The sequence below is a fragment of the Bactrocera tryoni genome, chromosome 5, assembly GCF_016617805.1.
Source record: "Bactrocera tryoni isolate S06 chromosome 5, CSIRO_BtryS06_freeze2, whole genome shotgun sequence".
NCBI lineage: Eukaryota > Metazoa > Arthropoda > Insecta > Diptera > Tephritidae > Bactrocera > Bactrocera tryoni.
The window spans coordinates 76,771,622-77,925,054 of NC_052503.1; the positions used below are offsets into that span (position 1 = coordinate 76,771,622).

The following is a 1,153,433-nucleotide window of genomic DNA, read 5'->3' on the forward strand; positions in this document are numbered from 1 at the left end:
GATGAAAATCGGCATTTGAAAAAAATAAATGCAAAATACGCTGGGTTGATGAGCAAGTAAACAAGACAACAAGTGGTTTGATTGGCAATTACAGAAACGGATATTATAGCGTTGCATTGATAAAAATGTATGCAAAATTTCGTAAAGAACTAAAAAAACTAAAAATGTTTTCTTAACAAGAATTTGATTTTGGGTGGACGGTTTGTATGGCAGCTATATGCTATAGTGCTCAAATCTGGAAAATTTCTTCAGATATTGTAGCGGTGCCTTCAATAATGATACATGCCAAATTTTGTGCAAATATATTTTCAATTAAAAAGTGTTTTCTATACAAGAACTTGAGTTTGGGAGGTCGGTTGATATGGTAGCTATATGCTGTAGTGTTGCGATCTAGACAATTTCTGCAAATATTGTGACACTGTTTTAGACTATCATTCGTGCTTAATTGTGTGAATATAGCTTCTAAAATAAAAAGTTTCCCATACAAGAACTTGATTTTGTTTGTGCACTTTGTATGACAGCTATATGCTATATGTAATGTTCCGATGTGAACTATTTCTTCATACATTATAGCATTGCCTCAAGTCATAATCCATGCCAAATTTCGTGACGATATCTTTTCAAATAAAAAAGTTGTCTATACAGAACTTGAATTTGTTTGTGCAGTTTGTATGGCAGCTGTATGCTTTAGTGGTTCGATTTGAACATTTTGTTCGGCGATTGTTGCGTTATCTTGGAAAATAATCTATGCGAAATTTAGACAAGACATCTTCTCAGATGAAAAGTTTTTCCATACAAGCACTAGATTTTTATTGTTCAGTTTATATGACAGCTATATGTTATATTAGTGCTATATCAGCAGTTTCGACGGAGGAGTAGGTACTTGGAGAGAAAAGTATGTGTGCCAAATTTTAGAACGATATTTCAAAAACTGAGGCACTAGTGCGCGTATATACGCAGACTCAGAGCCAAACACCAGTTGATGATCATAAAAAGCGTGGTCTGTGATAAATTCATAAAAAGCAGTGCGTAAATTAGATTAAATAAAATAATATTAAAGCATATACATAGAAGTTCACTTAAAAAAAATAGTTTTGCTTTTTTCACAAAGTCATTATATACACACCTCAATGGTTGCTCCTAAAAAATTTTCATCGAAAACTTTTGACAATTAAATCAGGCGTTGCATTGCAGTTTTTTGCAGTTATCGCAAAGCTTCCGACAAAAACTTGCGTCAAAAGCATGAGCCTAATTGTGTATTGCAGTTGCTGCTTTCACGCCGCTTTATGAAATTGTTTTTGTTTATACCTGCCAATGCGCACATAAGCATGTATGTATGTGTTAGTGCTGCAAAAATATCGAATTGGCTCATCCGTTGTATACCACTTGTAAAAATTAAATATTTCACATTTATAAACAAAAGGCGGAAAACTACACAAAGGTGCCACTAAGCGATTTGCCGCCCGCTATCACCCCGTCGCCGCTTGAAATTTTGCTAAAAATAAGCGCTGCAATTTGTTTCAAGTCAAATAAAATATTTATTTATTTTCTTTTGCACCTAATGATCTTTTATTCCTAACACTTTTAATATGTTTACAAAGCTTCTTGTATGTGTGTGTGTGTTCTTCCTTTTTCCGCTTGCGTTTTGGTCGGTTGCCAAATTGTGTCAGTTTGTTTTTGTTATTCAATTAGTTTATTTGGTTGGTTTTTGCTTGAGTTTTGCATTAGCTGCAACAACAAATAGTCACTTTGTTTTTATACAATATTTTACAAATATTTGTTTATATTATTTTTGTAAAGTGTGAATTATTATTATTATATTATTTGTGTTTAAAGTGGCGAAAACAACTTTTGACAGCAACAACACCCAGGAAGAAACGCCGCAGACTATAAAAATGTATATAAATGAACAGCGTGATGAGCTCAGTCAATTTGGCCATGTCCGTCTGTCAGTCTGTATATATCCGCACTAGTCTCTTAGTTTTTGAGATATCTCTATGAAATTTTCCACACATGCTTTTCTGTAAAAATAGCTGCTCATTTGTAAGAATGAATAAAAATATTATACAATTTTAATATATTAATATAATACCTGAAAAAAAATGTTTAGATCGGACGATTATTGCGTATTGCTGTCATACTAAGTGACCGTGCAAATGTATGAAAACCCTTTTTATTGGAGAAGATATTTTCAAGAAATTTCGCACAGATTAATATCTGCAAGCAGTACTATAATATCTGAATAAATTATTCAGATCGGACCACTATGGCATATAGCTGCCATAAAAACCGACCGCTTTTCTTGTGTGGTAACTTTTTTATTTGTAAAGGATATTTTAGCTCGGTTCGGCGTTCATTCTCGATAAGAGGGCTTTTAATAGCTTCATTTCTACTATTTTCCACCATGACATTTGTCCCAGCGGGTTACTGCGGTCTATGAGCGCGACGGTCAAATGCCGTTTCGCAATGTCATTAGCTGCTGCCGCTGCCTTGAACGTTGTCGGTTTGGCCGCGTGCTTAACGTCTAGCTTCTCGTCTACGTCTTTGCACCTCCTCTTTTTCGAGGGCGCCTTCGATTCGCTCTCCGTCAAACGCTATTTCTTTCCATAGATATGCCCCTCAATGCGATTAACATACGCTGGATCCAAGGCATCACACCAATTTTGAGTGACGAAATGTGCCCGGTCGTTCTTCACTTTCTCTCTAGCCCAAAACAGCTGTTTCACCTATTCTTCCTACAGGCTAGACTTGCCCTCAAGATGATCGCATATTCTGACCGCCACCTTGTACCTAGCTTTTGCCGCTCCTTGCTTTGCTTCTTACTTGGGTTCTTCCAACCAAAGTATAAATAAAATATAAAGGATTCCTAAAGTATTTTTCATTAACTAGTTGAGAATTAAAAACAAAAAGTGGTGAGTGAAAGAAATGTGAGGCTAAAAATTATTTTATTGGCATTTTTCTTAGCAAATATTTTTGGAACTATAATAAAATATAATTCAAAAATAATAAAAAAATAAAAGTAAAAAAACAAAACAAAAAAAAAAATAAAATAAAAATAAAATAAAATAAATAAAAAATAAGAAAATAATAAAAAAATGTGTATCAAAAAACATATGAAAATGACTTTTTTATTAACTTGTTGAGAATTACAGACAAAAAGTGGTGCATGAAAAAAATGTAGGACTGAAAATTACTTTATTAGCATTTTTCTTAGCAAATATATTTTAAATTTTAATAAAAATAATTTTACAAATTTGTGTACCGAAAAATATATGCAAGTCATGCCAGTTAAAGCAAAAATAGCTACGTAAACAGCCCACAAACATATGATCGCAAACGCTGCTCACACGCTGCAGAGGAAAATCACCGCAAACACGACTAACTGTATAATTAACAGAGTCACACAGCAGCGTCTAATGCAAATTATGAATTTTAATATAATATTTTTAACTATACTTTTTTTATTATTTTGACACCAGTGTGCCAGACTTTGCGCACAAGTACATCCCGCCAGCGGCGTCTGGCAGTGGACGTGCTATGCATAATAATCGCAGCACATGAGGCACACGTTGTTCAGAGAAGTCTATTGCTGATGGCTGTAAAATTTCCAAAATTTATTTCACAGTTATGCAGATTTCTTCTCCTATAACAAGTGCTGCCGCTTTATGTAAATTTTGCTCTGCGCGGGTGGCTATTGCTAAACAAACAAATCAAATAAATGTTGAAAATTTGTTGAAATTCAAATAAACACGCTTAGTTAGCTACTACGGCAATATGGTTGAGTTGGAGTTCGCGCAGAGTTACATGTGTTTATGGAAGTATAGCATATATTCAGGCGAATGCTAAGGTTGGTTGAGCTAGTTGTGTGGTAATATTTTGAGGTTAGACTTGACTCTGATCAGGTTTTGGCTCAGTTTATAAGAGAACAAGGTTGAAGAAGGTTAAAGGAGATAGGAGTATTGTGAGGATAAGTTCGAAGAGGTAATATTTTGAGGTTAAATTTGACTCTGATCAGATTCTGTATCAGTTTGTATGTAAAAAAGGATGATGACTGTTAGCGTAGATGGCAATATTGTGAGGATAAGCTCGAAGAGGTTGTCGTAAAAGAAACGTACAGGCTGTAATCTCGGAGTAACAGAGCTGACAATGCAGTTATCAGCCTTTATCAGCCAGATGGAGACCATACTACTTCACAATCACCTTGACACGTGGTTAGCTTAAATGGTAGTAAGTCTAACGTGCTTCATACCTACTGTTTTTTAGTATCACTGAATATGATTTTGCGTGTTTATAGTCATCAGTGTCTCTTTTAATAAATATATATTTTCCTTTTATCCTAAATGACCTTTGACCTCAATTAATTTCAATCAACTTCCATCGACTGAATGTTTTGACTTATTCACACACATACATACACATCTACCAAGCGCTTTTGAAAAATATTTCACTCTTTCGCTGAATTTCATTTCATTAAAGTCAGTTCGCTATGAATTCCAATTATTTTATATTTTGTTTTGGTGTGAATCACTGCTGCCAATTAAAGCATTGAATTATGCACGCTTAACTGGCTTTGATGCCGTCAGACATTTTTTGGCTGGTTTTTCAGATTTTTTTGTTAGCATATTTTGCTGTTTACCATAATTTCACTAGAATTGCGTTGACACTTTCAATAAATAAGCAGCGGAAAACGCAGGCGCAAACATAACGGTAATTATAAGCGTTGGCAATGTGAGGCAATGAAAAGCGAATGCTTCTAAATTGAATTAATATAAAATATCTTTGAATGATAGTTGTGAATTTTTGTTTTTTTCGAGTATTTTATGCCTCTAAGCCAACTTAGCCCAACAGTCTATCGTTATGTATGTGTGTGTTTACGCACTTAGTTCCTCAGATATCGCTCTGAAATTTTGCACACACGCTTTTTTCCGCAAGAGGCTGCTTATTTGTCGGAATCGCTGTTATCGGGCCACTATAGCATATAGCTGCCATACAAACTGAACGATCAAGGTTAAACTCTTGTATGGAAAACTTTTCTATTTGAGGAAATATTTTTAAAAAAATTTGCAAAAATTATTATCCAAAGCAACCTTACTTAGTTTGAAGGAATATTTTAGATCGGACCACTAAAGCATATAGCTATCATACAGCTGTTCGTTCAAAAGCCAGTTTTTGTATAGAAAACTTTTTTATTTGAGGTCCCAGCTAACTCAAGACATCTTCGTGTGAGATATGTGAAACCAACGTTGTAGTTGAAAAAGTCTTTTCGTATTTCTAAATTCAACTTATGTATACATGGCTCATTTAAAATTTCCGCACGTCCATTATGTACTCACACGAGCGCGCAGTGAACTGTTACCAAAAAGTTCAACCGAAAAACTCGTATCTTCTAACTGGCAATTTCGTCGTAAACAAATAAATATGTTTCTCAAATTTATGTATGCACTTAAAGTTCTTTTGACGCTATCACACTAATCCCAACCGTTATTCACTCACTAGAGACGCAAATTAGTACCGCTGGGACTGTGAGTTATTTGTTGTGTGTGTGTTTGCAAAGGCGATTATGAATAAGCCGTAACGTATACGCACCGTTGCACCACTTAAATCACAACAGCCACAATGGCGACAAACGCATACGGGCGTGTTGGTATGCGCTGGCGTATACGTAACTAAAATTAACTATACCCGATTATGAGCTAAATTTTTATGAATTTCATGCGCGTGTGCCAGTGGCTTAATGCTGACACTCGAGCGACACGCTTAATCATTGCACAAACTACCATAATGCGGTGCTAAACAAAAGCGATTTTGCTAAATAATTAAGTGCCAATACATGAAAATGTGTGTATGCATGTGTTAGTGAGCACATTGTTTGGCAACTAATCGGTTAGCTGAGCCGTTGTGCGTCTAATAATAGGCTTTGTTGCATACACATTACTAAAACTTCAACAAAAGCGTTACTCAGCTGCTTTAATACGCACACGTACACATATGCATTGACCATGCATTAACTTCCATATAAAATAGTTATAATATTTAATGCAGTTGTTCCTCCAACTATTGGTTACAGGTGACAAACACTCTTGGCAGGCTCCAGTCTGCATTCTCAATCCTCAGGCCGAAACTTAGGTCACGTGTTAAACACAGTCATAAATGTAAATGTCAATCACATGTATTGGATTGCACATACAAACATATGTACATATACAAAATTGCAGACACACTTCGTTTGATAGCACACAAACACACGACGAGATTGCCGTTAATACGCTCTTAATACAAATTCACCATCAGAATTCAATTTGCAACATCGTTGTGCTGTCTGTAATCAAGCACACTTTGGCTGCCGCACTTGCACAACAACAATAATATTGCCGTTGCTCTCGGCCACATTCAAGCCGAAGGCTAAGCTATTGTTTTGCATACGCTTATTGAATTACACTGCTCTGTTAACTTCGGGGCAGCTAAAGTGTCGATTATTTGCCATGACAGCACATTCGTAAGGATGATAATGTCACTCCATTGTTTATTTGTATTATTAGCCATGACATTCTGCTGATGAAAGGACATTTTCCAACGCCATCTACATGTGCGTGAGTGCAGACTCTGGTCTATTGCCAGACGTATTGCCGCTTGAGCGCCTAAGTGGAGCAAGTGAGCTTGCACAAATTTTGCAAATGACATATTCGTATATGTGCAGTTATATTACAGAGTACGTGTAAGGAGTACTTTGAGGCGGACGTATGAGTAGCTGGTAGTCGAAAGTTATTCACTGGAAGTGATTTATTAACGCAAAATGCGAGCTGACACTTCATATTAAACCAATTAAATTGAATATGCTCGCTATAACTGCGCGTTCGCATGCGTTTGCATATTCACTGAATATGGTAATTTGGAAAGTAAGGCCGTTAATGCAGGCTTAAAACTATGTTAGTGTGTGAAACACTAACTTAGTTGGTTGGTGAATTTATACTTCCTTCTGCATTTAAAGACAAGAAGCTTGTGCAAAAGTAAACGGCTGTTTGTTGATTTGACAAGCTAAGCCGAGTTTTTGGTGCGTAAATGACAAATGTGGGTTCATTGCTCTAGATGCAGAAGTTTTCACTTCTTGTAAGAAAATGCCGTATCTTGCAAATGCTGAGGGAGAGTTGCCATATTTAAAAAAAATCAAATTTTTTCCAAAAACTGTTAAGGCTTTTTAAAATTGATGCTAGTTGTTTCCTTGATTAAAAAAAATACAAAAGGTGACGGAGAATTGCCATATTTTAAAAAAATGTTTTAAACTTTTCCACAAACTATTTAGGCTTTATAAAATTGATATTAATTGCTTCCTCGAAATTAAAAAAAAAAAGGGGCGGAGAGTTGCCATTTTTTTTTTTAATTTTTAACATTTTTCCAAAAAAGTTTTTTCCAAAAATTGAAAGACTTTTTAAATTCGATACTAGTTGTTTCCTTGAAATTAAAAAAAAAAAAAAACAAAATGTGACGGACGGTTGCCATATTTAAAAAAAAGTTTTTTTTTCAAAAACTGCTTGGGATTTTTAAAATTGAACCAAGAAAATACTTGCCATATATTAAAACAAGTTTACAATTTTTTCAAAAATTTAAAGACTTTTTAAAATTGTTACTTTTACTACTAATTACTAGTTGTTTCCTTGAAATTAAAAAAAAAAATAAAAGATGACGGAGAGTTGCCATATTTTGAAAAAAGTTTCTAATTTTTCCAAAAATTGCTTAGGCTTTTTAAAATTTATACCTTGAATTTAAAAAAACGTAGATAAATAGCAAATTAGTTGAGAAGTCCCCGGCTTGCCATAGTACTCGTAAAGCACCTTTTTTGGCAACATACTAGTTGCCTTCAAGAGCGATAAACTGGTTATAGCGATCCTCCAACTTTGTAGTACGATTTGTATTTTGCTTCAAAATAGACCTCAGTTTCTGTGATCACCTCTTCATTCACCAAAAATTTCTACACAGCGAGCATTTTTTGAGCACTGAGAACAGCAAATAGTCGCTGGGACCGAGAGTTGGAAAATATGGTAGACGCGGAAGCAAGTTGAAATCCAATTACTGGATTTTTGCTATCCTTCTCACTAAAGATTTGTTAGGATCTTATGATCAATTATATAGGAGCCTTAGCTACCGAAACGGACCAGCGTTCTAAGCTGTCGAAGTGAGATCCCTGTTAGGATCGACCTCTTAACCAAATCTAACCTCGACTGTATGCTATGTAGAGCCATTTTGTTAGAACCAAAGGTCGTCAACATCAATATCCTCCAACTCAGGCACGAAAAGGTCATTAACCCGGCTCTGTTGCGTTTTCCTTTGACTGGCATCTCAACAATGGCATGTGGATTATCATCATTTTACGTACCTTTTCAACCAAAAGTGAGCTTCATCGCTGAACACCATTTTCTTTTGTATATCTAGATCGATTCCCATTTCGTTTTAGACCAAATCCTTAATAAATCCAATACTGAATGTATGCTGGTCCCAATAATGTCACATGACTGTCTTGCAATATCAGTTTGCCCACTGCATCAATTGTTTCCGTAGCAAGAACAGAATTGGGGCGACCTTCACGAAATTCGACCTTGATTGAATTCACTTCATCTTCGATAAACACTAGTCCTTGATGAAGCTTCATTGCCAAAAATTGGATCATCGATGCACCGTATCTGAGTTAATTCACGTCGAAAGTTCTAAAAATAAATAGCGCCAAATTGTTTATGATTTAAGTCCATTTTTTGGCCGAAATGGATATTTGAAGTTACTGTAAACAACAGAAGAAGTGGCTGACTTAATTCACGTCAAAAGTTGTAAAAATAAATAGCGTGAAAACTTTCGCGATTTAATTAAATTTTTGGCGGAGTTGAATATTTTAAGTTACTGTAAACAACACAAGTAGCGGTTGACTTAATCCACGTCGAAAGTTCTTAAAATATATATGCGAAAATTTACGCCATTTAAATAAGTTTTTGCCCGAGTTGAATATTTTAAGTTACTGTAAACAACAAAAATAATATAAACAAATTTATATAATTTACTAATTTATATAATATATATATGTATATACAAAGTTCAAGCATGTACATATGCCTAATATACACAGCCGCGCTCTCGTTTTTATCAGCACTCGATAGTCGATAATTCAAATTATTGTGCTTGTTGTTGTCCAGCTTCATTCGGCATGTTCGAACCTCGGCAATGCTCGGCGACAGCACCGCTCTGCCTAACGCCGTCACACGATTTTATTTTTAAATTGATTTCCATAATTTAACGCCCGTCATGTCGCCCACCGCCCGCCGCTGCTGCCTGCGGCGGCATCTGTTAATTTAATAACCAAGGCAAGTAAGTAAATTTAATTAGCGTAGCGCTAAGTGATCACACGGTTTTAACTAGTTAGCATAATTGTACTAAACATTTTCTTACACATTTTCGAGTTCGCGTTCGAATTCGAATTCGTTGATACGCTTAATGCCAGCGGACACGGTTTGTATTGACTTCGCGATTTTTGCAAAACCCTTACCCACCGCTCACCGGCGCTTAACGCCCACATTTTGTCAGCTGTGTGTGTGTGTGCGGGCGTAAAAAATCGGCAGCCAAATCTAGAGTCTTGTTCTGTGCTTGAAACGCTTATTGTAGCATAAATTGCGTGGGTATGCGGTAACAACAAAAGCAAATCGCAAATTTTATAGCAATTTATGGCAAAAGCAAATTCTTGCAATATCTGTGCTTCGCTGCTTTTATTTACATTTTTATAGCAACTATTTTCGTTTTTCTTTTTTGCTTAGACAAATTCATAATAATTTTCTGGTCACGTTTCGAATTTACGTTGCTAAAGTCTCGAATTTCAGCAATAAAAATTAGCGTGAAATATTCAAAGACCGGAGCTCGTTGAAAGTAAACAAAGAAACCGTACAGACTTATTTTGAATTATATAATATGGCTATACCGTTTGCAGTTGCACGGGGTATTCTGAGGCAGTCGCTGGAATTTGAAAATGTCTGTACTCAGTTTTTATAAAATTTGCTCTAATTCCAGCCAATATATGCACTATTTTTGATTTATATAAAAAATCATATCAAGCCATAAGGTAGAGCACTATTTATGAATGTTTCCGAAGACTTAAAGCATCCTATTTTTCTACTTTGGAGTTAAAAAAAATATATTATTACACGACTTTCTAGGTTATTTGCAACTTAGTTCTTAGGTTGATGTGAATTTTTGGCTAAACTTTTGACTTAGTACTATATTCTTTCATAGAAGCTTAGCGAACGTGGTCCATAAAAGATATATTAAAGAAGCCGGCTTAAGTCCTTGTTTACCATCGCCGATCAAAGCAAGAAATCATGTCCTTTTACAGATAACGTTATAGAATACCGCGACAGAGATCACAAATATCACAATGAGGGAGCTGAAACACTCCTTCTTTTATGTAGGGGAAGCATCAAAAGCCGGAGTGCGGAACTTCAATCCGCCAAAACTAACCTACTCCCAGCTCCAGACTATCCTAAGGTACCACCTGATTAAGTATTACTTCGTGGGAGCGATAAGACATTTAAGTCTTCTCTATGGTACGGACTGACGGACGCCTACTCCGCTAAATATGTCTCAGTTTTGTCATGATTGAGGCTGCCGTTCACCGATGGACAATTCGGACTAATGTCATGCTCATCACCTATGTCCACTTAGGATTTGGGTTAGGTGGAAATCCAAGTCGATCGACGAATAGATGTCCGGGATTAGTCTGTAGGTCCAACGTCTGGTACTCGCTGGTACTCGGCACCCTGGATGTCAATGGGCATCATACTGGTTATTATTGGTGTCACTTGATATTGTTCGGAAAGCACTGACAACTCTTAGTGCCGACAGCCTGTGCACTGTGCTTATTTGTCTGACATATGCTTTGACGCCTAGCGCCTGGATCCATATTGGTGCCGCATATAACACAACCGATCTCAATACCTTTGCGAGTAAAAAACGACGGCTGGAACGCACGAAGCCATCATTCTTGATAAGGCGTTCAGAATTTGATTCGCTTTACCTACAGTGTATCCTAGGTCACCCTTAAATTTGAGTCTTGAGGCTATTATCACTCCCAGATATTTAGTTGTGACTGTGAATGATCACGCACTTACCTAAGGTGAGAGATATACTTTCCCCCACTTTTCTTGTACATATGAGCATGACTTCTGTCTTTTGCTCAACTACTTCTAAACTCATTGAGGAGAAAGATTGACGTAGACCATTTATGCACTCATTGCGTTTGCTCTGGAGGTAGTCTAGGTGTTTAGCCTTGCTACCACTATATGGACGTTTTGTGTAAGCAATTAATTTAACGCTTTTCCGTTGGTGTCTCCATAGCACCCCATCAAACATTCCATAGAAGGGGGCCTAGTACAAAGCTTTGCCGAGCTCCACTCGAAATAGATGCCTTCATCAGTATCGAAAAATAGTCGCCTGTTTTCAAAATAATTCTGAATAATTTCCATATTATATTGAGGAGCGCGTATGTCATACAGAGCCTTAATTATGTTTGTCCACTTTGTTGAGGCATTTTTCACATTCAGGCTTAATCAGCGTGATATATTTTTTTTGTTCCGCCCTTCCATCGCTTGCCACATACTGCGCATTTTGCAGTGTCAACAACGTACGTCAATGATAGACCTATTTTTTTATAAAGCCGTATTGTCTTTCTGATAATCCGCCAGCTTGGATTGCTAACTCCAAGCGGTTTCTAACTATTCTGTCGTACACTTTGCCAATTGTTTCAAGCAATCACAGAGGTTCATGCGGGTTCCTCCGGAGGATTTTTTGTTATAGGCAGTAGAACCAATTGCTTGAGTTTCCATGGGTCGAGAAATATTCCTTCTTTAGCTGAAATACCGCAGTCTTCTATGTATGTATTAAAATGCTCTCCTGTATCGTCGAAACCTTTGATTCTATCGCATATTCGTCGATTCTATCCCCTTTATGGCTCTTCCGGTTTATTCTGAGTTTTATTTTGATGCTGTAGCAGCCTTGGACAATAATATTTGCTAAATCTATCTGGATATTTCGTCAAATAAAAATGTTTTGAAACAAAATCTTGATTTTGATCGTTCAGTTTGTACGATACCTATATGATACAGTGGTTGGATCTGGAATTTTTTTTCATATATTGTAGCATTACCTTTGATATTAATCTCCTTCGAATTTGGCCAAGATTCTTGTCAAATAAAGAAGTTTTTAATAAAAGAACTTGATTTTGGTCGTTCAGTTTGTATGACCGTTATTTGATAAGGTAGTCTGATCTGGAAAGTTTCTTCAGATATTGTAGCGTTAGTCCAAAAGAGATTTTCATACAAGGACTTAATTTTGATCGCTCAGTATGTGTAACAGCTATCTATGTACATATATGCTATAGTCATATGAATAATTTTTCGGATATTGTAGCGATGCTTTGACTAATAAATCATGCCGAATAATATGAAGATACCTTGCCAATTAAAAAAAGTTGTTCATATAGTGACTTGAGTTTGATCGGTCAGTTTGTATGTTAGCTATTAGCACTAAAGAACCAATATCGACGATTTCAACAAATAAGCAGATTCGTTAGGAGAAAACAGCATGTGCAAAATTTCGGATTGAGATCGTCAAAACTGAAGGACTAGTTGGTATATATACGAGTAGACGGACAGAAAAACGTACATGGCTTTAGTCGACTCAGCCCGTTAACCTAATCATTTATATGCTTATATATTTTATATGATTTCCGTTTTATATACCTTTATTAGTGGTTAAAAACCAGAGTTCTTGCGATAACTGGTATTAATTGCTTTTAGCTAATTCTAAGCGGACACTTTTGGTAAAATGCAAAACCAGAAATTAGTTTTTTGCATTGTTCCAACATCTGCTGTTTGTTTTTGTTGCTTTCAATTAACATGTTGTAAAAAATAATTGAGTTATTTAGTTCATGTATTAATTTTTTGGAAGCTTCTACACAAGAGCGACTCTTCCGCCATGCGTCACGGAAGCGACGACAATAAACCTTGCAGACTTACGTATATATATATCCACACGTTTTTATATAAATAGAGCAAAGCCTACAACAGATTTGTCTATTTAAAAATATTTATTTATGTAAATTTTATGCCACTGTGTGAATAAAGCGCACAAGTTGACGGAAAGAGGGCAGCGAACGGCCTAGAGGCCTAAAAACAAATAGCCGCCGGCGTCCGATTTCGCCGAAAAACTGGCGCGTTTAGATTGAAGACAGAGCGGCGCAATACGAATATAAGAATTACACACTCAAAAAAAAAAATGTTCGAAAAGTCACGAAACTGGCGCACTTCAGACAAGGAAATTTGCAAAAAAATGAATAAAGTAATGAAAACGAAGCAGACTCGCTTCGCAAATACAAAGAAAACAACGCCAAGACAAATAAATATGCATAAATCAACAATAAAACAATTATTATAGGCTTCAGTGAATACTAAATTTTTATGCGTGAAATGTACAAAATCTTACACGAAAGACATAATAAAGGGGGAATTACTTAAAAGCAGTAACAACATTGTACAAAAAGGTCGTGTTATTATAAAGAAACGACGAGAGAAAGAAACCCAATATTATTATTATAAAAAACCGGTGAGAGAAAAAAAAAACAATAACAAAACCAAAAAAAAAGAAACAAAAAAAAACGTTAACTAGTTGGCATACCCCTCACAAATAAAGAAGTTTCCATACAAGAATCTGATTTTGAACGTTTAATTTGCATGACAACTATAAGATATAGTGTTCCGATTTGGAAAATTTCTCGAGATCTTGTACGAATAGTTTAGAGCATTATTTGTGGTAAATTTCCTAGGGATATATCGTCAAATAAAAAAGTTTTCATATAAAAACTTAATTTTGATCGATCAGTTTGTATAACAGCTATATGCTATAGTGCTCCAATATAAACAATTCCTTCGAATATTATAGTCTTACCATGAGTAATAGTCCATGCTGAATTTCGTGAGGATATCTCGTCAAATCCTTACAAGAACTTTATTTCAAGGGTTCGATTTGAAACATTTTTAAGATTAGTTTAGAAATTAGCCAAATTTCGTGAAGATATCTCGTTAAATAAAAAAGTTTTCCATACAAGTGGTTCGATTTGAATAATTTCTGAGGAGATTGTACCGTTGCTTTGGGTAATACGTTTTGCGGAATTTCGTCATGATATCTCGTCAAACAAAAAACTTTTCCATACAAGGACAGATATTTGACCGATCTGTTTGTATGGCAGCTATATGCTATAGCGATGCGATATCGGCGGTTTCGACAAATGAGCAGCCTCTTGAGCAAAAAACGAAGTGGCTAAAATTCCAGAACGATATCTCAGAAACTACTAGCGACTAGTGTACGTACATATATACAGACAGCCCGACTTCGCTAAATAAATGCAACTCGTCACGCGGATCATTACGATATACATGTTAAAGAATCTCCGGCTTTTCCTTATCTGGAAAGGCACTTCGTGACTGACTTAAATAATCAGTTTGGTTTATATAAAACAAACTTTTGTGGAAGTATTTACGGAAACACGTGTAGGCGACCTCGCAGGAAAATTTGAAGACAAAAAATTTGGAAGCTACTTTATATAAATATTACTTTATAAGTGGCTGTAAAATTCTTTTTGTCTTTTCATCGTATCCCCTTGTAAAGCTTGCATTATGGGCAGTTTCTTGACTGACTTGACCGAAAGACGAACAGAAAATTCTATCAAAGCGCATTTGAGCAGCGGCTTTCTTACAAGGCATGTCAAATCTACTAGCTTCGTGTGCTAGTTATTAAATCGTTTTCTGTCTGGCAGAATCAACTCAGCTGGAGGTCGATGACTGTTTCAAAGGTCTTTTGGTATTTTCGATGTGTCTGAAGTTCAAGCGCTTGTAAAGCGCTGAGTCACGTTGAGTGAAACAGAGAGTGATAAAGTCTGCTATGGAAATGTGCTTAATAATGTGCCATTAAAATACTTCGAAGAAGTAAGTTAAGAATGGTTATCGAGTGGTAAAGATAGCGTTTCAAATGTTTCGCTTGATTTCTCTTGGTTATCAAGAAGCAATATTAATTTATAAGTCTAAAAAAAGTAAGGAGAAGTCTTTTGCGGTTATGGATGGCTAGAAGCGCAGTTGAAAATAATCGACAGCAATCACCTTCAGTTTTCATAGCTAGAGCTCAAGATCAAGATTCATGAGATAAAGATTTGAGATCTCTTATAAGATTGCTTAATTTAATATATGGCGAAGTTCTTAGCGGGAATAGATGGCTCTAGAAGCGCTGTTGAAGAGAATCAACAGCAACCGACTTCATTTCTCATATCTAGAGTTCATGATCAAGATCGCTATCAAGATTCATGGGATCTCTTAGAAGCTTGCCTGATAATTATAAATGGTTTCGAGTCCCCTATAAAGATATTGAACATTTCTGATCTGAGTTGAGGCCCAGCGTCCATTTATGGATGCTACAGTCAGAGCTAGTCGTGAGAAGAGGCCAGCGGATGTTTTTGAAGAAAAATAAGTTTATAATACCGACTTTTTCCGTAAGTTAATTTAGGTTAGATGAGGTTAGGTTAGGTTAAAAATTCGATTCTAACAGGGATGTCACTTTTACTGCTTAGAACGCTGGCTCATTGTAATACCTAAAACTCCTGATGGACAATGGGTTATAGGTTCGCAAGAGTCTAAAGGCCATGTAGATTTTTGAAGTAAAATAAGTTTACAATACCGATTTCTCTGTTAAGTTATATTATGTTAGGTCCGCTTAAGTTGGGTTAGAATAAGTTAAGAAGCCGATTGGAACAGCGATTTCAATTGGACAACTTAGATCGCTGGTACATTGTGGTATCTGATCAAACTCCTGATGAGCAATTTGTTAAAATTGCCGTAGGACTATAAAAATCCTGTAGGCCTCAGGCTATTTAGCGGTACCCAGTATGTATGTAGGCGAATCTGCTCTACATCCCAATCCGTTAGTTAACCCAAAGTCTAAGCCGTTAGGCTGAAACGGTTTCTCTTTAATCAAACCTCACTGTTCGTTTTATCCTCCTCTTTTTGGCAGTTTCGCCAATGTTACACAGCATCCATTTGGCCTCTAAATGCAGCCAAGCCGCTCTGTGGCCCTACAGCACCCCTATAAAAGCATTTCAGCCGGCAGCGGTCAGGCAAGTACATCTCGTTAGCTTCGAAAATTGCAGAAAAGCAAGCTTCTGTGCAGCCACAACACATTCGGCTTTGGCAATGTAACCCACACGAATCACTTAACGGAACGAATGGAGTTGAACGCGCGTTCAACAAGCGCAGAACAAACACAAATCCATGCGTGATCATTGTTTGTGGGTGTTGGCGCGAAACCACAGCGAAGCGCCAACGAACGTTTGCGTTCCGTGTTGTCCATGTGTGTGTGGACAAGGGTAAATAGCGCATGTGTGTGTGTGTGCGGCAACTTGCAACTAGTTGGAAACTAACTCATTACGGTGGTTGCGGTTGGCAGCAGCGCGCTCCGAGCGCTACAGTTTGCTTGTGCTTGCAACTGCGCCAAATTGTGCAGCGTCGAGGGCGAAAACAAAGATTTACTTTTAAACGAATTAATAAAAGTCTGAACTTTAGACTCTAAAGCATGAACTTGCACAGCTTTGGCGCAAAATTGTTTCATAGACTGTGAAGTGCAGTAATTTGGCATAGAAATACAATTTGAAGCGACTTTCAAGCGTTCAGCTGTCAGGCGGCGCATTTTTTGTGGCGAAGTTTGCGAACGTCTAATTTAATTAGCTAATGCTTGCTAAGTATGTCGCAGCAGAATTTAACAAAAGTGTGCAAAATAGATTTTAGCTACGATAATTTCAGCGCTATGATATTTTTTGTAAAAAAATTTTTTTTTTAAAGAATTTCAGTTATCATAATTATAATTATACCGCAACGCAACGCGATTGCACTCGCAAGCCGTCGCTTTTAACTACAGGGATGAGTAGATGTGTTCGGAGTAAATGGCGAAGTGGCGAATGAGCGAAGGTGACAGCTCGGTATAGAAGGAAACGGCGGAGACTCACAAATATTTGAAAAAAATAAAAATTTAATATATATAGATGATCAGCATGATTTAGCCATGTGCGTCTGTCTGTCGAACTATTCGCCTGATTCTCCATCTATCGGTATATATGCGTACTAGTCTCTCTCAGTCAAAGATATCGAACTGAAAATTTGCACAAGTGCTTTTATACGTAAAAGGCTGCTTATTTGTCGGAACTACTGATATTGGACCACTATGGCATATAGCTGTCATATAAACTGATCGCTCAAAATTGAGTTTTTGTACGGAAAACTTTTTATTTGACGAGATATCTTCATGAAATTCCGTATGGATTATTAACCAAAGCAACGGTAAAATCTTTGAAGAAATTGTTCACATCGGACCACTTTAGCATATAGCTGCTATACAAACTGATTGATCAAAATCCACTTCTTATATCGAAAACTTTTGTAATTAACGAAATATCATCATGAAATTTGATGTGGATTATTGCTCAAAGTCGTTCTAAAATATGTGAAGAAATTTTACAGATCGGTTCACTATAGCCTATAGCTGCCATACAAACTGATTGATCAAAATCCAGTTCTTGTATGGAAAACTTTTTTATTTCTTTATGAAATTCGGCACGGATTATTCTCTAAAGTAACGGAATAATCTTCGAAAAATTTGTTCAGATTAGACTGATATAGCATATAGCTGCCATACAAGCTGATTGTTCAAAATAAACACAAAGATCTTTATATACCCTTTAATGCTATAAGAAATGCACATATGAAGGATATTATAGCTTCTTATATAGTTAGCGCTTACTTTTTTTTTTGGGAAATTATAAAAACTTTAGAGTTTGAGGGTTCTAAAAAATCAGAATTATGAAATGGGTGTGACATTGCTGGCTCAAATGCAAAAAACTCGCTTAAAAGTTATTGCTTTGACTTAAAAGTACTTAAGTGACAAGTAAATAACGGTATCGAATTGTCAAAACCGCTCTCAGCAAACTCAACGACAGCCACAACGCCGGCCTTATAGGCAAGTTAAAACTGTCAAAGATGTTAATAAAACGCCGAAAATTGCGAATTCCACGGAAAGTAAGTGGGGTGGCCAAGAGTTGGTGTTACCGCGCGGAGAATGAGCTGAGCAAATGACACTTACATACAAACGAACGCACACACGCGCACGAAACACTTGTCGCTTCAAGGCATATTTTTAGCCTTACATTTGGGCTTGCACGCCATTTGTTGGTCTAAAATATTGCTATGACATTGTAAATGAAATGCAAACAAATTGACTTGAAAGCGAAACATGCACGAAAAATGAAGGAAAATAATTAAACGAGTGCATAGAAACAGAAAATTAATACAAAACGTGGTTGACAGCCGTAAAATGGCAACCAAACACAAAGCAAGGCAAGGCAAGGCAAAGCAAGTGGGAGTGGTGACTTGCGCAGCAAAAAAATTTCACAAAAAAAGGTCGATAAACTGATTTAAAGTGTCAAATTTTAATATACACACCCCTTTCTACTTTTTTTATTATTAAATATTGCAAAGCAAGAAATGCTTGCAGTGAATCAAACGTCAGCGCAATGGTCGCCCCCTCGCAACAAGTGCTCTGCGTAGAAACGAAAATGTGGGAGGAGAGCAACGTTAAATTCGACACGTAATTGTTTTCACAAAAACTTCGCTGTGGAAAATTACCAGTTATTATTTGCGTTATAAATTAATAAATGAGATGTAGTGAAATACTGAAGCAACAAGCATTGAAGACACTTATGTATGTAGCCAAGTGAAAAGACATGACATTCGTGTGGTAGGAGTTTGCTTTGGCATACATTTTTTATTTGCTTTTAAACAAAATATATACCGTTAACTGAAACAAACAGTTATTAAATTATGTTTTGAAGTGCTAGGCAAGGCAGCGAGCAGCGGGTGGCTGCTTTTGCTACCCTAAAACCCTTTCAATAACGACTTTCATTTTCAGTTTATTAAAGAACTCGCAAAAGAACGTTTGGAAGAGGGCTGCTAATTAGCAAAAATGATCTTTTTGGTATTTGAAGTTGTTGGGATTTATGACAGAAATAAAGGATTGTAAAAGAAATCAAATTTTGCTTTTTTAGAAAGCTACAAAGCCACAACGCTAATTGGAGGGTTTATGAAAGTTTAACTCTCTGCCTTTAGAAGCAATTAACAAACTTTTGTTGCAAAAAAAGAGTTACAACTGCATAAACAAACATTGATTGGTACTGTAAGCTCAACGTTTATAGTTAGTGTTTAATGGTAAACACCAAATGGCTCAATAAACTCGAGTTTATGTTATAAGATGAGTTGAAAAAAAATTTTTGGTAGTGCACTCAGTGTTTATGGGTAGTGTTTAATGATAAACACCAAATGGCGCAACGAACTTTAGTTAGTCTGAGTTGAAAAGTTGTTTTGTACAGTCAATTTAGTGCTCAAAGCTAAGTCCAAATGGCTCAACAAACTCGAGTTTATGACATATGTGGCATAATATGAGTTGAACAATTGTTTATTACAATAAACTAATTGTTTATGGGTAGTATTTAATGATAAACACCAAACAGCACAATAAACTCGAGTTTATGGCATAAGTTGAGTTGACAAATTGTGTGACACAATAAACTCTGTTTTCAAAGGTAACATCATATTTCTCAATAAATTCGAGTATATGACATAAGATGAGTTGACAAATTTTTTGGTACAGTGAACTCAGTGTTTATGGACAGTGTTTAATGATAAACACCAAATGGCTTAATAAACTCGAGTTTATGACATGAAATTAGTTGAAAAATTGTGTGTTATAGTAAACTCAGGGTTTAATTATAAACACCAAATGGTCATTAAACTCTAGTTTGTAACATAAGATGAGTTGAAAAATTTTTTGGTACAGTAAACTCAGTGTTTATAGGTTATGATTAATGACAAAAACCAAATGACTCAATTAACTCGAACTTGTGATGTAATATGAATTGAGAATCTAGTTTTGTACAGTAAACTCAATGTTCAAAGCTAAAATAAAATAGTCGATAAACTCGAGTTAATGAGTGTTTAATGTTAAACACCAAATGACTGTATAAACAGGAGCTTATGGCACAATATCAGTTGAAAAGATTGTTTGGAACAGTAAACTCAGTGTTCAAAGCTAACGCCAATCGGCCAATAAACTCCAATTTATAATATAAGACTCTATAAACACGAGTTTATGGTACAAAATCAGTTGAAAAAATTATTGGTACAATAAACTCAGTGTGCAATGATAAACTCCAAATGCTCGATAAACTCGAGTTTATGCCGTATCCTAATCCTACCATTACCCGTACTATGTCCACTATTTTTGCGCATATTAAAATGTTATACGCGACATTTCATTTGTAAACCGAATTAGTAACTCATTTGCTGCCATTCACTATAAATGCTGTTCTTAACGCTGCGTGGTTGTAACAGTTTTGTACTCCGTCAAAAAGCATGATGAAAAACGTCCGCGTTAGCGTGAGTAATGACTGTGAATAGCAGAGAGCATTTGTCATTTTCCCTTTCACTGCACCGCACACAATTTCATTGCAAATTTCTTCTTTTAATTTTTTCCACATCGTTAAGTTGAATTCTCCCGTACTTTCCGCATTGCCACTTCCGTGTGCACTTGCGTGGCAGCAATTTTTGCATAAATACAGCATGCTCACAAATTTAAATAGCTTTTGTCCGTGTGCACTTGCTAAACGATTTTAATATCAGCTTTAAATTCTGCTAAGCAAGTGAAAGAATTTTTTTGTGTGTGATACATGTAGAAAAGAAAAACCTTGACTTTTTAGAATCGCATTATTGCTGAGGCAACATTATTAGTTATTTATGCATGCTCCATTTCGCTCCTCTATGTTTGATTTCTATCTCGCGAGTTTGAATTTCATAATCTTCGTTTATTATTTCATATTTCTTTATAGAAACATTTATAATTGCTTTGAATTTCGTGGAAAAAAGATACCACAATATTAGTCATTCAGCATGAGTAGAGCATATTTGAAATGATACACATTTATATTTTTTATAGATGATTGTTCAGTTCAACATAAAGTCTTAGGCGATTGGTTGCAAGCAGTTTGAACCTTATAAGTAAATAATGCGAATATTAAATATTCTAGTCAAATTATTAAATATACTAGTATAAATAATATACTACTATAAAAACAAATTATTGATGAATTTGGTCTCAAATATTTTATATAAAGCCTTTGCCTATATTTTTCGCCCGCGTTCGAATCAAATGAGCAGCTTTGCGCGGCAACCTTGGCCAATGCACCATAAAACTTAATTATTTTGTCTAAAAATTTTTATTTACAACAAGTTGGCTCCATTCAAGTTTTAATAAGTTTCACAGCTGCATTTCTTATAGCATATAAGTGTATACAGATACATATATTTAACTTGATTTTTCCAGTTTGTATGACAGCTATAGGTTAAAGAGGTCCAATCAAAACCATTTCTGCAGAGATTGTACCGTTGCTTTAAATAGTAATCCACGCTAAATTTCGTGAAGATATCTCTCGAAATAAAAAAATTTTCTATATGAGAACTGAATTTTTAACCATCAGTTTCTATGACAGCTATTCTCTATAGTGACCCGATTTGAACCATTTCTTCCAAAGTTGTACCATTGCTATAAATAGTAATCCATAATTAATTTCGTAAAGTTATCTCATCAATCAAAAAAGTTTTCTATACGAGAACTGGATTTTTAACGATCAGCTTGTATGGTAGCTATATGCTATAGTTACCCGATCTGTCCCATTTCTTCAGAGATTGTGAGAGAGAAGAGTGCCGTTGCTTAAAGTAAAGATTCATGCCAAATTTCTTGTAGATATCTCGTAAAATAAGAAAGTTTTCCATGCAAGGTCTTCGCTTTATCCGGTCGGTTTATATGGAAGCTATAAGCTATGATGGTCCGATTTGAACAATTTCTTCGGAGGTTAATCCATTGCCTTGGGTAATAATTCACGCAAAATTTCGGGAGATATCTCATCTCAAAATATCCACTGGCCTTTTCAGATTATAATGATCCTCTGAATTTTATAAGTGTAAATATGAACAATTTTTAGGAAATTTTCAATTTATTTATAATTTAAAAATTTTCAATTTCAGGCATAAGTTTAAAATTTTTTAAAAATAAATATACCGAAAATAACCCGTTGTCGCCATATGACTTTATAGCAGTCGGATAGCTGCAATATTTTCATTGCTTACACATACGCGGCAACGAAAGTTCTTTGCCATATAACCTTAGATCCCTACACTGTAAAGTGAACCACATTTTGCGCTGCACTTAGCAGAAGTGACGTCGAAGCTGAGTTAATTAAATTCAAAAATAGCAGAGCATAAGCCACAGCTTGTCTGGCATTTGGTTAGATGGTACATAAGGTAGACGCACTTGGCAAACAGGGCAACAGGAAGGGGAAAAACCGAATACGTTGTGCCATTAGTAACACATGTAAGCAAATTGCTTTATATCGGGAGCAACATAATAACTGCAACGAATTTACGCATAAATAGAATTTTATACAATTATTCGCCATAATAAAGGGAATTCTTTTCAACATTAGGTCAAGCGCATAGTAAATTTTCAAGTACAGTTGAAGACGAAACAATTGAAGTCTAATATATTTTATATTCAGAAATCACTTCCAAGTCCTTTACTTTTTAGGATAACGATCTGTAATTTCGCAAAAATTCTTCTCACATCAAGAAACCGGCGATATTGGACCACTATAGCATGTGCCTGCCATGCAAACTGAACAATCAAAATCATGCCATTGCATGGCAATAATTTTTATTTGATGAGATATCTTTATGAAATTTGGCACAGATGTTTCTTCTAATACAGCGACACAACCATAGCGTATAGCTGGCATACAAACTGAACGATCAAAAACCAGTACTTGTATGGAGAACTTTTTTATTTGAAGAGCTATGTTCACAAAACTTTGGTCAAATTATTAAATATGGCAACGGTGTAATCTCTGAAGAAATGGTTCAGATCGGATAACTATAGCATACAGCTGCCATATAAACTAATCGTTAAGAAACAAGCTTTTGTATAGAAATATGTTTTATTTGATGAGATATATTCACGAAATTTGACACGGATTACTATTTTGACTAGCTGTATAATCTCTGAAGGAATGGTCTAGATCGGGCCAATATATATAAAGCTGTCATACAAACTGAACGATCAAAGTCAATTACTTGTATGGAAAACTTTTTTATTTGAAGAGTTATGGTCACACAATTTTGGTCAAATTATTATGTGTGGCAACGCTACAACCTCCGTAGAATTTGTTTAAATCGGACCACTATAGCTTATAGCTGTCATACAAGTTTATAGTTAAAAATCCAGTTCTCGTACAGAAAACTTTTTTATTTGGAGAGATACCTTCACGAAATTTGACGTAGATTATTATTTCTAGCAGCGGTACAAGCTCTGAAGTAATGGTTGAGATCGGCTCACTATATCATATAGCTGCCATAGAAAAATTATTGTATGAAATCTTTTGTATATTTAAAGTTTACTATAGCGTCGTTGCAATTGACGTTTCTCCTATAATTTCGAAAAATATTTATAATAATTTCCTCCCCTTCGAGATCCTCCGAGGATTCTCTTTAGATAAACATTTAAACTAAAACACATTTTCATACTAATTTTACCAGCTACTGTCTTATCAAAGTAGCATAATGTCTCAGCGTCATGAGTCAACAGTTTTATGCTGACAACAGCATTTTGGCTTCTGTGCAACAAAAAAGCTATTTGTCATCGCTACACGCTTGGGTGCATAGATAAAGACTTCCAAAGTGATATTATTTCTATGAAAATATTTTGTTATGCAAATGCACGAGAGCGCTTAAACTTATTACTCACAAAAATTACTTTTCCGCCAACTTCATATAATCATGCACACAAACAACAACACCTAACATGAATTCTACAAATGAGCAACAAGTGAGAAACTTGAAAACAAATTCGAATGCAATGAAATCGTAACCAGTGAAACGGACGACATTAGACACGAGAATGGGTGCGTATTACCGTTGAAATGCTCATCAGCGCCACAGCGGGAGCATTTGAAGGAAACTTTGATTAAATTTGTTTGCACCTTTTTTCACTCGTCACTGCGTTTGGCGCACTCGCCTGTGGCGGCAGACAACAGGCAACCGGCAACAGGCGAGCTGTTGAGCATATCACATTCCACTCACTTTCCGCTCCTTCACAAAGGCGGGTTGCAAGGGCAAAGCGCACGCTTTTATCACACACGCAGACGGCAAACGCACGAAGTGTGGGCACGTGGGCAGGTGGTGTGGAAATCATGGACGGGCGCATGTTTGTGTGTGCGTGTGGATTAACAAATTTGCTACAACATGCCGCTTGTCTGCTTGGCGCACCGACCCACTTGCGTGTGGGTGTATGTCTGCCTGCTTTCCTGTCAGCAAAAAGACTGCAGTGGTATGCCGACCATGAAAGCGTAATAAATTCATAGCCTCATCATCGTGTCAAATTGGCGAAATGTGTGTGTGTGTGTGAGCTGGGACAGCGGCAACGTTTAGAAATTCGCCAGCTGACGGGATTACGCAGCTGCAGCGCACAGGCTGTCATTGCACGCGCCCTGCTGTGTGTATATGTGCGCTGTATGCCTGTGTGTTTGCGTGTATTTAATGGAATTACATAAATATGATAAGATTCCAAATGGAACAAACATTTAAAGTTAAGGATATATGTATGTTCCTTTGCACTGCGGCAGCATCAAAGGGTTCATTAACTATGGAAAACGATGCTTGAAGGCGAGAAAATTGGAAAAAAAGGTCTGAAAACTTTATTGATTTGCATAAATACTCCTTTGGCGTATATGGTATGGAAAATTGTGAATATTTTTGAAAAATATTAAAATTGTTGAAAGAGAGATGAAAAACCAAAAAATTGCAGGAGTCTGTCCTTGTATGAAAAAGTTTCTTATTTGACGAGATAACTCTACAAAATTTAACACAGATTATTATTGGAAGCTAAGCTAAAATATATGTAGAAATTCTTCAGATCTGACTACTACAATATATAGATACAATACAGACTGAACAATCAAAATCTAGTGCTTGTATGGAAAACTTTTTAATTTGACGATATATCTTTTCACACTTTGCATATATTATTATTGATAGCAAAGCTAAAATATGTGTAGAAAGTTTTTAAATCCGACTACTATAGCATATAGCTCCCATACAAACTGAACCATCAAATTCAAGTCCTTGTATGGAAAACTTTTTCATTTGAGCAAATATCTTGACGAAATTTTGCATGGAATATTGCTCAATGTAACGTTAAGATAGCTGAAAAAATATTTTAAATCGGAACGATATAGCATATAGCTGCCATACAAACTGAAACATCAAACTCAAGTCCTTATATGGAAAACTTTTTTATTTGAGATCGTATTTTTACAAAATTTGGCTCAAATTATTGTTAAAGGTAGAGATAAAATATATAAAGAAATTTTCTAAATCAGATCACTATAACTAATAGCTACCATACAAATTGTACTTTCAAAAACTAGTTCTTGCATGGAAAACTTTTTCATTTGTCGAGATATCGCCACGATATTTGGTATAGCTTATTATATGAGTTGGTTATCTATTATCCCTAATAAGTTTTCAAATCGGCTTACAAAGCATATATGTAGCTGTCATACAAACTGTCCACCATGCGCTTAGAGTTAGCTGCACAACATTATTTCAATCACTTTGTTGCCAACTAACTATAATTTATGATAAGATTACTATTTCTTTAATTAGCGAGCTTTCTCTGTATAGTTAAAATTTTACAAAAACAAAAAAAAAAACATTTTAAATATATTTTTTGCTTCTTTCAATAAGTAAAAATAATATATTTGTATTGTAAAAAAATTCTCTGGATATGCATGCGCTATCTACAGCTATCTACATGCTCACATACTACATATATACATACATCCCAAACATACCAAAAACGTTATATGTATATACTCCGCTCATATCCACTTTTCTATGTTTGCCTTAACGCATAACGCTGCTGCTGAAACGTGTTTGTAATTGTAGCAGATACGCAATCTAGTACGAGTTAGTAAATTCGCTTTTTTCCAGCATTTTTTCCAACAGCAGGCGCATTCATATGTACCACATACTTGTGTACATAGCATATATGCTGATTATATTTAAATTGCTACAATTTTATATGTGTGTAAATTTTGCTGTGTAAATTTGCTAATTTTTCCTCTATTAACTATGTATTTTATTCATGTCTGCTTTGTGTACTGATGTTCCCACATATTTGCTTACCAGCCGCCATTCTTATCACATTCATATTTTGCTCCTCAGCCAGCGAGTAATGGCTGGTGTTGGTTGCTTATCAGAAAATATAAAATTAATTCACATACATATGTACTATGTATATACATATGTGCGAGTACAAGCGATAAGAATCGTGCTTATCTTCCCTTCGACTGTGTATTTTTAGCAAATTTGCTCTGTATACGCTGTCCGTTTCGTACTCTATTAAAAGCGCACACACACACACATGCAAATATTTGTTTATATAACTTCTATTTTTATGTTGTATATTGGCTGATTGGCATGCATTTTATTGTAAAATAAATTTCATGAAATCTTGCGGTTTTGTTTTTACTTATTTTTGAGGCTGCAATCAAATAATTTTTTTTTACATATTTACTTTTGAAATTTCTTATAAAATTATGCAGACACTAAATGTGAGTATTTCATATTTAATGTTTGTGCTACCATAAAAGCACTAATTCACTAATTGCATATCATTACTCTCCCTCCTTTATGCGCATAAGGTCACCTGTGCGTATACGTAACGTCCACTCCACCGCAAATGCACATACCGTGTTAAGTGTGTGTGTGTCGCATTTTTAATTTTAATTTTATTTTTTCATGCGTCTAATTAAGCGCAAAAGCAGGCTTAATTAGTGATTTAATTTTTTCTTCGCTCCAGCCACACTTGGCTTCATTAAGCAGCAGACGTGTCACATCTAATGGCACGCGCTTTGAATTTTCCATTTTTCTGCATACACTTTTTATTTATTTGTATGTGGCATATGTGCATAATATATTCAAATTTCATTTGCTAATTGAGTGCTGATAGAGTGAATTCTTTGTCTAATTGAATGCGCTCAACGAAAAGTTGAAAGAAAGCGCGCAATTCCACTATTGTGGTGTTGCTTGAGTTGCAGTGGTGGGCTGCACATACATGAGTAGATGTATATATATTTATATATGTATGGACTTGTGCGCTTGTACTTGCACATACTTCTGCCAAGTGCAAGTGTTCAAGTGATTTATTTGATTGCACTCGTTTGCTATTTAATGAATTGTCTTCATTGCCTGTAGTCGCAGTTGACAATGGCTGCTCACCTCAAGCAGCATACAGAAAAGGTGCGCTAAGGACACACAAATACATACAAGTATGCTGAAATACACGGGTGTATTTAATAAAGTGGAAATGAGTGGAGTTTCAAATTGAAATTCTGCCGCGATCTGCTTCTAGTTGGTTCGGAAGCCTTTGCTACTTAATTAGTTGTGTTACCGGAGAAATTTTAATATAATATTAAAATTTAATTAATTCTTAAATTGAATTAAGCGCTCGAATCGAAGTAGTACCAAAACCATATTTCCATTAAGTTTCAAATTCTTTTCTGCTTAAATGGAGCGCTTAAACTCAAGTCCTTGTATGGAAAAGTTTTTCATATGACAAGATATCTTCATGAAGTTCGGCATCGATTGTTATCTCGGACATCGCTAAAAGCTCCGAAGAAATTACTCAAAACGGTTTACTATAAAATATAGTTGGCATACAAACTGACCGATGCAACTCAAGTCCTTGTATGGAAAACTTTTTTATTTGTCGAGATATCTTTAGAAAATTTAGCATGGATTATTGCTCAATGTAACGTTAAAATATCTGAAGAAATGTTTTAAATCGGACCGCTATAGCATATAGCTGCCATACAAACTGAACTATGAAACTAAAGTGCTAGTATGGAAAACTTTTTCATTTGCGAAGATATTTTCATGAAATTTGGTCTAGATTGTGACGATATCAAAGCGTCACAATCTTCAAAGAAATTGTCCAGATCGGACAACTATAGCATATAGGTGCCATACAAACCGACTGATCAAAATCAAGTGCTTTTTAAACCATTTTGTGATAAGAAAAATTGCACTTTTGAGGGATATCAAAGCTTCGTGGTGCCAAAGTTAACATTTCTTCTTGTTTTTTTTTTTGTTTTTTAAAACTTTAAAATATTTGTTTATACTCACAAGTTCAAAATTGACACGGACTGTGCCATATAAACTGCGCGGGCAAAGCAAACCGATAAAAAAATCATTGCTAAATTCATGATACAAGCTTTTGTATATTAGTGTGAAGTTTGAAGATTTGAAATAAAATTATAGAATATTAATATTTCGTCACCTACAATGCAAAATAACGTAAAATCGTTTTTCATAAGTTTACAGGCGAAGGGAAAACGATATAATAGAAACCACTCATATTGAACCAAAATTTGAGTTTAGGTTATAAAATTGGTTATATCTGACAGCGGCAGCTGAAAATTTTACATATGCTACATACATGTTTGTACGTAATAATAAAACACCCAATTTCGATCCTTTTGATGATACGTTGTTTTGCATTTTTGGTGACGATACATATATAAATCTCCTTTCATTTTATTTTTTTGATTCTAAAATCCTGAAAATTATCCAATTGCAATAATTGCTCTTCTCAACCATAAATGGTTTGTCTGCATTTGGTAACTACAAGTATATTCGTTGGAATGGAATATTCATTAAAATAGACAAAAAGCGACTTAAATATTCTTATTCAATCAATGCCACTTGTTTGTAAATACATGGCAAACTATTGGCTTCAGAGATTTCAGTATCTGTGCACTTTCTCTTGTTTTCTACTGCAACCTCGACCTCCATATCCGCCTTTACCTCCTCTTCTACTTATACCTCTATCTTTACTTCTATTTCTACCTTTACCTCTACCTCTGCCACTACCACTACCACTACCACTACCACTACCTCTACCTCTACCTCTACCTCCTCCTCTCTATCTCTGCTTCGCTCTATATCTGATTTTAACTATTGTAAACTACCTTACTTATGTTATACATATACATAGGTATACGCAAGCACCAGTTGCATAAGTATTGGTTTTCACTCATTCATTGCCAAGTTAACTTTCTTTCGGCTCATTTTCTACTCGTAAATTTTCCAGGCCCATTCAAGTGCACTTATGCCAAGTTTTCATTCAATCGTACAGTATGCCATATGCCAGCAGTGGTGGCGGTCCAACCACTGCACCACTGCCGAGTGCTGAGGACAGCTCTTTACACAGTACTGCTGGCATTTGTGTGCAAACAAATACAACTATTTTAGCGAAATGCGATCAAAGCGTAATGCGAGTAAGCGTGGGGGAGGAGTAGTAGAAAAATATTTTATTCAATGCCGATTAAATTACATGTCAACTAATATGGCTGTCAGCATCAGTTGGCTGTCATTTAACACACACGCACATATATACAAGGGCCTGCCTGTTGGCCATATGAGCTGACGTTACGTTGGCTATACTCACTTATATATATATATACTTGTGTGTGTTTACATCGTCAATTCTGGCATTATTTACAAATATACATTTGGTTTTTTATACCCTGAACAGTGTATATTAAGTTTGACACGAAGATGCAGTTTGATTTACTCATGTCCTTCTGACTGTATATACGCAAACTAGTTCCTCCTACGATCGGAATTTAGTCATTGTATGGAAAACTTTTTTATTTGGTGAGATATATTCACGAAACTTGACATGGTTTATTTTCTAAGACACGGCTACAATATCTGGAAAAATTTTTTAGATCGAACGAATATAGCATATAGCTGTCATACAAACTGAATAATAAAAATTAAGTTCTTGTGAAATGAAAAAGTTTTCCATTTGAGAAGATATCTTCATGAAATTTAGTATGCGTTATTGCCAAAGACAACGTTAAATTATCTGAAGAAATTTTCCAGATCGGACCAATATATCATATAGCTACCACACAAACTGTGAGATCAAATTCAAAAAAAGATCATTTTATACCCTTTCAGGCAATAAAAAGTGCAACTGTTCATGGTATTCTAACTTCCGTTAACGTGTTTAATTTTTTCTTGTTACAAATAAACTGTTGCTTCAGTTAAAAGACTGGAAGCACTCATATGTAAGTTTATCTGCTCATATCCTTAGTAACATCACTATATGCAACTCGCCATTGTGTTGTGTTGAGCAAATTTATTGAAGGTATTTCCGAACATTATTGCTGTTAATACCGTTATATAATTTGATATTACTTAAAAACTTGCATTTCAGCCAAGTGGTTAGCATTATATTGAACGATTATGCTTAAATTACGTGAATCTTTATGAGAAAAGCTCCACTAAAGTGTCACTCTAACTGGGTGTTGCGCCCAAAGGACAGCACGAAATATAAAATAATGCAAAAAAGTCGTTTCGTATTTCTAATCAAACTTCAACTTATTTTTCTTTATTACTCACAGATTTCATTGGTGGCTTGTGTGGCATTATTCCCTTTTTTATACAAAAACGTCAAACTATAGCGAATTTCTTCATTATTTTCAGTAATTTTTGAACAGCTGTAACTGTTTTTCAACTCCCCCGTATTTACCTTTTTTTTGATGAAATGAAGTTTAAAATCTCACCTTTCCAACACTGTATGATATGACACTGGAGATATACGACTGCAACGACATCTATTGACAAAATACGAAAATACTTTTATACTACCCAATGTATTGGTTAGCATATTTTCATATTGAAACAAATTTATAGATTTCGTTATAAATTGGTTATATATTGGTTATTATATCTGACAACGATTTTGAATTTTTTTATGATACGTTGTTGTTGTGTCGATATGGTGCTAACAACTTTTTAGTGTTTAGATGTACATACATATGTGGGCTGTATGTCAAGTAAGAGAGATTTTCTTCTTCATGCAAGTGCTTTTCTAGTTCAACGAGCACAGCCTCTACGCTTCTCTTTTCTACCTAAACCGAAAATAGCACCAATGTGGAAACACACTATCATAAATCGGCTGAGAATTACAGACTGTTTTTATTGTTTTAAGTAAAAATAATAATTTTTCCGCACTACTTAGTAGAAAAGTATAGCGTGGCAGTCAATCTTTTTTATGTAAACGTAGCACACTTTGTGCTAATTTTGTAATATCTTCCCGTTTGAATTTCACTAGCGAACTTCCGTAACCACCAATTTCCGCGACGTATTGAAGACATTTTAGGTATTAAAGGCATTTGGTATTTACGTTGGTTTATTTAGCGGTGTCATGGGTTGAAGCACATGAGAAATGGCAGCATGTATATATTGCAGCTGCCACTTGGGTGAACGCTGTCATGCAGCAAAGTGCGGATTGTGCTCTTTGGCAGTGATTAGTCAATTGTATGGCGCTTAAATGACACTACAGACACCACAAGCTCATCCACATACACATACACACAAATGCGCTGAAAACGTTATTGACAAGCAGCCTTCATGCAAGTTCACGTGCGCATGTGTGAATGTGTGGCTGTTTGTTACTGTGTATTTGCCCTTACGTGCGCCAGCGACAAGGATGCTCTAACTCTTTTATGCTTTTGTGGCGAATGTTATTTGATAGCGTGCAGCGTAGCAGCGTTGTGGCGCAGCAGCTTTGTGGCACAATATTTTATAGCATTTGACACAGTTATGACAGGATATCAGTGAATGGCATAATCAATATGATATTTTAGCACCACTGATGGTGTGCTTGTGTGTGTGCAACGTTAAGAGCACTCTATAATTTCACGCAATGTAATTTATTAGTTCAATATATTGCACAATTTCATCACATCATCACATCCTGCCGCAGCGCCACGGCGATTTTGTTTGAAATAAGCCGTCGGCGTCGTTTGGTATAATGTGCAGCTCATTTCCGCTCAAATAAGCGCTTTATATTTTTCACTTCGTTTGTGTATATGTTTGTGAAAATTGAAGTTTTGTATTTTCTCCCTGATTTCACACAAAAATTGGCGCCGAAATCGAAAATCAAATAATCGAAGCAATTTAGGATTTTTCGCTTACGAATTAGTTCCCTTAAAGCTTCCGCTCTGGCTTTTAGGATTTCTTCTGTGAAATGAAAATTTAATTACAGCGAGTGATGAAAAGCTAAAGCAATAAATGAAGAAATCAAAGGAAAATTGATTTTATAGCCAATGAAACTCCATAAGTGCGACAATAAGACTTAGGACGTCTCCCACAGAAATTTCGACGTAATATGCAAATTTTATTTCACATTATTTATTTCTTATTTCTGCCACTTCCTAAATTTCCTAAAAATTAGGTTGTTGAGTTAATAACACTATTAAACATATCTGAAGGAAATATTTGCGATCGATGTGCTAAGAGCCCTGTGGGGTACTTGAGGTGTGCTTAATACGAATTTTAGTTTAAAAATGCTCCATTATGTACAGCTATTTTTGTCAATGGTGGTGGTTTGACCTCGGCACCCCTTCACTACAACAAAAAAAATCCTACGTCGGTTTTACCAACCCGAAATAAGCAATAAGGTTAGAGGGTGTAACCTGACAGACGCATAATGACTATAAACTATGTAGTTAATGTATGTACAATGGAACGTCATCTAAATCTTTTTGTGCGTGGCTTTGAAATAAATGATTTATTAAAATGTTTAAGGAGCTGGCAAACCCCATTTAAAAAAACAAAATTTTAACTTCAGATTTGAAAAATAAGTACTCCGAAAATTAGGAGTTGACTTCGAAAATTTATAGTTTACTCAGAAAACACATATGTATTTCGTCTAGCGCTTACTTTGCAAACCATAATAAAAAAAAAAAATTCAAAATTCAATCCTCAGATGCATGCATAATGTCTGTAAACTAGTACAACTGAATGCCGGCTAAATCTTTTTGTGCGTGGCTTTGAACTCAATTATTTAAATAGCTGGCAAACCTAATTGAAAAAAACTTCAGGTTTAAAGAAATATTTACTCCGAAAATTAGGAGTTTTCTCCGAAAATTAGGAGTTTTCTCCCAAAATTAGGAGTTTTCTCCGAAAATTGGGAGTTCATTAAAAAATGTTTTCTCCGAAAACACTGGTTTTTCTACCGATATTTTTCAAACCAAAATCAAACAAAACCATTTAAAATGCATAATGCGTTGTTGAAAACACCATCGTTTTCCAAAACCTATTTTTATATATACGTCCTGTAGGTTAGTTTAGGTTAGTTCGGTAGGCTCATGAGCCACGCTTATTATGGAGACCAGTCTCTTTGGATCTGCCCTTTGCATTTGCGTGTTGTGCTTTGGACAGGCTGCCAGAAGGCTTTGCGAACCTGATATGCATGACCAAGATTTTCTCCAATGTTTTCAAAAACAAGAAACTTTTTGGAGTAGGTTGGGTTTTTTCTACCGCATTTGGGTCACACAACATCCCACTAGCCTACGGCACTTACAAACTCTCATGATGCCAAAAAATTCGAAATTAAGCTCGCTTGTTCATTTCCACACACCCCTTGTGCTCGCATTAATTTCAATTTGTTATTTTTTCGAACAAATTTTTATGGAAATATTTTAACGTGCTTCGTATTAGAAATAAAGTGTGTGAGTGTGTGCATTTTCATGTAAAAATATGCTTTCACTTGCAGGTCTAGCAATACAAGGACATATGGAACACAGTCAACCAAAACGATAAACAACTTTTTCATTATAGCAAAATTGCCGTGTTGATTAGGGGAGAATGCCTTGCTAGGTAGCTGCTTTGATTTGCTACTTAAGTGCTGTATATGCAAACTTTGGGCTATGTACCCCTCTTTCTCGCTACCTTCCACCGCTTTTATTAATTGTTTTTCTTTCGCTGGGGGCTATGTAGAGCATATTGTCAACCAAAGAGTTAATTAGCATTAATGTTGTCTCTGCCACAGCCGCCTGCGAAAGGAAATTAATTTCGAGCGTTATTTCTCTCGGGGAAACACGGCGCTCAGGCACTCATTTGTGGTTGAAGCACGCGGAAATTATTATTTTTATTAATAAGAGCTTGCGGTGCTCAAGACTGAATGAAGTGTGGTTTAAGAGTTTATTTTCATATACATTAAAAAATTGTGTTTTTTAGAGCGGTAAAATGTTAATTTTAAACAAAAGAGTGAGAAATAAATGAAATTTTCAATATCTGTTCTCATTTGTTCGCATCTTTTATGGGATTTCGGACATTTGGAAACTAGGAGGTCTAACGTTATGGTTCAAGTTTAAATCACCTATTTTATTATAGCTGAATTTGGGTTTAAAAAGGTGGGTCTTTCAACCGCGGCTGTTTTTATTGTTAGTGTTTTTTACGTGTCTGGTTCTAAACTCTGGGGAGGGTTGTTTCGCCTTCTCCCTTTAGCTCGCCTTCAAACGGAAGTTTTTTGGCTACCGAGAGGATACTTGGGCTAAGACCGGAAGTCGCGCGCTGCTTGAACTATAGGTAAAAGAAACGTTTCTGACCACTCTCAAGTGAATGGCACTAAGAGAACTTGCATGAACTTTTACACATTAACAATTAAAGTGTTTTAGTAAAGCTCCTAGGTGAATGACTGTAATGTGTTCTCTAATCGGATTTAATTGCCCCATTACCTGACTCCTTCTTCTTGTTATTGCGCGGAAGTCCAAGAAGTCGTGCTCTGGAGTCTATGCTAAGCTCGTAAAAGCGAAACTGATCTTTGGAACTGTGCACTAATCTGTGCAGATAACACCGCAGCCTGCAGTGACTAGTATAAAATCACACACACTGTCTCAAATTGTTTCTTGTAAGATCATTTAGTTTCTTGAACAGTTTTGTATCTTACTATTCCAGAAACATGCTCGACTGTCGATGTCAAGTCGCGTTTTATACTGAACCTTTCTCTTTTTTCTTTCTGTAGCGCCGCTCATAAAGTGTGGGGGCTCACAGCGCAGAACGGTTTCGGTCCTATCGCACTAGTTACTGCAAGCTTCTTTCATCAGGATATCGGTTAGCTTGTTTCTTTCGACTCCTCTATGTCCAGATATTTTGTATGGAAGCTTTTTTATTTGGCGCGATATCTTCATGAAATTTTTCATATATTATTGACCAATATAACGGTAAAATCTCCGAAGATATTGTTCTACTCGGACGACTATAGCATATAGCATACAAACTGAACGATTGGAATCAATGACTTGTATAGCAAGGTTTTCCATTTGATGAGATGTCTTCAAAAAATTTGGTGTGGATTATTTTCCAAGTCAACGGTGCAATCTTTGAAGAAATTGTTGAGATCGGAAAACTATATGCTATAGCCGCCATACAAACTTAACGATCCAAGTCAAGTTATAAAAAGGAAATGCGCAGTTGTGAAGGGTATTTTGGCTTCGTTGCAACTTGTTAGTACTACTGAAGTCAAAATTATCCGTGTCTCATCAATTTCCCTGCCAGCATCGCAACAATTATTTAATATCTTTAGCGAAATTTCTTGCACATAACTTCCTCTAAACGCATCCTCAATGAAAGTATTAAAATGATTTAACATATTTGTCTACAACAACAACAATAACACAAGCAACTAAAATGATGATTACAGCAATGCTGGTTGTCGCCAGCGAGCAACGATATCGAAGCGGCAGCTGCTGCCGCTGCGTTATAATACCGTTTGTTGGCGACAACAAAGCAGGAAAAACAGTAGATGAGTCAAGCAATAAAGCGCAACAATTTCCGCTTAGCAATAGAGCGCGCAGCGCAGAGAAGTAAAATAAAACTAAGCGTGCAATACATATCTACTTATGGGTAAATGTAATGTGTGTGTGTTTGTTGTTGTATAAGTGCCGCAATTGTCGACGCAGACAAAGCGCGAATCTGTTGCAAAGTACAGAATTGAATGAAAACACTGAAGTCCGCAAGGAACTATTAACAGAGCGGTGGCAAAAATAGCTACAAAAACAAGAATAATAAAAAAGCTCGGGAAACTAAGTTTGGAGACGACTAAAGTATTTAACGTACGTTGCTGCAAAGGGTAGACTTGTGTTTTTTATTGGAAGTTGGCAATAAATGTTGCGGGGAATGTATTTAAAGCTGTTATTTCCTAAGTATTCTAGTATTAGCTGTGGTTCCTAGAATACAGAGAACAGCCTTTGAAGGGGGTTACCGGAGATATTAAGTCATGTCCGACTGATAACATGGCGGGTGTGTACTTAAATGATCTTGGTAACTCCTTCTTTATCCGTCTACTAAACTCAGCCACTATCTACCAAGAGGAGGTACTAGGTATAGAGTAGACCTGTGGAGTTATATTGAATAACTCCAACTTGGGAGGATACAGCGATTAATTCCAACATAGTTAAAAATTGCTTGAAGGCTTTAAGCTCTCTGGCATGTAAACTCCAATTGTCCATAACTTAGATTCTCGGTCACAGTAACATTTATGGTAACAAAAAAGCAAATGATTTGATCAAGCGAAGACCCTCTTTTGACTAATCCGAAGCGGAGTTAATGGCATACCCACTGGGAACGATTAAGAAAGAGCTTTATACCCATTTTGAACAAATATAAAGCTCAGAACAGTTGGAAATTAATAACCAACTGCAAGATAACGAAGCAGATATGGCCGTAGTATGACAAGACTGAAGCTAAGGACTTATTAAATAGATCTTGGACAAGTTTATAGCTCCTACCACGGAGCACTGGTTTTTTGGAGAACATGTGCTAAAAATGGATGTGCCGCAGCTGCCAACAGTGGCTTAAAAGGGCGCATGTAGCGCTAGTTGAGACTGTGTGGCTGTAGTCTTACCTACCAGCTGTTCTTTTAAATAGACAGTCTAGCTTTGGGATATCTTCTGTTACGGTATTATAAACCGCTTTGTTAAATTGCCTACATATACTTATATAAGTGCCATTTAAAAGGTAGTCAGGTCTCAGGTACCGGAGCGACCAAGCATTTCGTTTCCCATTTGGAATTCCGTATACTTATAAGTTCCATTCGCACAACAGTCAAGTTTAAGGAACCGGGACGGACTAGAATTTCTATGAAGACAAGGACTGCCCACAGTGTCGACGTCGTTTCCTATTGAACATTCCGTATATAAGTTCCATTCGCACAACAGTCAAATTTAAAGAACCGGGACGGACTAGAATTTCTATGAGGTCAAGGACTGTTCACTGACCAGAATTTGTGAAAATTATTTGTGAAATATAACAATCACTAAAGAACCATATGCATCTCGTTTCCCATTTGGAATTCCGCACATAAGTTCCGTTCGTACGACACCGGCACGGAATCGAATGCTCTGCTGCAATCTGCTGCACTTGGTATAAAAGAAGGTGCCAAGCAAGAATATATATACAAAAGAACGTCTTTATCGCAATGCGTCAGCTAGACGGCCAGAGTCCAATGCGTTGGCTTTTGCAACGAAATGGATGGAGACTGGCTGCCCACTGCCACTGGCGCTGTCGCAGCTTGCTTTCAACACAACGACACACCGCTACTATGCTTCTAAGTATTTGCGTACAACGGCTGGCGGACTTGTGGACGTGCGCAACCTACTACCTTCCTGCCACAATTCCACTGCGCTTTTCCTGCTTCTATGCAAATTGCCAACTGCCGCATGGACGACGAGTGTGTGTGTGAAATGAAGAATGCCAACTGCTGCATACATGACTCGATATCACGAGCTTCGTCTAACACTGCACACGCTGCGCACAGTTGTGTTATCTCCCTGTGGGCTTCGGGCTGTTGTGCAAGCGTGCTAGAACCATAATACTTCCGGTCTTTATGTATGCAAATACTTTATTGACAAAAAGCGGAGAGTGCGCTTGGCAAGCACAATAAAATATAAACGAGTTTTCAGCATTTTCAACAAAACGTCGTTTACTTGCAACATTAGCCACACACATATCGTTTGTCAATGTCATGTGTGGTGCCATGTGTTGCAACATAGTTGCCGGCCGCTTGCCCTTTATCACTTTTTCCAATACCCAAATTAACACAAACACACACAAATACAACAAAACATACAACAACAACAGTAGCTGCCGCCACGCTGTGTGCAATTGAGCTTGCATGGTTTTTGTGCAATCACTTGCATTTTGGCATTCTTCGAGAGACTCACATTCGCATTGCAGTGACCACAAAAAAGCGCTGCTGCATTCAGCTGATGAACATTTTCATTACCTAAATGGGTTAAGTACTTGCATGAAGTATTTTCTGCTGCAATTTTCATTTTCTTCAGCGCAATGAAGTGCACAAAAACAGCCAGAGTTTGTCTTGCACTTTTACTCCGGCAATTCTTCGCAGTTTTTGCAATGTTGCAACATTAACGTGCAACAGGAAATGATGTGGTTGGCAATGATTCATTGAACTTTTATATCGATTAGGCTTGATTTGCCGAATGCTATGAGAAATGTTTGGTGCTGGCCAACTTTCGCAACCGCCTCTTGAGCGTCTTTGAAATGAGCAATGTTGCTGTGATTGATGATTGGTAATTTGGCATGCATTTACTTTCTTTTGGCGGACCTTGAAACGAATACAGTGTCTGCTGCTGCAGAACCTAATTACCGTATATGTTGGACGAAATTTTCTTGAAAACAGCGACTTTTTCTATATTGACGTAGACACCGCTTATGCGGTTATAAACCGAGGCTGTTGTTTCCTTTTAATTTTTTACGTGGCGGGTCCAAAACCCTGCGTACAGCCATGGGAAGGGTTGGTTCGCCTTTTCACTTTAGCTCGCGGCCTTCTTACGGCCTTCTTACGATCTAAGGCCGGAAGTCGTGATTTGCTTGAGTCAAATGTAAAAGAATCCTTTCTGGCCACTCCCAAGTGAATGACGCTCAGAGAATTTTCCTCACTTGCGTGAACTTCTATGTACATATGACTCCATACTCCAAAACGGCGGTTCAGGTAATAGAAGATATAAACTTCAGCGTGTGCGAGCAGATATCTTTACTATTCACTTTTACTAATTCACTAAAATTACTATATATGCTATGTCACGCTTTGTAATGCTATACTATACTCTGCTAAATTTATTAACTTCTCCTTTATTCCGAGGCTCACGCCCTTAGTCTGCAGATAATTTGATGCAGCTAGAGCTCTTGCTTGATAGAAAACTTTCATGATGGTCAAACTTGGAGGAGAGAGTAATATTGCTGTAGAGATTTTACAGGGAAAAGGTGGGGACTGTCCTCAATGGTGGTGTTTTGGTTATACCGTAGTGCACCAGTCTATTACGCACTAGCGTTGAGTTCGTAACTGTGCGCTAAAAGCTAGTCAAGCAGTGTCTTTCTCACTAGAAATAGCGTCAAGCTACTTTCTTTTTAAGAGTGGCTTGGGTGCCCGGTCATAGTGGGAAGTGCTGGAACCGCCAAGTCAACAAACTAGACGGTGGGACCACCCTTCCTCCGCCGACATTGGATTGGGTAGAAGTTGGCTCATAATTGGTATCTTGCCTTCTAGCACTGTACGAATGGATCTCGCGTGCGCTTTGCAGGAAACCCCGTCCTGTGCGACTGCGAGATTCCTTTGTCCTAGAGTAAAACGAAATACCCAACGGGGAAGCAGAGCAAGAGGAAAACCTCCGCTCCGTTGAAAAGATTAGGGGGAGAAGGACCTGGCTATAGTTGGAATCTCCAATTGGCGTCATTCAGCGAAACGGAGGAATGACTAGCGCGGTTGTAAGACGAAGAAAACGCAGGAGACCTTCTGAATACAAATTGAATCCTCAAAAGTAAGGTAAGGTAAGTAAACTCGGCATGGGTTTTTGCCCAAAATAACACTATAATATTTGAAGAAATTGTGCAGATAGGACAACTATAGCATATAGCTGCCATACAAAGTTATTGATCAACATCAAGATTAAGATCCTTTTATTCTCTTTTATGCTATAAGAAATGCTCGTGTAAAGGGTATTATAGCTTCTTCTTGTCTTTAATAAGTTATTCCAAAAATTATATTTAAATATATTTTAATTTCATGAATGTTGCATATTTGTGTAAAATATCTCCTCTGCATTATCTCTGCTCGTCACTATTTGGCCGCAAAAGTTTGCTTATCTTGTTACAGAACTTCTTGCATTTGAGTGAAAGCATGCACTTTGATAAAATATTCAAAACAATTTCCGCAGTTAATTAAGATTCATTACTGTTGCTGCAACTATTTGTTTCCACGAAATGAACAAAATGTGCGCCAACTGCAAGAAGTGAGCTGAGCTGAGCAACTAGCTAGGGCAGTAAATAATATGTTTAATACACGCCGGTGCCATATTTTGTGGCAAGCTCAAAGACAAGTTGCCGTTGCTGTTGCAATCTGTCTAATCTACGAGCTGGCGCACAAAAAGGATACTTTCGATTGCTTTTTTGCTAACGCTGATAACTCGGTGTCGCCAGCGGCTGCTGCAACTATGGTGGCATAAAGTTAAACGTTACGCGTCGTCAAGCAAAACACTTAAGGGCCATTAAGTAGGTCGCGTTGGCAATCCGTTAGGGCAGTTATATGCTGTGCATAAAAAGCGTAGTGCTTATGCAAGCTACAGCCCGACTTAATATATTATATTCTGACAAAAAAGTACCCGGAAATTGTAAATTAAACTCACCGGGTAAAATATATTTCGAACATCTGTACGTTGGTAGGACTGTCCTTAAGTACTACATATGCCAAATATGAGCAAGATCTGTCCACCAGTTTGCTTACCACAGCTGCATAAGCCGGTACACCTCAGTAGTGCGTTGCGATTTTTTCCATGGATGAAAATATCGAATACAGAATTTGTCTCAAATTTTTGATTTCCGACCACAGTTCGTGTGCGAAATCGTTGCGAATGTTGAAAAAGGCTTACGGTTACTCAGTTTTATCAAAACCACAAGCCTACGAGTGGCACAAAGCCTTCAAAGACGGTCGAGAGATCGTTGAAGACTGCTTCGTTCTAGACGACCTTCGAACTCTTCACCTTATAAAAAAATATGGTGCTTGAAAATCGGTAGGCAAGTGCTAGAGAGTTTGCATGAGAACTCGACATCTCTCACGAGTCTGTTCGAATGATTTTGGTGGATATTTTGGGTATGAAACGCAGTCTTGCTCGACTCGTCTAGATGAAGCTAAATTTTTTTACCGAGTTGACGTTTCTTGGCTAGATAAAAATCGGGGTCGGTTCCGCTTACGTAGAACGGATTGCCGTAGGAACCCGTAAAGAGGTCTCTTTGGACATGGTTGATCGTGCGAAGTCTGATCCTACATTCACGGAGAACTCTATAACTGCCGATGAGACATGGGTTTAGTAGTTAGATATGCAAACAAGTCAACAATCATCAGAATGACGGGAAAAAACGAACCGAAGCCAAGAAAACTACGTCAAAGCAGTTCAAAAATCAAGGGTATGCTCATTGATTTTTCGATATTCGTGGTTTGATGCATCATGACTTCGGTCCGGAGAGGCAGACCGTCAATAAAGAGTTCCTTTTGGCCGTATTGAGGCGTTTGCTTCTGAACATCGGTCGAAAACGGCCGGAGATGTGGAAGAACTACTATTTTCAAGAGGATAATGCACCATCGTATCGAGCTACGATTGTGACTGAATTTAAAAGCCAAAAACGCAATGAATACCATCGGTGAACAACCGTACTTACCAGATTTGGCTCTGTGTGATTTTTTCTTGATCCCCAAACTGAAATTTCCGCTGGGTGGAACCTGTTTTCAGTCGATCGAAGATATAAAGCAAAATTCGCTGAAGGACAGCCCAAAAAGTGCTTATGAAAGTGTTTCGAGGACTGGCAAAATCGTTGGCATAAGTGTATTACAGTTGGTGAGGATTACTTAGAAGGCGACAAAATAAATATTCCTGAATAATGAAATATTATACTTAAAATTTTTATTTAAATTTCTTCTTCTGTCTTCAAGTGTAACCAGTTCCTTTTCCACCTGGCTTTTCCAAAGGAAGGGAGTTCTTATTCTTCCTCTGCTTTCCCCAGCGGGTGCTGCTCAAATATTTTCAGAGCTGGTTACTTTTTTGCCACAAAGTGGGGAAATGAGTGCTCAAGTTGGCGTGTGGGAGTGGAGCATTAAAGCGCGTTATAAATTTCACACGATTTGTAGTTAAGCATTTAACTACTGCTTTGTGTGCATGAGTGTGTTGCACGCAGCATTGTTGCGGCAAAACTGTGTGGAATGTAAACTTTTTGCAAGGGAATTGCTGTGTAAATACCCACTACGGCGGGGCAGGTGGCGGAAAATGCTGTGCGGTCGAGCGTTGTAAAGCGGAATGCGTAATTTATGGCCTACAATAAGCAGCCGCCGCCAGCAAGCCAAGCAAACAAGCGGCAAATACACGACGATTAAGCGGAAAATGTCGTGTGGCTTACTTGTGTAGCATCATAGCGCGTTACTTGCTCGCCCGCCGCGCGCTTGTCTCTCCGGTATTGTCCTTTAAGGACCCAAGCAGCCGGTATGCATGTGGGTAGGTGCTGAGAAATGAAAGGTTAAAGCGTGATTGCTGGCTTGTTTTCGACGATTAGGGCGAATAAACATTTACTTGCGCGTTAGCAGTTATCCTTTGGCTACGCAAATACGCACACAAACACGCCCACAACACGCGCTAAGTGTTTTTAAGCGTTTGAGGGCGTTTCGGTGACAGCCAATACTAAAAGTGCATACCCTTGACTATCTGACGTGGCTACTGTTTGCCCGCGCTCAAACAAAAGCTTGTTAAGGTTATGTAGCTGTGTGTGTGTCGTAATTTTACATGTGTACGTGTGTGTGTGTGTGTGTTGTAGACATTGCAACGCTATTATTTTATTTAGTATTGACACTGTGTTGTTTGCTTTGCCAGCCAGACGATTTGGTGCGCCTTATGGCATCGTTTAGTTATAGCCAATGACAGTATTTACCTCAATTAAACACACTCGATTGAGTAGACTAGCCCCGAAGTCAAATAATTGAACTTTGGGGCACGCTTTAAGTAGCCATAAATTTCAGACAGTTAATAGCGTACGTTAAATATTAAAGAAAATATTTAAATTATGGTTTAATAACCGAGAATAACTTAAGGATAAACGAATAAAATATTAAATTTAAAACTTAATAGGTTAATAATTGCTGAAAATCGCATTCAGCAGGTATTCAGCACACATTCAGCAGCTTATTTATATTCTTGCTGCTTCACAGAGTGTAAGAAAATGTGATTCAGCGCAAATTCAGCGTTTTCATTTATCAAGTAAGCTATCTGTAAGCGGGGGAATTAACATCAGTTGTTGCAAAACTTAATATTAAACAAGTAAAGTGTATAACCGAACATTCTATACTCAGAAGGATATAATAAATGTTTTAGATTCTATAAAGAAGAAGCGAAATTACTGAAAATCAAAATCACCAGTTAATAAGTGTTTTTCAGCACACATTTAGCAGCTTATTTACATGCTTACTGCTTCACAGAGTATAGGAAAAGTAAATCAGCGCAAATTCAGTGCTTCCGTTTATCACTGAATCTATCTGTAAGCAAGGGAAATGCATTTGGCTGTTGTAAAACTGAGTATTAAGCAAGTAAGAGAGCGCTAAGTCCTGATATAACCGAACATTTCATACCCTTGCAACTCACAAGCATTTAATAAATGTTTAAGATTCAATAAATCAGTTAAAAAATTACTGAATATCAGCAGTTTAAAAGTGTTATTCAGCACACATTCAGCAGCTTCTTTACATGCTTACTATCTTAAAAAGATTGGAAAAAGCGATTCAGCTCAAACTCAGCTCTTCCATTTATCACTGAATCTATCTGTAAGCCGAAGCGTGCATGAATTTGTAAGGTTTTAAAACGGTTTATCTCGATTTAGTCGTATAGAAACAAGAAAAAACGTTAACTTCGGCTGCACCGAAGCTAATATACCCTTCACAGGTGTATTTCTTTTAGTAACTATGTGTCCAGGTGTATGGAAGCTATATGCTATAGTAATCCGATCTCAACAGTTTTTGTGGAGATTATATTGTTACCTTAAGCAGTAATCCATGCCAAATTTCGTGAAGATGCCATGTCAAATGCAAAAGTTTTCCATACAAGAACTTGATTCCGATCGATCAGTTTGTATGGCAGCTATATGTTATTGTGAGCCGATCTGAACAATATCTTCGGAGGTTACATTGTTGCTTTAGAAAGTAATGCATACCGTTCCGACAAATGAGCAGCTTCTTGAAGAGAAAATAACGTTTACAAAATTTCAAAACGCTATCTTAAAAACTGAGGGACTAGTTCGTATATATACAGACAGACGGACGGACGAATGGACGGATGGACAGACAGACAGACGGACATGGCTAAATCGACTCAGCTCAACATACTGATCATTTATATACATATACATACTTAATAGGGTCTCCGACGCTTCCTTCTGGGGGTTACAAACTTCGTGACAAACTTAATATACCCTGTTCAGGGTATAAAAATAGTATAGCAAAGTGGAAGTTTTTTGAAAGTTCTATAACTTTTGCATATGCACCTTTTTAACATAACCTCAAAATTCAGGTGAAAAATACAAATAAGCAAGTTTTTGGTTTTTTTTATTTTTATCTTGCTCAAAAATTTGTTTTCTTACACGAAATTTGGTTTCAACTTACCTTCTCATATTCCAAAAACACTATATTTTTTTGGCTTATTATGTGTCATAAGCGTAACTGCCATTATTTCTTGCGATATTAGTTGGATAATGCAATCGCCAAAGCAAAATAGCAACTCATACTTGATTGATACTGATAATAAACACATACATATGTATGTGCATACAAAACTACGAAATACATATGTATGTACATACAAAAATAGAAAAACACGTGCAGCAGCATTTCGCAGTGTTGCACAATTCATCGAAAATACAAAGAAAAATTTCGCAGCATCACTCATACGCCATGGTGCACCACTAAAGTGCGCTGCGATGTGAGGTGCTTGCCAATGCAAGCGGATTAGCCAGGTCTGATGTGAATTTTAGTCCATACAATCATTTTTGCAATACACGAATTTTAAACTGTATTTCCATGAAATCGCTCATTCACGCACAGACGCACAAGCATTTAAAAACGCTGGCGAATAAAGTCAGCTACACAAATACATGCGGCGATCAATGGAATTACCTTTGGAATAAAACGTGTATATAAGCGCTTGCAACCAACCGAGTGCAAAACCACTAAGCTCTGCACATGGCAGGATATGACAGGAGGAAGAGCGGCGTAGCTGTGATATCGACAGTTGTTAGGTTACGGTATAGCAGCACGTATTGGCATGTTTGCTTTGCTATATCTATCATTAGGCTAACATCACTGAAAATGCTATTAAAAGATAGGTTTTTTTTCTATTTTTAAATGAAAGTACTGCAATTTTTAAGCTTAGAGCCAAACTTTCAAAAAATATGTTATTTACTTTACGGTAGTGCTACTATAAAGTACTGCAAAATGAAGCTAAAATGCATCATTGCACAGGTTCCCGTAGCTATATCGATCTGAAATCAAACCGACGTTCTTTAGTCTACAAGAAGACGCTCCTTTGTCGGAACTATTGTTATCGGATCACTAAAGCATATAGCTATCCTACAAACTGATCCATCAAAATTCAGTCTTTGTATGGAAAACTTTTTTATTTGGCGAGATATTTGTACCAAATTTTCCCGAAGAAATTGTTTAGGTCACAACACTTTAGCATATAGCTGTCATAGAAACTGATCGTTCAAAATACTGTTTTGGTATGGGAAACGTTTTTAGTTGACAAGATATCTTCACAATATTTGGCTTATAATATTTTAAAAGACAGCGCTACCACCTCAGAAGAAATTGTTCTGATCGGGCCATTATAGCGTATAGCTTCCTTACAAACCGATCCATAAAAAACCAGCCCTTGTATAGCAAACTTTTACATTTGATGAGATATCTTTACGAAACTTGGTATAGTTTACTTTCCAAAACAATGCTAAAATCTCCGAGTAAATTGTTTAAATTGGATCACTATAGCATATAGCTGCCATGTAAACTGATCAATCGAAATCCAATCTTGGTATGGGAAACTTTTTTAGTTAATGAGATATGTTCATTAATTTAAAAGAAAACGCTACAATCTCCGAAGAAATTGTGCAGATCGGACAACTATAGCATATAGCTGCCATGCACACTGACCAACCAAAATCAAGTCCTTGAATGGAAAACTTTTTTATTTGTTAAAGTTATGCTGATTTGTTTTTAAATAAAGCCGTTATATATACCCACAAACGTCTCCTTTCCCCACACTTTGTTTTTGCAAACTTATTTTTGCAAACTTATTTTTGCAGTTTTCTGGCAACGCTGTCAAAATTTTGTTATTTAAGCCTGATAAAAGGCCTAAGGCCGCGGCGTATGACTAAGCACATATGCACGCTGCACTAATCTGGCTTAAGAATGCTATTTAATATGTGCTGGTATAAATTTATAACGTTCTCTAGTGTTTTCGTTGATATACCGCCTCCAACTTATTGCCGACTGTTACACAATTAGCACATTTGCGCATAAAAAATTATATTTTTAGCACATTAATACCATAAATAACTCTACTGTTGTATGTATTGTTATTGTAATGACATGCCGAAACTTATCAGAGTAATTGGCTACGAAACGTAATGATAAATACATTCATCCGTTCACACGTATGCATACATACATAAGTACTTGTATGAGGGTTATATTTTGCCATTACTGGTGATTATTGTATATTTTTGTATGTAGGTATCTACCAGTGGACCAACACCACTCCAGATTGATCCTCCACCATACTCAACTATGCGTGGAACATAGCGAGGATCAAATTCTTGAATTAATGGACGGCGAACTTACCTTCCATCATGAGGACCTAAGCGATTACATTTTGGTACAACGTTCCAAACGACATACCTCTGTTGATTTGCTGGCAAAGTCTACGCGTCGTTTCTACGAATTTTAGTCAGAAGTGGGTTCCTGCGTGCTTCCCTGCCGTAAAGTCCAGATTCGACGAAATACCGGGCAATTGTTCTCTTGGATATATGGACATTGTATTCACCTTGAATTCTATGTAGAATGTCAGTGGAACTCTTTTTTTTGGTATAAATTCTGCGGCATATTTCCGTTGCAGTTTTTCGGGTTTTTTCTTTGCGTGCAATAATGCAAATAGTTTTAAAATTCTGTATATGTTATGCTAGAAAATTCAAAAGGAATTTTTTGAGCATTTGACCTTATTCGAAATTTTTTTGCACATCTTTCCAGACCGACAAAGGTCAAAAATGTAGCTGCGAGTGGTAGGTGTACAGCTGTAGGTTTTCCTCATTAAAAAACTTGATTAATACATTTTAAACCACAACTTTGAAACACATCCTTACCAGAAATCAAAAATATTAATAATAAAAATTAACACCTTGAGGAATTTTAATTCTTTACAAAACTGTTTCCATTTAGCTGTCGCACTTAATTCACCTCCTATATCGTAACGCAATTACTATTTGGTAAAAAATTAATAGAACTGTAACTTCACAACTACAAAAAGAGTGAATTTAGTAGTAAATAGAGTAACGCAAACAATACAAGACTTTTAAGAATATAATTAACGGTATATCAAACATTTTTATAATTATACTTATCAGCCACCTACAAGAAAAGGAACGTTTCTAATTAGCTGTCAACAGCTAACAGTTGGTGGAACGACCCATATTATTAATGTATTAAATAATATTAAGTAATGTTCCATACCGCCTCTTTTCAGCTTTTAAGAAAGCAAAAATTCTGATACTTATCATAACTTCTTTACCGCTATGAAGCAACTGACGGCTTGCTCAATACGCTCAAAGAAGCAATCAGAAAAGCCAAATATGAAAAGGCTTGGTGCGCAACAGTACTCAAATTATCTTCAACAATTTCCTTTTTGACAGCTGTCAAAAAAAGTTGTATTTTGTTTATGAAATCTCCGATGCCAAAAACTCAAAGCAGAAATATTGAACTCTTCGAGTTAAAACTATCGAATTTTGACAGCAATTTCGACAGCATTTGTGCTAAGAATGCGAAAAAAGCAAGACTAATTTATTAACTATACAAACAAAAAAAAAACATGAAGTCAACAGCTTTTACAGCTTCCAACACAACAAAAATAAAAAGTCCTTGTATATAGTATGAATAGACAACATTTTTATTGTGGGCCAATGTTAGGGGTCATTGGAAATGGGAAAGAACGAAAAAAATTCATAGTAGGTTGAAACCCAGTGACAAAGGAAGATAATATAACAAGCATATAAAAGGAAACATATTTTAGTTGAGAATTGAGGCCAGTAAGCGGAAGCGTGTGATTGAATATTTAAGGGTTAAAAGCGGTTTAACTCGTTTGCTGGCAAAACTAAGAATCCTGTAGGAAAAAACTTATTTGGCAATTTAAAATTTTTTTGAAGTTTTTCGCTATTATATAAATACTATTTAAAAAAATATTTTTTTTTTAGTTTGTGCTCTTCCGATCTTTTTTTTTTTCTAATATATGTATAGATATAAAAATTATTTTGTATAAAAATTATTTCTGATTTCTTTAAAGGAATCCGCGTTGAAGGGATCACCAATTTTCTGTTTTTTGAATTTTTCTTCATTATGTAAAAATTATTTTTATAAGAAGTATTTTTGACTTTTTTTTTTAATTTTTTCTCTATTTAATAAATACTATTTATTAAAATATTCTTTTTTTTTTTTGAATTTTACTCTAATATATTATTTTTTATAGAGATTATTTCTGATTTCTATTGATTCTCTAATATCATCTCGTATTTCCCTTAAACAGCGTTTACAGGGTTGCATGAAAAATTACATATTAATTTATTGCTAATTACATATTAATTAGGTAATTAGCTAATTGCTCCATTGTTACCATTCAATTGAGAATGTTAGAAGTAATCTATTTGTACTTCATAAAAATCTATACCAAAGCTGTGAGACTACAGACATTTAATATCTTACACTATTGATCAAAATAAAATAATTTTGTTTGCCGATTTCACAATTTTATTATTCAATTTGTATTGACCTTTTTATTACTGGTGCCGTCGCAGATTTTAGTACTTTGCAGCATTATCACTGCTTAGTATGATGCAACATTTATCAGTATTGGCGCATTCGTGAAACAATATACATACATATGTATATACGTATGTATGTATTTATATGTGTATTTGGAAATATGTAGAAAATATATTTGTAGTGCCAAAATCGATACTACAATTGGAAATTTAATTGTTTATACCAAAATCATAATTAAAAATAAATAAAATATTTTTTTATGTGAAAATTGGTGTCGGAGATATTACTAACATTTTTCCAAGTAAAGGCTTTATTTTTACAATGATAATCAATTTAATGTTTTAAGACATTTCATATCAAATTTAATCAATTACTTGCATTAAATTTACTTTAACAAGTATTTTTGGCATTCTTAAGTTGTAACATTAGTTTTCACTCTGGTATTAAGAATGAAAATTTTAATTTTTTACCAATTTTTTTTGCATTACATTTTTTTTTAATTTTTCTGTATTGTAGATTACAAGTTCGCAAATTCTTCTTCCCACTCCAGTTTTTAATTTGGAATAGTTTTTTTTTGCTCTTCCGAAAATTATTTTTAAATTACAAAATAATAAAAAAATAAGTTTTTTCTTTGGTATTTTAGTTTAAAATTTTAATTCTTAATCCGTTTCTTATTAATTTTTTTTTCAACTGGTACTTCGTATTAGAATTTCGAAAGTAATTTTTTAATTAAATTTTCGCGTTTGCAAACTTAAGAAAAATTGCTCCATTATAGAATTTTGGTTTAAAATTTTAATTTTTCTGTCCGGTATTTTGGATTAGCAATTCAAAAATCACTTTTCGAGATTACAAGATTGAAAAGTATTTTTAAATAAAATGTTTGAGATTTCACTCCAATTTTTAATTTTAAATATGAATCTTTGGTTGTTTTTGAAAAATTTTGAAACTTTGGTTCAGAAATTCGAAAATTGTTTTAAATTTTTTTTCCGAGATTTCAAATTAAAAAAGAACGCTCTTTTCACTGCAATATTTAGCATAAAAACTTTAATTTTAATTTTGAAAACGATTTTTTTGGATTAAATTTTGATATCTCTATCTGATATTATTTTTCAATTTGATTTTCGGGATTGCAAAATAAAAAAGAATTAATTTGTTTCACTTCAGAATTGAGGATAAAAATTTTAATTTTCTATTTTTAATACGATTTTTTTTTTAATTTTTCCAACCGCTATCTTGGATTCGAATTTCGAAAATTATTTTTAAATTCGATTTTCAGTATTGCAAAATTAAAAATTGTATTTTTGTAACCCAGTATTTAGGTTTAAAAAATTCATTTTTAAATTTATAATCCGATTTTTTGGATTAATTTTCTTTTAATTTTTTAACCGTTATTTTGAATTAATTTATTTTTTTTAATTTTTTAACCGTTATTTTGAATTAATTTATTTTTTTAATTTTTTAACAGATATTTTCGATTAGAACTTCGAAAATTATTTTCTCATTCGATTTTCGGGATTTTAAAAATAAAAAATTAAGTTTTGTTCGCTTATATTTTTGATTTTTAATATGAGTTTTTCTATTACACTCTTTTAAATTTTGGATTCGAATTTTTAAAATTGTTTTAATTTCGATTTTTGTCATTGCAAAATTAAAAAGTGCAATTTTTATCCCAATATTGAGGAATAAATTTTAATTTTAAATTCTTAATACGATTTTCTGGATTAATTTTTCCAAACGCTTTCTTAGATTTCAGTTTCGAAATTTTTCGATAAACTTTTTATTATTATTTATTTTTAAAGTTTTTATTTTTAATACTTTTTTCTGTATTAAATTTATTTAATTACGCCAACTGCTATCTTGAATTAGATTTTCGAAAATCATTTTTAAATAAAATTTTCGGGATTTCAAAAATAAAAAAAATCAAATTAAAATTTTTAATTTTTAACACGATTTTTTGGATGAAATTTAATTTAAGTTTTTCAATCCGATATTTTGGATTAGGAATTCGAAAGTTAATTTTAAATAATATTTTTCAATATAAAAAATAATACAAAGTAAAAAATATTAAACTTGTTTTCTTATTATTTAGTTTTAAAATTTTAATTTGTAATAATTTTTTGGACAATTTTTTTTAATTTTTACAACCGTTATTTTCGTTTAGAAATTATTAAAACTTCGAAAAATATTTTTAAATTGGATTTATTGTTTATTTGTTGTTTCAACTTGTTTACAAGACAAAAATTTAAATTTGAATTATGAAATAAATTAAATTATATTTCAACATTTGTACACCTTTAAATAATGCTCATCTTTCTTCTCATTGCAGTTATGGATAACAGTATAAAACAGCTCGCCAAAGTGAGTTTGTTGCATTTATATAACATTGTGGTCGGTTGTCGGTTGTGCGCAACGAAAGCGTAAAATAGCAGCACACAATTCCACAGAAGAGCGAAAATAAAATAATACGGTATAGCAATTGTTGCTTACAACAATAGTGTTAATCAAAAATTGCCAGAGCAAAGTTGTAGCAACAAACGGTGTGTTCTAAATAAAAAAACATCGCCAAAACAAGCACGTGCACTGCAACAATAACAACAATATCGCGTAAGTAATTTCATAACCGTTATATTATATTAATGTGTATGTGTGTGTGTGTATATGTGCCTTTGAATTGGCGAGCAAAAATGTTTATAGTGTCAATATTTTTTGTGAATAGTATTTTTATTGTTGTTTTTTTTTGCTCCTGGAATTCCAAAGCTTCATTGCCAATTAACTGCGTGAAATTTTTCCGCTTACTGTTTGTTTGTTCAGCAAGATTTTGGTATAATACTCAACACACACAGAGAATAACGCTGGACCGTGTGGGTTTTGGTCAAATAGAGGCATTGGCAGGTCAAACGCGGTACTGTTGGCCCTATATTTGTATGCTTATGTTGTTTGCTGTAGCAGTGCGGAAAATCAAAAACAAAGTAAAAATATTTCAGTTTGCTTTCTGTTAACAATGATACCAAATCCGTGGTGGAACGTTGCTATTTTCGTGGGATTTTTGTATTACTAGCCAAATTGAAAGATTACTAGCGTATTGCGTGTCTCTCTGTCTTCAGGGGAAGGAATAGTCGACCAATTTGGTGTTAATGAAAATGAAAAAAAATGTTCATTATTTTTTCATTTAAATAAATTTGATGTTTTTTTCATTTTTATTATTTTTTCATTTTTTCCTTTTCATAAACACCAAATTTAGTTGACAACTCCTTCCCCTGAAGCCAAAGTATGCAGATTAATTTCATATTCAACCTTTGAGGTCGCGTTTAATATCTCCAACCAATTGTTTCTAATTTAATATATTGCCGTACATAATATACTGTACACCTGCATTATTTTGTTACTCCTTCGCAGCGTCTGTCAGTATTTTATGTCGCAGATTAATTTCATAAGCTTTTTTGCTTAAACTGATACATGACAAGCACAACGCTCAGCTAATTGAGCGGCTTCACTGCGTTGCTGGGGGGAACCACCATGAACTCCCCGCACACTGTAGCCCAGCTCACCACCATCACCAGCAACGCCACCACACTGCCACTGCTTCCCCGTATGTCAATTAAACTGTCAAATACACGTGTTCACTTTATGCCATTGTATTCCGCGTAATCTTAACGAAAAGCGCGAGAAGAAATTCTTTACGGATATTTGTGTATTTTCAAATGCTATAACAGTCAAGCATTAATGGCGGTTAGTGCATATGTATGCATCTATATACATATGTATGTGTGTATGTGTTTGTGATGGCACGCCGCTGTTTACATTCTCTGCTATTAACTGATAAATTAGTTAAGCTTAAAGGCCTAATCAAGGCACAATAATTAATAAAGCAATTTGTTGCATTACAACAACAACAATAACACATATTACATTTTCACTATTTACTTAAGTTCCCGTTACTGTTTTTATGCCAGCATTTGTAAATAAAATGGAAAGTTAGTGCAATAATATGGTTGTTGTAATAACTATAATGTTTGCGCTCGCATAGGCCCGAGGTAAGCTTATCAATGAGTAAATATTAAATAGCCCTAATATGCCACTTATTAATGTGGCAAACACAAAATTTCGTGATATTTTAGTTACTATTTTTGCGCTCTCTGAATCTGATAGCAATTTTCGCAGCCATCCATTCACCTTCCGCCGATGTCTACGGGGACTATGTGCAAGATGGCGTTAAGTGCAATGGTTGGAGTGGACCTTAGTGCACCCCACATACTGATAAGCGCCGTCCGTTGAACGTTTTCGAGTTTCTTTGCAAGTGTGGTCTTTTGTAGGGCCAATTTTGGTGAGAGACCCCACCTTTTGCCAATGGCTCCTCCATAACAGTAGAGGCAATCGATGCCTTTTTTGCTCCATCTTCGATATTCGGCTTCCATGAAAGCTTGTGAAAACAGAAATATGGGGTTTGAGAAGAAGGACAAAAATTATACAATTCGATATCCCTGTAGAACTGGTACGCTCTGGAGCTCTGTCAAAAAACTTGGAGTGGTCCTACATTAAAAACTAAGCTGAAGAAAATTGAGAGCAGATCCTCCAAAACTCTTTGTAACTGGAACTCCTCCAGGAAAGCTTTGTGACCTCCCATGCTGTATAGTATTATCGAAAAGTTTGAGACAGGTGCAACGGGCCTGCATGCAGGGAATTACGTTCGCATTGAAAACTACACAAACTAAGGCTCTGGAGGTTATCCTTGACCTCCGGCCAATTCATATACAAGTGAAGTATGAGGGAATGCTTACGGCCAGCCAGCTCATGATTTTAGGCCATTGGAGTCGGACGCAGCGTCACCACTCGAATGATATCATACTCGAGGTAGTTAATAAACTCGGACTAATCTGGCAACGCGACCGAGAAAAGAAGACACATGAGGTGTTAAACATATCATTTTCATTTCCCAGAAGAGAAAAATGTACCAATGGTGCTGTGATCGATAGTTCTAACAGTAAAATATATTCACCGACAGATCAAAGAGTGAAATAGGAAAAAGAGCGGGCTTCTTCTATAGTAATCCATGCAAAGAAGGCAGCTTCATGCAGACCGAAATTGTTGGTATAACAGCAGGTGGTCTTTCATGGCTCTGGCATTGGTCAGCAGGGATGAAAAAAATTGAGTATTTTACCAAATATGCTGAGTTGCTGAATAAGGCTTAATTTTGTTACGACCCGGGAGCACAATGGGCCTAATCTTGCCTTTCGACCAACCAACCATGGTAAATGTTCTAGAATGCTATCTAGGGTTACTATATTCTTGACATAAATTGCTCTCCATTCACTATTATTGTCTAATACGAGCCGAAACAAACACACACATCCAGCAAAAATGCTTTATGTGGCGAATAATAACACAATGAATTACGTGGCAACACCCACGTTGTTGTCGGCTGGCGCATTGATTTCAAAAACCGCGTTCATATAGAATGTACACATATCAAAATATGTATATATGGGTTGTATGTTTGCCATGAGCTTTAAATAATTATTCACTTTACAACAACAACTACAATAAGCCATTGAATTTCCAATATTATTATTTTATTTTAATGTTCCTGTGTTTGTTGTGTGTGTGATTGTTGTTGTTTGTTTACTTTGTAATGCGTTTCATAGTAGCTTTGTTTGTTGTTGTTGTTGTTATTTGAAATTAAATGTAAATAAATAAGTGCTCATTTTGTAATTAAGTCAATAGCAGCACGAGCTAAACAACACAGGCAACAACAATGTTTGAAAAAGTTCAAACAAAAAATGCAAAGCAAATAAAAAACTATTACAAAAACAATGGGGGAAAAAAGTGAACAATAACAACAACAATTGAGCGTGAAGTAATTACACATAAGTCCGAAATGAGTTGGCCGCATGAAGTGGCTTAAACGTGTGAAGCTTAAGCTATGCAAGCGGATACATACATATATTTAATTGTATGTATGTACATATGCATAAATGCGTGTGTGTGTGCGTTTGTGCGCATATGTGCCAATTGTGCATGTGTATCGTGTTTGAAACATATAAAAACAACAGCAAAACAAACAGCGGCACCTGTCAACGAGCGTGTGAAAAAAGTTATTAATAATTTTTTGTGTTCAAATTATTGCCATTTGTTCGACTTTTTGCCGTGGCGTGTATATTTTCGAATGTGTTTACATAATTGATTAATTGCTGCGTGTATAAGCAATAATAATTTGTAGTTATTTAAGCATTAGCGCCTAATTTATTAATGACCATACTTAATGCTATATTTCGTTAGCAAATATGAGGATGGTTTTGAGCTATAGTACTCTGCTTATTTTTGGTATTTGCTTTTGATATACGCCTTTTTGTTCGTCTATCGGACCAGTATAGGTATAGTTGCCCTACAAAGGGGCGTCTCAAATCCAATTTTGTATGGAAAACTTTTTTATTTGACAAGATATCGGCATGAAAATTTGCATGAATTATTATTTGAAGCAAGGCTACAATCTCTGAACATATGATTCAGATCGGATTACTATAGCATGTAGCTGCCATATAAATTGCACGATCAAAATCAAGTCGTTGTATGAAAAACTTTTATATTTGAAGAGATATATACATGAAAATTAGTACACATTATAACTGAAGATAGCGCTACGATCCTCGAACAAATTTATCAGATCGGACTACTATAACATATAGTTGCCCTACAAACGGGCGTCTCAAATCAAATTTTTGTATGGAAAGCTTTTTTATTTGACAAGATATCGGCATGAAATTTCTCAAATACTATAATCCAAAGCAACGCTACAATCCCCAGCTAAATCGTTCAGGTCGGACCACTATAGCATATAGCTGCCATACAAAGTGAACAATAAAAATCAATTTAATTTATTTAAGAATTTAATATACCCTTTTATACCACATGAAATACACCTGTGCAGGGTATTATAGCTGTTATGCAAACAAAGTTAAAGTTTTTTCTTTTTTTTGCTCTCTTAATATCAACTAGTACCGCATTAGTCCGTTTGGACCTGGTCTTAATGCAACAGTGTAGTTTTTAGGTTATTAATTTGCTTTCATAACGGTAATTCAAGTAAAGATAAGCGTGTGTGCAGCACAAATGCTCAAACATTATCAATTAAATATTTGGATTACTTTAATTCCACCAACAACTTAAGCTAAACGCCAGCTGGCAGTAACACCTCTTGCACTGCAGCCCAAAAGCTAGCGCTGTAATCGCAGTTAGGCAGCTAAAAATAGCGCTTGTTTGTTAGTTTTTTATCTTTGACGAAATAATAACAAAATTCGAGTAATAACTGCGGCGCCATAGCTGCGCAACAACAACACGCCGGGCGGCCGTAAGCTTAATTAACGCGTAGTGCGCCGGAAGTGGCTGTCAAAAATACACACATACAAACATACATATATGTACATATAAACACATTTGTAATTTGCCTTTTAATAAGCATCGCAATAAAATTAGTGCAATAAATAGAAGAGTACAATAATAGAAAAATACAATACAAATAAATAAAGACGCAGCAGCGACGAGCAGCTCTCGTGCGATGCGTATGTGCCATGGTCAAGGTTGCTGTTAGCATGGTGGTTGTCAACGCTATTGCCACCGACAGCAACAGCCGCCACCAGCAGACACGCACCCACATACATTATATATGTATGTACCGATTTAAGTGAGCATGCATGTGTCCGTGTGTGTCTGCGCCAAATACCAAGAGTCCGTGTCACTTGACGCGGCACGCCGCCGACTCGTCGATGCGGCCAAGATTTAATGAAATGAACACAACGAAAGTGTCCCATAAATAAACGAATTGTATAGCGAAGTGCGCGCTGATATAGCTACACTAGTATGTGTGTGTGTGTGAGTGTACGCTGAGAGACAAATTAAATTGATTAACATTAATTAAAGGTTTACAAGTAACTCTTGCTATGCGCTTCACATTTCTCAGCTTGTTGTTGTTACATATGTCTACATGTATGCAAGTTTTGTTGTGTTGGATATGCGAAATGCGCGAGAAATTCTCAAAGAGGACTTGCGCATGTGTATGTGTGTGTACGCCAGCTTACTGACAGCTAACAGGCGCCTAACCTACTACTGGTCACACAGACACATATATGTACATATGTATGTTTGCATGAATGTGTAATACTTGTACGCGCCTTGCTAAAAATGTATGTATTAAGGTGGGTTAAGAAAAAATAATATATATTTGTTCGATTGATACTCTGGAAAATAAGTTCTGAGACACCACCAAGTTAATCTCTCGTAAGTGTGCGCTCTTAAATGTAACGACAAGTTCTCCATCTTACAGTTTTCTATGTTTCTACTTATTATCAGTTAAAAAATTTCATAACTCGCTTCGCACTACTTGTAGAAATATATGGTTTCATAAGTGTTGTAAGAAATTGCATAATATACAAAATATTATTGTATGACCTAACCGTTTAAAAGTTATTAACGAAAAAAATTTTTTGATTTTTTTTGACCTACCCTAATATGTATGTAAATTAAAAACTCCTACTTGCAAAAATTTTCGTAGAAGTGTCTAAGCACATATTTTTCAGAGTGGTAAACGAAAAAAAAATATTGAACTTTTTTACCCACCCCAATATGTACATAAATTAAAACCTCTTACTTGCATACATTTTCGTAGAAGTGTCTAAGCACTTATTTGTCAGAGTAGAAATGAAAAAAAAGATTAAATTTTTTTGACCCACCCTAATATGTAAATTAAAAGCTCATAATTGGTTAGTTTTTCGTAGAAGTGTCTAAAAACTTTTTTTGTAGGGTTGGTCAACGAAAAAGAAATATTCGTTTCTTTGATTTTGAAAAAAAAAAAATAATTTTTGACCCACCCTAACATTTGAATTGGAAGCTCTTAATTGCATAGATTTTGATAGAAGTGTCTAAGCACCTATTTTTCAGAAGAGTAGTAAACGAAAAAAAATATTCGTTTTTTTACCCACCCTAATATGTATGCACTATATATTCATATAGACATATGTTTTTGTGTGTACGTTACCGGCTATTGGGTTATTTATAGGCCCCACAATTAGCCAAAGTCTCTGTGACAAGTCAATTAAAGAGAGATCGTGCCGCGTGTCGCTTTGTCGCCGTTGATTGAATAATGCGGCGAATATGAAATTAAATAATTGACAGCGGCTAAGTAATTGGCGACTGGGTTAACAATGTGCGATTCGCCGAAGCATTGATTGGTTCGCCATATACGCACAGACGCAAAAATTATTAACTTTATATATTTATAGATATATGTATATATATTATATAGCAATACGCATCGGCTCGTAAAATTTTGTGTGGCACATTCTACTAATCAGCACTTGTGTAAATTTTGTTGTGTGGCATTGGCTAGTTATCAATGGCAATATTACCAACTCGCCACTCGGCGGGGCACACTTCACTCGGTTGAGTAATTTTCTTACTAATTAAGTCAGCTTTTGCCTTAGTTAAAATGTTGGCTTAGGCATGTCCGGGTCTTCATAAAAAAAGTTCATCATGCAGGTTCAGTTCCACAGCTTTCCACTGTTCCTGCGTAATCTGCTCTAGGAGGTCGCTGCGGTCAATGAGCGTCACGATTAAATGCCTCTTGGCTATCTCTCTAGCTGTTGTTGTCACACTGGAGGTGAAGGGTTTTTCTTGGTCGACTCTGACATTTAGCTGTGGAGCTAAGTTTTTTCACTTCATTCTTTCACAGTCCTCGCTTTTTCGAATTCAACGGACAGCTGCCTTTTAGCCGCAATCCCAACTGTGGGCCCTACGGCGTGAATTGTGGTCGCGATCCGCAGTACGCTCGGCCTTCCTGCATCCTTTCCTTCTCTTCCTTCATGAACTTGGACTTGCAGCTAAGTCTTTCATGAACTTTGGTTACCATTTTATTAGTAGCTTTCGTTTTCAACACATTCTTCCTGGTTTTAGCCCTGGACTTAGTCTTTATTACCGTACCAGCATCTTTGGGTTCCCCCGTAGATTGTTCTTAAGCTTCCTCTTGGATTGTGTTTAAGTTTTCAACACTTACGCGGTCTGATTCTTCAAAGACCGTGACACCTCTGCGTTATAAAACATTGAAATCGCCAGGAAGTCTGAAACTGAAGTTGATAAACATTTTCTGGCAATAAAAAAAAATCCGATCTAACCACTATATCGTTTAGCTGCCAGTCAAACTGACTGATCAAAATCAAAATGAAGATAAAGATTTTTTATATCCTTTTATGTTGAAGTTCCGACACGAAAACAATATCTAATCGGCTATCAGGCGCCTTAAAACCAAAATTATCTGATATCATAACAGCGCATCGCCCGTGTAGAAGGAGAAACCTGATCAACTATAAGAAAAGTTGAAAGAGCTGATTATGTACATTCATAACCTTAAATATCATTCAGTTCTTCCAGACGAAATTAGTATTCAGATACCAATAAGTTTTACAAAACATTAAATTTTTCCTGCTGACCGCTAAAACTGCTCTAAGTAATGATTAATTAATATGAAATATTTATATATTGTTAACATACTAAAATTACTTCAAGCACACGCTGGGCTTTCACGGTTGCTTTAATCAACAGACCGTTTTAATAAAATTAGATGAAACCACACATAACCAAGTATAATCAATTATATGCGTTAGACCACCTAATGGGTTAATGATGAAGACAATATGCCGAGGCAATAGCTGTCGCTACGGCAAAAACAAAACTGAGATTAAGACAGCAGAGGTGCTGTTTTGAACCAGTAGACACAAGTAAAAGCCACGCTTGTTTATATACGTAATGATCTAACCTTTTCTCAATTGTTTTAAGCGTGCTACCAAATGTTTTGATATGCCGCGCGTCAAACACTTGTTTATTAACGTCAGATGATGACAAGCAAAATGCTCCAAATAATGCGAAAAACAAAGTTTTTTTTTCTATTTTAAAGTATTTTTTTTTAATTTTCGGCCTTTGTGTATCCATGATGAAAAACCCCAAATATGTCCTCCCACTGCACCCTGCTCGCCACCGTTCAGTCTAACACCATAAATGATCGTCTCTACGTTCAACATATCACGCACTCAATTGTGCTTGAACAAATACACCTTTCTTATCGTCATTGTGTGCTTCGTACATAACAGTACAGTATTATGACACAAATCTTTAGACAAATAAATAAGCGCTTAATAATTTCAATTTGTTGCCAATTTATAGTGACTTCTCGGCAGTTAATGGCTCGTAGTTGGCTTACGCGCTTGTCTACTACTACTTATTTTTCTTGTGGATTGTTGTTGTTGACTACTTCTTTTTCTTTTGCATTGTTGTTGCTGACCTGTTGCTGCCTTAATGAAGTGGTAACCACTTAAGCCTGATAAACCCAGCAGGTAATCAAGCAATGATTCAACAGCAATTATAGTCTGAAACATAGAGTGCACACTTGAGTTTATTTAGCAAGCACAACAGTCAACTTAAACAGGTGTTGCGAGCCACTTTATAGTGGAAAATTTTAGGCTAACAGTCAACAATTAGTTAGACGGGTATATCAACGATAATCCATTTCAAGATTCCCTTTTTTTTAAGAAAAAAACGCAGAAACTTCAAATTTAATGGAGAATGTTCATTATAATTCGAAAGAATATTTTTTTGGCATTTATTTTTTGAAGATTATTTCCGCGGTTAAGTCTAAGTTGGTCCATCCATTGAGTTCAATTTTAATATGTTCGAGCATTTCGACAGGTAACTGATGAATGACCCTCGTGATTACTTTAGACTTTACATATCCCCACAGGAAAAATTCTAACCGTGTGATATCACATGATTTTGGTGGCCAATCGACGCGTCCAAAACGTGAAATTATGTGGTCACCGAAATGTTCTCTCAATAAATCCATTGATTTATGCGATGTGTGGGAAGTGGCGCCGTCTTGTTGAAACCAAATGTCGCCGAGATCGCGAGCTTCAATTTCGGGCATCAAATAGTCGGTTATCATGACAAGATAACAGTTGCCATGGACGGTTACGTTCTTACCGGCATCATTTTTGAAGAAATATGGACCGATAATTCCACCGGCCCACAAACCACATCAAACCCTTGTTTTTTCCTGCATAAAATGGCGGGTTTTGCATTTATTCAGGCTTCTTTTCGTCCCAAAATTTGACTTTGACTTTGCAGTTTCCAGCAATTCCAGCTTTTTTTTTACTGAGAACAACCACTTCTGCCTGAAAAATACTACAGGAGAAAGATAGCCAAAAGCTAAACGCGATGAAAAGCTTCTTTCCGCTGACTCACCTCTCCAATCTTCCCTCCTAGCTTCGACCCATCCATGAAAAAGCTCTTTTGGCCTCTTATCCATATGCTTCTCCCCGGTTTACATAACCCTCATCGTTGCCTATATAACTACGCCCGACTTACAATGGCGCTGACCTATAAATAACTTAGTCACAGCGAGTTGCGGCAAACGAGTTCCACGAATTCAATTTATCTCACTGTCTTTTCAATTTTAACCATAACAACAACAAGCGCGCACCTCGACAGTAATAGAAATGAAACTAACCGCAACTGCAACCGCACTCGTCGTCGCTATCACACTCCGACTCAGCAAAAATCATTCACCGCGCACACTAGCCGCTCGCCACTCTCGCATACATATCATGGTAAATATTGTAGGATTTTTAATAATTCTATTTTTAGTTTGCAACTCAAAACTTTACCGGGTGTGTCACCGTCGTCGCGTCTGTCTAGCCAGTAGGCAGTGCGGTTGTTACCAATCATTTATGATATACTCGCTGCTGTTGCGCCGGCGCTTTTGTGCTGTCACTGCAATGTCGCCGCGCCCGTGCGTTTGCTGCGAAGGCACTCCCGGCGTAAAAAGTGAATAAAATTGAATTCCGAAAAATATAGACTAACTATTTTAAGCGCCAGACGATAACAAACCAGATTTTTAAAGCAAAAATAACCAGAATTTGTGGCAAATCGTTGCCTTTAAAAAAAAAAGTTAGAAAATAAATAAATATTTTTGAAATTGTTTTGAGCCAAATTACTAGCCGAAAAAGTTGTAATTAACAAAAGCAGCGAGCACAAAGCGGCTTATAACTGTAACTCCATAGAATGCTCGGTTCGCTTTGTCAGCCGTGTAATCACTTCGCTTACAAATAGTATATAGTATAGCTCAAGTGGGCCATGTAAACATTTATGAGGCATTTTATGTGCATTTACTGTTTGATAACTGCACTCAGCTATTAAAGTGACAAAAATGTAAGCCAATGTGATCATAAAAGTTACCTAAAAGCAATAAAATTTAGTAGGCGTTGTGAAGAAGACGGTGAAAAGAACATATAGTACAAACATACATATGTATTTAGTCACTTTGTGGTGGAGTGCGTTGGCGCGACTTTTTTATAATGTAAGTAATAAACGCTTAAATCTATTTACCAAATAAAGCACGATACACGCGTGTACCCTATCAATTTGTGAAGTTAGTTTTCTACAGGCTTTTAAGCTTTGGTATCGATCACTCGACTGGGAGCATGGAAGAAAAACGTTATTGCCTTATGTCAACTTCAGTAAAATGAAGAAGGTTAATTAACTTATATATGTTAAAGTAATGATTTGAAGCAACTCAATATCGATTGCTAAATGTGTATACACAAGAAAATCGACTTTATAACTGAATATAAGATTGTCGAATTCTTCCAACTGCACTGCCATTATGGCTTTATGTCGACTTTAGTGAGATGAAGAAGTTAAATTTACTTAAATGTGTTAAATTAATGATTTAAGGCAATTCAATATCGACTGCTAAATGTGTATATACGTATATCGACTTTATACGTGAATATAAGATTGTGTGCAAAATGTCAGAGCGTTTTTTCCCGGAAGTAAATTATATGTACAAATTACATATAAATTTACATATATTCTCGCAACCTCTTTTTCGCCTATTTCCATGCCCCTAGGGGGGCCTTAGGGGCGAATTATACATTATAGATAGAAAATTGAGATTTTGCACTGCGACCTTGGCCTATTGGGCTTTCTCCTATATCACATATGGTCACAAAGGTCCAACATTCTGAACAATTTCAGGAGCGACTGAGATTATGGCCCTGTCCGCGTAGATGGAACCTAGGGCCTTGAACCTGCTTCTACAAATTGCTGTGCAATCTAGAATCGGGTGTTGTGGAGTTTCCTGTTCCTTGTCGCCATACCGCCTGTTTGCGGAAAGACTATATGTCCATGTTGGACAAGTGTTTCCTGAGCCTGCAGTACCTTGTATAGAGCGCGACAAGGAGGCGAAATATGTTTTGGGGGATGTTGATCATTTCTTTAAACCTTTACAAGGTTGTAGCCTCCCAATAGTAGCTTGGCGCGGCGCAGTCCATCCAATGCTGTTCTCTCCCTACTCTCTTTACCGTGCAGGGCAACTTCTTTATAGTAAGGGACGCCACCGCAATGCATGGTTCTGGCCCCACACTGGAGGAAGGACCAGTGGTGTGTCTTCCCATAGGGCCACTTCCAACTCCCTGTCACCGAGTGTTAGAGGCCTCAAGCCCGGAAGAGATCTTCGCTTTGTAAAGAGACAACGGTTAATATTTAACCCTACCGTATTTCATTTTCCCCTTACTAGACTCAAGCCCCTTTAAACTATGTCGCAGAGAGTGTTCTCAAATTTACCTCGCGCTATTATGACAATATCATCGGAAGAATCACATTGTTAGTGAGCAACCCAAAGAGCTCATCTACTACAAGGCTCCATAGCCACCCTGTGGGCAGCCCCTCGTGGTACCAAGACGTATCTTAGTCTCCCCCACAGTGGTTTCAGCTATCGGTTTTGAGATTTCAAATTTTTTTTTTTTGTATATGTAATACGAGTACACATACATAAATTTTTGATAGTGTTTTTTTCGACCAAACGTTTTCCAAGTCGGTGTTCACGTCTGGTTTAAAACTATTGAAGCGATTTTACTGAAATTTTATTTATTATTATTATTTTTATTTTACCATTTGAACTAGTTTTTTCAAGGCGATTTGTGATCAAAATTAGACCGAAAATTATTTTGTTTTGTTTTCAACTTTGTCAAAAAATATTTTGTTTCTCAAAACCTTCGATAAATCACGATTTGTACTCTTCCACTAAGCGATGAAATTTGATTGTAGAATAATCCTACGCCTGTTACATATGCTGACCACCCGAGGACTCCTGAGGAAACCAGCTACCAATGGAAGAATTTCCAAAAAAAATTATGAAAAAATTAAAAAACTATTATTCAAATGCTGCTATTTGGTATGCTCAAAAGTTGTAATAAATTAATTCAGTTATTACATAAAGAAAAAAATTGGTAAAATTAGACATTTATTCGGCCATTTAAACTTTAAATATACCCTGTTTTTATACCCTGATTAAAATATGATATAATTATGCTTATAATAGCAGTTCAGTTAACAGGTTTTGGCGTGTTGTCAGCTGCATTAAGTTCATCATTTATTTTCTGCGAAAACCAATAAAAAATTCACAAAGCTAAGATCTCTAATATTTTCTCTCACTGTCATGCCCTCAAAAAAAATTACTGTTTATCTTATCTTTGCGATACTTTTATGCGAATTTCTGGCAAATTTTGAAGTTCTATACACATATGAGACAGACCTGATATATGTATATATATATATATATACATATGTTTATTTTGATAATTTGACATTTGATTTGTGTTATCTTTGGCAAACATTTCACATGCTTACTAATTTATGCGCCATTTATAGATATTTATAGTTTTTTTCTAGTCGCAAACGAAAGTTTCCAAGTTGAATATTTAATTTTGTTGTTGCTGCAAGGCAGACGCTTTCGACGGCTCAAGAAAACTAGCCGGCCATAAGCATATATTAAGCATAAATATAGAAGTGCTAAATCAATAAGTACTATATATGGCACATACATATATACGAGTTCTATATATATACATAAGTACATATATATCTCATATAAGCGAACGAATTTCTGCTTTCCAAGAAAAAACTAATTTTGATTGTACAACAAACATGTTGTGTTTAGAACCTGTCATATTTATGTAAATGATCATATTTGTAATATCATGCTATTTTTAGACTATGCTAAATGGCGTGAAAACGAGCAAAGCTACGCGAGCCGCTAATTAGACTCTATATGTTTACAGACTAATACAAAGTTTAGTTTGAGCCGCTGCGTTATTGTTTGTTTGCGGTATGGCTACAAGTCTAGTGATATGTTTAGGCTAAGCATATAGTGTCGCAGTCAGCAAGGCGTTGACGCAGTTAGTAACAGCGAGATTAACTTTCGTTCCATAATTTTAACAATAAGTTCCTTGATAGATCACTTTCATGGAGGCCAAATATTGTGAAGAGAGTAAGCAAGAGTAGCTTTAGACTAAAGGTGGGGACTGTTACAAAAGAAGAGTGCTTTGGTTTTACAAAGTCAAGCCAAATTGCTCCATGTTTTCGTCTAATGAAGGCCGCTCGAAAAGGCTACATTTGCTAAAACGCTTGAAAGTGTCCACAAAGTGGCTTCCATTGGCATCATCGGTGCACTGCGTATTATACCGACAAAAGCACTAAACATCATTTTACTCACAGCACCCATGCAGATTGTAGGCTGTGTGTTGCAGCGAAGTACGCTCTAAGACTCAGTGATGCTGCCGTTCCCACAGCAGACGGGTCTGTCTAACCAGAATGGACCCGGACTTTTAATCCGTCCGACAACTTGGGAGAATTCTGGCGCTACAACAACAAACTCAATGAAACTGGGTATATAAGAGAGTCCGTACAAGAACACGCCGAAACCCACTCCTCCCTTAACTGCATGCCTGAAAACTTGGATAAAAAGGAGTTTTCTACATGAGGCTCTAACCAAGTTTAGCTTTAGGCTACCGGATTAGAGTAGCACTGGATGTAGTGCGCCGAACTGCAGCTTTTTTCACCAAAGTGAGCATTTACTTCGACTGCATGGCGAAAGACTTCCGCTGAGCTAAAAGTTGGTTAAGGAGTGTCTATGCGAACTAGAAATACCATCAAGCTACTCTATTATCAGAATGGTTTGGGTGCCCAAACAGAGCGGAATCGCTGGAAACTGCTAAGCCAATGAGTTTATAAGAGGGTGCCTCTTACACCGTTTGAAACTGAGTGCGAACGAGTTGGATCTCCGTTGTCATTTTGCGTTCTAGCACTGGACCTATGAATCTCGCATATGCTTAGCAATCGTTGATCGACTATAACGCTTAGAGATTTTCTGGCCTAGAGTAGAACGTAGTAGATCTAGTAAACTTGCCTTGCCCTTAACAAAGTTCAACTTGCCACAATCGTGGGAGTTATTACTGGACATTGTCCAAAAGGCTTAGTAAGACTAAAAATCCAGTCGGACGCAAATTTTCAAAATTGCGTAGGCCTATAGGCACTCATGGCTATGATTTAAACATCATGTCGGACGTAAGTCCAAGTGTCTCTTTTAGATTCAACCTTCCAATATAAACGGAGTCTTGCTTATTCACCATCGCGCGATTGGATCATTTGCTTGATCGCTGAACAAATTGTTTGAAAATTATACGCGCGCTCGTCTACATACGCACTTTTTTATGCGCATTTCCATTTTTGTGGTCGCTTTTGGTTTAAGTCTATACCAGACAATTTGGGTTTCCAAACTTTTTTGCATATCTCAATTTTTTTATTGCTTAAACTCGTATTTACATGCCCATAAAAAGTATTAGCGCGACATGGCTGGCATTAAAATAATAACACCGCGACGCAGCATAAATGAAAACATTTGCGGTGTAAAACCAAATACAAAATAAAACGCGCGCAGCACATTGACTTGCTAACTATGGCGGCGTACGCACAACTGTATGGTTGTGGTTTGCGCTTATGCTGCTGCCTAGTTGAGCGCGCCTCGCTTGTGGCCACACGCCTGCTTGAACACGCAGCCAGAGCCCCGCCGCCGTCGACGCTTTGTTTGCATTTCGCTTGTCAGTCGGCACGCCAGCGTCGCGTTAAGCGCCCTCCACCCCACGGAGCGCCTCGGCATGCAAATTTTTCGGCAAACACAAGCACGCACATGCATACACACTCCCAAGCATTTACATTCATAATGGTGTTTTCTCAGTGCCGCGACTATTTGCGCGCGCCGCTGCTGTGCGCTTTAGTAGCGCTGTGTTTATTTTTAGTAGCGCGTATTTTTAAATGGCCTTGAGGCTTGTACAAGACAATAAGCGGGTAAGCGCGCCAACCAGCTAGTGAGTGAGTAAGTAGGTAAGCGAGCGGCGTATTGCGCGCGAAGACATTCACAAGCAGGCGCATACACGTATGTGCGGTCTTTGTGCAGGCAGCCATTGTGTGTTGCTCATATTGTAGGAAGCCGCGCTGTGCGCCGCTGATCATAACGCAGCACACACACCTGCGCTTATGTTTTCACAATTATACACCTAGCTGGACGCTTACACTTACAGTGAGTGTTTTATCTTTCGGAAGCGTTTGTGAAGCATTTTTGGCATAACTAGAGCTGCATCTGAGTTTTTATATATTTATGCCCTTAATAAGATAAATAAAGTTTGCCACGAAGTTTGGAGTATCCAGAAGGAAACGTCAGAGATCATATAACCCTGTCTGTTTATACATATATACGCGAATTAGTGCATCAGCTTGTGAGATATCGACCTGCAATTTTGCATACGTTCCCTTCTCTTCAAGAAACGAAAATTTTTTTTGTTTTATAACGTTAGCATATAGCTGTCATTCAAACTGAATGATCAAGCTAAAGTCCTGGTATGGAAAACTCGTTTATTTGTCAAGTTATCTTCATGAAATGTGGCACAGATTATTATCTAAAACATCGCTTTAATCTCCGAACAAATTATTCAGATCGGGCAACTATAATATATAGCTGCCATACAAACTGAACTATCAAGTTCAAAATAAACAAATTTTTATACCCTTTAATGCTATATAAAATGCACCTGCGAAGGGGATTATATTATATTATAGCTTTGGTGCAGCCGTAGTTAACGTGTTGCTTGTTTTCTCTTAAAGATAATTATGCTTGCCTACTTTAAGGCGCATTCGCATGAATTGACGCTTTCAAGAGCAGTTGGTAAGCGCTTCAAGCCTAATTAACTCACTACATTTTTGTGGTTAATTAACTCCAATTGCGGTTGCCAGTGAATGGTTGCACGCATCTGTGAGGCATCGCTGCTGAATGCAGCACAAGCATACGCGCTGTTCAGTTGGTCGCTTAGTTATATGAAATTAAGAAGAATGTGCGTGTGTTTCGCACTAATGCATAGGGTAAATAAATAATGATCGAATTGTGCGCCACAATATATTTGTGCTCAGCTGAAAACCAACAAAAAGAATATTATAATTCGGTCATTTTTAACGTTATCTACTTAAAATTAACATATTTTACACAGATTAAAATGTCCAATGGCTGCACGCAGAATTTTCATTGGATTACACACAGCTTGTTGCATTTGCTGTGTGGACTTATGCAAATCGGCGTGAAAAATAACAAGCGGCTTTTGGCGCATTACAAAATAACAAAATCCTAGCACAGCTTTAGGCGTTGCGGCACGTATTTGCGGTCAATTATGCAAATATTGCAACAAAACAAGTGCGCGATTAAAATATTTCGCTGGACATTATTTCATTTGAAGCAACAAAGTTACATATGTCTGAGTTACATGCAGCAGTTCGGTTTGCTGGCGGCAGTTTTGGATTGGTGAATACGTTGTTGAGTGAAAGTGTATTTGAGAAATTGTTGAATTTTCCTTGTATATTATTTTTATACATTATAATATGATATCAGTAATATCATTTATAAACGAAGTTTTGAAAATTTTTGCATTATGTAAATAACTGTATTATGTGGAACTTAATCAAAATGTTTCCACGTGTAGGATTTTAGTTTTAATACAATATCTGTGATATGCATTATTCAAAATCATGAAGGGTTTTGCATTATGTTAGTAACTGTATGATGTGGAACTTATTCAAGACAGTACCACATGTTTTTTTCATTTTAGTACGATATAAGTGACATGCATTGAACGCAGTTTTTAAAATTATTGTATTGTTAATGACCGTGTAATGTGGAACTTAATCAAAACTGATGCCACCATTATTATTTTTTATATTTTAATACGATATTAGTGCACTTAGTTTTTTACATTGTGTTGGCAACTGTGTCAAGTGGAACTTAATCAAAATATTTCTAAGTGATATTTTTCACTTTAATCGTATCAGTGCTATCCATTGTACGCAATCATGAAAAATCCGTATTATGTTAATAACTGCGTAATGTGTCGGAATCGTTCCACATGTTTTTGTTTCATTTTAGTACGATTAGAAGTGGAACTTAATCAGAATCGTTCCACATATGTTTTTTTTATTTCAATATAATATCAGTGACATCCATTATATGAAATCATGAGGAATTTTTCATGATGTTAGTAACTGTTTATTGTGGAACTTAATCAAAATAGTTCCAAATTTTTTTTTCTACTTTAATACGATATCAGTTATAGTCAATGTACGACGTTTTGAAAAAGTTTGCATGGCGTAAATAACTGTTGGAACTGGAACTTAATCGGAATCGTTCCACATGCGTGTTTTTTAATTCAATACGATATCAGTCCCATCTGTTGTATGAAATCATAAAGAATTTTACATAATATTATTAACTGTATAATGTGGAACTTAATCAAATCCGATCCACATATTATTTTTTTGTTTTAGTACAATATCAGTGATAAGCATTGTACAAAATTTTGATAAATTTTACAATATGTTTATAACTGTATCAAGTGGAACTTATTAACAAGATTTCCACATGTGTTTTTTCCAAATGTTTTTAACAAAATTCTATTAAAAATACAAAAATTTGAAATTTGTCGTATCAACATCAATATTTTGTGGCTAAAAATCTACTAATATTGCCAGCTGCCATAGCAATTTGCAACTTGCAGCAACCAGCTCTGCGCATAACTCGTTATGTTTTGTATAATACAAATACTTAGTTGTATTTGAAGGCAATTCGCAAGTTTGCATGCTTGTGTGTGTTTCTTCATATCTGAGACTTTTCGCCGCTATCACCAGCAGCAATCTCGCGCTCAATCGATCCATTCAAGCAACGAGCGTACGACTCGATGATCCATCTTCCAAAATGCCAGCAACGTCTCTATGTAACAATTTACCTGTATGTATGTGTGTATGCGTGTGTGTGTGTCACTTCCAGTTTGCCTATTAATTGCCTTTATCAGTGTGGCCAATATAGAGTGCCGAGCGTCTCGTTGTTTGTGTAATATTTTCAGCTATCGCTTGCTATTCGTGCAGTTTTGACAGTTTCCTTTGCTTTTGTTGTTGTAATTCATTTTGTTGTTGTTTAATCGGCGCATCTATTGATGTGGATGTTGTTTAATTTGCACTCGGGTGACAGCATGGCTGACTAGTTAAATAGGCTGGCGGTAGCAAAATGAAAAAAAAACACCATAAAACAACAAAAACAAAAACAATAATAACAAAAAACAGCATTTGACCAGCAGGCAATGGCCAGCGGTTAACAGCTGCCTCACCAACTTGTTATGCTTGTCACTATTGTTGTTGTAATTGTTGTTGCTGTTGTAATTATTATTGTTGTTGTGATTTGACTGTTGGCTGCCTGACTTGCTTGGCGGGCTGGGTAGCTGCTTTGATAGCAACTGCAGCTTGTTGTATGCCAATTTTCTATGCAATTTCTGCCTCTTGCTGTTGTTATGGTCCGTGTTGTTGTTGTTGTTGTTGCTGTTATTATTGCCGCTTTAATTTGCCCATTTAACAGGTTGCATTTAGCGCTAGTTAAAGTTGCTGCTGCTGCCGCATAGTCTGTTGCCGTCGTTTCATCATAAACCTGCGCGCTCAACAACAACAATAACACACATAGCACTGTATCACACAAGCATACACTTACATATGCACGTTATTGTATACAGTGGTGTTGCGTTTTAAACTGGTTGCTGGCTATTTTACCGATTTTAGCTGGCTCTGGCGTTAAATGTAAGTTTATTTATAATCTGCGGCATGCTTCCAATACTTTTTGTCGCAAATGCCGCTTTTGCTTTTGTTTTGGTACATACATATTTCATTGTTTTTTATTAGTGTATGTGTGTGTGTGTTCGCATGCCTTTTGCTTTAGCGCGAGTTTATTGTTTACAGTTGCTTTATTGATATTTTTTTATGTATTTGTGGTTATTGTTGTTGTTGCTGCGTTTACTGTCATGCCAATTTATTTATTAGTTGGCGCTGTTATCAATGCGCCACTACTGCCGCGCGTTTTATTCGATTTCGTTGGATTTTTACACCCTGAACAGGGTATATTAAGTTTGCCATCAAGTTTGTAAAACACAGAAGAAAGCCTATAATATTTATGTATCTGATCAATATCGGATCACTATAGCTTATAATTGTCTTACAAACTGCACGATCAGAATCAAGTTCTTCTAAGAAAAACTTTTTCGTTTGACAATATATCATCACCAAATTTGAGAGGGACTATTGTTTGAGGCAAAACTATAATCACTATGGAAATTGTTCAGATCGGAGCACTATAGCATATAGCTGCCATACAAATTGCACGTTCTAAATCGAGTTCTTGTAAGGAAAACTTTTTCATCTGGTAATATAACTTTACGAAAGTTAGCACCGATAATTTCCTTAAAAAGCTCTACAATCTCCCGTGAAATTGTTCAGATCGGAGCACTATAGCTTATAGCTGCCATACAAAATTCACGACAAAAATAAAGTTCTTGTATGGAAAGCTTTTTCAATTGAAAAGATATCTATACAAAAATTAGCAGAGATACTTGCCTCAGAGAAGTCCACAACCTTCGCAGAATTTGTTCAGATCGGCCGACTATAGCATATAGCTGCCATACAAACTGCACGTCCAAAATCAAGTTGTTGTATGAAAAATGCTTTCTATTTGTAAAGGGTATTATAATCATAACGTTTTAGTGTTGCTGTTGTAAATTAATTACTTGTGCCATAAAAAAATTGCAGCTTGAAGGTGCAGTTTACGCCGTTTTGATATTCAAATTAATGCGTGTTGAAAAAATATGCAAACTAAATTAAATAAAATATTTTCTTCCTTTGACGTTTAATTGCATTATTTACGAACAAAATTTAATTGGTATCGAAAAGGCAATTTAAAAGTAAATCAAGACAGCGCCTTTGGCATAAACGATTGCCGTGAACTAACGGTAAATTGATTTACTTTAAAATATGAGATTATGAAAATTTTAAATTATAAAAAAGTGTTACTTTGAAAGTGCTCATTTCTGACTTCTGCCATTATGCCATTATGTTGGCAAATTTATTGAAAGTTTTTCCTCCCTTAGCTGACTTTCAATTTGGTTTTTGGTTCGACAGAAAGATTTAAGATAAAGCTAAAGGTAGGTTGCATTTTACATTTCGGGATAAGAAAACATAAACAAACATTAATCAGCGAAAACCGTTTTTTTTTAAATATCCTCCATTAAGACCTATACTCATAACGCATGTAAAACGTTTGAACCAATTGTTGAAGCCTCGATAGCCTGATAGGATTCCTTATTGACCTAACCTGATCTAACGTTTGACCACCTTTCCAAGAGAAATATGTGAAAATTACGCTTCCTCAGATTGATTTCGGACACTCACTTTGTGTTATTCGAAATAAGTTTCCTCCTTATGGTTAATTAAAGAATGAACTTCTTTGTATAGAGTTGAAATCCTTGTCAGATGATATACAGCTATTGTACGGACTGACTGACGCCTAATCAGTTGTAAATGTCTTAATCTTATCATAATTAAAGCTGCCGCTTCGCTGACAGCTTTCCATTTTATAGACGATGCATAGTCAATACTAGTATGAGGGGGATAAGTCATGAAATCGATGTTTTGAGATCTCAGAAATGCAATTGCTCAAACGATATTTGTGAGCTAGCATTGACGTGGTGAAGAGTGATCCGTCTTCGGCGATTGCTTTTCTTGATTACCTGAACGACAACTGGCAAACAAATGATATTGTACCACTCAGAAGTTGGTGTTCTGCATTGTTCTAGTGGTAGACATATCATAATGTCCAGTTTTTCAAAAAAACAACAGGCAACCATGACGTTCTGGCAATATTGGTTTACGGACAGCATCGATAAACACTGGTCCTTGATGAAGCTTCATCGCCAAAAATTGAATTAAGTTCATCGATTCACTGTTCTTGAGTTAACCCACGTCGAAAGTTGTAAAAAATAATCGCTTGAAAATGTTCGCGATTTAATTATGTCTTTTGGTCCAGAAGAATATTTTAAGTTACTCTAAACAACAAAACTAGCGCTCGTATATCAAAACGTTCTTTGCTAAATGTCACAACAAAATAATCTTTAGAGCTCAGTATACGCTTGTCTTTCTGAAATACATAAAGTGCATTCGGCCATTTTTAGGTTGAGTGAAATCGAGATTCCAAGCTTAGCCAGGTCCTTCTCCGCCTGGTCTTTCCAACTGAGTGGAGGTCTTTCTCTTTCTCTGCTTCTCCCGGCGGGTACTGCCACGAATATTCTCATAGCTGAAGTGTTTTCATCCATTCGGACGACATGACCTAGCCAGCGTAGCCGCTGTCTCTTAATTTGCTGAATTATGTCAATCTCATCGTATACCTCATACAGCTCATTGTTCCACTGACTGCAATATTCGTCGTTGCCAATGCGCAAAGAACCAAAAATCTTCCGCAGAAACGATTATTTTCCATATGGTTCAAGCAGCTCATGACTTCCGGTCATGGGTCTGTGTAGCTCTGTGGGCTCTGTGTAGCCAAGAAACATCCGCTTGAAAGCAAGCTAAATAGAGAAGGCGAAACATCCCTCCCGAGGCCTGTGCGCTGGGTTTCGGACCCGCCTCCTAAAAAACGCCCCCAATGAAAAGAAGAGAACAGTTTTGGATGAAAAAATGCAGCCTACCTACGAAAATATAACGGCAAATAAGCTCTTACCGATTGACTTAGGATTTATTATAGATATAGTTTTCTAAATAAGTTTGCTCGAAGCGAGCTTAAAGTCGTCATTGGAGCGGATTATATAGGGTTAAGTTAAGCAAATGAAAAATTCCGCTAGCTGGGAAAATTACAACGGCTATACTATTTGCAGAATAATACATGTTAATGCAACTGATATGATGAATAAAGAGCGAGTGACTATAAATAGAAAGAGGTGAAGGCGGAGTGAAGGAGTTCAAATGCAGATAAGCAAGAAATAAGTAGCATAACAAAGATCTACAGAGGTGGTAATAAAAAAAGAAAGGAAGAGAGGAAAAAGAGCGAAAAGAGGGGATACAAATTATAAAAAGTTAGTGAGTGAGTGGGAGTGGAAGAAACACTAGAACTCTATTTTAGCAAATATAAACTTTCTTCCTGCGCTGTAAGCGAGAGAGATCTTCAAACGATATCCTTAAATGAATAATAACAAAAAAAATTTTTGATTACACTGCTTATGTGCTCATTGGCATGCGTGCAACTTACCTTTGCTTTCTAGACATTGTTGCACCGCGCTCTCACGTTTGAAGACACTTTTACCTTTATTTTGTTGCGCTCAATTTATAATTCTGCTGAGTCTCCTGCTTGAGTCTCTTGGTGTCGCCTGATTGAAGAGCACTGTAGATCCCAGTAAGAGCGTGGTCCACCAAACATTGACAACAACCACAAAAGCAGTTTTGTTTGTGCCACAACGTTTAGCCATTAGAGCCACGCGCGCCAAACGCGAGAAGTAATGCAGACTTAAAAGTCAAGTCGTTGCGGTTAACACATATGTACATATATTTGCGTATGTGTGCGTGTAAACTTGAAGCTCGCAAGAGATATGAAGGCAGACGGATGGTCAAGAGAGCACATTGACAGATCGTATAAAGGACAGATAAGCAGTTGGAGAGACATAGAGGCAGCTGAGAAGAGCAAGAGCAGCAACAACAACAATAATAACAACAATGACAACAACTACAATAATGGCAACCACCACAAAGCCAACAACAACAATATTGACAACAACAGCAATACTAATAACAACATCAATAATTACAACAACAACAACAGTAAACACAAAAAACAACAACAAGATTACAATAAGAAGAAGAACAACAACAGCAAAGCGCAACAAATTCCGTCAGAAGCGTTCACATGGCCAACGCTAAGCTGACAACTACGCCTTTTCATTTGCGCTCGCTTTGCTTTTTTGTGCTTTTGCTTGGCGCTGTGTGTGTGTATGTGGCTTTGTATGTAAAATTACACATATACACACACGCGTAGCATGCAAGTTGCACACGAGTGCTAAAGGATGTGTGCCTTGAACTGGCGAGCTGGTTGTCGCCTGCTCCGCTTGGCGGTCGCTCGCCTCGCTGATAAGTTGCCGCCTGCTGCTGGCTGGTAGGCTTGCTGGTTGGTGGCACATTCAAGTATTTCCCCACGGTCTATTTTTAGAAAATCCAGTTTTGGCAGCAACTGCACACACCAATAACAAGGAAGAAAAAGAGAAAATACTGCAATTGGAAAAAAAGGGAGAGAGCAAAACAAAAGCCGAACAAAAATAAAAGCAAACACAAGCACACAACAAAACAAAAACAACAATAGCAATAACAACGACAATAGCAACAAAAATCAACAACAACTCGCTGGTGTTCACACACTGAAATGCGCTACAAATTTGTTGTTGTTGCTGCTCTGTGTGACGTTTTGTTGTTTTGCTTCATAACTTACTCTTTTTGTTTTTGACTACTTGTTATTGCGCTCATATCTGGACGTTCAGCCGGTTGTTGTTACTATAGTATTTATGTTTATAGCTCGTTTGCGCCAACGACTCAAAAAAAATAAAACAAAACAATAACAACAACAATAAACATGCGCCATGCCACCTTCGCGAACAGCTGCACAACAACAAGAGTGGCTTGCACGCGAATTGCAGTTACAAATTTGTGTACTTTTTCGTTGCTGTTGCTATTGTTGTTGTTATCACCGCGCTGGGTGGCGCTGGCGGGCCTAGCTTTGCTAGCTTTTAGAAGTGTGCAGCCATGCGCTTTCTTTCTCGTGCGCTAAAGTTTATTGTTTATCTCTTGTTTTATACTGATTACCATTTAATATTAATTTTTATTGATTTGCGCTCTTCACCGATGACTTTTGCGATATCTTCGCACATCTTTTCTACTCAGAGCTATACAAACTGGCCGATCAAACTCAAGTTCTTGTATGGAAAACTTTTTTACTTGGTTAGGTGTCTTCACAAAATTTAGAATATAATATCGCCGGTGGCATAGCTATAATCTCCGAAAAAAAATTTTCTGACCAGACCACTATAGCGTATAGCTGTCATACAAACTGACCGATCAAATTCAAGTTCTTGTATGGAAAATTTTTTCATTTGTCAAGATATCTTTACAAAATTAAACAAGAATTATTATTCGTAGCAACGCTACAATCTCCGAAGAAAATGTTCAGATCTGACCACTATAGCGTATAGCTGTCGTACAAACTGATCGATCAAACTGAAGTTCTTGTATGGAAAACTCCCTTATTTGTCAAAGGATCTTTATAAAATTTGGGTTGGATTATCATATCAAGCAAGGCTCCAATCTCTGAACAAATTGTTCAGATCGGACCACTTTTGCTTATAGTTGCCATACCAACTGGTCTTTTAAACTCAAGTCCTTATATAGAAAACTCTTTTATTTGTGAAAGTATCTTTGCAAAATTAGGCCAAACTTTGTAATTATAAACCTCACCATAATATCCGAAAAAAATGTGCAGATCGGATTACTATAACATATAGCTGCCATACAAAATGACGGTTCGAAATCAAGAAAAGTTTTTTTATACCCTTTTATGCTGTAAAAATACACCTGTGAAGGGTATTATAGCTGCGGTGTAGTTGTGTGCTTGATAAGATTTTCGTTTTCTTCGTTTTTTTATTTTTTGTTGTAGCTATTAACTGCATATATTAAAGTTAGTCAACTTTATTGAAGTTGACCTTCGGGACTACTCAGGCTACCGCACACATATGTACATATGTAGATACAAGCACACTTGTATGTATTTGTATGAATGCATTAATTGTCCACTGCTGCAGTGTTTATGCCTCATCAGACTTTATACTGGCTTGAATCATCATGAAAGTAATGGAAGTTTCTTTTCAAAATTTTCGGCATTTATAAATTTTTTTTGTCCGATGAATCGTTAAAGGATGTTCATATAGATATAGCTGCCGAGTAACCAGATAAATAGATAAGCTCGCCTTGCAAATTGCCGAGCTTCTATAGACCTGACGAGTCCTTCCAACTGAATAACTGACACCTGCACGCCAAGTGCGTACTGTAACCTCCGTGCCACGCAATCGATGTCAAACATTCCGAAACTGTTGTTATTAATTTAATTTACTGGTTTTTCACACATAACAAGTTCAATTGTTGTTATTGTTGTCCTCGCATTGTATTTCGGAATGTCGCTGCTTGCCCTTCACTTTCACGCATCACGTGTTTACAGCAGCGCTACATAAACTACTTGTTTGCACTTGCTGTAGTTGTTGTTGTCGTTGCCTTATAAAAGTTACCTGCTGCAGCTGTTGCAAGACTTTTACTCCACTTCTGTGTCCATTCAACTGGCATTGTGTTGCAGGCGCGCCGCTTCCACAGCTCTTGAGTGTCTGCTGTTGTTATTGTTATAGCTGGCGTTTACTAAAAATGGCAAAACTCCCCAGTGCAAGCTGTAAACGCCAATTTCGGAAAGGCTGTGACTCGCTGGCGTGGCGCTTTTGGCGCTTGCCTGCTGGCTTCTTGCCGCATTTATTTTTGCCACCGTCCGCATTGTTGTTGCAATGCTCGCCAAATGTCTGGTTGAAAGTGAAATTGCTTGGCAGGAGATGGCCAGGCAGTCGTCTGCTGCCCGCTGTTGTGGCATAGTTTACTGTCAATGATTTGCCGTACACCACGAATATGTTTGTGTGTGTGTATGCATGCCGTAACTCGTTGACAGCCAATGCAGCAGTTCGTCAAGCTGTCAAGTATATGGTATGTACATGTGTGTGTTTCTCGACAGGCTGATAGTTAAGAGCTCACTCAAAATGGCGGCAAATTAAATCAAATGCCTTTTATTAAATTTAATTGCTTATTAATGTCATTTTAGTTAATAAGACGGCAACTTTACTAAAGTCCTTGTTTGGAAAATTTGACAATATAGCAGCACGGATCATTTGACAATATAACAGCATGAAAATTAGCATAAGTTACTATGTCAGCCATCGCTGCGATCTCCAAACTTATTATTCAGATGAGACCCCTATAGCATATATGTATGTACATAACTGTCATACGAATTGACCGATCCAACTGAAATCACTGAATGAAAAACTTTGTAATTTTCCATGCTTTCTTCACCAAAATTTTGAACAGATTATTATCCGAGACAAGCTTACATTATCCGAACATATTGTTGGGATCGGACCACTATATAATATAGCTGTCATACAAGCTGACCGAACAACATCAAGAATAAGATCTTTTTATAATTGTGTAAAAACTCATATTTTTCGGTATTTAGAGTACGGGAACTTTATACTGTAACTAAAAACCTGTTACCAAAACCTAGTAAAATAAAAATTAGAATTAAAATTAAAAATAAAATAAAAATTAAAATTACAAATAATTTAAAATTGAAAATGAAATTAAAATTAAAATTGATATTGAAATCATAAATAAAAATAAATTGAATTTAAAATTAATTATAAAATTAAAGTTTAAATTTTAATTTTAATTAAAACTAAATTTGTAATTAACAATAAAATTAAAACTAAAACTAAAATAATAATTAATAACAAATTAAAAGTAAAAATAAAAATAAAATTAAAATGAAATTAAGTATCAAATTAACATCTAAAATTATAATTACAATTAAAATCAATTGTATTCAAAAAATTCAGATACTTAGCAATATTACAGAAAAACCCTTTTGCTATAAAAATGTAATATTTCTTTTACAAAAGTATTTTAATTAAAATTAAAACTTAAATTAAAATTAAAACTAAGGTTAGAATTAAGATTAAAATTGAAATTAAAGTCATAATTAATATAATATTACAACTAAAATTAAAATTAAAATGGGAAATAAAAGTAAATTTATTTAAAAATTAAAATCTCATTGAAAATTAATTAAAGAATTAAATTAAATTATTTCAATTATTCAATTCAATATTATTTAAGAAATTTCAGATACGCAGCAATGCTTCGGAAAACCCTTTGTGTTTTTTTACAAAAAGTAATCATAATTATAATGATAAATAAATTTAAAATTACAAAAAACTAAAATTAAAATTAAAATTAATATGATATTAAATTAAACTAAATTAAAATAAATTAAATTGAATTAAAATCAAAATAAAATTAACATTACAATTTTACCAAGAATAAAACTAAAACTAAAATGAAATTTAAAATAAAATTAAAATGAAAAGTAAAATCAAATTTATATTTAAATTAAAAATTAAAATTGAAATCGAATTAAAAATTAAATTAGAAAAACCTTTGTGTTATAAAGATTTAAACTTTCTTTTGCAAAAGATTTGTTAATTAAAATTGAAATTCAAACTGATAAAACTAAATTTATAATTGATATTTAAATTAAAACTAAAGTTAAAATTTACTTGGAAATTAAAATAAAATCAAAATTTACTTGGAAATTGAAATAAAGTTAAAATTTACTTGGAAATTAAAATAAAATTAAAATTAAAATCGAATTAAAAATTAGTTTTAAAATTAATTTTAAGTTAGAAACTAAAGTAATTAAAAAATTAATTAAAATCGAGTATTTTTAAAATTAATTTTCATTTAGATTAAATTAATTAATACTAGAAACTAAATTAATTTAAAAATTAATTGTATTTAACAAATTTCAGATATACAAATAGCAATTTAAAAAAAATCTCTTTATGTTATAAAAATTTAAAGGTTCATATATAAAAAAAATGAATTTAAAATAAAAATTAATATTTAATTAAAAAAAATTTAATTAAAAATTGAAAATAAAATTTAAATTAAAATAATATTAAAAATTAGAATTGAGACTGAAGTTCAAATTAAAATTAAGTTTAAAATAAACGAAAATAAAAATTAAATTAATTTTTATGTAAAAAATACTTAGCAAAATTACAAAAATATGCCTTAATTTAATAGACTTTGTGTTATAAGAAGTACAGTTGCTTTTCCAACAAAATAATTTTGTGGCCTTGAACTTGTTGTTGCTTTTCTTGCCTCAGCATCTATGCGATAAATTAATCTTTTGCGCATATTTAATGCCAAAAGTAATTAAAATTACGGCAGTTACGCTTAAATACTAGCATAGACACCAATGCAAGTGCGTGTATGTATGTGTGTGTAATAGCTAAAGTGAATTACAAATGAAAGCATTTCAGAGTGTGTTAAAATCTGCCCATTGAATGGCGTAAAAGCAGACTTCGAAGAAAATATTTTGACTTGCCTTTCAATGCACTTATAACGTGCTTACATATGTATATGCTAAACATCACTACACATACATTTACAGTCTACATATGTATATACTACATTTACTTATAAACCCACAAGTATGCGACTGCCAACCGGCTTCCTATTGCTGAAGTTTTTTTTGGCGCCTTATAACTGCATGCTAGCGCTCCCACCTGCAGTAGCGCCTGCACATATTCATGCACACACACACATTTGCCATTTCGCTTAGGCACCCACCTAAAGCACACACACATGCTGTGCGCTTCTATGCTTGTGCGAGCATGCGTTTTCCACAAAGAGAATATAAATTTTGCAAACTTTGAAATTTAAGTGAATTGTCGGCAAAACTTTGCATACAGTTAGGCGCACAAACTGAAATTTAAATTTGCATGCAAACATTTTGCTGCGCAGTTAACAAGTTGACTTGCAAGCAAACTAAACTCGTTTGGGCTAAACGCTTTAAAAAGTGCTTAGCAATATTTTCGATTGCCGAATTTTTACAAATTGTGCTTTCCTATTAAAATACTTTGCATACTTCAGTTGATATGAATATTGCCATATTTTTCAAGCGTGATTATTATTTTATATTTCATAAGCTATGAATGAATATGTGTTAAATTTATATTGTACGTGCTTGTTATTGTATTTGTGTATGGTCTATTTCATATGCATTAGAAACCGAATTTATCTCAGCTCTTTGCCACGGAGTCAAGTATTACAGAAGCATTTGGCATGAACTTTTGATTTCTATTTAAATACAAGTTTATTAATGGCTTCACTGTCAACATCAACGTGTGTCCACATTACGGTTTCAAATGTAAAGTAGATTGCTTCCTTACCCATACGACGGCACCTTACAGCTTGTTAGCATTTAGTGAGCTTCAACATATGTATTGTTATATTGCCAGTTCTTCCACACAATTATTTCGTATGGCATTTGTGGTTTCATTGTGTAGGAAAACGCTTCCTTCTGCTTTATTTACATTCGCATTGTTGTTGCTGCCTGTAAGCTGGAAAGCAGCAGTTTCCATAGAAATGTTTATATGCGTTGCAAGTAAAGATGAGCTATTGCTTTTCTCTTGCTTGAAATTACGTTTAAATAGCTTGTATGTCTTTTCGTGGTAAAAGGCAATATATGCGTGAAATATTTCAAAGAATCACTCAGGTGATCGAATAACAAGAAAAAAATTAATTTCGTTTTCGTTCGAAGCTATAATCATAATCCACACACAGATTTATGCAAAAACTTTATTGGAATTGTTCAGTTTGCATGGCAGCTATATGCTATAGTGATTCGATCTGAGCTAATTCTTCAAGGATTATACCGTTGTCTTGTGCAAGAATATACACCAAAGTGAAGATATATATATATAAAAGTTTTTCACACAGTACATGATTTTAAACGTTAAGTTTGTATGACAGCTATATGTTGTTGTAGTTCGATTTGAACAATTTCTTCGGAGATTGTAGCAATGCTTTGATTAATATAATCTGCAGATAATTTTGTGACGATACTTTTTCAAACAAAAAAGTTTTCCATACAAGGACTTGAGTTTGATCGGTCAGTTTGTATGACAGGTATATGTTATAGTAATCCGATATGAGAAATTTCTTCAGATAATAAACTGCTGCCTTGAGCAATAAATTTTGCTAAAATTGTGTGAAGATATCTTGTCAAATAAAAGAGTTGTTCATATAAGACAGGATTTTAGTCGCTCAGTTTGTATGGCAGCTATATGCTATAGTTGTACGATATCATCGGTTCGGCCAAATATACAGTTTCTGGGTGGGAAAAGGGCGTGTGCCAAATTTTAAATCGATATCTCTTAAACTGAGGTATTATTATTTCGCGTATATACGGACAGATGGACAGATGAACATGGCTGAATCAACTTAGCTTATCACACTGATTATACCATATATAAAAAGTATATATAGTATATATGTATATATGTATTGTATATACGTATATTATAAGCTCTCCGACGTTTCCTTCTGGGTGTTATAAACTTCGTGGCAATCTTAATATACCAAGTTAAGTTATCAAAATTACGTTTGTATCGAAGCGCTTTGGGCTTTAATTTTTCAAATGCTCCTCCAGATGTTGAAATTAAGCTTGAGTAACTTATTTGGTGAAAGCGTTGCAGCCTGATGATTGAATGCTTTTATGTTCTAAGATCTTTGGAGCTTGCATTTGTACTTCAAAAACTCTTACGGATGTTGAGTAATTAACCCAACGAAACCATTGTCAGCCTAAAGATTACTTGGTTATTTTATACAGACAGAGGGAAATGCCTACATCAACTCAGCTCATCATGCTGATCATTTACATACTATACTATATCTGGTACTTTGAAGGATCTCCAACGTTTTCTTATGGGTGTTATAGCGGTCGTGGCAAACTTAATATACTAGATTAAGTTATAAAAACTACTTTTGCATTGATGTTTGTTAGAGAGCTTTCGAGCCTTCATTTAAATTTCGAAATCTCCCACAGAGACTGAAATGAAGCTTGAGTAATTATTCCAGTGAAAAGATTGTAAGTGTGATGATCGATTGCATGTATGTTCTTAGAGCTTTTAAGCTTTCATTTGTAGCTCAAAAGCTCTTACAGGTATTAGAATGAAGTTTGAGTAATTATTCCAGCGAAATCATTGTTAGTCTGATGATTGATTGCTTGCATGTTCTGAGAGCTTTTGAGTTTTCATTTGTGGTTCAAAAGCTCCTACAGGTATTAGAATGAAGTTTGAGTAATTATTCCAGTGAAATTATTGTTCGTCTGATGATTGATTGCTTGTATGTTCAGAGAGCTTTTAAACTTTCATTTGTAGTTCAACAGCTCCTACAGGGATTAGAATGAAATTTGAGTAATTATTCCAGTGAAATCATTGTCAGTTTGATAATTATTATGTTATTTTATACAGATAGAGGTGCATGCCTAAATCAACTTTTGAGCTTTCATTTGTAGTTCGAAAGCTCCAACAGATATTGAAATGAAGCTTGAGTAACTAATTCAGTGAAACAATTGTCAGTCTGTAGGTTAATAGATTGTATGTTTTGAGAGCTTTTTAGCTTTCGTTTGGGTTTCAGAAGCTCTAAGAGATATTGAAGTGAAGCTTGAGTAGTTTGTCCAGCAAAACAGTTGTCAGATATACATATGTCAGATTTGATGATTGATTGCTCGTATGTGTTGAGAGCTTTTGAACTTTCATTTGTTGTTCAAAAGCTTCTACTGAAGTTGAAATGAAGCCTCAGTATTAATCCAATAAAATCATTGTCAGTTTGATGATTACTGGACTGTTTTATCTGCAGATTATTTTCGTTTTGCGAGTCTAGAAAATTGCCTTCCGGTCTGCAACGGTTCAGTAGAGCTGGAAGTGCTTATATATACGTACATATATGTACATATATATCAGCGTCATCGTATGGTTTGTCTTAGGCGGCTAGAGTCTGGATATCTTCAGCACATCCTTAGTAAATGAGACTATCCTTTTTTTATTCCCTGAAATGCAAATTTTGAATTCTAGCAGTGATACTAATACGTCCATTAGATTTAATATCCGCCTTATCTCAACGAAGCCTAATATAAGGCATGTATGTGCGAACGAACAACTCTCCTCTCTCTTCTGGCGGGCCGCCACCTCACTCAATTCCAATGGAACCCCTGCCTTTGCAAGTAATAAATAGCCAAAAAGGCCTAAACATATGACAAAAATAGCTGCCATTCCGCACCTGCGTTCATTGCTTAGGTTAGAACCAGCCTAAAAAGCTCCCGCAACTAATGATATCACGCTATAAGCGTACAATTCAGGCCTACGACCGCCATATGATAGACATGTGAATGTCAGCGGCACCAGCAACGGCCTGAGCATCGGACGAGGCGCAACCAAACAGTTATCACTTGCGGGGCGACGAAAATTATCAGATTCATGCTATGTATATATTTTTTTCATATGTAGTATATTTGCGTGTATGTGTGTAGCAAACGATGAATACGCGCTACCCATTAGAATACGAGTGCGGCCGCTGGCGTTGTCAGACGTTGGTGCGTCACAAGCGCCAGCGCCCAGTTGTATGTGACACATGTATGCGTGCGCTTTCCATACACCCACACACATACAGCCATATAGTCATCACTCACAAAAAATCATTACTCATACATACGCACAGAGCTACAGTCACTCATACAAGAGCAAAAATCGTGTGATCCACACACCCGCTAAGTGAGCTTAAGGGTAGTGGTGTTAACGATGTACAATATGTTTAGCTGCTGGCGGAAAAACGAAAAATGACAAATATCAATGCGAAACAGTCGCCTAAATCACACAGCGCAACGCAAATATAAGTCAATTGAAACAAAGCGAAATATTATCCAACTGTTATAATCGGTGAACGGCTGTTGGGCGCCAAGGCGCGCCGCACTGACTTTGATTTGAAGTATTCCTATGATAATGATTGGTTTACCAAAAAATCATGTCTTTGACGACGAAAACTGCGCAAAGCTGCGAAAAACAGCAAAAATATTCATTAATAATAAAAAAAAATCGAAAAAATAACAAGCACCAACACTATAAAAAGAAATCAGCTCGCTAAGTGTCAAAGCACGATCAGCTATAATTTTCATTTATATATATATATATTGATCACACAGTCTGCGACATATTTGCTGTCGTCTGGCCGCAACAACACCTTAACGGCATGTGCTGCGGCGCGACGCGCGGGTGGCGATAATATGCCGATAACCATTACTATGACAGCGCAAATATTTACTCAATACACCAGTAGCGTTTGTCGAGTAGTAAATAAATAATTAAGAATATAAAAAGCAGTACTCATGAGAACAAATGAAATGCTTTGAAAATGTTTTACATACCCCTACATAGCTATTAATATTTGTATATAAGCGTAAATACATGTGTGTGTGTTAATAGCAATAACAATGACAATAAAAAAAAAACAAGAAAAGTTAGCTTCGTTTGCAACTAAGCTATAATACCCTACACTAAATAAAGAACTTGATGGGTCAGTTTGTATGGCAGCTATATGATATAGTAGTCCGATCTGTAAACTTGGTTCAAATATTATAGCGTGATCTTGGAAATTAATACATGTCAAGTTTCATTAAAATATCTCTTAAAATAAACGAGTTTTTCATACAAGGACTGGATTTTGTTCGATCAATTTGTATGGCAGCTATAAGCTATAGTGTTCCGATCTGAACGATTTCTTCGGATATTATATTGTTCTTCTGCGTAATAATTTGTGCCAAATTTCATGGAGATATCTTATAAAATAAAAGAGATTTTCTTGCAAGCACTGGATTTGGATTGATCCGTTTGTATGGCAGCTATATGCTAAAGTGATCCGATCTAAGCGATTTCTTAGTAGGTTGTAACATTGCCTTAGGCAATAATTTTGGTAAAATTTCGTGAAGATATTTCATGAAATAGAAAAGTTTTCTATACAAGGACTAGATTTTGGTCGATCAGTTTGCCTGAAAGCTATGTGCTATAGCAATCCAATCTGAACAATTTATTCGGAGGTTGTGGCGTTGCCTTAAATATTAATTCGTGCCAAATTTCATGAAGATATCTCGTCAACTAAAACAGTTTTCTATTCAAGAAATTGATTCCAATCGTTCAATTTGTATGTTAGCTATATGCTATAGTGGTCCTATCTGAACAATTTCTGCGGAGATTATATAGTTTCTTCAAACAATAAAACGTGCGAGATTTCGTGAATATATCTCGTAAAAAAACATTTTTCCATACAAACACTTGATTCTGATCGTTCAGTTTGTATGACAGCTATACGCTATAGTGCTTCAATATCGGCGGCTCCGACAAATAAGCAGCTTCTGCCAGAGAAAAGCACGCGTGCAAAATTTGATGTCGATATCTCGTAAACAGTAATCCTTTAGTTCGCGTATATACAGACAGACAGGTGGGCAGGCAGACTCATATGTCTAAATCGACTCAGCTCATCACACTGATCATTTACATACATATATACTTTATAAGATCTCCAAAGTTATAAACTTCGCGGCAAACTGAAAATACCATGTTCAGGGTATATATAACAAGCGAGTCGGGTAGTGGAAATATAATATGACATTAATAGTTGGTGGCGGGGTGGCCAGTTAGAGTGCTGGTAATAAAAGTAAGTATCGCGTTTAATGTTTGGGGCTAAAAATAGCACAACAATGCACTCAAGTCGCTCAGTAAACGAGTGTAGACATACAGCTAGTTGTATATACAAACATACATACATGGGTACATACATATATTTGTATATGTGTCCGTTGCTGCTTTTCAATTTGCTTGCTCAGGCAATCGCTTTCAAGTGTAAACAGAGTCGTAAAGATATGACTTAGCATTTGTGTATTCAACTAGCGATGTGCGATAATAATTATCGATAATCTGTTTGTACTTTTATTACACTTATTTATGCGCACATACATACATATGTAAATATATTGTAAAGTAAGTGATCGAAATTAGTAGAAAAGAGTTTACTGGCAGCTTGTTTGTCAAAATAAATTATTAAAAAATGTGTCAGCTTGATTTCTTAGCCAAACAGAGTTGCAAAAAGTTGTATGAAATTGTTTGTCGTTTCATTTTATAATTCGATTTCCACTATTCTGTCCCCGAGTTTTTGAGATATCAGTCTGAAATTCTGTACACGTGCTTTTCTTCTCAAGGAGCTACTCATTTGTTGGACTCGTCGTTATCGGACTACTACAACATATAGCTGCCATACAAACTTAACGATAGGAATCAATTCCTTGTATGGAAAACTTTTTTATTTGACAACTTATCTTACTGAAATTTCGCACGGATTAGTATTTAAGACCACGCTATAATCTCCAAAGAAATCGTTCAGAACGAACCACTATAGCATATAGCTATCATACCTTACAACGCGCGGAGCCCATCACAATTCAGCAATGATTATATGCTTAGATTATATTCAAATCAAAGTAGTTATTTCAAATACTATTCACAACTTCAGTCATGTGTGGGTGGGCGTAAGCTAGAGCGATTTGTTATTTGCATAAAAAAATATTAATTTTGTTTCGTAAAGCATTCTTGAAAGCCTTAAGTGCTTAGAAACTTTGCAGCTGCATTTGGTAATTATCGCTATGCTAAAAATAAGCACGATCGTGCGCAGTTGTTGTTGCGCCAAGCAATAAATAAATACTAAAAATAAACTAAATATGTGTGTGTATGTAAATATATAATATATATAAAAATGTGTGTATTTAAATATATAATATATATAAGGAATATAAGTATATGTACTTGCTTGCCTGGTGATTGTAAATTACGTCGAATCGCGTGCTAAATATAGCATTTAACATGAATAAATCGAGCGCGAGTGCTAATAGCGATAACTGGTTTGCAATATTAAACATTCTTCTACTCAAAATTAATAAAACTAACAAAGAACCCGAATTGGGTAATGCATGTGTAAGCATTATTTAAATTTTATTTAATTTTCGTGATGGATCATGCGCCTGCAAAGCGTTTTTTGTTGTAACAACACCAGCAACAACTCACGAAGGGTTGTAATGGAAATATGAAAAGAAACAAAATTGTTAGCTACAGTTGAAAATAAGTATTTTCTACATGTTGGTCTCCCCAGTTGTAATAAAATATTTTCATTACCGACTTTATCGGTGTACATTTTATATAAATTACGTATTCAGCGCATATTCAACAGCAAAAGTTCTAAATTTTACTGTAGTATATAAATATTTTAGATTCAATAAACGTGATGAGAAATTACGAAAAATCAAATTCAGCTGTTAATAAGTGTTACTCAACGCACATTCAACAGCCTCTTTGAGCTCTTACTGATCCACAAAGCAACCAAATACCTTATTTAGCCCTTTAAATGATGAATTCAGCCCAAGTCTTCGTCTTATACAGCTAATATGCAGCTAATACTACAAATTTAACTGTATTTGAATATCTACAATTCAATCAACGAGTTTTAAAATTGCTGAACATTAAATTTAGCTGTTAATTAGTGGTATTCAGCTCGCATTCAGCAGTCACTTTGAGCTTTTAGTGCTCCATTAAGCAATCAAACACATTTTTTGGCTTTCCAGAAGCTGAATTTAGCACGAATTCAGCGTTTCCTTTTTTACAACGGATATGCAGCTAACTATAATGAATAAATTTTAAATTTAATTGAATATAAATAGTAAAGAGTCGATCAACGAGTGGTGAAATTACTGATAATCAAATTCAGCCATTAATAACTAGTATTCAGTGCACATTCAGCAGCTGTTTTGGCGTTTGGCGTTGCTTGGCGTTTTTGCTGAATTCAGCGCATATTTAACGCTTTCTACTATCACCGTCTGTAACTGTAATAAATATTAATAAATTCAGCGTTGAAATGTGTGACTAAAGCCAGCGGTTATTGGGTTGTTCACAAATTACAAAAACAACCATGTCTTCCGGAAAATGTCAGTTTAACTGTTCACATTTCGCATGTTCCAACGAAAATCTGCTATTTAGCTTGACTATGGTCTGTTTCCAAAATTTGCATACCTGCACGGATCAAAATATGCAAAAATTTTAATATCAGCTTCTGAATTTTTAGATTTCATGTACGGAGAATGAATATTGCCTGCTTTTAGGCGCATACCACACTTTCAAAATGGAACAAATTCCAAGCCTGCATGTATGTGTATTTGCAGAAACGCTCAGGGACAACATAGCATGTGTTGTATGTGTGGATATTTTGTGTGTTTTGTTTATTGCCTCGGATCTTTTCGCCACAATCGTTCAATCGTTCTGCAGGCACCCACCTTGTTACCTTGTTGTTTGTGCGGTCTACGCTTTTTCACTCATTTTTTCCAAAATGTGAACTTTCAAAAGCAAATGTAAATTTTCAATCAAATTCAACTGACAAATATTTTCTTTCTCATTCATTAAAATTTTCTCTTTATGTGACATGAAATTTCGGTAAAAAAATACACACAAATTCGCTAATTTCCAAATTCAAAAAAAAAATTGCGGGTAGGGTGTACAAAAGTAACGGCGAGCGGCAAGCAGAATCTCTACTTGTGCCAGTGTAATATGTAAAAGTTGTTTACTTGTTTCCGCACGGCAAGAAATTCACGCCCACACTACCGAGTCCTGTTGGTTAGCTGTCATGGCGGTCCTCGAGCGCAATGGCAACTTGAATATCTGGTGGTTCCCCAAGGAGTTCAGTCAGTCGCGCTACGGTGAATACCATCACAGCGGCACCAATTCGTGTACTCTAATCACGCTCATCCTGGCCGATATGGTCGCGAAAGAGGGGCGTGGATTCTATTGCCAACGTATGCAGGATTTACCGCCGCGTGCTGTAGAAATCTTTGCCGAAGGTATCAACAAGGGCAACAGCGCCTACGCACATCTGATCACCGCCAATGCGGGGGTGCCGGAGAGCGGCGGCGTTGCCCAACAAATGACGGCCAATCAAAATCTCAACATACCGGATGCGCTGAATGTGCTCAAGCGCCAGCCGCACTTTCGCTTGAAGGAGTGGTTTTTCACACACATGCAAGCCGATCCGGAACGTGAGTCGTGCCGCACCATTGCGCTGCGTCTGCTGCAGGCGGTCAATACCGGTTTGCAGCAGTTTCGGCAGGCGGGCAAGGCCAATGAGCATTTCCTCTTCGCTGCAATGATTTCCGACAATCGCACCGTTCTATTTGTTATCGAATTTCCGGCGAACCTGATCACCTTCTTCGATTCGCATCAGCATGGACGTGACGCGGGTGCTGTGGTGGCGCAGTGCAACATCCGCGACATGTACGACATGATGAATTGGTTCGTGAATATGAATCACGATGTCTACTCCAGTCAACCGCACATTTATGAGGTCTCTTTTCTATTACCCGATCCAACGGGTTTGCCAACGCCTTCAAAGGTCGAGAAATGCGAGGTAACACAATTAAAGAATAATATGTCGCTGGCGAAGAAAATGCAGAAGAAATGAAACGTGCGCAATGTAGCCGTATGCTGTGCGGTGCGGACCTCTGGAGCTAAATATTCACTGTGCATATTGTGTTGGCCGTACGTTACACCAGCCTGCTGCAAAAATTGTCAAGTACAAATGTTTATTGAAAGTCGAAAATGAAAATCGCAAAAATGCAAATGTCTTGTAAACTCGGTCTTTATTATACTAATTTCTCGAACTCACAGCTATTTCGATACAAATAAACAAACTATCCATCACCGCAGTGCGTTAGTGTTTTCGTTTTTGTATGTGGATGGGGTGTTAAGTCGAAAGGATTTTTTATTTGCATATAATTTGTATTAGCTTTCACTTTATGCTTTTCAGCAGCTTCTTTAGACGCTTACTGCTTCACAAAGTGTATGAAACCAGTATACACATTTTTGCTGACATTCAACGAGGACTGAAATTATAGAAGATCAAATTCAGCTGTTAATAAATGGTATTCAGCACACATTCAGCAGCTTCTTTGCATTCTTATTACTTCAGAAAGCATATGAAAACTTTACTCAGCTTTTTACTAACTGAATTCAGCGCTTCCTTTTAGATAGCAGATATATATATTTGATTTTTAACTGCATATAAATATTCTAGGTCCAATCAGTGTATTGCGAAATTACTAAAAATCAAATTCAGCTATTAACAAGTAGTATTCAGCACACATCCGCAGTTGCTTTGCACTCTTACTGCATCTGAAAGCATACTAAAATCTTATTCAGCTTTGTAAAAACCCAATTCAGCGCAAATTCAGAGTTTCTTTTTATATAGTAGAGCCTAAATTTCAAACTTAATTGCATTTGAATATCTTTGATTCTATCAACAAATATGTAAAATTACTGAAAAAAAATTCAGCTGTTAACAAGTGGTATTCAGCACACATTCTGCAGTTGTTTTGAAGTCTTTCTACGTCATAAAGCATAAGAAAATTGTGTGAAATTAATATTCAGCCGTTAATAAGTGATATTCAGAACTCATTCACCAGCTTGAGCACATGAGTTTAGCGCAAATTTAATACAATTTTTTCACCTTAGTTTCAAGTTTGTCATAAAGCTATGAAAGTGAAGTTGAGAGCTCTTGCAAGCTTTGTCCGATGAAATATGTATTAGCGGCACACGATCGGGGCATTATTAGTGCTTGAAGAAGTGTGATAATGCCGAAAGTGGTTGCTTTAAGGTTGTAAATGTGCTTCTAGTGCTATTAAGAGCTTAGCTAGCCGTATGTATGTATGTATTAACCTCACACACGTGCCTGCCATACTTCAAGAATAATATTACATTACGACATTTACACTTTTGCTCTTAGAAGCCTTTGCAAATTAATTTTGATGATTATAGGATTAAATACATATCAGTTCAGAGGGCGTATACACACATATGAAACGTGTAATTATGTAACTGCGCCAAAAACGATACATAATGAATCTTAATTACTAATGTTTCCCATCACATGTATCAAAAGCATTTAATTAATATGCGCAAGTATTTTGCAGATTACATAAATCCATTATTTTGTACACACACATATGTATAAACACATTTTAGACAGTACTTGCCGCTAAAAGAAACACATATACACACATACTTCTATGTTTACATTGATACACATGTAATTTTAGTTGTGTGAAAACCTAAATTTACATTCCGCTTAATTAAATTACATAATAAAAGTATCCGTAGGCATTACACATACATAACTACACCTAACTAATATGTGTATATGAATTTAATTGACGAAAATTGAAGAAGCCGTTACAAGTTAATAGAAGCACCACTTTCGACAATCAAATCAAATCAATTAAAATTATTTAGATTACGACAAATTTAATTAAAAGTCATTCGAATTGATTTGTTATTATTAGTGGTTTCTTATATTTTCTTCTCACCAACTAATTTAGTTATATAACAAGTATGGAAGGGTTGGAATGGTTACTATACATTGAAATTTGACTCTGCGACCTGTGGTCGTATTGGTATTGTGCCGTCTCCTGTTATCACAATACGTTTAACCCAGTCAAATCAAAGAGGCTTAGTAAAGTCCCTGGGTTATTGGTTGTAATGTGTGTTCTCTCATCGTATTTATTTGTCCGCTAGCCTGACTCCTTGCGATTGCGGGGCAATATTAGAATATTATTATATGCTCTTATGTTTTTGTAATTTGATCACAAAGAGAACACAGATCCTTGGAGCAGTACCCTAATCTGTGCGGATGACACCACAGCCTTCAGTGACCTGTAGCAAAATCTACAAGCTGCCTTGATTTGTTTCTGAAGAGTGATTAGTTTCTTGAATCATTTTGTATCAAACTATCCCTGAAAAAGCTTGCCTGTTCAATCCCAGGCACTAGTTGTCAGTAGCCTTTGCTACTGGCCCTTTCCTTTTTCCGCATTTTTTTTTTTTAGAGTGTGGGATCCCACAGCTTCTTCCTCTATGGGCAGAGATCCACTTTAGGGATCCGTGTAAGTAAGATATGTTTTTCAGTGGCAACCCTGTTAAGTATTTTTATGCACTTCAGTAACATTTTTGATTTGATTTTAGCGTACGAAATTGGCTGAAGTGTCGATTGGTTACCACTGAGAATGACAATTCCTTCCCCGTGACCGTTTTTTTCCAAATTATTCTTCACATATCTCTTAATAGAGCTCAGCTTGACAAATAATTGGAAACCTGTCCATGTCCACTGATAATTTGATACCCGCTAGGCGTTGTCACAACATTAATGCTTTGGTGGCTTTCGAAATCATGGAGTTCACGTGCTTCTTCCACTTCCACCTCATTGAGCGTCTGAGTTCTCAGGGATGGAAGAGTTATCCATCTTGAGAAAATAATTATGACCGTTTTTGATGGGTTTTTGTTAATCCCAACTTTCACGCACCTGTTTTTAGCTAGATGTCACGCAAAGTTCTCTCAAAATCATGTAATGACAATATTATTCACGGCAGCGGATGCCCTTTGAAGTTAGCAAATTCAGTAGCTCATTTACAACTAAAGCAACAGTCTAAAGCAAAGGTGACAGCACTTTTCCCTGGGGGCATCCCTTTGTCGTTTCAAGTTAGATGCTGATTGATTTAGTGATTCTCGTTCTGCGAACCGCTTGCGTCCACCAAGCTTCAAAATTAGTACCATTTCTCCGTTCACAAAAGCATCCTCAAAGATGGTTCAAAGCAGTGTCCGTACCTACCCGCTCAGTATGGGTTCTGGTCGGATGGAGGGCAGTTGTTCTGATGTGGTTATCAACTAGCACTTCCTACTCTGTAGGAAGGCTAATCGGCCTGTATGACCTCAATTTTCCAGCTGTTTACAATACACCTTAGAACTAACCATGATATTGTCGGGCATCAGCTCAAAATAAACGATTCCTTTGAAATGCCACCAAACGGACAGTATAACCTTTTTTAGTGACTATCGGGCTTTGAAGTTGTTTGAGCTGCTTCATCCTTTTTAGACAATATTCTCTAGCGCTTTACATTCCTGTAAAAATCACACTATTCCTAGCCGGTAACAAAAATGCATCACTTCTTTGACGTTTGATAAGCAAATAAAAGTCTGTAATGCGACGAAGCTAATTTCGTTCCGTAAGAAAATGAGGGATTCATAGGTGAAGTGAAGCTTCGAAATTAATCCTAGACGTCTAATGTGCTTCTGAACTGTCGCATTAAAGAAATTTAATCTTTCAGCAATCTCTCGTGTTAGTATTTGACCATTTGCATTGATCACCAACTTTATTTTATTCACATCGGCTTCAAGAGGTCTTCCAAGACGGGATGCATCCTCAAGTTCGAAATTGGCGGAACGAAATTTTGCAAACCAGTTTCGGCATTGGTGTTCGGTTATTGTACTAAGATGATGTCATACATATCACATAGTTTTCGCCATGCTTGAACCGAAGTTCGTTGAATGAGTCAAGTCTGTAATTTACCTCGAAAAAATATCAACATAAAGTCAACTGTTTTCATCAAACAAAATCACTTAGTGAGCGACCCAATATAATACTAGAGCTACCTGTTGCGTGAGTATAAAAATAGCAATTTAGTTCACAAAATCGGGAAGATGTATACGCTTAATGTTTGTAAACGAAATGCGCCTCAAAAGTTAACTATGAATCATGAAAGTGCACGAAATTAGTTTTTTTGTCACCGTTTTTTTGTTTCGCATTTGAAATTAATTACTGATTGTTGAATCAAACACTAATTACCGTAAACACACGTCCTCTAAGTACCGCAAGTATATTATGTGCAACGTCACTAATTACTGCAGACTCGCTTTGACTTCGTATGGCTGGAGCCACACGCACATGGCTTCCGGTTTATTGGATGCGGAGCGGTGCTGTGATTTTTGTTACGCATACGAACCCGGCTTGGCAACAGGCGCTTAGCTGACTCATAGCTTCTGACAGGTCATGTGATTTGAAAAAAATATATTTGTTTATGTTTGTGTGCGTACATAGGCAACAAAAGAACTAGTTCCATTAAAATTTTCTTTGAAGCTGTGCTTTGACGTTAGTTCATCATACAGGTATCCACAGGGAAGTTGACTGCTCCTGTGACACTTATGAAAAGGAGCACCCTTAAGACTTTCTTTTTGAAAGTTTTTCAATATTTTTTATTTTTAGTCTTCAATTATCTAACCATTTGTATATTTATATCATCAAATAATTTTCTTATAATTTTTCTTTTAATTTCAGAGCAAAAAATTCTTCCTCATAGGTGTCGCGCTGATCGGCCCCGGCCTAAGGGGCCATGACGCGTTGGCCCTTTCATTATTTATTATTGCTCTCGGTGGCAGTATTCTGTGTACCGGGTGTCATAGCGTTGCGCGACGAACAAAATAGGACCATACTCAATGTTGGCTATCTAACAGCCATTACCGGTGAGCTAATGGACAAGCAGGGTCTGGCCATTTCAGGTGCACTGACAATGGCTTTAGATGAGGTATTAGCCAATACATTACAACCCATTGCCTCAAAATACATACAATTAATAACTACTTAAACGTTTTGCAGATCAACGACGATGCCAACTTGCTGCCGAATGTCAAGTTGCAGCTGCGCTGGAATGACACCAAAGGTGACACAGTGACTGCTACCAAAGCCATAACCGAGATGATATGCGATGGCATTGTGACGATATTCGGTCCGGAGGGTCATTGCTATGTGGAGGCTATTGTATCGCAAAGTCGTAACATTCCAATGATATCATACGTAAGTCTATCTAACATTTTTATCCTCTGAACTGCATATATGCAGCTACCATAAAAACTGAGATCAAAATCAATAAAAAGATCTTTTTATACAATTTCAAGCATAAAAAATACAGCATGAGAAGGGAATTTTAGTTTCTGTGCAGCCAAAGTTAAGCTTACTCTTTTTTCATTTAATTTCTGTTATCTTCAGCCTTATATAGGGTATTTATTGATATTTTACAAAAGAAATAATATGTAATTCATAAAAAGTTGCGCTGAATTGCATTAAACGTTTGTATAAATTTCTTCACTTCTGTTATTATAACGGTGCTGTATTAAATCCTCAATCTGCTAATGTTTTAAATACGTTAGCTTTGCGTCTGTGCTTGCTGCATGTGATTTCTTGCTCAGCGCCAGCTAACAAGTATCCATGTTTTAGCATGTGACATGTCCTTGCCTTTGCGCTAGGTGCCTGATTCACGCACGATATACGACTATCTGCATATACATATGTAAGGGTATGTGCAAGTATGTATGTATATATGAGCTTGTGGTGGTATCTTTTTCAATTATGCAAATGTCACCGGCTCTGCGTAGACGTTGTACGCTGAAGGCACACCGGAAGGCACATAAATGTAAAGTTTCCTTGTTTCCGCCCAACACAGTGTCGAGACTCGTCGTGGGCGTGCGACGTGTGTGTGTGTTGGTTGGCGCTGTGACATACTTGATAGCAGGTGTGCCTGACAGTATGTAGACAAATTTACATTAAATTATCCCTGAAAATGCATGTAAATGTGGAAAAGAGTTTACAAAATGAAGACAAGTGCGGTCTAATAGAAATTGTGAGAGGCAAAAAGTGTGGAAAGTGTGGAAAGTGTGTAACGAGCGCAACATGTTGGAGACTTGAGTATGAATTATTTTTAGATTATGTGCAGTTAGCAATTGAATTTGCAAAATTTACATGCTTGCTAGTGTAGTCTTTGCTTTTGTAATGAGGTAAATGGGTTTAAAATTTGTATTTGCCGGTCGTTTATTATTGGATCCCATTTTTCAGTAACCTTGACGTTTTGTGACTGTGTCTACGGCAATAAAGAAGAAGCTTTTTGTATTAACATGTGTGATTGAGTAAAAATATGTAATATTCAATGCAGCGGTCCGCCCGTTATTTAACAGTCAATTTAGCATAAAAATCGTGGACACCAAACCGTCTAAATGGTTCGTATCATTTGCGGATTCCTTTGTAGTTGACTTGTATGTAAATAGTGTTGAGATAATGTGCTAGAAAAATAGAAAAAAATAGCTCATCATATTTCATAGCAGGACGACACGAGGATATATGTATACATGCATATATACAACTTTACATATACATATATGTAAATTGGACAAGTGTAATAGAAAGTCACTTGAACTGATTTCAGTTTTCTGATGTTTTTTCCTTTTTGACTTTCCTTTCAGCTTCTTTTAAGTTAGAGTTTTTGGCCTTTTAATCAAATTAAAAGCAAAACCAAATTATCGCCCTTATTACATTAAGATGGTTTGCTTTTGTACTTTAGCCAAACCGGAATGGATGATTTTGGTATTCACTTCTCTCAAGTATATGATAAAAAGAACACTGAAAAGTGTTTGTATGCAAAAAAAATGTAATCAAAGTACAATTTTCGGTCAAAGAGAAAGAGTTCACACTTACACTCAAGCACAGCTATGACCTCAAATAGCAGAAAGTACAGGGTAGCGCATAAATCCTGCTACAAACACAGACAGTAATAGCTTTTTTTAATCAAGACAAGCCATTTTTTTATCATATACTCTTCTTCTTTATTGGCGTAGACACCGCTTATACGGTTATGGCCGAGTTTACAACCGCATGCCAGTCGGTCTTCCTTTTCGCTGTTTGGCGCCAATTGGAGAGTGGAAGTGTAGCCAAGTCCTTATCCACCTAGTATTTCCAATGGAATAGAGGTCTTCCTCTTCCTCTGCTTTCCTCGGCGGGTACTGCGTCGAATACTCTCACAGCTGGAGTGTTTTCATCCATCCGAACAACATGACCTTGACAGCCGCTGCCTCTTAATTCGCTTAATTATGTCAATGACTGCGATACTCGCCGTTGTCAATGCGCAATGGACCATAAATCTCCCTCAAAACTTTTCTCTCGAACACTCTTAGGGCCGAATCATCAGTTGACGTCTTTGTCCATACCTCTGCACCATATAGCAGAACGGAGATGATGAGTGACTTGTAGAATTTTGTTTTTGTTTTTCGAGAATGGACTTTACTTCTCAATTGCCTACTCAGCCCAAAGTAGCACATGTTGGCAAGAGTTATTCTGCTGGTTCCAGAATAGACGAAATTATCTACTTCTTCGAAGTAATGACCGTCAACAGTGACTTGGGTGCCAAGTCACGAGTGCGATGACTAGTTGTTTGTTTGACAGGAGATACTTCGTCTTGTCTACCTTATTCAGTCTGGAGAAAGCGGAACTAACGATGCGATAGTTAAGGCCAATGATATCAATATCATCGGCGTATGATGCGGATTGTGGCTACACATTCATTCATCGGGGCATCTCACACCGCATTTACGCTCCTTTATATGCAGTAATTACCACAAGGACCTAATCATCTCATTCTTTTTCCGTCCATTGCACTTCTTGCACGGCTGTGATGTCAGCCTTTACTCTTAAGAAGACATCAACCAGCTGGGCATCGGCATCTTCCCAATTAAGGGACCGGACATTCCAAGTGTAGGCCCTTAAATCGTAATCCTTAATGCGTTTGCAGTGGTCATCATCGAAAGGGATGTATCTCACCCGAGGCTGCTTTCTTCTTTTCATTGGGGATGTTTTTTGTGTGGCGGATACCAAACCCAGTACACAAATTTGGGGAGTGATTTTTCGCCTTCTCAGTTCAACTCGCTTTCAAACGGATGTTCCTTGACTACCCAGAGGATACTTGGTCTAAGACCAGGGAATCGTGAACTGGTTTACCTGTAGGTAAAAGAATCGTTTCTGGTCACTCCAAAGTAAATGGCGATCAAAGAACTTTCCTTGCGTGAACTTTTCACATAGCTCCATCTTCTACGTATGGGATATAAGAAGATTAATTTATACCAAATTTTGCGAAAGAAACTTTTTTGTTCGAGATAAATATAAAAAGAACCAAAAACTTGGATATTTGTATTTTTCACATAAATTTTGAGGTTATGTGAAAATGTGTACATACAAAAGTTGTAGATATTTTCATATAACTTTTTTCTATGGGACTGGTAGTTTTGCCGGAAATCGAGCTAAGCCTTTTTAACCCTAAACTTTTCACGATTTCCCTATCCTCTTCCCGCTCTAAGTCGCCCGTAAATTATTTTTTCTTTCTGATTTGTTATTTTTACTTTCATTTCCAGTAGATTTCAGCCTACTGTGGATTTCTTTTAGCTTGTACAATTTTCAAAAGCTGCTGCATTGGTCTAAATATGTAAATGCGTTATAAAAAATTCTAAGCTCGCACTTATCCTGATTTGTTTTCCCGCTTTAGCAAATTTGTTTTCTTTTTTCGTTATTATTCGCTACAAATATATTTAATGTTATTTTATTCGCATTAAGCACTAATAATTATGCATAGCTCATTTGAATAAATATGTTCTCTTTTTGCTTGCAGAAATGTGCTGAATACAGAGCATCCGCCATACCGACATTCGCGCGCACAGAGCCGCCAGACACGCAGGTAAGCCGTTCTAACAGCCATCAGGGGGCAAAATGGGAAAGCTTCCACCTAACCCGCCACAGACTGCGCGTCAACGCTAATCGATATTAGCGTGTGAACGCAGCCAACAACGAAAACTAGTTAACTGCCATTGCACGTGTCGCTCAAACATGCGGCTTTTAGGCGCAAGAGCCAGTTTGAAAAAAATAATACGCTTAAAAATACATAACTTTGCGTTATTGCGCCAGTCATTCGCTATTTTCCGCTGCTGGTCGTCAGGCGTCCAGCTGTTGAACGCAGTTGCTTAGCAAGCAGCCGTGCAAGCACTTGTGGCATGCTACGTGTCCTACACAATATTCCGCCAAGCTTATCGGCACAAAATAGAGGTAGGTGTTGGCTCAGCCTTCGAGTGCATAGCCGTACATTTATAGCTGTGAGGCTGTGCACTTTCTGCGACTGTCTTGATGAGAAATTCATAATTGCTGCTCAAGCAATGCAAAGCGCGTCTGGCAATTCGTCACCTGCCAGTCAACGCAACGTGAAGCTTTTAGCTGTTTTTTTTTTTTGTTGACGACAAACATTCGCACTTCTATATAGTTTTTCTAATCTGTTTATTTTAAAATTGCTTAAATTTAGTGACATTAAGCCAGATTCCAGCAGCTCAATTATTAAAACAGCCTTCAGAAATGAAGTGGTTTCCATTCAAGAAATTAATGTTAATTGCTCTTTTATAACAGCTATATGCTATAGTGGTCCAATTTGAAAAATTTCTTCAGATATAGCAGCACTGTTTTAGACAGTAAACCATACCAAATTTCGGGAAGATATCTCGTCAACCAAAAAAGTTTTCCTTACAAAGTCTTGATTTCGAACGGTCAGTTTGTATGGTAGCTATGTGTTATAGTGCTCCGATCTGGAAAATTTCTTCAGATATGGCAGAGCTGCCTTAGGCAGTAAGCCATGTCAAATTTCAGGTAGATATCTCGTCAATGAAAAATATTTTCCATCCAAACGCTTGAGTTCAATCGGTCAGTTTGTATGGTAGCCATTTGAAATAGCAATCCGATCTGAACAAGTTTTTCAGATATTGTAACGCTGCTTTAAATAGTAAACCATGCCAAAATTTCAGGAAGACATCTCGTCAATGAAAAATAGTTTCCATCCAAACGCTTGATTTTAATCGTTCAGTTTGTATGGCAGCTATGTGCTGAAGTGGTCCAAAATCAACAGCTCCAACAAATGAGCAGCCTCTTAAGGTTAAATGGACGTGTGGAAAATTTCAGAGCGTTAATTCAAAAACTGAGGTACCAGTTTGCGTATAAATATAATACTTAATACATCCTGTTCAAGGCATTAAAATCGCGAACAGACTGCTTTAAATACCAAAGTTACATACATATAATATAAATAATTTGTTGTGTAAGTAAAATATCTTATGCATCCATGCATCCAACTCCATCACTTAATTTATAGTTGTAAAATTTCTGGTCTTTATTAATGCCCGTTTCCTTGTCGCATTCTGCTATCTTTGTAACGCAGGTAATTAAGTCAGTGATTTCGCTATTGCGTTACTATGGCTGGAAGAAATTCTCCATTCTGCATGACGAACTGTGGACGACCGTCGCCGATTTGCTCAAAGAACAGGCCACCAAGAGGAATATGACAATAAACCATAAAGAGTCGTTTCTTACGAATATGCCAAAATGTTGTGCATTAGGGTTGCCCTGCTGTCGTACGAGTTTTTGGTATCAGGTGAGTGTTGAATAATATTTGCGCAAATAAAAATAGTGAAGTATATATACTAAGTAGAGTTATCTTATAAGTACCTATATTAAAAAAAGGTAGCATACTTTTAGGCGCATTGGCTTTATATGCTAATTTTATGCAAATTTAAAAGTAAAAAGTGGACCGAAAATATGTGTTTTATAAGAGAGGTTATTTTATATATTAAGAAATTAATAAATGAAGCATACTTTTAGGCGCATTTGCTTCAAATGCAGTTTTCTGCACTTGTGCACATTCTAAGTAAAGAGTGACAATATAATATATGAAAATATGTTTCTTATAATTGGTTATCTTTTATACATATTTAAAAACTGAAGCATTCTTTTAGGTGCATTTGCTTAATATGTTTAATTTATGCAGTGCGCCTCACTTTTAAACCTTTTAAATGAACAAATATAAACTGTTTATGTAAGAAATTCGAGGTAAGCCTCACGAATTTTTTACATTCTTTTCGCTTGTTATAAAAAGGAACGAGAAATAGTACGGTAATATAAAAATATAGTAATATTTGGTGCGCTTTGAAGCACTTGCGCATTATGGCAACTTCTTTCATGAAAAATAATTACTTGCCAAGATTTCTCTTTCAAGTTCGAGTTCATTGAAAGCAGTAGTAAATGGTCAAAACCCTCCACCATTTGCTTGTGAGCACCGGCTTTAATTAATTAACTTGATTGCGTACATTTAAACTTTTGCCATTAAAACTAAGTCGTACTAATGCACAGTTTGTTATTGTATTTGTAAAATTGTATTATCGTTACCGTGCTTATGATTTCATTTGATTTGTTGTAGACTGTGCAAAATACAATGAATCGCACCCGCATCTATGTATTCCTCGGTTCGGCGAGCTCACTGGTCGACTTTATGCTCTCCATGGAAACGGCCAATTTATTCCTCAAAGGTGAATACATGGTCATCTTTGTCGATATGATGCCCTACACACCAAAGTAAGTAGCAACACACAAACAAACACACAGCTAATATCTCTAGCTAATACACCAACAAGTAAGTCTGCTTTGCCATACAACTCCCACACACACTCACAAAGAAACTGTAATAAAAACCATTTCCTTCCTTTGTTTTACCTTCTCCTCCCCGCAAATGGGTGTAAAATTACTTTTTATTGTGTAATTCTCGGTGCTTGCGCCTTTATTTGATTATTGGTTAGTTTTTCTCTTAGTATTTTGTTTTTAATTTTGTCTTAGTTTTTTGCTCCGTTTTTATATTACAATTTTTCTTAGTTTTTTTTATTACTTTTTTCTTAAAAGACTCCACTTTAAATTGCAAAAATAATCGAAATTGCACTAATTCTTTTTAGAGAAGCCGAAAAGTATTTACGCAAACCGGACCATGTTGAGGCGATGAAGGTCTGCCACGAAACGGAGAGCTTCAAGCAGTTGGCGCGCAGTTTGCTAGTCGTGGCCTCCACGCCACCCACGGACAGTTATGAAGATTTCACGGCCAAAGTGCGTGGGTACAACGCGAAGAAGCCGTTTGATTTTCTTGTGCCATCGTTATTTTACCATAATAAATATCTTAAGGTGAGTGCAAACACACACACAAACATATTTAAGTCTCACCCACAAACATACATAAAGGGTAGTTTTCAAGTAGGTAAAAAACGCATATGATTTAATGTTAAGACGAAGAATTCAGCTTAATTATAAAGGCAAGAGTTTGTCATTATACCTCAAAAATGTTTTCCGGGGAGTGAAAGCCGCGGCTGGCTTGAATAAAGAGTAGGCAACCGACGAAAACGAAAAACCAAAGATCGCCCGTGTCAACATCCGTCAATTCAGGCACTAAAAGTCATAAATTCATGGCTCAATAGGGTCCCTATTGACAGTAACATAATGGCCGGCTTTATTTTTGAAGAAATATGTATCAATAGGTTCCTCTGCCAAAAAAGGACACTTAGCAGTAACATTTTGTGGATCTTCCGTCGTCTGAGCGACGAGCGCCGACACATTTTGGGAGCCGACTCGCCAAATAAAATCAGATAAACATAAGCAAATCAGACTATATTCCCCCGAGGTTAAATTTCAATAGTCACCTTCGGGTGAGTATGACGTTATTAGAGAAGAGATTTGGTAGGGAAAGAGGATACGTGAACACCTAGCAGGGACTTTTTGAGGATCTAACGGCGTCTCAACAATGACGGAAGCCGACTCGTTTTGGTAGCCGGAAAGATTATGGACATATCGCAATAGAGAAGGCCTGTAAGGTTCTATTAAAAAATTGCGGGAGAACACAAAAACAACCATATACATAGACGGCCAGGCGACATAGCTGGTCCTGCCAACACCACATATTAATTTCGGCGGATCCAAAAGCTGAAAGAAGACTTTATGCGCACTGGCAGGATAACTCTAGTTGACAAAGCTAGGGGCCGTTTTAGACGAATCCGAAGCAGAGTCGATACAATGACGGCTAGGGGCGATTGAAATAGAGCTTTATTTGAATTATGAAAAAATAGTTCAGATGTGACAGAACTCAATAACAAGCGATATGACCCCACTATTTAGGTTTAGCAGACAGTAATAGATATAAGTAGTTCATAAAGAGAGGTGCGGAGGCGTGGACGATAAAAGTTCTGTGGAAGATTTATTGCGCATGAGTAATGGTGAATACCGCAGTCGATGGAACGATGAGCTGTACAAAATATACGACGACTTTGACATAGTTTAGCTACGCTGAATAGGTCATGTCGTCCTAATGTATTAAACTCCATTTCCACTCCGTTGGAGAAGAGACCTGGCCGCACTTGGAATATCTACTTGGCGCCAATCAGCGAAAAGGAAAAGAGACTGGCACGCTGTTGTAAACTCGGCTAAAACCCCGTAAGCGGCGTCTACGTCAATAAACAAGAAATAGTTCATCGAGAACCCCAAATAGTTTGAGCGCAGTGATGAAACGGAATAGTAAGATTATAAGGTCCTACGATAGTGTATCAAAATGGCGCATCCAACACTAATTGAGCCCATGTTGACAGCTTTCTTACATACCTACCTACCAGGACCAGAAAAAAACCACACGTCTGAGAAAACACCCGCTACAAACGTATACATATACAAAAGCCTGAATTGATACTCAAATACAGTTTAAGCATAAAACGCCAAAGTAACATGTGGAAAATTAGTTGCGAATGAAAGTAGAGTTCACCTAGCTGACCCATAGCGGGTAACGGAAGTAACGGTAAATTGAAATGCATGAACGATTCACGCTTTCAAGTTATTAGAATACCTTTGCTTTTGAAGTAGCCAGTCAATTAACTCAGCAGTGAATATGGTATTTGAAAAACGCGAGCTTGGGGAAAAAATATGTCCGCTATGCTAATTTGCCAATTTTGCGAATTTCCCGCTAAAGTGCTGGGCATACGCCTTCATCAAACAGATAAATTGTGAATGCCAAAAGTCAAGACAAATTATTTAAGGTGCGCCATTGGCCAAGCGGCCTGGCTCGTTGGTTGATATTTCGACGATGAGTTGGAGTTTGTTGATTTTGCCGGCGCCTACAAGTATGCTAACAAGTCGTAAAATGCTTCGCTTTGTCGACGCAAGTGCGTGAGTGTGAGATAGGGTGATATATAGTGATTTAGAATGAGAGAGCGTGTATTTAATTCAATACAAAATCTTACCGTTACCTCTGCCACACTTTGATGTGGCTCACGCGCCGCGATAGCTTTTGCGTATTTATGCACTTCAAAATTGTTATTGTCATGCTTGTTTACAGTTATTATTTTCTTTTTTCACTTCAAAATTGTTATTGTCAATTTTGCTTACAGTTATTTTCTTCTTTGTTTCACAGTTTGTTTCTATATATGCCGCTTACCTCTATGATTCCGTTAAGCTCTATGCCTGGGCGTTGGATAAATTGCTGCGCCAGGAGGAGCGCATACTAACGGATGATGTGATATACGATGTAGCTAGTAATGGCACTAGAATAATTGAGACTATTATCAAAAATCGTACTTATAGAAGTGAGTAATCAATGCAAATTAAATATTTGTTATATATTTTGGTTCTTTATTACAATAGTTTATATTGTAAGTTTTTATACCCAGAACAATGTATAATAAGTCTCCCATGATGTTTGTAACACCAGACAAAAAACGTCAGCGACACTATGAAGTATACACATAAATGATCAGGGGGACGAGCTGAGTCTCTTTAGACTGATGATCTGATGTCTGTCTGTCTGTCGGTATATACGCCAAATAGCCCCTCAATTTTTGAGATTTCGATCTGAAATATTGCAAGCGTCTTTTTCTTACAAAAAACCTATTTTTATGTCAGAACCGCTGATATCGGTAAACTATATCATATACCTGCAATGCAAACTGACCGATCAAACTCAAGTCCTTGTATGGAAAACTTTTTTATTTGGAACGAAATTTAACATGGATTATTACCAAGAGCATTGCTATAATCTCTGAAGAAATTATTAAGATCGTGCAACTATAGCATATAGTTGCCTTACAAACTGACCTATCAAACTCAAATCCTTGTAAGGACAACTTTATTAAATGACAAGGTATCGACACGAAATTTGGCAGAAATTATTAAAAAAAAAGAGATCTACAATCTCCAAAAAAATTGTTCAGTTTGGACGACTATAGCACACAGCTGCCATACAAACTGACCTTTCAAACTCAAGTCCTTGTATGGACAACTTTTTTATTTGGCAAAACATTCGCACGAAATTTGGTACAAATTGTTATCCAAAGCATCGCTATAATCTCTGAGGAAATTATTAAGATCGTGCAACTACAGCATATAGTTGGCTAACGAACTGACCTATCAAACTCAAATCCTTGTAAGGACAACTTTATTAGTTGACAAGGTATCGACACTAAATTTTGTACAGACTGTTATCTTAGGCATCGCCGTAGTCCCAGAATATATTGTCCAGATCAGGCCACTATAGCATATAGCTGTCATGCAAACTGACCGATCTAAATCAAGAAAAAGATCTTTTCATATAGGTACCTTTAACTTCAACTGTAAGTGGTATCATCCTTTATTTTTATAACTTTTTTTTAATAAAAACTTTATTTCGAATATATTTTATATTTATTTTATAATTTTAAAAATAATAATAATTATAATATAATGTCTTCTCTGCAGGTATCACTGGTGCAACCATAAAAATAGACCAGAATGGTGATTCCGAGGGAAATTTCTCCGTGCTGGCCTACAAACCACACAAACACTATTTCAGCGACAATGTGTCCTGCAATTCGCATATGGTGCCCGTGGCCTATTTCCAACAAGGAGAAGATATTCCAGTGAGTGAGTCGTCATTTTTTTTTAGTTCCTTTGCTTATGACTTTAGTTGCACCATATTTTCAATTTATATTACTACATACATACATATAATTGCATCTTATTTATTTATTTACTACTTGAAAACGTTCACCTGTCGCTTAAAATCGTTTTTGTTTTCTACTTCCCATTTCGTTTTCGTTTTATCTGCGCACTCTTTAGGAATACAAACTCATCAATGGCTCAATGCGCGTTGATTGGCCCTCGGGCGGCGATCGTCCCTTCGACGAGCCGATGTGTGGTTTCGCCAATGAGCTGTGCAAAAAGGATGATCGACATATAACGTCTGTGGTGGCGGCGGGGGTACTTGGTTTGCTGCTATTCTGTGCGGGTGTCATCACAATGAGCATTTATCGAAAGTGGAAAATCGAGTTGGAAATCGAGGGTCTCTTATGGAAAATTGACATATCGGAAATAAAGGGTTACTCGGGCAATGATATTGTCGCATCGCCAAGTAAGGTGAGTTTATGCTATAGAAGTGTAAAAATGTGGTATATTGTATGCTTTGCAAGCAAATATCCATTGTGGATACCACGGCGTATGAGTAACCACATTTTGCAATGAGCAATTCAATAAGATTTTGCTTTTATGGTATAAAAGTCAACGCGTTGCGGTTAAATATGTCAAATATTCTGATTATCTACGAGAACCGTGTGTGATAACCAATATGGTTTGAACTAGGGATATTTTCAGCCCACTGCGGTCTTCAAATATACTATATGTATGTGAAATATTTGGATTATCTGCAAGCATCGATTTATTCTAAGCAATATAGATTGCACTAGGTGTAGTGAATCGAAAATTAAACAGTAAATTTAATGTGAAACATAAAAACCCGTAACTTCGGCTGAGCCAAGGCTATAATATCCTTCACAAATAGAAAAGATGCCTCACAAAATCTCCAATCGTTCAGTTTGTATGGCAGCTATATGCTATAGTGATCCGATCTGAATAATTTCTTCGCAGATTTTATTATTGCCTCGGGTATCTATACCAAATTTGGTGAAGATATCTCTTCAAATGAAAAAGTTCTCCATACAAGCACTTGGATGCGATCGTTCAGTTTGTCCTGCAGCTATATGTTATAGTGCTGCGATCTAAAAAAGTTATTCGTATATTCTATTATTGCCTCAGATAATAATCCACACCAAATCTGGTTAAGATATCTGGTCAAATGAAGAAGGTTTCCATACAAGCATTAGCATCCAAGCGTTCAGTTTGTATGGCAGCTGTATGCTAAACTTGTCCGATATCGACGGTACCGACAAATAAGCAGATGCTTTAAGAGAAAATAACGTGTTTTCAGACCGATATCTCAACAGTTGAGGGACTATTTCGGGTATATACAGACAGCCGCTGTTCAGGGTATAAAAATGATGTGACATATACCTACACAAACACATACCTCCAACCATTCATCCTGGGGCTTTATTTCATGTAATTTTTAATTAATCCGTTACGACAACAGTTCTTCGATTGTCTTTGCGTTCTTTCCCACCTTACAGCTTACGGCTTACAGCTATTACTTTAACCAATACAAACGCAGCAGCGTGAATATCAATGACAACAATGAGCCTACATTTTCATACCTTCTACGTGGCATGCTCCTCATGTTGCATCGTTTACTTTGCACACGTCCTGTGGCAATTTGCTGCGTAACGGTCATTCCAGGAACGTGACAATTCCGTCACACCAGCGCCACAGCCACTCAAGCAACTTCCGATGCGCATATTTGTTTACCCATCAATGCACACACACGTGCGTATTTACTTTAATCGAAGACTCGACTGCAGCATAAAAGATTCGTGCATATTGCCTTTGCAAAGCCGACTGTTTACTTGTTTACCGTTTGGAAGCACAAATGCCAAAAGAAAACACTCGCGAGGCATTGGTACTTGGAAAATATCACGTTGCATTCGACAAAGTCGTTAGCATTACGTTTCGCCGCTCATCTTTAATGTATGCGTATGCTAAAGCTCGTTATGGCCTCAAGGCATATGGCGGTCTCGCGTGGCATACTGATGCGTGTCACTCTATTAAATAAACATGTGAATGCAGATTCGTTTTCTCGCCCGAATTTAAAGGCTCTTGCTGGCTTTGAGTTTTTTGTGATTTTAAATTATTAATGTCAGGATGGATTTTAAACCCTGGAGAAATTGAACAATGTCTATTAAGTTTGCCGCGAAGATTGTTATACTCAGAAGGAAACATGGGAGACTTTATATAGTCTGTATATATGCGAACTAGTCTCTCAGTTTTTGATATACACTCATGCACACATCCTTTTCTCCTAAAATGATAATTGATTGCCTGTCATGTAGTTTTTGCCAGTACCTTTCTCTGCCTTCTCCTTCTCCTTTGCGGAGCAACTCCTTTATGGTATGGTGACCCACCCTAGTGAAGGGTTCAGGTCCAGCCATGTTGGCGTATGTTGCGGAACGGGTGAGCTCATCAGTTAGTTCGCTCCCGGCTATACCTTTGTGATCGGACATTCAGATGAGGTGCACTTGGTTACGTTCCGCTAGGCTATTCAGCCGTTTTCTACACTCCTGCACCAGTAGCAATTTGATCTCTTAGACAGAGATTGCTTTAAGTGCCGCATAGCTATCGCTAAGTATGGTTCATTGCGATAAATGCGTTGAAATTTTATCTTTATGCACCGACTTATGGCAAAGACTTCTGCTGGAAAAATGCTCGGAAAACTTCCCTTAGGTATGGAGAGTTTGTTGCGTGGTGCTGCGACTCGTGTACAGATTCCCTCCGACGATTTCAAGCCACCGCCTCATACGTGGTTATCAGGCGCACGATCAGACCACTATAGCATATAGTTGCCATACAAATTGATCGGTCAACATGAAGTCCTTGTGTAGACAATAAATTGTCGTTAACAAATCCACGCCTACGTTCACTTACGACTGTCAGGTCTACGTTACCAGTTAAGTCATATGGTTGATTTCAAAAAGTCGATCGATCTCACTTGGCCAGATATTTGTTCTTTGTGTTACCCAAAAACTGCTTAAAGTAAACCAACTCATAGATTGTGATGTCCAAAGGTGTGTCTACAAACATACATATTTCAATCTCAGTCTGACGAAAACCTGAGAATAGAGGAGAAAATGACAAGATGATTCCTATTGGCCCTCCTTCATACAGATTTGTTAAAGCCGTCTGTCAAGATATTTAGTCGCATCGCGTGTGTACCTATTAGACTGTGTCCAGTCAGAACACCTACAATAGCAGCGAGTTTAACTTTGCTAAATGTAAGAACCTGTCATAATACACTTTAGGTCAAAAGGACCAGCGTTTCTCTGGAGTTCCATAGGTCTGGCACTAGAACGCAAGAAGACAACGGAAACCCGATTCGTTTCCACTCGAACGAAATGGAAGTAGCGGTGCCTAGCAAACTCAACGGCTCTCCAGTTTTCTGGGATTCCGCAGTGACCGGGCACCCGTACAAGTCTAATCAGGAAAAATCTTTAAGTAACCCAGCAAGCCCATCAGCTTTGCAGTTTCCGGGGATTCCGCTGTGACCGGGCACATATACAAGTCTGATATGGAAAAATTTTAAAGCTATTTCTAATGAGGTCGTGTTTAATACAGACCTCTCTGAAGGAGGCTGTACTGCGGAGCAGTATATCTACTACTACTGTGAAAAAGTTTACTGTACCTCTTCTTCGACGGCTTCGACCCGACACAAATGAACGGAATGAACACCGATTTTTGTCATGCCAAGGACTGTGAAGTCCTCTACAAATTTTCAATACCATAGAAACAAGGTCATCCACGCTAATTTGCTACCATTTCTCTCACAGCCTTCTGTTCAAATATAAAGACTTTCTATTTCGGTGATTCCAGTTTTCCAACTCAACCAACGAATGGATTCTACATGTCATCAAGCCAAGTATTTTCTAAAACTTGACAGTCCTCCTTGCTTTTCGTTTCTAATTGAAGTCACGCCATTAGCAACCACTTCGTGTAGAACTCACTAACGCCTCACTAATTTCTTTCTATTTTTCTTTATGCTTTTGTTCACATCTTGTCGCTGCCTTTGCTGCTGTGAACCAATCAACTAACCAACGCGTCGTATGGCAATCCATACCGAATTTCCAACGAATCAACACATTCACACCAACAACCACGTGATATTGTCGCCGCAAATGTCTATGCTAACGGTAACCGCAATGCTGTCAACCGCTCCTTCAACAATGTTGGCTCATTTCCCTAACGACATATGCTCCGTTAACTTTGTCACGACGTCCTTCCGTCGTTTACATCTATCTACAAATGGCATGTATTGTTCGTTCTCAATGACGCTGACTACAACAACACGTCCAACAGTTGAGTTTAGTGAGTGCCCAATCGTTTGGTTCGCGTTGCTCAAATCAAGTATTCACCTCGACGGCACGCTTACGTGGCGCGGTCGTGCGCATCAAGGAGCTGAAGTTCCCCCGCAAGCGGGACATTTCGCGCGAGATAATGAAGGAGATGCGTTTGTTGCGCGAACTACGTCATGATAATATAAATAGCTTTATTGGGGCTTGTGTCGAGCCGACCCGTATACTACTAGTCACCGATTACTGTGCCAAGGGCAGTCTCTATGATATAATCGAGAATGAGGACATCAAGTTGGACGACCTATTTATCGCTTCGCTCATACACGATCTGATTAAGGTACGCCCGTCCATATTGGTTGCTTCGCAATGCTTAACGGTACTAATGAAATGCTTTTATTTCAGGGCATGATTTACATACACAATTCGCAGCTGATGTACCACGGCAATCTGAAATCGTCCAACTGTGTGGTGACCTCGCGTTGGATGCTGCAAGTGGCCGACTTTGGTTTATACGAACTGAGAAACTGTGCGGAAAGTGAGTCCATTGGAGAGCACCAGCACTACAGAAGTAAGTGAAACCTGCTTAGATTTATATGAATTTTTTCCCAACATAAGCAGGCTCTTGTCACCTTGGGATTCTGGCTTGCCTCTGCATTCTAGTTTCTAGAGTGAGTTTCAGCACCTAGATTTTCCTAAGACCAATCATCGATATTTATTTCAAGAATGACTTACTGTATAGCAAAATTTAGATGAACCCCCTCTTTCCCCGATTCGGTTAAGAAAGGGTTTGAGTGTGTCTTTGTTGCGGAATGATTGGATTTTGTATGACGATGTGCAAGGGGAGGGATATTTAGGAAGCAATAGGCTTCTAGATGATAGGATTAGGGGTAGGTAACAAGACCGTTAGTACAATAGCCATAACGGTCGGGTAACTTACGAGTTTATTCGAAGCGTTTCATTTGTTGGGTGTAATCCAGACTTCAGATTCTGTCTGAGGCTAGTCGCAATCGCGAATATTTAGTGTCGTTTGGTATGTTTCCGCATGAGTTGCTTAAGCGGCGAAGGCGTTGAACTGAGATTTAAGGTTTTTTTTTGTGTGAATGAGTTCAACCCCTGGCCACCAGGCGGCATGGAAACCCAACTGATATCAGCTTCGGATATGAGGTCTGACCGGAGACTTAATTTTTGTATTACGGGGACTAGGAAGGAGTAACGCGGTGGCCTTTTTACCAACGGAATGCGGGAAGAACTGATCATTGGTCAGTTCGATGTGGAGTTGCATTCATCCCGGAATCGGCCTCAAAGTACGGAAAAGGTTTTAGATGGGACTCGAATCCTACAGAGCTGGTTAGTGCTTTTGAGCGGCGTGGGGTACGGCTGTCGTCAGCAAGTACCTATGTAAAACACACCGGACCTTATAGCGAACAAGTTCTGGAGTTCTAATATTTGCTCATCTATAGACAAGGGCAGAGTTGAGCATAACCATCCTTGAAAGGCCACACCTCCTCCTAACACACTACTCTCTCTATTTTTAGACCAATTTTGGAAAGCACCTGAGCTGCTGCGCAATCCACACTTGTATGGCACCCAAAAAGGCGATGTTTATGCTTTTGCCATAATAATGTACGAAATAGTCAGCCGGAAGGGTCCATTCGGGCAGGTAGCCTACGAACCAAAGGAGATCGTAGATCGGGTGAAGGAGCTGCCACTGGCAGGTAGCATACCGTTTCGACCCGAACTGGAATGCATAAGGGAACACGAGTTGTGTCCCGACTATGTGCTTGATTGTATTAAGGATTGCTGGAGCGAAGATCCTGAGATAAGACCTGATTTTCCAACTATACGGTAAATATGCAAAAGAAACCTCATTAAGAATTCCTAATAAGATTAAAATTCCTAAACCTTTTTTGACTGCGTCTTGTTTAGGAATCGCTTAAAGAAAATGCGTGGTGGCAAGACGAAGAATATCATGGATCAGATGATGGAAATGATGGAAAAGTATGCCAACAACTTGGAGGAAATTGTTACCGACCGCACACGTATGTTGTGCGAGGAGAAGCGTAAAACCGAAGACTTGCTCCACCGCATGCTGCCGCGAACTGTAGCGGAGAAGCTAACAATGGGTCAAGGTGTCGAACCGGTGTCATACGATCTGGTAAGATAGTGCATCAGTTGATAGGTACATTGAATTCATACTTATTGTTTTTTTTTTTCTTTTGTTTTAGGTCACTATTTACTTTAGCGACATTGTGGGCTTTACCGCTATGTCAGCGGAGAGTACACCACTGCAAGTGGTGAATTTCTTAAACGATCTCTACACGGTATTCGATCGCATCATACGTGGCTACGACGTGTACAAAGTAGAAACGATAGGCGACGCCTATATGGTGGTCTCTGGCTTGCCAATCAAGAATGGCGATCGGCACGCAGGCGAAATTGCTTCGATGGCGCTGGATCTGCTGCATGCGGTCAAGCAGCATCGCATAGCACATCGACCCAACGAAACACTCAAATTGCGCATCGGCATACACACTGGTCCCGTGGTGGCCGGTGTAGTGGGTCTGACAATGCCACGCTATTGTCTGTTCGGCGATACCGTGAACACTGCGTCGCGTATGGAGTCCAATGGCGAGGCATTAAAAATACACATATCAGGTAAATGTAAGGCGGCGCTTGACAAGCTTGGTGGCTACGTGACTGAGAAGCGCGGTCTGGTGTCGATGAAGGGTAAGGGTGACGTAGTCACGTACTGGCTGACAGACGCCACAGAAAAGGCTATACAAAGGAAAGAGGTCGATATGACCGATATGCCACCGCCGCTGTTCTGTCGACCGCGCAAAAGTCCTAAGTTGAACAGCGATTCGCGCCAGCCGAGCATCGTGGGAATGCATTTCTATGGTGGTGGCTCGCGGCGCACTTCAATGGTGCCACGCACCGATATCGAGTCTAATTATAGCCTACAAGGTTCCACATATCACGTGGCACGCGATTCGCCACACTTGTCATCGCGTCGTCACGATCGGCCGTCCCTGAATGGCATTGGCGGCAACAGCATACCGGAGCGCATGAGTTACTATGGCGGCTATGGTGGCGCGGGGACTGGTGGCGACAGAAGTGGGAGTGTCGGTGAGACTTGTACGCTGTTGGAGTCAGCGCATGCATCGCACAACACGCTGGAGCATTCCGAAAACGAAACGAACTGTGATAAAGAGTGCGTGAATGGTTACGGTAATGGTGATAGTAGTGCAATCGAGAGTAGCGTAGTTGCTGGCGTTGGCGGTATTGGCATAACAAGCGTTGTGGGTAGTGCGCTGCTGGTAGGTGCATATCGCTCACCACATTCCGTTGCAAGCTCACCCAGCCACAAGCCGCTTGCCTTGGTGCGTCCACATCGTCGCATCATTAGCGAAAAGCTGCCCTCCTCGGTCTCGATACAGGAGTTTGGTGATATCAGCAGACATCCCACCGTCGCTCAAACAATTTTACTGCGCGAGACGCGCTCACTTGATCCCATGCCTATGCAGCTGCGTAAACGTCATGAACCCGTCAAACTACCACCGTCCAAATTGTCGAAAAACAACTCACGCTCCTTGGACGCTGTTGCAGCGCTCGGTTTAAGAGAAAGCAAACCTACCAAATACGAAAACGCCAATATGAATGGCATCGCTGGCGATGAACTGGTCCATATGAGTCACACGGAGCTCGATCATGTCAACGTGGATACAGCACCAAATAATTTGGATGAGGAAGACTACGACGACGATGTTGGCTTGCTAATGCGCGATAATGGCGACTACCGCTACGCTCATAGTGGTGGTCCACAGCCAAGCATCGTGCCCGTGGCATCCACTTTGCTGAACCGCAGACGCAGTGGCAGCCATGTAAACACCGCGAACGTTGGCAGTAGTACCATAAACGCCGGCACTGGCGCTACTGTCTTGTTACCGTATAAGCATCTCAACAACAATTGCAACGGTGGTATGACCATCGAAGAGGATGCGCCGCTACTACAACGTCAGACGTCGCTCACTAGTCCACCCGACGAAATATTGGCGCTCACAAAACGTTGGCGTTCACTCGAAGCACTCGAGCACACCAACATCGAAGCGCTCACCACACCAGCGTGCGCCAACAGTGGTCGTAGCGCTGGTGGCATGACACATACTGGTCATAATAGCGTTAGCTACGCGCCGGATATCGACGGCAGTGGCGCCTCGGGCTCCGCGGTAGCGGGTGGCGCACCTGCGACCCGCAACGGCAGCACATTCACAACATGGCTGTGGCGCATCATACAGGGCAACAGCAAGCGTACCAGCGAGTCGTCGCTGCGGCGCGTAGTGCCGAGCGGTGTGCATGCGCCGCATGTCTTCAGCGACCTGCCGACGTCAGCGGCGTTAACGCGTGATCGTGAGAGTATCGTGTAGTGCGCGACGTATGCGGAAAGTGTGCAACAAGCTAACGATTTTGGGTATTGTGTAATATTGCAACTGTTTGTGTGCATAAATGTATATAATATATATGCAACACGAGCCGACGTGCTGACGCGCCGCCACGCCGCGCTGTTTTCCTCTTTTTGAAAATTACTTACTTATTAATTTATTTATTTGCTACATAAATTTTCGCAACATTTTCAAGCAAAATTGTTGGCAAAATCGGTTGTAAAAATTCTAACGGTTTAAGTGTCGTCCATAGCGGGACGCGCTTGTGGACTTCGACGCGAAAACAAGCACGACGCGTACGGCGTGAGGCGCGCGGCGCGCCTGGCAACGAAGGTGTGTACCACTATGAAGTTGCAAAAAAAAATATACAGTTACTCTCAGGAAAATACCGTTTTTCAAACAAATAACTTTTTTTTGAAATTGTGTGTTATTTGTCTTATAGATTTATGCAAAGTTACGCTGTCATTCAACAACAAAAAACTCTCTTATTTTGCTTGTTAAGAGTAGCTATGGAACTCAATATTAAATTACCGTTATTTTTACTTGTGGAATTGTTGCATGGCAAATTGCACTTTCTCAAAATTGCAACAAAAAAAATGTGCAAATCAAGCGCTTACGTAAAAAATGTTGTGAAGTTGCGTTTATTTTGATTATTTTTTTAGCTAAACGTTGCCGCAGATGCATTAGGGTGTATCAAACAATTTTTTTGTTTCGCTTTGTACCTTATATTTGGAGAGATTTTTGTGGCGGTGTCTAAGCAAGTATTTTGCAAAGTATCAAGTAAAAAAATAAATATTCAATTTTTTTCGAACCACCCTAATGGCCTAATACTTGCAGAAAATTTCATAGCGTTGTCTAAGCACCTATTTTTTAAAGTACCAAGTGAAAAACATATTCGATTTTTTTTTGAGCAACCCTAATTTATGTACATATTTCTATTTAATGTTGTCGGCACTACCGACGTTAAACGATGTGGAAAATATTTTCGTTTTGCATTGTCACTTCCATAACCATTATGTAATTACCAAATAAATGCACAGCAAGCAATTTGGAGAATTTCAAAAAATGCTTAAATGTAGTGTTTGATCTCAAACAGCATGCGTAGCACACTACACGCACACACGCGCACATCATCATCAAAGCACATGTGTGTGTGTTTGTATACAATATATATATTAACAAATGAAAAATTAAATGCAAACATAAATATTAAATATTCAAAACTACAGCTTTACCAACTGCATTTCACAAAAGCACCAACACGTTTATATATATGTACGTATGTGTAAGTGAGAATATATAAAACATGTCTATTTGCTTCATTATTTGCGCTTAAGCTCGCTTATAAGCTTCTACAACAGAGTTTACGTTTTACCGATGTCACATAACGGTGCTTTTAAGCAAAACGGTTGGCAAAGCGTAATTTTATTAGAGATAATTTCAATGTACATATCTAGTCAGCCGACACCAGACTAGTTTTGGTAAAAATTATTGGAAAACTAAAGTGAAACTTAAATTAAAATATATTAATTTTGGAAAAAAAGAAAAAAAAAACAACAACAAAAATGCATTGCAGCGCCATATATGCAACAAAACATAAAATAATTGCATTAAAATAGGTAATAATTAAATAAAAATATATTTAAAAAAATTATGCAGAAAAAAATATTATTCGTGAAAAAATAAAAATTTTATAAAAGAAAATTGTTTATCAAAAAAAATTATTAGTAAAAATAATTATTCAGAAAAAAACTTAATTTTATAAAACAAATTGTTCATCACAAAAATTAAAAAAATATTGTTCAAAAAAAGATTATTCGTGAAAAAAAAATTAATACTAAAGATTTTTTTGCGAAAAAAAATAATTTATAAAAAAAAGTTGTTCATCAAAAACCAAGAAAACACAATTACAATAAAAATAATTTCTTCATAAAATTAATTTTATAAAAACAATTGTTTAAAAAACTTATTCGTGAAAAAAATATTTATAAAAAAATTATTCTAGAAAAAAAATAATTTTATAAAAAATACTTCATCAAAAAAACAACAAAAACAAATATGTTTTTATAAAATTATTTTTTTGTTCTGAATATTTTTAAAACAAATTTTCATTTAAAAATTTGTGCACAAACTCTGCTTTGTATGTATTTGTGCACACGCATATATTTAGTATACATATGTACATTTTTTGTGTCTGTAAAGCAACTTGCTTATTGAAAATGTGTGTGTGTTAAAAAATTGTCGACGGCATGCTTGCACTTTGTGTCAGCAAGCAATGAGTTGCCTATTTGTTGTAAGCTGCAAAATTTATAAGACTTCTGCACCAAACAAAATACACTTTAATTAAAAAAAAATTACATTTTAAGTGAAGTGCTGTTAAATTACATATAAAATTATTTTAAAAAATATTGAAAATGCAAAATATAAGATTTATTTATAAATGAAAATGTGTACTAAATTAAGTTTGCATGTGTATGTGTGTGTGTTTGGCTTTAATGTTTATAGTTATATATATATAAAATGTAAAAACAACAAGTGAGGAGATGTTCAGGCTGAGTTTTGCGCGAGTAAGTGTGTTTGTAGGCATAACTATATATTGTTAAACTTAATTTACTTGTGTAAATATATATAAAAAAATATTTAGTTAATAATATATGTATATATATATATAAATGCAACTGCTAATTTAATAGCTGAACAAATTTATTGCAATATAATAAAAAAAAAATTTTTATAATATTAATTTTTAATAATATTAATATTTTTTTTTTATAATATGCAAAAAATAATAATACAAAAACAATAATATAAAAGAAAGTAATATAGAAATTAATATTAAATTATAATATAAAAAATAACATTAAAGGAATATAAAATTATTAGATAAAAGAAATTAAATAATATTACTTTTTAATAATATAACAAAATATAATATGAAAAAAGTAGTATAAAAAATAATAAAAATATTTAATGCAAAAATTAATATAAAAAAACAATATTAAAGTATAAAATAACAAAATTTAAAGATTATTAATTTATAAATATTTTTTTAAATAATTTTAAATTGAATAATTAACAAAAAATTAAAAAAAATTTAATATAAAAATTATAAAAGAATGTTAATATTAATAAAAAATAATATTATTAAATTTTTTTAAGTGAAGATAATTACAAAAAAATTGTAATAAAAACCTGTTGTATTTAATTATTAATATGTATATGTATGTGTAAATAGTAAATAGTAACTGTTATATTTTAATTAAGTTGCAAAGCAACCCATATAAAAAAGCATGTAAAAAAGTAGTTAAGTTTTTTTGTAAAAATTTGAAAATTACAATTTTCGTGCGTACTGCAAGCAAGCGACATAACTGTTTGCGGAAATGCGCAGCGCAGCGTAGCGTAAGACCCTGCCACGAAACGCTGCGCGGCGCAATTCACGCAGTACCACCGCTTTGCGTCGCTATAAAGCGCATGCGCAAGTGACGCTGTGCATGTTAAGGGACAAATTTTGCAGCGAATGTTATTAGCAAATCACAGCAAAGTGTTTAATATGCGCTTAAGCACAAAGGAAAATGCTTTCAAACGCTACTTTTTTTAATTGAGCTGCACTCTGAGTTGCGCATGCGCAGTTAATTTGTTGGCATGTGGCGAAATATTTAAGGGGTTATAAAAAATAATATTAAAAAATGCAATATAAAAATAAAAATTAAAATAATATGAAAAATGTTTTTAAGTTTTTAAATATTTTTATGTCAATAATAATAATTTTATCATTAAATAATTTTTTTTATAATAAATACGAAAATAACAACTGTTTATAAAAAATCCAAATTAAAGAAATAAATTCAGAAGTTTTTTTACAGGTTTTCGCTAAAAACAAACAGTTAATTGTGTATAAAAATACTTAATTGAAGAAAAATTAAATTAAAAAGGAAAATAAATAATAAATATACATTAAAAATACCAGCAGTTTATTGTTTATAAAAAAAGTCATATTAAACAAATTAATAAATTTTTTTTGCAGACTTTCGGGCAAAAAATTAACATTTAATTGTGTATAAAAATATTGAATTAAAAATTAAATAAATTAAGTAATTGAATAATTAACCAAACAAATTAAAAATTTTTGGAAAAAAATATAGTTAATTGATTTGAACCAAATTTTTCTAAGTTTTCCAAAAAACAAACAATTAATTGCCTTGAAAAAATCGAAATTGAAAAATTAAATTAACAAAAAAAATTCATATTTTCGGGGAAGGACAACAAAAGGGTTAAGTGTGTGTAAAATTGAAAAATTTTATAAACAAAACGAAAAATTGAAAAATAAATAATTAATTAATTAACCAAAAAATTCAGATTTTCGGAAAAATACGAACAGTTAATTGTTTTTCAAAGAGCGGAAATGAAAACTTAAATTAACAGTATCAAAATTTTCTAGGCTTTCGAGAAAAAAATTAATTACTTAAAATAAATCAAATTAAAAAAATTAAATTAGCACAAAAATTATCACATTTTCTGGAAAGAAACGCACAGTTAACTGTTTATGGAAAATTGAAATTTAAAAAATCAAGATTTTCAGAGAAACACCAAGAGTAAAATTTTTATAAAAAATATAAATTAACAAAAAAATTCCAGATTTTAGGGAAAAAAGCAACAGTAAATTTTTTGTAAAAAATCTAAATAAAAAAATTTCTTTCCTTCAGGTACTAGAAAGTTTTCTACGAATAATACTCACTATTTCAAGGTCCGTTGGCGGTTACTGCTAAAATATTACATTTGAAACAATTTTTTTAATAAAATCGTAATTAAATAAAACTGAATATTATAAAAACAATATTTTTTTTTAAATTTAAATAAAACTAAATATTATCAAAAAATATTTTTTTAATGAAACAAAAGTAAAATAAAACCGAATATTTTTACAAAAAATAATAAAACAAATATTAAATAAAACTGAATATGTATTATAACTTTTTTTGAAACTAAGGTTAAATAAAAGTAAATATTATAAAAAAATAAAAATTTAATTAAACTGAAAACTGAAATAAAACTGAATATTATAAAAAAATATTTTTTAATAAAAGAAAAGTAAATTAAAAGTGAATATAGTAAAAACAATATTCAAACGAAAATTTAAATAAAACTAAATATATTAAAAATAAAAAATTTATTTGGACAAAATTTAATTAAAACAGAAAATTATACAAATTATTATTATTGTTATTTTTTTTGAAAATTTAACCAAAATTATATGAAACTGAATATTATAATAAATGTTTCTCTTTCGTTGAAAATTCTGGCTACCTCTAACCCCTTAACTAGCCCACAGGCCTTCGATATCACAATTTCTTTAATTTGCTCTTTAAGTGTCCACGCATTAGTCACTTTGCGCACAATGTAAATGTTGTAAATTTAATTTTTGTATTTCTAAAATATGTATGTTAGAGAAAATAAAGATGATATAGTGACAAATATAAATATTTAGCATATTTTGTATGTATGAAAATGTATATTATTGTTTTCTAGTTTTAGTAAATGCTACAAAGAAAATTGCTTAAACCAAACAAGCGAAACACGAAACAAACGCAAAAAAAAAATACAAATAAATAAAAAAATTAAAAATAAAAAAATAAATGATGAAAAAAATAAATTAATAAATAATTAAATAAAGAAATAAAAATAGAAGCGCCAATTATGGCAAGAAATCTGCAGAAACATTTTCTCAAGCGTGCGTTAACTTTAAGCAACCATTAACCGTTAATGTTTCATTAACATTCTAGCAAATGCAAAGCAAATCTATACATGTATTGTAGTTGTTGTTGTAGTTATTAAGTGTTTATGTACACAACTGTGTTTAATTTAATGAATTGCCAAACTTCAGCTTCCTAAAACACATAATCAAAATCAAGCGATGTAATAGCTATACAAAAACAAAAGCAAAAGCAAAAATTTGTTTAGCAAAACATACAAACGAAACTACCTTAAAAATATTTAAATATTTAGTAATGTAAATTAACAATAGCGCAAGGAAAACTCTATTATATAACGCATATGTATATGTGTATGTGAAGCGCACAGCAGCAAACGAAGTGAGTTACTAGTAAATAATTTAAAAATTATATATACCATATATGTATATAAATTCATGTTGAAGCAGCAAAAAATATAAAAATAAAACATTGATTGCCATATTAAAAATAATTAATTTAAACTTCAATAAAGAAAAAAAAACAAAAAAATAAATAAATATAAAAATGATATGAATAGAAGTGTAGTAATTTCGCTGAGGCTGTTTTGATCCTTTTATTTTAATGGCGCCCAGAGAGCTTTCCTTACTTGAGTAAACTTCCACACATGGCTCCATCCTCCATGAATTTTGCTGAGAGCTTGCATTGAGTATTGTTGGGTTTATTTTGTCAAATAATAATATTTTAGTTACAAAGCTTTAACATCATGCTTTAACTAAATAATGTTATCAAAATGCTATGGATTATGCCAAATTTCTTAAAAAATCGGCAATTTGAGACACAATTTTATTTTTCTAAATTTCTGGGTGAATGCAAATTTATTTTTTCCTCAATAGAAATATGCCCCATGCGATTCTGCAAATTTCTGCATTTTTATATTTTCTCTACGACCAGTAGTTTAGAAGTTATAAGCATTTTTGTATTCGCTTGAATTCGGCGGCTGCTTGCTGCATGCTCCTGGTCGCCTAGTAGAAATCTGAGATTTTGGCACCAAATTGAATGCAATTTTTCTGCAGCGGCGGCGGCTGCACTGCAAATTTGCGTGGTGTGTTGCATACGCAAAGGGGCGAAATTGGGAAAACGGATGCGGGCATGCCCGGAAGCGGGACCTCGACCGGAAGTGAAGTAACGGTACCCCACTTCCGGTCCGAACTTCAACCGGAAGTGATAAACCGGAAACGGAAACACCAAACCGGAAGTGGTGAACCGGAAACGGAAACTCCTAACCGGAAATGCCGGGTCGGAAACGGAAGCGGTTCACGAGCACATGTTTCCGGTTCCCCACTTCCTGGCGGCGTTCCGAACCGGAAGTGTAATGCCGTTACAACATATCCGGACCACAACTTCCGCTTTCGGCCGCCTATTTCCGGTTTGGTGTTCCACTTCCGGTTGGGCGTTTCCGGTTTGCCACTTCCGGTTGAAGTTCGGGCCGGAAGTGTGGTACCGTTACTTCACTTCCGGTCGAGGTCCCGCTTCCGGGCATGCCCGCATCCGTTTTCCCAAATTCGCCCCTTTGCGTATGCAACACACCACGCAAATTTGCAGTGCAGCCGCCGCCGCTGCAGAAAAATTGCATTCAATTTGGTGCCAAAATCTCAGATTTCTACTAGGCGACCAGGAGCATGCAGCAAGCAGCCGCCGAATTCAAGCGAATACAAAAATGCTTATAACTTCTAAACTACTGGTCGTAGAGAAAATATAAAAATGCAGAAATTTGCAGAATCGCATGGGGCATATTTCTATTGAGGAAAAAATAAATTTGCATTCACCCAGAAATTTAGAAAATTAAAATTGTGTCTCAAATCGCCGGTTTTTGAGGAGGAAATCGTCAAAATGATGCTTTTTCTCATGTGAAGGTGTTGAAATGAGGTGTGGGAAGATTTCCGATTATCTCTCTACTTATTCTGAGTCCAAAACTTTCAAATTCGAACATTTTGTCCAGAAACGATCAGTTTTTGATGACAATATCCAACTTTTTCTTTGATAATGCTTTTAGACAATTAGGCAGTCCAGATCTGAGTCGTTTAGATGCCTTAAATATTTATATCTAAATTTTCAAGAGATGCTCTCCTCAGCTCGCTCTGTAGCTGACATACAAAATCAATCAACACTACAAAATTTGTATTTTAATGTACAACGTATCTTTATTAGCTATGTACAAATATGTTTGTATGTATGTTTGTATAAAGTTCGCTCTGCATAACATGTGAATACTTAAAACTAGTGCTTTATACGCATTTACGACTCGTGGACAGATTTTCGTTTATTTCATAACCAAAAAACATTCGTCATCAGACGCGCGTCTCATAAACACAACTGTAAATTGGAAAGAAAGAAAAACGAAAAAGAGAGGAAAATATAAAGAAAATGTGAGAGAAAATATATATAATTTAATTATTACTTTTTATAATTTAATTTGTTTTGTAATTATCAATATTTTTTAAATTTAAATTTTTTTTTAATTATTAATATGTTTTTTTAATTATCTATTATTTTCCTTTATTATTAAAAACTTAATTTTTTATTGAAATTTTTTTTAATTATTAAAATGTTTTTTCTTAATTATTAACATATTTTTATATTAATTATTTTTTTTTAATAATTGTTTTTTCTTAATTTTAATATTTTTTATTGTTTTTTTTATTAATTATTAATAATTCTTTTTTAAATTATTAAAGTGTTTTTTTTAATTATTAACATACTTTTATATTATTAATTTTTTGAATTATTTTTATTTTTTAATTATTGATAATTTTTTTATATTATTAAAAATTGTTTAAATTATACATTTTTTTTTAATTACTATTCTTTTTTATTATTTATTTATTTATTATTAAATATGTTTATTAATTAATTTTTTATTAATAATTAAAAAAAGTTCAGCATTGCATTTAACTACAACATTTTATTTGTGTAACGGTGTTTTTACAATAAATACATAGTTTATGCAGTTGCAGAAGCTTTATGCTCGAGCAACCAAACGAACAAAGTACTAGAATATGCGCTTATATGTATGTATGTATGTATGTATGTATGTATAGTACATATGTAATAATTTAGTTAACTTTCGTAGCTAAATGTACGAACTAGCATTTAGCATGAATTTCTAGATGACATAACAACAAAAATAAAAAAAATAAATTGCAAAACTTTGGTGGCGCTCAGATATTGCGCCGGTGAATGCAGGTAAATATGTATGTATGTATGTATTATTGTTTTTTTTATTAATTTAGAGAAATTTAGAGGAATTTGAGTTTAGTTAAGTGCCGCTGCAGTTGGCGAAAAAATGTTAACGGTACATACAGTAAAAAAGAGCAAATGCTTCAGCAATGGAATGGGTAGCAATGAAATGGTAAAGTTAAATGTTCATTCTAGGTATGAGAAATGCGCCAAACCTTAAGGAGAGGTTTGCTGTTTTTGGAAAATATCACGTAATACCAAATAAATTTGCAAATTTCTGTACCTAACGGAAACAAATTTAATATTTTTTTAATTAATTAAAAAAATAATATTTTTATTAATTTTTATCAGCATATGATTTTTATGTTTGCTAAAAGCCTGCTGCAGCCTGCCATATCAGCTGCTAATAGTCAAAATTTCTGCTTTATCAAAAATATTGTGTCTATATCAACCCTTCAACCATGTGCTTTATTAACAAATTTAGGTTAGGTTACCTTGCAACCTTTCGCTTTAATATCAAATTTACACGCGTGCAGCTTAGTCTGTGTTACAATTATTGTCAGCGTTTTTCATACCGTCAGTTTTACTCGCACGAAATATAGGTTTATGCATACTTTTAGGAATTTTTATTTTGAATTGGAAATTTCGTTTTGAATTGTTGTTACGTTTATTACAATTTTGATTATTAATATTATTACATTTATTTTTATTATTATTTTAATTATTATTATAGATCGGAAGAGCTTTTTTTTTTTTTTCCAACTTTTTCAGTAAAAAGACTGTAAAATTATTTTGTTTTTAAATTTTGTGTTTAATTTATGTTAAGATTATTATAATATCTTTTATAAAAATTATTATTATTTTTTATTATTATTATTTTATTATTTTTATTATTTATTTTTATTATAATTATTATTATTTTTATTATAATTATTTCTTTTTTTTAATATTTTTATTTTAATTAATTTTTCTTGTTGCCAACACGTGTACATAAATAATATTTTCTTTGGTTTTAAAAATTTACATGTAACTTTTTCAGTAAAAAGAGACTTTTATTTTCAAGCACTAAAACTTTTTTGTTTTTTTTTTTGTTTTAATATACAAGACAGCAAAAAAATACTGCCTCCGAGCTTTAAGACGCCGGCAATTGCTTGAAGAAAGTTAAATGTTGTTTATTGTATTATTATGCTTACCATTCCTACAATTAAGACGCTTAACATGTGCCTAAGTTGGCATTACTTTAGTCCCTGATGCTATACTTATATAAATCTACATGCTAAAATAACCACAAACCACTTTCTAACCTCAAAATATTCTGCAAAATTTTTTCTACTTCTTACTGTGTCACTTAAGAAAGTGCTGCTGGTTTAAATGACATGCCACAGTTGTTAGAAATGCTAATTTGCGAAATCTATGCAAATGTAATGAGTATGAGTCGCATACTTATATGGCAACACGGCTGTAAATGCAGCAACGATTAACGGTGTAACTTTCGTTTAAGCAAAATTGGACTTTCAACTAAACGTTATTAACAAAATAAGAAAATAACAAACAAGAAAAAACATTAAATTCGGTGGCACCGAATGCAACAAAATTTGCATTACAAGGATTTGACTTTGTTCGAACAGTTTATATGGCAGCTATATGCTATAGTGTTCCGATATGGGAAATTTCTGTATATATTATGACATTGATTTAGAAAATAATATATGCCGACTTTCGTGAAGATATCTCGTGAAACGCAAAAGTTTTCCATACTAGCACTTTATTTCGATCGTGCAGTTTGTATGGCATATGCTATAGTGGTACGATATCGGCCATTCTAACAAATGAGGACCTACTTGGTGAGAAAAGAACGGGTGTGAAACTTCAGATCGATATCTCAAAAACTGAAGGACTAATTCGCGTGCATATACATATACAGACAGACGTACAGAAAAACGAACAGACAGACGAACGAACGGACAGACATACGAATGAACGGATAGACAGACAGACATGGCTAAATCGTTTCAGCACGTCATACCAAACATTTAAATATACACTTTATAGGGTCTCTTACATTGGCTTTTGGTTGTTACAATCGTCGTGTACCCTGTGCAGGGTATAAAATTAAACTACATAACTAAAATATCAATATAAAAATAATAATAATACACAATTAGAACAATGCATGCGTTCAAAAATGCCTGCTTCTACAGCAGCACAGCTTAGCAGCGTTGGCGTTAGCAGCACATGCCAAGCGTCAGCGTTTGTTTACAGTTCGTTTGGTCGCATTCGTCAGTACAGTATCAATACAGTGTACAATCAGCAATAACGTTAATGCAATCACTTGATAATACTCGTTAGACTGGTGTACCCAGAGGGGCCGTTGCTGCCACCAGCACTACCGCTACCCACACGACAACGACCGCAACAACAAACTTGGCGCAGCACATCCAGCACACCGTTACCATCAAAGTCATCCATGTTGCTCATGAATACACCTGATGTTAGGTCCTCGTCGGTGCGCGTGCCCACAAATGCCTTCAGATCCGAAATCGGAAAACCATCACGATAATAACACTTGATCGTATCGTAGGCGTCCATGATGACCGAGATGAATAGCGACAGCACAACGTATATGTACAAAGAGATGAAGGAGTACAGATAGATTTGACAGAACCACCACAGCCAATCGGCTTTGGATGAGAGCGTTGCGAAGGTGGCAAACATATCGTCACCGTTAATTAATGAGAACAGACACTCCGACGTTGTGGCGAGCGAACGGAACTTCATGTGATACGGACCGAGTATAAGCCAGCCACAAAAGGTGAAGCCGGCATAGATGAGCAGCGCGGCGAGCAGAAAACGTAGTATTTTGGGTGCGGCACGTTTTAATGTCAGTATGACGACGTTGTATGTCTTGAAAAAGCCCAGATAGCGCAAAACGCCGAACCACACAAGCAGATTGCCAACGCCCAGAAAGAGTGAACAGGTGTCCCATTGATCCACGACAAGGAATTTGCGTTCGATTTGCTCTTTCAGTGACGAACCGATTATGAGCAGCAGATCATTGATGATGATCATCACATACCTAGCAGATAAACAAATACAAATTATTATATAAGCTTGCTTATTTTTCACGGCTTGGACTCACCAAAAGTTCACAAACTCCATGCGTCCCTCGAAGCTCAGCTCTTTGTGGAATTGCATGCGGAAGAAGTTCACCGTCTGGCAGCGCAGCAAATAGGCACGATAGAGGGCGCGCGAGCACAGCGCGAAGGACAGCAGGCACACCAACAACACCAGTATATTCAGCATGCTACGCAAAGCCTCATCAAACTCCGCATTCGAAATGAATTCGATATCACCACGGCAACGCAAGCGTTGAGCGTCCGCGTCGAGCGACAGCAGCATTTGGCCGTCGTGATCGCGATTATCGAAGAAAATCGTCACATCGAACTTGTAGCAATCGGGCGCGGATAGCGGACCACCATATGACTTGAAATTCACCGTTTTAATGGCGAACACCAATGTTGCTTTCACCAGCGACGAGAAACTCACCTCGACACCATTCTGCTTGAGGTACGCCTGCACGCCGAGCGTTGTCACATTTGGCGGCAAGTACAAACAGAACTCGGTGATGTCGGGATTGAAGATGTACGACTCATTGAAGCCGAATATCGTGCCCTCGCGATAGTTGTAGAGACAGAGATGCAGCGGCGCCATTTCATTGTTTTCGGTGGGATAATCGTAGGGTCCAATGGAGCGACTTACATTGGCGTAACCGCGCACCGCATAGTCAATGGTGTCATAGAAATCGGATTTTTCATACAAGGCGAAAGGACCCACGGACGGTGGATAGGATTCCACTTCGCGTGACGAGTCCCAACCGCGCAGAAACAGATGCGAAAACGCGATGCGATTATCCCAGGTGTAGTTGATGTGATTGTAGCGTGAATGCGCGAAGAGGCACAGTTGCATGGTCACCAAGATGATCTTCACCACCTGCAAGGAGTGAAAAGAATTTGTTTTTGTGAATTATATTGCATATTTAAAAGACAGTGATGTATCGAGGTGGACTGACGTCACTCAAATTTATTTTCTAACAAATATTTTTCTCATCATTCATAATAAAAGCATTCATGATTTTTATATAGATATACATATGTATGTGTATAATATGGGAGCGAACGGATTTCCAGCTCATTTAATAGATTTCTGAAAGCTTTTCATGCAATTAAATAGTTTAATTACCCCATTTCTCAAAAAAAGTATATATATACAAATGTGAATGTATTGGTGCATCACTATGCATATAATACATATAGTACTACATAAATGTATGTGACGCCTACGACTTTCTGAATGAATAATTCTCTAATACACGATTGCATGATATTTTGATGGATCTATCATCACACATGCTAGATAATGAATACATATTTACACATAACCTAAACAGACTAAATTATAAAATGAATGAAAGTCGGAAAAAATATAAAATATATTTATGAATGGTCAGTGGTACGAACTGCGTCGATTGTAAATGCGAACTAGGCCCCCAGTTTTCGAGATTTTGCGCTGAAATTTCGCACATGTTATTTTCTCTACAAGAAGTTGCACTTTTGGCGGAACCGTCGATAACGGTCCACTGCTGCATATAGCTGTCATACAAACTGAACGATCAAAATCAAATTCTTGTTTGGAAGGCTTTTTTATTTGACAAAATATCTTCACGAAATTTGGCATAGATTATCAACTAAAGCATCGCTAATATCTCCGAAGAATTTGTTGAGATCGGATCACTATAGCATATAGCTACCATTCAAATTGAACGATCAAAATCAAGTTTTTGTACAAAAACTTATTTATTTGCGCAGAGCGGCCATATCGGGGCAGTCAAAATTTACCGTTTTTCTTGTTCCATTACAAAATTTAAATACAATTAAGTATTCGAAATAAAAACAAAATATTAAAATTTTTAAATTTAATCGAGTCAACTCATGAAGAGTTTTATATATATAATTCAATAAATAAATAAAATTATCATCAATCAATTATCATAATTACAATGATTTACACGTCACTCGCCATTAGTTATATCAATTACGACAACTTTTTCTATCAATCTGGCTATTCATTAAGAGAGCTTTAGACAAACTGACAGCGATGGCGAATATATAATACATCCATATAAATTATGTGCCCAATACTTCGAGGAAAAAAATATATAAATACATCAATGAGTTATAAATAAACAAAAATTGATGTATTTAAAAACAAATATACCTATTAATATTTATATTTAAAGATGTGCTGTGGTGAATATGGCCAGATTGAAGAAAGATTTATTTCAGCGTTAAGAGAAACAGCTGGTTGATTTATTATTGGCATAAATTTTAATTATATATATTATAGTGATAAAAGGGAGAGGAGATGCAGAGATAGACTGCACCCTCTACCACCAACAGTACGTCCGGATGGTCATGATGACCCTCGTAGGAGAGGAATGAGTGGTGCCAGTCTAAAATGGTACCTAAGACACATCCAGGAGGAAAGAACTCCTGAGGAAGCCGAGGAAAGTGCGTAAATACTGCACCCGTGGCAAACGGAGTAGCGGAGCTCGGAGTCGCGGGCCAGTCAAAGCAAATCCAACCAGTAGGACCGGTTTTGCAGTTACTTAGTTCACTAACCTATAAGCTTTTTTTCGAAAAATCTTATTTTGCTATCAAAAGGGCTAGGAAATGTATATTTTAACTTTGTAGTCCAACATATGTCTATATTTACATATATACGGAACAGGTACAAATGACATAATTTAGATTAAAATAAATTATTATCGTGTCGAAGTGCTGAACATACTACATTATCTATTTTAATTTAAGATATTTAAAACGTAGAAAAATTACTTGCAAACAATTGAAACTAGCGCTAACACGTTTTTGAGGAAAATTACTTTAAGTATAGTGAAGATAACAGTAAATAACTGATTATTAGAAACAAATTAATTACAATATTTATATATACATATATGTACATATATTTTTTCTGAAAATCGTGATTCATAAGAGTACAAACATACAAGTCCGAGCATATTAGTAAGTTAGTAAGTTACTAATTAGCTAAAAATAACGATGAAATAAGTTTATTTAACCAATTATTTAACTTATTATTTACCCAAAACCCAAGGGCTTTTATCTAACCGTAAATGAGCGCTGTCGAGCAAAGCTAAATGGTGTACTTGTTAGTTGGCAATAGATAAATAACACAGAAAGATAACGAAAATGCGCATGTAGCTGTAAAATGATGTACTTAAACCGAGCCTTGAGCATTTTTGAAAATTATTTTTTTAATACCAGGCATTATTTTTGTAGAAAATTAGCACTGACCAGCGAAAGCAGGAAAATTTTTACACAAACTCATACATTCACCAAATATAAAGGCAAAATATGACATACATACAATATATATATGTATATACATATACATATGTACATGCGTCCCGGCTGTGTCTGTTCGCCTTGCAGTGACATATAGCGCCTAGTCGCATTTGACTCAGCAAGATAATGCGGCACAAACTGTACATTTAGTTCACGTTTGCGAACGTCTTTACTTGCGCCGCCAACAAAGAAGTATTTTAGATTAGAAATGATATAAATATTTGCACATATTCAGAGATTACATATTTACAGTTTGATAAGACTTAATATATAGTTAAGTGTGGTTTGCATATATGCATCACATGGCATTAAGCTATGAAAACTTGTATATGTAGATGGTTGAAAGTGTTTTGAGATAATATGGAGTTTGATTTACTGGAAAACTTGGTACAAAATATAGGTTTTTCCAATAAGATTGATACGATTTCTTTAAAACACACACACACACACACTACTTAATAGAGTTAAGTGCTGAATTTAACATTCTTCAAATGGCCTCCACGACTTTCGACTTCGATGAACTCAATTTTCGAGTAGTTTTTCCACTAAATCTCGTCGTATGTGATGAACAGCATGTTCAATATTGACTTCTAAAGCTGGACGAGACTTGTTGGTGTTGTAGCGGCAGAAAAAATTCCTGGTTCTGGGTTGACATTTCTTGGCCGAAAAAAAATCCGGGTGCGTTTCGGTTACTTAGACCCGACTGACCTGGGAACATGAGTTGAAGAGAGTCTTAGTCTATTACTAAAGACCAATGACTTTAAATAGTCTCACAAGTAGTAATCTAATGGTGTTAAATCACAACTTCTTGGAGACCATTCAATGTCACGGTTTCCTCAAACAATCGAATCTTCAAACTTGTCTCGCAATAAGCCGGTTGTCGCACGTGCTGTGGTGGTACAATGGCTTCAGTTCTTGAGTCAGAACAATTTTATACAGATGCAAGCCCAAATCCTTCTTCAAAATCCGCCAGGTTGTGGTTTGAGACAGTCCCAATTCCAGAAAAGGTCTTGGGACCGAAAAATTGCGGTGTTGTTGTAGTCGTTGTAACGGGTATTTAATCCCCGTTAGGATGGTAAGAGTTAGAAAGTTGTGGTCGACGTCATCCAACGGTAGGCCAAAGAAACGTGCTGTTTTGAAGGGGTCGGAGCAAAGCGAGAGGGGTTTCAGATAAGAATGGCTAGTGAAGCATGCAAAGAGATGACTAGTGCAATGCGGGGACTCAGGCTCTATTCTGGATAACTGGGAGTTTAACCTGCTATAGTATACTGAACGAAGCTGCGCAAGGGACACCCTCGGTTCTCGCGGCAACTCGAGCTCTTCGTCTGCAGTGGGTGATGGTTGACTCTAAGTGAAGATGTTGATGGCTCCACAGGGAATAACTGTCAGTGCTTGTCGGAAGTTAGTTGCGTCCGAAGTCCGGTCGGCGTAGTTCAGGTGACTGCAGGGATGATTTCTGCGAAAGTATTGTGCTCCTTAACTGAGAGCCGGTGTTCGATAGGAGCACCAAGAGGCAGCCTGTCGTAGTGCGGAGAGCAATGTTCTGACAAGTTTGCAGCTTCTTCGTCTGCGTTTCACTGCATCCAGTCGACCAGTTAAGGACCGGCCGGCCGATTACCTTGTATGTTTCTTTGCCCTTTCTTTATCTGCTGCCGACTAGCGACTTGAGGATTTTGTTGTGGCTCTGTACTTTGGCGACAATCGTGCTCGTTAAAATTTTTGGGACTGCCTGTACTCCTTCATCCAGTTTGTGAATATGATCACTAGGAATTTAGTGGGGGATAGTTTTAAGTTCCATGCAGCGAGGAAGCGAGAAAAGTTAGAGATATAACCGTTTATATTTGTTACGTTGCGTTTCCCTCAGGTGGTTGCGGTAGTTTCGAAATGTAGAAGTTACAAAATAACGGGGAGAGGACACCACCCTGCGAAACCCATAGTTTACGGATGATTGACGACCGCACAGGTAGTTCATAGTCCACCTCTTCAGTCCTGGATGGGGCGTAGATTTTTCGATATATTCAAGTAGCGTGTTGTGTGATTGACTTTGTCAAAGGCTTTTGACTACCCTACGGGAATCGTCCTCTCACAGAGTGGTTTTCGTTAAAGGCCAGGAATTATTTAGGCATTTATGACGCTACGTTCTGTAGTGGTACTGTACACTTTTCGGTAGGTATACAGGTGGTTTTCTGGGCTCAGGTGGTGTGTGAAAGTCGGTAGTACCTTCAGTGCAACCGTAGTTAACTATTTTCTTGTTTATTCAATATACTATACTATATGTATGTATATATTATACCGCTGACTGAGTCACAGGTGCGAATTATTTAGTTCAAGTTTACAGAGACATGGATTATTTGTTAGCATTATTTAGTATTTACTCAAATGATTAACGTATTTGAATATGTTGGACATATAACAGTGACAAATTTATTTAGCACATAGCCGCACGGTGCTACGATAGACAAAATAGCGAGCGAAATGTTTGAAAGTTCAAAAAATTATACAGAAATTACATATAACATTTAGATTTTTGCATGAAGTTATATGAAGTATTGCAAAAATTGTAGGCGTATCTTGCAAACTGATAATTTTAATACGTTTAAAATATACTGCTGCTACTGCTCCTTATCAATTACCTTCACGCAGCAAACAGCAAGCGTTTTACAAACTAATTTGCAATCCAAAGCGCAGAGGTTGGTTCCAGTTGCATTGAACTATTTGTTTTTACAATGAATATACAATACGCTTGTACATATTTGTGTGTAAATTTGTACACCTTGCGTTCGTAAATAATTTTTTATGTCATCATTTACATTCAGCGCACATATTGACGTGCTTATATGAAATTGCGGACAATTGTACGTATATATGTATGTACATATGTATGTATATAGGTGTGCAGGTTTATGTAATCATTTGTAAATTTGTTTTTGATATACAGCTTGAGACAAAAGTGATGCTTTAAACACCAGTTGTATTATCGTACTTGCTGCTACATACATACACAATATATATTTGCATGCTTACAAACACCAGTGCATGACGACAATTGAACAATGTGTTTGCATTTAAGGAAAAGTTCCACTTGGTAAGGTGGGCGGAATGTATGAAGTCACACACAAGCCAGACTTATTTATACAAAGCCAATTAATGAGCGCACTGTAAATATACAAATATACATAAATGTATATGCACTCACATGCCGTGTCAATAAACCGCAAGCGCAAAATATTTTCGTATGCACATTTAAATATTAAAATGGAGCTGTAAGCATTTTGTTAAAAATATGCACTTATATATATGTATATACATATACATATGTATGTGTGTCGGAGTGTTAATACATACATATATAATCGCGATATAAAAAATTGAAATTTGGTTGTAAATGTCACCTGGGCAGTGCTATACGATATGAGGAAAAACCGCTAAACAATAGATTGCAAGTGAATGTGAATTTTTTTTATATATTCCATATTTAAATGGAACACTAATTTGGGGTTAATAGGCTTTATGGCAAACACTGCTGTTTTTTAAAGTTCCAGCAATGAAATGCTTAACATTTACTTATATTTATTTGAACGTGAATTAACACACAGCACAAATATTCGATAAGCACTTCCTGCATGCAAGCATGTTTTGGGATAATTGCATACACCAAATTAAAAGCGAACACAAGCGTCATAGACTTCATTAAGAGACTCTGCGGTTTCATTGAATACATCTTTTAATTAAGTATTAATTTACTACATAAATATAATATAAAAGTATTAGGGGATATTTGTTTAAAACATTGTCAGCTATCATTTATGGTGGTGCCTTTTATAATTCCTTTGTAAATAACAATTTCCGTGATTATGCTACAGAATTTCGTTTCCGTTGTCAGTGTCAAAATACACAAATGTCTTAAACAGTTTCACATTCATGACTGTTACTCATTACGCGACAGTTACATATTTTTAATTTAATTAACACCTAGAGCTTATTTACAATTAAATTGCATAAAGCAAAATTACTTACCTGCACCACGAATTTGTATGGGAACTTGCGACGCGCATGCCACTTCTCGATCGGATTCATGAAGAAGAATTGCAATTTTCGTCGCATCCGCTCTTCATTGTAAGAGGACATAGGCGAAGCACCTTCCATGTTAGTGGAGCCTGAAGGCTGTTCATTGCCACTCTGCTCTGCACCATATTGTGTCGCGGAAGGCGCGAAAACATTTGGTTGTTCGTTTTCGATATTTATGCTGCCACCAACTGTCGCACTTGACCTTGGCTGATTTCTGTGGTATTCATCATCGCTTTCGCAACGCGAATTTTCACCACTGCTTTCATGCCTGCTACTTTCACCCCTATTCACTCCGCCAACAGCACCTGTGCCAAGGTTTACCTGCTGATCTACGTTGCTGTTACGCAGCGTTGCGTCATAGAGATTTGTTTGGGGCTGTTCTTGTACTGGTAGTTGTTGGGGAGCAGCTGACGCTGTTGCTCCACCATAACTCTGCATCTCAATGCACTGCAAGAGTGTTTACTTTGAGGTGGGGTTTGGGGATTTTTTCTTTTGCACTCACTCGTAGCAAAAGAAAAATCACCAAAGTGTTTTGTGCTTATGTTTACAATCGTCACTTTGTTCGCAGTGTAATTGCTTTTTCACTTCCGTACGCGTTCGTATAACTTTATCAACTAAATTGCGAAATCAATGAAAATTTAGAGGCAGCACTTCGTTTAATTTTTTTTTTTGTATTTTGTTTTTGGAGAAGCAGCAGTAATCAGCCTTTTACGTATCTTATATTTTTCTGCCTTTGTGTTTTGATATGAAAGATAGAATAATTAAGAGATCTGTGGGGAAGAGGAATATACGCGAAAATATGACATTTGTTGACAGACTTCGAAAAAAGTGACATTTCGTACGAAAATATCGAAGAAGCAAAAATGCATTGCTTCCATGCAGGGTGTTTCACGGTATTTATTTCGGAATTTATTCGTAAAAATTTATTTATATGGCTCTGTTAAGCTTTGTTAACTTTTTTATTATATAAACGTGTTAATTTTTATACCATGTTCAGACCGAAAATTTAAAAGATTAGATTATATTTAAGCATTTCATAACCCAACAGTGTTCCCACTGCCGTTAGAAAGATCAAAAAACAGCTGTTATTGTCATTCAAGAATTCACAACGCTTAATATTAATCAAAAGAAAAGACTGTCATATAGTATTTTGAAATACAAAGACGGTTTTTTTTAATATTTTCCATATAATAGAAATAATGGATGCATTTTTTCATTTGTTAAGTCGATTTTCAGATGAAATTAGATTCATTGCTTTAAAAAAAATTTGTTTGTTTACATTTTTTTCCCTTTGTAGTGTCTAATAGCGGGATTCTGTAACCAGTCTCTAGTCTCTATTTGAGACATTTTGAGGCAAAGTCTCAATTTGAGGCTAGTTACTATTCACTAAACAGTCTCTAGCGTTGGTCTCAAAATATTGAGACCTGGTAGTTAGCAGGTCACAAAACTAAAAAGAACTCTTGTCTGCCATTTTGAATATACTGAATAGAGATCATCATAGATATTAATCGATTGTCGTTTCTTTATATTTTGTAAGCAACTCAAACACGAAAAGGTTAAAAATAAATCAATTTTACATAAATTTCGTAAATATTATGAAACAAAGTCAACATATATTTTTATTTTCATTGATAATTATGTTTTTGACTATGTTATAGAAAATTTAATATTTGTTATCGACATATTTATTTTCATTCAAGTGTAAAAACATCTCTGAATAATGAAATGTAATAGATTTTGTGACTGTCACTTACAGAATAGCAATATCATCTCAAGTCTCAAAAATTGTCTCTAACTTAAAATCTCAAATTTAGAGACTTGAGACTGTCTCAAGTTACAGAATCGCACGGTATGTGTACTTTGCCAATCTTTAAGTTGTTTTCTTGCTAATGCACAATAGATGTCGCTGTTTACAGTAGTTATTTTAGTTTTAATCAGCGGCAACACGGAAGCGTCTTGACATTTTTGCAAATCATTCTTCCGCCAAGTATTTCTTTTATTAAGTGCGGGTAATTTGGTAATTTGTAAGAAATTTTTGCTAGTGTCCATCAATACTTATTAGTGATACATTCAAATTAGAGTTATTCAAAGTGTAAAGTGTAAACGAATTAATGCTGTGCTGTCATTAGCCTGGCCCCGGCTTTCCGGGTCAATTGACCGCAGAAAAGTGCAGACGAATTCTCAAAATATAAATAGTGTTCAATCAGAACATCCGGACCAGAATGTAAGTGTAAACTTTGATAACCTCGTTTGTTATTTTATCAAATATCGCTCCTAAAAATCTCTTTTCTAGTGATTCCACCTCGAATTAAAGGAGTTACTCCGCCAAGCATTTGGCCGGAGGTCACTCCTCACTTTTAACATGTAAACATTAGCGGTAAGTGCCATTTTGAAAATATCTTATTAACAACAACATTAAGCGGCGTTAAAGCTGCTTTTACAATATTAAATATTTTGTATTAAGTCCAGTTAAGGTTATGTACAAATGCTTATACATACATACACTTCATGTCAAACGATATCTAAACTTCACAAGTATTTAAGGAACATATTAACGGGTGATAAATAGCACTCCAAATTCTTTTCACCTCTCATTCGTTGGTGGTGGTGACGCAAAACTTGCTTATTTAGCCAGAGGCTGAAATCGCATATGTTATTTGTGTAGGGCAACAGTAAATTCCTGTCAAATAAAAACCTGTAGACAAACAATCATTAATCGTTTCAATATATTAAGGTAGTAAGCCAACAATTTGCATATTTTTGCAACACTTTCCTCTTCACGCACTTTTGCTATACACACAGACACTTATCTCAGTGGGATGTGTGCAAATACATGAAAAATTATATTAACACATATGTATGTAGGAATATATTCTGTTGTAAAGTAATGTAATTTGGCTCATGACAACTGTTTTGCCTTACAATCATTCAAAATGTACATATGTTGCTGGAGCGGTGAATGGCAAATTTGCCTGACTCCGTATGTGTGAATTTTATCAAATTTTATTATAATTTATAGTGGATACTTTAATCGAGAATTTTTTTTGTAATTTTTTTTTTTAATTTATGTTTAACAGAGATTCTTCTCGCTAATGTAATCTTTTTCCAAATCTTTTGTAATTTTTCATATTCGTTTCACTTTAGGAAAACAATAAAACACGCTTGACATTCAAATTTTTTGTTTTTGCATTGTTAAGCGATTAGCTAAAAAAGATTAAAGTTTTGATAGCACTTGTCATTCTTTGCCTGTTCTGGCAAGTTTTTTTTTAATAGTTTCAAGCCACGGTCTTTTTCTGTTTGTGGCTTTGCTGTGTCCAGGTCTCTTTGTGTTGAGCTTGCTCGGTAATCATGTTTTCAGTAGAACTATTCGCTGAAGCTGTTAATGGTTATAAATTAGAATGAGGTGGTATATTTTTTGTTGTTATTTATTTGTGTTAAATTGCTTTCTTTTTATTTTTGATAATAAAAAAAATATTTTATCTAATAGTAAAATGAAGCAGGCATCGTTGGAGGTGGTAGAAAGGGGATTGATGTGATTAAAGCCAGATTTATTTAAAGAATATATTTGAAAAAAAATTTGAGTAAGAAAACCTAATAAAAAGTTAATTATTTGTTTTGAGAAATAAAACATATTTTGTAGAAATCCTAGTTGCTGGGAGGAAGACGAGGTGGAAATATCTGGCTTTTGCCAGACTAAAGTTGAAGCAACTCGGTAGCCATACTTTTCACGAACACCGCAAATTGTCCGGAATTGATATTAGTCAGTTCAATAAATTTGTCGCCGTCGAAATAACTCGCTTCTTAGGCCTACCGTTAAGAGATTATAATGACAGTTAATTTATTGCAGTCTTTAGATAACAACAGAAACATCATTATCTTGATTTTGACTGTTTAGTTTTCATGGCAACTACATACATATGTATATGCTATAATGGTCTCATCTTCTTCCGTACAACTTCTGCAGATGGCGTCTGGTAGGATTCCCAGTAGAAATAGAGCAATGGATCATTAAAAGCTCAAAACTAGGGAGAGCTTAGCTTTTCAGAGTGCAAAGACATCACTAGATCTGTTGTGAGTGATCTTGGGCTAAAAGGCTTTTGCGACAGCTCATGTACCGATGGTGGCCCAGCTCTGACCAAGCTTCCGCGAAGTACAGCTAACTCCCTCGCCAGTATATGGGTAGAGAAGAAGCCGCCAGAGTTCGGTTTGGTGACTTCATGATACAAGTGATCCGGTATGAAGTCTAACTGAGCGAAGATCTGAGTGTGCAGACCCGTGTTGTTTTGGGAACCTAGACTCTCTGAGTCTGATGATAACTTTCGTAGCTATACAATATGTGTAGGATGGCGTTGAGTGCCGTGGTCGGAAGGTCCCAACAGCGAATTCCATAAGCCTAATGACCTGATAGTATGCAGGGCAGTGTCTACTGACTTGCCTTTACAATAAGCATGTTTCGCTTATTAAGACAACAACATATAATTTTTCACACCTCTTTAAATTATCTTTACATGTCATTCTTTAATATCCAATCCCTTTGTATTCACGGACATCCTGCGGATGTGCCTATAAGCACACACCTCTTTGCTTTTTATTGAATTTGAAAAATTATTTTCCAATGCTTTTCCACAAACCCACAAATCTACAACACTGGAAATGTGGACAAAACAATGAACTGATAATTGAAAGTGCGCACGGTTCAACGGCTCCTTCGAAACCCTCAATGATTCGTCACATTCCATGAATGCATTCACAATTATTTAGACCACCTCACCGCACACACACTTGCAGCATCCATGTTTGCGCACAATGAATAGGTGCTTAAGCAAAAGCCTCGCACAAAGAGCGTCAACCAAGTTGCTCGATTGTGTTGTTGTTGTTGTTGTTGTGACAGGCGTGTAATTTCATTTATTGCATTTTTTCAATAAACACGTTTCCCAACGTTTGAGAATTCATACAATACATAAACTCAACTAATGCTGGGTTCCATCCCAACACCGCTAACCGCAGGAAAATCACGCACGGCACAACGAAAAAAGAGCAACAAACAAAAAAACAACAACAGCACAAGAGGCTGGCATAGAAAAGATGAATTTATTGAGGATTGCTGCGCAGCCGAGGAAGACAGCTTGCGGCAGAGGCGACTATAAAACGATAAAAGAACAGTTGGTTGGCGATGACGTTGACGACCTTTCTACCTTCAGCGACACCGCACCAACGTCAGGCACTAGCTGTAGCCGCACAATGCGCGAACAGCGACCTTAGACAGTTGCTGTTGTTGTTCTTTTTGGCCGGTACTGAGTTACCAAAGCCGCATTTTACAAAAAAGAAAAGAATAAAAAACAACAAATGACTCCAAATCAATCAAGTCGTGCGCATTGTTCGCTGCCTGCCTTTGCCAACGCATAGTTGAAATGTTTCGGGTCGGTTGATGAGGGCAGCGAGGATTTCCATAATAAAGGCAATAGAAAAAAGAAGCGAAAAAGAAATATAATAAAAACAAAACAAAAAACAAATCACCACAACTGTAAATTTGGAGTGCATGTTGTGTTAGGGCTGAGGAAGCAATCAGATAACCATCAATTTGGTTTGCTCAGCCACAACCTCAATGCAGTCACCACTCCATCAAATGCAACTTCAGTCGGTGTGTCTGCCTTATGGCCATGCATTGCGGGTTTATTAGGCACAATAATGTGATTATTGTTGTTTTTGTTATTTTCTTATAATATTTTGTTATTTAATTTTCAGCCGAAATTCCAAACTGTCACACGCTTGACAACTGCCAGCACATCGAGAACTCAACAATTTGTGACAAATGAAGCCTACATTTTTGGAATTCTCCAACGATGAGTCGTTCCATACGCGCGTTAAACGCTGACCCATCGATATAAACTCTGACTCGCGCTGCATTGTCTGGTTACCGCGAAAGGTACTTGATACTGGGCGCGTCCAACAAGTGTCTAGCCGCCCATTACGTTAGCTGAGTTGGTGGTTTCATTAATGGCAATTTAATTTAATTGCTTCCTGAAAATGCTGTTAAAAATCGAGTGTCTTTTGTGGCACACAATGACGTAATGAGCGCTTATGTGGGCAGTTAGAAGACACAGTCGTAGTTTAAGTGCTCGTAAAAATGAGTAATTCCGACTAAGCTGTAAACTATTAGCATTAATACATATTAAAGATGTGTTTGATGAGCATATGTGTATGTATGTGTTTAGTATTAAAAGTAATATTGATATTTCTGATTACTGTATTTGGCTCTTGTCGTTGCTACTGATTTGTCATGCAAATATAGTACTCTCCTTGTCCCATCCATCACATTTCTTGGAACCGGACATTCCAGGTGCATGTCTCTCATTCTGAGTTGGCGACCAGAGAACTTTACTCGCTTGCGCGAACTTCTACACACAGATCCATTGTGATTCACGTTTAATTTCTTCATTTGACTCAAAACGCTTTCCCCAGGACGATCGTTTGAGTTTGCTGAATAGACAGAAGTCACACGGAGTTGCGGTACGGTTTTTATTAAAAATTTGGTGAAAGACTCACGAAGAATCTGTGCAGTATGCGACGATACCTTATCGTGGTCTAAAAAGTCTAAAAAACCAAGAGCAAACGACGCTTAACACTCACCTAGTATTCCTTGTTGACAGTTTTGTCGGTCAGAAGGAATTCGGAGTACACCAAACTTCGATAATCGAAAAAAACTGTCCCCATAGCCTAGATTTTTGACCGATTTGATTTGAAGTAGTTTTTTGGGCTTTGGCTCAACTTTCACGATATTCGGCCGATTCATCGTCTATTTCCGGGTCATATGCTTAGATCCAGCGCCATATGTTTCATGTTCACTGGCGGAGCGGGTTTTCGAAAAAAATTTAGTGATTTTGGAACCGATCATGCTTCATCTTTCTCAGGCTCAAATTATCTTTCAAAATGGCTTTCACTGATCCTTCCGATATTCCACCGATGCCAGTAGGATCTCTGACTGTTAGTCATCGATTCTGAAGCACCAATTCCTATATTTATTGACAAGTTGGTCATCAGTTGATGTTGATGGCCGTCTTGGACGTGGTTCGACGTAATGCTTTCTAGGTAGGAAGTAATCTCATTCAAAGTCTATAATATCAGTTCAAGCTGAGTATTATAGTTCTATTTCTGACAAGACTATATGAAATCTCGAGATAAGCCAAATAAACGAAATAGCGCTTATTGGATTTTAGCCGCTTCTTACGACAGGTATATCTTACTGCGGGCAAATTATATCCCTACCCGCTGGGAGATATGTCACAGATAGCCATACCAACCTGGCTGGGTCATACCAATTAAGAATAGAATGGGGTTTTGCTCGAAATTTAATGAAAGTCTTACTATTTTTTGCCCACATACCAACTTGGTCGATAAAATTAAGTTAATTACCTTCTTATACCCTTTTATGTTCTTAGAAATGTACCTGTGCAGGGTATTTAACTTCACTGCAGTAGACGTTTACTTTTTCTCTCGTTATTGTTGCTTCGCCTTATGATACTCCCTGCAAGAACCTCGAGGCAGTTTAGAATATTTTCATACTATAGCACTGTCCGAGCTCATACCGATTCCGCAATGTTGCGCTATTTTCAACATAAGCACCCATGTGTTTATAACGTGCACATTCCATGTATTTATGTCTTCGGTCATAGGCATCGGCAGAGCTCAAGTACGTGAAAAAGGTCGGTGCCACCGCCGCAACGGCATTGATTGCGAATATCTGACGCACGAAATGAAGAGCAAAACAGCAGAAATCACAAAACAACAAACTATGTACAAAGTAGAAAGAAGGCAGGCTGCTGTAATGGCACAGCATTTGCGCATGCGCACGCGCACATTCCAGTCCAACACTTGTAAAAATTCCTGCCAGTACTAAAATTAAAAACACAAACTCAAAAATGCGCAAAAACAATGCAGAAAAAACGCAACAACGCTGTTGTTGTTGTTGTAGTTGTTGCTGTTGATACTGCCGCCGTCGCTGCTGCTGTATACTTATCAATTTTTTTAATAACAATTGCCAGCGACAGCACAGCTACAACAAGGAAAACAGTGAAAAGGCAACAACAAAAACAAAAACAGAAAATAGAGAGAGCTGCGAAGTTAAGGAAATAAACAAGCGAAGAACGGCGGCAGCCAAGATTCGAAAGCAAAAGCAATGTAATTTTACAGCCGCACAACAACAACAACACCAGCACAGCAACAAATACCTGCAAGTGCATACATACAAACATTTTTGTTGTTGCTGCTGCAGCAACGCCGCCAAGTTAAGCGAATCAACATAGTTGTTGTTTTTCATTTTAGTTGTTGTTGTTGTCAACTTAGTCACATAGCGCGCTTTGAAAGCGGAGACGACAGTTCAATGGCCAAAATGCCAACAACAACAGCAACATCACACAGCATCTCAGCAACAACGTGCAACAGCGCTCGCACTCACAGCCTTTGCGAGCTGGCTGACTGCACTATTGCTCGCCGCGTGTGCGCTCGTATTTTGCCCGCAACAAAGTGTAGCCTTCGCCTTCCTGGCGATTCATTCGTGTTGCTTTCATCCGATGCCTCGATTTCGCTGCTCCTGCGCACAAAAGGCCAAAATGCAGTTGCAACGCAGCAGTCACCAAGCCGACTCACAACAACTATCAACCACCAGCAGCAGCAACAACAACAGCTAGCGATAGGTGCAGCTGTACCTAGCAACAAAAACTGGCCTGCAATTCATTTCAGCGCATTTTATGCCACTCAACGCAGCAATGCAGCATTTCACCCTGGAGCCATGAGATGTGCGCGCCAGGCGCTCGCAATCTTGTGCGCTCTGCAATGCAGGTGCTGCAGATATTTTGCTGACGATGTGTAAGCGTTGTCGTAATTGTTTTTGTTGTAGCGGTTAATTAGTCCATGCTTGGATGGTAAGGTTCGGGTTGGTTGTCAACGAAATCATCTAACGGTAGGTCCAGGAAACGTGCTGTTTCGATGATGTTGGGCCATAGGAAGCGAAGTGTTGGATGTATGGGGTTCGCTGGGCACACAAAAATGTGGTTAGGGTCATACGTAGTCTTATCGCATGCTGGACAAATATTTGGTCGGGGTCGAGGCCATGGTCGATGCTGAATAAATAGGAGTTTAGATAAATGGATGAGGATTGCACCGCGACCTAAGGTGTATTGTGGGCTGACAAATAGGAGTTTAGCTTGCTACAGTATCCAGTACGAAGGGCAAGGGTCCTTCCTCATTCTCTTGGCAACTCGAGCTCCAAGTACGCCATTCACTGGAAGGGAGTCGGTGAAGGTGGTGATGCTTCAATTGTAAATGACCGGCAGTACGTAACAGAAACTGCACTCTTTTGCGGCATTTACTGTTACTTCTGGTATTCCAATTTGCTTTGGTTGGCTCACGTCTGGAAAGCTACTTCAGAATATTCGCTTACGCGTGCCGACCTTGCAGTTTGCCAACGAATTTCTTAGCTTAGTTCTTTCGGCAAAGCCCTTCTATTATGAAGATCCAACAGCCCGGCTTCATCCTAACGTAATGTTATGTATATTTTAGATACTTATACCCGGAGCAAGGTATATTTAAGGTTGCTACGATGTTTGTAGGACCCAAAAAGAAACGTCGGAGGCTCTTTAATATATATGTATATATACTATATATATATATACATATATCATCTGCATGATCAGCTCAGTCGGTTTAGACATGGCTGTGTGTCCGCCCGTCCATCTGTATGTACGTTAACTACGCTCTCAGTTTTTCTTTCCTCTTTTATAAGCTATTCATTTGTTGGAACCGCTGATGTCCGACCAATACAGCATATAGCTATCATACAAACTGAACGATCCAGGTCAAATTCTTGCATGGAAAACTCTTTTATTTGACGAGATATCTTCAGGAAATTTGGCAAGCAGTATAACTTAATGAAACGGTACCATCTCCGAAGAGATGGTTTAGATCGGACGATCTTTGCTTACAGCTGCCATACAAACTGAACAATCGGAATCAATTCCTTATATGGAAAACCTTTTTATTTGACAAAATATCTTCACGAAATTTGGCACTCATTATTACTCAAAGCAACGCCTAATATTCGAAAAATTTTACTGGATCAGACCACTATATCATATAGCTGTTATACAAACTGAACGTTCAAAATCAAGTTCTTGTATGGAAACTTCTTTATTCATGAAGCAAATTCTAGCTTCAACTGCCACTAAACTAAACATTTTGTCTTGTTTCATAAAAGTTTGTGCCACCGCTGCAACCACTGCTGCTACATCGCCTCCAGCCGCCATAAAGACATTACATTCTTCTGCTGCTTACTCTAACATGCGCCCAACCACGTTGACTGCTGCCTCTTCGGGCGTACATTTTCAGTGTCTACGCTGCATTTTATATCCAAAACAAGTCGAGAATTTGCGCGCCTGCCAAGGAATCTCCAGGGACAGCAGGAGAGGCGGCACGCCGTTTGTCGTTCGCCGTCTGGCGGCTGCCAGCAACTGCTGCTCGCTCCAGCGCCACCAACGGAGGAGCCCGCGACATCATACATACACATACACATTCAAACACGCTGCGACCATTTCAGTTTGCTTGCACATTTTTTAATGCCAATAATTACATGCAATTATTGTTATTATTACAATATTATTTTTATATGTCCATCAGCTTATTGTTATTTTTTAATTTTGCTCGTTTGAATTTTATGTTTTTGCATAGCTTGAAGGAATTTCGTTGCCACAAATGGCCCACACCTAAGCCGCCGGTGCCTTACGTGCATTTGCAGACATTCTCAATAGAACTTTCATTGCCACTGTTTCCCTTGATTGTATGCGTGTGTGCGTATGTGTGTATATTCGGAACATGAAACCACTTTCGTGTGGGCGAGGCGTGCTTTGGTGGGGTGTTTAGGACCTCTTAGACAACAAACAGCGTGAAAATATTTTCTCGAATTTCAAGCGAAGCATGCTATTGGCTTTTCTATTAGGCCACAAATAGCTTGTGTTGGTAAGCTGTGGCAAATAGCCGTATGCAGCATTCAAATAAAGTCGATCTAAATGATTTCATAGAAGGGCTTTTGTGGAACACCCAAAACAACTTAAAGAATTGGAAGCAGCAGCTTGAAGCTTAATGCCCGCCATTTGTAAATTTATTTAATCCTTGTGTATGAGAATCAGTGATATTAATGTTTATACCCTCCATAGTGTATAATAAGTTTGCTATAGAGCTCGTTAGACCTAAAAGGAAACATCGGAGACCATATAAAGTATACTTACACATATAAATAGTCAGCGTCACGAGCAAAAACAGCAATGACATGCATTTTATCCTTTAGTTTGTATGGCAGCTATATGATATAGAAGTCCGATCTGACAATTTTGTTTCGGATATTATATCGTTACTTCGTAGTTTAATTCCTAGCAAATTTGGTTAAGATATTTTGTCAAATAAAAAAGTTTTCCATACAAGGACCTGCATTTGAACTTTTATTTTGTATGACGGCCATATGCTATAGTACTCCGATCTGAATAATTTCTTCGGAGATTGAAGCAATGCATTAAATAATAATTCGTACCAAATTTAGGGCAGATATCTCTTGAAACAAAATAGTTTTACTTACAAGGACTTCAGTGTGATCGTTCTGTTTGTATGGCAGCAATATCCTATAGTGGTCCAATCTGAACAATTTCTTGAGGTGTTATAGCGTTATCTTAGGCAATAATTCATAGCAAATTTAATGAAGATATCTTGTAAAATCAAAAAGCTTTTCATACAACGACTACAAATTGATCGTTCAGTTTGTATGACAACTATATAATAAAGTAGTTCGATCTGACAAAATTTCTCGAAGATTATAGCTTTACTTTGGAAAATAGTACATGCCAAATTTCGAGAAGATATCTTGACAAATAAAAAAGTTTTCCATACAAGGACTTCAGTTTGATCGTTTTTATGGCAGCTATATAATATAGTAGTTCGTTTTAAAATATTTTTTGCCGAGATTATGCCTTTGCTTTGGAAAATTATCCGTGTCAAATTTTGTAAAGATATCTTGGAAAAAAAAAAGTTTTCCATACCAAGGCTTGATTCCATTCGTTCACTTTGTATGGCAGCTATATGTTATAGTTGTCCGATACCAACAGTTCGACCAAAAAAGCAGCTTCTTATTGAGAAAATTATGTTTTCAAAATTTCCGTTCGATATCTCAAAAACTGAGCGACAAAAACACAAACACAATTCTGGCGTTGCTTAAACCAAGTTTCTAACAGTTCTATTCATATTAATCACCTTCTGCATACCAAGTTGTATATGAAAACAATCCAAAGTATAATAAAAGGCTCACAAATTTACACTTATCTGTTCGAGCGCTTGCTGCCAATGCTCATTAGCGTTGTCATAAATATCAAGCAAATAAATATATATGCAAAAACAAAAAAATAATAATTTTTTAACTTTTATTTTCGCTGCACTCTCACCATTTCATAACTTCAGCGCGTTGGCGGCGCAATTAAAGGTCACAATCGTGGCGATGTCCATCAATTTGTCTCGTTAAAAGTTGAAAACGCGCGTTAAACGGCAGTGATACACTAATAAACACATACACACACACACAAATAACGATTTACAATTATTGTTTATTAAACGCCTGTAATTTGAGGAGCTTAAATGCGCGTCATAAATCGCAACGCAGCTGCGGTAAGCCATGCAGCGTCGACACCAAGCAGCAAAACGCGCGTGGATGTGTTGGAAAATATGTAAATGAATAATAAAAGAGGGAAAGGCGACTGTGAAGCTTGGCATAAATATAAAATCCAATGAATACGCGCTTATTTAGTGATAAAAATATATTTGAGGCAACGCTTAAGTTCATAATATTTAGAAAGGGATTGCTGATGAAAGATATTGCGATAGCTACAACAACAAAAAACAATAACAATAATAGCAAAAAAACGAATACCGGTAAGGATGTAAAGGAATGCCAATAAAAAATCAAAGCAGCGGCTGCAGTGCGCTGAGTGAGAGAGCAAAGCGTAAAAATTCTTGTGATAAAGCGCCGTTGTAGTTGTTGCTGGGAAAATAATGCAAAGCAAAGCAGCGGCTGAGCGCGAAAATTTACAGGAGCATAAAATTGCATGTGTCGAAGCAATGGTGGGCCATAAAAACAAGGCAATGCAACAGAAAGCACAAAGGCGTTGAATAAAGGTGGATAGCAGAGCATGCAAAACACAAGAGAGGCGTTGATAGAAGACTGCAGATCAAGGTGACTGAATTGTTTGAAGATTTGCTAAAAGAGCGCATTAAATACGAAACGCTTTTCCAATAACATTCTAATTGCAGTTTAAAGCATTACAGTATTAAATCACTGCAACAACAACAGGCAACTACAACCACTATGTAGATGACATATTGTAGCGACGTGACGCGTGCGCCCAACCCGCAACATTTCAACAACGCTTTGCTGCTTTTTCGACTTTAGCGTGTTGACTTAAGCCGGAGCAGCTAAGCCACCGTGCAGCGCTGGGGTTTTGTAGAGAAAAAAGTTTCCAACGATATCTTTAAAAAATTCGCTGCAAAAATGTGAAAAATGCCGAAATGGTCCATTATGTGGCAGCAACATTTCAAAGCAAAAATAGCGCTGAGCAGAGAGTGCTGCTAAAGAGAGAAAGAGAGAATGAGATTATATCCACTTGTAGACACACCAATTTGTGCCATGAGTAGAAGAGAGGCAGAAAGAGCTAGAGATAGTGAGCAACTTGAGCGTATTAACAATGAAATTGAGTGCTTAATTTTAGCTCAGTACTATAAAAGTAGACAATTAAATGTTGTATTATAGATTGGTTTATGCTCGCAAGCTTTAGCTTTATGAATACTATTTTTAATTTATGACTACGAGTAGTTTTCTTAAATAAAGCATTTAAATAATAATATCGACTTCTTCTTCAATTGGAACGTCTGCTCCATTGTTATCAATTGGGGAATCGGGTTCACCATCTCGTGGTATTATGTTTTCACTTCCATTCAGCAGGCTAGAGAAGTGTTCCCTCTATAATTCGAGTATGCTCTAGGCATCAATCACTAGATCACTTCTTGGGGTCATCCAGTAGCGGTGGCTATTATCAGTTCCAGCCACTTCGCCGGGTTCGTAAAAAGTATGCCAACTGAGATGCTTCAACCTCGTTCTTCTTCTCTACTGGCCTAGACACCACTTACGCGGTTATAGCCGAGTATACAACAGCACTCCAGTCGTTCTTCCTTTTCGCTGTTTGGCACCAATTGGAGATTCTTCACCTGGTCTTTCCAAAGGAGTGGAGGTCTTCTTCTTCCTCTGCTTCCCCCGGCGGATATTGAATCGAATACTTGCAGAGACATGACCTAGCCAGCGTAGACATGACCTGTCTCTTAATTCGCCGAACTATGTTAATTTTGCCGTATATCTTGTGCAGATTATCGATCCATAGACTCTACACCATAAAGCAGGCCGGGAATGATGAGACACTTGTAAAGTTTGGCCTTTGTTCGTCGATAGAGGACTTTACATCACAATTGCCTACTCAGTCCGTAGTAGCACCTGTTGTTGGTGTTGACGCTGGTTGCAAAATAAACGAAGTTATGTACGACTTCGAAGTTGTGACTGTCAACGTGCGAGCCAAACCGCGCATGCAATGAATGTTTGTTTGATGACAAGAGATATTTCGTCTTGACTTCGTTCACAATCACCACAACTCCTAGACTAACCGGTTCGGATTGATTCAGCGAAAAATCTCCTTTAATAAACTGATTGTTTCGTTAGCAATAAGGCATGTAGTTCTGTCTTGCCGAAACTGCAAAATTATGGTCCTTCTCTCTAAATCAGTCAGCCTATAGAGAACACCAACCAGTGAATTTTTGAGGATGTGACAGCTCAACGTTCCAAATGCGACAATTTTTTTTATTAACTTATCTAATCAACCAAAAATGAGCTCCATCGCTGAATCTTATTTTTTATTTATTTTGGTAATAAATTTGCTTGATTTCCACACTTTGGTTTAAAGTAAAGAAAGGTGTAAATAGAACGCAAAATACACTTATGTCAACGATTTTTTCAGTCCTCGAAACACTTTTCGGCAGCACTTTTTGGGATGGTCTTCAACGAATTTTGTTTTATTTCATCGATCGATTGAAAACGGGTTGCGTGCCGATGATTGTTTACTTGTTTGCATGTCAAACTCAAAAAATCACACGTTATTGTGCAGCCTTCCTCATTTCCGCTAAGAAAATCACTCACTCAATCTGGCAGCGCATTTCCAGCCAAGCAATGGAAAAGTCTATAAGTAACAACAATAACAACTACTGCTTGTTTCAACTTGAGCTTTTGTTTAGTATTTGCCGCTCATTCACTGCTGCTTCAGCTGATATTTACAACAAACTTGTAAGCCACTTGCTCTCTACGCGTTGTTATTGTTGCTGCAGCAAAGGTTTTGAGCACGAGTAACAAACGAGTACATTGCTGAGTCTGCGACAGGTCAAGCAACAGTTGCGTGTCGGCTTTCGTGAGCAACAGAACAGAATTCGGGGGATTGTAGCGCTTAACGCGTTCTTCTTTAACGGGTCTAGTGAACCGGTGTGGAAAGTAAAACAAAAGTGACATGAATGAGGAAATTGTAAAAAATCGCACATAGAAACATACACCGAATTTCTAGTTTGTTTTTATGGCTTTTGGCTTGGTGTTTAACTTGAAGAAGAAGACGCGCAGCGCTCACTGAGAGCAAAGAGTGCGCCGCCACCGAAAAAGCGCACAGAAACTATGCGAAAAATTTGCAAATTAAGGAAGAAGAAGTTTTGCATATAAGCAGTCAATAGAAATATGCAAACTAAGCCACAGAACGAGTAGTCTGTATGCTACAACAACAACAAATACAAATACAACTGTTTGTGTGAAGATTTCTTTGGCTTGTGCTGGCGCTGTGGCATAACTGTGTTGTATTTGTCAAAAAGTGTGTTCCACAAATGTAAAAAAAAAATAATTTATAAAAAAAACAATAACAAAATACTTTTGTGTTATAAATAAGTAGTATAATGCTTACAGTTTGCTACAGCAACGCCGCTTTGACACTTTGTTGCCGCTAAAAGAGAAAGTATCGGAAAATTGCCGCATATGTACTTCAGTGCTTACATATTTACATTATTTTTTTGTGTTGTTAACTGTGTCCCAAGCAATTTAAGCGCCTTTGAAAGTGTGCAAAATCAACTTACATTAAATAGGCATTAAAGTCTTTCAGCTAAAAATTTATTGATAAAATAAAAGTGGCGCAAAGCAAAATGAGAAATAGTGTTACCATATAAAGCAAAATTTAGTTTACCGCGCTTATGCCATTACATCACCCAACTAAAGCATACATTCACCAGCGCATTGCATTGCATTGCTTTGCTTAAAGTGCATAAATCAAAAGTTATTAATACCTGCCTGTGTCGATCCATATAAGCGTTTTGAAATTGTAAAACTTTTGATTTCTATTTCTATAAAAAGTGTTTCGAATTATCGTCCATTAAATTGTATTTACTATAGTGAGTGGAGTAAAGCGCAAAGTGATTGCAGCTGTGGGGAGCAGTTAACGGAGTTTTTTACATGGATTATTACATTTGAAGGTAGTTGAGTTATGAATATGAAATATACCTACATGTATGCTTTTACACCCAAGAGACCGCGTTCACTCTGATACCAGGAGGAGGTTTTATTACAAGTATATGTAGACGTGATGAAATGAAATACTTACGAATCTTTTGGTGTTAAAAGACTTAAAACATAAACTTTTTGAGAATAGAAAATTTAAGACACGAATCGAAAGACTTAAGTTCCGAACACTTTTGTGAATAAAAGACTTAAAGCACAAACTTTTTTGTAATCAAAAGACTTAAGTCACGAACTTTTTTGGAAATAAAAGTCTTAAGACACGAGCTTTTTGGGAATTAAAAGTTTTAAGGCACGCACTTGGTTTTAAATAGCAGACTTGAGTCACAGAATTCTTTGATTCTGAAAGATTTAAGGTCGAAATTCTATAGCAAAGCAGAAGTCCTGAGTTTGAAATTGCTTTCATCATCAAAACTATGATCTTTTGATTAGAGCTTTTTTGCATGGATTATTGATTTCAAAGGTAGTTAAATCATAAATATTGAATTATATATATGTATATATTTAGACCAATTTATAACAATTTGAAATAATAGAATTAAGGCACGAACTTTTTTGGGAATAAAAGACTTAAGTCGCGAACTTTTTTGGTAGTAAACCTTGTAAGTCTCGCTCCTTCTTAAATTAAAAGACTTAAGGCAATCACGAGACTTCGTTCGAAATAATAGACTTAAGACACAACTTTTTTGGAATCAAAAGACAAAAAACATGAACTTTTTTTGGAAATATAAGCCTTAAGCCACGTACTATGGTTGATATAGAAGACTTAAGACACAAACTCCTTTGGATTCAAAAGACTTACGGACGAAACTCTATGTCGAAGCAGAAATAAAATATAAAAATACAATAAAAAATAAAAATATATTCTTTTAGTTTGAGTTTAACGGTGTTTTTTACATCAATTATTGTATTCGAAAGTAGTTGAGTCAATAATATTGAATTATTTAAAATTCTACGCCTATATACAATGGTAAATAGGCGTAAATGCACAATCACGAAATTTCATTTATATTAAAAGACCAAAAAATAAACTTTTATGGACCCAAAAGACTTAAAACATAAACATTTTTAGTATCAAAAAACGTCGTGTTAACTTTGGTAAGAATATCTCGTTAAATAAAAAAGTTGTCCGTACAACGACAGGGTTTTAATCACTTAGTTTATATGAGAGTTATATGCTATAGTTGTCCGACGTATGTAGACCATTTCTTCGGAGTTTACGCCATTGTTTCGCATAATCATCCCTGTTAAATTTTGTGAAGATATCTCCTAAAATACAAGTTTTCCATACAACGGCTGGAGTTTGATCGATCAGTTTGTACGAGAGCTATATGCTATAGTAGTCGGATCTAAACCATTTCTTCGAAATTTGTATCGCTAATTTGGAAAATAGTTTGTGCTGAATTTCGCAAAGATATCTTATCAAATAAAAATATTTTCCATACAAGCACTTGCTTTTAATAGTTCAGTTTGTATGACAGCTATATGCTATAGTTGTCCGATATCAGCAATTCCAACAAATGATCAGCTAATAGAAAAAAAGGCACATGTGCAAAATTTCAGATCAATAACTCAAAAATTGAGCTACTTTTTCACGTACTATAAGTATACAGAAAGTCTTCCCTCTGTTTTTCTAATATTTTTCCAAGATCAAGAACATGTTGTCGTAAATACCCTTAAGAATCTTAGAACCCATAACTGCTAAATTTATTTTGACAACGCATTCCAGCCTGTATAAGTTAGCAAAAATCGCCACACTTTCCGTTTTGACTAACAATAGGAATTGTTCATGGCATAGGCTGATTCTGGTTTTATCACATTTCTAAAATTATACGCACAAAGTGAATGTAATTAAGCGTCTTATAAATATTTTACCACTTCAAAGGAAACAAAAGACTTCGTTTTCTTTTTGTAGCGCAAACATACATACCTACAGGCAATTGTCACGCTTATCGAAATACCAACACACTTGCGGGGGTATTAAGACGAACACTGCTCACCTTACACATACACATACGGTACTTATCCGTGCATGTGTATGAGGCAGATAAATCAAATCTAAAAAGTTGAATATATTTTCAAATTATTCTTTGCTATAAAAATTTGTTTTCACTACGCTGACACTATTCTAATACAAATTAAAGCGCTTGGCCAGCCATCGGACAGACAACGGCAGTCTGATTCGGAAATTTGTTCACTTTCGAATGTGACTTTCTTTAATGCGTGAAATAAAAGAGACACAAACAAAAAGCAGCAAAAGCAACGCAAAACAGAGAATAAGCAGAAACAAGTGGCCGCCTGGAATTCTATTGCCGCCAAAGATAACAAAAAGCAATTTACAAAGAGTAGCTTTATTTCCAAGAGATTTCGGATTCGCTTAGCCGCTTATTGTTCGCGGCTGCAGCGGGGTTTTGTTTTGACTAACTGGCTGTGGCTTTGTGAAAAGCACGCTTTCGAATGGCACAATTCACTGATTGCCAGAATTTAGGTTAGCCCAGCCCACAGCAACCAAAGCAATCAAACATAATTGAATATTCAATTCATTTCAATGTGGAGCAAAAAACAAAAACGAAAAAAATATTACGGTAAAGTGGCTTAGGGAGACTGCAATGGCGCCGTTTGCCGTTATCAACCGGTATTGTGGAGTTATAGGCTTTGAGGGAATTTAAGGTCTTATTGCTGTTAATTGCACAAATCAATAATGCTTGTGTGTATGTGTGTGTTTGTAGGAAGTTACTTCGCTTCACATATTTCTTAGCTTTTCTGCCAATTAAAATTCCATTTCTTTTGTTATTATTGCCATTTGTTTTGCGTGCGCGCTGTCAGTACACATAATTGATCTGCCAGCTGATTATTCTGCCGATAACTTCATTTGATTGATAATTAGTCACGTGCACAGTAGCAGTTTTGTTGTATTTGACCGCAGACAATTAGTAAAAAATGTAACAATATAAAATGTTTTGTCTGTGCAAGCTCCGAAACGTCGTTAAGAAGCCTTTGAGCAATAGTTGCGATTCTTTTCCTTTAAAGAGCACAGCATTCGCATAGAAGATGTTTTATAGTCTCAAATTGCTCTACCTTTCAATTCGCTTGGAAGATTTTTTTTAGTCTGCCCTTCTTCTGCCTTCTGACAGCTTCCACAATAGTCATTATATGGTGTTTCCAGCCTGCTGGCATGTCTGTCAATATCACTTCTACTATAGTTCTTTTTAATTTTCATAGTTAGCAGGTGTGGTCGATAACCATTCATGCTACATTTAAGTCTACAAGTAGTCAGAGGCATATAAATTTCCTCTACATTGGAGTTTAACAGTGAGCTGGTGGCTGCTCTGGCTAGTTTGTCTGCTTCACAATTACCGAGTATATCAATATGTCCTGGAATCCATTGTAGGTTTATCATGAAAGAGCGTGTTAGATCCACTAAAAGATCAAGGCATTATTTCACTTTCACCTTAAGGTACTTTAGTGGTTTCAAAGCTGCTTCGCTATCTGTATATATGTATAAATATATTTATATAAAAAGGTTCTTAGAACTCACCTTATTATAGACAACTAATAAGCCATGACCGCGTAAACAATAAAGAAGTAGAAGTGAGAGTCCCAATTATCTCTTATTATTAGAGCTTCTTTATTGACGTAGACATCGCTTATGAGGTTATAACCCAGTTTACAACAGCGATTGATAGACTGGTGCCATTTAATAATCGAAGCATAAGTTTTAATGAGTGTTAAGCGATTAAAATTTACAACATTCTCCATATTTCTAAGTCAACTTTTACTCCAATGTTTAACTCAATTACCTGAATTACTTGTGGAAGCCTGCCGAATGTTTCACTGAGTTAAGTTAGGTTGATTAGTGAGAATGAGTGAAAAATGCCTGTAGGTTTCCACCTCGCCATCTTTGATATAACTTCGACAATTTCTGTTCGACTAGATTTTGAGCCTTATAGCATGAATAATTATTGAACAATATCTAATAAGAACTCCTACGGTTGCGGCAAGATGGACTTTGCTAGGATAAGTAGTTCAGAAAATCTCCCTTATTCTACTCCAGGCGAGAAGAATGTCACCGTCGCGCAGAAATGGAGCGTCTACCAACGCCATCAAACTTGTTCCTCTTTCAACATTAGCAGGGGTCCGGGAGTTCGAGGTAAAATGAACATTTCATCTTAGTGAGCAATACATTCTCGCACTATATACCCCTAAATTAAGTCAAGTAAGGTCTTTCTTCATATCTTGCACGAGACAATTATGGAAATCTAACGCTTAGCTACTTTATTGATTTCCAGCCTCAATAATTGACATAGAATGCAATATAATATCACTATAACTTAGTTTAACCTACCAGTCGCTCGAAAGTTACAAATTATATTTGCCAAGCAGCCAATAATTGTAGCGTGTGTGAACCTCTCCATCATATCGGCTTAAGATGCACACACTTTAATTAAATAAATGGCAGTAAACTTCGCACACGCAACTGACTTTGCTTTATAAACACACATATACATATATGTAAATATTTTCTTGTGGCTTTATATATGTAGCGGCAACGAACATTTCCTCTGCAATGCATTGAGAGTCCCTTAATAACTGCTCTGTATGACGCGCACTTTGCACATTAATTGCTGCACAAAAGCGCCATTTCCGTTTGCAATTTGTTGCTATTGTTGTATATAAAACGTTTATATAATGCTGCTGCAGCTTTTTATAAACTAAAATTGCTGGGTATAGCGCGCATCCTTGTATTTGTCTGTATGTTTGGTTGGCAATTTCATAGCGAGTTCGTGTCTAAAGTCTTTTGTTGGTGAACTCGCAAGTTTTTATGACGAGTAATCTACTTCCGTTGCATTGGTTTCGCTTTTGTTTTAACACTGTTGGTTTATACAATTTGAAAATGCGGTAAGAAGGATATATATTAATTTTTTTTTGGCTTGGAATTAAACACCAAGTGAATGCAGCGATGACGTGGCACTGCGTGTGGAGGGTTTAAGGGATTTGTTTTTATTTTATTTCTCACAAATTCCCTGCAATATCAGGAATTGTTTTCTGTAACTCAAATCGTTTATTAGCAGTCAACCTATACATAAATATATTTATATACAAACCCACTGCTCCAGTTTCACTTATAAAGCAGAAAGCATGCAGACCTGTCTACAAAATATTGCATCACAGCTGAAAAATGTAATCAATTTTAATTTTATTTGAATGGAAAAAGCACTTGACATCTCACAAGCCAAATATTTATACAACAATTTAACTGCGGTTACAACAAAGCTTTAATACCCTTCACAGATACAAAAGTTTCCTTACAAGCATTTAATTTTGATTGTCCAGTTTGTATGACAGCTATATGCTATAGTGGTCCAATCTTAATAATTTCTTCAGAAATTATACGGTTGTTTCGAACAATAATTTGTGCCAAATTTCGTGCAGATATCTCGTTAAATAGAAAAAATTTCGTTCAGTTTGTATGGCAGCTACATATATGCTATAGTGGTCCGATCTCAACATTTTTCTAGAGCAATAATTCGTGCCGAATTTCGTGTGGTTATTTCGCTAAATAAAAAAGTTTTCCATACAAAAACTAGAATTTGATCGTTCGGTTCAACGTTTCCTGCTGGCTCGTGGCAAACTACATCTACTCTGTTTAGGGTATAAAGTGTAATGAAATGTAAATGCCGCACTTTTGCTTTACCTGTGCCCGTTGTTTTTTTTTTTTTTTGGTATGCATATGTGTGAGTGTGTGTGAACGCTCCAACATGTGTAACTTGACATACGAGACTGAAAGCGCCCAAACAGAATGGCTTGAACACGAAAATTACTTGCAAATTACGACCATTCAACGCTCATAACTTTTAATACAACACACAACAACAAAAACACGAAAAAATATTGTTGAAACCACAGCAGGCAGGCAAGCAGCTGAACAAAAGTAATTGCAAGTAATTGTGAGGGGGTTTAGCCGACAATGACGTTGGTGAGACGCTGAGCCGCCAAGTGCCAAGTCATTTCAGCGCGCGTCGCCACCGCGCACCCGAACAGCGCTGCAAATATTTAGCGAATTGTAAGAAAATCAGCGTGCCAACGAGAAATTCCGCCACTTCAACGTAAGGCGGAAAATTGGGCACACGTGTTGCTGGCAAAGCGCAAACGATTACAATTGCAAAGTACTTCAACCACAAAAAAAAACAAAAACAACAAATAATAATAATTTTCAATCAAAACAAAGGACACTTAAAATTTTACACATATTGAAATGCCAATTGCACGGCGCGCATGTGCCAAGTGCTGCCTGCTGCCGCTCTAACTTTATTTTATTGTGGCTTTTATGACAGTTGGTTGTAGGTAATTTCGTTATGAAATGGCTATTGCGCCACGACATGCCACACCGAGACACGCCATACCACGCGGCGCGCTCGACAGTTGCGCTGGGCTTCATGTGTCCACTCGTGGCCACACACATACACTCATGTGCACATGTGTAGGAAATATAAAATAGTTCATTCAAATAAATATTGAACTGTAGGCATGCGCCTGGCAGTCGCATTAGCGCTGATGGAGGACTGTTTTTGTGTTCAATAAGCGCACTTCAGCGGCGCAAAAGCGAAGCAATTCATATATTGACACAGCTTGCTATTGTCCAGCTGCTTGCGCTTAAGCTGCAGCCGCTTTGTTTTGGCTTCGCAGCCAATTGTGCACGTATACCACGTTTATTGCATTCCTAAGTAATAGAAATCAAATTTATCGAACTCAGTGACACTTGTTTGGAACGAACTGTCTGAAGAGTCAGCACTTTATAGATCACTTGAACGAAAACAGCTGCTTATACGCAGACTGTGATTAGTAATAGTCTACAATAGAGATCTCTTTGTCAAGGATTAGGTTCGTACTTGCTAATTTTCGTACGAATGAGTATGCTCTAGGGGTTGGGGAACAAGAAATGTTGGCTGGAGCAATTCAAAGTTCGATTAATTAATAAAATGAAAATTGTTTACATGAACTGTCGAATTCTTCTTCTTCAAATAAAACCGTTTTCCAGCGTGCTCGTCTTTCAGAGGTTAGAATTAATAACTCAATATAAACTCTGATATTCACGGTTTTCATACTCTGAGCAATCAAAATTATGTTCTTCTATGGAAAACTTTTTTATTTGAGGAAATATATTTACAAAATTTGGCAAAAATTTTTTTCCTAGGCAACTCTTAAATCTCCACAGAAATTGTTAAGATCGGAGCCTTATAGCATATAGCTGCCATACATACAAACTGAACTATCAAAATCATGTTCTCGTATAAAAAACTTTTTTAGTTTAAGAGATATCTTCACGAAATTTTGCACGGGTTATTCTCCAAAGCAACGCTATAATCCACGAAAATTATTTTTAGATTGAAGCACTACAACATATAGCTGCCATACAAACTGACCAAACCAAATCAAGTTCTTATATTGAAAACTTGTTTATATGAGGAGATATCTTCATGAAATTTTACTGAAATTATTACCCTGGTCAACTATATAATCCTTGAAGAAAGTGTTCAGATCGGAGCAGTATAGCATATAGCTGCCATACAAAGCGAAGGATCAAAATCAAGCCTTTGTATGGCAAACTTGTTTAATGTGAAGATATGTTCATGAAATTTTACATGATTTATTATCCAGAGTATCTATACAATCTTTGAAGAAATTGTTCAAATCAGAGCAGTATAGCATATATCTGTCATACAAAGTGATCCATCAAAATCAGTCTCATCTTTGCTCACATTTCCAGCTGGCTGGCTTATATATTATACCTGCTTAGATATTTCCTATATAATCAATATTTATGAAATTAATATCCTCAACTTTTTGTGTGTATATAAACGACAGCACATTTGCCGCCAGCCGAAAGACCTTGATAGCAGATCACTTGCCAATCAATGCAGCGTTTTTTTAAGTGCTCGGCATAACATCATGAATTAAGTGTTAAGTGAGAAGTGTAAATAAATCATCAAACTGTTTATATATCTAATAAACGCTTATGTTGTTTGTTTATACGCCAGCTATGGCAAGCGGGCAATTGAGCGTAACGAAAGACTTAAGCAAGAAACGCGCAGCGAGTGTACTTAGCGCACACCCAGTTTTCGAGACACACGCGCAAGCGTATATACATATATATATTTTTATCATTTTATAGAGTGTCTATGTGCATGTGGCGCTATAGTAGTGCACTATAAGCTATGACATTTAAGCGTCTGTTGCAGCTTAAGCTGCGCCACAGCGCTCCAACTGTTAACCTTCATGTCTTATGCAATCTGGAGAAACACAAAGCGAGCGCAGATAATGAAAATCGACTACAAGCAAAACAAAAGCAACGCTTCAAGTGTCAAGTGTCAATAAGTAACTCAATAATAATAAGTAACAAAAACAAAGCGCTACATATTTGTGGCAAGGGGATGCTTTTATTGGGGGCGGTAGTTGACAGCTTACAGCTGAACAAAAGATTAATGCTTTGCTAGCTTGAATATGGCTGCCTGCGCGTTTCGAAATCGCATTATCGCTTGATTTTTGCAATAATCGATGAAGAATGCAATAAGCTGCAAAGGGAAATCGACAGCTGACAGCTGCAGAAGAAATGTGAAAAGAAATTCCGAGACCCCAAAATTCATAACGCCTGAGTTGGCTTAAAGCGCATGTTGTGCTTAAGGCAACAAATATGCATGGATCGGTATTTTCGAGTCGCATATCTCACAAATGTCAGCTGCCGCCTGCGCGCTTACAAATTAAGGTCTTAAACTGTGGCATAACGGTCAATATAAACAACAAGAACTGCGCGCGCCCAACGCGCCGCTCCCCACTGGTGTTGGCTGTTGTGCGCGTTTTGTATAACTGTCTGACTTTTGAACTATTGTGTTGGCGAACCGTTATCTTGGGCTATCAGTGAATAATTATTCAAATGTCACACTGTGGCTGGTCAAACAATCAAAGCAGTTTATGATTATAAGTAAGAAAAAAGTAAATTAATTAAAGCAGAAATGCTTGCTGTAGCATAGCAAACCTAAAAATTTATGCGTGTGTGTGAGCGCATGGCAAGAGGCCACAGAGGCATTCCCCAAATGACAGCGCTGACCCAATTTTTGGCGCCGCGATTCTACGCGCTTTTAACATGCAAACTGAAATGAAGCAAACACACACATATACTATACTTATATATATACAAAAAAAAAATATATATATTTATACGTATGTATGGCATATTTATGCTCGCGTGCTAGTTTGCGCTTGTATGTGTCTCACACACTGACATTGGAATGCTGTGCGGCAAAGCGACCAAAAGCAGACCCTCAAAAGGCATAAATAAGCAACGAAAATGTGAAAAGAAGCGCTTCTAAAGTCGAAACCACAGTTGAAATGCGTTTTTGTAGCTGTTGTTGTTGTACAATGTGGCAGCAGCATATGTTTGAGGCAATTTTTGTATTGCAACGCTGCGCAGAACAGTCCAAGTGACGACGAAACAAATTGGCGCACAACAAAAAAACATAAAAAGCGTGCACGCATATGCACAGTGCAGAGTCGTGCACGCATGCACAGTCGTGTGTGTTTATGTCTCGTGCATGTCTGTTTGTCTGCTGGCATTAAACACTTTCTCCGGCCCTCAAAGTTTGCAAAGCAATTAAGCATCGCATGAGCTGTGCATATTAAAAGCTTAATACTGTACTCGGGCAAGATAAGTTCGGTAGCAGGATGCGAGCATGCCTCGACGCACCGTTAAAATATGACATCAGTAAAGCAAAAACAAACAAAAATTAAAAAACCAAAAAGGCACATTAAGAAGGGGTTGTGCGCATGAAGGTTAAGAAAAACTGCACAGATGAGCAAAACTGCAAATATTTGGCAGCAATTATAGGGAGTGTAATAAGCGCTGAGTTGCCATATTTTGTGAATTTTATACACTAAAGAGGGTATTTTCAGCTTGTGGCCATGTTTGTAAGCTCCAAAAAGAGGAATATATATATTTTTCGATGCATATATAATTATACTTTATAGGTTTATCGACGCCTATATGTAAGATGATCAGTATGACGAGCTGGGTCGATTTAGTCTTGTTCGCCTGTATGTATATACGAGAACTCGTTTTTCAGTTTTTGAGATACCGGTTTAAAATTTTGCACACGTTCCTTTTTTATCCATAAGCCGCTGATTTGCTTGAATTGTCGACTTTGGAACACTATAGCATATAGCTGCCATACAAACTGACCGATCAAAATCAGGTTTTGTATGGAAAACTTTTTTATTTCAAGAGATATCTTCACGAAATTTAACGTGGAATATTACCATAGGAAAGACTATAATACTCAAAGAAATTATTTAAATCGAATCACTATAGCTTATAGCTGCCATACAAACTGAACGATCAAATACGTGACCTTGTAAGAAAAACTATTTTATTTGATAAGCTATCTTCACAAAATTTGGATGGAATTATTTTCTAAGATAACGGTACAATATATGAAAGAAATTTTCAGATCGGATCACTATAGCATGTAGCTGCCATACAAATTGAACGCTCGAACTCAAGTTTTTATATGGAAAAGTTTTTTATTTAAGCAGCTAACTTAAAAAAATTTAGCAAAAATTAATTTCTAAGGTAACGGTACAATCTTTCGAAAACAATATGTCGATCAGATTACTATAGTAAACAGCTGCCATACAAACTGAACGACCAAAATAAAGTTAAAGATATTTTATAGCCATTTATGGTATAAAAAATGGACTTATGGACTTAGGGTATTATAGCTTGAATGCAACCAAAGTTAATGGGTTTTCTTATTTTAGTTTAATTTTTGGCAATTTGTCTGAAAGCAGTGCCCCCATATCCAACTTATTGAAAGAATAGTGCTCGAGCTGATGCAATTAATGATGAGTTAACTGCTGAAATTTTTTACATAAAATTAAAAATTAATTTAATCTTTTTTTAATTTTTTTGTGTTTCGGGATTTTACTTCTAACCTACATTTTGTTTTATATTTTACAAAAACGCCACTTAAAACTTGGCAGCTGATGAAAAGAGTATACTGATGAACATATTTAACTGATGATTATATTTTTTGATGAGTTCACTATAATGTCCGATCTACTGACAACAACCTCGCTTTGTAACGGTAAACACAGCTTCTGTGCTCTACAACTACAACAACATAGTATAAAATGAGAACTCAAGTAGGTGGATCATACGTCGTTTCCTTTCTTTTTTGAAATTTCCACACTTTGTTGTTGTTGCAATTGTTGTTGTTTACGTTTCACCTTTATCGCATTTGTTTTTGGCAGCTTATTTTGACTTGTCAATTTCATCACTTTTGCATGCAAACCACCAAACCTTGCAATGTTATTATATATGGAAGTAGTAGCAACCGTGCAACCGATTAACCGGTGAATCAAGCAGTCTAACAGTCAACCGGTGAGACATGCAGCCACTCACTCGCTCATGCGCTCACTTTGCTAGACACTTCGTTAGCAGCGTCCGTTTGCGCGTCAACCGTTTGGCATTGATGTTGCAGCGTGCGCCTGTGCGCGCGCTTGCCACAATATGTGGCATCAACAAGCAAATTAAAATGCAAAATGAAAAGCGCGAAACTGCAAGCGAAGCGCAGGCAAATGCAAAATAAAATAGGCACGTTTGTGCTTTTGTTATTGTTTTTGTTTATAAAAACAAGCATAACAACAATAATAAGTACAACAGCATAAAAACAAAAACGTGACCGCATTTTGTAAGCAATGAGCTGAGCTCTTAAAGGCACTGCTGCTGGTTGCTGCTGGTAACATGCAGCTAGCCTTGCCATATTGTTTGCTTTTTCATTATTTTTTTCCATTTTTTTGTTTTGTAATTTTTTTTTGCTGCAAACAACATCTCACTTGGTGCATGCTGCAGTTTATTTGCGCTTGTTGCATAAATTTGTTTATTTTGCTGCTGCGCCCGCATACATGCCTCACGCTTGTTATGCGCAGCCGCAACAGCGCGCCTTAAAAAACAGTTTGTTGCTGTTTCAATTTTGTTTTTATTTCTGTTTACTTGCCTCTACTTTTTCATTTTGTTGCGCCAAAATGCCAACGAATTCGCAATGGAAATCTAATAAAATATAAATTGCAGCAACGGGAGCGGGAATACGCTTGCTGCACAACTGCAATAACAGCAACAAAAGCACATAGCAATAATGTAGCATAAAAATCGTTGGAAAATTTTGTGTAAGCACGAGCGCTCTGACAAGCCAACAAACAGTTGCCACGTTTTTTGGTTTTTTGCCCGACTCATTCAACTAATCAGGCAATAAGCAGCCTAGTGCCGGCAGTCAAATGGACAAGGTGCAATTCAATGACACGAATGTATCGCCTGCCAATTGCCGACTGCTAACTAGTAACCTGCTCGCTGCTCGTTACTCGCTTAGTGTTGCCAATTGTTGCTGTTGACCGCTGCGTTGATTTATTTCGTGTTTATTTAATTTTTAGCATTTCACACCAAATTCGCGCGTTTGGCGTCCGTCTCAGTGTTGCGAATAATTTTTAATTTTGGTTAATACGAAGTTGCTTATTATACCCTGAACAGGGTCTGTATATACCCGGACTTCTTCCTCAACAATATCCGAAGAAATTATTCAGATCGAATGAACGAAGCAGATAACAAAGCTTTCATTGAACTGACAGGTCAAATTCAAGTCCTTGTACAGAAAACTTTTTCATTTGAAAAGGCATCTTCATAAAATTTTGCATGGATTATTATTCGAGGTAGCGCCTCAACCTATAGAGAAATTGTACAAATTGGGATACTTTAGCATATAGCTTCCATACCAACTGAACGATCAAATCCCAGTCTTCGTATGGAAAACTTTTCTATTTGACGAGCTATCTTCACGAAATTTGCTACAGCTCATTATCTAAAGCACCGCTGCAATCTGCGCGGTAAGATGGGGACTACTATAGCATATAGCTGCCATACAAACTGAACGAACAACTTCAAGTCCCTGTTTGGAAAACTTTTTTATTTGACAAGATATCGCAATGAAATTTTGCATGAGATATTATGCAAGACAGCGCCATAATCTTCGAGAAAATTGTGCTGATAGGAACACTATAGCATATAGCTGCCATACAAAATGTTTACTCAAAATCTAAATAAAGAAATTTTTAAAGTCTTATACTGTAAGAAATGCACCTGTGTGGGGTATTATAGTTTCGATGCAGTCGAAGTTAATGTTTTCTGTTGTTTTTGTTTCGAATTTCGCGACAACTGCCAGTAGCCAATTAGGTTAAGTTAATCTGGTATTCCAAGAGTAACCAATTAACTCATGATTCTTTGGACTGCCGTGAGGTCTGTAAATTCGTATGCAATGGGAGAGAAATTTTGTTTATTTTTTTTAAGTGAAGAATTTTCTGACATAATCGTGATTAATTGGTTAATTTTACTTAAAATTAACTAAAAGAAATCGCTCTATAATAAGCAGAATGGAAGCAAAAGAGTTAGCTATTAAGCTCATCAAAGATTATTGTAAATGTTCAAGATTACTATTTAGGCTGTTATAAGCTATATTTTTCAAGGATTGTGTAGGTTGTTTATTTTTTCATATCTTGATCGATGGTATTTATTGCCTTTTTAGCTTAAAATTCGGTCACAATGGTGCTCGATGCGATGGTGCATTATCATCGTGTTAAAAATCCCGAAATTTCTCTCTCACAAAACCGCCCGTTTTCTACGGATGTTCTCACGGAAGCGAACTCAATATGACCGTCTGTCCCTCCGTAACCAATTGATGATGCACCAAACCTCGAATTACGAAAAATCATTGGGCATCGCTCTGATTTTTGAGCCGCTTTGATTTCGGCTCACTTTGTCCCCGCCTTCCGATGATTGTTGACTTGTTTGCGTGTCAAACTCGTAAACCCATGTCTCATTGGCAGTCATAATGCTCTCCATGAATGTGGGATTAGAATTCGCTTCATCAAGTATGTCAAAAGAGACCTTTATCGGAACGATTTAAGCAAGAACGCGTTGCATACCCAAAATTTCCACCAAAATCATTCGAACAGACTCGCGAGAGATGTTGAGCTCTCTTACCATCTTTTTAATACTTGCCTGACTATTTAAAAGCATATACTTCACTTTTTAATGTTTTCATGAGTTGCCAGAAACATTTTGAATTTTGAAAAATCCTTTCAGGGAGATAGTTTTGAATATCAGTGAGCTCTTGATGGATTGGTCAAAACTTGGGTGGAAGGTTGGTGTAGGGTTTACTGTCAGGAGCTCTCTATCAGCTCCAGTTTCAGACTTCCTGACTCTTGCTGTGCCTTCCAAAACGAGGTTGTAGCTTTTAAGGTAGTAGTAGATTAACTGATCCGGACTGCTGCCTTCTTGAGAGAAGTGACCATCCACTCAGATAGTAGAGCGGCGACACTAGTCTTGAACCCTATAACAGTGCGTTCAGGGTTGGTCTAGAAGTGCTTAACCTCACTATCAATAACACAGAGTGTCTTTGTGATAAGACCGGTATGGACGTGAGGCCACAGCGGAATCGCAAGAAATTATAAAGCTGATTAGCTAGTAGCTGGTGTTCCCGTATATTTTTGTATTGTACTACTAGATAGCTGGGCTTCGCGGAAGTTTGCCAGCGCTGGACTATTTCGTAGACTACATTAGCTCCGAAAATGCTGGAAACAAAACTATGAAAGGAATATTAAGCTTGTCGGGTAGTGAATTGGCATCCTTGAAGCTTCAAAATTATAACCTTTTTTAATATTTTTAATTTCGTTGAAAAATAATGCTCTGATGTCTCTAGCTGCTAGAAAGTGTAAGTTGACTCAACACAAATTCCTGTAAATGCAGCGACGCTTAATGACAAAACATGCAGGCTCAGTGCCAAGCAGCAAATAAAAGACAGCGGCGGTGGGAAGCGATAAGATAATAATAAGAAATATAAAAAAATATAAAAGAATAAATATGTAAAACCCAGAAATGGCATGCTGTTACGACAATGTTGCATGCAGCTCAGCTGTACGTGTGTAAAAATGTTTCACTCTGTCTGGCGTGCAAAATCATTTGTGGTAAGATTAAACAATTTGGTCGGAGGCGACAGTGGAGCCGGACACTTAATGGGTTAATCGCTGCAAAATGACTTTGCAGTTTATTAAAATTAAATACCCAACCGACAGACACACCAGCACAATTGGCAGCATCTATAGTATGTGTGTATGTGGTGTTGCACACGTGCTGTTGCTTTGCATGCGCAACATTTGCTATTTTCGAGGAGAAAGTTCTTGCATTCGGAAATGCCAATGCGTTGAGCGAGTCGCCACAGCTGCAAGCAAAAAGTGCCAATTTATACACAACAACAATAACAACAAACACGCAACATAAGCGCTTATGTTTGTGTATGTGTTGATGCATGCGTGTTAATGTATACATAAATGCATGCGGTGGCAGCGCAACAATATTTAGCGTGTGCATTCCCTTTAATGTTGCATAAACTGTTTGGCTGGCAACTGCGCTGTGGGCAAAAGACTTGCCATAAAAGTAATAAAGATGAAGCCGCAGATAAGTTTCAACAAGCTGTCAGGGAAACATTTTAAGTAGATGTTACTAGCTGCTAGCGGCTTTCGCGCTGGTGGCAAGCATATTAATGTGTGTCTTTGATGGCATGCCTGTGCGGGTTTGCATGCGCGTTGCTGACCTTTTGGATTAGTGAATCGCTGCCATTATAAGTTGATAAGTGTGTATTGAAATCTTGCAGGAATTGTGATTCACTCATTAGAAAAGCGATTAAAAAATAAAACCAAGCAAAAATGTTAACTTCTGTAGCGCTGAAGTTTTAATAATCTCCATAAATATCAAAGTTTCAATACAAGAATTTGTTTGAAATGATTAGTTAGTATGGTAGCTATATGCCATAGTAATCTGATCAGAACGATTTCTTCGGAGTTTGTACCGCTGCTTTAGGTAATAATTCGGGACAAATTTCGTGAGGATATCTGATCAAATGAAAAGTTTTCCATATAAACACTTGTTTTGGATAGTTCAGTTTGTATGGCAGCTATAGGCTATAGTGATCCGATCGGATTGATTTCTTTGAAGATTATACCGTTGATTCAGATAATAATCCACGCCAAATTTGGTAAAGATTTCTCATCCAATAAAAAGGTTTTCCCTACAAGCACTTGCTTCTGACCGTTTAATTTGTTTGGCAGCTAAGTATATGCTAACGTATATTAGTCCGATCGGAACAATTTCTTCGGAGAGTGTAATGTTATCTTAAACAATAATCTATGCCGAATCTTGTGCAGATATCTCATCAAAAAAAAAGTTTTCCCCACAAGGACTTGCTTTTGATCGTTCAGTTTGTATGGCAGCTATAGGCTACAGTGGTCCGATATCGGGGTCTCCAACAAATGAGCAGCTTCCTGGTGCGGAAATAATTTATGTAAAGTTTCAGATCGATATCTCCAAAACTGAGGTACTAGCTAGCGTATATACCGACAGAGGGAGAAGCAGCCAGACATAACTAAATGGACTCAGCTCTTTCCACTGATCGTAAAAATATGTATGTATTTTTTATAGGGTCTTCAACTCTTTTTGAGTGTTACAAAGTTCGTGGTAAACCCTGTTAAGGGTATACTAACCTGAAAGGCCATGCGTCGCTCTTCCTTGTGGCCTGTGTGGCTTAGCTTCGACGCCAGCGCTGGCGTGCGCCTTTAATTACCATAAATGCGCTTTAATTTAATTTAATTGCGTAAACATTTCGTCCGCATTAAAGTGCCGTTTTGCTAAGCGCATGCGTGTGCGTAATCAGTTGGTGAACTAGAATTTTGACACTGTCATTGCGTTTGTTTATTTTTCCTATTTTCACCATTATTTATGAAGTGTTTTCGCTTGTTCGCTGTTCGTCGAAACACAGAAATTATGTATTTGCGCGCGTCATGTGGGCTGCAACGGCAGTCTTCATGTATAATGAACACACACTTACAAAGAAGCGCCTCTGACCGCACAGCAAGTTCGTTTCTTGAGTCTTTTGAGTCTTTCACGCTCGACTCGTGGCTCAACCGTTTTTGCATATAAATGAAATGTTAATTTCTTTTACAAATTTATTTATCTATGATTTTGATAATTTTTTCCATTTCTATTATACTTCTTCTTTAGCATTTCTTTGGTTTAATTTTTGTATTTTTGGTTCACAGTGAGGTGTCTCATTAAAATTTTTCGCTCGGTGTCAGTTAACGCTGTTCGAGACTGTCAGTATCACGCCGCCTATCTAAGAAATTAGAAAATTATACACACGCTCGTCTATTTTCGTGTGCTGATGCCATGCATAGAAATGTATATATTATTGTATGTCTGTATGGAATTGTAGATTTTGTAAATATTGCTGAGATTTTAACACATTCTGCTGTTAGCAAAGATGCTTGTAGATATGCGTGAGCATTTACATATACAAGTATGATTGCGGAATGACTTTAAAAGAAAATATTTATTTTATTAGCAGAATTTTCTTTAAGTAGAAAATTATGTTTTTTGCAAATAAATATTATCTGGGAATATCTATAATATATTTAAACTTATATAAAATAAATGGAAGTCAAATTAGTTGTTTATATTATTGCTTGCCTGTTCAGCCATTGCTACTTAGAATTAGATATGTATATTTCGAAATTTTATTCATAAGTTCAACCAACTGATCTTGATCTTGAGTACAGTTATAAGAATAGTTGTTGCGCATTTAGGGCAATACAAGTAAAACCTTCGCTTGCGCCGTAGTAGTTGCATTTCTTATAGCATAACAGGGATAAAGAGATCTTTATGCTGGTTTTGATCGTGCAGTTTGTATGACAGCTATATGCCAAAGTTATCCGAACTCAATAATTTGTGTGGATATTGTAGCAATATCTTGAGTAATTTTCTGTGCCAAATTTCGTGCAGATAGCTCGTCAAATAAAAAAGTTTTTCCTACAAGGACTTGATTTTCTTTGATCAGTTTGTATAGCAGCTATATGCTAATGCAGTCCGATCTGAATAAATTTTTGAAAGATTGTAGCAGTGCCTTCGGAAATAATATGTGCTAAATTTCAGGAAGATATCTCGTCAACTAAAAAAATTATCCATACAAGGACTGAATTTTGTTCGACCAGTTTATACCACAGCTATATGTTATAATAGTCCAATTTAAACAATTTCTTCACAGATTACGTAGTTGGGTTTGGCAATAATCCACGACAAATTTCGGGAAGATATCTCGGCAACTTAAAAAGTTTTCGTTACAAGAACTGAATTTTGTTCGATCAGTTTATATGACAGCTATATGTTGTAGGGGTTTAATCGGAACACTTTCTTTAGAGATTGTATCGTTACCTTTGGCATATAATCCATGACAAATTTCAGCAAGATATCTCGTCAACTAAAAGAGTTTTCCATATAAAGAATGAATTTTGTTTGGTCAGTTGAGTAAAGTATTATAAAGTACTATTTCACTTTATTTTTGATAAAAGGTGGGGTCTAAAGCTCTACCAGCTGCCACTTGCAATATTTATTGCGGCAATGTTTTTCATGAAACACAAAAAGTTCAATAATTTGCTTATAAATTACTCAAACTCAGTGATCCCAGTGTCCAGTGATTTTTTGAAAAAGTTATGTAACGCGTCTTCCACCATTTATAAAGCAGCTAAGTGGCTCATGCCTTTAACTCACTTATAGCAAAATATATTTAGCTTGCTAGTGGAAGCACTGAACCATAATAATATGTCTAAAGCACTGCCACAGAACCAAAATTTGATTATCTGCGTATAACTAATTAAAATTTACGGTCATTACAATTCAACAAAGCATTGTGCGTTATATTATTGCTGTTGTTGCTGCAGACAACTATTCATTTTTTGAGAGGGTGTGAAATTTTATATGCCGCATTGATGAAGAAATAAAAAACACATAAATATTTATGGCTACTCACCAATTGGAGACGCATAAATATTCATGCATACATATATGTGCATGAGTGTGTGTGTTTTTGTGTTTGTGTATATGTTATGTGTATAAAATAGGTCTACGTTAGTCACCTCACAAACTGGTTTAGTTTAGTTAATGGAAATTCAGCCAAAAATAAATAAAATTATAATAATTTTAAGAGGCCGCGATCCAAATGATTGGTCTGATTTATGTCCAATTTAAAATATTTCTAGTAATTTTAGCCTTAACTTAAAAAACTATGTGAAAAAACAATGATTTGTGTAGTATGAGCAGCTGTCTTAATAAACATTTCGCTTAGCCTTAAGGCGCTGAAACGCCATGCACATGCCGCTTCGTACATTTACTATTTCCTGAAACGCTATCATTTCGATTACTATAATGCAGAGTCTAAACTGTGTCCATCTTAATTTATTTTCAATTTTCTCACTTCGTTGTTGTTTTGGCTCGAAATCCCATCAAGCTTTGCCATTTCACCTTGACGGCACAATTTGCACCGCATGAGTGCTGGCAACTGGTCTTCCTTCAGCGCACGGCAAATTACGTTGGAATGCGTGGTATGCCTGTGCCGCTGACCGAAATCAACGAAATCAACGCTATACATCGACAATGTCAGCGACAGCACGCCTACCGCGCTACGTCGTCGTCGTTGCAGTGCCGGTTGAGTAATGGAACCCGACAGGCGCACTGCTGGCTTTGGAATTTTCATGCGATATGGGGCGCTGACGCGCTGCTTGTCTCGAGCTTGGCGGGGGGACACATACCTGCGCGTTCATAATTTTTGTAGTTTACTACCCATATACGAAAATATTTGTATATATGTATGTGTGCGTTTGCAATTTATTTGCGCCGCCAATGTGTGCGTTATTGCTTCCAGCTGGCGTTGTTGCAGCTACTGTGTCAGCCAACTGTCGCGCACCGTTAAAAGTTGCGTTAATCTGCGAAATTGCTTATTTTGATTTACGATTTTCAGGTTTCGTGTTTATTTGTCGAGCGCAACAGCGGAATTTCGTGTTAATTATTATGTGTAAGCGAGTGTTGTTGCTGTTGGCGAGGTATTGCGGTCTTAGATTTCGGAAAGTATGCGACAAGTATTATTTTCTTTGCTGTTAAAGAATTTATTTAAAACAAATTTCATTTGCTGCTTTTTGAGATGCTTGATTGCTTAAAATTCCAAGCCTAAGTCAGGCTGAGCATATTCAAGTCTTGTTTTCCGCTCTGTCTTTAAATACGCAAACTAGTCAATCAGTTTTTAATATATAATCCCCAAATTTTGCGCACATGCTATTCTGCTCAAAAAGTTGCTTATTTGTCTGTATTGCCGATTTTGGCATCCTATAGCATATAGCTGCCATACAAACTGAACGATCAAAATCAAGTGCTTGTATGGAAAACTTTTTTATTTGACGTTATATCTTCACGAATTCATGCACACAATATAACCTTAAATAATGCCACAACCTCCTAAGAAATTTTCCAGATCGCATCACTATAACATATAGCTGCCATACAAACTGAACGATCAAAATGTAGCTCTTGCATGGACACTTTATTTGTGAATAGTATTAGAGCTACGTTGCAACCGCAGTTAACTTTTTCCGTTCTATGGTAGAATTTATTCTAATTTCTATAATCTCTAATTTTATGGCACTAGGCCTAACAGAACAGGTCTTACAGCATGCCGCAGAGCTATGAACTCTAAAATTTTTTCTAAGTTAAAAGCTTACCAAAGCGTAGAAATTGAAATTTATAGCACACACGCGCCTGCATGAATGCACAACACTCAATTTCGAGCATCACATGCATGATATTATGTGCCTCTGAGCATAAGAAGCTACAAATGTTTATTATAAAATCATGTTGTGTTAATTATTGTGCCTTCCGCTTTAATTTAAATAACAAACAGCACATTAAATGCAGCTTAACACAAATAACAAGAGATCTGAACTACTTTTTATTACTTGAAGCTCAGTGGTTTCGTGATTTCGTGGTTTCCAAAATAATTCGTTCTATTTTATAGACGACAAAACGGCGTTTGCCTCCAAATCGGTCATCTTCAGCTTCTTTTACGTAGGTTGCTACATTTGAAAATATTTGTTTACAGTTTTACTGGCGCATGCGTTCAAAGGCTGCTACTAATAAATTATGTTAAGCTTGCATATTTAATTGGCATTAAATACAACAAAAGCGTTAAGCGCTATTTTTTTCTATTGTCTAAAAAAGCGCTATAGTGCTATCAAAAGTCACTATACGTCTAATTAACTGGCACAGATGCTGCCTACGTGGGCGTTGTACTGCTTAACGCTGTCACTCTTGAACGCGCTGGCGTGTGCCTTTTGTGATATCTGGTAACACTGGCTTATTAACCACATTTACAAGTGTGTTAATTAAGCCAATAAAGCAAGTAAAAAATACAAAAATAACAAGAATGTCATTTTAATATAATAAAAAATTATATTTAATATTGCTTAGGCCCTACAGACAGCTTGCCTGAGCCGCAGTAGCAGTTTCGGCTAAAATTACGCGCGATTTATTACAGCGTTACAAGCAATAAAAGTCAAAAAGTCAAAGCAGGAATCAAAAGATTTACAGCAGAATTTAATATTTTTTCACCGCAGCAAAATATAAATTTGAGGAACTCGTTATTGATTTGACATGGCAAGATTGGCGCGCCGCGCCGCGAGCAATTAGCCACACAGACCAACGCACAGGCGGGACTGATTAGCCAATGGTCAGCGAAAAGCTAAGCGCTTATGCTGTAACAGCACAAAACCAACACAAAAACCGAACAGCAACAACACAAAAAACAAACAACAGCAACAACAAGTTAACAAAAAGTCAGCAACAATAACATGAGTTTACGCAGCGTGCCTCAAGCGCGCACATTAGCGCTGCTGACAGCTTAGCAACGACTGCCCTTACATGTCTACAACAAAATATCGATTTCGTTTACTTTGGATTATGCTTTTGAAATTGTTACAGTAAAGCTGTGTATATGCGTGTGTGTATGTGTACATTCTTGACTACCACAACACAAAAGGTTATTGAAAAATCTTTAAGCGCAGATTAATGTATCGCTCGCTATGAACTCAACGCAACCGTAATGGTGATTAATCTTCATTAAAATAGCCAAATATTGTAAACTTTTATGGCAGAAGTGTCGTGGCTCATTTATGGCCTAACAATGGTCGAAGTATCGAAAAGGCAACACAACACTCCGCTGAACATTCCTGTGGAATCAAAACTGCTGAAATCAGTAAATCAGCGTTTAGTTGTGTACTGGTTTACCTTGAACATAATGCTTAAATGCCTTAAATCGTTGTTTGTGTTGTTGTTGCTTGCTCTTATCCTTTTCAAAAATCAAGCAAGAAAAAAATAAGAGAACACCCTACACATATAAAGAAGTTTTCATACAAGTGCTTGCTTATGAGCGTTCATTTTGTATGGTAGCTATATGCTATAGTCGTACGATCTGGAAAATTTCTTAAGATGTTGTAGCGTTGCTTTGAATAATAGTTCGTGCCAAATTTCGTGAGAATATCTTGTCAAATAAAAAAGTTTTCCGTACAAATAATTGATTTTGATAGTTCAGTTTGTATGGCAGCTATATGCTATAATTGTTCGATCTGAACTATTTCTTCGCAGATTATAGTAGTGCCTATAGAATTATTCTGTGTAAAATTTCTTTAAGATATCTTCTCAAATAAAAAAGTTTTCCGTACAAATAATTGATTTTGATAGTTCAGTTTGTATGGCAGCTATATGCTATAATGGTTTGATATCGGCGATTCCGACAAATGAGCAGCTTCTTAAGGGGAAACATTCTTATGCAAAATTTCAGCATAGCTGATCATTTATATACGTACAAGTATAGTATTTTATAGTAGCCCCGATGTTTCCTGTTGTGTGGTACAAACTTCTTGACAAACTTAATATCATTGGCTTGTTCAGGGTATAAAAAGCGCTTAAGAAATTATTTCTAAACTAAATTAATTAATTGGCTTCATGTTAGCAACTGTTCAAGCTGTGATGGTTAAACAGCGCTTAGACATGTAATTAAGCCTTCAAGAGCAATTATTTATAATTATTAGTGCCGAAGAGATGTAGGAATTTAAAAAAATAATTTACATTTTAGTGCGCTACTGTAGCAGAATTTCATTCATGTTGCAGTAAGCTGCTGAATGAAATTCCAACTGTTGAATCAATGTGATGGAAACTCCAAAAAGTAGTGTGATTTCATATTATGAAAAAAATTTCGATTAATAACGAGCGCCATGCATAAATATCGAGTAATGGGGAGTCCTATATGAGCTCATCTGGCTACCTACGGCTAATTTGGTTTATAAGATTAGTTAACTTCATACTTTAATCCATCTTTTTAATTCCACTTAATCACAAGTCAGAGTAAGGTCTGAGTTATCTTCATAATCAACATGTCCAAAAACAATAAATTTGAATCATTAATTTTCTCGATAAAATTATCTAATCAAGAAGCCTCAGCTCTTCCCAAGAGCTAACAAAGATGCTGGGAGGTATCTGTTTAGTTCATAACTTATTGCTACCATTCAAAAATTTAGTGGATGGTTAAGTAACAGAACGCTTTAGCAGTCCTGCCGCAGTTAACTCGTAGGCTGAGATAGAAAACATATTTTTTTTATTGTTAAAATTTGATTTTATTGTTCAATATAGTCACTTACCTTTGAGAGCAATACATTGATTTAGTGGTAATGCAATTTCTATAAAACAATTTGTCTTTAGCCTCAAAGTTCTCACAGCTGTCTGTCGATTGGACTCTGATGTTGAAACTATGCTCATTTAATAGTCATACATTGACGCAAAACTCGTTTTTTTACGATTGAATATCTCCAAACACTCCTCCGAAGCATCAACTCCTCGTTGGTTTTGATCAAAAATTAGCTTACACAGAACCCACTGTTCACAGAGCTCTCTCATACCCAAATATACATTCGCAATATATCCAACACGAGCCTTTGATGTCTTTAGAGCCTTAGCTATCTCAAACAACTTCACTCTACGATCATCGAAATTTGTTTTGTGGACTTTTTTGATGCTTTCGTCGGTAACAATCTGTTTTGGGCGTCTTCGGTGCTCATTTCACCACCTCTAAACTTAGCGCATCAATCCTTGATAGTTGATTTTCCTGGATCAGTCTCCCAAAACTCATCATCAAGTCACGTTTTTGCTTCAACTCTATTTTTTCTCCTTCAAAATATTTTTCACGCGAAATACCTTTTTATTAATTTTTTTCACAATAACATAAGTTGCTGCACTCAAAATGATATAATTCACAAACTAAAGATGCGTCAGTTGTCAAATTTATACACGCGACTTTTAAATAGGGCTAAATCATATGGATTTATTAATAGACGGGTCATCTACGTGTCAACGTGGCGACTTTTCAATAGACCTGTGAGCAGTATTTCTTTCACTCAAAATGCTATATCTTATGAAATATTAGTTTGACAGCTGTCAAGCTTATAGATTATGGATTTAATACCAGCAGTGCCATCTTGTGTCAACACACGAAATTTTTAGCCCACCTGTTAGATGCTACATGCAGTCTGTGAACAAAAAATAGTAAAACTTTTTAATTTAAATTTCGCGCAAAAATCCATTCGTCGAAATATTTTTTTCCAGGTTAATATTACAGTGACATCGGTGCCAAATGTCTGATCAAAACTTCGGTGAGAATCATTTGTCGCGAAAAATTGCTACAAGATATTCAAAGAAGGTCGAGAACGCCTTGACGAAGAACCAGGTTCAGGACTGCCATCAACATCAACTGATAATCAACACGGCAATGTAGATGGGTTGGGATTTTCTTAATTATATTCAAAGCCTTAGCGCCTCAAAGTGAACTTTGCTGCTCTATCGTCTGAAATATTGTCATTGCTTATATTATGAAATATTAGAAAAATGAAGTAAATTAATAATCGGCGGAAAGCCATAACAAACACACAAAAAACACCTGCGGCTGCCAGCGCGCAGCAAAGGTGCAGACACCCAGCGGCGCGCCATCAACGAAAACACATAATATAATTTCAAATACAACAACAGTAAAGGCAAAGACAAAACGGTCAAAAATTGCTGAAAACAAAGAACTCGGCAACAAAACAAACAGCGTCACGTCGGCACCACAGCAAAATCAAAAACAAAAAAAACAGCAATAAAAATGGTTAATGCGGAAGTCGATGAAAAAATATTTGAAAAAATTCTAAATAAATTTCACACTGCGAAATGCCTTTTGTTGAGCAGCAGTTGACAGACAAAAGTCATAGCCGCGCGGCAGCACTGAAGAAATGCGCTTACAAGCGCGCTAACAAATATTCAGCAAACCAACAGCAAAAACAACAGACAACAGCAACAAGTTGTGGCAAGAATAACTGCACAAACCAAACGTATTGAATGAAAGAAGCGGGCGCAGCAAAGCGCAACAACACTGCAGAGGCATGTGGAATGACAAAGTTGGCGGCCGAAAAAACTGCGAGCAGAGCCGAAAAATGCGCGACGATTTTCACGACTCCAGCCAGTTGGCGTTGCGCTGACGCCGCAAAGACGGGCGTGCGTGTGCAGCTGAGGCCAGCTGAGGCGCGGCGTGTGACGTTGGTGGTGAAGTTGTGAATCGGTGTGGCACAGAGTTGGCGCGTCGCAAGTTGCGTGGCACATACTACAGAAGATGTGCGCTGACTCGTTTTTGTGTTTTGCACGTTTTTCGTTGAAGTGCCGGACATTGTTGTTTTTGTTGCTGTTGCTTTTGCTTTCAGCGTTCTTGTTATTGTCGCTTGTTATTCTTGTTGTTGTTGGCAGGCGAACTTTCAAGTTCAAGAACCAGTTGTGTGCGTTGCCGCGTCCTCAACCGCCAGTCGGTGCAGCCTGCAATGACCGGCTGTGGCAAGCAGCCGTGCTTCTTTGACTCACACACATACACACACACATGCGCACAAGGAGCCACACTGTTATGCAGTCGGCCAATAAACAACAAATGTTTGCCTCCTAAAACGGCTCTTGTGCTGCATACGCGCGCATTGCTTGCATGCAACTCGCTGGGCTGCATATTTGTACTTTCAACATTTTGTGGCAACAGCCATAGCTTTGTGCACGCCACTTTTCCTGCCTCCTTTTTTGCAGGCTGCGTTCGATGCTCTTCTTGCCGGCTGCTGTGTTGTTGTTTAACATGGTTTGTTGTTGTTGTTTTGCTCTTTGTAGCCTGTGGCGTTGGCTTTATTTCGCCACATTCTTTGGCACAAGTTTTCGTTGGCTTTGTTACTGCTGCCAACGTTGCGCGCAAGATTTTTCCAACTCGCCGGTTTTTTATTTCTTGTTTTCGTTGTTGTTTTTACCTTTACGCTGGTCTTCGTCTGTATCGCAACGTTTACTGCTGCGTGTGTTTGTTGCACATATATTTTTTTGCAATTCTATTTTATTTTGTTTGCATTATTGGCATTGTTGTTGTCTTGCCACATATACATTACCGAATTGCGCAGCATTTAAGTACATGCAACATAAGCGCTCAGTCTGCTACAATATTTTTGCTTCTTTCTGAAATATATGTGTATGTGTAATATTTGAGTATGTGTGTATGTGTATAGATAGCCGCAGATGTTTCTGTGTTATGTGCAGATACTTAATTAGTTGCTTACATATATACTTGTGTTTGCGTATGTGTTTTCAGTTGTGCAACTTCTTGCGGTTTTTGCCAATAAAGTTTTCATTTTCGTATTTCACTTTGTTGTTTTGCTTATCAAGTCATCATGCCGCTTGAGCAGATGTGCTGTGCACTTTTGAAACATCTTTCAACTATTAGACCAGTGCAGCAGCCTGCTAAAATGGTGAAAAGGGATGTTAGGCTCATAAGTAGGCAAGTTTATAATAAATTTGTTGAAAAAAACTATTTTTGTGTATAAAAAAATTAAATTAAATACATTATGTACATATATACATTCAAAGAATGTGTATTCAGCGTCGTTTTCTGTCGCGTCGTTATATATTTATGACGGCTCTTCGACATTTCCCATTCTATGGATGTACTTTTTGAAGTATCTGTAACCGTATAACAGCTGAGATGTGTAAAAATCTACTTCTCCGAATTTACGGCTTGTCCATGAGTTTAGATCTTTTATTAGCCTGGCCGTCCATCTGCTACGACTTTCAGTCTTCCATCTTTGTTGCGAGGTTGAGAGGTGATCTTCGCTGCCTTTCCTGCGACGTACCGGATTTGTATCCAGAAGGTTAGTCTGGGGTCCAGTCTTATGCCTAGGTAGTTTACTGCTTTTTGTGTCCTAAGAATATCCGTAGTCGTGTGCATGCTTATCTCGAGGCATTTGTGCTTCATCTGATGGCGAGATCTGATGATTAGCACCAACGGTTGCTTTTTCCATGGTCTACCAGATTAACCTAACCTAACCAATTATAATAATTCCGAGTTAAAATCCTCAACCGTCAGGTAGGCAGCAAAATTGTCACAACTTATTTTCAAATAACATCCAGAACAGAGACAATAGACTTAAGCAACGAACTTGTTACGCCGAAACCATTACCAACGAATCAATTACATAGCTAAATAGAAACAAAAGCAAATAAGTGACAAAATTGTAGAGATGATGTACTGCAATGTTGGTATATTTACTCAATACTCAATGAAATAATGAAAAAATGTTTCAGATCAGATCACCATAATATATAGCTGTCATACAAACTGAACGATAAAAATCATGTCCTTGTATGAAAAACATTTTTGTTTGACAAAATATCTTCTCGAAAATTGGTGAAGATTCTTGCCTAAGACAATATTATAATCTCTGAAGAAATTATTCAGATCGTATCACTATAACATATAGTTACCATATAAACCGAACGATTAAAAGCAAGTCTTTATACGAAAACGTATTTATTTGTGAACAGTATTCTAGGTGCAGTGCCACCGAAGCTAACGTTTTTTCTTGTTTTTTGTTGTTTCTGCTGATAGCCACTAAGCTATTTTGTTAAGGAAGTATTTTTGACAACAGTCGCTCTGCGTTCAGCTGGAGCCAATGATGGATGACCGATAAAATGATGCATCTAACAGACAAGTCTGCTGCAGCAGTACACACGAACAAATGTAGCCCGATATAGATACATACATACATAAATATACATATAATATAAATACACACATATATATATATATATATATATATATATATATTGTTGACATATTAGCTTTGTTGTTATTTTACTGCCCAATTTGCGTCCAGCGTCCGTATATTTGTTGTACCTGTTATTTACGCTACAAAGAGTTATGTTGATGTCGTCAGGGGCGTGTGTCGACGCTGTTATGCAGTACCGAAATGCCAGCAAGGTCTGCATGAACACTGAAAAATCTGTTTTAGCCCTCGTTTCCTGTATGCGCTCCACGCACTATCGCCGCATTTTACAGCCATATGCTGCTCTGGTTGAGTTTACACACAAACACGCACTCACTGGCTTGCAGTTGCTTTTGTGTGCGTGCGCATAATTGCCCCATTGTATTAAGGGCATTTTACTTGTTCGCTTTCCGAATTACTTCTTGTTTAACACTTTGCTTTATTTTCCTGAAATTTGTTGTTGTTGTTCTGCTGTCATTATAAACATTTTGTTATCGTTAATGGTCGCTTGCAGAGTGTTTAACAAAAATTTTAATTCAAGCAAATTATCGTGTCTCTCCTACTGAAAAACGAGCAAGGAGCAGTTTAAGTGTTCACTTTGAAATTTGTTTCGTCATCTGAGATTATATTACGGTACATCGCTAAAGAGGGCATTTAATAATTTGTATGTACTTTATTTTTCTAATTATTTTTCTTTCTAAAATGAAGTATATGTATGAAAATTCGACCAATGAGTTGTATGGGAAAGCTATATTGCGAGAGAGAACAAAGACAGAAATACATTTATAACTTGGAATCTTCTTCTTCTGAGAATGTTTTCTTCTTTTCATTGGGAACGTTTTCTACTTGGCGGGTCCGAAACTCATCGTTCGTCCTGGGAAGGGATGTTTCACTTTCTCTCTTTAGCTTGCCTTTAAATGGATATTTTTTGGCTATCCAGAGGATACTTGATCTAAGACCGGAAGTCGTGAACTGCATGAGCCAGAATCGTTTCTGGCCACTCCCAAGTAAATATACACATCCTCCATCCTACTCGAAATCGAACTTTCAAATATTTTATGACTGCTCTACTACGACGATTGTCTTCATATTCCGCGAACTTTGGCATTGGTCAGAATATGCACCCTAAACGTTATCTATCTCGTTTCCTTAAATATTAATCATCGAGCTTCGCTTACTGATTTTAAAGGTATACGCCATTAAGATTTATCCCCTTTGGATGCGTTTGAACCAATTATCGAAGCACTTTTGCCACTTTGATTAAGTTATCTCTAAAACATGCGTTCTGAACACATCAACCGTCTATGCAATTGTTGATAACCTCTGACCCTTAGTGTATTTTTTACCAAGGGGAACAAAAAGAGGTCATTCGGTGCCAAGTCAGGACGATGCGGTGAATTACTCGTGAAATCGATGTATTGAGGAATCAAAAAAGCAGTTATGTGTGAGAGCTCGCATTGCCGTGGTTAAGAGTGATACGTCTACAGCTGTTGGTTTTCCTGATTTCTTGAAAGACAACTGACTAATAAATGGTTGCACGCCACTCAAAATTTACTTTTCTGCAATGTTCCAGTGGTATGATTGCGATATGTTCAGTTGTTCTTAAAAAACAGGCAACCCTTTACTTAAAAGTGCTTCGTGCACGAATAACTTTTATTATATGCGGCTTATTTTGAAACACCCATACAAACGACCGCTTTCTACTTTTGGTCTTATATGCATAATTCCAGGATTCATCACCAGCGCTTTCGTATATTTTTAACTTTTCTGTCAACCAATCGACACGAGCGAATTGAATATTTAAAGTTACTGTAAAAAACACAAATAGCACTTATATGCTAAAATGTTCTGAATAAAAAACCACCGAAAGTTGTATGTTGGAAATAATTGAATATTTTAAGTTACTGTAAATAACATAAATACCGCCCGTATGTCAAAACATTCTGAGTGAGTGTAACCGCAAAAATGTCAAACTTTACCATAAAGTTAAGTGTGAGTTGAAAAATTGGAACACTAGGGTTGCCATATCCCGAAATATAAAAAGAAATCTACGTATCTGCGGCTCTGAATGATTTTTTTCTCTAACTTCTGTAAGCATTAAGAACCTTAACTCTTTGTGATTTACTTGTACCTTGCATTTCCCAAATAAAAAAACTTAAAAACCACCACATAAAGCTTCAAAACTTCATAATTAAATTAAATTTCACTTTACTTTAGTGCGAATTTGTATCCTAAGATTAGTCCAAAAGTAATATATACGGTTACATTAGTACTTTCTAAACTGCAAAAAAGTCTCAGCAGACCTCCGCAGATCCCTTTCAATGCATCAATGAAACTATATATATATTTTTTTTTCTTTTAGTGTGCCAACCTTAAGTTAGTAATAATTAAAATTGCTTTAATGCTACTTTTACGAAACTCAACCTCGTAAGCGTTTTTTCTCGTGTCGCCGCGACAGCAGTTGTTGCAGTTGCAATTTAGTGCATTTATGGTACTTTTTGCGCATTCACTTGCAGTTGCAACACCAGCACCTCATAATCATCCTCATCATCATTAAATGCAAACCGCTTGAATGCTGATTTTTTGCTGCTCGAAAGCCTTCGTAGTTGTTGCAATCGTCGTTTGCTATTGCGACAAAATTACTGTTATTTTATGACACCACTTTTATCGGTGTTGTATGCGCTTGTTGTTGTTGTTTATGTTGTTGTTTTGTATCTGCCTACCACTCGCCTATTTTTAAGTTCCTATTGCCATAGCAGCAGCAATAACAACAACAAAAACCACTGGTATTTTACTCGCTTATATCTAAATTGTTCTAGCAACAACCACAACAACTGGTTATCTAAAATAACTGTTAACAACGATCTACCCTACAATCGCGCGAGCAGCGCTCCTACGCTGCGGAGGCGGATTTACGATTTGGCAACAAGTTTCGCGGCCATTCAAATTAGCATTACGCCCGCACGAGTTGAGTAGTTGGCGAAATATTTTTATTACATTAAGCAATTCAACACAATTTTCAAGATTTTTTAGTATTGTTTTTAATATTTTTTCTTTTTTTTTTTTTATAATTTCTTTTATAATTTTTTTTTTAACCTTTTAAATTTTTTTTTAATTTTTTGTATATTTTTTTAAAATTTTCGTAATTTTTCTTTGCGTTCAATATATATTTCTCTCCTATAGTTGTTGTTGCCTATTTACTGCTAGTGTCTTTATCAGCATCGCCATAGCCAGCGCCTGTGCCCACAATTATTCTAAGCCAACTTGTTGCTTGATAATGACCCCACGGTTCTCTGTCGAAAGTATGCCTGCTGCTCCTCCTCTTCCGACTCACTTAACCTCACTGCCATGCTGTGTGTTGCGCCTCCGCATTGGCTTCACGCCTGCATTTCGTCTTTTCAGTTTCTTTTCTTGTTGTCTCGCGCGATTTTATCGCTTCGTACGCCTGGCAGTTATTGTATTTTGACTTTGGCTTTAACTGTGCATTTCGTTTTGACTCTGAATATGACTCTGACTCCAGGTCTAACACCGGCTGTGACTGTGTGTCTGTGGCGTTGTGGCTGTTGTGGCATATCAAAACGTTTATTAATTTATTTAAATTCAAGTCCTGCGGCCATTCCACACTGTTTGGCACCGCGTTCGCTCCTCGTTCAGCCCACTTTTTATTGATTGCACACAAATTTATGAGGTGCAATGCGAGCGCTCGCTCCACTCGTTTGTGGGTGTTTACTATTTGTGGCATGCAACAGCAATTCTTCATTATGACAGCATTGCATATATCACAGTGCGCAAATAGAAATTATTCCTGCCGAATTCTGTTTGAGGTCAAACGGTGGGTTAAGTGCACACTGGCATGGCCCAGAAGATGAGAGAAAGATAAGAGAGTGTGATATGATTTTACTACAGAATGAGTTATGGGTTTTTCTTACTTGAGAACAGATTATTGTTTCATTTATTTAAGATTTCAGAAACAATTTAAACCTATTTATATCTGTATTGCATAATTATAAAATAAAATGCCAATAATTACTTCTTCTCTTTTGGTTTCAGATCAAAAATACTTCAATATTGAAGGTAAGTACCGCTCACTGGATTATGAGTTCCCTCTAAACTTTTAAGACAGAGTAGATAACCGAACCGATTAAGTTCAAACGTCATTTTCTCTTCAAGAAGCTACTCAGTTGTCGGTACCGTCGATATCGGAGCACTATAGCTTATAGCTGTCATACAACCTGAACAATCAAAATGAAGTCTTTGTATGGAAAAATTTTTCATTTGACAAGATATCTTAAAGAAATTTAACACAGTATATTGCTACAGGTATTGCTTTAATCGGCAAAGGAATAGTTCAGATCAGATCACTATAGCATATAGCTGTCATACAAACTGAACAATTAAAATGAAGTCTTTTTAGGGAAAACTTTTTTATTGAGCAAGATATCTTCACGAAATTTACCTTGGATTCTTTTCCAAAAAAACTCTACAATATTTGTAGAAATTGTTCAGATCGAGCTATAGCATATAGCTGCCATACAAACTGAATGATTAAAATTAAGTCTTTGTATGAAAAACTTTTTCATTTGAGAAGATATCTACACAAAATTTGCCTCGTATTATTTTCTAAGACAACTCTACAATATCTGTAAAAATTATTCAAAACGGAAAACTATGGCATATAGCTGCCATACAAACTAAACGTTCAAAATCAAGTTATTGTGAGGATTTTTTTTTATTTCTGATTTCTTATGCTATTGCTTTACCCACATTTGTATACCTATTAGAAAATTCCCATGAATAACAGTCATAACTTTCCAATATGTTATTATATCTTTATGATTTGTGGGATCGCGTTTACTGTTGTTGTTATTGCAACATCCGCAGCTTCCTGTATGAATAAAGTAATTGCTGGCTGGCCTGTTCTCAAGCAAAAGCTAATATAATTAATTACCAACAGTAATAATTTGCCCATAACATAACAACAAAAACAAAATATTACCGTAACAGCAGAACAACAAACATTATTGAAAAAATAATTGCGTTGAAGCAAAGGAAGCTTGAAGAAAACAAAGCAGACGAGTGATTAGAAGGTTGCCACATTAACGAAAAAACGAAATATGCTACACAGCAGCAACAACTTGAGCATTACAAGCACATTTAAGTACTTCGTGCGCAAATTATTATAAATTACAAAATGAGGTGCGAGTCTGCACTCGCCTTTTAAGTGGTTTGGCTGCTGACTTATTGAGCAAGCAACGAAAGCCTTTTGCAGATTATGTGAGGCACTTCTGCGTGCATATTTGTGTGCCAAAACAGGTGTGCGTGTGTTGACTAAATTGTGCGCAACAAATGCTGATTGCAAATTATTCATTAACCGGTTGAGGAAGTGCCCTGCTGCCTGTGCCTCACGGACCCTTATTAAACACAATGGGTGATAAATTTGGCCAAGTTCGGTAGCCGAAATCGAAGTTATTTGACAAACACTAATAAAGAAGCACGAGCAGGACGTTCAGCACACATATATTTATATATGTATGTATATAAATACCTGAGCAGGCGCTTTAAAACCGCCTCCAGGGCCTCAGAGGAGGGCACAAAAGTAATTGGCAGTGCTTCTGGTGTTAAGCACAGCGAAGGTTTTGGCCAGCTCATTGCGCAAGTGTAGCACGTTTGCTCTTTTAATTAAAACTCAGCAAATTCAAATTCGGTTAGCGGTCATAAAAAGACATAGATGAAGAGCCAAAAGACGTTGAGAGCAGCATGGATTCTCTGAAATTATTGGGCAGCATACCGATAAACAAAAAAGAAAAAAAAAACTGTTAACCGAAGCTAGCATACCCCACATAAATGCTTTTTTATAGCATAAAAGGTTTTTTAAAGCATTTATTTTGATTTTTTTGGGTCAGTTTGTATGGCAGCTATATGATATAGTAAACCGATCTAGATGATTTCATTAGACACTGTAGAGTTTTTTCCGAAAATAATTCTAGCCGAATTTCGAAAATATATTGTTTCAAATAAAAAGGTTTTCCTTACAAGATCTTGACCTTGATCGGTCGGTTTGTTTGGCAGCCAGATGCTGTAGTGATCCGATACCGGTCGATCTGACAAATTATCAACTTTTTAAGAGAGGAAAGAAGGTGTGCAAAATTTCAGGTCGATATCTCCAAAAGAAGCCTGTATTTCAAAGCTCCTTTTGTTAGAGTTCCCTGACTACCTACGCTCCACGCCATCTTTCCGATCCGTTCCTATGGTATATCGTCGGCAGAATTTTTTATTTGGAGGATGTAGTTTTAGCTGCCATCCGCTAACCGGAGTTGGTGACCGTCCGTAGCATAATAACCTTCGCCTTCGGAATGTACGGAATGCAACTACGATCCTCTATTTCCAAAGTGGTCCCCTCCCACAGATCTTGGAGCTTCGTTACCGCTTCCTTTAGCCATAACAGTTAGGGTTCGTCCACACATTTTATGATCTTGACTCCATTGACATAATCCGCACTAACGAAAGTTGGTGTTGAAGTGGCCGCGTCTCCATCTAGTCTTGCGAAGAGCGCATCTACTTTCCATTTCCCCAATGAAATTTTTGCCACGCGCTTTCTTTGCTCAATAAGTGCCACGTTTAAATGCCTCTTGGTTATAAGGCTGACCGTCGCTGCCGCCCTGGACGTTGAGGGTTTCTCCTGCTCGAGCCTAATATTTGGCCTTACATTGCCGTGCTCTTTCGTCGGTCGTGCTGTTGTTGTAACGGTTACCTAATCCCCGTTAGGTTAGAAAGGTTAGATACGTTGTCATCGAGGTCAGCCGGTAGGCCCAGGAAATGTGTTATTACAACTGGGTGAGACCATAGGAAGAGGGGTATCAGATGCGTGGGGTTAGCAGCGCAAGCAAAGAGGTGGTTAGTATCATGCGGAGACTCGTTGCACTCGGCCGTATCGCTCTCAGCGGATCGCTGCCGCTTGGCTGCAATTCCTTTTTCGATCTTAGCACATTATGCACGGCCTTATTCCATTTTTGTGGTAGACGAAGCCTCTCCTTCCTTCGTCAGGTTGGACTTTCAGCTACACTTTTCGTGGACTTTTACCACTGTGCTCCTGCTTTGAAAAAATATATTTTTATGCATTTACGACACTTTTTAAAAAACTTTTTAAAAATATTTAAAAGTAGCTCTAGCTATTGTAAAACGGCAATTTGCGACTCTCATTCCTCAACCAACTTCCCGCCGGTAATCTTCCATTTTCTGTGTCAAATTTTCAATCTCCAACAAGTTTTCGCCATTTCCAGTACACAGTGCTCCCGGCTGCGGTGTAATGCACGTAAAACTGGTAGCCGCCGCATTTCGTGCCTCCGTGGACATCAACTCACACGCACACACACACACACATGCTTAATTTCTTTATGAATTTCGAATGCCACAAATCATATGCACAGCATGATATGTTGATTGGAAGCAGGCAAACATGGGCAATAAATGGTGCCTGCAAATGAGCCAAAGCAGAGAGCCAACAACAAGGGACTCAACCGTATGTGCTACGCACACATGCAGCTATATATGTATATATGTATGTAAGCTGCAAAGAAATTTCTTTAAATAGTAGTAGTTTGCCTTTGGGCTATGTAATTAAGGAGCACATGCTTAATTGTAGCTTTGTACAAATTATAGAAACAACAACAAAAAGAATAACAGACCGCAAACAGGTAAGCAGGCAGTCTCAAATTTGGTAGCAACATAAATTATGCGCCGCCAATCAATGAGTGGACTCATTAAAGTTACATATTTACAAAGCAACAGAATTAATAATGATTGCCGCTAAATACCAAAATGGAGAAAAATATGATTAATTCGTATTAGAACGACCGAAAAGGGCAGCGGCTGTAGCAAGCTTACAAATCATGAGGCGTAACTAAAACTTCAACGCGACTAGAGAGCAATAAAGGTTTTTTCTCATTTGCTTTTTGTACCCTGAGCAAAATTTTGTGGTAATATTGAAAAGAAATTTGGCTTTCATTTGGTTTTGATTGGTCAGTTTTTATGGCAGCTATATGCTGTGGTGCGCCGATCTAAACAATTTAATGGAAGATTGCAGCACTGCTTTCAATAAAAATCCTCGCCAAATTTCGAGAAGATATACCATCAAATAAAAAAGTTTTCCATACTAGGACTTGAGTTTGATGCCTCGGTTTGAATGGCAGCTAAATGCTATGGTTGTCCGATCTGAACGATTTCTTCGGAAATTTTAGCGATGATTTGAAAAATAATCTGTGCCAAATTTCGTGAAGATATCTCGTCAAAGAAAACAGTTTTTCATGCAAAAACTTGAATTTGATCGCTCTTTTTGTATGGCAGCTATAATACATAGTGATCCGATCTGAGCAATTTCTTCGATTATTATAGTAATGGTTTGATTAATAATATCTGCGAAATTTCATGAAGTTATTTAGTCAAATAAAAATGTTTTCCATACAAGGTCTTGAGTTTTATCGGTCAGTTTGTATGGCAGCTTTACGCTATAGTAGTTCGATTTTAATAATTTCTGCGAAGATTGTAGCGATGCCCTAAATAAGGATATGTGTCAAATTTTATGAAGATATCTCGTCAAATTAGCATGTTTTTCATACCAGATTTTGAGTTTTATTGCTCAGTTTGTATAACAGCAATATGATATAGTGGTTTGATCTGAACAACTGCTTCGGAGATTGTAGCGATGCTTTAGGTTATAATATGTGTTAATTTTCATAAATATTCCTTGTTAAATTAAAATGTTTTCCATATGAGGACTTGGGTTTGATCGCTCAGTTTGTGTGTCAGATATATGCTTTAGTAGCTCGATCTGAACAATTTTTTCAAAGATTATAACGATGCCTTAGAAAATGATATATGTCAAATTTCATAAAGATATCTCGTCAAATAAAAAAGTTTTCCATTCAAAGACTTAGGTTTGATCGCTCCGTTTGTATGCCAGCTATTTTATGAAATGAACAGTACTATATTTCTCTCTGCTTCCGCGCTTTTTACACACAACTTGTTGCTTCGAAACTTTCAATGTCGCGCCCACTGTTTCTAATGACTTATCGACTTGCGCCTCCGCACAGTTCCATCTTTTCAGGCACAGTCTCAGCCCTTCAGACACATTCCCTTCCCTTCAGGCTTTTACACGGTTCTTAGTTCTTCTATTTCCTTTTGTGTTTTTTTACACCGCCTCACCCTGCCATTTAGTGCGCTGCTTATTATAATAATTTGAAATTCTTCTTGGCTGCGCATGCGCGGACGTAAAGCGCTTTTGATGCGCGCCACAAAACAAAAAAAAAAAAGAAATTCCAATTGCCTTGCGGTCGTACGCTTGATGGCTGCATGACATTTAACTAACATTTCCCTATGTTTACTGTAGATTATTATTATTGTTGTTGTTTTTGTTGTTATGTAAGTTGTTTGCAGCACGGCAGGTATCATTTGGGGATTAAATTATGAGGCGTAAAAAGGTATTTGCCATTAATTGTCTGCAACTACGTGCTCCTGTGTATGTGATATGTATGTATGTGTGCGCGCATGCGCCTCAAAATGAATGAATAAATATTTATTAGTAAACGAGGCACTTTGGCATGTGTTAGTACATGTGTAAGCAAGCATTATGCTGTCTCTGTGCAGACATGAATATGTAATAAATCCCAACTTCGTGCATGAGGAGCCACAAGTGGGCAATAGTTTAGTATAAACCGCCAGGGCGAACACTTGGCATGCATGCGTGCAATGTTAGTAAGCTAGCCACTTATGCCGCCCGCTCGTGGACATGTCCACAGCGCAACTAACTGCCGAGCGAGCGCTTTGCTGCTATTTACTGCTAACTACAAAGTTACGAAAATCCCACAATAATTCATTGTCTTCTATTTATATTTATTATTCGTAAATACGGAGTTTTCAATATTTACGGTGGGAATTGGAAAATCTACGAAAATTGCATACTAAAACGTTGCATTTACACTTTGTAGTCTTCCTGCCGGGTGCCATTTCAACACATAACATATGAGCTAAGGCTGAGTACACAATCGAGCGCGGCTTGCAACAAAAATGTCTTAAAAGGGATTTCAATTACACCGAAAATATATAAATTATTTACGTTTTATTTTTATTCTCGTGTTTTTTTGTCGCGTCACTGTGTCTCTAATCTAAGCCGTTCTTGTAGTTTGTCGCTTACTTTGTACTTTTATTTGCTATGTCTTCATTTCTTAAACACTTAGCGCTCAAAGCAGACTCATAATTGAATATAATATAACTTTATGAGCAACTTAATCACATGCGAGGCATTTAAATGTGCTTAAATATAATTTATTGAATTCCTTGGCTAATTAAATGGTTTATTTAACTCAGAGACCAAACAGTCTTAACAGCGGTATCAACTAAAGGATGATCTATTTCGAGGTTCCCTACTTTTTGAAAGAAAAAACACAAAAACTTTAAATTGAATGGGGAGTGCTTACTATCAAAAGAATATTATCTCTTTCAAATGTTGGCCACAGCTACGTCTCAGATGGTTTATCCGTTGAGTCTAACTTTCGAGCCAGAAGTGGGCTCTTTCACAGCTGTCAAACAATACGTTACAAAATCGATATAACATATATCCAATGCCCGCAATTTCCAGCTCAAAATGCCACAAAGCGTTGCCTGCGCCATTATCTGTCCATCAGGCGAACTGTCTGATCCATCAGCCGCAATGCAATGTGCCATTAACCTAAATTTCTTACAAGCAGCAATCAGCGCATTTCTCAGCCTCTTCATGTCAGCTGCACTACAACTTTTTCAATTTATTTTTATAGACATTTTTCTTTCTTATTTTTTTTTTTGTTATTTAAACGCTCCATGCTTTAGCAACGCGCGGCGCACTGACAGCTTGCTCAGTCCAGTATTTGTTTATTAGCCCACTTCCTGTGCCACACTGCGCGTGCGGCGGCGCATTTCTATTATTAGCCGCGTAATTATGCGCAAGCTAAGCGGCGGCGTCGCTCTAACGCAACGAAACGCGCGTCCAGCGAGCGTCTGGCGGATGGCTGCATGAGCTGGCCACTTGTGTTGCACAGCGCTGAGAACTAGAGCTTTCATGTTATGAAAAGTGTGTGCAACAAAAGCAAAAAATACGTGAAAATACTTAAGCGATGCTTGTAAATTGAATTTGAACAGGTTGGGTAGCAAATTTTTCACTTATGTAATAACTATTGGCGTGCTTTGGAACAGTCGTTTAGTCTAGACTCTGCGCGCTGCAGCAGCAATTTGACGGAAATGGGCTGAGCAAATTGAATTCTAATCGGTATGTGTTTAACGCTCATCAGATGAGGGTTTGGCTCGTTAAATGAGTGTAATGTAAAATGTAAATTTTGTTTGAAGGAAAGACTTTCTGCTTGCTTAGCGTTTAAATCTCTTGAAATCTGCTTTTATTAAATGCTTAATGATGAAGCTAAATGAACTTAAGTGAATCGGCTTTTAATAGTAAATGGTTGATTGAAATAACTACAGGAAGATTTTTATTAGATTATAGCGTTTCCGAAATGCTTTGGTTGCTGAGCGCTTTCCATTCTCCATTTTCTACTCTCAAATGGTTCATGTCTTTTTCTTTCTTACTTTTCTTACTTCATAAAAATGTGCTGATGAGTTGATGATTACTTGAAGCATGTGGCTTTCCCCCGCAATGGAATGGTTTCAACTATAGAAATGATCGAAGTAAAAAAAATTTTTATGAAGAACTTTTTGAAGGAACAAACGAAGTCCCTTGGAAAACAGCATACAAAATCTGTATGTCTAAATTCCATATTAAGGCACAAAAACCCCAATGTGTATCTATTATGAGGAATGTCGTGGAAAGCCAAGCGTTTGGTACTACTTCCTATACCAAAAAAGGCTCCGGGAAAACCTTCATCAAATCGACCTCTGTGCCTGATTGACACAATTAGCAAGGTGTACGAAAGCATAGTGGAAATTATTATGAGTTATTTTGAAAACGAATGACTATTGTACGAAACTGATGAAGGCACTAGGAGCTACAATTCAACACTGCACTCAAAAGCAGCACTGCTAGGCACTGGTTTAAGGCCCCATCTATGGAACATAATGTATAATGGGTTGTTAAGGAGACACCAAAAAAAGACACAAACGATCTTATGTGGTAGCAGTGGTTAAAAACATAGATGACCTACTGAGCAAATGCAATGAGTTTATAAATGGTCTGCGCCAATGGTTCTCCTCAATGAGTTTAGAACTGGCTGAACAAGAGATAAGTATTTCTCACAAGTACAAGAAAAGTGGCGACGAAGACGAGCGGGTATACAAGTTATCAGAACCACCAAAAGAGAAGAAAGAGCCAAAAGCTTAAGCAAACTGGTGGAAATAAGTCAAACGCTTGCTTTGTTAGCGCGCACGCCGATAAACTGGCAGTGAATAAATATAAATACAAAGAAGGAAGTATATTGTCAAAGCTATGATACCTTTTACAGGTGCAATTTATAGCATAAAAAGGTATAAAAACATATTTTTCTTGATTTTTGTCCTGTAATTGATATTGCAGCTATAGGTTGTAGTGGTCCAATTTCAAAAATTCGCTTGAACAGTCTTTTGATGACTTAGATAATAATCTATGTAAAATTTCGTGGAGATATATTGTCAAATAAAAGAGTTTTTCATACAAGGACTTTAGTTTGATATCGGTTTTGACAATTGCAGGTCCATATCTCTAAAACTGAGGCCCTGTTGCGCATATATGCAGACGAACAGACAATCGGGCATTGCTAAATCGAGTCAGCTCGTCACGCTAATACAGGGTCTACAATGCTTCCGTATGGGTTTATAAACTTCGTAGCGAATTTAATATACCCAGTTAATGGTATACAAAGGAATTACATACATATACTGTCAAACTAACTCCATACAAAAACCAATTCAACTGACAGCAAGGCAGCCAGCAATAAAACCAACAAAGACTGCAAATCTTAAGAAATAAAAATGCAAAAGCAGAAAAATACTTGAAAGGTGTGAAGTATGCGCAGAATGAACCCACGTTTGCGTTTTTGCTGCAATTGTTGTTTTTGTAGCGTCTAAGAAGGTCGAGACAGGCAGGCGGCAGTCAAGCTGTCAAAGTTGTAGCAAACCGCATATTGTATGTGTATTTATATGTATATGTATATGAATATATATGTAGCTGAGTAAGCTGCCGTTAAGGCAAGTAGCTCTCTGACATATAAGTTGTTGCAAATTATATATTTTCTTGTTGTTGCTTATAAAGCGCGCATTTTTGTGGGTTTACATTTCTAATTTCATACTTTCTTATTTAAATACTCATTCACCTCACTTGAATTTGACTGCAAGCACTGTTACGCCTCCACATCTAACGTGCAACACAATGCAATCAGCCCGCAATTGTGTGTCTGTCTGCCAACGCCTGATCTGCATACATTTTTTTGAGATATATTTTTTGGTCAAAGCATGTTTTTTGTGTGTGCGTTTTCATTCGTGGCACATGCGTAGGTGAGCATCAAAAGCCAACGTTGAAGCAATAGGCACATTCCTGAGATAACTGTGGTTCAACGCGATGCCATATAAGTAACATATATAAGGTGTTGTAGCGAAGTGTCTTCAACAGAGGTTGCATAAATAGTTTTTATGAATAATTTCCAAAAATTTTTAAAAAATAATAATTAATTTTTATTTTTGCGCTCATTTAAGCAGATTAATTTTTTTGAAGCGACTAAGGAACCTTGCCCTACTTAGCCACTTTTCACATTCGATTTTATGCCAAAGTGTTGCTTCCAAGAAGCTGCCACATGCCGCTGCCGCATTTAAATATGTATATTAGATCGGGTTGGCGTTTATATATGCACATTAGAGTGGCTCGTTTTACAAGGAGCTAGCAATAAAAAGAAGAAAACATTGCGTATAGGCGAAGTATTCTACGATCATTCTGACTAACTTTGCCTAAGAGCATATAGGTCTAAAACCGATTTCGAGCCAGCGAGTTTTTAGTTGAGGTTTAAATTTTCGGGATTATAACAATCTCTTTGTCAGTTTTGAAGATATCGGCATGAAATTTAAGACATACGTCCATTTTGAGGTTCTATTGTTCATTTGTGCATACAACCGATTATTCAGTTATTTTATTTTCCGCATGCCTCTCTCCAATTAAAAAGCCCAGACTACTAATTTTGCAGAACTGAACTCCAGTACATATGTATATTCTAAAAATTACAGTTAAAAAAAAGAAAATCGCTAAACTATATTGTCACCTAAAATAAAAAACAACGAATCATCAAAAAAATCGAAATTCAGTTTTTTATTGCTTACGATTCAGCATATCATACTACATATAAGTATGTAGCATAAAATTGTCAGCTTCTGTTGTCAGATATAACCAATACATAACCAGTACATAACCAAATACATACAGTTTATAACCAAAACTCAAATTTTGTTTCAATATGAGTGTATGATAACCAATGTATAACCAATTTATAATCAAAACTCAAATTTTTTTTCACTGTGTCTGTATTATAACCAATAAATAACCATTTTGTAACATGTGTGATAACCAATATAAAACCATTTTATATATATTTCTATTATATCGTTTTTTCCTCGCCTGTAAACTTATAAAAAGTGATTTTAAGTTATTTTGCATTTAAGGTGACGATATATAACATATATATTTTCATGCAAAAAAAAATCGACCCACTCTAATACTATTTGCAAAGCATTCACATTCACTTGCTCTTGGCAACGACACTGTGCAGCATTATGGCATGTGTGGCACGTTAGCTTATGGCAGTTGCTCAACAACAACAAAAACATGCAAAATAAAACAACAACAAAAACATACAAAATAAAACAACAACTCTAATTTCATGTCATCATGACAACTGCCTGTTATTGTTGTTATTGTCTATGGCCTCTAGTGTTATGGTCTATCGTGCAGCTAAATGTTGTCGCCATGCATATGTGCTTGTGTGTGTGTGTTACTTTGCAAATTTTTTGTTGTGCGCACACTTGAGTAGCCGCTGGCGAGTCGAACTGTTTATGTCGTGCTGTGATGTTTGATATTTTGTCAATTATGTGCTTTTATTGTTGTAATTCTTTAGCGCAAATATGTGTCGCACGTTGCACACGCGCTATGCCAACAATGCGCACAACTCTCTGCTTTTGCTTTTTTACGAAAAACTAATTAAGCTTGTGTGCGCCGCAAGCAACGAGAGCGGGTGTTTTTTCTGTATTTTTTAGTAAACAAAACAAGCTAATTGTGTGCAGAATTGTACAAAGAGCAAGTGAAAGGATGGTTGAAGTTATTCAAATTTGTTCAAGAGCAATAAAAATTAGATTAAATATATTTTTATGCAAAGTAATAACAATAATAATAATAACAATGATATTAATAATAATAATAGTAATAATGATAATAAAAATAGTAATTTAACTCCAAATCAATTATATTACTGGTTTTTAAGCCAATTTCATATAATTTGTTAAGTGCAATATATTTTTAAATATTTGTTTTTGTATATAATCTAACCCTCAAACTTGTTAGACTTAACACATAAAAAGCAAAACTCAATCAAAACGCCATTTTGTCAGCTATAAACGCACTAATTACTTCGCAATTCAAAAGACTTAAGCAACAAACCCGAGTCGTTTGAGTGGCGAGCCCATAAAACCAACGCCTATGCACTCGATTTTAATTAAGCAAATAAATTTAAACTAGGAAAAACGTTAGCTACAGTTGCATCGAAGGTTTATACCCTACACAGCTGCAATTATGTGTATAAAAGGGTATGAAAAAATCTTAAAAAAAAGTTTTTCATACAAAATCTTGTAGTTTGCCTTCAGTTTGTATGGCAGCTATATGCTATAGTGGTCCGATCTGGAATTTTTTTTTCGGAGGTTATAGCCTTGCCTCCCGTAACAATTTGTGTCGAATTTCATGAAGAAATCTTGTCATTTATAAAAGTTTTTTATACAAGAGCTTGCTTTTGATCGTTCTGTTTGTATGACAGCTATATGCTATAGTGGTCCGATCCGAACAATTGCTGCAGATGTTGGAATAATGTCTTCGGTAAAAATCTATGCTAAGTTCCATTAAGATAATTCGGCAAATAAAAAAGTTCCCCATATGAGGACTTGAGTTTAATCGCTTAGTTTGTATGACAGCTATACGCTATACCGGTCCGATTTGAACAATTTCTTCGGAGATTTTACCGTTGTCGTGAATAAAAATGCTCCAACGTTTCCTTCTGGATGTGAGAAACTTCTCAACAGTCATAATAAGTATTCTCTGTTCAGGCTATAAAAATATCAATTCGAAACATACCACACTCCTTTACAAGTCAAAAAGTGACCAAAAATCGATTTAAATACATTTAGTAGACACATATTTTTATTTAGTGCCAATTGCCGTCTAATGGCCAACGCAGGTCATTAAAATGTAATTCGAGACTCGAACGCAATGACTTTTATGTACCAATTTCAGCGCTTTATTTTGCATTAAATTGCATTGAGTGAAACATGTTTTTGCATTTTACGACAAATGAAAACGCAAATACAGCAATATATTATAAACTGGCTCAGAATTGCCAAACAAAAAAAGAAAGAAATGAATTATGGCAAATATTTTTAAAAATGTGTATTGCCCCCCACACCCTACACATTATTAGAATGCAATAAATCTCTATGAAATATGTCATAAACAGCGACCAGCTGGTGGCAAACCAAATAAGCATTCGACAATAGACACTCACACACTTACAAATATGAGTATGTAAGTAGCTACAACAATGTGCATGTGGTTTTTTGTTGGTATTTTCTAATGCTGCGCAACTCTGCCGACAACGTCAATAATTCAAACGCTGATGACAGAAACTACCCTAACAACAACTACAAGCTCATGCCAACAGTAACGTGTGTGCGCATGCGCAGACTGATGACTGACAGACGACAAAATAAACAGACTCGCTGTTGTGTCAAGTTGGCCAGGTGCTGACAAACAGACAATAGCAATTAGCGCAGCACTTAATTGCAATTAAAATGACAAATCAAATCACGTCAAACTAAAGCGACAGCAGCGAGCAAAGGAAACAAAACATAAAAAGATGCAGAATTATAAAAATATAACAAATGAAATGAGCAAAAATACAAAGAAACAAGAAGAAACGTTAAATCGTCTATATATACCCTTAACAGGTGTATTATATATACATATATAGCAAAAAAGTGTATAAAAGTATTTTTAATTTGAATTTAATTACTCAGTTTGTATGACAGCTATATGCTATATAGATGCGATCTGAACAATTTCTTTGGAGATTACAGCCGTGTCTTAAACAATAATTTCTGCCAAATTTCGTGGAGATATATACACAAATAAAAGAGTTTTCTATATAAGGACTTGATTTTGAGCGTTCATTTTGTATGGCAGCTATATGCTACAACCAACCTATCCAGCTAATTGTCTTGGTTAATAATTCATACAAAATCTCTTGAGGATATCTCGTCAAATAAAAAAAATTCCAATACAAGTACTTGTTTCCGCTCATTCAGTTTGTATGGTCGCTATATGCTATAATGGTCCGATATCGACAGTTCCTACAAATGAGCAGTTACTTGGAGAGCAAAGAACGCGTGCAAAATTTTATATCGATATCTCAAAAACTTAGCGTCCAAGTGCGCATATATACAGCTAGACGGGGATGGCTAAGTCGACAGAACTCGTCACGCTGATAATTACATTCATATATCGTCACCAAAAATGCTAAACAGCGTATCCTCAACAAAAATCAAAAGTCGCTGTCAAATATAATAACCAATAAATAACCATTTTGTAACCGAAACTCAAATTTGGTTTCAATGTGAGTGTATGATAACCAATATATAACCATTTTATAACCAAAATTCAAATATTATTTGTTTTTGAATGGTTTCTATATCGTTTTATCTACGCCTGTAAACTTATGAAAAGTGAGGTTTAGTTATTTTGCATTTTAGGTGACGATATGTATATATTTTATACGGCATCCAATGTTCCCTTCGGTATGCAACGCTTCCTTCTGTGTGTAAAAAACTTCGTGGAAAACTTAATTTACCCTGTTCAGGGTATAAAAGTATTCATTTTAGCGACAGTAAAAATTGCGAAATCTCGATTATTTCACGCTTCGAGTGACAGGCAGGCCGGAAATAGCTGATATTTGGCACGCAAAGCGCTTGATTGCCTTCTTTGATTTTATGCGCACACACACTTTAACAAACATATTAAAACACTTGCTCAATCCATATTTGCGCCTTCATAGTACATTTCAACGTCGCTGCTTCACTTCTAACGGCGAAAAAGGTGAAAATATCAAATGCGCTGCAGAGAAATGTGAAATTAGTAAACCTTTGCCATCTGCTGCCTGCTGCACCGTAGTTAATGCTGTTAGTTGCTGCATGCCACAGCCGCATACGTTGCCGTTTAGCAAGTTAGTTAGTCAACTGGCTGCTAACTCTTATTCTACGTTTGCTGCAAATTACTGGCTAATTAAAGTTTATTGGCTTTCTTGCTGCTCACTGCTGCCCGGCTTTGCGACTTGTTGTTTTGCCATTGCTTTTTCGCTATTCCTAATATGTACTTGAAATTAGTAGCTAATAAAAAAAGAAATGTGTGGCATGTGTTGATAGCATTTTTATGTTTAGTATTTAGTTGTTGTTATTTAAGTTGGTCAATTAAATGCGAGAGGTATGTCTAAGTAGCTCATGGTAATAGCAGCAGCCACTGCAATGATTTGCAGATGAGCAGTTATGGTTTTCTCAAATGATAATTTATGGGTGATCTTAAGTTTGCCGCTATAAATAAATAAATTATATAAGTTTTTGATTGGAAAATGAAGACATGCTACAATAAAAAAAACAGTCGAACGAGGCTGCAGCCTGCAAGAGTCTTCTTTTCCGCATACTCTTGTCTCAGGAGGATGGAGTCATGTGTATCCATATCTCCACACTACAGCCAGTAGTAATCGCTGCAAAACTATCTAGACTAGATGAAAATGTCTGAAAATCTTTAAAATGTATAAATAAATAATCAGTATCAGAAGTTACGGCGTTTGACCAATTATCCACCTCTCTGTCTCTCTGTATACACATAAAATGGCCCCTTAGGTTTTGAGTTATCGACCTGAAATTTTGCACACATACTTTCCACCCAAAGAAGTTGCTCAGTTTCTGGAGCGGCCGTTATCTGACCACTATCGCATATAGCTGCCATATAAACTGAACGATTAGAATTTAGGCCGTATATGGAAAACTTTTTTATTTGACGAGATATATTCACGAAATTTCGCACATATTATTGGCTCTGGCAATGCTAAGATATTTTAAGAAATTTTTTAGTTCGAGCTACTATAGCATATAGCTGTCATACAAACTGAACGATCAGAATCAAGGCCCTGTAAGGAAAACATTTTTTATTTGACGAGATATCTTCATGAAATTTTTCCAAGATTAATTCATAAATTCCTAAAATATGTAGAGAATTTTTTTTAAATCAGATCACTATAACATATAGCTATCATACAAACTGAACGTTCAAAATCTTGACCTTGTATGAAAATCTTTTTTGTTTACCGAGATATCTTAACGAAATTTGGTGCGTAATGTTGTCCATGGCAACGCTAAAATATGTTAAGAAATTTTCTAAATCGGAATACTGCAACATATAGCTGCCATAAAAAACTGATCGTTCAAAATCATGTCCTTGTATGAAAAACTTTTTTATTTGTTGAGATATCTTCACGAAATTTTGCAGGGATTAATTTTTTCAACAAAGCTAAAATATCTGATGAAATTTCTTAAATCGGACTGCTATAACATATAGCTGTCATACAAACTGAACGCTCAAAATCTACTGCTTATATGGAAAGTTCCTTATTTATGAAGAATATTCATAAATTACAATAACGGTATTCATAATATGAAGGGTATTCAGGCTTTGGCGCAACCGAAATTAATGTTTTGGCCTGTTTTCGTTTGGTTTTTGTGTTTTTCTTAAATAAAATCGGGAAAAAACATACACATACAGCACTTAAAACTTTGTTGCATAACTACTCTCTTCCAGCCACTGTAAGCTTAGCAGCGAAATATTTTCATCTAAAAAATTGATCTGATATAAAATGCAGAACTTTACAACAGCCGATTGCTTCCGAATAAGTGTAAAATATGTACGCATTTATTCCACACGCGTGCGCATAATTTCTTCGCGAGCAATCGTCGAAGGCGCTGATGGGCCGTAAATATGTTTGGACACATAAATGTATGCTGCTACACGGCAAGGGGCACCATAAAGCGCTGCAACAGACATGTGGCATGCACATTGTGACATAAAAATGCCGATATTGTTGTTGCTGTTGTTGTTTTGTGCGGTTACCAACTAGTAATTCTCACCATAATTTACGCTTTACCACAAAATCAGCCATATAGAAGGCAGACACTACCTGCTCGCACCCTAACACACATTCCGCCACTGCCAGCAACCACGCAGTAATATTTATATAGTATGTACGTAAGTATATATATACATACATATAGCGTTATTGTAATGCGCTTGGCCGGCGCATAAGTTGATATTGGCTTTGTCATGCCAACACGCCATCACAGCGTCAACGCCAACGGCAAAATACCGAGCTGCCACATCATTACTTGCCGCTACTCCTCTGCTTGACGGTCACCAACAACAACAGCAGTAACAAAAAACACGTGAGCCACACATCACTGACGTCCCTCATGGCCGACTGTCGTAGTCGCATTTAAGCTGTGGCTGTGACTGTCGGCTTCTTATTGACCACAACACATAACAACAGCCGACCGGTGGCGCGTTGCTTGCCGCGGTGAATGGTGTCTCGTAAATTTCTTATAAAATATGAAACATGAAATTAGTTGACTATTGACGACGCGGCCGATTATCGCTGTTGCCCACAAAGCGGCTCAATAAGTCGCCGCGTGCAGCACATACCAGCAGGGCTGCCTCATCCACAGCTCACAGCTTGTGCGCGGTGACATTTGCTGCAACGCAAGGACTTTAAGCACTTAGGAGCCACATTGGTATGCAATTAATGTAGCAGTTCGTTTACATTTGAACGCTGCAAAGCACAGCCACAGCCGCAGTCACAGCCACAGCCACTTAAGCGTCTATGATGGGGTGTCTTAGATGCTAGGCGCACCACTACATATAGGCGCACATGCAGCGCTTTTGGTCAGCAACCGGTTGCGTAGCCGGTTTCGTGGCACTTTTTTCTGTCGCCCATCAGCAAGCTGTAACTTGTTGTCGCCGTTGTGTGTTGCCGGTACTCACACACATGTTGCAGTTGCACGTTCGCAGCAATGTTGCAACATTGTATTAGCATTCGGCCGCCTCGTTGTTCGCTATTGCCATAAATATGTGTGGCACGTAGACGCACGCTCAAAATGCGACAATCTATTTGCTACGAAATTGTCGCGGCGTTATTGTGCGCCGACGCTCGTACAGCCTGCGCGATTTCGTTAATAAATACGGCTATGCGCGGCCTGTTTGTATGTAATTATTTTGGCATGTCTGCCCGCAAAATAGCAAATCACCTATTGAGTTTTCCAATACAAACCTTGCTGGCCACATTTCAACGTGTAATCGTTAATTAATGAATGTCACGTGAGGGAATTCGTTGAATTTCGTATTTATAATGAGTTTATGTAATTGAAAATGGCAATTATAAGCTCGAAAGTATGGCAAATATTGAAAATATTGGAAGTATTGCAAGTATTCGAAGCATTATAATCCCACATTGGTTTGCTGAATTCAGCTTTTGTCACAAAGTATTTAACTGCCTTGGTATTCATTACACATAGGAAATTTTGTATTTGAAAGAAATTGTTTAAATTTAATTTTCGAGATATCGTCCTTCCTCGTTGTATACGTGTTTTTCTGCCCAAGCAGCTGCTTATTTGTCGAAAACGCTGATATCGTATCAATATAAGATATAGCTACCATACAAATTGGCCGCTCAAAATTCAGACCTTGTATAAAATCTTTGTTATTTCAAAAGGTGTCTTTTCGAAATTTGGCACGATTGTTATGAGAAAGCTTCTTAATCGCCTCTTAGTGCAATATTATTGCTGCATATATGCTATAGCATATACATAGCTGCCATACAAACTGAACAATCGAAATTGAGTTCTTATGTGGATAACTTTTTTTATTTGATGACCATGTCTCCACGATATTTGGTCTAGATTTTTGTCTAAGCCCACAATATAATTTCAAAAAAAAAATAGTACAGATCGGACTACTATAACATTTAGATGCCACACAAACTATAAGACCAAAAACATGTTTTTGTATAAGAAACAGTTTTATTTGGCAAGGTTTCTTCGCGAAAATTGGCATGTATTAGTCTACAAGACATAGCTGTAAAAAATATTAGCTTCTTATTAGCTTAAATTTATGTTAGTTATGTAATAATATTTGTTAAACTTATATATCTATTTTTTACAATTAAAACTCAATCCTTTTTCCTCTTGTTAATTTTCTTCCAGTGGCAGCCACTTATAAGCAGCATTAAGAAACTCAACGCAGTAAATATTTCTCGCCAAATCACAACGTTCTAACACGCTCAACTGCGTGGGTGTCAAAAGCAAGCAGTGAACGACAACAACAACTTACGGCAGAAAGAAAATAACAAAGCGAAGTGAACAGTAGCAATTGGCCTAACCGCAAGTGCGAACAAAAAGATTAACACTCCAGCTACACACACACTCTCACATCAACTACATATATATGTACGTGCAACCGATGCAGCAAACAGCGCACGAATGCCTGCAACAGCCGCCAACACCGCCAACATCAACACGATTATTGCCAGCAATCAGCAAGTGCCATTGCCGGCAGCAAGAACGACAATCAGCAGCAAGCAATGCAGCGCTGGTGGTGGCAATAACAGCAACATAGTCGGTAGCAGCAATAATTACAATTTACGTCCAACGATTGCCGTCAAACCAAAATCAACCGCAGCGACAGCGACCGCAGCAGTAGCAACCACTGTTGTCTCACATTGCAAACCGCAATACAGCAACAACAGCAATACGAACAACAGCGAACACAACAAACAGCACAACAAGAGCAAGCAGTACGACGCATACAGTAACAGCAACAGCAACAACGACTGCGGTGTCGTTACTGGTAGCAGCGGCAGTGGCAGTGGCAGCAACAACGCCAACAATAGCAACAACAACGATATGCCCGGACGTCACAGCTGGGACCCGGGTCGCATCGGTGTCGAACACTTGGCCGGCGCATTAAGTCCGCTCTGCATCACCGATTCGAGTCATGAAATCGTGCGACCGAAGCCGCGTAGGTGAGTGTCGCTGCCGCCGCCAAGGCGATTTCTGATTGATTTTTAGCGCATACTATATCTATCTATATATGTATGTATGTATATGTATATAATATATATTATAGTACATAAGTGCATATGGCTGAATTTTGTTGTATGTGTATTGAGTGTGGAATTTGTGCTTGTGGATTGTGTTTGAGTTGTGCGCCTAAAGGTAGGCAATTACAAACAAAATTTGTTTTGAACTTCTTTAGCTGCATTGCTTAGAAAGAAAATCGTAGCATGGCTTTAGGCTGAATATAGCCTTATTATATATTTTATACTTAGCTAAGGCCCCTGTCGGAAAATTTTGGTTGGTTTTAATAGCAAAAATGCTAAATGATTTATTTTGGTGAGATATATAGAGAGCAGTGCTGAAGCATTTGGTTATGATAAAGATACAAGTAAATGGAATAAAGAAATTAGAAGCCCATCGGAAACCAGAGATATAATAACAAATATTAAACGAAAAATAATTTACAGGCGATTTGTGCTCGGAAGAAGGAAGAGAAGAGGCGTGATTGATTTTTTAAGGATTAAAAAGGATTTATCTGGATTTCCGGCAAACCTACGCGTCCTATAGAAAAAAGTTATATGACAATGTTGTAGGTAATCAAAAGGTCTACAAGTTTTGTATTTCGATTTTCTTCAGATAACCTCAAAATTTATTTCAAAAATTCATATAACCAAATTTTTGCCCTTTTTATTTATATCTTTTTTCACATAACCTCAAAATTTAAGAGAAAAATTCATAAAATCAAGATTTTGAAATTTTTTCTTGTACAAAAACTTTTATCTACCAAACAAACTGTTTTTTTTTATTTAAAATATTCAAATCGAAAAATTATAAATATACAAAAGCTATATCTTCACTACATTCTACATTACCATATAACTTGTTTCTATAGGATCCATAATTTTGTAAGAAATCGGGTTAAACCCTCTAACAGTCTCTCTTAACGTAGAGCCACCAAATGCTTGCCGCGCAAAACTTGAAATTTCTGCGCCTTGCGGCTTTATTAAGCGCAACCGCAGTTGCTAAAATAGCAAAACGACACTGCAACAACATCAACAACAACCGCCAGCAACCGCAAACGCTTAACAGCTGTGTTAGCGCTGTATCATCTGAGCGCTGGCAAACACTTGTCGGATATTAGTTTTCACCATTAACCTTGACCAGCATTCTGCCCTTCTGGCGCGGCGTGCTGCGCAGCTGCGGCTTCGTTTGGCGGTTTATTGCCGCTTGAACACTTCTACACGTCCAGCGCACATTTAAAGACTGTGTGAATTTGCGTGCGCGTGCGCCTTTTTCGTGTGGTTAACACACAACGGCATTGCCGATGATGAGTTGCTAAAACTTAACTGTTTACTGACTGTTGCATATATGAATGTGTATGTGTGTGTGTGCGTTGATTTGAATCTGAATTCAATTCTCTTCATTTGTTTTCGTAGCATTTGTTGTTTAAACTCTGCTTGTTGTTGCTTCAGCCAGCGCTTGCAATTTTGATGCTTCAATTTGAAACCGATTCTCGTTCGTTTTATGTATGTATATATGTATGTATGTATGTTTATAGTACTGCCAACTGATTATGACAGCAAAGATGACTACAAATGTTGTTTGTAATAAAAATATTGGAGTTTTTTTAAATAAAACTTGATTTTTTTCGATCAGTTTGTACGGCACCTATATGATATAGTCGTCCGATCTGAACAATTTCTTTGGAGATTCTACCGTTACATTGAACAATGATTCATTCCAAACTTCGTACAGATACCACGTCAAACAAGAAACATTTTCCTTACAACAACTTGATGTTGTTCGGTCACTTTGTATGGTAGCTATATGTTATAGCGGTCCGATCTGAGCAATTTTTACGGATATTGTAGGATTGCGTAAGTCAATTATTCGTGTCGAATTTTGTGCAGATATCTTCACAAATAATAAAGTTTTCAATACAAAAACTTGATTTTGTTCGATCAGTTAGTATGGTAGCTCTATGCTATAGTGGTCCGATCTAAACCATTTCTTTGTAGATTATGCCATTGTCTTCGCAAATAATTCTTGCCAAATTTCGTCAAGGTATCTTCACAAATAAAAAAGTTTTTCATACACGGACATGATTTTGTTGGTTCAGTTTGTATGGCAGCTATATACTATAGTGATTCAATCTGAAAAAAATTTTCGGAGGTTATGCCTTTCTTGTTAGTAATAAGCCGTGTGAAATTTTGTGAAGATAGCTCCTCAAATAAAAAAGTTTTCCATACACGAATTTCATGCCGAACATTCAGTTTGTAATTTACACTGTGCAGGGTAAACGGTGTCTACGCCAATAAAGAAGAAGAAGAAATGTATAAATTTAAATAATTCGTGCGCATAATTAAGTGTTAACTTTATGGCTCATATTTTCGTTTAACTATTTCGATGTTTGATGTTTTGCTCTAGAACGTCCAACAACACGTAGTCAAATTTAATGCTCTAGTGACGCTGACCTTGGTCGGTATTCACACCCAAGCTGGTTGTGTCAACACTTTATAAACGCTACTAAAGCGTAATTAAATACTCCTTCGCCTGTGAGTTAATTACTCATTAAGTGAGTTAGTTAGAAGTCGCGCTTGAACAATAAAACACAGAAGAAGATTTTTTAAATGCATTTAAGGAGTAAGTGATATTTTTGGCGGAAATTTTAACTCAGCTCTACGCTGGTTTAGTGTAATGGACAGTTTTACGAAAATCTACATACCGGAATTCAATGGAAAGCGTTGAGCGGTTCGCTGCGCTACCATCTAATGCAACAGCTGGCAATATCTACGTGAACAACCAAGCAGTAATACCGCTCAAAACCTCACATATCGACCAGAAGTGTCTTGAGAACCAAGCACAAGTGAAAACTGTTGGCGCATGGTATGAGACACTTCTCCAGCATAACAGCTGAACAGCTGGTGAACCCGATTCCCGAATCGATGTGGATGGAGCAGATGTTCCATTGCTCCACCTTGAAGTACTTTGAATAGCCATAATCCGTCTGAAGAACAACAAAGCGGCGGGGTTGAAGGATTGCCGGTCGAGCTATTCAAATACGGCGGCGAAGAACTGATAAGGAGCTTGCAGTAGATTCTTTCTAGAATAATACAATCAATATTTTGTCTATCTTGGAACCAGAATTAGTACCAAATGTAACCTCAGCCTCGAAATCCAACGCATAATAACTCTTGCCAACAGGCGCTACTTCGGACTGAGTAGGCAATTGAAAAGTAAAGTCCTCTCTTAACGAACGAAGGCCATGTCACTCATCATTCCCATCTTGTCGTTCGAACGGACGAAGAAACTCCAGCTTTGAAAATTTTCGACGCAGTACACGCCAGTGGAAGCAGAGTAAAGGAAAGACCGGGTGGAGAAGGACCTGGCTGCCCTTGGAGTCTGTAATTAGCACCAAACAGCGAAAAGGAAGAACGACTGACGCGTTCTTGTATACACGGCTATAAGTTCGTAAGCTGTGTTTACGCCAATAAAAACAAAGTAAGCAAATCATTTATCATCTCACACCCAAAACAAAGCTGCTGCCAGCGACCTTGCTCACGCTTGTGGCAGTGATTTGGGACTTGGATAGCAAACTGAGTTTCGCAAATATTTTCAACTGACCAAAACTGAATTATCTGCAAGAATTGCATATTTGCGATAAAAATAGTTTACATACTCCGTACGAAAAGGCGGCAGCGCTTATTTCGTAATCCACACACGCTTACATTGACTTACTTACACACCAACTTAAAGTCCAAAAGCCAGCGCTGCGAGTGATGAATTGTTGGCTGCGACTAAAGTGCGTCCAAAGAATTCGCCAAAAGCCAACGCAAAAAAGCGGAGTTACATAAATACGCTGGCTAGTACCAAAAGCGCGCCACAACAACAAAGTTTGGCGCGAGTGCGCGCTTTATTAAGCAAAATCAACAGAAACTGCAAAGCGCAGAAAAAGAAGAAGAGAAGTCAAGAAGCCGAAATAGAAAATTTGCGCTGACAGCAACAAGCGCAGACGGAGATAAACGAGCTGAGCAGCAGCAACCTTTGTAAGCAGTTGGTAATTAGTTGATGTTGTCTGGGGCTGCCTTAAAGTGGACCGCGTACGCTTAGAAGGTCCACCGATGACAGTTGAAAAAAAAAATTAACAAAAAAAAACTAAAAACAAAAAAATCGTTGGAAATAGCAACAAAAAGTTTGGTAAAAATCGTAAACAAAAAGTCGAAAACAAACAAACAAGTAAACAGCTCGGACACAGCGACAGCCAAAAGCGCCAGAAACTATCAGATTTGCCAAGCAGTAGTCAGCAACTTTGACCGTTTGGTTGTTTTTCACGACAGCCAACCAATTATTTACCATTTGCCTCGTTATGGTGCTAAAACCGAGTTAAAGACATAATTACATGGCCGCTGGACACGGCAGCGCGCAAAAAGCCATAAGAACCCAGTGGAGGTAAAGGTGGCTTCAGCGGTGGAGAGGTGAGCATACACTGCTTGGACGTTGGAAAGTGAGCTGGCGTGGAAAAGCGACGCAGAGCAAGAAAAGTATTAGCATAGAAAATTAAAAAAAAAAAAACAACAAATAAAAGAAAAGTGGGAAGGAAAACTTATCAACTAAAATTAAATAAAATCGAGACATTGTTTGGAGAAAACTTGCGCAAAACTCGGATGGAAAAAATACAAAAAAAAAATAAAAAAATACTAAATTTAAATACAAAAAATAAAAAATAAAAAAGCGCGCATACTAAAATTAAAATAACAAAAGTGAGCACTGAGCACTTTTTACTGGTGGCAAGTCAAGCTTTCAAGCTTTGTTTGTTGAGGCGTACAGCTGGAAGTCTAAGCTCCGGGGAGAAAGTTAAATGCTTAAGTGGACATCGAAAGTTGGTTCTTGAGCTAAAAATAGTTTGAAAACAAGAGAAGCGATTAAATGCGGCTGCACGATGGCTACGATACCCTGCACAAGTTCAAGTTTTTTACAAGAACATGAGTTTGGTTGGTCAATTTGTATGGCAGCTATGTGCTATGATAGTTCGATCTGAACAATTTCTACTAATATTATATAAATGTCTTCAAAATAAATCCACGTAAAATTTTGTGAAGATATCTCCACAAATAAAAAAGTTTTCCATACAAGAGCTTGATTTCGATAAGTCAGTTCGTATGACAGCTATATGCTATAGTAACCGGATTTGAAATATTTCTTGAGGGTTTATATTGCTGCTTTAGAGAATACTTCATATTCAATTTCATGGATATATCATGCCAAATGAAAAACTTTTCCTTAGAAGAACTTATTTTAATTGGTCAGTTTGTATGGCAGCTATATGCTGTAGTGGTTCGATCTGAACAATTTCTTCGGAGATTGCATAAATATCTTTGAAATAAATCCACATAAAAATTTGTGAAGGTATCTCCACAAATATAAAAGTTTTCCTTAGAAGAACTTGATTTTGATTGGTCAGTTTGTATGGCAGCTATATGCTCTGGTGGTCCGATTTGAAAAACTTCTGGAGAGTTTATATTGCTATCTTGAATAATTCTCCATATGTAATTTTATATATAATTGATGGATATATATTCACAAACAAAAAAGTTTTCCATACAAAAACTTGTTTCCGATTGTTCAGTTTGTATGGCCGCTATACAAATGTCTTGACTGTCATAATATACCCTGTTTAGGGTATAAAATTGAAGTTGTTTACATCAAGCTTCTAAACGTCGCATTTCTCTGCTCATTGTTATTTGTTTCTGCTTGTTTTTAATCAAGTGTGCATCTTTTTGTAGCTTTTCATTTCCACTTGTACTTGTGTTATCTTCATGGCGCACTGCTCTTGGCGTTATGTTTGTAGTACACTTGAGATAGTAAACGCCGAGAATGAGAACTAGGAAACCACTGTGAACATGAGGCACTCATAGTTTCTTTATTTGCTTAAGTCGTCTTGCGTGCTCACATATTTATTTGATTTATTTTTTATTTTTATTTGACATTGTCATGTTTTCAACAAGTTTGTGTCCTAAGTCTTTTTTTTATCCACTCATAATCTCGCAAATCGTGTGGGTGTCTATATAATCGTGTGATTATGTTGAAGTGGCGGATTAATACGCGGCAGCGTGTTAAAAAGTGGCATGCGGATTTCGGGGCTTGAAACACTTACAAAATTATGTAGAAGAGAATTAGTGCAGCCCGTTTCGAGTATAGAGGAAAGTAAGGTAGAATCAAGTGTAGTACGCGAAAACCATATCAAGGGCGTAAATTATAATTGTAGAAAGTTGAAATAATTGAAATTTTTAATTTTTTTTTTTGCTCATTGGTCCACTAGATTAACCTAACCTAGCCTATATTTTTACTAAAATTATGTTTTTTATATAGTTTTTCGTAATAATCTCAAGCTCTTTGAGCATATTGATCTATTGGGTAGTCGAAAAAGTATTTCTAATTAAATTTATTATTAAATTTTTCATAGACAACTGATGTAGTACCCAACGTAGAGCTTCTTTTTGTAGCCAGCCTTTTTTAAATGGTTCAAAACCGTTTGATGATGAATATTAAGTTCCTTAGCGATGTCTGGTCAATCTTTTTCATAATTTCAGCGACTTTTTCAACGATAGGTCGACCAGAGCGAAGTCCATCTTTCACAACGAAATTTCCAGAACGAATGCGAGTGAACTATTGTTGTTCTACACGAACTGTCATAGCATCGTCTTCGTAAACTTCACAAATTTCATTGGTGGCTTGTGTGTCATTCTTCTCTTTTTTAAACAAAAATTTCAAAATAAAGCGAATTTCTTAATGATTTTCACTCATTTTGGAACAGCTGTAACTTTTTTTCACCTTCCCCGAAATTAATTTTTTTGTTGGTAAAATGAGGCTTGAAATCTCACCTTTCCAACACTATATGGTGTGACACAATGTTATTGGTAGCACTGGAGTTTTTAAACTGCAACGACGTCTATTCACTAAATACGAAAAGACTTTTTCGACTACGCAATATTTCACCAGCTCACAAAAAATTGAGCTTCGAAAAGGTGCTTGATACTTTTGCAAATAAATGAATGACATAAAAACAATTTTAATGATTCTTGGATAGGTCCAACAGTGTCTTCCAGTATGCGATTCTGCTCTAATATTCATTACTTTTAAATTAGCAGCGCTCAAAGTATCACAAAATTATAAAATTGGTGCAATAATAACCGTTTGTGTACAGTAATCAGTTTCACTACCTTTAATTCTCCACGCATTTATAGAATTTGTATGACTTTAACCCCTTAACACCTTAACCGCATTACCGTTGCGTAACACATACGACGCGTAGGCATTATTTGCCAATACAGCACGATTCTCTCGTTTCCAACGCCGCCAATTTGTGCCTTATCATTGTGGCTTTTTGTTGCGACTTCAAGCTTAATGACCGTTTTTGCTATTTTTGTACTTCAATTCTACAATTACTTTATTATAACGTGCTAGTCCGCCTGTCAGATGAAGTTGTTTGCTTGTGCTCACGTTGTTAATCAATTTTGTTGCTGCGCGCCCGCTGTGATTGACACTTGCACTTTTAAGGTTTTGTCTGTGCGCATGCGTGTGTGTATTGCGTGTATGTGTTTGTTGTGTAAACAAATAAAACTACTTTTTGATTTGTTGTGATTAGTTTTTGTTCAATTTTGTAACGGTTTAGCATTCACTTCGACCTGTAGACATACAAACATACTAACATTTACATATCTTCGCATAGAAACATAACTCAGCAGAATATTTATGATCTTGGCGTGTTGTGTTTTAAAAGGGAGTGTACTCGTTGCATTTGTATTACAATTAATTACAAGTTTGTACACATTGATTTGCTTCACTACGATTCATTAAATCAATTAATTCGAGGCGTTCAGCTCAATCGAAGGCATCTTGTAGCGCCAATCTGTTGTTGATTGATTTTTTGTATGTTTTTGTGTATGATTTTTTATTTCCTTTTATGAAAAAGGTGTGAAGTAATCTGCATTTATGTATAGATTATCATACAAAAAAAATCATGTTGTATATCAGCTGTGTAAATTTTATGTGGATGCCCTTGGTTTGAGACGGTTTGCCTTTCCCTTGCCGCTAATTAAGGAGAGACTTTACGGTTTTTGTGCTTTTCCTATGGCCTGTTTATATCATACCGATTTAACAACAGCTATTGTTATTGTTGTTGTAACAGTCCTCACTTAGGTTGGTAAACGAAGTTTTGGATGATTGCCATCAAAGTCATCTAACCGTCTTTGACGGAGTCAGACAATAGGAAGAGAGGTGTAAGATGAGTTGTGTTCGCTGGGTATGTAAAAAGGTGGTTAGAGTCATGCAGAGACTCATTGCCTCCTGGGCATATAATTCGTATGACGGTGTCGATTCTACATAAAAAGAAGTTTAACCTGCTACAATAGCCAGAACGAAGTTGCACAACGGTCATTGTCGATTCTCGGGTCAACTCGAGTCCGTCGTTTGCAATCTCAGATGGTTTGATTCCAAGTACACCATTCACTGGGAGAGAGTCGGTGAAGGTATTGACGGTTCCACTTTGAAAGACGGGCAGCGTGTTTTTAAAGTTAGTTCCGTCCGAAGTCTGGTCGGCGTACTGTACGATGTCATTGGCGGAATCATCGAAAGACCTCTTGACGTTCCTTGGAGGCGGCTCCGCTTCAAGAAGACGACTGCAAGGATTGGAAAGATGTTCATTATGTCCCTTGACTAGAAGCATGCTGTGCTCGCTGTGTAAATATTCACACGGAGCATTCAAGAGTTATCGTGAAATCGTTCGCTATGCAGTATTGTGACACGTCTGAAGCTTCCTCCGTCTGCGCTTTACTACATTCAGGCGACCATCGGGTGCGGCGTAGTTAAGGAACGGCCGGCCAATTGTCTTGCATATTGCCAACAACGTTTCTTTGTCTTTTCCCCACGAGTTGCCGCCTAGCGACTTGAGGACTTTGTTGCGGCTCTGTATTTTTTCAGTTATCGCTGTCATGTTAGCAGTGAAGGCGCATAGACTGTCGAATGTAACACCTGAAATCTTAGCGTCGTTATTGACTGTGATATTAAGATCAAATCTGTACTTCCTTGTCCAGTTCCTAAGATCAAGGACCTCATTCCAGAAAGCGCGAAAGTCATGCAGATGGTGTCGTCCAGAATATTGGAATCTGTCAGACTATCTAATTCCTAAGCATGAGGGCCTAGTGAACAGTGCTCGCTAAGGATTAAGTGGCTATTCAAGAGAAGAATTTCTATCGATTTTACATCTAAGATGGTTTCAACAGTAAAAGTTTGACTATCAAGCATATGGTGTCGTGATGTTTCTGCCTTGCTTTCCTACGGAATGTACATTTGTCACAGTATTTAACCTCACAACGTGAATGCCTAGTGAACAGTATTCGGTTGAGCTTATGGAGTTAATCAAGATAAGAACTTTTATACCTTGTATATTTTCAATTTTATAATTAAATTAAATTCCATAATTAGCTTTGAGTGCACTCTAACGCTTATAAGGCACATGTGGTACAATAAGGTTTGAAGAAGTAATAAAAACAGGTATTTATTTATACCTCCTCCGCTGTTGTTTACATAACTTTTCTTACACTCTAATAATTACGGCCAGCTGAGTGCGGCAGCAATTGTAACAAGTGTCGGCGGCAACGCCTCACAGCAACGCACCGTTCGTACGACTTACGATAAATTTACATAAAATCTATAAAGATATCCATACCACCAACAAACAACAACAAAACAACTAAACTCATCTACTTGTATAGAGGGCTGTAATGAGCTTTGCTGAGGCGGGTGTTATGGCGGATGTAATGCACACCCATTCGCTTACGTGTGTGCGTGTGCGCTCATATGTAACTGTAGTGTAATCATTGCTTATGGATCTGTAAGTACGCGCAAAATGCGTGGCAAATGTGCGTTGTCACGACTGCTTGTTATACGATTTCGCAAAAAATAATCAACAACAAAAAAAACGATAATAAAAAGAGTAACGCCAAGTGCTGTCAAGTTGACAATTAAAACGCGCTCGAATGCCTCAGCGCAGCGTAACAACGCTCGAAGCTCTCCTGTGGCAGCTGTTGAATCGCTGATTCTCTTCTTGCGCCCAGTGGCTTTTGCTATGCTTCATTTTATTCTTGCTTTTGATGCACGCTTCTTGCTGTATGGCGGACGCGTGAGTTTATTGCCCCCTCAGCTGATACTGCCGTCGCTGTCGTGTTGGCAATACAATCAGATTGCTGAGCTTTCTTGTTTCTAGTCTACGCTAAGTGATCTTCAGTCAATTTCCCATTGTTGTTGTCGTTTTTTATATGTTCAGTTGTTTTTTTAATTGTTTTTTTTGCTTTTTGTGTGTTCATATGTCGTTGTTGTTGCTGTTGTTGTACAGTATGCTAGTGTTAAGTGCGCGTATTTGATTTTTATCATTAATAGCGCTTTGTTAGCGATTTTTTTCGTGGGTTCCAGTTTATTGCCGCCGTTGCTGGCTTGTGTGCCACCTTAGCTCTGCGGTGTGGCTTGCTTTTGCCATAATAAAGATTTCAAAGTTTTTGTCTTGTCACCAATTATTCTCCATTTAGTAAGCTTAATAACGTTAGTGATAATTTCACTTTCATTGTATTTGAACTGTAGAGTCTGTAACCAAATGGGTTGAGTTGAAATAACCGGAACTGAGGTGATGTGATTGAGATTGAGATTGAGGGCGTGTATTTCGTAATAAAATTGTGCGAATGAAAAACTTTTTTGACAAAGTCATTTACATGCGAAATACATTTTTATTTATCTTAATTTACTATTAAGCCGATCTGAAAGGCTCTTCTAAGACATCCGCTACGTTCAAATAATTGTAATATTAAAAAGCTCATCAAAGGGAGTGTTTGTTTAAACCCAAACGGAAGTTTTGGAGACAGTCAGACAGAAGTACTTTATATGGTATAAATAATCAGGGTGACGAGCTGAGTCAATTTAGCTATGCTCGTCTGTATTCATTTGTTCGTAGGCTAGTCCCTTAAATATCAAATATATCGATCTGATCTTTCATTTTAGGTTTTTAAGATATCGATTTTTAGTCTAGTCATTCAACCAAAAGTGAGCTTCATCCCTGAGCAAAATTCTCTTCTGAAAATAGTGGCCCATGTTTTTCTGGTTTTGACCACATTCATCGAATATGGGCGTGCTTGATGGTCGTTCGGGTTAAATTCTTGCACGTGTTGGATTTTTAAACCCACAAGATTATTTAGAACAGATAAGTAAATGAGAATTGCACCGCAACCTAGTCGCTCTTGTGTCCACTTCTAAGTCACAACGTCTCACCTGGCCCCAGCAAATTGATCGACAAACTACTCATAGGAATGGAGAAGAGCCAGTGATATTTCGCCACTTAGATCCTTCTTGCTTTGCTAAGAGATTACCTTACCTCGCCAAACCATTCTGCTGTCTTTTAGAGCAGCATGTGTTTAGCGACTTGACCGATTACTTGGTGAACCGGTGTGAGTTTCAGCTAGACTACAAGTGCCGCCGTCGGACATGTGCCCATGGCACCCGACACACAGACGCAGGCGGGTCATTGCAGCTTAGATAGTTGAAATCTTACCGAATTCTGCTTTCGGAACTCAAGCCACCACTCCATATGTGATAATCGGTCGCACGATCATGGTTTACAACCACGTGCCAATCCTTGACTTGCAGCCACAGGATCTACCACCAAGCTGATTGCACACCATAAGTGCCTTCGTAGCTTTGATCAGATCAACGTGCTGCTTCCATCGCCGAGTGGCTCACACCTCCTTATGGTCAATCCCTTGTAGATGGAAGCAGCTCCAAATATTGCGCGGATTGGGGGATGGACTCATTCCTAACATGAAAAATACAATCCTGCTTTCTAACCTTAAGACTTTGTCCACAAATAGCCGAAACCAAAAAAAAAAACAGTACTAAAAGCTAACTAATATAATTTTAAAAATTTTTTACACCATGCAACAAAGTCTATTTTAAAAATTACGCAGTTTTATCCGCAAGTAAATCGCTTCCTCCTCTTAACACCGGGGCCTTAATGTGATTCTTATCTTCTTATAAATAAAACTAAAACAAAAGTGCCGAACTCTGCACCACTCAGTAGAGCATCTCCCCTACAATTGTGATATTTACAAACATACTTATCTCGCAGCAATAACAACAACAGTGCCAACTGCAAATGACAGTAATTCGACGCGTGAAAGTGTGGGAGTCGCTGTGGCATCCACTGTGTGAGCGCCGTGCTGACAATTGTTCAAAGATGCTTTTTATGCAGTGTTTTTGTTAGTTTGTTGTTTTTTTTTTTAGTTTTTGTAATGGGCAATTTTTGCTGCCTGCCAAGCGTACAATTATTTAACTAATCACTGCAGCGTGTGCCTGAACGGCTGAGTGAATGGGCGAGTGCTACAACGCGGTTTTGACGCCTTGCAACTGCGGCAAGTAAAAAAGGTGCCGCTAAGCAACGCTCAGGCGACACTTGTTGCACGCGGTTTTTTGTTTAGAAATTTTTTCAACGTGCACCTCACACATTCATGCCAACATGCCACACGGCAATGCTTTGTAGTTGTTGTTTGTATGCGGTTTTTCATGCCACTTTGATGGCATCTCTTCTTTGAAGGCATTTCTCACTGGTGTAGCTTTAGTAGATTCTGATTTTTGCTCCAACTCTGCCGCATTCCCGCATTGCCGCTTGATGTTGCGGAAACGGAAGGTGGCATTTATTTATTTACTATGCGAGTGAAATGCTTATTTAGCTGGCAACTACACTTTTTTCAGCTTTTCGGGAAGCTGATGAGCAGCTCTACTCTTTGTTTACTCTGTGAAGCGGGCGAAAGGCAGAAGCTGGCGCTTGAGACCTATTTAAGTAATAAGATTGCGGAAATGAAGACGATGCGGCGTTTCAAATGCCGGCATAATGAAAAGATATGACATGAAACAAATTCGAGCGGCTTGAGGAAACTAGCGATCAGGTAGTGATTGGCAAAACTAAAGCTGAAAAAATATTAAAGCGTTTAAAGACTCTTGAATGTAAACCAAAAGTTCACTAAAAGGTAGTTTCGAGTTAGTTACTAGCCATTCTAGTAACTTCTGATTGAGATTTTATTTTCATGAAATATCTTTATTAAATTCAGCATTCATTATTATCCAAGTAATGCTACAATATCCGAAGAAATAATTCAGATCCGATCCCTATAGCATATATCTGCCATATAAACTGACCGATCTAAATAAAGTTTTTGTATGAAAAACTTTTTTATTTGACAAGATATCTGCACGAAATTTAGCACAGACTATTTTCTAAAGCGGCTCTGTAATCTCTGAAGAAATTATTAAGATCGTACTACTATAGCATATAGCTACCATACAAACTGAACAGTCCAAAAGAAGTCCTTGTATGGAAAACTTGTTTATTTGATGTGATATCATTACGAAATTTGACAAGAATCATTGACCAAAGCAACGCTATAAGCTCCGTTGAAAATTTCCAGATCGGACCACTATAGCATATAGCTGTCATACAAATTTAACTATGTTTAAAAAATTCCAATTAAATAGTAAAAAAAATTGTTTGCCCGCAAAGACTTGCTTATTACAACTTTCACACCGTTATAATTAGTGAAATTATCAAAATAATATGAAATTTACAAACGTAAAAATGCAAATTTCTTTCCTTCACCATGAATTCACCAAAAATATTCAAATTTCTACGTCAACAACACCGAACAATGGCAACTGCGCGCTTAGAGATTCGAAAATAATGCAAATGCCACGAATTAGCAAAATTCTCACTATTCAAGCATTAATGGGATGTTGCACTGAATTCGAAATGCCACAACAGATAGCATGTAAATGTTTGCCATGTGTATATGTATGTATGGCTATGTGTATATGCTTGCATGACTAACGTCGATTTACACATGTAACATAGTTGCTGTTGTTTTTGTTGTCGTGCTAACAACCTTGTGGCAGAAGTTCAGTTCACATTGCTCTTTAATCACTAGCGGAGGCGTGAAGTGTGTGTTTGTATGTGTGTGAGTGAGTGTGCTATAATTTCAAAAAACCCCTTAATTTATCAAAGCTCATATTAAAAAACTTTTAATTGTTTAAAAGTAAAAGTGCACAAATGCAACATGCAACATGCAACCTCATCAGGCAGTCACAAGTGTAGCGGCCATGCACTTGAGTTGCCTTTGAGCGTAGTGAAGCCGCCATTGTTTTGAGTTGCACTGGCAAATTTGTCAAATAGCTGGCAGCATTTTCCCTTATCACCATTGCATTGAAATCGCAGATATTTTATATATTTCATTGTGATTAGCGACACTCGCTTGCAGCAAATTAAGTTTTAAAGGCGAAAGCGTAAAGTAACCTGCATTGTCGCAGATGCGGTGAGAGAGAAAAGTTGCTTTAGATAGCTATGTATCTTCCAAATGCTTAGAAGGTTTTCCCTACATTAAATTTGCCACGGCTTTAGTGATTCCTGAACTGTATGCCACAAAATTCTCATACCCATTTAAACGAAAAGGGGCGAAATGAGCTTCGAAAGGTCCTTAGTCATGCTCTTAAAAGACCAATAAATTAGAAGCAATTTATACACGTACCACTGACCAAAGCTAACTCTTAATTAGATTGCGGAAAGTCTACACAGTTATGTCCAATAAACCCTTAACTAAACTTTGGTCTTCCGTTCACCCGACAGTCGGGTCTAAGTAACCGGAACGGACCCGAACTTTCATACGGTCGAAATTGCTTCGGCAATGTGCAGCGTCCTTCAGAAAAGTAACTATACATTCTGTCAGTCAGTGATAGATAATGATGTGAGTACGCACTCTGATATAAGAATGGTGATAATAGCCTTGAGCTCAATAACCGTGTTCAGGGCTGGTTAAGCCATATCGAACTTCGGTATCAATGAATTCGATTCGCTCTGTGATAATACTAGTATGGCTGCCGTCCACAGTGTAATTGCAGGTAACTGTACAAATGACGAGTTGGCAAGGAAAGTCATCCTGGCACTGATATCAGTAGAATGGGATCGGATTTGTGTTTCCATCTCCTTGTGTGCTCTACTAATGAAAAGCTGCGCTTCGCAGGAGCTCGCCCCGTGCTGGGCTAAAATCCATTCATGCGCTGTCACAAAATCCTTTTGGTCCAAGTTTGATTGTAAGATATCCTGTGAGTTGTGGCTGCTCTAACTGGCCATTGCCCTATCGGCCTACAAGCTGTAACCTTAAAGATCTTACCAATAGTCAGCTGCAGAAGTTGTATGAAGAAAACCAGCTGGAAATATTTCTACAGTAGCTTCTTGATCGCCAAGATTAAGCTCTCAGATAGCCCACCGAGCTGGTGGGAATAAAAATAAAGCACCTGAGCAAATTGTATGGTCCGTTTTGCTGACATATTGGATCGAATTGAGGTGATATGTTTTTATGGCTTAACAACAGACAGCCTCTAGTAGCCCAAGCATGGTCACTAGAACAGCCATCGAACCGAACCTAATCTAACACTTAAATAAAATTAATTTGTGTACAAGCTAGATATGAACTATCCACCAATGTCTTAACTGTATATTTAAATCCTTTTCCATACTTTCGTCCTCTCCTCTGACTAATCAAAAGAAAGATGATTTATACCCTTTTACGCTATAAAAATGCAACTGTGAAGGGCATTATGGCTCAGTGCAGCAGCAGTAAACTTTTTTCTTGTTTTTCACCATCTGGTTACCTCATAATTTTTATTGTCATAATGTAAGTTGTCAGTTGAGAAATTTCAAAATCACATCAACACATCAATATCATCTTCAACACATTTCCTCATCGGAAATTTGGGGCATTAATGTGAAAAAATTATGTTTTTTAGCAAAACCAACAACAATGGCCTGCGCAATAACTACAATAACTGTCGATTACAATCATTTACAAGCGAGTGCGACTAAAAATTGTGTAATCCCTTGCTGGAACTGCGAGTGAAGTGCAATCATTTCCTGTACATTTTCGCCAACAACAACAACCGAAGACAGTTTTTCCTACTTCATTCACAATTTTTTGTACGATTTTATATAATGCGCGCATATGCAACTCACGCCGGGCAGACGCGTCAAGTGGTATGTAGCAAGTAGCAAGTGGTGTGTAAGGGGCAGCGCTGAGCAGGCGCACGACTCCTTTTCGCATTTTCATTTCAATTGAGTTTTCATATTTTCTCATGCCGCTGCAAACATTGTTTCGAATTTTTGCATTTTAATTTCTGGCACTTTCTTTTCGGCCAATTACCAGACCGGCAACGCAATAATAATGAAAATTAATTTATTACACAACAATTTTCGCATTAAAACAACGCCAACAAGCAATAAATGAAACAAAAACAACGCCAAGGGTGGTTTGGCAGACAGGCGTGCGGAGAACGTTTAAGGCAAATGCGCTTCGCGAATGAAAGCTACAAAAGCAAAAGGCTGAAATACTAAATTATTAACATTACAATTGAAATTTGTTCGAAATGCGACTCTGCGCGTCGCACTGAAAACAAAAAAATAAACCGTTAACTGATTAGTGGCATTTAAGCTATAATGCCCTTCACAGATGCATTTTTATGGCATATAACCTTTTAAAAAAAAGTGTATTTATTCTGATTTTGGACCGTCAGTTTGTTTTCCATGCAAGAGCTTGATCGGTCTGTTTATATGGCAGCTATATGCCATAGTGGTCCGATCTGAACCTTATATTGGCAGATTATAGCGATGCTTTGGTTATTAATCCATGCAAAATTTTGTGAATATATCTTAGCAACTAAAAAAGTTTTCCATGCAAGAGCTTCAGTTTAATCGGTCTGTTTGTATGACAGCTATATGCTAAAGTTGTCCGATCTAAACGAAATGCCATGGAAAACAATATGTGCCAAATTTTGTGAAGATAACTTTACAAGTAAAATAGCTTTCCATACAAGGACTATTACCTATTCAGGGTATATAAAGCTTGAAGAAATGCTTAAAAAACTACAAACCGAAATTTCCACCAAAAACTATTAAGTCCGCTCATCGTCATCTACGTTTAATGTCTATTTTGCGTGGGTAAACGAAAAGAAAGAAAACGCAAAGCCAAGAAATGGAATGTTGCAAGCGCATGCCGAAAACAATGGCAAATGCCATATCCATTAGTAAGTGTACATTAAGCGCATTGTACCTCACTTAGTAAACGAAATGTAAACAAGTCAGTAAAAGCATGGAAACAGCACATAAGTATTTCTAGATCAAGCGCATGCGCATGCGCCTTCGCAACTTTGCTGCTTTTGCCGGGCGCGGGTGTGCATCGGGCGTCGTGGTCATTCAGCGTAACTACCAGCGCTCATCGTTAAGTTGTTTTGGTGCGATTAACATTGCTGTTGTTGGGACGTGTATGTCCATAAAATGTTCATTCGTCATGAAACAATTCCAGTTTGCTTTGCAGAGTCATCGCAGGCCTTAAGTGGTGGGTGTGTCTGTGTCGCTTTCGTTTACTTGAAGCTTTTCACTTTTCTATAGTTTAGAATATTTCATTTGTTTGACTTTCGAATTGAAATTTTGAAACTCAGAACACAAAAATTTTGATGGAAATGTATACTATTGGATGAAAGTGGATCTCTTAAGATCGACCTTGACGTAAAGAGGGCCAAAATGATATTGCGACAGCGCATGAACCAATAATAGCTCAGCGTAAACCAAGCTCCCACGAAGCATAGCTATCCCGTGGTTGAACACACGAGGAGAGTGGAGCACCGACCACTTCCAATTCTACAGATAGCGAGCCTTTAATCGGCAGCTCGTCAGCTTTCCAGTTATCTGTAACTCGGCTGTCGCCTGGCACCCTGATATAGAATTTAGGTATTCCTTAACCAGCCCGAGCGTACGGTTAGTCAGCTTCAGCAGGGGGTTTAATTCTCTAGCAGTAAATCTTCTTCTTTATTGTCGTAGACGGAGTTTACAACCGTTGAAGTTTTTCTTCTTCTTCGTCTCCTTTCAGTAAATCTACAGCTCCCTTTATACAGGCTTCAAAAATACTGCAATAGTCAGGAAGTCTGGAGATAAAGTTGACCCATTCGTAAAGAAGCTCAAAGTCAATTCCCCCATAACGGCTTCTACTTACCCAAAACTCTATCGAATGTATGCGGTTAGAGAAAAAGCCGTCAGAGTTTGGTTTGGTTCCATTCAACTATGTGATCTAAAAGATCGGGTATAAATTCAAAACGTGTGAAGATTTCCAAATGTTCAGACATGTGCTCATTTGGAAAGTCAGATTCTCTCTCATCCAAAACTCTACCGTATGAAGGAAGGTAGAGAAAAAGATACCAGAGTTTGGTTGAGTGACTCTATTATCCAAAATATCCGGTATGTAGTCAAAGCCTGTGAGGATATCCGAATGATCAGACATGTATTCATCCAGAAACCCAGATTCTCTGAGTCTGATAATAACTTTCGCGGCCATACACCTTCGCAGAATAGCATTAGTTGCTATGGTTGGAGTGAACCTTAGTGCAGCACTCAAGCAAGTATGATTTTTTCAACGGCCCTGCAACACTCAATGACTCTGTAGAACATAACTGACATTGATTATGGCGTCATAGAGCCAGATCACTACTTCTGGTGAGAAACCCACCTTCTGTCAGTAGCTTCTCTGCAACAGTATAAGGCAAACAATTTCCGTACTCTCTCCTCGATATTAGGTTTCATGGGAGCTTGCTATCTAGGACGAGCCCTAAACTCTTCACCGTATCTGCAGGTTGAAATCGGATGCTTCCTATCCGCGACAGTGGTGCCTCCGACATCTTCTAACTCTTAGTAAATAAAGACATATCAATTTTACTTGGGTTAAAGGCGAGGACACTTCCAGCCGCCCAAAAGGTACACGCTGAGATACGCGTTCATCAACACGTACACGGTACTCAGAACTTTCTTTTGATTATGAGTGCTACATCATCTGCATAAGCGATCACCTAGTAGCCTCGATTCTCAAGTTTTTTCAGCAGGCCGTTGACGGCTCTCACTCTGTATGTTTGTATGTAGCAGCACCTGCACACCATGACAAATATTAGTTGCATTAATAAACTCTAAGTCACATATTTCCACCTTTTTCTCAAGTCAAATTTCTTCTGGCTTCCCTTCGGACTGTCAACTTGACGTTTGCTCAGTCAATTCGCTTCGCGTTCCATTCAACCGCGCCGCCGTAACGAATTTAGTAATTGCAGGCACAAGCGTAATTAGCCCAATGCCGGTAATCTATTCTTAAAATCAACAACAACAACGTCCAAAATTAACAAAAACAAATGCATTTAAGAAAAATTTAAACAAAGCAGTTTTGATTCTGAAAAGAAAATTTAGAAATTTCCAAAATTAAGCAAACACATAGCAACAGAATGGAGGGCAGAGGGTGTGCCGTGAAAAAAGTGCTCTAATCGGAGCGCATCCATCACGAAATATTGACCCACTTCTCGGCGGTCGGTCTTTTGTTTCAGACGTCAATTAGCCAGACATTGTATTTGTACGGTTCGGTGGAAGAGCGCGTGAACTTCGGCAGCGTAGCTTTAGGTCGCTGCCAGTGCCGCCAATGCGGGTTCTCTATGTGAGAGTATGGGTGTCATTAGTGTACGAAAGCGCTGGAGAAAAAAAGGAAAGAAGCTGAAAGCGCTGGAATAAAATGAAACTGTAGCAGGCGCACACACACACCTCTCTATATATGTGAACGTGTGTATTTTGTGCTGGACTTCTATTGTTTCAGCGCTTTGAAGCCATCTCGTGCGCTTAGTTATTAATCTTTCGTTGCTGCTAAGTTTTTGATCGACTCCGGCGTAGCTTCGAGTGAGGATTAATTACAGTTGGTTTTTATTGTAATTACAAGCAATTCCGTACGAAGGCGCTCAGGAAAGAATAAGTGATTTAGATTGACCAATTTTATTTGGAAATATTTTAGAAAGTACATTTTTTTACTTTTTGTGAAATTGAAGTTATGAAAATGTTACCCAAATACTGTATAAACAGAATGTTATTCCAAGTACCTTAGAACCTCTGTTAACAGACAAGACAGTATTGGTCTACGCCCAACTGACTTAACCTATAGCTAGTGTCCATTTGGTTTCTGTATTCGATAAATGTTTTCATTAAGCAAAAAGCTTTCACGGCTATGAAAGCTTTATTGCGCTATCTTAGCTTAGTTTTTAACAGCTAGTTACTGTATTCAATAAATCATTATGTTAAGCAATAAGTTTTTACATGTGTGAAAGTTCTATTAGTTTTACCGAAAGTTCTATAAGCTTTACCGAAAGATTTATAACTTTTACCGTAAGCTCTATTTTTGACAGTTGATTACTGTATCCAATAAAAATATTTCCCTTGAGAAAAAAGCTTTCACACATATGAAAGCTTTATAGGTTTAACCGAAAGCTCAGGTTTTGAAACTCAAATTCGTTTTCTCAGTAATATGCACTGCTAAGCGAAACTTTACTGCACCTTCAATTTCTATCCCCTAAAAAATATCTGAAAGAAAGCTTTAAAGCACCTAAAAAGTAATGCTATAATTTGATTTTAAACTTTACATATGTTTCCAAGCTTCGAGCTTGACTGATGATTATCACGCATCTAAAGATCAAATATCATCCAAAGCAATTAAATAAAAATAGATTAGTAAGTTAAATTACAAAAACAAATGTGTACAAAATAACAGAGTTGTGTTGCATGCATTTGAAATGAGGAGAAAGCCAGCGAGTGGTGCAGCCACAAGCAGAATCATGTAGAACGCAAGCATAATTAGATCTACTGGCTGCGCAAGTGCATTGTTCTACTGAGGCTTAATTAAAAACAAAAAAATGGGCTGCCACGCCCACTGACCGGCATCACATGGCCAAAGAAAGTGAAACGAATTGGTGCAGTAATAAAGAAACGCAGTTTAAAATAACAATAACAAGTGACTTTTAAAACCAAAAGTTTGGAATATAATTCTAAGAGGGGCCTTTCTCAGAAAGGTATCTTGAAACGCATATACATGTAGGGTCCGGAGCGTTATTGATAAATTAGAAAATTTAATGGAATTGAAAACTTAGTGCTAAAACAAAGTCTCAAGTACTCATAGTACTCAACCAAAAGCATTCCACTACGCTAATGAGAATAGCATCACTCTTTCATATAGCTGCCATACAAGCTGAATGATCACACTTAAGTTCTTGTATGGAAAACTTTTTTATTTGACGAGATATCTTTACCAAATTTGGTATGAACTAGTTTTTAAGGTTATAGTGAAATCACTGAAGAAATTGTTCAGATCGGACTACTATAGCATATAGCTGCCATACAAACTGAATAATCGTAATTAAGTTCTTGTATGGAAAACTTTTTTATTTGAGAAGATATCTTCAGGAAATTTGACTAATACAACGCTAAATTATCAGAAGAAATTGGTCAAATCGCAGTACTATAACATTAAGTTGCCATATAAACTGTACCATCAAAATTATATAGGCCTACTATATCGTATAGCTAATCGAGTTCTTGTATGGAAATTTTTGTATTTGTGAAGAATATATAGTCGTGCTGATATTCTAGCGCTGATCGACAAAGAGTTACACGCGAGCCTTCCTATATAGACATAAATATATGTATAGTATATGTAAAGACACATGCATACATACATAAAGATACATAGATGTGTGAGTCCACCAATTGCATGCAAATGTTCCATGTCAATCCAAGCGAGCCAGCGAGCAAAGACATATATGCACTACCCAATAGCCAACATTGCTTTATTTTAGCTACAACAAGTCCTCCGCACTCCAACGCTCCCCTCTCTGAGTTACATGAGTTACATGTGAGCATTTGCGCGCCACTGGCAACTTTGTATGTAATAACTTCATTGGTATTTTTTGTGCGCGCATATATGTAATAAGAGTTGTTGTTGTTGTTGCTTGCATTATTTGTAACTCTATTTTGCGTCATTTTCGTTATGATTTTTTCAAACACATATTGCATTGACTACGAAAGATTTCCTTAAGTTGTCTTGCCTCTTGTTATTGTCTTCTCTCTTGTTGTTGTCGCCATTTTTTCTGTGATCCGTCTGCTTAGAGCTCAATGCTCGCATGATGATGCGGAAAAGTGCAACGCACAAGCGACGCTTGCATGTAAGTAAGTGTATTCGAACTTATACAAACGCACATAGCGACGCATGCGCGTTGCTGCGCTTGCCCTTCTGCTCGTGCAGCGCCTTCGTACAACTGGCGCGTCATTGGTAAAGTGGCACTTGGCGTCTTTATTGCTGCGGGCTCTTACTAATTCGTCATCATTGAACTGCTAATGAACTCAAAGGGTTCATATGATACACGGTAAACAAGCAGTTGGAGAAATATAGATTGAAGTGCACGACAGAAAAGCTGCTGCTGCATGTTGGTTGGGCGAAAAGGGATAGAAAATGTTCCGCTATTACATTGTCAAGTTCAAAAGTCAAGCATAATTTGGAATGATGTAGCGTTTTGATCTGTAAATACTTAAAAAATCTTTTTATTTCCTATAAGTCAGTAGTTGACTTTGTCACTGTAGCCTAAACTAGCATCTGTCACATAATAAACAGGCGTGAGAGCATGAATCTTACTTAATAACCGCTTTTGAGCTTATGTCGTTTGGAGAGTTAGAAATGAGTAGCACATTGTTTTGTGCTCGTCAAATGACATTTTCAATCACGAGTTCCCAGCTCTTTATGAGCACTCGTCACCTAAGAACTTCTTCTTCTTTATTGACGAAGTTACCGTTTACACCGTTATAGCCGAGTTTACAATAGCGCGCCAATCGTTTTTCCATTTCGCTTTTTGGTAGCAATTTAAAATTCCAATTGCAGCCAGGTACTTCTCCACCTGATCTCTTCAACGAAGTAGAGGTCTTCCTCCTTCTATTTCAGAGTTGGATTGTTTTCATCCATTCGGTAATATTTTAATTCCATAGACATTATTAAGAGCGTGGAATCAAGGTTAGGTTAGGTTAGTGAGTTGATCTCTCCTGCGGAATTTGTCTATCTTTATACATAGTGATGTTGTAGCCATCCATTAGCAACAACTATTTGTTGGCATACCTGTGAGTTGTTGTCAATACTTATCCCGGCCCACTCTCATCTCTTTGCGCGGCAACTCTTTTATGGTATCCGTATGAGGACGAACCGCAGTGCAGAGTTCCGGTCCTACCATAGTAGCAGCTACAGAGCTGGCAAGCTCGGCAGGCAGTTCATCCCCGGTCACAGGGGTTTTGACCTGCCATCCATATGAGATGCACTTGGTAACGATCTGAGACCGCTTTAAGCACCGCTTAACTATTGCTGAGTATGGCGATACTTTCATTGCGATAGTTGCGTTGGAGATTTATCTCTACAGACCAACAAATAGCAAATATAGCAAAGATTTCTGCTTGGAAAATGCTTCAAAAAAGTCCTATGGGTATAAAAAGTTTGATACGCGGCTCTTTGAAATCGGCTGTATTGCCTTGCCTACCAAGTGGAGAAGGAGCTCCACCTGGTCTGTCCAACGAACTTGAGGCCTTCCTTTGATTCCACCGACGGGTACTGAATTGAAAGCCTTCTAAGCTGGAATGATCCACAGATAAACATCCACATACTTCTAATCAAAAGTGGAATCCAAAGTGAATCCCATATATTTGACCTCATGAGTCATTTCTTACTCTCTGCCGTCAAAGGATAAGTTCCTAAGACCCGGCCGGAAACAGCTTATGCTCAAAGTCGTGAGTAAGAGACGGATCAAAAATAAACAAAGTTCCCACTACCACTCGATAGAAGGGACTGTAGGAAGATCATAAGAGTTCTCACAGGACACAATCTGGTAGCGTCACATTCCTGCGGAATGAGTCTGATAGCTCAAGAAGATTGCAGAAAATGTTAAGACTAAGATACCAGGGAAAGAATGGAGCATCTCTTGTGCACTTGTCCCTCATTAGCAAGGCAAGGCTTCAAGCTTTGACTGCGCCACGGTATCTAGTGCTGGAAAAAGCATCTTGAGTCAGGCCTCCAATCCTATCGATATACGCATCAAGCGCAGGCATCCTCATCAACTATGTAAGGGCACTCCATCTAGCAAAACTAAGGACCACAACTGGTCTAAGCGTGGCTCATTAGCCTATCAGACTAACCTAAGCTCTGTACCAAACGCAGTACCATATAAGAAGAAGAAAGCTAATACATACACGCATCGGTATTTCTGCAATTCTTACCATTTTTATGACATCCACTTCCTAGTATTATTTTCACTGTCCGCGCGTGGTCAAATGAAACTGAGTAGACGGTAAATTTGTATGAAACTGCTCTATTATCGAATGCAGAGATCATGCCGTAATATTGTTTCTCACTTGCAACAACAACTAATTGAGCACTTAAAACCCTGCTGTATGAGTATTATTAGCAGTAATTTATAGAGACGCGCGCGAAGAGCGGGGAATTTATGACACTTGGGGTCGTTGCAAGTGCGTATAAGTAATAATTTTCGCGACTTAAGCATAGTTATTGCAGGCAGTGCAACGCAGCGACACGTAGGCGCTTATACTTGTGTATTGGTATATGTATGTGTTTGTGTTTGTGTGTGAATGTGTGTTTGTAGCTGTTAATACAATTTACTGACTAATTAAATGTGAATGCGCTGCGTTTATAACACTTTAGAGCCGAGAACAGCACAAAACTAACAGTGAATACAACAAAGCAGCGCATAATTTACTACCACACACACACAAATGCGATGTTGCGCGCATGCGCTGGTCACCCTTTCGTTCTACAAGCACTTCCTCGACAATACATGGCTTGTAAGCACAAGAAAATTATGTCTGAGCAGCAAGACACAAAGATCACACACACATACACCGAGAAGCTAAGCCACTGCTGCACGATAAAGAAGCAAATCGAAACAACAAAAGCAACCGTTGAAACACCGTTGCTATTTAATTTGTCTTTCGCGTTGTCGTGTATGTTTGTTGGCCTGTGTGTATGCCTGCGTCTTTGCTACAATTTTCCTGCTACCGTTGTTGCTGTGTATGGCTTGATTGCTGGTTGCACGTTGCACGGGTTCATTCATTACAAATTTCAAATTGAGTCGCTACTTGCCACGCCAACAACAGCAAACAACAAATAGCTGCATGCTAATGCCTGCGTTATTGTTGTTATTGCTGTTGTTACAGCAACTGCCATGGCATAGCCAATTTCCAGTTACGGTGTTGCCATTGTTTGCACGCCGCTCATAGCGCAACGGTCGTGTTTAGGCGTAGACAATGGACGGCCGCTACCACACGCCCCGCCGCTGCCGCTGCCCCGACCAAACTCTATTAAGACTCCACAAGTCCAAAGCGTCGTTCAGCAAAATGAAGCAAAGCAAAACAAAAGTATCATTGCTGTTGGGAAAAAGACGAATAAAATTAGCCAAGTGGCAGCGCGTAGTCAGTCGCACAAGCGTCCCATAGCCGGCTAAGCTAGGCGGAGAGAAACTCAAACCGAAGCAAAGCAAAGCAACAACCACAGCGCCGCTCATCGTAGCGGTCATACTCAGCTGTCGGGCTGTGTGGCTTGTTGAGCTGTCGGCTGGTTGTCTATTTGTCTGGCGCAAGGCACACAGCGTTTGCATTATACAAGCGCGCAGCCAGCATGTGGCACGCAATCGTCGACGACGCTGTGCCGCTGGAGTCGCGCTTGGCAAATGTAACCAAGCGAACCGTCGAGGCGGCAAAGTTTCAGTTTCGTTTCGTCAAGCGACGCGTTCGGACGTAAAGTATTTTTCGAGCTGCCTTAGGTTGGATAATGTGTGTGTGTGTTTTCAAAGTGTGCGTTGTAGATTTGAAATGAGAGATTGAAAAAAATTTTTACTAAAAATTTTAATGAATTAATTTAAAAAATTTAAAAAATTGTAATTATACAAAATTAATCTTAACAGAATAACAAAAAATAAAATTTAAGAATTAACTTTAAATAATTAAGAAAATTTACTTTCACAAATTACAACATAAATAACTTAAAAAGATCGGAAAATTATATATAAAAATTAAAATAGGATTAATATTATAACTTAAAAATTAAAAAAAAACTTAATTAAAAAAAATAACACAAAATTAAAACAAAGTAACTTTAAAAAAAAAAAACTTTAAAAATTCAAAATTTAATAAAAATTAAAACAAATTAACTTTAAAATTTAAAAATTTAAAAAAATCAACTTTAAAAATTCAAAATAATAATAAAAAAAGTTTAAAGAAAAATTAAGTAAAAAAATAATTGTTACAAATTTACTTTACGTCATTAAAACAAAACTTAAAAAAATTAATATCTTATTTAAAAAAATACCTTGAGAAATTAAAAAAAAAAATAATAACTTCACTGTGCAACTCAGCGCCTACAATAATAAATACTAGCATGCTAGCGTGCTATATCGAAGCCAACATCACAGCAGAAACCATCAATCATGTCAACAGTCAGCAAATGTGCGCCTATTGCAGTGCAAATGCAACGCTTGAATGACTTGCGACTTGCAAATCTGAACTTATTTGGATTTCTGAACTTATTTGCATTTCATTACAAAAAAAATCAAAACAAAACGCAAAACAAGCACAGCATGAACTCACTGCTTGGCAAATGTAAACGAAATCAAAAGTCTTAAGCGGCCTTACACCCACAACAACAAACATATGCACCAACACCGACTCGCCGTGGCACTAAAATCCCTATTCACTGCCAGCGCACTTCTTAGCAAAACACTAGACGCCAAATAAGCGCTTGTTGGCGGCAGTTTCAGCCTCACGAGGGCTCGCAACTCGAGCTGGTTAAGTTTTACTTTTGCCGCTAACGAAGCGCAGCGTTGACCAGCCAACCGGAAACGGCAAAATAATGACATACTTACGCATGTGTGCGAACACAGCAAACACGCATATACATATATCACACACATGCAGGTTTTCGGTGTATGAGTGCCACACATATTCAGTTTTTGAGTGTATATGAGTGTGCGCAATTTTTATGAAAATTTTCGAAACGCCGAAATGATTTATAATTGCGGAAAAAACACAAACCAAGTGAAGTAGCACAAGCGTTTAAAAACAACTGCCTGTGTGTGTGTGTGTGTGGTGCAAAGAACAAATAAAAATTAATATGTAGAAAAATTAAATTAAATAAATACTCATTAAGGTGAGGGAAACAACAGCGCCAGTCAGTCAGCAGAAGTGGAATTAAAAGTGCTTAAAACTTCTACGATTAACGTGGAGGCGAATGGAGGAAAACTTGGCGTACACATTAAACGATAAATCTAACAAATCGCAAAAACATAACATAATATTAAAAGAAAACATTGGAGTATGCTCGTATTAAGCTTAAATGACACACCTGTTGAATGTTATCGAAGTTATAATGCTAGACTTTGAATGGACTTTACGAATATCATTAATCCGCCTTAAGTGGATTTTCCAAAATATGTTAGATGCAACGAAGTTTTGGAACAATATTCACGTTATGCGTTGACCGGAAGTTAAACAAACTTAGAAACAAGAAAAAGCGTTAGATTCAGCACCGCTTTAATACACTTTACAAATAAAGAAGTTTCCATATAAGAATTTATTTTGAGCGCTCAGTTCGTATGGCAGCTATATGATATAGTGACTCGGTCTGAACAATTTCTTCAGATATTGTATCGTTGCTTTGGAAAATAATCCATGCTAAATTTAGTGAAGATATATAGTCATATACAAAAGTCTCCCTACAATAAATCGTTTTTGAACGTTCAGTTTGTATGACAGCTATATGCTAGAGTGGGCCGATCTGAGCAATTTCTTCGCATATTATAACACTGTCATAAATCATAATCTGTGGAAAATTTTGTGGAGATATCTCATTATAGACAAAAGTTTTCCCTACAAGAAATCGTTTTTGAACGTTTAGTTTGTATGGCAGCTATATCTTAGAGTAAGCGGATATAGAAAATTTCTTCGCATATTGTAACATTGTCTTAGACAATAATTCATGCAAATTTTTGTGTAGAAATATTTACTTATACAAAAGTTTTCCCTACAAAAACTCGTTTTTGAACGTTCAGTTTATATGGCAGTTATATGCTAGAGTGAGCCGATCTCCAAAATTTATTCGAATATTGTAACATTACTATAGACATTAAAGCATGCCAAATTTTGTGGAGATATCTCGTCATATATAAAAGTTTTCCCTACAAGAAGTCGTTTTTGAACGTTTAGTTTGTATGGCAGCTATATGCTGGAGTGGGCCGATCTGGAAAATTTCTACGTGTATTATAACGTTGCTTTGGAAAACAGTCCATGCTACAAATTTATTGCTCTTTTGCTTTCACAGTCCAAAGTAGTCAAAGTTAGCAAGCGAAATTCTTTATTTCAAAGCTGACTTTGTTTTTGTGGATTTAGCTTAGTTAAGAGCCAAACGAAATTGTTTAAGAAATCTAATTTATTAATAAAATCAATCACATGTGAGCTGAGTTGGGAGAAACCCATTTGGGAACTGCTAAGTGCAGATTTTCTTGCCAGATAACATCATACCTATAAAGCCTAAGCCACCTCCTATTGGTGTATGGATTTCATATGAAGGATTTTCATCGCACAGGGGTCCTCGTGTCGAGTGACAACTGCCATTAAACAAAAATAATATATTTATGTTGGCTTGAAACTAAAAGCGCCTCTGAATCGCAACTGTCATTTAATGTCCTCATATTGCACCTCTAACCACCCGGAGTTAATCCTCTTATTAAATGACCATCTTCTAACTTGAGCAATGACCTATTTATGCGTCTCTGTGAGCCCATTTTCAATTAAATTACGTAAAACATGTACCTAAATTGATCATAAATCACCTTACAGTAACAAAAACAACACAAGTAACGCTCCTTGTGTAAGCCCCCTTTTATTGTTGCTCTAATTGCTTCACAATAACAGCTACACCCATAAGTAACGATTAATTGCCTGTCTTATTGGCGTATAATGGCAAGCAATTTAATTGAATATTTATTTGCAAATTAACTTTAATTGTATATGAATCAATTGTGCGTGATTTTGCACGAATTGCGCGCACACGCACACACTTAAAAGCTTTCACAAACAACTATATGTGATATAATCCTCTGCAGCAAATCTTCAAAGCGGCTGATGAACTGCAAAAACGCCCACAAAAAAGTTGCACTATTGCGTTTGCATGATATCTCTAACAAAAAATTAATACAAAAACGCAAAAATTTGCTGAAAAAGTGTTAAAACGCGAATAACGGTCGCCAGCTAATGAAGTGGTGAAGCTATGAAAGAGCACGCTGATTGATTACAAGAGGGTTACGCCTCTTGAAATTCGGCATAAGCTCAAATGGTGTTTTCGCACTCTTTGCACAATGCAAGCGCTGAGTCAGACAGCTTATAATGTGAAGCTTTTTTTTTTTTTGGTTGCTTTATGCCCTGAACGCGGTATAGTAAGCGTGCTGCGATAATGTCTACTAGTCGCTCAGTTTTTGAGATTTCGATATGAAAATTTGCACATGTCCTTTTCTCAACAAGAAGCTACTTATTTATCGGAACCACCGTTATACGAAAATTATAGCATAAAAACTTATCGATAAAACTCAAGTCCTTGTATAGAAAACCTACTTAAAAATCAGTTTAAAAATCTTTTTATACCCTTTTATGCTATAAAAAATGCACCTGTGCAGGGTATTATATCTTCGTTGCAGCCGTAGCAAACACTTTTTCTTATTTAATTTTGTAAATACAATTTTGGGAATTTAATTGCAGGCCAACTAGGCCAATACTGGTCCAAGCAGTGACTGAGTTAATTTAGATTTTTCTGTTATTTGGTGTAAATAAAACGCTGTGAACTTCAATAAATCTAAACTAAGTTAGCCAAATGTCTAAATAGTCGTACTGGCTGGCAAGCAGACAAGTAGCCAAAAAGGCAAATTGCCGAAAAGCCAATTATGGCAATTGATGAAAGAGAAATCGTGAAATAATTGCGGAACAATATCAAAAATGCGCAGCCGAAAATTGCAAGCAAGCAAACAAATACCAACACAATAACAAGCAAAAAACAACAACAACTAACAAATATAACAAGTATAGCAACAAACAAATTGCCGATAAATATGTGTGAAAATAGTGTAAACATGTGAAGTGAAAACCATACAACTGCAAACGCAATTAAAGTGAATTGCCGAATTGCGGAGTGACGCTATCGCGCTAATAAATAACGCTGCCTTGAACTGAAACAACAACAACGCTAAACTAGAAACAAATTGACGCGAAAATGTATTGCGGTAAGGACTGCAGCTGCAGCTTGTGTCGCGAGCTACGCAATTACAAGCCCGCCAAGCCAGCCAAGCGGCCCGCGCCACGCCCGCCCACTTCACTATTCGGACGTTTTAACGAGAATTTCATACTACGCCGACGCAGCACCAGCAACTCCTTCAAGACATTCCAGCCGCAGTCGTTGAAATGCAGCGAAATGTTTCAGCAGCGCGCCGCTGAGGCTACGCCGAATGTCTACACCGCGCAGCCGGCACCGCAAGCCGCAACGCAACAACAGCAACAGCCAACAAACGCTGCTGTGTCAACAGATGCGACACGCGCCAACAAACCGGCGGCGCCAACCAAACCCAATCACAAGGTTGTCATCTACTTCGGCGACTCGATTGCCAATCGCGGCAAGCACAATGTGGGTGAGACGGCCAATGATGTGGTGCAAGCCGCGCAGCTTTTAGATGATACTGCGACGCAACTCAATGTGGCGACGTCTCAGCATAGCACAAACAGCGCGTCATGCTTAGCGCCCAAGGCGGCGAGCGAAGATGATTTGCCCTCCTACATCGAGAGCGTGCAGAACGGTGTGATCAACATCAAGATCGAAGGCAACTATCAGCGCGCCAACGCTTTGGTGGAAACGGTGGCTAAGCCAACGCTCGCCACCGTGCATGTGCTGGCCGAGGCGGAGCAGTTGGTTGGCGGCGTCGAGGACAATGCGAGCCAGCGGTCATGCGACTCGTGCGATTGGAGCTTTGTGCAGGAGTGGCGCGCACGGTATGCTGTTCAAAAATATATTTTTGTAAAAATTTCTTTGCAATTTTTCAAATATTTGCTAAGCTGAAGTAATTTTAGTGATTTTACGGTTTGACTTCGCACCTCTCAGTATCGCATTACTCAAGCAAATGTTGACTGACCTCAGCGCTTAGCGCGCAATAAATTTTTGTGCGCCCAATGCCGTCGCGCGCTCCTATCTGTATGTGTGTGTTTGTTGTACAATGCAACAATTGCGGTGGCAAATGGGCGCATTTGTGGTTACGTATACGCCGCGTTTACTTGTGGCTATTATTTACGAGCAATTCGGTGGCCCAAATTTATTTGCTCTACACCCCACAATTGTGTGCGCTTTATTGCAACGCGTTGCCTTTGTTGTTGTTATTGTTGTGCATGCGCTTTGCAAATTTATGCATTTGTATATCGCAATTTATCAAATTTTGCGGTAATTGTTGTTAGTGTTTTTGCGTGATTGCGTTTATAAGGCAGCTCAGCTGCTGCGAGTTAATTAAGCTGTTCAAAGTATGGCTGGATGGAGCAGAAAGCCGCCTTTGTTTCCCATATAAAATTTTACAGTTGCGCGCAGTAAATTCAAATGTTGGGCTAGCTGGCTCGACTCCACATATTTATATACATATATTTCTACTTTATATTTTTATTTTTAATTTTTTTTAATTTTTATTTTTTATTATTTTAAATTTTTTTATTTAACATTTTTTTTTATTTTTATTTTTTTTTTGCATTTTGTGTTTGCATTCGCTTAACCTTGTGGCTGCTTGCACTTGCGTTGCCTTTAACGGTTTGCGGATTTCTTTAATTCCATTTTATTGTCTCAACTTTGTGCTCCCTTCTTGTTTTTAATATTTTTTTCCCTCATTTTCTACTTTTTTCATGCAATTTATGTCCGCTCTATTAACGGTATCCATATCCACCGTGTCGGCCTCCTGTCAACCGATAAAAAATGCGCCACATTTGTTCAATTGCAACGGTATAACGGTAGATTTACGGCGTATTAATTACAACTTTTTGCCCAGCATTTTGCTATTTGCCATTTTTGGATTGGCAATAACAAATAACCGTGGCATAGCGTATTTATGAAACGAACACTCCACTCCTATCCCATTTGCGGTTTTTTCCGTTTTGGCAAATAAATTTTCTTCAACAAATTAAGACATTTGTAATTTTTTGATATTAAAAAAATATTTAAAAAATGGGCGCACAACTGCAAACACCAACATCTTTACTAATGGTATTATGATTTTTTAAATTTTGTTCGTATGCTATGGACAAAAAATAGTAAGACTTTTTAATTTAAATTTCGCGCGAAAATCCATTCGTTGATATATGTTTTTTTTGTAAGTTGTTGAGCTTTTTATTGCTTTATTGTATGGTGAATGTTCTCCGCCTTACAGTTTTCCAACTACTTGAAAAATATCTCGCTTCTTAAATTTTGTGGGAAAGTGAATGCTTTATTTAATGGTCTCTTGCGGTTCTCTCGTAAACCTAACCGTTTAAAAGATATTACGGGTGAAGTTTGAAAACTTTAAGGTAATTTTTATATTTTTTTAATTTTTGACCAACAGCCGTCATGAAAAATTTTCGGAACATTTGCACATGATTTTAGTGATCCTTAAGGTATTCCATATCATCCTGATCCGTCTATCAGCCCCTTCCGGAACTTCATTAAATATCTGAGGTCCACACGGTATGATACACTGGAAGAGGCATCGATAGCGAGGCAACAGAGTCTGTTGCAATTTACAGCACAGGACCAAAACTGCTTAACTTAACTAAAGTCAACTAAGCCATTTCGACATTTTGTCAAGGCCCTGCATGCTAACGTCTCTTTACTAAAATTTTTCTCATAGAACCCGCTTAAAATTTGAATTGAGAACTATTTCTAATGAAAAATGTTTTCAGTTTTTTTTTTCAAAATGTTCAGTTTTTATAATTAGTTTATTGTTAGTCTGCCTGCTCGAAAAAAATAATTTGTAAAACTATAAGTAATTAGCAGAAGCTATAATTATAAACTAATTAAAATTTCAACACTTTCAGTAGCTGACTAAAAGTTTTTTTCAACAATGGGAAAATCGAAAATAAATATAAAGTAACAAAATAAAATTGGCAATGAATACATACCATTGAGACCGCCAGCACACATTGCTCCAGCTCTAATATTATATATACATATACATATATATTTATGTATGCGTGTGTGTGTATTGGTCTATCACGTTCGTGACGTCCGCTATTGCAAACCGCTCTCAGCCAATTTGCGCTTTTTCAACTGCACACGAACGAACTCCCTCCCTTTGTTACACATAATAATCAGACTGATGAAGATATTCACGCGATCGGCCGCAAAGGCCTTCGTGCATGTGATCGTTGGTTGATTAGCAAACACTTTTACTACTACTTCATTTGACAGCCAGCTTCCGTTTAATGGAAAAACTCAATGGCTGTTGCAAAATCTTGCTCAATGTTCGCCTTCAAGGTGAACTCAATTATGATTTATGTTATTCATGGATCTTACCAATTCGACGCACATAAACACTCGCTTAACGATAATATTCGCATTAATTTTATGATGTAAATGCAGAGTGTACGTCTTTATCAGAGCTGTAAATGCGTGAATGGTCAAAAACCCTGTCGCTTAGAGCTGTAACCGCGTCATGATATTGGATGGAAAAGTACGCTGGTCAAATTAGTGTTGGGTTACGGCAATCCTTGCTTTCGAATTCTATAAAACACAAGGCTAAATATTGATAAGGGGATTGGTTGTTGCAAACGTATCCCTCGATTTTTGAGTTGGAGCATTGGGAGTTGTGGTATACAAGTAAATCCCATATACAGCTTCAGTAGCTGGAAAGATTCCAATAAGATCTCAGCCTTACAACATGGACGCCGATAACACAATGTTAGGTTAGAACCCTACAACTAGAGATAGGTTGGCCTTACAGATCACGAAGAGCTCACGAATCACTGTACCCATATCGCTCCCACGATAGACCGGGCTACGTAATCGGAACGGACCCGGGCTTTTATTTTATTTAAACGGCTTAGATAGTGATAGACCAATGGTCTGGTAAAACCCGCACAACAAAGACGAGACTAGCCTTACTGAGGGCGAAGAGCTCACGAGTCGCTGTACTAATATCGTTCTCACGGCAGACCTGGCTACGTAACCGGAACTTATTGTCCGGACAGGGACATTATTATGTAAACGGCTTAGATAGTGATAGAGCAACGGTCTGATATAACCCGCACAAATATTCATAGGCGAGGCTAGCCTTACTAAGAAAGAAGATCTCACTACAGCGACTCACCATATCGCCCCCAAGACCGCCGGGTCTGCGTAACCGGAACGGACTCGGAGTTTTAACCGGCCAAGGGCTGTCAACTCGGCAGCATTCTTCAAGTTTATTTTAGCAATGTTTTCTACCGCTACAATAACAGCTCATAAGATAATTTATGATCGAACTTACGTATGGACGGATGATAGCCCAGTGCTGAACAAGCCTCCGATCGACGAAAGTACGAAAAATCGTTTATAAATAATATAATAGTATGCTAGCATTCTTGACCCATTTTCGTCGAAAACAAAGGCTTATTTTTGGACATACTTTGTATCAAACAATAAAAGTGTGCCAGCGAATTCTGTTACAGGAAGATGCTTAGGCAACCACTGCTAAAAAAGAAGAATTCAGTTTTATTGTGTTCTACGTCTTTTTCCAAGTTCATTACTATTTAAGCGGCAAAATGTGCGTGATTTACAACAATGAAAGGCAAAGGCCAACAAACACACAACAATTACAACAATTTATTGCTTTTAAATGTCTGTTTGGCTAGGCGCATGCGCAGCAGAGCTTTGTATTCACACTTTAGCTGCTATTGTCGGTTTCCGTTTGACGCTTTGTTGGCGCGGCTACTACATCTCTTCAAATGCAAATAAGGCGCTGATGATGGCTACAACAATAACAAGCACAATAAATGACATAATTTTGTTTTCATTGTCAACGGCATTGAGCGCGTCCGGCCGCGGTGCTTAACAGTTATGACATTTATCCACATACAGCGCTGTTATTAAATTTTCGTCGTTGAACTTTGTTGCTTTCATTGATTCTTACAACAATTCTACCGCTATTTATATTCTTATGCAAATTTGTATGTTCTTTTGGTTCTTGCGCGCGCTCGCGCTCATAATGTTCGTTAAGGCGATTTGTTGTTGAATAAAAAATAAAGGGAGCGATTGTCTTCAACACATTTATAATTAAAAGCTGAAAGCGCGTTCCAATTCTGAGTGGCTAAGAATTTGCGCTGCGGCTTAGCGGTAATTGAGTGACGGCTTTAACCCGGTGGGGACACCGCTGACGTCTAAGAAGCAGCAGCTTATAGAACTGACGGCCGCGCTGAGCGCAGAGCTGAAAGGCGTAGATAAAATGTGAAGAGAGTGTAGGAAAAAGAAAGCGCCTCAAGTTGCCAGCTTGTTATTGCAGAATATAAACTTGGTTTGAGTGTTGTTTTAATGGATTTATTTGTTGTTGTTGTGCTTTTTGACATTTGACTTAGTGACTTAGCAGTTGTTGTAAGCCATAAAAAATAAGCAGCTTAATTATGTGTATCTGTTTTGACGCGTTGAAACAAGCTGACAAACGGACAAGCAGGCAGTTCGCAGCGCATAGAAATGCAAGGCTACGTCTGTCAGTAGTCAGCTGTCACTTGAGCGCGATTTCGCACATTCGACTTAAGCATATCTGCCACTGTCTAATTAGTCCACGTTCTTTCTCTTTACAGACCAACCGGTAATATGCGCGGCGACATGCCCGTCGTATTCAGCCCGCAACCAACGAACTCGCAACTACATTGTCCCGTCGGCTCGCCAACAACAACAAACGCTTTGCCACAACAAAACCAAATGAGCGCCATGCCTGCAACGCCATCCACCGGCACCACAATGACAGCCAACTCCACGCCACTCAACACACCAAATGGTTTGAGTTCCTCCACTGGCCGCATACAAAGCCCCGCTGTGGCGACACCGGCGCCACGCATCTCCAAAGAGTTGGCGCAGCGCTTTAATAGCGGCGTTGACGTCGCGCCCAATATGATGGTCAGCACACAGACCGGACACAGTGTCGTACCGAATACTACTATCAATATAAGAAATATAAGCAGTCCGCCGCATGCGCCTAGCAAACCGCTGCCGCAGCGCACCTTGGCGGCACCAGCGCGTCAAACGGTGCAAAGTACGCCAGTCAAATCGCAACCGCCCATGTTGAGCGGCAATCTGTCGCCGCAGCAACCGAAGCCGCAGCAACCGAAGCCGCAACAGCCGGCGGCAGCGCAACAAAAGTTCAGCGCCAATGACAAGCGTCCGCTACCATTATCATTGGATTTGAGTAATTGCAGCATCGGCATACCAACAGCTGATACAAACTCTGCGAATGTGACGCCCAGTGGTGGCGGCGGCTATCAGCACAATACGCACGCGAAAACAGGCGCGACGAGCACGCGCACGCATCATCATGAATTTCGCGGACTGCAGCGTGTGCAGGAGTGTCATAGCTCATCGGATGAGAATCGCTCATCGGGCCATGCGAGTATGTCGGATACCGGCGGCCATGGTAGTTCCTCACCTGGTGGTGGCGTAGCGCTGGGCCCATTACCGGAAGATCGTCTTGCCGCCGCCGTCACCAATCGCAGCACACGTTCACGCACAAGCACAAATCATTCGCGTGCGCGCCATCGTGCCACACCGGCAACGAAAGCGCCATGGAGCGGCAGCGGTTTGGAAGATATAAAATTGGCCATACAACAGCTGACAATGCGTTCGCAAACGAGCACCAGCACTTATAGCAGCCTCAGTGCTGGTTCGGAGAGCTCGGAACCCGCGCGACGCTTAGCACGCTACTCATCGCTGGAAACGGTTAATACAAATGTGACGAACGCCGATGAATTTGTGTGGGTGGACTCACATAATCGCCTGGTGGAGTTGCAGCATCCACCATGGAGCCAACACTGTATAATGCGCGTTATCCGTAATGGTCGTTGCAAGGAGCAGGCAGAACGTGTTTCAGTCGACACCATACCACGCTTGGGCTACCTGCTGCAACGTGCATTGGTGCGTATTGCGCGCGAAGTGCAGCGCCTCTCCGCCTGCTTGGGATTGTGTTCAAAGCAAGAAGTCGCAACCGCATACAAGATTGTGCTGTGTCCGGCACTGGCGGACTCTTGTATTAAAGCGTGTCTACGCGCCGCAGCAATGTTCGCTGTAACAGGCGACAGCGCGCTCAAACAAAGCAAGTCAGCGCGCGCTGGACTACAACTACCCGTAGGACGCTTTCATCGTTGGATGGCCGACGCACGTCTGGGCAAATTTATACACGAATACGCGGCAGTGTACTTATGTGCTGGAATGGAGAATCTGCTCGAGGAGTTGCTGTTGCAAAGCTTTCCTGCAGATTCAGCCAGCCAATTTACCACAGCGACGCTAGATCAGTCTATAGCGCACTCCGGTGACCTGTGGGGTCTTTTGCAGCCTTTCGCGCACTTAAATGCAGGACGCATAGCATCAGGTGCGCTCACCATGCCCAGGTGGGCAAGTCTGTCATCACTTGGCTCCGGCACACAAAAGAGCGGTAGTTCGGGCGGCAATAGCAATGTTTCACTGGAACCTTGTCTGCTGACGACGTGCGTTGGCAGCATAACTGAACTAAAAGACTTGACTTTGCGTGCACAACAAAAGTTTCAGCACACAGCACTTTCTAATGCGGCACTATCCACACTCTTCTACTTTATGCGCTGCTCACAGTTGGAGCACAGCGACTTGAGTGGCGCGCCTTCAAGCGCCAGCGGTAGCGCGGGCGGCAGCAGTCAAAATGTACAAGAACTCTGCTATGAACGTGCATATGTGGTGCTGCCGCCATTGGTGGAATGGTTGCGCGTTGCTTCGGCGCACGCGGAATACCGACACGCTGTCATGATTGATAAGGACGATATCATGCAAGCAGCGCGCCTACTTTTACCAGGTGTAGACTGTCCAATGCGTCCAATTGGCCACGAAGAGGAGCTACCTACAAAGAAGACACATTTCTCACACCCTGGTGCGACTACGCCCATAGCATCGAGCATCAGCGAAGATACCACGGAGTTGGGCAAACGCGCCACCATTACGCTTGCTTTCAAACTCATGCTTACTGGACGCGCTGAGTTAATGGCGCAGGCGGCCAACCTGTTGCCACCCACCACGCGTTATGACACCCTTAATCACGCCGGTTTGACGGCGCTTATGATCGCCGCAATACGCAATGACGAAGTGGCCATACAGGCGTTACTCGATGCCGGTTGCGATCCAAACGTAGAAGTGCCACCAGTCGGTCAACCGAATTTTCCGGGCGTACATCCAGATACGCAGCACTGGACGGCGGTGACATTCGCCGCCAGTCGCGCCAATTACCTGGCCTTGCGTTTGCTGCTGGAAAGAGGTGGCAAGGTTGAAGGTGGCGCGCGTCTAAGCGAAGAGAAACCAACGCTAACGCCACTGCAAGTGGCATGCGGCTCTGGCAACGTCGAGGTTATTTCGCTGCTGCTAGCGCATGGCGCCAACGCGTTTCTCTCCACGCAGCAGAAAGACACAATGTGTTTTGCGGGTGGCTCAGCGCAGCGTGGCTCCTATTGCGCCATCTCTGTGACAGCGGCGCACGGCCAGCGAGCTTGTCTGCGCAAACTGCTCTCGCATCCAATGTCGCCGGGGAGCAAAGACGTGCTTTCACTTGAGGAAATGCTAGCCGAAGGTGAGCCTGTGGGTAATGCGACGCGTAGTGGTGCATGCGCGGGGAATGCAAGCGGTGAGCGCATAAGCGCCGAGCTGCCGCTCACATTAAACAAGACACAAATCAAAAGTCTGCAGGAGGCAATGTATCACAGCGCCGAAAACAATCATCTCGGTGAGTTATGCTTAAACAAGTAGCTTTTATTAAAACAGTTGTTAATAACTCTCTTCAAACAGATATTACGATAGAGCTGCGCACCTTGGGCGTGCCCTGGACACTACACTGCTGGATGCACGCATTGGCGGCGGCGCATGAGCTGCGCTTGGATGCTGTTATCGACCAACTTCTGCAGGATTTCTTGCAGGTCTGTCCGGACGACTACAGTGCGCAGTTCGTGAGCGAGTGTCTGCCGCTGCTCTTCAATATATTTCGCTATAGCAAAAATGAAGGCACAACACTGCTGCTGGCCGACATTTTCGCCACTTGCTTCGGCTGGGAGACCATCAAGCCCATAAAAGAGGCGGCCATGCAATCGGTGAATAGCTCGCGCATAGATCCCAAATTTGTCAACAATCCAGAACTGAGCGATGTGACTTTCAGGTATTTCAAACGTGAAATGCTAAGCTAATCTTACCTACTTGCTAACCTAATGTTGCCTGCTTACTAACCTAATGATACCTGCTTGCTAACCTAATGTTGCCTGCTCACTAGCCTAATATTAACTGCTTGCTAAAATAATATTAACTGCTTGCTAACCTAATATTACATGTTTGCTAACCTAATGTTACCTGCTTACTAACCTAATGTTAACTACTTTATACTTACAGAGTGGAGGGCAAAATATTCTATGGCCACAAAATAGTGCTCGTCACCGCCTCGCCGCGTTTCCAGAGCATGCTCAGCTCTAAACTGAGCGATGGAAACACGCCCACAGTGCAGATCAACGACATACGCTATCACATCTTCCAGCTGGTCATGCACTATCTGTACAGCGGTGGCTGTGCCACATTGGAGGTCAGTAACGCTGATGTGTTGGAGCTGATGGCGGCGGCGAGCTTCTTCCAGCTGGAAGGTTTACTGCGCTACACGGAGTCACGCTGCTCGGAGATGATCGACATCGACAATGTGGTGGCCATGTACATACACGCGAAGGTAAGTGTCTTAACAAGCATGAAATGTCATTTAATGTATAAGTAATAACGCATTTTGTCGTTATGCAGGTCTACAACGCCAACAAGCTGCTCGAGTACTGCCAAGGTTTCTTGCTGCAGAACATGGTCGCTCTGCTGACCTATGACGACTCCGTCAAGCGCTTGCTCTTCGCCAAAAAGATACCCAATCACGATGTGCTCTCCGGCCTGCTTCACACGCTACAACAACGCATCAAGCAGCGCAAGCCTATGGGCGTGGGCAACTTTCGCCAGCAGCTCAGCTCGCCGCCACCAGGTAGCGCTGGCGCTCATGTATTGAGCACAAGTCTGTGCAATAACGTTGGCGGTAGTCTGGGTGCGTCCAAGAAATAAATTTGCACTGTAATATACTTCAATTTAAAGTACTTCAAACTTTTGCGCGGGGTTTGTGCGACGCTGCCAGCCTTGTCTGCTGAAGAAGTGGTGTTTTGAGGTTAAAAAACACAAAACAATTACAATATTGGTTTAAAAATATAGTAAAAGTTATATATTTAATTAATTAAACATATTTATATGTTAGTAGCTGTAATTACTCCCTCAAATGTTCGTCAATTTATCTTCCTCGAAGCACAATGCAACCAGTAATGTAAGTCGGCGCTTAAGCGCATCTTCTTTTTTCATTTTTTTCATTTGTTTTTTTTCCATTATATATGTTTGTGTGTATAACCTTGTTTGTAGCTTACAAGACAAATATACTTTAGTTAGTAGCCTTTTGTAGTATCCTTAAGCTTACGAAGTTTCTCTAGGCTGCCTTTATTGCTTGTACTTAGACTTGCTTGTAGTTTCTAGCGAAATTTAGATACAATGTTGTATGTATGTATGTATATTTAGTTTATCCGATATTTTTATTAGATTTAATAAATTAAAATAATCAAGAAAAACGTTTATTGGTGTACTAGTAGTGAAACAGTTCTTGTAATTTTGAACTAAAATCTCCGATACTTGGGAGAGTTTGACACCAAAAACCCTTTCTGGTTCCGCCACTGTAATTATTAGTCGATTATTATTATTTGAGTTTCTATAGTGATTCAGTAGCGGATCCAGAATTTTTTTCGGGGGGTTTTTTCCTTCTAACAAATTTTTAATACTGTCGTTACTTCGTAAATGCTTATAAATTTTAATTAAAATCTTCGAATTTAGGGGTGTTTTTGACGCACACTACCCTCCAGATCCAGATTTTTTTTTATATTGATTTTATTTGTAAATTCTTCGCTACTGTGACGACTTGTCGAAAGTGAGTTTCTATAGTGAGTTTTTCCTTCTAACATATTTCTCATATTCATGTGACTTCGTAAATTAAGATTTACTATTTTTGGGGGTTTCTGACACTCAAAATCCCCCACGAAGGCCTGCGACTGTAGTGATTAGTCGATTTGGTTTGCCACTATCTCAAATAAACCCTAAAATAATCGTAACCACATATCGTCTTTTATGTTCCGTACAAAACCAAGTTTTTACCGATCACGGCGCCTAAAGGTATGCAACAGATATTGAACAACGCAAGCGATCGTGGTGAAAAGTCTTTTTATTCTCATTTGCAGCAAATCAAGAAGATGCTAAACTCAACTTAAAAAGAAACATAAAAAATAATAATAATAAAAAGTATAAAATTAAATCAAAAACAAAAAGGTCCACACCTAAAACGTACATTTCATAATTTATCGCTTAACCGAATTGGCATTTACAAATGTAAACAACTACTCAGGGTTTACACCTGCATAATTTGACCATTCCAAACGCTGCCCATAACTGGTACCTGCGAAACATGTGGAACTTGTGAAACATGCGGAACTTGTGAAACATGCGGAACTTGTGAAACATGCGGAACTTGTGAAGCATGCGGAACTTGCGAAACATGTGGGACATTCGGTACATTCTCGACTTGCTGCTCTTGTGGTCTCGGCTTCTCCACCACACGCGGCAGTTGGCTGTTCATCTTCGCCGCCGACGAAATCTGCGGCATTATGTTATTGCCCTCGGGCACGAAGCCGCGATCGTCGGCACTATAATGCACCACCACCTCCTTGCCGTTGGCGTCGAAGTACGAATAGCTGCCACTGATCTTTAGATACTGATATTCGGTGCCTTTGTTGATAACTACAGCGCTCTCCTGTCGGAACGAGCCATCCTCGCCGCGATAATGGAAATTATAGGCGCCGTCGGTGGATTGCTGCAGTGCCGCATCCATGATGCCGATAACGGGTACACGTGGCTCCATTTCCATCTCTGGCACAACAACCGCTCCCATATTGTCCATTGCGCGCTGCTCCATAATGGGCTCGGTAACCATCATCTGCTCGTCGACGGGTGCGGCACACGCAACGGCGAGCAGTGCTGCAAAAGGGATCTGTGGAAGATATTATTTTTTGGATTTAAAGTTAATTTAAGATAATGCTGTATGCTTTTCTAAGAAATTCTTTACTAACATATCGGAACATTTTCGAATTTCCCGCCTTGGTTGTTGCTCACTTGCCTCTGGCTTAACAAATATGCTTCGGAACGCAGCTCACACAATTTTTATACCCAGTTTGCTGTGTGAAGGAAGTACAAAAGAACGCGCATACATAATTTCTTCGGCATATAATGCAATAAGTTTTATTTTTAGCATCCATTTTGGCATTTTAGCAGCTCTTAATTGCGTTTAAATGCAGTTCTTTAAGTTTTTAAACTGACTTTGACTTTTGTTTGGCCAAATTATGCGCTGAGAGAAATTTTTGACACTTTCTTGAGCAACATTTTGTTGTTAAAATATCTGACGACTGAAAATCATTGTATTGTGGGATGGAAGTATAAAATTATATTTTTACCAGGCACTTGAATTTCTAGATCACTATGATCCTCTTTATCGTTTTCGAACGAACCCAACGTTAGTTGACTTCTTTGACAATAATTACTACGAAGTGGGATTTAGATAACCAATATAACAACATTAAGGAACAAGAAATGAGAACTCGCCTCACAGTTGTGTTTCAACTTAGCTAGTTAGCAGTTTCTGGTAGTTTTTGCTTTCCTCCTCGGCATATTAACCGATATATTGGGTAGTCGAAAAAGTATTTTCGTATTTTTTCAATAGATGTAGAAATAAGTTAAAATTTGATTAGAAATACGACTACCCAATATTACGTCATTAGAAATCTCATTTATATAATATTAATGAAATCAGAGCGCATTCTGTTTCTTACACATGTTTCCAATCGCTCCAACTGACAAAGCTTCAAAAGATCGCTAACAATTTGAGAAATGACTCTTCAGTGTGCCGTAATTGAAGCATCTGCACGTCTTCTCGCAACGCTGCCGAACAGTCATACGCAATCAGCGTCAGCAACCGAACAAGTAGCAAGAAAAACAATATAAAGACAAAAACAACAACTTGGAAAAAAGGAAAGCGAACCACAAGCACAGGACGGCGTTGCGTACAAGAATCATATGAGTGCCTTTGCATGTGTGTTTGTGTTACAGATCGCTGAGTTATGGCAATTTTTTGCGCAATTTCTTCTGGTAAACCGCAGCTGGTGGAATGTAAAGTCGCTGAACTGGTGACGATGTGACTAAAGAAGGTAAGTGGCAGTCAAGTGTTGGCAGGCGGATTGTGTAATGATTAAGAATTAATTTGCAACAATTTTCGTGGAATACAAAACTTTTGTGATATTATATTTTTTATGCAAATGTGACAGAATGCAATTAAACAATAATGTGATTGCTTAAGATACATAAAAGATCAGCGGAACTCCCGTAAAGCTCTTTACTCTTAAATGTGTACCTAACAGAACCCTATAACTTTCCACCAAGAATCAGTGCAATGCTTTTGGGATGGCTACGAAAGCACACGAAGTTGTCACTATTTCAACGAAGGAAACTTGCTCTGAATATTATAGACACCAGCTACTATACAACACACAAAATCCATAGACGCTTTTGACAATGTTATCTAGGAAAGAAAGCTTCCCTCTTAAGAAAAGAAATGCCCACATCTCCAGTGAAAAAAAATCCGCTGTTGGTGGAAATCTGAGTTTGAGTTAAAATTATGTTCTAATTAGACTTAAAAACTCTTAGGAAATCGCTATGACTCAGTACTTGCAGAAGCAAGGATTGAAAGAACTATGCTAAGTGCAGAGAGAAGAGGTTTCAGTACTTTTCGTTCCCCTCAAGGGTGATACACTGATTATAGCGACCCTCCAATTTTTCGATACAAGTTTTGTTGTAACGATTTGTTCTTTGCTTCAAAATAGGGCTCTGTTTCGGCGATCACCTATTCATTCGACGAAAAGTTCTTTCCAGCGATCAATATTTTGATCTGATCTGAGGACAGAAAATAGCCTCTGATGGTCAGAGATTTGGAGAATACGGGATGCAGAAGCAATTCGACGCCCAATTCGTGGATTTTTACCATCGTTTTCACTTGTCTTGGTTGTTAATTAATAAGTAGTTTTTGTACCCTATACAGGGTATAAGTTCGCCACGATGCTTGTAACATACAGAAGAAAACGTCAGAGACCTTATAAAACATATAAGATATACATATATAGTATATAATATAAATGATCAGCGTGACGAGCTCAGTCAGATTAGCCACGTTCGTTCGTCTATCTCTCCGTCTCCTCTTATCGGTTATTTGTTGATATATCGTTCTGAAATATTTCACACGTCCCTTTCTCACCAAGAAGATTCTCATTTGTTGAAACCACCGATATCGGACAACTATAGCATATAGCTGCCATACAAACTGACCGATCGGAAATAAGTGCTTGTATGGAAAACTTCCTCATTTGAGGAGATATCTTTGCGAAATTTGGCAGGAACTATTTTTTAAGGCAATGGTACCATCTCTGAAGAAAGTGTTCAGATCGGATGACTATAGCATATAGCTGCCATACAAACTGGCCGTTCAGAATCGAGGCTATGCCATAAAAAATGCACCTGTGAATGGTTTTATGGCTTCGGTACAGTCGAAATTAACGCCTTTTTCTTGTTGTGTATTCAAATAATACGTTCTGGTTTATTCCATTACCCTTCCCACCTTCCTAAAACTATGCGCCTTAGCTTATTTACTCTTTCGTTCGAAATAATTAAATCATCGATTTCCTTTCCACGCCTTTTTGAGCGAATACATTGAATTGCTTAGATGAAATTCTTAATAGGCAACAACAACAGTGTATAATAAATGCTGCAATTCAACATATACATACATACGTTAGTGTATATGGACATTTATACGTGTGTTTGTGTGCGCGGCATACTTACGCCAGCCATTCGAACATCTGAATATTTTCGCTGTGCTGCTGTTGTTGTTGCACTTCTGTGTTTTTTCCTTTTCGGCATTGTTTATATAAAATAAAATTACTTGTGTTCACCGCCCGCGCGCCACTACCATATTTATTTTCATCATTGCTGCCTTCGATTTCCGTCTTTCTGCTGCCTTAAGATTTGGTTGGTCTATTTTTAGCCATCGAATCAAATGCGCGGCGCGCAGTCAACAGTCAGCAGTCAAGCAGGCAACAAATGCTCCATCGATTCAACATTACTTGCTGCCGCCGCCCCTGCTGCTGCTGCTGCAGCTATTTTTGGCCTTTCGCTGCGAAGGCTGCACAATAAAACAATCATCGCTCCAGCAGCCGCTCGCTTGCCAAATGTCGAGTGGTGAGTGTGGTGGATGGGCTGCAGGGCGCAGTATGTAGAGCGCAGCGTGCGTCAAGTGCATGTGTTGCAATTGTGTTGTAGAACGAGTGTTCAATACCGATCATAATATTTGAGTGTAATAAATATTTTACAATTGTTGTTGTTTCTGGTTGGCGGCGTGTTATTAGCGCGCACCGCACAGCTCGCGGCGGGCGTTTCCATTTCTAGGCGTTTATTGCGCGTATTGAATAACAGCACCGGAAAGCGTTTGTGGCTTGTGGCAGGTGGAGGGATCGCATATGATTTGAGTGAAATTTCTTAATTTCAATACTTTTGTGCATTAGGGTGCATAGCCCATAATTGGGATATGTATGTATATATATATAGTATATATTTCATTAGTGGAGAATTGAGATATGCGCGGCTATAGGCGAGTTTACAACAGCACGAGTCGTTCTTCCTTTTCGTTGTTTGACTCCAAATGGAGATTCCAAGTCTACCCCAGGACCTTCACCTGGTCTTTCTAACGTAGAGGAGGTCCACCTATTTCTCTGCTTCCCTCCGGCGGGTACTATGTCGCATTCTCTCAGAACTGGAGTGTGTTATCCTTTCGATGACATGAGCTAGCCAGCGTAGCCTCTGTCACTTAATTCGCTGAACTATTCAATTTCGTCGTATATCTCGTACAGCTTATCATTCCATCGACAGAGGTATGTATTTGCCGTTTCCACTGCACAAAGGATCATACATCCTCTCGAAAACTCGTAACATCGACTGATCAGATATTGTCATGGTCATTGCCTCTGCACCATCGTGTGATCGTCGAGAGAGGACTTTACTTCCAAATTGCCTTCTCAGTCCGAAGTAGCGCTTGATGGCAAGACGTGATCAACATTGGAAAAGCCATGCATTGTCTATACGATGATCTTAACAGAGGCATAGTAAAGAAAATCAAAACCCGATGGAACGAGCTACTTATAGTAGATCGGAAGTACACAAAATTTTTATTGGCACTTGATAGAAGGAACTGCAGGAACATGATGGAAATATTAACTGGTCACTGTCTGGTGGCGATACGCGCCCGCAGAATGAGGCTGACAGATCGAGAAGACTGAAGGAAATGTCTGGAGCAAGGCACCAGGGTAACAACGGAGCATCTCTTGTGCACTTGTCCCGCATTGGCAAGACTACGCTGTAAGCATATGGTAAACTGGAGGAGGTAGCGATAGTGAGGCCGCAAAGTCTGTTAAAATTCGCGTTAAGCGCAACCATCCTCTTGGATGACTAATCCTCAGGGACCTAGCAACTGAATTCCATCTGGTATCGCAAAGGACCAAAACTGGTCTATGCGTGGCTTATTGGTCTACCAGATCAATCTAACCTAACCTAAGGCCCGGCAGGGACCTTCTTTTCGTCAAAGTCACCGCTTTACTTATGGTGGGGCTGTAGGGACATTATTGGAATACTCTCTGATCACAGTCTGGTGGCGACGGACTTCTGTAGATTACCGCTGATAGATCAGATGATATCAGAAATTGTTCAAAGCATACAAACTGACTATCGAGAGGCCCTTGGGTGACTTCATTACATCCACATTAATAATTGGGTGTATTGATTATATATCTTTTCTTTGTGCAAAATACATACATTCATACATACAAATATTGTACAATTTTACTATTAAAGACGAAACAAAGCGTTTGTTTACATTTCCTTCGCCGCGCGCAGCCTCTACCAAGAGGCTTTCCAAATTTTCTAGCGCTGCTGTGGGCAATACTAGGCTAGCCGGCCGACTGTTGCCAACGCTTTCATTACTACAGCAAAAACTAATGACATGAACCACTATAATATACACACATACATTCATACCCCCTCCGAAGAAAAAAGTATAGAAGAAAGCCATATGAAAAGCCGAAATGTGCGCGCTTGTATTTATGTGTGTGCACAGTGTAATCGCAGCGTTTTATTATTTGGCGCGCGGCCAAAACGGTATCGAACGATTGCGTGGCTTGCGCGCGCGAAATCAGCGAACGCGGCCAACAGCCGCGCTAAGTGATCGCCAGCAAGCGGCGGTAACGCTGCCAATATGCTGCAAGCTCTATGGCTATAATAATTTTGATTTTCGATTCTTGATTTTCAATTTTTTTTTCATATTTTTTGCGCTGCTTTCTGCTGAAAAATTATGAAATTTTGTATGTGTGAGTGTGCAACTTTTGTTGCTGGTCAACAGAAGATTTTGCTAACGGGCAATCAGCGGGCGGTGCGCGGTGTAGAACTCCTGCGAAATTGTGGCAATCATAAAAAATGAAAAATTAGTTTCAATAATTTCAATTTGGCAAAATTTGTAGGCGAAAACGTTAAGTGAATATATTTTAAAATTTTCAGCACACAAACACAGACACATGTATGTATGTATAAAGCAGCAAATTTGTATTTTAAAGCAATACGAAAAGTGAGTTTTAACAACATTTTGATGGATTTGGTATAAGCAAATGTTTATATGTTTAGCAATGAATTTATTACCGTTATTTTAGGCAGCTGTTTAATGAACTTCGTCGGTTCATTAATTTGCCTTTTAGATCATCAAGTAAACTTTAGAATATTACTTTTCCGTTTTTTTTTTAATTTTTTTTCTTACCGCCACTTGTTGTTGTTGCTTATATAATGTTAATACATATACTTATAATAGTGAATACATGTTTATTAATTTGCAGCAGCGCATTTAATTTAATTCGTCCATAACGCGCACAATCTGCCAATACAATCCAATTGCTCTGCCTCGACGCTTGCACCGCTGCCCCTCGTGTGGCGTTCAAAATTGCATGCAACGTTATGCAAGCGCGAAATAAAATCGATTCTTCTGGAAATTCTAATAAAATTGTTCTGTTTCATTTCAATTGCGAAATGTTTGTGTTATTCTTGGCGAATTGTTTATTTTAGTTGCGCTTACTCATTACACATTTAGCCACATTGCGTTATAATAATTCAGCTAAATGTATGTACTTATGTAAGTATGTGTGTGCTATTTGCATAAATATTCGCAATTTTAGTTGCTTTACGTTGAAATAAATTTAATATTTTGCAAGCGCTTAACTAAAGCTGTTTTGTGGCATCCTTCTTGGTTCAAAATTTTCTAATCTTTTGTAATTTCCTTTTCTTGTTTTTAATTACTTTCTAACCTCACACATTTTTCATTAACTGTTTTCTAACCTCACATTTTTTATTAAATGTTTCCTAACCTCACAAATTCTTCATTATGTACTCTCTAACCTCACAAATTTCCCATAAAATGTTTTCTAACCTCACATTTTTCATTGAATATTTTCTAAACTCAAAAATTATTCATCAAATATTTTCTAACCTCAAACATTTTTCATAAAGTGTTTTCTAACCTCTCACATTTTTCATTAAATATTTTCTAAACTCAAACATTTTTCATCAAATATTTTCTAACCTCAAAAATTTTTCATTAAATACTTTTCTAAACTCAAAAATTTGTCATCAAATATTTTCTAACCTCAAAAATTTTTCATTAAATAACTTCCTAGCCTCACAAATTTTTCATTAAGTATTTTCTAATCTCAAAAATTTTACATTAGGAATTTGCTAACCTCAAAGATGTTTTCAAAATTTTAAAAACTAAAAATGAGTTTTCGAAATTTGTAAAACCCAATTTATACTTTTTTATTACACAATTAATAACAGTACATAGTTCTCATTTTACTTTCTCATCTTACTCACCTCTTGTATATTATTATTTTTGTCACATACCGTTATATTGTATTAATTTTTCACTAAAAACCGTTGTTCAAATTCTAAGTGAATACGTCTCTTTCCCTTTCCTGTCGTCCCAAACAAAGCGACAGTAAGCGGAAAAAGACAAATCTACCAGAATTGCATGGTTCATTGTTAGTAAGTTGATTTCGTTATGGAAAATTATAATAATTTTTTTATTAATTTATTAATTTTATTATAATTTTTAGTAATTTAAGAAAACTTACTTTCCCGGCCAATATGCTAGAGAATGTTGCTTATATCTACTGCATATTATTATAATTTTTAGTAATTTAAGAAAACTTACTTTCCCGGCCAACATGCTAGAGCTTTTTTCGCTAATCTTAGGTTTAGAACTAATATAAGAAAATAAAAAATAAACAACAAGAAAAAATAATAAAGTCAAGAAAGTTCTCTGAGCGCTATTCACTTGATTGTGGCCAGAAACGATTCCTTTACACATGGCTCTTTGGCACAACGCTCGGTAAATTAAGCCTCCATGATGAAACAACACCAACTAAGTTGAGGCTGATCGACTTCGCCGGGCCTCGAAAGCATGGGAAAATTCATTAAGCCACCGGGCTGGCTCCGGATCAAAAAGCCACAACCAGATCGATCATGTTGTGATAGACGGAAAACACGTGTCTCCAGTGGTTTAGACGTAAGTACGCTCGGAGGTCCTACCACTGACACGGACCACTATCTTGTTGCAGCGAAGATACGCACCTGCCTCTGTGCAGCAAAAAACGCTCGTAAACCAACACAAGGAAGGTACGACGTCGAGAAGCTGCAATCACCACAGACAGCCAAACGATTTTCTGCTTGACATGCACTCCTGCTCTCTAGAAACACTCATGAGCAACTCGGTATAAGGGAACTGTGGGAAGGCATTTCAAGCTCAGAAAAGGCAAAAGAACAGCTGGTACGATGAGGAGTGCCGTATCGCAGTGGAGAGGAAATAGACTACCTACCTCGCAACGTTACAATCGACCGCAGCACTTGCGGAATGGGATCGATACGAAGAGTTCAAGAGGGAAGCAGACGCATATGCAAAAAAATCAAGAAAAAGATCAAAATGCGTGAGTATGAAGAGCTTGAGAAACTGGCCGCTAGGAGTAATGCTCAGAAATTCTACGAAAAGTGCGGCGACTAACACAAGGTTTCAAAACCGGAGCATACTCTTGTAGAACCTCCAAAAGAGACTGATGCCCAGAGCATACTGAAGTTATGAAGGGAACACTACTCCAGCCCGTTGAATGGCAGTGAAATCATAACACCTGGAGATTTGATTATTTCAGGAAATTTAATAGTCTCCAAAAAGTTGTGATTTACTACTTCTTGTGGGGTCACTTGAAGTCATTGGTCTTTAGCAATAAACCAGACTTTATTCAAGCTTTAGAAGCCAATATTGAATAAGTCAAAATTTGGTTCAACGAGTTCGTTCTTGCAAAAGAAATTGTGGAGGCCATTTAAATGATGTAATTTATACGAAAACAATTATTGAGAAATGTTACGTAATCAAAAAATTCGAAAAAAAAACATTTTCCTCTATTGGGTCCAACAAATATAAAGAAATCTTTATGTGTAGTCAAATACTAAAATTAACTTTTAAATTAACGTTTTGCATAACTAAAATAGTTTGATATAGTGTTAAACTACTACATGGAGACTAGATGACAGTAGATTCAAGAAGACTGTTGAAAAAACCAGAAAGGTATATATGGATACAATAAGTCTGTTTGAAGAATTACCTATACTAATGCTGCTGATGAATAAATTTTATAGAAATCTAAGCAAAGTAGCATTAAAATATTGTCAAATTTCTACAAAAAAAGCTGGTGGCATATAAATCAATCCAAAACAGCGTAGAGTTCTGAAAAACACGATTTGTTAATTAACCAACAACAAAAAGTACAAACTAGTCAAGTCTATTAAAAAAATACACAGTCGAGTAATAGAAATAGGCATGAAATTAGAAAATCTTTGAGAATTTTGAGCACAGCTGTTGGAGAGGGTGGCAAAAGCTATAGAAAAGCAAGAAGAAAAAAACTATAAAACAAAATATCGTCGAATTCCTAAGCGAAGTAGCAGCTGTCAGTCGTGGAACATATTTAGATATATTTAATGATACATATAATATAAACAACAAGAACAATAACGACATGGAAACAAGCAAACTCTTATTACTATTATATTTATAAATAAGGCTGAGAAGTGCCTAAAGACATGTGTTTTGGGAACCGCAAGATACACGAGTTTAAAAAGCTTGATTTATTACAGAAAATTCTTCGACTTTGTTTAGTCAAAATTGTAGTAGATGCCTTTTCAAGGCAGTAAGTGAAGTTAAGAACTTGGTTTTGTATAATATTACTGTTAATTAACTGTGTATATATGTAATCCCAAATTTATGTTGAGGAACTGTTTTAAGAACGATGAACGAATTCTATTTTAGAAACAAAATTATGAAATTCATAAATTCTATTTCATTTCTTATTTCTTTAGAAAAAACCACTTAACTTTAGATATATAAATATAAAATAAATTAGAATTTTTCATAAGTGGCTTTTTATGTAAATTCACTTGAGCATATGTATGTATGTACTTGTTTGTATGCTGTGTATGGACCAAAAGTACTTGAACGAAATTGCATGGCCTTGACGTGGGAAATTCCCATACACTAGCCCTGACAACAAAGCGCGCTGCCAATACTCATTTCTTTACGAATTTGAACTCAATTTTTTTTACAAATTTGAGGTTATGAAAGCAATACCAGCGATCTTTGAAGTTACATATTTCCTATACATCTCTTCAATTTCGTTTAATGTGCTTTCAGATTTCAATAATGCTTTTTTATGCTTTACCCATATATCATACATATGTATGTAAGTACATATTTTTGTATTACTATTTTATTTTCTCCGAACATGTCTGTCAGCTATACTAGCTTCAGCACAGCGCTCTGTCGCCGTGTTGGCTTTTTATGCAACCTGTCATAATTAATCTTGGCGCGTCGTGACACAGTTTTCACAGCAGCCAAAAAGGCGGAACCACGGCGACGACAAAAGACAAAACAACAACAACAAAAACGCAAAAAATATGGAAAAGCGAAAGAAATCAAATGGTAGATGCTAGTAAATGTGTCCACACACGCACACACATACACGCATACAACTCACTGTAGCCATTTATATCCGCGCTTATTTATTTGGAGCATTTATTGAAGGTGTGTGGACACACACATGCTTTTACGATAAATTGGAAGACGAGCAATCTAATATTTGACTTTTATGATAAAAGAAAGAAATAAATTAATGAAAAAAACTAGCAAAAAATACCATTCACAAGTACAAAAGTTTTCACTACAAGGGCTGCACCTTGTATGGTAGCTGTATGCTAAAGTGGTCCGTTATTGCCAGTTCCAGCAAATGAGCAGCTTCCTGAAGAAAAAAGCACGTGTGCAAAATTGCTGATCGATTTCTTCAACACCCAGCAAACTGCATGCAAACTTAATATACCCTGTACAGGGTATAGTGGCAAGATCAACTTGTATGAATAGATGGACGCCTTCTACAAAAAAATCATCTTCAATGCTTCAAAATTTCAACGTTATTGACACTCACATATATATGTACATAGCATAGAGCGCACTTATGCCCGCCTGCTTTTGAATGCAATTGCTTAAATTTAGCTATTTAACTCACAATTTCGGCAGTGTTGCCTAACTCATAAAATCACACATACATAAACGCAGCATTTAATTTCCGTTATAAGCACACACATATGCATTTTATTTCATTTATTGCTTCAATTCTATAAAAATTCATTCAAACGTCATCCATCTGTTGGACCATGCGAACTTGTTGGACCGACCGCATTGCGGCTTGTCAAGCAGCGCGGTCAACGATGAGGCGTTGGCCATACTTTTGCTGACTGACAAGTAGCACTGTGTTGCCGTATACCGCCAATGGTATGGGCAACGTGGCACGCCTGCCGCTTGGCGTTCAACGCATTGCCTGAAGAGTAGCGTGTGGATGCGCTTAAAAGCGACAAATGGCGGCAAATTTCATTCATTCACTAGCTGCTGTTAAAGTAGGTATGTGTATGTGGGTATACATACGAACCACTGTGCACTTGTGTTATAACAATTTAGACACATTTGAGCAGGCATTGATAGAATACACCATAGAGAAGTCCAAAAATCTTATTAACTGAGCAAGGATATAAAAATAATTATCGTGCAGAGTTGAGACCATGATTTAGCCATGTCCGCCCGTCTGTCTGTCCCTTAGTTTTTGAGATATCGATCTGAAATTATGTACACGTCCTCTTCTCCCCAAGAAGCAGCTTATTTGAAGAAATCGCTGATATTGGATAACTATAGCATATAGCTGTCATGCAAACTGACCGATCAAAATTCAGTCTTTGTATGAGCAACTTTTGTATTTGACGAGATATCTTCACAAAATTTGGCATGGATATATTTTCAAGACAGTAATATAATCTCCGAGAAAATAATTAAGATCGAACTTCTATAGCATATAGCTGTCATACAAACTGATCGATCAAAATCAAGTTCTTGTATGAAGAACTCTTTTATTTGGAGAGATATCATCACAAAATTCTGCGTGAATTATAATCCAAGACAACAGTGCAATCTCCAAAAAAATGGTCAAGATCGAGCAGCTATAGCATATAGCTGCCATACAAACTGATCGATAAAAATCACGTCTTTGTTTGAAAAACTTTTGCATTTAACGAGATATCTTAATGAAATTTGGTATGGGCTTTTCTCTAAGACAAAGATAGAAACTCCGAAGAAATTGTTGGAATCGGATCATTATAGCGTATAACCGCCATATAAACTGATCGATCAAAATCCTGTTCTTATATGGAGAAATCTTTTATTTAAGGAAATATTGGCATAATTGTAGAAAGCAATGTGCCCAGAATGGTTGTCACTCACTCAAGCTTATGCAAAGAAGATGAAATTTTGGTTTCTGTACACAACGGAACCCCCTCTTCTACGACTATGCGTGCGGGTATCCGCTGACTTTCGTTTAAAGAAACAAAAAACATTTCAAACAGTAGCAAAGTGCTAGGAAATGACTTGCAGGCAGAAGCCAAAGCTACAACAAACATCACACGCCCCACATAAACATACATACGAGCAACAACAAACAAACGCACCAGTGTGTTGAACACACAACAAGCCACAAACAGGAAAAGCAATAAATGCCATTAGAAGCCGGGAAGCGATAAAACAAATTCAAAAACACTAGGCGGCACAAGAAACCCTGCAGCAACGGCAAACAGTGATCTGCCCTTACTGCCAACGCTGCGGCTATTTTCGGAAATAATGTGTGCAAAGGGAGGGATATGAAGAAAATTGATGAGCGTTTAGAAATCTCAGCGAGCGCTGCGAGGCGTGCGCGAGTCATAAACAAAGATCGCTTTCAGGAATTTGTTGCTTCACGTAGCACGTATGGCGCAAGGGGAGCAGCTCGTGTGCATATGTAGACGACGCGTGCCACGCGCCAAGCAACACAACGCTTGCAACATACAAATGCATTTTTGATTCTCCGCACACGTGCATACATACATACCTACAACTGTATGCGTAAATATGTTTTTTTTATGTATAATTGAGAAAAAACACGCCTACACGTGGCAAGTGCCGCGTCCACCACACAATGGCTCACATGGCCTCAACCTTTTTGGCCGCTTTGTGGCAAGCAATGCATGCAACATTTTCCGCCTTTTTATGGCATTCTACGCCTTTAACTGCAGCAAATCAGAATTTATCGCCTCCTTTCACTTTCATTGTAAACAATATGATGTTATGGCAAGTGATCACGCTGCTGACTGTTGCCTTTGACGCAAGTAGCGCACCCTACTCCACCTTTCCTGTGGCGACTACGAAACATCCGCCAAAAGCATACAGTTTTACTGTCGTTGCTGAGGTTTTGTATATTTTTCCAGTATTTTTAACACTTGCCACATGTTTGTTCGTGTGTATGTGTGTACGGCTGTTTATTATGCTCGATATTGTTGTTGCACATTTTCATTTCCATTTTTATGTGTGCGTGTGTGTGCGTGTGTGTGCGTGTGTGATTTCGTAAATCTTACGAAATGGAAATGTTTATTTTCGGCAAGTGTGCTTGATTTATTTGGAAATTTAACGGTTCGTTAAAAACTAGCCGAAGTCAAAAGTTCAAGTTTTCTGTTTCCGTGCTGGACAGTTGCTATGATGAGCTCTTCAAAGAATTCTTCGTGCTGCCTTAAATTTAATTAAGAGTCCAGCGCAGTATCCAGCATTTTTTCCGGGAGGGGAGGGGATTGGAAAAAGGGGGTTTTCCTTCCAACATATTTTTGATATGTATGTTACTTCGTAAATTCTTCTGCATTTAAATTAAAATCTCCGATTTGGGGGGGGGGTTTTTGACATCCGAACCCCTCCGTGGAACCGCCACTGAGTTTTTTTTTCTATTTAGACTAAAAGAGCTTTGAAATTCTTCTACTTTTGAGTTTAAATCTCCGATTTGTAGGGAATTTTTGATCACCAAACCCCCCGTGTATCCGCCACTGAGCCATTTTTTTAATTTGAAAAAAAAAGAACCTCACTTCGTCAATTCTTCCGTAAATTCACCGGAAGTTGAAAAAAAGTCACCATTTTAAAGCGGTTTTGACACCCAAACCCCTCCGTATAATCGCCACTGACTCAATTTTTTTTTTTTTAACCGCAGCTGAAAAACTAGCAGACAACTTTAAACTAAATGGTTCTCCGATTTGGGGAGTTTTGACACCCAAACTTCTCCACGGTTCCGCCACTGACTCAATTTTTTATTTTTGAAAAAATAGAACCCCAACTGAACAACAAACTGACAAGCTTTAGACTAAAAGAGCTTTGAGTTTTCAGTGCCAGTCAGTTAAGTTCTCTGATTTGGGTGTTTTGAGCACCAAACCCCTCTGTGGATCCGCTCCGGCGTCATTTCTTTGATTTTAGACAAAATAGAAGCGCCGCTGACCAACAAACAGACAACTTTAGACTAAAAAGGCTTTGTAGATGTCAGTTCCAGTCCACTGAGTTCTCCAATTTGGGGCTTTTGTCACCCAAACACCTCCGTGGATCCACTACTGGGTTTTATCTTTAATTTTTGACAAGAAACAGACAACTTTAGACTAATAGAGCTTTGAGTTTTCAGTGCCAGTCAGTTAAGTTCTCAAATTTGGGGGGTTTTGACCCCCACACCCCTCCGTGAATCCACCATTGCGTCATATCTTTTATTTTTTGACAAAATAGAAGCGCAGCCGACCAACAAATAGACCGCTTTCGATTAAGAGATATCAGAACTATTCAGTTAAGTTCTCCGAATCGGGTGGGTTTTAAAACCCAAACAGCTCCATGCATATTTTTGACAAAATAGAAGAGCGCCTGACCAATAAATAGACGGCTTGAGGGTAGAGCTTTGAGATGTAAGGGACAGTCTCCTGTCGGTTGGTCTTAAGATCTGAACATGAATCGGTTAACAGCAAAACAGCCAAATGCTTGAAACGGATATAAATTCTAAAAAATTTCATATACATTTATTTCCAAGCAAGAGGAAAACAGAGCACCGCATTTTAGCTGTACCCTGCTTTTAACAAAGCAGTCAACGTTGACTTTGCGTCTGTCTTCCAAAATAAATTTAAAGTTTGTGAGTTTTCAGCTAACGAGGCCTTGAGGCAGCAACTCGTCGAAATAATGCTTATGCTAACTGCAACACCTCCGCGCTCATAAAATGGCTTCTAAATCATGCTCATAGACTAACTTCTATAAAAATAGCCTAATAAATCAGAAATATATCGTCCTGTGGCATAAATTAAAACATAATGTTGCAATTATAGTTGGCTATAAAATTATCAATGAACGCGACAGTAAATCACCTACAAAACCACAGATAAATACATTTTCGTGATTCTTCATTGCGCGTTAAGAATAATAGAACCGATTTGGCAGCGGCAAATTGCATTTAGAAATGAATTCATTCACAGCGCATTAAAAGCGCGCGAACCAAACAAATCTATTCAAAAAACGCACAATAACAGGTTGATTCAAGGGAGTTTCCGACGCAAAGCGCGTTGCGGCGTCAACCGCAGGCAGACAAGACGTGCGCCCATCAACGTAAAATCGTAGAAAATGTGGCTGAGAACGCGCGCAAAAATCGCAAACGCCGCAATGCGATGGCGACAATTAATTGTTGCCTCAAATTGCTTGACATTACGACATGAATTAAGAGGAAATCGAGCGAAACCGCAACGCGACAACGATAGGCGCAGCGCACAACACAAATGCTGACAGCAACGACAAATTGTTGTGTCGAATGCAATGCATCACTCTGGCGCGCATGTCGTAGATGCGGTTGTGGAGGCGCGGCGCGGCAGACGCAAGACAAAAATTGTCATGTGTCCTATGTGTTGTTGTTGCGCGTACGATTTTCTTCTCAATTAGCGAAAATCCAGCGGGTGAATGGCATAAATTCTGCAGTAATTGCGAATGCCTTTAATGCACAGTCGGGGAAGCGCGCGCTGAAGGCAAAAATTTCATGAGTGACATTTATGACGAGCGAGTCATTGCGCCAAGGAATGGGCGCATATATAGCAACAGCTGTAAGCGCGCAAGTGTTTTTTATGTTTTGCACGTATATACACACATATTATACTTTTTCTTAAACGCCTTTGTTGTGCGCTGGCATTTCGGGCATAAACCTATTTTCGGTTTTCGGTTTTCGGTCATTTCCGTCGCTCAACTTCACTTTTAAACGGAAAATTATTGCATTTTTCACAAGAATTTACTTTGTCCAATATCGCACACACACACACACAAGCATACCGTCCGTTGTACAATTGTAGCGTTGTGTACGCGCTTGTGTGCGACGTGGCGTATACGTAATGTCAGTGAAGCGCGCGCATAAAGTAGCTTAAGTAGCCAATAAAAACCGAAATACTTGTGTGGTTTTGCAATTGCCGCCAAACTCACAATGAAATTTCTGTTTATTTTTCATGCTCACCACCCTACACACACCCCCAGCCGGCAAGCCGCCCTCCAAAAATTCACTTTGCTGGCGTAGCCAAATATCCGCTGTCGCCTGCCAGTTTTCATATTTTTGCTTGCTTTTGTTGTTGCTGTTCGACTTGTGTGTGTTTGAGTGATCGTTGGCTGTCATCCAGGCGAGTGTCAGTTGCTGCGCCTACACTAGCGCGGCATGCAATGCTCAGGCGCCCTCATTGCGCCCCGCAGCCGTAGAAATGCGCGTTGCCTTTCAATTGCCATTCAACGCAGGTGAATCCCTTTCACGCTCGGCGCTGCCTCCTGCTGTGTTTTGCTTATGGTCCGGAGCAATTATGTGCCGCTATAAATTTCGTAAATCTCTGAGATCGCGATTTAGAGCGCACTTTTTTATTTACGGTTAAAAATAATAAAATAAAAAAAAAAAATTAAATTTCAAATTAAAATTAAATAAATTAAATTAAATTAAAAATTAAATAATAAATTAAATTAAATAAATTAAAATTAAAATAAAATTTTAAATAAAATAAATTAAATTAAATTTAAAACAAAAATTAAATTAAATTTTTTGAATTAAATTAAATAAATTAAATTAAATTAATTAAATTTATTCAAATTAAATAAATTAAAATATATTAAAATAAAATATAAAATAAATTAAAATAAAATAAAAATTAAAAAATGGCATTCAAGTGAAATAAAGCATTCAACATTTGATGGTTAATGTGACAGTTCCCGGCAAGTGCGGCGTTTGTCGGGCGCACTACGTTTACATTCGCGTCTAAAGTTTTGAAGCTCGTCGGTGTCACCGAGCGTGTCTAGCGCCCGTTTAGCCACAAGCTGACGTCGTTTGTTAGCTGTCACGGTGACTTGTTTAAAAATTGACACTTTTGACTTTTGCAGCTTTTCAGCATTTTGATTGAAAAAATATACGATGAAATGCCACGAAAACTAAAGCAGAAAGTATGTGGGGTATTTACAATTTTTGCGTTGTGTTTACTTGGCGCAGATATGCAAAAATATTAAAAAATATATTTTTTTAATATTTATATATTTTTATTTTTTTATTTTTTAAATTAAATTTTTATAAAAATGTATACGCTATCTAGTTTTTGGTTATTATTTTTTATATTTCGTTAGTAGACTTCCATTATATTGCAGATATACGTTTAAATACAAATTTTAAAATCTTAAAAGCGGTCGAAGAAATAAGAGTTTATTAATTTTGAATTTAATAAGGGCTGAAATAAAATAAAAATAGTTTTAAGAAGATCTTACAGCGATTTCTAACTAAATTTTCTCGTATTATCCTACTAACATAACCACAAAGTTCGCAATATACCCTACGAAATCTGCTAAAATTTGCTTTAAAAAAGATAAAATGTTAATCTCGCTTGCACCGAAGCAATAATACCCCTCACAGGTTTATTTTATGTCATAAAAGGGTACAAAAAAATATTTGCCTTCATTTTGATTATACAGTTTGTATGACAGCTATATGTTATAGTGATCCGATCTTTCGATTTCTTGGGAAATTATACCGCTACTTTTGACAGTAATTCACGCCAAATTTCGAAAATGTCTTGTCAAATAAAAAAGTTTTCCATACAAGGACTTGAGTGTGATAGGCCAATTTGTAAGATAGCTATATGCTCTAGTTGTCCGATCTAAATAATTTCCTCGCAGATAGTAGGGATGCTTTGAATAATAATCTGTGACAAATTTCTTGGTGATACCTTTGTCGAAAAAAAGTTTTCCATACAACGACTTGAGTTTGATGGGCCAATTTATATGACAGCTATGTGCTAGAGTTGTCCGTTATAGACGTTTCCGACAAATGAGCAGCTTTTTCGTGAATAAAGCATGTCTCCAAATATCAGTTGGATATCTCAAAAACTGGCTAAATCAACTCAACATTAAAGTGGTTCATGCATTCTTTTTTTCCTCTAAAATTCGCCTTGTACGAAAAAGGTACCAGAAAGGTATTAAATTAGTTGCTAGTAGTAGTGTGAAAGTGTTCACCAAACAAATATAAATTATTAAAAAATTTTTCTGAAGAAGAATTTCATCACTTATAAAATTATAGGACTTTAAGATATTTTTTATATTTTTTTTAAATATTTTTAGTATCACTTACGAAATCAAAGGACTTTAAAATATTTTTTTCAATATTTTTAGTACTTAAATATTATTTGAAAATGTTAAAAAATAATCAATAATGTATTCTTAGGTAAATTTTACTCAAAAAGCGCATTTTTTCATTTTTTTCTGTAGAAAAATTTTTTCCCTAAGGAAGTTATTGGGCTTAAAAATATTTTTAATCTTTTTTTTAATATTTATACATTTTTTTTAAATTATAAAAAAAAAACAAACAAGTTTATATTTTTATTCAAAATTTTGAGGTAAAATTAATGTAGTATTTTTTCATCTTTTTCCGAAGAAAAAATGCATCACTTACTATTTTTGGTTAAAATTTACTCCAGAAAGTGAATTTTTCTCAGAAAACTTTCGGCATTTTTAAAAAGCGCTGTTTTTAAAATTATTTTTAATATTTTTATATTATACGAAATTCTGAAAAAAAATGTATAATTCATATTTTAAGTAAAATTTCTTCTACAAATTATGTATTTTAACTTTTTCCCAATAAACTTATTTTTAATATTTATATGTTACAAGAAAATTTAAAAAAAATATAAGTTTATATTTTGAATAAAATTTTCTCTAAAGAGTGTACTTTTTCATATTTTCATATTTTTTTAAATTTTCTATATTATTTATTATTATTAAAAAGTGAATTTTTTCAACTTTTTATCAAGAAATTTATTTTTAAAAATATTTTTAATATTTATTTATTATATGACAATTATTAAAAAAATATAAGAAAATGTTAAAAAAATATGAGTTTATATTTAAGTAAAATTTTGTCTAAAAAGTATATTTTTTCAACTTTTAGTGAAGAAATTTATTTTTAAAATTATTTTTATTGTTTATATTTTATAACAAAATTAATAAAAAAAAAATATGTGTATATATTTAGTAAAATGTTCTCTTAAAAGTGTATTTTTTACCATTTTCTCTAGAAAAACTATTTTTTATATTATTGATTATTTTTATTAAAAAGTGTATTTTTCACCTTTTTTTCTTATTTTAAAATTTATTTTTCAATTTCTTTCCATATTAATGCCTATGAGTTTGTATTTTTATTGCTCCGTATGATGAAATTCTTAGCGCTTTTACACTATAAAAAAAAAATTATTTTAATTCACAAACCTCCCCCCACCAAATAGAAAATCGTATTTCCACAAAATATTACTCCAAAGTCTAGACATGCTTACTATATACATAGTTTTTAATGGTATGCCATAAATATGTCTGCGCGCACTCACCTTTTTTGATCTCAAATATATGCTCCAACATAAAAAACAACACAAAAACAACTAACAACAAAACTTACGCGACACTTGAACGAGCGCGAGGATCGAACAAAAAAAACCAAAAAACAGCGCGGCAACAAAATATTAAAAGCAAAGCATAGAAAAGGAAAGTTGAAAAGCCGCAAACGGAACCTAGGGATAGAAATATAAATAATAATTTAAAAAAGCGTATTTTTAGAAACATTGACGTGAATTTCTGAAAGCTGAATGCTGAATTTCTGCAGAGTGGTCGCTTTGTCGCCGCTTGTCTTTTGGACGACGGAGGACAATTTTAAATAGACGTGCTTTGGCATGAACAGCGCACAGCTGTGTGCGTGTGTGTGTGTATGCGTGCACAATTTTCAACTCTGCTGCTTTTCCGGCTGATCGTGCCGCCGCCACGGCCGCTGTTGGTCGCCGCTTAACGCCTGAGGCTGAGCCAATTTTTCAGTTTTTCGTTTAACGCGTTCGTTGCGCGACGACTTCCGTTTGAAAAAAATAAAAAAATAACTATTTTTCAGCACTGCATATTCAATATTAGACTTTGAAGGAAACACAACTTGAAAAAAACTAAAACATACTATTTGCTAGCCAGTCTAGTTAGCCGAGTGGAGCATGTGTTGTGCACACTTAAACGCGCCGCGACGCACTGCACCCACATTCCAAAAAATTTCGAAATTTCCACCGCAAACATTTTCGGTTTTTCAAAATACGCACCGATTTCAGTGTTGAAACTTTTACGTTGCCGCGAAACAAAACACATTTCTCGGCAATTGGCCAATAGAAAGTGCACAGAGCGAGTGAGATGGCGTTATGCGCGCACATAGTTTGGGGTGTGGGCGCTAAAAAAAGATATATAAACAAGCGGAGCGCAGCGCCGAGCAAGTGCGCTCGAGAGCGGAAGCGACAGCGTGGCAGCGCATGTGCGTATGTTTGTGTGTGTAATAAGAAAAAAGACAAAAACAAAATTAAAAGATCATTGAGAGGAGTTAATGCAGGATCGTGACACGCAACCTGGAGTATTGAAATAGCTGGAATTATGCCGTGCATTTATGTAGTTATGTGCAAGCCCTGTAAGAAATTGCAAGATATCTAAGTTTTTTCAGTTGCATATATCTTTTTTACAACAAATTAAATTAAACAGCTATAATATGCTCCACAAATATAAAGACTTCCATGCAAGAACCTTATTTTGAGCGTTCAGTTTGTATGGCAGCTATATGCTATAGTAGCTCGATCTGAACAATTTCTTTGGAGATTATACTGTTACTTTCGATTAGAAGATATCGATCACTTTGTATGACAGCTATATGCTATAGTGGTCCGATTTCGGCGAATCCAACAAATGAGTAACTTCTTAAGAAAAAAAGGACAAGTGCAGAATTTCAAATCGATACCTCAAAAACTGAGGGACTAATTCGCGTATATACCAAAAAAGCGGGCATAGCTTAATCGTCTCAGCTCGTCGTGTTGCAAACTTAATATACCCAGTTCAGGGTAAAAAAATTTAAATATTTTTGGTGAGAAGCAATAGAAGCCTCGAAAATAAATGGGAGAAGACTGAAAGTTTGTTATGATACTAAGAAGTTTTTGAGTCAAAAGTGCACATAAGGAAAAATAAGGCTTTCCTAAGTAGGGGTCGAGCATAATGGGTCTAATGCTAACCTCAGTGCGGCCACTTGCGCTCCCTTTTCAATCAACGAAGTTGAAGTTCGAAACCGACGGATCCACCATTTAATTATTGCGGTCCGACGTACATGTACCTCTCTTTTCAACCGACGAAGGGACACTTGCGGTCCCTTTTCAACCAGCGAAGTTGATCGAAACCAACGGTTATATCGATTATCTTCTACTACGTTACTCTCATTAGATATTATCGTCTGTAATCCAATATATGTCAATTGCTTATTGTAATTATTTATTCTGTACCATCTGGGAAGGCTAGAAGCCGTTGCAATATCATAAATAAACTCGACTATTTCCTACAAGGAACTAGGCTTTCAACGTCTCCCATATTTTCTTCTCCAAAACTAATGGAAGTCTATGCTTATTAAATATGGTAAAAGGGGAGCCTTCGCCTATAGAAATGATATATATATGTATGTATATATAAATAGGGCTAATAAAGCTGACGAGCGTGCCAAAGTGGCAAGCAGCGCAGTAAATGAAGCAAATGGGGGCCACTTTGGTAGCAAGTGAAGAAGCTTTTTTGTTAAATTATGAATATTACTGAATTCTATTAAAATATGTAGTCCCGAAAGTGTCAGCGAAAGGTGTGTAGGCGAAGTCTTTAGTGCTGTAGTTAACTTCAGATCAGTGATCAGAGATTATAGTCCGAATCTGCATCTTCTTCTTAGGAAACACTATAACAGTCGGTTGCCAGTTGCCTTCATCCTTTGCGAGCTCACGCTAGTTGTACATCTAAAACAGTCGGTTTCCAATTGCCTCTATCCTTTGCGAGGTCACGCCAGTTGTACATCCCAATTGAAGACATGTCGGTCCTTCCATTAGATGCGTGGGCGTTCTAGTTTCCGTTGTTTACCCATGTTCTGTTGCTTCCATTGTCTACCCATGGATCTCTAATCGCTATCTTCCATGCGAACAACATGGCTTAACTAGCGCATCCGTTCTTAGTTCTCTCGTGTGCTCCAAGTGATTTCTCATTTTGGTTCATCATCGTCCATGTTTCTGCGCCATATAAAGGACAGAAAGGTCTCTCAGTTGTTTACCGATTCCAAACTGCAGCTGTTGGCAAGAGTTATTCTGCGCTTGATCTTCAGATTTACACTGTTGGTGGAGTTTATCATTCCAGATCTACTGTCTGTCCATTATCCATTAGAATGCTCAAGCACATAAAGCAAAGTGAGAGAGGACACAGACGAATAAAAAACTGTTAAAGGAGTATTAGCCAGGAAATCTTAGGCAAATCCTTCAAGATACTGCAGTATCTTCCAGACGGAAGTCTTTTCAGTCAGAAAAGCGGCTGAGAGTTAACATCGCAGGTAGTAACATGGAAAGGATAGCCAAGCGACAATTAAGCCAATAATCATGCGACACATTATGTCCGAGAATGCACTTAGAAGCAGGAAGGCAGTAGATGTGGTGGCTGTCGATAAGCGACTGCATATATACTGCATTCCAGGCCACAAAGGAGTTCCGAGAGTCGAAGTAGTAAATGAGATTGCTAACAGTGCCATACATCTAGCAACCGAACCACAACCCGAAAAACGGAAATTACTAAAAACTGACTGATGGAACCAGGCGAGATGAAATGACTTAAGGACATGCAGGATCGCCAAGATCATGTGCAAGAACCCCAGGGGAAACTACGCAAGCTTTTTACTCACACGATCTCGAAAAGATTGCATGACGGTCGTTGGTCTAATGACAGGCCACAACCTACAGGCATCCCATGTGAGCCGGATGGGCATAAGTAACGACGATACATGCGGAAGTTGCAGAAAAGTAGGAGAGACAGAGACGCTGGAACAACTTTTAAGCTGCTGTCCAGCTTTACCAAGAACTTGGCTTAATTATCTAGGAGCTTCGCAGTTCAAGGGACTAGATTAAATATCAAAATTAGATAACAAGCCGCTCCTAAGGTTCGCAAAAAGCGTTGAGTTCTTGTAGGACGAATACTTTAGCTCAAATCTGGTGTGACCACCGGAAACCTAAACTAACTTCTGCAGAAGCACGGCATGGTTCAGAGAGAACATCGTAGAGTGCATGGGAATAAGTAACGAAGATAGATGCAGAAGGTGCAGGAAAGAAGACATGAGAGAGACCCTGGAACACCTGCTATGCTTCTGTCCAGTCTTATCTAGAAATCGTCTGCAATATCTAGGAGCTTCGCGGTTCAAGGGACTAAATGAAGTAACGGAATTAGATATCAAATCGCTCTTAAGGTTTGCAAAAAGCGTTGATGTCTTGTAGGACGAATACTTTAGCTCAAATCTGGTGTGACTACCGGAAACCGCACGGCACAGTGGAAAAGTTGTGCTGCAGAAAATTAGAGAAAAATCTGTATATTTGCTAAATCGACTTTGAGGTTATGTCACAAATTGAAAGCAAATTTCGTTGTTGGCAACTAAATTGGTTTATTTATCGAAAAAAATGTATTCCGCCAATTTATGCAGAGTGCTCGCGCTGAAACCCCATCAGAATACAGATGGCTCACTTGTCTTGACTTTTTTTTCGAACAAAAATTTGACTTTCTCTTTGTAGCAGCCACGAATGCTAACGGCAACGTGAATGTTTAGAAAAGAAAACTATTTTTAGTAGCAAAAATGTAAACAAAAATCCATTCTACAAACAATCGAATGGCCATTGCGGCGCTGTGCGCGCTGCCGAAATAGACGAAAAATTAAAGAGTTCAACGCCTGTGGCTTCAGCACTACAGCGCTTTTAGCTGCGTGTGCGTGTGTGTGTGCTGGAAAGGGGTAGTCGTACCAAATGAGGCCATTAAATGAGCAACGATTTCGAATGCTATTTGGAAATAAAACAGAAGCACTGACTGACTGTGGCTTATTTCAATGCAGGTAGTCGTTAACGGCGTGTGTAAATATGTATATGTGTATGTGTGAATGTGTAATAACTGCTTGCATTGCCGCCACAAACCCCAAACTTCTGCTAAGAAGTACAGATACGCCTCGAATTAGCTAGATCTTGATGCTGCTAGCTTTCTAACGAACATACCTACATATTCACATACACACACACCTGCCTATAACTAGCTGCTTGCCGTTAGTGATGACTATATGTTTGATTCTTTTTGTATTATTCGGTTTGTATAAACAATCAATTGGTTTTCCTGCCTTCCGCGCAGGAGACAGGAGCGCTGCAGCGCTTTGTTATTTCTGCCATAATTTTCTAGTGGATTTTTGGATTGGCGCACAATGAAAAATTTACAAGGTGAGAAAAATCATGCGGGAACATTAAAATGGCGCATTGTATACAAATATTAAGTTAGATAATTACAAAAACAAAAGAAAAATAAAAAAAACTAAAAGAAAGCAAATACAGAAATCGAAGAAATACAATATTTTCTTCCAAGAATTCAATTGTTTGCATGAAAACGCAAATTTATCGAATCACAGCACTTTTCCGCTTTGCGTGTGTGTGTGCGTCTGTGTTTGAATTTTAAGCATGCATGTTAAAGTGATATACAATAATCAATCTCGTAAAACGCATAAATCGTAGATCAAAGCAAGCAAAATTGATTAGATGCCACAGTACATGAGTTTGTATGCCCAACGAGGGGGTAGCGGCCGAGCTAGCATGGAAACTTTCAGCCACAGTTCAAAGGATCGCATGAGCACATTTAAATTATAAATTACAATTAACTTTAGTTTTTCAAATTAAAATTTTTGTAGAAATTAATATTATAACACAGGCGGCATGGATACACAGGAAACTTTTGAAATGCTCACTCAAGCCGCAAGTCAGAGTGCGAATTCGGATCAAATTTGATACAAATGTCTTATACATATATATGTATGTATGTATACCTAGTAAAATATAAATATTTGATAAGTTATATAATATTTTCCAAAAATACATATGTATGTATACATATGTATGTATACTGTATTTCGACGAATGTTATTAAACTGCTGTACAACAGCACATGAAAGAAGCAATGAAATGAAGCGATGTTAACACAATAATATTAACATTGTCTCACATCATTTACAGCAATGTAAGTGGTTAACTTAAATATCAAGGAAGGCAAAAGACACAAACAGCACTTGCGTGCTTGTTTCTCTCAACAATGCAAGCAGCACCTACATATGTATGTATGTATGTATGTACATTCCTTTGATGCTTAAAAGGCAATGTAATGTATAAAATAGTTTTTATTGTATAGCTGTAATTGTTTTTATTCCATAGCTGTAAAATGGTACGCATAAATATGTTATAGGAATATGTAAAATGTTTTATTACACTCATTATCATTAAGGTGCTTTTCTTTGCCTGTATTGTCTGCTCCTGCTATCTTCCTCTAAAACAACAATGCTTGGAGAGAAAAATGTAATGCATGTTATTGCATTTGCGGTGCTCAGTGAACTCATGAATTAAATTGCTGTGGAGCACCAAACATAGCTTACATATATTAAACGCGAATGACTTGCAGACGACTTATGCTGCTGTCAAAACATACATATATATATATATATATATACAAATTAACATAATACCACACATTGTTCAAAACGCTGCCAACTCAAAAATTTCTCCTTTACCATATTTTTTATATTAATCTGGCAAGGTGCAAATGTGCACGGCTCATGTCAATTTTGACAGTGTGCCGGCAGCAAGAAAAACAACAACAATATTTTACAACTTTCAAAAGCGTGCTTTATGAAAACAAATAAGATTTCCTAAAAGAATTACTACTATATTTTAAATAATTCGCGAGTAAAGTCGTAGTATAATCCTTCATCAATAGTTTAATTAACCCAAACCAGAAGCAAGTATGGCCGGCGTTTTATTTGAGGATATTTTCAATGTGAAAGACATGGATCCGGAGGGAAAGAAATTCGATCGTGTGTCGCGACTGCATTGTGAATCTGAATCCTTCAAAATGGATTTAATTCTAGATATTAACTCTTGGCTGTACCCTATGGAATTGGGAGACAAATTCCGCTTGGTGCTAGCTACGACATTGCGCGAGGACGGCTGCCCTGACAGTGGCGAATTTAACCCGCTGGAACAGGAAGGTACACGTGCCGATAGTTTTGAGTATGTTATGTTCGGAAAGGTGTATCGTATTGAAGGTGATGAGGCGCATAATGAGGCATCGTCCCGTCTATCAGCGTACGTATCCTTCGGTGGATTGCTAATGCGTTTACAAGGTGATGCCAACAATTTGCACGGCTTTGAAGTTGACCAGCAGATGTACTTGCTGATGAAAAAGTTGGCATTCTGATTTCTAGCAGCTAGTGTGGTTTGGATGATATTTTATACTTTTGTGTATTTATAAAGTAGTTTTTAAATAATACTGTACAAAGGAAATAAAATTGGTTGTATTAATTTAAAAGTAAGACAATAATAAATTGTTATCAACAAGTTTGACTATTGTGAATGGTACTTACATGACAATTGTCAAATAAATTGTTTGACAGCAGGCTCTTGAAATAACCAAGCGCAAAAAATTTAGTTTTTTGGCTTTGTTATATAGATTATGGAATAAAGAAACAACGCATTGAGGAATAAGAATTAAGGTAAATAAACAAATAATCAGATAACAAGCCCGTATTAAAATGATATTGCTCGCAGAGATCTAAAGTCGATAGAGGTTATCGGTGCGTTGCTGTAATTTGAGAACCCATGTGCTGCTGTAATGGATTCTACTAATGTGCAAGTGGTTTCATTTGACGACGAACAAATAATTGCTGTTGGACTGGCTCTTAGAGCTGTAGCGGACCAAGTTTTCGAAGAACCCAAGCAGGAACTCGTTTCGTACGAACCGGAGGAAGTAGTCGAACTTCTAAGTGAATCTGAAAATGCCGGCGATGAAGACGATGGATCAGATTGTGAAATATTTGGAAAGATATGTACTAATACAGAAAATGTTTCGGAAAATACCCCAACCGATTTTGTTATACCATTTGTTATCAAAACTGATGACATTCAACCGACGCATGAAGTATTAGAGGAATTCGCTAATCAAGCAGTATCACAGAACAATGATGTTCAGTTAAATAACGTAAGTCGCAAAGAAGCCGGGATACAAATTGCATCGCGTTTAGATTCATACAACGAAATCATCGAATTGGATGATAGTGACAATGATTTAGTTTGTGATGATAATGGTTCACATAACAAAAATTGTGACAATAATTCTGAACTTTCAGAAGAAGATGTAAAGGAAAAAAAGTTTGTCGTACTCTTAGATGAGAATTCAAATGATTCTAATCAACCTTCGACATCAACGGATGCAGCTCAACAAACGAATTTAAACACACATAATTTAGAAGCGTTTTTAAACTACATATGCCCACAATGTGGTGTTTCTTGCGGCAATATAAAAAAATGGAATGCCCACACGGATATCGTACACAATTTTCGTTCCATTTCAATACTCAATTTGAAAACGGTGATAAGTCGACTAGGTCAATTATCTTATCAGTGCAACTCGTGTGAAAAGAAATTTATTTCCGATGCTCCATACGGAGTGTTGTTAAATCATCGTATACAACACATGACGATTCCAAATTTTTTGCGTTGTCGTCTGTGTGAGGAAAGATTTTCCTCACGTCGCATGTTTATACTTCACTTTAGGAAAAAGCATAAAAAGATTGCGTTAAAAAAGTTGCGCCGCTCAGATTCAATAAGATGCCACATACGATACCTGTGTCCTATTTGTAAGAAAAAGGCAGCAAACTTAAAGGAATGGAAGAGCCATTTAGAAATAGAACACGATTGGTGTAATAAATTGGATGAAAAAGTAAACGCAATAAGGGACAATTTAGTTGAATGCAAAAAATGTCTCACCACATTTCGCGAAAAGCAAAGTCTTTGGCATTTAGTGCGTCACGAGGAGCACAAACCTTTCCATTGCAAAATGTGCAAAAAAATGAAATCATATGATATACATACAATTGCTAGACACATACGTATAGAACACTTGAAACAACAATGCAAAACGGAATACCGTTGTAATTATTGTGATAAGGTATTTTCATCTTGTCCACGAAGGAATATCCATATGAACGAGATGCATACAATTGAAAAATTATATTGTGAGGTATGTGACAAGGAGTTTAATTCAAGTTCGCGCCTTTTGACACACATGGCTAAACTGAATCACCAAAAAATTAAATAATAATTCAAAGCCAAAATTAAATAACTGAGTTTTTAGTTATCAAATTATTTACAAATTTACATTAATTAACTGGTTACTAAGCTTTATTATGCTATTAAATGTAGTATGTATGTACAGTATGGTTATGAATTATTGTACAGATATAATGTTTATACCTCTATAATTTGATTTAAAATTTACTTAAAAAATAACTTTTTATAAAACAATTAATTTTTATAAAACTAGATACATAGATAATACTACTACTATCATGTATATGATTTCTATTAGTTGGATTATAACCATAAGTTAATGAGATATAGCATTTTTGTGAAGCAACTTGTGCTAGTTTACAAAAAAATATATCATAAAGCATTGTTTTTTGGGGGAAAATACTGCTGAATTAGGGCTCAGAGAAATCCACCGTTGAACAGATATTTGCTAAGCTGGGAACAGGCTAAATGAGCACCGAGGACAATAATGCTGTAAGGAGGCGAAAGCTTTGTGCAAAGTGGGTGTCTCGCAAGTTCATAATCCAACAAAAATAACGAATAACTGATTTTGAGAAGTTAATCCTAATAAAACCGAATTTTTGCGTCGGTGTATGACAATAGAAACATAACTGGAGTCCAACCGACAGTCATTCTAGTGGACTGCACATGATGAGCCGGTTCTCAGGCGTGGTAAGACGAAAAAGTCGGCTGGAAAGGTTTTTACATCAGGCTTTTGGGATGCACGTGGTATAAGACATACTCAACGACTGATAACTAATAACTTTTTATAAAACAGTAAATTTTATTATAAAACAAAAAATTAAATGTTATTGTTTAAAGCAAAGAAAAATATGGCTTAAATTCTACTTATGGCTTGAAGTTTGTTTCTGCATCGAAATCTTTTGTTTATTCAACCCTCTGGCATCACTGCATTTCGCCATTTGACATTTGACTTGTTTGTGTTTTTCATGAATTCTGAGAGAGAGAGCACACTTCATGTTTAATTTCTCATAAACCGCAATACAGCAACAATGCAATTGGAATAAATGGCGAACAAAACAACAAAAAAATTGCAGAAAGAGAAGCAAGCACACATACCTATTTACAAATAACAAGGGCTGTCAAATGAAGCAGGCGATGTCAAATAAGTGAGCGCCGTCAGCCAGAAGTTCTTTTAATTAGTTCTAATTGAAATAAAATGTAAAGAGTGATTTGTGAAAATTAAAATTGAATACAAATATCAGAAATATTGCGAAAAACTTTAGTATAAGGTGAAGGAGGTATAGAGTAAAAGCATGATGTGACGGTCTAGCATTATATGAAGTCAGTTGCAGTGTGAAAAATTCATACGTCAAAGTGGGGTTTTGTCACCCAAATGGTAAATAGCAAATACAAATTGGATTACTTTCTTGACTTTGTGTATTCTCACTGAATATGGAGCACAACGTCTGCTATTTTTTATAAAAAAGTTTATCAAAAGACTTTGGTGTCGGTAAATGCTATGTAATTTTTGTGTGTCGCGGGGAGGCGCCCATTTTTGGCATAGTCTCATAAGTTGCTAATTTGTCTGTTTCCATTGGTAAGTTACTTCTGATATATAACCATTTGGGTACTGGGACTTGGTTTTATATGGCAACATACTTACATATCTAGTTTCAATTTTTATTACTTTTTGTGTATATTGTATGTACATATGTACATACATGTGTAAACTTATATGGTGCAGGGTAAACTTTACAACGGTGATGGTTTATAATGTGTTTGCTATAAATTTGTTTTGATAACGCCATTTATTGCTTATACTAGCTCGAGAGGTGCTGTGCTGTAGTGTAGACAATTTATGAGAAATACCATAAAATCCAGTATTTCACATTTTCGAACATAGATATTTGTAAAAATCAATATTAAGGCATGAGTGCAGTTTAAATTTCAGTTCTAATTAATTTTTTCTTCCAATTTGTGAAATTTTCTGCTTTATATACTTCAGTTCTAATTTTTCCTTCGAATTTTTGAAATTTTCATTTCTACTAACAGCAATCGAAAGACTTCAACGGGGTAACAAACTCTGCCCTTAATCCTTGCTGTAGACAACGCCGAACCAACCCTCAAATAAGGGTGCGTTAAGATCATATTACACAGATACACAAATGCTTGGTATTAGCTTTATGTGTTTTCTGCAGCTGTATTGTCATACGCTAAAGCGAATAGATATACAGAAGTACAAAAATTGTCTGTCTCAGTGTTAAAATATTTTATATTGCTGACGAAATTGTTCATTTTGCTTGCTATTGTTATTAATTGTGTTTCTTATCAGCAAAAATCGGTTCAATCGCATATTTACACAAACGTGAAAACCTAAAGCTTCATGCGAATAAAAAAATAAAATAAAGATAAAGAAAGCTTTGGAACTCAATATAAAATAAATCAGAATACGATAAGAAGGGGTCGGTCGGGTCGATAAAAGTAACAATTGTCTTATGCTTAAGTAAGTGTACGCAAATATATTTGTATTTACATTTTTAACTCAGTATCATTCCGATTTTAAAATTCAGCAATCTTCATTTGCGCATACTTAACCTCGCGTTTGAAACTCACTTATGTATGCGCATATATTTTGGAAAATAAAAGGTTTATGCATATAGCACGTATTCGAAAATATATGTATGTACAAATATACAAATGCAACCCCTTTAGCGAACGAACTAAAGACTTCAATCGCCATTGTGTCACAAACTCAATTTGCATTTATTTTATTTTTCGCTTTATAGCCTCCGTTGCTTATGTACATATTTGAAGTATATAGTCCGATTTTGCAAATATTTAGCAATACGTGTATTTTTCAAAAATCTTTCATATATTGGGTGAATTGACATTATTTTTCTTTAGAAATAAAGAATAATGGTTTTTCAAATTTCAATTTTTAAATTTTTGTGAAAACTTTCGTTATTATTTACTGTAAATTAAAACCCCTACTCTCCTCTTAACCAGAAAATTTTTCGCCACCACCTTTTTCATAGTTTATAATAATTTCGCAAAGTTCCGAATTCATGTTAAAATAATATCATCATATGAATTTTCCAATGAATTTCAAACGCTAGCGCTTTCAAGCTAGAATTCATGCTCGATTTGCAAACAACTTTTTGGTTGCATTTTCGATTTATAAACATTTCTTTGTTGATTTGTTTTGCATTCGTTTCGTCACTTTGTTATGTTCTTGAAAAGAGCACGTTCGCGCATTAAGCAGTAATGAAGTGTACAATTAGTTCCTAGGCAGTAGCGGTATGCGCTTTAAATGCGGTATAAACCAGCAGTTGAGGTTATGTTTTAGTTGAGGTTATGTTACTCTAAAATCTCCGCAAAAATTGTTCAGATCGAATCACTAAAACACATACAAAGCTGCCATACAAACTGACCCATTAAAATCAAAACTTTTTTATTTGACAATATATCTTCACAAAATTTGGCATATGTTATTGTCCGTGGCAACTATACAATTTCCGCAGAAATTGTTCAGATTGGACCACTATAGCATATAGCTGTCATACAAACACCCTTCAAAATGAATTTCTTGTATGAAATCTTTTGCTTTAGGTTAAGGTTTTTTCTTCTTTTATTTGTTTTTGGCTCAAACGCGTCTACTTCGAACCGAATTAGCATGTTATCCCTTAAGTTGAGGCACTAATTTCACCTTCTAGCACTTAAAATCCTCGAATTAAAGGTTATCTGTATTAATAACGCAGAGAATTGCTTCCACAAAACTGAAGGTGAAGTCAAATGCAGTCCAAAGCAGCTACAAAACAGTAGCCGACCACAATTCAAAGTTCAGCGACACAAGTCGTCGTAAAGACGCGAGTGCTTCATATTTCACCGCTTGCATTTCACGCCATCAGCGTATTTTCCAATCGCAACCATTTCTACATATTGCCGCCAATGCAAGAGGGGGCCACACCGCTTCAATGAAGCATTTCGCTTTGGCGAATGTGTACCCATAAATTTCTGATTCTGTTTCGGTTTGAGGGACGGCCGCCGTGAGCAGACGTAAACAGTTCCCGTCGAGCAACGAAGTAAGGCCAGCTGTTTATTGTCGACGAACGGCCGAGCGAAATGTTAATGCTCACATTCGCGCGTTTCCCGTAAATTACCGCAACGAAGTGGCAGTTAAACTGGGTGAGGAGTCAATGAAGCGCGCAAATGCATCAATATGAAGTCACTTACATACATACATGCATACACACATATATAAATGTGGATGTGTGTGCAGTCTAATTGTACTTAGGCAATCGCAGTCGCTTCTAAGAACACATTTCGTCTCGTGGAGTGCGCTGCTATGTGAAATGTTTGACGCTTCGTTGATTAGTTGCATATTATTGGGCAGACCGACCGACAGAGGTCAATTTACATACTACATGCATACATTAATGTAAAAATTAAATTTTTGTTTGCCGTTAACCGTCGTTTCTTCCTCCGGTTTCCAACAGCCTGCTTTCCGCGCTAAGCCGATGATGCGTTGCAGCAACGCGTCGCATAATTGTTGCATGCTCTTGTTGAGTGGCTATTATTATAATGTTCTTGTTGTTGTTTATAATTATTGCTTAATTTCAACACCCCCACCAGCACTTTTGACGGCATTAAAGAATTTACAGTGTGTTGTTTTTTAAAGAAACGTGGTCTAAATAAGGTTTAGTGAATTATTGAGCTCTATCTGGTTTTGAGATCATATGTATAAGGTCACGGAACGGACAGAACGGAATTTTTGAGATCGGACCACTATATCATATAGCTGCCATACAAACTAATCCGTCATAATCAAGTTCTTGTATGGAAAACTTTTTTATTTGGCGAGATATCCTCCCAAAATTTAAGGTGTTTAATTTTCAAAATTAACAGTGCAATCTTTGTAGAAATGGTTCAGATCAGACAAATATTGCATATATCTGCCATACAAACTGAACATTTAAAACCAAAATCTTGTATGAAAAACTTTTTTATTTGGCGAGATATCTTCACGAAATTTGGAATAGATTATTTTCCAAAGCAAGTCAACAAACTCCGCGAAAATGGTTCAGATCGGACCACTATAGCATATATGTACATAGCTGCCATACTAACTGAGCGATTAAAATCAAGTTTTCGTATGGAAAACTTTCGCTGCAATCGAAGTTTTCAAATAATTTTTCCGAATTTTATTTGATTTCTTTTATTTTTATTTCATTAATTTGTTCATTCGCACCTCTTATTTGCCCAATCGTTGTCTACTGTAAGCACGGAGTTCCGACTCCCGTGCACGTTGCCACACGGCTCTGCCATGGCCCGAGCAGAAGTCGACACAACATCTGCCGACCATATGCATAAACGAATGTGCTTTATTGCGCTCGCTGCCACAGCGACATGCAGTACTATTTACATAAACACTGCGAGTCAACATGAAGGGCAATGCTTGTATACGCGTGTGCGTGTGTGTGAATTACATTTCTCCGCTAACCATATTTTTCCATTTTAATTTTTACTTCAATGTGTGGATTCTTTGTTGTTTTTCGCGTTGAATTTGGTTTTTATCAGCAAAATGGTACGCCGCCCCGCAATGCCGCGCTGCCAACGGTTTCCTAGCGTAGTTAGAGCATTTGCACACACACATCCTCACATATGCATACTCGCGTTGACTTTGTAATGTTTTCCGATTCCCACTCGGCAAGCAACTGCAATTGCTATGGCGTGGAGCTTGTTAATACTCTTGCTTTTGTTGGTGTGGCTGGCGTTGTGCACGTATAGGTGCTCTCCTTTTTTCTTGTCATACGTTCTATGACATTTGTTATATTTATACTTTTATGTTTTTTTTTTGTTTTTGTGTTTTTTGCTGTTAAATTTTCCTCAACGGCTCGAGCCCCGACGAGTTGTCGGCATAGCGCTCGTTGTTCTTGAAAAATCTGTTTTCCACTCAGTCCATTTCAGTTGGTTTTCGCGCACCGTTCGTTTGATCGTTCGCTGATTTGTAATTTAACTTTATTTTTGTTTTTGTGCGCTGTGTTAAATATTTTAAAACGTAAGTCGCCTGCGATTCTCTGAGTGTATGTGTCTGCTTTCGCGTGTGTAATTCAGATTTCGTGTGGTTTTTGTTGGCGCGCTTTGAAATTCAAATTTAACGCCCTGCCACCCGCAAGAATTTTTTTTGGCTTTCGTCGTCACATTTTTTTACCCTGACCAGAGTCTACTAAAGTCTGCCTCGAAGTTTGTAACACACAGAAGGCGAACTAGTCCCTTAGTTTTTTAGATATCGTTCTGAAATTTTGCAAACGTTCTTTTCTTCCCAAGAAGCTTTGCATATGTTGGAATCGCCGATATTAGACCACCATAGCAGATAGCTGCCATACAAACTGAACGATCGGAATCAAGTGCTTGTATGAAAAAGTTTTTTATTTCGAGAGATATCCTCACGAAATTTGGCGTGGGTTATTTCCTCAAACAATGTTACAATATGTGAAGAAATGGTTCCGATCGAGACACTATAGCATATAGCTGCCATACAAACTGAACGATCGAAAACAAGAAACAGGAAAACTTTTTCATTTGTGGAGATATCTTCACGAAATTCGACATGGGTTATTTTCTAACACAATGGTACAATCTCTGCAGAAATTGAACCGATCGAGTCACTATAACATATAGCTGCGGTACAAAGTGACCAATCAAGTTTCTCTCAGGAATCTTTTGTATTTGTGAAGATTTTCGTTTTTCCTTCCGTTGCTGCTATTTTTGTTGTTGTTGTAGCGATATCATCGAAAAAACTTAAAACGGCCAGCGTTTGCTGCTGCTACTCGGCGACTGCCCCCACTGCAACCCACTTTACTTACATATACACTGCGTTCGCTTCGCAGCTGGCACTCGCCTTAGTCTGTGTTGTTCGCATAATTCTGACAGCAGTTGACAAATGCTGCGTCTGATTGCAGCACGTTTAAGTTTATTTCGGAAGCTTGGGCCGCGCTCAGCTTTTGATCATCTCGCTCGCCAAAACGCGTGTGCAAACAATTAAACGCTCGTTCCGGTTTCGATTTCAGCTGCTGTTTTCGGCTGACTAATTGCTTGTGTGTGCGCAAACAGGTAATTAAGCATCGAAATGCAATTGGCAAGAAGAGAAGTTGGAAGTGCATTCGGCTACCGTTACAATTGCGCATATTTTTTTGTTTTGTTTTTTTTTTCATAGGCACAATGACACAACTGCCAAACAATAACATCAAATTGAATTTTTATTGATCGGCCGCAATTGTTTCAATTGTTTTTGTAGCAAGAAAGTTGTTGCATTGTTTGTTTTAAAGCTGTTTTCGACTCTAAAACTACTTTCAGTCATTAAATTGTAATGAAAATGAAAATAATTAAAATGTATGTATGTGCGTATGTGTGTGTGTACTAAAGATTAAAGCAAGGAACCAGTAATTATTTTGTTTTAGGGGATTTTAACACAAATACAACAGACAAAAGCCTGCTTTTAAGGTGTTAGGTGCAGTCAGCGACATGAAAAAATTAAAATTTCAAGCATTTTTTTTATGGAATTAATTTTTTTAAGTAAATAATTTTTGATTTTTTTTTAAGTAAATTATTTTTTTAGGAAAACGAAAATTATTATTTTTTTATACAAAAGTAAATTATTGTTATTTTTTATGAAATTAAATTATTATTCTTTTTTTTTTAAAGTACATTATTATGGTTTTTTGTTTTAAAGTAAATTTTTAATAATTTTTTTATGAAAGTAAAAACATAACATCTTGACAGAAATGTGAAAAAATATAAATATAGTAATGTTTTTGTTGTTGAAGTTCCACCCACAACCATCACCAATCCAATCACCAATCCAATGGAGATTCATGTTTCCTGTTTTTGAATTAACAAAATGCCGGCCTCAGAAATATTTTTTAACATTTTCGGGAAAAACAAGTAACTGTAAAATTAAAAAAAAAATTACACTTGAAGTTTTATACAGACGTTCTTGAGCGCCCGAGGACCCTTTGCTAGTTATCGTATAACTCGAAAAGTATTTGTCGGATTTACCTAAAATGTTTCAACGAATGTTTCTAAAATACTATACATATTTTGAGAAAATGCACACAAATATTCTTTTTTAATTTATAACGCTCTAAGGGATTACATCGATTTCCCCGCGCAAAAAAACGAAAAGTGTAATTTTTTTTATTTTTAAGCCGAAAATTTTATCAAAAATTAAAAATTGAAAAAAATAAATTAAATTTCTTAATGTCCAAGGGATTACGTGGGTCTTGTCGCGCTAAGCACGAAAATTGTAAAAAAGAATTTTTTTTTTTGAAAATTCTAAGCCTTAAAAAATTTATTTTTGATTTCTAAAGCTTTAGCGAAAAGTGTAAAATTTTTTTGGAAATTTTTATAATGGTTGGGTTAAAGCAGAAGGCTCGTAAGACCCAGTTTGACGACTGCTTTATTGGATCCCCTATTTTATAGCCTGTAATCGCTTAATGGGTTACCATTTTCAAAAAATTATTATTATTTTAAATTTTCGTTTTTTCGCGAGAAGTCTATGTAGAAATTTCAAAAAATTCTTTTTGTGGGGTTAAGTTTTTAAATAAATAATTTTCTTACACAATTTTCAAAGAAATTTCAAAAACATATCTATCGATTTAGTTTATTTGCAGTTGTTGTGCTTTATAAGTATCTCGCAAAAAGAAATTCCTGTGTAGAATGCTAAAACATTTAATTGCAATTTAATATTACTTTTTTGTCGCAATATAATGCTAGTAGTCCAAAAAAAGTAAGGTTAAGGGCGTTTGGAAATCTCAAAATGCAGAAAATATACCAAATCTAAACCATAGTATGTAGTTTAATGGAAGCTTGCAACATGCGGCAGTTAAAAATCTTCTACAGGCAAACAAATTATCGATCTTTGAGGTTATGTCGCATGACTGAAATTGTATGGAAATTTAAAATGTGTGGAATAGTGTACGACTTCTGTGTTGTAGTAATTTGTTATTTAATTTTTTCTTTAGTTTTTGTGCCACAGCTTGGTATTTTTTAATTTAAACGTCGGTCTCTCTCTCTCTCTTTCTCTCATACCGTCTGTGTATATAGGCACTAGTCCTATAGTTTTTGAGATATCGATCTGAGTTTTTGCATATGTTCTTTTTTCACAAAGAAGTTGATCATTTGTTGGAACCGCCGATATCGGCCAACTATAGCATATAGCTGGCATACAAACTGACCGATGAAACCAAAATACCTGTATGGAAAACTCTTTTATTTGACAATATATATTTACGAAATTCGGTAAGGATTAATGTTTAAAGCAATGCTACAACCTCCAAAGAAATTTTTCAGATCGGATAACTATAGCATATAGCTGCCACACAAACTTACCGATCAAAATCAAATTCTGGTATGAAAAATTGTTTAATTTGACAAGTTATCCTCACAAAACTTGGCACAGATTTTTATCGAAAGCATCCTCACAAGTTCCGAACATATGGTTGAGATCGTACAACTATAGCATATATAGTACATACATAGCTACCATACAAACAGACCGATTAAACCCAAGTGCTTGTATGGAAAACTTTTTTGAATGAAAAGTTATCTTCACGAAATTTGTCACATATTATTATCCAAGACAGCGCTACCATATCTGAAAAAATTGTTCAGATCGGATAACTATAGCATATAGCTGTCATACAAACTGACCGCTCAAAACCAAGATAAAGAACTTTTTATACCCTTTTGGGCTAAAAAAAAACGCCCTTGTGAAGGGTATTATAGCTTCGATGCAGCCAAAGTTAACGTTTTTGTTTTTGTTTTCTATGAAATTGTCCCATAAAATCACAATGATAATGCTTGTGTAGTGTCTGTGCACCTTATCTTATCGCATACATTCATACATACATACATGGACGTTTTTATAGTATCTGTCTCAAAACAGAATGTCTTTATTGCGTTTTTCCCCTTCTATATACTTATGTATAACCATTTTCAATTGTATACTTTGAAGTACATACATACATACATACATATGTGTATGTGCGTTTGCTGTTTACGCTCTCATTTTGATATCGTCTGCATTGTCTAGTTCTACGTTTTCGTTTTAAGTGTGTTCTAGCGCTCGCTTGCTATCAGTCAGTCGACGTTTGCTTAACCTTTCGCTTATCAGTTGTGTCGCATACCTTAGCTTTTCACAACACAGCGCACACACACACTCACAATTATTTGTTTAGTTTAGAAGTAGTGTTATCCTAAGTGCCAATATTTGCTTAATTGTTTTGTAAATTGTCTGGAAATGCACACACGCTTGTTTAGTCATACGCTTCAACGCGTCGGTTTGTCAGCGTGTCGCCTTCGCTCGCGCGTTTGCCAAGTGCAAACAAAAGACTTCGAAAACGAACTTCAAATGCATGCGCTCGCTCGCTACGTTTATCAACGGCATCTGTGCTGCTGCAGTTTGCTTGTGTGGCTGTGTTTGTGCGTGTGTGAATTTTCTTATTTTTATTTTTAATAGCTGGCAATGTGTTGCCACATGTGGTTTGATTTGCTCAATTTTTGTTATAATTTTTTTTATATAATTTCGCTTTTTAGCTGAGTTTCAGTTAAGTTTTTCGTAGAACAGAAGTTTTAAAGTTCAACGTCAGCACAACGAAATGTCTCAACAGTTGACACAGCTGCTTTGTGCTTTAATTTTTATAAATGCGTTGTTTGTCTGCTACGTTGTTGTTATTGTATTATATTTTTGTAAGTTTTTTTTTATTTTTCGTCTTTTGTGGACTCTAAATAATTTTTTAATTATTTTCGTATTTTTTTATATTTTTTGTTTTTTTTTGTATTTTGTTTTGTTTTATTTATGTATTTTTTTATATTTTTTGTATTTTTTTTTATTTTTGTATAGTTTCCTTTAATTTTTTTGTATTTATTTATTTTTTCTTGTATTTTTTTAAATTTTTTTTTTGTATTTTGTTATTTTTTTTAAATTTCTTTATATTTTTGTATACTATTGTATTCTACTTTGCATTATTGTTGTTATTTTGATGAATCCCACTGCTCCTTGTCGCGCCACGCTCTCGTTTTCCAATTCATATCAATCCAATTGTCGTCGCTGCCTGTCGCTGTCGCCTCACCTAATAGCGCAGCAAAACATATGCACACACACATATATGTATGTATGTGTGTACATATAAATATGTATCGTTATATATGTATGTACATATGTACATACATACATACATACATACATACATACATACATATGTATGTATGTATATACAGCTGTACGCTCATAAGTGTATTGTTTAATTCAGCAATTCAGTTGTTTTCAGTTCAGTTGAGTTCAGTTCATCATTCCGCTGAGTGTTCACTCATCATTATCGGGCGCATGGTTTGGTGTGGTCAGGCTCTGTGCTGTTTTCCAACTTTTATTGTCGCTTATTGGCGGCGTTGTTATTTTGTTGTTTTTGTTATTGTTGTTGTCGATCTTGCTGTTGTGGCTGCTGATTTCATTGTTGTTCTTTTATTTTTGTTGTTGTTGCTGTTTTTATTATTACAGTCGTTTTTGCTGTGTTTGTTGTAAATGTTGTTGTTGTATGTTTCTGTTAATCTTGTTGTTGCAGTTGTTGTTGCTGTCGCTGACTTCGTTATTGTTGTTTTATGTTTTCTATTGTGATTTTGTTGTTGTTGCTGCTTTTACTATTACTGCTGTATTGTTGTTGTTGTTACTCTTGTTGTTATTATGGCTACTAATGCTGAAGTTTTTGCTGCTTTCGCCTCTGTTGTTGTTGTTTTTGTAAATGTTGTTGTTGTTGTCGCTACTCTTGTTGTTGTTGCTGCTGCCTCGCTGTGCTCCACCACAAATTTTAATATGCACAAATTAATTCAGCGTCACAAGGCGTCCAACAAACATTCATCGCACAGCGACAAACCAGCAAAAAAATTTGCGGTTTTGTTCTGATTTCAATATCAATTCGAAGCGCTAGTTAGTCGCCCGCTAACTGTGCGCCACCCCGCCATTTGACATGCACAAGCACTTATTCATAACAACGTATGTATGTACATATGTATGTATGTATGTACAATATTTGAAAAAAAGCTTAAATTACAATGTTTTTCTTTCTTTCTCTCACACACACATTCTCTCTCTCTCTCTTGCGCTCTTGCACTCTCTTTACAGCAGTTTCGTGCCGAAAAAATAGTAATTATATTGAAAAAAGTACGCTAATCAACAAAACACCCTCTATATATGGAGTAAAGAAAAAAAATTGCCCGCAAAAAGTTTGAAAAGTTTCCAAAGAACAATAGTCGCAGGCAACTAAGGAACTACGTGTATAAACTTATATAAATATATATTTAAAGGCATGCAAGCATAAACATTATACAATATTTGGTGAATATTTGGTGTTGGTTAAAGTTAAAGACTGGACTGAAGTGTATAATAAATAAAAATCGCAAGAAATATTTAAAATAATTAACTAACAAATTAACTGCAGTGACGGCGCTTGACAAGGTTTAACCCAATGCATAATTATAGTAAACCCTAAATGCCATAATGCTTGAGTTGTAATTATAAAGGCTTTAAACAATCCATAAATGACATACATATGTACATATAAAGGAGTGAAGAGAAGATAGAGTATAGCTTATGCTTACGGTGACGGTGCTTTAAAGAGCTAAAAAAAAGTTATTATACAAATAAATTTAAATTAATGAAAAATTTAATTAAAAAAAAAATTAACTAAAAGAAATTTAAATTAATAAAAAATTTAAAATTATGTTATAAATTCTTTGAATAAAAAACACTTAAAAATTACAAAAATTAAAAAAAAAATTTACAAAAATTATCAAAAAAGAATTTTAATTTAAAAAAATTTAAATGCTCTCAAAAATCAATTTTTGAACGAAAAATTTGTTAAAATTCTAAATTCTCTCAAAAATCAATCAAAAAAATGGTGCGCAGACGCCGCTTGCTCTCCAAGGAAGATGGTGCCAGCGTACACACCGACAGCGGCGTTTCGCTTTCATCGCCACCCGATGCGCGCACAGTGCACGACGGCGCTGACGAGGAGGACACCCAGGTGGCGCCGAAGAAAAAACAAGCACGCCGACGCATTACTACCGCAAAAGTAACGAAGCGAGGGCGCAGAAAAAGCAAAGATGTGTTGAACGCAGCCACGCCAGTGGCAAAGAAACAGAAAACTAGTGAAGCTGCAGATTTCAAAACTTGCGAAGGTAATTCATCAGATTTCAAAGCTTGCGAAAGTAACTCAGGTAAAGGAGCGCCGGCAATAGAACACTTACAGGACGCGGTAGAGCAAACGGTGCATGCTAAGAAGGCAGACACGATTGTAGCGCTTGAAATCGGCGATGCAGTGGAGACTGCAAGTACAACCGCAAAAAAAACTACCGCCAAGGAATTAGCAACAGCAGCCGATTTAACCGCAGCCGACATAGCCGCAGCGTCTGTCAACGCAGCCTTTATTGTCATACCTGCAGCTGATGCCACCAACGACGCGATTAATGCCGAGGACACAACAGAAAAATCCGTAATTATCCTAACGACAGTTTCAGAAAACTCGATTTCAGTGACGGATTCAGCATTCTCTGAGACAGACGTTACACAGTCAGCCGGCGATTTGTCGGAACTAACGCATACAACAAATGACTGCAATGATACGGTGAATTCGCTTGGCGATTCCGCCTCGACTGCTGAGGCGACGCTGACGCCGGCAGCGAATAAGCGTTCGGGCAAAGTGTTCATGCGTAAGGTGCACGTTTGCCACATTTGTTCGAAGCAATTTCGTGGCAATAACGATCTGCGTCGTCACATGCTCATACATTCGGATGAGCGCCCATATAAGTGTGAGCAATGCGGCAACTGCTATCGGCAGGCGGTCAATCTCAGGAATCACATTAATTGCGCCCACACAAATCAGCGACAGTTCGCTTGCGCGCAATGCCCGAAAATGTTTGCGGTGAAGGAGCGTTTGCGGCTGCACATGCGTCTGCATTCGGGCGAAAAGCCGTACGCTTGCCCGGTGTGTGAGAAACGTTTTGCGCGCGGTGGTCATGTAAGTGCCAATGTTTGGCTCGTGCAATTTTTAGTCGTAATTATTAATTATTATCTTTTTTTGCTTTCCTTATTATCTCCATTTAGTTAAAGCAGCACGTGATTAGCCATCACAAGGACAGCACCAAGCAGTATATATGTGAAAAATGCTCCACCGCCTTCTCCACACCCTCTAATTTGCGCGCACACATGGATCGTCATGAAAATGGTCCCGAGCACTATTGTGAGATCTGCAAGGAGCACTTTCCAAATGAACCAGTGCTCAAGGCACACATCAACAAGCTACACTACAAGCTGGGCCAGTTTGATTGTGAGATCTGCAAGGAGACCATCGAGGATGATGCACTGGCCAAGCATATGAAGACCCACACGAATGTGAAGACACATGTTTGCGAGGTGTGCAAGTCGTATTTCATGCAGAAGTCACAGTACAATGTGCACATGCGTATGCATACTGGTGAGCGCCCGTATCAGTGTAGGGTGAGTACAATGTCGACTAAAAACTTATTTAAAATTAAGAAAAAACGGTAACACACTTCACAACTATAAATTATTCCATACTAAAACTTACCGATCTAAGCGGGGTTAGATCTCCGAAAATAACAGCCATTGGCCGGATAAAATCCGGCTCAACTCGGGTAACGTAGTACCGACTGTTGTGGGAATTGCACTTCACTCCTCACATGACCGCGATTACTGTTAAAGTGCAGAGCCGCAACAAAATCTTAAGTCGCTAGCCGACAGCACATGAGAAAAAGACAAAGAAACGTTCTTGGTAACATACAAGGCAATCGGTCGGCCAGTCCTTAACTGCGCTGCACCAATATGCTCGCCTGGATGCAGTGAAATGCAGACGAGGATGCCTCTTGATGTCTCCCATCGGATACCTGCATAGTGAGGCCCGTATGCTCCCAGCTAAGGAGTATAATGAACTCTTTTCCAACAGTTTCTGCTGTGTGCTGTGTGTGTGATTTCGAGGAAATCATCCCTACAGTCACCTGCTTGGAGCGGAACCGCCTCCTAGGAGCATTAAAAGGTCGCGGAGTTTGCCAAATATTGTTAAGACATATTATATATAGGGCCTGCGATGTTTACTTCTGGGTGCTACAAACTTCGTGGGCAACTTAAAATATTCCGTTCAGTATATAATCAACATTTATTTACTTATATATCTTTGTTTTTACAGATTTGCTGGCAAACTTACGCCTACTCCAGTGTTCTTAAGCTACACATACGTAAGCACACAGGCGAGAAGCCATTCCAATGCTTGATTTGTACGGACGTGGTTGCTTTCTCGCAATTAGCTCACCTCAAGACACATATGAAGAAGATCCACAAACAAACCAATCCCTACATGTGCGAAGGCTGTCACCAGTTCTTCAAAATCAAAGCGGAACTGCAATCACATATGCAACAATGTGACAGTTGCAATGTCGACGTGGAGGAGGAGAATGCCAAAAATAATGACTCGCAAACGCTGTCACACCTACGCTTCCTTATGGCATTGCTGCTGAAAAAAATCTCATCACAGCAAAAGTTACAGAAATTGGGCTACGAGAAGCGGCTGATCGACAACGTTGTCGTCGCTTCACTAAAGCTAGCCAATCGCAAAGCGTGCGAAGATCAGTCACTGTCGGCTATCGAACGTATGCGCAGAAATGTTGAAGAATTCCTCAATTGGATTGTGCCGGCAAAGGCGATGGAGACATTTCGTCAAGAACAACAGTCCGTGGAGAATATATTGGACAAAATAGTCACTATGTATATGAAGCACAAGTGATGGTGCAGCGTAGAACGTATGAAATGGCTGCTTTTTTTTTATTATTTATCGCTTTAGAATGTGCCATAACATTTAGCATTATCTAGAAGTGCTGCAGTGCACACTTAAGCAATGAATTGACTGTAAGTTTAAGTTTCCCATATGAATTTGTAGTTTTTAGCAATGTTTCCTATACTTTCTTTGCACTTTTATTTACCATTCACACCAAAAAAGCAATCCAAAGATATTTTTGCCAAAAGCTTGCTTAAATAAGCAATAATTTAAGTTCAGTATTTTAAGTTAGCTTATCACCAAAGCATTTATTATCACTTTTAACTGTGTATGAACTTTTTTCTTTGTTTATATTTTTTTTTGACGTCTATCAAATATCGTCTAGCTCCTGTGCTTGTTTTCCCACAGAAAATCAGCTAGTCATCCGCATAGTTGTCAAAATATTTCATTTTCCTTTATGCTAACAACTCTTGCCATATGTAGTTTTAGTCTTCTGCATTATAAATTTGTAATCAAATTATATTTTGCATAAACCATGAATTAATAAAAGATGAAGCCAAAGTTCACATTAAGTGGAAAATTAGTCCTTAACTTAGTTTAAGCAGTTCGGAATTAGATATTTTAGCAGATAATATATGTATAAGGTACGTAGAAGGTGGAATTGAAAATAGTATGAGCATAACATTGAAATTCATGCCGACTACGTTTCTTAGAAGGCAATGGTTTTTTATAATTGGTGGCCATTAGGATATCGGGTTTTTCTTTTATTTATCAACGCCTCCAAAGATTCGTTGGCAGTTTCTAGCTATTCTTCTTCAGCTCCTTTGTACCTACATATTTACCAGCTTAAATTTAAAATTTACTTAAAATAAATTAAAGTTATCAAAACACTTCAAAACCAAATTTAAATTTACTTCATAAATTGTAATGTCAACTCACAGCTGTTCACAACATTGACGAAAGTTTGACAACATTCAGCCTTGCCAGATACTTTGCTAAGGTTTTTGAAAATTCATTTTAATTTTTTTCTGCGTTATTAAAATTAAATTAAAATTACACAACAAACATGAAAAAGACATAAAAAATAAAAATATGTAATATATGCCAAATATATGCTTCTGTTATAGTCACACACTTGTCACAGGGTGGTGCACAAACTAAGAAAGAATACGCAAAAGAAATGCAACACTGTGTTGTCAAACTTCCGCCGCCATATGTAGCATTTGACAGTTGCCGCGAATATAAAAATGAATAAGAAACTGCAAATTTGAGCAAAGAGTTAAAAGTTTAAAAAATATAATTAAATAATGCCAAATTAAGTGTGTGCTGTAGTGAAGTTAAGTGTAGTGATTATTTTACAAAGCGTTTAAACAATGAAGAAGTGCTAGCGCTGTTGTTCAATTCCCATAATAGTGGGTTCTACTTTGCGGTACTTGATCCGGATTTTATCAGGCAAAGGACTCTTTCCGAGATATAACCCTGTTTAGACCGGTAAGTCTTAAGCCTTGCTATCGTTGTTATTTAAATGCTTATTTGTAAGGGAAGAAATACATGTTCGCAGAAGCTGTGTATGTGTAGCGCTAAAAGTGGTCAAAATATAATTAGTTGTGTGTTATTGTGGGGGCGCATATCAAGCTTAAACGAAGTTTATATAGAAGTTGCAAAACTGGTTTGAAATCCTTTTCGCATAATATATGGAACACTTAGACGACGACAAGTGACAGTTATCTAAATAGCTGATTTATAATTTGTAATAATAATTGACAATTTAAAACAAATCAATCGTCCTAAAGTACTTAACTATATTTTGCATAATAAAATTAATTTTGAACAAAATATTTAAATTGAATAATTTTATTATGGCAACAACATCAGCTGGCTTTTTAGATAATATTTATATCTCTGATATTTGTTTTATTAAAATCAAACTGCATTAAATTGCTTGCTTGTTTTTATTTGGTTCGCTTTTTCCCATTTCATTGTTAAATTCGGTTTTGTTTACAAATGAAATGTTATAGTTCATGCTAAACAATGGATTTAGCTAAAGTGTTCAATGAAGTTAAGTTTATCTCACCATCATTACAAAAAACAAAAAAAAAACAAAATGGTTGAAAAGAAATTGATGCATCCACGCAATTGTAAGGTAAGGTAAACTCTATATAAAATAAAACCAATTCTAATATTTAATTCTTTAATAGAATTGGAGTTCGAACAATAAATAAGAGCCACCGTGACTCCATATGAGGTGTAAGGTCAACCACAAAAGCAGGACATCATCGCATTTAATTTTTCAAGCTTAGCGGCGAAGGTAGTAGAAGCCGGTCTTCTGCTAAACATTGTAATCGAATTATAGGCCAGAGTATCGGCTTTAGTGTTTAGCGAAATGGATAAATGCTGGAGTTACTTACTTTTAAGTAGTTAATAATCATTGTAAATCTGAAGTACCTTCTTTACTTTTACACTTTTACATGTATGAATTTTACTTGAAGTAACTTTTTGAATTAAACAACTTTTTTGTAAAAGCTTCGTGCTTTAATGACAAATATAATATTATATGAAAATTATCAATATTACACAGCATTACTTGAAATAAATTCTTTTAGTTTTTCACGCAACTGAAATGAGTGTGTCGATGAGCGATTACAAATTCCTAGTTGAAACGTTTTAAGGAAATTTGCATCCTCTCGCCAACGGCCGTTTATTTCTTGATTGCCTACTGTGTGGTCTACAAGTTCAAGTGTGAAGTAGTCCGTGTCATTTTGTAACATTAAAAAGTTATGAAGTAATATTGTCGCTAAAACAATTTTCTCTGTATTATTTGGGCTAGCATGTATTGTTGTCTGGAGCACTCTCCAGCGATTTGCCAAAATTCCGTAAGCGTTTTCTATGTGCTCTCGCGCCTTAGAAAATGCTCTGTTATATTTTTCTTTATCTGCTGGTAAATTGCGGCCGGGAAATGGTCGCATTAAATTTGGTTTCAGTGGATACGAACTGTCCCCGACGTAATAATACGGAAAGCTAGTTGATGTACCCGGTAAGTTTGTGTCACGTGGAACTTCTAGAGTGCCATCCAGCAGTTTTCTGCCAAAGGCACTGCGCGCAAGTATTCCATCACTTCGGCTTCCTTCCGCCCCGACGTCTACATGTCTGAACACGTAATCAGCATCACACACTGCCATTATGGCAACGCTAAAACTTTTTCTGAAATTGTAGTACAAAGATCCACCGTCTTTTGGCCTTGATATATGAATGTGCTTTGCATTTATAGCTCCCATGCAATTCGGCATGCCAGTCTTTGCATAAAACTTTTCTGCAATGTCTTTAAGTTCGCTTACGTTTGGAGGTGACAAATAGTCAAAATGTAATTCTTCCCAAATAGCGTCACATGTTTCATATATGATTTTTCGTATTGTTGTATGTCCAAGATTGTATGCCTGTGAAATAACACGAAAATTACATCCTTCTGCCAAAAACCTGAAATTGTTAAACGCTTTTGTAAACCAGTATAATAATTATTTTACTTTCACTTACATTAATGTTATAGCCAAACGCCTTTCGGGCGCAACTGCCTTCCCTTTGGACCATCGCATCATTCCTTTTCTTAATCGTGATAATAATAAACTGAAGCTAGCAGCATTCATAGTAGTAGATTTGAAAAAATTTTCATCGTATTCTTTTAGCTGCTTAGCATCGATTTCAAAGAAAACTTCTGCTTGGTGTGTAAAGTTAACCGGACGCTTATTCTTCCTACTGTTGCTTCCATGTAGTTTCTTGTTCAACCGTCTGTTGCTTTCATGTAGTTCCTTGTTCAACCGTCTGTTGCTTTCAGGTAGCTTCTTGTACAACTCATTAGCCGTATTTACTATATGCGCAATTTTAGCAATCGTCGTCACAAAATTAACTATATTTTCTGGGTTGCTCATTTTCAATGTAAACAACTTATCTTTATCATTTACATATGCCGAATGCCAAACTATTGTTTATACGTATACATATGAAATCAGCTGTTTGTTTGTGGCTGCCGTCTTCGAAATATTCGTGAAGTTGGCTGCAAGTCGTTTGTGTACACCGTGCCCATTTGTATGTTTGTATAATATGTAAAATCATACTACATTCCACATATGCGCATAAAATATGGTAACGCTCCTATTTTCACATGTGTACAGAAGACATATCTCTAGTTCCACAACAGCTGTTAATTTCAAAATTACAATATAAAATCTGTTATAATTCTGAAATGCATACAAAACGCAAAAAAAAGGAAGTGAGTATTAACAAAAATAATATGCGTAGCAATACCCACAAATGCTTGCAGCGTTTCTGCGATTCTAATTATTATGTGTGCAGAATTTATGATACCTTTGCGCTGATATCATAATTCACTTCAAGTTCGGCAGTGGTCATAAATCAGCGCAAAATAAATTACAACAAAAAAGTCATTAACTTCGGTTGCGCCAAAGCCGTAATACCCTGCACAAATGCAAAAGTCTTCCATAGAAGAACTTCATTTTGGTCGCTTACTTTGTATGGCAGCTACATGCTATAGTGGACCGATCTGATAAATTCTTCGAGTGATTGTATCTTTGCCTTGGATAATATGTACATATTTCATGTCAAATTTCGTGAAGATACATATCTCGTCAAATGAAAAAGTTTTGCATACAAGAATTTGGGTTTGATTGTTCAGTTTGTATGGCAATTATATGCTATAGTTGTCTGATAACGGCGGTTCCGACAAATAAGCAGCTACTTGGCGTAAGGAGGATATGTGCAAAATTTCATATCGATATCTGAAAGGGACAAATTCGATTATGTAGAGATAAATAGACAAACAGACGGATCTGGTCAAATCGACTTAGCTCGTCACGCTCAGCTTTTATATGTATATGTACATATGTATGTAGTCTCCAACATTTCCCTCTGTGTGTTACAAATTTCGTGGCATACCTATTACCCCCTGTTCAGGGTATAAAAAGTATTGCCTCCGCAGCTACCCTTTGCCATTTTCTCTGAAGTGATTATTACCGCATGCTGGCAGAAACATGAAAACAAAAGCAACTATCAAAAGAACGTATTAAAACAAACAGTGAACTTCTTATTTCATGTTGCCGTTTGTGCTGTTAAGTGACGCTTTGGCTTAAGCCGAAGGTCGTTCCTCGTGGCATTTTATGTGTTATGTTTTTTCAAATATTTTTGCTCTTTCTCGTATTTGAATGTGGCTCTGCGTAAATTTTAAATCTTTAATATGTATGTAAGTATGTACATATGTATCTTTAGTGTGTGTGCGCGGATATTTTATTGGATATCAATTTGTTGGTTATTGGCAAATACTTAAGGCGGTTAAGTCATAACTTCTTCTGTTCGCTTTAATTCCATTTTAAGTTTGATCGGATTCGATGAAAATTACGGCTTTTTAAAGTTATTCGCTTTTGTCGTGAAATATACATTGTGTGCAAAAAGCACCCGGAAATTGTAAATAAAACGTAAACTATTTATGTAACTATTTATCGATAACTTGAAAACGGTCGCTCAAGAACGCGTTTCATACCCAGAATATCCACCGAAATCATTCGAACGGACTCGCGAGAGATGTAGAGCTGTCTTGTCATCTCTCTTACACTTGCCTAGAGATTTTCAAGCACCTGACGGATTTTGAAAAACGATTTCGGCTTGCATCCATATAAAATTGTTCTCACTCAAGCACTGAATTGTAAATTTAGCCTCGAGCTAAAATTCTACACCTTAACAAGGACTCTTGTCTAAAAGAATTGAAAGTTTTTTGCATTTTTACTTTGTTGTCTCTTTCGGTCGTAAATATATATTTCAAAAATAATAATAATTTTAAATTGTATGTTTCTATAAAACTGTGTGTGATATAGTGAGCGCTCTACAACTTTGCTAGTATTAAGTTGCCTAGTAAAAGTTATTATTTTTCTGTCGCTTGCAACTGTGTTGTAATGTAATTTGCACTTCATAATTTTGCACCCTTTTTATACACTTCTCTCATTGTTGAAGTGCTTGAATAGCAATCAAGATATGTCCTTACAACAATTTCCGGCTATTGAGGATCATTAGTAGACGCCACATAAGTACGCAATTAGTGGTGTACAGCAAGTCTTGTACGGATAAGTAACCCAGTAATGAAATTTTATATTGAAAGATAGGTTGCACTTTCTTAAGGGCTCACAGGTGGATTTCTTCTAACATAAAATGGTATAAAAACATCTTTTTATTGCTTTCGAGCGGGCAGTTTGCGTGGTAGCTACATGCTACCTGTACTCCAAAATGATTTTTTTTGGAGATTGTATCATAGCCGTGGATAATAATTCATGCCAAAAATCGTGAAGATAGTTCGTCAACTAAATAGTTTTCCTACGATCTGAACAGATCAAAATTAACAAATCATCCGGCCCGGATGGGGTCCCAGCGAAAATGCTGAAAATAATCGCTGCAGAGCGACCATCAGTGCTATTGAATGAGCATGTACAATGCCTGCTCCGAGGCGGAATAATCCCTGAAGCCTGGAATAAGCAACGGCTGGTGCTAATCAGTAAGGGAAAAGGAGATCCCAATTGCAATCAGCATACCGTCCACTATGTAAGTTTGAACCAGCGGGAAAGTTCTGTGAGAGGCTACTTAAACTCAGACTCGAAGCGGCTATTAAGGAAGCTGGAGCACTCTCCTCTAGACAACACGGCTTTAGACCCGGCATGCGTTATTGAAAGTGTAGAAGCCGCACAGCATAGATGGCATAAATACAAAAGAATAGTGTTGTTGGCGACTTTAGATGTACGGAAAACTTTCAACATCGCTAGAGGGGTGGATATGATCGACGCTTCGAAAAAAGCTTTAAAATCCCCGACTACCACAGACCACTGTGATACGGAGCTAACTCAGTAACGGAAAACTTCTGTAGTTGCACAAGGATCCATTCTAGACCCAGGCTTGTGGAACATCAGCTACGACGCTATACTAAAACTGGAAACAGCAGACTCGTACTCGCACTTAATTGGCTACGCGGACGACATTGCAGCAGTAATTACAGCACGAGACACAGAAGAAGCGCGTAGAAAGCTTAATGAGGTCATGATTCGGACGCATGTATGGCTCGACTTACGCAGCCGCCAGTTCGATACGGAAAACCCGAATTACTACTACTAAGAAATAAGCACATATCCCTCGAAATGAGGATGCAGACGACACAAAAAGCAGTAAACTACTTTTGCGTACGACCGGACCCCAGACTAACTTTCTGAGTACAAACCTTGCACGCCGTAGGAAAGGCAGCGAAAGCCATCTTCCAACTTAGCAGACTAATAGCCAACATAAAGGGTCCAGTCAAGGAAAGAGAAAGCTCCTAATATCGCCCACAATCAGCACCTTATTATACGGAGCTGAGATTTGAGCTGTGATGAAATGTGCTTAAAAAGGAAAATCGACGTAACGTAGTGGCCAAAATGTACTGTACCTGTCCTCAGAGTCGCATCAGCCTACCGAACAGCGTCAGGCGCTGCAATATTATTTATAAGCGGTAATGCTCCAATTGACCTTTCAACATGAGTGCAATTTAACGAATAAAGAAAGACATGATAGTCGCATGGCAACGAAGATGGGAGAATGAGAGTAGCGTCAGATGGACGGACAGACTAATAAAAGAGCTAAACTAATGGACAAGCCGTAAACTTGAAGAAGTCGACTTTTACACAACTCAGCTGTTATCCAGTCGCGGATACTTCAATAAGAACCTCCACAGAATGGAAAAGGTCGAAGAGTCGTCATGCCTATACAACGACGCGACAGAAGACGTCGCTGAAACCATTTTCTTTGAATGTGTGCGATGGCAACAAGAACGCACCGCCGTAGAAGACCTGGTTGGCCCAATAAATGCGGACAATTTAATAAGCGATTTTCCTACGCATCAAAAAGCGTTCGATATTTACTCGTTAGTACTTGGTTCGCTGGGTAGGCAAGACGCGATTAGGCACAGGCGAGCAAGTACTCCTGGGGATACTCATACATATGCATGTATGTGTGCATGCATAAGTTTAACATTCTAAGTAATTTCAGTAATTTTCCACGGCCGAAGGATAGTCATGAGTTTGATGTAATTGAGTGTGCTAAAGGCATCTAATGTACTTGACTAAATATGCGCGTGTGTTGTTGTTGTTGCTGTTGTGAAAGCGTAACTACTTAGACGGCTGCCGGTTGTCGGTGGCCATTAGAAGCAACAACAACAGGTGGTGGTGGCAGCAGAAAAGCGAAGAAATCAAAGCAATGACCAAACGAGTAACGACATTGCCGGCGGCCAAGTGCGAAACAGTAGCAGTGGTAATAGCTAACAAGCGCAACAATAATAAAAACAACAGCATCATTTACAAGAACAAAGTTGCAGCAACAAAGCGGCAATTATGCGCTGCCATGCGACGCAACTTGTCGACGACGCTTAAGCAGCTACTAAATGCTGGCCGTTGGCTGCAGACAGCAGCGCTGACGGCGTTGATTGTAAGTGATTTTATTTGCAGCAGCAATAACATGCAATTGCGGCGATAGCACTTTCCTTTATGCGCGCAGAGTTTGCGTTGCAGGCGCGCTGCTGAGCCAGCGTGCAGGCCATTACCAGCAACAAATTAAATGGCGCATAAAAACAATGTTAGAACTTAGCCACTCAGCAAGTGTTGTTTCGGTGGCGATTTGTATGGCTGTGTGTATGTGTTTTAGTTGTGCGCGACTGCTGCAATTATTATTATTATTATTGCTATTATTGCCATCAGCGCGGACAGCGGACAGCGCTTAGTAGCGAAAACGAGACTATGGCAAAGCGCGGGCAGGCAGTTTGCGCGCGGCCAGCAGTTAATTTGCCAATTTGTCAGAATTTGTTATTAGTTGAAGTGAGTGCGGCGTCTAATGCCAACGCGTTCGCTGTTGCTATAGTTGTTGCAGTTGCTGTTGCTGTTTCTGTAGCGGCAGTTGCCACTTCACTGCGCTTACTTATAAAGTCATCAGCGACTCTATCGCGACAGCGTCGTTTGTGGCAGACAAAAGTACAAGTGGCAACCACATCATCAGCATTAACGTGCGCGCCGTTGTTATTAGACACATATTCGCCGTGGCATTTGTAATAGAAACTGCAGCACCAAGTATCATAATAAAGCTAAGTAGTTATGTCAGTGCCACGGGGCGAAGCAAAGTTGCGATTTTGTTGCTGCCACGACGCGTGTATGTCAAGTGCAGAGTTCGGGTAGCACTTAACGCGTAGTGAGCGGTAGCGAAAGTGCTATGCGACAGCGTGTGTAACATTACTCGCGTAATTATATGCTTGCTGCTGAGTTATATTAGGCTCAGTTTGAGTGACTGCTTTGTTGAGAGCTTGATTTTAAAGCAAGACGCCTTAACATATTATTATCTCCTTAGCGCGCTTTCCTGAAGGTATACTTTTAGGCGCCAGACAGCTTATAGCCACTATTTCATTGGCGCAACGACGCGGGCATAAACTTCTCACACGGTTAAAGAAATGCATAAGTTAGGTTAGGTTAGGTTAGACGACTGATCAAAGATCACTGCTATATGCAATACAAATTTGCGTTTAATTTCCACCCCCGCCAGTTCGGTTGAATTGTTTCCCCCTCATCTCGATCGCGGGCGTACTTTTTTATAGCGCCTTCCACCACACCTTAAATTTCGTAGAACGTTTTAGGCTTAACTATGGTTTCATAAAGCCTAAGAACTACCTTTGGTGAGACTCTCCACCTTTTCCCAATGGCTGCCTTGAAGCAGGGCAACCGTTGTCTTTCCTGGCCTTTTGCCGTCGTTGGCTTTCCATGAAAGCTTTCTGAATGGGATGAGCGTTAGTTAATTACTTCAGTCTGCAGTTCGAAGATGTGTTCCTCCCTCCGTTGGTATATAGTATGTTGGGTTTCAAGAGAGCTTCTTGTTTAGGATGAGCTTTAGATACTTAGCTCTGTAAGGAGGTCGAAGGCGCGTTCCTCCCATCGATGGTAGATGTTGGATTCTCACGCGAGCTTTCTGTCTAGGATGAGTTTGAGATACTTAGCTCTGTCAGCTGTTGAGTTTTTACGAGCGCTTCCTGTCTAGGATCAGCAGCCCAATTGCTTACCATACTAAGGCACCTCTGAGATAGCTCATTCAGAAATTTTCTCTAAACCTTTAAAGCTCCATCGTCCGCATAGGCAATCAATCACCCTGTAGCTGACTTCCTCCAGCGTTTTCAAAAGGTCGTTGCCAAACATGGTCTAGAGAAGTGTCGAGAGAGGTCCTCCTTTTAGGGCGCCCTACTCACATTCCATTGCATTCGCTATTCCATCAATATCGTCCTATCGCAGTTAAGTTTAATTTTCTCTTTTAGCCCGTTCCTTTAATGAATATCTTAATTACGTATTCCAAATATATTTTTCTCTTTAAATGATTCATTTGCGCAGTACCTGTTATTGTATTCAATGGTTATTAGTCATATAATGAAATAATCCGTCTTATATTTATTGTATTTTGAGTACCAAGCTCAATATCCATGCCAAATTCTAACATATTTTAGACACTCGGTTTAGCCACGAGTTGCTGTTGTTATTGCCAACGCCCTTCTGCATCCCGCAGCTTAGAAGATATGTATTCTAAAGCTTGTATTTGCAAATTCGCCAGCACTTTGCCGCAATAAATCAGTAAAATTTACGGTAGCCATAAATAATAACGGTAAATTTATCACTTTTAATACCAAGCGGCGAGAAAAAGTACACCACCAGCGCAGGCAGGCAGGCAGGCACATGTTGTGACTTATAGAAAAGTCTAAGATCCCATAACAGCATGCTGCCGCAGTGGCTAGCAGCTGAGACGAAGTATTAGTCGTGCCTAAAAGCCACAGAAGTTCAGCTCAGCCACTTATTTACACACACGTGGAAACAACTGTTGTCGTTAGTAAAGTGTGCACCACAGGGGTGTGAGTTCAGCTATGGCAAACGGACTTTATTATTGTTATTGACAGTTGAAGTCATTGGCAGCCACAAAGGAAATTCATATGCCAATAGGCAATGCTGTGTGGCAGCAGTGGAGACAGTTGGCAAGCCTTTAGCGGAGCTAATGAGAAAGTAAAGAGTATGTGAGGCACATCCCTAGCGGTAGCATAGTCAAGTTTCGTATTTGAGATGAATTTATAGGTAATTTGGATCTCGTTTTTCCAAAAAATTGTTCAGATCAGAAAACTATGGCATTTTTGCCATACAAACTGACCGATCAAACTCAAGTCCTTGTATGAATAGATTTTAAATTTGACGAGATATCTTCATGACGTTTGGCACGGATGATTCCCCAAAGTATCGCTAAAATCGTTGAAGAAAATGTTCAGATCGGATCGCTATATCATACAGCTGCATTACAAACTGAACAATCAATTTCAAGTCCTTGTATGAAAAACTATTTTATTTATCGTGATTTCTTCATGATATTTGGCAGGGATTATTCTTCAAAGTATCGCTATAATCTGTGAAGAAACTTTTCTGATCGGACCACTATAGCATATAGCTGCCATACAAATTGACCGATCAAACTCAAGTCCTTGTATGTAAACCTTTTCTATTTGTCGAGATATCTTCATGTAATTTGACATGGATAATTTTCTAAAGTATCGCTACGATCTCCGAAAAAATTTTTCAGATCGGACAACTAAAACATATAGCTGGCATACAAACTGACCGATCAAACTCAAGTCCTTGTATGAACCACTTTTTTGATTGTCGAGATATCTTCACGAAATTTGACACTGAATTATTCTCCAACATAACGCTATAATCGTTGAAGAAATTTCTCAGATCGGACCACTATAGCATATAGCTGCCATACAAATTGACCGATCAAAATCAAGAAAAAGATCTTTCTATATACCCTTTTATGCTGTGCCTATGCAGGATATTAAAGCTTCGATGCAGCCGAAGTTACCGTTTTTCTTGTTTTTTTTTTTATTTTATTTTCTAATTTATTATTTTTTTTTTGGTTTTTCTTGTTTTTTTTTCTGACGTGTGGAATATGTGCATTATGTCTCCAGGTCAATGCCGTGTTAAGTGCTCTTCAAATATGCCGTTATTATTGCATCGCTGTTACTATTATTGTTTTGTTATTGTTATTGCTATTTGATGAGCGCCTGGTATGGTAATCGCTTTTCGGCTTGCGATCGCGCTGACAGCTTCCAAATTTTATATGCCATTAACACCACGAACAGTCAATAAAAATCTCACTTTGGACACCAGCAAAAAATAAAACAAAAACGCTGAGGCACAAAAACAAAGCGACAGTTACGTAAAAAGCAGCGATAAACTTGGCACACAATCCAAAATACCGAAAATAACAAAACGCGGAGACACACATAAAGCTTGCCAACAGAACAGTGCATTGTTAACTTCGCAAGGTGCGCAGCAAGCGGGGCGGCACGCAAGCAGATTATTCTTGGCGCTGCAGTGTTTCAGCGCATTTGCGGTGTACTTATAAAATTTACGAGTATTTATTTGCCTAAATGCGGCGTGTGCAACGCCACACTCACTCACGTCTGCTGATTGCCATCTTGTCACGTCGCGGGTACTGCCAGCCGCTGAGCCACTGAAGTGGCAACCGAACACGCTGACGGCGTCGGTTGAAGGTGCTGGCTGGCCGCTTTGGTTGAGGCCATGGCCGCGGCCGTGGCATCACTGATACCACCCCATATCGCAAGCGGTTACCGTTGCGGAAGCCAAGCAGCCAAGGCAAACATTTCACTTGAATTTGCACATGAAAGTGGTCAAAGTAACGCCAGCAATACCAACAACAACAATAACACAACAACAGCAACAACAGTAACTTCAACAACAGCAATAAGAACACTCCCGGCGTCCGCAGCGACAACAGCACCTACACGGCGACGCGTTCCTGTGGATTTGGCGAAAAGTCGGCCGCGCGTTTTAACCCAACGTCGTCGCAAAGGCCGCGCACAAAGCGCTTTTCAATCCATTGTAGCGTGATTGTAGCGTATGTCCAGCAAAGTCTTCTTTATTACAGCTACCTTCAATATGCTTTTAGTCTTGACAACGACATCCATCGCGCCAGCAATGCTGCCTGCCTGTCTGTAGTTCAAGGGGCGCGCGCGCTGCAGCTAGCGCACGACCGTTTGACCTGCGTGCCGCGCGCCATTTTCGGCATATCAGCAACGTCGCCTAACGTTATTCGCGCTGCCTCTACCCCAGTTGCCGTTGCCTGTGCGCTTAATTTGGCATTTTATTTGCTTTACTTTCAATCCGCGCCAAAGCAGGGCAAACAGCTGCAAAATCGCGCTCAGGTACGGCACGTTCGGCTATTTTTGATTTGCGATTTTTAATGGCATTTTACTTGAATTTCAAGGATTTTCGCCAATTTTCATTGCCTCGCGGCCAATTGCGGCCATTGCTATGTTCAAGGTTTTCGGCTGTTATTAGAGCGCGCGCCGCTTCTGCCAATAGACGGCGCTTTAAGCCGCTGCATACACAAACATGCGCCTTGGCTGCAGAGCATCTTTCGTCTCTGTTTGCGCTGTTTTGGGCTGCAATTAGCGGCGTTAATCAAACAAAGCGCCGCTTGCCGCACGAATCAATTTATTGTTGCGCTGCCTTGTTGTGTGCAAGCGCAATTCAAAAGACTTAAGCAACGAACTCGTTTCGTTGCAGCGCCATAAGAATGCGCCGTTAGCACGTCATGTTATTTATTTATTGTTTTTAGTGGTGTTGTGTGTTTGCGTGGCGCCAGCGTTGGTTCATTCACTCAGTTAATCAGTGCTGCAATAATTGCCTTGGATTGAATTGTAATTGCTGGCGTTCAATGCAACAACTTTGACCCTAAAATGACGAAGCGTGCCGAATTCGCTTGCAGTTTGCATTACATAATATCGTTGAGAGCTCTTCTATGCATTCTCTGACCCAATTTGGCTTATATAATGTTGTCCAGTGATCAAAGATATTATGCTTGGTTGAATTTATTGCTTTTGTTGCATAAGAGTTTATAATTGAATCATACTTAAGTCCACTTAAGTCTAGCTGGCGTTGCCATATTTTCCATGTAATCGAAATAGAACAGTTTAGTGCTTTTGCATTTTACGCTTGAGTACTTTTGAAGAAAGGAAAATTACAAGTCTGGGGAGCTATAAAGTTACCGCTGCGCGAAGGCAAAGGAGAAGGAAGCATCAGGCTTGTCGCTCTAAGGAATATAATTTCAAAATTGGGCATAAAAATCTCGCAAGAAAATCGGATTTTTTCCAGTGTACTATGACTGCTGATTTCAGCTGTGGATTCTTGAGTAAGAATCGAACATATGCTATAAAGAATAAAATGACAAAATTTGAAACCAAAATCATACAAGAAAGGAGGAATTTCTCAAGTGGACTATGACGACGGATTTAAGCTGCGGGTTCCTGAGTAAGAATCGGACTTGTCGGCATAAGTAATAAAATGTCAAAATTTGAAACAAAAATCTTACAAGAAAATAGGAATTTTCCTGCAGGTTTCTGAGTAAGAATCGGACTTATCGCTTTAAGAAATAAGGTGTCAAAATTTGGAACAAAAATCACAGAAGAAAAAAGTTATTCTTCAAGTGGACTACCTGAGTAAGAATCGGACTTGCCAATCTAAGGAATATAAATCAAAATTTCAAACAAAATTCTCACAACAAAATAGGCGCTTTTCATTTCAACTATTAGCTCTGAATTCAGCTGTGTCTTCCAAACAGATTTCTACTGAACTTTTTCAAGAGTTACATATACTAAGGCTTTTAGGTTTACTCCTTGTAGTACCACCATGGTATAACCTTACCTTTTAACCACTTAACGATGAGTACCACCTCATAATTTTTTCCAACACTTTTATCGCTTTAAAAACAAGTCTGTAGTGCACTGTCGTCTCTGCCAACTCAACTTGCGCTATTCTTGTTTCTCATTGATTTATTTTGAGCAGCTGAGTGTACATCATTCTAAGCTCTAACAAACATACACGTCAATGTCATGGTCGAACATGACAAACTGTTTAATACAAGTTCACTGACTGCGGCGGCTAAATGCCTGACAAATATGGAATCACATTAATTCAAACGGCTGGTTAGTGCAAAAAGACTTGGAGCGACCGTGACGTAGCTACCGGCCTATCAATGACAGATTATATTGCCAGAGCTAAGTTGTAGACTGACGGGCTATAAAGTGAGTTTTTCAAGCAAAAAACAAGAAAAACTTTAACTAAGTTATTATACCCTTAACAGCTGCATTTTTTATAGTATGGAAGGGTATAAAAATACCCTTTCTTTGTTTTTGAACGTGCAGTTTGTATGACAGCTATATGCTATAGTTGTCCGATCTGAGCCATTTCTGCGGAGATGATGGCGCTGCTTCTGTCAATAACTTCTGCCAAGTTTCGTGAAGCAATCTTGTGAAATAAAAAAATGTCACATACAAGGACTTCGGTGTGAACTACAGTTTGTATGGCAGCTATATGCTACAGTTGCCCGATATCGACGCTTCAGTCATATAAGTAGCCCTTCAGTGAGGAATAAGTGTCTGCAAAATATCATTCCGATAACGCAAAAACTGAGGTACTATTTCGTATATGGTATAAAAATGCGGCATATTAGGCATTTTAGAGTATTTTATTGCCACTCTTGTACGCCTGCTGGGAAAGTGCGTTCGGAATCACTGCGTCGCGTTTACTACATTGTACTTGCACTTGCCAGTAGCGGAAGTGCCACCAACTAAGCACTCAAGTGCCCAAGTGCCTTATCGGCCATATTAAGAAATGCCTGAGCGCATAGCAAGCGAAATTGCCTACCGCACGCATAAGCGCGCGCGCGTTCAAACTATTTCTGGCATTAGAAGTAAGTAAAGCTTGTATTATTGTGTGCATATAAAGCCATTTATGCCTGTCGATTTGTTGTCGCGCCATTGGTGGCCAGCCAACTCAATTCAGACAGCTGACAAAGCAACAAATCGGCCAACTTAGCCGCCACTCAATGTGATTCACGCGGCGGCGGCGCGTTCAATTTAGCAGCGATTTGTACATTTTAAGCTTCAAGTAAAATGCAACAACAATCAGCATGCTAGTAATAGCAAGAACAAGGCTGCGGCATGCCAACAGCGCTGGAGCGTTTAGCGCCAGTGTTTTTGTTTGCGTGCGGTTGTGTGTGCGCGCGAGGCCGCGGCGACCACGTCGTTGACAAGTTGCGCGCTGTTTTCGCTATATATGGCGCGCTGCGCTTGCAGCTACACGAAAAACTGGCTGTTGCGCAGATATATATATATATATATACATCTATACATATATATTTATATATATATATTTCTGTGGCGTGTTGTATGTTTGTGGCGGCGCACGCTTAAATGCCGTCACTTTGCCATAACTGATCGCACTTCTAAGTTGCAGGTGTTGTTATTGTTGTTAGATTTGATGTTTTGTTTGCTGTACGCGCTTGTTAAGCCTTGCTCTTGTTGTCGTTGTTGGCGGCGTTGCCGTTATTACTGCTTGACACTGGCATTGGCATTGCGAAGAGCGTGTCGTACGCGCCGTCAAAGCATTTTTTGACGCTCTAAGTGCAGCCAATGTCGCAGGCGCACCGTAGCGCACAGTGCGTCAATCGCTAGCTTGAAGAAATTTCACAAAAAATTGGTAAAAACATAATTAGGCTCTAAAGTAACTTACAAGTTTGTTGAGGAAAGCTCTTCTGAAGACGCGCTTTCTTAGGTAACTTAAAATATCAACCAAGAAAGCTCTGCTGAAGACGCGCTTCCACAGCAAACTGACTTAGGTAGCGTAAACGTTCATAATGCTCAGCAGTTTCGAAGTTTTTCGTTTGTTTAGAGTGCAGCGCCATTGAATTGTGAGCGTCCAAGTTTACAAAATGCGCCACCGTTCGCGCCCCGCTCTGTCACTTGCTGGCGCATAGAATTTGAAGCATGAACTAGTCACAGTTAATAGCGTCAAATGAAACTCAAGCGCTTGTGTTAGAATAACTTTTTTTGTGTTTTTCATTTGTGTGTGTGTGTGCGCTAAGCTTCACGAATGGCAAATAAAAGACTGCGCAGCTTAAGTACTAACAGCAGGTAGGTTTTTATGGCGAATACACGCCAATGACATTATGCGCGGAAATAAATGTCAATATTACTAGATTTATTGCATTTCGCGTAGCCGCGTTGTCGCTGTTTGTTATGCTTTATTTGCTTTTGTTGTTGTGTTGCCGCTTAGTTCGTTTACTGCGGCAATATCAACGCATTTGCTTCATAACGAAAACGCTGAAAAACACTGGGTATTGTGGCAAAGCGCGGACGTTAAAACCCGTACGAGGACCGAGTGCACTTGTGCAGTGCAGGGTATGTGGGGTGAAGAGTTTAACGGAAGGTTTAGCTGTTGGTGTTATAAGTTTGGTGTTTAAATTCAAACTGCTATTGACATTGCCCGGACTGTCGAGAATATTGCTACCGCTAGCACAACAATTTAGAAAGACCCAAATCAGTCTCTCACACGTCGTTGTGGCAAGTTTTGCGAAAAGATCTTGAATTGACGCAAGAACTAAAGCGGCTTGAACACCAGAATCGTCGTATGTTCGTGAATTGGGCTGAGCAACAACTTGAAAATGATACGGATTTTTATCGAAAAATCGTTTTCAGCGATGAAGCTCATTTCTGGCTGAATGGCTTCGTCAATAAGAATTGCTTTCAAAAAAAGGGGTTTCCTGCGGTTCATTAGAAATTGCAGCAGTATCGGCCAATTTATGCTTGAAAACCGTCGAAAATTGTGTTCAGCGTCTGGACTTCTGCAAGTGTGCCCTTGGTGGTCATGCAAAAGAAGTAGATTTCCATACATAATAGCAACGAATGTACTTTCACAGGAATAAAGAATTTCACTGAATTACTTTTGGAGCGGTCTTATAGTTTTTCGCATTATGTCCCTTCTCTAACTATAATAGTAGCGTCCTGGCTTTGTTTTGTGGATCCCTTTATTCTTAACATCTGTTTCCTTGAGATATACTTTGATTTACCTTGCTTCGAATATTCTTAAGGACCTCTGCGTAGCTATTGCTTTTTGCTGGCTTAATGATCACGGCTTCTGGTTATGATTTGAGCCTATTATATTGTTGTCTTTTGTTTTTTTAGGCTAAAATTTTCGCCAGTTCGCTTCTTCGCCGTAGGTTCCTTGGGTGCATGAGGCATTTCGAACCAAGTCCTCCTCTCCTGTAGCTCTTGGTCGGATACTGAATATTACTATTCGTATACTTAGCATAGACCGTCCACTATCCCTCACTGTGACCATGGTTTTAGCCTGAAGCTATATATAGTGACATACAAACTGACCAATCAAAATCAATAAAATATAGTTTTATGGTATACCCTTTAATGCCAAAAAAATGCATTTGTGAAGGGTATTAACGTTTTTTCATGTTATGTGTAAGCGTAGGCACTTATACGAATGTGGCATGTGCGCACTTCAGCTCGCGTAAATGTGACCGCCAACATATGTGGCCCTACAACGTGCTATGCAGCCACAAACAGGACCACCCGGTTCGGCCGTCACTTTAACTGATTGGTGGGCCCATAAATTTTTGCTCATAAATTCGCAATAAGAGGCGACGTGTAAGCGGCAATTAGCGCACGCATGCGCTCAGCAAAACAAACGCGCTGTGAAATCCAATGATATATCGAAAAAGACAACGAAATAGAATATAATAAAAGCGCTGCAGGCTATTAGCGTGGTTAAGTAAGGCTAGGCGTATGGAGACTGAGGAGTTTAAGCAACTGTAATGTTGGAGATAAAGGAAAGATGAATTCGTAGCCTTTAATAATTTGAAGAGTAAAGAATTCTCTTGGAGAGTTTTGGAGGTAATATGTCTACGAAGAACTTAATTTTTGATATGACTCTCCTTGGTTTGTTGATTGGTTCAAAAAAGAGGCGTAGGATCGCTAGACCGCAGTCAGCCGCACGTAGGCCAACACGAGACCCATTGTGCTTCCGGTTGTTAACCAAATTAAGTCTTTTACAACAAATCAATGGACGGTAAAATACCTTCCCAGTTGTCCAATGTCTCCTGAGTTGGCGCATTGGGAACCGCCGCATTCCGCCGAATCCACTTTCCCAATTTTTTTAAGATCTGAACTTGATGTAAGCGCCCTGCGTGTACCCTACAATATACCAATTTCCCTTTTGCCTAAAAGTAGAAGTTGTTTGATCTGTCCACCATCAATGATACTCCAAAGTAACTTTGTGAAATGTCCTAAGCTGCTAGTCTTTGAAGAACTCTATTAGATCTCTAACCAATTCTAATAGTTTGCAAGTAAGTTTGCTAGAAACCGTAGGACGACTATATAGCATCTATTTCGTCTTAGCTCGGACGAAGCCTTTGAAGATGATATGCACTGAACTTTTTCACGGAGGTTAGCATTCACACTTCAAGTTTTTTCCATATTACATTTGCTTGAGTGCCGGTCACAGCGGAATCGCCGGGAACTGCAAAGTCGATTAGATTACTAGGGAGGACACCCTTTTCCCAATTTTTTGGAATGGATTGGAAGCGAGTCGCTTGGTCGATGTCATCTTTGCGGTGCACCCATGGAGCTCCAGTGAGGTTGTAAGGGTCTGGTCAATAACCAGAACTTGTACGACTGCGAGATCCTCTTGGCTTAAAATGAACCGTAAGTGGTCCTTCGAACTATTTGCAATTAGCAAAGTTAATCTCGTAGCTGTAGTAAGTACTCTGACTGGACATTGTCCAACAGGTGCACTCGTGGCGATACGACTACATATTTTGTCGGACGCCCTTTGCCAAAGCTGTATGGAGTTAAGCGAGGTGGAATCGTCTTGCCGCTTTCTCCTCTATCGTCTGGCTTTTGCCTGACTGAAGTTGAAATATCTCAGTAAACACACCTTTGGAGAACCTAAAGAAGTGGCTGGGATTGCTATTAGCCGCCTTAAAAAAATTGTGGTAAACAAAAAACGCTTCGTCGATCGATGAGGTGATGTACTAAGAAGTTTTAGGGTAACACAGAGGAAAAATATTTATTCAAGTGAGATGCAACGGATCAGTCCCACGACCATACCTAACCTAACTTAGTTGGATGTATTACACTGTATGGAAGAAAGGGGCTACTGTAATTGGGTTCCTTTAGTCTAGAGTTTGATCGAATCAAATGGATTAGACTTTTAATCCAATACTCGCCAGGTCCCAAATGGTTCTCTATCAGCTTCGAAATTCTAGTAAATTCTCTTAGAATTAACATGAACCCAAATGTTAGTCGCTAAAGCACCAATCAAAGCGATTTCCTCTAAGTATACCACTTGACAAAAACAAATGCAACTCAAACTACAACAACGCGAAAACCAGGCAACAATGTAACCGAGTTCGTGGCAACGCTGCAACACCCGGCTTCGTAGAATATCCAGCAGCGAACATGCGTATTTGCATGTCCGAACAAATAATAACATGAAAATCTTATCACGAATTCAATGCCTTTAACAAATTTGCAACACGAATCGCGCGGCCTGCGAGTAAAAACGGTGGAAACAGCAAAACAACAACACATTAAATCAACTTAGAGGGATTGCACGCACGCAAGCCATGTTGCAGCAATGCCGAAAATGGTAGTGGCAGCCGAACGAGCTTGCCACTTAGAAGGGCTTAGAAGCTGGCCTATGCGCTGTGCATACCACAACAAAACCAACAACAACAACAGCGGCAATAGCTACAAATGCCAAATAAGATAAACGCAATAAATGCTGTTGCACAGCGAAAAGTCGCATTCAAGTGCAAAGTGGCACGCAACCAGCAGCCAGCGAGCGAGATGTGTGTACGACGCGACAGCAGCAATAACAACAGCAACACTAACAGCAATAGCAAACGCTAGCGGGCAACAGCGTGGTCAAACACAAATGTAGACATTAGATTGGTATGCGGCCGCCGGTGGCAAGTTGACGAAGTGCGGCGGTAGAACGCGCAGCGCGGTCGACAACAGGCGGCTGGGGGTCGGGTAGGTGTAAGCTTGTGCGGCATGCTGCTTGCTGTGCTACTTGGCGCGGCTTTTCGGCGTTGCAACACGCAATTTCTAAATTTTCCAGCTAAGACAACAACAACAACAAAAGACGCCAAAGTAAACAATAGCATGCAACAGTTAAAACACAACCACAACAAAAAATAAAAATTCTGCATATGCCCCACTGCATTTGTGGCACGGTGGCGGTGTAGCAGCGTTGCAGCGAAAACGACAGCGACGTATTGGGCAGCGCATGAGTACTTAAATACCCGGCGGCACTCAACGCAGCAACAACAATAACTATGAAAAGAGGCAGCAGCGAGTTAAAAAAATTCAAAAGTAAAAAGCAACTGAGGTGGGCGAAATCAGGCAGCAAAGGCGAAGCGTTGCAAACCGCGCGCAGACACGCACCACATAACGCCAACAGCAGACGCTGCCTGAGCAGCCAAGCAACAGCAAGGCGCAGCGCCGCAGTGCCACAAAGGCAGTGCGCACGACAAATGCGAAGCGAAATTTCAAATATGCAATTGGCGATTTGTCGCCACCGTTTGACATTGCCAATGCTGCCACACAGCGGCGCGCGCGTCGTAAGCCGGCTCTGTGCCTTTATGATACACTCTGCAGTCGTTCATACAATGTATGCGCAACATATGCATGCAACATACACTGATTGCTGCAACATATGTTTAGCGAGCAGCGGCTGTTGTTGTTGTTGCTGTTGCTGTTGTGATTCTTCGGCTGCGATATGTAAATGTTGCTAATTGGTTGTGTGCGACAAATATGCTGTTGCAATAGTTGCCAGATAGGCGCGCATGTCAAACAGCAAAAGGAATAAATAAATAATTGCTTTGTAGATTTATTTATTTGCATGCTAGATGGATCTAGTTTCATGTGATGCTGGCTTAGCTCGTTGCGCAGAACGAAAATTTAATTGGACTTGAGTGCGGCTTTGAAGCAACGCTTATGTAAACAGTTTAGAAGGGCTTAGGTTAGATGGTTAGGATGGCTAATCCCTCAACATTGCGTGGGGATCAGGGTTAGACTGTTATATATAGTCCTTTCTGTTGCCAAACGAAAAACTACTGTAGGGGGATCTCAGCTATCGGCAAAACCGACCGGAACCTACCACAAATCATCTTAGATGTTTTATTTCTATTTTGAACAGTTCCCTGGATCTCTTACGATTTACTCTGTGTCCTAACTGCCGAACCTTGTATTGCACAATTGTTGGTAGTTAGCGCTTGCTGATTTGCTCTGAGTCCCAACAGTCCAGTAGTGAACCACAACTTTTCTAGCCTTTCAAATTCCGCAGTTGTGGCGACTAAAGTACCTGTCTTAGCAAGCTTAGCAGTCTTACAGTTTCCTGAAATACCGCTGTGGCTAGGCTTCCAAACCCGTCAAATTATAAAATAGTTCGATGCTAGATATTATGAGTCTAGAAATCCTTTTACTAGTCTTGTGGACTGATATATAGCTGTTGCACTTAGGAAGCCTAAACCTGGAGCTGATGGAATGTTCCCGATAGTGTACTCTTCCACCATAGGGCATACAGAACGAGTCTTAAGTGTAGTTCTGCCTTAAATTTGAAGTTAAAAAAAGCTAGAAAATACGAGTAAAAGCATTTTTTGAGCTCATAAGGATTATATCCAGTTCTCGAGCTTCATCGAATTTCATTTCATTCAACAATGAACCGGTCCCTTACACCGTCCTAGACTTCTAAATATGAAAAATTACTGGACTTCTGACCGACTTTCATGCTTCGTAAGGGAATCCGGACAAGGACTATATCAAACACGCGAGCTTGATGGAGTTTCAGCTCATTCTATGACGAAACCGTCCGACGTTCGCTGTGCTAAAGTCTTAAGTATGGAAACTTATTGGATTTCGAGACTAGTCTCATGTTTCTGTGCAAGTGAATGCGGAATCCATAACTTCGAATTGATCCAGACAAAATTTTCTTTGAGCACAGCTCCTACAGACTATGCCAACCACTCGTACAGCGGTATTGTTAAAAAACCATATTAAAGACGGCAAAGTTGCATCTCGTTCACCAATGAAATGGTCTCGTTCACCGTGTTAAAGTTCTATATATGAAATCTTACTGGACTTCCGACGGTTTCTCATGCATCTCCGTAAGGGAATGGAGAAGTTGGAAGTGACAAATATTTCGTTAAATCTTTGAATTGATCAATGATTGGACTTAACTCCGTATAAGCCGGGTTCACAAGACCATTCCTCTTAAGGACGTTTGTTTCACTTTAAAAGCCTTTATTCTTTTCCAAATATATTTACAGCATGGGCATGTTTTAGTGCATGGACTCGTCTGCCCTTATGTAAAATATCTTTTTTTGGTTCACACAATCCACGCCGCTGGATAAAAATACATAAGATATTCTCAATGTACGCACCTAGTGAATGCTGTGGCGGCGAAAGGAAGTATGAAAACCAGCAGAATTTCATAGCCACGCAACGAAATCATGGTCAAGGCGAGTGCGTGAAATACCCAGCAGCAAAAGCGACCAACGTTCAATGGTCCGGCGCGCGTATCTCACTCTCGCAGTGGAAGTGTTAAATTTTACTGCCAGCAATATCACAATCGCGTCAGTCTTGTTATTAATGTCAAGTGCATTTTAAAGTGTTTGCAACATTTTCCAATCAAAAACACATAAAACTTAAGACACACACTAAACAAGCGCTCGCACCGCAAATGTGCCTCGCCGATATTAAGCTGCAAGCGCTGTGCGCACTTTTCTCATGTGTTTGGTCACTTGTGAGTTTGCTTAGCTCGCAAGTGCTTACTATTAACGCCATTTGCTAATAAATGGCGGACAAAGCAATGCTGTCTAGCGGGCTGAGTGGCAGGCTCTATATGTTCCAAAGGCACGCTGAAGTTGCCGGCGAACCAGGCTCTACGGATGAACTGATAGCGCAGTTATGAAAAATGCCCATCAGCTGGAGTGAAGTGCGCCATTGCATGAACTTGCTTATGGTGATGACAATGGATCGCATAACACTTGCCAATTACTTGGCATAAAACTCATTTTACCGCGTTCTTGTAATGAAAGAAGGAATGCTCGAATATCAGTTGCATAACTACGAAAATCATACCCGAATTCTCGGGCATTACCTGTGCTGTTCTTTCGACCTTTATGAAAACCAATGGTTTCGCTTGCAGCTGTACGGATGGAACTTGAAATGCCGTTCCACAATTCTCTTACAAGTATATCGTGTTGCTGATAAGTGCCCTGAGTGAGTTGTGATAGTAGCTTCTCGACGTCGTGCCTTCGCTGTGTTTATTGACGGGCGTGCTTTGCTGTATAGCGGTGGTTTCGTATCTTCGCTACAACAAGGTAATGGTTAGGGACTTTGGCTGCATGTCGTCCATCTACTCAAGCCGTCAGGTCAAGTAACACTACAATATCGGACACACAACTTAGTCAGAATTTCAAAATGGAAAGCTGTTAGAGAAGTGTCTTTTTTCAATAGATTGGCATCCGTCAGTCCGCACAATAGCGGAGACTTAAATGTCTGGTCCCTCCCACGAAGTAATACTTAATCTGTGGTTCAGTGAGAGAGTCTTAAGTTGGGAGTAGCGAATTACTCCGGCTCTCCGGCACTTCGGTTTTCGATGATTAGTCAGAATTTCTAAATACAAAACTTTAGTGTTGACCACTGCACGCCTGCATTTTCGAGGTCCCAGTTGTTGGCTGCGTGCATTTATGGCCAGCAGTGACATTAAGCATTATTGTCAGTATCACCAACACTATCGACGCCATCAACGCGGTCATCAGCAGTAAAATGCAAAGTTGTTAATTTTTAAAAATAGCTGCAAGCGGCGCGCCGATCCTTTCACGCTCTTCTCACATTTGTTGTGGCGACGCTATCAAAACTGCGCTCGTGTGTGTGTGTTTGTTGTAAATTTATACGCCCATAAGCTGCGCTGCGCTGTAAAATTCTGCAATTGAAAAAATTGTTTCTTGTTTTTTTTTTCTGTTGCATAGTCTTTCCATTATTTGATTATTTGTTTGCTGTTGTCGTCATTGTTGCTGTTGTATTTTCGATAAGTGCACATTTCAATTTGCAATCTTTTGATTGCTTTTCTCTCAGTTTTCGTGTTGTTCGTATGCTGTTGCGACCCCATCTTGCTGTATGTACTTGCAACATGTTGCACGTGTAGCAGTGCCATTTTCCTATTGTGTGTACCGTCGAGAGTGGGTCCATAAAAATGCCATAACTTTCAATTAAAACGCTTTGAGTGTTTAATTACTTTGTTTGCAATCATTTGTCCGTCTGTTTGTCGGCGTTTTACTGACTTTTGTTCTTGAACAAGCGAAACTTTTCCAGCTGCAACGAGACACAATAGTGTTTGTTTGCCTGTTGCGCTGAAATTGTATTTTTATGAAAGCTGCAAGCGAAGATGGGCAATAAATTTGTTTAGTGCAAATTTGATGGGTTCAAGGTGTAGAGACACTTATTCCCTAGAGGAGAACGCGGCCAAGCAAGCTTTCTTATATAAGGCCATACTTAGTACTAAAAGGTGATCCATTACGCGGTTCCCTACTTTTTTAAAGAAAAAACACAGAGTTTTAGTTTATTGGAGAATGTTTATTATCATTCTAAAGAACATTCTTTGGAATTTATTTTTTGATTATTGAGATTGAGATTATCTCTTTCCAATGATGGCCGCGGTTACATCTCAGATGGTCTATCCGTTAAGTCCGATTTTCGCATGATACGCGTGATGTTTTACTCCAAGGCCTGAATCGAAGCGGTATGGTCCGCATAGACTTAATACTTTACATATCCCCACTGGAATAAGTCTGGCGGTGTGATATCACATGATCTTGGTGACCAATCGACCGGCCCAAAACGTGAAAGTCCGATGATTCCACCGGCCCACAAAAAACTCTAAACCTTTTTTTTCTGGATAAAATGGCAGCTCTTGAATCTCTTCAGAGTGCTCTTCGTCCCAAATGCGGCAATTTTGCTTGTTTACATAATCGCTGAACAAAATTTGGCTCGATTTCGGATCCTTTAATATGACATCTAACTCTGCTTGAATCACCCGTTACGTGTAAATCGAACATGTGCTCCATGTTGCATAAGTTGCATAGCCTACAGTGATTACAAAGTAAGGAAGTTACGGCATCTTCCTTTTTGCATTCGCTAAGTACTTTCGGAAAATCGATTTAATGCCAAGTTTAATTTCTTATTGCGAGTTTTTATTGGCTTTAAGTAAAACGCATATGCCCTTTGAGTTACAAAGTTTGTAATTTATTTACAACAAGAATATTCAGCTTACAATCTAATTTCTTATACGCTGGGGCCGGCAAAAATCTCGCGTTCAGAGGGTCCCGACTTGAAATTTATACAACAGTATCACGGCGATGACAGAGATGGGCTGGTAACAGTTCGCGCCTGTTGCAATTGGTCTGACTCCTTAGTTGGGTAAGATCTGGGTTGCATATACAAAAGAGAGACGAATCAAGGTGTGAGCAACCCGTGCCGAGGATCTGCAGGGCTGGGGTCCTCGAATAGCCCAGTCTCGAACTGAGCTTGCGGATATCTGGCGCGCTTCGTAAATTGATAGCCTTAAAGTCGGCAGCTGAGCCAGGTCTAGGTGCAAGAGCTGGCACCAAACTTAGAGCTGAAACTAAGTTTAGCCAGGAAGGCAACAACACCAGCGGCAGCCAGAATCATACCGGTAGAGTACGGCTACAAGGAAGGAAGCGAAAGGAGATGCCAAAAGTGGAGCTATCCGTAATGTAGCTGCCAAAGAATGCTCTATTTTAAAGTCTATGACCCCGCGTAATCCAGGTGCTCAGAAAAGCGTCATCTGCAGCTGTAACCGCCAGCCGATGAGAAGCTCACAAAAGAACTCCAGGACTCCACCGATCCGCAAAAGCGTTTCTACCCCACTTTAAGCTTGAGTCACCAGCAGTTGTAGACAAGAGACAGGAATATTTGCTAATGTGGTCCAGAACCGCGTTATCATTCTTGTTTTGTGTGAGGAGGAACCAGTAAGAAAAACTACCAGATCTCAATTGAAGTGGGTGAAGGTTATGCTGACAAATATGGCACTGACTGGTATTATTAAGTAATCGGGGTCCGCCACCGTGATGCACAGATTCCGGCTGGTACCAAGGCAAATATCAAAATGATTGCTTGCGACGATGACACATGGATCGAAGTTCACAAAGCCGACACCCAATGAAACTTTCGTTGATGTGCCCGGAACCAAATTATCACTGCTGTTCTGCTTGAGGGAGAGCCCGATGTAAATATTTCCAGAATCCAATAAAAGTGGTTGCAGGTTGCGCTGATAAATGTGGCGCTGGGGTGCTACTAAGCTATCCGAGCTATCATGCAGGGACCAAGGACAAATAAAAATGCGACGACGAGCGATAGGTCGAATTTCACAAAGCCGCTATAGACAAGTAGGGGAAGTCAAAGCAAGACTGTTAGCGATGGACAAAAAAGACATCCCGTCTAGGCTAAGAGCAAAGGTCTGGATTCCGGCTACACCTTCGCAGCCCATAAAAGATAATGCAGCTCATTAGCGCCTGCAAACCGAATCTGCTTACGGAGGGATGGAAATTCGTTAATGCCTTCGGGGACATCGTAGTGTGGAGACCAAAAAACCAACAAGTGATATTGGAACTATTGAAGAAGGTCTAAACTTGAAGATGGACTTGCAAAAATTTACACTGTTTTCTCTAGCCTTCAACTCGGCTTGCTGGTTCCATAATAATGTAAGATTTTGTTGACGTCACACTAGCGCATGCGCATTACAGATAACTGTTTGCGAGTTATACAAGCGTTATACAAAAATTAAGAAAGTCAAGAGGCTTACTCGCACACATTGCAACATTGTAAACCATTGTTCGCGCTGCGCCACCGAACTCCCCAATGGCCACTTAGCAATTGAATTAATTTCAATAATAAATACGCTTATGGCATTTTTATGATGAAGCGATGACTTCTTCAGCGCACAAGCGTACACGCGCACACACACGCCACTTGCAAACATAAATATAGGCATTTGCAAATGCGCCGCAGCGCAGGCAATCGATTGAATGGCGCATTTGTTCGCTGCTGCCACAGCGCCAGTACAACCACGCTGCAACGCCCTGTCAGCGGCCACAGCCCGCGCGCGCGCGTTCACCTCCCTGCATTGGCAAATAACATAAAATTTGGTTTGTGGCATAAATATGCGCCATTGTGAGCGCTTCCACTACGCCTCCGAGTGCTGCCGCGCGGATATTTATATTATGTTTTCGGCTCGTACGCTTGCCATGTTCGGCATGTTCCCGCCGTGTTGTTTGTGTTGTAAGCAAATGTTTGCTTTTAGCTTCCATTTCTAATTTCTGCAGCATGTCGGGGCCATGTTTGGGGCCAGCAAAGGCCGTTCGCAACAGCGCTACTGTCCAACCCTGCCAACGCGTACACATACACCACACCATATGTATGTATGTGTATACATACTTCAACACAAATCTTTGGCTGCGCGTATGCAGCGCTGTGCGGCAGCCACATTTGTACAAATCCATTTCACTTAAGCGATCGCTTTTTGGTTCTTGTGCTTTTTGCCGGCCGATGACTTTGGCCGGAGCCTTGGCGGGGCCAACGCGTGCATATCAACAAGGAAATGGAAATTTTTTCTTTATGGCTTCATTGGCAAAAGTTTACAACTTTATAGAGGCATATCTCATTTCTCTGCCAACTTGCCGAATTGTCGCTGGCGTCCCTCTGCCTCGCGGCGCTCGTCTTGGCAGCTTGGCCGCGTGGCTCAAACGGCCCACAAGTTCGACATTTGGCTTCACTGGCTATTCCCATGCGCTTGTTTAATATATATTTGTGTGTGTGTGTGTGTATGCGCCTGCGTTCACAACTATTTGTCTATGCAAAAGCCTGAACTCTGTCTCCTCGCCGCCCCACGCCATTCGCATAATCGGTCCGGGCACTCAAGTGATATGCATTTGCAATTGTTTTAGTTATTGTTATGATTGCTGTTGATGTTGCTGTTGCTATTGCGGTTTCTGTTGCTGTTGCTGTTGCTGTGGCTGTCATGCCCGCTGCTGTTATTGCTGTTGTTGGCGTTCATTGCTTGTTCACTGATTATGCGGCTTATTTTAGTTCCTGCTGTCTTTATTGTTGTTGTTGATGTTGTTGTTGTTGTTGTATGTCTGCATAGTTTTTGTTGGCGCTAGGTATATTAATGTCTTTTTCTATTTAAGTGCGCGCTGATTCCCTCATTGCTTCATAACTGCCCGGCGCATGGCCGTTGGTCGCTACGTGGCTTATTGCTGCTTTTGTTGTTGCTGGCCATCAATGGTGCTGTGCGGTTCGTGTGCTGTGCGTCTGTTATGCCAATATCTGCATATATGTGCCTGCTTAACATTTTTGACATATTGGTTTAGGCATACCCACTCATATTATGCCGAGTGCTTTCACCGCGCTGTCCCCACCATACGTGGCTGGCTCTACAGTCGTACGACGTCTTTGCGCGCCGTGCTTAGACGCAGACATCTTTCACAAATGTTTTGTCGTTTTTTTATTTTTTTCTATTTTTTTTTGCAACAACAACGCGCTAAAAGCCTCAAATGCATTTCCATGATTTCTGCTTGTCTTCTTTTCGTCTGTCATTTTGCCTTTTATGCAATTCTGCTTGCAATCTGCTATGTTTTTATTGATGTTTTAGTGAGTTTGAGTGATATTTGAATTGCAAATTATGCCTTTTGACTGCGCAAAATTAGAGTCCTTCATTCGTCTCTTAAGACGCTCATAAATGACAGTTGGAAGTAAGCCTGTGTAAGTCTTCTATGAAAACGGCAAACTTCATTGTCTTTTTCTATGAATATCTTCAGGGTTACATAAGTAAGTTAGAGGGCATAATTATATGAATACTTTGCGAATTATTTAAAATAATCAGATCGGATCAATCTAGGATATGGCTGACATACAAAATGAGCCAACAAACTCAAGTCTTTGTATGGAAAACTTTTTTATTTCACGAGATATCTTCATAAAATTTGGTAGAGATAAATGTTTAAAACAATGCTAAATTCTGAAGAGAACTTAGTCAGATCGGATCACTATAGCTTCTAGATGCCATACAAATGAGCTATAAAACTCAGGTCCTTGTATGGATAACTTTTTTATTTGACAAGGTATCTTAACGAAATTTGGCATGTGTTATTTTTCAATGAATTACTCTAATATTTTAAGAAATTGTTCTGATCGGGTCACTATAGCATATAGCTGTCATATAAACTGAACGTTCAAAACTATGCTCTGTATGAAAAACTGCTTTATTTGAAAAGGTATCGCCACGAAACGTAGTATGGATTATTTTCCAAAACATTATTACAAATTTCCAAAAATTCGTTCAGATCGGACGACTATAGCATATAGCTGCCATACAAGCCGAACGTTGAAATTCAAGTCCTTGTATAGAAAACTTTTTTATATGAAACAATATTTTCACGATATTTTGTACAGCTTATTACCACTGACGTTGCTATAATTTCCGTTGAAATTGTTCCGATCAGATCACCTTAACATATAGCTGCCATACAAACGAATCAATCAAAATCATATTCTTGTATAGAATCTACTGTATTATAGCAGCGATACAGCCGAAGTTAACATTTTTTCTTGTTTTACATAACACTCAATAATATTTAAATATATGTTGCACACATACACGTACAAATATACAGCTTGAATACGCTGTGTGATCTAAAGGAACATTAAAATTAAAATAAAAGAAAAACAATAAATTCTTTTAATGTTAGAAATTTTCGAGTCACTTCCTTTCTCACCTGCCAGCAGCGGCTTTGACTGCTATTTAATTTGTTATTCTTAATGCAGAGGCAAGCGCATAAATCCAATAATAATAACACATTGAATAGGCCACAGCAGGCACTGCAGACCCTCCAGACCAAGCTCGCATGAGCCATGCCTGTCACGTACATAACACAGCCGAGCACATGCAACAGGAGAATAGCACACAATTGGTCATGCGCATTAAATGCACTCAACAAAACCGAGTATGATGGACGGACAAATGTCACATACAAAGCTAATTTTCTGTTTAAAGACCAGCCTTTTGAGTTTTTGTTTTGACAATTTTGTTTTCCTCTGCATTTTTGGCTTTGTGTTGCACATTCATTATGACTTTTGTATAACGGACGGAGATTGTGTCTGTATGTGTGTGTGTGGGGACGTCAGCGCTCATCTATAGATTATATCACTTGGCGATTGCATTGAATATTATCAACAGCGGCTTAAGCCGATTGCCTTAATAGTTATTGTTGTGCTTTTGTTGTTGCTCAGCATTTGTGGCATGGCACGGCTGCCCTTCGTGGCAATCATTTTTACGATGCTTATGCAATACACGAGTCAATGACTCTTTGTTTATGTCGTTTTTATATTATTTTTACTGTTGTTGTTGTTGGTGTTGCTGTTGTTGGCGTTGTTAAAAAATAGTTTAGTAATAATCGGCATACCGAAATCATATGCAACGCAACACGTTTTATGGCGAAATTTCAAGAATTCTTCACTGCCTTCATTTCCCGCTGCGATTCACCACGGCACTCGGCATCATTATGAGCATACCGTTGCGCCTGAGCACGTAAAGGCAGTAAAAAGTATAAAAACAAAAGCAATAATGGGGCAAAGCGGCGTTTTGAGGCGTTAGGCAGCGGGAAATGCCGAAGAAAGATGTGATAGTTGAGTTGTGGTGGAGAGGAAGGGGGAGGGTGAGCAGGTAAAAAGTCACACTGTTGCGCCGAAGTAGCGGTAGCAGTAGTAGCTTGGCCCCTAACAGCGGTGGCCCCGAGGCCACTGGCCACCATCATGGCATATCAATGACGACTCATCAGCAACACACGCCTCTTTGAGTAGCTCACTCATTGCTGTTGTTGTTGCCATAATGATGTTGATAAACAAAGTAATCGTTTGGTTTTGTTTTTCTTGTTATTTTTGCTTACTACACGGGCACATGTTTTGCATTTTTGTATTGCGGCTGCGACTTTTTCCCTTTGGTTCTTGGTCAGCGACGCACTTTATTGTTTATTAATATTGGCAGGCCCCCATTTCTCATCGGCGTTTTGCCGATAAGCAGTTCACATGCTTGTGCAATGCAAAATGTGTATGTATGTGTGTGTATGCCACTTTTCGATTAAAGCCCATTTTATTAAATTTCTTACGCCTCTCAAACACTTTATGCCTGCGCGCCGCTGAAGTAGTCTGCAGTGCTGCCATAAGCGCTGGATTCCCTTTCCCTATCGTTCTGCTCATGCTGCTCTTGACTGTTCAAAAAATGTATGCAATCATTATAAATCGTTTCAAAATTCGGCGGAGGTATATTTATAAGCTTTTGAGTTTCGGAGGAATGAACTTAGCCTAAAACTGTACATTGTTTTGTTCCCCTTTGGCAAACTTTTAGTTTCTTGTTTCTTGACATCATGTATTCTTCCATAATAGTTCAACTTCGCCGCCTCTTTAAAAGGGTGTTACATTTCGAGGTTCCCTACTTTTTTAAAGAAAAAAAGAAAAAACTTCTAATTTAATGGGGAATGTTTATTATTTTTTGATGATGATCTCTCTCAAATCTTGGCCGCGGCTACATATTAGATGGTCCATACGTTGCGTTCAATTTTCGATGACTCCTGCGGCCGTTTCAACTGGTAACTGGTGCATGACAGGCCTGATATTTTACTCCAAGGCCTGAATCGAAGCGGTATGGTCCGCATAGACTTTACACTTTACATATTTCCACAGGGAAAAGCCTAACGGTGTAATATCAAATAATCTTGTTCGCCAATCGGCCGGTCTAAAACGTGAAATTATCTGCTCACCGAAGTGATCTCTCAATAAGTCCATTGATTGACGCAATGTGTGGAAAGTGGCGCCGTCTTGTTGAAACCAAATGTCGCCGAGATCACGAGCTTCAGTTTTAGACATCAACGATGCTGTTATTATGCCGTTATATCATTTTTAAAGAAATATAGACCGATGATTCCACCTGCCCACAAATCACACCAAAGCGTTGCTTTTTCTGGACGAAATTATAGCTTTTGAATCTCTTCAGGTTGTTCTTTGTCTCAAATTCGGCAATTTTGCTTGTTTACATACTCTTGGAGCCAGAAAGGGGCCACACCGCTGAATCAAAATTGGCTCGAAAACGTTGGATCTTCTTGGTACTTTTCAAGAGCCTCTAGAGCGAAGCGATGCCGCTTGGGAAGGTCGAGGTCTTCCTGTACACTCTCAGCTAAGGCTTCCATATTTTCTTCCCTTCAACAACACATTCCACAATTTGCAAATGACCTCTTCTGGGTGACCGGACATAAAAGGGGTAATAAGAAATGAACCGACTGACGAATTTTCCCGCTCTGTAGCTGTAACCCGACGTCACGTTGAAAACCCACACCCGAGCAGAAAGCAGAGTGGGCAGGGAAAGATATTGGCGCCAATCCATAGGCTGGTGTCAGGCAAAGTTGCTAATTGCAGAGATAAATTCCAGTTACTAGCGACATTTTACACTGCGCATTGCAGGCTCAAGTAGCACCAATTTGACATTGATATAGCCAGCTGGTTTTGTAAAATGAAGTCAGAAACCCTAGAGCACCTGATTTTAGACTTCAAAACAATCTTTAGATGCAGAATCCTATACATGTTCTTAGGTACATACATCTAAAAAGGCACCACATCGCCGAAAAAGCAACGACCAGAATACTGAGATTTATTAAAGTGCTGGGGCTTTCTGAGTCCGTGTGGAAACGGGGAAAGCACTATTGACTTTAAGTCGTACTGTTCTGGCCTCAATTTCTTTATATTTTTTTTTAGCACTATCACCTTTTTACCAAAGATACTAATATTAGGCATACTCATGTTGACTTTTGCCTTATTATTTCGTTTGCATATCAACAACAATCTGGACTTCTCAAACGATTAATGAAATAATTAGTTTACGATCTTCACTTAGTTGACCAACTTCCAGAACAACTATCTTCTAACTATCGAAAAGATATTACATCCATCGACGAGATATTACGTTTAGGGTGAGCTCGGTTTTTATAAAATTTATCATGCAAGTTTGTATTCAATATAAGGTATATACGAGAATTTTATAGAGCCTCCGACAATACCTTTCATGTATTACAAACTTTGTGGGTGGTCAGGGTTTAATTAAAAAATATTCACTTCTGCGGAATGTTAGACTAGAAGCTGAAAAATTTCCCCTTTCAGCTGCGAAATGGGAAAAAAGCTTAAGCTATCTTCTTGAAATAAAGGTTTTTTAGAGTTTGGTCTTTGTTCGTTGGTAAAGGACATTACTTTTCAATCGCCTACTCAGTCTAATGTAGCACCTGTCGCCAAGAGCGTTATCAGGATGGAAGAGAACACTCCGGCTTTGAAGGTTTTCGACTCGGAAACCGCCGGTGGAAGTAGCGGAAGAGGAAGATATCCACGCCGACTGGCGCGCTGTTGTTAATCCGTTGTTAATATGCCATTAAAGAAGAAAAATAACTTCTTGAAATATTACTTTTATAATCTGTGGTCGAAAATTGCATTTATTTTCCTATCGAGGATTTAAAATAGATCGTAAATGAAGAGCCTCCCGGTATAACCAGCAGTTTTTCATGCCGACCCAACCATGTCTAGCTCAGCGTAGCACGTGATACTCGAAAAATTAGAGTTGATAATTAATTTTTGTTGCTTGTGTTTAAATAGTTTTTGTGACAGTCAAAAAAACCGCTTGCCCCATTGCATATTTCGCGAATTGTGGTCAATTTGCAAGCTACATCCCTTAACTTGAATTTTGTGTGGCTCCTTGTGGTTGCAAACCGTTAACTTTTAAATGGAAACCAAACGCGAACCTTCGTAGTTTACAGCTTTGCCGTGAATTCATACGAAGTTTAGTATTGTTTGTCATTAGCGCTCAAGAAATGGAGGAACTAATGCGCTGTCATACATATGAAGTTGGAAATGTATGAGCTGCAAATTGGCAATTTTCCACACTCCAAGAACAATGACGCCCGCACACCGTCACCACCATGGTCAGCGTGCTACTTCGCGTTGACTTCGCTTATTTTCGCCATTAACTTGGCCATTAGCAGGTGCTTATTACACTCATATGCGCTTGCTGGCTCAATCTCCTTAATCACCGTGCCACATCATTTCTGACACACATTTTCAGCTTTGCACCGCCGGCCATGGCACTTCGCGTTGCTGCTTGCCACTCCTCCACCATCACTTGTGGCATTCATTTTCTGTTTGGTTTTGAATTTCTTTACCATATTTTTCTTTAACCAATAAATTAGCTTCTAATTCCCAACTGTGCCTTATTAACTCGTAATTTATGCAGAGATTATCAGTTGTTAGCGGTGAGCGGTGAGTGGTAAGCTCTTCGGTGCTGCAGCAAACAGTGCTGTCATCAGCCTGATTACTTTGTGGCCACCAACTGCCGTTGAGCAGCGCCACGTTCGCGTTAATTCGCTTGTTGTTGCTGTGTTGCTTAGTTGGCTTCGCAATTATGAAAATCATAAATTAAATTGCAAATTGCGGTTTCATCGAATGAGTTGTAATTTAGTCAACGAGTCAACAATTGTCACGCGCCAATGTCAACCAACACCAACGCGATTTCGTGGTCAACCTGTGTGCGCCGAATAATGGTTGCGTATGACGTTTGTAAAGTCTTCCAAAATATTGGGATTGTGAGGTCGATATATAGCAGATAGTCGATCCAGGGAGCCATTTAATGCATGGTCTATACAAATTTTCAAGCTGGATTCTAAATTTTGTTTCTTGAGGTGAGATTTGATAGGTAAATTCAACATATTGATCCCTACCTTGAGGGTGTAGAGCAGATTCGTCTGCACGCGGTGCATCCTGGGTAAGGATAAATGACCTGAATAGATCCGGATGACCCAGATGGCGAACGGTCGGCATTCCTCTATAAGGAGGTGGTAGCCAGCATGAAGGAAGTGTGAAAGGGAGCCAGTCAAAAGGTAGTGACAGTGATTCCTCGTATATGGCTTCCAGCCCAACCGTCCACCCCGGTTGAAATTGAAGAAGATGTTGCGATATTACAGTCTTTCTCCCCCTTCCAAGACTGTAGGGTGATTAGGCTGGAGAGGACCGAGGAGTCATATCGGCAAGTGCTAATACTTCTAAGCAAGTAGTCCCTTGTTCCTTTCAGTGTCACAAAGAGGGCCAAAAGTATCCTGAGGACCACCCTCCCGAAGCCAGGCGGATTATCCGCTGCCTCCAGTGAGGATAGAAGAAAAAGGGGAGGAGACAAACTCGAAAATGGATATCGACTCTATTCTCTCGGACGCGATGAGAACGGGAGGCGGATTGTAGTTGATGGATTCATTTTCAGTCTCTAGAGTACATATGTTCGAGGAGTCTAGTGTCGGCAACGTTGATGGTACGGAACACGCACCGCTGAAAAAAAATTTAGAGAATGAGTATTCTTCAAATTAACCTCCAGCTCTTGCTTCGTCTTGGACGGAAAAAATTAGACCATCATTCCTTCTCTGTTCACAACATTAGTTTTGGCCGCTTTGCGCCCGGCTCATCTGGAAACACCCATACAGTCGACTGCTGTTTACTTCCGGGATCTTACGTGAAAATCCACAATTCATCACCTGTCACGATGGCACAGACGTGTTTCGAAGCATCGCTATCGTATTTTTTAACATTTCTCACGACTAATCGATACGAGTAATTTCTTCTTTTTATAATTTGGCGCCAATTTGAGATACCAAGTGCAGCCAGGTTCTTCTCCACCTAATCTCTCCAAAGGAGTGGAGGTCTTCCTCTTTCTCTACCCCTCACGCATACTGCGTCGAATACTTTCAGAGCCGGAGTGTTTTCATCCATACAGACGACATGACCTAGCCAGCGCAGCCACTGTCTCTTATTGCGCTTAATTATGTCAGTTTCGTCTTATAACTCGTACAGCTTATCGTTCCATTGAATGCGATATTCGGCGTTGGCAATGCGCAAATAACCATAAATCTTCCGCAGAAACTTTCTCTGGAAAACTTGTAACGTCCATTCATCAGATGTCCATGCCTCTGAACCCTATAGCAGGACAGGGATGTTGAGTGAGTTGAAGAGTGTGGTCTTTGTTCGTCGAGAGAGGCTTTACTTCTTAATTTCCTACTTCCAGTCCGAGTACCGGTAGCAGCTGTACACTCTTATAGAAGATGGTAACTTCTCTATTTCGTTCTGCAGCTCGATGTATTTTCTCCAGAAGTAGATTGAAGAAGTCACAAGATAGGGAATCACCTTGTCTGAAAGCCTATTTGGTACTGAACCACTCGAGGTGGTCCTTCTCGATGCTGACTGAGCTTTCGGTATTTTTCAACGTGAGTCTACACAGCCGTATTAATTTTTCGGGCTTTGTCCATTTCAGCTGCTAAAGTTAAGACAAGCTTAAGCTATATTCCTGTAATAGTAGTTCTGTTCGCTGTTAGCACAAATCCCTCCTAGTTTTCTAACGTGAATTTAAATTAGATTGCCATGGAAAAGTCTCCCGTTATTACCTAGCAATTTTTTAATAATTTTTAACCTTCACCATTTACCTTCTGCGCCCAACGGCTGCGAAACAAAATGACACTGGTGGCGTGGTGGCGCCACTGTCATTTGCATAAATCAAAACTGTAACAACAACAACTACAAACAAAATAAGTAGTACAAATTATATGGAAGAAAGCTCGCGCATAACTTGCCTTGAGCGATGTGCGGCCTCCTTCACCGCCACCCCAAACTAACCGCTGCCGCCCGAGTGCGCCCACTTGCTCCCTATATTTACGCGCAAATGTATGAGTGTGTCTTTCTAAGCCTTCTTTGTGCGCCTTTGGGAAAATGAGTAAAGTTTGCAACACAGTAAAAATGATTAATTTCACAGTTGGTAATTTATGTAGACACATAATTCACAGCAGGAGGATGTGGCCACTTGCAACACGCATGTATGTGCCACATATGCATGTCAGAGCGCGTACTACGGAGATTACACTCATGCCGAATACCGATGTTCAGCGTTTTTGCAACAAATTTTTAAATGGCAAAGGATTATAAGGCAAAGCACATGCTCGTCAAGCGGTTGGGTCTGTTGTGGCGTGCTATAGCGGTTCCAAATAGGGGGGTTGTTGCATGCGCCAGACAGCGATATATTGAAGTGTTGCTAAAAATAGATTTTCCTGACGTGTATGTACATATAGCAGCACTTGTAGTTGTTGTAGTTGTGTAAAACATCACATGACCTTAGCTGCGCGCCAAAAATGGCGAAAGAAAAGCGAATGGCTGCGCCTGCGTTGTGGGCATTCTAATCGAATCAGCGAAAATGTGTGTAGCTGGGCACACATACTACCCGGCTAATGACTTGAGAAAGTGCCACCACGCTAATGGCGCGTCTTGAAGTGCTAGCAATAATTATGCGAATGCTGCACATCGTGCCAATAGAACACGCTTCAACTATTATACTAGCTGCGCATGCGCTTGATAAATGTGCGACATGCAGACAGTAATGCGACATGCGTCCATTAAATTGGCATACAAGCAGCACCAGCAGTCTTCAGTTAAATGTTTCGTTATTAATTGTATGAAAAGCCAGCAGAATATTGAAATGACAAATGAAATTCGTCTGTCAACTACGTTCTTTACCTTCGACTCAGGCATCTCTCAGTTATCAGCACGTCGATCAGCTATCATTCTTTGCTCAGTGCCAGTGTAATTATATATATGTATATCGTATATGTATGTAGCTTAAGCAGTAGCAATAAGAGTTGATTAATTGTTGGCGGATTGGCTGATAGCATCAGCAGTCCCCAAGGGCGCGAAGCCGTATTGGTGCAGCTCAGAATGCTTACACCACAATATTAAAGTAACTAATCGAAAGGGCATAGAAGTTTAGTTGATAAAGTATAAAGCCTTGTTTCCAAAATTCTTATTGTTATGCACAGAGTGTAGAAATACTCTTGGTTATACCAAAAATTTGCGACTTTAGTCTATTGGCTGCTGTGGTGGCGGCTAAAATGAAACGGAAATGTCGAAAGAACAACTGCATGGAGACTGTCGTGTTGCAGTGGAGAGAAAGCGCACTACCCACCTTGCAATGTTGCAGTCGACCAACACACGAGCAGGGTGAGATGGATACCGATGTATTGCTGACCAAACTGTTTAAATACGGCGGCAGGGAACTGACAAGGTCCATAAGTTTTTTCGCAGAATATGGTCCGATGAAAGCATGTTCGCCGCTTTGAATCTAAGTATGCTTTGTCCAAACCACAAAAACGGAGACTGCATAATCAGCGTCAATTACCGCCATCCTAATATCGCAACTTTAAATAAGTGATTGGACCTTATCAGCGAGACCTCTCTCTGATAGTAGGTGAGATTTCAGACATGAAACTTCTTTATTGTGCGACTTCAGAATATTGCTGGGGATCGGGAAGCACCCGTCGCGCCGTTCGATACCAAGTGAGGTTTCAGACAGGGAGACTATATTTTGTGCGACTTCCGGATATAGCTGAGGGAAAATAATACGAGCTGCAGAGCTAAATAGAGAAGGTATAATCACCTGTAAGAGAACACAACTGCTGGCATGGTCCGATGATATTGATATCATTCGCCTCAACAACGCGTTAGTTCTGCTTTCCCCAGACTTGATGAGGAAGCGAAACGTATGAGTCTGGTTGTGAAGGAGGACAAGACAAAGTATCACCTGTCATCAAACAAACAGTCATTTTATTCATGACTTGACTCACACGTCAGTGCTGACAGGCATAACTTTGAAGGCGTCTCTAATTTCGTCTGTCTTTGAATCAGTATCAAAACCAACAGCAATATCGGTTTTGAAATCCGAAACAGAATCAGTCTTGCCAAGAGATGCTTCTTTGGACTGTGTGGGCTACTGAAAAGTAAAGTCCGCTCTCGGCGAAAAAATACCAAACTCTACAAGTTTCTCATTATTCCCGTCCTGCTAAATGGTGCGGAAACATAGACAAAAACAAAATGTGATGAGTCGATGTTAGCAGTGTTAGAAACAAAGGTTTTGAGCAAGATTTATGGTTCCTTTGGTCCGGTATTCACGTAATACGAATCAGGTGAGAGCGGCTATGCTGGCTAGGTGGTAGAGAAGAAATGACTGTTGTGGTGTTATTCACTTGACTATAACCGCATTAGCGGTGTCTACTTCATTATTGGTAAATGAAAAAGCTAAAGCTAGCGTTTGCAGGCCATGTTTTAAACGGTCGATTACTTGGAGCGCACGCTAGACTACTTCGAAACTCAGGATAACTTCGGTCACTTACTGCTTAATGAGAGCGTTGGTAACCCCAACGCATTATAGCTCAATTAACTCAATAATCACTTGGTAATCATTTATATGGAAATATAATGCTACAGTACAAGAAAATTCTCGTACAAGTCAATCCTAACTCAGCAACAACAGCGTGTGAACTTTTCCACAAGTTGAGTTCGGTTTCAAAGTAGAATACTGCTTAAATCAGCGCATACGTAGTGATGCTTTCGCATGGCAATAAGTGCAGACAACATGAAAAATTGCCACATTAATCATGCGCTTGTTGAACGCTCCCAATGTCTAGTCGTCCGACACCAAAACAAATAACTACAACACGCCCCAAAGTATGGACTCATTACTCTTGCATTTATCGGCTGTGAGGAGGCAAAAAGAGGAGAATATCGTAAGTTGTGGCATTCTTTTCTTCTTTCTTTCAAGTTGTTGGTGATAGAAAACAATTGCAATTAAATTAAAAATTCTCACACAACAACACCAACACAGACAAAACACGAATGAAGACGGTGAGCGTACGAACGTCTCAAGCACGACACAGCCATTGCGGCCTCTAGAGCCTCAAGCGGCGGCAGGAATGCCGAGCGGCAGGCAACCACGCACTTAGCACCGCGCTTAGCGGGCTTGTACGGCCGCGTGGTGGCTGACGTTGACGTTCAATTCAAAAGTTGGGAGTTGCAGCGGCTGCCGCAATTGTTGCGTCGACAAAATCTGCCCGCTGGTTATTTGCTGATCGTATAAATACAAAATGTGGGCGTGGCGCTGCTGAAAAACATATTCATTGTAATAAAAACAATCCTGCAAACAAAAAAAAAAAAAACAATAACAAAATTTAACTGCGGTTGCAACGAAGTTAAAATACCCTACACAAGTAAAAGGATTTCTTACAAGAACTTGATTCCTATCGTTCAGTTTGTATGGCAGCTATATGCTATGGTGATGCAATCTGAGCATCTGACATAATCGTCACGACTATCTATCATCTTGATTTGGCCCTCAGCAACCTTCAGCGAAGTTTGCACCCATTTCCTTTGGGTTCTGCGGACTTTTCCTTCGGGATCTCTCCCACTCAGCACTCCAATGATAATGCGGTTCTGGGACACATCAGTAAATGATCTTGCGAGCGTCACGCTCATTGTCTTTGGTATCTAGGCTGACGATTTAGCCATTTCAACTGACTTAAAATATGCCGTTCCCTGGCAGACACACTGCTAGTAGCAACACTTTTGTCACCTCCCTCTGCTCTTGCTTAGAAGCCAATATTTAGCAGCCGGGCTTAACTACCGGCTACCGCTGATGTTTTGGCTTTCCTTGGGCCAGCCTTGGCTTCAATATCCTGGCTAGTGGTAGTCTTTGCACCTAGACCAAGCTTTACTCCTATTTTTGCGTAGGCTGTTTTCGAGCTCAGTACAAATGCTGCCTTCTTCTGAGAATAACAAGCTCCTTCCGGATTTTTACAAGAGTTTTGGCTTATATTTTGGGTCCACGAGTTTAGGGGAAAGTATGTCCGTTTGCGCATAGTCCCCGCGAGTAACGCCATCATACTACCGATGGCGTCAGGTATCCATAAGCTCAGTTCCAGCGGGATTGATCATCGGTACAGGTCGCATGACACCTTGATTCACACTGTTCAGGGTATAAGAATGAAGCAAGCGCTGAGCTCAACAGAATAATTCTGGCATAAACCAATTCTTTGCCGCCAGAGCAACATGTGTATATGTGTGCGCATTTGTGTAAGTGTAGCTGATCTGAGGTGGGAGCTGTGCCGTGGTTGAATGACGCTGGCACACAAAGGAGTTGCTGCTCTTGTAGAGAATTGAAAACATGTCCACCCTCTTATTTCGCGGCAAAAGCAAAGGAGCGCTGCCGTCGCTGCCACATCCGCGCCTGCCTGCCAGCTGTTGGTTGGGTCTGCGCAGCGCTGGCTGCCTGGACATGTTTGAAATTGTTGCTCGCGCCTATAAAGTATTTTATAATTTAATTTATGTAAAGCGAATGCAAAATCGCAAAGCGCACACCAACTTACAGCAGCGCGCGATGCGCAGAGAGAATGTGGCTGGTAAAAAGCGCTTGCGCTGCGGCTGTTGAGACCAAGGAAAGCTGCGTAGCGCTTGCTTGGCATATTTTCTATGCCTGCTTTAGTTGGCATTTATTTCGCTTTTTTAAACTTTCAAGAGTCGTGTTGCTAGCTAGGGTTGGTAGGGCTGTTACAGCGTTGCATGCCACAGATTGCTTGTTGTTAACCATAGCGCTTTTTGAATTCTTCATTCACGCAATCCGGCATACCACCACGCGTGCGTATGCTTATACGCTAGCGTCCGTCCGACGTTTATTGGCAGCAATCTGCTTGAGTTATGACTTAACTGCCTCGCGGCGATTTTCCGCGGTTCATTTATCATCTGTTCTAAATTGTAAATGTCATTGCCAATATCTCCATCGCTTTAATAACAATGTAGGGATGCGTACCTAAGGATAAAGTGCTTACTAATTTAATTATAAACAAAAGAGCTTCACGGCATATCGAGCTTAGTTTGGTTTGACGAAGTCGTGTAACATATATTTAGCAAAGAACAGAATTAGATTGTGAAATGCAAATTCCTAGTTGGAAGGATTCCTGGAATCTGCTCTAACTCGCTTAGGATATGAAAATTGGCGGTAGTAATTCAGACTTTCGTTGATAAAGCGAAGCTGGCCATCACCTTCCCAAACAACTCACGCGCAAACGACCCTGATTGTTCGGCATTCCGACTAGTACAGATCACACCGTTAACATCTGAAGGTCCATCAGTCCAACTAGTTCCCATATCAACCAGTTCCATATTGTCCAACATGATACATGAATACAGTCCTCGAGCCGCACCCCATAAAAACACCCGGACCTGTAGATACCGGAATAGGTGCCTGTAATGCAAAAATGCTATCAGTGGCCCATGCTCCTTACTCAGATAGAATCTGATTTCCGGATTTACTCGTAAGTCACTCGTCTGTCATTTCGGACAATATATTCCTACACCGCCTCCGCGCTTCATTTTTGCGTCACCCGTATAAAAGTTTATTGTGTGGCACGCAGGTGCCATACCTTTTTGCCAACCATCTCTTTTTAAGTACACTCTCAATCTGAAGCGCTTTATCGATTTGTAAGGGTCTTGTGTTCTGATATAGTTATACAAGTACATAGTATTTTTAGGTAACACCACGGTCCAGCATTGTAAATTGTCCAAGTGGGATCCATGCCAGAATCGACCTCTTAACCTTAAAACTTTACTCAGAATCTTCTTTCCCAATTGAAATGCGGAATCTTGTAATCGGTGCCTGCCAAACCGCCATTAGCACTGAGCTACGTCCGAAGATAGTTGTCTCGCTTATTTTGCTGCACAGTTTTTAGAGAAAGTCTTCAGGTTGTTTCGAGCATACTTGTATATAAGATATTGCTGGTCTCCACATTGTGCATCCACCGCAGTTTGCTGTCTAAAACTACTCCAATGCATTTGAAGCGGTTTTTAAGATAGACTTACTATATGTCAAATTTATCAAAGGGAGCCTCCTTGGAAAAATTTTGTATTTCCTTATGAAAATGCGCAGATCCGCTTTGTCCGGATTCACCACAGACCCCCTTGCGATGTGCGGTTCTGTATAAAATATGTGTAATAGTAAGATACCCACAGCTTGAGAGACCTGCGGGATATTGAAGTCGAATATTTCTTGCCTCGCGGCGGAATTCGCCTTAAGTTGATAGTCGGAATTGTTCCAAGAAATTTCCGTGATATCTATTTGTGCTCTAACTAAAAGTCAGATCAGTCCTCGCAATCTTCTGCATCAAGACCTACAACATAAGACCTCCTGAGAATGCTGTGGGTTATTGATTTCGAATGTCCGTTGTCTCGCAACAGAATTTCTCTTAATCTGATTGACGGAATTGAACCAAAGAAATTCATTGACAACTATGTATTTGTGCTCTAACCAAAAGTCGGACCAGTTTAGTTTTCTTCTGTGTTAAGACCTACAACATAAGACTTCCTGAGATAACCTTTATTAAAGTGATCCACAAAACACCGTATGTCCCTTGCCTCGCAGTGGAATTCGCCTTAATCTGACATACGGAATTGGTCCAAGAAATTTATATGACATCTATTTATGCTTTAACTAAAAGTCGCACCAGTCCTTGCATTCTTCTGCATTAAGACCTACAACATAAGATTTCTTGAGAGTAGATACTGTAATCAAAGTGATCCACAACACCTTTAAACTGATAGAAGGAATTGGTTAAAGGAATTTCCATGACGTCTATTTGTGGTCTACCTAAAAGTCGAACCAGTCTTCGCATCCTCCTGCGATAAAGCCTACAACACAAGACTTCCTGCAGGTCCTGTAAGATATTGACCTCGGATGTTGCTTACTTTGCAGTGGAATTCGCCTTTAGCTGATAGAAGCAGTACTGGCGACGTCTAAGCCTCCGTCGTCGGTACTTTTTATAGCACTAGTGTAAACTTAGGTGAATGTTTGTTGCACGATATTATCTTACTTTCAAAGCTAATGTTTATTTGTCTATAAATAAGCATAATAATAAAGATATTCCGGCAGAACTGGCCGGAGGCGGAAAGTGAAACTCGCGATAATAAAATATATTTAAGTGCAACTTGAGACGGCGGCGTGTATGTACCGTATGTGGCGTTTAAGTACATGCCACCATATATTCTGAAAGCATCCGGCGATGTGTAGAAAGGGTAAAACCCATGTAAAAATGCAGTCAAACATTAAAAGTCATTGTCAACTGTCATGTTTATTATTGCCAACGGCTACTCGGTCGGCTGCTGCCGTCAACGTAGCAGTCACATACAGATATGCATGTGTGTGTGTGTGTGCGCGAAGTGCTACCGTTGCCACTGTCATTGCCACTGCAACAATATAATTGTCAGTGATATTTTGGAAGGCGAGCCGACGGCGTGGATGAGCATACATGAATAGGCAAACAGCACAGCAACAACAACAACAACAGCACGTGAGAAGCAGCAAAACCTCTAAGTTAATATCAGCGACAAGCAATGATCCAAGCGGACAACGTGCTAAGTGATACTCGTATTTGCATTGCCGCCGCCGCCACAACAAATACAAGAACCATACCAACGTAGCGGCAGCGCGGACTGGTAATATATGCGCGCGTAAAAAAATTTGTAGCAAGCAGATGCAACAGGTGATAATTAATGTGTAAACTGAGATGCAACGCGACGATTGTGTGCGGCAGCCATTCAAACGAATAACAAATGTGCCAGCAGCAACAGCAGCGGCAGCAAGCAACAAAAACAATGTACAACAACAAGACAAACAGCAGCAGGGACATGCAGCAGTTGGCAGCCAGCGGCAAATAGTGAGTCTGAGTCAGTGACCGCGCTGCAACTACACGGGCAAGTGCCGCAGGAGTAAGCAACAACAACAACAATAAGGGCATATGACAAAATTTGTTGTCAACAATCAGCATTTGAATGCCACCGTTTGCGGCATACAAGGATCAGCGCATACTGTGTGTGTGTTTACAGCGTTGCATCCCAGTTGTTCTTAGTCTCAGCGTGGCAGAGAATGCAGCGCTGTTCCATACTTACTGGCCAACAGGCGCTGGTCAAACGCAACGGAAGCGCTTACTTATTTTTACAAATTGCCTTACACACATTTTTGCATGTATTTTTTGCAGCGTTGAATAGGCAAACCGTTGTGGTATGTGTGTGTGCACAGGCTGTTTGTGCAACAAATAAACATGTTGCTAAGTGCTGCAGAAAAAATGTGGTTTTTCGTATAGGGATCATGCGCAAGAATGTATAATAAGTGGTTTCCATGGAAACTGCGTACGCAGAGATACTTTTTATTGTTATTTTACACATTTTATTGTACATAAATGATGTTAAAAGAAATGTCTCAGATGGTCCATTGGTTGAGTCCATTTTTCGATGACTCGTTCGAGCATTTAATTGGCGACTGGTACTACACGCTAAGGGTACAGCTCCTTCGGGACCACGATGGATTATCTTATCGTGTTGAGCCTGCGTAACAGTACACCTACATACTATACCCTAGCATTTCTTCGCAGGACCAAGCTGAACTACTCTTCTCTACTACTTCTCTTTTCGCTTCTACGTTGCCTTTCGTTTTTTCTCAGTTTCTGTAGAAAAAAAAAATAGTTTCTGCATACCAATTCTGCACTTTATTCCAAACGAGTTTGCTTCGTATCATGAGGTGCACAATATTTTCTGGAGTCACAAGTTCGTTGATTATAATATCTATGTCATCTCTTTCTACATCGAATTTCGAACAGTAAAAGAAAATATGCTGCGTGTTTTCGCTGCCATTACCGCAGAATGAACATTCTGTTCCGTTATCGAGACCGCATTTATAGAGATACTGTCGGAAGCTTCCGTGTCTGGTCAGAAATTACGTCAGGTAATAATCAGTCTCGCTGTGCTTTTTTCCACCCATGTTTTCACCTTTCCGATTGGTTAGTACATCCACATTCCTTTTTTTGCCATGTGCCAGTGCCTTTTCTACTCATATACAATTTTCTGCCTTTCTTCGTTTCGCTCTATTGTTGTAAGACGTCTGTAAATGGCTCTGGATTATGTCTGGCGGTATAATACCCGTTATGACTCCAGCTCCAGCTCCAGCTCCAGCTCCAGCAGATTCAGAGTTTGTGGAGGCCAAACTCGCGATACTATTGTTCTGGAGCCATTTGCTAGTTGGCCTTGCTGTGTATTTCGAATCATTGTTCTGTTGGAAGGCAATGTCCGACCTATTTTCACTTAAGTCGTCTGCATTATTGCCAATCGAATGACTGCAAAGAATGTCAATGTCAATGTCTGCCGTCATACGTCCGTCTATTTTCGCCAATCTATCAACACCGCCGATCGTCATGCAGACCCTCACCACAATGGAGTCTACTCTAAACTTCAGCCTAGTTTTAATGTTGTGTGCCCCGTGATGCTCATTCCATTCGTGCCCATCTTATCCCAAACGGCTTACTTTGGTCTCGTCCGACCACATGACCTTCTCAGAGTCATTTTTATTCTAGGTCTTGTATTTTGTGGCGAAGTTTAGCCGCTAATTCTTGTGTCTCTAAGTAAGTAGAAGTCTTTTGACTTTCGCGGCCTTTTAGACCAACTTTTTTTGCGAATTGCACTAACATCACCAACGGAGATACTCAGATTTCATGAAATTTGAAAATGGAATGAGTCACACCATTCTTCAATAATTTTTTGATCTCTTCTCTAACTCCATTAGACCGACTCCGCTTATTTCTTAATTTAATCCTTTATCTACTGCTCATTTTATTTATCCATAACTACTTTCATTCAATCTAAAAATAAACTTTCGAATCTGCAAATTGAAAATGCTGAAATGCAGCGAGAACGCGCCTACGCAGCGCACCCACACCTACGAGGTAGGGAGAGTAAGAGTTTGCCATCATCAGCAGCTCATTGCCTGTCACATGTCATGAGTGGCAGCGCCGCACCGCTTCCGCTTACCGTTGCAATTAAAGATTGCAAACTGGAGATAAAAATTGTGACGCTTTGCGAAATTGCAATAACAATAATAACATAAAAGCAGGCCTTGGTGACAGCGGAAACGTCTGCCTACAATAATACTGTTTAACAAAGTTTTAACTATTTTTTGTTACATAAAAACTTTTATCAAATTTTGTATGTACTAAGGCCATCCTCTGGGTAGTCAAAAAACAACCACGTGAAGTCGAGCTAAAGTGAGAAGGCGATATTTCCTTTCCCAGGGTTGTGCGCTGGGCTTGGGACCCGCCACGTAAAAAACACCCCCAATGAAAGGAAGATCTTCTCTCGACGAACAAAGATCAAATCTCTCATCATCCCCATCCTGCTATATGTTGCAGAGTCATGGACGATGACGTCTGATGAGTCGGCGTTACTAGTTTTCGAGAGAAAGGTTCTACGAAAGATTTATGTCCTTTGCGATGGTTCTAGTGGCAAAAATAGTGTTTACCAGTGTAATAGACTACTTTGGATTACTTCGTTAACGATTACCTTCTTCACTGATTTGCCATGTTTCTGGTGTGATTTTAGTTTGCCTTTTTTAAGCTGGAACTTTTTATTATCGTTGAAAAAAAAAGTGCAGATCGGTGACTCACTTTCTGAATGATGATATGTGAAGATATGTGTCAGGTAATTGGAAGCAACATTTTTATATTAAACACGAACCAAATGAAGTGCGTCTATAGTAACTACTTCTTAGAAATACACCCTGATTAGTCACACTTTTAGTCGGCTACATTTTATATTCTCGGAGCATGTTGCAACAGAGATTACAATAGTTTTGTTCACTTCACTTTGTATTACCTACTTGTAAAATAAATTGAGATAGAGATAGATTTGTATATAGTATATGTAAATTATCAGAATGATGAGTCCATTGGAATTCCGAGTGTCTTTCATCCGAGACTGTTGTTTCCTTTTCATTGGGGGCACAACCCTCGGGACAACCCTGTGGAGGAATGGTTCACCTTCTCACTTTACCTCGCCTTCAAACGGATGTTCTTTGGCTACCTAGAGGATACTTGGTCTAAGATCGGAAGTTGAGAGTGTATCCTTCTTCATTTAGATATGATCTAAATCTAAAGATATGAACTGAACGTGTGCACCTATTGTTAAAGAATATTTGGATATGACAAAGCTCTGTGTAAAGTGGGTGACGCGCGAGCTCACTTTCGACCAAAAACAACGACGAGTTGATGATTGGGAGCAGTGTTTCTAGTGTGTTTCTAGTGTCTCGAGTTTTTTGCGTCGATATGTGACAATGGATGAAACGTAGTTCCGACATTTCATTCCAAAGCGCAATCAATAGTCATCCGAGTGAATACACACACATAAAACCGCACCAAAGCGTGGAGAAACGTAACAGTCGGTATCAAGGTTATGGCATCTGTATTTAGGATGTGCATGGCATAGCCTTTATTGGCTACCTTGACAAAAGAAGGACCACCCATAACGATTATAGCACAATCGTTCTCACGACAGTCGGCTCTAAGTAACCGGAACGGATTTGTATTTTTATCCAGCCAACAACTGTCATCTCGAGACAATTCAGCAAAATTACTTCAAGAATGTTGAAGAAATCGCCAGAAAACGGCATTTGAAGAATAAGAAAGTGCTGCTTCACGAAGACACAAATCAGTGAAAACGATGTCAAAAATCTATGACTTGGGCTTCGAATTATTTTCGTATCCACCGTGTTCTTCAAATCTGACTTCTAGCGACTTTTTTCTGTTCTCAGATCTCAAAGAATGCTCGCTGAAAAGAAAATTTCGTCGAATAAACAGGTGATCGCCGAAACTGAGACCTACATATTTTGAAGTAAGCGGTTTGTTCCTTCCAAAAATGGTATCGAAAGGTTGGAGAGTCGCTGTAATCAGTGTCTCATCTCTGAAGGGAACTAAGTTGAACAAAAAAAACAAGTTTTTGCCAAAAATCTGTTTAATTGTGTAAGGTCGAGGACTTTTCAATTGACCGTTAGTAGAAAAGAAGCGGAACAGCTGAGTTCAGCTCTATTGGATACTCGCAGACTAATATGTAGCGGCGTGCTCTTACAAACTGCTATCGTTGTTGCGACATTATTCCTTTACCTTAGGGATAAGCAAATGTATGCTTCACTCTCGCTTAACTACATGCATATGCCTTGTCATCAAACTGCAATACTCTGGCTGCCCTGCCACATCGCTTATGCTAAATTGCTCAACAATTTCGTTCGATTTCCACTGCAAATGCAATGTAAACACACAATGTTTTCTTACGCACGTGTTGATTATTTTAAATATGCATAAGTGTTCCGGGCAGTCAGTCTGCGAAAAGTCGCTTTTATGCCACATGTGTAAGCGACAAATGGTTTGTGAGTGTTTACCGGCAGGCATGTCAGAGATTAATTACCCGTTTGCGATCGTAAAAAAACCTGTCAATGACAAAATGGGTGCAGTCCAACATTGTCTGCGACGCTGAGCCAGCCCCTGTCTGCACTGTATCGTCGTTGCACTGCATCTGGCGACACTCATAAAGAACGACAACGGTAAAAGTCTACATGCGCAGCTCACATTTTATCGCCACAATTACATTTCATATGGAAATAGCCTTAGATTTGAGAAGAAAATGCGAACAAAGCCAGCGCTGAGCCGTACTTATATAAGCGCTTTTGAAAATTATACGCTTTTGTTGCCCGTGAATGGCGAAAGATGTCTCTGCATTAATGAGTTCTTTAAGTAGAATACGTTGTCGGGGGCGTAGACTTCAAAAGAAATTCTTATTTCAGTATGTATCTGCTAAAACGCTGTCTTTTCAACGGAAACTATTAAAAGCACTAGGTATATTAATGCTCTATGTGCTTATAAATGTACTACCGGCGCTTCAGTTTTTGAGGCAAAGCAAACTTTGAGCTACTTCGGGTAAACAAGTTCATATATTGAGAGCCAAGATGCCCTCGAGCTACCCCTTGCCCTATATAAAGATATAAATGGACTACCAACACTCCAATCTTTGAGGTACTTAAAGCAAGCTCGGTGTTACTTCGGGAAAGCAAGTTCGTATATAGAGAACAAAAGAAGCTCTGGAACTGCCCTGTGACCTATGCAATGATATAAATGGACTACTGGCACTTCAGTCTTTGATACACTTAAATCAAGGTCTGATACACTTCGGGAATGCAAGATCTTATATAGTGTGCAAAGATGTCCTGGAACCACCCTACGCAAAGATGTAAATGGACTGCCGGCACTTCCGTCTTTCAGGCACTTAAAGCAAGCTCTGGCTGCTACTTCCGGGAAAGCAAGTTCAGATATAGAGAGCCAAGCTGCACTGGAAAGTGAAACACTCACAATTCTATCCAAAGATAACTGTACATTTTCTAACGACTCGAAGACTTAAAGTATAGGATTTTTGTCCGATTTCACCCTCGATTTTATCGAGTTATTTATTGTTAAATCTATATAGGTTGCTAACCACAGCGAGATCACTGAAAACTGTAAGACTGACGAACCAGCATTTCCTTATTACCGGTCTCAGAATGATAGGAACTTCGCACAGCTGTCTGGTGGTCTACTCTTAGACGACTGGTTGGTTGAAACGAGAGCCGCAAGGGATGCCAGATCGTAGACGGCCGTACTGAGGCCATCAATAGGCCCGTTGTGCTCACTTATCATTCGGCTGAGGCTGGTCATTTGGAAAGATAATGTTCCAGCGTCTCATCAGCAACTCAGTGGATTTGGTAAAATATCTAATTTTCCTTCCCAGCTGCCTAATGTCTCTTAAGTTGAAGCTTCTCATTGGGAGCCGTGGAATATATCCCATCTCATGTGGCTGCGGCTAAGCATTCGGAAAGATAATGTTATAGTGTCTTATCATCCGCCACGCACCCACTACAATCCGCCGCAGACACTTTTCCAATTTGTGTAGGTGGGATCTTAAGTCTACATGACCCATTCTATGACTGAGTCTCATATACATATTAGTATATGCGTTATCACAAGCTCTTTTTAATGCGAGGTGCCCTACGAAGTCGCTTTTTTAGCTTCAGCCCACGCCCGGTAACGTTATTTAGCTGTTAATGCTATGATGACCGCTATTTATCTTAATTGCTGTTATTATGGTGTACACTTTTTGCAGCACTGAGCATAGCAAGCTTTATTTACCACGTCCTAGAGCACAATAAAGGCACCCGTTAATTATTGCATTTGTATGCTTGCCTTAGACTTGAAATGCAAGCTGTGTGTAGCAAGCTTGCATTGCATGTTGCAGATCGCTTTACCAGCGCCGCATTGCTATTCGTGGAGTTTTGACGTGCTGCAGAACTGGCGTGACGACGGCGCTTTGCTAAATATGCGCTGTACTTTTCATTATTTCTATTTCGAAATGCCATCAGCTTTCGCCACGCTTCAATTCGCAGGTTTTCAACGCCTCCATAGCGGCTGGGCCGCACTAATTTTCACTTTCCCTTTCCACGCGGCGCATTTTCCAGCAGCTGTACACTTCGTTGAACGAATTGAACGAAAGTGAAACGTCAATTTTGTGCGAAAACCAAGTTGACCGTGAAGCGTGTTCTAAAACTGCAAGCAAAGTGAAACTTTTCATTAAAAATTGCTTGCGAGTAGCCGAGCTCAGATACAATTTCGCTAGCCCTGCACATTTTAATTACACTAACACTGCGATTTCTGATTTAAATATTTGCGCTTAATTGAATTTGCAACCCATGTGAACGCCTAGTCGAAGGACCGATTTCGTTTGAGCGAAAATAAATTGTAAGTGACTTTTCTGCTACACACAATCTCCGATAAGCATCGCATTCAATAAACAAACTAAGCTACAAAATAAAGAAAGAAACGAAGACACACTGTTGCTTGGTCTACGCTATTGGTTGAGGCTAAAAGGGTTAGCTGGGCTGATGCATATCAACGCAGGCAGATGAAGTTCACCAATTTATTCTGGGCTTTCACCACTCCCCTGCGGCTAGTACAGGCAGCACTTCAATGCGATAGACGGCGGCTACTAAGCTACGAGCTAGTCTATGAACAGGGTTACCAACCCCATTAGGTTAAATTAGGCAAATAAACTGATTTTTCATAAGATCGCAAATAACCCCACCTAGACTGCTAGAGACGCCTGTACGTTGTGATACGTAGAATTTCAATGTGTGGAACGAGAAGACCATAGCAAATTGACAAAGCGCCTAGAGCCTGCCAAAAATTTATTGTAACAGCTATTATAAATTCTAGCCCATTCGTCGGATTCGTAGATAGTATGGCAACCGTGATGCTTCAACTTGGCCATCTAACCAAACCTAACCGTCGAGTTGACTGAGAAGTAATGCCTTCAATGACTGCCACTTATCCGATCTACTCCACATTCAATCCGAAGTTTAAGTTAGGTTAGGTTCGATGGCTGACCTAGCCGACGCATTTCAACAATTGAACTTGAAGTATGCAGTACTTTTTAAAGCGAAAAAAATACGACTCCGGATGCGATCTTACAAGTCAGCAAAACGCCAAAATTTGCTCAAACGTTTATCTTCTGTTCCCATCAGTTCGATGGGATATCTGAAAGTGTGAGCTCCAAAGGCACAATCTAGAAGCAAGCATTGCGATGTTTAAACCTTGTCTTCTTCCATGCAGCTTTTGCAGCTAGCTACCGATAAGATTCTGGTTTTAAAGCGTGGACGCTGTTAGAACATTGGCCTGTTAGAAACCCCACCACCAGGGAGAGGCTAGCCTTACTGAGAACAAAGCGCTAAGACGATCTCTTATTCTCGAGCCAAATTATACGATTTAGCCTAATTCTACTGATGGCAGGGTTAGGGTGTCTTTCTTTGCCAGGTCGTCAATTTTACAATTACTTGCGATTCCGCTGTAGCCTGGCATCCATATTAATATTCAGACAGGTGAGCAACAGGAGAGTCTGATAGCAAGTTTCGTGACCTTACACCTTACGTCCCTATATAGTATATCCGAATATTCAGAAAGGTGCCGACAGGGGAGTCATTGATATCGGCACTTTATCGAGAATGGCATTAAGTAGTATAGTTGGAGTGGACTTTAGTGCACCACAAATGCTGATGAGCGCCTTGCGTTGAACGCGCTAGAGCTTCCTTGCATATGTGCTATTTTAAAGGAGCCTTCCACCACAAAAATAATCCAGTGGATCTGAAATCTATTGGTCAGGTTCGGGCGACATGAAATCTTCGTATACCATGGCAACTCTAACCTTCCTGCAACGTACGTGGTACCAGCCAACATCAAGCCCTCAGATTGCGCTGATTTCGGTTTAACGCTTAACCCTTTGAGTACTAATCTCCTAACCGCTGCAAAGAAACCCATTGCGCTTGGACGCGATATCTAGCAACGTTTTATGTGCTGCAAACACAAAGGAGGGTAATCTTGCCTAGCCGATCAGCGCGGAACGCTGGAGTGAGCTTAACGAGACGCCGAGATTGAATGGATATTTTTTCTCATTACAAAAACAAGTCGCAAGGCACAAAAACAAAAAAATAAAAATAAAAAAAACTGGCTTCTAATAACAACACAAATGTGGCACATGTGCTTACAACATTCTTCAAGGATTAGCAGCATAAGTTACTACATTTTAAATAGAACAAAGTCGCCTCACTTGCAACACGGCAAGGCAACTAAATTGCAGCTCAGACGCCGCGTATGCAGCACCAGCGTCTGCCACGGCGGAAAGACAGTAAGCACCACAGAAGCTGACAAGAGGCTAGACTAGGCTGCAGACGAGCGCATACGAGCGACAAATGGACGCACGAGCGTCTGGCCAGACTACCAGGCAGACACTGGTGCAACCGTCTTGGCGTTTAAATCTGAATCTAAATCTGCGGCTTCAATTGGAGTTGATGTTGCGAAGCGCGACAGCAAAGCGGCTGCTGAGTAAGCGCAGAAGCGGTTTACGTTGTGGTCGCCGCTGCTATTATGACGATGCTCTGGCAGTGGCAGTGGAAGTGAGTAAGTGGTTGCAACATTTCGCGGTTATCTGCACAATAAATCTTGCCAACAGTTGTGGTTGTTTTGTTATTGTTGTTGCTATTATTGCAGTGACTCTTGTGCGATTATGGATTTTCCGCTGATTGCTGCCGAACGCGCTGGCAATTCTCGTTGGCGCTTTTGCACGCTGAGATTGTTGTAGTTATTGTTGTTGCTATATAGTAGTTGTTGTTGTTATTGTTGCGATGGCTGCTCGCATCGTTGCATCTGATAGTAAAACTTCGCGCACGTCAATAGCTTTTCTTTTCGTTACTTTCCGGCTATATTGCGGCTTTAATGGCTTTCGCTGCAATAACAACAACAACAACAGCAATGATAACGGCAGCAAAGCATAGAAAAGAAGCGCAGCGTACTTAGATTGTGTTGCAATCATGGCAAAAGCATGAGTAAAAACTTTATAATCTTGGCTAGGAATGTGTAATGATTACAGCAACAAAAAATGCACATAACAACAACAGAAACCACAAGCATAATTGTAGCGAAAACATTGTCTAATATGCTGCTGCAGCGTGTAGTTGTGACAGTCGCTTTGAAGAGAAAGAGAAAGGAAATCAAATCTTTGATGGACTAGGTCATGCTGACTCAGACTGTACAAGGAGCAAGGACGTAGATCCAATAGGTGTTTGTGCTGTCTTATAAGAAGTTTTTGCGACAAAGTCTTGCAAAATCTAATTTACATCATCCTCCTGGACTAGGTCATTATGAGCCATATTATACAAGGTAGAACAATCAAGCAGAAAATGCTGCGATGTTTCATCCTCGTCCTTCTGCAACTGGATACCGGTAAGATTCTGGCCTTAACGCTTGCACACCGATACGCCGTTTTCCAACCCTACAACCACTACGCAATGTGACTAAATATACTACCAAAGTTGGATTTCAATAGTTAGTTCAACGTGAGAATGTCCTCTAGACGTAAATGGAGAAGAGGTTAGTGGGAGGAGGAACCTACATCAATATATACCAATGAGTTCAAAATGGACTGCGGTGTAATGATGGTCGTATATACTAGGTTTAGAGAAGGCTTGTGGAGTTTACTGAACAATTACGGGAGGATACAGAAAGCGACCATTTACACAGACACCCAGGCAGTATTACTGGGCTTGTAGTCGCCAAAGATCAACACCAGCATAGTTGACAATTGCAGGAAAGCTATTTTTGTTGTTGTTGTAGCATCAGAAATCTGGCGAGTTGACAGTTCTTGACCGAATAGAAAGCCGAACGATCCGGGTTCGTTCCGGTTACGTAGATCCGACTGTCATGGGTCCATAATTTGGGTTCCCGGTCACAGTAATTTTTTCGGCATTGAAAAAGCAGACGAGCTGGTTGAGACAGTACCATTTCTAGATGAATTCGAGGCAGAGACTACACCGTGCACAATACGAACGATCACGAGAGAGTTAAATAACAAATCAATTTAAAAGTTCCCGGCCTACCATAGTACAACAAGTTTTTTTGGTGACATTTGTCTTTTATTATTGAACATAGTTCCCTTCAGGGATGATATAGTGATTATAGTGACCCTTGAGCTTTACGATAGAATTTTTGTAGTACGATTTGTCCCGCAAAATTGGTCTCAGTTTCGTCGATCATTTCTTTATTCGACGAAGATTTCTTCCCAGCGAGCGTTCTTTTGATATCTGAGAACTGAAAATAGTCGCTGGAGGCCATGAAATATATATAAGCTGGGATAAAGTAGGTGCCAATCGTTACCCTGTCGATTTTATGGGTCCCAAAGCTTCAATGCTTCGTTGGTACCGTCTCATAAGAAATTTCTCGCAAAAGCTGACTCGATTATCCATCTGGTAAAAGCACTGAAGCAACTGGTTTCGAAATTGCAGTTTTGTATGGCAGTTTTTTTCTGTAAGTCCATAGATAAATCTGTGATCGTCATAAAAAAATCGCGAAAACTGTAAGAGCTAGAAGAAAGTAGGCGTCAGTCGTCTCCCTAGCGCACCACCGCGTCTACTTAGATTGAAGTGCGTACCTTTCATTTCTAGCAACGTCGCTTCTAACAATCGTGCTTATCAAGTACGAGTATATACCCCAACAGGCAATAACTGACAGCGCTTATGGAAATCGCAATAGCAATTCCATTTATTCACCACCGCAAGAATCATTCGCGTAGTGAACTGCTTGCCAGCATTCATTTCTATTGCCAACGCATGCGGGTTACGAAACGTGCAAACGTCTGTCCAAGTGACCGCCCAGTCGAGTACGGGCCCTGTTGATTGCTTGGCAGTTGCAGATGCAAATCAGTCAATTTGAAAGTCACGAGTGAGTTTAAATTCAAATTAAATAAATTGAAATTGGCAAATGGAAATTGAAAATTGAATTGTGTGCGGGAGGGCGGCCGCTTGCGGAGAATGGCACGAGAAGCAGCTAAAACCACAAAATATGCGCACACACTGCAGATATTCAAATAAGCCACGAAATATGAGCGCGCGCGCGCGGCACAAGCCGATGATGCCACCAGCAGGCATGCAAAGAGTCTTCAACCGCCACAATGGAAATATTTCCAACATCATTTGGCAAAGTAAGGGAATTGCTGCCGCTTGCTGCAACCGCAAAGGCGCTGCGGCTGTGCGGGAGCAAAGCGAAAATTGAAAAACACTTGCGTTTGGCAGCCAATAGTTGGAGGTAGGCAGAACCACGGCAAGGCGCATAGCCAGCAACCGCAGTCGCAACCGACGACCGCTATGAATCGTTTGAGCGCCCCCAGTTGCTGCTTTTTAAATTTTCCTGACGCGCTTATCGCGTCGATGCAGTGAAGCGGACTTGAACTTCAACTTACCAATGCGCTGTGGTGGCAGTGTGGCAAGCTTGTTTCTACCATGAATTACAATAAATTTTCTCACCTGTCAATTATGCGACCATTCTAAATCATTCACCAAAAAGGGATAACCATCACCGACACGGCAGCGGCAGTAGTCGGCCGCTTGCCGTACGCCTGTCCAGCGACGTCAGGTAGTTAAGCAGCCAGTCGGTCTGTGAGTCAGTGCGCCAGCACCGGGGTTGAATAAGTGGCGTTGCAATCACACCTATTGGGCTGTGAAAATCTCCATAAAACCGCCATACTCAAATTCAGCCGAAGTGACCGCAGGCGCACGTTGAACGTTGGCGGGCGACGGGTAGCGGCACGTGCTGAATTGATGAGCTGGAATTGAAGCGCTGACAGCGCGTCGCATCGCACACCAGCAACCGCAAATGTGCTGCCAATAGCCGCAAGCTAATATGTTGTGCGTTGCAACAGTTGGTGGTAGCAGCCTATTGATGGCCATTATTATCAGCTGCGATATGTCTATTCGGCGCGTTGCGTCGTCTGCCGCCGGGCACATGTGTGTATGTGCGTTCGTTGCGGTGATTTGCGGTGTGATTTGATGAGGCGTGAAAATTTCAATGTATTCCTGCTGTAACATAAATTAAACTGCGGAAATACTTAGACAACAGCGCACTCTATTGATCGGCACGTTGGCATTAGCGCTGATTAGGGTGTGATTAGAGCGCGCTGACGGCTGAGGAGTTCACTGATATGCGCGCAATTACCGCAAAAGGAAGAATAGCGTTGGCAATCAAGCGAATGGCTCATCTTAATGGCTTGGAAATTTATGCAAGCCAAGATGTTATCTTGCTTAGATTAGGAATTGATGGTGCCATTTCGATATACCACAACAGTTTTTTAAGTTTAGGAAACATTTACGTCGTTGGCTCTTAAACACTTTCAGGTGAAAATTTGCTAACGATTAAGACGCAACTTCCTCTTATATTATGCTTAAGCAAGTTGAGTTCAGCAAACGAAACCCCTAGCGCTCTTTAAGGGTGCTCTTATTTGTTGTGTGAGCTTTGACAGGAAAGTATTTGAGGTTATTAGTCTGCTAACGGAGTGAAGATGACTTTATTGCAGATGATTTTTATATTTGGAACATAGTATACAAGTTGCATACGTCCTTTTATCTTCAAGAAGCTGCTCATTTGGCGCAGCTGAGGTTATGTTATCTTGTCCTGACCTAGATTCTTGAGTCTGCAGTGTCCTGTATAGAGCGCGACAAGGGGACGGAATTTATCTCGGCGGAGGTTGATCATATCTTTAAATTTTGCAAGGTTGTACCCTTCCAGTAATAGCTTGGCCCAATATTAGCAGAATGCACTATCTGCTTCCTACTGCCAGTGCCGTTCTCTCTACGTCACTCTCTCTTCCGTTTCAATGACTTCCGGTGTTTTTGAGCCGTTAGTGTACCAGTGGATAGTCTTTGCCCTTCAGTAGTAGGTCGAGCGTGGAATCACTCCACTCCGCTTTACTGACGAGAGTAACTCTAAACTTCTTTGTAAAGTTTACCCTCTTCGTAACGTTGTCCCTTTAAAGAAGTGCCAGTAGTGTGTCTTCAATTAAGACCTTCATATGTTGAGACGGCATTATCTTCCTTTTCCAAAGATGCAGTGATGTGAACTCCAGCATGACTTCAAGAGCTGTAGTTAGGCTGTGGCAGGCGATTCTTAGTAGCTTCGATAGTTGAAGGCCTACCGAAGATTGCGTAAAATTGAGTCTAATGTGAGGCCTAGGAACTTGACCGCTTTATACACCTCCAACTCCCTGCCACCAAGTTCCAGGGGCCTAAAGCGCCAGAAAAGATCTTCGCATTGTAAAAGGGATGACGGTTGTTTTAGACCGGTTGATATTTAACCCTACCTTATTGCATCATCCATTTGCTTCACTTAAGTCCCTTTGAACTAAATCGCAGAGAGTGTTCTCAAATTTAACTTGTGCCATTATGACAATGTCATCGGTTTGTGGGCAACTCACGATGCTCTTCTATTACTAGGTTCTATAGTAGGGGGGATAGGACTCCACCCTGTGATCAGCCCCTCGTAGTACCAAAACAAATGTTACTCTCCCTCTCAGTAGTTTCAGCTTTCTAGTACGCAATACAGCCCAACCTTCGATGTTAATAAAAGCACAAATCGCAACCTCGCCATTTTCCAGCGAAGCTGAAGTTCAGGCGTGAGAAACCGAAACGTTGGTGGTTCCCGCCACGGAGGCTTATAACTGCCATACCAACTAAACGATCGAAATCAAATTCTTCCTTAACTTGTAAAGATCAATGCTTTCTAAAGTTAGCATCACAAAGCTCTTGAGATATCCACCCTGAACTCTATTATTTTCCATTCAGCTCTGATCGGAATCGTATGGACCGATTAGGTCATCTTGCAAGTGGGGTTTCCGCTGGGATCCCTTACACTCAGTACCCTATCAACACGAATTCTTCCCCCAACTTTATTATTTTCCCTTCAGCTGTGATGGGAACCATATAGATCCGTTATGTCATCTTTCAAGCGGCGCTCTTGTCCCTCTCTCGGTCGCACGAGTCAGAGTTGCATCACAAATAAAATGAGTACGCACCTCAGTCGCTGTGAAACTAAGTACACTAGTACTTCACAGTTATTTATAGCGAGGCGCAACAAATTTTTATTGCCCTTTTTTATTTCTTTTTTTTTATTTTTCTTGAAAACGCACTTGTGTGCGCCAACCTGCGGGTACGTGCGTGAGATATTCGTGGAATTGATTTTCACCAACTTCTAATTCCCGTTGCCTACTGCCATATACAGCTGAGTGGGGTGAACGCATGCGCAACCGCTGCCTTTTATATTGTCAATTTGAATGCCATTCGCTGTGGCTGCTTTCGCGCAACATTCGCTATAGCTCAATGTTTACTATTGTTGCTTTTGTTATGGTATATTTGATATTTGATCGTTTTATGGCCAGCTGCGGTTACATGTCGGATCAAAGGTTATTGACGTGATCATAAATCTCAGCGTGGCTATTCGTCCATCATCCAAGCAACCAAAATCCGTTTGGCTGCGACCAAGCAGTCTTCGACGTCTTCGTTTGCATCTTTGACTTTGAATTCGTCTCAGTTCTTCAACTCCAGCAATAATGTCCGCACTGCGGCCTTCAAACCGACCAGCTGCCAGCGCGCCTACGCTTTGTGCCGTCGCGGTTGCTATGTATGCCTGCGCTAGCAATTCAATGCCGTGAACGTCATTTCGTTGCGCTAACGAGAACGCAAATTTGTTTGCGCGCGCTCTGCACTGACCTTCGTTGGTCCTCAGCGCGCTGAACTAAATTGAATTGCTGTGGAGTTTATGCGCTGCACGCGGCTGATGGAATGCTCGCGGTCAATGTGTGGACAGCTGGCGCGTCCAGTTTGTGAACGAATTCACATTTGCGAGACTATTCGCTATGTCGTTTGTTTCTCTTTTATGTTTCTTTCACCGTTTTTTTTTTAATATTTCGCAAGTGCTTTCTGTGAGAAATACCGAATTGCAATAGCGCCCGCTGGTTTACCGCTTTTTATTGTTTCACAGCCTTTTCGCCAGCAGCGCTCATAAAATTTGGTTTGCGCGCTCAAAAAAGAGAAATACAAAACAACAACCGTAACAAAACAAGATAGTTATAATGAAAAGAACTTGCAACGTACTGTTTGCCGTGTAGCACAGCAGTTCCGTTGATGAAGCTACGTCGCATTTCATGTATTTGATGCGAAACGCGGACAAAGTGCCAAACAGTGTGATTCGTCGATATAACCAAACGCGGTCGGTGTTCGGCCGACTCCAATCCTCGAAGTTGACGTGTGAATCGCGCACTTGGAGAAATGACTTCAGAGATATCAGAGGAACCATGCTACCATGTTGGCGCGTAATACGTACAAGGCTGTACAACAACTCGTATTTGGGTTATCATGGCCCACTACTACACCGGTTGGTAAAAGGTTATTTTGATAGTAAAAGGCTTAAGCCTTTTGTAAACAAACTGATCAGACTTTAACAGTGTGGGTTTAGAAACCAAAAAATCCACTATAGGGCGGATGTTCACAATATAGCAAATACTGGAGAAGACCCTAGACATACAGATCGACAGCCATCTCCATTTGGTCAATTCCAAAGCCGCTTTGTTGTTGTAACGCCAGAAATCTGCTGAGTTGACAGTCCTTGGCCGGATAAAATTCTGGGTCCGTTCCGGTTACGTATACCCGATAGTCGTGTTAACTAAGCAAAGCTGGTTAGCCAATCGACCGCACTGACAGGTGCTACTTACATATACGACGGCATGTCTAAATTTGATATTCCTAAGAAACTCAGACGATTAAGCAGAATAGCGTTGAGTACAACCCCCTGCTCCCTAAAATTCGGGAAGGACCTCTCCGTTAGCCGTTTAATACCAGTCAAATTTTAGACAGGGTGCTTCCCTCTTATGCGTCTTTTTCAATAAATTCTGGCAGCCGCTTGGGTGCCTGGTCACAGCGGAATCGCTGCAAAGTCGATGAGCTACGAAGGGTGGCATCTTTTCGCCGCTCATATTGAAATGGGACTGATTCGACTAACCATTGGTGTCTTGTATTCTAACACTGAAGTAATCAACCTCGTGTCTGCTTAGCAAGCGCTTTTCGACCACCAGTTCGTAAGACTACGTGGTCATTCTGGTCTACAGTAGACCGTAAGAAGTCTGAAGATTTCTGTAATCTTTCCTTCGGCGAACCAGAACGCAAGCCCGAAGTTGAAATTAGCTGTCTCATCAAATTTGTGGCAGGCCTAAAGCGCTTTGTTGATCCGTAAGGGTCTTATTATCCGGTATATAGAAGTTTTTAAGTGTCATATTGGACCTGGATCCTTAGCGGTGAGATCCCACTCAGGATTGAGGCAATTGAGAAAACATATCAATTCTAAAGTCTCTCACTAATTTCCGTCCTATTATATGGCGCAAAAACTTGTGCGATGACAAACGGACTTGAAAAATCACTTTGACCATTCATGAGAACTTTTAGTCGTAAGGTCTTTAGAGCTATACGCTGTAGAGATGTATGTTGAAGAAGGTGGAACCATGAACTGTATGAGCTCTGCGGCGAAATGCTCGTTCGCATGGAAGTTGAAGCTACAATGCAAAACTCCCTCGACTAGAGACCCATGGGTTGACAACGAACGCAAGGACGCCCATGCATCAAATGGAAGGATCAATAGATCAATAACCTAGAGTCCTGTCAGCTTTCGGGATATACAACTGACGTGACTGAGCATAGGATAGAGGCAACTGGCGAAGTTTTGTGTTCTCGATCCAGACTAACTTGCGGTTGTAGTGCCAAAAAGGAAGAAGATCTACAACGGCCTTCAAAAATATGTATGTTCTGCTAGCTGGGCAATACTGAAACCAGAAATCACATAAAAGCCACCATTTCGCTCAGTGTATTATTATTTCTGTTGAATTGTAACAAAGTAGTTGCGCTTGTTTCAGTGCGGCTATGTGTGTGTATGTGCGCTTATTGGCAGCCAAGACAATAACTTCCGCAAAATCGTACGTCACGTTGCGCCACACTAAGCAGCTAATTTCAATACGAACGGCAACAAAAACAAAACACAAGTGAAATCAAAATAACAAAACTGCTGAAATTTGAAGCGCACAATGCGCGATTCAGCAGCAAATCAGCGGAGGCAGCAGCACTCACGCGCCGATTCTTAATATGCTCGCCTCATCTCCCACTGGCCGCCAGACTTCGAGTCCGCTACAGCTAGTCGTTTGCCGTTACTTCGGTCGCCGCTAGCGTTGCTTAGACACTGCGCGGTCGCAGCTAGCTGCAGGTCAATCCAATTAGATGCATTGCAGTCCATTTTATTTCAATTTCCTCGGCTCGACGCGGCAGCCACTTGCATTCCCTGCATTTCCACTGGGTTTCCACGGTTGGGCTTTCCTTCATTTTTGCCACACAGCTGCCATAAAGCACACTTTATGTAGGGGCATGCAATGTTGCAACAACAAACACACATACCTATATGGTTGCCTTTTTGATTTGGTCTATGTATGGATGTGTGTGTGTGTGTTTGTGTGTGTGACGTAGCCAATTAAGCGCGCATAAAGCACGGCCCAGCAAACAACTGGCAACCCCGATTTCTAGCAAACCATATGTAGCTCTTTATTTGGCATTTTCTGGCAATTTCTATTTTTTGTCTAACCGATTTTTTCACCGTTGACCATGCAACACTAGCGGCGTGCCTGGTGACAACATCGCCGAAGATGCTAACGGCTGGGGCGGTGGTGTAGCGGTTTGCAATGGCGAGGTTGTTGTTATCGATAATGTTGTTGTTTAGCTGTTGATGTTGCCGTTGCTGTAGTTGTTGTTCTTGTAATTATTGTTGTTTATGCCATTACTGCTGCTGTAGTTGGTGTCGTTATTGCAGTTTTTGTTATTGTTGTTAGAGCTGTTGCTGGTGTTGTCATTGCTATTGTTGTAGTTCTTGTTGCCATTACTGTTGTTGTTGCTATAACTGTTGTTGTCTTTGCTGCTGCTGTAGTTGGAGTCGGTATTGTAATTTTCGTTGTTGTTGCCATCGCTTTTGTTGTTGTTGAATTTGCTGGTATTGTTGTTGTTTTCATGGCTGCCGTTGTTATTGTCATTATTGTTGTTAGAATTGTTGTTGCCATTGATGTTATTGTAGTTGAAGTTGCTGCTGTTGTTGTTGTTGTTGCTATTACTGTTGTTATAGTTGTTGTTGTATTTTGTCTTATTGCTGCCGTTGTTGCTGGTATTGTTGCTGGTTGTTGGCGTTGATGACGTACGCCGGTGGCCGCCTGCCATTTTTGGTCAATGACACAAAGGCATCGTGCTGCAAGCAGACTCCAGTCGGTCGTGTGTGCAAATAGATGCTTGGTAAATTGGCCACAGTGGCAATGGCAGTGGTGGTGGCATTAGCAGCACAGCCTAACAATTGATTGGCCAAGGCAGCGATACCTCACACCACACTCGCATACATAGTGGCAACGCGCCCAGCAGCCCAGCTGCCGAGCTTGCGCCGTTGAGGGCAAAGGAACAAGCACAAAGCCAGGCGACTTCGCTGCGGCGCTGACCGTGCAAACACTCAAATGATTAATGGCCAGCAAGGGCCACGGCAAGAACAAAACAACGAGCGCAACAACCACAACAACAGCGAATGCCAAAGTACTACAAACAAGTATGTATAATCAAGCAGAAATGTAGCAGCAACGGTGCCGCGACAAGCAACGACAATGGCAACGGCGGCAACGGCAGCTATAAATGCCAAACAACAACCGTAACTGTTGCTAACAACTGCCTTGTTGCAACATTGTAAAGTGGCATTGCCGGCATACTCGCCACTCGCCGTGTTGCAGCTTACTAATGCCAGCAATTCGTTCGATTTCCGTGTTGATTTTCACACCTGAAAATATTTATTTGCTGCGTCGCTGCACGGCACCATCACCCCCGCGCCTCACACCGCTTCGCCGCCGTGTCTTGACACCTTTACAGCAACACAAATAAAATACATTTGCCGCATTGTTGTGCGCTCGCTTGCCATTTATTGTTTTCCATGCGGCAACGACTGTTATTGTTGTTGCAATGGCTGCTGTTGTTCGTGTTGTAGCTTATTATTTGGCAGCAAATTGAAATTTATTGCGGTCGAGTTAACGAAAATTTCCGTCGCGCGTTAGAAGTTTTCAAATTTGGAAAATTATTTCCTCTGGCTCTGGAGGCGCAATGTGACCCAGCTGGACTTAGCTGATATTTGCTGCTACTTTGATTTGATTAGCATATTTTTTCAATTGAACTGAATTTCTGCATATCTAAGTGTCCATTTTTATTATTTATGGCTTTTGTTGGTGTGCAATTTAGTCTAGTTTTGGAGACTGCATTTGGATTTGGGTCGACATTCATTGTGCTTTTTTGTTGTAGCAAAATTAAGTTTATAAAATACCTGACATGCCACTATTAGCTTCATATAATAAGTGATTTCGAGGGTTAAGTATTCCAAAAAATGGCTGAGTATATATTGTGATAAAAAAGGACCCGGAAATGGTTTTATGCCAATAGCTTTAACGGAATGAGTCGCACAAGAACGCATTTCATACCCAAAATATCTGTCAAAACCACTCGAATGGACTCGCGAGGGATATCGAGCTCTTTTCCAACACTTGCCTGACTATTTCAAGCACCATATCCATTATCCAGGTCGAAGTTCGTCCAGAACAAGGCATGTGTTCAACGATCTCTCGACCATCTTTGAAGGCCTTGTACTACTCGTACCGACTTAAGCAGCTGCTGTAAATAAACTGATTTAGAGATTACGCACATATTTGTCATAGTAATTAAGGACAGCCCCACCAGCCAAAATGTATGTACCCTTAGGGTCCGAACAAGTCTCTGGAGCATGCTGTCATATGGGTTTTCCCTGCTACGAAATGAAAAAAAAGCAAGGAAGGTATAGATTCCCCAGTTTGTTCAGTAATGCGTTTATTATTTTTGTCTATAAATTATAGCGTCACAATGGAACCAAACGCAAGATAGCTCAGAAGGTTGGATATACAATTCATGAATGAATTCTGAATTCTGGCTTTAGAGTGGAACTAGACATCCTAACCGCCTGATATTCTAACTCGTGACCCTACTGACTGGGCGAATAGAAACAGTTTAGGCTTCAAATCAAATGAAGCTGAAATCGTCTTATTTACTACTAGCTCTTGAGCTCATAGGATCCCGATGTACATCAACTGAATATAATTCATATGAAGTACTGACTTAAAACAGTTTAATAACTGGCATTAGTGTGGAACAAGACACCCTCATCCAGTGATATTTCTTGCGCGTGACCTTGGTTTACTAGGAGAATAGGAGCGGCTTAGCTGTCAACCTAAGTAAAACTGCAATGATTTTATTTGCCAGAAGGTACATGATTCCAGACGTTAATCTCCCCACATTTGAAGGCTCACGTCCACAACTTCTTGATAAAGTGAAGTAGCTAAGGATTATCCTTGACCGAAAGCTGTTATGGAGGCCAAATATTGAGGAGAGAGTAAGGAAGACATCGGTTGTCTTATATTGCTGTAAATGAGGTATAGGAGACTCTCACTAAAGATGGTGTTTTGTCACTGCGAAACCATATTCAAGCCAATTACGTTGTAAAAACGAATAAGACCGGCTCTAACCAGCATCTTCGGTGCACAGCGGACTACACCAATAACACTCAATACCCTAGCTACCATGGATATTGCCGGCAGGTGCATTTATGCGCTTTAAGGCTCAGGGAATCTGAATATTTGAAGGGGTTCAAAAAGGGTCATGCTGAAATTCTTTCCTCATTAGACTGAATTCCTGAAAATTTCAACCACTGCGTCGTAGATGATGCTCATGGCGGCCTTTTCTTTGATCACACACCAAGGAGGGATATGTGGATGGGGAGAAGCCGATTAAGAAAAAGTTAAGTCAGCTTTTTCACGGATAGGTCGAAGCTAGGAAGTAGAGTTTTCAGTAAGCAGTTCACCCTAAATCTAAGCTTTATGCTACCGGAACACTGTAGTATTTTGTATGCAGACGTTGCTGCTTTTAAAGTAGCAGTAGACGTACTGCTCCGTAGTACACCTTCTTTCAGGGTCAGAAGAGTGGTGAGTTGGAAACATGCAGGCACTTTCTTCTAAATTGTTCAGCTTTTGTCAGACTGAGGTTGAAACACAGCCGAACGTAAGACATGCGATACTAGCAGCCTTAACAAATTTGTGACAGGCTCAAAGCGCTTTGTTGATTTTTAACATATAGAATACCTGTCGGATGTGGTACTTAAAATTCCAAGTACCACAACCGACAGGTAATCTAAGCTTTCCAAGTAAAATCGTTGTTAGGGGCGACAACTTAACCTAACCTAACTTCACTAACCTTAATTCGTTGAAGCGAAGTTTCGACAACAACACGTGGACTCCGACAAAGCTTACCGTTGAGGCAGAACCTGATTCACAAAACTGAAATCTCCAAGTACCACAGCCGACAAGTGTTCTAAGCTGTCCAAGTAAGATCTTTGTGAGGGTCAAAAACTTAACCTAACCTAACATAACTCAACTTCTCTGACCATAATTCGTTGGAGCGAAGTTTCGACAACATCACGTTGACTGCATAAAAACCATATCGTTGAGGCTGACGCTGATCGTGCTTTGTGACTGGCTCCTTTCGTGGTTGGACTGCTCTTAGCTCTTCTAGAGCTTAGCTTTACCAAGGTGTATCTGAAATATTGAAAATTAAATTAGGAAGAGCACCTACGGTAATATATATGTAGACTGGCTGTCCTTATATCCTGCCACCAAGTCATAGTATTATTTCAAACAAAGTGGTATGAACAAGAGCTGCAAGGTCCCTAAATAATTCAATAATTCATAATGTCCGCACGAATTACATAAACGATCTCCCTTTTCTTTAATTTTTTTTTAAGTTTTGCTTTCGTTTTTATGCGCCACCGCTGGCCGTAAACTGAAATTTCACAGCCACCCGCTGCTAGGCACTAGCTATGCGATCTAGCCCTAGCATTGCGCGCAAATAAGCAGCGTCTCAGCGTTCTGGCGGCAATAAATTGGACGGAGATGAAGCTCTGTGGCACGCAGAATAAATCGAATTCAATTAATAAATGTCAGCAACTGCGGAGGGCGAACGAATTGCAACGGACATGCAATGCCAACACCAACAACAACGCACAAGTGTGTTGCTGCTGCAAAGCATAAATGCATTTGCAGAAATGCAATCGTAGAGACAAATAAGTATTAAAACGCACTTGACAGCTACGGCCGCAAAAGAAATGTCTGCTGTCAGCGCAGACAATGGAGTCCCAAGTGGCTAAGGAGGATAAGGAGGCTAAGGATGCGCGCAGTCAAGTTGGAGGTGGACAAGTGGCGGCGGCGGCCTAGCCTCAGCCAAGAAGGTGCAATTGCAACGGACAGCGCATTTACAATGTAAGCGGCGGCGGGGGTGCAGGGATGCGCTGCGTGACAACAGACGAATGGCATTGGGGATGTGCCGGCGACGTCGCACTCGGGTGATTTTTCAAAAAATTCACAACAGCCTTGAAATTAACAATTGGCAATAATGCAACGTCATTGCTGCAAGGCGGCTAGACCGCAGCTCTGACGGACCGATCATGCGCCGCAGCCTACATACCTTTCTACGTGCGTGTGTGTGTGCTTGAGCGGCTTTGCGTCCTTTTGGCCACAATCAAAAGCTGTCGAGTTGGCTAGCAGAAAGCATTCTATCTTTCGCCATGGCCGTGGCAGGCGAACACTTGTGAAATGTTGCTGAAAAATTGCGCCAATTGAATTTTGTTTTATTGTTCTCTGGCAATGAGGCGGGCCGCCACAGCCACGGAGGTTGCGAACTTAACAAGGCAGGCAGGCAGGCGCAAGCCCTAAGCGCGCACAAAGGAATGCGCAGAGCCCGTGTGCCCAGCGAAGCGCGTCCAGCAATGGGCAGTGTTAAATTTCTGGGCGGTCACTTCTTAGCGTATTTATCAATTTGAGCCGAGCCACGTTCGCGCTGACAGGCAGCGCTCTAAACTGCGCGCGTTTAAGCGACAGCGAGGTTGTTGCTGTTTTCAGCAATGCTTTCTAGCTTACGACGATAGCGCTGACCTGCCGTTGCTCCGCTGCTGTGAGACACAGCGCTCTTTGTGCGCAGGCGTAATGTATAATTTCCGCCACTGCTGAATTGCTAAATTACACTGCGCATTTTATAACTGATTTCCACGCGGTTTGTGTTTTTTGTATGTATGTGTTTGGGTGTGTGTGTGTGCTCCCGTGTGGGAACACAAAATGCCGAACTCATCTATTATCATTGCAATAAAAGTGAAATCCGTTTCTTTGTCGCCATTACAAATTAGAAATTTCACTCTTTCACTGTTGCAACAACAACAATAACAACAACGAAAACGCAACTACATCAATTGTTGCCCTTTATTGCTGCACTACAGCGTCTAATCACGCTGGCTTATGTATTGCTGTTTTTGCTGTTGTTGCAGTTGTTGTTGCTGCTGCTGTTCCTACCGCTGGCGGCGCATCGCGTGTTAATCACACATTAGCTTGCAATTAATTAAAACCGCCACGTAATGCTCATCATCGCGCCACAATCGGCTACCAATGCGCTTCAGCCATTTCAGGCGATTGTTGCATGCAACATAAGCGCGGCGCACACAATTATGCCGCTTCATCATTATTATTGCGCATGCGCAGCTCTCACTTGTTGTTGTTGTTGTCGTTATAGTTGCTGTTGTTACTGTTGTTGTTGCTATTATTGTTTTTGTTGTTGTTGCATTATTGCTATCTGTTGCACTGTTTGAGTTCGCGTGCAACGCACTCATCCATCCACTCAATTGCGCTACTTGCCACACACTCACAGCGCCGCGCACACAAATTGAATTTCTCGACTTTTTTTCAATTAGTTGCCGTAGCATTGGCTGCACCACCTCCGTTTTATGGTTTGCATCTTTATTATTTTAAAGAAATCACCATAAAAATGTGGCGCAAATTATTCGCTGTTATTATTGTTATTGTTGCCTGCAAATTATATTGCATGTTGTTATTGTTGTTGCTGCCTGAAAATTATATTGCATTATTGTTGTTGTTGTTTTTGATGTTAGTTTTTTGGTATTGTTGGTCTTGAATGTTGTTGTTTTTGGTGTTGTTGTTGTTTCTGATGTTGTTGTTGTAACTAGCAGTTTTGGTTTTTATTTATTTTTTGTTTAAATATTGTACTTGTGTTAAATACCACTTGTTCACACCAACTGCAGATGAAAGTTGCCATGAGACATTTGTTGCAAGAGTTTCAGCAAAAGGCTTTGACTCGATTGACTGACTCTATAGCCAAAAAAACTTTCTATTGCGAGTTTATAATTTTTTTTGCTGCTTTTGAAATTTCAATTCACAATTTTACTTCAGCTCTACATGCAGAGGGTATTCTTTTAGATACTACAAGTCCAGGACCTGAGTTAATGCGCCCAACAAGAGTCGCTCTTAATAAATCCTTTGCTTCGTTGAATATATGGCCAGTATCGCCGTCTTTTTGGAACCAAAGTTCGTTCATATCAATATCCCTCAATTTGGACACCAATCAGTCTTTAATCATGGCTTGTCTGGTTCTATAGCGCCGTCCATTGCCGGCTTCATTTTTGCAGGAATGTGCATCCATGATACCGTTTTAAAGTCTTTATTTTTGAAGAAATATTGTTCCATGACACACTCTTAACATAGAGCACGCCAAACAGTGCACACCATTGAAAATCGTAACAGTGGTCACTCCGTTTGAGACGCATTCAGCGAACATGCATCGCGCTTGTTGGTCGTTCGGCTTTTATTCTTCAAATGACAAACACAAGTGACAGCGCTCAAACAAACCAACTCCGAAACAAGAATTGTCTCATTGAACACCATACGTCTAGAAAAACACCCGCTAAATGTGAAGTCGTAAGCGAACTTCAATATTCACTTACATTCAAAGGTGAATATATCCTACTTCCTTGGGATGTCTTTCATAATTTTTGCTTTAAAACAATGAATTAATTAATTTAATTTCGAAAATTTAATCGAAGAAAATTTACAAGGTCTCTAATGACGCTCCGCTGATCTAGATTAGGTTAGGTTACGAGATCTTGGAACGTCGGTCCGTTGTGGTACCTTAAATGATCATAAGACCCTCACAAGTCGACAAAGCTCTATAAGCCTAACACAAATTTGTTGAGACGGCTAATGTCAGTTGCGGCTCCTGTCGCCGCAGCTAAGACTGCCGATATGTTGAGTCAAATAATGTGAGTTTCGAGTCTTGTCTCCTGGCGGTAACACTGCAGGTATGTCTTTACCTCTGTCTTGCAAATGCTGGACAGTGGGAGAGAAAGTTCCTGGATATTTCCATCCATCCATCCGAATTTTAAAACTTACGTCCGACGTGATCTTGGGCCATACTTCGTGAATGTATTGGATAATATCCAATAAGAGCTCCTATGTTTACGGCAAGATGAACTTTGCTAAGGGAAAGTAGTTACTTCAATTCTTTCTTTCTTCTCTATACCTATAAGATGATAGATTAGCTTCTCTTGTAGTCGTGTAACTATTAAAACTTAAGAAACCTTGACTGACATAGGTTAAGTTAGATTAAGTAAACTGTCGGATTTTTAGTGAGCCTACGAATAATTCCATACAACAACTGGAGGCTTCTGTCCAGTTGTAGGACTATAACCAATTCCTTCTCTTGCGTTCTCGCCACGCACCCTGAAAACGTGAGTATTCCTTGTGTCAGATGCGGTAGCCAACCCGTGTAGAGCCTGGCGTTACGGCTAAAAGAAAGGAAGCTTCAGCGGAGCCTCTCCGACACATTCGGGGTTCGCTGAAGTCTGTTCACCAGAGGTCTTGAAACAAGCGACACGCGATATAATGTGTATATAGCCTTATACTACCCGCCTAGTGAGGTTGTGCGCTGGATTCGGGACCCGCCACGTAGAGAATTACTAAGGGCATGCAATTGCAATGTCAGGTCCCAAAATTGGGAAGGTGCCGATGCCAAGCTAGTTGATGTTCTCGTAAAAGTAAATGCTGACATCACTGCCGTCCAAGAAATGCGAAGGATGGGACAAGGACGGAGAAGTATAGGTGCTTGTGATTCTTACTACAGCGGCAATATAAAGAGCGCAAATTTGTGATGAGAGAAAGACTCAGTTGCCGAGCCCTGGTATTCACTCCGGCGGATGAGCGTCTAGCCAAATCCACATTAAAGCAAAATTTTTCAACATAGTGCTGATTTGGAAGATAAGGTCGGTAGCTGTCTGCATGAGCGATGAGTATCGAAGAAGATGGAATCACGAACTGTATGAGCTCTGCGGCCGCATGGATATAGTTAACCGCATAAAAATCCAACGTATGCGCTGGTTAAGTAATGTCCAAAACCGACTCATGGTTGTGTTGTCAAAGGATAAGAAGCTTGTATAGATGTGAAGTAGCCATTTCGATATCCACATTCAAAATATCATTCCGCCGATTGCTGTAATAATATCGTAAAGTGGTTTTTCGTTTAAAGTAAAATTTGTTTATGATGTGCTTTTTCAGTCGGATTTATGTGCAGTTTTAATTATTCGCCCATTTCGAAGATTTTGTGGGGCGCAAAAGCACACGTTTACGGGCGGATATGGGAATGGCAGTTGTACAAATCGAGGCAGCGTAGCCACAAAGGCGGAGCTTGCACGGAGTCGCTGATGGTGCAGCTGACAGGCCGACGGCTGGTAAAGGGTCGACTGTTGGAGTCTTTGGCAAGATAGAAATGAACGCTCATGCGTAGAAAGATGAAGTGTCATTCATCTGCGCATGGACGCATTACTTAGCATGGGCAAGTGGTCTGAAAAGTCCACACACACACTCATTTAAGCCAAGCATTTGTTTATTAAATGCGTTGAAGGATTGCAATGGACTCCGACCAAATGCACTTGTGCTTGAATACTCCACAACGGCTGACTGTTCAGCTGTGGCTGTAGCTGCTCTCGCTCTGTCGTGTTTTTTCATTTCACTGTGCGTGCTTGAACCACTTGTGAAAATTGTGACATGAATGCGTGGCGAAGGGCAAAATGCGGCATACATACGGGGGGCTGCAGCCTCTTTGGGTCCCTCGACGTTGTAATGGCTTTTGTAGCGGCGTACAAAATGCAACGCGGCTGTAACTTTCGCGAATTGTACTGCCGCGCACTGTCTTGTAGCTGCTGTTGTACGCTATATTTTCAAGGTTAACTGGTCACCGCCACATTTGAACTTTACACACATGCGTGGAAAAAAAACACGGCATGAAAAACAGCAAACCGCAAAAGTATAACAAAAACAACGTAACGTAAATTTGTTGTAACAACGAAAACCTTTTGCGAGCAGCAGGATTGTACATGGTTGCTTTACGACACACATACAGTGGAGCAAAGTAAGGGAAACCGCAATGAATTAAGCCCGTTATGTAGTATTCGGATTCCGGTACGGAGTCCTGAACTGCGATTCAAGTTGCTAAGACTGCAGTAACATTCTGCAGAACTGTAAAGATTTGTTGAAACCTTCAGGATAGAGAGATGATAAGCTCGTTAGAACTGGCTACTACTATCTCAATAACTGCGTAATGAGAACTCCATTGGCCTCTTGTAGTTTACGACTGAACTGTTGGGTCTCCGACCAGCTCAGCAAGCATTCGTCAACTACCGCAGCTGTGCAGTCGCAATCTGCTTCTGGACCAAAGTTAATCGTTAGAGGTAGAGTGAACTCTTCGCTCTCAGCAAAGTCCAACTTTCAATGGTTATGAGAGTGCTAAATGACTCTCGCCGAACGGAATTAATGCAGTAAAACTGAACATCTTACTGGTTGCCAGTGCTATCAGCTGTTTGGAAGCAGATGCCGCGTTTACAGAGATCAAGAAAAAACACCGCGGATCGCATGCTTTGAGACATGCAGGTGAAATAGCGGAATAAAACACGAAAGTAGAGTTTTGATAGATTTAGGGGGCCTTGCCTATAGCTAATATCCAACCATAGGAGTATTTCGTCTGGCTTTGGAAAGCATCCCATCCTATCTAATTTAACCAAGGTAGAGGGGACGGCCCAAAACTGAATGACTGTGAGAAATTTACTGCGCCACCCGTTCAACAAATTCCTATTTTCGCAGAGCGACTTGTAGACTTTGGTGTTTGTTCGCCGAGGAAGGACTTTACTTATCAATTGTCTACTCAGTCCGATGTAGCACCTGTTGGCAAGAGTTATTCTCTGTTGGATTTCGGGGCTGACATTGTTGTTGGTGTTAATGCAGGATCACAGATAGACGAAATTATCGACGACTTCGAAGTTATGACTGTCAATAGTAACGTGGGAGCCAAGTCGCGAGTTGTCCTCGTTCATTACCAGACCCATTTCCTTCGCTACCTTATCCAGTTTGGAGAAAGCAGAACTAATTTCGCTGTTGTTGAGGCCAAAGATATCAATATCATCGGTTGTTGCGGTAAATGATATCATCGGCGTACGCCAGCAGTGTACTATCCATTTCAAATGGCAGTTATACTTTCAGTCTCCAAGCACAATTCAATATTCGAATATGATGATCATCCTCAATTTGGCCACTGTGCGGCTCACACCAACAAAGCCATGTCGCATTGAGTCTGCGGTTTTTGCTGGACATTTTTAAATATAAATGCTACATGTTTGCTGGCCAAAAGCCCCGCTACACCACACCCCTTTATCATTCATAGTGCCATAGTGCCGTGTGTGTGGACTCACATATATGTTATGGTCCCGCCTGTAGGCGCATAACCAACGGCGGCGTTTAGCTGCGGGTATCGCCTGTGGGGAATGTTCAGCATTGCTTTGTGAGTGTGTACTCGCATATGGCCCAACAACGCGATGTAAACCGCAAAAGTCCACGGAAAGCGTAAAAAAAAACACTGCGTCGCTGTGGCACTACAATTACACATACAAATGTGGCTGGCGGTGGTAGAATCACTTTTGCTGATTTCTGTTATGCATTTGTCTCACTCGAAATCTTTTCGCTGTTCATTTCATTTTTTGTTTTTGGTATTTTGACTTTTTCTTTCATTTTCGTAACGAATTATGTTTGCATTTTTGGTTTGCAATTCTCGACGGTGTTCTTTGTTCATCGCCTGCCGCGTCACCGCCGTCCCCGCTGCTGCTGCTGTTGTTGCTATCGTTGCCGCCGTTGATCTGCTTTGCTGACATCTTCGTAATTCATTTAATTTTATTTTTGCGATTATGCTTAATGATGATGGGGTTTTGTGGCAAATGATGCGAAATAAATTCAATGCGCCGCAGCAAAATGCGGTTTAAGAATGGACCGACGAGAAGTGTGACCAAAACGTAGTGCGTTGCAATGTTGATTGAAGACGACAAAGCCACAACTTGGCGGGTTCTTAATAAGTGCAAATTATTTGTCTAGTTAGTTGAGTTCTTGTATAGGTTAGGTCGTAGGTTTGGTTTAAAATCGCTGGATATCGCTTGGACAGTTAATGTTCGTCCTTTGTGTCAACGGTAAACTCCTTAAAGTAAATGGTCATCATATACTCATAGATCGACAAATCAATCGCTAGTTTCGTTATTTCATTCTCAGTCTGGCCAAAGCCGGGCAATAGAGGAGAAATTGTAAAGTAGTCTCCAACTCTCCTAACTCTATACAGCTTTGACGGTATGTGTATAATTTCGGATATATCTGTGAATATCACTAAATACCAGCAATTCAATGCCTCAGACTCATTCTGGTTTATACTTGGTTAAAACATAACAAAACTGCTGATAGTAAAGCTTTCGCCATTATTATGAGCTCTTAGGATAGGTAAATAGGCTGATTGTCGTGAGGCTACGGATAATCACGCTTAGACAGTTAGAGATGCCTGATCGTCATGATGCCCAGGACTTGTAGGTGTGGATAAAAAGTACCATCACATATCGATCAAACGCCTAGAGTCTGTCTTAAATGAACGAAACTCCTAGGTGTGGACCAAAAAGACCATCAAGTATCGACCAAACGCTTAGAGCCCGACATAAATTTATGAAGGCGGCTAATATCAATGCCAACCAATTCGCCTGGTTCGTAGAAAGTATGGAAACTGAGTTGCTTCAACTTTAGTCTGTCGAATGCTGAATAGTGTAGGAGGAAGTGTCTAGATGTTTCTTCTTCGTTGAAATTTTGACAAGCGACGCTCTCCAAAATCTTTAGTATCACCTCATGGGTGCCAATGGGACAGTGTCTACTTAGTACATACACATACGACTACATAAGTGCTGATTGATAGCTCTGAATAGAAAACTCTCCCACAAATCTTTCCCTTGGGAATCGAATCATCCGTGAAAGCCCACTGTGCATTTTCTCCATCGACTCCGCCCGTTTGAGAAAGTAGGCTCCGCGACGGAGAGATCCAAATTATCAGGGATGCAGTCGAATTTAGAGATGTTTGAGAAAGGTCACTGGGCCTCCTTTTCGGCCCGCCCATATAGACTTCGGAGTTATGTGTGCGTAGTAAGCTCAGCGGCGATGTGCTCCAGGTTATTAGGATGGATTTAAGAGATGTTTCTCGACTACAGGAGTTCTATTCACAAAGGATTGCATATAGTAGTCACTGAATCAGCCATCGAACCTAATCTAACTTAGCTAACCTATGAGCGCTTGTCCCATGAGTTCCGAATAAGCTTTTGTAAATAACGCGTAGTATAAATGTGATGTAAGGAAGTTGTTGTTGCCGAGTTGACAGTCCTTGACCGGTTACATAGTCCCGATTGTCGTGGGAATATGTAATCTAAGAAAGTTGGAGCTATCGGTTGTCCAGCATAGACTACGTTTACAAAGTAGTTAGAGATTACACTTGATAAACTCACAAGCTGTAGACCTGGAGATCAAACCCCAGAAACCAACTATTGGATCCAGCATCTGATTCAAGGGTATAGCTCTAAATTTCGCAAAAAGTCGATTTGTTTGCTTTCCTTAGTGGAATGTTACTATCATCTTGTTTTTTGGCGGGTCTCAAACACAGCGCACGACCCTGTTGAAGAGATGTTTCGCCCTCTCACTTTAGCTCGCCTTCAAACGGATGCCTTTTGGCTATACAGAGGATACTTGGTCTAAGACCGGAAGTCGTGAGCTACTTGACCCATATGTAAAATAATCGTTTCTGGCCACTCCCAATGGTTCCATCCTCCTTACCACCATCTAGGAAAGTATAAAACTTGCTTAAGTCCAACCGGTCTACAAAGCCTAGCCACAGTTTTAAGATTTCAAAAAGTTGCACACACGATTGCATATTTTCTGGCAAACTATTTGGAAATCGTTCATTGCTTTCGCTTGATTCAGGCGTCTGCAATGTTTAGTGAGGCCCATGGTTTTGTTATTAAGTTTCTCAAAAAAATTGCGCCAACAGCTTAGCCAACGCATAACACCCTTTGTACGAAAGTACAAAGTGTTCTAAAATAGCAAAAGGCTCGTTCAACGTTAATGCCTGTCACAATGTGAGCTGGCTGGCTCTGGGGTCTGCAAAATTAAATGAAATGAAATGAAATGAAGTGCCAAACGGCCGATGTCTAGCTATGCATCAAACTGACGAAGAAGCAATTTCAAAAGCCGTCTACACAACAGCCCGGCAGTGCAGGGTATGATGGCGGGCAGTGTCGGGAGTTAACCATGCGAATGGTAGTTGGGCTTTTAGCCACAAAGGGGGAACATAATTTTCATTTGTCATTTATGTTTAAATGCATTTTTATGGCATATTACCTTTGGGTGCAGCTAGGCAACAAGCACCACTTTAGATGCTGCTGCTGCTGCTGCAACACGGACACATATACGCGCATTCATGCATGTGGCATATAGGTATATACTTGTACTGCCGGCGCATTGAACTTGAACTTGAAATACTGCGCATGCGTAACTAAACACGCACGCACACAGCCACAACCACAGCCGTGCATGATGAGATGCAAAAGTCAGTGAAGGAAATGCCTGGAGATTACGTGAAGACGCTGGCTTAATGCCAGCAAAGAGATTGAAAAATGCATTTCGCTTTTTGTTGCTCGTTGGCTGTTAAGCAAATTGCGCTGTTGTCCTTACGTTCATTTAAATGAAGTGCCTGTTGCATATACAAACAAATACAAAACACGAAAAACACATATAAACACAAATGTGTATGTGCTTTTTTGTCCAAGCTGAGGCCAATGGCAGTCAGTCAATTGAAACTGAAATGAAGTGCGCCACACAAATGGCAAAAGTTATGGCGCAGTGCAAGATTTACAACAGCAAAGTCAATAGTTTGAGACGTACATAGAATCTGCATGTCATTCGACATGTGGCAGGCGGTCTCAGCAGCCAAACGGCTTACATAAATATACCAAATTTGTTACCTACACAAGGCTGTTGGTTAAGCAAACTTTTTGCGCAGTTTTTAATAGTTTTGCTGAGTTTGTCGAGAAATTATGAGCATTTTTATATGATGTGGAATATAGGGTCTACCAACAAGCACGACATTATTTGGCTAAAACTGATTAAGTTCTTGTTTTTTGGTATGCATAGGTTTGGTTGGGTTAGGTTAGATGGTTGATCTAGAGAGCCCACGTGGATTGCTATATGTAGTCCTTTTTGAAGCCATAGAGAAGAAGATCTCCTGGGTTGGAAGTTATAAATTAGCAAACATTTTAGTGGCCAATACAAATTTACACAGGGCTTTAGTTTCCAGTCCAGTTCGAGGGATATCTGAAGATTTGCGCCCCCAAGTGTTTAAGCCTTGACCTCCTAAAAGTGGGACGGTCAAGAAGGAAGTGTTTCAAATACTCGCTTTCGAACGGATGTTCTTAGGCTATCCAGAGCATACTTGGTCTAAAACCGGAAGTCGTGAGCGACTTGAGCCATATGTAAAATAATCGTTTCTGGCCACTCCCAAGTGAATGGCAATCAGAGAACTTTCTTCACTTGCGTGAACTTCTACATATGACTCCATCTTCCATTAGCTCGGCTATAATCGCGTAAGCGGTGTCTACGCCAATAAAGAACAAGAAGTACTTTAGGTTAGGTTATACTGGCCGGCTGTTACACTATATAGAGATCTACTGGTCCTTGGTAATGCTACAAAATATAACCCTCTTCAATTTTTTGAGATATCGATCTGAAATTTTATGCGAGTCCCTTTCTCCCCAGGAAGCTATTCACTTGTCAGAACCGCCGATATCAAGTTCTTGTACGGAAAGCTTTTTTATTTGGCAAGATATCTTTCCGATATTTGGCAGGGATTATTGTTCAAGTCTGTTGTACAATCTCCGAAAAAAATGTTCAAATCGGTTAACTATAGCATATAGCTACCATACAAAGTGAGCGATCTCGTTCAAGTTCTAGTATGGAAAACTTTTTTATCTGCCAAGGTATTTTCATGAAGTTTGGCACAGAGTATTTTCTAAGACAACGATGCAATCTCCGTAGAAATTGTTCAAATCGGTTCACTATACCATATGACTGCCATACAAAATGAACGATCAAAATTAAGTTCTTTTATGGGCACCTTTTTCATTTGAAGAGATATATTCATGAAATTTGGCACAGAGCATTTTCTAAGACAACGATACAATCTCCGAAGTAAGCGATCAGATCGGATCAGTATAACATATAGCTGCCATACAAACTGAACGATGAAAACCAAGTTTTTGTATGAGCACTTTATATTTGTGAAAGGTATTACAGCCTCGATGCATCCAAGATTAATGTTTTTCTTGTTATATTGCCTAAAAGCAAGATATGACTCACTTAGAAAGCCTCCATTGTTTTCACTACTAAATATTTGCGTCTTCTCAAATTGGCAATTGGCAATGGCAATTCTTCTTAATAAAAATTGGCTTAACAACGGATTATTAATGCACAACATGCGAGCGAAACAATGTCCAATTTTCACTTTTGCCTGCCAGCTACGGCACAAGCAGCACACACACACATAAGCACACGTTTGAAAGAATTGCTCGACTACAATGGAGATTTGATAAAAGACAGAGTTATTTGCACAGCATAGAATTAACACCATTCCTCACAGCATGCAACATGGCATTTGTTGCAAGCAAACAAAATTGCAACAAGCACTTACAAACACTTGCGAACAACCACTCCTTGCACACACAGGCACACACACAACTACAAACGAAGCTTTATAAAAATTCGTTGTGTCGGACAGGGAAATGAAAGTGTTTCGCTGCGCAGCTCTAGCACTACTTCTAGTTACATGCCCGACGCATGTGAGTACACGTCGTAACCATTGCGCGCACACGCACATATCTGCATGCCACAAAAGCGCTGTGGTTTGGCTATTAAGTGGGCAAGTGAGGCGCGAAGTTGCAACGCTTCATTTGTCTATTTATGCGGTGCATACGTGGTTTGCCTCCTTGGCCTTAGCTGCACAGCTCTGCCAGCCTTGACGCGCCGCCGTCGCTGCGCGCCTGGTCCACTGGCATTTCTACTTGCGACGCGGCGCGGTGCGGCGAGTACCTGTCCGCCCCATAACGTGAAAGTTAATTCATTTTTGCTACCAGTTAAATGTAATAACGTGAGTTTCACACTTGCCGCTGTGCAACAAAGCCAACAACTAGCGCGCAGTTGCAGCAAGCCTCGTTGCCGTAATTATTGTTATTTTTCAGTGTTGCACATTCTTGTAGGACAATTACTGCGGCAGCATAGTTAAGGTTGTTGCTGCTCATGCCACTCGACTGTTGTTGTTGTGAGTTTGTATGGCAGTTGCGTAATTAGGAAAATCGTTCGGTGCAAGTGCTCGTAGTCTACTAACTGTTCATACTAATTTATTTGGTTTTTTAATCTTTTTCACTTTTGTTTTTTGTTTTTCACTTGCAGGTTAAGCGCTTATGAGGGGGAAGAAGAGTTAGTGAGAGGGTAAGTGATAGCGATGTACATACTTATGTATCAATGGTTTAACGCGTGCCACAGTTTATATTGATGATATTCTGGAAGACTTATATTTTCTAAGTCGGAATATAATCGGACTCGAACGTGCATAAGGAGATATTTTCATGAAAATTTCATAAATAGCATGCCAAAAAGGAAAGCAGGCCCACCGTGATGATTGGACATAATCAGTATGGCTTTAAACCTGGAAAGTCACACAACCGACCAGATATTCACCATGCGCCAAATCTTGGAAAAGACCCGTGAAAAAAGAATCGACACACAACACCTTTTCGTCGATTTCGCTTTCGACAGCGCAAAACTAATACGGCTGTGTAAACTGACGTTGAGCAACACCAAAAGCTCCGACAGGATCGGGAAGGACCTCTCCGAGCCGTTCGACATCAAACGAGGTTTCAGACAAGGCGACTCCCTATCATGCGACTTCTTCAATCTGCTGCTGCAGAAAATAATTCGAACTGCAGAACTTAATCGTGCAGGTATAATCTTTTATAAGAGTGTACAGCTGCTGACGTACGCCGATGATATTGATATCATCGGCCTCAACACCCGCGCCGTTAGTTCTGCTTTCTCCAGACTGGACAAGGAAGCAAAGCAAATGGGTCTGGCAGTGAACAAGGGCAAGACGAAATATCTCCTGTTATCAAACAAACAGTCGTCGCATTCGCGACTGGGCTCTCACTGGGGTCATGTTGTCCGAATGGACGAAAACACTCCAGCTTTGAAAGTATTCGACGCAGTGCCCGCCGGGGGAAGTAGATTAAGAGGAATTTCATGGAGGTTGCTTTTGCAGTATCTGCTATAATACGTGGTATTTCGGACACGTTTAAATACAAAATCAGCCTTTTTAAAAATATCTTAATTATATGTCAGGACTTTATACCATCAAAAAGTCTTCAGAAATTGAATTCTTAATACCATAGCACATATTTCGATATAATTCTATAAAATTGCATAGCGAATGTCAACAGCGAAATAATGCTCGTTCATGCACACAAACGAACTTCACATAATTCTCCGTTTGACTTCCACTCTACTTCTACTCATCAAATGTTGCATATGTAAACAATAGTAAACAAATATCCAGCTATCTATATTTACATATCACACACATAGTATTTACATTTCCAATATTTCCAACCTGTCACTAGCTTACTTGCCTTTGTCAACTCGCTGCAATAACAAAATTGCTCATTTCATTTCAGGTGCTGCACAACAAACATAGAATAAAACACAAAACACCAAAAATATTCGCAACGCATTTCTACTTCTTATGCACTCATCTTTCTCTGCCACTGAACCACATAATTGCAGAAACATTAATGGTTTGTTGTGGAGTGAGAGACTGCATGTTGTTGCGCTAATGCACTAATTAAGAGATCAAAAGTATTGATGAGTGGCCGTGAGAGACAGCGTGAGTATGTTGGAATGTGTTACCGTTTGGTTTTCATACTCATTGCATGTAGTGGAATTTGGTGAACAGTTGCTGCTTGTGTTAAAGTGTAGAAAAATTGCGAATTTGACTATAAATTGTAAATAATTAATTAATAAAATGTGTTTAAAAGTGTTTTAAAATGTCTAGTGAAGTGTTCAAAGTGCGGCCAATTGAAAAGTGTATAAATAGTGTTGTGAAAAAGTGTGTTAAAGCGCTTAAAAGAGTTTGTGTGCGAAAGTCAATTGGCATGCAAATTGTTTGTGCAGTCGGTGCATGTTCGTTTCTTGTGTGTTGTACATCGTATGTGTGCATGCAAAGACTTGACGCAACAGGCAAATATGTATGTAAGTAGCTATGCGTTATAAAAATAAATATGCTATGCTTATGTGCAGAATAAATTTATTAATATTATATTTAAAAAAAATATATATAATTGATAGAAGTCAAAAGAAATTTGTAAAATAAATATGTTATGAAATGTAAAATGTGTCATACAAATGAAAAATATCAATGAATGGGCATCGTTTCGTGTACTAAGTATGTACATATGTACATATGTGAATACGCGTCGGTTTCGGTTCGTTTTGACTTATGCGTATATCGGTATAACCTATGGTAGTGCGCGGAAGATGTAGAAGCGTATAAGTAACTAAAAAAAGAAAAATCAAATAAAAATGAATGAGTGGTAAAAGTGTGAAGTGCGGTTATCGTTGTATGCGTTCGTCCATCGTTGTAAACTTTAAGCTCCATGAACACTCTGCAATGAATTGATCACAATATCATCCCCAAAGGCGGATAATCTTTATTTCCACAAGCGAAAAATGCGTGCAGTAATGGAAAAATTCTTTGGTGAGTACTGAATGATGCTCTGTTATGTTTTATGTAATTATACTATATAAAATAAATATAAAATTTTGTTTATACTACCTTTCAATTTGATCACAGTAGTACATATCAAGTTTCCAAACATACATAAACTTCATGTTTGTAAGGATGTTGTGTTTAAACTGAAACAAGTAAGGAAGAGCTAAGTTCGGGTGTATCCGAACATTTTATACTCTTGCAACTTGCAAGAATCGAAGCCAGGGAAATACCACTTTATAGTATATTCTGTCACAGAGTTGAATTTGCTCCAATCTTTTCGTTCATTCCTACTTACTTAATCTAAATTTTTGCCATTACAAATTTCATTAAAACCAAACTTCCGTGCAATGCAGCGCTGCATTAGAATTCAAAATAAGAACAGATCACGCTTCTTCGCCTTTCCATTGCTAAAACCCAATGAAGAGAAAAGCAAATGAGCCGGCATTAAAATAGAAATCACGGTGCAATAATAAAAACTGCACTCAATACAAGACCCAGCTGAAACATGAGCGTCGCGATTTACGGCAAAACGTGTTGCCCAAATTTGAGCAGAAAGTTCCATATTAAATTGCCTCAAAGATCTGCACGTGTTGCACAAATGTTTTAGCAAGTGCAGCAGCGGGCGAAAAAGCGCTAAAATATAATAGAAACAACAACAAAGTGCAAGACACAGACGCTTTGCCATAAAAAATCGTAGAAAATATACAGGGTGTGAAAGCAAGCGGCGGGATATGCTTCGAACTTTTAGGTTAAATCACATATCTCAGGACTTGCTCGACCGATTTGAACCAAATTCGGTATGCGATATTCATCTGACATTCTTATGCTACAGTGCGAAAGTGGGCAAAATCGGATTGTAAGCATGCCTCCATCCCATATAACATGATTTTAAATTCCATTTGACTTCTTCACTTTTTAGTATATAAATAAGGACGCAGTTAATATAACGCGATAAGACTTTACACTTTCCTTTGAAGTATGCCAAACTATTTCCACAAATTATCAAAATCAGGCGAAACTGTTCAAGGCGCTAGGTACCGGATATGTAGACCACAGTGTCTATAGTTAACTTTTGATCGAACATATCGGTCAATATGTGAGGTATATAATTGAAATGAAGAGATAATCCTTTTCTGAAAACAGTTACTCTGTGTATCAAAACTTAATTAAATTGGGTCAATACTTCCGTGAGACTCCATATACCTAATATACAGATTTTCGAACTTCTCTCTACCGCATTTATCGCCCAATAAGTGAGTTATCTCAATGAAAATGAGAGAGCGGGATTTATTGATAAAAGTGTATCTTTGTGTCTAAAATGGATAAAATTGGGCGAAAACTTGACCTGGCCCTCACATAACTAAAGTCAGGATTTACAAACTTTTGGGTGACTTTACTTCATCTGATTGGCGATTGCATGTGAGGTCTTTAAGATGTCTGCGCTTGACGTGAATTTTAACAAACTCTGCGGCCGATACCTCCTCCAGTGTATCATACCGTGGGAACCCCCGATACTTACAGAGTAGTCTTGCAGGAAAAGTGCACAAGAGCTGCTCCATTGTTTTCCTGGTGCCCTGCTCTAGATATTTCCTGTAGTTTTCTCCATCAGTCAGCTACATTCTGCGGCGTGTGCCGCCACCTGTGATCAGTTAGTATTCCGATAATGTTCCTACAGTCTCTTTTTTCGAGAACCAATGGAAATTTTGTGTACTACCGATCTACCGTTTTGCACATGACTTCTGCAGTCTTGAACCCATGCAGCTCGTACCATCGAGTTTTCATAGTCTCTCTCGAAGTTAAGAGGTGATTCGATTTAGGGATTCCGATCCTCTGGTTGACGTTTTGCAACTTAAGATATTTCCCTGGCTTTGATTCTTGCAGGAGCATACAATGTTTGGCTACACCCGAACTTAGCGCTCCCTTACTTGTTTAGTTTTGTTTTTATTACCTTCGTACTGTCGCCACTTAATGCCAAATGGCGCATGATCAGCGTGATCACAACATTTCGCCATTCATTGCCAATGCCATTGTTATGAGTTAGCTCCATTCTTTTATAGTGCAAAATCTACAAATATCGCATACGCTGCTGTCGTTCGCGGTGATTGTTTTTATGATTTTATAGTTCATTATACATAGTCTCGTTATAAGCGCGCATTAGTAGTGCCACAGCGCTTGCAACAAACCCTTGATCCTTTCTGGGCTAAACTCGCATATACCGCGTGTTGTTATTGCTGTTTATGTGTAGTATGCAATATATAGTACAAAAGCGCCTTAGTACCATAAACGCGAAAGTGAAATGTCGTGAGCACGCGATAAAAGCGAAGCAATAACAAAGAAGGGAACTTTTTTGCTGGCACTTCTTTTACGTTTCTGTAGAAAAAAAATTTATTTGCATTTTTTATATTTAAGAAGAGCACAAAACTCTTTGGAAGTAAAGCGTTGTAAATAGATGAAATTTTTTAGGCTCGGCGGTTAATTCAGCAACCTAACCTATATATTGGTTATTTAGTAAAACAAATGATTTCGGTTTTTGAAATGTCATATAGAATTTTAACTGAAATTTTACAACAGATCTGCTTTAGTAACAAGGTGTAATACAAAAAAAATCCCACAAAAAAATTCTATACCCCGAACAGGGCGATTTAGACCCACTGTTTGTACCTATATAAACACGAACTAATCCCTTAGTTTTTGAGTTACCGTTATGAAATTTGGAACACATGCTTTTCCCTCCAAGCAGCTGCTCATTTGTCGGAGTTGCCGTTATCGGATCACTATATCATATAGCTGCCATACAAACTAATTGATAAAAATTAAGTGCTTGTATGGAAAACTTTTTTATTTGTTGAGATCTATTTACTAAATTTGGCACGAATTATTATCTAAGGCATCGACACAATCTCTGAAGAAATTTTTCCGATCGGCTCAATGTAGCATGCAGCTGCCATACAAACTGATCGATCAAAATTAAGTTCTTATATGAACAACTTTTTTATTTCAGAAGCTATCTCCATCGAATTTAACATGGCTTAATGCTTAAAACAATACTATAAATTTCTAAGAATGTTTTCCGATCGGACAACTATAGCATATAGCTGTCATACAAACCACACCACAAGCAATTGACCGATTCAATCCAAGTTCTTATAAAGAAAACTTTTTTATTTGAGAAGTTATCTTCATCAAATTTGGCATTAATTTTTAGTAATAGCAACTTTATAATATGTGAAGAAATTTTCTCGATCGGACAGCTATATCACATAGCTGCCATACAAACTGAACGATCACAATTAAGTTCTTATATGAAAAAATTTTTATTTGATAAACTATCTTCACGAAATTTGGCACAGATTATTTTTGAAAATACCGCTTAATATCTGGGGAAAATATGCAGATCGGACGACTATAGCATATAGCAGCCGTACAAAGTTAGCGATCAAAATCAAGTTCTTTTTTGGAAACTTCATTTTTTCTGACGGCTACACTAGCTGCGGTGCATTATAAGTTAACGGTTTTCTTGTTTTTATAAATTCCGAAAAATTTCGAACTTTGTTAAAGTGTTTGAAACAGTAAATTTATCGAAAATGTCTAACATGCAAGCAGCCACTTTACCGGTTACATAGTATACAATGTGCATATCCCGAAAAAATCGCTTGAGCGTAAACAGCAACACGCGCACACACATACATATACACACATACATATTTCGAAGTGCGTATGCATGTGCGTGTGGCTGCGTGCCGCGTCACAGTGGAAAGCCTGGTTTCATGTCGAAAGTCAACGTTTTGTAGAGGCGTTGCATTTGCCGTCGCATCGTGGTGACCTCAACTCGGCCGCGCACTTTTAAAAGCCATTCAAACGCTTTTGACCCAATTTCCCGCACATCTTGAAGAAGCTCAGCTGCGCACGGCAAAACGCTAATGGAAATTTTTTCCTCAGAATATGTGTAATTTCAAACATCCAAAACATAGAGTTTTAATTTTGCTTTATGCGATGCCACAAATGCTTTGGTGATGTTGCTTTTTGCTGCACTTTTTTGTTTTTGTTGCGGCATCATTATATGTTTATATGTGTGAGTGTGTGTTGTGTTTGACCAAGATAGCTCACTTAAGGCAGCTGCATGATGATCACACAATTAATGGCACTTTGTTGCATTTATACCGTTAGACACTTCATCAACACCAACATGCGGCTCATTTCAAGTGCCTTGCCACAGTGTTCGGCCCACTAATGTGGCATTATGTCGAAAAACTTTGTTAACGCTGCTATTGTTACACACACACACACACACACACACACACGCTTTTTTGTTGTTTCTTTGAGCGCGTAATTGAAGGATGATTTGTACATTTTTTGTTGCTTTGTTGCATATGAAACTCGTACATTGTTATGGTATGAATTGCATTGAAGTACACTTCGTATTGAAAACGTTGTTATTGTGCTTTACTAGAATATTTGATTTGACCTTAGTACCTGTAGCGCTGCAGAGCGCACAAAATAAACCATCAAATATGTTCATTTTACTCAAAGCTCAGAGGGTTCTGACTTTTATTCAGCAAGAACAAGATAAGTTCAAAGTTCAAAACAGAGGCGAAAATCCAAAACTATGAGTTCAACAACAAGTAGGAACAAGTTGCTACAGACTGTAATAGCTTAGTTCACCTAACGGTTGTTTTATATTCTTTTTCTTTATTAGCGTAGACACCGCTTACGCGGTTATAGGCTTTTCCCTGTTTGGCGCCTATTTGAGATTTCAAGTGTAGCCAAGTTCTTCTCAACCTGGTCTTTCCAACGAAATTGAGGTCTTCCTCAAACAATGGAGCCGGACGGGAATAATGAGAGACTTATAGAGTTTGGTTCTTGTTCGTTGAGAAACGACTTTACTTCTCAATTGCCTACTCAGTCCAAAGTAGCACCTGGTGGCAAGAATTATTCTGAGCTGTACTTCGAGGCTGACAACTTTGTTGCTGTCAATGTCATCGGCGTACGCCAGCAACTGTACACTTCTTATAAAAGATTGTAGCTGCTCGATTAAGTTATCGATTGGGTAACTCTTACGAGGACATCAACCAGGTGTATTGCCTTAAATCGCCTTCTCACTGTAGCTCGCCTTCAAACTGTTGTTTTTTGCTACCGAGGGGATACTTGGTCATCTAAAACTAGTCGAGATGGACATAGACTTATATATATATACATTTTCAGGATGACAAAACGAGTTCAAATTCCGGAGACTCCCTGTTCGTCAGTCTGTACAGGCAGTAGGTTAGATTAAGTTTAATGGCTGATCCAGAGATCTCACTTGGACTGCTATATAGAGTCTTTTGTGAAGCCATAAAAATATAATTACTGCATTGTATAACAATTCAAGTGCGAGCTCCAACGTGTTTAAGTCTTGCTCTAGCAAAAGATTCTCCAGCTGGCGTCCGTTAAGATTTTTAACTTTACAGCATGAAGTCGATAGGACAATGACAAATTAGAACCCTAATAACTAGAGAGAGGCTAGTTTTACTGAGGACAAAGAGCTCACTATCGACTCTTACTAATCAAGATCCCGCGAAACCCAGCTATCTAGTCGTAGAGCACACGAAGAGATGGGAGCACAGACCCTTCCGGAACTCGGATGCTTTTCCAATCTGTTTCATCAGCTCTACAGTTACCTGCGATATTGATATTGTTCAGGGAGTCAAGTTATGTTGGCTAGCGCACGTTGCCCAGCTTTGAAAGTATTCGATTCAGAGTCTGGAGATGGAGTTCACAAATACTTAACGCCGGAAGAAATGACATGCTTAGATGGAATCTTGACGGCTATAGTGAATATTAAAAAAATGTTTTTGTTAAAAAAGAAATAACAAAAGTTCGCTTAGCCTAATTTGTCAAATTGAAACTGTAATTTAACAAATTCTATTACACTTTCCTCATTTCGAAATGCGATTTATACGATTTCCGCTATGCTAAAATTAGTTGCTTCTGCCATGAAGACAGCCAACAAATACGCACTGATGGGCGACTATCAAAACACAACATCGCAAAGAACTTCGCTTCGGCGCAACTGAAAGTAGTGCATTAGCTCAGTTGCAAGCAACAACTGGTTCGTTGCATGCCTCCGCTCAACTCGCGTAAAAACCAAATCAAACGAACCAGTTGCCAAGGTTCTGATACTCCCTTTCTTGCTCTACAACTACTTTGTACACTATACTTGGTTAACCAATGCGCTGTTGCATGCAACATTACGCAATAAAGTGTTGCATTGTAGCACTGGCGCTGGTTCTGCTTTGGCTGAACGCTTTTAATTGAATTGTGTGCTGGAAGTGGTCTGGTAACGCTGGGCAGCCGCGCGGTAGCACTGGCGACGTCTACGACGGCGTGCGCGGTGCATGATCATGCCTAACGGCATTTTCTACAAAATGCGTTTACGCATCCGCTATCATCAATTGCCTGTTGCTGGAGCTGCACGCCTGAGGGCAGCGCGAAGATGTAAACTAGCTGTTGAATACCAACACGCCCCACAACATAGATGCTGCGCCAACCGTGCATCCATTATTATCATAGCCTGCTGGCCCGCAAGGCAAATAAATGACGGCCGCCGGCGCCCCTTGCCACAACTCGCGCTGCAAAATCTTCAACACCCGCCAGTCAGCCAACCAGCCAGCCAGTTAAACCTGCAGCTTCCTTCGGCATAAGGTAGAGTATGCATATAAGTTGAGTGTGTGCCCGGTTTGCGGCGGTTCTCGCTGTTTACTGCTGTGGCCAGTTACTTGTTGCCGTCCGCCAACTGCCAAATGCCGTTGGCCGTTGATGTACGCAAGCGATGGGCACATTTTTCACGCACGCACTGGAACCCCACGTAATGTTTTTTGCCCAACAAACGCACTTACCCGGCAAAGGAGCTCGTAACTTTGGAACCAGTTGACAATTAGTGGCCACACCGCTGTTGCCGCACAGTGCGGTTGCAAAAAGTGTGCATTTGGCATTGGGAGGTGTTAGTAAAACGTAGCTCCGTGCAACGTATTGCGACAGGCGTTACCCCTAAGGCTGTTACGCCGCTGTTACTCCATTTCTGCGCTAAGCATTTGCGTACGCAGCACGCAGAGAACGTGTCATGTTTGTCCACTGTAACGGCCACTATGATGTGACAAATGATGGAGGCAGCCTGAAAGTACCAATTGCACGAATCTACCCGTTGAACCACGGCAAGGATTGCGTGCAATGGCGGTTTGCAACGGCCGCAGACGTTCGGGGACTGTCGGTGGCTTTAATACTGGCCAGCGTACGCTAATATTGCCACTACAGGGATAAACTGTTAATTTTCAAGCGATTGCATAATAGGCGCATAGGAATGTTTAAAAGAGATGCCTTTATTTTTCGAACTAAGTAAACTGTGAAGGTAAAGAAAGCGTTACCTAAAACTGGAGTCTAGTTCAATGGCGATCTCGTGAACCTTGGTCGGTGAAATACTCATAGTTTAGACGTGTATTGAATAGCGGTTGAATTTTTATTTTCATTTTTATAAGATGGGAACTTAAAATGCAGTTATCTTGAGGAAACTCAGTATTGTCGAAGAAATAAAACCCTATTGGTTTGAGGTTTTTATAAGACGGGAACTTGGAATGCGGTCATTTTGACGAAACCTAGTCTTCTTTACGAAATAAATCCTATTGGTTTTAGGTGTTTATAAGACCGGAACTTAAAATGTGATCCTTTGGACGAAACCCAGTCTACTTAGCGAAACAAATCCTATTGGTTTGAGGTTTTTATGAGACAGGAACTTGGAATGCGGTCCTTTTGAGGAAACCTAGACTTTTTGACAAAACAAACCCTATTGGTTTGAGGAACTATGGAAATTAGTTAATGAAGCTTTATCAAAATTCCTGTTGGGCATTTTGTAATTTAAGCCACAGCTACCAGAGTGTGGTTACAACAACCAAAGCTAGCTTTAAATGGCGGTCGCTCTTACGGTTAATAGATCCAGTTGACAGCAAGGAAATGAGGTTAGATGCATCACAGATTAATATAAAAAGCAAAGTCCGTTATTTGGCGACCGAGGACAATCACAGAAATTCAATAAATGGAAAGAAAAGAAGAAGAACTTGCAAGAAGGAATAAGTAAGCACAGAGCATACTTAAGTAAGTAGAGATCAGATGGCACTTGCATAGCGTGGCCGTAAGGTTAAGACGTCTAGATTTCCTTTCTTGGTTTCCCTGCAAAATTAAGCAGTTTAAGGGTCTACAAATCGACAACTTTGGTATAACCCAACAGGTGTTAGGTAGGTGTGCTCTTCTAGACTGCCAATCTAATTCTCTTTTAGAGTAATAATCTAAAAAAGAAAACAAATACCCCCACTTGCGCACGCCACTGCGATATTCATCGACTTCCGCAAGTCCATGGTCGCTGGCATAAGTTACTTCTAAGTTACGAGGTCTTAGAACGGTTGTGCGTCTGCGCACGGCGCATTGCCCAGTGAGAGCGGCGCGCCTCGGCTCACTAATTGAAATTACCGCAAAACAGGATTGAAATTAGTAACAGCAAACTGGCGCATGAGGCATCAAGGAAAAAAGCGATAACTGCAGCCTTGTAGCTGAAACATACGAACGGATGATTGTGGCACAAAGCAGCGCGCCACTTCGACGCTACAACTGTCCAGCGGCCATAACGCGTGTGTTGCGGTTGTTGCTGTGAGATGAAAATGTTACAAGCAACTGGGTATGCGAGTTAATGTGGCACGATTATAACCGACGCAGGCGCAGACGCAGACGCCAACACAGACGTAGAACGAACCGCAGCCGCCACCGCGGACTTGTGGCGGTTTCGAAAAGGAGCAATTACGGATAGGATTACGTAAGTGGCATACACGTAAGTAGTCACCTTTGTATGCTCGTTGACGTTGATGTATGTAAATTAGAAATTATAGCTGTTGCCACAATACCAAAAACAATAACGTGAGTGCTAAAAGAACAAGCAACAACAGCAGCAACTGCAAGAGCAGTGACAAACGGCAAACAGGCAGCAAGCAGTCGGGTAAGTAAGAGTCACCGGTAGTGAGAGTAAGAAATAAAATGGAAATTATTAGTTGCACAACCAGAATGACACATACACACACATACGCGCCTATTCCGTTGCAATGTAACAGTGAACTTGTACGTGTAAAGTGAAGAAAATGCACACGTAAGCTTCGTAGATGGGCTCCACGCTAAGGAAAGTGACAAAAAAGTTGTCTCACGGATGTAATTAATTTTTTATTTGTTTTTTATGGCCCGAAGCTGTATCAATTTGCGCACAGCATATATGAGTCCACTAGGGTGGACGTTCGCATATAATTTCTTTGTAAGATATATAACTGAGTGCAGCTGACCATAAAGCGCACTTTGAAGTTTGGCACCACCACTCCGAGTTTCCCTGCAAAGAACGAAACGAGCCCTTAAAATCGAAACATTAATCAGAAAGTAAAGAAGAATCAGAAATGATGACTGGAGAGTGTCCGAGAAACCATCCATGCCGGATCTCTCCCGGATATTCTTCAGCAGTCGCAAGAAATCCAGTACTCTCCTCCAATAACTAAACCATAGAAGAACAGTAAACCATAAATTTACCAAAATAACAACAAAAAGCTAAAAAAATATAAAAAGAAAGTCAATAATGTTCAAGAATTAGACGGAAATTTGGAAAAGTTAGAAAAACTTTTAATCTCGTCTTTCAACCACTCGACACTGTTTACGGTTCTCAAAAAGAAAAAGTCGCCTCCCTGGTGGAAGGTTGACCTCAAGAACCTAAGAATACATAAGACAAATCACTTCAATGATAGTTATCGGACGAAAATTCGGCAACTCTACTAAGCTAGATTAGATTAGATAAATAAATGAGTATTGCACCGCGACCTAAGGTCTATCGTGCCCTTTCCTAAGTTTCCACTACTCACTTAGCCCTAGAATATTGGTAAATTTCCATATACTGCTAGCTGCTATTGAAGCGATGTGACCCTATTTGGAAACATGGATCCAAAGGTCTTTATCCTGCGCCTACAGACTGCTAACAATTAGCTGGTGTTCTGGAGTTTCAGGCTTCAAGTCGCTGAAATGGTAATTCACATAAGTAGCTAGGCCCATGTTACATAAGTGCTTCTGTAGCTTACAACGACTAGTGTAGAAAGCGACAAGTAGCCTGAGCTACACATTAGCAACTTGGAGCTGTTGTCAATACCCTTTCCAAGTCACCTAAGCTATCTTGAGGCAATACAAAAAGCAGTCAAAAAAGCAAAAGAAGAGTTCTGCACATTCATTCTTTGGTTGTCAGCATACCGAAGCGAAAGCACAAACTCAACTACTTGCAAATACAGCAGATCAATCAGTTATCATAATTAGTAAGAAGAAGATTATATATGCTTAAAAGAGAGTTTTATCATTTAAAGTGACGGGTCAGGCTGGAATTATTCCCATAATGTTACAAAACTAAACGAATGAGTGGTTTCCATGCCAAGATATACATATAAGGCGAGCATCCAACTATCCTACATACCAAGAAGCTGGAAAAGCGACAAAAGGGTGTTCCTTCCAAAATCGAGAAGAAGAACAATCGATAACGCAAAAGACAACAAGTCTTACCTTCTTCATGCTGAGGGTTCTAGAAAGGCTAATAAATATACATACATTTAGGAGCAAACCTAGAAGATAGTGTATCGAAAGCACTACTACTTCAACTCAATTGAGGAGCAGTGAAGCAAGTAGCATATTTGGGATATGGTCATATGTATGTCTACGGCCATAATTAGACCAATCCTTACATATGGAGCATAGAACCAGCCAAAACTAAGTAAACCAGACTAAATCTGGTCAAATTTATATTTCAAAAATCACTTTGGAGTGAGGTTACTCTCTATATGTGAATGAAAAAGAAGATCCAAAATGGATTGCGGAGTAGGGACCATGGTACACTACAATGGTCTTGACATCTCTCTTTCTTTCTTTTTCTATCCGGCTAGCAAATTCAGTTTTCAAGCGGAAGTATTAGGTATAGAGAAGGACTATGGAGTTCTGTTGGAGATAAGCAGAAGGCACTGCTGGCCTTGTCGATGCCACAGATTAATTTCAGCGCAGTTAACAATTGCAAGAAAGCTATAATTTGGGTTCCCGGTTACTGACACATTTTGGCATCGGAAAAGGGAACGTGTGAGCCAAGCTTTTGGTGAATGTGCGATGCACAAGGTGGAAAAAGGATCACCCTAATTTACAACAATCGAATTATACTTGCATACGAGAGTGACAGTTTATTGACTTCGTTATAGCGAAATGCAATGATGTCAGAAACTTGAGGAAATAATATATGAAACAGTTAAATGCTAATTAAATGGTTTCCTTCTTTGCGTAATAAAAGTCTACTTCAGTAACAGGTATTTGGTCTCGCAGAAAGCAAAATGAACTAAGTATTCAGCTTGCTAGAAAGTACGCAACAGAAAAAGATTTTCAGTTTTAATGCAAAAGAAAGACCAGGGTGACAGTAGATGTGGAGAGCATATACTCGTATGAATATATTGTGTTCCTGGTCACAAAGGAATTTCGGGAAACGAAATCGCTGATGACGTTGCCAAAAGTTTGCAAGTCGTAAAAAACGGTGCATAATAAAGATTCCTTAAGGGGTAACTGAAGGATCAGAGCAAAATGGAATGCCTTAAATATATGCAGAATGGCCATGATCATGTGCAAGAGCTTCGAAGAAACCCGCACACGCTTTTTATTCACATGGTCTCGAAGATACTGCAGTACAGTTGTTGGTCTAATGACAGATTGAAACTTACTGGTATCATATCCCAGCCGGATGGGCAATAACGACGATACATGAAAGATACCCTGAAATACTTCTTATGCTTCTGTCCAGCATTAACTAGAACTCGGCTTAGATATCAAAGGGCTTTGCAGTTCAAGTGGTAACAAAATTAGATTTCAAATCGCGCTTAAAGCTCGCAAAGAACATTGATGTTCTGTATGACGAATACTTCAGCTCAAATTAAACTGAATCTCCATCCGTTATTACTGAGGATTAGTTTGTGAAAACTAAACTAACCTAAAAATTCGAAAGCCTAACTCAAACTAACAACTCCAAAGTCAGATATCCGAAAATTAGTCAGGCGGAATTTCGTTTACTGCAAAAAGTTACAGCCGGGCAGTATAACCTAACCTTAAAGTCCGAAAGACGAACCTAACCTAACAACCCGTTATCCAGGAACCTGAAAATGAGTCAGGCGGAATTTGAAAGGGAACGGAAAAGTGAATTTTATGCAAATTTCTACACAAAATTGCATTTCTGTTGAACAAAACGTAGCCACAACAATAAGAACAGTCTGTTACAAGCGAGAAACACGTCAGCCAGTCATGTTAGAATTATGCCACCGAACTGAACATAAATTTGTTGTTACTTGCGACACACAGTAGACAACTTGTACTGGTACAACAATGCACCGAGTCTTTTGTGTTTTATTATACCGGCGGTTATTGAAGCTTTCCATGTTGCATTGTGTGCTTTTTATGTGACTGTTATTGTAACAAACAAACATAAATTCCATAAATACCTGACATGGTGCTGGGAGGACGGCGGTGAAAGACTCGCAACCAGCAGCCTGCCAAAATATTGCAACCGAACACCAATAGCGATCGTCGCCGACACCCATAAAAGGAATTCAAATCCTAGAGACAAGCGGCAGCTGCTTTGGCTATATCACATGACTGCCGATTGCCACAAACGTCGAAAAAAGTCTTTACTTGCAGATCAGTAGTAATCGCGGAGCAACAAATTTTCACTCAAATGTAACATAGCCGTAGCTTAGTGGACTTATGACGCTGGCAATGCCGAGCAAATTTCCTTACAAATACGTTTTTGAAGTAGTTGGAAATTACCAACACAAAAGCTGGCTCTAAACCATGTGAATATGTAAGAACTTCGGTTGAACCACAATGCTTAGGCATTTAGCTTGGCTCTGTATTTCTACGGATGCTTCTAAACTAGAAAATCGAGTGAGAGTTAGTGTCTTTTTAGCAAAATTTGATATCCGACTCGCCTTTCGACTATAAGACTCTTGCAGTGCTTCCAAGCGGAGATAATGGAAATTCAAGAAAGTCTTTACATTCTGTCTCAGAATTGCACAGCTAAAGACGCCTGTCCGTGGTAATGCCCAGAACTCTTCGGTATGGATTAAAAATACCGTCATATATGTATTGACAAAACTCTTTGAGCCTGCTACAAATTCTTTTGTGGCGTCTAATATCAATTCCTGCCAAGTCGCCGGGTTTGTAAAACGTACAGCAATCGAGATGCTTTAACTTTGGTCTGGTGAAAGCTGGATAATGGAGGTGAAAGTTTAGCTGTTTCCCTCTCATCACCCTCATTGTACTCATTGTAACAAATGGCGTTCTTCAAAATCTTTAGCCGAGTGAGTGCCTATAGGACAGAGCCTAGTTAGGATACCTATCATTGTGACGATGTCAGTCTTGCTAAGAGCTAGCAATTCAATAGACATTTCCACTCTGCGCCAGCAGGTTTCCGCGACCACAAAAGCGCTGATTGAGAGCTCTCGCCAGAAAACTCTCCCTCCAATATTCCCCTTCAGCATCGATCCATCCGTGAAAAGCTAACTGCGCCGTTTCTTCAGCGACTCCACCCTGTCCGATGCTGGTAGGAGTAAGCTTCGCGACGAAGGGGTCCAAATTATCATAGAGGTCCATAGATCCATAAATCTAAGGCTCGAAGGTAGACGAACCCCTCGTCCACATCCTGATTGAATTTGGATAGGCAAGCATTTTTTTGCAAATTTATCGCCTTTATAATTTGCGGGGATTCCGCTGTGGCCAAACAAGTTTAATATGGACCTAGTTTAACCAGCGCATCCCCTTAATTTTTATGCACTTAACTATATCCATGTCGCCGTAGAGCTCATACAGTTTGTGGCATCATCTTTTTCGATATACATCGCTCACGTGGATGGCTCCAAAGATCTTGTGAAGAAAACCCAACCTACCTATCTGACTACCTGGCTTTGGGTAGCTTTTGAAAGCTTTTTTGATCCTTTCATAAGGCAGACGCTCTATTCTGAACCTTGTGTTTTGCACAAGTTCTTAATCCTCAAGAAGAAGAAGAACAATCATGTGCTTTTCCAATAATTTTACCGATTTTTCATACCGAACTCGAATAGTGAGCTTCCAGTTGTTCCTACTTCTTCCTTCTGGGTTCCGCCGGTTGTATGCTTATGCTTTCTTCGCATCTATCTATATACATATATCAGGTAATGCCAATGTCTCCATTCCAAAAAGGTTTAGCTTTCCGCACAAGTCACTGCTTTATAAGAAACACGTTTCTTTCTCATTTCCTCAGCTATTTAAAAGCAAAAGTGCCTTTAATGCTCCACATATGTCAAACTCTGAAAAGGTAGCCAAACTATTGAGCATAAATAAAAAGAAGCTTCCAAAAAAAAAGACTCTTAGAAGCCCATATGAGAAGAGGCGTAATGAGATTACCATCTACCCAGCAACGAAAGTAAAATACACCGCAACATAGAGGCACACACACACATATACACATATATGTTGTAAGCCTTTCAATGTACGCCAGCGTGCTGCTACGGAAATCCCACGCATTTGCGCAGAGGCCGCATGGCAGGCTGTGGGTTGCCAATCGCGCACGCTAGCTGGTCTGCTGGTTGTCCAAGCGCAAAGGGCCGCGAACGATACCTACTGCTTTGCTATATTTTTCGCTATTTCACTATTGCAACATATTACTTATAGCATTGGGTGTTTTATGTTGACACTTCGTGATTAAAGCCCAGCGTGCACCGTGCCACAAAGCGCAATGCGCGCCGAATGAGGAGCCGTCAGCGCTGGACTCGCAGAGCAACGGGCTACAACAGCCGTCCACAAGCTTACAAATGTTCATAAATGTGTAAGCCATGTGTGTGTGTGCCTACTTAGCATTTTATGGTATTCCTTATTTTTGTACCTCTTCGATCCATTTAGTTGTCCGTCCGTTTGTGGTAGAAAGAAAAATTGCATTTTTCAGCAAAAGTGAATTTACGATAACAGTGGCGTAAATTTATTAAGTTTGCACTTGAGTTACAATGTATAGCCATAATGGTTTAGGTTTGTCCTAGGCTGCACTCGAGCTGGTGAGCGTCGAACAAGCGCTTACATGTTACTTATGGACACACATTTCTGTGCATAAATCATTTGCAGCGTAGAATTTCGGGTGGAATCGGGTGCTTGCCGGTGGTATGCATGTAAGTGCGTAGGCGGTGGCACAGGCTGGAGTGTCAAGCGATAACAGGAAGTATATGTGCTTAAGTTAGTATTACCTCAAAATCCTTCAGATTTCAATGGGTATCACAATTCTCCAGGAATGAAATTTGTTTCAATAAGAGACAATGACACTCTGATCGAATTTCTGCGAAAGAACCAAAAAATATGATTTCTGAAACTCCCAAATAAGCAAAGACTAAAAGCTAGGTTAGTTTTTATAATTAATGCCCTGTAACTTTGCTAGGAAGTGTGTAGCACTCAGCATTAAACGTCGTAGACCTCATAAGGAGTCAAATCCTCTGTATATACGCGAATTAGTCCGTCAGTTTTTGAGTTAGTGACCTGAAATTTTTCACACGTCTTTTTCCAAAGAACCTACTAATTTGTCGATATCGAACTACAAAAATGGACAAATTGGATAGAGCATCAGAAGTATTGCAACCTCTCGACGGGCGTGAGTAAGCTTTGGACCACGGTCAAGGCTTTGTCTAACCCGAAGAAACATGATGATCGAGTTGAAATTCAATTCATTGGCCATGTTTCTTCAGACCCGAAGGATTGCGCGAGCTATTTTAGCCGGGAATTTACACTGCAACCATCGGTAGACAAAGCCAAACGATATGTTAACTGACGGCTGCGCAAAATGCCAAAAGACTGTGCACCAATTACTTTCGCCGATGAGGAGGTTCAGAGTGTCATCAACAAGGCAAACCTTCCAAATCTATTGGGCCTAATGGAATCAATATTGGGATGCTAACGCACCTAGGCTCGACAGGTGTAAGTTTCCTCACCTAGGTCCTCAACCTATCGCTGACCACTTTTCAAATACCCGATGTGTGGAAAATCGGAAGAGTGGTCCCACTACTGAAACCTGGGGAACCCGTCAACGAATGGGATTCCCATCGGCCTATAACTCTTCTCTCCCCAGTAATGAAGACACTAGTCTTCTTGAGTCTAGCGAACCACCAGCATGGTTTCCGAAAAGTGCACATCACCACTACAGCACTTACCGTCATAAACGCCCATGCTTGAGTCCATGAACAAAAACCACCCTGCAAGAGGACGATCCTCGAGGCGTTGGACTTGTGGAAAGCTTTTGACACTTTTGACACCCGTGCTTCTACACTCCTCACACGACCATGATTATTGCAAAAATACAGAGCCGCAACAAATTCTTTAATCCGTTAGCATATGGGAAAGGCAATCCGCCGGCCGGTTCGTAACCACGCCGCTCCAATAATGTTGTCTGGATATAGCGATACACAGACGAGAAGCCTACAAATATGTCAAAACATTGCACTCCGGACTATTACGGGTCCCAGTTAAGAAGCATAATGAAATCCTCTCCAAGCAATTTCTGCTGTGGTGTTTTCGTAGAAATCATCCTTGCAGTTATCTGCTTGAAACGGAACCGCCTCCTAGGGGCATCACGTGGTCCCTCCTCCACTATATCGACGACAGAAGACAATACGCCGACCAGACTTCGAACGCAACTAAGTTTAGCCATGCACTGATTGCTATGCACAGTGGTGCCGTAAACATCTTCACCGACTCCCTCTCACTTAGGTACTTGGAGTCAAACCACCACCCATAGCAGGCGAAAAGCTCGATTTGCCGCGAGAATCAAGGGTGAGTCCAGCATACAACGAGTCCCGGCATGACTCTAACCACCTCTGCGCATGCCCAGTTAGACCTACACATCTGACACCCCTCACCCCATCGTCCTACCCTGTCTAAACAGCACGTTTCCTGGGCCTACCATTGGATGACCTCGATGACAACTTATGTGAACCTTACCACCCTAACGGGGACTAAATTACTGTTAAAGTATATCATATAGCTGCTTACAAACAGGCTGAACGAAATCCAAATCAAATTCTTGAATACCTCCAGAATACCTCCAGTGCAACTGAAGTTAACGCTTTTGCTTCTTTTGCTATAAATATACGCTACACACCATAACGAAGGCTATAAGCGGTAAAAGTAGAAGTAGTATAACTCATAACAAGCCCGATCTTCGCATCTTCGCAGAATATCTCGTTTATATAGAATAATGAATGCGCATAATAATTCAGTTGCAGCGATATAACGTTTTCTCTAAACCACTTGCTTTGAATTTCTATTTCAGTTTCAATGTGTAATCATTTTCACCGTTATGTTCTTTAGCTAATTATGTGCGCTGCGCTCAACCGTAATTCACTTCGATTTGGCTCCCGCAGTACTATACACTTTGCGCTGGGCGTTTACCCAGAAGTCACGTTTCTGCGCAATTGCTCGCAGCACCACCAATATCGGTAACGCATTTGCACAAGTATGCCGTGCACTTCTATGGCTGCTGCGTTGGCCATGAACAATGATTCATCTACCACCAACGCCTTCCATTAGCTCGTTGGCTTCCTTACGTGGAGCCCAAAGTGCCAGACGCTGCCAGCCATTGACTGCACACTAGAATTCATTGTTTCCTCGCCATTTCCGCAAAATGTGGCGGCGTGTGGCAAGTAAATTCCCAAATATGACTTTTATGATTTCAATTTGACAGCGCAAAGATACGAGCGAACAAAAAAGCTACTAGCGGCTTGGCTGGCAGCGCCAATATATACTATGCACAGCTGTAACGGCACGAAAAGGTCGAGCGCGCAAAAGGAAATTTATGCCTGGCACTTTCTTCGTTGCTTGCAACTTGTTGTGCGCAGTTTTGCGGTTTCGCTAAAAAAAAAATAAATCAAAAAGAAACAAACTGAAATGAAATCTCCGCAGGGACCATAAAAAATTCGCCGGCGCGGACTTCTTACGGCGGCAATTAAACGATTTGTCCGACCAATGGAATTTTAATTGTATTGTGGGAGTGGATAAAATATTATTTATGAGCTGAGCAGGTTTACTTTTGACTTCTTTTTACTTAATTTCAGAGTAATATTGCCCATTTACTCACCTCACACCGAAGAGTGTTGCAATGATATTTGAGAGATTACGCAACGCGAACACCTTATTTTTAAATATTTGGCTGGAACATTATTTTTCTTTTGTAATTTAAGCACCACGTGAAGCGTTCAGAGAGGGCTTTATGGGTTGGAAAAGACCACATTTGCAAGGAGGCTCTAGAGCGTTCAACCAGCGTAGGTCCACTCCAACCATGGTACTGAAGGCCATACTGCATATCCGGAGGTGTATGACCGAAGATTGTTGTCAGACTCAGACAATCTGAGCTTCTAGAGGTATATGTGTCTGAATATCGAGAATTTGCACCCTCTTTAACTTTATATCGAATCTTTAGGATTATAGAGGCGCCAAACCAAACTCTGACGGATTTCTCTCTGACCCCAGTTTGTGGTGATTCATCTGCCAAGGAGTTGCGGATGGTTAGAAGCCTTAGGAGCAGAGAGGAAGTGAGTTTCTTTAGAGATGGGCCAAAGATTGGTGGGAAGGTTGGCGGAGGAGTATATTGTCATTATCTCCCTGCCGAATTCTTCGTAAATATTATCAGGCTTGCTACCCTTAAGGCAGCAGTAGATTTACTTCTACGCAGTGCTGATGCCTTCAGAGAAGTAACTACCCAGTTCAATAGCAGGACGGAGTACTAGCCTTGAGCTCACTAACCGTGCGTTCAAGGCTGGTTAAGAAATGCCTAAACTCGCCGCATCGAATCACTTGCTAGGCCACAGCGGAATTGCAGGTAACTGTAAAGCTAACGAGTTGGAAGGGAAAGGCATCGTAGCCCCGCGCTCAGTAAAATGGGAACCGGCCAGAGCTCTTCTATAGTCATGTGTTCTGCTACTGGATAGTTTGGCAAAGCGAGAGCTTTTCCAGCGGTATCCCCTTATCCGTTGATGTGCTATCGCAAAATCTTTTTGACCTTAGATCGATTGTAAGAGATCCAGTGAGCTCTTTGACCTCAGTACGGCTAACCTGTCTCTAGTTGTGGCGGTTCTAACCCACCATTGTCCATACATCCTTACCAGACGCTAGCTGCAGAAGCTGGTGGTAATATCTCAATACTTATTTCATGATAGTCTCGCGAGTTCACGGTTTAAAAACTCGGGAACTCTCACTTACGGATATCCCACCGAGCTGGCAACAAAAGCTAAAGAACTGAGCAAATTTGTAGTTGCCACGAGATACTTTGCTGACTTATAAGATCGAATACCGGAGTTCTGTTATAATAATCCACGTGCGACCTCTGGTTCAGCCATCGAACCTAACTTAACCATACAAGTGGACACGGCTGATATTTATAATTCTTCAAACCGCTTCATTCGCAACGCTAATGGACTTTGTGTAAATTCGCTGACTCGTTCAATTAAAGAAACACCCGCAGCTAAGCAAGAGTGTCCGACAGCAAAGCAGCTGATTGTGTTAAAACTGCAGCTTGGTCGGGCAGACTGCGATCTGGACGAGTTGCACAGCAATATAGCGACATAGCCGCGCCACATATCACAAGTCAATCAAATTTTAGTGTGATCCCCTATCCTTGGACTCGCCGCAGCCCTTTTTGCAGGCAGAATGCATTCAAAAGAAATTCCGCTCTTGTTACACATTTGAACACTTTTCACAATTCTTTATTGCCGCGCACATGTGTATATGTGTTTGTGTTTTTTGCTGGTGTTGCGGCTGTTAAATGCCAATCAAAAGCTGCCAGCGCACATAGCTTGATATTTTTTTATATTTATGCGAACGCTTTGCTTGCTGTACGTGCGCCGCCCTTTGAGCCGGTCGTCAGCGCTTAGCTTCGGACAGCGCTGGCAGTTCTATTAGTTGGCGCATTCGTTTGCTTTCTTTATCACTGCATTTTTGCTGGCAGGCTGCGATTCCTAGACATGTACATGCTACATGCCGCTGCCACGAACAGACGCTCTGTGCGCTCTGTTCTGTGCTCTGTGCCCTGTCAATCTTATCAGTTGCGGTATCATTTATTGTGTGACACTGACAGCTCAGCGTGAAATGGTTTGTTGCTAGTCTCTCACAAACTGGCGGTGAGGTAAGAAATCAACGTCGGCAACGGCAACGACAACGGCAACAACAACCACAATAACGGCGGCAACTAACACTACTCATCGAAAGTCAGCGCCAACTCCATATTTGTCGTAATTGCAACTACTGCGCCAACAGACTCCAGCACTCTCAGGTCTTGTTGCAAAAACAACTACACGCTTGTATTCTAAAAATCAGCCAGCACGTCAATGTCGCCGCATTATTAGTCGGGCAAATGTCGCTGGGGATCGCACATTTTCTACGAAGTTTATTACGCCGACTTTGTTGCACAGTGCGTCTCGCGTCATACATTTAAGGTTTTTGCGCTAGTCGCTGTACGTAGTATGACTGACTGCCGCCGGCTCACTCAGCCCGCTTCAGCTACCCGCCAGCAGGCGTTTGCCGCCACATGCGCCGCATATCTGCGCTTTGGACGCGCCTCGTCGCTGCTCCCCAGCGTTCAATTATGGCGCTCACTTGCCGCGCTGCAACATTACAAGCGGCGCGTACATTTGAAACCGACGCCTAGCAACATCAAACACACACGCATACATGCACACAGCTTGCGTCTGGACAGCACTTGAGTCACGGCCGTTGCAATCTCATTATGGCAACAATTAGTGAGTGGCTTGGCCGGTGTAACAATTTCATTTACGCCGATCGTGGAATTCATCAAAGAAGTGTCGGGCGCTCGAATTGTTGTCCACTAATGGGTTTCATAGAAATGTTCGCATTCGAAAGTGTGAAAATACCTTGAATATTTGCGCAAAATACCATGTATGTATGGGAAGAAATTCAGTAGTGTAACTTCGAGTTTTTCAAAAGGACTCGCTCAAAATTGACCAAAATTGGTGTTAATTAAAAAGTTCCCGACCTACTCTAGCAAAACACAGTTTTTGGCAAAACTGTCTTTTTTTATTCAACATTTTATTATATATTTTTTTGCTGGTGGAGAGGTGGAAAATACCTTCCGCATCATCAGAATATCCGTAGTCGTTTGTATACTTATTTCCAGGAATACTTGTATGTGATTATTTGTAGTAGTAGCACTGCTTTTTCCGTAGCGAGCTGGAGGCTGTGTGAATCGAACCACGCGTCCTTAATTAAGCTTTCCGTGATTAAGCTTTCTTCGCGCGTCTCTGTGTCTTCTGTGTAATTACCACTGCAATGTCGTCCACGTAATCAATTAAGTACGATTCGTCTGGCATTTCGAGACTTAATATAGCGCCGTAGCTGATGTTCCACAAGTCTGGGCGTAAACTGGATCCTCGTGCTGCTACTAACGTGACTGCCATTTGTCGTGATCCCTCTCTAGTTTGGTACAGCAGTTTTCTGTTGCTATAGTAGCTCCGCAATATAGCTCTTAGGTAATCGAGGATGTTAAAGCTTTTTTCGAAAGCGTCGGTCATATCCACCTATCTGACGCTGTTGAAGGCGCTTCGGGCATCTAAAGTCGACAGCAACAATATTCTTTTGTATTTATGCCATCTACGCAGCTTCTACTTTCAATGAGGCATTTTATGGCTTCAAGAGTTGATCTGTCGTGTCTAAAGCTGTGTTGTCTAGGGGAAAGTCCTCCAGTTTCGTTGATAGCCGCTTCGAGTCTGTGTCTAAAGCCGTGTTGTCTAGGAGAGAGTCTACCAGCTTCGTTGATAGCCGGTTCGATTCTGGATTTAGGTAGCCTTTCATAGAGCTTTCCTGCTGTATCAAACATGCATAGTGGACGGTTGCTGATGACAAGTTGGGATCTCCTTTTCCCTTACTGATTAGCACCATCCGTTGCTTTTTCCAGGGTTCAAACAATATTTTGGATTCGAGGCAGGTGTTGTGCATATTCAACAGTAATGCCGGTCGCTCAGCAGCGATTCTTTTCAGGATTTCTGCTGTGATCCCGTCTTGGTCAGGCGATGTATTGGCCTTGAGCTTGCCAGTAGCTAGTTGCAGCTCTTTGAGGATAAACTGGGGGATTTGCAGAAATCTTAGAGTGTGTTCTGGATCACTAGCCCTTTTTTCGTTTGTGTTGTAGGGTGTGTCCACGTTCTGTTCTATTTTGGCTGCGGTTTTTATTCAACATAGTTCCTTTCAAAGATATGCTGATGTTTGTAACAATATTTGTAGTATAACTTGTACTTTGCTTCAAAATTGGCCTCAGTTTCGATGATCACCTCTTCCTTCGACGAAAATTTCTTCCTAGTGAGCAGTGTTTTGAGATCTGAGAACAGAAAATAATCGCTGGTAGCCAGATCTGAAGCATATGGTAGTTGCGGAAGCAATTTGATGACAAATTCATGGAATTTTGTCATCGTTTTGTCTGACTTCTGACACGGTGCATTGCCTTGGTGAAACATCACTTTTTTTGCATCAAAGCGGCCTTTTCGGCGATTTTGTCCTTCAAACGGTTCAAAATACTGATGCCATAACTTTGCCAGCCGACTGTTATGTCTTTTCACGCTTTGCGGTCGGTTCCACATGTGCAGTCCACCCGGCTGACTACCGACTGGACTCCGGTGTGCAATGATGGAGCCGTAGTTCATACACATATGGACTCTAAAATTCGGTTTTATTACGTTTAAAGAGCTTCAAACGCTGAGAGGATCATTAATTCGTTTTTGTTTTGATGAGCTCGCGTGGTGCCCACTTTGCACAGATCTTTCACATATCTAAATATTCATTCGCAAAAAATCGAATACGTTGCTTTAATATCTTTAGAATTTCAGCACTCTCGAACAATATAACTTTGCGGACCTCAAAAAAATTATTTCGGGAAATTTTTTGATAATCTTTAATTTGCCGTACTTTAACTGCAGGTTCTACACTTCTAACGCTTTAGTTCTTTCATTGCAAGAGAAAGACAGTTATTTCTGCCGTAACCTAAATTAATTCCTCAAACTAGCCACCAGAGATTTACTACTTAGCACTTTCTAATAACATTTACACTTGACTGCTTTTCGAAAATGCATAATTAGCAGTAAAAATATGCATTTCCTTTTGGAAGAAGAAGAATTATAACATTTTGCAGTTTTTCTAAGGCTCATTAGTATATTCATTCCACAAGTATTAGCTGGTTGAACGAATGCATAAGCAATTACTAATTGCCGTAACTCATGCGATATTATTTTTGAGGTGTAAAGCAACCGTTTCAAGAGAATTCTAGAAGCAAGTTATGAAATAGTGCAAATGTGCAAAGTTCTGTTAACTTCAAATTGAGGTTATGTGAGAATTACTTTCAAAAACTTGGCTTAATCATTGAAATTCGGTCGAGCTCGCAGTCGCAGCTGAGAAACAAGAGGGCAATCCAAATAGTTTGCCCGAAAGTAATTGCTTCCCCTACGCCTGAATTTGTGGATGGAAACAGGCAAACAGATAATAGAACCCCAGCTATCGACCGAAGCTCACGAAAAGACACAACTCTCCAAGGCAGGAGCTTCCTCCCTCTGAAGATGAGAGCAGAAGCGGATGAGGCGCACCTAAACGATGATGGTCGCACGACCCCCAAAAAGATGAAGATGAAGTAATTCAAAGCAGAGATACAAAAATACCGAAGTAAAAATTGGCTTATCTGAGTTTCACAAGTTCTTTGACATTATTGGTAGTTTGCACCTGAACTGGATAAAAACGCAAAGAGATGCAAGACCCAAGAAAACAACTAGATCCTTAGAAACATGCAGTGAACATGCAGATTTTTTTACGTCTTCCTAAACGAACTGCGTTTAAACACATGGCTCAAGCAGCTCACTACTTCCGGTCTTTGAACAAGTATCCTCTGGGTAGCCTAAGAACATCCGTTTGAAGGCGAGCTAAAGTGAGAAGGCGAAATATCCCCTGCATAGGGTTGTGCGCTGGGTTTGGGACCCGCCACGTAAAAAAACACCCCCAGTGAATAGGTATAACCAGCCTCGGATGAGAGACCCCCCTTTTGATGACGACCATGGCAAACGAAATAAGGAATACGAATTTTGGGCATGCACCTGGAAACGAACTGCGTCCAGCCAAGTAAAGAACGAGTAATAGAAAATAGAGCCACAATAGAGATCTGAGACTTCGGCTCCTTAACCGCCGAAGCAGACGTCACGAGAAGAATGGAACAAACTACGTGGTATAACTTCAGTAACCGAGCTAAAGTAGAAAGTCACAATAGGGTTCCGCGATCTCGGTACCTTAAACACTGAAGCAGAGATCAGAAGGAGGCAAGTGATTGAGTTGTCCGCACTCAAATGGCTTATACAAGCGGAGACACAGATCGTAGAATATCAGAAAAGAGTTTACTAACTTAATGGCAGATTTGTTGCTGGAAAGGGTAAAGAGCAAATCAGCCGTCACAGCAAATTAGCATCACTATTAATTATGCCTCACTAATCAAGGAGATTGCAAATGTCAAATTAAGGCAACCTGACAGCTAATACATACACACATTGCTACATACAAACTGAACTGACTGGGGCAACCTGGATTCGAGGTTGATTGAGTGGGCAGCAACGCGCGGCGCGTTAATAATTGGAACGGAAGAACCGGCGTCGCGACGGCCTAACCACAACGGCCATGTCGCACGCACTTTGCGGCCTCAACTTCACTACTCGACTTTATCGGCGGCGCATAATCCACTTAAGACGGCGCGCATGGACACAATTCATCATGGAGTCGCATGCTGCAAGCTGGTAATACAAACTTATGCAATAACATGAGTCCGTGCGCAATAGTGGCGCTAAGTAGACAAATCTGCGGCGCGCAATAAATGGTAATACGCTAGCATTGACCGCCAGGTCCACTGGCTGTGGCGCATGCGTTAAATTTACCATTTAAGGCAATCGATTTCAATTATTTTTGAATGTGCACAACATAGATCCATGACATTGGCGCAGCACTTTTGGCACGCGCTGACAGTGGGTGGATGCTGGCGGCGGCGCGCTGTGTGCGCGTTTAAAAATTGGAGCCACAACAGGCGTTCTAGTTGCCGCTTTTGCATTACTCAATGTAGCAGTTACATGCCAGCGCTGTGGCGTGTTTGACCAGATTGGGTGTTGCGCGTCGCATTGGCGCCATTGCAACGCCTTCAACCATTTCTTGAATTATGAAGTGTGTTTCGCTGGGTAAGTTCGTAACGGCAATGGCGTGCCAACGATTTGTTTGTATGTCGCAATGCAAGCGCCAGTCGCGCTGCTCTAGTCGTAACAGCTAAAGGGCGTGCACGTCTTGCGCGCTGTCATCCTTGTCGCGGTTTGCATTGCCATGGCGCGGCCGGAACCAGTTGACTGGCGTGTTGGTCTCAGTTTTCAGCTGAATGCCAGAAGCTGCAAATACCATGGTTGAAAATGAACGATCAGAGTATAACGGAGCTTGTTGGGTAACTTATATTGCATAGCGGTAGAATGTTGCATAGCTTTGCTGGCGCCATTTCTTTATAGAAAATTGGAAGTGTCAATTGAATGAAATACGAAGAGGCCGGTGTAGATTGTTGAAATGTACGTTTGGGATTTTGAATATTTGTGATATTCGCTTTGGTCTATTGATATTGTTGTGGACTTTCACTACATGCAGCTCTCTTCAAAACTACTGAATCGGAGAATGAATCGAACATATCTATACCAGGACTTGTGGTGCAACCCTGCGCTAACATGTCTTTAATGAGGTACCCGGTCGATACTAGACTTCACGCTGTGGTTAAAGTACTACAAATTTTGGAACCAAACCTAAAACACCGCATAAACAGTATTATTTACGACAGAATGGTCCTAGTGGAGAAAAATGTAAACATATCTTGAAGGGTTAAAAGAGTCAACCTGCAGGCTAGAGTATTGTAACCACTGTCTTGGATCCCGGTGGTAAATGACTCCAGCGAAAAGAGAAGCTGCCAATGATCTCCGAACTCAAAATAGGAACGTATTGGAACTCTATTTTGCGTTCTAGCATTGAAACAATAAACCTCGCGTGCGCTTAGTTCAAAGCTGTCCTCGCTAGAAATAGTGAAATAGTCAACAAACTGGTTGGGGTATAGTACGATTATAGCGAAGTCGCTGAAAAGCCAATGCGCTCCGAGCTCAAACCGATGTAGGAACGAGTTGGAACTCTATTGGCGTCTCTTGCATTCTAGCACTGAAATCATAAACCTCGCGTGCGCTTAGCAATGAGAGCTTCTTTTGGTCTAGAATAGAACGCAGGAGATCTACTGAACTTTTTCCTTTTCTAAAAGTGTTAAAAGGACATTGTGTAAAAGACAATCATGCGGTAAGACTACAAAATCCAGTCGTACGCAAGTTGTCAAAGTTGTATGGCAGAGGGTGAGATGGTAACATCCAAGCACAACCAGGCACATCCAGGGACTTTCACTGTTCAGCCTTTGCAAGACTGACGCTGAAAATCTCTGTAATACCTTCGCTAAAAATCTAATCTTGTCGGACGCAATATGTCTAAGTTGTTTGGAAGAATTTGTGTTAGAAACAGCCAGACTTTTTCTGCAAAATTACTCAACATCTCGTCCAATATTCTTCTAAATTGTCCATATCTCGGCAGTCAAACCTTCGGTGAACCAGAAGTCATAGCCGAACCCGACATTAGCGATCTTAATAAATTTGTGTTAGGCTCAAAGCGCTTTGTCGATTTGTAAGGGTCTTATGAACAATTATATCGAAGTTTTATGTACCATAACGGATCAGCGTTCTAAGCCAACCGAGTGAGATCCCTATTAGGATCGATCTCTTAACCTATCCCAACCCAGAAAGAAGTAAGATAATAATTGAGTTTTTGCAGTGCGAACTAAGGTCTATTGTATCCTCTCCTATATCACATATGATCACAAAGATCCAGCTCCGAATAATTCCTGGAACTCGCTAGGCGCGACTAAGGTAATATGATCCCTGTCCATGTATATGAATTCTAAGGCTTTGAGTCTGCTTCTGCAAATCGCTAGGCAATTGAGAATCAGTTCTGGAGTTTCCTGTTCCATGTCGCAAAATCGTCAGTTTGCGCGAGATAGTCCCTTGCGCATGTTCGACAAGTGCTATCTGACCTTTAGTGTCCTTTATAGAGCGTGACAAGTAGACGGAATTTAACTCAGATGAGTTTGATCATATCTCTAAGCCTTGCCGGGTTGTAACCATTTAGTAGCAGCTTGGCGTGGCCCATTCCTGTTGTCTGCCGCCAGTGTCCTTCTCTCCCCACTTTCTCCTTCGTGAGGTGCAATTCCTTTATGGCGTTTGATTTTAGTCACTTACCTGCTGAAATCATTTTTAAAACTAAGTTAAAAGTCAGCGATGTATTTACATAAAAATTTCCGTTATCTCGTTATATTTTATTTAAACTTTTACGCTTTTCATACATTGTCACAGTATAAAGAGTTCGTATTGACAAGTCGTTGAATACTTACAAATACACAGTTACATCACTTACATGCTTACAACTAATACTTAAAAAGATAAACACACAAATATACGAATATGGAAGCGCTTATTGTAATGCGTAAGTAAATATTAAGAAACTTACTTAACACTAGACATATGTATATGTATTGGACTTACAGCTACATGCAATTTCACGTTATTGTTAATATTTTTGTAATTATTAACATTAGAGTTTATTTACAAGTAATTACTAGCAATTAAAAATAGACTTAAACTTACGTAAGTGCATTGGTACTTAAGTTAAAAAAAAAACTCAAAAAATCGAAAAATCAAAACTTAATGCTTTCGACTAATTTAAGCGGCGCATAAAATTTATTGAAGAGCACAACATCAATGCGTGTGTTGCTTACGTTACACATTTCAAGTGAGCGCCGCACGCATTCCGTGTATGCGCGCACCATATTTGGCGGCGCTGCATTTTGCTACTTATGCTTGGCGGCGCGCTGCGAGGCACACAAACACACAAAAACGCGTTATTGTTACAAAAAAAATGCCAACAAAACACATGTCGGCGCTGTTGTGTGGCGAGTGTGTGTATAGAAATTGGCAATCAAAATAAAAAGCAAAAGCTTACGGTCACACAACATTTCTTCGGCTTACACTCGGTTGTTCATTTGTTCAATTCTGTTTTCCTACGACTGTCGGCCGTCGACTTACGTAACGAAACACTTTCACTGCGGCGCGCACATGGCGGCAGGTGTTGCTAAGACTGCGCGCAAGAGCGCAGCATGTCTCGCACTGAACGCGTTCAACGCCTTGACGCTTGCTCCAAATTTTTTGTTTGTTTATTTGCTATTTTTGAATTGATCAGAATGAACCCTTTTCCTGCCTAGCCTGAGAGCCGCGTTCCGAGCGCCTTCATGCGCTTAGCCGCGCGCCACTGAACTACAAGAGCGCGCTTGAACACTGCAACGGGTGTTCATTAACGGGCCCATTGCTATCAATTTCGTGGCGCGTCGAAAATCGCGTGCAAATTGTGCAAACATTAAGTGAGCGTAATTTCATTTCTAACACTGTGTTTTGTTGCCTACCATATATGGAGTGGTTGTGCCGCTAATAATCTCCAGATTTTAATGTGTGTTTTGTTTAGACTTGTGGTTTTCAATGAAACAATACTTTTACGGCTTTGATCTTTTTGACAGCTGCTGCTTGGCTTATACCCAGTTTGGTTTGGTAAAAATTATTAGCAAAATAATATTCGGTTAACATAATCGCACAGCAGAACATGGATCGTGTTACAGCAATCATGGATCAGTGTCGCAATACGTTTACTCTAGTGTATAAGTCACATCGCAAGAAAACTTTATTTAGAAATGAAGCTTACTTTTTGTTGAATGAGTAGCTTAATAAACAAAAGTGTCCCGTTTAGAATGGTGATAATCCAAAAGTCATTGTTGAGACGAGGATGGAGTCATGTGTTCACGCAAGTGAGGAAAGTTCTCTGAGCGCCATTCACTTGGGAGTGGCCAGAAACGATTCTTTTACATATGGTTCAAGCAGCTCACCACTTCTGGTCTCAGACGAAGTATGCTCTGTGTAGCCAAATAACATTTGTTTGAAGGTGAGAAAGCGAACCATTCCTCCCCTTGTTTATGCGTTGGGTTTTGGACTCCCCACGCTAAAAAGGCTCTCAATGAAAAGGAAACAAATAGCCTCGGACGAGTGCGATGCTATTACATCCTCAAAAAATTATTGTTGTCACCATATTTCTTCAAAAATTAAGCTGACCATTCTGTTTTAATCAGTGTCGTATGATACATATAGAGCCATGATTAATGACTTTTACATGACTGAACTGGAGGAAAATCAGTTCCAACAAGAGACTGCGCAATATGCCTTACATCCAAAGCTACTTTCAATTTATTTGAAAAAAAACTTCGTGATCGCATTATCTCGAGTCGTATGTCTGCGGCTTGGCCTCCAAGATCGTGCGTTTTGACACCGCTCGACCCTTTTTTGTGGGATTTTGAGAAGTTGCTTGTCTATGTACTTAAATTGAGCCGATTAACGCCTTGGAAGCGTTAGATCAGCACGTCTTGCTAACATCCTGTATACGGTCCAAATCGGTGCAAAAATGTTCGCAAATTGGTTCACTCGGCTGTAATTTATTTGTTCCTGTCACCGCGGTTACTTGCTCGAAATCATTATCAAAACCTAGTTGCAAAGCCTTTTCTTTATAATAAAGCTAAACTCTTGGCCATAAATTTCAATTTCACATACAACTTTTTAAGTTTTATGCCCGTTTTATGTCTTCTGGAAAACCACATGTCTAAAAGAAACACCCTGTTTTTCTATTTTCGTAGTAGAACTGGCCTTAATTGCTCTTAATATGCTATGAGTGTTCGTTTCTTAAGTCTCTAGTTTATTTTTTACTATGTTTGAAATACAGTTTAAGTCTTTCTCGTGCTCATGCTTCTATTTTCGTTACGTTTTCGCTTTCTCATTTATGCTTACTCATATTTTCTCCTTTCGTTTTCGCTTAGATGCTTAAGCGTTTAAGTACAGCTTAACTTAAGTAATACGTATAGTGAGTTCTTATATTAAGATACACTCCCTGGGAGCAAATGTGCACTTGGAGTTCTTACAACTTAAAATGTGGGACTTATACTTGTATGCTAGAAAATAGTTTTTCATATTACTAAGTTAATAAAAAATAAAATTTCTTTTCAGTTTTTAACTTAGCTTAGCGTTTCGTATTGCAATAAGTTATACTTTTATACTTTGAGTTGCTCAGTGCTCGACTGTCGCGCGGCTTTTTGTTACCACTGTCAGCAGCCAATATCGTCGTCGTCTTCTCAATTCACCTGCGTCTCGTGTGAATTTTTAAACTTTCGTTTGGAGTTTGTTGGTTGTACCTAGTACATCATACCCGGATGTACCGCACCGCCGCGTTGGAAGTACACGTTCGGATTACTGCTTAGTGTTGGTTCCAACGTCGTGTAAAGATTGGTCTCATCGGGTCGTATAAATAAACCTGCGGAGTGGATGAGAGAGCGAAACGAAGATAATGTTAGACGAAAATATTGAGTAGTTTACTATGGAAGAAATAAATAAATGTGGAAGCTGTTGAAGGAGTGAGATAAGAAAAATATTACTGAAAAGGAAGTGTTTAGTATGTGAGAAAGAGATGAGTGTACAAGATTTTAAAGGTACGACAAAAAGAAAAAGTACTGAGAATGAAATGTTTACTATAAGAGAAAGAGATAAATGTGCACGATGGTTAAGGTGTGAGAAAAGAAAAAAGTACTGAGAAGGAGATACTCGGAGAGCATTTTAATAAAAAATTACCCATAACTTTTTTATTATAAAACTAGATAAGAAAGAGAAATGTGATGGATAGAACTAATGCAACACATGCATTTTTTTAGAATTCCTGGTACACTTTACGAAGCCTCTAAATATGTATGTAAAGGAAGCTAATGTTGCTTGTATTAAATATGATAATGTTTTATATGTTTTGATAAAGCGTTGCTTCATCGGCTTTAGGCAGAGTAAGCTTAAATTCCGTTTGAGTTTCTTTTAGATAAGGTATGATCTTTAGATATAAGTAAGCGAGCAAACAGCGAGTGTGACTGGCATATGTGCTCTTTGAGACTATAAAGCTCCTCGAACATCGAAGTCTTACAAACATTTTAGATAAGGTGAGAAATAAGTCGATCCCTAGCAACTGGCGGAGAACGAAGCTCTCGTGAAAAGTAACGAATTTATGTCCGAGAAGCATGTAAGCAAGGAGAGAGTATGAAGCTCTCGCGATAAGTATTAAATTCATGTCAGAGTAGCATATCAGCAAATATTTTGATTTCATCATAACCAGAAACAGTACAGACCATCAAAATTTAAGAATTTTTCTTGGAAGTGGATGTTGGTCTCGAACTCAATTTAAAGAATTCCGGAAATTAATGTGGTAGATATGTGACCCCAGAAGGAAATTCGATTATAATCCTATACTTTTAAAATTAAGAAAGAGCATATCGGGTCTTGCTAAGAAATTTAATAAAATTTCTAAACTTAGATTTCCAAAATGGAAAGCGAGAATTTGGGGTCTAAATAGTATGAGAAGACACTTTTATACCCCAAAGCGATTACAATGAGCTTGCAACTTATATATACGAATGATCAAAGTGACGGCTTTAGTAATCTTAGCCACGACCGTCCGTATATACTAGTCTAGATATAAGACAGAAATTGTGTATGCGTCCTTTTCCCATCAAGAAGTCTCACATTTGTCGGAACCGTCGATATTGGACTATGATTTCACATAGCTGCCATATAAACTGAAGGATCGGTATGAAGTTTTTGTAAGGAAAACTTTTTTATAAACGCGATATCTTCACAATATTTGATGTGGAAAAATTTTCAAAGCACTTACATATGTATATATAATAATATTCGAAAAAATTGTTACAATCGGGCTACTAAAACATTTAGCTGCCATATAAACTGAACGATCAAAAACATGTTATTGTATGGAAATCTTTTTCATTTGAACAGATATCTTCACAAAATTAAGCATGAATTATTTTTCAAAGCAAAAATACATTATCTCTAGAAATTGATCAAATAAGGCCACTATAGCTTATAGCTGCCATACAAACTGATCGTCAAAAATCCAGTGCTTGTATGAACAACCTTTTCATATGATGAGATATCTTCGCAAAATTCAGCACGAATTAATTTCAACAGCAATGCTAGAATCCCTGAAGAAATTATTAAAATCGGACTGCTATAGCATATAGCTGTCGTACAAACTGAACAATTAAAATCCAGTCCTTGTATGGAAAACTTTTTTATTTGATGAGGTATCTTAACAAGATTTGGCGTAGATAATTTTCTAAAGCAACGGTATAATCTCTGAAGAAATTGTTCAAATCAGACGACTATAGCATATAGCTGTCATACAAACCGAACGATCAAAATCAAGTTCTTGTATGTAAACTTTTTTTATTTGTGCAGGGTATCATAGCTTCGAAGCAACCGAAGTTAACATTTTTTTTTGGTTTCTAACTTTTCTAGTCTAAAAATCATAAATTTTAGTGTGTTTTCTTATAAAATTTAGTTTTAGAAATAGAGTTTCTTATTAATATAGAAAGCGCATGCGTATAAGCCAACACAAATAAACATACATATATGAGCATTTCTATAATTATATAATCATGTATAGCATATGTATTGAATAACGGTTAAATAAATAATGAAGCATTCAATACAAACCTTACCTGGATACCGGAGTGTCTGTGCGATATGTGCTTGTGTCATTGACGACAGTGAGTTGCCCAATTGTTTGAGTGTCGGTGGTGAGGGCAATTGTGTCAACGTTGGCGGTGGAATTGGTGGTGGCGGTGGTGGTGGGGGTGGTTGTGGATAAAAACAAAACGGGTGCGCTGATAAATGTGCTGGAAAATAGTGATACATACGTGTATAGCTCGGTGGTGCTGCGGTGACCAAGGCAACGCGATCTGCACGTTGCATGCAAATAATTGCCGTTTTCAATGTTCCACATCCAATTATTTATTTATTTATTTATACGTTTTGGTATTTTTCAATTACGTAACATTACACCAAAGCAATCGTGTTATTTTTGTTTTTGTTGTTTTTTTGGTTTTGTAATTTTATACACAATTTTGTTTATATTTTTGGCAAACACCAGGAAAAAACATAAATTCCAACGAAATGACACCGCCACAACAAACACCATGTTTTTTGTTTTTGTTTTTATTTTTAAAATTATTTATATTGTTTGGCAGTTTAATTATATTTATGTTGGGTAGACGCGCGCGCCCAGTGAACCAAAGCAATTTGCGGGGTGTGGTGGTACAAAAACATATGAAAAAACAAACAAACACACGAACATAAATATTTATACACAATTTGATTGATGGGTGATTGATGTTTTTGGTGAGGGAAAATTTAGTGGATTTTTATGTACAAATGCATGTTGTTGTTTTTTATTACAAAAATTGATTTCGTTTTTTTTGTTACATTTGTGATGCGTTTTAACCATGTGGAGGTGATAGAAGCAAGATTAATCATAAATTATTTTTTTTTATTTTTTTTTAATATTATTTAAAATTTTTTTTTAAATTTTTTGTTTATTTTTAAATATTTTTAAATATTTTTTTATTTTTTTTATTTATTTATAGTTTTTTTTTAATTTTAAATTTTTTTAAGATATATTTTTTATTTGTTAATTTATTTTAATTTTTTAATTGTTAATTATTTTAGATTTTTAATATTATTTATTATTTTGTTTTAAAGTTTTTAAATATGTTTTTATTTTTTTATTTTATTTATAAATTTTTTAAAATATTTTTTAATTTTTTTAGTTGTGATTGTGGTTGATTTTTATTATTATAAGTGTTTAGCATGTTTGATGGTTTGTTTTAATTTTGTTACATTTTTTTAATAATTTTTTTTTAATATTATTTATAATTTTTTAAATTAATATTTTTTTATTATTTATTTTTTTTCATATTATTTAAAATTTTTTTCATTTGTTTTATTTTGTTTTAAGTTTTTTCAAATTGTGTTGAATGAAGTTGTGATTGTGGTTGATGTTTTTATTATTATGAGTGTTTAATTTGGATATTAGTGTGTTTGGTGATTTTTTTAATTTTTTATTGTTTTTTTTATTTAATTTAATTTTTGAAATAATGTATATACATTTTTTTAAATTTATTTGAATGTTTTTTTTTATTAAAATTTTTAAAAGATGCATAAATTTGTTAAAATTTATTTTAATGGTTTTTTATTTTTTTATTTATTTTTTTTAATTTAATTTAATTTTTTTTATTTTATTTATTTTTTTTTTTTAATTTTAGAAATATTTTTAAATTTTTCAAAATTTATTTTAATATTTAAAAAAATTGTTTAAATTTGTTTTTTAATTTTTTAATGTTATTTTAATTTTTATAATTATTTTTAATTTTGTAATTTTTTTATATTTTAATGCATTTATTTATGATTGCGTTCGATTGTTTTTTATTATTTTTATTATTATTCATGTTCGGTTCAATGATTAGCGTTTGTGGTGTTGATTTTTCAAATTAATTTTATTAATGAGTTTCCGTTTAATGATTACAATGATGTTTTTAATGAATACAAACATTTTTTTGTCAGTTGACATATGTCAATTTAATTAATGTTACGTGATTTTATGTTTTCGTTGTGGTTGCGGTGCACATAAAACCAGTGAGCAATGATTGTAAGGGAGTTTGGTGATGTTGGTGTTGGTATTGGTGGCAAAATTAATGGTGTGTATGAAATTATGTAAGAAAATGAGAAAAAAATGCTGATGATCAATATACAAATGCAATGATAAATGATTATTGATTTTATAAACATAATTACTTAAAAATATATGCGCAAAAAATTGCCAAACGCTGGGTAGGGAAACTCATCACAGCAGTTTTTTCAGCTGCCTTTCTGTTATATTCTTAACGAATAAATTTTTGGCACTGATTTTTATGCCCTCTATAGGGTTAACTAGATTTTCTATTAAATGTTTAATACCTAGAAGGAAGTGTCGAATATACTATATAATAAATATACATATAAATGTATCTACATATATGTAAATAATCAGCAAGACGATTTAAGTCGATTTAGTAATGTCTGACTGCATGTATATACGCGAATTAGTCTCTTATTTTATGATATAATAACCTGAAATTTTGCACAAGTCTGTTCTTCCATTTGTTAGAATCCCTGATATAGTAGCACCACTATAGCATATAGCTGTCATATAAACTGATCTATAAAAATTAAATTCTTGTATAGAAAATTTTTTTGTATGAGGAGATATCTTCACGAAATTTGGCAGAAATTATTTTCCAAGGCTACGCTACAATATCTGTATAAATTGTTCAGATCGAATAACTATAGCATATAGCTGTCACACAAACCGAACGATCAAAATTAAGTTCTTCTATGGAAAGCTCTTTCATTTACAAAGATATCTTCACGAAATTCAGCATGCCTTGTTGTTCTTATCAACCATACAATATCCCAAGAAATTGATCGGACTACTATAGCATATAGCTGCCATACATACTGGACGATCAGTATCAAGGTCTTGTATGGAAAGCTTTTTTGTTTGGCGAGATATCTTCACGAAATTTGGCAGGATTTATTGCACAAAGCATCGCTGTAATATCCGAGGAATTTGTTTTGATCGGACTACTATAGCATACAGCTGCCATACAAACTGAATAATCAAACTCAAGTCCTTGTATCGAAAACTTTTTTATTTGACGATATATCTTCGTGAAATTTTACGTGAATTATTTTCTAAGATATCTGCTGAAATTATTCAGATCGAACTGATATATCATATATATACAAACCGACTGATCAAAAACAATTTACTCTATGAAACATTTTGTATTTTATCAGTAAAGGGTATTTAGCAGCAGTTGTTGTTGTTTTGTATTTTATTATAATAATCCGTGTTATAATAATCATTGACTAGCAAGCGGTAAATAGCCGGATTAATTTTATTTGAGCGTACAACCGTTTGCGCTGCTTCACTTGTCAAAAGTAGGAAGTGTCGAATCTAATGCGCAATGCTTATCTTCATGTTTGCTTTTGTTGTTTGTAAATGCAAATTTAAATAACTATGAAATTATATTGTAGAATCATAATTAATTACGTTTTGTTTATTGCACAAGCGTCTTTTTTATCACTACTAATTCAGGCCTGAAACCTGACGCTGCTGCACAACGCTTCAGCTTTCAGTTAAGAAGTTTTTAAGTTCAAGAAGTTTAAGGTCAAGCCTTACTTCAGAACTGTCCAACATTTGACATCTACTCAAGCGCTTGTGTTTGTATAAGTTGCCACGTGCGCTTTGCGGCCAAACACTTATTGCAAAGTTACCACTCAAGTTCGTTGCTTAAGTCTTTTGTTTGTCCAACGTTGCTAACCATACGCTAGTAGCTGTGGAATTTAAAGCAGCAAAGCTCGCAAGCGATTAAGACAAGAACATAATTTCGCTTTAATTAAATACTGCAGCTTAGCAACCACTCAGCAGCTCACTGAATCAACTAATGCTTTAAGTTAAGCAGCCACTTAAGCAAGGCCGCTGTTAAAACAAACTAATATGTAAGCTTCGCGAGTCCGTTAGACCCACTTCAACACCCTGCAAGCGTAGTGTGTGCCCCGCGGAAAACCGCCAGCTCGCTGTTATTGTAATTTGTAGCTAACGCAGAGAAATCGGCGCTAGGAAATTGGGTTAATGGTGTGGGACACACACGGGCCCACTGCCACACTGACCGCGTATTCGTTGTTTCAGCACGGGAATAATGAAAGAAGCAAGTCAAATGTTTGCACTCGATTATAGCCAAATGCTGATCAATTAGTTATTTATTTGTTAGCGCTTAATAGAAATGGGTTTACGAGCTTGCTTGATGAAGGAAAGTGCTAACAAGGCTAGCAGCCAAACGCTTATGGAGTTTTTGGTTAAATGGAGCACAGCCGGTAAGTTTGACGAAGATTAATGTTTTGAGTGACGGTTTAGCAATTCAATATGGGGGATATGGGAAAGTGGGTAAAAGTGTTAAAATGTGGTTAACTGAGCAACGCGACGGCTGTGGAAGGGCCACTTTCTTTTTTTACTCACAACTGTGCAGCTTTGTTCTTCAAAGCACTGTTTACTTTTTACCATGAAAATTAAGCGTATTCTAATCAGAAAATGTAGTTATTGATGAAACTAGCTTCAGTAAAGTTTAGTCGATTCACAAACGACAGCTACAAAGCAGCACAACAACACTATTCGTACACAAGTCAAACAAGCAAACAATACCTTAATTGCGATATGAGCTTTAACATGGGCAGCAGCTGAGTAAAGAGTATTTATCGTAACATATTTTAATCAGCGCAAGATCATTAATCTTTGTAGTTCAGATATGTACATAAAAAAATAAAAAAATTAAGAAAAATTATAAAAAAAAATTCAAAAATACAAAAAAAAAATTAAAAAAAAAAAAAACAGATTATAAATAAAAAATAGGCACCTCGCAGCTTCTTCTGCACTTCCTCAATTTAAGTGTTGCTCTTAAGTTGCTAGCAGCAAGTTTGTAACAAGCCGCGTCGTTCGCTTAATGCTGATTTATGATTTTATTAAATATTTATTTGAGTCATGGCGCCAAAGAGTTTTAGAATTTGTGGGAAAATATTAAGGGTTTGCTCAACACGGTAGTAATTTACCGTAATTTATTCACGTGTGTGTGTGGATGTTTCCTATATAAGCGCATGTTTTTGTTTTTAGTTTTAAAAATCTTCATTTGAGGCCATTTTGTGACTTTTTATTTTTACAAGCTAGCAACCTTGCCCAAATCACATTTAAAATAAAGCTCATTAGTTACTTCACCGAAGGCTTTCATTAGATGTAAGTGTTTGTCACTGATTTTATAATTTTTTCTGCAGCTGGCAACACAATTCAGAAATATTATGAGATTAGAAACCTATCTGCTTCTAGTCGATAGGTTTATTGTGCGCTTTATATTTATAAGTTCAGTAATTTTTTAACTTTTTTTCTCATAATTGGCAAATTTTACTATTATTACTCTAATACTGAATTTATATTTAATAATAATTATTATAATATTATTATTTAATAATTTATATTATCAAATGACAATCACGCTTACTTCCATACATCACATTTCTAAATTTCATCTGTTAGTGCCCTCAAGTTATTTCATCTAACACCCAAATTTTTGAAATTGATTATTCAAGAGCCTACACACGAAATAAGTAAATCTAGAGCATATGACTGAATTTTTACTGATTACATCCTTCAATTTCTGAAATCTTGCTTTGAAATTTTAAGAGAATATTTTTGTTACTAGGCATGTCCTTGAGCGAAAAATTGATAAAATCTGGCCAATACTGCCGTTAGTTCTATATACTACCATGGGCAAAAAATAGTAAGACTTTTTAATTTAAATTTCGCGAGGAAACGCATCCGTCGAAATATTTTTTTCTAGATTGGTATGATTGTCAGTGAGATTTGTGACAAATGTCACATTAAAATAATCATTAGTGTTTAGTATACGCTTGTCTATCTGAAGTACATCAATTGCAATTACTATAAGTGAAATTATTCAACTAAGAACTTCCTTTAAATTCTGTGTGCGGAATCAACTTTCTGGTGCCGAAAAGTTCAGAATATTGCAAAAGGCTTCGGTGATAATTGCTTGTCGCGAGCAAGTGTTTTTGATTTATACAAATTATTCAAAGGGGTCGAGAACGCATTGACGAGCAACCACGTGCAGCACGGCCATCAACATCAACTTATGATCCACACGTCAATAAAATACAGGAATCGGTGCTTGAGAATCGACGACTAACAGTTAGAGATCTTACTGGCATCCTTCGAATATCGGCAGAATCAGTGAAAACCACTTTGAAAGATCATTTGGGCCTAAGAAATGTGAATCGGTTCCAAAATCATTCCAATTTTTCGATAAACAGCGCCGCGTTAACGTCTATGAAACAATGCTTTCCGAGCACCAGAATGTCATGAAATGTTTTATTACTGGCGTTGAGTCTTGGAACTATGCTTATGACCTGGGAACAGACCGAAAAAACCACGTCAAAGCTGGTCAAAAATCTAGGTTATGTTGAAAGATTTCTGCGATTACCGAGGTGTAGTGCTCTCCGAATTCCTTATGACCAGCCAAACCATCAACAAGGAATATTATTTAAATATTATGTGCCGTTTACGCGAAGTCTGATTTTACTACCTTAATTCTTAATCGAATTCAAATCGGGTTAAAGCTCTACAGGTTGTTGTCCACACTGTAAATTTGCCTGAGTTTAACTCTGCGGGTTGTTGTCGAGGCTATAAATTTGGTTGTGTGCATTGATAAAATAGCAATCAGCCGATGAATTTTAATATTACCTAAAATAAGCAAGTATAACAGCTGATCGTTAATTGAACCAGTAGTTAAAGGTTAACATGGCTTTACAGGCTTCAAAAAATCAAATTTTTTAATTGTCTTATTAAATTATACAACACCTCTAGAATATTGTCCTAAATTTTTAAGTTGCTCCGACTAATAGTTGCTGAGATACAGCCTTGAAAACTTGTGCGCTCGAGGCTAGCTAGGCTAAGTGCGCCCTCTTTAAACACGTTTTTCTTTTCGAAACTGTGTTTTTGAAGTCGGTTGGTACGATTTCTCGAGAACTACTCAACCGATCTTCGTGAAATTTTACACAGGTCTTTGAGATACAATTCTTAAAGAGAAGGGTTTTTTTTGACTACAATTAATTGAAAAAAAATTTCGCAAAATTTGTATTTCTTTTTGTAAAAATGTTTGCGAAAAATCCAATTTTTAGTTTTTTTTTCCTTTGTCTTAGTTCTAAGTTAAGGTTTTGGCTAAAACACGTATTTTTTCACTTTAGTTGATCTTGTAAGGAGTTATCCTGCCAACGCGGCCTCATCTTTTTTCCGAGGGGTCCCCGGAAATGGTTTCGCAATGGCCGAGTTTAAAGTATTTTGGCCCAAAAATTTCAGAATTTTTTGAGTTTATGTTTGTTAGAATAAAAAATTCTAAAAAATATATTTCATTTAAAGAAATTAAAATTTTGGATTGAAAATGGCTGTTTCTTATCCGAGCTGCTAAACTTTTTATGGCTTAAATTGGAAACTCTTTCTTTCCTCCACTTTATCATATTTCACCTTATCTCTTAACTTTTCCAAATGCAAGTCTCTGGCTCCACTCAATGTCTCAAGTCTCTAACCAACCATAATGAGCTCATGGCGTCTTCCCTGCTACTTAATTATTTAATAAGGCGGCAATCTATTTGGGTCATATGTGCCCATATGCGCAGCGTTTATGTAATTATATGCAATGTGTGTGCAATGAAAATGAGTTTTTAATTTTCCAAAAACTGTTTACGCATAAACTCAACACCTTGCACCTTACCTCACCTTACCTTCGCCTTCACTTTACCGCACCGTCCGTAATTGTTATGACCAAATAATGACTTATACTAATAGCGACGGCAACAGTTGCCAATTTAGGCGCCTACAGCAAGCTGTAAATACATAATTGCTTTTGTTGCAGTAGTTGTGGTTGTTGTTGGTTGGCGATGCGCAGCTACAGCCGCAGATGTCATTGTCGGCGTAGTGCCAAATGCCAAAGGCCACAGCAGTGAAATTTTGTAATTTACATTAAATTGTGTTAATGGCACATTTAGCGGCCGCTAACAACCCAACACACACATACACATATTTAAGTATAAGCATGTGCTCATATATACGCCAAGCTCACACATACGCTGCCTTCAGATATACTTCTCTACTGTTGAGACGTGCGCCTTGCCGCGCTAACCACGCTTAAGAACGTTGCTGCTGCTGGCTTTCATAGGCGAGATTAGCAGTTGCCACACTGCCACTTTTCGCTGAAATCCGTTGTTTTTCACATTCTCACTTTGAAGTCAGTCATTAGCACCTCTGTACGGCATGCGGCATGCAAGCGCCGTGCGCCATGACTTTATGCGCGCGCGGCACACTCTCAACCGGCACAGACAGCCAGAAGAAAAACAGACACATGTGTGTGTGTTTGTGTGTGGCAGCTTACGTGCTGACTGGCTGTGGCGTTGCCGAGTGACTACCCACCGCAAGCCTCAAACGCAATTAAGCACAGTTTTCCGCAGACATTTTCCAGCCAACACATGCCACACATGCGCACATACAAGTAGAGGCACTCACATTTTATATAAAAAAAAACATTAGTATGTGTGCGTGTGTGTATCACTTCTCTTGCGCGCTGCTAACGCCAATACTACCGCATAGCTAAATTCTCTGGCAATTCCGCGCTTTCCATTGTGCATTTTCTTGCAGCATGCTGCGGCCTAGCGCTTGCATCGCCTGCAGCCGCGTGTTTGGCAGTTCCGTTGATTGCTGCCGTATGTGGAATTATGTGTCAGAAAATGAAAATCTAGCGCCAACGGCCTGCTGACCGCGCGACACACATACAACGCACACGTCACACACAGACTTGCTTGCCACATGTAGAATAGCGTTTAACTATGCATACATATAAACACACATAAATGCATGTACATACATACATACATGTTGTATTTGTATTTTATTGTGTTTTTTGTTCTTTTTTTTTGTTTTTTTTTGTATTTTATGCGAACTAGTTTCGAGCACTAAATGCTCAATGTTGCACGCTGCTGCCTCGCCGCATTTATTTTGATTGCTTCATTCCCATTCGCGCATATGCCACAAATTGTTTGTTTGCCGTTCGCGTTCGCGTTTGTTAAATCGTTATGTCAGTGCGGAAAACCAGATTTATTATTTTGTGGGTCAAAAATGCTTATGGAATTCGTATGGGTGCAGAAAAACGTGTAATTCAATGACATAACAGCAGACTTGGACAGCAAACTTGACACATGAGCACGCACAACTTCGAACGATCAAAACATGATCGAAAATAAAGCAAAGAAATGTAGCGAAATGAAAAGCAAAGCAAATATACATATGTTGATTGCAATTCCGGTAAAACTCAAGCGCTGGAAAAAATAATAAAAATTTTATCGATTTGGCTTTGCTGGCGATGCCATACACTCTGCACAACTTTTGAGCCATAATTTTTTCTGTTATCGCGCTGAAATTTTGCACACATTATTTTCTCCATAAGAAGCTGCTTATTTGTTGAAACCGTTGAAATCGGAACACTATAGCATATAGCTGCCATACAAACTGACCGAACGAAATTGAGTCTTTGTATAGAAAACTATTTTATTTGACAATGTATTTTCACGAAAATTTGTATGGATTATTTACCAAAGTATTACTACAATATCTGATAAAATGCTTTAGACCGGACTACTATAGCATATAGCTGCCATATAAACTGAACGATCGAAATTAAGTCTTTGTTAGGAAAACTTTTTTATTTGGCGTTTTATTTACACGAAATTCCGTATGGATCATTATTAAAAGTAACGGTACAATGTCTCAAGAAATTTTTTAGATCGGACCACTATAGCATATAGCTGCCATACAAACTGAACGAACGAAATTAAGTTATTTTATAGAAAATGTGTAAAATACTCCTCTTGCACTAAAGTTTTGAGACCTTTCTATCCTACTAGTATACTCAGAAGTGCGCTAGTACCTAGCTCAAGCGTAAGAAATTATCACACCGCTCCTACTGCTAAGTGCAGAACTCAGTCGAGTCAGTGGCTTTTCCACGCCTTGCTTTTCCGTTTTTTTTTGTTTCTGCAGTCGATTTAATTTTCGAATGCCATTGTTTCAAACTGAACACATAATTACTCATTCGTTTGCTGTAAGCTGTTATAGATCCATTGCATAAAACCAACAAATGTTGATCTTCCGCTTGAGTGTCGGCCGACTCTGTCCGATTGTCCGTCTCAGTAGTGGTCAACGCTCTTCGCGTGCGCGTGTAATTGTAGCTGTCAGTTGGAGCAGTTGTCGCTGTCTACAAAACGTCAGCAGTGACAACTAACAGCAAACACAAAAACAAAAAACAAACAACAAAAGCAACAGCAACGACATTGCACTACAAAAGACACACGACTACAACATCATGAAGAGTCGCAGAACATCAACAACATGACATAAAACATTTTCATGGAAATTGATGCGAAAAACCCGATGCCAAAGAACGGCGGCGGCGGCGCAGGCTGTAGCAGGAAAAGTGAGCTGCTGCACAAGCTACTAGGCCTGTCAGCAGGCAGCGGCGTGCAACTAGCATGTAACAAATCAGCTAGAACATCAAAGTCAAAGTCAACCGGACAGGTTGACCGAACGCGCTGCTGCTTTGCTTGGCCCCCGCCGCCGCTGCTGCCGTCGGCGCAGTGCTGCTGTTGTCGCTAGTTTCGTCACGCTGTCCAGCGAGTGTTGTCCGGCGAGCGCTGATCTTCCTCAGGGCAGAAATGGGCAATTTTCGACTATTGCAACTCCGGTGAGTGGGAGTTTGACAATTGAGCGGCGACCGGACGCCTTTGCATCCATGTATACTATGTGTGTTTGTATTTGTGTGAAAGCAGGAAATTAACAGCCAAACAATGAGTTGCCACAAACTCACAACAATTTGCATAGCATAGTATGAGTATAACAAAAACTTAACAACAACAACAACTGGTAACAATAAATGGGTTGAAAAAATTGCAATTTGAAAATTGCTGCTGCTTGGAAAACAATTTGAAGTGCACTTTTGTGGCAGCATCCTTGTCGGGCACGGTTAGGTGGAGGCAGGATGAGCATGCTAGTCGAATGTTTTAGTATAAGAAGCGGTAAGACTGTTTATTTTATTGTTTTTATGCCCTGAACAAGACAGTCGTCGATATCGGACCAATATTGCATATAGCTGCCTCACAAACTGACCAATCCAACTCAAGTTCTTATATGGAAAACTTTTTTATTCGGCAAGTTATTGTCACGAGATTTCGCAGGAATTATTTCTCACAGCATTGTTACAATCTCCGAAAAAATTGTTCAGATCGTACCACTATAGCATATAACTGCCATACAAACTAACCGTTGAAAACCAAGTTCTTATATGTTGAACTCCTATATTCGGCAAGTTATCGGCACGAGATTTGTTATGAATTATTATTTACAATATTGCTAAAATCTCCGAAGAAATTATTCAGATCGGATAACTATAGCATATAGCTGCCATACAAACTGTCCGTTTTAGCTCAAGTCCTTATATAGAAAACTTTTTTATTTGAAGAAGTATTATCACGAAATTTGATACAGATTATTATTTCAGGCATTACCATAATATCCACAGAAATTGTTAATATCGGACAACTATATCATATAGCTGCCATACAACATGGTCCATCAGAATCAAGTTTTTCTTTGGAAAACTTTTGTACTTGAAAAGATATCTTCAGGAAATTTAACACAGCTTATTTTCAAAAGCATCACTACAATCTCCAGAGAAATTATTTACATGGGCCAGTTTTAGCATATAGCTGTCATACAAACTGATGGATCGAAATCAAGTCTTTGTATGGAAAACTTTATTATTTGACGAAATATCTTCACGAAATTTGATATAGATTATTACCTCAAGCATCGCTTTAGTCTCCATAGAAATTGTTAAGATCGGCCCACTATAACATATAGCTGCCATACAAACTGATCCATCAAAATCATGGAAAACTTTTTTAAAAATCAAGTTAAAATCTTTGTCTCCCCTTTTGTGCTATAAAATGCAACTGTGTATGGTATTATGGCTTCATTGCAGTCAATTTTCAATTATGTTGCAATTCAAATGCTCGTTGGGCGTGGGTGGCCAAGAGAAACAGAAAAAACCAATGGAATTTAGTGTCAAGGAATTCAAACTTATTTGCATACCACAAACTAACAACAACGCTATTGTTGCTTATGTGTATATGTAAATAAAGTGAAACATTTTGTAAGTGTTGCTGGGTTGTCATGTGGCAACATTACTAATAAAGATTTTATGCAACCATCCTCATGCTAAAAGTTTAATTTTTCTCTTTATAACTATTTTTCAGTTTATACTTTCTTATGACAAGACAAGACTTTGTTAGTGTGGCACAAATAGTCTAGATTTGCCAAAAATATTCTCTTCTTTTCGTTTCGCCACCGTGCTGAGCTAGTGGACCGGTGGTTTTTTCTTACTGCGCCAACATCATCTCCCCCATTGCCACGATTCAGCGTACTTTTCTAACTTGCACCCTCGCTTGCGATTTTTTCTAAACGATTTTCGTGCTAGCCGAACTATCGTAGCTGCAGCATCAGCAACTCAGCTAATTGGCCACGCTTTAAGGTCGTTGTAGCCATCGTGTATGTTAGTTGTTACTGTCGCGGTCGCCGTCGTCATCATTTCTCTCCTTTTGCGCCGCTATCAAGGGACAACAGGAGCTGCTCACAAAGTTAGTATTTGCTGGTGTCTTTGCTTGCCTTTGGTCTAACAAAATAATTTAACAGCGCATAATAACAACAAAATAATGTCATTTGCCATCAGCAGGCGCAGGCCTGAAGTTCATTTGCTGCTGCAAGTAATTGAACGTGTCTATAGTTCTCTTTTTACTTCAAGTTTACTTTATTTTTTGTGGTTTGTTGCACTGCTATTTGTTACAGCACGCACAGTGGGTGAGGGCGATGATGGGGTTATCGTTCAAATTTTGGTTAAAAATGTTTTGTGAACCAAACCTGAAGCATTTAGACTTTAGTTAACAATTTTGAGCTACTTTGAGATGTATACTCTAACGAATTTTTAATTCTACAGTGCCAGCTATTCATTCAACCTTGCCTGCCAATTTTTATACACACATTTTTAATATCAAATCACACTTGAGCCTATAATAAAAACGCCTGAGTACGCAAAACTTATAAACAACACTTTAGAATCAAAATCACTACAAAAGCAAATACAAAAAAATAATATTATAAATAATTGTGTGATCCATTGATAAATAGTGTGCGTGTGATTGTATGAAAGACTACACTGTTTATTCAGCTGAATCAAAGCAATATGATTGTAAGCCAAGCAGTTACTCTAATACCAGCGAATTTGGGTAACTTAAAGAGCTTAAAAATAAAGCAAAAAGAAATTAGTTTGAGGCGAAAATATTTTGAGATCTACAGTGTGTATAATTCCTAACTTTTGTTTAACTGATATTGAAAAAAACTAGGCACGTTTAGAAGTTTAGAGTAGCATAATGAGGCACAGGCAGAAGCTATAATACCCTTCACGCATGAATTTGTATGACAGCTATATGTTGTAGTGGACCATTCTAGAAACTTTCTCCGGAGATTGCACCGTTATCTTAAATAATAACTTGAATAAAGTTTCGTGAAGTTATCACATGAAATAAAAAAGTTTTCCATACAAGACGTTACTTTTAATCGTTCAGTTTGTATGACAGCTATATGCTATAGCGAGCGGGTTTGAACCATTTCTGGAGAAATTGTACCGTTACTTATAGTAATACTTCGTGCCGAGTCTCGTGAAGATACCTCGTCAAATAAAAAAGTTTTCTATACAAGGACTTGATTTCGACCAATCGGTTTGTATGGCAGCTATATGTTAAAGCGGGCCGATTTGAACAATTTTTCGGGAAAATAAACCGTTGCATAGGAAAAAAAGTTGTGCCAAATTTCGCGAAGATAACTCGACAAATAAAAAACGTTCCGATACAAGCACCGGATTCCGATCCTTCAGTTTGTATGGCGGCTACATATATGTTATAGTAATCCGATACCCACAAATGAGTAGTTATTTAGGGAGAAAAGAACGTGTGCAAAATTTCGGAACGATATCTCAAAACTGAGGGACTAATTCGTATTACAGACGGTCAAACAGATGAAGATGGACAAGGCTATATCTACTCAGCTCCTGCCGCTGATCACTTATATATTTACTTTATAGGGTCTCCAACGTTTCCTGCTGGTTGTAACAAACTGCTTGGCAAACTTAATATACCCTGCATATATATGTACGGTATAAAATCAAAAAAACAATCAAATAATGAAGTAAACAATACGCGAATCTCCCGCGGACCACTTACTTTTGTTGACAGCTTATTTGCCTGTGATTATAATTATTTCTTATTGGGAATACCAACACACTTTAAAGCGCGCCTCAGTCAGCTTAATAAAGAAAACAAAGTGAAGAAAAACCGACTTTATCGAACTTTTCGGATTAAACGTTGTTGCGGTGAGGCGCGCAGCCAAGCAGAAGGAGTGGTGCAGACAAAACCTGTGGTAACGTGCGATATATCTCGGTTGTGGTCTCACGTTACTCGAGAATGGCATGACAAAGTTAATTTTTATTTATTTTTGTTTTCTTAATTTTTGTTGTTTTTCGAATTTTAAACAAGTATCATATAATTGCTGTTGTTGTTGTTGTTTTTCGCTTTTTTGCCGTACTTGACCGTCACTGCTGGTAATCACCATAACAGCAGCGGAGTTCATTGCCAAGGACAATTGTATTTACTTGTTGTTTTTATTTTTTTATTGTGCTTTTTCGAAGTTGCGCCGACTTTTGGTCTTCTTTACAATTTTTTTTCTCCGCCTCATTGTTGATATACTTGTAGTTCGGTTGCAGTTTGCGGCATAATTAGCAATGTCATCGCCGCGCTGTTGCTGGTTATTTAAAGCACATTGTTACTGGTTTTACAACGAGAATGAGTTAATGATTCCGGTATATTTTCGGGTAGCATTACAAACGCGTGGGATTTTTGACGTATGTTTTAAGCAATGAACATAATTGAGCAGTTTGCTAATATTCATCAAAGTCATGAGAGTCATTGAGCTTCCCAAAGTATGAATGGTAAGAAATCTGTGATTTCTGCTTCCTTGTCATCACTGTGTGCTTAGCCTTAATATCTGATTCTGATTCCTCACTACAATAATGTCACTTTTGCGCTGCTCGCCACCATGCGTCAAGTCGTCTTCTACACTTTGTTGTTGACCTCAAATAAAATTCGAATAAAAAGCATAATCAGTTCGTCGCATTCCACCGTAGCGTACTCGCATGTAGTTCAAACATATCGAGTTTTAGTGCAACACCGTAGATTAGCAAATCTCATCTTTATTTACTACTGCACGCCATCAATAAATGGTAATGGTAATTATTTGGAAAATACAGAGCAAATTAACCCAGTTGCGCATCGATAAGCCGACGCCTGTATTGGGTGCCGAACGAATGGGTGGCCATTGCCGGCATAAAATTTCTCCAGCCAACGATGCGCATCGGTGCCAGCAGCGCGGCCGACCGACCAGCCAGCCAAACGTCACACCAATCGATGAACGACCATACTGCCCGACGCTTGTAGTATTTATTTGCATGCGATTGATCAGTGTGCATTACAACGAGGAACATGAAAAAAAGAAATTAACTGCATCGAGGCTATAATACCCTTCACAGGCAGCATTTTTTATAGCATGAAAGGGTATAAATAGTGCCATTTCTTGATTTTGATCGTTCAGTTTGTATGACAGCTATATGTTATAATAGTCCGATCTGCACAATATATTCGAAAATTGTAGTGATGTTTCAGATAATGATTTGTGCCGAATTTCGTGAAGATATCTCGCAAAAAAAAGTTATTCATACGAAGACTTCCTTATATTGGGTAGTCGAAAAAGTCTTTTCGTATTTCAAACATCAACTTATTTTTTTTATATTTATAATGAACTTTAATGAACCAAATATGTACCATTTTGGTGGACCGCCTTTTGCCATTTTTTCCGCTAGAGACATTATTCCATCAGTGTACAACTTTTGTGGTTTCTCGGCGAAAAACTGCGACAAATAATTTTCACAGGCTTCTCTTGAGGCCAACTTTACTCCATTAAGGGAGTTCTGCATTAACCGAAGCAAAAGGTAGTCCGATGGTGCAAGGTCAGGGCTATATGGTGGATGCATCAAAACTTCTTAGCCAAGCTCTCCCAGTTTTTGCCAAGTCATCAAAGATGTGTGTGGTCTAGCGTTGTTCTGATGGAAGACGAAGCCCTTTCTGTTGATCAGTTCCGGCCATTTTTTCGATTGCTTGCTTCAATATCATCAGTTGTTGTCAGTAAAATGTAGAATCAATCCTTCGCCTAGGCTGGAGCAACTCCTATTGGATGATTGCTTCCATATCCCACCAAACACTTTGCATAACTTTTCGAGGCGTCAATTCTGGCTTTGCGACCATTTGTTGAGCTTCGCCATTTGTTGAGCTTCACCACGCTTGAATCATTCTATTTTTCGCGCATAATTATCATATTTGATCCACTTTTCGTCTCTTGTTACCATTCGCTTCAGAAATGGTTTGATTTCATTTCATTTCACCAAAGAATCGTAGATGTTAATTCGGTCCATTAAATTTTTCACAGGCAATTCATGTGGTACCCAAATATCGAGCTTCTTTTTGTAGCGAACCTTTTTTAAATGGTTCCAAACCGTTTGATGATGAATTTTCAGTTCCTTAGCGATGTCATGGCTGCTTATGTGACGGTTCTGCTCTATCTTTTCCATAATTTCATCGACTTTTTCAACGATAGGTCAACCAGAGTCTCCAGTGTATCATACCGTTTTGACCCCAGATGCTTATAGCGTAGTCTTGCCAATGCGGGATAAGTGCATAAGAAGTGCTCCATTATTTGCTTAGTGTCTTGCTCTAGACATTTCCTACAGTCTTCTACATCTGTCAGCCAAATAGCTATAGCACAGTGGTACGATATCGACGGTTTCGACAAATGAGCAACTTCATAAGCAGTAAGGAACGTATGGATAGTTTCAGACCGATATATTAACAACTGAGCGGCTAGTATATCGCTTATATAGAAACCGAGAGACAGCTAGAGTTGGCTAAATTGACTCAGCTCGTCGTGTAGATCATTTACATATATATACCTAATAGGGTCTATCACATCTTCTTTTGTGTATCATGGTACATTTAATATACGGTGTTAAGGGTATAAAAAGAAAAATAAATGTGTTGCAGTAACAGCTGAGGGCGCTACCACCAAAAGCGGAGTCAACGTGGTAGGTATAATCAGCGTTCAGGACGTTCGGGGCGCTCGGCGGCCACAGCATGCATTTAACAACTTTATTGCCGAACACGCGAGCTGCACTGCAACCGTTGTGCTCAACGCTTTTCTATTGAACGGCATTGCTTTTTCAACGGTAGAGCGGCCGAACTCTAAGTCGAATATACGAAATAGAAACTATCGCAGCTCATATCAACATTAAAGCGAAGAAGTGGCGAAGTTGTAGTAAATAAATAGTTTGAGACAATAAATGGCAAGCGGCTTGCGGTTGTGTGTACAAGCCCAGCGAAGAAGGCAAGGCAAGATGCCAGCAGCGTGCGGTTGTAAAAGTATTTTTCCACAATTCAGCACAAGTATAACGGTGATTTGTGTACATCGATTTAATTACGGTTTAATAAGTGATGTGATAAAGCCTAACGCTACTCAGGCTCACTCAGTTTTATGTGTCTTCTTTTAATTTGATTTGATTGACCGATTTCACGTGCTGCTTGTGTTCGAAATACTAAATTTTATTTTGCTTTTTACGACATTCGTCTGCCATAACTTTTAACTACATGCCTAAGGGTCAGACAATACTCTTAATTAAAGATTCATTGTCGATTTCTTTATTTGTTTACTCTGCGTTCTTGCTTTCCACAACAAACAGTTACGCAAACTCAGTGCTTTGAGAGTAAAGAACTCATTTAGGTGCTGGAAGAACGAGGTTACAGTGATGACGTTGCACTTATGGTTAAAGCAAAACGAATAGCTACCGTTTAAGACATAACCCAGGACCACCTCAACTAGTGTATCAAACTAGGCAAATAGAGAGGCTTAGCAGTCAGACCAAGTAAAACTAAAATGGTATAAACTGATATAAAATCTTGGAAGTCCTTCCTCGTTATTCAGAGGCGCACGTCTTCTATCAGTTAATATGCTGAAACACCTTAGGCTTATACTTGATAGAAAACTTTCATGAAGGCCAAATATTGAGTAAAGAATAAGAAAGTCGGCGGTTGCTTTATATTGCTATAGAGAAGCTGGAAGGAGAAGGTGAGGACTTCATCAAATTTGTTGTTTTGGCTCTACGAAACCGTACTCAAGGTAATAACATTCTATAATTTATTCGTCTGGTTGAAGGTGCTTGAAAAAGCTACACTAGCTAAGAGCTCGAACGTGCTCAGAGAGCAGCTTGCAATTGCAGCTCTAGTTTGCTCCAAGGCTCAAATGGTGGGTATATGAAGGGGTCCAAACAGGATTATGCTGAAGTTCATTCTTCCTTCAACTGCAAAACTGAAAACTTGACACTTGGTCGCAGAGGCTAATCGTGGTGGCTGTTTCTTCACGCAATAAAACTAATAATCTTATTGGACGCAAGTTGTCAAACTTTTATGAAACAATAAAACTGAAAATATACAAGCACTGTCCTCTCCATTGCTCCTCATTGCATTCGAAAGACTGAGTTTTAACATATCGGCAGTCTTACCTTCAGCGAACGGGAAGACATGATGCATAAGGGTTTTTATAATCAATTTTATAGATGTTCTATGTACCACAAAGTAACGCCGGTTCAAGCTGTCCAAGTCAAATGCCTATTAGGATTGACCTTTTAACTTAAACTAACTTATTTAGGACAAAAAGTCGCTTGAGAATCGGGCTTAGTCGTGTTTAATGCAAGTTTAGCTATTGGCCAGTGTAACTAAGTGTACCCACCTTCTACCAGACCGCTTACGATATATGCAATATATCACTGGCGAAACCGCAGAGAAAGAACAAGGCTTCCTTAAAGCGCTGGAACTAGATGAGATAGTGCTTGTCAGTTTAGGTCATACACCATCACCTATTTGAGACCCAGCATTCATTATTGTATAATATTCGACCGAATAGACAACGTCCAGCACGCAGTGAAGAAAATATAGCTGTCGTAGCTGAGCGTGTACTCGAAGACCGTGGAGAGTCGATTCGACGCTGTTCGCAGCAACTCGGACTGACGTATGGAACGACTTGGAACATTTTACGTCGATATCTTAAATTAAAAGCGTACAAAATATGTCTTGTGCAAGAACTGAAAACGTCCGACCCTCCCAAGCGACATCGCTTCGCTCTATGGATTCTTGAAAAGTTCCAAGAAGATCCAAGCCAAATTTTGCTTAGCGATAAAGCCCATTTCTGACTCAATGGGTACCTAAACAAGAAAAATTACCACATTTGGGACAAAGAGCAACCTATAGAGATTCAAGAGCAGCCATTTAATCCCAAAAAAAACAACGGTTTGGTGTGCTTTGTGGGCCGTTGGAATCATCGGTCCATATTTCTTCAAAAATGATACCTGTGAGAACGTAACCGTCAATCGAGACTGTTATCGCGCCATGATAATCGATTATTTATTGCCTGAAATTGAAGTTTGTGATCTCGGTCACGCATCACGCGTCTCATTTGCCAGTTACCAGTCGAAATGCTCATGCCAGTCTTAATCATATTATGTAACAGTAATATTTGTGTGTCCAAATACTTCAAAAATCATTAAGTAATTGTGGGCCAACTTGGCTCAAAACCCATTTACAAAATTTGGCTGCAGTCACAAATAAAAATGTCATAAAAACCGTGAATAAAATAGACCAATTGCCGTTAGATGGCTATTAGGTGCACACACAAACACATTTGAACGCGAATGAGCAGCTCTAAACAAATATACACAAACTGCAGCGGCAACCAAGATACACCGCTTTAACCCCCCGCGCACACACACTTCCGTTATGGCAGCTCAATCACTGCATATGGCAACGTCAAATTATGATTGGCAAGCGCCTAAGTCGTCAAATCGAGCCTGTGAATATAAACACTGTTAATCCGTGGCCGCTGCGCTTAATAAGACAATGACATAAATGTCGATGTTGTTTATTTAGCATTGTTGTTGTCGATGCTGTTGTTGTTGTTATTGCTTCTGGTAGCGTTGGCAGCAGTATTGCAACAGCAATTGCAATTGTTTGCAAACGTTTAGCCAACGAACCATCAGCCGCGACCGGTTCACGGCAGCTGTTGACTGCTAGCGGCAGAGGCGGGCAGGCGCGAAGCTGCGAAGACACCCAACCAACCGGTTGTAATGATTGGCGATCGCACACATGTGCCGGCCAAAGCAGGCAACTGCAACATGTGTGCCAGCAGTGCCAATGACTGACTGACGGGATGCGCCAATATTACGGCGCTGCGAACGGCACTGCGCTGCCAACTGAACGACAGCGATATCCTCTTCCTCATCAACAGCAAACGATATTATCGAGAATTTTGCGCACGCTGACACACTCGCATGCACAAATGCTGCAAGAAACTTGCAAGTTGCAACCTGCGCCGCGCCGCACACCTCTGAGGCCTGTGCTGGTTGTGCCCGCCGTTGCCATGCTTTGAATTCAATTTATCAATTGGCAATCATAAATTAATAAATCAAGTTTAAACACCGACATGCAACCGCCGCATAGCAAAAACAAACACCACAGCAATAACAAGTTGTTGTTTTAATTTATTTTTAGTTTGCTGCGCTGCCGGTCGCCGATCGCCGATCGCCAACTGCCGTTTTATTTCGTCATTCAATGCGTTTGTTCATTCATTAATTTCTTTCCACCGGCCGACTATGCGGCGATGAGCGCATCGACCACTTACTGGTTACGCGATAGCACTTCGTTGCTGCGCATGCGCGCATGACATTGTCGGCCGTCTGGCTGCACAGACGATTTGCTGGCGCATCACCGCTCGTCCGATCCGCTTTGTGTGCCGTAAAAGCAGCTGTAAATGGGCGACAGAGCGTCAGCGGCAAGCGCGGTTGCTGTTGGCCGGTGTAACCTGTTCGCCTGAGTGCCACGTTTGCTGCAGAGCGCTGTCAACATTGACTGTCTGGCTGCCGCTATGCGCGCCAATCACCGCTATTGGCCGCGTTTTCAATTTCATTTTGTGAATTTTTCCCGCTGCCTCTTTGTGGGTGTGTATGTGTTTAGGCTGCGGTTTTTTGCCTTTGTTGTTTTTGTTGTTGTCGATGTGCGCTAGTGCAAGTATTAAGTTTCCTGCCACTTAGTTGCTTCAGCTTTAATATAGTTTCACACACACATACACAGATGCGTCTGATTTTATAGCTTGAGGTATGTGCTAGCAACGCACAACCGGCTCAGGCGCAACAACAACAAATTTTAACGTATTGGCAGCACGTGTGCCGCTTACTGTCAGTGCCCGGCGCATATGTAACCGTATATCTGTATGTGGAGTTGGGTGTGTTGCGGCCTTTCTGCTGCGGTGATTAAGATTTTTCTTGCTTAATTTGATTGATACGTGATATTGAGGGATTTCTTGCTGCGGCTTCGGTTATTTATAGCGAATTTGATACTTTTACAAAGTGAGTTATTTTAATTGGCATAGAGTTTCACAGTTGCTAGTCTATTAAGCGGGTACATATGAACCTGAGAGTTCGCTTCTGGCGGTCATGACTCGGTGAGCGTTATTGGTTGAAACTAAGATTTGAAGGTCGGCATAAGGAACAACTGAGAAGTCGAAAATAGAATACATTGACTGCGAAATATTGACAAATAATGTTGATTGAATATATATAATCTTTATAGCTCTCGCTACCAGACGATTCGAACTGAAATCTCTGGTACAACAGACACTTCTTTCCATGTTTTCAAACCTTTATAGATACTGCCTCATGCAACGCAAAAAACCCAAGTCCCTTCGAATTTTTGACAACCAATATCGCCGAGTTCACGAAGTCTTCTCTACTTGGACTTATTATAGACGACGCTTTAGAAAGCCACAAAAAATAATTCTTAAATTCGTTGTTGTTGTAGCGGCAGAATTCCGCCGAGTTGAAAGTCCTTTGCCGAATAAAAATCCGGGTCCGTTCCGGTTACGCAGACCCGACTGTCGTGGGAAGGGCAAAGCGCCTAGTGCCCAATACAAATTTGCCCAGGCGCTTACTTTCTATACCCACCAGCCCGTTAAAATATCTGTAAGTGTAAGTTTTCAAGTGTTTAAGCTTTGACCTCGCAAGAGCGGTACAATCAAGAAGGAAGTGTTGATGTACACATCTCTCGAAGTAACAGCTCGTCTATAGCTTGTGCAGCTTGCGACCGATAAGATTCTTCACTTTGCAATGGGCTGTTAGAACCACCAGAACTAGGTAGAGACCAGCCTTTCTAAGGAAAGAGAACTCACAGGATCCCTTACGATCGATCTTGGGTCAAATTGATCATACGACGGCGTAGGAACGGATGGTAGCCTAGCGCTGGCTATGCAGTATTCTCTCCAGCAGCTTGCAATTCCCAGTAAATAAAACTATTTCTGTTTTATTTGGGTTCAGTGGTAAACCACTTGCAGCTACGCAACTAGTTACGATGCTGAGATACCCTTGTGTTAGCTCATACACGATACTCAAAAACTTTCTTTTGACCATGATCACGAGTGCTAGATCGTCTGCAAAGGTAGACACTCGGCACCAACGATCCTCAAGTTTTATCAGCCGGTCATTGACGACCAAGTTCCGTTGCAAGACCGTTTGAACTTAAAGGAGTTTATTAGAGTGGATATCCGAGATCTCCACTCATCTAAGCAAGTATTCGCGACTTTTCAATAATAATAGTATCTGTCAATCAAGTCAGTCTCAATCGATTGCAAAATTTCCAACAGCTGCATTTTCTTCTTTATCAGAGTTATAGCCGCTGCATCACTCTTTTACCAATCAAAGCACCGTTTAAACGTCTTCAAACCAAATATTAAAAGTGAAGTAATTCAGCACCTCTAACAAACCGGTTTGCCTTAATTTACTTTCCAAACAATGCGGGCTTTACTTTTTCCATTTTCCTACCCACCGCTGTGCCCAGCACAAATAAAAGCTGTTGTTGTTGCTCATTTGCATCCAACGCTCATCCGCATATTTAACGCTAAATGAACACTTTGCTAGAAATAAAATTAACGCCACAAAGCAAAACGAGGCACGTCCGACTAACTGCGCGCCCATTAGGTGCGAACCGAATAAAAAAAGAAAGAAAACTTAAACAAAACGAATTCACCAACAAACGTGAGTATTTATGAAAATCAACATGCGGCGATAGCGCTGCACACCAACACACAACACACACAGAAAATGAGACTGAAGCTCAGCAGCGCATAAGTATGCACGAGGCGGTGCTTGAGCTCGAGAGCTCGCCGTGGCCACAACGCCCCATAATCATACAAAATTAAAGCGTATAATTAAAGCGAATGAACTCTTAAGTGTTTATGGTGTTTATAGTGTTTAAAGTGTATGCGGTAAGTCCTTAAGGGAGTACATCAAAAATTATTGATATCAAGACGAGCCGAGCAGTTGTGGGGCCGGTTGCTGATGACTTGGAACGGCATTACAGCGCACAACAAGTGCTGCACACGGCACTGACATTGTTGCCGATGAAATCGCTGAAGGTGATAATGTTGAATGCTATTGCCCGCTGATGACATGCTGATGATTATAGTGAGTAATATACGCGAGCGTTGAGTAGACAAAAAATGGCAAAACGAAGGCAACAGACGTACTCGGCAAGCATTGAGTGACTGACTGACGTACAGCGATAGGTGGACGGATGGCGTTGTGGTGATTGAGCAAGCGGTGCGGCAGGTTGTATGCATCACACTGATGCTACAACAACACGACATGACAACAAACACAACAACAAAAATTATACAAGCCGTGTGGCGGGTAAAAAGTGTGCAAAAGTCAAAGTGAACAGCAAAGCAGCGAAATCATTACAAAAGAGTTCAAGGTTAACAGCAAACTGCAAGCAACAGTAACAACAAAAACAACAACAACAACAGCACAAGCTTTGATGACTACAACTTGCATTGCGCATTGCATGGCGACAGCGCCAACTGCCGCCTTTACATGCGGGCTGCCTGCTTGTAAGTAAAATGGAGCAAAAAACGTTGCTACAACAAAGCATGCGCTGCAGCAAACGATATTACAACAATTGCAACAACATTGGCATGCAACATGTAGCGCGTATGTGGCAGTGCTGCGGCTGCTGCGCACTGCCAGCGGCGTGCAAGACATGCTCAACAACTTCCGCCGCCGGCGAGCCGTAGACATTTGTACTGCTGCGGGCAATGGTCGGTCGCGTTGCCACAAACTCTTGCAACGTTGCTATATGTTGTTGCATTAAACTCGTATGTTGGTGTATGTCGCTTTCGTTTTCGCGCTTATTGCACAATGGCTGGTTAGCCAGTTCCAAGTTGCCGCAGCGCGTTTGCAGGCTACTTGGTCAGTGGTGTTGACAATGGCTATGGCGTAGGTAAGCTGCGTTTCTGTTGACAACTACCAGCAATCGGTCAAACAATCAAGCCAATTTGAGGCAAAAAATATTAATTTAATATACTTTTTTGGTATTTATTATACCCTGAAGAGAGTTTACTACGTTTGCCACGAAGTTTTTGACACACAGAGAAGAGCGTCCGACGCCCTCTAAAATTTCTATATGCGCACTAGTCCTTCAGTTTTTGAAGTATTGAGCTGAAATTTTGCACATGTTCTTTTCTCTCTAAGAAGCTGCTTATTTGTTGGAGTAGCCGATATCGGTGTACTATAGCATATAGCTGCCATACAAACTGAATGATCGGAATCAAGTGCTTGTATGGAAAACTTCGTTATTTGACAAGATATCGTATCGAAATTTGGCACGAGTTATTGTCCAAAACAACGGTACAACCACCGAAGAAATTGTTCAGATCAGACCACTATATAATATGGCTACCATACAAACTGAACTGCCAAAATTTAATCTTTGTATGGAAAACTTTTTTATTTAACGAGATATCTTCATCAAATTTTTCACAGATGATTTGCTTAGTCAAAACTACAATAAGGAAAGTTTCTAGATTGCTTAACTATATCATATGTATAGCTGCCCTCCAAACGTAACTATCAAAATCCAACCCTTGTATGGAAAGCTTTCTTACTTGGCGAGATATCTTGATGAAATTTAGCATGAATTGTTGCCTAAGATAACGGTACAATCTCCGAAGAAATTGTTTAAATCGGAAAACTATATCATATAGCTGCCATACAAACCGAACGATGAAAGTCCAGGTTTTGTATGAAAAATTTGTTAATTTGAAAAGGTATCTTCATAAAATTTGGCAAAGATTATTTTCCAAAGCAGCTGTAAAATCTCCGAAGAAATTGTTCAGATCGAACCACTATATCATAAAGCTGTCATACAAACCGAACAACAAAAATCAAATTCCTGTATGGAAACTTCTTTATTTGTGAAGGGTATTGCAGCTACGGTGCAATCGCAGTTAACGTTTCATCTTATTTTTTTTTATATTTTTTTTTATCAATTTAAGTAAATTCGATTCTTTTATTTTTGTGGTATTTTTATAGCATTTTTATCCATCTTTATAAAGGAAAACAACAGCAGCTGACATTGTTGCGCTTTACTTTGCAAGTGGTCGCAAGTAAAATGTGCGCAATGTCAATTCAGGCATTCCGTCCATTTAAACTGGACAAATATACGCAATTTGACATATCTGTTCTGACCATGCCAGCAACCTTTTGTCAATATTTGACAATTTAAATGGACCGTTCGTATGTTTTGTGGCCTGTCCGCTGGGCAGCAGAAGAATGCACGATTGTGTTTTTGTCGTACCATGTTGTTGTTGTTGTAACGGAAGAAAACATACCTGTAGTAATTTCGTTGAATGGTGCCGGGTGGATAGGACAGCTAAAATACGTTTCATGTCGGTTACTTAGATGGCACTGTTCTAGGAAGGATATAACTTGCCACCATGGAGAGCGGTGGAGACTTTTATATGTCAGCGCTTATTAAAAAGTAGTAAAAAAGCTCGAAAAAACAGAACTATAAAATGTGCTGTGATTGGTTTCATCGTATGAAAGACGGCGATTTCGATACTAACGACCGTCCGCGTGAAGGAAGGTCAATAAACTTCGAAGACTCAACATTGAGTGGCACCCGCTTAATGCTGGGCGACATTGCTCGGCGTCACGCCAAAGCAGTTAAAACCTACCTAGAAACACTTAAATGGGAAGACCGAACCAACAAGAAAGTGTCGGGGAAAATGTAACCGTGAATGGCGACCATTACCGCGACATGATAACCGACTGTTTTATGCCTGAAATTGAAGCTGATGTTCAGCGCCACTTCCCACACAAAATTTCACTTTTTAAGCTGGTAGACTGGCCACCAAGATCATGTAATATCACACCGTTAGACTCTTTCCTGTGATATTATGTACTTTGGAGCAAAACATCACGCGTGTCATTCGCCAGTTACCAGTCAAAATGCTCGAACGAGTCATCGAAAATTAGACCCAACGGATGGGCCATCTGAGACGTAGCCGAGGCCAACATTTGAAGGAGATAATTCAAAAAATAAATGCCAAAGAATGTTCTTTCGAATGATGGTAAACATTCCCAATTATAATTAGAAAATTCTGTGTTTTTTCTTTAAAAAAGTAGGGAACCTCAAAATGGATATATACTTATACAAAGCGCCTAAGTCGATTTTGGATAGCTTTAGCGCGTTATGTGGATAGCTGATATGCGATTACAGGGATTTTTTCGTTTGTCTCCACAAAGCGCTGTACATAACAGTCTAAGTGTGATCCCACCGCCATGTGGAGGGATCAGGCATCTAACCTAACCTAACTTACCTTTTTTCTGGCCAAAATATTTATTATTTATAAGATTATATTCAAAAATGTGTACCTTTTTCCTTCTCAGACCTGATAAACGAGGAATGGATCGCAACCTTAGCTCTATTATGCACACTCAGCACTTAAAAACTTTGCAAAAAATCACAGTGTGGGCATCCCCTTGGTGGGAATCACACACGATTTTGTTAACTAACGAACGATACGCAAGATTTTTATAGAACTATACAAATTTTCTTATCAACGCTGATAACTAGGGGGCATAGAGTGCAAGAATGTTAAGTTTTTAAGCTTAAAATTAAGTTATGTAAGCGTCTTTGCTGAGCCGCGCAAAGTTCCCTCCTACTGCTTATGCTATACAAGTCCGAACAGTGTCTGAAATTACGAAATCCAGCGGATGCGATTACAAAATGTTGCTTAAGCGTATTAGCAGTTAAAAAAAAAGTTATAAAATTTTTAATAACCACAAAATAAACCGACAAAAATGGTTTTAGAAAATATTAAAAAACTCAACACGCAATCGCCTGCCACATAACAATGAGAGCGCGGTTTAATTATGTTTTATTTTCATACTTTCAAATCAGACTTATGCTTTTTCATGCCAAACAAGCATATCACGCAAAAATGTTAAGTACGTTTTATGCGCTGGCCAATAACCGTTATACGAGCCGCACACACGCTTAAGTCGTGCGTACGCGTTGCACTGTTATATGTTTATAATTAATAATAAAAAATTTAATTTCAAGCCAAAGTGACGGCTTCAGATCGCACTCGCGTGATAAGAAGCTGCCAAACGCTGAATTAATGGGCTTAGGCCCTCGAAAAGCCGAGGTGTGTGCCATGGTGTAAGCAGCTTACATGCCGCAAGAAAAACTGTATTAGGTACCCAAGGTGTATGTGTTGAAAGCGTGCTGTCAAATTTGATGTGCTCAATGAAAGTCGGCGCCCACGCAGGCGCAATCGCACTGAAATGCATCCGCGCGCAAAGCGGTTTATTAAACAGCCTGAAGCAATTGAGGAGTGGCACTACAGCTGTTAGGAGTAAACTATACTATATTTAAGCCGGGAAATGCGCATGAGTTACTTATATGTAACATGCAGGGTCGGTAATCTAAGCTTCGCTGGAAGCTGTGGACAATTGTGAACTACTTGGTTGGTTAATGGAACATATTAAAGATCCCATGAAGCTTGTAACACCCAAAAAAAAGCGTCAGGGACTCTATAAAGCATATACTACTATCAGCAAACAATATTAAGACTTCGGTTATACTTTTAAACTTCTCAATTTATTCTTCAAAATCTATGTCGTCCCCTCAAAGTAATCCCCTATGGCCCCAATACACTTGTGCCAATTCCAATTCTCGAAACAGTTGTTAAAGTCAATTTCAAGTATAGCCTTCAATTGACTCAAAACGGTTTCCCCGGAGCGAGCCAGAAGTCACACGAAACTATGTAAATCAGACGAATTAGGGGGATTCGTGGCAAGATTTTGGTTGAAAGGAGTTCGGAGTGCACCACATCTCGATAATCGAAGAAAACTATCAACATAACCTTGAGTTTTGACCCACTTTGGCCTGCTGTTCTCAGCTTCGGCTCACTTTTGATCGATTGATCGTCTGTTTCCTGGTCGTACGTTTAGATCCAAGACTCAACACCAGTAGTAATACATTTCATGACATCCTGGTAGTCGGAAAGTATTGTTTCATAGACTTTAACGCAATGCTTTTTTCGAAAAAATTTTGGAACCAATCGAGCTTTCAGTTTTCTTAGGCCCAAAAGATCTTTGAAAATGGTTTCCACTGATCCTTTCGATACTGCAACGATGATAGAAAGATATCTGATTGTTAATCATCGATTCTCACGCAGTTTTATTGACTTGTTGGTACTCAGTTGCTGTTGATGGCCGTTCTGAACAATATCTGAAAAAATGTTTGGATCGAGCCACTATATGTTATTGCTACTATACAAAATGAAGTCTTAAAATCAAGTTCTTGTAGGTAGACTGCTTTATTGTGTAGGGTATTCTAACTTCGATCCAAGTTAACATCTTTTCTTTTTTTCATACTACATCTGACGTTCTCTGTACCTAACATCAAGCTAGTGGTACAAATAATCCCGCACAACAACCAAAGAGCATGTTGACTTTCCTTATTCATTTTCCATAACGTTCCTACATACATACAAACATACTTGTATGTACATTTTATTTGATTTAATTTTTCATACTTTTGTCAATTTTTGCCTTCTTTTTAGCATCATGTTGCTGTACACATGTTTATCGCAACCGACAACAATCTTGCTACTTTTGTTGCTTTGCTGCATGCAACAGCAGTTTTAACTAGTTCAACGACCATGTTTTCCCACTTAAGTATCTGCATAGCATTCTTTTTCCACATACATGAGCACAATGTCATACAATATGCACCCAGTAGGAAAATTGATGGGTAACAAACTACACGGGTTGAAGGTTTTTATGCCAAAAAATAGTTTCTTGACATTATACAAGCAATTTGACTATATTATGAGCAGGAAAAATCCCTCAAATAATCACTAATTATTTTGTGTATGTAGCTATGATCCATTATTTGGCTGCGTAGGCATAAAAGCTATAGAATGCAGGCACGCTTCATAACTTTTAATTACTTAGTAACCACAATATTTCTACAGGGTGGCTTCGTACACAAATTCGTATACGCAGAATCTTGCTTTCACCTCTCATTGTCGCAAAGTAGAAACAAACGAGAAGTAGCAGAATCATAAGTTTGCGAAATATATTTTACATGAATTTAGAGGTTTGAGAGTTTGCGGTGAAACGAAAGTATTGCGCACGAAAATCGTCTCCGACGTTATGTTGAAGTCGATTAGTATGATTTTATTGAATTTTACTACATATATAATGACACTAATAATTTAACTACTTCTTTTCAGGCACAACAAATTATCTTCTAACCATGTAATCACTCAAGGTAAGGGATTGAAATTTATTTTGATATCAAATAAGAAAAAACATGATTATAATCCATTTCTGGAAGATATCTGGATTGCTATAGTGATCTGATCCAAACAATGTCTTCGTAGATGGTACTGTTATACTGGAAAATTATTCATGCTAAATTTTGTGCGGATATCTCTTCAAATAAAAAAGTTTTCCTTATAAGGACTGGATTTTCATCGGTCAATTTGTATGGCGGCTATATGCTATATTGGTCCGATATGAAAAATTTCTTCGGAGATTGCACCGTTATATTGGATTATTATTTATTCATGCTAAATTTTGTGCGGATATCTCTTCAAATAAAAAAGTTTTCCTTATAAGGACTGGGTTTTCATCGTTCAGTTTGTATGGCGGCTATATGCTATAGTAGTCCGATATGAAAAATTTCTTCAGAGATTGCACCGTTATATTGGACAAAAATTCATGCTAAATTTTGAGCAGATATCTCTTCAAATAAAAAAGTGTTCCATACAAGAACTGGATTTTCATCGGTCAGTTCGTATGACAGGATATCTCTACAAACAACCTTGTCCAGACATTTACTATTTTCAGCCCTCAATTTAACAAAATTGAATATTCCTTGTCGGCTAATAGCTACAATTTCACAACAGTTGCAATAGAATGCTGCTGTTACTGCAACAACTCACAAAGAAATGTGCCACAAATAATATATTTTATTTAAATTGTTGTTGTACTACAACTACCACGCTTTACTGCACATATTTTTAAGCGCTTGCTGCTTGCAGCCAAACAAATTTATTTATTATTTATATTATTATTTCGCTGCTCTTTCCACGTAAATTTGTTTGTAGCAAACAATAACTGTCTGACGGAAAGTAAAACCGTCATAACTGTCATGTCTGCATGCTCAAATGAGCTATAATGGCAGCTTAATGCGCAGGCAACTGAGTTGAACGCCCACCGACCCACCTGCTCGTAATTCAGTCTGCTGTTTGTCTTGCTTGTGTCACAATGGCTACACGCTCGCTCATGCAGCGCAGTGCATTTGCCTGTCTCCCAGCTGGTACGCTGGCCGCGGCAGTTTCGTGTCTGAAGACTTTTCTTTGGTTTTCAGTTTCGAAAATTGCGTAAGTGCCTGCGGCAGCGCTAGCAGCTACATTATTACCGTTGCAATGCATCAGCGGCGCACAAAATGCATTTCAAATGTCTTCCTGTTGCGCTGCACTTCACTGACTCCAAATTCACTGCGCACCACTACATGCGCATTACATGCATTCAATGCTTTTTGCTGCGCACTCTTCGCCATTTCCATGCTGTGCACTATTTCACTACCGCGGTCGGCTTAATTTCGAAGTGTGAACATAAGTATGAGAAACAATTTGGTGTTTTTGCTGCAAATGTAAAGTTATTTGCGCTGCTTGCCGGATTGTGAAGCACTGAGCATAAAAACGGTAAGTAACGCGAACTTTTGCTCGTGCATATATATGTATGTATGTTTGTGTAAACATTAGCCCTCACTTAATGTCAACCGTAAATAATTTGTGGTTGAAAGGTAAAAAAACTCCTGGCAAAGCAAATGGCGACACATTAAGGCACGTAAAAGCTTCCCTTTGGAGTTTGAAGTTTTCGTGGCAAACGTCAAGGCAGTTTTTCTACGAATAATATATAACTGTTAACAACAATTAAAAGCAAGTAAAAGCATTATCTTCGGTTGCACCCGTTACAAATAAAGAAGTGTCTATAGCAGAACTGGTTTGTGGTTGTTAAATTTTTAGTATGATAGTCACATTATACAGGTATACATATTGATCCGATCTGAAAAATTTATTCAGCTAAAGCGCTGGTTCAAGTAATAGTACATACTAAATTTTGGGAAAATATCTTGTACTATAAAAAAGTTGTTCATACAAAAACATAATTTTGAGCATTCAGTTTGTATGGCGGCTATATACTATAGTCATCCGATCTGGAAGAGTTCTTCATATATTGTAGCGTTGCTTTAATCACTAACATTTTCAAACTTTTGTGAAGATATCTTGTGAAACAAAAAAGTTGTTCATACAAGAACTTGATTTTGATCGTTCAGTTTGTAAGGCAGCTATATTATATAGTAGCTCGATTTAAATGATTTATTGGGATATTCTAACAATGATTTAGATAATACTCTGTGCCAAATTTCTAAAAGATAGCTTGTCAAATAAAAAAGTTTTTCATACAAGAACTTAATTTTGTTTGTTCAGTTTGTATGGCAGCTCCATGATATAGTGGCCCGACCTAGAAAATTTCTTCAGATATTAAAATACTACTCCAGGTAATAACACACACCAAATTTTGTGATAATATCTTGTAAAACAAAAAAGTTGTTCATGCAAGAACTTGATTTTGTTCGTTCAGTTTGTATTGCAGCTATATGATATAGTAGCCCGATCTTATTGATATGTTGAATATTATAACAGTATCTTAAGTAATAATTTGTGCCAAATTTCATGATGATATCTTGTCAACAGAGTCACAAAGTGTCTACCCCTTCCCTTTATAACTCATGCTATACTTCGGAATGTTATTTCCAAATTAGTAAACTTAAATTATATAATTACTACACAAATGTGACGTAATGAGGTTGCAATAAAATTAAAAAATAACAGTAAACTATGAATAGACAGCAATTATGCGGACAAAATATTAATTGCAGCGACGTTTAAGGCAGCCAGAGAGCAAATAATGTGCGCTGGTGGCTGCGCATGCGCAAACGTATAATTTCATTGAGGACTGCAGCGCAATAACAACAAACAATTAACATAAATGGAAAAGCATGGCAGAGTTGTTGTACTATAAAAACATCAAAACCAACAACATGCCGTTGCTTGCCTAACAAATGGGAGATGTCAGAAGAAAATACTAAAACAACAACAAAAAAACAAAAATATTATAATATTATTTTTTTATTGTTTTGATATTTTTTTATATTTATTTAAAAATTTTTTTTTAATTCAAAAGTGTGCTTTATTTAATTCCTCTACGACAGGAGGGCAGCCAACACAATTACGTGTTAATTGTTGTGCTATTTAGCGAGCAAACGCTAAGGTGCTCATAAAAAGAACAAAAACAAATACGAAGAAAAAAGTACAAATCAAACAACAACGCATGCCGCAAGCCAAAAAGTTACAAAAAACAACAAAAAATTAAAACAAAAACAACAAAAAATAAAAGCAAAATAACAACAACAAAAAATACAAAAAAAAAATACAAAAAAAATTACAAATAACAAAACAACAAAAAACGAAAACTCAAAAAAAAATACAACAAAAACAAACAAAAAATTACACCATATACATACAATACAACATCTGAGTTAATTAAAACCAGCACACAATCAGTTATGTAGCGTCTCCCGCTTCGTTGTTGCATGCTGCGTTAAGTTTTTCTTGCATTTGCTCCAGCAAAGTGAAGAAAGGTAATAAGTGAAAAATATGAGCATTTAATAGAGCTATATACGCATCATTTGCTGTTAATTGTCTGAGGTTGTACGGCCGCATGTTGGAAACAATTTAGCAACACAAATACAGAGACTCACATTATAACTCTGAAATAACTGTGAAAATGCAAAAAGGAAAAAATAATTAAACCGAGCAAAAATATAAAAAAAAAACAATAAAAAATGTTAACTTTGGTTACATCGCACCTTTAATACACCTAACGAATACGAAAGGTTCCATACAGGCACTTGATTTTGGACGAAGACTTTGTATGACAGCTACATATATGCTATAGCGGCTCAATCTAAAAACAATTATCGAAGTTTGTAGCGGAGCTTAAAAAAATAATCCTTGTCAAATTTCGTGAAAACATCTCGACAAATAAAAAAGTTTTTCATACATGGGCTGGATTTAGATTGTTCAGTTTGTATGACAGCTATATGTTTTTGTAATTCGATATGAACAATTTCTTCAGAGATTGTACCGCTGCTTAAGATAATAATATATACCAAATTTTGTAAAGATATCTCATCAAACAAAAAAGTTTTTCTTACAAGAACTGATTTGTAATCGGCCGCTTTATATGGCAGCTATATGCTGTAGTGATCCGATTTGAACAATTTCTTCAAAGATGGTACCACAACATAAGATAATAATTTAGACCAAATTTCGTGCAAATATCTCGACAAATAAAAAAGTTTTCCTTACAAGAGCTGGCTTTTGAGCGGGCTGTTTATATGACAGCTATATGCTGTTGTGGTCCAATTTGAACAATTTCTTCGCAGCTTGCACTGCCGCCTCGAGTAATAATCCTTGCCCAAATTTGTAAAGATATTTTGTCAAATAAAAAAGTTTTCCTTACAAGGACTGGCTTTTGATCCTTCAGTTTATATGACAGCTATATGATATAGTATAGCCGGCAGTTCCGGCAAATGAGCAGCTTCTTGATCAGTAAAATACGTGTTCAAAATTTCAGATCGCTATCTCAAAAACTGAGTGACTTGTTCGTGTGGTTATATATAATTTTTTGGGTCTCCAACGTTTCCTTCTTTGTGTAACAAACTTCGTGCCAAACTTAAAATACATTGTTCAGGGTATATGAAACAACAAAAAAACATAAAAACATACACATTTACTAAATAAAAGCAGTTTCGCAAAGGCTTGCTGCTAGAGATCAAGCAATTTCCTACTTGTGGTTGCTGTGAAAAGATAGCAAACGCGCCTTTTCAACACTTTTGCTTGGAGCTCGGTTTATTATTTCCTCAAATCGCCAACTTAAAAGCATCATAAAATAAATTGTCTGTTATGAGTTGCTGCGAAGGTTTGTCGAATTTTTAAGTTATTTTAATAATTTTAATAACTCCGCGTTGAAATTATCTTTTCTGAAAGTTAAATAATTTATGCTCAGCTTACAAAACTGTGGGGTCAAGGTGTGCTTTATTTGCGTTAATTAGACTATTACTGTTGTTGACTTAGAGTTTTACAAAATAATCATAAATTTATAATTTAAAATTTAAATACATAATAATGATGTAACTAAGATTGAGCTACGGCGCTCTTTAACCGAAATTTCAAAGCTCAAAATACTCTTGTCGATTTGTGAGGGTCTTATGAACAATTTTATATAATATGAAACTACGAAAATAATTTGTGTTTTGAAAACTCTTGGAGATCTAAGCTTTTATAACATGAAAAATAAATAATTTATTTTTTCCAGTGTAGAATACCCGCTTAAACTGGCTAAAAGTAGAGCGAGAGCAAGTCCTTGTGCTTGCTGAACAAATTTGGAATAGCTTCTAGCAGCGCTGCTTGAGTCCAGCTTATTTAGTTGGAGCAAAGAATTTTTTACTTGTTGTAAATGATACTTTAAACCATCAGCATGCATCAAGTAATCTTGAAAAAAATCTGAAATTTTAATTTTGATATGCTGAACATGATACTTTAAGTTTACCACGCAGTTTGTTCTGAAATCAGCTTAAGTGGTGCTTAATTTTCGCCTCAACTCTTGGAACGCGCACAGCAACTAAGCTTCCTGGATTAGACCCCAACCTAAGCTGGAGCTGTGCTAATTAAGCTCCCACCAAAATTACAGTTAATTCGTCCTAGACTTATTTCACTTAAAATAGAATCATTAGATCTCATTTTTTTAGCGAAGCAACAAAAGAAAGTGCTCTCATCTCCAGCGATTTGTCACATTCCTTGTTTGCAAAGAAAACATTTGCACGATTTGCACATAAAGACGCCAGCGCAATAATAACAACAAGTAATATAACATCATTAGCTCGCACAAACCCACACGGGCGCAACATAAAACCTTTGTCTGTGCTTTTAATTTATTATTTTCTGCGCATTGTTCATTGTTTGGCGTGAATTGTGAATTGAAAAGTGCCATGGGATTAGCGTGCCAATCAGAAAGCTGTCTTAGCCAGCAGTCGCAGTCCAGTTGTTATTGTTGTGTTTGCGTGCGTCACGGCATTGTTAGCAAAGAAACTCAAGCATTGTATGTAAAGCAATAAAATCGAAAACATAATCAATAAACTTGGCGAAGCGAAGAAGTAACGCTTTACACCCTTTATGCGCGCGCGGTTTCTAATACGTTTCTGACAAAGCGTGCAATTTTCGAAATTCCTACTTGGTGAGGCGTGAAAAGTGGGTCAATGAATGCGTCTGATTTCTAAGCGTTTTGCGGCTTGGCGGCTAACTCTTCACAGCACATTTTCAATTTTAGCTGCTGGCCGCATGCTACATGCCGACTGCACGAATTCTGCGCGCCGAGTGAGCGCTTGAACGAATGCAGTTTTCACTTTCACAGGCGCCACGCCATGTAGCTCAGCGCGCGTTTCACTTTGTGTGCGCTGAAGCTGAAGTTGAAGTTTGCAGTCAATGGAGAATAGCAATTAATGTTTAATTTGACAGCGAAGAAGCGACGCTGACGATTGTTGTTGCCAGATAAGCGCGCTGCATTGTTTAAGCCTTTGTGCCGCAGTTATTTCGACATAAAGCAGTGTTAGCGATTCATAACAGAATTAATTTTAATTGTTTTTTTTTGGAATTTTTGAGTTGTTGCACCATTTTCACTTCAAGGTCAGCAAGTCAATTCAAGCGGCTTTGGCAATAAATCAAAAGCTGTGAAACTGCTTAGCGCCAGTTCTACTCCTTCAATTGAAGTCGTGCCCAATTTAATTTTTTTTCTATTTATTTTTTTTTAACAATTGCGTACAAAGCTTCAAATCGAGCTTAAGAGAAAAATTTAGTTTGAGTTAGGTGAGGTTATGTTAAGAAGACGATCCTAGCAGAGGGTTTTCTTGGATAACTGAGAACAATGCTCCGTTGTTCACATAGCTTTGTGATTTGTTCAAATGTAGCTAAATAGATGACGTTATGTTAGGTTAAGTGAGGTGAGGTTTGGTTAAAAGGTCGATCCCTCCAGGGATCTCACGAGACTTAGAGTCTTTATGATACCTAAAAATCATATATAATTTATGTAATTGTTTATGAGACCTTCATAAATTGAAAAATTCACATTGAGCTTAAAACTAAAGAGAGGTCGTTGGGTTAGGTGAATCGAAGATGGTCCTAAACGAGACATGTCTTTGTGCCACTCGTAGACTTGTGTTTTTGACAAAACTGGTTAACCGTATGCCTATTACAACATTCGCACACGAAATTGGTTAGGAATACAAAAATTGAGATAAATTCTTTCTTCGAAATTTGTAGCTATTTTAAAAATCGCAACTGAGGCATACGGACTTAAGCAGCTGCTGTAAACAAAACTGGCTAACAGCTCATATTTTAAATATTAATTTAGGATAGTCCTACCAAGTCAGCGAAATTCCTTTGTTTTTTTGAAATATCATTTACCCGGGGAATTTAATTACTATTTCCGTTTAGCCATGTCCATTTGTATGCCTGTCCGTGTGTGCATACGCGAACTGGTCCGTTAGTTTTTGAGATATCCATCTGAAATTTTTCACACGTCCTTTTCTTCCCAAGAAACTGCTTATTTATTGAAACAAACGATATCAGACGACTATAGCATATAGCTGCCACACAAATTGAACAATCGCAATCAAATCCTTGTATGGAAAACTTTCTTATTTGACGAGTTATCTTCAAGAAAATTGGCATGAATTATTTTCTGAGATAACGGTACAATTTACGAAGAAATTATCCAGATCGGTTCACTATAGCATATAGGTACCATATAAACTCACCAATCAAAATCAAGCGCTTGTAGGGAAACCATTTTATTATTGAGGCATATTATAGCTTCTGAGCTTAATCAGATAATGAGACAGCAAACAAGCGCAACACAAAGCTTAAGCGCCGTCTTTTTATTTTGTTGCACAATCTCTGCGCTGCGCATACATACTTATGTAAATCCCATTTTGATATACGCATACAGAGTTTGCTGCTTTTCTGGTATTCATGTGTGTCTTTGACTCATTAACCGGGCTTAGGCAGTTGGCGATAACAAGAAAACAAGAAAAGTCAACAACAACGCAGTTTATCTTACGCACAACACAAGCTACATATAGAACGTTGATAAAATAAGTAGATTTTCTAATTTATATTTATTTTAAGCTTAAAAATGCACAAAAAGCGTAAGTTTATTGAAAGAGTGATGCTAAAAAGCAAGAAAAAAATTAAAAAAAAAACAGCTAACAACATGACAGCTGTCATGTTTGCGCGCACAAAACGCTAGTTAAATACGCATAGAAAAAAATAAATCATTTTCTTTTCTACCCACATGTACACGTACATACATATGTATATACTTTCATTTATTATAATTAAAGGTTACTGCGCATGCGCAATTTGCTTGTACGCACGCCAAGCAACGGACTGAAAGGCAAGTGGAGAGTGGTACATTTGTGTGCGGAATTGAAATGACGCGCTTTGAATGCAAGCAAAGCATATGTTAGATAAATAGATACATATGTATATACTTACTCAGCGTCTTGGCAATGGTTTTGTCAAACACACTGAGCCTCGTTGGAGCGTGCATGGGCGTGTGTGTGGAGTGGGAAAACGCTTTAAAATGCGGAAAAGCGCGCATTTCCAGGCAACGCAGGCACGCATACAAATTACACACTGCTGTGACTACACACACACACGCGTATGCGCAGGCATTTACCGCTCGGTCTTGCTTCGGTGCGCTGGCAACGCGGCAGTCAGTCAACAACAACAGCAGTGTGTGTATCAAAGACACATGTAAATAAAACGCATGCATGCGCCTACAACAACAACAAAACCATTTGTTGCTTGCTGACTTGCCGTCTTGCCGACAGCAAAATCTCTCGTTTGACGAGGCGCCCGACGCTACGCTGTGACGTAGACGCAACATGTGAGTGACATGTTTCCTATGCGCGCGGCGCATTTGAATAATGCAAGCATCAGCGGAATTAAGTAAAGCTGCAGTTAGGCCAAAAGGGGCAGCAAAAAAAATGCGCCATGCAATTTGCAAATATTTTGTTTTGTTGTTATTATTGCTTTTGATTATTTTTTTTTAAGTTTTGTTATGCTTTGCATTCATAGCTTCGCGTTGTTTTTTAGGCTTTGCTCGGTAGTTTGTAGATTTGCGGCGAGTACGTGCCACTTACGCGAAAGCATTGTATGTTAAAATCATTTTCCGCTAATGCGATTTACTGTTGGAAAGTAAAGATCTGCTCGCACTTTCATTTTTCACATTTTTCACTTCGCTGTACTTATGTCCGGAAAGCTAAGAGTATGAAAATAATTATGGTAAAACCAACAGGCGGTTACTGAAGTCCTCTACTCCTCACCCATGATCTCTCTCCCTCAAGCCGAATAGCGCCGAAAGCTAACGAATTATTACTGAAAACATTCCCTTAAGCTAGTAGAAAGCTAACTCCCTAAAAGTGTGCTCAAAGCTAGTCAAGGAGTGTCTGTTCTCAATAGAAATACCATCAAGCTATTTCATCGTCAGACTCGTTTGGATGCCTGGTCATAACGGAATCTCTGGCAACTGCTCAGCGGTTGAACTAGCCAGAGGCAGTACCCTGACCCCGCTCACGTCAGTATTGTTCCCCTTTGGCGGTAAAGGGTATCTTACTGCAGTAGTCGAGGTTCTTACTGAACTTAGTTCAGTTCGAGGCTAATGCTTGTGGGACGGCTTGTACAGCTTTTGGAAGGCTGAGGTTGATACCTTTCGGCGGGCTTAACTTCAGCGAGTCAAAAGGTTTGAATAGACAAAGATGAGGTGGAAACATCCAGTAAGTTAATTCTTGAATGTCCAACATTTAGAAGGCTGAGGTTGAAACCTCTTGGCAGTCTTGCCTTCAACAAGCTGTGTCTATTCGTAAGGGTCTTATGATCTAATATATAGGAATTTAAGGAACTACGACGGACGGGCGTTCTACGAAATCCCTGTTAAAATCGATCTCTTAACCTGAACTAAGAAAACCTAACCTTGTAGAGGAAAAACACGGACCAACGTAAAATGAAATCTGTGTTAGGATCGACCACTTAAACTGACCTAACCACCCCACCTAACTCACTAGAGGGAGCACAATTAGTAAGGAGCTTATAACCTAATATATGGACTGGCGTTCCATCAAACTCCTGTTTGGATCGACCTCTTAGTTTGACCTAACCTAACCTAACATAAACTAGTAACGGAAACCAAATTACAGGACGGACCGGTGGTCTGTGAAAACCCTCTAAGAATCGACCTCTTAACCCGACCTAACATAACTTAATTTAGTAGAGGAAGCACAACAGTCGCAGTGTTGGTGAAACACAGTGGAGTCATAGCCGGAAGCAGTAACTATCTCACTCTATAACTTTATAGATGGAATCTCAAATGAATCAAAACCCAGCTGAGACTGCTTCCATTGTATTATTATTAAAATAACAAATAATTGTTGTTCTTGCGGCAGAATTCCACCGAGCTGACAGCCCTTGACCGGATAAAAAATCCGGGTCCGTTTCGATTACTTAGACCGTGGGACCGTCGTGGGAACGGAGTTTTTCTCTGCTGCTGCAGTTGCCCAGAAGCTAAAGAAAGTGTGTAAAAATAACTATGGCCAGACCAATAAGCGGTTACCGAAGCCCTCTTTTGCTCACCTAATCTATATTATCCTTAAAACTAGTAGAGGAAACAAACGAAGTCAGGGTTGACGAAACTCAATGGAGTCAAAGCTGAAATCAATAACTAACTTTCTTACCCTGTAACTCTCTCGATTCGGAAACGGCAACTCACGACAATTTAAGCTCAGATGAGACTACTACTTATTACTTCTATGTAAAAATGTAAAAAAAAAAAACATAAAAAATAACAGTATTTGTATGCGAAAAATACACGTACTGCTGTGATGAGTCTCGTGCTCCCAAAACACATAATTAACTACACTTAAACTAAAAATTTGCTACTGCACATATCACTCACCTCCGCCGCCTCCGCCCAGACCATTCGAGCAGTGCTTCATGCTGGCGCCGTTCCCCGTATTTGTTGCCGAATTCTGCATGCCGCCGCCCATTACTCCGTACTTGATCGGCTTAAAGTGGAAGAATGAGGGTGAGTAACCGGAGCCAGCACGACTCAGCGAGCTGAACTGCTCCTCACGATCCTCCACATAGAGGCCCTCCTTGCCCATAGCCGCCAATTGACGACCTTTCGGCATAAACATAACTAGAAAGACAGTTGCTGATGTCGCTATCAGTCCGAAAGCAATACAAGCATCCTTATGGCGATCCGCCACCGCCAAACCGCATAGCATCCAGCCCAGCCAAATGGGTATAGCGCCGCCAATAGCCAAACCAATGTAGGTGGCCTCGCGATAATTGTCGCGTATGCCGCGTGATTTGATGGCCAACACGGCGACGAACACAATCAGAAAGACAATGTAGATGAGCGAAAAGAGCAGCTCCGAAAATTGTGTTTTGCATAACGGTATCAGCATCGTACCGGCTGCAGTAATACGTGCATACAAATCCGAGCCGAGACTGGAGCCGAGCGCTGCTGCGGACGGCCCATTGTTGGGTGTAGCGCTGTGTGGCTGGAAAAGCGCTGCGAAAGTATGCGCCGCAGATGTGGCGCTACTGGAAGCTACGGTAGGTGCCAACAGACTATTACCAAGTATGGGTACACTTTGCGTATAGATCTCCGGCGGTTGTGTGAGTAGCCACTGTGTGCCTATGGCGACTTGTATGAGTACGGCGAAGAGCAACAGTAAACCTTGATAGGGTGCCGGTAGGTACACGCCACCATTGAGACTAATGAGGAAGACGCACTTGACGAGTAGCGCGGCAAAGACAAGCGCATAGGCAACACCCACGCCAAAACGTATTGCACCACAGCTGAGCAACGAGGGCTGCGCTGTTAGTACAGCACCCAGCCCGGCACAAGCAAACAGTCCCAACAGTAGCATCTGTCCGAGAAACAGATGACGGCGCGAAGGTGATGTACGCCACGCCTTGAACAGCACAAAAATCTCAAAAGCTGTCATCATTAGCATTGTGAGTGCGGCCAACACCAGGACGGGCACCACCCAAGGCTCCTTCCGCAGCCCAGTGAATGGCAGATGTGTGGGCACTATGGATGGTGGGAAACCCGCGCTGACGCTATTCGCTGCATTCGAGGTATTCAACGGCCGCGGCGCTACGATTAAAACCGAACGTGGTCCAGCAGTCGGTACACCTGCAGGCGGTGGCTGTATATAGTCAGGCAGTACTGCTGCCTTAGCGCCCGTGCGTGCTGGCGCTCTAGTTGGATGCGCGTTGCTTGGTAGTGGTGTGCTTGTTGGCACTACGAAGAACTCGGTGGACATGACTACCAGGCGATCTGCTTTCGAAATGTTCGTGTCCTTACTGCTGAAAGTAGTCGAGTCTAGCAACAGCCCTGCGATGTTGGTATCCTCGCGTCGACTCAGCTGTTTGCTGCGACGTTCTGCGGTCACTGGCGGTGCTGTGTAGTCAGCTTGGTGCACCTCCATGGTATACAAATCAGTTTTGGGCTCAACACTAACACTCACATCCACTTTGTTATTACGCGCAACATTCACTTCGCCAGTCGTGTTTGTGTTTGCGGCACGTGCCATAACTTTCGCACTTGCAGCCGCGTTATTTGTATTAGCACTCGCGTAACTGACCACATAATTACTTTTACTCAAAATACTATTCACTTGCCTTTGGCTGGGCGCCGCCACATTCGCTATCGCACCGGACTTTTTACGCAACGGCAGCAAACGATCACCAAAACGCGGTTCGCGTGCCCCATAGAGGCCCATGGCTCGAGCCCCGGCTTGCGTGTTCAACTCAGCGCTCGCGGTCGTGTCATCGACGTAGTTCAGCCCATTTGCTGGCGCGTTGACTATTATAATAAAACACCAGCACAGCAAGGTCATGGGCCATATGGCGCGCTTCCATGAGCCGCGTTGCGGAACCACATTTATCGCGTGCATCATCTTAAGCTTTGTCGTTTCAACCGTCTGGCGGCTAGTCACTTTCTTCTTTATGGCATGCCGCGCGGTTTTGCACACATTTTCTTTTGGCACATTCACATACGCGCTCGGCGTTGGCTTTTCACTCAGGTTCTCGTGCTGGCAGCCGTTTAACGACCGTGCCACTCGACGGAGCATGCCCAACTGTTGCTGCGTGCGCACACAGTCTGTCGTTGCATCGGTTGCATGCATACAAAGCGACACAGCCCAATTGAACTACACTACTTTTTATTAAGAAAATATTATGTTTCGGTTGTCAGCTACTAAATTCGCTTGCCAACTCAATTAGAATAAATTTTTTTCTTTTTACTTTAACGCTCGTTTATTTTTCGTAAATCGCTTGCACCGTTTAACTTGATTTAACTTCACTCGTTACTTGTTCGCGTTCAAATTGCTTGCGCTCTAACCGCCAACGTTCGTACGCAATCCGCTTAACACGTCCGTTCACTTCGCTCGACTGCCGCAGACTGTCTGCGTGTTGTGCGCGTTTGGACGACTGCACTGTGGCCAGCAACTTTGGTGTCTTGTCGTCGAAACTTGGTGTTTGGCCAATTATGTTGCAACTTGTATGATGTTGCAACTTGTATGATGTTGCATTTGGCTGTTTCGAACCAAGTTTCATAACGTTTGGGTTGTTGCTGTTTCTTTTGAAATTCGACTGGAAAACAGTTTGTAGCTAATGAGTCCTAATTGATGTTGTAATATTTATGCAGAGTTTATATTATAATTCGAAGTGGCTGCGTTGAAATTGACCGACTTAATAAATTTGTGGTGAGCTCAAAACGCTTCGGTGATCTATGAGGTCCTAACTGATGACTATTCCTAGGAACTCAACTAAATTTGGTGTCGCAAAGGACCAAAACTGTTATATTTTCTGGTTTATTGACCTACCAGTTTAACCTAAATTAACCTTAAAACTTCTAAAAAGCGGAGTTATTTTTATACTCCGAATGATTATTATGAACTGAGTCGATTTACCCATCTCCGCAAGTCAGTACATACGCGAACTAGTCTCTTAGTTTTTGAGATATCGATCGGAAATTTTGCACACGTTCTTTTGTTCTCATGGAGCTAATCATATGTCGGAAATGCGAGTATCGGACCACTACAACATATAGCTGCCGTACAAACTGACCGATCGGAATCAAGCCCTTGTATGGAAAACTTTTTTATTTGACTACGAATCTTCTCCAAATTTGGCATTTGCTATTTTCTATACTAATGGTGCAATCTTCCAGAAAACTATTTAGATCGGACTACTTTAGCATATAGCTGCTATACAAAATGAACGGTCAAAGACATGTCCTTGTAAGGAAAACTTTTTTATTTGTCAATAAAGGAGCACAAACTTTGGTGTGAATTATTATCCAATACAACAGTATAATATCCGAAGAAATCGTTCAGATCGGACATCTATAGCATCTAGCTGCCATACAAAATTACTTGTCAGAATCATGTCCTTGTAAGGAAAAGTTTCGTATTTGTCAAGATAGGTTCTCGAAATTCAGATTATCCAAAGCAATGTTACAATCACAAAAAAAACTTCAGATCGGATTACTATAACGTATAGCTCAAAATCGAGGTGAAGATATTTTTATACCCTTTTATGCTATAAGAAACGCACTTGTAAATGGTATTTTTTATTTTTCGGGATCCGAAGCTCATCCTACATTGCTTCTCGAACCCGTACCTTGTTCACCTACAACGCATTCAATACTTCACAATACCTTCTTAGAACTGCACAACACTTCAATTTACTTGAGTCTCGCTATGATCCCCATAAATATGTAAACGCCCCGCGTGGAGCGCCGTGTCTTACTTACGTTTCCGCGTCAAAAATAGCAACGAATCTAATGTGCTTGAATCCATAATGAATCAAAATTTTAATGACCTCACAATGTTTGCCGTTTGGGTATGAAGAACAAGCAATTTGGCACAGCGGCGACCAAATAAAGATCGTCACCAACCGTAAATTTGCCAGAACACCGCGCACTAAACGAATTGCAAATGTTAACTGTGGACGTACGTCGACCGCGCGCAGGAGGTAGGAGCGAGCAAATACATTGCGGAATTTGCATGTACACAATTTATTGGCTACAAGCAATTAATAACTGTTAAAAGCCGGGCAAAGCATGAATTGGCGAAAATTGGCGACGCGCAAGACGCTGGCAAACTAGAATTAGCGCGCGCGCAAGCCACACAGCGCAGCAATAAGCGAGCGCGTACTTGAAGTCGACACCAGCGGCGTATAAATAACAGCAACAACAACAAATAACAACAACAAAAACAACGAGAAAGCAGTGCAAAACCAATGGCACAATATGTACTGTAATTATAGGGACATACGTTAGCGCTTAGCTGATTCATAACAGACACAGCGCGCACACACATACAAACATATAGATCGGTACGTAAATATGCGGAGGCAAACACAAATTTACCAAAAATTTAAATGAAGCAAGTAAGCGCTCGAATGGCATACTACAAGCAGCAAGAACAAACAGTAAACTGACGCTTAGCGTGTGGCCAAGCGTAGGAAAGAAGCAAAAAACGTTGCAGCACGCAAGTCGCACGCATAAGTTTTGCCGCCAAAGCAGCGCTACGTGCTAACGCTACTACGTCGTTGGTCGTTGACGTTGACGTTGCCGGTAGCAATGGCAATGTCCCACGCCAGGTGGTAAAATGTTGTGGTTTATGTGCGTTGAGTGCTACAAGTGCGGAGGTGATGATAATGATGCTCGTGATTATGATGAACGCCAGGCACGCCGATGGCCATGGCAATGACACCGCCGCCGCATGTCAGCGCAAAATCGCTGCTGCGCGCCAGCATATGCCAATCCAACAGTGTTGAGAGAATTTGATGAGACGTTCCTGCTGCATTACATAAGTACTTGCGTCTTATATAAGGCATTTGATCATGATTAGCTGACATAACAGAAGCACTTTAAGCAATAAAGCACTTAGTGAAGTTGTGTAATACTTGTATGTATGCACGAATGTGAGTCAATATTTATATGTGCGAGCAGTAGACATTTCGGAAGTTGAATGTACTCTGCAGCACAACGCGTGCTAAGGCAGCACGTGCGCGGGTGGCAGCTAGCCGAGTTACATAGCGGCATTATAAGTTTGTGAATCGAAACAGTCACTCATCAATTCATGTGAAAATTGATCGAAATCGCTTGCGAATAATTAAAATGCAAATAACAACCCCGAAGAGCATGCGTAAGGCAATAACAAAGAACGAAAGTATGCAAAAAGGGAAAAGGAAAAAATTGGAATCTTCAAAGAAACAGATGTAATGCAGAGTGAATGGAGGAAAACTTGCAAAAATAAATAATTTTTTTTTTGGAATTCTACTGAACTGAAAAAATGCCACTTTAGAGACAAACAAAAAAACAATAAAGCTGCACAAATAAATCAACTTTGCATATCAGAACTAAATTTTGCTCGTTCAGTATGTATGGCAGCTATATGCTATAGCGTTCCGATTTGATTAATTTTTAAGCAGATTACAAGGTTGCTTTATATAATGGTTCCTGTCGAATTTCATGAAGATAGTGTATTAAATAAACAAGTTTTCCATTCAAAGCCTTGATTTTGATCGTTAAGTTTGTATGGCAACTATATGCTATAGTGATCCGTTTTGCAATTCTTTTGGCAGATTACGAACTTGTCTTAGGCAGTAATCTGTGTCAAATTTCGTGAAGATATCTGATCAAATAAAAAAAATTTTCCATATAAGAACTTGATTTTAAACATTCAGTTTGTAAGGCAGCTATATGTTGTAGTAATCCGATCGGAACCATTCCTTCAGAGATTGTAGCATAGTCTAAGATAATAATTCATGCTAAATTTCGTAAAGATAGCTCATCAAATAAAAAAGTTTTTCATACACAGCCCTGATTGTGATCGTTCAGTTCATATGGCAGCCATATGCTATTTTGAACCGATATCAGCGATTCCGACAAATAAGCAGCTTCTTTAAAAGAAAAGAACTTTTACAAAATCTCATTTCGATATCTCAAAAACTAAAGCACTAGTTCGCGTGTATTTCCTTCTGGTTTCTGGTTTGCTCACCTGTCCGCTTAAGTCATTACGATTAGTTTAGCCTATCACTAATTTATTTTTAATTTTATATAATGATATTGTTATCACCTGTAGCTATATATCACAAATTCTCGCTAGCTTGAGCTCACAACTATTATAGTTGCAATTTTTTTCTATTTCTCGTCTTTCTTATTTGAATTCAAACATTTGTTTTAGCATTTATATGCAAATTTGTTGTTTGCAAAGGATACTTAACATTACAAATAAAGCTTTATACTGTGTTTATGCTTGCACACTGTCTTTATAAACGAATTTGTGAAATAAAGCTTTTGTCTCGCGCACAAAAGTTGCACTAATTAAAGGAGATCAAAAGACTTAAGCAACGAACTTGCGTGGCCAAATGTTTCATTTTGCAATAATTGGTTGAGTAAAGGCTTTGTAACAGCTACTAGCTGAAATAAATTAGTATTTTGACCAAATTAACGAAACAATAAAGTCAAATTTTCTGTTTATTGCATTTTAATTTAAATATTTGCGACGGAAATTTACGACTCTTTGATAACATTCCAAGGCAAGATTGGCAAATTGCTTGCTAAAGATGGACACTGCATTTGTTGGTTAAGCTCTTTACTTATTATTCATTATTAACTTATATTTATTATCGATTAATATTAAGCCAACAAATAGTAGTAAAAACGCTGTACTTCATTGCAGGCCTTCTGTTATGCCAGTATGCTTAAAAGAATCCCATTCCATTATCAAATGCAAATTCTAATCCAAACTAACACATATTGCCATAGCAAAATATGCGAAGCAATTAAAAGTGCTTAACTTTGAGACACACAATTATTCGCACGCAGGCTTGCCTCAAATGAGCGCAAGGCATGGAAAAGTGAGAAAAGTAAGCAAAAGTTAGAAAATGTAGTTATTACTTGTACGCCCAGCTGTGAAGCCAAATGAAAATTTATGCGCAAATAAGACATTGTTGAAATTACTGCCTGACGGCTGCGCAGCTACAAACGCTTGCGCGATGGCAAGGCGCTGGCGGCAAAGTCAGGGATTACGGGATTAGTGTGCAGGTAATTTTCCAATTTAATGGGCTGTCTAGGAAGTCAAGGGCCGCGGGCATAACGCAAACATGATATGCCAAGCAAATTTATTTGAGAGATATAAAAATTGCTTATAATTGCTGCTGAAGCGCAAATGCGCATATGTCATGCGCAATATTTACACGAGTATATATACATATGTCAAGAAATAATTGAAACATTTCACTCTATTGTAATAAAAATTATATAATTTAGACTATAAAATTAGTTTTCTTCTTATCTAAAGCTTGTTTGAGTAAAAGATTTCAGTTGCCTTAAAACCATTAATCAAAGCAAACTAACGCTAATGAAATGAATATAGAACAATCAATATTTAAAATAGAAACAAGGAAAAATATTGACTCCGAAACGCGTATACCATGCACAAATATAAAAGTTCCTTACAAGAACTTGATTTTGATCATTCCGTTTGTATGGCAGCTATGTATGTGTTACATCGACCCGATCTGAAAATAATTGTTTCGTTGTTTTGGACTAGAATGCATGCCAAATTTCGTGAAGATATATTGACAAATAAAAGAGTTTTCCCTAAAAGGACTTAAATTTGATCGTTCAGTTTGTATGGCAGCTATATGCTATAGTTATCCGATTTGAAAAATTTCTTCGGGAATTATACCAATGTTTGTGATAATATTGCACACCGAATTTCACGAAGGTACTTGGAGAAACAAAGAAGCTTTCTATACAAGGACTTAAATGTGATCGTTAAGTTTGTATGGCAGCTATATGTTATAGTAGTCGAATCTGAATAAATTATTCAATAATTGTACAATTGCTTCAGATAATAATTCGTGCCAAATTTAATGCAGATATCTCGACAAGTAGAATATTTTTCCTTGTAAGAACTTAATTGCGGTCGATCAGTTTGTATGGCAGCTATATCCTATAATGGTTCGATCTAAACAAATTTTTCAAAAATTATGCCATTGTTTGGTTTATAACACATACAAAATTTCACGAAGATATCTCGTGAAATAAAGATGTTTACCATAAAGTAACTTAATTGAGATCGACCAGTTTGTATGGCAGCTACATGCTATAGTAATCCGATCTGAACGATTTATTCAATAGTTCTAGTATTGCCTCAGATTATAATTTCTGTCAAACTTCGTGATGATATCTCGACAAGTAAAAAATATTTTCTTAAAAGAACTTGATTTTGATTGTTCAGTTTGTATGGTAGCAATATGCTATAGCCATTCGATCTAAACAAGTTCTTCAGAAATTATAACTTTGTTTGAGATTATTATGTATACCAAATTTCATGAAGATATCTCGTAAAATATAGTAGCTTTCCATACAAGTACTTAATTTTGATCGTTCAGTTTGTATGGCAGCTATATGTTATAGTGGTCAGTTATCGACGCTTCCGAGAAATAATCATCTGCATAAGGAAAAAAGAACGTGTGCAAAATTTGAGAACGATACCTCAAAAAAAGAGGGACTATTGAGCGTATATACAGACAGGGAGACACACAGATGGACATGGCTAAAGAGACTCACCTCTTCATGCTGATCATTTATATATATTTTTTATATAGTCTATTTTTTTCCAAATGCATCAAACTTCTTAGCAAATTTAAATAATATGTTATACCCTGTTCAGGGTATAATAATCAATAATCACGACAGTTACACAAGGCGGGGTTACCCCGCAGTGAATTTACCGCAAAATGCGTACGAATGTAAAACGAGATATTTTTGATAAATTATCGGCGTAGCAAATGTGTTTGTTCCATGGAATTCGCTATGTAAGCACACACATGTAGTGTCCCTGTAGGAATTTGAAACAGTTTTCTTCGTGGTGTCATGACAGCGATGAATAATGTGAACAGAGGACCTTATGCAACTCTTAAAGCGTGGAAATACGTCATTGATGAGAATTTTTTCTATTTTTTAAGCAATAAAATATACATTAAAAGCAAAATATTCACTAACTATTTTTATAAATCTGGTGAGAACTGCACTTTTTGCTGAAAAAATTCACACTCGCATTGCACATTTGTTGCAAATATGACAGCGCGGTGTCCAACTCTAAAAAGAACACAAAAATTGATCATTTAAGTTAATATTTTCTTAGCGGGTTGGCTCACATATCTTCAGCATACGCGGAGAGACAAGTGGCTAGAATGCCAACGCTTGTAAAGAAAGCATACAGTTGATAAATGTTGCGGGGTGGCAGGGTAATGTTGCTCATTTTAGTCTTGTCTAGTCTTTATGTGGGCAGAGGCCGAGTGCTTTGATGATCACAATTTACCATGGATGACCACACAATTAACAGTACATTTTTTATGTGTGTGTGTGTGTAAAAAGCCAAGTGTTGCTTTGACGCGTAAAGTAAATTAATAATAAAACAATTTCATTGTTTATATTGTGTCTTTGTTGTTGTGTCATAATTAGAGCAGAAGGTTAACAACATTTTAATGAAACAATTGGTTTTGTTCTTTACGGTACTTGAGATGAAGCGATCTTTCCATGCTTTCGAGTTTGTTTGTCTGCATGTTGGCTTTGAAGGTTAATGAACTTGCTGAGCTTATTTGACAATAGTCAGCGATCTTGTAGGTCTCTACTACCTAAAGCTCAAATTCTTCTCTGGCACTACAAGCGCCACGAGGTCACACCAGTTCTACATCCTAAGTGATAAATACTTAGTCCTTTCATTGGGTGCGTGAGCGCCCTTACTTCCGTTGTCCACCCATGAATCTTGAATCGATGGAACTGTTTGCTGGAGCATAATCTTCCAAGCGAACAACATAGCCCAACCATCGAATTCAATGCTTAATTATATTTAAGGCGTCCTAAAGATCATTACTTCATGAATCTTGCTGTTTCGATATTCATTACTCACTTGGACGGCTCCAAAGACGTTACGGACAGCAGTTCTTTCAAATGCTCCAATTGTTTTCTCATCTCGGTTCGTCATGGCCCATATTGCTGCGTTGCACAATAGAACAGAAATGTCGATAGACTTATGTAGCGTAATTTTTAATCGTCAAGAGAGGGTTAGGCTTTCCAATTGCCAAACGATCCCATTATAGCACCTGTTGGGACTTGTTTTCTGCCATAATCTCTAGTTAAACTGGTTGTGAGATATACGGAGTTCTTAACTGTTTCAAATGTATAGCTGCCTACAGTAACTGAGTTCCTGAGATGCAACGAATATTTGTGTGTGGCCTCTAGGTACTTTTTCTTACCCTCATTCAGCACAAGACCAACCTCCTTTGCTCCTTTTTCTAGGCTAGAAGAGGATGCACAGACGGCTTTGCTGTTAAGTCCTACGATATCGGATATAATGGTTGTGCTCAACATCATTCTAAATAATGAAAGAGTTTCGAGGGGATACCAAATTTAGGCATGGTATCGAGGAGGCAACTCCTGTCACTATTGTCGAAAGCCACTTTGAAATCGACAAAAAGTTAATGGGTGTCGCTCTGTTTGTCGACGGTCTTCTCCAGTAAATGTGAATTTTTTTTTATGGTGGACTAGTCAGGTCATACGCCACACTGACAAAGTTGAATCGTTTTATTTACAATGAGCTTAAGTCTTCCACACAATACTCCCTTGTATGCAATATTAGGAAGGCTGATCCAGCGATAATTACCATCAATGAGTACTAGAACATACGCCCTTAAACAGCTCAGCTGGTAATCCGTTCGTTCCTGGGTTCCTTGTTATTCTTAAGCCGCCTTAGAGCTATTTTCATCTCGCACTAGTTGAGTGGCAGAACGATAATGTCGTCACGGTATATTTATTATTGGTGCGGACTCTCCTTCATCCGCCTCAGCATTGCTTTCGCCATTTAGCAATGGCCAGCAGTGGAACTCTGGATGTCTGTTGAGAGGTTTCCATTTTTGTCTATACAGAGGCTTGCGCCGGGCTTGAACTCATTTGTTTGCTGTCCTAATTTTGATGAAATCATGGGGTCGAGCTCCTACATCCTAAGCTCTGTGCACTCACTGTTCGCAGTTACTCGTATACGCCCTCAAGCTGGGAGTTGTTTTGGTTCAGCTGGATTGGAAGTGAAGTACGCTGACCCTTGACTGTTTGGTGCGATTGGTGAGCTTTCAGTACTGCAAGTATGCTCACAGGGCTTTGAGCTTACAGAATTTTGGCTCACATGGTCCCGAGTTTTTGAAATTTAGAATAACACAAACGAAACCATTATTTTTTTAATATTCCTCATAAAGTATCATCAGCACTGTTAAACTTAGTCAAGTTACATACCACATAACGCAAATTTAGCCAAGACATGAACCTGTACTAGGAAATGCTGAGAAGAAACTGCCAAGCTGAACGTCGCTCATACCACATAACTGTTAGGTGACCGTTCTAACCTCAGTAAGTACCAGTATTTCTAGTAAGCAATATTTCTAGCGACTCGTTATGCATCGTCGCTTTCATTAATAAATTAAATTCCAGCACACATTTCCTTTAGTACCGTTTTTACACGAAACCATAAAGCACATACGAGTATGCATTGTGAGAACAACTCAAGCGGGAAGTCGGTACTCGAAATCAATTATGCGCGCAGCTATAAATACTCAAACGTAATTTCTATAAATTTTGCCGTCTTTGATGTCATAACTTGCACCCAAACGACAACCGTAATGAAGTAACAACAACGTTTGTGCGAAAACAACGAGGAAGCATACGAACGATGAAGAACGATCGATTGTGCGCATTTGTTCGGGAAAAATGAATTTTAATCGTTTTTGTTTGAGCGCAAACTGCCAGGGCAAAACAAATTAAGAATTGGAAAGTTACAAATGCCGCAGGCCGCTTGGCGCTCTAGCGCCGTGAAACAACAACAGCAACAACAATATGCAGAACAATTGGCGGCAACATTGTCCGGCGAGTGGGTGAAATGCGCCGAAAGGCGACAATGCGGCCGAGAAAACAAGCTGACATCTGACCCTCTGCCTCATTTCTATTTTTACCCGCGAAGGGAATTTTTTCGTTAACAATTTCGGTGACTTTCTTTTTTCGCTTTTCTAAGTCTAATGCGCGCATGGAGCGCATTGCGGCGGGAGGGTGCGCGTGAGTAAGGCCAAAGCGCTTCGCAGCGCACTAAATGAATAGCGGTCGAGTATAAAATAAATTAACAGTTCATGATGTCCCACAGCGACGACATTCGCCGCCGAAGAGGACGCCATGCCAACGCAGCGCGCACGACGCCAGCAAAGCCGGAGATGAGCCACGCGCAGCGCAAGGAATAAACCATAAAAGCAACAATAGAAAGCCACACCGCCAACAGCGCGCACAACTAGCGTGCGGGTACGCGGCGGTTGCAAACTAAGAACATTTGTTGCTTTTAATTTATGATTTTTGCTAAGCGAATTTTAAGCAAACATTCCGTATACTTATATACGCCAGGAACTGGCGCTGCTTGACCGTCGCTTCCCACAACGGCGGCAACGCTTGTGCTGACATGGCTTGGCGCCGCGTTGGGCCAGCGAATTTGCTTGCTGCGCCGACAATCTTCTTGTTCTTGGCCACGAAAAAATGCTAATAAAGTGAGACGAGAAAAAATCGCCAAAAATCCATCAAAGCAGAAATATGGAGCAGGCAAATTGGCACAAGCCGCATTTGTAGGAATTATGTGTGCATAAACTTGAGTTAAAGTACAAAAACTCTCACAGACTGTGTATGTGTGTGCGTGTAGACAACAATGGGCGCAAACTGGAGAGCAATTTGCTTTGTGAATTGTGAACAAATTTCGATGAACAGTTACCGAAATGTAGATATCTAAAGCAAAAATGAGATTTGAGAATACCTCTAGCTTAAAGTCAACATCAACAGACATATACAGATGCAATAACCCTCCTAGCCGACTGATGCGTTCGGATGAATGTCGATTGTTATGGGTTTTCAATAGGGACGCTTGACAAAAGAAGACCGATAGGGACAGCAAACGAGTAATCTTTGCTATTTCATCATGGAAATATATACGATCCAAGAATGACTCGAAGTTATTAAAATTTACAACCAAAATTCGGAGTCAGAGGCCTCACCTTTAAGCGCGCTACGTTTTTTTACAATTAAAAAAGTAGCTTCGCTCAAAATGATATAATTCACAAGCCAAAGATCCGAAAGCAGTCAAATTTATAAACCCGCCTTTTGAAAGTTAGAGCTAACTAAAAAGCATATGAATTTAATTCTAGTAGCGCCATCTATCTGATAGGCCGGGAACTTTTGAGACTTGATCTGTTAAGATTTTGATATTGATATTAATTAGTTTCCAATCTGAACAATTTTTGCGGATGATGCACAACTGTTTTAGGCAATAATCTAGTGCAAGTTTCTTGAAGGCATCTCGTCAAATAAAATATCTTTCCGCACAAGCATTTGTTTTCGATCGTTCAGCTTGTATGACAGCTGAAGTAATCCGATATCGGCGGTTCCGACAAGTGAGCAGCTGCTTAGGGAGAAAAGAATGTGTGAAAAGTTTCAGATCAGATCAGCTCATCATTCTGATCATTTGTATATATATTTTATGGCGCCTCGAGCATTTCCTTCTGGGTATTTTCAACATCGTAGACGATCTTGGTTGTTTCAAACTTAATGTTGGAAAATTTTTGTACTAAAGGCGCTCAAATCATCTATGAAACCTCGAAGCCTGCGTGCTACATTTTGGACTAGTTCGTTTGTTTTAATTTAGAAATCAATTTGTAATCAAACCAAAAAGTATCTTTTTCTGCAAATTCCTAGCGTCAAGATCACGTTAGTTCCAAGAAAGAGCGCATTTCATGATCACACTGGATTGCAAATACAATTCAATCAACAGATCTCAAAGCATTCCTCGAAAGCCTACAGCCTCCAGCCAAAATCAAATAAAACTTACAGTTAACGCAAGTTAGTCCAGACGCTTTAATGGTACACTTAATTAAACTATTAACTAATTGCTCGCCATTCATCTGCTTTTTATCTAAACTAACTGCCACAATCACGCAGCCATTGTATGCGGATGCTCTGCAAAATGCCGAAGGTATGCGTTCGCAAACGGTTCGTAGCGCTCGCTAAAACATTGGCAGCGGCAAACGGCAGCATTATCGCACGCTTTGTGCCGATTAACGCTGAAGCGACCGCATTTGAGCATTGTCTCAGCCGCGATTTGAAGCTTTATTTGTTTTCATTTAATACTCCGTTTTATTTTTCTTCTAATTTATACATACATTTATACATATTCATAAATATTTATTCACACATTTTAGTAATTTGTTAACACGGCCGTGTCTTCATTTGTTTTGTAAGCTTTGTAAGCGCCTTTGTCTTGCTGCGAAAATGAAAGTAATTGAGAAACGCTTTGATTGTTATGGATCGAAAGCAAAAACAACAAAGCAACAATAGCTTAAAGACTGCAGCAATCAACAAATGGACGCAGTGTAATCAATTGGAGCGCTGAAAGCAAATTGCGGGGTTCGTTGCTTAAGTCTTTTGTTTTATTTGCTTTGATATTTGTGTTTTGTACGCATTTAATTGCTGGTTTTTAGTTTTAAATGCTTGAATTCATATTTTGTGTTTATTAAAAATGTGAAAAAATTATGCGAATCTATAATACCCTTCACATATACAGAAGATCTCATATAACAACTTGAGTTTGATTGATCACTTTGTATGGCACCTGTATGTTATGGGGGTCCGATTTGAACAAATTCTGTCGTGCTTATAGCGATGCCTGTGTAAATAATTTGAGCCAAGTTTTGTGAAGATATCTCGTCAAATCAAAAAAGTTTCCATATAAGGAGTTGCATTTGTGCGTCCAGTTTATATGACAGCTATATGCTATAGGCGGCCGATCTGAAATTTTTTTTCGGAGATTATACTGTTGTTGCAAATAATTATTCGAGCCAAATTTTGTGACGATATTTTGTCAAATGAAAAACTTTTCCATACAAGGACTTAATTTTGATCGATCGGTTTGTATGGTAGCTATATGCTATAATTGTTCGATCTGAACAATTTGCTCGGAAATTGTAGCGATGCTTTGGAATATAATCCATGCCAAGTTGCGTGAAGATATCTCATCAAATAAAAAGCTTTCCATACAAAAACATGACCTTGACGTTTCAGTTTCTATGACAGCGATATGCTATAGTCGACCGATCTGAACAATTTCTTCAAAGGTTACAGCGTTACTTTGGATAATAACCTGTACGAAATTTTATGAAGATATCTCAACACATAAAAAAGTTATCCATACAAGAACTTGACTTGGATCGTTCAGTTTGTATGGTAGCTATATGCTTTAGTTGTCCCATATCTGCGGCTCCGACATATATGCAGCTTCTTGGAGAGAAAAGCAGGTGTGCAAAAGTTTAGATCAATATCTTAAAAATTAAGGACTAAATCGGCTTTATCAAACCAGCTAATCATTTATATATACATATATTTTATAGAGTCTTCGATATTTCCTGCTGACTGTTACAAACTTCGTGGCAAATGTCAAATACCCTGTATAGGGTATAATTAAACTTTATGAATTTTGAGGAAGCAAATTTTCTCGCCATTTTCTAAGCCGGAAGCACATTTACACAGTTTTCATGTTGTTGTGCATAGATGTGGTAATTATCACTGCACTTGCGGATGTGCCACACCAAGTGCCCACAATGCCTTAAGGTTTTGAACCATTTATGGCATTTTTAATTTATTAACATTCATGAAAAGGGGCAGCGTTTAACTTAAACACTATTTACTCATATTACATTACTTTCGAACGCAGGGACCACGACTTATGACTAGGAAATCTAGTGATATCACCTTTGCCACAACAATAGATAGGATGATATACAATTCTCGCCTACTAAACAGTGTAGAGAAACTATTCAAGGATTAAGCTTGTTGTGTTTTCATAACCTTTGCTTTACCGCAATCCTGACTGTGTCATGATCTGTTACAACACTTTGCTGGAGTTGATTCAATCAATGTGGTAAAAGCTTGCTTGGACGTCAACAAGAGTTGTTTAATTGGGTGGTTCACTAAGTAATTGACATTCGGTCAACACATCTTCTCCGCACACATCAAATAATTTTCACCTTGCCTTAACTGGATTTTTACCATTTAGATACTAAAATATGCCGAAAATGTTATTTTTGATCTTCGACCTTCGCTAGGGAACCAAACTATACAACTTTTCCAAAAAAATTTAAGAAAACTGTTAACAAACATGCGTTACCCAATCAGCTGTTTAATGGCGAAGCAGTCAAGTGTAAATAAGAACATCAACAAACGAATTTACCTAGTACAAGAAATATATTTCAGTATCGCTCAAGGAGTTTTCAGCTTGACACCTTGCCTGCTTGCTTTTTTTTTATTTTCTGAGTTACTGCCATGATTGCTACTTAGCTGTCTACGTAGATGTTGACTCTGGATTTGGCTGCGCTGCAGGTGCATTAGAAGCCAGCTCTACAGCTTTCGCAATAGCAAAGAGCTCAGCTTAAAATATACTAAAGTGGTCCGGCAACTTAAAAGGTTGCCTTATGCCGAACTCTGCAAAGTATAGACCAACACCAACTTCATCGTCCATTTTCGGGCCATCGAAAGTTCTATATATAAATTCTCTTGCAGCCAGTAGTCGTCAGTTTTCAGCAGAGCGGTATATTGGTGGCAGCTTTAATACAAGTTCAAGAGCCACCATTGGAGTTGCTTTTAAAGCTTCCGTTATGCACAGCGCAGCGAGCCTCTGAACTCTTCCCATTGGCATCCGGTAGATGGATTTCCGTATGCCTGTCCACCATACTATTGCACCGTAGAGCAGAATTGGTCTATCAATGGCTGTGTAGCACGAGTGTATGAGAGAGGAAGAGAGACTCCAGGTTGTATCGAGCATCTGCTTACACGCATATTAAGCATTGCTGTCTTTCGTCACTCTTTCTTCGACGTTGTGCTTCCACAGACTACCCTAAGGTACTTGGTCCTGTCCGTGAGAGAGAGTTGCGTCCCATTTATAGAAGGGAACCTTCATAAAGGAATTTTTTGCATACTTTTGAAGACAAGCAGATCCGTTTTCTCCGGGTTCAACCCCGGCTTGCGATGCCTGTTAATGATCTGTAGGCACCTACACGTTATTAAGATGGTAATGTCGTCCATATATGCCACTATCTTAGGGGCTTAGGGGAAGCGGAGATAGCACTCCACCTTGAGAAGTATCGCTACAGACTTCCTTGGTCATTTTAGCGTTGTTTTCATTCTGCTCTTATCCGTCTAGAGGTCAAAAGCCTTCTGATTCAGCGTTGTATAGCAGGATCCACATCTATTGACTGGATGCTATTCAGAATAGATTACATAGAGACATTGAACAATCCAGAAATGTCCAGTAATGCAAAACGAGCATATTCCTTATGTTCAAGAGCCCTTTCGAAATTGAATTCCAGTGTATTGAGAACAGTCTCACCTGATTTGCCCTTCGTAAATGCATGCTGTGCCTTGCACAAGCCTCCAGGAGGCGCTGCGGCCCTAATGTTCCAAGGAGTTTCTCTAGCGTTTTCTATAATTTCACCCACCCTAATGTGCAAAAACAAAGTGGTTAATTTTACTATTGGAAAGATATATTCCTTTCCACCACTTGCAAATTCACCAACTTTCATATAACAACACACATACGCATAAGCTGGCTCTCAGCACAAAGCAAAGCCAAAGTAAAGCTAAAGCGCAGCTTAACAATGCCACAATTGGCTGGAAGCAAATACTTTAGTACTTTCACCTTTGGCTTTTTTCAATAAAGTCATAAAAGTGCGCGCGAACGTTTTATCATTCAACGTTAATCACGAAATTGCACTTTTTACGCGATTACACGAGCAAAACAAGCGACAGCGACGGACGAGCATAGTGACGAGCAAAGCAGGGAAGTAAAGAAGTAGAAAAAGGTGGAAAAATCGAAGTAACTGAAGAATTTTCCAAAGCATAATGCGCGCGGTTTGGACGCGGCGGTCTAACAAGGTGTCAATATCGATGCATTTAAATCGCAACAACAAGAACAAAAACAAAAACAAAAGCAAAAAATAAAGCCTTGTGCATAAAACTCCAATGAATCGTTGTAAATCAGCGAAACGACGAGGCAAACAGCAACAACAACAAAAGCAACAGCAACGGCGAAAACTATATCAATAACAACAACAACAGAAATAACAACAACAAGAAAAATAAAAACCATATCAATAGCAACCACAAGCGCAGGCTAAACAGCGCCAAAACAAACGGCTGGTGGAAAAGGGCAGTTTGCCGTCGCCGCTCGCGCTGGTAAGCGGGCAATGCGCACGCATGCGTGAAGCGAACTTGGCATTTTAAGCGGCACCATATCGCTTTTGTGTGCATATGTGTGTGTGTGTATGTTTTTTTTTTGTATTTGGCCAGCCAGCTGTACGCTTTAATCACTGCGCGCACATCACCAAAGGAATCCTTCTTTCGCTACGCTCGAGCAATTGTTATTGTTATTGTTGCATTTGCTATTGCTATTGCTATTTCAGGCACACAACGTGCTTTTATTTTAACCAGTATATTTGGAAGTTTATTTTCCACTTATTACGTGGATCCCAGCCTATGCAGCGCGCCTGCGCAAGACAAAGGCCAAGTTCGCTGATTTACGGTGATTCGCTTAAGTTTATGTTGGTGCGCTTCTAAAAAAGGTCGCATCGGTCCATTGTGTCGGCGATTAGAATTCACTGATACTGACACCTCGTTAGGAGAGCAACGCATATAGCCAAACACATTCAATATATATGTATATGTGTGTTGCTGTGACGCATAACGAAGCACCATTTGACTGTATTCGGCATATGCGCGTATATGTGTGTATGAGTACGCGCACAAACCATTTCACGCTCCAAATTTATGAAAAAGGCTTTAAAATTGTTTTTTGTGTGGTCATTGAGAGTTCAGAAACTCCGAAATCTACTACTAGTACCCGAAAAATACTTGATAGGTTGATTCAGAAGGGATGCGCTTGAGCCATGGACTGAAAGCACTTAGGCCATCATTAGGCCCATGGTGCTCCTGAGTGGTATAACCAAATTAATCCTTATACAACAACTTAGTCGGTTCGATTTTTTTCCAATCCCACTGCCCATTTGTCTCTTAAGTTGGAGCATTAGGAGCAGTGGAATATATCCCGTCTCATACGGTTGAACGCTGGGCACTCGCAAAAATAATATTCCAGCGTCACTCATGCTCTGCATTCCGTCGAATTCACTTTTATAATTTTGTGTAGGCAGAATCTTGGATGTCCCGTGATAATCCCTACAATATTACTAAGTTTTCGTTTTGCCTTGAAGTAGCAGCTTTTTGGTCTGTCCACCAACAACACTATTCCAAAGTAACTTTGTGTTGTGCCCTATTTTGTTAGTGTTCAAAGACCTGATGAGTTCTTCTAGGATCCATTGCTTCAAACAATCCTTGAAGTAACTGGATGACCTGAGGCAACTTAGAGAAACTGTGTTCCCAGCTGCCCCCAAGCGAGACAATTCGTCTACCTTTTCCTTCTATCCTTATATGACTGGCTTGCTTCAAACCAGCCTTGAGAAAGCTGAATGGTCTGGAGGAACTTGGGAGAGTTGTATTCCTAGCTGCCTCCAAGTGAGCCAGCTCATCTACCTTTTCCTTCTATCCTTATATGACTTATATGACTGAGTACTTAGATGATATTAACCGAGTTACTAACTGAGAGTTTACTCATTGCTGCTTGCCTAACCTAACGAAGTCAGACTTAGTCTTAGCTCTACGGAGAGCTTTAATTGCCGCTTGGCTCTCCACTAGCTGGTTTACGGACTAGCTGGTTAGAGCTGAAATCCACTTGACGCCTTCTGTTATTTTCACAATTTTGGTCCGAAAGGCTGAAATCATTTAGTTTGAAGCCACCATCTGCGTATGTATTAATACAGAGGAGTCCCACTCCCATTCCTATTTTACAGTTTGATACGTCGATGATTTGTTATATTTCGTCGTTAGAACTGTCGCTCACAGAACCAATGGTCGATTCTACTGTACAGGGGAATGAAAACGTTGTGCTTAAGTCCTCATTGGTCTCCTTTTCTCGGTCGAACACTACCTGCCATAGTTTAGTCTCTACGTGGGAGCCTTTACCGGTTAACCGCAGCCTCAGCGCCTTAGAAGAGCGCTTCCCAATACTTACCAAGCATTTCTCGAAAGCTATTCAAACTTAACGCCAAATACAAATAAACACTTTGTGTTTGCAAGCTGTTGTCATACGCCCGTGAGCGTTTGTGTGGGCGTTGCTACACGGTTTTATTTAATTTCGTGTACGCCAAAGAATGATGTTTCGCTCGACTGACTAACTAATTGCGGTGTGGCATTGGCCGCGACAATGATGACGACATAACGAAGACGTGCCTTTATGGCTTCATTAGTGCAACGCCTTTGCCGGCAAGCGTTGCAACACCCGCGCACCTTATGCAAGTCGGCGTCGGAGTCGAAGATGCACGCAATTCGCCACAGTGTCTGCGCAAGCGCGAACTTGTGTTCCAACGCAGAAGGATACTGTTTGGCTTGCAAACAGCTCATACCTCATAACAGTCTGCTGGCCCTCCGCAGCCCATCTCTTCACACTGTGCGCATCTGCTGCGCTGTCTGTCCGCCTGTGTGTCTGAGCTAGCCGTCCGCGTATTTATCCGTCCGTCCGTTCATCCGTTCTGTCGCATTGGTCCGTAACATCAAAGCGCGCACGTACGTCGCATTAAATAAATTGTTAGTTACGTGTGGCTTCGGCTGTGAGACAGTATTTTCTGCAACACTTCCAGCGTCAACCTGCTTCGCGTTCTTGCGGCTCTTTCCTTGCGTGCCGCCTTCCTTACTTTCTGCCTTCCTTGCGTTGGGGGCAGATGAGTAGGTATCTGTGGCATGTCGCTTTGGTGTTGCCTTCTGCCATCTGGGTGTGTTGCTATTACGTCTATTATTGTGGTTGTTGTTGTTATTATTATTGCACATAGTAATTCAACATTTTAAATTTTATGCTGCAAACACGATCGATTGAGTGCCAAAGTGCTAATGGGCGTTTACCGCTTTGTGAATCTTGCAATGTGTCCAGCACGCCGCGGCTCCACGTCTCCCTCCGCCGAGCCTTCGGCGGCTGCCGCAGCGACAGCGGCATTCTGTTGACGGCGGGTTGTACATTATGACAGCTGGGCAGACAAACAGTAGACACGATTGAGCCGTATGTGGAATTTATGAAGTGTGGATGGCAGCGGCATGGCAGATCTTCGCGCACTATGGGTTACTCCTTTGGACGGAGTCGAGCAGCAAGCAGACAAAACTGTTTAGTAAATTAGACGTTGTGGCGGTTAAATTAGCTTTATTTGTGCAAGCGATCCATCTACATGACAATGAAAAGTACAAGCAGCTCCATTGCTCTCTGAACAGTCTGGATAGATACTTTGAGATCCTTTAGTTCATTTTTTGCTTAGTGGAAGCTTCATTAATTCGATGAAGAGTTCAAAGCAGATTTTGCAATATGAAGGTTGAAAACAAGATTAGGTATAGATACTACCTCCTGTTTTTGTTTTCATAATGGGACATCTTCTATAAATACTGTACGATGTATATTGCTCGCTAAAGGTACACCTCTTTCGGGACTACGACTAATCAGTATTATCTTGCTATTATGAACTTGCGACACAGTACGTCTACGTACGAGGCCCTTTACTCCGAGCCTAGCCTTTTCGCTCACGTCATTTAGTCGCTATTCGTTGCTCTAGCTTCCCTGCTTTGTTGTCTCTTGGTCCGATTCAATGTTATGACCTTGGAGCGTACACACTTCTAAAATACTGGAGACCTGTCTTCCGCCCATCAGAACAATATCTATCTGGTTGGTGGTTTTTCAGTCCGGAGACAGCCAGGTAGCTTGATGCATTTTACTACAGATGACCATATTTCGGATCTCGGCGAAATCGATCAGCCTCAACCTATTTAGAGAAGTTTCATCATGGATTCTGAATGTACCAACGAATATACCTTCTTTGCCCACACTGACGTTAAGTCACCAAGCACGATTTCGACATCGTGGCAGAGGCAGCGCTCATAGAAGATATCTTTTGTCACAACGTTCTTCTCTTCCGTCGGCCCGTGGGCGCGAATCAGCGATATGTTGAAGAACTTCGCTTTGATGCGGATTATGGCTAGACGTTCATCCATCCACAGTGAATGCCTGGACTCGGCGACGGAGTCTTTCTCCCACCCCAAACTCCACACCGATTTTGCTCTCCTTAATATGGCCACTGTAGTAAACGCCACAATGACCTACTATTCTCAGTCGTTGTTCCGTCCATCGCACTTCTTGGACGGCGGTGATGTCAGCCTTTAGTCTTACGACGGCATCAATCAGCTGAAAAGCGACTCCTTTCCAATTAAGGGACAGGACATTCTAGGTGCTTGCCCTTAAATTGTTATCCTTAGTATGTTTGCAGTGATCGTCATCAAAAGAGGAGTCTCACATCCGAGGCTGTTTTCTTCTTTTCATTGGAGTTGTTTTTTACGTGGCGGGTTCCAATCTAGCGCACAACCCTGGGAAGGAATGTTTCGGGTTCTCACTTTAGCTCGCCCTTAAACGGATGTTTAAGTTAGCTATCCAGAGGATACTTAGTGGAGGACCGGAAGTCGTGAGCTCCTTGAGCCATGTGGAAAAGAGTCATTTCTGGCCAAGAATCATTTCGTCCGCTCTTTTGTAAACTTTGAGTCTACTACTATCAAAAAAGGTACAAGTTACTCCAATGTTATGACCATACTTTGCTGGTACTCTCTGTAAAAACCGTGCCATCAAATAAATATCTGTTTTGCCGTGCTTTCGTTCCAGCCATGCTTTCGTTTCAGCCTTCTCCGCTTAATCGGTGCGTCCATCTTTCCTTGACTGATGTGTTCCAACGACTTTGGCTTTTGTGTAGATAGATTTGTGGGATCCATAGTGGTGGAGAACTAATGTATCATAATTGGGGTTAGCCAATTGCGACAGCGGATCTTAGAATATTTTTTACCATTAAAGCTTGCCTTTGTCCCAAAATATTTTTGACATTTCCAGTGGCGTCGCAAAAATCTTCTAATTTGGTGTGGTTTTGCTGTAGTAAAGGCAAAGTGGAGGCAAGTTGATACTGCTTGTACGGAAAAAATCCAAGTACGTTCCGGCTACCTAGAGTCTGGTCGTGGTGTGTCTTACTGAGCTACTTTAGTGCTACCAATAGTAAGTTTCTAAGCTTGCTTTGTAAGCAATGCATACCATTAGGTACTTAATTTTTTCAATGAGAATTCTAAGAAAACGTGTCAAGGTATGCCAAAAGAATACCTCCAAGCACGGATATAGTTTTCCATAGTATTAATTCTCATTTCGTGGATACCCAATACTTCAGCCATAATGCATTCAAAATTAAATATTTTGACAAATCCCATCCGCTTGCTGATAAAAAATCCATTTGTTGTTGAAAAATTAACGCTTTCTGCTCGCATTTATACTAGCACAACAACAATGCATGAAAGGCAATAGTTTCTATATATGCTTTGAATAGGCCTCCGTGACCACCAACATCAGCTGCACATTACTGCTACTCACAGCAATATGTCGCGTTGCAAGTATAATTGGGCTTTGTCAACGCCGAATCTGGTGGGTGACACGATGACATGCGCAGCCGCAGCTGCCGTGGATTAAAACTGTCAGCACATGGAGATATGCACTCGTACATTTAGGAATTATAAAAATGCGCTTAGTTATTGTAATCTGTAGGCATATACTGGTACATATATATAAAAACTTACGTAAAATTTAGTAAGCACATTCGTCTAAACACACGACGAAGTGCTTTTGACAGATCCGCCTCATTTTCGGTCACTCTGCATGTTTCAGCTGGAGAAGTCCACGAGCGGATTATATACAAACGTCTCACCTCGAACGAATTCGAGTTAAGGAATGCAAGAACCACAATCGAAGCGGTGAGCATAGAAAAGGCACTGGTTGTAAGGGCTATTAGAAAAAAACGGTGTATGGACGGCACCTAACAATACTGTTACCTTTGACGTCAAAACTGTTGCTAACTCAGGTTCTTGGATCTACAACTTTATAAAATAATTGTTATTATATAATTCAAGCAAATAATTCTTAACTATAACAAAAGCAAAGTCTATAAGGAATATAAGTCACCGATGGTGTACCACAGGGATATATACTTGGGCCGTATTACCAAATATTCAAACTTCAAATGGTGATCTGAAATTGATGCTTATAGCCCGTGGAACAAAGTAAAATAGTAGAAGGCTCCTGTCCGGAGTTTTGAAGTCTGTCGCGAAGCTGGAGTGTGGGAAAAAGCACTAGAAATAAAATCTTTTTTTCATTTACGCCATTTGTGTACTCAGGGTATGTTGTCCTTGTAATTTTGAGCTTCGATCTCTATCTCTCCAGTAGATCGAGTAGATCTTAGATCGCTAATGTCGCGTTTAGATTTTTTAACCAAAGAGATGAGGAAGCCTGTAACGCATGCAATACTCAGAAACCTAACAAAAATACGCCAGCAAAGACGGTGAAAATCTAGGAAAGACAATGGAAAGTCTGTCGATATGAACATAGATTTTTACTTAAGCGATACATTTAAGAAAGTGCCACTGTCCGCAATTCGACCAAGAAAAGCAAACAACTTAGTAGACCAAATGGTTCAAACCAAAGATGAGTGGAATGCGGAGTCTGAAATTGCCGCCATAATCATGAAAACCAAAGGAGGAAAACTGTAAGTCGCTTCAAGATCAGTCATTTTAAAGGATGACTTCTGGTCATGGACTATGTAACGACACTTCAGCTGGTATCGCTAAGGATCAAAACTGGTCTATGGCTTACCAAGACTAATCTATGCTTATTACCAACTCAAAACAATAACTGCATTTCATATAGAAGGTTACGACGCAGAAGCTTCTAGCTCCAACACCTACACTGCTTCAAGTAATAATGATAATTGCAACCAAGCCTACCAACGTTTCCCTACAGATACCCTTAATTAGCTGGCGTGTGGCCCTGGCACGAAAAGCTGCGCGGTTATGTATTCGGCATCACTTAGAAATTGTCGTAACTAAACGTGCGCGCAACAATTGAAATTCCAAGAATGCATTAAATCGTTAACTAATGCCAATTTATAACATCAACGGCCAGCGACTAGCGAGACCACCGGCTCACTCAGTGCGAAGTCAATTGCAAATACGCGTGAAAATGTAAATATGTGTTTAATAAATAGCCAGCTCAAGTGTTGTGTGTGTGTGTGTGTGTGTGTGTGTGTGTGTGGGAGCGATAAATATGTACTTACACCTCAACTACAAATGTTAGCCGTTAAGTTTTAGTACCGTCCGCACTTTGCCACAAGCACTTTTAAGCACGATTCACACCTCGCGAAATGTCGCCGCTGCTGTGGCATGCCGCAGCGACGCATGCTACACTGGCACCTTAATAAAAATCCGTAATTTATGATTTTTTATGCTGCCTGCCACATAATTTCATATCAAATGCGAATTTATGTTGTTGTTATTACTACTATAAAATTATCTACCTTTATATGTAATACTGAGCCTATACGCGCACACCTCCCCACACACACATAGCGCCATTGACAAGCCAAGCCATTTACATAACACGATTTCGGTGTGTGTGTGCGCTTGTAACGGGTGATCCGAGCCAAATTTTTTTCAGCGCTGAGTCCCATTTCTGGCTCAATGGGTATGTAAAAAAGCAAAATTGTCGCATCTGGGACGAAGAGCAACCTAAAGAGATTCAGAAGCTGTCATTACATCCAGAAAAAACTACGGTTTGGTGTGGTTTGTGGGCCGGTGGAATCATTGGTTCATATTTCTTCAAAAATTATGCCGGTGAGAATGTATCCGTCAATGGCAACCAATATCGCGCCATGAGAACCGACTATTTCATGCCTGAAATTGTATCTCGTGATCTCGGCGACATTTGGTTACAACAAGACGGCGCCACTTCCCACACATCGCTGCAGTCAATGGATTTATTGAGAGAACACTTCGGTGAGCAGATAAATTCACGTGTTGGGCCGGTTGATTGATGTCATATCACACCGTTAGATAGATAGATTTTTCTGGGAGAATATATAAAGTTTAAAGTCTATGCGAACCATCCCGCTTCGATTCAGATCTTAGAGCAAAACATCGCGAGTGTCATTCGCCAGTTACCAGTCGAAATGCTCGAACGAGTCATCGAGAATTGGACTCGACGGATGGACCAGCTGAGATGTAGCCGAGGCCAACATTTTCAAAAAATATTTGTCAAAGGATTTGCTTTCGAATGATAATAAACATTCCTCCATTTTTTCCTTATAAAAAAAAGTACGGAACTTCGAACTGCATCACCCTTTAGAACTTACGTTACTTCGCCAATCAGAAGCTCATGCTATTGCTGCCACATTCGTTGCTATTATTGTTGTTCTTGCTGTTGCTGTTACTTTAGTCGCAGCGCTAAGGTGTCGTTTAATGCATTTTTGCACTTTTGTTACATCGATTCGCCGCCTGAGCTGGCAGTCAGCCAAAGTGCTCTTACATTTGACGGCATCAAGTCTGCGCGTCCAGCCGAGGGCGGGCGCCGCCGAAGGGTGATTAGCGTAACTTATGCACCATGAAGTAGGGAATTTATCGGCGCTTATATAACTCACTAAAGCCACACAAACAAATGTCTTGTGGATTTTACTAAATGCCAAACTGTTTTAGATTCTAAACGGAAACTTGGTCATTTTGTGGTGCAATGAAGACTTAGGTTTGCTTGTACACATTAGAGATAAGTGAACTGAAAATTTTAGGAGAGAAATTCGCGGATTATACAAGGGTATGTTAACCAGGGTTGAACCAGAAACCCTACCTACCTGTGTTACCAAAAAGCTTCCTACAGTATATCACTTAATATATCAACAAAGCGCATGAGCTCAACAGAAATTCATGAATGTCTTCAATATCAGTCCCAGCCACTTCCCTAGCTTCGCTAAAGGAATGTCTTCTGCAGTTTTCCAAACTCAGTCTGACAAAAGCCGGGCAAGAGCGCAGAAAGTGAAAAGATGTTAAATTGAATTAACTTAGACGCAATCAAAAATTCATTTTCCTGAGCTTCAGTATAGTTATGTTAATCTGGTAGGCTAATAAGCCATGCTTTGGCCATTTTTGATCGATACCAGATGGAGTTCAGTTGCTAGGTCCAAGAGAAGTAATCATCCTTTAGGATGCCTGCGGTTTCCGCAATTTTTAACATACTCTGCGGCATCACTATCGATACTTCCTCCAGTGTATCATACCGTGGGGACCTCAGATGCTTACAGCGTAGTCTTGCCATTGCGGAACAAGTGCACAAGAGATACTCCATTATTTCCACGGTGCCCTGCTCTAGACATTTCCTACAATCTTCTCGATTAGTTAGTATTCCCATCATGTTCGTACAGTCTCATCTATTGAATGTCATTAGAAATTTTTTGTACTTCCGATTTACCGTTTTGCACATGGCTTTTGCAGTTTTACATCCAGGTATCACGTTCTATCTGGTTCTGCCCAACTCTGGTCCAGTATAGTCAACTCTCATATAGTTTCTTATAATTACACCTTATTAATATTATAGTATATTTGTTGCGACTACGGTATGGAAACTATAAATAACTAAGTATAATATATAACTATAATAAGCACACAACCCAGTGCTACGATCGAGTGAGATAGCAGAATTCCAAGTAAATTGATTATTTTGCTTGATACAGGCCTTTTGACCGCAAATAAATAATATAATTATTGCAAATCTGATGGAATTAAACACGCCTTAGATGTCTGAACTAATGAGTACATACTATATATCTACTAAAATCTCATGTGTTCATATCATGTGATGTAAGAGCACATTATGTAATTTATCGTCATATATACATTATATCATATCAAGAACTGATGCAAATCGATAATAAACATTATGTGCGATCATATGATGTTACATCACGTCATGTGATGGCTTATAAATTTTTGGGTGAAGTGATCTGATATGAAGCGAAGCATTGAAATTTGATGAAAGTGATGATTTAAAGCGATATACAGTGTTTTGCAATAATTTTTTTATGCTGTGGCATCATATTATGATATATGACGTTGTGCGATGCGATGTGGTAATAATATATATTACGATGTGATATCAAATGATGTTAAGGAACATTATATGGTGTGTTTTATACATATTCGTGATGTGGAATCATATGATGTTATGTCACCTAATACATTTTTTTCAACAAAAAGTTACGCGTTTTTGTAATAATATGCTTACGATGTGATATTATCGTCGTATAAGCGCCGATAAATAAGAAGGCTTATACATATTATATTGCTACCTGAAGCGAAGCCTAGGAATATTATTTATTATCATGTGATAATTTGAAGTCGTATTATTTCTTAAGGTGCGACATCATATGCTGACATGTAGTTTAATATGCTTACGTTATGATATCACATTATCTAATCTAAAATCATATGATATACGCATTTTTGTAACGTACTGTGATATGAATCGAAGTGTTCGAGTCTGTTTAATTATTAAATGAGCAATAAATGACAATAAATAAAAGGCAAGCAGTACTACTTCATTTGGCACCGATTGATATCTATATAAGATTTAATAGAATATGCCATTACAAAAATAAATAAAATACATTGCACAGTTGTTTACAGCTCCAATAACTGTCATCTAGGGCTACTGCAAATATCAATCAACTCATGTGCGACCAGCACTAATTCCGTCCTATAAATGATGCCATAATCAAATTGAATAAATCTTCACTCAATCGGAATAAATTAAAATCCGCATTTATACAACACATACACACAGACAAACACATTTAAGAACGGCAACCAGTTTGTGAATTTCCACTGAATTAGCAGAAGCTAGCAATAGATCATTTTGATTATAATATATTTTAAATTATAATTTTATTTTATTTATATTAAAAAAAAATAATAATTTTTAATAAAAATAAAAATAAAATTATTTTTAAATATACATATATAAAAAATAAAAAAAAATTAAAAAAATTAAAATTTAATTTTTTAAATAATATAATTTTTTTTTAATAATTTTTTTTACAGATTTCTTCATGTTTCTTTTAAAAATTTAATTTTGGTTTTTAACGTTATTTTTTATAATGTCATTCATATATTTTAGTTATTTATATAACTTTCATGTTCATTGTCGCAATCGTTAGCAAATGTTAGCGCACAGAAACACAGCAAACAAACACATTTTTTATGAATAATTCATTTTCGATTTGTGTGTTTCAAAAGGAATAATTCATTACCGGCGGCGCTGTTCTCACGCTGCTTTAATCGGCAATTTATTAATCGTACAGTAGGAATTCCAAATTTTTAGCTACCGCTTGTATTGATGACGTAGCACACGCTTAACAATTAACCCTGGCACGGTGGACATAATGAACATAGCGATATGCTGAACTCAAACGCTCAAAATAAATCAAAAAAAAGCAGACTGCTTGCTACCAAGTTCAGTAGTTCTGAAATGTTTAGTGGATGGAGCAGAGGTGTAGTAGAGGAGGAGAACACCGTATCAATCTATACCGCAGCGATCATAATACACTGCGGAGTAGAACCAGGGTATACGCCGAGCAACTTGATATATCTCTCTCAGAGTCAGCTAGTAACTGTCAAACGAAATGACTATGCATAGACAAAGCCTGTGGAGTTCAACTGAAAAGCAACGGCAGGATACAGCAAGCAACCATATACACAGATAACCAGGCGGCATCGTTAAACTTTTCATCGCCAAAGATTAATGCCAGCTATGGCAACAAATGTAGGAATACTTTAAGCTCACTGCCATGCCAACTCCACTTGCTCATAATTTGGGTTCTCGGTCACAGGAACATTTTCGGTAACGAAAAAACAGACGAGTAGGCCAAGTTAGGGGCCGCGCTAAACAAAACCGAAGAGAAGTTAATATCGTGTCCACCAGGAACAATCAAGAGGAACAGTCAAGAGGATGCTCAAGATACAATTTTAACAAAAAGTTTCGAACAGTTGAAAATTTATAACCAAATGCTAAGTAGCGAAGAAGGTAAGGCCAAAGTAGTTTGAGACAAAAACTAAGGTTTATTAAGTAGGTCCAGGAAAAGTTGCCGCGAGCAAGTGTTTTTGATTAGTACAAATTATTTAAAGAGGGTTGAGAAGGTGTTGACGATGAACCACGTTCAGGAGAACAGTCATGAACAACAACTGATGATCAATACGTCAATCAAATTAAAGAATTGATGCTTGAGAATCGACGATTAACAGTCAGATATCTTACCGACATAGTAGGAATATCGGAAGGCTCAGTGAAAACCATTCTAAAATATCATTTGGGCCTAAGAAAAGTGAAAGCACGATTGGTTCCACAATCACGCGTCTGTAAAACAATACTTTTGGACCACCGGTATGTCCTGAAGCGTAGTATTGCTGGCGACGGAACTTGGATCTATAGACGATCAAGCGGCAGAATATCGTTCCAAAGATGAGCCGAAGGCGAAAAAACACGTCAAAGTGACAGTTTCCTTCGATTATCGAGGTGTAGTGAGATCCCAATTGCTAACGACCGGCGAAAATGTCAACAAGGAATACTATTTGAGTGTTAAGCGTCGTTTGCGCGAAGCTTTTTGTGGAAAGAGAACGGAATATTGGCCGATAACTCTTGGTTTGCACCACGATAATGCACCGTCGCATACTGCATTGATTCTTCGTGAGTTTTTGGCCAAGTTTTCAAACAATATCGTTTCGTAATCGTCTGATTTAGCTTTGTGTGACTTCTAGCTATTCACCAAACTCAAACGACCGCTCCGGAGAAGTCAATTGATGACATTAAACGTGAATCGCATTGCAGGCTATTCCGGAAATTTTCTTTAAAAACTGTTTCAGGAATAGAACAATAAAGTATTTAGGCCAAGGGGTACGTCATAGATTTTGAAGAAAAACTTAAGCATCTTATCTAATTTATAGCAACGAAAGTGAGTAGCTCAATAGTAGCGGACGAGTGCTAGTAGTTCAAAAAGCAATTTGGGTTATCTCATTAAGCAAAATTTTAATTTTTTTAGTAAGTAAAGACTTGATATATTTACTTTATTTTTCTAGCACATTTTTAGTAGAATAACAAAACATTGACAACAAAAGATTAAAGCTCGTAACCTTTACGGTAATTTACCCATATTATCACACCATATATTAAGCTAAATTTATGGGCAGAATGTGCTGAAAAGTTTGAAAATATGAAATAATAACACAAGCCTGATCATGAGCGCCAATGCAACCTCAAAACATTGAAAATTTTAAATGATTTCTGTCACGAAGTTTGTAATACACAGAAGAAAATATTTTTCCTCTTCTTTATTGGCGTAGACACCGCATACGCGGGTATACATGAGTTAACAACAGCGCGCCAGTCAAGTCCTATTTTCCCTATTTAGAATCAATTCGAGATACCAAGTACAGCCAGGTCCTTCCCCACCTGATCTCTGCAACGGAGTAGAGGCCTTCCTCTGCCATTGCTTCCCCCGGCGTGGACTGCGTCGATTATTCTCAGATCTGGAGTATTTTCATTCATTCGGACAACGTGATTTAGCCAGCGGAGCCGCTGGCTCTTGATTCGCTGAACTCTGTCAATGTTGCCTTATATCTCGTACAGCTCATCGGTCCATCGACTGCGATACTCGCCATTGCCAATGCGCAAAGGGGGTGTAATGGGGTATAGTTATGCCTCTGGGCAAGCAGTTACAATTGTAGGACTATATCTAGTTCCTACTCTTACGTTCTCTCCGCACACCCTGGAAACATGGGTAACTAGCCTGGGGTCACGGCTAAAAGAGAGGAAGCTTCAGCGGACCTACTCCGACATATTCTGTTTAAGGGTTCGCTGAAGTCTAATTGCAGCATCTGTTCGCAAGAGGTGCGGCTACGAACTGGCGTCGGTCTTGAAGCAAGCAGCTCGCTATATAAATGTGTATAAAGCTTTATACTAATCACAGAAAGTTGTGCGCTGGGTTAGAGACTCGCTACGTTTAAACCAGTCCCAATGAAAAGGAAACAACATCCTCGTATTGGTGACCCTATAAATTATATATAAAGGATCAGTGTGACGAGCTGAATTGATTTAGCTATATCCGTCGGTTCATCTGTCTATATGTACGCGAATGGTCGCTCAGTTCTTGAGATATCGATCTGAAATTTTGCACCGTCTCTTTTCTTTCATAGATGTTGCTCATTTGTTGGAACCGTCGCTATCGGACAACTATAGTATATAGCTGTCATACAAACTGAAAGATCAAACTCAAGTCTTTGTTTGAAAAACTTTTTTATTTGAAGACTTTTCTTCACAAAATTTGACATGGATTATTTTTCAAAGCAATAGTATAACTTCCGTAGAAAAATATTTTAGATCGGACTACTATAGCATATAGCTGCCATACAAATTGATTGATCAAAATCAATTCTTTCTGTGAAAAACTATTTTATCTGTGAAGGGTATTATAGCGACGTTCCAACCGAAGTTAATGCCTTTCGACTGTTCTAAGTTCTTTCAGTTAAAGTTGTCGCCGTTAAAATTTCCTAGAAACTAAGAAATTACGTAATCATTACACTAATTACAATAATAACATTGGTCTTTAGTTTAGCAACTATAATATTTAAATAAAATATATGTAAATATGTTCGCTTGTAGTACAGACTGCAGAGAATAGACAATAGAAAATAATTAAAAGTGAAATACAAACCGTTCACCTGTCTCTCGCCACTCGCCGCACTTGTAAACTACGCGATGCTCTACGTCGCCGTTAAAATTAATGAACCAGACCTACAGACAGACAAATATACATATGTACATACTTGTCTATATAAGTCTAATATAGTGCATACGTGTTTATTGAAATTCTTTGCAGTTTCGTGCCATTTTTATTATTATTTGTTTTGAATTCTATTGAAATTGCTGGGGTTTTCTACACAATTTCGCGGCAAGCCACCCAGTCGCGAGCTCAGTCACAGCAGAGATACGATAACGACTTGTCGCAAAGTTTCCAACGCGCGCATAAAAACAAATACAAAGCTTACATACTCAGTGCCGCAGAAATTAACTGATTATTGTAACTATTTCATTAGAGTTTAGTTTAGAGTTCGAAATTAAGACTTTTTTGACTTTTGATACTAGAGTGAATGTGTGCATTCAAAGAAGATTTGTGAGTTATTTCGCAAACCAAAAAAACAATCAAATATTCGCCGGAATATACATACATATGTATTTACATTAGATCGGCTCGATTTTTTTCTAAAAATTTTCTACGTATCATTATGAACAACTTTGCCATGGTTCCAAGAGACCATGGGTCTAAAACAGATCGGGTCGATTTTTTTCTAAAAATCTTCTACGTATCATTATGAACAACTTTGCTATGGTTCCAAGAGACCATGGGTCTAAAACAGATTTCAAGCTAGAATTTTTTAAAACGAAGTTCAAGAAATCTGAATAATCGGTTGTGTGGGAGCTGTGTGATATATGTACATAGTTGTCCGAACTGTTCGATTTTTTCAACTGATCAAAAGAATATCAAAAAAAAAATATTCAAATATTCGCCGGCATATAAATATTTATGTACATTAGAGCGGTTCGATTTTTGTATTTAAAAGCGCGTATGCGGCAAATTTTCGACGCATCATTATGAACAACTTTTCCAAGGTGGTTATGGTTCCAAAACAGGTTTCGAGCCAGCGATTTTGAAGACGAAGTTTAGAAAATCTGAATAATCGGTTGTGTGGAAGCTGTGTGAAATAGTTGTCCAATCTGGCCGATTGCGAGAAATGTTCAATACGGTATCAAAATGCATCTATGGCTTAAATTTCATTCGGATATCTCAAAAACTGAACAACAAAATTTTATAATGGGTAAATACTTCGCCTTAAAAATCGTTGGCTCGAAACCAGTTTTAGTCTCCTAGTCTTCTAGTGAAAGGTCTTCAGAATAACATTTTAGACCTATAGTCTCCTAGTCTTCTAGTGAAAGGTCTTCAGAATGACATTTAGACCCATAGTCTCTTAGTGTCCGAGGGAAAGGTCTTCAGAATGACATTTACCACATACGCGATTTTTTTGTTTTATGACTCCCTGTAAATCGACCCGCTCTGATGTAAATACTCACATACATAGTTAAGTGAATGAATGTAGTGTGTGAGCGAAAGTGCAAAATGTTTTTCGTCAGAACAAAATATCGTGAAATTTTATCAATAAATACGATTTATCTATTCAAATGCATTGAGGTGATCATATATATGTACATATATTTTATCTTCTCAACAGCGTTGAGCACACATTGCATTTGTTTATATATACATATGTATATATAAGTGCAAGTCCATAGCACCTGTGAGAAGAAGACCAATAAAAAATATATTTGTACGACTTTATCAGTATATTTCGTTTTCGTAAGAAAGTTGGTAGTTCACATTTATACGTGATTCTTACTTTATCCCTGTTGTATTACTTTTTCAACTTGAATTTGGGACAATATTTTACAGGTGCTGTAGAATTTAATAAGATTATAAAAAAACGATTTTTTGAAACTCGTAAACCCATGTTACCCCTAAGGCGGCTCCGCTTCAAAGTAGTCTGAAGCTTCCTGATCTGTGTTTCACTACATACAGCTCACCATATCTTAGTTTCTTTGTCTTTTTCCCATGAGCCGACTATTTAAGTCATTTATGAAGTAGAGTTTTTGGAAAACAAAACAGTAATTCATCGCAATATCGGAAATAAAAATATCCAAAATATAACCAATCACCAAGGAAAAGACTTTCTTACAGCTACCACAAAAATTGAGAAATTTCTTTGCAAATTCTATTTCTATTAACTTTGTACTTGTTCCATCTGTGGGGCATCACCTTCTAGACCTTGAAATCACAAAATCTTCAGTTACATTGGGAGAAATTTCGGCTGAAGCTCGGGTAAGGGCTGTGCTTAGGTTCCAAATATGTTCAACCGGACTTATACCTCGTGACTGAGAAGATGAATTTTGTTGTCCACACCTCCATCATCGCTATTATTTTTGTGTCTTATTAACGACTTTAGTATTCTCATGCAAATCTCCGTTTACACCTAATATCAATCCATGAGAAAAATGCATTTTCTTCGGAAATAACAAATCACTCGTTGCTCGAGCTTTGTTTTATAAATTCATCATAAATCATGTATGTATGCACATAGGTTATGAAAATACTGTTCAACCGCAGACCAATTAAGTTTTCTCCGTAAGCGAGCTTAATACTAAATAAAGAAACTTGTTCTAACGCAACCCAGCAGGGAAATGCACAAGCTCTTTTATTTCGACACTGCTGAGCGTCACTGGGTCTCTACTGCTACTTTTCTATTAGGTCAATTGAAAAGACATTTTTTTGACTCGTTTGTTTCATTCAACATAGTTCGCTTCACACTGATTATAGCGACCCTCTAACTTTTCGATACCATAAAGACCTCAATTTCGGCGATCACCTTTTCATTCGACGAAAATTTCTTCCCAATTAGCATTCTTTTAAGATCTGAGAACAGTAAATAGTCGATGGTGGTCGAGATCTGAAGAATCTGCCGATATGGTTCGAAGGCCATTTCATGGATTTTTGCCATCGTTTCGATGAAACATCACTTTTTCGGCGATTTCGTCCTTTGAATGGTCCAATAACGTTATGTAATAGTCGCTGTTGATGGCCCTTCCTTTTTCAAGGTAGTGAGTAAAAATTATTCCATGCGCATCTCAAAGTTCAAACTCCATAATCTTGCATGCCGACTGTCTCGTTTTTTTCATGCTTTGGTGCGGGTTCATAGTATGCAGTTCACTCGGCTGACTGTCGATTGGACTACAGTGTGAAATGATGGAGTCATGCTTCATTCATTGTCACATATCGGAGCAAAATTTCAGTTTAATTACGATTAAAGAGCTTCAAACATTTCACAGAATCATCAATTCGTTTTTGTTTTGATGGATTCTGAGCTCTATCTTTAGAATCTCAGCTCTCTCGTACAACATCACTTTACGGGCATGCAAAATTGTTTTGTGGACTTTTTTCATGCTTTCGTCGGTAACCAACCCTTTTGGGCGGCCACTGCGTTCATCGTCTTCGATGCTCATTTCACCACGTCTAAACTTAGCATACCAATCCTTGATGATTGATTTCCTAGGGCAGTTTCCGGAAACTTGACATCACAGGAAGGTTCTGTTGTAACTGTACTTGACCATTCAAAAAACAATATTTTGAAGGTTAGGACTAACTAAAAATCCAATCGATTTGATTCTAATAGCGCCATCTATGAGCCAGAGACTTTTCAATTGATCTATTAAAATGGTACCAGTTTGCCGACATAGTCAATCTTAAAATGTTTCGTTGAGTTCAAATTAAAATGTGTTTTAGTGTCCTAAACTTACAATGACACAAAAGTTCGACTTAAAAATGTAGGCTTTGTACACTATTCCTTTAAGCTTTATATATTTATTTTCATAAAGGAAAAGTAAATTGAAAATAAGTTTCTTAATGAGCGCCCTTAAATGTGCTAATTACTCTCTGCGAAGAGCCATATGAGTCGTCAAACATCTTTATAAGAGATCTCATACTTTCCTGTACACTGGGCCAATCTTGGGGTGCGATAGTGGCATTTACGCCTTGCCACGACAGACTGTAACCCGCGCTCCACTGCGATATATCGCCGCCCACATAAGAGTTTACATAAATATCAGTCGTCTGCGCTTGCACCATGGACTCGGTATGTGTGAACTTCAGCAAATTCGCGCCCAGCTTGTCAACACAAATATTGTTACAAATCAATTCGTCTGCTTTGTTGGGATTGTTGCGCTTTATGATTTTACAGCCGTGTGTGCCGGTGGGACAAACGAGTTGGTCGCAACGCCAAATGTCCGTCACTGAAAAAAAAAACGTTTTAAAGTATTAAAAAAGATAAAGTATTAGAAAAAATACTCGTTTAACCAAAAACATCTCAGAGAGCTCACCATTGTCGTAGGCGAGTTCTACATTCTCTATGTAGGAAACACCGGGCACATACTTCGCTTGAACTAGGCAACAAAAGGCCAAGAAAGCGATGCTTGCAATCTTAATTATTTCGGTCATTGTTATGTTCTATGTGATAAGAGTATAGAACAAGATCGTACTGAATCCTCCGTAACTTTAAAATGATTTTGAAATCGTCGAAATCGTCGAAATCGTCAAAAATCGTTAAAATGCAAACAACCTTTCTTCGGATGTTTGCTCAACACTTTAACTGATGCCTTCTTCACTTTCGCCAATTGCTTTTATAAGCGAGTTTTTCGCAAAAGAATTTGTGATAAGAAAGGCACCTAAAACTTTGCACGCTCCAAAATCACTTAGCCACCACTTCAGCTTGTCCAAACGGTATAAATAATCGTAAACATTTATTATCTGCCATAAGCTAATCGATGGATTTAAGAAGCAATGCATTGTGAAACAAGCAATTGTGACTCATACTTAGTCATTCATGCAACCCGTTATCTCTGGCCTTCGATGGTTCTATAAATTAAATGCGGACCCACTTGAGATTTGTTAACAAAATAATACTTTTACGAAGCTTTTTTATTGGGTCTGCTTTGCGCCAATGACCGAATCGTCCGCCGTTGATAAGTTTAACTAATAAGCACCTACTATTGGCTATTTTTTATCGATATTGGCCACCAACCGAAAATCAATTAGATGATTAGGCATTTCCGACTTTTTTATTATAGTCTTTTGGTTGCTCTTAATTCTTATACCCTGAACATCAAGAAGGAAACGTCGGAGACCCTCTAATATATATACTAGCGACGTTCGTCTGTCTGTATATACGCGAACTAGTCCCACAGTTTTTGAGATACTGATCTGATATTTTGCTCATCTCCTTTTCTTTTCAAGAAGACCAAGAGTTCACGTTCTTTTCTTTCCAAGAAACTGCTCATTTTTCAGTATCGCCGTTATCGCACCACAATAGCATATATCTGAAAGCATTGATCGGAATCGGTACTTGTATACAGAGTCCTCCCTCTTAGTCGCCTGTAATAACGAGCGTTCTATGATACTTAGTAAACTTCCGTTTCTACCCAATACGACGAATTTTCGAAATCCTGTAGAATTCAACTTAAATTCGGTCCCCAATATTGCCTTCCCGACCAAAAAATTGTGAAAAATGGGCGAGCTGGACAGGGATGCAGAGATTAGCATCTATACGGATGGCTCCAACTAAATATAAGGCGGAAGTGGTGTATTTTCACCCAAATTAAATACCAAAATCGCCTTCCGTTTAACAGACCTTGCCTTTCCGAGCAGAAAAGAGTGGGAAATGGACGAGCTGAACTAGATATAGGTGGAAAGTGGTGTCTTTTCTGCCAAATGAGATATGAAAAAGTCTTCTTGTGCTGACAGGGAATATATTTATTCATAAAGATATCCAAGCAGCTTATAAACCACTAAAATCTTTAAGAGTTTCTTCCAAGATAGTGAAAGTATGCTGTTAGTGGATCTAACAACCTGTTTCACAATAAAACTGCAATGATTCCAGGACAAAGTGATATTTCTGTTAACTGTGAAGCAGATGAGCTAGACAGAGCTGGCACTACCATAAAGTTCTTCTTCCTTACTGACGTAGACACCGCTTACGCGGTTATAGCCGAGTTTACAACAGGGCGCCAATCGTCCTTCCTTTTCACTGTCCAATTGGAGATTCCTATTGTAGCCAGGTCCTTATCCACCTGGTATTTTAAACGGAGTGAAGAACTTCGCCTGCCTCTGCTTCCCCCGTCGTGTACTGCGTCGATTACTCTCAGAGCTGGATCCATATTATAGATATAACTAAGTCTCGATGGAAACAATCTCTATTATGCTCAACAATCAGACAAACGTACATACCGACTACTAAAATTCGAGAGAAATCATATGCCAAATCTGGTAGGAGTTCTAACAGGTCACTGCCTTATTAACAGACATGCTAGCAGACAGGGGATACCAAAGAACGGCTGTTGTAGAAGCTGTCGGCAGGTAGAAGAAGAGGAGCCTATCTATTCTAAGCGAACGTAAGGTTTTATATAAAAAAAATAATCGCAACTATCGGTCGAGGGTTTTTTGATGATCTTCCTGAGGTTGCATAGATACAACTTTTCGTACTGATGAACTTCATCAGAAACCCGGGATGGTTCTGAGAGGAGACAATAGAATGAAGAGACGTTATGGCCAGTGGTATCACAGTGGATAGCTTAAAGATCTAGGTGCGTCCTCAAACAGCCACTCCAACTATCAACCTACCTAATACTTAAGGCAATGGTGAAAACTCCGAAGAAATTGTTGAGATCGGATCTCTAAATCATGTTGCCATGCAAACAGTTCTTATAAAGAATCTTTTGGATTTGTGAAGTTAACGTTTTTTTCCTATCTTTTCATCGACCAATTCATTCATCTCATTGCATGAACTTCATCAGTACCTTTGTTGGTCTTTAACCGCCCCACAAGAAGGCATACTAAGTCCACGCAAAAACCATTGATCGCGTGGAAATCGGACTTCTATTAATAAAGCTACAAGATAGGGACTGTTATTCATATAGCCGCATATTTATAATATTATTCAGCATCGTGATTTTGAAAACATTTCAGCACAAACACCCTAAGTTGATCCCGCAAGAGCACCGTTATAACGGACAATATGCAACGATTCGGAAAACAATCACTCCAGCTTCACGTTCTACTTATTGGGCTCGTTTGTTTTAGTCTAAATGATCCTACTAGCGCTCTCAGTCAGGTGGTCACCGATACATTTAGCCAAACTATAGCCGGCGATGTCCTTGTTTACCTGAATGCCAGTAAGTAGATATAAATAACGTTTGTTGGAAACAGTGGCGGAGCCAAAATTACTTTCTTAGGGATTTTAACACCAACATATTTTCAAAATAGATGTTACTTCATAAATTCTACCGAATTTGAATTAAAATCTTAGACTTTGGGTGGTTCTAAAAGCTTCACATGGATCCGCCACTGGTTGTAATTCAGTATTTAAGATTAGTCTACAACATTTTCTTTATTTTGTAGCTTACTGGCGTTGCGATCTCGTCTTATGTCCCGCCGGCACAGATCAATGCGTGGTGACGAAGTCTAGGTCGCCAACAGAACCAAGAGATCTTATACGAAGAAATATCTGTTTGTCAGCCAACAAACAGCAGCTTGTCGATGAGTCGGTTACTGAGCCAATAAAATCCAATGAAGACATCAATTTCAAACTGATTGTGAGCAGCAGCGGTTCGTCTGTGCTACAAGACTACTCCTACTCCAATACCTATACAGGCACGTCTTATTCGAGTTCATCTGTTAATACAGATGCTGTCTCAAAAGCTGCTGAAAAAGCTACTGCGGATGCTGTGGCCAATGCTGCTGCGAATACGGCCCATATTAATCGTCAAATTGCCAGAACTCTCCAGCAGATCGGTGAAGAAGTGAGAAGAAGCCTTGATACAGTTCAACAAGACTTAAAAGAAACATTCCGTAGCGCAGGCCTTTGGAGGAAATGAGGAAACATTGCGGATGGCAGTGAGCTTGGCCTGGGAGGACGCTAAAAATTAATACCCGAAAATAAATGCTGTGAAATAATAATACCTTATATATGTATGTATCTATGTACAACCGTTATGGATGTAATAAAAATATGTTAAAAAATTGTTAAGCTTTTTTGCGATTTTTGAAAGATTTTCTGACAAAATTTTAAAAGAATTTTCTGTCGCTGGTTATTTATTTAGTATTTAGTAGTATGGCATTATCTGGGTACTCTTAATACTTTCCCTCGTCTGCTGCTACAACTTGTGCCATGAAACGGCGTAGATAGTTGCATTCGCCGTATGGAATTCCGTATTGTAGACAGTAACCCAAGTTGCTGAGGCGTCCACATACGGGTTCACATGAATTTCGACCGTCTTTGGGTATACTAAGGTCTCGAACGATCGAATTTAAGTTCTTGTACGGAAAACTTTTGTATTAGACGAGATATCTTCACTAAATTTGGCATGAATTATTAACCAAGACAACGGTACAATCTCTGAAGAAATTATACAGATCGAACTACTATAGAATATAGCTGCCATACAAACTGATCGATCAAATTCACGCCTTTGTATGGACAACTTTTTTATTTCACGACATATCTTCACAAAATTTGGCATACATTATCATCTAAGTCACTGCTACAATCTTCGTATTTAGATCGGGCTACTATATATACTATAGTATATAGCTGCCCTACAAACTGAGCCCTAAAAATCAAAGCCTTGTATGGAAAACTTTTGTATTTGATAACCTATCTACACTAAATTTGACATAAATTATTATTGAAAGCATTGCTACAATATTTGAAGAAGTTTTTTAGATCGGACGATTATAACGCATAGCTACCATACAAACTAAATGATCAAAATCAAATCCTTGCATAGAAAACCTTTTTATTTGAAGAGACATATTTACGAAATTTGGCACGGATTATTGCCTAAGGTAATGGTACAATCTCCGAAAAAATTATTCAGATCGGACTACTATAGCATATAGCTGCCATACAAACTGCGTCCTAAAAATCAAGTCTATGTATAGAAAAATTTTGTATTTGACGAGATATCTTCACGAAATTAGGCACGAATCATTATCCTAGGCATCGCTACAATCTTCCAAGAAATTATTTAGATCGGACCATTGTAGCATTTAGCTGCCATATAAACTGAACGAGCGAAATCAAGTCTCTGTATGGAAAACTTTCGTATTAGGCGAGGTATCTTCACAAAATTTGGCAGACATTATTAACCAAGGCAACGGTACAATATCCAAAAAAATTTTTCAGTTCGGACTACTATAGCATATAGCTGCCATACAAACTGAACGAACAAAATAATGGTAAAGATCTATTCATGGTATATACTTTTGCTATATGAAATGCACCTGTGAAGCGTATTATAGCTTCGGTGGAGCAGAAATTAACGTTTTGTCTTGTTTTCTTATATACACGTGTATATACTTACATACATATGAACATATGCATAAACACTTATATTTTTTAGCTAAATTCAATTGAAAATAAATCGCATGCGCCTAACATTAACATTATTTTCCTTATCTTGCTGAAATTGTTTTTGCTTGCATGCCAATTTACCCGCAGCTGGTATTAGCGCATCTTCAAAGAGCTATTTGACTCATCGACCGCTTTCATATATTATTTCTGGTGGTCTGCTGCACACTAGCCCAATCCTCAGCGGCTACGGTGCCCTTCAATTCCTGCCAGCTCAAGCTGTAGCCCGTCGTATATAGCGATTGCGCGCCAATATAAGAATCTATATCGACATTGACGGTTTTTGGTTTCAGCATGCGTTGTGTTTGGTTCAGCTCCCGAGTAGCGGTGCCATCTACGGAATAGCAGGCATTTCAGCGAATCAACTCATTTTCGTGTTCCGGATTGTTACGTATCGAAATTTTACAGCTATGGACAGCATGTTTACAAGTTATGTGATCGCATTGCCAAGTGCCTGTGAATTATATACATAATTATGTAGTAGTTATACAGTTTATTTAAATAGTGGCTTACCATTTTCATATGAAAGTTGCACGTCATCTATGTATGTAGGAAATGCCGGGCAAAGATTTGGCCGCAGTGAGACAGTGTAACGCAGCCAAAATGGTGCAAAGTGTTTGAAAGTGATGCGACATTACAAACTTTGTACTTGAATCGGTTGATACTTAGCTGTTATCGCCAGCGCACGAAGAGTAAAAAATATACGAGCAGCCAAAAGACCGCCTAACTCAGCAAATACAGCTACTAAACTGTTGCTATAGTGCAAAATGAGCGTAGGTTATCAGCAAAATGATCTGTAACAAGAAACCCCCTTAACTGCGGTTGCACCGAAGCTATAATATCCTACACATGTACAAAATCTTGATTTTGAGCGGTCAGTTTGTATGGCAGCTATATGTTATAGTGTTCCGATTTGGATTATTTTTTTTGGACATTGTAGCTTTGCCTTGAATAATAATCTGTGCGAAATTTTCTGAAGGTAACTCGTCAAATAAAAAAGTTTTTCATACAAAGATAAGATTTTTATTGCTATGTTTGTATGACAACTATATATTATTCTGGTCCGATCTGAACAATTTCTTAGGAGATTGTAACTTTGCCTTGAATAATAATCTATGTGAAATTTCGTGGGGATAACTCGTCAAATAGAAAAGTTTTTCATACAAAGATAAGATTTTTATGGCTCAGTTTGTATGACAGCTGTATACTATAGTCGACCGATCTGAACAATTTCTTCGGAGATCGTACCGTATCCTTAAAGAATAATCCTTCCCAAGTTTCGTGAAGGTAACTCGTCAAATAAAAAAGTTTTCCATACAAGGACATGATTTCTAACGCTCAGTTTGTATGACAGCTATATGCTAGAGTGGTTCGATTTCGGCTTTTTCGGCAAATAAGCAGCTTCTTGGAGAGAAATAGACGTATGCAAAATTTCAGCTTAATATCTCAAAAACTGAGGGGCTCAACTCGTCATGGTGATCACTTATAGACTAGTACATTTCATAAGGTTTGCGACGTTCCTTTTGTGTGTTGCAAACTTAATATAGCCTGTTCAGCGTAAAAAAGCGACTTAAAAATTATCAGCGCGTTGTTGTTGTTATAACGATTATCTAGTCCCCGTTAGGGTGGTAAGGTTCAGATAAGTTGTCATCGAGGTCATCCAATGGTAGGCCCAGGAAATTTCGCAATTCTCACGACAGCCGTATCTACGTTACCGGAATTGATTTTATCCGACCAAGGGTTGTCCTTTCGAAGGTCTAACCTCGTTTGGATCGGTAAGTTTTAGATTATCAGCGTGTCGAGCTTTGCTGTTTTGTATGAGCTCTGTGTATATCCATTTCTGAGAAGCTTGAGCACAAAATAAAAACTCAATTTACAAAAGTTCAAATTCCGCCAAATTAGTATTGGAGTCAACATCGTTTATTTGGTCGTTTGGCAATTAATTGGTCAGACATTTTTTTTTGTTGTTTTTTTTGTTCAAGAATAACTCGGGTATACAGAAAAATGTCTTTAGGAAGAAAAGTACTTTATGTATAAATATAGAACGAAAACAACAAATAAATATACAGAATAAAGAACTAAAAACAGCGAATAAATATGCTATTAAATAAGTAAAAATATGGAAATAGTTTAACTTAATTTGGCAATGTTCGTTTGCATTTTATGCACAGCAACAAGGAAGTAGGGCAAAATTACGCTTATCCTGTGCAGACGCGTTCACAGCTTAAGCTACTAATAATAAGGATACCGTGCACACAAGAGACGGGTCTAGACAACCGCAAGGGACACGGATTTTTAGCCAGCCAAGCACTATCAATTCGGCACTATTCCTCGAAATTACTTCAGATTGTTTACTGCTAACACAGCAACATTTACTAAAAATTTAGTAACTTTCAGTTGCGGCACGCAGCTCATCCAACAGCGAGGGTCCATCCAACTTCTGCGCACTTGCAGTAGCACGCATATTCCTCGTATGCGCGCTAATGAAATGCGCCAAGTCGCTGCGCAAGCCATCGACTGACGCGTCCAGTTTGTGTAAATTTGGCACACATTGATTGCTACGTTGTATCAGCTCCAGTATGCTGCTGGTCTTGGGGCGGCGTGTAGCCAGCGCCGATTGTTGAATTAACTGTAAAGTTGCGGTAGATTTTATAAATGCATATAACTGTAATGGCTGTGCGAAATACCTTCTTGTAATCATCAATTAAATTGGCAACCTCATGCGCCGGCTCAACGCTACTTTCTTCCAACACAGCCGAGTCACGTGTATTATGCGCTGCCTTACCCAAATCGGAAGCCTCGAATTTCTGGCGCTCCATGGCTAGAGCCTGTTCGAGTGCCTGTTAGATAAAAAAAGAAATTTCTTTTCTAAAATTTAACAATATTATTGGCTTCATACTTTAATTGTGTTTTGGTTATGCTCGCACTTCAAGCGCATCTCCTCCAACTGCCTTCTGGTCAAACGTAGTTCGCGCAGCTCTTCGCTTGTCTTGCACTGCTCGTGTGTCAAATGTGCGGCGCGTTGCTCGGTAGCACGCAGCGTCTTCTTCAACTTTCTGATATTGCCCAGCAGTGTGTGTATGTGTAAGTCGTAACGCTTCATTTTGCGCCTATACTCCGCTTCGAGCACTTTGGTGAGTATGCGCATGCGTTCGTTGCTGTCTGACTCGCTGCCGCTTGTGTTACCGTTTGCATCGGTGGAGGTGGCTGTTTCTTCGCTGGTCGAAGCGTGTAGCGTGTTCTTAGGTAATACTACAAATTCCGGTGGCAACACGAGGCCATCGCGCTTACTCTTCTTCAACTGCTGCAGCTCTGACTCCATTGCCGCCAGGCGTTCAGCATACGCATTACGTTCGGTTTTGAGTTTGTCCATTTTTGTTTGCAAAGCGCGCAACTGCCGCTGATTACGCGCCATTTCTTCAGCGTAATCTTCATTGAGTTGACGTTCGAGACGCGCATTTTTGCCTTGCAATTCCTCAATGTGGCGCTGCTGTGCTGCGCTGTCTGCCAATTGCGCGCTGAGTTTGGCGCCCAACGCTTCACAGTTCGTTTGTGCATTTTCATCTACTTTTTCTTCATTGCTTTTGGCAAGCAAAGCAATTGCTTGGAGTTGCCTCAACTCCTCGTTCTGCTCGGCGAACAGCGTATTCAGCTCCTCCAGCTCGGCGTGTTTCAACTGCAACTCAGCTCTGGCACTTTCCTCCAACTTTTGTGCGACTTGCAGTGTTGCGAGCAACTCTTCCCAGTCTGCTTGTGATTCAGTGAGCTGCTTCACTTTGCCATTTTGTTGCTCGATCAGCTGCTGTAGGAGACGCACTCTTTCGTTGCGTCGCGCTTCGTCGTATTGCAACGCTGCCGCCAAACGATTTTCAAGTTCCTCAACTTTTGCACGCAGGCGCAGCAGTTCCTCCTTTTCGTTTGGGAATAGCTCTATTGTGTTGCTAGCTTCACTGGCGTCTTCATTTCTTTGCAGCGTTGACAACTTTGCTTTCAGTTCGTCAATTAGCTGTGTCTGCTGTTCAAGCACATTTTCAATTTGAAATTTTGCTTCCAACAAGCTTTGCATCTCGTTTATCAGCCGTTCATTCTCGGTTTGTAAGCGTTGCATGCTTGCCTCGCAGCTCCGCATTTGTACGCCGTGGAGTCGCTCTTGCTCGCTCCTGTCTTTAAAATGTCTTTCGTCATTTTCCTGTAATTTCTTTCGTAAATATTCCACCTCTTTGCCGAAAGCTGTCGCTTTTTCAATGTTGTCTTTTATGTTCGTTAGGTTCATTAGTACATCGGCTTCTCTCGTATTTACAGTATTTTTTAGCTTTTTGTTTTCATCGATTATTTTTCTGATATTTGAAATGTTTTGAATGTCGTGTGAGTTTTCATGTGGACCAGGTTTTTCATTGACTAGAGTTTCAAAAGCTTCCAAAAGCTTTCTTTTCTCTTCAATCAAAAGACTTTGTGAACTTAAATACACCATTAGTTGTCGTTGTTGCTCCGTTAATCCACCGACCGGCTGATTGTCTTCAACATGCGACGTGATGGAAGAATCTAAAAGAAAATATTAGTTATGTTCTAGCTGTAATATATGTACTACAGGGGTTGGAGTAGCCACAATATTGAAAAAATCCATTTTTAGGAGTTTTACTTGCTACAGTATGCAGAAGGAAGGTGCTCGAGAATCACTCTGGATACTCGGTGCAATTTCATACATATATAATCGGCTGTTGTAGTTGTAACGTGTACCTAATTCCCATTAGGATGATAGGGATTAAATAAATTGTCATCGACGTCATTCAATGGTAGGCCCAAGAAACGTGCTGTTTCGACGGGGTCGGACCAAAGGGAGAGGGGTGTCAGATGAGACTGGTTGGTGGGGTAGGCAAAGAGGTGACCGGTGTCATGCGTAGACTCATTGCTATTCTGCTATCTATTCTGGATAAGTAGAAGTTTAACCTGCTACAGTATCCAGAACGAAGCTGCACTAGGGTCAAGGGTCACTCTAGATTATCGGTGCAACTTGAGATCGTGATTTACTATGGATCTACTGTGTGAGAGTACGGGTGTAATGTTAGTTACGCCCAAACTGTGGCTGCCTGAAGCTTCTTCTGCGCTTCACTACAACCAGACGACCGTAGCGTTGCGGCGTAGTTTATAGCCGGCCGGCCGATTGCCTTGTAAGTTGCCAACAACGTTTCTTTGTCTTTTCCTCACGAGCTACCGGTTAGCGAAATTAGGATTTTGGTGCGGCTCTATACCGCGGTCGTTTAAGTCAGTTGGACTAAACCATGTTGTCTTGTTTTTAATTTTAAAAAATAAAATTATTTACTGGCAAAAAAAAAAACTATTTCAAAATGTAATTTTTTCAAGTCTCTGACTACACCTAACCCCTTAATTTACAACATTACCGTTATCTAGTGTTGCCGTTCTATTACAAATAAGGTCCTCCAAAGCAGCGATTAATATTTGTCTCTCTTTTAAAATTTCACTTTGATGACTCAATTGTTGCAGCAACGTCTCATTTACAGCGGTGATAGTGGCACAATCTGCATCGTTTAAATATTGTGAGTCAGGAGATTTTTCAATGTCTTCACACTCATTTAAGCTAATGTTGGAAGCTTCCAAAAATCCACTATCATCACCTTCGTTTTCATTTACGCTTCCTATATCTATTTGGTCCACCCCGCAGTCTTTAAAACTATTATTGTGCTCGTCTAATCCTTCCCTTAGCGCTTTCTTTTTCTGTACCACGGTTAATTGTTGACTTTCGTTACTGAAATCATCCTGTTGTGTTCCAGTACCTTTCTCGTACTCCTGCAATTTCGCTTGCAATTCCGCATTTCGGTTGGTTGCACTCTGCAATTTCGCTTCGAGCTCATTTATTCTATGGCCCAAATCCGCTGTATGTTTAAGGTATCCTTTCAACTTTTCCCTAAGCACATCTATTTCGCGTTTGTCACCGTGCGATTGGAATCTCAACTTGCCGTTCTCGATTTCGAGTATCTCCAATTGGAAACGGGTTTTTTCACAAAGCGCACACATGCTGGCGTATTGCTCATGCAAAGCAATTAATTCGCGCTTGACACTTTTCAAATTCGATTGTTCAGTGCACACTTGCTCAAGCGTAATGTCATGCTGCGTGCGGATTTTTATTAAATTCTGCTGTAACTCAGTTATTTGTTGTGTCTTTTCTTCGTCCGTTTGCTTTAAATTTTTTAGCTCACAGTTTTGTGTTTCTAGTGAAAAGTTGAGTTGATCTATTTGTCGCGCCTGCGCCTCATGCTGCGCTTGCAAGTCCGTCAAAGTATTTAATTCCAATTGGAGCGCATATAAAGACTTTTTAAGAGACGATATCTCAGTAGTTTTCGCATTGATTTCGTCGTGATAAGACATACTCAAACGATGCACTTCATCCATATTCCATTCGTTTTGTATATTCTCATTGAAATTTTGTTGCAGCTCTTGAATTTCGCGTTCTTTTTGCACTAACAATTCTTGCTGTGATTTGCTCTGCTCTTTTAGCTCTTCGATTATTGTTGTCATCTTTAATTTCTCAGCGATTTCTGCATTTAGCGCTTCATCTTTTGTTTTCAACGTGTCTTCTAGCATTTGCCTTTCGTTTATCAAACGCTTGCACTGTGCTGTCATATGTGTATTTTCGACCTCTACACCAGCAAGTGTTTCCTGCAGTTCCAAGACTTTGGCGTCTTTTTCCGCATTCAGTCTACTTAAGTCCTCAAGCAGTACATGTTTTTGCTTACGTAGTACACTGATTAGTTTTTCCTGGTCATTAACCAATGCACGTTGTTGTTCCAATTCAAATTTGTTTAATACCTCATCAGTTTCATCACACACATTTGTCAGTTGCTCATCTTCTACCAATTTTTGCATAGCTTTATCTCGTTTCGCTTGCAGCTCCTTTTCCAAATCACCGCATTTCTCATACAGACGCACGCATTCGCGTTGTAAACGTTGATTCTCCTGCATATATTTACGTTCTTGCGAATATAGTCGTTCAAGCGCCTCCAAACGCGTATTTTTTTGTGCGCGTAACTCCTTTTTATACCATTCCTCTGATTTATTGAGTCGCTCCAGTTCACTGCGTAGCTTTCGAACATCTTGCATGGCACTGAACAGTGCTTGATCACGCTCCTTGAGCAATACATGTATGTGCTGACAATGATTATTTAGCTCCATTTCAAAAGGGCACGATATTTCACTGTTGTTTGAACTAGTAGTGTAATTTCCAGAATCATATGCCAAACCGGAATTTTTCGACACACTTAGTACAGACGTTGCCGAAACATCGAAACTGTTACGCTGTTTCGCAGCAATCTCCATGTTTTCTACTGAAGCCATTTTCGTCTCATCTAATATACCTTCATATTCCCAGTTTAAATTTACATTATCAATGGGGGTATCACTCATCATGGACTCCCCGTACGAATCCGCTCTTCCTAATATATAAATTATAAAGTTACCACGAGTTCATCTATGCAAATATGACTTACTTGTCGTGTCTGGTTTATTTATGGGCAGCTGACATCACTTCTGATTTTTTATTGATATTTTATCAAGCTCCTATGAGCAAAAAATTGTATATCTCGATGCTTTCGTTGAGCATCCTTGCAAATTATGCAAACAAATATTTTTTAATTAACTCAATTGTAACGCTACAAGGCAATAATTAATATATTTTATTTTTGTTTTTCACCCAGCCAATTTATGTTTTGCTTTCACGGTTTTCAGCTTTTTTCTTTTGACGTATACATTTTTTTTTTATCTTTCCATCAGCTGATAGTAAGCGACATACGCTTCGGCATATAGCTCTTGCCGTTCGGGACTCGATTTTCGGTTTTATCGGCATTGACAATATGCACATAGAAAATAAGTTAATTATACCGTATTAAATGAATACATACATATTTAAAAATCTAAAATATTATAGATTAAGGTCGAAGTCTTTTGAATCGGTACTGGAGTTTATATTGAACAATCATATTAAATTTACTGTAAAAACAAATAGAAAAATAATTTTAAAACGATTAGACAACGATGTACACAATCAGCTGTTCTATTATACGTCATCACTGTCAATGGATTTGTTTTGAATCGCAGTTAATTGATTTCTCTTTGTATAGTTTTCTTTATTTTCATGCGAAAACAAATCGAGATTTAATATAATTGTGTATTCATATATTCTTTAAAATACAAATAAACAAATACAAACATATGGAAAACAACATTGTAAATAAAATATGTTAAGTTGCAAATGTGCCCTAGAGTAAGGATATAGCTAAAAAAATAAATAAGATAAAATAAGTCTCGAAATTCTTCAATCTCAAGGTGAGTATAATATCATATTTGCATATGATATCTGTACTTAAATTGCGTAATTATCTTTGACTTTCTGCAGTTTAACAATGGCAGAGGAAAATACGGAGGAGGCATTTATTATATATCGGGAGGGTGTGGCACAACAGTTGCAATGGGTCACAGTGCCACCGTTGGAACGTCAACCTGCCACACGCCTCTGCGCCGTTGAACAGTACGATTTACTATTAATACTCACCGCTGATGGCTCACTTTACATTGCTAAGAAATCGACACATTCCCCCAACACACTGCATTTAGAACTACACCGCACCTGTATAGTGGATATAGCCTATTGTCGGCAGTTGTGCCAACTGTTTGTTGTAACAGCGAATGGTGATGTGTTGATGCAAACTATAAAGCAAACAGGCAACACAGATTTATGCCAAAATGCTTGGCAATCGCTATCATTTGATCCACTCGAGCTTTCCGAGGAGGGAATTTTTATTGAACGCGTTTGCTGTGCGTCGCGCGGCGTAGTTTTTGTCACACGCGCCGGCGAATTGTATGTAATGGGCAGTTGCGGTGATGTATTTCACGCAGAAGTGCAACCCAAGCATATACGTCTCATTGAAGATAGTAAATATCTACTGGATCTCGTAGCTGGTGATGAGTTTTTTGTTTTATTACTACAACGCGCTTACCCTACAGAAGGCGATCCGTTAAAACTCTCGAGCAATGGACGGCAAACTAATATTGCTTGTAAGTAAATGCAATGTTTTATAATTTTGGCTAAACTAAAAATTATGTATATCACACTCTTAGCAACATCAAATAATTCGCCTTCAGCTGCACGTGTCCGCGCCTATGGTAACCAGCTAGACATTGAAAATTCTGTTGGTGATGAAAATGCAGATAAAAAAGCCGAATTAAACTCGAACTCATCCGTGCGCTCTTATAGTAGCACCAAATCAAGCCAAACACAACAAGATGACATTGACTATAATCTGAAAGAAATACTTAAACAAGGCTACTCGCTGCTGCACACACAAGTTTGCACATTTGGTGCTGCGAATGGCGGCCTACTCGGCACGGGCGATCACATTAAACGCAATACAGTAAATTACCTGCAAAAGCTGGAAGCGCTAGGCGTATGTAGTGTGGCTGCTGGTAGAGAACACAGCGTCGCACGCACTCTCGATGGCAGATTATTCCACTGGGGGCTGAACACACAGCTACAACTGAACAACCAAAAAGATCTAACCGATATAAGTTCACCTACTGAACTGAAATTGGACAAAGTGGAACTGGAAGTGACTCAGCGCAATATACTCAATGCTTGCTGCGGCGATTTCCAAACCGTGCTTTTGAATGCGCGTGGTGAAGTACACTTAAAAGAACAGCAGCTGCTAACGAGTTTCGAACAACACTTGCTCACTTTGAATATGCGTGACGCCACCAATCGCAAAACCATACCTTTGCTGCTCGCCTCTGCGACGTACACCTTGCAGAATCGTCGCAAATTCCAACGCCAATTCCACGCCTACTATACGGGGCTGCAACAGCAACTGAAAATGTTGTTGGTGTACCGCCATGGCATACAAATGATTGAGCTTTTCCAGCAGAAGAGCACAGCTTTCGTGCTGTTGCAGCTGCAACACATATGCCAGTTTTATCACAAACTCTTGTACCTGATCGCTTGTACGTTGAAATCCTTTGAGGAATTTTACCGTTCCGACTTTACAAATCCGACAGAATTGGTTTTTGTGCAGCACTACCGCGAGTGTATCGAACTTTTTACGCAGTACACGAAAGCTTATTGCGACCTTTACTCGGTCGATGCTTTCGCAGAGGCCTCCAAACTCTACAGCCAATTGTCGAGTGTGCCGTTATTGCCCGGCCAGCGCGAGCATAACATCGACTTGCTGCGCATCTGTCAGCAGCCCTTTCAAGTATTCCCCCATTATGTGCAATTCCTCGAACAACTCATCAAAACGCGTCCCGAATTCACAGAGCATCTCTTCGCTTGGGACGCGTATGCGCGACAACAGCGCATAGACTTGGAGCTGGCGGAGAACACCTTGGAGTTTTGGCAGCGCAATGAGCGCAACTCCAAAATTCGGCATTTTCGCCGCAAGCAACGACGCGTCATACTTACCTCCACGACGGTGCCGCTGAAGTTGGCTCACACCACCATGAGCATGTCCAGCAACACTTTTATCCTATTCTCCGATTGCTTCTGTCAGGTTAGTGGCCAGTTGCACACATATCCCCTGGTGACGCTGTGGGTGAAGATGGAAAATGATACCGCCTTACGCATAACAACGCCGGAACGCACATTCACGCTGCTGGCGCGTACGAATCACGATAAGAAACTTTGGTACGATCAAATCGAGTCGGCTGTGAAGCTCGCTACAGGACGGCCCGCGGACGTGAAATTGTCGAGTGTGCGCACTACGGCTCACCTGTTTAGTCGGAATCATGCCAAATATGCCGGTGTGCACGCTTATGGACGTTGGCGCAATGGCGTACTACATGGCAGCTGTTACCTCGAGTATCCAGACGGACGCGTTTACTTCGGACAAATCAGGAATGGCGAAATCGAAGGTAAAGCTTTAGTTTGTTTGTTGGCTAACTGCGCCGAATTCATCAACCCATATATTTTATAGGTTATGGCAAAATGGTAATACCGTCGGTAGGTCTGTACGAAGGTCAATTTAAGGCGGACAAATTTCACGGTCATGGAACCTATGAGCTGAAAGATAATGAGGTTTACGAGGGTCACTTTCGGGATGGTCTATTTCATGGGCATGGCATGCAACGTAGCAACAATTGCACCTATGTCGGCGAATTTCAAGCAAATGCAAAATGCGGTTATGGCATCCTGGACGACATGTTGACGGGTGACAAGTATATGGGCATGTTTGCGGATAATAAGCGTGTCGGTGCTGGCATCTGCATTACGATGAACGGCGACTACTTCGAAGGTCTCTTTGCGAACGATGAATTAGCTGGTCCGGGCATAGCGGTGCTGGAAAAGGACTACTACTATGAGGGCGAATTGTCGTTGCAGGGCCCAATTGGCAAGGGTGCTTATTACATGCCAACCGGTGCAGCGAATACAGAGGTCTCTACAAAGTTAAAATCATACTTTTTACTATTTTATTACAAGAACAATTCATACAGGATTCGGACTTAAACGAGAGCGATGAGTTTGCGAGTCGTCAAATGATAGGCAATGTTTTGAGTGGTCAGTTAGGTGGTACATGGCAAGAAGTGCGCATTATCTCTGGCGCCATGTCTGTGAATAAGCAGTTTTCAAAATATCCAAGGTATTATTAACACAAATTCTGCATCAAAATTTCCAAACAAAATTCATTTATATATATTTACAGTTCTATCGGTGCTCTAGTCGTCGATAACAGTCGCAAATGGCGTTCACTCTTTGAAAATTTTGAAGAAGAAGTGCTCGGCGGTGTTGCCGTTAACAGCTCGCAGAAATCTGACGATACCGTGAGTGCGACAAAAGCACTCTGGAATCGTATTGCTGTTTACATGTATTCGCTGCGTGAGCGTGAACGCACACTAGAGCAGCAAGACAGCGCTTATCAGTCGACGCGCAGCTACTTTGCCAAAAACATATCACTCGGCTTCTCCAACAGCTTCGATAAACTGAGTCTAAAGTCCACAAATAGTTTGCTCACAACAGCTAAAACGAGCATACTGGATTTGAGTAGCAGCCTGACGGACTCACGACGTTCTCATTCACAGGAAATGCTTTACGACGGCGATGTAAACGATTTCGATAACGTGTGGGGCACACAAAGTTTCACACACTACAACAGCGAGGATAATAACTCCATAAACGGTTTGCTCAACGCGCAGATAAACCATTGGCTGGGCGATACCAACGCGCCGAGTTTGCGCTCCTCATGCGATAGCATACTGAATATTGGCGAAAGTTTTAATAATAATAGGTAACAGTTTTTAAGAAAAATAAGAAAAAATGTTAACTTCGGTTACACCGAAGCTTTAATACCCTCGACAAATGCAAAAGATTCTATACAAATGCTTGACTTTGAGCGTTCAATTTGTATGACAATTGAACGAGCCTGTGAATGGAATGGTCTCACAATGGAGGGTGTCAGTGGAGCCGTCCTTGTCGGATCGAAGAATCATAAGGCTCGCGTTAAAAGTAGAGGTCAACAAACTCCCTCCCAGACGTAATCCCTGGAACGCAAACTGGGATACCTTCCGGGATACGCTAAGTAGGAATGTGAGCGGAGAGGGCCAGACTGATAAAAATGTTACGGGTCCAGGACTGGTGAGCAAACTGTCTGCGCTAAATAAGTCCATCATAGACGTATACCATTACAGCTGCCCCACAAGCGACCACCAACTGTCCCTGGTAGTCCAGCAGACTCAAATGTCTTAGGAAAAAATACGGAGGCTCTTTAATAAGGCGAAACGTACGGGGGTCTGGGAGGAATATGAAAGCAATCTAACCGCATATAACAAGGAGATTACATATGCAAAACAGGCAAGCTTTAGGAGATTCTGTGAAAATGTCACCTCCACACCAGAAGCAATTAGGCTGCACAAGGCATTGGCCAGTGGCAAGACTGACACAGAATTAGCGATCAAAAGAAGCGACGGGACGTATACGACCAGCGCGAAAGAACGAGCTATGGCACTACTTCGCACTACCCGAAAAGAATTCGGGAAGACCAGTGTCTACCTACAGCCGAACACAAGCCATCCATGTCAAGTTTCATCAAGATATCTCATCAACAAAGAAAGTTTATCGTAGAAGAACAAGATTTTGAACGTGCATCTTGTATGACAGCTACACGTTATAGTGGTCCGATCTAAACAATTTCTTCAGAGATTGTACCGTTGCTTTAAGCAATAATCCATGCCAAGTGTCATGAAGATATCTTCAACTAAAAAAACATTCCATAAATAGACTAGATTTTGATTGTTTAGTTTGTATGGCAGCTATACTCTATAGTGATCCGATCTGATAAATTTCTTCGGAGTTTATACCGTTGCTTTAAGCAATAATCTATAGTGATCCGATCGGATAAATTTCTTCGGAGTTTATATGCCAAATTTCATGAAGATATCTCATCAACTAAGAAAGTTTTCCATGGAATATATTTTGTTCGTACAGTGGGTCTCCCTTTTCCTTTTGGGTTATATAACCTTCGGTGCAAACTTAATATTATTCAGTTTAGTTATAGTATAAATCATCACTTAGTAAAGTTGTTTCTCTTTCCAAAAGCTTCACTTCACAAACTGATCTTGAAATCGTGCCCAGCTTCGGTATCACTACGCTGACCGAACAAGATGTGGCCGCTATCAAAGATTACCTACAACAAGCGTTCAAAGATCGCTATCATCCGCTGTATCTGTTGAATCAACGCATATCCAACTGCTTCTACAACTCATACGGCTGCTGGAAAATGAAGCCGACACCCATACTGGCAAAGCAAGCGATGTTGGAATGGGAATCGATCTCGAAACGTGTTTACAGATTTGTGCAGAAAATGTTTCCGGCGCTGCCCGATGACTATTGCGTGATCGAAAGCACGCGCGAAGTAGTTTCGCACATCACCTTGCTGTATCCCATCGTGCTAAGTGAGGGCATTTACTCGACGCTGTTCGTGCTGTACGCCAACAAGTGCAGTGTGAAGGACGAAATGTACAGACAGAATCTTATTTATGCGGACAAGCTGAAAGACGAGGAACTAGCCACTTGTCTAGGACTTGATAGGTAATGTAGTTGCGTGCCACACTAACTTGCTCAACTATAACTGACTTTCATAACTGCAGCTCATTTTTACCGATCGTGCGTCATGCCTGCTACGCGGACGCCATACAAACGTTGAAGCAACTCAAAGAAAAATATAGTCCCAAAGCGATGTTAACTGTGATAGAGCGTTGCATACAACAAATAACCGACGCACACAAAGCAATTGCAAGCGGTTAGTTACTATAAGCGTCTAATCTAATTGTTGCTCTAGTATGTTTAACGGCTTATTTATATACTAACGCTTTTCGTTACTTTTAGTGAACTCTGTGATATTAGCCGCCGACGGCATGATGCCGCTTACGCTCTTTCTGGTGCTGCGCGCCGCCGTACCGCATCTCGGCGCCGAGTTAGCGTTGCTAGATGACTTGACCGGTGGCAGCAATTTCCAATTTGAAATGAACGGCATTGCCGGCTATTGCTACACGACTCTCAAGGTTGTAATCCACATTTATTTATATTTTTTTACTTGTTTGCAGCATTTAGTTAATATTTTTTTTTTGTATTTCTGTAGGCTGCCTATGAGCATATCACCGCCGTGCCTCTAAATAAGTCGTAATGCGCCTCCACACACCTACCGTGATTCTCACGTATGCACGCCAGTTGTGCAAAAAGCTCACCAAATCATATTTTAGTACCAACCGCATTAAGCTTTGTGGTTGAATTTTGAAAATTGTAGCACCTAAGCATAAATTAACAAAATGTTAACGTTTCAAAGTGTAAAGAGTAAGCGGTCTGTTCAAACAGAGCTATTGTGTTAAATGTAAGAAGTAAGCGTGCTGTTCAAACTGACCCATCGTGTTAATGGTAATGGTGCAAAAATACCTTATGTATGACAAGTGCGAATTCAGAATTATTTATGCTCGAAGGTTGAGTGCAAAGAAGTTAAGCCGGATAATTTCTAAGCAAATATTTGGAGCGTGCTCGAAATTCTGTAATTATCGTTTGACTACTATTATTATATATATTTTTTCAAGGTCATTTGTTTATTAATCCAAGTATTTATTAATTGCCTGTAGAAAGTTTACTGCATCATTTTAAAGTCGGTGTTATTTTTAAACAGCTAACCTCTACAATTCTCAACGACGAAATATTCCCTAAACTATATATTGTTACCGTAAAAGTAAATAGAGTAGACTAATAATTGTGAAAGTTGCATAATTAATGTTAAATGCACACTAACATTCCACGGATGAAAGGTAAACGCCGAAAATATAGTTTATGTCCGGACGAAAAAGAGGAAAAAGAGGATGTATTAATAATAAATGAGATATGTTACTAAAAAGCTGTGCATGACGTACTCGTATAATCATCTTAACAGGAGTAGCAAAATGTGGTGCAATACATGACTACATCTTTATGTGAAGCAATTCCTAAGACAGCGGGTTCTACCGTTCCCTCGACAGTCTAAGTAACCGGAACGGATCCGGTTTTTTATCCGGCCAAGGACTACCAACTCGGCACCATTCCGCGATTTTACTTCAGTAGTGTGTTCTACCGCTACAAGATCAACCGGTTCTATCTTACCGGCATTAACTCGAATTTCATCCGGCCGGGGGCTGTTATTTCGGTGATCTAAAACTGTTTGAATCGTTAAGTTTTAGGTTAAGAATGTCATCATTGCAACAACACCAAGCAGCAGATTTGCTCCGCATCCTCCTCAGAGTTGACCCCGACACACCAAATATATGTCCTGCGTGCAAGGAGTCCCCGCAAGACTCTAAACAAGCCTTTGTATGCGCAGCGAACCCCCCTCATCCAAAACTTCTCTTAACATGGTCCGTCCACGTCGAAACAGCACGTTTCCTGAGTCTACCGTTGGGTAACTTCAATGACAGCCAACTTGAACCTTACCACGCAATCAGATTTGGATCAGAATTAGATATCCGCCATAAAAACAAATACACTTTTGTATAGAAAATTTTTTTTTTTTATGAAAATATATAAACAAGTAATTTTTTATGGCTTCGTGCATCTATAAGTAGATCTAATAGACCCTTATAGCTTACAGTAAATTTCAGAATATAGCACTGAACAATTAAACCTTTTTAATTAAGATATCCGAGCTCGTGCTCGATACGGAATCAACTTCTTTGCTATCTTTAACGTCTTGCGTAGATAGATTTTTGAAGAAGCCGTCTGGGAACTTGCTGAAAAGAATCTTATCCAAATGCTGTGGGAAATGGCGCGCGTGGTATTTATATGTCACGTACTTGTTCGGCAAACGAATACTGGCGGTCTCCCGATACACGAACATCACATTGTCGTTGTGTTTGATCAAGCGCTGCGATTCGGCGTACAGCAAACCGAAGAGCAGATGCTTGTACAACGAACAGTAGTAATTTTCATCGGTTATACCGTTATAGTACAAAAATCTAACGTTGTGATGCATCGAAATGAAAGTTTCGGCGGATTTCATGCGTGTTATGAAAATGATCAGTGCTTTGGGACGGAAATGTGAGATCTTCGCTGCCATACGACCGGTTAACGAGCACACAAATATCACGGGTGCGTTCATCTCAAACGATGCGCAGGCGACCGAACGCGCCAACGTATCGCTGCCGGTAAGCGAACGATCGCAATATGGCTGCTTACTGAGCGCCTCTTCGATCAGCAATTCCGAAATTGAATCTTGTAAGTAGAAGAAGTAGAAAGCGTTGTTGGACTGATCACACGGTAAAATGTATTTATCGGGATAGTGGAATATATGATGATAGTGCGCTGGATCGACGATCAGTCGTTTGTTGGCGATCAAAGTGGGTGCCAAGACGATTACTTTCTGCAGCTGATATGCGCGTTTGATGAACGCCTCACCAGCCGGACAAAGATGTAATATATCTTTCTCTGGATGCTTGTCAGAAGGACTTAGCTCAATGATGAAGCCATCGTAGTTTTCGGCCATCCAATCCATGTCGTTGTCGCAACCTTTCACCTCATTAAGCACAATGCGCGCATATATACGCATTTTATCACAACCCAACGTTTTTAGTGCATATTGTAGATTTTCGAAATACTCTTCTGTGCCACCAAAATACGAGACGATGATATTTATGCCCACCTCCTTGCAGAAAGTGATATCCTCCAATTCCTCCATGGACACAAGGAATTTCGTGCAACGTGAAGGGAATAAGACCGGCATGCGTGAGCTCAATTTGCCACCCACCTCCACGGTGCAACGCAAGTGCGCGTCCTTCCTGCGCACAGCGACTTGTATGTCGGTGCCGATGCAAATGTAATCGAAGACATTCACATCGTTGAATAGAAAGGCAGCATTCACGTAAACGCAGCTCTTGCTGCAATGCGTCGAATATTCACGCATACTGGTCAATGTGAGCTCGTCGCCTTTGTTTAGCACGACTTCGGCGTCTGGTGGATCCATTAGGCCGGTGTATTGCAGGCGTGGACTGAGTTTGGCGAATATAGTGGATGATATCGGAAAGCCGATCTCTTTGGAGAGCTTAAGTTCACTTTCGCGTACACGCAGTATCAAAGCCTGATTTTCGACGACAGTGCCGTAAAAGAGGTCCACGGCAAAGCAGCTAATGCCGGCATCTAATTTAAAGCGGGAATACATATAATTTATACAGTATCAAGAAAGTATGTTAACTTCGGTTGCACCGAAGCTACATATAATAAACGTCATAGGTTCAAGTTTTCCTTACAAGAACTTGATTCTGATCGTTCAGCTTGTATGGTAGCTATATGCTATAGTGGTCCGATATCGATAATTCCAACAAAGTAGCAGCTTCTTGCAGAGAAAAGGACGTGTGCGGAACCTCAGATTGAAATCTTTAGAACTGAGGGACTAGTTCACGTATAAACCAACAGACGGACGGTCTAAACATGGTCATAACTAAATCGATTGATCGACTCAGCTTAGGTTTCACGGATCAGTGTCATTGAACACTTACTTCTGGATTGTCCCCCAATCGCAAGAAGGAGTCAAATTATTGTGATAGGAAATCCGATGGGAGAACATATTGCAACCATTAATCCATGTGCTTTACCAAGTCCCTTTAAATGAGCTTGTTGAAGTGTTGTAAAAAAAGGAGAAGACACTATGGACCACGAGTCTGAGTGTATATTTATGTATAACCTTATTTGTGCCCACTTACGCAAATAGTTAATTATTGTGTCATCACAATCGCTACATGTCAGCTCTATGCATTTTTTCTTGTCCCCAATGGCACCCTCCTGGGCTTCACTTAATATTTGAAAGCCTTTAAAGTAACCTTGCCACACATCACCCGCCTGCTCCTCGGTAGCTTCCGACTTAGCTACTGTTACCTCCTCCTCTTCCATTATGTGTTCTAATTCTGCCGATTCGGAAACATCCAAGCTGTCGGATATGGACTTCTCCGTGCTGTAACTGCGCACGCGTTCAATCCAATCTAGATCCATTTCGTCGACATACTTATCGGTGCCGAGCACATTGGTGAAAATGCTTTGATGTTGTAGGCGCGCCTGCATTTCACGCACATAGTTCAACTTCTCCATATCGGCGGACAGCAGCGTGCAGCGCACTTTCTCGCAGATATTCTTAAAGAGTTCGTCGTCATCCATAATGCGCGAATCTTATTATGCGTTGGCTTCTATTATTTTTTAGAACGCCAAATATTAAATTAAATTTCAAATCTAGAAAATCAAAATGGCATTTAATTTAGTTTAATTTTTTTTAATTGGTTTTTTTTTTCATTTTGTATATTTTTTTTTCATTTTGAATATTTTTTTTTTCATTTTGAATATTTTTTTTTTGTATATTTTTTTCATTTTGAATATATTTTTTTATTCTGAATTTTTTTTCCTTTTGCATTTTTTTTCATTTTTAATATTTTTTTTCATTCTGGATTTTTTTCTTTTTGAATATTTTTTTTCATTTTGGAATGTTTTATATTTCTTTTTCACTAGAAAATCATTTTAAACATTTCTTCACTACGATCTGTGTAAATTACGGTTATTTTTAAGCGCACCGAAGCTAGAATGTCGCACTTGACTTTGCGCAAATCATTCTTCGATGGCCTATGGCCGTTAATACTATCCGACAATGTTTGCGATACGCATATAAAGCACAGGTGCTCTTACTATTATCCAGACACACAGTTCGGAAATATCTGGCTGCATGGCTACCTCGCGGAACGGGGTTTCAAAAATTATCAACCACCAACAGTGATTCGTTGCTGCTTCGACGAAGGCAAAGGCAAGCTTTTGCTATGTGAGTCGACCGAGGACAATGTCACTGAATTAGAAAGACTCAAGAAACCAATTGGCATCAAGGCAGACGAACTTTCCAACCAATCGCAGGACGAGAAGGACACATTGTACAGCTACAAGAAACTAAATATCCCTGTGGCTTTGGAACAACAAATTGCGGCGTTTAACAACTCGTTCGATACGCGGCGCAAGCTGGCGCATAGTTTCATCAATCGCCAGTACCCATGGTATATGCAATGGCCCGAATACTTAACGCCCTACAAGCTTACCGATGTGGCGCGACAAGATTTCAACAGCAAGCTCAAACAGGCTATCATACAGGATATGATTACCTTCAACTGCAAGCTAATGATAATCGATTTGGCCAAGCAGGTGTGTCTTCATGTGTTGTTCGATTGGTTAAATTTCACGCGCTTTGCTTTTGTTATTGTGCTGGCACGCAGCGAGGATGCTGTAAAGCAGATCAAATTGATGGGACAAAACTTGAGCGCCGTAATGGTGGTCGAAAATATGGAAATTTCATGGCATGAGCAATTGACGGAGTCGTTGCGTGTGGGTGTGACGCATGCCACAGCCCTTGGGGTTTTCGAAAACTGTGCGAAACCGTTTATATACGTTTTCGGACGTAAACGGCACTGTTGCAAATTAAATGTGCATCGTGTGCTGCGAAAGGCTAATTAGATCGGTTTATGTACATACATATGAACGATGAGTGGCAAATTGTGTTAATCCTTATAAAATATATATTTTATTTCCAAGCGTGATAATAGATAATTTGCTATACAGACATATTTGGACCGTATTATTGCTTGGAAATCAAATTATAATCAGAATTAATGTTTTTTGAAACACACCTTTAAAATTATTGTTCACAAAAAATAATAGACATGCCAAACTAACCCGAACTCTACAAAAATAATTTGTTGAAGTTGAAATGTCAAGCAATTTTGGCGGATAATTACCGTTAAATGAAGAATTTAATATAACTTCAAATTAAACTTTAGAATATAGGTTAGGATTATCTACATAAATTTATTAAAAATTTGTGTACGAAAACGGCTAATAATTGGATATGGTACACATACAAAAATCTTTTGAGATTATAGATTATGAATTGTAGTAAATACATTAAATCTAGAAGTCTGTTTTCACCTTATTATAGCAATATAGTTTTAGTTAGTTGTTTAAATAACTTAAAATTAAAATTCATAAACATTTATATAGTCATCTTTCGCGATTCGTGTGCACTTTCATAAATTTATGTGAGCAACAAATTCATAATGTCACGCTTAACGGTACGTTTCTTTTCTGCTGGCATTTTCTTTAACATTGCCGATACCAATTCACCAAAAATAGCATCTTCGCTGCGATCGCTGTTGTTTGTTAAGTTGTCGCTGCTGCTATCGCCCTCCCGTACTTCTACTTTGTTCTCTCGTTTTTCCTCGGAAGCCTCTTGTATTTGATTGCGCACGGCTTCGTCCTCCTTGGCACCATTCCTATTGCAAGTAGCTTCTGCGTCTTCTTTTATGGGGTCTTGCTCAACTTGTTGGACATTGTAGGTCGGTTTATTGTTTACTTCTTCCTCCTTCACATGTACTTCCATTTCAATATGTGTGAGTTCCTCGCCTTCATATTCCTCATGCTGTTGTTCAAGCTCTTGTTGCAGCTCTTTTTTAAGTTCGTTTGCACTTATTTGTTGCGTTACTACATTAGTTGTTTCGTATTCAGGGCCGAGCGTCTCTACTTCCAAAAATACATATTCCTCATTGCCGCTGTCGTTCTCCAAATCTTTTTCGGTAATAACGAATTCTGGCTTTATTACGCCTTCTGGCATAAATACTGCTTCATTTTGCTCTTCTTCCCTGGGTGGTGGACGCAAATATGGTAATAGAAAGTCCATCTCTTTTTTGTATGGAAATTGATTAGACTCCAGAGGATTATCTGCGATAGCATTGCGTTTGTAATGCTCTCGCAAAAAGTGCCAACGAGTCTTCAAAAGTGCCTCTATAAAATTATAGATATCGTATAATTTTTGCAACCGAATCTATAGCAATATGGACGTACATACCTTGCATTTTCATTTGTTGGGCGATTTGTTGCCAACCACATCTACGATCCGATAATGAGGCATTGTTTTTGTAAAGCAAAGGACACTGTCGTACGGCTTCTATTAGTCGATGATTTATATCCATATTATTTTAATTTCTTTGTTTTTAACGTTTGACTGTAAATACGCAATTCTGATGATTTTCATTTGTTTACAAATGTTGTGTACGTGACTGACAGCCCGAAGTTGGAGTAGCGAGACATTAAGTGTTGCCACATGTCATAAATAAAATTGCGTTATAATGTGTACTAAAAAAGTATTTTGCTAACAAAGATAGTGCAAAAAACTGTACATAAGAAATTTTAATAATTATAAAGTATTTCTAATATTTTTAAATGAGTATTCGGTTTAAATATATCTTTTTTTTACATATTTTTACAAATTATTTGTTGGGAAATTTTAAGTATCATTTACGCTGCGTGTATACCGCCCTTATATTTATGACTCTTCTTCCACTTTACACTTCCGTTATTTTGACAGTTTGCTAAAATGGAAAATATCGACGTTTTTCGTAAAGTGCGTTATAATTTATAAATTTAGTGAAGAAATTAAAGTGATATTAAAATGTAGTGTATGTTTGTGTATAAAATATTGTTTGAGTCTACTACAGTGTTACAGTGTAAAATGATAAAATAGTGGTATTTGTGCACAGTTTCTCAACAGATTATTCTCTTCATGGAAAAGGATGCAGTGCTGACCTCAAATGTAAGTATTACTGAGGAATTCAAATTCAAAGGACTTACACATAAACTAACATATACACCATGTGCGTCTCAATGGCTTTTGCGTAAGGAGGAATGTACAATAACACGTACACAAGAATTTTGCTAAGAAACTCAGCAAATTTAACAGAAATTTTTGATGGCGATGTTTGGTAATTAACTTGGGTAGCAGGATAATACTATATACATATGTACATATGTATTAGCAAAGCAGCAAATGTTTGTACCTTATATTTGTTTTTCTTCTCTGTTAATTTAACCTATTTTGTTGAAAAGGGATCTGAAAGTAATATAACCTAACTTCCGTACGGAATGCAATTCAGAGCGAATATAAAAAAGTTAAAATCGAAACTAAGTCGCTTTGATATATCCCTGCAGAAAGGCTTTGAAAATTGATAACGAGCTTAAAACACGGGACTTGATTTCGTTTAGACATTTCATAACTTTTAATAAAATTTACATACATATTTTTAGAGCATGTACAACGAATTAACAGTACCTTAGAATACAACGAAAGCTTATTTATGAACTAACATATACATACATATATCAACAATAACAAAAATACACCAACTCTGCTTTGGAAATCAGAACCGGGATTTTGCATTATTTAGTGACGAATGTGTAAAATTAATTTAGCTGGCTGTATTTGGGCTTGTGTTAGATGTTGTGGTCGAGGACGAGTTAATTTTGCCGGCTTTGGACGTAGTGCCGGACGGCGTAGCTTAGCTGGGGCTGGACGACCTCTTGGACGGAAAGCCACTAAACGTTCAACACGTGGCAGCGTGAAGACAGTTTGTGGGAAGACAGCACGAGGATCAATGATCGAGGCAGTTTGTGGTACATCAGCTACGGCTGGTGGTGGGGGTCCATACTCATCAGCTGGTGTACCGGGTGGACCGTACGTTGGTGCGGGGATAGCTGGTGGGGGTCCATAAGATGGTGCAGGCTCAGCTAGAGGCTCTTCAGCAGGTGGTCCATAGGTTTCGTCAGGTGGTCCGTATGTTTGGTCGGGTGGTCCATATGTTTGGTCGGGTGGTCCGTATGTTTGGTCTGGTGGTCCGTATATTTGGTCTGGTGTTTCCTCAGGTGGCCCATATGTTAGTTCTGGAGGACCATAAGTTGGCTCTGGTAATTCAAAGGCGGGTTCTGGTTTCAAACCTGCTGGTGGATAAGGAGCTGCGTCTACTGGCACTGATAGTACTGCTTCTTGTCGTGCTAAAAATGGCAGTGGCCGATTATTAACTGGTCCGGGAAAACGCAAACGAGAACGTGGCGGTTCAGCGCAACTAAGTGTGGCCAATAAGCCAACGGCGGCCAGTGTGTAAAATATTTTCGACATTGTTGTTCTTTAATTCCTTTATGCAAGCCCGCGACTTTACGTAAACAATCGTGTTGTCCAAGACCGTTAGAAGTAAACTGATATTGTTGAGGGGTCACTGTGTCTATTAAATACGATTTGTCGAAGTCTACGCTTCGGTTGTGTTTCATTACTTGTAACCAATGCGTCGGCAAAACGGTAGTTATGAACGCATTTTGACTTCGCGTTTGACCTCCACGTTACTTTTGTTGTTGTCTCGCATTTCTTCAATTTTATATACGCATGTATGTTTCTTTCGTGTGCTCATGCGAAGGTATGTGTATGTATTTGTAATAAAATTCATCAAAAACCCAAAATTTCCAATGAGTCCATCGCGTCCGATCGACAACGAGCGCTTAAGCCATATGACAAATTTGGCGTCACTGCTGGACGTGATTGTAGTGTTAAATAACATTTCCAACTCACCACGTCCACTGCGGCTTGTAGCTTCTGCTTTGTGGCGCAGAACAGAACGTGTTTGAAAACTATAAAAAAGAGTATTAAGAAATCAAGAATGTTTTTGTAAATTATATAAATTGCGTAATGCTTATATTATTATGTACTGTTATTACGGCTATGTGTTTATGTATTATATTTATTAGTTTTAGTGTCTGGTTGTTGGTGACCAGCATATGTCAATTGGCGATATTGGTTAAGGACAAGCAATTATCGTGGCTTTTTTTCATTTTGTAGATGTTAGGCCCTTGGATTAAAAAAGCACAGGCAGTGATAGAATCCAAATACACTTCAGAGGTTTTCTGCTTTATACCGGCAATTTACAGAGGTTTTTATTTTGGGCTTTGAATTGCTTAACTATTCGGGGAAAGTAAACGATTAAAACAGTTTTCAAATTCTTTCTGCCAGGCATTTTGAATAGAAAATTGATTGGCTTTTCTAACCTTCAGTTAATTTTCCTGGGTTTAATGTACCATAAATATACAGGATGATCCATTTCGGGGTTCCTTACTTTTTTAAATAAAAAACATAGAAGCTTCAAATTTAATGAGGAATGTTTGCTATCGTTGGAAAGAACATTCTTTGGCATTTCTGTTTGATAATCTCTTTCAAATGTTGGCCGCGGCTACTTTTGATATGGTCCATATTTAAGTCCATCTATCTATCAACAAAGACTATTGAAAAAAGTACCTCTACTTGGGTCATTGTGTGAAAATGAAGACCGAAGTTTTCAAGTATTCTTTCTCCACAAATTTTTTGTGACTATCGGAAATCTTCGAGAAAAAATTCGGGTTTTAATGAAATTGAATTTTGGATTTCGAGCTGCCTTCAAACAGCCATCCATGACCACCATGTAATGCGAGACCAAGAAAACGTTGACTCGTAGCGACTATAAGACTGATAAACAACTAGGGTTCGTGGAAAAGCTTGGATATGTGAATATCTTGGTTCCTTGGGACTCTCGAAGAACACGTGAACAACTTGAGTTTTTGAGGGTCTCGGTAGTTCTCGGTGAGTTCCTGACACTCTTCGTACGGCTGTTCAGTTAAAAGTTACATGAACATTTTGGGTTCTTGACACTCTTCGTACGACTGTTTAGTTAAAATACATACAAGTATGAACAACTTGGGCTCTTGAGCCTCTCGGTATGGCTGTGCAGTTAAAAGACAAATGGACAACGTACGTTCTTGAGACTAGCGGTACAGTACTCTCGGTACGGTTCTTTAGTTAAAAAACATATGAAAACTTACGTTATTGAGACTCCCGGTGCGGATGTTCAGTTAAAAGATATACATTAACTTGAAAACTTGGCTCTTAAGTCTCTCAGCATGGCTGTTTAGTTGAAAGACACATGCACAACTTAGTTTCTTGAGACTCCCGGTACATTCGTTCAGACAACTTGGGTTCTTGAGTCTTTCGGTATGGCTGTTTAGTTAAAAGACACGTGAACAACTTGGGTTCTTGAGACGCTCGGTCCATCTGTTCAGATAAAATACTTTGGTCATACCCACATGTTTGTTGATAATATTTTATGCGAATCCACTTAGCGTAAGCGCTGACCCGCAACGCAGCCTTGTCTGCTGTCTTTCCTGTTGGATGTGTAAATATAAGTGTGTATATTTGTGGTTCCATACCATTAGTAGTGACGTGCTTGTTTGGGCGTATACTTGAATATCCTGACACACGCCTTATCTACCTCTCTGCATATCGCTGTCTGCTTGTCTGTCTGCGCGTGTTGTTTGTAATGCATGTTGTATTACAATAGTGTTTGGTTGTAGTTATTCCACAAATAGTGTTTGTTGTTGTTCTTGTCATTGTAACATGTTATGCCGCGCTTGTTGCGATATTTTTTGCATATCCTTCTACACTGCGGTGCTGAAAGGACCAACACAAACATAGTGTTGGCGCGCAAGTGTTGCTAGCCTGTGTCTAACATCGTCGACACCGACGCCGCCAACAACGGTGGGCTGCAGCGCTCAGCGCTGTCAGTTTGCTTAGCTGGCCAAGTAGACGATGATGTTGTTGGCTAATATTGAATTTATTTGCTGTTTTGTAGTCCATTATTCTTCAGCTTTTGGGAGCGTTGTTTTTGCGTTTTTTTCCGTTTACCTTGTTCCTTTTCTGGTTGCTGTTGTTGCAACAACGTGCATGTAACGAAAAATTGCAGCCAAGTGGTGGTAGCATGGCGGAGGGTTGGCGCAAATGTTCTTTGATTGTTTGCATTGAATTTGTTGAGTTATGTTGCAAGCTCAATGGAGTTGCGGCTAATGTAATGGTTTCGACACAAACAATTTGAGCGGATTCCCTAAGCAAATAAAGACGTAAGACACTGCAAAGCATATGGCTAACATGGAAAAATAAAGCAAAAAAGTCTACCGTTAGCTAAGCGAGGTGCTACTTTCTGAAACACTCATAGAGGCAACTACACAGACTTGTTGCTGCCGTGCTGCCAGTGTGCACCGGTTGTATATCTTACGTATTTCTGCACTTTGAGGAAAAGAAGAAGAAGCCTGAGTAGCTGTTATGCTATTTCTTTGAAAGTTAAATACACTTTTCGGATTGATTGGAAAATGGCAAGCAGGCCGGGAACTGAGCACTTTAATTAAGAAAATGTTCGAAGTTTTCGGTAGCGCTTTATTATAGAGATAATATCTTCTTCTTCTTCTTTCTTCGCGTAGACACCACTTACTTGGTTATAGCCGAGTTTAAAACAGCACACCAGTCGGTCTTCTTTTTCCAAGTGTAGCCAGGCCCATCTCCACCTGGTCTTTCTAACGGAGTGGAGGTCTTCCTCTTACTCTGCTTCCCTCGGCGGGTACTGCTTCGAATACTCTTACAGCTGGAGTATTTAATCTATTCGGACGACATGACCCAGCCAGCATAGTCGCTGTCTTTTAATTCGCTGAATTATGTCAATGTCGTCGTATATCTCGTACAGCTCATCGTTCTATCGACTACGGTATTTGCTGTTGCCACTGCGCAAAAGACCACACAGAACCTTTATCTGCAAAGCTAAGGTAACGCCGACTGATCTGATGTTGTCATCGTCCATGATTCTGAGTGCCTTGTAGAGTTTGGTGTTTGTTCGTCAAGAGAGGACTTTACTTCTCAATTGCCTATTCAGTCCGAAATAGGACTGACGTTGTTGTTGGTGTTAACGCTGGTTCCAAGATAAATGAAAATACCTACGAATTCTAAGTTGGCAGTCATATCAGTGATGTGGGAGCAAAGTCGCGAGTGCGACGATTGTTTGTTTCTGAACTGGAGATATTTCGTCTTGTACTCGTTCACAACCAGACTCGTATAAGGTGTTTCTTCGTTCTTCTCGATCCTGACGGAGCTTTTGGTGTTGCTCAACGTCAGCTTATACAACTGTATTAGCTTTACGGGTATACCAAGTTCAGTTATAGCGGCATAGAGACAGTTCCTATTCATGCTGTCGAAGGCGGCTTTAAAATCGAAGAGGTGGTGTGTGTCGATCTTCTTTTCAAGAGTCTTTTCCAAAATTAGCGCATGGTGAAATTCTGGTCGATTGCAGACTTTCCAGGTCTAAAATCACACTGATAAGGTCCAATCAGAATCAGTTTTTTGACGATGGGCTTTAATCTTTCACACAATACGGTCGATAGAACCTTATATGCGATGTTTAGGAGATTATCTCACGGTAGTTGGCGCAGATTGTGGGGTCTCTCTTTTTGTGGACTGGGTAGAGCACGCTTAATTTCCAATCATCGAATATGCTTTCGTCCAATCATATTTAGCAATGAATGCTGATGCATGCTCCTTATCAGTTCTTCGCCGCCGTATTTTAATAGCTCGACCGGCATTCCATCGGTCGCCGCCGCTTTGTTGTTCTTCAGACGGGTAATTGCTATTCGAACTTCTTCATGGTCGGACAATGCAACGTCTGCTCCATCGTCATCGATTGAGCAGGCTGGAGAAGTTTCCCTCCATAATTTCAGTATGCTCTGGGCATCAGTCTTTATATCAGATCTGGGGGTTCTAAAAGAGTGTCGTATTGCATCATTAAAAATCACACGTAAAAAAAAAACAGCCGTTGTATTTTGAAAGACCGATAAATAGTAGAGACTCATTGGCCGTTCTTCAGCTTGGCTTAAACATTAAACCAAGTTGCTTTTTTTTAGATTTTTCGGGTAAGTGGTTTCTATTCCGAGTTGAAGTCTGCTCACTTCTTGTAAGTCCACAGTCTACAGCTCATATATGCCACCCAAGATCCTTTCATAGCCGTTTGTTTTACCACACACCTGTTAACTATCAACATTCTTATAAAAATTTGGTTTCTGATCTCCATACACGCACATTAACGCAGTCAGCTTCGATACGACAGTTTGTTCATTTGCGCCATTTCACTTTTACTCAGCAATTTTACTGCTAATTGAATACAACCGTTGACCGTTTGACCGATTATGCTGTACCGAGTTCGGGAGCAATAAAAATATGCATGTGTGAACACATACATACATACATATATATGTATATGCAAGGTGGTGCATACATTTATGTTTGTTATTTTGGTCATTCATTTTGGCAACGGCCTACAGGCTGTCCAGCTGTCCAGCTGTCGCATGTTGTTGCTGTTATTATGGTGGTACGTTAAGTGAAATGGCAAAATCTTTGCTAAGTTGGTCACGTATTTAATGTCGGTTTTACACACTTCAACACGTGCGACTTTTATGTCTTTCATCTTGGCCGAAAATGACCAGGCAGCGAACGCCAGTCTTCGTGGGTAACGCGGCATGTGCGCGCTGCGTGCGTGTATGTGCCCCTTTGGTAGATTGGGTTCGTGCTCTTTGACCACTTAACCATCATACGGTTTATAGAAACAAGTATCAGGGTCCTACAGCGCCGTTGAGGAGAGGTTGGACGCGGAAGCATAGCAACATGTGGGCGAAGCCTGCAAAATTGTAATTAAGAATAAAATAAATTGTGCCACAGATGTTGCATATTGTTTGGCCAAACATGCGTTGGACATTATAAGCCATTTCGGCGCCACCACGCACACATAAAGCCACACGTTTTTTTTTAATTTTCTTTATAGGCCTCTAAATATGTATGGAAAGGGTGATGCAAGAAGAGATATTATTTTCAATAACCTTTTTCGGACCGATCACGCGCTGAGATTGTACACGAAGATCATCATCAAGAACTGAAGCTGCTCGCCCTACCAAAGCAACATCGCTTCGCTCACGGCGACATTTGATTTCATCAAGTCGGCGCCAGTTCCCACATATCGCATCAATCAATGGAATTATTTAGAGAACACTTCGTTGAGCAGATAATTTCACGTTTTAGGCCAGTCAATTGGTCATCAAGATCGTGTGATATCACACCGTTACACTTTTTTCTGTGCGGATATGTAAGGTCTAAGGTATATGCGGACAATCCCGTTCGATTTAGACCTTGGAGCAAAACCTCAGGCGAGTCATTCGCCAGTTACCAGTTGAAATGCTCGAACGAGTCGTCGAAAATTGGACTCTACGAGCCATGGATCATCTAAGACGTAGCCGCGGCCAACATTTGAAAGAGATAATCTCCAAAAAATAAATGCCTAAAAATCTTCTTTCGAATGCTTATAAACATTCCCCATTAAATTTGAAGTTTCTTTGCTTTTCTTTAAAGAAAAAGTAGATAACCTCGAAATGGATCACCTTTTAGGTGTGTGTAAGGAGATCGTGTACCGTTCGTTTTGCTTTGCTTTTTATGCAAATTAATTCAACAGTTACTTTTGCTAATGTGGTTTGTTCTTCCCGTTCTGTCATTCCATGTGGCACATACCGTTAATGCGGCGTCGGGACGACAACGTGTAGTTCGGACTATCAAGCTAATGGTATCACAAGCCAATCTTGGAGCAATCATGTAAATTTTCCTTTCATTTCTTCAGGATTTTCTATCAGCAAACGCAGTAAACGCTTTAAAAGCACATTAGTTCACCTACTCACACACACACACACACGCACCTAAAGTACCTTGTGACCAGTGGCGTTCATGGCCTTTCGCATTCACATGTCTTCCATTATTTCCACATTTCCACATTTCTACTAAAATGTTATTGTAATGTGTTCCAAGTAGCGTCTTCTTCCTTTCTACGAGCCAACTGAGACGATATTGCTTCTCGAAGTCACTCGTAGCCATTAAAAATTACTGTGTTCTTATGCAAAACAAGCAAGCACTTGAAAGTATGTCTATGTGTGCGAGTAGAAATGTGGAAGAGCTCGCATGCGGAAAAATTCTCGGTTGAAGCTAAGTCAGAGCGACGCTTACACTTACCCGTACTCAGGCATGCTCACATGTAAATTTGAAAGCTAAGAGCGAAAGACATTTCCAGCGAATTACTTAGACCCACTAGAGCTTGGCTCCATTTCTTACCGACGGATGGTTTGCTGGACTACTTAGAAATCTAACGACTCTGAAAAATCTTTTCTGTTTCGAAAGTGCTCTTTTGAATATTACAATAACAAAGTACTTTAAATTCTTGTGATTTTTTTCTTTATTGTATTTAAAACTGCTTGCCGCAATACTACGCTAAATTGAACTAACACTGCAGCCTAGCGCATGCCAGGTGGATGGGTCTAAACTTAAATACCTTAATTAACTACCAGGCGGTGTATTGCGAGGCGAAGGAGAAGCCTTGCGGCTGCGGCTTTGGTTGCGGTTGCACACGCTGCAACAGCTGCAACTTAGCTGGCGCCACACGACGCGCCTTAATCAAACGCGCAGGCACAGGCACGCTAGCCGGTGCTCGGCGTCTGCCTTGTGGGAAACGTTGGAAGACCAAACGTGCTGGCTGTTGCGCTGCCGCCTCGGCCTGCGCATCAAACGAGTTGCTCACCGCAATGACGGAGCCATCCTCAGCGACTGCAACGAAAAGTTCCTCACCCTCATCTTCAGCAGGCGCCTCTACTTCTACCGCTGGCTCAACGCTAACTTCCGGTTCTGGTTCACTGGGCTGCTGCTCTTCAACAGTAGCTTCTTCTTCCGCTGCCTCCTCTGCCTCTTCAGCCACATCCACCGCTAAGTCCACATCGCGTGCGGTGACACTTTCTTCGGGTGGCAAGTAGCTGTTGTCCGGTGGACCGTATACAGCATCTGGCGTGACAGGCGCTTCAGTCGGTGGCCCGTAGGTGCTGTGTGGCAATGGTGGGCCATAGGTGGCGTCCGGTTGTGGTGGTGACGGTGGACCGTAAGTATTATCTGGCGGCAAGTAGGTCACATCCGGCTTGACAGTTGATGAGGGCAAGTCGAAGGGAATTTCTGGCGTCACACCTGCAGCAGGATAACCCGTTGGCGCGGGTGCTGGTGCCGGTGCGGCCACCTGGCGTGCAAGGAAGCGCACACGGGCGCCGGCTGGACGGCGTGCCGCTGTGCGGAAACGCGTCGGTGCCTCGGCGGCGCAAAGTGCGACCAGTAATAGCAAACCGGCAATTGGCTTAAACATTTCAAAGTTTGGTTTTCAAGTAAAGTGTGCTTGTGTTGAGCCTGCTTCCTGTGGCTGGGTTCTAAGTTGCGACTGCGTTGCTACTTCAGTGTCTGTTGCTGTGCACTAAATTACCTTAGCTTTTATAGTATATTTCAGTGAAATATCTGTTAAATATTAAATCAGTATGGTCGAATTATGACGAGCATAAACGTTGACGGGGGCAACGCTGTGAGCGGTCAGTAGTTTTGGGGTTATCATATCATGCATTAACGACTGACATGTTGGCTTTGGTCTACGGCCACACTGTATTTATCACCAGCGACGTTCGCTACTGCGTTTAATGCCATTTACGTGACGTATTTTCAAATTAATTATGTATGCTGCTCCCACAGTCATAATGCTATTGTGCACACAAACATCGCACCGCCGCCGCAAACGAAGTCGGCTCATATATTTTTTGCGCTGAACGCGCTCTCTTTCTCGCTCTCTCTCCCTTTCTCGCTCCTGCTTGTCTTTTGACTTATTTCTACCTCCACCACAGCCGCATTTTGTATGCTCGGGAGGTAATTATCGTTTTAGCGTATCTTCAATTTAAGCATAATTAATGTCCCAAATTCAATTGAACGTCTCACATTCTAGGTTTGTTTACAACATTAAATCAGCGCCGGCTGAGATGTGTCAAAAAGCGAAATACATGTGAATTAATAAACTTTAAAATAATTTTTTAGAAACTGCGCTTAGGCGACTTTAACGCCAGCACGCATTTGCTAGCTCAGGGGCGCGGTTGAGGTATTGAACTCATCAAGGCAAATGCATAAGGTTTCAATGCGTCTAAAAATTTATATTCCTTATGCAAAATACAAATGTTTTGCACGCGTCTGTATACGAAATGACTGGTAGGTCTTTATTGTTGTTCTTCCGTGTGCACTTCCATATAGACATGCAGACTCAGGCTCATCACAGGGTGGAAACAATGCTTTACAAATGAAAAAATATCAGCTTGTTTTAAAGAGTAATCCAATTCGAGGTTACCTACTTAAAAAAAAAAACACAGAAACTTCAACTTTAATGGGGAATGTTTAAAACAAGTATCATTCGAAAGAACATTTTTTGGCATTTATTTTTTAAAGATTATCTCTTTCAAATCTTGGCTGTAGCCGCGTCAGATGCTCCTTCCGTTGAGTCCTATTTTCGATGACTCGTTGAAGCGTTTCAACTGGTAACTTGAGAATGACACGCGTGATATTTTGCTCCACAGCCTGAATCGAAGCGGGATCGTCCGCATAGACTTTAGACTTTACATATACCCACAGAAAAAAGTCTAACGATGTGATATCACGTGATCATGGTGGCCAACCGACCAGAACAAAACGTGAAATTATGTGCTCAACGAAGTGTTCTTTCCATAAATATATTGACACACTTGTTGTGTAGGAAGTGGCGCCGTCTTGTTGAAGCCAAATGTCGCCGATGTCACGAGCTTTAATTTCAGGCATCGAATAGTCGGTTATGATGGCGCGATAACGGCCGCAATTGACGGTTACGTTTTACCGGCCCACAAACAACACCAAGCTGTTCTTTTTTCTGCATGAAATGGCAGCTCTTGAATCTCTTCAGGTTCCTCTTTGATCCAAATGCGGCAATTTGGCTTGTTTACAAAGCCATTGAATCAGAAATGGACCTAATCGCTGAACAAAATTTGGCTCGAAAACGTTGGGTCTTCTTGGAAGTTTTCAAGAGCCCGTAGAGCTTAGCGATGTCGCTTGGAAAGGCCGAGCGCCTTCAGTTCTTACGCAAACTCTATTTTGTACGCTTTCAATTCAAAACGTTAAATGCGCCAAGTCGTTCTATACGTCAGCCCGAGCTGCAAACGGCGTCGAATCGACTCTCCACGTTCTCAGCTACGGCTGCTATATTTTCTTCACTGCGTGATGGACATGGTCTATTTAGTCGAATATTATCCAGTAATGAATGCTGTAACATAATTTTCTGCTAGAATCTTGGACGATGAACTCACAGTGCAGAAGCAGGCATCCAAAAATGTTTGCTCATTGGGAACGAAATTGTGTAAGAGAAAATGCCTCTGTTTAAGGCGGCTTCAGAAATAAACTAAACTTAGGAAAACAAATACCTTCATATACATATATACATCCAAAGTTGTAAAAGTACATATGTAAATAAATGTACAGTTATATTATCCTCGTTAATTTGGTGTTGTTCATTTGTCTCATTGTGACTTGTTGTTTGTTGTTATTGTTTCACTCTCCTGCTTGCTTTGTATAAACACATATATTATACATATAAGCACTTAAGGGGTTTGTTGTTTTTTGGAGGGACTGCGTTATAAGAAAAGGGTCATTCGTTGGCTTAATAACCCACACGACGACATACTTAATCTGGAAAAACAAAAATAAATTAACAAATTAACTTCACGGCCACCGATAACAAATAGTAAATGGAGATGTTGCCGCTTGTTTGATGGAGAGCAAGAGATTATGCTCAGGTTGTGAGCGTTTGTGGCGACTGCCTGCAGTAGAGACAAAGTTTGCACTTATTTAGTGTTTTTGTACGATATACAACGAACTCGGTTTAGTGCGGAACTTCTTCATTAGCGTAGTCACCGCTTACGCGGTTTTAGCCGAGTTTCCAACTGCGCCCTAGTCGTTCTTCCTCTTCGTTTCTTGGCGCCAATTGGAGATATCAAGTGTAATCAGTTTCTTATCCACCTGGTCTTTCCAACGGAATGTAGGTCTTCATCTTCCTCTGCTTCCTCCGGCGGGTACTGCGTTGAATACTCTCAGAGCTGGAGTGTTTTCATCCATTCGGACGAGATGATCTAGCCAGCGTAGACGTTGTCTCCTAATTCGCTGAACTATGTCAATGTCGTCCTATATCTCGTGTAGCTAGATGGAACGATACATCGACTGCGGTATTCGCTCTTGTCAACGCGCTAAGAAAAAAATCTTCCGCAGAACTTTTCCATCGAAAACTCGTAACGTCGACTCATCAGATATTGTCATCTCCGAGGTGTTTTTGTGGAGCGCGAATAGAGAACTGGGTATATGTAACTGCAGAATGTCTGATCTACTCGGACATTAGCGACCAGATATTGTTGCCGAGGTGTTTTTGTGTGGCGCGGGTCGAGGACTGGGTGCATATAACTGCAGAATGCCCGATGTACTCGGACATTAGCGATCTGTGTAGTATAGAGATTAGATGGACCGATGGACGTTTAGATGGTGTGATCTCCACTAGTCGGAATGCCGCACAGTTAGGGTCGGGTAATGTGTATATGGGGTCCAACCCCTGTTCACTAATCCAGAGCAGTATGGAAGCTCAACTGTTAGTAGCTTCGGCTACGAAGTCCGACCGGAGACTTAATTCTGGTACAATGGAGAGCCGGAAGCCTTGGAGTTCACTCCAACCTACTCATGCAGACTGGACCCTCGGGGAGTATCGTTGTGGTTATGGTTAAATGCGTGAAGAATTAACACTTTGCCAGTTGAATGTGGAGTTGCATTGCAACCGGGTGCTGGATTCAAAGTACGGCAGAGGTTTTAATGAACAAAATCGCCGAAAAACGGCCGCATTTGATGAAAAGAAAGTGCTGTTTCACAAAGCCAATGCGCCGTCTCAAAAGTCCGTGAAAACGATCCAGGAATTGTGCTTCGAAGTGCTTCCGCATCCATCCGTGTGCTCCAGAACTGTCACAGGAGGCCAGCTATATCCTGTTCTCAGATCTCAAAAGAATGTTCGCTGGGAAGAAATTTTCTTCGAATGAAGAGGTGATCGCCGAAACTGAAGCCTATTTTGAAGCAAAACGCAAATCGTACTACAAAAATGGTATCGTAAATTTGGAGGGTCGCTATAATCAGTGTATCACTCTTGAAGGAAACTATCTTAATTACAAATTTTCGTGTTTTGAGCTGACTTTCCCGGGTTTCCGTTATACACGAACTTAGCTTATTTATTTTTTTACTATAAATTTTTTTTATTTTATTTTTTATGTATACACATATGTCTTCTATGTGTGTATTTATGTGGTTTCGCCCATTCATCTGCAACAGCGCACCATAAGTCATGCCAGCAGCCAAATATGCGCCCACAAACCCGTATACACACGTGTATATGTTTGCATGTAAGCGCTTGTCCGTTCATTTGTCACACGACTTTAACAGCTGTATGAAAAGTCTGTCCATGCAAAAGGATGCAGAGCATAAAATGTGCTTATGTATTACACTCGAATTCACAAATTTCATAGGCTCACACATACACACCCACACACACACTTATGTATGTGTTAACAAGCGCGGCATGCCGATTTGTCGTTTGTGCGGGTGTTCGCCTTTCCGGGCAACCAAAGGCTTGTTAGCCATGAATGACGGGGCAGGACGCTTGTTTTCGCTCAACATGTCCCATTCTTGTACTTATTTTATGCTTATTTCATGCTTTGGTCGCGCTAACAGCTAACAGCGATTCGCCATTGTATTCCTTGTGTGTTTCAGGCGTTCACTGTCGCCTGTTATTTTTTATTGTTGTTGTTGCTGTTAGTATTGCTGCTTTATACGTTTAGCCCTTGTTGTTGCTGTTGTAATAACACTTTTTCATCTGCTCAACAATATGATTGTGTAGCGCATAGTTGTTGTTGTTGTAGTTGTTATTGTTTTAATATGTAGCCGCTAATGTATTTTGTGGTGTACATCGCCATAAGTGTGTGTGTATGTCTGGGTGTGTGTGTGTGTGCGGTGCTGTAATGTAATTTACGTTGACTGTTTTGAATAAACCAAGCATGTAATGAAGTTGGCTGCTTTTCATGCAACCCAATGTGGCGTCGCACACCGCCAGCCTCAGTGCGGCGCATCTAACCTCGGGCCGCTTCATCACACACGACTTGTCACAAACATATGTACTTATATAGGTGTATGTGTCGGCATAGTTGTACTCATATTGTTATTGCATTCGCTTGCTTATGTATGTGTCGGTTCTCGTATGTACCGTTATTTGCATGTCAACCTTTTCGTAGTGCAGGACCTTCGGTTATGGCATATTTGGCGCTTTCTCTTTATTGTTAATGTTTTGTTAATTTGCTGTTGTTGTAGATGTTGTTTTTTCATCTTCTGGCCATTATCGTGGCGATGTCAAGTAGTTGCAGATGTTGCGTCCAAGCAACGAGCAGCGAACGTTTACACCATGTAACTCTTTCATAAAAATATTCATGCGTTCAGATATACTTACGAGTACACAGTGGCGAGCAAGACTCTGTACGAAATACGCGCTTCTCAATATATGTTGTAAACATTATTAAGAGCTATTTAAAAAACAGATCACTAATATTCGACCCTGATGAAGGCACCAAAAGCTACTCCATTTCGAGTAGAGTCCCATAAGGCTCGGTTTTAAGCCCCTTGCTATAGAACCTGTCGTATGATGGGGTGGTACGGAGATACTTACCAAAATACGTGCCATTAATCGCATACCCGAATGACTTTATAGTGACAGCAGTGGCTATAAACATCTCCAAAACACCTCTCAGGTGGCCTTCGGAAAAAATATAATGAGTGTATAAACGGTCTGCCTCAATGGTTCTACTCTATTAGAACAAGATAGAACAAAATAGAAGTCTTGCTCATAAGCACCAACAGCTACTCCATTTCGAATGGAGTATCACAAATATCGGTTTTAGGCCCCCTTCTTCTAACCTGATGTTTGATGGAGTGCCGAGGAGATACCAATCAGAAGACGTACAATTAATCGCACATTATAGTGGTAGTAGGGGCTAAACATTTTTTCAGATGACCTCCCTAAACAATGAGTAAATAAATGGTCTGCGTCAATGGTTCTTTTCTATGAGTTTAGAACTAGCTAAGCACAGGGCAGATGTCTTGCTAATAAGCACCAGGAAAGTAGAAGAAAGAATGTCAATCAGCATAGCGGAGTGGGACATTTTTTCACAGCGACAACTGAAGTATCTAGCGGTAAATATTAAGCTCTAGGCTCAAAATTATGGAGTATCTAGTCTAGACTGCAGGTAAAGCGATTGAAGTAGTAAACGATTTATCAAGAATGATGAAAAATGAAGGCTGCATGCCTTGCATTGGTTTTCACTCGCAAAGGGTCTAAATGATACGGTCACTCTGCATATCCAGCCACAGATGAGCTACTCAATCTTTTTTTCCCGTCCGCGCCGAACACCCCGGGCAACGTGAACAACTTTGTTTGAGAGGCGGTAACCAACCCGTGTAGACATCAGGGTCATGGCTAAGAGAGAGGGAGCCTTGATGAGACCACTCTGAGTTAATCGAGCATCTATTCACAAGTAGGTGCGGCTATAAACCGGCGTTTGTCTAGGAGCAAGTTGCTCGCTATATAACCCCACGGTTGGAAAGTGTCAGTGTGTCGCACCTAATCTCCGTTAGGGTAATAAAGATTAGCTAAGTTGTCGTCGACGGGTCGGACCAAAGGAAGAGGGGTGTCAGAGAAGTGGGGTTTGTGGGGTATGCAAAGAGGTGGCCAGTATCATGCGTAGGCTTATTGCATGCAGTACATATATTAGATATGTCGGTATCTATTCTGGATAAGTAGGAGTTTAACCTGCTACAGTATCCAGAACGAAGTTTCTCGTTTCACGCGGCAACTCGAGCTCTTCGTGTGCAATAGGTGGTGGTTTGACTCCAAGTACGTCATTCTCTGAAAGGGAGTCGGTGATGGTGTTGATGGTTCCACTGTGAGATATGACGGAATATCAATTCCCACAATAGCCGGTTCTAGGGATTTTATCCGGCCAAGGGCTGTTATTTCTAGATCTAACCCCGTTTCGATCGGTAAGTCTTAAATGGGACGGAATGTATTCCATAGCTCCCAACTTAAGAGACATGGGGCAGCTGGAGTGGAAAAAATAATTTTTTTTTTACCAAATCCGCTGAGTTGTTAGATAAGGCATAGGTTGAGTTTCTCGATTTTCATCCGATTGAAGTTGAAGATTTCAAATATTTCATTGAACAGTAAAAAGCCAACCTAATGCGACCACTTCGCCGTGGTACGATTAAAAAAATGTTTAGATATTAGTTAACTCTCTCTAGACTTGAGTATTGTTGGATTTTTTTTTAAGTCCACACTAGTTTTAACTTCCGTAACTCTACTTGTGTGTGTGTGTGCGTTAAGTGAAGTTTAAATAAACAGCAGCTGCGCTCTACTGGTCTCCACTTGTTTACATCCGAAGACCGGCGCACAACATGCCCACCTTTCATTTGTCCATTTATTTGCTTACATATTTATATGTGTATGTTTGCTGTGCGCTCATAAGCAAAGCTGAGTATGTGTGCCATATCCTTATTTCTATATTTAACGATCTTCCGTTGCGTTTGCTCGGTGTCGTTAAATAATTTGCTCGTTTTTGTGTGTGTATGTGTGAGAGAATCTGTGCGTCTACTCACGTCCAACACAGCTGCTTGCTTCAGCTCAACTGCTCCGTGCTTTGTTCATTATTTTGTGCTCTTAATTTTTCACAGCTCACTCACCAATACACACATGTACATACATACAAACACGCATTCATTAGCTCATATGCACCTGTTTGGGTCGCCCTGTGCTCTTTTGCTGCAAAAAATTACAACAGCAAACCCCACTTAAATTATGCTCTTGCTCATTTTATTACTTGTTTTGATGCCGTTATAGTTTTAACTGCTGCTGACTTTGTTGTTTGTTATTTGTTTTCTTGTTGCTGTCATTATTGTCTATTAGCACAGCTGTTAAATAATTTTTAATTGCATACACTAGAGCTTTCTTGAGCGCATTGCTGGAGGAAAAGGAAGATAATAACGGTGTGTGCGTTGCCTGCATGCTTTTTGGAACGCTGTGTCGGTTGACGGTTTGCGAGCGCTTTAAAATTTTAAAGATCTAATCTTTTGATATTCTATACAAGGTACAGTTTTGTAATACCCAAAAGGCAACGTTGGACACCCTAAAAACTATATACTATATGTCTACAAATGATCAGCGTGATGAACTGAGTCGATCCAACTCAAGTCCTTATATGGAAAACTGTTTTGTTTGATGAGATATATTCACGAAATTTGGCACAGATCAATTTCTAAGGTATCTATATAATATCCAAATCAATTGTTCAAATCGGACAATTATAGCTTATAGCTGCTATACAAACTGACCGATCAAAATCAAGTCCTTGTATGGAAAACTTTTTTATTTGAGAACGTATCTTCACGAAATTTAACATGAAATACTCTCTAAGGCAAAGCTACAATATCTGAAGAAATTTTTAAGATCGGATTACTATAATATATAGCTGCCATACAAATTGACCGATCGAACTCAAGTCCTTGTATGGACAACTTTTTTATTTGAGAACGTATCTTAAGGAAATTTAGCACAGACAGTTTTCCAAGGTATCTTTACAATATCCAAATTGTTGAGATCGAACAAATATAGCTTATAGCTGCCATACAAACTGACTGATAAAAATTAAAATAAAAGTCTTTTGTATAGCCTTTCATGCTATAAAAAATGCACCTGTGAAGGACGTTACTGCTTCGGTGCAGGCAAATTTAACGATTTTTCTTCTTTTTTAAACTTTTAGATTTTTATTAAAACGTCCTGATAAATAAATTCCACATAAAGTCTTCGTGGCAATTTTTCCTTCAGTCAACAAAAGCTGCACATTTTAATAAACAAATGCTTATTTAGCTATTATTTGTTAATGAAAAATCCTCTGCTTTACAAGGGCATGTGCAAACATCAAATCACAATTTAATTTCAGTAAAACTTGTTTACACCCGCGTGCAATAAAAACCAACACAATTTAATTAAAACAATTTATAGTCAACAGATGAGCAGTTTTAACAAAAATTAAACGAGAAAAAAATATTGGCAATTCGTGGTGGGGAAAAAAGACAAAAATCAATTAAAAATCTCTGCGCCTGCGGTTTAAATGTTCGCGAGCATTTCCGCTGACATTACTTGCAGCTGAATATATGAAAAAACGACAACAACAACATATAATTGAAGGCGTGATGGGTAATCAGTATGGCAGCAAATTAAATGCTCAATCACAAGCGAACGCCGCTGACCACAAGACAACAACATTAACAGCAAGTGCATGGAATATTTGCCAGACAAATAGCGCTGCAAATTTAATAATTGAAGGCAAAAAATTACCAAAAAAAATAAAAATAATAAATAAGAAATAGCAAGAAAAAAAATAAATAAAAACACAAATAAAAAATTGTATGAATAAATGTTAGTAAATTATATGGTTACAAAAAATAAACAATACAACAAAAGCGCATCAGTAACAAATTAAAAGTGCTGAGTGTTGCAGAAAAAAACAGGAAATAAAAAAAATAGGTAAATTTTATATTTTTTTTATTAGCAGCCGTTTTTGTAGGCAGCTTACTTTTCCCCGACCGCACAAAATTAGTTCTTGCATCATATAAAATTGAACATACTGAGTTGATTACAATTTTCAAAGTACATATTTAGATTTAACCTCATACCACCAGCGTTGCATTTTATGACTGGTGGACTTCTGAAAACTAAAAAAAAACTGAAAATAGTGCAATTTTCTATAATTAATTTACTAAACCATAGGCTGTAAAGGAAAAGCAAAGCATGGCGTGCAGAGTAGTTTAAGCCATGTCCTTCTGTCTGTTTGGTTTCCCGTGTGTGCTACGCGAACTGCTTTCTAACTTTTCAAGATATCGTTCTGAAATGTTAAACACGTCCTTTACTCCTCAAGCAGCTGCTCATGTGTCGGAAGCGCCGATGTTGGACCAATATATGATATAGCTGTCATACAAACTGTCCTATCGAACTCAAGACCTTGTATGGGAAAGTTTTTTATTTGATGAGATATTTTCATGAAACTTGACATGTGTTATTACCAAAGACAATGCTATAATTTCAGAAGAAATTGTTCAGATCGGATCACTATAGCTTATAGCTGTCATACAAACTGTTCTATCGAAATCAAGGCCTTGTATGGGAAAATTTTTTATTTGATGAGATATCTTCATGAAACTTGACATTACTTATTAACCCAGACTATGCTATAATCTCCGAAAGAATTGTTCAGATCGGATCACTATAGCTTATAACTGCCATACAGACTGTCCTATCGAACTCAAGGACTTGTATAGAAAACTTTTTTATTTCATGAGATATCTTCATAAAACTTGGCGTGACTTATTCTTTAAGCCAACTTTATAATCTCCAAAGAAATTTTTTAAATCGGACGAATATAGCATATAGCTGTCGTGTAAATTGAAAGATTGAACTTAAGTTCTTGTATGGATATCTTCTATATTTGAGAAGATATCGTCATGAAACTTCGCTTGTGTTATTGTCCAAATTAACGGTATTATATCCAAAGAAATTGTTGAGATCGGACTGCAATAGCATATATCTGCCATACAAAATGAACGATCAAAATCATGCACATTTTGATTTTTTTATTTGATGAGATATTTCAAAACCTGTTATGTAGCAAAACTACAAGCGATGACACTAAAAATTAAGTATTATTGAAATATTTGGCAAAACGGCAATTAATCATGTATCTAATCAACCATCTTTGATGCAATATTTTTGCACTCGACAATCAACAAGCTAACATATGTATGTATATTGCATATACATGTATTCACATAAAAGCTCTTGTATTATATACATATAACTGACAACCTATGGCGGAAATAAATTAACAAATCGCATTGATGAGCATCTAGCGTTTTTTTTTTAATTTGTTTGTTTTGCAATAAAAATGCTAAATAAATTATTTTGAAATAAAATTTTTGATTTCAATAATTTTGACACATTTTGCACTCACATTCTAATGCATTATCATGCGTTGGTTTAAAATACGTTTCCTGACTCAACGTGCTCCAACTTTCGTATTGTATTTCATGAATATTAAATTTGTTGCGTATACGCCAGGTTGGCCGCCATTAAAACTGCCTGGCGTTGGAACTGCGTTACAAATAATGTTTCCAAATATTTTAATTACCAATAAAACGTACAATATTTCATTAAATAATATGATTATTGCATAAAATCGAGCGCCTACGCTTCCACGCATACAAGCAAACATTGTTATTGACTGCTGTGGCACAACTAAACAGACGCATTGCTGTTAGTTAAATCAATATATAAATATTTGCAGTAATTAGTAAAATCTGATACTTTATGCGAAAAGCTGTAATTTGACTAATGTATATACGTACATTCATGCATATACAAACACACTAAATATATACCAACTGATCATAATTGATCCGGATAAAGAAATTTGTGCAGTTATAGTATTTCTATTTAGTCTTTTATAAATTTTAGTTATAAAAATGTTAATTGAGTAAATATGTATTGTTTGAAGCACAGCTAATTTCGATACACACACACACACAAACAGCCGCATACAATGCATTAAATTCAAACTTAAATACCATAGGCATGCAAATATGCAACAACAAGGGAACGCAACGCGAAAAGTGAAATGAATTTCATTAATGTCAAAGTAGAAAAGCGAAAAGCGTATCACAAATACATGTCGCGCAAATATTACATTATTAACTGGATATGAACTATAACATAATGCGCTTCGCTTCATTGAGATTACCGAGATTACTCACTTTTTGTTTTTAGCCGCTACTGCAGCCGTTTAATTTTGTTTTTATACCCTGCACAAGATATATTAAGTTTGCCACAAAGTTTGTAGCGTTGAAGACTTTATAAATTTTTAAAAGAAATACGCATCGCGATGAGTTGAGGCAATTTAAACATGTCCGTCTGTCTGTATATACGCGAGACAACGATCGAAACTTTGGCCACGTTCTTTTCTCGCCAATCAGCTGCACATTTCTTGAAATCACCGTTATCGGACCACTATAGCATATAGCTGTCATACAAACTGAACACTCAAAATTAAGTTCTTGTATGGAAAGCCTTATTATTTGACGAGATATCTTCACGAAATTTTGCACAAGTTATTACTTAAGACAACTCTATAATATCCATAGAAATTTTTCAGATCGGTTAACTATAGCATATAGCTGCCATACAAACTGAGCACTCAAAATTAAGTTCTTGCATGGAAAGCCTTATTATTTGACGAGATATCTTCATGAAATTTTGCACAGATTATTACTTAAGAAAACTCTACAATCTCCGAAGAGATTTTTCAGATCGGTTAACTATAGCATATAGCTGTCATACAAACTGGGCGTTCAAAATTAAGTCTTTATATGGAAAGCTATTTTATTTTACGAGATATGTTCTCGAAATTTGGCACAGATTATAACCCAACACAACTCTACAATCTCAGCAGAAATTATTCAATTCGGTTAACTAACTTTTTTAACTTTTTTATTTAACGAGATATCTTCACCAAATTTGGCGTCAATTCCTTTCCGGGTTAACGGTATAATCAGCGACAAAATCGTTCAGATCGAACTACTATAGCATATAACTGCCATACAAACTGACCGTTCTAAATCAACTTCTTGTATTTGCGAAGGGTATTATGGCTGCGTTGCAATCGCAGTTAACGTTTTTTCTTATTTTCTGTTTTTTTGTTTTGTTTTTCTGTAACGGTGCGTGACAACCTGAGTGACATTTAACCTGTGTTAAATGTCAAATGTGTTTGGATTTTGCGGGTTAATAGCATTTGTGCGCTTTGTTGTCGCTTTCGGCTTATCAATATTTAATGAAAATTGACAACTGTTTATTAAGTAATTAATGAGTTTATTTGTACAGATAAATGTGCGCATTTTCCCATACAAATGCTCGTGTTTACATACAGACAAATATTTACTCGTGTTAATATATAACTTGATACCTTTCGTATGTCACATTTAACATTTAATTTATATCAATTAACACATAAACAATGCCAACGACAGCGGCCGTGCTTGTTTTGTGGTCCGTTAGGTTGACAATTTTTAGTTGTGGGTCAACTTGTTGATTTGTAATGAACTATACTGACAGGTCAACAATGTTGTAGCAACAAAAATGAAGTGCGAAAATTTAGTTTAAAATAATTTAGTGCGTCTTAATTAGCAGCGGCAGCGATTTTGCGTTTCCTTTCGGGCCTCAAACGGCAGAGTTGACATGAAAGGCAAGCAAAACGAAATTTTTGCGTGTATGTACATATATATGTATTATAATATAAGATTAATTTATTAAAAACTTTGAATAATTATTTTAATTTAATTATTTTAAATTAATTATTATGATTGAACTTGCTGCAACTTCATAGTTGCGCTATTATTTTAGATTCGCGCTCTGGGACTCGCCTTAGGGCAGAATTACCTAAATATTTATTTTTTTTTATATATTTCGCTAAAAAATTAGAAAATTAATATTCCTCTGTTTCTTTTTTATATTTCAGGCGAGATACATCAATACCTCTGTGTAGCTTTGCTTGGAGATCAGTAGTAATGGTGAGTACTGTTGAACGTTTCAATTATATTTTTACATATAGACCAATTTGACTGCTTAAGATGACGATAGCGTAATTTGTTATGACTAAAACTCATACCTCGTATTATTATAAAGTCCGAACGCTAGGTTTCAAGTGGAGCCACCTCCTTTTCCATCTGGTCTTTGCAACGGAGTGGAGGTCTTTCTCTTTCTATGCCTCCCCCGGCGGGTACTACGTGGAATACTATCAGAGCTGTAATTAGACTTCAGCGGTCTCTTAACGGGAATATTTTGTAGTGGTTCCGCTGAAGCTTCCTTTCTTTTAGCTGTGACCCCAGGTTGGCTACCGCATCTTATACAAGGGTACTCACGTTTCCAGGGTACGTGGCGAGGACGAAAGAGAAGAAGTTGGGTATGATCCTAAAACTGCAACTGCTCACCCAGAAGCATAACTATACACGCAAATTTTACAAACGGCTCAAACAGCTACTCATTTGTTAGAATCGCCAATATTGGCCGATCAAATTTCAGTTCTCGTATTGGAAAGTTTTTTATTTGACGTGGTATCGTCACAAAATTTGGCAAAGATTATTTTCAAAGCTATCTAATAAATTGTTAAAATCTGAAAACTATTGTTTATAGCTGTCATACGAATTAAACGATCAAACTCAAGTCCATGCATGGAACATTTTTTTATTTCCCATGGGAGCTTCATGAAATTTGGCGTAAATGATAACTTAAAGAATCGCAACAATCTCCGAAGAAATTGTTAACATCGGACAACTATAGCATATAACTGTGACATACAAACTGAACGATCAGATTCAAGCCTTTGTATGGAAAACTTTTTTATTTGACAAGACATTTTTAAGAAATTTGCTGTGGATAATTATTAAAGGCAACGATATAATTTTCGAAAAAAAACTTTAAGATAGGATCAATAAAACTTATTGCTGCCATACGAATTAAACGATCAAAATCAGATTAAAGATAGTTTTGTACACTCCAAAGGGTAATTTCTGCAGTGAGGTGAGGGCTAAGCGCTTAAAATTAACCATTACTGTCGTTGAAAATAACTTTATATTTTTCATTATTTGTTTAGAAATGTTTGCTATGTACATTTCCAATATGAAAATCAATTTTATTTAAGCATTCATTTAAACACCTAAGACCAAGTTGCTTATGCAGCAATTAAATTATGGCATACACGTCGTATGAGTGACATTTGCTGACACATTACCAACACCAGCCGCGCATGCACCGGTTGAAAATTTTAAGCAGGCAAACGAAAAAGTCAAATGTAACTGCAATGTAAATTGCCGTAGTATTAGTATGAATTATAGCAAATTGTAAAATGGCAAAAAAATTTATGAAAAAATTCAATATCGCCATAAATTTCAACTTTAAAGCGTTTAAAGCATAAATGCAAAAATCAAACAATTTTAAATCAAAAGCGCTAGACATGCTCTTATGGTATGATGGTTTATGTGTATGTGTGTTGTTGTATTCAATTTTTTTATTTTTATTTTTTATTTATTTTAGTGAAATATGTTGCGCTCGGCTGCACCAAGTGCGCTGATTTGACACAATGCTTAAACACACACACACACGCGCATATATGCCGTATAGGTATTAGTTGGCAAAAAGAACTGAATGAAGCCGTATGCAATCCAAGCGTAGCAAGCACACACTCGCATTTGAGCGCTTTTATGAATGCATTTGTGTATGTGTATGCGTGTGCGTATGAGTATGCCTGCATAAATATTTGCATTTACCGAGTATGGCCTGTATTTTTATACATTTGCACATCCCCACACACCCTTTTACCTATATAAGTATGTGTACGTTGAAAATATTATTACCCACTTGTGTAGGTATTTTCACAGCGAATTGCTTTGTCGCATAGAAAATTGAATAAAATTCAATGCGTTGCATGTTTTTTTGCTGCAACATATGCTTTGATTTTGTTATTATACCCTGAACAGGGTTTCAGTTTTTGCACAAGCTGTATTTTGTACGCTTTCAGTTTAAGATCTCGACATAAAATGCGCCAAACCTTTCCATACGTCAGTCCGAGTTGCTGCGAATGACGCCGAATCGACTCTCCGCGGTCTTCGTGTACACGCTCAGGTAAGCCAGCTATATTTTCTTCACTGCGTGCTGGCCTTGGTTTATTCGGCGGAATATTACCCAATAGTGTATGCTGGGACTCAAGATGGGTGATGGTGTTGCGAATCGTACGCTCAGAAGGCCGATTACGTATACCATAAGTTGAGCGAAATCCGCGAACCACATTCTTTGCAGTACATGGATTTTTGTAATATACATATTTCAACGATTTACAAACGTTGTTCAGTTCTAAGTCTTTTCATGATTCTCTATGATACAAGTGACGGTCCTCAAAGGAAGGAAATCATCTCTAGAGCAGCGCATGGATCCATCCGATACATTATACAAAAAATATAGACCGAAAGTACTTGCTAAAGTGCAGAGGACAGCAGCTCTGAGAGTCGCCTCGGCATACCGCACAGTAACCAAATCCGCAGAAGCGCTGATAAGTGGCGTTATTCCAATAGATCTACTCGCAAAGGTCAGAATACAACACTGTAATACCTGTAATTACAACATGGGAAGCACAGAAAATCCTGCATGTATTTACGGAAGCGAACCACAAGGCTACGCAAACCAAAACTCTTTTAAGAAAATAAGCTTGAAAAACTCATTACTCATTACGAAAAATATAGTAGATAAAATTATGTTAACCAGCGCCTAAAACTGGCAGCGAATTGCCTCGCATGTGGATATGTGCCACGCACTAAAAAAGCTTCATGAACGCCGACTCTCAGGTTCCGGAGAGTTCGTGTCAATATAAGATGAACTAAATAGCTGAATGCTGCATACATAATCGTGGCCATCCCTGGACGAATCAAATAGCTTAATGCTGGATACAGAATTATAGGCATGCCTGGACGTAGGGAAAGCAAAAATGAACTGCAATAAGTCCATCTAAGAAACCTGGTCCTGAAATAACGTGACAGGGGTCCCGCGGTAAAGGACAAATGCATGATAGAAAGGGGAAGTGGTTTAGTGGGTCAACCACTCACGTAGGTTAATCATCTCTATATGGTGCGAAGGCATTTTAGGCCCTCTCAGGTCACGGAGAATTCGTGCCAATGTTTAATGCTGGATACAAAATCGTAAACATCCCTGAATGCAAGGAGAGCAAAAGCTGACCTGCCTAGGTCTTTATATAGTGCGAAGGCATTTTAGGTCCCCCTTACGAGCTAAATAAAAAAAAACTACCTGAGTCGAGTCTGCGTCCGTCTTACCGTCTGTCTGTATTAATATATCCATCAGTTTTTGAGATATCGATCCGAAATTTTACATACGTACTTCTCTTTCCAAGGAGCTGTGAATTTGTACGAACCGATATCGGATTACTATAGCCTATAGCTGCCATACAAACTAAACGTTCAACATAAGACATATTTTGTATGTGTGAAGGTTATTATATTACAACACGTTTTTTGTTGTTGTTTTTTTTTTTTTTACTGTTAAATAATCATGTGTTATTTTAAATGTGCGCACCACCTGCTGGGCGTTTTTCAAGTGAACACATTGCGGGAGATTAGAAAACAAATATGATCTTTGAGTCTCAATTTCCTCAAACTATTGGCAAAAAAACCGGCAGAGTTTTTGTGTGTTCACCACAGACTAAATAATTGAATACGCACACACACACAAATGACCGCCCATATTTATCCAGGCTAAATTGCGTAGGCAAGCGGCTCTCTATGTGTTTGCAAAGATTTGCAGTGCTGCAACACACACACACAAATAAACAAACAAAAGCATAAATTTATTGTTTACCGACGCTGAGTAAATATTTTTGCGGTTGAAACGGTAATTACGCATACAAATCCGCAAATATGTCTATGCAGCTTTAAAAATTTTGCTGTTACACAAGCATGTGTGCGTAAATATGCTTTTGCATATGTGTGTGTGTGCGCGTGCATGCATAAAGATGCAAATAAAGAATATGTTTGCGCAAAGTTTGCTAGTTTGCTTGTTGTTTGCCTTGTGCAAATACCGTTATTGCAAGTTTTCCGCCTGCCTGTCGCAACGTAGCCGTCCACTGTGAGTTCGGTAGCTTGCATTCAGACATGCAAACATTGTACTGCCAGAAAAGTCACTCACTCAGCTATACGACATTGTTTTATTTATCAAAATAAATTAGTTTGAAGCAAAAGAAAAAATATGATAATGAATGAATTGATAACATTTGCCAAACTGCTTCGCACTCTCACTCACTTTCGAAAGAACCAATAGCGTTTGCTCGGTGTAGGACCAGCTGGGCTTTCTGGTATTACGTCTGCGTTCTCATCCTGCTCTTCGTCGTCTTTGGTGTTCACGCGCGCCTCCGGTTCCGGTAAGGGTTCAGTGTCATCCTCGGCTGCATCGGCCGCGATCGGATCCACATCTTCGGCCAAATCTTCAGCCGTTTCTGCGTCAGTTTCTGCGGCATCGTTCGTCTCCAGCTGTGTGGCCGTCGCGGTTGTCACCTCTTCTGCTGGCTCGTCGGCTACCTGGTCGGTTGGTAGTTTAAAGGGCACCTTCGGTCTGTAGCCTGCCGCTGCATACGGCGCCAACTGACGCGCTGTATGTGCATTCCGCAAAGCTTTGGCATTTGAGCGCATGTGTTGTGCCACTGGACTGCCGTAGCTGTGCGCCAGCAGCAGCAATAACAGCAATGTCAAAGTGATGTATTTCATTTTACATAATATGAAATGACGAAATAGTACGAGAAATTATAACACAGCCACTGCTGCTGCGTCAGACTTTCAAGCTTTCACGCTAAGTTCACAACTAATTCAGAATTATTTGAAAAAATCGCTCGAAGTATTTTCGGCATTCTGCCAATGACTAAATGTATACAACATTTCTTGATTTCCAATTAAAACAGGAAAAAAGGTAATATACGTAAAATAATACCCTTCACGGTTGCATTTTTATAGCATGAGGTGCTATAAAAAGAACTTTTTTTTCATTTTATTCGGTCAGTTTGTATGGCAGCTATATATGCTAGAGTAGTCTGATGTGAAAATTTTTCACCAGATATTTTAGCCTTGCTTTGGACAAATATCCATGCCAAATTTCAGCAGGGTATCTCTGCAAACAAAAAAGTTTTCTTTACAAGGATCGGTCAGTTTGCATGGTGACTATATAATATAGTTATCCGATATAGACGGTTTTGACAAATTAGTAGCTGCTTAATAAGTACGGTACGATATTTGCAAAATTTTTGATCGATATCTCAAGAACTGAGGGACTAAATTGCGTATACAGAAACGGACAAACAGCCCGTCAAGTCTAAATCGACTCAGGTCTCCATGCTGATCACTTATCAAAGCTTTTGGCAAACTTAATAAACCCTGTGCAGGGTATAAAAGTCGGTTAACGCCTAACCAAGTTTCGGCTGCCAAAATTCTTTACCTTCCTACTATAGGCATTAGTCAAGCTGACGCTTAGCGCACCCAATGCTGCATACTAATTTCAATTCTCGCAGCTTGTTTTTCGATTTTCTATTGCTTTTCCTGTCAAACATTGTTGTGACTATTGTTGCGGTCAGCATAATCATGGTCACACATACTAGTGTTGCCGTACCCAGTGTAGTTCCAAGTCAAGTACGCAACGCTTCTTCTTCTCATTCCCATTATTATTGTTGTTAGTTTGTTGTTGTCTCGCTCAAAATAGTAGCTCGCTGATTATTGTTCGCAGCCACGTCGCTAAATTGCCCATTCGCTTGTCTACATATGTCAAACGAATGTCAGATGAATGTCATACAATAAACAAAATTGGTGCGCCTGTCCATCAGCGGCGGCGGCGTGGAAGTCGAAATTATAGACAACCAAATAGCAAAGTTTTTGACGGGCTTGTCTGACTGTTTGGGTGCATTTGGTTTCTGAAATTTTAGTGCTTGCGGCAATAAAAATATCATAAAACCCCTACTAAATAATATTGACTCAATTATGACAAGCGCATTGGCGTACGAATGTGAGCACCAAGGTTTATGGATTTCTGATATCGTGCGTCTGTATACGGCACAGACTATTTAAGTAGCATTTTAGTTAAGTGAGTTTGCATGCGCGCATTTAAACGCTTGCTATATGGCGCTATAAAGTTTTGAAGGTGTCAATGTACAATTGGGTTTTATGTTCCTTTACTTGAGTGCAGAGCTTCACAATCGTTTTCGAAATTCATTGCCAGATTTTAGGTCTTAGTCGTATTTATGTACCAATAAAATAGTTAAGAGTAGTGGCTATAAGAAAGTGAAGGACTAAGGCATGGGAGCTTGTTCGCAGCCACGTCGCTCTCGAAGGGCTCTGCGCGGAAGCTCTCCCATACTTTCTTTTCGTACTTGAACCATCAACGTCCGTTCAGATTTCCTTTAGTCAATGTTGCTTCCTCTCTGTTTAGGTTAGGTTAGGTAATACCAGTCGACTATTATCCATACATCGACCAACTTGTCTTTAGTAATGTCAGCTGAAGCTGAATAATTAACGCGAGCTGAAGTTTACGTCGAACGTCAACCTTTTTTGCGAAGTTTATTAGATACTTGATACCTAATTCTGGATGAAATACAGTCCCTCGAACTGCGAAGCTCCTAGATATTTAAGACGCGACGGGGTTTTCGTTTGACGTCTTTTTGCTGAAAAGAATAGCTAGAGTCCAAATCTAGAGATTAGAACTCCCAAATAACTCCGTTTGAGGCAATAATACTTCGTTCTTCTTCTAACGAGGGCAATTCTGGTTGTGATTTCGTATTTCTACCGTTTCAATAAAGCTATTTCATATTCACTGTCGATGGTTTCTACTTTTTAAAGATTGTCTGTGAAATTATATTTCATGCGCATCGTAAGATTAGATTAAATGATCGTTCCTAACATGGACAGTTTATAACGCCAGTCGGTTGGGTTCCTAGAACTTTTTTAAAATTGATTATAAAGATTCTCATGAATCGACGAAGCGCTTTGAGCCGTCGTTTCGGTTATGTATGTCAGTTTCAGTTATGTACCACGTTCGTCGAAGGAATGACTGTCGATCTGGTTCAACCTCAGTCTTGTAAAAGCATGCCTGGATATATCCACCTTAACTACTTCCATACAACTTTTACAGTCGGTGTCAGACTGGATTATTAGGCGATTCATTAATGTTCGATAATATATTTAACGACTGTGGCAAGATTAATCTTGATAAGGACTAGTAGGTTAATAGAATCATTAGCTTCTAGTCTAGACCAGAAGGATCTTGCAGTCGCACAGAGGTTGATTCTCGACCGACCTCTGCTGAGCACTTATGATGTTCATAGATCTAGTGCTAGAACGAAGGATGACAACGGAGATCCAACTTGTACCCACTTTGATGTCCATTGTTGCTAGCTTAACGGCTTTGCACTTTCTACTGAATCCGCTGTGATCAGGCACCTAAACGAGTCCAATGAGGAAGTAGCTTGCTAGCTTTGCTAGACACTCCTTGACTAACTTTAAGCACTTAACTCTGATAATGCCGCTCTGCTGTAACTTCTCACCTCCCTAAAAGAAGCTTCACTTCGAAGCACTCTATTGCTGACTTAATCACAACCACTTCTGTCTGAGGAACACACTACAACAGTCCGGTAGCCTAAATTTAAGCCTGACAGAGACCTCCTTACAGAAAAATCCAGCTTCAACCTTTCTAGCTTCGACTCATCCGCGCAAAAATTCACTGCGCCTCTTCTCCAGAGACTCCTTCCAATCCACATAACCCTGGTCGATATGTGAGAAAAGAAAAAGTCACCTGGAGTACCTTCTGCGTCGCTGCGGTCCAAGTTTTCAGCTATGTCTTAGCAGCTTAGCATCTTTACAGCAATGCACCTGCCGGCCATAGCCACGCATGCTATGTGTTAAATGTCATTAAGTGCTATTGTTGGTGTAGTCCGCAGTGCATCGCAGGTGCCGATAAGAGTCGGACAGTTACCACAACAGTCGGGTCTAAGTAACCGAAACACAGTCGGATTCTTATCCGGCCAAGGACTGTCAACTCGGCCTCATTCCTCGAAATTGCTTCAGGAATGTTTTATGCCGCTACAACAACATAAGAGTGGGACGTTCAAGTTCCCTCAGACGAATGCACCCAAAATTGGCTAAAAAATTATTTAAAAATATTTTTTTCTAATTCTCTTGAATTTTTTACTGGACCTCTCCATACATGCATAAATTAATACAAGTAGTTTCTCGAGTGTTGTTATTTTTATTTCTTGTACTGCCTTTGTAAAAGCGAATGCGTGTACAGTCGCCGGTACCGTTGTACGTGCAACGAATATTTTAACTACAACTAATAGTTTGATGTGGGCAAACAATACAAATACACAACCAGCCATAAGCAAAATGTACTATATGCACATACACACACACATACATACATGTTTTGATTTCTGAAAAGTTTACGAAGTAGTGCCAAGGTTAGCTGATTTTCAAGTTCAAGGGAAAGTACAAGTTCGTGCATAAACTCACAAACTAACAAAGCTTGAGCTTCTTCAGGCAGTTGCAGAGCAAGTTTCCACAAGGGAATTCAACGGTACCTTTCACGTTCGATTTCACTTCATAATCGAATTAAGTATTTATCACATTTATGGCAAGTTTATGCATCGACAGCAGGAGAAGTCAAACAAATCAAAATATTACCTTGGAAAAGTGAAGGCGAAATTACTAACAAGCATAATAAAGACTCCAACTAATGTAGCAAGCACGCATAATAAAAGAAAAGTTGAGCTTATTATCGTTGAAAAATATTTATTAGTATCGCTTTTATAATCGATTACAGCCTAACAACAAACAAAACAAACATGAATTGATTAATACACTGTCCTATACCTTCAAATTTCGCTGCTTCACTACGCCATAACTCATTCATTTACTTCAAAAGGTAAACAACACCGGGCTCAGCGCGCACGAGCTCTACAACTCCCGGTGCAGCAGGCACAGCTTGTAGTATCAGCGGCTGCGAGCGCACAACACCACGGGCGCGTTGTTTCGCCAAAACGGGTTTACGGCGTGGTTGAATCAGGTTTTCGGATGCAATAACGCCCTCAGCGTTATCAGCGGGTGTCGGTAGTGTGGTAGTCTCCTCTGGTGGCCCATAGGTTGGATCGGGTGTGGGTTCCTCCTCCTCTGGTGGGCCGTAGACTTCGTCGGGCAGTGGAGCCTCTGTCTCTGTCGGCAAATCGAAAGGAATGGATGGTGTAACTCCGGCTGGTGGATATGGCGCAGGCTGATCAGCCGCTACAACGGGTGGCACATCGTCCGCGTTATCGGCGATCGCCGCCTGTTGGCGCGCAAGGAAACGACCCGGAGCGCGTCTGAGTGCTGCACGAAAACGTGGTGGCTCGGCGTGCACCACAGCCAAGGTGGCGGCGAAAAGTAGCGTCAAGAGTGCGGTGTACTTGTACATTTTGGCGTGTAGTTGTCGCTAAGTTGGTTAAATATTCCTTTGGTCTGATGTGGGCGCTGCTGCCGTGCTGTTGTTGTTCGCAAGAATGCTATCTTAACCTCAGCACTACTGTGCTTTTATACTTTGGCACAAATTCTGTGTCTTTATAGATAGTATTCATTAAAACGATTCTAAAGTTACGGTTACGCTCAATTACACGCACAACTACTAGGCCTCCTGCCAAATTTGGTGCAACACGGCCAATCTTACTGACGTCGGCCGGTGTAATCGTTGTTGCTGTTGTTGTAGCGTATACCTAGTCGTCGTTGTAGGTGAGCGCGCTTCCAATAGTTGTGTGACGACGCATCAATCGCTTGTCTGCTCACTGGCTTTACGTGACAATAACGTTGAGGTTGTTCCGCTCGTTTGACTGCTATGCCAAGGGCCAATGGCTAATCGGGCGCCAAATGTGGCTGCAGCAGAAACTTAGCATTTAACCATATAAAATTATGAAGCAGGGAAATGTTATGAACCAAACTTGAGCAGGTGATGTAAGACTTTTAACACAAAAAATGAGCTTTTGCGATCATTAGCTTCAAAAAATACCCTCAATAGAGTCACTAGATTTGTACCACCCAGAAGGAAATGGTGAAAACCCTATAAAATATATATATAAACATCCATGTTCGTCTGTTTGTCCATCTATCCGTCCTCAACGTCCAATTGGGTCCGGCACCCGGTTGCAGAGTTGCCTTCATTCAACTAACAAAGCGTCAGTTCTTCCCGCATTCGGGGTTTAAACGCAACCACCACGATACTTCCCGAGATGCCAGTCCGCATGAGTAGGTTGGAGCGAACTCAAAGGGCTCCTGCTCCCCGTGGTACCATAATTAAGTCTCCGGTCGGACCTCGTAGCCGAAGCTTCTACCAGTAGAGCTTCCATACTACTCTGGACTGGTGACCAGGGGTTGGACCTCATATGCACATTACAAGCACACACCATTCACACTAAAAGCTAGCCTTAATTCCCAGTTAAACGCCTTTGCCGCTTAAACAATTCACGTGCAAACGACCTTAACTGTTCGGCATTCCGACTAGTGGAGATCACACCCCGCTAACATCTAAATGCCCATCAGTCCAGCTAATCCTCATGCCACCCAGATCCTTAATGTCCGATTACATCGAGAATTCTGCAATTACATGCACTCAGTCCTGGACACACGCCCCACAAAAATAGCCCGATTTGTCAGATAGGTGCCTCTAATGCAAAAATGCATTGAGAGGCTCATGCACCATAAGCAGAAAACCCAGACTCAGACAGAATCAACAAGTCTAACGTACTGGATGTACTCGTAAGTCACCTGACCGTTAGGACTATTGGGAATATTGAACAAAACGGCGGTACAACTTCTGAAGAAATCGCGTATGTCGGACCACTACAGCATATCGCTGCTAAGCAAACTGACTGATCAAAATCCAGTTTTTGTATGAGAACTTTTGTGTTTGACAAAGAATCGTCCCGAAATTAAACATGTTCCCAAAGCAACAATACAACCTCCGAAAAAATTGTTGAGATCGGACCACTACAGCATATCGCTGCCATATAAACAGAATTGAATCAATCTGTAGGGAATCTTTTGTATTTGTGAAGGGAGTTATAACTTGTTTTCTCTGCACTTTACAAAGCATAAATCTAAATTTACGGTTAAGAGCCATAACATATTGAAGTTGTACAAGTAGGTAAGCTCTATGACTCCCACTTTGCCGTCTCGCACATGAAAAAATAACTTTGACAAGAACAACACATCTGAATATTATCTCCTCCCTTTTTGGAGTTCATCTACTTTATGCTGAAATAAAATATTAAAGCTAGAAATAGCTTCTCCAGATTTTATATGTACATTCATAAAAAACTACATTGTCAAATATATTATTTCACCGAAATATTTATATAAAAAAATGTGTACCCAAACTTGGAACACATTGACCCTACAAACATTTATTATGGCAAGGCAACCCTCAAACGGTTTTGCGGGACTCAAACAGTGAAGCTCAACAAGCAGCAAAGTCTAGTTCGATGAGTTAGCTTTACGATTGACAGCCCAAAGGGAATATCCGAGCTCATTTATATGCAAGCGCTGTTTAATAAAAAGTTAAACAAAAAACAGGTGACTAATTATATTTAATAATAATCTCGTATAGGACTGAACGTGCAAAATTGCAAAGTGTCAAACGAAAAATAGTGCGAATGTCAGCTTAAATTAGCTTAAAAACATACTCATTTTGAAGTGCGTGTTGAAAAAGTTTTGGATAGTATAAAACGTTGTCGTCGGACGCAGCATAAATCAGACATCAACAGGCAACAGCAGCGACAGGAGCAACAGCACTCAACTCTTTCAACATTTCAAACGACAAAGTTTTGCATACACTTTCCACAACTAAAATATTTCGATGAAGATGTTCCACAAGACCGCCATTTTATTACTAGTTTTGGCCGTGGCCTTTGCGCATGCAGAGCCACCACGCTTCCGCCAACGCAATAGCCGTCTACAGCAACGCAGACCGTTTTTCGCACGTCAGGAGTCGGTGCCGTCAGCACCAGAACAGCCAGAGCTTGCACCCTACCCCTCAGCCGATGAATTGAAGCCGGAAAATCCCTTCCAAGCGGAGGAAGAAGTGGAACCCGAGTTGGTTTACGGTCCACCTGACCCTACCTACGGACCGCCATTGCCCGCAACAGATCCCTTGCCCGTAGTAGATGCACCAGCAGAATTTGCGCCCAATCCTGAAGCCGAAGAGTTCGCACGTCTGACCGTGGCGCGTCCCTCGCGTTTCCAACAGCGTCCCAAGCAACAAACAGCTCAATTACAACTTGTGCAGAAATCTCAACGCCTGCAACAGAAAAAGCCACAACAAAAAGCCATCATTAAGCAGATCGTTAACGCACCCCAGCAGAAAGCGACCATTAAGCAAGTAGTGAGCACACAACGTTTGGTAGCAAAGCCTGCGCCTGCCGCGACAGTGGTTGTGGCAGCACCCGCTGTGGCGTCGGCGCCAGCTATTGCACCCAGCAAGGTGGTGATCAGTTCGGAACGTCTAGTGCAGGTGGAACCGGCGCCACTTTTCAGCGCCTCCCTTGGTACGCCACTCGGCGAGTCTTACGTAGTGATCAATTCGCCATTCGCGTTAACCTCACATTACCAGTCGTGGTAGGAATGTGAGCTCGTTATTTGTTTTATTGAAGTGTTAGAAATGTTATAGGAAAGTTATACAACCAAAAAAATTATATATACAAAACATAAATAAACGAAAAAATCGAAAATCAACTGTGGTTTTTATTTAATTCATAGTTCAGATATACTTGTATATTGCTTATTGCTTCAAACATTGAGTCAAAAGTTTTATAAGCCGATTTCATAAAGTTGCATCCGGTAGGAATAGTGCATGTAGGTTACGTTAGATTAGATTACACTGGCTGTCTTTCACGTCATACATATGTAGACGCCAGAGGGCGGTCCAGTGTGGTTTGAGTTAAAGTACTCCCCAGAAGGTTCAAAGAACTCGATAGGGCTCCAGCTATCGAAGCTGTAACGATGAAAGATTTAATTAGTACAATACTATTGGCCCTTCTCCCAAGAGACAACAAAACCAAAAATGTTAACTTCATCAAGAAGTTCAAGGTTACCTTTGGCAGCAAGGCTGAATGGAAGGATTCCACTCTCGAGCTAATCAAGTAGTACACTGACGGCTCGAAAACGTCGAGCGAATCGATGCAGGAGTCGCAGGACCATAAACCAAACTCTCCAATCCTATGAAATGCATTCTGAGCATTTTTCATGTAGAAGACTTTGTCATAAATCGGTGCATAGAGATAAACATCCAACGCACCTCTCAACGAACGTATAACCATACTTAGCGATAGTCAAGCGGCACTTAAAGCAATCTCCTCCTATCAGATTAAATCGTTGAATCCGTGTTTCAAAAAAGGAATCTCGTGGCTTCGCTAGCACCTAAGGTTATACAGAACGTCAACGCTTTTGACGAACTGCGAGTTCATAGATATCTAAACCGTGTTCTAGATAAGACCGAAGGTGGTGTTCCAACGTCTTTCTCATGCCTAATTTCCTGAACTTTCTACATGTCATTACTAATGCCTATAAGGCTCGCATATGATGCCAGTAAGTTGTGACCTGTGACTGGGCTAACAACTGTCATGCAGTTCTTTCGAGACCGTGTGGGTAGAAAATTTGCGTATTCTCCTTCCGCTCCCTTGTACATGAGCTTGGCGTTCCTGCACTGTGATTCGTTTATCAGCCCTTTCGGAAGCTTTGTTGTGTATCGCTCTAACAACTTGCGTATTTCCAGGACTTGGTCGGTAGTCAAGCGAATAGCACTTTTGGCAATCTTATCAGTTATTTCATTTCCCTGAACGTATTTGTGGTCTGGAACCCAGTAGATATGCAGCTGCTACTTCTAATAATATTCTCTGACGCAATGCGTTGTGAGATTATTGCTTTTATTGCCGCAGAGCTATCGACGAATATATTGTCATTCTTGACGTCTTTTCCTGCGTTGCCAGCTAGCTCAGCAGCTTTCCTGTCCACATAGACTTCAGCCTGAGAGATACTGCAGTATTCCGACAGGTTGCTGGATCGGCGGGGTTCCACATCCTCGCAATAAATCCCAGCGCCCACAAGATTATCTCTTTTTGATCCGTCCGCATAGATGTTGAAAGTTCCGCTGGTTGATCGCGTGCCCCGCTACCATTCACCCTCTTTTAATGTGTAGCGGTGACTTGAAGCCTTCTCTTCCCGATAAAAGGTGAGGTGGTCTAATTTATCCACCGAAGGAAGCCCTTCCTATCGCGCTAAGTCCGAAGGTTCTGCATGTAAATCTTCTCACTACTCGTAACCTTACATTTCAATTAAAATCTCAACTTTTCCTTTGAGCCCCACTGCTGACCGCAATCCCACATACACGCTTACGTAAATACATATATCTTTATTGGTTGTTATAAATAGTCTACGCTTCAAGGCATCGTTAACGATCTTTGACTTCCTTAACCGACGTAGCATAAAGCTGTTGTAAATGTCGTGGCATCATCCTTGTTTGTTTGCAAGTTCGCATCAACAGATTAATAAATAGTCAGCAGCAGCAGAGCGTCGCCGAGCAACATTTACCGTAATTTAAAAACTCATTAAACTTTACCAACATAGCTTCTTCGGTAAATACGCTCACCCTCAACTCAAATCATTAAGAGATTGAATACTTGTGCTTGGCCCACCTTTGCTTCGTAGTATTTACACTGCCTTCGTACTTCACAATCCCTGCCGTTGCAGTCGTATTGGTTCAATGCATTGTTATGCTCGTCCTTGCCGCCATCATCATCATCATCATCAGCTATTCAGTTGCATTTTTCACTTCACACGAAGTGCTTTTATTGCGTCAAAATGACAGCAATCAGTACGGCAGCTGAATATCCTTTGCTCCTCGCTTACACGACCACACCACACCCCCGCCTGCCGCTGCTGTGTTCAACTGCCAGCCAGTTTGTCTTCCGTCGACATTGTCGAGCTGAGCCAGCTGTGGCAACAATGATTTCCACGAGATCCCTGACTTACTTCATCATTCTGTTTTCGAAAATTTTCTGAATTATTTCACTGGCATTTCCTGGCTTGAGCCTTTGTGGGGCTTCCTTGTTCGACACACTTACACAATCGTAGCAAATGTACATATATTGGTAGACACAAAGGTACTCGTACATTTATGTGCGCTTTCTCATTGTCCTTAATGTGACTGATTGTCAGCCATATTTTGCCACTTGTCACCTCCGGACGCCGGCGATAAGGCGCGAGCGCCCGCAGCAGTGGCAGGCTTAAAAGGAAAGTGCAGCGGCAAGCAGCAAGCTGAAGGAACTATGGCTGAGGCACCTAACTGGATTTGCAATTTTATTGAATTTTATTTGTCGCGGTCACAGCACCTACAGATGCCACAGGTTGGTTGGTGAGCAAGCGTGCGAGCGAGCTGAGCGGCAAGTGCAGCGTCAAAGCGCGTGGTTAATGGAAGTGTTGGAATGTGCGAATGAGAAATTCCTGGCTGCCTTTGGAAGTGCAATAAAAAGACGCTGCAAGACAGCTTGAAGTAGTGCACAGATAGTTTGGACAATTTGCATGTCTCTTTGGTTGTTTGGCTTTGAGAACGACAACAATAGCAAGAAGCCCTCCGGCGCGGCCAGCCTGGATGTGAATGAAGTGGGCTGCCGTGGTGTATGTGTGTGATTATGTGGCTGTTAGAGGGCACAAAAATGAGGCTGATTATCGCCGCAGCTGTTGGCGCAACAACAGCAACAAAAGCAGACACATTAAAGTATGTCAAAAGAGCTGGAGAAAAAACATTGAATAATCTGAATTTGTACTAGAAATTCAGAGAATGCAGCGCTCTGCCTTATTTGCGCTTGTTTGCAAAAGAAAGCTGGGGCGGCAATGTGACAGGCATAGGGAAAATGAGAAGTCTAAAATTATAATTTTTTGTTGCATATAATAATGGCATGACTTTTGTCGAAATGAAATATTCAGCATATTTGCCTGAGGCTGCGATTTAACGAATAGGAGAGAAGAAAACAAATCGCCTGGGTTCGAGTCTCTGTAAAAATCCTCTTATTGCATACAAAGTGGCTTTACTTAATTGAGAACCAAACCTCTCAAGGGAGAGACTAACTGCTGCAGTAACTGCCAGCAATAATAAACATATGGATAGAACCATCCTCCGGCGGGTATTGCGTCGAATACTCTCAAAGGCTGGAGTGTTTTCATCCACTCGCACGACATAACCTAGCCAGCGTAGCCGCTGTCTCTTAATTCGCTGAACTATGTCAATGTCGTCATATATTTCATACATAAATCCGCAGAACCTTTCTCTCGAAAACTCGTAACGCCGACTGATCAGCTGTTATCACCGTCCATGTCTCTGCACCATAGAACTGCAGGACGGGGATGATGAGTGACTGAGTAGAATTTGGTATTTGTTCGTCGAGACAGGACTTTACTTCTCAGTTGCCTACTCAGTCCGAAATAGGACTTGTTGGCAAGGGTTTTTGGTGTTAATGCTGGCTCCAAGACAGACGGAATTATCTACGACTTCGAAGTTATGGCTGTCAACATGGGAGCCTAGTCGCGAGTGCGAAGACTGTATGTCCGAGGACAGGAGATATTTCGTCTTGCGTTCTTCACGTTCGTTCACTACCAAACTCATTTCGTTCGCTTCCTTATCTAGTCTGGAGAAAGCAGAACTAACTGCGAGGCAGCTTTACACTCTTATAGAACCATTTTCTATAAGTACCTTCTCTATTTAGTTATGCAGCTCAAATTATTTTCTTCAAGAGTAGATTGAAGAAGTAGTACGAAAGGGAGTCGCCTTATCTGAAAACTCCTTTGGCATCGAACGGCTTGGAAAGGTTATCCCAGATCCTGGCGGAGCTTTTGGTATTGCTCAAAGTCAGCTTACGCAGCCATTTTAGTTCTGCGGGTATAACTAATTCCTAAATAGCGGCATAAAACCAGCTTTTTTTCGTGCTGTCAAAAGAAACTTTAAAATCGGCGATGAGGCGGAATCTATCAATCCTTTTTCCACACATCTTTTCCAAGATTTGACACATCGTAAATATCTGGTTAGTTCTTCATTTTAAAGGCTTTAAGCTACACATAAGGTCCAATCAATTTGTTGACGGTGGGCTTTAATCTTTCACATAGTACGCTCGATAGAACCTTCTAAGGCATGTCTCGGAGGCTTGTCGCACGGTAGATGGCGCAGATCGTGGGGTCTCCCGTTTTGAGGATTGGACAAAGAACACTCAAATTCCAAACGTCGGACATGCTTTCGTCCGACCATACTCCTTATCAGTTCTTCAACGCCGTATTTGAATAGCTCGGCCGGCAATTCATCGGCCTCTGCAACTTTTTCCGCTCTATCGTCATCGATTGGGGAATCGGTCTCACCATCTCCTGGTGTTATGCCAAATTTATATATTTTTGTTTTATTTCTGCTTAAAAGTCTTCACTTTCTCACAATTGTACCTCATTTTTTTATTGCGCTCCTACTAATTTCTAATTTCTGCTCCATTCTCACCATTTTTGTGGCCAGCTGCATTTTATGTATTTGTCGTTATCATGAGTGCCCGGCTAAGCTGCAGCCATGCAGTATGTGTGGCTGTCAACACTGCAGCATTCAATATGCCATTCCACAAATTTTTACGATTATTGGCATTATTTACTCAAATGTGCGCTAAGGCGCCCAACAACAATGGGAATCAGCTGTTTATAACACCACATGTTCACACACACACACAAGATACCTACGGCTATACGTATGTACACATAGCCTTCATAAGCGCTAAGTCAACACGCTGGGACATCGCTCGCTCAAGTAGCATCGTTATCAGCAGCCAAGTCGTCAGCGCGCTTGCGTGTGGCAACAGCAGTGACAGCAGTAAGAAATTTATTTGATGACACAAGAAATTGCATTGAGTGTTATTGCGGGAAATTAACTCTGCTGTTGCCTGTCATTGTTGTCCTTTGCTTGGCTGCGGTCAACCGAGCCACCAGTCGGTGTCCTGGTTGTTGCAAAGTTCTATTTCATTGGCTTACGGTTCCTGTTGGTGGCTGGTGGGAAGAATTGGTTAGTGTGTACACTTGTGAGCAATTTCCTCTGGTCAACGTCATTATTGATACTTTACTTTGCTCCACACACGCACACACAGGCATGTGAACGCACGTAAATATGTCCATCAGCTCATCCTCAACTCACCGCGTCTCTGCTTACAGTTGCTGAGTTTTATCTTCGGACATTAACCAACTACATTTGTGTCTTCGACTGCGTTAGTGCTTGTGTGTGTGTAAGGTCTTCTAGTTTGCAGAACAATAATATTATGTTTTTCAATGCTTTTAATTTTAAATCTCAACTTTTAACGGTTAAGTGGTTTATTTATGATACTTTTCAACAGCTGTGGCAGCTGCAAATAAGTGTGTGAGTGCACTTTATGGTGGGAGTAAACATTACCTAAAGCTGGGAGATAATGATGTTTGCTGAAATTGTTCAAATCGACAATAACGGTATATTATCAGCTTATGAGTTTGTGAGATAATTTTACTTTTCGTGTGCGTAACTGTCTGATATCCAACCAAGCTCAGGCAGTTTAAAGTTGCGAACTTTAGTAGCTAAGGCTTAAAAATATGAGAGTAAAAAATAATAATTAAAAATATTTGTTTGGAAAGTATACATATATACTCTTTCGGACCACATCTTATAAGTAAAACCATATTTTTCTATACCATATAACACCTAAAACGTGACATAATTTTTTCGTATCAGTCATTGCTTTTCTCTCTGATCTGCTGACAGAGTTAAACGCCTGGGGTCTGTCCCCGATAGGAAACTCTCATGGAAACCCAACATACAGGAAGGAGCAACGAACACATTAGTTGCCAGGTACTGCTGCTGAGGAGCGATAGATAAACGACGGGTAATTCCAACAGTGGTAGTTAAGTCCCTTTTCTCACTGATCTGCTGACAGAGTTAAGTCCCTTCGGTCCATCCTATACAGGAAACTCTCTTGGAAACCCAACACACAGAAAAGAGCAAGGAAGGCATCGGTTTCCCGGCACTGCTGCAGAATAGCCATAGGTAAAAGGCGGGGACTCTCAACAATGATAGTTCTTTTGTTCTATGAAACCATAGTTAAGCCTATAATGCTCTGCGTAATTTTTGTATGGTTGATGGTTATAGAAAAGACCACATTCGTAACCGAAATTGGCGAGTCTAGACTCCTAATCACTAGCATCGAGTTATTACATGATTGGACTGATTTGGGTGCCTGATCACAGCGGTATTGCAAGAAACTGCAAAGTTAATGAGCTTGTCCCACTTCAGGCCAATTAACTGCGGAATGGGAACGGGTTGGAGCTTCGTTGGCTTCTTGCGCTTCAGACGAGCTCAACAAGCGTTGATCAATCACTAGCAGCTGTGCAGCCGCAATGTTCTTCTGGCCCAGAGTAAAGCGTAAGAAGTCTAGTGAACTCTTCGTTCTCAGCAAGGTTAACCTTACAATGGTTGTAGGAGTTCTAACTGTACACTGTCCGTTTGGTATTCATGCGTTAAGAAGAATAGGCAGAAGATAAGATTTTATCATCACAATATTTCCTTCTCCAATATCTTGTCAGATCGAGGCAAAGGCTCCTCGGATTTTATGTATCTACATATGGACATCCGGGTGAAGTAGGACATTCGAGGAATAAGAATAAAGCATTTAGGCAGATTTCTGATAGATTCAGGGCGCTTTGCCCATAGCTGATGTCTAATTAAAGGAGTTTTTTTTATTTGGTTTCACAAAGAACAGTCTGCATGTTAAAACCAAATGTCACCGAGCCATGAGCTTCAATTTCAGGCATTAAATAGTCGGTTATCGTCAGTCCGAGCTGCTGGGAACGGTGCCGGGTCGGTCAATATATGCGAAGTAGTCCCTCAGTTTTTGAAATATCGATCTGAAATTTCGTTTTCGTTTTTTTTCTTTCCAAGAAGCTGTGAATTTGTCGGAATCACTGCTATCGGTCGACAACAGCGTATAGCTACCATACAAACTGAGCGATCAAATTCTAGTCGTTGTTTGGCAAACTCTTGTATTTATTGTATTTCAAGGATTATTGACAAAGGTAGCGTTGCAATCCTGGAAGAAATTGTTCAGATCGAATCACTATATCATATAGCTGCCATACATATAAGCCGAACGTTCAAAACCAAGTGCTTGTAAGGAATCTTGTATTCTAGCTTCGGCGCAACTGAAGTTAATTTCTTGTTTTTAGTATCGAAACCACAACTCAACATGTGAAAATATATTTTCGTGTGAATTTCAATAAAAACGTATCACTGCACACCAGCCAAAATTGATGTATTCTTTTTTGCGGAGCAACGTAATCTGCATATAATGCTTTTTGGTAACAATTAGAGTCGAGTTGAAGCCAGTAAGTATTTGATTCATGCAAATAAATATCAAAGTCATTATAGTATGCCTTTCGAACTGCCGCTCTTGGTGCAGATCAAATGTGCAGTTCAAGCGCTGAGAGCGTGAGTCCAACTAAGCTGAAAGAGTCGTGCTGTTTGGGTTGTAGTCGCAGCTTATAATTCAGCGCAGCGGGATTGAAACAGCTTTTGGTGATTTTGTGTAACTACTGACATATACATATATTCTTAATTGCGCGATTGTTGCTCTTTCTTTAACCCCTGAATTGATTACTTACCGCGTCTTCAAAGCAACAATGATTTATTTTTGGCCAAAAAGCCGGTCCAAAAATATCAAAAAAATACATAGCATGCAAAAAAATAATTAAGCGTCATGTTAATTAAGCGATAAGAACGTGGGGCAAAGGTAAAAAACAATCAGCTTGTTATTGCAAATCCCACTTTTTGGGTTATATTTATTGTTGTTTATAACTTTTTGCTCAGTGATGCTTTTGTGATTGCTTTAGCACTTTTTTGTGACATGAGAATTTACGTTTCGAACAAAGGCAAGTATGGCTCGCTCAAAAACAATTGCTTTGGCAAGTAATTTGTGCTACTGAAATACATATGTACATGCATGTATATACTTTGTGTACATATATGTATAGCTATATGCCAAATGGTGTATACTTAACATAAGAATAATGCAATTTTCATACTCGAACAGCGCAGGCTGGCAAGCAGTACAATATTTCGGTTATGGATAAAGTTATGGAATCGGTTATGACTAACTTCAACATATTTGAAAATATATAAAATACAAATAATAAATAATAAATACTAAAAGCTTAAACTTAAATGTTAGAAATGCGCAGGCGAGCGAATCCATGTGTGGATGCGTTTGTGTATATAATTGGCTAACACTTTAGCCGAAGAAGCTGCCCCGCGAGTTGATGGCGCCGGCGAAATTCGCGAATGAACCGTTTCTTTGCGCTTCGATCGCCGCGGCGTTGATGAACCAGAAAGGCCTTTGATCCTCGGGCAAGCGATTAAGTATGGCCACCAGCTCTCTATCGTCTTTCGCGTCGATTGGCAAGCGATTGGGCGCACTACCGACCACAGGCGCGCCAGCATTGGTGGGTCTGGCGGCCGCGCTGTTTACTGTATTTATATTAGGTTGCACATTATCAGCATCGCCGCTGCCAAAACGATTCGCAATACCATCGGCTACTGGTCGTGCGGTTGGCGTGGCCAATTGCAGATAGTTGGACTCGGGGAATACTATTGGTATGTAACTCGCTGGTGGCTTTTGTGTGGCACCAAACGCCAGTGCTGGTGGCTCATCTGGTTGTCCAAAGCGATTGCCAATATCCACGTTGCTGTTGTTGTTATTATTGTTGACGTTGTTGTTCATGTTGTATTTGTCCTTCTGATTGAGACCCGGTGGCCGTATGCCCGCAAAGGAGGGACGCTGCGCCGCGGCCATTTGGAGCAGCAGCAAGCTGACAAAGGTGAAAGTGTTGCGTTGTTTGTTGTTGTTGTTTGGCATTATTGTTTATCAACTTTGTGTTTATTTTTTAACGAAATTATAATCACACGATCGCGAATTTACGAAATGTTTACTAATGCGTCTTAATTCACTTTGCGAATGCTACTTTCTTCGGCGTCTTCGCTGTTTTGGCGTGATCTGTGCTGTTTAACGACTGTGATGCTACAACTTGGCGCTCGCTGGTTTTATACTCGCTTATTGTTGTACACAGCTTTTTGGCGTGCTTGTCGCAAATATTGCCATAACTCAGCTGAGGCCGCTCTCCAGCCCGCTTGAGTCATACTAGTTGTTCGTCACGACTCTCTCTCGCGATCGCGTTTATAACTGCCTCACTTGGATCCCCGCGCATCAGTGGCGCACGAAGTATGTACTTCTTATCGCGTGCAGATGCTGTGCCCTTACTTAGACCCCGCCATTTGTTGCTACTATAAAGAAACGCCCAGTTATCGCCAATTACTCGCGCGCTGCCGCCTTTGACAGTACATAAATGCCGCTGCAGTTGTGCTCACTATAGTGTTTTTTTTTGTAATTATGTTACATACCCATACCGACAACTTTATTTTCCAGTTCAGCGGGCTAAACATGTTTGACAAGCGGATTGTGACTTCACTTTTGCTATTTGCTTTTGACATTGACTTTAAGCGTTAAAGCGTTATTTCTACATGCATCTGTGGCTTTAGTGCGCGCTCAGCGTATAATTTACGAGCATAACTTCTTTGACTGCAATTTCATTCATCTCGGCCGTTGTTGCGCTTTAATCATTTATGGCACATATTTTATGCTGATATTTTGAATTGGAGTTATTGAACTGCATGTCAATAATGTGTTGGGTCTACTGACATACACACTCTTGAAACTAACAGTGCTCATAATAATGATAACGGTTTTTGGAGAAAAGTCATTTTAAGGTCATCCGTTTTTACGACTAAAAAATACCAAAAAAATTTGAAGAAAATTCAGTTTTATCGGACAAGTCGAATAAGAACGCGTTTCATACCCAAAATATCCACTAAACTCATTCGAACGCACTCGCGAGAGATGTCGAGCTCTCTTGCCATCTCTCTCACATGCGTGACGATTTTCAAGTACCACATCTTTCACTCCTTTAATATTTGCATCGGTTGAAGAGGTAGACAGTCTTCCAGAACTCTCTGCTCGCTTCTGCTCGCTTGTCACTAAAAATAACATGCTAGAGCAATAACAAAGTTATCGAATAGAATTTACAGGTCAATTGCAAAGACCACGGGCTGCCATAGTAAAACACATTGTTTAGCAGAATTAGCTTTTTGTTCAACATAGTTCCCTTCAAGGGTTATACACTGCTTATAGCGACCCTCCAACGTATCGATACCTTTTTTGTTGAACGATTTGCCCGCTGCTTCAAAATAGGCTTCAGTTTCGACGATCACCTCTTCATTCTACCAAAATTTCTTCCCACCGAGCATTGTTTTGAGACCTGAGATAAGGAAATAGTCGCTGGGGTCGCCAGATCAAGATAATAAGGTTGACGCGTAAACATTTTGATTCCCAATACATGGATTGTTGCTATCGTTTTCACAGACTCATTTAGTACCGCGCATTGTCTTCTTGAAACAGCACTTTCTCTTTCTTACAATGCGGTCATTTTTCAGACAAATTGAACTATCCACATTAAGCCCTTGTATGTAAAACTTTTTTTATTTGACGAGAAGTTGGGTTAGGTTTGATGGCTGATCAAAGATTGCATGTGGATATAGTAATATGTAGTCCTTTGTAACAAGGCCATAGAAAAGAAGAACTCCTGTGATGGAACTTAGCAAAACACTTAGTTTTGCCGTTTAGTTCCCATTCCGGCCAGCTCGGAAGGATGTCTGAAGGTATGCGCTTCCAAATGTTTAAATCTTGAGCTTCCAAACGCAGGTCAGTCAAGAAGAAATTGTTGAGCTGTTTCCACCTCATTTCCTTCATACACCTTTCGCAAATGGTGTCTGACAGGTTTCCTAGCCTTACTGCTTGGACGCTAATAGGCCAATGGCCCGTTAAAAGCCCCAAAACTAGGGAGGGGCTAGCCTTTCTAAGGGCAAAGAGATCACTAGATCTCTTACGTTTGTTTTTGGACCAAAAGGCTTTTGCGACAGCGCAAATACCGATAGTGGCCTAGCGCTGGCCAAGCTTCCAAAAAACCCAGCTATCTAGCTGTAGAACACAAGAGGATTCCGCTCCCATTTCACCGGTTGCGGTTCTAGGGTGTCTTTTTTTCTGGCTCATCAGCTTTACAGTTTCCTGCGATTCCGCTGTGGATTGGTACCCATACCCGGCTTATCACGACATTCTACTACTGATAGCTAGTTTAGGCACTCTTTGACCAGCCCTAAAAGTACTGTTAATATGGATGGTCACTTCTACCTTCTGCCTGCAGCCTCGGCGTGGAAGGCACTGCAATAATCAGGAAGTCTGAAGCTGGAATTCATAGAGCGCTTTTGACAGTAAACCGCTTCACAACCCTTTAACTGCTATAAATTATGTTCTTTTATAGAAACTTATTTTTATATGTGAGCGGCTTGGTCATATCGTCCGAATGGACGAAAACACTCAAGCTCTGAAAGTATTCGACGCAGTATCCGCCGGGGGAAGTAGAGGAAGAGGAGGTGGAGAAGTGCCTGGCTTCGCTTGGAATCTCCAATTGGCGCCACCTTGCGAAAAGAAGAAACGACTGGCGCGCCTGTTGTTAACTCGACTGTAACTGTGTAAGCGGTTTCTACGCCAGTTAAAGTTTGGACTTAAACTCTCGAAAAATAATTAGGTGAAATCCAGATTTTATAACTAAAATATTCTGACGCAATCTTAACTGAAATTAAACGCTTTTTTTTCGGCACAGAGCCTCATCTAAGCGTTTCAAGTGAAATTAATATTTTAATTTTTTTTTTTTGTTTTTGGTTTGTTGATAATTTGAAATATTTCCCACATTCCCACAGCTTCCTTATGAAGCTTCACGTGTCGGAATTCCCGGTGTCTCCGTATCGCGACAACAAATTTACGTGTGCTCAGTGAGTATCTCGCTGAGTCAGCTCATCTCATCATAAACAAAGTCCACGCCGTAGCAGACGTCATAAAAATTAACGACACCACTCGTGGTGGAAGTCAAAAAAATCGACTCACTCATAGTCAACGTAATTGATTGAGCAATTTGCTGCTCTCAACAGCTCACACGACGCGCTCAAAAAGTGGGTGTGGGTGCACGATTTGGCTGTATGTTGGTGGGAGAGGGGACATTGGCTGTGAACTCTAGGCAATAAATGAATATTATCACACCAAGGCGCAATACATCACGCAAAAAACAACAACAACAACAATAGATTGATGTATGATGCATTTGCACTTTTTATGCACACAAAGATGACACAGCAGTTGCAAATGCATATACATATATATGTATATATAAATATGTCATCGAAATACTCCCTTGCCAATACATACATATGTACATTATCGATGAGCGCCGCTTGCCGGCATTTAAGCAATAAAAACAACAAGTGTGACAGCAGACATCCGAACGCCAACTTGCTTCCAGTCACTGCTGCAACAGAGCAAACACAAAACAAAAGTGAGCAAGTGGTTGGGTATTACCCAAAACCGCGACGTAAAAACCCAAACAACAACAAAACACAACAGTGAACTTGTTGTAGGCAATGTTTGATATGTATATATTTGTATTTGTAGTGAACTATACTACAACAAGAGCGGCCTACATTGACACATAAAGGTACGTGGCTAAATGGGTGTTACAATAGGGTTTATGGAAAGTGAGAAAGCCGCATATAAAGTCAGATGTGCTGAAGCTTGTAATGTTCTGTTAAGTTGCCAATGTAAGTTGTTGTTTTTGTTGTAACGGGTACCTTATCCCGTTTGGATGGTAAGAATACGATAAGTTGTCGTCGACGTCATCCAATGGAAGGCCCAGGACGTGCTGTTTCGATGAGGTCGGACCAAAGAGAGAAGGGTGTCAGATGAGTAGTGTTAGCAGGGCATTCAAAGAGGTGGCCAGTGCCATGCGGGGACTCATTGCACCCTGGATATATATTTGATATGTCAGGCTCTATTCTGGATAAGTAAGAGTTTAGCCTATTATAGTATCCAGAACGAAGTTGCGCTAGGAAACTTGAGCTCTTCGTCTGCGATGGGTGGTGGTTTGACTCCGAAAACGCCATTCACTGGAGTCGGTGAAGGTGTTGGTGGTTCCACTGTGAATGGCGGTCAGTGCTTGTCGGAAGTTTGTTGCGTCCAAAGTCTGATCGGCCTACTGTCTAATGTCGTCGAATTGAATTGAGGAATAACCTCTTAATGTTCCTAGGAGGCGGCTTCGCTCTAAAAAGGTGACTACAGGTGTGATTTCTGCGAAAACATCCCAGCAGGAACTGCCAGGATAGGAGTTCATTATGCTCCTTAACTGAGAGCATAAGCGCCTCACTATGTAGGATAGGAGACATCCTTCTGTCGTAGTCCGAAGTGCAGTGTTTTGACAAGTCCGAAGCTTTTTCATCTGCGTTCCACTACATTCAGGCGACTATATTGGTGCGATTCCCGATAGAAAATATTTGGAATTCATCAGGCACCAAACCTTGAATGAATAGTAAGATTATAAGCTCCTGTCTATGGTGACGGTACTTCTACCTAACTACTTATAGTACCTATAACAACACATAATACTTTACAACACACCAAATCAAACACCCCTTATTGCCATAGCAATCATAATTACGAGCGAAAAGTGCGGGTGCTTTGAAAGTGTCACGCGAGTAATCACCTACGACTTATCTTTGCGGCAAAGCCATACGTATTTTCCACTATTATGCTCATTTCTATTTGCCTAATGATTTGTTTTTGCTTACTAATGAGCTTCATTGTGGTCTCCAACTTCACAAATTCTAAGAATATTAGTTTAGCAAAATAAAAATGGAATTTCGGTCAGGGTGATGACAACCGCCTACACACTCACACCAAATTGACAAGTTATGAATATTAGCGAAGAAAAAATTCTTGTTTATTAATGAGTTTAAGGTAGCGACAGCTTTTGTTGTATTTTGTCAAATCTTGACAGAAATTTGTAACAGGTTTGCTCACCTAACGGTTGTTTGGAACATAATCTGTCAATTTGACGTCTGTTCTAGGTAGGTTTGACTATTCGTAGAACCTCCTGCATCTGCTCTTACGTTTCACCTTCTCTCTCAAACCATTTTGAGGTTTCGATGAAACTACTTATGTCTGATATGCTTTTGGTGGAAATCCATTCAAGGTTTGGTGCTTGGTGGATTCCGAGTGTTTTGTGTCGGATCTGTGCTAGAGCTGGGCATTCGCAGAGAAAGTGGAAGATTGTTTCCTTGTTCCCTGCTACTCCGCAGCCACGGCAGATGTCGTTGTAGGGCAAGCCCATTTTGGACGCATGTTCCCCAAATGGCCAGTGCCCTGTTGTGGTAGCTGTTATTCTGTAAATACTTTTTCTTGACCTATTTAATAAGTCTGTTCTTGTTTCGCATTAGAATTTTAAGTGATACAGAGACATAGACATTTGAAACCTGATGAATTATACGATTTTCTTATGCCCGGGAACCCAAATTATGAAAAAAATGGAATTGACTTGCCAGTAAGTTTAAAGCTTTTGTTTATCACGCTAGAGTTTATCTTTGGCGACGACAAAGCTAGCAATGTCGTCTTTTGTGTATAAAATAGTTCACTGTATTGTAGTTGTTCAGTATAACTCCACTGACCTTCTCTTGACCTAGTAATTCTACTTGTAAGATGCTGAGTTTAGTAGACGAATGAAGATAGAAATGTGAAGATCCTCGGAGTATATATACCCGTCCTTACTCTGTAGTCGATTTTGGATCTGTTGGTTTAGATTGAGATAGTTTTCTCCACCCCTACTAAACCTTCCTCCATTCACCTCTAGAGGGTATTCTCATCTGGAAGCCTCTATAGAGATCCAAGAAGATATAGTCTGATCTACTTATATTTAATTTGATCTGATTTAGAATATCGTTATATATCCAATAAAAAAATGTCAATCCACACTCAAACACACGTTTCCTTTTCTTTGCTCCCAGAATAGGGTCTACCAATATGAACGACATGATGTTAAAATGAAATAAAGCTGAAAATTAAATGTTAAATGAACGATAAATCGCATGATCTTGGCGCCCCTTTGTCAGATCATTTCTCGAAATTAACGAGTCGCCAAACTTTGCACACACTTTGATCACGTTTAGATGTGAAAAATGAGGCGGCGCACAGTCGTGTTGGAAATAGAGTTCGTCGACTTCCTCAAATTCTGTGAAAGAAGTCGGTCAATATCGACAACATTATAACGCTTGCTATGAATGACAATGACATTTCCTGCCCCACTTTGAAGGTCCACAGTCCGCACCAAACTGGTCAATTTTCGGGGATACAATTGCGTTTCCTGAACCACACGAGGATTTGACTCATTCTAATAGTTACGGTTTTATTTGTTGGCAAAGTCATTAAGCCAGAAAAGCGTCTTATCTAAAAAGATGATTTTTCGTTGAAAATCATCGTTGGCTTCCATGATTTCTTGTGGTTAATCGGCAAAGCTATGCCACTTCAATTGGCTTCAGTTCTTCTCTCAACACATTCTTATACAGTTGCAGAGCCAAGTCCAACGGCAACGTTTGTCATGTTGTCATCGGAGGCAGACCCAAGTATGCAAAACGACGTTGTACTGACCAAGTCGGTTGGGCCTTAAAATCGACCTGGACAGAAGCGATATTTTCTTCACTAAGGGGCTTTTCTTTGACGTGAAGATGATATACTAATCGTGGAGATTATAATTACTTTAGTGTTTTGTAATTATCTGTGCTCAGAAAGCGCATTTTGAAAACTGTGTTTTCAGTTAAGAGCTCTTACAGTAGTCTCACAGGAAGCCTATTTTTAGGACAGTGTCTAAGCGTTGCACCAAAGTCAAATGTGACAGGACGATATTACAAACCTTACTGAACACACTGACAAAATTTGACACAAATCCTCAAACAAACATGACCACCACGCGCTTTCAAAATTCTGTCATCCCTATTGGTAGACGCTGTATGTGTTTTACTCTTACCTTACAATCGCTCTAAGAAACCGTATCGTATTTAAAATCCAAGTTCCGCCGGCGCATTTTATGAATCAAAATACTTCGCGATTTTCGCACTCAACTCCTTCCAACGATTTTAGTGTGTATTTAGTGTTCGGTTTCACCCAAAACGAGTCCTTAACTACTCGTTTTTGTATTATTGGTAATTTTTCGATAAAATAAATAAATAAAAAATATATTGAAATTCTTACTATCTTCAAAAAATTGCGCCTCTCTCTTCTTCATCAAGTGCATAACTCGTTATGTCTTAAATTATATACTATAACCGGTCGTATATTCGTCTCTTATTTTCGATGTTTAAATAAAAGCTTTGGTAGTTCACATTTTCCGCACTCGGGTACATTCTTTTGTTTAATTTTTAATTCACAATTTTGAGAAATGCTTACCGCTACTCGCCTCTATGACGTAAATCAAATTTTTAAAAGCCATACTTGAATCGTTTATTGTCTTATCAGGAATGTTGAAGACAGTTAAGAATCGTTTTGTGGTGCTTCACATTCTTAGAATGCAGCATATCGCTTTTTAAAAATGTTATACAATGCTTGACATTTGGTTAATTTTCAAATTATTCTTAATTGATATTGTGTTAGGTCAGTAAGTATTGAGAATGAGCTCAGCGAGTAAATAAACAAAATAACGAGTATGGGACTCTTTACTTGAGTCATAGCATGTTGTTGAGAACGAACATAAAACCACTTTTTTTGTAAATAATATGTGCTAGCAGCTGTCTTCTTAAAATTTACATAAATAACTTGTTTCTTGGAGGTTTGAAGAAACTACCCCGAACCGGATCCCACAGTTTATCTGATATCTTTCTGTCTATACGCGTACTAAACAATTAGTTTATGAGGTATTGATATGAAAATTTGTAAACGTCTTTTCCTTCTCAAGAAGCTGCTGATTTATTGGAACCGCCGATATCGGATCACTATAGCTGCCATACAAACTGATCCATCCAAATCGAGTTGTTTTATGGAAAACTTGTTCATTTCATGAGATATCAACACGAAATTTAGAGTGATCTATTCTTTAAAACAACACTACAATCTCCGAGAAAATTGTTTAGATCGAACCACTATAGCATATAGCTGCCATACAAACTGATCCATCCAAATCGAGTTGTTGTATGGAAAACTTGTTTATTTCACGAGATATCAACACGAAATTTAGAGTGATCTATTCTTTAAAACAACAGTACAATCTCCGAGAAAATTGTTTAGATCGAACCACTATAGCATATAGCTGCCATACAAACTGAGCCATCCAAATCGAGTTGTTGTATGGAAAACTTGTTTATTTCGCGAGATATCAACACGAAATTTGGCATACTTTATTTTTTATAGTAATGGTACAATCACCCAGAAGATTATTTAGATCGGACGGCTATAGCATATAGCTGCCATACAAACTGATCCATCAAAACACAATCCTTATATGGAAAACTTTTTTATTTGAGAATATTTCTAATTAAAATTTCATTTCATAACCATTTTTGCATTTTCTCAATCCCCGCTCTCTACTCTCCGCCACATTTTACAACAAACACTGCAAATTTTAACTTTGGTTGATTGAAAGCTATAAAAGAAAATTTACTCGCTGTCTTGTTTGAGTGTGCCACTCGTTAAAGGGTAAATAGCACCATGCAGTTAAGAAGAAATTCGGGCGAGTAATAATATCGAAATACTTTCATTGCATAGCGACAGCATAAAACGGAAAGCATAAACGCTTTTCGTCCAAAGGAAGGACTTCAACGGGAATAAACAGGAAAATAGATATGTCTGTCTGTTAAATGCAGCAGCGCAATGAAACTCGTAAAATTTTAAATTATTATGGCCAATGAATGTTAAATACTGCCTAAATAAATTGAGCTACACACAAACAAACATGCATACATACATACAAATACACGTACATACTATACATAAAAGTACTTATGTCTTGCGTTCTTATGTAAATAGCTTGCTTTCGGCAATCAACTTTTACTAGCCAAAAGTTGAAGCAGGTTAATAATATGCGACAACAATTTTAAGTACGAATTCTAGGAAAAATGCATCTGCCATGCTGTGTGGGGTCAGCCGGCTGCCATGGACGCGCTGAGAGCGTATAGAACTGAGCCATAAATATAAACGAGCTTTTGTGCAGAAGACAGCAGTTTTCTTATTTCAAATTTATTACACGCCTTAATTGTGAGGATTTTTGAGTGGACTCTTACATTTAAAGTGATGAAAGTGATTTGAAGAGGTGTGGGTGTTGAGAAACTCAAGTTATTTTCCACACTCACTTGGTGGTAGTTGGAAGTCAACTGAGAACGTTTGGCAAAAGGAAGTCAAAGCTTGTATTTATTATAATGGAGATTAATTTTCTAAGAAAAACAACAAAAATGTTAATTTCGGCTTTACCCAAGCTGCAATAGCGCTCACAGATTCAAGTTTGCTTATACTCGTAAGAGCTTGATTTTCAGTTCGTATGGCAGCTATATGCTATAGTGGTCTGAACGATTTCTTCGGAGATTGTGTCGTTGCTTTAAACAATAATTTTGAACAAATTTCGTGTTAATATCTCGGCAAATAAAAAAGTTTTCCATACAAAGACGGGATTTTGATGGATCAGTTTGTATGACAGCTATATGCTGTAGTAGACGAATCTGATCCATTTCTTGTAGAATTATACCATTACCTTAGGCAATAATGTCAGTAAATTTTCGTGAAAATATCATGTGAAGTAAACAAGTTTTCCTTAGAAGAGCTTGACTTTTAACGTTCAGTTTGTATGGCAGCTATATGCTACAGTGGTCCAATTTGATCCATTTCTTTAAGGATTATACCGATACCTTAGAAAGTAATAGGTACCAAAATTTGTGAATATATCTCGTGAAATAAAAAAGTTGTCCATACAAAAATTAGATTTTCAACACTCAGTTTGTAAGGCAACTATATGCTATAGTGGTCCGATATCTTTGTTTGCAATAAGTAAGTAGCTTCTTGGAGAGAAAAAAACGTATGCAAAATTCCAGATTAAATTTCTGAATTTTCAGTTTCAATTTCGCAGTTTCCGATACAACCGAATCATCCAAGCGGTATCCCTATCCCTGGCTAATAGTTAATAATATTCCATAAGTATAAGTAAGCTAAGTAACAGCAATGTCAAGCGAATATACATACATACAACCATGGCTGCGATTATTTGCAGTGGTTTGCAAGCGACACACCGTCGCTATCGCAACTCGAGAAGTTCAAAAAGGTGTGCGCTTTTTATCGCACGCAAGTACATATGCAAATCACACCGACCGAGGCGGTCTTTTGCAGGTGAAAAGCTAAAAGTTTGCCTGTTAAATATTCCACCAAAAACTTCACAATCTTGTTGCATCCCTTGCTGTTGTTGTTGTGCTTTGTTTTTTGTGCTGTGTGATTTTTTGTTTGGTTGCCGAAAGCCAAGGCCAAAGTGCAAGTTGCCAACTTGCCAAAGAAAGGAAGCCACCAGCAGAAACAAAAACAATGCAGCCATTTGTAGTAAAACGTAGAGCAACAACAGCGACAACAACAGCAACGAAAAAGAACTATTTAAAATGCACACAAACCAAATGAGCAAAAGTCATTTGTGTATCTGTGCCTTCGCCGGCGCCGACGACACGACATGTGCGTGCATGTGTGTGTGGTTGTGCTCGTGCATAGGTGTTTGAGTACCAACGGGAAGCAGACCAACTTTTCGGCAGCGTGGCAAAGTGACACGTGGGCGTTGTGGTAGGTAACCTAAAAGCTGCGCTGCGGGCGTACGCTCCAATGCATGTGTGTGTGTAGCAGCTTATATGTGTGAGTGTGTCCGTATATGAGTGGCTAGATATGTTATACATTGTAGGTACGCTTGTATTTAAATAAATTTATATTGCACCTTTTGACAATTCGAGGCAATAAAATGAATGCCACTTGTCTTGCACAACTATGCGAGGTGCGGCGACAACAATTTCAATGAGACAAAAAGTTGCTGTACGAAAAATTTGGAAGAACTGTATTTATGTATGCGCATATTTGGATCGATCATATATTTTTAGAAAATTTTAGAAGTAGTTGCAACGAAATTGCTGCAAACTTTGTTTGGTAGATGAAGTAACTATTTTTTTATTGAAGGAAAGTCGAGATATAACGGTTACCGACCGGTCCGATAATTCTTGGAATTTGCTACTTTGGAAGAATTGTAAGGTTATTCATACAAAATTTGATCATTGAGGAGTGATAATAAAAACAGAAACTATAATATCCTACACAAATAAAAAAATTCCATGCAAAGACTAGATTTTGGTCGTTTAGTTTGTATGGCAGCTATATGCTATAGTGGTCCGATCTGAAAAATTTATGAATATGTTATACTGTTACAGCAAATAGTAATATATGCCAAATTTCGTGAAGATGCCTTGCCAAATAAAAAAGTTTTCCATACAAGGACTTCGGTTTGATCGGTTAGTTTGTATGGTAGCTATAAGCTATAGTAGTCTGATTTTAACAATTTCTTAGGATATTGTACCGTTACTTTATATAATAATCCATGCCAAATTTTGTAATCATACTCAGTCAAATAAAAAAGTTTTCCATACAAGAACTTGATTTTATTTGGCCAGTTTGTATGGCAGCTATACGCCATAATTGTCCGATCTGAACAATTTCTTCGGAGATGGTAGCGATGATATAAATAGTATGATATGCCAAATTTCGCAAACATACTTAAGAAAATAAAAAAGTTTTCCATACAAGAACTTGAATTTGATCGGTCCGTTTGTATGGCACCTATATGATACAGTGGTCTGATCTTAACAATTTCTTCGAATATTGTACCGTTATTTTATACAATAACGCCTGCCACGTTTCGTAAATATATCTTTTTAAATGAAAAAGTTTTCCATACAAAGACTTGAATTTGATCGGTCAGTTTGTATGGCAACTATATGCTATAGTAGTCCAATATCAGTGGTTCCGACAAATGAGCAGCTTCTTAGGTAGAAAAAAGCTTGGCTAAAATTTCAGATTGATTACTCAAAAACGGAGGGACTAGTTTGCACATAAACGAACGATAAATATTATATAAGCTGTTCAGGGTATAAAAAGTGCTTTAACTAACGCGTGTATCGCAACTCTTTCGACGCATAAATTTTCGTGTTGCCGTTGAATTGTTCTCAGAGAAGCATTGCGTAATGCATAGCAATATTTCTGATTTAACTTTAACGAAACGTAAAAACAAGTAGCAATAACTCACACTGCGAATAAATACTTACACTTGTACAACTACAAATGTTGCAAGTTGTTGTATTTGCACCCACTGCACTCCGGAAGCATAAGCAAAGATATTCAGTCATTTTGTACACACTCGCTCATCGCGCAAGCCCATTGACAAAGCGGATGAGAAGCGCTTGGCAACGGAAGTTGGCGGTCCCAGCGCGGTGTCGCTGCTGGTGCGCGCCCGCTGTGCCAACAATCTTAAAAATTGCACACAATTGCAACGCAATAAAAATGCAATCACATATTCATACAAATTGCAATGGAGGGCGAGTGCTGCACAGTGGCGGGGCAGCGGAATTGTAGCGCTGAGGCGCTTTGCAAGGAACCTCGCAAGGAGCGCGCAAGAAATATTGAAATTCTATGACAAGACGCTGCCATCCAATGCCAACATAAGCGCACATATATTTATCATAAATACACACATCTATATACATATGTGTATCAATGTGCTTGTGTGGGTGTGTGTGCTGCAATCGCTTTGCTTTGACTTGCGCTGTTATATTTCGCATTTATGCAACTCAATGGAGTTTATGCGACGTAAGTTGCATGCGGCAAGTGTGTGTGTGTGCGCCTGTGTTGTGTATGCCAGCATTTTCGCTATGCAAAAACAACAACAACTACATATGTGGGATATTTCAGCATAATAGCGACATTGGATGTATTTGTGCGGGTGGCTCCACATGCACTCATTGTAGTTAGATCTTTTGTGCTCTCGCCTTGCACGCCCCTACATTTGCCCATCAAGCAGATTTATCGTTTGAGCGCAGCACTGCATGCAGCTCTATTTCTTCACTAACTTGTCGCAATGGTGACGGTCTAAAAGGTTAGTGTGCAGTGAGCTGGCGAACAAACGATAAGCGAACGATAGTGAATGCTGCAGATAGTGTTGCTGCAGAAGTGCTTACTGCTGGCGGGCCCGTCAAAGTTCAATAATAGTAGATTTCGAAACTCACTCATACAGATTGCTATTTGTCAAGACTATCAGTCACATGTGTGTTGTTGTGTGCTATGAGCGATCTTTTGTTAATGAAAATCAATTAGCAGACCTTTACACCTTTGGCAGCTTGCCTGTGCCACCCACGTCCTATCAGTACAACTTACTGTCGCTCATCTCAAAGCCCGGCATCCTCTCTGTAGTTCTAGTCACAGCAGGCATACTTGTATTCATAGCTTAGTGCTCTTCTGTTAAATGTTACTTCTCCCAGCGAAATGGACTCACCATAGCTTGTCGGAAACTTTTCATCAACTCGAGTTTTAAGCTTACTGCAACGTCTTTCAAGCGGAGATGACGGCAATAAAATTAGCAGTACATCTAATACTACTCTGGAGCACACTTCAGACTGCTGACTATCCACTCAGATAGCAGGACGGCGTTATTAGCCTTGAGTTCGCTGGCAGAGCGCTCTAAGCTACTAAAAGTATATCCAGGGTCCTGAGTCTCTAGCTAGCGAGGCGGCCACTACATGCTCGTCATGGTATTGGTGCCGGCATTTGCAGGAATCTGCAAGGCTGATGAGCATCCAAGGATAGGTTCTTAAGTTTTAATAACTGCCGAATGAGAATGGGAATGAGCTCCAATGCCTAATTGTGGTTCACTACTGGAATTGGCTAAAGAAGAAGGTTCGAGATAAGCTTAGCAAGCATTGGTCTAGTCTAGTGGACTCTCCGCTCTCAGCAAGGTCCACCTTTTAATTGTTATAAGAGTTCTAACTGGACATTCTTCGATCAGGAGTCATGAGATGATATAGAAAAATCTCAACACTTCCTCTTTAAGAGTACTGCCCTTGCCAGATCAAGAGAGAAAAAACCCCACAACTGATACATTTAAAGGTCAAAGGGAAATAGACAAACCCTAAGCAGATAGAATCGGGGAATTTTGTCGATAGTTGATATCCATTTACAGTAGTTTTTCGGCGGACTTTACAAAGGAATGTTCAGAAAAGTCTAAGAGGAATTAGGTAAACTGCCATCTAACATAGCCTAATTTACTTGTATACCACATTATAAAAAGCTTCCTTTTCCTCGGGATTTTGTGTACTTACATGAGTCCCTATTATGAAGTATGGCACACTTCTACTCATTGTCAAAATAAACCATAACCACAGACGTTGCTTATCCCCAATACCAGTCTTGTCTTGTCTTCTGTTTCTTGAGGAGAAGTCAAAGCACTCTCCAGATTAGGTTACGAGTTCGATTCTAACATGGATCTTATTAGGAAAGCTTATAACGCCGGTCCACGTTGACACCTAAAACGTATATATAATTGATCAGCAGATCTTCATAATTCGACGAAAAGCTTGAGACATTCGCAAATTTGTTAAGACTTTTAATATCAGTTTCGGCTATGTCTTCAGGTTCGTCCAAGGTAAAACTGCCGAAATATCTCAATAACGGTCTTGTAAAAGCTGGACAATAGAGGAGAAAGTGCTTGGTTCTTTCCATCTCACCCTCCTCCACACAACTTTTACAATATCCGTCCGACAAAGCTTTTAGTCTTGCGGTATTATTGCCTATCCAGTGGGAACGCTACGATTGCGGCAAGATAAGCTTTTCTAAGGGCATATAGTGCAGTGGATTTCCTACGTTCGACTTTAGACCAAAAAGATCTTGCAGTCGAACAGGAGCGGGTTGTCGACTAACGCCACGCGAAGTTCATTGGTCTAGGTCTAGAAAGCAAGATGCCACTGGCATCCATCTTATTCCTATTCCGATGTGAGCGGGTTAAGGGTGCCCCATTTTCAGTAGTCAGTGGTTCCGCTTTGAACGGGCACGCATACAAGTTAGAGGATGAAGTAGCTTGATGCTATTTTTGAGAGGACAGACATTCCTTGATAAGCTTTGTGCGAGACAAGAGCGCCTCATATTGTTAGTTAATCGGCTTTGCAGTCTCCAGTGGTTCCGCTTTGACCGGCCACGCATACAAGTTAGAGGGTGAAGTAAGTAACTTCATGATATTTCTAGTGAGAATAGGCACTCATTGATTAGCTGTGGGCGCACAGCTCACGCGCTCAACGCTGATATTGTCGCTCTGCTGTCGGTGTAAATGATCACCACCCTGAAACAGGTAGCACTTCGTAGCAGTCAGTCTATTGCAACTTAAATGGCATTACTGCTGCTTGAAAAAAACTACAATAGTCCGGTTTTCTAAAACAAAGAATGACGGAGTCCTCATGGTGCCTCTGCTTCAGCGACTCATCCCATCCACATATAACTCGTCGGTATGTGAGCAGAGAAAAGCCACTACGAGTAGCTTCTGCGACATAGTGATCCAAGTTTTCAGTGTTACATTTGAAGGAGAAGAGAGTTTTAGCGTGTACTTTTTCGAACCTCTTCACACCCCTGGCTTTTCTAAGCTTCAGAGACCGTAATATAAATGTGTGCTTTGGGTAAAGTGGTTTTAAGTGTCATTGTTTATGTAGTCCGCAGTATACTGGAGATGAAGATGAGAGGCGCTCTTTGAACATTTTCAAGCTTCTTAGCGAATATAATCTTTCGAGCGCTCTTCATCAGACGGAGTACCAATAGAATTAAAATTATTGGCTTGGCTACGATTTCGTTGAGCCAAAACATCATCTTTGGTGAGAATCCTCACCTTTTCTCCTCTATAGCAATATGCCTTTCTAACTCTCTTCTCAATACTTGGTCTTCATGAAAGCTTTCTAGAAAGGTTGAGCTGGCACCACCGAAATCGGTTTCGACTTTTGAGCCGGATACGTATGGACATACACACAAGTATAACATAAATATATAATGTACACACGATGTATGACATAATCAAAAAACGTACCTTATTAAGAATTTTTCAGATTCACAAATGCGTGCGGTTTCACACGTACGCACTTTCTCTTTAAGCGATATTCGCCGCTAGATATACATCACAAAAAGTAACTGTTATTACAATTCAAGAAAATTTATAATTTCTGAACAAAGCAAATATCTTTGATTAAAAGTCCGTTTACTGATAAATATAAAATTATAAATAGCTACGAGCATTTTACTTATTAATTACCTTTTGTCCGATTCGCCTTGCTACCGATTTCCATATACCAACGACACTTTCCATAACAAGCGAGCACGCAAAGCTTAACTGCGGAACCGGCGAATTAGCATTGACAACGGCTAGCAACAGCCAACCGGCGACTGACTATGGACGCCATGCGATCGGGTTTGGGCGGTGTTTGTAGTTGGCAAGTCAATCAATCGATCGCACAGCTGAGCAGCAACAACAAAAAATATTATTATTTTCGCTTTCATTCTGTCAATTAACACGAATTTATCTGTTCTGGAGCTGCCGTACACTAGAGAACTTTGTAGTTTGGTACGCGGCCGGTAAAATGTTCGTCACGTCTAGTCATAAAATCAGCATAATTCCCAAACGCCGGCAGTCAGCACTATGGCGACTTTGCCTTACTTGCCGAACGCGCCAAATAGGGATGCCCGTGCCACCACGCAGTTCCTGCACGCCAAACTACCGGCGGCTGGACGTGCGTCCAAGACGGTAGCGCTGTGTGCTGGTTCTGCGTATAAAAGCAAAGCGTCCACGACCAATCGATATCAGTTCCCAGTGTTCGCCTACTAAGTCGCACACACAAATTCTCCTTTCTTAAATTAAATTGCACAATTCGAAAAAATTATCGCGAGTCTTTGATTAAAAAAAATATATCCTCGAAAAACTAAACGATTTAAAAACTTTTTCAACGTCCACTTGTGTATCATCCACAACAACTTAAAAAAAAATGGCTAAATTCCAAATTGTCGCACTGTGCGCCGTGCTCGCCTTCATCGCCTGCATTGCCAGCATCGAAGCTGAACCACAACAACGTGGCCAACGCGTCTACTACCGTCCGGCAGCTGCGCGTTACCAGCGTCCACGCACCCGTTATCTGGCGCGTCAAGAGGAAGCCGATGCCGTACCCGAGGCACCAGCAGTCACGCCATATCCCTCTGCCGATGAACTGAAACCAGCTGTGCCCTTCGATGAAGGCGCACCCGCCACCAACATTCCCGACGAGGTCTACGGTCCACCAGAGGCCAACCAGCCCGATGAGGTATACGGTCCACCAGAGGTCTCCGGCAACGAATTGCCCGCTGATGCCGACGTCGCGCCTGTCGATGACGTGCCAGCTGCCGACCCAGCTGCCGAAAGCTTCCCCGCTCCCTTGGACGAACAACAAGCGCGCCTGGTCGCTGCTCGTCGCGCCGCTGCGCTGCGCCAACGTCAACGCAAAGCGGCTGCTTACCGTCAAGCCTTGGCTGCCCGTGCTGCCGCGCGCCCTCTGAAGTACAAGGTTGTTGCCCAGCGCCGCCATTGAGTTGCAGGTGTGAGGCACGAGTGTGCTTGCAGAAGTGCAGCAGAAAGTTGTAAATTTTTGTAAAAATAGAAAAATTTGACAAACCTTTATTGCTAAAAAACAAAAAAAACAAACAACAAAAAAATTAAAGTGTGCTCCCATTGTAATAAACTAGTATGTATGTATGTATGTGTGTAATATAAGTTAAAGCTGCGCGTAAAGCGCGGCGCACCAGAAAATAGATAGAAGGAATCTACAAACAAGGACACCACCCAGCCGATACAACGATGACATCACAAGATTTTTAACATTTATTTGTATTTGTAATTTTAATCCTGTTAACCGTACTGAAAATAAAAGTTTTCTTGCAAAAAAATATCTAATCTTTCGATATAATATTTGCGACAAGGGATAAGGAGCAAGGCTTCAATATTTGTGCGGTTTTTAGTTATGTCAGCATTGCTCTCCTTTCGTAGTATTTAAAAACCATTCTTGCTACTGTAAGATCCCTATATTATAATGAAAAAAGTCCAGCCGAGAAGCCCAATTTTCGATCACTTTTTGCAGCAGTTGGTTGCATATATTAATAAGTCGCCGAATTTTCTCCTCCAAAACGTCAATTGTCTTGAGCTGCGTAGACAAGCGACTTCAGATAACCTCACATAAAATATTCCAACGGGTTTAAATCGCACGATCTTGGACGCCACGCGACACGTCCAAAACGCGAGATAATGCTCACCAAAAGTTTCACTCAATAAAATGATTGTTTCGTTGGCTATATGGCATGTAGCGCCGCCTTCTTGGTCGTTAACATCAACATCCCTCAATTCAAACACGAAAAAGTCATTAATTACGGCTCTATAACATTCTCCATCGACTCTAACATAATGGCAGGCTTCATTTTTGAAGAAATTTGGACCAAAGATTCTTTTTGCCCATAGATCGCACCCAACAGTGACCTTTGAGGTTGTAGCGACGTCTCTAGAATGGCATGTGGATAATCATCACTGTAAATGCGGTAAATTATGTTTATTAACGGACCCATTCAACCAAAAGAGGGCTTCAGGGTTGAGCAAAATTTTCTTGTGAAAATGGGGATCGCTGGCCATCTGGCTTAGGACTCATTCACCGAAAGTACGACACTGTTGATGAGTGTTTGTCTTCAATTCTTGCACGAATGAGATTTTGTAAGCCCGCAAATCAAATTTTTACCTCAAAATCTTCCGAAAAGTGGATGAGCACAGGTCCAATCGTTACGCGCGTTGCCGAACGGACTCATTCAGGTCTTCTTCTATACTCTGCCCTACAGCAGGTGCATAGAGTAACTTTGAGGTGAAGCTGATCCATGGTTAGGTTAGATGACTGATCTAGAAAGATGGCTCGTGGACTGCTATATGTAGTCCTTTGTGAAGTCATAGAAAAGAAGAACTCCTGTGTTCGAACTTATAAATCAGCAAAAGGCTCAGTAGCCAATACAAATTTGCATAGGTGTTCGATTTCCAATTCCGCCAGTTCGCTGGGATGTCTGAAGGTATGCGCTCCTAAATGTTTAAGTCTTGACCTCCCATATGGGGGACAGTCAAGAGGAAAGTGTTGAGTTGTTCCTACTTCATCTTATTCCATATGCTTCTGCCTTGCTACCTGAGTGGTTGGTTACCTCTTTGAAGGAGGCTGAACTCCGGAGCAGTAAATCCATCGGTGCTCAAATGTCATTGATTCGGAGTGGTTGTCATCGAAATCATCCAACAGTAGACCTCGGAAACGTGCTGTTTGGACGGGGTTGAGCCATAAGGAGAGGAGCGTTGGATGAATGAGGTTCGTTGAACATGCAAAGTGGCGGTTAGAGTCTTCCGCGGACTCGTTGCACCGTCGATTTTGAATAAGTACGAGTTTAATTTTCTACATTATCCAGTTCGAAGTTGCGGTTACTTGAGCAACTCAAGCTCATTATCTGCATTGGATGGAGGTCTGACTTCAAGTTCGACATTCGTTGAGAGGGAGTCGGCGAAGGTGTTGCTGGTTTCACTATGCAAATCAAATTTGAATAGCGATCATTGCGTGTCCAAAGTTAGTTGCGTTCAAAGTCTGATCAACATAACTGGACCGAAACCTCGAATTATTGACTCTGCTAAGTATTTATATCGACCGAATATTGAACGCAGCGTCAAGCATACAACTGCAGGGATGGTTTCTTCAAAATTAAGTGCTTAGAGGGGAGTCCATAACTTGATTGGAACCCCGAATTATTTACTCCAGCTGTTTATGGAAACCGAATATTGAAAGCAGTGTCAAGCAGACGACTGCAAGGATGTTTTCTACGAAAAGAGATGGTTTCTTCGAAATGAGGAGCTTAGAGTATGTTCCTTGACCGATACCTCGAATTATTGACTCTGCTGTTCAATATGAATTGGTAACCAAACTGAGCATAAATCAATTAACAGCTGTCAAAAAAGCACCCAGTTCCCTAAAGTAGCAGCCAATCATGTCGCCATGCATCACGACACCTTCATTTAAATCCAATCAGTTCAGGTCCACAAATCATGTTTGCAAAGCGAGGTTAAAAGCGAGCGCGCACAAAGGGTCGTTTTCACTCATCAATGGCTTACAAGCGATCATCTGTGTGAGGTCTTCTGTGCCATTTGCCGCGTTACAAGCAAACAATGCAGCTTAGACAGCAGGGCGGGCCAAACCATCGTGTTTGCCGCACAGCACGCATAACCTGTCATTCACCAAAACGCTTTCATTCATCGCGTTCACGCGAATTCATCCGTGCAATTGACGTCCACTCACTCAGCCAGCGTCCGTCCACACGCTTGTGACTTAGCTTTACAAAGGCAACTTAAATGCCGCAGGTAGCTAATCGACTACGCAAATGAAATTGCCGGCAAGCAACAAACACAACAACAACAATGTGGCACTTCAATGCAGTGTGGCTACGCGCAGTTCATTTGTGTATGCCAGAAGTAGGCACACGCACACACACATGCGCGTGCATACCGGTGCAGTTGAATGCCTTTCGTAGCAAACGCAGTGTATGACCGCTGCATGCATGCCAGGCAAGATTCATAAGCGCCAAAAAGTATGCAGCAGCAGGCACACCCACTGCAATTCAAGCGCATTGAATGTTGTGAATGCCGAATCGGCAGCTGACTGGCGCGCGTTAATTGCTGCGGCGCTGGTCTGCTGCGGTCCTAGGGTGGCAAACGCACAAACCGTTTACGAGACCAGTCTTGGTACGCACACACGCAAACAAACATGGAGGTGGCTGCAGCAGCGCGCGCTTCGAGCAGGTACTGAAGCCTCTTGCAATCCAAAATTTCACAAGCTGTTATTGAATGGACACCGGCGCTGTAATGATAACTTTTGGGCCATAAATATTACGAGTGTGGCGTTTTTCGACATCAAGGCAGCATAGGAAACTGAAAGTGTGCGGCTAAATGCTTGCGTGTATGCGACCAATTAAGGCTGAAAGCCAGTTGTGGCACGGCTGCACTCACGCCAATTCAATATGTTGCAAACAGCTAACCGCTGCGGTGAATCCTTAATGAAGTGTCGGCCCAATTGTTAATTAAATAAAAATTATATTGGCGTTGCTCTATGTCTCTATATGTGCTGTTGCTGACTTCCGGCCTTGTAAACAGCCGGTGCTTCGGTGTACCACGCACTCGAAACTGCAGCAGCAACAACACCGCCGCACACAAAATCCGTTACGTTGCATTGTGGCATGAAAAAATCATTGCAAAGCCTTATTTACACAGTTATTTACGAGTACTTATTTGTGTCCATACATCAGCATGCCGCGGCAGTCACACTCAGTCACACACACACGTAAATAGTGTACTGCAACGCCAGCATCCGCTTGTGTTTGCCTGCGTAACCATTTGTTCACTCATTGCCGAACAACTGTATTTGACAACACTTCTCGACATGCCATGCCACACACATGCACATGCACACGAATACCAAGACCAGCGCATAAACAAAGTGCTTAAAATCCGGGCGCCGGCCACATCAACCAAAGTTTATTATTATGAATTGGCCACGTAAACGGCGTTGCCAGACGTACGCGGTGCTCTGACGCATAACGGTAGCTGTGTTTTTAATTGCCATATTTTTAAGCCGACAAATTTTTTATGAAGTTTTTAGTAGTTTTCACTTTTGCGGCCACGTCAGCCGCTGCAATGCAATTAAACGCATTTTTATCGCTTTTAAAATTTCGATGTTGTGGTTGACGGCAGGCGTCAGACGCCGGCGTGCACTGTGGAACAAAGTACAGATAGAGTGTGGGGTTTAAAAAGTGTTTTTTTTAGAAGTGTGGCTTTAAAGCAGCAATAAAAGCCATATACTGTTATGACCAAGAATTTATTCTTATAAAGATACGGATAAGAGCTTGCAATTTTTCAATGCTTTATTTCATATATAATATCGTATATAACGACTCCTCCTACAGCTACAGCTGTGATCTCCAACTACGAAAAAGCAAACGCAGGAGGGGAAGAAATCTCTAATTCAGGTTAGCAAGAGCTGCTACCAAAGGAGAGCCTTTATACTAGGCAATATTACTGAATATCAGGCTGCCGGCATCTCAGTTGATGAAAAGGAAATAAAGCAAGTACTGAAGCCATACGAAAGTTTCCTTAAAAAGAAACAATCATAACATCTCGTCGAAACCAACACTGAAAGCAGTTTCTAGAAAAGGAGTCGCTCATGGAATGAAGTGATGGGAACTCTGGCCAAAAGTCCAAGCAAGGAGAAACAGAGCAGCAGCAATTTGACAGTTCAGTAATGTGGTCAAAGACAGCCTTCAGATAGGTGTCCTAAAAAAACCGTTCCTCAACGAGCACCTTACAGGAGGGATGGGTGGATATTTACTTCTTCAGTGTCGACTCCTGTATTGAGATTCGTCATAAACTCTAAGGAGATACAGTCATCAAATGTACGGAACAGCCTCCTTGGGTTTTTAGACGATTAATGTAGTTAAAATAATTGACGTCTTTGTAGCCCTCAAATTAAAGCTTATATCCGTCAACTATATCCCAAGGAGTCTACGTGCTCGCATTTGGCTGCAGCCTCTAGAGAAGTTAGGCGAAGGCACCTGATATGTAGCTTCGATATCGGCAGAAATGAAATGAATCCTACATTACGATAATACACCATACCGTCATACTGCATTGCTTCTTCACGGCTTTTTTGCAAAAAACTCAACCCATTTCATTCCGCAACCATCATATTCGTCTGATTTGACTTCGTGTGACTTCTGACTTTTCAACGAACTCAAAAGGACAATACGAGGATGCCGTTTTGACACGATTGCGGAGATAAGGTCCGAACAAAAGTAGTTCTTGAAGGATATACCGAAAAAATAGTACTCCGACTGTTTCAAGGCACGGGAAAACGTTCGCAAAAGTGTGATCTATTGAACGCGTATCACTTTGAAGGGGGTTAAAATCGATTTGGAAGAACAAACAAAGTATTTACATTTTATAAAGGAATTCACCTTCATTTTTGATCACGTTAACTTTATATACAGTTGTAAGGCATTAGTGCCCAAAAAAATATTAGGAAAACTGTTTTTTGATTGAAAGAGGAAGTCGGAATCTTGTACGTTCACAAATCATTATTCTGCTCAATTTGCTCCCAGCTAAGTTTCAAATAGGCACCATTCTACGAAAATTCCTAGCTCTATAACTCAATAATTTTTCTTGCCGCTGCTGGCAAGAGGTCTAATGAACGCTTTGGCTTCGGCAATGATTACCTTGGAATGGATTTTAGAGTTCTAGAGTTGGATACGTCGATCAAGATTCGTACACATCGTCCGGAAAAATAATGGCATCTTTAATGATTCCCCCTCCGGGGAAAAAAAGTGCGGTAATATTGAAAAGTTTACTGCATGCAGTTGCATTAGCTGTTTGGAAGAAGACGAATTAGAATCATCTCAACACCTCCTTCCCGAATGTAGCGCCTTTGTCAGATAAAGGCAAAAATAGGTGGAATTTCATACCTTTAGACAACCAGGTGAAATGCCTAAACGGCTTTGTGAAAGCTTCAGAGCGCTTTGCTGATAGCTGGTGCTTTTTCAACTGGCTTTACAAAGGTCGGCAAACATCAGCCCAAGTCTGCTCTCCCCGCCATGTGGAGGCATTAGCCATCTAACCTAACCTAACCTGTGATATGAACACGGAGCAGCGTCAATACTGGCGAGTCAACTGTCTTTGTGCCGCTTTCCATTCATTTAACGCTTATTATCTATGCCATTTTCTGCTGTAGAAATTAACCAGCGCGCGTATATTGAAACTTTTGTTCGTCTTCGCTTTGTCCTGGCCAAGCGCTGGTCCATATGCTCGCGCATAATTACATGCACTCACACACACACACCCACGACAGGCGTTTCGGCGCGCACTGTTGTTGACATAAAATTTGCGCGATTTTATTGTCGCTCGGTTGGGCTATTTGCTTTAGTTGTTGCCACAATGGCTGTTCGCTTGCGCGCTGTTATTGTTGTCAAGTGTGTGTGACTGTCTGTGTGTGTGTGTTGTAATGGTTGATGCTTGAATGCGTTGTCTGCTTGTTCGCAATGTTGTCGTTATTGTTTGTTGTACACACTTGTTGTTTGTTGTTGTTTTAGTATGTAGTCGCCAACGTAATTGGCCGCAGCGACAATTGTTTCTGTCGCTGTTTGTATTGTTGTTGTTGTTTATTGAAGACAAATAAGTGTGACTTAATTAATGCAATCAAGCGTCGTCCTCCACATTCTGCCGCCTCGTGTGCCCGCCAACATTGTTGTTGTTGTAGCTGTCTGCTATTTGCCTGCTGTCCGTCGCTTCACTTCGTTGGCGCTTGACATTTGTTTGTGCAACAATTGTTTGACATACTCGTTGACAACACAAACGCCCTCAGTTGCAGTGAATTTATGCTCGTGACAACGCCAACAACAACAGTTGACTTTTGGTGATTTTTTTTCGCCACAGTAAATTAGGCAATCGAGGTTTTCGGAATGTTTTGCCATAATAATTGGTAGGCAGCTAATTAATTTCAATATGTTATTAGGAATATGTATTTCACGAGCTCTAATGTAGGCCCAGGCATGGTTATATCTTTCGCAATGATGAGTTGGGGATTGGTTAGTTTGCTGGGCACGCACACACTTTACGAAATCTTGAAAGCTCACTTCCAAGCGGACATCATCAAGTGGATTTGGATCTTGGAAAACAAAGCATTTATTATACCCTGAACCATGGCCCGTTAGGGTATATCAAATTTGCCACGAGGTTTGTTATACCCAAAAGAAAACGTCGTAAACCCAAAATGTATATAAGTATATAAATGATCAGCATCACTTAGTCATATCTGTCAGACTTTCCGCTTGTCAGCCTGCATAAACGCGAAGTTACAAGTAATTGACCCCGGCCCCGTCGGCAACCCAAACTGTATACATATCTGTCAGACTTTCCGCTTGTCAGCCTGCAAAACGCGAAGTTACAGGTAATTGACCCCGGCCTCGCACATAGATGGCTATTAGAATTAAATTCATAGCCCTAACCTTCGAAAAACCGCGTATTAATTTGACAGCGGGGGGATCAATAATATGTGAACTATATTATTTTCAATGAAAACCTTTACCCTAGAAAACCTCTAAAAAGTGCACAAAATAATTTTGTCTGACCGTAAAGTGATGTTCGAGGCAGCAGGCACTCTAAAGATATTAACTTAACGTGTGCATCATATTATTCGATAATATTTTGTAACGAGAAAACTCTGTGCAAAGCGGGTGCCGCGCGAGCTCTCCTTTTGAGCAAAACCAACGACCCGGAAGTAATCTAGCGTAGTAAATCCAAGTTTTTGTATGGGTATGTGTCAATGGATGAAACATGGCCCTACCATAGGCAGATGAACACGCTTCAAAGGGTAGAAAAACGCAATAGTCGTCTGGCAAGGTTGTGTATTTTGGGATGTCCATGGAATAATTTTTGCAAACTACCTTAAAAACGAAAGAATAATCAACAGTGGCTATTACATAGCGTCATGGGACCGTTAAAAAGAAGAATCGCCTAAAAACGAAGGCGAGAGAAGGAAAGAGAGTGCTGCTTCACCCAAACAATACACCGAGACACAATTTAGCGAAAATGGAAAATGGGCTTCAAACTGCTTCCACATCCATCGTATTCTCCCGATCTGGTCTCCGTGACTATTTATTGTTCTCAAAAAAAGTGTTTTACTTTGATAGGCCGGGGGCTTTTCAATTAATATATGTTTTTTTGCGGATTTGAGAATGGAAAATGACTTCTGCATCATAAGTGGTGTCGTCACAGCAACGATATGTGCCACTTGCAGCTAAGGAACTATCGCTCAATGTTGAAATATATTTGAATTACTTCAGGGTATCATTCCTTTTTCTTTTGATTGAGATCATTACGTCTGCGCACCTGCGTCCCGATCCCGCTTTTTGCTGCGACTTCTCCGAAATTACCGCTTGTCCATAAGGTTGGGACTTTCATTAGCTTGGCCATCCATTTTATAACTAATATTGCATCAGCTGACATTATTCGGTATGCTGACGCAACTCTGAGGGCTGCGGTGTGGTGCACTCTGGTCACTACATACGCCGGTTTTCCTTTTTAGCACATCTGCCCAGATCTTAGCGCCATCTAATCCGCTGATTGTCGTCAACATTAAGAGCTTTTTCTTTCCTTGGCTGGGGCGGCCCCTATGTTGGCCATTAGTCGGCTCAGTTAGGAGGTGATTTTCTCTGTCTTTCCTGCGGCGTGTTGGATTTGTACGGTTTAGACAATTAGTCCGGGGTTCAGATTTACGCCTAGGTAGTTTACTGTTTTTTGTATCCTAGGAATGTACGTGGTCGTTACTTACGTATGTGCTTATTTGTTAAGAGTAGTACCTCGGTCTTTTCCGTAGCAAACTGGAGGTTGTGTGAGCAACTTTGCTTCTTCTGTGTCTCTTGCTGTTAATACTGTTGCAATGTCGTCCGTATCGCTAATTAAGTACGATTCATCTTAAATTTCGAGTTTTAGTATTGCGTCGTAACTGATGTTCTATAAGTCTGGGTCTAGAATGGATCCATGATAATCCGTCTCTAGTTTCGTGCAGCCTATTTCTGTTACTAAGATAACTCCGCATCGGAGTTCTAAGATAGTCGGCAGCAACACTATTCTTTTGTGCGGCTTCTACACTTTCAATGCCACATTCTATAGCTCTTAGAGTTGATATTCTGAGCCTAAAGCCGTGCTGTCTTGGGGACATTCCTCCAGCTTCGAGTCTGGGTTTAGGTAGTCTTAAGTAGCCTGGATTATAAGTGGGTTGGTAGAGTGAAAGTTTCACCTAGGCCTTTGGGAGATCCTTTTGAAATCACTGGCACCAACATCCACACACTCCTTTATGTGCTCTCTGAACCACCTTTTGCTTCTGATGCAGTTCATCAGTACAAACAGCTTTATTTCTGCAACCTACGAGACATCGTCTAGAAACCCTCTAGCTCTAGAAGTAGTATCATAAACAACTATTTTTCTAGCTCATTTTCTTCATTACTGTAGTTCTTTAAGTACCTAAATGTCTCCAAAAAGTCCACGGCAGGAAAGGTTTTTGTTTCCTCTTAATTTGCGCATAAGCTTTCGTTATGGTAAAGTTGTTGCTTAAAAAGTTTGCGATACCCATAAGGCTCCGTAACCAGAAAATGGTTTTCCCACAAATTTAAATAATATTTTGTGAGGTTAAAAAAGAAGGAAGTTACGTTTGCTTTCGCAGAAAACGTAATTGAGAATATTTTGTATATTAGTAAGAATCAATATAATTTTAATATGCTGCTCATGAATGCCCTATCGCCCACTGGTATTTGTGGAAAGCTTTACAAACACATTGAGCGATATATTTATAGACAAATATGTGTGCTGGCGGCGTTATGAATGGACGCACAAAAGATAGACAATGTGAAATATAGATACATAAAACTTTATTATACTATAAACATTTATATACATTATAACAAAAAAGTACCCAGAAATTGTCATCATTCGAACGGATTCGCGAGGGATGTCGATCTTGCCATCTCTCTAACACTTCTCTGACGATTTTCAAGCACCATAAACCTAACGTTTTTAATGTTTTCAACAGTTGAAGAGGTCGAAGGTCGTCTAGAATGACTGGGGAACTTAATTACAATTTCTGGGTGCTTTTTTGACACAATCTGTATTATACATGTCGCTAAGAAACAGAGCGCTGTACTCTGAAACAAAAGCGAAAACATCAGAACAAATGAAGCAAAAGGCGGATTATAATGCCAAGCACGTAAACATTTTTAATTTCGCTGACATCGCCGGTGATTATGCATTTTAAATTTTGTTTTATTTTATTTTAGTAAATTTATAATTTTATGTTGAATTTTTCTCGTGCCATATTTAAGGCGAATTACGAGCCTAACGTATGTGTAGAATGAGAATTATTAAGCAATAAGCGCTTTTTATGAAAAAATGTATGGAGGCATATATACATAAATACATACATACATACATAAATACATACATACATACATAAGTATACGGTTGAACTTAAACGGCAATTCCCTGTTAACTTGGCATCGTCGATTTTGCCTGAATCTCACAAGTTAGCTGTGCCCAAGCACAGTACTCAAGTCAATATTTGTGTATTTTTGTGCGTAAGTGGCAATATTTGCATATATATATGTGTATGTATGTGTGTGAGTTCAATAATTTGTCAATCGAACTGAAATCGAGTGTGATCTGTGAGGACGTGATCGATCAGCGCGCTGTTTTAGGGGGACGTTGGGGCGTATGCGCAACATTGAAGCAGTTGCGAATTTGATTGTCGCCGCAGAGCGCAGTATAGGAGCACACCTGTGCCGGAGAGGACTCAAGCGCGTTTATAGACGGCAGCACGTACGCAAATTTGGCGTTTGATATAAAAGTGATTGTTGGCAACTTTATGAAAAACAGTCGGCATTAAGTAATTGAATACGCTAATTGACGAAATTTAAGTTGAAATTTAATTTAACGAAGTTACAAAGCCTTTAAAGGACAACACTAAAAACTCGCATTTTAGCTTACTTCATAAAAATTTGTGCGAAAAATGCTAAGCTTCGGCTATATGTCATTCCTCCATTTGCTACTTGCGGGCGCAGTGCTGAGTGGCGCCACACAGGCGCGTCAGCTGCGCAATAACCGCATCTCGGCACGCATCGAACAGGCTGATGGTGCCGATGGCGAAGTGGCTGTGGTAGAGGAAGTCTATCCAACGCCATATCCTGCCGCCGGTTATAGACCTGGCCGTGCATTCAATCTGCCCGGCGAAGCTGATGACGAACCAACGGAAGGCTCCGGTGCCGCCGACACCACTACCGAATTGCCCGCGGACGAGTACACCACAACGACGGAGAGCGTTGTAGATGTCACCACCACCACACCCTATAACTGGGTACCTGCTGAGCTGTTGAGTGATGACGCTGCTAAGCAAGGGCGCGCGGCTAAGGCACCCTATCCAGCTGCTGGTTGGCGTCCAAGTCGCGCTTTTTTGTTGCCCACTGAAATTAAAGCCATAGAAAAAGCAAGGGCCGCTGCTGCTGCAGAAGCTGCTGTGTCAAACGATAAGGATATTGTAGATGCGTCCGCAATCAGCGCCGAGGAAGCTGCTCTTCCAAACGATAAGGATATTGTGGATGCGCCCGCAATCAGCGCTGAGGAAGCTGCTGTGCCGAATGATAAGGATATTGTGGATGCGTTTGAAACCAGCACTGCCACACCGCTTGCGCCCTTCACAACGCAACTGCCCAATGTTTCTGAAACAGTAACTGAAGTGGACGCTGTGGATGCTGTAGCAGAGGCTGCTGCACCTACCGCTGCCCAACCAGCAGCAGATAAAGCACCATATCCACCATCTGGCTGGCGTCCAAGTCGTGCTTTTCTATTGCCCACAGAGATCGAATCCGCTAATCAGGACTCCAGCATTACTGTGAATGAACCTGAGGATCCAGTGTCGCCAGCCGATAAGGCTGGTCATCCGGCTTGCGGTGTAAGCGACAATCCAGTAGCGCCAAAGCCGGAGGAAGGCGCCAAAGAGAATCCGGATGCGGAGCGTGTCTATGTCACAGCGAACTTGGCGCCGGCGGTGGTGAACTCGCCGCTGACGTTGCCGATATTGTTGCGTTCACAACGCTTGATCACACCGCCCATTTATGTGCCTGCTGGTCGCTCCTACGCCTACTCTGCCAGCGTGCAGAGCTGGCGCTAAGGTGTATACTTAAAAAGTATTCATATAAATAGTGTTTGTAGTGAGCATGTGACATTCTTATTTTTAAGGCTGATCGTTTTTTATAACCTTTATTCGTTTTTATATAATTTTATAGAAAATTAAAAAAAAAAATCCAAAAATATATTTTTTTTAAATTACAACAACATTTTATAAATAATTACCAAAGAAATACTTTTTCTGATTTACTGGCGTTGCACATGCAAAGCTTAAATTTCGTTTTCGCCGTCGCTTGCTCGGTTATTGAAGTTTTAATTACATTCATTTCACACTTTGCGCAAAAATTGCAAAGTCTGTCCGCAAGTTGTTGCCTCATAATTCTGTGAGAGTCTTCATTATTTTACATTTCGAAATTTGTTTACAAGTCGTTGGCGCACACTTCAAACTTCAGCCTCACAGCGGTGGAGAGCAGTACGAGTGGGAAGGCAAAGTGACATGCAGAAAGTGGAAAATGTTGCATGTTGCAAATTGACAGCCAGAAACTATTGCGTCTACTAGCTATTACAAGTACATAAAAAAAAAATAATAAGTATATAAAATGACATATGCAGTTTTGCTCGAAAAAAGTCCACTTGAGAAAATTGGTGGGTTTGTTGTTATTAATTAATTGGCTCTCGTGGTACCTCATCAAAGTGCTAAAAATGGACTGACAGTGAATTTTCTTTAAATAAAGGACGATACATTTGAGGTTCCCTACTTTTTTTCTAAAGGAAAAACACAGAACCTTCATATGTAATTGGGAATTTTTGATATCATTCAAGAGAATATTCTTTGGCATTTATTTTTTGAAAATTATCTTTTTGAAATATTGGCCTCAGCTAGGTCTCTGATGGTCCATCCATTGAGATCAATTTTTGATGTCTCGTTTGAGCATTTCGACTGGTAACTGGCGAACGACACCTGTGATGCTTTGCTCCAAGGCCTGAATCGGAGCAAGATTGTCGCATAGACTTTAGACTTTAAATATCTCTAGATAGATATCTTAAGGTCTAACGCTGTGATATCACACAATCTTGGAGGCCAAACGACCGGCCCAAAATGTGAAATTATCTGCTCACCGAAGTGTTCTCTCAATAAATTCATTGTTTAATGCAATGTGTGAAAAGTGGCGCCATATTTTTGTAACCAAATGTCGCCGAGATCATGAGCTTCAATTTCATGCGTCAACTAGTCGGTTATCATCTTGTGATAACGGTCGCTATTGACGTTCTCACCGTTAGCGTTTTTGAAGAAATATGGACTAATAAATTCACCGGTCCACAAACCACATCAAACTGTTGCTTGTGCGGGATGAAATGACAACCCTTGAATCTCTACAGTTTACTGTTCGTACCAATTGCGGCAATTTTGCTGGCTTACATACCCATTGAGCCAGAAATGAGCCTCATCGCTGAACAAAATTTGTCTCGAAGACGTCGGATTTTCTTGAAACTTTTCAAGAGCCCATAGAGTGAAGTGATGCCGCAGGGGAAGGTCAAGCAGCTTCAGTTCTTGCACAAGCTGTATATTGTTTGCTTTAAATTTAAGATCTCAACTTCAAATGTGCCATACTCGTACGTCAGTCCGAGCTGCTGCGAACCGTGCCGAATCGTCTCTCCACGGTCTACGTTTACACTCCCAGCTACGGCTACTATATTTTCTTCACACGTGACCTGTCAAAAATGCTTTTGTAAAAAGAACTTCTACTTAGATCACCCGTTTTTCGCCTCATTTCTTTTTTATAAGAAAAATATTACATTTGCAACATTCTCTGTCCCATTTGTCATGTCTTTCTGTCCGGTTGAATAGTATACTCGAACTAGTGCCTCGGATTTTGAGATAGTGATCTGAAATTTTTCTTTGGTTCGTGTATAACCAAACAACTGCTCATTTGTGAGAATCGCCGATTTTGGACTACTACAGTATGTAGCTGCCATATAAACTGAACGTTTGAACTCAAGTCCTTGTAGAGATATCCTCACGAAATTTGGTATTGATTATTATACAAAGCATCACTTCAATCTCCGAAGAAATTGTTGAGATCGGATAACTATAGCATATAGCTGGCATACAAAAAGATGTATCGAAGTCAAGTCCCTGTATGGAAAACTTTTCATTTGTTAATATATCTTCACAAAACTTGTTACAGTTTATCACTAAAGAAATCGAAATAATCTCCGAAGAAATTGTTCAGATTGGAGTACTACAGCATATAGCTGCCTACAAACTATCTAATCAAATTAAAGTTCTTGCATGGAAAACTCTTTTACTTGACAAAATATCTTTAAAAAAAAAATTGGCACAGAGTATTATCTAGTACATCGCTCCCATCTCTGAAGAAATTTTTCAGATCGGATCAGTATAGCATATAGCTGCCATATTAACTGACGGTTCGAACACAAGTCTTTGTATGGCAAACATTTTTATTCAACGAGATATCTTCACGTAGTTTAGCATATATCAATAAAAAATATATTTTATTCCCCTTCATGTCATAAAAAATAACACTGTGCAGGGTATTATAGCTTTGGTAGAGTCTTTTTTGTTTTGTAATAATATATTTTATCACTCATATACATAGTTAGTATTACCCAATCCACATATTTTACATAGTTGCATATTTAGCTAAGAATTACGTCATTTAGTTTATTTATGATTTATTTTTTCCAAATACATATGTACATACATAGTTATATACACACTCATGACTATATACAGCAAGGACATTCGTACGCTCAATAAAATTCTAATATTCATTACTAAATATTCTGAATAAATTAAACACCGCCTTCACAAACACACGAAGGGATGCGTTAAGAATATTAAATTGACAACAAAAACGAAAATTGAAAATAAAATGAGAAATGAGACATATCCACATAACTCATACCTACATATGTATATATTCTTTGAAAGTTTACTACATGAGCGGGGTCAGGGAAGGTGCGGATGGCGATTAAAAATTTTACAACCAATTCTGGGTCAACAAATGGTGATGTCACCATAGAAAAATAACCGAAACTAAAAATAGATATTTGTTTTGCAAGACTAAATATATGAGAGAATTCATAAATATATGCACACATATTAATAAACACAAAAATGTGGCAAATAAAATATTGTAACAATAAATGATGTAACACAAAGAGCATACAAAAAAGTTCGAATAACAATAGTAGATTAACTAAACAAAGAATATACAATTGTTTTAGGCATTTCGGGTTTGTAATATTATTTAAAATTTAAGTGGCAAATATAAGGAAAACGAAAAAATTTAACTTCGGTTGCAACGAAACTATTATACCCTTCACAAACATTCATCATGCAAATATTTTTTTGTTTTTCCATATAGCAACTTAATTTTGATAGTTCCGTTTGTATGGCAGCTATACGTTATAGTAGGCCGATATGGAAAATTTCTTCAGATGTTTTAGAGTTGTCTTAAAAAATAAGCTCTGCCAAATTTCGTAAAGATATCTCGTTAAATAATAAAGTTGTTCATACAGGAACTTGATTCTGATCGTTCAGTTTGTATGACAGTTATATGCTAAAGTCTTCCGATCTAAACAGTTTCTTCAGATATTGTAGCGTTTCGCTAGGCAACTATATATGCTGAATTTTGTGAGAATATTTTGCCGAACAAAAAAGTTTTCCCTACAAGAATTTAATTTTGATCGGCCAGTTTGTATGGCAGCTATATGTTATATCGAACCGATCTTTTCGATTTCTGCGTAGATTGTAGAGCTATCTTGAGAAATAATACATGCCAAATTTCAAGAAGATATCTCGTCTAATAAAAATGTTTTCAGTACAAGAAGTGGTATTCGATCGTTCAGTTTGTATGGCAGCTACAATGCTATGGCTGCTCGAACTGAAAAATTTCTTAAGATATTATAGCATTGTTTTTGGAAATAACCTACACCAAATTTCGTAAAGACAGCTCGTCAAATAAAAAAGTTTTCTATACAAAGATTTGATTTAGATCGTTCAGTTTGTATGGTAGCTATATGTAATAGCAGTCCGATCTGAACAAATTTTTCGTAGATTGTTGCGTTGCCTTCAGAAGTAATGTGTGCCAAATTTCATGACTACTTCTTTAATAAAAGAGTTTTCCATACAAGACCTCTACGTGTTATAAACTTCGTGACAAGGCTGTATGCAGCAACCTGTTCGGGTCATAAAAATACCAGTGCTACAAAAACAACAACAATAGCCAGCAACTATCGGAAACCGGAAATTAAATGTGCGACACTGCGTCACCTGAATACAAATATTTTGACTATAAAAGCAAAAGCAACCGACTAGCTTTAGCCTTTTGGAACGAAATTGAAAGATGGCGAATATGAAAAAATTGCTATCAAATACCTCAATCAAATAGACCAACAACAATAAACACATTTCATAATACTATAAATATTTGTAACAGAAGATAAAAATAAATAAGCAAACACAAAAATTCTGTGTATGCCGCTCCCTCCTCCCCCGCTTTGTGTTTGTAAGACCAAAGTAGAACGTGTAGATTGGCACAGAAAAGGCCAACGTACAAGCGTACAGTGGCTCCTGCAAGTGTGCGTACAAAGGTGCAAGCATATAAATTCAATAATTATAGCCGAGACACACACACAGCGGCACACGTATGCATACCAAGTATCAGTGAACCTCACACACCCTGCCACACACACGCATACAGCGACGCTTAAATTCGATTTGAAATGACCACCAGCAGCAACAGCGTCGTCGGCCGCTACGTGCTCGGCATGCGTGATTGGCTGCCGACCGCTGTAGCTCAGACGCCGCCAGAGCCAGAGCCATTGACAGTGGCAGTGTATGTCCGGCGACCGCAACAGAGCGTCCCCGGCAAACACGAAACAACGTAAACAACAACAGCAACAAAGAAAAAGTATGGCAAAAGCAATTTATTCGCTTGTACGTTAGATCTGTGTGACTATGTGTGTATGTTTGTGGAGCGAAGAGTTTGTAACTGTTCTGTATCTGTTTTTGATTTGGCTTTACGTGCGCTGCGAAACTTCGGAAGTTTAACGAAGCGCCTTAAACGCTTTAAATTGAATTGTAAGAACGTTGAACTGTGGCAGCGTTGCATTTCGCACGATTTTGCCACATCAAATTCAGGATTTGCTGGTCCACGGGGGTTCAGCTCTGCAACCGGCAGTTGTCTTCTGCTCATTGTTTTACTTGTCGTTGTCTTTCTAGCTTACATTTCGCTCGCACTGCCAGCTACACATGTCCTACGTCGCCACTATTGTGTGTGTGTGTGGGTGTATTAATATCAGCTGTTGCTAACAAAATAATTTTGCTGTTTTTGTTTACTTTGTTGCTGTGTCTATTTTGTATGCAAGCTTGCAGATTTTGTTGTTTGAAGTTCAATTTTGACACTTGTTGAATGTGATTAAATAGGCAACACACTCAAATATATATATGTACATAGCTGCACAGTGTTCAAAAATATACTTTTTGATTGAGCATTTTAATTTGTGTGTTACCTGCGCTGCTTGTCGATTCATAATAATAAAAATAAATTCATAAGAACTTGATTTTGATTGATGAGTTTGTACAGCAGCGATTGCATATAGTAGTCCGATTTCAAAAATTCTTAATGGTCGGGCAATGGAATGTCTGCTCCATCGTCATCGATTGGGGAATCGGGTTCGCTTTCTCCTGGCGATATGCTTTCACTGCCATTCAGCAGGGCGGAGAACTATTCCCTCCATAATTATAGTATGTTCTGAGCATCAGTCACTAGATTAACTCTGCGGGTTCTACATGGGTATACTCCGGTCTTGAAACCTTCTGTTAGCCGCCACATCTGTATACGTAGAATTTTCGAGCACTGCCCCTGTCTTCCAGCTGGTCAAGCTCTTCGTAGTCATGCATTTCGGTCTCTCTTTATTTTGACTGAAAATGCGTCTCGCTTCCCTCTTCAACTCTCTAAATCTATACCATCCCGCACGTGTTGTGGTTGATTGTAACGTTGTGAGGTAGGCAATCTGTTTTCTTTCTACTGCGACACGGTTCTCATCGTATAAACTGTTCCTTTGCATTTTCCAAAAACCAATGGTTTCGTTTCCACACAGTTCCTTACACCGAGTTGCTGACAAGTGCTCTCAGAGAGCAGGAGTTCAAGTCGAGTAGGAAATCATTCGGCTGTCTGTTGTGATTACAGATTCTCGACGTCGAGCCTTCCTTCTGTTTGTTGACGTGAATTTTTTGCTGCGCAGAGGCTGGTGCGTATCTTGGTTGCAACAAGATAGTGGTCCAAGCCGATGTTAGGACCTCGAAGCGTACGCACGTCTAAAACACTGGACACATGTTTTCCATATATCACAACATGATCGGTCTGGTTAGTGTCTTTTCAATCCGGAGACGGGAAGGAAGGTTGGTGAATTTTCCTATGCCTGAATCTAGTCACCACAGATAACCATATTTCGGGCCCCAGCGAAGTCGATCAGCCTTAACCCATTTGAGCGAATTTACAAGACCAGTGTGCTGTATAAATGCCTTGATTTTGGACATACATATATTACTCAACTGTAAAATCAATTGATATTTTACTGGCTCTTGTTTTCGATGTGGAGATAAAGAAAAGGTCCACAAGGCGGAAATAAGCACCCAACTGGTAGTTACAGCCGTCCAGCACACAAAAAGATTGTTGGAGAAGTTCTAACAAATTATTAGGTGCCTACAATTAAGCCTAAACCATTGTTCAGCAGCTCAAGCACTGCTGAAAAAACTGCATCATCCTTAGCACATACGTTTTACTACGCCGCAAACAGTACAAAACCCAAGACAATAACTAGACAGAAGATGGGTAGAAGCCATCGGAGGAAAAGAGCAGTGAACTTGTTTACGAATGGGTCGAAGCTGGCAGGAAATGTTGGTGAAGGGGTATATTGTCAGGAATCTCTATCAACACCACTTTTAGACTTCCTGACTACTACAGTGTGTTTCAAGCCGAGATTGCTATCACTAAGGTAGCGGTAGATTTATTGCTCGGTAGTGAAGCCTCCTTCAGAGAAGTGACTATCCACTCGGATAGCAAAGCGGCGATAATATCCTTGATTTCAATAAAAGTGCGTTTAGCGTGACAAGTAGCGACAATAATTGGTCAGAAGGCGAAAGCTCAAAATCCGCGATATGGACCTAAAGGTCTACCAAGCTACCATTTGAAAAAGTTCTCAAGAGGCAAGATAGTGACATCGTGCGAAAGTGAAGGCCTACATTTCTTTAGTGTACTACGATTTCAGCAAGCAAGCTTACAACGCACGCAAGGGGAAAGCTGGCGATTTTAATGCATGGGCGGTTGAAGGGACGTAGAAATACAAACGCAAGGGCTACAGCTTCACTATCATCGTTTTCTAATCTCGGTTTAGAACTTCTCAATAACGCACTCAAACTAACTTTTATTAAAGGCAGGGTGTCATCCTATACCCACCCAACATATTTTTCTTTCATTAGGTATTTATTCTGTTTGTTCTATATTCTTTGGAAACGAGACACTGTGCTTGTAACATCACCGGGCAAAGTGATGATTTCCATATAAGCTATTACTAATTTGCAAGCGATAAAAATGAATCGCAAGCTCAATATGCTAACCGAGGTCACACGGGTAATCGGTTCACGTGTGCACCAAACGAATACATTTATACATTTGAGGTTTTAGTGGCGGCCAATACGCTATCAACCGAGTTGGCAGGTGGAAAACTGGCATTTATTCAATATTTTTTTGAATGTAATGTTTACAAATATTTTCAAGAAAACAAAAAACAAAACAATATTCTATCATATTTATAAGAAAGTTGAACATTTGCCAAGTTTTCGCATGAAATTTTCGCTATAAAAGCATTACAACAAATCGAAAAGTCATAAATTTGCAGAGCAACTGGCAGGAGAGCGCTCAGCGAGTATGTCCAAACTAATATTATTTAACACCACATTACTGCTGGCGCTAGTTCTGAGTATTGCCGAGGATGCCGAGGATGCGACACGTCTAGCGCGGCACCGCCACCGTATTCTGCATCACAGATATCCACAAGCATTTCGGCACAAACCCAGTGCCGAGGACGATGACACACAGCGTAGAGGTGGATATCGCCCAAGCAGTTATCGGCCATCACAAACTTTTGAACTGCCCAATGAGACGCGTCAGCCATGGACTTCACAAAGCAGCACACGTCTGCGCGGCAAAGCGCCACAACAGCAACAGCACCGACGACCTATTGACGTATATGGATCGCCGCCAGTTAATTGGCCAATACGACCGCCACCATTGGGTAGACCCAGGCAACCCAGCCCTCATGACATTTACGGTCCACCTGCGGAGTTGCCCAGCACTGCTGATGAGGATATAGGCGATGGTGGCTTTCGTGCCGACTATGAATACGAGCAATATCCAGAGGAAGAGGGCAATAAGGGAGCGCAACAGTCCGGCGTGGAACAACAGAAACCAAACGCACAAAAGTCCGAACAATATGTTGATACGGTGCAACCAGAGACGCAACGAAAGGAGTCCAAAGATGATAAATTAGAGAATTTTGAAATACCGTTAGAGTTATTACGCGGTCCACAGCGCTATGAGGCTATTTGAAATATTTACTAAATGAACTTGGTCTGAGAGGAGAAAGACAATTTGTGATTATAAGATCAACAACAAAAAGAAATATAAGTAGATATTCATTTTTGTTTAACATAAGAGCAATTTATAAAGAACTTTGTTTGTACTGCACCAAAACCCTTAAGCCTTCATCACATTTAAAAGATCGCATATGTGTATATGTTTTGTTCGAATAACGGTTTTATATTTATCAGTCTAAAAAAATCTTTAACAACTCTCCATTCCGATTGTTAACAATTCTCTATACTATTTACTTTCATGAAACGTACAGTTCTTTCAGCTTACCACTGTTGCAGTTGGCCAGCGGTGTAGTAGAAGACAGGTTGTTGGCGTTGTTGAGCCGCAAACTGTTGAGGCACAAAGAACTGTGGTTGTTGTGGCAACTGTTGCAGACGAGCTGAACGAGCTTTGGTCGTAACTTTAGCCCTTACAATTCTGGCCGACTTGGCGGAGGTTGGGCGAGCACGAACGGCAGCGCGCAACTTGGCTGGACGAGCGGATTTGCGCGCGTTGATGCGACGACCGAAAGTCAAACGTGCAGATTCGATAGCCTCCTCCTCAGCGGCTTGTTCATCTTCTTCCTCAGCGATGGTGGCTTCGATTTCTTCAACGGGAGTAACTTCATTGACAACTGGCACATCCTCAGCCTCTGGTGGGCCATAGATAAGGTCTGGTTCGTGTTCGCCTTCAGCCTCATCGGCGAGCGCGGGTTCATCAGCTTCTTCTTCAACTGGTGCCTGCTCGGCTGGAAGCTCAACATTCACAGAGACATTTACGTCACCCTCTGGTACAGCTGGTGCTTCAACGGGTACCTCGGGAGCGGCAGCGGCGGCAGCTTCATCGAATGGAATCTCTGGTATCAGTTCCTTGGCGGAGGGGTATGGGGTTACAGCAGCTTCCTCAGCGGCTTCTTGACGTGCCAAGAAACGGCTACGTTGCTTGGAGAGTTGTAGGCGCCCATTGCGGCCACGGAAACGTGGCGCTTCAGCGGCGCAGAGTGCGAAAGCCAAGGAGGCGACGAGCAGGATTTGTAGGAAACGTGCCATTTTTTGAAGGATGTATGTGCTTTACTGGGTGGAAAATACCAAGTACTGATACTATTTGCTCAGCAGTTCAGGCTTTTATACTAATTATTGCAATTTAACGCAGAAGCTTTGGTTTAGGTAAAACACTGACGAGTACACTAACGCCTTATTAATATTTAATGTTGCATTTACTTGTCTACGCTATCAGAGTTTTCAATTCTTGCTTCATTTTTGATTTTTTTTATTGCTTTGCTTGAATATTCGTTATTATCCACCAACAACTGTAATTGCAGAGTTATCATTGAGCTTATGATTTTATATTCAAATTATTGTTATCGTGCTTATTTCCATGAACAATCGCAGCACATAGAATAGTTAATAGTTGTTTAGATTTGTTGTTGTATGAAGTATTTAATTCATTTTGCTTTGGTTGAAATACACTTACAGTTATTTTGTGGTAACTGTCTGTAGGTTACTTCAGTTTGAATGAAGAATTTCTGTAAGGGAATTAATAGTGATGAGTGCAGAAAGAATAAATTACTGAATGTAACAACAATTCTTTTTTCTGTTCTTGAGCTTCAACGTAATGTACTTATTAGCCTTGACATTGTCATAGTATCGGAATCGTGATCGGTCGTCTAAACTGCGAAAAAATGAAGGACATGTTGCTGAAAACTGTTGGAAATGAACTGAGGCGGTGACGTAATGGCTTCCACTACTTAGCTTAAAAAAGCTGCTATGATCACGGCTAATTTCTGAGAGAATTCCAAATCATAGGTTAGAGTTAGGTTAGGTCGTAAGGTTGTTGTTAAACGATAAATCTCACTAAGGCGGATGTTCGTTTTGATGTTAGGGTTAGACTAGGTTGTAGGGTTGATCTTAGTCGGTAGATCTCACTGGGACAAATGTTCGTTCTTTGTGCTAGAATTAGTTAGTTGATCTTAATTAATGGATCTCACTTGAGCAAATGTTCGTCCTTTGTGTTAAAATTAGGTTGGGTGGTTGAATTGATACTAATCGATGGGTGGAAAATCCGGAGAATAGAACAGAAAATTACAAGATGATTCCACCCTGCCTTCTTTCGTACAATTTTGACAAAAGGGAGCCGACAAAATACTCGAGAACACCTACATATATGGCGAGCACGTAGTTCGGTAGACCACTCGGATGAAGTTTTGGTATGGATGCCCTCCCCAGCAAAATCATCGGCTTTGCAGTTTCTAGCGATTTCGCTGTGGTCGGACACCCATACAAGTCTAATATGGAATAAGCTTGATGCTATTACTAACGAGGCAATGCCCGCCTTGATAAGTTTTCAGCGCACGGTCGGCGAGCTCAAAGTTAGTATAGACACTTCTCTGAAGAAAAGTGAGCTTTCTACTGCGTCTACTGTTGTCTTGATGGCAGTCACCTCCGCTAAAAAGACGTTACAGTCTGGTAATCTGAAACAAAAGTTGATGAAGAGCTCACTGCAACTCCTTTCTAACGGCTTCGCTTTGCCACAATGCGATGCATTGTTTAAGATTGTAACCACCTGTTTCCCTCAATCTTATAGTAGCCTTCATCGCAAAGCATATAAAAGCTACAGGTGTCGTATGAGTCTTTGAACACTCTCCAGCAGCTTAGCTTGTGTGTTTTTTATGAGTGACTCCACCCGACAATGACCTCTTAAAACATTACTAATTAGCTACGATTTCTTAGAGCCAGGAAATCACTATTGGTTAGAGGCCCACATCTTCTATAACAACTTCCTTTCAAGGATAAGCTTTAGGTATTTTGCCCTGTCCACCGGTTGAAGAAGAGAGCCTCCTAACAAGTAAAAAGTAACATCAGGAATTTTGTGTCTGAAAGCTAAAAAACCTGCTCAGTTTTATTTATGTTGTTGTTGTAGCGGCAGAAATTTGCCCAGTTGACAGTCCTCGGCCAGATGAAACCCCAGCTTCGTTCGTGAGATGTTGAAGGCCCCATCGATATCAAGGAAGTAACCAACAGCATAATTTGTACCTATAAAGGCTTTTCTCGCCATAACACAACCGAGTGCAAGGCAGTGTCGATTGATCTGTCTTTGATGCAGGCAAGCTGAGCCCAATACCATTGTCTCAACCAAAGGCAAACGGTTTATCTAGAGGGCTTTTGATACTGAATGAGGTTTGAAACAGGGAATCTCTATGACTTCTTTGAAGTTGGAGTATTAGAAAGAAGTTTGAGTGTTAATACGGATTCATCCGAAATCCCTATAGTGAAGTACTGCAAATCATTTCTTTCACACATGAATAATATTACCGAGGCTCATGTACTCAAATGGTTTCCTATTCGTAGAATATTCCAGAAATTTCCTTATTTTCCTTCCCAAATACTTCAATTATATAGATTTCTTTCGTTCGCTTTGTATATTTCTCTTTATTATCAGTCTAAAAAATTCTTTAACAACACACACTTTTATATCCTAATTTTAATTGTTAACAATTTTCTATGCTACCGTATCTAATATATAATCGCCTTTGGGATCTACTTAGATTTACACATTTTTACCACTGTTGCAATTGGCCAGCGGTGTAGTAGAAAATGGGGCGTTGTTGTTGTTGAGCCGCAAATTGTTGAGGAACAAAGAACTGTTGTTGTGGCAATTGTTGCAGACGAGCTGAGCGAGCTTTGGTCGCAACCTTGGCTTTAACAATTTTGGCCGATTTAGCGGAGGTGGCACGAGCACGAATGGGAGCACGCAACTTAGCTGGGCGAGCGGATTTGCGTGCGTTGATGCGGCGACCGAAAGTCAAACGTGCAGATTCGATAGCCTCCTCCTCAGCGGCTTGTTCCTCTTCTTCCTCAGCGACGGTGGCTTCGATTTCTTCAGCGGGAGTAACTTCATTGACAACTGGCACATCCTCAGCCTCTGGTGGGCCATAGATAAGGTCTGGTTCGTGTTCGCCTTCAGCCTCATCGGCGAGTGCGGGTTCATCAGCTTCTTCTTCAACTGGTGCCTGCTCGGCTGGAAGCTCAACATTCACAGAGACATTTACGGCACCCTCTGGTACAGCTGGTGCTTCAACGGGTACCTCGGGAGCGGCAGCGGCGGCAGCTTCATCGAATGGAATCTCTGGTATCAGTTCCTTGGCGGAAGGGTATGGGGTTACAGCAGCTTCCTCAGCGGCTTCTTGACGTGCCAAGAAACGGCTACGTTGCTTGGAGAGTTGTAGGCGCCCATTGCGGCCACGGAAACGTGGCGCTTCAGCGGCGCAGAGTGCGAAAGCCAAGGAGGCGACGAGCAGGATTTGTAGGAAACGTGCCATTTTTTTGAAGGATGTATGTGCTTTACTGGGTGGAAAGTACGAAGTACTGATACTATTTGCTCAGCAGTTCGGGCTTTTATACTAATAAAATTAATTTATTGTAAAAGCGTTTGATTTTCGCCTAGCAGTAATGACCTTAAAAGTTCAGAAAACACCTTATTAATATTTAATGATTACTCACGGTACGCCATGCCGTAATTTGAAGCTCTGCTTTCGAATGTGTATTCGTTCAAATGGTGTGCATTTGCATATTCTTCATGTCGCTTTTATTCTGCTTTGCATCGTGCTAAGCAGTGTATGTTTCAGATAAATTGGTATACTAGTTTTAAGCCATGATGATTATTAGCCAAATTTTGAGTCCAGTTGCAATAAATTAGATTACATTATTGTCATGAAAATTTTCAGAGCATTTTCAGAAGTGTTTCTTATATCTTCTTTCAAAGGTTAGGTGCAAAGTTTATATTGTAAACAGGCGCGAACAGATCATTGCTAGGCTATCAAAATAATATCAAGCAAGGAAGTAGAAATTTATCCAATCAGTAAGCCGGATGGAAAGCATCCACCTGTAACCTGTGGAAGCGGTAAAGTATTTGGGGTTCGTCATAAAGATATTAATGCGGCTTAGTTAAAGACTGGTCGGCAAATTGCCTTGTAAGTTGCCAGCAACGTCACTTTGTTCTTTCCCCATGTGCTGCTGGCTAGCGACTTGATAATTTTGTAGCGACTATGTACTTTGGCAATAACCGCGGTCGTGTGAAGAGTAAAGGAGCACCGAGTGTTAGGGTTATTGACATTATTATCGTCAAGTCTGTAGTCCTTCGTCCAGTGTGTGAATATGGTCGCTGTGGATTTAGTGGGAAGTGTGTTAGGTTCCGTGCAACGAGAAAGGTCGGTGAGATAGCCGTTTACCTTTGAGCACATCGATTCCATTGGCCGACGTTATTAGCGGGACTTTCGAGATGTAGATGTTAAACAATAACGTGGAGAGGACACTACCCTGTGAAACTCCTTGTTTAATTCTTCTCAGTTTTGTGTTTTAACCTGAAAATAGTATAGACGATTGACGGCCGCTCAGGTAGTTCATGGTCCACCTCTTCAGTCATGAAGGGAGCGTAGTTTTTTCGATGTCCTCAAGTAGCTTTTGACAAGTCCAACGAAGGTCGTTCTCTCGCTGGGTGGTTTCTAGTTAAGGCCACGAACTATCTGGGAGTTTATGACGCTAAGTGCTGCAGTGGTACTGTGCTCTTTTCCGAAGCCATGCTATGCTGTTGTTTTACCAAGATCAGGTGTGTTTAAAGGTTGGGAGTAGTAAGGCCTCATCAAGGAATGCCTTACCTCGTTATCAATGGGTTCATTCGTTGTCGCAAGATGCTTTTGTTCGAAGATCGAATGTACGAGATCAGTCAGACTGGCTTCTCCCTAGTTTTGGGGGCCATTGCCCTATCGTCATCTATGCTGTCAGGTTGGGAATTTTACTGGACGCAGAAACTGTATGGGGGTAAATGAGGTAAACCATTTTAACACTTCTTTCTTGATTATCCAACGTATCTCGTATCAAGGATTAACACTGGGGAGTTCACACTGTCAGATATCCCACCAGGATGGTTGGGATAAAAATTAAACGCCTGGGCAATATTGTATTGGTCACAAGGCGCTTTGCTGACTTATAAGATCGAATACAAGAGTTTTTATGGATTCGCAAAGGACTCCATATATTAGTTCAAGGGCGATCTAGATTTGCCATCAAACCTAGCCTAATTTATTATATATGGTCTTGAGATAATTTAGACGGTGGGTCCTCGTAATGTGGTATGGCATAGTTTCTAAAATATAATAGCCTCTGGAACCCAAATGGATGAAGTCAGATCTCCTCTTCCCCTAACCAATGTAATACCCAATTTTGCTAGCGCTGCTGGGGCCAATACATTAGAACGCTTCCTGGAATGTCTAATGTTTCGATATCTCGTAAACGACATATATAATCAGTTACCATCATGAAAAAAACCAAAATATGTACATACTTCTTATATTCCAACTTTGTCGACCCATAAATTTGACCACATTAGCCCATTTACAACACAACAAACTTAATTCGCTTTTATTAGGTTTCTTTTTATTTTCAGTCTAAAAAAATCTTTAACAATTCTTACATCTGTTTCTATTTTTAATCTTAATGTTAATTGTTAACAATTTTCTATACCCCACAGTATACTTGTAGTAAACTCATAATACCGATTGTATTCCCACCACCTTCTCCCAGAAAATTTATTTAGAATGTAGGTGTCTTTACCATTGTTGCAATTGACCAGCGGTGTAGTAGAAGACAGGTTGTTGCTGTTGTTGAGCCGCAAATTGTTGAGGAACAAAGAACTGTTGTTGTGGCAACTGTTGTAGACGAGCAGAGCGAGCTTTGGTCGTAACCTTGGCTTTAACAATTCTGGCGGATTTAACGGAGTTGCTACGAGCACGAGCTGGAGCACGCAACTTAGCTGGACGAGCGGATTTGCGTGCGTTGATGCGACGACCGAAAGTCAAACGTGCAGATTCGATAGCCTCCTCCTCAGCGGCTTGTTCCTCTTCTTCCTCAGCGATGGTGGCTTCGATTTCTTCAACGGGAGTAACTTCATTGACAACTGGCACATCCTCAGCCTCTGGTGGGCCATAGATAAGGTCTGGTTCATGTTCGCCCTCAGCATCGTCGGCAAGCGCGGGTTCATCAGCTTCTTCTTCAACTGGTGCCTGCTCGGCTGGAAGATCAACATTCACAGAGACACTTATGTCACCCTCTGGAGCAGCTGGTGCTTCGGGTTCAACGGGTACTTCAGGTGCAGCAGCGGCGGCGGCTTCATCGAATGGAATCTCTGGTATCAGTTCCTTGGCGGAGGGGTACGGCGTTACACCTGCTTCTTCAGCGGCTTCTTGACGTGCCAAGAAACGGCTACGTTGCTTGGAGAGTTGTAGGCGTCCATTGCGACCACGATAACGTGGCGCTTCAGCGGCGCAGAGTGCGAAAGCCAAGGAGGCGACGAGCAGGACTTGGAAGAAACGAGACATTGTTTGTGAATTGTTTTTAGTTGCTGTACCGTAGTTAGGTAACTGTGAACTGATATTGATTGTAGGAAATACTTGTGTTTTTATAGGTACAAGCGAAGTTTTTATTTCACAGGGTCTTATCAAAGGCCTTATTAAAATGTAATTACATATTTTGTTGGCGTTTGCTTTTGGCTGCATGCTGTTTAATTTAATTCGTTTTTCATTTAACTAATTTAATATGTTTTTTTGCTGAGACTTGTTTTCATTTATTAATGCGTTTTGCCTTTAAGTTTTCGACAGTGTTCTTGACTTCGACTGAGGGGCACATGCGCTACATGCAATGCATAATTGAGCCCACTAAGTCGTCTAAGTTCAATTGTTAGGCGCCACAAGCGCAAAGAATTGCCTTCTTTCCGATTAAATCGATTAATTTTGTTCATTTTTTGCATTTGTTGCTTATATGTTTCCTAATAGTGCTGCAGTTCTGCTCGCCGTTCGGTGCGTACGTGACGTGTCGACGTCGGAAATGCTCTAATCATAATTCCAGCAGCAAACCGCAACTTAGACGCACACATGCAAGCTCACATACCAGCAGCAATCAACATTGCTTCCTCTTCTTTTTTTCTTTTCCTTTGTCAACCCATATTCGCCTTTGATTCAGCCAATCGCTGCTCTTGTCATGCATTAATTCCAAACACATTTCATATTTATACGAGTTAGCGTACACAAAAAAATGATTCCGCCAACACCGAACTTCATAAAGCGCCGCTAGATTGCTCATTCTGTTGTTAGTTAAGTCATTAATTTCATATTTAATGTTGCTCACTTGCTCCTGAAACGACGCCACTTATCGAACATGCGTCTGTATGTGTGTTTAAATTTTTGTCGACGTGCTCAAAATTTCTGTGAATGCATTCAGCGCGTCCATCGCAGTCGCGTTTGGTGGTCACACTTAGGGACTGCGTCCCCTGTGAGTTACAAGCAATTATTTCTGCTGTGAGTTCGATTGTTTGGTGGAAAATGTGATTACATGAAAATCTGGATTACTATATAATCCACGTAGGGGTTTACAGAGAAAACCAAACCAGTGTACAGCCCAATGACAGAAGTGACTAATCACTCTTATAGCATAGCGCCGATTCAAGCTTTGAACTCACTAACTGTACTTTGAAGGCTGCTAAAGGAATGCCCAAGTTCATTCTAAATAACATTGAGTCACTTTGTGTTAAGATTAGTATGGGTGCCAAGTTACAGCGTAATCGCAGGTAACTGTTAGGTTGGCAAGCTGGCAAGAAAAGGCTATCAAGCCTAGTTATCAGTAGACTGTGAACGGGTCGGTGCTCAATACCTCGTATTTTGTACTACTGTATAGCTGGGTTTCGTGTCAGCTTGGTATACGCCCTTTGGCCCAAAATCGATCGTAAGAGATTCAGTCCGCTCTTTTCTTTCAGTAGGGCTAGCCTTTTTATAGTTGTGGGGCTCCAACGAGCCATTCCACTAGTGACAGCCCCGCTGTTTGGTTGACAATCTTACCACATGCCAGCTGCATTAGCTATATGGAAGAAAAGGAGGTGCTAGCGTCTCAACACTTCACGCGGCTAAGCAAATAGTTACTAGTCACAAGACATTTTGAGAACTCGATAGTATATGAACGGATGCAGGAGTTCCATTGTTATGGCTTTACAAAGGATAGGATAATAAAATATAGTAGTCCAGGTGTCATCTCTGGATCAGCCATCGATCCTTACCGAATTGTTGAATTTCAGCGTATAAATTAAGTTCCTAGGTTTGACCATCTATAACATAAAAGGATATGAAAACTGTGAAGGCAGAAGCTCATAACCTCCAAACCCATGGGTGGATTGCAGTAATTTTGCAGTGCTTTACTTTTTATAAACTCTATTTGAGTTTGTTTGAAGCGCATGGTTCTAGATAGTGTAGCAGTGCGTTTAGAAAAAGCGGCACTTGCATCTTTGTTAAATATTTGGCTGGGCTTCTTCTCCACTTACTGGCGTGTATACGCATTTTTTAAATGTCGACAGAATGGACTTTGTTTTTTATAAGAAGCATGTTTAGCAAAGATCGATTAGGTTATCTTTTCTGTAAGTATGGTGTCTAGTTCAACCTATAACTCAACGAGTGGTCGGATCCAAAGAGGTGATTTGGCGCCTGATGCCAAAGCAAACATATTTTATGTAGGGTACACCAATAACTTCAGCCTGCTGAGCGAAAGTCACACACCAACACCAGGAGATGACGAACCCGGTTCCCCAGTCGATGAAGTAGATGTTTTATTGCCCTACTAGGAAATTTGAAATTTCTCAGCTCATCAGCTTCTTTGTGGGATATGGTCCTATAAAAGCATGTGCGATGATTGGACCCTAGGTATGCTTTGCACTTCTTCTCCGAAGACTTCACAATCTGTAGAAGACTAAACAATTATTTTAATATTTACGCCAGGTAAAGGAAAATTTATGTTAGCTTTTGAAACACAAAACTGTCTGGAAAGGTATAAAACTCCTGTCCTCGCCATGCTTTACCTTTCTCACGAACAACGTGCTCTTGGGCAATTCTTTTGCTTTAAGGTAAAATCAATCAGGATGGCAGATTAAACGTGACCTTTGCCACAAACACTTCACATACATCAAAGTGGCAACAACAAAAACATCTATGGAGTTCACGCAAACCGTGGTATTTGCGAACACACCTGCTATTCAATGAATATTTTTGCGCAAAAACTGCTGCTGAGCCGAACTGGCCCCAAAGCTCGCCGCTCTAGTATACTTTGTTTAAGCTGGCGCACACAGCACTACACTTTAAATCATCGATTGCGGCGAAAGAAACGTAGCCTCACCTACATAAAGCAGCCTCGCCCATCAAGTGTCACTGCCACAACGTCGTTGCTTTAGGCTGAAGCCAGCTGGCTGCTGGAGCCCTCTGCACAGCCAGGCAGGTGTGCGTGTGACACTGTGACAGTATGTCTCTTTGCAATACGTCAACATAATCTTAGGTGAGTAATCTGGCACCTTTTTCACTGCCACTGCCACTGCTGCTGCCATAATGTCACAGGGCGCTGCACCATCGGGGCATAGTTCAGCTGCAACCGGCAGTTGCAGCAACAACCGCCCGCACACCGTTGAAAATCCGTCATTTTCATTATAGCTGTTGCGGTGGCAACTTTACGAAGTTCGGTCGTAAGAGAGCGCCGTGTGGGTGGGGTAGTTAGTGCCAAGATGTAGTGAGAATGATATGCAACCTTTTCAACTCAGCTGCGTTATCGGCTGCCACAATCGTGCTTTTGTCTAGCTGCTTCCTGGGACGACTAAACGGTATTTGGTGTGAACACTGGGCGTAAAGGCTTGGCTAAACAAAATCGGGTTCTCTATCACAAGAATATATGTATAAAAGCGAGTAAGCGTTGCTTCTTATTGATTCAATGTCCGTCAGCTTGTTTGTTAAAGATAAGGGTTTGCAGCCGAGAGGACCAATTATCGACCACGACGGTCGTCTCGCTCCTATATACGTAGACAAGCGGTGTAAAATCGCACGATCTTGGAGGCCACGCCAGACTTTGTGGCCGGCTTCATTTTTAAAGAAATATTGAGCAATGATACTCTCTTCCCATAAAGCACATCAAACAGTGACTTTTTGGGGATGTACGTTGTCTCAATAATGGCTTGCTTATTTTCCGAATTTTTGACGAACTTGATAATCGTTCGTCTTCAATTCTTGCACGATATTGATTTTGTAAGCCCGAAAACCAATATTCTTCCGCAAAATCTTCTATAAAGTTGATGGGCACAGCTCCAATCATTGAGCGCGATGACGGGTGGGCTTATTCGGGTCTTCTTTGATACTGTGCTTTACAGCACTAGCATAGAGTTAATGCGGTGCGAAGCCGATCTATAGTTATTCAAGTACTGCAGTTGTAGCGGTTGTTTGGTTGCATTGGTTGCAGCTTTCAGCGTGGTTCTCACCTTCTAACGGTAAGCTGAGGACACGTACTGACTCGACGGGTTCGGACTATATAGAGAAGGGTGTTAGATGAGTGGGGTTCGCTGGGTATGCAAGGAGGTGGTTGCAGTTAGGTAAGGACTCTTTACACGCTAGCTATACTTTTGGTATATCGAGGTCGAGAAGTCTAGAAAAGTAGCAGTTTAACGCGTTAGAGTATCCAGCACAAAATTGCGCAAGGATTACTCTAGATTCTTGGGTCAACTCCAGCTCTTCTTCTGTAATGGATGGTTTTTAGACTCAAAGTATGCCATTTACTAAGAGGGAGTTAGTGAAATTGTTGATGACTCCACTGTGAATGGCGGTCAGTGACTGTCTAAAGTTAGTTGCGTCTGGAGTCTGGTAAATCTTTTCTTTGATGTCGTCGACGTAGTCAAATAAAGACTTCTTTATATTCCTAAAAGGCTGCTCTACCTCAAGTAGATGACTGCGTGGATGACTTCTGCCTAAAAGTTCCAGCGGAACCGACTTAGAAAGGAGCTCATTATGTTGCTTGACCGGAGTCTCGTATTACAGGGTCTGCTTTGCGATTATGTCGACCGAATGTTGGACGTGGTGCATAACAAACCAAACTTAATAAAAACTCAGCAACAGTTGTCGAAAAGACCGACTCCTGACAACCGTATTGCCTACTTAAAAATCACAAGTCTAAGAAAAACGGTCGATATACAGACGCGCAAGCTTCTGATAGAGTAAGACTGTATCTAAACTCAGCGCTTACTTTCTTCTTCCTGCACACAATTACAACTCAACCGAGCAGCGAAAGAAGTAGACAAAGAGTTGCTCCTGAACGTATTGACAACTAACGGTACTCAACGTAGTAGCCACAAAGAGCTTTTGTTCCGGCATTCACCATATGCAACAACTACTCGTCCACGCTTTTGCGAGACCTAGCCTTTTGCGAGACCGGTCACCAGCAGCAGCATATCATTGCATGCATAAGCATGTGTGGATATGTATTTTCCGACACCGTCAAACATTTCAGCGCAGTTTAGTGGGGATTTATTGCCAAAGCTTGTTGTCAGTGTAAATTGACCGTGGCACAAGTCTCCGTCATTGTCCTGCTAGCGGCGGTGCGAGTAGGCGTCCCCGCACTGAAGGAATTTAAAAGTTTGCAAATCTCAAATACCAAATTGGTGTAGTGCCTGAATTTCATTGCGGGGGACAACGAAGCGTGACGAAATGCACATATCCGCTTACCGATGCGTATGAGCTGCGTGAAATGCCTCGGCACCACCAGCAGCTGTTGCATTTGTAATTTCGCATAGAACAACAGTTAACGCATACAAATAACGGACACTTACTCACTTTACCCACTTCGTACGCACACTACGGCACCTACGCCGTAAGCGGCTTATACGCAATGCACTTACAAGCCGAACAACTCGAACAAATGAGCCAATTACATGAGAATTTTAGTGTCGGAATGAATGCAAAGTAATGCGAGTGTATTTATGAAAAGTCTAACTGAGTGCCACTGGCATGCGCCAACACTTAACAGTAAACATATGTTGCAATTTTGCTTTTTTTGCTGAAGGAGCTAATATTTAGTTTATTTTTCATTTCATATTTTTTTTTGTATAAGCAATGCACATGTATATTTGTGTTGTTGTAATTTAAATTAAAAATCTTTTCGAAAGCCGCAAGAAGCTTGTGTGTTAAAAATTTCAGTTCACCTCTCCTTCCGCCCACAGTGCTGACGATTAACAGAGCTAAAGCGCACCCATTGCTTTGCATGTGGGCCAACAGGCCGTATGAGTGATTGTTTCGGAAAGGATTTGGTTGCGGTTACCTGTTGGTTTTTGGTTGCTACAACGGCCGACAACTGAGGCAATGTTTACAAATTATGTGGTGCAACGGAAGTCGGTGATTTGCTGGTTTATTACCCACCATACATTTGCTGACCACTTGTGGGCAAGCGAATAATTTTCGGTTTTTGCTGAGGCACAAACACTCAATCTGAATTTTGTATCTGGTTAGATTTTTGAAAATATTTCTTACGCTAAGTGCTCTCGTATGAATGTTATTAAATTGTTTCACAGATATATTTTTTTACTTGGAAGCTTTGTTGAGAAAGAAGTGGAGTTCGCCCATTATTAATTCTATGTCTTGCACAGGCTACATTAGTCCTTCAGTTTTGAAGATATCGATCTGAAATTTTACACACTTCCTTTTCTCCCCAAGAAACTGTTTATTTGTCGGAATTGCCGATATCGGACTACTATAGCATGTAGCTGTCATACAAACTGCACGATCAAAATCAAGTGCTTGAATGGACAACTTTTTGAGTTAACGAGGTATCTTTAAAAAGTTTGGTTCAAATTATTTTTTTAAGCAACGCTGTAATCCCCGCAAAAATTTTCTAGATCGGACCACTATAGCATATAGCTGCCATACAAACTGAATAACCAAAATTAAGTTCTGGTATGAACAACTTTTTTATTTAAAGGGATATCTTCACGAAATTTGCCATATATTACTGTAGGAGATAATGGTACAATACCTGAACAATTTTTCCAGATTGGACGACTATAGCATATAGCTGCCATACAAACAGAACAATCAAAAGACAGTTCCTGTAATGAATTTTTTTGTATTTTTGAAGCATTTTCTAGCTTCGGTTGTACCGTTTAACGTTTATTTTTATTTTTTGTTCTGCTTTTGCTAAAACCCTACTCGTCTGTCGATACAAACGAGTTCTCAACGCCTTAGCGCTTAACCAAAGTTTATAAGAAAGAAAGATTATTCTCTTCACCCAGCAAACTGCTCATCCCCATTGTCAGCAGTCATTTATGAACCTCAAATAAAACGTTAATGTGCCTACAAATTTCCATATAAATCAATTAAGAGTACGCTCGAAAGAATTTATGTCAAAAGTTGTGCCACAATTTGCGGTTAATAGTGTCTTTATTTAACCCACTTAGCTTTGCGCAAAGCAACGTGCGCCCTCAACCCCTCAAAGACAGCGAAGAGCACTCAAAGCGAATGCAACTAACTGGCGGGCAAAGCAAGCCGGCAAGCCACATAAATCTCGACCGTCGTCGTCAGCGTCGCGACGACTGATGGCCCAAAATGCTTTTTAACCTTTCCGCATTTGGCATTTGGCACATAATCAACACGTGGTAACATTTACAATTAGGCGCAGCGCCAACACGGCGGCCCAGCAGTGATATATAGTATACTAGCATACATTTGTATATGATATTGTAAAAATCGGCGTGAAAAACTGTAGCAAACTGCAACATGAAAAAGTGTACGTGAAATTAATGAGTTAAAGGCCAAAAGAAATAACCTGCCAGGGAAGCCAGATCGGCAAGCGGGTAGACATATTCAAATAAATCTCTGCTTTTTTCGCGCTGTTTGGGTTTTTTTGTTGGCGCCCTGACATTAGTCACCGTGCCGCAACTGACTGACAGCCGGTTGAGCGCCGTGGCGCAGGGCAGTTGAAAGGCGTTAGTTACGCTTGCTGTGCAAATATGCGCATTAATTTTATTTAAAAGATTAAAAAATCCGCTTTATGCTACAAAAGCTACCCCCAACCCGCGCGCATTAGAAACGTTTTTTGTACTAGCGTCTAGTTGGCGTCTCCATGCGCCTTTATGCTGCGAGCCATTTGAAAAAGTGTGAGAAATAAAAAATTTTCGCGTTTTTCGAAGAGCTTCCGGTGCAGAAATTGCGGTTACCTTGAGCGTGTTTTACAATTTTAAGCCGCACAGTGGAGCGCACTTATAACAAACCACACGAGAAGGAAAGTATAGCTTCGCCTCAGCCTATATATACATATGTCTATATTTGTCTATATTTCGAATATCAGCTGATTTACTGGAAATCCGCTTTCTTCTTTATATTAGGTACACAATTTTTTTGTAATACATTCGTACCCTCATTCAGTGCCCACTGAGTGGACTATATCTCCAACTTAACGATGCTTAACACACTTGAGAGGAAAGCATCGAGCACTTAAAAGAAAGCATCGGTTGCCTGCTTAGTACAGCTGCAGAGCATCTATTGATAAAATATGGGAACTCTTAACAAAGTTTAAGCTTTGCCTCTATGAAACCATACTAAGTTCTGCGGAATGTTCTACGAAATTTTTGTATAGTGAAAGGCGCTACGCGAAATCCAACGCAGAATAACTCTTGCCAACAGCTACTTCGGACTGAGTAGGCAATTGAGAAGTAAAGTCCTCTCTCGATGAAGAAAGACCAAATTCTACAAGCCACTCGTCATCACCGTCGTGTTATATGGTGCAGAGACATGGATGATGACAACATCTGATGAGACGACGTTATGAGTTTTCGAGAGAAATGTGCTGCAAGCGATTTATGGTCCATTGCACATTAGAAACGACGACTACCGCAGTCGATAGAATGATGAGCTGTTCCTTAGATGACATGACATGACGACATGACCGTCCGAATAGATGAAAACCCTTCAGCTCTGAAAGTATTCGACGAGGTATACGCCGGGGTAGCAGAAAAAAGGGAAAAGCTCGACTTCGTTGAAAATATCAGGTGGAAAAGGTCTTGGCTACACTTGAAAACTCCAATTGACGCCAAACAGAAGAACGTCTGGCGAGCTGTTAGGAACTCTGCTATAACCGCGTAAGCGGTGTCTACGCAATAACCAAGTTTGGAAAAAAGATGAGATAGTATCTTCTCAACACTTCCTCCTCAAATGTCCTCTTTTTGCCAGATCAAGACAAAAACACCTAGGATCTCATAATTTAAGACATCGAGATGAAATAGCGGAAATATAAAGCAAGTTTGTGATATGTTTCGGGTAATTTGCCGATAGCTGACTTCAGTCAGGACTGTGCATATTAGTCTAAGTGTGAACCCCCCAACTTGCCAAGAGATCAACCATCTAACCTAACCCTACCCACTTAGGATGGTGAGCATTATTTCTTTTACTCCAGCCCACTGTGCGGGCACAATCACAGGAAACACACAATTAATGACCACAAGTTGAGGAAAACTGAAGCGGGTAAATTGAAACTCTAAAGCATAAAGTGTAGAAAGCGTTTAATCACGATTTTTATCTGCAGAAAAAATGTCGGAATCGCAAAGAAAAGTTGAATATGTGTTTTGTTGTACATCCACTTGATATTTATTGTCTCTAGCTAACATAATTATTATTTTATTTTGCTCTTCCTTTCTTATGATAGACTTTAGGTTAGCTTAAATTAACGGTATTGCATTTACAAATCCACCTAATTTATATTGGTTAAGAGAGTTCAAAGCAAATTCTCAAGAACTGTATAAACTTAAAGCTAAACTCTATAGCCTATACGAGTATATCTCGCTTTCTTGAGCTACTGCGCACTTTCAACCAAGTAAATGATGACCGAAACGGCATCCGTTCCTTATGCTGTCATTTATATATATTCCCTGATTGATTTTCATAACTACAGCAACTTTAAAAAAGCAAAAAACGATAATTTGCTAACTGCTCTCCAACCACTATGCACTTCTAATCTCTTTTGCTTTCTGATTGCTTTTATGTACTTACAGTACTGCCGAATGCACAGCGTTTCAGCTAGTTCTTCCGGCTGTACTATGCCTTACATTCGTGCTTGTCTTTCTGTATCCGCCCGTTTGGCGAGCATCCAATTATGATAGTTCCCAGCGCCATTAGTGTTCTTTGGCGGCGTCGCCTAACTAGCCAAAGACGCACTCTTAATCCACAGCTGCACTATGCACTCACTGCTCTCGTTCTGCTATGAAATTGCCGCCGTTGTATTGCCGTCGTGTCTATGCCTAGTGTCTCGGGGTTAGATGCGCCGGAAACGCCATGCGAGCCAGCTTGCTACGTCCTTCTGGGGTTAAATTCGCAAAGAGACTCCTAATAAGACCGCTGTGGCAAAGAAGACTACACGCAGTGCGACTTACAAAAACAAAAACAGATACTTTTGTAATGACACAAATCCTATGTGGTCCCCAGTCACGGCAATGGGTAAATAATAGTTAGAGTTGTAGCCGCTGGTTATTCACCTGCCGCTCCATTTACCCTACTTTCTTCCCACGTCTACTGATGACCAGCACTTTTGCTGCGGTGCCAGCTGTTTGCTGCTTAAGAAGCTTAAAAATCCGAAGTGACGAAATGGCAATGGGCGGCCACCACCTAAAACACCAAACAGGCAGGCAACCACCCGCCACTAGTCACAATTCGCCACTTGGCGACCAGCAGCAAGGCATGACCGAGCCATAAGTTTGTCTTGTGGCTGCGCAGGAGTGTTGGTGGTCATTATGTGACAGCGTAATTTGCGTAAATTGTTCGAATTCGAAGTGAGTCGGTGGCGTATTACGATTTCATTGTCGCAGTCAGTGGAGCTAAGTATGCGGCCATGACTAGCAACTCTGCGACAAGGAGAAATCATTATTTATCATTATTTTGCATTCTCAGATTTCCATTACGGACGTTATGGCAGAAAAGTTTGTTTAGGAGCAGCCGCTGGCTTGCGAGGTGGCGACCTAGCAGCGCGCTCATATCGAAAAGGTGTGTGCCTGAGCAGAAAATGGAGACTTTGTAAATGATTAAATGCACTTTGGTGCTACTTAGCAATAAATGTTTGCCGCAAGCACATTTCGCAAACAACACCACTGACAAAAGCCATACGCTGCAACAACAACAATACTGTACTATGCTGGCAGAACAAGCAAATGGCAAGGACAAGTTCGCAGTAATCATGGAACTTTGCGAAACTTTTTTTTATAAGCGCAGCAAGAATTTCTTAAAGGAGAAGGGCTGTGGAGAGCTTAGAGGAGGCTTTGAAGCAGCAAATAAATTCTTTTGTGAGTCGCAAATTAAATTTTTGTCAAGACTTGTTAGTATGAAATATTTTCTATTACAACTGTTGCGCTTTGCCGCAGCTTGGGGGTAAGGTTTTTTTTTATTTTGTTAGTGGCTACACACAAACATTCTTACCGGATTTGTGATTAAGCATAGTAAAATGTGTTAAAAATACTGGGTACGCATTTAAGATTGGCTGACATTTATAATTATTTAAAATGACATACAAAATTTTATTTGAATTAAAATTGCCGAGCTTTTCATGGCAAGAGATTAAGCATCTACTTGTGAATGGTAACCAGTCTACCGGTTACATGAAATTTGGAAGCATTTCTTTTCGATTCTCGTTTTTATTACACGCCGAACAAGATACTTTAAGTTTGTCACTAAGCTTGTAACACCCTGAAGGAAACATCGTAGACCCTAAAAAAACAACAATATCGATCGAGGATTATCGTGACGAACTGACTTGATTTAGCCATATTTGTATATCTGTATATATGCGAACTAGTACCTCAATTTTTGAGATACTAGTCTAAAATTGTACATACGCTATTTTCTATCAAAGGATCTTCTAATTTGTTGGAATCGCCGATATCAGAATATTATAGCATATAGCTGTCATACAAACTGAACGATCAAAAAGAAGTGCTTGTATGGAAAACTTTTGTTTTTGACGACATATTTTCATGAAATTTGGCACAGATTATTGTGTAAAGCAAAGATATAATCTCCAAAAAAATTACTCAGATCGACTTACTATATCATATAGCTGTCTTACAAAATGAAGGTTAAAAATTATACTCTTATATGAAAAAGTTTTTGTTTGGAAAGATGTATCCATGAAATTTGACATGGATTAAAACCTACTTAAAACCTATAATATCTGAATAAATTTTCCATATCGGACCATTATATCATATAGCTGTCATATAAACTGAACGATTGCAATCAAGTTCTTGTATGAAAAACTTCTTTAGTTGATCTCGTCATAAAACTTGGCAGTTATTATTACCCAAGGCAACGGTATAATAATCTGAAACAATTTTCTAGATCGGAGCTCTATAGCATATAGCTGCCATACAAACGGAACGATCAAAATAAAGTTATTGTATGAAAAACCTCTTTAGTTGACAGGATATCTTTATGAAATTTAGCAAGGATTATTTCCCAAAACAACGCTATGATGATCTGAAGAAACTTTCTAGATCGGACTACTATTTCATATAGCTGCCATACAAATTGAACGATTACAATAAAGTACTTGTATGGAAAATTTCCACAATTAACTAGATATCTTCACGAAATATGGCATGTATTATTTTTTTGAACAAAGCTATAATCTCCGTGAAAATTATTCAGATCGACCTACTATAACATATAGCTGCCATACAAACTGATCGAGTCCTTCCATGAAAACTTCATTATTTGCGATGAGTATGCTAGCTTCGTTGCAACCTTAGTTTAAATTTTTTTTCTTATTTTGCTTTCTTTTTACCACGACCTCTTTTGAAACGAGCTCTTTAACTTTTACAAACTTTAAAGTGCTTTCTGAGGCGCGAAATTGAAATTGCGCATTATGCGCAGATTATACGATTTTGAAATGCTTTGATTTTAGTCCGCCTTCATATATATTTTTTACACACTTTTCAGGCTGTGTCGGCGCTGTTTTGCCAGCACTTCGTTATGCTTGCGTTAAATTCAAAGGCAACAATGTAGCTATAAAGAAACGCAGGTTCTACAGCTTAGTTCATATATACTTCACATGTATGTATGTATGCATGTATATACACATATGCGCTGATATCTTCAGTTGTACTTGTTTTTGTACATAAATATTTCTGCAACATATGTACGTTGGTCTCGGTTTAGCTGAATTCCAGCACACACACATACAAGCACACACAGCTGTATTAACAAAATTTAGCACTCAGAAATTTTAAAGCAATGAAAGGTGCCCCGGTCCCATACATTAACACATGTGTACACTGACACACACACACACAAATGCACTAATACTTGTATGCGCAGAAATTATTACCTCATGAAAATTCAATTACACTTCCTTTCTACTATACGCTCCATCTACTGTGTACTCGCACGTCGCCTCACCGCTGCGCGTCCACATGCCATTGTCGTACGTCGCTTTGCAAGAGTTTTTCCTACAGTGGGGCGTGTATACACCAACACACGCAAATTTATATGCACTTAAACAGCGCACATAATGTGGCACTCCATGTTGCACATTAGCCGCGCTAGCCGCACGCTGGCAACAAATTTTCGCACCGCGCCCCACCCACGCCGCTGCTCTAATCAACTGGCTTTTACTTTGCCAAGTCGGCGCACTGGCGCTACATGCAGCGTCGCCTCAACTTCTGCTGCCAAAACATATGGAACTTTTGGTCTCCGCGTCCACAGCTCTGCTGCTGATGTGGTGCTTACTTTGTCGTCGCCGCTGTTCGCTGTTGCTCTTAAACATTTCAGCGCTTTGCCAAAACATCGCCACATTTTCACCACTTTCGCGGATTTGCACATTCAATGAAGCTTGGCGACTCAGAAGTTAAGAGCGCGCGCTGCCACGCCGTTGTCGCATTACGAACGGGCGCCGAAGTGCAAAGTGTTGAAGCCGCCGTCAGTTGCCAGCGCGCTGGGCTCAAATGCGCCCCGCGCCCAGAATTTATTATAACTCCGCACCACCGCTGCGCTTTCTTTGCATAAGTTGGTGTGTTGAAATACGTGCGTTATGAACTCACACACACGCACACCTGCTAATGCCCATTCAAAAGCACATAAGTAGGTGCTCAAGTTTATTGAATGTGTGTTGGTGTTCTGCAACCAAAGCCTTGCACCGGCGTCAGCTCATCAGCGGCTGTGAAAACTATTTTCAAGTCCATTTGAAGTAAATCTCCAGCCAACCCACAACCATAGGCCAACAGCGCGCGCCAATGTGACTACTCACCGCAGCCCACAGTTACCTCATATACCCACAGCCCCCAGTTGCACACACCTTCACTGCCGTTTGACTGTAACGGATCCTCCTGTGTCAGGTGAGTTTGTGCAGCGCTGCTTGATGACATCCTATTTTTATAAGCGCTGCTGCTGCCGTTTGCCTCCACCCTATTATAAAGCGTCGAAACCAGCTCTTGGCCGGCTCTTCAACTCTGTGCTGCGTGGTGGTGCACTTGTTGTTGTGGTGGCGTGGGCGCTGGCGCTGGTGGTTTGCTGGTCACATTAGGGAAAACTTATGCAGCCGCAGTAATGTACTTTCCATATTACATGTGCGCACGAATGCAAGCGTATCCATGTGTCCATGTGTTGGTGATGCTCAAAGTGTTTGAACGGAAAATTGCTTATACCCGTGGCGTACGGTCACAAAAAAATGGCAAAATATTTGTCACCTAAGTATGTGTTGAAAAGTAAAATAAATGTTATGCTGCAAGGTTATCATCAAGGGACAGCCGGTACTACTTGTGGCAGTGTTGCCACATTGTTCGAGTAATGTAAGATTGTTTCACAGAACACCGTTAGTCCAGTGAAAGTAGAACCGGCAATCATGTTTGGAGTGGGTAAAAAAATTATCTTTTTCTTCCATTCCTGTTTCTTCCTCTTCTTTATTGCCGTAGAAACCGCTGTTACAGCCGTGCTTACAATATCGCACCAGATGCTCTCCCTTTTCGCTGTGTCTCTGCTTCCTCCGGCGGGTACTGCCAGAGTCGCCGCTGTCTTTTCATTCGCTGAACTATGTCAAAGTCGTCGTATATCTCATACAGCGCATCGTGCCAACGACTGCTGTATTCGCCATTTCGCCATGCGTAAAGGACTATAAATCTTCTGAAAAAATGTCACTCGATCACTCCCAGGGCGCACCATATAGCAGGACGGTAATAATAAGAGAGGTCTTTGTTCGTCGAAAGCTTAATCTCCAGCAGTAGACTGAAGTAGGCGCACGGTAGGGAGTCGCCTTGGCTGAAAAATCGTTTGTTATCGAACGACTTGAAGAGATCCTTCTCGATCCTGTCGGACGTTTTGGTATTCCTATTTTATTTATCTACGATTCGAAGACAGGGAGAGACTGCCAAAAAATTCAATCCCCGAACACAAAACAGACTTTTAAGAGAACGAGCTGATGATATATCGGTGTTGGATCGTCTAGAGTTATGCTTTTAAACCACGACCGTAGTGAAGTGAAAAAACTGATGACATACCTGTGATACCGTGGACCACTATTTGAAAAAGGAGTTCTAAGCGAGAAGACTGATGATATCCTGATAAAGCGCGACCATTGGATCGAATAAAAGAAGACGTTCTAAGCGAAAAACGTTGATGACATCCTGGTGTTGGATTGCCTGAGTTACGTTTTAAAGCTGTCCCGAAGGCCGCCACTGCAAAAATGAGTTCTAAGCGAAAGATTTGATGATACCCCGATGTTGGATCGGCCGGAGTTATATTTTAGAAGCACAACCGTAGGCCAGCAATGCAAAAAGGAGATCCAAGTGAGACAATTGTGGATATCCCAGTGCTGCATCAGCCAGGTTTATGTTTTTAAAGCGCGACCCAAGGCCGCTTTGTAAAAAAGTTCGAAACGAAAGAACAGAAGTGAAGGAACCAAAGAAACTCTTTTGTTAAATCGGCTTGAATTATGTTTTTAAAGCGCGACCATAGGCCACCAATGCAAAAATAAGTGTTTTGGGAATTTTGAAATCGAGGATTTGAAGGATAACCCCTAAAATGCAACAAAATATGGCAACTTTATCAGTAAATTGTCTGTTATGTGGATAAACTTTTTATCTGGTGATTGAGTTTGCGGTTGCAGCCATGCATGTCGACACTGAGGGTCTGCGCATATGCAGGACGCCGTCGACACCCGAACGAGTTTACAGCAAATCCCCTTTGTGGCGGCGACATACACACAAAATGAAATTTCTATTTCAAAGTGAAGAGCTAACTAGCGCAAACTAAATATTTGTCTAAGCCAATAAGATGCGCGAAATTGGATTCAGGCGGTTCCCAGGCGGTGATGATGGCAAACCAACTGAAAACACATTTTCTAGTTATATTAAGAAAAAATATTCGTCTATATTATAAAATCGTTACTTTACACTTTGGAATGGAATACTATAACTATTTGCGCCAAGCATGAAAAACAGAAGCTGCGAAAAAGCAAACGCAGAGCACAAGCAACTAAAACATGACATTAAAATTAGTTTAACAATAACTGCTTGCCACGATCCACGCTGTCCGACTACCAAGCGTGCACGTAGCTAGTGGTGAAAAGCAGCGGTTCCTCAAAATGTGACGGCACTACTTCCACGGAGTGCACAATGGGCTGCAAGTATTCCTCGCTGTCAGCATGTGTGAAACTGCCCAGATGCTCCAAGTGCTCGACATCGCTGTCGACGAGCACATAGTCAGCCTCGGTTTCGATTAGCACCGCGGTCGCTGCATTATCATTATGTGGCGCTGGCGTCTGTTCTGCAGCGGCTGGTTTGGCGGCCTCTTCGTCTTTCTTAATCTCAGCCTTATCCGCCTTCAACAACTCATCGCTCGGTGTTGGTGCAACTTCTTGCTCATCCAATTTTGCTGTGGTTTCGTCCGCTGGTTTTTTGCCAAAAATTGCATCGCGTACACGTGTGAGGAAGCTGGGTTCTTCAGTGGCGGCTTTTGTGTCCTGCTCTTCACTTTCCGCGCTGGACTTGTCGTTGTCACTTTGATTCTCAACGCTTAGTTCGGTGGTGTCATCCGTGGATAAGGCGGTGTTGATATCAACATCTTCGGGTTCGGCTATATTTTCCTCCTGCTCGCGTGCCAGTCTTGGTGTGCTCAGCAACAGCAGCTTGGACGACTTTTGTGGTGTGCCTGTGATTTCCACGCTGCTGGCTGGTACACTCTGTGCAAGATCAACAGTTTCGTGCGTATTGACTTTGATGGTGGCGACTTCATCTCTGCTGAGCGCGGCTTCGGCTTGCGCTGCCTCCTCTGTTTGCGTTTCAGCCGCCTCCTCTTGCTTTGGTTCCTCAGTTTTAGCGTCCACTGTGTCCAACGTGATTTCAATGCCTTCGACCGTGTCCGGTGCCGGATCTAAGGAGGCAATAGCAATCTTCACAGTCGCATCTTCATCTCTGCTGAACGCCACTTCATCGCCGACAATAATATCGATGGTCGTGCTCTCCGTTTGTTCGCTCCCGCTGGCTTGTGCTTCTGTTACTGGTGACTCAGCTAGCTTCTCAGCGCGTAGCACACCCGCTTGTACGGTTGCTGTGGTATACAAAAGGATACTGAGAACTGCGTAAACAACACACACTTTGTGCGACATTTTCTGTTAATTTAATGCTTATTTGTGTAGACGCTTCAATTTCTAGTTATGAACTAATTTTTAATACCAAATAAACTAGTATTTATATGGATTTACGCAACGATTCTGTTGTTCCCCACCGACAGCTGAGCTGGCGAACGCCGCGTAATGTCACAAACTGTAGATCATCCGACGCGAGGCTAACCCTGACAGTGACCAATGGGGATTTTTGTTTTGATTTGTTATGGAGTTCCGTAGAACCTGACGATTGCACGTCAGCCGGACATCAATATTCTCAACATTACTGGAACGTTTCTGTATTTGTGTGTGTGTTTGTTTGCGTAAATTGGCAGCTGAACGCGCTTTGTCACCCGCTTGCCGGAAATTGTAACGCACTTTTGAGTGTGTAAGTGTAGCGCAATTGGCGCTTATTAGTATATGCTTTTTCGCTAGTAAACTCACCTATATTATTCACTTATTTACAAGTACAGGCAGGAAGGCTTCCACTGGCTCGCTTACAATAACTGGAGAGCTATATGTAGGAATATGTGTGTGTTTGTTGACAGATGAACAATAAAATATTAAAAACAACAAAAATCATTAACTACGGTTGCACCGAAACTACATATATACCCTTCACACATACAAAGGATTACATACAAGAAATTGATTTTGAAAGTTTGGCTTATATGACAGCTATATGCTATAGTGCTCCGATTTGAATAATTTTTTGAGAGATTGTATGGCTGCTTTAGGTAATAATTCGAGCTAAATTTCGTAAAGATATCTCATCAACTAAAAAAGTTATCCATACAAGAACTTCATTTCGAAAGTTCGGTTTATATGGCAGCTATACGCTATAGAGCTCCGATGAAACCTTTTTTTTCAGAACTTGTGTCGAAGCTTTAGATAATAATTCTTGCCAAATTCCGTGAAGATATCTCGTCAACTTAAAAAGTTTTCCATACAAGAACTTGTTTTTGAAAGTTCGGTTTGTATGGCAGCTATATGCTATAGTGCGCCGATTTGAGAAGTTTTCTGGGAGATTGTATGGCTGCTTTATATAATAATCCGCGCCAAATTTCGTGAAGATATCTCATGAACTAAACAAGTTGTTCATACAAGAACTTGATTCCGTTGTTCAGTTTGTATGACGGCTATATGCTATAGTGCTCCAATATCGCACAGGGTATATTGAACGCAATTTTTACATACTAAGAATATAATAGAATTTCTGAGACTCACTTGCTTCCAATCGGCATCGGCAAATGTGTTTGGCTGCTGATGGTCACCTTAACGCGCCGGTCGTTTACACGCAGCGAATGTGCGACGATGACTAGCTCATTAGCGCTTATTAATTTTCGTCACGTTTCCAATAAAGCTGTGACCGCAAGTATGCGTATCGCAGCTTGCCAAGTGAAACGAAAATTCAGGCATATTAATTACTACAACAAAGTTAATTTGTTACAAAAATATTTTGATTTAAAAAAAAATGTTTTAAGGCGTAAAAATGATACAATATTCTTCTTCCTCTTTTTGGCGTGGACACTTTTTTTTAAATATTATCATGCCATAAATAAGTAAGCACGTTTAAAATGGATTTCCCATTTGCTGTCCAGCTGCGCGATAACGCAATAAAATATCCTAAATTATCCAAGTGCTCGTTGCAACTTCGCCGGCCTGCCGACCCATCCGACCCAAATGCAATTCAAATGCGTTTCCGCGTCACTTCTTTCCATTTCAATTGGGTTTTATGTGTGTCGCTGTGGGAGATCAACTTCTAATACGCCCGCCACCCAGCGTTTATAGCATACTTGGGTCCCTTGCACTCCAGCAGCAGTTGCAGCAGCGCCCGGCACCGACGGCCCTATTTGACACTAACTTACGTGTGTGTGTGATTTTATTTGCACGCTTTGTTTTGACTCCTTTTTTTTGCTCAGTATTTGCAAGCCAACCACCTTTGCTCCAACCCTCCTACTCCAGTACCTCCGCCACTACCTCCGCCACAGCGCTGACAAACGACTGGATGGAGCCTTTTTCGTTAGCTCGCTTTTTGTATTTTTCGGATTGCCCGTCGCATTAATGCCAGTTGACCGATTTGTTGTCATCGCTTCATCGTAATATCAGCTCACTAAGCTCTCGTTATTTGCAACTCCATGCACTTGTGCCGGCCCACAGCACTCCACGAGACCGCCTGCTCATCCGTTCGCCCGCCAACAGCTTGTCGCTGGCAGTATGTGCAGTACTGTGACTCCTCACTTTTCAGCTGTGCAATCAAGTGTACAGAGCCTGCGGAAGTGGACCACTTCAACACCCTCGTAGGTGTGCCGCACGTTAAAACGTCCACAAGCTAGGCGTTCGAAACTCGTTTAAAGTGGACGCTTCATGCTACTTACATATATCTTTACAGCCTTACATATACCACTGTTTTCATTCATGCATTAACTCTTACCTACACACACGGAGACACACACCGAGATACTGTTTAGTATATATATAGTAAGCACTCAGCGGTAAGTGTCCACCGCTTTGCTGTCTGTGGTGGACCTAAACTTGATGCGCTCCTGTGGACTGTCATATGCAATCGTGCGTTAAACTTACGACCTGTTCGCCAAACTCTACTCCATTTTGTCGCTAGCTCGTTCCCTGGCTGGGCTGGAGCGCACTCATTCCCCTCTCCAACTCTATCGAAGTTGGTTATTTCTGTGTGTGCATTCGTTCCTTTGCTTTTTGCCATTGCATTCCGTTATGTGCAGTTTTTCCCATTTCTCCAGCAATATTTCTTCAGCAACTTTCTTCTTGTTCTTCTTGTCCATTTTAGCCTTTTCCACTTTTATAAATTAGAATACTTTGATTTGTTCATTCATTTTGGCGCTGATTTCTTCTTATTGGCGAATTCTTGTATTTTTGCTTTTCGATAGTTTTGCATTTTCCCCATTGACGATTTAATGGATTTTCACTATTTCTTTGTTTTCTGTTTTTGTTGTTGTTTTTTCCTTTTGTTTTTGCGTAGTTTTATCTGCTAACGATTCTACATTTTTTCTCTGTGTTTTTCACAGTTCTAATGTAATAAAAGTTTAATGCATCGATAAAGTGGAAATTCGCAATTTTTCCTTGCCACCGTCAGCCCGCCTCGGCGCCGCTCGTCAAGTTTTCGCCTGGAAACAAAAGAATCTGCAATACTTACGCTTAATGTTCGGGGATAACGAGTAGCATAAAAAATGTCGGATTTCAAGTTGGAGCAGCAAAGATTTATTCATGGACGAGTGATGAAGTACAACGGTTGCGGCTGACTGCGAAATTATCTACGTGCGCGGAGTGGATGGGGCAGACCTCAGTGGTAGCGGTAAATAGTGTGAGTATTAAATTTGAGTTTAAGTAACCGTTATTATGTGAAGAAATAGTAAGATCTTTGATTTTGTGCGACGATTTTATACTCAATAATATTTTTATGAAAATCTGAGGCCTTAAACATAACTGCGGAAGTTAGAAAATGGTCAAGGTTTGCGAATTTAAAAAAAAAAAATGGAATTTTGGAATTAAATACTGAAAATTTAAAATTAAATACACGATATCGAGTTGCTTGGGGTTAAAATATTTCCATGATTTTGAGATTAAAAATTAAAAAACAAATTAAAAATATTAATTTTTGAATTTAGACTTTGGAAAAAATGTAAACTATATTTTTCATGCAAGATTTATGGTATTAAATTTTTTTTTATATAATTTAGTAGTAAAAATTAAGCTCTTAATTAACTAACACAAAATTTTTGGATTGAGAATTAAATTTTTCATTATTTGATTCCGATCTTGGAATTAAAAAATTAAAATCAAACTTTTAATTCAGATGTTGTGATATTTGGGATAAAAATTTCAACATTCTTATTTTTCTATACACTATTTGGACTTAAAAAATAGTTTTTAATCCGATTTTTGTGATCAAAAGTTTTTTTAATTTTAAACCGATTTTTCGGAACAATTTTTTTTTCTAAAACCGTATTGTGATTATTTTTTTATAATGTTTGGAATTAATAATACAAATTAAAAATGCTTTTCTATACCCATTTTTTGAGACTAGTTTTTTTTTTATTTTTTAATACGGTATTTGTGATTAAATTAAAAATTAAAATACTTTTTTTAATAAAAAATATATATTTGTATGTTTATATGTACATATGTTAATATATATTTTTAAGCAAAATTCAATTTTTTGAAACCGCTTTTTTGGACCAATATTTCAATTCGGCGAACGTCTATTTCTGATAATAGTGTGTCTGTATGTCAAATATGGGTAGAATCGGATCAATAATTCCCTTAGTCGCCATATACCTAATATAAAAATTTTCGAACTTCCAATTAACTTTGGCTCATATATAATATGTTTGTGTATCGGCCAATGTGGAAGAAATTAAAACAACAAAAAAGTACCCGGAAATTGTACATAAAACGGAAAATATTTAATTACTCATCAAAATGTATTATGTTGCCTCCAAAGTAATCCTCACAAGATGTAAAACACTTATGCCAACGATTTTTCCAGTCCTCGAAACACTTTTCATAAGCACTTCTTGGAATGACTTCAGCTCCTTCAGCGAATTTTGTTTTATCTCTTCGACCGACTGAAAACGGGTTCCACGGCGCTGAAAATACGGTGGTTGATCAATTAATGATGCATTATCAACGTTTAAAATCCATGAATTGTTTTTCGATAATTCCGACCGTTTTCGACGAATGTTCTCGCACAAATCTCAATACGGTCAAATGGAACTCCTTATTGACCACCTGTCCTTCCAGAACAAATTGATGATGCACCAAACCACGAATGTCGAAAAAAGACAAAGACAAAAAAACTTTGATTTTTGAGCGACTTTGGCGTGTTTTTTTGGTTTCGGTTAGTTGTTTTCCCTCTATTCCAATGATTGTTGACTTGTTCGCATATCAAACTCATAAACCTATGTCTCATCGGCAGTTGTAAAGCTCTCCATGTAATGTTGGATTGGTACTCGCATGATCAAGTATGTCAAAAAAACCCTATTTACGGTACTCTTTTTGAAAAAAAATCAGCTTTATCGGGGCGAGTCAAGCCAGAAGACGTTTCATACCCAAAATATCAACCAAAATCAATCGAACGGACTCAGGAGGAATGTCAAGCTCTCTTGCCATTTCCCTAATACTTGCCTGACGATTTCACTTCTTTAATACTTTCATCAGTTGACTAGGTCGAAGGTCGTCCAAAACGGGGCATGTCTTTAAAGATCTCTCGAAGGCTTTGTACCACTCATAGGCTTGTGTTTTTGATAAAACTGAATCACCGTAAGCCTTTTTCAACATTCGAAAGGATTCCGTTCTCGGTTTTTCATTAGAAATACAATATTTGAGACAAACTTTCTGTTCGCTAATTTTATCCATTGTAAAATCTCAATGCACTGCTAAGGTGTACCGACTTAAGTCACTGTTGTAAGCAAACTGTTTGACAGCTCGCGCATATTAATAAGGACAGTCCTGCCAATACCAATGCCTACCCTAATATCATTAAATCAAAAACTTAACGTATGAGAAATTGGAGCAGACCTCGATCATATCGTTATTTTTTCAATCCACGGCAAAAGTTGTAAACATATTACGATCATTGCCCAACGGAATACAACTGTATTAGATATTATATCATATTATGAACTTAGTTATTTGATTGAGTGATTTTATCAAAAATGATATCTTCATATACATAAATTTATTCCCACCAGTGCCATTAGCGGCTGTCATTACTACGCCTTGGTATCGATAACGTCGTTACTCAGTCTGCTAAGTTTGTCGGTCGGTAGTGTTGTTGCCGTCATCACTCTCACTTTTTTCACAAGTTACTCTAAAACTGTTTTAAGTAGCAGGCTCACAGCAATACGGAGTAGTGAGAGTGACTAAATGGAAAAGCACAAACAATTGCCAGCGTCTGTCTCAACACAAGACACACAGCATATGTAGAAACTTGGAAGTTTTAACGCAAAACGCCGAAAGCAACAACAATCATGTGTTTTATGACGTTCAGTTCCGTGTGTTGTACTAAAAATTTCGAAATCACACACGAAAACGAAAACCTTATCAGCAATCGTCAAGAGAGTGATTGAAGCGACCGAGCGGCAAAGAGCAGTGAATGATGGAGAACAAACAAAAACAAGTGTTTGATAAACTGCGATCAGTATGGGGAAATATGGACACAAGTGGCGGCATATATACTCAGAAATATGCAAACTTACATATGTATGTATGTATATAGAGAAAATGAGTAAATATCAGAGTAAAGTAGGAAATATGGAGCAGTCAAAAATTAGTGCAAACAAGTAAGATGAGGCTAAGTTCGGTTACAACCATACTGTTTATACTCTAGGAATTTGCATTAAACAAAGGCGAGAGAGTATTTTGAGGTGTTCGATAAGTTTATATCAGTTAGTCTCATTATTATGCTTTGCTTCGTATTCGAGATATTGGTATTAAAATTAACCTAGGAAACCCTAACGACATACTGCGTCTACCAATTGGGTAAACCTCAGCCATTTAATCGTGACAATGGCTATTCGCAACAAATCACAAAGATATTGGAACTTTATATTGTATTTTATGTTCGGAGCCTAAGCAGAAATAGCTGGAACATCTCTTAGAATCTTAGTCTGAGCAGAATTAGGACACCCTGGAGCCTTAATCAGAGTCATGGCAAACTTTGTCATCGTGTTCAGTAAGGTTTGCGGTTTCATCATGTCACTTGGTAAATGTCTCGCACTGACGGACGTACGGACAGACAGACAGTCTTTTGGATTCAACACGTCTAAACATCCTGATAATTTATTTAGTCTTACATACATATGTAACTTCATACCTGTCTCGTTTTCATTTAGGTCATACAAACACCCGTTAGGTGGAGAAAACTAGAATACCCTGTAGCAAGATGTTACCAGAGTATAAAAGCCAAAGACAAACTTACCATACTCAATTTGAATAAATATTAGCAGCAGTGCGCTACAAAAGCACACGGCATTATTTGATGAGTTGTATTAATGTACAAAGTCGCATCAAATTACTTGCTACCACGCTGCTTCTACACTCTCACACCTGCTCAGTGGATTTTTCTCTACATTGCTGCCAAAATTTCGACTCGATTTCCCTTGCTTATGCGGCGTCACTCAAGTGACCAGCCGTACGACCTTGTCGCTGGTTTGCATTTCACAAACATAACACATACAAACGCGCACAAACATATTTGTTGCTTTGTTTTCGCTCTGCCCTCACATCTCATTCACATAATTTCACTTGCGCTCTCCCATTACGCTCTACCTGCACTCACCTACTTGTGTGCCTGTGTGTATGCACATTGGCTGGCGAAGCGTGCATTGTCTGACCAATGCCAACAACAATAACACCAACCATGTGCACATGCATATCTCCATTATCGCTCGCCTTGGCTTTTGAACCGCTACGCGCTGTCGCCACTGTGACGTCGCGTCATTGCTCTTTCGAAAGTTATTTGCTGAGCGCTTTTACTTAAATTGCGGTTCAAAGCGCACGAGTGCCGAGTGCTTTCCATTCGCAGTGCCGGTTGGCCGCTAGCAGTCATTTGCTGTTTGCCTGCTAAATAAAATTTATAATTTAATTTATTTAAAAAATTATTTCAAAAGTAAACATTCGACGGCGAAGATTCCGCCTGCAAACAGCAGACAGACGCAGACATTGTGAACGCTGCATGTTGTTGGCAGTTTGGTTGTTGCTGCTAGTTGCCGTGTGAGGTGATGAGGAGATGGTGCCAAGTGCTGCATTAATTTTAAAATTTTTGTCTGACACTGTCAGCGGTGTTTACACTCATTTGCAAGTCGCCAAGCCAAGGCAGCGCAGCCGGAGTTAGAGTTTCAGTCTGGCAGTAGTATTTGCATTTGCCTTCTTGCTTGCCTTCGTTTGCAAAGCCGAAAATTCGTCAAGTAAATTTTATGAAAGGCCAACACAAATTGGCATAGGCTGTGCACGTGTCTGTCGTGCAGCTGCTGCGAGTTGTGCGTGTACGTATATAAGTGAAGAAAATGTTATTTTAATTATAAAATGTTTCGAGTTTAAAGCGGAATTGCGACTGACAGCGTGGCATGGCCGTATGCATTGTTATTGCAGCGCTTGTGCGGCTGAGCAGCGAGAAATATGTGCATAAGAAGGGAAACGTGGCCTCACTCAGCTCTTGTGCTTTATAGAAGAACCATATTGATGCCTAACAATTCGAACAAATTCAACATATTCTGATTTAATTTTACATTTTTTTATCTATTAAATTTTATAAATTTAATTTTTGCTATTTGAGCTGTAGAATATTTAATAGAATTAAAATTAAACAAAATTAGAAATATTTTTATGCTTTTTTCAGGTAACAGACGAGGCTGGATAATTTCTGAAAGTAACAAAAAGAAATCAAACTGGCATGAAGCACTTTGGAAGCAAAAGTTATTTCAACAAATCTGGAAGGAAAAATTATTTACGACGAACTGAAGTTGGGATGAGGAGTGGAATGGACAATAGGTTGTAGCATATTTAATAGAATTAAAATTAAACAAAATTATAAATATTTTTATGTTTTTTTCAGGTAACAGACGACGCTGGATAATTTCTGAAAGTAACAGAAAGAAATCAAACTGGCATGAAGCACTTTGGAAGCAAAAGTTATTTTAACAAAACTGGAAGGAAAAATTATTTATGACGAGCTGAAGTTGGGATGAGGAGTGGAATGGACAATAGGTTGTAGCATATTTAATAGAATTAAACTGAAACAAAATTATAAATATTTTTATGTTTTTTTCAGGTAACAGACGAGGCTGGATAATTTCTGAAAGTAACAAAAAGAAATCAAACTGACATGAAGCACATTGGGAGGAAAAGTTAAATTAACAAAACTGGAAGGAAAAATTATTTACAACGAGCTGAAGTTGGGAAGAAAAGTGGAATGGACAATAGGTTGTAGCATATTTAATAGAATTAAAATTAAACAAAATTATAAATATTTTTATGTTTTTTTCAGGTAACAGACGAGGCTGGATAATTTCTGAAAGTAACAAAAAGAAATCAAACTGGCATGAAGCACTTTGGAAGCAAAAGTTATTTTAACAAAACTGGAAGGAAAAATTATTTACAACGAGCTGAAGTTGGGAAGAGGAGTGGAATGGACAATAGGTTGTAGCATATTTAATAGAATTAAAATGAGACAACATTACAAATATTTTTATAACTTTTTTCCAGTAACAGACTCGAGTAGATAATTTCTGAAACCCAAAAAGAAATCATGTTGAAATGAAACTCATTGGAAGCAAAGATATAATAACAAAACTGAAAGGAAAAATTGTGTATGTGCTATCTGAAGTCAGGATGAGAGGCGTTGTTGAATTTTTAAAAGTTGCGGGCTTTAGCTCGATTTCCAGCAAAACTACATGTCCTATATGAAAAAGTTATATGTCAAAATTGTAGTTAATGAGAAGATCTACAACTTTGGTATGAACATCTTTTAAGGATAACATCACAATTTATGTGAAAATGCAAATACTCCAGTTTTTGGGTGTTTTATTTTTTTCTGGCGCAAATTTCATTCTTTCAGGTAATTTGATGCAAACTTATCTTCTTATGCCCCAATAATGCTATGTTTTTTTTAATAAAACTAATTTATATTTCCATATAATAATACAAATATCATTTCGCTTGATATTCAGATAGTTGAAAGTGAAGGCAAGGATGCTGCAGTAGTTCTCCCACGAATGGGGGTCTAAGTAAACCGAACGAACTGGGATTTTTATTCGACCAAGAACGGTCAACTCGGCAGCATGCTTCGAATTGCTTCAGCGTGCCTCGAATTACTTCAGCAAACTTTTCTGATGTTACACAGCAGCAACTATTTCTGCTTATTCAAGGATACAAATAAGTATATAGCACCGCTTCCACGACAGTTGGCTCTACATAATCGGAAGGGACCTGGATTTTTATCATTTTTCTCCGGCCAATGTCATCAGCATGCCTCCAAATCAGTGCAATGATGTTTTTTGCTGCTACAGATACAAGTTTTTTCTCTAATCCGCTGCCCTGGTGTACTGCAAACCGAAATACTTACCAATAGATATATTTTTAGACTGCTATTTCTTACATTTTAACTATTATGAACATATAATTACAGTAAATTCTCAATAAAAATAAAAATATATATAGCTGAAAGCCTAAAATGTGCGTTTTATTTGTCAGCCCATGAACTGTAAACATACTTTTCATGAATTGCATTGTTAAAGCAATAAATTCTAATATCCAGTATGCTAACGCTAAAAGTGCTGCTAACATTAATAGTGGTGCCAACATTAACATTATCTGTAGAAAAAACAGTGGTCGAAAAATGTTGCAATTCACACAGCGCTGTCCGGCTTTTTTGCTGAAAATTACTTGCGCGTCCCAGGCAATGTACTAGGCGCCCAGCATGCACCAGTAGGTTGATGTTATGTTAATAACATATTCTGTTACTGTAACATTAACATGACTGGCTATTAACATAACATTAGCATGAAATGTTAGTAAAATAACATTAACATAACATAACATTAACATAACATGTTATTAACATAACATTAACATTACATGTTATGTTAATAACATAACATTAACAGTACATGTTATGTTAATAACATAACATTAACATAAAATGTTAATTAACATAACATCAACCTACTGGTGCATGCTGGGCGCCTAGTACATTGCCTGGGACGCGCAAGTAATTTTCAGCAAAAAAGCCGGACAGCGCTGTGTGAATTGCAACATTTTTCGACCACTGTTTTTTCTACAGATAATGTTAATGTTGGCACCACTATTAATGTTAGCAGCACTTTTAGCGTTAGCATACTGGATATTATTAGAATTTATTGCGCTGTGTGAATTGCAAAATTTTTTGCTACAGCGCTGTTGAGCACACTAAAAGCGCTCACATGTAAAATGAATGCTAAAACCAAAACTAATTTAATACAAACCAAATAAAATTCCCAAAAATCCCAAAACATGGAATTAAAAATAAAACAACTTTATTTACTTTTCCAATTTTTTATTCGCATCATAATTGTTTATTGTGTATAATGCTATCATTTCATAGGGAGAGATATATAATATTGCACAAAATGTCGTTTTTTGCTTGGCTCAAGCCCTTCGGTATTTGCTGGTTGGTATAATAATTGTCCGTATTATTAATAGTATTTACTAAACTTGTTCCATTAGTGATGACTTGTGTGTGTTTTTGCTCATTAGACAAAGTTGCTTGCAGCGCAGACACATTGTTTGTTGAAAATTCTAATTTTTCAAATTTCCATAATTACCAACTCTACTTACATTACATTTTTTTACATATTTCTTTATATACTGATACTTGATGTTGCTGCGGTTTTTGTGGTTGTTGCGGCAAGGTGTTTAATAACGCCTTTGCTACACGCCTATTGCATTATTGTATTGGTTTTTATATCTAGGGGCGTAGTGAGATTTTAAATTATTTATTAATTTCTGATTTATTTTTGTGTTTTAATTTTTATTGTTTTTTCTTCATTTTTAATTAGTTTTAAAATTTATATTAATTTTTATTAAATTATGTTTTAATTTTTATTAATTATTTTATTTATTTTTTTTACTTTTTATTATTTTATTAATAACTTTATTAACTTTTAAAATTTTTGGTTTATTTTTTTAATTTCTATTATTTTGGTTTACTTTTTTAATTTTTTTATTGTTTTTTTCTGTTTTAATTAGTTTTAAATTTATATTAATTTTTATTTTAATTATGTTTTAATTTTATGTTTTAATTTTTATTAATTATTTTATTTATTTTTATTTTATTATTATTTTTAATTATTTATTTTTTTTTTTTATTTTTTTTAATTTTATTTTTTTCTTTTATTTTTGTGTTTTATTTTTTATTGTTTTTTCTTATTTTTAATTTTTTAAAATTTATATTATTTTTATTTTATTTTTATTTTTTTTTTATTTTTAATAATTTTTATTATTTTTATTTTTTTTTATTCATTATTATTATTTTTTAATTTTTATAAATTTATTAATATTTTAAATTATTACTTTTTTTTAATTTTTATGTTTGTTGTCATATTTATTTACATTTTTGTTTATTTCTTTAATTTTCATAAATTTTTATTTGAAATTTTTTGTAATTTTTAATTTTTTTTAATTTTGTTTTATTTTTTTATCTTTTCTTTTTTTGTATTTTTTTTTTAATTTTTGCATAAGTTTCTTAAATAGTTTTTTTTGTATTTTTTGGTAATTTTTATAAATATTTTTTTCAATTCACTTAGTTGCTATTTAAGTGGCAAACGTTAGTTTTGTTTCTTCATCTTTCATACATATGCACATACTTATTAATTAATACGAATAAAGTGTGTATAGAGAAACTTACAATTAGAGAAAAATGTGTTCCAAATCTGCTACGCCGCCGTCTGTCCGCTTAACTGCTGTTTAGCGTTATTTTCATTTGATTTCCGCTTTTGTTGTTAACAATTTTGTAATTAATTAATTTAATTTTGTTTATTAATATTATTAAGTCTCTATGTATGCAGTTGCTGATTGCAGCTGACCGAGATATGTTGCTCGATTTTATCTAACGGTAATTGTTGTTGCCTATTTTGTAATGTTATTTATAGTTTTCGTAAATTGTATGCAGTAGTAAATGTAAATGTGATACTTTTTTTATTTATTTGTTAAATTTAATTATTATCCTCGGTTCTTTTGTTCGGCATTTTATTGCAAATATGTATATACAAACATACAAATAAATAAATATTGCATTGTTAATTTGCATTTGCAAATCTCATACTCTCTTTTTCCACCTATCAACCTATGTTTGATGTGTATCTATGTATGTATATATGTGTGTATATTTATTTATATAAGTATATGCATGTATTAGGGTGGGTCAAAAAAAATCGTTTTTTTTCATTCACTTGGAACTCTTGATACTCTGAACCAAGAGTTTCTCAGACACCTCTCAGAAAATCAGTAAAGCATTTTCGAAAAATCTACCAGTTTTGTAGTCTAATTCTTTTTTTTCATAAAAAAACATTTTTTTATATTTTCCCTTAGTATTCTAAAAAAGGTCTTTTGAGGAAGTCTGTAGATTTCTAAATTTTCTACAAAAGTTATATTTTTTCCATTTAAACAATAAAAAAAATATATTGTTTTTATTGACCCACCCTAATATACAAAAAATTTTCTGTGTATATATGTGTGAGAAGTCTAAACAGCTTTACTTTAAAATACCAAGCAAAAATTTTTTTTGGGGTTTTGATCCACCCTAATACTTATATAAAGTATGTATATATATATTTTTCTTTCTTCATACATATGCATATGTTAGAGGTGTCTAAGGATCTATTCTTCGAAGTCTCAAGTAAAAAAAATATTAGATTTTTTGAACCACCCTAACATACATAAATTTGGCTATGTATATACATACATATGTGTAAGAGGTGACTAAGCACGTATTCTTCAAAGTACTAAGCAGAAGAAAATATTCAAATTTTTTACCCACCCTAATATACACAAAATTTTGTATGACGTACATATATATGCATGTGTTTATAACATGTGCACTCGTTTGGCTTTGGCCTGTTTGTATTTGTTAATTAAATATTAGTCGACTGTGCAATTTAATTATGCAAATTTGAAAAAGGATTATTCTTATACATGCCATTTGAAATTCTTTTTTACAAACATACAGACAGTTTTTTCGGGCTTACTTTTTCCTATTTTAAAACTAAACTTTAACCACTTACACACGAGTTTGTGCGCTTTAATTTCAAATTCCACAATTTCGCTGGACATCAAAACAAATGCAACCCTGTTGGGCTGCGAACTATGAATTTCGGTGTGAAAAGTAGCAAAGCTGCAAATATTCGGAAATATTGTGTTGCAAGTGTGTGTGTTTACATTTAAATGTTTCACATATTCATATACGCATGTATAACTGTACTTATTGCTAAATTTATACCTAATGTTTATTCTGAATTACGCGACTGAAGACTAGTTTTGCACCTTATACAAAATAAGGAAGCACACACGCGCTCAAAAGCTGTCCAGCTGACCTTCGATCGTTTAACATAAGCTGTACAAATCTGCTTATGCTTACCACAATTGTATTAAGTATAATTATGTTATAATTAAGTTATGTTTAAGTGCTAAGTAAATTTGATATAATGCATTATTATAAACGCTTACTTGTTTTTCTCTTTCAACTGCATTCACTCAACGGCGTTTGGTATGAAATTACAAAAATTTTTACTACGTTACTGCTGCACGCCCATTTGTGGCGCCTCCTTCCTTCGCTTCTGAAAGTAATTTTGTTTTTGTTGCGGCAGACGCTTGTCATGCTGCTCGCTGCGCGTCAGCTGTCGCTTGCTCCTCTTAGGTGATGGAGTGTACCTTCGCCGACAGGCAGTTGTGCACCACGAAGACCACCGGCTTGGGACAGCATTCCATATCCAGTTCCTGTAAGAAGTAGATTCAGAAATTATTTAAAATTGAGTTCAGCAAAAAATGAAGAATAAGTGGTTAAGGGTAGTGGGATGGTTCAAAAAACCGTTAGAGTATTTTGAAAATAAGTATTTAGGTGTCTTGAAATTGAAGCTTGTGATCTTAGCGACATTTGGTTTAACAAGACGTCGCCACTTCCCACACATCGCATCAATCAACTGATTTATTGAGAAAACACTATGGTGAGCAGATAATTTCACATTTTGGGCCGGTCGATTGGCCACCCAAACGGAAATATGTAAAGTCTAAAGTCTATTCGGACAATACCGTTTCGACTCAGGCTCTGAAGCAAAACATCACGCGTGTCTTTCGCCAGTTAACAGTCGAAATGCTCGAGCAAGTCATCTAAAATTGGACTCAATGAATGGACCATCTGAGACGTAGCCGCGACCAACACTTGAAAGAGATAATGAATGATAATAAACACTTCCCATTAAATTTGGAGTTTTTGTGGTTTTCCTTTAAAAAAGTAGGGAACCTCGAAATGGATTACCTTTTATACAACCACACAATAACAAAAAGGCACCAAACTACACTTAGATCTCTTAAGTTCATTAGTTCTAAGTTACTGTACTTAAAGCAAGAAATGGTGTCATATGAAGCGTATAATATTTGGAATCTCTCTCCCAAACGTGGAGAGTTGCAGTTTTCTATACTAAAGTAATGCTTCAAAAGGTCAAATAATAGAAAAAGACAAGCTTAACCGAAGCAAAACGTAACGCAAAACTTTCTAGTTAAACGGTATTTCCAGCAATCATACTGCTGAAGCTATCTCTTACTCTGGCTTGAACTGAACGATTCCTACTTGAGGCTCAACCCCCAACTCTGGTCTCTAGATGAGCTCATTTAACACCCTGCCTGCCATACTTTTTAAATTAGCTCTTCTAAAGCCCAGCATAGGAAGCCTCTAGTAGGAGGCAATCAGTTCGAGTCAGAGTAAGAGACAGCTTCGCAGCATGATTACTGAAAATACCGTTTATCTGGGCTCTAAATGACCTCATTCAAAAACTAGGGCAGGGAGCGTGTTTAATGACTCAACTATGGAAGAAAAAATGCTTAGTTGCAAGATTTAGGAATATTCATATAAGATAACGAAACACTAACAAGGTCAAAAATGCAGAAATAAGCCGCAATCGACTGAGCCAAGCAAGTGCGGCCACTTGCCACAAAACGTTTGATTTAATTAAGCCGAATTCGGAGGATAGATTAAGTAAATACAAGAAAACAAATTGAAATCCAATAAACACACATACTTCCAAGATATGAGGCATGAAGCACAAGGCATGAGTATGCGTTGGCAGAAACATGCCGCACGAAGGTGTACAAGGCAAGCGAAGGTTAAGCAGTGTAAGGTGTTGGTGAAAAAATTTGTTTAATTACAGTTGACAACGTGCCACAAAATGTGGCGGTAGCAGCACTTGCCACCTACTTCACACCTCGAACAACGCTGACTGCAGAAGAAGTAGCAGCAGCGAAAGCAATTGGAGCTGATGTGCGGGGCCACAACGGCCGTTGGGGTGAAACGCCGACACGAAACGAAGTGAAGGCCGATTTAAAATTAATTGCAACGTTAGCAAAGGCGATCAAGTGAAGAGCCCTCTGGCTGCTACTTGCGAAGTGACTTAAGTGACGGAAGGCTGTCGTCTGCGAAGCGCTGCAGAGGCGAAGCGGTGTCGAAGCAAGAAGCCATTCATTGATTATGACATTGACGAGCACAAAGGTGGGCCAACGACCAGCCGGCAATGGAGCCAGAGAGCACACGCAGTCGGGTCAGCATGCCAAACGCGACGACCAAACGATATGTAGCACGCGCTGATGTGCAGACCTAGCAGACTGGGCGCAATGTGTTGCTGGCGGTGACAGTTGACAGCGCTGCTTACGGTTGGCTGGCGTCTGGGACCGTTGGGCGCGCCGTGTGAAATTTTAATTGAAAACTTAATGCGTTTCACTTTGTTGCGCAATAAAAGACGGAAGGCGCGAAATGAAAAAAGGAAATATTATTAAGGTGAAGCGGCCGACACGGCTGGAGATATAAATGAAATGAAAGTTATTTAATTTAATTAACTCGAATCACCGACCAACAAGCAGCAGCGGCAATTCGCAACAAAATGAAACGTAAACGCTAATTTCACTGTGAATAATGTACATAATTGCTTAATTCCACAGCCGACGCGCCAAGCAAAAGTAGTGACGTTTGTCTTATGAATTTTAAAGTGCTGAAATATAATAATACTTACAATTTCGCCGTCATCGCCGAAATCCAAGTACAGCATGCGCATGCCGTCGTCCGCTGAGCCCTTCAATTTGTCGAACGGAAATTGCCACAACTGTGTTTTGGCCTGATTGGGCGGCACTACGACACCCGCCGCCGCCGCCGCTGAAAAGCCGCTGCAGTCGTACAGGCAAAAGCCACGATTCAAATGCACAACCAATTGACACTGTCTGCCCTGGTAGAGGCAGCGGAACGAGAACTCACGCTGATAGTTGACGGCGTTGTGTGAACCCTGCACCAGTGCGCGCGCCCACGCGGCCATGTCGCGATGCGTCTCCGAGCGCAGCCAATAGACCAGCACGCCGCGGGTGGTGCCGCAGCGCACGCAGAATACCGTCGTCTGTTGACCCTGAAAAATAATTGAAAATTTTTCGCAAATAAGTGTTGTTACAAATTGGCGTAAATGCAATGGGCGCTTAAGTCCCTAGACTACGCTAAAGGCTGACAAATCGAGGAAACATTTATGTGTTCTCAAAATCATGTGTACTGGTAATGTGCTTAAGGCTTCAAAGGAATAACAGTTCACTGTACGGGTAGATTAAGTTTGGCATGAAAATCATAAAACCTAGAAGGCAATGTCGGAGGCTATATAAAGCACATCGTCACCTAAAATGCAAAACAACGTATCATCAAAAAAAAAAAAAATTAAAAAATCGCTGTCAGATAAAATAAGCAATACATAACCATTTTATAACCAAAACTCAAATTATGTTTCAATATGAGTGGTTTCTTTTTCATACAAATATCGTTTTTCCTTCGCTTGTACACTTATAAAAAAATTATGTTCCGTTATTTTGCCTTTTAGGTGATGATATGTAGGTAAATTATCAGTGTGACGAGAGTGTGGTCTTCTCCGTTTGTATACAATACCTGAAATAGTTCCGTAGTTTTTTAGAGCGTATCGCTCTGAAATTTCGCACACGTCCTTTTTTCACCAAGAAACTAGTCATTTGTCGGTATCGGCGATATCGGACCACTATAGCATAAAGCTGCCATACAAACTGAGCAATAGGAATTAAGTGCTTGTAGGGGGAACTCTTTTCTTTGTCAAGATATCCTCATGAATTTTGGGGTGGAGTATTGTCTTAAGCAATGGTATAATCTCAGAAGAAATTGTTCAGATCGAACCAATAAAGGGTATAGCTGTCATACAAACTCCCTGATGAAACTCAAGTCTTGTTTAAAAAATTCTTTTATTTGTCAAGCTATCTTCACGAAAATTGGCACGGATTAATATCTGAAGCAACGGTTTAAACTCTAAAGAAATTTTGAGATTGGACTACTATAGCATATAGCTACTATACAAATTGATAGCATATAGCTGTCGTACAATTTAATCGATCAGGCTCAAGTCCTTGTAAAGAGAACTCTTTTTTTTGTTAAGGTATCTTAATGAAATTTGGCAGGGATTATTGGCTGAACTAACAGTTCATTCTCTGAGGAAATTTTGCGGATCGAACCACTATAACATATGGCTGCGCTACAAACTGAACTATCAAAATGAAGTTGTTGAAAAACTTCTTTAAATGTGCAGGGTATTCCAGCTTCGATCTGATCAACGCTTTTTTCTTATTTTTACTTTACTTATAGTGGTGCGCTGCTGAAAAACGGTTGCGCAAGAGATCCAGTTTTCAACTGTAATCCACTTTCTAGATTATCGCATGAAATTCCTTCAATTCCTACAGTTTCTAGAGAAACCCCGTTAAATTACAGCAGTAGCGATTGCTTTTCTATTCTTCGCTGCCATTTTTGTGGTCTCCGTTTAAATCTCTTATACTCTGTTTGCTCACAGCATATGCTGTTTACCAGAATTTATCGCTTTCGAAAGATCTATTTGCGCACTAGCCAACGCTGAGAAAATACAAAAAATCAGAGGCAAAAGAGAAAAACAAACCGGGCAAAGCTCTCAACCAGTACAAGGGCATAAATTGCAACACTTACGTTCAAAGATGAATTATTGCCAGCGCCAGCCAGTCTTGTTGTTGCCAATGCAAAGCTCTCCAACGGACGTCCCCATGCCTCCACTGACCAAGGAGCGGACTCGTAAATCCTGCAAAAATAAACAAAAATCGAGAGAAGAAGCAATTAAAACAATGAAGGAAGACAAACTAATGTGAAATATAGTGTGATTTCAAGGGGGGTAATGAGTAAAATAAACAATGAAGCCGGAGTTTGACCAGTCGGTGTGTGTGTGGACGTTGGTGGTAAGTGTGTGTGTGTGTGTTTGTGTGGACGTTGGCAGTAAGTGTGTGTGAAGAATGGCGCACGCTAATGGCTGCTGGTGTGGAAGTTTTGTAACAATTTCAAAAATCTGCGGAAAATTTGTACGAAAAATAGTTTTAATAGAAGATAAATGTGAAAGCTGGCACAAAGGATTGGCCGCCGCACAAAAACCCATAACACTTGCAAGGAAGTGCCAGACCACAACGTGTTCCGGCAAACATACAGAAACACACACATACATCAACACAGTTATAAACACAAAGAAAAACAAAAACAGTTGTAAACACAGCCATGCAAACACACACAAATGTACCGGATGCACAAAGCCAAGCAGTGCAAATACGCCCACATTGTGTTTGTGTATGTGTGAGTGATTATCGCTACACAACGGCGCTTGTAAAACTGCTAACAAACAAAGTATAAATAAAATAAATACATTATTTTCCGCCGATTTTTGGTCTATTGCAACAAGAAAAACCCGCATAGCCGCTCATAGCGCCGAAAAAACAAACCGAAGCCTGCACACGAACAATGATGCAACCTGATCGTTGCATATCGAAATGGCTTTGGCGTAAATGCAGCCCATTGACTAGGTTATGGCTCACCATTTTCGTACTAGTTAAAAATTACAACAAAGAACGTGAACTTCGGTTGCACTGCAGCTATAATACCCTTCACAATTGAAAGATTTCATAGAGGAACTTGATTTTGAACGTTCAGTTTGTATGGCAGCTATATGATATAGATGTTCGTTCTGGAAAATTTCTTCGGATATTGTAGTGTTGTCTTGGACAATAATCCTTGTCAAATTTCGTGAAGATATCTAGTCAAATGAAAAAGTTTTCCGTACAAGAACTTGAATTAGATCGTTCAGCTGTATGACAGCTATATGTTAAAGAGGTCCGATCTGAAAAATTTCTTCGGACATTATACTGTTACTTGAAACAATGATCCATGTTGAATTTCGTGTAGATATCTCATTAAATAAAAAAGTTTTCCATACAAAAACTTCTTTTCGGTAGGCCAGTTTGTATGACAGCTATATGCTATAGTGATGCGATCTAAAAAATTTTTGCGGACATTGTAGCCTTACCTTAAAAAATTATTCATGTCGTGTTTTGTGAAGATATCTTGTCAAATGAAAAAGTCTTCTATACAAGAACTTTATTTCCAACATTCAGTTTGTATGGCAGCTATATACTATAATGATCCGATATCGGCGGTGCTGGCAAATAAGCAACTTTTTGGAGAGAAAATAACGTGCGCCAAGTTTTAAAGCGATTTCTCAACAGCTACATGCCTTATTGGGTCTCCGAAGTTGGCGCATATTCGCTCAGCTACAAGCTATATGGCCATATATATACATGTGTGTGTGTGTGTGAATATGTGTATGCGTGTATAAGTAAGTACAACTGCTCGTTGGTATGTGCTTTATTGGCGCACAAATTCGGCCGCCATCGCAGCCAAAGGCAGGGCGCTCAAACTAAAGCATTGTAAAACAAATAAAAATGCCACAACAACAAAAACTAAACACACCAAATATTGTTGCGCCGCAATACAAAACCAAAAGGAAATAGACACCAACAAGAGAAAAAAAACTAATTGAAGCATATTTTTTGCATGCCGCGGGTGGCTGGTGCGGAGTTGCGACCGATGTGTGAATTATTGCTCGGGCGTAAAGTGCGACTGCCGATATTTCAACTTTGTTTGCTGCAGAATATTTGAAATTGCCAGCAGTGCAGGCGTTGAAGTAAGAGACTAGTAAGATGAATAGTAAACCTTCCTTATACAAACGAGCAAACCTAGATGCTGTAGACGCTGGGGTCCCCACGGTAGGATACACCGGAGCAGGTATCGATAGTGAGGCCACAGGGTCTATAAAAATCGCGAAAAGCGCAGGCATTCTTAAGTATGACTACTTCTCATGGGCCGAGTAACTGAAGTCCATCGGGGATCGCAATGAACTAAAACTGGTCTAAGCATGGTTCATTGGGCTACCAGACTAGCCTAACCTAACATAAGTATAATTTCTACGCACTTTTGTAAGCTAAAGAAAATTGTGCCCATTTCTGTTGCCCACTTTTAGGCGCGACGCCTCTGTACTATTCGCAGCTTTGTTTTTACAAATTGTTTCTATTTTTGGGCTTTTGCCGTTCGCTTGAAAATTTTGTGGCTTTTCGCTATTCACTTTATTCATTTATTTATTTGAAGCTTTTTTGTTTGTTTGTTTTCCTTTTTTTAACTCAATTGGTTTGTTTAGTTTGTTTTGCACTTTGATTTATTTATGTTATTGTATTGCGAATTTGTTTCAATCAGTATTTATACGCTCTCTGCCACTCTGGCAACACTAGCTTTGTGAGCGCGTATTCTGGCATATTCCTGAATGTTTCTACATATATAAGCGCCACAAATGACTGCCTTCCACTAAAAATTCAAATTCCAGCAAAAAAAATTCAAATATTTTAAAAGTTGGCGAATTTGCAGGACTTTGTCATGCCGATTAGGCGATCTCTTACAATATTATAAGGAAATATTCAGTTCTAGTGGATCATATGGAAAACTGGATGTAAAACGCCCATAAAACTGAATCTGCAAAGGCAGCTGGATAAACCTAAGATCGCCGTGCCTTTCTCTACTATGTGCTATCTAACGAGATATCAATGCGGAATGTTGCCAACTAAATGCCGTCCCAAGATATAGAATCAGAAGAAGTGATTGCGGAAAGAAATCATCGAAAAATCCCGCTATCGTATTGACAGCAGTGTTTTCTTAAATGCGGTCTCGGGTTGCTTACTTCGCTAAATGCAAACAGATGGGTCATTGACTTTCAGGTAGGGTGGTTGACATCACTAAATTCAAAATAAAACCTCACCAAGGTTCATTAACCTCACTAACACTCATTCACTTCAGGTTGTTGACGTCGCTAAAGGCAAATAAAAGTAAGTTTAAATTATAATGACGGCCGTATGGTCAACAGATTGCAGTGCCTTCCTCTACAAAAATGTATCTAACGAGATATCGATGGCCGAAAATGGCCAACTAAATTGCGGTCTCAACTTATGGAAGTATAAGAAGGTATTGCATAAAGAAATATTGGATAAACCCCCATCGAATTGATATACAGTTGGTCCGCGGTATTTTCTTCTATACGCCTCGGGTTGTTCACGTCGCTATATGTAAATTAAAGGATCATTGAACCAGGTAGGAAGGTTAACTCTGCTATATGTATACAAAAGGGTCACTAACCTCAGGTTGGGTTGTTGACACCACTTAATTCAAATAAAAGGCTCATTAACCTCACTAACGGACATTTATCTGGAGTGCCGTGTAGACAAAAAATTACTATGCATTTCTTTGAAATAATCTACCTGACAAGATATCGATTTGCCAACTAAATTGCGGCCTCAACTTATAGAAAAATATGAAGGTATTGCAGAAAGAAATATTCGAAAATCCTCTCTTCTATACAACCTCTCTTGATATACAGCTGGTCCGCGGTCTTTTCTTGTCTGTGCTAAGTTCTAATTTATAGTGGCGACCAAGTCACTGTGCTTATCACTGTCAACACTTTAATTTTCACATCCACAACGCAGTCATTTCAAATCACACTAAAAATAATACCAAAAAACTATGAAACCTCATCGCGTCACACACATATACGCATACATACAAACGAAGGAAGAACGAAAGAAAAAACTCATACCGAAAAATAGCAACCGACAATTTCCGTTTGCAATTTTGCAATTTGCCAAAATATTCTAAATTTCCGTAAGATAAACATACCGAAATACAGGTATGCAAATGCGCATCTAACTGTTTCTCCCCGCTCTCTCTCTCTCTCTCTCTCTCTCTTTCTTAGCGACTTCATTCATTTCATTTTGGTTTACTAATTTCCTGCAAATGCCAAATGCTCGAATGGCTTCGAATATCCACTGGCGGCTGACAAGCAACAGCTTGCTGACACGGACAGACAGCATGCAGCATTCAGGACACACACACATGCATACATATGTATGTATGCAACGGCCCCAGCAAAGACACACAGCGCTTGGAGATAGCTTTCTTTGGCTTTGTGAGTTGGACAAATGACAGCTCGCTCATAGCCGGATTCCATCTGCTTTTATAAAAGTGTGTGTGTATTACTTTTTAGCTGCAACTTGAAGCACACACATACGCACATACAAATAAACTCGCATTTGTCCATAATTGGCATATGTGAATGGGCTATGCAAATGTATTGCAGGACGCCCTTTGGTGTCAACTATGTTGACAGATCAGAAGAATTCCAATATTTCAATGCACTATGTCATTCAATATCAGTTTACAGTTCATTTCGTTTCTTTTTTTTAATTCTTTCGACTTACTTTGAGCTCATCTGACACTAGCTAACTAGCTTTGTCCACCTTCACCCGCAAAATAAATGAAATTCTACGGGAATGTGCTTATGTAAGACGAAAAAATGCTGAATATAAATTCTTCTATGCAATTATATACATCTAAATGCCCTATCATCCTAATGCCATACAGTAGCCCAGAAGTGGCTGCTTCTAAAGTTGCAGTAGACTTACTGCTCCACAGTGTAGCTTCTATGAGGGAGATGAGTATTCACTACGACAGCAGAGCGCAAACTTTACGCTCAAAACTTCTCTAGTAGTGTCCGTCGACACTAGAAAAAACATCAAACTACTTCATTATCAGACGCGTTTGCATGCCCAATTATAAAGGAATCGCTGGTAACTGCAAAGTCCATGAGCCTGACAGAACTAGCATCCTTGGCCCGATCATATCGGAATAGGAATGTATTTCATCTCCATTGTCATCTTGCTTTATAGCACGGGACATACTGACCTTGCGTACGTTAAGCAGGCGTTGATTGACGACCAGTTCCTCTGTGACTGCGAGATCCTTTTTTGTAGAACGTAGAGAGTATCTTGAACTATTTGCCTTTAGCTAAATTCATCTTTCCGAAATCGTGGGAATCCTTAGTGGACATTGTCCAATAAGGTCGAAATCAAATTATCAAAGTTGTTTGGAAAAAGGTAAATTGGAAACTTTTGGGCACATTCTTTTTCACTCTATAGTCTAAAATTAAAACATATCGGCAGGAATACCTTCCACAAACCAGGAGACACAGCCGAAACTAACATTAGGAATAGGATCTTATGATTTATTACATTAGGTAATTGAACGGTCTGCCGCTAACCTGTCGAATTGAGGTCCCTCTTAGGTACACATCTTTATGTTGTTATTGTCGAATACAGAAACGGAGTTGTAGCCTTTAATTCTCTAATAATAGTTGAGGTTATATTATCGAAACAATTACTGAAGTATTATTTGATAATAATATTAATGTGAATATTTTAAAAATCCTACTGAAGAAAACGATTGCTCAAACTCGAGAACGAAAAAAAGGGGTCCGATTTGGCCGCACTCAAGTGTTTGCTTGAGAACATTCGTCGAAAATGGCCAAAATTGTGGAAGAACAATTCACGGATTTTAATGATCATAAAGCACCGTCGCATCGAGCTACGATTGTTGCCAAATTTAAAGCCAAAAACGCAACAAATACCATTGGTCAAGAACCGTATTCACCAGATTTGGCTCCGTGTGATTTTTTTCTTGTTCTCCGAACTGAAATTGCCGCCACGTGGAACCCGTTTTCAGTCGATCGAGGAGACAAAACGAAACTCGTTGAAGGAGCTGAGGGCCATCCCAAAAAGTCTTATGAAAATTGTTTCGAGGAATGGAAAAATCGTTGGCATAAGTGTATTAAACATGATGGAGATTACTTTCATGGCGACAACTGATGAATAATTAAGTATTTTGCATTTTATTTACAATTTCCGGGTACTTTTTTGTCACAACATTAATCCCCAGCGTCTAAGTTCTAGTGCCTCAACGAAGGTGTTCAGTAGTGCTTATACAATGAACTAGTTTAGTATATATACACAACCGTCTGTATATATTAGTATATATGTCTGTCACAAGTCCATATTGCTGTCAAAAGGCAGCAGCTGTCAGCTTTGTATGTATGTATATGTGTTAGGTGACCACAGTTCTGAACAATTTCGGATATAATTTGCGGAAATTGTGTTGCGTGGCACTTGACTTTTGCTCCGTCAGCTAGCATACACCCACCCATCGCGCACTACACATTCTATATTCTTCTTCTTCTTCTCCTTTCGTTGCTGCTCCGCCTTGCGCAATGCCAACAGACACTACTTCCGTTGCATTGTGCAGCTGCTACAACGTTGTCATGATTGTTGTTATTATTTTTATATCCTTTGCCAGCAATGTTGCTATATTGCAATAATTGCACCCGAGACAAGCAAGCAAACAAACAAACGGGCATACGAAAAGCGAAGGAGCAACAATGGAAATATTTGCAGCAGAGTCACAGAAAATACACAAAGCAAAAATGCGCAGGAAATTGCAATCGTCGCAGCACCGGGCGTAAGGACACCGGGCGGAAACGGGAAATAAGTGCAGACACATATACACACACAGACGCACACACACACACACCGCACATGGCCGCCTGTTGTCCACCTGCTCTACGCAAGTGCACTGCTGTCTGCACGCCGTAAAGGCAAACACTAGCAAGCAACAACATCCGCCTGACGCAGGAAGCGCATCTCCACACCACGTAGACACCAACGGCTAGGGTGGAACCCCTGCTTAATTTACTTGCAACATTGCTTTGAAAACGCAGATAACTTAAGATGTTTTTAGTGCATTCCAAGACCTTAAAGCTCTTCATATTTCAAGCTTCGAAGCGCGGATTTCGAGTGTGTTACGCCAGAGTTGGTTCTGCTAACGTTACAAAACAGTAAGCTCATTGCCATTTTTAATCAAAAAATTTCCCCTGCTTCCCACGTCCGCTTATAACTCAATCCAATTAAAACCCTTTGTACCACACAAATCCCATCAGTAATGTTTTGCTGAGTAACCCCACTTATAAATTATATCTGCACGCCGTCTCGCTCTCACACTTGGTTCGAAGCTGCGCGCTGTTTTCATTACCAGTTGACCGTTTGCTGTGCCGGCATATGAACCGTTTCACTCCCAGCTGCCCGCGGTCAGCGCAGTTAAGTCAAAACTTGTAAGGAACAAAAGCTGCAAAAAAAGGGTTACCAAGTCGTTTGTCATTGATTGATGATGTAATATTGCGCAATGTTGCCACAAAGTAAAAAATGTGCAAATAAAACATGGAGAACGTATCGAATAAAAAATGAAACAAATTCAAACAATAATAAATGAGCCCCATGAAAGGCGTGACGTGTGTGCGAAGAGGAGCTTGTAACCGAACAAAAAAAAAAAAGAAAAACAAAGCAGCAAAGCATCTCTACACAATAACAACAATGAAAACGAGTGTCCGGCAAATCGCTTGTGATTAACTGTGCACATAATGGAAAAGCTGTGTTGGCGTGGTCAGCGGAGGGAATCGCTACGGATTTACATACAAGTATTTCGCATAGCAAATTGGAGTGGGCGATTGGAGAGTTATAAGTTTTTTGCGTGAACAAAATGAATGTTTTGCCCTTGACGAATTGATGAAATAAACTCAAGCTATAAAAGTTTTCACAAATAAAAAAAGTTTCCAAACAAGAGGCAGCTATATGCTGTAGTGGCCCGATCTGAACAATTTCTGGGATGGTTATTGCATTGGCTCGGATAATAATCCACGCTAAATTTTGTGACTATATCTTCGAAAATAAAATTTATTTTCAATCAAGAACTTGATTTCAATCGATTAATTTGTACGTTGAAGAGAGGACTCGTTCAAGACAACATTTGAACTCTTCAACTGATGAAACTATTACAAAAGTGAAGGATATGATGCTTGAAAATTGTCAGGCAAGTGTTAGAGAGTTAGCCGGAGAGCTCGACATCTCTAGCAAGTTTTAGAATAATTTTGGTCCGAAGTCCAAGCGACAGTCATCCGAGTGAACTGCGCACGATGAACCCGCTCCAAAGTGTGGAAAAACGTAACAGTTGGCTGGAAAGGTTATAGGATCTGTGTTTTGGTATGCGCGTGGAACAATTTTTACTAACTATCTTGAAAAAGGACGGACCATCAACTTCGACTATTACGTATCGTTATTGGACCGCTTGAAAGACCAAATTGTCGAGGAATGGATGCATTTGAGGAAGAAGTAAGTGGTGTTTCACTAAGATAAAGCACCGTGTCACATAAGGCAGTGAAAACGATGGGAAAATTTAAGGAATTGGGTTTGGAATTGCTTTCGCATCCAACGTATAATCCTGATCTGGCTCCAAGGGACTAATACCTGTCCTCAGATCTCAAAAGAATGCTCTCTGGGAAGAAGTTTTCGTCGAATGAAGAGATGATCGCTGAAAATGCGTTTGAAAAATTGCAGGGTCGCTATACTACTGTGGGCAAATAATAGTAAGATTTTTTAAATCCATTCGTCGATATATTTCTTTTCTACGTTGGTATCACTGTCAGTCACATGTCAAATTTCACATCAAAATATTCATAAGTGTTTAGTCCACGCTTGCTTTTCTGTAGTATGTACATCGATTTTTACGATGAGTGAAATTATTCAACAAGGAAGTTCCATCAAATTCTGTGTGCGGAAACAAATTTCAGGTGCAGAATGTTGGAAAAAGCCTTCGGCGATAATTGTTTGCCGCGAACAAGTGTTTTTGATTGGCACAAATTATGCAAATTGAAATGTTGAAAATGAACCACGTTCAGGACGAAAAGCAACACAGTTATGTTATGAAATGGTTAGTGGATGGCCATCAATATCAACTGATGATCAACATGTTAATAAAATAAAAGAGTCAGTGCTTAAAAATCGACAACTAACAGTCAGAGATCTTACTGGCATCTTTGGAATATCGAAAGGATCAGTGAAAACCATTTTGAAGGACCATTTGGGACGATGAAAAGTGAAAGCACGATTGGCAACAAAATAACTACATTTTTTCGAAAAACAGGTTCGCGTTAACGTCTGCTTTACGACTACCAGGATGTCATTAAATGTATTATTACTGGCGATGAATCCTGAATCTTTGTTTACGACATGGAAACAGGCTAACAATCGGCCGAATATCGTAGCAAAGGTGAGCTAAAGTCGAAAAAACACGTGAAAGCTTGTCAAAAATCAAAGTTTTATTGACAGTTTTCCTCGATGATCAAGTTGTGGTGCACTCCGAATTCCTACCGACCGGCCAAACTGTCAATTAGGGTTATTTTAAAATTATGAAGAAAGTCTTACTATTTTTTTATCTTATTGTACTAATCAGTGTACCAGCCTTGAAGGGAACTATGTTGAATAAAAACATATAGGTTTGCCAAGCAAATGTGATTTACTATGGTAGAGCGTGGACTATTCAATTGACCTCATAACAGTTTTCGAATATAAATATACAGAAATATTTGTGTGCTATGCGGCTTTAGAGTAAAGTGAATTATCAATAGTATACATCTACACACACACGCACATCCAAACACGCGACCCAAAAATGACGAAAATCGCAAACAGACTATAAAATAGTAAATATATGCCGTGATTACTATAATCCATCACTCAATGTGGCACTCAACGCCCAACTCCCACCATTCACAAACACTTTGAGCTACTGTCATATATCTATTCTATTTACCGGAAACGGTGTCTGTATGACAAAGAAACGCACCCAAATTTCCACTCAGAAATTTATTTTTTTGTATTTCAGCGAACTCGAGAAACATTTAAGTGAACACCTGGGTAGGCGGTAAGAGGCAGTTAAGCAGCGCTTGAGAAATTGCTGTGGAACTGTGCGAGTATTTCTGAGTTCTTTGCGAAATTCCACTGAAAAATGTTGCTGTAACCCATAATGCGAATCTCTTTTGCTTTATGAGATTGCGCCGCACCTTTGGCAAACACAGGGCACCGGCGCGTATCATTAACTTCCATACGCAAATACAGATTTACATATACACACGCATTACCCGAAGTAAGTTAAGTAAAAAGAAGGTAGACAATATTTACATGTCTCTTAGATTTTTGATGGTAAGCGCTGATGCTTCCGCTCAGCTGTCGACATACTCAATATAAGTGAAAACGCTAAAGTGCCACACTCGAAGCGGCAATCTCACGGATTACTTGAACTATGGTTGAGTAAACACGTAAAATATACATACACATACACACACATGCAACGCTTAAAACCAAATAATACTTGTATATATACATATATATATATATATATGCCACTTCGGCTTGCTGTTTCAGCAGCGCAGCATCGTTATTGCCAAATCTGCCAATAATCCAGATAAAGTGTGCTACTCTACAAGTATGTGGCAAGGCGTTGAGCCCACCCGTCTGCTTGAGCAATCACTTACCTGAACTCGCGTTCGGTGACGGCGACAAAAATCGGTTGCCATTTGTCGTTTTCATCGGAACTCTCCGAGCTGGAACGTCCGCTTGGCTAAGGCACAATACACACGTTCAACATCGCATATTCCATGCCGCATGTAAGCACATTTACAAGGTCAGCATACGAATGTTGCACGAAAAAACGTAGCAGCATACCGGAAAAGAATTGTAAATAAAATGAATTCATTAAAAATGCAATGTGAAGTGCAGCGAATGGTAGGAAAATGAAATGTAAGAAAAGCAAATAAAGCAACGAAAGCACTGTAGTGCAGTCGCTGCAATGGCAGTTAAAGAGAAAATCAAACGCTTAAATCTTCTTGCGGCATCACTCAGTCCGCCGCACTTTCGTTGGCCACTTACCAAATCGCCTGCGCCGCCGCCGCCAATGGCGCTGGCGCTGCTGCCACCACCACCACCGCCGCTGCCTGAACTGCCACCGCCAACGCCGCCGCTGGTGCTGCCGCCACTCAAACGCCTGCTAAGCCAGCCAATGTGCTTCAGCTCGCCGATGACATTCATTAGCGCGCGATTGGCATCGGTGAGTGCGCGCTGTGTGCTGCCACACATCGCCGAGTGCAGCGCATTGAACCAGATCAGCGCTTCGGCTGAGTCGGTGGCGCGCAGGATGCACGAGTGCACGCCGTCCGGCGAATGCAGTTCGATACAACGGTTCTCTGCAAATAAACAGAACAGAAAAAAAACAACAAAAAATAAGCAATAATTACTTAAGCAGTATATACATACATATATGCGAGGGGAGAGCAGTAATGGAAGGCATTAATGAATACATGCGCGTAATCAGCGGCTCAGTAAATACTTTCACGCACATTACGTGCGGACTGTTGATTTCACAAGCTTATATACCATATATGCGGTATGATTTCGATTATGGAGGTAATTATGGCAAATTGATATTACCTACCAGTGAGTTGAAGCAAGGTTCACATAATTCGAAGCCTTTCTAAAATTATATAATATTATACGAAGTTAGTTCAACAACAACAACCGGAAAGAAATGTCGAATACCCTTTAACACATTCTATATATAGAAAACTTTTTTGTTTGAGGAAATATCTTCTTGAAATTTGGCAGAAATTATATGAAACAGAAAAGGTATAATCTCCGAAGAAATTGTTCAAATCGGACAACTATAGCGTATAGCTCTCATACAAACCGAACGACCAAACTCAAGTCCTTGTAAGGAAAACTTTTTTATTTAACAAAATATATTCTAGAAATTATGTATGCACTATTATTTAAGATAACGGTACAATCTCCAAATAATTTGTTGAAAACAGACTACTAAAGCATATAGCTGCCATACAAACCGAACCATCAAATTCAAGTCCTTGTATGGAAAACTTTTTATTTGACGAGGTATTTTCTTGAAATTCAATGTGGACTATTATTTATGATAACGGTACCATATCTAAAGAACTTGTTGAGATCGGACAACTATAGCACATAGCTTCCATACAAACTGACCCATCACAGTCAAGATAAAAATCATTTTGTACCTATTTAAGCTATAAGAAATGCAACTATGAAGGGTATTATAACATCAGTGTAGAGAACTTAAATTTTCTTGTTGTTTTTTAGCACTTCGCGAAAGCAGAAATTGTTGCCATCAGAAATTAATATATGCTTTAGTGGTCCCCTTTGCATTGTCGCAGTTCTTAGTGTTTGCTAAGGCAAAGAAGGCAGAATAGAGACATCTACGCTACGAGATAATAAACCCAACGTCATTCATTTCTAAGGTTATTTACTAGTTTATTAAACCACACTTCCTCATTTACTGGCAAAGTACTAAAGACAATACCTTCCACTTCCAAACTTTTCGCGTCATGGTCAGTTGTTTTTGTTGCCGCAACGCAATGGAGCATTGTTTATTCATTTCGAGCAGCATACATTTTTAATAAAGTAATATTACGCGAAAAAGTGCCAGAATATTTTAATTTGCGGAACTCAGCAGCGCGCCACCCGCATACGCCAAGGCGCACCTACCGCAGTCAGCATTAAAAATCATGTATACAATGAAGCATTGAAAGAGAAGAGGAGCTCTGCTGAAATATAGCGGGATATAGCGAAGCAAAAGTCTTGATTAAATTCCGTTGCTGAATAGAACGAACGGCTGTCGGTATAAACGGAAATAGACGAAACGCGTTCACAGAGCGAGGAAGGAAGTTGTGCTTTTTTCGCCGTCAGCATTTATTACAAATGCAAATTTTTACGTTCTTTTCTTATTATTATTTTTGATGAGACGGTGACTAACAACAAATTTCAAAATTTCAGCGCAGGGAAATCAGCAAAGCGTGCACATTTTGTTTTTGTTTTTCTTCACACCCGATCAATCTGCCTGCCCAAACAAAATTTGATAACGCTGATGGAGATGGGAGGCAGTAATGAAGCGCGTAATGAAGTAGCGAGGCGCGACGCTGCACAGTGGCCGATTTAGCTATGCCAGCTCAAGATTAGGCAAATTTGCCACTGTTAACATTGAACAAAGTTTTGTTTCCCACCGTTAACTAAGTATCCATTTATCAAATAAGAAATATCAAATCCATTAATTTCGGTAAAATTAATAAGCTGTTAGCTCTCAAAGTTATCATATGGTAGGACAACTATTTTCAGTGGTGATATCTCGATTCAGACATTTGCGAAATTTTATCGGAATCACCTGTTTTGAATCTCCCATTTTCGTAGAGGCCCGAAACAGAGATAAAAGAAAATTTCTCCTGAACTTTACTCCCGAAAATTCGTTTTGTAATGCAATGGTGGATCCATAGCACTTATTGTGAGTATCGTCGGATCCAGTAATAACAAGTTTAAGCAAAAGTTCTGCCAATAACTCGAGCAAAACAGCTTTTTTTATACTGTAAGCCAGAATCTACTTATGGACTACAATGCAAAACACAAAATACATGTACATACAAAATATAAAAAAATTAAATTAAAAAAAGCTTTAAAAAAATATCAAAAAAAAATAAATTTAAAAAACATTACAATAAAATTTAAAAAAATATATGTATAAAAGTAAATAAAATTATAAAAAAGAAACATAAAAAAAAAAATTAAAACTAAGTTAAAAAAAAATAAATAAAATTAAAAAAAAATATATAAATAAAAATAAATATTAAATAACAAAAAAAAATAAATTGAATTATAAAAAAATATAAAAAAAAAAATTTTAAAACAAAATTAATAAATAAAAAAGTAAATAAAAATTAAAAAGATACATAAAAAATAAATTAAAAAAATTTAAAAAATTAAATAAATTAAAACAAAATTTTAATAAAATTTAAAAATCACATTAAATTAAAAAGTAGTAATATAAAAAAATTAATTCACAAAAAAAAAACAAAAAAGTTTAAAGTAAATTAAACTAAATAAAAAAACGTTTAAATAAAATTAAAAAAATAAATAAAATTAAAAAAATCAGATTAAATAAAAAATATTTAATAAAAATAAAAAAAAATATAATAATAATTAAATTAAATGAAAATAATAATTACAATAAAAAATTAAATTAAATTAAAAAACTTTAATTAAAATAAAAAAAAATCTGATTAAAATAAAAAAATATATAAAAATTAAATATATTAAAAAATTATTTAAATAAAATTTAAAAAATAAATAAATAAAATTTAAAAAAAATGCAGTTTATTTCTTTTTATTTTAACATTTCATAAAAGTTACCAACTTTGTGAAAATATCGTTATTTTTGCGAAACTCCTTTTCGAAAGCTAGATAAGCCAAATCGGCCACTGTGCGCCGTGGTGACTTCCTTTTTTTCTTGTATTTATATGGTAATGAGCGAACAACGGAGTCGTTGCTTGAAAACGCATGGGGTTGGAAATATTAAGTGGGCGGTGTAGTTGCCACATCTACAATTTCGGCAACATTGCAGGCGTTTGCGGTTACTTTCGGCAGTAAGTTTGTTGTTCGCACTCTTACAACGCATACACACACAAATAAGCAGCAACACGCAAAGCAAAGCCGAAGTTCCAGATTTTTGTGTTTATTTTTGTTATTGTTTTTGTGTTATCACATCGCCAAAGTCGGTTGTGTAGTAAATTACAAACTTTCCGCACTTTGTATACACTATCAGCTGTACTTGGCTGTGCACACTACTCCTTTAGTGCCCTTACTTATGGCTTAGGTAAATATCAGCCATCGTAGTTTTCATTTCATTGTTGTTGTTTGTGTTTTTTCTTTTCTGCTTGCTTGCTTCATTACTTCGCTCGCTGCACACCATTCGCCATTTATTTCTAATTAAACAGTTTTTGTTGCAGCAACTTTGTTGCATAATTTCGCCTTGCGCCACCCATCAACTGTACGGCCATTATGTATGTGTGTGTGTACAGCCAAGTTCACTTACAGATATTTTCAAATATAATTTTTTTTTGTCTTTGGCAATTAAAGTGCAATCGTTTTTTTCACACACCTCAGCTGAAAGTTGCGGATGCTACTTTTCGCCACAATTATAAATTGTGTTTGAAATTGGTCTTTGGGCCGTCGAGATGCCTTCTGTGTGCGGTATGAAAGATTTGTGGATGAAAGATTGATGGCAGCATTATTAATGGAAGTAAGGTCGACGACCAGCGCCTGTGCGACTGCGAGATCCTTCTGCTCTTAAGTAAAACGCAGAAGATCTACTGAGCTGCTTTGACTTGGCAAACTCCAACTTGCCGAAATCATAAGAGTTATTACTGAAAATTAGGATTATTACTGAATACTGACAGGCTAAAAATCCAGTCGGACTCAAGTTATCAAAGATATATGGAGCCGAGTTTGCTTAAAAACTCCAGCCACTATATTATAGCTAAAAGGCAGTAGTCCGATGGCAGTGGAACGACAGGCCGATTAAACGATCAAGCAACCCCCTCGAACAAATTACTCAGGAGAAATGGATAGTTGGATATAAGAACGATCCGTCACTTCTATGCGTAAAGGATGTGGTTGCGAAGCTCAAAGCCCATGTCAGGGCGCCGTTCTGAAAATAGTGGACCAACTATGCATTCCCTCCATTCCGAAGGCGAAGATTCTCATACCACGCACAGTAAAACCGGAGGAGGCACTGCGCTTTTCAGAAAAAAGTCTTGATTTACCGGTATCCAAAACTACATTCACCAAAAAACAAATCGGCCGAGGGTATTATACGAAAGGTTCGTAGTTAGCGTGTACCTCCACCTCAAGAAGCTTAGTCCGACTGACAACAACGAAAACAGCGACAACAGATAAGCGAGTGGTGGTAAGGATTCTACGAGAGATCTCAGAAGCCACATTGAAGTTTCAAGATACAGGTAAGACGGAGACGAAGATAGGTTCGTAGGCAGCGCGTACTTCCACCTCAAGAACCGCAATCCAATCGATGAGAACGGAAAATCAGATACCACACTGAAGCTCCAAGAAAAGGGCAAGACGGTGAGTCAACTCGACAGAGCGGAAAAAAGAGAATAAATTTAACAGTGTAGTTTCTGCAGATAAACCTGAATAAGAGCAATGTCGTTTCTGCCAAAATGGTCCCTGGAAACTTTTTTATAAGTGACGGGTATTATGCAAGTTAACACTTTATTTTTTGAAGAGCTTTTCATCCTCCTAGCTGTTGTGGGTTGACTTTGAGTTCAAAAATGTTTTAAGGATAGTTTGCTGTTTTAACCAGTATATCAGTTATTTCTAACCTGCCGGCAGCTCCATACGATTCGCTCTCGTGCTAGTGACCAAGGTTAGGTCATTTGTATGTTGTATGTCTTTACTGCAGTCCGAATGATAGATTTCAACTGAGCTGAGTTGAACAACTAAAGCCACATTTCAACTGAGTGGCAGCATTACAGCGGCTCTGGGTATTAATGTTGTTGCATTGTTGACTATATTGATGTTGCTTTTGTATCTGGATTTGTGCAGATGTATTACAGAATTTTGTTTCTCTAGCCACTCACTTGTATTGCCAGCCATTATTTTATTTGCCACTAAGCAAAAGCGAATATAATTTTGAATTTTGAACTCTGCATTGTCTGGCACATATTGTGGTATGTCAGTATGTAGGCGCCTCTATTTGTACGCAAATACAATTGCATGTTCCGGCTAACAATAAATCACTGCACATTTGTTTGCTCCGTTAGTTGGTTGACTGCTTTGGAGAGTTGGCGGTTTTAGCCGCCAAATGCCGACACCTGATATGACACAATTTCGACAAATACGCGGATTTCCATGTGGCAGCGCAGCAAACAAAGCTATGCACATAACAATAAAAACAAAAATGCACTGAGAGCAGCAGAGAAGCGCCGACAATGCGCGCTGCGGCATTTGACGCGTTGACTTTACAAAGTTTGCTGCGCTCAGAGATAAGAATTTTATAGAAGGAATATAATTTGAATAAAGCATCAACATATTGACTGTATAGAATGCAATTGTGGCAATAAATCGGAGCGTCGCTGGGAAATTGTGTTTTATTACAAATATTTTAGATTGTTATGCACACAATAGTAGCATTTTTTTAAATAGGAACGCTACAAAAGTAGGCCAAGTCTAGTCAAGCAGTCTATTGACATTTGTCTTTAGTAAGATTTGCCATTTCATCATGAAAGTTATACGATCCAATGGAGCATTCACCAACGTCTCTACAGAATCTATTCTGAACATTAGCTAGTCAATAGGTCTTGTACCTGCTATAAAACGCTGGATCAGAAGCTTTTTGACCTCTAGACGGAGAAGAGCATAATGAAACGCCACTAAAATGACCAAGGAATCGTGTACAGGTACTCCCCAAGGTGGAGTGCTATCTTCACTTCTATAGACGTTAGAGGTGAATAAACTGTTAAGGAACTTCAAAGGCAAAACTCTAAAGATAGTGGCATATGCGCACGACATTGCCATCTTAATAACGGCAAGGTGTCTACAGACCATTATCAGTAGTATGACCACCACTCACAATACAGTCCAGAACTGGGAATAGCAAGCTGGTCTGGGGTTGAACCCGGAGAAAACGGATCTGCTTCATAAGAAAGCACAATATTCCACCATGAAGGTTCCCTTCGATTAGTGGGACACAAATCTCTCTCAAGGACCGCAACACTTATTTTGGGGTAGTCTTGGACAGCAAACTGCTGTCTAAGCACAACGCGGAAAAAAGTGTGAGAAAAACTAGCAATATTTTATATATACTGTCCAGAGTTAGACAAAACCTTTTAAGTTGCCGAACCACGGCAGCATATTTCAAGATGAGGTCTTTGCTATTGCGAAAGCTGAAGAGCTGGCCTCTAATGCACCTACAGGCAATTCTAGAGTCAACACCTACGTAAACAGCAGCACTCAAGGCATTATTCTCGTATCGCATAACGGCCAGAAGTGTCTTGGGAAGCAGGGCAGCAGTAAAAAGTGTTGTCAGAAGTAAGCAACTTCACTTCTATGGGTGCCAGGTCACAAACATCCACAAACGCAAGGCTTTAGGAACATAATGGAAATACAAACTGATCACTGCCTGGTGGCGACACATGCCCGTAAGATGGGGCTTACAAGTCGAGAAGACTGCAGGTAATGAATAAACCAGAGTACCAGGGAAACAATGGAGCATCTCTTGTGCACCTGCCCCACATTCGCAAGACTACGCATCTGGGGTCCTCACGGTATGATACACTGGATACACTCGAAAGTGAGGCCACAGAGTCTGTTAAAATTCGCATCAAGCGCAGACAACCTAAAAGATGACCATTTCTCTTGGACCTAAGAACTGAACTCCATCTGGTATCGCAAAGGACCAAATCTGGTCCATGCGTGACTTATTGGCCTAAGAGTTTAACCTAACCTAACCTTAATCTAGTAGCGCCATCATCTCAACTGACCTGTTAGTAAAGCGACATTGCCGGTTTCGACAAATAAATACCTTCTTAGGGAGAAAAGGATGTGTACAAAGTTTCAGAGCGATATCTCAAAAACTGAGGTACTAGTTCGCGTATATACAGAGGGACAGAAAGTGGTGCTTTATGCGGGCTCGAGTCAGCTCGATACGCTATTTGTTTAAAATATAATAATATAAGGTCTCCGTCGTTTTTTTGGGTATTCCAAACATCATGTTAAACTTCATAAACTCAGTTCAGAGTATAATAGTATTAACACTGACAGAGAGATTGGATTAAGCGCTTCGCTTCGCTTACACAGGGTTTACCTGTAAATGGTTCGATATTGTAAGCATGATACTGTGCTTACTAAACACATGTATTAAGAGTAATGAATATTAAATACAGAAAGCTCGAAATGTAGAAAGCTATGGCAGCAGAAAAATGAAGAAACGTAGCTTCATCCGCGCTCCTGTCATTCGCCAGCAGTGCAACTGTGCGACGGAGGGTGGCACAGTGAGAGCAACGCTTTGTTGTTATGTGCAATAACGACGGATTAAAGAAAGAAAAATAGCAACAAATAAGACATTACAATTACTGCAACACTTGCAACACACTCATTTGCCACTTGCTGCTATCTCGCAGCCGCGTCGTGGCCATTATTTCTCGTTGCTGCGCATTGCCGCTTTCGCTCTTCCGTCGGATTTGCGGCTATGAGCACAACAAGTATAACAATAACAATAACAGTGACGCCGTTAGTACTTTTCCTAGTGATTAAACAATAGTATTGACAACAAATACAACAACTACAAATATAAAAACAACAACGTCATCAGCAACATCAGCTTAAACGTTTGCATCGGAGGCGTTTGCCGCTGCCGCTGCCGCGCGTCGACGTTGCATTAAATCAACGTGGCGGAAAGATTAACCACAGCAACCCTGAACTCAATGCAACCCGAAAAGAGCGCGGGCGCTGAGTTTTACACAGCATAGAGCAGGCTTGGGCGGGGTAAATGCCGTCAAGTTGTGTTGTGGCACAAAGACGTTGCAAGTGCTGTCGGTGTGCGTGCGTGCTTATGTGCATGTGTTTGTATGTTGGCATAGTGAAGTGAAACAAAAGTCGCCGGCATAAAAGCGAACACGCAAACGAAGAAGAACAACGTCGGGGCGGCGCATGGTTCGGCCAAGGCGATGGGGCAAAAGATATACACAAGTAGGACCCAAGTGATTACGAGTATGAGAGTGTGTGTGTGTGTGTAACAATAACTATTGCCACAAATGGTGGCAGCAACGGCAATAGTGGCAAGCAGTGCAAAGACGACAGCGCCGCCACCCCCTTCGCCATTGTCGGCCTCTGAGCAGCGAGTAATGAGACTATGCCGCAGGCTAGCGGTAAGGGCTTGAGGTAAGGGCTGGCGCTCATTGTCAGCAGATCACTGTCTTTGAGTGTGTATTTTGCGCCGGCAGTTTGCAGCAATTCATCGCATTTGCTGATGCTGCCATTATCGTTGCGAGCGAGTGCTGGCTGCCGCATGCAAATGACAAGCGGCCCTCACTTGCAACACTCGTTGGTGCAGCTGCAACTGTGGTCTTAGTAGTAGTAGTTGTTGTTATTGCAATTGTTAGTGTTGTTGTCGGTTTTGTTGTTGCAGCTGCAGTTCTCGACTTAGGAATTGTTGTTGTTGTTATTGCTATTTTTAATGTTGCTTTCAGTTTTGTTGTTGTTGTTATTGTTTTGTTGTTCTTATTATTGTTTTTGTAATCCTTCTTGTCATTGTTGTTGTTGTTGTGGGCATTGTGGGTTTCACGGGTGACGGATCCACATAAGTGTGTGTGTGTGTGTGCGATTGGGGTTTGGTTGCCTTTGCATAGATACCAAGCCTGCCACATAGCGGTGGCACTCAGTGTGAGCCGCTTAATCAGTGTGCAGTTGGATTTTAGAGATTTTAGGTCGACTTTGCGCGCTGGTTTGGTTGCCAGCTGAGCGAGCAGCAAAATGATTTATGCAAGTATTTATTTGCCTAAACACATTTCATAGTAAAAATCCGTTGCAATTGTTGGGATTTTGCGAAAAATTAGCAAAAGTTGCAGGCGGAAGTCTAAAACATGTCTATTTTACGCTAAAGCATGTCTATGTCTTACTTAGTACAAATACTTTTAGACACCTAGCCATCTACTATCGCTAGATGTTGAAAAATTAATTTATTGTTGTTGGCTGTGTACTCACCGGGATCGATGTATTTCAAATTGCGCGCCAAATGTGTCAACTGTAACGGTATATAACGCGTGTCGGCCCGCGGTGTGATCTTCGGCGCTGGTGGCGATGTAGGCGCGCCGGGCCCCAGTGGACACAGAAAAGCGCGCTGCAATTCCCAGCCCACTTCGGAGATAATACTGGCTTTTCGGAAGTATGGTGTTACCTCGCGCAGGAATTTCACTAAAAGAAGAAGAGAAAGTGTTTTTAAATATTAATAACAGTTTTGGCAACGTAAGCATGATAAAGCGTACAGTTTTTTAAGTGAATTATTAAAAATGACTTTACATCAGCGGATTTTTGTCAAACATTTTTGCTGACTAGGGCGATAAGGTAGCAAATGTTTGAACAAATTAATAGAGAAGGTTGGTTAACTAAAAACAAGACACTGAGATATTGTAATTATTTAAAATTCTATTTTCAGAGATATTGATAATTTACAGATTTATAATTTAGGTCAATTGTGCCTTGTCTTGAGTGAATCTTAAACGCTTTCACCTTAAGGTGTTATAATAGTCTAGAGGCCCGAATTTTGAGCGTATATTTTTACCATAATTTTTTTTTTTTTCATTGAGTTATGCGTCCTTGAAGTAGAGGGGGAGAAATGGTTGGTCAGCATGATTTCTATCCCTGTGGTCATCTGAAAACTAAAACAATGTTCGATTCTGAAGTACAAATGTCGCTAGCTCAAGAAGCTAAACGTAAAAACGTAAACGGCTGCTCATTTTTTCACAAAGTTTTTAACTTTTTCGAATTTTTGAAAAATATAAAAAATTTCAATTTTTAATTTTCTCAACTTTTTCGAATTTTTGAAAAATTTAACAACTTTTCATTGTTTTATCATTTTTGAAAATTATAACAAATTTCAAAATTTTCTTTTTTTTTAACTTTTTCGAATTTTTGAAAAATATAACAATTCTTCCTTGTTTTATCATTAATGAATTTTTGAAAATTACAACAAATTTAAAAATTTTCTTTAGAAATTTTGAAAAATATAACAAATTTCAGTTTTTTTATTTTATTTTTTTAATTTTTGAAAAATATAACAAAATTAAATTTTTCATTTTTTAACTTTTTCGTATTTTTGAAAATTATAACAATTTTTCACTGTTTTATCATTTTCGAATTTTTGAAAATTATAACAAATTTAAAAATTTTCTTTTTTTAACTTTTTAGAAATTTTGAAAAATTTAACAAATTTCAGTTTTTATTTTTTTATTTCTTTTTTTTTAATTTTTGAAAAATACAACAAATTTGAACTTTTCATTTTTAAACTTTTTCGTATTTTTGATTATTACAACAAAATTTAATTTTTAATTTTTTGTTGCTTCATGTCATGAACGATGACGATAGTGTTTTTTCCATGTTTATTTCATGTTATTCCTGTTATACATATGTATATAAGAGCAAGCTTGAGCAACCTCGGCGGAGTTCTTCCCAAAGCTTTGATCGCTTTGATGAACCTTGCGTTGGTATCTCTCTCAACTGTCAGTTATTATGAAATGCTGACGAACATGCAAAAACATAACTTGCAATGCCGTGCTGCTAGCAAAATATAACAAATTAACTCGCCTTCTCTTGCACACGCAGCCTACTGCCAGCGCCCGCTTTGTGCTGCCACCGCCGCGTATTGCGTTGCTGAAATTTAATTTACAATTTTGTGCACATCGGTGCGTTGACGCCCTTAGTGCATTGTTGCGGCCGCTTTTGCCGTTGGCAATCGCTATTGGCAGCACAGCTCGTCCCTGTCTAGCAGCACTGCTGCCACTCCCGCTCCGTCAGCGCTTAACCTTTGCTTTTTTCGCGTTTGTGCCGCGCTTTTTACATATTTTATGCAGATCAGTCGGTGCCATCGGGTATAAATTTGCATTGCAACTCGACGTCCTCCATGTAGTTGCCACATACATCTATATATTACTGATAAAAGGAAATAATCATGCAGACATGCACTATAAATATACACATTTTCAAGTCCTTTTGTGTGTGTGTGTGTGTGTAATTTATGGCGAAATTGGCAGATAAAGATGCCACTTTGTTATGTCATTCCATTTATGATATAGCGCTGCTTGCAAGTATTTCAGTGCTGACATGTCCATACACATGTACATATATGTATATGCATATGTTTGTATCTGTATAATGAGCGATTGTCATGTATCGCGTAATTTACGCAAATTTGTGTTCTGTATATGATTTTTCTTTTTATTTTATGCATTCTATGAATATATTTCATTATCAATTAGTGCATGAGGGTTCTCACATTTCCATCCAATTTTCATATTTTACGAATTTGCTGATGCACCTGCTTTTTGCAATGACCCGAAATACAATAGTGAAAGCATTTTTGAATTCAATATAATATATGAAAGAGATACCGTGTGAAAATGTCTTTCATTAAGCAACAAGTTTTTAGAGACTCAAGTGATTACTGCCAAAGCAGGTGATCCCAAAAATAAGCTTTGGAACTCGTCTAACCAACAGAAAACGCCGATATTCATATGCCCACTGATTATCAACAGCAGAGGTCTTTGGTTCCTAAGTAATGCAGTAAGGTTATGGCTACATTGAAAAAGAAAGGGCCAATAACGATATGCAAAGCCTGAAGGATGAAATCGCCGAAAAACGACTGCATTTACGAAAAAGACAGCGCAGTTTCATCAGGACAAGGCACCGTGTCGCAAGTCAGTGGGACCAAAATACATGAATTGCGCTTCGAATTGCTTCCGCATCCAAAGTATTCTACAATTCAGGCCCCCAGCGACTATTTTTGTTCTCCGATCTCAAGTAATGTTCGCTGAGAAGATATTTTCGTCAAATGAAGAGGTGATCGCCGAAACGGAGGCCTATTTTGAGGCAAAGAACATATCGTACTACAAAGATCGTTCCAAAAAGTTGGAGTGTTGCTATAGTCCGTGTCTCACCCTTGAAGGGAACTAGGTTGAATGAAGAAAAACGAATTTTGCCAACGCTAAAATATATGAAAAGCTTTTTCAGATCGGACACTTAAGTTAAATTTTTGTATGAAAAACATTTTCATTTGACGAAAGATATTCGTTAAATTTCTTGTGAATTAATATTTAAGACAGTAGTACAATCTCCGAAAAAATTGTTCAGATCGGACCACTATAGCATAGCTGTCACACAAACATACCGATCAAAATCAAGTGTTTCTCCGAAAAACTTGTTTATTTGTTAAGAGTAGTCTTGACTCGGTGCAACAGAAGTTGACTTCTTTGTTTTTATACCCTGAACAGGGTATATTTAGTTTGTCACGAAGTTTGTAACACGCAGAAGGAAGCGTCGGCGACGATCGGAATCAAGTTCTTTATGGAAAACTTTCACATTTGGCAAGATATATTCACGAAATTTGGTATAGATTATTTTCTAAGGCAAAAATGTAATCTCCGAAGAAATTGTTCAGATCGGTTAACTATAGCATATGGCTGCCATACAAACCGAACGATCGGAATCAAGGAAAAAACTTTCACATTTGATGTGGTATCTTCACGAAATTTGATATGGATTACTGCTTAAGGTAATAATATAATCTCCGAAAAAATTGTTCAGAACGGATGACTGTAGCATATGGCTTCCATATAAACAGAACACATAGTTACTAAAAGAAATGCACCTGTGAAGGGTATATTAGCTTCGGTGAAGCCAACGTTAACGTTTTTTCTTGTTTTACTTTCGTCTAAACAACTTAATAATCCACTAAAATCCCCTGCAAAAACACTCTGTGGTAGCCACTTTCAATCAGTAGTCATCTGTAACTTCAATCATTGCATTTATTTTGCCTTTTTAGCAAATTGATTTAACTGTTATGAGGTGCTGCTGCCAACAACGCGAGTAGGATGCCATCAATGTGCAACAAAACAAGCTCGTCTGCCACGCCAATCGCATCATAGTTGTCTTCATTGACATTGTCTCAGTAAGCAAATTCTGCCACATCAGCACGCCAAAGTAACTACTTAAATGTAACAACTTGCAACCGGCGCAGCCAACACACACAGCCGCGCACAGTAAGTGACAATCGCAACTTCATACCATTCACACATTGACAGTGTGTAAAATTTCGTTGCATCCGCTTGCGACTTTCACTTCGCAATCAACTTACACTTCATTGCTACGCTGCCGCAATGAAGCTGTCAGTGTCAGTGCCATTGGCGACGTGCAACTGCTGTTGCTGCTGCCGATGCTGCTGCCAACAGGTAAACTTGAGGAGTGCTGCTAATACAATTTACATTTCCCGCCACAAGCGCACGACGTCGTGGCAACAGACACACACACATACATGCATATATACGTGAATATCGTAAGCGAAATGGCAAATGTCAGTGAGCGCGCAGCAACAACAGCAACAACTTCATCTAGGGCTGCAGGCGCCATCGTTTACCAACGTTTTGGCACTGGCAATCGGTATGCTAGGCTGGCGGGCAGACGGACAGACGGACGGATGCTGCCGTTAGGTGTCAAGTGTTGCAAATCGATACGCCCGTTAGTGTGGCGTTGGCTTAGCACACACTTGCGCACGCATGCGCCAACATGCAACACGGATGTTAGTTTGCCAAATTAGTTGGCAACATCCTTGCCACGTTTGCAGCAAAATGACACCACCAGCGCCGCACTCGCACCGTTATGTTAGCACGCGCATCTCGCATTACCGCCAGCACCGCTGCACATACAATTTACCAGCCAGCAAACAGTTGCAGGCAGCCGAGTGCTGGAGGTGTGCGTGGCAGACGCTCATTTCCCCAACACACAGCGCACACCAAGAGTTAAGTAATTGCCGTTATGTTGCATGCTCGATTGCGTTGTGTATTAATTTCAGTTGTTGCCAAATAGCAATCGGCTCAACGTGGCACATTAGCGGCGGTTGGGGCGCAATCGGGGCGACTCACAGCGAAATTACTTCAGAACCAAAGTGGGCTGACGCAAGCGCGTAGTGCCGGTAAATAGTTGTGCAATCAGCTTAACGCTTAGTGTTTGCACACCTGCCGCAAATGCTGCTCATCTGCGCCCACACTGCCGCGCTAGTCCGCCGCTTATCCAGCAACCGTCATACGACGCGGAGGCAAGGTTTCGTTGGCATTGTGTACGGTTGCAACAGTTTTGACGCGCCATTGCACGTTTCCAATTGCTTTTGCTTTGCGCACTTAAGCGATTTGCGGCTTATTAGCGCCGCTTCGATTACTTGCCACATTTTTAATGCCTCATTACGGCAGCTGTACCCGCTCACTGAGCCTTTGCTGCGGCGGCAACCAATGCGGATGCGCGCGCTGTATGCAAATGTTATCGGATTGCAAATTACTCGGATTGTTGCTGTTGTTGTACAACAAGCGGTTTTTATGATTTAGCTTGTTTGCTGCAATGTGATAGGTGTCGTCATGACGCCACATTAAGCGGTTTAGTCCTGTTGCAATTCGGTTGTGCGCTGCGCTTCTGGAAGTCAACGAGACACAAACACATATACCAACATATATACATACATACTCATGCACATATAAAAACATACAAATGCAGGAAGTTCGTGCGCGCAGAGTAGAATAGAGAGAGAGATAGGGAGTAGTTAAAAGCAAGTGTTGCTTAAAGCAATGAGTTCATTTATCAAATGAATAAAAAACAGTTACGTAATGTGGCATTTTATGTGTGAGAAGTGGGAGCAATATGTGAAAAATGTTTAAAATATCTCAGTTGGTTCGCAGCTATAATATTCTTTATAATTAAAGAAGTTTTCCATCAAGAATTCGATTTTGAGCGGTTGGTTTATATGGCAGCTAAATGCTATAGTTGTCCGATCTGAACAATTTCTTCAGAGATAATATAATGGCCTTAGATATTAATTCGTGTTGAATTTCGTGATTATAGCTCGTCAAATAAAAAAGTTTTCAAAACAAAAACTTAATTTTGAACAGTCAGTTTGTATGGCAGCTATGTATGCTATAGTGTTCCGATCTGAACAATTCCTTCAGAGATTATACCATTGAATCACTTAATAATTTCTGTGGAATTTCATGAAGATAACCCGTCAAATAAAACAGGTTTCCATACAAGAACTTGAATTTGGTCGTTCAGTTTGTATGGCAGCTATATGATATAGAAGGGCAATATCGTCGCTTCCGACAAATAAGCAGCTTCTTGGGGAGAAAAGGATGCGGGCTAAATTTCAGATCGATATCTCAAAACTGATCGATTAAATCGCATATATACAGACTGGCAGAGGTTCATGGTCAAAATGACTAAGCTCATCATGTTAATCATTTCTTAATGGATATATATTAATGTGGTTCAAGCTACAAATCGAAAATTTCAAATTCTTTTGAGCAATGCTGCCAACGCACTGTGCATCACAGCTGTTGTTGCAACATGCAAGAGAGCAGAAAAGTACCGTATCAAACAACAATACAAAAAATATGCAGGTCTCATGCAGCAATGAAATGTTCGGCTGCGCCTACTAACAACAAAATTCAGCTTTTTACTTTGTTTATTAAGGCTGCCGCAAAATGTTGCACGATAGCTTTTGTTTTGTCGTCACACTTTAAATTTTCATATTTCGTTTGTAGTTGTTGGTATTGCTGCGTTAGTTAACTCTAGACTTGCCACTGACTGCTTTGGACTTTAATAGCATAGTTGCACACACACACAGTTGCATACGAATTTACTCGTACATGTGCACATTGAAGCATTTACCGTTTTGTCGCTTTTTAAAAGCTGAAAGCCACTGCAAATTCCACTCAACACCGCTCTTAAATTGCTGTTGCACATATGTATAAGCACTTACAACGCGCACACATACACCCATACATGCATATAAAGAAGTGCACATGTACATGTGTACACACAAGCAGTGCCATGTTGTAGAGCGTTGCATGCAACATACGTTCGTTTAACAATGGCTTCATCAAGCTCGTAGCTGCAATATGCTGCACTATCATCGCATCATCAAAAGCGCAGGCGACAGCAACATCAGTTGTTATCAAAAGCATCAAACAACAACAACAACAGAAACGACATGTTGGCATCAATGTCTTTTTATTTTAAGTCATCACCATCCAGCATTTGAAGCCAAAGGCATTTGTTGCCATCTTTAGGGTCCTTCTTGCCACTTTATGTGGCGGATTGGCTGCGAAATGCAACTTGTCACGTTACATTCTGACTTTCTTCTACTTCATGAAGCTGCTGCTTTTCTCAAACTTCTTCATCAAATTCCGTGTTAAAGCTGCTTCAAGTCATCGATTGGCATTTTTTATCGCCAGCAGCTTAACTGCCACCATTTTCTTTGCAACTTTTTTGTTGCATACAACCACAGCAAATTAATGCGCCAAAAGTCCCAACCAGTCACACCAAAACACCGAAACACTCACAAGCTAGCTCAAATATTATAGTTATGCAAAGCTGTAAGTCCCTCGTTGTGGCCCATTTAAGTGGGGCGGGGGGTATTCACCGAAGTGCAATGATTACAAAGTGTGTCAAAATAAACACTTTAAAGTCCATTCGCCAAAGTAACCACATCAAATTTGAATAAAAATAAAATTTGCATTGCAATTTCAAACCACCCCCAGCCTCATGGCGCTGCCCAAATTGGAGGGTTGGCGGGCTGCTATCAAAAGGGTTGTCTTGAATTGCTGGCGCTGGAGTTGGAGGTGGAAGCAGTAAACTTTTATAAGCAAGTAAGTGAGCAACTTGCGTTTGGGGAATAAGCAAGCAGAACAACAATGCTATTAAACTCGCATTTACCGCCGCCTTCGAATGTGTCTATATAATCTTGTGTGCATGTGTGTGGTTAATAGGGTGTGCGTTACATCGCTTTGAAATTTTGCACACGCTACTTTTTCCCAAAGAAGCTGCTGATATGTTGTAAATCACGATATCGGACTACTATAACATATAGCTGTCATACAAACTGATCGATTAAAGTTAGGTTCTCGTATGAAAAACTTTTTATTTGAAGAGATATCTTCATGAAATTCGGCACATATTAATATTTAGAAGAACAGTACAATATCTAACGAAATTGTGTAGATCGGACCACTATAGCATATAGTTGTCATACAAACTGAACAATCAAACTCAAGTCCTTGTGTGGATAACACTTTTAGTTGTCAAGGAATCTTCATGAAATTTGACATATAATACTACACAGGGCATCGCTATAATCTCCACAGAAATCATTCAGATCGGCTCACTATAGCATATAGCTGTCATACAAACTGACCGATCACACTCAAGTCCTTGTATGGAAAACTTATTTATTTGACGAGCTTTCTTCACGAAATTTGGTATATGTTATTATCCGAGACATCGCTGCAATTTGTAAAGAAATTGTTCATATCGGACAAATACATATAGCATATAGCTGTCATACAAACCAACCCATCAAAATCAAGTTCTTTTAAGAAAACTTGAATCAGTGAAGGGTATTATAGCTTCTTTTTTTCTGTTTTTTTTCATACGTGCCCTGAAGTTATAGTTTTTGCACAACAAAAATTTTATTTGATGCTTGCTTAAATCATTTTACGCTTCCCATATTTTTTATATGAGATTTTGTAATATTTTTTTCATTAAACTAGGAAGCCTATGACCTAGAAAGGCTTATATTCTAGTACAAAATTTTCTGCTCTTTTAAATAGGTTTTAATAACTTTTTATATATATTTATAATTATAAATTTATATATCAAATGACCTGAGTAAACATATAATACTAATGATTCGTACATACTGTGTTGCTCATATGACATGGTGTACCAAATGAATATCATTCAATAGACTTGTACATTCTATGTTGATCATACGACATGGTGTACTATTATAATACAGTAACTTTGGTGCATAATTTTAACAGCGTATAACTTTTAAAAGAAAGATTTTATGAAAATAATTATCAAGAGCGTCTTTGTAGAGCAAAAAATTTTGTTTTGAAATGTATATTTTTCAAAATTGGTTGCTTTGAAGAAAAAAAATTTAAAACAAAAGATAAAAAATCACATATAAAATAGCTGGCGGAAAAGATTTGAAAAAAAAAATAAATAGCTTCTTTACTTTAAATCACGTTTTAGGATAAAAACTGAGACTGCAAGAGGCAGTTGCCAAAAAATAATGAACATGGAAAATAACGCATACCCTAATATACACCTTAAATATATAGAAGCTTAATAAGAATTTATTTAGCGCAACCAAATATATTATTTACTAAATATATACACATTTATTGCTATATCTGTATATAAGTATGCCACTAAGCGCACATTTACACAAATATATTTCAAAGGAAAAGGTGGAGCTCCGCTTTTCAGGCATTATGGCTGCTCAAAATGTTCAAAAGTGTCCACCAAGTGGTCGTAAGAAGTCTACGCCCATTTTTAAACTCTTGCCTTGACGCTACCCTGCTCTTACCCTACATCGCCACAAGCAAAGTTGGCAGGAAGCAATAACTACAAAAAAGAAGCACATTCTAACCGAAAGCGACAAAATTTATTTTTCAAGTGTTCTGCTGGCATAACCAACGCCTGCCACCGCCACACGCCCCAACCAACATTGCCAACAGTTTGCACGAATTTATGATGTAGTTTGCGCTGTTATCGCTCCGCCTAAGCGCTGCTACTATTACAAATGCGCCGCATCGTTGTTGTTGTATTTTGTACGGACTTTGTTTATTATTGGAAGAGTTGCGCCGCAACCACTCTCATAGCAGGCACAAGAGTTGCAGTTGCATATTAATAACCGCTCCAAGTATTTTTCGTTGTTGCACTTTCAACTTTGCCGCTGCCTCGGGCGCCGGTCGCCGGACGCCGCTATGGCGGTCCACAGGCTGCGTTGGCTGAGGTGGGTGGACAGGTCGAGTTGATGCACTCACACTAATGGCATTGCGGGCGGTGCGCACGAACGGCGGTCAGGCGGTGGAGATTGAAACTTTTCAGTTTATCTTTCAGCAGTGGCCTAAAAGAACAGCCCTAAGCGGCAAAATAGTTGCAGATTTGTGAATGTTTGCAATGCAATTTACAATTCAATGTGCTCTCCAAGCAAGAGATAAGATAAGAATCATATAAAGTTGAAATGCTTCACAACAAACATATAGTTGTTGTGTTTTATTTAAAGTTGAAGCGGATGCAAGTTTTGCCAACTGTCGCCGGGGCCATTTAAGCAACGAAGACGCTGGCAAGTTTTGATGTTTTGAGTAGATTTACTTGTATTTGCGTCAGGCAAAGGTGAAGTTTGCTCGGGAGAGTTTTAAAATATGGGAGCCAGCGTTAAATGGAGTGTGAATGACAAGTCGGGGGATTTCAGAAAACCATAAAGGTAAGTTAATTAAAAGCACATAAAATGGAAAATACGGGTGCTATAAAATTTTAGTGAAAATATGTAATGTTAATGCAAGTAACAAGGTATTTACGGTAATACGAGATTTGTTCAAAATGAGAAAAACCGTTAACTTCTATTGCACCGAAGCTGTACGCTTGCTTAATAAATAAAGTTTTTCCATACAAAACAAAAATGTTCATACAAAAACCTGATTTTGACAGATCAGTTGGTATGGCAGCTATATGCTTCAGCTGTCTGAGATAATAACATATACCAAATTTCGTTGAGAAAACTCGTTAAGTAAATAAGTTTTCCATTCAAGAACTTAAGTGTAATTGGTTAGTTGTATGACAGCTATATGCTATAGTAGTTCATTCTGAATGATTTCATGGCGATACTTTGACAAATAAAAGTGTTTTCTATACAAGGACTTGAGTATAATCTTTCAGTTTGTATGACAGCTATATGCTATAGTGATCCGATCTAAACAATTGTTGTTGTTATTTTATTGTTGTTTTTGATATTAATCTACGCCAAATTTCATGACGATATCTCTTTAAATAAAAAAGTTTTTCATACAGGGATGGTTGTTGCATCGATCAGTTCGTACGGCAGCTGTACGCTAAAGTGCTCTGATCTGAATAATTTTTTCGGAGATTGTAGTGATATTTTAGATAATTATATACGCTGAATTTCATAAAAATATTTGTGCAAATAAAAGAGTTTCCCATACAAGGACCTCATTTTGATTGTTCAGTTTGTATGGCAGCTGTATGCTATAGTGTTCCAATTTGAACAATTCCTTTGGAGCTTATACCGTTGGCTTAGTAAATAATATATACCAAATTTGGTGGAGATATCTTGTCAAATAAAAAAGTTTCCCATACAAGGACTTTATTTTGATTGTTCAGTTTGTATGGCAGCTATACGCTATAGTGGTCCGATAACAGCGGTACCGACAACGCAGCAGCTCCTTGAAAAGAAAAGGAGGTATGCGAAATTTCGGATCGTTAGCTCAAAACTAAAGGACTACTCAGAGTACAGACGGCCATGGCCAAAACGACTCAGCTCAACTCTATAATTCTTAATAAATCTTATGTATAATTTTTTATGGCATCTGAGCCGGTCTTCTGTTACGAAATTATGACATACGGGGCTGTTTTCTGTTACAAAATTAATTTAACCTGTTCTGAGTGTGAAAAGTAATGTTTTAGTGCAATTTACATCAAAAGCTTTCTGCAGAGCTTTCAACAGAGCTTTCAGTGATATTGTTTTATGCAACTTGCTAAGAGATTTTATTTTTATTTTTTATTTATTTTTATTTGTAGAAAAATAACTATTGAAATATTGTATACCGTTTTGAGTCAAAAGTAAGCCTGTAGCAGCTTTAACTAAACTTTTCTCCTAAATATCAATGTCATACGCGCTTTAAAGCGCACTAGACATTTCCCCATGCCCCTCAGTACAAATAATTAGAAACGCCCATGTATTAGTTATCAGTGCACGCCCAAAAGTAGGCAATAATTAATAGCTGCACATAATGTACGCCATAAATCTCTGTCGTATTATTTTGGGCGCACGAACTAATATAACTGCAGCACGCCTACATACACACCACACATGAACACACACGCACAACCACATCTATTTGACAGCGCCCTTACAGTTTTTTTTTCCGCTGCCGCTAAGCCCAGCGATCTATGAATAAATTTGAGCTAAGCGTAGGCGTGGCAAGCGTTTAGATTAGCTAAGCATACAATTAGGCACAGCACTACAGTCAGTTGGACTGCGGGCATAATGCGCCTTAATTATGCGTTAACTGCTGCGGAAATTTCCGCGCACGTTCAAGCACGCATTCACAAAAGCGGGATTAAGTACAATTATGTTATGTGTGGACCATATGCTGGTATGCGTAAGAAAATGGATACTAGCTGCGCTGCATATCAATCAAAATGAGCCGAACTTTCAGGCATATCCAGTAGGAAAGTGCGAGCAGCAATATGAAGACACTAAATGCTAAATGGAAGGCAGGCAGCCCTACATAGTTGGTATTTAACGTCTGAGTCTAAAAATTTTTTCTTCGGTCGAAGGCAACTTGCTAAGAGGATTTATAATTTTTGAATGAAATTATGATGGACATAGCTATAAGAGGTCATTAGTTTAGTCGGACTATAAGTAATAGCGCTCAATCGTGCAGTTGAGCGTTTGGATGATGAGCTAACCGGCCAAGTAAACCCAAAGCAGCCGCACAAATCAACCACTCTCCGGCCAAGGAAAGCTGCCTTAAGATAAGCACACAACTAAGCCACGCAGATGCATATGTGGATGTAAAGGGTGTTTTTTTGGACGTGTGGTTTGCAGTAAGGTAATATTTTTTTCTATTTTTTTGTAGTTGGGCCGCTGTTACTTGACTTATACCCAGTTTGGTTTGTCAGACTTAGATAAATAGATAGCTAGGTAGGATATGCTCTATTGTGTTCCCTTTTTCTTTCACATTGTTTCTTCAAACCTAAAGCCTTCAGAAAATCTAGTATTTGCTGGATTAATGTGGCTTTGCTTCGGCTGCTTTAGTCCCAGATGCGTCAGTCTTGCTCTAGTTCCCTCAACGCATTCTAAGAATAGTTATTTCCGCCTTCGTGTCTGCCTTTAGCTCATAGAAGCGACAAGTTTCGTCAGAGCTCAGTCCATGGATCAACCGAGGTTACTTATTTATTACCGCCGAGACGACAATACCATGGTGTACGTTGGCCTGGGTTATCTTGATGATAGGTGTCATCACATTCGAACAATATTTGCGCCATAGTCTCGGACTTTAGCTCACAGAGCGACAAGTTTCGTCGGAGCTCAGTCGTTCGTTCCTCAGTCGCTTTTTCTGTAGGCGAATAGTCTCCTTCGATACAGTTACTTGCCCGACTGTTCCCATTTTTAGGGAACGCATTATCTCGCGTCGTGGGTCTGTCCTCCAAGATCGCCGATTCAACTTCGCTGCACCATTCTTTGTGGAGATTTGCGATATTTCTGAGTCCATTTGAGCCTTGGAAGAGAATATTCGACTCACTATTGCTGACATACTGACATACAGCGTCACTTGCTGCCATAAGTCGTGCTTCTTGGCTAGTTACTTATACGACCTGTCGCCCTAAAGTCGTGGGCGAATATTACGTTTGTCGCTGCATGTCTCTATAAGAAAGCTTACGTTTTTGGTCCTCACATTAAATTACAAGCATTTGATTTCTGCTTCAAAACCACAAGTCTAAAAAACACCCTTTATATATGTATTTAGCACGTGCAAGTAAATATATTTCACCAACAGCCGTGCGGTTAGACGCTTGGCTGCTGTGGTTAAGCTGTTTGCGTGTGCCTTACATTGCCATTACAACTACATACATACACTGTGTTTGAGTATGCATGTCTGAGTGTGTGTGTGTGTGGCAAATATGCACATATAAATTGAGTTGATCATATTAAATGCCGCTACTAACTCATTATAATAAATGTTAGTACATTATGTTGCTTAGCAAAAATCTATAGCCATATTAGTGTACTTGTATGTGTGTATGACTTTGTCTAAGGATGTTATTGGTTTTTGGAAATATCTGTCCAATATTGGCTAAAGCTACAGACAATGTTGCTTTGTAAATTGATTGCGGCTATTAAAAGCATTTACTCAAACGCATAGACGCACTTATATATTTCATTTTACATATACATATATACATAAATTAGTATATATATATCTTAGTATATATCGATACCAACCTAAACATATTGTTGTCAGCTACAGCCTACACGCATACAGCTGACGCTTGCCTCGAACTAGCGCTTCTTAAACACTGGTCAAAGACTTACTGTTCGCAGGCTTATTAGCTTTCTCTGCCTTTAATACGATTGGCATTGGCTTTGTGCCAGTATGTTGTTGTTGTATGTGCCTTGATAATTATATAATTATTAGAAATTCGACAAACGCTTTCACAGCGTGCCACAAGTCAAGCCAAGGTATGCAATATTCTTGCTGGATGATGTGGGCGACAGGTCGTATGAGTAACATTAGTGGTAACTATGCTTTTAGCATACAGAAATTTATAATATTAGACCATAGCATTGCCTAGGTATTATAGACACACAACAATTAAGTGTAGCTGAGTGACTTGCTAATGAACATTCCAAGCATTGTCTGCACATTTTGTGGGCAACTTCAAAAACGTCAAACACACACCCACACATATTTTAACAAATGCACAAAGTGAATTCTAGAGCAGATTATATTTAATGTCAGCATCTTTAATTAAATCTTATTTAGCATAAATTTAATTACCTATTTGAAATGGCGCACTGAGGTTTAATTACTCTTGCTGCTTTGCAATATTTGCATATTGTCAGAAATTATTGACGAAAAGTCGAGTTTGAAGCACCTTTAGTGCATTAATTGTTGATTGTACTTTAGTAGATGGTGTTTATACAAATGTGTACTATAAAAAGTGTATATTAAGTTCGCCGTATAGTTTGTAACATCCATATGGACGTCGGAGACCTACACCAATTGCCGGTGAAAGAGATATAATCGTGAACTTATGGAAGAAGGAAAAACTTTCTGTGAAATCGGTCTGTGGCAGGGGTCCAACTTACTCCTCAATTCAAAGAGTGATTGGAACCTCCACCGCTTCAAAGCCTCGTCTAAAGCGTCCCTCTAAATTAAGTGATCGTGAAAAGCGATATATCCTTAAGGAACTGCAGAAAAGTCCAGAGGCGAAGGCTTCAGATGTTGCGAAAGTGGTTAAAATAAGGTTCCAGAAAACCATTTTCGGTGACACCGTGTGCACAATTTAAAAAAAAAAAACTAGATATTGAAGCCGGATCGCACGGAAGAAGCCCTTCAAAGCATTAACGAACAGGCTAAAGTGACTTGGATTTGGTAATGAGCATATTAATAAGCCAGGGGAGTTTTGTAAACGAGTCATTATCTCAGAAGAAAGCTATTTTTGCAAAGCTGGAATGAAAGAACGGAAGCTTTTTTGGAGAAAACAATGTACTGCACTTAAAAAGCAAAATCTTGCGGCCACAGTAAAACATGGTCGTCGTGGTGTAATGGTATGGGGGTGTAGGTCTCCTAACGAAGTGGGCGATGTCGAGTTTATTGAGTAAACGATGGATAAGAGAGTTTATTTGAACATACTTGGAGTGAATTTGAAGCAAAGTACAGCAAAACTGGCGTTGGAGGAAATTGTTGGCAGAAATTGTGAAACTTTGGCTTCCTTACATACGAACTTACTTGGCTTGATAACGAGTTTCTGAATATTACTCCAGAAAAATCAACCAATACGAATTGGAAAGTTAAGACGTGGTGAAATAAGTACCGAAGACGGTGAACGCAGTGGACGCCCAAAAGAGGGTGTTACCTACTAAAACATCAAAAAAGTCGATAGCAGGTACTCTGTAGATGTCAACTGAAAGTATATATCATATCATTCACGATTATTTGGGTAGGAAAAATTTCTGTGCAAAGTGGAAGTGAGCTTCCAAAACCAAACAGGAACAGATGATTCGGAACAATTTTTAGAAATGTTCAAGCCCAACAAACCCAAGTTTTTGTAACAACAGATGGAACATGATGCCATCATTTTGCTCCAAAACCCAATTGGCAGTCATCCGAGTGGACTGCACACGATGAATCCACTCCAAGGCGAACGCAATAGTAGGCTGGCAAGGTTTTGGTGTCTGCATTTTGTAATTTCCATGGAATAATTCCTTTAACCACCTAGAAAAACAAAGAATAATCAACGGCGATTATTTCCTAGGGTTATTGGACCGATTGAAGTACGAAATCACCAAAAAACGGCCGCATTTGAAAGAAAAAAAAAAAAGAAAAGAAAAGAAAGTGACATTTCACCAATAAGATGACAAAAATTCTTGAATTTGGTTTAGAATTGCTTCTGCATCCACCGTATTCTCCATATCTAGCTCCTAACGACTATTTCCAATTCTCAGATCTCAAAAGTTTGTTCGCTGGGAAGAAATTTTCATCAAATGAAATAATCGCCGAAACTGCGGCCTATTTTGAAGCAAAGTACAAATCATACTACATAAATGGTATCGAAAAGTTGGAGGGTATAGAATATTCTGTATTTGTGGAGGGTAGTAAAGCTTTGGTGCTTTCAGTTAACTTTTTCTTGTTTTGTATATAAAGATTCAATATTTATTGATGTAACATATGCCTTGTATGCTACCAATTGCCATGTCTACTCTCAGTACGAAAAAGGCTTAACTATAAAGATTCATGTCATATGGATGCTTACCATAAATAAAGGTGAAACGGTGTCTTATGCTAATTACTATTAGGGTCACATTTAGTTTGTGGGTTAAGGAGATTAGAGACAGCTAGTAGATTACAATCAAGCTAAAAGGTATACAAAAGCACTTTTGCCCATTCATCTAACCTAACTGAAATTTTAACTATTATTTCTACCACTTGCATTTAAACTATCCCAAACTTTAACTATTATTTCTTACTTAAGCACAAAATTATTGAAATATCTCTACAATAACAATTTTAGTTTAGCTTTTATGACACTAACACTTTCACATATTTTTTCTACTTCTTCTAATAAGACTAACACGAAGGCTTTCAAATATTTTTTCTCTTTCTTCTAACACTAAGACTACAGTTCAGCTTTAAGTAATTAACATTTTCGTGCTTGCGTTGTCAAATTTCATAAAGCAAATAGTTTCTGCACATTTTATTATTTAATTTTTAGTGCAAAAACGCTGCGAAGTATTGCCTTATCACAACAACAATAACAAACAAACGCGCAAATAACCGCCAACACATACAGCGCAGCGCTCGGCACAAAGTCCACTTCATATCAGCGTTGGCGCTAAAACAAATGGCAAACATTTTCGCAAAAATTGCAGAATAATAACACAAACAACAACAACAGCAACAAAAGTGAAGTTGAGTAGAGGGCAAAGTTAAACAGAAGAAAGCGCAAAAGCGCGTAAAAAAAGTGCTGCTGCAAAAGCGGATGAGAAGCTTGTTTTGGAAACATAAACTACACTGGGAAAACAAAAACGGAAACTGTTGAAAGTAACCAAATGACGCGTAAAGGAAAATTAAAGCGAAAGCAAAGCAGAAGCAGAAGTTGCAGTGAAAACTTCGTGGTAAGCAAATAAGGTTTGGAGCGAAAAAAGCCCGGTATTTCGGTATCTCAAATGACTTTTTCAAGCAGAATTTAACTAAATGAAATTTTATAATAATATTGAAGTGGAAATATTGTTTTGAGGTTAGATTAATTTTCTAAGCAAAAGTTTTTCCAAAGGAATATATATTATAGTAGTAGATCTTGCCACGCATTGGTATCAATAGCAGTATCACTATCAATATCAATATCACTATCACAAAAATCGGTACAGTAGTTTAGGAGTTTATCTCGAAAAAACTATCCGTCTTATCTCTGTACAGACGTGAACTAAGCCCTCAGTTTTGAAGATATCAATCTGAAATTTTGCACATATTATTTTCTCCCAAATAAGCTGCCAATTTAAAGGAATCGTCGATATCGGACTACTACAGCATATAGCTGCCATGCAAACTAAACGTTCGATATGAAGTACTTGTATGGAACACATTTTCATTTGAAGAGATATCTTCATGAAATTTCGCACGGATTATTTCCTGAAGCAACTACACAATCTTGGAAAAATTTGTTCAGATCGAACTACCATAGCATATAGCTGTCATACAAACTGAGTTATCGAAATCCAGTTTTTGTACTGGAAACTTTTTTATTTGACGAGATATCGTCACGAAATTTGACACATATTATTCGTCAAAGAAACAGTACAACCATCGAAGAAATTTTTCAGATCGGACTACTATGGCATATATGTATGTAGCTGTTGTACAAATCGAACGTTCGATTCAAGTCTTTGTATTGAAAACTTTTTTATTTGACAAAATATCATGACGAAATTCGGGACATTGTAATTTCTAAATCAACGATACAAAGTGTGCAGAAATTGTGCAGATCGGACTACTATAGCATATAGCTGTCATGCAAACTGAGTAATCGAAATCATATCCTTGTATGGACAACTTTTTTGTGTAACGAGATAACTTCACGAAATTGAGCCTGAATTATTTTCCAAGATAGTGCTATAGTTTCCATAGAAATTATACAGATCGAACTACTTTAGCATATAGCTGTCATATAAACTGATCGATAAAAATTCAGCCATAGTATGAGAAATATTTTTATTATATAAGATATCTTCACGAAATTCGGTTTGGATAATTATCCAAGGTAGCAACACAATCTACGAAGAAATTGTTCAGATCGAATTACTATTTACTAATTACTATAGCATATAGCTGTCACACAAACTGACCAATCTATATCAAGTTCTTGTATTGACAACTTTTTCATTTAACAAGATATCTTGACAAAATTATGTACAGCTTATTTTTCCAGGTAATACTACATTCTTGGAAAAAATTGTTCAGATCGGAGCACTATATCATATATGTAGCTGTCGTACAAACTAGCCGTTTACAACCAAGTTCTGGTATGAAATCTTCGTGTATTTCGGTGCAACCGGAGTTAATGTTTTTACTTTTCTTTTTAACACATTACTCTTCTGACTTGAATCTCTCAATTCAGTTCAATGGACTCTACCAATAAAGCAAAAGAATTTTCGAATTTTTGGATACACAGTACACGAAGTATAAACCAATTTTTCGTTATGCGTTTACTAACACGCGTTAAGTACTCACACATGTGTGTGAAAGTCTACAAATTTAGCAACAACAATGGATATGGAAACGCAACGAACACTTTTCAACAAGTTCAAGCTGCTGTTCACCCATTTGTGCACCACTGCAACAGCAACACATCAAAATTTTACTATTTACCATTGTTGCCGCCTTTTTCTTGTTTTTTTTTAGCAGCGCACAATTGCAGCACGAACAACGCCACGACAAATTTGCCTTACACATTGCAGTTGCTGCCACCCCACTTACGTAGCGTTGTTGTGCTTGTTGTTGGTGTTTTGAAAGTTTCAGCAGTTTGTTGTAGTCATATTATGTTAATGTTGATGTAGAACAGGTTAAGTGCTACAATAATAATAACAACAATAGCTAGCGCAAACAATGCGCAACAATAACTAACTGCAACAATACAGCGTGTAAGTGTAGCAACAATCCATCAGCAACAACATGAATTGCATTATGAACTAAGTGCAATGTGAATTTAGTATTTTGCACTCAACTATTTCGAGGCGAAACCTAAGCACACAGTTCAAAAAAGCAAACACTATGCGCATGGGAATGCTAAATATGTGCACAGCTATTGATATACTATATATATACATATAAACACACACATATGCGTGCAAGCAAGCATATTGTAAGGCGTCATGTTATTGTTGCTGTTGTTTAGCTGAACTTTGACGCAGTTTTTAATTGTGCTTAGCAGCGTGATTTAGCGCTTTTGCGCCACATGCAACACGCTTTGCCCCAGCAGCAACACTTTCCAGCCAACCGATGGCGCTACTTCCACGTTTGCTTGCGTCTCGGCACACCAGTGCGTATGAGTGCAATTTAATTAGAAAAGAGTTTAGATTTGCGCACACATACACAACCGCACAACACAACTCATGGAAGCGCTAATTGCTATAAGCGTTTAGATTCAACTTTTCTCAAGTCTTCCGCACAACTTGCCGGATTTTTGATTTGATTCCATTCAGCGCAGCACAATCAAACTGTGATTTGGCGCATTTGTTGTTAGCGAAATTTTGAATACAGTTTTAATGAAACGAACACTAGAAGGCTAGACAACTAAGTCAGCGCCACTACATGGGTATGTGTGTGTTCAAAATGAATGCTACTACCTGCGGCAGCTGTTATTCAGCAGAATTATAAAAGCCTTGGTGGAGACCATTGCAGCGCCCATTACAACTTAAACATTTTATAAACAAGCAATTCGCTAATGAAATCTCATTTGAAAAAGACAATAAGAAGCAAATCATTTAGAGCGCTATTACAACTCTTTACAGAGAGGAATTTTAAATATCGCAATAAGTTTTAAGTGACTTTTAATGAGTCTCTCCGTTTCTACATCCGCAAGTCTGCATATACGTGAATTAAACCCTCAGTTTTGGATATATCGATCTGAAGTTTTACACAGCTCTTTTCACTCTAAGACGCTGCTTATTTGTCGTAAACGCCGATATCGGACCACTATAGCATATAGCTGTCATACAAACTGATCGATAAAAATTTAATTCTTGTATGGAAAACTTTTTTATTTGATGAGATATCTTCATGAAATTTGGCACGTACTATTGCCAAAAGAAAAAATTCAATCTCCATAGAAATTTTTCAGCTCAGATTAATATAGCATATAGCTGCCGTACAAACCGAAAGTTCGAAATCAAGTTTTTGCATTGAAAACTTTTTTATTTGACGAGATATCTTTACAAAACTTCGGACATATTATTTTCTAAAGTAACGGTACAAACTACGTGAAAATTGTTTAGATCGGACTACTATAGCATATAGCTGCCATATAAACCGAATGTTCGAAATCAAGTTTTTGTATTGAGAACTTTTTTATTTGTTAAGTTATTTTCACGAAATTGAAATTGTATTAGTTTCTCAAGCAACGGTACAAACTCTGAAGAAATTGTTCAGATCGAATCACAATATCATATAGCTACCATACAAAGTCTGCAATAAAAATCTAGAAATTTTATTATTTGTGAAGGGTATGCAGGCTTCAGTACAGCCAAAGTTATTAATTTTGCTTGTTATAGCTGCCTACCACGCTTACTAAACACCCACTAATTAAACACCCACCTTTATATTTTGGGCCACAAACCCAACAAAGGTAACTTAATGAACTGAAGGGACTTACACACATTTCAGTTTTACTATTCAACACATTCTTATACAATGTGCACATTTTGTTTGTATATAAATTGCCAAGCGGACATGCAGTAAAGACAGTTTTCCTGCCGCTTAAATTACGACAAATATCCTGGCATGCGCTTTAGGATGCTAAGTGCAACCCAAGACTGTGGCCAATAAATGATTAACCATTCCACAGGGCATTCACCAACACTCAATTGCTTTCCGGCATGCGTCACAGCAGCTGTTGTTGTATGTGCCAATAAAGTGTTGACGCAGCCGCTTTGGCCAAAGTTTGTGTGCCAAAGCACAAATACACTCACACATACACCACATATGCTGATATGCTGGGCAGGAAGGCACTGCTGCTAGTTTGGTTAATACGTGCAACCGTTGCAGAGCGACGTCGATGACGCTGCATGTGTTTGTGGTTTCATAAGTAAATGCCATGGCATACACAACGGGCGTATTAACGGATACGGAGACGGAGACGGCGCAACAATGGCAGCAATTGGTCAAGTTGCGAAATGGTTGTGGCAGTCGGCGACTGTGTCTTATATTTAATTGCCGAGGTTGGCACACGAGTTGCCACTAGCGCTAAGCGCTGCTCTCAAATAATTTGGTTTGCGGCACACAAATGCACACATATACTTAGAGGGTATAAAGTAGGGACACAGCGGCACACGGCAACAATGGCACGCGGCAGCCAATAATAATGGCATGCTAATTTAGCTGGAGTTTGTTGCCACGCAACGCAAAGTGCATGTGGCATGTGGCAGTCTGGTGACCATCAATAAATTGCAAATATATACACGTGCGCATGTCCACTTAGCATATAACAGCCAGTGTGCCAGCGTTTGGTGCTCCAAATGTACCCTTTTGAACACAGCGCCATCCCGCTGCCTACTTGCATTTATAGTTGACTTCAGTTGTAGCCAACTACAACTACAACAAACACAATAACAATAACAACAGCCGGCACTACATCAATAATGCAATAATATTGGCAGTTGCATTTGCATAAATTGCAGCGCACACGCTTAGCCGCACTCCGAAACTAGGATAACAGTGGGCAGCGGTTGGTGAGCAGCCGAAAGCGTTGAGTAAAATATATTTATATTTATACGTAAAAATGTGCACGCAATTCGGTCCATACTTGGCTCATCGTGGTACACTCATATCTCCTCCGCAATTTGCCACAAACACCCCCCAACATGGTCCCACCTTCGGCTCTGCAACTTCAAGTGCTCGATTTTAGGCGCCACGCCATTCCCAACTACTAATTACTACAACTTCGGCGCTTGTGAATGCGGTTCATTGGTTATGTGGTCCAATTACTCATTCGGCCACACACACACACACATATTTATAAATATATGTGTACGAGCTTGTGCTAATGAGGCGCATTTGCTAACTTCTATTTGTTTTTGTTTTTCCTATTTACTTGCAGCACGCACAGTGTTTATTGAAAACTACAAATGATTTCGGCTTCGTTCTGATTGGAATTGGCATTTTCCATTATAGAGATACCTCATATAACTATATGAATGGTGCTGCTGGGGACACTACCGCCATAATGTATTCATAAACTGTCACTCGACTCACGACAGACAACACACACATGTGCAGGGATGTGGTTAATTTGAATATTTCAGATACAATTTCCACAAAATTTAAGCAATACCGACGAAAATTTAAATTTTCCTCAATTCAAGTGAAAATTTTCGTATTCGGAGACACGGAACAGAAGACCGCAAACTAGGCCACACTTTTCTTACAGATGTGAATTACGATTTTGAGAGCGCCTTGTGATGTATTCAAGCATTTAGGGATCTGTAGAGGCACCAAGTTCGTGTATAGCCTTACTAGTTAAGAATAGACAGCCTCCTCACAGTCTCTGCGAATGGCAGGCACCTTGTCGTGGTAAAGGGGCTTAAGTCGCAAAGCACACTCGGCTCCTCCCCGCCGGTGTGAGTGGTGTTGTACGGCGCTACTCATTCAGGTTGGAAGAGACCGTGTGCGTGCGGCAACCAAGAGCTGTCACCTCCTAATCCAGGGTATTATGCGATTCCCGTGCCTATTGGACGATTTGCAGCCACGAGGTAAATTCAGCTATATTCCAACGGAGCCTACCCAACACCAGGCCGCCTGAAGAAGTAGCGATGGCCTTACCGCGTTAAGAGGCTCTTGCGCGGCAGACTCTTGGGTTTCTCAGGAAAATAATAGACCAGTATAGGCAAACCAGGCCGTATGGAACTACCGATCTAGTAAGGTGGTCCTCGAGGCCCTAAGTATAGCCAAGAACAAAGAAAGCAAGTGGACGAGGAACCGACTCATTCCGGCATCAACTCAGCTAAACAGATTGCGACTGCCGCTGTCGTTGAAGGAAAGCGAAACGAGTCTCTTAGTGAGCAGGAATTGGTAGGGCAGGTTGGTGCGGGAGGTGAGGACGAGGACCTGTCTCTCATAAAACCAATTCTGTGATCTCTAGTGTTTACATAGAAGTTTCTCCGGTGAACCTGCACCACGCGACCTTGGTATCCTACTGATCCTGGAACCGTGGGTTTTTAGAGTAGAGGTAAGAGGCCTAAATTGAGGAAGAGGTAATTTGGGATATCTTTAGCGAGAGACCTCATTCTTGTTCTGTTTTTCAGAGTTTCTAACGCAGAATCTAGTGGCGGTGCAGGTGAAGGGCAAGGAAAGTTCAGACTTCGTCCTTGTATCGGCCTACTTTCCAGTGTAGACGACCATTTGTATCCCTAGAAGTACGAACTGGGATGTCTTTAGGGAAATTCTATGGCCAAATATATGCAGAGTTAGACAGGTAGATGGTGCGTTCACCGTCGCTCGACTGGAGAGCAGGCTAGCTGCCGCAAACCAGTTTATACAGGTACTGGACACCTACCACTGGGTTTGTCCACTAAAGGTGGCCATCAGGAAGTAAGCCTGTTCATGGTTGTCTAGTAAACTCTCAGTACACCGGAAATTAGTTCGCAGGCTTTTCAATAAAGCCAAGCGCACGGGCAACTGGGAAGAATATAAGCAGCACCTAACAACCTACAACGAGGGTATTAGGTGGGCGAAGACAAACAGTTTTAGAAAATTCTGTGACAATGTCTCCGCGATCCCTGAGGCAGTCAAACTGAACAAACAAATCTTTTTCTAGAGACAAGACGGACACAGTATTATCCATTAAAAGACAGGATGGGACCTATACAAGCAGCAAGCAGGGGACACGAAATTCGGGTTGGATTATTGTTCGAGGCAACGCTTCAATCTCCGAAGAAATAGTTAAGATCGCGGCACTACAGCATATAGTAGCTGCCATACAAACTGATCTATCACATTGAGGTTCTTGTAAGAAAAACTGTTTATTTGGAGAGATATCTTCACGATATTCGGCATGGATTATTGCCAAAAGCAATGCTTAAGTCTCCGAAGAAACTGTGCACATCGCAGCCCTATAGCTTATAGCTGCCATACAAGCTGTGGATCAAAATCCAGTCCGTATATGAAAAACTTTTGTATTTGACGAGATATCGTCACGAAATTTGGCATGGGTAAATTTCTTGAAGCAGCGGTACATTTGTCAAAAAATTGTTTAAATCGATCTTCTATAACAGATAGCTGTCATACAAACTGAACGATAAAAATCAGGTCACTGTTCGAAAACGAAAGTCAGCATGGACTATTATCCAAGGCAACGATACATTCTTCGCATACATTTTTCATATCAGACCTCTATATCATATAGCTCTCATACAAACTGTTCGACCAAAAACAAGATAAAGATCTTTTTGTACATTTTATGCGATTGGTTTGACAAAAAAATATTACTCAAAATTCAAATCAAATTCAAAACTTTGGTAATTTTGAAGTACTAATGAAGTTTCAAACGTTAGTTATGCCTTCTGCATTTGTTATCGATTCCTGTTATAGACAACGCATATTAACCACTGCATATTAAGTTCTGTATATAATGAATATCAAATGCCTTGATCGCATTTTAATGGAATTTCCAAACCCAATGCCATTAGCGCGCCGCCTCAACTTCATATTTTTCGTAGTTTGCATTTACATACTTCACTTTACTTTGCCTTCGTGCACTTAGCCGCTGCCTAGACGTGGCTTTGCACAATTATGCAGGTGTAAAACTGCACATGCATACACATACAGACACAGTAGTTATTATCTTGCCGCCACACGCTTTTAATGCAGATTTTTCTACAGCGCCGCGCATTTTCTTCCACTGTCTTTAACAACTCGCCTGGCATAATATTTTCTTACTGCGCCACACACACACACATCATCTATGTTGGCGGTCAACGTGGATCAAGTGCAGACGCTATCTTTACCTAACGCTTTGCACTTGGCTTCTGCATTTTTCTGCCTTTTCAGTGGCCTATCTCCTTGCTCAGCCGTGCTCAGCTTCGTTGGCTGCGTGTAGAGCGTAGGCAGTGGTAATGGATTTTATGGCACTCATTCAGCGTCTGCAAATATTTGCGCAAGTATGTGTATTGTTATTGCACTTAACTATGTGTGAGTGCGTGAGTGCGTGAGTGTGTGTGTAGGTGCGTGGATGTCTGCTTGGGAGTTCGTCTTACGTGCACGTTACCACAAATGCAGCGCGAGCAGTGATAGAGAGAAAGACCTTCATGAGCGCTCGTCAGCCGTGTGTTTAAGGGTAGACGCACTAAAACGTGCCTTGAACTCTGGAAATGTGCAACTTAAAGTGGAGAAAATTACTTGCTGTGGCAGCTTTAATGCCAAGAAACCTTAAAGATTAAAAGCTTCGAATGTATATAGTTAGAATATTTCTGCACAAAATCCTTATTGACATCAATGAATATTTCAACACAAGCTTGTTCTTGGAAGCCCAATGATTTCAAAAAAATGTGCGTAACAAAAAATGTTTGTGAATTCGGCTTATAATTCTATGATTGCCAATAACGTATGAGTCTCAAATGCGCACAAATAATTGCTTGACATTCCAAGCAACATTTAGGTTAATGAACCGAAATGAACTCGAGTGCCAAGCGCTTGGAATAACAAAGGCGAATCTGATACAAAAAACGCAAAGTAATTGATGAAAAATTGATAAAAAGAAACGCACTGAATACGAAGAGGCCAAAGCAACAAAAACAGGTAAACATATGTACAGATTATATATGAAATTACTGACTATGTGTGTATGTTAGGGTGAGCCAAAAAATAGGGAAAATTGTCTAACTCAGAATTTGCGCGAAAATAAAACTTCTCAACAAATTTGAAGAAAAAAATTTTGACTGATGTGCTAAGAGGCATGTGGGGTATTTGAGGCGTCGAATTTGAATTCAAAAATTTAACTTCCTCTTCCTCTACTTCGCCTGGGGTGGGCCTGCGTCAAATCCTTTCAGAGCTGGAGTTTTCGACGACTGTTTGTTTGATGGTAGGATGTCGTCTTGCTCTCGCTCACTACCGAACCCATTTGCTTCGCTTCTTTGCCCAACCTGGGAGCAAGCCGAACTAACGGCGCGGTCAAGGATTAGGCTTGCGAAAAAATCATAAGAGGCGATTCAATTTCCTATAAAAACTAAGACACGAGATATTTTTTGGAATATTTTGAAGCTCGATTCGAGTTTTTTTTACCTGATAATAAGAAAAAATTAGAAAACTGTAAAGCGAAGGAGCTTCCCGTTACAATTAAGAGCGCATATGTACTTGAAGAGAGTTTCTCTGCAGTGTTAAAGAATCAATTTTTCCGAGTAAGGAACAGAAAAAAAATATTTTACTTTTTTAAACACCCTAATGCATGTATTTATGTATGTAAGTGCATATCAGTTGCCGAAATGTCGAACTGTACGGCAACACTATTGAATATCGAGCAGAAGAGTAGGAAAAAATGGCAAATATCAAAATAATAGTGAATAGTGAAGAAGACATATGAGGCGCAACGACAAATAAGAAGCAAAGCACGGAAGAAAAACGAACACGCAAAGCACATTGAGCGGAAGTTCATTAGTCAGCGGCAGAAGCTGATGAATACGAAACTGAAGTACGAGTATTATCAATTGTTGTTGCTGTTTTGACTTTTTTGTTTTGTTATTGTTGTTTTTTCTATCGTTGTTTTTTATATTTTTTTGTTATTTTTATGATTTTTTTGGTATTGTTATTGTTGTTTTTTCTTGTTGTTTTAATTTTTCGTTTTTGTTGTTCTTGTTTTTGTTCTTTTTTGCTGGTACTACTGCCACTCGTCCGACTACAATGGCCATTAGGCTCCTGGCAAAAATGGCGAATTCATTAATAACACACTCGAACACACATAACAACAACAAGGCCAACAGCACAATTCATTCATACAAATGGCCACATTTACGCACATGCCGTGAACGGGGGAGGGGAGAGTGGCTCCCACACAAGTTTACGAGCGCTTGCGAACTCGTTATTTGCTTGTCGAACAAATGCGGCTGGTTGGCGGTTGCCATGAAAAAGACTCAAACGAGCGTATAAAGTAATTGTGAAAGGCTTTGTTGGCAAGAATTTCGAAAGAAAATTGCACAAAGTTTTAAAGAAGTTAACAAATGTCGTTTACAAACTCTTTCTAATAGGAAACTTTGAGTTTTGTATTGACATTTATATATATTTAATATATATGTATATGCATATACTAATCTATACTAATAGAATCGGCTGTCCTACACACCGACCGATCCACCTCAAGTTCTTGTGAGGAAAACTCTTTTATTTGTTAAGATAACTTAAAGAGTATGCTCTTGGAGCATTCCTGGACATTTCTGGAGAGTTCAACAACGTCTCTACGGATTCTATTCTGAATAGTACTCAATCAAGGGGTGTTGATCCTGCTATACAAAGCTGGATCAGAAGCCTTTTGACTTTTAGAAGGATAAGAGCAGAATGATATGACACTGACCAAAAAGTCTGTAGAGATACTCCTCATGGTGGAGTGTTATATCCGTTTCTATGGTCATTAGTGGTGAAAATGAAGGATGGCGCGGGAATATACTGTCCGGAATTTCTTTACTATTGCGAAAGCAGCAGAGTCAACATCTACGTAGACAGTGAGCAGCAATCAAGGCTGTAACCTCGTATCGCATATCGGCCAGAAGTGTTTTGGGAAGCAGGGTAGCAGTGGAAAGTGTTGACAACTTCACTTCTACTGGGTGCCAGGCCACAAAGACATCGAGGGCTACGAAATAGTGGACGAGATTGCCAAGAATGATGTGCGGCTATCATCCGAAAACACTGGGAAACCCATGCATTGTCTATACGACGATCTCGACAGAAGCATGGTAAAGAAAATCAAATACTAACTGATCACCGGAGCCGTAAAGTTAATTTGTTCGAGATAGCAGACCCTTTTAAGATATCAACTAAACGTTTACATCATATCATTCACAAGTAGTTAGGTATGAGTTAGTTCTCTGCAAAGTGGGCGCAGAATGAGCTCTCTTTTGACCAGAGCTTCAGAGTTGATGATACGAAGCAGTGTTTGGGGCTATTCAAGCCCAATTAAGCCGAATTTTTATGCCGATATGTGGCAATAAATGAAACAGAAACACGAGGAACCTGCTTCAAAATGTGGAAAAACAATCGACTAGTAAGGTTATGGCGTCTGTATTTGAGAATGTGCATGGAATAATTTTCATTGACTACCTTGAAAAAGGAAGAACCGTCAACAGCGACTACGAAATCGGCGAAAAACGGCCGTATTTCAAGGAAAGGAAAGTGCTGTTTCACCAAGTCAATGCATCGTGTCATAAGTCAGTGAAAACGATGGTCGAAATCCATGAATTAGACTTCGAATTGCTACCACTTCCACCGTATGCTCCAGAATTGGCTGCGATAGACGGTTTTCTGTTTTCAAAAATCTCAAAAAAATGTTCAATAGGGAAGAATTTTCGTCGAATGAAGAGATTTTCCTCAAAACTGAGGCCTATTTTAAAGCAAAGGACAAATCGTACTATAAAAATGATATCGAAAAGTTAGAGTGTCGCTATAGTCAGTGTATCGCCTTTGAAGGGAACTTTGGTGAATAAAAAAACGAAAAATATGTGTTTTACTATGGTAGGCAGTAGACTACAATTGAAACGGAGCAATAACAAAAACTCGCCGTCAAAGGCCTTTAAATGTGCAGAGACCGCACGGGTGGCTCAACCGTGACAAAAACTAACCAGCATCAGCATCCACGCACAATCAAAACAAGGCAGCGTTTGACCTGTTTAAAACAACAAGCTGTGTACCAAATAAGCTAATGGCATGGCATTACGATTTGTGTACACGCAAATACAAAGCCAGCGCAGCCCAACCCAGTGCAAAAACAAAATTGCAACCAAAACAAAACATTTGCACACCTCACTTGGAAGCTGGCCACCCCTGCTACTCGCAGGGCAAGTTTAAATGAAACTAACTATACAAACATGCCGCTATACATATCGACAAACTAATTAATGCATGTATTCGTGTGTTTGCGCGTGTGACTTTGCGGTAATTACAACAACAGCGCAGAGTGACGCCCATAAATGTATGAGCTGGACTAGAAAATCAGTTATTTACAGCAGTTGGAATATTTGGCATATTGGAGCGCTGCTTTGCAAATCGATGTGTATTTTTGTGCGTGATTTGTAATCAATTTTTGCGGTGCGTACGCTTGCCACAGTTACGCAAAGGTATTTGCAATCACGTGCTGCCACAGCTGTGAGTGCGTCGCATAGCATAGCAGAGCAGGACTGCAAACATATACTACATTTATTTGTAAACAATTTGTGAAATAAATTGCAACGGCGCGAGGTAAATACATATGTGACTGTGCATGCATAATTTAACACGAACACGAGCAGGAATAACATTATGTAATGTAAGCGGAAATGAGTGCAACATGACTTCTAAGTGATATAAAATAATTCAATGACTATTTATAATTTAAAATTTAGAGAAAGTATATAAAACCCGTTAACTTATAGTTCGAACACCCTTCACAACTACAAACGATTCCATAAAAAAACTTGATTTTGATAGTTCAGTTGTATGGTAGCTATATGCTATAGTTATCCGATCTGAAAAATTTCTTCAACTATTATAGCATTGTTTTAGGCAATAATTTGTACCGAAATTCGTGCAGATATCTTGTCAAGTTAAAAAGTACTCCATACAAGGACTAAATCTTGATCGAGCAGTTTGTATGGCAGCTATATGTTATAGTTATTCGATTTTGAAAATTTCTTCAAATTTTGTCACTTTGCCTAAGGCAATAATCGATGCCAAATTTTGTGAAGATATCTTGTTAAATAAACAAGTTCTCCATACAAGGACTTGATTTTGATCGTGCAGTTTGTATGGCTGCTATATGCTATAGTTATCCGATCTGAAAAATTTCTTCAGATTTTGTCACTTTGCCTAAGGCAATAATCGATGCCAAATTTTGTGAAGATATCTTGTTAAATAAACAAGTTCTCCATACAAGGACTTGATTTTGATCGTGCAGTTTGTATGGCAGCTATATGCTATAGTGGTCCGATATCGATGGTTCCAACAAATGAGCTGCTTCCTGTTTAGAAAAGGACGTGTGCAAAAATTCAGAGTAATATCTCAAAACTTTCAGTACATAGTACATAATTTATAGCGTCTCCAACCTTTCCTTTTAATTGCCACAAACCTTCTGGGAAAGCTAATCGAGTGTCATTTGCGCAACAACCTAGATCTATCGACTACGATTTCATTGCCTGTTGCGAAATTTGTTCCCAGCAACAAATTTGCAAAGATGTACCTCACTCTCATAGAAGAGTATCTAGAAGAAGTTTGTTAAAGCGAGTCTCGTGGGAAAACTGAAAGTTTGCCGGCAGCAGCGTTGCTTGCAATGATAAACGCGCACTATGTTGTTGCCGTGGTTGTAGTTGCTGCTATCGACTGCACTGACTGCGGACTGCAACAGCTGTTGCATATAATGAGATTACAATCATAATTTATCATAAGGGCAACAGCTGCAACAGCGACACAACAACAATATCAATCATGCTGACAACAACAAGCAGACGTGGTGCGGGAAAAAATAGATTTAAATTGAAAAACAAAGTCGCTTGCTGATGCATTTTTGAAAATATTTTGCAAAAAGTAGGAAAAAGAACAACAAAAGTGCAAAAAAAAAGTTTTCGTCAAAAAGTTGGCGTTAAAAAGCGCATAGGATTACGCAGCGAAAAGGCGTTCAGAAGTGACAGCAAAGCGAATTGACATGCAAAAAATGGATTAATTAAAAAATTCGACGAACGCCAAGCCAAAAGAGGCAATAAATTTGCGATGCGCCGCTGGTACGTGATTGGCATTTCGGCTGCGTCAGCGCGGCACAGCAGGCGAAGCAACTGCGTCAACGAGCAAAAATGCAAAAATAACACGATTAATTTGGTTCCAAAAACGATAAAAAATAAAAAAATTATAAAAATAGTAATGACGTACGTATGTTTTTCTACTTTTATAGCCTGAACAGGTTATAGTATATGAGATATCGATCTCATACAGGGTATATTATAAGAGATACAGCTCTGAAATTTTGCACTCATACTTTTCTCACCAAGGAGCTACTTATTTTGTTGGAACGGCAGGTATCGGACAACTATAGCATATAGCTGCCATACAAACTGAATGATCTGAATAACGTGTTTGTATGAAAAACTTTTTCAGTTGACGAGGTATCTTCATGAAATTTGGCGTGAGTTATTATTTGAGCCATTAGTGTATTCTACTGTAAAAACTTGTTCAGATCGGATCACTATAGCATATAGCTGCCATATAAACTGAACGTTCAAAATCCATTTCTTGTTAGTTATCTTGCTATTTGTGAAGGGTATAATAGCTTCGGCGCAACCGTAGTTAAGTTGTGCTTGTTCTTGTCGTTTTTTTATTGTTTCTTCTGTGCACTGACACCACACGGCGGCTTAAAGCCTACATTAACATTGAATTTAACGTCGTTTAACGTTTTGCACTCTTTCGATTATTTCAACCATTGAATCAATAGTCACTTCAAAGGCCGCGCACACAAATATTTTTCGCCAGTTATCATCGACGACTTTGTTGCTGTGTTGACTTTTTAACCTTGCAACCGGAAATGTCAGCTGAATGCGCAAAAAGAATGCGAAATTCGAGATTCGGAACAAAATGTGCGACTCTGAGCCCACAAAGGAATAAAAATTTCGGAAGCAACGTTGTTGTAGTTAAAAAAAAAATTAGTGTATTCAAGTAAATATTATTCTGAGGTTGTACTTGTTTTTGCGCGCATAATTTCAGAGCAATACAACAATAGAAACAAACTAAAAAGTGCACATTTTTTATAGCGTACTATAAAAGCTTAGTTAGGGTGCCGGTAGTACCAGTAGCACGAGCGCAGCCTTATTGGGAGTACCACCCACTTGAAGGCAGCACCAAAAAAGTAAACTATACACGCACCACGCCAGATACGCAGCATATAAAATGCGCTTAACCAGCTTCTTACTGCTCGCCGCGGCAATCGCGATTGTTGCGGCAACACCACTTAAGCGCCCGAGCACTCACCAGCGGCAGCGAGTGCATTCAGCACGTCAGGTGTTGGCAACCACCGCGCAGCCAGTACAAGCGCGCACCGGTTACCCGGCCGCCGGCTTTCGGCCACACATACCCTTTGAGTTGCCAAGTGAACGCAAGACGACAGAGTTGCCAGCGGTGAGCAGCACGCCTGCGCCAGCTAACGATGTTACAACAGCACAAGCCGAGGACGTAGCTGGCTCGGGTGACGTAAATGTTGACATTGAAGTGATTGTCGAAGGTGCAGACGTTGAAGAGAATGAGGAAAAAGTCGCAACCACAACCGAAAACCCGAAGAGCGACGCAGAAGACGGCGTTGAGTTGCAAGTTGAAATTAACGAAGAAACCTCAGAGGCCGCAGTAGAAACGCACACGCCCGCAATCGAATATGGGCCACCTGTGGTCGATGCCGACACGGTCGAAGAACCTGCAGAGCACTTTCAACCGCCCAATAAAGATGCCGAAGAATTTGCCGCCACCAATCCAACACTCGACGCGGACGTGGCCATTGTTGCTGGCAGTGCTGCCACTAATGTTGACGCTGATGCTCCCGCTCAGCCTGTTGCTGATTTTCCGGCTGTGGCGGAGGAGACCTTCACGCCTACTGTGGCGGCGAGCGATGACGACAACGCTGGCGCAGCTCCCATCGATGTGAGCGGTGAATTGGATGCCGAGGCGGCGAAGCAGCCAATACCAGCCGCAACTTACGGTCCACCAACCGGTGTTGATGTAGCAGAGTCACGTTTGCCGGCGGAAACATATGAAGCACCTGGCGCTGATGAAGCAGAGTCACGCTTGCCGGCGGACACATATGGCGCACCTGGCGTTGTTGCGGTCATGCCACCCGTGGTAGAGGAAGAAGACTTTGGCGTGGAGTTGAACGAATTGGAGCCAGCGGCCGCCGCCGAAGATGCCGAGTTGTCGGCAGAGCAAATTGAATTACTTAGTGGACTTAGCGATTTGCAGAGTGGCCGTTTGATTTTTGTGCCCTCCGATGGTGGCAATTTGCGTCAGATCTTCTTTGCAGCGCCACCGCAGCAGCGACGCGCCGATCGGAATGGTCGCTTAGTCCGTGTTTAGAATAAGACTTTGAAAGTAAATTTGTTTTTGGTTTCGCAATGGTAGATTGCCTTGTTTATATATATGTGTAGTGTTCTCATAACTATGTAAAGATTGGTGTTAATAAAAGTCAAAACACAAACTCAATTTCGTTATTGAAAATACTTCTAGAACCTGTACTCGCTACGCACTAGACAGCCTGTAAGTTTACAGAATAGATCGATTCGGGACTATACCAGCTACCTCATTTTCCACAAATTAATCGAAGTTAAGAGGAAGGGTAGGAAGAGCCTTCTGTCGAGAGCTAAATCAAGTTTCATGGCTCCAAACCACTATAGCGTTTTCAAGATGAGGTGACTCTCTTCAAGGTAGCGGTAGATATACTGCTCTAAAGTGCAGCCTAGTCAGAAAAATATGCATTCAATTTGAAAGCCCATCGGCTATACCAGCCTAAAACTTGCTGACTGTGTGCTCAAAATTAGCTTCATGAATGAATGAATGCCCGGTCACAGCAGAAGCAGCAAACCCAATGCACTTGTTAGGGAGGGCACCTTTAACCAAAAGCAACCTTAAGAGGTATTCCAATTAAGGATTACAATTTAAGGACACGCATCTAGACATAGTTCAGAGAATTAAAAGGCAGCGGCTACCCTGGCTTGATCATGTCGTCCGAATAGACGAAAACACTCCAGCACTGAAAGTTTTCGACGCAGTACCCACCGATGGAAGCAGAGGAAGACAAGGAAAGACCAGATGGAGAAGAATCCGGCTTTGCTAGGGATCTCCAATTGGGATCAGCGATCAGCGAAAAGGAAGAACGACTGGCGCGCTGTTGTGAACTCTCGGTTATAGCGGTGTCTACGCCAATAAAGAAGAAGAGTGAGTAAACAGAACAGTATTTAGTTAGAATACTTATGGCGAAGATGTGAGCTGAAAGCCTTCGCATCTTACTAAGAGTATTTGCACAGTATCAAAACCAGGTGGCAACTGCGGTTTATGGCATTAAATATTTTGGCCGCAGTCTCTAAGTAAATCAAGTTAATTCAACCAAACATTTCATTCACGATTCATGTATTATTTCTGCACTGATGGCCATTAAGTTCCCACAATGTATCTGAAGCTACTCTCCTACACCAGCAAAGCTGCAATATGAGCGCTCATTAGACTTAATCATACACATTTGCCGTAAAAATCGCGATACATACTCATAAACTAGTGAATGGCAATACGCCAAAGAATCTATGTATATACATATATATATATCATATATGTATGTGTGTAAGTATATATGTGTGAATAAGCTCAAGTATATGCCACACAGCTGCTGCTTCGAAAGTTGCAAAAGTGTACTCCAAGTGCCAGTAATCGGTAGTGGTTAGTGTTGTAAAAATATGTATTACATTTCCCACTGTTTCACGCCTCTACCGCCGCGCGTACACACGACATTCTTGCCACCGGCATTAGCGTGCGAGCGCAGCAGCGAGAGCCAGGCTTAAAGGAAGGATGAAACATTAAATAAATCTGCGTCGTAGATTTGAGTACATTTCTCATAATTTGCGCACGCTACAACAACAACAACAGCAGAAGCAGGAACAACAACAACTACCACTGTTACAACAACATTTTACTACCTTGCTCGCATGTACACGTCCGTCCGTGTACACATTTTTCGGCTTTCCCGGCATGCGAGTGCAAATATTTCACTGGCACGACTACACACGCACAAAAGCCAACAAATGGGCACAAGTGTGTATCGCGAGTACTCAGCACACACGCACACATGCTCTCACATGCGTATGTGTGACAAAAATGGCACAAGTGGCCGGTAGTGGCGAATGAAAAATCCAACTGCCGTCTTCATTCATAAATCTTTGAAAGCTAAAGCCACCAGTAACTTGTCAGCCCAAAAGCTATGCGTGTAAGTGTGGGATTTAGATGTGTGCAGAAATATGAAATTTGGCGTGGCGCATTTACCAGCGCAAGTATTTCGCCACTGTGTGGGGGTGAGGTTGCGGGGAGAGCGCGAAACAAGTGAGACAATGCAGGCACAAGCAGCAGGCAAGAAGGAAGACTGTAGTATAAATGGGCTAAACTAGCCGCCTGGCAGCCGAAAGCTGCTGTGAAGAGCTAACAGACGTTAAGCGAAGCGCAAAAAGTGAAATATTTGCTTTAGTACCTTTTGCCAATGAAAAGCTTTGACTGTACAAAATTGCGCACAAATGGTGCACTTTGTAGATATACCCAGTGTAATAATAGCAAGGTAAGTTTAGAAGATATGTAGTGGGTGGTTTGCTAGACTACAATTGCTGCAAAAAGTGATCGAAAATTGGTGACGCCAACAATTTTGCTTTACTGTAAGGAGAAGGGTTTGAAATGGTTTTAAAAATTATTTCGAGCAAGCGAAAAGTCGCTTGACTGAAATATATTCAAATCAGCCGCGACACCAATTTTCGACCACCTTTTCCAGCAATTGGAGGCCGTATGTCAACAGTAACGAGCCAAACATTCACTTTCAAGACGTCAAGCGACTTCACATAACCCTACCAAAAATAGGTTCTGTTGGAAGCAAAGGTCGTCCACATCAACATTCTCCAACTCAGGCAGGAAAAATGCATTAATCATGGATCTAAAGCGTTGTTGTTGTTCTAAAGGTTATCTACTCATCACTTGAGTGGTAAGGTCGGACTGGTTGTCATCAAAATCTTCTAACGGTAAACTCACGAAACGTGTGGTTTCGACTGTATCGGCCCATAAAAAGAAAGCTGTTTGATGAGTGAGGATCCATCTAGGACTCCTTGTTCGCTGGACATATATTTGTTATAAGAGGGTCTGAGGAGGAACTTCTGGATAAGTAGAAGTTTAACCTGATTCAGCAGCCAAAACGAAGTTGAAGTCACACAAGGTTCCCGGGGCAACTCGAGCGCTTCGTCTGCAATGGGTGAAGATTTGACTCCAAGTACGACGTTCACTGGGAGAGACTAGATGAAGGTGATGATGGCTCCGCTGTGAATATCCGTCAATATATGTCTAAAGTTTACTGCATCCGAAGTTTGGATATAACTAAAAAGTAGAGGAATCCGAAATCCGGTCGATTTATTGTTCGTTGTTATCGACGCAGTGACGGAAATATCTGTTCCCAGGAGGCGGGTTTGCTTCAAGAATACGACTGCAGGTAGAGTTTTCGCGGAAACATTCCATCCAAAACTATTTGGAGCGGAGGTTATTAAGTTCCTGGACCGGAAGCAAGTGGTTTCACTGTATAACTGTTCGACTGGAGACATCAAGAGACATCCTGCAATCATTCGGACTGCAGTATTCTGACACATCTGAAGCTTCTTCATCCGTGTTTCACTACACCCAGGTGACCATATCGGTGCAGCGTAGCTTATGACCGGCCAGCTTTTCTTGCGACAGTCGAGCCTACGAAACCGGAAAGAACCCAAATTTTTAATCTGACCAAGAAGTCTTCACGCGAAAGGATTCTGCCACTGCAACAACAACCGACCGGCTTATTGCTTTTTTCTTTGCACACTTTTCCTTTCCCCATAACCTGCCGGCTACTGACTTGAGGATTTTGTTGTGCCTCTGTACTTTAGCAGTATTCGCGTTCGTATGAGAAGTGAAGAAGCACAGGTTTTCGAGTGTAACACCTAAAATCGGTGGGTTGTTAACTGTCTGCACTCCGTCGTCCTGTTAGGAGATGTGTTTTGGGACTTTGTGGAGGATGCTGTCAAGCTGATTTCAAATAAAAATCGAGAAATGTCGAGAAGATAGTTGCTCAGTATTTCCCATCGAATGTAACATTATAGCCGACTTCATTTTTGAAGAAATATGTACCAAAGATCCCCTCTTACCATAAGATAAATGTATGAGAATTTTACCGCGACCTAAGGTCTATTGCGCCCGCTTGCCATAAGCAAACAGTAAGAATACAGTAGATGTAAAATGATGAAACTTCGGAGCTTCATATCAGCATAAGAAAGCATTGGACTGCTAATACCATGAAGGGTATATGAAAGCCACACCTTGCTGTGTACATATATAGTTAACAGCACCAAAGCTTTTCGTGTTCATAAACACAAACCTGAAAAAACCTTCAGAAAAATCAACGGAGTACGGAGAGAAAAACTTGAGGTCAGCACTTAGCTCATCTACGACACAGTCGGTATTATGTGTCACGCTAGATGGCAAATGAAAAATAGAAACAAATTACAACAACAGGAATTGACAAACAAACATTTGAAAGCATTGCCAGCAAGCGGCGATAGCACAGTTGCACTTAAGTTGTCAAGCTGCCTTTATGCAATAACAATGGCCGAATACACTGTTGCCGTTTGAATGCAGAAAGCATTTCATTTCTCAAGTGACATTGCAACCAACACATGCTCTTCCTTTGTCACGCCTTCAACGCACATTATTGTTTTCGCCTCGTGCTCAGCACTCACCACTCGCTCGGCCAGCACTCGCTTACACGCAATTTCCACGAATGTGTCACGCGCATTTGTCATTGCCTCGCAGAATTTTAACTGCCTCGAAGCGGCGCTTAATAGTCAAGCTGACATTGTATGTGTGCTCCGAGATCCAGCCGCCGCCTTTCGCCTCGCAGCTGCATTCAGCTGTCGTCGTCCTAGCTGCAGCACTTTTATTGCTCCACTTAGCGTTTTCTCATTTATTTGCCAACAACTGTTTTAACTGCTGACTTCTTTGCGCATTGAGCTTGTTCAGCTGTCTATGCTGTGCTGTGCTATGTCACATTGCAGATCAAGGACGTGACCACAATCCTTGTAATGTATGTACATAACTGTAGTTGCTTTTTCTAGTTTTGAGGTTATGGCAAAGCCAAGCCTGGATTTGTCTTTCTATGTTAACGCTCGTTTGCTGTTGGCTCTTTTTTGTTTAAAACACAAGCAAATGTATATAAAGGGTGATACATTTCGAGGTTGCCGCGTCCAGATGGTTCATCCGTTGAGTCCAATTTTCGATGACCCGTTCGAGCATTTCGACTGGGAACTAGCGAATGACACACGTGATGTTTTGCTTCACGGCATGAATCGAAACGGAATTGTACGCATAGATTTTAGACTTTATATATTATCACAGGAAAAGGTCTAACTGTTTGATATCAGACGATCTTGGTAGAAAAACGACCAGTTTAAACGTGAAATTATTTGCTCACCGAAGTGTACCCTACTACTTATCGTATTTAATACCGGGCCTTGCAAGCTCAAGAAGCTTTTATTTAATATGCTTCTAGCTTCTTGTGTTAACTGCTGGCTTTGCGACATGGAGTCGGGAACTTTCGAACACTTGATGCTAGACTTGACTACCATATTGCTCAGTATGGCAAAGCAGTTCTATATGATAGTTGCTTTGGAGACTTTGTATATATCTACAGACCGACTTATTATAGCAACTACTATCCATATGTATGGCACGCGGTCATGCAACTCCTGTCTCAATTCCCTCCGACATTTTCAATCCATCAGTGTACCACTTAGTTGAGCTATCTCTTAACAGTGTTTCGAGCGTGTAATAATTCTATTCAGCCTTACTGCCAAGGGTAACTTCAAACTTCCTTGTAAAGTTAACCTCTTTGGTAATACTGCCCCTTGAAAGAGCAGCCAGTGATCTTTCATCACTTAGCGCCTGCATTTATTGGGACGAAATTATCTTCCCTCTGCCAACCCTTTCAGCTGTCATTTGCAGCATTGTGTGTTTAACTGTTTGACCGCTTAGTAGGTGAGGCGATGCATTCCAGCATAAACTCCAGTGCTGCCGTCGGGACCTCGGGCAAATCTTTGCAGTTTCGATAGTTGAAGTCAGACCGAACTCTGCGTTACTCCATACGCTCCATATTCTCCCACGATCCTAGTATACATCGATGTGATAATTTTTGGCTGACAGTCTCAGGACTTCCTGGCAAGTCGATTACACACTATGCAACACATGCTGCTTCCACCGACGAATGAAACCCACAGTGAGACCCAGATATTTGACCACATATGTCCATAATTTCTAACTCTCTGCCACCAAGTGAAAAGCAGCCTGAGTAGTAGTAGCTTTTCCGTCTGTCTAACTATTTAGCTTCGGTGCAGCCGAAATAAACATTTTTTCTTTGTTTTTCACTCAAATACATTTTGACGTTTTCTCTGCTCTCACTCTACTACAATGTCAATATCGAACTTCGCAACAATAACCAAACCTCGTTAGATTGGATAAAAAAGCGCAGGTACTTGTTTAGTGAAAAGAAAACGCTGAGAAGATATCGAAAACTCCATTATAAATTCCCCAAAGTGGCATAAATAATTTGGATAAACGATAGACACGAAGGATGGCAAGCACTAAAGAGCAGGTAAGTACCTCAGGGTAATTATATAAACTCAATTTAAATGCAATGTATAACAACAGCATATAACGAAAGTAAAATGGCTATGAAAGCTAGTTACACCCATTGCTAAGAAAAACACATTTCTCAATCTTTAGTGCAGAAAATTTTCGAGCGCAGCAGCTTACGGGTAATGCCACGGCCAGTACACATGCATACGACGCGTAGCCGTCACTTATTTTAAGGCGAAAATCACGTGCCAAAAACTTGCATGGCCGTTTTATTTCAGACGCTAGTCACTGCTACGCGCTCGGCAAGCCTAAAAGTAACTTGAATTAAGCGAAAAGTTGTACACCTTCTCGCGAGTGCGTGATGTGCGCGTATGTTTTGTAACTCTCAGGGATTAAGGCGCAAGTTTTGGAACTTCATACAGTCTGGCACTCCAGCTATGGTATGTACATAGCAGTGGCGGATGCAGAAGGGGTGGAAGGTTTTGTGTGTCAAATCCCCTAAAAATATAGAAAATTTTAATTCCAATTTTCAATAGCCTTTCTTTGACAGATCATGCCTAAGTCGTGTCAAGCTGTCCTGTCATTTTTCTACAGTTTTGTTTGGTATTTAATCATGGAAAGACTTACCCCGGAACAACATTTACAAATCGTTCAACCTTATTATGAAAACTCACGTTTTATAAGGAGTGTGTTTCGAGCGCTTCGCTCAACTTATGGTCAACATAATTAGCCTACTGAGCGTACTATTCGAAACACCCTCATTACTTAGGGTCTCACCCATCTTGAGACCCAGCATTCATTTTTGGAGGAAGCGGTGAAGAAAAAATAGCAGTTGTAGCCGAGACTGTGCATGAAGGCCGTACCGACGTATGGACCGAATGGGCACATTTTATGGCAAGATATTAAATTGAATGGGTACAAATTACAGCTTGTGCAAGAACTGAAGCCGCTGGAGCTTCCGAAGCGATATCGTTTCGCTTTATGGGCTCTTTAGAAGTTCCAAGAAGATCCGACGATTTCGAGCCAAATTTTGTTCAGCGATGAGGTCCGTTTCTGGCACAATGAATATGTAAACAAACGGAATTTCCGCATTCGGGACGGAGAGCAACCTGAAGAGATTCAATAGCTGCCATTTCATACAGAAAAAATAACGGTTTGGTGTGGTTTGTGGACTGGTGGAATCATATTCTTTGGGTCCATATGCTTTCAAAATGATGCCGATGAGAACGTAACCGTAAATGGCGATCATTAGCGCCCCATGACAACCGACTATTTGAAGCCTGAAATTGTAACTCGTGATCCTGGCCACATTTGGTTTCAACAAGACGGCACCTCAGTAGATTTATTGAGAGAGCACGTCGCTGAGCAGATAATTTCCCGTTTTTGGACTGTCTATGCGGTCAGTCTCGCTTCGATTCAAGCCTTGGAGCAAAACATCACGCGTGTCATCCGCCAGCCATGAGTCGAAATGCTCGAACGAGTCATCGAATATTGGACTCAATGGATGGATCATTTGTGACGTAGTAACGCCCAACATTTGAAAGATATAATCTTCAAAAAATAAATGTCAAAAAATGTTGAATGCTAATCTCCATTATCCGCATTGAATTTGAAGTTTCCGTGCTTTTTTTAATGTAAGAAATCTTGAAATTAATCACCCTTTATTGATATGTAAAGTGCTTGCGTTTGGTAGGCGTCTACTCGCTTGTGAGCGCATTAAATAACAAATGCTAAACCCCTCGAGGCAATCCCTAAACCCACCTACTATCTTCCACATCATACACAATATTTTTTCAGGCTTCGCTTTCGCAACATTGTCGACATTAAAAATATTAGTTGCTAATACTCATGCGAGCTTATTCATTTTTCACATATTCGAGAGCGTTGCTTATCGCTGCACAATTTCGCATTGTAACGGTATATAGAAGAAACACGCGGAATTCCTTTTTGTTATCGGATTTAGCCAAAGTTAATTTAGCAAAGTGGCTCCCAAAAGGAATAAGAATACAAAGCGACGACAAAAAGTGGCGAGTGCACAAATGTGTGGCAGCTGAGTAAACGAAAGGCGAGCAAATTCAATAACAGAGAGACAAAGTAGAAAAACGGCGAAATCCAACTAACATTTTCAGTATAAAAAAACAACGCAGACGGCGGCGAAGAGCAGCGTGGAATCAATTTCGATCAAAACCATCGAACAATAAATGTACACTTATCGCGAACGTAAACAGTGGCGCACACAAGTGTGTGTACGAAGAGCAGGCAGGCAGCTTTCAAGTGATGAAGACAGATGGCGGTAGAGAAGCGCAAAAATATTTGTGTTAAAGAAAAGCGAAAATGTTGCAGCTGGCAGCAATAATTCAGCAAGCATTCGCAAGCTTTTTTGCAACAACTGGCAACACATGTGAGCGCGTATGTGTATGTATGGCTGCAGACAGATTGAAAATGGCAGATAAAATCAATGAGTATGGCGGCAGCGACGAGCATTAAATAAGAATTGTGAAAATATCAGCAAGCTTGAGGAGAAAAACGCGCGAGGCAGCGAGTGGAGAAATCAGTAAAACTTGCAATGGAACAGCGGGGAGGGGTAGTAATTGTGCTTGGAGCAACAGGAACAAGCGTTGAAATCGCACTGCAGCAATAGCGGGTTTTGCCGCTACAAAACAGATGCTGTTGCATGCCACATGCGATGCCACGAACAGCGGCTATGCAGGTCATGAGGCAAATAGACACGACAGCAGCGGCGGCAAGCGGCGAGAAAGTGTAAGGAAACTAACAACACATTGCCAAGCAAGCATGTGAACATGACGTCAACTACAGTTAGTTATCACAAACAACAACAATAAGTGCTATAGCAACGGCGTAACGGTGGTGTTGCAATCAAATAATATTAAAAGCAAAAACAACTAACTATTTCCATGAACTGGCAACACCATAAAACAGCAACGCAATGGCAGCTGCAACAACAACAACGACGGTACAAGCAAGTGCAATAACAAGACGTTGCCACAGCTAAATCCAAAGCACCGTTACTTGTCAGTTGTTGTGGCGGCTAGCACGGCGAAATGATTGCGGCAACGCGAAATGAAATTAAAGTCATCGATAATGAGATATGCGACGCAAAAACCAGCAAGCAATTGTCTAACAGTCCACAACGCTGCAACAGCAACAAACGCTGAGACGCCAGAAACAACAAACACACTGTGACGCCAGCAATGCAGGCAACGGCGTTGCGGCTGTAGGAAGGGCAAACAACTTCGTTAGACAACCGCAAGGCGACAAGTTGCATGTAGTCATTGCGACGGCAGGCCAAAGACAGTGGCGTCAGTGATATGCTGCCACAAGAAACCAGCATCATTGCTGCGTGGATATGAATTGCAGTAAAATGTCAATGAAATTAATTACTTTAGCAATCTTCTTCGCTGTCACTGCGACCACTGCTTAGCGCGGCGAACTTTCGGTCAAGGCAATGACAACTAAGAGCAAAGCTACGTATCACGACTTGTTGGCTATTGATGAGGCAAATGAGTTTTGAAGAATGTTGCTATTCGAAGCAGACGCTTAAGATATATGCGTGTCGCTTTTGCAAATTGCGTATGCAAATTATATCAAAGTAAAGAAGTGTTTCATTAAAGAACTTAATTTTGATTGTTCAGTTTGTATGGTAGCTATATACTATTATGATCCGATCTAAACAATTTCTTAGGAGATTGTACCGTTATCTTAAGGAATAATTTGGGCCGAATTTTGTGTAGATATATTTATAATTAAAAAAGTTCCATACAAGGACATGAACTCGATTGTTCAGTTTGTATGGCAGATATATGTTATAGTAGTTCGATCTGAACAATTTCCTAGGAGATTATGCTGTTGCTTTATGGAATTATTTTTGCCAAATTTCGTTAGGATATCTTGACAAATAAAAATGTTTTCCATACAAGGACTTGATTTTGATCGTTCAGTTTGTATGGCAGATATATGTTATAGTAGTTCGATCTGAACAATTTCTAAGGAGGTTGTACTATTTTCTTATATATTAATTTGTGCCGAATTTTGTGAAGATATCTCGGCAAATAAAAAAGTTTTCTATACAAGGACATGATTTTGATCGTTCAGTTTGTATGGCAGCTATATGCTATAGAAGTCTGATCCATCCCACTCTGACAAATAAGCAGTTTCTTTGATAGAAAAGTACGTATGCAAAATTTCAGAACCATATCTCAGAAACTGTGGGACTAGTTCACGTATACATGAACAAGGAGAAGGACTCGGTTGATATTCTAATACAAACTTATTAGCTCTACACAAATGTTCTTAATGAATTTTTCCATACAAATATTTCTTTAAAATTTGCACGCAGTTAAAGTTATGCATTAATTGTACTGTATTCCAAAAGTACACCATGTCGTATGAGTAATATATAATGTACAAATCACTAGTACGATTTTCATTTTGTACACCACGTCGTATGAGCAATCCACAATGCACAAATCACTTGTACGAATGCTCAGGTCATTTGATTTATAAATTTAACAGCGCGTAAGCTTTGAAGGAGTGGTTTTATGCAAAAACTCATTGGAACTTGATTGTTGTGCGGAGAATTTTGTATTAGAATATCGCTCTCTCCAGGTTGTAGATTTACTTGCTTAATGGAAAATATCAAAAAAGGTCATAACATATAGATGAATAAGGAAATTTGTGAAAACTAAAAATAATGCACTTGTTTACGTTGTCTAATTTTTTTGTACAAAAACTATAATTTCACGAGGTGCTCGCAAAACAACATTAAACATGGCATGTAAAGTACACCCTAATGTTTATGTGTGCATATGTAAAGTCCGTAATTCTAATTAGTTTAATAATTGAAGTGGAAAAATATTGCGTTTTTTATTCTGCTTGTAATTGAATTTATATATACAAATATTTTTTTGTTTATATATACTTATGTGTTTGTTTTTAGCAGCAATTCGTGATTTCTACTCGTCTGTTCCACTTGGTTGGGCAAATGAAATTGATACAAATATTTGCGTTGCCTACAAATTTGTTGCCAAAAAAAGTGAAATGAACAAAGTCTAGGCACAAAATGAATAAGTTAGTCGCGGGTATTTGTATTGACTCCGTATACGATGAACCAATAGAAAAATAGGCAAACACGAAACGATACGTTATAAACTAAACGAGCGTACAAGCAATTTTTAATGGCGAAAAATTTGTACTTTTGCTGAAACACATATTTGTGAAAACTAAATGTGTATATATGATTTGCAATTACATGTCGTCACCTAAAATGCAAAATAGCGTAACATCACTTTTTATACGTTGAAAGACAAAGGAAAAACGACATTATAAAAACCACTCACACTGAAACAAAATTTGAGTTTTGGTTATAAAATGGTTACATTGGTTATATCTGATAACTATATTGGTTATATATTGGTTATATCTGACAGCGGAAGCTAAAAATTTAATGCTACATATATATATAATGTGATGTAGTGAATCGTAAGCAATAAAAAACACAATATTGGTTTTTTTATGATACGTTGTTTTGCCTTTTAGGTGACGATATATTGAATAGCATTAACGCCACATTTAGAGCTGAGCATTTCTGAAAGTCGCACACAATAATCGACAGCAGCGACATTCAACTTTCCATAGCATCAAAGCTACTGTTAGCTTGGAACTTTAAACCAATGCCACTCGTTCCTGTGTTAGGTACCTTGGAGAGAAGCAAGTTCACCCATTACTCAGTGTCAGTCAGCTGGCCATGCAAGCAAAGTAATGGCAGTTTAGTTTAGTGACGGCGAGTTGTGTGCTTTTTTATTAATAGACAACTTGGTTGGTCCGTTTAAACGCATTAGTGCGTCAACTGCTGCTCACTACAAGCTGGAAATTGGACTTACAACGTGTTTGCTACTGCAGGTAGTTGTGGCATGGCACACAATAAGACTTCTGCTGTTTTACTTGCATATCCTTATGTTATACGAAATAATACTTTGCCTTGGGCGCCTAACTCGTGCGCATAACAGACCCAATGAATCCATGCAAGACACATTTGTGTATGTTTGCTACTTTTACTTGCTTGCAGATTTCTATACCTTGTGCCAGGGTATTTTCGCCATGCCTGTAGTTTGATGATATCTTTCTGGACTGTCTAATATTTTTCCGGTACAATATTTTCCGCTTAGTTGCCGTAATTATACCCTAAACAGGGCATATATGAAGTTTGCCAAGATGTTTGCAACATCCAAAGGAATCCAAAGGCTGTCCGCGATTATATATGTATACGGAAACTAGCCGCTCAGGTTTTGAGATATCGACCTGAAATTTTGCACATGTTCCTTTCCCACCAAGCACCTACTCATTTATCGGAATCGCCGATATCGGTTCACTATAGCATATAGTTCCCATACAAACTGAACAATCAAAATCAAATTCTTGTATGGCAAACTTTTTCAGTTAACGAGATATCTTCAAGAAATTTGGCTTAGATAAGCAACGCCGTAATCCCAACAAAAATTTTTCAGATCACACAACTATAGCACATAGCTGCCATATAAACTGAAAAAACATACTAAAGTTCTTGTACGGAAAACTTTTTTATTTGACAAGGTATCTTCGCCTAATTTGGCACAGACTATTATTCTAGAAATAGCCATAATATTCGCAAACATTTTTCAGATCGGACCACCATAGCATATAGCTGCCCTACAAACTGGTGGTCAAACGTAGGTCCTTGTTTGAAAAATATTTTAAATTAACAAGCTGTCTTCACGAAATTTGGCATATATTATTTTTCCGATCAATGCAACAATCTGCAAAAAAAATTTCAGATCAGACCACTATAATATATAGCTGCCATATAAACTGACCTATCCAACCTCAGTCTTTGTATGGAGAATTTTTTTATTTGTCGAAGTATCTTAACGAAATGTTGCTCAAATAATTACTCAAGCCATTTGCACAATCTCCGAAGAAATATAGTTATATAGCATATAGTTGCCATACAAACAGAACGATCAAAATCAGAAACAAACAATTTTTGGTACCCGTTTTTGCAAATGCACCTGTTAAGGGTATTATAGCTTCGCTACCGCAGAAGTCAACGGTTTTTCTGTTTGTTTTTTTTTTTTTTTTCAAACGGCTTGTTGTTATTTATCTTCACCTTTAACCCACAACTCTGTTCGCGTTATGGGTTAGGCATGACAGTCTCGCTGCGACCACACCACACTTCGCAACACACTCGAAAAGTTGACTCGTCCGGCAATCAGCGCCCTACTAATGTCGCCGTCTCGCGCGCCAGTGCCACGAACTAACAAATGTACAATGTAAATAAAAATAACAGTAAAACCATAGTTGCGGCATTTATCGTCATCCCTCGCAAAGTCCTTGCCACAGCGTCGTTAAGCATTGTTGTTATTTTTCTGTCTTAACTGCCGTCAATGTACTTATGTGCTTCGCCTGTTTCACTGCCCGACTGACTGGCGGTTCGTTATTAGTCTGACTACGGTTTTATGTTGATGAATTTGTAGCCATTGCCCGGTGGTTGCACATCAAGTCTATCGCCGTCCATCGTCAGTATCCGCCGCAGTCAGGACCTTCAATGTTGTTGATTTACCTGGCCAGTCGTTTTATCTGTTTGTTTTTAGTTTTGATTTGCCTTTTTTGTTTTTTGTGTTGTTTTTTTGTATGTTTTACTGTCCACCTTTTGCTAACCTGCTTCGCAAGCAGACGGCAAGCAGTATTGTCGAGCTCAACTTTTTGATTGTTTAGAGTCAGCATGCATGGTGGGAATATTGCGCCGCACACAGACACGCCACATCGAGCTGTTGGCAGCGGCTATCGCTGCTGACTGTTTGACTTTAGAAGCGTTTCCTTTTCAATGATTATTCATTTGCAAATATGACTTACGGTGGAGAGACACAAAGCGATGTGGCAAGAAATTTATAACCTGAACAGGGTATATAATATTTACAGTGATTTTTCCGACTTTCTTTACATAATGTTCAAGTGCCAATAAGACAAAGAACCGCTCGAAATAATGAAATGAGTTGGGACTGTCTCAAACCAGAACCATGCGGATTTTGAGAAAGGAATTGAACTTGCAACCGCATATAGAATTGTTCTCGCTCAAGAACTGAAGCCATTCGGTAGTCCATTCGGTAAACGTCGTGATTGTGCCTTGGAACAACCACAACCTGGCGGATTTTGAGGCAGGATTTAGGCTTGCATCTGTAAATCTGTATACAGAATTCTGCTCACTCAAGCAAGGAAGCCATTGGATCAAAGTAAATGTGGTGAATTTTGCCTTGGAACAACTTGAAGACGATAAAGATATTTTAAGAAAATAAATAAACAAAATTGTCGTTTCTGGTGCGAAGATAATCCACAAATTGTTCATGAATAACCATTACAATCAACTAAATTAACAGTTTGTTATGATTTTCAACTAAATTGACAGTTCTGCGCGGTTTTGGGTCTAATGACATCATCGGCCCGTACTTCTTTCCTGATGAATACGTTGGTTGCGGCACGATATTGGTTGAAAATTAAGCGAAAACCTCACAAAGAATCAATGCAGTATGCAATGGTGCATTATCGTGGGGCAAAACCCAAGAGTTTTCGGCCCATGATTCCGGACTCTTTTTACATAACATTAAATACTATTTTTTATTGACAGTTTGGCCAGTTGGAAAGAATTCTGAGTATTTCACACACCTCGATAATCGAAGAAGACTGTCAGCATAACCTTGATTTTTGAACTGCTTTGATGTTTTTTTCGACTTGGGCCCATATTTTCCACGATATTCAGCCGATTGGTCGTCTGTTTCCGGCTCGTAAGCATAGATCAAAGACTCATCGCCAGTAATAACACATTTTATGATATCCAATTCGTCGGAATTCATTGTTTCACTGACTGATGATTCCCCACACAAAATTTAATCGAACTTATTTTTTGAATAGTTTCACTTATCGTCAAAATCCGCGAATGCACTTTATGTACTGCAGAAAGACAAGGACATACTAAACATGAATGATTGTTTTAATGTGACATTTGGCACAGATGTCACTGACAGTCTTGCAAACCCAGAAAAAATAGAAAATATGTTTCAACGAATGGATTTTTTCAATTAAAAAGTCATACTATTTTTGCCCACAGTAGTATATTGCTCAGATCGGATAGTTTGCAATAATTAACTAAAGAAATTCAAACTGAACTGTCAAAACTACAACAAAAACAGTTATGCCAAATCTAGAAAAAAATGTTTCGACTCCGGATTTTCGTGGAAAATTTAAATTAAAAAGTCTTACTATTTTTTGCCCACAGTAGTATATTGCTCAGTTCGGACCCCTATAGTTTACAGTAAATCAAACTGAACTGTGAAAATCAGAAAAAATTTTTCGCGACGGAAAATGCAACTGTGAAGTGTATTATAGCTTCGTTGCAGCCGATATCGATATCTCCAATTTTAACTGAATATAATCTAACATTTTGAAAGAGGTGACTATAACTCTGCTATTGCTTATACAAAGATGCTGCCACGATTTGTGACATACAGTAGATAATCAACAAATCGAGTCAGACCGCAGTTAAGAAAGTTATTTTCAATTCCTCATTGTCTTCCCACAACATATTCGTCCTGTCAGTAAACTGGTTTTCAATTAAGCAAGTTATACAAACGAGTTTTCCAGCAAATCTTTTCCGCTCACGTGTTTAGCTACAACTTTAGCAATATCCCGAAAGCAGAAATTTATTGAAGTTGTTGAACTATGTTCCCCCAGCGCTGCTTTAATGCTTAATGAACGACAGGAAACGAACAAAGCAACCGCAGCCACATATAGACACACACACGTCGCCACCAGCGGGCTCTAAGCCACCGCGCTAAGCCACATCCTGTCACACACACGCAGCACACACATCCTAAAGCTGGCTTCCGCTTCAACCAAGCACACATACAGACACTTATATGTGTACATGAGTGACACCCAACGAGCGGCGGATGAGTGTGCTTGTGTGGAACGCAAATGAATTTCAACAAAGTGCGCCGCATGTGGCAGTTAGTGGTGGTGGCATACTTTGCCTGTCATTGAAAAGTTGCTGCCATCAAATATCGCCATAATTGCGCACGAATTGCTGGCGAACAAGCGGCAACGAAAGGCTACGAGCATCGTTTGTTCGAGTGGCAGGAACCCACGGTGTTGCAGAGTTGCGGCAATAAGAGCAACATACTGAGTTGTCGAGTTGGGGCTACAAGCGCAAAAGCAGTGACAGCAGTGTATCTGTTGCAACACCGCATCAGTGGCAAGCATGCGTATGTATGCGTGGATGGTGAAGTCAGATGCTGACTTAGCATTTGATTGCCACCAGCCGCCAGCCGTCAGCCGTCAGCCGCTAACGCGCAACCTCGAGACTATTTGCCAGCGCATCGACCGTGTTGTTGCCACAGACGCTACTTTTGTGACTCAAGTGTCCGCCACAACTGTTGCTGCTGCCAACAACACTGTTGCCAAGTCGGCTTTGAAGCCAATCGCTGGCGTGCGTGTTGATGGCGCACTCGAAAGCTGTCGCCAGCACCGCCGCGCTCTCACAAGCGAGCACATGCAGGCTACGCAAAAGAGCAAAAATTTAATTAAACTACCAATTCGTCTAAATGGTGGTGCGCGTGTGTGGCAATACTAGTTGTTCGTGCAGTACACAGCTTGCCAGACGACATGGCCCCAAAGCGTCTGCATGAATATAAGCGCACTCAAACACACACACCTCCTATGGGGCTGTTGGTTCAATTTATTGGAAATGTTGCGCCACGCAGGCGGCAGCGGCGTTGGGTCGCAGGCTATGGCGCAACATTGAACCTGCGGCGTTGAGAGGCCATGTGCAGCCTGGTTGGCAGTGTAACATGGCGTAACGGCAGTAAATGTCAACACTCGAACACCGTTGACAACGCAGCATGAATGAATTGGATTCAAGCGCGCCGATTGCCATAAAATGCCGGCGAGCGGATGTGGAACGCGTACGCAAAGGCAAACGCGAACGCGACGCAGCCATATGGACGTCGGTGATTGCTGTGTGACGACGTTGATGGCGCTGATGGCTCACATAGCACCGTGAAGTACCTAAAGCACGCAATTTGCTGACGCTTGTTCATGGGACTACAAATGACGTGCACAAGGGTGATGGGCAAACACCAATCAGCCAACTGCCACAACTTGAAATGGCGCAATAAACCTGTGCCGAATGCATAAACTCAGCGATTGAGAATGCGAGCTGAAATTACGAGCCACGACAAGTCGAACTACATACGGTTTCGGCGGCCGGCAAATGGTAGAGGGAGCCGCATATGGAAACGTTACAAACACATACAGAGGACATTTTGCAGGTGGTTTGGTCCACAGGGGCTTCTTCTTTTTATCTTTCTTCTGCTTCCTCTTCTGTTTCTTCTTCTTCTCCTTTTACTACTACTTCTTCTTCTTACGCGCATACGTTGGAGTTTTATGCGCTCAACTATATCCATGTCGTCGTAGAGCTCATCTAGTTCGTGGCTCCATCTACTTCGTTATTTAACACACAGGCGAACGGCTCTAAAGAAATTGAGAAGTAAAGTCCTTTCTCGACGAAGAAAGACCAAATTCTGGAAGTCACTCATCATCGCCGTCCTGCTACATGATACAGAGGCATATTCGGGACAACTTCCGATGAGTCAGGTGGAAGATTTAAGTTCCTTTCCGCATTGACAACGGCGACTACAGCAGAGGATGGAACGATGAGCACTGACATAACGTATCAAGAGACTAGCTAGATCATGCCGTCCAAATGGATGCATACACTCGAGCTCTGAGAGTATTCGACGTAGTACCCGCCGAGGGAAGCAGAGGAAGAGGAAAATCTCTTCGATAGACCAGGTGGAGAAGGACCAGACTACACTTGGAACCTCCAATTGGTGCCAATCAGCGAAAAGAACGACCGACTGGCGCGCTGTTGTATACTTGGATATAATCGCATGAGTGGCGTCTACGCCAATAAAGAAGAATAATCATAAGAGGCCACAAGGATTTAGAAAAATAGTATTCTGTTGATACTGTTATGATTGTAGGGCGGCATCACTTAGATTACAAAGGGTCAAACCGCTAAGACGCACCAACGAGATGACAGTATGTTTATCGTTATCAGATCTTGAACTGCCTTACATTTCGACTGGTTATATATACATTTGGCGCTTAAATATCGCTTATTTATAATAGATTTAATGCTTGCCACTCACCTTCTAAGTCCACAACGCGACCGGCTCGTTTCAGTGCGCGCACTGCCTCATCGTGTGTTGCTTCGCGCAGCTCCTCGCCGTTCACCGACAGTATGGCATCGCCTACATACAGTCCCTTGGCTTGATCCGCCGCCATGCCACGAAAAATTTTCGATATCAATATGGGCATGCGATTTTCGCGTCCGCCCTTAATGGAAATGCCGAGACCGTTGTTGTCCGATTTAATGATGCGCACCTGCCAAGCATAAAAAATCGACCAAAATTAAAAACAACATTACCACGCGCACGCACGTTGCAGCTTACTTACATGTCTCTTTTGATTTGCCACATGATCAGGTACATCGCACATATCCAGTCCATTGTCCAACGTATTATTATTCAGCAGATGGTCACCGCCGTTAGCGCTGCCACCACCATTGTCCGTACAATCGGTATCAGCGGCGCTGCCCGTGCCCGTGCCGCCCATACCCTGCATGGAGGCCGATGAGGGTATGGACCCATTATGACCGCTGTGGTTGCTGCTGCACAGTGCAATGATAATAATAACAACAACGAAATGCACAATTAAAAAAGGCACTTAATTGCAAAATGGCGAGCAACGACTGCTTATAAGTATATACCATATATGGTATATATATTTGGATGGCTACACAAGCACTACCAGCTACTTACCCCAAAGTGCCATTCAGTGTGGTCGATTGGTCCACACTGATGGCCGCCGCATCGCAGGACTCGTCCAAACTAATTGCCAGAAAGTCGGTTTCCAGCGCCACCAGCACACGATACCAGGCGCCTCGCACGCGCGTCTCCAACGTGCCACAACGCATGCCGGAGGGCGAATGCTGTGCGGCGGCGGTGATGGCAGCTGTTGCCGGCTGCTGTGGATTTACACATCCAGTCAGTGGCCGGCCAATGGCTGAAGATTCCACCATCGCGTGGCGTGGTGCGCCGCAACAGTTCAGCCGTCAATGCGTGGCTCTCACGGCCACTTACTTTGTTGTTGCGCGCTATGGAAATTCGCAATAACGTTGTGGAACCTTTAATATGGCGCTTGTCGCTGTCGCTGCTGCCAGTGTATTGTTGGCTGAGTCAAAGTGAATACTAATGCCGCGCCTCTGACACAATAAACCGTTATTGCATGATATGTAATGTTTGATAACGCTTTGAAGCGTGTGATTTTGACACGTCCACAGGCGGTTGCTGAAATCGAAATGAAAGCATCGATAAGTGAACTTTTATTTAAAATATGAAATGGAAAGAATATTGAATATAAAGGAGAAAGCTAGAACTCAACCAGTGATCGGATTTAATAATGAATGCCAACTAACTTTTTCCTTAACAATGCTAACCAAACCTCATAAAAACAGCACACAACTGAACTAACAAGTGATTAAATCCGCAGCAGTCAAATACTAAAAGGCGAATTTCGATTTCGGTTGCAGTTGGCAAAACCTGCTGGCGGTACACGATGGAACAAACCATCCAACTGTACAACCAGAACACCGCAACGACTCCCGAAACCCACGCAAACAACTTATAAATAACAGAAAATCTCGAACTTTTTGGTAGACAAACAACGAACTGCGGCTGCACATGCAGACCCCAGCATTGCTGGGTGGCAATAAAAATGCAATAAAGCCAAACTAGGAGCGAAAACAAAACACAATAAAATGAAATTAAAAACTCGGCACTCAGCTATCAATAAAGTGTTTGTTTGTATGTATTGTAGTGTGAGTTTGAGCAACCGTCAGGCAACAAAAGTCGCCAACCGATCGAGTGATTGCTTATGGATATGAGTGTGTATTTGACAGTGCCATACACTTTGGTTACCGCAACTCGCATGTCTTTAGTGGATCTGGAAACGGTATAAACAACGAACGAACTATGCTGACATGTACTATGTGAGCTCCACGCTTACTTTGAAGCATTAAAATTGTTTTAGACCCAGAATATGAAAGAAATAATATCGAACATGAAGCAGTTAGCTGTGTAAAATCAGTTAGGCTTAGTTATGTTAGCTTAAATGGTCCTTCCTAACAGGGGTCTCGCTTGGACAGCTCATAATTTCAATACGTTTTGGCACCTAGCACTCATGTAAATTTTATCATAAAGACCAGCCTGTATTGACGAAGCGCTTTGAGCCAACACAAATTTGCTGAGCTGGCTAATGTCAGTTGCGACTATGTTACCTGGTTCGCCGAAGATATGACTGCCGAATTGTAGCAACCACAGTTTTGAAAAAGCTTGACAATGCAGATGTTGCCACCTTACCTTCTTCCATTAAACTTTGAAAATTTGCGACCGCATGAATGCTTATTGGAACAAGCCCCTCAAGAACTCCTACGATTGCGACAAGATCAGCTTTGCTAAGCGCAAACAGTTCAGTAGAACTCCTCTGTTCTACCAAAAGTATACCGCAGACGCGCAGAGGCTGTTCGTCAACTAATGCCTGCTAAGTGTACATAAGATCCATAGGTTCAGAGCTAGAACGCAAGATGTCAACGGAGATCCAACTCGTTCTCTATCCGTTCTGAGCGGCATAAGGATGCCCTGTCTTGCAAGCTCATTGGCTTTGCAGCTTTCAGCGATTCCGCTATGATCAGGCATCGCTGGCAAGTCTGGTAATGAGTAGCTTGATACCATATTATAATGACTCCGTGACTAACTTTGAGCATACAATTTACGAACTTAACACTAGTAATGCCGCTTTGTTGTCCAAGTGAATGCTGCTTACAGCAGCTGCAAATGAAGCCATTCGGAAGAACGCAGGGACCGCTGTTATTGAATTGAAGAATTGTATTTTCCACCTTTAAATACCCTTAAAGCGAGCTGCTATCAAAACGGTTTTATCCAATATGATAAGGCATAAGGGCACACTAAAGCAAAGCTAAGCAAAACAAATTTTTGTTGTCAAATTCAATTTACATTATTCGCACACAATTTATTTTCCACTCCGCAGGTGCCTTTTACTACATGCAGATGCGCGTATGTAGGTTGTTATGCATGCTATGTATTTTTATATTGGCGAATTTCGAAATAAGTCAACACAAATGGCCGGCTGACATGTGAATTCCCACAACTCTAATTGTGTCAAATTAATTTTGCTTTCCTCAAATTTCAAGAAAATAAAATGGAATGCAAACAATTCCAAATATGACCACAAAACATAACTTTAACCACACACACATAAGCAACGAAGCACATAAATGCACATAAGCAACGCAGCCCACACACTTGTGCATGTTTATACACAAATCAAGTCATACTCCATTTCACTTTAAATTTCCCCTTGGCGCTGAGTGCAAATTGTTCGTGTCGTGAGCGTCTTGGGAAATTCGCATGCGAGTGTGCATATAACACATACATACATGCATATAAATGATTTATAATTTAAGGCTTTTGTGTGTGCTTTAACAAATTTTGATGAAATGTCAGCTTCGCTGCGGCACGTTGACGAAATTGCTGCTGCCACATCACTAGTGGGGGGGAGACTGGGGCTCTTGAGTTGAGACGATTTATGAGCACAGTGAAATTGTACTTGACTTCATTTGCGCATTGATCGGCAGCGGCTTTGATTTATTACCACGCAATAAAACTTGCTGCACATTATTGCAGCAACTGTCAGCGCTGTGGCAGGTGAGGTCATGGCCATTGTAAATATTGTTGATTGCTTGCATGCCGTAAAAACGCTGCCAATTTGTGCGCTTTTATTGCGTGAAACTGAAGTGACGTCCATGTGTCGAATTTCCGCGGCAATAACGAGCGAACGGTGAAAAGTAACGTAAAGAGCTTGGCAAATAATCCGTCGAACGCGGCTTGCTTGGAGGCAACAACTCAAAAGTGTTGCAAAGCCACTCAGAAATTCCAGCGAAACCGTAAACGAAAGTGCGTTAAGTGGAACGCGGCATGAAGCAGCAACAATACAAGAAAAAACATCTAACCTAAAGGCATGCGACATGAAACCATGTAAACTGCGCGTGGCACAACATTGAGTTGTGCCAATAAAAATCATTTTCTTGCACTTACGTGCAACAGGCGAACAACAAAATGGCCATAGGAAGAAGAGCATAATTATATGGCAGCAACGATGGCAAACCTCAACGAGAGGACGGTGGACTAGACAACATGGAGATCTGGATTTCCACCTGACCCAAATATTAAGCGGGCGCGGGTGCCACAGAGGCTACCGATACAATTTTCTGGTGGTTCCATGGGAGAGCCTTGAGTTGGGAGTAGGTTAGGTTTAGCAGATTAAAGTTCTACACTCCGGCTTCAGATGCTTACCCCTACTATAAAAAAGGGTACGAGCCAGGTAACCACTAGTCTGATCCCTAATCCTCAAAGGTGCCACGTCTTTATGGCATCCCGAACAAGGCACTTAAAATCGTTATCAAGCATAACAAGAGGGTTTTCACCGACCATTATGTACGAAACAGTACCTCGTCCTTTTTAAAAGCCAACTAAACTGGCGAAAGAGCTGAGTGCGTATGCACCACTTTGCATTATCGATCGATAGCCAAAACATTATTGACTGATGAAGAAGAGTCTTCTAGCTGACTTGGCTGAAAATTAATTTGGCTTCAGAAGACATCGGTCTACCATAAATGTTGTCAAATAATTTACGGGTCTACGGCCAAGGCCGTAAAGGCCAACCGATGGATGGCAGGTTAAGTACCGCAGGATGTGGTTTTACGTTTACTACTGCCAAACGAGGCACAGATAATTGGCTATGCTGATGACATTGCTGTAACTATCGTTGCTAAAAAACCTTTGCAAACTCAGAGTATTTTCAATGAGATCGTATGGAAAATTAAGGATTAGTTCACTACAATCAAGTTGCAGCTTGCCAGAGAAAACACAGAAGCAGTGGTTATCACGGGGAAGAAAAAAAGCTAGAAGCCGTCATCCTGAGTAATGATGGTGGCCCTAGCCAAAGTAGGAGAACTCCACTAGCTAAGGTTAGCCATTAGTACTGCTGTACCCGTCTCGTATATCGTGGACAACCCTGCGTCAAAAAACCTTTGTCAGTAAGGCCAAGACGGTATTCAGACTATGAGTTGCGAAGGCGTTTAGAACGACATTGCTATAATATTTGGTCATATGCCACCAGATGTAATGACCTCGGAAACTTTAGAACGAACAGTCTGAACTAAGAGACAACACAGAGAGATAGACTTCTATTTAACGCAGATCTTGCCAGGCCATTGCTGTGTCAGGTAGTCACATTAACGAATCTGGATCTTCCTTTTTTAGCAGTGACGAAGGAAATGCCCGAGGTATGTAGTGGAGATAACATTCCCACTTCGGTTAACAACACAAGCCGAGGCTCATAAAGTGAATTTGCACACTTTCAGTTGATGCTTAATCCTTGTACACGAAATTGTTAGAGGCACTTCGTTAAACTCCATATATTCATAAAGCGCACACACTCGCACGCACATTTTTATTATTATTGGTGTGTTCAGCAACAATTGCAACCACCGTTGTTCCGTCGCAGAAGCCTCCTTTCAGTCTCCACACTCTCTCGCTTCGTTGCTTACGAGCAGCGCAGAAGCCTTCGTCGAGCAAAAGGCAGAAAGTCACGTCTAAGCGCGTGTTTACGACATTGCGAAAATTCAATTTCATAATTCTGCCCATAAGCGATTACCAACACCAAGGAAGAGCGCGTAATCTGCTGCTCACAAGCACACACACGCGCTCGTACAAAGGGAGACGCAAGGCTGCAATCGCTAACAGTCCTTCCCAGTTTCACACTTTTCACTCTCTTGCAAGCAATTTGAACTTCGCACGCTCATCACACCCACGGATCCACCAGATTCATAGTACTGTCGGTGTTCTTCCATTTTTTATGCAGCCGAAATCTATCTTTCAGCTAAAGACCGCTGAAAGCGATTTCAACTAATCCTTACTCGGTTTTTTCTTATGCGCACTCTTTGTCGTTGGTTTGACTCATGGTCTTCGTGGACTTTTGCAACTGTTTTACAGATTGCTTTATTTTCAACTCCTACTTACTGAATTTTGTCCTAGGCCTAATCTGTATCGCCGATAATGTACCTTTGGCCTTCCCAGGATAGCGTAGGAAAGCTTCCTCTTACGTAGTATTTCAACGTTTTTGAAATCCCAGTCTTCATGGCGAAAGTAAACAGAAAGAGAGGGAAGGATATATACCTCTGTCTTAGCTAAACGCCGTCTCCTCGTTGCGGCAAGACCTACTGTAGAAGCCAGTTCAGATGCCAAGTCGCACCGGTGAGCAGCAGCAACGTCCGTTACCCACTCAACAACCGCCAGCTAAGATGATTTTCGCTGACCTCTTGACTAACTTTCAAAACATGGTAAGCAGAAGAGATCGGGCACAACCAAGAAAGTTTTGATTTAAAATTCCTTTCTGTTTACTCAACCGGTGAATCTACCGCGACTACTTTAATCGTCAGGCGCTCCCAACTTTATTGAACGCATACTCCGGCCACACAATCAGTTACTAGTTTGATAGCGGTACTTTTGACATTTAATTCGTGCTGTTTTTTCATCCCGACTGCAGCCGAGCACTTTCGTTAAAAACTAAAATACATTCGCTAACCGATTTGTTCGATAAGCAGCCAATAAATGACTGTACATTAGCGCGCCAACATCATTAGTGGCAACAATGAAGTGCTCCGGTTACCTACACGTTTCGACCAACCCGCTATGGACATCGTACAAGTAGCGGACGCACACCATTTATCAACTAAAGATTGCCACGAACGGAGCAAAGCAATGTTAAAGGAACAACTTCATAAAGAGTCTGCCAAGGAAATAGCAAAAGTCACACACAAATAACAAAAACAAAAACAAGAAAAACTGCGGTTAAACCGAACTATAATACCCTTTACAAATACAAAAGGTTCCACATAAAATCTTGACTTTTAGAGGTCAGTTTGTATGACAGCTATATGATATAGTGGTCCGATCTTAACAATTTCTTGAGGGATTGTACCGTTATTTTGATCAATAAATTATGCCCTTTTTTAGATATCTCCTCAAATAAAAAAGTTGATCATAGCCTGAAAATGCCAGGCGTTATGAAATAATCACCTTGATAGGGTTTGAGATCAATCTAAAACCCCTGCCGAATTTTGGGCCCGGCACCCGGTTGCAATGCAACTTTATATTCAACTAACAAAGTGTCAGTTCTTCCTGCATTTGGGTTTTCACTACAACCACCACGTCACTAATTCCCAGTTAAACTCCGTCTAGAGGAGATCACACCGCCAACAACTTATAGAGTGTCTCGAGCTACACAAGTAAAGAGTCCATCATAAGGTTCCAAATATATAGACCACAGATGGAACCCTGCGGGCAGCCACAAACCACTCCAATCTCCACTCTCCCATTCATGCCGACTAGAGAGGCCTTTTTGTCAGAGTTGCTCTGCCAAAGAGTACCTTCCGGGCAGCCAAGCTCTGCAGCCGTTGCGCCACTCAATTCCAGATTAGGTAGTCAAACGCCCCCTTGAAGCCAACAAACATGCCAAGAACATAATTGTTGACATTCTTCCTAACAACATTTTGGACATGAAACCATTCATCCTCTAAACTGCGTCCTTTCCTGAACCCATACTGCGGACAAATGGACAGACAGACATCTTTAAATCGACTCAGCTCGTTATCACGTCTCCGTCTGGGTGTTCGAATTTAAAATGTTTCATGACAAACTTGAAGTATCGTGTACAGGGTATAAGAAGAAATAAAAAATCTTCACTGCCATTGTTATTGTAGGTACGTTACTTCCCTGCTTCGGAAACGCAGTGTCTATTGGCGTTGTTGGACGTAAGGCGTCAGCTCAGAAAGCTTTAATCATTTTCAAGGGTCATTTTTCGTACACAAGGGACACCTACGTGAAAAAAGGTAAGCCTAAGGCAGCAGTGGCAAGGATGACAGCGACACACACACAATTGACAAATCCGCAAATAAGTTGGGCCGATAGAGAACGAAGAAATGAAACAGGTATTAAAGATAAGCGGCGAGCAGCAGTGTGAGTATCCCAAAAGTAGACAAAGCAAAAAAGGCGTTGGCGCGTATTAACCGTTACAATTATGTGGGTGCAACGGTACAATGTATGCCAGGCCACGCAGTGTATGTGTGGTGTGTGGTTGCGCAGGAGGTGAGGCGACTCGTGTGTGCCTGCAGGCGTAATTAAGCGCTTATTCATTTGTTAAGACATTTCACACCGACATATAAATATATACTAGCGGGTGTAGTTATATAATGCATATATGTATGTATAACTCAAATGGAGTCAGGTGACAAATGTCCTTTATAACTGTCAAATAAGTATGTACCAAGCAAATAAAACATATCTTTACGACCCAGTGGTGTAATAAAATCAAAGTGGAGTGGGAGTAAGACCTTGTTGTTGTTGTCAATGCCATTTAGAGTCGCTTTTTTGAAATATTACTTATCATCAATAAATAGTAGCAATGAAACATTGCGCTGCCTACACTTTATGCGACACAAAAACAGTAAGTCTCTTTCTCTCCACGCTCAGCCTCTTGCTTTCTCATGCTCACCGCTCTTAATTCATTTGTATTTTTTATTGCTGATTCGATTTTGCTGTCAGTCATTCAAAAATCTTATGATTTCTGTGGCGCTTTTTGACTTTTCCAACTTTTCACAGTCGAGTCGGTTCTTGGCGAAGGCACTTGTAATGCCGAGCTCAATACAATACAAGACAGGGAACTCAACACAAGAAGGCAGGCAGGGAGTTACAAATGCCAGCTTGATATAGCGCACTTTTGCTTGTAGAAATCAGAAATCAAAAAACACGCTGCATTGGTGAGATTGTTGGGAAGGGGTGAAAGGTGTTGTCGCCGCGGACAGAAATAAAGAGCATAATAAAACTTTTTATTGCTTTTTGTTAGCAGCGACATCAAATTTATACATACTTTTTATTGTTTGTTGATGACAAAGTCGTGAAGCCGGCGCGCTTGTTAACGCCTTACGGAAAAATCACACAGATTTGTAATGTAATAATGTGATTACCTTTTTATCACGTAAATTTCTTACCGCTAACTTGTTTGTGCACGTATTCCCACTTTAATTTATACTTTTGATGAGTTGGGGATTTTAAATCGTGCAAATATGAAGCAGAAAGGTATGTGTGACGTATTAAGTCTGCCACTTTGTTACGTGAAGGATAATTGACACTTCCACAGGAGCTTACAGTGTGGATAATTTATATAAAGAGTGTTCCAACATTAATGCATGATTGGAATTGCCGCCATTTATGTAGTAAAGAGTTGACAACCCTAAAAACGAATAGATAACTTACAGTTGAAGCTTAGTAAAAATGTATTCTCTATTGAACAATATTCCAAGAAGAAAAGCTTGGCGACCGCAGTTCAAAAGAGAGTTAGAGAGATGGCAAAAGAGCTGGACATCCCATTCGAGTCCTTTCGAATGATTTTGCTGGATATTTTGGGTATGCAACGCGTTCCTGCTCGATCCGTCAGGATAAAGCTGACTTATATTCAAAAAGAGTACCCTAAACAGGTATCTTTGGACACTCTTGATCGTGCGAATTCTGATCCTATATTCATGAAAGGCATTATAACGGCCGATAAAACACGGGTTTATGAGTTTGATATGCAAACAAATCAACAATCATCGGAATGGAAGGAAACAAAAAAAAACACGCCAAAGCCGCTCAGTATTCCAAGTGTTGCTCATTGTTTTTCTCGATATTCGTGGGTTAGTGCATCGAGAATTTGTTCCGAAAGGACTGGATCAAAAAGGAGTTATATTTGGCTATATTGAGGCATTTGCCTGTGAACATTCGTTGAAAACGGCCAAAATTGTGAAGAACAATTCATGGATTTACACGATGATAATACACCAGCGCATCGAGCCACGATTGGCCGAATTTAAAGTCAAAAATGCAATGAATATCATCGATCAACCACCGTATTCACCAGATTTGACTGCGTGTGATTTCTTGTTCGCCAAACTGAAATTCTCCGCTCCGTGGAACTCGTTTTCAGTCGATCGTAGGGATAAACCAAAATTCGCTGAAGGAGCTGAAGGGGTTCCCAAAAAGTGCCAATGAAAAGTGTTTCGAGGACTTTTTTTGTTATTATTTCCGGGTAATTTTTTGTCAAGATGTATATTGGTCAAGATGAAAGATATCTCACTAAAAGTTTACGAGCATCTTTTTCGGCTAATGGTATGTGGTGTTAGCAAAAATTTATTACAGCGGGTCAATACTAAACCTAGCTCTCATATAACAAATAACATACTCCGACACATACTTAATCACGAGATTTAGGCTGGTGAGTAGATTATCTCACTAATCGACTAGATTTAACAAGATTTCGAAAAAAATTGCATTTGTTAATCTTATCAGCGGGAAGATTTAAAGCTAATCTATTGAAAATCTTCCTGACTCTTATTTAGTGCCATCTGTTTGGCAGTAGAGAAATTTGACATATAATCGCAGCTGATTTAGACACTACAAACTCTAAAAGTGAAAACAAGATTAAACAAAAAATAAAATAAAAGTAAAAGATTAAGGAATTATCAAAGAAATAAGTGAAAATGCTTGAAGGTAGTATCAAAAAAATAAGGAGAGCAATGTAGTGTGAGGCGGCCACAGCCGATCTAAAAGAGTTTTGGCGAAAAAAATGCCATAAACTCCGAACGGGTAGTCAAAAACAGCTAATTTATAAATCTCCAACGGCAGTGAAGACAGTCTATATTAGTCTATTAGCCTTATAGTATACAAAGAGAATAAAAATAATCAATTTACTTAAAATTTTTGGTGGGAACATGATATAAAATAAAATTTTCATCCTTCTATGCTGTATATATCAGTCAATATGTAAGAGTTAAGCAAATTTAAATCAACTTATAATATTGGATATATCATAGTTTGAAAATCGGTCCACAAATTACTCCGGTTCATATACTTGTATAACATAAACGTATAATGACTTTCCTTATTCTAAGTAATCTCTTGTCGAATATATCGTTGCTTATGCCGAAAATGTCGATCCATGTGTAAGTTATCTTCACAAAATTACGTAAAAAATACGTAGTATTCTGTAGTATAACTGAATAATACCAAAAGTTAACGCAATCAGTGCAAATCTTCTCCTTTAAGTAACATATAGAGTAATTTTCGCCTATCCAGCTTGCTTTTAACCGTGTATATGGAGTAATATGTGTAATTTCCGAAGATATTAAGTGCACAACTTTTTCTAAAAAGTATGTGGTTTGGTGCGGCATATGTAAAAAGTTGATGTTGAACCAACTTTAATTGTTTAAAGTGATTTTCCACTTCTAGTTAATGTTTTTCTCTTATAATCAACATATAAAATTTAGCCTCTTTAATTAAGTGCATATCTTATTTGAATATAAATATGTATAGATGCTAAATCTTCTTCTTATCATAAATATGTGCGCAGCAATACCTTAACCTTGCTTTAACACTACTATCTAACATATCTATTTATCGACAGTAAAAAGTTCTCTGTAAACTTTCTAATACTCTCAATAAAAATTTAGTCTCAAATCACATAAAAAGCGTTTTAAATATCTTTAACTATACGTATGTATACATGTATATGCCTGAGTGAGAAAAACTGTGTAAATGCGTATGTATTGGCAGAGCAAAACGCTTGTAAACGCAAAGTAGCGGTTGTGCGGCTGTGCGGTTGTGCACTTCAGTTCGCAAGTATTAGGAAACAAAAGAGTAGTAGAGTTCTTGTCCAGCCATGTTTACAAACTTAAAAAGTGCAACAGGGTGGAAACCCTGAGAAGAAAAGCAACGAATGAATGCGTTGTGAAGTGGAAGAAAAGTCTGGCCAACAAAATTAAATGCTAGCTGCACAACAATTGTGAACAGTTTGCAAAAACAACAAATGAAAACTAAAAACAAGAAATAAAAGCAAAAAAATTAAAAAAAAACACACGAAAATAAGAAAAAGCAAAAAAATAATAACAACAAAAAATTACCAAAAACAACAATAACAGTCTGCATTACAAATACAGGAAATTGAAATAGTGCACTAGCAAGAAATGAACAAGCTAAACTTTGCAAAGGACGCCGAATTAATGACTTTTATTGTGAAAATTAATAGTACAGACTCGGAAATATACAAATGCAATTTTAAGAACACAATATATGTGCGACCGAAAAGTCAGTATTACTCAGCGGAGCTTGAAATATATAAATAGGAAATGTTATACTACTCCTCCGTAGCCTATAAGTATTCTGGTCAAGGTCATATATATATCCTTCTATGAAAAGCACATCGATGGTCTATTGCCCTTGTATGTCCTTGTACGAAGGCACAATAGACCATAGATCGCAGTGAAAAGCCTCAATTTTCCTCTGGAAAGCCTTTTAATTTGATGAGATATCTCCATGAAATTAAAAACGAATTATAACCCGAAGCAAGGCTATAAACTCCGAAGAAATTGTTCAGATCGTTCACTTATAGCGTCTAGCTGTCATACAAAATGACCGATCAACGTTCTGAACAATGAATGACTAAACCCATACTAGAATTATGAGCACCTCTAATAGCTCGCCCAATATTACCATCGCTAGTGGTGGTCTGATAAATAGCATAACCTGGCGGCCTATGCTAACTCTCGCATCAGATCATCTGCTTATAATTATCTTGATCGAGCAACCTCCCGACTTTATCTCTGTGGACAACTGCACCTTCGTTAACTTTAATAAAGCTAACTTGGTCGGCTTCCCAAAGAGAGCACCTTCACCGCACTACCCATTCAAACGGACGTAATCGTTGGCGAACGTCAATTCCGCAAGATTATCGCAGCTGCTACCGCTCGCTTCATCCCGGCTAGAAAAATCGCGGAACTCCGCTCCAATTTCCCAGCCGAAGCAGTTGTTTTAGTTAATGGGCAGGACACCTTACGCCATGCCGATCTCTGTGATCCCAAATAAGGAATCTCAATTTGGAGATTCGGCAAATGACAAGATGGATAGAGCACCTGAAGTCTTGCAAGCTCTCCACCGGTGTGAGTAAGCTTTGACCTACTGTCAAGGCTTTGTCTAAGCCGAAGAGACATGATGACCGAGCTTAAATCCACTTCAATGGCCCTGCCTCTTCGGACCCGTAGAAGTGCGCGAGCTATTTTACACTGGATACCATGCTACTCCCGAACTTCACGCAGCACCTGAGTCTATCAAACTATCAGCATTGGCTTCCGAAAAGTGTTTGGCACAACCACAGCACTTAGCGTCCCCGATAGTTAATGGCCTCGACCAAAAACCATCTTACGAGAGGGAGGTCCTCACAGCGTTGGACTTGTCAAGAGCCTTTGACACAGTCAACCACACCTCAGGGCTGAAAAGGTGGACCTGTGCGGTCGACAATCATTCATACTGTCTAGAGGTAAAAATTCTAAATTGAGATGAATTAAACTGGGGGCTCCGCAGGGTGGTGTCCTCACCATGTGGTTATTTGCTATAAAAACTGATTCTGTGAATAGTATTATAGTTTCGTTCTAGTCGAAGTTGACTTCTTTTTCTTGTTTTTAATATATATCCCCAACAGAAACAAGGCAATTTTCCCCCCTTTAGTTTAACGCGAATGCACAACAACATGCTTTAACATATATCAAATGATCAAATCAAAGCGACACTAATTCACTCATACCCGCACACTTACGCCTACATACATATACAACTCACCACTTTTTTTTTTGCCACTGAAAGCCGCATACACAGACACACACATTCATGAAAGTGAGCACAAAGTGCATGAAGGTGAGTACAAAGTCGACGAGGGTGTAGGCAAAAACCAGCGAGCCACATTATTGGCAGCGAACTACAAATTTACATGGCTAGGCTTATGCGTATACAACAAGGTATATTATTTGTTTGTATTTGTGCACGAGACAGACGGTGAAAAAAACTGAATGTCTAGTTAAATGCTTTTAGGCGCTCAAGCGAGCTCACACAAAGCAAGCGCGCACGTAATGGTTAACTGACTGGCAGCATAGCACGAAACAAAGAAACAAAGGCAAATTTATATGTAAGTTTGAGCGAAGTGAAAATGCCTCAATGTTGTAGGATAAATGCAGACAACACACGATAGACAGGCAGCAGCTAATAACAGCGCACACACACTAATACACTTGCAGTTACACTTTTGCGATGTCTTCGCGCTCACTGCTTCTTCGCTTGCGGCTGTTTGTCTTTGCTTGGCGTTGCTTGCTGACGGCTGGCAGCATATCAATTTGCGACTATGTTGTTGGTAATTGTCACTGGAACAGACTCCCGCAGGGGCGATTGCGTTCGAATAACCACAAATGTACTGAGGGAAATATGCCGCCTTTGCAGCGGTAAAATAAGGTGATTATTCCTAAATTATTTTACTTTCTTCCATGTGGCTTTCATGCTAATCATGTTGAAACATAATTGTAAATGGATAATTATGGTTGCGGTCTTATGACTGAATATCCGGAGTTGTAAGTCCATCGATCGGCGTGTACCGCAGCTATATGCTTTAGTATTTCGATCTAAAATATTTTTTCGGAGATTTTGCCGTTTTCGTTGCAAACTTAATATACCCTGTTCCTGGCTTTTGATAATGCGTCCCAAGCAAGCGTCATCAAGGCGCTGGAGAAAAAGAATGTGGCGTCTGCAATACGCAGATGGATAGACTGCGTACTAGGATAGCGAAAACCACTGTGGTGGAGGGTAAAATTCGTCTCGGTACTACAAGGGGCTGCCCACAGACTGGAGTTCTATACCCTCTACTATGGAGCCTAGTAATATATGAGATGGGATTTGGTGCCAGGAGTATGCGATGACATTGTCATAATGAGAAGAGATACATTTGCGAACACTTTCTTCTACATAGTACAAAGGGGCTTAAATCTAGCAAAGGAATCGTGCCATACGGAAGGATTAAATATCAACCCTTTCAAAAAAAAAACCATCGTCCCTTTTACAAAGCGAAGATCTCTTCCGGGCTTGAGGCCCCTAACGCTTGGTGTCAGGTAGTTGGAGGTGTCAAAAGAGGTCAAATTTCTAGGTCTCATGAAGCTGTAAAGACTCGCCTGCGTCTGCGTGTGGGGCAATGGCAACTTGCCCAACCGTAGCTCTTTAAATCATTCCTGAGCTAACACCGCTACATCTATTGATTAAACAAGCAGCGAAACATGCTGATCATGGCAGCACAGGGTTTTAGAAGATAATGTCGTCTGAACAAATGATGGCCTTATGGAGAGGGTGAACTTCATAAAGAAGTTTAGAGTTACTCTCGGAAGAAAGACAGATTGGAGTGATTCCACACTCGACCTACTACCAGTGGTACATTGACGGCTAGAAAACACCGAAAGGCATTGTAGCTGGCTGTTTTCAGACCATCTTTCATGCGTGCAGAAATCAATTTTCATCGCAATTATCGCAACCAGCATGTCGCTATCCTCAGCGATAATCAAACGGCACTAAAAGCGATCCTAGCTTATGTGGTTAAATCGCTTTTAGTGGAGCAGTGTATAGGAAGGCTGAATGGCCTATCAGTTTGGCAACCGCGTACACCTGATCTGGGTGCCGGGGTATAATGACGTAACCGGCGATGAGCTGACCAACGAACTAGACCGCTCTGCGGCAGCTTCACGGATGATGACGGCAAAACCACACCATAAAGGAATTGCTCCGCACGAAGGAGAGAGTGTGGAGAGAAAGGCTCTGACAGGTAACAGTAATACTACTACTGAGAGCTTACAACCTGGCAAGCTGTAGAGATATAATTAACCTCTCCCGAGACAAACTTCGCTCTATACAGGGTACTGCAGGCTCAGGAAGCACTTGTCCAACATGGGCTTAGTTCTTGCGCAAACTGCCGGTTTTGCGACATGGCACACGAAACTACAGAACACGTGATTCTAGATTGCGCAGCAATTTGTAGAAGCAGGCTCAATTCTCTAGGATTCATCTAGGTGGTCAGGAATCACATCACCTCAGTCATATTTCGGTTGAGTTTTATTTTCACTCAACACCAATATACTATGTAAGTTCGGGTTTTCTCCGGCAATAATGGTGCCCATCCAAACACCTAGAGATCTCAAGATATTAATAATAAAAGCTTGCAAGAGCGTATGCTGCTTGCATACTGATCAACTACTTGCGAATATTTTCCACTTTTCTCCAGCACACAAAAACACAACAAATTCTTAATTGAAATGGCATGCACACACACACACACACACTTATTCGCATACAGCTACATACTCATACATGTCAGGGGCCCATACTGAGGCGTTGAAAACATGCAGTAGACAACAGTAATAATAATTATGACACAAAAACACGCACGAAATACCAAAAGTACAATTACGGATGTCATGCGCCACTCAGTTGCTGTTTCAAGTGCGGCAAAGGGCATACACGTGCGCCTGACAGAATAGACTAGAAAAGCAACGAAACAAAAATTAAGAAGTCTGCAGCAGGGATGCCACAATCAAACGTTGCATTTGCGGAATGCCTGATTATGACAATAAATGCCGCAAATGAAGGAAAACACTTGCATCCTTACAACAAGACACACGCTCATACGCACACATACCTAACACACAAGTAAACATATACTCAAACACCAAACGTGTGGCAACGCATGTGGCGCTGCCTGCTGCTGGTTTGCGTTGGACACACAGACAGACAGTTAGTTAGTTAGTATGTCGGTTTGTGTGGCGTGCAGGTTGCAAGCGAAAGAAAATATTGCAATATGCAAATGAATGCGAACGCACTACTCACAGGCGAAGCTTGCTAGTCAACCACCCAACCACCTATCTAAGGCGTTATGCCACCCGCATTCGCATATTTTCTGCCGCGTCAACACTGTACATCCCGAAAGTAACAAAATTTTGTCAACGTATATTTTCTAGTTGCCATTTAGTGCTTAGCAGACATTTATTACAGCTATAATACCGCTGACACATCAAATTCAGTTGAAGCGACGAAGTAACATGTGGCAGTAAGAGCGGAGTGAAAAATACTATAATGCTGCTACAGAAATACATATATGTATGTATGTATGCACGTGTAGGAATAAAGAGCATTTTCAGTTGGCGTATTCAAATTATTTGTATACCCTGAACAGTATATATTAATTTTATCACGAGGTTTGTAACAACGAGAAGGAAGCGGCGGAAACCTCGAGTCCTTATAAGAAATTTTTTTTTATTTTAGAAGACATCTTCCTGAAATTTGGCACAGGTTATTATGAAATGCATCGCTATATTCTCCGAGGATATTGTTTAGATCGGACCAATATATTATATAGTTGCCTTATAAACTGAACGATCAAGCTCGAGTCCTTGTAAGGAAAACTTGTTATTTGGCAATGAATCTTCATGAAATTTGGCACAAATTATAACAGAAGGCATCGCTATAATCTCCGAGGATATTGCTCAGATCGGACTAATATATCATATAGCGGCCATACAAACTGAACGATCAAACTCGAGTTCTTGTCAGGCAAACTTTTGTATTTGATAAGCTACCTTCACGTAATTTGGCATGCATTATTACCCAAGACATAGCTACAATCTCCAAAGAATTTATTCAAATAGGACCAATATATCATATAGCTGCCATACAAACTGAACCATTAACCTAAGGTCCTTGTATGAAAAACTTTTTCATTTGACAAGATATGCTCATGAAATTTGGCATGAAATATTACCTAAGACAATTAATCAATATCTGAAGAAATTGTTTAGTTCGGATCGCTGTAGCATATGGCTGCCATAAAAACTGAACGATCAAGCTCGAGTCCTTGTATGTAAAACTTTTTTATTTGTCAAGATATCTTCATGAAATTTAATACCGATTACTGTCGAAGACATCGCTACAATCTCCAAAGAAATTGTTCAGATCGGACCAATATATCATGTAGCTGCCACACAAACTGAACAATCGTACACAAGTGCTTGTATGAAAGCTTTTTTTATTTGAAAAGATATCTGCTCTAAATTTAACAAAGACTACTCTACAAATAAACGGTACAACCTCCGAAGAAATTGTTCAGATCGGTCTACTATAGCATATATGTAGCTGCCACAAACTTAACTATCAAACTTGAGTCCTTGTAAAGAAAACTGTTTTATTTGGCAAGATATCTACAAGAAATTTGAAAGAAACTGTTCAGATCGGACCAATATATCATATAGCTGTCTTACAAACTGAACGATCGAGCAGAAGTCCTTGTATAGAAAACACAACAGTCACAGTCTTCAATAAGCTGCTTAAAAACTGCTTAAAACTACAAGAAGACCCTGTCATAAATAGACTCTTATATACAAACTGCATTCCACATCAACGGGGGCAACTCGGGCAAATTCCAAAACTCACTTATCATTGCACGGAATTCGTCAGCAGTAATTTGGACTTCACTTGTTAGCTCTTGCAATTATTGCTGTTGTTATTTTTGCGAAGTTATCGTAGTTATTGCAGCTGCCACTTTATATGCCACACGGATACGCCAACGTATGCACATACATACATATTTATGCGTTGGCGTTTGCGTTTGTGCAACTTTTATAATTATTGCAATGCTGCACTTGCAACATAGCAGCAGCATATGCACAGACTGCCGTCAGCTTGAGAGTCTGAGTGCGTAAATTGCAAATTGCGACTGCAAACAGAAAGCGGCATTAAAAATGAGGAAGAAAAATAAAATATAAAATAAACACGGAAAAGTCTAGGAACCACCGAGCCACTACGACGCCCAGGCATAGACGCTGACGTAGAGACGCGTCTGACGGCACAGTGGCAGTAGCAGCAGAGTGTGGCAGGGTTATGCTTGCGTGGGTGTAGCAATGCTTGAGACATGTACGTAATTGCAGGCAAACACACGCACACGCATGCATATGTGTGGCTGTGTGACTTCGCACAACCGCAACCTTACACAAACACGTACAAAGATGCTTAGCTCGCCTCCAACTACACTAACAAGTTGCACAAATTGCTGAAGAGGCAGCAAGCATAATAAAAAATCCACACTCATCTACGCTGTTGCCGCACTCTACGCTTCTTTAAGCTCAAACACACACACATGCATATATGTATGTATGTAGGTATTTTTCTTCATTTACCGTTTTACGAGCAGAGTCACACATACAAACATTTCTAGATTTCCATTATACTTTTATTTTTCTTCAACTCGGTGCGCGTTGATTACTTCAAGCTTTTAGTATGCGCCGTTACAAGCATATGTAGATGTGTGTATGTGATTGCATATAAATATGCTCATTCATATATTTGCTGCAAATTTTTACTCACTTCTAAGATAATGGTAATGTTACTCGCTGTATAATTTACAGTTACTACCAACTACAGTTCAGCTTAGAAAAAAAATTAAAAAAAGGACTCTGACATAGGCAACTTTAAAGTTTATTTAAAAAAAACCAAACAACCTCGAAGCTTAAATACCCTTCACATTTATAACTTGGTTTTAATCGGTCAGTTTGTATGGCTAAAATTTAGTCAACAAAAACAAAATATTTATCGATCAGTTTGCGTGGGCGCTATATGCTATACTGGTTCGATCTGAGCAATCTCTTCACAGCTTGTGCCATTGGCTTAAACAATAGTTCGAGCCAAATTTCATGGAGATATCTTTTCAAGCAAAAAGTTTGCCATACATCATTTCGAACTTGATGTATATATTGTATAGGTTCCTCGACTTTTTTATGTAAAGTCTAAAGTCTATGTGGACAATCCTGCTTCGAGTCAGACCTTGAAGCTTTCGCGTGTCATTCACCAATTAACAGTCGAAATGGCCGAACGAGTCATCGAAAATTTACCCAATTGACGATATCAAACATGGGTTAGGTTGATAGAGTTGATCCGCAATCGGTTGAACTCACTTGGACAAGTATCTGTTCTTTGTACTACCCAAAAATTCCTAAAAATGCATTACCTCATAAGTCGCCGAAGCGTTGTGAGCTAACCACAAATTTATTAAGACGGTTGATATCAATCCCAGCCATTTTGCTAAAGTCTTCAAAGGTATGCTGCCTATCAAGATATTTCAAAGCCAAAATCCGGTTTTTAGAGTAGAAAGTGACAAGATGTGTCTCCAGCTCATCTTCTTCCGCACAGCTTTGGCAAAGTGCGTCAGACGAAATATTTAAACGCATCTTGGTAAACATAGTGGACAGTGTCCAGTCAAAACAGCTACAATTGCAGTGAGGGTAACTTTGTTAAGAGCAAGCAGTGGCAAGGACCTTTTACGGTTCACTATAGACCAACAGAATTTTGCAGTCGCACAAGTTCTGGTTGTTGCCGAGCACTTGCCCAGCTCACTTGTGGTCCAGCGCTAAAAAAGAAGAGGGCAATCGACTCGCTTCCAATCGAACCCGCTTCTATAAGAGCCCACCCTGCAAGCTCATCGACTTTGCAGCTTCCGACGATTCTGCTATGACTGCGCACCCATACAGGTCTGATACGGAAAAAGCTTTCAGCTAGTGCCAATGGGGTCATGCATTCCTTGACTAGTTTTAAGCGTACAGCCAGCAGCTTGAAATGCAGTTTATCCCCTCAGTCAATGGAGTGATCCCCGCAGATCCCTCTGAAGGAGTCTGCACTTCAGAGCAGTATATGTAACCTTACTTTGATGGTATTCACCTCAGCTTGAAAGATGCTGCAGTGGTCTGATAGAGTTGATGGAGAGCTCCCGACAGAAGACTCCACCTTTTACCCTTCTTCTTAACTTCGAACCAACAAAAAAGTCCGTATAAAATATTTCTCTAGTATTTTCTTATATACACGCTCGGTACTCTTATGTTAATGTTGCAATTATTGCATAAATATACTCATCAGCATTTCAAAAATAAGAAGTAATGATTTCGAAATGGTCTTCCTGCCACTTGAACCCCTGTTGCGCCTAAAGTACTAGTAGTACCAGAGAACCTTCGCAATATCGATGAACAGAATGAAAAATGAGCGTCATTACAAGCAAATAACTGTGCATAACTGTAGGTAGATCCTCCGTGAAATGTGGACATGGCATTCAAGCGTTATAAATTCATAAAACCACTAACAAAATAAAATGTAAACAACAACACACACATAAAACAGCAGCACAATACATCTACTCCTGGCAGTAGGTGGCTAGTAGCTACGTGGCTCCGCCGCTGTGTATGTGTGTGCAGGAGTATATCGTAAGTGGCATTGGCAGCCATAACAATTTTGTAAAATAAATTTGAAATAAAAGCCGGAAACAAATTATGATTTTATGACTTTTTGATGGCAGCGCATAATATGCAAAAGCATTTCCTCTTCAACCGCTCATGTGGTTGTTGCCCTTCTGTCCCCCCTCTCACGCCAACAGCAGCACCAGCTAAGAGCGCTCGCGTATAACACTCATGTGTCGTGCCGAAGACGCTTCCGCTTCCTTCCTGTCTACCTAGCATGAATGCCAGTCGACTGCCGCGCCGCCGAAGCACACCGGAGTCGACGAAATGTGTGCAAGTAACACAGTCCCACAACAAGCTGGTCTGGGCGGAGACGCATCGGTTTAGTGCCAACAAAATAATAGCAGCGTAGACGAACACATTGTGTATGTATGTGTGCGCATAAGTGCCGTACACTGGCGCAATAGCAGAGCTTCCGCCGCTATGTGCGCTAGCAAGCCAACGATTTCAACGATTCCGTTTCATTTAGCTAGCGGACGCAACGCGAGTTTCGGCTAGCAGTCGATGGCATGCACCAGGTATATTGCGTTGGTGTGTCCGTGTGTGCGCGACAAGTGGCGTGCCGTGGCATGTAGCAATATAGGCGCTGGAAATCGAGTGGAATACACTAGAAGTCAGCCAAGCTAGCATGGCCAGGGTGGTGGTTGCAGCGACGACTGCATGTAACGGTGTACGAAGTGGTGTACGAACTGTTGTGCAAATTTGCCGTATTTGTGCGAGTTACGTGGAGGTATGTATGGCAAATAGCGAAATATAACGCTGCCACAGCAATGAGGACGCGCCAAGTACAACCAAACGACAGAATTTTTGAGTTCTAACCTCGGTATTTGCGGGTCAAATAGCATGTTGGAGTAACACACGTTAAAAAATATTAATATATTATTATTATAAATACGAGTATGTGTATTTCTAACTTTTTAAAGCTGCGTTGAGGTATCCTTCCAATCAGTGCTAAATGAGACAAGCTTAGTGCTAAAATGTATAAAATTTGATCAGAGTTGTTCTACATAAGCACAGGGTATTTTAAGTTTGTCACCAAGTTTCAGGAAGGAAAACGTCTGACCCCATCCTCAGAGAACTTTCCTCACTGGCGTAAACTTCTACACATGGTTCTATTTACCAACCGTCTGAACCTGACTAGCGTGACGAGCTGAGCTGATTCAGCCATGACCGTTTATCTATCCGCAAATTAGTATCTCAGTTTTTGAGCTATCGCTGTGAAATTTCGCACACTTCCTTCTCTACACTTCCCATTTGTCGAAGCAGCCTAAATTGGTCTCTACAGCATTTAACTGGCATACAAACTGATCGATTAAAACCAAGCCATTATATGGAAAATTGTTTTATTTGAAAAAATATCTTCATGAAATTTGGCACATCTTATTTCTTAAAGCAACGATAAAAAGCCTGAAAGAATTGTTTATATCGGACCACTATAGCATATAAATAGCTGTCATACAAACTGAACAATCATAATTAAGTCTCTGTAAGGAAAACCTTTTTATTTGACGAGATATCTTCACGAAATTTTCTAAATATTATTGCCTAAAGCATTGCTATAATATCAATAAAAAACTTTCATATCGGTCCACTATATCATATAGCTGTCATACAAACTGAACGATAAAAATCAAGGTTTTGTATGAAAAGCTCTTTTAATTGACAAGATATCTTCATGAAATTTGGTATGGATTAATGCCTGAAGCAAAGATAGAATCTCCAAAGATCTACTCGTATGTAGCTGTCATACAAATATTCGTTTTAATTCAAACACCACTGTACTGCAGCAACTGTGTACTTTTGCTTTACCTTTTGCGATAATGCATTTTGTAGATGTTAAGTTAGGGACTTAACAACAAAATCGATGTTCTTAATATGCTTTTTTCTGTATTCCTTTGGCTTTTCAATTTTAAAATTTTTATAATGTTTACATATCATTTTCCATAAAAACAGTCCGGTTTGCAGCATCATTTGTTTTAACATCAAAGTTTTTATTATCAAATATTATAAGTATAATACAATTTTGTTTTGTTTCGTAGCGTTGCACTCGAAGTGCGAGGATTACTGTCAGATTTGATGGCATATTGAAAATTTAAATAGCATCAACAACAATAAAAAGTGCTGCGAATAGCAAACATGCTTTGCGGCATTATAAAACATGCATATTTTGCACAATCAACGGCAGAGCATAGCACATACTATACATGCATAATAACGGCATAAAAAACTACATAAATGTGCTGATTTTTATTGATGTATTGTTAGGGGTAGATATGTAACATATATGTATATATGTATGTTTATCCTCCCTCCTTTTTACTAAGCAAAAATTACCACATAAATCTCTAAAGAAAATAAAAATTGTCATATTTGAGCAAGGTTTTAATTTGCCAGCTTTAATATTTGAATTCGGTTGGATTTGCACTTTTATACAGCTGACAATATTAAAATAAATACAATTATTTTCATTCGAATATATTGCCTGCTTTTGTTAGAAAAAAACAATTTATTATTTTTCCACTCAGTACTTACATTCCATGAGTAGTAGTAGTTTTGGTACAATAAAATTCGGCATGTGATTATTGTCTCTTAGAATTTAAGTGTAATCTGCCCAATCTACAATAAGGAAGACCCCACAATATGCGCCAACTACCGTGGAATAAGCCTGCTCAACATCGCATATAAGGTACTATCGAGCGTTTGTGTGAAAGATTAAACCTCACCGTCAACGAACTGATTGGACCTTATAAGTGTGGCTTCTGACCTGGAAAATCATTAACAGGCCAGATATTCACCATGCGCCAATGCTTGGAAAAGATCCATGAAAATAGGATCGAAAGCCGCTCTCGACAGTGCGAAAAGAAGCTGCCTTTAAGCCGCGATGTCTGAATTTGGTATCCCCGGAAAAACGAATACGACTAGTTATAATTAACTGACGTTCAAGAGTCTAACCTTGAGTATGATACGTATACACACTTTTTAATGTTCAAATCTAGTTGTTTTGTGGCACTAGATAGCTTGTCGATATCGCTCTGGAAAACATCGGTGTCTTGTTCACTAGTTATCGTACTAAATATCTTCAAATCATCTGCATTAAACAGATATTCAGACTGAAAGTTATCACCAATATCGTTTACAAAACGATTAAATAGAGTTGGACCTTGGTGTGATGGGACACTTCTGAGCTCAAATCATGCTTGGTAGATAGCTGTCAATCAACTTTAACTTGAAATTAGCTTCCAATTAGGTCTGATTGGATTCATCTTGCATTATATCGAATGCCGTATCTGCTTAGTTTATTTAGAAAGATACCGTAGTCCACCCTATCGAATGCTTTGTTGAAGTCCGTGTGGACGGTATGAACGGTCTGACTGTTGTTTAGGGCTTCGTATAGATAACTGCCGCAAATAGATAAATTGGAAGTTGTGAACCCGAAACCGTGCTGTTTGCAGGTGATCATATTTATTCTTAAAGAATGCAGTGAGTTGAGGAAAATCTATATTTTCAAAGAGTTAAGCCAGTGCGGATACTATATAAATTAGTCTATAGTTGGAGTCATAAGACCTGGGACCTTTCCTGTAAAAAAGATAGAGATAGGAAGATTTCCAAGCAGTTGGGAATATACCATTTTCGAGTGAGAAACTGAAGGGGAAGATTCTCGGAAAGCCATCCGGTCATATATAAGAAAAATAAACTTTCATTGCCACAAGAAAAAAGTGGCGTTAGAAAAAAGCTGGTCACAAAATATTCGCTTTAATATTAGTACTAAGTGGTGGATTTGTTTAGTCGGAGCTGCCACAACTTTAATAAAAACCTAGCTGCAATAGCCACAAAATTGATGATACTGGCGCACAAATGATTTGCATTGCTGCTTAACCGGCATTTGCCACACTTTTTGTTGCTGTGCTTGTACGCGGCTCTGAGCTGTCGACTTTTGTTGGCGTGTTGCAAATGCTACTTTGGCTGTACTTTAGTCAAATACTGAGGCACATAAGCCAATGCCTTGCCAAGCCAACTGTGTGCAGCACCCTACAGCGGCCAAACAGTTACTGCCTGCATTTGTTGTTGTGGCTGTGCCTGTGTCTTGTCTAGCAGCTTTTGTTTGGGCGTTGACTTTTTGACTGACATGTGTGCAACTGTCTACTGTTGCTGTGATTTGTTGCAAGTTTGCACTTATTGCATTTATTTCATTTGCTGTTAACTGCTGACATTTAAAAATTATAGTAAAAATACCAACAGCAAAAGGAACAACAACAAACAGACACATACACACAGAGATGCGGCATGCAACATGCAACATGAATTTGTCGAATTTGTTGCAGTGGCAGTAAACATCAGCTGCGTCGACAGCAACTGCTGCAATAATAATAAAGACACCAACATAAACAACAACAATTACAACATATTATACGTTGATATATATTTATGTGGATATATGTAAATTACAAAGCTTATCTTCTTGGATATGTGGGCTGAACAGATATATATCACTTTTGAAGCATAGCTACCACTCACAGCTACGCTTGGGTCCGCGTGCCTAGCTGTGCTTGCCGTCAGACAAATATTTGCCGTTACGCCCACTTCCCACTGTTTGTTCCTGTGTGTGTGTGTGTGTGGGTATGCATGTGTGTAACTGCGGTTGCCCTTTCGTCGGCAATGACTGCAATTTGTGTCATAATTCATTTATGTTCGCTCACCGGAGATATTGCCGAGCTCCTACGATGCAGTACGTGATAAAAATGTTTACGCCTGTTTGGTTGTGCGTTGTTGCTGCCGCTTTTGGTCAGACAAGTCAAACAATGCAGTGTCAACCAATAAGAGCTTAAGCTTGACTGCACAACAATATTTCGAATATACAAACATAGTGAACGCATGCATGGCGAAATAAATATCTCAGCTAATATATAGGTATATATGTATAGTATATATGCAAGTATGATTAATGATTTTATTTTTTTTTTAATATATAGAATGTATATATGCGGAATAGTCCTTAATTTTTTGAACTATTAATCTGAAATTTCGCACACGTCATTTTCTCCTGAAAAAGCTGCACCAATATAGCATATAGCTGCCATACAAACTGAACGCTCCAAAATATAGTTCTTGTATGAAAAACTTTTTTATTTGAGGAGATATCCTTATGAAATTTGGTATTAACTATTACCTATAGGAACTACACATTATGCAAAAAAAAATGTTCAAATCGGATTACTATAACATATAGCTGTCATACAAACTGAACGAACAAAATTAAGTTCTTGTATGGAAAACTTTTTTATTTTAGAATATATCTGCACAAAATTCAACACAAATTTTTATTCAAAATATTGCTTTAATATATCTGAAGAAATTTTCCATATCGGATTACTATAACATATAGCTGCCATGCAAACTGAACGATCAAAATTAAGTTTTTGTATGAAAAGTTTCTTTTATTTGACGAGATATCTGCACGAAATTTGGCTAAGAATATTACCCGAGGCAACTCTACATTATCTCAAAAAAATTTCTAGATCGAACTACTATAGCATATAGCTGTCATACAAATTGTTCAATCAAAATGAAGTTCTTCTATGGAAACTACTTGCTTCGGTGCAACCAAAAACCACGTTTTTTTATTTTTGTTTTTTTTTTTTGATTTTTGTTGTTCTACACACTTCGGCACATTTCGTTTAATTCCACCAAAGCACTGTCTTGACACTTGACAAGGGATAACTTGACACATCAAAGACTCACTTATTTCCTTAGAAACGAGTGATAAGTATTTTGGCAACTATTTTATCCTATTTTATCCAGTTTTCGACACCACCTCACCTACAACGCAGTACGCAACGTGGCATGTCAACGGAAATTTGACATTTCCATTTTGCTATCAGAGCTAACACTTGTACAACCATGAATATTAGAAACGAGTATATGCATTTATACTTGGCACTTGTCAGTATGATTCCACAAAGTTTGTGAATATAAACACACTGCAGGCACTGTATGTTTACGAAATATCAATATTTTAGTCAGTGTGTGCTTTACTATCATGTCTACCGTTGAGCCTTTTCGTCTACTTTGCTTGAGTATTTGGCAAATTGACCATTCTCAGCCAGTTTCACACAACGCCGTATTATGCTAGCCTCCTCGCTCACTCACCGTTGTGCAGTTGACTTCTCAACATTGTATTATCGGTTTATTGTTTGTCATTTCCTATAATTCCATTTGCATTTGACAATATAATACAATGACAGCTGTAATAACAAAAACAAATAAACAAAATCCCAAGCACATGCAACACAGCGCTACAAATCACTTGGAGTCTAGTGTGGCCAAGTAGAGTTTCGGCCCACACGACGTATACGTGACGAATTCTAGCTTACTCACACACACACACACACACACACCGTGGAACTCCGCATGAGTCCGTCTGTGCATGGCAATGCAAATAAAATTATTGCTGATAGCATTGCTAGTTGACTTTTAAGTAGGTACATACAAAGCGACAGCATTTCAATGAAGCATTCGCTCTGCTTGTGTCCAAAGGTTGTCACAACTCACAAGCACAAGCGCAAGGTATTTCACATACCGGCTTGTTCAATCGGTCAATACTTGTGTATGAAAAATGTATGAAGGTCGCTTATTGTGTGAGGAAAATGTCTTGCTATAGCCTTTGTGCCACTTTTCATCGTTCATGACCGAATTCACGTAGGTGGCAGTGCCACCCGGTTAGTCAGTCAGGCTTCTAGTTGAATGTTTCAGTCGTTCGTAAGGAATTCTTATGACTTGCTAACATTTTTGTCTGCCAGTAAAAGGCAAATTAAAATTTCTTCCACTTTTATGGTATGTGGTTGAGTCTCGCCTTCGCCTTTAGCTGCCACATGCCCTTTTTTGCGCAGAAATTAACTTTTTGTCTTCGATTTTCGTCGATTTCGACCTCGAATTAAATTATGCTTTCAGGTTTTTAGTAAAATTAACTTTACTTCAAACGAATATTTAATGCTTTTCAATTAAAAAGGGTAAGTTGGGTTGGTTGATTCATTAGCTATGTCGACGCTAAGCTGAACAGCTTGTGTTTTTGGTGAATGAGCACCTAAGAACAAGACTTTAAAGTATAGTTATGCAGGGTCGTACAGAGAAAACAGGAATACGGGGAGAATCAAGAATGCGCTTTCACTAATACATTGATTTTTGGCGAAAAAATCTTTAAAAATTGTTCCAGAACACTAAGAGCCGCCCTGAAAACTCCAGGGTCGGTAGAAATTTGCTCCGATATTTACACTATCGCTTCACAGTATGTATTTATATATATATATATGTGAACAAGTACGAAAGATATAAGTTCGGGTCTAACCAAACATTTTAGACTCCCGTAAGGATCAAAAGCGAGTAAATACTTTCAGGTGTTGGGAAAACTTTAAACTAAACTACAGAAAGTATTGCACTGATTTCATCCATTTTAGGCAACTGAATGTTATTAAAAAGTAAAAAAAGTCAACCGGAAGTTTAAAAACTATTTATATAAAGTAAATGGGAGCGAAGAAAAGTATTGACCCGATTTTACTCATTTTCGGTACAAGGGCTAGCTGTCGTCACAAATAAATTCGGTAAAAAAAAGCAAAAATGCACGCCTCGAACTGATTTTCGGAAGGATAGGGGTATATTGCCCCGATTTTACCCACTTTCGGTCAACGAATGCTGTTATCTCAAAAATATTATTCTCGACTTGATTTTCGGTAAAAAGAAATCAGCTTTATGCAGTGAGGTTCCAATATTTGGTGTCTGGGTAGTTAAAATAAAAGGCGAAGAAAAATATTGCCGCGATTATACGCAGTTTTGGTTTGGTTTGGTTGATTTTCGGTAAAAAAAAAAATCAGACATATCTACTGAGGCCCACATATTTGGTGTCTGGGTTCTTGTAAGGGAAGGCTAAGAGAAATATAGACCAGATTTTTACCCATTTTTGGTCCAAGGTATGCTGCGATCTCAAAAATATTATCTTCGAATTGATTTTCGGCAAAAAAAAAATTTGCAAAATTCATTAGGGTCCACATATTTGGTGTCTGACTCCTTGCAAAGGAAGGCTAATGGAAATATTAACCTATTTTACCTATTTTTGGTACAAAGAATGCTAAAATCTCAAAAATATTATCCGCGTTTTGAATTTCGGTAAAAATTCTTTTAATCAGCTTTATGCACTGTAGTTCACATTTTGGTGTCTGCGTCTTTGACGAAAGGTTTAGTGGCTCAAACTATGTTTCGATAGCGCTGTAATTTAATTCATGTTCTACTTATCTGTGTCTTTGAAGGGAAAGGCTAAGTGAAATATTGACCTATTTTACCAATATTTGGTCAAAAGGATTCTGCCATCTCAAAAATATACAGTCTTCAATCAATTATCTTATTTAGAAGATCGCTTCTCCAGTTCCTGAAATCTTGAGCACCGACTATTCAAACTATGTTTCGAGAAAAATACGATCACGATCCTGGCGGGCCGCTCTTTCAAAAATTTTATCACCAACACTTTGTTTTGCGATTACCTTGAAACTTTGGAAAAATATGTGAGGCATGTCATAGGATTAAAAAAATAATAAAAATAAAGAAATAAATTTCGCTCCGCTACATTTTGACATGCTTCCAAATTTTAATAAAATTGCAATTCATCATTACACATTATTAATCAATCACAAAATTTGCTTTAGTACACTCAAAAGCTCTTTAATATACATAATCGACTTTTTATGCCCCTAAAACCCACACTGAACTCCCGCCGTCTTTTGAAATTTATTACTAAATCATCAACAAACGGTTTTTCGCCAACAAATTGGCGCTGGCGACATGACTTTTCGACTGTGACGATTGACATGAGCGTGGGACAATCGTCGCGCACTTGCAAAGCAATCAGAATCAACACCTCGATTACCTGCTCACCTCGTGCGACTGTGGCCCACACCGAAGCGCCGGTACTTAGCCGCAAGAAAGTAATCAATCACATTGCTCGTAATTATCGATAATCCAAAACTCATGTAAATGTCATTACAAGCAACAATAATCATCGATCAAAGAGTGTGAAAGCCCCACGTACCGCTGAACGAGTTGCCACACCGCTGGCAAAACACCTCACAGCTGGAGGGCTTTTCTCGCTAAGCTCATAGCACACTGTTGACACAATAAATTACGAAGGGGTGAGAAAACGGTGTGATACGCGGGGATGTGTGTGTAGTGCCTGCGCTCTTGAGTGCGAGCAGACTTCATACATTTTCAGCTGCAAAACATTCAATGTCTAATTATTATTGCATAACTACAGGCGCTAAACGTCAAATTAAATGAAATGAAGCACGCATGCAAATGTGTATCTGCCAACTTTGGTGTATGAATTGCAATGTGCTACACCGCAAATCAGCACACAGCCTATAACGGGCAGCATGGGGCGTATGAGTAACGGCGCATAAGCATGCAAGCAGCAGCGCCACTGATACGTTTATGTATTGCCGCGTGCGAGCTGGAGTATGGCGCGAAAACAAAAACATAAAACACAGAAGCGCTTATGTAATTAAGTACATAAACGCCTGATTTGCGCTACCGAACACGCGCCGAAAACTCAACAAGCTTAGATACTTCTGTGCCACCAATCACAGCTGTATTCGTAAATATGTATAAATGTGCGAAAATGTGCGGCTATAATTAATCAACGTTGAATAATTTGTATGCGTTCGAGGTATTAGCACGAAGACAGGTGATTCACACTGCCTGCCGCAACAATTTTCGCTTACAAAAATGCTTTATTCTAAATATGAGTGGCGAATATATATGCACTTGTGTAGTTTCTTCAAGTCAGTTTTAGAGATATCGATCTGAAATTATGCACACGTTCTTTTCTTTCAAAAAGCAGCTTATTTGTCTGGAGCCGTCGATATTGGACCACCGTAGCATATAATTGCCATACAAACTGAACGATCGGAATGAAGTCTTTGTATGGAAAACTTTTTTATTTGACAAGATAGTTTCACGAAATTTCGCATGAATTATACTCCAAAGCATTGCTTCAATACACGAAGATATTTTACCGATCGAATAACTATAGCGTATAGCTGCCACACAAACTGAATGATCAAAGTTAAGTTCTTGTATGAAAAACTTTTTTAATTTACAAGATATTATCACGAAATTGTGTAAGAAGTATTGGCTATGGCAGCGCTTTAATATACTAGGGCATTATTCAGATCGGATTACTATAGCATATAGCTGCCATACAAACTGAACGATCAAAATCAAGTCCTCGTATGAAAACTTCTTTATTTTGTTGGGTATTATAGCTTTGTGGCAGCCGAAGTACACTTTTTTCTCGTTCTCTGCTAAAATTATGGCATAAGTTCGAAACTTTTTGCTAACCAACTTAAAGAGGTGCCGACTTTCATGCGCATTTATTGCTGCCATTCTTATTAAATATCAACAATCCAGTGTATAAGCCTTACTTAAGTAAAGGAAACAAAAGACGAACAAAATTTTAGTAACATTCATGTCTATAGAATATGAAATGTACCGATCATCTACCGTAATTTCGTTTGCAATTATTTAAAAAATTCTTTATCTAGCAGAAATTACAACAAAAAGCAACGAAAAATCGTTTACTAATAATTCAAAGCATATTAAAGTTGCAATTTACTTACGGACTCACTGAGAAACACACATTTTTGTAAAAATCTAGTTATTGAGCAACATGCACTGCTACAACAACTTAATATTTCCAGGTGTGTTGGCTTGTGTATTGGCGCCCGTCCGTATGTCGGTGTGTCATGTGTCGCTTACGAGTCGAATTATTTAAACATGTAATCCCTGCATAATGCCCTGTAACTTAAGTTCATTTCTACGCTTTGCCAAAAGCGCTGTTCATATATATATAAATATGTATGAATGTATGTATATATGTAAGTATGTGTGACTAGTTTGTTCTACCTCCCATAGAAGGGCAGCATTTTAACGCAATTCGGCGTGAGTAACTAACTTAAATTACTCTGCAAACACTATACACTATGTTCCCCTCCGTAATGGCCAACTGTATTCAGTCGCTATTACCGTTATTTGCTTACATACATATACATATATGCATATATGCATGTATATGTGCAGCTGCATTTTCATGCTCTGCCATAGCTGCCTGCCAGCTGTAATCCCTTCATGCCGCAGCCATTATTTTATTTCATATCATCTTTTATTTTTGTCTAATTTGTATTGCACTTTTGTCCAAAACCTTTTTCGGTTTCATTGTCTCTAAAGCTTTTTTCACTTACAAACGTATGTTAATACATATGTATGTACATATATATAGGTGTGCACATACATGAACGCTTATTCTAAAATTTCTATTTCTATTTGTAGTTTGCGCTACAGCCTCACCGCATTGCAGTGGTCTTTCATGTATGAATATATTTTCAGTTAAATATATGCATTTAAAGTCTTAAAGGCTTCATTTCCGGCCACAATATTTTTCAACTGCGCAAGGGAAGAGCTTACTGCGCTGCTGGCATTTCAAGCGGCATTTCGGTATTCGCCGCTTAACGGATTTTAGACTTTTGAAAAATGTCCGACTGTATAACGGCTCATACTATAACGCAAAAGAATGCGATACCAGATGCTTTTAAGGCCGGAGCAAATTGGGGCATGCGAACTACGAGTTCGTGCCGAATTTCGTGAAGATATCTCGTCATATAATAGAGTTTTATTTACAAGGACTTGATTTTGGGAATTAAGACAGACGTGGGACAGTCAAGAAGGAAGCGTTGAGTTGTTTCCAACTCATTTTTCCGCACAGCTTCTGCAGATGGCATCTGGTAGGATTCCCAGCCTTACTGCGTGGACACCAACAAGACGATGGCTTGTTAAAGGCCCCAAAACTAGGCACAGGTTAGTTTTATTGAGGGCAAAGATATCACCAAATCTCTTGGGATCCATCTTGGCCCAAAAGGCCTTCGCGACAGCGTATGTAACGATGGTGACCCAGCGCTGGCCAAGCTGCCGTGAAGCCCAGCTATCTAGTAGTAGAACACAAGAGGATACGGGAACAGCAACCCCCTCTAAATCTGAGGATAGCGGTTCTAGAGTGCCTTTTCTTGCTACCTCATCACACCAGTCTAATCATAAAGATCCCGCTATTGATAAGGCGGTTAAGAACTCCTTGAACAGCTCTGAATGCACTGTTAATGATTTCAAGGCTAGTATCGCCGCTCTGCTATGTAAGGGGATGGTCAATTTTCAGAATTTTTTTTTTCAGAAGCTGCACTCCGGGGCTGCAAATCTACTACTACCTTAATGGCTGCAACCTTGGCCTGGAAAACACTGCAATAATTAGAAGTCTGCAGCTGGAGGTGATAGAGAGACCCTTACAGCAAACTCCTCCACCAACCTTCACCCAAGCTTTGACCCATCCATAAAGAAGCTCACTGCACCTTTCCTCCAACGGCTTCTTTACACCCACAAAGCGATTCCTTATGTACCAGCCCATCAGTCTCTTTAGAGTTTATAGTAAAAGAAGGAGGGGCTGATGGACTTGAAGTCCATCGTATGTATGCCTTACTATGCTATAGTAATCGAATATGAAAATTTTCTTTAGATATCGAAGCGCTTTATGAGGCAAAAATCCATACCAAATTTCGTGAAGTTATCTCAACAAATAAAAAAGTTTTCATACAAGAACTTAATTTTATAGTTCAGTTTTTATGGCAGCTATATGTTATAGTGCACCGATACCGGTTTTGACAAATGAGCAGCTCCTTGTGGAGAAAAGCATATAAACGAAATTTCAAATTGATCTTTCAAAAACTGAGGGACTAATTTACTAGTATATAGAAACGTATAACGCTGCTCATTTATGCCTAAAAGTATGCAACATGCTCTATAAACTGTGTAAAGTTTATTCATTTCCATTAACTAAGCTATATTTGACAGTAAATTAATAACCATTGCATATGCACTTCTGCCATAATAATTTCATTACATTTCAATTTGGGAATATGTCGGTCTGCTGCCACAAGGTTTGACGTTAGTTCCATAGCTGTTGGCCTTTTTGCGCTGGCTTGTCTTCCAACCACATTTATGAAGATATGTAACTAGTTGTAAGCGCACTGGGAGCATGCTGAAATTGTGTCATTCATTGTCGATGTGGAGCAATCAACGTGCATTGTCTGCGTAATTGATACCTAAACAACGCTCAAGGGCAAGAGCAAGTGCAAAAACAACAAGAGCAATAGACGCCATGTGAGCAGTTGCAATTGTAATAAGCATAGATATAAAGCTTACATGCCAACCAAACCTTGGCCACTAGTACGCGCAAAAGCAACAACAACACGCTACTGCAACTACACATACTGACCTCCCCTTAGAATGCACCCTCTTAAAGCAATCACTAACCGGTTATTGCCAAGAAAATTGCACCGACTCTCGCATTTGCCATGCGAAACAAAGCCAACGCCGTTGAAGACTGGCAAGGAATTGGAGGCGTAAAAGCGAAAATGTCAACGAACGCAATGTCGGCGACGAGGACAATGGCAGTCAGTCAGTCGCAGCTGCAGCCATACCATTTCCTGCCAGCTTTCCTGCAGCCGACGACGGCTCAGCAGCAAAGAACAATGCAAGCCAAGCGGCAAACACACACACCCAAGTTGGTGTGGGAGAGAGAGAGAGAGGAAGAGAGAAAGAGAGCGCGCTACTAAGTATGCTGAAGGATTCAGGAATCAACGTTTCACAGTTTCCAGCCGGCATGTGCAATGTCTTGCTAAATTTATGTGTGCGCTCGCCATGTAAATTATTAACACACAGTGATAAGGCATTACAAAGTGCTGAGTACAGCAAGGAATATGTGAAGTTAAAAACAGACAACAACAAAAAACAAAAGCGATACAATTAAATAATATACAGTTCGTATATGGTCATAGTAATAAGCTATTTGTATAGCGCAGAAGAATGCGGTCTCGTAGAGGCATGTGTAGTAAGTACGCCTGAGTAAATGAGTAGGTTTTGGTTTGTGCCGCATGGCGTAGCTTTAATTGTGATTCCTCGTAGTGGGTGGCTGCCTTTGTAACAACAACAACTGTAGCAACGCTAACGGTGAATGAGGCAGTGTAAGTGCAACAACAAAAACAACTTTACAATTTTGAATGAAAAGCTCTACAACCGCGTAGTGCGCGTGCATGTCTGAATATGTACATACATATAAGGGTGAGGCGGCAGAGTTGTGGGGTGTAGGGTGGCAAAGCAATGAAAGAGAGAGGGAGAGAGAGAATTACTTTTCACAATTACGTTTTTCTACAACCCATACGTGTAGCGAGTAAAACTCTACAAGAATAGCGCGCTCTATTTACTATTTGCAGAGCGCCGCTCTTTGGAGACTTTCTCTCCATTGTCGCCAACGCCACTATTGACACCCACCGCCAACGCCACAGCGCGCTAACGGCACTTTGCATTCAACGATTAAAAAGCACGAATGTTGGTAGACTGTTGGCAGTCTAAAAAAAATGCCTTAAGACAGAAAAAAATTCCTTCGGGGTCTAAGGCGGCTAAGCGCGCTGAGAGTTGAGAAAAACGAGCAAACTTATGAAATGAAGCGGCTTTAATTGCAAGCGCTCGATAGCCAAGTGATAATAATAAAAATGCGATATTTTTTGTCAACAACTATGAGCAAAATATTTTTTTCTCTAGGCAAACCAAGCTCGCGCTTTTAAGTTTGCTGCGAACTGAGCGTAGACAACACATATGTATGTATGTAGGTATGTAATGGAGGGAGATTTTACAATAAATTTAGATGTAGAGCGTCACTTAAAATGCAAAATAACGTAACACCACTTTTCATAAATTTACATGCAGAAGAAAAACGATATAATAGAACCACTAAAATTTAAAAAAAAATTTGACTTTTGGTTATGAAATGGTTACATATTGGTTATCATACACTTGTATTGAAACAAAATTAGAGTTTTTATTACAAAATAGTTTTATATTTGTTATTATACACTATTATGAAATTTGAGTTTTGGTTATCAAATGGTTATATATTGGTTATAAATTGGTTACATATTGGTTATAACCATATGCTACGTATATAATATGACGTAGTGAATCATAAGCAATAAAAACCTCCATTTAAATTTTTTTGATAATACGTTGTTTTGCACTTTAGGTGACGATATATACATATGTATATGCATATGTATGTATATGTATATAGTAAACCTTTAATAAAATCTACTTACATTTTTTAGCCAAATGTTCGTTGTTTACATGCCAACACCACGTTGTTACTCAAGGGCCTTCACAGACAAAAAAAATGTGTCAACAAATATTTTCAATTAAACACTTTGCACTATCACAAATTTTTTGGATTAAAATTACCAAATTTTCTATTTTTGTTTTTATTATTATTGTTTTTTTTCTTTTTGCTTTCCTATTATTATTATTATTCCGTCATAAATAATCACACAGCAGGCATGCCGTGCACAGCGCCTGCGCAATTTTTCGCTACTGCGCCACTTTCAACACGCTTCCTTCAGGCACACAACAAGGAAGAGGAGTCCCGACGCCAACGCCGACACACAAACGCGAGCTTTTTTAAGTGCCTTTTGTGCGTGTGTATGCGAAATATTGCCGATGTATTGGTACGCCAATTTACATACTTCTACGCTCGTACATATAGAGTCGGTCGCGCGTCGCACACAATAAATTATATGCAGCAACAACAATTGCGTCTGCACTCTTTGATTTTCCACAGCTCGTGTTTTTCCGGAAGTCTCGCGACGCCGTTTTGTTGCTTCATTAAATACGCAAATTTGCACACTTCATATACAATTTCAAGCACAAGTCCAACAAATTTTTTTTTTACACAAATGCACTTTAATATTATTCACTTTATTGGCACCACTATTTGCGGGGATACGCGTCAACACCCACGCCACCACGCCGCGCGCACACACAAATCAACACAAACTTACACATTGCACCAGTCCATACACAGACATAATTATAACACTTAACACTTTTAAACCGCCGCGATGCGTCCCACGCACGATTTACACATCCTTTATCCGCGAATGTTCGCTCGCAACTGAGTTTATGCAGTGGCGCTGCAACGAATTTTAAATCTCCAATAGGCAGCAATAGCATTGGGGAAAGCTTGTATAGAGCACAGTGTGCTGGCTCGCGCACTCTTCGTGTGCGTTGTGTTGGTTTGCAGTGACGCTCTCTTTTATCCTGTGCTTGCGTTGTAGAGTAACCAATTAAGCTTAAATTAAAATGTTGTTTTTGGATGCGGGATTTTTATTTCATATGACTACTAGTCGCTCAGTTTTTGAGATATCGCTCTGAAATTTTTTACACGTACTTTTCTACTCAAGAAGCTGCTCATTTGTTGGAAACTACCGATATCGGATCACTATAACATATAGCTGCCATACAAAATGAAAGGTCAAGCATAAATTCTTGTATGAAACAATTTCTTATCTGATGAGATATCTTCATGAAATTTTGCGTAGATTATTGCCTAAAACAACGCTATAATATCCGATGAAATTTTTCACATCGGACCACTATAGTATATAGCTGCCCTACAAACTCAGCGATCGGATTAAAGTTCTTGTATGGAAAACTTTTTTATTTGACGAGATATCTTAACAAAATTTGACGCAATAACTAAGCACTAAAATAAGATGTGGAACTGTAACTTCGCACAGGGAATCGCAATAGCAAGGAGCACAAACTGACAAACTTTTTTTAAAAAGTGGGCGTGTTTCCGCCCTCTAATGGCTTTAATGTACATTTCTCCTAATTCACTTAAGCTACAGCAACCAAATTTGCTGAGTACAAATCTCATAAGAACTTCTACCGACGTGTGAAAATGGCTGAAATCGGAAGATAACCTCGCTCACTCCCCATATAACGGTACTGTTTAAAATTACTAAAAGCACAATAAAGCAATAACTAATTACGCCAGCGACATTAAATTTTACCTCCCAGATGGTATGAGAGGGTTTTATGAGAGCTTAAAATTGATGCTTTACGCCCAAATACCAATTACGAAAATTTTGGGTTGTGCCATTTTTGTATTTCGTGTGCGACATAACCGCACCGCCAAATCGCGTCACCCGCGACAAACTTCAGCGCAACTTAGTTAACAGTAACAAGTGCTGTAAAGAGTTTTAATTTAACAGAAAGCTTTGTCGAAGCTTTTAAATTTTGCAGCTATGTATATATTAGCGCTGTAAATTTGTTGGTTTTATTGGAACTACACATTAAAAACTACATTGCAAACAAGCAGCAGCGTTAAGGCGCCACTTTATGGCCCTCTTAATTAACGGTTCAATATAAATAAATTCTATCATTTTTTCAACACATTTATTTTTATTATTTTTTTTTTACACATAAAGTCGCATTTTAAATATTTGTTTACAGAAATTGAGCCCGCAATTAAATACTGTGTGAAATTTGCTCGTGCATATGTACATATGTATATACCTGGCAAAGGAATATCAGTAGCTAAAGCGTGTAACGTTAACACTTAATAGCTCTAATTGCATTTTTGTTAATAATGCTACAAAGAATTTTTGGTGAAAATTCTGCTGATGCAATTCGCGCCAATGAGCTATCATTTGAAATAAGAACCATTCATGCATACATATGTACATACATACATACAAATATTTCATTCCTTCACAGGGCGCTGTAATCAATTTACTACCAGTTTGACGTTTCACAAATTTAAAGAAAGAGCGCGCTAATGCAAGCGACAAGAGAGCGAGCGCGGTGTGGCGTAGAGTGACCTACCTTAATCAAAAATCAGATTATATTTTATTTTTATAGAAATTTACTTTGAAAACATTTGCTTTTGCAACATATAAAATGGTTATATATTGGGTATCATAGACTCATATTGAAACAAAATTTTCAGTCTTGGTTATGAAATGGTTATATATTGGTTATCACACAATCATATTGAAAAGAAAATTGAATTTTGCTTATAAAATTGTTAAATATTGGTTATTATATCTATCAACGATTTTAATTTTTTTTTTATGATACGTGGCTTTTCATTTTATGTTAGTATATATACATATATATTTTTATATCATATTTTTTCAACTCGAAAGGAGGCGGTAACCCTTGCGCTCTCTTAATTCGTCGCGCGTCAGCTGTTCCAATTGCACGTGCTCTTTGCAGAGACCAAAAAACCACTGCGACCGGCGAAAAAGCAGTCACATCTATACATACGATATCATTTGTGCATGCTAAGTATATCTAATATATCTTAGACAATACCTAAGGTTTCGATATTCATATGTGAAACGTCCACGCGTAGAAACGAGACATGAACACGCTCCAGCTATTACCGGTCGCCGCGTATTTAGTTAACAGTTTATTACTTAATCAGCAATAAAATATATGTGGTTGTGATTTAATTTGGCAAAAACAAAAATACAATAAATATACTAAATTAAGTGAATTGTAATAAAGCAACAAATCGACGCTGAAATGGAGGAGTTTCTGGAAAGTTGCGGGTAAGTGAAGCAGCCGTGCGTATTGCTAGTAAGAATTTCTTACCTGACGGCGCAGACAAATGTTTGTGTGAATCTATTGTATTGATGTATCGTAACGCCGTATCGTAGCACCCTGCCTACGTTGCAGCTGTCTAATAGAAACGAATTTGCTCGCACAAAAAAATACTAAAAGAAAATTATTTAATTTTTGAAGTTATGTGCCAAGCAAATGTGCAGCGCATGCACCTGAATGAGTACATTTGTAGGAGCGTATAAGCAACGGGCTATTTTTATTACGCGCGCAACTAAATTTGGGCTTGCAGACGTATTCCCCCAACAACAACGAAATTCAATTATCACACATCTGATTGCTATGCCATGTGGGAAGTGGAAATACAGACATACAGACATACATACATATATACAAATAAACTATTGATATTTTCAGTTGGCTTACTAAGTCACTAGCTAGTAGTGCGGGTTAGTAAATGGCAGAGAGCGCAGCACATGGTTGGTGGTGGCGAAGAGAGAGGGAGAGAAAGATAAGAGCACGCTGACGTACATATATTGAATGTTTTGTTGGCAAATTTTGCTTTGCTCAGAGTTGCCATATTAAGTTTTGTATTTGTTCACCGCAAAACACGATAAACTGTAAAATTCGACTTCAAAAAATTAAAAAAATAAAAAATAAAAAAGCATACATGACTCATAAATTGATAATAGCAACAAATAGCCAGTAAGAAAGTGCTGAATTTGGGTGTAAGCGAACATTTTTTGCACTCGTATCTTGCAAATGTCAAAGGTGGGAAAAAATCTTTTCATATATCAGTTAGAAAACTGGCAGGTTGACCGATATTTTCAGTAAAAGGTTCGCAATAGGAACTAGGGTTCACATATTCAGCACCTGCGGACTTGAATAGTTTTGGTTTGATTTGAACATTTTTTGGTCATTAGGTGGCACAGCTAAAAACCATTATTCGGCAAAGTTTTATCCGGATACATTGATTGGTGTTTGATTTTCATACCGGAAAGTAAAAAAATCAGATTAAATTTAAAAAAATTTTATATGGAAAATAGCCGTAGTTCTTGTCTAATTTCGTTCAGTGCTGTAATGTTGGAATGGGAATGTAGGTACAAAATTACCTACCGAATTTGGTTGAAATCGACACCGCTTGACACCGCTCTCTCCATGGTCCGACTCCGTCGAAACAGCACGTTGCCTGGGCCTACCGTTGGATGATCTCGATGACAATTTTTCTAATCCTTACCATGCTAACGTGACTAGGTAACCGTTGGTCGATGCAAATCGTAGAATAACAATCGGGAAGATAGCTGAACAATTGAATTTGTCCGTTTCACAAGCACACGAAACATCAAGTATTAACTTCGAAGCCTAATATTATATATGGGTTTCTCATATACTTTTAGAACAAAATTGGCTTCGTCGCATAAACGATTATGACTTAGAAGTGTATTGGGAACAGCTGGACAAAATGACTGATACTCGATCAAAAAGTGTAGTGTTCCAACAAGATAATGCGATACCTTAAACAAGTTTGCTGACTTGCCAAAAGTTTTTGCGGCTTGAATGAGTTGCGCTATCACACTCACCATATTAGCCAGACTTCACAACTTTGGATTATTACTTATTTCGGTTTCTGCACAATTTTTTGATTGGGAGAGCTTTCACCTCAAATCATTTTTTTTTTTTTGTGCTGAGAGAACCTTCACCTCATATCAGGACCTCAGAAACCACTTTTACCAGTTTAATGCCTGTAATAAGCACACATTTTATGAGCGTGCCTGAAAGTTGGCTTGAGGCATTAGATGAAAATGGAGATTATATAGTTTCATAAAGTGTCTTACACAACAAAACCATATTGTTTAAATTGCCTTAAAAAAACGAAATAACTTGGTGAACGACCCAATACTTTGTCATTATTCGTAATCAGTGAGTATCCCTTAAACAACGCGCTTAGAAAGCGAGTGATTGCGTAGCGAGGACGAAGTTAAATTTTCAAAAATATCAAATCAACATCGCTTCAGCATCACACACAGCTTTCCAACCCCTTTTGAATGCTTCATTTATTGATAAATATATGGATGTGTGTTCATTACTTACCCGCAGCCACGTAAAAGCTTTCATAAAAAGCTTTGGCTACGTTACAATTTTACGCGCTAAAACTTCGTGCTTTTCAGTAATTTACAAAAGTGGCTTGCGGCTTGGCAGCTGTGTGATGTACCGCTTGCATGTCAAATCGTCAACGACGCTCAAGCCGAAAAGAAGCCAATTGATCAGCAGATCACAAGCTATTGACATACACGAATCAATCGAAATAGATTAGTACCATATAGGCTGTGATAGATTTTTATTGCTGGATTGCAAATGAAAGACGCTGAAAAAGGCTTTTCTTTATTGGTGTTTTAAATGAAAGACGCTCAAAACGACGACACAAGAGGATACGACGCTTGTCGAGCTGTGAAGGTCGAAAATTAAATAGTGCGTGTGATTTTATTATTTCTTTTCGCCGCTAGAAGCAAAGGTATTTGTTTGTGTGAAAATTAAAAATTGTATATTATTATAGCCTATGGAAGGAACCATTTGCGTGGCGCATACATACATATGTATGTACATATGTATGTACGTAGCTACGAACTTACAAAAAATTATAAAAAATACGCTTAACTTTTTTTAATTAAAAAAAAATTAAAAGAAATTTAAAAAAATTTAAAAAAAAAAAAAAATTAATTAAGTAAATAATTAAAAAAAATTAAAAAATTAAAAATAAATTTAAAAAATTTTTAAAAAATTGTAAAAAATAACTTTTACGTTTAAAAAAAAAAAATTTTTAATTAAAAAATTTAAAAAAAATAATTAAAAAATTAAAAACAAAAAAATATCAAAAAATTATTTTAAAATTTTATAAAATTTAAAAATTTATCAAAAAAAATTATTTTAAAAAAATTTTAAATGTTTTTCATAACAATTTAAAAAAATTAAAAACAAAAAACATTTAGGAAAGGCAAAGTTGGTCTTTCATTTGCGTAATTGCAATGTAAATAGTAAAAATATTTAAAAAAATATGCTTGCTTCATTCAACTGCGCGCTAAAATTTCTGCTTCCAATGGCATCAGCAATTCTTCGAAGGTCTTGAGCGCAGAGAGCTGCATTCTTACCACGCATAAATGCAATGCTCTTGAAATATCGGCAAATATTTCCAACGCGTATTTTTCGGATTTGTTTTCGGTTTGGTCTGCGGCAGCTAAAATCGTACAGTTATCTTCCAAAAATATACAACGCACTTTGTGGCGCACGCGTTAGTCACATTACCGATTTTTTAGCACCCCACAATCATATAAATAATTTTTGTTCTTTATAACCATAATCTATAAAAACGCTTAATTGATCATTATATTAATTTACCACTGAAACCTGTAGAGAAAAGGTGCTAATCAAATAATGGTGAAATTTGATTGTTGTTTGTGTGATAACTGTACATTTGTTCCAAGCGTAAGCGTAACTTGTGATCGATGCTGCTTTGTAAATTCGATCGACTGCCAAGCTATGAAAGGGTATATACCATATATTCCTTTATACTACTAATCAACCTATTCAGGTCTGACTTAAGCCACTAATTTCTACTTTATACTGTTAAGCTGCGCAAATAGTTTGAATTTCAAACGTGCTAAATGCTTTATTGGTTTCGCTTTGTAGAATATGGAGTATTTGAAATTTCGCTTAATAAACTGATATAAGTATATATATATAGTGATATTGTAAATATACATGACCATATGCATGTGAAATTTGAAATTTTAAAATTAGTCGAACCAAGCACTCCTAGCAGTGTACTCGTACCTAAACGTGACTTATCACACAAAAACCTCACACCAATAATGCATGGTAAACAAGCCATAAAAGTTTATAATATATAAAAAAAAAAATAGCTTCCGCTCCAACTACTAAAATTTCTTCTACTCACCCACAGCATGCCTTCGCTCAGCATATCCGGCGCCTATCATGTGTTAACGCGACGCAAACCCATGGAGGATACAACCGAGTCCAAGTTAGCCAAAGTACTATCCGCATTTGATCTCACCGCACTCGGCATTGGCTCAACATTGGGTGTCGGCGTTTATGTGTTGGCTGGCGAAGTTTCCAAGGTCTATGCTGGACCGGCGGTCGTTATAAGTTTTCTTATCGCCGCTATTGCATCGATATTTGCCGGCCTCTGCTATGCAGAGTTTGGCGCCCGTGTGCCGAAAGCTGGTTCTGCATATATATACAGTTATGTGACAATTGGCGAATTCATGGCGTTCATTATTGGCTGGAATCTGATATTGGAGTATGCAATCGGTGAGTAAGCAGTTAATTATACTTAGAACAGGGTGTATTATGTTTTGCACGAAGTTCACACAATCTGGAGAAAACGTCGGGGACAATAAGAAATATATACATACATGTATATAAATGATCAGCTTGGCGATCTGAGTTAATTTAGGAGGCCCATCCGTACGTCTATCTGTAAATACGCGAAATAATCTCTTGGAACTGAGCGATCGGTAGAAAGTGCTTGTATAGAAAACTTTTCCATTAGAAGAGATAATTCCAGAAATTCGGTGTGAATTATTTTCTAAGAAAACAATGCATTCTCAGAAGAAATGGCTTAGATCGGAGCATTATATCATATAGCTGTCATACAAACTGAACGATCCATATCAAGTACTTGTATGGAAAACTTTTTCATTTGACGAGATATCCTCAAAAAATTTGACATTAATTATTGCACAAGATAACGGTACAATCTCCGAAGAAATGGTTTGGATCGGAGCTCTATAGCATATAGCGGCCAAACAAACTGAACTTGAAAGTTCTTGTAAGAAGTAATTTGTATTTGTGAAGGGTATTATGCCTTCCCGTACAAGCGAAATTAAAATTTTTTCTTGTTCTATTTCTATAAATATATATCTTCCAAACCTCAGAAATCGCGCCTGAGCCCTAACAACAATGCTGAGCTTGCACGCACATGTACAAGTAATTCCCTAATTTGTTTCGGTTTCCAATTCGACTTTGGAGTACCCTTAATTGAGTGTAATTTACGTCGCGTTTTCCAATTTAATGCCGTTACACATACACATACATATACATTATGTGCGTAAATACATATAAACATTCATATATATATATATATATATATTTGTATACACATACAAACGCAAGCGCTAAAGCATCACACTGCTGTGTATGTGTGCCTTAGCATCAGCAAGTCACTTCGATCTTTCATGTCTAATTGAAAATATTTGCACAAATACAGCAACAACTTGCAAGAATCACACCCATATTTATGCCATTGATAATTGTGGAGCTCTTGGTATATTTAGTAAGTTCAGGTTTCTTGTCGGTTTCAGCCAATACTAACTGGCTTGTGTGCGAAAGTGCTGGCAGCGCTAATTTTCGCCATAAAACTTTTCATTTCAGCGTCACTTTTAACGAAATAACAAATTACAATAAATATGTTAACTATTTTCTTACACTTACGCTCTATCTCTCTCACTCTATCTTTCTCCTTGTAACTAAAGGTGGCGCCAGTGTGGTCAAAGGATTGAGCACGTACTTGGACAAGCTCTTCAATTATGCGATGCGCGATTATTTAAGCAAGAATTTCGCCATGAACATCGAGGGTCTTGGCGACTATCCGGATTTCTTTGCGCTAATCGTTACGGTGCTTTTTGCATTAGCCATTGCAGTGGGTGCCAAGGAGTCGTCGCGTTTGAATAACGTCTTCACATTCCTCAATTTGAGTGTTGTGCTCTTTGTGATCATTGCCGGACTCTTTAAAGGTAGCGTCTCAAGCTGCATTCCCACACATATTTCAACTAATATTTTCCACTTTTATGTCACACAGTTTCGCTCAGCAACTGGTCCATACCGAAATCGGCGGTTCCCGAGGGTTACGGTAATGGCGGTTTCAGTCCTTATGGTCTGACAGGCATCATACGTGGCGCTGCGGTTTGTTTCTATGGATTTATTGGTTTTGATTGCATCGCGACGGCCGGTGAGGAGGCCAAAAATCCCAAGAAATCCATACCGTTTGCGGTGGTCACCTCGCTCGCCATGATTTTCCTCGCTTACTTCGGTGTCTCCACCGTGCTCACCATGATGCTACCGTACTACGAGCAGGACGAACAAGCGCCGTTGCCGCATGTCTTCAGTCGCTACGGCTGGTGGGTTGCCGAGTATTTGGTAACAATTGGCGCGCTGTGCGGGCTATGTGCCAGCATGATGGGCGCCATGTTTCCATTGCCGCGCATAGTTTTTGCCATGGCCTCTGATGGATTGCTCTTCAAGTGCATGGGTGAGATTAGTCAGCGCTTCAAAACACCCTTCAAAGGCACGCTGATCACTGGCGTGCTTACCGGGCTGCTAGCTGCCATCTTCAAACTCAGTCAGCTGGTGAGCATCATGTCGATCGGCACGCTCTTGGCCTACTCGATGGTGGCGAGCTGTGTGCTCATATTACGCTACGACGGCGATGACCGCCGCGATGGTCGTGGTATCGGCACTGGACGTGCCTTGGCCGACCGCGCTCAAACCAATTGCAATCTTTGGCGTCAATTATTCAACACCAACAATGTGACGGTGGCGAATGGAAAGAGCGGTAGACTGGTGACCTTTCTGATAACATTATACTGTAAGTTGTGTATACTATAGTGTGTTGAAGTCGTCTTTATTATTATCTTTCTTTTTTTGGCTTTCAGTTACTTGGTGCTTTGTATTCTCACACTTTCTTCAGAAGGTGGAAATCGAACCAGGCAATATAACGCCACCTTATATAGTGCTGCTAGTCATCACTGGTCTGCCTTTACCGCTGATATTATTCATCATTTCACGTCAGCCACGCTCCAGCACGCAGTTGGCGTTCAAAGTGCCAATGGTGCCTTGGCTGCCCGGTCTTTCAATCTTCATCAATGTCTACCTGATGGTGCGTCTGGACGTAATGACCTGGGTACGCTTCGGCATTTGGATCGCCATCGGTCTGCTGATCTACTTCAGTTATGGCATACGTTACAGCCGTCAGCGCAAGCGGGAATCTCGCCTGGTACTACAAGAAGCGACGGAGAACAGTGAGTCCGGACTGCCACTACATAACGATTACACCGAAGTTCCGCTCATAATCATGAATAATACAAGTTAAAAAAGCAAAGACGACACACCGAAAATGTTAAGCAAAACACTTAACGGTAGTATGTATTAAACAGTTAGGCATAGAAAATGGCCTTGTTGCCAGAAAGGGGCTCGAAGTGTCCGAAAATCGTAGTTTTATAATAGTCTAGCATTAACTTAAGTTGTTTTACTTTTCCTAGTATATCATTAATCGCAAGCGCGATTTAAACCAAAAACTCATTAATTACTAAAATTAATGGAAGTACTTTAAGGGTTGGGTGTAGTCGGAGGCAAGAAAAAATTACAATTTTACGAAGCTCCTTGCGGTTCGTTCCAGATTTCGGGAAAATACCAACAGTTAATCAAAGCTATGAATCTTCATTGAAATCTATCAAGCGGTTGTCGGGTTATAATAGTCAACACTTCAAAGAATATGGTTTTTAGAGGAACGCAATTGAAGCGTCCGAGAACGCTTTACTAATTATCGCATAGCTCAAAAAGTATTTGCCAGATTTACTTCAAAAATTCAGAGAACATTTCTAAAAGATGATAATATAAGAAAATTAAAATATTTTGAATATTCTGACTTCCCTTAACGCCTTAAAGCTACTCTACAAAGATATCTCAACAGCACATCAAATCAACAAAGACTATCCCACCTATTTCGAAGTGAATCGCTGAATTTTGATTTTGAATATTTATATGCATTTGTTACATAACCTATTAGTAATAGTTATATATTTGGGTATACAGTTACTGTTATTATGGTAATTAGCAAGTAATATACCGATTTGTATTCTTTTCGTTGCTTAAGCGAGTGAAAATTATTTATTGAGAAAATTAACTAAGCGTACTTAAATCTTAAATATCTAAGTTTTGGAAAAATGCTCTTAAGCTTTTTAAAAGCTATTAGGTGCTACCAGCAAGCAACTTTTCTGTTAAAATAAAATAAAATAGCACTGTAAATGATATTTAACTTAAGAAAACCTAATTTGAGGTATTTTGTTTTAATAATGGGTCAAAATTTTGGGATGAATTTCTTGAAGTCCTCAAGGAGCTGTTCCACCACGCTTTTATGGGTGGTGATGGCTTGAATGGAGTGCTACTTCAACTCAATGGAGTAGGATTGAAAGCAGTAGCATATGCAGACCTCATAGTGTTGATGGTATCAGGGATGCTTACTTCTACAAACAGTGATATTATTGAAAGAACCATATTAAGGTTACACCTATAGGCCCGGGGGAGCCTGGGAACAAAGGACTTGGTATAAACTCGAGTAAAACGGAACTGATGTTTTTCACGAATCAAGCCAAAATACCTCAATTTCATCTTCCCTCACTGGGTGGCACAAAAATTTTTTGAAAACTACATCTAAATACCTGAGAGTTGAATGGAATTAGAAATTTGGACTAGAAAAGAGTATGTACATAGCGCCATTCTAAACCAGTTGAACATAAGTAAATCAAACTAAATCCTCCCAAGGTTAGATTTCAATAGTCACTTTCGGGTGAGGAAACCCACTAGACGTAAATAGACATGAAGGGATTGAGTAGAAATCCTCCATAACCACTATCTACACCGACGAGTCCAAAATGGACTGCGTAGTAAGGGGTATATATTCCAATGATTTCGACATCAATTTCTTCATCTATCACTCTCATCATCCAAGCGGAAGTAATAGGCATAGTAAAGGCCTATGTAGTTCCATTGAATCAATATAAAAGAATATAGAAAGCAACCTTATACACGGATAGCCAGGCGACACTGTCGAGACGGAGCTAACACCATGTCCGCTGGAAATGATCAAAAGAGAGCTTAAGATTAATTTTTAACAAATAGCTAAGAGCAGATGAAAATCAAAATAACGAGGCAGATATGGCTCAAATATAATAAGACTATTCTTATTATATCTATCTAGTTCTATAACTAAGGACTTCTCAAAAAAGTTAAGAAATAGAATTTACAGACTTACAGCATCTAAAGGGTAATCCATTTCAAGGTTTCGTACTTTTCAAAAGAATAAACACGAAAACTTCAATTTTAATGGGGAATGTTTATTATCATTCGAAAGAACATTCTTTGGCCTTTATTTTTTGAAGATTATCTTTTTCAAATGTTGGCGGCGGCTACGTCTCAGATGATCCATTCGTTGACACGCGTGATGTTTCGTTCCAAGCTTAGAATAACTGTCCACAAAAAAAAAATGAACGGATATAAGCGGAGTTCATTGTGAGCACCAAATGGTTTGAGCGCAACAACGCAACGAGAGAGCAAAATTATAAAGGTCCTACGAAAGTGCATCAACGAAATCAAGGAATTGAGTTCAGAGTAGCAGCACTCCTACGTATTTACCTATTCCCAGCATATTTTGCGCGTCCAAATTATAATAAAACACAAATGTATTTTTCTGCCAAAAGAGGGCACTGACTCACCCACAAAATTTAATGCCATCTCATTGATTTATAAGCGCCGACATGAAAACAAAAGAAGCCACTCGAACCTTTGTTTGATAAGCAGTTGTCTACTTAACGAATTAGAACTGCAATCCACTATAGGCACGCGGGACTCACGGGGACTTATAAAACAAACTTAATGTATTTAAGTAATTCACAGTTGCGGCAATTGCAAACGGTTTAAAATAGCAACTGCATAGTGAGATGGTGAGCGTGAGAGCGAAGCGAGTGAGTATTAGCAAAAATGATATTATTATAAAGTAAGCAAATAATTATATACTATTAGAATTATCATTTAAATAAAAGTGTGATTTTTGTCCGCGGTGAGGTAAGGGTTGCTTGCAAGCTTTCTTCATTTGATGCCAAGTACGCGCGGACTTAGCTCTACATTTTTACAACGATCGATGTGTGGCTGAGCTGATTTTTTCGCTGACGGCATTTGTATACCCTGAACAGGGCATACTAAGTTTGTCACAAAGTTTTTAACACCCAGAAGGAAACGGCGGAGGCCTTAAAAAATATATACCTTAGGTTGGGCTTGGACAGCAAACTGTTGTGGAAGCTAAAGGTGGAAGAAAGAGTGGGAAAGGCCAGCAATGCTTTATATGCGTGTAGGCAGGTGCTCGGCACAACCTAGTTCTCTCTCATGCACCGATGCTACACAGCAATTTTAGACTAATTCTGCTCTACGGTGCAGTTGTATGGTGGACAGGCATACGGAAATCCACCTAACGTAAGCCAATGGAAAGGATTCAGCCGTTCGCTGCGCTGTGCATAACGAGAGCTTTAAGAACAACTGCAGAGGCGGCTCTTGAACTGGTACTAAACTTCCCACCTATAGACCTCTTCGCTGAAAACTGCGCAGCAAAATCGGCAGGACGACGACTGGCTGCATAAGAATTTACATATCGAACCTTCGGCATAGCGCGGTGGATAATGGCTTTTGGGCAAACACCTACTACATGACCCCACTTTTCAACTGGGAAAGAAGGTTCAAAGTAAACATACAAAAAGGTATGATAGCTACGCGCAACACTCTAAACATGTATACTGATGGCTCGAAAATGGACAATGGAGTTGTGGAAATATACTGTTCAGAGTTAGGCATAAGGCAACCTTTTAAGTTGCCGGGTCAATGCAGTATATTTCAAGCTGAGGTCTTTGCTATTGCGAAAGTCGCAGAGCTGGCCACTAATGCATCTGCAAGCAGTTCCAGAGTCAACATTCGATGATGTCCTCATGCAAGTGAAGTCCATCTGGTAGCGCAAAGTACCAAAGTGGTCTATTGGCCTACAGGTTAAACTTAGCCTAACCTAACCTATAAAATGTATATGTATATAAATGACCAGCAGGACGAGCTGAGTGGCTTTAGCGCTGTTCATATGTCCGATTGTCTTCATATACGCGAACTAGTGAGATATTAATCTAAAATTTTGTACACATTCTTTTCTTCAAAAGACGCTTTAAATTTGTCGGAATCGCTGATATCGGGCCACTATTGCATATAGCTGCTATACAAACTGAACGATCAAGTTTACGTTTTTTTATTTGAGAAGATATCTTCACGAGATTTGGTCTGGATAATTGCTCATAGCAACTGTAGAAACTCTGAAGAAATTATTCAGATCGAATGACTATAGCATATACATAGCTGCATACAAACTGAACCTTCAAAATTAATTTCTTGTATGAAAAACTTTTTTATTTGACAAGATGTCTTCACGCAATTTAGCATGGATTGTTTTTTAAAGCAATAGTATAATCTCTGAGGAAATTGTTCAGATCGGCCCACTATATCATATAGCTGCCATATAAACTGAATGATCAAAATCAAGTACTTGTGTGAAAACTTCTTTATTTGTGAAGGGTGTACTAGCTTCGGTTAACGTTTTTTCTTGCTTAAGTACCAGTCAACAAAATGTGATGCGGCATTTTCGTGGCGTCTGATAAGTGCCCGCTGGTTTTCACGTAACCAGACACCAACGGCAGATACGCGTATCTTATCACCATTGACTGACAAAGAGCCAGAGCAGCGGAGAACGCAGCAGAGCAGCAACCAACCACCTAAGGTGAATTTGGCTGTTTACCGTTGCTTTTAATACAAACAAACATACATACATAGATACTACTACAGCTGCAAAGAACCATACTCGCGCACACACAACTAGAGTGGGTTTCGTAATTTCGCTGGATTTTCAAGATAAGGATCTAGAGCTAGAAAAAATCTTATACTTGCCACTAAAAAGCTTAAAAGTTCATATTTTTAGACATTGTACGGATTTGGATATGCGCAAATTGTTAATATAAGAGCGCCTGCGTCGAAATTATTCTAACATAATGTCAACAAATGTACTGGCATTAGTAAACAGAGAGCAGCAGAGCAGCGTTTGCCCTTCGACAACCGCTTATACAATATCAGCGCCACACAAAAGCAACGGCAACAAGGCAGCGCTCAGCCAAAACACGGGGCTGCGTGCGCGCTGCTCCACTTATTTACAGGTACAGTCGAGGCTTGAGAGGGAGGGTGACGAAGGCTGCTGGCATGTACGTTGTGGGCCAACAGGTGCTCGGCGCTAGCGCTCGGTGCTCAGTCAGTCGTAGCTCAGCAATCGCAGCGCTTGAAAGTCTCGAAAGTGTCGGTATCGGGCTTGCCGGTTGTAATCACCTTAATGGCCGTAAATTCTCACAAGACGTGCGCTTATCTCAGTAATCAAAAACAATTGTTTTTCAATTGTCGTTTCCAGCTTCGTGCGCCGTCGTCTGTTCGGACAGCTTCAATTTGGTTAGTCACTGCACTAGCGCGGATATCTTGCTGATATTGCTGATAGTGTTGGCTCGAGATACGGCTTATTTGCATTAGTTTTTTCAGCGCGCTTCTCGCATTCTAGCCGCAATTAGCGTTATTATTTTTTTTGCGAACTGGAACTGAAACTGAAACTGTGTGATTATCATTCAACTGAAATGTAAATATTTGCTGCACACAAAGAAATCGAATGGAATGCTTGTGCGCGTGTGTGGATTGTGACTAAATATGTGTACACACAGACACACAGGAAAACATACATAGGCCGTGTATGTGGTACGAACGTCAGTTGATCCTTATCTCCGTTATCAGTGCGGCTGGAGTTCGTGTCATATTTGTGCTTGTAGTGGGGTTTACTGAAAGTTTTGCAGATGTGAACATGTTTTCGTAGCTCGTCTGAGGCAAATTAGTGTATGTGTGTATGTGTGAGTTACTACGCTTGTTACATATTTAACGGCGCTTACTTTCAGCAATTATATGGCAATATTCAACATTATTTCGCGTTCGTTTGCTCAGCTGCGCATCGCATCAAAATGTATGCTTGCTTGTGTGGCGTAGGGAAGGAAAGGGGGTTTCGCATAACCTTTCAGGAACTTTGATCATTCGCCATTAATTTAGTCACGCCGCAATGCGCTTTATACACTTCAATGAAAGTGAGAATAATTCATGACTTATTACTTCTTTGTTTACATACTTAGCTACAAACATACATACCACACGTCACACGCATATTTGCATACTTACACGGTAGCTTGCTGCTATAATTGTAATTTATAATGAAAATTTTTTTGAAAGCTTTGTAACGCTTATGAGCTGCTTGTCTTCTTTAATACGGTATTGGAACGAAGCTTATATAATTTGTGAACCCAGCGAACATTAAGTTTGGCAAGAAGTTTATAGATAGCAACCAGAAGAGAAAAACGAAAATATGAATATGAATATGAAAATCTACGTGACGAGCTGAGTCGATCGGAATCAAGTGCTTGTATGGCAAACTTTTTTATTTGACGAGATATCTTCACGAAATTTAGCAAGAGTTATTATTTAATCCCAAGCTATAATCTCCTAATAAATTTTTTAAATCGGAGCTTTATAGCATACAGCTGCCTTACAAACTGACAATTCAAAATTCAGTTTTTGTAAGAAAAACTATTGTATTTACAGGCTACAAACTCTGAAGAAATTTTTCAGATCGGATCACTATAGCGTATAGCTGTCATACAAACCGAACGATCGGCATCAAGTGCTTGTATGGAAAACCTTTTTATTTGTTGAGATATCTTCACGAAATTAAGCATGAGTTATTTTTTAAGTTACCGTTACAATCTTTGAATAAATCTTTCAAATCGGATAACTATAGCATATAGCTGCCATACAAACTGACCGTTAAAAATTCAGTTTTTGTATAGTAAACTTTTGTATTTACAGAGATATCTCCACGAAATTATACATGAATTATTTTCAAAGTCAACGTCATAGTTGCTGAATAAATTTTTTCAGATCGCATCACTATAGCATATAGCTCTCATACAAACTGATCGTTCAAAATCCAGTTCTTGTATGGAAAACTTTTTTATTTGTTGAGATATCTTCACGAAATTTAGCGTGAGTTATTTATCAAGTCAATGCTATAAACACTGAAGAAATTTTTTAGATCGGATAACTATAACATATAGCTCCCATACAAACTGGCCAATCAAAATAAAGTTATTGTATGGAAAACTTTTTTATTTGACAAAATTTCTTTGCGAAATTTCGTATGAATCATACTTGCTAGTCAGCGCTGTAGTTTCTTAATAAACTTCACCGCTCAAAATCAAGATAAAGATTTTTTTATACCCTTTTAAGCTATAGAATACAGCTGTGAAGGGTATTTTTGCCATTTTCAAAACTGCTCCTCCTAGCAAGTAGCGAACAGCTTAACTTTTTATACCGCTTCTAGCGCACAACTATCTATAAATGTATACATATGTATTTATTTGCTCGCATATGTCTAACAAACAGACAAACATATATACTTAAGGCCCTAGACTTCTTACTAAAGAGCACTCGAAAAGATAATTCTAAACAAAAAATTTATTTAAAACGGTGAAGATATAATTTCCATATTCAACAAACATACATACATACCAACGGGTCACAATAAAACAATATAATCGACAACAATCAATACAGGCAGGAATTCATCACAAATATGCTTCGAAAATAAATACTTCTACAACTCAGTACAATGTACATATGTATATAACCGAATATATCAAACGCGTGTGTGTGTGTGATTGCGAGCAATTATTTATAAATATTATACACATATCTATGTATATACAAGCGTCACAAGCGTTTAACTTCACGTCGCCTTTAAATATTACAAGCACTTGCATATACAAGTGGTTGTTGTTATTGCTTTTTGTTTTTTGCAAAAGCTTGCACGCTTCAAAAATATTTGCGAATGCATCTCGACGTCGACTGACCGGTAACCACTTAAGCAGCGGCCTCTCAGCCAGTCGATCAGTCAGTCAGTTAGTACCTAAGTGACACCGGGCGACAAGTAAGTAAGCGAGTACAATACACTCAGGGGAAGAACGTACAAAATACGCCGGAATAATTAAAACTCGCCAACAACAAAAACAACATGAGCGCGGCGAATAACCGCTTATAAAATGCGAAAATTTATTGTGCACATGAAACGCCAGCGTGTAAACACAGGTGCACATACACACATACCGACAAGCACACGGTGTTTTATACAGCGGCGACAGAAATAAAACATACTGCTCACAATAACAACAAAAACGATATTAAAACAGCGCTTTGACGAAACGTTAATTGACCACGTTCACGTTCGCGCTCGCATTCGAAATCGAATTTCAAATACTTACATACATATGTACATGCCAAACGCTTACACTATGTACAGCGTAACTAGAAAACCTTTGATTTTGAAAAAAAATATTTACGTCCTTTCGAGCAAGATTTTAGCCACTGACCATCCTTTTCGTTACGTGATTGCAATGTTTCGAGTTTCCAGAGGGCATGTCGCTTGCCGCTTCGAGGTAATTGGCTCGGGGATAGTGGCGCGCTTACTTAATTGTCCCCGCATTTTCTCATTTTCTGCGGTAAGTCAGTTTCTACGGTAACTTTTGATGACGTCAAAGAGCTCGTCTAGCTGTGCCGCTCCGTGGTTCCAAGTTTCGGGAAGCTAACTGGCTTAGTTTGTACTAGGTTGGTCGACAGAACCGTACCTGCATGTATATAGTATCTACGTTAACTCATAAATTAGCTCAACGTTAAACTTAAATGCGTGCAAAATAAGAAGTTTTGTGTTACGCCTCTCTTCAAAAAAGGGTTATTCGTATTTGATTACATATTTACACTTGTGTTTGAATTCGCTGGCTTAAACTACGTCAAATGTCGTTGCGCGTCGCCTCAGTTTGCGCTCGGTCTCCCAGCTACGGAGCCGATCAACAAAACAAAATTTCGCTGGAAAATTGAATAGTCAACAAAGCAAAGTAAAATATTTTGCTAAAATTAATCACTTTTCTAATACTATTTATTGTGCGTAGCAATGAATCGGTGCTTGTTTAGCACGTGCTTGTCGTCGAGCGGGAGCTGGCAGCGTGTGAATCGAATTACACCAATTTGCGGAAGCGTATGAGATTCAATTAAGTATTATTACGAAGTAATGACGCATCATTGAGTATACAAGCTAAAGTAAGCTGGGTTAAATAAATACGTGCTTTCGAGGCAGAGAACTGAGCAATTGGATTTTAGTGCACTGTAACACATTCCGAACGAATTGCGAAGATCGCTGGGTCTTTAGTATATCGGAAAGAACGCGAAACTATCCTTTTGCTTGTGTAAAACAGTTAATAAAGCCTATAATTATGCATACCTATGAAGATAGCGATTAGATAGCGTTTACTAGTGGTAATACTGGCGACTTAACTAAAATCGTTTATGAGCAAATTAAAGAAACGCGATCGCCATGACTGATATGTAGCGATTATTTTCAGGTCTGTTTATATAGTAAGCTTCTATGACATTATAAATTAGTTAGTAAATATAATATGGATATATTCGTAATCCATATTATATATGTATATGCTATTGTTTTCATTAAATATGAAAGTTAATAGAAAAAGTTAATTATTTTTAATAAAGCGGATTATATGTTGATCAAGGAACCGCTTTAAAGATGTTTGTAGGAATGTATGAACATATCTAACATAAAAAATAAATAACTTCGGCTGTCACGAAGCCTTAATACCCTACACAAATGCAAATCGTATAGCATAAAAGGGTAATAGCAAGATCATTATCTTATAATTAATCGAAACCCAACTTAAGAGACGGCGAGTCCAACAGTGGTAGTTTTTTTGTTCTATGAAACCATAGTTAAGCCTATAATGCTCTACGGAATTTTTGTAAGGTGGAAGACTATGGAAAAGAACAAATTTGCGAAAAAATTAGGAAGTGTTCAAAGAAAAATTTCGTCCGCATGGATGAAAACACTCCAGCACTGAAAGTATTCGACGCAGTACCCGCCGGGGGAAGCAGAAGAAGAGGAAAACCTCCACTCTGTTGGAGAGATCAGATGGAGAAAGACTCTACTGCACTTGGTATCTCGAATTGGCCCCAAATTGCGAAAAGAATAAACGACTGACGCGCTGTTGTTAACTCGGCTATAAGTGATAACAGTAAATAAGACGAAGTTCAAAGAAGACCACACAAACTGTGTTCATGCTGCAAATAGCATCCGTGGACATAATCGGAAGATGTATGGCCATGAAAGTAGCTCTGAGATTCAGAGAATCTAAGTACTTAGATGACAACGAATCAGGCACGCACTTGGCAAATACTTGGACTACCAGGTCTTTGAACTAAGCCTTGACTGTTCTTACCTTCTAGGGAAGTATGGGATGGAGGCACTCGCTGTAGGAGAGGGAGTGGGGAGGTGGTATAGAATTGGTGGTGGAGTATACTATGTATCAAGAACTATCCATCAGCTTTCGTCTACCAAGCGGCTGCAATAGATCTACTGTTTCGGAAAGCAGTATTCTTTTGGATAGTTAATATCCACTGCGATACTAGGACAGCGTTATTAGCCTTGAGCTCGCAGACTGTGGGCGCAATACTAGTGGGAAAATGTTTAGACTCCTTATCTCTGGCATCGAGTTATTACAATATATGTTTGAACTGATTTGCGTGTCTGATCACAGCGGTATTGCAGGAAACTGTAAAGCTAATGAGCTCGCTTGGACAGCCACTTCAGTCTCAATAACTGCGGAATGGTAACGGGTTAGAGCTTCGTTGGCTGCTGGGTATATAGCCCTGACCTTGCACCATCGGACTACCATTTGTTCCGGTCAATGCATAACTCCCTTAGTGGAGTAAAGTTGACTTCAAGAGAAGCCTGTGAAAATTACTTGTCGCAGTTTTTCGCCGAGAACCAGAAAGGTTTTACACTGATGGAATAATGTCTCTAGCGGAAAAATGGCAAAAGTGGTCGACCAAATGGTACATATTTGGTCCATAAAAGTTCATTATAAATATAAAAAGGTAAGTTGTAATTTGATTAAAAACGCGAAAAGACTTTTTCGACTACCCAATATTAATCAACACAAAGTTGTACTGGCTTCCTGAAAACACGGCGTCCCAACACTAACGCGCACGGGCGCTCACTACTCGGAGATCGTCGAGCGATTAACAAACAATTACATTTTTGTTGTTTACTTTCACAGCAGTTCAAGAGTCTATTATGTTTTGCTGTTGTTGTATACACTAAATACCATATTTGTTTTTACTAACCTCTTTCCTCCCTTTACCTGCCACACACCTACGCCGCTGCAACGCCAAACTATGTAAACACTACACTAGTCCGCTACTAGTGCACATGTAAGCAGTACTGTTGCCTGCGATGCTTATCAAATAAAATAGTGATCGCAAGCGCATGCCTCTTTGACCAGATCCTCTATGAAGTTTTCGCTTTCTTGCTGCCGCTAGGCTGCGCTCACGTTATCAGTAGCTGTGTGCATACATACATACATAAAGTACATACAAGCGTTGTCTTCCTGCACATATGACAATAATGCCTTATGGCACGCCGCTTATTAATTACGCGCACTGTAGGGGCGCATACGCCGCGTCTTATCTGGAGTTCCATTGTTTAAGTTGTTTACTTGTTTGTTTGTTTACATTGTTTGCTCTTTTCACAACGTTTTTGCTGTATGTTTTGTGCCTTTTTCCTTATTCAAACGCTTGTCTGGCTACCTACTTTCGCGTATTTGCATGCATGTCGTATTTTGATATGCCTGAGCGTGTGGTTGTGTGTGCGTGTATGCTGTTCTGTAGCCTTTCCACGCTTTATTATAACTTTTGCATTTGTTGTTGTTGTTGCTGTTATTGCATTTGTTCGATTTGTTGTTATTAGCTTTGTTCACTCCATTTGATTGTAGCCGTAGCGACTGCGGACTGGGGAAGTGAGGCTGGGTTCATAATTGATGCGTAACCCGATACGTTGCTGCCTACTCGGCACTTGTAAACACGTCGTGTGACAGTTGAGACGGGCACACCGACGGCAGCGGTAATAAGTGCAAAAGCGGCAACAGGTTGCAAATTACGTGCGAGCTGAGGGCGAAAGTGTCAATGCGCTGAGAGGCTGCAAAAAACGCACAAATATTTTTTTTTTTTGTTATTTGTTACACTAATTAAATATAAAAAAAATAAAATTTTTATATCAACTAAATAGTTTGCATATATTTAGATTTATTTTTTGTTTGTGAAAGAGTGTGTACTGAGCAGCAAAACGTTGGATCTCAGTGACTTTTTATCTACATATCTTTTATAATGAAGTTAAATAAGATAATGTGATTAAGAGATAGTAAATGAATACTTGTTGAGCACGGACGCATGTGTTTCGGCAACTAAATACACGAAAGTTGCATTTAAAACTTGCGATAAATGAACACAGCAAAAATAAATGTTTAAAAAATACACATAACTACGTCAGCAGGATTCAAGAACTGCAGAAAAAATTGGAAAAACGGTAAGTGTACATACATATATAAAATTAGTATTTTCTTATAAGAAATAAAACTATATAGAAGACTACACTGGCAGGGTAATTAACGGTAAGGGTATTAAGTTTGTAACACCCAAAACGAAAAGAAACTTTGCACACATGCTTCTGTCAACAAGAAGCTGCTTATTTGTCGGAATCGCCGATATAATTCTACTATAGCGTATAGCTGCCATACAAACTGAACGATCATACTCATGACATTGTATAGAAAACTTTTTTATTTGATAAGATACCTTCACAAAATTTACGACAGATAATAACCTAAGGCAGCGCTACAATCACCATTGAAACTGTCCAGATTGAACCACTATAGCATATAGCTGCCATACAAACTGTTCGATCAAACTCAAGTCCTTGTATTGAAAACTATTTCATTTATAACATCATCTTTACGAAATTTTGCACAGATCATTATCTAAGTCAACGCTACAAACCTCAAAGAAATTGTTTAGATAGAATCACTATAGCATATAGCTGCCATACAAACTGATCGATCAAAATCATGACCTTGTATGCAAAACTTGTTAATTTGTTAAGATATCTTCACGAAATTTGGCATATATTATAAGCAATAATATCGCTATAATCTCCGTTAAAATTGTTTAGATCGGACTACTATAGCATATAGCTATCTTACAAACTGGCCGATCAAAATCCAGTCTTTGTATGGAACACTTTTTTATTTTTCAAAATATATTCACGAAATTTGGTAAGCACCAATCTCAAAAGAAACGGTATAATCTCTGAAGAAATTGTTCAGATCGGTCAACTATAGCATATAGCTGCCATACAAACTGACCTCTCAAACACAAATCCTTGTATAAGAAACTATTTTATTTGTCAAGTTATTATAACAAAATTTGGTACAGATTATTCTTAAAGGCAGTTCTACCATCTCCGAAAAAAACTATTCAGATCGGGTCATTATAGTTTATAGCTACCATACAAACTGACCTATGAAAATCAAGCGAAATATCTTTTTATACCCTTTGATGCTATAAAAAATGCAACGAACTAAGGCAACCGTCAGCATACTATATATCAAAATGACAACATATTAAAAATATCACTAATCAAATTATTAAAAAACACATAATTCCAATAGGATGACAACATTAACAGTAGGCATAGGTATTTAAAAAAATCCTCTTGATTTTTGCCTACAAACCAAATGCCACACATATAAGTAGTAAGTGTTTTACAAATACTGTTGCTTACTACAAGAAAATTATCAAGCGCTCCAATTGGGAGAGCGAGATTTTAATTGTTAAATAAACGAAACTCAACAAGATTAGATTAGTGTAATCACAGCCCTTCAACCACGACCTTCGCTGAATATGATTCTTACTTTATTGCAGTTGAAATTTCAAAATGTTGCTTAATTCTTCGTAAGTGGCAATCATATGCAAGTTGGCTATAAAATTGTGTAAGTAGGGTTTGTTTACAACAGAGGCCCTCGTGCACTTAATAACACCGTCTTATCGCATGCCACTACGTAAGTTGTAGGCGCATTATATATATGTATGTATGTAAAACTGGCAAAGTAATATTTATGTAGTAATTGGACGTTCAATTAGCTTACAAGAATTTTAAGGCTAAAAGTCGTTTGTCGATATGCGCAGAAAAAATCATTTAATCATTGCCAAAAGTAAAAATACATAATCCATGGTGCTCGGAAGAGTTATATAAGAATAACCGAAAGCACTCAAATTGGAAAAAAAATGATTTTTGGTTATAAAATGGGTCTATACTAATTATATATTGGTTATATATTAGTTATTTTTGACTGAAAAGTTTATGCTACATATTTGTAACATGAGGTAGTGAAACGTGAGCAATAAAAAATCAATTTCGATTTTTTGATAATACACACGGTCTCTTGCATTTTAGCTGGCGATATACATATGTTAAAGTTGTTTAAATAAAAATGAAATACAATTTGTTGCTTGGTGAACTTGTTATTAATGGTTTAAAAAAGTGATTAATATAAGAAAAATAACAACAATTATTTTTGCTGTAGAGCAGGATAGATAATTTTTGAAAAATGAATTTAAAAAAAAAAACCTTTGTAGAGATTTTTTGGCGATTTCTGAGAAAATTTTCTGTAAATAATTTTTCGTTTCATTTTTGCTAAATTACCTCTCTTCTCCAATGATTTTCAATCGCCTATGAAATTATTTCACTTTTAACCATTTTCAAAGACTTCTGCACTGGTCTACTGCCAGCATTTCGCTGTAGAAACAATGAGGCAATAAAGTTTCGAAGCGGCTGGTTATTTATATTGGCTTTAGATGTAATTATCATCATATTCGTCTAAGAAAAACTAAAAACCAACAACAATAAAAATAAGCAAATTTATTACAATTCTTGTCATTGAGCGCGTTCACTATGTCCATTTCTAGAAAGCAATATTTGTAAACGTGCGCATTCCAGCATCGTACCTATAGGAACTTGCAACACTTGTTGACGATTTGTCACAGTTTCAACTGTGCTTTTGCATTTTATGAACAGAAAAGCTTTTACTTTTTTACTTCACTGATTTACATTGAGCACGCGATCAGTGTACCAGCAATGCACTAGCATGCTATATGGCAGGGATAAAGGGATGTCCAACTTATTCCAGTAATTTTTACTGCTTTACATGAGTGACGGCAACAAATTCCTCCATACACATATACTTTTGATAGAATTTTAATCGGGACCTATAAGTCATTCCAATTGCCAAATGTCAAAATCTACCCAATCCAGTAAACTGTTAAAGCCGGGTAGGTGAATTACGCTCTCATTTCCAATGCCAGGTGAAGTGAGCATCCCTTTATCACTGCTAAACACCTTGACTCTTTCGGTTATTGACTTGATGCTTCGCCCAAACAATACTTTCGCATGATCTGGCTAATGCCTGGCGTAAAACCTGCCCAGCGAGCAAATACACCTACTTATATGTATATATTGTATATATATATATATGTATATGTACGTGCCTTACCACCTGCATGCAAACGATGCGTCATGGTAATCTATTTTTGTGTATTTCTTAAAATTACCTCTTGAATCAGTGCCTGTACACAACTCTGCTTGGTGTTTCCCTTATTTACTTATTTACGCGAATACAAGAATTTCAGATAATCAATTAGCATTTGATATGGTTTACTCTTACCCGTCAACCGCTAACTTTCCCTCGCCATAGCTTCCACAATAAGCATGTGTATGTATAGTGTGCTTGTGTTTGGTATTACACGGCGTATGAGTGTCGTGAGTGCGTGCGTGTTATTGGCAGCAATAAAAAGCATTCTGCGCTTATACTTATTGTTTCACACTTAAGAACACTCGAGCCGCAGCGTTTGCGTTTATCGAAAAGCAAACAAATTGATAAGACCAAGCTTACGTACAAACAAATTTGTGATTTTTTCGTGTTTTTTGTTGCTGGATACTTATAACTAGCGCATATTTGTATGCATTCGCTTTATATATCGCCAATTATACACAAATCTCGGCTTAATTAAATATTACTTAGTGCTTTTGGCAATCTATAAGTCAATTAAAGATTTTTAATATTTGTGATAATGGCTTATGGATGCATTAATATTTAAATTTTTGTTTAATAAACGTTAAAATGTGTTCGCCACCATGTTTGTAAAACCCTTAAGCTAACATCGGAGGCCCATGCAGTAGATATGTATGTATATGTACATATATCTGATCAGCTTGATGACCTAAGTTTATTTAGCATGTGGAATCTTGCATACGGCGTTTTATCGTCAAAAATATACTTATTTGTCCGTACCGGCGATATAGGACCACTAAGGCATATAGCTGCCATACAAGCTGAACGTTCAGAATTACGTTCTTGTATGAAAAACTTTCGTATTTAACGAGATATATACACGAAATTTGGCATGAACTATTTTTCAAGACAATGCTATAATATTTGAAGAAAGATTTCCGATCGAACTACTATAGTATATAGCTGCCCTACAAACTGAACGTTCAAAATTAAGTTCTTGTATGGCAAACTTTTTTATTTGTCAAAATATCTGCCTGAAATTTGGCAGCACTTATTTTCTAAAGCAACGGTAAAATCTTCGAAGATTTTGTTCTGATCGAAAAAGCTGCCATACAAGCTCACCGCTCAAAATGAAGAAAAACAAGAGAAAAGATCATTTTATACCATTTTCTGTTGAAAGAAATGCACCTGCGAAGTGTCTTAATGCTATGCTGCAGTCGAATCTAGTTTTTTCTTGTTTTTTGTTTATTTGAAAATTACTTCAAGCAGCAAATATATATATATGTATTTTTGCACATAAAGTACCTAACCAGGTGTTAATATGTTGGTGACAGCTTAAGAACTTTCCAAACGACCCTAAAAACTACTGTTATACATGTAGCTAGATAATTAATTAGTTATGTGCCACACACGCGCACATAATTACATATATGTATATAGTATATATTATTTGAGGTGTTTCCCCAATCGATTAGCGCGAGTTCGATGAAAGAGAAAAAACTTATGACTCATACTACATATAACTCCTGAGAGTGAGTGTTTAATCACACCTATGTAATCATCTTGGTGCTAAATGCTCACATGTTAACGTTTTTATAATAAAAATCGGCTTTACTTAATAACTAAACCTTTCACTTAGATACGTATTCGCGCAACAACAACAATTTACCACTTAGTTGAATACAGCTGATTGATCAGCAATGCCGACGCTCACTTTGCCAAACTTATTTAAGAGAGAGGTAATTTAACAAGCTGTGTGAAAAGTGATAAGTCACAGTCGAACGCGCAGTCATCCATCAAAATGTGTATGCATTATCAGCAATTGTAGGTGATTTTCTGAATTTATTGAGCTAACCGGTAGCTTATAAAGAAAAATAAAATTGATTGTATTCAAAAATGTTAAGGTGTTAGGCGGACATTTATCTAAACATATGGTATGTATGAGAGATTACATTTTAAGTAGCAAATAATTTAAATTTCTAAGTCTTTACACAGCCACTGCTTAAAGGCTTCTATGCCTAGCACTACCCAGAAGTTATGCACTAACATTAGCAAATATGAAATGCCCAGCTTCATGGCTGATAAGCAGAGAATATGCTGCAAAGTAGCACGCCAAGTGAAGCCCTGCTCGCTGACCTATATACCATAAAATGGGATAACCACAATCTGTGGTTCTATTAATAAAATATAGTATTTAAAATTCAATTAAGAAAAAATGAATTAAAGATTATTTTATATGATTTGCTGGTGTGTGCATAAATTTAAAAAAAGCATTAACGATTTCGAAACGCCGATCCAATGGACTTTGCGCTGCAGCTATGCAAATCCATGCAGGAATGTTTGCGATTTACTTATAATTACATATATACACTATATATGCACCTAACAGGCGAACATACACACACATACATTCACAAAAGCCCGCTTGCTTTATTTGGCAAACAATGCAATCACATCAATTACAAATTATTTTTATGAGTTATTTATTGGGCAAAAAAGCAGCTGGGTGGCTTTTAGTGACATTCCAGCGCCAGCAAGTCACTGCGACAAAAATAAAATAATTTTAAGCACGAAAAAGGGTTAGCTTCGGTTGTACGGAAGCTACATTACCCTTCACAAGTACAAAAGATCCCTTACAAAAAGTGATTTTGGTCGTTCAATTTGTATGACAGCTATATAATGTAGTAGTCAGATCTGAACAATTTGTTCGGCTATTGTACCGTTACTTGAAGCAATAATGCAAACCCAATTTCGTGAAGATATATCGTCAAACAAAAACGTTTTCCATACAAGCACTTAATTTTGATTGGTCAATTTGTATGGCAGCTATATGCTATAGTGATCCGATCTCAACAATTTGTGCGTATATCATACCGTTCTTTAGAGCAAAAACGTATACCAAATTTCGTAAAGATACTTTGCCAAACGAAAAAGTTTTACATACAAGCACCTAATTTTGATTGGCCAGTTTATATGACAGCTCTACGATATAGTGGTCCGATCTGAACAATTTCTTCCACGACTGTAGCATTGCTTATAGGAATAAGGCTTGCCGAATCTGTTGAAAATATCTCGTCAAATACGAAACTTTTCCGTACACTTATTTGATTTTGATCGCTCAGTTCGCATGGCAGCTATATGCTATAGTTGCTCTATATCGGTGATTCCGATAAATGAGCAGTTTCTTGGGCAGAAAAGAATGTATGCAAAATTTCAGAGCAATATCTCGAAAGCTGAGAGGCTAGATCACCCATATACCTATTCAGGGTATAAGAAGGTTAATGAATGAATGGTCCTTTGTGTATATAATGCGGAAAACGGGATTAGTCTACTTATGCCTGAAGTTGCATACAAGGCAATCGCGCACTATTTACGACAAGAAAAGCACATGAAAATGGAAGAACTTCTAACGCTAATCTTGCGGTGGTTCTTCGCTTTTTACAGTGTTTTTTTGATTGGCAGCTAACTAAAATCAAAATTCAATATTAATAAGTAAATGATTATGTACAGATACAGCTGTAGCAAAGAACATAAAGTGGGCTGACATTTACTTGAAATTCGGCTATAAGTTGAGTTCCTTCTAAAAATGAACTGCTCTCAGCCAGTAGCGGATTCAGAATTGCTTACTGGAGGGGCTTTCTTTCCAACTTACAGCAGTTCTAATATTATTGTTACTGCCTAAATTCCTCTGATTCTGCATAAAAACCACCGACTTTGGGGGTGAAAAACAAAACGAGCTGCCCTCAGGCTGTAGTGGATCCAGAATTTATTACTGGAGAGGATTTCCTTCCAACGTACAGTAGTTCTAATATTGTTGTTACGGCGTAAATTCCTCTGATTTTTAACAGAAAACACCGATTTTGAGGTGGAGGGTTTTGACACCCGTAGATCCGCCACTGCTCTCAGCTTTTATACATTGCTTTTATGGTTATAATGCATAACACAATACCTGTAATAATTATACATTAAATAGCGACATAAGACACTTGTTCTTATCTAAGTTCTGTACAGCTTACCTCTCCAGAACCACTCACAACCGCGCTCCCATTTCGCTGGAGTGTGCAAGTTACGGCACCTACAACGCTCAGTCTGGCGATTATATATATATTAATAGCTGCTCATTATAAATTTACTGTTATACGCGTATAGACAACGTTCTTATCGAAAGACAATGCCGCTAGTCAACGTCTATCAATACAAACATAAGTACAATTAACTGAATAATCCAATTAACTGCGCGACTGCCAATAGAAAAACATTGATCCAATTGAGTGCAACAAAATATTATAAAAATAGTTACTTAAAACTTAGACGTACACTAATAACACATTAAATTATTTCCTTACAGATTGCTCAGCATTAGCTTTAGTCACAAGCAGTCCGACAACAGTTCGGCCCACGATAACTCCTCGAACTTCTCTTAGCGACACTTTCACCGAAAGTCGCGTTGCAACTATACGAAAATGCCACCGCAAACAACTTATTGGAAAGTGTTGACGCGCCGAAAAGTTTTGCCCAATGAGGGCACGGAGTCTGATACGAAGCTGAATCGTGTGCTCGGCTTATTCGATCTGACCGCGCTGGGCGTTGGTTCAACCTTGGGCGCAGGCGTTTATGTGTTAGCTGGGCAAATAGCACGCGATCAGGCGGGACCCTCTGTGATGCTGTCGTTTGCAATCGCCGCACTGGCTTCCTTACTAGCAGGTAATGTGGATGATAGGCGTGTGCATCTAAAACAATTTGTTTTTAATTTGGTTGTTTTTACTATAACACAGGCATTTGTTATGCGGAGTTTGGCGCGCGTGTGCCCAAAGCCGGTTCGGCTTATGTCTACAGCTATGTTTGTATCGGTGAGTTTGCGGCCTTTGTCATCGGCTGGAATCTGATGTTGGAGTATATTATCGGCACGGCCAGTGTTTGTCGTGGCATCAGTCTCTATTTGGACACGTTAATCAACGATACGCTCAAGCACACCTTCGCCGAGATAGCGCCAATTAACGTTAGTTTCCTCGGCAGCTACTTCGATTTCTTTGCATGCGGTCTAGTCATTGTTTTTGGTGGTATGTATGATAAAATGAAAGTGGAAAAAAAAGAAAAAAAGGCGCCACAATTTGAGCTTGACTTTCAACGCACTTTTTTTTCTCATTTTTTACAGTTGCTTTGGCCTTTGGCGTGGAGACTTCAGCGCTGGCTAATAACTTCTGCACGAGCCTCAACATCTTCATACTATTGTTTGTGATAATTTTTGGTGCTATCAAAGGTTAGCTGCTTATAATATTCCATGCTAAACTCACTTACCTCTGCTTTCCCTATTTTTAGCGAATTTCGCCAACTGGTCTATCGATCCGCAAGCCATCAACGCCACCACCACCGCAACGGACAACATCGGCGCCGGCGGTTTCTTTCCGTTTGGCTTCGCAGGCACACTAAAAGGCGCCGCCACGTGCTTTTTTGGTTTTGTTGGCTTCGACTGCATCGCTACTACCGGCGAAGAGGTGCGCAATCCGCGCCGCAACATACCACGTTCCATCCTGCTATCGCTGTTGATCATATTCCTTTGCTATTTCGGCGTCTCAACAGTGCTGACACTGATGGTGCCCTACTACGAGCAAGACCCGAATGCGCCACTGCCATTTGCTTTCAAACAAGTCGGCTGGACGTTCGCCATGTGGATCGTGGCGATCGGTGGACTGATCGGTTTGTTAGCCAGTTTATTTGGCGCCTTGTTTCCATTGCCGCGCGTCATGTACTCCATGGCCGATGATGGTTTACTATTTCGGTTTTTGGGCAAGATCAGTCCGCGCTTTCGCGTGCCGGTTAATGGTTCGATCTGCGCCGCCATATTCACAGGTACGTACTGTCAACTCCAAAGTTTAATTTATATTTTAATGATTTTATAATTATTTATTTATCTTACTTTAGCGCTCATGGCGGGTTTGTTCGATCTGCAGCAGCTGGTTAGTCTCCTGTCAATCGGCACTTTACTGGCCTACAGCGTGGTGGCCATTTCAATTACCATACTCAGGTATACATATATCATATAACGGGGTTTTTTAATAGGGACGCTACAAAAGTAGACCGATAGGGACAGCAAGCGACGCCATATTTTTTCTCTCTCACTTTTAACATTTCTCTTTAGTAAAGTTCGAAGTTATTAAAATTTACAATCAATTGAGGAAGACCCAAATCAGTCTCTCACACGTCGTTTTCAAGCATTGGCCAACCCTGTAACGTCGTTGAGGCGAATTTCGGAAAAGATCTTGGCCTACATCCTTACAAGATCAAATTTACGCAAGCACTGAAGCCGCTTGCCGATGAAAGGCAAGCATTTTGAGACGACATAGCGGATCCAAGCAGCATGCATCTCGGCACTCAAGGCTATTCCGGAGAATGAAACGTGCCCGTCATGACCATGCAAAAGAAATAGAGTTCCATATTTTATTTAAAAAAACTTTTGTAGCGCTCTTGTTGAAATACCCTTTACAATCAATCAGCATATTACTCTGTTTACTCACGCCACTGCTTCACATTTGACAGGTACATGGAGTCTGCTGATTCTGCGGATTGTGAAAGCGGTAATCAACCATTAACCGAAAACTCCATGCTCACATCCTCGGGTACACGAGTCACCGCTAAAGCTGTATTACTACAATTGTTCAACATCAAGCATCTGAGCACACCAAACTCGCTTTCGACGCGTATCGTTGGCACCTTAATAACAGTATTTTGTAAGCTTTTTATGTTGTCTGAAGTTTTACCTTTAACTCGCTGCTCTGTTTAGGTCTTCTCTCACTATTCATCGGTCTGATATTCAAAGAAGCTTATGATGCGCTGCTCGAAAACCAACTGTGGGTGCTTGTTCTATTGCCCATTTTAGTGTTATTTGCTATACTGACGCTGGTCATGATTTGCGTGCAACCCCGTGAGCCAGTCATAAAAACATTCCGCGTTCCCATAGTGCCGCTTTTACCAGCCATTAGCGTGTTTATTAACATCTACCTCATGTTGCAGCTGGATGTGATGACTTGGATCCGTTTCGGTATATGGATGTTGATTGGTGAGTATGCATATAACGCTAGATTGCATGCTTTATTTACACAAAATACTAACTCCAATTGGCATCATCCATTTTTGGAACTCGGAAAGTTACACGTACCATATAAGCATGTTCCTTAGCGCTTAATTATTTAGTTGTACTAACAATGGTATTGTTTTACTATTTACTCCCTAACTTCCTATACACCACAACACCCAAAATGCATTGCAGGCATACCAATATTCATTGCTTGTTGGTGCATGTATGACATTGGTGATGTCACCAAGCGGAATCCCGAGCGCGTGGCATTTGAGCGCGCCTTGAAAGAGAGTACGCGCAACGCAAAACCGTCAGCCAATGGGCATTTAAACAAGCATATGAAAACAAATGGTGTGCTAAAGAAGTCGAAGAGCGCCAATGGCGTGTCGAACAACAACACTTTAAGCGCACAAAATGAACACACGGTGAAGAGTCTAGACGAAATTATGAATATGAATGAGGTCAGCGACGACTTGATCGAGATGCGACATAATGGCAAAGTTTTCTACATTGAAGACAATCGCAGTCACTCGTCGAAAAATTCACTGGATAAGTCAGATGGCGAGAAAGATGGCACGCGTGAGGATGAAAAGTCTGTGATAGCAATGCTGGACGATGTGTTGCAAGCGGCGGATGTCGGCACTACAATAACATCCAATATGCCGGACTATCGCAAATTTAGCGTGGATTCCGAAATGCTGCCGAGCGTGATCGAAATGAACACGATAGCGACAGTGCACACCAGCAGCAACTCATCGGACGATTTGGAAGCGGTGCCCGAGGTGGAAAGCGGCAAGGGCTCCAGCTGCAGCAGCCTTAGCAGTGGTACTGAGCGTTTCACCGCCACGCAAGCAGCTGCCAAGCAATTAGTTGATGACATACTCAACAGCGCTGAGCTTACGGAAGCTTTGACACGCCAAAAATCACTAAACGAAGCGGTGAATCTGCAGTTTTCGAATGGTGAAATAGATAATAATGAAACAAATCTCCAAAACACTAATATTTCAACTGATAGCGGTGTGGGTAAGCCAAACCGCACGGAAGAGAATGATAGCAGTGAATTTAAGTCAAAAAGCACGGAAGAGAATGTGTCACTCGCACGCAAGAACTCCAAATCATCGTTACTCTCCATTGATGATCCCATACATTCCGAAAACTTTAAGAATAAGCTAAGTAAAATTCTAATGCTCCCACCGGTACAAGTAACGCCGCACAAAACTCCGCAAAAGGAGCAAACACAAGCAGATAAACCGGCCAGGGCAAACTCCTCACCGCGACCGCAGCTCAAACATTCCAAAAGTGAAACGGACCTACGCCAACTTGTATTGCAAGCAATTGTAAATACAGGATTAGCCGAATCAAACGACGAAACCGCACCGTCCGATGCAAATTTTAACGGTATACCGAAACCACCGAAATTTGATCCAATACTCTACAAAACAATCAATAACCTGCGTTCCAACAAAGAACGACCCAGTTTACAGCGACTAATGGAAGCCAACGAAACGCCACAGGCGCCTACACAAACAGCCGAACCAATGGAAGAGGCGGCACTGCCATTTAAACAAAAGCTAGAAGCCGTGCTGAAACGCGGGCCATCGCATCGCCTGCAACAGCGTCCCGAGGCAGTGCCAATACGTCGACCCAAGTCCGTCGAGCCAATAACAGTGCAAGAAGTAGCCGAGGAGCAATCAATGCTTAGGCCCAAATCAACTGGCACTGCGGCTGGTAGCATTGCACGTTCGGAAAACAATCTCGCGACCAAAATTAACGCCGACGACGCCGCGAATGTGATAACGAACGCACGCAGCTTACTGAAACACGTACCAAACGGCACCGTCGAGCTGTATGGATAGCAGACAATCGTTGCACGCCAAACTTTATAACGGATATTTACATGCATACATATTGTAGATGTGTATGTGTGTGCCTAAACCCTACTTAGCAGGGCATACTATATGTATTAGCGTATTCAAACCTATATACTGCATTTTAGTATTGTAGTTGTTAAAGATATTTATTGTTGGAATTTATTAAACAAATATTTAGTCACAAATACTTAAAAAGCTCAAGTAACTGGCTCAAAGCCTTAGTGTAAGCTCGTTGTTGTAGGCGTAGACACTCGTTAGCTTAAATACTATTTTATTCTATAGGTGTAATACATAACTGTATTTGTATTGTTATTGTTGATAAGTACACAAACACTTATATATTAAGCTAAGCCATATAAGCGCAGCTTTGAAAAGCTCACAACGTGCACAAAAAAGCTTATTGGAGATTTCGTTTTATATACGTATTTTTATACCCTGCACAGAATATATTAAATTTGCCACCCAGCAGGTAACCTCGGGACCATATAAAATGTATATATTGGATATATAGTCGGAAAAGTCTTTTCGTAATTAGTCAATATATCTCGTTGCAGTCGTATATCTCCAGTGCTATCAATCACATTGTGTCATACCATATAGTGTTGGAAAGCTGAGATTTTAAGCTTCATTTCAACAGAAAAAATTGAATTCGAGGAAGTTGAAAAATAGTTACAACTGTTCAAAAAAGAGTAACAATAATGAAGAAATTCGCAACATTTTGAAATTTTTGTATAAAAAAGGGAAAGATGCCACGCTAGCCACCAATGAAATTTGTGAAGTTTACGGACACACAGCATCATCAGTTCGTGTAGCGCAATAAGGGTTCGTTCGATTCCTTTCTGGAAATTTCGATGTGAAGTTTGAGTGGAAATACGAAAAGACTTTTTCGACTACCCAATATTATCAGGAAATTTTGTACAGAATATTATCTGAGGCAGCGCGAAGCTATCCGATTAAATTTTTTTTGATCGGTCTACTATAGATTATAGCTGTCATACAAACTGAACGATGAAAATGCAATTCTTGTATGGAAAACTTTTTTAATTTACGAGATATGTCAATGAAATTTGGCACAGATTATTATTTTAGGCAAAGATAGACTAATCGATGATTTTTTTTTAGATCGGACACCTAAAGCATATAGCTGTCATACACATTGAATAATCAAATTTTTTTCCTTGTAAAACTTTTTTAATTTACGAGATATGTCAAAGAAATTTGACATAGATTATTATTCAAGACAGCAGTACAAGCGACCAAGAAATTGTTTAGATCGGATCACTGTAGCATATAGCTGCCATGCAAACTGAACGTTCAAAATGCAGTCGTTACATGGAAAAATTTTTTACTTCAATATATGTATATGTTCTCCAAATTTTATACAGATTATTATTATTAACTGTACAATTTTCAAAGGAATTGTTCAGATCGGACCACTTTTGCACATAGCTGCCATACCAACTGACCAATCAAAATCATGTACTTGCATAGACAACTTTTATATTTGTGAAGGGTATGCCTTCTTCGGTCCAAGCTAACGATTTTTCTTGTTTTATTATTATTATCATTTTTTTAATTATTCTTAATTTTCTAACTATAATTAATTTTTCTTTTTGCTACATTTGCATATGTGTGGGTTAGTCCTTACTTAGCCTAAGCTAATAACTAATCAGTCGTAATGTAACTACCTTTATCTATACCGATTGCATGCCAGAACCAAACCTAATCAACTAATTTCTTTGCTGTATGATAACAATTATTCAAAGATTTCTAAAACATTCTTCCACTATTAATCCATATCAATAACGAATCTTATAAGAAACAAGCGATTAATGCAACTAACACAACATAACTATCTTCACCATATCTATACGTATCCGTATATACATATATGTTTGTACACATTCTTCTAACCACTCCACAGGCTTGTCAATATACTTTTTCTATGGACTACCAAATAGTTTAAGACAGTTAAAGAGGCAGCGTAACGGTTGGCAAAAATTGAAATACAGTAACTCGTTCTAATCATAAGTACACCACCATCTAACAGTATCTCTGTATAACAATGCACGGGTACATCTGTACATAAATATGTATATATACTGCATATATAACTGTTGTGTATAGCAAATATATATAATTATATGTATTTTTTTAATAAAACTTTAATAAATAGTTAATGAAATGGTTACAATTAGTAATTAAGGAAGTGTAAAATAGTACATAAAAAGTGAGCTCCTAATATATTATGTAACTTGTTAGTAAATCATAATAATTGTATGCGCAGGGCCACACACCAAAGACCACAGATAATTCCGATTATACGAGAACAAACCTATATTTTTATCATAAATGTAAATTCAAAGCATTGAATGGCACTATACAAAAATAAATTTTATTAATTATATCAAAATAAAAATGTATTTTAACTCATTGAAATTTCCGAAAATAAACGACTAAGGAATATGTCAGGTTAGGTTAGATCAAATCCGCCAATCTTAAAAGGGATCTCACTTGATCAGCTTAAAACGCCGATCAATTGTGGTACCTAGAACTTATATAAAATTTATCACAAAGGATCTCAAAGCGCCTTGAGCTGATCACAAATTTGTTGAGGCGGTCAATGTCTGCTTTTGCTAAGCCTCCTGCCGAGTTGTTTCAAGATCGGTCCTGCAAAAGTTGGAACAGAAGAAGGTGCTTGGATTTTCTCACCGCACCTCTGTGCCTCACCTTCTCCCGTATAACTTTGACAGTTTTCGTCCGACTGGATTTGTAGTCTTACAATGCCTATTGGACAGTAAAAACTCCTACAATTGCGGCAAGATGAACTTTACTATGGGTAAGTAGTTCAGTAGATCTCCTACGTTCTAGTTACTCTAGGCCAGGAGCATCTCGCAGTCGCACAGGAGCTGGTTCTTTAATATCGGGAACTCAGCATGCCTACGGCAAATGTGGGTTTGATAGACACTGCTCTGCACTCCGTTGTGTTGTGGCTGAAGGGAGTCCTCTTGCGAAGTGAATATGCGGTGAGACATTTCTCGGAAAGCGATGAGGTCTCTCAACAAAAGTTTTGCTTTAGCTTTGCGAAACCATAGTTACGCCAATACAGCTCTATGGTGTATTTGTCTAGTGAAGAGCGCCTTTCTTTGGTATCAGTGGTTCATGTACAACACCAACGAGAACACTTAATGCCATTCTTCATGTATCACACATGTACATTACCTACAGATGCACTGCTGCGAAGTTTGCTACTAAACTCCGTGGAACGGAGCACATGACGTGCCCCAGAGAGGGACATTTCGAAATCCGCTACCTACACCTGGCGGCATCTTCTCCGTGCACATACCTCGGAGAGATATATGGGTGTGACGAGATCGCTAGAGAATAGGCCCAATAAAGTTTTTCGCATATGCATGTAAGCTCAAGTAGAAGTTTGGAGTCTTCTGTCAGAAGCTTTCAATAAATCTTTATTTTAGACTGTCAGACCACTGTAGAGTCTCTCAAGCAGAAGGGACAGCCATCAACATCAGATGTACTCCTCCGAAAGCCGGCTTCTTTTACGGAGATATGCATTCACTCCGGTAGTAGAGCTGCTATGTAAGCCTTGAGCTTGCTTATGGGAGCTCAAAGCCAGTTAAGAAGTGCTTGACTTGACAGTCCTAAGACGAATAAGAATCCGGGTACATTTCGGTTATGTATGTTGACTGTCGAGGGAGCGGCCAAAGCTGATGTTATCTCTTCAGGCAGGTAGGTAGAGTGAGACGACACACCATACCTTCAGGAGGCTCATTGCGAAAAAACGAAGCTCATTAACTTATGAAAAAATGCATCAGCTAAATGACGCTGTGAAAGAGTAAAATAAATCCGTGTATCCGCATCGCTTGGAAAAAGTTCTTGTAGCATCTAAAATCTATTTATTAATCAATCATATTTATATACATATGTATTTAGAACTAAACTAATTTAATTTAAAAACACGATATACAGGAGTTTAAGGCTCATTCTACTAAAAATTCTAAATATATATTAATACAATAAATTTGAACAAAATGGCTTCTGAAGGCTTTGCATCCACATTCGATTCGATTATTGCAACGCGCTCTGCGGTGGGGTGAGCGGTGTCCAAGTGCCGCTTTGCGTATTTTGGCTGGCTGTGGCAGCAGCCACTTCGGCTGCAGTCCCAACCGACGCGCCATGCTCGTGGCTAGGCGCGACTACACTGTCCAGCGTTTCCAATTTCACGGCGACGGAGGGCGAATGTTCCTTCAAATTGCTGCATTCCAAGGTTAGTACTGAGCTACCAGCGCCAGCGCCGTCCGGCTGCTGTGGCGGCTTGTATAAGGCGGCTTGCGGGTCTTCGTAAGATTTAGGAACTTCGACGGGCTCTAGCGGGTGCGTGGTGTAGCTGCTGGTGCATAAGATAAATTGGTGGAGGACAAGGATTTAGGGTTATGCGCGGGTGGGGAGAAGGATATCAATAAAAACTACATTCAATGAAATTAGTTCAAAATCGAGATAGCTGTTGTTTGGTTTTTTTATTTCGAATTTTTCAGTTGGAAGTACTAAACGCGATAGTAACAGTTAGAGGTCTGTTCTTGAAATCACATGAACTTCTCCAAATGTACGAATTTGGGTAACAGCGCGGTACTTTCCAACGCGTAAAATTCAAAATTTTTGAATTCAAATGAGCTTTTGTCTGTAAAAAACTTACCCCAAGTCCGAGACTAAAGGTATATACTCCGGCTGGTAGCCATAGGCCGCATTCTGATACAAGCCATACTCAGCGCCGCCGCCATTATGCCACGAGCTGCCGGCATAACTCAAAGCCGTTGGTGCGTTCAACACATTCGTATACAACTGATGCGGTGGGGATGTGGGCGTGGGATGATAGACCTGATGTGTGGGCGCCGCCGCGTATGACTGTGTAGGTGCGGCAGAGCTTTGATACATATCCGCTGCATGAGCCGCAGCCGCCGCCGTTTGTGCAACATTGTACTGATGAGTAGGATGCGATGTCAGGTGGTGTATGGTATAACCAGGCGAAGGACTGGTGTAGTTTGGTGAAGCACCATTGGTGGGAGATGGTGAATTATGTGCAGCTGTAGGGTTGAGAAAAGGAAACATCAACTGTTAGATACATTTACCTTACACGTAAGCATTACGTTACTACTCACACATCGAGCGCACAACATTGCCGCTGCCGTTGCTGCTGTTTTGGCTGACATTTACCGGCACCGCTGCGGGTGGCACAGCTGGCACTGCCGCCGGCGTACTCCAATAGCCAGCGTTGCCTTGCCAACTGCCGGCATATGAAAACATCGAAGAGCTCGGTTCCACCGGCATAAAACTGGATTGCGTATAGGAACTGGTGAAACCGGCGAAAGAGCCAACCGCACTTGCCGAGCTGCTGGACAAACCCACATTACTGGCGCCTGCACTCATATTGCTGGTGTGTGTGGACTGCATGCTGGTGGGTGTGTGCGGCGCCGATGGTGGCTGCTGCGGCGGTGAAGCGCTGCCAGCGCTACCATTAATCACGCCGACTGGACCCGGCGAGCTCGCGCCCGGTGTGCTCGACGGAAGACGCGGTCGGGTGTACGGTGAAGCGCGTGCGCTATGTGTAGCCATGCTGCGATTGTTGAGCGCGCGTCCATAGCGGTCGCAACTCATGCCCAAAGGCGAGTTCGTCACCGCCAAACTGGGTGGCGGTGGTGGTGGTGCCTGCGCAACGCTGGTGTAATGTGTTGGCGGCGGTATTAGCCAGCCGTATGGTGCCTCATGTGAATATAATGTGTCGGGACGCTCCTTTGTGCAAGAGCGTGTGTTTTTGTTAGAAATGTAACGGTTTATGTTGGAAGAAACGGCTTACCTTAGCATCCAAGAACGCCTTTGCAAAGGGATTGTATTTGATTTTCAAGGAAGTGACCTCTTCATTTTGATATGCGGTTACGGCTATGAACTGTGTCTCCGGGAATGCATATGTGACGACGTGACGCTGTTCGGAGCCCACGCGCACCAAATGCACACGCGGCTCATACTTGTGTAACGAATTCAGCATGATCTGTCCATTACCATTGGTTTTGTTGGTTAATTTCACCTTGGCAAACGAAATGGGCTCCTTCATCCAGTGCGCACCGAAATTAGGTGACTCGGGATGCACATAGATGGGGTTTGCGGGTGGCACCTCTGCCTTGCCGCCAGGTACCTGCAAAAAATCCGCATGACACTGCGTTAATCATAATTTTAACTTAGGTTAGGTCGCCGTAAGCTGTACTCACCCACTCGCCGTTGACATACTTCCAGCGATGTGTGTCCACCTGCACGAACTCCAGCAAAACGGTATACATGGCGGCTGGATCGAGGCCGGAAGTGCTAATCTTGACCACCGGAAACATGCGCCTGAAAACGTGTGTATATTTTTGTGAATACAATGCAAATTCATTTCGTCAACACCCCCATCCCCTCCCCTCCTCAAACTGCTGCTACTCAAACAGAAATTTTCCAGCTGGTTAATTTGCAGTTCAGCCCTACGCGTTTCATTTATTAATTAAACTAGATTTATTTTTAAAATGTCTATTTGTAAAAGTACGAAGTAAAATATCGCACCTCGTGCAAACGTTAACTATTAATTAGGAGCATCGTAAAACTTATTTTTCATATCCAAACAAATAAATAGAAAACCCCATTCAAACTATATTGAAACTATATTATAGAACTCATTGCCAATTAACGCGAGGCAACCGCTGTAAGCACACTATATACTAAGTATATACAACAACAAAAGCGCTTTAAACACTTACTCCTCGAACACATCAGTTTCACAGCGTATCATGCTGCCTAAACTATGATGGTTACACCAGCGTCCCTACCAACTTACCTGCCATTCTTCGTTACGATCATTTCGTTGGTGAGATTCTGAAAGCGCAGCCACAATTCGCGGTCATCGAGACTGACATGCAGATTGCGCTCCATGCCCGGGCTGCGGTTCGCCGCCAGCGTGCCACCAAGTTGGTTCATGCTGGCGCTCATGCCGCCGGCGTTGCCAGCATTGATGCCATTGCCGCCGCTACTGTTGGCCGCCATATTGTGGTGTGCATGATGTGGCGAGTGCGCCCCCGTATGACCGCCGTTAGTGTTGTTTGTGCCATTGTGTAGCGCGTTGTCGGCACTAACGCTCGCCATGTTGTTGATGTTGTTATTGCTATTACTATGATTCCCAGTACCATTCATGCCGGAGGGATCGGCAGCAGACAGAATATGAGAGGTGGTCATCGTTGCTGAAAAAAATATATATATTTATTGCTTGAGACTTAAGCTTCGTGCAAGTGAAAAACCAGTTTCCGTTAACAAGTATTATATGCCTCTTTTAGACCTTTCGAGTCGCTCTTAAATATAAATTCTTTTGAAAGCAATTCTTACAGCTAATAATCAACATCTCAATTATTCTTAAAGCGGAATGTTTCAAAACATTTGACGGGACGGATATCAGATCAGAGAGGGACACTTTTCACATGGACGAGATTTCGGGTGGGACTGCTCAGTGTTTAAGCCGAAACTCAGCTGTCTAGTAATTACTCGGACTCAAAGTGCTTTGAATGGCCAAGAAACAAAGAAGACACTTTGTCAGCACCAGAAGTACAAATTTTATTAGATACATAAAAGGAATTTATAAGAAAAAAGGTGAGGGAGTCACCGCTGTGACAAGTTGGACACACAGCAACTTGTTTACCGCTACAGGTTTGAATGGATCGAAATTGTTAAAGCATAAAAGAGCGTTGTGACAGCATCAATTGGTGATAAAACTTTTCTAATTATTTTTATTGAAGCTACAACTGATTGATTCCAACATAACTTTTGATGCCAATGGCACTCAAATCGATGCAAGCACACCGTTTCATTTACACACACACACATGCAGCGGCACTGCAAAGCTGCTGAGTAAACGCTGACACCGGTATTCATATAAAATTTTGATGGTATATGGTGTATGGCTGCACTTGCATGAATCCGAAAACGTTTGTCGGCTTTTCAATTTTATTGCATGCACCGGCAGCGGCCCTGCAAAGGCCGATTGCCAAGAGAAGATGAACTTCGAAAGCCGGCGGCGCGCAGTTGTTGTTGCTATGCGCGTCGAATAACCACTAAGATGGCACGTTATAAAAGGAGCACTTATGTGCACAAAACAAAAAAGCCAAAACAAAAACCAGAGCCACTTCCCACAACACAATCAATCACCGACACTTATAAGCATTTGCGCCGGCCATTTATGATGGCTATGTGTTGTGTTGTTGCTGGCATTTCATTAATGTAATTTCTTTTTTTATTTAAACCTCACTTTTACTGCTTTTTGCGCTGCGCTACCAAAGTCACGGCTGTCGTCTGCAGTTTGTTGTTGCTTTGAAGGGGTTCCTAGCTAACCGAACGGCTGCTCTGCATACCGTAGTGATGTCTAAATCTTTTGCAGCATTCTTACGAACGCACACACACACACAGCTTGTGGGCATCTTCCGCACAGACAAGCAATGACGAACTGCCGTAAATGTCATAAATTAACAAAATGTATTAATAGTTTTGTTTATTTTTATGAGCGTCGAAATTGGTGCTTTGCCGACATTTTATTGTTGCTTCTGTTATTGTTTTTGCAGTTGTTGGTGTTATTATTGCTGCCGCTGGACACGCCGTTGTGCTGCCTGATTTTATCACGCTGGTGGATTTGTGGATGCTTTGTAGATATGCATGTACGAGGGTAGCCTTTTAGGTTACGGGATTAAGGAGTAAAAATAAATATTGATATTAATATTAATTATGATATTATAAAAGGCAACCCACGTACATATTATTAATGTTAATACTAATATAATTTCAAATATTCTCCACTAACAAATCAATTTGAGAGTTCCTAGCCTGATACCTATATAATTGGCAATGGATGAAACATGGCTCCATCATTTCACCCCGAAGTCCAACCGGCAGACAGCTGAGAGGACTGTAGACAATGAAATGAAGGAAGCATGGAAAGAATCAACAATTGGCTGGTAAGTTAATGAATTTTCTATTTTTGGATGTGCATGGTATAATAATTTATTAACTACCTTGAAAAAGGAAATATAATCAACAGCGATTATTACATAGCGTTGTTGGACCGGACCGGAAATTGGTTGGAATTGGTTCCGCATCAACCGTATTCTTCAGATCCGACACCTTGCGACTATTGCCTGTTCTCAGATCTCAAAAGAATGCTCGCTGCAAAGAAATTTTCTTCGTATGGAGAGGAAAAAGAAAGTGTTGTTTCACCAAGACAAAGCACGCTGTCACAAGTCATTGAAAACGATGACCAAAATCGATGAATTGGACTTCCAATTGCTTTCACATCCACCGTTTTCTCCAAATATGACACCTAGCGACTATTTCCTGTCCTCAGATCTCAAAAGAATGATGGTGATTGTCGAGACCATTATTTTTTTTAAGTAAAGAACAAATCGTGCTACAAAAGTGTTATCGAAAAGAAAAAAGGTCGCTATAAACAGCGTATCACCCTTGAAAGGAACTACGTTGAATAAAGAAATTATAGCCGGAGACTTTTCAGTTGAACTGTGCTGTTAATCTACGTAGAAAGTTGTAAAAAATAATAACGCGAAGATAATCGCACTTTAAACCCATTTTTCGCCGAGATGAATACTTTTTGGTTGAGATGAATATTTTGAGTTAAAGAATACGAACTTTACTCCAAATCTACATTACATTTTTGGCAGAGATGAATATTTTAAGTTACTGTAAACAACACAAATAGCACTCTTAAAAAGTGCTGAGTAAAAATACAAACTTTAGGCTAAAGCTGTGAGTTGTCAGATTTGGACGATGTGAATATTTTAAGTTACTGTAAACAACACAAATAGCGCTCTTAAAAAGTGCTGAGTATGTGTAACATCAAAAATACAAACTTCAGGCTAAAGCTGTGAGTTGCCAAATTGCATTAATTCCATTTTTTTGCCGAAATGAATATTTTAAGTTACTGTAAACAAAAAAAAGTGTTCGTAAAAAGCGCTGAGTATGTATAACATCAAAAGTACAAACTTTACTCTGAAGTGGTGAGTTGCCACATTGCATTAATACAATTTTTCGGCCGATATGAATATTTTAACTTACTGTAAACCACATAAATAGCGATCGTAAGAACGTGCTGCGTATGTATAACACCAAAAAGACAAACTTTACTCCAACGTGAGTTGCCGATTCACGAAATATAAAAGGCAACCTACGTACATATAATAGTCACCCTGCACTCTTGCAGCAACACTTTTTTATTGCATTTTATGGCACTCTTTCTGTTTTTAGTTCGCTATTTTATATTTTTATCTCTATCGATGTTGATTGAATTGTTTTTAACATTTTTTTTTTTGGGTTGTGGCATATGATAGCAGTGTTTACAGCGCGCAGAGGCACTTTGTAGAAGTCATGCTTACTTAGTTTAGCTATTTCCGCACGACAGACATGTGGCAACAAGCACTTTAGCTACTAATACATATGAGTATACATTTTACGCGTCTGTGTATGTAGTTCCCGGTAACCGGGCAGGGCGCTGTCACAAATCGTGCGTTTCAATTTAATGCCGTAACTAGTTTCAACTTGAGCAACCGAGTTTGAGACAGTTGGGCTTGGTTCAAGCCAAATTCAATAAGTGTTAGAAAAAACCGCTTGATTGGTGTTAGAGACAAGCGAACAAAAGACTTAAGCGACGAACTTGTCACACTTGTGAATGCATTTAATTGATGTTTGATGCATTGGATGTGTGGCAATTCAATGGCTTTCACTTAATCAAGTCTAGCACGATTTATTGTGGACTCAATTTGTAATAAATAGTAAAATAATGAAAATAATGTCAAAGTTGACAAAAGTTTCAAAAATGGCTGCCAAAAGCCCAGAGAAGCACAAGGCAGGACTAGAGATGTATTGTCAGCAATTTGCTGAGGATGTAGCATTGCCTTATTCACGGTATTAAGGATCGCTGGAGCTATATTTTTTAATTTAGTAATGTTTTTTTTTCTTACTGACATTTCTCACTGCTAACAAGCAAGGCTTAGCACTCCTTGCCAAGTCGCTTTCAAATAATATTTTGAATAAAAAAGTGCCAACGCGCTTTTCTTGTTTTTTTTTTGTTTTTGTTTTTTTTTTGTTTTTTTTTTTGCTTTTTTTGTTGTAGCTATTGCATTACTTTACACATTATAAGCACAAACGAATTGTCTATTTACCAAGCCTACACACCTATACATATGCAACGCATATACACGCATAACCGAGCCTGGCAACAAGGCAAATATAAATGTTTGCTCATACCGTTGGAAATAGGCACAAAACAAAAAGAAGACTAGAGTAAATATGAAACATAAAGTGAATGAAAACAAACAACAATGGTGTGCCGTATGACCGCCATATTGCTGTGGCATCTACCTTCTTCCATAAGCAAATAGAAATGTGTGTGTATGCGAGTGTGCGTATGCGCATCATGATCTCTCAAGTTACTTCTACTATTTACTTAATGAAACTTTTAACATTTTCTTACTCCGTTTTGCCTGTATCACATGCTGCTTTGCCGCCGCGACGCTTCGCCTTAATGGCAGGTAGTGTATGTGCGCTATTCGAAATTCATTTGAACAATTTAAAATTTTAATACAATATTTACACTAAAATCAAGCCAATACAAAAGCCACAAACAGCGTTATTTACTATGGTTCATATATATGTATGTATATATGGTGTATCGGTATATATGTATATTACAAACACATACCTAGTTGGATATAGATGTGTATACACACTATACGTGGCGCACAAAATGGTTGAACGCAACTCGACTTGCTCGCATTATTTGCACACTTAGCTGTCAGACAGTCAAAAGTATGCAAAACAAGCTAATTTGCAGCGATATTCAATGAATTCGTGAATTCAAATGGCTCAATGACTCAGCTTGCACACATTTTAGGATACCTTTTTTTTGTTTTTTCTTTAATTATTTTCAAAAGCTTAATTGCATATGGATATGTGTAGAATATAGGCGTTCGATACAGCAGTTGTTTAATTCAAAGTTGCAGTTATTCTAAATAATGTGGATTTGGCGCATGTTTCTCTCAGCATCAGCCACATACTGTTGTCTACTGGAATAAGGCTGGTGTCGCAGACTAAGTCCGCTCAACGAATATATAAAATTAATAAATATTAATAACATTAAAATGTTTTATTGAATGACTTGAATTCGTGCTGCACGTGTAACTAAAGTTTATTTATGGGCTCTTAATTGATATACCTTGAACAGAGTCTATCGGTTAGTATGTATATAAGCGGACTAGTCTCTAAGTTTATGAGATATCAATCTGAAATTTTGCACACGTACTGCTTTCTCTAAGAAGCTATTTATATGTCGGAATTGTTGATATCGGATCACTAAAGCATATAGCTGTCATACAAACTGAACGATCATAATGAAATCTTTGTATGAAAAACCTTTTTATTTGACCAGGTATCTTCATGAAATTAGTTACAAACTCTAAGCCAAGACATCGCTATATTTTGTGAAGAAATTACTTATATCAGACTACTATAGCATATAGCTGTCATACAAACTGGGCTTTGAAAATTAAGTTCTTGTAAGGAAACCTTTTTATTTGACGGGACATCTTTACGAAATTGAGCACAGATCCCTAGCTAAGGTAACGTCACAATATTCGAAGAAATTGTTCAGATCGGACTACAATAGCATATAGCTGCCACACAAACGGAACGATCGGAATAAAGTATTTGTACGGAAAACTTTTTCATTTGAGAAGATAACCTCAAGAAATTTAGCATAGAGAGTCTTCCAAAGCAACGGTACAATCTTCGAAGAAATTGTTTAGATCAGACTGATATAGCATATAGCTGCCATACAAAATGAACGTTCAAAATCAAGCCTTTGTATGGAAAACATATTTATTTGACGACAAATCTTCACGAAGTTTGGCTTTAATCAAAATTTAAGATAACGGTACCACCTCCGAAAAGCTTTTCAGATCGGAACACTATAGCATATAGCTACCACACAAGCTGATCTTCAAAATCACGTTTTTACATTAAAAACTTTTTTATTTGTTAAGGGTGTTTTGTTTTCGGTGCAACCGCAGTTAAACGTTCTTCTTATTAATTATTTAATTCGATTAACACCTTTAAATATATCAAACGAACCGATACTTGCACGATTTCTCAGCGCATATCATTTGAAACAGCGTCAAAGCTAAGATAAAAGATATTTTATAAATATTTGGAAATTTTTAAAGTAAATTTTTTTTCTTTTTTTCGTTTTATTTTTATTTTATTTATTTTTTTTATTTTGTGCTTTATTTTGTTTAACTTTGTTTTTTATTATTTAATTTAAGTTTATTACTTTATTTTATTTTATTTAAAGTATTTCATTTCATTTTGTTTTATTTTTCTGCTTATTTTATTTTATTTTATATTATTTAATTTTATTTTATTTTATTTTATTTAACTTTATTTTATTTAAATTATTTCATTTTATTTTGTTTTACTTTATTTTAATTTAATTTTTTTCTTTTTACTTTTTTAACTTTTTTTTTGCTTTCGTATTTTTGTTTTTTGGTCATCGATCTTAATTCAAAATTATGAATAAACATTTTTATTTTAATTTTATTTTATTATTTTATTTTATTTTATTATGTTTTATTTTATTTCATTATTTTATGTTATTTTATTTTATTTATTTTTTTCATTTTTTTTTCTTTTTTTAATATTTTTTTTTGTTTTTGTATTTTTGTTTTTTTGATTATCGATCTTAATTCAAAATTATGAATAAACATTTTTTTTATTTATTTTATTTTATTTTATTTTATTTTATTTTATTTTATTTTATTTTATTTTATTTTATTTTATTTTATTTTATTTTATTTTATTTTATTTTATTTTATTTTATTTTATTTTATTTTTATTTATTTTATTTTTTTTTATTTATTATTTTATGTTTTTTATTTTTTTTTTTTTTTTATTAATTTTTTTTGTTTTTGTATTTTTTGTTTTTTGATTCTGATCTTAATTCAAAATTATACCGCTTAAGCTTCTGATAGTTATTCAAAATAATGCTTTAATCACATTTGCATATGTCATTTGTTTACATTTATCATTGTTATGATTATCAGCTTATCAGCCGGCTTTGTTATTTCACGTGCTGCGACACCATGTCCATATTGACATTGTTATTTCCGTTGGTATGTGAATTAAATGAAATTGTCAAATTTCACACTTTCATATGCGATTATATCCACCGACGCTACCCCAGCTGCGAGCAACTTCCGCTGCCAAGCTGCTAATCAGCCGCGTTTTGCCACACGCTTGAAATTCCAATTAGCTTCAATGGTCCGAAAATACGCCTGCCCAGAAGTCAGCACGCAACAAGTTTGCCAGCAGCAGCAATGGCGCCCACACACATGGTGCCTTTGTAGCTGCAACACAAACACCTAGCAGAAGCTGTAAAGGTTTGTGTGTGTGTGCGTGATTTCAGCAGGAGTTTCACACCGGCACGCCAAAGTTGTCACCAGTAGCGTTAATTTCAGATAAGACGCGCAATATGTTCATATTTGATCACTTTTATCGAGGCACATTCATTCACGCCAAATTGAGGGCGCGGGCGGCAGGGTGCGCTACAATATCCAAACTAATTCATATGATAAACAATTCGAATAGTATTTCCTTCGACTTTTTCAGCTAATTGCCGAACGCACTTTTCATAGCCAATGAACTCGGTGGTCGGCTCCAAACCAGCCCCTTGCTGCCAGTTACTAAAACTTTGTACAAACTGCAATTAATTAGTAACCATTTGTCAAGTATGTACGCGCGCAGCATTCGCGCTGCCTTTATGGTCGGCAATGACATAGCGGTTCAGCAGCGGCTTTCCCTCCGCCAGTGCTGATGAGTCGCCGCGTGGTGGTGAATCCCTTCAGCAAACAATTCTGCTTTTTGGCGACTCTTTCACGTGTATGGGTGTGTGTGTGTGTGTTGCCATAACATGCTTACATACATACATGCACATGTATATGCGACTTTTTTCAGCAGCTTTATTTAATAGGATAATTTTCACATTGGTCGTAATTGCTCTGCTGACTGTATATAGCGGACTTGGCCTTTCTTCCGCGGCTTCTCGCACTTTTTATTAACGTGTTATAATTTTTTTCGTCGTCGTTTACTGTTGTTGGTTATTGTGTTTGCCATTGTATACAATTGATTAGTGTCAGCTTATTAAAATACCATTTTTTTTGTCATTTAACGTGCGTGTGTTTGCCTTTGGCTGTGACAAGCTGGCAAATTTTTATAACTTTACTAATTTGCGTGTGAAAATCTCAAACTAGAAACATTGTGTCAACTATATTATAATGCTATGCTGGTAGCAAGTAAACACTTGGCAATATTACATATATTAAAATATTATTATTTTTGTTTAATCATGTGCATTCTGCGTAAAAGTAAATAAACAGATTTTACAAAGCTGTAGTTAGGCATGTATATAAGAGACTTATAGGCTTATAAAACTGTGTAATGGCAACGTAAGGTTAGGTTAGCTTAATCTGGTAGGTCAATAAGCCACGCATAGACCAGTTTTGCTCCTTTGCAATACCAGATGGAGTTCACTTCACTAGGTCCATGAGGAGTAGTCATGTAGCAGTCAAAAGTCATTTTGAAATATAATTTGGACCTAAAAACCTAAAAGGACCTAAAAGTGAAACCTCGATTGGTTAATTTTTTTCGAAAAACAGCGTCGCGTTAACGTCTGTGAAACAATGCTTTCCGACTACCAGGATGTCATGAAAGAAATATTACTGATGATGAGTATTGGATCTATGCTTGCGACTCGGAAACAGTCGCGAATATCGTGACAAAAGTGAGCCGAAGCCGAAAAGACCAAGTGAAAGCAGGTCGAAAATCAAGGTTAAGTTAACAGTTTTATTCAATTAACGAGTTGTAGTGCTCTCCAAACTCCTTCCAACTGGCCAAACTGTCAACAAAGAATATTATTTGAGTGTTATGCGTCGTTTGCGTGAAACTATTCTTAGAAAGAGGCCGGAATTATGGAACGACAAATCTTGGGTTTTTTACCACGATAAGGCACCGTCGCATACTGCATTGTTTCTTCGTGAGTTTTTCGTGAAATTTTCAAACAATATCGTGCCGCAACCACAGTATTTGTCTGATTTAGCTCCGTGTGACTTCTGGCTGTTCAGCAAGCTCAAGCGGCCGTTCCGGTGAAACCGCTTTGAATTAATTGAAGACATTGGAGTTTGAATGACAAATTTAGGAATTTTCCAATTATGAACAAAGTCTTACTATTTTTTGCTCATATATGCTATTAAGTAAGTTTATAAGTGGTTTTAGAAACGTTGCTGCAAAAACAAAACAAAAAAACAAAAACAAGAAAAACGTTTACTTTAGCTGCATAGAAGCTATAATAATTTTTACAGTTGCATTTTTTATAGCAAAAAAGGGTATACAAATATTCTCATCTTGATTTTGATAGTTCAATTTGTTGGACAGCTATATGCTATAGTGGTGCGATCTAAACAATTTTTTGGTGACCTGTAATATTATCCTAAGTATTAAGTTTTGCCAAATTATGTGACGATATCTCGTCAAATGTAAAAGTTTTCCATACAAAGGCTTTATTTTGATATTTCAGTTTGTATGGCAGCTATACTATATAGTAGCACGATCTAAAAAAATTTATTGGGATACTGAAGCGTTACTTTGGGAAATAAGCCATGCAAAATTTTGTGATGATATCTTGCCAAATAAAAAGGTTTTCCATACACGAACTGGATTTTGATCACTCAGTTTGTATGGCAGCTGTATGCTATAGTGGTCCGATCTAAATGATTCCAACAAAACTTGTAGCAATGACTTCGATAATCATTTGTGCCAAATTTTATGAAAATAACTCGACAAATAAACAAATTTTCCGTATAACGACTAGCGTTCGATCGGTCAATTTGTATGGCAGCTGCATCATGTAGTAGTTCGATATCCAAAATTTCTTCGGATGTTGAAGCATTATTTTGGTAGTTGTAATCCGTGCTCAATTTTCTAAAGATAGCTTGTCACATAAGAAAGTTTACCTTACCAAAACTTAATTTTTAACATGCAATTTGTTTAGCAGCTATATGCTATAGTAGTCGAATCTGTATAATTCATTTGGATATTATAGCGTTCTCTTCAAAAATAATATGTGTCAAATTTCGTGAAGATACCATGCAAAATGAAAAAGTTTTCCATATAAAGACTTAATTTTGATCGTTCACTTTATATGACAGCTATATGCTTTAGTAGTCCGATATTAGTGGTTCTGACAAATAAGCAGCTTCTTAAGGAGAAAAGAGTGTATACATAATTTCATATTGATATCTCAAAAACTAAGCGGCTAGTTCGCGTATATACAAACGGGCACTAGTATATCCAGACGAACATGGCTAAAAGGATTCAGTGTGTGACGCAGCTTAGTTATATTTATACTCTATAGGCTCTTTAACCTACCCTTTTAGATGCTATGAACAACGTGGTAAACTTAATATACCCTGCACAGGATATAAAAAGCCTTCCATGAATGACAAATATAAAACTACTAGAAAGTTTCATAGTCGAATTATAGTAAAGAAATCGTTACTTAAAAATTCTTATAAATAACTAGAGCTTCTATTTGAAACCAACAAAAAAATTTACAAATATCTAAAGCTTTTATTACAAACAATAAGGGCCTGAATAATACTGTACTAACAAATCGGTTTTCTTACACTTACCACTCTTCAAACTGTAGTAATCCTAGAGGAGGCGATCTACACCAAAATAAATGGCTGACGTCTCAGTTGAAGTCGTATATCCTATTTGTTCTGTATTACTCAGCACACACTATAATTTTCTACCCACTTTGCTATAAATATGAGCTAATCCACCAACTTCATGCACTATAATACTCTATGCTAAGCAGATCCTTATTTGTTTATTAAAGATTCTTGGTATCTGCAGTAGCTTCACGCTTGTTTCTATTGTTTTGAATATTTCGGCTATTTGCTACGTTTTTTTTTTGCTTTTTGGCTATTTAGCTCATTTTGATCACTTTGCGGTCACCTTTGCGTTCGCGATCGCATTCGCGTTATTCGCACAACTTTTTTTCCAGACTTCACACCCGTTTGCGCACTACCAAGCTAATGATCGGTGCTAATTTTTTCAGCCATCACAAACGTCCGTCTTCAGCTCAGATGCGAACGCTGTCGTTAGCTGATCGGCCGGTCAAATGTCCATTCGGTTGTCGGCCACTGTTGTATGTACATATGTATTTATTTGTTTTTGTTTTTCTTCGTTATTGATTTCCACATACAACACATTTTGTTTTTTCTTCTATCTTTCCTGCTTTGACAACAGCGCGCCACACACGAATCCCACCCTTTTGCCTGTGCAGCCAGCTCAGTCGCACACATTGACTCATTCGCACTCACACTTGCTGCGCGCATTCACCGGAGCCACACCTTCGCTGCACAAGCCAGCCATGTTCAGCAGGTCAGCCTGTCCGTTCGACTTACCTGTTCCGTATGCGAAACGCTGATCAGCCTCACTTACGTTACACGCACACATTGAGCAAAGCGCTCACATGTGTCTGCTGTGTTTGTGCGCGCGCTCATTGGGCTGTCGTTGTTTTTGTCGCATGATTTGTTGATATGTCAGATATTCATTAACTAGAGATCACTCGCCATTCCGAGAGCTTTGTTAACTTGTCAGCTCAATGTTGTTATTGTTGGTAATCCACCCAAATTTTTATTAGGTTCAGTGTTGGAAACTATTTGGTATTAGTAGACACACAAAGTACCCAAAAAAAAAAAATAACCACGTTCATGCAATGTGGGAGAGGTGGTCATCTTCAGGCCGTCACTTTCATTAAGAGATTTTCAATAACTCGTTAATAAACTATAATGGGAGAAATGACAGCAGAAACTACACACTTAAACAGTCAAACCTCTTCTTTTCTAAGAAAAATATTAAATTCTATGAAATCTTATCATTGATCTGATGATTCTAAACCCAATTAATGCTGTTAAATCTATTATTCCCGAACATTTGATATACGAGTATAGTAAATCTTCTTAGCTTTTGGAATTAATGTTTTAGTTCAGTTTAAATCGCACTCTCTTTTGAGATATCGATATGAAATTTCGCACACGCTCTTTTCACCTTAAGAACAAGCTCATTTAGCGGAGCCACAGATATCGGAACACTATAGCATATAGCTGTCATACAAACTGAACGTTCAAAATTAAGTGCTTGTATGAAAAGACAACTTTTTTGATGAAATATCTTCACGAAATTTCGCATAGATTATTACTCAAAGCAATGGTAAAATATACGTAGAAATTATTCAAATCGGATAACTATAGCATATAGCTGCCATACAAACTTAACAGTAACAATCAAGTTCTTGTATGGAAAACTTTTTTATTTGGCAAGATACCCTCATGAAATTTCACAAAAATTATTGTCTAGAGCACCGGTGTAATTTATAAAGGAATTTTTTAGATCGCACCACTATAGCATATAGCTGCCATACAAACTGAATGAACAAAATTTAGTTGCTGTATGAAATATTTTGTATTCATGGAGGTTATTATAAATTTTTTCAGCGATATTTTTTGAGTTCCACTACAACATTAATTCTCGCTTATTTTTTTATTTTTCTGCTGCTACATTTTTGATAGCTTAGCTTGTTAAAGGCCAATGCAAGCCCCGCATAACTCATAGGAAGCGCTGCTCTCCACATTACTTCAGCATAATATTCACCTTTTTCACATCGTCACATAAACATTAATATTTATGTATACATAGCGATCTCTGTACGCAGAAACTGTTTTTCAGCAGTCGGCTCATTGTTGGTTTACTCACACACGCATACGTACATACACGTGTACAATGCGTATAAACATTTTCTGTCCATTTACAAATTTGTTGATTTTTCTCATTGGCACATTATTTGGTACGTTTTACAGCGCCTTCTACAAATGTTAAAACGGTCTGAAGTTAGACGACATGGGGGCATGAGGATATGGGTACACACACAAATGGCATCACATTTAACTCTTGGATATATTCGCTTGTGCTACGAGACAGCGGGTTATAGTGAAGCGAAGCGAGTTATACCAGAACTTTAAAAAACTATTTCATTTTCAATTTTGAAGAGTTTTAGTAATAATTTTCAATTTTCAATAAAAGTTATATTAAAGCAATTTTCTTTCAGCTTTACCGACTCTACTTTTTAAACGAAGTATGCTATTTTCTATTAATTACAAGTTTAGACAGATATAAAGCTATTATCTATCGTACCAAAATTCAAATCTGAGCGATTGAAGGTTTATTTATGATATATTTAATTTTTTACACGCCTTAGGTTGAAAGCGAGTAAGCTTTAGCCAGGACACTCCAAGGGAATCGGTTGCAAGCTACATGGAAAGCAGGGTCTAACTCTAGCATTGTTCTGGAGCGAACAGCCCGATTTATGAACGCCTTTAAGAAAAAATATAAGCTTCGTTATACAATAGTTGACCTAAGAACCCGATACGAAAGTAATCAACTCTAATAAAATCGCAGTCAATGCTTTGGACTATCCATAATTTGAAGACGACCGTAACAAAAGTTTCTAGGGTCCCGATTGCATTGCTGCATTTTCTTGTCTGCTTGATCTAAGTTCGACATCCATCAGATCTGCTATATGGAATAAGGCAAAAAGACAATTGTTCGGCACGACACTCACTTCAGCTCGAATTGCTGAAGGCTTTCGCAAGGAAAAGAGAGAATATGTCACCGAAAACTGTCGTTCGCCTTGGTAAATAAATATCTAGCCACTATTTAAATAAAGAAAAATAAAGATTTCAGAAAATTAGATCGATATACATACACACATTTTCTCTGCAGGCTTATTGTGTACCAAATCTGTCATATGAAAAGAACAATTGATTAGTTGAAATACCCCTAATGAACTTACTTACGACTTTTGTCGTTGTCAAAGCATAGCCTTTTGCAATACTAGATACCATGGACTTTCCAGATCGTTAAACAGAACCCAGCTGCGATAGATAAAGTACATATTATTGCTTCTAGATCTGATACTATTTCTTATGATACCAATAAAAAGGAAAGAAGAAAGTTTCTAATGCGTTAGAAGGATCCAATAGATGAGTTCTTGACTTCACTTGGTATTACAAATTGGCATCAACTACCGAAAAAAAGCGACAAAAACAAAAATAACGAAATCGATGTGGGGAGAAGTAGGTCGGCACCGACCTTAAAATTGGACAGTTTTCCGGTTGGGTCCCTGCCTGAAGTGACGGAATCGTAATCTATGAAGGATAGCGGGGAAATTTCTTGGTTGGATAAACTAGTCAGCAGAAGTCCATCAGGTTGATACATATGTATATAGATAGAATGGAATCGCCAGAACCAGCAGAGGAATCTAAAGAGGCGAAAAGCTCCGGTAAAAAGCAAGCGTCGAACGGCACTTCAGCGGGTTCGAGTAAGTCCCGGAAGATAGAGCCATCTCTCATGAGGTATCCGCGGTTTTTATGAAGGTGAAGGTACGGCATACACAAGCTTGTCAGAAGCGGTACCCAGGGTTGGAGAGATCTGGAAGGAAGCCAACCTAGAGATTGGCAAAGATGACTCTTTTACTACGTCCATTCAAAACCTTCCACCGTGATGAGATACAGAAGATGTTTCGTTACTGCAATCCGTCTCACCTGACTCGCGACTGGAATTATAAGGCTCGAGTGAACCACTGACACAATCGCCTGGTGCTAATCCTCCTGAGCAAGGAGTCCATCGGTCCTCTCACCAAAATCAGACTTTGGAAATAGTTTTCCATTCAAAAAAAAATCCACTATCTTCGAAAAATTTCTTTATAAAGAAAAGTTGTTGATAAATGATATATTTCGATTTTTTTCCAAACTCTTGTCGATCTTTCATTATATAGTATACTTGCGGTATGCACCTTAAAGTTCTTCCACAGCTGTTTCTTGTATGTACGGAACTTGCACCCTCCACTCTCTGAATGTAATTTAAAAAAAATGCGACTGATGGCCTTACAAGTATGTGGGAGATTTGAGGTATCCTTATTGCGAATTTGAGTTCAAAAATTTTCCATCACGTATAGCACCCTTGACCACAACAAGCAACCCAAAATGAGCAAGATACAGGCGCTAACATCACAGTCGCAAAATTACTATCAACTACTGTTATCAGTTTCAACCACTTTTTGTGGTCAAAAAGGGACTCAAAAATTTTGACCTTGAGCCTTGAAAATATTTCTTCAAATAATGACGACTAGTGCCCTAATTTCCTTGATATCACCTACCGAAATGGTTGCTGTTATGCAACTAAATATGCAAATGTTTACGGATTAGTTTAAAGGAAAGGCACAAACGTGCCGCCCAAAGCGGCAAGCGTCCTTTGTATGCAACATGTTCAAGGTCAAATAGCAGCGCTTGCAGCAATTAAGCCGCAAAATTATAAACGCTTCCCACACGGCTACCTGCCTAACAACAATACGCACGATTTATACATGTGTGTGTGTGTGTGCAGTAACATTTCAATCGAAATAGTATGTAGTGCCATAAATCACCAGTTTCCCGTGTATAACTTTGTTTCCGAATAGTTGTTGTTTTTTTAATGTTTTGCTCATTATTTTGCAGTTTGTTTGCCTGAACCCTCCCTTAACCCTTCTGCTGACCCTTGCATGCTATTACAACTATTTCAACCATTCAACATCAATATCTCAATCCTGCAGCTATCCCTTGCCTAGCACAAGCAACGCTAGCGCTTTATGACACTAAACGTGTACGGTCTCACTTAATGGCAGCGCCTTAATTAGTCTGAGGTTATTAACACATAAATAGCTGGTCTAAAATGTGTGCAGAAAGTGTAAACAATAAAAACAATAAATTATTATATGAAAAGCGGTGAATGCGTGGCATAGCCACCGGTCTCTGGGCGGCTTGGCCGTGCCGACCGTCGAGACAAGCAACCGGCGGGAAAACCCCAGGCACAGCGGGCACTGCAAACGGTAGCAGCGCTGTGATGTAATGCTTTCGAGGTAAAAGAGGCGGATATTGTATGACTAGATTATGTGCCTGCGGCTGAGAACAGAAGACTTAAAACACGAACCCGCTGGCTGGCACAAATAACGCATTTCTTTGAATAATGGCTACTTTCGTTGCTGGCATAAGGAGGCTTTGTTTTATGTGATTTAAACTAGTTCAGCCGCACTCGGTTAGCGGGTTTAATGCCTTATTTAATTTTTACCAACAAACATGCCACATTCTGGACGACCTTCGACCGCTTCAACTGATAAAAATATTAAAAAAGTGTTGGATATTGTGTTTGAAAATCATCAGAACAGTGTTAGAGAGATGGCAAGAGAGCTCAACATCTCTCGCGGGTTCGTTCGAATGATTTTGGTTAAAGTTTTGGTTAAAATATTGGTTAAAATTTTGGGTATGAAAGGCGTTCTTGCTCGACTCGCTGATTTTTTTTTTCAAAAAAAGTAGCGTAAACATGCTGCTATCAATAAATATGCTTAACACCCTGTATGTTAAACCAACCGACAAACATTACTTCTCATTTCTCATTCATTTTTGCTGTTGCTTGCACACTGTTCAACTGTCTGTTGTAAGTAAATGTTTAGCCAATATTTACCCGCTTCATCTATTGTGTAGTTAAATGTCTGTATGCATGTATGTACATATGTATGTCAGTTTCTCTGTACGCATATACACACATACGCACGATTTAAACTATCAGCGCACGGCTCGGTGTGCATGCGCTTTGATTTGTTATTTGATTTGCTCAATGTTACATACCTGTTGGCTCATTGTTCATGCTCTGCTTGTGCGCAACCGACTAAAATAACTGAAATGCTAAAATGGCTGCGCCGCAACTCGCGCTTAGTGCGAAAGTAAGAAAAACTAAAACCATTACTAATCATCGTTCAAAGCGAATGGCCGCCGTCAGTTTTTTTCCTGAACATTGTAGGCAACGGTTAACTTGGTCTTGCCCAGTTTGTGTGTTTATAGAAATCAACGAAGAGTTACCAAATGCATTGACTACATTGAATGGCAATAGATAACTAAAAAATATGTAAACTGTGGCTGCACTGAAGCTATAATGCCCTTTAGAAATAAAAAGTTTTCCATAAAAGCACTTAATTTTGATCATTCAGTTTGTATGGCAGCTATATGCTATAGTACTCCAATATCAGCGACTCCAACAAATGAACAGTTTCTAGGCGAGAAAAGGGCGTATGCAAACGTTTATAATGATATCTCGAAAACTATGGGACTTGTTCGCATATATACGGGCAGACAGACGAACAGATGGACTTGGCTTACATGACTCTGCTCATCATGCTGATCATTTATATGTATACATATAGAGTCTTCAATGTTTCTTTTTGGATATGAAGAACTTCATGGCAGACCCATTCAGGGTATAACCCTGACATTTGTAGACGCACATATACATATATGGACACAAGAAAAAAATGTCGAGTTCTTTAACTCAGAAATCCGCCGTAGTAATTGATTTCCATACTCATATCCAACTATATAATCAAGATATCGATTTTAGGCTGATAAATTTCACTGGCATTTGCCTATAACTTTGCTCTAGTAGATAATGCGCATTCCCAGAGGCGCAGAAGGCTGCTGTGGCGCAGATCGAAGCAGATCAGAATGAGTGCCCAACCACCTTGTAGAAGATTTTGCGGAAGGATCTTTGTTTTCGGGTTTACAGAATCGAACTCGCACAAGAATTGAAGCCGTACGATCATCAAGCTCTACGCACGTTCGGTGAATGGGTCCAAAATAAGTTAACCACCGATTCCAGCTGTTACATAAAAATGTTGTTCAGCGATTAAATTCACTTGTGGTTGAATGGAAATGTTTGATGAGTCGACGTTACGAGTTTTCGAGAGAAAGTTTCTGCGGAAGACTTATAGTCCATTGCGCATTGGCAACAGAATCCATTACAGGATGGAACGATGAGTACGAGTTATACGACGGCACTGACATAGTTCAGCGAATTAAGAGACATCAACTACGCTGGCTAGGTTATGTCGTCTTAATGAATAAAAACACTCCACCTCTAAGGGTATTCAATGAAGTATCCACCTGGGGAGGCAGAGGAAAAGAAAGGCCTCATTTCCTTTGGAAAGGCCAGGTGGAAAAGGACCTAGCCACGCTTGGAATCTCCAATTGGCAACAAACAGCGAAAAGGAAGAACGACTGTCGCGCTGTTGAAAACTTGGCTATAACCACGTAAGCGGTTTCTTTGCCAGTAAAGAAGAAGAATCAGTTTGTGAACGGTGGGCTTTAATCTTTCACACAATACACTGCCACGGTAGTTGGCGCAGATTGTCGGGTTTCCCTTTTTGCAAGCTGATGCATGCTCCTTATCACTTCTTCACCGCCGTATTTGAATAGCTCGGCCTGCAGTCCATCGGCCCCCACCTCTTTGTTGTCCTCAGACAGCTAATTTCTATTCGAACTTCTTCAGGGTCGGGCAATGTAGCGTCTGCTCCATCGTCATCGAGTAGGGAATCGGGTTCACCATCTCCCGGTGTTATGCTTTCACTGCCATTCAGCAGGGTGTAGAAATTTTTCCTCCATAATTTCAGTATGCTCTGGGCATCAGTCATAAGATCACCTCTGGGTGTTCTACAACAGTATGCTCCAGTCTTAAAACCTTCTGTAGTCGCCGAATCTTTTCGTAGAATTTTCGCATCTTTTTGCAGAATTTTCGAGCATTACCCCTGTTGGCCAGCTTGTCAAGCTTTTCACGTATTTCGGCCTCTTAAAAAACCAATCCTTTATTAATTTTCCCAAAAAATATACAATTATAAAATAGTTTAAGTAGTTGATGTACTTTATTTATTTCACTTATGTGTGTATATATAATTAATTATAATAACAATCGCTTTAACCCAACAATGTACGTTAGTATTTACAATAAAAATGCTATGTTGATATGGGTGCATATATGTAATGATAATTCTATGCCACTTTTGGCGCATTGCAAATGTCTAACTGTCAACTTTTGGCCAAATTATATGCCAACTCGCTTGCAGTTTGGCTAAAATGATATTTGCTTGTTGATATTTTTTTGGTTCATTTGTAGTCCTCCGTGTGCTAGCCGTTCATTTACGACGAAGGGACAGCCAGAAAGCAATCAAATTAGTATATTAAGAACTTACAACGGTACATAGTTTTTGTATTTGGTATTTGATTTGGTATTTGATATGCTCAAGGTACATATGTATGTATTCTATATGCAATTTGGAAGCATTAATGTATATGCATTTTTATATTTTCCAAAATTCGGCAGCAAATTTGATTTATTTCTGATTTATTTTTCATGCGAAACTAACACTTCAGTGCATTTACTAGGTCTGCTTGCCAATTAATCAGGCCTTCAGTTAATATTTCTGCTAGCTAATTTGGCTTGCGTTTTTTTTTTTGGTATATATATGCATATATTTTTCTAATAAAATTAGGCTTAGCTTCAATTTAGCTTACATTTATATAACGCGTAAATCGATAGGTTTTCTTAAAGAACATAACCGTTAATGAAAATTAGTCCGCAATATTATTTTTTTTATTGCTGCAATTGCTCTACAGTTCAAATGGCAATTTTATGTATTATTATGCTAAAAATAATTTTATTTCATTTTTACTATATTTTAACTAAATTTGTATACCATATACCGTCCTCAGTGCTCGTGTTTCAAACCAAGCCAATCGCTGCACCTTCAACCTTCAAATTCTCAGACGATCTCTAAGCGCTCGTACGCAGTAATGTTCAAGTTTTCAAACTGATTTAGGCCAACACTTATATTTTAGCGTTCTACATGTTTGTATATATGTGTATATATATATATAGGATTTTTATACCATATTTGTATATTTGTTACATTTTAACAACATTTAGATTTCTCACAGAGTTTTGTGCAATTTTACTATAAATTTAATATGCAATAAAAATCGTCGTAGAATTTGAGAAAGTTAAGATTTCAATTATAATATTATATACATATATGTAGGATTTAATCAACAAATCAAAAATGTTTAACTATTTATGTAGTAATTCGATTAAAAAATGCATGAGAAAATTGATTTTTAACTACTTTAAATTGTTGAACTTGTATACGCGCATAATTTAAAGAAAATAAATAATTTTACGCTCATGCACATACATACAGTTGTGTTCATAAATATAGTAGTGCCAGAACTGCTTATATTTAAAGATCTTTTCTAAATTATACTGACTTGGCAACTCAACTAATATGCTTATTTTGGTAGCATAGACACTTAAATTTATAAAAACGAACAAATACCGTTATTTTTGCTTCGCTAATAATCCGATAAGAACGTTAACATCAATGGCGACCTTTATCGCGTCGACTATTCGGTGTCTGCAATTGGAGCTCGTGATCAATCAATGGAATTACTGAGCGAGCACTTCGGTGAGCAGATCATTTCGCGTTTTGGGCCAATCGATTGGCCACCACGATCGTGTCACATCACACCGTTAGACTTTTTTCTGTGGGGATATGTAAAGTCTAAAGGCTATGCGGACAATCCCGCTTCGTTTCAGGCCTTGGAACAAAACAAACGCGTGTCATTTGCCAATTAGCAGTCGAAATGCTCAAAAAAGTTATCAAAAATTGAACTCAACGGATTTTTAAGGAAAAAAATAAATATATGTTGAAAACATACATATGTGTATGCTAGGGTGGGCAAAAAACATTATTTTTATAAAGAGACTAATTTTTAAGTTTTTTTTAATAAACCTTTTAAGAAAAAATATGTATATACATTGAAAAAATAAAACTGTGTATATTAGGGTGGGTAAAAAAAATATTATTTTTATGAAGAGACTAATTTTGATTTTTTTTTAAATAAACCTTTTAAGAAAAAAAATGTATATATATTGAAAAAATAAAACTGTGTATATTAGGGTGGGTAGAAAACCATTATTTTTATAAAGGGACACATTTTTGAAATTTTTTTTAATACATTTTTTTATGAAGAGACTAATTTTAATTTTTCTTAAATAAACCCTTTAAGAAAAAAAATATTTTTAAATATAGGAAAAATAAAATTGTGTACATTAGGGTCTGTAAAAAAACATTATTTTTTATGAAGAAACTAATTTTTTATTTTTTTTTTTTATTAAACATTTTAAGAAAAAAAAAATTTTATATATTGAAAAGGCAAAACTGTGCATATTAGGGTGAGTAAAAAAAAATTTTTTTCGCTTGGTTTTCTAAAGCATAAGTTTTTCGACAGCTGTAAGAAAATCTCTCCAAAAATTCTTACCTCGCTTCCAACTACTTGAAATTGAATGCTCTACTAAATGTTCTACAGAGTACAAAGCGAAAAAATATTCGTTTTTTTACTTAACCTTCTTCTTCTTCTTCTTCTGCATATAAATAGAAAAAATAAATAAAAAAAATATATCTTTTAAAAAATTGTTTAAAAAAAGTAATTTTTAAAAATTAAAAAAAATTTTTTAAAACACTAATAACTATAATATTTTTTAAAAAATATTTAAATACAAAAAAGTTTTAAAAAAGGTAAAAATTACTTTCAAATCTTATTGGATTCGTAGTTTGTATATTTGACTCGATTTTTCGTTTTTTTTCTAGTCAAAACCCAACAGCACGACTATTTTCATGAGCACAGCTGTATACATATGTATATATATATACTAATCTAGTTATAACTGTCATATATATGCAGTGATATGCTTCTTGTAGTGCGCATTCATTTTACTATACTTTCAAATTTTTTGTTGTTGCTTTTTTAACATTATTTTTGTATTTTGTGTTTATTTAACAATAATGGAAGACTTTTTGCAATTCTCCTAATTTAATCGCGTTTAAATGTTCATTACTTACTTGCTACATGACATGCGCCATTGCCTTTCCGTTTTGGTATTTGCATACACGCATCAATTTCCTTAGACATTGAAATTGAAAATTACATATTTTACAGTTATATAACGCATATTAACCAGATATGTACAGCGTTTTTTCACCAGCGAAACATTTTACTTTATGTTACGTAAACTTTTGTAAGGCGGCATGTTGAAAAGAACCGAATTAACTTTCACGAATTCACTAAGCCAACGAGCGCATTGTAAGCAAGTAACATTTTCTCTCCAAATACCACTTACTCCATAGAACCATATTGCACTTTCTTGATTTTGAAGTAGCTGCATGTAGAAAATAAATATAAATACTCTCTTCTCTCTCTTCTGCTACTGCTCTTCAGCTACTTACCGCCAACCCCCGTAACCGGATATTGTTATTAGTACCGCTATCGCCAAGGCGGTGCCCACTGCTAGAGGTGCCGTCTCATCGCGATATGAGCCCGTAGCGCTGCAATGGAACGGTGGGCCCCATTTGCCGCTTTCCTTAAACATGAAGCTTTGCATGTGCAGATCGCGCAGATAGAGGCGTGCAATGTGCCCCGACATGTCGCCGGAATCAATGGGTGCATACAAGACGACGCTTTGCTCCTTGTCACAAACGTATGACTTGCCGACGGGCGTTGGGAAGTACATTGGCGTGTGCGCCGGCGAAGTAAGTTTCACATCCAGATTTGGGCGATCGGGATGTTCGAATAGTGCATTCGATGAGGAATAAGTGAGTTCGAATTGATTTATGTACCAGCCTTCGCCACCAGATGACTGTTGGAAGTTGCAAATTAAAATGTAGCAGTGCTTATGAACTTAATTTCGAAAGGACTATAGAATAGGTATGTAAATATGTATATAAAAATATAGTGTATATACATATATAGAGGTACTAAGATCAAGTGAAAGCAGCAACCTGTACAATAAGCTCTAACTAAGTTAGGTTAGGTTGGGTTAGTTTAGGTTAGATGGCTGATTCCTCAGCAAGGCGGGGGTTCACACTTAGACTGTTATGTTCGTTCCTTTGTGAAGTCCAATGAAAAAACGGCTGTACTTGGATATAAGCTAACGGCAAAATGGCCTGGCCCTATCACAAATCTATTTAGCTGCTTTATTTATATTTCCGCTTTTTCAACTGGATGTCTGCAGGTATGAGATCCGACATTCCAGAAAGAAGTGTTGATGATGAAGCTTTCAGCTAGCAACGGACAGAGGACTTTACTTCTCAATTGCCTACTTCGTCTGAAGTAGCACCTGTTGGCAAGAGTTATTCTGCGTTGGAGGCTGACATTGTTATTGGTGTTAATGCTGGTCCCAAGATAGACGAAATTATCTACGACTTCGAAGTTATGACTGTCAACAGTGACGTAGGAGCCAAGTCGCGAGTGCGATGACTGTTTGCTTGATGGCTGGAGATATTTCGTGTTGCACTCGTTCACTATCAGACCCATTTGCTGCGCTTCTTTGTCTAACCTGGAGAAAGCAGAACTAACGGCTATGAAAAATTCAATCAGAAACCCTTGACCAATTACATAAATTTTCGAAAATGGCGTTGCATAGGTCACGCACTGTGAAAAGATGCTACAAAAATTTGCCAACAATCTCTGGATTGAAGCCACCAAAGAAGTTGTAAAATGGAAATGCTTTAATGAGTCGCTAAGCACTAGTGGAAGATACCGGAAATGATGATGATGCACTCAATACCCTTTATGGATTTCATGTATGTAGCCCAATACTATGAAATTATGGTGCGCCGACTTTAAAAACTACCTGAATATAACACTCCTGGTAGCTTAAGCTTATTTAACTAAGCTATGTATATTTAAAACTGTTTTCACTATGATTTTTTCTCAAATGATACCCATATCAACTGCTTGTTAAGCCACACTCGAGCCAAATATACATACATACATATTTAGTAAGTAATACAAAGTTTTTAAACTTTTTACTTAACCACTCACCTTGCGGAATGTCATTGTCAAGGCGAATCCTTTGAAATCTAATCTCAATATTTCCATATTGGATTCCACACATTCGCCCGTGAGCTTTGGATCATCGGGTAGATAGAGATCAGCTTCAACATCCTCGTTCAACTTATTGCGATATTTAATACTGATGAGGCCATCCACACTAACTAAAATGCAGGTGATGCCATTTGTGGCATTGAGACGATAAATCGAGGTTGTCGCATCGTGATTCATTGAAGAGGACTACAAATAGAAAATTGCACAGTTTGATACTGTAGTAACTGCAATCTCACTTCTAAGCATATAAAAGCATAAATCACATGAAGAACTAATTATAGCTGCGCACCAATACAAGCATATCAATTGTAAGCGGCTGACTTTGCTTACGTCTCAACTTTGTAACAATTAAAATTTGGTGACGAAACAGTTAAATACGCCCACCGCTTCGCCATTGCATACTTACCGACGCTGGCTTCGTCGTGTACTTGGTAACCCTGGGCGTTTTGGTGGTAAAAGCGCCTAGCTGCAAGCCATCACAAAGCGAAACTAAAATTTTTGGAGAATAATATGCATTAATAATCAAATAAATCAAGTGTTAGTGACATTAAGCAATAAATGTCTGAAGCAATAATATTTTATATGCCATATTGATTACACGATACCAAATTGGCGATAAGCTGCCTGTGGCCTCGAGCCATACGCTTATCGATTTTCTGATGTTGTACTCACCTAAAACAAATAATAGCAGACAGCCTACAATTTGTGGCCCGTTTTGGCTTGCCTTAAGCAACATGATGCTACTGCTGTGTAACTACTTTCCTTCACGATTTTTAAGTAAAACTCACAAAATATTATTAATTGCTATTTTTAATGTTTTTCGTTTTTTCGCACTGCCGCTTTTCCTTCGTAGCACCTACCACCAACCGTGTGTTGAACTATCTAGCGAGTGAAAGTTTGCATAAACGCTTTGCAATCACTTTCGATTACTTGTCCTGTTGCCGTTGCGGTGCGCAATGTTGGCTGCCAATAGTAGTCGGCTCTAGAGACAATGTCCTGTGCAGGAATTCGTACATTCCTGTAGATACATGATACATTTTCTTGTTGTTAGTGTGTATGTATGCGAGCGCCCATGTAGATACTTTTGAAGAGTTGTGGATTCGTTAATACATACTTACTTGCAACCCCACAGCAGTTGCCAGAGAAAAGCTGCCGTTTTGCTCACTGTATGCAAAGCTACAAGCATAAAATATGATTTCGGCGCATGCGCATAGGTTTTGCGCTCTTACTCTCAGCGTTAAAACATACGCTAGTGCTTCAAAATGTATGCAAATTTATTTGCTGGAATTGCTGGTAGTATCGTTAATATTTATGGTAAATAATGCAGTTGTATGCATACATACACAAATATGGAAATGAAAACCAAATTAAAGTCTCCAAAAATGCATATGCTCGAATTGACACCCTTTAATTTTTGCAATGTGTTTTTTGACGCCTTTGATAATAATGAAAAATCCGCACATAGATGGCGCTGTAGCTAGCCATATTCAGCGCCCCAGTAATTCCGGACGGAGAACGTATATCAGAGACAGAGAATGTATATCAGAGACAGAGAACGTATATCAAAGACAGAGAACGTATACCAGAGACAGAGAACGTAGATCATAGAATGATATAGCCACACTTTCTTCTGAACAGTCCCGCGTTTGGGAGGTCAAGTCTTAAACACTTGAGACCACATATCTTCAAACATCCCACCGAGCTGGCGAGAATGAAAATTAAACGCCTGTGCAAATTTGTATTGACTACTAAGCGTTTTGCTAATTTATAAATACGAACACAGGAGTTCTTCTTTTCGATGGCCTCACAAAGGACGGCATATAGTAGTCCATCCAGCGATCTTTGATCAGCCATCTAACCTAACCTAACCTGTATACTACATATATATTCACGAACTCAGAAAAAATGTTACGTTTTTGGGATTTTCCTCGAACTAAAGTCTTGCTCGAATTTTTGTTGACTTTTTATTTGACTTCAAAGCTGAATTTGTATATATTTGTAGTTTATTTTTCGCATATTAATAATGATAATAAAATCGGATTAATTCATAAATAGGTATATGTATATTAATTACGCTTATATATACTCCGTGAACTTGCTTTAATATTGCTTTATTCAGTATTACAATTGTCGCTTTGGTTGTTTTGTTTTTTAAGAGCAAATCTGTCAGAGATGACGGATTTCGGTGCCACAGTGTAAATACGGTACATTATTTATTTATTACCTAAAAAAATGTGATTAAAGAAGGAAAAGTTTGAAACATTGAAAAGCTCGTAAGCATTATAGTTTAAGCTGACTATATCGATGTGTGTGTGTCATAAAAGACTGGAAGGAAGAGACATAGGAGGAAAGTTGTAACGTGAGTCGAGTTCTTGTAATTCATAGAGAGTGAGAAGGAAGGCAAAATGAAAGATGTAAGATGGAAAATATAACTTGAATTGAGTTCTTGTAGTTTATAAAAGGTTGGAAGGAAGTAAAGTAGGAGGATAATGTGCGTGAATTGAGGTCTGCTTTGTAGAAAACTGTAATCTAATTTCTAGTATCTGTGCTCTAGTAAACTATAAAGTTATGTTAAAGAAAAAAAAAAGTGAACATTATATAGAAAAACATCTGTATGTGTGAAAAGAAAGTAGGAATGTTTCATCATACTATTTGTTAAAAGTGATTTTATTTAATAAAATATTAAATATACTCGTATACATTACAAACAATAAGTTTAAGTGACTAACTAATAAAAGCACTGACTTTGGGCATCACATTTAATGTAATGTAGTTATCATAAAATTATCAAAAATAAACAAAAAGTAATACAAAACAAGAAAAAGTGTTAACTTCGGCTGTACCGAAGCTATAATACCCTGCACAAGTGCATTTTTTATAGTTAAATGTTGGTAAATAAAAAAGTTTCCCATACAAAAATTGATTTTGATCGATCAGTTTGTACGGCAGCTATATGCTATAGTAAGCCGATCTGAAAACTTTCTTCAGAGATTATAGCGCTGTCTTTAGGAATAGTATACGTCAAATTTTGTGAATATATCTAGTCAAATAAAAGAGTTTTCCATACAAGGAGGAGTATTTGATCATTCAGTTTGTATGGTAGCTATAAGCTATAGTAGCCCGATCTCAACAATTTCTTCGCAGATTGTAGCACTGTCTTTGAAAATATTTTGTGTTAAATTTTGTGAAGATATCTCGTCAAATGAAAAAGTTGTCCATACATGGATATGATTTTGATCTTTCAGTTTGTATGACAGCTATATCATACAATTGTCCGATATCATTGGTTCCAATAAATAAGTAGCGCGTTGATGAGAAAAGCACGTTTGCAAAGTTTCAGTTCGATATCTCAAAAACTGTGTGACTAGTTCGTTTATTTGCAGACTGACGGAAGGACATGGATAAAACGATGCAGCTCATCAAGCTGATCATTTACATATGGTATTTATTTGCTAGGGCCTCTGATGTTAACCGCTGTAACTTTCAAACATCATGGCAAACTTAATACACACTGTTCAGGGTATAAACATAGCTGATGAATCCATACATATGGTATAGTAATATATCGGTAATTTTTTATTCGAAAGTAAGCTGTTAGTACAGTTTATATTAGAAATATTTCATTTTATGTTATATATGAATAAGTCATTTTATATTATATATATATTTCATTTTATTATTTATATATATTTCAAATCTACAATAAACTAAATATTTTCATTTATTATTTAAATTGTTCGCATTTTTGCTTTCGACTGCTAAAATTTTTCTCCGCATTTAACATACATACCGTCAGCTGAAATACAAAACAACGTATAATTCGAAATTGAGTTTTTTATCGCTTACGATTCACTAGATCATACTACATACATATACATATGTATCATAAACTTTTAAGCTTCCGCTGTCAGATATAACCAATATATAACTAATATATAACCAATGCTCAAATTTTGTTGCAATTTGTGGGTTCTATTATATCGTTTTTCTTTCTCCTGTGAACTGATGAAAGTGATGCTACGTATTTTGCATTTTAACTATCAAATATAACCAATATATAACCTATACATAACCGTTTTATAACCAAAACTCAAATTTTGTTTCACTTTGTGTGGTTTCTATTATATCGTTTTCCTTCGCCTGTAAACTTACGAAAAATGATAGTTATTTTGCATTTTAGGTGACGATACGCTTCTTTGACTGCTTCTTTTTGGTTTTCTCGATATTCATAAGTAATTGTAATTCTATAATTGCTGCTTGTTAATTGGTTAGGCGCGCTATTTACGTATAAATAGAGTATTTTTGTTATTTTTTTTTTAATAATTGTTTTTGCTGAAATTTAAATAAAGTTTTACTTTGCTCGTGTTATAACGGTACTCTAAATAAGTTTAGGTAAATTTACTACATTCCATACATAATCAGTTGCAGCTACGCTGCTATATATTAAAGTGGTAAGTGCTAACTGGTTAAAAATATTGCAATTGCTTTTTGATTGATTTTCCCCCACGAAGTCAAATTTCCGATTTTTATTTTTTAATTAAATTTAATTTTGTGAAACTTTGCATTTTTTACGCTAATTGCATTTTTCGTTTAGGAATTTCATATTGCAGATATGGTTCATTATTCCCTGCAGTGCTTTAATTGGCTATCAGTGCTTGCTTTGTTCGTATCCAAAATTAGCCACGGATAAGCTTTAGCGCTATGCTTTTCGTAAACGGTTTGCTATTATAAATTTCAACTCTAATCTAAATGTTTGTACATGTCATCCAGCTGCGGCTTGAAATAGCTCTTCAATTGTGGCCGTTTCGCTTTGAAGGTCGGCGTTAGCAAGCCATTTTGTACCGAAAATGGATCCGGATGCAAATAAATGTCTTTCACCTATAAAGCAAAATGAGTATTGTTAATACTTTTACACGCCATTGTGTTTCACAACTCACTTGTTCAAATGATTTCAAGCCGCTCTGTTTACCCCAATTGAGCATATCGCTCATAATCAGCTCCTTGACCTGTTGATTATTGCAGAGCACAGAGAGTGTGCCCTTGACACGATTTTCGTTAGCCCATTGCTTGAGCACATCCACATCAGGCACAACGACGGCAATAATACAGCTCTAAAGTAACGGAAATGTATGGTTATTAGGCACTACATAAATGGTTAGCACAATTTATACACCTTAAGACTCTCGCCATACACATACACCTGATTGACGTACTGACTCAGCGTGTAGATATTCTCAATTTTCTCTGGCACAATGTATTCACCTTGGCTAAGCTTGAAAATATGCTTGCGACGATCGATTATGCGCAGCGTGCCATTTGGCAACCACATGCCGACGTCACCAGTATGATGCCAACCCTCGGAATCAACAGCTTCAGCAGTTTTCTCTGGATCTTTATAATAACTGCGTAGCGAAAGTGTAAAGTGTCAAGAGAGATTTGAAATATCGTGAGACTATAAAGTTACGCTTACCCATGGAACACATTGGAGCCGCGTACGCATACCTCGCCAGTATTTTGACTGGCAAAATACTCCATCTCCGGCACATCCACGAGCTGTAAGGAAATTATATCAATAAAATGCAAAAAGATTTACAGAGCTCAACTTACTTTGACGGCATTGCAGGAGACCGGTGGTCCAACATGATTCGGCACGTAGTCACCCTGTACGGTTAATGAAATGGCGCCAGTACATTCGGTTTGGCCGTAACCCTCCAGCACCAAGCAGCCGAGTGCACAGCGCATGAATGTCAAGACATTGCCGGCCAGCGGCGCGGAACCGACAACCATCAGACGCAGATTGCCGCCAAAAGCTGAAAATGATTCATATAAAGCGTCAATGAAGACTATTGTTCACTTCCGTGCCCATAACAGTCAGGTTTACGTAACCGGAACGGATCCGAATTTCCTAACCGGCCAAGGACAGTCAACTCCACAACAACAACACAATTCTTCACTTACCTTGGTGCACTTTTTTGAAGACCAACTTGTCCCAGCAGCCGTTGCGACGCATAATACCGCGCGAGAGCTCTTTCTCCTTGGCCTTGAGCGCCATATTGAATAAAGTACGCTTGATGGCCGACGAGGCAATCTCATTTTGTATTTTATCATAAACGCGATTAAGTAAACGCGGCACCGCTGGCATTACGGTTGGTTTCAACATTTTCAAATCGTTAGTCAGCTCCTTAATGTCGCCCGAATAGAAGCCCACGCAGCCGCCCACATAGTAGATGCCGTTCTCACAGCAACGCTCAAACATATGCGCCAACGGCAGGAATGATATCATGACATCGCCTGCCCGTATGCGGTGTTCACCTGTTAAACAACAAAAACGAAAAAAAAAATAATTATATAGCAACACCGAATAACTGAAGCCGGCATGCAACACTTACCCATTTGCAAGATCACCGCGCATACGCCGGCGACCACATTGCCGTGCGTGAGCATCACACCCTTCGGATTGCCTGTAGTGCCGGATGTGTAGCAAACGGTGCACAAGTCTTCGGATACTGGCGGCACTTCCGGATGGTTGCCCTTAGCGCCCAATTTCTCCACATCGATGAAAGAGAATATCTGTATGCCGCGGCTTCGGGCGCGTTCCAGCGTATGCTGCCTTATAGGCTTAATTGAGACTATGATCTTCAGCGTGGGCGGCGCTTTCTCCAACAACATCAAAGCCTTGGCATCATCCTCCACAACAACCAATGACATTTCTGTTTGACGCATGATGAAGGCACACGCTTCCGGTCCGAGCGTATCGTACAACGGCACCACAACCAAAGAAAAACTGTAACAACCTTGCTCATATAAAATCCATTCGGGACGGTTTTGCGAGTAAATGCCAATCAATTGTTTGGGACGCGCACCTAAAGCAATCATGCCGGCGCCGAAATTCTTGGCGCGTAGCAAGGCTTCATCGTAATTGATCCACTGCGTAATACAGAACAGAAAAAGTCAAATTTTTGGCACTTACAAGCGCAGAAGAATTGTGGAATATGGTTTGTGTATGATAAACTTGCCTGGTATGGTGATGTGAGTGTCTCGCGCCAACCCAAACACGGTCCATTGTTTGAGGAGTAGGCACCTTCACGAAATGTCTGATATAGCGTGCGCACATTCTCGGTAATGTAACTGATGAATTTGCCGTTCTTCGCTTCTTTATAGAATTTCGAAACGTGTATGTGATCAGGACCCTGAGTGGAATAGTGGTTGGCATGCATCAAGACAGTAATATGGGAAGAGAGAGATAAAGGGAATACTTCTATTGAATAAATAACACATGACAGGCAAGGATTTGTAGGTTAGAAAATTAATTATATGAATATGCATGTTAGTGTCCAGTGTAAAAACGACGTGAGTGCACGTTCACGACTTCAACAAATAATTAAGAAATATATTTCTATACATACACATATATGTATATGTATATTCGTCTCATATATGCTAGCATATGAAATCTCAATCACAACTAATTGAGTACAAACGTGACAACGCGACTTTGGTCCCATCTTAATTAATGATCAGCAGTTCGAATGGTCAGTGCAGTGGCAGGTGAGTCTGTAATGCGCCCTCGGTAGCCGAAACCAAACATACCTACATACCTTGGATTATATAGTAAACATTGTGTGTATAAATAAAAAGGGTGGTATGTTTGGGTTGCTGAGGTATATGCTGCTTACTAAACCCTCAACTCGATTTTTTTAGACGTGCGGTTTTCAATTAGGCATTATTTCTCTCCGAAAGGTCTTTGAAGCCGGCCGCGTGAGCGGTGAATATTCAAAAAGATTGAACCGCGAACTGTATGAGCCCTACGACTATAAGAATACAGTTAAACGCATAAAAATAAAACGAATTCGTGGTTGAGTCATGTCGTTGGCATATTTGGGTTACTGAGGCATGCTGCTTAATGAACTCTTTGAAGCCGTCTGCGTGAGCGGTGAATATTCAAAAAGATGGAACCGTGAACTGTATGAGCTCTACGACGACCCCAATTGCTGCAAAAACCATTCGAAATTTGGGTTTCTCCTTTCAGCTGGATTTATTCGAGCCGACAGCGTCGCTCACTTGTCTGTAATCATTTTTAAAACCTAATAGCAAAGCCTTAACTTTATAATAAAGCTAAGCTCTTGGCCATTACAATAATTTATATTAATTAAATAGTATTCTTGAAAACCACATATCAAAAAAAACACCTCTTACATACATGAAATCCATCCCTGTACACTATATATTTCAGTTCGATACCGCTAAATCCCAGTGAATTGTTTGGGCGTTTTGCAGACTGACAGGCGGACGGCCCGATTTGATGGGAATAATTTTATTTTTCCTTTCTGATATTTACAGCAACAAAATTATATTAACGTTTCATATGCAGTGAAGAGATAAAACGATATATCATTACAGAATCACAATTAAGCAATTAAGCAACATATGCACTCATTTGAGGGCTTTCACGAATGAGCTTCTGAAAACAATATATACCCGAACAAATATGATTGATGAAGACCACAACTCATATATGCAGATATTTATGTATATATGATTATTGTGCCCATATAGATATGTATATGTAGAAGACTATTTTCAGTTTTCTATTATAAACCACTGTCTGCGTAAATTGCTGTATAATAAAATAGACCAGCTGTCGCGTTGCGCCTCACTAGCGAGGCAGAAGTTGATAAATTTCGAATATTTTGGATCAATATGTACATATGTATGTAAGCGGAATAAGTATGTAAATGGAATTTACGTAAACACATATTGGTCTTCATTTGGATAAATATGTATACAGATATGTGAAGGACTGTGCGGTTTTTAATTTGTTTATTTTTAACTATCCGTGAATTGTTGGCTTAGGCGACCATAAAATTATTTGGAAGAAAATCTTGCATTCACTTTATCTACTTATTATGGCCTGAACTGGCTATATTAAGTTTGGCAGGAAGTTTGTAACAGCCAGAAAGAAATGTTGGAGATCGTATAAAATATTTCTATAAATGATCAGCATGACAAGCTTAGCCGATTTAGCCACATCCGGCTGTTTGTTCGCCTGTCTGTCTGTATACCAAACGGTTCCAATAAAGTGCTTGTATAGAAAACCTTTTTATTTGAAAAGATATCTTTACGAAATTTGGCAAGAATTATTTGTTAAAGTAACAATATAATCTGAGAAGAAATTATGCAGATCCGACTAGCATATAGTTGCCAAATAAACTGATCGACCGAAATCCAGTGCTTGTATGGAAAACTATTTTATTTGAAGAGATATCTTCACAAAATTTAGTATACATTATTTCTTAAAGCAACGATATAATCTGCGAAGAAATTATTCAGATCGGACCACTATAGCATATAGCTGCCATATAAACTGATCGACCGAAATCCAGTTCTTGTTAGGAAAACTTTTTTATTTGAAAAGATATCTTTACTAAATTTTGCAAGAATTAATTCTTAAAGCAAAGATATAATCTCCCAAGAAATTATTCAGATCGGGCTACTATAGCTTATAGCTGCCATATAAACTGATCGCTCGAAATCAAGTGCCTGTAAGGAATATTTTCCATTTGTAAAGCTTTTATTATTTTTATTGCTCTTTTCTGCATCAAAATTTGTAAAAACTTCGTATAAGTCTGCTGCTATTCCAACTACTTCAATTTAAGTCAAGAAGTAATATACTCGCTTTGAACTTCCATTTAGCCTGATCAGTTGTATGCTGCACTGCAGAGGATGTTTGTATTTGCGGATGTGCGACAACGATAACGAATTGCTTTCATCTACATATGCATGTACTTATATATGTATGATGGTGTCTCGAGCGTCATCGTACTATGTATGTATATGTATGAACACATGTGTGAATGTGAACATGACATTTTAGTCAAATATAAATGCATGCCTTTCGATACACACTAATTTGGGTATTTACTGGGATGCAAAACTCATTGTTAACGTTTTTTCTCTTTTACCCTGCGATGAATGTCTAGTCGTGGATCGTATCTCAACTAAAATGCGGTATTTTGTTGATTTTGCGTTACGTTGTTGTTGAAAATAAATACAGAAAAAATACAAAATAAATAGCAATAATTAATTATTGTCAACATGAAAATAAAATAGTATAACGGTGTGGCGCTGAAACCTTAATAGATGTTTAAACGATTTTGATTTTCTACGTATTGTATTATATGTACATATGTATGTATGTAGATTGGGCTGCTGTGACAAATGAGGAATAACTTTAATGACTTCCCTAGAGCTCAAAGTATAGTTTTGCCTGCCATTGATTCGGAAACTCAAGCAGTAAATTTGCTGAGCTACGACAATCATAAATGATATAATTTATAAGACTTTCAAAAACAGTACTCCAGTACAGTAGCGGATACAGAGTTTCTTTCTGGGGGGTTTTTTCCTTCCAACATATTTCCAGTATATATTCAATATAATTCTTCTGAATGTGAAGTAAAAGTTTATATTATTTAATTTTTTTGGGTGGACCCCTTTCACACGTACAATATTTATTGTGATATTTGGATCGTGATCCATATTGAGAATTGTTGAATCGCGAATGAATCAAAGTTCCTTCAACAAGTTTTTATCGAAAATATCGGTCAATCTGTGAGATATATTACATAAATTCGGAGATAATTCTTTTCTAATAATAGTATTCCTGTGAGTCAAAGATGAATCGGACCAAAAATTTCCTAATAGAAAGATTTTGGACCATCCGGTTGACTTTATACCGCATGTGAGCTATCTTAATATCAATAAATTTCGTGATCAGGATTATTTTCTGATATGGATCGCGGTCTATCAATATTGTTTGACAACCTGGCAACATCGCGTTCAGGATTATTTTGTCATATGTATCGAGATCCATCTCAATTACATACTAAATCTACAATAAACATCACAATCAGCGTTAATTTGTGATCTATTGTATGATAAACAATCAACATCGCGATCCATCTCTATTGTATGATAAACAATCAACATCGCGATCCATCTCCTCAGCTACTAAACATTCAATAACTATTCCGATCAGGATTATTTTATGGATCGTCATCCTTTAATATTGCCTACTAAACTAGCAACAAATATCACGATCCTGGTTTGCAGTATATATAAGTTCAAATCATTCTTATTTAATAAAACTCAGTTTTTTGTTTACCTTCAAAACGTCACTTTGGCTGGACATTTCGATGGGCGGACGAATTGTTGTTATTTGGCCACAGCACGACATTTTGCAGCTGTACAATTGAGACTCACGCTCTTTCTCTCACACTTAAGCAACTTTTTGAAAACACTCACGAACGATAAATAATAAATTATTTCGTTTATTTATTTACTGAATCACTTATGTGTTTTGATAAAAATAAATACACTCTGCACTTTTTCAATTAACTCTTCGGACGCGCAACTGCACTTAAATAAAACAAAGAATTTAAGTTTATTGAAAAAAGCGTACAAGCACTCTGCATTAATTCTATTATCTATTTTTATTTTTATTTATTCGGCGAGCATTAAAGATTTCAAAGATCACATGAAAGTAAACATATTAAAGACATCAGCACCTAGAACACATAATTTTTTTATTAATCGTTTACACTTTTCGCGCCTCGCATTAAAGCAGCACGTTATGCGTAACGAGCAATAAACGGATTTCACAAAAATTATTTACGAATTTACTAAAAATCTTTTTTGTAGATTTTTTAATTAAACAATTTATCTAAATAAAGATTTCTTTTCATGTTGCCTTTTGAGACTTTATACAGAATTATATGACTGCAGGCATTCCTTTACAAACTGCACGAATAACAATGAGTTTGCTATTAATTTTTTTTTTCAATTTTTTATTAATTTTTTAAAATACTTTTTTTTTGAGTTTTTTTAACTTTTTTTGCTTTTTTTTAATATTTTTTTTGAATTTTGTTCTTTAATTTATCTTTTTATATTATTTTTGTGAACAATGAGTGTTAAACCCCACAAAGCTCCTCAAAAATGGTTTCTATGTTTTTTACATTTTTTACGTTTTCGCCCAATTTCATTTGTTCATTATTATTTTTACACTTTTGCAAATTTCGCTTCTATTAAAAAGTAACATCAAATATATTTTCACACTTCGTTTATATGCACGTCATCTTCGTATTTACACATACAGAAATAAGTGGGTGTCTATATATATAATATAGACAACATTTTAGTCTTCATTACACGTGTCGTACACGTAAGCTTCTTGAGACACTGGGCGCAGGAAATTGTCTCACAAACACGACGAGTTTTTTATAGTTTAAGCATATATTCGCCGATTTTGAATTATTGTTTGCAATTAAGTCGAAAAACGCAAAAAATGTAATTGATCTCGGCACTAGCGCACATACACATTGGCATGCATACATACTGCTTTGAAAACCTTTCAAATATTTTTGAAATCATCTCAAACGTTTGACACCACAAGGCTAAAGTCATGGCAAACACGTCCGAAGTTCCCCAAACGTACAAACGCTGATACCGAAATGTCAGCAAACTTGCTTTCCGCAGAAACGGTTTGCCTTATAGCGCAGACAATGGCGTAGGTGTGGCTGTCAAAGCATTTGCGGAACACCTTGAATTCGGTCAAATAACATACATAAGTACAAGTGGACGCGGTTGATCGCGATCTTTATGTGTTTACCCTTAGCGCGCGATTGGCAGATTGTTGCAGGTTCTAAGTTTGCTGTATTTGGTTAGAACTTTTGGAAGCCTAAAAGCATAAAACACCGTTATATCGTTATGAATGCTGCAATTACACGTTTGTCGCCAGACTTACGCAGAACTACAAATTTATGTACTAGGGTGGCTCAAAAAAAGTATTTTTTTTTTCGTTTGTAGTCTGGAAAATAGGTTCTTAGACACATCTATGAAGATCTCTCTTATTATCAGAACGCGTTCAATCAATATTACGTCTAAGTCTACAAGAAATATCGCGATCAGAATTATTTTGTGATATGGATCGCGATCCATCTCTGTTTCATACTTTCAAATAAATATCGCGATCAGAACTATTTTGTGGCATGGATCCCGATCCCAGAATATACAAATATTCTGGTTTCCTGCTAATATTCATACATGGCTTTAAACGAGTAGTGGCCACAACCCAGCTGCAAAAAATTCATATCTCGCTTGCAACTACATATTTGAAAAAATATCTCGTTTTATAAATTTTATAGATTATTAAATGCTCCATAAAATGGTCTCTTACGGTTGTTACCTAAATCTAATCGCTTAAATGTTAGTACCTAGCATTTGAAGTTTCCTTATTTTAAGGCAAATTGTTTTTTCTTAAGAATTTTATAACTCAATGGTAGAAATCATTTAAAATTGCAAAACTCACAGTTTTGTAGGAAATTTACTAAAATGATTTCGTAAAAAGCGTAAAAACAATATTCATACTTTTTTACCCACCCTAATACATACATATAATTATTTGAAATAGCAAAACTCACAGTTTCGTAGATATTTACAAAAATTGATTTCTTAAAAAGCGTAAAATCAATATTCATATTTTTTTTACCCACCCTAATACATATAATCGTTTGAAATAGCAAAACTCACAGTTTTCGTAGTTTACTAAAATGGTTTCGTAAAAAGCGAAAAAACAATATTCATATTTTTTTTTGCCCACCCTAATACACATAATCATTTGAATTTGTAAAAATCACAGTTTCGTAGAAGTTTACTAAAAATGATTTCTTACAAAAAGAAAAAAAAACTATATTAATTTTTTCTTACCCACCCTAATACATATCAATATATGCACGTATATTGCTAGCTGCGTTAGTGAAAATTGTGAATTTCTTATTAGTCACCTGAATACTTGAAATGCCAATTTTCAGCACCGTTTGTGTTGTGTCAAAAATATGCTCAAGCAAATATCGTGAAAAGCGAATTGGACAAAAGCGAATGCTGCTTCACACATTCACAACGCTATTAATGTGGTGTCTTTTAAGATTTTACTCATTCATACATACGGTATTAATGTGGTGTGTCTCTTAAGAGTTTTCTCATTCATATATCACCAAGTATTAAGCATTTATGCGCTTGTCTCTCTCCTTTTTAATACATCATATGATCACTAAGCTTTTTAATTACGTTTTTTTCAGTTTATTTTTAATGTGAATTTGCTATATGCATACATTAGGGTCACTTTTACTTCCTAAAGTTGTTATAATTATATATTTTTCAGTTTCTTTTTAATATAAGTTTGTTATATCCATAAATTAGGGCCTCTATTATTTCCTAAAGTTATTTTTTTTTAAAGTTTCGCTAAAAAAGGATCGCACAAAAAAGTTCTTTATTTAAACCGTGCTTAAAACATTTTCTTTTCAAGCATATTTTATATGGGATTTTTGGTTATTTTGCAATAAAGTTCTTAGCCCCAAAGCAAGTGCAACTACAACTTTACAAAAATTATTTACCATTAAAAATGATTTGAATACGTTTTTTACAATATTAATGAATTTTTCATACAAACATTCCCTCAAAGGTTATGCGCATTTCAAATTAAGCATCAAAAGTATTGCTGTACTCATATAGTACAACATGACGTATGAGCAACACAAAACCTGTAAATCCTTTGTACATATGAATACTCATGTTATTTGGTGTAAAGCTTTAACTGCGTAAAACTTTTCAAGACATTTACTCATGAAAAAATTAAAAAAAAAAGAATTTGTTTATGAAAAAATTATCTGCAAATTTTTTTAGAGCAGAAAATTTAGATTATCACTTTTTCAAAGTATAGCCAACAACTCGCTTTATGCAAAATGTGAAAAAATTATAATATGAAATATGTATATGGGAAAAAATATATAAAATATATAATTTAGGCACGATTTAAATGAAAACCAGTAAAAGCGTTAACTTCGGCTTCTTCGAAGCAAGAAAACCCTACACAAATAAAGAAGTTTCCAAACAAGAACTAGTTTTTAATTCTACGGTTTGTATGGCAGCTATATGCTATAGTTGACCGATCTTAACAATTTCTTCAGATATTATAGCAATTCCATTAACAATAATAAAAGTTTTCCATACAAGAACTTGATTTTGATCGTTCAGTTCGCATGACAGCTATATGCTATAGTAGTCCGATCTAAACTATTTGTTCGGAAATTGTACCGCTTTCTTTAGCAATAATTTGTGTCAAATTTTGTTAAGATATCTTGTCAAATAGAAAAGTTTTCTACACAAGCACTTAGTTTTAATGCTTCAGTTTCTATGGCAGCTATATATAATAGCAATCCGATCTGAAAAAATGTATGCGAAGATTATAGGATTGCCTTACATAGCACTCATTACTAAATTCCAGCAAGAAATCTCGTCAAATGAAAAACTTTTTCAAACAAAAGACACGATTCTCGTTGTTCAGTTTTTATGACAGCTATATGCTAAAGTGACCCGATTTGAAAAAATTCTTTAGCTATTTTAGCACTTTATCTTAAAATAAACTTCGCAGAATTTCGTGAAGATATCTTGTCAAATAAAAAAGTTTTCCATACAAAGACTTGAGTAAAATCGTTCAGTTTGTAAGGCAGCTATATGCTATAGTGGTGCGATAGCAGTGATTTCGAAAAATGAGCTGCTGCTTGGGGAGAAAAGAACGTGTGCAAAATTTCAGATCGATACCCCAAAACCTGAGAGTCTATTTCGCTCATAATAAAACTAGTTCAGAAAAAAACGAACACCCTAATATGATAGACGCAAGCAGACATATGTACATATGTCACCGTTTTATTATTTTTTTGCAAAATATTTAACTTCTAGATAGAAATCGAAAGGATATATATATATATATATATATGTATGTATGTATGTATATGCATATGGATCTGAATGTATATAATTTACAGCTACGGGATATCTTTCATTAATTTTTTTATAATGACAAAAAATCTCACTACAAAATTTTTCAAATGCAATGTATACATATTACAATGCACATAAGCACATACAACCATATTTATGAATGTAAGTATATAATATTTGAAACGGAAAAAGAACTGAAAGGCGTTGTGTGCAGCATTGACTCGCTTGGCTTATTTTATAAAATTAACAATAAACATTGTAATTGTCTATACAATATTTTAGTTGTACAAACCATAAATTCATTTGATATGCATGCATGTTTGTTGTTGCTACACTCATTTTCAATTCATAAATTCACGAGTATTCGAACATTTGTGTATAAGCCTTTAGTGCCATAAGGGGAAATCAACTAGTTCGAAATAAATTTTGCTATTAACATTAAATGACTAGTCAGCCGACGAACTGCTTTCTAACAACAACTGGTATTTTGTGTCGGCTATAATGCCACCCAGGACCCAGAGCTCTCTAAGGGTGCCCTAGCAGACTACATTTATTTTATTTCATATCCCTCTCAATGCTGAAAAAAACAGTCCACTACATAGAGGAACATTTTCTCGCTTTTGTAATATGTCATGAAAAACCAGGCAAAGCCATTGCTGCTTTAATTAGCAAAACATTGAAGAATTACAACATTCCTTTGGAAGGTTGCTGTGGACAGTGTTGCGATAATTGTAGTAATATGAACTCGTCGAGTGGTAGCTGATATTTTGAAATATGTGTGGCGTTTTGATGACATATTCATATGGTTTAAATCCTTCAGTCAAACAATGAAAAAAACTTGGTTCTTCAAGCGTTCAATACCACAATGGAAACACGAAAACGATCTGTGGATGAAAATTGCAGGAAAGCGGAAATTTAATTCAAAAGAAATCATTCTAGTTTCTAAGCAGTACCATGATATGAAAGAAGATGACACGTTGAGCAGCTGCAAAAAAGTATTCCGTTGATGTAACTGATTAGTTGTCCAATGAAGCTATTCACCGCAGCCATATTTATAATACAAAATTTTAAAACCCTTCTTACTTTATACAACTTATTGAATGCCATGCAACTTCTTTCAGAGAAACGGACGTATGAAAAGTTTTAGAACATCCATGAAGAGCATTTCAACTGCTTATGAGACATGGGTTTATGACATGCAAACAAGTCAACAATCATCAATGATGAATTTGTTCTGGAGGGTCAGACGGCTAATAAAGAGTTTTATTTGGCCGTATTGAGACGTTTGCGGGAGGACAACCGTTCTGCATTGGAAGAACGCGTCATGAATTTTACACGATGTTAAAGCACCATCACATCGAACCAAGATTGTGACCGAATTTAAAGCCAAAAACGCAATAAATACCATCGATCAACCACCGTATTCACCAGATTTGGCTCCGTGTGATTTTTTCTTGTTTCTCAAACGGAAATTGTCGCTCCGTGGAACCCCGATGTTGCGAGGACTGGAAAAATTGTTGGCATAAGTGTGTATCTGGTGGAGATTACTTTCAAGACGACAAATAAATATTGATGAATATTTAAATATTTTGCGTTTTATTTTTAATTTCCAGGTACTTTTTGTCACAATGTACATGCGTTTCGTTGTTATCGGGATTAGTTTTGGCTTTAAATAAAAAAAAACTTAAAAAATGCTAACGGTTAAACAATCAAATATATTTTTTGTATTCATCAAAGCCACTATCTTGTCGTTCTGCCAGTCTACATAAGCACTGAAACCTCTAAATACTTAAAACCGTTATTATTTCTTGGCAATAGTTAGTGTACGAAATTTGCTAAAAAAAAAACCCCTGAAATGTTGAAACTATATAGTTTTTATGAAAGGTATAATTCGGTTCCCAGTTATTTGGCGGTACCACTAAATGCGCGTATGTATGTATGCACGAATGTGCATGCGCTGCACCAACTCATTTAGCATAGGGAAGCCACTTTAATTGCCTCAACAACTGCACTTATCTCAGCATTTTATATTATTTCTATTTTCAAACGCAAATAAATTATTATATGTATATATATATTCAATCTCATTTGCTTATTTGTAAGTATAATTATTCGCGCATTGTTGTACAAATAGACGAGCGTTTTCGTGCCACTTTTACGCACAGTATAACATTTACGTAATAGACAAAGCACGATGTCACTGTTTTTCAATTAATATTCAAATCGAATAAATTGTACACATTTTTTCTTAAATAATATATTTGTATTTACGTCGCAACGATTGACACCACCGGCCACAAATAAGTAGTTTAGACGATTTAATATTAAACTTTAAACGCTTTACAAGCAAGTGCACGATTTTAGAAATACCGACGCAAAGTTTGACTGCAAACTAAATTTTTTAAAAACTGCTTTAACTCAACATCTGCATTTTCGAACAATCGAACAGTCTTTTTCGCTTGGGAATCGCGACAGTTATTCGCAACAAGCAAGCTATGCCCACATAATGTTCGGGCATCGTGTGAGAGCAAGCACAAGTGACCAGAGCATAGTTGTCGTGCATTTTTTCGGTACGATGCGCTGTTTCGGCCGACTTTCGAAATATAGTATATGTAGAGAATGTACAAAGAAAATAATTTCGTTTGTTATCGTTAATATTCGTGGCGGTGCTCTTTAGCGGTCTCACGCGATCAGCATTTTTCGAAGCACATGATACTGACAACAAGCTTGTGAGCGGCGGCGTTGAGTGGGCAGTGATGCTTGCAGGTGGTTTGGTATGTGGAAGCCTGCTGAGTGATTGACACTCTGTTTAGATCGTTTATTGGATATATGGTATTCTATAGTTCATCTTACGCGTATGGATGTGAATTCCAATATTTGAATATTAAACGAAAAAAACGTTAATTACGGTTGTAAGGAGGCCATAATACTTTTCACAGTTGCTTTTCTTATAATATAAAACGTTATAAAGTGATATTGTCTTGATTTTGTACGATAAGCTTGTATGGCAGCTATATGCTATAGTAGTTCGATCTCAAACAATTTTTTGGAAGATTGTGGCTTTGCCTCCAACAATTGTTCACGCCAAATTTCGTGAAGATATCTCAACAAAGAAAACAGTGTTCCATACGAGTATTTAGTTTTGATCGTTCAGTTTGTATGGCCGCTATATGCTATAGTGATCCGAATTAAACGATTTTTTCGGAGATTATATAGTTACTTCAGATAATAATTCTTACCATATCTTGTGAAAATATCTCTTCAAATTAAAAAGATTTCCGTACAAGGACTGCATTTTGATCGATCAGTTTGTATGGTCGCTATATGCTATAGGGTTCCGATCTGAACAATTTCTTTGGAGATCATAACGTTGCCTTAAAGAATAATACATACAAAATTTTGTGAAGATATCTTATCAAATAAAGAAATTTTCCATACAAGAACTTTATTCTGATCGTTCAGTTTGTATGGCAGCAATATGGTATTGTAGTCCTATATCGGCGGTTCCGAAATATGAGCAGCTTCTTGATGAAAAAGGCATGTATGCAAGAACTTAGAACGATATCTTCAAAACTGAGGAATTAGTTTACATATATATGGGCAGGCAGATGTGGCAGAATGTGATATGATTTGAAAGCCATATGTTGACCTCACGGGAAGTTAGCTGCCAGCTATCTCTATAAAAGAAAGGCAAACACTGTGCCTGGCCACTGCTTGGGTGACTGCCGCGCCACGATGTGATGTGATTTAAAATCCATAAGTTGACCTCACGGGAAGCTGGCTGCCAGTTGCCTCTATATAAGCGAAGCAGCCACCGTACCTGGCCAGTGCTTGGGTGACTGAAGCGCCGCGATGTGATGTGGTTTGAACATCATGAGTTGAGCTTACAGGAAGTTAGCTGCCAGCTACCTCTATATAAGCAAAGCAGGCACCGTACCTGGCCAGTGCTTGGCTGACTGTCGTGCCGCGATGTGATGCGATTTGAAAGCCATAAGTTGACCTCACGGGAAGCTGGCTGACAGTTGCCTCTATATAAGCAAAGCAGGCACCGTACCTGGCCAGTGCTTGGCTGACTGTCGCGCCGCAGTGTGAAGTGATTAGAAAGCCACGAGGTAAAGTCGCGCGAAGGTGGCTGCCAGTTGCCTCTATATAAGCAAAGCAGCCACCGTACCTGGCCAGTGTTTGGGTGACTGAAGCGCCGCGATGTGATGTGGTTTGAATGTCATGAGTTGAGCTCATAGGAAGTTAGCTGCCAGCTAGCTCTATATAAGCAAAGCAGGCACCGTGCCTGGCCAGTGTTTGGGTGACTGTCGTGCCGCGATGTGATGCGATTTGAAAGCCATAAGTTGACCTCACGGGAAGCTTGCTGACAGTTGCCTCTATATAAGCAAAGCAGGCACCGTACCTGGCCAGTGCTTGGCTGACTGTCGCGCCGCAGTGTGAAGTGATTAGAAAGCCACGAGGTAAAGTCGCGCGAAGGTGGCTGCCAGTTGCCTCTATATAAGCAAAGCAGCCACCGTACCTGGCCAGTGTTTGGGTGACTGAAGCGCCGCGATGTGATGTGGTTTGAACGTCATGAGTTGAGCTCACAGGAAGTTAGCTGCCAGCTAGCTCTATATAAGCAAAGCAGGCACCATGCCTGGCCAGTGCTTGGGTGACTCTCGCATGACTCTGCATGATCTTATTTTTTATCATAAATAATATTTTTAATATATTTTAATATAAATAATGTTATTAATAGCTACAGGAAATTATGGTTTTAATAATATTGAAATATTTGTTTATTGTGGTTATAAATTTTGAAGCGTAATTTTTATTATTATTATTTCTATGCCCAGAGGTATTGCTTTGTTGTTTCGTGGGGGCTGAGCTGATGAAAATCAAAATATTCTAATCGAATTAAATCGTCAAAAAATAAATAAATTTGTTAGAATATTGTAAACAAAAGATGCCAGTGATTGATTTTCATCAAAAATTTGCCGAAACGAAAAACATCAAAGTCGAAAAATCGTACCAATAAAAGCAACAACAAAACTTGCTTTCATGATGCATATGTGAATATAGCAATTTAGTAACGGAATTCCAATTATTGGAAACATAAGTTGTTATTCGAATTTTATTAGACTGTAACGTCATTGACTTTGTAGCGTTTAACAGCCACGGGATAACCTGAATGTTTAGGTTTGATTAGATTAGGATCTATTGTGCCCTCTCCTAAGTCACAACGTCTCAACTTTATTCTTCTTCTTTACTGGCGTAGACACCGCTTACGCGATTACGTCTCAACTAGCCCCAGCAAAATGAAATCCTGGTGTTTCAAACTCCAAGTCGAAGAACCGGCAATTCGCAGACGACAAATTGTCTCCTTTGTTCCCTTTCGGACCAACTCTTTTATGGTGTGGGGACCAACCGCAATGAAAAATTCCGATCCTACCATGTTGGTGGATGCTGTGGAGCGGGCAAGCTCATCAGCCAGTTCATTCGCGACTATACCTTTGTAATCTGGGCACCTAGATGAGGTGCACTTAGTTACGATATGATAGACTTTTCAGTCGTTCTGGACAAATAGCGATTTTATCTAGCGTTGCCAGACAAAGTATGAAATATTCTGTTGAACATAGTAATGAATGTTGCTGTTTAATCTCAGTATGAACACTTCAAATTACCGCTAAGCAAATACCAAACGCATTTCAATATACCTATGTATGACGTGATTTAGCAGTAGCATTGTGTTTTTTTTTTTCAAATTTAATGCCAATCAGATCGTTTTCGCAGACGTGAGCACATGAATCATGTGACTTCTGTTGCTACCTTAAACCATATGCAAAGATATATGTATGTACATACGAGGGTTGGCTTTTATATTTCGGGATTGGAGAACAAAAAACAAATATTAATCTTTATTGTTTTTCAAAATATTCTCCTTTTGCCACTCTGATTGCGGCATCTCGACAACATGTTAAAAGCATGTCCGCATCAACCGTCTCTAGAGATGCTGAAAAACGTTGACCTCTTAGTTTATCTTTTCCGTACGGGAACAAAAGTAAGTCATTCGGTGCTAAGTCAGTACTGTATGGTGAATGCTGATTAGCTAGCTTCCTGATTTTGGACAACCGTCACGAAATTCGTCTTGGATTGATCTACGAACTCTAAGATCCACCAATAAGCACTGGTCTCTGTTGCAGCTTTATCGCCAAAAATGTAATTAACTACATCGATACACATTTGCTGAATTAAACCACGTCGAAAGTTGTCAAAAAATAATCGCAAGAAGATACTCGCACTTTAATTCCATTTTTAAACCGAGATGAATATTTTAAGTTACTGTAAATAATACAAATAGCTCTCATATATCACAAAGGTCAGAGTACGTGTAACATCAAAGATGACAAACTTGACGATTTGCCAAATACCGAAATATAAAAGGCAACCTACGTAATATACTCAGTTGGAAAATATATTTTTGAGAAACATACATATCTATATATAGTACATATGCTTCTCTGGCTAGTCAGTGTTTAATTTAAGACATCATAACAATAACGTAACGCAAAAATAGTAGAAGTAAAGGGTGTTTTTTGTAGAGGTAAATAACTTTAATTTGAAAAAAAAAGCACAGAAAATCAATGTTAATTGTTGGCAATGGCTTAGGCACGCAATTTTTGAGTTCCCATTTTTTATCACATTTAAAAAAGTAAAGGGGGTGTTTTTTTGTGGCAATTTCTAAGTTCGCATTTTTTATTACATTTGGTATTTACAAGCTGGAGGCTGGAAATTTGTCGAAGCTTTGCTTTTCTTTGATAGCTGGTTTGCTAATTAGTTCTTCAAGAAATTCCATTCCCTAAAAATGTCATGTTGTCAAAAAACAGGGAACGAAGTAATATCAAGAGTGTTTTTTTTAGACATGTAGTTTTCAAGAAGAAAAAAAGGAATATAATTATATATAATGACTAAGAATTTAGCTCGTATAAATTCGAACCAACAAGCTCAATTTTCGATCACTTTTTGCAGCAATGCAATCGCAAGAGAGCAAGGGAGTACAGATCTTTACTATTCTCCCAAGGAATCAATCGCCTCAGGCTTAACTGGGTGCACAAGCGATTTCAGATAACCCCACAAAAAATAGTCCAGCGGTGTTAAATCGCATGATCTTAAAGGCCATGCTACAGGCCAAAGATGCGAGATAATGCGCTAACCAAAAGTTTCCTTCAATCAATTGATTGCTGCGTTGGCTGTGTGGCATGTAGCACCATCTCTCGTTGAAAAAAAGGTCTTCTACAACAACATCCACCAATTCAAGCACGAACAAGCTATTAGTCATTTCTCTATGGCTTTTTGAGTTTGTAACGGCATCTCAATGAAGACTTGCGGATCATCATCACTTCAAACTCGAGAAATTTGTTTATTAACATACCCATTCATTCAAAAGTAAGCTTCATCGCTAAGCAAAATTTTCTTGTAAAAATCGAGACCATCTTATTTTGTGCCCATTCACCGAAAGTGCGACGCGTTTGATGGTCGTTCGGTTCCAATTCTTGCACAAATTGGTTTATGTAAGTCCACAAACCAAATATAAAGTGAATAAGAACAGCTCCAATTGTGCCGCGCGATGGCGGATGGTCTAATTCGGGTCGTCTTCGATACTATGCTTTAAAGCAACTACAGCGTCTCAGCTGGAAGCAGCTATACGTAGTGCGCCTCTGAGGAACCGCATTATCCACTTGAGTAAACGTGACGCGAGATCTATCTATTATATTAACATGTTAATCTTATAAACTGTCTCACTTACCTCCAATATAGGCGCTTGATTATCCAGAGGCACTAGCGGCTTTTCCGGTATGGGACGCGATTTTAAATAATAAGTAGCCGCTGCTGCAATACCAGTTATTGTGATAACGCCCGCCGTACCACCAAAGTAATACAAATAGCCGTCAATCTCATCAACTGTAAGTGTATTTGAGTGTTACTTTAGTATCGAAAATTACAAAAAATGCATAGTTCTTTCATATTTGAGTTACAGTTACGTTTAAGTAATAAGTTTAAATAATCATAAGTCAATACTTACGTAAATATGAAAAGTTGCTCACTATGAAGTGATTGAAGTAAGCTAAAATTGATTTCTCCGGCGTCATGACTGACATCTTAATTGAACTGTTCTCCGATATCGAAAGACTTATTCAAGCTATTTGCGAAGCGCAAGTTGAATATTTATGTATGTAAGTATGTTTCTATATAAAGCTTTCCACGTCGAGTATCAACTTAAAGATTGCTTTTTATCAACATCTACAAAATACTTGAATGAAAAGTCTGACAGCGACTTATTGGAATGCAAGTTATTCGGTTATTTACTAATTAGAAGAAAGCACGTGCTTTGTCGTTTCTGAAATATTGAAAAGAAAAATAAATAATAGCTATTTTATTTCTAGTACAATAAAAATTTTAACTTCTGCTGCATTATAATACCCTTCACTAGAGCATTTTTTATGGTATAAAAGTTTGTATGGCAGCTAGATCTTATAGTGGCCCGATCTAAACAATTCAATCTCATAACAATCTATGCCAGATTTCGTGAAGATACTTCTTCAAATAAAAAAGTTGTCCCTTTCTTAAATTTCGTCCGATTGGAGTCGGGACGGTTATCCAATGTTCCCTTGCGTTCTGGCGTTGGACCATTGGACCTTCAGTGAGCTCAGCAAACGCTGTTTAACAAACAGAGCTTTTGCGACTACGAGTTACTTCTGACCCCGAGTGAATCGTAAGAGGTCTTCCGAACTCCTGGCTCTTAACAAAACCAATCTCTCCCCAATTATAGGTGTTCTGACCGGACACTGTCCAATATGTTTATATACGGTTCAGCTCAATATTCTGTCGGACGCTATTTGGAAAACTATATGAAGGAAGGTCGATCGATGAGTATCTGATAATCTATCTTTCAGGAATTTTTGGGTAACACAAAGGACGAATTTCTGTCAAAGTAAGATTCAACGACTTCCAACGACGTCACCTAACCTATAAGATCTCCCAGTTCAGTGTACAAAAAACAAGTTCAGCAACAATTCTAGCAAAAGTTATTTAATAGAGCAATTTCCCAACAGGAGGTATGACAACAACTTGTTAGTTTCTATTGGCTAGCGGCTGGCAGCGTTTATGTCATAGTCACACCACCACCCTCAAGTCATAACGTCAATCGATTGCCCTGAGAATCAGCAAACCTGCAGCAGACCATTAGTTGTATGGTATCGATCGCTGTCTACATACTCGTATAGATGGCATGCACCACTAAATAAATAAATAAAGATTGTGTACGAATATCAATAAGTCTTCTAAACAGGGTTGCGAATGCTTCAATACACAAATTTTGGATCAAAAATTGAAAAACTATTAAATTAAAACTTAAATTTTAAATTAAAGTGAAAATTACTTTTTCTTTATCCTAATTAAAAATTAAATTTAAAATTAGCAATTTCATGAAACATATCGGCGGTTCCGATTTCCTAATTAAAAATTAATGTTTCATGAAATCTTTAAATTTAAAAATTAAATTTTTCATTTAAATTTCATTAAATTTTTAGTTTCCCAGGTTAAAAATCGGATTTTTAATAAAAATTTAAAACTATTGAATGATAAAATCGGAAATATAAATTCAAAATTTATTTTTTATCCGAAATAAGTAACTTTTCTATTGAAAATTTATTTTTAAATACAAATGGCAAATTAAAAATTCAAAAAATTACATTTTACATTATATTATACAAAATTAAAAAATGTGGAAAAATCAAAATACATTTAAAATCCGGTTTTTGGGAAACAAAAATTATTTTTATTTCCGTTGTTTAGAATAATATGTTTTTATTTTTTAATCCCGTATTGGGAATAAAAAAATTTAAAAAAATTAAAAAAAAAATTTGTTATATATTTTTTAATCCGGTTTTAGATTAATTCTTTTTTATTTTTAATGAAATAATTTCTTTTTTTTAATAAACAAATTTTAAAATTTATTTTTTTTTTTTTAATTTTAAATTAATAAAATTAATTTTAATAAAACTAACTTTGATCCCGTATTTGTTTTATTAAATTTTTCAATTTTCAGTTCCAAAATCAGAATTTTTTCAATTAACGTTTTTGGAATAAAAAAATATAAGTATAATTTCAATATGGTTTCTGAAAAAAAAATTTATTATTAAATATTTTAAAAAATTAAAAAAAATTGGAATTACAAAATACAAAGAAATTTTCTCAAACCACGGACTAAAAGTATTTATGTTTTTTTTAATGAAAATATATTTACTTTTATTTTTTAATAAATAAATTTAAGCACATAAAAGATAAATTTATTTAGCTCAAATAATAATTTTTATTGTAGAATTGTTTTGTTTTTATTATTTAAAAATATAAAATATCAAAAAAATTAAATAAATAAATATAAAAAAAAAAATAATATAATATAATAAAAATAATCATTATATTATTATTTTTTATAATCATTATTATTAGTTTTTCCGATTTTGAGATTAAAAATTAGGTTCATAAAAAATAAAAATAATATTTATATAAAAAAATTAAATTTTATTTTTATTAAAAAAATATAAAATAAAATAAAATAAATAAATATAAAATATTAATACAAGTAAATGTGGAATCTGATTTTTGAAAATAAGAATTTAGTTTTATAAAAAAACAAAATACAAATAATATTTATATAAAAATAAAAAAAAATAAAAATAAATTTTATTATTCAAAAAAATTAAATAAATAAATATAAAAAATTAATAAAATAAATGTTTAATCCGGTTTTTGAGAATAAAACTATATTTTTATTTCCGGTTTTTGTGGCTTAGTTTTTTCATATCATTTTATCCCGTATTTTAGATAAATTAAAGAGTTTGAAATAAAATTTAAAACAAATAATAAAAAACAAAATTATTATATTTTTTTTAATCCGGTTTTTGAGATATAAATAAATTAATAAATTTTTATTAATTACCAATTATCCCGTATTTGTTTTTTGTTCAATTCGATTTTTGACAACAAAAATTTTAAAATTCTTTTTAATTAAAATTTTCGGGATAGCAAAATAAAAAAATGAATTTAAAAGTCAATTCGATTATTTTTTAAATTCAACACGTCGCGTATGTTGTATATAAACACAATTGACCACTTTTTGTTTTTTAATTTCGTATTTGGCATTTATTTTTTTTTTTAATCCAGTATTTTGGATTGAAAATCTAAAAACCATTTCTAATTAAGATTTTCGGGGAAACAAAAAAAAACTATTATTCAACTGTTATTTTTAAATGCATTGCAACCCTGCTTCGAACAATAAATAAGCACACGTCACATGTATGAACACACCTGCCAACTTTCTCATTACAAAACTTGTCTATGAGTTTAAAAAAAGTTACGCTGGAGAATGGGTGCAGCTGTGCATGAATGCGCCGCATAAAAACCTTATAATTTACATAGCATTTAGCTCACAAAAATGTCATCATTATTATTATATCATTATTATATTAATGGCAATAATAGCTGCATTTACCGTTCAAAATGATAAGAAATTAAAAAATGAGCCGAAAGTTATGAAGCGTGAAAATACCAAAAAACGCCAGATTTGAACTTCGTTGCTTCTGCTGTTGTTGTTTTGATTTATTTTTGGACTGTAACCTAAAATGCAAAATAACGTAACATCGCTTTTCATCAGTTTACAGATGAAGGAAAAGCGATATAATAGAAACCACTCATATTGAAAAAAATTTGAGTTTTGGTTATAAAGTGGTTATATATTGGTTTTAAAATGGTTATATATTGGTTATGTATTGGTTATAGCTGTCAGCGGAGACCGAAAATTTCATGCTACATATATTTAATATAAGCAAGTGAATAAAAGCTCAATTTCGATTTTTTTATGATACGTTGTTTTGCATTTCAGGTGACGATATGCAGTCCAAAAATCAAAACGACAACAGCAGAAGCCACCAAGCTTAATTGTGACTTTTTTAATACTTGGTTGCAAAGATTAAAATCAATAATTTCTTATTTTGTTATTGAAACAAATCTATCACACGCACCAATGCATCCGGTTGGCTTTCCAGCGTTTAAACACACTGCTATTCATATGATTTTTACCCCTGCGCAAAGCACAATAACATTAATTTAATTAACAGCTTACATTTCGAGAAATTGAAAAAATTATAACTAAATGTTAAACAATTTTGGAGCCACTGTGACTGTTCCGAATGCATATTTCGTATTTAGTTAGTAAAGCTTAAAATTTACACTTTCAACACCTTAATAATTAATCCAACTTGAGTTTAAACACTTTATTCCAATTCAATTTTCATAAATTAAAAATTTTGTTTTAAAAATGGAATATCTTATGTAGCAACAACACCAATATTTCCACACAAAAAAATTTTAACAACTGAAGACCTAATATTTCTTTATTATATTCTATATTTATGTTATTTATATTCCATAATTATTTAATTTCCGGCACTTACCGCACACGATAATGTTTACGTTAGCCAAGAAAATTATCGATTTTTCCAATTATAGCAAACATTCAAAATTCTTCTTATTTTTCTTTGTTATGTTTTCATATATTGACTGCTCACTTACAGCGCCACATAATTTTTACTTTAGTCCAATTACTTTCAATTCTTTTTCAAATTATGAAAATTCGTAATTTTGTTACTATATTTTTTTATGTTTTCGGAAAGCAAGTGCTTTCGCTTCGAAACCATACACAGTCTAAACAAACACGTGCGAGTCGTCTGCCTTCTTACGACAGACTTATTAGACCGGAATACAAAGCGGCAGTCGCGCAGCGAAAGGAGCTACGAAAATAACGCTCGTGTTGAAAATTGTCAAAAACCCGATCATATGTTGTCTTTTAATTGCTTTGCTATTATTATTATATTTGTTTTTGTACCAGCTGCTCGAGCACACAGTAAAAATTCTAAAGCTAAGCCAAACACTTACTCACTGTTTTATAGACTTTAAAAACAACTCTCAACCGAAAAATCGATGGCAGAGTAATAGCCCTACGCTGGCCTACAACTATGTAGGTATGTGTGTAAAAGCTTTGCTGCACTCAAATGTCAAACGCGCACTGAGCTCAGTTGGCTGCAGGACGGCAGAGTGCAAGCGATTATTGACCGGCGCGTTAGCGCATAAATATCTGTCGTCCAATGGCAGTCAGGGTTGGTATGGCATTTAGTATATATGTTTGTACACATGTATGTACATATCTGCAGTCATATTTAGTATTCGCATGCGATTATATTACACATGTGATGATGTTTAAAATCGGCTTCGTTTTAATCAAAGCTGCACAATAATAAAATTTACATTTTTGCGTTTTATGCAATCTTTATGCATAATATACATAATATGTAATTGATAAGCTTGACAAACATACAGACATCCATACATACATATGTACATGCATACGTACATATACATTTATGGATATTACAGTCAAAGATAAACCTTTGTTGCAAGTTGTTTATATGTACATGTTTGCATGCTTCATTCAAAAGCGCAATACATTAACCTCTATATTATATACAAACTAAAGGGTGATCCATTTCGAGGTTACCTACTTTTTTAAAGGAAAACCCAAAAACTTCAAATTTTTGTGTTGAATGTTTGTTATCATACCAAAGAACATTCTTTGCCATTTATTCTTTGAAGATTATCTCTTTCATATACATTTTATTAGCCGCGGCTACGTCTCAGATGGTCCATCCGTTGAGTCTAATTTTTGATGACTCGTTCGAGCATTTCGACTGGTAACACGACGCATGATGTTTGGCTCCAAGACCTGAATGGAAGCTGCATTGTACGCATAAATTTTAGACACAGAAAAGAGTCTAACGTTGTGATATCACACGATCTTGGTGACTAATCGACCGGCACAAAACGTGAAATTATCTGCCCACCGAAGATTTCATTGAAAAAAGTACTTTTACTTGAATCACCCATTATTACTCGATTTAGGCAATATATTTAGCTGCTACAATAACAGTAATATTTATAGAAAACGGTTCGCGCAACATTCGGGCTCTAATCAAAACGATCCCTAACTTATTTCCACCTAGGGACTATCAAACAGTTTTAGAAAAATTACAAAGAAAAGAACTGTGAACGAGCTCAACTCATAACTAGAACTGGAACACATATAAAAGTTCAAATTTCACATAATATGACAGCTTGACACGACTCACTCGTGATCTGTCAAAAAAAAGGCTATTAAAATAAGTACCTCTACTACTACTTACCAGTTCATTTCCAAAAAGCGCTACTAGACATTTCTATTAAAGATCCTATGAGCTTCTAAAGACTCAATTTATAATACTAACCGAAACTCTTGGGTACTTTGGATCCTTCAACTCTTTCTTCTGCAAAGACCTCACGAGTTGCACCACATATATTTGTCAGTTTCCGCTCTAACCCTATCTATGCATTATAGTTACAGTGGCTTGTCTTGCTGGTCACCTGTTTTTACTTGTTTATTCGTTTCTTTGTTAATCTTACAACAAAAGTAAAACCTCAACAGGGTGATTTTAAAAGCTTGAGACTTTATAACATATGCATATCGTCACCTAAAATGCAAAACCACGTAACATCAAAAAAATCCAAATTGAGATTTTTATTGCTTACGATTTACTACATCACATTAAATACATGTATAATAAACTTTAAAGCTTCCGCTGTCATTTATAACCAATATATAACCTATATATAACCATTTCATAACCAAAACTCTAATTTTGTTTCATTATGAGATTATATTGTTTTTGCTTCGCCTGTAAACGAAAAGAGATTTTACGTTATTTTTCATTTTAAGTGGTGATATTTTAATTCAGATGATCCAGTGCTGGTTTGGAAACTTAATTCTATGCGCCAAACCAAACAAGTACTCAAAACGAAAAAGCTTCCAACGTACAATAAAATGCAGCTACAGAATAAGCTTTTGCATAAACTTAGGCGCAAAAATATCAAATACAACGCTGAGCAACCAAATTCCTCTTATCGCTCAACACGAAACCGCAAAAAATCAAAATATAAACTTGCATACATGTTGTTGTACTTGTATGTTGCTATGTTGTAATCTTCTTAATGAAATGTTATATTTACAAATCACTCAACTGTCTGTCAAGCGAAGGAAAACAACTATTTTCTAGCTATCATCGTGGTTAATTTTATTATATTAAAATAACAAAAAATATTGTTTATGTGACGTGATTAAAGTCAGTTAGTTTCATTCTATTAATAAAAAAATATTGTTTTTTTCGCCGTCATTATCAAAATAAATGTTTCTGGCATAAATTGTTGTAATGGATACGAAACTAACTGCCAAAACAGCCGAAGTGATACATTTGGGCGCTACAACCAAAACTATTTTCCAGGATGCGGAAACGCAAAATCTAGCAACGGAGCATAAAATTGACAATAATGACAAAAGTGGCAATAATGCTAATAATGACAATAATAGCAACAATAGCAACAATGGCTACGATATTGTCGAAACGGATAATGAACCTGAAGCATACCCGATTGTGAAGCGTCCCACTAAATCGGAGCTGGGACGTATGAACAGTTTAGATTATGCAGGAAATAAAAATGTAGTGGAAGGTTTGTAAACTAAAAATACAAATTTCATAATTTAAAACATTTATCACTATTTGCAGGTTTGATGGACATTGCACTATTGTCAGCGAACGCTAATCAGTTGCGGTTTTTACTTACATACAATAACAAAGCGCCTACCTTTTATATCAGTCTGGGGCTAGTGAGTGTCTCTTTAGTGCTGCAGGTTGTTGTAGGTCTGGCGCTAATCTTTAAGGTATTAGTAATGTATAGTAAAAACATTTGCTATGATTAGTTGTATGTGTGTATGTAGATGAAATGCAAACTGTTTTTTACAGCGTCACATGAAGAAGAACGATCGACGTTATATCTACATTAAGGAGCTGCTGATTTTTGGCATATTTATTATAACTGTAGTGAATGTACTGATTGCTGCATTTACCACAACCGAAAGCGATGACAAACCATAGGCGGTCCGATTGATCAAATAACACCAAATAACAAAGTATAATGAAATTTTTTAGAAACTAAAAAGACTAATAAAGACTGCTGTTAAAAGTTTAAGTGAGTTTCAGTGGTTCAAAAAGTGGGTATTATTACTAATTTTTTAAATATAAAAACATTTTTATTAAAAAATTCCGAAAAGTGAGTCGTTTGTACGTCAACTGCCGTGACATCTCAAAAAAATTGCTCTTGCCCTTGACAGCATAACTCATTATTGCTAGATTTAAAAACAAAAAATCAAAAATAGTTCGTTTGTATATGGAAAAATTTCATTATTGGACGAAGAAAACAACTAACGTGTGATCCAGTAGAGGTACGTTTTTTAAAGCTTTTCAGCCAGATCACGCGTAAGTCGTGTCAAGCTGTCAGGTTGCTTTTGTTCAGGGTTGATTGGCATATCATCATGGAAACAACTTTATCAACTTTATTACGAAAGTTTACGTTCTGTACAGAATGTATTTCGCGCGCTCCACTCAACTAATGGTCAACATAATCGCTTACTGAGCTTACCATTCGCAACACTATCACGCATATTGAGACCCAGCATTCATTACTGGATAAGACTCGACCGAGTAGACCAGGTCCAGCACCCAGTGAAGAAAATATAACGGACGGAGCTGAGAGTATACAAGAAGACCGTGGAAAGTCGATTCGGCGTGGTTCGCAGGAACTCGAACTGACGTATAAAACGACTTGGCGCCTTTTACGTCGACCTTCCCAAGCCACCTTCAGTTCCAAGAAGATCCGACGTTTTCGAGCCAAATTCGTTTAAAGGCCTTGGACCAAAACAATACGCGTGTCATTCGCCAGTTACCAGTCGAAATGCTCGAACGAGTCATCGAAAATTAGCCTCAACGGATGGACTATCTGAGACGTAGCCGCGGCCAGCATTTGAAAGAGATAATCTTTAAACATTCCTCACGAATTTTGTATGGAAAACTTTTTTGTTTGACAAAGTATCACCACAAAATTTTTCACATATTACTGTCCAACGTAATGTGATAATACCAGAAGAAATTGTTCAGATCGGAAGACTATAACATATAGCTGCCATACAAGCCGGCTGAACGAAATCAGTTTTTTGTATAAAAAGTGTTTTATTGGTGAAGGGTTGTTGTTGTTTTTGTTGTAACGCCAGAAATTTTACGAGTTGAAGGTTCTTTGCCTGAAAAAATCCGCGTCCGTCCCACTTAAGTAGACTCAGCTGTCGTGGGAACGGGTATTCTAACTTCGCTGCTAATTTCGAACAAAAATAATAAATTTTGTATTTTTTGTACTAAAAAAAATCTAAAAACATATATATTAAAAACTTTTTCATTATAATTTGTTTATTTACTTTCTTTCTTTTATTTATATTTGTATATTTAAAATGTAATAAATGCACATATTTTACAGACTACATAAATTTAACTTATAACAATGGGGAAAGGTGTATAAAAATAGTTTTAGAAATTTGCTTTCAACGTTACATACGTATATAATAATATATATGTATATGTTGATATGTACATATATACAAGTTAATCTGGTATTGAGCGCATGACTTTGATCTTGCAGCATCACACAAACAATACACTAATAAATGCACTGTAGATTTCTGTTACGATATTGCACCTGCCTTCTAACTGGCATACAACAAACAAGCTGTTGTAACGCCATCATTTCTCACATCTCTTTTCTAGTTTACTTGGCGTACTCCTTCTTGATCACTTTAGCGATTGTGCTCAACTGCATGTTGGTGGTGCCTTCATAGATGGCGCCAATCTTAACATCACGATAGTATTTCTCCTGTGGGAAGTCGCGCGTGAAGCCGACGCCACCCATCCAGTCAATACACTTGATGGTGGCACGTTGCGCCACCTCTGACGCGAAGAACTTGGCCATGGCGGCTTCTTTGAGGAACGGCTTGCCCTGCTCCTGCAAACGTGCCGCATTGTAGGTGAGCAAACGTGCCGCTTCAATCTCGGTAGCCACCGTGGCGATTTGATGTTGCATGGATTGAAACTCATAGATCTCCTTGCCGAACTGCTTGCGCTCCAAGAGATACGGTATGGTGTGATCGAAACAGCCTTGCGCGAGTCCCACCATTTGTGCGCCAATACCGATGCGTCCCTCATTTAAGAAACCAGCAGCATATTTGTAGCCATGACCGAATTCACCCAGTAAATTCTCTTCAGGTATACGTACGTTGTCGAAGGTTATCATGCATGTGCCAGATGCGCGTATGCCCAGTTTGTCTTCAGGCTTATTCACAATTAGACCGGGTGTATCGCGATCCACAATGAATGCGGTGATGCCGCGATAGCCCTAAGCGCAGGAAAAATTAAGAAAATATATATTTATTTACTTGTATATATATATTAAAGAATTTTCTATATATGCACTTTGGCAGTAGTTAATGATTTGACTTACCGCTTCTGGTTTGGCGTTAGCGAATACAAGGAAGACGCCAGCCACATCGGAATTGGAGATCCACATTTTTGTGCCGTTAATCACGTAGTGATTGCCATCTTTTTTGGCAACAGTTTTCAAACCGAATGCATCCGAACCAGCACCCGGCTCAGTCAAAGCGAAGCTGCCAGGCTAGAAACAAAAAAAAACAGTGATATAAATTGTAAATATAGAAAAAATAAGTTGAAGTTTGATTAGAAATACGAAATGACTTTTTCGACTACCCAATATATGTATTTACAAGTATTGATATTTACAAGCTCGTTATACGCTTAATTTACAAATTACTAATTGACAGCTTAAATACTTGAATTATATTGCCGGATATGTGGTATTGACTCTACCATATCACAACAACATTTTTTCATTAGCAATATGGATCTTACTGTTACGTATTGTAAATATTTAAGTATGCACTCCATCAGTCCTGTATATTTATTCTATAATAAAGTTTTATAATCAAACGGGTGTCTGTCGAGATTTGTAAATATTTAGTCTGTCATATAATTGAGTTATTGTCAATAACATAAAGTTATTAATTGTATTTTAAGCACAATACTCACATATTCTTGCGCCAACTTGGGTAAATACTTCTTTTTCTGCTCCTCACTGCCGACTTTCATCATTAGAGAGACAACCAAAGTATTGTGGATATCAACTAAAGCAGCAACGGCCGGATCAACCTTTGACAGCTCTTCAACAACTAGTATGGTGGTCAAGAAATTGCAACCACTGCCGCCCAAATCTGGATCAACCTCAATGCCCATTAAACCGTTCTCGAAAACCGCCTGCACCACTGAGGGATCGAATTTGTGTTCCTCGTCCATTTTTTTAACAAGTGGAGCGATTTGTTCTTGAGCCAATTTGGCAACTAAAAATGTTTGAGAAACATAAATTTATATTTAATTAACAACGAAGTGGAAAAATTAAACATAATAATTGCTTAAGTACACATTAAACCATGAAAATGTTAATATAGAAATAGCTTTCTTCAGTTAGCGAAGAGTTGAAGAGTAACGAATCGAACAAACTATGACAGATGCTCCAACAAACGGGCAACATTTTTGGTGCAACCCTGCGCTAATATTGTGACTCAGAGTCTAGGGCTCTTTAGTTTTGTTTTTATATCTTACTATAATTGATCTTAAGTCTTAAGTTTCAAAAATTCAATAAAAAATAATAATTTTTTATGGGCTGTACCACTTTAATGGGCTATACTCATTAGAGCAGGTCTATTTACAGGTAGCCAAAACACGGAAATATCGGTTATGAGGGAAAATTGTTCTACGGATCATTCATCATAGCCTGAGAGGCTATGTGTCTAAAACCAGTTTCGAGCCGACGGTTTTTAAAGCGAAGTTTTTTAGGGATTATAAAAATTTGTTTAAGCCATATAGCCCGGAATGGAAGATGATACTCTAGCGATAAGCTCCTTCGTTTCGACACCCATAGGTAGACAATGAAAGTAAGGGTAGGCAAAGATCCAATGGAAGGACTAAGTGTATAGCAACATGGCTGTAATTGGCATGTACAAATGACGTGACCTTGCAACGAATAGAAGCAACTGGTGAAGTTTTGGGACCCACAGTTGTAGTACCAAGGAAGAAGGCAAAGACTTGATCTCTTCTAAGGCGTTTACATGCAGAAATTTCTTTATAAACGATCGGATTTGTGGACAGATATTTCATCACGATAATACACCGTCACATTCTGGCATGATTATGACTGACCTTTTTGACCAAACATAAAACACAAAACAAGCGCCAATCGCTCTGTCAAAACTCGCCAAATTTAACTGGCTGCGACTTTTTTCTGTGTTCGAAATTGAAAAATTCGCTTCGCGGAACCGTGACATGGGTCCATTAAAGTCATTCGCTGAAGGCACTGAAAGCCATTCCAGTGAAGGCAAAAAGTGTATGGAAATTGGATGAATTGTTACGCTTGTATTGACTCAAAAGGAGCCTATTTTTATAGCCTTTTAATACAGATTTGTATTAAAATTCATGAAAATGATATTTTTTATTATCAGACCGTGTCAAATTCGCTCAGATGATATGTAATCTCGCACTAAAATGTGTAAATTTATGGATTTAGTAAGTAAGTAATTCGAAACGCAAGTAATTCTAATGTAAATAGAATCGGATCTGTCGTCAGTAGTATGTACGTATGTATGTATTAAATCAGTTTTATTATGAAAATAAACAAGTAATAAATGCACATAATAGAAAATAGTCAATAGCATCAATCGAAGTTTTGCGTGAATGAGCTGATCGTGTCACGTCATATGCTTCTCTCAGCAGACAAGCCCACATTTTGTACCTTTGGTATATGTATATATGTACTTATGTATATATGTATATAGTATAGCTCAGCGCTTGGCATACCTCCTTTTATACGGTAAACGTGAGCGGCAAATTCTCACTCAAGTTCATAAACATATATGATATGCACAATGTTTGTATGTAAATATGTGTGTATGCATATATTATTGGAATTTGTTGGAAATTCATAACGTGGTGGTACACATTGAAATCCAAGCATGAAGCTTTTATAATACCATATATGTATATATACACACACATACATGTACACACTTTTTGAGAGCTAATAAATAACAAGTGATAGATATCAGGTAACTACCACAATAAATATTTCTACCCTGAACAGGGTATGGTGTTGCGCTTGCCACAAAGTTTGAAACAACCAAGAGGAAGATCCGACTGAAACCCTACAAAACATATATCTTTGAGAAATCGCTTTGAAATTTTGCACACTTCCTTTCGACCCCGGAACCGCCGATATCGAACAACTATAGTATATAGCTGCCATACAAACTGAACGATTAAAATAAAGTTTTTGTATGAAAAACTTTTTTTTTGACAATATATTGTCACGAAATTTGGTATACATTTTTGATTAAAGCAACAGTATAATATTTGAAGAAATTATGTAGATTGAGCCACTATAGCATATAGCTGCCATACAAAATGAACCATCAAAATTAAGTCTTTATAAGAAAAACTTTTTTATTTGACGAAATATCTTCACCAAATTCGACAAGAATTATTTTCCAAGACAACGCTAAAATATACAAACAAATTTTTCAGCTCGGATAACTATATCATATAAGCTCAAATTCAAACTGAAGGAAATTGTGAAGGATATTCCTGTATTCGGTGCAACCGAAGTTAACTTTTTCTTTTTTTTTTATACATATTGACAAAAAAAAGCTGTGTTCTCAAAGAATACACCCGAGCTAGCCGCAATTAATGCCAAACGGGTAGTAATGAAAATCAGTTACTCTCCACTCAACCCTTTTAAAAGCTGTTACCAAAGCATAAAAAGCGCTCTGTATTCATACTTGTATAAATACAGGCCCATTATTTATATACTCAAAGAAAAGTGAATCGCACATTTCATAAAAAAGGCACGAATGTACGCATGTATGTATGTATGTCTGGTATCTTATTCTCTTTTGCCCAATTGTACTCACACACACTCATATGTTGGTACATAAACTGATTAGATTGCTTTCTTGCTTTGTTGACTATATTTATATTCATAAATATTTAGGTACACACATATGCTACATGCATACATATGAATATATGTGTATGTGTAGATCAATATGTATAATATAATTTAACATTTCTATTGATGTGGCACGTGTATGCATACACGAATACGATACAAGTATAAATAGACCGCTGTGTGTGTGTAATTATAACAAAAAACAGCTTTGCGAAGCGTTCGGACCAGTTCTAAAATTCGCTTTAGCGATGTTTATTTGGCGGACAAGTGTATGAGAACAACAACAGCGGCGTCGTCGTTTGACTTGACAAAACATTTGTCGCATATACATATGTGAGTATTTTTATACCCTAAACAGAGTGTAATAGGGTACCCACGAAGTCTAGCACTCAGAAGGTTTAGCGGAAATCTTATAAAGTATATCGGGGCCTGAAATGCAAAACTACGTATCGTCAAAAAAATCAAAATTAAATTAATTTTATTGCTTACTACGTCATATTACATATACATACATATATATGTATCATAAAATTTTAACCTCCCGCTGTCGTATATGTATGTATAACCTATATATAACCATTTTATAACCAAAACCATTTGTCGAAATATCTTTTTCTAAGTTGGTATGACTGACAGTGACATCTGCGCCAAAGGTCACATCAAAATAATCGTTAGTGTTTAGTATACGTTTGTCTTTCTGAATATTAAGAAATTCCATTAAATTTTGTGTGCGGAATCAAATTTCTGGTGCCGAAACGTTCAGAATGTTGGAAAAGGTCTTCGGTGATAACTGTTAGTCGCGAGCAAGTGTTTTTGATTGAAATCGCGTTGACGATGAAGCACGTCCAGGACGGCCATCAACATCAACTGATGAGCAACTTGTCAATAAAATGAAGGAATTGGTGCTTGAGAATCGACGATTAACATTCAGAAATCTTACTGGTATCGTTGATATATCGGAAGGATCAGTGAAAATCATTTTGAAAGATAATTTCGGCCTAAGAAAAGTGAAAGCACGCTTGGTTCCAAAATCACTCAATGTTTTCGAAAAAAACGTCACGTTAACGTCTGTGAAGCAATGCTATCCGACTACCAGGATGTCATGAAACGTATTATTACTGGCGTTGAGTCTTGGATATATGATTACGACCCGGAAACAGACGATCAATCGTCAATCAATCTTCAAAGTGTTCCAACAAAATTAAAAGTTAAATTTTAAAAAGTCCTCTGGGAGTGACCTGGAAAAAATTATCATCTAACGAATTAACCTTGATTTTTCATTTTATGAGAGGCGCCGAACCCCTATTTTTTCAAGACAAGTTTCGAATAATTGCTGTCATTTCCGTTCTTTTTTTATGAGCTCAAAACGATCTATAAAAGTTTATGCAGATTTTTTTTTGAAATACGTTTTTAACACTGTTTTCTTCTGATATGTGTATTTATATGCATGTACATATACATATGTATGTATGTATATACATACATGTAGTATATATTAACTTTTTCTTTTGTGAAGGCAATTGTCGATCAAGATAACCAAACAAAGCGTGTTTGCTTTCCTTTTAGTACCTGAAATACTGAAGACTCATGCATGTACGAAAACGTAATTACAGTTAGTCGCGATTTTTAACTAAGACAAGAAAAAAACCCTAATACCCTTCACGAATAAACAATTTTATAAGCCAAAACTTGATTCCTATCGTTCAGTGTTCAGTTTGTATGGCAGCTATATGATATAGTAGTCCGATTTGAACAACTTCTGCGGAGATTATACCGTTTTCTCAAATAATGGTCTGTATCAAATTTCGTGAAGATATATTTACAAATAAAAATGTTTTCCATACAAGGATTTGATTTCAATCGTTCAGTTTGTATGGCAGCTATATGATATAGTAGTGCGATCTGAACAACTTCTGTGAAAATTGTGCAGTTGTCTTAAATAATAGTCTGTACCAAATTTCGTGAAGATATATTTACAAATAAAAATGTTTTCCATACAAGTATTTGATTTCGATCGTTCAGTTTGTATGGCAGCTATATGATATAGTAGTTCGATCTGAACAACTTCTGCGGAGATTGTATCGTTTTCTTAAATAATAGTCTGTACCAAATTTCGTGAAGATATATTTACAAATAAAAATGTTTTCCATACAAGGTTTTGATTTCGATCGTTCAGTTTGTATGGCAGCTATATGCTATAGTGGGCCGATTTGAATAATTTCTTCGGACATTAAACTGTTTCTTTAAATAATAGTCTTTACTACATTTCGTGAAGATAGCTTGTTAAATAAAAAACTTTTCCATACAAGGATTTGATTCCGATCAATGAGCAGCTTCTAGGGAAGAAAAGGACGTTTGTAAATTTTAAGATCAATATCTCAAAATCTGTGGTTTTTTAACTAGTTCATTTTTATATACAGACAGGCGGACATTACTAAATCGACTCAGCTTATGCTGTTTGGTTTATAAAAAACTATATATAACGTATTATATAGTAAATTATTAAGCATTAGTTAAAAGTAAGTAAGTCTTATAATTCCTAAATAAATAAAATTATAATATTATAAGTCTTTAGATTCTTAAATAAATATAATTTTTATAATTGTCAACTTTCCAACTACGAATTGAGGCGCTGATCACTCTTGCTCACGCATATGTGTTGTCTCAATTCAACTCTCAAGGAAAGTGCCGAACATAACCGCATGCCAGACACGCACATCCAGCGCACTAGAACAGTACAACACGGAGACGTTGACAGCGGCGTTCATTTAATTTGCTCTATCACAAGTGTAACGCTTTTCAAATTATTGTATGCAATCTGAACCGCTGACTGCTTGTGAACAATGCAACACAAACGTAGGTTGGAGGAACTGTTACTAATTATCTATAATTTTGCTACCTACTACGCCATATTCAATTAAACATATTGTTGTTTTAATTAAATTTGCATGTTCGAAATTCAAATTCAAATAATGTCAACACAGATCGGAAACACATGGTATAAATGGAAATGGATAAATATGCGGCATAAACGGCGAAAATTCGCAGCGCTACGGAACAGGATGCGAACCCATGCCTTCAAAATTATTACAAATTTATTTACAAGTGTTGTTCGTAGCTTGTTATCGGCCTCGGCTAACAATGCCAACTTATAACACTCGTTTATTAAGATACTTGAAACAAGCAACGCCCCCTAGCGGTGAAAAATACCAACTAAATTTGACGATGTGGACTGTTTCCTCTTTTCTTTGCGTAGCAATAACAGAAATGGCTGTTGAGAATAACAAAACGAAAACAAAACGGCAATGAAATTTTTAGAATATTAATTATATTAATATTAATATATGTATATACATATATTATATTAATATTTTCGTCGTTTGCTATGGAAAAAGAATAATAAAATTATTGCCTGTCGCAAATGTTATTCCATATGTAGGTAATGAAAAGCAAGAGGAATATGAAAAAAATACCTATTATTGTAAATTGTTAGAAGCACAAATAAATTATTGATGCTGATGTATATAAACATATACACTTACATATGTATGTATATACATATGTACAAACATATGTATGTATATCCAAGTTGTGGCAAATATGTGGGCATGTTTACCTTTATGGCTGGACTTTAGGTACAAACATATGTATATACGGATGTATCTACCTGTGTTTTATATATGTACATATACATATGTATGTATGTATGTACATATGTTATGTATTAGAAGATACATATTAGTTTGTACATAACCAACCGGCTTAGATAGCGAGCGTGCACAGCATTTCAAAAACACAAAAACAAAAAAAACAACATTAGAATATCCACAGAGAACGTAGAATGATTAATAATTTTACGTGCTCTGATAGCCCTTTTATAAGCATACTTTTGTTCTAGAGGAAACTTTGTGTTTATAATACTTTAGCACCAGCTAAGATTTTGGAAGTTATGTAACGTTATCAATAGACAAAAAGCAAGATTAGTTTGTACAATCACGTACATACATACATACATACATATGTATGTACACAGTATCTAAATATGTATGTATGTATATACAAATGCAAGATTCCGACTATGGCAACAAAAAAATGCATTTAAAAGAATGTATGTATGTATGTACATATGTATGCTAAAAAAATTTATATACTCAAAATTAATTAATCAAAAATTATTGCTATATTCCAGAAAAACAATATTTACATATACTTATGTATGTATATATATTCACATTTCTGCAACATATACGTACATATGTACATGTTTATACGTAGCTCTTCATGTACAAACGTGTACGCGCACGCAGGATAACCTTCATCTTCACCATTTACTGCTATTATATACGGATACAATAAAAGTTGTCATAATGTACTCACCGGTCTCCTTCATTACGCGCTCATCATCAGTGAGGACAGTGAGTGCTGACATGGCACCTGTACCGCTGGACATGCATTGCTGCTGGCGCAGGACTGTGTTAGCAACCTAAATGAAAAATATTATTTGACGACAGCAACGAGATTTGACTTTATTGTGTTGCAATTAATTGAACAAAATATGCGCGTACATACATACATATATATTTATATGTGTACATCTATATATATTTATATATGTAAGTATATGTATGTACATACATATAGACTAAACATATTTTCTATCAACTGTGTATATGAAGTATGTTGTGCGCTTTTATCGCTAAACTTACCATACGTAAAGGTATTTTTCTCAGGTAATTCATTTTCCTTTTTATGCACAACTGTTAATTTTTAATTGAAAAATAAATAAGAACTGGACGATACAATTTTGGAAACAACAGCAGCTCTGGAACGATCAAATCGAACTGAAAACAACTGTCTGATTGCAAGATCACTTAAGCGAACTAATTGAATGTGGTATTCTTGATCACTGTGCAATTGATAGGAGTGTTGCTGAAACCACCAGTCAAATAGAGTTGCCGCTGTTAAATGAAGCTGTTAGCAACATGGCTGGGCACATGTATTATAAATATTAGGTAAATGTGTCAATATATGAAATAGGCAAATATGTATGTTATGTATGTTTTTTTATGCGAAAAGCTTTACCCAGAGATACGGCTCAGATCAAGGTTGCAAATAATTTATAAAAAAATTAAAAAAAAAAATTAAAAAAAAATATTTAAATGAAAAAAGAAAAAAAATTAAAATTAAATTTTTTTAAATTTATTTTTTATTCTCGTATTTGGCATAAAAAAGTTATAATAAACTAAGTTATAATAAATTAATTTTTTTTAATATTTTTTTTTTTAGTTTAAATCTCGTATTTTGAATTACAAAATAAAAAAAATATTAATTCAAATGTTAATTAAATTCTTATTTTTTTGTATATTATTATTAAAATACTGGTTTGAAAAAAAATTAACACCAACAAACGTATTAAAAATGTATATTTAATTAATTTTATTACCGCAAAATTTATTAAAATCTCTCAATTGGTATTAAAAATTGTATTTTTTATTATTTTACCTAATTTATTTTTAATTAATGTTTAATGCCAAAAACCGAATTATAATTTTTTTTAATTTGTTTTAATACAAAACCAGTTTAATTTCTTAACTTGAGATTAAAATTCCATTTTATAATACTTATTATTAAATCCAAAAATAACAATTCTTAATGTATTTATTTATAATTAATGTTTAATACCAAAAATTAATTTTAAATTTATTTGTAATTAATTTTTAATACAAAAACCATATTAATTTCTCCATTTGAGATTAAAAAATTAATTTTACTATTAAATTAAAAAATAATAATTTATTAAATTAAAAAAATCTAATTTATATTTTTTTTAATTAATTTATTTTTCATAAAATTTTTAATACCAAAAGCTGAACTAAAAATTAAATTTAAAATTTTTACTTTTACAATAAAAAATTTAATTTTTACTTTTTTAATTAATTACCTTTTAATTTCATTTTTAATGCCAATGCTGATTTCGGTATTAAAAATCAATTTTAAAATTGTATATATGGAATTAAAAAATAAAATTTTAATTTGTTTTAATTTTGTTAACTAATTTATTTTTTTATAAATTTTTAATACCAAATTCGGCTTAAAATTTTGGGATTGAAAATTAATTTTACAACTTTAATTATAAAATTAACCGGAATTAAAAACTAAAATTTTATTTTTTAACTAAATTATTAATTTAATTACAAAAAAATTAAAAATCAATTCAGAAACTTTTAATTAAAAAATGTGCAACCCTGGCTGACGTATAACAACAAATTCTAAAAAAAAATCTATAATCTCCAATACATACGGAATATTTAAAAATTGTGTTCAAATTAAAAATCCTAGGCAAGGGTTAACAGTGTGCTGTTTTCTTAATTTTTTAAATTTTATTTAAATTTCAAAATTGTATTTAAATTAAAAATTCTTATGCAAGCATTAGCAGCTTCTTGTTTTGTAGTTTCTCATCAAAATGTTCTCACATAAATAATAATATTAATAAATTGATAAGTTCTGTAGCATATTAATAACATGATTGAGCCTATAAACGGCAACCGCAGCTAACTTCATGTGAACATACTTGTTTGACGTTTCACCAAATTTTTAGTACTTCCGACAATTTGATTGTCAGATTCCTTCTTTTTGTTGTTTTTACGCGACTAGTTTGGTGTAAGTTTTGCTCCATAAAATTTTTATAAATCTCTCTCCATCTTTGCGGCAAATAAATTATATGAAATGAAATTAATTTACTTAACGACGTAGATGAGTAAATTTTGCGAAATTCCTACTATTTCGCGTGCTAATATTGTATTTCATTGCCTACCGCCAAATGAATCTTCAATATGTGCCTTGCGCGAAACCATTGAAATTTCCCAATGAGATATGCGAAAATTTAACTCTCTTCTAGTTTGTTCAAGTTTGTGCCACTTTGAGAAGCAAATATTTACATTTGGAAATAGTTTTAAGCATATTGTTACGGTGTTTCTATTCAAGTTAAAGATATTAACTTTTGTTGTTTTTTACAGGGTAAACAACAGCGTGTGCAACCATGAAACAAAACAAATTTGTCACCTCTTCGCGCAGGAAGAACCGCAAGCGTCACTTCCAGGCTCCCTCACACATCCGTCGTCGTTTGATGTCGGCTCCACTTTCGAAGGAATTGCGTCAAAAGTACAATGTTCGCTCTATGCCCATTCGCAAGGATGATGAAGTGCAAGTGGTGCGCGGACACTTCAAAGGTAACCAGGTGGGCAAAGTAGTGCAGTCGTATCGTAAGAAATTCGTCGTGTACGTCGAAAAGATTCAGCGTGAAAATGCCAACGGTACCAATGTTTATGTTGGTATTCACCCTTCCAATTGCTTGATTGTCAAATTGAAATTGGACAAGGACCGTAAAGCAATTTTGGACCGTCGCGGCAAGGGACGCATGGCGGCATTGGGCAAAGATAAGGGCAAATACACTGAGGAAACTGCTGCGCAACCTATGGAAACAGCCTAAGCATTTGCAGTTCATCTTTATAAGAATACCACTTTAGAATAAAATAAATCTTCCTTTCAAAAAATGGAAAGTGATCGTTGTTTTATATAAATGTGTGTGTGTTTTTTAAAATTATTTAATATTGGCTAGCAATGAAGTCTGAAAAACTAGGTAGCCGGTTGTTTCCATAAGCGTAAACCAATAATTTTTTTTATAAAACAAATAACGCCATCAATTAGTAAAGTTTCGACTTGACAGAAATTTAAAAATATATATATATAATTGTGGCTGTAATGGCTATTTTTATTGACCCAGTTCCAACCGAGGCTACATGCAGTGACCATCTCTTGGAGATTCATCTAAAATCAATCGGACAAAAGAATCTAGTGCCTACTCAGAACATGTTTTTCCTTAAATAACTAATTGGCTCCAAATTATAAAAAATCGAAATTGGCATTCGATCAGGTACTAGTTTTTTATGTTTACAAAAAAAAAGCTGCCTACATTTCATTGAAATCCACCGAGTGGTCTTCGAACTACCAGTTCAAAAAACATAGATTGGAGAAAAAAGCATATGAAGTCTTACACGAACTTTTTCAACCGCCCATGAACATTTTGCTAATTATCAAATAACTTGAAAAGTATTTGTTTGAATAACTTCAAATTTTCAGAGAATATTTGTAAAATATTATACTTAAATGTTAAAACAATTTTTTTTTGTAAATTTTTACTAAACCTAACTTGAACGAAAGTGTGGTGGCGCTATTATAATGACGCGGAGTGTATGTATCATTCTTATCGATATGAGAATATCCGTCATACATATATCGATGTTGATGTAAAATTATCGACTTTATATCCTCATCACTGAGCACACACATTGTAATCTACTGATTGATTAGTTAGTTTTTGTACAATATTTAAAGCAGCTTTCTTCAAAAATGGAAATGATGGTAAATACTGTTTTGTTATTTGAGAAGTAACTATATACTACAAATCTAAATAATGGAAAACAATTTTAGCAAGGTGCCTCATTATTGTCGCGACCCGCGGAGGAATTCGGCAATGATGAGCTGGTTGAAGAAATGTGGGCTTTAAAGGCAATGGATCACGCTGAAGTATATTTCAATGTAAGTATTAAGCAGTACTCTTATAATAATAGTTATGGCTTAAGAATGAGTATTATTTTTGAATTGTTTCATTGAAGCTACTCACAAGCGTGCACCCTTCATGCCTGCACCTGACCCCATATGATGATCAAATATACCAAGCATTTCGAGAAGATTTTCCTGATCTAAAATTAGAACTGATAACGGATGATACGCTGAAATCAGAAGATGCTAAAATTCGTTGGCGCACGTTTGCGGAAAAATTCAATAAATTAGATGATTACGCTTATGGTACATTAATACGGTCCGATTCATCCAAAGAATTTTCACCCGAAAATTCACTACTTGTTGTACGTATACAGTTTTTAGCAATCGAAATTGCACGTAATCGCGAGGGACTAAATGATGAAGTACATCGTAAATTTCGACCTCCACCACGAACCACAGTTGCGGAAGAATTGGTGCCGGGCGAAGTGCAAGAAACGTAGATTTTAGGAAAATAGAAATATAACTAATCAATGGCATAGATATATAATAATATATATATTTTATATTTTCATAAGTGGGAAAAATATACAAAACAAACAATACAAAACTGTGCATGCTAAAGCATGTTTTTGTATGGAAAACTTTTTTATTCAAATAGAACTACAGATCGGATGAGATAACTTCGTGAGAACTCTAGATGGAGAGGAATGTAAGCAACAAGTTATACAGTAATCGCCATCGCCAATTATTTCAAGTATTTGAGGTTATAGAGTGGAGCTCTCATTCAAACTAAAATATCATTTTTTACTTATGTAAATTAAAAGCAGAATATTATATTTTTCACACATGAAATAACTCATTGTCCATCAATAATGTTTTGTCCAGTTATTTATTAATATATTCGTTAATTTCGTCACAGTAGAACTCGATTTCAAGGTATTCTACAGCATTACGCACTTTTTAGTTATTATATATAATATATTATATTATATTAATAAATTCTTAATTTAGTTCTCAACATTTTATTTCCAGCAAAGAACAATGTTTTCATTAAGTTTACAAATACATGCGTACATACACATACACATGTGGTATGTGGTGCATGCTTATACAAATACTCTTACGTACATACAATACATATATTTATTTATTAATTCATTGAGAAATGCAGTTTAACTAAAATTAAAACAAATTTACGTTTCACAAAAAAAAAGAATATTTTCGAAAAGCAAATTCAGGCGGATTAAAAACCAATATTATATTAAAACTAGCTGGTAATAAATTATTATATGTTTACATATATATATTTTTGGTTCTTAACGCTTGCTTTTAAATAGTTTTTTAATTATTTTTACTTATTTGCTTTTTTTTATTTGTTTACTTTTTTTATTCGTTTGGTTTTTTATTTTTTTATTATTTTTAACATGTATTTAGTGGCTTAATACTATGAGTGGGAGCTGCCAGCTTCAGGTTCATTTTTATATTAAATAAATTTGGTCTTTATTAAAGAGAAAACAAATAAATTTATCAATGCGAGCTTAAAGTGCAAATTTGCAAATTAGAAAAATCACTAGCATTCTCAAAATTAATATATGTATATACGAGTATATATAACAACATTAGAAAAAGTAAGGTTAAATAAAAAATTATTTTAGCACAACATTGCATTTGAAGTGGTGCTTTTTTATGCATTAGTAAAATATTTCAATATATTTTCGTGTTATAACTTCTAATGGATACTGGTCATAGGCTTATTTATTTATTAAATTAAATAAATGTTCTTATTTTTTATTTTTATTTGCAATTAGAAGGCAGTTAAAATTTTTATACCCTTAATTTCCTACAACTTTTTTAAAAATTAGTTCCATCTTTCAATATTTTTTCACTTTACAACTCTCGTAATATTGCAGTTTTATTCGTTTACAAAAAAAAATTGTTTTGCATGTCCCGTGCACCGCGCAAGCAATTGCATTTTTTTTTTGTTTTAGTTTATTGTGTCTGTGTTTCAGCATTGTGTTGCAGTGCACGGGACAAATAGCTGTTCCAAACAGCTATGTGGAAATGTTTGGTTATCATTTTTACAAAGTGAAATTTGGCTAAGCGCAACATGACGGCCACTCGCACAATTTCACAATCCACATTATCATCACAGGCAAGCGGCAAACAATGAATTTCATTTGTTCTAATGTAAATGGAATTCATGCGCAATAGTTTTTTTTTTACTTTTTTGTTTTCTGTTTATATATATATAATTTTTGTTATAATTAGTTTTAATTAGGTTATTCGATTTTTTCTTTATGTTTGTAGTTTTCAATATATATTTACTCTGCTTACGAATTTAATTTAAGCTTAAAAGCCTTAAAATGTACCGTAGCAACGCGCTAAATGTTTATGGCGTGGCCACGGCTTTAATAACACACTTCGGTATTCAATCAAACAACGGAATCTTTGCGTATCCTAGAAAGGCAAAAAATAAATATTGTTAATTTTTGCATAAAATCAAGTAAAACTAAACTTACCACATATAGTTTTCAGTCTGTGGTGCTCTCATCACACCTACGCCACCACCTAAGCGACGATAATTCATACAACCACATAAACGCCATTGATTGGTTTCTGGATCGTAAACTTCAATTGTTTTTAAGTAGGCCGAGCCATCAAAACCGCCAACGGCATATAGCTGCCCATTTACCACGGCCAAGCCAACCTAATAATTAATAAATATATTGTAGTGGAATGTTTCATATTAATCTATGCATATAAGAAAGCAACTGTGAGGAGCCGAAATTAAGGTTTTTTATTGTTTTACATTGCTTTAGTCACCGAATTGCACTTACACCGCTGCGACGCGAAGTCATTGCCACAATGGGGCTCCAGGTATTTGTATGCGGGTTATAGCGTTCAGCTGATGATAATTCCATGCAATCATCACGTCCACCGACAGCGTATATGTAGTTATTGAAGACGGCGCAGCCCAAATGCTTGCGACGTGTGGACATTGGGTTAACAGCGCACCACTTATTTTGTCTAAATAAAATAAAAATAAAATATTTTTATTATATGGGAATATTTGTTATAAGTACCAATAATATTTATTATATTACATTTCTTATGAGCTCACCTTGGATCATAGCGCTCGACCGTGTTTAGTGGACATTGGCCATCAGAGCCGCCAATGGCGTAAAGATAACCACCCAAAACGGCTACGGCCACGCCTAAACGGCGAGTTGTCATAGGTGCGACCTTGTATTTCGAAATAAAAATTATTTAATATATCATCATATAAAAATTTAAATTTAAAGCAATTCACACGCACCTTTGACCATTTGTTCTCTTTAGGATCGTAGCGTTCAACATGATTCAGACACTGTACGCCATCCTGCCCGCCGACGGCATACAAAAATCCGTCCAAGACGGCCACGCCAACACTAGTGCGACAGGAGGTGGTTGGCGCGACATCACAAGACCATTGATTGGTTTGCGGGTCATAACGTTCGATGCTATTCAAATAGCTTTGTCCATCATGTCCACCAACGGCATAGAGTAGATCATTGAGTACGGCAACACCGACGCCACAACGTCGCTTACTCATCGGTGCAACCATTTTCCAATCGTTTGTTTGCGGATCAAAACGTTCTACGGAGGCAATGGCGTCACCTGAACACCAACCGCCAACAGCAAATAATACTTCACCACGACGTGTGGGTTTACGTGGGCGTGTGCGTGGACCTTGCATTAGTGGACGTTCTTGTGGTAATAATAAATAGTTCTTGGCTTCATCAACGAGATCACGGCATGCTTCATCTGAACGCACCAACAAATCAGAGCCAACAGTACCAACGAGGAATTTTGGTGACAACAGCGGTAAACGTACATGTTGCAAAACCTGAATATAATATTTTAATAATAATGAATTCGTTTTGAAAGCAAAAGTATATAATAAGTCAACCTGTGCCAAATGTTGACGACGATCGGCCACATTGTATTTCAGCCAAGACATAACAGCGTTGAAAACCTGCTCTTCAGAACGTACATTTAACTCATCACTGCAAATAATATCCACAAGTTGTCCGACTGGTAGCAATAGAAATTCCTCGCTTTCCATAACATCTTGGAAGTTGTGTTGTGTAAATTTGTCGGCAATGCGCAACAACTCCCGGCATGAGTGTGTATCGGCAAAAGCGCGTATGCCTAAACAATTTGTCGGATCCAATTGTCGCTTTAGGAATTCGCAACAAATATCTTGTATTTCAACAAGTTGTAGTAGACATGCTGCTGGTAATAAAGTTTGCACGTTAGACTCCTCGACAATGATGTGTGCAGTGTAGCAAAAGTCGATAAGCAACTCCATGGCATTTTCATCTATATCTCGTATAGTTACTTCGGTTTGTCGTGATTCCTCCAATTCACCGGTGAACATGGCGCGAAAATATGGACTGCACGCGGAAAGTATTACGCGATGTGCGAAAATTTTACGACCACCAACATTGAGTACAACATCACAAAGTTCCCGATGGCGTCGCAGCATATTCAACTCAGATAATGTAACCTTGGGGTGTTTCTCCGAGGTGTGCGATAGACGTGCCGGAGACGGTGGACGATCGATGGCACCAGTTGAAGTGCCAGCGCTGCCAGCCGCTCCTGCCAGCATTGGATCGCCCATCCTGTTCGCCGCTAAACGCAGCGGGGCAGAAGCCCAACCCCACACCGCGTCTATCTGTAATACAATATTATTGTTACTTATAATCGTATTTATGTTGAACTATTGTTACTACTTATAATAGTATTTATGTTAAAAATAAACCAACATTTTTCTATATATTTACATAAAGTACATTTTATTTTTAATGCATGCGGCTGGTATGTAACCCATTTTTATACGTCTCAACTCCAAAAATATCACAAATATGTCTTGGTGTAAAGAACTAAAACAAAAAGTATTGCTTCGCCCACCAATCCAATTTGAGTGTTTATGCCCACAACAGCTGTCAACAGCTTCGCCCTACCACACAACAGACCAAAATCAACAAATGAAGTATCTATGCCACTGCCATCGTTTGACGAAAAGCTTTGCCTACTTTTTCTGAGCTAATTAACAATTACTACCTAACTAAAATGCATATGTATAACAATTGTTGTATTTTTTTACCTTAGCGTTTTTGTCTACGGCAAGCCCAAAACACCACGACCAACTCCAAGTGGCAATTCTCGAAAAGGCAATTTTCGCTGTTATCTCAGTAGCTCTGTTGCATTGAAAATTGTAATTTGTAAAATTTTAGAAACGCGACAAATATAAAATATACGTCGAATTTTATTTTTTCGCACACTACTTTTGCCCTCGGTCAAATAATCGACCGACCTTCCTTCCAAAATATTCGTCTGCTTGATTGCTGCCGCCCTAAGCTGGTGCCACACCGTTCTGCTGCTGCTGCTATTTTTCTTTCGTTTTGTCTTGTCTTTCGTAGGTTTTTGCAAGGCAAAATTTTACAAACGTCACTACAGCGCACTGTCTTGCGAAAAATTTCGCCTAATAACGTATATTTATTATATTTAAGTTCATCTTTACGTTTATTATATAAAAATGTTAGTTTCCTCAATTATTTTCACAATAAATTGAGAAAATCGTCACTTTTTCTCGATTCACCTCACTGCACAACACCAACACACATCCGACTTATAGTGCTGCCAACTGCGGATATTATCTACTAAGGCGGACATGGTTGCGCAAAAGTCAATTTTGCAAACAATTATTGTTTGAACTATTACTTGATTATGAAATATTAGCTGTAAAAGAAAAAAATCTATGTTCAATAAAATACTAAAATTTCTCGAAACACTAATATTTGAGATTAGTTTTTTACAAATTATCATAAAAAATAGTTTTAAATATGTCAGCTTTTTCCAGTGTTTGGTAAACGGAGATATAACAAAATTATTCTGTAAAAATACAGGGTTTCCCCAAGTCCTACAAAAATTATTTATGACAACCAATAAATAAATATTATGGGTTCATGCATTACATTAACTCAAATGTTTTCAAATCATTTATAACTAAACTGTATAATTATATACAATTAATGTAATTGCCTTCAGAACAAAGTCTGTATTCACAATTTGTATATAAACACTATAAAGTTGGCAACGCGGTTGGAATGACAGTTCACGAAAGGCTCCAGACGGTCGGCGAGAGTTAAGGAAATAAAAATCTTTCACTACAGTATATTTATGCGAGTATTGGAAATAGTGATAATTTATTGAACTTCAATCCATTTAATTATATACATAACTCATATATTGTTGACTAGTGAAAGTATAATTTAATTGTTTGAAACAATGCAAAGTGTTTTGAACACTGTGAAAGGAACAGCCCTTAATGTGGCAGAGTATCTTACTCCAGTTTTAAAGGTGTGTGATTTAGTTGAATACCTAATTACATATTAAAATTGAACAATAATAACAATTTACAGGAATCTAAATTTCGAGAGACAGGTGTTTTGACGCCGGAAGAATTCGTAGCCGCTGGAGATCACTTGGTGCATCATTGTCCAACTTGGCAGTGGGCTGCCGGTGATGAATCGAAAACAAAAACATATTTACCTAAAGGTTTTGTTTATATAAATAATAAATCGCGCAGTGGTTCAAATATTGTATATTGTTTTGTAGACAAACAATTTTTGATTACTCGAAATGTGCCTTGCTATAGGCGTTGTAGACAAATGGAATACGTGGGTGAGGAGACTGTAGTTGAAGAGGAAGGTGGTGACGGTGGCTGGGTAGAAACGCATCAACTAAACGAAGACGGCACAGCAGAACTCGAAGAAAAAGTGTGTGAATTGACATTTGATGAAAATAAAGTATGTGTACAACAGTTTTAACTACATCCATGATAATAGCAAGTCTTTTTATAATTTTAGGATGAAATGCGTACTCCAGATGAAGACAAAGGTGCGAATGGCGCCGCACTTATTGATAACGATAGCGATGACGAAGAAGATGACGAGGCAATAGATATGGATGAATTTGAAGAAAGTGGTATGCTGCAATTGGTAGATCCCTCTGTGGCCACTACAACACGTAAATTAGATACGGAAGTCGGAATAAAAAAATCAAATTCTGATGAAGCAGCTACTGGAGGTGCTGACGCAACCGATTCAGTGTTGCATACACGCACCTATGACTTGCATATTACTTATGATAAATATTATCAAACACCAAGACTTTGGGTGGTCGGTTATGATGAGGTTAGTTATATTATTTTATATTAAAAATGTATATTATTTATTAAGAAAAATATTTATTTACGTTCTTGACACAGAATCGAAAACCTTTAACTGTCGAACAAATGTACGAGGATGTTTCGCAAGATCATGCTAAGAAGACTGTAACAATGGACAGCCATCCGCATTTGCCAGGACCCAATATGGCTAGCGTGCACCCATGTCGTCACGCTGACATTATGAAAAAGATTATACAAACTGTTGAAGAAGGTGGCGGTGAGCTGGGCGTACATATGTACTTGATTATTTTTTTGAAATTCGTGCAAACTGTTATACCGACCATCGAATACGATTTTACTCAAAACTTTAATATGTCTTAAACCATTTATTTATAGTGCTGAAACAAGGCTTTTGATCACTACATAGGCAATTTTAAAGTTAATTATAAGATTTAAACTTGGAAAGCTGCTAAAATTGCTTATGCCTTAGAAATAAATTTTTTGTATATGATTTATTAAACCACTTTAAAATATATATGTTTTTGCAAGAAAATCCGCACATCATATATAGTTTGAAAATAAAGTATAGGATTATAAGAAATATAGCTTAAATCTTGAAATGCACGAGAAATGGCAAAAACAATAATGACTTTCATTTCAAGCGATGACGGAATGGGGCATAGGTTAAAATGTCCATAGCTTAAGTTGAATGAATAGGAACTTCTTTGTGCAAGAGCAATTTTCCCCGCCTTGTAGAGTACTCAATGAAAATTTTTCCCGATGAATACCAAGAAAAAATCTGCTGTCTAAAATCTTGCGGGCCGAGTTTCAATCAAAGCTTCCAAAGGAGTTTGCGGTTTAAAAGACTGGCGCTTAGACTCAGCTGTGCAATGATGCATCCATGTTTTACGTCTTGTTATAAATCAGCTATAGGCAGTTTTTCCCTGCCATAAACAAAAATTGCAGCCTTGAGAATCATTGGATTCGTCGCGATCCTTTGATCATATCAATGACTTTTGAGTTGTATTTAATTGTTATCATCAAATTAAATCACATACTTGTATATGGTTGAATATTTTTTGTGTATAAATTTCTTTAAGAGAAATATAAATTAAATAATATCAATATAAACAAAAAAGTGATGAATTCATAACTTGTTGACTCCTTTTAAAAACTTTATCTCTCTGAGACAATATATTGGTTGGCAACGCTTGTATTTTGACATTCCTGCAGCTAGTCAATACGGAATTTTTGTTAATTTTATATTTTGTGCCGCCATTCTTATTCTATTTGAAATTTATTTGATATCGAAATTATGAAAAATATTAAGAAAGCGAGTTGTAACAATCAAAGTATAAAACGATTTTTGTCGCCACAGCCTTCAAACATTCCTTGTAAAAGGCAATGTAAGCAAATGGATATGGAAAATAAATGCAATACTCAAAAAGGCAGGGACATCTGCATCTTTTCAGGCAACCCAATTAAACAACCAGATGAAATGGAAAAGAGAAAAAATAATTTGAAGTTAAAGTAAGTATTTAGCTAGAAATGAGTTTACAATAATAAACACATACTTTTTCAGTACTAACAATAATGCAGAGGATAAGTTCGACTGGAACAGTTTTGTGCGAGATCCTGGCGAATTACAAGAGAGCCGATATCCAGTAACCCTCAACACTTTCAAAAGTATGACCCATTCTTTGAGCATCGTCAATTGCATACTCGAGGATATCAAAATTGCAACAAGTCTCGACTTTATAAACGATGATCTGATGAAAGAGCGTGTTTTAAAAAACTTCTTTATTCAATTCTATGAAAATCCACAAATTCGCAATATATATAAGCTGGAAACAAAACCATGTCCAACATTTTTAAAAAAGAAAATAATGCAGATACCAACATTAGAAATTATTGAAATCAAAGGTAATTGTAAAAAGCGTATCTGCTTAAAATACTAAATGTGTATATAATTCGTTTCCAGATAGTACTACTAATGCTGCTACAGTAGCAACTGCAAATATTGCCCCTCTTGAGGCCATTAGCAAAACAACAGAATTGAGGGTACCTGCAGAACAATCACTCAAAACCGCTCCAGATCCAGTAAGCAAACCAGCAGAGCTAGAGCGAGTTGAAGCACAATCATCCAAGTCGCAAGAAAACGAAATACCGTCACAACAGTAAGTCGAATGCATCGTTTTTTGGATTTTTGTATTTAAATATTATTATAATACTTTAGGACCAATGAAAAGTCTAACACACTATACTTATCGAAAAATATGTTGCTTATGGATGAATCATTTTTACGCCGACATGTGAGTCGTAACACTCAACAAATTGAAAAACTAGATATTATTTTAGAGCGAATATATGCTGAATTGTTGCCACGAAAAAAGTCGGCACAAACTAAAGAAGTAAAGTCAAAGCCTACAAAAGTGCACGAAATATCAAATGAAGTCTGCATCGACATTAGCAATAGTCTTGTAGAGGCATCAGCTGTAATAGCTAAGGGACAGCGTATAGAGCAAGCTAAGCAATTGTTTCTTACAGAGTACACAAAGGTCTGGTTTTTGTGGTTTATTAATATGGATTTTATATAATTTATTAATTTTAATTTATTTACTACAGAAAAATACGTTAGCATATGCTTTGCGTTTTCATAACGGTCTTAAGCGGCGTATAATATCGGCAATACTCGAAATGTCTATTGATGAATTCAAAAAATATACAAAAATTCATGATGTACCAGAAATGTATGATGATCCCAAATTACTGCACGATTGTTACAATTATGCGATCAAAGCGCCTCAAATTTGGCCTGCCAATCTATATATGCAGTTGTGTGATATATTTGAATACCTCCAAACAAAAGGTGTTAGTGTTGACCATTTAGAAGATATTTCACCAATGCTGCTGCATTGGACTGAACTAGCTGTGATAACGAATTTTGATGACATTGTGCAATGGGATTTTTACCGTTGTAAAGGTGAAAAATTTCAACAATTCACGCAATTGGATGTGTATCGGAGAACATTTTATGAGAAATGTTGGATGCACAACACTTGGTTGCGAGAAGTGCCGAAGCTGCATGTGAAGACGCAAAAAGAGTTAATAACGGGAATGGAAGTTGTTGAGAATGATAATGTAAGCGAAGTAGCAGCTGTTAATGAGGCACCGACTAATGTAAATCCTGTAAATACAACAGAGCAGACAGAAACCGCTACAAAAGATGAGTGTACAAATGAAATGAACGTAGATTGCGCTAAGCAAAACGGAGAAGCAAACAGCAATAATACTGTAGCTACTAACAATATAGCGAATGCCGCGCACGCGCAGGATGCTGGTGCTGGTCACTTAGCGGAGACTAATGAACCAATATTGTCACATAATCCTAACGCAGCAAGCACAGTTGAACAAGCAATAACTCTGAAAGAAAAAGAAAATACTTTACCTGAAGCAACTGTAAATTTACAGACAACAACAACAGCAGTGGTGGAAGTAATTACAAACTCAAAAGAAAATGCTGTGACAAGTAATCTAGAAGCAGAGGCTCAACAACGCATACAGGCAGCGCAGAAATTGTACTTTTATGAAGTTGAGAAAGTAGGCGATTTGTAAAAATTAACAAAATATAAATATTTCTAATAAAAAATACACTTTTTTCTTGCAGTCATATACTCTACCATATCTACTACGCCTTCATAACGGTTTGAAGCGACGCATACTGCACGCCATTCTGAATATGACCTACACAGAATTCAAACAATACACACACATACACGAGGCAGCAGAAATTTACGAAAATAACGAGCTTTTACAGCATTGCTACGACTTTGTGGTTCGAAAGCCGCAAGTATGGCCCGTTAATCTCTATATGCGTTTGGTGGATCTTTATAAATTTCTGAAAATCAAAGGCCTCACATTGACAGCAGCTGACCTAGCTCATGTCTCACCGAAACTTTTACATTGGCACGATCTAATTGAGACCACTAATTACGATTACCTACTATTTTGGGACTATTACCGGCGTAGTGGTAAAAAAATGCCTAAAAATAAAACTCGTCTGAATACATATCGGCAAAAGTTTTATGAAAAATGTTGGCTTTATGACAGTTGGATATGGCATACACCCAAAATATGCGACAATGTACTCACCGATGACTTTGTGGCCGTTGTAGCAGCAGAAGATAAGGTGAATGCCAACTTTGAAATAGCAGTTATGACACATGCGCTGGAAGAGCGGGATGAGGAAACGACAGAAACAGAAACTGTAGAAGGAAACAAGACAACGACAGAAGGCGAAGAGATAACTGACAACAACACGATAAACGCAACAATTGAATCATCGCCTGTGCAACCGATTGCGAATGAAAATGTGGTGCCGCACAAGAATGTCACAGGAAGCGTTAGTACCGTTGATGCGGAAATACAAACATCACGTAAGTTTATCTCATACAGCACTCGCCTTCCTTATATTTCTACACTGAACAAGATATCTAAGGTTTGTCATGAAGTTTGTAACACCCAGAAGAAAACGTCGGAGACCCTATTGAAATATATACTATATAAAAGAGATCAGCGAGACGAGCTTAGTCTATTTAACCGTGGCTGTATCGCTGCATTTCTGTCTGTCTGTATATACGCGAACTATTCTCTCTGTGTTTGAGATATCGATCTGGAATTCTGCTGTCATACAAACTGACGAATCAAAATCAAGTTTTTGTATGGACCCTGGGAAACCCGCCAACAAAGTTGAGTCCTATCGTCCGATAACTCTCCTCTCCCTAGTAGTGAAGACGCCAACAAAGCGGAGTCCTATCGTCCGATAACTCTCCTCTCTCCAGTAGTGAAGACACTTGAGCCCTTGATACTCCCAACCTTCTCGCGCCACTAGAGTCCAGCAAATCGCCAGCATGGCTTCCGAAAAGAGCACAGCACCACCACAGCACTTAGCGTCATAAACGTCCAGATAGTTCATGGCCTTAAGCAAATCCACCTTGCGAGAGGACGATCCTGGTAGCGTTGGATTTGTCAAAAGCCTTTGACACAGTCAACCACACATCGCTACTTGACGACATCGAAAAATCTACGCTCTCTCCAGTTCTAAAGAGGTGGACTATAAACTGCCTGAGCGGTCGACAATCATCCGTACTGTTTTGAGGTACAAACTGTAAATTGAGAGGAATTAAACAGGGGGTTCCGCAGGGTGTTGTTCTCTCCCCGTTGTTGTTTAACTTTTACAACTAGAAACTCAATCAACCACCAGAACGAATTTCCATCACTTCTCTCCAAGCAGTTTCTGCTGGGAGCCACCTGCTTGTAGCGGAACCGTCGACATAAAACAATACCCCGACCAAACTTCGGACGCAACAAACTTCAGACATGAATTGACCGCCATTTACAATGGAGCCATTAACACCTTCACCGACTCCCTCTCAGTGAATGGCGTACTTGGAGTCAATCCACTACCCATTGCAAACGAGGAGCTGGAGTTGCCGCTAGAATCGAGAGCGACCCTTGCACAGGTTCGTTCTGGCTACTGTAGCACGTTAAACTCCTACTTATCCAGAATCCAGAATCCAGAATCGACTTATCTTATCCTTACCATCCTAACGAGGACTAGGTGACCGTTACAACAACAACAACTTATCCAAATCAAGTCCTTGTATGGAAAACTTTTTATTTTTCGAGGTCTCTTCATGAAATGTGGCATATATTGTTGTTCAGGGCACCTCTACAACCTAAGAACAAATTTTTCAAATTGAACCACATAAAAATTGATCAATCAAAATCTAGTTATTGTATGGAAACTTTTTTACTTAGAAGGGGGATTATAGTTTCAGTTCAACCTAAGTGAACGCTTTTTCTTGTTTATTACTAATAATGCTAAATTTTGTCAATAGAACATCTATTACACGCCGCATGTGCCAACTCGTCAACAGTTTCGTGCGAGAAAGAAGTACCAGCCCAAAATCGTAAGTTGATAAATCCTTAAATTTCTGATAACAAGTTTTCTTTAGCTTGTCTTATCGTTTTAGCCAACCCAGTGATGTTGCTTTGCAAAGCTATTAAAAAGGAGAAGCTCTCACCACTCGATAAATTGCAATTTAATCTAACAAACGATGAGGAGAATTACGAATGTGTGCCAGTACCGGATGATATAGTCGATCTTGAAGGATCAATATTAACAAACGAATCACAGGAAGAGTTATTGCTGCCTCTTTCGAATTCTGAAAGTTTGGGGACACATGACAACAAGTTGTTGTTGTCACTTGATTCTACAGAAGGTAAAGTTGCAGAGCATACTGCACAATGCACAGAGAATATGGATAGTGAAAGCATAATGGAACAACAGCCAAGTCTCGAAATGAATAATGAGCAAACGCAATTGATGCCCGAGTGCATAGTGGAAATGGAAGTTGAAGTTCAATCAACAACAACAACACAGCAACCACTACCTGGCCCAGTATTAGAAAGTAACGAAACGCCTCTAGAGCAGCCACAATTTGAAACGCAAACAAAAACGCATTCAGCATCCCAAACAGGGGAAACTTGCTCGCTACAAGAACAACAGCAGCAAGAAGCGCATATTGTTGTACAACAAGCGTTAACAGGCGAGCAAGTCCACGTTCCCGGGTTTATTTCACGTGAAGTGAAGGAAGAGCTGCTGCAAGAAGCACAACAACCAACCGATTATTGCACTGAACAACACAAACAAAAACAACAAACGACGAAGCAACTAAAAAGTACAGGAACAGAAGTTGCCACAGCACTAACAAGAATTATGGAGGCACATAAGTTGGCGCAGCAACAAAAGAAACAACATAATATCAAAACTAATGCGCAGACGACAGTGGAAACCCAAGCTAAACAGCAACAAGAACCAACTGTTACAAAACCCGCAACGTTGGAAAAGCAACAACATTCACAACAACTACAACCTTCACAGCAACAACGACATTCACAACGACTACAGAAACATTTACAATCACAGCAACAACCATTACAAAAACAACAATCACAACACCAACAGCCGACAACAGCAACTGAACGTCAGCAAGAGCAAAAACAGCAGCAACAAGCTTTTACTGTTAAAATACCACTACCAAAATCACAGCAACAACGTAAAAAGCAACAACCGCAAATATCAGCACTAAAACAGGCAAAGGAAAAGGGGCCAGCGGCAATAGTGCAAGAGACCGTACACCAACAACGAGAAACTGTGTCAAAAGCGCCACAAACAATACAACAACAACACAATGCCTCTACAACAACCGCTGAAGGTAACAACACACAAAAAAGGCAAAAATCCACACAGCCGCAACAAAAACAACAAACATCAAATGAACAGCGTGCAACTCGACAACAAACATCGATACAACAACAACAACAATCGCTACCAACCGTAGTTATACCAATGTCAATGCTACAACAACAAAAAGAATTTGCAGATGAAGACCAGGCGCCACAAACGCAACAACAACAAATAAGAAAATCGCCGAGAACACAAACATCCCAAATTATCGCAAAACTAAAGGTTCCACACACTAAAAAACAGTTAGAGCCACAGCAATTAGCCAAGCCGAGTCAAGCACTCCACACAAAAATTCATGTACAGCAAGAATTGCAGGAACAAGATGATCTGGATATTGAAAAGCAAATGGAAGAGTTGCACCAAGAACAGCATTTATTGCCTCTGAATGCTGCAAAAGCAAGCGCTGCGCAAATTCCACCAGAGCTGCAACAGTCGCCACAACAACTAACTCAGACCGCGCTACCCAGCCTTTTAGTACAACAACAACAAGCAATAAATAACCACAACGAAAATGAACTAGCTGAAAATCCACAAATGATTGAGTCAATGAAACAAAATCAGCCAATGCAACAACAAACAATAGTAGAAACTCTCAATGCCAGCAAACCGACAGGACTCGAGTTCCTGTCACAACAATTGCAGCAACAATTCTCTCAACCACAATTAATACTACAACGCACAAGCACTCAGATAAACGAGCTGGTAATGTTGCGGTCTACTGGCACGCTGTCACAGGACTCACCAATCAATCTGCCCCCATTTGTGCAACTGGCCAATAAACAAACCACCAACACAACAAAAAAGAAAACTGTGGCAACGAAAACAAAGACAACAACACGCAAAGCCGCAAAGCTAAGCGATTATGTGCCACAACTCACGCACGTTTTCCAACCGCTACCTGTTGCTTTGAATACCAAGAAAGCACCTACACTTGAACCGACAACCACCGTCGACCTGCCACAGTCCAACACAAACGTTGCAACAACAAGTCACCAGCAATTAACACCAACCGTAAAAGAGCAATTTATTACCGCCAGCAATATAAGCTTATCACCACCAACTGCAAATGCCATGCTATTGACGTTGCCAGCAACACTGAACGCGACAAGCACCAGTGCGTCCAATGCATCATATGTGTACACGCTGAGTGGCGATAGCAGCTTGTTCAATAGTTCGGAACTCTTGAAGGTGCTGGAAAGTTATCAACTTCAACGTAGTCAACAACAACAACAGCTAACGCAGTCGGAGCTAACGTTGCAACAACAACCACTAACGCAGTCAGAGCAATCGTTGCAACAACAAGTGCAGCAGGAGCTACAATTTGAACCCATCTATAATCAGCTGCAAGTTACGCAGCAACAACAATCACATTATCAGGCAGCTATACAAATGTCACAACCATTGGCGTTTGTAGAGAGCGTGAAACAACAAGAGGAGCAGGAACAACAACAAGATGAGGAACAACAACAACAACGGGAACAACAACAACAACAACCACAATCACAAATACCACTGTTGCTACAACAACAGCAGCAACAGGAACAACAACAACTAATACTACAACAACTTTTACAACAACAACAATTAAACCCACAACAACCTAACCAAACAGCCATACAAATACAACAACCTCTGTTGTTGTTGGATCACGCGGAGCAGCAACAGCAGTTACAACAACAACAATCATATCAGCTATTATTACAACAACCACAACAGCACCAACAAACGCAACCAATTGTATATCAGCTAGTGGATGTCAACCAGGTAAACAATAATGCACAAAACAAGGATTCTGATGCTGCTGCGTCAAAAAACCAAATGCACCCTAGTACCATGTAAAATACGCCACCACTTAATGTACGCTTGTAATGTCACGCATAATGAATAAGAACAAGCATACATATGTATATTAAACATAAACATTCCCTATGTACATAGACACATTTATGTACAACAAAAAACAAACCAGTGCTGTTGCTTACACTGCTCTTCTTCTTACGTAGGCGCCGCACACCGCCGCCACCCTTGCCGGTGAACAAGTTCAACAGTATTTGCAGTTATCACAAACACCATATTTCACACAACGTGATGTACAAGAAGAGTCTGCCATACAAACGCAACAATCCACCACACTCGATACCGTTAACGTGACCGCACACTTACCGCCTACGAGCACAAACGAAATGTTGCAGGTAAATATTTGGTTCGAACACAATTATGCCATGGCACCACTATCACCCGCACTACACTTAACATCATTGCCTTCACCGAAAGGTGTCTGTCGCATGCGTTCCCGTCCGTTGCCTAAACCATTCTTCTACCGACGCTTAGAGAAAATAGACTACTTTCGCGAGTTGACAGCGCTCAATATTGCCGAATATCAGCTGCAGTGCACCAGTTTGGGCAAATCATATTTGCAAGCGCAGATTCGAACCACACACCTGCGTACGGTAGTGAGTGGCGATATATTGGCGGCGTTGTTGCCACGCTGTGCGCCAGATTTGCTGAAACACTTGCAATTGGTGCTGCAATATCTTGGCGAATTTCACTTTAATACCTGGGAACAGCGTCAGCAACGAAAAGTAATTTCGAAATGCTCACAACGCACGCTGCACACCCTGTGCGCGCATATACTGTTATTATTTTTTCAATACTCATCGCCTTTCCAAGGTAAATGTTTGGATATGGCAACAGGCTGGTGGCAATTTGAGCAGCGTGACTGCTTGGGAGTTGGAACAGCGCGTGCGTCCACTGAAGGAACGGTTAATATGTTTGAGGATTTGAGTTTGGCTATTGAACCGTGTATACTAGCGGAGATGGCAGCGCTTAAGCGCAATTTATGACAGTTACAAGGCAATTTTGCGTTGTGTAGCAGTTTAAAATTGCACCAAATTATGTTAGGTTTTCTTTTTTGGAAATTTTAACATTAATATTAAGTTTATTTTGTTGTATAATGCTAAAGGTCACATAGGTATATATGTATTACACACATATTTCCCACTCAATAGTCTGGTAGACAGTAATATTTTCAATACTCAATATACATACAATACAACATACATATGTACGTATATAGTAAATATCTATAGCTGTTAAATAATTAAGTTGTTATTTTTCAAAACAAAATGTTACTATTACTTCAACAGCCAAAAACAGTTTTTCAAAACATTTTTTAAACCATTTATTCAAAACAATATTTTTCAAAAGATTTCTCAACCCATTTTTCCAAAACAGTTTTTTCAAAACAATTTTTCCAAAACAGTTTTTTCAAAACAGTTTTTTCAAAACAGTTTTTTCAAAACAGTTTTTTCAAAACAGTTTTTTCAAAACAGTTTTTTCAAAACAGTTTTTTCAAAACAGTTTTTTCAAAACAGTTTTTTCAAAACAGTTTTTTCAAAACAGTTTTTTCAAAACAGTTTTTTCAAAACAGTTTTTTCAAAACAGTTTTTTCAAAACAGTTTGTTGAAGTAATAAAAAAACTTTCTCGTTTGAATATCAGTATTTAAAACTAAAAAAAAAATATTTATAACAATATATTATACTAATTAGCTGTTAAAAATATAAATTTTGTGCTATTTGTTATAATTTATGAATAATAGGTTAAATTAGTATATTATATGCTATTATTATCATTATTTTTTAATTTTAATAAAATTTGAAAATTTTAAAAAAGATAAGAAAAGTTAGTTGCATGACGGCCCAATAATTATTAAGTTTACGAACATACGAACATTTTGGAAAAGTCGCGATTTATTACTTAACATAGTCTCGTTTCAACGATAAGCTTGTTAAAGCGATGTTCCAACATCTTTAGAACGTCCGAAAAATATGTCGTCTGGAGCTCCGTAAAGCTAGACTAGTATTTGACTTAAATTTCTGCGGCGATGTGACTAAGAAGAATAAGGAGGAAGGGGTGGCAAATCATAGCCTAATGGTCTAAGGTATGAGCCGGTTTTTTCTATTCTAGATAAGGTAGCCGTTTTTTTAATTTTCTTCCTTAAATTGGCATAATAGTGAGCTGTGGCCATTTTTCTCTTCTACAGATAGTCGAAGAAAATAACTTTTAGTTAATCCCATCACCTCTCGGGTCGATAAGACAGTCTGCTGTCCTCTGCCACTAACTTTTCTGCTACCCGCCACATTAAATTTAAGGTCTTATTAATTCATTACGTAGGTAAATTTGACAGCTTTGGGCATTGTCGCATCCGGAAACACAAGTATTTGTCACAATAATGGTATACGCCTAACCTAGTTCACAAGTAGTCGCTGGCTGGGTATTCTATTAAATAGTAAACCTCGAATCCTTTTTGTCTTAAGTCTTACCAATCTTATCTCGGATTTCCTGACGTCAAACAATTTGGGTTCAAGTCTAAAATGCTTAAAAGAGAGTGTTATAGATAATATATAGTACAGTCTATACGCTATTTTTGAAGTGTAAAAAATGGAGTTGATATCCCCATGGTATCATCTGAAGGTGATCTGAGGGTGTCCGTCAAAGCTGTTTTGGCATATTTCTCGAATGAAAAGAGAATTTACTCAAATCTCATTTTCAAAAATAACAAGTTTATTAAGTGGAGAATATATAATGCATTTTTTATATGGATGAGGGATCACTGACACAATTGAGAACATGGTCCAAAGGATAAACTGATGTAAAAACGAAGTTAACTCGAATAGATCGAAGTTCAAAACAGCAGAAAAAATATATTTGTTTCATAAGTGGTCTCTGGTAGTGGAAATAGTAAAAAAGTACTTGTTGAAAGGTGGTCCCAGTTAGTGAAACTTTCGGTTTCGGCATATCTCTCTTTACAAAAGATCATACGACTGACATGTAGGGCATTAAGTAACGCAAAGGTATTCGTGTAACCAAATTAGCCGATCGCGTGCCAGAAGTTGTTAACCCAAAATCGTGGACTGTGGCAGAGCGCGAGAGCGCCGCCGTACATGCACAGAGCGCTCTTGTGACGCAATTATGAGGCACTCATTGCATGTTATCGGGCACAAGCGCCTCAATGCTCATATGACTTTGTCGTTAATGCAAGCCAAAAGCAGCAACAGCCGCCAGTCAGCCAGTAGTCGGACGTGAATACTCGGTCGTGCAGCGTGCGTTTGGGGAATAGTGGAAAAGTGAGCGTAGCAAACGAACGTGTTGTGAGGTGTCAGCGTTAGTTGTTTGTTGGCACAAAAAAACAAAGAAAAACAAAAAAATATAGAAAAAAACCAAAAAATATAGAAAACAATTCGTGAAAAGCACAAAGGCAACAAATTCAAGTAAATCAAAATATAACATAGAAATACAAACATACAAATATATACATGTATATTACGCTGTGCGACGCATTAACTTAGCTGCCAAGTAAATATTTTATTTTATTGCAGTCAGCTGCAAACAAATAACAACAACAACAAACAGCTAAATTTAAATAAAATCTAATGAAAATGTGTTTTTTCCGCGTATGTGCATTTGTGTGCGTGTATTGGTGCATCGCGTGGGCATTGGGCGAAACAAAACAAAATTGTTGAAAATGCACTAAAACACATACATTGTTGTTGTACTTAATATTGACCCAATTCAGAAAAATCGAAAAGCGAAAGAAATCATTAGAAAGCAAGCGAAGCTATTAATTGAGTCAATTGCTAACTGTTAAGTATTCCAAGGGTTCAAAATTGTTGTGGAATATAGTTGAAGGAAATATTAACCGATTTTTTTACACACAAAACTAGTATTGCACGCGCTTTTTTGCATATTTTTTATGAAACATTTTTTTTTTTTAATATTTTATGTTTGTTTAGTTTAGTTTAGTGGCTTGCTGCTTGCGGTAAACTGTAGTTTGTAGATAGCTAAAATAAAGAATTATTTAAAAATATTATGTTAGGTTAATCTGGTATCCAAGCATAGACCACTTTGGTCTTTTGCGATACCAGATGGAATTCACTTACTAAGTCCAAGTCGTCGTCTAAGTCATCGTTTAGGATACTTGCGCTTGACGCGACTCACTGTCGATACCTCCTACAGTGTATCATACCGAGGAGTAGTCATTGTTTAGGATGCCTGCGCTTGACCTGAATTACCTCCTTCAGTATATCACACTGTGGGGACGCTTACAGCGTAGTCTTGCCAATGCGCGGCAAGCGCGCAAGAGATGTTCCATTGTTTCTTTGGTGCCCTGCACTAGGCATTTCCTGCAGCCCTGCACTAGGTATTTCCGTCAGTTAGTACTTCCATTATGTTCCTACAGTCTCTTCTATCGAGTGCCAATAGGAATTTTGTGTACTTCCGATCTACCGTTTTTCACATGACTTTTGCAGTTCTGCACCGAGGTAGATCGTTTTATCATGTTGTCATTTTCCTTACCATGCTTCTGTCCAGATCGTTGAATAGACAATGCATGGGTGTTCCAATGTTGATCACGGTTTCGACGTTAGCTGTATACCATTCTTGCCAATCTCGTCCACTATTTTATAGCCTTTAAAGCCTGTGTGGCTTGGCATCCAGTAGAAGTGAAGTTGCTTACTTCTGTCAACACTTTCCACTGCTGTCCTGCTTTCCAAGACACTTCTGGCCGATATGCGATACGAGGTTACTGCCTTGATTGCTGCTTGGCTATTTACGTAGATGTTGACTCTGGAATTGCCTGCAGGTGCGTTAGAGACCAGCTCCGGGGCTTTCGCAATAGCAAAGACCTCAGCTTGAAATATACTGCCGTGGTATGCCGACTTAAAAGGTTGCCTTAAGCCTAACTCTGGACAGTATATTCCCGCACCAACTCCATCGTCCATTTTCGAGCCATCAATATGTCAACATATTGAAATATTTGAATTTTTCACATACATTTTGAGGTTAAGTTCAAAAGTTGTTGATACAAAAGTTATTGATTTTTTCATTACCCACAACTTATAGAACAAAAATTCCTATAGAACTCGTAGTTTAATTTTTTAATTTCGTGAAAAAAATTGAATTTCTTTTTCATACGAAACTCTATTTTACCGTCTACTACTTGGTAAAGTGAGCTAAATTTGCTAACGTACCTAATCAATGCAGATAAGTACGGGACACACGCACCATAAAACCATAAAACAAAAGAACACGAAGTACAAGTGTGGAAAATCGCTAGATAAAAGAAAAAAGTAAGGGAGGTCGGGCCGAACCAGCGCATACTACTGTGAGCAAAAAATAGTAAGACTTTTTAATTTAAATTTCGCGCGAAACCCCATTTTTCCAAGGTTGGTATGACTTTCAGTGACATCTGTGCCAGTTGCCACATCAAAATAATCTAGTTAGAGTTTAGAATACGCTTGTGTTTCTGAGGGAAAGTGCATCCAGTAAATTTAGAGATGAGTGAAATTATTCAACAAAAAGGTTTCATTAAATTTTATGTGCGGAATCAAATTTCATGATGATATGATATCCCAAATCCTATGTCCATTATTACGTGCACAAAGTCATAATACTCTTTTTGGAATGTGTTCCTCCGCTCGACAAAAAAAAAAACAAAAACAATGAACGCCAGCTATTTCATTTGCAACACGATTTCTTGGCAGGCAACTATGTGCTTTTGTTTCTATTTTTTCGTTCGCGTTCGAATTCTAATTGCATTTGTTGTGACAACAAACAGCTGGTTGTCTTACGAGTTTAACAGCTTACCACTCAAGCACACTAGTTAAACGGTAACTGTTGCGCTCTGTTTCATATATTTAATAATAATAGACGCTTATCAGCGCGCTGAAGCAATTCACTCAGATAAAAGCAAAAACAACAAGTACATAAGTACTCTAGTTATATGTATGTAAGTATGTATGTAAACTGGTAATTAATTGCATAGAATACGCCAACGCAAGTTTTATTAAAACACAGTCGTTAGTGTTTTTTAAACTCTGGTGAGTGAAGCATTTAATTAACTACTGATTTTTCATAATTTTTTTTCGCTTAGTGTTACAATTCTGTGGTTAATTTTGCAATAAATAAATAAAATTATAAATAAAATAAATACTAGCTATAAAAAATTAAATATTGTGTCACATACAACAACAACAAAGTAACCGGCAGTTTCACAGGTGTTCGCAGACCTGATAATGCATGTAAATTGCATGCTAATTGTTACAAACATTATTTGGGAAAAAATAAAAAAAAAAACTGAAACTTTAACTACGCTTTGGAAAATTATTTTTAGCAATTTACGTGAAGTTTTCTTGTCAAATAAAAAAGTTGTTCATGCAAGGGCTTGAGTTTGAGCGCCCAGTTTGTTTGACAGCTATATGCTATAGTAGTCCGATTTGAACCATGTGTTCACAGTTTATAGCGCTGCTTCGGATAATAATCTGTGCCAAATTTCGTAAAGATATCTCAGCAAATAAAAAAGTTGTTCATACAAGGGCTTGAGTTTGATCACTCAGTTTGTTTGACAGCTATATGCTATAGTAGCCCGATTTGAACCATTTGTTCAGAGTTTATAGCGCTGCTTCGGATAATAATCTGTGCCAAATTTCGTAAATATATCTCGGCAAATAAAAAAGTTGTTCATACAAGGGCTTGAGTTTGAGCGCTCAGTTTATATTACAGCTATAGTGGTCCGATCTGAACAATTTGTTCAGACATGGTAGCAATGTCTACGATAATACTTTATGCCATATTTCGTGAAAATATATGATCAAATAAAAAAGTTGTTCATACAAGGGCTTGAGTTTGAGCGCTCAGTTTGTATTACAGCTATACCCTATAATGGTTATGCGTAAAATTTCAGATCGATATCTCAAAACCTGAGGAACTACCTTGCGTAGACACAGACGCATATTGATGGCTATATTCCACATTTATATATCGATATGATATTTGATATTCTAATAGCTGTTATATTGATAGTAAACGTTTTTGTGCACTATTTCCGTCTCTTTCAATAACAATAGCCAATGTTGATCTATTGAAGGGCTGATTTTCATTTCGTTATCTAATATTTTACTCGAACACTTGTGAAGGAATACAGAAATCAACTCAAGAGCTCGAGTATTTTTATTTATAGTATAGTATAATGATTCATATCTTTGTGGTGTTTTAGGATGTCACAATCAACAGTTGTGTCCACCGAGTCTATTATGCATGACTACTGGAGCGGGTTATTAATAAATGTGCACTAAATTGACATATAAAATATTGCCTATAACTATCGCGATTCTTTCATGCAAAGATTCCCTCAATATTTGCTTAAAAACTCTTTTATTTTACTATTTTTTGGCTTTGGGATTGGAACTCCGATACTACAGTCCCTTTCAATTTGGCAATTCTTTGTGTTCAGTGTGTTATTGGTGAATTGAAAGTAGTTATGGCTAAGCTTAGCGTTCCCTCTGTGAGAAACATATAGCTGCAAACGTTTACCTCTCCTTGTTTTGCTGTAGATACTCTTGAAAGCATAATGTACATAAAACATACATATATACTCTGCTCTAAATAAAATTTACAAAAGAATCTTTTCTTTGAATAGAATACAGTACTTTACGATTTTTTGGTTAACGTGATTTGCTTTTGTTAAGTCATTGTCCATCAATCATTAAAACGATAAGTATATTCATCTTAACACCGATCCAAACAGATCGCCAGATCTGTCGAAATAACAGTCCTTGGCCGTATAAAATCTGATTCACTTTCGTTAACGTAGAACCGGCTGTCTTGGGAACCAATAAGTACTATATATTCATTAATATAAGTACTTATATTCATTAAATCGTCTGGTGGAATGTTTTTTAAAGAGATCTATTGATAAAGAAGTATATGTTTCTTCGCAGGAGTCTTCTCGTTTTTATTGAAAGGAAATATAATTTTTTTTTATGCCTTCCTCTAATAAATGTGGAACGATCTTCAATCAGTGATATATTTTAAAGCTCACAACTGCACTTAAAAATATCTAGATGACGTTAGATTTGAGCTCGCTGGCAAAAAATACCTGCAAAGGTATAGTCTAGTACCCTACATAACAGTCTAAGTGTGATCGCCCCTGCAATGCTGAGGAAACAGCTATCAAACCTAAGCATCTAATCATAGACTGGGTTAAAATTAATTATATTCTTGCGATGACAGGCAATACAAGAAGATTACGCAGATATCTTTACTATTTACTTCAGATCGGAAAAGGGGTTTCTGTGTCTGCCTTCGGTCAGTTTAAATTTGTATATATTTGGGCTGTCCAAGCAAGTCATCTGTAAAGCTTTTATTGAATTCTCTTACTATCCATCAGTGACCAGTCGATTTATCTAGCTTTCTAGACACATTTTACAAGTCAAATCGCTCTGATATATAATAATATGTGAAAAAAGTAAAATATGTACATATATGTACATACATACATATATGATAGACCAAAGTGACTTGCACTTAATTAACCCATTCAGTTAAGGAATGCAAGACGAACTCATTCGAGTATAAAATCTCGCGAAAAAAGAGCAAAAAAACGCTTATCATAATGAAAATTGTCTTTGTTTATCTGCGAGCTTTGGCATTACTTGGCATATTATTAAAATGATGAGTGCGCGTTGAATGCAATTATTAACTTTTATGTATGTTTGTATGTGTGTGTGGTTATTGCATGCGTGCAATCGCTGCTTCCTTAATTTATCTTTAAATATATAAAAGTTGCGTTTAAATATAAATATATCTTCATAAAACTATATTTGTATAGCCAACAGTAGTGGCTATTAACCTGAATACTTATTCGCACTTAAGTGCATACACTCACGGTCAATGTAATGTTACCACCTACATTTTTTCAGAATATTCCCGCAATGCTCGATGATTACAGGAAACAAGGTAACATTGCTGGCTTTAAAAGGCTCTTAATAAAATCAATATATTAAGCAGGCTTTAAGGAACGATTCGGTAAAAGTTTTACCAATTTTAAAACAAAATAACGATAACACAAACATACTGACACTTAAAACGCAATAACTTCACTTCCAATCGATGAAATGTCATGAAATTCTCACTGGAAAATCGATAAAGATAGCAGATTCTAACGCACCAGTCGACATATAGATGGCGCCAACAGAAGGCACTAGATTCAAAAAGTCCTGTTTACTTGGGAACCCACCTTGTATATAACTTTCTGCGTACCGTGTTTGCACTTACATCCACCGAATATCAATTACTCAACTCTTAGCTTGGCTCCACAGAAGTTTTAACCGGCTTCGCAAGCTTTGATTTCTTAAATTTCTGTTCATTTTATAATAGTTGATGTGTTTTTGTTCAAAAAATGTACTTGGTATACAGCAATATCAAATTTTCCGCGTGGTAACATTTTATTGGACACTAGCGTATAGTATGTGAATGCACTTGGACTGCTGGATACACGCCAGTCACGCAGGTTAATCTCATTGCCAACAAAGTGAGGATTGCACTTATTTTATTACTATTACTCTTTTTTATATGCATAAGTTTGTATGTAAATAAAAATGTGATGTGAGACATTGCATTTATAACTGCTGTCATTAGTGATGTACCTTGCACGCATGAGTCAGGTGCAAAGGTGCTACTCAAAACATTTGTTTCTTGGATGAAAACTCGCACAATGTTTTCTTCTATAAAATGTTAAGCATTATTATTAATTAGCAAATATTAATATTTTAATTTATATTATTTATTTACCTAACGCCTTATTTAGGCTACTAAAGCTGTTTCAAAGTTTCGTTTAAACGCAAGACTTATCGATCGATGGTTAATGAGCGGTAAAATAGGTTAGGTTAGGCTAAAGTGGCTCGATTTCACGTCATACATAGAGCTTTAGTTCCTTTGTAATGTCAGATGGAGTTTAACTATTAATACAAGCGGAAGTTTATGTCATACAGGTACCTAAAGCATTCTAGCTGGCCCCACCCTCCGTCTGTCACCCTTTTCGGGAATTTCATTGTGTACCGTCTTTAGCAACATGCGTATTTCTTGAACTGGTTCGGTCAAGCGGGTGATACGATTGGCAATCTTATCATCATCATCAGCTATTTCGCTTTCCGAAACGCCTTTGTGGTCTGGAACCCAGCATATATCCGTTCGCTTTCTGGCAGTCACTATATCTGCAGCCTCCTTGCTTCTATAGTCATTCTCTGACGCAATGCGATATGAGATTATTGCTTTTATTGCCGTTTCGATATCTGCAAAAATGTATGTATATTGTTATTATTTATGTCGTTTCCTGCGGTATTAGTTATCACACCAGCTTTCCTGACTGCAAATACTTCTGCCTGGAGTTTACTGCAGTACTCCGGTAGCTGGAAGGGTCGCCTGAGATCTAGCTCAACGCAAAAGATCCCGTCGCCCCCTCCATAAGCTGTTTTTGATCCGTTCGTGTAGATATTGCTGCTGGTGATTCGCATGCTTTTGCACCATCCACCTTCTTTTAGTGAAACCTTCTCTCCCAGATAAGGTGTATTTTATCTACCGACCCCCTGCCTATCGAGTTATGTTCGAAAATTCTTGTGGAAAATTCGCTTAACGCCACCAAACTTGCAGCTGATTTCGCTGCCGAGCTTTCTACTGTAATGTCAATTGGCGGCAGGTTGAGTAACCTTTGTGGGGGAGCCGTTGGAGTGATTCCTAGTGTTTCGGATATGCAGAGTGCAGTATAAGATTTTATCAGCAGCGGTCAACCACACTAAAGCACCGTAAAGTAAGATTTATTTGACTACTACTGTGTAACATCAATGTATAAGGACAAGTGATAGGGTCTTAGCATCTTCTTACATGCGCAGAGAGCAGCACTGGTTTTTTTCATCTTCCCTTCCACACTGAGTTTCCACGTCAGTTTGCTGTCCAAAATTACTCACAGGTACATATATACACATCTGCTTTACTGTCCAGCTTTGGCCAGACTAACTTTAAAGCATCTCGGTTGCCATACCTCAGGTCTTTTTGATCCATACCAGTTCTTGGCAAAACAACAGGCGTCTCTCGCTTATTCGTGACCTAACGAGAAATCAGCCAGTTTGCCTAACCTAACATAACTTAAGACTTTCTCCTTTATACTTTTTATCGGCAGCACTTTGTTCTAAGATTGCCTAAGTCATGCCATTATAAACATTTATAAACGTAGAGATTTCAGGTAAATAAGATTGTGATTACTTATCTTGATGAAATTGCAACAATTTGCTGTAATCTTTCACCCATCATTGAGATAAGAGGCATACTCTTAGCAATTATAGAATTTTTCACGTGTAAATAGTGACTGATTTCATTTTGTCAAGTACTATATTGCTGACTAATTTGCTGAACGTCAACTACTACTTATATACATATGCATATGGGATAATAGCTATAATTCGTTATCTGCATGTTCCATGCGTGTTAGGTAATAGGCTTAATCTTAAGAAGTTTAAAATTATTTAATTTACGATATTTCGACGTAGTACTCATAAATATTGAGTTGAGTAGAAGGTTGCCGTTTGCTGCTGCAAGGCCTATTCGAACACTTTAGTATGACAACTGCGCTCGAGCAGCTATAATTCGTGTTGGGATAACTACTAAGCCTAAGGGTAAGCACATAGTGAAATGGTAATCAACACAACCGGGAGTTCTTCGACAACATATTTTGAGTTATAAAGTACATCGCTTATACTTTCTTTTATGTTTGCTAATATTTGCATTTATTAAGTCATTGACCATCAATACTTAAAATGCTAATTATATTGGCTTAGATCGCATAAAAATTATAGTGTAAAGGTCGCATGGAAAATGTTTTTCTTAACAGACCGGAAGAGCTTCGAAGGCACATAGAACATTTTTAAAAGTAAGAGGCCAATTATCTCCGCCTTGCGACATAGTTGGCGCACCTAGAATGAAATCCGTATGATTTTTAGTTGGTCTTAACTTTCAAAAGACGCGTGTATAAATTTGACAGCTGTCAGATAATTAATTTGTGAATTATATAATTTTGAGTGAAGTGTTACAAGTATTGTGGGAAAAATGGATATAAAGGAATGTCGCATGTTGATAAAATATTGCTTTTTGAAGGGAAATAACTACAGTTAAAGTGAAAACTTGGCTTGATGAGGAGTTTGCGGCCACTGTCCCAGGAAAATCAACCATCACGGATTGGTCAAGAGAATGCACAGTACCACAAGTCAATAAAAACGATAGCAAAACTCCATGAACTGGGCTTCGAACTGTTTCCGCATCTAACGTATTCTCCAAATCTGGACCCCAGCGACTACTTCCTGTTCTCAGTTTTCAAAAGACTGCGCACTGGGAAGAAATTTTCGTGGAATGAAGAGGTGACCGCCGAAACTGAGGTCTATTTGGAAGGGCAAATCGTATTACAAAAATGCTTTCGAAAACTTGTGGGTCGCTATAATCAGTATATCACTCATGAAGGGAACTATGTTGAATGAAAAAACGAATGCCAAAAAATATTTTTTACTATGGTACGCCGGGGACTTTTTAGTTGACCTATTAGCAGTTAATAGTCGTGTTAAGTTATTTTATCAAGTTTAATACTTGAAGGAGCTTATAAGTATTAAGTATATAAGTACATGCGTGCTTTTAGCAAATTTAAGCTCCTCCAAGCCTCTGTACAATCATTACTATTGGAATTTAGTCCATGACCGCCATCAACAGCCATTTTTATTGAAATTTAGTTTGACTCGCTTAAGCTTAAGCGGAGCTTTTCTGGCATAGCTGAGCACACCACCAGTTTTGCAAAGCTTTTTGAGTTATGACATTTCATTGCACTGTTTAGACAGATGCTCTGCAGCTGACTGCATATCCTGTTGTTTGTTTACGAAATTGCATTCGTAGAAACGGTATAGTTTGTTATTGAAACGAGCAAAGCTTGGAAGTAGCACGCAGCGTTAATATTGAGAGTTTTACTATCGACGTAAGCATTATAAAGTGTCCATGAGAATTAATTATTTTATTTCTATAATTTTCTCATTTTCCCACAGTCTCCGACTCAGCATGTAAATCAGCATATATAACCCGGAATTGGTTTCTACAAAGCATCATTTGCTTCTAACTAAATTTTCATCAATGTTCAGAGAGTTCAAATGTCGTCCGCAAAGCTGCAAAACACAAACTGTTGACTACGCAAGATCCTTAACTAAAAGTACAAATACCAACAATGGGTAATTCTTGTAAAAAATCACAAAATCCAAAAATACCCGACGATGTCAATGATGGCCTTGAGACATTGGAGGAATATCGGAGCCGTTGGCGTTCGGTGCGCGTTATTTATTTTACAATGTTCCTGATGTCACTTGGCTTCAGTATTATACTAACTGGCATATGGCCGTACTTAAATAAGGTATACATATGAAATGGTTCCTAAGAAAGTACACATACTTTTTCACATATTACTTCATAGCTAGATCCAAAGGCGGGCAAAGAGTTCATGGGTCTCATTGTTGCCGCAAATCCGTTGGGTCAGATGATCTTCAGTCCGCTCTTCGGTTGGTGGAGCAATAGGATTGGTAGCATACGTTTACCCTTACTATGTTCGTTGGCGTTGTTCACATTCGCCAGTGGGCTATATTCATCACTGGAAATGCGTCCCGATCATGTCAAGTACTGGATGTTGATCTCACGTTTCTTAATTGGCGTCAGTTCGGCAAATATTGCTGTGTGCCGTTCGTACTTATCGGCAGCGACACGTTTGAGTGAACGCACGAAAGCCGTTTCGATGGTGTCACTTGCACAGGTGTTGGGCTTCATTGTGGGACCCGGTCTACAGACGGCTGTAACACCATTGGGTAATGATGGCTATAGTTTTCTTTGGGGCTCCATTGTTTTCAATATGTACACGGCTTGTGGCTGGATAAATGTACTTATGAGCATTGGCAACTTCGTCATGTTTCTGCCGGGACTATTCGAAGTAGTATAATTATTAGCTGGAAAATAGTGCTTTTTTCATAAGTCGTTCTGATTCACAGGAGCATAAGATAGCTGCACGCGAAATAATGATAAAACAGGGTAAAAGTTCGGAGCGTGAAACGTGGAAGGCCATCAAACCGGACTATGTGTCAGCCTGGACCTTAATTATGGCATTCTTCGTGTTGGTCTTCAACTTTGTGCTGCTTGAAACGTAAGTACTCCGTACTTATAAGTCATATTCGTAGCTTATCAAGTGGAGAGTTTTGTTTGTTGAATAACGATGGTGGAAGAAGCTTAAAGAATTTCGTCTATCTTCGAACCAGCATTAGCACCAACAACACGTCAGCCTCGAAATCCAATGCAGAATAACTCTGGCCAACAGGTGGTACTACGGACTGAGTAGGCAATTGAGAAGTAAAGTCCGCTCTCAATGAACAAAGACCAAACTACACAAGTCACACATCATCTTCGTGCTGCGTGCCTGCTATATAGTGCAGAGGCAGGGACGATGACAACATCTGATGAGTCGCCGTTACGACTTTTCGTGAGAAAGTTTCTGCGGAAGATTTATGGTCCTTTGCGCATTGGAAATGGCGAATATGGCAATAAAGAAGAAGAAGCTACATCGATGACCTTATTATAATAGCTTTAGCTTTTTTCTTTTTCAACTAAAATATCCTCAAGAGACTCTGCTGATTCATTGAGGGTACTTGTAATGAACAAGCATGTTCTTGAGGGTTCTTACTTTCTAAAGAAAAAATTCCTTATTCTAGCCTTTGAAAGTTTGACCTCTTCATCACTGTTGAACAAAAATGCTCTCCACCGAATATCCAATTCAATCTTTAATCCCTTAAATTAAAAATCCTCTTCTCTTTCAGACTCGGCACTTCTCTCACCATGGACCAGTTTGCATGGAGCAACCATGAAGCGCTCTACTACATGGGCATTCTGATGTCAGTGGGTGCTATTGTGGCACTCGCCACATTCGTTGCCATCAATCCGCTTTGTAAAGTTTTTCCCGAACACTATGTGCTCATATGGGGTGGCTTTTCGTTAATGGTACTCGGTCGTGTGCTGTATATACCTTGGGGCGATGGACCACCTGTTATTGCTGAAGTTTACAATGAAACATTACCGCTGACGGGCAATGCTACAATAGATCTCGATCCGAATGATATCGTATTTCTCGGCTGTCCCAAAACGCAGCCCTGGTGTGAGCTAACGCCAGCGCTGACTTTGACACAATTCATCATCGGCTACGCATTCACCTCGATTGGTTATCCGATCGGTGTCACATTGATACAGACGATCTTCTCAAAGGTTTTGGGACCACGACCGCAAGGTGTTTGGATGGGACTGATGACTGGTGCGGGTTGCTTGTCACGCGTATTGGGACCGGTTTTTGTAGGTGTGATCTATACACGCTATGGCACATACTGGACGTTCGGCATAACGTCGGTGATGATGTTCGTAGCCATGATTTGGTTGCTGTTATCTAAGTGCGTACTGTATTTACGAAAACTAAATGTTGTATATTCACTAATATGTACATATGTATATATATATATTCTAGAAATCGTTTGATACCACCGAGTTTCGACAATCCTATGGGTGCCGAAATGCAAACATTGAGTACAAATAAAGTGCCACTAGAATCAGCGGAAGTAGAGTACAAAATAGTGCCACAAATTGATGACGAAGCGCCGGCGCTGATAGAGAATGAAGATGAACTGGATACCGCTCTAAATACAGCGTTGTTTTCGGACAAAAATAACATAACTATAGTTGTAGCGGAAAACAGTTATAAGTAGGTGTACTATATGTGCCTCGGAAGTTCGGCTTGCATTACAAAACTTGTTGTTGAGCATAAACTCTGGTTTGAAAAAAGTAAAAATTACAAAATTATAAACAAATTATGAAATATCACTTCAAACCTTCTCAAAAAAGTTTTTTTGTGAATATAGTGTTATATATTCCTCTATGTAAATTATGTTTACGATAGTTTTAATATTAATTATGTCGAAATTATAGGTTTTTACAGTTGCCAAGTGTATTTGCTATTGTTTACTTTAGGATAAGTAATAATTTTATATATTTACATAAATATGTTTACAAATATATACTAAATTTGAATATTTTTATAAACGCAAATTTAGCTAAATAAGCAACAATAGTATTTTTAGCATATTTTTGAAATATATTTTTCAAGGTCAATATTAAAAATTAAATAATTGAGAATTTTAAATTGTTGAATATCAATATCGTAGCTCGAATTTCGCTACAATTTTTAACTCCGAACCATAAAATGGTTTTAAGTAGATTAGGCTAGGTTGAGTTCAAGGGTCGATCCTACCAGGGATTTCTTGGACAGCTAAGAACGACGATCTGTTGTATCTATAAAACTTCTATCGACGAAAAACGGGTTCCACGGAGCCGAAATTTCAGTTTTGGAAACAAGAAAAAGTCACACAGAGCCAAATCTGGTGAATACGGTGATTGATCGATGGTATTCATTGCGTTTTTTGGCTTTAAATTCGGTCACAATCGTGGCTCAATGAATTCTTCATCCATGTATGTACATACTTATATTCAAAAAGAATATTTTTACAATTAAGAGAAGAAGAGGAATTCATCTTTACTCTTCACTTAAGTATCAGCTATTGTTATGGTGTTGATCTCTGATCTGATCTATTGTGGATGTGTTGATCTCACATAACTCTCTGTTTACAAACAAAACGCCTGAAACTCAACTTTCCTCTTGAGTGCATTCTATTCTCATATGAGTAGCAACTTGTTTCACCGATGAGCTCTTTTAGTGATTTCACTACAAAATGAAAACAACTTAAAAGCTAGGCTACTATTAGCGAAATAAATAGTAACTAGATTTCTGCAAACTAAGTGTTATTAATAGCGGGTGATCCAAGTAGAGATACTTTTTTCAATAGCCTTTTCTTGACAGATCTCGCGTTAGTCGTGTCAAGCTGCCATGCTATTTTTATCCAGTATTGTTTGGCTTTTCGGCGTGGAAAGACTTACGCCTGAAAAACATTAAATCGTTCAACTTTATTTCGTGCGTTTCGCGATATTTCGAGCTGCATTATGTTTTCACTCTACACACCATCACATATGCAGGTGTACGAGATCACTGCAAAACCGTTTCTGGGCGAATAAATTCCAAAAAATATATATGTATACATACATATGTACATATATATTCTTATATACTTATACATATTATCGCCATAGAGTACCAACGAACTAGGAGACCTGGGTTAATCACTAATTTTTCTAAAAATACTGGATTACTGAAACCAAAAAGAAAGTAAAAAAGGAAAACTCCGAAAACAACATTCACGATCACATTTAGTACCGACAAATTGCAACAATTGACCTCCGAGTTCCGCATATAAAGACATGACTACAAGTGGCGAAAAATTTACCTATTCAGACCACGACAGACAGGAGACTACGAACAAGTCTTTTAATTTTTAAGATACCGATTTGCTTTTTTGTATTTCATACTACAAAAAATCACTCGGTGCTATGATTAAAAATTTAAGTAGATACCATTTTTTCGGTAGACATTTTTTCCGCCTATTTTGAGTAAGTGAAATTTCTCTGTTAAATTCTGTGTTTTTTCCTCGCCGCAAACTTAGTTTCTTAAATTTGTTGTGAAATCGTTTAATCTGGTTGGATTTGCAAATTTCTAAACTCTTGTAACATATTGCTCATAATATCATAGTTTTGTTCACCTAGCAGTTGTATGTATCACCTAAAACTAAGCGAGATAGATATAGGGTTATATATAAATAAATGATCAGAATGACGAGGCGAGTTTAATTCTGAGTGACTGTCTGCCTGTCCGTCCGTCCCTTTGTCTGTAAAAATTGAGACATCTTGATGTAACTTTGTACAAGTGTTTTTTTGCAAAAAAAAAAGTGAGGATGAGTTCGTAAATAGGCATAATCGGACCACTTACACGTTCACAAAACGTCATATAATCTCGCTCACTTCCCATATAACCATAAAACTTTAACTAAATGTGCCAGAGACCAGAGACAAATTGTACACTCGAGATGAAAAAAAAGGGCTTTACAGGAGTCGGTGAACACCCGGGATCGATATTTACAATCATTTGTGAAATTGTCGATCGATTTGAATTGGGTTAGGACACACATGAGTTCCAACTTCAAGAGTTTTCGAACATCAAAAAGGACTTATGGATATAAAAAAGACAATAGCTATTCAAATATCAAACTTGTTTCGAAGTTCGGCCGTAGGATATACGAGTAACCTGCAACAGTTGTTTCTCTTTGTAGTCGAGCCGCCAATAAACAATGGTTACTTGCATGCAATAAAGTAATAAATATTGACCTATAAAATCAAGCGAATATGCTATATAAGATCATACTTTTACAAATTCCTATAGTTCTTAAGAGAGATTGTGCTTTGCTCTTCACTTAAGTATCAGCTATTGTTATTGGTGTCCACTGTACATGATGTGAGAGATTATCGCAAAACTCTCTGCTTATGAATTTTATAAACAAAACGTTTAAGCTTCAAAGCACTTAAGTGAGCCATTTGTATGTACGTAACTTTTCTCTTAAAGTGATTTCACAATGACATTTAATTGAACTACTGAATAGCTACGCTATCGTTACTTGTATAAATAGTAAATCGATTTTCGAAAGTTGTTCAGTCTTTCACTAGTCTTCATTTGTGCAAACAGTTGGTGTTCTTTTCCCAAACTAAGTGTTATTAATATAATGGAACGTTGGCAAAATCGTGTTGCAGTCGTTACCGGCGCCAGCTCCGGCATAGGGGCTGCCACCGTTAAGGATCTGTTGAAAGCTAATTTGATTGTCGTGGGTCTGGCGCGGCGCTTGGAGCGTATGGAAGCACTGAAGGCACAATTACCCGCTGAACAACAAAAACGCTTTCACGCCGTCGCTTGTGATGTTTCCTCACAGGAATCCGTTGACACGGCATTCGATTGGATCATCAAGGAATTGGGAGGTGTCGATATCCTTATCAATAATGCGGGTATTTACGCCGCTGGCCAGGTTAGCACTCAGGATCCGGTAGAATTGCAAAAAGTTTTACAAACCAACGTAATGGGCGTGGTATATTGCACACAGCGTGCCTTTAAATCGATGAAAGAACGTAATTTTGATGGTCATGTGGTTGTTGTTAATAGTGTGGTGGGTCACAGAATACCTATGACGTTCGGTAACAATGAGCCACCAGCGGTTTCTATTTATCCGTCTTCTAAGTATGCACTGACCGCCTTATCGGAGGTATTGCGTCAGGAATTTAAAGGACTGGGCACCAAAATTAAGATTACTGTAAGTATATTTTGAGTAACAGTTATGTATATGTAAATATAACATGCAGGGATATAAATATGTAATGTATATATATAGATACATATATAGGCTTCTATAAATGTATGCGCAAACTATGCGTATGAGGTTTCGATTGTCAAGTATTGATAAGAAGATCAGATGTTGTCGTCGCCCATGCCTCTGCGCCATAGACCGGGATGGGAATAATGAGTGACTTAAAGAGTTTGGTCTTTGTTCGTCGAAAGAGGACTTTATTTGCCTACTCAGTCCGAAGTAGCACCTGTTGGCAGGAGTTATTATACGTTTTATTTCGAGACTGGCATTGTTGTTGGTGATAACACTGGTTCCAAGATAGATGAAATTATCTACGACTTCGAAGTTATGACTGTCAACAGTGACGTGGGAGCCAAGTCGCGAGTGCGACGACTGTTTGTTTGCAGACAGTAAATATTTCGTCTTGCCCTGGAGAAAGGAAAACTAATGACGCGGGAGTTGCGACCATTGATATCAATATCATCGACATAGGCCAGCAGCTGTACACTCTGATACCTTCTCTATTTAGTATTTTCTCCAAGAGTAGATTGAAGAAGTCGTACGATAGGTAGTCGTTTTGGCAGAAGCCTCGTTTGTTATCGAACGGCTCGGATAGAGCCTTCCCGATCAGGGCAAAATTTGGGAATTGCTCAACGTCAGTTTACACTGACGTATTAATTTTGCGGGGATACCAAATTCAGAGATAGCGGCATAAAGGCAGCTCCTTTTCGTGTTGTCAAAAGCGGGTTTAAAATCGACGAAAACGTGGTGCGCGTCGATCCTTTTTTAGCCGAAACTGATGCATGCTTCTTATCAGTTCTTCGCCGTATTTGAACAGCTCGTCCGGCAATCCATCGGCCCCCCCGCTTTGTTGTTCTTCAGAGGAGTAATTGCTATTCGAACTTCTTCATGGTTCGGCAATGGAACGTCTCCTCCATCGTCATCGATAGATAATTATTTTGTAGAATTTTTTAAGTTTATTTTTGTTTGGAGGCTTTCGGGTATAAAAGTTATAACTAGTCTCTTCTTTGAATTAAATGAAATGTAAATATACACTTTCTTCCATACGAAAATATGAGAAATGTCATTAGTCATACGTTCTTATACATCTAAACTCGGACTCATTCCGAATTACCTCCTTTTTTAGGCTATATCCTACTTATATGCTTTAATCACTATTATTTTTTTGTCTTGCAGAGTGTTAGCCCCGGCGTAACCGATACGGAAATTGTGCCAGATGCACTTAAGGGCGCTCCAAGCCTGAAATCGGAGGATGTTTCGAGCTGCATTCTGTTTACACTCTCCACACCACCACTTATGCAGGTGCACGAGATCACTGTGAAACCGCTTTTAGGCGAATAAATTTAAAAAAAAAAATATGTATATAAGTTAAGTACTTATGTAGTCAATTGTGAAATATTTAATTACTTGCAATAAAATTAATTTTAATTGATTACGACATTTTCTCTGAACATCCCTACCGTTTTACATTGATGCATACTCGTCATACGTCAATGCTAAGAGTTCTGGATAGCTTCTCTGCACTTTCTGCATGTATCATCCATCGGCCCATTCGACTCGTATGTGCTGTCAGTAGGTTGTGACCCGTCATGAGGCCAACAACCATCCGGCAGTCCTTTAGAGACCGTGTGAGGAAAAAACCTGCGAGTTTTCCTATCGGACGCTTGCACATGATATTAGCGATGGTGCATGTATTTAAGACATTCCATTTCCTGATCCGTCTGTCAGCACTTTCGGAATTTTCATTATATATCGTTTTTAGCGACTACCGTTTCCTGTTCTTATTAGGTAGTTAGACGAATGTTAATTTGGCAATCTCTTCGACATTATTTTATGGCCATTTTCTGACGTAACAGGATGTGAGATTATGGCAAAAACTTCTGCTTTGAAGATAATGAAGTATTCCAGAAGAATGAAGGGTCGCCTAAGATCCCGCTCTGAGCAACAGATTCCGGCTCCCACTCCATTAGCCATTTTTGAACTGTCTGTGTAAATGTTGTAAGTTCCGCTGGTGAGTCACATCCTCCTGCACCATCCACCCTGTTTTGAAATGATCTAGCATCTTCTCTCCCGAATAAAGCGCGAGGTTATATGCTTGTCCAGCCCATTGGTGTTTGGTGCTTAGAGATACTTCTTACCGCTAGCGCTATAAATAGCAATCAGATTTCTCTAAACACATCAGTTTTTCACTAGCCTTCAGTAGATCAAACAGTTGGTGTGATTTTTCTAAACGAAGTGTAATATAATGGAACGTTGGCAAAATCGTGTTGCAGTCGTTACCGGCGCCAGCTCCGGCATAGGGGCTGCCACCGTTAAGGATCTTTTGAAAGCTAATTTGATTGTTGTCGGTCTGGCGCGGCGTTTGGAGCGCATGAAAGAACTGAAGGCACAATTACCCGCTGAACAACAAAAACGCTTTCACGCCGTCGCTTGTGATGTTTCATCACAGGAATCCGTTGACACGGCATTCGAAAGGATTATCAAGGAATTGGGAGGTGTCGATATCCTTATCAATAATGCGGGTATTTTTGCCGGTGGCCAGATTAGCACTCAGGATCCGGTGGAATTGCAAAATGTTTTACAAACCAACGTAATGGGCGTGGTATATTGCACACAGCGTGCCTTCAAATCGATGAAAGAACGTAATTTTGATGGTCATGTGGTTGTTGTTAATAGTGTGGTGGGTCACAGAATACCTATGACGTTCGGTAACAATGAGCCACCGATTTTTTCTATTTATCCGCCATCTAAGTACGCTATAACTGCCCTCACCGAGGTATTGCGTCAGGAATTTAAAGGACTAAACACCAAAATTAAGATTACTGTAAGTATATTTTGTGTAACAGGTATATATGCGTACATATGACATGTAAAGATATAGATATGTAATATGTATATAGATATATTGATAAATAGATAGGCTTATATGTACATATTCATGCGCAAAGTATGCGTGTGAGCTTTCGATTGTCCAGTGTTGATAAGAAAGGGATAAATGCCAGGTCAGGACATCCATGACTATAAATGTAAAAGGTTATATACAGTTAGAAGGCCGAAAAAAGCGAATTTACCGGAATTTTTTTGGAGAAAACTTTTAAATTTTTTGACAAAAATTTGTACACATATCTTTTAACTGTAATTTAAGACTCAATATTAGTAAAAATATGTATTTGGAAAGGAACTACAGTTGATCTCCGAGAGCTCTTCGCAAAAAAGGCGTTTTACGGTGAGCACTCTATCTCTCAACTGGATCCTTTGAAATTAAAAAACCAAACAGATTTCGTTAAAGTAATGCTAAATCTGATAATTAATCGAAGGAACAAGCGAAATAAAATTTGGGCACAAATTGGCGATTTCTCAAAAAAAATTTTTGACCAAATTTCGGCCGTAAATTGTTTAAAACGAAAAATATTGATCGGTGAGAAAAAATCTTCGATTAATTACTAAAAAATATATTTAAGAAGCTCGCTTTAAAATTTGAGACTAATCGGTTTAACCGTTTCCGAGTAACGTTGGTCACCGTCTTTGGAAACATCATTTTGAGAAAAACGAGTTTAAAGTTTGGAATGCACTTTACAAACACTCTGAAGTGAATATTTTTAAATACACATACATATATACATATCATCACCTAAAATGCAAAACAACCTATCATAAAAAAACAAATATCGCTGTCAGATAAAATAGCCAATATATAATCAGTTTATAACCAAAACTCAAATTTTGTTTCAATACAATATGAGTGTATCATAACCAATATATAATCAGTTTATAACCAAAACTCAAATTTTGTTGCAATATGAGTGGTTTCTTTTATATAGTTTTTCCTTCGCCTGTGAAGGTGTAAAAAGTGATGTTACGTTATTTTGCATTTTAGTTGACGATATGTATGTACATTAAGAAAATAAAATAAAAAAATCTATTTTGAAAATTCTAAATGTATATAAAACCTTTTAAAAGGGTATACGCGAATTGCTAGAATAGATATTTTTAGAATGTAATTGAATGGTAATTAGTTCCATATGAATATGTTAAGGGTATAGTTGGAGATAAATTATTTATATCCTTGTTTTCAAGGTTTCCTTTAAATGTTAGTATAAAAAAAAAAAATAACTCATTTGCAGAATTTTTTAAGTTTATTTTTGTTTGGAAGCTTTCGGGTATAAAAGTTATACTTAGTCTCTTCTTAGAATATGATCAAATAAAGAGGAACAATTCGTTTCATATGAAAAGATGAGAAATGTCATTCGTCATACGTTCCTTTACATCTAAACTCGGACTCATTCCGAATTATCGCATTTTTTCGGGCTATATCCTACTTATCTTCCCATGTATTTATAAGCCTTAATATATATATTATCTTTTGTGTTGTAGAGCATTAGTCCAGGTTTAACCGATACGGAAATTGTGGTAGATGAATTTAAGGGCGCTGAGTTTCCAAGCCTGAAATCGGAGGATGTTTCGAGCTGCATTCTGTTTACGCTCTCTACACCACCACATATGCAGGTGCACGAGATCACTGTGAAACCGCTTTTGGGCGAATAAATTCAAAACATTTTCTCTTCTGAACATCCCTATAACGGATAGTTTAATATATTATATGTATGTATATTTTAACTGCCGCACGTGCATGAACATGTATTTTATATAGTTTCACCTCTTGCCGATAAGGTTAAAATAAATATAATTAACTATTATTTACAGTTACTTGTACTTGTTACATGATTAAATCAACTGATAAAGTGCACTTTTATATCGCCAGTAACTTTCCAATTGTGCATCATAAAGGGTACTAATTAGATTAATGAAGTAGATTTATATTAAGGGCACCAGTAGTTGGGTTCTAAATATAAAAAGCACAAAAGTCATAATTTGTATATTAAAAAGTTCATTATATAATTCCATTGGCTTTTAAATCTAACCTATGACTGCTTTAAACTCTGTAACTTGACAATTATTTGGGTTTTGAACATTTGTTCGTCAAAAATATAATATAAGATTTGGTAAAACTGCCTCCAAATTTAAAACTTTTAACTGAAAGGTTGTAAAAGTCGTCAATATCTCCAAAACAGATTTCATATTTGGAGAGAAGACATTACAATTTTGTTTAGGCGATTTTTTTCACTGAACAATTTATAATCGTTATCATCGTATTGTCAGAGCAACAATTGAGTGTCTAATGGAAAAATTTGAATCCACAGGCACAGCACAAAATCTTTTTGTGCCAGTGAGACAAAGAAGTGCCCGTAGTGTTGAGAATATTGCTGCCGCTAGCGCGTCAATTGAAAAAGACCCAAATCAGTCTCTAACACGTCGTTCTCAAGCGTTCGGTATCTCTGTGACGTCGTTGTGGCGAATTTTGCGAAAACATCAAGACGCAAGAACTGAACCCCTTTCACCACCAGAATCGTCGTATGTTCGTGAATTGGGTTGAGCAACAACTTGAAAATGATCCGGATTTTCATTGAAATATCATCTTCAGCGATGAGGCTTATTTCTGACTGAATGGCTTCGTCAATAAGCAAAATATGCGTTATTGGTCAGGCGGCAATCCACACATACTCCATGAGTCATCATTGCATCACGAAAAAACTACGGTTTGTTTACATTTTTTTCTCTTTGTAGTGTCTCAATAAGCTGTTATAATGTAATATATTTCCAATGCTGACAAGTAGATGGCGCAAAAGTAGAGTCGCACCGAGAGATTTAGAGTGGATCAGTCTCAAATCACTTCGAGGAAGTGGTATAAATTTATAAGATTAGTGGGATAAACTGCTCAACAGAACCGAATCGTGTAATTAAGGCCATAAACTTAGACTTATCTTTATTGCTATATTTTAGTTCGAGTCCGCTAAATTATACAATATTAAAAATTTCTTCAAATGAGATATGTGTGATATGAGATATCAACTCCACCATAGAATTTAATTGAAATCGGTCGAGTGGGTTTCGAGATATGTGATTTCATTTCATTGCAATAGTGGGGGGTGCCACGCCTATTGTGAAATTTTGAACTCGATTCCTACAAAGTCCTCATACAATCGCGGGGGTAAAATTAAATGTGTCTGATCCGATTATGCCACTCGTCCTTACTTTTTTGTCATGGAACACGTCAACAAATTGTCATCAAGATTTCTCAATTTTTACTCAAATTATCGCTTTTATGGACGGGTAGATGGACAGATGGTCAGACGGAGGGACGGACATACAGTCATTCAAAATTCAACTCGTTTAGTCACTCTGATCGTTCATATATGTCTTTAACTCCATATCTATCTCGATACAAATAAAAATAGTGACGCAAACAACCGTTAGGTTGACAAAACTATTATACCCTGTGCAAGATGTTGCGTGAGTATAAAAATAACTCAGCGCTATGATATAACAAGATAAGGAAATTCTTTTTTGGTAGACAATTTGCATTGATTTTTTTAATTTTCATTGATTTTGAGAGAGTAAGAGAAGTTCTATTTTTAAATTTGTTCTGCAATCGCTTAATCTAGTCATTCGTTTATAAAGTATAATAATTGATATTTATTACTTCCCCGGAACACTAATAACTGCATGCGAAATAATGGTAAAACATGGCAAAAGTTGCTGTCAACACAACATTGATTTTTGACCAGTTTTGACATTTTTTTCTTTGCCACGATATTCAGCCGATTCATCGTCTATTTCTGGGTCGTAAGCATAGATCCAAAACTCATGACATCCTGGTAGCCGGAAAGCATTGTTTCACAGACATTAACCCGAAACCGTTTCTCGAAAAAAATGAGAGATTTCGGAACCAATCGTGCGTTCTCTTTTCTTAAGCCCAAATGATCTTTCAAAATGATTTTCACTGACCCTTCCGATATTTCAACTATGCCAGTAAGATCTCTGACTGCTAATCGTCGATTCTCAAACACCAACTCCTTTATTTTATTGACGTGTTGATCATTAGTTGATGTTGATGGCCGTTTTGGAAGCGTTCTCAACCCTCCTTGAATAATTTGTACCAATCAAAAAGACAACAAACAATTATGACCGAAGGCCTTTTCCCACATCTTGAACGTTGCGGCACCCGTTATGTTGTCTTCTTAAGGCGTACTACTGGTGGTTGCTTTACATCAACTTGTCTATCGGTGAATTAAAGCATAAAAACACGAATGAGGTTTTCTTCTCAGCAAGTTTCGTTTTTCGGATGAGGTATTTCTTTCTTAACGAGACCGCCTTTGCGATAATAAAACAAATATGATGAGGACTTATACCTTTCGACTTCCAGTGGAACTAGTTGAAATTGGAATAAATCGTCTAAGCAGCTTTGTACTGATTGCAAGACGTTTTGAGCATACATGAGTCCCAACTTCAAAAGCTTTCGGAGAACATAGAGATCTTAACTAAACAAATATTAGGCCCGTTTCGGAGATCGGTCATGAAATCTAACACGTAACAATAAAATATTAAATATTGAACTATAAAAGCAAGCGCAGAGTCCATTGAAGAGCATATTACGCTAATATCTATGTATATCCCTGCTTGTTCGGCCGTAAGAGAAATTACTCTTAAAATTACTTTTACTTTTTACTAAGTATCAGCATACATACATACATATATTATTCAGAAATCGCTGAGTCACTACAAAACGCTAACATTTAATTGGACTACTTAATAGCTACGCTACTGTTAGCTGTATAAATAGTAAATCGATTTTCGGCAGTTTTTCAGTCTTTCACTAGTCTTCATTAGTGCAAACAGTTGGTGTTCTTTTCCCAAACTAAGTGTTATTAATATAATGGAACGTTGGCAAAATCGTGTTGCAGTCGTTACCGGCGCCAGCTCCGGCATAGGTTCTGCCACCGTTAAGGATCTGTTGAAAGCTAATTTGATTGTCGTGGGTCTGGCGCGGCGCTTGGAGCGTATGGAAGCACTGAAGGCACAATTACCCGCTGAACAACAAAAACGCTTTCACGCCGTCGCTTGTGATGTTTCCTCACAGGAATCCGTTGACACGGCATTCGATTGGATCATCAAGGAATTGGGAGGTGTCGATATCCTTATCAATAATGCGGGTATTTACGCCGCTGGCCAGGTTAGCACTCAGGATCCGGTAGAATTGCAAAATGTTTTACAAACCAACGTAATGGGCGTGGTATATTGCACACAGCGTGCCTTCAAATCGATGAAAGAACGTAATTTTGATGGTCATGTGGTTGTTGTTAATAGTGTGTTGGGTCACAGTATACCTATGACGCTCGGTAACAATCAGCCACCAGCGCTTTCCATTTATCCGTCTTCTAAGTATGCAGTGACCGCCTTATCGGAGGTATTGCGTCAGGAATTTAAAGGACTGGGCACCAAAATTAAGATAACTGTAAGTATATTTTTTATATACATTGACATATCTATAATACGTAAATAGGGCACGTTGCGTAAATTATGCGTGACAAGTTTCGTTTTCAATTTGTCGATTAGATAAACATATGTAAATGCCAGTCATGACTTTTTAGTACATACAATATACATATGTATGTTCATAAATCAGCAAACATACGAACCGGTTCACATATACAGTAAACTTGTGCGAGTAATATTCAAAGCGATTAGATTTAAATTTGTACGAATTTTTACAGTTAGTATTTTTTTTTAAGCTTTTGACTATAAAAAGGTACAATTAGTCGCTTCTGAGATCAGGAGTGCGATCAATGGACGGAATTTGTCTCTGAGGAGGTTAATTATGACCTTAAACCTTAGTAAGTTATAATCTCCCCTTAGCAGCTTTTGTGCTTAAGCTTTGCTTACTGCCAGTAATTTTCTCTGTCGACCCTTTCCTCCGAGCGTAGCAGCTCTTTTACGGTGAGGAACCTTACCGCAATACAGGGTTTTGGTTCTATTATTCTAGAAGCCGAAGCTTCGCTCGGTTTCTTCGTCAGCCAGCTCTTTACTGGCTACTCCTTTATGCCTCAGCACCTAGATCAGGTGTACATGTTTGCAGATTGATAGGCTATTCAACCTTCCTAGGCATTGCTTACGGTCTTTAAGCTCCGAAGAGTTCTTTACTTTCTAAAAGGAATGATGGTTGTTTTTAACGGATTAATGTCACAAGTTCTTTTGCGTCTAAATGCGTACTCAACCCAGACTTTTTGCATTTTTTCAGGTTATAGATACACCTATTCGTATCTACTTGCATTAATCTATATAATTTTTTTCTTGCAGAGTGTTAGTCCCGGTTTAACTGATACTGAAATTGTGCCAGAACATTATAAAAACTCCGGCATACCAATTCTGAAAGCGGAAGATATTTCGAGCTGCATTTTGTTTACACTCTCCACACCACCACATATGCAGGTGCACGAGATCACTGTGACAGCATAAATACAAAAAAAAATTTTGTATCGGTTTATATGTATTTCGTAAAGATGCTCTACTAAATGCTTACGATGTATCAGTATTATATTATACCGTAATTGTAAACTATTTAGTTGCTTGCAATAAAATTATTTTAATTTGATTTCAAAATATCTCTGAACTCTGAAATACATATATACATATGTATATATATAAAAAGGAACAGCGCACTGCGATTATAATCATTTAAATCGAAATGATTTTGTAACCTTTCTTTTTCTATTTTCCATACATGCACCATGCACTCTTAACAGTAAGTGCATGATGCACTCGTTGCTTTATAGCTTTGCGATGTTTTACATTACATTGCCTTTCAAGCATCAAAACAGAGTCTGTATGTAACATACTGTTTGCTTTGTTGAGAGCAACGAGCGTTCTATGTATGTATGTTTGCTTGTGGTTTTTGCCTTCGTTGCTATTCAAGTAAAACAGCTTACATTGCTGTAAATGATATCAAACACTGTTAATGCAATAAGTCACTTACAGATGTATCAACATGCATTAATTTACATATGCTATTATAAATATTTTATTATAAACATTTTATTATAAAATGTTTATTATAAAATTTTATTACAAAATTTTTATTATAAATATTTTATTATTAAATTTTATTATAAACATTTTATTATAAAATTTGTATAATAAACATTTTATTATTAAATTTTTGTTATAAAAATGTTCTTATAACATTTTTATTAAAAACAATTATGATGCACGGTACGCTACACAAAAATATTTGCTCACTATAATTTCTTGTATTAGAAAAATTAGTGCGTTTCCGACCAAAACCTTCCTTTTCGCTTTAGTTGTTGAAAGCGTAAGAGCAGTATTCTCTTGATATGCTCTTTCTGCACGCAAATTTTGTTTGCCAAATTAATTGGGAAATCATTTAATCTGGTCACACTGTAATTGATGAGCAGAGCAATAAAGAGTAGCTTTCGCTCTACAACTTTTAATCTATGAGTTCATGTCTATATTGTCTCTATTTCAATTTTTCCATATAATAATAAATGTATGCATGTATACATGTACATATGTATGTATATGGAGACTACCGGTTAAAAAGTAATTTCATCACATATTATTATGTGAACGCCGTTCTTTGCTGGAACTATGAATATAAACAAGTGTTAATACATACAAACCTACATACAAGTAGTACACAATAAAAATATATTTTTGCTGAGAAAAGTGTGTATTAAGTTTGTCGCGAAGTTTGTGACACCCAGAGGGAAACGTCACAAACGAAGCTATGAAATATATAATATATACATACATACATAAGTATATACTATTAGGGATTTCATATAGTCAAATAAACTTATGAGTTATAACGAACCAAAAGCAAACACATAAAAAACAACAATTTTTTTAAACAAGTGTAAAAATGTATGATTTTATGATTTTACGATGCGTTATGGCATGTTGTGAGTCCCATATATACATAAGTATAAATAACCAGCTGCCTAGATATACATGTAGCCATGTCCGTATGTCGCTATCTACGTATGCACGAGCTAGTCTCTCAGTTTTTGAGATATCGTACTGAAATTTTGTATATGTCCTGTTTTTTTCAAGAAGCTGCTTATTTGTTGTAATCGGCGATATCGAACCACTACAACATATAGCTGCCATATAAACTGAATGATCGAAATCAAGGCCTTGTATGGAAAATTATTTTATTTGAAGAGATAGCTTGACGAAATTTTATACATATAATTATCTATGGCAATAGTACAATCTCCAAAGAAATCGTGCTGATCGGGTCACTATAGCATATAGTTGCCATATAAACTGAATGATCGAAATCAAGGCTTTGTATGGAAAACTTTTTTATTTGTCAAAATATCTTCACGAAATTTGGCATGTATAATTATCAAAGGCAATCGTTCTGATCGGGTCACTATATTGAATTGGACTTCGGCATAAAATAAAGATTTATTTTCTTCTGCACCACCCTAATAGTTGACCAGACATTCCAGTAAATATATACATACATATAGATTAAATAATAATCTATTGTGTATATGTGGGTAGATAACTGTATGCATACGGTATGCCCACTTGTCGGGCTTAACAACAGCGACTACTGGAAACGAAAAAAAACCGGCCAAACAATGCCGGTGAGCACTACAAAGTATTTGCTATCTACTGTTGCTCAATTTAGTAATCGCTTGCATTTCATGCTGAACAGTTAATTAAAGTTAAATCAATTTCTTTCGTTAAATTCAACTACGTAATTTTTGCAAATGTTTAACATGGAGCGTTGGTCAAATTGCACAGCTGTAGTCACCGGTGCCAGTTCGGGCATTGGCCTTGCCATTGTTAAGGACTTGCTGAAGGAGAATATGCGCGTTGCCGGCTTGGCCAGGCGCAAGGAACGCATGGAGGAATGGCGTGCAACCTTGCCCGAGGAACAGCAGAAGCGCTTTCATCCCGTCAGTTGTGATGTCTCATCGCTGGAGTCGGTTAATGAAGCCTTCGACTGGGTTATCAAGAATTTGAGCGGTGTCGATGTGTTGATCAATAATGCTGGCATTTACAATGCCGGACAAGCCACAGAAATGGATCCGGCCAATTTGCAACAGGTATTGCAAACCAATGTTATGGGTGTGGTCTATTGCACACAACGGGCTTTCCGTTCAATGAAGGATCGCAGTGTCGACGGCCATGTGGTGATCATTAATAGTGTTTTGGGGCATTATGTGCCACATAGTGAACCGCATACGCCGCCAACATCCAATTTGTATGCGCCAAGTAAATATGCGTTGACCGCTTTAACGGAGGTGTATCGTCAGGAGTTCCGTGGACTTGGTACCAGAGCTAAGATCACTGTGAGTGTAGAGTGATATCGACAAATCCACTGCTTGCTATATTTATGTACCATTTTAAACTGTTAACTGAATACTTCGTTCTTTTTATTTCACAGAGTGTCAGTCCCGGCTTAACCGATACCGATATTGTGGCTGCACGCTCGCGTGGCGGCAAAAGACCAATTCTACAGCCAGAAGATGTTTCTCGCTGTGTATTATTTACACTCTCGACACCAGCTCATATGCAAGTGCATGAGATTACAGTGAAGCCAATGTTGGGCGAATAGAATGGAATAGATATGTATTAGAGCTGAGCTGAAAGCTATCGGCTTCTATTGGCGAATAGCATGGAATAGATATTAGAGCTGAGCTGAAAGCTATCTGCTCCAATAGGATTATGAAATATTAAAATACTAAATAAAAGTTGTAGAAAATATTTGTGTACATAACCTTTTTTTCTTAATAAGTTAGGGTGGTCCTTAAGCCCAGCAGCCGCATAAGCGTGTAAATATTTAGTACACTTTCTTCTAATTTGGTCTGTATAGAAGTCGATCCGATTGGAAATAGTTATCGGTTACTATATTTGATATTTACTTGCGGTGATGAGGAGTAGCAGGCGAAGAAGAAAAGCTATAGGTTGCAGAGAGGTCATTTTCGCTACTACTTTTATTATTTTGACGAGGTTCTTAAGGAGGACAAGGAGTGATTTTTATAGAATATAATTCTGTAGTATTCCATAAGCTTTAAAGACCGATAGGAATGTTCAAAACCCATCAACACTCCTCATTTTACATTGTGGGCATATAAAGAGTGATTGTTTTCTCTTGCATATAATTTTGTTTGTTATCAAACTAGCTGTCAAAATAATATAAGTTGGACATTTCTAAATATTTTCACTATATAACTAAATGGTGACACATTTCGAGGTTCCCTAGTTTTTTTGATGAAAAAACCAAAAATTCTGGAAGAGCTAGTTTTTGGTGGAATCGATCAGCTTGTATACAATCAAACTAAAAGGTGAATTTTGAACTTGGAAAAATATTCCGCCGTGATGGCCATCAGAGCCTTCTTCGATTCAGCTTTTATATCCTCAATTGAGTCTAAACTGTGTCTTCGTAGTGGTCATGTGACTTTGCTGAATAGCCAGAAGTTACACGAAGGTAAATCGAGTGAATGCGTTCATTGCGGCACGATATTAGTTGAAAATGTGTCGAAATGATCACGAATTTAACTCTTCTCGTTATAAACAACCGTTAGATGCACCTCTGCTGCAACATGTTGCGAGAGTATAAAAATTGGAAGTACTATCTCGTTTAGACAAGTTCAGTCTGTAAGTGCATATATATACATATATGCATGTATGTATATATGTATTTCAACTTTTTTAATGTCAATGACCATTTTATCAGATTACTTAAGTACGTTACGTCAACGGAGAAGTCTTATTAAATATAATCAACACCTTCAAGAAAGTTTATGAAATTCATATGTGACGAGGTTATGACTCGAATAGATAAGTATTTACAGATAAGAATGCAGAAATCACAGCCAGAGAAATACCTTAAGTGTAAAATGTCAACCAGAGAATCGTAAATTTATTCGGCATAAGGTTTGTTAGAAAAAGCCAAATCATTATATGTACATGTGTATATGGGAGTTAGGGCAGTATCGACCCGATTTTATCTATTAACTACTAACATATTACATCACTAGTCACCCGGAAGTTCGCAAATCTTTATGGCTGAGGGAAGTATTGACCCGACTCAATCAATTTTTGATACACAGAGTTACTATTATCAGGAAAGGATTCTCTCTAAATTTCAATTGTATATCCCATACATTGAACGATATTTTCGGTCAAAAGTCAACTTTAGATACTGGGGTTCACATATTTGATATCCAGGGGTTTGAGGTTTGAACAGTTTTGTTTAGTATTGAACATTTTTTGGTCATAAGGTCGCATAATTTAAAAGAATTATTAGGGAAAAATTTAATGCTGTTAAATAAATTACTTCTCAATTTGGAAAGTGGAAGAATCACATGGAATTCAAATTTAATGAAAGTAGGCGTGGTTGTTGCCCGACTTCACCTATTTCCGCATTGTGATATGTGAATATGAGAAAAAAGGTACGTACTAAATTTAGTCGAAATCGGTTGGTCGGGTCCCGAGATATGATATTTCACCAAAAGATGGGCGGTGCTATGCCCATCGTCATTGCCAGATGGACGATGCTAACCACGATAGTTTAACAGAAATGTTAATCAGTGATAGTAGCAGGAAGCTACCTTAAAAATGTGCAAGCGCTCTTAGCAACAATTTTGAGAGAATGTGCCGTTTACTCTGCTAATGCAATTTCCACCTTAGCTGAAAGGAACTATAAACAATGGTGGCGGAAATAGGAGGAGGCAACTGATGATATACGCTCTTGAGAACACCAACGACATCTATTGGCAGCTAGAAGGATCTTACTGTGATGCAGTGGCAATTGAACTTTTTTGCTAATTTATATGTATGTATATCTACATGTATATAAATGTACAAATTAAGATACATACAATTTCGTGAGAGCTAATTTTATAAATTTTAGTATTTTTCTACAGGACTTACCTCACTTAATGCTCTATAGCGCACTCTGATCCCCATATACGTAAGTGCCTTTCTCACATCTGAAACAAAGTTTGTATACACCTTCTGCCAGTACGCCGCTTGCTCCTGCTGCCACTGATCATTATACTATAGATATGTACATATAATATACAACTAATAACACCCGCACACACTTATCACTGTTAAACGATTAAAAACCCTAATTTTACTAAAAACACCATAAATTGCCCACTTTAATACCTTTATAATATTTGATATTATATTTAAGCACTTACCGCACGTTATTTCACTTTTTTCGCAATTTTCTGCAATAAACTGATACACTTCCCTAACTTACAGTCTTTTCCCTACTTCCGACACTTTATTTACATTAACATAACATAATTAACATTAATAGAACATTTTATGCACCATCACTGGCAGAGCTCTGCGTGCGGCGCTGCTCAGCGCTCAGCTGCTGCACACACTTTTTTTCACTTTCACTTTTACTACAAAAATAACAACGCCCGACTACTGTTTTTACTTTAAAACGATTAAATTAACGAACTTCAACCTAATTCTACTAAAAACATCTTAATTGCAGCTTTAATTCCTAAATTAATTTCACTTTTTTCACCGAGCTGCTTTATATGCGGCTTACACGAACGCGTTATAAGGAAACGAATGTTCGAAATGGCGGCGGAAATTAGGAACGACAAATGCGAGTTGCCAGATTATGCAACCAATGCTTATGAACTTTTCTTAAAAATAATTTCACGCACCATGATCACCCTGTTAAGTAATAATAACAGAGAACGTATACGTTCTCTGCTGTAACATCTACAACAGTTTGAGCGCCTTTGTAAATAACACCTGACAGCTGTTTCGCGCATTTTTGTGCGTCGTTCGGAAATGAGTTTACGGGTTGATTATACAAATTTGTCTGAATATACAAAAAATAATCGAAATATAGTACAAAAATGTGAGTATTGCATATATTAACGTATTTAAGTTGTAAATAAACAAATGAGCGTGATTTTAGGAGCTGACCGCAGGCTTTATCAGTAAAACACATACCCAGGGCCTGCTGCTAGGCATTGAAGTAGGCTTCCTTTGTCTAACGACAACTAAGAGGAAGTTGTTACGGAAGGCAAGGTAGTATAGAGATATTTACATATTACTATTTCGAAATTTACTTTGTGCTTTTATTTCAGCGAAATGACAGCTTGAACGCCGCACCATTTACCGAGAGTATGTATAAAAGCTATTGCACCTCAATTTGTGTGTGCAAACCCGCGCCAGGTGATAATTGCAAACAATTTGAACTTCTTTTGCACAAATTTAATGAAGGCCATGGCAATTCTAATTATTAAACGGATAGCGGCTGTGTGACCGACCGCAGCCTGAACATCTGCGGGCTAGGGTTCGATAAAACGCCATTTCAGGTTACACTTTGTTGCGGCATTTGTAATTTACATGTTATGAATCATTTGTGCAGTGCCTAGTGATTGCAGTTTACATAAATTAAACATCGTTATGAATTTTTATGGTAATTCCTATGCACTACGCTGTATACATATTTATGCTGTGCTATGAATAGCAAGTCGCTGCGGCAGTAATAAATTTGTACGGCTGGCCAAATTTATGCAATATTAATTGCGGATGGTTATAATTGCCGATTGCATGTGTAAATTAAAAGGTTTGTGGTTTTCATTGGTATATGAAACATAAATTCGTAAAATAGTATATTCTAATCTTAAATTTAAATTATTTAAATTTTATTGTAGTTGCAAATAAATTAATTTGAAGACACTTTTTATTTACAGCGTAAAAATAAACAAGAATAAAGAAATGAAATCAAAATATTATAACCGAGGCTTACAGTTATACTTCATAAAAAGTTACATCATATTCATAATTACATTACATCTATAATAAGATTTCATCAACTCATATTGTTAAAAAAATATCACGTAAGTCTTCATGTTTTTACAAATTTCTTAAAAATATTTTGTAGTTATTGAATGTTTTATGAAACAACTTCGGTTTTGAAGTAACTATCGTGGGTACAAAAAAGTAGTTTTTTTATATTCAGCGCAGGGTATATACTAAGTGTATATATAATTGATTAGCGCGATCAGCTGAGTCGATTTCCATGATGTCCGTTGTATATACGCGAAATTGTTTCTTTGGATTTCAGATCTGAAATTTTGCACAAACCATTCTATTTGCAAGACGTTGCTCATTTGTCGAAATCGCCGATATCGAACCACTATGACATATAGCTGCCACCCAAACTGACCAATCCAATTTTTGTAGGGAAAACTTTGTTATTTGAAGAAATATCTTCGCAAGATTTTTGCAGAGATTATTGTCAAAGGCAACGCTAAAATATCTGAAGAAATTATTTTGATCGTATCACTATAACATTTATATGTATATATAGCTGCTATGCAAACTACTTAATCGATCAAATTCAAGCTAAAGATCTATCATTTCTCTTACCCTTTATGTACAGCCGAAGTTAACGCTTTTTCTTGTGTTTTTTTTTTTTAATTTAATTTAATTTTTTTGAATTTAGTTTAATTTTTTCTTAACTAAATTAAAAAGTTTTTCATATATGTACTTTATTTTTTTTTAATTTGTATTAAATTTATTTATTTTTTTTAATTTAATTTAATTTTTTTAAATTTAATTAACATTTTTGAATTTGTTTTAATTTTAGTTAAATATTTTTTTAAATTTGTTTTTATATTATTCTTTTATTTTAATTCTTTAATATTATTTTTTTTAACTTTGTTTCTTAATTGAGTTAAAATTGTATCATTAACTTTATTGTTTTGTTTAATGTTAATTAAGTTAATTCTTTTTAATTTAAATTAAATTATATTTTTAATAAATTATTTGTTTTAAATTAAACATTTTCTCATTCAAATAACATGTTTTTAATTAATTATTTTGTTTTAAATTATAATTAAATAAATTTTTTTATATAATTAAATATTTTTTTTTTAAGTTTTTTAATTAATTTTTTTTTTAATCTAGTGTAATTTTTTATTAATCAAATTAACATTTTTTTCATTGAGCTTATTATTTTTTAATATTAGGTTAATGAAATTTTTTTAATTTGAATTCAATTTAATTTTTTTTATTTAAGTTAAATTTAAAAAATTTTATTTAAGATAAATTAATTTATTTTTAATTTAATTAATTAGATTTTTTTTTGAAAATTTTAATTAAATAAATTTTTTTAATATGATATCGATTTTTTTTAAATCTACATACATATACATACATACATATGTATATGTACATACATATATGTATATATGTATCATATGTACATATTTTTTATATTTAATTTAATATTTTTATTTAAATAAAATTTAAATTTTTTTTTTCACTTATTTAATTGTTTTTTTTTTTAATTTCAATTAAATACATTTTTTTTAATATTAAATTTGTTTAAATTAACTTTTTTAATGTAATTTAATTTCTTTAAATTTAATTTAATGTTTTCTGAATAAAATTTATTTTTTTTTTCATTTTATTATTTTTAAATTTTCATTATAATTTAATTTTTTTTAACTTAATTTTAATTATTTTTAATTTAATGTAATTTTATTTTAATATTAATGAATTTTTTTTTTAGATTTTTAAATTTAAATTTTATTTTTTAAATATTATTTAATTTTTATTAAGTTATTTTAATTCTTTTTTATTTAAAAAAAAATTAAAATTTTTTTTTGCATTTTTTTTCATTCGAATGTAGTAGTCATATCCAAAGTTGCTTTCTGACTAACTTCAGTACTCGCTTGGAGCTTTTTTCTCTTTCTTCAGCAACAAAGTGCAATCTAACAGCGTCCAACTACTTTTCGCTATGCAAAGAACTAATTAGCATGTAAATTTAAATCCGATCAGCTTTTGCAAAAGCTAAGTATGCATGCAAGTTGCGCGGTGGCGCATTAGCGCAGCAGCCAAAGGGGGTTACAAAAAATGCCAAAATAACAAAATTAATGCTCATTATCCTTTAACGTATTAGCCTTGCAGTGCACGCCCCGTGGCACATATTGTAATTGCAAGCATTAAACGGGCTGCCACAAACATACATGCAAACACAGTGTGAGCGCATGGCAAAGCAGCCACAAGGATAATGAAATGCGCACCCACACACAAACGCACACACTTATGCATATCTTTATGTATGTATGTATGTGAGTATGCGTGCATGTTTGCCAGTGTGCGTGCACTCAAGCCAAAGCGAATAATTGCCACAACCAAAGCTGCAGTCAGCGCGTTGCACACAAAGGACGCGTCGAAATGCGGTCGTAAGCGTTGCTGAGCACGCTGCCACCGCCACCGCTACCGCCCTTTTGCTGTCATTTTTTCCATGCCGCACATTTTTGCCAGTATCTGTTGGAATTTATACAAACTGCCACCGGAAGCACTTCAGCAACGCCTTTGTGAGCGCACATGGCGTGGCAAAGCGCTGCATGGTGTGGCACAGCACCCACGCATGCACACATTCGAACACTTATGCGATTTTGTTCTTTTTTTCTTCTTAATGTACAAATACTTACGTAATACGCATAAACGTGTGTGGGCGTAGCTGACATGCTCGCCGCTTTTGTGCGTCAGCTCATCGCTTAAGTGCATTCATTTCATTTTATTTGCGCATTTTTCTTTGCTTTGTGTTGCTATGCATTTGCTCCCCATGCAATTTCCTTCCCACAAATGCATGTGTTGTTGTGGCTGCGGCCAAACACATGTGTGAGCGCGTGTGTGCGGATATCTAATTTCGTTTGACACGCATGAGCATCATAGTTGGTGTTGCTGTCGTTGTCGTTGTTGCCGCTGGAGGTGGCGTTGTGAAGGTCAGCATTGTGGAATTTAAATTGCGAAATTATATAAAAAAGAAACACGAAAATTGAAAAATAAAAATGTTAAAAACCATTTGTTAAGCTAACAAAGCTTTACAATCACTGCGTTTACTGCGTTGGAAAACTGCATTTCTTGTGACCTCTGCGTTCATGTTATTAGCTCAATTTTCCAGCGCATTACACAAGCGCAACGACGCGTAACTCTAAAATTCATGTACTACGAAACGGTTGGGTAGTGAAATATTTTTTTTAAATACTTTTCTAGCAAAAAAAATTCTTTCGAATGTTTCGTCTGCCTCCGATTCCGTTCTCATAGAAAATTACTTCGAAAACTTTATACTAAATTTCAAAGTTTTCTCAAAGATTTCAAAAAAAAAAAATTCGCTGCTTCCCGCCAATTGGAGATTCCAAGTGTAGCCTTCCTTTCCCACCTCGACTATCCAAGGGAATGAAGGTCTTTCTCTTCCTCTGGTTCCCCCGGTTGGTACTGCGTCGAATACTCTCAGAGCTGAAGTGTAGGACGGGGGTGATGAGTGACTTATAAAGTTTGGTCTTTGTTCGTCGAGAGAGGACTTTACTTTTCAATTTTTTACGCAGGCCGAAGTAGCACCTGTTGGCAAGAGTTAGTTTTTTGAGGCAAATGTTGTTGTTGGTGTTAATAGTACTGGTTCCAAGTTAGACGAAACTATCTACGACTTTGAAGTTATGACTGTCAACAAAAACGTGCGAGCCAAGTCCCTAGTGCAACGACTATTTGTTTTTTGACAGGAGATATTTCGTCTTGCCCTCGTTCACTATTAGATCCATTGCTCTGTCGCTGTAGAGATACCTCTGCTATTACCTACGTGCTATTCTATTTCCAGATTCGAAATTTTTGCATTTTATACGAAAGGATCTCCAAAACGACTTGGGTCTCTAAGGAGCTAAAGAAAGACCGTAAAGTCTCAGGGATGTACGGTACTATTATTTCTATGGAAATTAAGAGCTTACTTCCTTTAGTCTCAGTGCTCTTATATCTGTCGAAACTTAACGCTTATTTCTTTGAGGATCTTCTAGTTGTCCTGAGAGATTCCATGTATCTCTTCCGTTTCGGGGAAGTCTTTATTTTTTAGCAGAACGTTGACACGCGAAGCACAACCGGAACTTTCGACAACTACACGGACGGATTAAAAATGGCTGATAGAATAGTCGACGGTTTTTTTTTTGCTAGATCTTAGGCGTCCCTTCAAGCTGACCGAATAGTATCTTCCAGGTAGAAGTCTTTGCGGTCAGCAAAGCTGCTAAGATAGCTAATAATGCAAGAACATAAAGAATATAATAATAATCTCACATTGCATTCCAACAGAGAATGATCAGAGTGAAATATAATTCCTCTCCCTTGCAGGATCGCCAAGATCATGTGCGAAGTAAAACACGCATGATTTTTACTCACAAAACTACAGGACGGTTGATGGACTAGTCATAGATTATAATTTAATGACATCGCATTCCAGACATTTATATGTATGAACATCATTAACGATGACACATGAAGTAAAAGCAGACATGAGGGAACCGCCGGGAACACTTTCTTTATTCTGTACGGCCTAATCCGAGAATTCTAAGTGCTTTGTAGTTCAAGATATAGGTTGAAGCATCAGAATTAGATATCTAGTCTTTATTAAAATTCGCTTCGTTGACGTCTGGGACGACATAAACTTCAGCTCATATTAAACTGTACCTCCATGTGGCATTACAGAGAACCTATAGGCCTATGACATATGAAGAAAGAGCCCGGAAGTAAGCATGACAGAACCGCCGGGAATACCTTCTTTCTTTTGTTCGGCCAAAACCGAGTTCTTGTTTAGATATCTAGGTGTTTTATAGTTTAAGGAATTGGATGAAGTATCAGAGTTAGATGTGCAAGTTTCTAGTAAACTTCGGAAAAAGCGTTGACGTCCCTGGCGACATAAACTTCAGCTCGTATTTAACTGAACCTGTAGCTGGCTTTACAAAGGAGCTGCGGGTTTATGTCTAGCGTGACAGTCGCCGAGTATAACCTAACTTAACCCAAATTATATTTGAAAATTTCCACGTTTCGGTATTATTTTAATGAAAAGCTTATTATAAATGCATCCTAGATTGGCTGCAACAATTCCCTAAGCAACCAGGTATGAATGCCAATTAAGGTGTACAACCAGCAAAACGTCTTTATAGCAAGCATAACCATTTCTATTTATAACACAATTAACTCGACACACATTAACACCAGCTCAAGCGCGAGCAAACTTAGAAGCCCTGAGATTACTAATAGCACAAGTTCACACCGTTATTGGACAGTTAATTATAAAGTGAAGGGTGTGGCAAAAACCGGTGGTATTACGTACAACAACACCAATGCGAACAGCGTGCGCTGTTAAGCGGGTGCTACGACGTCCTTGTCGAGCACATGGCACCAGAAACTTCAGAGCCAACGACAAAGCTTACGACGAGTAGGAAACAAACGGCCAATAAGTGTGAAAAGCCAATGAAAATAACAACAAAAGTGCACTTAAAATGAAGGACATTCAAAACATCAATGATGAGGACACTTCAACACGGCGGGAGGGGGAGGTGAGCTGCGCTGTGGCTTGGCGACACTGGGGAATGAGCGGAAATATTAAATGAATTTTCCGCAGAATGCAGGATGCACAAGGTCAACAACAGACACAGTGTGCACACGCACACAAAAACCGAGATTATAAAACCGAGCGCAAAAGCGCAGTTACACCAACAACGCAGAGCACAAGAGCCGCCACATAGTTCAACACCCGGTTATATGTATGCTGCATGAAACGGTAACGCGGCTTGCAACATGGCGTGCCCCACGGTGTTGGTGTTGGCGGTTGGCGTTGGAGGTTGTGCGCTTCCTTTTTGTAAGCGTTGGATAAAACAATGAGCTAAAGGAAAACAAATCTTAATGACCATAAGCTCCGCAAATGGAATTACACGGGATTGGCGAAGTCAAGCGCTAAAGCATTGGCGGTTCGCCGTCGAAAAGACCACTGAGTCACCAACGAAACCAAGCAAATGCGGCAGCTACCTCGCTGTCAAGCGACCCAGCGACTCACCAAGAGACCAACTAAAAGTGGCATGGACCAAAGACCAGCAATCTGTTTGTAGTTGAGGACAATGGGGTTTTATGCTAACATCTACTGTACACACACACACACACACACAGAGAGAGAAATGCACACACATGCGCTCAATGCCGTGCGCTTGCAACTGGCAGTTGGTGGCAACCGGTGGAAACAGGCCACAGCTGGTTTTACAGGATGCTACGCTATTGCCGTAATTTAAGCGTTGAAATGTGCCAAGACCGTGCAGAGAGGCGGGGTGAGAGCAGTTGGCTGTAAGTGTGGCCAATGGAGGCGACAGCAATGAGTCTTTAGTGAAAATAAGAGGAAATTATATTTCCTGTCATACATTTTCAATATTACGGCAAGGCTTATGCGCAGTTAATACGTGGGGAGTCGGAGATTACGAATGCTAGGACGCGAGTGTGTGAGTAAAGGAAGTGTGTGAAAGACATTTCTTAAGCGAGCGAAATTGTAATTTTCAGGGTTTTTAATTTAAGCTGCAATTGTCTTTCAAACATTCAAGGTTCCGTGAGCTTTAGTTTACAACAAGCGTAACATTTGCGGTTAGATCTACTACAGAATTAATATTTTACATTTTTTCCTCGATAAAAGCGAAAACCAAGTTAGGCGACTGAAAATGTATCAGAGGAAATAAGATGTACCACGCTCTGGAAGTTCATCTGTCGAAAAATATTGATCATATAATGGGAAACGTCGAGTCCGACGCGTCGTGTAAGCACTGTTTGGATTTTGAATCACAGAGAGCTGGCGCAAACGATGAGCAAGCCAGGTTTACGGATCAGCAAGATGCTATGTGTTTGGTGTGATTGGGCAAAGTCATCTATTATGAGTTGGTTTTTTGCTACGGTAAAACTCTTAATTCAGACTAGTATTGCCAACAATTGGTCTGTTTGATGAAACTTATTGTCCAGACTTGCCAGATTGTACCTTTAGGAGCGAAATTGTGTTTCTGTAGGATAACGCCAGACCATATACTTCGATAGTGACTTGGCTGAAGTTCCCGGAGCTTAGTTGGGAGGTATTTAGGCATCAGGCTAAAAGTTCGGACCCTGCACTTAGTGACTATTACCTGTTTCTGTCTATGGTGAATGATTTTGTTGGGCTTAGTTCAGACCTGTATTATCAACAATCGGTTCTCTGTTGGAATCAATTGCTTAGACTGGCTAGCTTTGACCTTTGGGAGCGAATTTGGGTCCCAGTAGGACAACGTTAGGCCACATATTTCGATAGTGACTCGGCTGTGGCTACCGGAGCTTAGTTGGGAGGTTCTGAGACATTCGTCTAAAAGTCTGCACCTTGTACCAAGTGACTACTGCCTGTTCCTATCTATTGTGAATTATTTTGTTGGTCTTAGTTCAGACCTGTAATGTCAATTGACGGACCAATTGTCTGTAGGACAATGCCAGGCTATACAATTTGATAGTGACTCGACTGAAGCTCCTGGAGCTTGGTTGGGCGGTTCTTAAGCATGCGACTAAAAGTCTGGACCTTGTACCAAGTGACTACTACCAGTTTCTATTTATAGTAAATTATTTTTTTGGTGAAAAATTTTTCTCAAAGCAAAATTGTGAAAATGGGTTGTCTCAGGTTTTAGCCAATAGGGCCGAGGGCTCATACATTGTGACAAAAAAGGAAAAAGAATTTGTAAACGAAATATTTAATTATTCTTCAATAGTCCTCCAAACACTTTTCATAGCCTTTTTTTGGGATGGTCTTCAGCTCCTGAGCATCAACTTGATTTTTGAGCGGTTTTGGCGTGGTTTTGTGCTCGTTTTTTTGTCTCCATTCTGGTGATTGTTTATTTGCCTCATGTCAAACTCATAAACTCATGTCTCATCGGCAGTTATAATGCTCTCTAGGAATGTGGGATCGGAATTCGCACGATCAAGCATGTCCAAAGAGAACTGATTACGGTACTCTTTTTGAAGATTTATCGGGACTATGTCAAGCTTCCTTGCCATCTCCCTAACGCTTGCCAGACGATTTTCAAGCACCATATCCTTCACTTCTTTAATATTTTTATTAGTTGAAGATGTCGAAAGTCGTCCAGAACGAGGGATGTCTTCAACGATCTCTCGACCGTCTCTTATCTTATCCGGCATTCGACATTTCGACACAAAATTCGATTTGGTTTTTTATAGGCACTCAAAGCTAATGCTTTCTGTTTTAAGAACATGTATTAACATTATTCATTTTATCTCTCTCTTTCTACATTGTGTTCAAAAAACCACAATTTATGATTTTCTTGCGTCACTGTCAACTCTTTATCACCAAACTTGGTGTTCCTGCAAATACAATTCGCACAGTTGGTGGTCCCTTAATATTCTTGCACACTTGTAACTCATAATGTAAACCACTTTGCCCTGTGGCGCTACTCATGTGACCATAACTCCCATCTCCTATCACATTGTGGCTACAATTTCACAGTTTTCATAAGTCTCTTTATGCCACAATCGAAGTACTTCTGTGTCTCTTTGCTGTACGCATAGCACTATGTCTGTCTGCTTATCGCTCGCTTCGTCTATTATTTGTGCAAGGACATTCACTGTTGTATGGACTTCATTTTGGCCTTTGTGCTCGTGCAGAAGATTTCATAGCATTTCCTTGGTTGCTTGACATTTCAAAAATTAATTAAAAACGATGATTGAGCTGCCACGCAAGGATGATAGTCAAAGAAAAGAAGATATGAATGACTGTGGCTGTGGCTTACCATGAAGTCGCATTAAAGGATTTTAGTAAATACATAAGTACATATATATAAGTAGGAGAGGCCCGCGGGTGTCGTTAGCGGTTTTTTTTGGTTGCCCTTCGCAGTCGCTTGTCTAAGTAATTGAATGCCAGAATTGACTCCCTGATAGTCTTTTCAACATAACTTCTCAAAGTTTATGACGAACTTCACGGCTTATGTGGTTATGTACATTTGTTGTGTTCGAATTTTTTCATCTTTTTTTGCGCTTTATGTGATCCAATGTTACATTTTCATTTCCTTCCATTTCTGGTTACCCGATCTCCTTCTCGACTTATGTGATTTGAGGTCCCTTTTTGAATTATCGACCTTTCTTCTAGTTCGCATGTAAAAGTCCAGATATGGCACCGTAAAAGTCTGGAGTGACTCCATCTAAAGCTGTTACACCTCGGTAGGTGGCTTCTGCCAGAATCTGATAATGTATACGGCTTTAAGTTCAAGTGTTGCTCAAGTTTCCTAAGCGCTAAATTAGGATAGGTTAGGTTAAGAGAACGTTCCTAATTCGCTTGGACAGCCTAGAACGCCAGTCCGTTGTATAAGCTAAAACTCCTATCTAATAGTTCATATGACCCCTACAAATCAACAAAGCGCTTTAAGTCTAGAACGCAGAGAAAAAGGCGTCACGAATAGCCTCTGCCGGAATGCAGTTGAAAGAGGAGATAATTTCGGCGTGTCCTTGTGTGCACTCCTTTTCAGTTTTTATTTTTGTGATATATACATTTTATTTGTTTTCCTACAAATAATTTATTTTTGAGCTCGCCTATTTTTCAAGACTCTCTTCCAAACATCCAACCGTGTACAACCAAGTGCAACTCATTTGGGTTCAAGATCATAAAGGGGTAACCGGGAACGAACTTACCAGCTTTCCTTTCTATAGCTGCAGTTTTCGTCTCGTTGGAGGTGACTACAACCTCACAAAGTTTAAAAGTATTATAAACCTCCCCGCAGACAACAACGACATTGTAGGCACAACAAGCTATACTATACTACATTGGGCACTGAACGCTCAATAACCACCTATTCGGCATTGGTATAGTCTGTTCTGCAGACTGTCAGTTTTGCGTTATGGAGCCGAAACTTCCACATCTGCTTCTATACTTCACAGCAATCTTAAGACGCAGAATAAACGCCCTGGGATCTATACTGGGTATTGTAAGCTCAAGCAGCACCTATTTGATATTGGTAACAACTTCCGAAGCTTCCACAACTTCTTCTAGACTTCCTGGAATTTATTAGATGTATGAAAGAAGTTGGGGCGCAATTGAGCTTAGGTCACAGTTCAAGCATCAATTTTTGTATATTCTAATCTATCACTACCATTTGAAAGCTTGACCTTTTCACCATAGGTTCCAATGGTATTCTTTTACTTATTAACCTTTATCCTTCTAATATTTTACCATCTGCACTTCTCGGAGGTCTTATGAAATAATTCATTTAAGAGTTTTAGCTCAGTGCCGACTTCCTCTTCTACCGAAGAGATATTACCCTTCGGGTGAGCTCGCTTTTTATAAAAGTTATTTTGCAAGTTTTTGCTCAATATGCAGAAAATATAAATAAATTCTGACTTGTACTACAATCTAAAGTCTACTGCGGCCTGCCCTCTTTCATACGGACTCACTAAGGTTCAGTATTTTGATAAATTCCAGAATGCTACTGGACACTGTTGGGGAGATATGATTCTTATTCGGATATATGCTACTATGAGCAAAATAGAGTAAGACTCTGTTTATAGTTCTAAAATCTTAATTTATTCTTCAAAATCCATGGCATCCCCCTCAAAGTAATCCCCCTTGGCTCCAATACTCTTGTGCAGGCGTTTTTTCCAATCCTCGGAACAGTTGTTAAAGTCAATTTCCGGAATCAAGTTTAATGTCTGATTCAAAACGGTTTTCCCGGAGCGGTCCTTTGAGTTTGGTGAATGGCCACCTTGTCACACGGAGCTAAATCAGGCGAATACGGTGGTTGCAGCACGATATTGGTTGAATTTTTGGCGAAAAACTGTGGTATGTTTCCAGCACGTAAGCATACCATACATCAAAAACTCATCGCCAGTAATAATCCTGGCTAGTCGGAAAGCATTTTTCATAGACGTTATCGCGACGCAGCTTTTCGAAAAATTAAGTGATTTTGGAACCAATCATGCCTTCAATTTCCTTATAAGCAAATGATCTTTCAAAATGATTTTCACTGATCCTACTGATAATCCAAAGAAAGAAGATCTCTGACTGTTAATCGTCTACTCGCAAGTACCAATTTCTTTCTTTTTTATTGACGCATTGATCGTCACCGAAGGCCTTTACCAACATTCTGAATAATTCGGCACCAGAAATTTGATTTCGCACACAAAATTTATTGGAACTTCTTTAATGAATAATTTCACTCATCGTAAAAATCGCCGAATGCCCTTTATGTACTTCAGAAAGGCAAGCGTATACTAAACACTAAGGATTTTTTTGATGTGACATTTGGCATAGATGTCACTGAAAGTCATACCAGCATAGAAAAAAATCATTTCGACAAATGTGTTACAGTATCAGAAACATAAACTAAAAGTATTCAAATTTTCAGCCACCTGACTTGAGTTTTCATCTTTATCGAGGAAACGGTAACATATGGCGTATTTTCGATCTTTGAAGGGGGCTCAAACAACACTGATTCAAGCAATCACAAAACGATCTGAGAACCCTTTTTAGCACAAAACCTTGTCTTTCTAACACTATATAGCGTAATGCGATCACATTTATATAACAAGAGGTACAGATTACTAAGCCCACTACTTAATATTCGTATAAAACTAAAGTCCTTCTTCCAAAAAATTTCTGCACACCAAACGCCACAATTTTCGCATACCGCACCTACAGAGCAACAACATTCCATCATTTAAAAACACATTCAAATAACATTGAAGATAAAGTGGCTTTTAAACCACGAGTATACGCTTCATAGCCAAGCGTTTAATGCGAAATTGTATTCAACTTTTCAACTGGCTACTACTCGCAGACATGCCTTGCAATGGAAAGTTTTTTATTAACAATATTTTCGCAATTCTACCGCGTGTGGCAGCACTTTTAGCGCACACTGTATTTTATTATGATTTTTAACTTTTCTATTTGGCAACTGCCAACTGTTGCCAGCAGTGCGTTGAAAAACGCCCGCTATGCTCACCGCAGCTAACCTCACTTGCGCATGAAGGATAAACACAGACATAATCAAATAGCTTTTTTAGAAAGAAAAAAAGAACAGACACCACTTGCAAACACAACTATCAAACCGGCTGAACGCACAAAGCGTACGAAAATTGAAAACTGTGCAGAGGAAAGTCAAAAATTGCATTAGAACTAGTGAAAGTATGCTTTGCGCATTTTTTGAAGTGGAAAATGGCAGGGAAAAAAGAAAGCTGCGACCGAGAACAAGCAAATCTGCAGCATTGCAATTTTATATAGTAGGTACTTGGTGGAAAAGACAAAAAAGAAATAAAAAGAAAAACAATGTTGCGCAGCGAGGAATAGAAAAAGTTGCCGGCTCACAGTTCAAATCAACCGAATTGACGAGCAGCAAAAAGCTCAATCAAGTTTACTTTACTTCGCTTTACTTTTATGAAGTCGATTGAGTTTTCCACATTGTTTCGTAATACCAGTAAAATAGCTGTAAAATGTGTATTTACTAAAGTGAAAAAGAACTGCAACGATTTTCCTGCAACAGTCGCTGCCAATTTCTTCACAGTTATGCTGTGTATTTGAAATGCCTTTAAAAGCTATTGGCTTGCGTGACTGAAATAAGAAATATGAAGAAATTGTGGCAGAAAGAGTATTTTGAAAATGGTAAAAATCACTGCAAAACAAATTTAGCAAGTTTCATAAGGATTTTCAATTATTTCTGTTGTAGATAAAGCTTGTAGTCAAAGCTTTCAAAAGTTAAGTTTTTACTTTGCATATTTGCAAAAAACAATACGCCAATAGCAGTGGTCTCTTGTGGAAGAGCGTATGACTTGTAAAGCATTTTAGAGCGTAAAGTTCGAGGAAAGATTTGAATATGCAATTACATAGAAAAGCTATTGACTTTAAAAATATATTTGTTTAAACTATCTAGCTAAAGATAGTTATTTTCATAATTATTAAACTTTAGATACCAAGTAGAAGCTACCTGTAATAGGCGAGCTCTGAGAACTGTTATAAACTTCAGGGTCAAAGCCCTTGAATATGTGTATCCGAATAGGCGCTTTCATAGTGTCCAGTAGCATCCTGAATTTATCAAAGTATTGCACCTTAGTGAGTCCGTATGAAAGAGGAGAGGGCGCAGTAGTCTTTAGATTGTAGTACAAGTCATAATTTATTTATTACTCTGGTCAAAAAATAGTAAGAATTTTTAACTTAAATTTCTCGCGAAAATCTAGTCTTCAAAATATTTTTTTTCTCGGCTGGCATGACTGTTCGTGACATCTATGCCAAATTTCACATCAAAATAATCAGTAGTGTTTTGTATGCGATTGTCTTTCTGAAGTACATAAAGAGCATTCGGCGATTTCTACGATGAATGAATTTATTTAATAAAGAAGTTGCAATAAATTTTTTGTGTGGAACCAAATTTCTCGTGGCGAAACGTTCAAAATGTTGGAAAAGGCCTTTGGTGTTATAAGGAAGGTATAAAAAGGACTTTCAAAAAAAAAAAAGAAAACAGAACAAATTGTTTTTTTGGCCATCAATTTATTTTATTCAAAACAGTCTCCTTCTGCTTCACAGCTCTACAGCTTTTTGCACGGTCGAAAAGCATGGCGAACGGGAGTTTTAGCTTTTGAATGGCGTTTACGTCTGCATGACGCTTTCCTTTCATGGGCAAATGCATTTTTCCGAAAAGAAAGAAGTCGCACGGTGCCATATCAGGTAAATACGGGGACTGGTTAATGGTTAAAATGTGGTTTTTGGTCAAATAATCGGTCACAAGCATCGATCGATCTGAGCAATTTTTGGTCGTCAGTCAATTTGTGCGGAACAAACCGTGCACACACCTTTCGTAAGCCCAAATGTTCGGTCAAACTGCGATAAATCGATGTTTTGGAGGTGTTCAATTCCATTTCCATGAATTTTAATGATGATTTCGGTTGATTTTTGATGAATTCACGCACAGTTTCGATGGCATTTCCGGTGATCACGGGGTTTTGATAGTCCTTTATGTCCTCACGACCACTTTGAAAATGTTGAAACCACTCGTGCACTCTGCTACGGGATAAGCAATCATCGCCATAAACTTGTTTCATCAATTGAAACGTTTCGGTAAAAGTTTTACCAATTTTAAAAAAATTAAAACAAAATTTAATGTTGACTCTTTGTTCGAAGCTCATTTTCGCGCCGATAACACGAACATACTGACACTTAAAACGCAATAAATTCACTTTCAAACGATGAAATGTCATGAAATTCTCACTGGACACTTTGGAACGCTTCTTTTATAAATTGTAAATGTTTACATCTGAAACTATTTTCTTTCAAAACGATTCATTTTATTATTAGCAAACTCATTTCCACAATACTTCATCAGCTCTTGGTTCTCAGCTGGCCCTTAACTAGAATAGATTTCCGCAATAAATACCAACTTGCATCAATTTCCCTTTAAGTTTTATTATTTACAATAAGAAACTATTAGCTTTCACCCATATCTCAAACGAAATCATTTTGCTCTCATTTCTCACAAAGTGTATTTACCTGCCTTAGCTTTGTGGAACATCGAAGATGCGCCCTGCTTCACTTAACTTTTTCTGCGTTAACTTTTAACTTCTTTCCTCTCAATTATTTACGCATCTCGGCGCTGCTGCATTTCTTGACTAGCTGCCAACAGCCGCTGCAGCGCTGCAACGCTGCCCTCCGCCGCAACAATGCAGCGCAAAAACTATTCCGAAAACCCATTTAAAGCCAGCCAAGCTGTGTGCTCAACAACACGATTTATATTCCTAATGACTTATTTTCAACTGCCACTACCACTACATGCATATATTTTTACATACGATTACACAATCACACACACATATACATATGTAAAGGGTTGAGTGTTTGCAAAGAGTCTGCCGTTTTTGCAGTTAGCTACTGCTATTATTGCTCTGCATTTCTCACTGTCTTCAGCTGCTGCTGCTGCTGCTTCTTCTTCTTATTCTTCCTCTAAGCACTAATGCTTCCGTCCGTAGTATTTGTAAACAAGTGAAGTTTTAACCCATTGACCTAATAAACCCCTATCATAACCCCGTTACGACGCCGGTGGCATAAACATTTCCGTTTCGCATAACCTCTACCACGTCTTTGCAGTGCAATCTTGCAGTCATCCTTCCTGCTTGGCGCTACTTCATCTAGCATGTATGCGTGTGTGTGTGTGTGTGCATCGCTTATCCTAATTCACTAACTCTTCTTTGACTGTTGGCTCGGCGAGTAAGCAAGTAAACTAGCAGAAGCAAACAACAAATCACTTGTAGTGTCTGCTACAACAGCAACAACAACAATATCGGCCATCTAGCTGCATTCTCTCACAACTGGGTGTGTGTAAGTGCCAGCATGTGACCCGAAGGTGCCCTGTAGGTGTAGCAGCTCTGGGCACAGCTGGCAGCGCCTGTGCGTTCCGAGAATCCATTAATTATTTACACAACAATGTTAAAGTAGAGAATGGAAATGCAATCAACAAAAACAACAACAACAGCTATAAAGTGCATCAATTTATTCCAACACTTAAGCAAGTCGTGAGCGTGAAAAATGTGTCGCCTAGGTCGTTTAGCTGCCAGCCGGTTGTAGTGGCGGCAAATAGGATTACTAAACTATTTGCTGGAGCTTGTAGCGCTACTTTGAACTCAGTTATTTATTTATTAAAAATTTTTTAAACTATCAAAGAGTCACAAGGGTTGAAGAGCTTCTCCGAACAGCTGCTGGCTTTTATGAGTAATTTTATCAATGAAAATGGCTTTTTCGCGCATGATTTGCAGAAAATTTACGGAGACAACCTTTATCAATGAAAATGTGGGTTTGCTATTGTCTGACGAAGTTCAATACTTTTAAGCATAATTTTTCGATGTTGTCCGCATCAAACCCAGGATCCGTAAAGTGGTCAAAGGTCAAATTTTTTAGAAGAGGCATTTATTTTCATTTTGATAGCTTTGTTCGAATCAAAACTCTTACTACCGAGCGCATTTATGCGGGTTTGATGCAGCTGCAATTTGCTGAATTCGGTAGTAAACTGGTTGGAGTAGTAATCTGTAAGCTGAGAAATATAGTTTTAGTCGGCGGAGATATTTAGTTTAAATATTTTTTTTGGAATCCTCTTTCTGGTAATGGGCTGGTTGAAGAAACCATTTTGAGCCTTTTGAAACTGACTTAGTCGCTGGAGAGACCACTCTTAGAGGTTGTTGAAGAATCTTTATTTTGGAAATCCCATTGTTTCCAAATACTGTTGATCTCTTAGATACTGTACTGAATCCAAATGCCTTCAATCGTTGTCAAAATCATAAAAACTTGTCTGTCTTGCAGTTCTCCGTCTAACTTCTATAGAGCGATCAATCCTTGCGGTTTTTGATTTATCTTTGTTTGCGAAAATATTAATGTCGCCCACAGGCATGAAAAGCATAAAGGCTTGTTTGTCCTGTAGTTCTCCGTTTTTGATCAAGTAGTTATCTACTATCTAAATATGAGGTGGCGAAGGAATTCAGGAACAATTAGTCGCTGGAGAGACCACTCTTTAAGGTCTTTGAAGAATCTTTATTTGTGAAAATCCATAGTTACTGAATGCCCTTGATTTCTTTGATATTCTATTCAATCCAAATGTCGTCCACAGTATTGAAAAGTATAAAAACTCATCTGATCTGCAGTTTATCGGTCAATCTTATGAAGTTATATCTATTGGAGATTCTAGTATCCATCCATTAGGTCCTTTAATTGGTATGTGAATGACATTATCGAGCAGTTTTCAGTTTTACCTTTTCACCCCCCTGAACCAGAGTGGTTACTTTACTTACTGTGGTAGCTCGAAAGATGAATCAAGACGCGCTGGATGCGTATTTGTTAATAATTCAAAAAGTTTGAAAGAGTAGCCTCTGCATTAGCAGTAATTCAAAACCTATTGTAAGGGTGCTGTTTTTAGGCGTGTGGTTTTTAATGAGGCAATAGTTTTTTCGAGGTTGGTAATTTCGTCAACTATTACTTGATTTGTACTGTTTATTTCGTCATTTCACAATGAACACTCCAGATTACTAATTTATAATGGCTCGTACGCATCGCGGGCTGTACCTGTATATATTCGATTGACATAACCGTCCAGTAGAGTCGGTACTTCAGGCAACCATGGATCGGTTTCGCACCACGTTTACTCCAGTACTCGTATATAATTTTTATCCTCGGAGACGCCGTACAGTGCAAGCCGAAGTCGTTATTGCTGCTAGGAAGCAGAGTATGGGAAGATCCAAATGAGTTTATCCCCTATATCCGCTATACAGCCAACGAAACAATCAATTTGTTGAAGGAAACTTTTGGTGCTCTCATTATCTCGTGGTTTCAATGGCGTGCCCTTCAAGATCAGGCCACAAGTCTAAAAAACACCCTTTACAAATTACTCAATCATACCAACCATTTCTGCAACACTCATACTGCATGCTGTGTTAAAATCGCCCGAAGGGTTGCAACATTTTATGCTCATTAGTAATGTATACTGCCACTAGATTGCACTGCTGGTATTTTGCACGATTACGTTTCCGTTCTGATTAGAACGTCTAGGCCTGGCTTCCGTGTTAATGTCTGTACGGAAGTGAAGCAGTAATACAAGACACATACTTGCATTCACATCAGCGTCACTTTTGCAAGTTTTGCACACTTGAGTGCTGGGTTGAGTACTAAGAACTTTGAAAGTTCTTGTTATAAAGTATATTGTTTAAAAGAAATATGAAAAAAAGAGTTTTTAACTTTACTTTAACTGCGAAAAGCTGAAACAATTGTGATGAAAATGGTAGATTGAAGGCATCGTGCAAACCTGAGCTGAAAAGCTTCGAAGTTCTAAGTAAAGTGGGAAGGCTTCTTATACAAGTTTTCATTTAGTCAAATCACAACCTTCCACATAAATAAGTTTGAAGATATAGCACATAAAAGCTTAGGCTTTTGAGGCACCCCAAGCCTTTTAGGGATACAATTTTATATATTTTACCGATATGAGCCGTCACATTCTCGCATGATTATGACTCATTTTATGGTTCTCTGTGCCTTTTTTCTGTTTTTGCAATTGAAAAGACTATCTACGGTATGGAAAATTGGGTTAATCGTTGGTAAGCTCAAAAGGAGACCCTCTAAAAGACGACAATAATGATGAGTTAGGCTTTGGTGTCGCAGCTACTGGTAGCTGACTGACAGCGTTAAGTAGCTAGGGATCATCTGAGACAGGAAGCACTCGTGAAAACCAACCATCTAAGAAGGAGCCAGGAAGGCATCGGTTGCCTTGTATTGTTGTAAGTTGGCAAAAGGTGGGCACTCTCCATAAAGCTAGTTCTTTGGCTCTATGAAACCATAGTTAACACGCAAATTTTGATTTCACTTCAAAATACTTGGATTATCAGGTCGCTGAGCCCAGTCCTGGCTTACCTTCGTAAGAGGTATGGGAGGGAAGGACTTGCTGAAGAAGAGGATGAATAAGAGCATGCGAGGAGGATGGAGGCGTATACTGTCGGTGTCTTTCCATTAGCTCCAGGCTTAGTATTTCGGACCACTACAGCGTCTTCAAAGTGGAGGTGGCTGCCTTAAAGGTAACAGTAGATCTACTGCTCCGGAACGCAGCCTCTATTCGAGTGATGACTATCAATTGCGAGAGTGGGGCAGCGATATTAGCCTTTAGATCACTTCTTGTGCGCCCAAGATGGAAAGGATGTCTGGACCCCTTATCTCTAGCATCAAGTTGTTTTATGATCTTCTGTATTAGTTGTTCAAAAGATGATGAGATAGAATCATCACATCACTTCCACCTAAACAAAAACACTTTCGATCTCATACTTTTCAACATTCCGGTGAAATAGCGAAAATATAAATAAAATACCTAAGAATATTTGTGAAGGTATCCGAAGGTTTTTGTCGATAGGTTGCAGATATCCAGTTACAGAAGATTTTAATATGGCTTCAGAAAGGTCTGTACATAACTGTCTAAGTGTGATCTTTCCGTCTTGCTGAGGGATCAGTCTAATTCAAAATCGCAAAATCAAAATCCACAAGTCAAGATCTCCAAAATTGCAATACCTCAGTGCAACTGTATATCTGTAGGGTGGCAACAGTGTGGCTGAATCATATACTGAACATTTAACTCCATTTAAATTCGCCTGCCGTCACCATACAGAGTCGTAATTAATATGCTTTATACAAGTATATCTTTACACATACATTCATACATGCATGACACAGGTTAAAGCCTTTAACCCACTCATTACTGTGAGTGTCAACGCAATTGTGTTTACCTTATCGCAAACTTCAGCCAGTTGACAGGCGGTCGTGCTGAGAGCCCTCGGAAAAAATTGTGCAAGTCCCACACACATGCATACATACAGCTTTCGTTTACTTTATCGTCGGTCGTTGGCAGCAACAACAACAGTAGCAACATGTCGTTGTAACGGATGTTGTTTTACGTTGTCATTTGCCGGTTGAATGTGCCCAGCGACAATTTCGTTGTTTTTACATATTTCGCATTTTGTTTTCATAAAGGGTTATAAGCCCCATTTTGTTTTGTTACTTTTAGTGCTTTCATTCTGAAATATTTACGCTGCCTTTTTGTTGTTTTGCTCGCGTTGTTGTTACGTTTGACGGAAGCCGGAAACGGAAACAGTTGCTCATAATAATTACGTGGAAAATAAACAAAACCAGAGGAACATTAAGACAACAAAAGCGCGGTGCGCGGTGGGTGTACCGTAAAAAAGTATACAAAGAGAGCGCAATATAATTGTGCGTACTCATGCCGGTTTAGTGGTGGCGAAAGCGGGTTAGAATGCGGTTGAGTGAATGCGTGTGGTGAGCGCAGAAGATCCCTGTAGGAAATGGAGGAATTAAATGAATTTTTATTGAGTACTTTTTACATTAGTTGTGCCTTCTCTAGGCTCTTAAGGGATATGTGAATGTGCATAATACTATATACATATGTACATAAGTGATTATGAGACTCGCTTTCTAGGAAGAGGCGCTAATATGATCTTATACCAAACAGCTAATGCAGCTGGCATCCGGTATTATATTCTTAATGCACGAATCTCGATCGGACTCTTACAACCACCGAAAGTTAGACCTTGCTGAAAGCGGAGAGGTTCCTGTACCTCCCTCGATTTGCCTTGAGACAGAAGATTCTTTCGGCTACATAGCCCCCGATAGCTAACCAGCGTTTGTTTATTTGATTTGAGGTCCAACAGTCCAGTAGTGAACCACAGGAAGCTAAAGAAGCTTCTACCCGTTCCCATTCCGTAGTTATGGAGACTGAAGTGGCTTTTCTAGCAAGCTCATCAGCCTTACGGTTACCTTCAATGCCCCTGTATACAGGCACCCAAATCAGCCTTATCATAAAATAACTCGATGCTAGAGATAAGAAGTCTAGGCATTCAACTCTCCTCATAAAAAAGATGAAAAATCTCACCACCTCTCCAGCGAGTCCATTTTGTACTTCCTAGTGATATAATCGGTTCAGTCTTGCTAGGATTTAAGTAGAGGCCGTTCTCAGTAGCACAATTGCTTTCGTTGCTAAGGTACCCCTGAGTTAGCTCGTACACACACGGAGTGCAGAAATTTTCCTTTAACCAAGAGTGCTTCATCGTCCGCGTAGACAATCACCGGGAGCCGACTTCCTCTAGCTTTTCCACAAGATCACTGACAACCATGATCCAGAGGAGTGACGAGAGAATTTTACTTGTGGGGTGGTCCTACTGACAATCCGTTGAGCCCGCTCACGGCTTCATTCCGCTATAATCGTTGTTTGGTAGAGAAGTTTGAAGTCGAGATGCTTATGGTTCGATTCAACCCTAAATCCCTCGATATCGAGGAAGGTCGCCCCGGTGAACTCCTTGTTCCTTATGGTCCTCTCGAGCAAAAAGACAAGAGTGTGCCAGGCAATGTCCACTGATCTACCTTTGTAACAGACATGCCGTGCGCATGAAAGGCGGTGAAAGGACTGATGGATCTGAAATTCGTGGCGATCTCTTACCAGTCTTCGGGATGAATGCTACTCTAACTTCTCTGTAAGTTACTGTGAAGCTGCAGTTAAAATTTTAAGTGGATAGGTGCGATAGACTCCGTATACTCTCGTCGTTCCATTTTTCGAGTAAAACCCTGAGTAAAAACCTGAAAAAAAAATTGAAATAAATATCTACCTTAGCTAGAGCGCATATTATGGTCTTCACTTTTTTTTGTAATTTTGAAAGTGAACATATAGAGAAGTGTTTTAGACGGTTTCAAAAGGTGTTCTTTGTATCTGTTACTCAAAAGAGAAATAAAAACATATATAATAAGAAAATAAAGAATAAAATAAAAGATGATCCATTTGCTTTTCGAAACGTTCCGCAATGCTTGAAATCAACTAAAAAATTAATTTTTTGTCTAACAATTTCTGCCTTCAATTTAACTCAATTTCCTACAGGGATGCTACAAAGAACTACAAAAACAGTAAACGTGAGCATGAGAGAATGTGAGAGCATTGCGCTAACCGTGCGTATTTCATTGCATATGTGCAGGCGTTAAATGCTCTAGTATTTTTCCTGCCACAACAAGCACTTCCTTCCCGGACAGTTGCTCTGCGGTTATTTATTTTATGCGCTACCAGCACTGTTGTCGCTTTGATCTGCCGTTTATTACTCACACACACATACCCACAATTGTTGCTCTGTTTTTATATTGTAATTTGCAGTACTTTTTCCGGCATACTCTGCGAATTTTTATTGTTGCAACTATATTTTTTCGACGGCCTTTCCTTCCGCTGCTGGAGCATGCCTGCCTTGGTGGCACTTTCATTTAATAATAGTACGCGGTGAAAGCATGTTCGCCCGGGGCGTATGTTGGCGTGCAATCAAATACCTTTGGCCAATGCAGTGTCCGCCCCGCGCGCCACCGACATAGCTTTAGCATGCAGCACTTATCCGTTCACCCTGGTAATTAAATCGGTCACAAAGGCTACATATCAGTTACACTACGGGGGCGTGTTAACCTCTTTTGCAGAATTTTTACGAGCAAATTGCTACTCTCGGCTATTGGCAAGCGCCGTCGGGTTGTAGTTATTATTTTTGTATTTTTATGCTTTTTTAATAACGGCACTTGTAGTGCTGTAAAAAAATTATAAAGAATACTTTTAATTTGGTATTGTTTGCATTTTTTATTACGTTTAATACCCTAAAGTCAGAAGTAATAAAAAATATACTTAATTGTATTGGATTGTCAAGAGTTAAAGTTCAACTAGCGATTATTATATTATTACATAAAAGCTCTTTTCAAATTATTTAAAATTTGCTGAGTTTCTGCAATTGTGTATGATTCTGGATATAATGAAGCAGCAGTATAACATACCTCGGCAGTTTTGCAAAGCTTTCGGTATAAAACTGAACAAATCAACAACGATTTCTTTAAAATTACAGCTTTCAAGTTCAAAAGTGGTCATCAGCTTACACTGTTGTGATAAAGCTCAGCATTATTCAAAGCTTTTATAGCTGCTCGAGGGTAAATGAGAAAGCTTTACGTGAAAGCTCTTTTCAAATTAGTTTTGGAGGTCATGTAAATAGCAGCAGTTGAATTTACTTGAGCAGCTTTACAAAACTTTCGGTATAATACAGATCAAATTACAACTATATGTTTAAAATTACAGCTTTTAAGTCCAGGAGTGGTCCTCAGCTAACACTGCTGTGTGAAAGTTCAGCAAGATTCAAAGTTGTCCTCAGCTTACACTGTTGTGTTAAAGCTCTGCATTATTCACAGTTTTTAGAACTACTTCAATGTAATTGAGAAATCAATTAAATCATGTAAATTTTCGCAGTTCTTGAGCTTATGTAGCACCAGTATAATTTTGTTATTTATACTTAAACAGATCTTACAAAGTTTGCCATGATGTTTGTAAGACGCTAAAAGAAATGTAGGATACTTAAAGTATATATCAATATATCTATTTTGAGTCGACTTGACTCGTTTTAGCCACGTCCGTCTCTTCGTCTGTATAAATACAAACTATTCTCTCAGTATTTGTCGACATTCGACATCTATAGCATCTAGCTGCCATATAAACTCATTCGCCTACATAAAAAATTTCATCCAACTACATTCACTGCATCTCTGTTCGCATGTCTAAACACGTGATTTTACAGAAGCTCCATAAAAACTGAAGGGCATTTGATTCGAGTGGGTGTCTAATATGTTCCAACAGCTCATTCGATTTCCTTTATTTGACTCAACAGCTGACTGAAGTTCCACACATAGCTATGCAGTAGAGCTGCTTATCTGTTAGCCGTCGCCATCCTCAATGTCCATATGCACTATTAATGCATATTTTTGTAGCCATAGGCATTGTCAAACCCTACAACTGTCTAAAAACTCAAGTCTGTTTCCTTATCTATTGCTACTGTCTATTTGTTTGTCCGCCTGCAAGTCTATCCGTGGCCGCACAAACTTTGCTCGCATTTTTTCTCTCTTTTTTGTGTTTTGGCATTTTCGATTTTTTTCTTTACTTCTGCTGGCTCTTGGTAAGCTATGTGCTCTCAAGCCGGATGTGACATCGGCTGGGCAATTGACCACATCGCTCTGGCGCGCCGGAGTCTTTTGAGTGCACTTCCGTGCTTAAATGCATTTATCCACATACGAATATATATCTACCATATACCCATATGTGTATGCATGTGTGTGTCTGCATGTTTAAAGTTCATATATACATATGTGTGGCTGAGTATCACCATGCGGCATATGGCAGACATTATCCTTCTGGGCATATGCTCGCCTTCGTGTGTCATGTGCAGTTCATTTGTTGTTTTTTTTTTTACTCTATGCAAGTTTTGCTTTGTTGTGTTCACCGCAAGGTAATTTTTTTTTGTTTTTGCGGCTTGAAAGTTCTTGAAATTCGTAAAGTTTGCATTGTGATAGGCGAACTGAGTTTAACTTAAGTTTGACATTCATTTGTTGGTGATAAAGAATTTGTTGTGTTTTTTTGAGTGATAACTTTGGAAATGTGTGGTTCTTCTAGAGTGGAGAATGGCGAGGAAGGAACGTTTCAAAATTACCCATTTTCTATGTAGAGCCACTTTAGCCAACAAGTACTCCTTTGAACCGAATGAGTAAAACAGACTAATTCATAGTTTTATATACATATATACAGAGAGAGAGAGTTGGGGATATAAAGGGAAAGAGGGAAATATGAAGAATGACGCGGAACGATCGAGTGAAAGAGACGGAGATAGAAACATAAGGAAAAAGTTGTTGAGAGATAGTGATGGAGTAAGAAGAAGAGAAAAGAAGAAATCATCGAGAGGGTCCCTTTGGTACTAGAAACACTCCCGCATATTGCACATTACTTTTAAGAAATTGATAACGAAGAAGAGAGAAATGGGAATTGACAAAGAATAAAAAGGAAGTAGACGCAGAGACAAGGATCAGTTGAGTACGAAAGGCCTTGATGAAAAGAGATAGATCAATAGAGAAGGAAAGACAGTGAGTTACAGGTCGAGAGAGAGAGGGAGATAGAAAAAAATATTACTTCAAAATAAGGAAGGATTGAAAACATCGACGGAGAAATAGTTAGATATCAATGAAGAGAAAACCAGAAGGAGAATGAATAAGGTGTTGAGAGAAAGAAAGAGAGAGATTGTAATAAATAAAGAGACGATTTAAAAAAAAAAATACTTTGCTTCACAGTTTTAGAGGGAGAGAGAGAGGACAGAGATAAGAGAGAGAGACAGGAGACAGGGATAAGGCAGAGAGAGTAACAGAGAGATAAAAGAGAAAGAGTTAAAAAGGTAGTGAGAGGAAAATAGAAAAAAAATGTAAAAGATAAATAGAGAGAATGCAAGAAACTTACATGGAGAAAGAGGTCAACGACTGAGTTCTTTTCGTGCTAGAAACAACCTCGTAGATTACAGCTAACTTTTTGTGAGATTGATAAAGAAGAATATAGAAAAAATAATTAATAAAAAGGAAGAAGACGCAGAGGCAAAAATCAATTAATGAAAGAGAGAGATCGATAGAGAGGTAAAGAGAAGGAGAACGAATTAGGAGACGAAAGAAACAGAGGAAGTTGGGAATGGGAGAAGAGAAGCTTTTTGACAAATATTTTCATTATTTTCGTTGATTCATAGTTTATAACGAGATCAACGCACACGCCCAATTCAATATTCTACCGCTCTTATATCCCACCACTCTCAAAAACTTTTGAGATTTACATATTGTTATATGTATATGTATGTATAGATGTATGTATGTAATGTGTGGGCTTTTATGGAAAATTGTAGATATTTACCGCATACTCTACAAATTCTCTCTATTTTCATTATCTGTGCTATCCCAATTAGTTAGGCGTATTGCCACATACACCGACATACCATATGGCAATTTAATTTGAGGTCAGCAACAATTATGTCTACCACTTTTTTCACACCACACATACCATATATTCTTCAACTCACTCTCCAGTTGCAATTAAGCCCGCTTGCTCAGCTGTATAGAGCTCGAGTGGCGAAGTTTGCAACATGCAACCGGCTTTCAAGTATCAGCTATTTGTCTACAAGATACACGCTTATGAAAGTTTCACAAAAGCCACAATTACCAGTACATACTAACCATTTGATGCTCATAACTTTGGTAGAAGCTTCTTTTTGCGGTATTTACACTGCACGAATTGCACGTGTTATTGCAGTTGTTGTTGTTGTTGCCGGGCGCTTGTAGTTTTTCGAAAACGAGCACCAGCTAATTAAAAGTTTCGAGGCACTTTTAACAACACTGACATCCGCTAAATGCCAATTCTTATGCTCTACATGCACACACAGGCAACACTTTGGAGTTTTTATAAAATGGCTTAACTCAAGTTGGTTGCAAGTAGTTGAAAAAGGTATAGTTAGAGAAACTGCCGTCTTAACTGATGAATTCATTTTATAGTATAAGGTTTTTAGGTACCACAAAGGACCAAGTGTGCTTATAAGCATCAACTTCCTAACCTTACCCAGTTGGAAATTCTAATTTTTGGATCAAATTGGCATTAAGATATAATATCCAGCACATAAATTATATCTTTCCTATATCATAGAAGCTTCTTAGATATACAGAACACAGTTGGACTTAGAAGACCTTCGTTAAGAAACTGTTAGACAGTGCAATAGTTCTCTGTGACATCATAATTATATTGTAATTCTCCAGAACAGTATTTGAGAAAACTACGCTCTTCAAAAATAAGGTTCAAGTTCATATCTCCCATTTATTGAACAAAGAAATGAAAATAGTTTCTTTCTGGTGAACAATTTTTGAGAACTGGTTAAGGATATGTCTCCTTTGGTATATTTAGTTGAAGATTTTTTTCGTGATTGGATTGGGTATATAACTGTAAGAGATCATCTTGAACCAATTAATTCGGATTCTGATAAATGTCATTAGTATTTTTCTTTTTCTCATATCTTCTCGCTAGTTTTGAAAGCTTCGGGAATACAGTTTTACCAATCGCATGAGAGGCATGAATCCAGTGATATAACAGATTAGGTGCTTAAATATAGATTTACATCGATGCTTTGACAAAATTGTGCTCCTATCTGTGATATTCATTAATTTAACGGGTTGATTGAAAAGTCCCCGGCTTAGCATTGTAAACCACATTTTTTTTTGCAAAATTCGTTTGTTTTTTTGATACCATATTTGTAATCCGATTTGTCCTTTGCTTCAAAATATGTCTAAGTTTTGGCGATCATTTCAACTTAGGACGAAAATTTCTTCTCTGCCAGTATTTTAAGATCTCAGAGCAGGCAATAGTCGCTGAGGCTAGATCTTGAGAACACTGTGTATCCAGAAGTAATTCGAAGCTCAATTCATTAACCTTTGCCATTGTTTTCTCTGACTTGTGACACGATGCCATTTCGTTCTTCCTACGATCCAATAATAATACATAATAGTCGCTGTTGATGGTTCCACCTTTTTCAAGTTCAGTTGATATCTTTAAGAGTGCATGCTATGTCGGACAACTTCACTTTACGGTCATCCAAAATTATTTTGTGGACTTTTTTGATGTTTTCGTCAGTAACAACCTGTTTTGGGCTTATACCATTGACCAGTATTCCCATCATATTCCTACAGTCTTTTCTATTGAGTGCCAATTCGTTCTTGGCAATCTAGTCCACTACTTCATTGCCCTTGATGCCTTTGTGACCTGGCACCAAGTAGAAGTGAAGTCGCTTGCTTCTGGAAACTCTTTCCACTGCTGCCCTGCTTACCAACACACTTCTGGCCGATATGCGATACGAGGTTACTGCCTTCATTGCTGTTTGGCTGTCTACGTAGATGTTAACTATGGAATTGCCTACAGGTGCATTAGAGGCCAATTCCGCGGCAATTCGCAATAGCAAAGACCTCAGCTTAAAACATGCTTCAGTGCTCCGGCAACTTAAAAGATTGCCTAATGCCTAACTCTGGACATTATATTCCCGCACCACGTCTAAATTTAGCATACCAATGCTCAATAGTACATTTTCCTGGGGCAGTGTCCGGAAACTCGTCATCAAGCTTCAACTATATTTTTTCAACACGCAATTCCCTTTTATCCATTTTTTCACAGTCACAAAAGTTGCTTCACTCCAAATGATATAATTCACAAACAAATGATCTGACAGCTGTCAAATTTATGTACACGCCTTCTGTAGGTTAGGACTAATTAAAAATCATATGTATTTAATTCTAGTCGCGCCATCTACATATGTGTCAGACCGGATACTTTCGAATTAGTGTCCAAGGCAACAATCTCCTGGGAAATTGTTCAGATCCGACCACTATAGCCATACAAACTGACCGATCAAAATTAAATTCTTGTATGGAATATTTTATATGTATATCTGAAGGGTATTACATCTTCGGTACTGTTAAATTTTCTTTTTCCGGATTTATTCCCTAATGTTATTTACACACTAAAGCTCCACTGATAAAGTAAAAGTTAGCGAATGAAGATTTTGTGTGAGGACAGCGGAGAGCGTATGCATAGATTATACGACCAAAGAGCTTATGGTGAGTCTTTGTCGCAAATGTAGCATACATTTCGGCGCCAATGTAATACATTCTGCTTTCCCATAGTGGAAAGCTCTGATTACTATTGTTAGGTGGCGACTTTCGGCTGAAAAGTGTTGTTGGCCGAAAGTAACACATGTATAAAATAAGAATATTTAAATAAACTTGTAAATATATCTATATAAATATGTCTGCATTTTTACATATGTATTCGTATATATCACATAAACACTTCCAAATGTGCTAGTTTCGTGTCTAACGGGTTAAGTGGCTAGCTGCAAGCTAGCATGCTGCCCAATTGGGAGCAACATAAACGTAAAGCCATTAGCAAAATTCCAAATTCTTGAATGCTTAGCACTATGCCAAAGGAATTTAAAATGTAGCCAATGGACGCCGCGAGTTGTGCTTGGAATTAGATGTGTGTTTGTGTGGCCTTGCGCGCTTGAATTAGTAGCTATTAAATATAAATGCTACCCGTTGTATGTACAGTGTGCGACAAAACTAAAGCACGGAATCTACCTTGTCGGTATTTAACTGGATAAAATCATAAATTAGGCATTACGTGATATTTTATTGATTTGTATTATTAGTTCATGTATTCTTCTTTTAAAATTAGTAAAAGTTAAACAAATTAACTTACTAAAATATTATATAAAATTAAATATATGAAGAACTCCAAAAATCTGGTGCGACAAAACAAAAGCACGAAATGGTTTTATGATTGAAAAATTTATGTCTTTCAATATTTGGTTGCGTATCCCTTATTTTTCAATACAGTTGCACATCGGCTAGGCATGGACTCAATTAATTTATTTGATGTGTCCCAGGAAATGCTTTTCCATGCTACCTTCACTTGAATGTATAAAACGGCCTTATTTTTACAATTCTCAAGTCTGATTTTTCGATCTACAATTTACCATTGGTTCTCTATGGGATTGAGATCAGGTGATTGTGCGAGTCGCTTCAAAACCTCATTCCTGTTATCAACAAACCACTGTTTTACACAAATAGCAGTGTGTTTCTGGTCGTTGTCATGTTGATAACTCCATTTTAAAGCCATTTCTTCTGCAACATGTGGCAGCATTAATATTCTGAGAAATATTTTTATGCTTATATTTGTCCATTATACTGTTTATATGATGAATTTATCCTATTGCATTCCCTGGAAAACAACCCCACACTAGTACATTGTCTCCACCATGTTTCACCGCGCTTGTTTTATAACGTTAATTTAGGCGTTGTCCTTCGGTCTGCCTACCAGCTTCAGCCCATCTCAATCTTTGATATTAAACTTCGATTCGCCAGAAAAAAGTACAGTTTGCCATTTGGTAATCGCTCAATTTGTGTGCATCCTCACAAATTCCAATCACGCCAGTCTGTTCTTTAAATAAATAATACGGCTTTTTTGCAATAACTTGCTACAGGTAGCATGAAAATTCCCCATCGACAGCTCGACGTTGTATGGATCTCTGTAATATATTTAACCGTAATTGTCTTACAATAGATATTGCCGATATAAAAGGGTAATTTTTTATTGCCCGAATGACTCCCTTATCCTCTCGTTCGGTTGCTCTCCACGGCCGTCTACCTCTATGCGCTGTAACCAAAGAGCTTGATTTGCCAAATCAGCTAAATGTTCGGGAAACATTAGGATGATTTATTCCAAACATTTTGCAATAGTCATAACCGATTCTCTTTTCTTAAAATCCTTAACAAATTTTTTTCTAAAATGAACAGAATACTTATTTCGAGCCATTGAAATATCTTTCTCTTTAACATACAACCAACCGTACTGAATGACGAACTGCAACTGAATATGCATTAATATTTTTCTAATTAGGTAATAACTACACATATCCAACATTTTTGATCATTAAAAACCGTTTGACAAACAATTAATGTGCAATTAATGTAAATTCTTAGTTATGTGCTTTTGTTTTGTCGCACCAGATTTTTGGAGTTCTTCATATATTTAATTTTATATAATATTTTAGTAAGTTAATTTGTTTAATTTTTACTAATTTTAAAAGAAGAATACATGAACTAATAATACAAATCAATAAAACATCACGTAATGCCTACTTTATGATTTTATTCGGTTAAATACCGACAAGGCAGATTCCGTGCTTTAGTTTTGTCGCACACTGTATATGTATATATATATAAATATTACACATTTATGCCAACTTTAAGTTTATTTGTGCTTTCCCGCCTGCTGTTGGTCATGGTCGCCGGCTGAAAGCGCTCAAAATGGCGTTTTCGCCACAAAGTTAATGTTGATTATGGCGCCGTGCCGCTGCCAGCTTCTCGGCTGCCCGTTTGGGATTATTGAACTCGCGGGCACGTATTATGTGTGCGCACTAGCTTAATCAAGCAGCCAAGCAAGCAACCGCTATCTAGCCGAGCATAGCACGAACGCTCAGGCAGACACACACACGTACATACACACATACGCCAGTTGAACTTATGTGCGCTCATAGATTTGTTTTTATGCTGAAATTCATACTAATAAGTCCACTTAAAAGTTTAGTGAGAAGTCATGAATGGCATTAAATACTTTGGTGCGTGCTTTTGTCGATTTGCCATTGGTGGATTTGTGTGGAGGACTTTGAGCGCACAAGTGCTATCTTATTTTGTGCTGCAAAGCATGTAAAGGGTGATCCGATTCGAGGTTCCCTACTTAAAAAAAATACAGAAACTTAAAATTTGATGGGGGATATTTATCATCATTCGAAAGAACATTCTTTGGCATTTATTTTTTGGAGTTTATCTCTTTCAAATGTTGGCCGCGGCTTCGTCTCAGATGGTCCATCCGTGTAGTCCACTTCTCGAGGAGTCGTTTCAGCATTTCGACTGGTAATTGGCGAATGACACGCATGATGTTTTGGTCCAAGGCCTTAATCGAAGCGGGGATCATCTGTTCTCTCAATAAATCCTTTGATTGATGCGATATATGGGAAGTGGTGATGTCTTGTAGAAACCAAGAGATCACTAGACTCAATTTCATGCGTCAAATACATAGTTAGTTTTCATGGCGCGGTAACGATCGCCATTGCCGATTACGTTCTCTTCGGGTCTCAAATGCGGCAATTTTGCTTCTTTACATACTCACTGAGCCAGGAAAGTGCCTCATCTCTGAAAAAAATTTGGCTTGAAATCGTCGGATCATCTTGGAACTTTTCAAGAGCCGATAGAGCGAAGCGATATCGCTTGAGAAGGTCGATCAGCTTCAGTTCTTGCACAAGCTGTATTTTGTATGTTTTCAATTTGAGGTCGTTCATACGTCAGTCCGAGTTGCTGCGACAATCCGGTCTTCGTGTACAATCTTAGCTACGGCTGTTATATTTTTTTCACTGCTTGCAGGCCGTAGTCTATTCGATAGAATATTATCCCATAATGAATGCTGGGTCTCGAGATGGGTGAAAGTGTTGCGAATAGTATGTTCAGTTGGCCGATTATGCTGACCATAAGTTGAGCGAAGCGTCTTGTTGGAACCAAAGGTCGTTCATTCAAAAGTGAGCTTCATCGCTGAACAAAATTTTTTATGAAAGTCGGGTTTTGTAACAATTTCGTTTGGAATCATGCACCGAACGTGCGACACGCTTGATGGACGTTCGGCTTCAAATATTGCACGAGTTGGAATTTGTGAGTCCGGAAACCAAGATCCGTCTGTAAAATCTTCCATAAAGTAAATGTGTACAGTTCCAATTATTGCTCCCGATGGCGGAGGGATTCATTCGGGTCTGTTATGCTATTCTACACCTGTTCCTGAAGTCTGTCCATATTGAAATGGTAAACCATATTGGGTATAAATCAAGTTAAAAAGACCAACTCCGAAAATATTCTTCTTTTTTAATACCCAAAGTATTCTTCTTTTTTACTAGCGTAGTCACCGCTTACGCGGTTATAGCGGAGCTTTCAACAGCGTGCCAGTCATTCTTTCGCTGTTTGGCGGAAATTAGAGATTCCAAGTATAGACAGGCCCTTCTTCACCTGGTCTTTCGGACAAAGTTGAGGTCTTCCTGTTCGTCAGTTTTCGACAGCGGGTACTGCGTCGAAGGCTCTCTTAGAGCTGGAAAGTTCATCATCCATTTGGACGACATGACCTAGTCAGCTTAGCTGGTGTCTCTTAATGTGCTAAAATATGTAAATGTCCTCGTATATCTCGTATGCGGTATTCGCCGTTGTCAATGCTTCTGCACCATATAGTAGGACGGGATTGATGACTGACTTGTTGAGTTTGGTCTTTGTTCGTCGAGAGAGGACTTTACTTCTCAATTACGTACTCAGTCCGAAGTAATAGGATCTGTTGGCAAGAGTTAGTCTGCATTGGATTACGAAGTAAATATGACAGTAAATATTTTGTCTTGCCCTCCTGCATTACCAGACTCAAATGCTTCGCTCCTGTGTCCAACCTGGAGAAAACAGAACTAAATGGGCGGTTGTTATCGACATCATCGGCGTAGGGAGTCGCCTTCTCTGAAACCTCGTTTGGTATTGAACGGCTCGGAGTGGTGCTTCCCGATCCTGACACCGAAAGTATTAGCACATTGAAAACCCCTTGTCTAAAAATACACCCTTTATATTTAAGTATATCCATGTATTTGCTTCAGCTTTTCATCTATTCCACAAATATTACTCGGTCACGTGCTCGACATCGTAAATGTTTGGTGAAATGCGTGCGTGCGTTAAGGTGCCAAGTCAGGTATTTCTCTTACAGACCTAAATTCAGTGTAAATTGTAGATTATCACGTGGTGTTGTGTTACGCTACATATATGTATATGTGTTTATATTTGTGTGCATTTCTCTTGTATTGATTGCATTTCACCAAAAATAAAAACAAATAATATGGACTTAAAACATTTGGAACAAGCTCTGCTTTCTAGATATTTTGTAAACATTTATTACTTTTAAGTACACTAAATTTTTGAAATTCTTGATCAACTTGAGTGCGCTTTCAAAAGCTTTTACGTTCAAACACTTGCAAAGCTTTTCCCAATATCTCTGAGTTTTTATATTTTCATTTATGTCAAGTTAGATTAAAGTTCATTATTATCGAAAAATGTGATTGCAACCAAGAAAGTCACCAATATGTTCGCTCTTTTGATTTCTCAGCTTCACCCATGTAGTTTTTTTGGTATTTTATCATTGAAAGCTTCCGAAAGCTAAAGCTCAAAAATATTGCTTTTTGCGAATTTTTGTTCCTGATGAAAACCAAAACTTCGACGGCCAAATGCAGTAATATATCCGTTCCTTCGATCTCTCAGCTCTTAGTATCTAATCGTTGAAAGTTTTCGAAAACTTTAAGTGAGATAAACTTTTTTTTGTAGCTTAATTCATAATATTTTACTTTGACTTGAGACCTTAAAAATATTCTTGGTTTCATTATAATTTTCTATGGTGTTCCGCTTAATACTTGTATCATGGCAAGAATAGGTCTGACGAGGACCAGGTAATATGCTTAGAGTCACGAGTGGTCTTTCTGTATCATTTTTATGTACATATATAAATATTAGCAAACATCTAGAATATTTGTAAGACTGCAACGAGTCCATAAATAATTTTACTTAAAGAGAACACAATTTTAGAACTGATTTTTATACGAGATAAACTGAACTCTCTCACTAATGTTTCTTTACCGAATGTTTTGATAAATATAGACTGAATGCAGCCACAGGTGATTTAAATTTCATCCTGCCTCCCATACTATCCCCACTATGCCATAATCCATCTGAGATATAAGTTAGATAAGTTTAGATAAATAGGCAAATTTCCTGTGAGACCACGAATAATCCCACCTGGACAGCTAAAGAAGTCTGTTCCTTATGATGCCTCGAACTCCTAGGTATGAAATAAAAAGACCGTCGCTTATCCGCAAAACGCCTAGAGAATGCCACAAATTTATTGCGGCCAATACGAACTCCAGCCAATTCACCAGGTTCGTTGAAAGTATGGCAACCGAAATGCTTCAACCTTAGTTTGGTCTAGATATTGCCACCTGATCTTGCTTTTTGCAACTTTGCGTTCAACAAAATCTTTAGCTTCACTACATGAATGTTAATGAGACAGTGTTTAATTCGGACACCTATCACTGCGGTGATGTGAGCCTTGCTAAGAGTTAACAGTCATTGGAACTTTTCTCTGTGCCAGAAGTCTTTCTTCTTCTTGACCTAGCGCTCGAATGCTCCTCGGTTTTACAATTTCTGACGATTCCGCTGTAGCCAGGCAACCAGACAAGTTTAATACGGCAGACCAGACTGAGGCTACTATTAGTGAGAGAACATCTATTGCTACCTTGATGGATGCCACTTCTGCTTCAAAGATACAACAGTAGTTTGGAAGTCTCAAAAAAGAGTTGATTGAGAGCGCACGACAGGAGACTTTGCCTCTAACTTTCCACTTGAGCTTCGCTCCATTCGTGAAAAAGTTCGCTGCGTCTCTTCACCAGTGACTCCGTCCCACTCGAATGTCGCTCATGGTGTTCCCGCGGAGAAGATGTCGCTAAGAGCAAGCTCCGCTGTGCAGTGATCCAAGTTATGAAGGATGCAGTCGAAATGAGAGGGGTTTTCGGAATGGCCCTCTCCATTATGTTGTCCAGTTTTCCGTAGTCTGATAGGAACCTTAGCAGCAATGCCGGCTACGTTCATGGGTGCTATAAGTAGAATAGGAGGTATTGAGTGCCTCGTTGGTGTGGTACGTTGAAGACAAAGAGAGTCGCTTGTGGAACATGTTCCAGCTGTTTAGCGAGTGTTGCTTTATCGAACGCCCTTCACGAGACAAATACACCATAGAATTTCGGTTTCGTAAAGTTAGTGAAAGACCTCAACGCTCTGAGATATACATATATCTCTTTCCTTATTGTCTCTTTAAAATGTCGAAAGCTTGTAGTCCTTACCGTCGGTATGTCATTTTGAGCAAACCGCTATGGAAAATCATCGTCATGACAACGTTTCGTGTAACATTTCACATTCGGAGTTTGCAAAAAAGAGCTGAAAAAGCGCAGACAAATAGCGGCGACGCGATGCGCCGGCTGAATAAACATACCAGACATACATCAAAAGAAGTTTTAATGTTTCCGCACTCGCATGTTTTGTGCTACACGCCTGCATTTGTCTTATTGCCAACGCATAGTGGAAAACTCTGTCTGTAAGTGTAGAATAAATTCATTAAAAACTTGCCAGTTTGTCATTATTATCCATCAAACATCAACTGTTTTTTGCTTTTGTCTATCTGTTTAACTACCTGTGTGCTTTATGGCTACTTCTTGAGCTTGTTTTCCCTTTCTTCTTTTAGTGTTCTCGCTGACCAACACGTTGCTGCAATTCACTGTCACTCGCGCGTGTAATTTATTCTTTATTGTCCGTCCCATTGTGCGCACTTCATTCGTACAGCTCAGTCTCCCACTGGTCCATCAGCTGACCTTTATTTTCCTTCGCATACATAATACTTTTGCACTCGCTTGTTGGTCGCACAATGTACTGTGATTTTAATTAAAAAGATTGCAGTTTACATGAATCGCATGAGCGCTGCGTGTGGCTTGAGTGACCCAATTCGTGTACTGTATGGCTTAAGCTGTGGTTCATCCTTGTAAGTGTTCGATTAAATATCCACATGTGGGTGAGTTACGGCGAAATCGCGCTGAGATTGCGATTTTTTCTCTGTGGTATTTTCTTATTTTTTGTGATTGGTTTACATTGTAAAATAAAGTCATAATTATTACTTGGGTATTTAGATTTCTTATTAACAACGAAAACTGAAGAAAGGGCTTATTATAGAACTTTTTTTTAGTATGTTTAGGATCAGATTTCAAGGTTCTTGAATAAAGCGCTCCTTGCCAAACAAAAAAAAAAGATACAGTAAGAGAATATTATGTCTACGTTAGTCCATAAACTCGTGCTTACGGGTTTGTGTTAACGATAAGCTATCAAGTGTTAAGACTGGGAAGCTGGTTGGTTAATTAAATTTGGTGTTCTATAAACCCTAAAATTACTATAAACTCGAGTTTATGTTGGTCGTATCTCCATAAATTCCCAAAAGTATTGTTTTAGTTTTGTTAAAGGAAAAATTTCGAACTTGGTGTTTGTTAAACCCTAAGATGCCAATAAACTCGAATTTATAAGACTTCGTGATTTTATCGCGATTTTGCTTTCATTCTAAACTTATCTATACTTACAACTTAGACTGTAAGAACACAGTAACCTCGAGTTTATGACGGTTGTATCGCCATAGGCGCCTAAATTTTTTGCTTGAGTTGGTTGCTAAAGCCTAAAACGACTGTAAACTCGAGTTTATGATGGTTTTATTTTTATAAACTCCCAAAAGAATTATTTTTATGCACTTCATGATTTTATCGCGATTTCGCTGCCATCCTAAACTTATCTATACATACAACTAGACTATAAGAAATTTTGGTTTCGGTCAACAAAGTCAGCACTATGATCGACCTTTTGCTGCCCCAGTTTAACAGATTTATTATTAATATTTTCACACTTGCCAAAGCTTAAAGCTCTATAGTTTGAATTAGTTTTAATTGCAGCTCTAGCTGAGCTTCCTCTTTGGTAAACACTTTGGTTCGAACGACTAAAGTTAGCAACATATTCGATCTTTGCTCTTTGAGCTTCATCATTGAAAGCTTTCGAAAGCTTAAACCTCAGTAATCAGACTTTAAGTTGGATCAATTTGAGCTTTCTTGTCAGAAAAATATATGGGTTTCCTCATTCATCATTGAACTTTCGAAAGCGCAAAGCTCAATAATTTGGTTTTAATTATGGTTAAAGTCAGTAATACATCCGATCTTTTGCTCTCTCAGCTTTATCGTTCTGCTATTTAATCAATGAAAGCTTTCAAAAGCTTAAAGCTCAGTAACTCAGCTTTTCTTTAGGTTTGAGCTTCTTTGTTAGGGAAAACTTCATTTTGATGTTTGCAACGTGTCCGACCTTTTGTTTTCTCAGCTTCGCCGATTTGGAGTTTCATCATTAAGCTTTCGAAAGCACAGAGCTCAATCATTTGTATTATGCTTATACCTGAGCTTCTTTGTAGATGAACAATTTAATTGTGACCTATTGTTTATTTTGTCACTAAAAGCTTTCAAAAGCTGAAAGCTCAATAATGTGCTTTTTAGAGGATGTACTCTTTTAATGGAAGACTTATTTTTGACAACTAGTTCAGTTCAGTAATATGTTCTACATTTTGCTCATCGGTTTGGTATTTCTTCATGAGAAGCTTTTGAAAGCTTAGAGCTCAATAAAATGGGTTTTAGTAGATGTTTCTGCTTGATGAAAAATTTAATTTTGATGGTTAAAGGCGGTAATACAACCGACCTTTTGCTTTGTCGGCTTCAAAAATTGGTATTCCATCTTTGAAAATTTTTGAAAGCTCAAAGCTCAATAATGCAGTTTTTAGAGGACGTACTCTTTTAATCGTAAATTTATTTTCGACATCTAAGTTCAGTTATATGTCCGACCTTTTACTCATCGGCTTGGTATTTCGATATGGGAAGCTTTCGAAACTTAAAGCTCAGTAATATATGTTTTAAAGGATCTTTCTTGATGAATATATTAATACCAACGGATAAAGTCAGTTGTATTATATTTAGTTTATTCTCAACAATTTGGTGTTTCGTCATTTGTAGCTTTGGGAAGCTTAAAGCTCAATAGTATTGGTTTTATTGTGACTTAATTTGTACTATTTTTTGCGGTTATTTAGTTAAGTGATTATTGATTATTTTAAAATAATTCGGCTAGAAAGTTTTATGCTTTTACAACAACAACAACAGAAACAAAGTAAAGTAACATATTATCCGGAGAATGAGCGCTTTCTTTTCAGCCAGCAAACTCGTCTCCTCAACAACTGATTGTCAAAACTTATTAGCGTCTTAACACTATTGCCTGCACAGCTCGTCCAATATGGCCGCCACGCGTTTGATTAGGTTTTCTCTCTGAGCGCACAAACATAGTTATATCTAAAAGATATTGTTGTTAGCATAAAACTACTTTTTCCCCTACCACAAGCGCTTACATAATGTAATTGAATATTTCACTACCCTTACTCTCCCTTTCTCCGCTCCATTTTATATAAGATGTACACAATTTTCATGTAACCATTTCAATTTCTTTCACTCGCTTATTATTATTTGCCAGCTTATCATTTGTACGTACGCTTACTAGTTGCTGTTTGTAATTCTCATGTACGCAATGTTTTCCTTATTTGATGAGTTTTTTGTTTATCTTTGCGCTTTAATGTTATTGCTACCTTTTCGTTAGCGCTCACAGCGTTCGCAATCTTTTTCTTCACATTATGAGTGGTTACATACATACATATACATACATACAGTTATAAAAAAAAATTCCTCATTCACCCACTGCTCGGGCACTTCAATCATGCCGGTTGTGAAAATATATCACAGCCTTTCAGTTTTCTCATTTAATTCTGTCTCTTTCGCCCTTTTTCCTCTCTCTCTCTCTCTTTTGCTTCATTATACCCTGAACAGCGTGTTTTGGACTTTTCCCGAGAAATGTTGAACCCTCAAAAGAAACTTCTGAGGCCCCAGATAGATCAGACTGGCGAGCTGAGTCGATTTAACTCGGTCCGTCTGTTTGTTTGTACATATATCTGTCTGTGAAACTGCAGTTTTTGAGATATCGATATTAAATTTTGCAAGGGCACTTTTTTCCGCAGAAAGTTGCTCAGTAGTCGAAACTATCGACATCGGACCACTGTAGCATATAGTTGCCATATAAACTGACCGATTCATCTCAAATCCTTGCATGGAAAACTTTTTTATTTGACGAGGAAACTTTACGAAATTTGGCACAAATTATAATCCAAAAGATTACTACAATCTCTGAATAAAATGTTCAGATCGCATATCTATAGCATATAGCTGCCATGCAAACTGACCGATTCATCTCAAGTCCTTGTATAGAAAACTTTTTTATTTTACAAGATATCCGCTCCAAATTTGGTACAGATTTCTTTCGAAGGCAACGCTACAATCTTCGTATAAATTGTTCAGATCGCACATCTATAGCATATAGCTGCCATACAAACTGAACGATCAAAATAAAGTTAAAGATCTTTTTATACTATTTTTGTTAAAAAAATGCTGTTTTTGTTATAAGAAATGCACCTGTGAATGGTATTATAGCAGCATTGCAGGAAAAATTAACGGTTTTCCTCGGTTTTTCTACTTCTCTCTATCTTGCTTGCCGTTACCTGTCTTAGATTACACATCAAATGTCAACATAAGACAGCTGCGGCAACAACAAAAACAGAAGCAAATACTAGACTGCGCAAAACCAACATCTTAAAGGATGGTACAAATACAACAACAGCAACAAACACAAAGTACAAATATTGTAAGCAGCACACTCAAGTGAATTGCAATTGACATTGGTTAGTTACTGACAACGAGCATTGAAATTTCTATGAGCAAATAAGCTTCGCTGCCGCTACTGCTGTCTGTGTGTGTGTTTGTGCAACCAAATAACGCTATGAAAATAAATAAAAGATGTGGGATAAGTATTGCTTGCGTTGGAGTTGTTATCGCAATGTTGAGAGCAAGAAGCTTTCTTAATATTGCTTCGCTTGTAATTCTGGAAATGAATGAAATCAGTGAAAATAAATGTAATGAGTTGATGAAATGAAATGTTGTTAGAGCAATGAAAATAATACTATCTCTGTTAATTTTATAATAAATACCAGATTTTCAGTATTTTTGCTGAAAGTGAGCGTCCAAATGCGAGTTACGTATACGCATTGGTGTACTAGCCGGGGAGGAAATCATATACCTGCAGATAAATTAGAATGTTAAAAGTTGTTGTAATGTTGTTGGGAGTAAAAAACGTTCCACTTACTGTTACTATAATGATGCTTTCATCCAAAATGCTTTCATTTAAATGGGTGAGAGGTTATCACTATGCAGATTCCTAACAAAATGATTTGTCAAAATAAAGTTTTTGTATGGAAAACTTTTTTATTTAAAAAAATATTGTCATGAAAGTCAGCACAGATTATTGTCTGAAGCAATGGTATAATCTGCGTAGAAATCGCTAAGATCGGACTATTATATACTAGAGCTGCCATATAAACTGATTTGTCAAAATTAAATTTTTGTATGAAAAACTTTTTTATTTCAAAAGATATCTTCACGAAGGTCAGCACAGAACAAAACAACAATATAATATCCGTAGAAAATGTTCAGATCAAACTGATCAATCAGAATCAAGTACTTGTATGGCAAACTTTTTTATTTCAAAAGATATCTTCACGACATTCGGCTTGGATTATTGTCTTAAGCAACGGTATAATCTCCGTGGAAATTGTGCAGATTGGACTACTATAGCATATAGCTGTCATACAAATTGACCAATCAAACTCGATATAAAAATATTTACAAAAATTCTTTTTTCCTTTTTAAATATTCTTAACTTGACCATAAGCTTGTTTATATTACACAATGTGGATAAAAACAACATATGTTTGCGTTAATAAATCTCTATTTAATTAATTATTTTTCTGAATTATTTTCTTAATTTAATACGTCAAATTTGTACAATTCAATCCAACGTAAGCGTTGACAAGACAGCAGCATTTCGCAAAATTATACTTTGATCCCTCTTATGCAATGGCGTAATCTCATTAAGAACCATTTCAAATTAATTTAAAAAATCTGTATTGCAGAAAATTGTTTGGCCAACGCATTGGAAATTTCATAATTTAATCAGCTTAAATTCGTTTGGTCATTATCTGACAAAGATATGCATAAAATTAAATAAAAATGAGCAACGCCAGCTCTATACTATACACTATAGTATATACGAAACTATACGAAACCGTTGGCAAGGCCGCGGACAGCAAAAAAGCAACGCTGGTCGCCACTCAAACGCACCCGCATATCGGCGTATTAATTTTCTCATCTCCCTTGCACATATTTACACACGCAACTACCTACCGCGTGCATAACGCATTACCCGTTAATGCGCTGCCTGCACATGCTGCATGTCTTAAATCTGTTGTTAATTTATTTTGTTGAACGTGGGAAAAATGCATTTAAATTACATTACGTATACGCCGTGGATTACACAAAATATTCCATTGTGTGCGCGTGTATATGTGTTTACCGTTGATAAATATAAAAGTGTGAGCGCACGCTTAATAGCATTTCGTTATATTTATGCGTGGGCGTGCGTATGTGTGTGTGTGTGGATGTGTAATTTTATTTGAGGCTTTATCTGTTCGCCATCCATCAACTGTGTTCATTTGCGAGCGTATAAATTTACGTAATGATCATTGTTGCTCTTTTTCATTAAAATAATCTTAACTGGTTTGGGTAGCATGGCCGAGAAGCAACGTGAAAATGGAAGACAATAAAGTATGTGTAGGAAAATAAAGAAAATAAAATAAAATAAAATAAAATAAAATAAAATAAAATAAAATCAAATTGGATAAAATTAAATTAAATTAAATTAAACTAAAGTAAATTAAATTAAATTAAATTAAATTAAATTAAATTAAATTAAATTAAATTAAATTAAATTAAATTAAATTAAATTAAATTAAATTAAATTAAATTAAATTAAATTAAATTAAATTAAATAAAATAAAATAAAATAAAATAAAATAAAATAAAATAAAATAAAATAAAATAAAATAAAAATAAAATAAAATAAAATAAAATAAAAATAAAATAAAATAAAATAAAATAAAATAAAATAAAATAAAATAAAATAAAATAAAATAAAATAAAATAAAATAAAATAAAATAAAATAAAATAAAATAAAATAAAATAAAATAAGGTAAAGTAAAGTAAAGTAAAGTAAAATAAAATAATATTAAAACTGAAATATAAAAAAACTAAACAACAGAACTGTGAAAAACATTTTACCTTTTAAACAAATTGTTGGCAAAAAAATGAATGAATGAAATGAAGGAATATCTAAGTTCGCTTATTGTTTTTGTTAAAAAATAATGCGTCACGTGTCAAGCTTCTTACTATTTTCCTAGTTACGTATTACTGCACTTCTGTTCTACATTCCATTCTCTATGGATAATACTATTGCACTGATTTCACGCCTCCGTTGTTGTTGGTTAAAAATCTCATCAAATGCGCCATGGCAACTCATATAAATATATGTATATAAAAAGATCTGAGTAAAAGTAATCCATTGAGTAAAGTAGGACGAACGAAGATTCCAAGAAAGCGCAATTCCTGCGTAGTCATGATTGCCTTGTGCTTGCGCAATGTACACCTACGAAATGATTTCTGGAAAATAATTTAAAGCTATTCACTGAAAAATTAAATAATTATTACATAAAATCAAATTATTATTATATAGAATTATTAAATGACACAAAGTATTATTTTTTTTTTGTTGTTTAATTCAGTTGAATTTTAGTTCGTATTTTTACACAGAATATTTCGTTTAGCTTAGTTTTTCATAGCAATAGCATATGTTTTTACGTATTTTCTTTAATAATTTATGCTTTTTATTATATGTTCAACTAAAATCTATTGTAGAAAGTTCCAATGTTTGGATTATATATATTTTGCTTGTTTGATTCAATGTAAAAACAATTGCAAAAAAGAAAAAAACTTTCTCTAGTATAAACCATTTTATTATTGGCTTAATTGAGGCGAATCTGAAACTCTTATTTAATTTCATTGGAAATCGTTTGATGTTCGTTTTTGTTATGGGGTTTAATTCAATGCAGTGTATTACATTGCACCTGCTGACTTTATTTCGATATTGTTTATGTACTATTACTCAAAGCTATGTACATAGTTACAGTTCACATCATTTACTTATATAATATTTTTTTCTTTACAAAATATAATATTTTTCAGTACTTCGTGTCGAAAATACTGACCAAAATGAATTGTGTTGATACCTATTAGTAATTTGAGAGCCTTCGATACTTTTTTATTGAAATGAGGAGACATACAAGAGTATTCTGAGAGTCGCTGATACTATTTGAATAGTTATTTCGTAGGAAATTTCCTAATTTGAGATATAATCTGTATATTTACATACATACTTTGGTGTAATTATTTTGCACATGAGTATACTAATTTGCTTTCGCTTTCTCTCCACTTATGTTGGTTTAATTTTCTGTCGCTTTATTTTCAGGCAATGTTTATTTCAGATGAATCCTTGCTTTAGTCAAATAGTAAATTGCTTATACCAAAAAGGAATTTAGTTTCTTGATTAATTTCAATTAAATTAATTTGAGAAAATTTTTATATTAATATGGTATTAATTAAAATATTAATTATGTATATAAAATTATACAAAAAAGCTTCGGTTTCGATTCAGACAATTAGCTAATTAACAAAATTAAGAAATTTTTAAAATTGAATTCCATTGTTAGCATTGCATTATATAAGATTTTCAGACAGAATTGTTTTTGTATACAATTTGTTAATTGACTATACTAATCGGCTGTTAATTGACTAAATTTGACCTGTCTGAAACCAATATACTAGTTTAAAATATTTACTTTCGTTATACATTTTGTTTCATACTTTTTGAAATTATAACATACATTTTTTTATATATTTTCCTTTACTTAAAATATCAATATTTAAACTTTTTAATTTCATCATTTAGTTGCGCGTTTTATATAGCTAATTTATTTCAATTTTCTACTTAAATCATTCCAAATTCTTGTGACGCATTTTATTGTCATTGCTAAGTATTTCAATTTCATTTCAATTCATTTCTTTTTTTTCGTTTTTATTATATTTAGATTTTAATGGCTTCTTAAAATTGTTGTGCTTTCTCATTTCAGAAAATTTAAGGTTTCAAAATTTTCTTTATTTTAATAATAGCATAATATAATTATTTTTAGTCAATTTTCTTTCATTTCAATTTATTGATTTTCGCGTACTCTAATTTCAATTTAGTTAATTTTTCTTAATGAAGTTAATTAATTTTGATTAGTTGTTCTTAATTGAGTCAATTAATTTTAGCTCATTTCATTTTCGATTCATGTGACTTGAATACTCTAACTTAATTTTAGTTAATTATTTCTAATTGAGTCAATTAATTTTATCGAATTTCACTTCACTTCGATTCATGTCTTTCGGTTAATTTAGCATAATTTTGGTTAATTATTCTTAATTGAGTCAATTAATTTTAGCTAATTTTATATAATTTTTGATGTACATATGTAATTCTAGTACGTTAATATTATTTTTTTCATTATACTTAATTTACTCAATTAAATTTTGTTAATTTTATTTAAATGTGGTTTATGCCATTTGAGTACTCTAAGTAGTTAATTATTATTAATTGAGTCAAATTATTTCTTTATCACTATTTTTTCCACATTTTACTTTTGATAGAATATTTTAATTTTTACTTCTTACTTTTTATCACATTTAGTATAAAATTTTTGAAGAACTAAATTCCGTTCACCCTCTGCTGTTATGGGAATATTTCTATAAGCAATCTCATATAGCCTTTGCCTCATTTTCAAATTAATTAGAAGTCTTTTATATCGAAAAATATTAAGTCATGTTAACCCTTTAACCTCATTTCCACAACCTTATGCAACATGACGTGATACTCTCAGTAAATTGCAATGAAAATCCAACCCTTTCGCAATTTGCACACCCTCACCTCGATAGCCACATTTTGTGAGTACCCACTGGCAATGCGTTTAACTCACTCACTGTGGCATGGCGACTACAGACAGACTGTTATTAACGACATAATGCATGCTCGATTATATTAACGCACAGCAGACACACATACACACTCACACACATATATACTCACATAATATGTATATTCTTGTTTATGTCATTTTACTTTAAAATCCAACACTAATGACTCAGCTGTGTGCCATTTCCAGTTAAGCGCTCGTTCGTAGTCCTTTGAGTGTTGTTAACACAGCATGCTTGTATGGCCTTTGGGCTTCTATAAATGATGTCGTTAGCAGGATTATCAACAACGTTGACTCAAGCAAATCACGCCAATTACTCGTGTATCTTTAGATGTATGTGTATGCTTCTGTGTGTGTGCGTGTGTGTGTGAGCAAAGGCTGTAAAAAGAAAATTGAATATTTCGCGGAAATGTAATGAGTTGTTGGTAAAATGTTTGCAACAGTATTAAAAGGATATTTTGTGTACAATAACAACAAAATTGTATGCCTTATTTTAAACAGGTCATAAAGTTGCAAGCGTGCAAAGCGCAACCATGTGCAACTCATTATCGGCGCTTCGTGGGTCGGATAAATGACACTGCCATTGAATGCATATTCAATTTGAGGAAAAAGTTTTCTTTGGAAAATTATATACCATGCACAGATAATATTTCGAATGCGTATTTTGGCTAGAGTAGATACTTAATTTTAGTCGGACTGTGTGATCTGACCCAGTTTCTTCTACATATCGGTCCTATATTGCTACCTAATTCATTGACCTTTGAGAGAGTACATTCCAAACTAGTCTGAAGTGAATCCAAGTCAAAGTCCCATTCTGTAGTACATGAGCCGCTTGCGGGCTGCCTCCATTAATCTTTCGTAGTACACAAGTGCTGCCCTTCTCCGCCACGACAGATCTGTCGTAGAGAAGACAATATATGAGCAGCTTGAAGCTCCATTCGCCCCTAAGTATCATGTCTCCCGGCATACTTCCCTTGCTATGCAGGTCGATAAGCCGCTCCAGCGTCTTCAATAACATCGAGGCTGAGGCGAGCGGCTGAACTGCTTGAAATTAACATGAGAGCGCTTTTTGGTCTTTGGAATGACCCTCATCTGGCGTCCGCTGAAGATGCACAGCTATGATGCCATTAGGTCCTGAGGTCTAGAATGGCTTGAACGTATGGCTTGAACACTCATGTAATGTGGCACTGGTGCAGAAGATCTAAGTTGTCTGAAACCTTCCGAGGGGCACTTCTTCAGTGGGTTGGTCCTTAGAAATTTAGCGTCCTGGACTTAGTTTTAACGACTCCTCTCTGCTCAAAGTCCAAGCACCATCTTCATTTGTAAGGTAATCCAAAGAAATAATGTGTTTTGTAAGAATCTGTCTAAATCTTGAGGACTCGTGATGCCCCTCAACGTTTTCGCCGAAGGATCTACATGAAAATCTCTTGTCCTTCTTTATTTCCTACTATATAGCAAGTGCTGCCCTAAACAGCGCCCTGTCGCTGCTAGAGCTGTTTTGGCGGGTTTTGTTGAACAGTTTTCGGCTTGAAGATCTGATCTCGGATGTCCATCAAACGGCCATCCCTTTGCCTTTTTGATCTATCAGAGGACGTGAGCTTTCAAGGAAGGTTCTGCACGCAGGCTTAAAGACCTAAACGTACTCAGCTATCGTGGTAACTGGGAGGCCTGAGTCGCAATCTGGCGCGATCGGAGAAGCTGATCGAAGCTTCTTGCACTTGAAATTCCTAAAATGTTTTTTTGCTTGATGCACTCCGTATGTACTAAAGCTAATACACCTATGATAGCAGAAGGTGTGATCGTTAGGAACCCTCTAGTATGAGATCAACGGTGTCACCTCTTTTGAGGCCAGGGTGAGGTCAAGGGCTTCCTTCCTGTCCGCTATTACAAAAGTGAACCAATTTTACAAATAAACATCTCTTCGTTACAAATTCTATCAAAAGGTGAATGAGTTCTAGCATTTATGTCTGAGCTTCCACAGACCGAGTGAATCGAGTTTGCGTTCGAGCCAATTACTATGTTAGCTCCTCTTTGTCTAGCCTCTGCCAGACGTCTCCTTAACAACTCAGGAGGTGGTTCCAACTCTTCGTCATGAGGCAAGCGAGCCGATATTAACCAGAATTATTCAGCGGCTTATTCTAGTCTGGCGGGGATGACATCCTCGTTGCTTAAATGTGATAGAAGAAGAATACTAAGTTCTTTTCTAACCAACAAACAAGATCTGATTCTACCTGTGTTATTGGTCGCCAACACCCTGCGGCTTATTGCCCTTAATTCAGAGATGCCGTTTGCTACGCCACTCAACCGCTCACCTACATTAGCAAAAAGCAAGAAATGTGTTAGAAGACTGCCCTGCTCGATGGCTATTAATCTGAAGGACCTTCATTACGCACCACAGTCGCGTCAGTCAACGATCCACCTTTAGCACTCACCACATGCGAAGGACCGGGGTCCATTCACATATACGATTGGACATCGTTTTCCCTCTCCACCGTTATTGCGGTTCTAAATCGCATTGATATGCTGGGAGGGCTTTTATTGATTGGTCTATTGAGTCGTCTGTTCACAATCTTATCAAATATTTTGTTTACCGTGTTGATAAGGAAAATTCAGCGATAATTATTGTAGTTTGCTTTATCGCGTTTTTTGAGAATGGCGTTTGTTATTGCTGTGTATCAGTCTTCTGTCAGCGATTCTTTACATAAATAGCAAAGCTTTAATTGAGATAAAGATTTTTCACTAATCAACCACCAGATTTATGGACTCTAAATCGACATTGAAGGTCTCGACTCAGTACGAAAAGTTTCTGCGAATCCCTTTAGGATTGTAATACTGGCCTTTCTACCAATCTTGCTTTCATATACTTACGAACTCGGTCAATTAAAAGGGGTGCTTACGGGTGTCGTTTAGCAATTGGCGTCGCCATGTGTGCACACGAGAATTAATTGAGCCACATATTTCTAACTTTCGGCTCTTGCTTAAAATTTTGAAAGGGCTCATAAGTTTTGTACAGAGCACTGAATATTTCTTTTTGCTTAAAATTTTGTTAGTACATTTTGTTTGGCCAATTAATTTGCAGCTTAAATAAGAAAGTTGGTGTAATATGTGAAAGAAAAATAACCGCACATGAATAAATCTGAGCCCTTGTCTCAACACTTGAAAAAAAATTATAATTATTTTATACCCTGAAGAGGGTATATTGAGCTTGCCACGAAGTTTATAACACCTAGAAGGAAACGTTGGGAAACCTACATATAAAGTATATGTTCTACAAACGAACAGCATGACTTGTCCCGCAGCTGAGATATCGTTCTGAAATTTTGCACACAAGTGCCAAACCGCCGGTGTCCAAAAAAAAAATTACGGTAGGGCTACCATACATACTGACCAATCAATCTTAAGTCCTTCATCCATGGTTTGCCGGCCGAGCTATTCATCAGCTTCTTTGTAGAATATGGTGTGACGATAGCATGCCTGGCGATAGGAACTTAAGTGTGCTCTACACAATCCACAAAAAGGTAGACTACCGTGGTAGCCTCCTCAATATACACGTAAGGTTCTATCGAGCTTATTGTATGAAAGATTAAAGCCTACCGTTAACAAACTGATTGGACCTTATCACTTTAGGACTGGAAAATCAACAACTGATTAGATATGCACCATGCGCCAAACTTTTGGAAAGACCCGTGAAAGGAGGATCGATATACACCATCCCTTCGTCGAGTTTAAAGCTGCTTTTGGCATTACGAAAAGGAGCTGCCTTTAAGGTGTTTGGTTTGAATTTGTAATTCCCGCAAAACTAATACGGTTGCGTAAACTGACGTCGAGCAATACCACAAGCTCCGTCAGGATCGGGTAGGACCTCACCGAACCGTTTGATACAAAACGAGGTTTCAGACAAGGCGACTCCTTGTTATGCGACTTCTTCAATCTTATGCTTGAGAAAATAATTCGAGCTACAGAGCTGAATAAAAAAGGTACATGAACGATGGCAAAATCTAATGAGTCAATGTTATGAGTTTTCAAAAGAAAACTTCTGCGGAGGATTTATGGTCCTTTGGCATTGGCAACGGTGAATACCGCAGTCGATGGAACGATGAGCTGTACGAAATTTACGGCGACACTGACATAGTTCAGCGAATTAAGAGACAGCGGCTGCGCTGGTCAGGTCATGTTGTCCGATTGGATGAAAACATCCTAGATCAGACTCTCTGTGAGTATTCGACACAGCACACGCCGGTGGTAGTAGTTGAAGAGGAAGACCTCCACTCCGTTGGAAAGATCAGGTGGAGAAGGACCTGGCTACACTTGAAATCTGTAATTGGCGCTAAACGGCGAAAAGGAACAATGACTAGCACACTGTTGTAAGCTCGGCTATAATCGCTCAAGCGGTGTCTAAACCAATAATGTTTCACTTTAGATGATCCTCTAAGGAGGATCAACCAACCTCCTTGCCAACCCTGCGCATCTTTTTTCTGAGGGGTCACCAGATGTTGCGTTGCAATGGTCGAGGTTAAAATATTACTTTCCAAAGGTTTTTGAATTGCTTTATTAATAGTGTATGTTTGTAACAATAAAAAATTCTAATAAAATATTTAATTTTTCTATGAGAAAAAAAATGTCGAAAAAATTCTTTTTTTCACGGGAAAACCCATGTTACCCCTTAAAGGTTAAACTTTTATTATCTGGTAGTAAATTTATTTAGCCTTCATAAAACTTTTGATTAAAATGGCAAAATTATACGAACATGTTTTTAGTCTCATTATTCTTTTACTCTTCCTAGGATCTTCTTTCAACTGAATTTTTTACACTTCATATTTTTCAAAACTTCAATGAAGAGTGGCAGTATTAGGAAGCAATGACCGAAAGCGAAGCAATTGTGGCAACTTTATCAAATTTTTATATACAAGTAAGTACAGTCAACACTCTATATATGCTATGATTTATTTACGGACGTATAATGCAAAAATACAAAAAAAAAATCTGTAGAAAAATATCGATTTAAAAACTATGGTGGTAACTTTCATATGACCGCTACTATACCGAGCCATACACACTTTTGTTTTTACCAACCTAAACTGGGCGTGAAATTTGCATATTTTCCATTTCACCTAAGCGCCGCATTTCGGCATTGCAAGCCGTAAAACTCGCCGCTTATTTGCATAAGCGTTCACCTTAACCTCACTTACGTTTGTTAGTTTACCGTTATGGTTGTTGTTGCTGTTTGCCGCTATATTAGCCAACTGAAAATGCCTATCACAGGTGAGCGCTTGGCCTTTTAGGCATATTTGTGTTTGCATGTTTGTCTGGGCCATTGCAGCAATGCAGCGCTGCAGTTGCAGCCGACGGGTCGAGGCGTTTTTCCGCTACTCAAAATTTTGCGAACCAAAATTTCCAACTCGTTTAGCAATATCAGCACAATTTTGTGTGCGCTGGCTAATACGCAGCCGCATACATATAACGTTGCAAGTTGTTGTTTATGTGTGTGTGTGCGTGTGGCACTCGAAAAACTTAACTTCGTTGCAAGTCATTCGTTGCGAAAATTTTGCATTTGCCACCAAATAACCGCAAGCTGGGTGGATATATATACATACATACATACATTCAAATTCATTTACATGCTTATGTACATACACATACAGCTAGGCTTACATATGCGTGCCAGCAGGCTCATTACGCGCTCATGTGTGTGTGCGTCAGTGCGTTTGTTCGCTTGTTTGTTCGGCAATTGAAAGTTGCATTAAGTGCCGTTGCAGTTGCGGCAAATCATTGTTGCCACGTCCGTTGACCAAACCAACAAAACCGAAAGTGGCACACTCAGCTACTGGCCTACTGCCGCTCTAATAGCGAAGGTGTTAAGGACCTTTTTCCTGCCCTACTCGCACATCTGCTCGCACACACAAATACGAAAATATATAATTGTTGTTGTTGTTGTATTTGTGTATGGATTTAAGTGGGCCTTTAAGTGCCATTTATTGTGGTAATAGTTTTGTGGAATGCTCCACGTGACTAGTGGTTGGCATAGCAGAGAGGGGACGCTTCTGCGGTGTATAGTCCTTGAAGTTAACGATATTATTGATGATGGCAAAAGTAGGTGGAATATTCAAGCAGTTAATGCGGTTCGTGTTGTTTGTGCTGGTAGTTAAAATCCAATATATGCGTTATACGAAAGAAAGCCTTAAGGGAGAGCTGAGTTACTTGGTTTATAATAAAGTTAAGGAATCTTTAAGGATTGCAGAAACAAGGAAAAAAATTCGTTTAAAAGCGCTCAGAAGTTTCTTTCAAAAGCTAATATATCATTATCGTTTAAACATTGGATCGATTAAGGATTGGGCCACACTCGCTAAACAGCTAGAACGCTAGAACGTACATAGTTGCAGAGAGAGAGTCTTCTGTCGGCAGCTCTCAGTCATCTATTGTTTCTCACTGCGATTGTCAGCTTATTTATCGAACCTAACCTAAGTGTTTGAACTACCTTGATCTACTCTTCACGCAATAACATATTGTTTTTCACTGACCGTGAGCTCAAGTAACTCATAGAGTGCATGAACTGGCAGTAGTAGATATTTTTCGTGTTAAAAATATCCTCAGGTGAAGATTCTTCGTTTTAATAAGATGCTCTATACTATACTAAAAGCTTTAAGAGGAACCTTTTTTATATCAAACATATAGTCTCAGCTTTTTCGGAGGATATTTTTCGATTTGAAAAAATCCTCATAGCTTTTACGTTTGATATTATTATCTTATGAAGCAATTGGGCAACATTTTTGTATTGAAAGTTTTCTCAGAGTTTTTAGGAGAAACTTTTTCGTTTTGAAAAGATGCTCGGAGCTTTTGCGAAAAGTGTACTCGTGTTGAAAAGATACTTAGCGACTTTAGGCTGCATTTTTTTAAATGTGTACTAAAATCTTTAAGAAGAAGCTTTTTTTATATCAAACATATAGTCGCAGCTTTTTAAAAATATCTTCAGAGCTTTCAGGTTACATACTCGTATTATTATCCCATAAAGCAATTGGATTATATTTTTGTATTGAAAATATCTTCAGAGCTTTTAGGAAAAACTTTTTCATTTTGAAAAGATACTCAAACACTACAAGAAACTTATTAGATACTCAGAGCTTTTAGGCGAAACTTTTTTAATGTATACTAAAAGCTTTTAGGAGAAGCAATATTATATCAAACATAAAGTCGCAGCTTTTTGGGAGAATATTTTTCATCTTGAAAAGATCCTCAGAGCTTTTATATGTATTCATATATGTAAAACAAACTATTCAGCTAGCTCGGCCTTATCAACTCCTGACCTAGTATTCTCTCTAACGAACAACTTTTCGTGAACCCGCTCTATAGCCAGCCCTCTCGGAAGTTGGTACTAAAGTCGAAAATTTTGCAGCTCACTTATCATAATAAGCCTGATGTTTTTTTTTAACAAAAAAAATATTAAAATACCTTCTTTCCAGAGTTTCGAAAGGCAACAACAATAAAGTATATATTTTCAATTTCCACTTTTATTGGGCATGTTGTACCTCAATTACCGCTTGGCACTCAAGTGAGTACTTTCACTTGCCACAGAAATCACTAATGGGCGCGCAGTTAATTGCCAAACCGGCACTGCGAGTAAATCGGAAAGCGTTTCTCACAAATGCATACATACATATGAACTGCAGATACTCTTACTATATCAATATACGTAGCCACATATGTGGTTCGCACTTTGTGCACACACTGTGTTACAACCGGTAATCAGACTTCCAATTTTCTGCTGCCGTCATCAGGCTACGCAGCTCGTCCTTATCTCCATCTCGTTTGGGTGGCACAACTCGGTATCGGTTTGTGGCCTTCACATAATGTGTGTGTATATGTGTATGTACTCTTCGTTAGCAATTACTTTGCGGCAATAAATTTGGAACCCGCTTTCACTTTGTGCTTCTTCGTCCTTAACATCGGCTCCTCACCCTCAACGGCTCTCACATTCATAATTATCCTTTGGCATGCGTGCGTGTTTGGATTTCGTTGGCTTTAATGGTTGGGTATCAGTTCGATTCACCGTTTTTTGGGTTTCCTTGTGTGTTCTCGTGTGCTTTTTATCAGTTCGATTGCCTTAGTGTTTGTGGCATAATTTAAACTTTCGGCATTTCCATGCTCCATTAGCTGGCTTTGGTTGTTAGTGTTGTTGTTCTCTGCGGCAATTGCTGTTAATATCTGCTAAACTTTCGTTATTTTTGGTGATTGCTTAGTATTTTTTGGCAAATGCTAATTTGTGTGTTACGTGCACTAAACTTTTCACCGAAATTTGTACTATTTATCGAATTCCTCAACGCTACCAAGGCAAGTTAAATAACGGCCTTAGCAAATGTGTTGAAATTAAACATACTGCGGCAGGGAGGCTTTATTGGCATATTGAGGTGAGCAGTTCGGAAAGTCGAACGAGCTTTTCGAGGAAAATAATTTCTTTCAGTTCATTTTATTAAATCTGTTTTTCACTTTTTCTTTCTTCTTCTATTTTTATTTCTCTTTCTCTTTGGCTTTCACTTTCTCCTACTATTTCTCATTTTCTCTTTGTCTTTCTCTTCTCTTATTACCTTCGTAATATAGATTTGTCGAACATTTTGTTGAAGCTTAAGGTGTTATAAATAACGCTTTTAGGTTAAGAACATTTTCGTATTGAAAATAAGCTCAGAGCTTTTAGGGGACTCTGTTTTGTATAAAGCATGTACCCGAGTTTTTAGGAGAAGTGAAGGAAACTTATACGCGAAGCTTTAAGGGTAAGCTTTTTACGTTGAAAATATACCCGAAGCTTTTAGAAGAAGCATTTTATAATGTAAATATATATAATTGTTATAATTGACTATTGTCTGTAGTTTTATGAAATAAGAGATTATAGAGAAAAGCTTTTAGACGAAGCCTTCTTAAATCAACTATATACTCAAAGCTGTTAGGGTAAGCTTTTTCAAAGCTTCTAGGCGAACGTTTTTTGTATTAAACATATTCAAAGCTTTTAGAAAATAGTAGGAAACATATACCTGATGCTTCAAGGGTAAGCTTTTAATGTTGAAAATATACTTGGAACTTTTAGGAGAAGCAAATTTTAATTGAATTTAGATACCTACTAATTATAATGATAGTCCATTGTCAGTTGTTCTATGAAGTAAGAGATTCTAGAGTTTTTAAAAGCTTTTAGGATAACAATTTTTTCGTGTTGAAGGTATGCTTGTAGCATTTAAGTTAAGCCTTCTTGTATTAACCATATACTCGATGCTTTAAGGGTAAACTTTTACGCATTGAAAATATACTCGGAGCTTTTAGGAAAGTCATTTTGGTATTGAAAATAGTTAATAATTAATATAGTTTGATATTTGTCAGTTGTTTTACGGTTGTTCGTATTGAAAATAGTTTTAGCCAAAACTCTTTAATATCCAACATGTTCTCGGAAGCTTTTAGAAAATAGTAGGAAACATATATTTGAAGCCTTCAGAAAGCTTTTTATATTGAAAATATACTTAATATAAGTAGTTTTGGCTTTTACGAGAGGCGTATTTGATATTCGTTGCTTTTATTAAAAGTTTTGTTTTAATGTACAAGTAAACTCGAAGCTTTTTATATCAAACATATAATCACAATGTTTGGATAATATTTATCGTGTTGGAAAGACACTCAGAGCTTTTAGGCGAAGCTTTTTTCAATCAAACATATACTCGCAGCTTTTTTGAAAATATTTTTTGCATTGTAAATATACTTGGCGGCTTGAAATTGCCTCTTGAGTCAATAGCTTTTATAAAGTAAGCTTTTTAGTATGATTCTACGGTTTTCTGCGGAATGTTTTTTTTAATCATAGCGTCCCAGATATGACATATTATCTGGTTTTCTTCACCTGCTAGTTGAGTATCTTAATCTGTTTTAGAGTAAAACAGTGCTTGAGCCTTATGTATTTTAACTTATTCAGAGCCATTGTTAAATTCGTAAACTCACATACATAAGCTATTTTACCTATTTGCAGCATAACAATACAATGTAACGGTATTTTATTTATGATTATGTATTTACAAGTTCTTTGCTCTCATAATTCTGCCGTTTATTTCAACGCCCTTCCTTTTTATTATCCTTTCCTTCACCCTAACTTCATTTCTGTTTTTGCCCCGTTTCACATATTCTATTCCCAAGCTTTATTGTTGTTTTTGTAATAAATTGTATTCCTTGTTTGCATTTGCATATATGAAATTGAATTTTTTTTTTACACTTCACTTTGATTCAGTTTATCGCTTGCAATAATTGGAATTTTGTCGCGTCAATTTATTTGGCATATTTGGTTTATTAACCGTAAAATTTGTCGGGTTAACGCGAAATTCGTAATAAGTGCAATATGTCAGTGCAGTATTTTACAATATTGGTTTTAGTAAATATTTGATTTTTATTTAAATATTTGATTTTGACATTAATCTATGGAATTTACAATACAAATATAATATTTGCACTTCAAAATGATCAATGAAATTATGTAGAATTTTTATTTGTGTGAATGAAAATTACTTTGTAAATTTGATTAAGTGGTTTGGTTACAGTTTTTTGTTAGTTTTTTATTATAAAGTGTACTTTTTCAACAAATTTTTAATACATGTGATATCAAATTTCCATTTTATTTTTGTATAAATTTGTTTGTTCAGAAATGTTTTGGGTGAGCGTGGTGAGTCGAATTTATTATAAAGCAGTTCAGTGCTAAAAATTAAATATTTTTGGTTATTTTTAAATAGTTTTTTTATATATGTAATTTTTAAATAAAAATCACTTTATGAAACACCCTGTATTCATATGATTATCGCGAATTTTCTTGATTTAGCTGCCAAATAAACCAGTAATTTTTTAGACATTTTTTTTTATTCAACCTCTCAATATATAAAAAAAAAACAAGAAAAAACGTTAACTTCGGTTGCACCGAAGCTAAATACCCTTCACAGGTGCATTTCTGTTAGTAACTATGTGTTCAGCTTGTATGGAAGCTATATGCTATAGTAATCCGTTCTAAACAAGTTTTTTAGAGATTACATTGTTGCCTTAGAAAATAACATATATCAAGTTTCGTGAATATATCTTGTCAAACGTGAAAGCTTTCCATACAAGCATTTGATTCCGATCGTTCAGTTTGTATGGCAGCTATATGTTATAGTGGCCCGATATCGGCCGTTCCGACAAATGAGCAGCTTCTTGAAGAGAAAATGACTTTTGCAAAATTTCAAAAAGATATCTTAAAAACTGAGAGACTAGTTCGTATATATACAGACAGACGGACATGGCTAAATCGACTCAGCTCGACATACTGATCATTTATATATATACTTTATTTGGGTCTCCGACGATTCCTTCTGGGTGTTACAAACTTCGTGACAAACTTAATATACCCTGTTCAGGGTATAATTACATCATATGGACCACCCAGTATTTTTATTAAAACGATAGGTCACCCTGCATTTGAACATAAAAACCAGAATCGTCATTTTTATTAAAGTTCGGTTTTTATGATAACAAGTACATGTGTGTATTTATTTTTTATATAGAAAACTTTTTCTGAACCACCCTGTATATATGTAAACTCTTCTAAAGAGTATATGTATATAATAATGATTTCCATAAAAAAAAACAATTTGTTGAAAAAAATTGTTTCCTAATCATTTTATTATTATACAAAGCCAACGCCTTATACATATGTATATGTATCACCCTGTATTTTTGTAAAGACAACCATATCTTTTCAGGTAAATTTCGTTTTTGTGAATATAAATACATATTTGTATTGTTCTGCGTGTATAATTTTCGGGTAGCACACTTTATGAAACACCCTGTATTTATGCACAGTATGATTAAAAAATCACCAAAAGAATCACCCTGTATTTTTAACTTACAGAGCAATGTCAACTCTTATAAGGATATACAAATGCACTCTTGCACAAAAATGAATACATATTTTTGCTCTGTAAGTATGTAATTTTTAAATTGCAAATACTTAATGCATCACCCTGTATTTATGCAAAATCTGCGAACGGCTGTAATTGGGATTTCGAATATTGTATTTTATGTTGAGTAGGAATTTTCATTCAATAAATTTTTTTTTTATAAAACAAGCACTGTATGGTACACCCTGTATTCTCCAAGCGATGTGAATTTTTATAAAGATATCAAAATCCTCTCCTGCATGCAAACAAATACTTATTCTATTATATTTTGCCAACTTCTTTCACTATTGTGCACAGGTGTGCCATGAGTTATGCCACCCTGTCGCCTTAAGCAAGACAAATATGCCAAACAACAACAAGTTGTGCGCATAAAACAGATTTCAATAGATTTAATATTTTTCGTATATGTAAATTTAAGAAAAATTTTGATTGCCACACAGTGGCTCATATTGTGGTTGTAAGCGATATATCAACACTGCAGCAGATAAGCAGACTTGCCACAACAAAGGAGCAAATGATAACAATAACAAAAAAAAAAATGCTCTAAAATATCTGTAAACATCTGTAAAATGCTTGTACAAAAATGTTTAGTGGCTGCTGCCATTCACTGGCCTCGTATCAGCTTCCTGTTGAATATGAGCCGGCGTATTTGCATAAGAATTGCGATAGGAATCATGCGGGTATATGTGTGTGCATATGTATTATTTGCAAATGTGTGCGTTACACGCTTGATATTTTCTGCCTTGAGAATTTATTTCACAGCAGTGTGCATAAAATTTGCATATGAAGAAAGGCACACGCGCATGTGGCATGTAATGTATGCTGGAAATATATGTAAATGCGTATGTGTATGTAAATGTATATATATATGTGCATGTAAATGTATATATATATACCTATGCATATATATTATCTTTTGGAAGCGTAAGCATATGCCTCGTTGTAAGTTTTGCTGGGGGGCCCTTATATGTAAGGCACACATCCTCAAGCGCATTGCTTCATATTATTTGTTAGTTGTAAATATTTTTTTCACATTTCTCTTTTTTCAAATCTTTTATGCTTTTGTGTGGAATCCTCTGCGTAAGCGTGTCCTTTCATATTTATATTTTAGATTTTTAGGTGTTTGTGATTTTCATAATTTCACCGAAATGATGTGCCGAAAATTGCACCTCATAAAAATGTCACATACAAAAACACAATGAGACACAATATATACGTACGTACATATATATTTGTTAATGCATGCACACTCACCGCTTACATTAACAAGGCAAAATCTTAAATTATTGTGTTTATTGTGATTTTTCTATATTTTTTTCCCCAAATTTGCATAAGAAAGCCAAGCATATTTGCTTCCGCTGTCAGTTTTGTGTTCATGTGGGAGTTTATGATAATTTTTGAACGCCTTTCGTCTTTCTGGAGCTATCCCCTCAGTTTTTAAATCATTCCTTGTATGAAAAATTTTTATATTTGAGGAGATATCTGTACGAAATTTGGCAGCGATTATTGCCTACCACAGCGCTATAATCTGTAAAGAAATTTTTCAGATCGAAACACTGTAACATATAGCTGCCGTACAAATTGGACCATCAAAAACAAGTCCTTATATGGAAAACTTTTTTATTTGATGAGATATCTTCACAAAATGTTGCATATATTATTTTCGAAGACAGCGCTATAATCACCAAAGAAATTTTTCTGATCGAAATACTATATCATATAGCTGCCATACAAATTTAACGTTGAAATTCATGCCTTTGTATGGAAAACTTTTTTATTTGACAAATGAACTTCACGAAATTTGGTATGGTTTATGCTCCAAGACAACGTTACAATCTCCAAAGAAATTGTTCAGATCGGACCACTATAACATATAGCTGCCATACAAATTGATCGATTAAAATCAAATCCTTGTATAGGAAACTTTTTTATTTCACAAGCAAACTTGACCAAATTTGGCACAATGCTAGGTACAAGGCAACGCTACAATCTCCTAATCTATCTTTTGAATCGGACAACTATAGCATATAGCTGCAATGCAGTCCTACCGATCAAAATGAATTTTATACAATTTTATGTTAAAAGAAAGGTACCTATGAAGCGTATTATAGCGCCAATACAGCCAACGTAAACTTTTTTTTTGTTGTTCTTGTTTTAATTAAAATTTGAGTTATTGCTTGTTTATCATAAATTATAAAAATAATCAATTCCTCAGTCCGAAATTAAAAGCGAAAAAAGGCTACTGAGACTAGCATATAATGCAACAACATAAACCACCACAACAACAATGTAGGCACAAGCTTGATCTCAAATAATTCTTGCGACAAATGAAAAATCGTTACTTGCTCGCTAACACACACACTCGCAGGGCCATAAAGTCTATATCTTACGACTGCGGTTGCTCATACGTCATGTTGACCCACAGCTGTGGTTAACCAAGTTCGTTAGCGGCGCAGTTAATGGCAGCTAAGTTTGTTATTTAAGTTCAAGTAAATAAAATAAAGTAACGAGAACTTTATGAAGGGGCATAGTAGTGAAAAAAACCAAACAACAACAACAATATAAAGAAACACATTAAAAGGCAGAAGTAGTAGTAACATGCTGCCATACGCGCTGCTGAACACATGTGGCATATGTACAAAAAAACTTAACACACGGCCTACACGCAGCACAAAACCCTTGCCAAAGAAGCAAAAACAAAAAAAAAAAACATATAGAAAAACTTAGTAGTGCAAGCAAAATTTGTGGCTTTTGCCAAACTTATTTGCGAAATTAAATGTCGACAAAGTAGCAGAAAAAGTTGCTATTATTACTTGCCACTACGCACAAACTCACATATATTTGTTAGTACACACTTGTTGAGGTGCCACGCCACGAAGCCTAAAGGATAAGCTATGAAGCGCGGAGCGAAAAAAGTGCGAACAAATAAAAGTGCTTTAAGCAGCATGCAACAAATTTCGCAAATAAGCAAGTCAACGGCTTAAAGTGGCACATTACAAGGACTTACAATGTTGTTGGCAAGCAAAGAAGTGCAGAAAGCGACAAGAAGAAAGTATTTCTTAGCTGCTTTGTAATTCTTTGGGCATTGAGTTGAGTTTCTCCGGCGTAAATAGCCCGTTGGTTGGTTGGCTTTAATGCGATTGGACAGGGCTTGTAGACGCTGTAGTCCACGAATTCATGTTGTTGTGCTTGTTGGCGTGCCTGAAGGGTATTTGTGTGCTGTCTACGTAACTTTGTGGGAATTTACGTGGTTTTGTAATATCTAATTTTAAATGTGGGAAATTATATAGTTTGAATTATTTTCTTGGAATTCGAGTGAAATTTGTTTTATACACGAATGTTGCTTTGCTGTGTGTATGTGTAAAAAAGAAAATATGCCTTTCCTTATATAAGTGGGAATTTAATTTAATGGTGATTCTTCTCGGTATTGAGAGAATGTGTAGCTAAATATTTTTAAGTATGAATATTTACAAGGTTTACTAGATTCTTTCTAGCGCCTTTACCAGAGTTGTCGATGCTACTTTGAAAGTGTTCTCAGTTCTCAGTAGCAATCTACAAAATTAAAAATTTTTCTTTTCAATCATATTTAATTAGACTACAAAAAAAATATTGCATTGAAATCAAGAATTTAAAATAAATTGTCTTTTTTTCTGAAAATTCAATTTTATATTAATTTAAAATTTTTTTTTTAAATTTTTTTTGATTCAAAAAAATTTTGAATTGAAAGTTCATACTTATTTATACTTATTAGTTATTTCAGATTTCATTACTTATTTTTCCTCCGCAAATTTAAAAAAAAATTTCACTAAAAATTAATACTTTTTATGATTAAGGATTTTGTAAGTATATTTTATTCCTTAGAAAATCACAAAAAAACATGGCTTAGAAAATTTTAGCTTTTTGAATATTAGATTTTATTAGTGCATTTTTTTCAGTGTAAAATCCAGCACAATATATACATACAAGTATATGCGTAGTCTTTGTGATTTCAGATTTTAAAGCTATATTTTTTTGATTTAAAAATCAGAATAAAAATCTGGAATAAAAAATGTTAATTTTTGGTATTTTAAAATTTTTTAAAATAATTTTTTTCTTATAGAACTGAAAAAAAATTATGAATTTTAAAAACGAAAATTTTTATGATTTTTGTGATTTTCATGATTTTAGATTCATTAAAAAATCAAAAAGTTTTTGTAATAAAAAAATTTCAGCTTTTTAGTATTTTGAAATTCCCGGTAAATTTTTATTCCCTGCAAAATTAAAAAAAAATTATGGATTTTAGAAACGAGAATTTTTATGATTTTTGCGATTTTTCTGATTTTACTTTTTTTTAACCAAAAAAGTAATGGCATTCATTTAGCATATTTGTAATTTCAGTTTTTTAATTATAATGTTTTTTACAGAAAAAGTAATCTGAAATGAAAATTTATATTTTTTAGTAATTTTAAATTGTTTTAATATAATTGTATTTTTTTTAAATCAAGAAATTTTTGGACTTAAAATTTAATCTTTAGATTGATTTGTCAGTTTTTTTATTATAATATTTTTTACAGAAAAAGTAATCTGAAATCAAAATTTATATTTTTTAGTAATTTTAAATTTTTTTACTATAATTGTATTTTTTTAAATCCAAAAAATTTTGGACTTTAAATTTAATCTTCAGATTGATTTGTTATAGTCTTTTCCTGTAAAATTAAAAAAAAAAAAGATTCGAGCTAAAAACGTATAATATTCAGTAATTTTAGATTTTTTTGCAGTATGTACTTTTATTCCTTTTAAAGTGGAACATTTTTTGTCCGATCCTCTGGTTGACGTTTTACACCTTAAAGTATTTCTCTGGCTTTGATTCTTGCAAGTTGTATGAATATAAAATGTTTGGTTGCACCCGAACTTAGCCTTTCCTTACTTGTTTACTATCATTTTTAACTTTAAAAAGCAAAAAAATTTTATACTTAAAAACTAAAACTTTTTAGTAATTTCAGGTTAGTTTAGAAAATTTGTACGCCTTAAAATGTGAGTTGTGTTATTTTTCCTTATTAATTTCTTGCAAAATTAGAGCCGACTTTTCAAGCAAATCCGCATAAATGTGCAACGAGCAAAGTACTTTGTGTGCCAAAATGCCCTTCCAAGCAGGAGTAGTCGCCTGCAGTCGTCCATTTCTGTGCACACCTACCTAAATACATACATCTAATATGTATGAGCATAAGTGTATGTGCAAACACATATGTATATTTACTCGAGGTTCTAAAATATTTAAACAGCAGCATTTACTGCCTTTCGTTCGCTTTTTTTGGTTTATATTCGTTAGCCATTTGTTTGCATTTGCTGATTTTTAACATTGCTCTTTTATTTAGTTTACTTATTGTGGCTGCTTTCGGTTTGCTGGGGTCACACGATATGCATACGTGCTGGTTGATTTGAAAGGTAGCGAAATATCAAAAAAAAATAATAAAAAGGAAGAAAAAGTAGAAAAAAAGGGTTAAAAAATATAAAAAGAAGAAAAAAAGGAAAAAGAAGAAAAAAAAAAGAAAAAAAGAAAAAAAGGAGAAAAGTAAGAACAAAAAATGAAGAAGGCGAAGAAGAATTCCTTATAAAATTTATGGTTAGACGGTGCGGCTTACATTACTATACCAAAAGAGCTTAGAAGAAGAAAAAATATTTGAAATTTTCAAGTAATCACATTTAGTTTCCTCTTTTTTCCTTTTGGAATCGAAATACTTTAATAATCGGCGATTCATTTTGAAAAATTTTACATTGCCTTGATTACGCAGCTGATCTTCAGGATGAGCTCCAAAACACTTATCGCTTATATCTAAGATGGTCATATAAAAACTTCAAGCCTATCGATCTAGGCAGTTCGGAGAAACTTGCTCACCGATTCTGAAAACAGCGTTTCGAGCAAAATGCTCTTAATGTTTTGGTAATCGATTACACTAAAAAAATTCGTTCAAATATGGTCATTTCTCCGAAACTATGTGCGTGTCAACTTAAATTTTTGGGGAAATATATTTTCAACCATTTTTATATTAGATATATAAGCAAAAAAGTTGTTGTTTATAATTCACAAGAGGATTTTACTTCTCAAATAAACTTTCATAGCAGTCACTGCGTATGACTAACATTCTTTTCAACGAGCGTCACTGCGTATAAGTAACATACAATACATCTGTCATTTATATCTGTCAAGAAAAAACCTGTCAAAGCACATCTTCAGCTCAAAACGATGAAATTCTTCGGCAAAATTTTTATTCAAACTATAAAAAAAGCTGCTTGTATCTATTTGGAATCAACATTCTTCCGAAAATGCTTTCAAAAACATGTGTTTCAAGTAATTTCTATTAGTATGTCGTAGTACAGAAGAAAGCCCAGCAGCAAAGCTAACCACTGTGTAGCAGTAACTTGCAACCGTTGCCACGAAAGTCGGGTCCAAGTAACCGGTACCGTTACGAATTTTTAGTTAGCCAAGGACTGTCTACTCGGCAGTATTCCCCGAAGTTACTGCAGGAATGTTTGATGTCGCTACATACGCTAAATTTACAGTAAATCTGTCATTAATGTGAAGAAAAAAATCTTCAAAAAAGTTTTTCAGCTCTAAGTGATAGTTTTTTTTCGAAAGAAAGAAAAACTGAATTAGTTTTATAGAAATTTTCTTACTTTCCTTTGTTTTTTACTAGCTGGAATCTAAAATTTTCGAAAAAAGTATTTACAAACAACAATTTTAAATGCTTTAAACTATTGTAATAATTGTGCACTGCGTATGAGTAACATTAATACCAAAGGCAAACACTGCCTACAAGTCACATACAATTCTTAAGACAATTTTAATATTTAGTAATATTACAATACGTGTATTTTATGCGTTAAATAACAACCACCAGCCTAAGCACCAAGCCATAAGTGAGTTATCATCGCACCACACTCAGAAGGCACACTACGAAGAGTAAATGTGTTGTTGTGATAAACTGTGCATATGTTTTTTGTACTGGTATTCAATAAATTTAATGGAACTTATAAAAACGCTTACCGATACACAATTGCCTGCACTCACTTATTCATTGGTTGCCAGGGCGTATGAGTGACCTGCCTCAAAGCTGCTGGACTGGAATTGTTATTATATTATATTATTTGTTGCTGTTATTGTTTTTGTAGCCGCGTTCAATATTGTTACCACTCGCTTATTGTTGTTGTTGTTGTGTCATACATTGGTTACCCACAGGTACATAAATAATGTGGACCACATCAAAACCGCCGCCAATAACAACCGACAATCACACGGTGTGCAACCGAATGGCGTTGGTCAAATGAATACAAATGTTGTGTATGTTAAGTGGAAACAGATATGTGTAAATGTATTATTAAATAAGCTTGTCGAACAGTAGCGCTGTGTGTAGTTATTGCAGCAACAACGGCAAATACAAGTCAATTGGCATTGTTTGTGGCACAATAGCGACAATATGCCAATATGTAGCATACAAGCAATGGGCTATGAGCAGGCTAAGCCGCTATTGTATATGCGCCACTAAGCGGTAAGCGTGACTATAATCGAAGCTAACAGCGCGCGTATGCATTATGTAAGGCTAATAATAGCGCGGTGGCCACGTCGGGTAGCTCGTAAATCACAGGCAAAGCAATATTTGTGCGTCCTTGAGGAGTTTGCGTGCGGCGCGCATGTGTGTGTATGTGTGTAGAAGTGACTATATTGCTGTGGCAAACTAAATTATACGCACACAGCCTTATTGCCTATATTTAGGCTTTCAGTCTGCGTGTCTGTCTGTCATGCTGGGCGTGAACAAGCTGCCCATATGTGGCTCATTTCAACACTTACGCTGCGCACTTAAGTAACACCCACCAGCATATTGCTGGCAGTATAACCTGCTCAACTGAAAAAAGAAATTCTTTCGTTAGTAGCTTAAAGCAAAAACAAAAATTCGTTTCGGGCACAAAAGCCAAGCGGTCACTTGACCAAGTTCTAAAGCACAGCACACACTGCCTATTTATTATAACACTTTATTTGCTGACTTGAATCGGCTACAAATACGCACTTCCTTTTGCTGTGTCCTTTACTTGCCGTTGTCTCCTGCTTACATTTGAATTTAGTTTGCGTTCGTGGACCTGCTTGTGCTAAATGAAAAAGTATGGCTGGCAATATTTGTGCGTTTATTGTCGCCCATAAATTACAATCATCACATTTTAACGCAATTTCTGATATTTTTTTATTTTTTTTATTTATTTTTTTGTAATATATTCGTTTGCCTGTGGTGTCTCTGAGGGGTTTTTATGTGTGCTAAAAAGGGCTGATATGGCGTATGAGTAACTTAATAAGGAGGTGAAGGAAAAAGGCTTGGTTTTTCTCTTTGCTCAAAGCATTGCTTCGCTAGGGGTATGAAAATAGTTATTTCAGCATTCGGCACATTATTAAATCCAAAAGTTTTAAAAAAATTTAAAATCTCATTGCAAATTTGTTTGATAATCCTTAGGAGGTTTCATGGGTTTCTTCGGGTAAAAAACAGTTTTTTTTTTAATTTTTTCCCATATAAAACATGAAATATTTTCTTACAAACCTATTGTTATGTTACAAACCTTCACTACTAATAAAGAAATTCTGAAATTTTTGGAAAAAAATATTTTAAACTCGGGCATTACGGCCGTTGACCACAAGGAAAAAAGATGCGTCAGGATAACTTCTTACAGGATCATTTAAAGTGAAGAAATACGTGTTTTAGTTAAAACCTCAACTTAGAAATTGGACAAATATTTGTTTTCAAAGTAAAAAAAGACTTTTTGTGAATTTATTTCTCAAATCTGGATTGAGTAATTTTATTCGGACCTTTTGTACATTATAGAGCACACTTTTGACAATGTAAGGTAATTTTTTTATGCAGAAATATGGAGGCATAAGCCGGTAACAGATATTCTCCCAGAAACACTTGAGAAAAAAGGCTTTTGCGGTGTTCACCATAACTCGGCTGGAAATTATGCGAAAATAAAAAATAAAAAAAAATTAGTTTAACTATAATCAAATCTCCCTCCCAACGGTTTCTGAAAATTTTGTTTTGCATTTAAAAATTATTGGCGGCCATCTAAAGTGTAAAACTGTTATTTTCCACTAAATATTCCGCCATTTTGTGGGTGGAAAACACCCTTAATGAAAAAAAAAAAAAAATTATTTAATAAACGTTGGGTGGCGGTATTTTATATGTTAAAAATGTGTTCAAAGTTTGAAATGAATCGATCAAGTAGTTTTGAAATGACAGTGAACACGGACTTTGAAAAAGTAGTTTTGAGAAAAACACGCCTAAAGCTGCACTTCTATCCCGACCGCCCTCAGCTGTTAGAGTTAGAGCGCTAAAGGCCAGGAGACTAATAAGATGATAACTTTAAGAATATTACTTCTATCGACTTAAAATTTGAGGACATGTTCTTGAAATGTTAAACAATAAGATAAGACAAAAAAATCGATTTTACGAAAGTGAATTGATATGATATGATGTGATGTGATCTATGATTTGATATGATATGATGTGATGTGATCTATGATTTGATATGATATGATGTGATGTGATCTATGATTTGATATGATATGATGTGATGTGATCTATTATTTGATATATGATGTGATGTGATCTATGATTTGATATGATATGATGTGATGTGATCTGATAATATGATCTGATATGATATGATCTGATAATATGATCTGATATAGTATGATTCGCACTGATTTCATATGGTGTGAATAAGATAAAATCTGTCTAGATCTGATATAATGTGAAACCATGATATGATATGATTTAATTTGTGATTGTCATACCATCAGAGTGGATCTGATATGATGTGCTACGACCTTATTCGATGTGATATATAGTAGTGATGCCATGTGTTATCAAATTATTTCATTTGCGGTGATGTGCTCTAATTTTTTGATGTAATGTGATGTGTTTTGTGAGGATGAGATGAGATATGGTACATATATCGCAATGTCTAGCTGCGATATTTGCACTTGCAGAGCGAATTGATAAAATCAGATTCGATTGATTTGATGTGCCTTGATAAAATGTAAAGTGGCTTGAAATGAAGTGATATCGCTTTATGTAAAGAGAAGAGATAACTTGATGTGTCTTTTTTATATTGCACACTTAAAATAATTGATGTGATGCCTTGAACGACTGGCGCGCTGTTGTAAACTCGACTATAACCGCATAAGCAGTGCCTACGAAAATAAAGAAGTTGCTTTGAAGTGTCGTGATGACTATTATATAAAATATTGTTATGATATGCGATTTTTCGCTTCGAATCTATTAGGTTCCTTACTTGATGCGAAAATATCAGATGCGATGTGTTGTAAAATGGATTGCGTGCAATTTTAATCCGATTATAAAATTTTATTATTGTTGTTTAATATGTTTATATAATTCGCATCATTTAATATATTACACTTAGTGAAGCACTCTCCATACCTTTCAAATTAGTCAATAAAACCAATGAAAATGCCACTCTACTTCTACTTTAAGCTTCTAATATATTGGTATCAACGAGATAACCAAATTTAAGTCGATTTTCAACGCCAAGCAAAGCAATCAATGTAAATTTGGCTTGAAATTTCTACAATTAATTTGAATTGCTCTATTGAATGAATGGCTCCTGACGCTAAACATCTTCATACAAATGCCAAATGCGCAGGAATTAAAAAGCAAAGCAGCTTAATCACCAAATTGGCATAATTGCAAAGACGATTACGTCGTTGCCTCCACTCTTGGGTCTTTTTTTCTTCTCCAACTTGCCAATGCCATGCAGTATCACGTAACAACACACAGTCAAAGCAACATGTACGAGTACATAAATCCAATAAATGACGCTGTGAGCTTCTGCTGCGCATTTAACTAACGGCATCAGCTATCAAGTGACTACTGCTGCGATTTCGAATGTGCCATTGATATTCGTGTAGATATATCTACAAATATAATTGTGACAGACTGAAGTTCGCCGTGCGTTTACGTCTGAGTATTTATCAGCTAAATACCGGCCTACAAAAAACACATGGCAATGTAAGCAGCTGCAACAACTCGAAATGCTGAAGTTTACAATGGCGATAATGAAATCGCAGTTAAGCCTTTCAAATGGCACGAAAACACGTCGCCAAAAGTGACTGCTGCCGGCTTTAGCGGGCTTAATACACGGGCATACGTTGCGTATACGCAACATTTTGCACGTCGTCCACACAAGCATGCGGCGCGCCAGATAGGCAAGCAGACAATTGCTTACAGTAAAAGTGCGGCGGTGTAAATGCACGTTAGCCGCCCGGAGCGTTTAGCGAACGATTTAAGTCGACACTGTTGGCTTCGCTTGCCAATAAAAGCAAAAACAACAACAGTGGGTGTAGTATTTAGAGATTACATACACCACCATTTCCACAGCCTGTTGCGGCGCACTCAAAAGTCAACAAATTTGAACCTAATCACAAAGGATTTTATTGCTATCATTACGTATTGAGCTGTTACGTGGCAAACGAATGCGTAGAGATAAGGGACAGACATATATACAGACATTCACACAGTTCTATAAACCAAGCAGCTTAAGTGCGTGCGTTTTGCCAGTATCAGCGCCAGCCTGTTTGTATATATGTTTGCAATGCTGCGGCTATGTTAATTTTACTGGCATACAGTTGCTCTTACAGCAACACACCAAAAGCCGCTGGCTGTATATAAACACGCACAGTGAAATGCATAAATACGCCTTAGGAGATAGCAATATACATGTGTGTGCATTAGTAGTGTTGGTAGTGTGCTCTCAAGCGTGCTATGAGTTGGCTTAGCTAGCATCAGCGCCAATATTGTAGCTGCTCTGCGCTTTAAATGCTATTTTCGGTGGCAATTTGGTGGCGCTCATAGTCTGATGTACCTCCGTAGCCATGTTTGGTAACGAAATTCAATGAAACTGACACAATTCGACACATTTAGCGCTGTTGGTGTGGAATTTCTGTGGCCAGCAGGTGGATTTCTGGACTATTTTACACGTTGATTTTTGTTGGTGGTATGGTAGTACTGTACCGCTTTGTAAATACTCTCCAATCTAATTTTTTATATTATCTTCTTTATAGATTGATCTTGCAAGAATTTTGGGCTATTTTTTGATATTGAGTGAAGTTATTAAGAGTTTTGGATTTATAGTATACATTTTCTACTATATCAAGTGTAAGGTAAGCAAATATTAAAGTAAGAAAAGTTCAGATCGGGCCACCATAGCGTATAGCTGCTTTATAAACTATCTTCGTTTACCTTTTTTTGACAGAAGAAAGGCATAATAGCTTCCGAAGTTAACGTATTTTCTTGCTTTATACCTTTTTAGTCTAATTTCTCATGTTTATGTGATTTTATAATATTAAATAATACCTTAAGTAATTAATACCCCTTTTTAATACCCTAACCTAAAATCGAAATTTACTTAAATCAGTGGAAGACATTTGTGATCATGGTTTTAAGAGTCAAACCTAATCTAATTTTATTAAAAGTGATTTATTCTAATCTAAAAATTTCGCTACGAAACACAGAATTCTACATTTTATATGACATGCAATATTTTATGATTTCGCACCAACAAATTCAATGTATAGCGATGTATATATGCATTTATATATGTATAAATAGTTGTCGTGTGCCGCTATGTTATTTCATTTTAGTTAACAAACTGCCGTTACTCGCCAAGCGCGTGAATGCTTTAAATCCGGCGGCTTTATTTATTTGCAGTTATTCTACGAATGCTTTGCTGCGAACCACTGGCATTGGCATTCGGCTGACTGATGCAGATTGGAGAGATTATAGGGATTTGTGCTGCCAAATTGTCGCTGCGCAAGAAAAATTGAACAGGAAGCACTAATACTAATACGAAAACTGCAGAAATTGACTATAAATGTAAAAAACCCACACTTTTCTGTGTGTGTTCGAGTGTAGGTGTGTGTGCATGAGCTCACAATCGTGCTACGCATATTCCTTTTTATCGCTTTTGGCAGCGAATTTTTTAGTCGTTTGCTAAGATGCTTATCGGCAAATGACTTTTTTGCTCACTACCAGCGCCAGCGCCATCACTCGAAATTGCATTCCCGTTGAACAATAACAATTGAACTCGAATTGCCTGCGTTCCGGTTTAGTATTAGCGGTGGCAGCCGCATTGGTGGGGGCTATAAACAGTTGCACATTTTTGGTACAAAAGAGACTAACGACTATCTTTTTCTGTGTCGGCGTGTGGGTGTGTATGTGTGTGCGTAGTGGTAACAAGTGGGCAGCTTATGTTAAAGCGATTAGGGCATTTAGGAAACAAAAGCCATTTTCAGCAATTTCCAGATGACTTCAATTCAAACGGTTTTTAAATGATAGGTACTATTAAATAATTCGCTTAGGAAAAGTGGAAAATAAAATTGTCTTTGCATTATTTGCTAAATGGATGGATTTCATAAATTGAGCGCAATTTGTTATTGTTGAGAATACGTCCTTTCAGATTTTGCTAAAAAAAAATTGAAATTTGTTGAAAATATTAAAAATGTGTGAAAACTTGTTTCAAACATTCAAACTTGAAAGGAAGAGCCTGAGAATTTTTCAAAGATGCTCAAATCGGGCTTAAGATACTTCGTTAAAAATCAATTTTTATCGATATCTGATTATATATACTTATACATACATATATAACATGAATTGTGTTTTTAACGTATTGGTTGAAATCAAAGAAAAATTCTCCAATATTTGTCATTTATAAATATTATTTGAAGTTTGAATATTTATACTTAAAAATCAAGCTTGTGTAAAATATGTTTTTTTCTTTGGAAATGCAAGGCTTTTGCATTCGGACAAAGCTTTACATCTTAGGTCTTAGGTTTGATTAAAAAGTTTAGAAAATATTCGGTAAATGTTTAGATCTGATCATAAAAAAATCGTTAACTATCGATCATTTTAAAATATTTATCGATTTTTAACGTTTTCTAAGAAGAGTTTTTATTAAGTAAATTTGTGTGAATAGTTTCTTTCTGTAAAATGGATAATTATCGATATTTTAAAATATTTATCGATTTTAAATGCTTTCATAGCAGAGTTTTTATTAATTTATCTTGTGTTATTTTTCCTGCAAAAATCGATAACTATCGATACTTTAAAAATATTTATCGCTCGATATCTATCGATAATTTTCATATTTAACGATATTTAAAATTTTCTAAGAAAAGCTTTTATTAAGTTAATTTGTGTGAATATTTCTTTTCTGTAAAATTGATAATTATCGATATTTTAAAATATTGATCGATTTTTAATGCTTTTATGGTAGATATTAAGTTATTTTCTTTGAAGAATTCTTTTTGTCAGAAATCCATAATTATCGGCAATTTTAATATATTTATCGATTTATATAATTTTTGAAATAATGTTATTCTTATAAGTTAATTAGTGTGAACTCTTTTCGGCAAAGTAGCAAAGCAATGATCGATATTTTGATTATATTTATCGATATTTAACGATTTTTAATGTTGGTTTTTTAAACAGAGTTTTTTTAAAGTAAATTTGTGTGAAGAATTTGCTTTGTAAGATTCGGGAAAAAATTTTACAATATTTATCGCCGTTTATGATTTTTTAATAGTATTTTTTCATATTTTTTTGATTTAATCCGATAATTATTGATATTTTAAATATATTTATTGATATTTAAGGATTTTTGATGCTGATTTTTAAGTAGAGCTTTTTTAAGTAAATTGGTGTGACGAAAGTAATTTTTGTAAAAATTCGGTAAAAATCGATAATTTTTAAACATTTATCGATATTCATAGTTTTTTTTTGGCAGTTTCGTTTTTAAGTTGATTTGTGTGGAAAACTCTGCTTTCGAAATTTTTTCAGACTTAGGCTAATTTAAATTATTTTTGTTGTCTTTTACAGATTATGAGCAGTAGGTACTTTGTTAGCTCAACGTTTCGAAATCGAAAAGAAGAACTATAAACTCATTTGTCGTAAATCAAAATATTTTTTTTTTTATATTTCGGAAAAATAATTCATTGTTACCAAATTTTTCATTGTTCGAAATTTGTTTCCCTTTTAATTTGTATATCAAAAAAATTTGTGCGAGAATCTTAAATTTCGAATATTTTTTAACTTCGAAAACTCAATTCGAATGTTGATTTTCTTAATTATTTCGACCATAACAGTATTTATTTATATAAAAAAAATATATATTGGCATTTTTAAAATTTCGATTCTATATAGTATGTAAACATGACAAAACTTGTTTAAAAAATTCTAACTTGGAAAGGTTGGTCATGCAAATTTGTCAAAGAAGGCTTGTCCTATTTTTTAGATAATTCGATAGTTATCGATTTTAGTCGATTCTTTGTTTTGATCTTTGTTTGAAATTTTGATTCTAGCATATGTGGACAAACATGTCAAAACTTGTTTAAAATTTGAAATCTGGTACGGAAATCGAAAAAAATAATTGCTTTGTCGTTCGATAATTATTGATTTTAGATCATTTTATATATATCGTTTCAGTCGGTGCTTGTTTTTTTGTTAATTTCGATTCTATATAAGGAAAGTCATGAAAATATGTCAAAGACGTCCAGCTTTATTTTCTAGATAGTTCGATAATTATCGATTTTACTCGATACTTTGATAGAGAAATATTTGTCAACTTTAAAAAATTCGAATTTGGAATGGAAAGCGAAGAAATTTTTTCGCAGCAGTTAAACCTTATTTTTTTTACATAATTCGATAATTGTTGATTATTATTGTGACTCGAAAATATTACTAAACTGAATTCGTCTGCAGCACTATTATTGAAATTTTGAAGCTTCGAAAACTCTCTGAAATTTGCTACTTCCATTGGTTTAGCGTATTTATCAATTTTATGATAAAAACTTTTAATACTTTTTACTTATTTTAAATCGATACATAATATGAAAAAAACACCAAATCGGTAACTTTAACTCACTATAAGACAGTTTTAAGTCACGTCATCATTTTCTTCAATTCATTGATCACATACGATATAAGCAGACAAAACTTTAAACGATTCGTTTTAGAGAAGCCTGCACAATAAAATATGTTACGTATACGCCATGTTATGCCAAATAGAAGCTTATACGGCACTGCAAGTTTGCTGAGCACAGGTGTTTACGAATTTCGTACACATTTTGTGCACCAAAACTTGTGAGTAAGCAATAAAATCGGGTTATAAATGAAATGCCAACAAAGAAAGGGGAAAAGACGCCAGCTATAAAGAGGACATATTTGCAGGTGTCAGCGGTAGAGCGCCGTTTTTCGAGACTCCACAGCAACAAAGTGTCGAAAAAAAAGTTTAAATGCTGTCTGTGATTTATTTTACAGCAGCCATGAAAAACATTTCAAAACAGGTAGACGCAAAAAATATAAGGAAAACAATGAAGATATATAGGGGGCGTTAGAGAGTGAGACAGACATGTAAAGAAAAAGATGAGTATACTTAGCTGAACAGACAGCAAAATAGTCACATATATAATTTGACATATGCAAGCGTGTGTTGGCCTGTGTAGTTGTGTGTGCATGCATTAAATTTTGACTCACATAAACAAGACAGCTGGCTTTAGATGAATTGCCGTGTCGAAAGAATGGTGTTGAGAATCGCACGTCACAAAGTCACACGAAGTTAATAATCAGATTACTTCGTGCACGATGATGATGATGTAAAGAATGATAATGAAGAACATGATAACGAAGTTACTCTTAAGTACAAAGGTGTTAAAGCAAGTATGTGTTCGTATGTGCACTTTTAACTTCGGCTGATTCTTCGTTTATTGCCTTCAGCTGCGCTTGGCATGTTGGTTGAGCATATTCCAGCACTTAAAGGCTGCAGGAAAGTGTGGAAATCATTTTGCGCACAGCCACAGGATATTACAAAGTAATGTGTGGAAGCGCAAGAGGCGACAGCAGAGGAGCTACAGCTGAGATAACTGGCATGGCAAATAGATGATAGTCGAAATCGAAAATTGTTATTACTTTGTGATTGGAGTATATACACACATACATACGCATGCATGTAATCACATTTCGTGGCATCTAAAATAAAATATCGCAAATAAATTTTATCTTTTGCCACGTTTGCAAAATGCAGACATATAAAACGTGCTCGATGACATTCACAGCGCTGCAAGGTTTGGCTGGCAATCGAAAGCTCAAAATTTAGAGTGGATTTGTGCATTTAACTTGTAGTAGTATTTTTTTTATTACTTTAGGGTGGGTCTTAATATGTTTTTGAAGGAAAAGAAATTTCGAACTTGATTTCGAAAAATTTTGTTGAGCAGATTTTTGCATATAACTGTGCAAGTGTATATTTTTGCGCACATTAGTTGATGATAATAAGATTTTATTTAATAAAAAAAAATTTCGAACATGATTTTAATAAAAAGAAATAAATTTCGAACTTGATTTCGAAAGATTTTTTAGCAGATTTTTGCATATAACTGTGTAGCTGCATATGTGTATTTGCGCACATTAGGGGTACATGACAGTTTTTTTTTATAAATTTCGAAGTTGGAAAGATTTCGAAAGATTTTTTAGCAAACGTTTGCATATTACTGTGTAGTTGCTTATTTTTGCGCATATGAGGATGAGTCGAAGTATTTTTTTTTTATAAAAAATCTCGAACTTGATTTTGAATTTTGTTTATGCAGATTTTTTCATATAACGATGTAGTAGTGTATCATAGCGTACATTAGGGTGAGTCTTCTGAGCAAATTTTTCGTAAATAACTGTGGGGAAAGTAGTATATTTTTGTTCATATTAGGGTTGGTTTAAATAGGTCTTTTATGAAAAAAAGAATTTCAAACTTGTTTTTGAAATTTTTTCTAGCAGACTTAGAATTTCGAACTTGTTTTTAAACTTTTTTCAGCAAATTTTTTGCATATTACTGTAGTACTTTTTGTTATAAATAAAAAAAATTTTCAAACTTGACTTAGAACGATGTTTTGGCAGATTTTTGTATATAATGGTGTACTTGTATATTTTTGCTCACATTAGGGAGGTTGTAATTACGTTTTTTATATAAAACGAAATTTCTAACTTGTGAAAAATTTCAAATATTGGCTGTAAGCGATCGATTGAAGAGCTAAGCTAAGCTAACATAAGCTTCTAACATCTGAATCTATAATATAATTCCATTTAACTTAGGAAAAAATGTTAGATAGTCGTTAGAACAGAAAACGAAGAAAAACCTTTAGCTCAAATTGAAAAATATATTTTTTTTTGTATTTTTTCTTTGTTTTTTAATTCTGTTATTTTTTTAAATTCTATTATTTCTTTTTATATGTTTTTTTTTTTAATTTCAAAAGTTTATATTCTGTTTTTAATTTTTAATATTTTTTTAATTTGCTTTGGCTTTAAAAATTTGAAATTTTTTTCCAATTTGCAAATAAGTTTTTAATTTTTATTTTTTTCCTGCAACTTTTTAAAGATATTTTTTAATTGTTCCTTAATTGTTATTAATTTTTTTTTTATTTATTTCCTTTCAGGGTTTTATTTTTTAGGTTTTTTATTATGTCATTTTCTTAATTTTCTTACCTTATCTCATTAATTTTTTAAAATTTTTTTCACGTTTTAAATTTTTTTAATATTTGTTTTAATCTTATTAAACTTTTTAAATTTTGTCACCTTTTAAGTGTTTCTAAGTCTTTATTATTTTTTCAATATTCATTTAATTTTTATTTTTTTCAGTTTTCCACCAATTTTTTAAAAATATTTTTTTATTTTTTCTTTTTTTTTTTATTTTTCTTTAATTTTAAATTTTTTTGTTTAATATTTTAGCTTGTATTTAATTATTTTATTTTTTAAATTGTTTTAAGTTGTTTTTAATTTTTTGGTTTTAGTTTTTAATTATTTCACCTATTAAATTGTTTTTAAATTTAATTTTTTTTTTAATTTTCTTTTAATATTTAATTTTTATTTTATTAATTTTTTCTGCTATTTGTTTAATAGTTTCTTAATTTTTTAAAATAATTTTTTGAGTTTTTTTAGCTTTTCTATTTCTATTTTTCATATCTCCATTTTTAATATTTTTTTAACCATAAAATACCAGATACCAAGAAAAAAATGTTTTTTTTTTGCAAATGTTGCAACATTTTGTTTACAGCTTGTGAGTTAGAAGTTAATAGGTAGAGCTTTGTAAGACGATTGGTTTTTTGAAAGAATAAGCCTATTTTTCGCTCGAAGTTGATATGTCTTGTGTAAGAAATTTAGTCTCATTTCAATCAAAATTTAATCCGACCTTATCACTCATCAATTTATATCAATTCATATCAAGTTCTATTATCTAAAGCTTGCTCTTAAAAAAATAAAAATTTACTGCAGAACTTTATCCAACCAAAGCAAATCCACTATTTTTTTATTATGATTTCCACATGCTAATAACTCGCAACCGAAATTCAATCACCATAGTAAAATGCTGCCAACGCTATTCTCCCACTCTTGGCTTCACCAGAAGCGCGCATCATGCAAATCACGCGCTTCTACTTACACACCTAGCTTCTCGCTTATTGTGTATGGCTCTGAGTGATTCAAGTAAATCGTTTGGTACGCAAGCGGCGTGGAACTTTGCCAATTGAAGCAAAAACGAAAAAAATAAAAAATGAAAATCGAAAAGCTGCTGATTTTTCACATTAAATAAATCCATTGAGTAAGCTGGCAAGCATAAAATTGATGAGAGAAATATTTGAGAAAATAGTTACACGAGTAGATAAGCAAACGAGCAAAAATAACAGCGAGCCAAAATGGCGTGAGTTAAAAAATAAATGCAAAATAGAATTCCTCCACTTTTGGCAGCAGTTATCGCAGCAAGAGAAACACAGGCAACAACATATTTTGGCAAGTCAGCGTGCTGCTAACTGGTTGAAGCGTTGCCGAAAAATATTGGCACGTGTTTGGCGTTGGGCAAACAGGATTTTATGCAAACTCGTAGATATCAATTTTGCATAACTTAAATTTCTTATTTTTGTGGCAGGCACCTTAAACAATCGGTCTTGAATTCAGTATCGAAAATGAACTGAAGTCTTGAAGATCTCGAGCTCGTTATTTTCTTTATTTTATATTTATCCTTATTTTTATTTTTATCTTTATCTTCGTCTTTATCTTTATCTTTACCTTTATCTTTATCTTAATCGTTATCTTTGCCTTTAACTTTCTCTTTCTATCTCTCTCTCTTGCTACATACATATGTATATCTATCTTAATTCAAAACAAAAACTAAAACAGCAACTCTAATTTAAACTTAAACTAAAACTTAATCTTAAACTTAAACATAAAAATAAACTTAAATTTAAACGTAAACTTAAACCTAAACTTAAACTTATACTTTACTTTAACTTAAACTTAGACTAAAATATAGACTTAAACTTAAAATTAAACATAAACTTAAGCTTAAACTGAAACTTAACTTAAACTTAAACATAAACTTAATCTTAAACTTAAACTTAAAATTAAACATAAACTTAAGCTTGAACTGAAACTTAAACTTAAATTTAAACTTAAACGTAAACTTAAACTTAATCTTAAACTTATACTTTAATTTAACAACTTTAACTTAAACTTAGACTTAAACTAAAACTTAAACTTAACTTAACCTTAAACTTAAACTAAAACTTAAACTTAACTTAAACTTTGCATTATCCTAGCAGACACACAGATGGATTTATAACAGATTATATCTTCAACTTTGTCAATACCAAAACCCTGCAGTTGCAGTAAACTTAACAAGTCGCCGAGAAATTCTCGTAAAAATACAATTTAACGACAGTTGAAAGTCGTTGCACTTGACGCATAGATTCAGCGATTGCGGTGACACTTAAGCATTTGATTGCTGCCACATGACACCTTAAGCGTGGCAGGTGAATTTCTCACACGTGTCAGGCGTGTCTTTATGACAATGCGACTGCACCTGTAAATTGTAAATTTCACGCTATTAACCGATAGCTGTGACTCGAATATTTTGCAGAGCTCAGCTTATTGAGTTTATAGTAAGAGCCAATAGGTTCTTTTTATGACTTTATTTAATAACACTAAAGTGAGTTCGATGTACTCGCCAGCACTCCATGCTGATTGCTCGAAGTAGAAAGTAAGAAAGAAAGGTTGGAATTGCAGCTCGGTCAAATGTATGCACTTCAAAGATCTTGACTTCATTTCAGCTTAGCGTCATCAATTCTCTTGCCACCAGATGCCCTCGGTGTTTGTTGTTGTAACGGTTATCTAGTCCTCGTTGGATAGTAAAGTTGAGATAAGTTGCCGTCGAGGTCATTCAACGGTAGGTCCAGGAAACTGTTTCGCCAGGGTCTGACCATAGAGATAGGGGTGTCAGATGTGTAGGTCTGCAAAGCTGACCGTCTGCAATAGGTGGTGGTTTGACTCTTAGTACCCCAATCACTGAGAGGGAGTTGGTAAAAGTGTTTATGGCTCTGATGTGTGATGGCGGTCAGTGCATATATTAAGTTTGTTGAGTACGAAGTCTGGTCGACGAAACCGCCTTTCTAAGAAAGCTGCCCAGCAGAAACTGCTTTGAAAAGAGCTTGCCGGCCTCCCTCTGCAGATGTTCGATGGAAAGCATCAAGAGGCATTCGGTTGTAGTCCGAAGTGCAGATCGATATTTTTTAAGTTGTCGTCTCTTGCGAGTTCATCCGCTTTGCAATTTTAAGCGAAGCTTCTTTGGCGAAGCTTCTAAACCGTAGTAAGAAATTTACCTTTTACCATAAGGCAACCCCATGAGTGAGGATAATCTTCAGCAGGCAAAGGCGCCGTCCGCCACGTCGAAGGTTGTGAGGACTACGGGTCATTTCTCGTAATGTAGGATGTACCGCGCGAAGGCGAACTTGCTCCGTATATTACACCGTCCTTGGACGTGTAAATATCCAGGTCCGTTCCGGTTACTTAGATCCGACTATTTATTTCCTCTCTCTGGTTTAAATTGCTCCTTTCTAGTGTTTGGTGAATGCTAACTGTTTTGCATCTTCCAGTTAGATTGGTCTGAAGCGGATCCAGACTTTTAACCACGCAAGAACTGTCAACTCGATAGTATTCCTCCAAATTACTTCAGATAGGTTTACTGCCGCTACAACAACAACAATAGAGAGCAGTCCAAGCTGGCCCGCATAAAAATGGCGAATCGATGATGACTACTGATACGCCTTATCCAATATGGATTACTCGGTTCTATTGAATATTATATATTTTGTACTCAACCACTTTTTGTTTTTTGCTTTTCTCATTTTTTCTTCGTTTTAAAAAATGTACTTTCAAATCGCTTGCGCTTTTCCATCAATCCAACGCCACTCGACTTTCCTCTCGGCAACGAATGGCACACGAGCGAATATTAAACACTATTTTGTAACATACTTTCAGGATTTAAATTACTGTGAAATATCACGTACTGTTTGATGGACTTCCAGGAATATACGACAGTTTACTGCTCGCTATGCGCCAGAATGCTTACGCCAAAGGACACTTACGCTCGTACATTGTACCCAGCGCTCGCTCCCTAATATGCCGTATTTACTCGAACTGCCAAACTCAGCATTTTGCTCGAACACATTCTTACCAAATGCATTATTTGCTTGTGTTAGTGGCTGCAACAGGAAGTTGCAGCTATAAAATATCCTGCACGTGCTTGGCTTACAAAAATCGCACCACTTTTGTGGCTCTGTTGGAAATTGTCTTACTGCAATGCTGCTATTTGTTGTTGCTGCCCTGCTGTTTGTTTGTTGGTTTGTTGCATGGCAGAGTTAGTAAAATTTATTATTATTAATTAGGGTGTTGAGTGCCATACAGTTGCAACGGCAGCCACAATAATTCCGTAGTGGATGCGAGACTCAAACGGTCGCAGCTTATCTTCTTCTTCTTCGGCGACAAGCGGGAGTTGGAGGGTGTGTCAAATGATAGGGATTAAAATGGCAAGTGGTAGTTTCAAAGAAATGCATGAAACGTGCTAGGTTGAGTTTGTGGCATGTGGCATTGGCTGTAAGCGCATTTACTTAGTTACAGAGATGAAGTTGAATGTTGTTGTTTTTTTGTAATTTAGACACTGTTAATGAACCTTTAGAGGTTTTTAGCACCTTAGGTAGCTACTGCTTAAATCAATGAGTGGATTAATTAATTATTTAGATTATAGGGTCTTTTGAGATCCATGATTTTTGTTTCCCTCATAGCTCTATGAAGTGAGCAACCAGTCCTGTCTACTTTTCGCTGCTTGGCGCCAATTGGATATTCCAAGTTTAGCCAGTCCTGTGGTCGTAGTGGCGGTATTCCTCTTCCTCTGTTCTAGCGAAGTGGCGGTCTTCTTTTTCCTCTGCTTCCCTGGCGGGTACTGCGTTTAATACTCTCAGAGCTGGGCTATTTTCATGCATTTAGAGGACATGACTTAGCCAACGTAGTCATCGCTCACTACCAGACTCATTTGCATCGCTTCTTTGTCCAAGCAGAATTAACGGCGCGACTGTTATAACCAATGTTATCGATGTCATCGTCATCATAGACTTTTGTACCTTATCTATTCAGATCTACGACTCGAATTATTTTCTCCAGGAGAAGATTGAAGAAGTTTCAAGATATGGACTTATCTTGTCTGAAAACCCGTTTGGTATCAAACGCCTCGAAGAGGACCTTCCCGATCCTGACAGAGCTTTTGGAATTACTCAATGTCAGCTTACACGGCCGCATCAGTTTTGTGGGGATATCAACCGCCATCGTCATCGATTGGAGAATCGGACCAATTGTTCTGCTTTCACTGCCATTCAGTAGGCTGGAGTAGTGTTCCCTCCATAATTTCAGTATGCTCTGAGCATCAGTCACTAGATAACCTCTGGGGGTGCTACAAGAGAATCCTCTGGTTTTGAAACCTGCAGTTAGTCGCTACATCTTTTCGTATAATTTTCGAGCATTGTGACGTATTTAAGCCTCTTTTTTTCTTCAAATGCGTCTCGCTTCCCTCGTCAACTCTCGGTATCTATCCCATCCCGCATGCGTTGTAGTCGAGTGTAATCTTGCGTGGTAGGCAATCTGCTTTCTCTCCGCTGCGATGTACAATATCAACTATGACACTTAATGTCATTCTACAAATACCACCCGTGGGCATTGCTGTCAAATGCATTGCTGCGAAGGTTGCGAACAGACTCCGGGAAGCCAGACAGATTAAGGGTCCCAGAGATGGTCATACCGAAATCCTCTCTCATTCCGATTACATCCCTGATAATTTGGACCACTGCGCCGCGGAGCAGTGGGGAAGTGGTCAAGTGAGCTTTTTCACTGATGGATCGAAGTTGCGAGCAGACTCCGGGAAGCCGGACAGATTAAGGCTCCCAGAGATAGGCAATCCGAAATCCTCTCTCACTTCGATTACATCCCTGATAATTTGGACCACTGCGCCGCGGAGCAGAGGGGAAGTGGTCAAGTGAGCTTTTTCACAGATGCATAGAAGTTCAAAGGAAAGTTTGGAGACGGAGTCTTCTGTCTTAAGCTCTCACTGCAGTGTGTTTTAAACAGATGTTGCAGCTATTAACGTAGTACGTACCACACCGATAGCAGTGCTGCTAAACAGGTCTTGATCTCGCAGACAGTGTGCTCAAAGCTAGTCTCGGATTGTATGAATTTAGTAGATGTAGCTAAACTTGTCTGGGTGCCTGGCCGCAGCGGAATTATCGGAAACTGTAAAACCAAGAGCTCGCAAAAAAAGGCATCCTAACCCCAATCCCATTAGGACAAGGACGAGAAGGTATTCCGCTGACTTCGTACACTCGGGCGCTGGATGTACATATAGGCGTCGCGCGAGCTCAGTAAGTGTTGGTTATAGACCAATAACATTTACTAGGGTGATTTCGGGGGAAACAATTTGCCAAAGTTTCAATCGGCATCACTTTTGAAGAAATATGGACCGATGATTCCACCTGCCCCCGTTGTTTTTTTTCTGAATTAAATGGCAGCTCTTGAATCTTTGACAATTTTGCTGGTTTATTCACCCATTGAGCCAAAAATAGACCTCAAATGGCTCGAAAACGTCGGATCTACTTGGAACTTTCCAAGATCCCATAGAACGAAGCGATATCTCTTGGGAACGTCTAGCGGCTTCCGTTTTCGCACTAGTTGTATTTTGTACGTTTTCAATTTAAGAAGTCGACGTAAAATGCGCCAAGTCATTCCATACGTCAGTCCGAGATGTCTGTCAAAAGAATCTATTGAAAAAAGTACCTCCCCTTGGGTCAAAAGTTGTATGAATTTTTATACATTGTAGCATATTGACGCCAGACTCGGCCAACAAAGTGTCAAGTGTTCGTTTGGGCCGCCTTTTTCAAAGTATCGCAGAAAAAACAAGTAACCCACGTGTGCGTCTCTCCAAAAATAGTGAAGTAATGAAAATTGCAAAAGAATAAACTTCTTGCAAAAGAAAACACAAAAAAGTATTTGATTTTTCCCAAAGGCGGAAAATGTGACAGTTGCTATTTGAAAACGGCACTTTTCGTTGCTAAATACACATACACCCTTGCCATTCCATGTGAATATGTGTATACCCCTTCGAACTGCGCACATACTGCCCATGGACGATTCGTGAGTTGCAAAATCGTTGGAGAAAAAAGCGATTTTTTTTAGTTACAATTTAGCGATACGCTTGGTTTTTTCTCACCATCTCACTTGTGCAGTTTTCCTCAGCAGAGCGCAACCAAAAGTCAAAATAAAACCGAAACCAACAAGTGAAATGAATGCCGAAGTTTTATGCCTGCCGCTTGAAATCTGATATATTGCCTGAGTTTGATCAATTTTCATCATTTCAAAAGTGCGTGAAGGCAACTCGAGAAAATAGAGCTTTGAAAATTTGCTTCAACGAAATCCGATTTTTTCGCTCAATTTGCATTTTGCTGTCATACTTGGTATTCTGCATTTGTGCTGCTCGCTGCTGTCGTTGCCAATTGAAAATTAACTTAGCCTGTTGAAGAAACGCTTAATTTTATGCAGCAGCACGTAGGTGTAGGCTTACAAATGCCGAATTTGGCATGAAGTAGCGTTTTGAATGCGTAAATCAGCTAGCTTGTTTTCGACGTCTCGTGAGTGAAGGCCCGCTAGGAATTGTCATGTAAAAAATTGTCTTTTGAGAAAATTTACTAAAATAGGATTTGTGAACCAAATTCGTTTTGGTCTCCTTAAACTGGATCAATAAAGTTGATGTGGTTTTTCGAATGCAACTCTGAATATTGTCGCGTAGAAAAAATAGTGCTACTATTATAGATTGAAGCTAGTTTGACTAATGTCTACGCGGTAGTACAAAGTAAGCTGCTGCACTATATATAGGCCTGCAAGTTTCACTTATTGTGTTTAAATAGTAACTAAGAGTTCAAATAGAGATTTCCTAAGCTTAAAGTCTCATATAAGGCCAGGCAGGAAAAACTATTGGTTTTTACCTATCTATAGACTTTTCGAAGTTAGAACTGCTTAGCTCGGAGTCCGTCTGAAGCGAATTATTGCCAAATACTGGCTGATTTCGAAAAAACCCAAAATATTTTTTCCCTCTTTTATTTCCTACAAGGCATGCGAATATTAACTCTTTCTTTCAACCGAAAGCGATATACAATGAAAACTGCAACAAAATTGGATTTTCCCTCATTCTTTGTGGACTTTCCCTGGCAGCATCTGCATTTTTTATGCGGCAGGTACATCCAAGTTCTCTTTTTTCCTTGCCATTGTGCCTACTGGGAACTTAGTGTGAAATTTGCAAGTTCTGTGTTGTTTACATACAGGAAATCGAACTCAGTGTATGTAGCGAAATTGAGCTATTTGAAGTGAGAAGACGGCACAATAGACTCGACCAGGAATAAGCATGCTACACACACTGAAACGAGTGAGGTTTTTGGTAGGGATTAAAAATTGGAGTGGCAAGAACTGAAAATAGGTGAAATAATGCTTGTGAGATTGTGACCTGCTTGTGATTAGAATGACAAGTGTTTTATTGAGAGGTAAGACACAGTTATTTAAATGTTTCAACTAAAAAATTCAGCACACTTGATTATTATCAGGGAATTTATTTAAAAAATTGCAGTTGGGTGTGTTTGGACTTTCGCCGAAATGTCTGACAATAGCTAAAATTACTTAATTTCAAAATTCACCACGCCTGCTTAAGATTTGACTTTCTCTTTAACTTGACTTTAAGTCTCTTTAAAATTCCATTAATATTAAAATTAGAACTTGCGACGAAGAAGTCATGGCAATAGTGATGGAAATAACTAAAAAATTTACCACACGTCACATTAAAGAATTTTGCTCAGGAAATTATATTAGAAAGGGTTTGAACTTTCAGATCTTGCTTGAAAGTCGCCTCATGTCCCAGCAAAGATTTGAAACCCCTGGAAATTTCATACATTCCCTAAAATGGCCCAATTACTTAGAAAATTCACCACACCTGCTTAAGGTATAGGTATTGATTCCGCAGAATTTTATTTTCACTTGTTGCACATGTGCTACTTAAAATGTCGATTTATAATGGAAACAGAACTTACCACGAAAAAGTTGTGTCAACAGTGATGAGCACAATTTGAAACTTCACTAAACTTCATAATCTGCAATTTTGTTGAGCAAATTGTATTCGGTAGGGCTTGGCCTTTGTTATCTTGTTTGAAACAAGATGCTATGATTAAAAATCTGCTGAAATTTATTTATTTTTTCTCATTTTTCCCCCTCAGCTGAATTTATTGGAAAATTCACCACACGTGCCAAATGTATGATATTTCTTCCGAAGAAATTTGATTTCACTTTTGCTTGACTTTAAGCCACTTAAGACGTTGATTTATAATAGCAACAGCACTGCGTTCCAAAAAGCCTTTTCATTAGTGACGGAAACAAGAATTTTCTTCTCATCTGATTGCAACATGGTTTAATCTCTGCTGCAGTTATAGTTAGGTGTATTTTGTTGTTTATTTTCACATAGCTTGCACTTAAATGCCTCAGTACCGTTCCTGCTTATCACTATGCTCATACTTATGGAACTCATTCTTTCATGTTCCAATTTTCTTTATTTAAATTTGTAACTGGATATTGATTTGGAATTTGAATATGATTTAACGAAATTAGTTTTTTTTTTTAAACCAAAAACATTAATTTATTTATTTGTTGTATAAAACTTACATGTATGTATGTTTGTATATATTTGCCTACATCTCTTTGACCACATTCGGAAACTCGATTTAAGTGGTTACCGAAATACTCCAACGAATCTATATTATATCTGTTGCTTACACTATTTGCCAACATTGCAAACAGAGATTTAAAAATCTGTAAGTTCGTTGAAGAACGCACACATACACATTTGCTCAAACAGCTGTTGTAAGCAAATAAGATGTGTTGTAAGTTGGCTGCAGTGGCAGAGTGAGCAAAGAAGTGGTAATGCTATATATTTATGTAGCTACGGTCAGACGTAAATTGCATTGCTGCTATATATGGTATTCGTGTATGGTGACGAAGGAAGCTTACTATTTGTGTTGAGCATGTGATTTGATTTTATTTACATGCTTGTTTTCTTCGCACTTTGCAAAAATGTTTACCGAAATGCTTAAGTGTGAAATCGGATTAAATTGACAGATCGAAAATGTGACCTTACAAGCACTCAAGTGAAGCCAATGGGGGTTCGCAGTGCACAAATATTTGCCAAGCAGGGATAATATGTGCAATAAGCGTTAAATGGGAGCTTATACGTGTGTACCATATACATGATTAAATGTGTATGTGTATGTGCGTGCGTGTAAACAAATTTGTCTAGTTTAGTTATCTGAAATTTTTACGCTTGTAAGCTGTGCAATATTTTATACTTTCACTCGTGCAGTTATGCTGTTGACAAGGCGGTATTGCTTGTTTGCGATGAGTGATGATATTTTAGACTGAAAACTATTGGGTTTCGATTTCCTTAGAGTAGGGGTAAAAGTGAAACTTTGGCCGTATTGGAATTGGTCGGCCGGCAGTCCAACGTGCCCCGACGCTTAAATGTTTTTCAAAAGCGTATATGCTATACGAGCCTCTTCATGGAATTGGGTTTACCATCTTCTGGTGTCATGCTTTCACCGCCATTCAGCAGGCTGAAGAAATGTTCCCTCCATAATTTTAGTATGCTCTGGGCATCAGTCACTAGATCACCTCTGGGGAGTCTACAAGTGTATGTTCCGCTCTTGAAACCTTCTGTTAGTCGCCATACCTTTTGGTAGAATTTTCGAGCATTACCCCTGTCGGCCAGCTTGTCAAGCTCTTCATACTCACGCATTTCGGCTTCTCTCTGTTTTGTTTGCAAAAGTGTCTCGCTTCCCTCTTCAAGTCACGGTATCTATCCCATTCCGCATGTGTTTGTAAAGTTGCGAGGTAGCCAGTCGTGTTCTCTCCGTTGCGACACGGCACTCCTCATCGTACCAGCTGTTCTTTTGCTTTTTCCGAAAACCAATGACTTCGTTTGCAACTGTTCGTAAGGAGCTTGAAATGCCTTCCCACAATTCCTTTATACTGTGTTTCTGATGAGTGTTCTTAGAGAGCAGGAGTGCAAGCCGAGTAGAAAATCGTTCGGCTGTCTGTTGTGATTGTTTTTTGCTGTACGGAGGCGGGTTTTTATCTTGGCTGAAATACGATAGTGATCGGAGTCAATGTTAAGACCTCGGAGTGTACGCACGTCAAAACACTGGAAACGTGTCTTCCGTCTATCACAACATGATGGATCTGGTTGGCGGCTCTTCGATCCGGAGGCAGCCATGGCGATCCGGAGGCCGTCAGGGCGTGGGCGCAAATCAGCGATATGTTGAAGAACTTCACTTTGATGCGGATTGTGGCTTGACTTTCATCCTCCGGGGTGAATGCCAGAACTCGGCGACGGAGTCTCTCTACCTCCACGAAACCCACATCGAATTTGCGCTCTTTTACATGCCACAAGGACCTTGTCCCGTCCCTTGTACTTCTTTGATGGTGATGATGTCAGCCTTCACGCTAATGAGGACATCAACCAGCTGTGCTGCGGCACCTTCCCAATTAAAGGACCGGACATTCCAGGTGCATGCCTTCAAATCGTAATCCTTAATGCGTTTGCCATGGTTGTCATCAAAAGGGGGGTCAAAAAGGCTGTTTTTTAGTTTTCATTATGGACGTTTTTTACGTGGCGGGTTCCAAGCCCAGCGCACAACCCTGAGTAGGGTCTCTCTTTAGCTCGCCTTCAAATGAATGTTCTTTGGCTACCCAGAGGATACTTGGTCTAAGACCGGAAGACGTGAACTGCTTGTGCTCTATGTAAAAGAATCGTTTCTGACCACTCCCAAGTGAATGGCGATCAGAGAACTTTCCTCACTTGTCTGAGTCATGTGTAGAAGGACTCTATTCCCCTGTACGATTTAACACCGCTACCCCATTTAGTGTGGATCTTTTTGGCATATATATATGGTATAGAATTTTCTCGTTTACCTTACCCTCCAGGGTAAGTTAGCTAGTTACATTGTAGGTCCCAGTTTCACCCATAACACTCAGCCAATTTCATTGCTTGCTTTTTCACAACTTGAGTTGAGGAAACTCAACAACCTCATCCTTGTTCTATGCTATAAAGCAAGTCACCACTACATACATACATATATAATATATTTTCAATTTAATATTCGCAATAATTCAATATTCATGGCATCTGACTGCAAATAAAATGTGCGTTTGTGCAAATCGTTTCGACCTAATGAAAACAGCACGTCTTTCACCTAGTTATAGCACACCTCTAATACCTGCTCGCCTGCCTATCCATTAAATAACAAAATATTAACATAAGCACTAAATTTATTATTATTTTGTATGTGCTTTGCTGCTTTATTGCTCGCAAATATGTGTGCCTTACTTAACCAGGATTAGGCTAGTTCACGAAAAGTCACAAGTCAATTGCCCGACACGTATTTATGGATGTGTGCATAAGTAAGCGTGCAGAAGCAGGATTATTGTTAATAAAAATTATAACGGTTGGCATCACAATGAAATAATTTTGGTATATGTATGTATGTATGTATGTTTGTATCAAAGTCCAGTTGGCAGGCTTAGCGTCCGATTTGCACCTGATTTGCTTTATAAATAATTCATGCAACTTTTATGTGTGGCACGTGAGTGATAAAACTCACGAGGACTACAATCGCTCGCTCCCTATTTCGAATTCGGTTTATATGCATGAAGTGTGTGTGTGTGTTGAGGTTTATACAATAGCTGAGGTCCGACACACAATTGCTAATTATGGTAATTAAAATTATCGCTAGTTTGTTTAATGTTTGTTGTTGGCTGTTATTTTGATTTGGTCAACTGTTAAGCTCATAAAACTCACTCACACATGAAGACATGAGGAAGTGCGTCAAGCACAAGCCCTCTAGGAAAATATTTTGCTTACTAATTGTTATAATTACAATATTACATATATAAGCTCAGCATTCGCGGTTGAGTAGTCCAGAGTTTCTTGTGCAATAATTATGTTAGTGTAGGAAATTTTTGTGATAAGTTAATGAGTCAAAACACTGGTGGTTGGACCATATTTCTCTCGAATAAGTCATTAAAGGGTTAGGTAAAAACAAAACTTAAGCTGTTGAAAAATTTAATTAAAAATATTATTAATTAAACGAAAGATAAAAACCGATTGTTTGCTATCGATTATTTGGTGTATTAATCGAATGGTTATCGATTTTTTTGTTTGAATTAAAATTACAAAAGTAATTCAATGTATCTAGCTTTATTATATTTAATAACACTTTTCCAAATATATCGAAGAGTTTTCGCAAAATTTTTGAATCGATATACATATGTACATATATGTATGTAGTTTATATTTGTAAACTTTATTGAACGCAGCAAAATACATAGATCAATGTTGTGGTTGTTGCTTACTGTTGAGTTATTTTCTAGAATATACTTTAATCTGTAATCGATTAATTATATATCGATTAATTATATACCGATTAATTATCGTTCAATTTATTCTTATCTATAATGCAGTGGCGCTGAATTGCCTCTATTGAACATGAAAATAGAATATTCTTTAGTTTGTAATCGATTAATTATTTATCGATTAATTATCGTTCAATTAATTTTTATCTATAATGCAGTGATAATGAATTGCCACTATTGAACATCAGAATAGAATATGCTATAATATTTAATCGATTAATTATTTAGCGATTAACTATCGTTCGATTAACTTTTATAAGTTACAATGCGGTGGCGATGATATTTCACTACTGATCATAAGAATAGAATATGCTATACTTGTATCGATTAAGTAACGTTAGATTAATTTTTATTTTTATTTACAAGAGAATAGAATTTATAATCGAATATTATTTATCGATTAACTATCGTTCAACTTTCAGTCGGTTTATCGATCAATAATTTTTTTGTCATCACTACCTAATAATCAAACCTTTAATCAATTTCGACTTAATCATAGATTATAAAATTTATGTCATCTCTAGTTCATTGGGAATTTCTAAATGCCTTCTTAACTTCTTATTTTAATACGTGGAATCGTCGAATTTTTAATTAAAATGTAAAATATTAATCGATTATTAAATTATTCCCATACCTACTTTATCACCTTGTGACTAAATTTCAAAATATTAATCGTTTATTGACTTTTTGTCAACAAAACCTAATAATCACTTGCTATCGATTAATCGATTTTCTATTCTCGATAAAGACATTTTGGCACTGCTACCTCTTAGAGATATTCCAAAAGAGTGCTTAGCTTATTTTCGTTCAATGTGGAATCATGGAGTTTTCGATTAAATTTTAATCGGTTATTCGATTATTGTTTTGCCATACCTATTAATCACATTTCACCGACCGACTAATCGATTATGTGATTAATAATTTTTTGCCTGCACTAAATAATAATCAAACTTCCGATAAACCAATTAATCGTTTATTAAATTTTTTTATCGATACTTCGATTCGATGTCGATTATAACTTTTTTTCATCAATACTTCATAGAAAAATTCTAAAAGCTTAATAAGCTATCAGTTAGTCTAAATCAAATGCCCCCTAATCTTTGAAATAGAAACTATCAGAAGACCGCTTAATTCTATCAATTTGTTAATCGATCCCTTCTCTACTGGGTTTTCTATAGTTCGAAACACAAAATGACATACTTTGCCTATCCACTCACTTCCTCTAACTATGTTTGCTTTTATTGCACCCACCAAGCCAACGCATAGCTTAAGTAATTAGCGTGACAATGTGCTAGATTATAATGTATTTGTTGCCTTTTCTAATAGCGCTAATAAAATACAGGACACGACATGCTAGTCGTATATAAATTGCTAATTGGCTTAGATGGTGTATCGAAAGTATTATGCATATTTTGTTGCTACAAATTAGGTTTGTTGTTAATTAGAGTTTCATTACTTTGTAATCAAATGTCAAAATAAATAATAATTTATGAGCTGCTAGTTAAAATCTACTTAGGGAATTGGAAAGGTGGGTTTGCTATGTGTGATAGGATTGACAGATTAATAAGGGGACTTATATGTAATGATATAGTGATCGGATTGACAAATTACCAGTGCGGATTATGGTTGCATGTACACAATTATAATTCCAATTTTATGTATATTTTTTGAAGTCAAACTTATTGCTGTTGAGCTGCCAGTTATTAGAAATTATCAGTACAAAACAGTTGTTGAAACTAATAACGCGTATCACAGGCTAATAACAATACGCAATATAATTTGAAAAAGCTTTGAATTTGAACATAAATCATACAGTAATGTTCCTAAAATTTGCATAAATTATATGCTTTCTCACCAAATCAGTACCTGCCAACTTATAAACAACTTGACTTCATAGAACATAAATTTGTTTGACAAGTTTTAAGGACTCCACGCTTTTGTCTCTGCATCAGTTCATTATTTATGTCACACCTATTTGCGGATAATCACTATTAAAGTAGCCATAAATAATGCCAACAAAGCTTAAAATTATACCCTTTATCGGCTTTGTCTTTTGTTTATTAAAGCTTTAGTTATTTACGACTTTCACTGAATGAATAAATTTAGTAATTTGAATAGCAAGGACAGTTAGAGAAGCATAATAAATGATAAAGAGTTAACAAAAATATGAATTTATGTAAATATGTTGTAATAAGTTTAACATTGTAGTGATACAAACATATGTAGATCTTATATACATATATGTATTGGGTAGTCGAAAAAGTCTTTTCATATCAATAGATGTTGTTGATGTCAATAGATGTTGTTGCTATCGTATAGTATATCTCCAGTGCTACCAATCACATTGTGTCATACCATATAGTGTTAGAAAGGTGAGACTTTAAGCTTAATTTAACCAAAAAAATATTAAATTCTGCAATGTTTCTGCTGCGATTTTGTTATACCAGATATCCTCGAGAATTTTATCCAACTTAGCTAAGGTACTGGGTCTCTACTTTGCTACCTTGGTCTTCATAATATACCAAAGGTTCTCAGTGTGGTTTAACGTCAAAATTCTATTTTGCGAGAGGAAGTAACCGTTCTTTGCACGCTTTCTTCGCTATAGCGTCCGTCGCTATATAACATGTTGAACTTGGACTCGTCAGAGAAGATTACTTTCTGCCAATCGACTTCAGTCCAACTTTGGTGCTTTATAGCCCACCGGTGGAGTTGTTTACGCATTTTCTTAGTCAAAAGTGTCTTTTTTGCGGGCCGTCCAGCGTTCAAACCAGCGTCCCGGAGCCTGTCACGTATATTTCTAGCAGTGATTTCGACTCCAAGGTCCTCTGTGATCTCCATCCTGATGTCTTCAGCGGTTTTGAATGATCCTTTAGGCAAATGCTTTCTATTTACCGATCCTCTCGAGAAGATGTTTTGCTTGCTTCTCCTGAGCCTGGCTTTCTACTCTAAGACCCACTGTTTTGAAATTTTTTTAAAAAATCCTCGATGGCAGATTTCCTGAATCCAACTCTTTCACTGATCTTCCGTATGCTAAGATTTTCTTTTCGCAAAGTTAAAATTTTGCTCTTACCCAAAAAATCTCTCTCCTTCTGCTTCTGCTTCAGCGGTGTGAGTTCCAGCATGATTTCAAGTGCTATAGTGGGTCCAGCGCGCATTGCTCCTGAAGCACAGACGCAGGCGAGTCTTTGCAGCCCCATGATCTGCCGCCTAGGCGTATGCATATCATGAATGCTTTGATGGCTCTGGAATCTAATGAGAGGACTAGGATGTTGATTACTTTAGACACTTCCAACTCCCTGCCTCCAAGTGTCAGAACCCTCAGGCCCGGAAGAGATCTTCGCTTTGTAAAATGGAGGACGGTCGTTATTGACGGGTTGATATTTAATTCTACGGTTTTGCACCATCACTTTGCTTGAATCTAGCAAGTCTGGCGCTTCTTTGAATCATGTCAAATTTACCTCGTGCTATTATGACAATGTCATCGGCGTACTCCTGGCACTGAATCCTATAGTTTGTGAGCAACTCAACTCCTGTGGGCAGTCCATCGTAATACCAAGACGAATCTTGCTCTGCTCCACAGTGGTTTCAGCTATCCTTGTACGCAGTACATCCTCTATCCTTCTGCATGCTGAAGCCCTCACATTCCTTTTCTTCAGTGCTTTGATGACGCTTGCGTGGAACGCATTATCAAAAGCACCCTTGAAGCCAAGAATGGTACATATCGCAAACTCGCCATTTTCTAACGATTTCTGAAGTCCAACCGTGAGCTGCCATATAGCTGCTATACAAAATGAAGGATTGAAACCAAGAAAAATAATTTTTGTATCCTCTTATGCTATAAAAAATGCACCTGCGGATTCTATTTTGGCTTTGCCGCTCAAGAAACCCTTTTTTTTTGCTTTTAATTTTAAATAAGAAAAATCAAAATTCAGCCAAGCCTTTCCTTACTTATTTTTGAGTGCATAACTGTAGTTTTATATGCTGAAAATTATTTCCACGGCACCATCGCAGACTTATCATACTAAGCTCTCCTCGAAACATCAAATCATTTGGCCTTTAGGTTTATGACCGCCATTTTGTTTGTTTTAACGAGTTAAGGGCTCAGCTAGTTTTATCTTATTGCAGTCTTTATGATGTGTGTACGTTTGCAAAACACGCACATGAATTCAAATTTATAAACATGTATGTATACGTACATATATTTATCTGCTTATAATTTTATGAGCCGGCAACGCCTCGGGTGTATTATTTATTGTTGTTTTTATGGCACAATTCATTGCCTTAGCTGGGAGCGAAGTATTTAGAAATACAACGATGAATATAAAGTTACATATAGAGTTTAGACAGACATATTTACTTACATACACACATGTATATACACACACTGACACACTGATATGCTCAAAGTGCAAACTTTTCTCTCACAACTTCAACCATTTGCCCTTTCAACTTATCAACTAAGCTCTATCGGCTACACTGTTTATTACAGTATTTCCTTAGCTGCCACATCCCTAATACCCGTCGATAAAGTTTCACGGAAGTATTGTCAGTTTATTAGTTTTTATCACCCACTCAACGTCATTCGCCTCCACCCATTTCCTGTCAGCATCCAATCCAATCACCAAACATCATACCAGCTGCGGGTTCGCAGCCAACTTGCTATCGCGCCGCTGCTGCGGCCATCGTTTGCTTGCTATGCTCGCCAATAGCTATTTGCTGCTTTTTATTAGTTCGCTTGACGTTTTGCTGCACATTTTTATGACCATCTGTTTTGCTAGCGGAGAGTGGATAATCGGATTTATTTTATGCGATTTATGACAGCGATAAATATACAGATGCACACTTATATAAATATGTATGCATACATAGATACATAAATATATAAAATTACAAACATATAAGTATATACATACATACGTAAGCTTTACTCTTAGTTTATACAAGTATAAGCTAGTGCTGCGCGCAGCAACTCGTATTTCTTAATTTGCCTCGCGGGCACACTCAACTTAAGCTGCTCGCGCTGCAAGTTTAATAAATATTTATGTAAAACATTATGTACTTCATTAAGTGTTGATATAAAATAATAGAATAGCTTACTATAAAGCATGTGTTGCTTGTATGTCGTGTTTTAATATTTCTTTAGTGAAGTTTGATATTTTAGTAGAGTTGTTATCGAAGGGCTATGCCAATTTTTAATATCAAAATAAGCTTCTGGTTAATACTAAATGAAGCAAACCTTTAGTTATCAACTCTTTTTGGAATAATGTAGGATTTATATAGTAGTACACACCTATAAAATACTAATTTCAAAGCTTAAGGCATACTTTTAGGCGTTAAATTTATATTCTTGCTTCTATGTGCTTGTATATTTGTTGTAGATAATTCTCTTCAAAGCAGACCAATAGTAAAATTTTATGGCGAATAATTCTGTAGTATATTTTAACACTCACGCAGTTATGGAAATACATTTTTTTTGGCATTGGTTTTGGGAGAGAAGCTTAAGGCTTGAAATATTATTAAATATTTTCTTATAAAATTTGACTATAGAATTATAAGTAAACAAACATTGCATTAAAGTAAAATGTTTGAATTTATTTAATTTTATCGTCAAATATTTGAGGTCCAGAAACTCTATAAAATATTCATACATAAAATTTTAGCGCTACTTGTTTTTTTGAGATATTCCACTCAAATTTTGCATACGTGGTGTTTACTCCAAGAAGCTGATAATTTGTTAGAATTGCCGGTATTGGACTACTATAGCGTATAGCTGTCATACAAACTTATCTAAGAAAGTCAAGTTCTTCCATAAAAAACTTTTTCATTTGATGAGATATCTTCACCAAATTCGGCATGAAGTATTTTCCAAAACAACCCCACTAGATCTGCATAGCTGCCCTACAAGCTGAACGATGGGAATAAAGTTCTTGTGTAGAAAACTTTTTTATTTGACGAGATATCTTCATGATATTTGGCATGTGTTATTGCCTAAGGCAATGGTGCAATCCTCGAAAAATTTGTTTAGATCGGTTTAAAATATTATAAAGCTGGCATACAAACTAAACTTGAAAACTACGTTCTGGTATGAACAACTTTTATATTTGACGAGATATCTGCATAAAATTTTGCATGCGTTATTGTCGAAAACAACGCTAAATATCCAAAGAAAATTTCGAAATCGAATCACTATATAATACAGTTGCCATACAAACTGAACGGTATGAAAAAGATTATGATTAGTTCCGGTGTGAAAAATGTTTATATTTTGACAAGATTTCTTCTCAAAATTTGTAATGAAGCACTGCTGTAAGCAACGCTACAATATTCGAAGAAACTTTACGGATCGGCCTAGTATAGGTTGTATAGAATCTTCTTAGTTGTGAAAGGCATGCTTCGGTGCAATCGAAGGCAACGTGTTTCCTTGTTTTATTTTAAAATCATTCAGGAAAACTATGTATGCTGCAAAACGTAATAGCAAGGTAAAAAGTTTAAATATTTAGGGAATAATTATTTTTTTTTGCCATATACTCTCTAGTCAAAAAGTAAACATAAGTTAGAAAAATATTCTTTTAAACAGTCTAAAAAAAATGTTATGAAAGCATTAAAAATTGGGCTACAATACACTGAAATGCCTTCGTATATCATTATAAGATGTACATAAATATGATTTTGAATAATATTGATAAATTTTATAAAAGTTACTCAGTTTTTTATTTGGCGCCAAACATTTTGTGTACAAGAATTGAAAATTTCTGGACTTTCTGCCCAAAATATTGGGTTAATAGAAGCTATTATAAGTGAGTAAATTATTATATTTGTATATAGTAGTTTAAATTCAAAGGATTTTAAAAATATATTTTTTTTAATTAATTTGTTATTTTTAAATAAAATAAATGTACGAAATTTCATTGAACTTTTTAAAATTGGAGAAAAATCGTTTAGCAATCAGTATACCAGTTCCCACTCATCTTGCTAATTTTGAGTTGCTAAAACCGAAAAGAAAATTTTTGCACACAAATTCGTAATAAGGATACCGCAAATACCCCACAGAGCTCTTAGCACATCGGTCGCAAATTTTTCTTTCCGATTGCTTGAGTTGTGTCATCGACAAGCTTCACTTTTGAGTGGTAACATTTTAATTTTTTTTGTACGAAAATGTTGCTTTGTAAGATCTTGCTAGGGAGGATCTTTTGAATTTGCGCCTAATATAAATAGCTTCTTTATATATAATTTCATTGAAAAATTTAAATTTTAAAAATTTAAGGGCCTTATTTAAAGGTTTAGTTCAGTTCCTGAAAGAAAAGTCTCTCTCATTCCATCCATCATGTAACATGTTATCAATGAGGTAGGCAGAAATTATTTATTGGTAACTCATACGCCATCATAAATCACCCAATTACCCTTACTTGTAATTTAGTTACTCATACGTCATGCTGATCATATCACACATGTACAACCCTTACTTCTAATTTAGTCACTCATACGCCGTGTCGGTGACAATTTGATACTGTTAGTGTTAAGTAGGTCACTCATACGCCATGTATATACATGTTGGCTCCTAAATGTTAGGCATGCATAGATCAGCCCAAATTCTCTGCACCTTTTGTATGTAAATATATTTTCTATGCTTCCATACAATAATCCCGCAAATCTTACTTTAATTTAATAATAACATTTCCACAAGCTACTTTACGATATTTAACCATAGAAACCAAAGTTATTATTTGAAATATGCCTTATTATGCCTGCAATGCGCGCTAATGAAGTAATCACCAGAATAGCTGAAGTTTATGGCCTTAAAAATAATTTCGCCTGCCACTCTAATGATATCTTTATAATTATATAGTTTTCATCTTGCATTCGCACAAAAGTTCTCCTCATTTGCACTGCGCCAGTTTAAGAGCTTAATTAATTTGAATGCAAGAATTCCCGCTACTTCAATTAAATAACTTTTATTTGTGTTTTGTAATTTCGGTGAAAGCTTGTCTTGCTTAAATAGAGAACGCACAAAGGCAAGGCAAAAGAAGAATGCGAAGGTAAATAACTTCTTGGAGGCGCAAATGAAGGTATGATAATTATAAATGAGCTGACAAACTTGCGGAAATTTCGCAATTTTAATGAAAATGTTTATTTTTGCTGTTTAAAAGGAAAAGGAGTAGAATAAATGCTAACTTTGGCGGCAGTGAAACTATTATACACTGCACAGTTGCACTTTTTATTGCTTAAAGGGGTACAAAAATAATTTGTATTTGATTTTGAAGGGTCAGTTTATATGGCAGCTATATGCTATAGTAGCTCGATCTGAATAATTTCCACGGAGATTGTAGCGTGGTTTTAGGTAATAAATAGGTCATGCCAAATTTCGTGAAGATTTCTTCTCAAATAGAAAAGTTTTCCATACAAGGAATAGATTTAGATTGGTCAGTTTATATGACAGCTATAAGTTATAGTAGTCCGATTTGAACAATTTGCCCGGAGGTTGTACCGTTGCTTTTAGCAATAACTCATGCCAAATTGCGAGAAGATATCTTCCCAAATAAAATGTTTATAAAGGTTTCCATAGAAGGTCTGGCTTTTGAACGTTCAGTTTGTATGGCAGCTATAAGATATAGTGGTCCGACCTGAACAATTTTTTCGGAGGTTATAGTGATACCTAAGGTACTACGCCACACTGAATTTGGTGAAGTTACCTTGTCAAAGTTTTTCATACTAGGTAAATTTGGATAATTCGGTTTGTGCGGTAGCTATATGCTATAGTGGTCCAATATGGGTGGTTCGCTCAAACGAGCAGCTTCATGGAGAAAAAAATATCTATAAAACGTTTCAGACAGCCAAACTGTGTTCTGGGTATAAAAGTTACAGTTTCTCATTGAGATAATAAACAGCTGTGGTTTCAGGTAAACTTTCAGTTAATTATTAGTTTTCCAAATTGGATTAATTTTTTAATGTTTGGGAACGTATTTATGTAAAGAATGTGTGCCAAAATATACAGATATTGGAGAAATTTGAATTCAGCTGTTTTACTTTTGGAACCCTCAATCTTTTGCAGAGTGCTTGTATGCAGATTAGATTACTAAAGAGGCATAACAAAAGCGTACAACTGAACTGCTGCTGAAGTAACTTCTTCTAAATTTGTTGGTCGATTTCGGGTATTTTTAGGTCGGTTTCTGGGACCTTGGCTTTCTAGATTATGTGGTTTGCGGATTATAGAGATGGCACTTAAAAAATATTGAGTTTAAAAAAGTTTTGGTGTGTCATTTCTGGTAAATAGTTATCTATGATATCTAGTTTGAAATCAACCTAGACTAAATGCTCGAGTTTTTAGTCCATTATAACTGGCTTGAAGTTAAAACTAGAATACTCGAAGTAAAATACTCAAGCGTTTTTAGCTTGTGAAGAAATCACTAGAACTTTTTTGTAGCCAAAGCTAAAACTCCTTTTTTGTATACCCTTACTTTCGTTATACTTCTTTTTGCTGTGAATTTGTTGATATTTCTATTAAGTAGACTAATTGTATATTGCATACACTTTATTGCTCACATATGTAAGTCATACTCGTACTCATTTATAACCCAAGTTATGAAGCAAGTCAGTGTTAATTTGCGACAATTCACGCGAATCGGTTAGGACCACGTAACTTACCTTGAAGCGAGGCAGAAACTGGCATAAATGAATGCTTTAAAACTTTATTGTGAGCACAAATGTATGCTACGTGATATATAAACCACCCTAAATGTATGCTAGGTGCGGTGCGCAATTAAGTCACAGCTCCAAAGTAGGCAGTACACGCAAATAGGCAATTTCTTTGATTTGCCTGGCGGAATGCGCGACATAGATCACTTTTATTTATTTTTTACCTTTCTTTTTATTGTTAATACGGCTTTTATTTGCTTTTTTATTTTATTTTATATTTTTTCTTTTTTTATTGTTTTTTTTTTATATTTTTTTATTGTTTGTTTTATTCTTGGCAGGCAGAAATTGCAAATTTTGTACTTTGCTTTACGAGCTGCCATTTCTGATGACGGAAACGTTGCGTAGAGCGCACGCAATTCAAAGTGAAATGTGTGTCACATCAAAAAAAGTACCGTTAGAACATTTTGATATGTAAAAACAGCATATTAATGCCGGAATTTCGTATTGCTGTGAAAATGTGGAAATCATTAAAGGCAGCTTTGATTGCCACAACTGACGTCAGTTGTTTTGGCCTACGCGGAGATCCCTGCAGCGTGCTCAGGTAGCTGTTGGCAGCTGTCTTTGCCGCAATAAATTGCGTGCTGAGTTCAAAGTGAGTAGTCAATGAAAAATTTAGATTAATACATATTATATACATACATATGTACGTACAGGCAAACATTTTATTTATATATTCTTATGCTCTACTCTCACAACGAAAATGTTTAAGACAAAATATTTAAATATTTGTAACAACTAATTTATTTTTATTTTTGTTATCATAAAATATTTAATATTTTAACTTGCATTCCAAATTTTTAATTTCACTTAAATTTTAATTCCAAATTCTAATTTTTTAATCCCATCATCCCGACATCGGAGTTAAAGAATTACACTTTGATTTCTAATCCCATTAAATTTTAATCCAAAAATCTAATTTTTAATCCGAAATCAGAATCGCCTTTAAATTTTAATCCCAAAATCTAATTTTTATTCCTAAAATTAAATTTTTAATCTCAACTGGGAATCTTTAGTCCCAAAATCTAATTCTTAATCAAAAAGTCTAATCTTTGATCCAAACAACAGAATTAAAACATGAAATCTAATTTTTAATCTCTTTTAACTTTTAGTTGCAAAATCTGTTTTCTAATTCCAAAACCGACTGTTTAATCCCAACACGGAATCGCATTTAAATTTTTTACTCCCAAAATTTACTTTTTAATCGAAACATCGGAATTGAAAAATTAAAATTGAATTAAAAAATGATAAATGAATTCTTAATCCCAATTAATTTTTAATTCCGATTTAGATTTCCAATGTTTCATACCAACATCCAGGACTAAAAATTAAGTTTTAATTTTTTATTCTTGGTTGTGATTAAAAACGAGACTTTTTAAAATTAAAATTATTCAAACTAATAATTAGGATTAAATTAGAATTAAATTTTAAATCAATGCCAAAATTCTCAACCGTTGCTCCAGTATATGCAATGTCGTCTATTCTTATACCAGCGGAAAAGTAATCTGTTAAAAGCCGTTACTTGACTAAATCTTCGTCTCGCTTCTAGCAATTTGTCATTGCTTTTCATTTCTGTAACTCTCCAAACGCAGCTGAGTTAAATTCCGTTACTGGGTTTTATTTCGAACATTGTCATGCAGCTTGAATGGTACGCTCTGGCACGTCATCGGCTACCGACGACTTTGTGGTAGTCCTTAGTGCATTAGCCTCAGTGTATGATAAGCGCACAGACCTACCTATCGTACCGATGCTTATCAATTGGGTGTCACATTTTTAATTTCATCCTCGCCCTTGTGAATCACGTCGACATACATATGTACATGTAGCAGAAATGCTATCAGAAATGTGTTGACTAGCTAAGCTAGCACGTTGCGGTGAAATAAGCAGCACTAACTGATGCTGCAAGAGCATCATCAGCCAAATTATCAGCAAATACCATCTTTTTGTTGCCTAGTTTTAGGCGCAATTTCAACTCACTGCTGCTGTGGTCTGCAACACGCCATTTTGTAGCCGTTTACTCGGCACTGCTTACGAGACATCGCTCGTCCTAATGCTACAACTGTTCTTATTCTTGTTGTTGTGTTTGTTGTGCGAGTGCTGTTTATGCCTTCTAATCTCGCAAATTGAAAACACATCTCGGTGAGTGTTGCCCGGGTGTGTGTTGAGATTGTATGGTCATCTACTCGGCTTGCAATGGCATTGCTACAACGGTATTTGTAGCCTTTTCACCTCTTCGTTGCCGAGTTCCTTTTTCATTGTCATCCTTCATGCTACTTTACATTTGTATGGAGGCGCACATAGCTTTGGTTGGATGTGTGTGCGCATTTGTAAGGTAGATCAGTGTATCCACATCAAGCTTTCGGTTAGCTCTCCATTAATCGAGCGGCAGTTCATTGGCCTGCCTATGAATGGCCGTCGCATTTTTTCATTCAGTTTTTATGCTGGAGTATTTTTTTCTTCTTTAAGGTACTGACATAATGAAAAAGTAATAAACTGAATAGTAAAATTTTTTTAGCATGTTGTAACATGACTGAATTTGTTGCATTTTTTTTTCAGTCTGACTTATAATTTAATGTGTTGCTATTGCTTCGTGCCTTTTGAATCACTCGTGTTGTAGATCCACCCAGTAGCTTAGAACCTATTTATTAAATACTTTACTATGGCAATATTTTTACTAATTCCCTTTGGATTCATGATAGTACATCTTAAAGTACCAGTTCCCTTTCGAACCCATGACACTAGTTTATTAAGTCACCAGAAGAAAACTCCTTAATTTAAAGTAAAAGTACTCTTTGAGGTTATTACGAGTAGTAATATGATATTACCCTTACCTTAAAGAACCTATTAGAAGTCTAACGTTACAAGAAAATATAAAAGATCATCATAAAAGACATATAGACATTATCCCAAAAATATACCAGACTCTAACGTTACGAAAGAAATAAAAGGCAAACATATTAAAACAAAATGTTAGTTCTTTATACCCGAATTTCTACCCAAAACTCACCAAGTTAAGGTTTATAAGGCTCAAGGCTCAATATTTGCCCTCTAAAATTAATTTTTTTTTTGTAGACTTCCTAAACAGTTTTCTTATATGTTAGATACCATATTAGACGGCTTAAAAACTGTTGACATAATAGTTAAATATCTGTCTTTTGCTCTTTTTTTCCAGTACAAAGGAGTAGGTTAATAGCTAATTAAAATGGTTTACCGCTTGCCATTTCTTATCTCTGTTTATTTGATAATAATATACCAGTTGCTAAGTTTAATTTATACCAGTTTTCTTTACTAAGGCTAGCTGCTATGTTTTGTGCCAGTTTTGTATTTTATACCAGTTGCTAATGTTAATATGTGTTACACTACTTTAAAAAAAATATACCAGTTACTAAGTTTTACACCAGTTTAGACATGTATACCAGTTACAACGATTTATACCAGTTTAGACATGTATACCTGTTACTAAGTTTTACATCAGTTTCATAATATATGTACATATGCATTTGTTAAGGTTTATACCAGTTGCATTAATTAACACCAGTGTGTTTGTTTGCTAAAATATTACGGTATACATATGTAATAACCGCTTCCTACCCTTCGATTATATCCGTTTATTTGAGCCTATGAAGCCGTTTCTTTTTATTTGTATCAGTTGTTATGTTTTATACTAGATCTTTATATCAGTTTTATCCACTAAAACCAGTCTCTACGTTTTATACCACTTCAACATTTTATACCACTTGCTAAGTTTTATACCAGTTTCATAATCTATGCAGGTTTTTAAGGTTTATAGCAGTTACACTAAATTATACCAGTGTATTTGATTTGATTTGATTTCTTCAATTTATACCAGTTTCTCAAACATGTATCGGTTTCTTAGATGTATACCATTTTCTCAAAAATATATAGGGTTTTTAGATTAATACCAGTATATCAACATATAAAAGTTTCTTTTATTTATACCAGTTCCTCAAAAATACACCAGTTTCTCAAACATATACCGATTACTGACCTATCTCTTTGATTTATACCTTTTTGAGAAATACAAGTGGTTTGTTCGCTTCGCTTATATCGAACATCAATCTCTGGTTGCTGAAAATGGTAAAGGGGTTGACAGATGAAGTCACGTAAAGTACATACATAAGTGAATTAAGATAAAATAATAGTTTTTGGTTTCCACTGGACTGGTGTAGATTAAGCTTAAGCACGCTAGTACCAATAAGAGTACCAGTGCAAGAGTAGTACGAATCCGACTAGTTCCACTGATTCTTTTTCTGTTTTTTACATTTTCTTCGACATTTCCTACGAACCCTTTCTAAGCTCTACAAATTTACATCAGGGTGGTTGAAATTTAAATAATAATAAACTCATGTTATGTCCAATTATAACTTCATTTAAATGTTTATGTATGTGTAGCTGAGTGCAGGTCTTTATGTGAATCGAACAGAACGGAGTCGTGCACTTTATTACACGAGTGCGTCGGTGCGTTATTCCGGCTGGAAGTGAGCATGTTGGATATCCTAAGGTAAAGGACAGCATAGTGGCCTTGTGGTATAAGCGATTTCAGGACAATGTGTGTACCTTTTCGTTTTTCTGTGTCACTGCAGATAAGCTGGTAGTAAATTTAATTGTAATTTAAATTGTGTATTTGTAATCTAAAGGTTAAAGGCAGGAAACTATGGGAATTTTCTTAGGCAATGGCAGGTGACTAACTACTTTATTATAATATGCAATTAAAATAAATGAGTATATATCTTTGTATACGGTTGGCAATCTCGTGCGCTATTTCGCTGCCCAGAATTCCTTGGTAGCTTCGAGCTATAAGGCACTTGGTAGAATAAGATTCATAGGACCTTAATGTTGCGAAATCTGAAAGCCATATAAGCTAAATGTAATGAATTGGGTTTGGGTTGCTATTATTTATACCAGTTCCACTGATTTATACCAGTTCCACCAATTTATACCAATTTTGTTAACTAAGGTCAGTTTAGTGTTTTATACCAGTTTAGTGTTTTACATCATTTGCTGATGTTAATACCAGTTCATTAGATAAAACCGGTCGCTATATTTTATATCAGTTTAGAAATGTATGTAACTGGTATAAGTTTTATACCAGTAGTTTGGAGTCTCTATAATTGGAGAAGAAAACTAAAGCTTAGCTGTTGAGTCTTTGGCGAGATCAGAAATTATACATTCGGGAATTTAGAAGCTTTGGAGTTTTGCTAGATGCTGAACCAGTCTTCTTTCTTCATTAGTGATGCACGTTTTGACGATATCCAAAGAGTGTAGTGTTCTCAATATTTTAAATCGGTCTCCAACGCTTGATGGGTTTTTTGTAAGAAAGTATTACATGTCAGAAATTCACTGAGCCAAACTGCTACAGATAAAATTCCTGCCACTTATCCACTACATACTTCATCTCCACGGCTAACGCTGCCTTCCCTCTCTCCACTCATTTATTCACTATAATCTAATTCCATGCAGTGCCCCATCACTTTAGAAAATTCCATGTTTTATCATCCATAATCAAGTGCTATTCAGATGCGGCATCCTGACATTCATATGAGCATGCGTACTCCTCTCCCACCCGCTCTCGTGCGTCAATTGACTAATAACACTAATGACACATTTCATAATCAACGGGGCAGAGTTACACATAAGCAAATGTAGTCAACTGGCAACTAACCAACAACAACAGCAACAACAATAGCAACAACAATAAGGTATTCAGACAGCCGCCTAGCCATATTGGCTACTCTCAATCAACCTTATGCATTCATTCAACCTTCCAATCATCCATTAGCCACAGCGCATTTCATTACAAAGCCATTAAATGGGTTGACTAGCAGCAATATCCTCGAGAAGCGGCAATATACTGTAAACAAACGTACACAAACACATACACACACATATGTACATATGAGCCTGCATATACTTATGAGCCAGTGGACTGCAGAGTCATACTTTAATCACTTTTACGAGCAGTTGTTGCAACAAGCGCTGTGGCGGCACTATGAAAGAAACTTGCAGCAATTTGTTGTTGTTGCAATTGTTATTGTTTTTGTGGTGGCTTTTTAATCAGCCAAACAAGAGCTATCAACGCAACGGGTTTAGTTAACTAATACCCAGTCGCAGCCACAAGCGTTGAGAGCGCAAGCGAAGCAGCTGAAGGAGCTGTTGACATGCTTGTTGATATCTATGGATATGTATGTATGTGTGTGTGTTTGTTTTGCAAGTAAAGCAAAGAACCGCTCAGACGCTAGCTAGTTGTTGCGTATTAAGTTTACAGCGCTAGTGTAAGCATACAAGCAAACGACGAGCAACACTGGCGATGACGTGAACAACATTGATGCCAACTTGAGTGTTAGGTCCTGTCTGCAAGGGCTTAGTTTATGGCTTAGCGAACTTTACATTTTATTTTCATTAATATGAACTTACAGCCGAGCAGTTGCACTAAAGTGTTGTTTGTGTATGTATAAGCAGTGTATATAAGAAGGAAAATGGTTCGTTTCGGTTGCACCTAAGCTAAAATACCCTTCACAAATTAAATATATCTTGTGTTTATAGGGTCTTAATTTTGGCCGGTAAGTTTGTATGACAGCTATGTATGTATATGTGGAGATATATTGTCAAATAAAAAACTTTTCCATACAGAGGCATGAATTTGAACGTACAGTTTGTATGGCAGCTATATGCTATAGTGGCCCGATCTGAACAATTTCTTCGGAGGTTATAATGTTGTTTTAAACAATAGTAAATGCCAATTTTCGTCAAGATATCTCTACAAATATAAAAGTTTTCCATATAAAGGCATGCATTTGCACGTTCGGTTTGTATGACAGGTATATGCTATAGTGATCCGATCTGAACAATTTCTTTGGAGCTTATAACTATAGCTGTGAAAACAACTCATGCCGCATTTCATGAATATACTTTGTCAAATAAAACATTTTTCCATATTCGGACTTGGTTTTATACTTTCAGTTTGTATGGCAGCTATATGTTAAGTTGATACGATCTAAAAAAATTCTTCGGAGCTTATAGCTAGGGCTATGAAAGTAATTCAGGCTAAATTTCGTGACGATACCTCGTCAAATAAAACAGTTTCCTGTACAAAAACTGGATTTTGATCGATCAGTTTATATGGCAGCTATATGTTATAATGGTCCGATATCGTCGCTTCCGTTATATAGCAGCTTCCTAGAAAGAAAAGAACGTAAGAAAAATTTCTGATCGATATCTCAAAACTTAAGGGACTGATTGCGTATATAATTACAGCTGGATGGGCACACAAAAGGACATGGCTAAATGACTCAGCTCGTCATGTTGATCATATATGTATATATGTATATGTCTATAAATCCGGAAAAAGTCGGAGACTCTACTAAAAAAGGTCTCCGACCTTTCCTCCTGTGTCTTCTTAACTTCATGGCATACTCAATAACCCTGTTCAAGGTATAAATATGCATCTCCGCCTTCCATTTGTTGCTCGCTTGTTGTTCTTGCTGTTTATTTTATGTTGGCAATGTTGTCAAGTTCCATATTACCAACTTTTTGTTGTACTTTTTGTGTTGATTGCAAGTCTTGCATTACTTACTTGTTAGTTGTTTGTTGTGTTTGCTTTTGTTGTTATATTAAAGTGCCACTCAATGCAGTTCGCTGTCAACAATAATGCTCAAGTCGGCAACTGTGCAAGTGTCTTAGATATCCTTATGATACGCATAGTCATAGTAAGTAGGCTTGCCAGCTAGTTGGAGAAAACAAAAACAAACAATAACAACAATAATAATAGTCAGTAAAGGAGCGAGCCTTTGCTTATATACAGTCCGCGTCGAAATGTTGTAGAAGGTCAAAGTTGAGAGGTTTGTATTTCGAGCTTTTGCAGGACAGGAAAAGTTAGTGAAATATTTTTTCGGTTCAAGGATACTTAAGAAGACCCAGAATATATAGAAAGATTCAGTATAATTCCGAAAAAGGTTTTTTTTTTAAGAAGCTGTAGCAAGCTTAAATTGGATATAAAGTAAAAATTTGTTTTATGCTTTGGGGAATTATTGAATATGTTGCGAGATCGCTACTCTTAATTAAATCTGTGATGGGCTCGAGCTCTGTAGCCGTTTATTGACCATTTCAGCGCATCTTCCCCAAAAAACAGTGCACCGTTATAGTAGCTTTAAGTCTGTAATTGCAGTTTCTGGACCTATTTAGTGAGTCCTTAGTTAGTCTTATCATACTTGGGCCGTTTGCTTCGTTATCTTGCAGTTGATTATTGGTTTCTCTCTGATCTGAGCTAGTTGTTCAAAGAAAGTGTATAAAGCTGTCTTTTCATCGTTTCCAGCGTGTGTGGTTTGAACTCCGCCTTGGATTCGTCTAAAGAAGCATCTAGTTTGGGAAACTCATCTGCTTTTTCATGGCCCAAAATGTTCCTGTGGCTGGGAACACATATTATGTTGAGTTGACCTGCCAGTGAGCTTAAAGCTTTTCTGCCAGTGTTGACTATGCTGAAATTAATAAGTGGTGTCGACAAGGCCAATAATGCAGGCTGAGTTTGGTAGTCGGATAGAGAGAGAGAGAGAGAAAGAGAGAGAGAGAGCTTTCGAGATCATTAGAGCATATACTCGTTCCTAATCCGCAGTCCAGCTGGACCCGTCGATGTAGATAGGGAAGCCATCATCGTCTAATTTTTTGGACCAAGGTTGACCTGAATACCATAAATATCTGCTATATATCATCCTTTGACCAAAACCAAAAGTAAACTGTACCCTTAGATCTGGAATACCCCTAATATATATACCTATAATATATATATCTAGTCTTAAAACCAATCCTATTATCCTTCCAAGTACCTCTCTCTATGCATATTTCTGTTTTTTTACTAACATTACTGCGACTACATTGTTGTAAACTGGCGAGTATATAAATTTTATGCTGTTAATCCCATTAAGTGTATTGCTGTTCAACACACAACACAAGGCACTCGGCATATGCTTGAAATTGTACATACATAGATATACATTATAAACATATACACTATGCTCCACTGCGGCCTATCATGCCACGTCAGCAACATATTGCCGCAACTTAATAGCTCGCCAGCCACAAAGGCAGCGCGGCATGCTGCAAGTACGCATTGTGCAACATGTCGCCATTTGGCTAATAAGTTACGAGCCGCAGTTGTAGGTTTGCTTGAATATGCTAGCAACGTCTGCCAGCTGCCATGCCACGACCGCTACTCCAGCTTTCAATGAAGCTTTGTTGTTTTTTGTCTTTATTTTTAATGTTGGCTTTGCATCCATTCATTCCTTTACGTCACATTTGTTGCTGCTGTAGCTCGTTGTGGCCGATGCCACTAGACATACACATAGCAAACGGTCTGCCTCATGCATCTCGCGCTCATCAGTGGTCGATATCAATTCGAACAGTTGCCAGTCATTCGGCGTCTATCTAAGTAAGTGAGGAAAGTAGGCTGCGTCTTGGTAGTTGGAGTGGCACATAGCCTGCGGGCTTCTGGGTGAGCTGTTTGAGTGCCATTACTTATCGCCTGTCTGGATTGCCAATGATATTGGTGGTTCTTTTCTTGCGGCATCGCTGAGATCGGGGCGGTTATATGTGAGTGCGTGTCCACCAATCGTTGGATCATTGGTTTTAATCCTCGTTGGGTAATCTGATGACAATTTGGTAATTTTAATGAAATTACTTCCAAGGCCACTAACGAATGTCTAAATCTTTAAGATAATGGTCCTTAAGCATTAGTAGGACCAAGATTTTCAGTTTATTCTACATGCCATCGTGTATTAAGGCCCGTTGGAAACTAATAATACTTATGCATATGACTTCGGCAGTCCGAAGATCTTCGTTCTCGTATCCGGAAGCTGACCTACAGTAATGTTTTCAATATGAATTATTTTAAGCGGTCTCCTCTGGTCTCCTAAAAGTTACAAGTTGATCCCAGTTCGTTGAGTTGGTACCGACTACTCTCGTCAAGCAGATAGTTAAGTCTACTCCATCCGCTTGATACGGCACGTCATTTTCTTTAGTATTGGAAAGATATAATAACATTAAATAATAAATTCTGTCCTTCCGGTGGGATTAAAACTTGTTGCGATTGGTAATTCAATTGTCATCTGTCCTATTATTTTGTTCACATCTATGGACTGTAAGTACAGAGAACCTATCGGTTGTCGAGTAAGTTTTGTACTCCATTTGTTCCAGGAACTCCCTGGAAGCGACAAATCTGCCGTTAGTATCAGCTCCAGACACTTATTTCTGACGATACGTTAAATACTAGATATCATGAATCATCGAGAATAAAGCTTATTTATTTTGGAAGAGAATGAAGGGGAAGATAGAAAAGGAACCTCTAGAACTTATTTAGTCCCTGCTCGGGTGATAAGTTTCGGGTTGTCATCGAAGTCATTAAACGGTAGGCTCAGAAAACGTGCTATTTCTACGCGGTCGGACCTTAGAAAAAAAAGGTGTTAGATGGTTGGGGTTTGTTTGGCACGCAAGGAGTTGATTAGAGTCATGCGGGGATTTATTGCACGCTGTACATACATTTGGTATGTCGTGGTGATGCTAGATAAGTTGATGAGATAAGTTGAACTTTAACTTGCTAAATAATCCAGAACGAAGTTAATAATTACTCTAGATTCTCGCAGCAACTCGAGCTCTACGTCTGCAATGGTTGGTGGTCCGATTGCAAGTACGTCATTTACTGGTAGGGATTCGATGAAAGTGTCGATGGCTTCACTGTGAATAGCGCTCATTGCGTGTCTAAGTTTGTTGCATCCGAAGTGGCCGTACTGTTCGATGTCGTCGAAGAAATTGCTTGACCGGTAGCATGCGGACCTCACTGTGTTCACTTGGAGACATCAATAGACATCATGTAATCGTTCGGAGTGCTGTATTTTGACACGTCTGAAGCTTCTTCGGCTGAGTTTGTGCAGCGTAGTTTATGTCCAGCCGGCCGGTCGCTATGTATATTTCTTTATTCGATCTTGTACTTACCTCTTAATTTAACGCCTCCTTTTTTGAGCCTTAAATACTTCGATGTCCAAATTTCCTCTCCAGACTAAAGCCGGTCGACTTCTTTCGTCGGCTGCATTGTGGATTTTTTTTTTAAATCTTTGGCTCACAGGATTATTTGGTTTGTGTGAGACCATAAGTCTGGTCCTGCTTCACCTGATCTCTCCAACGGAGTGGAGGTCTTCCTCTTCTTCCCCCCAAGCCAAGCAGAAAACAGCCGTATTAGTTGTCGGACCTCTTTTCACGGGACTTGTCCAAATTTTTCGCTTGGTAAATATCTGGTCAGATGTTGATTTTCTAGACTTAAAGCCACACTGATAAGGTTCAATCATTGATTGAGCAGGGCACACTTAAGTTCCAATCAACGGGCATGGTTTCCTCCGGCCATATTCTACAAAGAAGCTGATGCCTGCTCCTTATCAGTTCGTCGCCCCCGTATTTAAATAGGTCGACCGGAAATCCATCGGCCTCCGCCGCTTTGTTGTTCTTGAGATGGGTAATTGCTATTCGATATTCTTCATGGTCGGCCAATGGAACGTCTGCTACATCCTTATCGATTGGACAATCAGGTTCACCATCTCCTGGTCTTATGCTTTCACTGCAATTCAGCAGGCTGGAGAAGGGTTCTCTCCATAATTTTGGTTTGCTCTGGGCATCAACTATTTATTATTAGCTAAAGAATTGGACTACAAATAAAAATACCGGAAGCTCTTTTCAGCTCTACAGCTTTGCAATTAACTTCTTTAAACACCGAAATTTCCTCGCAATTATTAAGTGTTCCACTTGTTCACGTTCATTTGCACACCAAACTGACAAAAAACATTTTCGCACCGTAAACTTTCTTACCGCTGCTGTGTCAAAGAGGTTACTTTTGATTAAAAGCTGCCATATGACATTTCTGACTTTTCGCAATCGTTCAACAACTGTATTCTGTGTCAAAACCGTACGTTACCGAAAAGTTTTAACGGCTAGCCAACATATTTGCTTTTCGTCAGCACAGCAATGCTATGCAAACACATCCTAATTTCAACGCCCAAACGAAGACGCAGTCTTTGGCACCTCTGACCCAAAGGAAAATATGCGCAAACCACAATTCCAACAAACTGGCTAGGCGGTCGGCTCACTGGCTTTGACGCTGGTTGCGTGCTGATAGCTGGATAGAGCAGTTAAAGGCTGCAGTGGCTGGTGTTGGTCTTACTACAACCTGAGCTGTGGCGCAGTCTGCGTATGTGCGGTTGCAATGAAGACTGCTACAGGTAGATATCACACAAATACCAGAAACCGACAGGGCCGCACCCAGTTGGCAGTTTGGTACAGAAGCGTAGATGTGTCCGCAGTTGGAAGAAACGGAGGAACCGCAGTTAATGGAGGCAGCACAGGGTGTAGTGGAGACGTCGTATGGCAGGTGCAATCAAGGCAACATGGCCAAGGTGCAACGAAAGACAAACTCGTTAAGCAGCAGCAGCGGTGGCATATCAAACTAAAACTCTGACCGCAAAAGTCGTCGTCTCAACAACGACGCAGAGCGCTGTGCTGTGACCAGGTCACAAGCAGGAAAATCAAAGAAAAAACGGCACACAAGCGTAAAACCACAAGCGCAAGTACACTCGCCATTAGATACCCCACGGCTGTTCTGGCGCTGCTACAACGGTAGTGGTGGCAGAGCACCAGCTTGCAATGACGACAATGACGTCCATGACCTCTACCGCCTCGGGTGCAGGTAGGTTGTACCAACAATCAATTACAATTGCGCGCTGCATCTCTCGCCTGCTGTGTGTGAGTGTGCAACAGTAAGTGCCGCAGCGGCAGCAAAAACAAAAAAGCAAGCGCAGCAGTAGCTTTAATAGCAGACCAGCAAAGAAGTGTGGGGAAAAAGGAAAAGACGAGAAAAAAATTGTGAAAAAAATCTGCCAGCAACTTGTATGCAAACGCCAGTGAGCCGTTCGCAGCGCGTTTACCCTTCGCGTCAGCTGGTGTTAATGCCACATCACGGCGCTGGTAGCCGTGCAGCGCCTAGCAGCTGGAAGCATAGGTCGTCGCCGAGGTTAATTTCACTCGCTGCAGCGCGGCATGTCGTTCATACTCGTGTAAATGCAACGTGCCACAATTGCTAGGAACACAAAAAAAAATATGTGTATATATATATTTATGGCGTGTCTGTGGGTTCAGCCACGTTGTCCAGACAGCAGACAGCCGCAAGGTATACATGGCAAAAATTTGTTGGGGGAAAAACGAGATACATAATAAGTAAAAAATATGTATAGTATAAAGAGGAAATGTTGATAACCTAAGCCAACACAATCAGCGCAGGTAAGACTGCAGCAACAATGCGTGACAGTCAACAGCCGATAGTAGCCCAAGGCAGATAGTAGTAATTGTCTAACAGTGGGACGACAGAGGTGGATTTCTACGACTCCATTCGCCTATCCAGACGGGGTTAGTTAGTTCTTAAAATCCGGTTCGATACCGGTAACGTAGAATCAGCTGTCGTTGAAATTCCTCTACTTCCAAGATCAGGTGGTCCATGAAGTGCTTTTGTATCAGGAGATAAGCCATAGCAATCGCAGCCTTCGGCTTTTAATAGTGAAACCTATTGCTGATCGTGTTGAAGTTATTTATTTCAATGGTTGGTGCTTACGTCGCCGCAAATGCTGATCCTTTGATCTCTATCAGAATATAGCCTTCCAATATCTGATTAACCACCTGATTACATTTTTTCATCGTCCATCCATCTTCATTGAAATATTTCCTACGAATCTTAAAAATGTTCCGCTCAGATATTGATGTTCTGGCGGTATAATATCGCAGAGTTGTCAGTCCTTTGCCAAAGAAAATTCTGGAATCGTTTCTGTTTGGTGTAGAACGACGTGGGTATCGCCATTGCCTTATATAGTTTTTAAAGAAAGTAGTACTGGTTCTAAATCGAATTTACTTGGGTTTTCTTTTTTTTTTTTGGTACTAAAACCGTGAGTTGGTCTGGGCCGAGAACACCAAATATCGTTAGTTTCCTACAACCTCTGCGAGGTCGGACCATTTGTACATACCAATTGCGAATGGTTTGAACTTGGTTGAAAAAGAAGGTGCTGGAACTTCAGAACCCAGGCGGTTTCACTTAGGTCAACATTAGGTTCGTTGTGCCCCGTGTGGTAATCAAAGGGTTGCTGGAAAAGGCAGTAGATTTGGTAGAATACCTAAATTTTCCACACCAGCTGCGCAATGCCTTTAAAGTGTAGCATTTAGAGCCATGAAATGCATCTCGTCTCATCAGCTTGAAGGCTGGGCATTCACAAAGATAATGAGTATTTTATAATTTTTTGAAGGTGGGATGTTAAGGGTTCCCTATCCTTAAAGATCTTTTGGTGTTGCTTAACGTCAGCTTACACATCCGTATTCGCTTTGCGGAGATAACTCATGCTACTCTTCACTATTTTTATTCGGAACGCACATCAGACTGTGTCCTATTCAACGTGTTTATGAACCATTTTGGTATAAGCTCAACATTTTCTTTCACTTCGAGACACTGTGCACTCCTATGATGTGTAAATTAATTTGGAGAGCTAAGACTGAATACTGTTTGCTCGCCGCGGAGTAGGCAAAAGCAGTAATTTTAAATTAGCACTACTGCAGAGAACAAACCCTTTCATATTTGTTTTTGTTTGAGCACACATAGGAACTTTGGTTGAAAGTAGAGGAAAAGTGGAACTTCGCTAAGAAAACTTTATGTGTTTTCTTTGATTTAGATGGGTTCTGGATAGCTTTTGAAATAGCGACATCTACTAAAAATAGATAATACTTTTTGCTTTTCAAAAGTCGAGTTTCCGCCAAAATCTATTCCTAGCTAAACATTTTCTAAAAATCTCTTGTCAAAAATTACATTTCAGCCAAAGAAAGGCTTGATTATTGATTTTAGGAAAAATGAAGATTTCTGTCATTTTCGTTGCAGTATTTTTTGAGAGATCTGCCACATTAAATGTACATATTATTTTCAACCTTCAACAAAGAAATTTTAACCACATTCAAAGCCTTCCATCGTCTTTGCATTTAGTCGCTGTCGGCAGTGGCAGCCGCACTGCAAGTACCAGAGCCGGCTGTTGAATTTAATGTTGCAGACAAGTTTTTACTCACACATGTGCCTGCAACCAGCACACCTTCGACACACTTACTAACAGTTATGTATGTGCTTATGCGCTTATGATCTGCAGGCATATCTCTATATCTCTTAAGTTTCACCGCAGTAAGGTCAAGTTCAGTTGCTTTTGGGTTGCAGCGAGTGAAATTCATATGCACGAACGCATTTGTATATGTGTGTGTTTACGACTGCCTTGTCGGCCTCCACTGCCTTAGAGTGCTTTGCGTGACACTTGAAAATATTTATTATTTAATCTTGAGGCACGTCTTCTGTTTCGCAAAAGTTTAATACATACTTACTCTTTACCTATACTCGTACTTGCGGCAGCACGATGCGCTCATGCATATTTATAATGGCTGTAAGAATGGCTAATTCAGGTCGTAGAGGTCTGCAAGCATATTCATGCTTGAGAATACTTATGTTTGTACAAGTATGTAGCCTAAATTTTTACAACAGTTGCATTATTTTCTTGGGAAATGCTTTGTGTGAATTTTATAGTTTGGAAAGCTTTTAAAATGTCTCCGAAAGTCTATTTAATACAATAGGAAATATTGAGGTTATAATGTATATAAGTAAAATTCTGGTCTTGAGTGCATATATCCTGACACCTGGTGTATTGTCAAGCGTCTTCTGATGTTTTCATTGCCGTGAATTGTGAAATTTTACCACAAACTTTCTACGAGCTTTTAGACGATACGTCTATTAGCACTTGAAGTAGAACAACTGAATATCATTTGTGCTAATGAAGTGTTCCACAAGTTCATTGAGTCGTCTTTTCAAGTCAGTTATACATACTTGTGAATAGCTAAGATAACGGATTGACCTTAGGACGCTATGTATACATATATTCGCACTTGTAGTAATTCCACAAGTTGATTGAGTCGTCTTTTCAAGTCAGTCATAAACAGTTATAGTAGAAACATCTGAATATCATTTGTGTTAGTGAAATGTTCCACAAGTTCATAGAATCCTTTTTTCAAGTCAGTTATACTTGGGAATGACTAAGATTATCGGGTGATTTTAAGACGATTTGCCTATTCGCTTTTAAAGTAGATATCTCAAAATATCACTTGTGTTAATGCAGTGTTCCACAAGTTCATAGCGTCGTATTTTCAAGTCAGTAAATGTCAAAGATTAGTGGGTTGATTTCGATTCATTCGTCTGATCTGCTGGCAGGAAGCGAAAGCTTTTGAGAAATTGATATTAAGTTTTTCGACTGATATTTGAATTTTTGATAGTGATTATTCTTAGTAAATCCTTTGAGAATTTCTGTAATTTTGATGAGCAGTATCTGATCTATGCACATAGGTGGGATGGAGATCAGTAAAGGCTGCTTTGGTGGTCAAGGATATTTGCAGAGAGAGCTGGAATTTTGAAACGTTTTTTGTGTTGGTCTTTCTTCATGAAACCAGCCTTGCAGTTTACCGACAAAATCCGAAATCTGTTGCATCTATAAATTCCATATAATGCTCCTTAGCTTTTTAAGAACATCAGCAAACCTCTATGGCTTGTTGAACGAACAAAGAAATAATGAGAAAAACGCATAAGAAGCTCCTGCTTGCTTCTTTCGAATTTTGGTTGATAAAAGTCTATACAGTATAAACCTTGGTTATGAGGTTTGGCGCTATGCTCCAACCGGAGTTAATCGAAATACTATTTGATGGCTACAAGTCACCTCTATCTTACCTATTCGTATCTTTTTACACAAGAACTTACAGATCTTTATACAAAAAGACACCGGAAATCTGATGTGTTGTTTCATCGTGCTGCAACCACCAATTTAAGCAATGCTGATAAAGCAGTTTAAACTTAAGACTTGGTTATGCTAGCTTAGGTTCTATAGCTGATCTTCAAGGTGTCATTTTTGGACTACCAAGAAGGCATTTTTGGGAAATTCTACCTCGTGTTTGCCCAAGCATTTTCTTCAAATAACAACCGGTTAGTTTTTAACCTTACCGCATGGACACCGTTTGAGAAAAGTCCAGTTGAGACGCTTATAGCGATGGAATGTGAACTTAGCTGAGGACTAAGAGCTCATAAGACCGATTATGACATAATTCATTAACTTGAGATAGTCAGATCTTGGATTTGCGCAGGAGTGAGTAGATTACCAGGTAAAATTTTTATCTTGACCGCACCTGGACACCGCTTCAGGGCCACTGGCAGCGCAGTCAGCGCTTAAGCTGAGCGAAGCTTCCCTATTAGTCGTATGTAATAAGCGAACTTAAATTCGTTCCCCCCCGCCTTTCCTTCCAGAGACGAGTGGTAATTGGCGAGGTGGACAGGGACGCATGGATAAGCATCTTTACGTTTGACTTCAAATTAGCTAATCGAGGGGGAGGTGGTGTCTTTTCAGCGACATTTGATACCAGAATTCTTTCCGCCCATCAGACCACTACAGAGTCATCCAAACGGAATTCACAGCAATTAAAGAAAGCCTTCTTGTTCTGACAAGCAGTGTGCTCACAACAGGGAATATATTTATACATACAAACAGCTAAGCGGCTTTGAAATCACTAAATTCTTTTAGGGTTTAATGGAAGATAGTGAAAGAATGCCTCCAATGCCTTGATTTCTCAGTGGATCTATCATCCTGTTTCGTGATTAAGCTGCAATGGGTTCAAGGGCATAGTGATATATTCGTGGTAATTGTGAACTAGACAGAGAAATATCCAAAAAGTATACCAAGTGAAACAAACCACGCCGCGATTGCTTCGGTCGCTTCAAAGACGGCGATTTCGATATTAACGGCAGTCCGCGTGAAGGTGAATTGGAAACGTTGCTCGATGAGGATCCATGTCAAAGGCAAGAAGGGCTTGCATTAGCATTGGAAAGCAACGAACAAGTCATTTCAAAACGACTACATGCGTTGAGAATGATTCAGAAACAAGGAACCAGCGTTAGTTATTATAAGCTACTGAAACAAAACTATCAATCGGGAACGGTATCGACTTCAATTGATGCTATTGGGCCGAGCACTGCGTGAAAAGCGATCTCAATACCAGGAGAGGCACGAAAAAGTGAAACGGCTGCAGGTCAACGATCGGCCTCACGTTGTCAAACCCATTAAAACCTGCCTAGAAACACTTAAATGGAAAATCTTACCTCACCTGCCATATTTCTCAGTTATTGCTCCGTCCGATTATTGTTTGTTCCGTTCGGTGACGCATAGTCAGGCTCAGAAGCAATTCCACCCACAAGACGATATCGAAAAATGGCTTTCTTTTTGGACAGCGTAACAAAATGAATTGATTTACCGTATTGGTATGCGAGCTTTGCCAGAAAGATTAGCTAAAATTGTGACTGGCATTGTGGTAAACGTCAAATAATTCATTTGTAATCATTTCCTCACAATAAAAATGCAATTTCTTAAAAAATAGCTTTTAAAACAAATTAGGTATGATATTTGTTTCGATCATTCTTCGCAGTAATAAATAAAAAAGACTGATCTCGTAAGAACAGTTATTACTTACAATTGTCTACATACATACTTAAAACTGTTTGATGTGCACCGAAGCACGAAGTTGATTTATCATTTGTTCGAATTGGCAAAACCGAAATGTACATAATTCACAAGTGAAGCGCGCCGCGAAGACGGAAGTATTTTACCTCGGCATAAACCCAACGCCGGCAAAACATTTTCTTACATAGTACAATAAAGTGCGATATTTTACCACATTTCTTGAACAAGCGCGCATTGTTGTTGCAAATTTCCTTGCTTTTGTTGTTGTTGTTTTGCAAATTTTCTTCTTTTTGTTGTTGTTGCAAATTTTCCTCTTTATTGGTGTTGTTGTTGTTTAAAATTTCCTTCCTTTTATTGTTGTTGTTGCTTTTGTTGTTGTACTCATTTTCTTACTGTTATTGTTGTTGTTGTCGTTGTGTAAGTTTTCTTCCTCTTGTTGTTGTTATTGCGTAAAATTTCTTCATTTTGTTGTTGTTGTTCTTGTTGTTTTTTGGGAATTTTATTCATTTTGTTGTTGTAGTACAAGTTTTCTTACTTTTCTGTAGTTGTTGTTGAGAAAATTTTCTTACTTTTGTTGTTGTTGTTGTTGTTATTGTTGTTCAAAATTTATTCACTTTGTTTTTCTTGTTGTTCAAATTCTCTTCCTTTTGTGGTTGTTGTTGTTGTGCCAATTTTCATAATTGTTGCTGTTGTTGTTGTGCAAATTTTCTCTCTTTTGCTCTTGCTGTTCTTGTTGCATACATTTTATCACCCCCAACAAATCGACAGCAGGTAATAAAGCGCCAACACCAGCGCCAACGCGCGCCAAGCAGAGTCATCAATATCATCGATTTGCCTTGCTAAACGAGCTCAGCTTGCTTGCTTCGCAGCCAGCAACGGCTTAAGGGCCAGACGGTGGGGGATAAGTATATAGATAGATGTACAAGCATGCAGCTGGTGCGCTGGTGTTGGCAATAACTAAGCAGCAGCAATTTATAACGCTTCACTGCACCGCCGGTGCTGATGGCGCTGATGATGCTGCCGGCTCCCGATTCCCGGCTGCTATGCTTGGCTGTGGGTTCAACGATGTTTATGTGTATTTCTCTAAGCGTGTGTGTGTGTGAGCACACCTGGCGCACACGAAATTTGTAACAAATTTCCAAGATACAACGAAATTGATAAGCAAATTGCAATAACAAAAACAAATCGCTTAAGAGGCAACATGAGAAAGGTATAGCTGCGGCAACAACAAAAGCAAAAAAGCGCAACAAAAGCAAAACAGCACAACAGCAGCGCCTGCATATCTGATTAGGAAGTGCACCGAGCGTTTATAGCAGCAGTTGGCGCACATGCACGCCCTCGCCGCCGCTCCCTTGGAGGCGCCACACAGCAACGATTTATTGTTTGTGCATTCGTTTGCTGCATGCAACTTGTGCTTGCAACAGCGCATGCTTTATTCTGTGCGGTTTATGCAAATGCAACAAAATGCTGTGGCGGTCACAACACACACACAACAACAACATGCTTGGTTTGGCAGCGCTGTTGTTGTGGCCCCGATTGCTGCGACCTTTTTGGTGGGTAGTTTGTTAAAATATCGTATTTGTTTTTGTTTTTTTTTTTCCTGAATTTTTTGTGAGTTTCATTGCTTGACTTGGCAGCAATGATTTATTTGCTTTGCTATATTTATTTTTTATTTTATTTTATTTTTTTTTTGTAATATTTATTTGCTTGCATGCGCTCTCCGCTCTGTGTTCCAACGAATTTGTGAAAGTGTAATTTGGCTGAAAAAGTGTTTGGTGTTTGCAAAGTTTTTTCTTGTCGCTCTCGCACCTTTCTGCCGCTAAGTGTGCTTAGTTTAACTGCCAACACTTTTGTTCGGCGAGTTCATGAAGTATGATTGAAGGCATGCTTGAGGCAAGCTTTTGCCGTGTTTTGCAAATCTGGCCAAGGGTCAGTTGTGGCCAGTGATGGTCAGACATATATTTTGGCTTAACTAACCTTTTAGTAACCTCTTTACTCATAAAACTGCGTACTTGAGCTCACTTCGGACTTAGTAGGCTTAGTAGGCAGTTGAGAAGTAAAATCTAAACGAGCAAAGACAAAGTTGTACAAGTCACTCACATCATCCCTGTCCTGTTTTATGCTGCAGAGGTATAGGCTATAGTTCAGGGAATTAAAAGACAGCGGCTACGCTGGCTAGGTCGCATCGTCCAAATGGATGAAAACACTTCAGGTCTGAGAGTATTCGATGCAGTACCCACCGGGGGAAGTAGAAGAAGATTTACTCCTTTGGAAAAACCAGGCAGAAAAGGTTCTGGCTACACTTGGCCTCTCACTTAGCGCCAAACAGTGAAAAGGAAGAACAGGAGGTACGCCGCTGTAAACTTGGCTATAACCGCGTAAGCGGTGTCTACGCCAATAAAGAAGAAGTTAAAGAACCAAACAGAAATATACCAAATATTCATTACAAGAACTTGATTCCGGCAGTTATAAGCTATGGTCTGATGTGGGGACTGTGGGACTTATTCGCATTTGTACAGACCTATCAAACCCAGTATTTAGAGTTTTAGTCAGTGGGATCCTTTTACTTATTCTGCTAAAAGTGAGATATTCGAAAAAATCTCGTGAGTCTCGACGATTCATCAGTGGATCCTTGTCTTTGTATTTACGGAACGTATGTATTAAGATTATGTGTGGGCACTGAAGGCTGGTTATAATTCAAAAAGTTTAAGATCTTTTTAATAAATTCCAGTTTTTTTCCATGCATACAAATTTCAACACATCGTCTTGTAGTGTCGTGAACTAAAACCCAAATGAAATATCCGAAGATTCCGTTTTCGTTTGCAGAAATGTATGTTAAAAGTGAGATGTTTCCAAAAATCTCTTAGTCTCGACGGTACATCATCGGGGCATGATACTTTTTTATACTGTAACGTTTATAATAATAAGAAGAAGACGTTGAAATGCCAGAATTGTTACAAAAGCCACAGATGTTTTTATAAAAGTCAAAAGACTGCAAACCAGTAACTTGTTGAACTTGTAGAACGGTTGCTTTGAATTTGATTCTTAAGGTATTGCTAGATTATCGCCCTTGCAACCGATACAAGAAGACTGTTGGATTCGATAAACGTGCCTAATAATAAAAATTTGCTCTTCAAAATCGAAAGAATGCGAACCAGTAATTTGTTGAACTTGTGGAACGGTTAATTTGAGTTTGATAACTTAGGTATTGCATGGATATCTCTTTTGCAACCGATGTAAAAAGACCGATTGTCTCATAAATCTCGAAATAATGCATACCTGAACTTGTGGAACAGTTAGTTTGAGTGTCATACCTTAGTGTTTTATCACATAGTTGTTTTTTTTTAACATTTTCTAAACTTTTCAAAATTTTCTTTAATTTCTTTGCTTTGAGTGAAGTTTTTGAAGGTTTGGACCACGGATTCTTATATATAAGAACACATTTTGGTCATACAGAGACGAAGATATATTTAAGGTTAACTCAAATAAATTTTTCCCCACACACACACATGAATTATGCACCTTAAGTCTGTCATTTCATGGGCACGTATGAACTTGAAAAATTCGCAAAATATTAATTATGGCAACTGTTTGGCCCTAACCGGTCAACATAACTCATGGCACATGACAGCCACAAACCCACAAACCATATTGGAGTTACATATTACTCGCGTCTGTCTCACCGCACTGGGTTGGGTCAGCATTTCATTATGTCGGCGGTTGGGGAACGCCTTTCTGACAGCAGCTAAATTTAACTTCCATAACTTAGCATGCCACATGTGACCATTATTATACTCGTGCGCGCACAATTATGCATGTTGACACACAAGTGAGCATGTCACGTGCAGAGCGAATTCACGCTGAGCGCCTCGCTACAACTGCACCTTTGCATAGCAACAACACTGCATAGCATAACATAACGTTTAACTATCATTACGAGCCGGCAAGCCGTTGCGTGGCGCTCATTATGGCTAGAGACCGGCGTACATGGCTTGTTGAGTGGCGTCTTGTAATGACTTCGGGTACGGACAACTTGTGGCTATGCGCCGCAGGCATATATTCCATGTATCTATATTTTATTTATATTTATATGCAATCCATTATGTGTGTGTTGGCTTGGCAACCTGTCCTGTCGGCTTGTCAATTGACATGTGCCATCAGCATTTCTCACTAAACTATACTATAAGTGCGGTGTGTATAAAAATAAAATTCCCAAAAATGCGTAACTCAGCTCATTTTCAGCTCACGTGCTTGCCATAATATTTAATTTCAGTTTTAATATCTTCTCACTTTTGCGTATTTTCACTTTTCGCACAGCTTTTCCAACAATTCTTTCTAGTATTTCGCCTTTTTTCCTTTATCTCTTTTAGTATAACTTTCAACACTTTAGCGATAAAAGGCGTTTTAAGTGTCGACCATTAAATAACTAAAAGTGTGAAAAAGAAATGAGTCGGTAGCTGCAATAGATATAATGGCATGCCATTGTTGTCACCTTCTAGTATGGGCTAAATGCTCTTTGTTAGCGGAAAAAGGTGTCGCCTAATTGCTTTCAGCGCGTGCGTGTCAAAATGTAATATCATAAACGTGCTTAGCCAGGTGTGTTCGGTTATAGACTAGTGTGATAATATTTTAGGAGGCGTGTAGTGTTGGGTACTCTTCTAGCTGTATGTGTTTTCGGTCGCTTCACATTACTACATATTTTATATATAAAAGAGTAGTTTGAAATTGCTTAACAAAGAACCTTTGGATAAAACAACAATTTAAATTTTTTAAACTAGTTACAAACTAGTTGTTTTGGGATCAGTCGTTCATGATGTATTTTATGTGAAATACTCAAGCTTTTTTAAACTAGTTACAAACTAGTTGTTTTGGGACCAGTCGTTCATAATGTATTTTATGCGAAATACTCAAGCTTTTTGAACTGGTTACGAACTAGTTGTTTTTGGATCAGTTGATTATAGCGTATTTGAGAAAAATATTAGTCTTTTTTGGATTGCTTACGAACTAGTTGCATTTGACAGTCAATTATAAAGTATTTGTGGAAAAATCTTTATGCTTCTGCAACGGTACACCTGATATGAGATATTCATGAGACTGCAAGTGTTTAAGCCTTGAGTTCGAAAACGCGGTACAATCAAGAAAGAAGTGTTGGGTGTCATTTTTTTCATACAGCTTCTGCAGTTGGAGTTCGGCAAGATTCTCTACACTACAGCATGAACGACGATAGGGCAATGTCCGGTAAGGACCCCACAACTAGAGAGAGCGAAAAAAAAAATGACTGAATCTCTTGCGAACGACCTTGAATTTGAAAACATTTTGCAATAGCGCATGAACCAATGGTAGCTCAGCTACCTAGTATTAGAACACACGAAGAGAGGGTAGCACCGACCTGCTTCTATTCTACAGATAGGGCGGCTAGGTTACCTTTTTTTGCCAGTTATTTGCGATTCCGCTGTGGCCTGATACTCATACTAGTCTCATCGCAAAGTGACTGGATGCCATTGATAACGAGGTTAGGCATTCCTAAGCCATCCCTAAACGCATGGTTAATGAGTTCAATGCTAGTGTCGACGCTTCGCAATCAGAGTGGACAGTCTCTTCTCTGAAAGAGGCAGCACTCTTGACCAGGAATTATACTGATACCTTAATGGCAGCAAACTCTTTGGTTTTACCTACCCTCTACCCCCTCATGGAATGTGAGCAGAGTTTCGTGATGGTGATGAGCGCCTCTCGTTGAACGCTTTCGAGCTTCCTTCCAAATGTGGTTTTTTCTAGGGAACATAATGAGCTTGACTATGGTGACGTAGAGCCGTTGATACCCTATTCTGATAGACACCGTATTGCAGTGAGCCTGCTATATCGAAAGGAACAAATGGGAGTCAGAAGGGGTAAGATCTGGGCTATAACGCATATGAGCCAAAACTTGTTAGCCGCTTGTCATAATGGAAAATTATTGTCTCATGTCTGGTCGCAAATTATCGTCATTTTTCACTCGCTTCAGTTCGTTGCGTTCCCTCTATATACCCGACTGCCATTGGAAGTGTTCAAAAGTACTATTTGGAGAGGATAGCTCAGAAAGAGCCAGTTCAAATTGACCTCATTTTGAAATTATAAGATCGAGTTAGGAATATTTATATTTTTTCTATATATATGTACATATATAGTAGCTGACTATCCCCAGAACTTTTCCTCTTGTCTCCACTGGCCCCTAAAGTGAATTAATATACTTTTAAATTACCGAATATTTTCAGTCCATTACTAATAATCATCATCCGTAGAAAATTTTCAAAACAATTTCAGGCAATTAAAAGATGCAGTGAGCGCCTTCCCACACCCTAATTGAGTCATTTGTTGTTTTTGTATTTATTTCTTTTGCAAAATTCATCACTACTTGTTTGCGCAGTACTTTTAAGTGGCTGCTGTTGCTGTTGTTGGTCGCTGCGTGCTGCTTGTCAACAAAATTAATTAATCTTGCGTTGTTTTGACAGGCGGGAGATATACTTTGACTGCAGTCGCTTTCATTTATTTTGACTTGCGGTCCAAAAATAATGTCATTCTCCAAAAGGGCTAAAGAAAGTAAAGCCAAAGCGATGTGCCATTCCCGATAAGCTGACAGGAAAAGTTGAAGTTTTCGAAAGAAGACAGCAACAAGTTGAGTGGAAGTAAAGGCAAGGAGAAGTAAGGGGGGTTGAAGAAGAAGATATTTGGAAGTGAAAATTCTGAAGAAAATTCGGTAGTTCTTTATTTGGTATCTACTTCAGGGCAAGGATGTTGAAGTAGAAGACTTTTGAAGTGAAAATTTTGAAGCAAATTTGATAGTTCTTTATTTGGCATCCGGTGATACCTAGGAGGTTGAAAAATAAGAACTTTTCGGAATCTGCTTGGAAGCAAGGGTGCTAAAGAAGAAGAACTTTTGAAGTGAAAATTCTGAAGAATATTCGATAGTTACTTATTTGGTAACTGGCTTAAGAATATAAGTTAGGGAGTAAAAGTGAGTATCTAATAAGTGCTTCTTGAGCTCACATTTTGTGGTAAAAATGCCTCTCTCCGAACCTTATTATATACCAGCGCTGCTGCTCCGGTTTCATCATTTCTTGCCATATTCTCGCTTTAGAGCTAACTTTATCGTCTTGTAAAGATATATTGTACATTGTAAGGTCTTTTGGTCCAATATCTAATCGTAGCCATGTCTGAATTATTCTGTCATTCTTTGGGACCATCTCTCTTTGCTGAAACATCCTTAACATTAGAAGTAAAGCCTAACAACTTCTTCAGTCTCTCAGTTCCTAAAATGTGAATCTGAAATCTTGGATCCGTCATTTTCTCACCAAGAAGCTGATCATTTGTCGGAGCGGCCGGCATCGGACCACTATACCAAATAGCTGCGGTACAAACTGAGCCATCGTAATAAAGTTCTTGTCTTGGAAACTTGTTCATTTGTCGACATATCTTTACGAAATTTTGCAGGTGTTGTTGTTTAGGGCAATAACGCATTCCCCGAATAAATGGCTTTGATAGGATCATCATAGCATATAGCTGTCATACAAACTGGACATGATCTTAGTACAGTGCTTGTAATGAATCTTTTGTGTTTGCAAAGAGTGTTATAGCTTAGGTGCAAACGAAGTTAACGTTTTTTCTGGTTTTAACCTTCTCTAAATCGCCTGCAATATTGCAACAGAGCATGTGGTACTGTTAATGGAGGCTATGTTTAGATTTACCCCCATCAAAGTAGTAGAAAACTATAGTTTTTCACTTCATTAAGTATTCGTACCTACTTTACCGAGTTGAGTGATCTTTTGCACCATTTAACGCTCGATATAAAAACAATCAATGAAACGCTGAAAGTAAATGCTAGACATAACTGTTGCAGTCCTCCTCAACGCATGTTCTTATGCATTCACATGTATATGATATGATTTAAATTTATATAATATTATTCCTTTTACTCATCGTGCATTCGTCACTGCTCACCGCCACTGACTGCAAGCAATGTCGCTGTCAATCATTCCATAATATCGTGATTTGTGTTGCCGATCGCTGTGATAAGCATTGACAACAACAGCGCGCTCCTCACAGCTGGCAACTTTTGTACTCGTCGGTGTGCTATGGGTAGGTCCGGTGCTATAGGAAGGTATGGTACTATAGGTATGCGTAGGTGCACTACGTGGATGACACATGTGCCACCAACAGCTGTGCTATGCGCGACAGTCGATCAGATATTTAAGGCACTTGTTTTCAATTACGGCGACGCTTTTAAACGATTTTCGCTACCAAACTTGTGGTGGGGTACAACTGGTATCCCGCGGAGCCAGCTACTAAACGACGCCAACGCATTTGTTGCCAATTGCAGTGAAGGACTCAATTTCGTTAAATCTGTCGAAAATAAATATATGAAATGTAGAAATTCGTGTCACAAATATACGTATATACATGTATATGTATGTATGTATGTATTTGCATATAAAAATATTTTTGCATGTCCGCATTGATTTATTTCGCATTTAAATGTGCCTTGCGTGTTGCAATTTCTACATTTTGGCCTTTTACATTTATTTTACTCGCATTTATTTGCATATTTTCATTGCTTTTTTCGGGTGAAAATTCGCGCTTGTCCTTTCTGACATTTCATCATACGGATAGTAACGCGTACACCGCGTTGCATGTTGAAAAGTCAACAAACATTTGTGATTTATAGCAAAGTGAAATGACAAATGTCCTATAAAAAGCCAAAAGGGAGCTGTATGAGTAATAATTGGTTTTCAAAACGTGCAAAAATGTAGCGAAATATTGTATAAAGTGATATGAGGCCAAATATGAAATTCGTAGGGAAAGAGCGGTAAACTCTCAAATGCTCAAAGAAAGTATTTGCAAATTTTGCGCTTGACGTGTGTTTAATTTTAAGTTCAATATATTTTTGTCTTCAATTTTGTTATTTATAATGAATCAGACAGTGAAATAAAGTGGCCATTGATTATATGAACAGCGCTGTCATTTTATAGTTTCTTCACGAAATATGGCAACCATGCAAATCTTGTCAAAAATAACAGTGCCGAAGTCATAGTCGTAGGTTAGGTGAGGTCGCAAGCCTGAGCTTCGCTCCAAAGGTAATGAAGACTTTGACAGCTTCGACAGCTATTAACGCTGGTAGTTCGGTTGTATGTGAAACCCAAAACTCCTAGTAATGATTCTCCAGATCCTTATAGTACAACGACTAAGCGCTTTGAGCTTGCCACAAAGTTGTGCAGTACTCAGGTTAGGTTAGGTTAATCTGGAAGGTCAATGAGCTGCGGTCCTTTGCGGTATCTGATGCAGTTCAGTTACTAGGTCCGTGAGAGCTTTTCATCTTTTAGTATGCCTGGGCTTGGCGCGAATTTTAACAGACCGTGGCAATCGATACTCCTCCAGTGTATACAGCGTAGTCTTGGCAATGCAGGACAAGTGCTCAAGAGATGCTCCACTGTTTCCCTGGTGCCTTGTTCTAGATATTTCCTGCCGTCTTCTCGATCTGTCAGCCGCATTCTGCGGCCGAGTGTCGCTACCAGACAGTGACCAGTAATATTCCGATCATGTTCCTATAGTCATTTCTATCGAATGCCATTAGGAATTTTTTGTACTTCCGATCTAGCGTTTTCTTCGCCATGCTTCTATCCAGATCGTCGTTTAGACAATGCATGTGTTTTCCAATGCTGATCACGTTTTCGCGTGTTGGCAATCGCGTCCACTATTTCATTGCCCTCGATGCCTTTGTGGCCTGGCACATAGTAGAAGTGAAGTTGCTTGAGTTGATATGCGATATGAGGCCACTGCCTTGATTGCTGCTTGGCTGTCTACGTAGATGTTGACTCTAGAATTGCCTGCGGGTGCATTAGAGGCCAGCTCCGTGACTTTCGCAATAGCAAAGACCTCAACTTGAAATATACTGCAGTTGTCCAGCAACTTAAAAGGCTCCTCATGCCTAACTCTAGATAGTATATCCCCACACTAACTCCATCGTTCATTTTCGCGTCAGTTTAGAGTGTTGTGCGTAGCTAAAATATCTTTACGGTAACCATCTTTTTCTATGCTTCCTTTGAACCTTTTCCCAGTTGTAAAGTGGGATTATGTAGTCGGTGTTTGCCAACCCGCCATTAACCACCGAGCTATGCCCGAAAGTTCTATACGTAAATTCCCCTGCAGCCAGTAGGTGGTAGACTTAGTACCAGTTCAAGAGCCGCCGTTGAAACTTAAAACTCAAGTACTTAATATCAGGTCCGCCGAAGTTCCAGTTGCTTCAACTTCGGCCTTATAAAAGCTGGAGAGTTGATAAGAAATCCTTAGTTGATTTCACCACGCCTTCTTCCATATAGTTTTGACAATTTGCGTCCGACAAAATATAGAATCTCATCGCGTGTGAACCTATTAGAAAGTGTCAAGTCAGAACATCTACCAAGGCGATGAAATGAACCCTGCTAAGAGCAGGTAGTTCAGAGAAACTGCGTGCGTTCCCTTTTAAATAGAAAAATTCCGCAGCCGCACCAGTTTTTTTTGCTGACCAGCGCTTGCCAAACTAACGGAAGGTCCATAAAGTTAGAGCTAATTGGTTCTTGATTCGCTCCAGTTCATATATGGTACTATCATTATCCGTCTCATATTTCGGAAATTGTGATTATTTATAATTCCGTCTCACAGATGAAACTCAGGTATCTGCAGTTAATACCATCAACTGCTGGTCCACTTTTTGTCCATGTAGTCCTTTTTTAGCAATTGTAGCTTTGAGGTTTTTTATAAACTTTTTTTGTCATCCGAATAAAAATAGCTATCTGGGGAGACATTTTCTCTTTTATGGTTCTGTCTCCGGCTAACAGTACACTCAGAAAACATTCCTAAATTAATTTCTAGGACTGATGTCGAGTTGACAGTCTTTGGCCGAATAAAAACCGGGTGCATTCCGGTTAGTTAGACCCAACTGTCGTGGGAACGGGTTTAGTTCTTTCGTTGAGGCTTTGGAAGAAGAATACCGAGTTGAAAAGAGATAGTCTTAAAATTGGTTTAGGTACATACATATATGAATTTCGAAACAGTCTTTGTGATATTATCAGTCTAACCCTTTTAAACTCTTCTTGGGCTGAAAGATCGCCGGTATTGACATGTCTAACGCTGCTGAATGAGTCCATTTCCCAACAAATCTTGGCCAGTTTGTAGGGTTAGGTGTGCTGAGATCTAGACGTTGGAATTTCATGGTCACTATCCTTAACTCTTAATTTTACTTTATAATTTGAGACAACCTATTTAAAAGTCTGCTCTACCGATCATACTATACTAAATGTAATGAAGGCCTTGAGCTTGAGATCCGTGAGGTCACCTATTTATTTCAACGAGCTAATGGAAGTAGATTATCAAACGAAACTTCACAAAATCAAATATTAATCTCTGACAATTGGAAAAGTATGTAAACTCCGGACTCCATTTATATACAAGTTACTCACATCTGTATGGGTCATACAGCGCAAGACAATCAAAAATTTTAAACAACTACTAACCCACAACGCCGAGTCGCAATCGCTGATTATATGGCTAACGAGACTGACTGACAGGCCAAGCGCTGCCTTATCATTCGATTACATCGCAGAATTTGTAAATTATGCAAATTGCTTTTCACATTTTGTTGTTCGGTTAGTTGGTCGTCTGGCTGACTGGTCACTTGGCCGACTTTTTGGTTGCTCTGGCAAGTTTGGTACGATGGCCGGTGGCGGCTCGCGGTTCGCGGTTAACGGTCGATGATTGGTCATTATCGCCTGCTGTTTCGCTTATAATTAAGGCTTTGACGTTGGTGAAATTTAAATCGGCGCACAGCAGTGAGTCGCATCACAATAAAATTATCTCTGAATCCAGTTTGTATGTGGGTGGCACCGGGAATTATTACATTCACACGCCGCATGTGGTGTCATTAATAAAACTGGCACCAAAGCAAACATTAATAAAGGAGGAAGTGTAAATAACATGTCACATGAATTGTATGGCCAAATGGCTTTTGAAGGTTATGTGAGTCGCAGAAATTAAGGCAAATCGAAGGAGTGCAAAACAAAAGTTGAAAAGGAGTATACAAAAGAATAAAGAACATTAAATTTAGTCTTTAGGGCCAGAAAAGAAGAAATAAAGTCACTGTTTTTCGGTGCTTAAGTATTAGAGCGGGACGTTCTGCTGGAAGATAAGACTAAATGATTGAAGTTCAAGTTGAACTTGTATATAATATATGAGCTTCCCTTCTTGAAAAGTTCTAAGAAGATCCGACGGTCCTGAAAAAATTCAAGAGCTGCCATGTCGTTCAGAAAAAACAACGGTTTGTTGTGGATTGTGGGCCGTTGGAATCATCGGTCCATATCACTTCAAAAATGATGCCGATGTGAACGTATCCGTCAATGGTGACCGTTATTGCTCCATGATAACCTACTGTTAAATGCCTGCAATTGAAGCTAGTGATCTCGGCGGCATTTGGTTTCAATAAGACGGCGTCACTTCCCAAACATATGCTCAATCAATTGATTTATTAAAAAAGCACTTAGGTAAACAGATAATTTAACGTTTTGGGCCGGTGGATTACCTACCAAGATCATGTGATATCACAGCGTTAGACTTTTTCCTATGGAGATAAGTAAAGTCAAAAGTCTATGCGTACAATCCCGCTTTGATTCAGGCCTTGGGAGCAAAACATCACACGTATCATCGAGTAATCGAAAATAGGACTCAACAGATAAACTATCTGCATTACGAACTGAATAAATTTAACTATGTCCGTCGGTCTGTTCGCCTATGCTCTGACTATAACCTGAGGTATCTATCTGAACTTGTTCCCATATACATAGGACCTCTACAACATATAGCTGCCATACAAACTGGCCGATCAAAATCTTTTTTATTTGTAATTTGCTCACTGGGACGACCTTCGACCTCCTCGACTGATGGAAATTTTAAAAAAAGTGAAGGATATAGTGCTTGAAAATCGTCAGGCAAATGTTAGAGAGATGACAAGAGAGCTCGACATCTGTTGCGAGTCCGTTCGAATGATTTTGGTGAATATTTTGGGTATGAAACGCGTCTTTCTACTAAAATTATCGTGATAGTGGGTTTTGTAACGAAAGCCTAACGAAGTTCCTACTTCTGGCGATGGAAAATTAACTATATTTCGGTCCATAAAACCTTTCCTCGACAGTTGTGGCGATCCATTTCATAGTAGGATCTGCCTGATCGCTTTTTCTGTAAATTTCCAGTAAATTTTCTTTGATGTCTGGTTTTAGACAAGAGTTGACATTTACGAATTGGTAGTGGAGCAACCCTAAAGTACTATTAAAAGAGATCTTGATTTTAGCGCACCATTTATTGAGTTTAACTTCCATTAAACTGATAGAAAAAGTGGTTTAATTTAACAGATTCTTTAGATATCTATAAAAAGTCTCGCAAAGTAATAGAAACCATCCATTTATCGAGTGTTTAGGTTTTAAAGCAATATTCTTCATACAAAATTAGTTAAAATTCTCTTAAAAATAGTCAGGAAAGATAAGGCGATTTTAAAAGAGAATCCTCCGAGTTCATTTAAGCTCCTACACATCTGGTTGGTAGGTGGCTGTCTAAGTAAATGAAGCTGCAGAAGCCTACTAAGTCTCAAACCGAGTCAAGACCAAACTTTTGCGGCTGGTACAAATTTTTTGTCAGTATAATACTTTATATTAAATAGCATATTTATTTACTCGATTCTAAGCCTTTTTTGTGCATATTACCTTTGTTCCTTAAAACCTGTTAAATTTACCACAGATTGTGTCAATTACTCAGCTTCACATGAATGGCATATGAAATTTGCGTTAAATTTTTCAAATCCGATTAAAATCTAAACCAATTACTTTTGTCTCTCTGTTAGGGGGGAGGCGATTTGCTTGGGTCAGCAAACAAATAATGAAACAGAATCACGAACAAATGCATATCGAATTAATGGTTGAATGAATGACAGTAAAAACGTGCAATGATTGCTAAAATCAATGTTGAGCAGCCAAATAAAATTCATATATTCAAATCTAAATTTATAGCCTCGATTGTTGGTTAAATACCAACAAAAATCAAACGCATCGAAAATATTGAAAAAAAAGTGAAAATGAGACCAAAGGGGTTTTAGTGAGGGAATTGTTAGCAATAGTTAGCTAGTGCGTTTTGGTTTTAGAGATGAGATCACAGAACTAAAAGTCCGCTTCGTGAGGTCGTGCGGAAGATTGCATTGCATGACTTGTAGAACTTTAGAGATAATACTACATAAATATCTCTGGGCTGAAAAGTCCTCCTGTAAGAACGTGCTCACTGAAGTGTTCTCTCAATAAATCCATTGATTTATGCGACGTATGGGAAATGGCGCTGTCGTGCTGAAATCAAATGTCGCCGAGATCACGAGCTTAAATTTCAGGCATCAAATAGGCGGTTGTCGCAATAACGGTCGCCTTGACGATTACTTTCTCACCGGGATAATTTTTAAAAAAGTATGGACCGATGATTCCAACGGCCCATAAACTACACCAAACCGTTTTTTTCTGGATGAAATGACAGTTCCTGAATCTCTTGAGGTCTTCGTCCCAAATCCTGCAATTTTGCTTGTTTACAAGCACATTCAACCAGAAAAAGTCTCATCGCTGAACAACATTTGGCTCGACAACATCGGATTTTCTTGGAATTTTTCAAGAGCCCATAAAGCAAAGCGATTTTCCTTGGGAAGGTCGAGCGGATCAATCAAAAAACTCTAACTCAGAAAGCCGTGACGGAGCTCTTCTTGTTGGAAATTGTTTTTTGATTTCTTCTTATTTTGGTTTGCTATTTTATAATGAGTAGACTTACTGCGGAAAACGTTTGCAAACTTATTAGCAAAATTATGGTTCGGACACATTGCGTGCTGAGTCCAATATTCGGTCGGCATAGATAGCCAACAGAATCAGTAATTAGAGCAATCATGGATCGATTTCGCATTAGGTGTGCTCTAGTGGATAATTCAGATAGTGCACAGAAAAGACGCTCTTGCAACTGTGTAGCAAAGTATCGAAGACCCGAATGAGTCCATCTGTCACCGCGCACAACAATTGGAGCTGTGTCTAACCACTTTATAGAATATTTTGCGGAAGGATGCTGATTATTGGGCTTACAAAATCCAAGACATGTAAAAGATGGAGCCGAATGATCATAAAGCGCGTCAGATGTTCGGTGAAGGTGTTCAAAATATGACCCTGATATGACTAGCGGTTCCGATTTTCGCAAGGAAATTATGTTCAGAGCATGCGATTTAACACCGCTGGACTATTTTTTAGTGGGTTTATGTGAAGTCGCTGGTCTATGCAGATAAGCACGAGATGGTTGTTGATTTGGAAGCGAATATTCGGTGTATTGTTGTTGATTTCAGGCGATATTGCTTGGCAATGGTGGAAAATTGCGACTCTCTATTGTAATTTACTCGAGCCATCATCAACAAATCCTTATTTTTAAAAATAACATGAGAGCTTGACACGACTCACGCGTGATCTGTCAAAACAGGCTATTGAAAAAAGTATCTTTACTGGGAACATAATATTGGGTAGTCGAAAGAGTGTTTTCGTTTTTTGTGTTGGAAAGGTGGGATTTTAAGCTTAATTTTTCCAAAAAAAAATAAATAAATTCGGGGAAGTTGAAAAAAAGTTACAGCTGTTCAAAAAGGAGTGAAAATAATGAAGAAATTCGCTATATTTTGAAATTTTTGTATAACAAAGAAAAGACTGCTTCGCTCGCTTCCGTTCTGGAAATTTTAATGTGAAAGGTGACCTCGCTCTGATAGACTTTTCGTTGAAAAAGTCGATGAAATTATGGAAAAGATTGACCAGAACCATCACATAAGCAGCCATGACATCGCTAAGGAACTTAACATTCATCATCAAACGGTTTTGAACCATTTAAAAAAAACTGGCTACAAAAACAGATTCGATGTTTGGGTAGCACCGAATTAACATCTGCGATTCTTTGCTGACACGAATTGAGATCGAACCATTTCTGAAACAAATGGTAATAGGAGACGAAAAGTGGATCAAATGCGACAATAATGTGCAAAAACGATCATGATCCAAGCAAACCTGGATTCACGCCTCGAAAGGTTATGCTGAGTGTTTGGTCAGATTGGAAAGGAATCATTCACTATGAACTGCTCCAGCTTGGTTGAACGATTGTTTCTACATTTTACTGTCAACAACTGATGAGATTGAAGCAAGCAATCGAAAAAAAAACTGTCAGAACTGATCAACGAAAGAACTTCGCCCTCCATCAGAACACACATCTTTGATGACTCGGAAAAAACTGAGAAAGCTTGGTTGGGAATTTTTGATGCATCCACCATATAGCCCTGGCCTTGTACCATCGGAATGCCATTAGTTTCGGCCATTGCAGAACTTCCTTGAAGGAGTAAAGTTGGCTTCAAGAGAAGCCTGCGAAAATTACTTGTCGCAGTTTTTCGGCGAGAAACCAGAAAAGTTTTACGCTGATGAAATAATGTCTCTAGCGGAAGAATGGCAAAAGGTGCTCGACCAAAATGGTACATATTTGCTTCATTAAAGTTTATTATAAATATAAAAAAGTTGAAGTTTGCTTAGAAATACGAAAAGACTTTTTCGACTACGCAATATATGAATGATTTATTATTGAAAGCTTTACTTTCAGCTCCAAATACTTTCTATGCGCGACTGCAACCATTTTGTGCTTAATTAAGAATTAAACTTATTTTATGTGCTCAAATATATTTTACGGCTTCAAAGATTTTTCGCTTGTTTTGTATGATATGTACTTTTTTCAATACCAAGTCGTTCATTTGGTATTCTTCACTGATTTAGTGGCTTAAAAATATTTGAAATTGAAAAAAAAAATAACTTTCGTGCCGCACAAAATCACGTCTGCTCAAACATCCAGCAAAAAATTCCGCGTACTCGTATTAAACACATGTACCGGACCCCTCCAACCATGCCTCCCCCAGCAAGTAAGCCAGCAAATTTATGGCGTGCATTTGTTGACGCGCACAAGCGAATTGCATGCTAACTAAGCGCTTTTGATGTGCATCACCGCCATTTGACAGCTGCTGTCAAAATTTATGCCGAACACGCTGTATGTGCAGAGCGCTGCTCGGCTTCGAAGGCGCGTCGAGCGTGCATAAAATTTTCAGCAAAGTGGGTAATTGAGAGGCGGGTGGCTTGGCGGTTTTCTGTTTTTACTTGGTTAGCTGGTTAGCGCGAGTGCTGGCAGTGAGCTTGAGTGTGGAGCGTTGACTGGTGAGCCCTGCACCGCCTCGTTAGTGGATTAATTTGCCAAATTGAAAGTATTTTAGGGTATTTTGAGTGGTTAAAGCTGCCGCAGTAAAGGGAAGTGGTGCGCCAACTGGGTTTGCTAAGCGCTTAGGCGGCATAGTTTTCACATTTCACTTGCACTTTTACTAGCAAGTGGTTGTTGGTGCGTGAGTGGGTACTTGGTTTAGTAGTGCTTTTTTGGTACACTAAATTGAGGTTATGTTTTTATCGAAACCACAAGTGCGACCTTTCGGACAGCGCTATAAATGGCGCATATCATCATGTGATGCTTCAACCTTGTTTTCGGTTTATTTTCAAATTTACGCGCTTCCAAAGTAGTGCTGTGCCACAGTTTATGCCGCAACACATCATTCCATGCACCATATGTACAGTTATATAGGTGCGTGCTTCTTTTTTATGCCACACTGCCGCATGTTATTATGCCACTGACAAACGCTGTTGCATGCGCTGTTAATTTTGGGTATGACCCAATTGTGGTGCAACTGCGTGCAACACCACCAACTAATGAGATCGTTATTGACAGCTGGAAGCAACTGTTAAATTAAAGCGAGTGGGAAAAGGTGGTAAAGTCGTGGCGTAACGAAAGTAATGTACCGTATGCGCGACTGTGTTGACATAACGATTTAACCCTTGAATTATTTTTATATTTCTTTGGAGTAAAACTCTCTTTGAACATTCTTCGTTCATTGATGAAGGTTATGTTCTTGTTATAGTCGGAGACCATAAAATTAAATAAATGATCTGCATGGCGGGCTGAGCCGATTTAGCCATGTCCGTCTGTCTGTATATGAACAAACACCTCTTACGCGATTGTAGTTTGGCGACAATTGGAGATTTCAAGTGTAGCCAGGTCCCTCTCCACCTCGTCTATCCCACGGAATGGAGGTCTGCATCTTATTCTACACTTAGAGGTGGAGTGTTTTCGTTCATTCGGACGACATGACAATATCGTCGTATATCTCGTAAAGCTAATTGCTCCATCGACTGCAGTATTCGCCGTAGCCAATGTGAAAATAACCATAATCATTATCGACTCATCAGGTCGGGAATGATGAGGGACTTGTAGAATTCGGTCCTGGTCGTCGAGAGAGTACTTTACTTCCCAATTGCTTACTCAGTCTGAAGTAGCACCTGTTGGCAAGAGTTATTCCGCGTCCGACATACATGTATATTAACCTTTGCTTATGTTGTTTCCTGCATTATTAGCTATCTCAGCCGCTTGGAGGATACTGCACTACTCCGGAAGCTTGAAGGGTCGCCTGAGATCCAACTCCGAGCAATATATTACGGCTTCCATTCAATTAGTTATGATCATTCTTTCTTCAATATAAATAAGAAGCTACTATCAGTTCTTCCTATATTCTTACCTAGTAATATTGTAAACATCGGGAACGTTAAGAGCTTTCCAAGTCCGGATTCCTATTTTGATCCCACATTTAACTCAACCTAACCAAAGACTGTTTCTTATAGATATTTGCACAGAAATTGGTTCTTGATCAACGCTTGCTAAGCATGCGCGTGGTCTAGAGGTTCAGTGCTAGAACGCAAGATGGCAAAGGAGGTCCAACTGGTTCCCAATCCGATGTGTGCGGGGTATGGGTGCCCTACTGCCTAGCTTTGCAGTTTCCAGCGTTTCCACTATGACCAGGCACCCAAACTAGTCTGATCATTATGCTATCGATAGTGTGGACAGCTATTCCTTGACTAATTTGGGCGCACAACTTTCGAACTCAATGCTAGTTTCGGCGCTCTGCTATCGGAGTGAATGCTCCCCTATCTGAATTAAACTGTGCTTCAGTGCAGTAAGTCTACAACTATCTTAAAAGCAGCCACTTCTGCTTGAAAAACACTATAGTAGTTCAGTTGTTTAAAGCTTAGCCTGATAAAGAGCTTCTTAAAGAAGACTCTGCCTCCAACCTTCTAGCTTCTACCCATCCGAAATAATCTCATTAATTTTCTTTCCCAGCGACTTTTTACCGTTGGTATCTTATCAGAGAAATAACTACCAGCAGTATCTTTGTGACGCAGTGGTCCAAGTTTTCAGGAATGCAATTGAAGTTGGAAAGAATTTCAGCGTCACCTTTTTTGGACCCTTTCATATACCCAGCATTTCTAAGCCGTCACAACAATTGACCAGTCAGCAATATCCATCGGTGCTATAGTCTTTGGACAATAAGTTTAAGGCTTTTATAGAAAAGAACTATATTCCAAATAACCTTGTGGAAATAATCCTTAGCTGAATACAAATCTTAGTTTGCTTTGGTTCCATAGATGCGATTTTTGTGTTCCTCTATATACAAGGAAACCTTTCTATTTTTGGGGGATTATTGGCGAATAGTTCTTGTTCGTATTTATCTTTAAATAATTTCATTATCGCAAATCTTAAGTCTGTACTTTCTTATAGAGAGCTTTTTTATTAGAAATATATCGAACTTAGGTCACCAGTTTCATATGGGTTAGGAACTGTAATCCGGAACATATAAAGGGTAAAAAATCAGGAGATATTATATAAACATCAGAATAAATTTTATTTTCAATATAAGGGGCTGTAATAACTGATGGTGATTCCAATCACTAATGCTGGCTCATGAAAATCATCTTTTTCTAATTTCGTTCAGTAAATCAGCCCACAATTGGTATAAATTTGGGACTTATGTGGTCGCAAGCCCATACAAGAGAAACAATTAGCTTTAAGAAGCGGAGATTCTAAGTCAAATTGAGTCGTTCAAAATCAGGAATGTTATCTAAAAAGGTTAGAATAGAAAGGTAATAAAATTGTGAGTAATCTACAATGGCAATCTTTTTACATCTTTAGAATGTTCATGGATCGTCTGGTAGGTCTATTGTTACAACGTCTGACATACATTACTTTGGGAAGTATTTAGTTATACATATGTATATAATGCACCCTTTCGAATTAATGCAAATTTTTGTAAGATTAAAAATTTTACGAATAAAATTCCCAGACTTACCAGCCACTACCTACTCACTATCAATCAATCACAATAACATGATTTACTCCGATATTGAAAAGTCAACGTACTTAAGCCACAACTTTGAACTGCCATTTTCGGCAAAAAATCGAGCCGACGAAGTTAGCCAAAAAAATCCTTTAAACACATATCAAAATGAGTCAGTTGATCGGCAAACAGGCTAAATGATTGTTTGACTGACTGCTTGAGGGCATTAATTACAGGCAAAAAATACAAAATGAATTTGAAGAGATATGTGATGTGATTGCAATTAATTTGCATACAATTTAAATGCGCCTGGGTGCCGTGTAAAATGAGTACAAAAATCGATTGGCTTGAAAGTAATGCAAGGTGACTAAAAACGAAAGGCAATGCAACTTGCCAACAACAACAACAAAAAAGGGAGATGAAAATGAGATTAAAACAAAATCACTGAAATTTTGGCAGACTTGCAACGAACGAACATTGACTCCACTTCAGTGATATTTTAGTGTTGGTAATACCGAAATTGTGGGATATCGATTTTAATGTGAGATATTTTGAAATTTAAAGAAAATATGAATATAGATATTTCAGTCCTTGCTATCTATTTTCTTTGTAAAAAAGTCAGTTGTTAAAACCGTTTTAGTGCTGAAATGAATTTTTCCCTTCGAGATCCCGTACTTTGAAAATAGATTTTTACAAAATAATAGACCACAAACTAAAAAATTTCCATTTAGGAGTTTTTGATGTTTAAAAAAATATTGATCCCGATTTAGTAATCCCGAAAATAATTCGATCCCGAAATCCCATAATTCAAAAAACTATACCCTCAACATAATTACAAATGTATACCGGCGGTCACGTAAAAATTTACATAACCGTCTTAATGCTGAAACATATTTTTCTCTGCGGGATCCCGTACTTTGAAAATAGATTGTTATAAAATAATAGACCAAAAACTAGAAAAACATCAATTTAGTAGTTTTCGCTATTGAAAAATTATCGATCCCGTATTAGTAATCTCGAAAATAATTTGATCCCGAAATCCCCAAATTCAAAAAATTATACCCCCTGAACTATTATTACTTACTATGTATGTACATACATACATTCATATATCGGCAGTCAATTAAAAATTTACATAATCGTAATGCTGAAATATATTTTTCACTTCGGGATGCCGTACTCTAAAGCAAAATTTTTATAAAGTAATAATAGCAAACATTAAAAAATCAATTTAAAGGCTTTTGTTGTTGAAAAAAATATTGATCCCGAAATAGTAATCCCGAGAAAAATTTCGTTTTAATGCTGAAATATATTTTTCTCTTCGGGATCCCATACTTTGAAGTTAAATATTTATAAAATAACAGTCGTAAATGAAAAATATCAATTTAGGAGTTTTCGCTGTTGATGAAAATGCTAATCCCGAAAAAAGCTTCGTCCCGAAATTCATAAAGTTACTATTTTTCCAGTATCTTGACATTTTCATAAAATAAGAGATGAAAATTAATATGGATCCCGAATAGCTAATCCCGAAAATAATGGGATCCCGAAATTCAGTGAGCTACTATTTTTCAATCCATATACACATCTCAAGTCACTTGAAAATTTTGGTAGCCAAGTTGCGCACACTCAACCAAATACACTCGCATCACACTGACGCAACACCGTACGCGACTACTTGACGATATCTGCCATCTGACATGACATTAAAATGCCTCAACGCCAATCGAGCGCAAGCAACAAGTACAACAACAGTAGCAATAATTACGACAAGCCATCGACAGCTGCAACAACAATAACATGCATATTTCTGAAAAAATACAAAAACAAGCAGGAATATGTTTGCGGGTTTGCTGACTGCCAAGCTGTGGAGCGTAGCAAGGCAGGGGCAGTGAGTTCGTGGTGTCGCGTAAATTTTAATTAAAATTCAATTCAGGTGTAAGCGACGACTGCAACACAGCAACAAAACCAGGAGGAGCAACAAAAGAGCAGCAAACAGCAACAAAAAAGCAGCCAACAGCAACAACGAAAGTACCAAAAAGTCGTTGCAACACTGGCAAAAAAGCGCAAAAAGTGAAGTAAGCAAAAATGCAAAGTGACAACGACGCAGCTAACGCCTGCACACACCCGCACGCCAACAACAACACCGCAAACACTTGCATAAGTCTACTCATTTTGTTGTTGTAATGTTGGTATTTTTTCGGTAGCGAATTGTTGCGCCTGCCACTCAACGCGCTGATGTGGCAAATTGCTGCGCTTTCTTTAGCCTTTTGCACCTTCTTCCTGCACTTCAGTGTTTGTTGTTGTAATTTGTCTGCAGGCATTTGGGGACTTTTGTTAGTCTTTCAACCACTTGCTTACGGCCACTCGAAAAACCCACAGCAAAAAGTCGGTAAAATGAGTCGCTTGTTTGCAAATTACTAGCGCTTCATTGTTGTTGTAATTACATGCAACACTTTTTTGGCGGCGCAACAGTCAGTGGGTAAATTGCGCAATATGTGGCTTGGTATGAAGCACGAAGCTGGTGGTATGCATACCATACATCGTCATCGCTGTAGTTGCACTGTCATCGCCAACATACTCGCCTTGCCAAGTCGCCGCTGCTGCTGCCAACTTTTTAATGTCACTTAAGTGCACACAATCGCCTTCAATTAATATTTAATGTTAAGTGAAAATTTTCGGCAAAAGAAATTACAAGAAAGCGGTAAAGGCTTGCTGAAAGCGTGAGAGTGCGAAATTTTTAAACGGCAAACAAAGCTGTACTGTTTAACTTTTGTAGAGAAGCCAAATGTGATTGATATTTTTTTTGCGGGTGAAGGGGAGGAAAATGCCTTCCGCATCATCAGAGCGGTCGTCAAATCAACGGTATATAACACTTGCAGGTCTACGCTTTCAATGACGATTCGATTACCGGCTAGAGTTGACCTTCCGGGTCTAAAACCATGCTGTCTGGAGGAGAGTCCGCCAGCTTCATTGCTAGCCGCTTCCAGTCTAGGTTTAAATAGTCTTTTATAGAGCTTTCCCGCTGTGTCGAGCATGCATAGTGGGCGGTATCCTGATCGCAAGTTGGGATCCCCTTTCCCCTTGCTGATCAGGACAAGTCGTTGCTTTTTCACAGGAAATAGTCTATCTTAGAGGCAGGTGCTGTACATGTTTAAAAGCTCGGCGGATCGTTTTACGGCGATTGTTTTGAGTATTTATGCTGGGAGGCCGTGCGATTTGTTGGTTTTCAGCGGCTAGTTGCAGTTCTACGAGGCTGAACTGGGGGATTTACAAAAGTCTTATAGCCTGTTCATGTTCACTGAATCTTTTTCGTGTGTGGGAAGGAGTGCGTTAACGGCGTCATCCATTTTGGCAGCGTTTAAGTCAGGTGGCTTGATTCGAACTCCGAGTTTCTTCATAGCCATTTTATACCCTTGTCCCCAGGGATTTTTGTTAACATCGTCGCGTAGTTGCTCCCATTTTTTCTTTTTGCTTGCCTCGATGGTATGTTTAAGCTTCTTTTTCGCCACTTGATATGGCCTGGCTTCTTCGGTTGCTGCTCCTCTGCGCCTAAATCTCGTGTTTGATTTGCGAAACTGGAGACATGTGTGTCTAAGTTGAGCGATATTTTCTGTCCACCAGTTTAGTGGCTGCTTTATTTTTGCTGTGTGAAGTCCTTTGCTTTGGTCCTTAATTACTATCCCAAATATAAGCGCAATCTGTTAACCGTTTGTTTACAGTAGTTCTAAAGCCGAACATGGGGCCGTTTGCGCGTGAAGTGTTTAGGCGGCGAAGGCGTTTAACTGAAAATTAGGATTAGCTTCTTATGTGAATGGGGTGTGCGTGTAATGTGGGTATTGGATCCAACCCCTGGTCATCAATCCAGAGCAATATGGAAGCTCAACTGGTAATAGTTTAGGCTACGAAGTCTGACCGGATATCTAATTCTGTAACCACGGGGGGAACAAGCCTTTGAACCTGCTCGTGCGGACTGACCCTAGGGGAGTAGGGGGTTGTGGTCAAAACTGGACAATTTTTCAGTTGAATGTGGAGTTGAATTGCAACCGTGTGCCGGACTCAAAGCATGGCTGAGGTTTTAAATGGGCTTCGAACCCTAGCAAGGTGGTAAGTGTGTTCATTCCATACTGACAATTGGTACTGAAAATGTCTGGCATTTTGGACGTAGAAGTGGACGCCGGACGTTGTCAACAGCGACGTGTAAGCCAAATCTCGAATGCGACGACTATTTGTTTGATGACAAGAGATTATTACCTCACTAGTTCGCAAATTAATCGGATATTGAGGAACATTAGACGAAATAGCAGCTAAGCAACATTTTGTAAGGAATATCTTTGCTGTCACTTGTTTAGAATACGAGTATTTACCAAAGGTCATTTTAATAGATTGCCTTGGGAAGCGGCTTTCAAGGCATTCAAAATTTTCCATTCAACCAATTTCCTACGCAATTCGATTACTTTCGAATAGGAACTAAGAATTTGTAAAAGAGATTGGTTTTCACTAGTTCACAACAAACAAGCGCATTCAGCAGTCAATTTGTCGAGCGGAGCAAAAGGAAAAATTGCACAATTTGAAATTTCTTCTGGTCACCCCAATAAGTAATCCGTTTATAAAGTTGAAATGCAAAAGAAGTTGTGAAAGCAAAATGATGTGCATTCACCAGGAGTGCAGTGCAGCTGAAGAAGAAGAAGAAGAGCACAGGAAGCAGATGAGAGCAACTTTGGCTTGACAAAAGCAACTTGGCAACGCATACATGCACAGCAGCACACATACACACGCGGACAGTATGTGAATGGCTTATTCAAGCCACAGTAGAGCAAATATGACGTCGAGCTGTCATGTCACAAATTGTGGCATATGCTTGAAAATACCGAGATTGGCTGCAGTGTGTAAAGGCGAAATGAAGGCGTGGAAGCGAAGAGGAAGTGTGGGAGCGGAGTGGAAGTGCGAAAGTGTAGGGAAGTGAAAAAGCGAAAGTAAATTTTTTCCACTCAAATTTTGCAAGTTTTGATAGACGTTTTTTGTATGCAAATACGCCACATGGCATATGTAAATAGATATGCAGCAATATGATTGCCTGCGTGCATGTGTGTGTGTGTGTATGAGTGTGCATCTGTGCTGGTGGCAAGAAAATAGCATGTTTGCAACTTTGGAAAAGTATGATTTGTTAGCGAACACACATGCAGCGCACACTCGCACGCTACTTCCGGCCTAGTTTTCCATTGTTCGAACGCAAAAACAACAAAAGCAACAACAAAAGCAGCAACAACAAAATACCAAAGCATATTTGTTGGCCATATTGAAGGATTTTCACAAGGTCGTATTTGAGAATTGATGCAGCGGTGTATCTGACGCTTGGACTGGCATGCGCACACAGCCAACCATGAATATGTGTATGTATGTATACCATATATTGCTTGTTATACGCAATAGTATAAGTTTATTAGACACACTTGGATTTCTTGTAAATGTATGTTTTTCTGATTTGCATGATCGATTGGCAGGCATAGTTTTACAACAACAACAATAATGTTACTAATACTTATGCAAAGTGCTATTTAGTTGTGATGGATAGTAAAGAAAAGAAGTAGACGGTAGAGAAAGGAACGGCAGAGAGAAGCACAGTACAGAAAAATGGATGGACAGAGAAGAAGATAGATGAATAGGAGAAGGCATAGCAAGGCTTAGTTTAGATGAAGAGCGGAAAAATGGCATATAGCAGAGCAAAAAGCTTTTTGCTGTTCTTATTGACCGTCGGACCACAGCGAATATTCTACCAGCAGCTGGAATTATGTATGTAGTGTAGTTGTATGTATTTGCATATGTAATTATTTCATAGGCTTGCCTTAAAGTGCATTGAAAGTGTAGCATGTCTAGTTTTAAGAGATCGTCTCAGTATGAAATTTTCGAAAAATTTATTTTTTTGGTTGCATTATCGTTCATCCAATATTGCTTGCATCGACGTCTTCAAACTTTTTTGGTGTCCTTCTACATTCTTCCTTTCTCACATCAAAATCATTATCTCTGAATCATTGAATCCAGCTTTTGCATGTTGCTTCAAGCTTTATATTATTAGTTCAGTGTAAAAAATTAAGTCGATATTGAAAAAACATAATGTATATGTATGTATATTTTTATATCGATATCGAAAATCCATATTTTTAGAAAAGTTGTCAACTGCTATTTTTTAAACCATTTTATCAATCGATACTATTTAAAAGTTTTTTTGTCGATTAACTTATTTTTTGTCGATAACTATGTTAAAAATGTATCGATAAATTTTCATTACCAATTCTCACCTTATATTCTGAGCAGAGTTATAATTGACACACTAAGGTTGTCTTTTGGCTGTTATAAACAGCGTGGCAAAATTAATATAACCTTTTTAGGGCAAAAAAAATTAAGTTTATTTAGCACGATACTGAAAATACATATTGCCGATATTTATTTATATATACATACATAGCTTATTAATAATTATCGATATACACTTTCGTGATTAATCGAAAATTGATTTTTAAAAAATCATTTTAGCTATCGACATGATTTTAAAAGTACAAAAGATTAATCGATTAAAAAAGATCGATAATTTTTTTCACTACTAAGCAATCTATAACAATTACCCGAAAGACAACGTTTATGGCATCGAATTCTGAAATTAGATTTCTCGCCATGAAATGATTACATGATCTACTAATCGCCGATATATGTATGTATGTATGTACATAAATATTTATAAATTGTATATATTTTGAGTACAGTTTATAATTGGCGCACTAGGGTTTCTTTTGGGTGTTTCTAATTTCTTGGCAAATAGTATATAGCTAGATCAGATAATTAAAACTAAGTCGATATTAGCATGTTGCTGAAATCACCTATTTTCCTTAAAATTATCGATATATATTTTCGTGATTAATCGGAAATCGATATTTTTTATCAAATTATCGTTATTCATATATACTAAATCTATATTTATTCTTTTGAGATCTTATCGGCAATCGATATTTTTGTTAAGAAATCTGTTACAATTACTCGATAAGCTTTGTTAATGGTATCGAACTTCGATATTCGATTTCTCGCCGTGAAATGATTACATAATAATTTAATACTCAATATATGTATTTAAAGCTATCGATATATGTATTCGTGATTAATCGAAAATCGATAATATTTATCATACTATCGATATACATATATACTAAAAATCTCTACATATATTTTTGTGATTAAATCGAAAATCGATATTTTTTGTTTACAAAATAAGCATTGTTAATGGTATCGAATTCCGTAATCCGATTGTTCGTCATAAGCTCACTACATGTATTACTAGTTTTCGATATATTGCCGTACTAGGGTTGCATTCCATTTGAGCTTAAGCGCCTTCATCTTATTGCCATATTTCATTTTTAATTAATTTTTATATGAAAAATATATTTTAACCTAATTCTACGGCGCTTATTTTTAATTACTCACCCTCTTTTCTCTCGCCATATCTCCAACAATTTCTCAGCTTTTAAAATAAACTTCATGCATTCTATTTTTTATTTACTTTTATCTTTATTTTCTTCAAATATATAGTTCTAATGTTTTCGCACTTAAATTCTAAGTAAAATCTAGTAATTTATTGAAAACTAACCTAAAACTTACATATTCAATTAGACTAAAAATAGTTTTTAAAATAAAAATGTTCGTTCGTTCAGCGTTTCAGCGTCGTTTCTAAAATTTCTAACGCTCGAAAACATTTTCGTTTGCGTATACAATGTTACCCATTTCATTTGATTTATGCTTGGTATTGGCATTATTTATATTCTCAGTATTTTTAATATTCAACATTCCTTAATCGTTTGCATCACTTACTAACAAATATCACATAAATACATAGTGTGCACTGTTTCACATAAATTTGATAAAATTTATTCATGCACACTATATAAATGTTCCTAAGCCATTTGCTTTATTTTATTTCATATTTTTATAAATAAAAACTAGCAATACTACAATATAAATTTACTTTGAAAGAATATGATGAATATCCTGCGCATTATTAATACGTTTGTGTTATTAATATAGTTTATTATTTAAAATTATCGAGCTTATACTGGCCTGTGTCTAAGTGGTTATGTCCTTGCTTATGATGATGTTGATCGATATGTGTGAAGTATTGAAGATAGTATAATTTTCTTAAGAAATAGTTTACTAAGGTTTTAGATTTCAATATTTTTAGTTTCTGTGCACGATTTCTGTTTGAACGCCTTTTAGATTGTGTGAAAAAAAAAGTTATCGATGACTTTAACAAAAAATAAAATATCGACTTTTTATCGATAAATAAGAGAACTATAAAACTTTGATTTTTATTGCGGAACGTTGTATGTAATGTTTTGTTATCGATAACTCTAACAAAATTTAAAATATCGATTAATATAGACAAATAATCGTATTGAGAATTCAGTTGGATCGCCTTTTTAGATTATGTAAAATAAAAGTAAACGAAAATTTTGACACAGAACTTTATATCCATTTATTCCAAGAAATAATCAAAATATAAAAACTTCGTTTTCATATCGGAACGATGAGTGCAATTTTTTATTCTAATAAACTTTGACAAAAAACAAGATTTGTACCATTAAGTAAGCGATGTAAATACATTTTAGTTTAATCGCACCTTTGAATATTTAGAAAGTAAGAAATATCGATAACTCTGACAATATAGTAGACATCGATATTTTTTCGATAAATACGCTAATCGATGTGTCAAATCGTTATCAATAATTCTGACAAAAAATTAAATTTCGATTTGTTCCGATAAGTAATCGATTTAATTACATTCTAATTAAATCTCACTTTTAGATTGTTAAAATGTACATAAGTGCTGTCGATAACTCTGGCAATATATTAAATATCGACGTTTTCTCAGTTTAATCGCACTTGTGTAATAACTATCGATAACTCTAACATATTTGCCATTATCGATATTTTTCGATAAATTATCGATACACAAATATTTTAAAGTTATTACAAACAATTACAAATATAATCTTCGCCAAGTATTTTAAAATGATAAATTTATCGATATTGATAGTGAGGCATAGGTCATTTGTAAACAAAATGTTCAATATTCGAATCAATAATGCTGGAACAAATTAAAATTAATCGGCTTATTGTTTATTATATTTGATCGTACTTAAAAGCTCAAATAATTATATTATCTTCGTAGCAGAATTATAATTTATAGAGGATTTGCCTGCTTAATAAAGTTATGCCATATCAAATGTATACAATGCCTTTTCTAAGTATCGATATTTAAAATCGTTTAATATTTTCGATAACATCATGAGCTTATCGATTAATCGATATATTTGCTGTAGCTCGAGATTAGATATTTTCGGTGCTATTTTTGCATAATTTATTGCTGGTGTTTGTCCTCCTTAGTGCCAAAGACATCAACCCTCGGACACAAGCAAGTTCGCGTCCCTTTCAAAAATATGGTTCTTAAAATGACTATTTGAAAGTTTATTAATACTATAGGTATTCTAAAATTAATAGATGCTTGCTCAAATTTTATTTCCATTTGATTTAATTGTGGTTTTTCAATAAAAATTCATTATATATGAAATGTGAAATATTTACTATATTTAATCTCTTTGCATGAAATTAGCGCAGGATTTAAAGATCTAAGAAACATATTTAACTTTTAATATATATAAAATACATGTATCAATGTCAATCAAAAACCCTTAACATTATAAAAAATTAAATTTCAGAAATTAAAATTATTTTTGAATTAATCTAGTTTAATTTAAAAAGCAGCATAAAACTATAATATTGTATTATTATATTTTAATAAAGCAAATATATATTTTAACTGAAAAGTTAAACATACGGGTTTAATATGAAAAAAAAAAATGTTAAATTTTCTTATTTTTAAAAAGTAATTACAAACTAAATGATAGTTGTTTTCAATACTTTTAGTCAAAAATTTGCATAAAAATTGTTTAGGTATGATTGATTTCATTTTTGTATGAATTTTATGATTTCATAACTTTTATGTTGTATAATGAAGAACCTAAAACTTTTTTTATATAAAACAAAAATGTTATCAAAATTAAAAATTGAGATCTTTTCTCTACGATATGCGAAAAATGTTGGGAATTTCGAACGAAAAAATATACATGATTGAAATTTTACGAATATATTTATTGAGTAGTATGTATGAATGTCGATGTTTCGAGCAATTTTTTGAATCATTTTTTTTTAGAAAATTTGTATAAAATTAATTTTATTTGTTTCGAGTATACTTGTACCCAGGTATGGACATAATCTGACTGAAATGGCTAGGCATTTGACGTTTTCCGGTAGTATTATGTGTTTAGCTAAGGTTAACTCTAAGCTTTTAAGTTTTCTCGCTACATGTGATTTATTTCTGGATTCATATACCTAAATTTATCTTCCACCAAGGACTGTCAACTCCTTAATATACTCCGAAATCATGTTTGAGATATCTAGAAGATCTTTTCCTCTTTCAAGTCAAAGATTTTAAGGTTTTGTGTCAGATGTAATTTATTTCTGAACTCATATACCCAAATTTATATTTCATCAAGGGCTGTCAACTCCGCTGTATACTCCGAAATTATTCACATATCTAACCGATCCTTTCCTCCGTCTACTCAGAGGAGTTAAGGTTTCTTCCTACATGAAATCGATTTCAGTTAACTATGAACCTAGTTTTATATTCGACCAAGAACTGTCAAGCCCAGCTTTAACTTTTTTTGGGTTCTAGATATCTAAGACCATAACCTTTTCTGAAAATATAGTACATGCATATATAGTATACTACAAAAATACTTTTTTTTAAATCTCCAACCCACATTTAGCTTATTTGGGTTCGTGTGCTAGATAGTATCTAAGCCCACAACCTTTACTGAAAATATTCAATAAATACTTTCCAAAAAATTGCTCCGTTAATTTTTATGATTTAATGCTTCCATAAGCGAGTTTCTATGAAGTGATCCCTTTTCTAACTGCATAAAAATGAGGTTATAATTCTATCAACTTAACTCTTAAGACTTAATATCGTTGCTAATATTTTAAATGTTTGCTTAAGACGGCCATAATTTTCTTCATTGCTAACGTAAACTTTTTCCATACATTAAACTTCACTAGCGAGGACCTGGCGCTAAGAGAAACACACATTAATATAAGTATGCACGTTCCACGCTCATTATAAACTGCCTTACGCTCTCACACTCGCAATTTCCATTTTCCATTACATATATTCATCTTTCATCTAAACATAAGCATTTGTTTGCTTGATATTACAGGACATCTTATTGAAATTGTCGTCGATGTGCGAGACCGGCCGGTAGGAACGTTGCTTCAAACGCAATTGTATGATCCAAGCTATCAGCACCGCAATGAAGGCGACCAAGATGCCGATAACAATATAAATCATCCAATGCTTGCATGATTCCGAGACGACTTTAACTGCGGGCATGACGTCGTCTTCGTCGGGGTATAGCTGGAAGGAGGCCGGACCGTCGTGACGTGAGGCCAAAGCAGGCGGGCAAGCGGTGACTATGGCAGGTTCGCTGGCAAGCGCCACAGCCGGCGACTCAGAAGGCGCTGCTGTGGTAGGCGTTGTGGGCAAGTATATGGCGGGAACGGCAGTGGAGCTCGTTTGGGTTGCAGGGCCGGTGGTCGTTTTGACTGCTGCTGCGGTTGTTGAAGAGCTGGCGACATTTGTAGTGCTTTGCACTTCGGTGGTTGTGTTCTGCTGCAGCTTCACTGCTTCTGCTTCGCCCAACTGTATGTCCGACAATGGATCATTCTCATTTTCGCCAGCATAATCAAAGCTACGCTGTGCACTATTTGCATCATCAACGAAATCGTCAGCCAGACCGTCATCATCTTCTTCATCCTCATCGTCGTAATGCCGCGGACCATTGCCGTATTTGCCATGTACGCTGCTGCGTCCGTTCAGCAATTCCTTTGGCATGGGCGCACAGTCGGGCCAACAAATGGGGCAGCAGCCATCTTTCAACGTTACTTGACGTTCGCGCGGACAATCGACATTGCTGCAGAACGGCAGCACGCACTTTTCAACACCATCGATGCATTCGCATTCATAGCAGCCGACACGCCAGCTTTCGCCATGCTCAAAGAGCGCATTCAATTTTTCTGGCTTGCAAATGGCTTTGGTCTTATTCACGGCCTCATCGCAGATCTGTATGCACATAGGTTTGCCCGCAAAACAGTGGCAACGCTGACAGCCCTTCAGCCAATACAGCTCACTATCATCGTCCGCTGTGCACTTCGGTTTGCGCTGACACTCATACTCGCCGCAACATTGACCGGGTTTGTTCATCGATTCGGGCAACAGCTCGACGACCACTTCATCTTCACCATGACAGTCGGGTATGTAGCAGGTCTTGCAAATGCACTTTTTGGCCAGACAGCACTCTGCATAGACGTCTTCATCAATTTCGGTGGTATTGTAGGTCATGGCGTCGGCGGCATCGGTTGGCGCTACGGTGATCTGTTGCACTTCGATGCTGTTGAGCATTTCACGCACACTACTGTCCGGCGGGCAGTTCATTTCGGACATCGGCGGGCATTTTACATTGTAGCAGGGATGCGGCAGGAGGTCGCCTGCGGAGAGTGGAAAGAAAATTGCAGAGAAAATGTAAGTGAAAGCAAAAATATATATGATTATTTTTAGATAATTTAGTATATTAGGTTCTTAAATTTATACCCTATAAGATAACTAAAAGAAAAAGCCAAAGAAACATGTCACTTCTGATCGGTAGTGAACTAGCTACTTGAGTGAAAATACAACGAGAGGCCTGGATTAATATATAGAAGTTATCGAATTTTTCTTAGTAAATTTGGGTTAGGTTGTAGGGCTGAGCCTGGTCCTAAAGATAAAGCATCATCCCACTTAGATAGCTGGTTCTTTGTGATCCCAAAAACTCCTAAATATATGTTTATCACTAGCCGCTTCGGGCCTATGACATATTTAGACGGCTAATATCAAACCCAGCAACTTCGCTAGACAACTTGAAAGTATGTCTATGGAGAGTTTTCAACTTTAGTTTGGCAAAAGCTAGACAGTTGAGCTGCGAGGATTTCAGAATCTTCAGACACTTGTTCATTTAGAAATCCAATTCTCTGAGTTTAATAGCATTTTTCGTGGCCACTTTATGCAGAATGGCATTAAGTGTTCTTGTGGACACATGCTGTTGAGCACCGGAGCTCGTCTTAAAAAAGTTGAGCTTTCGATGAGTTCAAATCTATAGTTGATGCGCCATATACTGCATCGCGCAAAACTCCACTCAGCGGGAATTGAAGGTATGTCTCTCAAGATTTTCTTGCTTGCTAAACCAATCTTACATGAACAAACATTTTTCGGGAAACGAACATAAAATTTCTTATATTTTCTCAATTTTCTCTACCACAAAACGCATGTATCTGCCTGTCACTATATTTCACACAAGTCAACCTATTTAATGGCGAATATTTTATCGCACATATCGAAAAGCAACCCTGCGTTGAGCACAGCCTTAGCGAACGTCAAGCGTTAGCGATTACTAATTGACGGCACGTGTTTTAGTAATCTCATTACTAACTGACAAATATACAACAGTAAAATGTGACTGTCAAGTAACTAGGATACACAGGAATGAGAAGAGAGATAAGTAGGTGGCAGCTGCATATCGAAATAAAGCAGGAGCACACAAATCAACGCGAATGTGATAAAATTTACGTAGACGCAACGGACGAAAAGGTGCAAGAGCTGCGGCAAGCTAGACGAAGTCAGACAAAATATGTAAATAGCGCGAAAATTTAGAGCAACGAAGCGATTATTACGATGAAGCTTGTTTTAAGGCAGACTAGCTAGAGCTGCCGCAGAGATTAACGAGGCACGCCAGACAGACGTACGACGAAGATGCAGCGAAAGGTGACAAAATAGCAAAAAGGTAGATTAAATGATTCTAGCTTAGGTGGCGTCTGCGGCGGAACTTTGCGACGCTTGAGCATGAGCTGGCGCGTGAGCGCGAGCAAAACGTTATGTAGGCGAAGTAGCGGCATTTTTACTTGTCAGACATTTGGCGCACACGGGCGCAGCCACGGCAGGCGAGCACTTTTATTGCATACACTCCACTGATTATGTTAATCGTGTCGTCGAAATTTACGCAATGTACCTGGCGAATGTCAAGCAATTTGTCGCTGCTAATGGGTGAACTGTCGCTGGCGTACCGGCTGCCAGGCGAAGGGTATAAAACACGACAAGTTTAGTTAGTGAGTGTGCGAAAAAAACATTTGATATATAAAAAAAGTAATACAAGCCGAGAAAAAATGAAATGGTATGTCTATAAATATAATGCCACGCTCTCGAGTAAAATATGTAAACGTGTGCGACTTATATAAAGTGCGCCAATAAATCTCAATTGATAATAAAGGCTGCTGTTGCCAGCGGCGCATGAGTGAAAGGAACTTACTTTCACTTTTCCGACTAATTGTCCGGCATTAGTGGCACCCAACAGCCAGTCAAGGCAGCATTTATTAAAATGCAGTCACCCGCATGACGTCGCATGCAACGTTAACTTTTCCTTGTGCCGACGCTGGCGGCTTGAGTTCGAGTTGAATAAGCATTTGTAGATAAAATACGGTGACGATTTGTAAAATTTAGTGTGTAAAATTAGAAAATGCGGTGAAAAATCGAAAATGTAGAATTGCTTAAGGTTCAAAATGTTTAGATTGAGAGACTTGCAACCATTACTAGTTTGTTAATGATGCACTACACTCTGATCTTGTCGATTTTTCGTTTAATCTAGAAGAATTGGTCTACTTTTTATATTTTACGTCCATTATAAAGGATATAGTAAGCAAACTGACTTAAACTTTCAAAAATATTCTAAAGCTTTCATAAATTTCAAAAGTTTCCCTAAATTTTCAGGAATTTTCACACGTTTGCTAAAGCTCTTATAAAATTACAAAATCTGTCAGAAATTTTTAAAAGCTTTCATAAACTTCAACAGCATTCATAACAATTAAAAAGCTTTAATAAATTTTCAAAAGCTTTCATCAGTTTTCATGGTCTTCTCAATGATTCCTGGTATTTAGAGTTTTTAAAATTTTCGAAAAGCTCTCTTGATTTTTTAGGCTTTTACGATTTTTCAAAGTTTTCATGATTTCTGGAGCAAATTTGACTACTTAACAAAAAAAGGACTCGATTTATGAAGATTGTGTTTAAAAATTAGAAAAAATTTTAAAATCATGAACTATATAGTAAGCATCTAGCTTGCCCTTTTAAAAGTTTTCTACAGCTTTCATAAATTACAAAATTTTTTACAAATTTTAAAGAATTTTTTTACATTTCCTACAGATCTTAAAAATTTACAAAACCTGTCACAGATTTTTAAAAGCTTTCATAAATTTCTAAAGCTTTTATAACTTAACTTAAATACATTTCCGAGAGATCTTATGAACCTTAATGCTCTAATTTATGATTTATAAAGTTGTTAAAGTTTTCGTAATGCTTTTACACTTTTTTCAGCTTTCACGATTTTTCAAAGCTTTCATGATTTCTGAAGTGTTTGACCACTTAACAAAAGAAGGAGTACATTTATGAAAGCATGTGATTAAAAATTAGAAACAAATTTTAATAAGAATCTAGCTTAAGCTTTTAAAAAATTTCTATAGCTATCAAAAGTTTTCACAAAAATTTCAAAAACATCAAACCTGTCTCAAATTTGTAAAAGCTTTCACAAATTTTAAAAGCTTTCATAAGTTTTCAAAAGCTTTTATACATTTTCGTAAGGCTGTCACGATTTTTTAAGTTTTCATGATTTTTCAAAGCGTTTATGATCTCTAAAGCTCTTAAGTATATTTGACCACATAACAGAATAAAGGACTCGACTTATGAAATCCTATGAATAAGAATTAGAAAAAAATTTAAAATCATGAATTATATGGTAAGCATACGAGCTAAAGCTTTTACACATTTTTACAAGTTTTCATAAGTTTTCAGAAGCTTTTACAAATTTACAAAAACCTCTTACAAATATTCAAAAGCTTTCATAAGTTTTCAAAATCTTTTATATTTAAACAAAATTTAAATTAAATTATAAATATTTAAATTTACAAAAGCTTTAATAAATTTTCCAGCTCTCATGCTAGATTCTTAGTTTTTATAGTTTTCAAAATTTGTGTAAAGCTTTCACAATTCAATAGCTCTCACAATTTTTAAAAGTTTTAACGATTTCTGAAGCTTCTCAGTCGATTGGACTGTTTAATACAAGTAGTATTTGAATTATAAAAACCTTTAAAAAATAATATAATAATAAGTTTTAAGGATTAGTAATAAATTAAAATCAAGAACCTTACAATTCGCATACTAGCTTATGCTTTTACACATTTTCACAAGCTTTTGTAAATTGTCAAATTCTTTCGTGCTCTCCCGAACCATTCATGGTTTTTAAAGTATCCAAAAATTTTTTAAAGCTGCCGAATTTTTTAAGCTTTCACTAATTTTCAAAGCTTTCTTGATTAGCTTATGCTTTTATAAATTTGCACAAGCTTTCATAAATTATTAAAAGCTTTCATGTTCTCCTAAACAATTCATGGTTCTTAGAATTCGCAAAACTTTTGTAAAGCTTTCGAACTTTTTAAGCTTCACAAATATTCTAAGCGTTTACGAGCTTTTAAAGCTTTCATGACTTCGGAAGGTCTTAAGTATATTTGACTACTTAACAGAAGAATGCCTTGATTTATGAAAGTCTTGGAAAAGTAATGAAAGCTGTAAAAAAAAGAAAAAATAAATAAATAAATCTTATGAATCATTATAGAACTGGAAAAACATATTAGTTACCTAATCTTTTTATGTTTATATATTAAAAGAGAGAGTTTTATATATACATCGCATACTCTGAAGGGTTCTACTAACAATTATTTCTGTATCCGAAGACGTGATATCCCCCGTCCTACTGATTATCTTTACTACTACTTGTAGAGACTTTCCAATGGTTGTATGATTCGAAAAGGATCTCTTTGTTTAACCATCATAACCTCAATCATATATGTATGTATATGCCTTTCGAACAAAGCACACTTCCATCCTGTCATTTGTGGCATATAATTTTCTATAAATTTCCGTTTTCATTGCAAACCACTCAAACTATATTCAATTACACACATTTATAATACAGTCTACGCAAATTGGTTGTTCCAATTTCGACATAACCTCAATTTGCCATGATACACTATTGAAAAAGGCTATAATTACAGTGCAGCTGACCGCACACACATGTGCGTGGCCGACAAAAGCCCAAATAACCGTACACATGTAGTGACTACCGCCTGCTACACAGTGTGGCACAAAAGCACGTTTATGTGTGCTGTAAGCCTATATCAGCCGAGGCGAGCTCAAATCCCTGAGCTTATTAATTTCCATAACAAAAAGCCATAAAATATTCGTACTTTAAAATAAACATAAATTACAAGCCAACAATTTGTTAGTCCACTCTTATTTATCGGACGTAACTCGAGCGTTAAGCGCACAACATACAATATACGGCTCGTTATTCATATGTATTGCGAATATGTATAGAGTTACAAAAGCAAAAGCGTCTAAATATCCGAACAACTAGCGCAATTTGTAAAGCTTTATCATATTACTTACACATACACGTAGATCCTTGTAGTTTGTATCTATTCAAGTGGTGGCTTAAACAATTTGCAAAATTATGCATTCGACAAGCTCTAATGGAGCAAAAGTAGTTAGTGTTATACAGGCGCACACAAGCACATAAATGTATATGGGAATAATAACGTCACTTTTCACCATCCCAAGGGGATAAATATTAAAGGACTCGAATTGCAAGTGGGACATGAAATAATGAAATGAAACAGTGAAAGCTTGAAATCACTCCGCTAACATTGGCGCCGATATGTGTTGTACAAAATTGTTGCCAAGTATATGTAAAATGTTGAGTAAGGCTTCGCAGGAAAAATAAGCAAAAATTTGTATTTCGGGTACGTAGAAACTTTCATGAGTTTTTAAAGCTTTCACTATTTATTAAAAACAAATTAATTTCTATCTTTTTACGCTTTTACTATTTACCGAAGTTTTATTTTTCTATTTTTTAAGCTTTTACCATTTATTAAAGTTTCATAGGCTGTAAAACAGTCATAAATTCATGAAAGCTTCAGACATCAAGAAGAATTTTCAATCATCTTGAAAGCTTAAAAAATCCCAACAATTACAAAAATTTTGGAAACTTAAAAAACCATCAATCACTCGTAGGCGTAGAAAAATGCATCAAAGCTTTTAAAGAATTTTGTAAATTTATTGATGCATTTGAAAATTTATTGAAATTGGAAACTTACAAATATTTTGAGAACTTAAAAAAACATGAATCATTCATGAAGGTAGAAAAATTCGTTAAAGCTTTTGAAAATTTGTTAAAGTTTTTTTAAATTTACGAAAACTTAAGCCACTATGGTTTCAATATAATTTTCAAATAATTTTATCTATCGCGTAATTAAATTCACTAAAGCTTAATTTATGAAAGCTTTCTAAATTCATGGAAACTTTAGTAAATTTATGAAAGCATCTGTAAATTTATGCAAGATATGGAAAATTTATAACAGCTTTTAAAAAATTATGCAAGCTTTCCAAATTTGTGAAAACTTAGGCTATTATGCTTGTAATGTAATTTTTGAAGAAAATTAATCTGTTGCTTCAAAGATGAGTATCCTTTGAATTAAACGAATACGTCGAAGTTACAAAAATATTTACAACTTTAAAACCCATGAAATATTCACGAGAACTATAAAACTCATGAAAGCGTTTGAAAATTAGTGAACTTTTTTTAAATAGTGAAAGCTTTTTAAAAATATCGAAAACTTGCAAACTTTAAAGCTTTACAAAAATATTGAAAACTTTAAGGATTACAAATATAATTATGAAAGCTTTTGAAATTTAGCGAAATCTTAACAAAAATGTTGAAAGCTTTAAAAACAATGTATAACAAAAATTCATAAATTTCTGAAAGCTTTGGAAAAGTAACAAAAATTACTAAAATCATTATTGAAAGCTTTTGAAAATTAGCAAAAGCTTTAAAAACCGCGAAAGCTTTACAAGAATATTGAAAGCTTGGGAACTATTAATCATTTATAAAATCTAATAAAAAATTTTAAAATTCTGTAACATTAAACATTAAGATTCATTGGAAATCTTTCGAAAACTCTATGGCTTTGTCAAGTTTTTACAAGTTATAAGCTTTTTCGCAACTTTTTTGAAATTAGAAATATCAGTTCAAAAATTATGTAATCGTTGAAAACCGTAAATCACTTATGATCGCTACAAAATGTATGAAAGCTTTACAAGCGTGAAAGCTTTAAAAAATATTGAAAAATTTAAAAATCATTAATCATTCATAAAATTAAAAAAAATAAGAAATCTTTTAAAAATAAGTGTAAGCTCTTGAAAAAATCAAAATCATAAGTTTTTGAAAATACTCATTAATATTTATTATGAATGAATTTATGAATGAAATGTTTCAAAAATCCGTGAGACCAGCAAGTTTTCACGAGTTTAAGCTTTATGGGACCACAATTGAATTTTTTGTATTTTTAAAGCTCATAAGACGGTTAAAATATTGCCACCTTAGAACTTTTTAAGACTATTTTTTATTTTAGACTTGGTTCAAACTGATTTAAATCAATAAAATGTCGACGATGTTACCGATTACCGTGGACTGAGTTTTACATGTCCTTAATTTTGCATTTCTCTTTTGTCATCTTCGCTTCTATTTCTCACAGGCCATTAACGCTTACAAACATTATTGAAAAACTTTTGAAGTTGTGACACACAAAAGTGCGCTTAATTTTCCATAATTGTAACATAAATTTGTTTAAATGTTTTGCATGAAATCATTTTGAATTATTTCCCGGAACTTTAGCAAACTTTCACTGTTATACTAGAACAACTTGTACGCACTTGTGTATCCTACTCATGACAAATGTGGCACATTGAGTGCGTACAGTGCCAAATGAAAAGACAAAATTCAATTTTAATTTTGAAAGTTTCAATAAGTCTCATTTAGTGTTGTCGGTGTTGTAGTGTGTAGGCAGAGATTTTGAATTTTTTGAATGTGCAGATGTAGTGCAAAGTTAGTGAATGGGAATAATGAAGTATTTTGTTTACAAATTTTGTATTTCTACTTGATTGCTCGTTGTATAAAATTTTATATTGAAAAATATAATAGCTCATAATAGGAAACTACATATATTCAATAGGCTAGTATTAAAATGATATAAAAAATATATTGAGTAGTGAAAGCTTCACTCCACTGAGAGCTTTTTTCTTTTCAGACATCGTTTGTGTGAAAAAACTAAGTTTTCTTACAAAAATTTCTTAATTTTCCGTTTTAATCACACACAGTGCAGTTCAGCTCACGCTCAAAGTCAAAAGCTCCACTAAAAGCTTTTAAACCTTATGCAGTTATGGTGCATGGTGCAAAAACCTTGTTTTTTCGGACAGAAATTTATTAAATTTCCTTTCTATTTTGCTAACAGTGAACGTTAGTCCAATTTTGTGGTAAAAGCTCAACTACAAGCTTTCAAGCTTTATCTAGTTCTTCTGAATAGGCTTACCGCCACCTGATTTTCGGCCAAAAAGTGTTTAGCTTTCCATTTTACTTCACTCACAGTAAAGTTCAGTCCAAGTTCAAAATCAAAAGCTCCCGTGCGAGACATTATCTAGTTCTTTTGTATGGTGTTAAAACTTGTTTTTATGACCAAAATTTTTCAACTTTCCTTTCTACTTCACTTACAGTGAGGTTCAGTCAAATTTTGGGGTGAAAGCTGAACCACGAGCTTTTAGACCATATCGAGTTCATTTGAATTTTGTAAAAAAACTTGCTTTTTCAACAAAAGTTTCTAAACTGTCGTTTCTAATACACAATGTGAAGTTCAGTTCAATTTGGGGTAAAAGCTCAATTACGAGCTGTCAAGCTTTATCTAGTTCTTCTGAATGGGGGGAAAAAGTTGACTTTTGAACAGAAATGTAAAATTTTCCTTCCTATCTCGCAGTTCAATCAAATTTATTTAAGATTAAAAGCTCAATTGAGAGCTTTTCTTCGATTCTTAAGAATTGAGTCTAAACTGGTCTTTTGATTTTAATTTATCTTCATGTCGGATTCCAAACGTAATTTGAAGTAGACTAATGCTCTTATAGAACTCTTTGGTCGAGAGTTCGAAGGAAAAAATACTTTCTATGGATATATTTTTTTTAAATGTAAGTAGATAGCTTTAAAGGTGACCTCGCTGTGAAGAAAACAGTGAAAACGTTGTATGAAAGAGTCAAAACACCCAATGAGGTCAACTCAATTTCCATCATGTGATATATTCCGTCTGCTTAATTCAATCTGGTCAAACTAACATAGCGAAAATTATCTAAATTTGCAATTTGGAAACCACTGGAGAGTACACGATATATGTACATTAGTAGAAATTTGTAATGAAAGATAACTAGAACAACAAGCACCGAGTATTTTCTGAAGTAATTTGAGGCACTTTTGATTAAATATTTCCCTTCCCTCGACCAGATTTTCAATATAGCCTACCAAAGTAGCGTGTAGTCACCGCTCAAACTCACCACTCTCTCTAACAAGTCATTTGGCAAATACGATTGCTAAGCAGTGCCGTCGAATGCATGGCCAAGTCATGTACAAATGCTAATGAAGGCGCCAAAGCGAAAATGTCAGAGATACATATTCTAGCGTCTACCTAAATAAGGGGTGGGGAGCAGGAAAGCAGCCATTAACATGGAAATGGACGTCAATAAAACAAACTTGAGTGCCACTTCCAACCGATGTACCAGCGTACAAATGAAAGCGCTCATACGAATTAAAACCTGCGCCCAAATTAATGTGGCATCATTTTTTCTCGCTATACACAGGGGAGGCGCCAAGTACGACTGCAACTGATGCTACCACGCACTTTTAGCTTAGGGGTATGTAGGACATGGCAATTTTCTACCAACTTGCTTTCACCAAGTTCGGCCGTTGGGAAGCGAACTTTAATTCTAGCGGTAAATGCAGCCGCTGATATTAATCAGGTTCCGTGTCAGCGACGTTTGCCATGCGTACAAATGCATCGACATACTTATGTATGTGTGTGTCCGTACTTCTAGGCATGGACTCGAAAGTTTGTGTCTCTAACTGGCTTCGGTCGACTTTTAGCTGTGTTGAATAATGGCAACAAGCAGCGACGTCGGCAATTGATGTCACTGCTCATTTATCGCTGCATGTTAGACGCTCTAGAGGCGCTTCCTGAAGCTAGGTGTTCTAGTTAGATGCACAAGGTGATCCAAATACTTTTTTAAAACTTTTAGTTAAAGTTTTTAGATAATAAAAATGAAAAGCTTTCATGATGTTTACATTCAAGAAGTTTTTTTTCTGTTCTCAGGATTTTGAAAGCTTTCTCAACTTTCTGAGCTTTAGTGATTTTTTCAGCTTTCCTAACTTTTTTTTTAATTTTTCAGAATTTAAAAGCATGCAGGAATACATCGAAGGCTCTCAAAAGTGCAGAAATAAACAAAAACACTTTTAAAGCTTTCATAATTTTTACAGCTTTAAGCTATTTTCGAAGCTATCATAGTTTTATTTTAACTTTCATGTTGTTCAGCTTTCACGATTTTCACAGCTCTCATAACTTTTTGAACTTTCAAGAGTTTGCAAAGCGTTCACGACTCGTTTACAGCTTTCTCTTTTTTTAAAGCTTTTAGAACTTTAAAAGCACACACAGAAATACATGAGGGCTCTCTAAAGAAGTAATGTGGAAAAACTTTCTCAAAGCTTTAAGACTTTTAAAGTTTTAAGTACTTTTGAAAGCTTTAACATAGCTTAAACTTTTTCTATATTTTTTTTTACAGATTTGACATTTTGAAAGTTTTCATAATTTGAGCTCTCAAGACTTCTTAAAGCTTTAAACAGTTTCCTTCATAGCTGCTAGGACTTTTAAAGTTTTAAGTACTTTTAAAAGCTTTTATAATTGTTTAAACTCTCACAATATTTATTTAACGCTTTGACGATGTCCAACGCTTTCACGATTTTTTACGGGCTTCACCATTTTCTAAAGCTTTTGGAATTACAAAAGCCCACAGTAATACGTCCGAGGTCCCAAAATTGAAGTAAAAAAAATTAAAGCCTTTGTCACTTTTGAAGCTTTAAGTATGTTTTAAAGCTTTCATGATTTCTTATACTGTCACTATCATTTTTTAGACTTTTACGATTTTTTGCAGCTTTCACTAAGTTTTTAAATTTTTACCATTTTTAAATCTTCCATGGTTTTTTCACAGTTTTTTTTATAGCCCCCATGAGCTTTTATGATTTTTTGAGCTTCCGAAACTTTTTAAAGCTTTCAGGATTTTTCTTAACTTTCATGATTTTTTTACAGTTTTTACAATTTTTTTACAACTTTCTTAAATTTGAAAGCTTTCATGATGTGTCGAGCTCTCAAAACCTTTACAGCTATACAGTTTGAAAGCTTCAATGATATATTTAGCCTTTAATATTTATTAAGCTTTCATAGTTTTTTTACATCGCTCAAGAGCTTTTATGATTTTTTGAGCTTTCGAAAATTTTTAAAACTTTTATGATTTTTTGAGCTTCTGGCATTTTTTAAACTTTCATGATTTTTTGAGCTTCCGAAATTGTTATATTTTTTATGCTTTTTTTAGCGTGGCTGTTTTTTAAAACCTTTTTAAACTTTTAACTCCATAACTGCATAAAACTATTTTAACAATTTCTCTCTAATCTTTAAGCATTCATTACCACTGAGCTTTCATGTCTTCAAAAAAGCCTGACGGTCATTTTAAATAAGGCAGTTATCTATTACTTCATGCTCCTAAAAGAACACATAACCTTTCAAAAATCTTAGAAATGTACGCATAGCTGGCACCTTCTTTCAGAACCACCCCTTGCAGGCATGCTTATTTCACGCGTAAGCCTTTCGGCGTTGAACGCAGTTGACACAACAGCCTTTAGAGCATATTCATGACTAGTGATTTTCGACAATTCACAACACATGTGCTGCTAGAAGCGATCCTCGCTGGACGCGACCCTTCAATAACAACACCACAACCAGGCATATGTACACTCATGCCCACAACATCAGCAGTCAATTGTTGCTGAGGGCATGTAAAGAAGCTGCAATGATTAGCACACACAAACTTTAACCGTGCATGCAGAGGCACAGTAGCTCTGTACTGGTTGAAGTAGGCTGCGCAGCGCCTCTAAGTATGCAACAAGGGGTGAAGAGTGCGTACTTTTGTATGTATTACTGCGCACTTGCTATTGTCATTACCTATACATACAACAACAACAACAATAACAGTAGTATTTCTAAGCAGCTAAATGCAACAATGTGACTGATTGCTGACGGCTGAGGGCTGTCGAACGCCAACGGCTGCCGGGTCCAGTCAAGCATTTACCCATTCATGCATACACGCAGAAGTCACAATGTGGCCTATTTAGGGTGCCAATATGTTGTAGCTGCGCTCGCCCATACACATGCATGCATATACATACATATGTACATATCTAGTCCGCATGTGTGTATTCTGCTGTGCCACACTCCATATTGTAGCGCCATTAAAGCGTTGACACGCATGCTCATTACCATTTCATGCCAACCTCCATTGGGTATTATTGTTTTTGTTGTTGTTGTTGTCATTTGCTTAACTATTCTTTGCTAGTGCTTTGCCGCATCGCAACGTTGTTGCTGGGTTTTATTGTGCCCACTGTTGGCAATTGGATTGATGATAATTCCATTGGTCTAATTTGCCAAACCCCTTCTGGTATTAGTCCAGTTGCAGGTGTGCTAAATCTTATTACTTCGAAAGTTATTTGCATTTCAAGCATGCAAATGTGCGCCGAATACGAATTGCTAACAATTATTCGTTCCTAAGTTGATTGTGTGTGCGTGAATGTGTCTTGGAATCGCAAATGCTTAAGATTAAAAGTGAGAAAATACAAATAATTTGTTGGAAGTCTAATATTGATCTAGGTTGCCTGTTATAACAGCTGCAGAGAGACACTCATGTGGCCTTGTATCTGTCTTAGGAATCTCACTTTGCAATTCTTTAAAAAAAATCCAGAAAATAAAAGCCTATTAAAGTGCCTATTTAAGTTTACGTTAAGCTATGTAGATCGGTAGGTAGATGGGGGAACGTCAATCCGCTAAACCTAACCTCGACTCCCAACTCCAGGCTCTCCCACGGAACCACCTTATTAAGTATTACTTCCTGGGAGTGATAAGACATTTAGCTCTCTTCTATGGCACGGACTGACGGACGCCTAATCAGTTCTATAAGTCTCAGTTTTTTTCAGGATTGAGGCCGCCGCTTCGCTGACGGCTTTCCAGATCTCAGTGGGACGGACTGACGGACGTCTAATCAGCGTTTTATTCCAAAAGCGAGGAAAATAAAAGAATACATGCTCAGAATCTTCAAAGCACTCTGAACACGTCGGGCAATTCGGACTAATGTCGTGCTGGAATCTGTAAAGGTAGCTTCTAAAGCACCCATGTCCATTTAGTATTTGGGTTAGGTAGAATCCAGGTGCCTATGTCGTCTGTCTATCCACGAATGGATGTCCGGTTTCAGTCTGTGGCTTCACCGTCTTTTGAGTGAGGTTTGCCAAGACTTTCTTTTGCTCAGCCAGTTCTGAACTCATTCAGAAGAACCATTGGCGCAGACCGTTTATGCACTCAATGTGTTTGCTCTGGAAGTCATTGAGGTGTTTAGCTACTGCTAACACAATACGGTCTGCGTATGCAAGTAATTTAAGAGTGCCTAAAAACAAGCCTGTATAGTTCCTTAGTTTTTGTTTCGCCATTTTCGTCATGCATTGCAGAAATTGTTTCTGTGACCGGAAACCAAATTATGGACATGTGGAGTGGACTTGCCATTGAGCTTTAAGCCTCGCTGCATTTGTTTACTAAAATGGAATTGATTTTTGGCGACGACTTGGCTGCTTTTGTAAATGATCGCTTTCTGTATCCTTTCATAGTTCTTCATTAGAACTCCACATGCGTTTTTATCCCCAGTATTTCCACTTGGAGTTTGGTAGATAAAAATATGGAAATATCAAGACCCTCAGCGTATAATCCGTCCCTACACCGCAGCCCATTTTGAATCCTTCGGTATATATTGAGGTAGAATTCTCCTCCCCTACTCAACCTCATCAACAATCACGTCTAGAGGGTATTCTCAGCTTGAAGTAACTATTGAAATCCAACCTTGAGAGCATATAATTTGATTTATTTTGTTTAGTTGTGCGGCAGAAAGCAGTTGGTGGTCTAGAGAAAAAAATTCTACCGCAAAATTCACTCAGCCAGTATATTTTTGACTAAACATTTTGGATGGCAAGTTTTCGGATATCTTTTCCAGAGCTTTCCAACATTTTTCCTACGAAAACTGCTTTTTTGACTCATTTCACTTGCGGAAAGAAGCTCTACATAGGTAGATGAGTCCACACTATATTTCTTAATTGTAATATTTAAATATTTCCCGTATATTTGTTTCGTCTTCTGGCGATTCGCTTAAGAGCGATCATCGTTTTGGAGTAAGAATTGTGTTTAACTTGTTTGGTTGTTGTGTTTCTTTGAAAAAAAAAAACAGTTGGTTTCAATGAAAGATCAGCTTGTTATGTGGCTTTTCTGTAGCTAAATAATCTCTCCTTTATGGGATGAAACATTGCTTTCTATTTTGAGTTGTTTGATGTGTTCCTGCTAGTTCTAGTAATAAAATATTAATTTCTTTCATGGGAGCACGGATGTGTTCCATTTGTTGGCGTGCCTCATTAAACTAAAATAGTGGGTTCTTTCGAGAGATCATCTTTTTTGTAGATCTTTGGTAGCTAAAAGATCTCTCCCTCATTGGAATGAAATATTGCTCCCCTTCTTAGGTTTTAGGTGTGTTCCACTTGTTCAATTCTTCTTTATAGTAATTAAATGTTATTTTATTTCATGTGAGAACAGATGCGTTATTGTCTTCTTTCATGGGAGGACAGAAGTGTTCCACTTGTTCAATTCACTAATTTTGTTGAACAATGAAAATATTTGCTGATTTAACAAGCGGCATAGAAAAGGGCATTTGTAGATCAGCCGGGATAATTCCGCAGGCACTTGCCCTCAAAGAAGTTATAGCCGCTGACAATGCAGTTAGAAGAATATATTAAAACTAATATTCTTTAATGCAAATCACTTTCTCTAAGTGAACACAATTGCAAGCAACGAGTGCTCATTATAGCGCCTATTTACTTTAAAAGCTACTCAGTCACGCAGTGTTGCATTTCGCTGTAAACTAAAAACATAGTTAGCTCCGCTTTTGTTGTGCCACAAGTAGTCTACCACCTCTCCTTTACCCACTTATGTACATACATATTTACATATATTTGATGAATATGAGTTTGCCAATTTCAATAGCTTCTCGGTGCATTTCACTGCACTTCCTGTCGCCGCAATTCTGTGGCAAGCAAGAATTAATTTCCATTCACAACTTATGGGAAAGTATGTCAGTGACAAAGGGAAAAACTATGCAAAGAACAAATAACAACAAAAATGACAAGAAAATGAAATGAGTTGCGGAATACTTAGCGGCAAAGCAGATAAAAGAAAAACTTGGCAGTTGTGGTCACAGAAAGTGGTGCAAGCACAAAGCGAGGCGCGAACTTCTTCGTCGTGGAATGGCAATTTTCTTTATATTTCCTTGCTTCGATATGCTTTTTGACAGCTTTATTGTATATATTAGTATACATTACAGTGCTTTGTGGAAAAACGGAGGGAGTTAAAAGAAGGAAAAGTTAAAGTGCAATAGTATACTAGAAGACACTGAAAGGAAATCTGAAAACAAAGCAAGTTCCAGTGTAATTTCGAATATCAGTCCAAGACCAGAACTGAAAAGCAGTACATATTCCGTTATAAACCCAACATTAAAATTAAAGCCTAGAGGAAAACTAAGACCTAGGCTTAGACTGAAATTTTCAAAGAAAAAGACGGACAGTAAGATTAAGACCAAGACCAAGAACACAGTCAAAACTAAGGCCAAGACCAAGATTAATTCTATTAACATGATTAAGATCAATGCTAAGGCCAAGACCAAGGACAAGCTCGAGACAAAGGTAAATTCCAATATCAATGCCAATATCTCGACTAAGTCCAAGACCAAGAGCAAGTTCAAGACTGAGACCAAGACCAAGACTATGACCGAGACCAAGAACAAAACCAAACTCAAAACCGAAACCGAAAACAAAATCAAGACCAAGACCACCATCAATACCAAAACCAAGACGAAAACCAAAATCCAAAAAAAAAAAAAAAACAACCAAGAACAAAACCAAGACCAACACTAAAAACAAGGTCACATCCAAGATCAAGACCAAGAAGAAAAAGACGACAAAATGCCTCAGCACTATCTTAAGTACCTAGGAGCTTTGCAGTTCAAGAGGTTAGACGAAGTAACAAACTTAGATATCAAGCTGCGCATAAAGTTCGTAAAAACATTTGACGAATACGTCGACTCAAATAAAACTGAACCTCCATCCGGCATTACTAACCACCAGTAGGTATTTGTGAGGCGTTACAATTCGCCAGTATCACAGAACCTAAACCAATCGCTCCATAAATACTACAAATTTCAGTACCAAAACTATATAATGGAAAAATCAAGTGTACCTTAATAACGTCTTAAGAAAATACTATTTTTGCTCACTCAAAGCTTAAACACTGCAAAAAAACAGGAACATCAAGAAGTGCTACGAGCCTCTCTACACACGTTCAAGCCACAATGAAGTAACGTAAATTTAATAGCGCAACAATGTAAGCGCCGACTTTGCAATTGCAATTTGTCACAAAACCACCGAGAACTTTAGACATTCTGCCAAATATCAATTTACGCCCGACAATGTGCGAGGCAATTCGAAAAGTGGAAGGAAAAATACAAAAGCAATAATGAAATAAGAAACAGATATGCCATGGCGACATTTGATGTTCGTCGATACCCACCGATAAGCTAAGCACGTTGTGAGACACATAGAAGGACCAGCAGATCATACTGAAGACGCCTGCTAAACCGACTGCGTGATTGCAGCGACAGCTTGGGTAACTTTAAATTGCGGCAAACCACACGACGGCTGCTCGATTTCTTTAATCGCCATGAAAACATAAATATTTTCTTTGCAACCGAGAAAAAGAAGTATTTGAATAAGCGTGGCATAATAACGACGCGGCAATAAAAACCAAAACAAAAAAAAAAAAAGAATAAAGCAAAACCGAGCTCTGCGGAATTGAGAGCGATCGACGTTGCAGATGTCGAACGTTGGCTTGTGACAGACGCTGTAACTTTCTGATTGCGGCTTTGTGCCACTGTGACGGCGACATCATCTGCAACGCTGCAACTGTGGCGAAATTGAATGTCAGCTGCGGATCGAATGACAGCTGCGGTTCAGCGTTGTAATCGCGATTACAGCGCAAATGGCAATGAGTTGCTTTTCAACTTCCTCTGCTCTACTTGCACTTCGATTTGTACTGCTTCGTCTTTCTTCAATTTATAATATACCCTGAACGGGACATATAAATTTTTACAAGATCAAAATCAAGACCAAGACCAAGACCAAGACCAAGACCAAGACCAAGACCAAGACCAAGACCAAGACCAAGACCAAGACCAAGACCAAGATCAAGACCAAGACCAAGACCAAGACCAAGACTAAGATCAAGACTAAGATGAAGACCAAGACCAAGACCCCAAGACCAAGACCCCAAGACCAAAACCACGACCAAGACCAAGACCAAGACCAAGACCAAGACCAAGACCAAGACTAAGATCAAGACTAAGATCAAGACCAAGACCGAGACCGCAAGACCAAAACCACGACCAAGACCAAGACTAAGATCAAGACTAAGATCAAGACCAAGACCGAGACCCCAAGACCAAAACCACGACCAAGACCAAGACTAAGATCAAGACTAAGATCAAGACCAAGACCAAGACTTAGACCAAAACCAAGACCAAGACTAAGACTAAAACCAAGACCAAGATCGAGACCAAGACAAGGACCAAGACCAAAACCAAGACCAAGACCAAGATCAAGACCAAGACCAAGACCAAGACCAAGACCAAGATCAATACCAAGATCAAGACCAAGACCAAAATCAAGACCAAGATAAAGACCAAGACCAAGACCAAGATCTAGACAAAGATCGAGTAGATTTAGCTATGTTCATCAGTTTTTGAGATATCGCTCTGAAATTTTGCATGCATCCCTTTCTCTCCAAGAACCTGCTTATTGGTCGGAATCGCCGATATCGGACCACTATAGTATATAGCTGTCATACAAATTGGCCGTTCAAAATCAAGTCCTTCTATAAAAAACTTTTTTATTTGATGAGATAGCTTCACGAAATATGACGCTTGCTATTTTCTAAGGCTAGGCTGCAATAATGAAAAATCTTTCTAGATCGGACCACTGTGGCATATACTTGCCATACAAACTGGCCGTTCAAAATTCTTTATTTTTTGGAATCTTCTTTATTCGTGAAGGGTATTATAGCCTCGCTGCAATTGAAGTTAACATTTTTGCATGTTTTTTTTTTTTTTTTTTTTTTGATTTTGGCTTCGAGAAGTCTGTGCGCGAAATATGACAGATCAGCGGAAAAAATCAACAAGCCTTGCTGGCTTAATACTTTTTCTGCGACATTCATTTTTTCCCTACTCTCTTCTCTTTTTTTGCACGTTGGGCTCTTATGTCAGCATTGAGACCGTTAGCGTTGATATTTCACTGGCTGCAAGATTTTTGCAATTTATGTCTATTTGTTTGCTGGTTTTTGTTGCTTGCCCCCTTCGTTCTTCCGGCTGTCTTATGGCGGCAGCGACTTTTATAATGACATCGCGTGGAATAAGTATGCGACAGCCGCCGTGATGTTATGGCGCTGATAAGCGCATAAAATTGGAGTAATTGAGTCAGCAACAACAACAACTGAAATACTAAATATATTTACTTATTTTCAATGCAACATCTGCTAAGTGACCGTGGTCTTGGTGTTCGCCACCAACCTGTTTTTGCTTAACGGTTTATCCGCTGATGCAAATGCTGTAACAAATTGGCATCAAATTGAAAATTAATTGAAGACTTGTTGGCCTAAGACGTGTTTTCAATGCTGCGCATGCGCATGCGTCATTTTTTCGTGAAATTAACAAACAAGCCGGGTGTATAAATTAGCTGTCACGCGTTGTCGCATGTTAACAGGTATGGACAGGAAAACTGACGATTAATTTATCATAGAGCGTTTAAAGGAATGCGCTGGGACTTGAACTTGTTTAATGCTCTAAATATTACTTTAATTTAGACTACTTTTAAATTTAAAACTGGCTTAGAGATGAGGACTAAGATTATGCGCAGACTCGAAACTGAAACTATCATCAAAATCTAGACAAGAATGCTGCTAAAGTAAATACCAAAGTAATCATGAAAATTAGTACGAAGGGATCCGCTTGTCCTTGGTAGAACTCAGGAGATCTGCTGGAAACATAGCAAAGTTTATTTTGCACAATCCTAAGGGTTTCTACTGGACATTGTCCAAGCACATTGTTCTATAGATATTCATGCAAAAAGACTAAAAGTTTTGTCGGACGCTAGTTGTCCAAGTTGTTTAAAGGATTATGAGGTGGAAACCTTCAGGCACTATCCTCCATTGTCTTGCCGTTGCAAGACCAAGGCTGCAACATCTTGGTAGTATTACCTTCGGTGAACCAGCAGACATAACCGAAACTGTCATTATGCCTATAAACAAATTTATGATAGACTCAAAGCGCTTGGTCCATTTGAAAGGGTCCCATGATCTATTTTAGGTACCAACTAATTGGTGTTCTAAGATGATTATGATCAACCACTTAACCCAACCTAACCGTAATATTGGAATGAAAATCCAGATCATTGTCAAAAGTAATATTCGAGGAAAATAAAGCAATAAAAAGTTACAAAAATAAAGCGAAAAGAAAAGGCAATATCAAGGACAGGAACACCAACCAATATCATAATTATTATAGTATAGTTTACAGAATCAAAAAGAAAATCAAGAAATAACTTGAGATTATAAATAAGCTTAAATAAACACCAAGTTCAAGAACAACGTAATATGAAGACATTTTCTGTGATTAAAAATATGTAGCTGTGAGATCGGTGACATGGCGCAGAAACTTCCTCAGGTATAACGTCAACTGTTCTCAGAGAATACTGCTCCTCAAAAACTGGTTGTAAATTCCGCCATAAAACTCCATTTTAGGCATCTCCGTTCACTCGACCATCAATAAGAGTCAATATTTTCATTCTGTCTTAGGTGAAGCAGCCCCACACCATACTACCAACAGACTGCCTTACAGAATAACGCATACAGTTTTGTACCTTTCGCCAGAACTGCGTCTCACATGGTGGATCAACCGGTTCAAAGTCGTTAATATTCACATCATTCGAAAAGATCACATTCCTCCAGTGCTCGACTGTCCAGTTTTCATGAATTTTAACCCATTGGTATCGCTTTTCACGAACTCTTTCGTTCAAAATCGGTTTTTTGTAGAATGTCTTCCTACAATTGCAACTAGTAACTGAACGTTCGCAATAAAGAGATTGTAAGGAAAGGTCTTATATTTGGCATGGGTAGCTGTTTAAAGTAATGGAGAAATCCCTGAAGAAACAGTTCAAATTGACCATTATAGCATATAGCTGCCATAAAAACTGAACGTTTGGATTCAAGTATTTATATGAAAAACTTTTTTATTTAACAAGCTATCTTCAAGAAATTCGGCATGGATTATTCTTCAAGGCAGGCACTACGATATCTGAACAATTTTTTCCAAATCAGACCACTATAGCATATAGCTGTCATACTAACTGACCACAAATCAAAATCAAACGCTTGTATGCAATTTTTTTTTATTTGTGTAGGGTATTATAGCTAAGTTGCAACCGATGTTTGCGTTTTTATTTGTTGTTTGCTCCAGTTGTCCACTGACTGCTGTGACGTCACTGCCCAAGTTCAAAGCCACAGAAAAATCTTGCGGTTGTGTTTACTTGCAAAATTCCGAAATTTGTTTACACTGCTAATAAAAGCTGTGCGTACATACATACATGTATATATATACATATACATATATGTATATATGTATGTATATTATAATTATGCATTCAAATATACATACATATATAGATATATAAAAATATATATTTGTTTTGTGAATGTGGGCCACTGCTTGTAGTTGCCATTTTTGTGGTTTTAGCTGGAAAACAAAAATTCTTTGCATAAAATTATGTTTTAATACTTTTCAAGGCGAATTAATTTTCGTAGAGAAAGATAAGAGCAGAGTTGATTTTATTTATTTTAAAATAAATACATTTTAAGTGGATTAAGTAAAGATAGCCACATTGAAGAATCACAAATAAATTGCTAAATTTTATATAAAGTGATTAGATAAACTTTAATTTAATTAAAAACAATTCAATTAAAAATACTTTCGTCCAAATAATTTCGATGTGAGCTCTTGCATGTAAGCCGACTAAAGCAAATATAATAAATTCTATCTCTCTCAAAATTGTGCATTGTTTATAATAATTAAAAATAAATGCTCGGATTGCAAACAAAGGTGTCCACTGTCATGGCTTCTTAGAGCCTTGCATAACTGCAGTTAAGAGTGTGTGGAAAGCACTGGAGTATGCTTAGTAATATGTACAATATATGATATATTTATATGATGATATACATATATACACATAACGTCAGTTACACATATGTATATATATACAGTGGTGGACAAAAGTCTACTTACGCGCAGGCGGGTGATCCAAATATATGTACTTTTTTCAATACCCTTTTTTTGACAGATCACGCATGAGTCGTGACAAGCTATCATGTCACTTTTGTTCGGCTATTCATCATGGAAAGACAACGTTTACAAACCATTCAACTTTATGATGAAAATTCACGTTCTATAAAGAATTTGTTTCGCGCGCTTCGCTCAACTTATGGTCAACATAATCGGCCTTCTAAGCATACTATTAGCAACACAATCACCTAGCTTGAGACCCAGCAATCATAACTGGGCAATATTCGATCGATTCAGCCTTCTCAAGCGAGAACGCTTCCCTTTATGGACTTAGTTTCAAGAAGATCCGTCGTTTTCGGGTCACATTTTGTTCAGCGATTAGGCCCATTTTTGGCTCAATTGATATGTAAACAATCGAAATTGCCGCATTTGCGACGACGAGCAACCAAAAGTTATTTAAGAGCTGCCATTTCAGCCAGAAAACACAACGGTTTGGTATGATTTTTGCGCCGGTGGAACCATTGGTCCATATTCCTTCAGAAATGATGCCAGTGAGAACGTAACGCTCAATGACGACCATTATGGCGCAAAGCTAACTGACTATTTGATGCCTAAGTTTGATGTTTGTGATCTCGGCGACATTTGGTTTCAACAAGACGGCGCCACTTCATACACATCGCATTAATCAATGGATTTATTGACAGAACACTTCGGTGAACAGATATTTTTACATTTGGGGCCGGTCGATTGGCCACCAAGATTGTGTTATGTCACACCATTAGACTTTTTTCTAAGAGGATAAGCTTGAACGAGCCATCGAAAATTCGACTCAACGGATGGACCAACTGAGACATAGCCGTGGGTGGAAGTTCAACATTTTTTAGAAGGAAAAAGGTTTGAAGCAAAACTAAAGATTGGTTTAGTTGAGGGTAATATGGATCGTTACAAGTAAAAGTCACTGTTGGAACATAAATTGATGCCGTTAGTAGCTAATTTTGATCACGGTACCAGTTTAAACTTCTAACAAGTTAAGAATCCAAACATAGGTTGCAAATTAGTAAGGCTTGGGTGCTTTATTTTGGTCACAGACAAAAAGTTTCTGTATTTTCAGAACCACAAAAAGCGCGGTTGTATTTAGACTTTTGTCCGCCACTGTATGTGAGTTCGTGTGCTGTGAGAACGCTACAGTTTATATTGGCGACAAAATAATATTCCAAATGTGCTGCCATCACTTGGAACTTGAGTGCTCGAAAATTTCAATATAATCAACAATGTGCACATTGAAATGTGCCATCGCAATGCCAAACTCATATTTCAGCTTGCAATTCAGTGGAAATTAATGTAAACAACTTTTAAGGCAAAAGAAAAATATTAACTGACTTTATGCTGTGAAATAAGTGACTATTTGCTATACATACATACAAATATTTCTTGCGAATATGAATTCGCTAGTATTATTTCACGAGGGTTACCGCCAACTCTTATATTTGCGGTTACCGGAAGTTAAGGCAGCAAACAAATGGTTTCGAGCCCGGGGTATACTTCTGTAAGGACAGGAATGGAAACCTGATGATAGACACCCAGACTACTACACTCGAACTTTGAAGAGACTTCTCGAAACTGATAAATGGCGGATGAAGTGCTGCGAAGGATGAAAGCTGGATTTTCGATAATGACGTGAAGAGGAAGTGATGTCTACAGAGCAAGAGGCTTCTAGATGATAGCATCAGGAGTAAATAGTAAGAGGCGTTGGGAGAATACCCATAACGGTCGAGTGACATATGAGTACATCAGGGACGTTGGGTTTGTTCAGTATAATCCAGACTTCGGGTTTTGTCTAAGTCCGGGTTTTTTTGCTTACTTGGCACGGGCCTCTGAATGTATTTTTGCATTGGAGGCACCTATCGGATAGGTTGAGGTGTGGGGTGTTGTCTGAAGACGAAAGTAAGGGCTCTCAAGTATCTAATGGAACGACCCAGGTTGAGTAATCTGTACATTTCGATCGTAGTCTCCGGAAGCATCATCTGAAGGAAGCAGTCATCCAGAAATGACTAGTTATGGCCAACAGGGGGGAGATTGTGTTCAATCAGGGCAACGATGGGCAATACACTTCGATATGAGACTCCGGAAGCACCATCTGCAGGAAGCAATCGTCCAGAAACGACCAGTTATGGCCAACCAGGGGGAGATTGTGTTCCATCAGGACAACAATAGCTAATGCACTTCGATATGAGACTCCGGAAGCATCATCTGCTGGAAGCAGTCATCCAGAAGCGATCAGCTTTAGGCAAATCGGGAAAAATTTTGTTCCATCAGAACAACGACAGGCCACACTCATTGATATAGATTCGTCAGAAGCTTCGTGAGTTTAGTTGGGAGCTCCTTATACATCTACTTTTGAGTCAGGACCTGACAGCAAATAATTAATAAGCTTTTTTGTCTATGGCGAATGATTTTGATGTTGAAAAAATGCCTCAAGATAAACTTATGAAAATCCACTGTTCCAGTTTTATGCCAAAAGGGTTTCGCGGATCGCGGTATTATGAAATTATCTTCAAATGCCAACAAGTTATGTCTGAATGAAATACCATTTTGAATTCACTTTACAAAAAATCGTCAATTTATCGAGGTAACCCTCGTAGCAACTACAACTTTAAAGGCATTCAGCGTTCCAACCAGTTCAGCAGCGAAATACGAGCTTCATTGGGTAATATTTGCTGAGTACCCATGCCCTGCTGTTCACACATACAATTATACTCGAGTAAACACGTAAAGTTGCAAAATAAATATGCATAAATAATTTATTTTTGTTGTTGCACCCACAAACAACAAATAAATGTGAAGCGCGAAATGAAGTGCGCTCTGGTGCCTCACAATTCGTGAGATACTATTATTTATTTGCTATATGACAAAAGGCAGTAACTAAAGTCAGCGATATAGCACCGAGATATGTAGTGTTGCACAGAGATGCAGCGTGTTGCAACGTGGCAATATATGTATATTAAAATGTGTGCATATTGAAGAGTGCTTACTTTGTGCAACAGCTCCAAGGAAAATGCCATTATATTGCGCTCAAGCGAAAACACACACACATGCAACTTTTTGTTGCCACATAGTCATTCTTCCATTGCAATTCACCGATATTCATTGTACCGCCGCAAGCAACAACACTTATATATCTTATATACAACTAAACAATTGTAATACTATTGTAATTGTTGTTGTTTTTGTTGCTATTGTTAATGTTTATGTTGCCATTGTGTCGCACGCCATTTGACACTCCAAAATGGCATGAATAACGAGCGCCACAATGACGTGTGTCAAATGTGACAATTGTTAAAATAGCAGAAAACTGCAAGAAGAAGAAGAAGAAAAGTAAGAAAAAACGTTAATTTCGGTTGTCACGAACATATACAAAGGTTCCATACAAGAACTTGATTTTGATGGCTCCGATTGTATGACAGAATAGCTGAAACCACGGTATGAGATGCAAAGATTCGTTTCGGTACTACAAGAGGCTGCCCACAGGATGGAGTGCTGGAGTCTTGTCGTGGACGATCTACAAGTTTTGCCAAATGACAATGGGATCTGCTGTCAAGGTTACGCGGAAAAATTGTTATAAAAGCCAGAGGCAAATTCGAGGACACTCTCTGCGACTTAATACAAAGAGGGTTACACCCGGCTGTAATTTGGTTGAGTTGAACAACAACACCTCTAAGACGACTATCGTCCAGTTCACGTACGTCTCTCGGCCTCAGAAACCTTACACAAGGGGGCAGAGCGGTAGAGATGACCAACATGGTCACATATTTTGATCTCCTGCTGGATTCCACTCTGCGGTAGAAGCAGCATGTTGACCTGACCTTTGTCAAGGCGATGATGTGCAATCGGCTAGCTGGAAAATCCTGGGGCTGCAAGCCAAGAATCGTTAGGTGGTTGCACATCGTGACTTCGGTAGGGCTCCAACTATGAAAGCTGCTACGACTCCCGTGTATCTGCATGTCCGGTGTAATGCACACTTGTCAGATGACTTCATCTAGTAATAGGTCAGGTAGCCAAACACATGCTGTATAGACGGGAACGAAGTGCCAGATGAGCTCGCCTGCTTCGCAGCATCCACCAACATAATAGAACCTTAACCCTTCACAGGGATGCGTCCCGTAAGGAAGAAGGAGTAGGCTGAGAGAGGTATTGGGACAGGGTCTAGCTTCTTGCGTAAATTGCAGGTTCTGCGACAGGGAGTCTGAAACACCAGAACACCTGCAAATTGAGTGCACTGCAGTCTGCAGACGCAGGTTAAAGACCCTTGGATCCTTGTTTCCAAATAGGGATCACATCGCTTCGCTAGCACCCAGAATCATATTTAACTTTATCAATCAATTGGGGCATATAATATTATTTATTAATTGTGATAGTTGCATAAGTTTGGAATTGTTCGAATCGAATTGCTGATAAATCAAAGTTGAAAGATGGACATTCATGAAACCTTTGTAGATAAGCTGTTTCCAAACTTTCTCGAAGCTTTTTCTCTCCCAATATGTATCTCATGTGAGAGGAACTTACACACAACATAATATATTTCTAGTTACAATTTTGTTCTAGTCGCTTATTGTGGGATTGGTACACATGTTGTTAAGCTAAAAAAAAACTTTCTTTGCTCATAATGCTGAAATTGAGGTTAGAGTTTAGTCATACTAATCTCAGTAGTTCGTAAGGTTGAGGCAATTCGAAGCTCGCTCACTTCAATCATACATGGAAACTTTTTATATTGCCATCAGTCAGCTTTGCCTTAGCTTTTTAACTTCCTGCGGAGGTCAGTCGCTTCTAATCTTACTTTTACTCTACAATCTATCATACTGCCTTCATTTTTTAAGTTGATAAGTAGATAGTAGATAGATTCCTTTTTGACTAAAACCAGGTGGTCATCGGCTGCTGAAAGCTCCTTAAAGCACCCGAAATCGAAATCAAAGTAGTATTTTATGAACTCTTGGAACATATTAAATAGTAGTGCCTATGTGGTAGTGCTTTCAATTTCGAGAAAAAGGCGCACAAAAATCACATTTATTGGGCTTCAAAAATATATGTATTGTATATATTTAAAATACAAAAATATATTTTACAAAAGTAGTATTTGATTTGAGGCGTCCATCGTAATAAAATATATAAATTTTAATGATTTTGATTACCTTTTGTTTTGTTTACATCAAGTTCCAATTGGTTACCGGAAATAAAAGAAAAAAAATTAATTAATAAAATATCAATATATCTATTATTATTATATGTGTCTGCTAAATATTGCAAGATATTTTGTAATAGTAAAAATAATTTTTTTATAATATCATATACATTTACATACATATGTATGTATGTATCTCAATTTCAATGTTGCCTATATATGTAAATCCTTTTTAATCCTATTAAATTCCTATTTATATCCTTTTTAAAAATAACTTAATTATAAGTCACTATATAATAATACCGTAAAAAATCTTCCGAAAATTAATTCTTAACACCGCAGTATAATAGAAATATTATATTCTATGCATTTCTATAAAATTCCATAGCGAAAGAATGCTCGTTCATACACGCAAACGAACTTCCCATATTTCTCCTTTGACTTCCACAAATGTTCGATTTCTCATGAAATGTTGAATATGTAATCAATAGTAGACAAATATGCAGCTCTCTATAATTGCATGCACACATACATATGTATGTACATATAATTACGTATCACAAATTTACATTTCCAATATTTCCAACCTGTCACTAGCTTACTTGCCTTTGCCAATTTGCTGCAATAACAAAATTGTTAAATTCTTTGCAGGTGCTGCAAAACAAACACAGAATAAAACACAACACAACAAAAATATTCGAAACGCACTTCTACTGTTTATGAACTCTTCTTTCTCTGCCGCTGAACTACATAATTGCAGAAACATAATTGGTTTGTTGTTGGAAACTGTGGCAAACATCAAGCAATGGAGTAAGAGATTGCGTGTTGTTGCGCGAATACACTAATTAAGAGATCAAAAGTATTGACGAGTGGCTGTGAGAGACAGCGTGAGTATGTTGGAATGTGTTACCGCTTGGCTTCATACTCATTGCAAGAACTGGAATTTGGTGAACAGTTGCTTCTGCTGTTAAAGTGTAGAAAAATTGCGAATTTGACAATAAATTATTAATAATTAATTAATAAAATGCGTTTAAAAGTGTTTTAAAATGTTTAGTGAAGTATTTGAAGTGCTGTGCAAGTGAAAAGTGTATAAATAGTGTAGTGAAAAAGTATTTTAAAGTGGTTGAAAGAAGTTGCGTGCGAAATCTAATTGGAATGGAAATTTTTTGCGCAGTCGGTACGGGTTCGTTCGTGTGTGTTGTGTGCGTGCATGCAAAGCCGGGCAACAGGCAAATAAGTAGTAAAGTAAATGTGCTACTGCATAAATTTAGTAATATTATTATTTTTGGAAAATATACTTAATAGAAGTCAAAGGAAATGTGAAAATAAAATGTAAATGTGACATGCAAATCCAAAATATCAATGAATGTACAAACATCGTTTCGTATACTATGTACTTATGTATAGTATGTGCATACATACATATGTATGTATGTGAATACGCGTCGGGTTCGGTTCGTTTTGCTTTATGCGTATATCGGTATAATCTCTAGTAATGCGTGGAAGATTGTAGAATCGTGTAAGTAATTAAAAAAAATCTAATAAAATTTAATGATTGGTAAAAGTGTGAAGTGCGGTAATCATTATATGCGTTCGTACATTGTTGTAAACGTTAAGTTCCATGAACACTTTACAATGAATAGACCACAATATTGTCCTCAAAGGCGGATATTCCATATTTCCACAAGCATACTTACATATATTAAGCAAAGAATGCGAGCAGTAAAAGAAGATTTCTTTGGTGAGTACTGAAGCATGCTTTGTTATCTTTTATTTAACTATTGTATATAAAACAAATATAACATTTGCTAAGTGTATATAAAATTTCCAAACATACACAAACATCAGAATTGTAAGGATGTTGTGTTTATATTCAACGAAGCAAAAAAGAGCCAAGTTCGAGTGTATCCGAACATTTTTTACCCTCGCAATTTGCAAAAATTAAAGCCAGCAAAATACCTTAAAATGTAAAACGTCAAACAGAGCATCGGAATCTAAGCAATTTCACTTTTTACAAATAGAGCTACATAAGTATATAGTGGCTCACAGAACGCCTTTGGCAAAGCACTTCTACAGCTCTCGTAAGAACTTCGGTAAGTGCGCAAGAACTTAATTTTGTTAGAAAGTAAAAAATAATGACATCAAGAAATTGATTTTTCTTAAATAAATATTTCGATAATTAAAATTATTGAGAACCATTTATGAAATAATAATTTAAACAGTCAAAATATGGATTTAAAACATTTTGTTAATCCAATGACATTTCTACAAGACACTTTCTCCCATTTGAAAAAAGTAATCTACACTTTAAGTCTAAAACAACATTGAGGTTGAACCTTTGCTATAGCAGAGTCAGCCAGCTAATAAGCCCAGCAAAGACATGCAAATTTCCGACTAACAAAGGCGCATAAGAATTCGGCACAGGTGGCCGCATGAAAATTAATATTCACAAAAACGAAAAAAATTACAGAATATGCATGAGGACAAAAAAAAAGCAGACAAAAAAGGAAAAGAAAAAAGTACACTGAAACCGAAACTGAAACCAGTAGTCAAATGCCAAGACGAAGAAAAATCTGACAGCGACATGACAAATACGTAGTCAATCAATCATTGGTTGTAAGTAGCAAAAAAGCAGGTGGAGGGAGAAAAAATGTTGAACAATTTGCTATTTGATATAGTCACATACAGATGTAAGTACATACGTATATGTAAATATATATACAAACAAACAAATATTTGCGACTAGGTGTATGAAATTCGCATATATTTATGCATTGGTGTGCGTGTAATGGCATGCTGGTTGTACTTTCATCCACACTCGCCCACTTCATTGCTGTTTGCGTACTGCTTTCTGTGGAATTTAGTTCACTTTCATATTTTTGTTTGCATTCTACGCAAACATAGCTACATATTTTCAGCATTTTGCTTTATTAGCCGCTACAAATTTTTGAAATTCTTGCCATTTCCCGCTATAGCGTACACATATCGGCACAATTCAAGTTCTTTTGAAGTGCACACACACATGCCCCACACATCCACCCACCCACAACAACCCACACACGCACGTGTTGATTCTGCACTTTCATGTGTGCCAATATGTGCTTTGAATATGTACGTGTGCGTTGGTGTGTGTGCTCGGAACGCATTCTTTTGCCAAAGTTTTCCGCTCACATTTCATGGCTCAGATGATAAATTAAGCAAATTTAGTCAAAAAGTTAATTGTGGCAGCCGTGGCAACACACGCGCCCAATATGCGCCTCCAAGCGGTAAAAAAAAAAACAACAACAAAAATATAAAAAAAACGAAATGCAAGAATTAGTACAAAAAGTTAAACAACTTTATTATTCGGCCGATAAATTAACTTAAGCGCGCTTAGCAACTTTAGCTAATACTTGAGGAAAATTTGCGCTATATTGCCTGCAGCTTTGTGGTAAACTAAAACAAAAAATCAAGATATGCAAAACAAAAAAGTAAAAAAAAACAACTAAAATTAGTTTACTAAAAGTTTCACGCAAAATGTTGATTGATGAAATACCGGAAGTCATCAAACTGTACCTTCTGATGAAAGCATTTCTTTGCAGTCAGCTCTATTTTCTCCACATTTCTAATATTTTTACGAATTCACTTTGCAATTTTATAGTTTTCACAAAAAACTCACAACTTTCGGGAATAAAAAAATTAATAAAATTATTTAGTGCAAGAAGATATAAAACCTTTGTGGAACTTTTCACAGAGTAGGTTGTCCAACTGCAAACGCAACTCGCATAGACTGCCGCTACTGCCATAAGTTGCCATTATTACTTTTTTTTAATATTAGTAAATTCGTTTAGCATTTTATTGTCTTGCTCCCCTCCTCGTTCACTCACATTTCTTTAGCTTTCCAGAAGAATTTTTTTGCATAAGCTTTTCGCGCAACTCTGTGCGCTCGCTCATTCATTTCATTTCTTGTTTTTTGTTTCTTCTTTCACTTTTTCGCTATTAAATTTCAAATAACAAATGCTTTGCTGCATTTTGAAGTTGCTTGGAGCCACAATTGGCTGGCAAAGAAATTAACTCAAATTGTACGAAAACACTTTGAAACTGATACGCAGCAGCGAAAAATAATAAAGCAAAACAATACAAGAAAAAAATTCACTTGCATTCACTTTTTAACTTTTAACGGCGCATTTGCGTAGCTTACGCTCCTTCCCTCTTTAGTATGTGCATTCCGGTGCATAACCAATGTCCGCTCTGGCAACATTTCATTGGTGTCTCTGTGTAGCCCTTTCTCTAATCGCTAAGTTTTTCGCTTTGACTTTCTATTTTGCACTACTCATATTACCGTTAGTTTTTGCTACAAGTTCTTTTGTTACTTTCGTAATTGTGACGCACCACCACTTGCCATAAAAAATAACTTGAGTTGGGTATACCTTTTTCTGTTGTTTTTGTATACAAGTGTTTACAGTTTATAATATCTCCATTTTTTAATTCACTTTCATTGAAAGCTTTTATATTTGCAGTTTTCAATATTTATTTAGTGCAGTTTTCTCACCGTCTGGTTAGCAAAAAATGCGAAAATTAGACAGATAATGTGAATAATGTTACCGTTTTAACAGTTGCTGTAAAAGCTTCTGAAGGCTCAGTGAAAGCTCTGTAGTGCGGAAGGATCAACGATGAATACTGTGATGAACGTTATTGCGAAAGCTTACGAAAACTCAGTGAAAGCTTCCAAAAGCTCAGTCAAAGATTTCTGAAAGCTTTAATATGTGTTGATGAATCATAAAATGCTAAAACTTTATCAATAAAGTGAGTGTAAGGTCTTTAGTGCGGAAGGGCTAACGATGGATGCTAAGATGTACATTATTGTAAAAGCTTCCGCAAACTTAGTAAAAGCTTCCGAAAGCTCAGTGAAAGCTTTTGAAAGCTATTATTTGTGTTTTAAAATCATAAAATTTCAAAATGAGATTGATAACGTAGTAAAGTAAAGACCAACTAAAATAAAAGAGAAATGAGAAGAGATTTGCAACCTCTTCTAGGGTCTATTGTACCCTCACCTTCATCACATGTATTTCCAAAGAACCAGCACTCTAACGAATTTCAGAATTTTGCTGGCCGCCATTGAGGTGATGTGATCAGTTTTTAGGTGTTTCCTGAACCTGCAGTGCCCAGTATAGAGCGATATACCAACTAAGTTAAACCGTAAGTTTGAATGATTTTGAACACTCTGTGATAACTGTCGAAAACATACTTTGAAAGCTTTTTGTTGCGGAATGGCAAATTATAGTTGCTAATTTGAAAAGTAATTTTGAAAGCTTCGGAAAACTCAGTAGGAGCTTCTGAAAAACTGCAGTGATTGTTTTTAATAGCTCGGTGAAAGCTTGTAAAAGCTCACTGAAATCTTGTGAAACTCGGTGAAAGCTCTTAAGTGGAGTAGGGAAAACGAAAGATGCCAAAACGTACCTACATAGTTCAAATGTTATTTAGCAGATGAGTTATAAGTACAGTCTACTTTTGATAAGTGAAATTGGGTGTGAAAGCTTCCGACATAAAGAAAGCTAGTGATATTGAAAGCTTCATCCACCAAGAAAACTAGCGAAAAGTTTAAACTATATTCCGCAATAAATTTTTTTTTTTGCAGCACCCTTTTCTATATATAAATACTTTTCATCCACTTATGGTTACCCGCTTTTATTGCACTTTGAGGCATTACATAATTGCGTGGTCTGTCCATTCCAACTCATCGCTACTATTTACATTGCTCGCAAATTCAATTCAACACCTTTTGTCGTGCAACATTGGCAATTTAAATGCATTATGCAACAAGCGGCAGTGCAGCACTTTAGCAGGCACGCTAAAGGCAAATAAGCGGCACTTACTGGAAGTGGAGCTGCGGCTGAAATTAAATACAATTATATATCTTGTATATATACTGTACAATAAAGAATAAGTGCAAATAAATACGAAAAGACGTGGGCGAGAAGAACTTCACTGCTTAAAGAGGTGAGAAAGTTGAGTGAGGCATACACGGCAGAGGCAACTTGCTACCTGCTACCTAACTCTTAAGGGTCCCATCAACACATACCACATTAAACATAAGTATAGCCAGTATGTCTGGCTGCAACAAATGCGCGCTTCAGATAAATGAGGCAATGGCAGTCGTGTGGGCAGTTCACGGGAACGTTGGAGAGCGACTGCCTGGTAAAGTGTGTTGAAAACAGGTGTGTGTTTGTTATTGGGCGTTGTGGCAGCATATGGTGCATGGAAATGGACGTAATACGCACTCAAGTAAATCACTTTTTGTCCGGATCACTCTTACTCACACCCGCTCTCTGTTTCTTCTCTGGCGCGCTTACCGCATTAATCTTTGCTTCATGCCATTAAAAATTTCGATTCACATCATTATTGGCAAAAACGCTGTGTTTTCTTATTTTTACTGTTTTATATTTTACGCTTTCGTTGAGTGTTTCGCATGCGCGCTACAGGCGGAGGGGCTGGCAGACAGACGGCACTATTAAAAATGCATTATGCAATGCCTGTCAACAATTTAAATCACAGCGGCATTGCACGCGCGCGTAAAAAATGTACAAGCAATGAACCGAAGATATATACATATATAAGTATGTATGTATGTGTGTAATTCGTTTACGCGTTGACAGTCCGTTGCCGTTGGTCGTCAAGGGCTATGGCTACCGAGGAAATAAAAAGCGAATGAAAGTAATATTACAACCAGTGACATTTAACCGTGACAGCCGCATATTACATGCCACATGTTTTAAATGCGGAAAGCGCAGCAAGCCAACAACACTATCGGAGTGTGTAAGCGAGTGGCAAGTTGACACCAGCATGCTTTATATATATACAGACCAACAGACTGGTCCCTACAGCCGGGTTTTCAGAAAAAAAAGTTTTAGCTGCATTTTCCATTAAATATCGAACACGTATAGCTTCCATGTTTTAGATTCAATCTTTAACTCATAAATAGATTTTTGTTTTGCGTACCCGAAGGATTATCAAATTGATAGCTCTGCATTGAAACCTCTTGACTATTAATGAACAAAAGTGAAAAATAATAAAAATTTTAAGCTCTGTTCTCTTTATGGAATTAAATACCTGAAACTGAGCAACGTTTTTGTTTTTCACACTAACTGTGAATGCTATGTGAAAGCTTCGAAAAGCTCAGTGAAAGCTCTTTAGTGAGGACGCTCCAACGACGGATAGTAAAATGAACTATTTTTGTGAAAGCTTTTGAAAAGTGAGTGAAAGTTTCCAAAAGCTCAGTGAAAGCTCTTTAGTGAGCACGAGCCAACCATAACTACTAAGATGAACTGTTATTTTGAAAGCTTTGAAGAAGTTAGTGAAAGCTCCAAAAGCTCAGTGCAAGCGCTTTAAGATAAACTATTATAGTGAAAGCTTTCGAAAAGCAAGTGAAAGCTCTTTAATGCGAAGGGTTCACGATGAATGCAAAAACAAAAATGACTAATAGTGAGAGCTTACAAAAGCCCAGTGAAATTTCTTTAGTTAGAACAAGCCAGCAATGGATGCAGAGATAAACTATTATTTTTTTTGAAAGCTTTGAAAAGTCAATGAAAGCTTCTAAAAGCTCTTTAATGTGAAGTGTTCAAAATGGTTACAAAAACAAACATAGCAACATAGTGAATGAAATTAAAATACCATGATAAGGGCAGACAGTCCAAACTACAGCTCCGAAAAAGCTAAATGGCTAACCGAAACTTGCATTTGAAGAATTTTCGAAAACAACATGAAAAATTTCATTGTAAATTATTACTATAACCCCTTGGAATACCTAAACTTCATAGAATTTTTTGTTATAGAGACTTCCAAAAATTTTAGACTTCGGTTTGCTATAAAGCTTAGTCAGAGGAGAGATTCCTTTTTCCTAGAGAATCTATTCCTCGCCTTTTTCGTATAGAGCTTGGCCGCCTTTTTTGATATAGAGCTCAGATTTCGTATAATTCTTAATCACGCTTTTGTTATAAAACTTAGATCTCTCTTTAGACTAAACTATTTTTTATTAATGAGCTCATTTTGGTACAAAATCTTGTCTTCTTGAATTGTTTTTCTGTACAGAGCTTAGACAACTTAGAACATATTTGTTAAAGAGCTCACACTCTTTAGACTAATTTTTGGTACTAAATTACATTTTTGGTAAAAAGCTTAGACCACTTGGAACAATACATCAAAATAGAAACACATCGAAAAGAAAAGAATGTTATTTAGATAAAATTACTCATTACAGGAAGAGCTCCTAGAATAAAGTCTTTTTGAACCTACGCAGCGCATTATAAGAAGTTTATTTGGAATGATTTTTTGTACAGAGCTTAGATGAATCGGAAAAATTTTATTGAAGAGCTCACACTCTTTAGATTAATTTTTGGTACCAAGATTTTTGGATTAATTTTTAGTATAAAGCTAAGCCCACTCGGAACAAGAAATCAAATTTAAAACACCTCGAGAGGAAAGCAAGGTGAATTGTATGAAATTATCCATTATGGGAAGATATCCTAGAATAAAGCTTTTCAGAACTTGTTGTCATTTCTGACAGAAGAATTTGATAGTGAGAAACCGTTTGCGTTTTGAAAGAAGAACCGTAGGATCCTTTTTTAAATAACGCAATTCTCACAGTGCATCTGTTGAATCTCAAATGAAAAGGATGTGCCATAAAACTGAAACACAAGCGTGGACAATACGAATTTTTTTCGAAAATGTTCACGCGTTCTGCACTCGCATGCATCAACGTCACAACACGCACTGCTATTGTCTTAACGGTGTTGTTATACCCTGAATAGGATGTATTGAGTTTGCAACAGAGTTTGTAACATCTAGTACATATGTATATGTATGTAAAGTCCCACAGTTTTTGAGCTATCGCTCTGGAATTTTGCACGAGTTGTTTTCTCCTGTTGAAGCTGCTCCTTCGTCGCAACCGCCGTTATGGGACCACTACAGCGTAGAATTGTCATACGAACTAAACCATCGGAATAATGTTTGTTTGAAAAAGTATTTTATTTTATGAGATTCTTAACGAAATTTGGCGTGGTTTATTGTTTAAAACAAAGCTACAATATCTGAAGAAATTGTACAGATCGCGCAAATATAGCATATAGCTGTCATACAAGCAGTTACGATCAAAATCATGTTCTTATACGGAAACGTCTTTAGTTGTGAAAGGTATTCTCGCTTCGGTGCCACCGTTGATAATATATTTTTCTCATTTTTATTGTTGTTGCTGTGGCAAAAAAGTGCACAGCACGTATTGTTCAGGGTGTTGGGCAGGTAAGCATGTTGTTGTTACTGCTTTTTTACTTAGTATGCTGAATGTTGCCGCTGTTAAGAGCAATAAGACAATACGAGATGCGGATCGCATATGCGTAGTGAAGAGGAGGGCGCTGGTAAGAAGATTCCTTACAAAGGTGTTACGCAGCGGACCAACACCACCGTCAGGGCGATGACAATAATTGCATTTGCCATTCATTTGCGAGGAGATATTTAAATTGTGTTGCTGCTGCCGCTGAGCTGCTTGCAATGCGCGCGAAAAATTCTTGGAAAATGTTGCACAAACAAAAATGTAATTTGTAGAGCAGTTGAGCGTGGTGGTGAGGGTGCGGGAGGTGTAGCAGCAGTAAATAAAGGCGCTGAAAATGAAAATAAATTCAATTTTAATTACTTTGTGTTCTTAGCGCTTAATTGTTGCATTGTTGTGTCACATACAAACGTGCGTACGCGCAAATACGGAAACGCGTAGCGCAACAAGCACAAAAACAACAACAGCAGTGCGAATGCAAATATGCATTCATATAATTTGCCAACTCATTGGCAGCGATGCGGCATAAATTGCTTATTTGCTTTATTGGCAATTATTTGCCACTTGTTGTTGTTGTTGGTATGTTGTTGTTGCTGTACATTGATTGATTATTGTGGCAGCATGTGCAGCGCTTGCACTCTAATTTGTTTATTTTATTTTGCATATAGTTTTACGACGCGGCGCACACTCACTTCAAACACTCACACACACCCATGTAAAAACATATATGTACATATGTACGTAAGGTCTGTTGATACCCTCAACAGCGTCCCTTAGTTTCTGAGATATCGTTGTGAAATTTTGCACACGCCTTTTTCTCGACAAGAAGATGCTCATTTGTTGAAATCGTCGATATCGGCCTAATATAACATATAGCTGTCATACAAATTGACCGTTCAAAATCAAGTCCTTATATGAAAAAGTTTTTTATTTAATGAGATATCTTCACAAAATTTGATACGGTTTAATTTTTAAGCCTTGGCTACAATACCTGAAAATTTTTTCCAGATCAGACCTTTATATCATATAGTCACCATACAAAATGAACGATCAAAATCTAGTCTTTGTATTAAAAACTGTTTTATTTTATTAGATATCTGCACAAAATTTGGCATAGAATATTTTCTGGACCTAGGATACAAAACCTGAAAAAAATTTCCAGATCGGACCGTTATATCTTATAGCTGCCATACAAACTGAACGATGAAAATTAAGTGCTTATATGGAAAAATTTTTTATTTGATGAGATATCTTTACGAAATTTGGCATAAATTATTCTCTAAACCTGGGCTACAATACCTCAAAAAATTTTCGAAATCGGTTCATTATAGCTGCCATCAAAATCAAGTTAAAGATTGTTTATACCCATTTGTGCTAAAAGAAATGCACATGTGAAAGGTATTATATGCTTTAAAGCTGTACGAAATGCACCTGCAAAGGGTATAATAAGTGAAACATTTGTTTGTTGTTTTTTTTTAACTTGGCTGACTATCAGTCGGCTCATCAGCACAGCTTGCTTACTGCTTATGGCGTATATTATATATCATTTTTATAAGCCAAAGCAGCCGCGCCACATGTTGGTGTGTGTGTATGTGCTGGCATCAACAAACGCTCATCAACAGCATCAAGAGTATCAACAACATCGTTCGATCATTTATCGCAGTTGTCGTCGCTGTCGCTGCCTTAGCGCTCAATGAACAGCTGTCCATGCCCTAATGAAGCTGTAGAGCCAGAAAAATTTGCACGATTTTTTTCGTTTCGCATTGCCAACCGGCGCTGGAATGCGGAATATTTTAAGTGTGCAAGTGGTTCTTGTTGTTGTGCAAATTTTTCAAATTGTAAACCGCTGAACTTTTCGCTTCTGGCGGCTAATTTTATTTATAGCGGCTTATTCGCTGCTTAGCAGGTCTTTTTTTCATTTTCGTGGTTTTTGTTTGCAAATCTTCTGCATATTTTGAATTTTAGCACGTTTGTTTATTAAATTGTGGTTAAAATAAATATTTTGATATTTTGTTGTTATTTTTTTTAAGCAGTTTTTATATTAAGTACCCTCAAGCCTCCATGAGGTGCTGCTTGATAGATAGAAATATAAGAAATATATGTTAGGAATTGTTTAGCGTTTGGTGCAAATGGTTTGCTTTAGTTGATGTTCCCTGTTTGACGGATGTAATATTTTCCTTCTCGCCCTTCTACTCGCTCTTCTTTTAGGTCTCTGTCATCTCTCTCCCCTTCTCTATCTCTTATCTGTTTGCGCTTTCTCACACTCCGCTGTCTTGATCACCTTTTCTCTTTTTTCTTTTTTACTCTCTCACACCGCGCTTTTTCCGTCTATACGTGAACTACTTTGAGATATCAGTTTGAAATTTTGCACACGTTCTTTTGTCCCCAAGAAACTGCTCATTTATCGGAACCGCCTATATGAGATAACTATAGCATACAGTTGTAATACAAACGTACCCCTAAAACTCAAGTTCTTATTTAGAAAATTTTTTTGTTTGACGAGGTATCTTCACGAAATTTGGCATAGAGCATTTTCTTAGGCATCGCTGCAATCTGAGAAGAAATCGATTAGATCGATCAACTATAGCATATAGCTGCCATATAAACTGACCAATCAAACCCAAGTCCTTGTATGGAAAACTTTTTTATTTGACGAGATATCTTGACGAAATTTGGCACATAGTATTTTCTAAAGCATCGCTACAATCTGCAAAGAAATTGTTTAGATCGAGCAACTATAACATATAGCTGCAATATCAACTGACCAATGAACCTCAAGTCCTTGTATAAACAATTTTTTATTTGTCAAGATATATTCACGACATTTGGCAAGCGTCTTTTTCAAAGGTATCACTAGAATCTTCGAACAATTTGTTCTGATCGGGCCACTAAAACACATATCTACCATTCAAAAAGACGGCTCAAAATCTAGACATATGTATGTAGATCTTTGTATGCCCTTTCATTCCATAAAAACGCGTTTGAGAAGGGTATTCGGTGCTGCCAAACTTTACGCTTTTCTTGTTTGCTGTACGCATACATTATTGAATTCATGAAAATATTTCCGTTAAGACTTCAATTAAGTTATCACCAATGAACAAGTTGCTTCCACAACGTTGAGGTGAATACAATTCCCACTACGCTAACCATTCCTCCTTTCAAATGTACTTAGCTCATTTCTATTACATCATTCATTCAATTAGCTTGCATTGAAGTGCAAAACAAAAGCAAAGAAACGCAAACTGTCGCAGAAATTGCAAATTTCATTTCTCACTCCTTAATATCAATTCAATTTCTTACACTTAATGAATGAAAGAATGGATGACTGACAGCCGAGTTGAATGAATGAATGTGCATATAACGCATATGTATGTATGTATGAATGTGTAACGTATGCAACAGTTGACAGTGACAAACATTGCATCAGCCCACACACGCGCTCCAAATAAAAGAAAACTCGAAGACAGCACATATAAAAATTTTTAAAATAAACAAGTGTGAGATAAAAATAAAGTAAATAACGCCGCGACACACACTAATAGTCGCATCATCGACATTCCTGTCAGTCTAAATTTCCAACTCATCTTCATTAAAAGAAAATTAACCACAACATCAGTCAAATATTGACAACGCAAACGAGCGAAAAGAGTGCGAAGCAAGAATATACATGAAGACATTGTTGTATCCTCATGAAGAATTTGTCACACGGAACCTTATGACGCAGCGGTGTCCAAAGCTTCGGGGACTAAAAAGAAAATGAAGCGAGGCATGTGTAGAATTGACAGCTGGAGCGCTGATGACAACGTTAATCAACGGCGGTAAACGTAAAGATATTACAGAGCCGGCAGTGCAGAAGTTTTTCGAAAAATAAGAAATGTAATGCGTACTTGACATTCTAGAATATGTTTGCTGAGTTATGGATTGCTTTAAATTTACAAAAAATGTGCTTATAAAGGGTTCTTCAATATGAGTTGCTTGGTAATAAGAGATGTAAAGCGAGCTGAGTTTTGGTTAAGTAAAATTCCTTCAAAGGTGCATATCCTTAACTGTAACGTTCTCCAGACGTCACAATAGAATTTTCAACTTTTTGTCTCAGTAATCGCAAAAAATATGTCAAATTTTGTTATCTTCATTATTTTTTAAAAATATCTGTTGAATACTACTTATTTTACAGAAAAAAGATCCCAGAAAAAAAAAATTAACCAGGTTGCCCATTCTACGACCAAAGATTTCCAAGTAGATATGACCATATTTTTACCACATTAGATATTTAACTATCACCTGTGTTCTATATCGTGACAATTTCCCTAAAAATGTGAACAGAAATCTGCACAAGATTGAATCTCTAAACCTCGAGGCAAACATATACATATTTTTCTAATTGTGATTTCTGTATCAAAATGGCGAGTCCCTGGTATATAATGTATCCTATATATTATGTATAAAAATGAAATTGGGACGAAACACTAGTCAATAGTGGAAAAGGTCGTGCATACTTTCAACTCGTCTATTCCAAATTTTTTTTTGTGCTCCGGTAAACTACTTTAAGACGCCAATTAAGAAACTACTTTTATCTTTCTTTTATGTCCTTCCAAGTTCAGTACATTATTACCAAAAGTTGGAAACCCCTGAGCAACAGTGGCTTACAGTTTCGTTTTCTCCCACTTTAAACCGTATTTTTTCGGTAAAGGTATTGACTTCGATTGACTTTTAACATCATTTTTGATTTAGAACCAAAGTAAGTTTCCTCTTTATCACTATCCAATGTTGGAAATCCCTGAGCAACGGTGGCCTTCAGTTTCGTTTTCTCGGACCTCAGATCGGTTTCCTTCGGTATAGGTATTGACCTGAATTATTCACAGATGTTGCCTGATTTTAACATCTTTAGTGAATTTCAACCAAGGTCAGTTTTCTCTTTATCACTTTCGAATGCTGGAAATTTCTGACCAGTAGCGACTTTCCATAACAGAAATAGTATGTGCCACTTGCAGATCCCTAAAAAACTGGTGCCGCTTCCGCATTACTTCAGGGTGACGTTTCATATTAAAGGTTACATGTCATTATCTGCGGCCAGGTCCCACTTTTATCCATCCTCACCGTCGCCAACACTTGGGTTAACTTAAGAGTTATATGTCATTATCTGCGTCCAGGTCCCTTTTTTTTGTCCGGCCTCACCATGTTTCCTTTTGAATCACTATTTTATTGTTATTGTATAAGTTATTGATCCAATTCTTTTTTCCGCACTATCGAATTTAGAAGCCCCTGACCAATAAAGATTTTTAACCGCATTTCTTTCGCATAGGTTATAAGGTGTTGACCCGGATTGAGTCGCTGAGTACTGAGTGGACATCCTTTCGAGAGCCAATTTTAATGCGTTTAATTAAGAGGCCGTCTCTAGTGGTTCAGGTTTTTAGGTTAAGAACGAAGAGAGTGTTGAGACAATATGAGTATTTCAGGTTTTTACCTGAAAGGAAGAGCATCACGCTTGGCAAGCACATCTCTCAGTCCAAATAGAGGGTCCACGAGCAAGTGTTCGTATTTTTTAAAAAACATACGCGTGTTATTTGATTTTTCTGTTCATTATATTAAATTTTTTCTTTAACCTGTGGTTTCGCAATGACAACATGATGTCATATGCCTTATATAAGCAAGTAGTAAATAAGCCCTTGGCGTAGAAAATTTAAAATCCGTGAAATGTTTTCTTTTTCTCTTTTCTGAAAGCCTTATCGGCTTACAACTATTTTGCTTCGCCACTGACGAAATAATCTCATTGCTGATTTTATGATTTCATTTTTATAATTTGCTCAAAACAACAACTTGCCTTTCAACTTCTTCATAGTATTCTAAAGGTTACTTAAAATCATTTTTTCGCGCTGAGCTGTTTCTTTTATTAAGATACCACCGCAACGAATCTGGACAGCGACTTAAAGTGGCAATTAACTCTTGGGTAGATTCGAATGTAGCGAACGCGCGAATATTGCGAAGGCAGTGAAAAGAGTAAAACGCATGGAAACTACTAGAAAAACGTGAAAAGGAAATGCATAAAAACTTGGTTGCTTAATTTAGAATGGATAGGAAGAATGTAAAGATTAAAAGTGGCAAAGCAAAAACAGAATAATCGCAAAGTTAATGATGTAAGTGTATTCGAAATCAGATAAAAGTTAAGAAAAATATTAGTTTAGACAAAAGGTTGCAAATAATAGAATATGACAGAATTAAAACTGTGTGCTCACAAGATCTACGCAATACGCTAAACGAAATGAAAATAGAAACAGAATTTTAAATACTTGATCGCAAGTAATAATTGTAAGACAGAAATATAGTTAACAGCTGCCTTATTGACAGAACCGACAACAGAAACAGAATATATTCTGTGCTCTTTCACTAGGAACAATTTAGTAACGTAGAAATTTAGTACACTTGAAACAGAAAATATTTCATTAGCGTATGTATGTATGTATGAGAAATATGTCAGAAAATATTTACAAAACCAACCGACAAAAAAACAAAATCGGTAACAGAAACAGAAAATTTATTTTGTACTTGGGACAGAAACTGAAAATGGCAGTTTATGGAATTAAAAAAAGGAAATAAAGTTGTTTAAAATAAAAATTTAGTATTAAGGTAAAAAAACATGATGGACCGAAAAACAGAACTGTCAACAGAAATGGAATATATCGTGTGGCAGAAACAGATAGAAATGTAATATGTAATGTGAAATATTCAATTCAGAAGCTTATAAAGTAAAAAGTTATTCACTTCAAAGATCACTTTAAAGTTGTTTGTCTTTCAACTTGGAATCTCCCCTGTTCACTTATATTTGTTCTAAACAATTAAATCGGTTCATCTTCAATAAGAAGGTCCTTCTCGCTCGGAAGTTATTTCTACAGACGGCATAGGTAAACTGATCAAGATCATGCTAGCGGTAGATGTATTGGTCCGAAATGCAGCTTCCTTCAGATTGGTGTGTATTCAGTCCGATAGCGGAGTTGCAATACTGGCCTTGAGCTGGCTAACTGTGCTCTCAATACTTGTCAAGCAGTATTTGACATTTTTACCAATAGCATCAAGCTATTTAGATAACCGACTTTTTTGGGTGCAGGGTCTCAGCGGTATCGCTGAAAACTGCAAAGCCGATGAGCTTTCTAGATTTTCTTAGATTATTTTATCAGAGTGGCAACGAGTGGATACACCGCTGTCCACTTGAGCTCTAGCGTTGAAACTTTGCACCTCGAGTGAGTTTAGCAAACGCTGGGCGACATCTTTCTGATTCAAAGCAATCTACTGACTGGACACTGTTCATATCTTGTTGGACGAAAATTGTCAAAGATGTATGGAAGAAGGTGACGTGAAATCATCTAGTCATTTTCTTCTCAACTGTCCAGCTTTTTGACAGACTGAGGTTAAAAAATTTTAATATACATACTTTCGGCGGACCTGGTGCAGTTGCTGGGATTGTTATTAGCCACCTTAACAAATTTATGGTAGCTGAGAGAGCTTCGTCGAACTATTAGGGTCTGTTGATCCATTTCTAGAAGTTTTTGCGATTCACATAGGAATAACATTCACAGCTGTCTAAGTGGGTTCCTGCGTCATCTATTGCACCAGGATCAGCTCTACTACCTAACATTATATCCATTAGCTTTTTTACTTTTTTAGGTCAATTCGTCTTTTATTTAAACGTTATAGTCTATGTAGGTTATTATATAGGTTACCAGTTGATTCGTTAAAGATTTTACTAACTTTGTCCCTCTTCCTCTTTTTATCTTTTAGTTTTCTCTCACACATAAGTTTTCTATCTCTATATCCTTCTCTCTCTCAATTGTTCAAGCTTTCTTCGAACTACTTTTTGATATCTTATAATAGCGAAGCCACCACGGTACTTAACCAAAATTCACAAAAAATTTAGAAAACTATAAAACTTCTTTGCAAAACTGGATAACGGTAAAACGAACATCGAATTACGAAAACTGTAAGTCAAAGTTTAGCCAAAGTCAATGATATCGTAACAAAATCCATACGCACCTCAAAACCTGATAGGCCAATAAAAGCCAGTAATCATTTGCTGAACAGTTAAACGATCATGCGCACGAAGCTAATAAAGTCAAGGGAGCATGAGAGCATACGTATCCACTCACTTGTGCAGTAGCGCATTTAATTACATTTTTATCACACTCAAAATACCATTTATATTTACACGAACTGAGCGCAGCAAAGTAGTAAAATAGTAGTAAATCGGTAGTAAAAGCCAGCGAAAACAAAAAACAAATTTAAGAAAGGTTAAAAAATTAAGCAACACACCTACCAAGCGGCATTCAACACAATCGACACACTAAACTGAGCAACAGTAGTCAAGTGCCCATCGATGAGGTAGCTGAATGAGCAACAGAAGGGGCGGCAATGCAAGCGACGAACGCGCTACCTATCGACACACCGTTTCAAGAAGTAGCCGAGTAGTCGTGGTCGTGCACAAGTGATTTTGGGTGCGTCTCTATTTAAACCAACAACAACAGCGGTTGCAACAAAAGAAAATGTAGTAAAACGTTAATCTTAAGTCAATAAATAGTCGGGTGGCGGTAGTGCGGAGTGGGAGAGCGATGGAGTGAAAAGTGCAGGTGAAGGCAGCAGCAGTTGCAAAGATTGTGCGAAAGATAGCAGGTGAAAGGGGCGACTACGGCTAATGACTTCGTTGGTTGGCTGGTCCGTCGGTTGGTGGTTCGAGGAGCACTTAAAGTAGCTATAGAACGCTGTAGAATTACTATAGCCAGCTTATGAAATTTAACCTGTTGTTGTAGTTGTTGTTGCTGTTGTCTACGTTTCTTCATAGACACTGCTGCTTGATGTTGATAACTACTTGGTGGCAACAACAATAATGACTAGTTATTTTCCACGTTGTACGTAGCCGAGCCGTAGTTGCAGCAATAAATAGCTGTTGCAAAGAGTTAAGAAGTAATGACCAGCGTCATTAAATGTGCAACCAAGTTCAGCAGGCGGCGCAGAGCGCACAGCCAAGGAGTTAATGTACAGTAATACATATGCATTTCTACGCAAATATCAGTAGTACCCAGTAGCGTGTTGAGGAGAGTCTTACGAAATCCTTAAAATAATAAAATGCTTACTATTGTTTATACTAAGTATGTGCTAGGTTCGAGCACTGTACCAATCAACATTATTTTTGGATCGCCAGCTCTGGTGCTAGAGATGGTAAGCATCCAAGCATCTTTCTGGTGTGAAAATTGCTGACTCGTTAGTCCTTTAGTTCTTTGTAATCGGGATAGACCTTGTAAGTTGCCCGACAAAGAAAATGAAAGCCGTAGTTCGATCTAGCATTCAAGAATGCAGTAGGTTGTAGGTTTGACGATCCCCGTCTTCATACAGATCTTCAAATTTAGTGTGGAGTTGTTAAGTCGATGAGACCAAATCCCATATCATCGTCTTCTGCTGACTCCGACTCATCGTTCTTGGCTTTGACTTTTTTTTGGCAGCAACACCAGCAACAACACCGAACAAAAACAAAGTATGGACAGATTCCGAGATTCATCATCAAAGCAGTCGAGTTAGTTTTAGTTATCGAAGTAATCAAATATTTGAAAACTATACTAAAAGCTAGTATTAGTGGACTCTTCCCTTCATATACATTATCTTCTTCATACATCAAATAATACTTGACAAGTCCTCGCAATCGACGGACGGGTCACGAGTTTTATCGACGTACGTTGGACAATCCCCATCTTCATACAGATCTTCAAAGTCTTAGTGTTGAGCTTTTTAGTCAAAGATATCGAAATTAAAATCGTCGTCCTCTTCTGACTCCGACTCCTCCTTTTTGGCAGCAACAGCAACAGCAGCTCGATCAAATCATCACCAAAGCATTCGAGTCAGTTTTAGTTATCGAGGTAATCAAATATATCAGAACTTTTCTTAAGGTCCACTATGAACTCTTCATTTCATATACATATATAATACTATCTTCATCTCGCAATCCACAGATGGATCACGAACATTCGTCGACGTAGTGCTGGAGTCACTTTTAGTGATCGAAGGAAGTAAATTTTAGTATATTACCGATCTCAAATCCGTCCTATTTAGACGAACATGAGGCTTACATCCTTTCAAATTTGCAGATCCTATGTTGTCTGTTGATATATGTACTAATATGACGGCCCAACAGAGGCTGCACTTGTATAACCTCATTTTCAGAGTGGAAGAAATTCCTATATCTCTGTTAGACAGCCTCAAATGAAGTTGTGGTGTAGATTGGAGGTAGGACGGGACTTTTTTATGGATTTGAAAAATTATTGAGGTCAATTGGGCTTACTTTGAGGGGGACGACCAGGCTTTTAAAAATAAAATTAAGAATTTTAAAATTCTGAACAAAGTCTTACAATTTTTTGCTCATGGAGATGAAAGCGGACCCCTTGTTAGCCTAGAAGCAATCCCGGAACTAGTCGCGGTAGCAGAAGGCCATACACCTCTTGATTATCGAAACCAAAGTAAACAAAGTCTGTTGATTCCATCAAAAACTCTTGCTTTTCAATGTGTTCAGTTCTGGTATTGATTGTAAGTAGGACGGGACTTTGTTATGACTTCAATGATCGCCCAAGTACTTTAGTACGAAAAGAAGGGTTAGAATCGGTGACAATTTTTCTAACCTGAAATTGTGTTTACTACTGAAGAAAGGTAATCTCTTAACACTCACCCACTGGGTTCCACACAATATATGTATTAGTAAAGAAATATGAGGGTTATATGTAATGCACCAGCTACTTTGGCTCCTAGTAAAATATTTACCACCAAGGGAAGACAAATAAAGGCAGCAGTTAAAAGCAGTAGCAGCTTCTGCTCGCACGAAAAGCAGTGCACGTTTGCGCCGCAAAATAATAGTGCTGGAGCGGAAATAGTTTATATATAGTTTACTGTGGGTTTACGTATCGCAACGCTGGTGGCTTCTGATGCTACACCAACGTCGTACGTTAATAATGGGTTATCAACTTGTATATAATCATAATTCAAATTAGCTTTGAAACATAATTTCTGCTATCTTCAAACGGGCGATCAGCCGCGCCGCACCTCTCTCTCGCATTTTTAAAGGCAATACAGCGCTGGCACTCAGCTAAAGTAGCAGTTAATTTATGCTTTATACCCCACTCATTAGAGCTGATGATGTATTGCCGCTCTTTGGCATGGCTGGCGGAGAAGAAATTGAAATGAACTAGTAAATTGCTAGCCAAGGAGGTATGCAAAAGCACGCTAGGCGTGGCTAAAGTTTACCACAATTTTTATGTTTCAGATAGTGTTTATTTATTAGGGGTTCGTTGTAGTTTATAATGGATCGGGATAAAAATGTAACGGAAAAAAATGGAATAAAAATGTAACGTGTAACTAAATGTTGCTGAATGAATGTATATAGTAATAGTGATATAGTATATTGGCATTAATGACACCGATGGGGAATACAAGGCCGCACCAACATGGTCGCCTGGATGCAGTGAAACTTAGACGAGGTAGCTGCAAACGTGTCAGAATGCAGAGCTCCGGACTACGACAGGATGCCTCTTGATGTCTTCCATCTAACACCTGTATTATTGTAGTCATTTGCTTGGAGTGGAACCGCCTTTTAGGAGCATCAAGAGGTCCTCCCTCAACTACGTCGACGACATAAAACAATACGCCGACCAAACTTTCGATGTAATCTCCTACATTTTACTGTTGGCCAGAAGGACTTGGAAGAAACTTTGCTAAAGACAAATAGTCCAGCAGATCTTCTTCATTCTACTTTTGGACAGAGGAATCTCGCAAGATCTCTCCATAGGTTCCTACTGGAAAGAAAGTTAACAACGGACATTAACTCGTACCCACAACTATGTAAGCGGGGTAAGGGTGCCTCTCTTGCCATGTCAACGGCTTTGCAGTTTCCATCGAATACGGTATGACCAGACACCAAAGGAAGCTGTTAATGCAGTAGCTTGATGCTATATCTAGTAACTACCAGGCACTTGAGGCCTTGATGCTATATTTAGTCACTGCCAGACACTCTTGGCATCTTAAGAGACTCTGAACTGCTGCTGTTCGGATTTGTATGTGAATTCAAAGTAAGGTTATGACAGTTTTGCTGCGAGAGATTATTTTAACATGACCGAAGAAAAATATTACTTCTTTTTTTCGAACATCTTTACTTATTTTTCATTTCTCTTCGAGCCTTAGGTTCGGAGTAATATTTATATTTTACCATATAGCAACATAAGCTCTACATTTTTCTTCATTTTCCATTCCAGAGCTCCTTAGTTTTAAGACCCGTTTACTCTCAGCAGCCACTTGCTATAAATCTGCAATTACCTTGCTGCTAAAATCGCTTACTAAATCCAGTTCTATTTCTTAGACTTTGTTCTACCACTTTGCTTACAATTGTTGCCTTAGCAGCTAGTCTTCTACGCAATTTTATGTGTTTTCCTTTGCCTTGCTCTAAGAGCTTTTTCACTATATATAATTGTGCTATACGAGTAAGCACATATATAAATACTTTTATATACATGAATATTCTTACATATCCATATATATTATATACATGCATGTGTGTCATATTTGCAGTCAAGCCTCTAGCCTCTAGCGTCTAGTTTGCTATTTTTGCTGTGCAGTCACTTAAAATGTTGCATGCTTGCAGTAGCTTTATTGCACACTCCTCTTTAAATGCATTTAATTACATTTGCACTTGATAAAAATCAGTGAAAAATTATCCTTCATTAAATGTTGAAAGCTTCACACACACATATGATACTCATATGTATAGTATATATCGAAGTTTGTGGAGCTAGGTATGGCTTAGGGCGTGTTGTTCTTTTGTTTATCTGTGTTCTCTGCTGAAGGATCGCTCTGGCAGTCGTATGTTACACCGTGCAGTGTTTTTTGTTGGTGTTGGATATGTGTGTGGCAGGTGTTTAAATTGTGAATTAAATTTACACTCTCTTGATGGTTTGTAAAACTATTTACTTGTTTGTGGAAAGTTAGTAGGGCAATAAATGACAATTAAATTAGGCTGAGTCTACGTCCTTTTTGTATTACAAGGTGTGTAGACTTGTCTTATACTTATAGTTGAACAATATTTTTCTATTGAGTAATTGGAAATTTTTTTAAACGAATATAATGAAAACCAGAGAAAATTATAACTGCGTTTGCTTCGATGCAAATACACGCTTCACATATAATGCAGTTTCCATACAAAGACTTGATTCTGAGCGTTGAGTTTGTATGACAGCTATACGAAATAGGGTTCCGTTTTAAATAATTTTTTCAAGGATTGTAGTATTCTCTTAAGAAATAAGCCGTGTTAAATTTCGTGTAGATATATGGACAAATAAAAAAGTTCTTCATACAAGAACTTGGTTTTGGTCAATCAGTGTGTATGGCAGCTATATGCTATAGTAGTCTGATATCAGCTATTCTGGCAAAAGAGAGCTTGTTAGAGAGAAAAGGATGCGTTTAAAATCTCAGTGCGATATATCAAAAATTGAGGGTGTAGTCCCTGTAGTTCTTTAGAAATATTATTATACCGAAATGGGAACTGATACCTCCATAGAAAATGAGAATGATATGGCCAAATTTTCTCTAAGTAAATATTTTTTAAATTCTCAGTCAAGCCAGGCTTGATCTTTTCAAGCAAAAATGCCCGCATTCTCGAAATGTTTTGCTGATATAAAATTTCTTTATTGGTTATAATTTCGTATGTTTTTTTTAACGTTAACCTGTCTGTCATGGGGATAATTGAAACCTTTGTCGCACCGAGGGATGATTACATATTGAAATATTCGAATACGTAGGAGATTATACATATATGATAAAATATGATATAATAATGGATTAATATTTACTGGACGTGTTAGACATAGATCTGTTTATAAATAGAAATCCATTATTTTTTCAAAAGATAGTTTTAGTAATTCTGAGACAGTTTTTTGGAGCAGTTTGTTCTTCCGTAAGCCATGTCTGAAATTCTTCGACTGAATTTGATGACTAGGAGATGATGTGATTATGGGGTCATCGGATTTTTTGTTTTTTTTTTGTTATTTTTAACAAAACCGGGAGATGAGGAAAAGCATGATCATGGAAAGGGAAAAGGAATAGCCTGAATAGTTTAAGCTGCACAGCATATAATACATACATACATATGTACAACAACCAATTTACAGAGTACACAGAAATCTAAATCGCATTACAACCGTATCATACAGTTTTGCGGCAGGAAGCGCCGTCTTTGCAACATGATAGTGGCATTCATACCACCAATAAAAGAAAAATTAATACCACAACCATCAATTTCACATATTCACATATACTATAAATATACATACATATGTACCTAAATACATATGTATGTATATTTGTATGTTTTTCAGCACATCGGAGGCATTTGAACTTGACCGCCTCACTGTCAATGACGTGATTGTACACCATAATAATGCCTGTCAATGCCAATGCTGATTGCCGTATTGTTATTGCTGTTGTTCTTATTGTTGTTATAGCTGCTGTTAGTGTTGCTATTGCTGGTAGCTACAGTTAGACACGCTTTTGCTGCCGTCTTACGCTGTCATTTATTGAAAAGCCCATTTGTTTACTTTACTGCGAGCATGTGCATGTATATTACTATGCGCATGAGTGTGTGTATGTGTGTATGTGTAAATATGAAAAAAATTACAATAACAATAGGCTCCAAATGGCAATAGCTAAGCGTTTGGGTATTAAAAAGAACTACACATAATAAATCGCACTGAACTGCTTAGTTACGCATGAGCACACATACACATATGTACATACATACATACAAATGTGCACTAACACGCGCGAAAGCACTAGCAAAAGCGCTACTGCACAGCCATTAGTTATTTAATTTACAACCGAAAGACATAAATCAAAAATTTTATATGGCATTTTTGGTAATGGTATGAGCCTTTTATGTGGTTACGGTTCGCGTTAGTAAAAAAAAATTATGAAAAATGGAAATGAGTAGTGTTGGTAGAGATGCCAAAGATAGTTGGTTTAGAAATACAGAAACAGATTTTTATAAGCGAAAAATTTAATGTGGAATATTATTTATGGACAATTAAAAAATAGAAATTGCTCATAAAAAAGTATAAAAATAATGCCAAACATTTTTTTTATTAATTATATCGACTAAAAGGTGGCAAGCCTTTTAAAATCTTTTTCGAAATTTCTTTGATGTTCATATAAATATGTATGTATGTAGATAAACGATTTATTACATATCATTGATGCTAAAAAGGTGGCAACACTGTCAAAATTTTTTTTTGATATGAAAATTCTTTTAAATTTTTAGTTTTATATGCATAATGTAATTATGCGTACATCTGAAAAATATTATTATATTAAAATTTGTAAGCAAAAAAAAAATTAAAAAATTAAATTTTTTTTTTTTATTTTGATGCCCATAATTTATGTACATTAGATTTTTTTATGAAATTTATACAAAAAAATTTTTGAAAAGATGGCAACACTCACAAAAAATATTTTTGCTGTAAACATTCTCTAAACTTTTTAATTTTATACCTATTTTATAAAAATTCATTCATCCCAAGATTTTCATAAAATTTAAAACTCGAAACGGCTGGCAACTCTTTTCATACTTATTATATTTTGTTTAACTAGAAACATTGTTAATATTTCCAGTTTTATTTTTTGTTCATATTTTGAATGTATTTATATTCTTGGAATTTATTTAACTTAGCACTTTCTGCAATCTGGCAACCTTTTTGGTGTAAACAATTTAATGCTAGAGAGTTTTGATTTGAACATATGAACCAAAAAACAAAAAATAATAATACAAAAATCTAAAAAAAATTCTCGAAAATTTAAGAAGAAAAAAATTCTATTAATTGAAAAAATTAATAGGTGCTTGTCATTTAAAAAACATATTTTTCAGAAAATCTTTCTTAAAGTGTTACGCTTTATTTTATGACATTGCTAGTATGATTCTTATAAAAAGGCGGCAACACTTAAAAAAATCTTCAGCTGTAAACCTACTTTAAACTTTTTGTTTAATACCCATATTGTTATAATTAATTCATCCCATAAATTTTATTGCATTAAAATTTCGAAATCACTGGCAACTCCCGTCGTAAATTTCTTTGATTAGCTAATAATGTTAATATTTTCAGTTGTATACCAATTTTACAGTTTATTTTTCTTAAGAATTTATTTAATTTTTTTTTATGTTAAGTAGGTGGCAACCCTTAGATTCTTTAAGCAAAAATACTTTCATAAGTTAAATTAAAGTTATCAAAATCTTACAAATTACCTCCAAATTTCATCGTAAAATATCATAAATTATAATACATATTTCTCTGAGTTTTCTCAAACCTTTTATGATTTATTCATGGCACGTGTGTAAACCACTATCATTAATTTATAACTACACATATTTTATTATAATTTTGCGTTGGGTGTATGCTGTCTTGTATGTACCTGCCAAATTTTAGTCGTAATACAGGCAGCTGACACAATATCATAGCCAAGTCATTAATTAGAACATTAGCAAATGAGCTGGAAGGAAATAGTTACGTGGGCTATATTTTTATTGTATAAATTGCTATCATATTTAAGTACACACGTTTATGGGTATTGAGCAGCACACCTACGCAGCAAAACACAAGTTTGACCGGATAAAAATGCGTGTCTGTGCTTTATTTCATACCATTATTTCATATATTTATTGTTGTTGTCTTTTGTGTGTTCGGCTTACAAGCAGTTGTCGGCCAATCTATCTTCATTGCTAGGTAGTATTTAGCAGCTTATCATAAACATACTCGTACGCAAACATATTAACATTGAAACAAAGAACATGCTTCCCTAATTTTTTTGGTCCACTTTTCAAGCTTCTTTAATTTTATTTACGCATCATATGCAGCGTTTGGTTATTAAGTCAAGTATTCCATCATTTTGATCACTTACTAGCAAAGCATTTCTTTCTTGTATGACTCAATTACTCTTTGCTAGTCAATCGCTGGTGTTTAGGCTGTGCACGCAGTGGAGAGAGAACAATTATGAAAGCTGCGGGATCTGGTGGCAAAGAAATGTGTAGGAATAAGTCTAAATTTTTCGTGAATAAAATTACTAATCAATGATTCACTATGTGCTCAGCTTTATTTACTATTTTTTGTTTGCTTCAGTTTTAAAATTTTTTAAAATATATTTTTTATGATAATTTTTAAAAAAAAAAATAAAATATAAAAAATTTTTTAATATATAATACTTTTTATATTTTTTATAATTTGTTTTTATTTAATATAAATATATTTTTTTTTTTTAATTTCTTGTTTCTATTTTTTATGATTATTTTTGATATTTTTTTTAGTTATTTTCTTTAGTATATTTAATTTTTTTAATTTTTTTATATTTTTATTTATATAATTTTATTTTTTTATATATTTTTAATAATTTTCATTTTATATTTTTCTTATTTAATATATTTTTAATTTTTTTCATTTATTATTTCCTAGAGTTTTTGAAAATTTTTGGTTTCTAATTTTTTAAAATAGTTTTTTAGGATTATTTTTGATATTTTTATAAGTATTTTACATATTTTTGTTTAATTTAAACAAACAAATTTTATATTTTTTTATATTGTTTTCTATTTTTATTTTTCCATTTATTTAATTTTATTTTTATATATTTTTAATATTTTTTTTTTTTTTAATAATGTATTTATTATTTATTATTTCGTTGAGTTTGTGAAAATTTTTTGTTTCTAATTTTTTGAAATATTTTTTATTGGTTATTTTTGATACTTTTATAATTATTTTTTTCAAATTTTTTTAAATATTTTTTATTTATTGATTATATTTTTTTTAATAGTTTTCATTTTGTTATAATTTTGTTTTCATTTAATATATTTTTTTCTTTGTTTTCATTTGTTATTTCCTAGAGCTTTTGAAAATTTTTCTTTCCAATTTTTAAAAATATTTTTTTACGATAATTTTTGAAAATTTTTTATAATTGCTATTATTATTTTGGCAATTTTTTCGTATTTAAAATTTTTTAATATTCTTTGATCTTTTTTAAACTTTTTTATTTAATTTTCTTCCTTTTTATATTTTTTTAATTTTTTTCATTTTGCTATCATTTGTTTTTATTGCTTTAATATATTTTTCATTTTTATATATTTTTTTAGTATTTTGTTATATAATTTTTCTTATTTAATTTGATTTTTTTATATTATTTAATAATTTGTATTTACTATAATTTTGATTATATTTATTATTTATCACATTCTTTATTTTTGTCAATTATTCAGTATTCTATGTCTTTTTTCAATTATTTTCTCTTTGCCCCCCAGCAACAATCTCGCTCAACTACCAGTACCATTTTTGCTACAATTCTGCAATTAATCTCCCCCTCCACTCTCACTATTGTACTCATTTCATGTTTGTGACTCAATCCGCTCAACCACAGGGGTCTGTCAGTGCTTAGCTCATCATGATAACAAATTATTTGCTGTCACCAGCAAAAGTTCTCTCGTCAAATTTTCGTTTCATTTTTGGATTTTCTTGATACTTTTTTTGACAATTATTCATGCTTTGCTTCGGCATCACTCTGCTTTGTGGATTTATGCATTTTCAAACAAACTAAAGCATGTTTACTCAAATGTGAAATATTTGTTACACAAACACATTTGTATTCTTCTGCTTTTCAATTTATTTCATTTCAGTTGTTTTTTTTTGTTTTTGAGCTTAGCTGACTGCTGTGTGACCAATGCGCTTAGTGGTCATTACTTAGAAGTCACAATTGTAGCACTCATGTAGCATAGATTTATTATAACTTAGTTTCTATTGTGTGTATATGAAAGAACATAAAAATGTGAAAATTTATAATTATACAGGGTATGTCAAAAGATTTTATTTTTTTAAGTGGTTTGGGCAAGAGAGCTGATTGACTGAGATTGATTCTTGCAGGTTTTGAGGTTGATATTTGGAACCTTTTACTTGTTTTGAGTTTTGAATTCTTATTATAACAGTTAATTATATACAAGCAAGATTTAAATTTAAGAATTCTAAATTCTTATAACATATTAGTCATATCAGTTTTCTTACCTTTGTTATGTATTAAAATATAAAAATTTTGCAATATCCAGATAACAGCCAAAACAGCAAATAACGCACCGGAAAATAAAGAAAAAATAATGATAATTAATTTTTTTGTAAATAATTGTTCAAAATTATTATATTTTTTTTTAATTTTTTTGCGAACAAGTGGCAACCCTCCTTAGACATGTTACCAAAACCTGCTGGAATCTACTTATTTTGTTGATATATTGTAATATTTTGTATATTTTAACAATAAAGTTAATCCAAAAATATAAACATGTGGCAACCCTGTTTAAAAATTTTAGCAAAATCTTTTAAAATAATTATTGTGTTGACATATTAGAATATTTCGTAAAGTTATAGCGATTTTAATAACTAAAAATATAAACAGATGGCAACCTTCTTCAAACATATTGTAAACTTCAAGTTTTTTTTAATCTTTTTAGCATGTTTTGATATCTTTATCAAATTGATTCGATTTTTTTTATTATTTATTATTACTAATTTCATTTGATTAAAATTTGTTAACAGTTGGCAATTCTTTTCAGCTAATATTATCAGCAGCAGTTTTTCTTAGACCACGAATTTTTATTTTTTCAGCAATTTTCCGAATAAATTTAAATTGAATATTTGAAATCTGATTTATCAAATTTTTCGATCAGGTGGTAACCCTGTTTAAAAATATGTAAATAAAACCTTTTCAAATTTACTTATTGTGTTGACATATTGAAATATTTTGTACAGTTATAGCAATTTAGTTAACCAAAAAGTCTAAACATGTGGCAACCTTTATAAAAAATGTTTTAAACTTCAAGCTATTTGAAATATTTTTAACATGTTTCGATAATTATATGAGCTTTTCTTATTAATTATTATAATTATTGTTAAAAAAAAAATTTAAACAGTTGGCAACCCTCGTCAACTATTTTTTTCAACAGCAGACTTACTTAAATCTCTTCAGCTGTTAGTAGTCAGTAGGGTTTTTTTATTTTATAAATTTTTTGATAAAATGCAATAGAATTGCTTACTTGCACATTTCACTTTTAGGCCTCTATTCAATAAGATTGCCATATCAGTAAAATTTACATATAAGGTATGCAGACACAGATTTTATCATAACAAACGTTTTTTCAAGTATTTGTACTGTACGAATTTAAGTGGTGCATGTCTGGTAAAAATTGTATAATTTTTTGGTTTTTTCCATATCTCTTTTATGTTTGTTATATCTGACACTTAAACGGAAATTGAACTCGAAACTTAAAACTGATTCTAATCTTGGCGTCAGAAAGTCATGCAGCAGTCTAAAATTTCGCCCACTTTTCTGGGTTAATTTGAAGAGGCATAGAATACACAGAAAATTTAATGAATTTGCCGAAGCCAAAATTCAGTTAGCAAATTTGGTGGTTAATGTCTGAAAGGAATTCTGTCTATAGCCACCGCGACAGGACTTAGAAAGACCAGCTAAACTGTTCAATTTTTTAACACTTATATATTATAGCATTGTCGCCTATTTCAAGTTAATAACGCACTCAATAATTGGTGTCCAACTGATGAGTCATTGATGGTTGCTCACCATAAATCATTAGCTTGACGTCTTCCCATAAAAAGGAGTAAATAATCAAATGGCATAAAATAGGTGCTCAATGTTAATCATCTCTTTCACACATATAGAAATGTATAGACCATTGCATTTTCTGAAAGTAGAGGTGTTTGGAGTGTCTCTTCTGGACAGCCCTCACTCTAAATAATAACATTTTTTACGCTAGAAAACTGCCGCGTCATTTAAAATGTGTTTTTGGCATAAATTTCCATATTGCAAACCTTTTTTTCGATTAAAGTTTTAAATGGTAATTTGTCAAAATATGTTGAATGGAAATGTCAAAATCTTTAACAGCTGATTTGACAGCATTTTTCGAGGCAAGGAATCTGTCGCGTCCTTTATAATGTGTTTTTGGCATAAATAGCCTTGTTGTAAACCTTTTTGATTAACATTTCTAATGTTGATTTGACAAAATATTTTTAACGGAAATGTCAAAATCTTTGACAGCTGATTTAAAAGCAATTTTTATGGCAAGAAATCTCCTCCTCGTCGTTGATAATATTTTATGAACATAATTTTCTACTTTTTCAAACCTGATTACGATTTATGTCTTTCAATGGTATTTATATATTTAGTATACCAAATCTTTGACAGCTGATTTGACAGCAGTTTTTTAACAGAACGATTTTAGAAATAAATTTAAACTTTTTAAACTTCTGCGACTTGCACTTGCACTGCGACTTTGTCAAAATATACTGAATATAAATGTCAAAACCATTTGTATAATTTGACAGCTAGTTTGGCAGCTATCCCTCTAGGAAATTTTTGTTAACATATAAGCGAATATTCATTTACTAAAGACACACAAATTTACATATTTATAGTTATAGTAAAAATGTAAATATATTTTCATATACGTACATACATATGTGTATGTAATTAACAGTGAATATTTTGCGATTATTAATGATTGTCATCACCACATGTTGTATTGAGTTGAAAATTGTCTGAACGTGACTATATCGCACGCTTAACACACGTTTCAGTGAGATTTATTAACTTTTACACTCTGTACGTATGTATTTACTCCATATAAGGTATATGAGTTGAACTAAAGTAATAGGTAGATGTATGCTTAAAATCGACAATAATTTATTTGACGTGGGTAGCCATTGTTCCACGGCTGTCACTTTTTTCAATACAATGTAGCATATATTATTTTCATATACACACTGTATATGTATGTACAATATGTATTATACAAATATAGAGTTATGATTTCGAAGTTGACAAATTAATTAGTTATTATTAATGAGTTGATTGGTTCATTACTTCGGGTTGAATAATTAATTATTTATATATGAGACTTCTTTTTATGGAAAGATGTTAAGTTAGGCGTGTAGGCTTGACTTATAAGGCTTATATTTCATGTTAAGCTGATAGCAATTAGATAATAGTAATTATCAAGCAATTATTAAGCATAAGTGTATCCTCCAATAAAGAAGAAGAATTATTAAACTTGAAAATCTTAGTAACATTATTTCAGACTCTTGTCAGAATTAACTTCCAGTTTATCTCAAATCATTTAAGGTTCCAATAGAAAAGTGTTCTATGAGTAAATAATTTTTTTTTGTCGAGAGGTGCTCGAGTTGCGATAGGTTGGTGGTTGGTAGAGGTAAGAAGCGCTCTAACAAAAGGCTGCTTACTAATTGAGGGCGAAAAACTTGGCTACTAGCGTGGGAAATTTCCAGTTTGCTTTTCTTTCGGAGGCTAAATATCTTATAACCGTATTTCGGCAATCAAATTAACTCAATATTGTTCAAAGAGAAAGTTCCGTGAGTTACATACATTAGTTCTTTTTGTGTAAATATCAAACCAAAACACATTACCACTAGAAATTTAATGGATCTTCGATCGTCAAAAGAGTTATGCATTTATACATACGCCACCGTTATCTCAGCTTGGAACACACTGCGATCAGATTGTCTCAAGTTTAAAGTTTAGAAAATGCAATTTACATTAACCCGAGAGACAGAGCTTTAAACTATCATCTACAAAAACCTTGATGATGCATTGTTTGTCCTTTTACTTCGAGTGGCGTGTAGGATGGTTCATTTTTCCTTAGGAAACATTTAATATGTGATAGTGTTTATACAATCGGATGAAATGACCTAGCCGCTGTCTCTTAATGCGCTGAACTATGTCACGGTCGTCTTTTTTCCAAGATTTGCCGCATGGTGTATATCTGGTCAGTTGTTGATCTTCCAGGCCGGAAGCTATACTGATAAGGTCCGACCAGTTTGTTGACGGTGGGCTTTAATCTTCCACACAGTACGCTCGATAGAACCTTAAATGCGATGTTGAGGAGGCTTATCTCACGGTAGTTGGACACCATATTCTACATGCATGCTCCTTATCAGTTCTTCACCGCCATATTTGAATAGCTTGGCCGGCACTCCATCGAACCCCGTTTTTTGGTCCTTCTGACGACTAATTGTTATTCGAACTTCTTCATGGTCAAGCAATGGAACGTCTGCTCCATCGCTAACGATTGGAAAATCGGTTTCATCATCTTCCGGTTATGCTTTCACTGTCATTCAGCAGACTGGAGAAGTGTTCCCTCCATAATTTCAGTATGCTCTGAACATCAGTCACTAGATCTTAGGGTTCTATAAGTGTATGCTACGGTCTTGGAACCTTCTGTTAGTCGCTGCAACTTTTCGTAGATTTTTCGAGCATTACCGCTGTCCGCAAGGTTATCAAGCTCTTCATATATCAGCACTATAAATCATTAGTCAAATTTAGCAAACGTTCTCAATTCATTGATTTTGCTTTCTTTTCAAAAATAGCTAGTCGTAACATGGGCTATAGTTAGCTACAAAACGTTGCAATACAATGTAATGCCACAAAAGTGGCGCCTCTTGTCAGCTCAGCCGAAAATTAAGTCCACACACTGAAATTGTTAATTTTTCTATTTATTTCGTATTTTTCACTATTTTTCTGTAAAGTCAACATTAGTATCAGCTTTCTAAGTTTTTTTTTTTTTTATTTTCCACGCGTTTGTTTCTTTTCCTTTCAATATTTTCATTATCATTCGGTTGTTTGTTTACTTCGTGGCAATTATTTGTTCACTTGAAACGCGCACTCAGCGTGCTATTGTCGATGAATTTGTTCATATTTGTTGTTTTTAGCAACAAACAAATACGAAGTTCACCAAATGCTGTCGGAAAACAATTCTTTCGCTTTAATACTCAATATTTGTTTTGTTTGTTTTGATAAACTTTCTCTAAGCACAAACAAAGTGAGTGCATACTCGTATACCGTTCAACGCTGACACTTGACACTTGTTCATCGATCTTCTGCAGCTCAAATGGTCGGTTACTCAAGTGTCAAAGTAATTTTAATTTTAAATTTCTGATTATTTTCTTTGTTTGTCCTTTGCTGTTGAGCGTTTCGCAGCTTTCTTTAGTTTACAAGCGCTTTTTAGCATTTTTATACTGTCCCATTGTTGAACATTTCAATTTGCTCACGCTGCTAAAAGAGTTTCACATAGTCCTTCTATAGACTACATCTATTATTCTGGCATTACCTATATTTCTTCGACCTGCCTTTCTTTCTTTTCGCCTTAAAACAAAGTATCCGAACATTTCCCCTACCCTATCCACACCAAATATGTACCAAATACACTCTTGTTGTTGTTTAGTGTCGGCGCTGTTGTAAACACACTTGAAAACGTCAAAATGTGCTTCAAAACTAGCAGCCACAACAACAGCAATAATGCCACATTTTGACGCGCGTTCTCGTGACAGCTGAACATAGTCACACGGCACTCGGCTTCCAAAATTTATTTTTGTTTTTTCAATTTGTGGGAATTGTACGTTCGCTTTTTGTATGCAGTGTATGTAAATAAGTTTGTGTAAATGTTATTTGTACTGGAATTAATGCTGACATCTTGGCGTGTGCCATTAAAATTTAAATATGTAAATAAGTAACAATGTGTGTATGTATGTGCGTCTGTGTGCTTGTCATTCATTTGCTTTGTCAATTGTTTCTATCCACCTTTTTTCTACCGACTTTCTATTTGAATTGTGTTATTGTCTTTTAGTGCTCAGTAAATAGCAATGTTTTTTTTTGTTTACCTCGATTTTCACATGATTTTCTTAACACCAATTTAATTTTAATAATTAATAGTAAAACTAGGGGGTCTTCATCAGTTCACTTTAAAAACTGGATAACTTTAGTCAATGTTTAAACTGGTTGGGGGATGTTACTCTATCATTTCGAACTGCGGAGTAATGGTTTCGACGATTCAGAGCGGGTGAAAACGACACCATGGATAAGCCAGCCGGCGGAAGACCTGTGACGATGAATACCGATTAAATCGTGGAAAACATCGAGTTAGACCGGCATGTGGTATCTCGTGACATCGCCGAGAAGATGGTAGTTAGTCACCAAACCATTTTAAACCATCCGCAGAAGGCTGGATACACAAAAAAGCTTGATGTTTGGGTTCCGCATGATTTGATGCAAAAAATCTTTCCTTACCGAATTAACGCCTGCGATATGCTGCTGAAACGGAACGAACTCGATCCATTTTTGAAGCGACGAAAAATGGATCACATACGACAAGAACAAGCGAACACGGTCGTGGTCGAAGGCCGGTGAATCATCTCAAAGGACCGGCTAGTTTTGCTGTGTGTTCTGTTACCGGTCTTTAGGTAAGAAGCAAGAAGATTGAGTTTAAATCGATAAGATTTCTTGTAAAGTTTTTCATACCACAAGATGTCAAGGGCAAGGTATTTAAATTCGCCAAACCTGCATTAAAAAAGTTCGAAAAATTGTGAGTGAAAAGTTAATCAAACGTGTTAGTAAAGACTAAGCTTTCTAAGTTAGGAAACTATATGTCTTCAGCACTTATGTAGGGTAGTCTGTAGACACCTTTGAGGTAGAGTCAGTTTATGAGTTCTCTATACAACAATGTCGTTTTATTATATTCAAAACGTCTAGAGACCTCTGCATTTATCAGTGGTAATAAAGTCGTACTGATAAACGGAGTCGGTTTTGAAATTATAAGGTCATTACTTCGGTTTGTTGCTCCACTCTCCTCGTGTTTTTCACTACTCGCTAGCTGGGCTACGCAAGTGCTTAGCCTGAGCTGGGCAACCATCCGTTGATATGCTGTTGCAAGCTACTTTTGGTACAAGATCGACCGTGACAGATGCGGTGACCTCTTTGTCTCAGTGAGGCTGGTATTTTTCTATTTGTAGGGGTACTAACAGACTTTTGCCCTATCGGCGTTCACACAGTAAGGTTGATAATTTTACCAAGTTGAAAGACGAGCTCGAAACAGTTCAACACTTCTTTCGTGATTGTACCACGTTTTGCGGGATCATTGTTTAAGTACTTAAGAGCTCAGCCTTTCAGTTGTTTCAGCAAGCTTATTACAATTTAAAGACCTAAGCATATTTTACTGGCGCTTTGCCGACTTATAAGGTTTTATACATTAGTTCTATTTCTATTTCTTTACAATAAACTGCATATAAGTGCGATCCCAGGAGTAGCTATAGAACTTGAACTAACCTAAGGTCATGGCTTTTGATAGAACCCTTAAAATTTGATATTATTAAATTTAGAAACCCAAGTGCGCTGTGGATATCTTAGATCGCTCCATCCTTAAAGTCATAATACTCGTAAAAGTATCTGAAAGCTAACTGATTGCTGAATTTTTGGATGTTTCTGGTTTAGGTTTGGGAACAGGCAGCAACTGGATATAGAAATTTGATGATAAAGCGCACCATTTACAACAGTTCTGCTACACACTGACCCATCTTGTAGCACCAGGTGAAAAGAATAAACTATTCCAGGTCTTCTGTGTTTTCACATGCTTCCGTTATGCATTTTCCTCGTAGCAAAATTATTCAAATTAAATTCGAAAATTTACACTCGCCGCCATCATTAAGTCCACCAACATTGTTGCTGCCGCAAAACCAATACAATCCGCGGCAACACATTACACCAATCCAAAAGTCATCAAATGCCATCATTAACCGACTAACCAATTGTCTATAGAGCGACGCTTGATTGGCATTTGCCCTTAAGCGTTTTGAGCACTTTTACACAAATCATTATTTGTACAGAACAGAGCAGCAGAGAAAAGTTTATTTTCCAGTAAATGAAAAAAAAAACTACAAAAACAAATGAAAACTTGGCAAGTAAAATTTTAGATAAAAAACGAAGAAGAAATGAAAACAATTCTAAAAGCAAATTGCAGTTAATTGAAAAGTAAACAGCGCCAACGTCAATAGTGCTGTTGCATGTAGATATTAGGTGCGGTATACACATATACACATACACATACATGTACGCATATACATACATGCAAGGAAGTTGCAGCAGGACATTGAGCAATAGAAAGCGCTGCTCAAATTTGCAAGAAAAAAAACTGCGAAAAAAGTCAGCACTGACCAAGCCAGCTGCTAGCGCTCATATAAACAGTTAGACGCATACATATGTACATATGTGTGTGAGCAATCCATACTTCTATTTCATTTCCATTGCACATTCAAATGCCATTCTATTATTTGCTGCCACTCCTCTCTTTGCCTCCCATATATGTGTGTGTGTATATATGTAGGTCTGCTGGCTGCAAGCAAATGCAATCTTCATTACCAGCTCTCGACTAATGGCTAAATGCCGCGCTTTCATGCACTTGTCGTCTCGTCAGCGGCGCGTCGCATGATGGATGTATTATGCACAGGTTGAGGTTGATCGCATGGTGAGCCGTAAGCAACGTGCAACGGCAATTTTGCTAAGTGGTTAAATGGCAGTTGAGTGCAACACACACATACATATGTATGTGTATATACAAACATACCGACAGTTAGCCAGACTAACGTTAGAATGGCGCTAATACGCAGCCACATCTGTTTAACAAAGACACTGCGCTCCACAATTGCTTGGCTATTGACTTGAACTGCTGGCTTTTCGCTGGTTGTGTCCGCTGCCGCTGAGTGGTGGCTAGTTGGTCTACTTGTGTGCAATGCAGCCGCTAAAAGCATCGAGTGTCTGTTGTCTAATGTTTGGCGTAAATGGATTTGCTTTTTAATAATTCAATGGTCAAAGTGTTGTTGTAGTTGCGTGACATTGTTGTTGGTTGAGCACAGTGCTGCGCTTTTAATTGTAAGTTTGTTGTGACTTTTCTGTTTTGTTTTGCGAGAATTTATTTTATTTTTATTTTTCTTTTAGTATTTACCGCCGCATTTTAAGTAAACTTCATTGAAGCGCTTAGATTTGTAATTAGTAAAATTTAATATTTTGTAGTTATGCTTTTTCGAAATTTTAGACGTATGATTTCACTGGAAACGTCGAGTTTTTTGAGGACATAAAAGAAATAATAGGTCGAAAAAATTAAAAAAAAATTTAAAAATTAAAAAAAAAAAATTTAATAAAAAAAGTTAAAAAAATTTATTTTTTTAATTAAAAAAATAGAAAAAAAAATTAAAAAAAAAAAATTTTAAATAATTGAAGATGTTTTCATAAACTAATAGATTTAATGTACATATGTATCTCCTAAACCAATAAAGCTACAGCATCCAAATTTAGTGAATCCAAATCTTTTTGACACACTTACCAAAAGTCTAAAAATTGATGAAATCGGAGTAGTGGACCCAGTACCTAATAGGTCTAAGTCCCCAACCACTAAAGTTTTAGAAACCAGAAGCTCTTAGACTCTTCTACCGTAGGTGTGAAAATGGATGAAATCGGCTTATAACCCTGCCCACTACCCATATAACGGTTTTCTAAAATACCACTAAATGCACGATAAGTTAATAAAAAATTGCGTCAGAGACATTACATTTTACAATCGGCATCGGAGCTTCTTAGAAGCTGAAGTCAAATTTGCACGATAGGCGTGCTACCGCCCAGCTTAAGTGAAATCCCATATCTCAAGACCTTTTTCATCAATTTCAACTAAATTATCTTCTCTTATCTACTCTCTTCCATTATCTACTTATGCGTTTAATTTGCGAAATTTTTGGTTTTCAGCAACTTTCGTGCTAATTATTTGACTTGTTTTGTTAGTTTTGGACTTAACTCTCGAGGTTTTTTCCAACTCTTTAAAACTGTTGAAATTTCGCAAGTAATTATTTGGCCAAGTCAATATGCAGACACGTATTTGTGAGTATCTGCAAATATGTATCTAGATATGAATGTTTTTCAAAGTATTTGCATTTATAAACCAGGTAGTTTACTCTGTAGGAAATATGGGAAATATGAGAAAGTTATTCTTTCTCATTTGCTTTGTAGTGTTAACAGTATTGCTCTCAGTAGCTGTGTAAAGAATTACTTCCCTATCGAAATTCAACGTCGATGTTGGACTACCTTAGCATATAGTGAAGTTTCGAAACTGAATGTTCAGAATCAAGTTCTTGTAAGAAAAACTTTTTTTTTTGAGTTATCTGTACAAGATTTGGCACGAATTATTGTTCAAAATAGTGCTTTAATGTGTGTAGAAATTTTTCCGATCGGACAACTATATCGTATAGCTGTCATACAAACTGAACGATCGAAATGAAGTTCTTATATGAAACACTTTTTTATTCGACAGAGTATATTCACGTAATTTTGCATGAATGCATCAGCCAAGACATGGTGACAATATCCGAAGAAATTTCCTAGATTGAACCACTATATCATATAGCTGTCATACAAACTGCTCCACCAAAATCAAGTTCTTCTAAGGAAAACTTTTTTATTTCATAAGATATCTCCACGAATTTTGGCACAGATTATTTTCTAAAGCAAAGCCACAATATCCGAAGAAATTTCTCAGATCGGATCTCTTTATTATGTAGCTGCCATATAAATTGAATGATCAAAATTAAGTTCTTGTAAGGAAACTTCTTTATTTGTTAATGGTATTCCAGCTTCTTTCTTAGTTTTTGTTTAATAAATATGAAGTATATTATTTCAAATTTTTGTTGAACTAAATTTTCTTTCCTCGAAAACAAAAAACATTTATTATAGTAAGTTTTTCCTACAGGCATGCTTGTCTCGCGGCGCACTTCTTGCCATCGCTTGCATTCAGACTTCATTCAATATTTGCTTTGAGCTCATCATGTTCCATATTTACACATGTTCAAGTACACAGAAAATTACTTTTTAAATGTTGCACTTGGCACACACAAAAAAGGGGGCAGCATGCGTTAAGCTAAAGAAATTCAAGAAAGTTAAAAAGAATTCCAAGTATTTAATAAATAAAAGAAAAGCGCTGGATTAACGCTTAAATCCAACGCAGGCGCTAACAAATCAGGCGACACGTATTCGCGCGCATTTCTTGGGATATACATATGTACATATACTTTTTGCCAGCACATCAAACCCACAATGCCTTCACCTACTGCTTCTTCAACTCTTTTATGAACTCCTTTGCTTACTCATCTTTCTGTGTGCAAACAAGCAAACATTGTAGCCACTTTACATGCGTCGGGGTCGTAGTCGTCGGCGTTCAAGCGGCGTGGTGCGCGTTTGTTGGCTTTGACTTTGAAGCGCTTGACTTTTTTCCTTGGCTTCGGGTGCTGCAACTTAGCCATTGCGACTTTTATTTGCTACAGCGATTATATGGATAATTGTGGGCATGCTTTGCACAAATATTTTCTGCTTTTCTTTCTTTTCACAACTTTTTTGTTTTCATTTTACCGTCAGTGTTGTGATTGCGATAGCATTTGTGCGATAACAAACGCCACACTCCAAACTTGCCGCTGCTCGACTGCACTCGAGTTGAAAATGCGCTGCGCAAGCGTTAAGAAGAGGGCTTTTGAAGAATGCAAAGCAGACAAATTTTATCCCAAGCGCTGGGTTAGCTTTAAAAGAAGCGGCTTATAGGCCATGACTGCACGGAATGAGAGTTAAAAATAACAAGAGTTAATGAAATGCGCTGTTTGGTTGGGATTTAATAATTTTTATGGTGCAGTACTTGTAATTAACAGCTCACTGATAAATGTTTAGACAAATTTCTAAGAATTTTACGGCAACACAGTTTTTCTTTCTTCTTGTGTCTGTTCTTAGTGAGTCTTATGTGCAGATTTTGAAGAAAATTATGCCGGTGTTTTTAAACAGATGAGGTAAAAGGCACTTTTTACAGTCCGCTCTTGGTTTAAATGATGAGATAATAAGCTTTTTTCTCTCTTGTGCTTCACTGATATGTTTCACATACAAGACCTTGTATATTAGATCTTTCTTTGTTGAATTTATGGCTCATTGCTTTCTCTTCTCTCATGCTAACAACATTTACAAGACCTTTCTCCCATAAGTCGTTGGCAATTTGCCATCCAAAGACGTACGTTGAAGAGTTAATGCGACTTACTTTACTTTATTTATTTATTTACTTTATTTTAGTAAGTAAACATGTTCAATTGTGTTTGAAACCTTAAACTCCTAAGAAATTATCGTAAACTGAGCATGGACAGTTGCAGGAATTAAATCATTTTCCATGAAAAATTATATACATATATATTTATATATTGCTTCTCGATGGCATGTTGTCGGTTTTCTTCCTTTATCTCAAAACCAGCAAATGAAAAATAATCAGAGTGCTAGCAGTCAGCACAAAGGTTTGAAACTTTGATATATCTAAGTAGTATTATTACAGTAAAGCGAAGGCACTTATCATGCTTAGGTATATATTCTAGGAATATTCACAGGTCTTGCGGCAATCTTTTGTTTTTCAATTGTTTAAAAAATTAAAGCACAATCTGAACTATTTGTGTTGCAAATCTATTGTAAAGAAAGGTTTGGGACTTTGATAAGTCTGGAAAATACTATTACAGCTAAGGGAAGCGCCATTTACAAATTGCGTGAGAACATCCATCGAAAACGCCCGGAATTGTGGAGAACAATATATGGATATAACACGATGATAATGCACCATCGCATCGAGCCACGATTTTGAACAAATTTAAAGCCAAAAACTCACTGATTACCATTGATCAACCACCCTATTCACCAGATTTGGCTCCGTGTGATTTTCGCTTGTTCCCCGAACTGAAGTTGCCGCTACGTGATCGAAGAATAGAATAAAAATACGCTGAAGGAGTTGAAGGTGATCACCAAATGTGCTTATGAAAAGTGTTAATTTGAAGGCGACAGAATAAATATTGATAAATAATTAAATATTTTGCGTTTTATTTACAATTTCCAGGTACTTTTTTGTCATAATATGTATCCATAGTGTTTGTAAAACAAAAAATGTTACAGATACTGAATTAAAAACTAACTGTAAATAAAAAATGCTTTTCTTTCATGCAAATGTTAAGCAAGTTTTTAGCAATCTCTACTACCAAAGTACTTCCATAAAAACCCGATTCAAATGCAAAAGTTTGCCAGCAGTTTTGTGCGCTCTACCCTTCAATTCCTCTCCAATTTACATAGATAAGCACGTGTGCGCATAATTATGCTTGCGCCATGTGTTCTGCCTGTAATCTTTATGTAGATACGCTTGTATGTGCGTGCAGTTGTTAGTAGTGACTTAATAAGCGCCAGTGCCACATGGCGTATGAGTGATTTCGCCTTATTCATAATTTACCATAGATCCATACATTTTATTTACATTTATAAAGATTTTCTTTATTTGTTTATACTTTTATGGAATTTTTTAGGCCTTTGGTTTTTAGTTTATATTTTTCCTCGGTATAACGGTATATCTTGTTATTGCTTGTTATGCGTTTGAAGTTTTTATTGATTCTAATGTTTATTTTATGAGCGCCAAAATTGGCAAGCAAACAAGCGGCAGCACATTGTTGTGCATACCTAGAATTTTTTGTTGTAATATATAGTATACTTTTTCAAAAATATTTACGTTTGTGTGTGTGTTGGTATGCGCCTTGCAAATATGCGTTGCGCTTGAGTTGTGCGCCTGCAATAAATTTAAATTATTGCAGAAGTTCATAAATTATGCGTTGCCGCTCGTTTATATAAATTAGTGCGTATGCGTGTGTTTGTTGCAGCAACTCACTTGTACGAGCGCATACTATGAGCATGTGCAAAAATTTATTGCCGCTTTTTTAAGCATATTTTTTACACGTGTTCAATTTTTTACTTCAATTTGTGTATAATTGATTGTAAATGTGATAAACCTACAAACATATGTATATGTTATTATACATGTGTCTGGTTGGAATTTAAAATATGCTGATGATTTAATTGAATTTTTAAAGCGATTAATTAGCTTTTATTTTTTTATTGCTTTTTTAATTTTAATTATTTTTTTAAATAAATAGTATTTCTAATTAAAGAATCCTATTTTTTTAAAATTAAAGAATTTTCTTAAAAATTTAGTTCAAATATATTTTTAAATATCCAAATCGATAAAACAAAAATAAATTCCTGTATATATTTTTTGTTTTTGTGAAAATGTTGCCAACACAATTTTTTAATGAAATATATTTTTTTGAAAAAGAAATAAATATATAGTTGCGTTTTTATTGTTTAAATATTATAAAAATATGAGTTTACTGGAAAAAAATAAATTCTTCAATAACTTTTGTGTTTTTGTAAAAATGTTGACAACAAATTTTTTTAATCAAATATATTTTGTTAAAAAAAAAATAATAACAAAAAAAAGTTTACTGAAAAAATTAAATTTCTGGATATACATACATACATATTAATTTTTTATATTGACAAAAAATTTTTTTTTTTTTTTGATAAAAAAAAGTTTCTGTAGATTTTTTGTTTTGTAAACAAAATTTTTTATTGAATGGTTGAAAATTTTTTTGAATTTATTTAAGCTTTCGATGAAATTTATTTTTTGGAAAAAAAATTAGTTTCTTTAAACAATTCAATTTTTGTAAAACAATTGGTAAAAAAATTAATTTTTGTAATTTTTTTTTGTAAAAATCTATGAAACCAAAATTTTTTTATTAATTTTGTGGAAATTAAAAGAAAATATGTTTGTGGTTTAAATATCAAAAAAATAATGAAATGAGTTTTTCTGAAAAAATTTAAATTTCTCTACATATTTTATGTTTTTGTAAAAATGTAAAGCACCACATTTTTTTATCTAATGTTTAAAATGTTTTTATGATGTTTTTATTTAAGCTGTTAATAAAACATATTGAAAAAAAATTAATTTTTTTTAAATTTTTTTGTAAAAATCTGAGAAACAAAATTTTTATATATATTTTTGGAAATTAAAAAAAATATTTCTATATAGTTGGGTTTTTGTTTTTTAAATTCTAAAAAGAATACTAAAAAAATTAAGTTTCTGTATATATTTTTTGTTTTTGTAAAACTGTTGACAACCAATTTGTTTTAATAATATACATATGTATCTGTTTTGAAAAACAAATACATTTCTGTACATTTTTTTTTGTAAAAATGTATTCAACCAATATTTTTTAATGGTTGGAAACATTTTGGAATATTTTATTTTATTTTTTTTTAGTTTTTAATAAAATGTAGTTTTAAAAAAAAAAACATAAATTTCTGTAAATTTGTTTATGTGATTTTTGGAAATTTCTTAGCATGTTTTTATTTTATTTTATTGTTTTTATAATGTACATATTTTAATAAAAAAAAAATTTCTGCAAAACAAACAAACTAATTTTTTCTGTAAATGTTTTTTATTTACTGTTTGGAAATTTCCTACATTTTTATTTATTTATTTTTTTTCCAGTTTTTGATAGAATGTGTTTTTTGGAAAGAAGAAAAATTCTGTGTATACTGTGTTTTGTAAAAATGCAAATGGCCAATTTTTTATATGATGTTTGAAAATTTTTTACAATGATTTTGCTTTTGTTTTTTTTGCGTTTTAGTAAAACGTATTAAAAAAAAAAACAATTTGTAAATTTTTTTTTCCAAAATATTAAAAATTCAAATTTTATTTTGTTTAATTTTTGGAAATGTTTTAAACATGTTTTTTTTATCAAGTTTTTGAAATTATAAATTTTTAGCATTGAAAATTATAAAATTTTACATTTTTCAAAAAAAAAAAAACAAAATTTAATTTTTCGAAAATATAATTTTTTTATAGAGAAAAAACGTAAATTTTTTTTACAAATTTGTTTTTAATAATTATTTTTTTTATAAAAGGTTTTTTCGAAAATAAGTACATTAGGTTAGCGACTTGGGCAAGTGACCGCATAGGTAAACCTAGCCTAACCTAAGTACATTAAATGTTTAAAAAATGTGGTATTAATTTTTTAAGTTCCTGTTAGTTTTTTGCATATAATTTTATGTAAAACAATATCTGTGTTAACATATATGTATTTTTATATTTTTCGATGGTATTTTATTTTTTAAATATTACTAAAAGCTATTCTCAGTCTATTTTTCACTTCCTTTGCACTTAATATTTGTAAATTTATTTTCAATAGCTGTTTAAATAAAACAAAAAAAGGTTTACATTTATTGCCTTTAAACAATTTCCACAAAATGAGTTTAAAATCTGTCTTCTGAAAAAATTCACAAGTGCAATGCACTCGCGTCTGTCAACACTATTCGTTCCACACACATACTTAAATAAAGCTACAATAATCACATATAAATATTCGCGTTTATTTCAGTCATATTCGACATATTTGTATTTACTTTACGCTTTTTATTCTTTTATTTTCATATACGCTTTTAGTCCATATACCCATTTATAGCCACTCGCCCGCTGCGTTGACACAAGAATTTCATAGAATTGTCAACACTTCCATTATTATTATTATTATATTTTTTATTGACATTTCCTTTTTTGTTTTTGCTGGCTACGATAGCTACAATTTGTGCGGCTATTTACCTACTTTGTGGCCGCCCGCTGTCTTTGGGCCTTAACTTTTTCTTTCATCCGTTAAAGTCTGCGGAATTTTTGTCATTAAAGCTGTTGGCTGCTGTTTTGTCAGCGCCTGCTGACACTCAACGGTTGTGGTCGATTGCCTGCAGCAGATATTGCGGTCATTGCACTGGCTTAAGAAACAATTACGTAGAGCGAAAAATGGTGGCGGCTCATATACACACATAAAAATCTACCATAAACACATACTTGTAGAGTTGACAAAAAAATGTAAGGGGATCACATGAAGATGGTGGGAGTTGTGAATGTTCCTTTTTTGACAAAAAGAAAAATAAAGAAAATATTACTCGACCTGTACTCAACACTCCGCGGCTCGTCATATTTGAGCAAATTGATCAATAAATTTATGTTTGAAAGTAATAACAAAGTTCTTCAGATGAAACCAATACAATGTAGTTTGTAGTTGGCTCTTTGTTTGCTTATACCAGTCTATTGGTTTTATGCCAGTTGTGCGTTCGATTCATTCCGTAGCATCTCTCAAAGGTTCTTTTCGTTGCTGTTTTATTGATATAGGCAAACCTGAAACTGACTTGAGGAATGCTATAATTACTTCTGATTGGATTTTCATACCGTAAAAGTTTTTTACTCTTCAGTTCTACTATATGATTTGTTCTAATCATTGTAACGACCGCCTATTTTTTAGACACATGGATTTCTAGAAGCTATAAAATGCACTTAATTTAATGTTATGACCAAGAATAAGGCTTTATTATAAATATAAAGCTTTGTCTTCATTTTTAAAAATGATTTCGGGCAAGTGACCGCCTCGGCGGACTCGAATAAATTCCAGCTGTTTGGTCCAATTTTCAATCACGTTTTCAGCAATAGCGATCGTATGTCGATATGTGAGCGATGACGCATGGAATATGCGATTCCAAGGCGTCAACAGTCTCTGGCTTATCTGCGCATACAGGCGACTTCATATAACTCCACACAAAATATTCCAGTGCTGTGCTTGCAGGCCATGTCACAGACTCATGACGCGAGGTAAAGCGCCGTCTTGTTGGACCTCTTAGCACATCAGTTGCAATATTTTCCTTCAGATTTGTTGCGTAGTATTATTGCACGTAGAAACAACAGTCTCGGATGAAGTTCGAATAACAATTGATGAATTAACGGCCGAAATTTTCAAACACGGCGACGAAGAACTGACAGGAAGCGTGTATCAGCTTCTTTGTAAAATATGGTCGGATGACGATTGGAACCCAAGTGTGTCCAACAAGGGGGAAGGGAAGCCCACCGTCAAAAAACAGATTGGACCTTGTCAGTGCGGTTTTAGACCTCAAAAATCTACTAACGACCTGACTTTCACCATGCGCCAAATCTTGAAAAAGACCCGTGATATGAAGATCGACACACACCAACTCTTTGTCGATTTTAGAGCCGCCTTTGACAGCACGAAAAGGAGCTGCAAAGCTAATACGGCTTTGTAAACTTACGTTAAGCAACACAAAAAGCTCCATCGAGATCAAGAAAAGCCTCTCCGAGCCAAGCGAGGTTTTAGATAAGGCTACTCTTTACCGTGCGACTTCTTCAACCTAATGCTGAAGAAAAAAATACGAGCTGCAGAGCTAAATAGGGAAGGTACAATCTTCTATAACATTCTATCTTGTACAGCTGCTGACGTGCGTCTTCGATAGAAATGTTTTGCGGAAGATTTATGATCCTTTGCGCATTGGCAATGGCGAATACCGCAGTCGATGGAACGATGAGTTGTACGAAATATACGCCGACATTGATATAGTTCAGTGCATCAAGGCTAGGTCATGTTGTCCGGATGGAGGAGAACATTCCGTTTTATGCATATTACAACATAATATTTCCAGCATGGAAAAAATGTACGTTATTGAGAAAAATAATCTCAAAATGTAATTTTCACTGAGTTAATAATCCCTACTTTTTCACACAAAACAAAAATAATTCTCTATGTTTAATATGTAATAATTCTAAATTCCAAACTAAAAAAATACTTTCTAACTGATTTTTTTTCGTTTCACGAATAAACTCATAAATTAACCTTTTCTCTAAAAACGTATACATTTATAGTATGTGCTTGTTGGTATGCAAATTTGCAACAAAGTGAAAAATTGTGTGTTATTATTGCTGATTTACATACGCTGTTGATTGCACACTTAATTATAAATAGTTTTGAAACAATTTATTAACAAAACTCGCTTAGCCCGCAATATGTGGCGTTAACGGTGTAGATTATATTATTATAGTTTCATATATTGTTTGCATACTAATTAACAGTTAAAATAGTTTTGATCTGATTTTCATTGTGCAAATAATAAAAGCAAGTGAATGTAGTTAGGTGGGGAGTCAGAAATATGCAAAACTATTAATATTAATATTAATGAATATTTAATTAATAAAATGTAACTGTGCTAGTTATTTTTAAGCGGATTTAGGGCTGATTGACCTGAACTTTTTATAAAATAAACTTTTTTCTTTCATATTTGTAAAATAAGAGCGACTGGTGAATCGAACAAACAATTGGCGTAAAACAAAACAGACTGACCGAGAGCGATATAAAGCCGATATCATCTAATTTCGATTAACACTCTCTGTCTTTTGTTCTCTATATCTTTTTTACGCCCACTCCCGTTCGTTCCCTATCGTTCTCTTCTCTGGCTCCTTGTACCTTTATTTTACTCTCCTACTATAGCCCAGTTCACTCTTAGTAAGCAGTTAAGTGGCATATCGAGAACCCTTGAACTCACTCATAGCCAGCTCAATTACTTCAAAGCTATGCAGTAAAAAATGTTTGAAAGCAAATAAAAATATTTTTTTAATTTTCCAATTCTCCATCCGTGTTTATATTTTCCATACGCATTCCAAACCATTTTTACCTTGAAAAATTATTTATGTACCTTTTATCCACCAGCCGTAACATTCTAAACTATTAACTGACATTATTTAATTGCTTTGTCGTGCGACTTGCCACCACAGCTTTATCAAATATTGACTATACAAGTGACAAGCGTCATGACAAAAACGCGCTGGAAATTCCAACATTCCAGTGACAGTGTCAATGTTAAAACATCTGTTGGTTTGTGGATTTTGTTTTTTATACACTTGACGTTTTTGATATTACTATTATTGTACAAAGCTAGACTGACAGACTACATTTGAGAATAATAACGGCATTTAGGGTCTACTCTACATTAATTTTTTGTACTTTTCCTTGATCTGTGAATATGTGAAGAAATAATGCTGTTTAATATAATAGTAGTTAGGCCAAATATATGGCTTTTGGCTGGTATTTCACCTGGTTGTCAAACTAAAAGTATGACTTTCTCCGATTTGTTATTTTCTAGAAGCGAAAGTGTTGAGTTGGTTCTGTTTCATCTTCTTTCAAACAGCGGATTCGGCAGATGAATCTAGCAAAATGTTCTTACAACCATGGAAAGGTGGACTTTTCTGAGAACGAAGTGTTTACCAGAGCTTTTTCGATTTACAACAGGTCAGAAGGACCTTCCGACTGCACAGCTGTTGGTTCTTGAGCAACTTACTTGAGCAGCTTACTGAGCTGGTCGAAGTTCCAACACTCCAGGAGTGAAGCAAAAGAAGCCAACGGACCTCCTACCCGTTCATTTTTCAATTTTCGTATTTATTGAGATTAAAGTACGTATCTCAGCAGAACCATCAGCATTCCAGTTACCTACAATACTGTTGTGTGGTTGTCATTGTTTTTTTGGTGCTGTGTACAGGCCTCCAAACCAGTCTAATTATATGGTAACCCGATGCTAGAAGTAAATAGTCTAAGTAACATTTCACGAGCTCAAGGCTAATATAGCTCCTCTACTTTCGGAGTGGATAGTCACCACTCTGAGGGAGGCTGCGCTCTGGAGCAGTAGATTAGTGTCAAGAAAGTCTAAAACTGGAGCCGATGGAAAGTTCCCTGCAGTGTACTCCTCCAGCAACGTTCCACGCAAATTCTAATTCATAATAAAAATAGCTCACCGCCATACTTCTCCAGCGATTCCATGCATCTTGCGAGCGACAGCGAAGGCTAGACTCGGGGTTCTGGTAATTCAAATATTTTGCAATGAAATCAAAGTGTCTGAGGATTCCAGAGTGCTCTGACTCGCAGCCAACGCAGCTATTGGCGTTTCCGACAAATGAGAAGCAGCAAAATTTCAGCGCGATATCTCAAAAATTTGAAGAATAGCTCATATATTTACAGACAAACGAATGAACAGACAGACGGACCTGGCTAAATCGACTTAGCGCGTCATACTCTTCATTTATATTTCCCATTTGGTGTTACAAACTTCGTGGCAAACTTAATACACCCTGTTAAGGATATAAACAAATAAATTAAAGGGATATGAGAAAATATAAATTCATATTTAATAATCATTAAAAATGCTAACGAAGTCCAAAAAATCATGAAAAATATAAAATTTCGTTAAAAATCAATAAAAAGCGCGGCGCTTGTACACAATGCTTATGCCAAAATCAAAATGATAGTGACACCAAAAACAACAACAATAACAAACATATACGAATTGCAGCAGACAATGCACCGTACAAAGCTCCACACAGCAGCCAAGCTGCCTGTCGGCCTGCCAGCGCGCATGTCACTTGGCCACTTGAAACTTGTGTCATTATTAAGTCAACGCCAGCGAGAGCGCAAAAGCTTTAAACTGCACCAACAAATTTGCATGGAAATTTGGAGCTTAACGATTTGTTGACAACCGTGTTGGAGTATTGACAGCCAAAAATGGGCACGCTACGCATGAATGGCGCAGCGCTGTGAAGCAGTGCGGAACGACAACGCGGCGCATGCGCAACGACAACAAGACAGCAGACGATTGAAAAGCAGACAAGTATTTGTGGTGGCAGCATTTATGACTCAATGATGTCTAAAAATACTGGAAAGCCATAAACTAGTGTTAAAAAAAGATACGAATGAAAAAAATAACAAGAAAAAGTGGCTGCCATGCATAGCAATCAAAACGTGTGCCGTTAGTTTAATGGTGCAAAATTGATTTTACGCCTCATTATTTATTCGATTATATTTTTTATGGGATTTAATATTTTTTTTTGGATTTTTTGGTACACTACAGCAAAAATGTTTGCATACACAAGCACACCACAACCGGTTGCTTTGGCCTTTCGTGTGACCAAAACAAAACCGCTGATATTTTTATGCGCTGCCAGACTATTATTTATGACTATTCTGTGTGAGTGCTGTCGTTTTTGAGTTTTTTTTTTGTTTTGGATTTTTTTGTGGTTTTCAGCTTTGTATCTAATCAATATTGACAGTAGTAAAGGCTTTAATAAATGAGTTAATAAAATTTTAAATGTATGCAATTTTAACGACGATAATTGTTTGACAACAAAACGAGTCAAGATAAATGAAAAAAAAAAATGAAAATTGCAAAAACCTTAAAAAACTAAAAAAGAACCTTAAAAACAAAAATGGCAAAGAAAACAAAAAAAGTTTTTTTTTAAGTTTCAAATTTGAAAAAAATACATAGTAATGGTTGTTATTTCAATGAAGCCCGGCTAACTAACGCTTACTGGCCATTTGATTAGTTGCGCTACTTCATCAAACAGCCAAACACTTTCAATGTACATACATAATAATATATAGATTTCATAACTGATTCATAGCCTGTCGTACCACTTATGAATTTGATTGTTATTTAATTTTTTGCGCGCTTAAATAATATGCATATTGCATACAGGGTGCACCGTATTTGGTGTGGGTGTTGTCAAGCACTATAACTTTGACAAGTCTGTCTGACAGCTGTCATAAATAATATTTATGGATATTAGTTACAAGGAAATGCTTATTAATATAGCTGTCAATAATATTTTTGTAACACCCTGTGTACATTTTTTTTTTGATTTGAAAATAATATCTAATTTATTTCTTTGACAAGTCTGTCTGACAGCTGTCATAAATAATATTTATTGATATTAGTTACAAGGAAATGCTTATTAGTATACAGGTAGCTGTCAACCATATTTATCTAACACCCTGTGCAGAATTTTTTTTAAATAGTATCAAATCACTTTCCTGTAAAATATTGCAGCTTTTAGTGTATAATTGGACACTGACAGCTCAGTTGGCATATGAAAAAATATTTCTTAACTTATGTGACAGTAAAAGTGGAACGTGACCTACTAGAACAGAGCGACTCGTTTGACTTACACTGGGTGCTCTCAAGGGACTATAAACACTTACCGGTCAGAACAAATGCGTTTTTGGATTTTTTAATTTCTTTTTGTTTTGAAAAGGCATTTTATTTAAGAAATACCGAACATTCAATTCAAATACAAAAAAGATAGCTTGTCAAATAAAAAAGTTTCCCATACATGGATTTGATGCCGATAGTACCAACTATATGTTATAATGGTTCGATCTGAAATATTTCTTCGGTAGTTGTACTATTGCTTTAGGCAATAATATATGCCAAATTTCATGAAGATAGCTCGTCAACTAAGAAAGTCTTCCATACATAGACTTGATTCCAATCGTTCAGTTTGTATGGCAGCTATATGCTATAGAGGTTTGATTTCGACGGCTTCGACATATGAGCAGCTTCTTGAAAAGAAATGAACGTGTGCTAATTTTTAGTGTGACATCTCAAAAATTGAGGGACTAGTTCGTGTATATATAGAAAGAGCTTTTGCTACCAATTTCCGAGAGAATTCGATTCTCTAGTGTTTTGTTATTGAACGGTTTGTGGATATGTCATCAATTTTTGTGGGAATAGAGTTCGGATTTTTATTCCATCCATGTTGGTTAATGCCACTGTTATGTAGCTTAAGCTGAGAGGGTCGAAAATTTAAGCTATAATGTATACTATTGACAAGTCTGCTTACCTCAGCAAACATTGTCGGATCGTTTGACAATGTTTCTCGTTTATTTTTAAAAGAATTGCTATTGAAAACTTACATACATATATGAAAAATATATCTTGTTGAACCTTTCTTTTGTCTGGCAATGTTGACACTAAGTTGATTTATTTCTAACAAAATTTCCATCAAAAACCTACAAGTTGCTGAAACAGGTCTTGCAGCACCCACCTTTGTCTGACAACGACAAGACTAAGTAGTTATTGCGGCAACGCTCGAAAAGTGAAGATTTTTTATTTTAAAGTCAGATCTAAGTCATCACTTCACATTGCCGTCTTCTGGCAGAAGTAGTTCGCTAAAAGAATGTTCCTAACTTGTTCGCTGGGTTTCAGTGAGCAACTGCACTAGATTAGGATCGGTTCATTATATGGTATTTTACTGGTTTTATAAAACTTCAGAAGTTTATACCACTGATTATATCCATCAAATTTGTGAAATTGTCGTATAAGCAATGGTAGTTGTCTATGTCCAAAGGAAGTTGGTTGCAATTATTCTCATATAATGATCACTAGATTCAATTATTAGCAGCTACCAGTCATTCTCATTAGGTACTGACCACAATTTACACTATGAGGTCTTTAACTGCGTTTTATTTCGGTATGAAAGGAGCGCCTAAAATAACAAAATGATCTGTGGAGTCGTATAAGTATAAAATATTAGTTCTTCCAAACTTCGATGAAACCAAAAATCCAGTGGCATATGGAGCCTTAGCCTCAGTTCAGTTTCATATAAAAAAACATTTATTGTACCTCCGCCACACACCCTGTACCCAAAAGCTTATATGGTTCTGTGCGTTGACTCACTTCTCCGTTTTTACTGCCGTCACTCCCGGTTTAAACATTTATCGGGTATATATGTACATATAACCGCTTTGGCTAAGCGGTAAGTCCACTTCTGTCACCAATTAACATAAGTTTATATGCGTTTGGCATTTTTAATTTTTCGCCCCTTAACACAATTCACTTTCCATGGTATGGAGTAGTTTATGCTTTATTATGCATTTTAGGTGAGTTTGAATTATTTATTGAGCAGTCGGCGTGCGCGCGCGCGCACAAATACAAAAGCGCTCATTGGGCTCATATATTATTCATGCTGTGCAGTCGCTTGTGTTCGGAACTCGTTGCTGCCTTAATGGAGTTATTGGCAAACGGTTCAAGGTTATGGTTTGTTTACATTTTGGTTAAATGTCATTTAAATTGAGAGCGCACAGCTCGATTAAATCATTTTGATGTGATTTTTTGTTTTTGTATAAGAAATAGTATAATTTGCTTTTTATTTTTTTGTATTTTGGAGGAAAAAAAGATTGGCGAGAATTATGGGAACATACATATGTAATTCTTCTAAAGGCAGTTGATTTTTTTTTTAATTTTTTAAAAGTTAAACGTAATAAATAAATTTAAAAAAATATGCAAAGTTTAAAAAATTAAAATAATTATAAAATAACTTAAAAAATAGCATGAAATTAAAAAAAATTTGTACCAAAAAATTATTAAAATTAAAAAGATTCAAAAAATTAGAGAATTAAGAAAAAAAATATATATGTAGAATGCAAAATTTTAATGAAGATTAATTTTGAAATATTTTAAAGAAATTTAAAAAAACGCACGTAACATAAAAATAATAATTTTTATAATATAAAAAAATTACTAAATTTAAAAGATTAAAAAATGAAAGAATCAGAATTCGAAATTTCAATGAAGAAATTTCAAAATTTTTCCGCTTTCTAATTTTTTAAATTTTTGTTTTGAGCATAATATGGTTTTTTGTATTTTAGAAAAGAAAAACTCGAAAACTTTTTTGAATTTTATTTTCCAAGAAGAGTAAAATTTTTAAAATTTCCGCTAGCGTTTTGTGGGTTTCAAAAATTGAATTTGAAAAGGTTAAAAATATTTATAAATAAAAATTTAAAAAATTAAAATAAATAATTTAAAAAATTAATAAAAAATAAGAAATAAAAAATTTAGCAAAAATAAACAAAATATAAGAAACTAAAAGTAAATTTGTAAACATTAAAAAAAAATATATATAGTTAAAGAAAAATTAAGCAGAAAAGCACTTAATTATCAAAATATTTAAAAAATTAACTGAAAAAATTTAAATAAACTTAAATAATTAAAGAAATATATATATTTTATAAAATTATTAAAATAAGAAAAATTAGCATGAAAATTTGTAATAAAAGAATTTTCAAAATTTTTGACTTTAGATAATATAAAAAAAAATTTGATCTGAGCTTAATTTATTATTATTTGTATTTTGAAAAAAAAAAATTTGGGAAAAGTTATGAGGGTTTAAATTTCCTAAAACAAATAAAATTATTGGAAATTTCTGCTAGAATTTTTTTGGTTCCAAAGCTTGAATTTTGAAAGATTGACAATATTTTTTAAGTTGAATAAAACAAATTTTATTGTTTCCAAAATTTTAATTTGGAAAGAAAAAAATATATTTCCTAAGCTTAAATTTAAAAAATTAAAATAATTAAAAAACTTAAATTAATTAGTTAAAAAAAAATAAAAAATAAAACAAGCAACAAATAAAAAAGTAGAAAATTTTGTTTTCAAAAACAAAAAGCAAATTTGTACAAATTTGAAAAAAATGTAATTTAAAGAAATTAAGAAAAAACACTCTAATTATTAAAGGAAACATGATTTTGAAAATAAAATAAAAAATAATGTATGAATATATTGACGAAGAATTATGGAAGCTTAATTGAAAAGTTAAAAATTAATTTACAAAAATTATAAAAGAAATTTAACTTAAAAATTATTAAAATTTAAAAAATTAAATAAAATATAGCAAAAAAATTTTTAATGCAAAAATTTTCAAAATTAGTGGGTTTCTTAATTTTTTAAAACGTTGATTTATGTATAAATTGATTTTTTCTATTTTGAAAACAAATATTGGGAAAATTTATTAGACTTACTAATTTTCCTAAAAGAACTGAAAACTTTAATATTTCCGCACGAATTTTATTGGTTTCAAAATTTGTAAATATTAATAACTATTTAAAAACCTTTCCAAATTAAAAAAAAGAAATTAAAATAAGAAAGGAAATTAAAAATTAAAAAACACGGGTAAAATTAAATTTTTTTTAAATTAAAAAAAATATATAAAAATGCTCTTCCGATCTAAAAAACAAAAAAAGTTTCGTTAAAAAAATTATTAAAAATATTTAAAACAGTATTTTAAAAATGCAAAAAAATAATTATATAAATAATTTCAATGATAAAAGTTTCAAAATAAGAAAGAAAATTAAAAAGAAATCAAGTAAAATTAAAATAAATTATTAAAATTTGAAAAAAACCACGAAAATTTAAATTTATTTAAAAAAAATATTAGAAATATTTAAAATGAAATTTTGAAAATATAAAAAAGAAATAATATAAAAAGTTTCAATAATAAAAGTTTCAAAATAAGAAACACATTAAAAAAAATAAGTAAAATTAAAAACAATTATTAAAATTAAAAAAAAATATGTAAAAAGAACTTAAAAATTTTGAAATTTACTTAAAAAAAAATTGTTAAAAATATTTAAAACAAAATTTTTAAAGTATAAAAAAATAGTAATATAAAAAATTTCAATGATGAAAGTTTCAAAATAAGAAAAAAATTGGAAATTAAAATAGTATAAAATAACTTGAACATTTTTTTAAAAAATATTAAAAAAGTTTAATCAAGATTCTAAAAATTCAAAATTCAAAAATATTAACTTAAAAAATATTTATGAATAATGTTGCAAAATTTTCAACTTTTCTAATTCTCTAAAAATTTTAGTTGTGTCTCTGTTTATGTGTGCATAATAGTCAGCACAAAAAACAATTAAATTATACATTTGAAAGTAAAAAGCCATAAAACTTTGAATATGCCATTTGGTGACCACACTTTTTTCTTTCATAAATTTTGCTTTTAACATTTTTGCACTTTATTTGCATAAATTGCGCATTTGAAACATATGTCAAAAAAAATTAAAAAGAGTTATACCACTCTAAATATATTTTTCCATTTGATTTGCATTCAAATATTCCAACCACAAATAAAAACCCATTAAAATATTAACTACTGCTTGTTCAATGTGCTTTCGCAGAATTTGTTGTTTTTATGGGTCATTAGATATGAACTGTAACAGCATTTAAATCAAATGTGGTTTACTTTGGTTTTTGGAAATTTCGGCAAAAAAGCTTTTGACAAAGATTTTATTTAAAATTAAATTTAATAAAATTATGAATTATGTTGAAACAATTGAAGCAATGTGGCCTATTTTTACCTATAACTTGATGTTAAATATATACAACATCGGACTATATATTTCCAACTGTAATGAGTGAATACTGAATACCGAAAAATACCGCAAATCATAATTTCCGCACTTCAGATTAGTTTTAATTCATAAAATATAATATTTCGTATTTGAATGAAATTTGTTGAGTAAGATCCGATTAACATAAAGTGACCAATAATTGACGTAATTGCTCTATATATTTTCCAACCTACTCCTAACTGAATAAACTTACTACTGTGGGCAAAAAATAGTAAGACTTTTTAATTTAAATTTCGCGCGAAAACGCATTCGTCGAAGTATTTTTTTTCTGGGCCGACAATTCTTGGTTTTTGCTCCACGATGATGCATCGTCGCCCACTGCATTGATTCTCCGTAAGTTTTTCGCCAAATTTTTAACAAGTATTATGCCGCAACACCGTATTTATTTCCCTGATTTAGTTGAGTGTGAAACCGTTTTGAGCCAATTGAAGACATTAAACGTGAATCGCTACGCACATTGAGGGCTATTCCGAAAATTGACTGAAATTGAAAAATCGTTGGCACAAGTATATTGGGGCGATGGAGGGTTACTTTGAGGTGATCGACATAGACTTTGAAGAATAAATTAAGAATATTAAAATTATGAACAAAGTCTTACTATATTTTGCTCATAGTAGTAGGTATATGAGATAACTCGACGAAGTTAAGCGAGTAAGTGAGTAGGTTGGACTTAATGCAGTCTGGAATACTACCAAAAGTGGATGTCATCTGTAAAGAATATTCGTTAGCATAGTTGTAACGGGTATTTTTGCATTCATATGAATGTTGTATTTATAAACAAATATATGCCACATTTCCATTGCACATCTCTTAATATTGTCTAATTTTATGCGTCTTCACTCATAGATGATTATCTGTACACATATGTATATATACATATACGAGTATACATACATAAATATCACCTTACGCCTATATACTTTGTATGCCACAATTGCGCTAATTTCGCCCATTAATTTGCATATAAATGTCAAATCTTGCTAAATTAATGTTGGCAACATTTTTTGCTGCAATGATTTGTGTTGCATACGCAGACACATTTATCACAACAAAGGTGTAACGCGATAATTATACTTGTAAATGCATATAAAATAAAATGCAAAATAGCTTCAGGCAATTATGGATGATAAAGAACTCTTTTGAAATTATAATTTATGAATTTTGAAAATTGTTATTACTGAAACTTTTTATTATAGCTGAAATATTTTTTTTTTTTGTGGGTCGCTAGAGAGTGGTTGCTCGTTAATTATGCACTTAAGAGACTATATCCCATACAAAAATTTTCTTGAAATGATACCAATAAGCTGATGAAAATAGTTTCTTGTAGCATTTTTACTGGAGATCTGGAATCGGAGTTGCAAATTTTTTCAAATATTGTCACATATATGTATGTATATTTGAAAAAAACTTATTCATATTGCACATAACCTTAATACGTTGAGCATATCTGGTTTTAGTAAACAAAAATATAGTAAATTTCAAACTTCTGCTAACTTATTGAGTTTAAAAAGTCTGTCCTAATATTTATTTACTTATTATAAGCTTCAAAAACGCCAATAGCGTGTCAAAAACAATATTTGAGTTTCGAAAATAATAGTTTTTGAAAATATACAGGCGATACAACTAGTTTTTCTAATTATATGAAAATATTTCATCGATGGATATTTGTAAAGTTTTACCCAAATTGACTTAATTTCGTGCAATAGCCTCAAAATCTCAATTTTTTTGGGTTCAGTCAAAAATTACTTAGCTTAATACAATATTTTTTGCCTCGCATGCATACGAATTGGCTCCAGAAAGCCCAGCTTGTTGTTTATCTTTGCATCAGAAGCTGTTAAATGGTCAATGATGTTTCAAAACCAATATTTGAGTTTCGAATACAAAATTTTTTAAAATATCCAGGCAGTAAAAATGATTTTTGAAATCACATAAAAATATTTTATCGCTAGATATTTGTAAAGCTTTACACAAATTCACTTAATTTCGTATATAACCCCAAAAACTGAATTTTGGGTTCAGTAAGAAATTACCTTGGTTATTTCAATATTTTTTGCTTCACATATTTGCTGACAGGCTTCAAAAAGGTCTAACTGTTGTTTATCTCTGCATCCTATGCTTCGAAAATTACAATAACATTTCAAAACCAATATTGGAGTTTCGAAAACAATATTTTTTTGAAAATATCCTTTCAAAAAATCCGTTTTTAAATTATATTAAAATATTTTATTGATAGATATTTACATATCTTGGTCCTTTTTGTCTTCATCTCGTACATAATCTCCAAATTTCGAAATTTTTTTGATTCAAAAAAGAGTAACCTAGCTTTTCGCTATATTTTAAGTTTCGTATGTGTACTCATTCATAGACTTCAAAATGGTCACCTTGCTGTTTTTCTACTCATCATAACCTTCGAAAATGACAAACATGTTTCGAAAACAATATGTTTTGAAACTATCCGGGTGAAAAATCCGTTTTTGAAATCTTATAGAAATATATATAGAGCGATTTTTTCTCAGGTTCATTCTAATTGCCTTTATCTATTAAGATTCAGATATGTAATGATGGCTGTCAAAAGATCGGTTTCTGCTTTTCTATATACTCTATGCTTCTAAAACTGTTTTGTTTTCAAAAATTTAGATTTTTTGAATTTCAAAAATCTATGTTTTGACGTTAAAAATCTTGATTTTCGAAATTAAAAATTCAAAAAAGATCAAAATTCTAGATTTTTTAAAGTCCAAACTGAGATTTTTGGAATTCAAAAAATTTAGATTATTGAAATGCTTAGTTCAAAAAATTTTCAAAATAGTTCTTCGCTAATAAATTTATGTCGATCTGAGCACGAAAGCTTCACTATCATATAATCAAAAAAGCTTAGAGTTTGCATCGTGATTAAACTGTAAACATCAATCTTGATTTGTTTAACCAACCAGAGAAAAATTTTTGAGAAAATATCATATGCTGACTTTCTCAATTATTTCAATTGACTTAAACATTCGTTAATGGTATTTATCCACTCAAAGTTCATATGTTTCGAAAATGGTTTTCAACTGAAGAACGAAAAATACAGAAAACGGTTTTGAACTTATTTTGATGACCTTTTTTCATAACATGTTTGTATACAGATAATTTCATCTAATTTCTAAACTATTTTCTCAACAAAAAAATAAATTGCCTAGAAAAAATATTAATTCAATATCATACTATTATTTTTTTGCTTCTCTTCAATCAAATATGTGTTTATATTACCATTTCCCCCCTCAGTTATAAAAAAATACGCTCGCTACTTTTCACCGTCGCCGGTTTTCTAATTTCACCTTCGCCTGACAAAAAGCAGCTGGTTCCGCGCGACGGCCAAAAATCACGCAATCAACACATTCCAGCGGCAAATTTAGTATGCCGTTATATTTTCAGCTTTTTTTCGGTTTATGAAAAACCGCTCATGAACTTATCAAAGTCACTCGAAACACAACAAAATCTATATTTTATTGTTTTTCATATTTATAATTTACTCGACAACACGACCATATTGCATGCGTCTGTGCGCACCTCTAACTCGATTAACATAATTTTCCGCTTTAGTGTCGAAAAATTAAGCTCCAAACACCTCCTTGTATTTTCCAGCCTTCACACTAACCCCGCCAAACCATTAATAATGACCTTGGCATGCCTACAATTGAAACGCATAAATCAGATAAACACATGCATAATGAAGAAATTAGCTCAATACGCTTGGTTTTTGGTTTTGAAAGCACAAAATTAGACAAAAAAAAATATTAATAATTTTATTTTGCGCGCCTTAAGCAGGAAAATTAGTCGTATTAGTGTATTAAAATATTTCTTGGCAAATGTTGATTATTAGCAGGAAATAATTGTGTGCGCTTTAAGGTTGGGTACATACTATGGAATTTATTTTTGTGGAAAATTTGTGCAAAAAATTTAATATTTTTTTTTTGTAGCGATATGTAAAGTGTTACTTTCAGGTGCTTTTTCTTGCCAATATTGCAGTGTGAGGCCAGAGATACATATGTACTACATGGAGATTTTTTGATCGAATTCTAGGTATAAAATATAGTGCATTTCTTTAGTGGATACAATCAAACTATTGCCTTTAAAGCACACTTTTCAGATATACGACTTATTGTAGGCACTTTGAACTACTAGAGTGCACTCAGCCTTATATAATATTTACAAATTTGAACACATTTTCCTGATACTATTTCGCTGTGAGGCTGGGTGTAGACTATAGCGTGTTTTTTGCTAAAATAATGAGAAGAAAGTATGATTTGATAGCAATAACTGTACTGTAACTTTCAGGTACTATTTCTTAAAAATATTGCACTGTAAGGTCACCATAGGGTCGGATGTAGATCACTAAAATTTTATGTTAAAATTGTGAGTGTAAAATGTAGCGTATTTCATTGTTGGAGACAAACAAATTATTGCCTTTAAAGCACACTTTTCAGATATACGACTTATGGTAGGCACTTTGAGCTACTGGACTCAGCCTTACATAATATTTGCAAACTTAAGCACATTTTCTTGCTAATATTTTCTTAATAGTATTGCTCCATGAGGCTTATTAGAATATAGTATATAGTATATGTATATAGTGGAATATAGTATATACAAGTATCTCTGGTGGAGTAAAACATATACTAATTTTTGTGGGAACCTTAAACTCGTAGAGTGTGCACCCAGCCTTAAACTCAGCACTCAGTAAAAATAAACATGAATTGCGTTTGGAATTTTGTTTTTGAAAAGTTCAGTAATTAGCTGCGAGTGAAAGTTAAAAGTAGATAAAAATAAAAAAAGTAAAGATATCAACAATCTTAAATAAAAAGTTAAAAAAATTTAAAAAAATATAAAAAAATTTAAAAAATATAAAAAATATAAAAAAATTTAAAATAAAAAAATAAAAAAATTTAAAAAATAAATTAAAAAAATAAAGAAATATAGAAAAATGGGATATAAACAAATTTAAATAAAAAATGAGTAGTAAAAAAAATGTTAAGAAAAAAATTCCTTCTGTTTTCATAACCAACAAAGTGAGCGACGTGAGCAAATGAGTAACAACAAAAAAATAAAAATTAAGTGAGCAGTTCGCTAAGTAATCGCACAATTATGTGACTAATCGACTTTAGGAAAATAATTGAAAATTTTCGAGAAAAACAACACTATTTATTTAGCGGCTAAAATGTGTATTAGCCAATGTTTTGCTACTTAAATATCATGCTGATCCATTAGATAACTAATTATACGGCTTTGCGTGTGGGCGTTCCCACGCGTTTGGCACTGAGAATTAGAAGCTTCTTCTGCACTTTTTTCGTTTATCGAAATTTGTTGTTAGCGTTGCCGTTATATGTGCCGTTCAAAGCAAGAAATTGTGTGTGAATTTTGTTTATGTCAGCTTCTCGTGTTGTTTTCTTTATTACCTTAAATACTTTGGTGTTTTCTCTGCCACTGAATATGTATGTAGGTGTATCAGCACATCTGCAGCATTGACGTCACAATATCATGATCAACAAAAATAATTTTGTAGCAAATTTCTGTTTTGTGTGTACCGCTTTTGCTTTGTTGTTGTTGTTGCTTACTTAAACGCAAATTGACAGTATTAATAGTGTGTCTTTTAATTAGCTGATTTAAGGTGATTTATGTCGAATATGTTCGCACATTAAATGTAATAAATATATTTTTCGTTTTAAGTGAGTATATTAAGAGGTGAAGAGAGATGTATACAGGTGTCTTTGAAGACGAAATAATTTAATTTATGAGTGAAATCACTTAAAATGCATTTGAAAATAAATTTTACTGACACTTTTCCAAGATGAAAAGTGATTGATTTGTATAAAAAACAACAAAAAATTGTTAACTTCGGCTGTACCGCAGCTAAAGAACCTTTCACAGTTGAATTTACGACACAAAAGGGTATAAAAAGATTTTTATCTTGATCTTGATCGTGCAGTTTGTATGACAGCTATAAGCTGAAGTTGTCCAATCCGAACAATATTTTCGAAGATGGTAGAGTTTTCTTGGACAACAACCTACATATATCAAATCTCATGAAGATAATTTGCCAAATCAAAAATATTTCCGAAAAAGAATTAGTTTTTATCGGGCAGTTTGTATGGCAGCTAGATGCCATAGTGATCAGATCGGAAAAAAGTTTTTGGGGATCATACCGTTATTTTTAGTAATTATCCTTACCAAGTTTCGTGACAATATCTAGACAATTAAAAAGTTTTCCATACAAGAACTTGATTCCGATCATTCAGTTTATATGGCATCAAACGACTTGGCGCATTTTACGTCAAGATCTTACATTGAAAGCGTACAAAATACAGCTTATGCACGAACTGAAGACACTCGACCTTCCCAAGCGACATCGCTACATTCCAAGGGCTCTGGAAAAGTTCCAAGAAGATCCGACGTTCTGAGCCAAATTTGGTTTGGCGATGAGGCCCATTTCTGGCTCAGAGGGTATCTAAACAAGAAAAATTGCCGCATTGGGAACGAATAGGCACCTAAGGAGATTCAAGAGCTCATCCATCCATCATTTCATCCAGATAAAACAACGCTTTGGTGTGTTTTGCGGGCCGGTGGAATCTTCGGTCCATATTTCTTCAAGAATGTTGCCGGTGATAACGAAACAGTCGAATGGCGACTCTTATGGCACCATTATATCCGACTATTTGATACCTGAAATGGAAGCACGTGATCTCGGCTACATTTGGTTTCACCAAGACAACGTAACTTTCCACACATCGCATCAATTAATGAATTTATTGAGAGCACAATTTGGTGAGTGGATAATTTCACGTTTTGGGTCGGTCGAAATGTTGGAGCGAGTCACCGAAAATTGGACTCAACAGATGGGCCATCTGTTGCAATAGAAGAGACTCAAATGCAAATAATTTTCCTGCATCCACTTTTTTCTACAATTTCAAGCTTTCCGCTCTATCTCAAAAATTCTGTTTATTCTTATATTTCCTTCACTTTTAACTATTGACTATAAGTGCTTCATTCGCTAAAATTACATGCCTTCCTTCCTTTGCCGCATTCCGCTTAATGCACTTTATGGTGACCGTCACATTACAGCGGTGCGACCATCAATCAACGCCTCACCTTGTCCGCTAACGAAGCGACAAGAGTAATTGTGTTCCTGTGTCAATAGTGGCAACCACGGTGATCAGTTATGTTGCAAGCACTAGTTTTTATTTCAACATAAATTTATTTACTGCATTTTTGCATTTCAAGTAACAAAAAACAAAAAAAGTAAAACACTTGAATGCATAGCGCGCCATGAAAAATGGTGCTAGTGTGTATAGTACAGAAGAAATCTACATACCCACAACTAAATTCGATTAACCGGCTTTTAGTGGGTAACCAGGTTTGTAGGTGCTAGCGCAGCTATATTTCATATTATATATTTCTTGTCACTTTTTTTTTAAATTGACTTCGCAAGTGCCAGACCTGTAGGTGTACGCCGTATAGACACACCCGCTCGCTTACGGTTGCAACGCGCCGGTAAGATTTTGCTGGTCATTTGTTGTCGGTTTTGTTAGCGAAGGTGTCTACCATGACTTTGAATTGTTGCTGAATTCAGGGTTTTCCACTTTCAGTCGCCACACTTAGATAAACAGGCTGTCAAATTGCAAGCTGTTTGTTAATTTTGCCTACACTATTGTGCGAAATAAGTTTTTATAATCAATTATGGCGCACGCAAATGTGGTGGATTAGCGCAACTAGCTGATGTAAGCTGATCCAGTAGGGAAAAATTGGAATATTTTACATGAGTTTTAAATTTGTTTACCAATTTATAGTATTTTCAACACTCTGAGAGAGATCCAGTTGGAAAAATTTGAAATATTTTACATGAATTTGAATTTTTAACACTCTGAAAGAGACCCAGTAGGAATAGTTTAGAATATTTTACATAAATTTTAAATTTTTTTTACCAATTTATAAGCTTTTTTAACACTCTAAAAGAGATCCCGTAAAAAATTTGGAATATTTTACATGAGCTTTAAATTTTTGACCAATTTATAGTCCTTTCAACACTTTGGGAGAGATCCAGTAGGAAACATTTGGAATATTTTATATGAACTTTAATTTTTGAACTAAGTTATAGTCTTTTTAAGACACTGAGCGAACTTTACGCTATAGGTTCTAACCTTTTTATAGAGCTTGGACTGTTTAATACCCACATAAATAGAGAAAACTACTTGAACTAAAAAAATATTTAAAAAATATGTCTAAAATGTTTAGACGTCTTATTTAGTCGCCTCTATATCCGAAAGATGCTAACTGGGTTTATTCAAATATTCATAGCGGTAAAAATGGTCTTCCGTACCCCTGCTTAGTTCCAATCAAAGTGGTCCGCTTTGTTGACAAGCTATTTCAAAGTGCCTTTACAACTCTTTCGGTTTTCGCAATAAAACTTGTCACTGATGACCTCCACCGCTTAGAAGACGTCTAATGTTTTTTTAAATAAACAAAAACGTGAACCTTTGCTGCGTCGAAGCTAAAATTCCGTTGATAAATAAAGAAGTTTCCAGCAAAGAACATAATTTTGATTCGCCAGTTTATATCGTAGCTATATGATATAGTGTTCCGATCTGGAAAATATGTTCGTAGATGATACCTCTGCCTCGAAAAATAATATGTGTCCAATTTCTATACCTTCAAGAACCTTTGACCTTCGTCAAATAAACTAATTTTTCTTACAAGAATTTAATTTTGAACCTTCAATTTATGTGTCAGCTACACGCTATAGTAGTCCGATCTGGAAAATATCTTCGAATATGTTACTTGTGCCTCGAAAAATAATCCGTGCCAAATTTCTTCAACATATCTTTTCAAATAAAAAAGCTTCCCATACAAGGACTTGATTCCGATCGTTCAGTTTGTATGGCAGCTATATGCTATAAAAGTTCGATTTCGATAGATTCGACATATGAGAAGCTGCTTGGAGAGAAATGTATTTGTGCAAAATTTCAGGGCGATAGCTCAAAAAGTGAGGAATTGTACTCGTGTTTACAAACAGACGGATGGACTTAATGAAAACGACTCAGCTCCTCATGCTGATCATTAATAAATATATTTTGTAGGATCTCTTACGTTTATTTCTGGGTCTCACAAACTGCGTGGTAAACTCAATATACTTTATTCAGTACATCAAAATTAAACAAATGGCGAAAGTTGGTAGAAGGCAAGGTCTCAAAGTTTGCCGGCTGCTTAGAGGCTGTGTTAGAACTTAGTAGAACTTCGGTTATGTATCGATTTCCGAAGATCATAATAAAATTGTTTATCTAGCATC

General features: G+C 37.9%; 47 protein-coding genes, 5 long non-coding RNA genes and 2 pseudogenes across 83 annotated transcripts in view; 28 read left to right on the forward strand and 26 right to left on the reverse strand.

Moving 5' to 3' along the window:
- Window positions 1-116,542, forward strand: part of LOC120776776 (receptor-type guanylate cyclase Gyc76C-like) — a 132,582-nt gene extending 16,040 nt beyond the window's left edge. For 3 of the 4 annotated variants that reach the window (XM_040107753.1, XM_040107754.1, XM_040107751.1), the window contains 15 exons: window positions 51,539-51,816; window positions 95,425-95,671; window positions 95,743-95,940; window positions 99,572-99,637; window positions 101,156-101,368; window positions 102,191-102,345; window positions 102,717-102,939; window positions 105,206-105,377; window positions 106,525-106,685; window positions 106,885-107,181; window positions 111,061-111,393; window positions 111,459-111,624; window positions 112,592-112,901; window positions 112,983-113,211; window positions 113,282-115,480. In XM_040107753.1, coding sequence (XP_039963687.1) covers window positions 95,480-95,671; window positions 95,743-95,940; window positions 99,572-99,637; window positions 101,156-101,368; window positions 102,191-102,345; window positions 102,717-102,939; window positions 105,206-105,377; window positions 106,525-106,685; window positions 106,885-107,181; window positions 111,061-111,393; window positions 111,459-111,624; window positions 112,592-112,901; window positions 112,983-113,211; window positions 113,282-115,480 — 4,914 coding nt within the window. In that variant the 5' untranslated portion in view covers window positions 51,539-51,816; window positions 95,425-95,479. Of the gene's footprint in view, window positions 1-51,538; window positions 51,817-95,424; window positions 95,672-95,742; window positions 95,941-99,571; window positions 99,638-101,155; window positions 101,369-102,190; window positions 102,346-102,716; window positions 102,940-105,205; window positions 105,378-106,524; window positions 106,686-106,884; window positions 107,182-111,060; window positions 111,394-111,458; window positions 111,625-112,591; window positions 112,902-112,982; window positions 113,212-113,281 lie in introns of all 4 variants that reach the window. The other variant, XM_040107752.1, reaches the window with a different exon arrangement.
- Window positions 2,320-47,032, reverse strand: LOC120778420 (annotated as a pseudogene).
- On the forward strand, window positions 89,700-90,964 carry LOC120776777. The gene has a single exon (XM_040107755.1). It carries the CDS (start codon window positions 89,896-89,898, stop codon window positions 90,724-90,726), a length of 831 nt encoding a protein of 276 aa, XP_039963689.1. The 5' UTR covers window positions 89,700-89,895; the 3' UTR covers window positions 90,727-90,964.
- Window positions 116,543-123,360: 6,818 nt separating the features above from the next.
- LOC120776816 (mucolipin-3-like) lies at window positions 123,361-135,662 on the reverse strand. The gene is made up of 4 exons (XM_040107833.1): window positions 134,865-135,662; window positions 127,562-128,412; window positions 126,755-127,498; window positions 123,361-123,558 (listed from the first exon to the last, which is right to left on the reverse strand). The coding sequence occupies exons 1-4, from the start codon at window positions 135,351-135,353 to the stop codon at window positions 123,534-123,536; spliced, it is 2,109 nt and encodes a 702-aa protein (XP_039963767.1). The 5' UTR covers window positions 135,354-135,662; the 3' UTR covers window positions 123,361-123,533.
- Window positions 135,663-228,819: 93,157 nt separating this feature from the next.
- LOC120778270 (ankyrin repeat and BTB/POZ domain-containing protein 2) lies at window positions 228,820-243,986 on the forward strand. The gene is made up of 6 exons (XM_040110049.1): window positions 228,820-228,894; window positions 232,880-234,157; window positions 238,949-242,100; window positions 242,163-242,526; window positions 242,754-243,078; window positions 243,147-243,986. The coding sequence occupies exons 2-6, from the start codon at window positions 233,388-233,390 to the stop codon at window positions 243,447-243,449; spliced, it is 4,914 nt and encodes a 1,637-aa protein (XP_039965983.1). The 5' UTR covers window positions 228,820-228,894; window positions 232,880-233,387; the 3' UTR covers window positions 243,450-243,986.
- An 838-nt stretch (window positions 243,987-244,824) lies between these two features.
- Window positions 244,825-245,554, reverse strand: LOC120779128 (endocuticle structural glycoprotein SgAbd-4). Its single transcript, XM_040111323.1, has 3 exons — window positions 245,543-245,554; window positions 245,001-245,463; window positions 244,825-244,916 (listed from the first exon to the last, which is right to left on the reverse strand). The coding sequence occupies exons 1-3, from the start codon at window positions 245,552-245,554 to the stop codon at window positions 244,825-244,827; spliced, it is 567 nt and encodes a 188-aa protein (XP_039967257.1).
- Window positions 245,555-271,278: 25,724 nt separating this feature from the next.
- On the forward strand, window positions 271,279-271,923 carry LOC120778060 (DNA-directed RNA polymerases I, II, and III subunit RPABC3). The gene has a single exon (XM_040109741.1). The coding sequence runs from the start codon at window positions 271,441-271,443 to the stop codon at window positions 271,891-271,893; it is 453 nt and encodes a 150-aa protein (XP_039965675.1). The 5' UTR covers window positions 271,279-271,440; the 3' UTR covers window positions 271,894-271,923.
- Window positions 271,924-272,075: 152 nt separating this feature from the next.
- Window positions 272,076-273,813, forward strand: LOC120778058 (zinc finger protein 184-like). Its single transcript, XM_040109740.1, has 2 exons — window positions 272,076-272,188; window positions 272,244-273,813. Exon 2 carries the CDS (start codon window positions 272,308-272,310, stop codon window positions 273,790-273,792), a length of 1,485 nt encoding a protein of 494 aa, XP_039965674.1. The 5' UTR covers window positions 272,076-272,188; window positions 272,244-272,307; the 3' UTR covers window positions 273,793-273,813.
- A 12,816-nt stretch (window positions 273,814-286,629) lies between these two features.
- Window positions 286,630-290,168, forward strand: LOC120777221 (zinc finger protein 492). Of its 2 annotated transcripts, XM_040108401.1 has the most exons (4): window positions 286,630-286,970; window positions 287,001-287,818; window positions 287,905-288,297; window positions 289,004-290,168. In XM_040108401.1, exons 1-4 carry the CDS (start codon window positions 286,697-286,699, stop codon window positions 289,595-289,597), a joined length of 2,079 nt encoding a protein of 692 aa, XP_039964335.1. In that variant the 5' UTR covers window positions 286,630-286,696; the 3' UTR covers window positions 289,598-290,168. The 2 variants fall into 2 exon arrangements, with proteins under 2 accessions (XP_039964335.1, XP_039964334.1); XM_040108400.1 differs by having other exon boundaries at window positions 286,631-287,818.
- A 623-nt stretch (window positions 290,169-290,791) lies between these two features.
- Window positions 290,792-372,494, forward strand: LOC120778494. The gene is made up of 3 exons (XR_005705568.1): window positions 290,792-291,079; window positions 370,638-370,676; window positions 371,915-372,494. It is a non-coding gene; the product is annotated as an uncharacterized LOC120778494 (long non-coding RNA).
- On the reverse strand, window positions 292,127-293,565 carry LOC120778493 (protein ALP1-like). The gene is made up of 2 exons (XM_040110319.1): window positions 293,120-293,565; window positions 292,127-293,062 (listed from the first exon to the last, which is right to left on the reverse strand). Exons 1-2 carry the CDS (start codon window positions 293,509-293,511, stop codon window positions 292,159-292,161), a joined length of 1,296 nt encoding a protein of 431 aa, XP_039966253.1. The 5' UTR covers window positions 293,512-293,565; the 3' UTR covers window positions 292,127-292,158.
- Window positions 372,495-372,625: 131 nt separating the features above from the next.
- Window positions 372,626-629,037, forward strand: LOC120779028. 6 transcript variants are annotated; one of them, XR_005705592.1, is made up of 10 exons: window positions 372,627-372,993; window positions 435,733-435,770; window positions 533,763-533,814; window positions 621,871-622,166; window positions 627,204-627,355; window positions 627,420-627,571; window positions 627,636-627,787; window positions 627,852-628,003; window positions 628,070-628,421; window positions 628,534-629,037. It is a non-coding gene; the product is annotated as an uncharacterized LOC120779028 (long non-coding RNA). The 6 variants fall into 6 exon arrangements; XR_005705595.1 differs by having other exon boundaries at window positions 628,076-628,421; XR_005705597.1 differs by lacking the exon at window positions 627,852-628,003 and having other exon boundaries at window positions 372,626-372,993.
- LOC120779009 lies at window positions 400,520-449,065 on the reverse strand. Its single transcript, XM_040111128.1, has 3 exons — window positions 446,648-449,065; window positions 405,857-406,096; window positions 400,520-403,614 (listed from the first exon to the last, which is right to left on the reverse strand). The coding sequence occupies exons 1-3, from the start codon at window positions 448,890-448,892 to the stop codon at window positions 403,496-403,498; spliced, it is 2,604 nt and encodes an 867-aa protein (XP_039967062.1). The 5' UTR covers window positions 448,893-449,065; the 3' UTR covers window positions 400,520-403,495.
- Window positions 479,855-487,569, forward strand: LOC120779022. Of its 3 annotated transcripts, none has more exons than XM_040111143.1 (3): window positions 479,855-480,036; window positions 486,514-486,719; window positions 486,946-487,569. In XM_040111143.1, exons 2-3 carry the CDS (start codon window positions 486,563-486,565, stop codon window positions 487,419-487,421), a joined length of 633 nt encoding a protein of 210 aa, XP_039967077.1. In that variant the 5' UTR covers window positions 479,855-480,036; window positions 486,514-486,562; the 3' UTR covers window positions 487,422-487,569. The 3 variants fall into 3 exon arrangements, with proteins under 3 accessions (XP_039967077.1, XP_039967075.1, XP_039967078.1); XM_040111141.1 differs by having other exon boundaries at window positions 479,856-479,970; XM_040111144.1 differs by having other exon boundaries at window positions 479,977-480,063.
- LOC120779026 lies at window positions 483,313-484,286 on the reverse strand. Its single transcript, XM_040111148.1, has 2 exons — window positions 483,873-484,286; window positions 483,313-483,785 (listed from the first exon to the last, which is right to left on the reverse strand). Exons 1-2 carry the CDS (start codon window positions 483,988-483,990, stop codon window positions 483,397-483,399), a joined length of 507 nt encoding a protein of 168 aa, XP_039967082.1. The 5' UTR covers window positions 483,991-484,286; the 3' UTR covers window positions 483,313-483,396.
- On the reverse strand, window positions 488,865-489,633 carry LOC120779027 (annotated as a pseudogene).
- On the reverse strand, window positions 490,855-496,794 carry LOC120779007 (interaptin). Of its 2 annotated transcripts, none has more exons than XM_040111127.1 (5): window positions 496,459-496,794; window positions 494,356-496,400; window positions 491,856-493,498; window positions 491,644-491,796; window positions 490,855-491,585 (listed from the first exon to the last, which is right to left on the reverse strand). In XM_040111127.1, the coding sequence occupies exons 2-5, from the start codon at window positions 496,376-496,378 to the stop codon at window positions 491,340-491,342; spliced, it is 4,065 nt and encodes a 1,354-aa protein (XP_039967061.1). In that variant the 5' UTR covers window positions 496,379-496,400; window positions 496,459-496,794; the 3' UTR covers window positions 490,855-491,339. The 2 variants fall into 2 exon arrangements, with proteins under 2 accessions (XP_039967061.1, XP_039967060.1); XM_040111126.1 differs by having other exon boundaries at window positions 494,356-496,404.
- LOC120779006 (alsin homolog) lies at window positions 497,104-504,357 on the forward strand. The gene is made up of 10 exons (XM_040111125.1): window positions 497,104-497,293; window positions 497,364-498,022; window positions 498,086-499,867; window positions 499,930-500,387; window positions 500,447-500,592; window positions 500,656-501,237; window positions 502,545-503,036; window positions 503,096-503,247; window positions 503,334-503,509; window positions 503,587-504,357. The coding sequence occupies exons 2-10, from the start codon at window positions 497,371-497,373 to the stop codon at window positions 503,629-503,631; spliced, it is 4,485 nt and encodes a 1,494-aa protein (XP_039967059.1). The 5' UTR covers window positions 497,104-497,293; window positions 497,364-497,370; the 3' UTR covers window positions 503,632-504,357.
- On the reverse strand, window positions 504,893-507,725 carry LOC120779010. The gene is made up of 2 exons (XM_040111129.1): window positions 507,188-507,725; window positions 504,893-506,624 (listed from the first exon to the last, which is right to left on the reverse strand). Exons 1-2 carry the CDS (start codon window positions 507,633-507,635, stop codon window positions 505,111-505,113), a joined length of 1,962 nt encoding a protein of 653 aa, XP_039967063.1. The 5' UTR covers window positions 507,636-507,725; the 3' UTR covers window positions 504,893-505,110.
- On the forward strand, window positions 507,993-509,301 carry LOC120779013. Its single transcript, XM_040111133.1, has one exon. The coding sequence runs from the start codon at window positions 508,053-508,055 to the stop codon at window positions 508,962-508,964; it is 912 nt and encodes a 303-aa protein (XP_039967067.1). The 5' UTR covers window positions 507,993-508,052; the 3' UTR covers window positions 508,965-509,301.
- Window positions 509,349-510,519, reverse strand: LOC120779014. Its single transcript, XM_040111134.1, has 2 exons — window positions 510,352-510,519; window positions 509,349-510,287 (listed from the first exon to the last, which is right to left on the reverse strand). The coding sequence occupies exons 1-2, from the start codon at window positions 510,473-510,475 to the stop codon at window positions 509,542-509,544; spliced, it is 870 nt and encodes a 289-aa protein (XP_039967068.1). The 5' UTR covers window positions 510,476-510,519; the 3' UTR covers window positions 509,349-509,541.
- LOC120779021 (extensin-like) lies at window positions 511,638-512,839 on the reverse strand. The gene has a single exon (XM_040111140.1). It carries the CDS (start codon window positions 512,452-512,454, stop codon window positions 511,723-511,725), a length of 732 nt encoding a protein of 243 aa, XP_039967074.1. The 5' UTR covers window positions 512,455-512,839; the 3' UTR covers window positions 511,638-511,722.
- LOC120779015 (pollen-specific leucine-rich repeat extensin-like protein 4) lies at window positions 519,542-520,384 on the reverse strand. The gene has a single exon (XM_040111135.1). The coding sequence runs from the start codon at window positions 520,382-520,384 to the stop codon at window positions 519,542-519,544; it is 843 nt and encodes a 280-aa protein (XP_039967069.1).
- Window positions 542,747-543,283, reverse strand: LOC120779025 (translation initiation factor IF-2-like). Its single transcript, XM_040111147.1, has one exon. The coding sequence runs from the start codon at window positions 543,281-543,283 to the stop codon at window positions 542,747-542,749; it is 537 nt and encodes a 178-aa protein (XP_039967081.1).
- Window positions 545,720-546,475, forward strand: LOC120779020 (alpha/beta-gliadin). Its single transcript, XM_040111139.1, has one exon. The coding sequence runs from the start codon at window positions 545,720-545,722 to the stop codon at window positions 546,473-546,475; it is 756 nt and encodes a 251-aa protein (XP_039967073.1).
- Window positions 554,695-555,996, reverse strand: LOC120779023. Its single transcript, XM_040111145.1, has one exon. The coding sequence runs from the start codon at window positions 555,798-555,800 to the stop codon at window positions 555,177-555,179; it is 624 nt and encodes a 207-aa protein (XP_039967079.1). The 5' UTR covers window positions 555,801-555,996; the 3' UTR covers window positions 554,695-555,176.
- On the forward strand, window positions 572,933-573,508 carry LOC120779024. Its single transcript, XM_040111146.1, has one exon. It carries the CDS (start codon window positions 572,933-572,935, stop codon window positions 573,506-573,508), a length of 576 nt encoding a protein of 191 aa, XP_039967080.1.
- On the forward strand, window positions 584,361-585,844 carry LOC120779011. The gene has a single exon (XM_040111130.1). It carries the CDS (start codon window positions 584,582-584,584, stop codon window positions 585,737-585,739), a length of 1,158 nt encoding a protein of 385 aa, XP_039967064.1. The 5' UTR covers window positions 584,361-584,581; the 3' UTR covers window positions 585,740-585,844.
- LOC120779017 (translation initiation factor IF-2-like) lies at window positions 594,647-595,411 on the reverse strand. The gene has a single exon (XM_040111137.1). The coding sequence runs from the start codon at window positions 595,409-595,411 to the stop codon at window positions 594,647-594,649; it is 765 nt and encodes a 254-aa protein (XP_039967071.1).
- Window positions 597,919-598,680, reverse strand: LOC120779018 (translation initiation factor IF-2-like). The gene has a single exon (XM_040111138.1). It carries the CDS (start codon window positions 598,678-598,680, stop codon window positions 597,919-597,921), a length of 762 nt encoding a protein of 253 aa, XP_039967072.1.
- On the reverse strand, window positions 600,887-601,734 carry LOC120779016 (cyclic nucleotide-gated cation channel beta-1-like). Its single transcript, XM_040111136.1, has one exon. It carries the CDS (start codon window positions 601,732-601,734, stop codon window positions 600,967-600,969), a length of 768 nt encoding a protein of 255 aa, XP_039967070.1. The 3' UTR covers window positions 600,887-600,966.
- LOC120779012 lies at window positions 617,748-618,832 on the reverse strand. The gene has a single exon (XM_040111132.1). The coding sequence runs from the start codon at window positions 618,830-618,832 to the stop codon at window positions 617,762-617,764; it is 1,071 nt and encodes a 356-aa protein (XP_039967066.1). The 3' UTR covers window positions 617,748-617,761.
- A 2,028-nt stretch (window positions 629,038-631,065) lies between the features above and the next one.
- LOC120777680 (beta-1-syntrophin) lies at window positions 631,066-748,037 on the reverse strand. Its single transcript, XM_040109146.1, has 10 exons — window positions 747,202-748,037; window positions 711,426-711,953; window positions 711,061-711,274; window positions 710,754-710,988; window positions 658,328-658,537; window positions 648,626-648,939; window positions 648,232-648,317; window positions 637,593-637,701; window positions 635,617-636,000; window positions 631,066-633,334 (listed from the first exon to the last, which is right to left on the reverse strand). The coding sequence occupies exons 2-10, from the start codon at window positions 711,683-711,685 to the stop codon at window positions 633,251-633,253; spliced, it is 1,896 nt and encodes a 631-aa protein (XP_039965080.1). The 5' UTR covers window positions 711,686-711,953; window positions 747,202-748,037; the 3' UTR covers window positions 631,066-633,250.
- Window positions 748,038-750,241: 2,204 nt separating this feature from the next.
- On the forward strand, window positions 750,242-758,630 carry LOC120777576 (cationic amino acid transporter 2). 3 transcript variants are annotated; one of them, XM_040108984.1, is made up of 5 exons: window positions 750,242-750,495; window positions 754,464-754,831; window positions 756,055-756,315; window positions 756,381-757,166; window positions 757,234-758,630. In XM_040108984.1, exons 1-5 carry the CDS (start codon window positions 750,470-750,472, stop codon window positions 757,668-757,670), a joined length of 1,878 nt encoding a protein of 625 aa, XP_039964918.1. In that variant the 5' UTR covers window positions 750,242-750,469; the 3' UTR covers window positions 757,671-758,630. The 3 variants fall into 3 exon arrangements, with proteins under 3 accessions (XP_039964918.1, XP_039964919.1, XP_039964920.1); XM_040108985.1 differs by lacking the exon at window positions 750,242-750,495 and adding an exon at window positions 752,720-753,017; XM_040108986.1 differs by lacking the exon at window positions 750,242-750,495 and adding an exon at window positions 754,292-754,378.
- A 4,071-nt stretch (window positions 758,631-762,701) lies between these two features.
- LOC120776720 (cationic amino acid transporter 2) lies at window positions 762,702-784,339 on the forward strand. 7 transcript variants are annotated; one of them, XM_040107631.1, is made up of 10 exons: window positions 762,702-762,874; window positions 769,659-769,940; window positions 777,329-777,684; window positions 777,756-778,040; window positions 778,136-778,240; window positions 778,300-778,830; window positions 778,903-779,005; window positions 779,518-779,708; window positions 779,762-780,037; window positions 783,851-784,339. In XM_040107631.1, the coding sequence occupies exons 3-10, from the start codon at window positions 777,444-777,446 to the stop codon at window positions 783,949-783,951; spliced, it is 1,833 nt and encodes a 610-aa protein (XP_039963565.1). In that variant the 5' UTR covers window positions 762,702-762,874; window positions 769,659-769,940; window positions 777,329-777,443; the 3' UTR covers window positions 783,952-784,339. The 7 variants fall into 7 exon arrangements, with proteins under 7 accessions (XP_039963565.1, XP_039963561.1, XP_039963559.1 ...); XM_040107627.1 differs by lacking the exon at window positions 783,851-784,339 and adding an exon at window positions 780,248-782,485 and having other exon boundaries at window positions 762,702-763,055; window positions 769,683-769,940; XM_040107625.1 differs by lacking the exon at window positions 783,851-784,339 and adding an exon at window positions 780,248-782,485.
- Window positions 784,340-785,928: 1,589 nt separating this feature from the next.
- LOC120776721 (T-related protein) lies at window positions 785,929-800,197 on the reverse strand. 3 transcript variants are annotated; one of them, XM_040107635.1, is made up of 7 exons: window positions 799,752-800,197; window positions 788,804-789,203; window positions 788,205-788,325; window positions 787,796-788,131; window positions 787,101-787,731; window positions 786,638-787,025; window positions 785,929-786,331 (listed from the first exon to the last, which is right to left on the reverse strand). In XM_040107635.1, exons 2-7 carry the CDS (start codon window positions 789,196-789,198, stop codon window positions 786,013-786,015), a joined length of 2,190 nt encoding a protein of 729 aa, XP_039963569.1. In that variant the 5' UTR covers window positions 789,199-789,203; window positions 799,752-800,197; the 3' UTR covers window positions 785,929-786,012. The 3 variants fall into 3 exon arrangements, with proteins under 3 accessions (XP_039963569.1, XP_039963566.1, XP_039963567.1); XM_040107632.1 differs by having other exon boundaries at window positions 787,796-788,152; XM_040107633.1 differs by lacking the exon at window positions 799,752-800,197 and adding an exon at window positions 793,715-793,768 and having other exon boundaries at window positions 787,796-788,152.
- A 10,390-nt stretch (window positions 800,198-810,587) lies between these two features.
- Window positions 810,588-813,953, reverse strand: LOC120778730 (lysosome-associated membrane glycoprotein 5). The gene is made up of 5 exons (XM_040110692.1): window positions 813,660-813,953; window positions 813,394-813,476; window positions 812,925-813,173; window positions 811,328-811,737; window positions 810,588-811,260 (listed from the first exon to the last, which is right to left on the reverse strand). The coding sequence occupies exons 1-5, from the start codon at window positions 813,721-813,723 to the stop codon at window positions 811,218-811,220; spliced, it is 849 nt and encodes a 282-aa protein (XP_039966626.1). The 5' UTR covers window positions 813,724-813,953; the 3' UTR covers window positions 810,588-811,217.
- Window positions 813,954-817,154: 3,201 nt separating this feature from the next.
- LOC120776796 (long-chain-fatty-acid--CoA ligase 5) lies at window positions 817,155-841,898 on the reverse strand. 5 transcript variants are annotated; one of them, XM_040107783.1, is made up of 11 exons: window positions 841,800-841,898; window positions 836,887-837,201; window positions 836,611-836,765; window positions 820,004-820,177; window positions 819,377-819,914; window positions 818,946-819,299; window positions 818,595-818,797; window positions 818,458-818,540; window positions 818,161-818,389; window positions 817,925-818,098; window positions 817,155-817,865 (listed from the first exon to the last, which is right to left on the reverse strand). In XM_040107783.1, the coding sequence occupies exons 2-11, from the start codon at window positions 836,960-836,962 to the stop codon at window positions 817,728-817,730; spliced, it is 2,124 nt and encodes a 707-aa protein (XP_039963717.1). In that variant the 5' UTR covers window positions 836,963-837,201; window positions 841,800-841,898; the 3' UTR covers window positions 817,155-817,727. The 5 variants fall into 5 exon arrangements, with proteins under 5 accessions (XP_039963717.1, XP_039963716.1, XP_039963719.1 ...); XM_040107782.1 differs by lacking the exon at window positions 841,800-841,898 and adding an exon at window positions 841,319-841,781; XM_040107785.1 differs by lacking the exons at window positions 836,611-836,765; window positions 836,887-837,201; window positions 841,800-841,898 and adding exons at window positions 822,950-822,985; window positions 824,149-824,402; window positions 831,093-831,162.
- A 2,233-nt stretch (window positions 841,899-844,131) lies between these two features.
- LOC120778497 (ninjurin-1) lies at window positions 844,132-844,951 on the forward strand. The gene is made up of 3 exons (XM_040110322.1): window positions 844,132-844,457; window positions 844,514-844,668; window positions 844,751-844,951. Exons 1-3 carry the CDS (start codon window positions 844,160-844,162, stop codon window positions 844,880-844,882), a joined length of 585 nt encoding a protein of 194 aa, XP_039966256.1. The 5' UTR covers window positions 844,132-844,159; the 3' UTR covers window positions 844,883-844,951.
- Window positions 844,952-846,432: 1,481 nt separating this feature from the next.
- On the reverse strand, window positions 846,433-855,637 carry LOC120778024 (short/branched chain specific acyl-CoA dehydrogenase, mitochondrial). The gene is made up of 5 exons (XM_040109697.1): window positions 855,605-855,637; window positions 855,276-855,381; window positions 847,931-848,238; window positions 847,329-847,499; window positions 846,433-847,223 (listed from the first exon to the last, which is right to left on the reverse strand). Exons 1-5 carry the CDS (start codon window positions 855,635-855,637, stop codon window positions 846,600-846,602), a joined length of 1,242 nt encoding a protein of 413 aa, XP_039965631.1. The 3' UTR covers window positions 846,433-846,599.
- A 1,841-nt stretch (window positions 855,638-857,478) lies between these two features.
- Window positions 857,479-858,457, forward strand: LOC120778685 (60S ribosomal protein L26). Its single transcript, XM_040110621.1, has 2 exons — window positions 857,479-857,558; window positions 857,915-858,457. The coding sequence occupies exon 2, from the start codon at window positions 857,938-857,940 to the stop codon at window positions 858,385-858,387; it is 450 nt and encodes a 149-aa protein (XP_039966555.1). The 5' UTR covers window positions 857,479-857,558; window positions 857,915-857,937; the 3' UTR covers window positions 858,388-858,457.
- A 771-nt stretch (window positions 858,458-859,228) lies between these two features.
- On the forward strand, window positions 859,229-860,070 carry LOC120777271 (protein PBDC1). The gene is made up of 3 exons (XM_040108474.1): window positions 859,229-859,319; window positions 859,389-859,496; window positions 859,574-860,070. The coding sequence occupies exons 1-3, from the start codon at window positions 859,308-859,310 to the stop codon at window positions 859,961-859,963; spliced, it is 510 nt and encodes a 169-aa protein (XP_039964408.1). The 5' UTR covers window positions 859,229-859,307; the 3' UTR covers window positions 859,964-860,070.
- Window positions 860,071-861,742: 1,672 nt separating this feature from the next.
- Window positions 861,743-865,145, reverse strand: LOC120777272 (kelch-like protein diablo). Its single transcript, XM_040108475.1, has 7 exons — window positions 864,613-865,145; window positions 863,413-864,180; window positions 862,780-863,349; window positions 862,585-862,706; window positions 862,301-862,490; window positions 861,983-862,170; window positions 861,743-861,920 (listed from the first exon to the last, which is right to left on the reverse strand). Exons 2-7 carry the CDS (start codon window positions 864,124-864,126, stop codon window positions 861,896-861,898), a joined length of 1,809 nt encoding a protein of 602 aa, XP_039964409.1. The 5' UTR covers window positions 864,127-864,180; window positions 864,613-865,145; the 3' UTR covers window positions 861,743-861,895.
- Window positions 865,146-865,621: 476 nt separating this feature from the next.
- On the forward strand, window positions 865,622-867,322 carry LOC120778541 (ubiquitin-like-conjugating enzyme ATG3). Its single transcript, XM_040110389.1, has 5 exons — window positions 865,622-865,868; window positions 865,931-866,066; window positions 866,127-866,317; window positions 866,378-866,704; window positions 866,779-867,322. Exons 1-5 carry the CDS (start codon window positions 865,797-865,799, stop codon window positions 867,058-867,060), a joined length of 1,008 nt encoding a protein of 335 aa, XP_039966323.1. The 5' UTR covers window positions 865,622-865,796; the 3' UTR covers window positions 867,061-867,322.
- Window positions 867,323-867,983: 661 nt separating this feature from the next.
- Window positions 867,984-876,834, forward strand: LOC120778421. The gene is made up of 11 exons (XM_040110203.1): window positions 867,984-868,085; window positions 868,152-868,209; window positions 868,262-868,602; window positions 868,661-868,856; window positions 868,916-869,237; window positions 869,305-870,279; window positions 870,347-871,115; window positions 872,580-872,651; window positions 872,715-875,505; window positions 875,930-875,939; window positions 875,995-876,834. The coding sequence occupies exons 1-11, from the start codon at window positions 867,995-867,997 to the stop codon at window positions 876,832-876,834; spliced, it is 6,465 nt and encodes a 2,154-aa protein (XP_039966137.1). The 5' UTR covers window positions 867,984-867,994.
- A 2,224-nt stretch (window positions 876,835-879,058) lies between these two features.
- Window positions 879,059-891,985, forward strand: LOC120779034 (major facilitator superfamily domain-containing protein 8). Of its 4 annotated transcripts, none has more exons than XM_040111156.1 (6): window positions 879,059-879,262; window positions 888,905-889,263; window positions 889,324-889,830; window positions 889,889-890,040; window positions 890,708-891,328; window positions 891,403-891,985. In XM_040111156.1, exons 2-6 carry the CDS (start codon window positions 889,081-889,083, stop codon window positions 891,638-891,640), a joined length of 1,701 nt encoding a protein of 566 aa, XP_039967090.1. In that variant the 5' UTR covers window positions 879,059-879,262; window positions 888,905-889,080; the 3' UTR covers window positions 891,641-891,985. The 4 variants fall into 4 exon arrangements, with proteins under 4 accessions (XP_039967090.1, XP_039967089.1, XP_039967091.1 ...); XM_040111155.1 differs by lacking the exon at window positions 879,059-879,262 and adding an exon at window positions 887,408-887,497; XM_040111157.1 differs by lacking the exon at window positions 879,059-879,262 and adding an exon at window positions 888,700-888,837.
- On the reverse strand, window positions 885,345-887,285 carry LOC120779036. The gene is made up of 4 exons (XR_005705598.1): window positions 886,710-887,285; window positions 886,183-886,620; window positions 885,621-886,120; window positions 885,345-885,553 (listed from the first exon to the last, which is right to left on the reverse strand). It is a non-coding gene; the product is annotated as an uncharacterized LOC120779036 (long non-coding RNA).
- A 2,550-nt stretch (window positions 891,986-894,535) lies between the features above and the next one.
- LOC120777837 (farnesol dehydrogenase-like) lies at window positions 894,536-896,626 on the forward strand. The gene is made up of 2 exons (XM_040109374.1): window positions 894,536-895,174; window positions 896,405-896,626. The coding sequence occupies exons 1-2, from the start codon at window positions 894,596-894,598 to the stop codon at window positions 896,567-896,569; spliced, it is 744 nt and encodes a 247-aa protein (XP_039965308.1). The 5' UTR covers window positions 894,536-894,595; the 3' UTR covers window positions 896,570-896,626.
- A 797-nt stretch (window positions 896,627-897,423) lies between these two features.
- Window positions 897,424-899,774, forward strand: LOC120777836 (farnesol dehydrogenase-like). Its single transcript, XM_040109373.1, has 2 exons — window positions 897,424-898,052; window positions 899,603-899,774. Exons 1-2 carry the CDS (start codon window positions 897,474-897,476, stop codon window positions 899,771-899,773), a joined length of 750 nt encoding a protein of 249 aa, XP_039965307.1. The 5' UTR covers window positions 897,424-897,473; the 3' UTR covers window position 899,774.
- A 3,153-nt stretch (window positions 899,775-902,927) lies between these two features.
- Window positions 902,928-904,656, forward strand: LOC120777839 (farnesol dehydrogenase-like). The gene is made up of 2 exons (XM_040109375.1): window positions 902,928-903,581; window positions 904,424-904,656. The coding sequence occupies exons 1-2, from the start codon at window positions 903,003-903,005 to the stop codon at window positions 904,580-904,582; spliced, it is 738 nt and encodes a 245-aa protein (XP_039965309.1). The 5' UTR covers window positions 902,928-903,002; the 3' UTR covers window positions 904,583-904,656.
- Window positions 904,657-906,791: 2,135 nt separating this feature from the next.
- LOC120778586 (farnesol dehydrogenase-like) lies at window positions 906,792-907,875 on the forward strand. Its single transcript, XM_040110452.1, has 2 exons — window positions 906,792-907,452; window positions 907,548-907,875. The coding sequence occupies exons 1-2, from the start codon at window positions 906,868-906,870 to the stop codon at window positions 907,716-907,718; spliced, it is 756 nt and encodes a 251-aa protein (XP_039966386.1). The 5' UTR covers window positions 906,792-906,867; the 3' UTR covers window positions 907,719-907,875.
- Window positions 907,876-910,907: 3,032 nt separating this feature from the next.
- Window positions 910,908-911,948, forward strand: LOC120777840. Of its 2 annotated transcripts, XR_005705546.1 has the most exons (4): window positions 910,908-911,000; window positions 911,061-911,173; window positions 911,233-911,717; window positions 911,845-911,948. It is a non-coding gene; the product is annotated as an uncharacterized LOC120777840 (long non-coding RNA). The 2 variants fall into 2 exon arrangements; XR_005705545.1 differs by lacking the exon at window positions 911,845-911,948 and having other exon boundaries at window positions 911,233-911,837.
- Window positions 911,949-1,059,157: 147,209 nt separating this feature from the next.
- Window positions 1,059,158-1,153,433, reverse strand: part of LOC120777706 — a 101,329-nt gene continuing 7,053 nt past the window's right edge. The window contains exons 2-3 of one of the 2 annotated variants that reach the window (XR_005705526.1): window positions 1,060,328-1,061,738; window positions 1,059,158-1,060,266 (exon numbers count right to left, since the gene is read on the reverse strand). Coding sequence is in view for 1 of the 2 variants with exons in the window: in XM_040109185.1 (XP_039965119.1) it covers window positions 1,060,378-1,061,738 (1,361 nt within the window). In the remaining variant the exon portion in view is untranslated. Of the gene's footprint in view, window positions 1,061,739-1,153,433 lie in introns of both variants that reach the window. The other variant, XM_040109185.1, reaches the window with a different exon arrangement.
- The window catches only part of LOC120777708, a 137,750-nt gene continuing 73,503 nt past the window's right edge, over window positions 1,089,187-1,153,433 (forward strand). Inside the window, exon 1 of the long non-coding RNA XR_005705528.1 lies at window positions 1,089,187-1,089,893. This is a non-coding gene — a long non-coding RNA (uncharacterized LOC120777708). The remainder of the gene's footprint in view (window positions 1,089,894-1,153,433) is intronic.

Excerpts from the sequence above, each read along its gene's own strand:
- LOC120779012 (XM_040111132.1), bottom strand. The coding sequence starts at position 618,832 with ATGTCGCACAAAGTGTGTGTTGTTTACGCAGTTCTCAGTATCCTTTTG.
- LOC120779016 (XM_040111136.1), bottom strand. The coding sequence starts at position 601,734 with ATGTCTCGTTTCTTCCAAGTCCTGCTCGTCGCCTCCTTGGCTTTCGCA.
- LOC120779026 (XM_040111148.1), bottom strand. The coding sequence starts at position 483,990 with ATGACCGAAATAATTAAGATTGCAAGCATCGCTTTCTTGGCCTTTTGT. Across the intron at positions 483,786-483,872 it reads AGAACTCGCCTACGACAATG|TGACGGACATTTGGCGTTGC; the intron begins GTGAGCTCTCTG and ends TTTTTTTTTCAG.
- LOC120779024 (XM_040111146.1), top strand. The coding sequence starts at position 572,933 with ATGGCTAAATTCCAAATTGTCGCACTGTGCGCCGTGCTCGCCTTCATC.
- LOC120779015 (XM_040111135.1), bottom strand. The coding sequence starts at position 520,384 with ATGTTTAAGCCAATTGCCGGTTTGCTATTACTGGTCGCACTTTGCGCC.
- LOC120778685 (XM_040110621.1), top strand. The coding sequence starts at position 857,938 with ATGAAACAAAACAAATTTGTCACCTCTTCGCGCAGGAAGAACCGCAAG.
- LOC120777221 (XM_040108400.1), top strand. The coding sequence starts at position 286,697 with ATGGTGCGCAGACGCCGCTTGCTCTCCAAGGAAGATGGTGCCAGCGTA. Across the intron at positions 287,819-287,904 it reads GTTTTGCGCGCGGTGGTCAT|TTAAAGCAGCACGTGATTAG; the intron begins GTAAGTGCCAAT and ends ATCTCCATTTAG. Across the intron at positions 288,298-289,003 it reads AGCGCCCGTATCAGTGTAGG|ATTTGCTGGCAAACTTACGC; the intron begins GTGAGTACAATG and ends TTGTTTTTACAG.
- LOC120778541 (XM_040110389.1), top strand. The coding sequence starts at position 865,797 with ATGCAAAGTGTTTTGAACACTGTGAAAGGAACAGCCCTTAATGTGGCA. Across the intron at positions 865,869-865,930 it reads ATCTTACTCCAGTTTTAAAG|GAATCTAAATTTCGAGAGAC; the intron begins GTGTGTGATTTA and ends AACAATTTACAG. Across the intron at positions 866,318-866,377 it reads TGACATTTGATGAAAATAAA|GATGAAATGCGTACTCCAGA; the intron begins GTATGTGTACAA and ends TTATAATTTTAG.
- LOC120777839 (XM_040109375.1), top strand. The coding sequence starts at position 903,003 with ATGGAACGTTGGCAAAATCGTGTTGCAGTCGTTACCGGCGCCAGCTCC. Across the intron at positions 903,582-904,423 it reads GCACCAAAATTAAGATAACT|AGTGTTAGTCCCGGTTTAAC; the intron begins GTAAGTATATTT and ends TTTTTCTTGCAG.
- LOC120779021 (XM_040111140.1), bottom strand. The coding sequence starts at position 512,454 with ATGTCGAAAATATTTTACACACTGGCCGCCGTTGGCTTATTGGCCACA.
- LOC120777271 (XM_040108474.1), top strand. Across the intron at positions 859,497-859,573 it reads ACGCTGAAGTATATTTCAAT|CTACTCACAAGCGTGCACCC; the intron begins GTAAGTATTAAG and ends GTTTCATTGAAG.
- LOC120776777 (XM_040107755.1), top strand. The coding sequence starts at position 89,896 with ATGGCGGTCCTCGAGCGCAATGGCAACTTGAATATCTGGTGGTTCCCC.
- LOC120778060 (XM_040109741.1), top strand. The coding sequence starts at position 271,441 with ATGGCCGGCGTTTTATTTGAGGATATTTTCAATGTGAAAGACATGGAT.
- LOC120779018 (XM_040111138.1), bottom strand. The coding sequence starts at position 598,680 with ATGGCACGTTTCCTACAAATCCTGCTCGTCGCCTCCTTGGCTTTCGCA.
- LOC120778730 (XM_040110692.1), bottom strand. The coding sequence starts at position 813,723 with ATGTTGCTTAAGGCAAGCCAAAACGGGCCACAAATTGTAGGCTGTCTG. Across the intron at positions 813,477-813,659 it reads TCTGCTATTATTTGTTTTAG|TTTCGCTTTGTGATGGCTTG; the intron begins GTGAGTACAACA and ends CAAAAATTTTAG. Across the intron at positions 811,261-811,327 it reads TCCGGTTACGGGGGTTGGCG|CTACTTCAAAATCAAGAAAG; the intron begins GTAAGTAGCTGA and ends TTCTACATGCAG.
- LOC120777576 (XM_040108984.1), top strand. The coding sequence starts at position 750,470 with ATGGAGGAGTTTCTGGAAAGTTGCGG. Across the intron at positions 750,496-754,463 it reads GAGTTTCTGGAAAGTTGCGG|CATGCCTTCGCTCAGCATAT; the intron begins GTAAGTGAAGCA and ends ACTCACCCACAG. Across the intron at positions 756,316-756,380 it reads CATTGCCGGACTCTTTAAAG|TTTCGCTCAGCAACTGGTCC; the intron begins GTAGCGTCTCAA and ends TATGTCACACAG.
- LOC120779017 (XM_040111137.1), bottom strand. The coding sequence starts at position 595,411 with ATGGCACGTTTCCTACAAATCCTGCTCGTCGCCTCCTTGGCTTTCGCA.
- LOC120777680 (XM_040109146.1), bottom strand. The coding sequence starts at position 711,685 with ATGGTGGAATCTTCAGCCATTGGCCGGCCACTGACTGGATGTGTAAAT. Across the intron at positions 711,275-711,425 it reads ACACTGAATGGCACTTTGGG|CAGCAACCACAGCGGTCATA; the intron begins GTAAGTAGCTGG and ends TGCACTGTGCAG. Across the intron at positions 637,702-648,231 it reads GTCACCGAACGCGAGTTCAG|GATTTACGAGTCCGCTCCTT; the intron begins GTAAGTGATTGC and ends TTATTTTTGCAG.
- LOC120779010 (XM_040111129.1), bottom strand. The coding sequence starts at position 507,635 with ATGGATGACGACGAACTCTTTAAGAATATCTGCGAGAAAGTGCGCTGC. Across the intron at positions 506,625-507,187 it reads CACAATAATTAACTATTTGC|ATGCCGGCATTAGCTGCTTT; the intron begins GTAAGTGGGCAC and ends GCTTTAAATTAG.
- LOC120778024 (XM_040109697.1), bottom strand. The coding sequence starts at position 855,637 with ATGAATTACCTGAGAAAAATACCTTTACGTATG. Across the intron at positions 848,239-855,275 it reads GCGCGTAATGAAGGAGACCG|TTGCCAAATTGGCTCAAGAA; the intron begins GTGAGTACATTA and ends AAACATTTTTAG. Across the intron at positions 847,500-847,930 it reads CCAAGTTGGCGCAAGAATAT|CCTGGCAGCTTCGCTTTGAC; the intron begins GTGAGTATTGTG and ends TTTTGTTTCTAG.
- LOC120779128 (XM_040111323.1), bottom strand. Across the intron at positions 244,917-245,000 it reads GCCGAGACCACAAGAGCAGC|TTTCACAAGTTCCGCATGTT; the intron begins AAGTCGAGAATG and ends AAGTTCCGCATG.
- LOC120778058 (XM_040109740.1), top strand. The coding sequence starts at position 272,308 with ATGGATTCTACTAATGTGCAAGTGGTTTCATTTGACGACGAACAAATA.
- LOC120779022 (XM_040111143.1), top strand. The coding sequence starts at position 486,563 with ATGCAACGATTCGGAAAACAATCACTCCAGCTTCACGTTCTACTTATT. Across the intron at positions 486,720-486,945 it reads CCTTGTTTACCTGAATGCCA|CTTACTGGCGTTGCGATCTC; the intron begins GTAAGTAGATAT and ends TTTATTTTGTAG.
- LOC120778270 (XM_040110049.1), top strand. The coding sequence starts at position 233,388 with ATGTATTGCGGTAAGGACTGCAGCTGCAGCTTGTGTCGCGAGCTACGC. Across the intron at positions 234,158-238,948 it reads GTGCAGGAGTGGCGCGCACG|ACCAACCGGTAATATGCGCG; the intron begins GTATGCTGTTCA and ends TTCTCTTTACAG. Across the intron at positions 242,101-242,162 it reads CGCCGAAAACAATCATCTCG|ATATTACGATAGAGCTGCGC; the intron begins GTGAGTTATGCT and ends CTCTTCAAACAG.
- LOC120776796 (XM_040107783.1), bottom strand. The coding sequence starts at position 836,962 with ATGTCAGTCATGACGCCGGAGAAATCAATTTTAGCTTACTTCAATCAC. Across the intron at positions 820,178-836,610 it reads ATCAAGCGCCTATATTGGAG|GGTCCTGATCACATACACGT; the intron begins GTAAGTGAGACA and ends TATTCCACTCAG. Across the intron at positions 819,915-820,003 it reads CACTCACATCACCATACCAG|TGGATCAATTACGATGAAGC; the intron begins GCAAGTTTATCA and ends TGTATTACGCAG.
- LOC120778586 (XM_040110452.1), top strand. The coding sequence starts at position 906,868 with ATGTTTAACATGGAGCGTTGGTCAAATTGCACAGCTGTAGTCACCGGT. Across the intron at positions 907,453-907,547 it reads GTACCAGAGCTAAGATCACT|AGTGTCAGTCCCGGCTTAAC; the intron begins GTGAGTGTAGAG and ends TTTATTTCACAG.
- LOC120776720 (XM_040107627.1), top strand. The coding sequence starts at position 777,444 with ATGCCACCGCAAACAACTTATTGGAAAGTGTTGACGCGCCGAAAAGTT. Across the intron at positions 777,685-777,755 it reads ACTGGCTTCCTTACTAGCAG|GCATTTGTTATGCGGAGTTT; the intron begins GTAATGTGGATG and ends ACTATAACACAG. Across the intron at positions 780,038-780,247 it reads CGGTATATGGATGTTGATTG|GCATACCAATATTCATTGCT; the intron begins GTGAGTATGCAT and ends AATGCATTGCAG.
- LOC120779007 (XM_040111127.1), bottom strand. The coding sequence starts at position 496,378 with ATGATGAGTGATACCCCCATTGATAATGTAAATTTAAACTGGGAATAT. Across the intron at positions 491,797-491,855 it reads ATAACCAAAACACAATTAAA|GCACTCGAACAGGCTCTAGC; the intron begins GTATGAAGCCAA and ends TTTATCTAACAG. Across the intron at positions 491,586-491,643 it reads TAATTGATGATTACAAGAAG|TTAATTCAACAATCGGCGCT; the intron begins GTATTTCGCACA and ends GCAACTTTACAG.
- LOC120777837 (XM_040109374.1), top strand. The coding sequence starts at position 894,596 with ATGGAACGTTGGCAAAATCGTGTTGCAGTCGTTACCGGCGCCAGCTCC. Across the intron at positions 895,175-896,404 it reads GCACCAAAATTAAGATTACT|AGTGTTAGCCCCGGCGTAAC; the intron begins GTAAGTATATTT and ends TTTGTCTTGCAG.
- LOC120778493 (XM_040110319.1), bottom strand. The coding sequence starts at position 293,511 with ATGAGCAACCCAGAAAATATAGTTAATTTTGTGACGACGATTGCTAAA. Across the intron at positions 293,063-293,119 it reads CGTTTGGCTATAACATTAAT|GTTTTTGGCAGAAGGATGTA; the intron begins GTAAGTGAAAGT and ends TAACAATTTCAG.
- LOC120779013 (XM_040111133.1), top strand. The coding sequence starts at position 508,053 with ATGTCGCACTTGACTTTGCGCAAATCATTCTTCGATGGCCTATGGCCG.
- LOC120776816 (XM_040107833.1), bottom strand. The coding sequence starts at position 135,353 with ATGCAGAGTTATGGTGGAGCAACAGCGTCAGCTGCTCCCCAACAACTA. Across the intron at positions 128,413-134,864 it reads CATACAAATTCGTGGTGCAG|GTGGTGAAGATCATCTTGGT; the intron begins GTAAGTAATTTT and ends CACTCCTTGCAG. Across the intron at positions 127,499-127,561 it reads ATGGAGTTTGTGAACTTTTG|GTATGTGATGATCATCATCA; the intron begins GTGAGTCCAAGC and ends TTTATCTGCTAG.
- LOC120777836 (XM_040109373.1), top strand. The coding sequence starts at position 897,474 with ATGGAACGTTGGCAAAATCGTGTTGCAGTCGTTACCGGCGCCAGCTCC. Across the intron at positions 898,053-899,602 it reads ACACCAAAATTAAGATTACT|AGCATTAGTCCAGGTTTAAC; the intron begins GTAAGTATATTT and ends TTTGTGTTGTAG.
- LOC120779020 (XM_040111139.1), top strand. The coding sequence starts at position 545,720 with ATGTTCCACAAGACCGCCATTTTATTACTAGTTTTGGCCGTGGCCTTT.
- LOC120778497 (XM_040110322.1), top strand. The coding sequence starts at position 844,160 with ATGGATACGAAACTAACTGCCAAAACAGCCGAAGTGATACATTTGGGC. Across the intron at positions 844,458-844,513 it reads AAATAAAAATGTAGTGGAAG|GTTTGATGGACATTGCACTA; the intron begins GTTTGTAAACTA and ends CACTATTTGCAG. Across the intron at positions 844,669-844,750 it reads GTCTGGCGCTAATCTTTAAG|CGTCACATGAAGAAGAACGA; the intron begins GTATTAGTAATG and ends TGTTTTTTACAG.
- LOC120776721 (XM_040107632.1), bottom strand. The coding sequence starts at position 789,198 with ATGACCACCTCTCATATTCTGTCTGCTGCCGATCCCTCCGGCATGAAT. Across the intron at positions 788,326-788,803 it reads ATCGTAACGAAGAATGGCAG|GCGCATGTTTCCGGTGGTCA; the intron begins GTAAGTTGGTAG and ends ACACGTTTTCAG. Across the intron at positions 787,732-787,795 it reads AGGCGTTCTTGGATGCTAAG|GAGCGTCCCGACACATTATA; the intron begins GTAAGCCGTTTC and ends TCTTGCACAAAG.
- LOC120779014 (XM_040111134.1), bottom strand. The coding sequence starts at position 510,475 with ATGGATATAAATCATCGACTAATAGAAGCCGTACGACAGTGTCCTTTG. Across the intron at positions 510,288-510,351 it reads CCAACAAATGAAAATGCAAG|AGGCACTTTTGAAGACTCGT; the intron begins GTATGTACGTCC and ends ATAATTTTATAG.
- LOC120779011 (XM_040111130.1), top strand. The coding sequence starts at position 584,582 with ATGCTAAGCTTCGGCTATATGTCATTCCTCCATTTGCTACTTGCGGGC.
- LOC120777272 (XM_040108475.1), bottom strand. The coding sequence starts at position 864,126 with ATGGGCGATCCAATGCTGGCAGGAGCGGCTGGCAGCGCTGGCACTTCA. Across the intron at positions 862,491-862,584 it reads GTCGAGCGCTATGATCCAAG|ACAAAATAAGTGGTGCGCTG; the intron begins GTGAGCTCATAA and ends TATTTTATTTAG. Across the intron at positions 861,921-861,982 it reads CAGACTGAAAACTATATGTG|GATACGCAAAGATTCCGTTG; the intron begins GTAAGTTTAGTT and ends TTGCCTTTCTAG.
- LOC120778421 (XM_040110203.1), top strand. The coding sequence starts at position 867,995 with ATGAAAAATATTAAGAAAGCGAGTTGTAACAATCAAAGTATAAAACGA. Across the intron at positions 868,857-868,915 it reads AACGAAATACCGTCACAACA|GACCAATGAAAAGTCTAACA; the intron begins GTAAGTCGAATG and ends ATAATACTTTAG. Across the intron at positions 869,238-869,304 it reads TTCTTACAGAGTACACAAAG|AAAAATACGTTAGCATATGC; the intron begins GTCTGGTTTTTG and ends TATTTACTACAG.
- LOC120779034 (XM_040111156.1), top strand. The coding sequence starts at position 889,081 with ATGGGTAATTCTTGTAAAAAATCACAAAATCCAAAAATACCCGACGAT. Across the intron at positions 890,041-890,707 it reads AACTTTGTGCTGCTTGAAAC|ACTCGGCACTTCTCTCACCA; the intron begins GTAAGTACTCCG and ends CTTCTCTTTCAG. Across the intron at positions 891,329-891,402 it reads ATTTGGTTGCTGTTATCTAA|AAATCGTTTGATACCACCGA; the intron begins GTGCGTACTGTA and ends TATATATTCTAG.
- LOC120779009 (XM_040111128.1), bottom strand. The coding sequence starts at position 448,892 with ATGCATGCAACCGATGCAACGACAGACTGTGTGCGCACGCAGCAACAG. Across the intron at positions 406,097-446,647 it reads TCTGGGCGGAGGCGGCGGAG|ATCGCGTTGCCTTGGTCACC; the intron begins GTGAGTGATATG and ends TGCAACGTGCAG. Across the intron at positions 403,615-405,856 it reads ACAGACACTCCGGTATCCAG|GTTTATTTATACGACCCGAT; the intron begins GTAAGGTTTGTA and ends TCCACTCCGCAG.
- LOC120779006 (XM_040111125.1), top strand. The coding sequence starts at position 497,371 with ATGGCAGAGGAAAATACGGAGGAGGCATTTATTATATATCGGGAGGGT. Across the intron at positions 498,023-498,085 it reads ACGGCAAACTAATATTGCTT|CAACATCAAATAATTCGCCT; the intron begins GTAAGTAAATGC and ends TCACACTCTTAG. Across the intron at positions 499,868-499,929 it reads CAGGAATGGCGAAATCGAAG|GTTATGGCAAAATGGTAATA; the intron begins GTAAAGCTTTAG and ends TATATTTTATAG.
- LOC120779023 (XM_040111145.1), bottom strand. The coding sequence starts at position 555,800 with ATGCCAAACAACAACAACAAACAACGCAACACTTTCACCTTTGTCAGC.
- LOC120779025 (XM_040111147.1), bottom strand. The coding sequence starts at position 543,283 with ATGTACAAGTACACCGCACTCTTGACGCTACTTTTCGCCGCCACCTTG.